This window comes from Rhinatrema bivittatum, chromosome 5, assembly GCF_901001135.1.
Source record: "Rhinatrema bivittatum chromosome 5, aRhiBiv1.1, whole genome shotgun sequence".
Lineage (NCBI taxonomy): Eukaryota > Metazoa > Chordata > Amphibia > Gymnophiona > Rhinatrematidae > Rhinatrema > Rhinatrema bivittatum.
Genome location: NC_042619.1, coordinates 294,868,972 through 295,730,266, shown reverse-complemented (window position 1 = coordinate 295,730,266; position 861,295 = coordinate 294,868,972). Strand labels below are relative to the sequence as shown.

The 861,295-nt window shown below is 46.7% G+C and overlaps 3 protein-coding genes across 4 annotated transcripts; all 3 read left to right on the top strand.

The window, feature by feature from the left end:
- The first annotated feature begins 51,587 nt into the window (after positions 1 to 51,587).
- On the top strand, positions 51,588 to 657,968 carry LOC115092810 (disintegrin and metalloproteinase domain-containing protein 9-like). 2 transcript variants are annotated; one of them, XM_029604139.1, is made up of 22 exons: positions 51,588 to 51,693; positions 74,792 to 74,877; positions 103,254 to 103,312; positions 128,985 to 129,063; positions 153,393 to 153,469; positions 178,846 to 179,029; positions 222,168 to 222,233; positions 259,032 to 259,100; positions 329,030 to 329,184; positions 342,828 to 342,909; positions 376,414 to 376,518; positions 415,223 to 415,345; positions 415,544 to 415,636; positions 449,401 to 449,596; positions 504,572 to 504,674; positions 511,252 to 511,435; positions 512,496 to 512,576; positions 531,178 to 531,343; positions 590,056 to 590,200; positions 628,885 to 628,920; positions 648,255 to 648,288; positions 656,694 to 657,968. In XM_029604139.1, the coding sequence occupies exons 1-22, from the start codon at positions 51,600 to 51,602 to the stop codon at positions 656,736 to 656,738; spliced, it is 2,262 nt and encodes a 753-aa protein (XP_029459999.1). In that variant the 5' UTR covers positions 51,588 to 51,599; the 3' UTR covers positions 656,739 to 657,968. The 2 variants fall into 2 exon arrangements, with proteins under 2 accessions (XP_029459999.1, XP_029459998.1); XM_029604138.1 differs by having other exon boundaries at positions 376,414 to 376,544; positions 415,174 to 415,345.
- Positions 657,969 to 743,846: 85,878 nt separating this feature from the next.
- Positions 743,847 to 779,984, top strand: IDO1 (indoleamine 2,3-dioxygenase 1). The gene is made up of 10 exons (XM_029603273.1): positions 743,847 to 743,945; positions 750,951 to 751,046; positions 751,183 to 751,302; positions 753,167 to 753,285; positions 756,037 to 756,051; positions 756,436 to 756,535; positions 769,700 to 769,817; positions 776,095 to 776,146; positions 778,927 to 779,075; positions 779,212 to 779,984. Exons 1-10 carry the CDS (start codon positions 743,847 to 743,849, stop codon positions 779,577 to 779,579), a joined length of 1,236 nt encoding a protein of 411 aa, XP_029459133.1. The 3' UTR covers positions 779,580 to 779,984.
- A 7,303-nt stretch (positions 779,985 to 787,287) lies between these two features.
- LOC115092809 (indoleamine 2,3-dioxygenase 2-like) lies at positions 787,288 to 860,977 on the top strand. Its single transcript, XM_029604137.1, has 10 exons — positions 787,288 to 787,618; positions 824,369 to 824,464; positions 826,593 to 826,712; positions 827,744 to 827,862; positions 832,074 to 832,088; positions 832,552 to 832,651; positions 837,376 to 837,493; positions 839,886 to 839,937; positions 857,612 to 857,760; positions 859,279 to 860,977. The coding sequence occupies exons 1-10, from the start codon at positions 787,517 to 787,519 to the stop codon at positions 859,629 to 859,631; spliced, it is 1,224 nt and encodes a 407-aa protein (XP_029459997.1). The 5' UTR covers positions 787,288 to 787,516; the 3' UTR covers positions 859,632 to 860,977.
- Positions 860,978 to 861,295: the final 318 nt, after the last annotated feature.

The following is an 861,295-nucleotide window of genomic DNA, read 5'->3' as shown; positions in this document are numbered from 1 at the left end:
GTCACAGATTATGTCTCAAGGTTTACCTTTGTCCAAAAATAGGACAGCCTTGAGAGAACCACTTATACTACTGTCTGATTCTCAAGTAAGGATCACAATGATACCATTCTGACAATGAAGCACCCACCGGACCTTTCTCCACAGATTTACAGAAGTATTTGCCAGAAGAAATGATATATCCTTTTGTCCAAAAAATGACAAAAGCACTTTCTTTTACTTGACAAGAGGAGGCAGAACTATAAGAAGATATATATTTGGTATTCTAAAATGTATTCAATCCCCAAAATAGGAAGTTGCTGTTCACTTCATAGACTACTACAAGAACTCCAAACTGGAATGTGGCAAATGCCCTTATCTATATTACCAGTAGCAAGAAAGTTGGATCTCAAATGCATAGTTCATCCTTGTCCTGATCATCACAAGGTATTACTCCCCCATGAAACTTTAATAGTGGAATCAGCCTTCGAAGGAGCAAAGAGGTCCAAGACGCATTCTGGTAACCCTCTACTGAAAGATGCAAAGATACTGGGCACCATGACAAAGAAGATTTCCCTGTCAGCTATGTTAACATCTAGAATAGCCACCCATCAACTATACATAGTATAACGCTTTTAAAAAGTTACATGAAATAACCCATCAGCTTCCTTCAGACATGGATAATTTTACTGCTGTGCTGCAAGAAGCAAAGGAATGTGGAAAGTGACTAATTCTATCAGCTTATGAAGCATACAATACTTCCCCAAGAATATCTGCAGTTGCCATTGAAACCAGAAGGCTAGCATGGCTATAGTCTTTGTGAAGATGTGTGTGTGCTTCACTTAAATGAGAAAGCTAGATTAACTTTCAGTGTATGCGTCATTGAAAAGAGAAAGCCACATACATTTTCGGTTTCTTTCTTTCCCCCACCCACCCACAACAAGCATGTTCTTTTATTTATATGCTGTTATTCCATTTAAGAGGACCAGAAGGACATTTTTCACAAGAATTAATCAGAGAATTAGATAAAACAAGGGAGAAACCCAGCTCTCATCAGTAAATTAACTGTTGCCCTTTACAGGTCACTGCCAAACTAACATAAAATACACCAAATAAATTTAAAGGGCTTTACATTAGATTAAGCATTCCTATTTCCTTAGCAACCTTAGGAAATAATTTATTGCGCCATGGAATTTTTCCCGCAGCTTAGTAAACCTCATGATATTCTCCCCAGCAATAAAATAGCATGGAAAAAATACCACTGTGTAACTGAGCCCCACCAAAACCAATAAAGGGACCCAGACTGAGTCGTCACAATAAATTAAAGAAACAATTAATTCCCCCTCCCCCCCCCCCCCCGCAAGTGACTCAAAGACCATAGAAGGGTTGTCACACTCCTGCCCCGCCCTCCCATACCCCTTTGAACTTTGGAGGTGGCCAAAGGTCAAAAAATAAACTCTAACCCCTCCTGAAGTAAAGTCATAGCCCTGCCTCAAAACTCCTATTTCTAAAAACAAAACAAAAAAACCCTGGAAGTCAGCCCCACACCCCTCTCTCCAGACTTATCAACTTATCCTGATAGTTATTGGGGGCCTGGAGGGCCCTCTAGGCTCTGGATCAGGCAGCAGTCATTTTTCAAAGCACCAGCCAGCTGATATCTTGTCTTTGTCCCTATTGCTTGATGTGACAACCAGCATCATTTTGGAAAATGCCTGCTGCTGGGTCTGGAGCTTAGGGAGTGCTCCAGACCCTCACTAAACTATTGGGCAAATTAGGTAAGTCTGGGGGGGGGGGGGGGGGCAAGGGTGGGCTAGGATAAGGGATGTAAAAGTCAGTTTCCAGTGAGTTTTTTTTTTTTTTTAAGAAAAGTATGGGACTTGGGTGGGCCTGTACCACCACTTCATGGGTGTTAACATTTATTTTTTTTTTTAACTTTGGCTGCTTTAAAGTGCAGTTGGAGGTGGGACATGGGGTCTTTGAGACACTTGGAGGGAGGGATGTTAATTGGGCTCAGTGTGCAGTGATGGTCATTAAAGCAAATAGAATTTTAGGTATTATAAGGAAAGGAATGGAAAATAAAATAGAAGATAACATATTTCTTCTATATCAATCCGTGATGCGACTAAATCTTGAGTATTGCGTGCAGTTCTGTTTATTCCATCTCATAAAAGATGTAGCTGAACTAGAAAGGTTACAGAGAGGGGCAACCAAAATGATAAAAGGGATGGACCCGTTCCCCATGAGAAAAGTCTATACCCTAAGTAGTGTCATGGTTTTGTCTGCCGTGCAGCCTCACCTTGCCCTGCTTCTACCTGCAGTGATGCCTCCCCAACAGCAGAGGCCTCCAGTGAGTTCTGTTCCCAGCTATTTGAGCTGCCTTCTCACTGACCACTGGACTCTGTTGCGCCCAGTCGCTGCGACCTCTCATGCTCACCGTTTTTTTCACTGCACCAGCAAATCTAGGACGAGTGGCAGCCTCCGCCAGTCACCGCCGACCTCCTTGGCGTTCCTGGGACTGCGTGGGTGCTGCTGACCTCCATCTTGCTTCTGGAGTTACATAGGCGCGCACGTGCGTGCATGCACATGGGCCAGCTATGTACATATCATGGTAGGAACCTCGGGGGTGTCCCCTCTGGATGATGTAGTCTCGCTACCTGTACTTAAGTAGACTGGCCCTATGCACTGACGAGTTAGCAAGGAGTTTCCTCGTTGCTGAATCCACTTCTCTTGGACTTCCAGTTCCAGTTCCTGGCTTGCTGAGCAAGCACTCTGAGTACCCGCTCCTCGGGGGCTCTTCCGTGTTCCTAGGCTATCCGCTCCTCGGAAGGCCTTCCTGCCTTTCAACTCCTATTGTTCCACTTCTCAGGACTTCCCTTGGAACCACGTCTTGTGAGTACTTTCCTCGTACTTCAACTCTGCCAAGCCTTGCTGGGATTCCCTGCGGTGTACCCTGTGCCAAGGGCCACTACCGTGTCCTCCTCAGCAGGATTCGATTCACATACCCTGCGCTGCAGGTTATTGCCTTATCTTCTTCAAGAACCTTCTGAGCTTCCGTACCTCTGGCTACCTCAGCATCATCATCATTGTACAGTCATCCTCGGCATACCCCGCGCTGCGGGCCACTACTGGATCTGCACACCTGAGATAATTGCTTCACCACTGAGAAGGCTGTCCGGCGTACCTCACTCCTCACCCTGGGCTACCCCTTTCTCAAGAACTGTATTGCAACTGCAGCTCCCGCTCCACGGGTTCTGTTCCAGAACTGTTCTTTGACTGCATTTCCCCGCTCCTCGGGTTCTGCTCTTTCCTCTCCATAATAAAGTCTCTCTTACAGCTCAGTCCTAAGCCTCTGAGACCACGCCTACCAATGGTGAGGCCCACAGGGCTCCTCCCTGTGGGTGGAGTCATCTCTCACCTCGGCCCAGGATTCACATTCTTACCAAAACATAACAGATTGCTAACTCCATGGACCCGGCTCAGGTCTCAGCCCTCCAGGCCATCCCTGGCCTGACCCAACGGCTCTCCAAACAACAGAGGACATTAGAGGCTTTGGCCAACTCCTTCAACCAGTTGAGCTCTCGACTGGACTCTGCCTCGACGCCTGACAAACTCACTGCCACTTCACAGGCGTTGCCTATATGGCACTCCATACCCTTGCCTGCACCAACATGTTTTACAGGTGATCCCCTGTTATGTAGAGGCTTTCTTTTTTTGCAATTTATATTTTATTAGATTTAACCAGATTTACAGAACTTGAATGCAAGACATCAGATAGAGTACAATTCCACCTCTAGTGTTATTTAACAAATAGTATCCATTCAGTATCTGAATACATTATAAGAAATAGGGAGTCCAATAATATTTGAGCAATTTTTAAGAAGTAAACAAACACCATTATACTCTAGCCTAATAATACACCCTATACGATGATTCCTGCAGGATTATATTTATGTCCGGAATTGAAAGCTATATTCAGGAATGAGTCCAGATAACTTCGTAGCTGCGCTGGTTCTTGAAAAACATACCTAGCGTCTTGGAAAATTAAAACACATTTAGAGGGATAACGTAGTATAAATTTTGCTCCCCTACTTATGGCTTCTGGACGCATTTGTTGGAAACTCCTCCTTCTCTCTTGCGTAGCCTTTGTTATATCAGGAAATATCCACAATCTATAACCATGAAACATCAAATCTTGATTCCTGAGGTAGTTTCTCAAAATGGAGTCTCTTTCAGAAATAAAAACAAATGAAACAAACAAACAAAGTTTCCAGAGTCATTTCGAGGAGTGCAGATACATTCAAGGACTCTTCTTTTCCCTTTTGGGGTATTTCCTCATCTTTTTTCTTCTCCTTCTTGGCGCTAGGCAAATAATATATTTTAGTCAAAGCCGGTAAGGCCTCATCAGGAAATTTCAAAATATCTTTAACATAGCTTCGAAATAAGTCTCTTGATGAGAGCCCTTTAAATTTTGGAAAGTTCAATATACGAAGATTAGCTCGTCTAAGTTCGTTTTCCAGCCTTTCCACTCTTGCGTAGTTTAATGTTTCCGATTTTACTAAATTATTTTGAATTTCTTTTATGCCATCAATCTTTTGTTCATTCTCCAACATTCTTTTCTCCAAATTATTTACTTTTACGTCAATATTTTTAACTTGTAAATTTTCTCTGAGTAATGAGGACTTTTTTTTTTATAGAAGAATCCATTACTACAAACATACTCCAAATTGTATCCACATTTATTTCTTTAGGTTTAGTCAAAGAATGAATACCAGCTACTTGGATCTCCGGCTCACTCCTCCCTGTAGCCCCAAGTTCTTCGTTCTTACCATCTTTCTGAATATTTAATGCAGCCTGGTCTCTGGAGCCTTGATCCTCTTGGCTCACCGAAAGTAACGCCTCACCAGCGTCCTTTCTTGGGACTGTTGCTCTTGCATGCGCCATTCTTTCTTCCAGCCACTCGACAGTGGCTTCTGCTGATGAGTTGAAAATCTCAGATGGCGGGTCAGGAGCTTCCGGAGCGCCGGGACTGAGGGATGTTTCCTCAACTTGAGACCCCATGGTCTGTTGCCCCACGGAGGTCTCGGCGTTTCCTCCTGCCGGCTGAATCCTGCCTGGACAAACAAACACTCGATCCTCGGTTGTCCTAAATCCAGCGGAGTAGAGGTAATATTGTTCTTTAATTTTACCTTAAGTTTCATTGCGGCATGGAAAAACTTTCAAGGTAAATATAAAAAAAATAAGGCAAAATTCAGTTAAGACTGGAGATAGGGCATCCTCCATGTAGAGGCTTTCTGAATCAGTGCTGTATCCACTTTTCCCTGCAGCCTATCTGAGAGAGAGAGAGAGAGAGAGAGAGCGCGCACCTTCCTATAATGCCTATGCCCTAGACAAGTATTTGTATCCCTATGGGAGGGCCACCTAGTAACTCGAGGTGGGGATTAGGTATGAGGCCCATAGTGTCCAAAACTATGTACATACTGTCTCTTTAAGATGTGAAAGCCCTGGCCTGGGCATCACCTCTTTGGGAGCGTAATGATCCTATTCTCAAAGATTTGACCGGCTTCCTTGCTCTCTTTTGTTCTGTTTTTGACGATCCTACTCGCAAGACTATTGCTGGATCTGCACTCCTGCATCTCCAAAAAGGTACCAAATCTTTGACTATGTTATTGAGTTTAAAACCTTGTCTTTGGAACTACATTGGGACCTGGATTGCCTACGGACTATTTTCCTGGAAGGTCTTAACTTTCGCATTAAAGATGAACTAGCAGCACGTGAGCTTCCCGATCACTTGGACTCTCTCATTGACTTAGCCGTACATATTGGTCGTTGCCTGCATGAGTGCTCACAGGAGCTTAAAGGTTCCAAGAAGATGCCATTGGGGGTTCCTCGCTTTCGTCCACCACCAGTTACCCAGACTACGTCGGTACCAGTTATTGAAGAAGAGGAACCCATGCAACTGGGCCGCAGTCATTTGTCTGCTAAGGAGAGGCATCACCGGAAAAGACTAGGCCTCTGCATGTACTGCGGACAACCTGGTCTTGCTGTACCCACCTGTCCTATCTATCCAGGAAACTCGCAGACCTAGGATCCGCCAGAGGACTCCTCCTAGGTCTAACCTCTCCATCTCCTCCACTGATCCTTCCAGTCTCTATTAATTCCGATGCCCTTGAGTTCCACACATTAACCTTAGTGGATTCTGGTGCCAATGGGAACTTTATACTCAGACAACTACGAATTCCCACAGTTCGGATACCTACATCACATCACTGCTCTTGTCTTCTATCCATGGCGAGCCGTTATGTGGTGAGGTCTCGTTTTCCACTGAACCCATCCGTCTCCGCATGGTGTCCCTTCATACAGAGACCATTTCTTTTCTAGTCTTAGATAAAGCAATACATCCGGTGGTACTCGGATTACCATGGCTACAAGTGCACACACCTCAATTTGACTGGAGTACCCTACAACTATCCCAATGAGGGAAGTCTTGCCATGGGAAATGTCTCGAGATGGTGACTCTACACATCTACATTTATTTATTTATTATTTTGTTATACCGACTTTCTTGACAGAAATCAAATCAAACCGGTTTACAATTAACAATGTGTGATAGGAAGAGAGAATTCAAACACAGTAAACAAGAGCAAGGTTGTGAGAAAGAAAGTTACAATAAAACAGGGAGAATAAAACTGGGATCTGGAAAGGGGAGACAGCTGAACAGCAGGGTATTTACAATGAACAGCAGAGTATTTACACTGAAGCAAAATTGAGTCAATATAATGCAAATGTATAACAGAAGACAATAATAATATGGTGATGGATATGCGTGGGAAGTTTGCGGTTTCTTATTTTAATCCAATATTTAAAGAAGAGTTTGTGCTGTTAGGTGAAGGTTTTTAATCAAGGCCTGGGAAGAGATCTACATCTCTTCCGGGCTTACCTCCGCAGTACTCTGCTTATCAAGACATATTCTCTAAGGCAATGGCAGGCATTCTACCACCTCATCGATCCTTTGACTGTGCCATCAATCTATTACCCGATACCAAGCCTTCCAGAGGGTGTATCCACTTTATCTTTCAGAAACCAAGGCCATGTCCTCCTACATCCAAGAGAACTTGGCAAACGGCTTCATTCGACCTTCTAAGTCTCCTGCTGGGGCTGGGTTCTTTTTTGTGGGCAAGAAGGATGGCTCCCTTCACCCATGTATAGTCTACCGAGGCCTGAACGAGATCACTATGCAGGATCGCTGCCCCCTACCATTGATCTCCAAACTTTTTGATAGGCTCCAAGGAGCCAAAATATTCACGAAATTGGACCTCAGAGGGGCATACGATTTGGTCCGAATAAGCCAGGGTGATGAATGGAAGAGAATATTTAATACATGCAACAGCCATTTTGAATATTTAGTCATGCCCTTTGGTCATTGCAATGCCCCAGCTGTGTTTCAAAACATGTTGAATGAAATCTTCAAGGACATGCTTTACACCTGTGTATTAGTATATCTTGATGACATACTGGTCTTTTCTCAGAACCTCCAGAACCATTAATTGGACGTCATGAAGGTTCTCCAGAGATTGAGAGACAACCACTTATATGCCAAATTGGAGAAATGCTCTTTTCACCAAGAATCCATTCCTTTTTAGTCTATGTGGTATCCAGCCAGGGGTTCCAGATGGACCGGCAAAAGACCAAGAGAATTTGAGATTGGCCCCAACCTACTGGGCTTAAAGCTCTGAGAAGATTTCTCGGATTCACCAACTACTACAGATCATTCATTCATCACTATTCCATCTTGACCGCGCCTCTTAACTGCCATGACGCGAAAAGGAGCTAATCCTTCTCAATGGTCTTCAGAAGCCATGAACGCCTTCCAAAATCTCAAGAAGGCATTCCTTCAAGAGCCTCTTCTCCGCCACCCAGACCTCTGATGACCTTTCATCGTTGAGGTAGACGCTTTGGACGTCGGGGTAGGAGCAGTCCTTAGCCAACATGCTGACAACCATACCCTATTTCCCTGTTCCTTCTTCTCTCGACGGTTGTCTCCAGCCGAATAAAACTACAGGATAGGAGACAAAGAACTCTTAGCGATTAAATTGGCATTTGAGGAATGGCGCTCCTGGCTCAAAGGTGCTCAACATCAAATCACGGTTTACACCAACCACAAAAACCTTTAATACTTGTGTCATGCACAATGCCTGAATCACAGACAGGCCCGATGGTCATTATTTTTTAACCGCTTCAACTTCCTCTTGAAGTACCGCCCGGCGGTCAAGAACACTCGTGCGGATGCCTTATCCAGTTCCTTTTCTACAGAAAATGTTCCTGACACTCCGCGCCATATCATCGACCCTACTAGGGTAATTCTCTCTGCTACTCACACGGTTCCAGCCGGGAAAATGGTGGTCCCACAGACCCTTCAGAAGAAGATACTCCGGTGGGCTCACAATTCTCTACTTGCAGGTCATCCTGGACAATCCCGGAGCTTTGCTACTCTACAAAGATATTACTGGTGGCCCTCCATGAAAAAAGATGTTCGGGCCTACGTGGAGTCATGTCCTACCTGCGCTAGACGGAAATCACCACCGGATCGTCCCTGGGGACTTCTTCAGCCACTACCTGCTCCAAGTGAACCATGGACGCATATTGCCACGGCCTTTTTAGTTGATCTACCAGTGTCCAACGGCAATAACACCATCTGGGTCACAGTTGACCGTTTTTCTAAAATGGCCCATTTTGTGGCACTGCCCGGGTTACCTTCAGCTCCAGAGTTGGCGAGACTATTCATCCGTCATGTCTTTCATCTCCATGGCCTGCCAAGACATATCCTCTCCGACAGAGGGGTCCAATTAACAGCAAAGGTGTGAAAGGCTCTATGCAGAAAATTTGACATCTCTGGATTTCACAAGCGCTTACCACCCACAAGCAAATTGACAAGCAGAAAGAACGAATTGCACAGTTGTTGCGACAGTCGCTGCCCGATGTCTTCACTCTGCCCTCTTTACCTCTGTGGCAACTCCCTCCAGGTCTGAAGGATGGCTGGCTGCCACGGCGTCTCCTTGCCGTCTCTCTCCGGCGTCCCCGGGCTGGCTCAACGCTGCAGATCCACCATATTGCCTGAAGCCTAGGGCGCGCGGTCCGAGTGAAGTACCAGCAAGGGTGCGAACCTCAGGGGAGTCCCCCTGAGATGATGTCATCCGCTTCCGATATTTAAAGGTCTCTGATATCGCTACTAGTTGAGTTAGCAAGGGCTAAGGTTCAGATTGGGTTCCCTGCCTAAGCTATTCTGCCTCCTCGGACTTACCAGAGGTACCCGCTCCTCGGGGGCCTCGCTCTCTCTCTTTGCCTTTCAGGTTACAGACAGGAACCAGTACTCGCTCCTCGAGGGCCCTCTTTCCTGACTATCTACTGATTCTCTTCTGCCTGGAAGTAATCATTATCTACATCATTGTGAGTTACCATTGCTCTCTCAGAGCTTTCCCTGGAACCAGGTACTCGTTCCTCGAGAGCCTATCCTTTCCAGCTCCTGAGCTCCTGGAGACCAGTATGTGAGTGTTGTCATCTAGTTCTGTTCATGAACTCTGCATACCCTGCCTACTCATTGTCTACAGTTTCTCAACAGCTCAGCCATCCAGGGATCGCTGTTATAGTATCTGAGGGACTTCAGCCCTACCTGGCACTTCAGCTCACTACTGCCACCTCTGGTGGTTTCAAGTCCTGTTTAATAAAAGAACTAGTGTGTGTCTGTCCCCATACTCTAAGCCTAGCCGGTGGTCCCTCTCGGGATCTTCCCCCGGGGGCGTGGTCATCTGCCACCGGCCCAAGGATCCACTTACTACTATCTCCGGCAGTCTATAACAACAGATTGCTAAGTTCGCCTACGGAATACATCATATTGACACCCCTATCTGATTGCTCCTCCCACCAGCATAGCGGACCATGACAACAGTAAAACAATTCCTCCGAGCCTATGTTAATTCCAGACAAAGCGATTGGTTCAAGTTGCTTCCATGGGCCTAATTTGCATTGAATTCCCATCCATCGGCATCTACAGGTCATCACCTTTTCAACTTGTCTATGGAAGTCAACCTCTACCTCCTCTACCAGTGCCGTTGTTGGTACTGTCTCCAGTAGCCCAGGTGTCGGCACAAGAACTGCATCAACTCTGGCAGCACACCAAGGAACTACTTCAGAAGGCTGGACAGAAGGCAAAATAATTCTATGACGCTCACCACTGAGCCACCCCACAGTTACAACCTGGAGACAAGGTATGGCTCAGTACCTGCTTCGTCCGCCTAAAGCTGCCTTCTGTTCGATTTGCGCCCAGATACCTTGGGCCTTTCGCAGTATAATGCCGCCTGGGTCCCTTCACCTACAGACTATAGTTACCTTCCTCTCTGCCCATTCACAATGCCTTTCACATCTACCTTCTCAAGCCACTCATATTATCAGAATTCTAGAGGAAGTCAACTGAACCACAGCCTCTTACAGTGGAAGAGGATATTACCTATCAGGTCGAAAATATATTGGATGTAAGAAAACACGGAAGGCAATGGGAGTACCTCATATCCTGGGAAGGATTTGGTCTCGAGGAGAATAGTTGGGAGCCTGCAAGCAGCATCATTGACATGGAGTTGATCCGGCAATTCCACATTTCCCATCCTAGGAAACCAAAACCCCCAGGGAGGGGCCCTAAGAAGGAGGAAACTGTTGCACCCAGTCGCAGATGGCTGCGACCTCTCATGCTCACCTTTTTCACTGCACCAGTAAATCTAGGACGAGTGGCGGACTCCGCCAGTCACTGCCAACCTCCCTGGCATTCCCGAGACGGCGTGGGTGCTGTCGACCGCCATCTTGCTTCTGGAGTCACATAGGCGCATGCGCACATGAGCCAGCTATGTACACATCAAGGCGGGATTCTCGAGGGCGTGCCCTCTGGATGACGTAGTCTCGCTACATGTACTTAAGCAAACTGGCTCTATGCACTGACAAGTTAGCAAGGAGTTTCCTCATTACTGAATCCACTTCTCTTGGACTTCCGGTTCCAGTTCCTGGCTTGCTGTGTGAGCGCTCTGAGTACTCGCTCCTTGGGGGGCTCTTCCGTATTCCTAGGCTATTCGCTCCTCGGACGGCCTTCCTGCCTTTGAACGCCTGTTGTTCCACTTCTCAGGACTTCCCTTGGAACCACGATTTGTGAGTACTTTCCTCGTACTTCAACTCTACCAAGTCTTGCTGGGATTCCCCACGGTGTACCCCGTGCCACAGGCCACTACCATGTCCTCTTCAGCATGATTCGATTCACATACCCTGCGCCGCAGGTTATTGCCTTATCTTCTTCAAGAACCTTCTGAGCTTCTGTACCTCTGGTTACCTCAGCATCATCATCATTGTACAGTTATCCTCGGCATACCCCGCGCTACGGGCCACTACCAAATCTGCACACCTGAGGTAATTTCATCACCACTGAATAGGCTGTCTGGCGTACCCTGTGCTCTGGGCCACTACTGGATCTGCACACCTGAGGTAATTGCTTCACCACTGAAAAGGCTGTCCGGCGTACCCCGCTCCATGGCCACTACCGGATATTCACATCTGAGGTATCACCCTGGGCATACCCCTTGCTGAAGAACTGTATTGCAACTGCAGCTCCTGCTCCACGGGTTCTGCTCCAGAACTGTTCTTTGACTGCAGTTCCCCGCTCCTCGGGTTCTGCTCTTTCTTCTCCATAATAAAGTCTCTCTTACAGCTGTGTCCTAAGCCTCTGATACCGCGCCTACCGATGGTGAGGCCCACAGGGCCCCTCCCTGTGGGCGGAATCATCTCTCACCTCAGCCCAGGGTTCACATCCTTACCAAAACATAACAGACTCATCAGTTCCTGCGCTACTTAGTCCAGCCTGTCCAGTCCATTAATGCCTCTTCATGGCTCTCTGACTTGGCCATGCTTACTTTGTTCCTTGCCTTGTGTCTTCCAGGCCTGCTGTTATCTTGTCATTTTCTCTGTGGCCTATTGAGGACTTTCCTTGCCTTGTGGCCTTTGGGCCTTATGTCTAGCACCTCGAGCCTTCTGCATTGCTGTTCTCTGTTCTGTGTTGCCTTTGTCTAGACTTTGTCTGGTCCTGTTCTTGTCATCTGGTCTGTCCTGCCCTGCTCAGTCCTGTCCTTAGTATCCATTCCCTGCCTTGCTGTTGACTTGTCTTGCCCCAGTCTGTAATAGTCCCAGTCCATGCTCATTCTCCTCCCCAGCTTATGTCTGCACACAGTTCCAGTCCCCAGCCTGAATCTATGTCGTCCCCAGCCTGTATCTACATCCAGTATCAGTCTCTGTTCAGTATCCTGCCCAGTCTGTATCTGTATCCAGTTCCAGCCCTGCTCAGTATCCTGTCCAGCCTTGTATCCAGCCCCAGTCCAGTGTCCTGCCCAGCCTATGTCTGTATTCAGCTCCAGTCCCTGTTCATTACCTATGTCTGTATCCAGTCCTAGCCCACACCCAGTTTCTAGACCTTTGTTTCAGCCTGTGTCTGTCCAGCCTGCTCTAATATCCAGTCGACAATGTCCTGCTTGTTCTGGTATCCAGCCTCCAATATTTTCTAGTATCCAGTCCTCTGCTTCCAGCCTGTTTGTTCCACAAAGTCCAGCCTGTACTTGACTTCCATTCTTGCCTGTGCCTGTCCTGTCTTATCTATCCTGTCCTGCCTCTTCCAGCCTGATATGTCTTCAACCATGATGATCTTCCTGTTGCGCTGGAAGTGGACCCTCGGCCTGGTGCAGGATTGGTACGGCCCTCTGGTCAGACCCAGAGAGTGCCTGCCACCAGGAGGTGGAGCACAAGAGGAGACAGAGGCTAGCTGGAGCTTCGCCAATAGCAACACCGGTTTCCGCAGGTTGAGCCCTTGGGTACCCGGGCCACTTGGTCTTAGGTGGGCCTCGCAGGGTCTCCTTGAGAGAAAGTTCAAGGGTGTGCCCACCACAAACAGGGGTGCGTGGTCAATGTTCAGGTTGGAGGATTCAGAGGTCACGGGAGGCCAGAACAGAGTGTCAGAGTGTTTTGCAAGGATCAAGGCCAGAGCAAAGTTCAGAGTGGTCAGCCGAAGCAAGGGTCAATACCAGTAGTCAGTCCAGGAGTAGTCAGGTCAGGCAAAAGTCAAGTTCCAGGCAGCGATCAGACGTGGTTAGAAGTCAGGCAGCGGGCGGTTCCAGGCAGCAGTCAAACGTAGTCAGTACTGTGAGATCAGGCCGAAGGGTACTACCAGGAGAAACGAAGGAACAGGAGATGCTGGACAGAAGATACTGGAACAGGAGACATTGGAACACATGGAGGCAAACTAGCACACCAACGGTGTTGACCCGATTGCCAAGGCACTGAGCTAGGGATCGAGCTGTGGTATATATACCCCGATAGATGTGACGTCAGAATCGGATGCCGTCCGAGGACTTCCCATGCTGGACTCTTTAAATTAGGCTGAGTTCTGCGCATGTGTGCTAGGGGGTGGGGCCGACGCCAAGGAGGATGCCGAGCTCTGGCGCGAGGACTGCTGCAATGCTGAAGGCCGGGAGGGAGCCGGGGATGCCCATGGGAGCCACTGTCGGACAGAGCAGGGACTCGGGGCAGCGCTGGTGGAGGGTTGAGCCAGGTAAGCAGGCCCAGTCGCGGAACCAACGTGGCTGGGAAGCGCAACAGTACTCCCCCTTCTAAGCCTCCCCCTTACCGGCCTGGGCTTCTCAGGATGGGTTAATAAAACAAGGAGGTAGGCGATCTAAAAAAGCCGTGAGGGAAACACCAAGAAAATAGATGCCTAAGAATGTCCGTTGAAAAACTTTATTAAGGAGACATAAAAATCCAATGTCTGCTCTTATAAGTACAAGATTTGTAATAATAAGATGAAGTAACACAGTTCATTTTAATATTTATATATGTTCTATTCATAACTTTTAATTATTTACTGATTTTCATTATTTATATTTTTATGGTGCTATATCACTTGTTAGATTTGACCCCCATTTTTTGCAGTTGTTATACATTATTTTTTACATTTGTTATACATTTTTTACATTCGTTATACATTTGTTATTGACCATGTTTCATTTTATATGTTTTATACACGTTCATATCCATTTGTTACCTTTTAGTATTTATTTGATTTTATTATTTGTGTGAGTCATGTATTTTTGTTTTGTCATGTCAATAATTGATTTTTATTTATTGTAGCCCGCGAGGGGGGCGAAACTCGGCCTGAGTCGGGCAATTTGCGCATTGGATTTTTATGTCTTCTTAATAAAGTTTTTCAATGGACATTCTTAGGCATCTATTTTCTTGGTGTTTCCTTCTCAGGATGGGTCCAGTGGAATTCGGCGAGGAAGTTCTTGTCGTAGATGTGATGGGAGGGCTCCCAGGAGTTCTCCTCCGGCCCGAAGCCTTCCCATGACACGGGGTATCCCAATGACCTCTGTGGTGCTGGACGTCCAAAACTTTCTTAACTTGGAGGATGCCTTCGGGTTCAGCCTCAACTTGAGTGGGAGCAGGGGGCCTTTGAGAGGGCCAAGTCAACACCAAAAGCTTTAGTCATGGAAGGTTTTATGGATGCCCATGGATGCAGGGAGTCACAGTTGGTAAGTCACAGCACCAATGCGTCGGATTATTGGAAATGATCCAATAAATCTGGGGGCAAGTCACTGAGAATGGAGTTGTAGCCTGATGTGTTTGGTGCTTAGCCAGACCAGGCTGGAACAAAGGTGCGGTGCGACGATGAGCATCCGTAAAATGCTCGGTGGCTTGGCCTAGTCTCTCTTTCACTTGATTCCATAAATGATGTATCGTTTGAGCCGTGGACTGTGCAGCTGGTGAAAGTACAGAAAGCGGCACGGGCAGAGGCAGTCGTGGCTGGCGGCCAAATATCACAGAGAAGGGTGAGACGTCAGTGGTGGAGGCAACATGAGAGTTGTGGGATAACTCGGCCCAGGATAACAAGTCGGCCCAGTAATCCTACTTGTCATTAACATAGGAGCGTAAAATCGTCTTTAGGGAACAGTTGGTTCTTTCTGCTTGTCCGTTCTCCTGGGGGTGATAAGCCAACATCAGGTTCAGGGTGATCTCGAATTTTCTGCACAAAGATTTCCAATACTTGGCAGCGAACTGTGGGCCCTGGTCCAAGATAATCTCTTTTGGTAATCCGTGTAGGTGGAAAACATGTTTGAGTAAGAGTTTAGCCAGTTCAGGAGCTGAGCTGATACTCTGGAGTGGAATGAAGTGGCCCATTTTCGAAAAACGGTCAATAATGACCCATATGACTGTGTTGCCTTTAGTTGGAGGCAGATCTATGATGAAGTCGGTGGAGATGCTTGACCATGGTTCAGTGGGTGCCAGGAGAGGTTGGAGGAGACCCCATGGATGACCAGTCGGGGAGTTTTGCTGCGCACAGATGGAACAGGAGTCCACGTAATTGCGGGAGTCTTTCACCATATTAGGCCACCAGTAGTGTCTTTTTAGCATCTCGAGGGTCCGAGCTCAGCCGGGATGGCCGGCCATTTTCAAATCGTGGGACCCGCGGAGCACGCGTTCTCGAAGGCGGCGTGGGACCACAGTCTTCCCAGCTGGAGCTGTGGTGGTAACTGCGAGAGAGACACAAGTCAGGTCTTTTCAGCTTGGAGAAGAGACAGCTGAGGGGTGATATGATAGAGGTGTTTAAAATCATGAAAGGTCTAGACCGGATAGATGTGAATCAGTTATTTATGCTTTCGGATAATAGAAGGACTAGGGGGCACTCCATGAAGTTAGCATGTGGCACATTTAAAACTAATCGGAGAAAGTTCTTTTTCACTCAACGCACAATTAAACTCTGGAATTTGTTGCCAGAGGATGTGGTTAGTGCAGTTAGTATAGCTGTGTTTAAAAAAGGATTGGATAAGTTCTTGGAGGAGAAATCCATTACCTGCTATTAATTAAGTTGGCTTAGAAATTAGCCACTGCTATTACTAGCAACGGTAACATGGAATAGACTTAGTTTTTGGGTACTTGCCAGGGCCTTATGGCCTGGATTGGCCACTGTTGGAAGCAGGATGCTGGGCTTGATGGACCCTTGGTCTGACCCAGTATGGCATGTTCTTATGTCAATGATGTGTCTAGGGATGTCAGGAGTATCTTCTGGCTCAAGGGAGTGGGAGAGCACATCCGCGCGAAGATTCAAAGAACAGCACCCAATGAGCCTGTTTGGGATTCAATAATTGGGCTTCCTTTAAATGTTCAAGGTTCTTGTGATCTGTAAATATCGTAAATTTATGTTGTGCTCCTTCTAACCAGGGACGCCACTCCTGAAGGGCAAGTTTGTCACCCAAACGTTTGCGGTCCCCAATTGTATAATTTTGCTCCACAGTCGAAAACTTATGGGAATAGAAGGAGTAGGGCACTAAGGCCCCCTTAGCTGAGTATTGGCTTAGGACCGCCCCCACCCTAATGGCAGAAGCATCAACTTCAACAATGAAGGGTCAGTTCGGATTAGGGTGTCGTAGACAAGAACTGGTGCAGAAGGCCTCTTTTAAGGCATGGAAAATGAATTGAGCCTTGGGACTCCAAACTCGTAGGTTGGTTTCTTTCCTCGTCATGGCCGTGAGTGGAGCAGCTTGCGTGGAGTAGTTAGCGATGAAGCTTCTATAATAATTTGTAAATCCAAGGAATCATTGTAAGGCACGAAGGCCTACTGGCTGGGGCCAATCTTGAATCCCTTGGAGTTTCTCAGGATCCATAGTAAAGCCACGGTTGGAGATGTAGCCCAAGAATGGAAGATGGGTCTGCTCGAAAATACATTTTTCTAGCTTTGCGTAGAGGTGATTGTCTCTAAGGCATTGGAGTACTGTCTAGTCGTGTGAGCGGTGTAACTTCAGGTCTTTGGAAAAGATCAGTATATCATCCAGGTATACCATGACGAATGAATACAGTAGGTCTCAAAAGATCTCATTCATCAAGCGTTGAAAGACAGCAGGGGCATTACAAGGCCGAAAGGCATCACCACGTACTCATAGTGGTCATCCCTAGTATTGAAGGTGGTCTTCCAAATATCCTTTGGTATGATTCTCACGAGACTATAAGCTCCTCGGAGATCAAGCTTCGTGAAGATCTGGGCTCCTTGCAGACAGTCAAATAGCTCACTAATGAGTGGTAGAGGATAGCGGTCCTTGCAAGTTACAGCTTTTAATCCACGGTAATTTATGCACGGACGTAAACTACCGTCTTTTTTCTTCTCAAAGAAGAATCCTGCTCCTGCTGGGAAATCGGAGGGCCTTATAAACCCTTTACTCAGATTTTCTTTAATATACTCAGACATAGCTTGGGTCTCTGGAAGCGAGAGAGGGTAAGTTCTGCCTGTGGTGGGCGTGGTACCTGGTAGGAGCTCAATGGGGCAATTTAACTTCTGGAGTGGAGGCAGCATGTCAGCATTTTGTTTGGAAAATACATCCTCGAAGTCTAAATACGGAGCAGGTAACCCGGAGATGGTAGTAGTTTTCAACACGGTAACTGCTGGGGACACCTGTCGCAGGCAGCGGTCCTGGCACTGGGGGCCCCACTGAGTCAGCTGTAGGGATTTTCAGTCAAAGTGAGGTGGATGTACCTGAAGCCAGGGAAGTCCTAGTATTACTGGATGCGTGGAGCGCTTCAAAATGAATAAAGAGATTTCTTCCTCATGGAGGGTTCCCTCGGTGAGGTGGAAAGGCATAGTGCGGTGAGTAATGTGCCCAGGGAGGTGCTCCCTCTGGATTGATGCGATGCGAAGAGGTACTTGTAAGGGTTGAAGTGGAATCTTGAGGAGTGTGATGATATTGTCCAGGATAAAACTATCACTCACTCCAGTGTCCATGAGCGTGGTAGTTGCGAAGGAGTGAGGTTCCCTAAGGAGGGATACTGGAACAGTTGGGGGCCAGTAACAGTAGCACCCAAGCTCGGGACCCCCGCCGGGCTCAGGCTCTGTAGTTTCTCGGACGCACGAGACAGGCTTGCAGAAGGTGTCTGGAAGCAGTACAGTATAGGCAGAGGCCTTGCTTCTTACGTCGAAGGCGCTCCTCAGGGGACAAACGCCTGTGGTTTACTTGCATGGGTTCCTCTGTGGAAGGAGGAGGTGCCGGTAAGGCCTTCAGCTGGGGACTAGCTGCACGTGCTGGGCATAAGGCAGGAGGCTGAAATGCTCTTACCTCCTGGTGCCATTGCCCGAGGCGGTGGTCAATCTTCCCAGCGAGGGAAATCAGGTCTTCTCGAGATATGGGAATCTCACAGACAGCTAACTCATCCTTGAGAGTAGGAGACAGGCCTTCCAGATAGAAAGCCCGTAGATAATCCTCTTGCCATCCCAGTTCCATGGCCAACGTTCTGAATTCCACCGTGAATTCAGTGAGTGATCTTGAGCCTTGATGGAGGTGGAGAAGTTGATGGCCCGCAACCGCCTGATGGCCAGGATTCTCAAAGGTCCGCTTGAAAATGGTAATGAACTGGGACAACTTGTGGAGGATGAGGTCAGAACGCTCCCAAAGTGGGGAAGCCCATGCCAGGGCTTTCCTCTCAAGGCGTGAGCGGATGAAGGTGATCTTTGTGGAATCACTTGGAAACAGTGAAGGCTGTAATGTGAATTGCATGAAGCACTGGTTGATGAAGCTTCGGCAGAGGTGCAGATCCCCATTGAAATGGGGTGGAGCCGGAAGGGTAAGGATGCCCTCAGAGGCATGGCCAGAGCCAGGCCCACTGGATTGGCCATAAAAGAGTCCTGCAATTGAGACTGTAGTCTCTCTACAGATGAAGCTAGGGCTTCTAGGGTTTGTTGTTTTTCTCGGACTTGAGCAACCAGGTTAGGGATGGCCTGCAAGGCGGAAGACTCTACCGAGTCCATGGCCTTGGCAACCTGTTGCTCTGGAAGTAGACCCTTGGCCTGGTGAAGGATTGCTAAGGCCCTCTGGTCAGACCCAGAGATTGCCTGCCACCAGGAGGTGGAGCACAAGAGGAGACAGGGGCTAGCTGAAGTTTTGCCAATAGCAACCTGGGGTTTCCTCAGGTTGACCCCTTGGGTACCCAGGCTGCCTGGTCTTAGGTGGGCCTTGCAGGGTCTCCTTGACAGAAAGTTCAAGGATGAACCCACCATGAACAGGGATGTGCGGTCGATGTTCAGGTTGGAGGATTCAGAGGTCACAGGAGGCCAGAACAGAGTGTCCGAGTGTATTGCAAAGATCAAGGCCAGAGCAAAGTTCAGAGTGGTCAGCCGAAGCAAGGGTTAATACCAGTAGTCAGTCCAGGAGTAGTCAGGTCAGGCAAAAGGTCAAATTCCAGGCAGCGATCAGACGTGGTCAGAAGACAGGCAGCGGTCTGTTCCAGGCAGTGGTCAGATGTGGTCTGTAAACAGGCAGAGGTCGGTTCCAGGCAGCGGTCAAACGTAGTCAAGAGCAAGCAAAAGGTCAGTACCGTGAGTTCAGTCCGAAGGGTACTACCAGGAGAAACAAAGGAACAGGAGACACTGTACAGGAGACGCTGGAACAAGAGACACTGGAACACACGGAGGCAAACTAGCACACCAACAGTGTCAACCTGATTGCCAAAGCACTGAGCTAGGGATCGAGCCATGGTATATACCCCAATAAGTGTGACATCAGAATCGGGCACCACCTGAGGACTTCCTGCTCTGGGCTCTTTAAATTAGGCTGAGCTTGGCGTCGGGGGTGGGGCTGACGCCAAGCCCCGGTGCAAGGACTGCTGCAATGCTGAAGGCTGTGAGGGAACCGGGGATTCCCGTGGGAGCTGCAGTCAGTCAGAGCAGGGACTCAGGGTAGCGCTGGTGGAGGGTCGAGCCAGGTAAGCAGGCCTGGTCACGGAACCAATGTGGCCAGAAAGCGCAACACTTCCGAAGAAGCCAAGCCCTCCCAGCCCCCAAAACCCAATGACTCAACTTATGGGAAAGGGGGATGGCTAGGCAGAAGATAAACCTGTCTAGTCCTGTGGTCCTGCCCTGTTCCTGAGGAGGTGTTACTTGACCCCAGCCAGCTTGACAGAATGAAGAGGCCAAAAACCTTCTATAGGAGTGGGAGCATGGCTCCTTGTCATTCTGATGAATCTGCTTTTAATTCTGTTAACACAGGCATTGGTAATTTTGTTCCTGTCCCAGCACCACAAGACATCCCAGATAATATTTTCTACTGTGTATGTTCTGCCTGCCAGATTTTGAATTATTTGCATTGTATGCCATTTTCCTAACTTTAAATTGTGGGACTGTTCAAAGTGTTAGACTACTAACCCTGTGTCTGCAAATACCTGTAGCAGCTGTGATGCACTCCAACCTGATCCCAAGCTAAGAATTCCTCTTCCTGACAATACGATTTCACATCAAATCCCAACTTTTTGGAATTACAGTAAATGTCCATCAAAAAATGCTCTGCTATTTCCTGAGTGTTTGGAGATGTGGCTCTCCAACCCAACGTGGTGGAAATTTCAGTGCTTCCCTGGGTATATGCCTCCAGATAGAGCCTTTCTTATTTGTGCTGCAAACAAGCTAGCACATTTAGACCAGGGAAATTGAAGCACATTTAAAACCACAGCACATTTAGACACAGAGAAATTCTGCCAAAAAAAATTAAACCAGCATTGGTAGACATAAATTCTCACAGGACAAGCAGGATGGTTGTCCTCACAAATGGGTGACATCGAGGATGGAGCCCACCACGGAAAACTTCTGTCAAAGTTTAACAGAACTTTGACTGGCCCCTACTGGGCATGCCCAGCAAGACACTGACCCTGCAGCCAGCAGGGGTCTCCCTTCAGTCTTCTTTTTTCCGCGCAGCAGTTGCCACGCGGTGAAAGGAGCTCTTCTTACCACGTTCCTGACAGGAATTCGGTTTTTTCTTTCCGAAGAAAATTTGCCCCTCAGGGGTCTCCCTTCGACAAATTTTTGTCACCTTCGCGGAATCCGGTAAGTTTTTTGCCGTTTTTTTATCGACTGCCGTCGATTTTTGGCCCTCGAGGCCTGTTGGCACTTACCGATCCCGCGGCTAAATTTGGCCCTAGGCCATGGCGACGGGGTTCCGTCGATGTCCGGATTGTACCCGGACTATGTCAATCACAGACCCCCATAGGGTTTGTGTTTTGTGTTTGGGTAGTGAGCATGATGTCCTGACTTGCACCAAATGTGCCTTAATGACACCTAAGGGTCGCAAAGCCAGGATGGAGAAGATGGGGCTCCTCTTCCATGCACCCACCCCAACGCCATCGATAGCATCGACGTCATCGGAACCGGCACCGTCGAAGTTGTACCACCACCGTCAACCCTCCGGTGACTGTCCACCATCGATGACTTCCCGGCCGTCGACTCCTGTCCCCTCCCCGGATGGGCGAGGAGATCAGAAGGACAAGCATCGCCATCGACGGCACAAGTCTCGGCCCGTCGAGGATCCACAACCATCGACCTCTGAACAGGCCGAGCCACCGACTAAAAAGCCTCGGTCAGACCTGGCACCGTCCACGTCTCGTTCGCAGGCACCAAGGAAACCCTCACCCTCTCGGGGTGTGGGAGCCGTGATCCCACCGGTTACGGTGGTCCCTCCGGCTCTGCCTCAGCCTCCCTCTCCCGTCGAGCCGGGTATCCTTACCCCTGGTCTCCGGGCAGAACTGGACCGGCTGGTCCAGGAGGCCATCGAGAAAGCGATGCAAAGGTTCCAACCTCCACCGGCGCCGTCTCCAGCATCGATTCCGGCACCGTCTCCGGCACCGACCCCGGCACCGACTCCGCCACCGAGGAGGGAACCGACCACCGAGCCTTTGGTGGAAGCTCTAGCACCGCTACTGCGCCGCATGGAGGCACTTATGACGGCCCTTCCATCGGTGATTCCAGTAGCACCGACAACACCATCGTCTCCGACAGGATTCTCATCGGCAGGAGAAACACCGTTTCTGATTCCCCCGTCCGGGGTGGTCCCATCGGTGCCTTCGCATATCTCTCCACCGATCTATCCTTCGGCTCCATCGATTCCAAGACCGGCACCGATTCCATCGGCAGCCCCGAAGCCCTCGATGCCATTCCCGCCTGCAGCACCGATTCCATCAAGGTTTCATTCGATGCCTTCGGATCCTCAACCAGGTCCTTCAGGGCTTCAAGCCCCACATGATCCTTATGATACCTGGGGTGATGATACATCTTCTGACACAGATTTACCTTCACCACCATCTCCTACAGAGAGTAGAAAACGATCTCCTCCTGAGGATCTCTCCTTTATTAATTTTGTAAAGGAGATGTCAGAAATTGTACCTTTTCAGCTGCAATCTGAGACCGATGACAGACACCAGAAGATGGAACTGCTCCAATTTCTGGATGCTCCAAAAATCATAGCTTCCATCCCCATTCACCAGGTGTTTCTTGACCTTTTAAAGAAAAACTGGGAATCTCCTTCATCTGTGTCTCCAGTTAACAAGAAGGCTGACTCCACATACCTCGTCCAGTCAGCACCAGGGTTTCAGAAGCCTCAACTGGATCATCGCTCTGTTGTGGTTGAGTCCGCGCAAAAGAAGGCCAAGCGTCTAAAGCCACACTCTTCCACTCCACCTGTCAAGGACAATAAATTCCTGGATAGTGTGGGACGGAAAGTGTATCATGGGGCTATGTTGATTTCACGCATAGCTTCATACCAACTTTACATGACTCAATATAACAGAGCCATCCTTAAACAGATGAAAGACTACGCTGACACATTGCCGGACCAATACCAGCCACAGCTTCAAGCCCTTCTTAACAAAGGGTTTGAGGCAGGGAAGCACGAGATCAGAACGGCCTATGACATCTTCGACGCTTCCACAAAAGTTTCAGCTACTGCCATCTCAGCCAGACGTTGGGCTTGGTTAAAGTCATCCAACCTTCGCCCAGAGGTCCAGGATCGTCTAGCTGATTTACCCTGCTTAGGGGACAATTTGTTTGGAGAACAAATTCAGCAGATTGTGGCAGAATTAAAAGATCACCACGAGACGTTGAAACAACTTTCATCTGTTCCATCTGAGGTGTCCTCCAAACAACCACCTAAGAAGGACTCTAAAAAGTCGTTCTTTTGGCCACGTCGTTACTATCCTCCATCGGCCAGGCCTCGTCCTGCTCGATCCTCCAACAGACCTCAGCCTCGTCAGCCTAGGAAACAAAGACCTACTGTAGCCCCACCTCCTGGGCCTGCGGCGGGCCTTTGACTTCCCTGTACGGAGCACATGCCACATCCCACTCCCAGACATCCCTGTGGGGGGTCGACTGTACCACTTTTTACAACGCTGGATACAGATCACCTCAGACCAGTGGGTGTTAGCAATTATCGCACAGGGTTACCACCTCAACTTCATAACTCTTCCGGCAGACTCCCCGCCTCTTCAAGCATGGAGTCTAACCAGCCATTTGACTCAATTACAACAGGAAGTATCCCTTCTTCTGCAATCAAATGCTATAGAACCCGTCCCTTCCTCTCAACGAGGGAAGGGATTCTATTCCAGGTACTTCCTCATACCAAAGAAATCAGGGGGGCTATGTCCCATTTTGGACCTTCGGGCCCTCAACAAATACCTTCAAAAAGAAAAGTTCAAGATGGTAACCCTGGGTGCGCTGCTCCCTCTGCTGCAAAAGGGGGATTGGCTGTGCTCTCTCGACCTCAAGGACGCTTATACCCACATTGCGATTACACAATCCCATCGCAAGTATCTGCGGTTTCTGGTAGGCCGCGACCATTATCAATACCGGGTACTACCTTTCGGTCTGGCATCTGCTCCACGAGTCTTTACCAAATGTCTCGTAGTGGTAGCAGCATTCCTCAGGAAGGAAGGTGTCCACGTCTACCCCTACCTGGACGATTGGCTAATCAGGGCCTCCACCCCTCAGATTGCTCAATCCTCCCTAAAATTGACAATTCACACACTCCTTTCCTTAGGGTTTCTTGTCAATTACGAGAAATCTTGCTTAGTCCCATCTCAAACCTTATCCTTCATTGGAGCAGACTTGGACACCTTACAGGCAAAGGCCTACCTTCCGCTTCAACGAGTCCAAACTCTCATGTCCCTAGCCCGCCAGCTCCAGTCTCAAAACTTTAACTGACGCATCATCAGCTATCATCTCCTGGCACAACATTACAAACGAGATCGCAGATCTTACTTGTCCCTCAATCACCAAACCCGTAAAACCACCCCAAGCAAAAAGACAACCGTGGTACACTCCGACTCTCAAAACCCTCAAACAAGAACTTCGGAAAAAAGAAAACAATTGGCGCAAGTCTCCTTCCACCATCACAACGCTAAACTACAAATCACATCTCAACACATACAGATTAGCCATCTTAAAGGCCAAAAAAGACTTCTTTGCAAAAAAAATCCACAACTTTGCACTGGACTCAAAAGCTCTTTTCTCATTTGTATCTTCCTTAACAAAACCCACTCCACCTATCATTCCAGATGATCAAGCAGCCAACAAAGCTGAGGAACTAGCAATCTACTTTGATAAAAAGATCACCAACCTCCTTAAGCCTATAACTACCCAACCTTCAACAGTTTCTCAGCCAATAACCTCACCACATTACAAAGAATACAGCTTATCATCATTCGAAACTCCTTCATCATTGGAAATCGAACTTATTCTCAAGAAACTCAAACCTTCTTCCCATCCACTGGATACCATACCTTCCAATCTTCTCCTATCGACCCCTAACACCATTTCTAAATCAATAGCAGACATCATCAACTGCTCCTTAATTCAAGGAAAGGTCCCAGATCAACTCAAAATAGCCGTTCTGAAACCTTTACTAAAAAAACCAAACCTTTCAACGGATGACCCTGCAAATTTCCGCCCTATCGCCAACCTTCCCCTGATCTCAAGAGTAATGGAACGATTCATCAACAAACAACTGTCGGAATACCTGGAGGATAACATTCTCTCCCCTTTCCAGTTCGGCTTCAGGAAATCTCAAAACACTGAAGCACTTCTAACATCGCTATCGGACACCATCCTTCTTAATCTCGAAAAAAAACAACCTCACCTCCTCGCTCTTCTTGACCTATCCGCCGCATTTGACACGGTCAACCATACCATCCTACTCGAACGGCTATCCGATATAGGAATCCAAGGAGAAGCTTATAGCTGGTTCCAATCGTTCCTGGAGAACAGATTCTACAAAGTAAAAATCAATAATGAAGAATCGCATCCTATCAAATCAACTCGAGGAGTACCTCAAGGATCATCTCTCTCACCTACACTATTTAATATTTACCTGCTTCCACTCTGCCACTTACTCTCTAACCTAAAGCTAAAACATTATATTTTCGCTGATGACATTCAGATTCTCTTGCCCATCACAGAATCACTGCAAAAAACTTGGGCACATTGGAACAACTGCTTACAGGCTATCAACACTCTGCTATCCAGCTTGAACCTCATACTTAATCCAAACAAAACAGAAATCCTCATCATCTCACCTGACGAAAACAATACCCTCACCAACTCCCTAAACGCAACTCAATTCTCAAAACTAACTATTAACCACTCCACCTCAGTCAGAGACCTGGGAGTGCATCTCGACAACAAATTCAACCTTAAATCCTTCATCACCAATACAACTAAAGAATGCTATTTCAAACTCCAAGTGCTAAAAAATCTTAAACCTCTTCTTCACTTCAGTGACTTCCGGCTAGTAGTCCAGTCTTTAATCCTGTCTAAACTGGATTACTGCAACTCTCTACTGCTAGGTCTTCCAGCCTTATCCACAAGACCATTACAGATGGTGCAGAATGCCGCAGCGAGGCTACTCACTAACACAAATAAAAGAGCCCACATAACACCTATTCTTCACAGCCTCCACTGGCTTCCTATAAAAGCTAGAATCTCCTACAAGACATTATCAATGATCCACAAGGATATCATGGGCATCGCTCACCTAAATCTAATCACACAAATCCGCCCTCACACATCACAAAGACCCATCAGATACAACTACAAAGGTTCCTTATATGCTCCCCCGATCAAATCTACACTAACAAAACGAGCACTCTCCTCAGCTGGGCCCACCCTCTGGAACTCATTACCGCCGGATCTACGCCAAGAGACCTGTCATCTAACTTTTAAGAAAAACCTAAAAACGTGGCTTTTCAGGCAAGCTTATTCAGAGTCACAAGATCACTCAGACACCGGTCAAAGAGGAAAATAGTCCAACATCAGATCATCGATCACCCATATTCCCCTCAAGAACCAACCACGCCAGACCTGAACAACTCACCTGTTTAAGACTACTTCTCTGATTCATCAGTCTTCTTTAATTCATGCATAACTCGGTTTTTGCATTTCAACAAGGTATATGTACCCTCACATCACAATTTAGACTGTCCCTCCAATTATTCAAGATATTTATTCACGCTTTAAACTTTCCTGATATTGATCTTCGTCCTGTTGACGAGTTATTATTATCATCAGTATTATTATTGTTTATGTAATATTCAAGTTGTATTTATATTTAAGTTAAACTGTATTTATACTTATATTTAAGTTGTATTTATAGTTATATTTATATGTGATATGTTAAGAAAATATATGTTAAGAAACGCTGTTTAATGTAACGCCTTTATTGCGACAGTTAATGTTCTATGTAAACCGACCTGATTCGATACTTGTATTGAGAATGTCGGTATATAAAAATCCGAAATAAATAAATAAATAAATAAAACACTGCCACGGCTCGCCAATTCCTCATTCTCCTAGGACATATGGCATCCTCGGTTCAAGTCACTCCCATGACCCGACTAGCCATGAGAGTAACACAATGGACTCTGCGACACCAATGGATTCAAGCTTTTCAGCCTCTGTCCTCCATAGTCACAGTTACACAAGCGCTACGTCTGTCTTTAACCTGGTGGACGACTCAGGTCAACCTCCTTCAGGGCTTACCTTTTCTCCTACCAGATCCACAAGTAATCCTAACCACCGACGCTTCCCACATCGGTTGGGGAGCCCATGTGGACGATTACCAAACCCAAGGGTTATGGTCACCAGACGAAGCCGAACACCAGATAAATTTCTTGGAACTACGAGCAATCCGCTACGCGCTCAGAACTTTCAAAGATCATCTCTTGAATCAGATAATCTTAATCCAGACAGACAACCAAGTGGCCATGTGGTACATAAACAAGCAGGGAGGCACAGGCTCCTTCCTTCTGTGTCAGGAAGCTGCGCAGATTTGGGCGGAAGCCCTCTCCCACTCCATGTACCTCAGGGCCACTTACCTACCGGGAGTCGACAATATATTGGCAGACCAGCTGAGCCGTGTCTTCCAACCGCACGAGTGGTCACTAGACCCTCTGGTAGCGACCTCTCTGTTTCGCAAGTGGGGTTCTCCCCGCATAGACCTCTTTGCGTCCCCTCAGAACCACAAAGTGGACGATTACTGCTCTCTCATTCGAAGCCAGTACTCTCGGCCGAGGGATGCCTTCTCCCTCAAGTGGACGACAGGTCTGCTCTATGCATTCCCTCCACTTCCTCTTCTGTCAAGGACTCTCGTGAAGCTTCGCCAGGACGGAGGAACCATGATCCTGATAGCACCCCACTGGCCACGCCAGGTGTGGTTTCCCATACTCCAGGATCTCTCCATCTGCAGGCACATCCCTCTGGGAATGGATCCGCATCTGCTCACTCAAAACGACGGATGCCTCCTCCATCCCAACCTCCAGGCCTTGTCCCTGACGGCATGGATGTTGAAAGGTTAGTCCTTCAGCCTTTTAACCTTTCGGATTCTGTTTCTCGTGTCCTGATAGCTTCACGAAAGCCCTCCACCAGAAGATCCTATTCATATAAATGGAAAAGGTACACATCATGGTGCACTTCTCAGTCCCTTGATCCCCTTTCCTGTCCAATCTCTAAGTTCTTGGACTATTTATGGCATCTATCAGAATCCGGTCTTAAAACCTCTTCCATTAGGATGCATGTCAGTGCGGTAGCCGCTTTCCATAAAGGTATAGAGGGTGTTCCTATTTCAGTACAACCCCTGGTAACACGCTTTCGTAAAGGCTTGCTCCATCTGAAGCCACCTTTACGTCCTCCGGCCCCATCTTGGGACCTTAATCTGGTTCTTGGTCGCCTTATGAAACCACCTTTCGAACCTCTGCACTCCTGTGACCTAAAATATCTCACATGGAAAGTGTTATTCCTTTTGGCTATCACTTCAGCTCGCAGGGTTAGTGAATTACAGGCCCTAGTTACCTATCCACCTTACACTAAACTCCTGCAGGACCGGGCAGTACTCCGCACTCACCCTAAATTCTTACCTAAGGTAGTTTCGGAGTTTCATATAAATCAATCCATTATACTACCTATCTTTTTTCCCAGGCCCCACTCCAACTCCGGGGAACAGACTCTGCATACCCTAGACTGCAAACGAGCTCTAGCTTTTTATCTAGACCGTACACTTGCACACAGGAAAAGCACTCAATTATTTGTCTCTTTCCATCCTAACAAGTTAGGACAACCTGTGGGTAAGCAGGCTCTTTCCTCCTGGTTGGCGGACTGCATTTCTTTTTGCTATCAGCAAGCTGGCATTCCTTTTCAAGACCGTGTAAAGGCACACTCTGTGAGGGCCATGGCGACTTCGGTAGCACACCTTCGATCGGTGCCGCTTCCTGACATCTGTAAAGCTGCAACTTGGAGTTCTCTCCATACCTTTGCAGCCCACTATTGTTTGGACAAAGCTGGAAGACAGGACTCCATCTTCGGCCAATCTGTCTTGCGTAACCTTTTTCCAACCTGATGTACCAACACCCTTCCACCTTCCCGGTAGGGTGCGGATGCCCTTTGCCAAATTCCACCCCAGTTGTTGTGCCTGTTGCACGTCGTTGGGGGCATTTGGTGCAAGTCAGGACATCCTCAGCTCGGTACTCACCCATTTGTGAGGACAACCATCCTGCTTGTCCTGTGAGAAAGCAAATGTTGCTTACCTGATGTAACAGGTGTTCTCACAGGACAGCAGGATGTTAGTCCTCACGAAGCCCGCCACCCCGCGGTGTTGGGTTCGTTTTAGTTTTTACTTTTTTAGGCACTGCCTGTAGCTTTGAAAATCAGACTGAAGGGAGACCCCTGCTGGCTGCAGGGTCAGTGCCTTGCTGGGCATGCCCAGTAGGGGCCAGTCAAAGTTCTGTTAAACTTTGACAGAAGTTTTCCGTGGTGGGCTCCATCCTCGATGTCACCCATTTGTGAGGACTAACATCCTGCTGTCCTGTGAGAACACCTGTTACATCAGGTAAGCAACATTTGCTATCTGTTCTATTTCCCAGCACAGACTCCTTAAATTAGACACCCAGTCATATAAACTTTAAATCCTTTCCTGTAATGGCACCTGCTTCTAGTTCCAGCCCAGATTATTTGGAATCCACAGCACATCTAGGCATAACTAAACTCAATGAAATGAAGGTAAAATGAACACCCAATAGGGGGCAAAAAATGTTTTGCAATCTGGCACCCTTTCTGTTCTTTTACCCCTCAGTCAGTTTTATTACAGTTTCCAAACTTGCTCCTATGATGCAAACATCTGACATTTCCAGTATGAAAGCTGCTTCTCAGCAAAAATCTAGTACAGCCTTTTTAAGAAGCACAAGAAAGACAGCTAAAACTGGCCAAATAATTTTAATTTGTATCTGAAAAGACCAAAACTATCCCAGAATCCAGCCAGGAGAATCCAGGGCTGATGTATATGCTGGGTAACCCTACTCTGACATCATTGTCTCCTTTTACAGAAACTCTGGGTCAGAAAGAGTTAATTAAGCCAGACCATTAATTCTAGCTGTAATATGCCAACCTTTAATGAAAGTAACTTGCCAGTGCAGCGGTTACTACTCTTAACCAATAAGCTTTCATACTGTCGATACAACTCCATCAATGCTCTCTAAGAACATAAGAACATGCCATGGGTCAGACCAAGGGTCCATCAAGCCCAGCATCCTGTCTCCAACAGTGGCCAATCCAGGCTATAAGTACCTGGCAAGTACTCCAAAACTAAGTCTATCCATTGCTACTGATGCTAGTAATAGCAGTGGCTATTTTCTAAGTTGATTAATAGCAGGTAATGGACTTCTTCAAGAACTTATCCAAACCTTTTTTTAAACCCAGCTACATTAACTGCACTAACCACATCCCCTGACAACAAATTCCAGAGTTTAATTGTGCGTTGAATGAAAAAGAACTATCTCCGATTAGTTTTAAATGTGTTACATGCTAACTTCATTGAGTGCCCCCTAGTCTTTCTATTATCCAAAAGAGTTGGGACTAATGGCAGGGGGAAAAAAGGAAAAGGGGAATTGGATTCAGACAGTAGCCAACAAGGACCCTGACTTTTACGGTCTGGGGAAACAAATAAGCATGGGGATAACTTGCTGATGTGGCTGTTACTACCCTTAAACAATAAGCCTGATACATTTGATGCAACTCCAACATTGCTCTGGGCTTCAATGACAGGAGGTAAAGAGAATTGGACTCAAACAGCAGCTAACAAAGTCCCTTACTTTTGCTGATAAGTGGGGTGACCTGTACTGCGCAGTAGATACTACCATAAGTTTGCGGGGCAGTCCTTTTCTGCCATCATTTCTATGTTTCTCTGAAAAGCAGGCTAAAAGAATTTGAAAAGAAACTGGCCTTAGAGGTAAAAACTCATAATAAAAACTTTAAAAATATATCCCTGTGAGGGAGTCGGTTGGACTGTTAGATAATCGAGGTCTTAAAGTGTCACTTAGGGAAGATAAGGCCATTGCAGAAAGACTATGGAGTAGATTTTCAAAGGGTTACGCACGTAAGATACGCGCGTAACCCCCGAAAACCTACCCCTGCACACGCCAAGCCTATTTTGCATAGGCTCGGAAGGCGCGCACAAGCCCCTGGACGCACGTATGTCCTGGGGCTTTCAAAAATGAGCGGTCCAGGGACAGGGCAGGGGGCATGGTGGCAGTACGGGGCGGGGGCGGCGGGGCCATGGCGGTCCCGTGTCCTCCGGCACAGCGGCCTGTGCCGGCGGATGGCTCGCCAGCAGCCAGCCGGTGCAAGCAGGCAGGCATAACTTCTGCAACAAAGGTGAGGGGGGGGATTTAGTTAGGGCTGGGGGGTGGGATAGATAGGGGAAGGGAGGGGAAGGTGGGGGGAGCGGTAGAAAAGTTCCCTCTGAGGCCGCTCTGATTTCGGAGTGGCCTTGGAGGGAAGGGGAAAGCCATCGGGGCTCCCCTTGGGCTCAGTGCGCGCAAGGTGCACATGTGTGCACCCCCTTGTGGCACCAACCCCGGATTTTATAACGTGCGCACGGCAGCGCGCACATGTTATAAAATCAGGTGTACATTTGAGCACGCCAGGTAGCGTGCACAAATGTACCCCCTTAAGAATAAAAATCTGCCCCTAAATGAACTCTTTGCTTCAGTGTTTACCAAAGAGAATGTTAGGGAGATACCTTTCCTGGAAACTGTATTCAATAGTGAGAATTCAGAAGAACTGAAGCTGAAATATGCAATAGAAACAGATTAACAAACTAAAGAGCAGCAAATTGCCCAGTCAGATGATATACACACACTAGAGTTTTGAAAGAGCTAAAAAATGAAAATGCAGATCTATTACTAGTAATTTGTAACTTCTCATTAAAATCGTCCATTGTACCCAAAGATTGGAAAGTGTCCATTGTAACCCTGATCTTTTAAAAGGGCTACAGGGGTGATCTGGGAAACTATAGATTGTTGAGTCGGACTTCAGTGCCAGGAAAAATTGTTGATCTTATTCTAAAGAATAAAATTAAATACTACATAAAAAGTCATGTTTTAATGGGACACAGTCAGCATGGATTTACACAAGGGAAGTCTTGCCTCCCCAATCTGCTTAATTTTTTGAAGGGATTAATAAACATATGGATAATGGTGAGCCAGTGGATATAATATATTTAGATTTTTAGAAGATGCTTGACAAAGTGCTCCAAGAGACTCCTGAGAAAACTGAAAAGTCAAGGGATAGGAGGTAATGTCTTATTGCGGATTGCAACTGATTAAAAGATAGGAAACAGAGAATAGGACTAAACGGTCAGTTTTCTCAGGGATCCGGTGATTTTTAATATGTTTATAATGAACTGGAAAGGAAAACAAGTGAGTTGATCAAATTTGCAGATGAAATAAAATTATTCTGAGTAGATAAAACACAAGCAGATTATGAAAAATTGCAGGAGGACCTTGCGAGACTGAAAGACTGGCCATCCAAATGGAAGATGAAATTTAATGTGGACAAGTGCAAAGTGATGTATATAGGAAAAAGTAACCCACACTGTGGTTACACAATGTTAGGTTCCATATTAGTGGTTATCACCTAGGAAAGGGAACTGCCCATAGTAGTGGATAATATTTTAATCTTTGGCTCAGTTTGTGATGATCCTAAAAAAAAAAATAGCAAACAGAATTTTAGGAATTATTAGTAAAGGAATGGAAAATAAAACAGAAAATTCATAATTCCTTTGTATCTCTCCATGGTGAGGCCATAACTGGTGTATTGTGTGCAATTCTGGTTGCTGCATTCCTAAAAAAGATTTAGTTTAGTTGGAAAATGTACAGAGAAGGGCAACCAAAATGATAAAGGGAATGGAACGGTTCCCCTAGGGGAAAAGGCTAAAGAGGTTTGGATTGTTCAACTTGGAGAAGAGACAGCTGAGGGGCGATATGATAAAGGTCTATAAAATCTTGAGAGGAATAAAATGGGTAAATATAAATTGGTTATTTACTCTTTCAAAAAATACATTGAGTAGGGGATACCCCATGCAGTTAGTAAGTAGCACATTCAAAACAAACTGGAGAAAACTTTTTTAGTCAATGCATAATTAAGCTCTGGAATTTATTGCTGGATGATGTTGTTAAAGCAGTTAGTGCAGCTAGGTTTAAAAAAAAGTTTGGATAAGTTCTCTGAAGAGAAGTCCATAAACTGTTATCAACCAAGTAGACAAAGGTAATGTGAAGACCTGCACGTGAGAATTTTCCACTGACACGCTCATATGCGTTTAAATGCCACCTCGATCACGAACATGGGGGGGATTTTAGTAGATATGCATGCTGACACAATTACCTGTTTCCCCAGTTCATTCCCAATTCACCCCAATAAAGGAGAGGACTTCCTAAACCCCCTAACTAACTTGCCTCCCTTTTACCCTATTGGTCCCAACCCTTAAAGCTCCGCTGACTAGCCTATTTTTTTTGTTTCATGACTTACACGCCATCCATAGCAGAATTAAAGTTACACGGATAGGGACTCTGGCGCGTGCTGGTGTGATTAAATTCTTATGTGTTGGTTTCACTCATCTTTCCTGGAATGCCTATGCCCCACCCAGACCACACCCACGCCCGCCCCTTTTATGGAAAAAAACTTGCTCGCGTACCAACACATACACGCGTACTCGGGCGCCTCTTAAAATCTGTGCGGCACATGTTGGGCCGATACACACACAGATCTCCCAGCTTTGGCGCATGTAGGGCTTTAAAAATTTGCCCATTAGGGAACAGCCACTACTTAATCACTGCACAATAGCAGCATGGGATCTATTTACTGTTTGGGATCTTGTTAAGTACATGTGACTTGTATTGACCACTGCTGGAAACAGGACACAGCTTGATGGACCCTCGGTCTGACCCAGTATGTCAATTCTTGTGTCTTTTTTGAAACATTTTATTGTTTTTTAAGAATTTTAAAAAAATGTTTAATTATTGAATGATATTCTGTTCAACAGTTGTTTTGAAATATAAGTCGAGCGGCAAAGGATTACTGAGCCGGGAGTATAACATGGGGGCAACCGCGAGAGGCTGGCAGGCACAGAGTGGGCTGGGGGAGGGGTTGGAGCACAGGTTAGAAAGTGCGGGAAACAGGATAGGAGGAGTTAGGGTAATAAAGGGTGTGGCGTAGAGAGGGGATTAGCGTGATTCAAACGAGAGGCAGGGATTGCTTAAAGCCAATGACGCTGGGGTGCTCAGGCAGTAGTTGCAGCGAGAGCAGCAGGGCTGAAGCAAGAGTTCTTTTGTGCAGCGGGGCAGCAAAGGAAAGTACCTTCAAATTATAAATTAAGAGTGATGGAATGAGGCGCGGGGGTGAAAGAGGCCGGAGAGGAGTGGGAAAAACAACGGCGAAATCGAGTGGCAGCGGCGCGCCCCACACTGCTGAGCAGGCAGAGGCACGAGCAGGCCAGGTCAGCAAGGAGCAGGAGTGGGGGTCAGATCCAGCTGAGAGAAGGGCCCACAGCCCAGGAGAAAGTGGCCCAGAAGCGGAGGCTGAAAGTTATGGGCCATTGGTTAGGCTCGATGTGTCCCCGAGGTCGGAGGGTGAGGGGAAAATATCTATGATGGCGTCCGGCTCGGAATTCGAGTCACCCTGCCAGAAGTTAGACGCACCCCAACCTTGTGGCAAGGCCCGACCGGGACCAGCGGCGATCGGACGGGCAGTGGCAGCGGTGCCTAGGAGACACACCATGGAGGTCCTCAGGGGAGAGGAATTTCAGCGGCGGATGGAGCATGCAGGCCGGAGAGGAACAGGGCGTAGAGGGCCGCTAATGAGCAGCCCGCTCAGGAGGAGACCTGTTCAGTTGGGGGCCAGCCTGCGGCTGGCAGAAGCCAGAAGAGGAAGGGGCAGAGCAGCGGCGGGCGCCAGCAGGCCAAGAAGACGGGGAGAGTACCAGGACATAGGCAGACAAAGGAGTTGCAGCAGTGAGGACGAAGTGGAGGAGCTGGGAACTTCGGGAGGCACAAGGAGGGTAGTGGAGCAGGGGAAAAGGGGGGAAGGGAGCACAGGGCAAGTAGTCGGCAAGTACTATAAGGCGGGGGTAGGAAAGGGAAGAATGGATCGAGGGAGGCAGAGCAGGGAGGGCACGGGGAGCGGAGGGGTAAGCAGGGACTCAGGTTTGGCAGTGGGGGACCATGGGCAGCTTAGCTTCAGTGCGAGGTTTGGGGTGGGAACGGCTGGTAGGGAGGGGGTGGTGGTGGAGTATCCAGATGCTGCGGCCAGTGCGTTTGTTTCCACAGGTGGCACAGTAAGGACACAGAGAGAGACCAGTAGAGGACCGGGAGCGAGAGAGCAGTAGGCTGGTGCATTGTGCAGATGCGAGCGGCAGCAGGCTGAAGGGCATGCAGGAGCGGAGGGAGACGTCGCTGGAAGCAGGATGTTCAGACCGGAAGCAGGTAAACCTGGGTTAGATCAGGTAGAATCGGTGCACCATCGGAAGGAGAAGCGCAGCAGGGAATCTTCGTCCAGCGATTCTTCCAGTAGTAGCACTTCTTCGGACTCCTCCTCAGATTCCAGTGTAGCCAGGAAGGAGGTGCGGAGTAGTGATCTGGGCCCAAGGCAGGATGATCCGTAAACGGCGGTCACCTGCACAGGAAGATCCGTAAACGGCGATATGTGAATATTTTCCAGTTACTGGCTGGTAGGAGGGGGAACAGACGACGGAAGAAGAAGAGTAATAAGAAATCATCGGGCAGCGAAACAGGGATGGCGATAGCCAAGAATATTCTAAATTGGATGCGAGGGTTTTTACGTTTAGCTAGCTTAGTGGGACACTACAGCTGGAATTGCATGGGGCGCTTCTTGTGTATTGCGACAGCATTCTTGGAGCTTATAGGGATTATGAAGGTTGGGCATAGCTCAACTACGATGAGAAGTTTAGGGAGAAAATGGTGGGAAATAAGTTCATGAGCTGGGGGGCGCAGGATATTAACCTATGGCTCACCCAGATGACGAACAAAGGGTCGGTTATGGGTAGAGCGGGGAGAGGAGTTAGAGCAGGGGTAGCTACAGCAGGGGAAGGTGGGGGTTCAGGAACCTGGGGGGAGATAGGGCGGGGAGGTATAGCCAACAGCCGGGAGGATAGGAAAGCAGGAGGCGGTAAGGACATATGCTGGCGGTACAATCGCGGCACATGCCTGTTTCCGGATTGTAAATTCAGACATGCATGCGCTACGTGTACGGAGGCGCACCCTAGCAGTAAATGTGCGCAGACAGCAGCCAAACCGGCGGCCGGAGGGACTAAGTAAAAAAAAAAAAAACCCAACCAATTTTAATAATACTATACAATGGGCAGATATGGGAGGGAGGGTTGAGATAGGAGTAAGGGGAGGGAGGTATAAAAAAAAAAAAAGGGGGAGCAGGTGAAGGGGAAGGAGGGGATAGGGCATTCAGGGTGTATTGAGTGCGACAGTGCGATGTGTTAACAATTCAATTTCCCTAAAGGATGGGTAGAGGCCAAGAGATGGTCGGGCACAGCGAACAGGTCGAGGAGTTTGGATGAAGAGGAATGGGATCTAATTTGGAGTTCAGTGGCGCCCAATACGTGGGCAGCGTATGTGAAAGGAAATCAGATCGTGACGGAATATTTGAGTCAAATGGGGTGGGGGACAGGGCAAGTGTCGGAAGACAAGCTAGTCGGAATCGTGTTGCAGGCAAAAAGGGATGGGTACTAGGGATGTGAATCGTTTTAGGACGATTAAAATTATCGTCCGATAATTTTAATATCGTCTTAAACCGTTATGGAACACAATACAATAGAGATTCTAACGATTTATCGTATAAATCGTTAGAATCGTGAGCCGGCACACTAAAACCCCCTAAAACCCACCCCCGACCCTTTAAATTAAATCCCCCACCCTCCCGAACCCCCCCCCCCAATGACTTAAATAACCTGCGGGTCCAGCGGCGGTCCGGAACGGCAGCGGTCCGGAACGGGCTCCTGCTACTGAATCTTGTTGTCTTCAGCCGGCGCCATTTTCCAAAATGGCGCCGAAAAATGGCAGCGGCCATAGACGAACACGATTGGACGGCAGGAGGTCCTTCCGGACCCCCGCTGGACTTTTGGCAAGTCTTGTGGGGGTCAGGAGGCCCCCCCCAAGCTGGCCAAAAGTTCCTGGAGGTCCAGCGGGGGTCAGGGAGCGATTTCCCGCCGCGAATCGTTTTCGTACGGAAAATGGCGCCGGCAGGAGATCGACTGCAGGAGGTCGTTCAGCGAGGGTTCCGGCGCCTCGCTGAACGACCTCCTGCAGTCGATCTCCTGCCGGCGCCATTTTCCGTACGAAAACGATTCGCGGCGGGAAATCGCTCCCTGACCCCCGCTGGACCTCCAGGAACTTTTGGCCAGCTTGGGGGGGGCCTCCTGACCCCCACAAGACTTGCCAAAAGTCCAGCGGGGGTCCGGAAGGACCTCCTGCCGTCCAATCGTGTTCGTCTATGGCCGCCGCCATTTTTCGGCACCATTTTGGAAAATGGCGCCGGCTGAAGACAACAAGATTCAGTAGCAGGAGCCCGTTCCGGACCGCTGCCGTTCCGGACCGCCGCTGGACCCGCAGGTTATTTAAGTCATTTGGGGGGGGGTTCGGGAGGGTGGGGGATTTAATTTAAAGGGTCGGGGGTGGGTTTTTGGGGGTTTTAATGTGCCGGTTTTGCGATTTTACGTTTTTTTTGATTTTTCACGATTTTTCCACGATTTTTCACGATATTTTACCCCCCCAAACGGCAACAATACGATTCCCTCCCCCTCCCAGCCGAAATCGATCGTTAAGACGATCGAGGACACGATTCACATCCCTAATGGGTACACAGTGGGTTCGGTGCGGGCATACTTAGCCGGCTTTACCTTTTTTCAGAAGGTAAGGGGAGCCGAAGAACCATTAAGAAGCTTTCGGATCCAAAAAGTGCTAAATGGTTGGAAAAGGGGGGTAGGAGGAGGCAAGGATAAGAGGTTGCCGATCAGATATCAGGATTTGGTTCAGTTTTCTACAGTGTTAGAGCGAGTGTGTTGGTTAAGTTTTGAAGTTGTGTTATTCCAAGTGGCATTTTCATGGGCATTCTTTGGAGCACTGCGTATCAGAGAGCTGATAGCAAAGTCCAGGACGGGCACAAGAGAGCACAGGTTGAGAGCTCAAAGCATGTACATTGGTGAAAGGGAAGTCATAATATTCTTGCATAGGTCAAAAACGGATCAAGGGGGTAGGGGAAGTTATATATGGTTGTTGCCGGTACCGGAGGAAGGAGTGTGCCCTGTTACTACAGCTCAGAATTATCGGTGCTTGAGGCCGGAGGGATTCGGGCCTTTCTTGATACATGAGGGTGGAGTTGGGGTGACACAATACCAATTTTCGCAAGTTTTGCATTACGTAGTGAGGGAGGTGGGAAAAGAGCTGGGACTGTACAGTTCACACTCCTTCCGGATTGGAGCGGCCACCATGGCGGCGGAAGCCGGAGTCTCGGTGGCAGCCATTAAGAAGCTGGGTAGGTGGAGTTCGAATGCGTACAAGGGATATATTAGGAGAGAGAACGTATAGTGAGGGGAGTTGAACTGGGGACAAGTTACGTGGGAAAAGGGGTTCGCATTACAAAAAAAGGGGGGGGGGGAGGTTGGAAGGATGATGTTTGACGATGTCTTTTCTATTTCAGAGAGCATGGGGAGGAGACATGGGACGGGATGTGCCTGGATCGTGGGCCATTCTTTCATCCACAGAGCGCAACGACGTGCATTGAAACGCCCTTATGGTGAACAATTGGAGTTGGAGAGCCTAGGATGGAAGTTAGCCTGGTACAGCAAGAGAGGCATGTAGTGGGATGAGCTGCGGTCTTTCGTGCAGGACAGAGTTGAGATGTGGGGGATACCTGATATACTAATAATTAATTTAGGGGAGAATAATATAGGTCAGAAGACATGCCAATCTTTGCTCACGTGCATTAAAAAAGATTTGTCACAGTTATGAGCAGTTGGCCAAGTATGCGAATTGGTTGGTCAGATATAATAGTAAGATTAAAACATAGGGGGGAAACAATTTGGAACACAGGGGTTAAAAAATTGAACTGGCAAATGGGCAAGTGGATGGGGTGGGAAGGGGGTTTCTGAATTAGACACCGATGGTCTTGGGAGTGCGAGGCAGGGCTTTTCAGCGGGGATGGTATACATTTGTCCAAGATTGGCATGGACTTATTTAATAATCAGTTGCAAGAAGAGTTGGAACAGGAGATCAGTAAGTGGCAATAGCCACAGTTGGGGAGAACGAACCGACCTTAAGTCGGTCGTTTGTGGCGGAAAACCCGAGCCCAGTTTATGAGTTACATGTTTAAAGGGGGAGTTTGGGGGGAGGGGGAAGGGGTGTACCCTGCGTAGCCAGGGGGGGGGCTGCTACACGGGAAGATGAGAGGCTGGGGATAAAGGTTCTCAGTGGAGCCAGCTCTCGCTGGCACGTGGCGGAGCAGGCGGGGAAAGGGGGAGGGGCTGTTCCTCCATTGGGGTTTGAAGGTGGTTGAGATATGGGGAGAGAGGGGTGAAAGACAAGAAGGGGAAGTTGAGAGTCAGTTATGTTGTAAGGGCTCGGGTTATATGTAAATTAATAAACTGCGGCCTATTTAAATGCCATTGAAGTGTGGTGTGTTGTTATTGGGGGGTAGGCCTAGACAGCAAACGAGTGCAAGTGTTGCATCCCATGTTAAAGTCGAGCAGTGAAGGATTACTGAGCCGGGAGTATAACATGGGGGCAACCTCGAGAGGCTGGCAGGCACAGAGTGAGCTGGGGGAGGGGTTGGAGCACAGGTTAGAAAGTGCGGGAAACAGGGTAGGAGGAGTTAGGGTAATAAGGGGTGTGGAGTAACATAGAAACATAGAAACATAGAAATGACGGCAGAAGAAGACCAAATGGCCCATCCAGTCTGCCCAGCAAGCTTCCCTCATTTCTTTTCTCATACTTATCTGTTTCTCTTAGCTCTTGGTTCTAATTCCCTTCCACCCCCACCATTAATGTAGAGAGCGGTGATGGAGCTGCATCCAAGTGAAATATCTAGCTTGAGTAGTTAGAGGTAGTAGGGGTAGTAACCGCCGCAATAAGCAAGCTACACCCATGCTTATTTGTTTTTACCCAGATTATGTTATACAGCCCTTATTGGTTGTTTATCTTCTCCCCTGCCGTTGAAGCAGGGAGCTATGCTGGATATGCGTGAGGTATCAGTTTTTTTCTTCTCCCCTGCCGTTGAAGCAGAGAGCTATGCTGGATATGCATTGAAAGTGAAGTATCAGGCACATTTGGTTTGGGGTAGTAACCGCCGTAACAAGCCAGCTACTCCCCGCTTTGTGAGTGTGAATCCTTGAGTAGAGAGGGGATTAGCGTGATTCAAACGAGAGGCAGGGATTGGTTAAAGCCAATGACGCTGGGGTGCTCAGGCAGCAGTTGCAGCGAGAGCGGCAGGGCTGAAGCAAGAGTTCTTTTGTCCCACCCGCCCTCCCTAGAAAAGGATGCGTTTGTTAGGTATTTGTACTTGTATAATTGTCGCAGTGGAGGAGGAAAACCTGAGCCCAGTTTATGAGTTACATGTTTAAAGGGGGAGTTGGGGGGGAGTTGGGGGGGGGGGGGGAAGGGGTGTACCCTGCGTAGCCAGGAGGGGGCTGCTACACAGGAAGACGAGAGCCTGGGGATAAAGGTTCTCAGTGGAGCCAGCTCTCGCTGGCACGTGGCGGAGCAGGCGGGAAAAGGGAGAGGGGCTGCTCCACCATTGGGGTTTGAAGATGGTGGAGATATGGGAAGAGAGGGGGGAAAGACAAGAAGGAGAAGTTGAGGGTCAGTTATGTTGTAAGGGCTCGGGTTATATGTAAATTAATAAACTGCGGCCTATTTAAATGCCATTCAAGTGTGGTGTGTTGTTATTGGGGGGTGGGCCTAGACAGCAAACGAGTGCAAGTGTTGCATCCCATGTTATTATTCTTTCTATTAGTATAGTTTTACTAATATGATTGAAGTGTTACCCTTTTTTTAAATTATTTTACGAGGAATGATGGTGTTTCTGTTTTTCCATTCTTGCACTGCAAACAGAGTCTGGCTTCTTGTGGTTTCCAATTCAGTTTTTGTCTGAACATTTCTGTTTATACTTTAATTTGTAATTGCTGTCAGTTCATCTATGTTTTGCATGTATGATTGCAGTGAGGCATTTGCTGGCATGTAGTTTCTTTGTAGGGATCTATAGCAGCCTGGCTTTTTCTGTTTTCCTGATAGAAGGTATATTGGTGTTTTGGGGCCTGATGTAATATTTGTAGTGTTCTCTTTTCATAGATAAGATTATCATTGTTTGAGAGCTGGCATTTAATGTTGTTTTGGTCTGGGAGGTTTACTATATTGATAACTCCAACATTCAAATGAAGAATCCAATAAAAGATCTTGGCATTTGGATAGATAATGACCTAAGCTTTAAGAATTGTATCGCTATAAAAACTAGAGAAGGATTTCATAAACTCCAGATTCTCAAACACCTCAAACCTCTTTTATTCCCAAATGACTTCAGAACAGTTCTTCAAACCCTCATCTTCTCAAGCCTGGATTATTGCAACGCAATTTTCTTAGGACTTCCCAAAACTACTCTAAAACCACTACAACTACTGCAAAATGCCGCGGCACGAATACTCACCGGCAAAAGAAAATTTGACCACATCTCTCCAACGCTAAAAAATCTTCATTGGCTACCCATTACACAAAGAATCAAATACAAATCCTTAACCATCCTCCACAACGAAATCTACAAAGATAACTATTCCTCTCTAAACAATATGATCTCAATACACAAATCACCACGTACTTCAAGATCTTCTGACAGACTACTTCTAATCATCCCACCCCTATCATCTGCGAAACTATCGACCACTAGAGATAGAGCCTTCTCGATAGCAGGACCGGTAATATGGAACTAAGCTCCATCAGAGATCCCAAAACATTCAAAAAAGAACTAAAAACATGGTTGTTTAGACAATCATTCACAGACTGATATGACAAATCCTGAGTTATCCCACTTCTTGATTTCTGTAACAAAACTTTCCCACTTACTTAAGTTATATATTGCCTAATGATAACTTGTTCTAATCTGCTTTTTGCCGATTCTTTATATTTATTATCTATAATTATCCTTAACTTAAAACTCGTACTAGTTCTCTGTACGAAGCTGTATAAATCGTTCTCTGTATGAAGTTGTATAACTCGTTCTCTGTATGATGTTGTTGTTGTTTCGCTGTAAACCGGGGTGAAGGCACTAAGCTATACTTCGGTATATAAAAGAATATAAATAAATAAATAAAATAAATATTGTAATTGTAATTCAGTTTACTATGAGGTTCAAGCCTACATCAAAAGCACTTTATAATAGGCCTAATACCACATGAGTTCCAAGGGGTAGATTTTAAGACCTGTGCGTGGGCATACATGTGCGCGTGCTACCCGGCATGCACACATGTACGCCCAATTTTATAACATGCACGTGCATGTTATAAAAATCGGGGGTCAGTGCGTGCAAGGGGGTGCACTGCCTTCCCCTGTTCCCTACTCCTCACTCCACCTTCCCTTCCCCTTCCTTCCCCGCCCTTTCCCCCTACCTTTTTCTTTTTTTTTACTTTTGTTTCAAAACTTACTTCAGCCGCTGTATCAGAGGCCTCTTACCCTATCCCCGCCCCCAGATCACCCCGCCCCACCCATGCCCCGGCCCTGGGCCACCCCTTTAGTAAAGCCCAGGGACTTGGATGCGTCCCGGGGCTTTATGTGCGTCGCTGGGCCTCTTGAAAATAGGCCCGGTGCGCGTAAGGCACTCTACGCATGTAGAGCTTTGAAAATCCGTCCCCAAGTGTCTTTTTTGCAAAGTTTTCTGGTTGGTACCACTGCATTGCATATAAAAATAATATACATGTTTTTGTGATATTTTTACCTCAGAAGGCTATGAATGTACTTTCTCATGTAAAATCTGTTATTATAAATGCACAATTTTTAATTGTGTGATGAGGGCTGGGAAGGTTGGGATGTAAGGCTGTAAAGTTCACCTAGTGTGCTTAATACCTTTGCACTGATCTGGAGAGAGTACATCACAATCAGTAAGGGCCGGTACTAGGCTTTTTGCTGCCCTGTGCTGTTCCCCCCCCCCCCCCCCCCCCCCCCCTTCCACGATTCATTCAGTCTCTGTCCTGGCCCATCAAATAAAGCCCAGCTCCCTCCTGCAATCTACATTTTTAAAAACTGACATGCCCCCACCCCTCACCTCTGTCACATATGTAGAGCGCAGACAGACCCTCACCAAAAACAGAATGAAGAGATCAGAAAGTATAAACAGAAACGTGCTGAGAAGAACTGAACTGGAACCCACAAAAAGCCAGCCTAACTGTATGCAGAGCAACAATGGGAAAATAGAAACATTACCAATCTTCATAAAACATTAAATAATAAAATCAACAAATATAAAACATCAATCATAATAGAACTTGTTTTTACTATTATGTTGACCAAATAATGTATGAATATGAACCTGATTATATAGCAGCTATAGTGATATCTGAGAAAATATTTGATTAATAACTAGAATATTTGCTTTTATGTAGAACAAGAAAGCGAATGTAGACACACCATATGTGATAATTGACCATGAATATGAATACCGATTTTGTAAAGTGTTGTGATCTTCTTTGGATTGATGGTATATAAAATGCCTAAATAAATGAAACATAAATAATAGTAAAATCATATTTGTAAACAGTATAAATATTTCAAAGCAGTTAGGGGTAGATTTTAAAAGAAGCGCGATCAGCCTACTTTTGCTTGCGCATCAGACTCAAGCAAAAGTACGCTGGATTTTAGTAGATACGCGCGGAGCCGCGCGTATCCACTAAAATCCCTGGATCGGCGCGCGCAAGGCTATTGATTTTGTATAGCCGGCGCGCGCCGAGCCGCGCTGCCTAACCCGTTCCCTCCAAGGCCGCTCCGAAATCGGAGCGGCCTCGGAGGGAACTTTCCTTTGCCCTCCCCTCACCTTCCCCTCCCTTCCCCTACCTAACCCACCCGCCCGGCCCTGTCTAAACCCCCCCCTTACCTTTGTCGGGGGATTTACGCCTCCCGGAGGGAGACGTAAATCCCCGCGCGCCAGCGGACCTCCTGCGCGCCGGGCCGCGACCTGGGGGCGGGTACGGAGGGCGCGGCCACGCCCCCGGACCGCCCGGGCCGTAGCCACGCCTCCGTACCCGCCCCCAAACGCTGCCGACACGCCCCCCGAAATGCCGCGACGACCGGGCCCGCCCCCGACACGCCCCCGACAACGCCCCCCCCTCCGAAAACCCCGGGACGTACGCGAGTCCCGGGGTCTGCGCGCGCCGGTAGGCCTATGTAAAATAGGCTTACCGGCGCGCAGGGCCCTGCTCGCATAAATCCGTCCGGTTTTGGGCGGATTTACGCGAGCAGGGCTCTGAAAATCCGCCCCATAATGAATAAGAGTAGCCAAAATTTCCCAAACACCAATAACATATTTAAAAACATCTGTTGAATAAAAAATCCAATAATTAAAAAATGTTCTATTCCGCCCCCCCCCCCCCCCCCCAAATTAAATATTTTAAAAGAGCAGAAACATCAAATGACACACTAATAAGGATTTAAAAATCTCCTGCTCTCCATACCTGGGATATTTTGATTTCCAGTCACCCTGAGATCATCGTGTATTGGGGGCGGTAGGGTCGTACAAATTTTTCTTCCCTCTCACACACGCGCACAATAACACATTCATTCTCTCTCACACTTACTCTCTAACATACACAGGCTCCTTCTCCCTCACAGATACATTATGTATGTGTGTGTGCCTGTGAAAGCCTATACAATGGACCCTTGACTTACAAACTCAATTCGTCGTGAGGTTGTAACTCAAGTTGGTTGTAAGTCAAGACTATTTTCCCCATAAGAAATAATGGAAATACCCATAATGCAATCTGAACCTCCCAAAGCACCCCTTACCTAACCTTTTCATAATAAAAAAGGGTTGAACAATATGTCTAATTTACCAGAAACACCAATAATTTTCCTAGTGTATTCACCAAAAAGTTATAAACTGTGCCTAGCCTACCAGGGACAACAATTTCATACTGTACTCACCATTCAAGTTGACATCTTTGGCTTGTAGGAAGGGAGGAGGGGAGGATTCCCCCCTCCCCACCCCGTCAGAGCACATCTCTGGCCCCCAAAAGGAAAATTAGTTTCTTACCTGATAATTTTCGTTCCTGTAGTACCAAGGATCAGTCCAGGACACCTGGGTTGTGACCCCGCACCAGTAGATGGAGACAGATTAAAACTTGTGGGCGGAGCCATATATGCTCCTGTGCCAGTCACAGCCCCTCAGTCATACGTAATGTCAAAGTAGACAAAAAACAGAACAACCAAACTAAATAACTAACCTTAACAGGGAGCCATTCAAGGACCCCAAACCGGAACAGAACCCCAAAACAAGGGAGCAAAGCAATAACCGGAATAGTTAACAAAAGAGATGAGCGGACTCTCCGATTCTTCACAACAGCACGGGCGGGATCCTGGACTGATCCTTGGTACTACAGGAACGAAAATTATCAGGTAAGAAACTAATTTTCCTTTCCCTGTACGTACCAGGATCAGTCCAGGACACCTGGGATGTACCAGAGCTAAATTACCGAGGGTGGGAAGCAGAGAGTCCCGCTCGGAGTACCCTCTCTCCAAAACCCCCGGAATCCGCAGCCTGAACATCCAACCGATAGTGTCTAATGAAGGTATGTAAGGACTTCCAGGTAGCTGCCCTACAAATCTCTTGAGGCGAAACCTGAGAAGATTCCGCCCAAGACGCAGCATGAGCTCTTGTCGAATGAGCCCTAAGACCGTTCGGAATAGGCTTTCCTCGTAACACGTACGCTGAGCCGATGGCCTCTTTAAGCCACCGTGCGATTGTCGTCCTGGAAGCCGGACCTCCTTTCTTTGGGCCCGAGAATAGAACAAAGAGATGATCCGACACCCGGAAAGGGTTAGTGACTTCTAGATAACGGAGGAGAACCCTCCGCACATCCAACTTCCGCAATTCTTTCCATTGCGGGTCCGAATATTCAGCACCTGCGAAAGCAGGAAGCTCAATAGACTGGTTCAAATGAAACGGTGACACCACTTTTGGCAAAAAAGACGGAACCGTCCGCAGGGAAACTCCCGTATCTGAAATCCGCAGGAATGGCTCCCGACAAGACAAAGCCTGTAATTCCGAGACTCTCCGAGCCGAGGTAATCGCAACCAGGAAAACGGTCTTTAAAGTAAGATCCTTAATAGTAGACCGTTTTAAGGGTTCGAACGGAGCCATAGACAAAGAAGAAAGGACCCAATTAAGATTCCAGGAGGAACATGGATGATGTAGTGGTGGACGAAGATGTTTAGCCCCCCGAAGAAAACGAGAGACATCGGGATGCAGGGCCAGAAAGGAACCGCGAACCTTACCCCGCAGACAACCAATCGCCGCCACTTGTACACGAAGGGTACTACAAGAAAGCCCTTTGGCTAGACCGGCCTGAAGAAAAGCCAGAATATCAGAGACGGAAGCGGAAATGGGATCTAGCCCTCGGCTGATACACCACTCCTCAAAAACTACCCAGACACGTACATAAGCCAAGGACGTAGACTGCTTTCTGGACCGCAGTAACGTGGCTACCACCGCATCTGAATAGCCTTTTTTCTTTAGACGTTGCCTCTCAAAAGCCATGCCGCGAGACAGAAGTGATCCGCATCCTCCAAACAAACGGGGCCCTGACGAAGAAGCCCCGGAAACCCCTGTAGCCGAAGGGGAGCATCCACCGACAGCTGAACGAGATCCGCAAACCAAGGGCGCCGTGGCCACTCCGGCGCTACCATGATCACGTTGGACGGGTGCAACTCTATGCGCCTTAAGATCTTGCCTATCATTGGCCACGGAGGGAATACGTACAACAACACGTTGGTTGGCCAAGGAAGAACCAGCACATCGACGCCCTCGGCACCTCGCTCCCGACGTCAACTGTAAAACCGAGGAGCCTTCGCGTTGTGCCACGTGGCCATCAGGTCCATGTGGGGCAGCCCCCACCGATCGCAAATGAGATGAAAGGCATCTTCCGTCAGCTCCCATTCTCCGGGGTCGAGGTGGTGTCGACTGAGGAAGTCCGCCTGAACATTGTCAACCCCGGCTATGTGAGATGCTGCTATGGAGTTGAGATGGCACTCTGCCCAACTCATCAGAAGCTTTGCCTCTTCCGCCACAAGTGGACTTCTTGTCCCTCCTTGGCGATTGATGTATGATACTGTTGTTGCATTGTCCGACAACACACGGACCGCCTTCCCTTGGACCAACGGGAGGAAGGCTTGCAGAGCCAGGCGCACCGCTCTGGTTTCCAGACGGTTGATGGACCACTGCGACTGGACGGAGGACCATCGGCCCTGTACCGACTTGTCTAGGCAGACCGCTCCCCAACCGGAGAGACTGGCATCCGTCGTCACCACTGTCCAGTCGGGGACCAACAGAGACACTCCGCAAAAGAGATGGCCCGGATCGAGCCACCAGTGAAGACTCTCCCGCGCCTGAGTCGTGAGTGGAAGTGGTAGGTGGAACTCTTCTGATACCGGCTTCCATCGGGAGAGCAACGCAAATTGTAATGGTCGCAGATGAGCAAAAGCCCAAGGAACCAACGCCAGTGTGGACGCCATAGATCCCAGAACCGTCAGATAATCGCGAACCAGCGGCAGCTGAAGACTTAATAATCGACGCACTTGACACTGAAGCTTGCGTGCACGATCCGCGGACAGAAAAACCTTGCCCTGCTTCGTGTCGAAAAGAGCTCCCAGGTATTCCAAGGACTGGGTAGGAACAAGCTGACTCTTGTTGAGATTGACAACCCAACCTAAGGTCTGCAACAACTGGAGGACTCTGGCCACCGCCTGACGGCAACGGGTCTCGGACTTGGCCCGAATCAGCCAATCGTCCAAGTAGGGGTGTACCAGGAACCCCTCTCGTCGAAGATGAGCCGCCACTACTACCATTACCTTTGTAAATGTTCGCGGAGCTGTGGCGAGGCCGAAGGGAAGAGCCCGAAATTGGTAGTGTCTGCCCAAGATGCAAAATCTGAGGAACCTCTGGAAAGACGGCTGAATTCCAACGTGGAGGTACGCCTCCGTGAGATCTAAAGAGGCCATGAATTCGCCTGGACGAACTGAGGCAATCACTGACCGAATTGTTTCCATCTTGAAGTGTGGAATGCGCAGACATTTGTTTACCCCTTTGAGATCCAAAATTGGCCGGAACGTGCCGTCCTTCTTTGGCACGATGAAGTAGATGGAATAACGACCTGCGCCTTGCTGATCGGGAGGTACGGGGACAATTGCTCCTAAGTCCTCCAGACGCCTGAGAGTGCTTAGCACTGCCATGGTCTTTTTTGGGCACTTGCAGGGCGACATCAGGAACTTGTCCGTTGGAGTCCGTACAAAATCTAACGCGTAACCGTGCCTTATTACATTGAGGACCCACTGATCGGATGTTATTTTGGTCCATTCCTCGAAAAATAAAGTCAACCTCGCCCCTACGTTTGGAACGGAGGTTCTTGGTTGCCTTAAGGAATGGACCCGCCGTATCTCATTGAGAGGCTTTGGGACCCGTGCCGGACGGGGTGCCTCCCTGTCTGCCGTAACGTTTCCCACGAAAGGACTGTGGCCACGAAGAGGCCCGGGAAGAAGTCGAGCGATAAGAAGGAGCCGAGGACCTCTGAGGACGAGATCTCTTATTACCTCGAAACCGGGACCTGGACGGATAGGAGGATCGGGCTCTGGACCTGTCTTCTGGGAGTTTAAAAGCTCTGTTCTCTCCAAGAGAAAGCATGAGATCATCCAACTCTTTGCCGAATAACAACTTCCCCTTGAAGGGCAGGGCTCCAAGGTGAGCCTTGGAGGATCCATCCGCCGACCAATTGCGAAGCCAAAGTAAGCGACGCGCCGAGACTGCAGAGACCATGGATCTTGCTGAAGTACGTAGTAGGTCATAGAGAGCATCCGCACTATAAGCAATGGCAGCCTCTAGGCGATCCGCCTGCGTGGCCTCTTCAGGAGAAAGACCTGCATTCGCCTGTAGAACTTGGGCCCAGCGCAAACTAGCCCGCATGGCATAGTTGCTACAAATGGCAGCCCGGACTCCCAACGCTGAGACCTCAAAGATCTTTTTGAGCTGCACCTCAAGCTTCCTGTCCTGTATGTCTCTAAGGGCTGTGGCCCCAGTGACCGGAATCGTGGAACGTTTAGTTACCGCCGACACCGCTGAATCCACCTTTGGAAGCCGAAGAAGTTCCAGTGCGTCTTCTGGCAAAGGGTAGAGCTTATCCATTGCCTTAGATACCTTCAGACCTAGTTCAGGAGTATCCCACTCCCGAAACAAAATGTCAGACGCCGAGAAATGGAATGGGAAGGCTACCGCTGGACCAGTGAGTCCTAGCAGGACCGGGTCCATAGTTGCTCCGGGGCGCGAGACTGTCGGTGGGGCTTCAACCCCTAACTCGCTGAGGATTGCCGGGATAAGCGGGGACAGCTCGTCCCTTCGGAAAAGGCGTACCACCTTTGGGTCGTCCCCATCACCGGCTTGCGAAGGTTTGCTCAGCCCTGTTTGGGCAGAATTGTCCCCTGACGCGCCATCGGCCCCCATCAGGGGCTCGTCGGGCGGATCTACCTCATCTTGTGAGGTGGACTCTGATTCTGTATCCTGCGGGATACCTCTTGGTGTCCGAGTTCCTGTCGCAGAGTCATCCCGAGATTTTTTCTTCCTTGGAGTATCCTTTTTAGAGTGTCCATGAAGTTCCTTGCGCCTGCGGCCCTTATATTTTAAAACTTTTCGCAGCAGGAGGGCAAAATCTGCCGAAAAAGACGACCCCGAATCTGAGGAGTCCGATTCCTCGCCAGCCTCATCCGGGGACTCAGCCCCCCCAGCGGAAGCCCCCCCCGAAGGCCGTTGTTGAGGAGATAACTCGGGAGGCGCGGCAGAAACCCCTGCAGGTTCCTGCACAACTTCGTGAACTGATGCCAAGATGGCCGCCGCTCCTGCACTAAGCGGGAAGGAGTCAGCTGGCGCGATAGAAGCGGCGGGAGTGCACGATGGCGACCGCACCGACCGGGAACGGACCCACTTACCTGACTTAGACGGTCCCTCCCCGCCCGGGACGCATGCAGAACAAATTCCCTCACGAGAGAGCCGCGCGCGCGCAGAGCCGCAAGCGCGGCAAGTTGTGCCTCTAGGCATTCTCGCGGCCGCGGCGGGAAAACGTGAAGAAAAAATGAAAATTAAAATTAAAGAATTGAATGCCGAAAAACTCCCCTCCCCTTGCCGAACCGAGGACCTTTTCTCCCCCCCCCGGCGAAGAAGAAACGGAGAGCAGGCACAAACAAAAGAATTTAAAAACACTTTTTTTTTTTTTTTTTTTTTAAATCAAACCTGCCGCTGTCCTAGGTCCTGGGGTTCCTGCTCCTGTTGGGGGTGAGTGAACCGGGCTCCCCGGTGTCACCCCCGACGCTGCTGCTTTAGTAGTTCGGGTCCTCGACCCTCAGCAGCGGCCTCAACCAGGGGGGGATGGTCCTCCCAGAACTTTCCCACCCCCCTGGGAGGCAGGACGGACAGCTTTTTTTTTAAACTACTCTAAGCAGAAGTAGAATCAAAAAATACAAACTGAGCTTAAAATAAACAAAATAAGTAAAATAACCCTGACTAAAACTAAGTATCAGTCCTCAGGGCACCCAGAGGCTGTGACTACACCTGCACCACCTACTGGAGACAGAGTAAGACTGAGGGGCTGTGACTGGCACAGGAGCATATATGGCTCCGCCCACAAGTTTTAATCTGTCTCCATCTACTGGTGCGGGGTCACAACCCAGGTGTCCTGGACTGATCCTGGTACGTACAGGGAACACTCATTTCCCCCTCCCAGCATACTCATTCCTCCCCTCCTGATACCTTGCTGTAGCCAGCTGAGTGCTACACTCCCTTTCTGCTGCTGCACAGAAGCTTCCTTGGTCACCAGTGATGCTGTTGCTTGCTGCAATGCCGTGCCAGGTCTGCCTACGTGTTCCTGTGAACATTTGCAGCTCTGGGTGCGCCTGAGATTGGCAGGCCTCATCGGCAGCAGCAGCAGCCAATCACTGCAACAGCAGAGCAGAAGTCCCACCCACCAAGCCCAAAAAAATGAGATTGACAGGAAAAAATGCCTAATTAGAAGGCACGAGGGGATACACATGGCCTTGGCTGGCATTCAGGTTGTAACTCAAGACTTTGGTTGTAACTCAAAACTAAAATTTTGGTTGTAACCCAAGTTGTTCATATGTCAAGCCAGTTGTAACTCAAGAGTCCACCGTATGTGACACACAGACTCTCACAGGCAAACATTCACAAACACACACACAAGTACACAGGCTCGCACAGACACATTCACAGGCACATAGGCTCTCACACAGACACATACACACACATAGGCTATCATACACACATATGTGCTCACATAGACACATAGGCTGTCACACAGACACAAACACCCTCACCATTTACCCATAACCCCACCCCCAACATCCTGGAATATTAAAGCCTCCCCCACCGAATCTGCATTCTGGGCACTTGGGATATGCAGCACCTGCAACTGGTTCATGACACTTTGAGGGATTTCATTGATTGCACAGTGCACTGTGTCCCCCCCCCCCCCCGATTTGGAACACTGGCACCTCTGACACCAATCAGCTGTGTGGGGAGGATGGGAGGGGCTGTTCCTAGAGAGAGGAGGGGCTTGGCTGGGTGCCCAGAGCCCAAAAGAAGCGAGCATCAGCCAGGGCTGTGAATGATGTGGGGGCCAGAGCATCTTCCTGGCCTAGGGCCGCTGCTGCTGCTGCTGCCTCCGTGGTTCCTGCCTCCGCCACTGGTTTCTAGTGAAGGTGAGACGTGTCACGGCCTTTCCTCAGTGCCTGGAGACTGTGGAGCTGGCCGTGGTTCTCATCCTGTAGTGCTATGTGGCCTTCAGTGCGCAGTCTCTTTCTGGCCCCTTAATTGTTAAAGAAAAGACAGATGTGGGCTGCTAGGCAGTGAGCAGACAGGGATGTGCATCGAAGCAGACAAAAGCCGGGCTACGGACAGCTACAGTCTGAAGAGTAATTACAAGCTTTTATCTTTTCCAGGTGGTCCATTTACATTCCACAGGCCTTTTGAGGTTTAAATTGAAAATAGGAATCTGTTTGGTGAAAGAATTGTACTAGCAAAAGCCATACTTTTCCACGAAGAGGGTTTCAAAACTGTGTTTGAATCCATTATTAGTTAGAAATTCTGTGGCACAGCTCATAGCATGGCCTATGTGGGCTCACTCAGAGCCAGCTGATGTGCGGCGGGCTGAGAAGGAAAGCTGACGCGTCAGAGAGCACTAGGGGTAAAATATTCCTCTCTAATGAGAATCATCCTCAGTGAAGTCACACAGATAGGCGACATTCTATTGCGCCCATCCCACACTGACAGTTTTGGAAACTTGGTGCTTTTGAACCGGTTGCCCAGCAACCAAGCAACCACACTGCCAGATGTCACTCAAACCCCCATTTTTCTTTCTCTTTCAGTTGCTAAAAGGAGCTTGCCTCCTCCACTCTATAAAATCATCTGGCGTAACTTTTTTTTTTTTTTAAATGTTGTCTTCTTTTTTCAGGTGAAATTCTTCAGTATTAGAATTTGTTTCTCAGGAGAGTCTGTTTCTTCTGATCAGTCTGCCCCTCTCATGCTGAAAATTCTGCAGAGGGGAATGGCACGCCTATTTATTTATTTATTTAACGGTTTTATATACCGACATTCATCGGTGATATCACATCGGTGTACATTAAACAAAAACATTACGCTGAAGTAGCGCTTGACAAGGAACAAGGAACAAGTAGCGCTTGACAAGGAGAGCTTGGTTCAAGGAGCTTCAATGGGACATTGCAGCCAGTAAAGATAAGATGTTCAGGTAATGAATGAGCTGCTGGGAGAAGTTAATGAGATAGGGTCCCGGGTGGATGAGGTGGAGCAGCGAGTGGATGATCAGGCCACTAAAATTTCAAATCAACATTTTCTTCAATCAGACACTTCAGAATACTGAATATACTGTAAATACTGTAAATAATTACACCTCATTCTGTTAATTCTTTCTAGCTTTCCCTCTTCTCCCAGTTTAACCAGCCTTGTTTATTGTAACTTCTCAGTTGCTGTGCACTCGTTCCATGTTCTTGTTTCACCCACTCCCCCTGTTAATTGTAAACCAGCATGATGTGATTCTATCATGAATGCCGGTATATAAAAACAATAAATAAATAAATAAATAAATAAAAATAACATGGTGGATAAATATATAAGAGCCTAAACTAGGCTCTTATATATCTATATATACCAAAGACATCCTCTTCCTTGGATTTGCTCAGCAACTGAAGCTGACTTGTCCTTCACAAAGTCTGTACCATGGATCAGACTGGCCTCATGCAAGTAAAATTTTCAGTACTGCATTGGGAATAATGCTCTTCCTTTGGGGCTGCTGCCCAGCAGACTGCAGCTGGCTCATTCCTCTGGGGGTCTCCTATACAGGGCAAACTGCCCAAATGAGGTAGGAGGGCATATTCCCCTAATAATGGGTTCCCTGTACGTACCTGGATCAGTCCAGACAGTGGGTTATATCCCCCGACCAGCAGATGGAGTCAGAACAGAGTTTGAGAGCGTCAGCATATAGAGTAGTGCACCCTCTGCTGGAGCTCAGTATTCTTCTGACTCCAGCAGATGTGAGTGGGGGGATCCACTAGCTCCCCCAGATTGACAGGGTTTCTTCATTTTTGGTTCTTTCTTTCTTTTTCTCCACAGTATTTCCCTGTCTTATGTTTCTCTTCATTTTGGATCCTTAAAATTTAAAAAAAAAAAAAGTTTTCAATTTTTGAGGAGGCGTGTATCTGTGGCTCTGCCTTCTCTATTCTGTACTCCTTTCCTCTTCCGTTGGGGTAAATGGAAGTTTTTTGAGTTTCTTTCTCCACAGGTTTGCTTCTTTTTGGTGGTGCCCTGTGGATGCCGGTGGTTCCGGCCGCTCCACGTGTCGTTTGTGGGTCCTGCGGTTCGCAAGCTCCGCCCGCGGGTGTGTGCTCAACTGAAACAGGGGTTTTCCCCCGCAGTTCCTGGACCCCTTCAGCGGGTTGTTAGGGCCATTCCAGGCCCCCCCGCAACACTAGCTCGTTTTTGGCCCCCCCCCCCCCCGAGGCTTTTTTCCCGGTGCTGACATGCCGCGGTCCTCGAGGTGTGAGGCCTGCGGCGAACCGGGGAATCAATTTCTAAGGGAGGGGCTTTGTGAGCGGTGCTTCCCCGACGGGGAAGGCACCCTGTAGTCCTCCGGTGCGATTTCGGACCTGCCTCCTCCTCAGCCCGGGCAGCGCGGGTCGGCCACGACGCCGTCTTTGGCGGGAACGGCGGCCATTTTAGGGGGACAGCGTGAGACGGACTCGCTCCCAGATGCAGACAGGATTGGTTGCACTGGCTCTCAACAGGCTTTGCCCCCGGCGGGGGGTTTGCTCGACCAGGGCTCCCAGGACGGTCCCCCCCCCCAGGGATTCCAATCAGCTCCCCGTTTTTCTCACCTGATTTTATTTTGGCAATGCACATGGCTTATTTGCAGGGTATGGGAGCGCAGGCGCCGAATCCCCTGGGGGCCCCTCCCCCCAAGGTTCCTAAACTTGCTGTTGGTCTCACCGCCTCGCCCGTTATGCCTGGATCCCTGCCAGGTCCCTTTCCCGTGCCACCCTGGCGTACAACGGGGGCGGCTTCGCCAGTGAGAGACGACTCCCCGGAACCCCAGGAGGCGCATCCGGATGGACATATGGAGGGGGACGACCCTCGAGCCCTACGGATTTTTCAAAAAGAAGAGCTGGATGAACTCATCCACCATATTATTCAGGAGCTGGACCTCGATCCACCTCCAGATCCGCCGATCCCTGTGGCTCCTTCCGTCGCCACCTCTTCTCGCAAAGGGGATCCAGTACTTGCCGCCCTCCGTCCTAGGGCAAGGGCTTTCCCTATCCATGAGTCCTTCCTACAGCTTCTCACCAGGGAGTGGGACACTCCCGAGGCGTCCTTGAAAGTCACACGCGCCATGGAAAAGCTATACCCGCTCCCTGAGGATTTTTTGGATCTTATCAAGGTGCCCAAGGTGGATTCAGCGGTGTCGGCAGTGACCAAGAGGACGACCATCCCGGTCACGGGTGGAACAGCCCTGCGGGATACGCAGGACCGTAAACTAGAAACCTTCCTCAAGAGGGTCTTCGAAGTCTCTGCCCTAGGTATGCGGGCCGTGATGTGCAGTTCGCTCGCGCAAAGGGCCAGCTTACTCTGAGTACAGCAGCTTTTCACCTCTCAGGAGTTGCCCCCTGAAGAGGCCGCCCAGGCGGACCGTCTGGAATCTGCCATAGCATACGTGGCGGACGCCTTGTATGATCTCTTTCGCGTAATGGCGCGGTCCATGGTTTCGGTTGTAGCAGCCCAACGGCTCTTGTGGCTTCGCAACTGGGTGGCGGATGCTTCCTCCAAGTCGAGCCTTGGCTCCCTCCCCTTTCGGGGGAAGTTTTTATTTGGAGAGGACCTGAATCAGATCATCAAGTCACTGGGGGAAAATTCGGTGCATCGGCTGCCGGAGGATAGACAGCGTTCCTTCAGGTCATTTTCTTCCAGTAGAACCAGGGCCAGGGCACAGCGATGTTATAGGTCTTACCGGCAGTCCGGTTCCCGGATACAGCCGACAAGATCCCAACCTTGGTCTCGTTCCTTTCGTGGGTGGAGGCCCGCGAGAGAGGGTCCAGGGCAGGGAAATCCGCCCACAAAGTCATCTCAATAATGCCAAAGGAGCCCATTTCTCACCTCCCCGGATCGGAGGACTTCTACGAGGAGTGGGCAGTTATCTCCACGGACCAGTGGGTGCTGGACACCATAAGAGACGGTTACGCCTTGGAGTTTGTCCGCCCCCCCGAGGGACCGGTTCATCTTCTCCCCCTGCAGTTCGGATCTCAAGAGGATAGCGGTTCAACAAACACTAGACCGACTGCAGGAAATAGGGGCCATCGTTCCCGTCCCCTTCGAGGTGGGCTTGGGCCACTATTCCATTTACTTCATCGTTCCCAAAAAGGACGGTTCCTTTCGGCCCATCCTGGACTTGAAGGAGGTAAACAAGGCCCTCAGGGTCAGCCGGTTCTGCATGGAGATTCTTCGATCAGTGATTGCCGCAGTGCACAAGGGAGAATTCCTCGCTTCACTGGATCTCTCGGAAGCATACTTGCACATTCCCATCCTGCCGGCTCACCGGCGGTATCTTCGCTTCAAGATTCTCGGTCAACACTTTCAGTTCAAGGCGCTTCCCTTCGGTTTGGCGACCGCACCTCGGACCTTCACAAAGATCATGGTAGTGGTGGCGGCGGCCCTCCGCAAGGAGGGTATCCTAGTACATCCGTACCTAGACGACTGGCTGATTCGAGCGAAGTCCTTCTCACATGGTCAGACCTCAGTGGCCAGAGTAGTACAATTCCTACGCTCTCTGGGCTGGGTGGTGAACCTTCCAAAGAGTTCCCTTGTGCCCTCGCAACACCTGGATTTCTTAAGAGCGAGCTTCGATACCCGGCGGGGTATGGTGTTCCTGCGCCAGGACAAAGCGCAAGCCCTGAGGGAGCACGTGTCTCGATTTTCGGCTTTGGAAGAACCAACCGCCTGGAATTATCTGCAGCTCCTGGGAGTAATGGCCTCCACCATCGACATGGTACCCTGGGCGTTTGCACACCTGCGTCCACTGCAAGCGTCCCTGCTATCCCGTTGGAAACCAGTCTCCCAGGAGTATCAGGTGATCCTGCCGCTTCCACCATTAGCCAGGAAAAGCCTGGATTGGTGGCTTGTCCCCTCGCATCTGGCTCGGGGAGTCTCGCTCGAGGTTCCCAATTGGGTGGTGGTGACCACTGATGCCAGCCTCGCGGGATGGGGCGCCATCTGCGAAAGAAGCGCCACGTAGGGGACTTGGACGCCAGAGGAGGCAAAGTGGCCGATCAATCGCCTGGAAACGAGAGCCGTGCGTTTCGCTCTTCAGCGTTTTCTTCCCCTGGTGCGACACAGAGAGGTGAGGATCCTCTCGGACAACGCCACCACCGTGGCCTACATCAATCGTCAAGGGGGGACAAGAAGCAAGCATGTCTCCCTCGAGTCAACTCCCCTGATGGAGAGGGCGGAGAGCAATCTCGTCCGGATAGCGGCCTCTCACATCGCCGGGGTGGACAACGTTCAGGCGGACTTCCTGAGTCGTCAACAGCTAGACCTCGGCGAGTGGGCTCTCTCCGACGAGGCAATGCATCTCATCGTCCGTCGTTGGGGGACACCATGCCTCGATCTCATGGCGACCTTTCTCAATGCCAAGGCTCCACGCTTCTTCAGCCGCAGAAGAGAGCGCGGCTCGGAGGGGGTGGATGCCCTCGCCCTTCCGTGGCCGTCGGATCAACTGCTCTATGTGTTTCCTCCTTGGCCTCTGGTCGGCAAGGTTCTCCGCAGGTTGGAACATCATCGAGGGACTGTAATTCTCGTAGCCCCGGAATGGCCCTGTCGGCCATGGTTCGCAGATCTACTTCAGATGACAGTGGACGGCCCACTTCGCCTGTCCCATCTTCCTCATCTTCTGCGTCAGGGGCCGGTATTTTTCGAGCAGGCAGAACTCTTCTGTCTTGCGGCCTGGCTTTTGAACGGCGCCGTCTCCGCCACAGAGGCTACCCGGAGACAGTGATCTCAACGATGCTTCGTTCCCGCAAGCCTTCGACCTCTGTCGCTTACGTTCGAGTTTGGAAGGTCTTCGAAGCCTGGTGCTCCAACCGCGGGGTCCAAACCATGGAGGCGACTGTCCCGCTGATCCTTCATTTCCTACATGATGGTCTGGATAAGGGTCTCGCCTATAATTCGCTCCGGGTTCAGGTGGCGGCCTTGAATGTCTCGGTACAGAAGGACTGCTCTCTACCCCTTCAGCCGGATATCGCACGTTTTCTGAAGGGTGCCAAACACCTACGGCCACCGGTCAGGGATCCTTTCCCTTCTTGGAGCCTCAACTTGGTGCTGCGAATGCTATCGGGCCCTCCTTTTGAACCCCTGAGGGTGTCCTCCCTCAAGGACCTGACTCTCAAGACGGTTTTCCTGGTAGCCATCTCTTCTGCTCGCCGGATCTCAGAGCTCCAAGCCTTGTCCTGCCGGGACCCTTATCTGCGTTTCTCACAGGACAAGCAGGATGGTAGTCCTCACAAATGGGTGACATCGAGGATGGAGCCCTGTACGGAAAACTTTTCTGTCAAAGTTTCAACAAGCTTTGACTGACACTAGCACACTGGGTGCACTGAGCATGCCCAGCCTGCAATTATCCCTGTGAGCCACAGGTGTCTCCCTCAGTCTTCTTTTTTCCGCTCTGCAGTCAGCATAGCGGTTGGAGCTCTGTGAGGATTTTTTAACTAATTACCTCATGGAAACACTTAACTTTTCACTTCAAAAAACACTTTTCCCTGCACAGGTCTCCCTCCGCGTACGTTTTTACGACGCTCGGTGAGTACTAATTCTTATTTTTCGGTCGGTTTCTGTCACTATCTTAAGGCTGTTAACTGACTGAAGCCTTCCCTTCCCCCATTTTCAGTTAGCTTTAAACAGCTTGCGAGTATCTCTGTGACACTCTGCTTGCTTATGCTAGTGGGGTAGGGATTTTTTCCTTAACTTTAGGACCTCTGTAGCTTCAAGTCCTTCGTTCCCTGGTACCCTCACGCAGTCGATACCCTATCGCTACACCGGGACCCTCCTAAACCGCCCTGGGCTTTTATATGTCATCAGCGCCCCTCCCCCCATGGTGCCCTGATGCCTTTATCCATGTTTTTTGCTTTTCAGTGCTACCAGGCTTTTTCCTCCTACGCACTGTTTTTTTCCTTGGGCTTCCTCGGTGCCGTCCCTACCCGGATGCATGCCATTGACGCACACGCTGTTAGTCACTGCCATGCATATTCGGGTCGCCGCCACCGCTGCCCGAGACACTTTTTAACGATCCCAGGGTCACTTCATCGATGCCACCCCCCCTTTTGGGGATGCCATCGATGCCCCATCCTCCCCACCGATGTCCAGCCCTTTTCCATCGGTGGGCATTGGTGCCACATCGATTCGTCGGTGGGCATCGATGCCGGATGGTCCCCATCGGTGGACATCGGTGCCGGATGATCCCCATCGATGGACATCGGTGCCGGATGGCTTGTCCGTCGATGGCATTGGTGCCGGATGGCCGTCCGTCGATGGCATCGGTGCCAGGTCCTTTTGCATCGATGGACACCGATGCCCAGGTGTTTCATCCATGGGCATCTATGTTAGAATGCATCCATCGAGGGCAGTCGATGCCAGGCTGCTCCCATCGGTGAAATTCGATGCCCAGGTGGGTCCCATCGGTGGGTATCCATGCCGGCTCGATTCCGTGGATGGGCGTTGATGCCAATGCCAGCCTTATGGCTGGCATCGATGCCCATGCCGATTCCAGGACTGGCGTTGATGCCGGGATGGAATTCATCGACTGGGAGATCCATGCCATCGATTCCATACGTGTCCATATCGATGCCACCGACACACGTGTCTGGGGCACCGATGCCATGTACACTTGGAAATCTGAGTCTGTCCAAATCGATACCGTCAACGTCTGTGGCCCTATAGTTGATGCCCGTGGCCATGCCACAAACGGCATAAATGCCCGCCTCCATGCATCGATGCCCTCGACACCTCCGTTTTCCTTCGGTGTCCTTGACGCCCTATTGATTCGACTTCGACTCAGTCGATGCCGGTATCTTTTTCAATAACGGCAATGTTTTTCGATTATTCGATTCCACATCGTTTCAAAGATACCTATGCCACTGCTGTCAGTGCCCGTCACTGTCATCATTCTCCTGGCCAGTCATCGACGATTTTTCATACCCATTTTGATGATATCCTCGAAGCCCCTTAGGTTGCCTTCAATATCGTCAATACCGACATAGCACCGCCACATAATACCCTCGCCTCCTCACATTGCTCCACGCTTTGGGTTCTTTTTTAAGCCCCGTATTAGCTTAAGACACTCCATTGTGTCAGGAGCAGAGCAGGCGTGCTGACAGTTCGTCATCGATCGCCTTCCAGGACGACGAGGGCTTCCATCTCGGCGCTGGGGAAAGACCGGGCCGAGCACCGTGGCACCCATCATCGCCGACATCGTGATCGTCCGCCGCTGACGCCATCCAGCACATCGGTGCCATCCTTCTCCAGGCTGGACAACTCTCGGGCAGAGCGACATCACCACTGCCATCAGCACTGTTCCTACAGTTTTGGCAGTCCTTGGTGATCCAGAACTTCCGGATCCAGGTCCGACAGCTTCTGCATTGGCGTCACGACACATCGAGCCGCTGTGACGAGGGAAGGGAACATGAGTTCCGTTAGGGCTCCTCTGTTCCTGGCGTGCCCCACCGTCAAGTGGTGTGGGACTATGGCCATCTGTTACACTTAGCAGTCTAAACGCCACTCACGCCTGGCCTGTCTCCTCTGTACCTGTGCCACCATACCGGGTTTCAGAGCGAGATGGACGTTTACGTCCCCGGCCTTACCCTCGAGGACTCCGGAGACCGTCGGAGTCAACAATCTTCACCGGCTCGTCTTGCGGCGATCCACGTCGGATGGTAAGTTGTGTTCTCCCATTCGGACCGTGGTTCGAAAAGTTCTGGGTCATGTGCCTTTTAGAACTGTATTAGTGTCACATATCGCTATGTTAGCCACAATATCAGGAGAACCCCTCTATCTTCTTGGGATTGCAGCAGGGCTTCTTCTCTTGTCAGTAACAAGTCCCTGTGCCGACCAATGCTCTGACTCTTGGTTCCCTCCCAACCAAGGTCCAGCTGCATTGGCTGATCTGCTAAACATGAGATTCAGCAACCATTGCCCCATGTACAAGTCCACCTTGAGGCCTGGCCACAGGTCTCAGTGTCTCCTTGTACAGCATACAGAAATGCGGGTACCACTTACCGCTCACACACCTGCAGGAGCCTACATGATATCCTCCATTGGGACACCTCCTGGTCTCCCATCTGGTCAGATATCAGAGCGGCCACCCCACCTTGTACCAAAGTCCCGGTACACTCCCCCAGGCGCTACGAAGTGCAGAGGGGAGAAGGGAGGGGGGTTGGGGAGTTTTAATTGCACTATTCTTTCTTTTAACAGAAAATAGTTACTCTCCGCACATCCTGGACCTAAGAAAATCCAACTTTCTTTAGACATCACAGGTACAATGGTATCTTTGGTTACCATCACTCCATACTGCAGTAAGTACATTATTTTAATGTTTCTATGTGCTTTATGGTGTCAACATTACAACCCCAAGCTCTGCCGCTGGCACCAGCTTCGGTAAGTGAACTGTCTCTTGCATCACTGTTGGTGAATGCTGTTTTCTCTGCGGAGTGTAACATCATTCACTTTCCTTGCATAGACTACTGCTAACCACTTTCAGTACATGCAAGGAGCTCTCACTTTTTTCAGGACTCACTATACATTTACTAACTGGGATTACTGTCACTGCCATAAATCCCTTCTGTAACACTTCTGGACACCACAGTCTTAAGACCCTCTTGTCCAGCATGCGCACAGACATTCTGATACATTGTTATATGTCCCTGCGCATATTTTCCATAACCTCAGCCTTTCAACTTTTCATGGTTGGGCTATGGGGTTTCTTCCCACTATGCATTTTTCTCATAATTCAAAACTGCTATGGGTTATATTCAGTGACATTCTATACTCAATGGACCTAAGTGGTTTCATTGCTTTCGTCCCTGATTCTTATCCCAGTTCGAACTAGGACCTAGTCTCCTTCGACTCATGCTCGCAATTCCTTAGGGTTATAAAGTTTCTCCTGAAAGCTGTCAACCCATTATGCATCTATTGCACTCCAGCATAGTTTCTCATAAACTTCCTGGACGTTGCACCCATGAGTTATGCCCTTATGCCTTCCAATACTGCTTTTGCAACAATTCTTTGTGCATACAGACAGACAGCATAGGGACAATGTGCTTTCCAACTCATAAGCACGCATTACCTCTTAGCTGCTCTGCTAGACAGCTGCGCAGCTCTACCCTTGGCCCTTGTTCACTTCATGCGTCCTTGGGCCACATATCTAAGAGATTTAATGAACGCTCTATCAGACCTTCTCCACGTAGGTTCTATCCTCTCGAATGGTCTCAATTACATGTGTACAGGGCAAATCTTTTAACGCTGAGTTTAACTAAACTTTCCTCGGCGTCTGCATCATTCCATACGATGCACAGGTTCTGCTCCCTGCACATGTTTCCTATGCGTTCCCTTAGATGCCTTTTCTTCCATCAAAGGCCTCTTCAATATATCTCTTCTGCTGCCTCTCGTAGCCAGCATTCTTCTAATGTTGAACTGGGATGGGGTTCAGTATTCTTTTCCCCACTCCCTGACTGAGATCAGTATGCTTTCCCATACTTCTCAATCCATCATATCAGTAACCTTTTATTCTCTCACCAGTCAGTCCCAAATCATAGACTTACTGATGTTCTTAGGTTCTGGTAGCATCACAAAACCTTCTAAACATAAATCTTGCCGTTTAATATGGCAGGCTTTACCTCCTGACGCTAAAAAAAAAAAAAAAAAAAAGAGGTATTACCCCTTTTACTTTTCCACCATTTTTTCTTACTCCCTCGGATTCTGTTCTCCAGACATCCTCCACATAGATACACCTTTCTCTTAGGAGGTGTATCGTTTTGGGAGTTGAGTTCCAATTTTCGGTAATCCTCTCTGAGTCGGCTTACCATGGATTATCCAGTGATCAAGCCGCCTCTATTTCTCTAATCACGGAATGAACATATATATTCTCCTTATAAGTCTCATACATTCTACGTTTGAGCCTTTCCATTCCTCTCTTCCACAGTTTGGCAAGGGAACTTCTTTCCCTCTTAATGTCATTCCTGCCAGCAGGGTCCGTGAGTTATGCACTCTTTCCATACTCACCTGACTCCGTTCCTCTGCCACTGAGTAGTTCTACGCATTCAACTTTCTATCCTTTTCAGGTAGATGTTGTATCTCCTTTCCTCAGGAAATACTCTATTAATTTTTCCTAACCTCTCTCTCTCGCCCTAGGGAGAGACTGGGTTTTCCACATTCCTGGACAGTAATGCTGCGCTTACATTCTATCTACATTGCACTGCATTCCATGTGAATTCCACTTGACTCTTTCCTTCATGCAAGGGTCAAGCTGCTACTTCCAGTGGCCACACAGACCTAATCCTTCTGATTAAGTGGTCTATATTTCCTTTCCTACCAACAAGCAGACATTTCACTACAACACTGTGGGTATCCACATACTGTTGTGTCCGTCTTAGCCTTAACAGCTTCCCTTTGGTTACTGCTGCTTGTACTTTTTTTTTGTCAGGTTGCAGCCTGGAGTCCTCTCCATACCTTCGCAGCCTATTATTGCTTACATTTGACTAGCCGGCATGCTCCATGTTTGGCCAGTCCGCCTACTCTTACTTTTTTCAATTCACTACCCAACATCCTTCCACGAACCCATTATGGTGTTGCGGATGCCCTCCGTTCCCATTTCCACCTCAGTCGTTACGCCTTTGCGCATCTGCGGTGTATCTGGTGCATTCCCGGGCATCCTCAGCTCGGTACTCACCCATTTGTGAGGACTACCATCCTGCTTGTCCTGTGAGAAAGCAAATGTTGCTTACCTGATGTAACAGGTGTTCTCACAGGACAGCAGGATGTTAGTCCTCACGAAACCCGCCCGCCACCCCGCGGAGTTGGGTCTGTATACTTTTATTTTAGTTTCGCTTGCGCTTTTTAGCTATAAGACGAGACTGAGGGAGACACCTGTGGCTCACAGGGATAATTGCAGGCTGGGCATGCTCAGTGCACCCAGTGTGCTAGTGTCAGTCAAAGCTTGTTGAAACTTTGACAGAAAAGTTTTCCGTACAGGGCTCCATCCTCGATGTCACCCATTTGTGAGGACTAACATCCTGCTGTCCTGTGAGAACACCTGTTACATCAGGTAAGCAACATTTGCTTTCTCCGACTCTGGGGTTTCCCTTCGTACGGTGCCATCCTTCCTACCAAAGGTGGTCTTGGCCTTCCACGTCAATCAAACGGTGGAGCTTCGAGCGTTCGCTCCAGAGGAACCCCGGCTCCTGGACGTCAAGCGTGTGCTGCTCCATTACCTGGAGGTTACCAATGACTTCCGGGTATCCGATCATTTGTTTGTCCTCTGGTCAGGACCGAGGAGAGTTTCTCAGGCATCCAAGACGACTATTGCGCGCTGGATAAAGGACGCCATCTCATCGGCTTACATTGCAGCGGGGCGGGTGCCGCCTTGCAGCGTGTCGGCTCATTCCACGCGATCCCAAGCGGCGTCCTGGGCGGAATCTCGCTCCGTTTCCTCCCAGGAAATCTGCCGTGCGGCGACGTGGAAGTCGTTGCACACTTTTTCCAGACATTACAGACTACACCTGGCGCCTCAGTACACGGGTTCTTTTGGCGATCAAGTTCTCCAAGCAGGTCTCTCAGGACCCCACCCGGTTTAGGGAAGCTTGGGTACATCCCACTGTCTGGACTGATCCAGGTACGTACAGGGAAAAGAAAATTATTCCTTACCTGCTAATTTTCGTTCCTGTAGTACCGTGGATCAGTCCAGACGCCCGCCACTAGGGGTTTCATTAGGTCCTGCTCGGATTCTTCCAGGTAACTTTCATTCTGTTTGTCTCTGATTATTGTTACTGTTCACAGCTCCTCACAAGTTGACTGTTGGTGGTCCCGTTGACCGTTTGTTTACTTATATCTTTCTCTGTTCCTTTTTGGTGACGGATCTGGATCCAAAATGTTGTGTTTTGCTTTTGGGCTTTGCTATGCGTAATACTGAGCTCCAGCAGAGGGTGCACTACTCTATATGCTGATGCTCTCAAACTCTGTTCTGACTCCATCTGCTGGTCGGGGGATATAACCCACTGTCTGGACTGATCCATGGTACTACAGGAATGAAAATTAGCAGGTAAGGAATAATTTTCTTATCCCTATCACTCCAGAGACTTGTCAACAGTGCAGGTTATAATCTCCTCTTCCAGAATGGCTGAGGAGGTGTTAAAGACTGCAGGATGCTGTGCCCATCAGATTTCAGTGTTTGCAGTCCTACAGAGATCTGCTGAATATCATGCATGTTTCTCAGAAATATGCCAAGCCATATTATCATTAGAACAAAAAAAAAACAGTAAGGTCTTGTACTGTGCTCTTCTGAGGCTAGCAATCATGCTTCTCCAGGATCTGCATTTGAGAGCATCGCTCTTTCCCCTCTGAGGCCAGCTGTTTGGTCCCCTACTTCCGCTCCCCATCCCCATCACAAAGTCATGCTTGAAAATATTGCTTTGGCTCTTCTTAGGCCAGCATTCTTACCTCTTGAGAGCTTGCACTTGAAGCCAGTACTTTTGTCCCTCTTTCTTCCCCTCCCCGCCCCCCCACCTCGTGACCAACATGCATTCCCCCTCTGGGGCTGGGAAGCAGGTGCAGTGCTCTAATCGCCTAGACCTTTTAGAGTTAGGCTATCCACACATTCTGAATAAATGTAAATGTAATCTAGTACCTCCTCTTGGACCTATGCCCAAGGCCAGCACTCTTGCCTGCACTTGAGGTCCATATTCGAGGCCAGTGCTCTTGCCCTCTTTGGGGCCTATGCCCCAGTCTTATCCCTTGCTCCCTCTTGGCTCACACCTGAATCCAGGACTCTTTCTTCCTCTGGGATCAGCAGTTTTGCTCTTCAAGACTTGCACTTGGAGCCCATGATATTGAACCTTACTCTGAGTTTTCGGAATTGGCACTCCTACCCCTCAGGCCCACACACCTGAGGGCACTCACCTGTCAGAGTCCATCATTCTTACCCTCCAGAGGCCCCACAATCTTGCCACCTGGTTACTTCAGTGCACATGTATTTTAAAACTGTACCTTAGTAGTCATGCTAGGAACCAAACTCACTTGTAATGACAAGGTAATTCCCATCTCCTTAAAACCATTCCTTAGCTATCACCTTCTTTGAAACTATATCAGAACTCCTATGTCATTCAAAGCCTGTTTTGGCCAGCTTGCACTTTAAAGCCACACAATACACCCTTGCTAGAAGTTCACTGTGGCCTTAGCAGCCTTGTGCACATATCTTGGCTTCAACCTTCATCTTCCAGATACATCAGGGGTGGATAAGTCCAGTCCTCAAGAGCCATAAACAGGTCTGGTTTTCAGTTTATCCACTATGAATATGCATGAAATAGATAGGCATGCATTACTTCCATTGTATACAACTATATGCATATTCATTTTGTATATCCTGAAAGCCAGGCTTGTTTATCTCTCTTGAAGACTGGAGTTGGCGACTTCTGAGATATATCATGGTGTCTATGCTTTTCAGGTGGCTTTTCAGCTCCCCTAGCATTTGCTAGGTGTCCTGATAACTGTAACCTAGTTGCATCATGTCTCAGTTGCCTTCCAGGTGAGTTGTGACATTTTCGGAACCTTGTGTTCATAAGAACATTGCATAAGAATTGCCCTCTTGGGTCAGACCGAGGCTCCATCAAACCCAGAATCCAGTTTCCAACAGTGGCCAAACCAGGTAACATATACCTGGCAAGATCCCAAATAGTAAATAGGTCCCATGCTACAAATGCACAGTGATAAGTAGAGGCGGTTTCTCAAATCTACTTGGTTAGTAACAATTTATGAACGTCTCCTCTAGGAACTTGTCCAAATTGTTTTTAAACCCAGCTACCTGCCGTAACCACATACTCTAGCATTGAATTCCAGAGCTTAATTGTGCATGGAGTAAAAAATAATTTTCTATGATTTGTTTTAAATGTGTTACCTAATAATTTCATGGAAAATCTCCTACTCTTTGTATTTTTTGAAAGAGTATCTGATTTACATTTATCTGTTCTGTTCTACTCATGGTTTAATAGACCTCTATCATATTCCCCTTCAGATGTCTCTTCTCAGAGCTGTCTAAGGTACATACAACGAGAGTTTATATTACAACCCCCACCACGAGTAATAACTCATAAATCCTTACATGGGCATAATAGCAATATTACATATTACATTTTACATCAAATAATAAATACATTAATCCATTCAAGCATGCATATAATAATTAAACTTTATTATATTTATTATTATAAATTAGAATAGTCTTAAAGTATACATACACATACAAAAATTATTTCCATATATCATAAAATCACTATTTTCATAATAGCAGTTTGTAAATCAATAACCCACATTTACCCATCATTCATACACACTCATTCATTCATTCATTCAACAACCCCATATTAAAACCACATAAGTATTCCCCATAACACAATACTATATCCCCATACCTAAATCCCACCAATTATCCAAACCCCCACTGTATGCCATAACCCCAACAAAGTCCCTTATTTCACCCTCCACGGGCTTCTTCAGGGTGTGTCTTAAAAGGCTCTTGCGCCAGCACTGATCTAAAGGCATTGTCTGATATTGATACCGACACCTGCTTGTTCCAGATTATGCATCGTTCAAACATCCTTCTCAGGGATTCTATAGCAAAATATTACATAAAAAATAAAACATCAAAAATCATCAAACAACCTATCAACAAGCCATAAATACCAAAACACTAACAATATACCATTAACGCAACCTATAATACATACTTCACATGATACAATACATTCTTCAAGCCGAACTCCATCCATCACATCCTTTATCTGTAAATACACCAAACACTGTTGTGGTTTAACTGTTTAGTGGACCCTTGGGCCGGCCTGCCGGAGACTAGGGTAAGGTGGACTATTGTCTCCGTATGAGAGGGAGCAGGCCGGGAGGCAGACACCAGGCCGGGTGAAGGAGCTGGCCTTCACACAGGGAGCCCGTACTCCCCAGGAGGAGCCTGTGGGAGTTGAGGGATTAGGGCTAGGAGAACAGAAGAGGTGTCTTCATCCTGGAAGCCGAGACTCCCCTGGGAGGAGCCCATAGGAGCCCGGCCGCTGGGACTTAGGCGAGTGAGGACGCTGTGAAGATGAACCAGGATCAAGCAGGTATCTTGGCTGGAACTGAGGCAAGGTACAGATGCCACCAATGCTTGCTCCGGTCCTCGACAAACTAGATGTCCTCATCGGTGCTCTGCCATTGGCACCAGGGAAAACACCGATACCACTTGGTCCATTGGCACCCATTCATCTCTCCTCGGATGAGGAGGTTCCTTTGATGCCAGACTCAGTTCCAGGGCCTTCCGGAGCATTTCCACCGAGGCATCCACAGAGGTCACCGATGCCTTCGAAGCCACTTCGTCCTTTACTGATGCCAGCCCTGATGCCACCGATGCCGACTCCAGTACCCTCGGTGCCCTGACCCCCTCCAGCCAGAGAAGGTCCTTCACTGCCATCTGAGTCACCTGAAGAAAGACGCAGGTCCCCACCAGAGGATCTCTCCTTCATAAATTTTATTAAGGAAATGTCAGAGACTATTCCATTTGCCCTTCAAACTGAAGAAGACTCCAAGCACAAGATGCTGGAAGTCCTTCAGTTCGTTGACTCACCTAAGGAAATAATGTCCATCCCAGTTCATGATGTACTGCTTGATCTTCTGCAGCACAACTGGGAACACCCAGGTACAGTCTCACCAGTCAACCGTAAGACTGATACCACCTATTTGGTCCAGTCAGCACCTGGCTTCCAAAAAACTCAGTTGGCCCATCATTCAGTGGTGGTAGAATCTGCACAGAAGAAGGCCAGGAGACCATGGCCTCATTCTTCCGCACCTCCGGGAAAAGAGAAAAAATTTGTCGATTCTTTTGAACATAGTTTTTCAAGGCTCTATGTTAATCTTTCGTATTGCAGCCTATCAACTTTATATGATGCAATATAGCAGGAATGTATTCAAGCAATTGCAGGAATTTTCTGATACTCTCCCGGACCAGTTCCAAGACCAACTGAACTCCATTATAAAAAAGGGCTTTGATGCAGGTAAGCATGAGGTAAAATCCTCTTACGACATCTTTGACACGGCTTCCAGGATGTCAGCAGCCAGAATACGTGCAAGGAGGTAGGCATGGCTTAAATCCTCAGATCTCCATCCAGAGGTACAGGACTGCTTAGCAAACCTCCCCTGCACGGGGGATAATCTGTATGGCGAGAAGATCCAAGAAACTGTCACACAACTCAAAGATCACAATGACACGCTGCGACAGCTTTTAGCTGTGCATGCTGATTTCTCTACCTCTTCTAAACGGCCGTTCAGAAGAGAGGTGAAGAGATCTACTTACAAGGCACAGAGATACTACCCTCCACCAGCTCAGTCTCGTCCATCTAGACCCTATCAAAAGCCTCCACCTTGGCAACCCAGGCCTCAGAAGACACAGCCACCTGCGCAACCTGGCCCTGCCTCGGGGTTTTGACTCCCTGCTAGAAAGCGATTGTCATCTTCCACCTCTGCCAGTCGGGGGTCGGCTTTGCCACTTCACCACCATGTGGCACAAAGTCACCACAGATCAGTGGGTCCAGTCGGTCGTAGCTCAAGGTTACCATCTAAACTTCCTCTCCATACCGGCGGACTCTCCACCTCGGCCAGGGTGGAGTTCCACCAACCACTCTCAACTCCTACAGGAGGAAATAGCTTCCTCCTACAGGCCAACGCCATAGAAAAAGTTCCTCCTTTGCAAAGGGGACAGGACTTCTACTCCCGCTATTTTTAATACCAAAAAAGACGGAAGGAATTTGCCCCATATTAGACCTTCATGCCCTAAACAAACACCTTCGGAAGGAGTTCAGAATGGTAACCTTAGGCTCTCAACGCCCTCTTCTCCAACATAGATATTGGCTTTGCTCTCTAGATCTAAAAGACGCATACATGTACATAGTAATTACCCCGTCTCACAGAAAATACCTCCGGTTCCTCGTCGGAAACTAGCACTTCTAGTACCGAGTGCTTCCGTTCGGCTTATCATCGGCCCCTCGTGTCTTCACGAAATGCCTGGTAGTAGTAGCCACATACTTAAGGCGACTAGGCACTCACGTCTAACCTTATCTAGACGACTGGTTACTGAGGCTCAGTCGACGGAGGCGGTTCTTCAATCCCTCCATCTCACCTTGCGACTACTACTGTCCTTGGGATTTCTAATCAATTATCAGAAATACAATCTGACTCCGTTCCAATTCCTCTCCTTTATCAGAGTAGTTCTCAACACTATCCAAGCAAAAGCTTTTCTTCCCAGGGACCGAGCTCATACGCTGGCAGTGCTTGCACACACTGTACAATTTTGCCGAACCATGACTGCTCGTCATGTTCTCGCCTTGTTGGGACACATGGCATCCACGGTCCATGTTACACCGATGGCGCGACTTGCCATGCGAGTAACACAGTGGACATTAAAATCCTGGTCTCAGGCCGACCATCCAATGACCAACATTGTCCATGTCACCAGGCAGCTTCGTCTTTCACTGGCTTGGTGGTTCCAACACTCCAACCTGCTCAGAGGGCTACCGTTTCAGGCTCCGGAACCTCGGATAATTCTGACAACAGATGCTTCCACTCTAGGTTGGGGAGCACATGTCAACCACCTGCAGACTCAGGGAACCTGGTCTACAGCAGAAGCACAACATCAGATAAACTTTCTGGAGCTCAGGGCGATTAGAATATGCCCTTCTAGCCTTCAAGGATTGCTTATCCAACAAAGCAATCCTAATCCAAACAATCAAGTAGTGATGTGGTACATCAAAAAGCAGGGTGGAACCGGTACCTGCCTACTGTGTCAGGAAGTAGCGCACATTTGGGCTTTAGCTCTATCTCATTCCATGCTGCTAAAAGCGACCTACCCAGCGGGCATGGACAATGTTCTAGCGGACAACTTTAGTTGTACATTTCAGCCCCACGAGTGATCCCTGAACCCTGCGGTGGTGGAGCACATATTTCAGAAGTGGAGGTATCCGAGCATCGACCTCTTTACATCGATTCACAACCGCAAGGTGGAGAACTTCTGCTCTCTACATCACAGTCATAAAACTCCACCGAGGGACGCCTTCACCCTCTCGGGCAACAGGTCTCCTGTATGCTTACCCCCCACTTCCACTCATCAGCAAGACTCTCGTGAAGCTATGCTGGGACAAGGGCCTCATGATTCTCATAGCCCTCTACTGGCTGCGTCAAGTTTGGTTTCCCATCCTTCGCGACCTCTCAGTCCGTCAACAAATTCGCCTAGGCACAGATCCGTCTCTGATATCTCAGAGGAATGGACAACTGGGCCATCCCAACCTCCATGCCTTGTCGCTGACAGCCTAGATCTTGAAAGGCTAATCCTGTGGCCTCTCAACCTCTCGGACTCTGTATCCCAGGTCCTGGTAGCATCACGAAAGCCTTCTACTAGAAGATCTTATCATTCTAAATGGAATCGATTTTCATTATGGTGCACTTCAAAAGAGTTAGATCCTTTAACTGCCCTATAACGAAATTTCTAGACTACCTCTGGCACCTCTCGGAGTCAGGTCTGCAAACGTCCTCCATAAGAGTGCACGTCAGTGCGGTGCCCGCCTTCCATAAGGGTACGAGGATGAAGCCCCCTCTCCATTCTCCGGCCCCTGCTTGGGACCTTAATGTGGTGTTAGCGCAACTCATGAAACCTCCGTTGAGCTTCTGCACTCCTGCGAGTTACGGCATCTTACTTGGAAGGTGCTCTTCCTTCTTGATCTGACGTCTGCTCGCAGGATCAGTGAGCTACAGGCGCTGGTTACTTACCCCCCTTACACAAAATGTCTTCATGATCGGGTGGTCCTTCGCATTCATCCTAAATTTCTGCTGAAAGTAGTCTCTGAGTTCCATCTAAATCAGTCTATAGTTTTACCTACTTTCTTTCCCAAACCCCACTCACATCCAGGTGAGTGGGCTCTACATTCCTTGGACTGCAAGCGTTCTCTAGCCTTTTATTTGGAATGCACTGCAGGACATAGGAAGTCCACCCAGCTATTTGTCTCCTTTGATAAAATTAAACTGGGAATCCCGGTCGGCAAGCAGACCCTGTCCTCCTGGCTGGCGGACTGTATTTCCTTCTGCTACCAACAAGCAGGCCTTCCGCTCCAGGGACGTGTTAAAGCGCACTCTATTAATGCAATGGCAAAGTCTTGCTGACATTTGCAAAGCTGCTACATGGAGTTCTCTCCATACCTTTGCAGCTCATTATTGCCTGGACAAAGCGGGCACCCAAGACTCTATCTTTGGCCAGTCTGTTCTATGCAATTTATTCTCGGCTTAATACCCAACTTCCTTGCAACAACCCGCTGGGACTTTCAGGCTGCCCTTTTATCCAAAATCACCCCTGTTGTTGTGCCTGTTGCACGTCTTTGGGTGCTTTTGGTACATTGCTTGGGCATCCTCAGCTCGCTATTTACCCATATGTGAGGACTACCATCCTGCTTGTCCTGTGAGAAAGCAGTTGCTTACCTGTAACAGGTGTTCTCACAGGACAGCAGTATGTTAGTCCTCACGAAACCCAGCCGCCACCCCGTGGAGTTGGGTACGCTTGCGATTTGTTATTTTATTTTTCGCACATACTCTTTACTATACACGAGACTGAAGGGGGACCCCGGATGGATGCAGGGTTTGTGCCATGCTGGGCATGCTCAGTGGTGCCAGTCAAAGTTCTAGAAACTTTGACAAAAGTGTTCCGTGATTGGGTTGCATCCTGATGATGGCACTCATATGTGAGGACTAACATTCTGCTGTCCTGTGAGAACACCTGTTACAGGTAAGCAACTCTGCTTTACCGCTTTTTAGATTGCCCATTAAAATGAATGGGAAAATGAAACCAATAAAAAAACTCCACTTGTACAATTCAAAATCTCACCAAACTTTCAGATTAGCTTCTAAATAAATGTATCAGTAGTCCTGTCTTTTCATGACCATATTAGCTATCTTTACAATTTTACAGCTAATTATATTTTTAACTTACATAATAAACTTTTTTTTCCCCAAACCAAGGGGTAAATCCTTATTTATACAATCTCAGCTGGTGACCACCACCATCAAACCCTAGTTTCTGAGGTTTTTATTAACTTTTAAACTTTAATTTTCCTACAGGCACTGTGTAGCAGCCTCTCGCTGACATCCCTGTCTCAAGTTTGTGACTACCCCTAGCCTACACTGTAATCATGCTGGGGCTTTGATTACAGTATAACGCTAAAGTTGTGAAGGACATTAATGTGGTTTCACGGAGGTTGGAGCATTTGGAGAACCACTCGAGACACTTAAATCTGAGATTTTTAAACTTCCCCAAGATAGTAGGTGAACTCCCTTATATTACACTCAAAAAAATACTTCACAGAAATTCTGAAATTCCAGGAGGGAGAGATTCCCTCAGTGAATAAACTGTTCTATCTACCTGTGTCAGCAAGGAATAGAGATATATTACAAGGCAGTGTAAATAAAGGGAATCTGAGCAAATTCTTGGAGGATTTGTCAGCTGAATTCTACGAATGTGGTACACTAACGTTTTCCTTTATTTCAGAAAGAGATATTATTGAAATTATGAAAAGATATTTTAGAAATATAGAATTGCCCTTTTGGGGCTTACAGATATGTGCATTTCCAGATTTTGCTCCAGTCATGCAGGACAGGAGACAAGAATTTCTTGCATTGAGGTCTCAAGTAGTTGCCATGGGCTTTTCATATGTTCTAAAGTATCCTCGTAAATGTCGTAAAATCTCCAATGGCGTGTTTTATCTTTTTTTACCCCAAGCAATTAAAATCCTTCCTTAATGCTAGGAGGGTTGTTATTACCTCCGGAAAGTAGCCTTAGTGACAGGATCAAATTATAAATGAATGTCTTTATTTAACATTAAGCCTGATTCTTGCATTTATTTTTCTTGGTTTTTGAATCCCTTTATATTTTGCCACCCTTGGCAAAATGTCTTTAAAGGGGAATGCAATAGTGTTCAATTATGTTAAGATTTAAAATGTGATTTCATGTATTTGGTCTATTACATTTCTATTTTCTGTAAGTAAGATGTATTAGTCCCTAAGTTCCATGTAAACCGATCTGATATGAATCTTGTCATGAAGTTCGGTATAGAAAAAATGTTAAATAAATAAATAAATAAATAAATACAGCCCTGACCTTGTATGCTGGCTTAAACTGGTAGTGGCAGCACTCCCAGTGCTGCAGCTGCAGTATGGCACCAGCACCAATGAGATGCATTTATCTATTTTTTTAAAACTTATCACGGCACTTCTGGGCTCTCTCTGTCTGCTGGAAGCTCCCCAGGCTCGTGGCCTCAGCAACAATAAGGCAGGTATGTTTTAATTGTATTTACCCCATTTGCATCTGTATGTCCCAATTCCCTCCAATGTTTTCCAATACCCCCAAGCATAAACCTGTATGTCCCAGTTATCACCCAGTAAGTCCCAGTCTGCTCTAGTTACACTCCATCTCACCCCCTAATCTGCTCCTGTGTCCACGAACCCTGAGAAGCCAATCTGCCAAATGCTAAGTCAAAATGAAAGTTTGCAACTGTGTGTGTAAATGAACACATGTAAGTTGGATGATGTTTGTGGGTAATTCTCTTTTAAAATACCTCATTACAACTGTACATGCTAATCCTGCCCCAACACGCCCACATCATGCCCTCTTTTTGCACATGTAGTTTTACTTGCGCATGTGCAGAACCGCATACCTGTGACCACTTTTTAAAATATGTATTGCGCACGCTTGGATTATATACACGCGTAAGTGGCCGTTTCTATGTGAGTGAGCTTTTGATTGCGAACCAATGTATTTTAAATTGATTTCTAATGCATGGTAGCTCCTGAATCGCATTTTATGACTCGCATTCGAATTCTGAATCGTTCAGAAAACAAATAACTTTATTTCAAACAAAAGATTTCTCCTTCGCCATTAAACTTTATTTTGGTATCTTTCTTTAGACTTGAATCAGACTTCATGGTTGTCTTCCTATGAAATTATAATCCCAAAGAAGCTAGAATCCAAACAAGCCAGCGATGGCGAGGAGGTATTTATATGCTAAACCTAAGTTCATCATATTGGATATTCAGAGAGAAGTGGTATTTTGTTGATGATTACATGGCCCTTATATGTTAATTCCCCTGGATATAAGCCCAATTCAGTTTGGTTACATTTGAAACTTGTTTTACTATTTGTCTGCCTAGGATTATTAATATGATCAATCAGTAGACTTCTATTGGTCGCCTCAAAAGAGTTCAGTCATACCAAAGTCCTAATGCAGTTTTATTGTAGAAATTTTAAGCAATAACAATTTAATTAGAACGCACATATGTTGAAGTGATGCAATTTATGCCTTTTAGATTGGCTTCTGTGATCAATAATAGATTTGTGTTTTTGACATTATAAGGCTTAGTAAATTTCAGGGACAGAATATGGCATCACCTATATTTTAAATACAGAACAATTTTCTGGGGAAACTATTTTAACTTGTATCACATAATTAAATAAATATCAGCATAAGTGAGACAAAGTTTAAAGCAATATTATTATATTCTTCACATATACAAAATTATATAAAAATGTCAAAAACATTTTTAACAAAATAGTGACAGCAAATCATATTTTTCATATTTTTTCATTATTATGCTTATAACCCCTTCCCCCAACACACACACACACACACACACACACATGAATTCATCTATCTAGAAACTGACGTACCCAAAATAAACTATAATAACTTGCTCTATGTATACATAAATATTCAAGTTTAGAGTCTGAAGGTAATGTTCTAAACAGTCATGTTGGTCAAAGAGTTCAAAATGTGAAGCATGCCCAAAACAGCATTTTTTTAAAAAACAGGTTTATATGGATCAGTAGGTACTCTAAGTAAGTGGCTGCTCAGGAAAAATCTGAAATGTTAAGACTCTAAAGCTGAATTTATCCATTTTCAAATATTAATGTTTGCTTCTAAATAAAATTTTGGAGCTGAGAAATGACTGAATGCATGTAGGTATTCAGCTAGCATATTTTATTATATTGCAGAAAAAGATTCATGTCAGCTTTCGTCAGGTGCATATTTTTTTGTGTACCTTTGAATTGTGCAGAATAGAAGACATTATCAGCCAGATTTTAAAAGGCCTGTGCGCGTAAAATTTGGGGTTTATGCACGGGGCCAGGCCTTGCGAATTTTCAAAGAGGCCCGGCCAGGCGCGTAAACCCCAGTATGCGCACAAGTGCCGGGCCTCTTCAAAGGGGCAGGCCAGAGGGTGGGGGCGGGCCAAGACAGCGCCATTGTATGCTGTCCCAGGGAAGCGGATGCCGGCAATCGGCCGGCACATGCAAACTACTTCTGCTCCAGGGGTGCAGTAAGTAGTGAAACAAAATTGTAAGTTTTTGGAATGGGTTAAGGGGGTAGGGAGGAAAAGGGAAGAGGGAGGGGTTTAGGTGGGGATAGGAAACGGGGGAAGGCCTGATTTCATTGCCATGCGTAATCTACTAAAATCCCCCCCTGCGGGCACTGCCTGCACATGCGCATGCTAATTATAAAATCTGACATGCATGTGCACGCGGCCCACGGATTTTATAATATGCGCATGCCGGCACGTGCATGTTATAAAATCGGCGTGTCCATGTGGACTCGCTGGGAACCACGCAGACATGGACATGCGCACGCATGTTATAAAATCTAGCCTTATGTTTTAGAAAAGCATAAAACTACAGTACCCAAACCAGCTCCAGAATGTGTAATATTGCTTTACTATATGAAACTAATATGGAAATACAGTTCAATAGTAGAAAACAGTTCAAACTTATATATATAAAACCAAACATATATATAAAACCAATCCCAATTATACTTATGAAAGCTTAATAAATTGAGGCAATTTTAAAGCTCAGATGCAGATCGCTTAATAATAGATGGCTGGGAGATATCACCATGTAAAGAAATTACAATATTTCATGGACCACCATACAAAAAAGCAACAGTGATTGAATCCTGTGTCTATATTTTAATCATCGGTCTGAGTGTCCAATTATTTTTATAAATTTTATCTCACAGTATATCTCCCATTATAATCCTTTCACATGAATCCATCTTTCAAGGAATTATGTCTGCTTCAGATAAAAATGCACATGAGAACATTATGAGATAATGTCAAGAAGTTTTCCCCTGAAGCAGATATAATTTTCCCATAGATAAGCAGCATGAATTACCTATGCTGTCTGGGTATGTCCTCCGTGCCATTAGGTGGCGGAGCTCTCTAAGATCACCAAAGTCTTTTAGTGAGGTGTTCCTTCTAGTATCTTCCCGCGTTTCCCTGAGGCTCCTCAGTCCGTATTTTTCCACATAACTGACTGCACGCGGAGCTCTTATCTCCTGTGAGAAGAAAACTGTTTTTGTGAGAAAAAATTGACAAAAATCAGCAGCGCACCACAGTGAAACTTAAACAAACTTAATATGCCTCGTCCACCAGGCTTTACGTTTTGTTCCTGTGGTAAGATAATGTCTGTTACAGATGAACACCAAAGCTGTTACATCTGCCTCGGTCCCAACCATGACCAGGCAAATTGTAGGGACTGCAGACGCATGTCCCCACGGGCACAGCGCCAGAGAGCTGCCCTAATAGCTCAACTCAGAGGAGAACCATCGGGCTCTTATGCCCCCTCTGAAGTCTCAGCTAGGTCATCTTCGAGACCACATAGAAAGCCAAAGGCCCCATCCCATCGAAGGGCCACTTCTGCGGACCCTCTAGGTCCAAAATACCCGGCGCTGAAGCGAGCCCAATCGGGATCGACACATGGCGCGGGAGATGCGCCACTGTCACCGCGGCCGCATACTGCTTCGAAAGTGTTGACGCATCAAAGCACTGATGTGCCAAAGGAACACCGATGCCCCAACGCAACCACAAAGCATCGACGCACCCAGCGAGCATCGACACTCCGACGCACCGACGCTCGGAAGAAATCGCGTCGCAGTTGGATTCCACTGACACACTACCGACTCCTTCGAGGCCTCCTTCAACGGAACCCGGCGCAGAGTCTCTCACACTGACACTGCCGATGCAGCCTACGACTAAACATCCCAAAAAAATCTCAGCTGGGCACAAAAGGCCAAGGGATTCTTCCCCACACTTAATCGTGGATTCGGATGAAGGCCCATCTCCTCCAAGACTATCCAGAAGCTCCTCAGACTCTTCAGAGGTCTTTTCAGGGCTCTCCACAGCCTCACACCACCACATGGGATCCGGACTTCAGGATGCTCTCTATGAGAAGGTCACCTGCCCACCTATGGACATCAGTCATCCGAGAGGGCCGGACAGCGATATTCTCCTCGCGGCACTACCTCCATCCTTCCCGGCACAACCAAGGCCATCCCCTACATCTGGCTTGGCCTCTCAAGCCATATCCCAGATCTCAATGATCTTGTCTAAATTACTGATGTCAGTGGAGCAGCTACCACCTGACAAGCCTTCCGAGACTCCATTATCACCAGAGGGTTCCCCTACTCCGGGTCCTCTGCCAAGGGATCAACCTCGGAGACCCTGTCCTCCGGCAGAAGACTCTCCCAATTCATCTTCCTCGCCAGGTTCCTTGATGGGTTACCCATCGGACCCAGCTGAAATTCCGCCGGAACTGGTATCCCCCCTGGAGGATCTCACATTCGCAATTTTTAGAAAAGTGGCCACCGACTAGATATGGGGACTAGGAAAATACCGGATCCTATCAAGAAATGTTTGGAATCCTTAAAATATTCGATAGCCCAGCTGATCCCACAGCACTCCCGTCACACTCGGTGCTAGACTCCGTGATGGAAAAAGCATGGGAATCCCCTTTTTCCATGATGCCAACTTTAAGGAAAACCAACCTTAAATATCATATGCGAGGCTCGCCTTTTTATGCGACAGTACAGCTTCCACATGCATCGGTGGTGCTCAAATCAGCAATGCAGAAGGCAAAGAAAATTGAGGCTGCATTCGAACCCCCCCCCCCCCCATGACGAAATGGCAAATACCTTCTTCGCAAAATCATCGAGGTATTCCAATCGGGCATGTTAAATGCAAAAATACAGAACCACCAGTTCTATGTGACACAATATTTATTTGAATGCCTCCAATCCTTGAAATCCCTATTACAAGGGAGCTCTTCATAGACCAGCCTACCTGAGGAGTTTTATGATATGGAGGAGGGCCTACGACATCTGCTATGTTCCATCTACGAGGGGTTTGAAACATCAGCAAAAACCACCGCTAATGCCATAGCGGCAAGAAGACTGGCGTGGCTGAGGGCAAGTGAAATCAGAGACTATGTACCTGAGAAGCTAGCAAATCTCCCCTGCCGCCCAGACAACCTTTTCGGTGACAGGCTCACTGAAACTGACCTCCCCGTATGAAGGTTCATTGTCTCCACGCCATTTCGCCTCCTACAGGAAACCCGGCTACCCTAGACGCACATATAGGCCTTATACATCTTACCGGCCTCCACTTTATCAGCCCAGCCACCAGCAGCCTTATCAGCAGCAAGGGCCACGCCAACGCCCTCGCACACCCTACCAATCTTCGCAACCGACAGACTCTCGTCCTCCTAAGAACCAGCATGGTTTTTAAGACTGCCCTTGCCACAGCTACCGGCACCAACAGTAGGGGGACGGCTGTCTCTATTTCTCCCAGCCTGGGACAACATAACATCTGACCTTTGGGTCCTGACTATAATAAAGGAAGGTTATTCTCTCAACTTTATATCCCTCCCAACCCTGCCACACTTACAGGTCGATACAGTTATGCCGCGTTAGAAAGAGTGCGGCAGTGCCGGGCGCACCCTCGTTCCCCGCACGCACAGTTCTCTTCACATACCACTCGATACTCTATTTAAATTGCTTGCAAATGCAAGCCGCGTCTGCGAAGCGTTAGGCGAAGCGTTAGGCCCGCGCAACCCATTTTAATGTATAGGCGCTTAATACAGCGCCTATACAGTATCCTGGGTGCGCTGGTACCTGTCATTTCAAATGTCATTTCAACTGACATTTGAAATGACAGGTACCAGGAAGTGGATGGTTTCCCCCCTCCCAAAGCAAGGCGCAGGGCGAAAACTAAAACAAAAGTTGTTATATATATATATATATAAATACCTAGATGTCACTTTCCGAATCCCCCATCTCCACGTGCGTTTATCCAGGCGGCGGGGGGAGCCGGCGGGCGGGCGGGCACTCATTCATCCAGGCGGCGGCGGGAGGGCGCGCGTTTATCCAGGTGGCGGCGGGAGCCGGCGGGCGGGTGGGCGCCCGTTCATCCAGGCGGCGGCGGGAGGGCGCGCGTTTATCCAGGCGGCGGGAGGCGGGTGGGCACGCGTTTATCCAGGCGGCGGCGGGCGGCGGTGGGCGGGTGGGCGTGTGTTCATCCAGGCGGAGGGAGCTGGCGGCGAAAGCGGCCTCCAGCAGCCCCCGCCGGCAGTGAATGAATGCACGCCTGTGTACGCCTGTGCAATTTTGGTGCTCAAGGCGTGACGTCACGACGCTTGACGTCACGGCATGTGACTGCCTTGAGTGCCGAAATTGCACGGTCGTACACGATGAACGGAAATTGCACGGTCGTACACGATGAACACGAAATTGCATGGTCGTACACGATGAACGGGCGCCCGCCCGCCGGGATAAACGCGCACCCACCCGCCCGCCGGCTCCCGCCGCCGCCCAGATGAACAGGCGCCCACCCGCCCGCCGGCTCCCGCCGCCGCCCGGATAAACACGCGCCCACCTGCCCGCCGGCTCCCGCCGCCGCCCAGATGAACGGGCGCCCACCCGCCCGCCGGCTCCCGCCGCCGCCCGGATAAACACGCGCCCACCTGCCCGCCGGCTCCCGCCGCCGCCCAGATGAACGGGCGCCCACCCGCCCAGGCCGCCGCCTGGATAAAGGCGCGTGGAGATGGGGGATTCGGAAACTGACATCTAGGTATTATATATATATATAACAACTTTACCAAAAGCGGGGCTCACTGCAAATGTTTGTATATATGGATCTAGCATTATTGTCTTAAGTTAATTTAAGGAATCGCATGTGTAGTGCAATGATTTGAGGGAAAGTTTGCCGTCTACCATTGCCCCTGCCTGTAACGCAGGGGTAGGGGTAGGCGGTAAGTTAGCAGGTTAAACGCGGGGCAAAACGGCAGGGTAAAATAGCGATAGTCGGGGCGCGCGTCACTGTATGGGAGGGAATAGCTAATTCGATCGTTTACATCTGATATACATGCCGGCATGCGGAAGGGGTTAAGGGTCGGTTTCAAGAAGCGCTAAGGACGCGTGAAACTGGAGACTGTATCGCAGGATCGCCTTACGCATCCGAATTGTGCGCCCACAGCGAGTTACAGACGGGGAATCTCCAGCCGCACTTTACAGTATCGATCTGTTAGTTTCCCGGAAACATCATGGTGCACATTGGGGACCATTTCTTCAAGAGATCAACTAACTGCTTCAGCAAAAGTGCATATGGGAATTGACTCTATCCAGGTTTCAACAGGGATTCTATTCACAATACTTCCTCATTCTCAAGAAATCCGGGGGGCTTCGACCAATTCTGGGCCTGCACTCCCTCAACAAATACCTAGAGAGAAATATTCAAAATGACTTCCCTCAAGTCCATTCTTCCTTTCCTTCGACCTGGGGATTGGATATGCTCACTGGATTTAAAGGATGCAAATGCCCATATACCAATGCATCCCAAGACCTGGCATTACCTCTGTTTCCAGGTGGACGAGAGACACTTCCAGTACAAAGTACTCCCATTCGGCCTCTCCTCTGCCCCCAGAGTTTTCACAAAATGTCTAACGGTAGCGGTGGCACATCTCCGTCGACAGGGGATTCAGATATTCTCACAGGACAAGCAGGATGGTAGTCCTCTCATATGGGTGACATCATCAGGATGGAGCCCAATCATGGAAAACTTCTGTCAAAGTATCCAGAACTTTGACTGGCCCCTACCTGGCATGCCCAGCATGGCACTAACCCTGCAGCCAGCAGGGGTGCTCCTTCAGTCTTCTTTTTTCCATGCAGCAGTAGCCTCGCAGTAAAGGAGCTCTGAAGAGATTCCTAACAGGAATTTTCCTCACGGAATTACTCAAAGTTTACTTGCCCTACAAGGGTCCCTCCTCTAACTTTTCTCAGTCTGCGGTACTCCGGTAAGTTTTTACCCATTTTTCTGTCAGTTACCTTCGAGTTTGGCCCTTGCGGCCTACTGGCCGTCGACCGTACCGCGGCTCGATTTTGTCCATGGCTATGGCATCAGGGTTTCGTCGGTGCCCGGACTGTACTCGCACCATGTCTATCACAGACCCCCATAAAGTCTGTGTAATGTGCCTAGGACGCGAGCACGATGTCTTGACCTGCACCAAATGTGCCCTAATGACATTGAAGAGTCGCAAGGCTAGAATGGAGAAGATGGAACTTCTCTTCCGTGCTCAAACCCCGACTCCGTCCATTGCATCGACGTCGTCAGAACCGGCACTGTCAACTTCGCGTCAGCATCGACCACGGACCGATGACCAACCTCCATCGACGACCTCTCGGCCATCGACACCCTCCACTCCCCCTCAGGATCGAGGGGATCGCAGGGAGAAACATCGCCATCGACACCGTAAGACTTGGACCATCGAGGGAGCAAAATCATCGACCTCGCCATTGTCCAAGACCCCATCCAGGAAAGGCATCCACTATTCCTGCGACCGGGTCCCCGAGGCAACCCTCACCTGATCGGGGATCGGGTGAAGTGACTCCGCCTTTAACAGTGGTCCCTCTGGCTATGCCTCTGCCTCCTTCTTCTGTTCCGGAGCCGGGGCTGCTTGCTCCAGGTCTCCGAGAAGAACTGGACCAGATGGTTCAGGAGGCCATCGACAAGGCGATGCAACGTCTTCAGGTTCCTCCGGCACAGACACTGGCACCGTCTGTGGAACCGGTCATCGACCCGATTTCGGCAGGGCTGGCACCGCTGCTATCCAGGATGGAAGCGCTTATGACCGCCTTTCCTCCGATTGTTCCCGGGTCTCCGATGGCTCTGATGCCCTCCCTACTGACTGCATCATTGGGAAGAGAAACACCGTTTCGCATCCCTCCATTGGGAGTTCTGCCTCAGCTATCGATGCCGATACGTCCCTCGCCACCGACCCATCCATTGGTGCCGATACATCCGTCGGCGCCCCCGACTCATCCATCGATGCCTTCGATGCCTGCACCAGTGCCTTCGATGCCATCATCGGTGCCTCTGATAATTCCTCCGATTCCTTCGGAGCCTAGACCGGGACCTTCAGGTCTTCAACCACCCTGTCCCCCTCTAGTTCCTAGAGGAGCAGGTGCTGATCCTTACGACACCTGGGGTGATGACACCCCAGGTGTTGTTTTCTTACTGTTTTATGTAAAACGCAATTGCGGATTTTGTTCTATGTACACCGACGTGATATCTCTGATGAGCGGCGGTATATAAAAGCCAATAAATAAATAAATAAATAAATAAATGACACTTCAACAGACACCGATGATTTACCTTCACCACCTTCACCCACTGAGAGTAGGAAGCGTTCTCCTCCAGAGGACCTCTCCTTTATAAACTTTGTGAAGGAAATGTCTGAATTGGTTCCTTTCCAAATGCAGACTGAACAGATTATGGAATTGCTCCAATTCCTGGATGCCCCCAAGGTAATCACCTCTAATCCCATCCATCAGGTTCTTCTTGATCTTCTTAAGAAGACACTACCTATTTGGTACAATCAGCCCCAGGTTTTCAAAAATCTCAGCTTGATCACCACTCGGTCGTTGTAGAGTTTGCACAAAAAAGGGCGAAGAGGTCAAATCCTTACTCATCTGTTCCTCCTGGAAAGGAACAGAAGTTCCTAGATAACATTGGTCGCCGAGTATTTCAAGGGGCCATGCTCATCTCCCGAATTGCAGCCTATCAGCTTTATATAACCCAATATAACAGGGTCATTTTTAAGCAGATACAGGACTTCTCAGACTCCCTGCCTCAGCAATTTCAAGAACAATTACAAACCCTAGTCAACAAGGGTTTTGAGGCAGGCAAGCATGAGATTAGAACATCTTATGACATTTTTGACACTTCTACCAAAGTATCTGCAGGTGCCATTTTGGTGAGACGGTGGACCTGGCTCAAGTCTTCTGACCTTCGCCCAGAAGTACAAGACCGGTTATCCGACCTGCCTTGTTTCGGAGATAATCTGTTTGGCGAGCAGATTCAACAGACAGTGGCAGAATTAAAAGACCATTATGAGACCCTAAGACAGTTCTCTTTGATGCCTTCTGACTTCTCCTCAAAACAGCCTTTCAGAAAGGACTCTAAGAAGTCATTCTTCCGCCCGAAGAAGTCTTACCCGCCACCATCCAGATCCCGTGCCACGAGACCTTATCAAATCAAGCCAGAAAACAAAAACCACAAGCAGCTCCTCAACCAGGACCTGCTTCAGGTTTTTCACTTCCATTTAGTGAGCAGCAGCCAGATTCCTCTGTCACACATACCAGTCGGAGGTCGATTGTGCCACTTCCACAACATGTGGCATTCAACCACATCTGACCAATGGGTATTAGCAATTATTGCTCAGGTTTACCATCTGAACTTTCTCACCCTACCACCGGGCTCCCCACCTCTACATTCGTGGGGAACATTTGAACACTCCATTCTTCTGGATCAAGAGGTTTCCCTCCTTCTCCAGTCAAGAGTGATAGAACCTGTTCCATACTCTCAGCAAGACCTAGGGTTCTATTCCCGGTACTTCCTAATCCCCCAAAAATCGGAAGGAGTCCGTCCTCTTCTAGACTTACGGGCCCTCAACAAGTACCTTCAACGAGAAAAGTTCAAGATGGTCACCTTGGGATTGCTTCTACCTCTTCTACAAAGAGGAGACTGGCTGTGCTTTCTGGACCTCCAGGACGCATACACCCACATTGCGATAACTCCAGCTCATCGCAAGTACCTGAGGTTTCTAGTAGGCCCCAAGCACTATCAATACCGAGTGCTCCCATTTGGCCTAGCGTCTGTGCCATGAGTCTTTACCAAATGCCTCGTAGTTGTCGCAGCCTTCCTCAGAACCCAAGGTGTTCACGTCTACCCCTACCTGGACGATTGGTTAATCAGGGCTCCCACTCAGCAAGCTGCTCTGTCGTCCCTCAAGCTAACCTTACACACTCTAATTTAGGATTTCTTGTCAACTACGACAAATCCTACTTAGTCCCATCTCATACCTTATCGTTAATTGGGGCAGACTTGGACACCTTACAGGCAAAGGCTTTCCTACCTCGACAACGAGCACTAACTCTTGCGTCCCTTGCTCACCAGCTGCAGTCTCAGCACTCCGCGGCTGCACGCCAATTTCTCGTCCTCCTGGAACACATGGCGTCCTCAGTCCATGTCACACCAATAGCCCGCTTGGCCATGAGACTCATGCACTGGATTCTGAGGTCTCAATGGACTCAAGCTATTCAGACACAAAGCTCTTGGTCTCCAGAGGAAGCCAAACACCAAATAAATTTCCTAGAACTTCGAGCAATCAGATATGCTCTCAGGGCCTTTCAGGATCGCCTCTCAAATCAAGTCATCCTGATTCAGATGGACAACCAGGTGGCAATTGTTATGGATCTGGCAGTGAACCCTTGGTCCGAGGTAGAGTCAGCGCTACCTCGGAGAGTAAACTCTCTAGGTCCCTACCGTCGGAAGGTGAGGACGTGGAAATGAAGACTTCACCCTGGAAGCTCGTGATTCCCCCAGGAGGAGCCCGTAGGAACCCGGCCGCTGGGACTTAGGAGACTCCCTGGAGACCGAAGAAGATCTGGATGCAGGCACCTCCTGCAGGTCGTGTAATGCAGAAGGCTGGCGCTTCCAGCAGGTCGAAGTAGATTCAAGTGTAGCTCTTCGAAGAAGGGTCCCAAGTCGGTCCGAGGGACTAAGCCCGAAGACTGGTCAGAAGTTGGTCCAGGGGTCGAAGCCAGAGGAATGGTCGGAAGCCAGTCCAGGGGTCAGAGCCAGAGAATGGTCAGAAGCCGGTCCAGGGGTCGGAGCCAGAGAATGGTCGGAAGCCGGTCCAGGGGTCGGAGCCAGAGAATGGTCGGAAGCCGGTCCAGGGATCGGAGCCAGAGAATGGTCGGAAGCCGGTCCAGAAGTCGAAGCCAGAATATATCCGTCCGAGGGGAAACCAGGAACAAGGACCAAGATGAACAGGAACCAGACAAGCAGGCTACGGACCGAGAACTCAAGGCACAGGACCAAGAGTCAAGATACCAAGGCAAGGTCTGAGGAGCAGACTTTGCCTTAAATATAGGGCACCAGGAAACAGTCCCGAAGAGGAGCCATGACCATTTCCAGTCATGGCTCCTTTAAATCACATCAGAGGCCCGGTGGGGGCGGAGTTAGCTGCACGGCGGCCATCTTGGATTCGGCATGCCGCAGAGTATCTCAGCGACGGCTGCCGGCTCCTGCAGCTGTCCCAGGAAGGGCCCGACGCCGTGGGTGAGTGGCTGGTCCTGGTCGCGGACCGTCATGGCAAGTGGCTGTAACAGTACCCCCTCCTTTAGGCCTCCCCCTAGAAGGCTTGGGCTTTCCTGGGTGATCCAGATGAAAATTGTGTAGAAGGTTCTTGTCCAGAATATTCTGAGCAGGTTCCCAGGAATTTTCCTCAGGCCCAAATCCTTCCCAAGCTAGGAGATACTCCCACTTTCTGCCACGTCTCCGGACATCGAGAACCTCATGAACCTGGTATATAGGGCCTTCCTCCGCTGTGGGTGGCGGAGCAGTAGGCATCTTCCGAGTAGGCCAAGTAAGAACCAAGGGCTTCAAAAGAGACACATGGAAAGAATTGTGGATTCGTAATGTGGCAGGCAGACGAAGTTGATAGATTACTGGGCCCAGCTGCCGCAGCACCGGGAAGGGACCAATGTAGCGTGGAGCAAGTTGCATGGATGGAACCCGTAGATGAATATGCCTGGTGCTAAGCCACACCTTTTCTCCTGGGCGGAAACGAGGAGCTGGTCTTCGGTGCTTCTGCAAATATTTTCGCTGTACGAGCCGCCCGTAGTAGCATTTGCCGAGTATGCAACCAAAGTCTTTTCAATTGTGCTGCCATTAGCTGTGCTGCAGGTGAGGGAACAGGCAATGGCAGGGGTAACGGTGGCCGGGGTTGGCGACCAAAACCAATCTGAAACGGAGAAGCCCCAGTTGAAGTGCAGGCATGAGAGTTGTGAGAAAACTCAGCCCAAGGAAGAAGCGCTGCCCAAAAGACCTGACGGGTGTTAACATATAAACGTAGAAATTGTTTCAAGGTACGATTAGTCCGTTCCGCTTGACCGTTGGCTTGTGGATGGAACGCTGTTGTAAAGTCCAGAGAAATACGAAACTTCTTGCAGAGATTGGACCAATATTGGGCCGTGAATTGTGGGCCACGATCAGATGCAATGTGCTGTGGCAGGCCATGGAGGCGAAAAATATGAGACATGAACAGTTGGGCCAGGCGGGGAGCAGACGGGAGGAAGGGTAGCGGGGTGAAGTGGGCCATTTTGGAGAATCGGTCTACAATGACCCATATTACAGTATTGCCCTCAGAGGGTGGGAGATCTACGATGAAATCTGTGGAAATGTGAGTTCATGGCTTCATAAGCGTAGGAAGCGGTTGTAAGAGACCCCAAGTTCTCCCTGTAGGAATTTTATGTTGGGCACAATTTGTGCAAGAGTCAACATACGCTCGAACATCCTTGTGCATCTCAGGCCACCAATAATATTGCTGAAGAAGATTCAGAGTCCGGTCACGTCCTGGATGTCCAGCCAACTGGGAGTCGTGTGCCCAGGCTAGCACCTTGCTACGGAGCCTCTTTGGTACCACCGTTTTACTGGGTAGTACCATAAAGGTAGCAGAGAGAATGATATGAGCCAGGTCAATGATATGTTGAATGGGCTCTTCCGAGTCTTCTGTGGAGAAAGAAAGGGACAGGGCATCTGCTTTAATGTTCTTACTAGTGGGTTGATAGCGGAGCTCGAAATTAAAACGTGAGAAGAAGAGCGCCCATCGAGCTTGGCGCGGGTTAAGACGTTGGGCTTCTTGAAGATATATTAGGTTCTTATGGTCCGTAAAAATGGTTATACGATGTTGTGCTCCCTCAAGCCATTGACGCCATTCCTCTAGTGCAAGCTTAATGGCTAGGAGCTCTTTGTCCCCAATTGAGTAGTTATGTTCAGCTGGAGAGAATTTCCTAGAAAAGTAGGAGCATGGGTGAGATGTTCCAGATGTGTCATTTTGACTGAGCATGGCTCCTACTCCAACAGCGGAGGCGTCTACTTCTACAGTAAATGGACGTCTAGGATCCAGATGCCGAAGGCAAGGTTTCTGCAGGAAGGACGTCTTGAGATCCCGGAACGCTTCTTCAACTTCCACAGGCCATGCCTTGATGTCCGCCCCCTTACGAGTTAAAGCAGTGAGGGGAGCAGCCAGTTTGGAAAAGTTCAGGATGAAACTACGATAGTAGTTGGCAAACCCCAGGAAGCGTTGGAGCGCATGTAACCCAGTAGGCTGCAGCCATTCTTGGATGCATTTTAGCTTGGAAGGATCCATTTGAAAGCCCAGATTGGAAATAATGTACCCCAAGAAGGTCAGAGATTCTTTTTCGAAGACGCATTTTTCAACCTTGTCAAAGAGTCTATTCTCTCTTAAATGTTGCAAAACTTGTAACACATGTTGTCGATGCATCTGTAAATCCCAAGAGAAAATTAATATGTCGTCCAGGCAGACTACCACACATACATAGAGCAAGTCTTGAAAGATTTTATTAATAAAGTGCTGGAAGACTGCAGGAGCATTAGACCGAACGGCATGACGAGATATTCATAATGGCCGTCCCTGGTGTTAAAAGCCGTCTTCCACTCATCGCCCTCTTGTATCCTGATCAAATTGTATGCACCTCGTAGGTCCAATTTTGAGAACACCCTGGCTCCCTGTAAGCGATCAAAGAGTTCGGCTATTAATGGCAATGGATAGATGTCCGTAATAGTAATAGCATTAAGCCCCCGAAAATCGATACAGGGTCGCAAAGTCGCATCCTTTTTCCCAACAAAGAAAAAACCAGCCCCGACTGGGGATTTTGATTGTCTGATAAATCCTTTCTTGAGATTGTCCTGAATATATTCAGCCATAGCCTGCATCTCTGGGACGGATAAGGGATAAACTCTTCCACGAGGTGGGGTGGTTCCAGGGACTAAATTAATGGCACAGTCAAATTCTCGATGCGGAGGCAAAATGTCTGCGGCTTTCTTGGAAAATACATCCGCAAACTGATTGTAGTGAGCTGGCAATCCCTCCAGGATAGAGGTGCACAAAATAGCTACAGGCAGAGGTTGTTTCTTTAAGGCAGGGTCCTTGGCATGCGGCACCCCAATGAGTTACTTTCAAAGATGTCCAGTAGGGATGTGAATCGTTTTTTGACGATTTAAAATATCGTCCGATATATTTTAAATCGTCAAAAATCGTTAGAGCCGCGATACAATAACAATTCCCCCGATTTATCGTCAAAAAATCGTAAATCGGGGGAAGGGGGAGGGCGGGAAAACCGGCACACTAAAACAACCCTAAAACCCCCAACCCTTTAAAATAAATCCCCCACCCTCCCGAACCCCCCCAAAATGCCTTAAATTACCTGGGGTCCAGAGGAAGGGTCCCGGTGTGATCTTTTACTCTCGGACCTCCGGTGCTTGTAGAAATGGCGCTGGCGCTACCTTTGGTTTTTCCGTACGGAAAAACGATTCACGGCAGGAGATCGCTCCCGGACCCCCGCTGGACCCCCAGGGACTTTTGGCCAGCTTGGGGGGGCCTCCTGACCCCCACAAGACTTGCCAAAAGTCCAGCGGGGGTCCGGAACGACCTCCTTCAGTCGAATTGTGTTGTCTACGGCCGGCACCATTTTGCACCGCCATTTTGCGCAAAATGGCACCGGCCATAGACAACACGATTCGACTGCAGGAGGTCGTTCCGGACCCCCGCTGGACTTTTGGCAAGTCTTGTGGGGGTCAGGAGGCCCCCCCAAACTGGCCAAAAGTCCCTGGGGGTCCAGCGGGGGTCCGGGAGCGATCTCCTGCCGCCAATCATTTTTCCGTACGGAAAAACGATTCGCATGCAGGAAGTCGTTCCCAGACCCCCGCTGGACTTTTGGCAAGTCTTGTGGGGGTCAGGAGGCCCCACCAAGCTGGCCAAAAGTCCCTGGGGGTCCAGCGGGGATCCGGGAGCGATCTCCTACGCTCCTGGCCTCGGGGGACAAAAAACAAAATGGCGCCGGCGCTACCTTTGACCTGTCATATGACAAGGCAAAGGTAGCGCCGGCACCATTTCTACAAGCACCGGAGGTCCGAGAGTAAAAGATCACACCGGGACCCTTCCTCTGGACCCCAGGTAATTTAAGGCATTTTGGGGGGGTTCGGGAGGGTGGGGGATTTATTTTAAAGGGTCGGGGTGGGTTTTAGGGTTGTTTTAGTGTGCTGGTTTTCCCGCCCTCCCCCCCACTGGACCCCAGGTAATTTAAGGCATTTTGGGGGGGGTTCAGGACGGTGGGGGATTTATTTTAAAGGGTCGGGGTGGGTTTTAGGGATGTTTTAGTGTGCTGGTTTTCGATTTACACGATTTTCACGATATTTAAAAAACCCAAACGGCGACGATCCGATTCCCTCCCCCTCCCAGCCGAAATCGATCGTTAAGACGATCGATCACACGATTCACATCTCTAATGTCCAGTCGATTTGTGGGTTATGGTGTTGCAGCCAGGGGATACCGAGAACAACTGGGTGGATAGCTTTCTGGATGACATATAGAGAGATTTGTTCCGTGTGGTTAGGTGCAATGAAGCAATCCAGGGGAACCGTTTGGTGTGTAATTCTTCCTGGTAAGGGGTCTCCGTGAATAGAAGAGACGGTCAGCGGTCTTGGGCATAGACGGATAGGAATAAGCAATTGTTTCACAATATCTTGCAAGAAGAAATTTCCTCCGGCTCCAGAATCTACCAGAGCCAGCGTGGTAAAATTCTGACCTTCAAGGCAAAAGGTAACCGGCAATGAAAGTGGAAGGACTGGTGAAGTGATGCCTAGGGTTATTCCCCCGGAGGTCCCTAGACTTTGTAATTTCCTGGGACGTAAAGAAAAGCCAGCAATGAAGTGATTCGAACCTCTAAAATATAGGCACAGGCCGGCCTTGCGACGCCTTTGTCGCTCTTCTGGGGAGAGAGGACCAAGTCCTAACTGCCTAGGTTCTTCCGTAGTTCCTTCAGAGAAGGATGAAGTATGGGGAACTGGAGAAGAAGAAGCGTGTGGAGAAGAAGGGGCTGTCCTATGCCTACTCAAATCCAGAGTCTCACGAACCCTTTCTTGCAGACGGCGGTTAATCTTAGTTGCTAGTTCAATGAGGGCATTCAATGAAGAAGGGAGTTCCCGAGCTGCCAGCTCGTCCTTAATTTTGGCGGATAGTCCTTCAAGAAAGATGGTCCGAAGAATGCGTTCCTCCCAATGAAGTTCAGAGGCTAAAGTTCTGAATTCAATCGTATAGTCAGTGAGCATAAAGAAGCAGCTCGACCTTCGCGGCTGCCTCTTTACCGGGTTCCTCAAACACAGTTTTGAATAATTCCAAAAACTGAGGAAAATCCTGTAGAACTGGATCTGAACGATGCCACAGCGGAGAGGCCCACGCCAATGCCTTGCCTTCCAACAGGGGCAAAATGTAAGTCATCTTCGTCAAATTTACTTATTTATTTATTTATTTATTTATTTAACGTTTCTTTTTTTTTTTTTTTTTTTTTTTAATACTTTATTTATATATTTTATAATAATACATACAGAAAAACATTCTCTTTCCTGATTATAATACATAAAGAAACCAAAGGATCAAGAATTATTTGGAACATCGTCAAAAAAGAAACTTTTCAATATTCAATTATAGAGAATTCACACAGCCTATTTTAACCTAATGCACCTGAACCGATTATATGGTGGGAGTCTCAACTTTGCAATTATCCAAAAAACCCTTAAGTTTTGTTGGTTCATAAAAAATATAACTTTTCCCCTTATATTGCAGTAGACATTTACATGGGTATCTCACATTTATCTGCATACCTAATGCTCTTGCTTCCTGACACATTTCAACAAATTGTTTTCTTCGAATTTGCGTGTCTCTCATGATGTCTGGGTATATCCATACCTTTTTCCCATAAAATAGCTTATTACGGTTTTTAAGAAACAACCTTAATACTAAATCTCTATCAGAGGAATGTATAAAAGACACCAATAGAGTTCCCCAGTATTCTATTTGATCAATAGATGGAGCTTCCAAAAAGGCTGTCAAATCTGTTTCAAGATTTATATTAGGGGGTTGTGATCCAGTATCTTCAGTTGTTTTTGGTATTGGTGCATAATATAGTTTAGATAGCAAAGGTAATGACTCAGAAGGCATTAAGAGAACCTCCGTTAAATATTTTTTAAAATGTTCTCTAGGGGAGATCAATTTAATATACGGGAAATTTAATATCCTTAAATTTAAGTATCTTAATTTGTTCTCAATGTTTTCCATTCTTCTTCTCATCATATTATCCGATTGAATCAGATTAGTTTGCACTTCTTGTACTCCCTTTATTTTCCCAGACATATCCTCAATAATGCCTTCATGGTCTTTAACCTTGACTTCCATCTGCTGGATAGTATTTTGAGATACATTGATTGAACTAGCAAGTGATAATATAGAATTTTCTAACTTTGTTATAGCGCTCCAGATAGCATCCAATGTGACTTCTTTCGGTTTTTGTAATTTTTGCAAAGTAAAGGTGACACTCTTCCCACTTTCACGGGAGATCTCAGAGATCTTATGGTTCTCTCCTTTCGGATCCCCTCCCTCACCTATATATTTCTTAACAGATACTCCTTCTATCACGTTCTTTGTTAAAATCACATTCTCTTTCACATTTTTATCAATTGGAGTTCCACTAGTCAGATGTAATTTGTCCAAGGCATTTCCCTCAGGTGCCCCCTCTGCAACGGAGTTTCCTACGGCTTGTAGCCGAGTCTCTCGGTCGGGTTCCTGAGGGCTACCGTGGCAAGGGGGGGAGGGCGTTGCAGGGGCTCCTGGGCTTAAAGAGATGTTAATGTCTAAGAGGGATAGGTTGTGTTCCCCCCCTAATCCCTCAACAGACTTAGCTCCAGGACTTGAGGCTGCAGCCGGGGCAAAAAAAACCTTCTATGCATGGCTGTGAAAGAGCGTTTGGAGTTAGGGCAGAGGTCTCAGTTCGCAAACGCCCCTTCCGCTTTGTGTGAGGCATGTCTCTGAGTAATAATCAAATTTAATAGAAGGCTTACCCACACGGCTTCTCTTTCGTTTCTTGATCCTTTTGCGGAGGTTGAGGTGGAGACCAGAAATTAATAGTCCGCGTTCGGCATAAAATAATTCAAGTCCATATCAAAGTCCGAGCAAAGTCGGAGCTAAGTCGCGCGCGCCCTTAACGTTTCTTTTATACCGATGACCGTTTGCACATCGCGTCGGTTTACAGCAAACACAAACCATTGGGCGGAGCCCTTACATAAAACAGAATATAGTGAGCTAGGTAACATATAACAAATGTTTGGGAGGAGCCCTTACATAAAACACACAACCACGGTTAGAAGCCATGGGTATATGATAAGTACTTGAACTATAACAATGGTTAGGTGCAATGAAGCAATCCAGGGGAACCGTTTGGTGTGTAATTCTTCCTGGTAAGTGGTCTCCGTGAATAGATACTTATACTTATTTATTTATTTATTTATTTGAGGAGTTTTATATACCGTTATTCGGAAAAGCCATCATAACGGTTTACATAGTGTACAGGATTTTTTAACATGGAGGTTTTGAGATATCATAGCATATTGCAATTACAGTAATAAACATAACCTAACAAGTCTCTGAAAAAATATAAGGTTGGATGTGGAGGGAGGTAAGTTTGGTTGAGAATTAGGGTTATAAGTTCATTTGAGAGTTGGTATGAGCAAATGATTGGGGGTCCGTGAAGAATTTGTGAAACAGTAAAGTTTTTAGGTCTTTTTTGAAGGTTTTTATACTGTGTTGAGTTCTTAGGTCTTCAGGTAGAGTGTTCCAAAGATTGGGGGAGGCGATGGAGAAGGCTCTCTCTCTTGTTGTTGTTATATGAGCATCTTTGATAGTGGGGATTAATAAGTAGTTTGAGTTATTGGACCATAGGTTTCTTGAGGAGTTTTGAAGAGTTATGTTAAGGGTGTTAAGTCCTTGATGATCATTGTTAAGGACTTTATGGATGATAGTCATGGATTTGTAGGCGATTCGTGCAGTAATTGGGAGCCAGTAAAGAGAGGACAAGATGGGTGTAATATGGTCATTTCTTTTTGTTCCAGTTAGGATTCTGGCAGCAGAGTTTTGAAGTATTTGTAGTGGTTTGAGGGATGAGAAGGGTATACCTATTAGTAGGGAGTTACAATAGTCGAAGGTGGAGAAGATAAGTATTTGAAGTACGGTTCTGAGATCATCAGTGTTGAGAAATGGGTTTAAATGTCTTAGGGTTAGTAGTCTATGGTAACCTTCTTTGGTTTTGTTTGATATGTGGTTCTTAAATGACAGATCTTTGTCGATAATTCCAAATCATCTGGAAAGAGAGTAGCCTGAAGACGGAAGTGCATGTTGCATTGGTCGAGAAACCCCAGACACAAACGAGGTTCGCCGAAGTAACATGGTGGTGCCGGTAAAGGAATTACCGGACGGGGGTACGTCGGTATTACAGATGCTGTCAGAGTTGGTGGAGGACTGGTTTGAGCCACGACCACTGCATCCATGCGAGCGTGGAGTTGACCGATGGAAAATGCCAAGGACTTCGATATCTGCTGTTGCTCCAACATCCTTTGGGTGAGACCTGGATGGGCTTGCAGATCAGAGGCCTCTACCGGGTCCATGGCCTTGGTATTCTGTTATGGATCTGGCAGTGAACCCTTGGTCCGAGGTAGAGTCAGCTCTACCTAGGAGAGTAAACTCTCTAGGTCCCTACCGTTGGAAGGTGAGGACGTGGAAATGAAGACTTCACCCTGGAAACTCGTGATTCCCCCAGGAGGAGCCCGTAGGAACCCAGCCGCTGGGACTTAGGAGACTCCCTGAAGACTGAAGAAGATCTGGATGCAGGCGCCTCCTGCAGGTCGTGTAGTCCAGATGGCTGGTGCCTCCAGCAGGTCGAAGTAGATTCCAGTGTAGCTCTTCGAAGAAGGGTCCCAAGTCGGTCTGAGGGACTAAGCCCGAAGACTAGTCAGAAGTTGGTCCAGGGGTCAAAGCCAGAGGAATGGTCGGAAGCCGGTCCAGGGGTCGGAGCAAGAGAATGGTGGAAGCCGGTCCAGGGGTCGGAGCCAGAGAATGGTCGGAAGCCGGTCCAGGGATTGGAGCCAGAGAATGGTCGGAAGCCGGTCCAGAAGTCGAAGCCAGAAGATATCCGTCTAACAAGGGGAAACCAGGAACAAGGACCAAGACGAACAGGAACCAGACGAGCAGGCTACAGACCGAGAACTCAAGGCACAGGACCAAGAGTCAAGATACCAAGGCAAGGTCTGAGGAGCAGACCTTGCCTTAAATACAGGGCACCAAGAAACAGTCCCGAAGAGGAGCCATGACCATTTCCTGTCATGGCTCCTTTAAATCACATCAGAGGCCTGGCGGGGGCGGAGTTAGCTGCACGGCAGCCATCTTGGATTCGGCATGCCGCAGAGAATCTCAGCGATGGCTGCCGGCTCCTGCAGCCGTCCCAGGAAGGGCCCGATGCCGTGGGTGAGTGGCCGGTCCCGGTTGCGGACTGCCGCGGCCAGCGGCTGTACAGCAATGTGGTACATCAACAAACAGGGAGGCTCAGGCTCCTTCCTTCTGTGTTGGGAAGCTGCACAGATTTGGGCGGAAGCTCTCTCCCATTCAATGTACCACAGGGCCACCTGGTTGCCGCGAGTGGACAATGTGCTGGCAGACAAGCTGAGTTGCGCCTTTCAACCGCACGAGTGGTCTCTCAACCCCTCGGTAGTGACCTCCATCTTCCAACAATGGGGATATCCTCGGATAGACCTCTTTGCATCCCCACAAAACCGCAAAGTGGAGAACTACTGCTCTCTCATTCGCAGCAAACACTCTCAACCCAGAGACTCATTCTCCCTCTCTTGGGCAACCGGTCTGCTCTTCGTATTCCCTCCACTTCCTCTTCTATCGAAGACTCTCGTGAAGTTACTTCAGGACAAATGAACCATGATCCTGATAGCACCTCACCGGCCTCGCCAAGTGTGGTTTCCAATACTTCAGGACCTCTCCATCCGCAGGCACATTCCCTTGGGAAAAGACCCGCTTGTGATCACTCAAAACGACGGGTGCCTACGACATCCCAATCTTCAAGCCTTGCCCCTGACGACATGGATGTTGAAAGGTTAATCCTTCAGCCACTTAACCTTTCTGAGCCAGTTTCCCGGGTCTTGATTGCTTCACGGAAGCCTTCCATGAGAAAAGCTTACTCTTACAAATGGAAAAGGTTCACGTCATGGTGCTCTTCTCAGTCCCTTGACCCCTTTTCCTGTCCAATCCCGAAATTTCTGGACTATCTCTGGCATCTATTAGTCAGGTTTTAAGACTTCTTCCATTAGAATACATGTCAGCACGGTAGCTGCCTTCCATAAAGGTGTCGGGGATGTCTCTATATCAGTACACCCCCTTGTAAAACGTTTTTTGAAGGGCTTGCTCCACATCAAGTCTCCACTACGTCCTCCGGCACCTTCTTGGGACCTTAATCTAGTTCTGGGTCGGCTCATGAAACCACCTTTCGAGCCTCTTCACTCTTGTAACCTTAGATATCTCACATGGAAAGTGATTTTCCTTTTGGCTATCACTTCAGCTTGCAGAGTTAGTGAATTGCAGGCTCTAATTACCTATCCGCCTTACACTAAACTTCTGCAGGACCGGGCAGTACTCCGCACTCACATGAAATTCTTACTTAAGGTAGTTTCGGATTTTCATCTTAATCAATCCATCATACTATCTACCTTTTTTCTCAGGTCCCATGCCAACCCAGGAGAACAGGCTCTGCATACCCTCAACACTCAATTGTTTGTCTCTTTCCACCCTAACAAGTTAGGGAAACCTGTGGGTAAGCAGACTCTCTCCTCCTGGTTTGTGGACTGCATAACCTTCTGCTATCAGCAAGCGGGCATTCCATTCCAAGACCGTGTTAAAGCACACTCCGTGAGGGCCATGGCGACTTCAGTAGCACACCTACGATCGGTGCCACTTCCTGACATTTGTAGGGCTGCCACTTGGAGTTCTCTCCACACTTTCGCAGCCCACTATTGCTTGGACAAAGCCGGAAGACAAGATTCCATCTTCGGCCAGTCTTTCTTTCGTAACCTGTTTAAAATGTGACGTACCAACACCCTTCTGCCTTCCCGTTAGGGTTCAGGATGTCCTCGACCAAACTCCTCCCCAATATTTGTGCCTATTGCACATCTTGAATACATTTGATGCATCTCTCGGACATCCTCAGCTCGGTACTCACCCATATGTGAGGACTACCATCGTGCTTGTCCTGTGAGAAAGCAAATGTTGCTTACCTGTCACAGGACAGCAAGATGTTAGTCCTCACGAAACCCGCCCGCCGCCCCGCGGTGTTGGGTTCGTTACGTTTCTTATTTTATTTTTCGGCACTTCCTGTAGCTTTTTAAACAAGACTGAAGGGAGACCCCTGCTGGCTGCAGGGTTAGTGCCATGCTGGGCATGCCCAGTAGGGGCCAGTCAAAGTTCTGGAAACTTTGACAGAAGTTTTCCGTGATTGGGCTCCATCCTGATGATGTCACCCATATGTGAGGACTAACATCCTGCTGTCCCGTGAGAACACCTGTTACAGGTAAGCAACATTTTGCTTTTCCTTACCGAGACAACTGGTTACTAGTAGCTCCACCAGTCTATCCTGTGAGACAATTTAGTTTGCACAATATCTTGCCTAGACAATCTAGGCTTTCTGATAAACTACGAGAAATCGAATTTGCAATTTACTCAAACGTTGCAATTCTTCGGAGCCCATATCGATACTGTTCAGGACAAAGCCTTCCTACCACAGCCTCGAGCGCTTGCTCTATCCACACTAGCCTGTCGCCTACTAGAGAGCACAACGGCTCCAGCCCACCAAATCCTCACCATTCTGGGACACATGGCAGTGTCCATTAGAGATGTGAATCGTGTCCTCGATCGTCTTAACGATCGATTTCGGCTGGGAGGGGGAGGGAATCGTATTGTTGCCGTTTGTGTGTAAAGTATCGTTATAATCGTTAAAATCGTGAGCCGGCACACTAAACCCCCCTAAAACCCACCCCCGACCCTTTAAATTAAATCCCCCCCCCCCCCCCCCCAAATGCCTTAAATTACCTGGTGGTCCAGCGGCACACTAAAACCCCCTAAAACCCACCCCCGACCCTTTAAATTAAATCCCCCACCCTCCCGAACCCCCCCCAAATGCATTAAATTACCTGGGAGTCCTCCGTAGCGGTGGTCCGTGGCTAAATCGGGGGAAGGGGGAGAGCACGAAAACCGGCACACTAGATCGTGAGGTCTTCAGCCGGCGCCATTTTTCAAAATGGCCGCCGCAAAATGGCGGCGGCCATAGACGAAAACGATTCGAAGCAAGAGGTCGTTCCGGACCCCCGCTGGACTTTTGGCAAGTCTTGTGGGGGTCAGGAGGCCCCCCCAAGCTGGCCAAAAGTTCCTGGGGGTCCAGCGGGGGTCAAGGAGCGATTTCCTGCCGCGAATCGTTTTCCGTACGGAAAATGGCGCCGGCAGGAGATCGACTGCAGGAGGTCGTTCAGCGAGGTCCGGAACCCTCGCGAGATTTCCGGACCTCGCTGAACGACCTCCTGCAGTCGATCTCCTGCCGGCGCCATTTTCCGTACGGAAAACGATTCGCGGCAGGAAATTGCTCCTTGACCCCCGCTGGACCCCCAGGAACTTTTGGCCAGCTTGGGGGGGGCCTCCTGACCCCCACAAGACTTGCCAAAAGTCCAGCGGGGGTCCGGAACGACCTCTTGCGTCGAATCGTTTTCGTCTATGGCCGCTGCCATTTTGCGGCGGCCATTTTGAAAAATGGCACCGGCTGAAGACCTCACGATCTAGTGTGCCGGTTTTCGTGCTCTCCCCCTTCCCCCGATTTAGCCACGGACCGCCGCTACGGAGGACTCCCAGGTAATTTAATGCATTTGGGGGGGGGGGGGTTCGGGAGGGTGGGGGATTTAATTTAAAGGGTCGGGGGTGGGTTTTAGGGGGTTTTAGTGTGCCGGTTTTCCTGCCCTCCCCCTTCCCCTGATTTACGATTTTTTGACGATAAATCGGGGGAATTGGTATTGTATCGTGGCCCTAACGATTTTTGACGATTTAAAATATATCGGACGATATTTTAAATTGTCAAAAAACGATTCACATCCCTAGTGTCCATCTATGTTTTTTTATTTTTTTATTTAAAGGCTTTTATATACCGGAGTTCATGCACTAGTGCATACCACTTCGGTTTACACATAACAAGGATCAGAAAATTACATCAAACAGATTGAACAATTAAACAAATATACAATTACATCCAACGATTGGGTATAAATAACATGGCTAACTCAGTAGGAACTTGGAGTTTGAGGTAAAGGAGAGAAATAGTACCAAGTGGTAACAGAACAATGTTAATAGCTAAATAATAAAATAAATAGTAAATACAAATTCTTATAATAAATACAGATGCTTACAGATTACAGTCTTCATGAAAAGTTTACGTCTACAGAATAGGGTTAAGTAAATAAGAACTGGCGGTTATTTCTTTAGGAGTGAAGTCTTCAAAAACTGAGGTTACATCAGGATTAAGAGGTATTGGTGTAGCATGCTCAAATATTTAATGATTTGGAATTGTGAGACCAAGGATAAAATTAGGAGTTGTTTGATATGATTATAAAAGCGAGAATGATTCAAGTTGTGGGACGTGGTTCTGAGCTAGACCTTTAAGTGTAGGCTTTTGTAAAGAGCCAGGTCTTGAGTTTCTTTTTGAATGTTCGAGTACACGTTTCGAGGCGAATGTCCGTGGGGAGGGCATTCCAATGAAGGGGGCTGGCAGTCGAGAATGCACGTTTCTTGAGTGAGGACTTGGCTGAAGGTACGTGTAAGGTGCCTAAGTATCTGTTTCTGATTGGTCTTGAAGACTCGTGTAGGCGAAGTGGAAGGCTTAGATCTAGCGACGTTTGTGAATGGATGTTCTTGTGTGTTATAGTTAGCACTTTGAAAATGATTCTGGATCTGATGGGGAGCCAGTGTAAGTGTTTTAGTATGGGTGTTATGTGTTCACTTCTGCTGGTGTTAGTAAGAATCCTTGCGGCGGAGTTCTGCAACATTTGTAGAGGTTTTGTGGTAATGGTTGGAAGGTCTATAAGCAGAGAGTTGCAGTAATCGATTTTGGAAAATAGTATTGTTTGGAGGACTGTTCTGAAGTCCTGAAAATGTAGGAGAGGTTTCAGCTTTTTCAGAATATGTAGTTTATAATAGCATTGTTTTGTTGTGTTCTTGACAAATTCTTTGAGGTTCAGCCTTTTGTCTAAGGTGACCCCAAGGTCTCTTACTTGAGTGGAATTGATCATTGGTGGTGAGGTTAGGTTGTTAGTAGGCTGAAGGTTCTCATCTGGAGTGATAAGCAAAAGTTCTGTTTTTGACGTATTAAGTATTAGGTTAAGGCTAGATAGGAGTGAGTTTATGGACTGTAGACAATTGTTCCAGAAGTTGATGGTGCTGGAGATGGAGTCAGTGATTGGCAGCATACGTAACTACATACATACGTAACTACATATGCGTCATTTGCAATGGGGTCTGAAAGCTCAATGGACTTAGTTCCTCAGTCCACTGTCCACTCCTATCACTCTGACAACCAGCATGAAACTAGACCTACAGTGGTGGCTAACCCCACCAGCACTGACGATGGGCTCACCTCTACGATCCCCTCAACAACAAACAGTGCTCACCACATATGCTTCCCCACAGGTTGGGGAGCCCATCTCGCCAGCCAACAGACTCAAGGGTAATGGTCCAAATGAGAACGGAACCAATGCATAAACCTCCTGGAACTTCGGGCTATCCACAATGCCCTTTGACCTTCGAGCAGACCCTCCAAGACCAAGTTGCCATGATTCACACAGACAACCAGGTGGCTATGTTTTACATAAACAAAGAAGGAGGGTCAGGTTCATGGAACCTTTGCAGGGAAGCTGTCGAGATCCTAGAATAGGCTCACAAGAGGGGGATCTATCTGCAAGCCACATACTTACCAGGAATCAACAACTCCAGACGAGACAAACTGAGCAGGATTTTTCACCCCCACGAATGGGAACTACTTCAGGATGTAGCCAATCAAATTTTCTCCACTTGGGGTCTTCCCCGGATCGACTTTTTCGCAACAGAACAGAACAGGAAGGTCAAGCTGTTTTGCTCAGTGTATCCCCACCAGCTGGCACAGGATGCATTCCTCAAAGATTGGTCGCAAGTCCTGCTGTTCACGTTCCCTCTGATACCACTCAGCTCTCGCACAGTCCAAAAGTGCATCGAAGAAAACGCGGATTTGATTCTCATCGCCTTAGCATGAGCACGACAACTGTGGTACAGCTGTCTAGTTCAGCTATCGACACGCAAACCAATCCCACTGGGCAACAGGAGGCTCGATCCATCATCCACTTCACTCATCGCTGAATCTCACTGCGTGGTGGTTGAAAGGCTCGTATTCCAAAGCCTAAACAAGATATTCTGATCTCCTCCAGAAAACCATCAACTAGATTAAGTTACCAATGAAAATGGTCATGTTACACTTCCTGGTATTCTGCCGAGGATACAGATCCAGTCACCTGTCCATCAGAATGTCTCCTGAATTATCTCCATCTACTCTACAGGGAGGGCCTCGCCACTGCCTCACTTCGAGTACACCTCAGTGCCATAGCAGTTTACCACACTCTTCTCAACGAGGAACCTATATCTTGTCATTCCCTCGTCTCCAGGTTCATAAAAGGTGTCCTACGTTTACGGCCCCCGACTAGAAAACTGACAGTGCCATGGGATATCAACATAATGTTGGAACAACTCAGGCTACCACCCTTCGAACTGTTGGACACTTGTCATCCTAGGTACCTTTCCTGTAACGTACTCTATTTAGTCACCCTCACCTCTGCAAGGCGCATCAGTGAGCTACAAACCTTAGTTCACTACCCACCTTACCTCGAATTTTGCCATGACAAAGTTACGCTGGGTACACATCCTAACTTCTTACCCAAGGTGGTTTCGGCTTTCCACATCAACCAGACCAGCACCCTCCCGACATTCCACCCAAAACCTCATGCAAACGAGAATGAGCAAAAACTTCACTCATTAGACTGTAAATGAGTGCTAGTCTATTATAAAAAACGTATTCTGCCAACAGAGCCTCACAGCTCTTTCTCTCCTTCAACCCACCAGGACTCCCTGTATCCAACAGAACATTATCGTCCTGGATCTCAAACTGCATACAGTTATGCTACCAAAAGCGTTCAGAGAGCCTATCTGCCATACCCAAGGTGCATCAGGTCCGTGCGATGGCTGCTTCAATTGCTTACCTCCACGATGTGCCTCTTCTGGACATTTGCAAGGCAGCCACATGGTCATCACTGCACACGTTCACTTCCCACTACTGTTTGGATACACAAGCTGCGGATGACTCATACATGGGGCGAACCATTCTCGAAAAGAACACCTCTACAGCACATCAAGCAGGCTAATAAGAACTGTCCGCCTCTATTCTACTGTTTTGAGCCCTTACCTCACTATGTCATGGACACATTATTTAAGAAATGTGCTCAATACTTCAGCTGGGGACTCCCAGACAGCATGGCTAATTCATGCTGCTTATCTATGGGAAAAGAGCAAGTTTGCTTACTGTAAATGGTGTTTTCCGTAGATAGCAAATGAATTAGCCATGCTGACCTGCTTGCCTCCCCAGACATTTCTGGCTTTGCATATCGTCTTGCTTTGACATGGACTGAGGAGCCTCAGGGAAACTCGGGAAGATACAAGAAGGAACACCTCACTAAAAGACTTTGGTGATTTTAGAGAGCTCCGCCACCTAGTGGCACGGAGGACGTACCCAGACATCATGGCTAATTCATCTGCTATGTACGGAAACACCATTTATGGAAAGCAAACTTGCTCTTCTAAACAAAGGGCCAAACAAATTCAATGCCATCATGAGTATTGTGATTGCATTCTGGAATAAATGCCTAGCTTAAATTCATTATTTCTTATTTTACAAAAATATTTGTATAGACATTAATTTTTAAATGTTATCTGTTCATTTCATTTTTTTCTCTAAAACTTCAGGTATTGTATTCGATTAAAATATCAGAGAAACAATATATTCTTCACCTCAAAAAGAAGACGTAAGTGACTATTTTTTATCCTAAATCTTTATACCATGAGCAGTCAGTAATTCATTGCTAGTATTAGTAATTTATTTTATTTGAAACTTTTATATACCGGTATTAGTATGCAAACATCATACCGGTTCACATTGTAACTAAAGGCAGAAATTACAATCAACAGGGAGGGGAAAACAAGGAGGATTATACATAGAGCAGGGGGCATAGAAAGTTAAAGCATTAAAACTGTAACGAGCTATTTAGAGGAATATATACAAGTTTAGGCAGATTATTTACAAGAGTTGAGGCTGTAACGTGCTATTTACAGGAAAGAATACAAATTTAAGTGGGTTACTTATAGGAAAGTATTATTCATTTACTTATTTAAAGGCATTTGGTATTCAGCCCTTTCCAATTAATAGTCACAAGGTAGATTACAGCAAAAGTAGTCACATTTGGAGTTGGATCCTGGTTTACAACAGGATTTGTACAAAATTAAGGACAGAGAGTGTAGTAATCGGGTACACTGTTTGTGATAGATTGGCTTATGATAGTGCATGTCCAAGGAGATTATCTCATACATGGGTTGAACCAGAACGATATAAAGTGGTGATTTAGGTGTCTGTAAGAGATAGAGTAGTGTATATAAAAGTGTTTTGCAAACAATTAAAAGTACACTTGTTCAAAGAAGCATGACAATCTTGGATCAGTATAGTTATAAGGTTATTTTGCTGTATGCTTAACTTCATAGTAGTGACTGTCTTGAATGTTTTATAATTATATGTATTTAATTCTATACATTTATTTTAATTTTGTTTATATTATTTTCTTTTAATGCTGTATGTTTAACTGTAAACCTTCTAGTACAATATGATTGGTTTAGGTGGTCTATAAAACTTTTAATAAATAAATAAATATAGATACAGGCTAGAATAAAGACTCTCGGGGAAGAAGGGTTTTTGATGATGTGTGCTGGTAGCCAAGGAAAAGTCTCTGTCATGAAGAATGTGTGAAGGCTTGGGTAAATAGCCATGCCTTAGCTTGTTTTCTGAAGCTAAGGTACTTGGTTTCAAGGCAAAGGAATAATGGTTGCGTGTTCCATAGTTCTGGGGCATGGCACCTGAATGCTCCTAGTCTCAGGCAAGTGAGTTTGGCATCAGCCATTCTAGATCACCTGGTAGTAGAGGCTCTGTTGTCATGTTTCTCCATTTAGACAGAACTATGGGATATTTTGCTTAACTGTTCTGGTGCTCAGTCAGCACTGGTTTCCCTATTATCCTTGTCACTGGGATATAAACAAGCTTATTGGCAAGTGCTTGGGAAAAATTCTAAAAGTATTTTTTCAATCAAAAATTAAAAGCTGCATATGTGCTTTCTGAAGATGTCTATGTCCTTTGCTTCCACAACTCGGATAATGATCATTTATGCTTTTGTTTCTTTAATTCATATACCCATTTCCTGGGTGTATAATTTTCCAAATTGGTAAACAGTTCAAAGCATAAGCAAAATACATAAAAATAAAATATAAAAATAAAACTACATACATACATTCAAAGGAAATGAAACAAATCTCAGTGAATCTCGAAGATGTACTAGGGCAAATTCACAAACTAAAGACTAACAAATCATTTGGACCAGATGGTACACATCCCAGAGTGCTGAAAGAACTGAGAAATGAAATTGCGGACCTGCTATTGGAAATTTGTAAACTCTCATTAACCTCATCTATGGTTTCTGAAGACTGGAGGGTTGCCAATGTAATGCCAATTTTTAAAAAGGGATCAAGGTATGATCCAGGAAACTACAGACCAGAGAGTCTGATGTCTGTGCAAGGAAAATGGTAGAAACTATCACAAAGAACAAAATTGCTGAACATATAGAGAGGCATAATTTAATGGGATAAAGCCAACATAGATTTAACCAAGGGAAGTCTTGCCTCATTAATTTGCTACATTTTTTTGAGGGAGAAAATAAACATAGATAAAGGTGAGTCAGTTGACATAATATATCTGGATTTCCAGAAAGCATTTGTCAAAGTCCCTCATGAGAGGCTTCTTAGGAAATTAAAATGTCAATGGGATAAGGGGCAATGTCCTATTGTGAATTTCCTACTGGTAAAAAGATTTAAAACAGAGAGTAGTAAAATGGTAGATTTTCCCAGAGGAGAAAGATAAATAGTGGCGTGCCCCAGAGATCTGTTCTGGGACCACTGCTTTTTAATATATTTATAAATGACCTAGAATTGGGAAATGAGAACAACTGAGGTGATTAAATTTGCTGATGGCAAAATTATTCTAAGTTGTTAAATCATAAGAGGATTGTGGGAAATTGCAAGAGGACCTTGTAAAACTGGAAGGCTGGGCATACAAATGGCAAATGAAATTTAATGTAGACAAGTGCAAACTGATGCACTTAGGGAAAAGTAACCCAAATTATAGCTACACAATGCAAGGTTCCATATTAGGAGTCACCATTCAGGAAAAGGATCTAGGTGTCATCGTTGATAATACATTGTAATCTTCCGATCAGTGTTCAGCAGCAGCCAAGAAAGCAAATAGAATGCTAAGGATTATTAGGAAAGGAATGGAGAATAAAACAAAGAATATCATAATGCCTCTGTGTTGCTCCATGGTGCAACCTCATCTTGAATATTGTGTGCAGTTCTGGTCACCATATTTCAAGAAAGATATAGCAGAATTAGAAAAGATACAGAACTTCCGGGATGACGTCACCGGGGTCGGCAGCATAGCTAGCTAGCTCCAGACGCCCCTCCCCCCCATCGGATGCCATCCTCCCCCGAAAAACTTTGATATCATAATTTTTTGCTGGGAGTCGGATCAATGTATCTGGGGCAGCTGTTTCACCATGATCTACGGCGAAAACAAAGCTTCTGAGGCCGGTAAGGACTTAAAAACGGCGCGGCCTTCCCCGCAGCATCGGCGTCTCGGGCCTGGACTCCGTTCCTTTCAATTGGCAGCCATCCTCCCCTGGAACACTTTAATACTAAAAACTTTTGTTGGGAATCTGACCAGCGAGTCGGGGGCTGCCGTTTCGCCATGATTTGCATCAAAAACGAAGCTTCTCAGGCCGGTACTAAATCAGTGCGGCCTCCCCCACAGCATCGGTGTCCCAGGCCTGAGCTCCCTCCCTTTGCATCGACAGCCATCCTCCCTACCTTATTTAGCATCTAGCTTCTGGATTTGTGAGGTTTGCAGAGGATGCCTGGGGCTTCGGAATCGCCGCATTTTGGGATGGAATTGAGCGCTTCTGGGCCCGTAATGCGCCTTAGATCGGCGAGATCCTCTCAGCACCATCATAGTATGGCCAAGATGGCTGCCACAAATGCAGGAGACCACACGACTCCGGTTGCTGAAGTATCGGAGGAAGATATCCGCAAAGGTGGCTGAAGTGGTGGATGCCAGGCTCCTTAAAATTCAGACCTCCATCGAAGATGCTGTAAATGCTGTTGAGGGGCAGGCTAAAAGGCTGGATGAAGCAGAGCACAGATTGTCTGATCAGGAAGAGAGGCTGCATGTGGCAGAAAGGCAAGTACAAACGCTTACTGCACAGAATTCTTCATTGCTAGATCAAGAAAATAGGAATCGCCATAATAATCTTAAAATAATAGGCCTTCCTGAATCTGTGCCAGACCAGGAACTGTATGATCTTTTTGAAACCTGGCTGCCCAGTCAGTTGGGCCTGACTTTGAATACTGGCCACTTGCACTGTGAAAGAGTGCATAGAATGGGGCCGCCTAGAACCGATGCTGGTAAACCACGGCCAGTGAAGGCCAGAATTTTTAACTGGTCTCACAAAATTCAGCTTATGCGAGCCTTTCGGCAGCACTCTGGAGTGGAGGACCAGGGGCACAAGATTCTGCTTTTCCATGATTTCTCCGCTGCAGTATCTGCACAACGGAAAGCCATGTCTCCTGCCTGCACAGAGTTACACAAAAGGGGGATACCGTTTGCCCTACATTTTCCTGCTAAGTTATGAGTTCAACACAATGGAATTGTCCTCTTTTTCAGCAAAAAAGAAGATGCCAATTCATTTATCTCTTCGCTAGAGCCAGGCAATGTTACTTGAAGGACAGAGTTATACTGGCTTTGCTATGCCAGTGCCACAGTCTTTCTTCTGTTCCTCCAATGGATTACATAATTGACTGTTTCTGGTCCTATACAGAGGAATGAGCTGTTGTCTTATGGTTCTGTTGGTAGTTTCACCTCCCATGTTCTCTTTAATTTGTTCTAAATACCTGACGTTATAAGATCAGTGTCGGGGGGGGGGGGGGGGGGGGGGGGGGAGAGATGCTAAGGGGGGGAGGGGGCAGAGGAAAGCCAGTGAACCCTCCAGGGCTGCTGGGTACTTTGTGCCTCTTGAGGATCAAGGAGTTCTGGGTGTGGATGTATTTGGTGTGTGGGGGGTATGTGGGATATCTGTGGGTGTGGCTGTGGTTTGTGTGTGTGAGCAACTGGCTGGGGGGGAAGGGGGTGTAGGGGGAACATCTTTCTGTTTGCAGGACGTAGTGTATTTGCGGCTGTTTCATTGTATGCCAAGCTGTTTTCTAAGGCCCAGGCTGGGGGGCCTTGGAAGTCCAAATGTGAATAATGGCATTTTTTTATGTGTCCTTCTGGATTCAAGGTATGGTGCAGGTTAAAATTGTCTCACTGAATGTGGACGGGGTGCACTCTCCGATTAAGCGAAAGAAGTTACTCACAATGTTTAAGCGCATGCGGAGGAGGACTAGCAGAGAAAGCTTAGTGAGCTTGATAATCGATTAGTTAACATAGAAAAAAATCCAAGAACATCAGATTAAAAGTGAAATTGAAGAACAGAGAAGGATGGAAAATATGGAGAATTTAGTTAGGGCTTTACATTTAAGAGTAACAAATTTTCCTATTTTAAAGCATATAGGTCTGATTGAATTATTTAAAGCCTATGTAACACAGATTCTTAAAATACCTGATCAATGCCACTAAGTGATTGTTAGGGCCTTTAACATAGAGAGGGAAATACTTGCGCTCCGTTCGCTGTCCCAAGCCCCCCTAATGAACACACAACAGTCTTTTTGGCTTTAAATCAGGCCGCAGTTTATTAACTAACCCGAGCCCTTACAATCCACTTTAGCTATTGCAAACATGCCCCTCCCCCATTACCCCTTTTTCTTTTGTCCTCCACCACCTTGTCCCCAGTGGTGGAACTGCCCCTCCCCCCTTTCCCACCTGCTCCGCCTCGCACCAGCGAGAGCAAGCTCTGCCGTGGACCTTAGCCCCGTGGTTCTCCGGCCATCCCGTGCAGCAGCCCCCCCAACTACACGAGGCATTCCCCCCAACACCAATTCCCCCCCTCCAGCATTCCAACATAACTTGGGCTCGGGTTTTCCGCCACTGACAAGCTGATTTATGTTGACTTGTTCCCCCACTGCGGCTTCTTACCCTTTACTAATTTCCTTCTCCAATCCCTATGGCAGGAAGGTAATAAACGTATCTATCCCACTTCAAAAGGATGGAGCCCCAACCCCGCTGCACAATCCTGCTTCTACCGCCCGATACCCTGAATAGCTGACCCAAAATCCCCCCTACCACCCCATCCACTTTCCCTGCAGGAAAGGCAACGATCCTCCCAATGTGTGCCTTGCTGACTAGAATATGCTGGCTGCCATCCTGCATGCTCCATATCCGGTTCTCTCACTGCAGGCGTTTCAATGCTCGTCTCTGCGCTCTGAAATAAACACATGACCTGCAAACCCATGCACTTCCTGTCACATGCTGTTTCCAAAAGCTCTGAAACAAAAGACGCACTAATTAGTGAACTTGAAGCACCCCCCCCCCTACCCGACCCCTACTGACCCCCTCCTTCAGCCCGAACATCAGACCGGTGGGCAGTGAATGTCCGCCGCCCCGAATGTGAATCCTGCCGCTGGTAATCCAGCCGCTACCACATCAACGACGAGCCATCTTGTGTACGAGAAGGAGCCAACCCACAGGACGCCTCCTCATATCTGTTTAATACTGCCTGAACAGGTCAAGCAGCTGCGCTCTTGGCTGGCAGCTTGATGAATGAGCCCCCCTTTGCGTCTATTTTGAAACTGTAAATGAAACAACTTCATCAACGTCGGCGTAGCTTGCCCGCCTAGGAATTTGCTGCTCCGACAAACGTGACTCCCTTTCCTTCACATTATGGCGCAATTTAGCAACCAAAGTTGCCACTCCTCAGGGCCCCAAAGAAAGCCCGCAAAACGCTACTGGAAATCGTGCCACTTCGTATCGTGACTAGTCCGGTTTTTTGTTTTTTTTTTGCTACTCCGCCGACAACCTGCTCCCACCTGCATAACGCCTCGATAACCTCAAATCCCTGCGTTCCCCTATACCCCTTTGCTCACCCACAAGGACCCGTAACAACCGAAAGTTGACCGCTGGGTTCCCTGTCCAACAATTGTGAAGATGAAAACAATCCAAATGCAATCGAATGGTGTCCCCCTCGCAAATGATTACTTGGCCCCATCCCGACGAACCAACGCACTCTCTGGCCCAGTCCCCCTTTCCAACCATATGGCTGTAAGGGCCTCCCCTGTTCGCCCCTATGTGTGCCTTCTGACACCCAAGGCCCATCCCACACCGCTGGGACTTAACCCCTTGTCCCCACTGCGCTAATATGACCCTACAGCCCTTATGGCTATGCTTGGTCTTGCTGCATACGCCTAGTCCCCACTGCACTCATATTACCCTACAGCTCTTATGTCTGCTGTGGGCGTGCTGCACTCGCCTAACAGCTGGCTAACGGATGACTATGTCTAGGACTTCTTTTTTTTTTGATATGCCGTGGCCCTCACCTGGAAGAACCGTCTGAGGTATAATCGTCGAAGACCCCTGTGCTTTCGCATGCTCCTACTTGCGCTCTGACTGTGTACTGGACCCTATATCGCAAACCCTAGGCACACCTATTGTGCTAATCGATCTAATGCCCTCTCCCCTATCCTCTGTCCCCCTAGCCGTGTGAGGTTAAAATGCCCTGAGACCTGGCTCCCCTTCTCCTTCCGTGCACACTGTGTTGGTCCCTTCGTGTGAGCCTTTGAATTAGCCTGTGTGTCTTTAAAATGGGATGTGCGCCCTTGTATGCCAGTCAAGCAGTTCTGAAATCGCACCCATGCAACGGGCAGGTGCCTGATGATATCCCACCACGCTGGCTAATTGCTGGGAATCCCGCCCCCCTTTGGATGCTCTTGGCTGCCTGGAGACCAGTCCCACTCCTCTCCTTCTCCTTCTTGTCCTTCCTCTTCCCCGTCTTACCCGCACCAGCTTGTACTAAAATAACTATGTTCATGTATTCCCACCTCCTTATAGTGCTCTGCGGTTTACCGATTACGCCGTCCCTCCACTCTGTCAGGGGTGCCCAACGATGGATGACCCTTATCCTGTGTATGCCCTAACCCAGTGGTACTCACCGGCCCTTCCCTGAGTACTAAGTTCCCAGAAAGGTGCTGAATAGCTGCTATTTGAGCTGGAGCTCAAGGAGGTACCCCTCCCTGTCGTCGAACCCTTCTTACGTGCCTTAAGTTGAAGCCTGTCTCCCCATTCCATCCCCTGCTCTGGGAAGCCTGATCGTTATCACTTCTCCGGCTCCGCTATCCTGAATCACTGCTCGATGATTCTCTCATGCCGCTGCGCTCTCTGGTTGCCTCTCTCTGCATTCCTTCATCGGTGCTGTACCGGGATACATCCGTTCCTCTTCACCTGTAAGGAAGAAAGACCAGCCACAATACCCCTTCTATACTCCTCCTGCACTTAGCCCATGCACCCTCCACCAAACCCTGCGCCATTCCCTCCCGGCATCCCTTATTAGGCTTGGCCCTAATAAGGGATGCCCTGCACACCCCTGTGAATTTGTCGCCGGATTGCTGTCCCCTCCCCCCCATCCATGCGCCCTGGCAGGCCGCTCCCTCACCCCTGCATCTCCGTGGAGCTAGCCGTGGAAAAAACCCTGGCTCCACCCGGCCTTGTTCCATCATGCCCTTGGCTCACTGCACCCCCTTTGCCTCCGCCCACACACACAGCATACCATATAACCGCACCCCTGCGCTTTGCCTACGATCCCTGGTGGCTCAGCGCTGCCAGCCCTCTGCTATGACCTGGTCCTTTTTCTACATATACTTATCCTTAATCTTTCCCGCTCTGTCTCCCCGCAAGCTGTCTTCCTTAATCTCTTGCCGCCCAATGGTGCTGGTCGCCCGTCACCCAAATCATCCTCCCGTCTCCCCCCACCTCCCGACACAGCCCAATCACTCCCGCCCAAGTGGGCGTCAGGACCTGCGCTTTACAACCCGTTTCACCTCTGCCTGTGTTTGCACCCGCCAGCCCTCGTCACTCGGAAAAAGGTTGGATCCATCCGTCGACCTAAGGCCCCGGCTGCATATCTGATCTTGCCCTGAGGCGCTCAGAAGCAGGACTAATGGGTCCTCCCGCCTCGATGGCCTCTCCCTGTGCTGTCTCACCTAGCTCCTTGAGCCCCCCCCCCCCCCCCGTATTGATTTTCCCATATTAGCCCCCGCAGGACCTCACTTGCGTGGGGGGGAAGCACGATCAATTGTGCCGGACAGCAAAACGCCTCTGCTGGGCCCCAGCACCCCTGTTTATTTAATTTACTATTTATTGATTTTATTTTATTTTTATTTTATTCACAACCTGATTCCATAGCTGGCCCTCCTCCTCGCCTGCCACTTTTCCTCATCCCGGACTCTTTTCTCCCGCTCTCTGTACACTCTGTACCAGGCACAACAACTCGAGCGCTTCTTCCCTCAGGTCTGCTCTGTTGTATCTGGCAGGCAGCCTGCCCTGCGTCACCAGGCTCTAGCCAATGAGGAGCCGGCATGCTAATTTATGCTCCTCAAGTGCCAGTGCCCCATCCCCCTCCTGTGCTATCCTTCTCTTCTCTTTCCCACCTTCACTTGGCTCTCCCATTACATACCCTCCCCCTCCCACCTCTGCCCTACTGCACTCCGTGCGATTTCTCCCATGTTATATTCGCAGCGCAGTATGAACCTGCCCTGCTTGTCTTTTATGTTGGAATTAAGAGAAAAGGGCAAAAAGAATTAGATCAAAAACAGATTATGCAAACAGATAAAGGAGATAAGTCTGATCAAGAGCAAGGCTTAGAGACATCAATAAATGTTTCAGATTTGTTTCAAAAATCTCAGGAGAATATAGAAGTCAGAAATAGAGGCACTCTGTTAATTCAGTTTGCCTTCATAACTGACAAGGATAATATTATGAAATTCTTTTTCCGAAATAGAGCTAAGACCTTTTACAGACAACAAATTTGGATTTTTCATGATTTAATAAAAAACACACAGTTACGCAGGAAAACATTTCTAACATTTAAGAAAAAGGTAACAGACAAAGGGGGTTTCTTTTTATTAAAATACCCATGTAGATGTGTATTTAAATTGGGAGGAAAAGATTATTCTTTTATGGATCCTGAACAGTTGAAAAATCTTCTTGGGAATTAGGATAATCTGGTAGATAGTATAAGTTAGGGATATCATTGTACCTTTCCAAAAAGATTGATTACAATTTAGAAATTATTTGCTCATATATCCAGCTATTTCAGGTAAAGAAGGATTCTCTAATTTTCCTGTGTTTAGTCAGAATAACAGTATAATAAATAATTGGATTTTTTTTTGTTTGTTTTGGATGTTAGGACTCTCTGTGTTGCCATACTGTTTCTGTAATTACAATTAACAAGTTATACTTGTAATAATAATGTGAAAATTCATAAATAAAAAAAAATATTAAAAAAAAAAGTGCATGCGGGCCCAGGTGGTATTCCTGCAGGAAACGCACCTTTCAGATAAGGAGCACGCTAAACTACAAAGAGTCTGGGTGAGTCAATGCTACTTTTCCTCCTTTAGTTCGAGGAAGCGTGGGGTCGCCATTCTCATCCATAAAAATTTACCATTTCAGTTAGCGCGCACATACCAGGATCCAGAAGGGAGATAAGGGATTGCTGTAGGTACAGTCTATGATCAGAAAATGATGTTGTGTAATATTTATGCTCCTAATATATATTCTCCTCTACTTTTTACTTCCTTAGTGAGTTGTCTAGCTGAGTTCCCTAACTGTCACCTGGTAGTCGGGGGTGACTTTATTACAGTGGCTAATAAGCAGCTAGATATTAGACCCCCCAAGCCTATGCAAATTCAAGACTGGAATAAAGGTGTCAATCTCTTATGTGATGAATTGCAATTAATGGACATCTGGCGGGTATTGCATCCCGGAGACTGACTTTACGTTTTTTTCTAACCCACACCAGTCTTATTCCCGATTAGATTACTTGCTGGCATCGGATAGCTGTTTCCCGAGGGTGACGGAGGCCACTATTGGTACTATTTCTATCTCTGATCACGCCCCTGTGACGGCAACAATACAATGTGGATCCAGGGCTCGCCCTCCATTCTCCTGGCGCATGCATCCCGATTTATATCTGGACAAAGTATTCCAGACTTATTTACAAAATCAATGGCTAAAACATAATGCGACCCCAGATATGAGCACCGCGACTGTGTGGGAGGCTGGTAAGGTTGTGATGCGAGGTCCAATAATAGCGTATGTGGCTAGAGCAAATAAAAATGCAATGCTGAAATTCTGAGGTTAACTGCTGTACTTAAACAAGCTCAACAACAACATATGACCTCCATGACGGGGGAGTCCAAGGCATTTATAACTAAGGTTTTTGACACTGCTTGCCTCCATAATACAATTACTGGATGGAAAATATTAGGGCAATCCTTGGGCCACTCAGGCCGATTACAGCATCTTACAACTCGTTGGACTGCCTTGTTGGACTCACAGTTGGCCCCGTCCTACCTGAAGAGCTGCTTTACGGCTCTTTACCAGCTATTGCCAGACGAGGGGCTGCGTGAGGTCCAATTCAAAATTCTTTATAATATTTTCTGTGATGATGTTCACCAATTTCATATGAAGCTTACCCAGTCTTCTTTATGTAGCCGGTGTGGCGTTGTTGAGGGCAACTTATATCATCGTTTGTTGGCGTGCCCGCACGTGGCACTTTTTTGGAAGTCAATCCTTGACATGATTAATAAAAGTACTGGTATTGTCCTCCCTCATACGGGTCGTCTTTTGATGGTGCACCAACAGTCCTCTCAGGTTCCTGGTACCCGTTCCAGAGCAAGATTTGAACGCCTAGCGGTTATGATGGCGTGCCGTACAGTACTGGCTATCTGGACTGACCCCTTGGCACAGTTCCTATGAAGGTTGTATTGCATGTTGTGCCCTGTTTCCTCTGGCTCTCCAAACCGAGCTTAATAACACTGGGTACAAGGCCATATGGTCTTAAATGAGGTTTCAAGGGAGGGTTGGGGGGGGGGGGAAGGATGAACGGTCTGTCTGTGTTACGCATGCGGTATGAATGAGGATGCTTTGGAGCTGGAATTTGGGGTGGGGGTGGTAGGGTCAGGAGTGGATGGAGGGTATAAAAATGGAAAACCGGGGAGTACGTTGACAGAGGATTAGTTGTTGAGCCACACATTTTTGTGCAGTGCTTGTATTGTATGCAATTTTTTTTCTGTTTGCATCTGTTATTGTTATCTCAGATTTGTGTAACGTCTTCCTATTAATAAAAATTATTTTGAAAAAAAAAAAGAAAAGATACAGATAAAGGTGACCAAAAGTACAAAGGGGATGGAATGATTCCTCTATGAGAAAAGGCTAAAGAGGTTAGGACTCCAGCTTGGAGAAGATATGGCTGAGAGGAGATATGATGAGGTTTATAAAATAATGAGTGGAGTGGAATGAGTAAATGTTAATCAGTTGTTTACTCTTTCAAAAAGTACAAAGACATAAGAACATAAGAAAATGCCATACTGGGACAGACCAAGGGTCCATCAAGCCCAGCATCCTGTTTCCAACAGTGGCCAATCCAGGCCATAAGAACCTGGCAAGTACCCAAAAACTAAGTCTATTCCATGTTACCATTGCTAATGGCAGTGGCTAAGTGAACTTAATAGCAGGTAATGGACTTCTCCTCCAAGAACTTATCCAATCCTTTTTTAAACACAGCTATACTAACTGCACTAACCACATCCTCTGGCAACAAATTCCAGAGTTTAATTGTGCATTGAGTAAAAAAGAACATTCTCCGATTAGCTTTAAATGTGCCACATGCTAACTTCATGGAGTGCCCCCTAGTCTTTCTATTATCCGAAATAGTAAATAACCGATTCACATCTACCCGTTCTAGACCTCTCATAATTTTAAACATCTCTATCATATCCCTCCTCAGCCGTCTCTTCTCCAAGCTGAAAAAAGCTTTAGTCTTTCCTCATAGGTGAGCTGTTCCATTCCCCTTATCATTTTGGTAGCCCTTCTCTGTACCTTCTCCATCGCAATTATATCTTTTTTGAGATGCGGCGACCAGAAAAGTACACAGTATTCAAGGTGCGGTCTCACCATGGAGCGATACAGAGGCATTATGACATTTTCCGTTTTATTCACCATTCCCTTTCTAATAATTCCCAACATTCTGTTTGCTTTTTTGACTGCCGAGCACACTGAACTGACGATTTCAATGTGTTCGCCACTATAGAAACATAGAAACATAGAAATGATGGCAGAAGAAGACCAATCGGCCCATCCAGTCTGCCCAGCAAGCTTCACACTTCTTTTTTCTCATACTTATCTGTTTCTCTTGGCTCTTAGTAACCTTTGGTTCTATTTCCCTTTCACCCCCACCATTAATGTAGAGAGCAGTGATGGAGCTGCATCCAAGTGAAATATCAAGCTTGATTAGTTAGGGGTAGTAACCGCCGCAATAAGCAAGCTACACCCATACTTATTTGTTTACCTAGACTATGTTATTCAGCCCTTATTGGTTGTTTTTCTTCTCCCCTGCCTTTGAAGCAGAGAGCTATGCTGGATATGTTTGAAGTATTAGTTTTGCTTCTCCCTTGCCGTCTATGACGCCTAGATCTCTTTCTTGGGTTGTAGCACCTAATATGGAACCCAACATTGTGTAATTATAGCATGGGTTATTTTTCCCTATATGCATCACCTTGCATTTATCCACATTAAATTTCATCTGCCATTTGGATGCCCAATTTTCCAGTCTCACAAGGTCTTCCTGCAATTTATCACAATCTGCTTGTGATTTAACTACTCTGAACAATTTTGTGTCATCTGCAAATTTGATTATCTCACTCGTCGTATTTCTTTCCAGATCATTTATAAATATATTGAAAAGTAAGGGTCCCAATACAGATCCCTGAGGCACTCCACTGTCCACTCCCTTCCACTGAGAAAACTGTCCATTTAATCCTACTCTCTGTTTCTTGTCTTTTAGCCAGTTTGCAATCTACGAAAGGACATCGCCACCTATCCCATGACATTTTACTTTTCCTAGAAGCCTCTCATGAGGAACTTTGTCAAACGCCTTCTGAAAATCCAAGTATACTACATCTACGGGTTCACCTTTATCCACATGTTTATTAACTCCTTCAAAAAAGTGAAGCAGATTTGTGAGGCAAGACTTGCCTTGGGTAAAGCCATGCTGACTTTGTTCCATTAAACCATGTCTTTCTATTGTTTAGAACACTTTCCACTATTTTTCCTGGCACTGAAGTCAGGCTAACCGGTCTGTAGTTTCCCGGATCGCCCCTGGAGCCCTTTTTAAATATTGGGGTTACATTTGCTATCCTCCAGTCTTCAGGTACAATGGATGATTTTAATGATAGGTTACAAATTTTTACTAATAGGTCTGAAATTCATTTTTTAGTTCCTTCAGAACTCTGGGGTGTATACCATCCGGTCCAGGTGATTTACTACTCTTCAGTTTGTCAATCAGGTCTACCACATCTTCTAGGTTCACCGTGATTTGATTCAGTCCATCTGAATCATTACCCATGAAAACCTTCTCCAGTATGGGTACCTCCGCAACATCCTCTTCAGTAAACACTGAAGCAAAGAAATCATTTAATCTTTCCGCGATGGCCTTATCTTCTCTAAGTGCCCCTTTAACCCCTCGATCATCTAACGGTCCAACTGACTCCCTCACAGGCTTTCTGCTTCGGATATATTTTTTAAAGTTTTTACTGTTTTTCCCTCTACAGCCAACTTCTTTTCAAATTCTCTCTTAGCCTGTCTTATCAATGTCTTACATTTAACTTGCCAATGTTTATGCTTAACCCTATTTTCTTCTGTTGGATCCTTCTTCCAATTTTTGAATGAAGATCTTTTGACTAAAATAGCTTCTTTCACCTCCCCTTTTAACCATGCCAGTAATCGTTTTGTCTTCTTTCCATCTTTATTAATGTGTGGAATACATCTGGACTGTGCTTCTAGAATGGTATTTTTTAACCATGACCACGCCTCTTGGACATTTTTTACTCCTGTAGCTTCTCCTTTCAGTATTTTTCTAACAATTTTTCTCATTTTATCAAAGTTTCCCTTTTGAAAGTTTAGCACGAGAGCCGTGGATTTGCACACTGTTCCTCTTCCAGTCATTAAATCAAATTTGATCATATTATGATCACTATTGCCAAGCGGCCCCACCACCGTTACCTCTCTCACCAAGTCCTGTGCTCCACTGAGAATTAGATCTAAAATTGCTCCCTCTCTCATCGGTTCCTGAACCAATTGCTCCATAAAGCTATCATTTATTCCATCCAGGAACATTATATCTCTAGCAGGTCCCGATGATACATTTACCCAGTCAATATTGGGGTAATTGAAGTCTCCCATTATTAGCGTCCCTAATTTCTCTTAGCATTTCACTGTCCGTCTCACCATCTTGACCAGGTGGACGGTAGTATACTCCTATCACTATAGTCTTCCCCAACACACAAGGGATTTCTACCGATAAAGATTCAATTTTGTATTTAGTCTCATGCAGGATGTTTATCCTGTTGGACTCTATGCCATCCCGGACATAAAGCACCACACCTCCTCCCGGGTGCTCCTCTCTGTCATTGTGATATAATTTGTACCCCGGTATAGCACTGTCCCATTGGATATCCTCTTTCCACCATGTCTCTGAGATGCCAATTGAGTCTATGTCATCATTCACTGCTATACATTCTAATTCTCCCATCTTACTTCTTAGACTTCTGGCATTAGCATACAAACATTTCAAAGTTTGTTTTTTGTTTATATTTTCATTCTGCTTTTTAATTGATAGGGATAAGTTAGAATTTTTTAGCTCAGGTGAGTTTTTGGTTACAGGCATTTGGACTACTTTTCTTATTATTAGAACCTCACTGTTGGGATGCCCTAATTCTAATGCATCATTAGTATCCTTTGAAGTTACCTCTCTCCGAACCATGCGCCGCCGAGCGACTGTCGTCTTTCCCCTTTGTTCTAGTTTAAAAGCCTGCTCTATCTCCTTTTTAAAGGTTAGCGTCAGCAGTCTGGTTCCACCCTGGTTAAGGTGGAGCCCATCCCTTTGGAAGAGACTCCCCCTTCCCCAAAAGGTTCCCCAGTTCCTAACAAAACTGAATCCCTCTTCCTTTCACCATTGTCTCATCCACGCATTGAGACTCCGGAGCTCTGCCTGCCTCTGGTGACCTGCGCGTGGAACAGGGAGCATTTCAGAGAATGCTACCCTGGAGGTTCTGGATTTAAGCTTTCTACCTAAGAGCCTAAATTGGCTTCCAGAACCTCCCTCCCACATTTTTCTATGTCGTTGGTGCCCACATGTACCACGACAGCCGGCTCCTCCTCAGCACTGTCTAAAATCCTATCTAGGTGACGCGTGAGGTCCGCCTCCTTCGCACCAGGTAGGCATGTTACCAGACAATCCTCACGCCCTCCAGCCACCCAGCTATCTACATTCCTAATAATCGAATCACCAACTATGATGGCCGACCTAACCCTTTCCCTCCTGGGCAGTAGACCTTGGGGAGATATCCTCAGTGCGAAAGGACAATGCATCATCTGGAGAGCAGGTCCTTGCTACAGGATCCTTTTCTGCTGCACCCGGTTGATGTTTTCCCATCATGAGACCTTCTTCCTCTAAGGCAGCACCAGGGCTTCTTCCTCCAAGGCAGCACCAGGGCTGCCAGTCTGAAGTTGGGACTTGGCTACTATGTCCCTGAAGGTCTCATCTATATATCTCTCTGCCTTAGCTCCTCCAGGTCTGCGACTCTAGCCACCAGAGATCGGACTCATTCTCTGAGAGCCAGGAGCTCTTTGCATCGCATACACATGTACAACTTCTCACCGGTGGGTAAAAAGTCATACATGTGACACTCGATGCAAAAGACTGGGAAGCCCTTCTCTTGCGGCTGGACTGCTGCCTTCATCTCAAATTTGATCAGTTCCTAGTTAAGTTTTACGTTGCTATGGGAGTAGGAATGTGTCTAATGTCCTTTTAAATGTATTAGTGAATTCACTATATGTCTGGTAGTGGCCTACCGGGGTCTGATCGAATTCTCAATAAAGTTTTTGTTGATGGGGTTTTTATTTGTTTGTTTTTTTTTGTGAAAGTGGCACCGGCCTATAAATTAAAGGATGGGCAAAGGGTGGGAGGGTTGGGAAATCCAAACAGTCTAACTTCAGTTAGTCAGCCAGAGTGACTCACTGCTCTCTTAATTAACAAATGTTGGTACCTATTCAAACCCCAATCACACTACCTCAGCACCTTTCCAAGGTGAGTAACTGAGCTGAACTTTTCAACCTTTTTATTTAGGTATATACTGCTCCTAGCTTATTTCTAGCTTCTGGCTACTTTTTTGGATTGTTTTTTTTTTGGTGGGTTTTTTTTTTTTTTTTTAATACAAACTCTCAGTTTGTATTAAATACAAACATTCAGTTCTTTAAAAGTCTGCAGAAACTCAGTTCTGCAGACTTTTAAAAATAAGCACACTATCTACTGCTTACTAGCTACCTTATTGACTGACTATTTAAAAATACAAACAGTCTAACTTGTTTATTCACTGCCTTTCTGACTATTCAAAGCACAAACTCACAAACACACTAAATAATATTTCCAAATAGTTAACTTTGCCCCAATACTTTTTTAAAAAGACAATTTCCCAAGCAAAAACTTACTGATTCCTTTCAGCCACCAGCAAGGTGATCCTCTCCTCTCAGTGTTCCCACTGGAACACTGAGAGGAGAAGCTTACAGAACCTACCGCCCATATTTTCCTGTCATTGGTGCCCACATATACCATGACAGTCAACTCCTCCCCAGCACTGTCTAAAATCCTATTTAGATGACACGTGAGGTCCTCAACCTTTACACCAGTTAGGCATGTTACCAGGTGATCCTCACGCCCACCAGCCACCCAGCTGTCTAAATTCCTAATAATCAAATCACTATCTATGGTTATCAAAGTTAACCCTTCCCTCCTGGGCAGTAGCCCTGGGAGACACATACTCTGTGTGAGAGGACAGTGCACCACCTGGAGAGCAGGTCCTTGCTTTAGGATAATTTCCTGCTATACCAGGTTGATGGTCTCCAATCATGAGACCTTCCTTCTCCAAGGCAGAACCAAGGCTGCCAGACTGGAGTTGGGACTTGGCTACTATTTCCCTGAATGTCTCATCTATATACCTCTCTGTCTGCCTCAGCTCCTTCAGATCTTCCACTTTAGCCTCCAGAGATCGGACTCCTTCTCTAAGAGTCAGAAGCTCTTGCATCGGATGCACAAGTACAATTTCTCAACAGTGGGTAAAAAATCTTACATGTGACTCTTGATGCGAAAGTCTGGGAGGCCCCCCTCTTGCTGCTGGACTGCTGCCTTCATCTTAAATTTGTTCAGTTTCTAGATAAGTTTTAGGTTGCTATGGGAGTAGGAATGCGTACAATTAGGGTTCTTTAAATATATTAGTGTATTCACTATATATCTGGTAGTGACCTACAAGGGAATGATTAAACTCTTGATAAGGTGTGGGGAATTTCTGAATTTAAGTTAAAAGGCTGATTCTTTTTTTTTTTTTTGTGATAGTGTCACTTGCCTATAAATTTAAAGGATGAGCTAAGGCTGGGTGGGTTGGGAAATACAAGCACATAGACTTCTGCCTTTTGACTACCTATTTAATATCAAACGCACAAACATACTAAATAATATACCCCTATAGTCTATTTCTCCCCAATACTTTTAAGTTTTAAACATTTCTCCAAGCAATACTTACTGATTATTTTCAGCCACCAGCAAAGTGATCCACTCCTCTCAGTGCTCCCATTGTTAAAATGTGTGCATTAACAGTCAATATTAATGATATGCAAATAAGGAGTGGGTTAACACAGGCATTAATGCACTATGTTAAAGTATGCATGTTGTGAGCTTTAATGCAAAATGTTAAGGTGTAGTTAAGTTGTTTGCGTTAACAGGTCCTCTTTACATTTTTCCTATTTTAGCATACATTAAATTTTGCTGCACTAATAACTGTAAAGCTGTTTAAAATAATTTGTATTTCATTACCTCAGCTTAGATTTGTATTAACGTAAGTTAGTGAATGCACCTTAACAACACTATTCAATGCATGTTAAATACTTGTGCTATCATTCACATGTTTTAGAACATTGGCCCCCAAATGTTCACTAAAAAAATAAATGAAAAACAATATACTTTATTTTAAAAACTGCCTCATGTTTTTTGGCTTCTTTGTTTTATTTTGTGAGGTTTAGTTCCTTTACTTAAGGATGTTCCCCTATTTGAGGATATTGAACATGGTGTTTCTTAAAATAACAAATAGGAAGTAAAAATAATAGAGATGTGAATCGTGTGATCGATCGTCTTAATGATCGATTTTGGCTGGGGGGGGGTCGGGAATCGGATCGTCGCGGTTTTGTTTTTTAAAATATCGTGTAAATCGTAAATTGGGGGAGGGCGGGAAAACCGGCACACTAAAACAACCCTAAAACCCACCCCGACCCTTTAAATAAATCCCCCACCCTCCCGAACCCCCCCAAAATGTCTTAAATTACCTGGGGTCCAGTGGGGGGGTCCCGGTGTGATCTTCCACTCTCGGGCCACGGGTGCGTTGATAGAAATGGCGCTGGCGCTACTTTTGCCCTGTCATATGACAGGGCAAAGGTGGCACCAGCGCCATTTTGGTTCCTGTCCCCCGACGTCACGAGCGTAGGAGATCGCTCCCGGACCCCCGCTGGACCCCCAGGGACTTTTGGCCAGCTTGGGGGGGCCTCCTGACCACCACAAGATTTGCCAAAAGTCCAGCGGGGGTCCGGGAACGAGCTCCTGCACTCAAATCGTGTTGCCATAATGAAAAATGGCGCCGGCCATATGGCCGGCGCCATTTTGCAATACGGCAATATGGCCATACGGCCGGCACCATTTTGCAAAGCAAAGCAAAATGGTGCTGGCGCTACCTTTGCCCTGTCATATGACAGGGCAAAGGTAGCGCCAGCGCCATTTCTATCAACGCACCCGTGGCCCGAGAGTGGAAGATCACACCGGGACCCCCCCCCACTGGACCCCAGGTAATTTAAGACATTTTGGGGGGGTTCGGGAGGGTGGGGGATTTATTTTAAAGGGTTGGGGTGGGTTTTAGGGTTGTTTTAGTGTGCCGGTTTTCCCGCCCTCCCCCTTCCCCCCCCCCCTTCCCCCGATTTACGATTTTTGACGATAAATAGGGGAAATTCCTATTGTATATCGCCTCTAATGATTTTTGATGATTTAAAATATATCGGACGATATTTTAAATCGTCAAAAAACGATTCACATCCCTAAAAAATAATTTAGACAAAGGCTGGCACATGACAATGAAAGAGCCATGTAAGTCTTGGGCTGCTATCAGTCCTCCCTAGTTTTGCTGCTAATTACATCCTCTTCTAATATTGTTTCTGAGGGGTGGAAAACATTCCTGGCATCTGTAGGGGCTGCCTGAGGAGGAGCTTCAATTGGGCCTCGATGAGGAAAACATGCAGCTGGGCTGCCAGCTTTATATATTGGCAAGAAGAGTCTGGGAGTAGGAATTTAAAAATCACAGATGATAAATTCATTATTTCCCCTTTTTCTAAAAATGTTGCCTTATGCTTTGCCCTCTGACAACAAAAAAACTCAATCACAATGCGACCAAAAGACAACCTTGGTTCAATGATGAACTTCGAAATCTCAAACATCATCTACGACAGAAAGAAAACAAATGGCGTAAAGCTCCATCATCGACCACCCTCTCTGCTTATAAATCCGCTCTTCACTTATACAAGAGCTCTACTTTAAAAACAAAAAGGGACTTCTACGCTCAGAAGATCCACAACCTCATCTTTGACTCCAAAGCCCTTTTTGCCTATGTTTCTACTTTAACACAAATCAACGCACCCGACATTCCACCCGACCAAGCTCAACTAAAAGCAGATGAGTTGGCCCTTTTCTTCAGCAAAAAAGTTACCAACCTGCTTACACTGCTGACGCCCAATACCTTCTCACCCGCCAACACATATCGCCACCCCAACAATGACATTTCTCACCAATTCTTCGAACCAATCACTACCTCAGAGATCCAAACAGTTCTTAAGAAAATGAAACCATCCTCACATCCATTTGACCAAATCCCATCCAAACTGCTTCTGCTAATCCCTGATTCGATCTCTAAAGCTCTTGCTGACATTATAAATTGTTCCCTATCTCAGGGAACATACCCAGACAACCTTAAAATGGCCTCCATTAAACCTCTTATAAAGAAACCGAACCTGAATCCTAAAGATCTCAACAGTTTCCGGCCTATCTCCAACCTCCCATTCATAGCCAAAGTCATGGAAAAATTAGTTAACACTCAATTATCGGACTATATTGAAGACCACAAAATTCTGTTCCCTAATCAATTTGGATTCCATAAAGCATTAAGTACCAAATCACTACTCATCTCCCTAACAGACTACCTCCTCTCCGGCCTAGACAAAGGTCATGCCTTCTTATTAATCCTCCTGGACCTCTCGTCAGCATTCGATACTATAAATCACTCCATCCTCCTAAATCAGCTGGCCAACATTGGCATCACAGGTACAGCACTGGCCTGGTTCAAAACATTCCTTGGGAACAGAGGCTACAAGGTCAAAATACACAACAAAGAATCTCTCTCCTATCCTTCCTCACTAGGGGTTCCTCAGGGATCTTCACGCTCACCCACACTTTTTAACATCTACCTTCTCCCTCTCTGCCAACTGCTAACCAAACTGAACCTGAAACACTTCTTATACGCCGATGATGTTCAGATCGTTATCCCCATTAAAGAATCCATCGCAAAAACCCTAGAATTTTGGGAAAACTGCTTGCTAGAAATAAACTGCCTCCTCACCAGTCTAAACTTAATACTAAATTCTTCAAAAAGCGAACTCCTTCTCATAGCCCCGGAAAACACTAACACCACCACAAATCCACCAGCCCACCTGCAAATTTCTCATTTAAGGGATTTAGGAGCTATCATTGATAATCGTCTAAACCTAAAATCTTTCATCAACCAAACAACTAAGGATTGCTTCCACAAATTACATGTACTAAAAAGAATAAAACAACTTTTCCACTTTCATGACTACAGAACAGTTCTGCAAGCAATAATCTTCTCTAAATTAGATTATTGTAACTCTATCTTATTAGGTCTCCCCGCATCTCACACCAAACCTCTGCAGATGGTGCAGAACACAGCAGCTAGAATTCTGACCAACTCAAGGAGAAGAGACCACATTTCTCCAAACCTCAAAGACTTACATTGGTTGCCAATTCACTACAGAATCATTTACAAATCCATTACTACCATTTACAAAGCCATCACCTCGCTCCACTGAACCTACAAATCCCTTTCAGAAAACACACCTCCTCCAGACCTATCAGAGAATCATATAAAGAATCACTTTATGTGCCACACTCCAAAACTTATCATCATAAATCCCTCAGAGACCGAGCCTTCTCCACAGCCGGACCACCTTTATGGAACTCCATCCCATTGGACCTGCGACAGGAACCATGCCTACTAACTTTCAGGAAAAGACTCAAAACATGGTTATTTAAGAAAGCCTTCCCAGACCAAAACTGAACCTTACATACCGCCAATCTTCCCTCTGACTGTACCATTATACTATAATCAATTTTCTATTACATTGTAAATTTTATAACATTGTAAATAACCTAGAAGATGTGGTAGGCCTGATTGACAAAATGAAGAGTAGTAAATCACCTGGACTGGATGGTATACACCCCAGAATTCTGAAGGAACTAAAAAATGAAATCTCAGACCTATTAGTAAAAATTTGTAACTTATCATTAAAATCATCCATTGTACCTGAAGACTGGAGGATAGCAAATGTAACCCCAATATTTAAAAAGGGCTCCAGGGGCGATCCGGGAAACTACAGACCGGTTAACCTGACTTCAGTGCCAGGAAAAATAGTGGAAAGTGTTCTAAAGATCAAAATCACAGAACATATAGAAAGACATGGTTTAATGGTACAAAGTCAGCATGGCTTTACCCAGGGCAAGTCTTGCTTCACAAATCTGCTTCACTTTTTTGAAGGAGTTAATAAACATGTGGATAAAGGTGAACCGGTAGATATAGTATACCTGGATTTTCAGAAGGCGTTTGACAAAGTTCCTCATGAGAGGCTTCTAGGAAACGTAAAAAGTCATGGGATAGGTGGCGATGTCCTTTCGTGGATTGCAAACTGGCTAAAAGACAGGAAACAGAGAGTAGGATTAAATGGGCAATTTTCTCAGTGGAAGGGAGTGGACAGTGGAGTGCCTCAGGGATCTGTATTGGGACCCTTACTGTTCAATATATTTATAAATGATCTGGAAAGAAATATGACGAGTGAGATAATCAAATTTGCAGATGACACAAAATTGTTCAGAGTAGTTAAATCACAAGCAGATTGTGATAAATTGCAGGAAGACCTTGTGAGACTGGAAAATTGGGCATCCAAATGGCAGATGAAATTTAATGTGGATAAGTGCAAGGTGATGCATATAGGGAAAAATAATCCATGCTATAATTACACAATGTTGGGTTCCATATTAGGTGCTACAACCCAAGAAAGAGATCTAGGTGTCATAGTGGATAACACATTGAAATCGTCGGTACAGTGTGCTGCGGCAGTCAAAAAAGCAAACAGAATGTTGGGAATTATTAGAAAAGGAATGGTGAATAAAACGGAAAATGTCATAATGCCTCTGTATCACTCCATGGTGAGACCGCACCTTGAATACTGTGAACAATTCTGGTCGCCGCATCTCAAAAAAGATATAATTGCGATGGAGAAGGTACAGAGAAGGGCGACCAAAATGATAAGGGGAATGGAACAACTCCCCTATGAGGAAAGACTAAAGAGGGTAGGACTTTTCAGCTTGGAGAAGAGACGACTGAGGGGGATATGATAGAGGTGTTTAAAATCATGAGAGGTCTAGAACGGGTAGATGTGAATCGGTTATTTACTCTTTCGGATAGTAGAAAGACTAGGGGGCACTCCATGAAGTTAGCATGGGGCACATTTAAAACTAATCGGAGAAAGTTCTTTTTTACTTAACGCACAATTAGACTCTGGAATTTGTTGCCAGAGGATGTGGTTAGTGCAGTTAATATAGCTGTGTTTAAAAAAGGATTGGATAAGTTCTTGGAGGAGAAGTCCATTACCTGCTATTAAGTTCACTTAGAGAATAGCCACTGCCATTAGCAATGGTTACATGGAATAGACTTAGTTTTTGGGTACTTGCCAGGTTCTTATGGCCTGGATTGGCCACTGTTGGAAACAGGATGCTGGGCTTGATGGACCCTTGGTCTGACCCAGTATGGCATTTTTTTATGTTCTTATGTTCTTATGCTCTTTCTGTTAATCTCCTATCTCCTTTCTTATTCCTGCTCCCAGTTGTGTACTTCCCTGTTTTATTGTAACTGCAAGATTTTAAGCTCCACACCTGTTAACGTTCTTATATTGTATTATTTTTTTCACCCCCTGTTAAATGTAAACCGGTATGATGCGATACCTATCGTGAATGCCGGTATAAAAAAACACTAAATAAATAAATAAATAAATAAATCTTTTTTCAAATATTTTTATCCCCCTGCTTATCAACCCCCTTCCACACATACACCCTTCATGTTAAATATTCTTAATGTCCCTAGTCTTTTCTTACATAGTAAATCTCCTTTGCCCTAATTGGCTTAGTTATTTTTGTATCCTTTTTGAGGGTAATTTGAAATGTAATTTCCACGGGTAAAATAGTGCCTTACCCGCGACATGGGCTTTTAGACAATTGCCCTCTTGAGCAGGTAAAACTGAACATGTAGTGCCACTACATAAATAACATTGTTTGCAGTATGGGGAGGTGTTCCAGGAAGAGTGGTTGGGGAGGCTGTCCACTTACAAAACTAATTTTGAATTTTCAAAAGAATGCATGTAATTTGTTCTGAAAACTACCCACACAAATTAATAGGATGTAAATATGTGCGGGTAGTTTTCCAGAGATAATTTTCAAAGTGACAGTACGCACATAGGGGTAATTTTAAAAAGGTGCGCGCGCTACCTGGCGCGCGCACATGTACACCCAATTTTATAACTTGCGAACAAATGCACAATTGTGCACCTTGTGCACGCCGAGCCGCGCTGCCTTCCCCCGTTCCCTCCCCCTAACCTGACCTTCGCACCCCTTCCCCTAACCTTCCTCCCCCTAGCCCTACTCTAACCCCCCATAATTTTTATTTTACCTTTTGTGCCTGCCTGCAGGCTGCCGGCACACGATCCTTCGACACAGCGGCAATGGTTACAACCTGACGCTACAATTGTGCACCTTTCTCCCCTACCATTTTTTTTCTTTCTTTTATTACTAAACTTACTTCAGCCCTGGAGCTGAAGTAAGTTGTGCGCGCCAACCAACTGCTAGTGCGCGATCCCCAGTACAGCGGCAAATATGGACGCTGTGCTGGGAGCTTGACCCTGTCCCTGGACCGCCCCACTCCTTTTTGCAAGCCCCGGGACTTACATGTGTCATGGGGCTTTACACGCGCCGCCGGGCCTTTTTAAAATAGGCCCTGCGTGCATAACCCTTTTAAAACCTGGCCCTATGGATCTAGCTCAAAACTGAAAAACAAAAAAGAAAACAAAGGCTCATAAATCTCTGCTTCTCATAAATTACTTGTAAAATTTGAATTACTATATATATAGACCAAGAACATCTTAGACATGAAAGCTCTTACAAAACCTGTCACTTTAGTTCCAGACTAGAACTGTGTTCGGGTGCTAGGGCTGAACTTGTGATGCCTGCCCCTCCAGTCCCCCAATATATTTAAAATCTGGGGTGGGAAAGGGCCTGAGATTGATGAGCAGGGGTTGGGGTACACTCTACCATCTGGCCCAGCAAAGATGTCTCTGCACATAGGCTGCTGAAGCTCCTGTCCCACGGGGCTCCTGAGCTAGATGTTGGAGTGCAAAGCTTCCATGGCAATGTTGGGGATTCCTACCAAGCTACAGTTGTCCCGCCCCCTCCCCCCAAGGATGATCCTATCCAGTGCTAATGGTGGGATTGCACTTAAACCAACTTATCATATTTTTACAATTATAATTTTTTATAGGAGAAAAGTGTTCTGCATTTCTTTTGTTACTTGATTATCACATCCTTGTACTAAATAGAAACCTGTTTGAATTGCTGCAGAATATAATCTGAACTTCAGATCAATTCAGATAGTACCTAGAGGTTCTGTAGTTATAATGCTGCCTTTGGTTTACTTTTGTAGTGTGATCTTGTCTCCATACCTACCAGTATTTACTTATAGCAAGAGTGGAGCCTTGATATTTGAAGAACCTTATATTCGGGTAAGTTATTTACTTAAACTTTAGAGCTGCCAGCTCTATTTTCACAGGTAATTGAGTGCTAGAAATCCAAAATTTGTTCCCAAAGATTTCTTTGGTTCAAGTCCTGCTGACAGTCTGGGTTTCCCGTTGATAGCAGGCTGATTTAGCCATGCTGTATGGGAGCGCGTTGCGACCTTCGTAGGTGGAACTTCCCTCAGTGAATCACAGAGCTTGAACTCTGTGCATCTGCTCGGTGTGTTCCTGCTCGAATCAGCCATCTCTCCCTCAGTTTCTTTTTTTCTGCAGGCCGAAAGCACGCGGGCTTTTTCTCTCAGTGAAAAAATATTTTTCTCAACTGTCTTTTTCATGATTTTTCAGCGTTTTTTCTCATCGACATGGCACCGAAACCTTCTGGTTTCAGATATTGCCAATGCGGGAAAATTATGTCCATCACAGACCCGATCACGACCAGGGATCCTGTCGTGATTGTGGATGGATGTCCCCCAGAGCGCGCCGATGAGTGGAACGCATGGACCGGCTCAGGGCATCGGGCTCATATGCCCCAGCTCCGTCGACACAGTCTTTGCCTGGCCAGGTGAAGAAACCGACGACGCACCACAAGCGGGCCTCCTCCCTGGGACCACGGGAGAAGCCTTGAGACATAGCACAGTCGGGGCCCAGGTATTATGTACCTACAGTGCCCAAACAATCGAAAAAGGGGTCAACCTTAGCTCCCTCTATCGAAAAACAAAGACCGGCTGCGTAGTCTGGTTCACAGGGATCTGTCTCCGGCTCTTCGCACTGTACGACGCCATCGCCGTTGGATAATATGTTGCATAATCGACGTGCGAAGCACTCGACGCATGCCCCGTCCACGACGCCATCGATGCATGTTGAGCCGTCTACGGCGCCTACAATGCATCATGCAGCACCTTCGACGCCATTGATGCATCATGTGCTGTCTATGACGCCATTGACGACGCCATTGACGCATCATGCACAACCCAAGAATTCATCGACGCATCATGCGCCGTCTAAGAAATCATCAACGCATACGGCGCCTCCCACAATGCCATCGACGCAGGGAGCTCCTATGATGCCTTTAGCTCCACCATCTTCATTAAAACATAAGGAAAAAACGCATCATCACAAACATTTGCAGAAACCACATAGTTCTCACAGTCACCATGGGCATACGCACAAGCCAACATCAGCTTCAGTACACTCGGGTCACTCTTCGCATTCCAGAGTAACCCTTTCAGATGTGGATGTGGAGTATCTCTCTGATTCACCTTCTCCGTCGTCAAAGGCGAGTTCCATATATTCTGATATGTCAACGGTTTCCAAACAGAGGAATTGTTCCCCGATTTTACAAGAACCATTACCTAAGAAACAAAAACCTTCTCATGAGTTTCCACCCTTAAAAGCCGTATCTACTGAAGATATTTTGCTACCAGCACCACCTACCCGCTCATCTTCCACAGCAGGGCATACTGTCATGCCAAGCGGAACCTTGCCATCAAAGGTAATGTCTCGAATGTCTCAAGCATTGTCTACGTTTTTTGATGACCTAGAAACCTTGCAAGGAAATAATATTCCACCACAAGATTCTCTACCACCACCTTCGCCTCAGGAAACCTCTCCTGTAGATGACCAGGTTCCTACAATATCTATGCCGGATCCGCCTTATAATCCGGAATCATCAATCACATCGGTCTTGTCACCCAGTTCCTCAATGGGCCTAACCTCGGACCCGCCGGACACCTGCCAGAGCCCTACTTCCTGCTGGAGGACCTTACATATTCAAAATTTATTGAAAAAGTAGGGGCACTCCTTAATGTAGAAACCGGAAAAGTATCAGACCCCTGCTCTGAAACACTTGGAATTTGAAAATATTTGACATGCCTCATGAACCTACTGCTTTACCTCCACATGCAGTTCTAAAGAATGTTCTTTAAAAAATGTGGGAAAAGCCATTTTCTACTGCTTCCACCTCTAGGAAAACGGATTTGAAATTCCGTATGAGGAACTCGCCCACATACAACTCAGCCCAGCTTCCTCACAATTCAATAGTTGTGGAATCCGCAATGTCTAAAGCAAAGCAACCAAAACTTCACGCTAATACGCCGCCAGGAAAGACGACAGGTATTTGGACAAAATTGGCCGAAAATCTTATCATTCAGCAATGTTGTCCTCCAAAATTAGTACTCATCAATTTTATATTATACAATATCTTTTTGACTCCTTACAAAAATTACGGCCTCTCTGCCTTGCAGACAGCCATTCTTTACCGCAATCCTTTACCAATATAGAGGAAGGATTGCGGCATTTATTGTGTTCCATCTATGAGAATTTTGAAACTTCTGCAAGAAACTCCTCAGCAGAGATTGCGGCTCGTCGCATAGCTTGGTTACGTGCAAGCGCTTTACAAGACGATGTCCATGAAAAGTTGGCTGATATTCCCTCAAAGCTCAGAACCTTTTTAATGATCAATTCGCAGAGACTGTTTCTAAGTTAAAAGAACAAAACTTAGCAGTACTGTCTCTCACAATACCTATGGAGTACCACTCTAACTCCAAAAGATACAACCCAACTTATCGAAGGAAATCATACCCAAGAGGTCAATTTCGTCCTTATTCCTCTTTCCGACCACAACCATTTGCACAACTGAGGTCATCTTCTTCGCTTCCTCGACAAAGTTCCTGTCAGCAACGACCAGCCAGGCAGGGTTCAACACCCCAGCAAAAACAGCCCCTGGCCTTTTGAAGTCGGTCCAGCCACCATCACCCCTACAGATTGAAGGACGCTTGCAGTACTATCAAAACAATTGGGGATACATCACTTTGGATCGATGGGTCCTACAAATTATGAGGGAAGGTTACCAATTAAACTTCATTACCCCCCCCCACCACCTCACATGGCACCTCTTCAGTGATTCAAACTCCAGATTCCATTGTTAAAAACAGAAGTCTCCGATCTTCTTCTAAACGGATCAATACAACTACTGCCAAATCCTCAGAAAGATCAAGGATTCTACTTCCCATACTTCCTCATTCCCAAGAAGTCAGGCGGTTTTTGTTTCGACCCATTCTAGATCTTCGGGTCCTCAACAAACACATTCTTCCTCTTCTGCAACAGAATGATTGGATGTGTTCTATCGACCTGAAGGATGCATACCCTCACATTCCCATGCACCAATCCTCCTGGCGTTTCCTGTGTTTTCGAGTTCAGAGCACTCACTACCAATACAAAGTACTGCCATTTGGCCCCTCCTCAGCACCCAGAGTATTCACCAAGTGTCTAGTGGTAGTGGTGGCCCATCTCAGACAACAATCAATCCAAATCTTTTCTTACCTAGACGATTGGCTGATTGTAGCCTCAGACCTGATTGCACTCAAGGCATACAAGACTACGACTTTACGTCTCCACAAGCTGGGATTTATAATCAATTACGAAAAATCACATCTCCAGCCCACTCAACTACTGCAATTCATTGGAGCAGTAATAGCATGCACTGTTATGGCTATGGCTGCTGTGCAACCGCCTTACCACCAGGGGTCCTTCTAGAGCTGGCTCTCCTGATGGGCCCAGTCCATCTCCCTTGTTCACTCTATGTTCTGGACTTCCCTTTAAATCCCTGCCTGGCATTTCCCTCAGTGCTTCGGCATCGAGCTCGCCTGGGCTCCCTGTTCTAGCCTTCCTTGCTTGCTGTGCATGTGGTCTTTGGACCCTGCTTTGCCTTGCCTTGCCTTGCACTGTGTGGGGCCTTCGGGTCTTCTACCCTGCTTTGCCTTGCGCTGTGTGTGGCCTTTGTGCCTTCTACCCTGCTTTGCTTTGCCTTGCACTGTGTGTGGCTTTCGGGCCTTCTACCCTGCTTTGCCTTGTCTTGCGCTGTGTGCGGCCTTCGGGCTCTCTGCCTTGCTGTGTGTGTGTGTGGCCTTCGGGCCCTCTGCCCTGCCATATGTGTATGGCCTTCAGGCCCTCTGCCCTGCCGTGTGTGTGTGGCCTTCGGGCCCTCTGCTCTGCCATGTGAGTGAGGCCTTTGGGCCCATTGCTCTGCCGTGTGAGTGAGGCCTTCGGGTCCGCTGTCCTACTGTGTGCGTGTGTGTGGCCTTCGGGCCCTCTGCCCTGCTGTGTGTGTGGCCTTCGGGCTCTCTGCCTTACTACTAGGTACCTTGACCCAGCTTGGACTCTGACACTGTTGCCTGCCGCCTGCCCTAACCCAGCCTGGACTCTGACACTGTTGCCTGCCGTCTGCCCTGACCCAGCCTGGACTCTGACACTGTTGCCTGCCGCCTGCCCTGACCCAGCCTGGACTATGACACTGTTGCCTGCCATCTGCCCTGACCCAGCCTGGAATTTGACACTGCTTCCAGCCTTACTCTGCTCCACTGTCACCATCATCAGAGACTTTCCAGCCATCCCTATCACTCTCTACCTGGAGTCACTCCAGAAGGTGGTGTTCACAACACCAGAACGCAGCCCGAGCGTAACAGTATGCTGAAGCCATCAATTTCCAGGGGAAGAGATAGGTCTTTGTGCTAAACCGGTGAGTCACCTTTTTTTTCTCTAGTCACAATATGCCTCAGCCTGCAAGAGGCTTCCCACAGCTGCCAATCGGACACTAACAAGCACCTTCCCAAGACGGCCCAAAGCAGCCTGTGTTTTCTCTAAGCTGCAAGTCTCCGCTGCAGAATCAAGGAACCATGATCTGGGGTTTAAGAATCTGTCCTCATTTACCATGTCCTCTAAAGCCCAGTCTTTATCCTCCTCTCACTCCAGCATAATGATTCCCATAACTGGTCAACAATCCACAACTGACTTCATTACTCTACCATCTCAGACTACCACTGTACCCCAGGAGGAGCTTGGACTTACCGCTGCGCCCCCGGAGGGGCTTGAACCTGCCTTGCTGCCCCTGGAGGGGCTTGAGCCTGCCCTGCCGCCCCAAGTGGGGCTTGGACTTACCGCTGCGCCCCCGGAGGGGCTTGAACCTGCCTTGCTGCCCCTGGAGGGGCTTGAGCCTGCCCTGCCACCCCAGGTGGGGCTTGGACTTACCGCTGCGCCCCCGGAGGGGCTTGAACCTGCCTTGCCACCCCCGGAGGGGCTTGAACCTGCCTTGCTGTCCCCGGAGGGGCTTGAGCCTACCCTACCGCCCCAGGTGGGGCTTGGACTTACTGCTGTACCCTAGGAAGAGCTTGAACCTGCCTTGCTGCCCCCTGGAGGGGCTTGAACCTGCCTTGCCGCCCCCGGAGGGGCCTGAGCCTCACCTGTCGCCCCAGGTGGGGCTTGGACTTACTGCTGTACCCCAGGAGGAGCTTGGACTTACCGCTGTGCCCCCAGAGGGCTTGAGCCTGTCCTGCCACCCCCAGAGGAGCTTGAGCCTGCCGTGCCACCCCCGGAGGGGCTTGGGCCTGCCGTGCCACCCCAGGAGGGGTTGGAGCCTGCCCTGCCGCTCCAGGAGGGGCTTGGACTTACCACTGTGCCCTGGAAAAGGCTTGAGTCTGCCGTGCCACCCCGGGAGGGGCTTGAGCCTGCTGTGCCACCCCAGGAAGGGCTTGAGCCTGCCGTGCCACCCCGGGAGGGGCTGGAGCCTGCCCTGCTGCCTCCGGAGGGGCTTGGACTTACTGCTGTGCCCCTGGAGGGGCTTGGACTTACCACTGTACCCCAGTAGGGGCTTGAGCCTGCCCTGCCGCCCCCGGAGGGGCTTGGCCGTACCGCTGTGCCCCGGGAGGGGCCTGAGCCTGCCGTGCCACCCCGGGAGGGGCCTGAACCGGTCCTGCTGTCGCCCCTAGAGGGGTTTGAACCGGTCCTGCTGCTGCCACCCCTGGAGGGGTCCATACCGGTCCTGCTGCCGCCCCTGGAGGGGTTTTGAACCAGTCCTGCTGCTGCCGCCCCTGGAGGGGTCCATACCGGTCCTGCTGCCGCCCCTGGAGGGGTCCGTACCGGTCCTGCTGCCGCCACTGGAGGGGTTTGAACTGGTCCTGCTGCTGCTGCCCCCTGGAGGGGTCCGTACCGGTCCAGCTGCCGCCCCTGGAGGGGTTCGGACTGGTCCTGCTGCTGCCTCTGGAGGGTTTTGAACCGGTCCTGCTGCTGCCGCCCCTGGAGGGGTTTGAACCAGTCCTGCTGCTGCCGCCCCTGGAGGGGTCCATACCGGTCCTGCTGCCGCCCCTGGAGGGGTCCGTACCGGTCCTGCTGCCGCCACTGGAGGGGTTTGAACTGGTCCTGCTGCTGCTGCCCCTGGAGGGGTCCGTACCGGTCCAGCTGCCGCCCCTGGAGGGGTTCGGACTGGTCCTGCTGCTGCCCCTGGAGGGGTTTGAACCGGTCCTGCTGCTGCCGCCCCTGGAGGGGTTTGAACCGGTCCTGCTGCTGCTGCCCCTGGAGGGGTCCGTACCGGTCCAGCTGCTGCCGCCCCTGGAGGGGTCCGTACCGGTCCAGCTGCCGCCCCTGGAGGGGTCCGTACCGGTCCAGCTGCCACCCCTGGAGGGCTCCGTACCGGTCCAGCTGCCGCCCCTGGAGGGGTTCGGACCGGTCCAGCTGCCGTTCCTGGAGGGGTCCGGACCGGCCCTGCTGCCATCCCTGGAGGGGTCAGTACCTGCCTTGTTGCCCCAGGAAGGGTCTAACCCTGCCGCCTTGCCCCAGGAGGGGTTACGGACTATTTTGCTGCACCAGGTGGGGTTTGTGTCCCCCTTGTCACCCCAGGAGGGGTCATGGACTGCTTTGCTGCCCCAGGAAGGAGTTGAACCTGCCGCATTGCCCCAGGAGGGGTCTGCCTTCATTATTCAGTACCCCCTGCAAAGTTGGGACCCAGGAGGAGGGGGAGGCCTTGGGGGGGGGGGGTACTGTTATGGGTATGGCTGCTGTGCTACCGCATCACCACCAGGGGTCCTTCTAGAGCTGGTTCTCCTGACGGGCCCAGTCCATCTCACTTGTTCACTCTATGTTCTAGACTTCCCTTTATATCCCTGCCTGGCAGTTCCCTCAGTGCTTCGGCATCGAGCTCGCCTGGGCTCCCTGCTCTAGCCTTCCTTGCTTGCTGTGCGTGTGGTCTTTGGACCCTGCTTTGCCTTGCCTTGCCTTGTGCTGTGTGTGGCCTTCGGGCCTTCTACCCTGCTTTGCTTTGCCTTGCGCTGTGTGTGGCCTTCGGGCCTTCTACCCTGCTTTGCCTTGTCTTGCGCTGTATGCGGCCTTTGGGCTCTCTGCCTTGCCGTGTGTGTGTGTGGCCTTCGGGCCCTCTGCCCTGCCGTATGTGTGTGGCCTTCGGGCCCTCTGCCCTGCCGTGTGAATGAGGCCTTCGGGCCCATTGCTCTGCCGTGTGTGTGTGTGGCCTTCGGGCTCTCTGCCTTACTACTAGGTACCTTGACCCAGCTTGGACTCTGACACTGTTGCCTGCCGCCTGCCCTGACCCAGCCTGGACTCTGACACTGTTGCCTGCCGCCTGCCCTGACCCAGCCTGGACTCTGACACTGTTGCCTGCCACCTACTCTGACACTGTTGCCTGCCGTCTGCCCTGACCCAGCCTGGACTCTGACACTGTTGCCTGCCGTCTGCCCTGACCCAGCCTGGAATTTGACACTGCTTCCAGCCTTACTCTGCTCCACTTTCACCATCATCAGAGACTTTCCAGCCATCCCTATCTCTCTCTACCTGGAGTCACTCCAGAAGGTGGGGTTCACAACACCAGAACACAGCCCGAGCATAACATGCACAGTCAAGCAAGTTCCTCAGCACGACATGTCCTACAACTGCTAGGTCACATGGCAGCAGCCATTCATGTGGTCCCTCAAACAAGACTCCACATGCGACAACTACAATTGGGCCTCAAGAGCCAGTGGAGCCAGTACAAACCACCTTTATCAATAAGGGTTCGAATTACCACAATAATGAAACAGGACATTCGATGGTGGCTCTCCTGACCCAATCTCTCCATGGGATCCTCTTTCAGACTGCCTCCTTATTAGATGATACTTACCACAGATGCCTCCAGGAAAGGTTGGGGAGCACATCTGATCGATTTGAAAACTCAGGGTCTATGGTCCCCCGAGGAATCAAAACTCCACATAAATCTACTCGAACTTTGAGCGATCTGGAATGCACTCCAAACCTTCTCCATTCACTCGGCAGGGAAGCAACTAATGATTTACACGGACCACCAAGTCGCCATGTTCTACATAAACAAAGAAGGTGGGTCCAGTTCGTGGACTCTCTGTCGGGAAGCCCTTCGCATTCTTCATTGGACAGAAGCGAGGAATATATCTCTCCAGGCTACCTATTTACCAGGCCTGGATCGCCTGTTATGAACAGGAAGGTGGACCCTTGATCCGAGATAGACACCAAGGTTCCTACCGTCGGAAGGCGAGGCACACTCAGTTGGTCTTATGCACGTGGACAAGGAAATCTGGATGCAGGCACCTCCTGCAGGTCGTATGTTCCAGATAGCTGGCTCCTCCAGCCGGTCGTAAAGTCCAGGGAAGAAGAACAGTCAGGCCACCACAGCCTGTCCAGAAGACGAGATCAGAATAATCCACAGTCAATCCAGAGGTCAAGACCAGAGCGTATTCCACAGCCAGTCCAAGGTTCGAAACCAGAGCGTATTCCACAGCCAGTCCAAGGTTCGAAACCAGAGCGTATTCCACAGCCAGTCCAAGGTTCGAAACCAGAGAATGTTCCACAGCCAGTCCAGAGGTCGAAACCAGAGAGTAAACCACAGCCAGTCCAGAAGAAATAACCAACTGGTTATCACAATGCATTCAGTTTTGTTACACCAAACATTCCTTAAAACTAGATACAAAATCTAAAGCACATCAGATTAGAGCCACAGCTGCATCTGTGGCCCACCTCAAAAAGGTACCACTATTGGACATTTGCAAAGCAGCGACGTAGTCTTCTTTACACACCTTCACGTTGCATTACTGTTTACAACAACAGTCTGCTTCGGATGCTGCACTGGGTTCAGCAGCCTTGTCAAACCTCCAACACTGAAGACTGTCTACTCTCCTACCGATGGATGTCCTGAACTTTCCAAAAAACACTAGCAGGATACCATCAATAGCTTTGCACTCCCATATAGCATGGCTAAATCAGCATGCTAACGACGGGAAAAAGCAAGTTTGCTTACTGTAAATGGTGTTTCCATAGATAGCAGATGATTTAGCCTTGCATTTCCGCCCTCCTCCCTAGACAGTCAAAAAAAAAAGAAAAACAAAAAGAGAAAGAGAAGAAAAAGGACTTAACGACTTTGTTCTATCTTGGCTACAAAGAAACTAAGGGAGAGATGGCTGATTTGTGTGGGAAAACACTGCAGAGATGCACAGAGTTCAAGCTCTGTGACTCACTGAGGGAAGCTCCGCCTACGAAGGTCGTGATGCGCTTCCATACAGCTATCTACGGAAACACCGTTTACGGTAAGCAAACTTGCTTTTCGTTAGCTACATGTTATGGCTATTGATGTTTGGGTGGATCCTTGGACACTGTGGCAGCTGACCATGCCCACGGGGGGCAGTCCCATGAGGGACCACAGTGTCAGGCTAGACTCTGGACTCACAAACACAGATTGAATCTTTATTTAAACAGTTATTGGAAACCACCAGAGGTGGCAGTAGTGAGTAGTAGATGCTGAGCCCGGCTGGGTGAATATCCACAGGATGCTGGAACAGCGAATCCTCTGATTGGCTGTGCTGTAGTGGAAAGAGACTGAGAGTTATGAGTACACAGTGAGAAACATACAGTCCTAGGTAGAATTGGAGAAGCTCCGAGACAGAAGAGAGCAGGCCCTCGAGGAGCGAGTACCTGATCCCTTAGAGCAGAGAGACTCAGTGGTTTGTACTCACACAGCGATTCCACTAGACGAGAGGTCTGGCACTGGAAAAGAGGGCAGGCCCTCGAGGAGCAAGTACCTAGTTCCAGGGAAGCAGTTCTGTGGAATAGATGGTAGTTGTACTCACATATGGAAACTGTTAGTGAAGTCTTCCAAGTAGAAAGGGTTGTAGATGCAGGCAGCGACTCAGGGAACATGGGCCCTCGAGGAGCGAGTACTGGTTTCCTGATAGCACCTGAAAGAAGCAGAAGAAGCCCCCGAGGAGCGGGTACCCCGTTAGCAATAAGAGTTCCAGAAACGCTGGAGTGGCAGAGTAGCTTCAGTACGGAGAGTGAATCCCATCCGTAGAGTTCCGGTTGCTAATTCGATTAGCTAGCAAAAGTAGTAGGCTTAATTATCCGGGCAGCGTGACGTCATCTCAGGGGGACACCCCTGATGTTCGCGCCAATGAGGAAATAAAGATGAGGGTGGCATGCGCGCGCACCCTATGGTACCTTGGAGGAGCATGGCGGGAAGCAGCACCTAAGCTGGTCTGGGGATGCCGGAGAGGTCGGCAGACAGACGCTGGGGCAGCCAGCAGTCCGAGGTGAGTTGGAGGAGCCGCAAGAAGAGTGAGGTAGGCGGGGTGAAGCCGTCGCAGTCCGAATGTCGCAACAGTACCCCCCTTCAAAGGGCGGACTCCAACTCTTGTACCAGGTCTTGGTTTCTGAGGATGCATCTGGTAAAACTGATGAAACATCTCTTTATCTAAGATATTAGCCATCAGCTTCCAAGAATTTTCTTCAGGGCTGTAACCTTTCCAAGACAGAAGTATTCCCAAGTCTTGCCACGTCTTCTTACATCTAGAATGGCTTCGACCTCGTATTCTAGGTCTTCTTCTGCATTGATAGAAAATGGTTCAGGAGACTTGGATGAGAACTCACTGAGAAAGAGTGGTTTCAGAAGTGAAAAGTGGAATGCGTTGTGGATTTTCAATCCAGGCGGTAGCTTCAGGCTGTATGTAATGTTGCCAAAATGTTGGAGAATTGGAAATGGTCCAACGTAGCGAGAAGCAAATCGAGTGGAGGGTAACTGTAATCTCACTTATTGGATAGCCAGAGTTTGTCACCAGGTTGAAACACAGGCGCGTTAGAATGGTGAGCATTGTAGGACTTCTTTTGCTCGATCACCCACTTAGCATTTCTTTAGTCTGAGTTCATAATTGAATGATATCATCAGCAGTGGATTCAGCTGCTGGGGATGACACTGAGAGTTTCATTGGAAGTAGCAGTGAAGCTAAACATCCATATACCACTTCAAATGGTGTTGATCCAGTGGATGATGCTGGATGTGAATTAATGGCGAATTCATCCCATGATAACAGCTCGGCCCAGTTATTCTGACGGCAACTTACATAGGCCCGCATGAACTGTTTCAGGGTCCTATTCATCCTTTCAGTTTGGCCATTAGTTTGTGGATGATAGGCAGATATATAATCCAGAGAGATGTCAAATAGCTTGCACAAAGCCTTCCAGAATCTTGCCGTGAATTGAGATCCTCTGTCCGAGACTATGTGCTTCGGTAGGCCATGAAGGCGAAAGATGTGTGTGATGAAGAGCTTCGCAAGCTCCAAGGCTGAGGGTGTAAGCCAGGCAGCACCATGAAATAAGCCATCTTGCTGAAAAGGTCAACTGTGACCCAAATGGTACTTATTCCTCCAGAAAGAGGTAGATCAACTACAAAGTCAGTAGTGATGTGAGTCCATGGCTGTTCCGGCGCTGGCAGCGGTTGTAGCAATCCCCAAGGCTGACCAAAAGTAGGTTTATGTTTGGCACAGTTGGAGCATGACTCTATATAGGAGTATGTGTCTTCCTTGATAGTAGGCCACCAATAGTACTTCTGTAATTTCAGCAGGGTACGGCGTTGACCAGGATGGCCAGCCAGCTTGGAATCATGAGCCCAATATAGAAGTTTCTTTCTGAGGTGTTTTGGCATAACAGTTTTACCGGCAGGCACAGAATGGGTAGCTGCCAAGATGAATTTCTTTGGGTCGATGATGTGCTGAGGTTCTTCAAGAACATCCTCCGAGAGGAAAGAGCATGACAGGGCATCAGCTCTAGTATTCTTGTCTCCAGGGTGATATTTGAGCACGAAGTCAAAGCGATTAAAAAACAAGGACCATCTGGCTTGTCTGTGGTTAAGACGTTGTGCATGACGGAGATACTCTAGATTCTTGTGGTCCGTAAATACGGTAATTTGATGTTGGGCGCCTTCGAGCCAAGGCCGCCATTCCTCAAATGCCAGTTTAAATAGCCAGGAACTCTTTATCTCCGATTCCATAGTTCTTCTCTGCAGGAGAAAAGCGTCGCGAGAAGAAAGAGCAGGGATGTTTTTTCTACCTGTAATATTCTCTTATCTAATTCCTTCATATCTTTTTCTTGTTCTACTAATTTTTCAGAATTTTGAACTGATATATTTGTATTCTTTATAACCATCTCTGTTAATTTATTAATTGATGCATCCATTTTGACCAAAAAACTCCAAACATTATCCAATGTGACATTTGCTGGTTTAGAAATCGTTAAATCAGAATTAATTCCACCTTCAACTTTTTGATACAAACTATCCTTATCATTTTTCCCATCTTTAGGGGTACTAGAACTCTTTGGAGAAAGATGTAATTTATCCAAAATACTAAATTGGGTTGGTCCTTGATTAACTTTATCTATCATGTCTAATTTTTTCTCTTGATGTAACTTATTATCCAGAGTTAAGGTTCCCAGAATTTTTCCTTCCTGCTTTCCTCCTGGGTTTTCTGGAGATAATATCCCCTCTAACCCTGGTGGAGGTGGTGTATCGGGTGCCCCAGGGCTTAAAGATGTCTCTTCGACCGGAAGAAAGATATCCCGCTCCGATATCACTCCCTCAATGGTCTGCTCATCTGGGGAATTCTGGGTTAACCATTCAGAGACAGATCTTTGACCTAAATCTGCCGTCGTCACACCCGTTGAAGGCTTTAATTTAGCCTTCCTCTTGGTGTGAGGCATGTATACAGGTAATATAATAAAGGTAAAAAATGAAACAAAATATCCCAGCCAAAGATGTTTCTGAAATGGAATGCAAAACTACTTGCCACCGTCACTAGATGGAGGGTGTGAGGTTTGAGGATAGGACAATTAAGGTAACAAGATAAAGGATTCTCTCATAATACACGATATAAACAATACTATATTTCATATATCCAACTCTAGCGTTTGTAGAGAGAGGGACTTACATATCCGGCTAATACCGGCTGCTCCCGGCGAAGTCCGGCAAAGTCCAGAAGCCGCGCGCTGGCGGCAGCTGCGCGCCACTACTGTTGAAATTTATAACAAAAAAAAAATTGAGCTCACTTCCAGGTACGGCCACGCCCCTCCGGCGTCGTCAGTCGCTGGCTGTGGATCTTGAAACCGTCGGGGCAAGTAGAGACTGCTCACCCATGGAAAAGTCAGCTTGCGAAAACAGGTAAAGCAAATTTTGTCCTCCTTCTCCGCTCACCCTCCATATTACAGGTAGAAAAAATTCAAAACCATCAAATAGCTATAGAAACGGAAGTACATAAAAGAATGGAAGGATTGGAGAATTCTATTAAAGCATTAAATCTTAGAATTAATAATTTTCCTATTATTAGGAAATTGAACCCAATAGACCTATTTAGAACTTATCTAATTCAAATTCTGGAAATCCCCGAGAACTGCCTCCCAGTAATTGTAAGAGCTTTTTATGTGGGTAAAAAGAAAAAGAGTATAGGGCAAGAACAACAAATAGATGACAAGGGAAAAACTGATGCATCCATAGACACAAAAACCGATAAAGATAGTTCCTTGGACATTTCAGATTTGATACAGAAGTCACAGGAAGAAATCGAGGTCAAATTAAGAGGTACATTACTTGTTCAATGTGCCTTTATCACAGATAAAGACACAATAATGAGATTTTTCTTTCGTAATCGTTTAAAAATGTATTATGGACAAAAGGTCTGGATATTTCCAGACTGTGCAAGATCTACACAATTGCGAAGGAAAAAATTTTTATTATTACGGAAGAACTTACTAGAAAAAGGAGGGTCCTTTATATTAAGATACCCATGCTATTGTCTTGTAAAGTTAGAAGGGAAGAACTATGGATTTACAGAGCCACAGGATCTCAGAAACCTTCTTGGTTTATAGGTTCGGGTTTATGATTAAAAGGGGTTACATTAATGCAAATATTCCTTAGAAAGTGATATCTTTCTTTATTATGGTAAATTGATCCGCTTATAAATTAGCTGACTGTCACTAGGATTTATCCTGACAATGTTAAATAATTGGCTGTTTCTCTGGTATAATTACCTCTGTTTCAAGTGATGTAATCTTTTTTCCTGGTATTCTTCTTTTTCCTATGACTCAGTCATTATTGTATTTCCAGATATATTTTATTTATTGTATTAATGTGTAAAAAACAATAAATAAATAGAATCTCTGGTTTGGCTTAATACGGCCCCTACTCCAACATCTGAAGTGTCAACCTCCACGATGAAGGGTTTATTGGGGTCCGGGTGATGTAGATATGGCTCAGTGGAAAAGGCAGTCTTTAATTCCTCGAACGCGGAAATGGCCTCTGCAGACCATTCAGAAGCGTTGGCCCCTTTCTGTGTCATTGCAGTTAAGGGCACAGTTAAAGAAGAGTACATAAGAACATAAGAAATTGCCATGCTGGGTCAGACCAAGGGTCCATCAAGCCCAACATCCTATTTCCAACAGAGGCCAAAACCAGGCCACAAGAACCTGGCAATTACCCAAACACTAAGAAGATCCCATGCTACTGATGCAATTAATAGCAGTGGCAATTCCCTAAGTATAATTGATTAATAGCCATTAATGGACTTCTCCTCCAAGAACTTATCCAAACCTTTCTTTATGAAGCTTCTATAGTAATTTGTGTACCCCAAACATCGTCTCGGGGCCTTCAGAATGGTAGGTTGAGACCAATTCATGATACGCTCTAATTTTTGGGGATCCATCCAGAAGCCATGTTTAGATACGATATAGCGAAGGAAAGGCACAGAATCTTTATGAAATTCGCACTTTGACAGCTTGGCATAGAGGCGGTGTTCTTGAAGTCTCAGTAATACTTGCTTGACATCTGCTAGATGAGTAGGCATATCCTGTGAAAATATCAGGATGTCATCTAGGTAAACAATGACACTTTTATACAACAGGTCCCGCAGAATGTCGTTCATCATGTTCTGAAACACAGCGGAAGCATTGCACATGCCGAAGGGCATTACCAAATATTTGAAATGGCCATCTTGAGTGCTGAAGGCTGTTTTCCACTCGTCGCTGTCATGGATGCAAACAAAGTTATAGGCTCCTTTTAGGTCAAGTTTTGAGAATATCTTGGCTCCTTGAAGTCTATCAAACAGCTCTAAGATCAGAGTTAAGTGGTATCGGTCTTTAATCGTGATCTCGTTCAGACCTCGATAGTCGATACAAGGACGCAGAGTACCATCCTTATTCCTCACGAAGAAGAAGCCTGCGCCCACTGGAGACTTAGATGGTCTAAAGAAACCTTTTTGCAAGTTTTCCCTCAATATACTCGGACATGGCCTTGTTCTCTACTACTGAAATTGGGTAGACACGTCCCTTAGGAGGTTCAGCATTAGGTTTCAGTCTTATGGCACAGTCATAAGATCTATGTGGTGGAAGGATGCCAGCAGCTTCTTTGGAGAAAACATCATGGAATTATGCGTACTGAGGTGGCAGCCCTGGCATCACTGGAGTTGTAGGCATGCAGAGAATAGGAGAGACCTCCTTTAGGCATTTGCCATGTCATTCGGGGCCACAACGGGAGAGTTCCAATGTATCCCAGTTGAATTGTGGCATGTGCAACTGCAACCAGGGTAACCCCAGAATGATAGGGTAAGGAAATTGACTCAGTATGGAGAGCTCCGGTGCGGAGGACTACCGGTTTGGTACAACAGGTAACATCACCCAGTAACGGCTCTCCATGAATAGACGATAGGAGTAGTGGAATCTTCAAAGTGGTAAGGGGAATCCTCAAATGTTCCTCAAGTTGTCATAGAATAAAATTACTTCCTGCCCCGAGTCCACCAGGGCAAGGGTTTGGAATTCCAGTGGTCCGCAGATCAGCGAGACAGGGAGAGAGAGCGGAGGAGAGGGCGTAGTAAGGCCTAAGAAAAGGCCTCCCGCAGGATTTAGGCCCGTCCGTTTCCCGGACAGATGGGGCATGTTTGGACTGCATGACCAGCTTGTCCACAATACATGCACAAACCATTATTCTTCCGAAGTCTTCTCTCTTTGAATGTCAGATGACTGCGACCAAGTTGCATCGTTCTTCACCACTGGCAACAGGCATTACAGGAACCATCCTGAGTGCAGGCTTAGCACAAACTTCTTTCTGAACAGGTCCTTTACCGGGCTTGAGTTCTTGCACCTTATCACGAAGCTGGTGATCAATTCTAGTAGCTAAGGCCACTAGCTCATCCAGCGAGTCAGTTGTCTCACGAGTGGCCAGCTCGTCCTTCAAGCGGAACTCCAAACCTCTGAAGAAGAGAGTTTTCAGGCAACTAGGGTCCCAAAATAATTCAGTAGCAAGAGTCTTGAACTCTATAGCAAAATCAGCCAGTGGTCGGTTGCCTTGCTTCAGGTCCACCAAAGCAAAACCAGCAACAGTGTGTTGGGCAGGATCATCAAAAACGGATTTGAACAAGTCCATAAATCCGTCAATATCCTGGAGTATAGGATCTTTGCCTTCCCACAGCGTGGAGGCCCAAGACAAGGCCCTTCCATCAAGATAAGATAGAATGTAAGTTGTCTTGGCATAGGCTGTAGGGAAGTGAGAAGGCTATAATGCAAAATGCATGCAGCACTGGTTTAAGAAGCCTCTAGTTCTTTGAATCTCTCCAGAGAAACGAACTGTAGCAGCAAGAGGCACATTAGTCTTTACAGTTACTTCAGGTAACTGACCTTCATTACTGGAAGTAGAGCCTTGATTCTTCTGTGCATGCAGCTGATGAAACACAGTATGAGTTTCTCCAATTCGTCTTGTTGATCAGCAATGCGCAGGGCCAGGCCTGGGATGGCCTGCAAGGCATTGAGCTGAGCCGGATCCATGGAGTTAGCAATCTGTTATGGTTATTGATGTTTAGGTGGATCCTTGGACACTGTGGCAGCTGACCATGCCCATGGGGGGCAGTCCCATGAGGGGCCATGGTGTCAGGTGTTTCGGTCCCGGGCATGGCCCGGGACCTTCACTCACCTCCCAGCCCAGGCCGGCCACGGGAGCCCTTCCACTTCAGCCTCACAGGCCCGAAATGCGGCTTACCACGACGCTCTCCCTGTGAGGGAGACACCGACGACGATCTGTGGCTGGCCCCGCACCCTAGGCGCGTGCGGGCACGCCGGGGCTTCAGACTTTAAGAGGCCAGCATGGGAAACTCAGGGACAACCTCCCACTGACGTCAGACGCTGCCGGGTTATTTAAACCCGGCAGTCACTGACATGCCTCGCTTTGCAACGAGGTTCACTCAGTCCCCTGAGTTGCTAGTTGCTGCTTTGGATCTTGGATCATCTCTTCTACTTCTGGCTTCTGACCCAGCTTCGTCCATTGAATTCGTCTTTGCTTCCACCTCTGGTTTTGGTTTGGAATTCTGACTTCTGGCTTCTGACCCGGCTCCGTCCAACAACTCTTTTTCCAGCTTCTGCCCCTGGCTTTGACTTTGGACCTCTGACTTCTGGCTTCTGACCCTGCTTCGTTCCTGGACTCCGACTTCTGTTCCCTCTGCCTCTTCAGGTATCCGGTTCTTGCTGGCCCAGGGGATTCTCCTAAGTCCCAGCAGCTCGGGCTCTCACGGGCTCCTCCTGGGGGAGCCGCGGGCTTCCGAGGGTGAAGACTCTTCCAGCCTCCTGGGCCCTACCGTCCTCATCGACCATCTCTTCGGCCGCTTCTTGGATCCTTGGTTGCAGAAGGTCCCACCTAAGTCGAAGAGGTCCGGGTCCCTACGGGCTCCTCCTGGGGGGACCTCGGACTTCCAGTGGTGAAGTCTCTCCGGAGTCTCTCTTCTGCACCGCCTCCCAGCTGCGACACTCACTGTGGGCCCCCACAGTGCAACATCTGCAGTCTCAGCCGGCCCAAGGATCCATGACCATAACAATTTGCAAGGCCATGGACCCGGTGGATCTCTCAACCTTGAAAGCCATTCCGGGAATTGCACAAAGGTTGCAACAGCAGCAAACTTGCCTCAACTCACTGATGGCAACTGTGCAGAGGCTAGCGGACCGAGTGGAAGGAGCTGCCGCTTCCGGTTCCCCAGTACCTGTAGCCATCCCTAATGCAGGGCCGTCTGCGCCCATACAGATGCCAACACCTTCTCGATACTCAGGGAACGCGAAATTATGTCACGGATTCTTGAACCAATGTTATATCCGCTTCAGCCTACTACCAGCACAATTTCCCACAGAACAGATCAAAATAAGCTACATTATCTCCCTGTTGGATGGGAGGCCGTTGGCCTGGGCCTCTTCCCTATGGGAGCGTCAGGATCCCCGCTTAGCCAACGTAGTTCAGTTCGTCATGTCCTTCCAACGGATCTTTGACGAGCCCTCCCGCGGACCTACGGCCACGTCCGAATTACTCCAGCTACGGCAGGGTAACCGTCCCTTGGCGGAGTACACCGTAGAGTTCCAGACCCTTGCTGCTGAGCTGAACTGGAGAAGCAATAGCCTGCACGGCATATTCCTGGAGGGGCTCTCTCCACGACTTCAGGACGAGTTGGCGGCCAGAGATCTCCCGGTCGAGTTGAATGATCAACCTGATCCCCGGCACCACCCCACCTCGAGGAAGGGTCTACCCGCTATCACTCCCAGAGACCCAGGCCATGTCTGTCTATATCAAAGAGAACTTGGACCGAGGGTTCATCAGACCGTCCAACACCCTGGCCGGAGCCGGGTTCTGCTTCGTAGATAAGAAGGACAGGTCCCTTTGACCCTGTATTGATTACCGCGGCCTGAACAGCATTACGCGGCGTGACTGCTACCCGCTACCCTTTATCCCAGAACTATTGGATCGGCTACAGGGAGCCAAGGTCTTCTCGAAATTGGATCTCCGGGGGGGGCATATAATCTGGTGAGAATTCGGCCCGGTGACGAGTGGAAGACCGCATTCGACACAAGAGATGGCCATTACGAATATCTCGTCATGCCCTTCGGCCTCTACAATGCCCCGGCTGTGTTTCAGAACCTCATGAATGAGGTACTCAGGGAAATGCGGCACACCTCAGTGATTGTTTACCTCGATGACGTGTTAATATATTCCAAGGACTTGGAGGCGCACCGCCGAGATGTCCGTCAAGTACTTCAGAAACTGCGAGAGAATCGGCTTTATGCCAAATTGGAGAAATGCCAATTTGAACAGGAGTCACTACCCTTTCTGGGGTACATCGTATCCTCCACGGGGTTCCATATGGACCCAGAGAAGATCACCGCCATCAAGAATTAGCCTCTGGGAGTCAAAGCGCTTCAGTGGTTCCTCGGTTTTGCCAGTTTCTACCGGCAATTTATCCCACACTATTCCCAGATGGTGGCTCCGCTGACGGCCCTCACTAGAAAGGGGGCCGACACTAAGAACTGGCCGGTGATGGCCCTATGAGCCTTTCAGGAACTGAAGGACACTTTCCTCCAGGACACATGTCTCCGGCACCCTGCCCCTCAACGCCAGTTCATCGTGGAGGTCGACGCCTCCGACACGGCCGTCGGGACGTACTAAGCCAATTATCCAATGGGGGTAAATCCCTGCCCTGCTCCTATTTTTCATGCAGATTTTCACCCGCAGAGAGGAACTACGGCATAGGGGATAAAGAGTTGCTGGCCATCAAACTAGCATTCGAAAAATGGCACCAGTGGTTGGAAGGGGCCCAGCCCCCAGTGATCGTGTATACAGACCACAAGAACTTGGAATACCTATGCCGCGCCCAGCGCCTTAACCCCCGGCAGGCCCAGTGGTCTCTCTTCTTTATCCGCTTCGACTTCCTTCTCTGCTACCGGCCAGCAGACAGGAACATCTGGGCGGATGCCCTTTCCCGTTCAGCGGAGACGGAGGATACCCCTAATCCACCACAGTACATCCTTGACCTGGCCAAAGTGCTCCTCGCGGCCTCCGACATGGTCCCGATGGGGAAGGCAGTGGTGCCTCTCCGAAAAAAGGTCCTCTCTTGGGCCCACGACTCCCTCACCGCTGGTCATCCAGGAGTAGCTAGGACCCAGGAGCTACTCTCTGAGTTCTATTGGTGGCCTCAATTTAAGAGGGACATCCGTCTCTATGTCAGCTCCTGCCCGACCTGTGCCCGACAGAAGAATCCCACCGGTTGTCCCTGGGGTCTTCTTCAGCCTTTGCTTGTCCCCACTGAACCATGGACCCACTTATCCACGGATTTTACTGTAGATTTACCTGCTTCTAAAGGGAAAACGGTGATCTGGGTCACAATAGACAGGCTCTCTAAGATGGCTCACTTTGTGCCCCTCGCTAAATTGCCCTCAGCACCCGAACTGGCGAACCTGTTTACTCATCATATCTTTCGCCTTCATGGACTCCCTCTACACATCGCCTCGGATAGGGGCTCCCAATTCACAGCGAAGTATTGGAGGGCGCTCTGTAAAATGTTTGGGGTCCAGCTAGACTTCACTACCACGTTCCATCCCCAAGCTAACCGCCAAGTGGAAGGCATGAACCAGACTTTGAAGGCGTTCCTCCGGTCCTTCGTAGGAGACCTACAAAATGATTGGGTGGCCTTACTCCTGTGGGCAGAGTTCTCTTACAACCACCGCAAGCATTCTGCCACCGGTAGGTCTCCCTTCTACACGGTATATGGGAAACGTCTTCGACCTCCTTTGCCATTACTGTTGGAAGTGCCGTTGCCAGCTGTACAGATCACGGCCCGACATTTGCGACAGGTCTGGAAATCCACTTGGGAGAAACTTCTCCGCACTGCAGTCATTGTGAAAAGATTTGCGGACGGCCTGTGACGGCCAGCCCCGGTATTTCTGCCCAGGGAGAAGGTGTGACTAAGCACCAGATACCTCCGCTTGCAGCTTCCTTCGATGCATCTGGCTCCGAAGTACATTGGCCCGTTCGCTATCAAGGAAAGGGTAGGGGCAGCTTCCTACCGCCTCCGTCTCCTGTCCATGCTCTGGGTACACAACGTCTTTCACGTTTCCCTGTTGAAGCCTTTGGTTCTCTCTCCCTTCCATAGGAAGACGCCTGCACCATACACTCCTGAGGCACAAGAAGATACTGTTTATCAGATTAAGAAGGTATTGACGTGCGGTTCCGCCTAAGACGTTGGGAGTACCTCCTCTCGTGGGAAGGTTATGGCCCCAAAGAAAATTCTTGGGAGCCAGCCGTCAACATCTTGGACAAGGACCTTCTCCACCAGTTTCACGTGGCTCATCCAGGTAAACCCAGGCTTCCAGGAAGGGGGCGTAGGAGGGAGGGTACTGTTACGGTCCCAGGCTGGGCCCCGGGACCTTCACTCACTTCCCGGCCCGGGCCAGCCGCAGGAGCCCCTCCACTTCAGCCTCACAGGTCCAAAACGTGGCCTACCACGGCGCTCTCCCTGCGAAGTAGACGCCACCGACGATCCGCAACTGGCCCCGCCCCCTAGGTGCTCACGCGCGCCGGGGCTTCAGACTTAAAGGGGTCAGCGCGGGAAACTCAGGGACAGCCTCCCACTGATGTCAAACGCTGCTGGGTTATTTAAACCTGGCAGTCACTGACATGCCTTACTTTGCAATGAGGTTCACTCAGTCCCCTGAGTTGCTAGTTGCTGCTTTGGATCTTGGATCGTCTCTTCTACTTCTGGCTTCCGACCCGGCTTCGTCCATTGACTTCATCTTCGCATCAGCCTCTGGTTCTGGTTTGGACTTCTGACTTCTGGCTTCTGACCCGGCTCCGTCCAACGACTCTGTTTCCAGCTTCCGCCCCTGGCTTTAACTTCAGACCTCTGACTTCTGGCTTCTGACCCTGCTTCATTCCTGGACTCCGACTTCTGTTCCCTCGGCCTCTTCAGGTATCCGGTTCTTGCTGGCCCAGGGGATTCTCCTAAGTCCCAGCAGCTCAGGCTCTCACGGGCTCCTCCCAGGCTTCCGAGGGTGAAGACTTTTCCAGCCTCCTGGGCCTACCATCCTCATCGACCATCTCTTTGGCTGCTTCCTGGATCCTTGGTCACAGAGGGTCCCACCTACGTCCAAGAGGTCCGGGTCCCTGCAGGCTCCTCCTGGGGGGACCTCGGACTTCCAGTGGTGATGCCTTCTCTGGAGTCTGTCTTCTGTACTGCCTCCCGGCTGCGACGCTCACTGTGGGTCCCCACAGTGCAACATCTGCAGTCTCAGCCAGCCCAAGGGTCCACGACCATAACATCAGGCTAGACTCTGGACACACAACCACAGATTTAATCTTTATTTAAACAGTTATTGGAAACCACCAGAGGTGGTAGTAGTGAGTAGTAGATGTTGAGCCCGGCTCAACATCTACTACTCACAGTGGAATAGTGAATCCTCTGCTTGGTTGTGCTGTAGTGGAAAGAGACTGAGAGTTATGAGTACTAGGGATGTGAATCGTTTTTTGACGATTTAAAATATCGTCCGATATATTTTAAATCGTCAAAAATCGTTAGAGGCGATATTTAATAGGAATTCCCCCGATTTATCGTCAAAAATCATAAATCGGGGGGAGGGGAAGGGGGAGGGCGGGAAAACCGGCACACTAAAACATCCCTAAAACCCACCCCGACCCTTTAAAATAAATCCCCCACCCTCCCGAACCCCCCCAAAATGCCTTAAATTACCTGGGGTCCAGTGGGGGGGGGGGGGGGTCCCGGTGTGATATTTTACTCTCGGGCCTCCGGTGCTTTGTAGAAATGGCGCTGGCGCTACCTTTGCCCTGTCATATGACATGGCGCCGGCCATACAGTGTATGGCCGGCGCCATTTTGTACAGCAAAACGACGTCAGGAGCGTAGGAGATCGCTCCCGGACCCCCGCTGGACCCCCAGGGACTTTTGGCCAGCTTGGGGGGGCCTCCTGACCCCCACAAGACTTGCCAAAAGTCCAGCGGGGGTCCGGGAGCGACTTCCTGCACTCGAATCGTTTTGCCGTACAAAATGGCGCCGGCCATACGGCCTCCTGACCCCCACAAGACTTGCCAAAAGTCCAGCGGGGGTCCGGGAGTGACTTCTTGCACTCGAATCGTTTTGCCGTATGGCAAAACGATGTCAGGAGCGTAGGAGATCGCTCCCGGGAGCGACTTCCTGCACTCGAATTGTTTTGCCGTACAAAATGGCGCCGGCCATACGGCCTCCTGACCCCCACAAGACTTGCCAAAAGTCCAGCGGGGGTCCGGGAGTGACTTCTTGCACTCGAATCGTTTTGCCGTACAAAATGGCGCCGGCCATACGGTGTATGGCCGGCGCCATTTTGTACGGACTTTTGGCAACGCACCGGAGGCCCGGAGGCCCGAGAGTAAAAGATCACACCGGGACCCCCCCTCTGCACCCCAGGTAATTTAAGGCATTTTGGGGGGGTTCGGGAGGGTGGGGATTTATTTTAAAGGGTCGGGGTGGGTTTTAGGGATGTTTTAGTGTGCCGGTTTTCCCGCCCTCCCCCGATTTACGATTTACACGATATTTAAAAAAAAAAAAAACCGCGACGATCCGATTCCCATCTGTAGAGTTCCGGTTGCTAACTCGATTAGCTAGCAAAAGTAGTAGGCTTAAATATCCGGGCAGCGTGACGTCATCTTAGGGGGACGCCCCTGAGGTTCGCGTCAATGAGGAAATAAAGATGAGGGTGGTGTGCCCGCGTGCGCCCTATGGTACCTTGGAGGAGCATGGCGGGAAGCAGCACCTAAGCCGGTCTGGGAACGCTGGATAGGTCGGCAGACAGACGCCGCGATAGCCAGCAATTCGAGGTGAGCAGGAGGAGCCGCAAGAAGAGTGAGGTAGGTGGGGCGAAGCTGTCGCAGCCCGACGGTCGCAACACTACACGCACGCCATGGAGGTTGTATCCTTATGCCTCAAGGCAGAAGGTGAGGTAATCATATGACTTGGTCCACATATGCACGAAAGAAGTCAGCCTCTAAGGAGACTTCTCTTTCAGGATCTCACCAATTAGCAGTTCTTAGTTACTTGATTCTTCATTAAAAAGTGAGAAAAAAATGAACTAAAAGCGTAAAACAAAAAAATAATTGAAATATTGAAATGGGGTATTTTTGTTGTATAGGCTAGTTTTAGAACAGGTGTCTTACTACATTGTTTCTCCAGCTTAGTAGTGTCATAGTATGGAGAGAGACCATGTACTAATGGAGATAAGCTGTAAATGAGTAACACCTATGCATTTTTGAAAAAAACATGTGGTGGTGATATCGTCCATATATTTCAACATTTATTTAAATTAGAGGAACTGAAATGATAACATTTAAGTGACTCCAAGTTTCATATTTTGTGCTCTTTTGGGTTATTTCAGGATGACTGCTATTTTCATGGATATGTGGAAGGAATCTCAAATTCATCGGTGGCAGTCAGCACTTGCGCTGGACTCAGGTAAAACTTTTTTTCTACCACAAAGAAAGAGTAATAATGAAATAATAAGTGTGACAGGGTGATATGTAAAACCTGAAATATAAATTAATTTTAATTTGGTATTTTTATTTCTCAAAACAAGCTGCCATTTTTTTAAATTACAGTTTATATTTTTGTAATAAAATGTTTTTCTAGTTGTGATAGTGGGAACATCAAGTGCTGCATTTACAATGACTCCTTGCAGATGGCCAAATAGCCAGCACTGGAAGAAACTCTTGAGGATAGCATTGCTTCTTGTGTACATGTTGTTGCTATTCTTGATCTGTCTACAGAACAGAATGCAGAAGGCCATGCATATGGTCTTCTGATAGGAGCAGGGCAAGATCGTAACAAAATCTTGAATGCAGGGCTGGTGGAAGCAGTAGGTGGACTAGGAAGCCGCCTAGAGCAGCACTATCAAGGAAATGGCAGGGTGATGGTGTGTTCTTGCTGTCTCGGGCCAGAAGAGGAACTGGAAGAGTGGAGGCTTCTGCTGGCAGGAAAGAGATGTCATCATTGCAATAGATTAATATATATTCTGCTATAACATGAAGCTCTTGTCCCATCTCTTAATGAAAGTATAATGCGACCATCATATAGTGTCACTCTGTGCAAATGGCTTATATATGAAGCCTATAAGGTACAAGGAATTTCTAATCATAGGTTGCTTATACTGAGTTCGTGTATTCTCCTGACTGAAGATATAGATGCATCAGATGTTGTACTCCGCGGCCATGGGAACCCACAGCCGCGGACCCCCTACCTCACCTGCAACGGCGACCCGCCACGGGAATCCTGGGGCAGGACCCCGACGCTAGGCCCTGGCTCCGGCACGGGTCCCCCATGCTGATCGCCGCAGGAGGATCTGCCCCTGCTTCTTCCTCGCGGCGTCCAGCACCATTTTCCCCCGCAAAGGAAATCCAAGATGGCCACCACCATCTTTAGGCACGAGGCCGCGCCCCATTCCTAGACTTAAAGGCACCTGATCCCTTTAACCAGCTGCACCTGTGCCTAATCAGCCTGAGCAGGGGAAATATAAAGGAAGGCTTCCTCTGCTCATTCCTCGACTTGGCAATGTCCTCCAATGTGGTCTAGTCTGCTTGCTTCGGTGAATTCCTTGAGCTTGGATTCTGCGTCCTGTTTCGTCTTGGTGTTCCTGACTCCTGACTTCGGATTGGCTTACGGTGATTCTCTGGTTCCTTACTTCGGATTGGCAAGCGGTGATTCTCTGGTGCACAACTTCGGACTGGTGAGCGACGACCCTCTGGCACTCGACCTAGGACTCCTTCAACATCATCGTCTCCAAGGGCCCACCTAAGTCCCAGCGGCCTGGGTCCCTACGGGCTCCTCCCGGGGGGACCGCGGGCTTCCAGGGTGAAGCTCCAGTCAGCCCTTGCACCGACGCCTGACCTCTCAAAGGTCCACCTAAGTCCCAGCAGCCTGGGTCCCTATGGGCTCCTCCCGGGGGGACAGCGAACTTCCAGGGTGAAGCTCCAGTCAGCCCTTGCACCCACGCCTGACCTCTCAAAGGTCCACCTAAGTCCCAGCGGTCTGGGTCCCTATGGGCTCCTCCTGGGGGGATCACTGACTTCCAGGGGTGAAGACTCAGCTCCTCTTCTCGTCCCTTCTTCTGTCTCCATCACCGCCTCAGTCTCCAGTGCCAAGGGTCAGCTTGTCCCGTCTTCTGCTCTGCCTCGCCACCCGACGAGATAACCTATGGATCCTCTGAAAGGTATACCATCCTCCCGTCGGCCAAGGGTTCACAAGCCTGAGCGTAACAGATTGCCAAGACCATGGACCCAGCAGAGGCATCCGCCGCCAGGCCAATCCAGGAATGGCCCAGCGCCTGAAGGAGCAACAACAGACCCTCGATGCCCTGGTCTCTGCGGTACAGGGCCTAACCCAGCGCCTCGAGGCATTAGGGCCCATAAACCCTACGCTGCCGTCTCTGCCTGGGGCTCAAGGAGGCCGCCCTACTCAGCCGCACACCGTCCAGGCCTCCGGGGGCGACAAGGAATTCCCACTCAACTCCCGGCACCCTCTCGATACGCCGGAGATGCAAAGTTGTGTCGATGCTTCCTCAACCAGTGCCAGGTCCATTTTTCCTTGCTCCCTGCGCAGTTTCCCAATGACCTGGTTAAAACCAGCTACATTATGTCCCTGCTCGAAGGGAGGCCTCTGATCTGGGCCTCTCATCTGTGGGAGAGAAGGGACCCTGTCTTCGAAAACTTGAGTCAGTTCCTGTCTGCTTTCCGGCAGATGTTTGATGAACCTGTCCGCAAATCCACTGCGTTCTCTGAATTGCTCCGATTGCAACAAGGTACTTGGACTGTGGCCGAATACGCAACGGAGTTCCGCACTTGGCCGCAGAGCTGAATTGGAGAGACGATTGCCTCCACAGGATCTTTCTGGAAGGACTAGCCTCACGCCTTCAGAACGAGCTAGCGGCGAAGGAACTTCCGGAAGAGCTCGATGGCCTGGTAGAATTGGCCAATCGAGTTGACCGTCGGATGAGGCTTCGTCTTCCAATAGTCAAGGCGGCGAGGAGGTCCTCACCTCCTTCCAAGAGGGCTTCTGAAGTCCCCAGGACACCTGCCGAGGAACCCATGGAGTTGGGTCGCGGAAGAGTTTCCCCACGAACGCCGGAGGCAGATAAGGGAAGAACTCTGTTTTTATTGCGGAGCAGTGGGCCATCAGATAGCGGTATGCCCGACTTGGTCAGGAAACACTCGGGCCTAGGACCGAAAGGAGGTCTCATCCTGGGCCATGCTTCTCCTGCACCTCCACTAACACTACCAGTGGTGTTAACGTTTGCCGGCAGCGAGTTCCACACTTTGGCTTTGGACCGACCGGCATCGACGACTTCTCGACCTTCTACTCCCTCTACTCCCCCTCAGGACCAAGGAGATCATAAACAGCGACATCGCCATCGCCATCGGAAGTCTCGGACCATCGAGGGAGTGAAATCATTGACCTTGCCATCGACCTAGCCACCGTCGAAGAAACCCCGTCCAGAAAAGGCACCGACCTTTTCGGCGACCGAGTCACCGAGGCAACCCTCACCCAAAAGAGGATTCTATCCTTCTTACAACCCAAAGATTGGATGTGCTCTCTGGATCTCAAGAATGTGTATTGCTGCTCCTCCTGGTGCTACTTATGTTTTCAAGTCAATATGCATCATTACAGGTACAAAGTCTTCCCCTTTGTGCTATCATCCGCACTGAGGGTCTTCATGAAGTGCTTAGCCATAGCAGTGGCCCATTTAAGAAGAACAGGAATACAGCTATTTCCCATCTGGAGAATTGGTTACTGGTGACACCAAAGCCCACCACTCTACAGTTCAACCTGGAAGTGACAATACATTGTCTGGAAGGGCTGGGGTTCACCAACTATGAAAAAACCAGCCTTCAACTCACACAACCTGCAGTTCATTGGGGCCAAGATAAATACAGTTGTGGGAAAAGTGTTCCTACCGACAGACAAAGCTCACACCCTTCGCAGCCTGGCCTTGCAATTGAAGGGTTGTGACCCACCAGATCCTGACCCTTCAAGGCCACATGGCAGTGAAGATATATAGTACTGTGAGCTCATCTACACATGCACTGCCTTCAGTGGAGTCTGAAGATGCAATAAACTCAATTCTCACAACCACTTTCCAAATGAATGTCTGACCCCACTTATGGAGTGAGATCTGATGTGGTGGTTACGCCTTACCATAGAAGCACTGTTCAGTGCCCCGGCCCATCAATTGGTTCTTTCCACAGACACTTCAACCAAGGGATGGGGAGCCCATATTGAACACATACAGACAATAATTGTGGTTTGTGTGGGAACGAGCTCAGCAGATAAATCTGTTGGAGCTCAGAGTGATAAAGAATACCCTCCACACATTTGGACACCCCCTGCGGAGAAAGAATGATATGATCTACACGGACAACCAAGTAGCCATGTTCTACATAAACAGGAAACAGAGAGTAGGATTAAATGGTCAATTTTCTCAGTGGAAAAGGGTAAACAGTGGAGTGCCTCAGGGATCTGTACTTGGACCGGTGCTTTTCAATATATATATATAAATGATCTGGAAAGGAATATGACGAGTGAGGTTATCAAATTTGCAGATGATACAAAATTATTCAGAGTAGTTAAATCACAAGCAGACTGTGATACATTGCAGGAGGACCTTGCAAGACTTGAAGATTGGGCATCCAAATGGCAGATGAAATTTAATGTGGACAAGTGCAAGGTGTTGCATATAGGGAAAAATAACCGTTGCTGTAGTTACACGATGTTAGGTTCCATATTAGGAGCTACCACACAGGAAAAAGATCTAGGCATCATAGTGGATAATACTTTAAAATCGTCAGCTCAGAGTGTTGCAGCAGTCAAAAAAGCAAATAGAATGTTAGGAATTATTAGGAAGGGAATGGTTAATAGAACGGAAAATGTCATAATGCCTCTATATCGCTCCATGGTGAGACCACACCTTGAATACTGTGTACAATTCTGGTTGCCGCATCTCAAAAAAGATATAGTTGCGATGGAGAAGGTACAGAGAAGGGCAACCAAAATGATAAAGGGGATGGAACAGCTTCCCTATGAGGAAAGTGCTGAAGAGATTAGGGCTGTTCAGCTTGGAGAAGAGACGGCTGAGGGGGGATATGATAGAGGTCTTTAAGATCATGAGAGGTCTTGAACGAGAAGATGTGACTCGGTTATTTACACTTTCGAATAATAGAAGGACTAGGGGGCATTCCATGAAGTTAGCAAGTAGCACATTTAAGACTAATCGGAGAAAATTCTTTTTCACTCAACGCACAATAAAGCTCTGGAATTTGTTGCCAGAGGATGTGGTTAGTGCAGTTAGTGTAGCTGGGTTCAAAAAAGGTTTGGATAAGTTCTTTGAGGAGAAAATTGATTAATGGCTATTAATCAATTTTACTTAGGGAATAGCTACTGCTATTAATTGCATCAGTAGCATGGGATCTTCTTAGTGTTTGGGTAATTGCCAGGTTCTTGTGGCCTGGTTTTGCCTCTGTTGGAAACAGGATGCTGGGCATGATGGACCCTTGGTCTGACCCAGCATGGCAATTTCTTATGTTCTTATGTTCTTATGAGAGTCCGGTTCCTGGATCTTGTGCAGAGAAGCGGTCCAGATCCTGGAATGGGCAGAGGAGCAATCCCATCTCCCTCCAAGCAACCTGTATTCTAGGCGTCACAAAAACGAAGGCCGACAGACTAAGCAGGTGTTACCAAACGATCCGATTCCTGCCTGTCCGTGGCGTTTCTGCTGCACAGCGATGACTGCCATCGTTGGCAGCAGCAGCTCCTTTGGAGAGGAGCTCAACATGAAGCGCGCTCTGTTTTGGCCCCTCCTTCCCACCACATTGAACGTCCCTGCCAGAAGTCTCCATGGAAGAGATCAGGGGCAGTTGGCATCTAAGTAGTCACCTTCCTGCACTTCTTCGCCTCAGCAACAGTCTTGTCAGTAGATGCTTTGCTGTTTCATTTGGATTATGCTGATTGTCCTGCTCCTGGTATTACCTTCACTCCCTGGTCCTGCCTTGTGAGTTCCTCTTGGTATGAGTTCTGTCCTTGGGATTCCTTTCATTGCTTTGACCCATAACAATCTGCCTTGATTTTTTACTAACCTTTTTCAGAAGTAGTTTACTAGTTTTAACGTTTTGGATGTGTTTTAATTTGTGTATTTTACTATGTATGTTTACATATTTGTAAACCGCTTAGCCAGACAGATTCTGTTTAATTTGCGGTATATACATTTTTTTAAATAAATAAAATTGCTGGATTTTGGATCTGAATTGTTTGCTGCCTGCCTCGACCCCTTGCTGAATTCTGGACTTTGATTGTTTGCTGCCTGCCCCCAACACTCTGTCTGATTCCAGGCGAGACTGACCACTGCTTTGTCTTGGTCACCAGTTGAACCCTGGTTGAGGGCTGTTCATCAACTGCCTCTGCTTCAGTCTCCATTTCAAGGTAAGTCTGTTAGTTTCTTCCACTGGATCCACAAAAATCATAAGTTTGAGGCCATGGATCCGGTAGATCTAATATCCTCACAAGCCATTCCTGGCCTGGCAATCCGGGTACAGCAACAGCAAAGAGTTCTGGATCAAGTGATGGGGGTTCTTGGAAGACTTGCAGCCCGAATGGATGCACTTGCCATAGCCGCCCCAACACCGGCTCCTCCCAGTTTATCCACTAGTGCAGTTCTTCGATTATCTCCTCCTCATTTCAATGAGGATCCTCGACAATGCAGAGGATTTATCAACGAGTGTAAAATGCACTTTTTATTTCAGGCACCACTATTTCCCACTGACAAAACAGAGGTTACTTTCATCCTTTCTTTACTGGAGGGTTCAGCCCTAGCTTGGGCATCCCCACTTTAGGAACAAGATGATCCTTTATTGGACAATTTGGACCAGTTTCTTCAAGACTTTCGGTTGGTTTTCAATGAGCCAGTACATTTTGGCCTCTGCAGCATCTGACCTATTACAAATTTGTCAGGGCTCTCACTCCATTGGAGAATATGTTGTTCAGTTTCAGATGTTGGTTACTGAACTTCAGTGGGAGGAGGATAGTCTTTTAGCCATTTTCCAACAAGGACTATCAATCTATAAAGGATGAGTTGGCTGGATGAGAACCGCCAGATTTCTTAGAAGAATTTATTCGGCTGGCAATTCGCCTGGACCTTCGCTTCCAGGAAAGAGCTCGAGAGAGAGTCTTCCTTCACCATCAGTGCAGTTAGCACCTACATTTCAATATCCAGTTCTCCCCACCAAACTTCTAGAATCTCAGTCTTCTGCGGAACCCATGCAAATAGTTAGGATTTCTCCCGAAGAACGACAGCAACGTTGGCAACATAATCTCTGCTTATATTGTGTGGGAGCTGGCCATTATGCGGCTTCCTGTCCCTTGAAACCGGGAAACTCTTGGACTTAGGGTTTGGTAGCAGAGGCCACGCTGGGTCATTTGGCTTCCTCTCCACAGATTCTAATTCCTGTCTTTCCATGAATAAGAACCTGATACATCTTCAAGCCTTCCTGGACACGAGGGCGGCTGGAGACCTCATAGAAGAAAGCATTGTACAGCAGTACCAAATTCCCATGGAACCTCTGAGAGTTGCTCTTATGGTATATTTGGTTTCAGGGGAACCCCTGGAGGGAAGTATCTCCCGAACCATGATAACTCTGATTATGACTACCGGCCTTTTACATCAAGAAAGTATCCATTATATGTGCTACCTTCTGCAGTCAATCAGTTAATATTGGGCCTACTGTGGTTAACGTTACACAAACCTCACATTGACTGGAGTTCAAAATGCCATAAGGAGTGTTTGATCCAAGTAAGGACACCAGCACTCAACATTCAGCGTTCAATTTCAACGCTTCCCGGGTTATCCGCCCCATATGTAGAACTTGCCGGTCCTTAGTAAACAGCAAGCCAAGACCTTTACCCCGCATCGAGAATATGATTGTGCAATCAAATTACTTCTGGGGAAAAAGCCGCCCCCCCCCCCACCCCGAGGAAGAGTATACTTACTGTCAGTTCCAGAAACAGAGGCTATAAATCAATATATTCAAGATAACCTGGCCAAAGGATTCATTAGACCGTCTTCTTCCCAGTGGGAGCTGGGTTCTTTTTTGTTGGGGGAAAAAAGATGGGTCTCTACAACCTTATATCAACAACCAAGGTCTGAACGTCATTACCAAGAAAAACTGATATCCCCTGCTGCTCATCATGGAGCTCTTTGACTCAGGGGAGCACAGATACTTACTAAATTAGATCTACGAGGAGCTTATAATCTGATTCATATTTGAGAAGGAGACGAATGGAAAACTGCCTTCAATATACACAATGGCCACTACGAATATTTAGTTATGCCATTTGCATTATGCAACAGTCCAGCAGTATTTAAAGCCATGGTAAATGACATATTTTGAGACCTTTTATATTCACATGTCATATTTAGATGAGACTTTTATTTTTTTCGAAGACTTTAAACCAACATCAAGACCATGTATGACAAGTTCTTCAGTGTCTGCATGAACATAAATTTATAATCCAAGTTAGAGAAATGTGCCTTTCATCAAGAAGAATTTCCCTTTTTGGGATATAATTTCTTGAACCGGGTTACGGATGGATCCAGAAAAACCAGAGTCAATCCTGGACTGGCCTCAACCTGTGCACCTCAAGATGTTACAACATTTTCTGGTATTTTCTAATTATCATCATCAGTTCATCCATGGATATTCCTCATTGGAAGCTCCACTTATGGCCTTAACCCAAAAAGGGGCTGATGTACATAATTGGACCCCAGAAATGATTCAAGCCTTACAATTTAAAAGAGAATTCATCAAGGATCCCTGTAGGCAGTGAATAAACAAGTTAGACTGTTTGTATTTTTAAATAGTCAATAAGGTAGCAGTAGGTAGTGTGTTTATTTTTAAAAGTCTGCAGAACTGAGTGTTCTCCAGACATTTCAAGAACTGAGTGTTTTGTATTTAATACTGAGTGTTTGTATTGAAAAAAAAAAACCAACCCAAAAAGTAGCCAGAAGCTAGAAATAGGCTAGGAGCAGTGTATACCTAAATAATAAAGTTGAATAGTTCAGCTGAGTTACTCACCTTGGAAAGATGTTGAGGTAGTGTGATTGGGTTTGAAAAGGGACCAACATTTGTCAATCAAGAGAGAGGTGATTCACTCTGGCTGACTAACTGAAGTTAGACTGGATTTCCCACCCCAGCTCATACCTTAATTTATAGGCAGGTGCCACTTTCACAAAAAAAAAAAAATCAACAAAAACTTTATTGAGAATTCGATCAGACCCTGGTAGGCCACTACCAGACACATAGTGAATTCACTAATACATTTAAAGGACGTTAGACACATTCCTACTCCCATAGCAACCTAAAACTTAACTAGGAACTGATCAAAATTGAGATGAAGGCAGCAGTCCAGCAGCAAGAGGGGGGCTTCCCAGTCTTTTGCATCGAGTGTCACATGTATGATTTTTTACCCACCGGTGAGGTTGTACATGTGCATGCGATGCAAAGAGCTCCTGGCTCTCAGAGAACGAGTCCGATCTCTGGAGGCTAGAGTGGCAGACCTGGAGGAGCTGAGGCAGACAGAGAGGTATATAGATGAGACCTTCAGGGACATAGTAGCCAAGTCCCAACTTCAGACTGGGAGCCCTGGTGTTGCCTTGGAGGAAGAAGGTCTCATGATGGGAGAGCACCAACCAGGTGCAGCAGGAAAGGATCCTGTAGCAAGGACCTGCTCTCCAGGTGATGCATTGTCCTTTCGCACTGAGGATATCTCCCCAAGGACTACTGCCCAGGAGGGAAGGGTTAGGTCGGCCATCATAGCTGGTGATTCGATTATTAGGAATATAGATAGCTGGGTGGCTGGTGGGCGTGAGGATCGCCTGATAACATGCCTACCTGGTGCAAAGGTGGCGGACCTCACGTGTCACCTAGATAGAATTTTAGACAGTGCTGGGGAGGAGCCGGCTGTCGTGATACATGTGGGCACCAACGACATAGGAAAATGTGGGAGGGAGGTTCTGAAAGCCAAATTTAGGCTCTTAGGTAGAAAACTTAAATCCAGAACCTCCAGGGTAGCATTCTCTGAAATGCTCCCTGTTCCACGCGCAGGTCACCAGAGGCAGGCAGAGCTCCGGAGTCTCAATGTGTGGATGAGACAATGGTGAAAGGAAGAGGGATTCAGTTTTGTTAGGAACTGGGGAACCTTTTGGGGAAGGGGGAGTCTCTTCCGAAGGGATGGGCTCCACCTTAACCAGGGTGGAACCAGACTGCTGACGCTAACCTTTAAAAAGGAGATAGAGCAGGCTTTTAAACTAGAACAAAGGGGAAAGACGACAGTCGCTCGGCGGCGCATGGTTCGGAGAGAGGTAACTTCAAAGGATACTAATGATGCATTAGAATTAGGGCATCCCAACAGTGAGGTTCCAATAATTAGAAAAATTGTCCAAGTGCCTGTAACTAAAAACTCATCTAAGCTAAAATATTTTAACGTATCGCTATCAATTAAAAAGCAGAATGAAAATACAAACAAAAAACAAACATTGAAATGTTTGTAAGCTAATGCCAGAAGTTTAAGAAGTAAGATGGGAGAATTGTTGCGGTCCCGGGTCGGCCCCGGGAGCGCCGCCTACCTCGTCGGGTTTCCGGGCCCTGTCTGCCGTCCCCGGGCCTCCGGGGACTCGTGCCGCCGCGCTCCCGATGCGTGCACACCTCGCCTGGGCCTGTACCCTCTCCTGCCGCCACGCTCCCGCTCCGTCGAAGCAGCCGGCGTCTCGCCGTGGCTGGCTCCGCCCCCTAGGCACACGCGCGCGTCCCGGCTCCAAATTTAAAGGGCCAGCGCGGGAAAACCTGGTTCCTCCCTCGGGTGACGTCAGACGCTGCAGGGCTACCTAAGCCCTGCAGTTACTGTTCCCAGGGCCTTGCAACAAGGTTCCCAGGTTGTTCCTGTTCCAGTTGCGGAGTTCCTGTTTGTTCGTGTGATTCTCCGGTTCCTGACTCGGTTTGGCTGACGGTGATTCCCTGGTGCCTGACTCGGTTTGGCTGACGTTGATTCTCTGGTTCCTGACTTGGATTGGCTGATGGTGATTCTCTGGCACACGACCCTGGACTGGTGAGCGACTACCCGCTAGGATCCCTTCAAGACTCCATCTCCGAGGACTCGCCTAAGTCCCAGCGGCCGGGTCCCTACGGGCTCCTCCTGGGGGGACACCGGCTTCCAGGGTGAATCTCCTAAGTCCCCGCAGCCGGACTCTTACGAGCTCCTCTCGGGGGAGTACTGGCTTCCAGGGCGAAGACCTTCTACTACCAGGCCAGTCTCACCTTCTCTTCATTCCCCTACTGAGCCCTTGGTCGCATAGGGCCCTCCGTGGTTCTTTCTCCGGCCATCCTCGAGTCTGCCTCTGCCGCCTCCTGGTCGGGACCACTGCTGCGAACCCTCACAGCAGCTCATTCATCGGTTCCAATCGGCCCAAGGGTCCACGAAGCCAACAAGAATTAGAATGTATAGCAGTGAATGATGACATAGACTTAATTGGCATCTCAGAGACATGGTGGAAAGAGGATAACCAATGGGACAGTGCTAAACCGGGGTACAAATTATATCGCAATGACAGAGAGGAGCACTCGGGAGGAGGTGTAGCACTTTATGTCCGGGATGGCATAGAGTCCAACAGGATAAACATCCTGCATGAGACTAAATACAAAATTGAATCTTTATGGGTAGAAATCCCTTGTGTGTCGGGGAAGACTATAGTGATAGGAGTATACTACCATCCACCTGGTCAAGATGGTGAGACGGACAGTGAAATGCTAAGAGAAATTAGGGAAGCTAACCAAATTGGTAGTGCAGTAATAATGGGAGACTTCAATTACCCCAATATTGACTGGGTAAATGTTTCATCGGGACACGCTAGAGAGATAACATTCCTGGATGGAATAAATGATAACTTTATGGAGCAATTGGTTCAGGAACCGATGAGAGAGGGAGCAATTTTAGATCTAATTCTCAGTGGAGCACAGGGCTTGGTGAGAGAGGTAATAGTGGTGGGGCTGCTTGGTAATAGTGATCATAATATGATCAAATTTGATTTAATGACTGGAAAAGGAACAGTGTGCAAATCCAAGTCTCTCGTCCTAAACTTTCAAAAGGGAAACTTTGATAAAATGAGAAAAATTGTTAGAAAAAAACTGAAAGGAGCAGCTACAAAAGTAAAAAAATGTCCAAGAGGCGTGGTCATTGTTAAAAAATTCCATTCTAGAAGCACAGTCCAGATGTATTCCACACATTAAGAAAGGTGGAAAGAAGGCAAAACTATTACCGGCATGGTTAAAAGGTTACGTGAAAGAAGCTATTTTAGCCAAAAGATCTTCATTCAAAAATTGGAAGAAGGATCCAGCAGAAGAAAATGGGATAAAGCATAAATGTTGGCAAGTTAAATGTAAGACATTGATAAGACAGGCTAAGAGAGAATTTGAAAAGAAGTTGGCTGTAGATGCAAAAACTCACAGTAAAAACTTTCTAAAATATATCCGAAGCAGAAAGCCTGTGAGGGAGTCAGTTGGACCGTTAGATGATCGAGGGGTTAAAGGGGCACTTAGAGAAGATAAGGCCATCGCGGAAAGATTAAATGATTTCTTTGCTTCGGTGTTTACTGAAGAGGATGTTGGGGAGGTACCCGTAATGGAGAAGGTTTTCAGGGGTAATGATTCAGATGGACTGAATCAAATCACGGTGAACCTAGAAGATGTGGTAGGCCTGACTGACAAACTGAAGAGTAGTAAATCCCCTGGACCGGATGGTATACACCCCAGAGTTCTGAAGGAACTAAAAAATGAAATTTCAGACCTATTAGTAAAAATTTGTAACCTGTCATTAAAATCATCCATTGTACCTGAAGACTGGAGGATAGCAAATATAACCCCAATATTTAAAAAGGGTTCCAGGGGCGATCTGGGAAACTACAGACTGGTTAGCCTGACTTCAGTGCCAGGAAAAATAGTAGAAAGTGTTCTAAACATCAAAATCACAAAACATACAGAAAGACATGGTTTAATGGAACAAAGTCAGCATGGCTTTACCCAAGGCAAGTCTTGCCTCACAAATCTGCTTCAGTTTTTTGAAGGAGTTAATAAACATGTGGATAAAGGTGAACCGGTAGATATAGTATACTTGGATTTTCAGAAGGCATTTGACAAAGTTCCTCATGAGAGGCTTCTACGAAAAGTAAAAAGTCATGGGATAAGTGGTGATGTTCTTTCGTGGATTGCAAACTGGCTAAAAGACAGGAAACAGAGTAGGATTAAATGGACAATTTTCTCAGTGGAAGGGAGTGGGCAGTGGAGTGCCTCAGGGATCTGTATTGGGACCCTTACTTTTCAATATATTTATAAATGATCTGGAAAGAAATACGACGAATGAGATAATCAAATTTGCAGATGACACAAAATTGTTCAGAGTAGTTAAATCACAAGCAGATTGTGATAAATTGCAGGAAGACTTTGTGAGACTGGAAAACTGGGCATCCAAATGGCAGATGAAATTTAATGTGGATAAGTGCAAGGTGATGCATATAGGGAAAAATAACCCATGCTATAATTACACAATGTTGGGTTCCATATTAGGTGCTACAACCCAAGAAAGAGATCTAGGCGTCATAGTGGATAACACATTGAAATCTTCGGTTCAGTGTGCTGCGGCTGTCAAAAAAGCAAACAGAATGTTGGGAATTATTAGAAAGGGAATGGTGAATAAAACGGAAAATGTCATAATGCCTCTGTATCACTCCATGGTGAGAACGCACCTTGAATACTGTGTACAATTCTGGTCGCCGTATCTCAAAGATATAATTGCGATGGAGAAGGTACAGAGAAGGGCTACCAAAATGATAAGGGGAATGGAACAGCTCTCCTATGAGGAAAGACTAAAGAGGTTAGGACTCTTCAGCTTGGAGAAGAGACGACTGAGGGGGTATATGATAGAAATGTTTAAAATCATGAGAGGTCTAGAACGGGTAGATGTGAATCGGTTATTTACTTTTTCTGATAGTAGAAGGACTAGGATGCACTCCATGAAGATAGCATGAGGCACATTTAAAACTAATCGGAGAAAGTTCTTTTTTACTCAACGCACAATTAAACTCTGGAATTTGTTGCCAGAGGATGTGGTTAGTGCAGTTAGTATAGCTGTGTTTAAAAAAAGGATTGGATAAGTTCTTGGAGGAAAAGTCCATTACCTGCTATTAAGTTCACTTAGAGAATAGCCACTGCCATTAGCAATGGTAACATGGAATAGACTTAGTTTTTGGGTACTTTCCAGGTTCTTATGGCCTGGATTGGCCACTGTTGGAAACAGGATGCTGGGCTTGATGGACCCTTGGTCTGACCCAGTATGGCATTTTCTTATGTTCTTATGTTTTGCACCATCTGGATCCTACCAGTCTATTCATTGTCGAAGTGGATGCTTCCTCTGTAGGAGTTGGAGCAATTCTTTCTCAACCAGATGCGACTGAGAAATTAATTACCTGACTTACTTCTCAAATATTTTCTCCTACCGAAAAAAATTATTCCATAGTTGACAGAGAGCTTCTTGCCATTAAACTAGCATTAGAAGAATGGCGTCATCTACTCGAGGGAGCCAAACATATCCTTATGATCTACACCGACCTTAAGAATTTGGCATATCTTTCTCACACCCATCGGCTAAATCCCTAACAAACCTGATGGGCTCTATTTTTAGCCATTTTTGTTGCAGTCCCAGTCGCGGCAGTCACGACTAGGCCCTTACCTCCTTGGTCCCGGCCCGTCTCCAAGGGTCTGCAGCCTGTTTCGCGGCATCCCCGTGGGGGGGGATGCTGCCAAGAAGCCCTGCCTGGATGCCTTCTCCCTAGGCGCGCAAGCAAGCCGCGCTTATTAAGGCTGTTTCCCGCCACTGAAGGCTCCGCTCTATCCGTGACGTCAGACGCCGCGGCCTATGTATGGCCGCCGCGGAGCCCAGGACTTTGCCTTGCAACGGGGTTCCTTGCGGTTCTCTGTTGCGCCGTGCTATTGCGTTAGCAACTCTGTTCCTGCCTGAGACTTGTTTCACTTCGTGCCCAAGTCTTGCTTCTGTCTGGCTTGCTTGCAGTAACCTGTTCTGCTTCAGCTCCTGTCTGGTTCTAGTAGCCAGTCCTGCTTCAGCTCCAGCTTCCGTGATCTCCTAAGTCCCAGCGGCCGGGCTCTTCCCGGGGGAATACCGGCTTCCAGGGTGAAGCTCCTGCCTGGTATCCGCCTCCCGACCTGTCAATCACTAGACACTATAGTACACCTCTCCCCAGTCTCTCACAGGTCGGCCCAATTGTCCACTAAACAGCTCACTCACAACAATTTTAATTTCAATATGCGCTTTTGTCCAGCAGAGAAGAATCAATGGGCAGATGCTCTGTCCAGAAATTTTGTCCCCTGATGAAACCCCCTGACTTACCTCATCACATTATACATCCAGCTCGAATCATGGTTGCCTCTACTTTCACTGTTCCAGTGGGAAGACTGTTGTCCCAAAACGCTTGTGGGAATTAGTCCTCTGGGCCCTTGATTCTTACCTTGCATGACATCCAGGACTTCAACAAACTAAGGAACTTATCTCCCAATACTATTGGTGACCGCAGTGGAAAAGTGACACCAGACGATATGCGGAATCCTGTTTTACATGTGCAGCCAATAAAAGTCTCTGGACTTGACCCTGGGGTTTACTTTAACTGCTACCAGTCCGTGAGAAATCTTGGACCCACATCGCCACTGACTTCATCACAAATCTGCCCTCTTTGGAAGGTAACAATATGATTTGGGTAGTGGTGGACTGCTTTTCAAAGATGGCCAATTTTGTTGCCCTCCTTGGAGTACCATCTGCACCAGAGTTGATGCGATTGTTTGTGCAGCATGTTTTTCAACTTCATGGACTTCCTCATCACATCTTATCTGATAGAGGAGTTTAGTTTACTGCACATTATAGGATGGGCCTTTGAAAGAAATTCAGAATTCAACTTGATTTTTCCTCAGCTTATTAAACTCAATCTAATGAACTGGCGGAGCAAACTAATCAATCACTTAAAACCTTTCTCCAAGGTTTCCTGAGCCAGCATCAGGATGATTGGTCCTCCTTAATTTTATGGGCTGAGATGTGTCATAATCATGTTAATCAGGCCACAGGGACATCAGTCTTTTATCTGGTCTTCGAACGACACCCCTGAGTACCACTACCTGCTGCTACGTCATCATGCCTGGTTGTCAATCTCGCTACTCAAGAATTACTTGAATTATGGCACTACACTCGCAGGCATCTGGAGCAAGCCGCGACTCACCCTAAAAAACTGGCAGACAGGAAGCGACGACCAGCACCACAGTTTGATCCAGGAGAATTGGTATGGTTAAGTACTCGAAATCTCCAGTTATGAATGCCCTCATAAAAATTTGCTCCTCGATTTGTGGGACTGTTCCCAGTTGAGAGACAAATAGGAAATGTCACAAACTCAGATTAACTTCTACTCTTTGAATTCACGATGTATTCCATGTATCTCTGCTTAAGCCTGCAATTCTGTCTTGGCCAACTAGAAAGCTGAAACAATCTTCATCTACAATATTTGATGACACACAGTATAAAGTAGATGAGATCTTGGATGTTAGGAAAGAAAGAAAAAAACTACAATATCTGATCTCCTGGAAAGGTTGTGGCCCGGAGAAACTCTTAGGAGCCCATCAGTTATATTCAAGCTCCTCAACTTATTCACAAATTCCCTTAATGCTTTCCATTTAAGCCCAGGCCTAGGAGGCAGGGAAAGGGACATTGCAGAGGAGGTACTGTTACAAAATGATCAGATTCCTGCCTGTCCGTGGTGTTTCTGTGGCATGGCGATGGCCACTGATGGCAGCAGTGGATCCCTCAGAGCAGCGTGACGTGAAGCGCACTCCGTTTTGGCTCCTCCTTCCAGCTACGCTGAATGTCCCCACTGAAAGCCTCCACAGAAGAAATCGGGGGCAGACCACATTTAAGCAGGCACCTTCCTGCAGTTCTTCACCTCAGCAACAGGCTTGCGAATAGGTGCTTTGCTGTTTCAGTTGAATTGTGCCGATTGTCCTGCTCCTGTGTTCCCTCATTCCCTGGTCCTGCCTTGTGAGTTCCTCTTGTGTGTGAGTTATGTCCTTGGGCTTCCTTTCGTTGCTTTGACCCATTGCTGGATTTTGGATCTGGATTGTTTGCTGCCTGCCTCGACCCCTTGCTGAATTCTGAACTTGGATTGTTTGCTGCCCATCCCAGACACTCTGATTCCGGACGAGACTGACTACCACTTGTCCTGGTCACCAGTTCGACCCTGGTCGAGAGCCGCTCATCAACTGCCATGGCTTCAGTCTCCATTTCAAGGTGAGACTATTAGTCTCTTCCATTGGATCCACAAAAATCATGAGAGCAGGATTGGAAAGTAAGGGAATTCTGCTAAGTCTACCCCAGCAGGGAGCAATTCATCCAGGATGAATTCCTCATACCATGGACAGGGGGACTGTTTTACACTTACCCACTGATTCCAGTGATTTCCAGGACAGTCCAGAAGTGTATTGTGGACATCACAGTACTCATTCTAATTGCTCTAGCTTGGCCCAGACAACCTTGGTAAAGCTATCTAGTTCTACTCTCCATTGCCCCACCTACCACCCACTGCAGCAGCGGGAATATCCTGACTCAAGAAAACAGCACCCTCCTTCAATCTCATGCACTCCTCGCTAAATCTCACTGCTTGCTTGGTTGAAAGAGTATTGAGCCATTTGCACTTGACAACGGAGGTCCAGGACAACTTGGTGTCATCCAGAAAGACTTCCACTAGAGACCTGGGCTGCTTGGACTTAGGTGGGCCTCGCAGGGTCTCCTGGAGAGGTAGTAGACAGGCGTGCCCACGGACAGCAAGGGAGCACAGTCGGACTCGAGGCTGTAGGTCTGATGGAGCAAGGAAGACCAGAACAGCATAGGCGATGACAAGGCAAGGGACAGAGCCAGAATCAGGAGACGTGGTCAATGGCAGTCGAGGACAGAATCAGAGGATCAGTCAGAGGAGTAGTCAGCAAGGCAGAAGTCAGGTTGCAGAGGTCAGGATCCAGGCAGCAGACAATGGTCAAGGAACAGGCTGAGGTCAGTACCAGAGAGACAGTCCGAGGGTACTACCTGGGGAGACGGGACAGACGGACACTGGAACAGAAGGACGCTGGAACAAGGCTGGAAGAGAAGGATGCTGAAACAAGGCTAGAACAAGACTGGAACAAGGCTGAGAACGTGGAGGCAAACTAGCAGGCCGATACAGTAAGGACACGGTAGAGTGCAGCAGTGCCGGGCGCCCGCTCGTTTGCCGCACACACAGTTCGGATCACCTACCGCTCGATACAGTATTTAAATGGCATGCAGATGCAAGCCGCATCCAAGAAGTGTCCATGAAGCGCAATCCATTTTACTGTATAGAGCGCTATACAGCGCCTATACAGTATCCTGGGTGCACTGGTACCTGTCATTTCAAATGACATTTGAAATGACAGGTACCAGGAAGTGGATCGCAACTTTAAGCAAAAGAAAAGGATGTGCTTGATTAAAACCTGCACTCAACAGGATCGGGCAAACTTTCCCCCGCCCCCATTCACCTGCCCTGGCCGCGTCCATGGGTGCCGGTCTCCGGAGCAGCCCCAGTCCTCTCTCCCCTCCTCCCGGGGGCAGCCGGCGGCGAAAGCGAGAGCAGCTTCAGCAACCCGGGGCGGATCGGGCGCTCCCCATGCGAGGCGCGGCTTCCAGCGGCCCTCGCCGGCGATGGTGAATGAGCGCACGCTGTGACCTGAGCGCCCGGCTGGACGTCAGAGGTCATGGCGTGCGCTCATTCACCATCGCCGGCGAGGGCCGCTGGAAGCCACGCCTTGCATGGGGAGCGCCCGATCCGCCCCGGGCTGCTGAAGCTGCTCTCGCTTTCGCCGCTGGCTGCCCCCGGGAGGAGGGGAGAAAGGACTGGGGCTGCTCCGGAGACCGGCACCCATGGACGCGGCCAGGGCAGGTGAGCACAATCTAAAGAGTGGCTTTCCCGGTGTGCTGGAATTTAGGTTGGGCAGGCAAGAGTTTAGGTTATGCTTGGAAACAGGTCCTTCCTTCCTGCTCCGCACGGGAGACCGGCACCCATGGACTCGACCAGGGCAGGTAAGCGGGGGCTGGGGGAAAGTTTGCCTGATCCTGGCTCCTCTAAAGGTCTTGTCCCAGGGGGTGAGAGGGTCGTTTGCCCGTGAAATTTCGTCTTTCTGACCTGATGCTCCACACTAACGCAGGGGTAAGGGAAGGCTGTAAATTAGCAGGTTAAACACGTGGCAAAACTGCAGGTTAAAAAGGCGATAATCGGGGCGCACGTTACTGTATGGGAGGGAATATCTAATCCGATCGTTTACATATCATATACATGCCGCGGGCGGAAAGGGTTACCTGTTGATTTAAAGAAGCGGTAAGGATGGGTTAAAAGGGATAGTGAATCGCGGGTTGGACTTACGCGGCCAAATTGTGGGTAAAAATCGGGTTAGAAGCAGGGTAACCGCGGCCCCACTTTACTGTATCGGTCTGTAGTACACTTACAGCGCTAACCAGATTGCCAAGGCAAGGAAGTGCAGGCAGGAACTTCCTTTATTGAACATTCAATCAGGACGCGCCATGGAGCTAGGACCCACCCCTGGCCCTACAAGAGACCGGGCGGAGCGCATGGCCAACACCACTGGAGATGCCGAACTTCGGCGTGAGCCCTGGTGCTTAGTGGAAGGCCCGGCGACTGCTGTCACGGGATGCCGAGGCCTGGAGGAGCTTGCGGCTGCCGCTGGGGAGGCTGACCAATGACCTGCAGAGGAGCTAACAAGGTGAGCAGGCCCGTGCGTGGGCCGGGCACAGACGGGGCACGTAACAATTGGTGCAAGAAGTATTGGACATGGGACAGCTTGGCAACAGTGATCATAAAGCAATCAAATTTGACTTAATGACTGGGACAATACTAGAAGGAGAGATCATATAACTCCAGTCTTGAAGGATTTGCACTGGCTGCCAATTGAACAGAGGATAATCTTTAAGGTATTATGTATCATCCATAAAATTCTATATGGAGATATGACAGATTGGTTGAATACCACAATAAGATTACACATACCGCAACGTGACCGGAGATCATCAAATAAGGGATTACTCACAATTCTGAACATCAGATCAGCCCACTTATGCGAAGTAAAAGAGCATGCTATATTGATTGCAGGTCCAAAATATTGGAACAAAATGCCACCAGAACTGAGATTACAGCAAGATAAGAATTTCAGAAAGGACTAAAAATATGGCTATTCCAGCAAGCATATGCAGACGAGAAAAATTAACATAGGAGTTTTTAGTCATTTTTTACATGTTTTAACCTTTTACTTATATTGCTTTTACTTTTTATCTTTTGGTAATTTTATAGTTTTAGAAAATCTAGATTTTCAGCTATATTTATAATATAATTGTATTTTTCTATTTTCCCTCCCCTATTTTTACTGTGACTAATTGTCAATGGACGTGTCTGCACAACGGTATATAAAACTGTTTAAATAAAATAAATAAGTAAATCTACAATGCTAGCATTAAACTTTCAAAATGGAGACTTTGATAAAATGAGAAATAAAAAAAAAACTGAAAGTTACATTAAAAGATTAAGAGTTTACATTAGATGTAGTAATTGTTTAAAAATATCATCTTAGAAGCCCAGTCCAAATATATATTCCACACATTAAAAAAAAAGTGGAAGGAAGGTAAAATGACTAGCGGCATGATTAAAAGATGCTATTTGGACAAAAGAACTTCTTTCAAAAATTGGAAAAAGGATAAGCATTGGCAAGTTAAAAGTAAAACATTGATAAGGGCAGCTAAAAAAGAATTTGAAAAGAAGCTGGCCTTAGAGGCAAAAAGTTACAGGGGTATATTTTCAAAGCAGCGCACGTGCCGATTTTATAATATGTGTGTGTCGGCACACGCATGTTATAACATTGGATGGCTGCACGCATGAATTTAAAAATCTTCGCACGCATGTGCGGATGGCGTGCACAAGGGGGTGAATTTTAGAACACTACGCAAGGCAAAGCAATCAGGCCTTCCCCAGTTTCCTCCCAGTCTGTTCTAATTAAGGAGCAGAGTGGGAGAGAACTCTCCTATCCCTAACCCTACCCTTCCTACCTCTTCTCCATGATCCCTAACCTAACCCTAACTGTCCCCTTTTTTGTTTTTTTACTTTCTGCTCCATCAGAGAAGAAGCAAGATAGCACACTGGCCACCTGCTGGCGTGCGCTTCCCTGGAAGAGCGGCTAATGGCCACTGCCCCGGCCAGCCTCCATCCTGCGCCACCCAGACCATGCCCTTGACCTGCCCCTCTTTCAGGGCCCGGCACTTGTGTACGTATCGGGACTTATGCACATGGCTGGGCCCTGCGCGCATTTTCAAAAGGGTCCAGCCATGTGCATAAGTCCTGATACGTGCACAAGTGCCGGGGCCTTTGAAAATTCACTTGATTATGAAAAGATTTTAAATCTATCTGAAGCAGAAGGCTGGTGAGGGAATTGGTTGGACCATTAGATAATTGAGAGGGTTGAAGGGGCACTTAGAGAAGATAAGGCTATCACAAAAAGACAATGAATTCTTTGCTTCGGTGTTTACTGAAGAGGATGTACTTGTGCTGGAAACTATTTTCAGTGGTGATAATTCAGAGGAACAAATATAAATCACTGTGAAGCTAAAAAATGTAATAAGGCAGATTGACATTAAAGAGTGGCAAATCACTGGATAGATGGTATATTCCCCAGAGTTCTGAAAGAACTCAAGAATGAAATTGCAGATCTGTTACTGGTAATATGTAACTTTTTGTTGGGATCATCCACCATGCCTAAAGACGGGAGGGTGGCCAATGCAACCCTGATCTTTAAATGGGCTCCAGGAATGATCCAGGAACCTACAGACCAGTGAGTCTGACTTCAGTGTTTGGAAAAATAGTGGAAACTACTCTAAAGAACAAAATCACAGACCATATAGAAAGAGATGATTTAACAGGACACAGCTAGCACTGATTTACACAAGGGAAATGTTGCCTCGCCAATCTGCTACATTTTTTGAAGGGGTTAATAAACAAGTGGATAATGGTGAGCTGATGAATGTAGTGTATTTGGATCTTCAGAAGATATTTGACAAATTGCCCCATGAGAGACTCCAGAGAAAATTAAAAAGTCACCACATAGGAGGCAATGTCCTATTGTGGACTGCAAACTGGTAAAATGATTGGAAACAGAGAGTAGGACTAAATAGTCAGTTTTCTCAGTGGAGTGCCTCAAGGATCTGTACTGGGACAGGTGCTTTTTAATATATTTATAAATGATCTGGAAAAGGAAACAATGAGTGAAGTTAACAAATTTGAAGACAATACAACATTTTTGCCAGTTGTTAAATCACAAGTGGATTGTGAAAAATTGCAGATGGATCTTGAGAGACTGGAAGACTGGCAATGTAAATGACAGATGAAATTTAATGTTCAAAGTGATACACATGGGAAGAAGTAACCCTCACTGAAGTTACATGATGTTTAGGTTCCATATTTGTTTAAAAATATTTGTTACCTGCCCCTCCTAAACATTCAGGGTGGGGTACAAGAAAACTTACATAATCATTAAAACAACATAAAATAAAACAAAAAATGTACTGTCTATAGGTGGTTATACAATAATAGGAGCTACAGTCTAGAAAAAGGACCTGGGCATCATAGTGGCTAATACTTTGAAATACTTGATTCAGTGTGTGGCAGCAGTGGTCAAAAAAGTAAACAATGTTAGGAATTATTAAGAAGGAATGGAGAATAAAATGGTGAAGTCATAATGCCCCTGTATTGCTCCATATTGAGGCCTCATTTGCAGTACACCGTGTGGGTTCTGTTCGCCAAATCTCAAGAAAGATATAGTTGCTTTTGAAAAGGTAAAGAGAAGGGCAACTAAAATGAAAAAGGGGATGGAATGGCTCCCCTTAGAGGAAAGGTGAAAGAAGTTGGATCTGTTCAGTTTGGAGAATAGATATCTGAGGGGAGATATGATAGAACTCTTAAAAAATAAATAAATAATAAAATAAAATCAATCATGAGTGAACTAGAACTGGCAAATGTAAACCAGCTGTTTAATCTTTCAAAAAATACAAAGACTAGGGTGGACTCCATTAAGTTAGTATGTAGCACATTCAAAATAAATAGGAGAAAATTACGGTAAGCTCTGGAATTTCTTACTGAAGGATATGGTTAAGGCAATTAGCATAGCTGGGTTTAAAAAAGGTTGGACAAATTCCTGGAGGAGAAGTCAATAAACTGTTATTAACCAAGGAGACTTAAGAAATAGCCACAACTTTTCACTGCATGATAGCATGGAATCTGTTTACTGTTTGGGATCTTGCCAGGTAGGGATGTGAATCGTTTTTTGACGATTTAAAATATCGTCAGATATATTTTAAATCTTCAAAAATCATTAGAGGCGATATTTAATAGGAATTCCCCCGATTTATCGTCAAAAATTGTAAATCGGTGGAAGGGGGAGGGGAAGGGGGAGGGCGGGAAAACCGGCACATTAAAACATCCCTAAAACCCACCCAGACCCTTTAACATAAATCCCCCACCCTCTCAAACCCCCCCAAATGTCTTAAATTACCTGGGGTCCAGTGGGGGGGTCCCGTTGTGATCTTCCACTCTCGGGCGTCGGGCGCGTTGATAGAAAATGGCGCCGGCGCTACCTTTGCCCTGTCATATGACAGGGCAAAGGTAGCGCTGGCGCCATTTTGGTTCCTATTCCCCGACGTCACGAGCGTAGAAGATCACTCCCGGAACCCCGCTGGACCCCCAGGGACTTTTGGCCAGCTTGGGGGGGCCTTCTGACCCCCACAAGACTTGCCAAAAGTCCAGCGGGGGTCCGGGAACGACCTCCTACGCTCGAATCGTGTTGCCGTACGGCCGGCGCCAGGAGGCCCCCCCAAGCTCGCCAAAAGTCCCTGGGGGTCCAGCGGGGGTCCGGGAACGACCTCCTGTGCTCGAATCATGTTGCCGTATGGCCGGCGCCATTTTGCTGTACGGCAAAGCAAAATGGCGACGGCCGTACGGCAACACGAGCCGAGCGCAGGAGGTCGTTCCCGGACCCCTGTTGGACTTTTGGCAAGTCTTGTGGGGGTCAGGAGGCCCCCCCAAGCTCGCCAAAAGTCCCTGGGGGTCCAGCGGGGGTCCGGGAGCGATCTTCTATGCTCGTGACGTCGGGGAACACGAACCAAAATGGCGCCGGCACTACCTTTGCCCTGTCATATGACAGGGCAAAGGTAGCGCCGGCGCCATTTTCTATCAACGCGCCCGACGCCCAAGAGTGGAAGATCACAACGGGACCCCCCCACTGGACCCCAGGTAATTTAAGACATTTTGGGGGGGTTCGGGAGGGTGGGGGATTTATTTTAAAGGGTCGGGTGGGTTTTAGGGATGTTTTAATGTGCCGGTTTTCCCGCCCTCCCCTGATTCACGATTTACACGATATTTAGAAAAACAAAACCTCAACGATCCGATTCCCTCCCCCCCCAGCCGAAATCGATCGTTAAGACGAGCGATCACACGATACACATCTCTATTGCCAGGTACTTGTAATCTGGATTGGCCACAATTGAAAACAGGACACTGGGCTTGATGGACCCTCAATGTGACCTAGCATGGGAAATTTGTTTGCTCTTTATTCTTTAGTGTCAAAGTTAATAAAATGTTTATGGTATTCAAAACCTCCGGTCACCAAAGCACTGGTGCCCTAGTTCTAATGCAATATTGACACAACTCATGAAGCTGCCTTACGAACAGTTAGTCGACTTTTTTGAAATTTTTCACCTGAAATGTCAGCTAGAAAAGTCATTGAACTTCAGTTGTTGGTTAATTAGTTACTGTACATTCATTTTTTTCACAACACTATGCCTATCGAAGACATTTACAAAGTTGCAACTTGGTTGTCAGTTCACACCTTCACATCCCATTACTGTCTGAGCAACTATCAAGAGGTAACAATTACTTTGGGCAAGAAGTTTTGTGTAGTCTCTTCACCCATTAATGTACTCTCCATGGTGGGTTCTGGGTTGTTTTTTTCAATATTGCTCCACTGCAGCCTTCAGCTTGGGCTCTTCATATGTCATGGCTAATTCAGCTCTACTTGTTGATCGAGAAAGCAAGTTTTCTTACTGTAAATGTAGTTCTCCACAGACGGATTAATTAGTCATGCTTAATATCTGCCCATCTCCCTGAAGAATCGACTACCAAACTCATGAGGGAGCACCCATCCGGGAACTCTCATGCACTGTACAGCAAATTGTCTATGAGCTAGAAGAGAAGGGTCCAACACGATCAGTTGATGTCATCCACATGTCATGGTTAATTCATCCTGTTTACAGAAAAACAGGTTTATGTTTGGCAAACTTTCTTTTTTCTTTTTAGTATATTGTTTTTCTTCCTCCAAGTACAGAATTATCCCATCAGTTTGACTGTTGACCAGAATGATCCTAATCCTGGCAAAGAGGACATGAAGAAGACAGTCTGAAAGATTCCTTAGCATGTATTGCAAATGCATGTTATGACTGATCCATATGTAGGACATAGTATAACGAGCTACATGTGGTGGAGTAGTCCATGACACCATTTAAATCATTCATATCTTTTGTTGATGTTTCATGTTTGTGTACTACTTAGATCTCACAATGATATTCCTTTCAATTTTCAGGGGATTTCTAAAGACCAGAGATTTGGAATTTGGAATTGAACCTCTACAGCCTTTGTCTAAATTTCAGCACCTCGTATATCGAACGGATAATATAAAATTAGGACAACGGACATGTGGAATAAATGAAAAAAATGAGAGACATTTGACAAAACTTATTGGCCAGGATATTGCACCTCCACCAGGCGTGAGTTGAACCTAATATGCAAAGCAGGTCTGAAAGAAAATTTCCTTATCATTTCATGCCAGACCAGTTCAAATGAATGAATTATGACTCCTGCCAACAGAGAGAAAAAAGTTCAAAGTTCGATGAGCAGAATTGTTAGGTTATTTCTGCCATCACATTTCTATGTTTCTTTATAGGGGTCTGGTGCAGCCTTCAGCTCTTTAGTATGTCTTCAACAGATGGTGCAGACATGTGACTGATATATCAGCTTGGGAAGGCTATAGACTCAGGTTCCTGGAGGGGCTTGGGAAAGCTATAGGCTCATATTCCTGAAGGAACATAGGCCAAGTCTTGGAGGTGTTCCATTCAAACTCGTGTTGACTGATTCTCTCTTCTCCCTTGGGAACTGACTTATTTCGGATCTGAGTTCAGACACTAATACGTCAAGCACCAGAAGGTCCCCAGTGACTTCTCTTGATTGTGCTGATAGGTCACAATGTGTTCTTGGAGAGCAGTGAGGAGGCAGTAAAGGTTTGGGAAAAAAAAAGAGAAAAAAGGCTTGCTGCAGAATGTCTTTCCAAGATTCCCACCCTGTTGTCCTATAGCACTGTCAGATTTCAACTCTGTGAGATGCAAGGTGGGTGGTACCCTGCCAAAAGTGAAACTCAATGGATTTCTCCAGATTGAGCCTGGGTACCTATGGTGGAAGGCAGCACTGAGGTACACATGGAAAAGGCACTAGTTGGAGCTGCTTTTTTGGCAGGATCAGCAGCCATTTTACTGCCATTTCATAGCAAAATCATTAATGTCAAGCTTACCAGGCTCTTTATTGTTCTTTTCTCTCCAGTAGTCAAATGGTCAAGTTTCATGGGGGCTACACTGTTGCTTCTTATGACCTTGTGCAATTCACTTTACCCTCAATTGCCTCAGGTACAAAATTAGATTGTAAGACCTCTGGGGATACAGAAATATCAACAGTACCTGAATGTAATCCGCTTTGAAGTGCCAAAAAGCAGAATATAAAATTCTAATAAATAAATAGAATACATAGCTCCAGTTCTCTATCGAGTTGTTGTTTCAGCAGGCAACCTCATAGATATGTTGGAGCACATCCCTGCCTCTTTCCCTACTAGCAGAGCAATGGAGGTAAAAGCCTAAAGAATCATCTCTCTCTTTTCTATACAAATGAAGCTTCCAAAAGATCTTTTAGGCAAAATTGTGCTTGTAATACAGAAGATTGCTGGAGCTTATTAAAAAAATTTCCAGGTGGTCCTGTTTGGGCAGAGCCATTGAATTCATCCTCAATCCCTTCCCAGCCCATACCTAGGTCTCTGCATGGAAGAACATTAGGTTAGCTTTGACAACATATGAGGGGTTAGAGCACTCCACTGGCTAAGGACAGTCCTAGAGAATCAGCTGGACAAGGAGTAGGATGAGATAGCTAATATGGCAGACAGGGGAAGAATGCCGCCTCAGAAGGGGACAGAACCTCAGTGGGGAGGCTAATCAGGAGAGAGGAGCTGGTGACTCTTAATTTCAGGTTGTGACCTCCTGCAGCTCTTGGATGAACTGAGAGGCAGTAATCTGGAGGGGACTCCCACATTCCTGGGTGCACATAGGGCATCCCCACCCAAAGTGTTTCCTATTGCATCTGACTTTGGAGATGGTATCTCCTTGTGAGCTATTTAATTCCAACTTTATGATGGACTACTTGATGAGGGATCTATATTCTCTTCCCAGGAAAGAGAAGGCTATTGTATTAGATTATCTAGGGGATTCTCCTCATCTTTTAAAACCACAATTGGTGGAGGGAGTCACAACTTTGAGGAGCCCCCATGATAGAAAGCAGAGTTGCTTACCAGTAACAGGTATTCTCCCAGGACAGCAGGATGTTAGTCCTCACATATGAGTGACATCATCAGGATGGAGCCTATCATGGAACACTTTTGTGTTGGCACACTGAGCATACCCTGCATCCAGCAAGGATCCCCTCTCAGTCTACTTTATATTAAAAGTAGGAGCGAGTAACAAATTGTCAGCGAACCAAACTCCGCGGGGTGGTGGGTGGGTTTCATGGGGACTAACATCCTGCTGTCCTGGGAGAACACCTGTTACAGGTAAGCAACTCTGCTTTCTCCCAGGACAAGCAGGATGGTAGTCCTCACATATGTGTGAATAGTGAGCTGAGGATGTCAGAGTAAATGTACCAAAAGCACCCAATGACATGCAGCAGGCACAACAACAGGAGTGGGTTTGGTTAAGATGGCAGCCTGAAATTCCCAGTGGGTTGCTGGAAGGAAGTTGGGTTATTAAGCTGAGAATAAATTGCACAGAACAGACTGGCCAAAAATGAATCTTGCCTGCCAGCCTTGTCCAGACAATGAGCTGCAAAGATATGCAGAGAACTCCATGCAGCAGCCCTACAGATGTCAGTGAGAGGCACCAAACGGAGGTGCGCTACTGATGTTGCCATGGCTCTTATAGAGTGCGCTTTTATACGCTCCTGTAGCGGAAGGCCTGCTTTCTGGTAGCAGAAGGAAATACAGTCCGCCAGCCAGGAGGATAGGGTTTGCCCACCAGAACTCCCAGTTTGTTTTTATCGAAGGAGACAAACAGCTAGGTGGAATTCCTATGGGCTGCAGTGTGCTACAAATAGAAGGCTAGTGTATGTTTGCAGTCCAAGGAATGCCAGCACTCGCTTACCTGGATGTGAGTGGGGTTTTGAAAAGCAAGTAGATAGTATAAAGGATTGATTTAACTGAAATTCAGATACTACCTTTGGTAGACATTTAGGATGAGTGCGAAGCACCACCCGATCACGGAGAAATTTTGTGTAAGGTGGGTATGTTACCAGCGCTTGTAGCTCACTGACGCTAAGAGCTGATGTGAGAACGCAGCTCGCAGGAGTGTAGAGACTTAAACGGAGGTTTCATGAGCTGTGCTAATACCACATTGAGGTCCCAAGCAGAGGCCGGATGATGAAGTGGGGGTTTTAGATGTAGTAAGCCTCTCATGAAGCATGCTATGAGGGGTTGTGTCGATATCGAGACATCCCTTATGCCCTTGTGGTAAGCGGCTATGGCACTGACATGGACTCTGGAGGAAGGTTTGTAGACCAGCTCCAATAGATACCAGAGCTAGTCTAGGAACTTCGTTGTGTGCACCATAAGGAAAACCTTTTCCATTTGGAACAATAAGATTTCCTAGTAGAAGGCTTCCGTGAAGCTACGAGGACTTGGGATACAGTATCCAAGAGGTTTAGAGATTGTAGGATCAACCTTTCAACATCCATGCTGTCAGGGACAGGGCCTGGAGGTTTGGATGACGCAGTTGTCCGTTGTTCTGTGTTATCAGACTGATCTGCTCCCAGGAGAATTTGCTGATGGACTGAGAGGTTGCGAAGGATGGGAAACCACACTTGACGCGGCCAGTAAGGGGCTATGAGAATCATTAAGCCCTTGTCTTGTCGTAACTTCACGAGAGTCTTGCTGATGAGTGGAAGTGGAGAGTAAGCATACTGGAGACCCTTTGACCATGAGAGGGCGAAAGCATCTCTTGGGGGTGTCCTGTAACTGCGATGTAGTGAGCAGAAGTTTTCCATTTTGCGGTTGTGAATTGATGCAAAGAGATCTGTGTGTGGATAGCCCCACCGCTGGAAGATTTTCTCTGCTTTCGTGGGATCTAGGGACCATTCTTGAGGATGAAAGGTCCGAATCACCTTGTCCTCAATCACATTGTCCACGCCTGCCAGGTAGGTTGCTCTCAGGAACATGGAGTGAGAGAGAGCCCAGGCCCATATCTGTGCTACTTCCTGACATAGCAGGTGCGAGCCCGTTCCACCCTGTTTCTTGATGTATCACATCACTACCTGGTTGTCTGTTTGGACTAGAATTGTCTTGTTAGGCAAACCCGGAAGGCCATTAGGGCATACCTTATTGCCCTGAGCTCCAGAAAATGTATCTGCTGTTGTGATTCTGCTGCAGACCAGGTTCCCTGAGTTTGCAGGTTGTTGACATGGGCTCCCAACCGAGGTTGGAAACATCTGTTAGTGTTATTTGAGGTTCTAGAGATTGAAAAGGTAGTCCTCTGAGAAGATTGGACTCCTGAATCCTCCAAGCTAGCGAGAGACAAAGCTGCCTGGTGACATGGGCATTGGATGGTGGGCCTGAGACCACTGGGACTTTAGGGTCCACTGTGTTACACTCAGAGAAGAGGGAGTAGGGAACCTAAGGTTACCATTCCGAACTTTTCCTTTTGCAGGTATTTGTTTAAGGCACGAAGATTCAAGATTGGTTAAATGCCTCCTGATTTTTTTGGTATTAGGAAATATCAAGAATAGAACCCTTTTCCCCACTGTAGAGTGGGTACTGGTTCTATGGCATTGGATTGGAGGAGGGTTGTTAGTTCCTCCTCCAGAAGTGGTGAGTGGTCGGTTAACCCCCACCCTGGACCTCGTGGGGAGTCCGATGGTGTTGAAATGGTAACCTTGAGCCACTACAGAGAAGACCCATTAATCTGTAGTGATTGTGCGCCATGTGTGATTGTACCATTGGTGAAATGGCACAAGCAGCCACCCACTGGCAGAGATGGTAGAGATGGAAGTTGAAACTTGCTCTCTAGCAGGGAGTCAAAACTCCAAAGCAGGGCCAGGCTGCGGAACTGGCTGGGTTTTTTGAGGTATGGATTGACAGGCTTGATCCTTCTGGTTGGGCAAGTGTGAGATGGGGGAGGATAATACCTACAGAGCTTTATAGGTTGTCCTCTTGGCCTCTCTTCTGAACAGCCATTTAGAAGTAGAGGGAAAATCAGAGGGTTCAGCAGAGAGCTGGCACAATGTCTTGTGGTGGTCCTTGAGTTGTGCAACAGTCTCCTGTATTTTATCCCTGAATAAATTATTGCCTGTACAGGGGAGGTCCGCCAACCTCTCCTGAACTTCTGGCCGTAAATCTGATGACTTTAGCCATGCCCATCTTCTGGCACTTATTCCCGCTGCAGACACTCTAGAAGCAGTGTCAAAGATGTCATATGCAACTCGGACCTCATGCTTCCCAGCATCAAGGCCTTTCTTGAGGATGGAGTTTAGCTGTTCCTGAAATTCTTCTGGAAGGGACTCAGAAAAGTCTTGCAGCAGCTTGAAGAAGTTTCTTCTGTACTGCGTCATATATAGCTGGTAGGCCGCTATACGTGAAATTAGCATGGAGCCATGGAATACCCTACGTCCCAAGGCGTCAAATCTCTGTTCTTTCCCAGGAGGTGTAGAAGAATGGGGCCGAGACTTTCTTGCCTTCTGAGCAGACTCCACTACTACTGAATGGTGAGACAGCTGGGTCTTTTGGAACCCAGGAACTGACTGAACCAAGTAGGTGGCGTCTGTCTTCCGATTCACTGATGGAACGATGCCTGGATGCTCCCAGGTACGTTGTAGAAGTTCAAGAAGGACTTCGTGAACTGGTATAGACATAAACCCTTTGGGGGCATCCACAAATTGGAGGACTTCAAGCATCTTGTGCTTGGAGTCTTCTTCTGTTTGTAGGTTAAAAGGAATGGTTTCTGACATTTCCTTTATAAAGCTGATGAAGGACAGATCCTCTGGAGGGGAGAGTCTTCACTCATCAGGAGGAGATGGTTCTGAAGAAATGTCATCAGTGTCCTGAGTGTCCAAGATATCATCACTCCAGGGTTGGTATGGTTGATCACCAGCATCTGGTGGGCCTCCTGATGGAAGGAAGAGGCCTATTCCCATTGGATCGGGTCGTGGCACCGCTGGTATCGGAGGAGGCACCGATAAGGGTCGATGCGGTACCAAAGACGGGGGAGGCACCCTTGGAAGTGGTGACTTTGGACATTTTGGTGGAAAAATCCCAGATGGCCCTGGAACTGGGTCTGGCATTGATGAATCCTCATCCTCCGATAACAGGGGAATTGGTGTCGATGGCTGTGGACATATTGGCGTTTTCGGAACACTGGTGGAAATGCGCCGATGAGCGTATCCAGCCTGTCCAGTAATGGAGCCAGCATCTTAGGCATCAGATCCGTGTCTGAGATTGGTGTTGATGCTGGTGCCGATGGAGGCAGAAGTCCTTGAAGTGCTTGGATGACTGCTTCTTGAACCATCTGGTTCAAATCCTCACGGAAACCTGGTGTTTGAAAGACCGTTCCGGAGTTGGAGGCTGCACAGGCGTCACCGGAGGGTCCACCAGTGAGAGTAGAGTCTCGGCTCCCTGCACCACTGAAGGTGGGGAAAGCCTCTGTGTCCCAGATATGGAGGAGGATGGGTGCTCCTCTGCGCGGGCCTTCTTAGTCGGTGGCTCTGTCGATGTCGAGGCTTTGCCTGGACCAGTGGACAGAGCCTTCCGATGTCTGTGTTTTTCCCGGTGCTCGGCCCGGACTTTCTCCGGTGCCAAGGACAAAGAGGTGGACATCTTCGAGAGGGATCCAGCTAACCGAGAATTACTAGTGTCCGGCTGGTGCCAAGGAGTTGAAGGCGACGGCACCGATGACGTCAAGGTTTTTGGCTGAGTAGGCTGCTTAGTTTGGAACAGAATCTCCATTTTCTCTAAGTGGGCCTGATGGCCCTTAGGGGTCATTTGGGCATAGTTGGTACATGGGTAGCCCCCAAGCATAGGACACATACCTGATGCGGGTGCGTGATGGACATTGTCCTTGGACAATCAGGGCACCTTCGAAAACCCATCACCATACTTGTTAGAGAAAAATTAACCACGGTGCGGTCAGTGGCTATCAGGCCTTGAAAGGGAAAACGAGGTAAAGCCTTACCTAACATTAGCAGATATCGATAGTCAATAGGGGGACTCCAGATGGGATGAAATTTGTCAAAAAATTTTTTTTAAAAGTTCTTTGAGGAAATTCCTGTCAGGAATATGTGTAAGAGCTCCTCAACCCGCGTGACTACTGCCATGCGGAAAAAAAGAGACTGAGGGGGAACCCCTGCTGGATGCAGGGTTGGTGGCATGCTGGGCATGCTCAGTGTGCCAAGTCAAAGTTCTAGAAACTTTGGCAAAAGTGTTGCATGATAGGCTCCATCCTGATGATGTTACCCATATGTGAGGACTACCATCCTGTTTGTCCTGGGAGAAAGAATACGTTTCCACTTAAATGATCTTTCCTTCTCTAGTCTCTCTCCCTAAACAACTGCATGCAATAGCTTTGTGACATGAGTCCTCCTGCGCTGGGTGCAACATTTTTCTCAGGTAGCCAAGGTGACCTTCATTAAAGATAACAGTGTGCAAAAAATGGGGAGGGGGGGGGTCTCAAATCTCCCTACACAGGGTCCTACAGCTCCCGGCTGGATTCATGACTGGGGAGACTTGCATGGTGGAGATAAATGATGCTAGGATCTCTTTCGGTCATATCCCCTATATGACCTGGCTTGGGCTTGTTAAAGATGAAGTCATAGTGTTTACATTCATGATTCTTGGGAGCTTTGCCTCAGAGCAATGGCCATTACTATCTCAGCCTTGTAGAATTTTACCCTTTCCAAGAGATAACAGAGGTGGATATTCAAAAAATCCATCTAAGAAAGTCAGCTGGATAAGACTTATCTGGCTAACTCATATTGGATATTTAGTGGCATAGCTATGCTGCTGAATATATTTATTTATTTTTATTTAAAAGCTCTTCTATACCGTCGTTAAGTTAGATAACCATCACAACGGTTTACAGCAAGGCACGATAATGAATAAAGTAAGTGGTATAGATTACAATTAATCATGTGCCATCATAGTGCGGTAACAATTCACTTCAATAAAATGTGTGTACATTAAGTTTGTCTGTAGGGAGCATAGTAGACGGAAAGAATTTAACTTTAATGTGCATTTGTAGGTTACAAATAACAATTTCTAGTTTGGTGCATCCTAATCAATCAACTGTTTTTTTCCTTCACTTTATCTTTATAAAAAGCTTGTTTAAATAGCCAGGTTTTCAGATTGGATTTGAATATTTTGAAGTTTCTCTGCAGTCTTATTTCGAGAGGCATGGTGTTCCATAGCATGGGGCTAACCAGTGATTGTACTCTCTCCCTAACTTGCGTGTGGCGTGCTGTTTTGACAGAGGGAACAGTTAGTAGAGCCTTATTAGCAGATCTTAGGTTTCTTTGTGGGGCATGTACGCGCAGTGCTGTATTAAGCCAGTCAGCTTTTTCATCATGGATTAGTTTGTATTATGCATAAGGCCTTATATTGAATTCTTTGTTCAATTGGGAGCCAGTGTAGATCGGCAAGCGTTCCTATAATGTGATCATTCTTTTTTTTGGCAGTCAAAATTCTAGTAGCTGAATTTTGTAATATTTGTATTGGCCGAATTGTGGATTGTGGTAGTCCTAAAAGTAGGGAGTTGCAGTAGTCTGTACTTGAGAATATCATTGCCTGCAAAACTGTGCGGAAATTGTTTAGTGTTAGTAGAGGTTTAAGTCGTCTTAGGATCATTAGTTTCGCATATCCTTCCTTTATTTTCAAGGAGATGTGTTGTTTCATGTTTAGCTCAGGGTCAATTATTCCTAGATTTCGTACTTTAGTTGCTAGCTCAGCGGTTTGGTTATTTTTAGTTGTGAGTGTTGGTTGGATGTGGTGTATGTTTTTACGTTCAATGTGTAGGAATTCCGTTTTGTCGATGTTTATTACCAGTTCCATCTGATGTAAGAGCTGTTTAATTATCTCAAGATACATATTAGCAAGTTTCATTGTTTCTTCAATGGTGTTTACAATTGGTAGCAGTAGCTGTATATCGTCTGCGTATAAGCAGTGTATGATTCCAAGTCCTGCTAGTAGGTGACATACCGGGAGGAGATAAATGTTAAAGAGTGTTGCCAATAGGGCCGATCCCTGTGGGACACCAGTTAGCAGTGTGACTTTGTCCGAAAGTGTATTTTTAATTTGTACTTGGAAATATCTGTTTTTAAGGTATGACTCAAACCATTTTATTGTTTTATTAGTGAGATATAGTGAGATATACTAGCAACTTATATAGGTATATTCAGCGGCATAGCTATACCGCTACCTATCCCACTTAAGTTAGCCAGATGAGTCTTATCCAGCTAATTTTAGACCTGATATTGAGCAAGTCTAACTTATCTAGTTAACCAGATAAATCCAAATATTGTCAATTATCCAGGTGTTGGCTGAATATGTAACTCCTGCCCACCACGTAACTGTATAAGTACTTATTACTGTATAAGTGCGGCCGCTAAACACTGCCAGATATTTAGCTGCTGCCACTTAGCAGGATAAGTTCTTACTTATCTAGCTATCGGGCCGATACAGTAAAAATGCGGGAGAGCGCATAGGCCACTCTCCTGTGCGTGCGATTTAGTATTTTAATTTATTAAAATTAGGCCCGGCGGTAAAAACAGGTGCTAGGGACACTACTGCGTCCCTAGCGTCGCTTTTTTTTTTTTTTTTATGGAAGCAGCAGCTGTCAGCGGGTTTGACAGCCGACGCTCAATTTTGCTGGCATCGATTCTCAAGCCCGCTGACAGCCATGGGTTCGGAAACTGGACGCCGGCAAAATTGAGCATCCGGTTTTCAACCCGCCAGCCACGGGCCCATTTTAAATTTTTTATTTTTTATTTATTTTTTACTTTTTTAAACTTTCGGGACCTCCGACTTAATATCACCATGATATTAAGTCGGAGGGTGCACAGAAAAGCAGTTTTTACTGCTTTTTGTGCACTTTCCCGGTGCCCGGAGAAATTAGCGCCTACCTTTTGGGTAGGCGCTAATTTCTGAAAGGAAAATGTGCGGCTTGGCTGCACATTTTGCTTTCTGAATCGCACGGGAATACCTAATAGGGCCATCAACATGCATTTGCATGTTGCGGGCGCTATTAGGTTCGGGGAGGGTTGGACGTGCGTTTTGGACGCTCTATTACCCTTTACTGAATAAGGGGTAAAGCTAGTGTGTCCAAAACGCGTGTCCAAATGCCTTTGGAGCGCACTGTACTGAATCTGCCTGTAAGTGGGGCTGAATATCACCCGTAACTGTCTTTTGGAGTAGTTCTGAAAATTTAAGGACCAACGCTCAAAGTTCAGATATGATCTAGGAATGTTCATCAGAAACGTCTCTCCCCATATCAGATCTGGTTGGAACTGTTTGAGACTACAAGCAGTCTGTTCAGGCAGCTCGCTCCCTTCCATGGGGAGGTAGTCTAGGACAATGGGTTTGACTGGGGTAGACCACTCCTTGTTGCAGGCTGTTGTGTTCTTGGCATACTCTTTCACATCAACTATTGGGGGACTTTCCAGTCACTCCTAGTATATGCCTTGGGGCTGATGGTATTAGACTGTTCAGTCAACCACAGGTTTTCTGGCCTCATTTCTCCATTGAAAAGATGTTAGACGTGCAGTTCTATTTCAGGTCTGAAAGAGATATGAGGTCTCCTATTCATCAGTCCCCTTTAAAGCAGCTTCCTACATGGATTCACAAGATTATTTCCCCTTATGTCCTTCAGATATTTCTCATATGGGTTATTTTGGATCTCTTACTGACAGCTATTAGTCTCTCTGTTTGTGCTAACTGGGAATTTGCTAGTGAAGGGGTAGAAAAGACATCCCTATAATGGGAGAAACTCTTGTTTCTCCTTTATTTTATTTATTTAGGAAATTTATATTCTGCTGATCTACAAGTCTCTCAGCGTATTACATCAAAACATACATATTAAAACAAATAACACATTCAAATTAACAGCAGAAGATAACTAAGTATACTTCTCGCTTTATACATGGACAAGTACCTGAAGGGAGGGGATCCCAAGGCACAAATCTAGGATAAACTGTTAGCGAAAGCCAAAGTGAAAAAATGGGATTTAAGGAGCTTTCTGAAATGGAGCAAGTCCGTCTTGGTTATGATCTCCTCAGGGAGGCTGTTCCAAAGAACAGGGCCTGCGATATGGAACATTATGCTTTCTGGACTCAGCTGATCGTGCATGTCTGACAGGGAAGTCTCAAGTAAGTGTTGTGAAGAGGAGGTTGATATTTCCATATTGTTGAAAACAAACAGAAATGAGTGAGTTCATGAAGGGCCTTAAAGAACCACATCAGTGATTTGAACTTTATGAGCCAGCTGATAGGTATAGGTAACCAGTGCAAACTATCTAGGATTGAGGAGATGTGATTACATAAAGGGGTTCCAGATATGAGTTGAACTGTGGAGTTTTATATAAGCTGAAGTACCTGCAAGTGAGAGTTAGGAAGACCTAAGAACAGAACATTACAATAGTCCAGCGATGATAAAACAAGGGATTGTGTAACAGTATGGAAATCGGAGTAGCTTAGACGTTTCTTTAGAGGGCTTTAGTCAGACATATTACTAATCAGGGCCAAAACAGAGCATGTTTGACTGCAGCCAGGGTTATGTAGGTGTGGAACTCCTATACTGTCTGATTATCTAGAACAGCAACTAGATTTTCCCAGTCTCTGAAGTATATAGCAGCAACCTTTTTTATGGTTAATGATGTTTGGGTGGATCCTTGGACACTGTGGCAGCTGACCACGCCCACAGGGGGCAGTCCCGTGAGGGAGCACGGTGTCAGGCTAGACTCTGGATACACAAACACAGATTTGAATCTTTTATTAAACAGTTTTGGAGACCAGAGGTGGCAGTAGTGAGTAGTGGATGTTGAGCCCAGCAGGGCATATCTCCCACAGAACGCTGGAACAGCGAATCCTCTGCAAGGCTGTGCTGTAGTGGAAAGAGACTGAGAGTTATGAGTACACAATGAGAAGCAAACAAGAGTCCCAGGTAGAATTAGGAGAAGCTCCGAGACAGGGAAAGCAGGCTCTCGAGGAGCGAATACCTGATCCCTTAGAGTAGAGAGACTCGGCTATAATGTACTCACATAGCAGTAACAGAGATTCCACTAGACGAGAGGTCTGACACTGGAGCGGAGGGCAGGCCCTCGAGGAGCGAGTACCTGGTTCCAGTGAAACAGTACTGTGGAATAGATGGTATCTATACTCACAGATGGAAAGCTGTAGGTGAAGTCTTCCAAGTAGAAGGTTAGGCAGTACAGGCAGTGGCTCAGGAAACATGGGCCCTCGAGGAGCGAGTACCGGTTTCCTGATAGTACCTGTAAGAAGAGAAGAGGCCCTCGAGGAGCGGGTACCCCGTTAGTAACCCCGAGGGGTGTAAGAGTTCCAGTAGCGCTGGAGTGGCTGAGTAGGTTAGGTACAGAGAGCGAATCCCATCTGTAGGAATCCCGTTGCTAACTCGGTGAGCTAGCAAAAACAGTAGGCTTAAATATCCAAGAGTGGTGACGACATATCAGGGGGACGCCCCCAGAGGTTTGCGCCAACGTGAGAATAAAGATGAGGGCGACATACGTCCTAGGTACCTTGGAGGAGCATGGCATGAGGCAGCACCAAAGCCGGTCCGGGGATACCGGGGAGGATGGCAGACAGACGCCGCAGAGGCCATTAGTCCGAGGAGAGCGGGAGGAGCCGCAAGTAGTGAGAGGTAGGTGGGGCGAAGCCGTCGAAGACCGACTGTCGCAACACCCTTATATCTAAAGAAGAACATGGCCCTATGGCCTTGGACATCAAAGACTCAAGGCTTTAGTTCCAGTGCCCAGATCTCCTATTTCCATGTCTGCCCTAAGCTTGGTGACCTTTAATAATTTTAATGGAAAGTATATCTGTACATCTTCTGAAGGTAGTGTTTCACTTCTGTTGAAATCAGTCTTTTCTCACTTATGATGGTGAGATAGTTGAGTGACATAGACCAGAACAGACACAGTGTTATTGTTTGAGGTAGTTGTGGGTGGATCCTTGGGCCGGTGGCAGATGACCACGCCCCCGAGGGAAGATCCTGAGAGGGACCACCAGTCGGGCTCAGAGTTTGGAGACAGACACACACTAATTCTTTTATTAAACAGTATATTGAACGACCAGAAATGGCAGCAGTGAGCTGGAAGCACCTGGCTGGGCTGTAGTCCCTCAGATACTGGAACAGTGATCCCAGGATGGCAGAGCTGGTTCCAGGGAAGCTCTGAGAGAATGATGGTAACTCACTGGTGTCGTAGGCAGCAATGACTTCCTGGCAGAAGTGGTATTCAGAAGCAGGTCAGAGAACATGGGCCCTCGAGGAGCAAATACCGGTTCCAGACTGCGACCTGAAAGGCAAAAAAGAAACTAGGCCCCCCCCCCGAGGAGCAGGTACCCCTGGTAAGTCCGAGGAGGCAGAGTAGCTAGGAGTGAACGAAAACTTTCCTTGCTAACTCGATTAGTTAGCAAAATCAGAGACCTTAAAATCCCCTACCTTTCCTTTACTCCCTAGTTATAATGTTTCAATATTTTTCAATTGTATTATGTTAAACATGTTCGATGTAAAGCGCCGCCACAGGCACTAGTTTCATGTTACGCTGTGAACCGATGTGATATCATTGATGAATGTCGGTATATAAAACTTTTAAATAAATAAAAATAAAATAATATCCAGTGCGGATGACATCATCTCAGGGGACGCCCCTGAGGTTCGTGCCATTGCTGGTACTTGAGTCGGGGCCATGCTCGCGTGCGCCCTTAGGCTTTTGGGAAACATGGTGGAGTGCAGCATCTTGCCGGTCCAGGGACGCCTGAGGAGGATGGCAGTATGACGCTGCGGCAGCCAAACATCCAACAAGCAAAGAGGAAGTCGCCACAGAGGTAAGGTGGGCGGGTTGGAGACATCAGGCAGCGATGGTCTCAACAGTACCCCCCATCAAAGGGCAACTTCCTCTTCGGGTACCAGGCTTAGGTTTTGAAGGATGCGCGAGATGGAATTGACGAGGCATCTCTTTGTCCAAGATATTGGTCTGAGGCTCCCAAGAGTTTTTCTTCGGGGCCAAAACCTTCCCATTTCAGAAGGTATTCAAAAGTATTGCCTCTTTTATGAACATCCAGAATCTCTTCGACTTTGAATTCTAAGTCATCGTCTGCATTGATGATAGGTGGATCTTGAGATTTGGAAGAGAATTCGCTGAGAATGAGCGGTTTCAGAAGTGAAACGTGGAAAGCTTAATGGATGTTGAGACCAGGTGGTAGCTTCAGATGGTAGGTGACTTTGCCAATACGTTGAAGGACTGGGAATGGTCCCAAGTAGCAAGAGCAAACCAAGAGGTGGGTAGTTAAGGTCTGGTTGTCAACCAAGCACCTCAGACTTAGTCTCCTGGCTTGAAGACTGGAGCTTGCGAATGGTGCGCATCGTGGTACTTCTTAGCATGGTCACTCGCTTTGATTAGCATGTCCTTTGTCTGAACCCACAGTTTATTATATCATCAGCAGTGGATTGTGCTGCTGGGGATGTCACTGAGAGCTTCAGTGGAAGTAGCGGTGTTGGGGACGTCCATAAGCCACTTCAAATGGTGACAGTCCAGTAGATGTTGCTGGATGAGAGTTGATGGCGAATTCAGCCCATGGAAGCAATTCGGCCCAGTTATTCTGTCGGGACGTGACATAAGCTCGAATGAACTGCTTCATTGTTCGATTCATCCATTCCGTCTGGCCATTTGACTGTGGATGGTAGACTGAAGATAGTCCAGAGTAATGTCAAATAACTTGCACAAGGCCTTCCAAAATAGTGCCGTGAATTGGGACCCACGGTCGGATACGATGTGAGAAGGTAGGCCATGGAGGCGGAATATGTTCGTTATAAAGAGCTGTGAAAGCTCCAAGGCTGTGGATATTCCCGGGAGCGCCACGAAGTGTGCCATCTTGCTAAATCGATCCACGGTCACCCAGATGGTGTTCATTCCTCCGGAAGTAGGTAAATAGACTATAAAGTCAGTAGCGATGTGCTCCCATGGCCGTTCCGGAACTGGCAATGGTTGCATCTGACCCCACGGTTGTCCAGAAGCAGGTTTGTTCTTAGCATAATTGGTGCAGGATGCCACATAGGAATAGGTATCCTTTTTGATGGTAGGCCACCAATACAGCTCCTGTATCTTGAGCAGGGTACAGCATTGACCAGGATGGCCAGCCAGCTTGGAATCGTGCGCCCAAAAGAGCACTTTCTTCCTGAGTTTCTTTGGAACAATAGTTTTTCTAGCGGGCACAGACTGTGTGGATGCCAAGAGGATTTTCTTAGGGTCAATTATGTACTGTGGCTCATCAGGCACATCCTCTGAATGGAAAGAGCGTGACAGAGTGTCTGCTCTGGTGTTTCGATCTCCAGGGTGAAACTTGAGCACAAAATCGAAACGATTAAAGAATAATTACCATCTGGCCTGTCTGTAATTCAGACGTTGTGTGTGGCGGAGATACTCTAGATTTTTATGATCCGTGAATACGGTTATTTGATGTTGAGCGCCTTCGAGCCAAGGCCGCCATTCCTCGAATGCAAGCTTTATTGCCAAGAGCTCTTTATTGCCGATTCCATAGTTTTTTCTCGGCTGGAGAGAATCTTTGTGAGAAGAATGAACAGGGACGTAAGGCTTTTGAGTCTCCAGGTTGGCTCAACACAGCCCCTACCCCCACATCTGAAGCATCAACTTCTACTATGAAGGGCTTATTGGGGTCTGGATGCCACAAGCACGAATCTGTGGAGAAGGCAGTCTTTAATTTCTCGAATGCGGAAATGGCCTCCGCTGACCATTTTGAAGCGTTGGCACCCTTGCGAGTCATCGCAGTCAAGGGTACAGTTAAAGAAGAATAATTCTTTATAAAGCTTTGATAGTAATTGGTGAACCCCAGGAATCTCCTTACAGCCTTCAGGCTGGTAGGTTGAGACCAATTCTTGATACTTTCAAGTTTGTGAGGGTCCATTTGGAAGCCTTCCTTTGACTCTATGTAGCCTAATAAAGACAAGAGTCTTTGTGAAATTCACACTTAGAGTTTGAACAGCCGGTGTTCGCGGAGACGGTGGAGTACTTGCTTAACGTCTGCAATGTGGGTGTCCAAATCCTGGGAGAAGATGAGTATATCGTCCAGGCAGACCACAACGTTCTTGTACAGCAGATCCCGCAAGATGTCATTCATCATATTTTGGAAAATGGCGGGTGCATTGCACAACCTGAATGGCATTACAAGATACTCGAAGTGGCCGTCTCGCTTTTTGAAGGTTGTTTTTCCATTCATCGCAGCTCCAAATGCGAATGAGGTTGTAGGCCCCTTTCAGGTCAAGCTTAGAAAATATTTTGGCCCCTTGCAGCCTGTCAAACAGCTCAGAGATTAACGGCAAGGGGTAACGGTCTTTGATTGTGATTTCATTTAGACCTCTGTAATCGAAACATGGGCGTAGGGTACCATCCTTCTTCCCCACAAAGAAAAAGCCTGCACCAGCTGGCGACTTTGATGGTCAGATAAAGCCCTTCTGCAGATTTTCTTCAATCCTATTCCGACATTGCTTTATTCTCAAGAGCTGAGAGAGGGTACACTCTACCCTTCGGTGGCTCAGTGTTGGGCTTCAGTCTTATGGCACAGTCATAGGGCCTATGTGGAGGAAGAATATCAGCCGCTTCTTTGGAGAATACATTCCCAAAGGATGCGTATTGGGGCTGCAGCCCTGGCATCAATGGAGTTGTAGGCATGCACATGCTAGGTAATATTTCCTTAAGGCACCTCCGTGACATTCTGGGCCCCAGCGGGAGAGATCCAAGGATGCCCAGTCAAATTGGGGTTGGTGCACTTGCAACCAGGGTAACCCCAGGACGATAGGGTGCATGGCATTTTCCAGTACAAAGAAGGAGAGCGATTCCGTATGGAGAGCTCCGGTGCGGAGAGTAACTAGTATGGTTTGGCAAGTCACGTCGCCCGGTAAGGGCTCTCCCTGAATGGAGGATAACAGTAGTGGATCTTTCAACTTGATGAGGGGAATCCTCAAGTATTCCACTAGATGTCTGAGAATGAAGTTGCCTCCTGCCCCTGAGTCCACTAGGGCAGGAGTCTGAACCGTGACCGGTCCGTAGGTCAAGGAGACTGGGAGAGAGAGCGGAGGAGAGGGCACAGTATGGCCTAAGAACAGTCCTCCTGCAGGACTTAGGCCCGTCCGTTTTTCCGGACGAATAGAGCATGTAGAGACATCATGGCCGGGCTGACCACAGTACATGCAAAGGCCGCGCTTCTTCCGGAGTCGTCTTTCTTTGGAAGTCAAACGTCCATGACCAAGTTGCATCGGTTCATCTCTATCAGCAGCAAGGATTCCTGGAACCATCCGAGGTGCAGATGCATCACTAGCCTGTTTCAACCCAGGTAACACCTTAGGCCGAGTTTCTTCATCTTGTCCCGGAGCCAGTGATCAATCCGAGTGGCCAAGGCTACTAAATCGTCCAGCGAATCAGGTGTTTCACGAGCGGCCAGTTCGTCCTTTAAGTGGGTATCCAGGCCTTGAGACAAATGGGGTCCCAGCGGAGTTTCGCTACAAGAGTTTTGAACTCTATGGCAAATTCAGCCAAAGATCTGTTGCCTTGCTTCAATTCAACCAAAGCAGAACCGGCTACAGAAGTTCGAGCAGGGTCTTCGAAAACTGATTTAAACAAGTCCATAAATGCTTCTATGTCCTACAAAATGTGGTCCTTGTGTTCCCATAAGGTAGATGCCCACGACAAGGCCCTACCATCCAGGTATGAAAGGATGTAGGTAGTCTTGGAGAGAGCCTTAGAAAACAATGATGGCTGTAAGACAAAATGCATGCAGCACTGGTTTAAAAAGCCCCAAGTCTTCTGGATTTCTCCAGAAAAGCGGATTAGAGTCGCCAGTGGTACAGCAGTCTTTAGTTACCTCCTGTAACTGACCTTCATGGTTGGAAGCTGTGCCTTGATCCTTCTGTGTGTAGCTGATGAAACGCTGAAGTAAGTTTCTCCAAGGCATCTTGCTGCTCCACAATGCGCTGAGCCAGGCCCGGTATGGCCTGCAATGCATTCAGTTGTGCCAGATCCATGGAGTTAGCAATCTGTTATTGGTTGGGGTAGTTGTGGGTGGATCCTTGGTCCGATGGCAGATGACCACGCCCCCGGGGGAAGATCCCGAGAGGGACCACCAGTCAGGCTCAGAGTTTGGAGTCAGACACACACTAGTTCTTTTATTAAACAGTATATTGAACCACCAGAGATGGCAGTAGTGAGCTGGAAGCACCTGGCTGGGCTGTAGTCCCTCAGATACTGGAACAGCGATCCCAGGATGGCAGAGCTGGTTCCAGGAAAGCTCTGAGAGAATGATGGTAACTCACTGGTGTTGTAGGCAGCAATGACTTCCTGGCAGAAGTGGTATTCAGAAGCAGGTCAGAGAACGTGGGCCCTCGAGGAGCGAGTACCGGTTCCAGACTGCGACCTGAAAGGCAAAAGAGAAACAAGGCCCCCGAGGAGCGGGTACACCTGGTAAGTCCGAGGAGGCAGAGTAGCTAGGAGCGAACGAAAACTTTCCCTGCTAACTCGATTAGTTAGCAAATTCAGAGACCTTAAATATCCGGTGCGGATGACATCATCTCAGGGGACGCCCCTGAGGTTCGCGCCATTGCTGGTACTTGAGTCGGGGCCACACGCGCGCCCTTAGGCTTCTGGGAAACATGGAGTGCAGTGTCTTGCCGGTCCGGGGACGCCGGAGGAGGATGGCAGGATGATGCTGCGGCAGCCAAACATCCAACAAGCAAAGAGGGAGTCGCCACAGAGGTAAGGTGGGCGGGGTGGAGACGTTGGGCAGTGACGGTCGCAACACACAGGCATTCTCAAGTCTGTTGTAGATTACCTTTGAGATATTTTTAGATGACCAATTTCTTCAGAATTTCAGATGGATCTTTAACCTATTGGTATATCCTGTTACAGCTCAGTGGTTTATAAGGTCTTGCTTTCAGGAGGAATCAAGATGTACACTTCAGCCTGCTCCAGCAAGAGTTTGAAGGTCCCAGAAGGCTAGCAAGCCTGCTTGACAAGGACTGAGGCCTTGTAGTTCTCATTGGCAGAGTCAGAATCTGTCTTTCCAGAGGAAACAAGGAAACATAGAAACATAGAAATGATGGCAGAAGAAGACCAAACGGCCCATCCAGTCTGCCCAGCAAGCTTCACACATTTTTTTCTCATACTTATCTGTTTCTCTTAGCTCTTTGCTTCTATTTCCCTTCCACCCCCACCATTAATGTAGAGAGCAGTGATGGAGCTGCATCCAAGTGAAATATCAAGCTTGATTAGTTTGGGGTAGTAGGGGTAGTAACCGCCGCAATAAGCAAGCTACACCCATGCTTATTTGTTTTACCCAGACTATGCTATTCAGCCCTTATTGGTTGTTTTTCTTCTGCCCTGCCGTTGAAGCAGGGAGCTATGCTGGATATGCGCGAAGTATCAGTTTTTCTTCTCCCCTGCCGTTGAAGCAGAGAGCTATGCTGGTTATGCGTGAAGTATCAGTTTTTCTTCTCCCCTGCCGTTGAAGCAGAGAGCTATGCTGGATATGCATTGAAAGTGAAGTATCAGGCTTATTTGGTTTGGGGTAGTAACCGCCGTAACAAGCCAGCTACTCCCCGCTTTGTGAGTGCAGATCCTTTTTTCCACATTTCCTCTTGCTGTTGAAGCTTAGAGCGATGTTGGAGTCACAGTAACCATGTGTATGTTTATTGAATAAGGGTATTATCTCCAGGCAGTAGCCGTCATTCTGGCGAGCCACCCACTCTTCATTGACGGCCTCTTGACTTTATGGATCCACAGTGTTTATCCCACGCCCCTTTGATAATAGGATAATAGCAGGGCAGTAGACTTGCTTCCATTTACCTCCCTACTCTAAGTGCTTCAGTGTGGGTGTGCAGACTGGGAGAGACTATACTTTGGATTCAGCAGTCTTGAGAGCTATCATGGCTTCTGCCCACCCAGTCTGGCTAGAGCTTGGTTACATCTACTTTTCTGGACTGGTCTGGCATGGATGATAAAGAAGGTTAAGTTTATAGTAACCTCTTCATTTAATTTCCTTTAGTCCTACAAGACCAGTCCAGCATCCACTGAGGAAAGCCATGATAAAGAGTTTTCAGTCTGACAAGTTCAGAAAACTAACAGGGAGTAGTTGTTCCCCACTCTGAAATGGCCTAATCAGGCCTTTGGGGCAGGGGTTAAGGACCAAGGAGTGAAGTTTTTCTTGGCTGCAATAAGTTTGTAATGGTGATTTGGAAACCAAAACAAAACAATTGCCTTCAGTTGTCTTAGCTTTGACATAGGCTACTGAAGAGCTGAGTGCCACACCAGATCCCTGTAAGGGGAAGGAAGTCAACTGTTGAAGTGTTTTTTTTCTCTATCTCCATCTGCTGGCAGGGAGACACCATCATCTGGACTGGTTTGGCAGAACTTAAAGAAAAGTAACAGGTAAATTTAAATTTTACCTTGTTTGTTCACATCGTATGGAATGGGGAGCCGAAAATGGATCACTGTATGATGCTTCTTTGTGAAAAAGATGATGCCCAACAAAACTGCAATCACAGAACTGCAGATGGTCATAACACAGAATAAATTGGCAGATTTAACTGTCATGTAGAACTTTCAATATTTCAGCTCTGCAAGATATCCTGTTAAAAACAGTGGGGTTAAAGAATATGAACTAGGTTAAATGTGGCCAGTTCTCTTTTTATTTTCCTTCAAACAAGTGCACACAGTGGCATATATATATATATATATATATATATGCAAATATAGCCACCAGCAGATCTATGCATGCATTTTAAAACCTATGCGCATTTTATAAAATACACATATCTCTGCTCCACAACATATGTGTGTATTTAGGCTTATGTGGAAATATATCCAATGAATTAAAACCATATCTGTCAGTGTTATGAACACACATACTTGTTCTACCTATTTTCAAAGCATATATGCATATATTTTACATGCAAAAGTAAAGTAGGACTTACATAAGTTCCGATTTATGAGCACAAGTAGGCCAATTTTAAAACACTTGTGCATAAATGAAATTAACCAGTTTACCAATTAGTCCACCATTTCATCCAGTCCTTCCTGGTTCTTCAGCCTAAATTCCCTGCAGTTCAACCAGACCTCCCACCTAGTCTACTACACCATAAACATGTTTAATATCACTTACTTGAATATTTTTATACCTGATAATTAAGTTGGCAAATGTATGAAAGTGTCTTTTAAAATAGCAACTTAACAATGTAAGTGACTGCCCCTAGACCACCCCTTTTTTTTTTTACATGTGCATATTTAAAAAGAAGCTTATTTTCTACTTTTATAAAATATGGAATATGCAAGTATATATGTGGCCATATTGCTGAAAATATGGGATGTTAGCTGGATAAGAACTTGAACGGGTAAATGTGAATTGGTTATTTGCTCTCTCAGATAATAAAAGGATTAGGGAGCACTCCATGCAGTTAACAAGTAGCACATTTAAAACAAATCGGACCTCATAATTACTAGCCATCTCTGATGTAAATGAAGGGTAGCTGGAGCGGGGCTATTGTAGACACCATCTCCTGGAGTGGCGCAGGACTGGAACAGAGTGTGGATGGTCCGGTGAGGCTGGAGTGCTGGACAAGGCACAGGCTGGGCTGGAACTGAGTGTAAGGGTGGAACTGGAACATAGGAACAGAATGAAGGGAAGTGTGGAGCTGGATGCAGGTATATGTGGAATTAGAATGGGACTGAATCCAAGCAAACATAGAAGTAGGACTCAGGAGACAGGGACTAGGGCAAGACAGAACAAACCAGGACAAGACCTACACTGAACATGGAACATAGAGTGCCCAAAGGCAGTGTAGGCAAGGGAGGCCCCAAGGGGTGAGACAGAGAGAGGCCTAGAAGCATAGAGAGACCTGGGAGTCTCAGAGCTAGGCCAAGTGCAGGCCACCAGAAAAGGAAGGGTCAGAAGGCCTGTAGGCCACAGAGCAAGGCTTGAAACAGAAGGCCGGATGGCCACAAGGCAAGCTGGGAACAGAAGACCCAGAGGCCAGATAGGTGAAAGGAAGGCTGGAGTCAGAAAGCCTGGAGGCCATGAGATAAAGCTAAGAATAGTTTGAGAAAGCTGCAAGGTGGGGAGGGCTAGAGTAGGGAGCCAAGAAGGTCTTGATAATGAAGCAATGAGGCATGAGAGAGACATAGTTAAGGAGGGCAGGAGTCTAGGTATGGTACAGGCAGGAGAGAAGGGGTTGGTCGGCTAGGGGATTGAGCTTGTGGATGTCCCCTGCTGGTAGGGAGACAGAAGCACAGGCTAAGGAGAGGAGCCAGAGAATGCTGGAGAACAGTTCAGAGCCGGGCTCACCGGGGTCCTCTGGTAGAGAGGAGGTTGCGCAGCGGCCGAATCGTATCATCTGGGTTGCAAAGGCCAGGAAAATATTTATGTCCACAAGCTTGACAATTTTTCTCAGTTGGAACAGGATCAGTAAAATCTTGACAGTTCTGACACACAGATTGCATCACCGGGGAACCTTCTTCATATCCAAACTGCAGCTGTCCCATTCAAATGGGATAATCAGTGTCAATGTCTGGAACAACATTTATTTTATTTTTTTTAATATTCTGCCTTTCAACCACTTCAAGCAAATTACATTCAGGTACTGTATGTTATTTCTTTGTCCCCAGTGAGCTCACAATCTAAATTTGATCACCAATTCCTGCCCTTGACTGTCCAGAATCTGACCTCCCTCTGGGTGGAGCAGGATTAAACACATCCTGAAGCACTGTCATCATAGCTTTCTCTACTTCAGCCACTGCTACCTCTCTTTCCACCACTGACACAAAAGGATGCTAGTAACAAGGATAAGACGCATGCGGTGGCAGCTTCTGCCTCCTCCTTTATGGTATTCTCCCTGGAATCAGTGACAGTCACAAATGGATATGGTAGGATAATGTAGTAGCTTGCTGTTCAGTCAGGTTGACATTTACCCTGAAGGCAGGTTCCATAGTCTCCCTGTTCTGTTGGCAGCATTCTTCTATAGCCTCACCTGGGAACGCCACTGGGCATAGTAATTCACTAAGTCCACTAGTTTCCTACAACGTGCAAGTCTCAACTACTTACTGTCACAGGCACTCTGACACTGTCAGTCAACTTTGTTATAGATGAAAGAAAAACAACACTTTCCCTTGCAGGAACAGATTACTGTGAACTCAAATTTATCAGCAAAAGCAGGTCTTTATTACATATGATATGAGTGCAAACTCATTCACCAAACAGGTCAAGAGGTCTGTTGGCAAGGCAGCAGCACAAGCGTTTCAGGAACTGGGAGGCCTTCTTATAACTCTCCTCTTCCTGGTTTAAGCCTTGCAGTTTCCTGCTATTCATTGATTGTCTTATGATTTACAAGCGTTTTAATTGGTTACAAGTGTTCTAATTGGGGGGGGGAGTGCTAAGAAAGTTTCTGGTACTTTCTGGAAGCAGGTAGGGGAGGGGTGGAGGAGAGGGGCTTCTAGCATTGCTTATTACACTAGGCAACAATGAAAGTGTTACTGACCTAAAAAGGTCCTACTTTGTAGTATCTTGATGTGCTGAACACGAATATGACCATGAAAAGTTTCCGTTGGCCCTCGCCTTGAAGATATTCAATATAGTTAACCGCAGGTCTCCTACTACTGGCATACAGTTATATTATTGCATATTACAAAAAAAACTAGAGTCAATTTTGCATTCCCACAGTCACACTCGTGTTCAGCACATGGAAATTTATAAGAATTGTCTAATTTCATTTCAGTAACATGACTTTTGTGAAAATTTGTTGCCCAGTGTTATTTGTGAGGGGTTGCACATTTTCTTTAACTCCATTAGATGGCAGTATTTAATCATCTAAAAGTTACTTCCCCTTTTCAAGCCTTGCATTAGCTTGTTTCTTAACAAGGTAGGAGGGAGGAGTTACTGAGGGATATTGTAACAACATATTTCTTAACCGCAGAAACTAACCGTCTTGCCCACACTGGGGTAGATTTTTAAAAACTGCGCGATCGCGTACTTTTGTTTGCGCAGCAGGCGCAAACAAAAGTACACTGGATTTTATAAGATACGCTCATAGCCACGCGTATCCTCTAAAATCCTGGATTGGCGCGCGCAAGGCTGCCGATTTTGGGCAGCCGGTGCGCGCTGAGCCGTGCAGCCTGCCTCCGTTCCCTCCGAGGCCGCTCCGAAATCGGAGCGGCCTCGGAGGGAACTCTCTTTCGCCCTCCCCTCACCTTCCCCTCCCTTCCTCTACCTAACCCACCCCCCCGGCCCTATCTAACCCCCCCTACCTTTATCCATGGATTTATGCCTCCCGGAGGGAGACGTAAATCCACGCGCGCCAGCGGGCTGCTGGCGCGCAGAGACCCGACCCGTGGGCGGTTCCGGAGGGCGTGGCCATGCCCCCGGAACGCCCCGGCCCGAAACCACGCCCCCCGGTCCGCCCCCAACACGCCGCATCCCGCCCCCAAAACACCGCGTCGTTCGGCCCCGCCCCCGACACGCCCCCGACACGCCCCCTTCCAAAAACCCTGGGACCTACGCGCGTCCCGGGGTTCTGCGCACGCCGGTGGCCTATGGAAAATAGGCGCGCCGGCGCACAAGGCCCTGCTCACGTAAATCCGGGCGGATTTACGCGAGCAGGGCTTTTAAAATCCGCCTGACTGTGTAGAAATCCGGGTTAGATCTAGGTTAGGTCTTACTGGCCGTTGGCCATTTATTTACCACAATTTAAGTTCCTGTTTTACTGAACTTAGGGACCCAATATTGCTTTTTAGTATCTCTGTTTAAATCCTATTAGCTTTTATATATAATTCTTACTATTTTATTCCTATATTGCAGTCAAACATGAAATATAAAGCTAGCTTAGCTGTCAGTATCTTGCCTACCCTACCTATTGTGTTTATAATAGCAGCATAAGTAGGGTAGGCCCTTGTTAATAGCCATTTTAAACATTTTTATTACTGTGATAGCAACACTAATTTTTATTTATCACAACTTCACCATACCAGCCAGCAGCATGATAGCAGCATGCATGCTGACAATGAGACCTTCACATCACAGTACCTAATGGCACCTCCTGTCTTGTATCAGCCTTAGCTGCTCCAAGCCTTGGTCTCTCTCATAATGGTTCCAGTTCTGGAATCACAAAAGGGGATGGCGATCTCAGCAATCCCAATGAGGGAATTGTGATGGAACAAAAAATCAGTTCATTTTTAGAATCTTTTTCTAGTGCAATCAGGCCTTGCACAGCTTGGCACACTCCTTTCTTGCTCTGTTTGTGCCATTCCAAGTTCCTCATGTTTTTCACAAGGTCAGAGTGTGACTTCACAAACGTGGCCCACATGCTGATGTAGTATTCAACGATATCGCTTCAGATTACCTGCAACCAATAACTCTCCATGATGACACTCCAACATGCACAGTAAGATGAAACTTGTGTCAATTTTCTGCGCCTTGTTCTATACAATGTTCCTGCAGTGGGATCAGCGTCCATCTTTAAACAATGTTGCAGTTCACAAAAATGAAACCAGTTTCATTCCAAAACTGAGCAAAATGAGTCAAAACTGCTATTAATCAAATTGACTTAGGGAATAGCCACTGCTATTAATTGCATCAGTAGCATGGGATCTTCTTGGTGTTTGGGTACTTGCCAGGTTCCTGTGGCCTGGTTTGGCCTCTGTTGGAAACAGGATGCTGGGCTTGATGGACCCTTGGTCTGACCCAGCATGGCAATTTCTTATGTTCAAAAAGCAGTTTCTTTGCTTTTGGGCACGAATGCAACATAAAATAGGGCCCTGTTCATGCACTATAAATCTAAAACCCTTGGGTGGGAAAATCCAGAGAGTGGACCCAAGGGCTCACATCTCAGTTCGGTTTTAAAAGCTCATCTCTTAAAAAGGTGTTTCAGTTTTGTGAGTGCCCAGGATTTCCGGCAGGGGGGAGATAAACTTCTAGGCCCTTTTTGTGTTGCTTAGCTCTTAAACTGTCCCATTAGTCCTTTGTAAACAGCACTGATAAGTCACATAAAATTAAGATGGCAGCAATAATCATGCTGGAAACTGAATGGTTTCCAATTCAATTTTACTGATGATTATTAAGATGGAATGAAAAGTTCTTTACAACTCATTGATTTTTAGTGCCCAATTGATTTACAATCAAAATTATTAATACATTTGTGACCTGCTTCCAGCCTCAATGTCCAATTTGATAAACCATTTCCTTTAGTAATTTATCTCCTTCCAAGGTCCAGCAGCAAGAGGGGGGCTTCCCAGTCTGGACCGGAGGGTATACACCCCAGAGTTCTGAAGGAACTAAAAAATGAAATTTCAGACCTATTAGTAAAAATTTGTAACCTGTCATTAAAATCCTCCATTATACCGGAAGACTGGAGGGTGCCAATGTAACCCCCATATTTAAAAAGGGCTCCAGGGTCGATCCGGGAAACTACAGACTGGTTAGCCTGAAAAGGCTAGAGGTTGGAAATGAAGAAAAAGGTGCATGGGGGTAACCTGCATGGAGCAGAAGTTACTACCCTTAGCAGAGGTGATGGGTATTACCATCCTTAAGTAATTAGATTCTTTTGATGGAACTGCAACATTGCTCTCTGCTTTGACCGGGGGGGGGGGGGGGGGGGGAGGAGAGAGAAGGGGAATTGGATCAGATGACTGCCAACGCTAGGCCCCAACTTTTACAGTCTGAGGTAATGATACATAGACATTAGGAAAAAAGCTCAGGACTGCTTCTGTGGCCAAGTTCAAAAGCAAAGTATGTTCAAGCAGCATTTTCTGAATTTTCAAATAAACTGCTTATCCTGTAAAAATGTTGCTAGTAGCAATTTTGTTATGGGTTTAACAGTTGCTTGGTTTTGATTGTAAATATAACTACCCTTAATATAAGTGAAATGGATATTCTATTCTTATTAGTAAGCAGGTTACTAAGTAGTGGGAGGCACCTTTCTGTATAGTCCCTCCCTTTGTGGGTGCTGGAATAGCCATCCCCTGTGTGAGGTTTTTATAAGCAGCACTCTCCTGAGAACTCTGGGGGCAGTGTGAGTTACTTTTGAAGTTATTGGAGGTATTAGGAGCCTTTTCCTGAATTGGATTTTTGGGCCTTCTCTGGGGACTCAAGCAAACCTTGCTTGGAGTCTGTGAGAAATATTGGGGATCTGCCCTGCTTATCCACTCCCTGGCGGATAGGGCTTGCATACCAGATTGATTTTTGGGCTTAAAGAGACTTTTTATTTGTAAGAAGCCTGGACACTGCTTGGGGAGAAGGCATGGGAAGCCCTCTCTCTAAGAGACCCAGGCCATTGAAGACCTCAGTTTGGGGAAGAAGAAATTGTTTTGAGAAGATCTTGGATAAAGTTTTGGTGGCCCCTCATCCTTCCCGTTAGAAGGAACAACTAGAGCTGCTTGTTCCAGAGATGATCTCTCCCATCAGGGATTCATAAGAGAATACTGAAGATAACTAACTGTGAGTAAAGAATCATTTGAATCTTCATCTCCTGGGTAGAGAAAGGAATTTAACTCTCTGAGCTAAAGAGTGTGTTCACCATTTTTATCAGTTTGGGAAAGGGTTTTCTTCCTGTCCATCCAAAGCATACCTTGCCAGCTGAGAATCCTGCTCATCCTGCACAGATAGAGGGAAAAGGACTGTAACAAAAGGGAAAACCTGTGGTGCTGTGGGTTGAATTTAGTTGTGCCATCTCTCATTGAATTATCAATCAGTAAAGACTTTGGACATTAAATCAATGGCTCCAATGTGGTTATTGGCATTAACAGCACACAATGGGACAAATCTCCTCTCCCAGGGAAGCGAAGGTACAAAGAGTCATCCCTAGCACTCCAGGCCTTGAAAGAGAAACCTTCCCTCCCACCCCCCCACACACACACAACAAAGAATCCAGGCTTTGGGATTAAGAGACTGTGTTCAAACTAGCCTGAGATTCCAGCCCTGAAGAGTCTATCTAATTCTCTTATGGCCCCATCAGTGTGCAGTCTTCCTTTGAGGATCGTGTTACATAAGATTTGGGGGAAACCAGCACATAGCAGCAGTATTATCCTTAACATAAGGCTGGGGGTAACCTGCAGGCAGTGGCAGTTACTATCCTTTACAGAAACAGGGGTAACCTACATGGAACAGCTGTTACTACCATAAGAAGCTTGCTGGGCAGACTGGATGGACCATTTGGTCTTTTCTTGCCATCATTACTATGTTACTAAGTAAACACACAACTCCAGGCTGCTTTTCTAGTTGCAGAACCAGAGACCCTGTTCCAGGCTGCTTCCCTCAGAGTTGTATGAAGAAGCTGAATGAAGGTACTAAGCAGGCTATTTTGATATTGAATGGAGGAGTAGCCTAGTGGTTAGAGCAGAGGGCTAGAAACCAGGTAAACCAGCATTCAAATACTGCTCTTGCTCCTTATGACCTTGGGCAAGTCACTTTAATCTCTGTTGCCTCCGGTACAAAATTAGATTGTAAACTCTCTAGAGTTAGGGAAATACCTATAGTACCTGAATGTAATCTGCTCTGAAGTGCCAAAAAACAGAATCTAAAATAAAAATATTAATTTAAGTTTAAATTTGCAAGAGAAAAGGCTGGAGTCAGTGTGTTTAACTGCTTCAGCCCAGAGGATTTTCCTCAGCCAGTCCTCACATATAGGGGTAGATTTTAAGAATTTGCGCGATCGCGTACTTTTGTTCGCACACTAGGCGCGAACAAAAGTACGCTGGATTTTATAAGATACGCGCGTAGCTTATAAAATCCGGGGTCGGCGCGCGCCTGGCTGCCCAAAATCGGCAGCCTGCGCGTGCCAAGCCGCGCAGCCTGCCTCCGTTCCCTCCCCCCACACTTTTCCTTCCCTTCCCCTATCTTTCAGCAGGCGTAACTTTGCGCGCGCCGGCTGGCAGCCCCGCTCCGTGTTCCGGTCTCGGGGCCTGGTCCGGAGGCCACGGCCACGCCCCCGGAACACCCCCGGGCTGAAACCACGCCCGCGTCGCTGCCCCCGAAACGCCACATCACGCGCGACATGCCCCCCAAACACTGCGTCACTCTGGCCACGCCCCTTTTACAAAGCCCCAGGACTTACGCACGTCCCGGGGCTCTGCGCGCACCGGCGGCCTATGCAAAATAGGTGCGCCGGTGCACGAGGGCCCTGCGCGCGTAAATCCGGCCGGATTTACCCGTGCAGGGCATTTAAAATCCGCCCCATAGTGTAGCCATGGGATTTTCTCTCTTAACCTGGTACAGAGAAAAGCCCAAAGCCTCCAGAAGGAAGGGGAAAAAAAGTTTGTGTGTGTGTATAGCCTGCCATAGGCTTGAAGGCAAGCAGTGTGCCATAGCACAAAGAAGAGAAATGTTTGTTATGGTGCCTACCAGAAGCAGCTGAAGGCAAAAGGATGTGGCTCACAGAGCACATTGAAGCCAAGCAGCACGGCTAGGGCTGCAAAGCACAGAGAGAGAGAAAAAAAAAGAAGAGTGAAACTGTCTTTAAAACAGAGAGTGGTCTTTGGGGCCTGTAAGGAAGCAGGGTGAGTTTTTGTAATGGACTAAAGAAGCAGCTCTGTCTGGAGTTAGGGCAGTGAGGCAGCAGTTATTTTACTTTTTTCCTTTTTGTGGGAAAGTCTAGCAAAGGAAAAAGGGAAAAGCAAATGGCTGTGCACGGGGCTGAAGCAGGGCTTGGCCCAGTGGAAACAAACTGCTAGAAAGCAGCAGTCTGGAAGCAGGTCTGAAGAGGTTCTGCAAGAGTTAAGGATGGCCATTATAGATGGACGGAGGTAGTGACTGGAAAGACAAAGAAAGGTTATGGAGAACCTCCAGCAGAGCCCATGGATTGGGGAGGAGCTAAAAAAGAACTTGGAAGCACGATAAGCTGCTATGAACACTATTTTAACGAGGAACTTGTTACCTCATGGCAGTGAGAAGCACTTTCAATCAAATTAAGAGAGCCAATGCTGAGGACCCGGTGGGAGCCCAGCAACTGAGAAAGGCACCTGTCTGCAGCTCAAACATTTAGTGGGTCTCCACTCCAGGAAGCCTGGGAAGCAACAACCCGGCTCATGCCAAAGCAGACCCTGAGGGGCATGAGCCCACAAAGAAGAAAACTAAACAGGAGTGCCAAAGGCTAGATCCTGTAAGAACTGGGTTGGAAGAAACAAGCTCATGGTGGAGCTTCATAGCCATACCAGGAAATGGCAACCCAGAGTGCCCAGAAGGGAGCGGCATAGAGTGGCCTAGTGCGGACACAGCAGGAAAGCCAGATGGAGCCTCGGCCACTGAGACATAGAGGGAGGCATGGCAAAGGCTAGAAGCCAAAGGAGGAAACCAGGGAGAGCCCAGAGGGCATCACTGCGAAGATCACAGACAAGGAAATCGTGGCGAGCCCAGAGGGAGGTGCTGTGGAAAACTTGGAGGAGGAAACCACAGAGAGCCTGTTATGATCGTCGGTTGCAGACTGCTTCGACTGATTCAACTCATGTCATGTGTTGCCCTGCTCTCCTCTCCGGGTCAACTTGCGGCTGGGGCTAGCCACTACCACCGCATACCTCCAGGTTCTCAAGGCTCCTCATGGCGGCTGGGACTCCACCACCACCCACGCTGACTCTGGGCCTTCCTAGGCGTGCACGCGTGACACTGGGCCTCCCTATAAAGGCCCAATGGCGGGAACCTCAGGGGTGTCCCTGACTGATGACATCACAAGGTTGGGATTCATAATCATCTCCATCGCCCTTTGCTAGTTGACTTGGCAACGAGTTCCTTCACCTGGTGCTTGCTCCTGTCTCCTCGGACTCGTGGTTCCTATACCGGATCTATCTGCGGCTATGGACCCTGGCTTGGGTACCCGCTCCTCGGGGGCCTGCTTGCGCTCCAGTTGGAGACCTTGACTCCAGGTTTCACCGCTCCTCGGGGTAGCCCCTGTGCCTTCCAGAGTTCCTGCCTGCTGGCTTCCCTGCTCCTCAGGGTTGTCCCTCAAACTACCTTACTACTTGGAGACTCGACTGCGTTCCCTCGCTCCTGGGGGCAGGCCTACGTTCTACAACAGTGACTTTATCCTGTGCTTCCCGCTCCTCAGGGCAAAGCCTATGTTCTACACCAGTGCCTGTGCTCAGCACCTCCCTGCTCCTCAAGGCAGTGCCTTCGTTCTCTAACTAGAGAGTCCATCGTGCTCAGCCCCGCTCCTTGGGGCAGCTTACATCTCTACTTCAGAAATTCAACTCTGGCTTCCCCGCTCCTAGGGTCAGCCTACGTCATCACACCAGAGCTTCTCTTGCTGTGCTGCCCCACCCCTTAGGACAATCTCCGCTGCATTCCTACAGCAGTTCCTGTCTCACACTACCCACTCCTCGGGGCCTGCCTAGCACTCCTCTGTCTGAGGCTCCTGCTCTGGCACCTGCATCTCCAACTCGCCTGAGTACTGTGGTTCCCTCCGAACTGTGTCTCTTACCCCGCTCCACGGGACACTTCACAGTACTCTCTCTACAAGCTCCTGCAATCATGACATACTATTTTATTTATTTATTTATTTAGTTATTTATTTATTTATTTAATTGCAGTTTTTTATATACCGACATTTGTTTAGTAACCTCATCTCGGTTCACAATTAACAGAAACATTGCAGCTGTGCTAACTAGAACGAACATGTGCAACAGTGCTCTACAATAAACAATAAACTTTACAATACACTTGTTAACGAACATATGCAATAGTGCTTTACAATAAACTTGTTAAGCGGGGGGGGGGGGAGGGGAGAGAACAGAGGAACAATGAAAGGGAAAAATTAAATAGTGGTACAAAGCAAATTGTTATCTCACTGAATTTATAAGTCTATAAATAAATAGAATGAATTTATAAAACAACTGGAAAAGAGAAAAGCTGGGTATGAGAGAAAAAAATGGGATAGAAGTCTTATATACAATTGATATACAATTGATATGAATAATTGCCAACAAAAAGTTAGGTGTGGTGAGAAAGAAAAAGGGGATGTACATTTAAGTAAATTAGTGGGCAAGGCTGTAGGAGTAAGGGAGAGAGGAGAGCGTAAGGGTTAAGCATAAGCATGTAGGAAAAGCCATGTTTTCAGTTTTTGCTTAAATTTTATTGGGCATGATTCTTGCCGTAACTCTGGTGTCATATTGTTCCAACAGTTCGGTCTGGCTATGGTTATCGCACGCTTCCTAGTTGACTCAAGAGTGGTGGTTTTATGTGTGGGGGTGTGTAGGGTGGCTGCATGTTGTGTTCTAGGGGTTCTGGAGTATTTGTGGAAGTAAAGTTCATTATTGAACCATGTCATGTTTTCATTGTGTAGGGTCTTGTGTATTAGAGATAAGGTTTTGAACATGATTCTCTGCGCAAAGGAGAACCAGTGCAGATCTCTGAGTATGGGAGTAATATGTTCCGATTTTCTGGTGTTGGTGAGAATGCGTGCTGCTGCATTCCGAAGCATTTGTAGTGATAGAATGGTAGTTTTGGGTAGGCCTAGGAGAAGGGCATTACAATAATCAACTTTCTAAAAAATGAGGGATTGCAGTTCAGTACGGAAATCATGTTGGTAGAGTAATAGTCTTAATTTTTTTAGAGTGTGTAGTTTGAAGAACCCATCTTTAATAATGTTGTTGATATGTTTTTTAAAATCAAGGTGGTTGTCTAATGTGACTCCAAGGTTTTTAACAGTGTTAGTGATAAATAAATAAATAAAAATGTCAGGAGAAGGGAGTGATGTGTGAGTGGCAACAATTGTGTTTTTGTGATTCTGTGGGGAAATGACCATAAGTTCTGTTTTATCGGGGTTAATGGCCAGATTGATGCTAGTAAGGAGGTTACTAATGGCGGTGAGGGCAGTATCCCATGTTTTAAGGGCATCATTAAGGGAGTCAGTGATGGGGATAACAATTTGTATGTCATCCGCATAGATGAAGTACAAAAGGCCAAGTTCTGTCAGTAGGTGACAAAGAAGGAGGATATAAATATTAAAGAGAGTAGAGGAGAGGGCAGATCCTTGTGGTACTCCATGATTTATATTGTATGGTTGCGATTCATGGTTTTCAAAATTGACTTTATATTGCCGTCCTTGTAGGAAAGCTTCAAACTATTGCAGTGGGGTGATAGCTATGCCAGTTTCCTTGAGCCATGTAATGAGAATGTTGTGATTAATAGTATCGAAGGCCGTGGAAATGTCAAGCATGGCTAGTAGGAAGGATTGACCTTTGTCAAACCCAGTAAGTATGGTGTTGATAAGAGAGATGAGCAGAGTTTCGGTGCTCATACATTTACAAAAACCATGTTGCAATGGTGAGAGAATTTCAAATTTTTCCAGGTGTTCAGTGAGCTGCGTGTTTACAATTTTTTCAAGGATTTTTGCTATGAAGGGAAGGTTGGAAATAGGTCGGTAATTGGTTAGGTCAGAGGCATCAGCTTTGGGCTTTTTTAGAATAGGTCTGATGATAGCTTAAGCGTATTAGGGATTTCTCCGGAAGCTAGTGAGCAATTGATAATTTTAGCAATTGAGGGTGCTATGATTTCAGGGATGGAGAGAAGATGTTTGGTGGGTATAGTGTCACTTGGATGTGTGGCAGGTTTCATTTTTTTAATGGTATTTTGAATCTCTAGGGATGTGGTGGGTTCGAAGGCATTAAATATAGCAAGGAATCATGTGGGATGGTTTCGGTCAGGGGATTATTGCCAGGGAACCGTGCCATGATTTTAACTACTACTAACACCGTATCTCCTGCTGCAGCTGTCCTCGCCCTACCGATGGTGAGGACCTGTGGGGCTCCTCCCTGCAGGTGGTATCAGCTCTCACCTCGGGCCAAGGGTCCATGAAACCCACAAATCCTAACAGAGCCCAGAGAGTGGCATTGTAGAAACCTCAGTAGCTGGAAATATAGAGGAGCCAAGGAATGGCTCTAAAAGGAAACACCAGATGTCAAGAAATACTCCCAGCTGGTAACAGAGGAACCAGCACCAGATGTCTTCCAGCTAGTCCAAGAAGCTCTGTTGTGGAATTTGAACTTAGAGACAGCAAAGGACTCAGTAAAAAGCCTGGGGCTGCACATTTTGCAAACAGCACACTGGATGGTGGTGGTAGTGCTGTCTAGGGGTAACCCTAGTAGGAGGGGCTGACTATGGCTCTAGAACCCCGGGCCCACGTCTAGTGGGCAAGATGGCCGATGAGGGGAACTGGTGATATGAAGCACTTCCCTGGTTAGAATCCAGGGCAAGTGAGGATGCTTGGTCCGATGGGTCTAAGCTGTGGGGAGAGATACATGAGAGAGTGCTCCTAGTTTCCCCTATAAACCTGTGCTGGATGCCTGGTCCACCTTAAATCCCAAAAAGAGAGAATGTTCCATGGGTGGGACCCTGCTTGGCAGGAAGAGCTCAGAGGGTGTGACCAGTAAGAAGGGAATAAGAGGGTAAGCCCAGCTGGGAGACAGGTCCCATCTCAAGGAGCAAGGAGCTCCTGACCCTCTCTGAGAAGCTGTATGAAGGTATGGAATGCACACTGTCCTGAGTGAAGGCAGTCTACTTTGATATTGTTTGTTATATTACTAAAAGTTTAAGTTTGCAAGAGAAAAGGCTGGAGTCAAACTGCTTGAGCCCAGAGAATTTTGCTCAGCCATTCCTCACACACACACCATAGATTTCAGCCCAGGCTTCCCCTGCAGTGTTCTGCTCATATCAAAGTAACTGTGCCTGTGTTTTGTGTCAACTAACTAGGACACTGTCACAAAACACAGGCACAGTAACTTTGATATTAGCGGGACATGTAAGAACAATTCACATAAGAAAAACTGAATGCAGTCCTGGCACTGTTGGGCGGCAATTTGGAGAACAGACTGAAATACTATGGTTCCTTCCATATAAGCTAAGTTTTTACTTGCATACAAATAAATTATTCTTGAAAAATAAGTTTCAAACAAATTTGACCTATGATTATAACTTAGATGTGGTCTTAAGCAGACCGGTTGGACTCCATAAATGAGTTGATCTAACGTCTACATATGATGGCCATATAATATTTTTGTATCATAGATACTCTTTACAGATGTCAAGTTGCATTTGTGGCACCCAAGCCATTGTTTCTGGTGCACCTGCAGCCTCCAAGCCACAGACTATATTACTATAATTTCAAGTAAACCAGTGCCTGCTGCAGCTACTGCTCATCTCTACCTTCTCATTTATGAACTCCAAGCCACCTGCCCAGGCTGAATTTTCAGCTTCCCAGCCTCTGTTTTTGTCTGCTCCCACAGCGCTTACATTTTGTCCCAGAGTGTACCTGTAGATTCCAAGATGCTACTCCTGAAGGATTTTGCTTATGATACACGTACCAGATTACTGCCTTGCCCCACTCCAAAGCCCCCCTGCCAATTGAGATCCACGTGGAGAAGATCCTATAAGGAGGATACTGTAACGAATTTGGTTACTAGGCAGCATCCTGTCAGCAGAGGTCCTCAATGGGCTGCTCAGACCAGCTCTAGCCACCGCCGTGAAGGCTGAATGATGCAGCAAGGCCAGCCCTATAAGAATCTCTCTCACTGGATAGTCCCCGCCTTAGCATGGAGTTCTTCTCTGCCTTTAGCCTCATGTTCTTGTATTCTTGCTTATCCTTGTTCTGGTTCCTTGCTTTCCACGTGTTCTCTTTAGGCCTCCTGGTGGTCTCTAGTCTCTGTGCTCCTTGCACTTTCCTATTCTTGTCTAAGGCTTCCCAGCAACCTTTCTTGCCTGTGTGTTCAGCATCTTGTCCTTGCCTTGTCTAAAGCCTCCTGGTGGCATTTTGTCTGTGAGTTCCAGGTCTTGCTCCTGCCCTGCCTAGGCCTGCTAGTGATCACCCTTGTCTGCATGTGCTCCTGTCCTGTATAGGCTTCCCAGTGGTCCTCCTGTTTCCTGTGCATCTCCAAGTGGCCCTCCTGTTTCCTGTGGATGTCTTTTTAGTCTTCCTGGTAGTATATCCGGTCTGTTTTGCTTGTCTTGCCCTTGTCTAGTCTTGATCTGCCTGTGTCTCCCTTGTCCAAGTAGTTCCCTTGCACTAATTGTTCTTGTTCCTGCATTGTCCAGTCCTTGTTTGTTTGTGGTACTACATTTCCCTGTGCTTACCTGTCTGTCCTTGTCTTCGGTGCACTCCCTGTGTGGGTCAGAGTCCCAGATGGTCTTCCATCCCGTACCTCTCATTGCCTGCTTGTTCTTGTAGGTGCCCTGCTCCTGACCCTGTTCACCGCCCTCCATAAGATCTGCCAGTCACCAGCGCTGGAGAGCCTGACCTAAAGGGAAGGTGGCTGGTCAGACAGAAGACTTATGCCTGTCTTGCCTTCTCCTGAACCCTGCAGAAGACTGCATGCCTGACCAGCCTGCTCCTAATTCCAGCAGCCCTCTGCTTGGGGGTATCTCTAAATCGGCCTATGTGGCCATGAGATAGTATCTTGTATTTGTGACATTCTTTTTTAAGAATGCTTACTATATCATATCTTGCCTGACTGCACCTAAAGAGTATGTTGCATATTTTGGTCACATTGAAAGGTGATTGAATTTGAATACATTTTAAACTTGAGTAATAATAAAATGCCACAGATTCCATTCAGTCACCTCTCGAGAATGTTCCGTCCCTATTGCCAGAGGCAGACCCAGAATTATGAGATTTATTCAATACAGTAAAAAAGATGCTAGAAGTCCTTAATTATAGTGAGGTAACTGTGGCAAGTGGGGGGCCAGGGGGAGGAGGAGCAGAGGCAATATATCATACTGCTTCTGTGACACTAATACAGTCCACCAACAGAAGGATCTGCTTTGAAGACAGTGTGATTGAAAGTATAGGTCATGTATCAAACACAAGACAATGTCAACAAAAGGGCAGGAATATCACAGTGCCAACTGCCAGGTAAAAACATAGGTTGTAAGCCTAAATCTGTAGCATTTGCCTACAGCACAAGATTATTGGCAAAAGGGAACTTAGCTTTCTCACAGGACAAGCAGGATGGTTGTCCTCACAAATGGGTGACATCGAGGATGGAGCCCACCACGGAAAACTTCTGTCAAAGTTTAAACAGAACTTTGACTGGCCCCTACTGGGCATGCCCAGCAAGGCACTGACCCTGCAGCCAGCAGGGGTCTCCCTTCAGTCTTCTTTTTTCCGCGCAGCAGCTGCCACGCGGTGAAAGGAGCTCTCTTACCACGTTCCTGACAGGAATTCGGTTATTTCTTTCCGAAGAAAATTTGCCCCTCAGGGGTCTCCCTTCGACAAATTTTTGTCACCTCCGCGAAAGCCGGTAAGTTTTTTGCCGATTTTCATCGACTGCCGTCGAATTTGGCCCTAGAGGCCTGTTGGCGCTTACCGAGCCCGCGGCTAAATTTGGCCCTAGGCCATGGCGACGGGGTTCCGTCGTTGTCCGGATTGTACCCGGACTATGTCCATCACAGATCCCCATCGGGTCTGTGTTCTTTGTTTGGGAAGTGAGCATGATGTCCTGACTTGCACTAAATGCGCCCTAATGACGCCTAAGGGTCGTAAAGCCAGGATGGAGAAGATGGGGCTCCTCTTCCATGCACCCACCCCAACGCCATCGATAGCATCGACGTCATCGGAACCGGCACCGTCGAAGTTGCACCACCACCGTCAACCCTCCGGTGACCGTCCTCCACCGATGACTTCTCGGCCGTCGACTCCTGTCCCCTCCCCGGATGGGCGAGGAGATCGGAAGGATAAGCATCGCCATCGACGGCACAAGTCTCGGCCCGTCGAGGATCCACAGCCATCGACCTCTGAACAGGCCGAGCCACCGACGAAAAAGCCTCGGTCAGACCTGGCACCGTCCACGTCTCGTTCGCAGGCACCGAGGAAACCCTCACCCTCCCCGGGTGCGGGGGCCGTGATCCCACCGGTTACGGTGGTACTTCCGGCCCTGCCTCAGCCTCCCTCTCCCGTCGAGCCGGGTATGGTTACCCCTGGTCTCCGGCCAGAACTGGACCGGCTGGTCCAGGAGGCCATCGAGAATGCGATGCGAAGGTTCCAGCCTCCACCGGCACCGCCTCCGGCACCGATTCCGGCACCGCCTCAGGCACCGACCTCGGCACCGACTCTGCCACCGAGGAGGGAACCGACCACCGAGCCTCTAGTGGAAGCGTTGGCACCGATACTAAATCGAATGGAGGCACTCATGCGCGCCCTTCCATCGGTGATTCCAGTAGCACCGACTACACCATCATCTCCGGAAGGACATTCATCGACAGGAGAAACACCATTCCGGATTCCCCCGTCCGGTGTCGTCCCATCGGTGCCTTCAAATACCTTTCCACCGATTTATCCTTCGGCTCCATCGATTCCAAGATCGGCACCGATTCCATCGGTAGCTCCGAAGCCCTCGATGCCGTTCACAGTTCCGCTTGCAGCACCGATTCCATCGATGCCTTTGGATCCTCTACCAGGTCCTTCAGGTCTGCAAGCCTTACATGATCCTTATGATACCTGGGGTGATGACACATCTTCAGATACAGATTTACCATCCCCACCATCTCCAACAGAGAGTAGAAAACGGTCTCCTCCTGAAGATCTCTCCTTTATAAATTTTGTAAAGGAGATGTCAGAAATTGTGCCTTTTCAGCTGCAATCTGAGACCGATGACAGGCACCAAATGATGGAACTGCTCCAATTTCTGGATGCCCCAAAAATCATCGCTTCCATCCCCATTCACCAGGTATTTCTGGATGTTTTAAAGAAAAACTGGGAATCACCTTCATCTGTGTCACCAGTTAATAAAAAAGCTGATTCAACATACCTCGTTCAGTCAGCACCAGGATTTCAGAAGCCTCAACTGGATCATCGCTCTGTTGTAGTTGAGTCTGCGCAAAAGAAAGCCAAGCGACTAAAACCACACTCTTCTGCTCCCCCTATCAGGGACAACAAATTCCTTGATAGTGTGGGAAGAAAAGTGTATCATGGGGCTATGTTGATATCTCGCATAGCGTCATACCAACTTTATATGACTCAATACAACAGAGCTATTCTTAAGCAGATGCAGGACTACGCTGACACATTACCGGACCAATACCAGCCACAGCTTCAAGCCCTCCTTCACAAAGGATTTGAAGCTGGAAAGCACGAGATCAGAACGGCCTACGATATCTTCGATGCTTCCACGAAAGTCTCAGCTACTGCCATCTCAGCCAGACGTTGGGCTTGGTTAAAATCATCCAACCTTTGCCCAGAGGTCCAGGATCGTCTAGCCGATTTACCCTGCTTGGGGGACAATCTGTTCGGAGAACAGATTCAACAGATTGTGGCGGAATTGAAGGATCACCACGAGACGTTGAAACAACTTTCGTCTATTCCATCTGAGGTATCCTCCAAACCACCACCTAAGAAGGACTCTAAAAAGTCATTCTTTCGGCCACGTCGTTATTACCCTTCGTCGACTAGGCCTCGTCCGGCTCGATCATCCACCAGACCTCAGCTACGCCAACCTAGGAAACAAAGACCTGCTGTAGCCCCACCTCCTGGGCCTGCGGCAGGCCTTTGACTTCCCGGCACGGAGCACATGCCAAATCCCACTCCCCGACATCCCTGTAGGGGGTCGTCTGTGCCACTTTTTACAGCATTGGATACGGATTACCTCAGACCAGTGGGTTCTGGCAATTATCGCACAGGGTTACCACCTCAATTTCATAACTCTTCCGACAGACTCCCCGCCTCTTCAAGCGTGGAGTCTATCCAGCCACTTGACTCAATTACAACAGGAAGTATCCCTTCTTTTGCAATCAAATGCTATAGAACCTGTCCCTCCCTCTCAACGAGGCAAGGGATTTTACTCCAGGTACTTCCTAATTCCAAAGAAGTCAGGAGGGCTACGTCCAATTTTGGACCTTCGGGCCCTCAACAAGTACCTTCAAAAAGAAAAGTTCAAGATGGTAACCCTGGGCTCGCTACTCCCCCTGCTGCAGAAAGGGGATTGGCTGTGCTCCCTCGACCTAAAGGACGCTTATACCCATATTGCGATAACACAATCCCATCGCAAATATCTGCGGTTTCTGGTAGGCCGCGACCATTATCAATACCGAGTACTACCTTTCGGTCTGGCATCTGCTCCACGAGTCTTCACCAAATGTCTCGTAGTGGTAGCAGCATTCCTAAGGAAGGAAGGTGTCCACGTCTACCCATATCTGGACGATTGGCTAATCAGGGCCTCCACCCAACAGATAGCTCAATCCTCCCTAAAATTGACAATTCAAACACTCCTTTCCTTAGGGTTTCTCGTCAATTACGAGAAATCTTGCTTAGTCCCGTCTCAAACCTTATCCTTCATTGGGGCAGACTTGGACACCTTACAGGCAAAGGCTTACCTTCCTCTTCAGAGGGTCCACACCCTAATGTCCCTGGCTCGCCAGCTCCAATCTCAGAACACTGCCACGGCTCGCCAGTTCCTCATTCTCCTAGGGCACATGGCATCCTCGGTTCAAGTCACTCCCATGACCCGACTAGCCATGAGAGTAACACAATGGACTCTACGACACCAATGGATTCAAGCTTTTCAGCCTCTGTCCTCCATAGTCACAGTCACACAAGCGCTACGCCTATCCTTAACCTGGTGGAAGACTCAGGTCAACCTCCTTCAGGGCTTACCCTTTCTTCCACCGGATCCGCAAGTAATCCTAACCACCGACGCTTCTCACATCGGTTGGGGAGCCCATGTGGACGAATTACAAACCCAAGGGTTATGGTCCAAAGACGAAGCCGAACACCAGATCAATTTCCTGGAACTTCGCGCAATCCGCTATGCACTCCGAACTTTCAAAGATCATCTATTACATCAGATAGTCTTAATCCAGACGGACAACCAAGTGGCCATGTGGTACATAAACAAGCAGGGAGGCACAGGCTCCTTCCTTCTGTGTCAGGAAGCTGCGCAGATCTGGGCGGAAGCCCTCTCCCACTCCATGTACCTCAGGGCCACTTACCTGCCGGGAGTAGACAATGTATTGGCAGACCGGCTGAGCCGAGTCTTCCAACCGCACGAGTGGTCACTCGATCCTCTAGTAGCGACCTCTCTGTTTCACAAGTGGGGTTCTCCCCGCATAGACCTCTTTGCGTCCCCTCAGAACCACAAAGTGGACGATTACTGCTCTCTCATTCGGAGCCAGCACTCTCGGCCGAGGGATGCATTCTCCCTCAAGTGGACAACCGGTCTGCTCTATGCATTCCCTCCACTTCCTCTTGTGTCGAAGACTCTCGTGAAGCTACGCCGGGACGGAGGAACCATGATCCTGATAGCACCTTACTGGCCACGCCAAGTATGGTTTCCAATACTTCAGGATCTCTCCATCCGCAGGCACATTCCTCTGGGGAAGGACCCGCATCTGCTCACTCAAAACGACGGATGCCTCCTCCATCCCAACCTCCAAGCCTTGTCCCTGACGGCATGGATGTTGAAAGGTTAGTCCTTCAGCCTTTCAACCTTTCAGATTCCGTTTCTCGAGTCCTGATAGCTTCACGAAAGCCTTCCACAAGAAAGTCTTACTCATACAAATGGAAAAGGTACACATCATGGTGCACTTCTCAGTCCCTTGATCCCCTTTCCTGTCCAATTTCCAAATTCTTGGACTATTTATGGCATCTCTCTGAATCAGGTCTTAAAACCTCTTCTATCAGAATGCATGTCAGTGCGGTAGCCGCCTTCCATAAGGGTATTGGGGGTAATCCTATTTCAGTACAACCCCTAGTAACACGCTTTCTTAAGGGCTTGCTCCATCTAAAGCCGCCCTTGCGTCCTCCGGCCCCATCCTGGGACCTTAACCTGGTTCTTGGTCGTCTTATGAAACCTCCTTTCGAACCTCTGCACTCCTGTGACTTTAAATATCTCACTTGGAAAGTGTTATTCCTTTTGGCTATTACTTCAGCTCGCAGGGTTAGTGAATTACAGGCCCTAGTTACCTATCCGCCTTACACTAAGCTCCTGCAGGACCGGGCGGTACTCCGCACGCACCCTAAATTTTTACCTAAGGTAGTTTCTGAGTTTCATATCAATCAATCCATCATACTACCTATCTTTTTTCCCAGGCCCCACTCCAACTCTGGAGAGCAGACCCTGCATACCCTAGACTGTAAACGGGCTCTAGCTTTTTACCTAGACCGTACAGTTTCCCACAGGAAGAGCACTCAATTATTCGTCTCTTTCCATCCTAACAAGTTAGGACAACCTGTGGGTAAGCAGGCTCTTTCCTCCTGGTTGGCGGACTGCATTTCTTTCTGTTATGAGCAAGCTGGCATCCCTTTTCAAGACCGTGTCAAAGCACACTCTGTGAGGGCCATGGCGACGTCAGTGGCACACCTTCGATCGGTGCCGCTTCCTGACATCTGTAAGGCTGCAACCTGGAGTTCTCTCCATACCTTTGCAGCCCACTATTGTTTGGACAAAGCTGGAAGACAGGACTCCATCTTCGGCCAATCTGTCTTGCGTAACCTTTTTCCAACATGATGTACCAACACCCTTCCACCTTCCCGGTAGGGTGCGGATGCCCTTCCAAATTCCACCCCAGTTATAGTGCCTGTTGCACATCATTGGGTGCATTTGGTGCAAGTCGGGACATCCTCAGCTCGGTACTCACCCATTTGTGAGGACAACCATCCTGCTTGTCCTGTGAGAAAGCAAATGTTGCTTACCTGATGTAACAGGTGTTCTCACAGGACAGCAGGATGTTAGTCCTCACGAAACCCGCCCGCCACCCCGCGGTGTTGGTTTTGTTTTGTTTTTACCTTCTAGGCACTGCCTGTAGCTTTGAAAATAAGACTGAAGGGAGACCCCTGCTGGCTGCAGGGTCAGTGCCTTGCTGGGCATGCCCAGTAGGGGCCAGTCAAAGTTCTGTTTAAACTTTGACAGAAGTTTTCCGTGGTGGGCTCCATCCTCGATGTCACCCATTTGTGAGGACTAACATCCTGCTGTCCTGTGAGAACACCTGTTACATCAGGTAAGCAACATTTGCTTTCTCATTGTTATCTCTAGGTCATGCATACTCTGCCAGTATAGATTAAAACTTTGTTACATAAAACGTATATAGAAGTCATTTATACACGCAACAGCTTAGTAATTTGACATGGAAAGGGAGAGATACTGGGTTCAACTAACAGGTGATCTTATGTCTCATCTACACAAGATGGAGTATTAAGGAGGATGATGACAAATAAAATACCTTGGATAGGGAGTGATATAAGCAGTCATGCTCCAGGGTAGGCAGCTGCTGTATATCCTTAAGTGTGTACAACGATGACTGGACAGATTGGATTTATCAGTTGCTTTTTTTCTACTGACATCTACTTCAATCTCCTCTTGTTATTTCTACCAGGAGACGGGTATTGTTTTGACTGATGTCCAATATATAGAAGCTTTCGTAGTTGTGTCCCACCAAAGGGTAAGTAACAACATGAAGTTACTTGGTGCACTTTTTCACTCAGTGCACAATTCATTTCTGTAATTTATTGTTGCAGAATTTGGTAAAGGCATTTAGGGGTAGATTTTCAAAGGGGTACGCGCGTACCCCCCCGAAAACCTACCCCCAACCCCCCCTGCGCGCGCCAAGCAAGCACCGGGACACGCGTAAGTCCCGGGGCTTGCATGGAGGGGCGTGTCGGGGGGTGTGCCGCGAGTGATGCGGCGTTTCGGGGGCGTGCCACAAGTGATGCGGCGTTTCGGGGGTGGGCCCGGGGGTGTGGTGCCGGCCCGGGGGCGTGGTCGAGGCCTCCGGACCAGCCCCCGGGTCGGGTGATGGCGCACCAGCAGCCCGCTTTCAGCAGACTTAAATCTGCCAATAAAGGTAGGGGGGGGGGGGTTAGGTAGGGGAAGGGAGGGGAAGGTGCGGGGGGGGGGTGGAAAGAAAGTTCCCTCCGAGGCCGCTCTGATTTCGGAGCGGCCTCGGAGGGAACAGGCAGTGCGTGCCGGGCTCGGCGCGCGCACGTTGCACAAATGTGCACCCCCTTGTGTGCGCTGACCCCGGATTTTATAAGATACGCGCGGCTACACGTGTATCTTATAAAATCCAGCGTACTTTTGTTTGCGCTCGCGCAAAATTATAAAATCTACCCCTTAATGTAGCTGGATTTAAAAAAAGGTTTGAAAATGTTTGTGGAGGAAAGGTTCATAAACCATTATTTATCAGGTAGATTGATGAAAGCCACTGCTTATTCCTGAGCATAAGCAGCATGGAAACTATTTGGGATCCTGCCAGATACTTGTGACCTAGATTGATCACTGTTGGCAACAGTGTATTGAACTTGATGGACCCTTGGTTTGAACCAGTATGGCAGTTTTTATGTTTGATACTCAAGCTGAAAGAAAGGACTGAGAGAAGTTTGGGAATAGCAGATGCTAAGTTCAGAGAGATGCGAGAACCCAGGAATCGTGTGCTCATGTTTATAAAAACCACTGAGAGCATGAGTTTTTAGAATAAGAAGCAACTGAGTATGATATAGAAAGGATTGTAACTCTCACTGAGCGCTAATGAGCCTCCTTGAAAAAGCCTAGTGAGGTGAAACATAGCTATGTTGGAGGGTTGTACAAATACAATAGGATTTACTGAGCTCAATTCTATAAGGAGTGTGGAGAATTATACTGTCTCATAAGACAGTTACAATAAGATAAATTGTTCACATTGTATAAAAAGCAGAGTATGTATTCACTAAGATGCTTATTGTGAACATTATTGTGAGGTAGAAATTAATGTGAATGTCATCTAAAAACTTTTGAAGAATTTGTTTTCAGTGAGAGTATTTGTTTTTAATTCACTGGAGTGTTATAAAAGTAAAGTAGAGTGTGTTACTTCTAAAAAAAATTGTTTAAAGATATGTAAAAAGTAAATACAAGTTTAAAATTCTTTTCTTATGAAAAAAGTATTAGCCCTAATCTTTGTTGTAAGTTCCTATGTTCTAACATATGTTAGTTAAACAGTATGGATAGAACATAGTGAAAGTCTCCTGCACAGTTATTCTTGGAACTAGATTTTAAAAAGTGGTAGACAAAATGTTTCTAGAACAGAAGTCCTTAAAAGTATAGTTTGCTATGGTTTGAATTTGGTGATCAGATCGTAGTTGAGAAGATGTGCAGAATATGCATTTCTTATTATTTTAAACTATTGATATGAAGCTTCATATTCAGCACTAGCTGGATAGGTAGGGACTTATCCATCTATGTGGCGGCTGCTGAATATCCAGTTACATTCAGCAGCTGCTGCATAAGCCAGTGGGCGGGCAATGGGTGGATCGGGGCAGTGCTACTTATGCGGCTAGCTAGCCGCATAAGTAGCAATCGTCATACTTATCCGGCTAATCAGATAAGTTAGACCTGCCATAGAGCATATCAGACTTACCTGGATTTAACCTAAAGCTAAGCAAAAAGTGCTGCTGAATATCCCAGGTAAGTTAGCCGGCTAACTTACCTAAACATTTTCTTTTAAAAATCTAGTTCATGGTGTACAGGTTTCCCTGAAACTTATTTCCCAAATGTGCCAAGAAGTGGAGTGTGCAGCATGACTTATTTTATTTGTATTCTTCAGCTTTTCATGAAACAAGCTTTCCCCCATACTTGTGTAAGTTTGCTCATCTCATTGCTCTGTGCTCCATTAATATCTGAGTTCTCTGTGAAGTAGAACTGCTCAGTTTATACCTTTCTCTAGGTCTGTTATTATATAATAATTATAATTGGTTCCTTGCAAACTGTCTGTTTTTTAAGATCCAGTATAACTGCATTTCTATTTTGTATAGCTGTTCTTTAATAATCTGCTTAATATTGGCACAGAAGTGCTGAGGGATCTTTAATATCTAAGAACTGGAAGGTTCCTAAAGGTGTCCGGTTAAAACCAGACTGGGTGTGGCAGAGAAGCTAATTAGTGACCTGGCTAGAGCATTGCAGACTGCTTAGTGGAAGACCAAAAGAGGAATCTTCTGTTCCCGGTGCAGATAAGGCTGTCTTAAAATTTGAATTAATATATAGTAGAGAATCTGTGCATAATAGATATCAGTGTTTCTTAATATTCCTCTACTGGTGATTTGATTTACTAGCCTCTGAGCGCTGTGTAATAGGAAAGTCTCTCAATTTCCCTTCTTTCAAGTGCTCTTACTCTTAATTTCTGTGGTGCTCTTTCTGGGGAAAAAGTCTCTCAATCTCCCTTCTTTCAAGTGCTCTTACTCTTAATTTTGGTGGTGCTCTTTCTGGGGGAAAAAAACAAACCACAAAAACAAAAAAAAAACCCCAAAACCCTGCTGGTTTACTTTCACTTTTCCTTCTGATCATTGCTCTGTGCTCCATTAATATCTGAGTTCTCTGTGAAGTAGAACTGCTCAGTTTATACCTTTCTCTAGGTCTGTTATTATATAATAATTATAATTGGTTCCTTGCAAACTGTCTGTTTTTTAAGATCCAGTATAACTGCATTTCTATTTTGTATAGCTGTTCTTTAATAATCTGCTTAATATTGGCACAGAAGTGCTGAGGGATCTTTAATAGCTTAAGGACGAATAAAGTTCCAGAAAGTGTCCTGCTCTACTCAGCTTGTCCCAGGTTCAACTGTTTGTTTCCCTCCCACCCACCCCTGGCCTTAGATTCTAATATAGACTGACTAAATTAGCATTAGCAACAAGATAAATTAGTAAATTGTTACCATCTAAGAATCACCAACCCAAAACTTTACCAATATGAGAACTATCCTTTGCAACTGTTGTGGAGCCTTTATTCTGAGGGAAAACATCTGGAAACGTAGAACTTGCCCAATCTGTGCACAACTCTCTTCTATGAAAAAGGAGCTGACTGAGGTTAAAGCTCAATTAGCTTTAATTACAAAAAATACACCCACATTGCATTACTCAGAAAATAATTCCCCAATACCAAAGAATAACCAGGAGTCAAGAAAAAGAAATACAGTAGGCTCAGGTAGGATTACACATGTGTCCCATAGTCACCCATTCGTGACAGATTTGCAGCCAACAAGTATACCCCCCCACTCAAGCAGGTCATTAAGTAAATCATTAAAAACCAGGATTACAGTGGGCTCTGGTAGAACTGGACCAGTTACTAGGAGACACACACAGTATCAAATGCAACAAGAACAAAAAGCCTTCCCTATATTAAAAACTGAAGTCCTAGAGAAAAACATTGAAGTGTTACCAGAAAAGAGAGAAAACCAATGCATGCAGAATTTCAAGATACATAACCAAAAGAAAAAGCAAATTGAGATGGATAACTCTGGCATCAGTGGCACAACTGCAAAAGGAAAGAGTGAAGTGAATAACAAATCTCAACTAAAGTCTCATAAGGAGTACAGGAAAAGCAATAATCTTAAAGAGAGTACCTGGAAAGCTATGACCACAAATGCTCATAGTTTGGGAAATAAAATACCAGATCTGCAGGCCCTAATGATAGAGGCAGAAGTGGACATTGTTGCTATCACAGAGACATGGTTCACAGAATCTCATGATTGGGATACGGCAATACCAGGCTATAACTTGTTAAGGAAGGACAGAGTGGATAGAAAAGGGGGAGGTGTGGCTCTTTATGTCAGAAACAATATCCAAGCATCTGAGCTACAAGGAAGTTGGGGCAAGGAAGAAGCACTATGGGTAGACCTAAAAACAGATGGAGCATCAATTTATATTGGAGTGGTTTACAGGCCCCCGAACCAAAAGGAAGAGCTGGACAGAGACCTGGTTGAAGACATCCATAAGATAGGTAAGAAGGGAGAAGTGGTGATCGTGGGTGACTTTAATATGCCAGATGTACACTGGAAAATCCCATCTGCAGAATCTAAAAATAGTAGAGCAATAGTGGATGCCATGCAAGTAGCTTTGTTCAAACAAATGGTATTAGAACCCACGAGAGAAGGAAATATACTCGACTTAGTGCTCACTAATGCAGATAATGTCTCTGATGTCGAGGTGGGCACCCACCTCAGCACCAGTGATCATCAAACAATATGGTTTAATATCACTAAAAGAATAGGGAAAAGAACCACAAAGACCCGAGTTTTACAATTCAAAAACACAGACTTTGAGGAAATGGGGAAGTACCTAGAGGAAGAACTAAATGGATGGGAGAATGAGAGAGATGTGGATCAGCAGTGGATCAATCTAAAAGGAGCAATCACCAAGGCAACTACTCTTTATGTTAGAAATGTAAAGAAAAGCAAAAGGAAAATGAAACCTATCTGGTTCTCAAACGAGGTGGCTGACAAAATTAAAGCTAAAAGAACAGCATTCAAAAAATATAAAAGATCCCAAAGGGAGGAGCACAAAGAAGAATATTTGATTCAACTGAGGGAGACGAAGAAATTAATCAAGTTGGCAAAAAGTCAAGCGGAAGAGAGGATTGCCAAGGAGATAAAAAATGGTGACAAAACATTTTTCAGATACATCAGCGAAAAGAGAAAAGTCCATAGTGGTATAGTGAAATTGAAAGGTGGAAATGATCAATGTGTGGAGAGAGACGAAGAAATGGCAGAAATATTAAATGAATACTTCAGCTCTGTATTCACTAAAGAAGACCCTGGAGAAGGACCATTTCTACACAAGAAGCTGGAGGGTAGTGGAATAGATGAAAATCATTTTACAGTAGAAAATGTATGGGAAGAGCTAAAGAATCTGAAAGTGGACAAAGCCATGGGGCCTGATGGGATTCATCCAAGGATTCTGAGGGAGCTCAGAGATGTGCTGGCGGGTCCGCTATGTGACCTGTTCAATAGATCCCTAGAAACGGGAGTGGTGCCGAGTGATTGGAGAAGAGCGGTGGTGGTCCCGCTTCACAAGAGTGGGAACAGAGAAGAGGCTGGTAACTACAGACCGGTTAGCCTCACTTCGGTGGTGGGAAAAGTAATGGAGTCACTGTTGAAAGAGAGAATAGTGAAATATCTACAGTCCGGAGAATTGATGGACCAGAGGCAGCATGGATTCACCAGGGGAAGATCCTGTCAGACAAATCTGATTGACTTTTTCGACTGGGTAACCAAGGAATTGGATCAAGGAAGAGCGCTAGATGTCATCTACTTGGATTTCAGCAAAGCTTTTGATACGGTTCCGCACAGGAGACTGGTGAATAAAACAAAAAGCTTGGGAGTGAGTGCCGAAGTGGTGACCTGGATTGCAAACTGGTTGACGGACAGAAGACAATGCGTGATGGTAAATGGAACTTTCTCTGAAGAGAGAGCGGTTTTAAGTGGTGTACCGCAAGGATCGGTGTTGGGACCGGTCCTGTTCAATATCTTTGTGAGCGACATTGCGGACGGGATAGAAGGTAAGGTTTGTCTTTTTGCGGACGACACTAAGATCTGCAACAGAGTGGACACGCCGGAAGGAGTGGAGAGAATGAGACGGGATTTAAGGAAGCTGGAAGAGTGGTCGAAGATATGGCAGCTGAAATTCAATGCCAAGAAGTGCAAAGTCATGCATTTGGGGAGTGGAAATCCGAATGAACTGTATTCGATGGGGGGGGAAAGGCTGATGTGCACGGAGCAGGAGAGAGACCTTGGGGTGATAGTGTCTAATGATATGAAGTCGGCGAAACAATGCGACAAGGCGATTGCAAAAGCCAGAAGAATGCTGGGATGCATAGAGAGAGGAATATCGAGTAAGAAAAGGGAAGTGATAATCCCCTTGTACAGGTCCTTGGTGAGGCCTCACCTGGAGTACTGTGTTCAGTTCTGGAGACCGTATCTACAAAGAGACAAGGACAAGTTGGAGGCGGTACAGAGAAGGGCGACCAGGAAGGTGGAGGGTCTTCATCGGTTGACATACGAGGAGAGATTGAAGAATCTAAATATGTACACCCTGGAGGAAAGGAGGAGCAGGGGTGATATGATTCAAACTTTCAGATACTTGAAAAACTTTAACGATCCAAAGACAATGACAAACCTTTTCCAACAGAAAAAAATCAGCAGAACCAGAGGTCACGAGCTGAGGCTCCAAGGAGGAAGACTAAGAACCAATGTCAGGAAGAATTTCTTCACGGAGAGAGTGGTGGATGCCTGGAATGCCCTTCCAGAGGAAGTGGTGAAGTCCAAAACTGTGAAGCACTTCAAAGGGGCATGGGATAAATATTGTGGATCCATCAGGTCCAGAGGACGCATATAAAGAGCAGGTAGTAAAATACTGCACGGAGCGGCAGTAGCCACAGAGGCATTCACGGAGCGGGATGCCAGTGGCCAGTGGTAGGTGTCCACCTTCATGGAGCGGAAGGATGTAGGGCTGTCATCTCCCAATTAAATAAAAAACAAAAACAAAAAACAAAACAGGGATGGGATCCATCAGGTCTAGAGGACACATATAAAGAGCAGGTAGTAAAATACTGCACGGAGCGGCAGTAGCCACAGAGGCATTCACGGAGCGGGATGCCAGTGGCCAGTGGTAGGTGTCCATATAAAGAGCAGGTAGTAAAATACTGCACAGAGCGGCAGTAGCCACAGAGGCATTCACGGAGCGGGATGCCAGTGGCCAGTGGTAGGTGTCCACCTTCACGGAGCGGAAGGATGGAGGGCTGTCATCTCCCAATTAAATAAATAATAAAAAAACCCAGGGATGGGATCCATCAGGTCTAGAGGACGCATATAAAGAGCAGGTAGTAAAATACTGCACGGAGCGGCAGTAGCCACAGAGGCATTCACGGAGCGGGATGCCAGTGGCCGGTGGTAGGTGTCCACCTTCACAGAGTAGAAGGATGAAGGGCATCCATCTCCCAATTAAAAAAAGAAAAGAAAAAAAGAAAAAAAAACAGGGATGGGTTCATGGGCTTATAGGTATTACCAATTATTAGGCTTTTCAATATTTGATGATAGTTAATGTGACTTTCAAGGCATTCTTCACTTTCGGTGCATGTCCGGCATGACTCCTTGCTTCAATGACAGGGGAAAAGAAAAACTGATACTTCACACATTTCCAGCATTGCCCTCTGCTTCATGGCAGAGAGCTATGCTGCCGCTTACCCAACTAATCAAACTTAATATTTCACTTGGAAGCAGCTCCAGCACTGCTCTCTACATTAATGGTGGGGGTGAAAAGGGAATTAGAACATAAGGTTACTAAGAGCCAAGAGAAACAGTTAAGTATGAGAACAAATGTGTGAAGCTTGCTGGGCAGACTGGATGGACCGGTTGGTCTTCTTCTGCCGTCATTTCTATGTTTCTATGTTTCTATATGTTTCATGACAGATGTCTGAAGTCTGTATTTGTTGCGGTCGCCACCGCTTCCCCTCGCCCTGGGCTCAACCCTGCCTACCTCCGCTTCAGGAACCACTGCGTTCCGCCGACTCTGGACCCTGGGGCCTTCTCTCACTCCACGTGGCGGCCGCCATTACGTGCCTGCTTCTCCTCAGTCTCGCGCGCACGCGAGGACGCCCGTCTTGAGCGCTCAACTCCCGGAAGCCTGGCCCCGCCCGTGCTGCTGACGTCACGCCCAAGTCCCGATATAACCGGTGTTCAAACTCTCTCTCATCGCCTTGCAACGAGGTTCACAACTGCCTAGTTGTTCTGAGTTTCGCTCCTGTTGTTCTCTACGGTTTCCTGCCTCTGACTCCGGTTTGACTACGACTCCGCTTCAGCCTGCTGCCTGCCTCTGACCCCGGTTTGCCTCCGACTCCGCTTCAGCCTGCTGCCTGCCTCTGACCCCGGTTTGCCTACGACTCCGCTTCAGCCTGCTGCCTGCCTCTGACCCCGGTTTGCCTACGACTCCGCTTCAGCCTGCTACCTGCCTCTGACTCCGGTTTGCCTACGACTCCGCTTCAGCCTGCTACCTGCCTCTGACTCCGGTTTGCCTACGACTCCGCTTCAGCCTGCTGCCTGCCTCTGACTCTGGTTTGCCTACGACTCCGCTTCAGCCTGCTACCTGCCTCTGACTCCGGTTTGCCTACGACTCCACTTCAGCCTGCTGCCTGCCTCTGACTCCAGTTTGCCTACGACTCCGCTTCAGCCTGCTAACTGCCTCTGACCCCGGTTTGCCTACGATTCCGCTTCAGCCTGCTGCCTGCCTCCAACCCCGGTTTGCTACAGACTCTGCTTCAGCTACAGCCTGCTCCAGCTCCGGTTTGCTACAGACTCTGCTTCAGCTCCAGCCTGCTCCAGCTCCGGTTTGCTACAAACTCCGCTTCAGCTCACAGACTGCTTCAGCCTCCGGTTTGCTACAGTTTCCGCTGCCGCCCGCTTCCCTGTCATCAGCTGGCCCTCGGCCCTGTACTGCCGGCTCCTGCTTCGCGGGTACCTTGGACTTCCTATACTTCCAGTTTACTCTGGTCCCGGTCTAAGCACACATCTGCCTCTGGACTCTCTGACTATACCCCAAGTCCCGAGGTCCCAGGGCCCTACGGGCTCCTCCTGGGGGGTTCCTGGTTCCCGGGTGAACACCTCCTGTCTGAGGCTCCGCCTCCCGGCCTACCCCGTCACCCTCGGTGGGCCGGCCCAAGGGTCCACTACCTCGCCAGCAGTGTCCGACTGCAACAGTATTATATTCATATATTTGCACTGACAAAGCAAAAATGATGGAATACAGAATTGTCAATAAGAAATTTTTCCTAGCGTGTAGCCAGATGGACTCAGGACCAATGGATATAGTGTACTCTTTTTTTTTTTTATTGAATTTTTCAAAATATTACAAGAAATTCTTGCATTATGTAATACCAGATTAACTGGTATAATTCTTGCATTATGTAATACCAGATTAACTGATTACATTTATCATAAGAATTAATAGAGGCAATATACTCTTTACAAAGCAATTCTAAACAAATCAGTTACTGTTACAAACAAAAGATAAAGCAAAGTAAGACCTCACTATAATGAGCGATTAAATTAGGTAAATATACTAATCATATAAGAAATAGTGCATTTCACAACCCCTCTATTTATACAAAGCCAGTACTTAGTTAGCAAGAAGACTTTTAAGATTATCTGGATCTGTAAACATATAATTTTTACCCTCTAATTTGATAATACATCTACAGGGGTATTTAAGCATATAGAACCCTCCCTTATCTAATACTTCTTTCCTCAAAAGCAAACATTTCTTTCTACGCAGCTGGGTAGACTTTACAAGATCAGGAAAGATCCTTACTCTTTGCCCATAGAACGTCTTTAATCGATTACGAAAAAAGAATTTCATGATATTATCTTTATCAGTGATAAAGGTGAATTGAATCAGTAATGTCCCCCGAGTTTTTACTTCTAAGTCTTCTTGGGACTTTTGCAAAAAGTCAGAGATATTTATTGAACTATCTATAAGGGATTTTTGTTCTGAACACTCTTCCTCCTTAGTCTCCGATAATAACTGATTTTCTTCTAACTCCTTTTTTCTAATTCCTAGTTCCCTCTACATACCCGGATCAGTCCAGACCGTGGGTTGAGCCTCCTGTCCAGCAGATGGAGACAGACCAAAACTGAAAGGGTATTCCATATCAGGACAGAGCCTACCCTGCATCACTTCAGTATTCATCTGTCTCCAGCAGATGCAGGCAGCTGAACCTGCAGTTCCCCTTCTTACCTTCTTTTCCCTGTGGGGATTGTATACATTTCTTTGCAGGATCAAGCAAGTATTAGTTCTTGTTTATATTTAAAAAAAAAAAAATTACACTTGAAAGATTTCTTTATTTTTCTGCGAGACAGTCCTGTCTCCTTGCTCTGCTGGGGGCATAGGGGGGCTTGCCCCTTGAAATCTTCAGCCTAGGCTCCCCATTCCCGGTGACCTTCTGGGGTGATACTGGTGATCCAGTCAATCCCCCTTGGGTAGCTGTCCACATAGGGCCTGGGAAAGGAAAGCTTGCCCCTGCACTGCTGTGTTTAAAAAAAAAAAAAAAAAAAAAAAAAAAGAGGTTTTTTAAACCAAGCCCTATTTTAGTGGTTTAAGAACCATGGACAGCTCTGGCCGCATGCAGCGTCTCTGCCTCTGCTGACCAGGGGGCTCAGCTCATGGTAGCTCAGCTGTTTTTCTCCTCACAGTGATTTTTTTTTCTAACACTAATGCCACGTTCCAGCATTTGTAGTGCCTGCGGGGAGCCTGCCATGAGGCACTCCTGCAGAGGCCTCTGCTCCGGGTGCCTGCCGGGTGGGGAGGGCCCCTCCTCAGCACCCACGACTACTGTGACCTAGGTACGAGCTGCACGCCGCATGGCCAGGCCATTCTCAACCCAAAAACCGCGGGAACGTCGGTTTTCTTGGAAAACAATCTCTGATGTTGAATTGGGGCTGCAGGAGGACGGTGAGCCCGATTCTTTAATTTCTCCACTGAATTTGAGCCCCCCTCATTCCCCTGAGGGGGTGTTTGACCTCCCCCCTCCCCCCCCCCCCCCCCCCCCCCGGGAAGGCAAAGTCTCATTTTTCCACCAAGTTTGTGCTTCTTATGCACAAATCTTATCTTGCTAGTCTACAGGAGGAGGAGGATCCCCCTAAGCCCCCCCCCCCCTGCCTAAGAACCCGTGGGTTTCTTCTCTGCAACCTCCTAAGGAGCTAGAAGGGCAGGGCTCCATTAGGGTGGTCCCAAGGGTCCCACCACCTCCGGACCACCCTCAGCCACCGTCAGTCCCTGATCCAGATGCTGATCCTCTGCTTCCCAACACCCCCTGGAGGGGGACGATCCACGGGTGCTCTGCATCTTTCAAAGGGAGGAACTAGAACCACTCATTCCCTTCATTCTGCTTCCAGCATCCCCTGGGAGAGGAGTCCAGAGGTCACTGCAAGCGATCCAGGGATTGAATTCCACAGCCCCAGCTTCCAGAGGCCCCGCACCCTTTGCAGTAGAGGAGGACCGGAAGTGCGTGCCTAACGGCGCATGAATCTCAAACTCTTCCATTAACTGAGTGAAGATAAATTTAATGCTGGTTAAAGAGGATTGGTAAGTATAGCTTTCAGAAATTTTGGGGCTTATAAAAGTTTGGTGAAAGGTGAAATTAAGGATATATTCTTTAGAGTTTCTGTGTGTCTGAGGTAATAAGCAAGCCAGAGATAGTTAATTCTAGTGTCTGTCTTTCCCACCCACTCAATCCTTGATTTTTAGGCACGAGACACTTTCTCATTAAAAATCAATCAGGATCTTATCTAAATCATACTATTGTACCAGCCCTTATTGAAAGTTTAAGCATCCCATTGTAGGACACTAGCTGATTAATTAGTAAATTCACCTGTAAATGTAAAGTACTCTCATTCCAACTCCCTTAGTATCCTAAACTTAACTAGGAACTCAATAAAACTAAGATTAAGGCAGCAGTCCAGCAGCAAGAGGGGGGCTTCCAGTCTTTTGCATTGAGTGTCACATGTATGATTTTTTACCCGCCGCTGAGAGATTGTATGTGTGCACTCTGTGCAAAGAGCTCCTGGCTCTCAGGGAACGAGTCCGATCTCTGGAGGCTAGAGTAGCAGACTTGGAGGAGCTGAGGGAGACAGAGAGGTACATTGATGAGACCTTCAGAGACAGAGTAGCCAAGTCCGAAATCCAGTATGGCAGCCCCAGTGCTGCCTTATATCAGAAAGGTCTCCCAGGAGGAAAACATCACCCTGGTGTAGCTGGAAGTGATCCTATAGCAAGGACCTGCTCTCCAGGTGATGAATTGTCCTCTCACACTGAGGACAAGTTTCCCAGGGCTACTGCCCAGGAGGAAAGGGTTAGGCCGGCCATCATAGTTGGTGATTCGATTATTAGAAATGTAGATAGCAGGGTGGCTGGTGGACGGAGGACTGCCTGGTAACTTGCCTGCCTGGTGCGAAGGTAGCAGACCTCAGGTGTCACCTAGATAGGATTATAGACAGTGCTGGGGAGGAGCCGGCTGTCGTGGTACATGTGGGCACCACCAACCAGATATGAAAATGTGGGAGAGAGTTTCTGGAAGCCAAATTTAGGATTTTAGGTAGGAAGCTGAAATCCAGAACCTCCAGGGTGGCATTCTTTGAAATGCTTCCTGTTCCACGTGCAGGTCCCCAGAGGCAGGCAGAGCTCCAGAGTTTCAATGCGTGGATGAGACGATGGTGCAGGGAAGAGGGATTCAGCTTTGTAAGGAACTGGGGAAACGTTTGGGGAAAGGGGAGACTTTTCCAAAAGGATGGGCTCCACCTTAACCAGAGTGGAACCAAGCTTTCTGGCACTAATGTTCAAAAAGCAGATAGAGCAGCTTTTAAACTAGAACAAGGGGGAAAGCAGACAGTCACTCAGCAGTGCATGGTTCGGAGAAATGTATCCTTGAAGGATACTAATGAAACAAGAGAGTTAGGGCATCCCAACAGAGAGGTTCCATTAAAAGCAAACATAGTCCATATGCCTATATGTAAAAAATCACCGAAGCTAATGATTTCCGAATTATCCCAAACAACTGAAAAGCAGGTTGTTAAAACAAACAAAAAACACATTTTGAAATGTCTGTATGCCAACACCAGAAGTCTAAGAAGTAAGATGGGAGAGTTAGAGTATATAGCAGCAAATGATGAGATTGACATAATTGGCATCACAGAGACTTGGTGGAAGGAGGATAACCAATGGGACAGTGCTATATCAGGGTACAAATTATATCGCAATGATAGGGAGGATCAGCTTGGTGGGGGTGTGGCACTTTATGTCCGGGAGAGTATAGAGTCCAATAGAATAAAGATCATACAAGAGACTAAATGCTCAGTAGAATCTATATGGGTAGAAATCCCATGTATGTTGGGTAAGAGTATAGTGATAGGATTATACTACTGTCCACCTGGACAAAATGGTCAGACAGATGATGAAATGCTAAGAGAAATCAGGGAAGCAAACCAATTTCGCAGTGCAATAATAATGGGAGATTTCAGTTACCCCAATATTGACTGGGTAAATGTAACATCAGGATTTGCTAGAGACATAAAGTTCCTGGATGTAATAAATGATTGCTTCATGGAACAATTGGTTCAGGAACCAACAAGTGAGGGAGCTATTTTAGAATTGATTCTTAGTGGAACTCATGATTTGGTGAGAGAGGTAATGGTGGTGGGGCCACTTGGTAACAGTGATCATAACATGATCAAATTTAAACTAATAACTGGAAGGGGGACAATAAGTAAATATACAGCTCTAACACTAAACTTTCAATAGGGAAACTTTGATAAAATGAGGAAAATAGAAAAAAACTGAAAGGTGCAGCTGCAAAGGTTAAAAGTGTTCAACAGGCTTGGACATTGTTTGAAAATACAATCCTAGAAGCGCAGTCCATATGTATTCCACACATTAAAAATGTGGAAAGAAGGCAAAACGATTACTGTCATGGTTAAAAGGTGAGGTGAAAGAGGCTATTTTAGCCAAAAAAACATCCTTCAAAAATTGGAAGAAGGATCCATCTGAAGAAAACAGGATAAAACATAAGCATTGTCAAGTTAAGTGTAAAACATTGATAAGACAGGCGAAGAGAGAATTTGAAATGAAGTTGGCCATAGAGGCAAAAACTCATAATAAAATTTTTTTAAATATATCCGAAGCAAGAAACCTGTGACGGAGTCGGTTGGACCATTAGATGACCGAGAGGTTAAAGGGCTCTTAGGGAAGATAAGGCCATTGCAGAAAGACTAAAGGAATTCTTTGCTTCCGTGTTTACTAATGAGGATGTTGGGGCGATACCAGTTCCGGAGATGGTTTTCAGGGGTGATGAGTCAGACAAACTGAACAAAATCACTGTGAACCTGGAAGATGAAGTAGGCCAGATTGACAAACTAAAGAGTAGCAAATCACCTGGACCAGATGGTATGCATCCTAGGGTACTGAAGGAACTAAAAAATGAAATTTATGATCTATTAGTTAAAATTTGTAACCTATCATTAAAATCATCCATTGTACCTTAAGACTGGAGGGTGGCCAATATTTAAAAAAGGGGCTCCAGAGACGATCCGGGTAACTATAGACCAGTGAGCCTGACTTCAGTGCCTGGAAAAATAGTGGAAACTATTCTCAAGATCAAAATCGTAGAGCATATAGAAAGACATGATTTAATGGAACACAGTCAACATGGATTTACCCAAGGGAAGTCTTGCCTAACAAATCTGCTTCATTTTTTTGAAGGCGTTAATAAACATGTGGATAAAGGTGAACCAGTAGATGTAGTGTATTTGGATTTTCAGAAGGCGTTTGACAAAGTCCCTCATGAGAGGCTTCTACGAAAACTAAAAAGTCATGGGATAGGAGGCGATGTCCTATCGTGGATTACAAACTGGTTAAAAGACAGGAAACAGAGAGAAGGATTAAATGGTCAATTTTCTCAGTGGAAAAGGGTAAACAATGGGGTGCCTCATGGATCTGTATTTGGACCAGTGCTTTTCAATATATATACAAATGATCTGGAAAGGAATACGACGAGTGAGTTTATCAAATTTGCGGATGATACAAAATTATTCAGAGTAGTTAAATCACAAGCGGATTGTGATACATTACAGGAGGACCTTGCAAGTCTGGAAGATTGGGCATCCAAATGGCAGATGAAATTTAATGTGGATAAGTGCAAGGTGATGCATATATGGAAAAATAACCCATGCTGTAGTTACACGATGTTAGGTTCCATATTAGGAGCTATCACCCAGGAAAAAGATCTAGGCATCATAGTGGATAATACCTTAAAATCATCAGCTCAGTGTGCTACAGCAGTCAGAAAAGCAAACAGAATGTTAGGAATTATTAGGAAGGGAATGCTTAATAAAATGGAAAATGTCATAATGCCTCTATATCACTCCATGGTGAGACCGCACCTTGAATACTGTGTACAATTCTGGTCGCCGCATCTCAAAAAAGATATAGTTGCGATGGAGAAGGTACAGAGAAGGCAACCAAAATGATAAAGGGGATGGAACAGCTACCCTATGAGGAAAGGCTGAAGAGGTTAGGGCTGTTCAGCTTGGAGAAGAGACGGCTGAGGGGGGATATGATAGAGGTCTTTAAGATCATGAGAGGTCTTGAACGAGAAGATGTGACTCGGTTATTTACACTTTCGAATAATAGAAGGACTAGGGGGCTTTCCATGAAGTTAGCAAGTAGCACATTTAAGACTAATCGGAGAAAATTCTTTTTCACTCAACGCACAATTAAGCTCTGGAATTTGTTGCCAGAGGATGTGGTTAGTGCAGTTAGTATAGCTGGGTTCAAAAAAGGTTTGGATAAGTTTTTGGAGGAGAAGTCCATTAATTGCTATTAATAAAGTCGACTTAGGGAATGGCCTCTGCTATTACTGGCATCAGTAGCATGGGATCTTCTTAGTGTTTGGGTAATTGCCAGGTTCTTGTGGCTTGGTTTGGCCTCTGTTGGAAACAGGATGCTGGGCTTGATGGACCCTTGGTCTGACCTAGCATGGCAATTTCTTATGTTCTTAACTGGGAATTGAGGTGCCCCCTAAGGATATGGTTGCGGCCGTTATGCCTCCTAACACGGACCCAGTCCTGATGGGACTTAGGGCTCCCCTTTCCATCCCATGTACAAACTGATGCTTTTTTGGGAATGGGAATCGCTGGAAGCAAGACTCGAGCAGGTAGGGCTATGAACAAGCTCTATCCTCTTCCTGAGGACTGCTTGAATATGCTTAAGATGCCCAAGGTGGATTCCTCTGTCTCTGCGGTTACCAAGCACACCACCATCCTGGTGGTGGGGGCTATGGCTTTTAACAATGCCCAGGACTACAAATTGGAATTTTATCTCAAGCGCATCTTTGAAGTCTTGTCCCTAGGTGTTCGGGTGACAATTTGCAGCAGTCTCATGCAGCAGGCAAGCCTCAAGTGGGTTCAACAATTACTCAGCACCCAAGACCTCCCGTCTGCAGAGGCGGAGCAGGCGGATCGGCTAGAAGGCGCGATTGCGTATTGGGCTGATGCCCTTTACGATCTTCTAGGGGTGCAAGCCAGAGCCATGGTCTCCGTGGTCTCGGCTAGGTGTCTCCTCTGGCTGAGAAATTGGTCTGCGGATGCCTCTTTTAAAGCGCAGTTGGGCACTCTCCCCTTCAAGGGTCAGTTGCTTTTTGGTGAGGACCTAGAGCAGCTTATTAAATCTTTGGGGGAAAAATAAGGTTCATAAGCTGCCGGAGGACTGCCCAAAACAGTCTAAGACTTTCTTATTTATTTATTTATTTATTTATTTATTTATGTATTTATTTATTATTTTTCCTATACCGGCTTTCATGACATGAATCACATCAAACCGGTTTACATTTAACAAAGTGTGCAAGGTAAGAGAGAACTCAAACAACTGGAACAAGAGCATTATAAGGAGAGTGACAGTTACAAGAAAACAGTGAAATAAATAACTGGGAGCTGGAAGCGAGAAGAGGGGAAGTTAACTGACAGCAAATTATTTACAAGGTAGCAAGACTGAATCCGATATAATGTGATTTGTATAGTAAATGACATTGATAACAAGGTGAAGGTGATGACAGCGAAGAGAATAGTTTGTTATTTAGATCCATTTTTGATAATGTGATTGAGATGTCGGGTGTAGGTCTCAGTCAAGGACTGGAAAGGCTTTTTTAAAAAGCCAAGTTTTCAGCCTTTTCCTGAATGTTGGTAGGCAGGGTTCTTGTCTCCGGTCTGCTGGGATGGAGTTCCATAAAGGTGGACCTGCTGTTGAGAACGCTCTGACACTGAGATATTTATGTTGGAGGGTTTTTGCGTGTGGAACCTGAAGAGATTCTTTGTAAGATTCCCTGATGGGTCTGGCGGACGTGTGTTTTTTTAAAGGAATTTGTAAGTTGATCCGGGCATGTTGGTGGATGACTTTGTAGATGGTGGTGATGGATTTGTAGATGATTCTGTAGTGAATCGGTAACCAGTGAAGGTCCTTGAGGATTGGGTGATGTGATCAATTCTCCTGGAGTTTGTCAGGATTCTGGCTGCTGTATTCTGCACCATTTGTAAAGGTTTGGTATGGGACGCTGGGAGACCCAGTAGTAGGGAGTTATAGTAATCTAGCTTGGAGAAGATTATCGCTTGTAGAATTGTTCTGAAGTCCTGGGAGTGGAATAGAGGTTTTATTCTTTTAAGGATATGTAATTTGTGAAAGCAATCTTTGGTAGTTTGGTTGATGAATGATTTTAGGTTGAGACGGTTATCCATGACGGCTCCTAGGTCTCTTACATGAGAGGTTTGAAGGGGGGCTGGTGGCTTTGAAGAGGTATTGTTGTTTTCCGGGGATATAAGCAGAAATTCCGTTTTCGAGGCATTGAGTATTAGGTTTAGACTGGTGAGGAGGTGTTTGATTTCTATTAGATAGCTATCCCAGAATTCTAATGTTTTTGTAATGGATTCTTTTACAGGGATCATGATCTGGACATCGTCTGCAAAAAGGAAGTATTTCAGGTTTAGTTTCGTTAGCAGTTGGCAGAGAGGGAGCAGGTAGACATTAAAGAGCGTGGGTGAAAGGGAGGAGCCCTGTGGAACCCCTAGAGAGGATGGAAAGTAATGGGATTCTTTATTATGAATTTTGACCTTGTATCCTCTGTTCTCCAGGAAAGTTTTGAACCAGGTCAGTGCTGTGCCTTTCACTCCTATGTTTGCCAGTTGTTTTATAAGGAGGTGGTGGTTGACTGTATCGAAGGCAGCCGAAAGGTCGAGGAGGATTAATAGGTAAGTGTGACCTTTATCGATGCCAGAGAGGAGGAAGTCCGTGAGGGAGAGAAGAAGTGTTTCGGTGCTTGATTCTTTGTGAAATCCATATTGATTAGGGGACAGAATATTGTGATCCTCGATGTAATTTGATAATTGATGTAATTTGATAATTCTTCCCGCACTCGCTTCAGAGGGCAACGTCGATATAACATCAGAGCACGAGGTTCTTTTCCGAGAGGCAATGCTTCCAGATCCCAATCCTGGTGTTGCATCCGTCAGTCTTCGACGACTTCACCCCGCTTGTTGCACCCCTATCTCAGCTCCTCCCGCAAACCTGGGCAAGATGGCTACCGCAGCATCATCAAGCCGATATCTCTGGCGTCCCCGGAATGGCTATGGTGCAGCCGTATGCAATTGCTCCTCCCAGGTACCTGCTAGGGTATGCGCGCAACCCACGTATAAGTACGCCCAGTGGCGCGAATCTCGAGGGCATTCCCTCATCCTGATGTCACGCCATCCGGGTATATCTACTTCTCAAGATTGCTAGCTCATTGAGTTGGCAAAGACTCGAACTAGGACTCGAACTGTTCCTGTCTGCGCTTCCGTGCTGCTGCAGGAAGCTCTACCTCTGCCCTTCGGGATTGCTTCTAACCTGGGTACCTGCTCCACAGGGGCCCTCTGCTTACTTTTTAGGTGCCTTTCAAGGAACAGGTACTCGCTCCTCGAGGGCCTGCTCTTCCTGACTCACTGTCTGTACCTTCTACACTTATCTGGTGGAATCGCATCCATAACAGCTAACACCGAGTGAGTACTCAAATCTCTCATCTGTCTCATCCACAGTAATTCCTTGCTGAGTAACCTGCTGCGAAACCGCCTGATGTCATCTAGGAGCGAAGGGCTCCCTCTGCCGAGGTCCCTGAGACTACAACTCACCACTGCCACCTGGTGGCTACATCTAAGGTGGCTACATTAATGTCTACCTGCTCCCTCTCTGCCAACTGCTAACGAAACTAAACCTGAAATACTTCCTTTTTGCAGACGATGTCCAGATCATGATCCCTGTATAATAAAAGAGTTCAAATTCCAATGTTTTGTGTATCACGAGTCTAGCCCAATGCTGTGGCTCCTCATGGGGCTTCTCCCCGTCGGCGAGGTCATCTCCACGCACCCAAGGATCCACTAAAACACACGTAATAACAACAGATTGCCAACTCCATGGATCCGGCTCAGCTCATGACGTTTCAGGCCATTCCAGGCCTGACCCAGTGCAACACCGAACAGCATACTGAGCTGGAAGGATTGACTACTGCTTTTAACTTGCTACACAAACAGATGAACTCACCTTCCACCTTAGGTAAAGAAGCTAAACTGTCGGAGGTGACTGTTAAGACTACTGTACCTCTAGCAACTCCCACCCCCTTCTCGGGAGAAGTATGAAGATGCAGAGACTTCATTAACCAGTGCTGCATGTATTTTGCATTACAATCTGGACATGTTCCCCTCGGCGTATGCCAGGACTACGTATATCCTGTTGTACCTTGATGGATGAGTCCTGTCTTGGGCATCTTCGCTGTGGGAATGTGAGGACCCAATCCTTCACAACATTGAAGGATTCCTTGAACTGTTCAAATCAGTCTTTGATGATCCTGCCCGATATACTGTTAGAGGATCTTCTCTGGTTCACCTAAAGCAAGGGAATAAGACCCTAGCTGACTTTGCCATCGAATTCAAGACACTGGTGTCTGAATTGTCCTGGGACCCAAGATGCCTGAAGACACTGTTCTTTGAAGGACTGAACTCTCGCCTGAAGGATAAACTCTCAGCTCGAGAGATGCCTGAAACCTTGGCTAAACTAGTGAAACTGGCAACCAGAATCGACCGCCGGCTTCGCAATAAAGTTCAAGAAACCAAGACTCTCAGGAGACCCTTTCTGAGTGAAGTCCGAGTCAAGCCTGTGTCCAGGGCTACACCTGCGGTCCCAGGAGCCGGCGAAGAGGAACCGATGCATTTAGGCCGCAGCCACCTGACTTCAAAAGAGAGAAGAACGCGGAAACGACTTGGGTTGTGTATGTACTGTGTACATGCTGGCCATGCTGTCCAAAATTGCCCTATGTCTGGGAAACTGGAAGACCTAAGTCCTGCGGGAGGACTCTTCTTAGGTCTTACCACCCCTTCTCCTCCGCTCTCTCTTCCTGTATCTTTGATCTGCGGACCTCTATAATACCAGACTCTTGCCCTAGTGGACTCAGGGGCAGGAGGCAACTTCATTCTTCAATGACTAGTGGAGCATCTACGTATCCCCACTTCCACCATGACATCTCCACTACTTCTTTCCTCCATCCATGGAGAACCCTTGCTGGGAGAAGTAACACTAATTATCGAACCAGTGTGTCTACAAACCGGTGCTCTCCATATGGAGACCATCTCCTTCTTTGTCTTAGAGAAGGCTATGCACCCTATTGTACTGGGATTACCCTGGCTGCAACAACATATGCCTCAATTCAATTGGGCTACTCTGGAACTGTCAAGTTGGGGTCCAGACTGCCATAAGAGATGCCTGACTTACACCATTACTTTGTATGCCCACTGCCCCAGTAATGCCGGGCTTGTCGCCTCAATACGCATCTTTTCAAGATGTTTTTTTCAAAAGAAGCTGCAGATATACTTCTGCCTCACAGACCCTATGACTGTGCCATTCATCTGAAGCTGAGTATGGAGCCACCCAAGGGCAGAGTGTACCCCTTGTCCGTGGTAGAAAACAAAGCCATGTCTGAATACATTCAGGAGAATCTCAACAAGGGCTTCATCAGATCATCCAATTCTCCTGCTGGTGCAGGCATTTTCTTTGTGGGCAATAAGGACGGCACATTGCGTCCTTTCATAGATTACAGAGGTCTTAATGAGGTAACTATAAAAGACCGTTATCCTCTAGCTCTGATTTCAGAGCTATTTGATAGACTACAAGGAGCTCAGATCTTTTCCAAACTAGATCTGAAAGGAGCCTACAACCTACTTCACATTAAAGCTGGTGATGAGTGGAAGACGGCCTTCAACACCCGAGATGGTCACTTTGAGTATCTAGTGACGCCTTTCAGTCTCTGCAATGCTCCGGCTGTCTTTCAAAATTTAATGAATGACATCTTTCTAGACCTCCTCTACAAATGTGTTGTTATCTACTTGGAGGACATCTTAATATTCTCACAAGACATCACCACTCACCAAGAAGATGTCAGGAGAGTATTATAGAGGCTTCGTGAGAACCATCTCTATGCCAAGCTATCAAAATGTGAATTTCATAAGGAATCAGTGCCTTTCCTAGGCTACATCGTTTCCAAAGAAGGTTTTCAAATGGACCCACAGAAACTGAAGAGCATCAAGAAATGGGCTCAACCCACAGGGTTGAAAGCTCTTAGATGCTTCTTAGGGTTCACCAATTATTACAGGACCTTCATCAAGAACTACTCCTCACTCATAGTGCCGCTTACAGCTATGACAAGAAAAGGTGCCAACACCGCTAATTGATCTCCTGAAGTGATAGCTGCATTCCAGAAGCTAAAGGATGCCTTTTCGACCAAGCCGTGTCTTCGACATCCAGACCCCTCCAAGCCTTTCATCATGGAGGTCGACGCCTCAGACATTGGCGTAGGGGCAGTATTAAGCCAGATTGGAAATGCTAAAGTTCCATATCCATGCTCATTTTTCTCCCATCGTTTCTCTCCTGCCGAGTAGAATTATGGAGTTGGAGACAAGGAACTTCTGGCTATAAAGATGGCATTCGAAGAATGGCGCCCTTGACTCGAAGGAGCGCAACATCAAATAACGGTCTTCACAGACCATAAGAATCTGGAGTACCTCCGCCACGCACAGCGCCTGAATCATAGACAAGTGAGATGGTCTCTGTTTTTCAACAGATTCAACTTTGTGCTCAAGTACCGCCCTGGAAACAAGAACACCAGAGCCGACGCTTTCTCGCATCTTCCTCTCAGAGGACATACCCGAAGAGCCGAACACATCATTGACCTAGAAAAGGTCATATTGGCAGCTACCCATTTGGTACCTGCAGGAAAGACTATCGTACCCAAGAACCTCAGGAAAAAGCTATTGGCTTGGGCCCACGACTCCAAACTCTCAGGACACCAGAACTGTGAAGGACTTCAAAGGGGCATGGGATAAACACTGTGGATCCATCAAATCTAGAGGATGTGAATGAAGAGGGGGTGGCTCGCGGGAATGAAGGCTACTACCTGGAGATAATACCCTTATTCAATATACATACAAACGGTTAATGCGACTCCAACATTGCTCTAAGCTTCAACGGTAAGAGGAAATGTGGAAAAAAAAAAGGATTTGCATTCACAAAAAAGCGGGGTGTAGCTGGCTTGTTATGGCGGTTACTACCCCCAAACCAAATAAGCCTGATATTTTACTTTCAACACATATCCAGCATAGCTCTCTGCTTCGGCAGGGGAGAAAGTCTGTTACTTCATTTTCACTGCATATCCAGCATTGCTCTCTGCTTCAACGGCAGGGGGAATGTAGAAAAGAGGATCTATATATAGACAACAACCAACAAGGACTGAATTACATAGTCGGATAAACAAAAGCATGGGTGTAGCTTGCTTATTGCGGCGGTTACTACCCCTAATTAAGCTACATATTCACTTAGATGCAGTTCCAACACTGCTCTCTACATTAATGGTGGGGTGGAAGGGAAATAGAACTAAAAGGTACTAAGAGCCAAGCATAACAAGTAATGAGTAAAAAAAAAATAAAGTGCATAGCTTGCTGGGCAGACTGGATGGGCCGTTTGGTCTTCTTCTGCCGTCATTTCTATGTTTCTATGACACCCTGGGCAACGTAGGACTTTGTCTAAGCTGCAATTGGTGGCCCACCATGAAAGAGGACACGTTCGCCTACGTTGCTTCCTGCACAAACTGCGCTAAACAGAAGACGGCACCAGGACATCCATAGTGTCTCCTCCAACCCTTCCCGGTACCCGAAGAACCGTGGTCACATATTGCCACTGACTTTGTGGTAGATTTGCCATCATCAGGAGGGAACAAAACCATATGAGTAGCTGTTGATAGGTTCTCGAAGATGGCACATTTCATGGCTCTCTCAGGCTTACCCACCGCCATGGAGCTCACCCAATTGTTCAAACACATCTTCTGCCTGCATGGCTTGCCTAAGCATATAGTCTCCGTGGAGTTCAGTTCACAGCTAACTTCTGGAAGGCATTATGCAAGAAGTTCGATATAGCCCTCTACTTCACATAGACATATCATCCTCAATCCAATGGCCAAACAGAAAGGATGAACAGGACACTCAAACAGTTCATTCGTGCCTTCGTGAACACCCGACAGAATGATTGGAGTGAACTGTTGCCATAGGCAGAATTTGCCATAAATTCTCATCCAGCAACATCCACTGGATCAACACCATTCGAAGTGATCTACGGACGACTACCATTACCACCATTGCCACTTCCATTATCAGTGTAGTCCCCAGCAGCTCAATCTACTGCTAAAGATATCCATCAACTCTGGACTCAGACTAAAGAGATGCTTGTTAAAGCAGGAATACGAGCTAAGAAAGGATACAATGCTCATCACTGCAAGGCTCCAGACTTCAAGCCTGGTGACAAGGTTTGGCTTTCTACAAAGCATTTAAGTCTCAAACGTCCTTCAGCTCAATTCGCTCCTCGCTACACTGGACCATTTCCCATTCTCTGACGACTGGGCAATCTCACCTACAGTCTGAAGCTACCGTCTTCTCTAAAGATCTACAATGCATTCCACATCTCACTATTGAAACCAGTGATACTCAGTGAGTTCTCCAACAAGATACCCGACTCTACACCTGTAGATGCAGAGGAAGACATCAAATACAAAGTTGACGCAGTGCTCGATGTAAGAAGACGAGGCAGAGTATGGGAATACCTCCTGTAATGGGATGCTTATGGCCCAGAAGACAACTCTTGGACTCTAATGTCCAATATTTTGGATAAGAAGATGCTACAGGATTTCCATCATCTACATCCGCAAAAATCTAAACCTGGTAAGTCACAGCGTGGATGCACTTTGAAGGGGGGTATTGTTGCATCCGTCTGTCTTCGATGGCTTTGCCCCACTTGTTGCACCCCTATCTCGGCTCCTTCCGCTTACCTGGGCAAGATGGCTACTGCAGTATCATCAAACTGACCTCTCTGGCGTCCCCAGAATGGCTATGAGGCAGTCGTACGCCATTGCTCCTCCCAGGTACCTGCTAGGGTGCACGTGCGCAATCCACGTCTAAGTACGCCCAGTGGCGCGAACCTCGAGGGCGTTCCCTCATCCTGACGTCACGCCATCCGGGTATATCTACTTCTCAAGATTGCTAGCTCATTGAGTTGGCAAAGACTCGAACTGGGACTCGAATTGTTCCTGTCTGCGCTACTCTGCCTCTTTCGTGCTGCTGCAGGAAGCTCTACCTCTGCCCTTCGGGGTTACTACTAACCTGGGTACCCGTTCCTCGGGGGCCCTTTGCTTACTTTTCAGGTGCCTTTCAGGGAACAAGTACTCGCTCCTCGAGGGCCTGCTCTTCATGACTCGCTGCCTGTACCTTCTACACTTATCTGGTGGAATCGCATCCATAACAGCTAACACCGAGTGAGTACTCTAATCTCTCATCTGTCTCATCCACAGTAACTCCTTGCTGATTAACCTGCTGTGGAACCTCCTGACGTCTTCTAGGAGAGAAGGGCCCCTTCTGCTGAGGTCCCTGAGACTACAACTCACCACTACCACCTGGTGGCTACATCTAGCTGTATAATAAAAGAGTTCAAATTCCAGTGTTTTGTGTATCACAAGTCTAGCCCACTGCTGTGGCTCCTCACGGGGCTCCTCCCCATGGGCATGGTCATCTCCACAGCACCCAAGGATCCACTAAAACACACGTAATATCAACACCTGGTTTCATTCCTTTCGAGGACGTCGACCCTTCCGGGATAGTAGCCAGCAACACTTGGCCACAAAGTCCTCCTCCCAATGAAATACAGCTGGCCCATTCCTCCGTTCTAAACTTAGGTGGACGGCTGTCCCTGTTTCTCGAGGAATGGTCCAAGATAATGACAGATCATTGGGTCCTAGAGGTAATAGAAAAAGGCTACGCATTAGAATTTCCTCGAGACCTACCGGACCTTCACCTAATCTCCCCCTGCGGAAGTTGAAAGAGGCCTGTGGTCGACCAGACCCTGAGCAGGCTGCTGGAACTGGGTGCCATAGTCCCAGTCCCGGTGGAGGAACAAGGGTCCGGCCAATATTCGATCTATTTCATTGTCCCCAAAAAGAAAGGTTCCTTTCGTCAAATCAAGTGAGTCAACAGGGCTCTCAAGGTTCCCCATTTTCGAATGGAAACCCTAAGGGTGGTAATAGCGGCGGTTCGCTCCGGAGAATTCCTGGCATCGCTCGACTTGATGGAGGCCTACTTGCACATTCTGATTCGCCGCGACCATCAGCAGTATCTCTGGTTCGAGATCCTAGGCCAACATTTCCAGCTTCGAGCACTCCCATTCGGTCTCGCCATGGCACTGCGCACTTTCACCAAGGTCATAGTGGTAGTGGCAGCCTCTCTTCATCGGGACGGAGTTCTGGTCCACCCTTACCTGGACGATTGGCTCATCCGGGACAATTCGGAGTTTCTCTGCAAGCTGGTGGTCGACAAAGTCCTGACTTGTCTGACCTCCCTTGAGGGGGATAATCAACTTTCCCAAGAGCAAGCTTCAGCCATCCGAGACCCTGGAATTTTTGGGGGCACGATTCGACACTCGAGTCGGCAAGGTGTTCCTTCCAGACACGCGGGCGCTCAAACTCAGGGACCAAGTGCGCGATTTTCTCTCTCTTGCTCTGCCCACACCCCAGGTCCTGGGGTCCATGGCCTCCACTATCGATCTGGTTCCTTGGGCTTTTATGCATATGCATCCATTACAGAAAGCTTTGCTATCCCACTGGCAGCTGGTGTCGGAGCAATTTCAGATGCCCCTCCCATTCTCTGAGTCTACCGTCGCCGAGCTGCAATGGTGGCTCTCACCTGCCCATCTTCTGAAAGGGGTGTCCCTTCAGATGCCGCAGTGGATCGTTGTCACAACGGATGCCAGCCTCTCCAGCTGGGGAGTGGTGTGTCAGACCCAGTCTACATAAGGACACTGGTCCCCAGTCCAATCTCGCTGGCACATCAATTGATTGGAGGCTCGAGCGGTACACCTGGCTCTCAAGATCTTCCTTCCTTTACTCCATTGTAAGGCGGAGCGGGTTCTCTCGGACAACTCCACCACGGTGGCTTACATGAATCGGCAGGGAGGCACCAGGAGTTGCCTGGTGGCTCTGGAAGCTAGCAAGCTCATCATCTGGGTGGAACGTCACCTAGAGCGCTTAGCAGTGTCCCACATTGTGGGGAAGAAGAATGTTCAAGCCGATTTCCTTAGTTGCCAGCGGTTAGATCCCGGCGAGTGGGAGTTCTCAGACAGAGTGATGAATCTGATCATCCACAGTTGGTGTCCCTCACACTTAGATCTGATGGCCACGGTGAATAATGCGAAAGCTCCAAGCTTCTTCAGCTGCAGAAGGGAACATTGTGCGGAAGGAGTGGATGCGCTGGTCCTTCCCTGGCCTCACTACGTTCTCCTGTACGTGTTCCCTCCTTGATCACTAGTGAGCAAAGTGCTCAGAAGAATAGAGTTCCATTGGGGTCCCATCATTCTAGTGGTTCCAGAGTGTCTCTATAGACCGTGGTTCATGGATCTGGTGAGCCTCGCCATGGACGGCTCCATCTCGGTCATCTCCCCACCTTTGGTCCTGTATTTTTCGATCAAGCGAATCGCTTTTGTCTTGCGGCCTGGCTTTGAATGGCGGAGATTGAGAAAGAAGGGATATAAGGAAGAAGTTATATCTACTCTATTGAGGGCCCGAAAGCTGGCTACCTCTCTCGCTTATGTCTGGGTATGTAAGGTTTTCGAGAATGCATATATCACTTCAGGAGTGTCGGCTCATAAGGCTCTGGTTTCCCAAGTCCTTTCCTTCCTCCAGAATGGTCTCTCCAATGGTTTGTCTTTCAGTTCCTTGCGGGTGCAGATCTCTGCCCTCTGCTCCCTCTTAGGCAACATTGACGGTTACAAGTGGCAACTCATCCAGATGCCGTCCACTTCCTCAAGGGGGCCAAACATTTGAATCCGCCGATATGGGCTATTTGTCCCTTGTGGAGTATTAACTTGGTTCTTCTTGTTCTCTGCGAAGCTCCCTTCGAACCTCTATGGAGGGCTACACTTAAGGATTTGACTCTCAAAAAACAGTCTTTCTGGTGTCCATTTGTTCCACCAGAAGGGTGTCTGAGCTCCAAGCTTTGTCGTGCAGAGAACCTTTTCTCCATTTTTCTGATTCAGGGGTTTCCCTCAAGATGGTACCCTCCTTCTTGCCCAAGGTTGTGTCTTCCTTTCACATCAGTCAGTAGAACTCCTGGCCTTTTCTTCTGAAGACGTTGCAGACACATCTGGAAGTGATCTGCAGTGCCTGGATGTAAAACGGATTTTGTTACGTTACCTCCAGGTTACATATGAGTTCCGGGTTTTGGATCACCTGTTTGTCCTGTGGAGTGGCCCAAATAGGGGTAATAAGGCTTCAAAGGCCACTATTGCACGTTGGCTAAAAGAGGCTATTGTGTCGGCTTCCGTTCCGGAAAGTATAAAGGCCTATTCCTTGCATTCTCAGGTCACTTCTTGGGTGGAAAGTCAGTCGGTGTCTCCACAGGAAATATGTAGGGCAGCTACGTGGAAATCTCTGCATACTTTTGCTCGCCATTACCGCCTTGATGTACAGGCTTCAGTTTTTGGCTCCTTCGGGCAGCAGGTTCTTCGAGCGGGACTGTCTCGGTCCCACCTTGTTTAGAGAAGCTTTGTTACATCCCACGGTCTGGATTGATCCGGGTACATACAGGGAAAGGAAAATTGGTTCTTATCTGCTAATTTTCGTTCCTGTAGTAGCACGGATCAGTCCAGACACCCTCCCATGCTAGATCTGCTCCGTCCGCTCGAAGTTTCTTCCTTTACAGGTTTCCGGATACCTGAATCTTTTATTATTACTTAAGGCACCAGAAGCATCTCACAGATGAAAATGAAAATAAATCTTTATGCAAGAGCGTTTGTTATACAGAATTCTTTCAATTGTTTAATTTATCAGTTTTTTCTTGTTACTTGCTTGATCTAAGCGTTATATCTGCTTTGAAAGTGTTCTGTACTGAAGGGATGCAGGATAGGCTCTGTCCTGATATGGGATACCCATTCAGTTTTGGTCTGTCTCCATCTGCTGGACAGGAGGCTCAACCCATGGTCTGGACTGATCCATGGTACTACAGGAATGAAAATTAGCAGGTAAGAACCAATTTTACTATAGAAAGCTCTTACTATAACAGGTAAACACTTCTCTGGAATATTGAGCACCTGTGATGAGTAATTTTTAAATAATTCCAAAGGATCCAGTTTCTTTATAATTGGGAAATTGATAACCCTTAAATTCAATGATCTCATTGAATTTTCTAAATTTTTAAATTTTCTATTAAACACCCCTTCTACATTGATTTGATGATTCTGAACTTTTTCAACTTGCATAATTCATTTGTCTAATTCACACATTTCTCTTTGTTGATCTTCTAACATTTCAGTATTTTTCACAGAGAAATTATTTGTTTTCATTACCACATCAGTCTAATTTAGCTAAATAATTCCAAAGATTTTTAAAGTTATATTTACAGGTTTCAACATCACAGTACTAGTAGATTTAATTACCATTTCAATATCCTGTTGTTTTTCCTTAGAAGATTTATCTATCTTTGGGGTAATTGCTTCTTTAGGGATGTCACAAGAGCTTCCCAAGAGACTCAGCTGTGCTGTTTCTTGGGTCTCTCACTCTGTTAATTTCAGAACTTTAATATTTTGCTTATCTGCTCCCAATGAAGCATTCTTCATGCTCTTTTCCTGGCACTTCTAACCAGGAAACCCCTTCTGTGCCAGGTGGTGGAGGTGTTGCCGGCGCCCCTGGGCTTAATGATGTCTCTTCGACCAGAGGAGAATAGTTCCGCTCCAAACCTTCTCCTACATTGGTCTGCTCAACAGGGGATATATGGGGTGATCTTAAAGAGCTCCCCATTTCAATACCATCCTTTGCCCTGGCTCAACTGTGACACCACCAATTGGAGGCCTTAACTTGACCTTCCTTTTGGTATGTGGCATTTTCACCAAAGGAAATATAACAAGGAAATAATGCCAAAGGTATTAAGTGATATAAGAAGGATATAATTGCACAAAATTGCAAGAGATTTCACTTTCGGAGGCTTCTGAGGCAGGAGGAGATATAAAACTTTAAAACCTATCTGGGGGCGGGACCAAAGAGCTTCAGACGAGTATACATAGAGACCATCCAGATGAAGAGAAGATTTCAGGCAAAATCAGGCGATATCCAGGCAAGCCAGACAAAGCCCGGCATAGCCATGTGCCCCTTAGGTGCGTGAGGCTTTGGTAGCGCGCCGCAAGTAGGCCAATTAAATAGGCCCACTTCCGGATTCTCGCCCCTCGACGTCACAATTTTGAGCTGCTGGTTACCATCGGGGCAAGAAGGGAAACTCAACCCTGGACTCAAGCAGCTACTGGGAAATAAAAGTTCAGCTCCTTCTCCTCTCGGCCTCAGGTATATTGTACTCCTGATAGCAGATGGGAGACGGAGTCAGATTTCAAAGCTGACATCACTCTACATATACCCATGGAGGTAGCTTAGCTCTTCAATATTTCTCAGTCTCCTAAGCAGATGTGGACACTATCACACACACACTAGAATAGTGTTAGCAATTTTTAAAACAAAGAAGAAAGAAAATTTGCCTCAAGAAGACGAGCCTCGCTCTTCTGCGGTGATACCTAAGGTTCCCTCCCACAGTCGAGAATTCCTGAGGTGATTTCTGAGATCCGTCAGAGCCAAGCCTCAGTCCAATAGCCGGTTCTCGGCGTGGACTTAGCCCCCAGGGTGGCTGAGAGGCAGCGGGTGCAGAATCGAGCGAGGCGGTGAAGGTAATTTCCTCTCCCCCTGCAGCTGGAGACCGCCTGGCACGAGACTGAGAAACACCGAGACCAGGTAAGGTAGAAACCTCTCTTTTAAATCTCCGATCTCCAAGGCTCGAATAGCCGCACAGATCGTCCCTTCTGGTGACTGTTAAATTTGGGTTGAGCAGCTCCGTTTGAGCTAGGCCCCAATTCTGTGCGAGGGTCCACACATGTGGAGACCCTCCGGGGGGGGGGGGGGTGTGTCGCCATCTTGTCAATGTGGTTGTCGGCGCCATTTCCCCCCCCTTTGACCACCGTATTGTCCACACGACTGAGGTATGCACACAGCGGCACACACAATGGTGCCAGGTGCACAGCGGCCCGCATAACCCGTCCGAGCGCGGACAATTGTGCCGTGCGCACAGCAGCGTGCACATCTTAGGCGGGCGCACAAAGTTAGTAGCCCGCGTGCACATCTCTGTGCATTCCGCATGCACATCCTCGGCGCACCCGGAGTGAACAACTAAGCCTCCCGGCGCTTACCTACGCACACAGATGAGTTTTGAAGCCCTCCACATGCACAAACCATGGCACCGCCTGCCAAGAAGGCCAAGGGACAAGCCCTCTGCCCAGCCTGCCACCTGAGAACTGCACAACCTGAAGTGGCCTCCTTCCTATGCCAGCAGTGTGAAGAGGCTCAGGGGGAACCACAGCAAGGTCCCCTACGGCCAGTAGAAGTATCCAGATCCACTGATGTTTGTACCCCAGACCTAGATATCCCTAACTCGGCGCCCTCACAGGAAGGTACCTTGGGGTCTTTTACTACAACCCTATCTGGGATCAACATGGACCCAGGGACCTTCTCCTGGGTAGAATTCTTAAGGGCTGCAAACCTTTAACCAGGCTCAACCAGCCCCTGCTGTGCCCCAGTCTCAACCCCTGCCAGAATCACAAGACCTTCCCAGCACCTCCAGGGCTCATCGAGACATGCCTCTCCTAGCCAAGAACCTCTCTAATGGGGATACAGACACCTCGGGGGACGAGACTGACTCTACGATTCTTCCCCAAAGACGAGCTTCCAGCTCTCGTATATTAGACTCTGAAGATGCTGGGCATCCCAGGCTTGGATCCCACAGCGGAACCAAAGATGAACCCCCATCTTGGTGTCCCTCCATCAGGCCTCATGCTATTTCCCTATGTTGCAAGCCATCCAGCAACTGATTGACCTGGAATGGAATGCCCCGGAGGCCAGCTTCAAAGGAGGACGGGCCCTAGAAGCCCTATCCCCCTAGAACCCACGGCCAAGGAACTCCTACGGTTCCCAAAAGTGGGACACTATGGTCTGCGCAATCTCAAAGCGCACAACCATCCCCGGAGGAGCGGCATTCAAGGATGCCCAGGACAGACATCTGGAATCCATCCTTAAACAGTCCTTTGATATAGCAGCAATGACCCTGCAGATCACTTACTGCTGCGCCTTAGTGGCACATACCTGCTTGCTCCTCTCCAGAAATGCAACCATGCCCACTGAAACAATGGAACCTGCGGTATCCTTCCTCACAGATGCTACCTCAGATCTAGTACATACCTCAGCCAGGGGTGTCGCCTCAGCAGTGGCAGCCAGAAGACAACTATGGCTCCAGAATTGGTCAGCTGATGTGACCTCCAAAGTGAACCTCACAAGAATGCCTTTTAAAGGATCTCTCCTATTCGGTAGCAAATTGGAGAAGCCAACAAATGGGGCGAATCTCCGGTACTTCGACTACTGGAGGATAGGAACAAAAGATGCCAACGCTCCTCTCCCCGAAGAACCAAGGTCAGAGGATCACAGGGCTTTAGACCTTACAAGAACACACACTACCAAGCACCTCATCCCTCAGGAAGGTCCCAGTCCTTTCAGAACAGACACACCAAGAGGGGAGCAGGCTCGGGTACAGGCCCCGGCAGTACCCCACAATGAAATACATCCACAGGAAGAAGACATAGGGGGCAGATTTACCCTATTCTACCACAGATGGGTCGAGATAACGTCGGACAAGTGGTTCCTAACCAGGGTTATTCTCTGGAATTCCACAGCACCCCTTCAGACAAATTTATGAGATCATTATGCCACTCCCACTTCAAGAGGATGGCAGTGGAAACCACACTGGCAAGACTACTCAGCCTAAAGGCGATAACCCCGGTGCCCATGCACCAACAAAATATTGGTCACTATTCCATTTATTTTATCGTTGCGGCCTATCCTGGACCTCAAGACCGTCAATCGTTACCTGAGGTATGCATGGAAACCCTACATTCAGTATAAGGCCAGTACAGCCGGGAGAATTCCTGACCTCTCTGGATCTATCCGAAGCCTATCTCCACATCCTGGTCTATCGTGACCATCAGAGCTTCCTACGCTTTGCAATACTGGATCATCATTACGAGTTCCGGGCACTACCCTTCGGACTAGCTACCACCCCAGAACTTCACCAAAATCATGGTCGTAGTGGCAGCGACACTGAGAAAAGAAGGAATCCTAGTACATCCCTACCTGGACGATTGACTGATCAGAGCAAGATCTCCAGAGGAGAGTCACCAGGTGACCACCAGAGTCAAGAATCTACTGCAGGAACTCGGGTGGGTCGTCAACACAGCCAAGAGCTGCCTGCAGCCCTCCCAGTCGCTAGAGTACCTGGGAGTTCGTTTCGACACCAAACAGGTCAAGGTCTTCCTTCCCCCTCCAAGGAGAAGGAAACTGATGGGTCAGCTGCAAAAACTGTTGACCAACGCTTGCCCCAAGGTATGGGACTACCTCCAAGTCCTCGGCCTCATGACGTCAACCCTGGAAGTCGTCCCATGGGCAAGGGCCCACATGCAACCACTACAGCGTTCCCTACTGTCACGATGGAACCCAATGTCCCAGAACTACTCAGTGCACCTCCAGCAACCAGTAGAGGTTCGAAGCCAGCTCCAATGGTGGCTACAGGAAGACAACCTGAGCAAAGGAGTAAACCTATGCCCACCGAACTGGATCTTGTTCACCACGGATGCAAGCCTGCGAAGGTGGGGAGCCCACTATCAGGAACTGACGGCCCAGGGACAATGGAACAAGGAAGAGGTGGGATGGAACATAAACCGCCTGGAAGCTCAAGCAGATAGATTAGCCTGCTTACGATTCAGCCACAGACTCCGGGGCGAGTTTGTCAGAGTCATGTCGGACAACGCCACAACCGTTGCCTACATCAACCGTCAGGGAGGAACCAGAAGCCAGCAGGTGCCCCTGGATATAGACCCCCTCATGGCGTGGGCGGAAATAAACCTGCAAGGGATTTCGGCCTCCCACATCACGGGAAAAGACAATGTCTCTGTGGACTACCTCAGCAGAGAGAGCCTAGACCCAGGGGAATAGACGCTGTCGACCAAAGCCTTCCAATTGATAGTAAATGGCTGGGGTCTTCCAGCCTTGGAACTACTGGCAACCCAGTCCAATGCCCACGTTCCCAAGTTCTTCAGCCGCAGACGAGAACCGCAATCCTGGGGAATCGACGCCCTCATCCAGACCTAGCCACAGGAAGACCTACTGTAAGCATTCCCCCCATGGCCACTACTGGGCAGGATCATCCGCAAGATAGAACACCACAGGGGACTAGTGCTACTAGTGGCCCTGGATTGGCCAAGATGGCCATGGTACCCAGACATGTGGAGACTTCTTGTGCCTACCTCCACACAGGGACCTTCTCCGGCAGGGTCTGATCCTCCACGAAGATCCGACTATTCTCTCTTATGGTCTGGCCCTTGAGAGGATTCGCCTGAAGAAGAACGGATAATCTAAGGCAGTGATTGACACCTTGCTTCGAGCGCGCAAGTTCTCCACATCACTAGCTTACGTACGAATACGAAGAGTATTCGAAGCCTGGTGTGAGGACCATGGAATTCTCCTGAGGACAGTCAAGATCCCCATGATCCTGGAATTCCTTCAGGATGGTTTGAAGAGGTTGTCTCTCAACTCCCTCAAGGTTCAGGTGGCCGCGCTGACCTGCTTCAGAGCCAAAGTGGACGGCATCAGACTATCAACCCATCCAGATGTTTCCTGCTTCCTGAGAATTGTTAAACAACTCCGGCCACCCCTAAAGTGGCCGGTGCCCATATGGAATCTCAATCTAGTACTGGACATCCTAGCGGGAACTTCCTTCAGACCAACATGCGGTCTGTCACTACGTCTCCTGACCTTGAAGACTGCATTCTTGGTAGTAATATGTTCAACCCGTTGCACCTCCGAACTTCAAGCACTATCCTGTCGGGAACTGTTCCTCAGGTTCACATCTGGAGCCATACAGCTGTGCACTGTTCCCTCCTTTCTATCGAAAGTGGTTTCTCAGTTTCACCTGAACCAAACCATCTCACTGCCATCTCCAGATGAACATAAGGACTCGGAAGACTCACACCTTCTTCACCATCTAAATGTCGGCAGACTCCTAGTCCGATACCTGGAAAGATCAACCCCGTTGCGAAAGACGGACCGCCTATTCATCCTTCACAGCGGAAAGAAATAGGGGGAAGTGGTCTCGCGGGCAACCGTAGCCCGCTGGATCAAAGAAGTTACCAAGGCGGCCTACATGGAGGCAGGGAAACCCCTACCTCTGTAAGTCAAAGCCCATTCAACAAGGGCCCAGGCAGTATCCTGGGCAGAAACCAAGCTGCTGTCACCCGCCGAGATCTGTCGAGTAGCAACGTGTTCCTCCATACACACCTTCTCCAGGTTCTATCACCTGGATGTCCAGGCTGGGGAGGCCACAGCCTTTGCAAGGGCAGTATTAAGTGGGCCACGGGCAGCCTCCTGCCCTGTTCGGGAGTAGCATTTTTACGTCCCATTGGTCCTGAGTCCATCTGGCTACATGCTAGGAAATGGATAAATTACTTACCTGATAATTTCGTTTTCCTTAGTGTAGACAGATGGACTCAGCACCCTGCCCATGGCTGCCCCAGAATCCAGGAACCTCAGGCAACAAGCCCTGAGACTAAGACAAGCACGGGTAAGCCATGTTTTACCCCTAGTTCAAGACACCCATAGTTTTCTGGTGTTGCGACCGTCGGTCTGCGACAACTTTTCCCCGCCTACCTCACTCTTCTTGCGGCTCCTCCCGCTCACCTCGGACTACTGGCTGCCATGGTGTCTGTCTGCCGACCTGTCCGGCATTCCCGGACTGGCTTTGGTGCTTCCCACCATGCTCCTCCAAGGTACCATAGGGTGCGCGTGCGCCGCCCTCATCTTTATTTCCTCATTGGCGCGAACCTCAGGGGCGTCCCCCTGAGATGGCATCATGTTGCCCGGATATTTAAGCCTACAATTTTTGCTAGCTAATTGAGTCAGCAACCGGAACTCTACGGATGGGATTTGCTCTCCGAACCAAAGCTACTCTGCCACTCCAGCTTATCTGGAACTCTTATTGCTAATGGGGTACCCACTCCTCGGGGGCCTCTTCTGCTTCTTTTAGGTGCTACCAGGAGGCTGGTAATCACTCCTCAAGGGCCCATGTTCCCTGAGTCGCTGCCTGCATCTACCACCCTATCTACTTGGAAGACTTAAGAAAACATAAGAACATAACACTAACAGTTTCCATCTGTGAGTACAACTACCATCTATTCCCACAGTACTGCTTCCCTGGAACCAGGTACTCGCTCCTCGAGGGCCTGCCCTCTGTTCCAGTGCCAGACCTCTCGTCTAGTGGAATTGCTGTGTGAGTACAACACCACTGAGTCTCTCTGTTCTAAGGGATCAGGTATTCGCTCCTCGAGGGCCTGCTCTCCCTGTCTCGGAGCTTCTCCATTTCTACCTGGGACTCTGTATGTTTATCTGTGTACTCATAACTCTCAGTCTCTTTCCATTACAGCACAGCCAAGTGGAGGATTCGCTGTTCCAGCGTCCTGTAGATACTCGCCCAGCCGGGCTCAACATCTACTACTCACCACTGCCACCTCTGGTGGTTTCCAATAATTGTTTAAAGATTCAATCTGTGTTTGTGTGTCCAGAGTCTAGCCTGACACCGTGGTCCCTCACGGGACTACCCACGTGGGCATGGTCAGCTGCCACAGTGTCCAAGGATCCACTCAAACATCAATAACTATAACAGCTGGGTGTTGGCATTATTCGGTTGAGTGCACTGGCGGTTTCCAACCTGGAAATCAGTTGAATCAGTCCTAGTTAATCAAGTTAATCAAGTTCTTAATGCACACATATATCCACAGTAGCTTTTTGAGGAGAATACTGAAGCTACCTGCATGGGTATATGTAGAGTGACGTCAGCTTTGAAATCTGACTCAATCTCCCATCTGCTATCAGGAGTACACTATACCCATTGATCCTGTCTACACTATGGAAAACGAAATTATCAGGTATGTAATTTCTCCATTTCTTAGCGTGTAGCCAGATGGACTCAGGACCAATGGGATGTACAAAACTGCTAAGAGGAAGAGGAAGGGAGGTAAGATGAGAGGTTGGACGTCTGTTTTAGCATGCCTTATTTGACCTATCTGCAAACATCCCTGAATAGGGAGTAGGCAGTAATTGTGTAAATTGCAAAAAAGAGATTATATGAGAAAAAAGAACACTGTTCTTTCTGTTTTTTCCCTTACAGTATAAAAATGTCAATAATGAAACTGCCATGATATTGGAAGTTATCGACTATGTTAGTCTTGCTGACACTGTAAGTTGCTATTTTTCCTGATACTTTATTTTAAGCATAAGAAAAATATTTTACTGGTTCTGCCTTTTTAAATGACATTGTTAATCCTTTTGAACTATTTTTTGTTGGGGAGAAGAGATAAGGCCTGGATCTTCAAAGCCCTATGCACGCTGGGCCTATTTTAGAAAGGCCCGGCGATGTGCTTAAAGCCCTGGGATGCGCGAATGTCCCGGGGCTTCGAAAAAGGGGAGGGGTGGGGCAGTCCTGGGGGCAGGGCGGGACACAGCAGCAAATGGCACAGTGGCCATTTGCTGCTGTGTCAGAGGATTGCGTGCCGGCAGACTGCCAGAGTGCGCAACTTGCGCCTGCCCAGAGGCAGGCACAAGAGGTAAAATAAAAGCTGGGGGGTTTAGGATAGGGCTGGGGGGCGGAAGGGGAAGGGAGGTTAGGTTAGGGGTTAGGAAGTTCCCTCCGAGGCTGCTTCAAAATCTGAGTGGCCTCAGAGGGAACAGGGGAAGGCCGCGGGCGTCGGCATGCGCAAGATGCACTAGTGTGCACCCTCTTGCGCGCGCTGACCCTCAATTTTATAACATGCATGCACTTGCGCGTGCATGTTATAAAATCGGGCGTCCATGTGTGCGTGCCGGGTAGCGCACTAACATGGATGCCCACGTGTAGGTTTTAAAATTTACTCATAAGTGCAGAAGTTTCCTCTTGTTCCTTTGAACTTCCAGCTCAATCTGAGCAGGCCTTTACTTGAACTACAGTGCCATGAGCCTTCGTGAGTTTCCCTAATTTTTAAACACCTTCCTTCCCTCCCAAACCTCATGTGGTAGCAACAGTCCTTGACCAGGTGACACAGATCATGACTTCTTCTGAAATCCTGAGTCTGATCACTAGGTGTCATCCTTATGCAATGGTGGAGACTCCTTCACCCCCAAAGACTTCCTGTGAACCAGAAACAGGGCTCAGTAATCAAATCTTGATTTCCTGCATTATTCTGCTCTCTTTTTTTTTTTTCTAAGAGGAAATTAAAACTTTGGGAAAAAAATTACAAGTTCAAAATCATGTGAAAAAACTGGCTTATGGGCATTTGCTCTGTTTTTGCTACAATTTTGCCTGAACTTAAATTAGGCTTAAAGTCCTTTACAAACTAATTATAGGTCGTAATGCACAGGTTTTTTTGATAGCCTCTTTTTGGCAGTTCTATGAAACTCGGGCTATATCTGCTTAGTTTTAATAGTTATGTTTAAATCTGTTTTATTGGTTTTCCAAAAGCAAACAATCAAACAGTTCAGGAGCACTGGGTTGCTCTGACCAGTAACCCAACCAATCCCCAACTTCCCGCAGTAACATCCCCCTCCCTCTGGAAGGCTACTCATGAAGTCCTTAAGCGGGTTCCAATGGAACTGTCCCAGTAAAGTCATTCAAAAGCATACTCTGCTTCTTGTGAGGGAGCGATTGAATATAAAGTTCCCAAATCGGAAGAAAGGTTTTAGTCTTCTTGGTAGTGTCCACCTGTTTGACGTAAATTATTTTTTTGTTTTGTTTTGTTTTCTCAGTTTTGCTATTGGGTGAAAATAAAATGTTAATGGCAATGGGAAGGAATCTGCATTGAAATTCTCTCATTTGAGCATTCTAGGGATTCCAATTTTGTTCTGTACAATCAGCTTTTTGTTAACTGCTTTTTGCCCTTCTTGATTCTTCCCAATTGGATTTTGCTGTCTTTCTTCATGCTGCTGGAATGCATTACAATATGGTTAGTTTTAGAAAACAAAATATTTTAAGGATGAAATTGGGAAGTGCTCCCCTGACAATTGAAACCTATTGTATTTAAAGCAGCAGTTTAATAAAGCTTGAGAAACCTTTAAAAATTGTTCATTTTATATAATAAAGACCTACAGTGACAGAGCTATCTAAGTGTGTGTATATATATATATATATATGTCCTGGCTGCCAGTGCGTGCATGTTAAAAAATCGGGGGGGGGGGGAGGTGTCAAATTTGGCAACTTTCGTGCGGCGATGCATTGAGGCCTTCCCCAGATCCCTCCCAGTCTGCTACAATTAAGGAGCGGACTGGGAGGGAACTTTCCTACCCCCTACCCTAACTTCCCTTCCCCTCTCCTCCCCACCCTCTAAAACCCTTTCTTTTTTTTTTTCTACCTTTTATTTTGCAAGTTACTTCAGGGCCGGCAGCCGGGACAGTGAGGAATGGCGCTGTCCTGGACCGTCCCTTCAGAGAGGCCTGGCTCTTGTGCACGTAACGGGGGTTATGTGCACGTCCGGGCCTTTTCTAAAATGTGCGCAGCGAGCACAAGGCCTGGCTGTGCGTATAACCCCCATTTTTTATGTGCAGGTTTTTAAAAAAAATCCGCTCATAATTTTGTAAGTGAATTTTAAAAGCCCTACGTGCGCCAAAGCCGAGAGATAAGTTGGACCGGCATACGCCATTCAGAATTTATGAGCCGCCCATGTACACATGTATCTCCCACTTTGTGCGCAAGTCAAAAATTTAGAAAAAGGGGCGGGGCTGGGGTGTGTTGGGGGAAGGCCAAAGGCACGAACCGGGGTCCCTGGGTCCCTTGTGTAACTTTACTACTGCTATGGATGACATTTAAGTAGAAAAAAAATCTAGTCAGTGGGGTTTTAAGGGTTGGGGCTAACAGGTGGAAAAGGAGGCTAATAAATTAAATTTGGTTAACTGGGAATGAACTGAGAAAACTAGCTATGGCACTGGTTTGCGTCCCTTATAAAATTCCCCCACTTACATGGGAGATGCATTTGAGCATACATGTGTGCATCTATTTAAAATTAAATGCACATATTTGCACATCCAGGCTGTTTTAAAACATGCGCGCATATATGCTCATATGTTATAAAAAGGACGTGTCTCTGGACGCGAGCCAGCAAATGCGCACATATATACCCGTACGCCAGTATTAAAGTTACCGTCATAGATTGTATATGTGTACATATATATATATGTAAGAACCCCACCCAACAGCACACTTTATCAGAAAAAATTGATTTAAATAAGTAATCTCTAACTTCACTGTCATCTCCTTTACCGTATTATTAATATCATTTGTTATACAATTGCACTCTATTGGAATCGATTGTGTTACCCTGTAAATATCATTTAGGAATCAATTTTGCTACCTTGTAAATATTTTCCTGTTCAGTTATCTCCCCACTTTTTCTTTTCCAGATCCCAGTTATCATTACCCTGTTTTATTGTAACTGTTGCACTTTCCTAACCACTCTCTTGCTACTGTGGTTCAAGTTCTCTATACTTTACACACATTGTTAAATGTAAACCGGTTTGATGTGATTCTTGTCATGAAAATCGCTATAGCAAAATAATAAATTAAAAAAAAAAATGTATATATATGTATAGTGAAAAACACTTAGTACTGCAAAGAAATATACAAAGGGCTTCTCACTCTATTATAAAAGATATAATTCAAAAGAAAGTGTGCCCATATATTTTACATACAGTTATTAGGAAAATATCACAAAGCTTTATCCCAGGACAAGCAGGATGTAGTCCTCACATATGGGTGACGTCACCGAACGGAGCCCAGGCGGGAAAGCTTTCTGTCAAAGTTTCTAGAAACTTTTGACTGGCCCTGTGAGGCCACTGAGCATGCTCAGCATGCTATGATATTCTCTGCCACAGGTGTCTCTCTTTAGTCTTCACTTTTCCGCGCTGCCGTTCGCACTGCGGACCGATAGCCTTACCGTTGGGAATCTCGTTTTTGACTGAAAAGTCATTTTCTCTAAATATTCTCTATCACGGGAAGATTTCTGCCTCGCCGGCTGGTGAGTACTGTTTTTTTTTAAAGAAATTTTCGGCTGAAAATTTTTCACACACACACACGTTCGTCATCGACGGCCGTCGATCAAAAATGGCGACCGGTTTTAAAAAATGCCCGGTCTGCAACAGAACTATGTCTATTACCGATCCCCATTCGGAGTGTGTAATGTGCCTCGGGGAACAACATGATGTCAATTCCTGTGAGAAATGTGCTGAAATGACAGTCAAGGGAAGAAAGGCCAGGCAAGAGAAGATGGAACACCTTTTTTCTCTTCAACTAATTCCTTCTCCCTCAAAAGCACCGAGGTCGTCTCCGGCTGGCGCCACAAAGAAAGTTCTCCTTAAAAAACCGCGTCCGAATGGATCGGGGGACCGTTCATCCTCGCCATCTTCTGTACTCTCTGCGAGAACGATCCAAAACTAAACATCGCCATCGATCATCCTCCGAAACACCGTCCCAGGATGAGTCGATGCCAAAGCGGTCTAAAAACCAAGACACGCCGGTGATTGGGCCTTCGCTGTCACCGACACCAACACCGTCATCGATGGTCGTTGCACTACCATCGCATACACCATCGGCTCCCTCGTTCACACCACAGCTTGAATTGTCTGCAATGATTAAACAAGCTGTTTTTCAAGCTCTTCAAGAGCAACAACTTCCGACAGGCCTGTCGATGCCGACCTCCGAGTCGATGCCGATACCCTCGATATCGATGCCGATACCCTCAGTATCGATGCCGATGCCTCCAGCATCGATGCCGATGGCTATGCCATCGATGCTGATACCTTCACCGTCAGTATCGATGCCGATGCTTCTACCTACACCATCGATGCCGGTGATAACACCGATGACAACAACATCTTTTCCCTCAAGATCCTCGGCGGATACTATAACCACTACACCGAGGCTACTGACTCAATCTACATCGATGATTTTTCAAATTCCATCAACGAATCTAACGACTGCATCTCTGCAGCAACCTATTCCATCGGAGGAGGTCCACGATGAAGCATTTTATCATCGCCTCCTACAAAGATACCAAAACGTCATCGACAAATTACCACCTATTACAGAAAGGAAGGTATCTGCTGATTTTTTCCTCGATCCACAACCTGGACCTTCCGGGCTGCCAGCCCCTCCAGTTCCAACAACTTATAGAGAGGAATCAGAAGACTCCTGGGATGATGAACCCTCTCAATTTTCCTCAGAGGAGTTCATGTCCAATCCTTCTTCTCCTGACCGAAGAAAGAAGTCACCTCCGGAAGATCTTTCCTTCTCATCCTTCATACAAACTATGTCTGATTCCATTCCATTTAAATTGGCTGCTGAGGAGGATACCAGAACACAAACTCTCGAAGTACTACAGTTTGTGGATCCACCCAAACAGGTACTAGCAATACCTGTACATGAGGTGTTACTGGAACTTCAAAAAAGAATCTGGGAACACCCAGCTTCCATACCTGCAGTAAACAAAAGAGTAGAAACTACTTACATTGTTCAACCAGCTCCTGGGTACCATAAACATCAATTGCCCCATCAATCTGTCGTTGTGGAATCAGCACAGAAGAAATCTAAACGTGTGCGTCCACACTCCTCCATCCCACCAGGCAGGGAGCACAGGTTCCTGGACACATTGGGTAAGAAGATTTACCAGAGTTCCATGCTGAGTACTAAAATCTCTGCATATCAACTCTATATAACTCAACATCAAAGAAATCTCTGGAAAGAGATGGAACAATTCATCACTTCCTTACCAACTCAATTCCAAGAGCCTGCTCAAGAAATTATATCAAAAGGTCTTGAAGCAGGAAAACACGAAGTAAGAGCAGTTTATGACAACTTCGAAACTGCTTCAAGAACAGCAGCAGCAGGAATCACTGCTCACCGTGGGCCTGGCTCAAGGCATCTGACCTCAGGCTTGAGGTTCAAGATAAGCTTGTTGACCTTCCCTGTCTTGGTGACAATCTCTTTGGAGATAAAATTCAAGAAGCGGTTCAACAGCTCAAGGACCACACGGAGACACTAAAACAACTGTCTCAGACCCCACAAGAATCTGTTGGTCAGCCTTCTCGTCGTCCTCCACGAAGAGATGAAAGACGCTCTTACTACAGGCCATGCAAATACTACCAACCAACAAATAGAGGTAGATCCACTAGGCCAACTCAGCATTCTCAAGCCAGACAATCCAGACCCGCCCGCCCACAACCACCGGCGCAGACAGGGCCTGCAACAGGCTTTTGAGGATTACACCAGAGAACAGATTCAACCTTGCAATCCCAAACCAAACCTACCAGTTGGAGGCAGAATATCCCTTTTTCACAAAAATTGGCAAAACATAACCTCAGATCAATGGGTTCTTTCAATAGTTGCCCGAGGTTACAAACTAAATTTCACTTCAATTCCTCCAGAATTTCCACCAACATCATGCCAACAACAAAAATCTCAACTTCATCAATTACAAACAGAATTATCCACCCTTCTGAAATCCAAGGCCATTCAACCAGTGCCTCGGAAGCAGAAGGGCAGGGGATTCTACTCCAAATATTTCCTCATTCCAAAGAAAACAGGAGGCCTACGTCCCATCCTAGACCTCAGAAATCTCAACAAATTTCTAAAGAAAGAAAAGTTCAGGATGGTTTCTCTAGGCACCATGCTTCCACTTCTTCAAGCAAAGGATTGGCTTTGTTCTCTGGATCTTCAAGATGCTTATGCTCACATTCCAATATACCCTCCTCATCGCAAATACCTGCGCTTCACAGTGGGTCTTCAACATTACCAATACAGAGTTCTCCCATTTGGACTGGCATCGACTCCCAGAGTCTTCACCAAATGTCTAGCAGTAATAGCAGGACAATTACACAAAGAAGGTGTCCATGTCTTCCCATACCTAGACGACTGGCTCATAAAGAGTCCATCTCAACAAGGAGCAATAACTTCTCTCAACCGAACAATTGCTCTGCTTCACTCCCTGGGATTTCTCATCAATTATCAAAAATCCCATCTCACTCCAACTCATCTGCTTCAATTCATAGGAGCAGATTTGAACACAATCCAAGCAAAGGCCATTCTACCCATAGAACGGGCAGAAACCCTTATTCAGTTAGCAAGGTCCATTTCCTTACGGACACAAACCACAGCTCATCAGTTTCTGATTCTGTTAGGTCACATGGCATCAACAGTTCATGTTACTCCTATGGCAAGGCTAGCCATGAGAGTAACTCAATGGACTCTAAGGTCACAATGGATCCAAGCAATTCAACCATTACACTATCTAATTCAAGTGACCCACCAACTAAGATCGTCTCTACTTTGGTGGACCAACATGGACAACCTGTGCAAAGGCCTACCTTTCCAACAACCTGTCCCACAGACTACTTTAACTACGGATGCCTCCACCTTGGGATGGGGAGCTCATATAGACAATCTCCACACACAGGGAACCTGGACAAAACTCGAAGCAACATATCAAATCAATTTTCTGGAACTTCGAGCGATACGTTACACACTGCATGCGTTCCAGGATTGCCTTTCACGCAAGACTGTTCTCATTCAAACAAACAATACAGTAGCCATGTGGTACATCAACAAACAGGGAGGTACGGGCTCGTATCTCCTTTGTCAAGAAGCTGCACAGATTTGGGGCTGGGCCCTGACTCACTCAATGTCTCTACGAGCCACATATCTGGCAGGCATTCACAATGTAGTGGCGGACCGACTCAGCCATCATTTCCAACCACACGAATGGTCCCTGGATCCTACCATAGCAACCAGGATCTTTCAACGCTGGGGTCAACCGACAATAGACCTCTTTGCATCACCTCTGAATCACAAAGTGGACAACTTCTGTTCTTTATACAGACAGAAGAACCAACCAGCCAAGGACGCCTTTGCTCGCCCTTGGAATTCAGGCCTGTTATACGCGTATCCTCCAATACCGCTCATAACCAAAACTCTAGTGAAGCTACAACAGGACAGGGGGGCCATGATTCTCATAGCCCCGCATTGGCCTCGACAAGTATGGTTTCCCACACTTCTAGACCTCTCAGTCAGAGATCCAATTCGTCTAGGAGTAGCTCCCACTCTCATTACTCAAGATCAGGGTCGGTTGAGACATCCCAACCTCCAGTCCTTGTCTCTGACAGCATGGATGTTGAAAGCTTGATTTTACAACCACTCAATCTTTCATCTCATATATCTCAAGTGCTTATAGCTTCATGTAAACCTTCCACACGAAAAAACTATGCTTCTAAATGGAAGAGATTTACTTTGTGGTGCTCAGCAAAGGATATAAATCCTTTCACTTGCCCCGCAACTTCTCTTCTAGACTACTTATACCATCTTTCGGAATCTGGTCTCCAGACTTCATCCATAAGAGTACATTTAAGTGCAATCTCTGCTTACCATAACAAGATAGCAGATGCACCTATATCTACACAACCTCTCATAAGTAGATTTATGAGAGGTTTAACTCACCTCAAACCACCAATTCGAAAACCCGTCCCAAGCTGGGACCTGAATTTGGTACTAACAAGTCTCATGCGCTCACCTTTTGAACCCATCGACTCTTGTAATCTTAAATTTCTCACATGGAAAACTATTTTCCTCATAGCCATTACTTCAGCTAGAAGGGTTAGTGAGTTACAAGCACTTGTCACATACGAACCTTATACAAAGTTCTTACATGACAGGGTGGTTCTCCGCACACATCCAAAATTCCTTCCCAAAGTTGTTACGGAATTTCACTTGAACCAATCCATAAATTTACCCACATTCTTTCCAAGGCCTCATTCCCATCCAGGGGAAACAGCCTTACACACCCTGGACTGTAAACGTACACTCGCTTTCTACTTAAACCGTACTTCAGTCCATAGGAAATCCACTCAGCTTTTTGTTTCTTATGATCCAAACAAACCGGGTAAAGCAGTGGGTAAACATACCCTATCCAATTGGATAGCAAATTGCATAGAGTTCTGCTATAAACAAGCAGGCCTTCCTCTTCAAGGGCGAGTAAAGGCTCATTCCGTAAGAGCAATGTCAACTTCAGTAGCACATTTTCGTTCAGTGCCAATCTTAGACATATGCAAAGCAGCAACATGGAGTTCTCTTCACACCTTTGCAGCTCACTACTGCTTAGACAAAGAAGGAAGACAAGATTCAGCCTACGGACAATCTGTCTTAAAGAACTTGTTTCCTGTTTAATCCCAACTCCTCCTACATCCAATGTTCTGGGATCCTCGGCTGACTCATTCAACAACAATACTTCAATGTTGCCTCAATACAACATGACTCAGCCTCTAGCTTGCTATTCACCCATATGTGAGGACTAGCATCCTGCTTGTCCTGGGATAAAGCAAAATTGCTTACCTTGTAATAGGTGTTATCCCAGGACAGCAGGATGTAGTCCTCACAGAACCCACCCGCCACCCCGTGGAGTTGGGTCTCCTACCTTTTATTATTTTATTTTTTGCTATCGCTTCATGCTATATAACAGACTAAAGAGAGACACCTGTGGCAGAGAATATCATAGCATGCTGAGCATGCTCAGTGGCCTCACAGGGCCAGTCAAAAGTTTCTAGAAACTTTGACAGAAAGCTTTCCCGCCTGGGCTCCGTTCGGTGACATCACCCATATGTGAGGACTATATCCTGCTGTCCTGGGATAACACCTATTACAAGGTAAGCAATTTTGCTTTATTCCAGGATAATCACATATGAACAAAATATTTACAAAAGATACCACCCAGAGAAATGCATATTAAAATATTTTTGTCATCCTAATTACAAAACATGATTCACTCACATCAGACCATCCATACATACACACTCATCATGCAAACATACAATAGCATACATCTTTAAAAATAATAGTGATTATATTCTTATATTAAATAAGTGGCTTTCTCCATGAAACATCATTTACTTCACTTTCTGCATAACAGTATCACTGTCATATAAATAGAAAATAATTCATATATGAACCTCAAACTTTACTACATAATAGAGATGTGTATGGTGTGATCGATTGTCTTAACGATCGATTTCGGCTGGGGGGGGAGGGAATCGGATCGTCGCGGTTTTGTTTTTCTAAATATCGTGTAAATCGTGAATCGGGGGAGGGCGGGAAAACCGGCACATTAAAACATCCCTAAAACCCACCCCGAACCTTTAAAATAAATCCCCCACCCTCCAGAACCCCCCCCAAAATCTCTTAAATTACCTGGGGTCCAGTGGGGGGGTCCCATTGTGATCTTCCACTCTCAAGCGTTGGGCGCGTTGATAGAAAATGGCGCCAGCGCCATTTTGGTTCGTGTTCCTCGACGTCATGAGCATAGAAGATCACTCCCGGACCCCCGCTGGACCCCCAGGGACTTTTGGCGAGTTTGGGGGGCCTCCTGACCCCCAGGAACGACCTCCTGTGCTCGAATCGACTTGCCAAAAGTCCCCCAGGGACTTTTGGTCCCTGGGGGACCTGCCAAAAAGTCTTGTCTTGTGGGGGTCAGGAGGCCCCCCCAAGCTCGCCAAAAGTCCCTGGGGGTCCAGCGGGGGTCTGGGAGCGATCTTCTACGCTCGTGATGTCGGGGAACATGAACCAAAATGGCGCCGGTGCTACCTTTGCCCTGTCATATGACAGGGCAAAGGTAGCGCTGGTGCCATTTTCTATCAACGCGCCCGACGCCCGAGAGTGGAAGATCACAACGGGACCCCCCCCACTGGACCCCAGGTAATTTAAGACATTTGGGGGCGGTTTGGGAGGGTGGGGGATTTATGTTAAAGGATCGGGGTGGGTTTTAGGGATGTTTTAATGTGCCGGTTTTCCTACCCTCCCCCTTCCCCTCCCCCTTCCCCTGATTTACGATTTTTGATGATAAATCAGGGGAATTCCTATTAAATATCGCCTCTAACGATTTTTGACGATTTAAAATATATCGGACAATATTTTAAATCGTCAAAAAATGATTCACATCCCTACTACATAAGACTCTTATTAAAGTCCATTTATATAATTAAGACCATGTATGAAGCTCATAAGGTGAGAGAGACTGGATAGTGGCACATAAATTGCAATGAATGGCCTTTGGGGCAAAGGGGTACTCTGCATTGGCAGAATTTCACCAAGCTACTGTGAGAGGAGAAAAGAAGCAGAAGAAGTGTGAAGAATACTCCAAGGCTCTAAATGAGGGCACCATCAACAGTGTCATGAACCCTTGATGGCCTTTCAAATGGCAAACTGGCACCTAATGTGGCATTAGTATCCTAAGGTAGTATGAAAAGTGAACAAAGCAAAAAAGGAGTCGGAGAAACCTACAAGGCAGGTACTGATAAAGGGGCTAAACAGCACAAAGAGTGGCTTGAAGATTCCAAAGCACAATGATAGGTGCAAAGCCTCCTCCCACCCCCCACCCCCAACTAGCAAGGTGCTAGGTCCGGGATCCAACAGCAAGGCAGTATGGCAAAATGTGGTCATGGAAAGTATTGGTTTCAAAAAGACGGGGGGTTATAATTGTGAGGGGTTTTTTGTTTATAGAAAATGTTTCCTATATTCTGTAGCTGAAATTTAGTTTTGCATGTCCTTATTTTGTGGTTTTGCATGAGTTCTCTCTCAGTACTCTAACCTCTTATGACTTTTAGGACAGTAAATGGTTTCTCTCGGGGATCTTTTGCCTTGTGTCAGTATTTCTTCCCCTGAATGAGGGTGTGAGGGTGACCGAGCAAATCACCTAGGCTGGAGCAGAAAACCACACTGACTCCAGCCTTTTCTAATGCAATCATAACTTTTTTTTATTATCATATACAGAACTTTAACACAAAGTAGACAGCCTTACCTCAGATAGTATACACACACAACTTCAGAGAGGTTCAGGAGCTACTTGATCCTGGAGATAGGGGTGGTCTCCTGATCCCAGCTGGGATCACATTCTTAATGTCCCTGCAGGGTCCTGCCCTCAGAGCTCTTCCTGCCCAGCAGGGTCCAGCCCATACAGCTCTCCCCCTCTATGGGATTTAAGGTGGACCAGGGTAAAAGCCTGGTCCCACACAGTTTTAAAGAGGAAAAATAGGGGCATTTTATCACAGAGAGCTTTTTTGAATAAACCAATCCAGTGTAACTAACCATCATACAGGATGGGAGAACCAGACTGAACTTGTGTAGGGGCTGAAGAAAAGGAAGTAATACAGAATAAGTGTTATGCCATTGTAATGAAACCTCTTTCTTTTTTGGACTGTTTTCAAAATTTTATATTGGAGACAAAACACCCCAGGAAAGAAAAATAGAACAAACCAAGAAGAAAGCAAAGCAAGTGTTAGAAGTACATCCCATGGCTCCAAAAGAGGGCACCAGCAACAGTGACATGACCTTTTGGTGTTATCTCGAGTGGCAACATGGCACCAAAATTGGCATCAGCATTCTAGGCAACATGGAGGGGTAACTAAGCAGAAAAGATGGCAGAAACAGACCAAAGGCAGGCAATGATAAAAGGGCTATGCAGTACAAAGAGTGGCTTCAAGACTCCAAAGCAACATGAGAGGTGCAAAGCAGCCCTCCCCCCCCGCCCCCCCCCCCGACCTGCATAAGGTCTTGGAGACAACAATGCACAGTGGCAAAGAAAACTGCAGGGTCAAGGTTTGGGCATGAAAGCAAGGTTAATGCCGCAAGGTTCCAAAAGAGGGCTCTAGCAACAGTGACATGAACTCTTGATGGCATCTCAAGTGGCAAACTGGCACCCAAAGTGGCAATATTATCCTAAGTCAATACTACAGTTTGAGTTCTTGCTGCTTTGTCTTTCCCTATCCCTGACAGGACTGATTTTGTCACTGGGATGTGAGAAATAAAATGAGTTAATATTTTTGCAGTGGTATCATAATGCCCATTGACTGCAAGTGCAATTTGATGTGCATGTGTAGGCAACACAGAGACACTGCTGTAAGAAGTGGTATTGCACCTTCTCAGAAAATTATTTAGTGAACATGAAGAGTCGGTGAGACAATCTATTTCTTTATTTTATGAATTTGCAAGTACGGGTGTCATACAGAAGTAGGCACACCCACAAAGCTAAAACATCTCACTATTGTACATTCACTTATCATTTTACTCCTCCCCATCTCAGGATGCTCAACCTATCTGATGCCTTCATTTCAGTGTTATCTCTGCTTCAGGTATCCCTCGTGTGTTTCAGACTTCCAAATATGGGGATATCACGCTTCTGTGTCTGCTTCAATTTCTTCTCCTTACATTTTGCTTAAACAACATATTCTAATGCCAAGTTTCAACTTTCAATTTTAACCTAAAAATTGGATGTACTTTTGCTGCGTCCTTCATCCTGTCTGCTTATAACATTGCTTTTTGGAAAAACACACACATGCTGTTCCTAAATTGCATTTTTTCTTGTTAGTTTGTACTGCTATGAAAAAGTCTTTGTTAGAATCAGGTGCAGGGAGGGATGTGAAGGAGATACAGCCTTACACATTCCTTTCCTTGTCTGTAACTATATGTGCCAGCCTAAGTATAGTACTGCGTAGTTTGTGTTTCTCAGCATGGGGGGGGGGCGGGTGCTGGCTGGGTTTTGCAGCTCGACCTTCTACAGCTTCTAACTAGAAGTTTCTTTACCAGAAATTAGAATATAAGAGAATAAAAAAATACAATTCTATTTCTATAATCTATTATCCTTTATAAAAGCAACATCAGTGAGCCCTTGCTCACAATTCCCCACTTTCTCTTTATCAGTTTTGTTGCTCTTACATTCACAGTCTTTCATAAGTGGCCTCCAGGGCCTCAAGCACTTCCTGAGCCTTCTGTACCTCTAATTCCTCAGTGTCATCTAACAATTGTACATCAGGGACTCCTCTTGGTACTCCTATGAGGCCTAATATATATCCTCTCATCAAAGGATGTCCCTAAAGTGTCCCTTCACATTCTTTTGTGCTGTTTTTTCCCTTCTAAATGCCAGGGTGAATGGAATTGCCAATTGTTCTACTGTGCAAGTGCCAGTCCAATTAGTGAGCAGTGTAGGTCTTATTACTCTTCCTCTGCAGTACCACCATAAGTCTGCTTTGGCTACTCACAAAATTCTAGTAGTTTCCAACCTCCAGCAATTCTGTCACATTTCATATTGCAGTACAGGTATCCAGTTCTCCCACTTGCTGATCGAACCCTGACCCCCGCTGTAAGAGGCAGGCACTGTTGTTCCCAGGAGTTGGAAAAAATACTAGAGGTACCCATTGCCCCTTATGTGGCTTACAGGTGACTTTGCTCCAAGCCGTTTCGTCTTGATATAATGCCAGGATACACTTCATGTTGAGCTTGGAGGTGGACCCTTTTCCTGGAGCAGTGCAGAATGGCTCCCTGGTAGGGACCAAGAAGCACCTGCCCCCAGGGAGCGGAGCACAGGAGGAGTCAGAGGCTTGGAGGAGCTTCTCCACTGGAAGCCCGCGGTACTCCCAGGTGGAGCCCGTAGGGACCCGGGCCGCTTGGACTTAGGTGGGCCTCGCAGGGTCTCCCGGAGAGGTATTAGAGAGGCATGCCCACGAGCAGCAAGGGAGCTTGGACGGTCACTAGGCTGTAGGCCTGGAAGATCAGAGAAGGCCAGTACAGCATAGGCGATGAAAAGGCAAGGGACAAAGCCAGAATCAGGAGATGTGGTCAATGGCAGCTGGGGTCAGGTTCCGAGGATCAGTCCGAGGAGTAGTCAACGAAGCAGGGGTCAGGTTCCAGAGGTCAGACGAGGTCACAAGGCAGGCAGAGGTCAAGATCCAGGCAGTGAGCAGAATGGTCAAGGAACAGGCAGAGGTCAGTACCAGAGAGAGACAGTCCGAAGGTACAACCTGGGGCGACAGGACAGACAGACGCTGGAACAGGAGGACGCTGGACAAGGCTGGAACAGTAGGACACTGGAACAAGGCTGGAACGAGACTGGAACAAGACTGTGAACACGGAGGCAAACTAGTACACTTACAGTGCCGACCCAATTGCCAAGGCAAGGACGTGCAGGCAGGAACTTCTTATGTAGTACGTTCAATCAGGATGCACCATGGAGCTAGGACCCGCCGCTGGCCCTACAAGAGGCCGTGCGGTCTGCGCGCGCATAGGGGTGTGGCCAATGCCACTGAGAATGACAAACTCCGGCGTGAGGCCTGGTGCGCAGTGGAAGGCCCGGCGACCTCTGCCACGGGACGGCAAGGCCTGGAAGAGCTCGCGGTTGCCGCTGGGGAGGCCGACCCGTGACTTGCAGAGGAACTAGCGAGGTGAGCAGGCCCTTGAGCGGGCCGAGCGCAGACAGGGCACTCAAGACTTCAGTCCTTCTGGGTTGTTGTTCCAACCAAAAGGAAATTGCACTATTTGTGTTGTAGATTTCCCAGAAGCACAAGCATAACAGTTGCTCTTGTTCAGGGTTTTCACAGTGTATTTTATCCATTCCATCCAGGCATTTACCTCCCCATAATCCTGTTTCTATCCTAAATGGTCTGGCTTAGGTCTTTTATGATTACTACTTTCACTATCTTGGGGTCATTTAATGGGGGTCTGAATGGTTTTAATGTCTAATTAGTATTAAGGTCTGGGGTTTCTTCAACCAATATCTGGAAGCAGCAGGGTAATGTTTCCTTCCCATTTACTAATATACCCATCCCAAACTTCTTGGTGTGTAATTTCCCTCTTTTTGTCTTTGCCCTGGTGACTGTCAGATACATTTGATTACATTTCTTGTCAAAACATTGTGGATCAATTGTGCCTTTAACTATGGAAATTAACTGTCTCAATTATCTGTCTCTGTGTCCAGCAGATGCTACCCATCCCTCTGCCTCTATCATCCACTCCACTTGCTCCCAAGTGGGGCAATATGTATTATAGCACATATACTTGTCACTCCCTACATATGACTGCTGATACGGAACATTTCCACAGTGTCAATTGGCACACATCGAAAACAGCTGTTTGGGGCTGGTCTTTTGCATTCAAATTTATTGTGAGCTTTATGGGGCTCCTATACTCATCTGTCCAATACTGGGAGCCACCTTGGCCAGGGACTCTTGCGTAACCACTGCTAACCCTAGATTCCACTCCTGGCCATCCAACTTCTATCATCATCCCTATCAATACTTTTAAGAGGATACCCTATTCCTTCCATTCTCCATGTCAACCTCATTCTCTCTTGGGTTAAGGCACACATAACTATCCCCTCTATATCCCTCCCCATGTTCATTTCTTTTCCCCACACAATCTTTCTCTATATAACCAGCAAAAGAAAATTAATGCATCACAAGCAATGGTATTAATATTCCAATTTCTAATTCCTCTGTCTACATAAGAACTGAAGGTTTAAGCAGATTTCTCAAGGAAAATGCCGACTTATGGCCCCTAAGGTGGGAGCCAAAGGTTCGCCTACACAAATTAATTCAAAGTATTCGAAGACTCTGTTTCCCCTTTTCCTTAAGAAATACCACAGTTACCTTCTAACCTCCCAAGTCTTTATAAGTGTTGTACCAAAATGTTACCAATTCCCCAGTTTTTGGTTTAATTAGTGACATGTCCCCTTGTTCAATTCTTACTCCCTTAATCCATAAAACTCCCTTCCCACACTATGAATGTTCCCGGTTCTGTAGTCCATGTATCCAGCAATAGTTCACACAAAAAGTTCACAAAAAAAATAGTTCACACAAAAAGAGGAGGAGAGCTGCTCCTAGCCGCCAAAAAAGGATTAGGTCTGACCCTACAAGCCACAATTACAACAGCTAACCTCGAATTTGCCCTCTTCAAATCAAAATACCTTCTAATCGGATTGATTTACGCTCCCCCAGGAATTCTCGAGGCAGACCCATCCCCCATCATTGAACTAGCCGCCAAACATCTTAATGCAGGAAAACCAGTGATCCTCATGGGAGACTTCAACCTGCACGTGGACGTCCTACCTCGCTCCTCCAACTGTGAAACCCTACTCTCCTCCCTCGGCCACATGGGGTTCAGGCAAATTGTCAACGAACCCACCCACAAGGCAGGTCACACGTTAGACCTCATTTTCTTAAATGAAGGAATATCGTCCGTTAACAATCCATCATGCCTACAGGTCCCTTGGACGGACCACCGAATCATCTCCATGGCTCTAGAGATCATGGAACACCCTCCCCAAACTACACATGCAACCTCAGTCGCCATCAGAAAACCCTGTACTGGAGAAATCCTCAGCTCTCATTTATCCAAAGAACTAGCTCAACTAAACCTCTCAGACGTCAACACTGCCACTACCTCATGGATCAACATCACCAATAGGGTGGCTGATCAAGTATGCCCCATGACCACGAAATTGCTCCATCCTGAAAAGGACAACAGGAAACCCTGGTTCACGCCAGAGTTGAAGTCGCTCAAACAAGAGCTCAGATGTAAGGAACACAGGTGGCGAAAAAACCCGTCCACTATTACCCTCTTGGCTTATAAATCTTGCCTAAACTCTTACAGAAACATCATCAATATAACCAAGAAAGAATTCTTCTCAAAAAAGATCCACCACTTTATCTTTGACTCTAGAGCTCTGTTTTCCTATGTGTCAGCCCTCACTAAACCAACTACCCCTCTTATACCAGACACACAAGCATCCAACAAAGCCAACGAACTGGCGGTCTACTTTGAGAAAAAAATAGACACCCTCCTCGCTCCTCTCAAGGTGCCCTCTCCTCAACCGAACTACCCTCCCACCACCAGCACACAACACTCTCACCCAACCCACATGCAATACAAAGCAACTACAGCTTCGATGGCTTCCCTTGAGCAGACATCCGCCTTAGAAATTGAAAACATCCTTAGGAAGATGAAGCCCTCATCCCACCCACTTGACCACATCCCATCCAATCTACTGTTCTCCATTCCTAACATCATCGCTAAACCGATAGCAGACATCATAAACTGCTCGCTCTCCCAAGGTCAAGTCCCTGACCAACTCAAGCTTGCTATTCTCAAGCCTCTCCTTAAAAAACCTAACCTTCCACCCACTGACCCAGCTAACTTCAGACCAATTGCCAACCTCCCAATGATTGCAAAAATCATGGAGAAGGTAGTAAACAGACAACTATCCGAATTCCTAGAAGAGAATGACATTCTAACCTCCAATCAATTTGGATTTCGAAAGTCACTGAACACTGAATCTCTACTAGCCTCGCTTTCTGATAACATCCTCATCAACCTGGAAAATGGTCAACCTTTCCTTCTCGTCTTACTGGACCTCTCCTCAGCGTTCGACACTGTGAACCATACCTGCCTCATTCAGCGTCTAGCAGATATTGGTATAACAGGTTCAGCGCTCAACTGGTTCAAATCTTTCCTTGAAAACAGGCAATACAAGGTTAGGATTAACAACAAAGAATCACTCCCTATCAGATCAAAGCTGGGGGTACCTCAAGGATCATCCCTTTCACCTACACTATTCAATATTTATCTCCTTCCACTCTGCCATCTACTATCTAACCTCAAGCTTACACACTTCCTATACGCGGATGACATTCAGATCCTCATCCCGATAATGGAATCCCTCCACAAAACGTGGTCTTACTGGAACAGCTGCCTTTCGGCAATCAAAAACATGCTAACAAGCCTCAACCTCGTGCTAAATACTAGCAAAACTGAAATCCTCATAATAGCTCCAGACAAGTGCTCTCTATTCAACCCAACTAGTTCCACCCAACTCTCCTTCACATCAATCGACCACACGCCACAAGTAAGAGATCTTGGTGTACTTCTGGACAACCAACTCAACTTCACCAAGTTCATAAACAATACTACCAAAGACTGCTTCTTCAAATTGCAAGTCTTAAAAAAATTAAAACCTCTTCTACACGTCCGAGACTTCCGCTTGGTACTACAATCTATCATCCTCCCTAAACTGGACTATTGCAACTCACTCCTCCTGGGCCTGCCAGCCAACACCATCAAACCACTTCAGATGGTCCAGAACGCGACGGCCAGAATTCTCACTAACACCAAAAATGGGATCACATCACCCCTATCCTCCAAAATCTTCACTGGCTGCCCATAAAATTTAGGATACAATTTAAATCCCTCATGATGATTCACAAGGCTCTTCACAACATCTCCCCCCTCAACCTATCCTTCCAACTACAGCAACACATCTCCAATAGACCAATCAGAAGTGCATACCAGAACATGCTTCACACCCAGCCAACAAAAACCTCATTGAGGAAACGAGCTCTGTCCACTGCAGGTCCCCATCTTTGGAACCTGCTCCCACCGGACCTCCGCCAAGAACCATGCCTTCCGACATTCAAAAAGAAGCTAAAGACTTGGCTATTCACTCAAGCTTTCCCTGAGAGCTAAAATCTGGTGAAGCGACAGACGATATACCTACCTCTGTACATATGTTCCTGATTTATGGTTCCTGATTTATGGTTCCCAGTTACATTTAATTGAGTTTATGAAAGTTCTCTTTAATAGTTTTCCTGTATACTTGTGTTAATGTATTCTGCCTTGAGGCGACTGTTTTAATGTATTTCTGCCCTGGAGGCGACTGTTCAGTTCCTTGTAAACCGGTGCGATATGTATTCTTTACAGGAACATCGGTATATAAAAATTAAAAAATAAATAAATAAATAAATATATTAAATCTGGTTACGGGGTCCCAAAGAGGGTTATCATCAGGACCAGGATCCCAGCCCAAAAGAGTGTTCAAAATATAGATGACCATGCAAAATTTTCTAGTGATTCTTATCTTGAGTGGATTATCTGTGTTTATCACTTTCCATTGGGAAGGGTCTGCCAGCGGCTCCACAAGTCCCTTGACTCGGGAATGGTGAGTCCACCCTTTCTCAGTTGTCCACACCACTGTTTCTGTGGTCAGGATTTGAAATGGTCCTTCCCACTTTGGCTGTAACTTGGACTCCTTCCACACCTTTATCAACATCTAGTCCAAAACCGGTGTACCACAAAGTCCAATGGAGGGGTCTGGGTCAATAGCTCCTTTTCCCTTAAGTCAGATAAAGAAGAAGACAGTACCAGTATATAATTCTTTAAAAATAGGTATTTTGTTTCAAATACTGGTATTTCTCCAACCCCTCCCCCCCCCCCCCAGATAGGGCAGTGCAAACATCATCTCATAGGGGGATACTCCTGTATCCTTCCTGGGGTGGGTCCTTACCCATAGCAATGCCAGGGGTAAGCAATTAGTCCAGGACACTCTTGTTTCTAACATAATTTTGTAAATTTGTTGTTTCAAGGTTTGATTCATCCTCTCCACCCTCCCAGAGGATTGTGGATGCCAAGGAGTATGAAAGTGCTAATTGAGCCCCAATCCCTCCATTACCCCTTGTAGGATTTTGGAAGTGAAATGACTCCCCTGATCTGAGTCAATATGTTCAACAAGCCCTTATTGTGGGATGATTTGTTCCCCGTAGAGGATGCCATAGGGAAAGCTTCAACTCACCCAGTGAGGTGATCTACAATTAATAAGAGGCATTTAAGTAATTTAGATGGGGGCAGTTCAGTGAAATCCACTTGTATACTCTGAAAGGGCCTTAGGCCTGGATCCTTCCCCCCTGGAGCTGCCTTTCTCATAATTTTCCTGTTAATTTTCTGATATATGGAGCACCTCTCACATATTTGTTTAGCCACAGTGTAAATACCTATGCAACCATATTTCCTAAGGACTGTGTCACAAAGAGCCTGAGCTCCCCAATGGCTCCCCTGGTGGAGGATTGCCATAATTTCCTTTACTAGTGGCTTATTTAGCACCTGGGGCACATGGGGGAGGAGTCGGGTCCCTGCTTCATTCTGAACTGCCCCCATCTCAGTGAGTTTTGCCTGTACCTCCTGGCTAAACTTTGATATAGTCCTAATCAGGACCAGGGTTGATACCAATGAATACAGGCTTATGCAGTCCTTTTTATAATGCCGCTTCCTTAGTAGCCTCATCTGTTAACCGATCACTCCTGGCTTCTGGGGTGGTAGTTTTCTGATGGCCAGGTACATTACCCACTGCCACCTCCCTTGGTACTATCAGAAAACGCCGGACCTGACCATGGCTTTGGGAATACCAGCATCAATGAAGGATTAATAGTTTCAAGGACAAGCATGCATATCAGTGCTGTCTACTAGTTGGTTTTTTTTTGCTTGTTTTTTTTTAACATTTGTGGCTCTGTTCTGTGTAAAAATAAATACCCTGTTGTGCTCGCAATTTAGATGATTGAACAGTATTTTTCAACACACTCCTGGGCTAACCTATCATTATAATGTGCCTTCATAAAGCTACTCTCTTGTCTCTCTCGTAATGCATCTAGAAGGCATTGCCACAAGTTGTGGTGTGATAATTGCTCTCCATCTAATTAAATAACTCATATCTTCAATCTATTTTCTTCTCTTATGCATTACCATGCCATAACTCACTTCATCTGAAATACTTACTCTTCCCTTCCAATAACTTACTAGTAACCCTTTGTTCAAATAAACAAAACTCTTCCCAAATGGAGAGCTACCTTCAATTCATTTTTTAAATCCTTAAACCTTGTATGAATTTATTAAGATATCTGAGAAAGTTTATATTAGTGCTTTGTAACATGAAATTAATCAAAACAAATTATTGCTGGATAGGGTAACAACTAAAGGCTCTACTCCCCTCTTCAGAATGATTTTTGTGTAGCTCTTCATACTTAAGATAACCAAATGGATGCATTTCAACTTTTACCAGAATAAAGCAACTTTCCTATTCAAGTCTTTTTTTTTTCCTTTCTGCAGAGAGAAGTGAATTCCTGAGGGTGGGGTTACTCCTACTAGTTACAGTAAAACAAACTTTCTTAAGCAGAAGTAACTGGAAAGCTGATCAACTTATTTTACTTTACACTGTAATCAGTTTATTTATTGAAAAACACTTTCCTGATTAATATGTAAATGGGTGGCATGCAGCTAGGGCTAGCAGCAGCTCCTGTTTCTACTAAAAAAAACCCCAAAACCATCTCCTCCATTTATGATCCTACCTTTAAATTTATCAAGGGCTCTCTTTCCTGAGCTCCCTTCTTAAATATCTCATTCATGTTAGCCATCATAATTTTAGCTTTTTGTTTCTGCTTTTCCTCTTCTCTCTTTACAAACACTTTTTGGGCTTCCTTTAATAATTCCTCAATTCATTTTTCATTCCAACCCCCTATTTTCTATAATTTCCTCTGAATATTAGGCCAGGATTTGGTGACAAAAATTAATTTTCACAAACTCTGGCTTACTGAGTCCTCTGGGGACAGTCTGGAGTACTGTCTCATCTTTCCCTGTACCCGTTCCAAGAACGCCGAAGGGTTTTTTTTTTTTTTTTTTTGCACTGTTACTGTATTTCAAAAGCTTTTTCTACATTCTGGTTCCTAGGTACTGCTTCCTTAATTCCCCTTAAAATGAGACTCCGTAAGTCACTCATATGAGTTCTGTCTGCTGTCTCATTATTATCCCATCAGGGGGTCTATGTTAGGATACTTTTGTTCTGCCGGCACCGCTGCCCCTGTGTCCCTGGGTGGGTGCTCTCTTTCCCATATCCTTATACCTGCTGCTCTGATCATAGCTTGTTCTTCTCCCGTAAATAAGATACTGAGCATTGACATCAGTTCTGCCCATGTAAATATATTAGGACCTAAAAACTGATCTAATTGATCTGCTAATCCACTTGGATCATCTAACAAGGATTTCATTTCCTTTTTAAAGTTTTTCACTTCCCCATTAGTGAGAGGATTACTCACATATCCAATATTACCACCCACTATAGGTACCTCCCTCAGTGGATACAGGAGATCAAGTTTCTCCAACTTTTCTGTGTTTTTTATCTTTTCTCCGAGCTCTAGGTCCAGAGGAACTGGGAGTGGATACTTCTCTGTATCCTTTATTAACTGCTTTAATTCTTTATCTAGCCCCGAGGCACCATGCCGGTGCCTTTGTTCTTTTCACCTTTGTTCCTCCCTTTCCTGTTCTTCTCTCTGTGCCCTGGCTGCCGCTTCTTCTACTGTGCCCCAATCTACTCTGGGATCATCATCAGTCTCCTCACAAACCCCCTTAACTATTGGGTGTGCGTCTAATTCCCTGACATACACCGGGGAAGGGGAAGGGGCACTAGGGAGTGCATGCACCAGATTAAAAGGTGGCAAATGATCCAGGGGTTCCAATTTCTTTCCCTCTATCTTCCAGGTAGGATCATTTTTAGGAACTGTCTTAGGCTCTGATATTTTAATGGGTAACATTGTTTCCCTGCCGCCTCTTCCTGAGAAGACAGTGTTTTCCTACTTACATACATATTTAATGTCTGACAAAACCAATTCTCATCTGCACCATATATTGGCCAAAACACTGCCAGCTGTTTTATACTCTGTCTGGGCCATTCAAAGTGGCAATATTTTATCATTTTATTTTTATTTCTTGTACAAGACGTGTCCTCCCAGGACCCTTAATATCCTCCTCATAGGACTATCTGGAGGAATGTCTGAGGAGTCTTTCCAAATCCACCCCTTTTCTTCTTATCTCTGGCCATTTTATTTCCCATTGTGAACTCTCTGAAGCCCTCTAATCTCCACTCCCGTCATAGCCATCTCTGGCTGTTCTCCCCATGTTCTCAACACATCTCAAATCCCTTCACCCTTCAAGGTTCACAATCCCAACCACCAAGGCAATACTTAATAGTCAATTTTCTTACCTTGGTTCATGCACGAAGTTGTCTGGTTGTACCTAGCTGTGCCTACTTGTTGTCCTTTAAAATTGTTTCATCAAGTTGACTGCCATGGCACCTTTTGCCAGTCCAGACACCGACTCCGGTGCTGACTTGAGGACTGTTGAAAATGCAATAGGGCATGCCTTCCTTCCCTCGGCACCCAGCCTGAGATGGCTCAAATCCCAGACGAACCCCCAAACTATAGGAAGTGGTATTACACCTTCTCAGAAAATTATATAGGAGTAGATGTTAAGGCGCATGCATGTTATAAAATCAGGGGTCGGCATGTGCAAGGGGGTACACAATTATGCACCTTGCATGCGCCGAGCCATGCTGCCTTCCCCCGTTTCCTCCCCCCTTATCTACCCTTCCCACCCTTTCTCCTAACCTTCCTTCCCCAGCCCTGCTCTAATCCCCCCACAATTTCTTATCTCACCTTTTGCATCTGCCTGGAGGCAGGCACAGGTTTGTATGCCGGCAGCCTGCTGGCACGTGATCCTCCAGAACAGCCACAAATGGCCGCTGTGTTGGAGGCCTATGGCCCTGCCCTGCCTCCAGATCGCCCCTTTAGAAAAGCCCTGGGACTTAGACGCATCACAGGGCTTTACGTGCATCGCCGGGGATTTATAAAATAGGCCCAGCGAGTGTAAGGCACTCTACGCGCTTAAAGCTTTTAAAATCCGACCCATAGTGAACACAAAGAGTTGATGAGACAATCTATTTCTTCATTTTACAAACTTGCAAGTACGGGTTTCACACACAAGTGGGCACACCTACAAAGCTAAAATATCTTACTATTGTACATTCGCTTATCATTTTACTCCTCCCCATCTCAGAATGCTTAACCTATCTGATGCCTTCATTTCAGTGTTATCTCTGCTTCAGGCATCTCTCATGCGTTTAAAGACTTCCAAATATGGGGATATCATGCTTCTGTGGTCTGCTTCAATTTCTTCTCCTTACATTTTGCTTAAACAACATATTCTAATGCCAAGTTTCAACTTTCAATTTTAACCTAAAAATCGGATGTACTTTTGCTGCATCCTTCATCCTGTCTGTCTATAACATTGCTTTTTGGAAAAACACACACATGCTGTTCCTAAATTGCAATTTTTCTTGTTAGTTTGTACTGCTATGAAAAAGTCTTTGTTAGAATCAGGTGCAGGGAGGGATATGGGAGGAGATACAGCCTTACACATTCCTTTCCTTGTCTGTAATTATATGGGCCAGCCTAAGAAAGAAGTGGGGGAGGGGAAAAAAGGGAGGGCTGGCTGGGTTTTGCAGCTCAACCATCTACAGTTTCTAACTAGAAGTTTCTTTACCAGAAATTAGAATATAAGAGAATAAAGAAAAAAATTCTATTTTTATAATCTATTACCCTTTGTTAGAGTAACAGCAGTGAGCCCTTGCTCACACTGCTACACTTGGGGGGGCAGATTTTCAAAGGGTTACACGCGTAACCCCTGAAAAGCTGCCCCTGCGGCGCTGAGTCTTGCATAGGCTCGGCGGCGCGCGCAAGCCCTGGGGCATTCATATGTCCCAGGGCTTTCAAAAATGGGCAGTTTAGGGGCGTGGCGGCAGTTTGGGGGCAGGGCCGAATCCTCCGGCACAGCGGCCTGTGCCAGGGGATGGTGAGCCGGTGCGCGCATGTTAAGCCTGCCTCGGGCACGCATAACTTTTTCAACAAAGGTAAGGGGGTATTTAGTTGGGGCTGGGGGGTGGGTTAGATAAAGGAAGGGAGGGGAAGGTGGGGGGGGGGGGGGGGGCCAGAGAAAAAGTTCCCTTCAAGGCCGCTCCGAAATCGGAGGGAACGGGGAAAGCATCGGGACTCCCCTCAGGCTCGGCGCGTGCAAGGTGCACGTGTGCACCCCTTGCGTGCGCCGACCCCGGATTTCATAACATGTGAGTGCAGCCGCACGTATGTTATAAAATCGGGCGTAGATTTGTTCGCGCCGGGTTGCGCGAACAAATCTATGCCCGCGCATAAGTTGAAAAATCTGGCCCTTGTTCTCTAACACTAACAGGCTTCACATCACAACCTAGTATGATTCAGTCTCTACCTTGCCCTCAGTGTTTCCCTTATGCCAACTGCCCAGGTAAAGACAAAATCAGTACCTGAGTTGCAATCAGCTCAACAGTCTGCCTCTGGTGACCTGAAAGCAAAAAAAAAAAAGGAACAACAAGCAATACAAGTCTGATCTGAAACACAGAACTTCAGCTGCAATTTCCTCACTGCTTTCCTTAAAAATCTTTAAAAACAAGTAAAAGGGGCACGAGCTTGTCTTGGGCCACCGCGAATAACATGGGGCAAGGCAGCAGGGAGCGGGAAGAGCTGGGGGGGGGGGGGGGGGGGCCAAGGTTACCGAAGGCAATGGCAACAATTTTGAATTGCTGCCTTGCCATTGGTTGCCTTACGGAGGAGCTGGGGTTTTGAGGGGTAGGCCTTCAGTGAAACAAGCGGCAGAATTCTGCTTTTGCTCTGCTGTGATTCCTGATTTTTCTGCAGTTTTCGGGGAATTTGAGCATTTTTTGAGCTGGTGGAAACTTTTTCAGGTGACAGGATGAACTGTGTGAAGGTCCAAGCGGACATAAGAACATAATAAAATGCCATACTGGGTCAGACCAAGGGTCCATCAAGCCCAGCATCCTGTTTTCAACAGTGGCCAATCCAGGCCATAAGAACCTGGCAAGTACCCAAAAACTAAGTCTATTCCATGTTACCATTGCTAATGGCAGTGGCTATTCTCTAAGTGAACTTAAAAGCAGGTAATGGACTTCTCCTCCAAGAACTTATCCAATCCTTTTTTAAACACAGCTATACTAACTGCACTAACCACATCCTCTGGCAACAAATTCCAGACTTTAATTGTGCGCTGAGTAAAAAAGAACTTTCACCGATTAGTTTTAAATGTGCCCCATGCTAACTTCATGGAGTGTCCCCTAGTCTTTCTACTATCCGAAAGAGTAAATAACCAATTCACACCTACCCGTTCTAGACCTCTCATGATTTTAAACATCTCTATCATATCCCCTCTCAGTCATCTCTTCTCCAAGCTGAAAAGTTCTAACCTCTTTAGTCTTTCCTCATGGGGAGCTGTTCCATTCCCCTTATCATTTTGGTAGCCCTTCTCTGTACCTTCTCCATCGCAATGATATTTTTTTTGAGATGCGGCGACCAGAATTGTACACAATATTCAAGGTGCGGTTTCACCATGGAGCGATACAGAGGCATTATGACATTTTCCGTTTTATTCACCATTCCCTTTCTAATAATTCCCAACATTCTGTTTGCTTTTTTGACTGCCGCAGCACACTGAACCGACGATTTCAATGTGTTATCCACTATGACACCTAGATCTCTTTCTTGGGTTGTAGCACCTAATATGGAACCCAACATTGTGTAATTATAGCATGTGTTATTTTTCCCTATATGCATCACCTTGCACTTATCCACATTAAATTTCATCTGCCATTTGGATGCCCAATTTTCCAGTCTCACAAAGTCTTCCTGCAATTTATCACAATCTGCTTGTGATTTAACTACTCTGAACAATTTTGTGTCATCTGCAAATTTGATTATCTCACTCGTCGTATTTCTTTCCAGATTATTTATATATATATTGAAAAGTAAGGGTCCCAATACAGATCCCTGAGGCACTCCACTGTCCACTCCCTTCCACTGAGAAAATTTCCCATTTAATCCTACTCTCTGTTTCCTGTCTTTTAGCCAGTTTGCAATCCATGAAAGGACATCGCCACCTATCCCATGACTTTTTACTTTTCCTAGAAGCCTCTCATGAGGAACTTTGTCAAACGCCTTCTGAAAATCCAAGTATACTGTATCGACCAGTTCACCTTTATCCACATGTTTATTAAGTCCTTTAAAAAAGTGAAGCAGATTTGTGAGGCAAGACTTGCCCTGGGTAAAGCCATGCTGACTTTGTTCCATTAAACCATGTCTTTCTATATGTTCTGTGATTTCGATGTTTAGAACATTTTCACTATTTTTCCTGACACTGAAGTCAGGCTAACCGGTCTGTAGTTTCCCGGATCGCCCCTGGAGCCCTTTTTAAATATTGGGGTTACATTTGCTATCCTCCAGTCTTCAGGTACAATGGATGATTTTAATGATAGGTTACAAATTTTTACTAATAGGTCTGAAATTTCATTTTTTAGTTCCTTCAGAACTCTGGGGTGTATCTCATCCGGTCCAGGTGATTTACTACTCTTCAGTTTGTCAATCAGGCCTACCACATCTTCTAGGTTCACCGTGATTTGATTCAGTCCATCTGAATCATTACCCATGAAAACCTTCTCCATTATGGGTACCTCCCCAACATCCTCTTCAGTAAACACCGAAGCAAAGAAATTATTTAATCTTTCCGCGATGGCCTTATCTTCTCTAAGTGCCCCTTTAACCCCTCGATCATCTAACAGTCCAACTGACTCTCTCACAGGCTTTCTGCTTCAGATATATTTTAAAAAGTTTTTACTGTGAGTTTTTGCCTCTAGAGCCAACTTCTTTTCAAATTCTCTCTCAGCCTGTTTTATCAATTTCTTACATTTAACTTGCCAACGTTTAAGCTTTATCCTATTTTCTTCTGTTGGATCCTTCTTCCAATTTTTGAATGAAGATCTTTTGGATAAAATAGCTTCTTTCACCTCCCCTTTTAATCATGCCGGTATTCGTTTTGCCTTCTTTCCACCTTTCTTAATGTGTGGAATACATCTGGACTGCGCTTCTAGAATGGTATTTTTTAACAATGACCACGCCTCTTGGACATTTTTTACTTTTGTAGCTGCTCCTTTCAGTATTTTTCTAACAATTTTTCTCATTTTATCAAAGTTTCCCTTTTGAAAGTTTAGCACTAGAGCCGTGGATTTGCTTACTGTCTCCCTTCCAGTCATTAAATCAAATTTGATCATATTATGATCACTATTGCCAAGCGGCCCCACCACCGTTATCTCTCTCACCAAGTCCTGTGCTCCACTGAGAATTAGATCTAAAATTGCTCCCTCTCTCGTCAGTTCCTGAACCAATTGCTCCATAAAGCTATCATTTATTCCATCCAGGAACGTTATCTCTCTAGCGTGTCCCGATGATACATTTACCCAGTCAATATTCAGGTAATTGAAGTCTCCCATTATTACTGCACTACCAATTTGGTTAGCTTCCCTAATTTCTCTTAGCATTTCACTGTCCATCTCACCATTTTGCCCAGGTGAACGGTAGTATACCCCTATCATTATAGTCTTCCCCGACACACAAGGGATTTCTACCCATAAAGATTCAATTTTGTATTTAGTCTCATGCAGGATGTTTATCCTGTTGGACTCTATGCCATCCCGGACATAAAGCACCACACCTCCTCCCGAGTGCTCCTCTCTGTCATTGCGATATAATTTGTACCCTGGTATAGCAGTGTCCCATTGGTTATCCTCTTTCCACCATGTCTCTGAGATGCCAATTAAGTCTATGTCATCATTCACTGCTATACATTCTAATTCTCCCATCTTACTTCTTAGACTTTTGGCATTAGCATACAAACATTTCAAAGTTTGTTCTTTGTTTGTATTTTCATTCTGCTTTTTAATTGATAGTGAACCCCCCCCCTTTCCGGAAGCATTGTCGAGCCGACCCCCTAAGTCCGGTGAGGTTTCTCCCTCGGGCTCTGGTCTGGCCCACCCGCCGCGGTCTCATGGGATAAGTTCTCCTCATATCGTCGGTTGCCATGTTGGCACGTCCCCATCAGGACCCCCCTGGCCTCCTCCATGCAGCAGGTCCTCCCTTCCCCCACGTCCAACTCATGTGAGAGCGGCCCCGAGTCGGCCAAGGCCTCAGTTTTTGCCCCGGCGGCCCCCCCGGGTCCCCTTTTTCCTACCTAATTTTCTCCGGGTTCAGTCACAGAGATTTCTTTAGAAGACGATCGAAGAACTGAGTCGACAGCGACCATCCACGATCGGAGAGGATTCCGACACAGCTGAAGCCTGGCCCCGCTGACACCAGGGCCCGGCACATCAAAGGCCCGATGCCGCTGACATCGAGGCGTGGCAGAAATCCGACCCCACTGACAGTGACGCCCAGCGTGGCAGAGGCCCGGTCCAAACGACTCCAAGTTCTGACACATCAAAGGCCCATCCGCCGCACCAGAAACCCGGCACATCAAAGGCCCATTGCTTATAGCACCGAGGCCTACCCGATTGTTGCTGAGGACCACCCTCTAACAGAGGAGGAGCTGGGTGAGTGATTCAAATCTCACCTCCCACCAGGCGCCTTCCTCTGGCTCCAGAAGACGATCGAAGAACTGAGTCGGCAGCGACCATCCAAGATCGGAGCGGACCCCAACGCAGCTGAAGCCCGGCCCCGCTGACACCAGGGCCCGGCACATCAAAGGCCCAATCCCGCTGACATTGAGGCGCAGCAGAAACCCGACCCCGCCGACAGCGACGCCCAGCGCAGCCGAGGCCCGGACCCAACAACTCCAAGGCCTGACACATCAAAGGCCCAACCACTGCACCAGAAACCTGGCACATCAAAGGCCCATTGCTTACAGAACCAACGCCTACCCGATGGTCGCCGAGGACCGCCTCCTAACGTCAGAGGAGGAGCCGAGTGAGTGATTCAAATCTCACCTCACACCAGGCACCGCGCCGTGCGTTGTGCGCCAAAGGAGTGCGTCCAAAGGAGCAGGCCCCTTTGCATGCCCCTTTGCACAGCCTCTATTCCCCGCAACTAAACACAAACCCAATTGACTCACAAACAAACAAACCGAATCGTGCACTGAGAAAATGGACACAGCAAGTAATCTCCAGATTCGAAACAAAAAACCTACCCACAAGAAAAACCACTGAGCACAAACGAAGCTACACACCCTCTAAACCTCAAAATGGAAAGGACAAGCAATTAATAAACATCAGAAACAACACATACATCCAAAATAAAAACTACATACTACTATCATTCAGACTAGTCAACGCACGATCACTAGTAAAGAAAACCTCTTTAATCAATGACCTACTCAGACACTAAACCTGATTTCATCGCAGTAACTGAAACCTGGCTCAAAAACACTGATACCGTACTAATTAACCAACTAGACAACCAAGAATACAACACATTCTCAATTCCCAGAAAGAAGAAAAAAGGAGGAGATCTAATGCTGATCACTAAAAAAACCTTCAGTTGACTCTGCGTTCAACAAACATAACTACAATGTTTGAAGTTGCATTATTTGATTCCTCAAAACTCCAAATATGCCTCGTCTACTGTCCACCAGGCTTGCTCGACAATAACTGCTCCCCCTAATCGAATACCTCATGAATAACATATCACTCAACAAACCCATCATCATCCTTGGAGACTTCAACATACACATAGACACACTCCCCCACTCAATAACCTGCCAAACCATCATTGATGCCTTATCAACATAAGAACATAAGAACATAAGAAAATGCCATACTGGGTCAGACCAAGGGTCCATCAAGCCCAGCATCCTGTTTCCAACAATGGCCAATCCAGGCCATAAGAACCTGGCAAGTACTCAAATACTAAGTCTATTCCATGTTACCATTGCTAATGTCAGTGGCTATTCTCTAAGTGAACTTAATAGCAGGTAATGGACTTCTCCTCCAAGAACTTATCCAATCCTTTTTTAAACACAGCTATACTAACTGCACTGACCACATCCTCTGGTAACAAATTCCAGAGTTTAATTGTGCGTTGAGTAAAAAAGAACTTTCTCCGATTAGTTTTAAATGTGCCCCATGCTAACTTCATGGAATGCCCCCTAATCTTTCTACTATCCGAAAGAGTAAATAACCGATTCACATCTACCCGTTCTAGACCTCTCATGATTTTAAACACCTCTATCATATCCCCCCTCAGTCGTCTCTTCTCCAAGCTGAAAAGTCCTAACCTCTTTGGTCTTTCCTCGTAGGGAAGTTGTTCCATTCCCCTTATCATTTTGGTAGCCCTTCTCTGTACCTTCTCCATCGCAATTATATCTTTTTTGAGATGCGGCGACCAGAATTGTACACAGTATTCAAGGTGCGGTCTCACCATGGAGCGATACAGAGGCATTATGACATTTTCCGTTTTATTCACCATTCCCTTTCTAATAATTCCCAACATTTTGTTTGCTTTTTTGACTGCCGCAGCACACTGAACTGACGATTTCAATGTGTTATCCACTATGACACCTAGATCTCTTTCTTGGGTTGTTGCACCTAATATGGAACCCAACATTGTGTAATTATAGCATGGGTTATTTTTCCCTATATGCATCACATTGCACTTATCCACATTAAATTTCATCTGCCAGTTGGATGCCCAATTTTCCAGTCTCACAAGGTCTTCCTGCAATTTATCACAATCCACTTGTGATTTAACTACTCTGAACAATTTTGTGTCATCTGCAAATTTGATTATTTCACTCGTCGTATTTCTTTCCAGATCATTTATAAATATATTGAAAAGTAAGGGTCCCAATACAGATCCCTGAGGCACTCCACTGTACTCTCTTCCACTGAGAAAATTGTCCATTTAATCCTACTCTCTGTTTCCTGTCTTTTAGCCAGTTTTCAATCCATGAAAGGACATCGTCACCTATCCCATGACTTTTTACTTTTCCTAGAAGCCTCTCATGAGGAACTTTGTCAAACGCCTTCTGAAAATCCAAGTATACTATATCTACCGGTTCACCTTTATCCACATGTTTATTAACTCCTTCAAAAAAGTGAAGCAGATTTGTGAGGCAAGACTTGCCCTGGGTAAAGCCATGCTGACTTTGGTCCATTAAACCATGTCTTTCTATATGTTCTATGATTTTGATGTTTAGAACAGTTTCCACTTTTTATCCTGGCACTGAAGTCAGGCTAACCAGTCTGTAGTTTCCCGGATCACCCCTGGAGCCCTTTTTAAATATTGGGGTTACATTTGCTATCCTCCAGTCTTCAGGTACAATGGTTGATTTTAATGATAAGTTACAAATTATTACTAATAGGTCTGAAATTTCATTTTTTAGTTCCTTCAGAACTCTGGGGTGTATACCATCCGGTCCAGGTGATTTACTACTCTTCAGTTTGTCAACCAGGCCTACCACATCTTCTAGGCTCACCGTGATTTGATTCAGTCCATCTGAATCATTACCCAAGAAAACCTTCTCCATTACGGGTACCTCCCCAACATCCTCTTCAGTAAACACCGAAGCAAAGAAATCATTTAATCTTTCTGCGATGGCCTTATCTTCTCTAAGTGCCCCTTTAACCCCTTGATCATCTAACGGTCCAACTGATTCCCTCACATGCTTTCTGCTTCGGATATATTTTAAAAAGTTTTTACTGTGAGTTTTTGCCTCTACTGCCAACTTCTTTTCAAATTCTCTGTTAGCCTATCTTATCAATGTTTTACATTTAACTTGCCAATGTTTATGCTTTATCCTATTTTCTTCTGTTGGATCCTTCTTCCAATTTTTGCATGAAGATCTTTTGGCTAAAATAGCTTCTTTCACCTCCCCTTTTAACCATGCTGGTAATCGTTTTGCCTTTTTTCCAGCTTTCTTAATGTGTGGAATACATCTGGACTTTGCTTCTAGGATGGTATTTTTTAACAATGACCACGCCTCTTGGACATTTTTTACTTTTGTAGCTGCTCCTTTCAGTTTTTTTCTAACAATTTTTCTCATTTTATCAAAATTTCCCTTTTGAAAGTTTAGCACGAGAGCTGTGGATTTGCACACGGTTCCTCTTCCAGTCAAATCAAATTTGATCATATTATGATCACTATTGCCAAGCGGCCCCACCACCGTTACCTCTCTCACCAAGTCCTGTGCTCCACTGAGAATTAGATTTATTTATTTATTTATTTAAAGCTTTTCTATACCGACTTTCATGATACAGATCAAATCAAATCGGTTTACAGGGAACAGAAGCATTATAACGTTAACCATAACCAGAAGGAGCGGAAAGTTACAATAAAACAGGGGGATGTAACTGGGAGGTGATAAGCAGAGGGGGAAAGAAAAACTCAATAACTAATTACAACTAAAGAGATGGCAGGTACTAGAGCCTACATCTGATCTGTGGCATGGCAAGATGCTGGCCTAGATTAGGGGTAAGCTTGTCTGAATAACCATGTCTTAAGTTTTTTTTTGAAAGACAGAAGACAGGATTCTTGTCTGATGTCCAGTGGTATGGCATTCCAGATGGAAGGTCCCGCTGTAGAGAAAGCCCGTTCTCTGGTAGAAGACAAGTGAGCCACTTTGTTAGGGGGGGCGGCCTGGAAGGATGGTGCCAAGGTGATGGCCCTAAATTTAAAGGGCTGCCTCTTCCAGGAGTTCGGGGCCTCCAATTGGCCGGCAAGCCGAGTAGACGGGGTTTCCGGCAGCCTCGAGAAGGTGGGAGCTGGACGGCGGTGCGGTGAAGATCGGGGTAAAGGGTCTCTTACCCCAGGTGGATCGCCGTGTGAAGCGGTGCAGGTCTCTTGACCTGTGCTGCTTCTTCTTCCTTGCGGAGGCCTGGCACATGCTCATAACATTCTTTTTTTTTCTCTCCCTTAGAGGTGCAGGCAGCAGCAGCTTTCTCCTTGGACTTCCATGTAGAAGGCCTCCTCTCTCTTCCTTGGGAGCAAACAAGGCTCTTGTCCTTGACCACATAGACTGCTTGCTCAGCCTCTCTTCTGCCATGTGGTCCGTGCCAGCTATGTAGCCTCTTGACTGCCACATGGCCTAGCCTGGTCACGGATGCTGCCTCTCTCGGCGCCTTCTATATTCTTGCACCTGAGGGCCTTGGCACCCCCTCTAAAATTGCTTCCTCTCCCGTTGGTTCCTGAACCAATTTCTCCAAAAAGCTATCATTTATTCCATTCAGGAACGTTATCTCTCTAGCGTGACCCGATGATACATTTACCCAGTCAATATTGGGGTAATTGAAGTCTAAAAACACAACAGAGCACTGCTGCACTTAAACCAATGACATCCAGATGAAAAGTGCAGATATAGGAATTCGATCCCAAATGACTTTGAATCCAATTCTTAAAGTACATAAATTATTTATTTGTTTTGAAATACAGCAACTCCACTGACTTATAAAGCAAGCATCTTACAGGCGTCCCCCAACACGGTCCCATGTTTCGCCTCGGGCTGCATCGGGAGGGAACACAGACTTTTGAAAAGGTAAGCTGTAGAAAACATGTCAAAAAATCAGGACAAAGATAATGGACTTAATGCCGAACAACTTATAATATAACAAAAGTATATGGGTACAAACCTGGCTGCAGAGTAAGTTCACATATAACAGGGTGCGCGTTCAACCTGAAAACAGACAGGTATTTAAACCCAGCAGAAAAGGCGCCAACTTCAGGAGAACAGGTCATGTGGTTCTTGGGAGCCAATCGAATTGGTCCCCGTTCCTGAAGCGCACCTAGCAGTCATACAGACATTACACACTTGACAAAGGTTAGGTGAATAAAAACCACTCTAAGTCACGGTTCAGCCCATGTGGGGTAACTGTATCTAGAAGAAATATCCATCTTTGTTCTTTTCTGCCTAGATGATCAGAGTAGTTTCCACCCCTAAGGGGCCGGGTAACCACTTCGATCACACAGAAGAAAAGATCTGCAATAGTATGTGAGTGTTGAGTCCAATGTGCAACAAGAGGTTCATTTTCGCGGGCATGGCATATATTAGAGCAGTGCTCAATTATACGGGTCTTCACCATACGGGAGGTTTTTCCCACATACAATAAAGGACATGGGCACGTGATCACGTATATAACACCTTGAGTAGTACAATCCGAATAAGATCTCAAAGAAAACGTTTTCTGGGTACCCGGGTGAGTAAAGCATGAGAGGGGTGCCGTATGGCAGCACATAGAACAGTGGCCGCAAGGTTGGTGTCCACAGGTGAGGGAGGAATCCCGGGATGATGTGGTCAAATCTGCATGGATAAGTCTGTTCCCGTAGGTTTCGCCCTCTCCGATAAGTAAAGCGGAGGGGTCCCTCGAACAGACGGTATAGGGGCAAGGACTGCCAGTGCCTGCGAATGATATCTGTAATCTGGCGACTTAATACCAAAAAAGGTAGGATGCAATTATTAAATGAATCACTCATGCGTGAGTGTGGAAGAAAAAGCAAGTCACGGTTAATGAAAAGTGCACGCTTAAAAGCATTCTTAACCACCCTGCGTGGGTAGCCCCTGGAGATAAATCTTGTTGTCATAAGAGTTGCCTGTTCCAGAAATTCACCCCGGGTAAAGCAGAGTCTGCGTAAGCGTAGAAATTGGCCCATAGGGATGTTTTTCCTAAGGGTTCAGGGGTGACAGCTCTGGAAGGACAGTAGGGTATTCCTGTCAGTATCTTTTCTATGGATGGTGGTCACGAAATGGCCATCATCCACCGAAATCAGTATGTCCAGGAAAGCTATCTGTGACTGGTGTATACAGTAATTAAATTGAAGATTGGAGTCACAAGAGTTTAACCAGTCCAAAAACATAAAAAACTGTATATCAGTCCCTTGCCAAATGATGAATATGTCATCAATAAACCTTAAGTAATCAGCAACAAAGAAGCAAAACACCTCTCCAATTAATCATAAAGCAATGAAACAAAAGAGAGGAAAAAAGGATACAAATCCAATATACTAAATATGAAAACAAAAATATATTACAACAAAAAACAAACTTTTATGACAACAGATGACAATATCATAAATGATTGCTTCAAGGTCTCCCTCTGCAGCCTCTCGCCACTGAATGGGCCGCAAGCCGTAATCGGTCAATGAAGCAGTTTATTGCTTATAATCATTTATTGTCACCATGCTGCCAAAACCATTACTTAATTTTATTTAAACAAAAAATTTTTACTACTTTTTAATTTATAATTTAAGCAACTATTATTGTGAACCACTAAGAAATACTTAAATTATACTATATTTCCCACATTTTAAACTACCCAACTATAAAAACCTAATCTCCAAAATGTTGAAGAAGCAAATACTTAGCCACTTAATCTGATGTGTCCCAAAAGGGCTCAGAAATATGAAACAAAATCATCCCATTCAAGTTATCCCGACATGTTTCGATTGTTACACAATCTTCTTCAGGGGATTTTGGCAAGTTTTAATCACAAGCAAATGTTCTTCAACCCTTAAAAACAAGAATAAAATAAATATAATTACAAACTCACAAACAACAGGGGAAATACTGCCCATGGCTATTAATGAAAACAACCTCACTAGTCACAGTGAAAAACTTACCCGGACAAAGCAGCTGTCTCTTTCAACACATTCAAAAGATGGCGCCATGGCGTCTATGCCTGTAAGGTGTACCTGCAGGCATTTAAATCAAACCAAACTTTCATACGTCACCGGAAATGCCCACTAGATATTTGAACAAACTACAATTCCCATCATGCAAAAAACTAGAAAATGAAGGAGGGGTGATATTGCAAACTAGTCAATGCTTGACGTTCCATGTATGATAGATTAGATGCTCTATCAGCATGTATAGATTTCTCTAAAGAATGCAAATCTTTAATCACCAGATCTCTAAATGTAGCAATTGATGGGTCCATAGGGCCAGGCGGACACCATTTGGTTTATTTTTCCAATACTTTTTTCTCTGGGACAGATATTTCTATTGTTGCTCCAAGATCCAAACCTTAATTATCAAATCTGCTGATAAAGGCGGAGCAGTAGTAGTGATGGATGTGGCAGATTATCAGGCAGAGGCGATCTGGCAGCTTAGTGATTCTGATTACTATTTGAAATTGACAGAAGATCCTACTTTTGAAGTTAAGGCAGAGATTGACTCATTGATTCAAGTGGCTGCCCATAGATTCTGGATTACACCTAAGGAACAAAGGTTTCTTACTGTAGATTTTCCTAAGATGCCTGTATTATATCTACTGCCTAAGATTCATAAAACCTTGATAAAACCTCCAGGCCGACCTATTGTGTCTACAAGAGGCTCATTACTTGAGCCTCTATCAATTTTTGTTGACAAATGTTTGGCACCTATGGTTAAATCGCTGCCTTCCTATGTTCGTGATTCTTCTGATTTGATGGCACAACTGCAAGCTCAAACACAACATTTATTTCCAAGTTCCACTCTAGCATTAGCCACTGTTGATGTGGTTGCCCTATACATGAGCATTCCCCAATAAGAAGCTTTTGAGATCGTGCAATCAAAACTGAATGAGGTTTCCTCCCGCATTCCGTCAGTTTTTATTTCATCTTTAGCAGCTATTGCTTTAAAGAATAATCGATCCACATCGATGATGGATCAACATCGTCAGATAAGTCGGGACTTTGAAATTACATTGAAGGAGGCATTAGAATTTTATAAATAATATTTAAGAAAAATTGGTTTTAAGGGATAAAAAAAATTGTGTTGCAGTTTTCACTAGGGTTTGCACAGAATTTAAAAAAATCCATAGGTGGAGGAGGTTTGGTTGATGATTATACTTGAAAATCTAACAGACCTTATGCTGGGCTGAGAAACCTATATATGAAACCCTTCCTCTACCTTTTCAAAAATTTTGTTGCTGAAGTATTGGGTAATGTGCAAGGGTCTCACGACACTTTGCAGTTTAGCTTTTAAAATAACATGCAAATCAAGACTTGATCGTGAGCAAAGAATTATTTTTGATATTTGGTAAAAAATAAAAATACACTGGGGGTTTGTTTATACATTAGATTGTCATTTTGTCAAATACCCCAGAAGATTTGGGTGCTGTTTTTGAGGTTTAGCAGTAAATGATGACATAGACTTAATTGGCATCTCAGAGACATGGTGGAAAGAGGATAACCAATGGGACAGTGCTATACCGGGGTACAAATTATATCGCAATGACAGAGAGGAGCAGTCGGGAGGAGGTGTGGCGCTTTATGTCCGGGATGGCATAGAGTCCAACAGGATAAACATCCTGCATGAGACTAAATACAAAATTGAATCTTTATGGATAGAAATCCCTTGTGTGTCAGGAAAGACTACAGTGATAGGGGTATACTACCGTCCACCTGGTCAAGATGGTGAGATGGACAGTGAAATGCTAAGAGAAATTAGGGAAGCTAACCAAATTGGTAGTGCAGTAATAATGGGAGACTTCAATTACCCCAATATAGACTGGGTAAATATATCATCGGGTCACGCTAGAGAGATAACGTTCCTGGATGGAATAAATGATAGCTTTATGGAGCAATTGGTTCAGGAACCGACGAGAGAGGGAGCAATTTTAGATCTAATTCTCAGTGGAGCACAGGACTTGGTGAGAGAGGTAACGGTGGTGGGGCCGCTTGGCAATAGTGATCATAATATGATCAAATTTGATTTAATGACTGGAAAAGGAACAGTGTGCAAATCCAAGGCTCTTGTGCTAAACTTTCAAAAGGGAAACTTTGATAAAATGAGAAAAATTGTTAGAAAAAAACTGAAAGGAGCAGCTACAAAAGTAAAAAATGTCCAAGAGGCGTGGTCATTGTTAAAAAATACCATTCTAGAAGCACAGTCCAGATGTATTCCACACATCAAGAAAGGTGGAAAGAAGGCAAAACGATTACCGGCATGGTTAAAAGGGGAGGTGAAAGAAGCTATTTTAGCCAAAAGATCCTCATTCAAAAATTGGAAGAAGGATCCAACAGAAGAAAATAGGATAAAGCATAAACATTGGCAAGTTAAATGTAAGACATTGATAAGACAGGCTAAGAGAGAATTTGAAAAGAAGTTGGCTGTAGAGGCAAAAACTCACAGTAAAAACTTTTTAAAATATATCCGAAGCAGAAAGCCTGTGAGGGAGTCAGTTGGACCGTTAGATGATCGAGGGGTTAAAGGGGCACTTAGAGAAGATAAGGCCATCGTGGAAAGATTAAATGATTTCTTTGCTTCGGTGTTTACTGAAGAGGATGTTGGGGAGGTACCCGTAATGGAGAAGGTTTTCATGGTTAATGATTCAGATGGACTGAATCAAATCACGGTGAACTTAGAAGATGTGGTAGGCCTGATTGACAAACTGAAGAGTAGTAAAGCACCTGGACCGGATGGTATACACCCCAGAGTTCTGAAGGAACTAAAAAATGAAATTTCAGACCTATTAGTAAAAATTTGTAACTTATCATTAAAATCATCCATTGTACCTGAAGACTGGAGCATAGCAAATATAACCCCAATATTTAAAAAGGGCTCCAGGGGCGATCCGGGAAACTACAGACCGGTTAGCCTGACTTCAGTGCCAGGAAAAATAGTGGAAAGTGTTCTAAACATCAAAATCACAGAACATATAGAAAGACATGGTTTAATGGAACAAAGTCAGCATGGCTTTACCCAGGGCAAGTCTTGCCTCACAAATCTGCTTCACTTTTTTGAAGGAGTTAATAAACATGTGGATAAATGTGAACCGGTAGATAGAGTATACTTGGATTTTCAGAAGGCGTTTGACAAAGTTCCTCATGAGAGGCTTCTAGGAAAAGTAAAAAGTCATGGGATAGGTGGCGATGTCCTTTCGTGGATTGCAAACTGGCTAAAAGACAGGAAACAGAGTAGGATTGAATGGACAATTTTCTCAGTGGAAGGGAGTGGACAGTGGAGTGCCTCAGGGATCTGTATTGGGACCCTTATTGTTCAATATATTTATAAATGATCTGGAAATAAATACGACGAGTGAGATAATCAAATTTGCAGATGACACAAAATTGTTCAGAGTAGTTAAATCACAAGCAGATTGTGATAAATTGCAGGAAGACCTTGTGAGACTGGAAAATTGGGCATCCAAATGGCAGATGAAATTTAATGTGGATAAGTGCAAGGTAATGCATATAGGGAAAAATAACCCATGCTATAATTACACAATGTTGGGTTCCATATTAGGTGCTACAACCCAAGAAAGAGATCTAGGTGTCATAGTGGATAACACATTGAAATTGTCGGTGCAGTGTGCTGCGGCAGTCAAAAAAGCAAACAGAATGTTGGGAATTATTAGAAAAGGAATGATGAATAAAACGGAAAATGTCATAATGCCTCTGTATCGCTCCATGGTGAGACCGCACCTTGAATACTGTGTACAATTCTGGTCGCCGCATCTCAAAAAAGATATAATTGCGATGGAGAAGGTACAGAGAAGGGCTACCAAAATGATAAGGGGAATGGAACAACTCCCCTATGAGGAAAGACTAAAGAGGTTAGGACTTTTCAGCTTGGAGAAGAGACGACTGAGGGGGGATATGATAGAGGTGTTTAAAATCATGAGAGGTCTAGAACGGGTAGATGTGAATCGGTTATTTACTCTTTCGGATAGTAGAAAGACTAGGGGGCACTCCATGAAGTTAGCATGGGGCACATTTAAAACTAATCGGAGAAAGTTCTTTTTTACTCAACGTACAATTAAACTCTGGAATTTGTTGCAAGAGAATGTGGTTCGTGCAGTTAGTATAGCTGTGTTTAAAAAAGGATTGGATAAGTTCTTGGAGGAGAAGTCCATTACCTGCTATTAAGTTCACTTAGAGAATAGCCACTGCCATTAGCAATGGTTACATGGAATAGACTTAGTTTTTGGGTACTTGCCAGGTTCTTATGGCCTGGATTGGCCACTGTTGGAAACAGGATGCTGGGCTTGATGGACCCTTGGTCTGACCCAGTATGGCATTTTCTTATGTTCTTATGTTCTTATGTTAAAACGATCGGGTACACGATTCACATCTCTAGAAATCATTGAATTTCAAATAAATTAAACAGATAGGATTTGTTTAATTCATGGGGCATCCTCAATTCATTTTGGGGCCCTACTAAAGAACTGAATTGGCTTCGGTTTTGGTCATTTTTTTATTTTGTTTTAAACTAATGCACATGCCTAGTGTATTACCCTTTTCTAATTGGTGCTCCTGATGAAACCCATTCTTGGGTGAAACAAAAGTCTCTGTTGAGCTTCACAAACAGTCTTAGCTTCATAAATGGTCTTAATTATAAAAATGGACTTTAATAAAAGTCATATATGGAATAGTTTGAAGTTTAAAGTTCACACATGAATAATTTTCTATTTCTGTGACAGTGATTTTGTTATGCAGCAAAGTGAAGCTGATGATGTGTTTCATGGAAAAAGCCACTTATTTAATATTAGTATCAGCGCTGTTGTTTTTAAAGATTTATGCTATTGTATGTTTGCATGATGAGAGAGTATGTATGGATAGTTTGACATGAGTGAATAACGTTTGTAATTAGCATGGCAAAAATTTTGTAATATGCATTTTTCTGGGTGGAATCTTTTATAAATTATATTTTGTTCATATGTGATTATCTTGGAGTAAAGCTTTGGGATATTTTCCTAAAAAATTGCTGTATGTAAAATATATGGTACACTCTTTCTTTTGACTTGTTTTTCTGATAATGGGACACTGGTTGTGGCAGCTTTACTGGACTGAAGTTAAACTTGACACATTTATAGTCCTGGATTTAAGCTACATGTGGTATATTTGTAGTATGAATACAAACTCAGCATTTGCTCAGCATTTGGATTTGGAACAGTATACTCAACAGCACGCTGGAGACATTTATAAATTATATTTACAACATGTTTAGTTTCCATATGGACATTTTTATATAAACTAAGTGGTTTGTGATAGGAAATGTGTTTAATATGTGATACATAAACAGTTAATGACTAATAAAAAATATGTAGTTCTATTAAAGTGTGAGGTATTTTGTTTAAGATATTCATAGCATTAGGGGTAGATTTACAAACAGCGCGATTTGGCGTACTTTTGTTGGCGCATCAGGCGCAAACAAAAGTACGCTGGATTTTAGTAGATACGCACGTAGCCGCTAAAATCCTGGATCGGCGCGCGCAAGGCTACCGATTCTGTATAGCCGGTGCGTGCCGAGCCGCGCAGCCTACCTCCGTTCCCTCCGAGGCCGCTCCGAAATCGGAGCGGCCTCGGAGGGAATTCTCTAACGCCCTCTCCTCACCTTCCCCTCCCTTCCTCTACCTAACCCACCCGCCCGGCCCTGTCTAAACCCCCCCTTACCTTTGTCAGGGGATTTACGCCTCCCGGAGGGAGACGTAAATCCCCGCGCGCCAGCGGGCTGCTAGCGCGCTGGGACGCGACCTGGGGGCGGGTCCGGAGGGCGCGGCCATGCCGCCGGACCGCCCCGGGCCGTAACCACGCCCCCGGGCCCGCCCCCGAAACGCTCCCAACACGCCCTGAAAACGCCGCGCGGATCAGGCCTGCCCCCGACACGCCCCCCTCGGAAAACCCCGGGACTTACTCGAGTCCCGGGGCTCTGCGCGCGCCGGTAGGCCTATGTAAAATAGGCGCACCGGCACGCAGGGCCCTGCTCGCCTAAATCCGGGCGGATTTAGGCAGATTTAGGCGAGCAGGGCTCTTAAAATCCGCCCCTTAGTGTTTACGATTATTGCATATTTACTACCTATATATATAGAGAGATATATACCAGAATTATATAATGATTGAACCCCCACTGTAGATTACCTAATAATATTATCACCTTTATTTAAACACTTCTTCATTGCATAATATAACCAACTATAGCAAGATCATCAATAAAAATGAAATCATTCACTCCTATCCATATTTACACAATCATTATATAATTGTAGGGTATCTAGTTTTCTTGTCCCCAATTTGTGATATTTTGTACAGGACAGTATTTTATATATATACATACTGAGGTAGATATTAAAAACATACGCGCGCGCGCTTACTTTTGTTCGTGCCACCGAATTTTATAAGATATGCGCAAGGCTGCGCAAAATTGGCAGCCTGCGCGTGCCGATCCACGCAGCCTGCCTCCGTTCCCTCCGAGGCCGCTCCGACATCAGAGCGGCATTGGAGGGAACTTTCCTTCCACCCCTCCGCACCTTCCCCTACCTAACCCACCCTCCCGGCCCTATCTAACCCTTCCCCCTACCTTTATCAGAAAAGTTACTACCACCCGTTTTTGCTAGCCCCGGGACGTACGCGCGTACCTTATGCGCGTAACCCTTTTAAAATCCGGCCCACTATTATGCTCGTTTCTGTTTTGTATATATGTTTTACTATTTTTCTGAATGTGCTCCTGTAATCCGCCTCAGAATACCTATTGTGAAAGTGCTGACTATACATTTTTAATAAATAAAAATGTATATATATACACACACACACACACTTTTTGGTTTGAAGCATCTAACTCCAGTCTCAAGCAGTTTCATGGTAGATTCTGCTACTGTTTGAATCTGTTGCTAAATAAATTAATCTATAACTAACCAGAATATTCCAGCTGCTTCTCTGTTCAATGAAACTGATATTATAAAACATATATGCTAATAATGTAAAGTGAGTATTCAGGAACTGCTGACTAATAATAACAATTATAAATTTGTTTAGTAGAAATTAAAGTTAAGATACATATATTGTTCCCAACTGAATCCTTCAGAGATGTGACTTGGCCAGTATCACATATACGGCTCGATCCAGTAAGGCCGCGGTAAAAACAGTGCGGTAGTGTCAGGCGCACCCTTCCTCCCCGCACGCACAGTTCTCTTCACTAACTCCCCGATACTCTCCTCTAATCGCATGCAAATGCATGCCGCGGCTTTAAAGCGGTAGGGAAGGGTTATGGCCGCGTAACCCATTTTACTGTATAGGCGCTTAATACAGCGCCTATACAGTAACCTGGGTGCGCTGGTACCTGTCATTTCAAATGACATTTGAAATGACAGGTACCAGGAAGTGTAAAAATCAAAATTTGTAAATACCTGTCGGAGGGCCGCGTGGGTCCAAGCGGCCGGCGGGATCCGGGGGGCCGGTGGTCGCGTGTTAAATCTAGGCCGCGGGCGGGTGGGCGCGGCGGCAGCGGCGGCGGGGGGACACGCGTTAGTTCGAGACGGCCGGCGGGCGGCGGGTGGTCGCGTGTTAAATCTAGGCCGGGTCCGCACAGGCGCACATTCATTCATTCACTGCCGGTGGGGGCTGCCGGAGAGGCAACCCCCACCGGCAGTGAATGAATTCATTCATCCAGGCGGAGGAGCCGGCTGCTTTCGCCACCGGCTCCTCCGCCTGGATGAATGAATGCACGCCTGTGCGACCCCTGCGTTTCGGCGCTCAGCCTTGAGCGCCGAAACGCAGGGGTCGCACAGGCGCGCATTCATTCATCCAGGCGGAGGAGCCGGTGGCGAAAGCAGCCGGCTCCTCCGCCTGGATGAATGAATTCATTCACTGCCGGTGGGGGTTGCCTCTCCGGCAGCCCCCACCGGCAGTGAATGAATGAATGCGCGCCTGTTCAGCGTTCAGCGATACAGTCTCCAGCGATACAGTCGTGCAATTGGGTAGGGTAGGCAGCAGCGGGGTCCGGGGGTGGCAGCGAGATCCGGGGAGCCAGCAGCGGCAGCATGATCGATCGCGCAGGCAGGTAGGTGGCAAAGTAAAGATGGCCGCCTGCACGGGAAAATCGTGCAATTGGCCGCTGAAGACGTGACGTCACACCCCGTGACGCCAAACGTCGTGACGTCACGTCTTCAGCGGCCAATTGCACGATTTTCCCGTGCAGGCGGCCATCTTTACTTTGCCACCTACCTGCCTGCGCGATCGATCATGCTGCCGCTGCTGGCTCCCCGGATCTCGCTGCCACCCCCGGACCCCGCTGCTGCCTACCCGCCGCTCCCAGATCCTGCTGCCGCCCCCCCGCTGCCGCTGCCCCTGCCCCCCCGGACCCCGCTGCTGCCTACCCGCCGCTCCCGGATCCTGCTGCCGCCCCCCCCCCCCCCCCCCCCGCTGCCGACCCGCCCGTGCGATTTTGGCGCTCATCCAGGCAGGGGAGGGAGGGAGGAAGGGAGAAGGGACTACCGGATGCCGCTGATGGCTGCCCGCCGCCCACCGGCCGCCTGGACCCACGGCCCTCCGACAGGTATTTAAAATTGTTTTATTTTTTTATATAACACACAGGTTTTTTGTTTTTTACACTTTTTACACTTACCATAGCAGGCCCGAGCCTTGCTACTTTTTCGTTTGTTTTTTTTTGCCCTGGTCCCATCCGGTCTCCTGCAGCCCCGTCCGGTCCGGACGGGGCTGCAGGAGACCGGACGGGACCAGGGCCGGTAAGCAATGTTTTTACCCTACACTACACTACACTAACTCCTACTAGGGGGAGGCGGTAAACAAGCAGGTTAAGGCCGCGGCAGAACAGCGGGTTAGGGAGGAGATAATATCAGCGCCCGTTACAGTATCGCAGGGGAATAGATAATTCCTTCATTATACAGCTTTTTCGTTCATTTACATGCCGGGTGCGGAAAGGGTTATGCGTCTGTTTTCAGAAGCGATACGGACGCGTGAAACTGGAGACTGTATCGCTGAACTGCCTTGCGCGCCCGAATTGTGCGCTACGAGCACGTTACAGACGGGCAATCCTCGAGCGGACGATACTGGATCGAGCTGATAATCAGTGGTAGGTGTTGAACTCAAGTCCCAGCTCTCCTGAATTTGAGTCTAGTGTTTTAATTCTGCAGGTAGTTTAGGATATAGTAAAGTCTGTGGGTGTTGAAAGCAAGACAAAAGCAAAAGATTACAAGTAGGATGTCGGATTTTAGGAGTTTATAAATTGTAAATGGTAGGTGTTAATTTTCCATCTAATTAGGGTGTTTTTGCAGTGCAGGTACTATTGTTTTGTACCTTTTCTGGCTGAATCAATTACATACATTTGTGCAGCTGTAATCTTTAGCATGGAAAAGGCACAAAAACAAAGCAGAGGATCCAGAGTAGTAGGCAAAGAAGGAGTGAGAGAATGTTAGGGGAAGTGGTGTTTTTGGCATTGCACCTACATTTTTCAATGGGGTGATTTATCAGGCTTTATTGGTTAAAGCAAAAAATCAGAAACCCTAATTATAGGACATGGATGAAGGACTAAGAAGATGCTTGAAAGTGAAAGTATATTCATTGTAAGCTCAACTTTTGCTCTCTGTCAGTCTGACTCCTTGGCATCAGCAGGAAAACACAGCTACTTTGCAGGGTAGCTTTTCAGTGCTGTAACTATGAAAAATGGGTGTGTAGTTAATAAATCAAAGAGTCATAATGGTAATCACAAAAATGGCAAATAGTCATGGACTTCTGCCACTGTACAATTTTCAGATAGCTCAAGTAGCTGCAAAGTAGGCAGGTGCTTTTAACATGCATACTTCACACTGAATTTTAGAGAGAAACTATCTGGGTAGTTTCTCTTTTAAAATTAGCGTGAAGTATATGAGCTAAAAGAACCCGTATATTTGCACCTGCTATTTGTGCTGGTGGCTTAAATGGTAAAATAGTGTGCATACTTTTGAAAATGCCAAATACATAATCTTATATTCCTCTGACCGAAACATGCTCAGGGTATTACCTCTTTTTCCTGTAGCTCAAAGTACATAGAAACATAGAAATGACGGCAGAAGAAGACCAAACGGCCCATCCAGTCTGCCCAGCAAGCTATGCACTCTTTTTTTTTTTCCTCTTACTTGTTACGCTTGGCTCTTAGTACCTTTTAGTTCTATTTCCCTTCCACCCCACCATTAATGTAGAGAGCAGTGTTGGAACTGCATCTAATTGAATATGTAGCTTAGTTAGGGGTAGTAACCGCCTCAATAAGCAAGCTACACCCATGCTTTTGTTTACTCGACTATGTAATTCAGTCCTTGTTGGTTGTTGTCTATATATAGATCCTCTTTTCTACATTGCCTCTGCCATTGAAGCAGAGAGCTATGCTGGATATGCTTTGAAAGTGAAGTAACAGACTTTCTCCCCTGCCGTTGAAGCAGAGAGCTATGCTGGCTATGTGTTGAAAGTGAAGTATCAGACTTTCTCCTATGCCGTTGAGACAGAGAGCTATGCGGGCTATGCATTGGAAGTGAAGTATCAGACTTTCTCCCCTGCCGTTGAAGCAGAGAGCTATGCCTTGGAAGTGAAGTATCAGACTTTCTCCCCTGCCGTTGAAGCAGAGAGCTATGCTAGATATGCATTGAAAGTAAAGTATCAGGCTTATTTGGTTTGGAGGTAGTAACCGCCGTAACAAGCAAGCTATACCCCGCTTTTTTGTTAATGCAAATTCTTTTTTTTTTTTCCACATTTCTTCTTACCGTTGAAGCTTAGAGCAATCTTGGAGTCGCATTAACCGTGTGTATGTATATTGAATAAGGGTATTATCTCCAGGTAGTAGCCTTCATTCCCGCGAGCCACCCCCTCTTCATTCCCGTCCTCTAGACTTGATGGATCCACAGTGTTTATCCCACGCCCTTTGAAGTCCTTCACAGTTCTGGTCTTCACCACTTCCTCCGGAAGGGCATTCCAGGCATCCACCACCCTCTCCGTGAAGAAATACTTCCTGACATTGGTTCTGAGTCTTCCTCCCTGGAGCTTCAGCTCGTGACCCCTGGTTCTGATGATTTTTTTCTGACGGAAAAGGTTTGTCGTTGTCTTTGGATCGTTAAAACCTTTCAAGTATCTGAAAGTTTGAATCATATCACCCCTGCTCCTCCTTTCTTCCAGGATGTACATATTTAGATTCTTCAATCTCTCCTCATAAGTCATTCGATGAAGACCCTCCACCTTTCTGGTCACCCTTCTCTGTACTGCCTCCATCTTGTCTCTGTCTCTTTGTAGATACGTCTCCAGAACTGAACACCGTACTCCAGGTGAGGCCTCACCAAGGACCTGTACAAGGGGATAATCACTTCCCTTTTCTTACTCGATATTCCTCTCTCTATGCAGTCCAGCATTCTTCTGGCTTTTGCTATCGCCTTGTCACATTGTTTCGCCGACTTCAGATCAGTAGACACCATCACCCCAAGGTCTCTCTCCTGCTCTGTGCACATCAGCCTTTCACCCCCCCCCCCTCCCCATCGAATACAGTTCATTCGGATTTCCACTCCCCATATGCATAACGTTGCACTTCTTGGCATTGAATCTCAGCTGCCATATCTTCGACCACTCTTCCAACTTCCTTAAATCCCGTCTCATTCTCTCCACTCCTTCCGGCGTGTCCAATCTGTTGCAGATCTTAGTGTCGTCCGCAAATAGACAAACCTTACCTTCTATCCCGTCCGCAATGTCGTTCACAAAGATATTGAACAGGACCAGTCCCAACACCGATCCTTGCGGTACACTGCTTAAAACCGCTCTCTCTTCAGAGAGAGTTCCATTTACCATCACACATTGTCTTCTGTCCGTCAACCAGTTTGCAATCCAGGCCACCACCTTGGCACTCACTCCTAAGCTTCTCATTTTATTCACCAGTCTCCTGTGCGGAACCGTATCAAAAGCTTTGCTGAAATCCAAGTAGATGACATCGAGCGCTCTTCCTTGATCCAATTCCTTAGTTACCCAGTCAAAAAAGTCAATCAGATTTGTCTGACAGGATCTTCCCCTGGTGAATCCATGCTGCCTCTGGTCCATCAATTCTCCAGACTGTAGCTAGTGTTCACTATTCTCTCTTTCAACAGTGACTCCATTACTTTTCCTACCACCGAAGTGAGGTTAACTGGTCTGTAGTTACCAGCCTCTTCTCTGTTCCCACTCTTGTGAAGCGGGACCACCACCGCTCTTCTCCAATCACTCAGCACCACTCCCATTTCTAGGGATCTATTGAACAGGTCACACAGCGGACCCGCCAGCACATCTCTGAGCTCCCTCAGTATCCTGGGATGAACCTCATCAGGCCCCATGGCTTTGTCCACTTTCAGATTCTTCAGCTCTTTCTACTGTAAATGGATTTTCATCTACTCCACTCCCCTCCAGTTTCTTGTTAAGTAGAGATGGTCCTTCTCCAGGGTCTTCTTTAGTGAACACAGAACTGAAGTATTCGTTTAATATTTCTGCCATTTCTTCGTCACTCTCCACACATTGATCCTTTCTACCTTTCAATTTCACTATACCACTTTGAATTTTTCTCTTTTCGCTGATGTATCTGAAAAATGTTTTGTCACCATTCTTTATCTCCTTGGCAATCCTCTCTTCCGCTTGACTTTTTGCCATCTTGATTAATTTCTTCGTCTCCCTCAGTTCAATCAAATATTCTTCTTTGTGTTCCTCCCTTTGGGATCTTTTATATTTCTTGAATGCTGTTCTTTTGGCCTTTATTTTATCAGCTACCTCCTTTGAGAACCAGATAGGTTTCATTTTTCTTTTGCTTTTCTTTACTTTTCTAACATATAGAGTAGTTGCCTTGGTATTTGCTCCTTTTAGATTGGTCCACTGCTGATCCACATCTCTTTTGTTCTCCCAGCCTTTTAGTTTTCCTCCAGGTACTTCCTCATTTCCTCAAAGTCCGTGTTTTTGAACTGCAATGTGTTTCTTTTCCGTATCCTTTTTGTGATATTAAACCATACCATTTGATGATCACTGGTGCTGAGGTGGGCGCCCAGCTGGACATCAGAGACATTATCTCCATTAGTAAGCACTAAGTCGAGCATAGCTCCTTCTCTCATGGGTTCCATTACTATTTGTTTGAACAAAGTTACTTGCATGGCATCCACTATTGCTCTACTATTTTTAGATTCTGCAGATGGGATTTTCCAGTCTACATCTGGCATAGTAAAGTCTCCAACGATCACCACTTCTCCCTTCTTTCCTAGCTTTTGGATGTCTTCAACCAGATCTCTGTCCAGCTCTTCCTTTTGGTTTGGAGGCCTGTAAACCACTCCAATATAAATGGACACCCAATCATCTTTTTTTTAGGTCGGCCCATAGTGCTTCTTCATTGCCCCATCTTCCTTGCAGCTCAGATGCTTGGATATTGTTTCTGACATAAAGAGCCACACCCCCCCTTTTCTATCCACTCTGTCCTTCCTTAACAAGTTATAGCCAGGTATTGCTGTATTCCAATCATGAGATTCTGTGAACCATGTCTCTGTGATAGCAACAATGTCCAAGTCCGCCTCCACCATTAGGGCTTGCAGATCTGGGATTTTATTTCCCAAACTATGAGCATTTGTGGTCATAGCTTTCCAGGTTTTCTCGTTAAGGTTACTGCTTTTCCTGGACTCCTTTTGACACTTTAGTTGAGATTCACTCTTTCCCTTTGCAGTTGTGCCACTGATGACAGTCATCCATCTCAATGAGCTTTTTCTTTTGGTTATGGATTTTGAATTTCTGCTTGCATTGGGTTTTTTTTACTCTTTTCTGCTAACACTTCAATGTTTTTCTCAAGAACTTCTTCAGTGTTTAATATAGAGAAGGCTTTTTGTTCTTGTTGCACTTGATACAGTGTGTGTCTCCTCATCACAGGTCTAATTCTACCAGAGCCCACTGTAATCCTGGTTTTTAATGAGTTCCTTAATGTCCTGTTTGAGTGGGGGGTATACTTGTGGGCTGCCCATCTGTCAAGAATGGGTGACTGTGGGTCACATGTGTTATCCTACCTGAGCCTACTGTATCTGTTATGAAAGTGGACCCTTGTTTCGAGGTAGTTGCTACCTTCGAAGGGTGAGGCCTTTTGGACCGTAGAGACTTGCTAGAAGACTTCACCCTGGAAGCACGCGACCCCCCCAGGAGGAGCTTGTAGGGGTCCGGCCGCTGGGACTTAGGCGACTCCTTTGAAGACTGTAAGAGGTCTGGATGCAGGCGCCTCCTGCAGGTCGTGGGTTCCAGACGGCTGGCGTCTCCAGCAGGTCGTGACAGTCTGAGAATGGAATCGAGGAAGAGTCCAAAAGCTGAATGCTCAGTCCTTGCCTTAAGTACAGGAAGTCGGAGGAGGAGCTTCAGGGGGAGCCATGACACTTCCTGTCATGGCTCCTTTAAGAGTTTCCTATATCGTGCGCGCGCGGCCCTAAGAGGCAGAGGGGGAGGAGCCGGATCGCCGCGGAGCCACACTGCCGACTCAGCGATGGGAGCGGCCACGGGAGAGAGAGGAAGGGCTGCCTGCCCCCGCTGTTACGGCTATGGCTGCTGTGCAACCGCCTCACCACCAGGGGTCCCTCTAGAGCTGGATCTCCTGACAGGCCCAGTCCATCTCCCTTCTCCTCTCTATGTTCTGGGCTTTCCCTTATAACCCTGCCTGACAGTTCCCTCAGTGTTTCGGCATCGAGCTCGCCTGGGCTCCCTGCTCTAGCCTTCCTTGCTTGCTGTGCATTTGGTCCCTGGACCTTCCCTTGCCTTGCGCGGCCTTCGGGCCTTATTCCTTGCCTTGCCTTGCCTTGCGCGGCCTTCAGGCCTTATTCCTTGCCTTGCCTTGCCTTGCGCGGCCTTCGGGCCTTATTTCTTGCCTTGCCTTGCCTTGCGCGGCCTTCGGGCCTTATTCCTTGCCTTGCCTTGCCTTGCGCAGCCTTCGGGCCTTATTCCTTGCCTTGCCTTGCGTGGCCTTCGGGCCTTATTCCTTGCCTTGCCTTGCCTTGCCTTGCCTTGCGTGGCCTTCGGGCCTTATTCCTTGCCTTGCCTTGCGTGGCCTTCGGGCCTTATTCATTCCTTGCTTTGCCTTGCCTTGCGCGGCCTTCGGGCCTTCTGACCTGCCTTGCCCTGCTTACGGTGTGTGGCCTACGGGCCTTCTGTGTGTGTGTGGCCTACGGGCCTTCTGACCTGCCTTGCCCTGCTTATGGTGTGTGGCCTACGGGCCTTCTGTGTGTGTGTGGCCTACGGGCCTTCTGACCTGCCTTGCCCTGCTTATGGTGTGTGGCCTATGGGCCTTCTGTGTGTGTGTGGCCTACGGGCCTTCTGACCTGCATTGCCCTGCTTACTGTGTGTGGCCTACGGGCCTTCTGTGTGTGTGTGGCCTACGGGCCTTCTGACCTGCATTGCCCTGCTTACTGTGTGTGGCCTACGGGCCTTCTGTGTGTGTGTGTGGCCTACGGGCCTTCTGACCTGCCTTGCCCTGCTTATGGTGTGTGGCCTACGGGCCTTCTGTGTGTGTGTGGCCTACGGGCCTTCTGACCTGCATTGCCCTGCTTACTGTGTGTGGCCTACGGGCCTTCTGTGTGTGTGTGGCCTACGGGCCTTCTGACCTGCCTTGCCCTGACCCAGCCTGAACCCAGACACTGCTATCTGCCGCCTGCCCTGACCCAGCCTGGACCCAGACACTGCTATCTGCCGCCTGCCCTGACCCAGCCTGGACCCAGACACTGCTACTTGCCGCCTGCCCTGACCCAGCCTGGACCCAGACACTGCTACTTGCCGCCTGCCCTGACCCAGCCTGGACCCAGACACTGCTACTTGCCGCCTGCCCTGACCCAGCCTGGACCCAGACACTGCTACTTGCCGCCTGCCCTGACCCAGCCTGGACCCAGACACTGTTTCTAGCCATTCCTGTCTCTCTCCACCTGGAGCCACCCTTCTGGGTGGTGTTCACGACTCCTGGCCGGAGCCCAAGCGTAACAGTATGCCGAAGCCACCAATTTCCAGGGGAAGAGATAGGTCTGCGTGCTAAACCGGTGAGTCAACTTTTTTCACTATTACAAGATGCCTCCTTCTTCAAAGTTTTATACCTGCAATTCCTGTCAGACCTTGAATTACCCAAGCTATCAGAACTGCCTAGCCTGTCAACTTGCTGGTCAGGAACACTGGACATGCAGTAACTGCAATAAGAAAAATGTCTCTGTCTACCAAGAGTGTTTAAACTGTTCTACTCCAAAGCCAGGATGGTGGAAATGTTCATGTATTCCCAGCCTATTACCACCAGGCAAACCGTGCCCCTGTTGCTCAGCTATAGGACCAGCTGCTTCATTAGGGAGAACAGTCAGCTCAACTACCGTGCATTCAGCTTCTGGCCCAGTTAACAATATTATTTCATGTAACAGTTTATGGATTAAGCATTCTAGAACTTCATCTCTGGACACTTTGGAAAAAACTTGCTACCAGGAAACAAGTATTAATTCTGAAAATCTTAGAACTCACCGGGTTAAGAAGCCTTCTATAACTTCCACGCTAGAGCACCAGAAACAGAAGCAGAGGGAAGTAATTAACTCTAGCAGGGCTCTGCTTCCCACAGCTGCCAAGTGGACACTAATGAGCACCTTCCCTAGACGTCCTAGAACTGCCTGTGCCTTCTCTAAACTGCTCCTCCAGAAACAAAATCAGGAGCTTCAGACTTTGGCTCGAGGTATCAAGCCCACGGCAGTACAATCTGTGTCTTCCATGCGCACTACTTCTAACCTTGCTACTCTGCCATCTGAGCCTGCTGCACAACCCCAAGAAGAGTCTGGGCCTGCTGTTTCGCCCCAAGAGGGGTCCGAGTCTGCTGCACTACCCCGAGAAGAGCCTGAGTCTGCTGTGTCATCCCCGGGGGGGGTCCGAACCGGTCCTACTGACAGACTTTCTGACTCAGCCATCTGAGCCTGCTGAACCGGTCCTGCTGCCGTCCTCGGAGGGGTCCGAACCGGTCCTGCTGCCGTCCTCGGAGGGGTCCGAACCGGTCCTACTGACAGACTTTCTGACTCAACTATCTGAGCCTGCTGTGCCGGTCCAGCTGCCGCCCCTGGAGGGGTCCATACCGGTCCAGCTGCCTTCCCGAGAGGGGTCCGTACCGGTCTTGCTACCGCCCCTGGAGGGGTCTGTACTGGTCCTGCTGCTGCCCCCGGAGGGGTCCGAACCGGGCCTGCCAACTGACTTTGTTACTCAACTATCTGAGCCTGCTGTACCGGTCCAGCTGCCGCCCCTGGAGGGGTCCGTACCGGTCCAGCTGCCGCCCCTGGAGGGGTCCGTACCGGTCCTGCTGCCGCCCCCGGAGGGGTCCGAACCGGGCCTGCCAACTGACTTTGTTACTCAACTATCTGAGCCTTCTGTACTGGTCCAGCTGCCGCCCTTGGAGGGGTCTGTACCGGTCCTGATGCCGACCTTGGAAGGGTCTGTACCGGTCCTGATGCCGACCTTGGAAGGGTCCAGACCGGCCCTACTGTCACCTCAAGAAGGGTTACGGACTATTTCTCTGCCCCAGGTGGGGTTTGTGTTCCCCTTGTCACCCCAGGAGGGGTTATGGACTGCCTTGCTGCCTCGAGAAGGAGTTGAACCTGCCACATCGCCCCAGGAGGGGTCTGACTTCATTATTGAGTACCCCCTGCTAAGATGGGACCCAGGAGGAGGGGGAGGCCTTGAGGGGGGGTACTGTTATGGCTATGGCTGCTGTGCAACCGCCTCACCACCAGGGGTCCCTCTAGAGCTGGATCTCCTGACAGGCCCAGTCCATCTCCCTTCTCCTCTCTATGTTCTGGGCTTTCCCTTATAACCCTGCCTGACAGTTCCCTCAGTGCTTCGGCATCGAGCTCGCCTGGGCTCCCTGCTCTAGCCTTCCTTGCTTGCTGTGCATTTGGTCCCTGGACCTTCCCTTGCCTTGCGCGGCCTTCGGGCCTTATTCCTTGCCTTGCCTTGCCTTGCGCGGCCTTCGGGCCTTATTCCTTGCCTTGCCTTGCGCGGCCTTCGGGCCTTATTCCTTGCCTTGCCTTGCCTTGCGCGGCCTTCGGGCCTTATTCCTTGCCTTGCCTTGCCTTGCGTGGCCTTCGGGCCTTATTCATTCCTTGCTTTGCCTTGCCTTGCGCGGCCTTCGGGCCTTCTGACCTGCCTTGCCCTGCTTACGGTGTGTGGCCTACGGGCCTTCTGTGTGTGTGTGGCCTACGGGCCTTCTGACCTGCCTTGCCCTGCTTATGGTGTGTGGCCTACGGGCCTTCTGTGTGTGTGTGGCCTACGGGCCTTCTGACCTGCCTTGCCCTGCTTATGGTGTGTGCCCTATGGGCCTTCTGTGTGTGTGTGGCCTACGGGCCTTCTGACCTGCCTTGCCCTGCTTATGGTGTGTGGCCTACGGGCCTTCTGTGTGTGTGTGGCCTACGGGCCTTCTGACCTGCATTGCCCTGCTTACTGTGTGTGTGGCCTACGGGCCTTCTCTGTGTGTGTGGCCTACGGGCCTTCTGACCTGCCTTGCCCTGCTTATGGTGTGTGGCCTAAGGGCCTTCTGTGTGTGTGTGGCCTACGGGCCTTCTGACCTGCATTGCCCTGCTTACTGTGTGTGGCCTACGGGCCTTCTGTTTGTGTGTGGCCTACGGGCCTTCTGACCTGCCTTGCCCTGACCCAGCCTGAACCCAGACACTGCTATCTGCCGCCTGCCCTGACCCAGCCTGAACCCAGACACTGCTATCTGCCGCCTGCCCTGACCCAGCCTGGACCCAGACACTGCTACTTGCCGCCTGCCCTGACCCAGCCTGGACCCAGACACTGCTACTTGCCGCCTGCCCTGACCCAGCCTGGACCCAGACACTGTTTCTAGCCATTCCTGTCTCTCTCCACCTGGAGCCACCCTTCTGGGTGGTGTTCACGACTCCTGGCCGGAGCCCAAGCGTAACACCCGCAGGCACTCTCAGCCAAACCCGGCGATCTGGGTAAGTTAACTTTGCTGCGCCTGGTCTTGCCTCCGTCGCGGCCGACCGCGGCCGGCGGCCATGACACCCGGTCCCGGTCGCGGCCTGCCGCGGCCGACGCTGCTAACAGTATCTCTCTTTTTTCTTGACTCCTGGTTTTTCTTTGGCACTGGGGAATTATTTTCTGAGTACTGTAATGTGGATGAAATTCTCTTTATTGAAGCTAATTGAGCTTTAACTTCAGCCAGCTCCTTTTTCAAGGAAGACAGTTGTTTACAAATGGGGTAAGCTCTAAGTTTCCAGATGCTTTCCCTCAGAATAAAGGCTCCACAATAGTTACATTGGATGATCCTCATTTTGGTAAATTATTTGATTGTTAACACCTAAGGAAATAACAATGTACTAATTTATCTTGATATTTTATTTTAAGTTCAGCAGTCTACATAAGAAAAACAAACCTAGGGGTGGGCGGGCAGAGGGGTAGGGTAGAAGGGAGTCAAACAGTTTAAACCTAGGTCAATCTGGTTAGAGCAGGACACTTCCTGGAAATTTACTAGTCCTTTAGCTATTAAATGATCCCACAGCACTTATGTGCCAATATTAAACAGATTATTAAAGACAGCTATACAATAAGAGAGATGCAGGTTTACTGAATCTTAAAGCAAACAATTAGAAAGGAACCAAACAAAATAATATACAATAACCAGACCCAGAGAAAGGTACAATGTAAGCACAGAGCAGTATTTATACACAGAGAGCACAGAGATTATGAAACACAGAGCACTAGTAGAGAGGGGATAATGAAAAGCACAGAGCAGTATTTATACACAGAAAGCTTCTACAATATAATAATTTCAATTTTTAACACTCAGTGGCTTATCTGCTCTGGAAACAGTTGATTCCTCTCCTGGGCTGTGCCACAAGCAGTCTGTATTGTTCCAGCCGGCTCACAAGTTAGCTACCCCCATTCTCTGAGTTTGCCACACCCAATCTGGCTACACCTGGACAACTTCTGGAAACTCCTAGTCCTTTAGCTATTAAATGTGCTGTACAAGCTGGGCAGAGGAGAGCAATTTTCAAACCAAGCAGTTTAGGGGTGTTATGCCATTTCAACATGCTTAGATTTCCCGTTGATGATAGGCTGAATTAGCCATGCTTTCTGGGAGCGTGGACATGACCAGAGTAGGCGGAGTTTCTCTTTTAGTACTTACAGAGTTTTTAACTCTGTGTCTGCGTGGTCGTCTTCATGTGCGAATCCATTTTTTCTCCTGTCTCTTTTTTCCACAAGCCGATAGCACGTGGAGTTTTTTCTCTCTCACTCCTCGTCTCATTTTTCGTGAATTTTTTGGCGTCTTTGTTGCTCTTTTTCTGGCAGTGATGGCTCCTAACCCATCCGGTTTTAAATACTGCCAGTGTGGCAAAATTATGTCCATAACAGATGGACATAATTACTGTTACTTCCCTTTATGTACAAGGATCAGTCCAGAGAGGTGGGTTGTGTATCCCTACCAGCAGGTGGAGTCAGAGAACAATTAGAACTTAGGGCACTGCTACATAACGAGAGTGCCACCTGCAGTCCCTCGGTATTTCTCTGACTCCAGCAGCTGGAAGACAGACACCTGCAGTCTTAGTTAATTTTTCAGTTTAGTTAGTTAGATTTTTTTCTCCAGGTTTTTTCTTCAGGATTGCTTCCTGAGGTGTTAGGCACCTTCATGGGCCATCCCTCAGTCGAAGCCGGATGTCCGGGGGTTTGGTTACCTCCATCTGGGTTTCGTCCGTCACCACTCGTAGTGTGAAGACCAGGGGCTCCTGGTTACCTCCGTGGCTGCTGCCCCAAAGCTTCTCCTTCGACCCTCTCTGCTCTACAGGACTCAGTAAAGTTTAAAAAAAAAGGAAAACTGAGTGAGACTCTGTATGGTTTTGAGCCGAGGTAAGGAGTCGGGTTGGGACAGCCAGCCTTGCAGGCACTCCGGGGTGTTTGGCAGCCCTTCGGCTCCCTTTCCCTCTACTCCCTGGGCTCCGGGTTGCTCTGAAGGGACTGGGTAAGTGTTTTCTTGGCCGGCCAGTTTTTTGCGCAGCTCACCGCGCTTGGCAGCGCGACCCGTTGCAGCGGGCCTGTTGGCATTTTTTTCTCCCGCCTCAGTTTTGGCGCACATTTTTTTCTTCAGCTCTGGTGGGGGAGATTATCGCGGCCTTGCTCCTTCACGATATCGGACCGCTGGCAGCGCACCATTTTTTTCTATTTTTACCGTTCCTCCCCTCAGCTCCTGGGCCACTTGGCTGCGTGGTTTTTTTCAAGGGGCCCTCGCTTTCTCTCCACGTTCTGTCAGGGTGTGGGCGCGAAGGCAAAATTTAGTTTTGTTTTTTCCCTCCCTTATCCTTTCTAGGGATGGAGAGTTCTTCAGGCCCTGAGCCCTTCCCCCGGGACAGGGGGTATTCATGCCGAGGCTCAAGGGAGGAGGGATCCCCTCCAGTCTTAGCGCTTATGGCGGTGGACAGCACTGGGGGACTGGGTGAACCGGCTCCTCAGGATCCCATTCCGGCAGATGGAGACCCGGAGGGGATTTCACCAGAGTTTGTCTTGTTAATGCACCAGGCTTTCTTGGCCAGAAAGCAGGCGGGCTTCAGGAGACAAATTCAGTCAGTGGGTCTTTCCGAGCTGTCGTTCAAGAAAGGTCGACTCGAGGAACAGCAGGCCCGCGGGAGAAGTGATGGTCCCCAGGGGCCGCAGACCCCTCCCCCACCCTCCGGAGTTCCAGATCCGGGTTCGGCTCAGGTTCCGGATTTGGTTCCTGATCTTGGGGACCCTGATCAAGATGCTGCAGATGATGATGATTTGCCACCCACAGAAGGAGATGATCCCAGCGTGGTCCACCTTTTTAAGTGGGAGGAACTGCGACCCCTTATTCCCCAGGTGTTGGAAGTTCTGGGGCTTAAGATCTCTCAGGAAGAATCAGGTAGTGATGGGATTAATCCGGTTCTTGGTGGAATATGGGGGCCCCCTTCGTCATTTCCACTGCCTAAAAAGGTTCACAAGCTTCTGTGCGTCCCATGAATGGGACGCACAGGACGTGGGGCTCAAGGTGGGCAGAGCTATGCCCAAGCTCTATCCTCTTTCAACAGATGTCTTGGATCTTCTGAAAATTCTGAAGGTGTATGCGGCGGTTTCGGCTGTGACAAAGAAGAACACTATTCCGGTAGCGGGTGCTGCTGCTTTAAAAGATATGCAGGACCGTAAGCTGGAGATCCAGTTGAAGCGAGTCTTTGAAGTGGCTGCATTGAGTCTTCGGGCCATGATCTGCGCAAGCCTCATGCAGAAGGCATGTTTGTGCTGGGTTCAGGCCTCTAACACCACTATAGGAGCTAGCAGTGGTACAGCCTTGGAGGGCGCTTGTTTGGAGGCAGGCATCACATATGTAGCAGATGCGCTTTACGACCTAGTGCGAACTTCAGCGCGCAGCATGGTTTCTGTAGTGACTGCGTGCTGACTGCTGTGGCTGCGCAATTGGTCAGCGGATTTGTCTTCAAAATCTCAGCTGTGTAACCTCCCGTTTAAGGGTAAGCTCCTGTTTGGTGAGGAACTGGAGCAGTTGGTAAAGCTACTTGGAGAATCTAAGGGGCATAAATTGCCAGAAGATAAAAGGGCCACCAGAAAGGTGTTCCCTTCTCGGCCACGTTTTCAGGATTCATGCCGATTTCATTCCGGCAGGTATTCCTCGCCTTCCACGTCTAAGCAGACCTCAGGACAGCAACAGTCCTTTCGAGGGGATCATCGTCCCAGCTGGGATTCTGGACACCTCGAGACAGGAGGTAGTAAACCCTCCCAATGAAGCCACGAGTCCCCATTCCATCGTCGAAGCTGTCGGGGGCAGATTGTCCAGCTTTTACACGGAATGGGCAAGGATCACCTCAGACCGTTGGGTCCTGGAGGTGATCAGAGAAGGCTATGCTCTAGAGTTTTCACATCCCGTGCAGGAGGTGTTCGTGGAGTCCCGTGTGGCCTCACGCAGCAAGCAGGAAGCGATATGGGAGACCCTGCAGCGCCTGATCTAGCTACAGGCCATTGTCCCGGTTCCGGAGGCAGAAAAGGGTCAGGGACATTACTCGGTTTACTTTGTGGTTCCCAAAAAGGAGGGCACATTTCGTTCCATCCTAGACCTACAGAAGGTGAACTGTTGTCTCCGAATCTCTCGTTTTCCCATGGAAACCCTGCAGTTGGTACTGGCTGCTGTTTGGACAGGGGAGTTCCTTGCGTCCTTGGATCTTATGGAGGCTTATCTGCATATTCCGATACGGCTATGTCACCAGAGGTTTCTACGCTTCAAGGTCTTGGGACAACACTTCCAGTTTCAGGTCCTTCCATTTGGTCTAGCGACGGCTCCTCATAAGAACATAAGAAAATGCCATACTGGGTCAGACCAAGGGTCCATCAAGCCCAGCATCCTGTTTCCAACAGTGGCCAATCCAGGCCACAAGAACCTGGCAAGTACCCAAAAACTAAGTCTATTCCATGTTACCATTTCTAATGGCAGTGGCTATTCTCTAAGTGAACTTAATAGCAGGTAATGGACTTCTCCTCCAAGAACTTATTCAATCCTTTTTTAAACACAGCTATACTAACTGCACTAACCACATCCTCTGGCAACAAATTCCAAAGTTTAATTGTGCGTTGAGTAAAAAAGAACTTTCTCCGATTAGTTTTAAATGTGCCCCATGCTAACTTCCTGGAGTGCCCCCTAGTCTTTCTACTATCCGAAAGAGTAAATAACCAATTCACATCTACCCGTTCTAGACTTGAACTTTCACCAAAGTCATGGTGGTGGTAGCAGCCTTCCTTCGCAAGCAGGGGATCCTGGTCCATCCATACCTGGAGGATTGGCTGATTCGCGCCAAGACCAGGGAGGACTGCAAAAGATCGGTTCGCAGGGTGATGTTCACCTTGAAATCGCTCGGATGGGTCATCAATCTTCAGAAGAGTCACCTGGAACCCACCCAAGAGCTGACCTATTTGGGAGCCTATTTTGATACCTTGTGAGGCAGAATCTTTCTGGTGTCGGACTGGGTATCCAGGTTGCAGAACCAGATACAGGCGCTTCTTCTCAGACAAACACCCACTGTGTGGCATCATCTGCAAGTGCTGGGACCCATGGCATCCACTTTAGACTTGGTTCCGTGGGCGTTCGCCCACTTACGTCCGCTACAGCTTGCGCTGTTGTCATGGTGGAGTCCGGTGTCAGAGCAGTTCTACCTACTCTTGTCTCTGCTTCCAGAGTCCAAAGCCAGTCTGTCATGGTGGCTTTCACACGACAATCTGGAGAAGGGGGTGGATTTGAACCCACCAAATTGGCTGATAGTCTCCACCAATGCGAGTCTGTCAGGTTGGGGAGCTGTGTGTGACACCAGATCCGCCCAAGGGCTTTGGTCTCCAACAGAGGCCTCGTGGTCCATCAATAGTCTTGAGACAAGAGCGGTACGTCTTGCCCTACAAGCGTTTCTACCCTGGATTCAGGGACGCATGATTCGAGTGTTCTCCGACAATGCGATGACGGTGGCCTACATCAACCGACAGGGCGGGACGAGAAGTCCTGTGGTGGCGATCGAAGCACGTCTTCTGTTTGCTTGGGTGGAGCATCATCTCAGGGGAATTGCCGCATCGCATGTCGCAGGCGTGGACATCGTGCAGGTGGATTTTATCAGCAGGTGACAACTCGACCCGGGAGAGTGAGAACTGTCTCCCGAAGCATGGAACTGCATTTGTGCCAGTTGGATCTGATGGCAACGTGGGAGAATGCGAAGACAGAACGCTTCTTCAGCCATCGAAAAGAACAAGGCTCAGTCGGTCTCTATGCTCTGGTGTGCCCCTGGCCAACGGGGATTCTTTTCTATGCCTTTCCCCCCTGGCCTCTCATCGGTCGGCTTCTCTGTCACATAGAACTCCACCCCGGAAGGGTGGTGCTGGTGGCTCCAGAGTGGCCACACCACCCATGGTTCGTGGATCTGATTCACTTGACCCTAGAGGGTCCTTTGCAGCTGGCTCATCTATCGCATCTACTTCGTCAAGGTCCCATTTTTCGGATTGGGAGGATCGCTTCTCTCTCACGGCTTGGCTTTTGAGAGGTGACGTTTACGATTGAGTGGTTATTCCAAGCTGAAAAAAGCTTTAGTCTTTCCTCATAGGGGAGCTGTTCCATTCCCCTTATCATTTTGGTAGCCCTTCTCTGTACCTTCTCCATCGCAATTATATCTTTTTTGAGATGCGGCGACCAGAATTGTACACAGTATTCAAGTTGCGGTCTTCACCATGGAGTGATACAGAGGCATTATGACATTTTCCGTTTTGTTCACCATTCCCTTTCTAGTAATTCCCAACATTCTGTTTGTTTTTTTGACCTTTAATGGTCGAGGTCTCTCTGGTATTGGATTTTCTGCAACAGGGGCTCAAGAAGGGTTTGGCATTCAGTTCTCTTCGGGTTCAGGTAGCTGCCTTGGGAGCCTTGTGGGGAAAGTTTTCCGGTGGTTCGCTTGCAGCACATCCTGACATTATTCGATTTCTCAAGGGGGTCGAATATTTTAAGACCTCCCGTCCGTGTAGTGTGTCCACTTTGGAGTTTAAATCTTCTATTGCGTGTGCTCTGTGGCGCTCCTTTTGAACCTCTACGCAGCGCTTCCTTGAAAGATCTAACCTTGAAGAAGGTGTACTTGGTGGCCATTTACTCGGCGCGTCAGATTTCTGACTTGCAGGCCCTGTCGTGCCGTGACCCTTTTTTGCGGATTCATGATGATAGGGCGACGTTACGCACGGTTCCTTCCTTTGTTCCTAAGGTGGTTTCGGCCTTTCATGTTAATCAGACAGTGGAACTTCCAGGGTTCCCACAGGATTCCAGGGGGTCACCTCAGGACAAGGATATTCTTTTGGATGTGCATTCTTATTGCGTTATCTAAATGTTACCAATGACTTCAGATGCTCCGATCATTTGTTCATTCTTTCGGGGGTGCAAAGAAAGGGGACAAAGCATCTAAAGTGACCATTTCTCGTTGGATTAAAGAGACTATTACTTCAGCATACTTGGTCCGCGGCCACCAAGTGCCTTGCGTCTCCGAGCTCATTTCAGCAGAGTTCAGGCTACTTCCTGGGCGGAGTGTCAGTTGCTATCACCTCAGGAGATCTGCTGGGGGGCGGTGTGGTCCTCTTTGTGGTCCTCTTTGCACACATTTACTAAGCATTATCACTTGGACGTTAAGGCCTCTGATGAGGCCTTCGGTGCAAGTGTTCTACGAGCGGGTCTTTCGGGTTCCCGCCCAGTGTAAGATGGCTTGGGTACATCCCACTTTTCTGGACTGATCCTTGTATGTATAGGGAAAAGAAAATTGGTTCTTAGCTGTTAATTTTCATTCCTATAGTACCAAGGATCAGTCCAGAGGCCCACCCCTTACTTCAGTTACCGAAAGACTATATTGGCTACAATTTGCCTAGTTTTTCATAGAGCTCCTTTTTTTGCAGATTACGATTGTTGGAGCAGTTTTTTCTAACTGTTTATTTACTCATGTTGTTTCCTTGGGGCGAAGTGGGAGACAGTTGTTTTTGGTCGCCCCTTCGCCCGTTAGTATTGGTTGTTTGGCTTGGGTACAGTTCAATACTGAGGGACTGCAGGTGGCACTCTCGTTATGTAGCAGTGCCCAAAGTTCTAATTGTTCTGACTCCACCTGCTGGTAGGGATACACAACCCACTTCTCTGGACTGATCCTAGGTACTATAGGAACGAAAATTAACAGGTAAGAACCAATTTTCTTATATGCCTGGGCCCAGAGCATTATCAAACCTCATGCAGACTGTGGTCGGATGTCTCCCCGGGCCCGAAGGCACTGCACTGCGAGAATAGCGTACCTCTGATCCCTATCGACGCATTCTTCGCCCGGACCAGCGAAGACGCCGAAGGAAACATTGAAGAGAGCTGCGTCACTGGAGCTGGGGGACCACCGTACAGCGACCAGGTTTGAAGTTCCAAAAGCGCCGAAGAAAAGGGTCGAGGCTATGCCTCATAAATCCCCAAATGAGCCTCGCGGGATACAGGGCCCTGTTCCCGTTCCTACTCATACACCAAAAGCTAAGGAGCCAAAGCGTCATCACGGCGCATCGGTGCGCCACGAAGCACTTGTAAAACACGGCACTTCGTTGCCACTTGAAGTACCGGCGCAGCATATGCTGATGGCGCAGACGACTCCTTCCTTGAAGCAAATGCTCCCAGGAGTGCAACAGCCAAAAATGACGACCTAGAAGACCAAACATATACTTCAGGATCCCTTCCTTTCTGTTACTTCGAGTCAACCAGATGAAGAATCTGAAGTTGATGTTGAAATATCTTCAGGATCAAGATCTTCTGTAGCTCCTTCACTCAGCGGTGCTTCACTCTTGGATTGGTCATCATCTCATAATAGACCGGGGTCCCCCCAGGGAGACCCACAAGAGCCTAAAAGGATAGCATCTCTTAAACATTTGTCTCCGCTTCTTTTACAACCGCATCCTCCTCTCGCATCCAAGGCTATGCTACAGATTTCTCAGGCTCTCAATACATTCTTCCAGGATTTACAAGTCATGCACCCACGACCCGCAACTCCATCTCTACCAACGGATGCACCGGGTCCATCAAAACCTATTCAACACCTACAGAATCTCCACACCAGGAGCATCCGGATAGCCTTACCTCTCAGTGGTCCACCTCTTCCCCAAGTTCATCCACGGGTATGCTTTCGGACCCTCTGGAGGGTCTTCCGGAACGCTATTCCCCACAGGAGGACCTAACTTATGCAAAATTTGTTGAAAAGGTGGGTGCCCTTCTAAACATAGAAACTGGTAAAATCCCAGATCTGAAGTTCTGGGGATTCTAAAAAGTTTTGAAATGCCACCAGAGCCTACTGCGTTACCTCCTCATACAGTTTTAAATTCAGTTCTGCACAAGATCTGGGAAGATCTTCGTGTCCAATATCGAGAAAAACAGATTAAGGGGTAGATTTTCAAACACGCGCGCGTTCGTGTACTTTTGCTGGCGCCTCAGGCGCAAACAAAAGTACGCGGGATTTTAGTAGATACGTGCAGAGCCGCGCGTATCTGCTAAAAACCTGGATCGGCGCGCGCAAGGCTATCGATTTTGTATAGCCGGCGCGCGCCGAGCCGCGCAGCCTACCCCCGTTCCCTCCGAGGCCGCTCCGAAATCGGAGCGGCCTCGGAGGGAACTTCCTTTTGCCCTCCCCTCACCTTCCCCTCCCTTCCCCTACCTAACCCACCCGCCCGGCCCTGTCTAAGCCCCCACCTTACCTTTGTCGGGGGATTTACGCCTCCCTCTGGGAGGCGTAAATCCCCGCGCGCCAGCGGGCCTCCTGCGCGCCGGGCCGTGACCTGGGGGCAGGTACGGAGGGCGCGGCCACGCCCCCGGACCGCCCCAGCCGGTAGCCACGCCCCCGTACCCACCCCCAAAACGCTGGCGACACGCCCCCGACACGCCGTGACGACCGGGACCGCCCCCTGACACGCCCCCGACACGCCCCCCTCGGAGAACCCCGGGACTTACGCGAGTCCCGGGGCTCTGCGCGCGCCGGTAGGCCTATGTAAAATAGGCTCACCGGCGCGCAGGGCCCTGCTCGCCTAAATCCGCCCGGTTTTGGGCGGATTTAGGCGAGCAGGGCTTTTAAAATCCGCCCCTTAAAGTATAGGATGCAAAACTCCTTACTTTACAACTCTACTCAATTACCTCATAATTCCATAGTAGTTGAGTCTGCCCTCTCCAAGGCAAAGCGATCAAAACTCCATGCTAATTCTCCACCTGGTAAAGATTATAAATCTTTAGATGATTTTGGACGAAAGGTGTATCATATTTCGATGTTAACCACAAAAATTGAACATCACCAATTTTAAATTGTACAATACCTCTTTGAAACACTTCAAAAATTCCATCCACTCTGCCTAGCCTCGGACAACTCCTTACCACAACCCTTCACTGACATGGAGGAAGGACTTCGCCATTTACTCAGGACAGTTTATGAATCATTCTTGTCTACCTCACGAGGTGCTGCCGCAGCCATCGCAGCATGAAGAATAGCTAAGAGCTAGCTCAATACGAGAAGACGTTCACGAAAAATTGGCTGATATCTCCTGCATGGAAGACAACCTTTTTGGCGATAAATTTGCCGAAACAGTTGCACAATTAATAGAGCAGAATTCAGCAGTGCTTTCACTAAAAACACCTACAGATTCTCATGCTTCCTACAAAAAATTCTACCCTAATTTTAGGTGGCATACATACCCAAGAACGTCATTCAGACCATTCTGTCCTTATTGTCCTCAACACTATAATCAACCACGATTCCAGCCTCAAATGCACCAGTCTCGTGGATGCTCTAGACAACAACGTCCACAGAAACAAGCCACCGCAGTTTCTCAAAAGCAGCCACCGGCTTTTTGAGCTATCCTGAGCCACCCCCACCGCTATTAATAGGAGGTCGCTTACAACATTTCTATACCAACTGGATAGAAATAACTACCGATCGCTGGGTGTTAGATATTATCAGATAAAGTTATCATCTAAATTTCATAATAACTCCAGTAATTCCCTATGTTCCCCCTTTCAGGGGCATGTCATCCCACGCTTCTTTTCTTCAAGAAGAAATAAGGAACCTACATCTCTAACACTCCATTCAAAGTCTTCCTCTATCAAAACAAAATCAGGGATTTTATTCCCATTACTTTCTCATTCCAAAAAAATCAGGAGGCCTTCGTCCAATCTTGGATTTAAGGAACCTCAACAAATATATCCAAAGAGAAAAATTCAACATGACCTCTCTCAAAAACATATTACCCCTTCTGCAACCCAATGACTGGCTATGTTCCATAGACCTGAAGGATGCTTACTCCCATATACCCATGCACCCTTCTTTGTGGCAATACCTTTGTTTTCAAGCCCTGAATGCACACTACCAATACAAGGTTCTGCCCTTTGGCCTTTCTTCAGCCCCAAGAGTTTTCACGAAATGTTTAGCGGTGATGGTGGCTCACCTCAAGAAATTATCGATACAAATTTTTCCCTACCTGGACGATTGGCTGTGAGTGACGTCGGATCCAGCCACTCTACGGACACACACTGTACAAGCGATAACTTGCCTACAGACATTAGGTTTCCTAATAAATTACGACAAGTCCAATCTACGGCCAACTCAGACACTTCAATTCATCAGAGCTCTCATCGACACAAGAAAAGAGAGAGCTTACCTTCCAAAGGACAGAATTCAAAATCTCTCCGCCCTAGCTCACAGACTTCTCAATCAATCCCATGCTCCAGTACGTCGAGTCCTCCAATTGCTTGGTCACATGGCGGCGGCAATCTATGTAGTCCCATTCACAGTCTCCACATGATCGTCTTCAAGGGTGTTTAATGACTCAATGGTTACAGTTCCTGCAACCCCTTTCTACCAGAGTTCAAATCACCAAACAAATGTGCATGGATATGCACTGGTGGATATCCCTCGCAAACCTGACTTCGGGAGCTCCCTTTTGATTGCCTCCAAATCAACTAACGCTAACGAGGGACACATCCAGAAAAGGTTGGGGAACCCACCTATTAGACATAAAAACTCAAGGTTGCTGGTCCCGTCAAGAGACTATGTACCAAATCAACCTCCTGGAGCTTCGCGCAATCTGAAAGGCACTTTGGACCTTCTCTCCACAAGTCTGTCACAAAAGCCTCATGAGATACATTGACAATCAAGTTGCGATGTTCTACATAAACAAGGAGGGTCTGGTTCATGGACACTGTGACGAAGCCTTTCGCATACTTTTTTGGGCGAATGCGAACGGAATAACACTTCATGCCACTTATATGCCGGGGCTGGGTAATGTCATAGCGGATCGACTCAGCAGAATTTTTTATCCATACGAATGGACATTAAATCGCAAAGTGGCTCAGGACATTTTTCAACAATGGGGCTACCCAACCATCGATCTATTCGCAACTCAAAGCAATCGACAAACACAGACCTTTTGTTCCATTTACCCAAGCAAACTTCGTTATGCCCCAGATGCTTTCCTCATTTCATGGACGGATGGCTTGCTGTACGCCTATCCACCCATTCCAATCATCTCCAAAACGATTCAGAAATGCATTCAGGACACAGTGGACTTGATCTTAATAGCTCCAGCTTGGCCAAGACAACCATGGTATACGTATCTCATGCGACTCTCCATATGCCCACCCATTCCCCTTCAATACCATCCACACCTGTTAACTCAGGAAGGGGGATCTCTCCTCCACCCAATGTCCCAGCATGGAGGTTGAACGGCAAGTATTAAGCCACTTAGGCCTCTCTTCCAATCTGGAAGACATACTGCTTGCGTCTAGGAAACCCTCGACTAGACGTAATTATACGAGAAAATGGCATCGTTTTACACAATGGTGCCAACTAAGGCACCTAGATCCTTTCTCATCTACTTTGACCCAGTTACTGGAATATCTTCACACGCTTTACCTCTCCGGTCTAGCGTACTCTTCAGTTCGCGTTCATATTAGCACTATTGCTGCATTCCACCACTATCACAAGGTCTTCCAATTTCAAATCACCCTCTAATCTCTAGATTCATGCGGGGCATACTTCACTTAAGGCCTCCAATTGCGAAGCCTCCTGTACCATGGGATCTGAACATTGTACTCAAACAGTTCTTGGCTTCTCCCTTTGAACCTTTGGACTCATGCCATGTAAAATACCTCACCTGGAAAATGTTTTTTTCTGGTAGCTATTACATCAGCACGAAGGGTAAGTGAGCTGCAAGCCTTAGTTCACTATTCTCCTTACTTGCAATTTTATCATGACAAAGTCACCCTCCGTACTCATCCATCCTTCCTTCCAAAGGTGGTTCAAGCGTTCCATCTCAAACGATTACACTACCAATTTTCAAACCCAAACCTCATCATTCTGATCATGACAAACTCCTACATTCATTGGACTATAAGAGAGCTTTAGCCTATTACAAACAGAGAACTTTTTCACGGTCAAGACCTTCTCATTTATTTCTTTCCTTCAGTCCAAACAATCAGGGGCAACCTGTTACAAAAAGAGCCATTGCGAACTGGTTAAGCCAATGCATAGAATTCTGTTACAACAAACAATCTTTCACACTTCCTAACAAGCCTAAGGCCCACCAAATACGGGCCACTGCTATTTCAATTGCCCATCTCAAGAAGGTTCCGCTACAAGACATCTGCAAAGCGGCAACTTGGTCTTCTCTGCATACCTTCACATCACACTACTGCATTGACAAGCAAGCATCTTCCGATGCTACATTGGGAGCAGCAGTCTTGTCCACTTTGCCTGACACTTAGGACTGTCTACTCTACTCATGGGTTGTCGTCCTGAACTTAAACAGCACACCTATGTGGACACAACCCGGGAGCTTGGGACTCCCAGAAAGCATGCTAATTCAGCCTGCTATCAATGGGAAAAAGCAAGTTTGCTTACCGTAAACGGTGTTTCCATAGATAGCAGGATGAATTAGCTATGCGATCCCTCCCGCCTCCCTAGACAGTCCACTACTACTACTACTTCCTATCTTTTTGTTTTTTGCTACACATCTGCTTGGTTACAAAGAGACTGAGAAAAAATGGATTCGCGCAGGAAGACGACCGCGCAGATGCACAGAGTTAAAAACTCTGTCACTACTAGAGAGAAACTCCACCTACTCCGGTCGCATCGACGCTCCCAGAAAGCATGGCTAATTCATCCTGCTATCTACAGAAACACCGTTTACGGTAAGCAAACTTGCTTTTGCTTTCACATTTCCTCTATGTATTTTAGAAATTGTTTCATAAAATATTTTATTTGGCTACAAAAACTGTGGGTCCTTTTGCTAGAATTTTACTTTGGTTAATGCAAGCACAATAAAGGATGCAGTAAAGTTAGTGAAAGAAGCTAAACAAATTCATTTAAAAAAGCAATTTAGTGCACATTGGGAGATGCTTTTTTTTTTATTCCAGTTATACCCTATCCCTATGAATTATGTAAGCAAATCCATGAAAGCAGGATTTCCACCAGCTGTTGATGGTTATTCTATTTATCTTTTGGCCAGGCCTAGTCTTCAGTACTTTCTTAAATAATTGTGACCCTATTTTCCAAATCTGTCTTGTAATCTGTTTAATAATGTTAATTTTAGCTATTTCAGCAATTGAAAATGAGGATTGTGCTGGTTGGAATAGAGATATGGACAACCGAAGACCTCCTCGACTTTGAAAGTGATCTACTAGGCAAATTCAATAACTGGAAGGAGAAAAATAAACGTGTGCATCACGACAGTGCAGCTTTAGCATTGTAAGATTGGCTTTTATTCTTTTTAAAAATTGGACTTCAATTATGCTTGAATTTTTTCTATTTTCAATCAGTTATTGACATCATTTGGCATTAGCTGAGAAAAATCCTTTTTATTTAGTCACATCTATCACTGCTTTTCCAGAAGCAAATCTGCTCCAGACAAGGTACAAAAAGCATTAAAAGATTGAGGAAAATAATAGGAAACAACAGAATTCTGTTAATTAAAAAAAACAACAAAAACAAAACCCAAACAACAAAAACAACACATCCAAGACAGGGGGGTAGATTTTAAAAGAAGCACGCGCACATGTACGCCCGATTTTATAACATGCATGCACAGGCACGCGCATGTTATAAAATCCGGGGTCAACGTGCGCAAGGGGGTGCACAAGGGCCGGATTTTAAAAAGGGTACATGCGCCAGTCCTATTTTAAAAAGGCCCGGCGGTGCACGTAAAGCACCGGGATGCATGCGTCCCGGGGCTTTACAAAAGGGGCGCTCTGGGGCCAGAGGCCTCTGACAGAGCGGCCATTGCAGCTCTGTTGGAGGATCACGTGCTGGCAGCTTGCCGGCAGGTGCAAAAGGTAAGACAAAGGACAGGGAGGGGGTGGGAAGTCAGGTTAGGGGGAAGGCAGTGCGGCTCGGCGTGCACAAGGAGCATAATTGTGCACTTCCTTGCATGCGCCGATCCTCGATTTTATAACATGCGCGCACCTAAAAGCGCATGTTATAAAATCGGGTGAACGTGTGCACGCCAGGTAGTGCACGCACATGTAGGCTGCGCACGCTTCTTTTAATATCTACCCCCAATTGTGCACCTTGTGCGCCGAACCCGCTCCAAGCCGCACTGCCTTCCCCTGCCCTTTCCCCCCTACCTTTTCTTTTTCTGTCTTTTATTACAAAACTTACTTCAGACCTGGGGCTGAAGTAAGTTGCGCGCGCTGGCCGACTGCCGGTGCGCGATCCCAAGCACAGTGGCAAATGGCCACTGTGCCTGGAAGCTCTGATCCCACTCCCGCCCCAGACTGCCCCTTTAGTAAAGCCCCGGGATTTACATGTGTCCCGGGGCTTTACATGCATCGCCGGGCCTTTTGAAAATAGGCCCGGCTCGCGTAACCTTTTGAAAATCTTGACCAATCTATCCTCAGACAGCTGCAGGAGTTATGGTAGCTTCATATGGTAGTCTGACTTGCCTACATCTAGTATAATCAACCATAGACAAGGTGACCTTCTGCCAAGAATACTCAACCCAAAAAAACTCCCTGATAGAAAAAAGTTTTTACTCTTTTGGCTGCTATCAAGAGGAAGGTGGCGTTGGTTTCATACTTAATCATGACTAGGTACCAGTCAGATTACCATTAACATAGTAACCATTAACCTCCCCAAACCCTCCTGATTAACTCGCAGTCAATACAGTATAAAAATAATTTTTTTTGTTATTTTTTCAATGAATGTAAAATTGTTTTCCACAAATTATTTACTTTAATAAAATTGACTGTTGAATGCACAAACCAATGCTCCATAAATAAACTATTTTGTTAAAAAATGTTGTGACTCCTCATTTCTCTGCTCATATTCACTGCTGCAATAATCCAAAAGAATTTAGCTTTATGATTTCATCCCAGCTTTATTATTCCATCCCAACATGGCCGCGTTTCAAAGAATAATCCTTCATCAGGGGATATCACAGGATTCTTAAAAATCAAATGGAGTTCATATTCCTCAGTCAATGGACAGCAATCAGCAAAACAATTCAAAATGTTCTCTGAAAAAATAATCCCTGGTGACGTGGAAACAACCAATCCTGGAACTGAAAGACAAAATGTAATATACCATAGATGATAAATTAGAGATAACTAATCAAGGTCTTCATTCATTCCCAGTGGTTCTAATAATTTTAACATAAATATCTAAAATTGTTCGTGATAATTTAAATGAACAGAAAGGTCAACCCCGTGAACTGTATTTCGTGCTTGCTTTATAACAGTTCATTGTAGTTGTTCAAATGCATGTTGTGCTTCAAGACAATGTCATACCATTAGGGCATTTATAGACTATTCAGCCTCGAGTGATGTTCAATTAACTGCAACTTTACTGGATGACTTGTAAATCTAATATACAACTTAGGACATGGACAATTGAGTATATATATTACATCAGCTGATACACAATCTGTAATACATTTTCTCTTAACACGATAATACTTGGATAGCAATATTAAACAAGTGTGCTCTTGATTTAATGCTGTTATTTGTAGGGCGAGTAAATAAATATGCAGTTGAATTAAAAGAACAGATTAAGGATTTTGTCTGAAACATGATGCAGCGATTTTTGAGGAAATAATAACAGAGTTTAAAACATCATTGGACCAGTTTAAAAACTCAATTAAAAATGTAATCAAGCTGATTATGCAGCAGAAAGTGTGTATGTATAGGTGGGGATAAAACGGCAGGATAAGGTTAAACAATGGGTTTGATTTGATTTTTCTTCAGAATACAGTTTGAGTGAATCTGATGATATGGGAGCAAATGAGGGCAATCAGTTTGAGGATCAAACTACCTGAACACTTTTTTAAAGAGTGAAACCAGGGGATGAGGTCAAAAAGGGTCATTTTTCTCATCTGTACATAGTTTTCCCTCTATTCTTATTTAATTTGTTTTTTACTTCATCTTCCTTTCTGCCTTGTCCCCTTCCCCTCCTCATCCCCTCATATGGTTAATTGTTATTGTTGTTTATTATTATTGTTATTAATATTTTTATTGTTATACTGTATTTTCCACCTGAGTTCATTGTAAACCGGCATGATGTGCTTCACGGATGTCGGTAAATAAAAGTTAATAAATAAATAAATAAATAAATACATACAGAAATCAAGATTCAAAAATACAGTGCAGGGTTCCTCATTTACAACCATGGGCTACTTGTCATTATTGCAAGAACCATCAGCAGTTGTGAATCTTTCTGGCTTTGAGTTAAGTCAGTCACAAATTGAGGTCTTGAATAATACATTGTCATTTGTTCCAACAAATTCTCATTGGCCATTTGATAGCCGCATATTCATTCATTATTTTGTTCAAAAATTGAGTTTGAGATTATTTTTTTCAAGAGAATGATACACAATCTCAAGATATTTCTATAGTGAAACCACATACTACATGGACTCTCCCAGATCCTATAGATCCACATAATCTGACTTTTAGACATCTTGTGTTACAAGATTTGGAGATGATGGAAGTTAAGGGCATACGTCGACATCACAGTCATAGTATAAGCCAAAGACAAGCTTTGATTCTTTATCACAGGCATCTCATTTGGTTATTAAACCAGCGGATAAGGGGGCAATGTTGATGGTGCATGATTGGACAAAAAAGGAGCAAGCGATGCTTGCACATTTAAATGATACAAGTTTTTATTGAGCTAATATCCAAGATCCTATAACTTTTTTGCAAGACTTGGTTAAGAACTTGGTTGAAAGACCCATTTTTTGACTGTGAAAGAAAAGAAGTTCTTACTTATACAACATCCCAGAATTTCCACTATACACTCAGTTCCAAAAATACATGAGCATTCAATCTCCTCCTATTAGACCAATAGTCTCTTTAAATGGGACAGTTTTGGAACTGCCAGCGATTTTCGTAAATAGGTTTTTACAACCTGCTGTAGCACAGAAAGTTTCTTATATCAAGGATATGGTATATCTATTGAACATTTTATGAACATTACAGATAGGACAATCATTAATATTGGTAACAATGGATATACAATCTTTGCACACAGAGATTTCACAACAGGTAACATTACAAGTGATTAGAAAAAGTTTGCACAATGAAGATTTGATCATCATATCTCTACAAGGTTGATTTTTCACAGATTGTTTTATTTAATAATTATTTTATTTTTGATATCAAGTTCTACCATCAGATTCATGGGATCCCTATGGGGGGGTCTTCCTCCCACCTTCAGTAGCTAATTTATATGTGACTGCATTTGAAGAACAATGGATTTATAGCTCTAAATGGTGGCAGTACATTGTTAGGTGGTGTTACGGTTGTGGACCCTCGGGCCGGCTGAGACTGATGGTATGCTGTGGAGACCCACAGCGAGCGTCACAGCCAGGAGGTGGCACAGACAAGACTCAGGAGAGACTTCACCACTGGAAGTCCGAGGTCCCCCCAGGAGGAGCCCGTAGGGACCTGGACTTCTTGGACTTAGGAGGGACCCTATGCGACCAAGGATCTGGGCAGCGGCTGAAAAGGTGGACGAGAGGTCGGCTGGGCCCAGGAGGCAGGAGAATCTTCACCCTCGGAAGCCTGCAGTTCCCCGGGAGGAGCTCGTGAGAGCCCGAGCTGCTGGGACTTAGGAGAATCCTCTGGGCCAGCAAGTTCCGGATACCTGAGGTGGAAGAAGAGGCTGAAGTCATGGTCCAAGGATGGGGCCGGGTCAGAAGCCAAGAGTCAGAGGTCCGAAGCCAAAGTCAGAAGCGGAAGCAGGAATCGAAGTCGTGGGACGGAATCGAGTTGGAAGCCAGAAGTCAGAAGTCAAAACCAAAGCTAGGGACTGAAGCCGAAGATGTAATCAGGAACGGAGCCAGGTCAGAAGCCAGAAGATGTAATAGGTGATCCAAGATCCAGATGCTGCAACTAGAGACGCAGAAACTGAGGGAACCTTGTTGCAAGGCGAGGTACTGCTGCAGCTGCAGGGTTTAAATAACCCGGCAGCATCTGACGTCATCAAGAGGGCTGTCCAAGGTTTCCCGTGCTGGCCCCTTTAAATCAGCAGCCCCGGTGCATGAGCCTAGGGGGCGGGGCCAGCCGCGGATCGGCGACGGCGTCTCCCTCGCTGGGAGAACGCCGCGGAGGGCCGCATCTCGGGCCTGGGAGGCCGAAGCGAAGCTGTTCCTGCGACCGGACCGCATTGTGAGTGCAGGTCCCGGAGCATGGCCCGGGACCATAACAGTACCCCCCTCCTACACCCCCTCCTTGGAGGCCGGGATTTACCTGGATGATCCAGATGAAACTGGTGGAGAAGGCCTTTGTCCAAGATGTTGGCGGCTGGCTCCCAGGAATTCTCTTCGGGGCCGTAGCCTTCCCAGGAGAGAAAGTACTCACAGTGCCTGAGGCGGAACAATACATCAAGTACCTCTTTAACCTGATAGACGGTGTCTTGCTGTGCCTCGGGAGTGGCTGGTGCAGGTGACTTCTTGTGGAAGGGAGCGAGAACCAAAGGCTTCAATAGGGAAATGTGGAAGACGTTGTGGACCCTGAGCATGTGTGGGAGATGGAGGCAGTAGAGACTGCCCCTATCCTATTTTTGACAGCGAATGGGCCAATGTACTTTGTGGCCAAACGCATCGAAGGAAGCTGTAAGCGGAGGTGTTTGGTGCTTAACTACACCTTCTCCCCGGGAAGGAACACTTGAGCCAGCCGTTGCAAGCGGTCCGCAAATTTTTTTGTAATAACCGCCGTGCGCTGGAGTCTCTCCCGAGTGGATTTCCAGATCTGGTGCAACTGTCGGGCAGTGATCTGTACGGCTGGAGACGGCACTTCTAACGGTAGTGGCAAAGGAGGCCATAGACGTCTGCCATAGACCGTGTAAAAGGGAGACTTATCGGTGGCGGAATGCTTGTGGTGGTTGTAAGAGAACTCCGCCCACAGGAGCAGGGCCACCCAGTCATTTTGCAGGTCTCCTATGAAGGAACGGAGGAACATCTTCAAGGTATGGTTCGTGCGTTCTACTTGGCCATTGGCTTGGGGATGGAAGGCGGTTGTGAAGTCTAGCTGGACTCCAAACTTTTAACAGAGTGCCCTCCAATACTTTGCCATAAACTGGGAGCCCATGTCTGAGGTGATGTGGAGAGGGAGCCCATGAAGGCGAAAGATATGCTGCGTAAACAAGTTCACCAGTTCAAGTACTGAGGGCAGTTTAGCGAGGGGCACAAAGTGAGCCATCTTAGAGAACCTGTCTATAGTAACCCAAATCACTGTTTTCCCTTCTGAAGCAGGAAGGTCTACAATGAAGTCTGTGGATAAGTGGGTCCACGGTTCTGTGGGAACAGGCAGGGGCTGGAGAAGACCCCAGGGATGACCGGTGGGAGTCTTCTGTCAGGCGCAGGTCGGGCAAGAGTTATTTATTTATTTATTTAAAATTTTTGTATACCGACATTCGTTAAGAAAGGAGAGCGAGGGGGGGGGGAGATAGGTAGTATGCTTGAGGGGCAATGGGAGGGGGGGTAGGGGTGTGGGAAGGACTAACAAGCAGGGGGGTTCATGTGTAGGCTCGTGTAAAGAGCCAAGTCTTGAGATTTTGTCTAAATTTTTTGGCGCAGGTCTCATGGTGAAGGTGGGTGGGGATAGAGTTTTATAGGGAAGGTCCAGCTAGGGATAGTGCACGTTGTTTGGTGGTTGTTAGGTGGTAAAGTTTGGGAGATGGAGTGTGAATATTTGCAGTGTAGGGTGTTCTGGTAGGTCTGGATGAGAAACGGATGTGTAAACTGTCTGAGAACCAGAGCATGTCAGGGTTGTGGACGGCTTTATGTATGAGGGTGAGAGTTTTAAACTGGATTCTGGCAGTGATGGGAAGCCAATGAAGTTGTTTAAGAACAGGTGTGATGTGTTCTTTTCTACGGGAGCCGGTTAATACACGTGCAGCTGCATTTTGAAGTAGCTGAATGGGGGCAAGGCTGTTCTTCGGGAGATCTAGTAGTAAAGCGTTTGAGTAGTCTATTTTGGATAGTATAAGGGCTTGTAGGGCAGTTCTAAAGTCGTTAAGATGCAGGAGGGATTTGAGTTTTTTGAGATTGTGTAGTTTGTAGTAGCAGTCTTTGATGGTGGAGGAGATAAATTTCTGAAGGCTGAATTGGGGGTCAAGTGTGACACCTAGGTCTCTTACGGTTTGGGAGAATGTAGGGAGGGAGGGGGTGAATTGGCTGCAAGTGTGGGTAAAGAATTGATGGATTGAGGTGAGATGATCATGAGTTCAGTTTTATTGGGGTTTAGGGCTAGGTTGAGATGAGTGAGGAGACAGTTGATGGAAGTGAGGGCACTATCCCATCTTTTTAGGGCATTGGAGATGGAATCGGTTATAGGTATAAGAACCTGTACGTCATCTGCGTAGACAAAGTGTGGAAGACTGAGATTTGAGAGCAGCTGGCAAAGAGGGAGGAGGTATATGTTAAAGAGGGTGGATGATAATGAAGAGCCTTGAGGTACGCCCCTTGTGATGTCGATTGGTTCGGATTCATGGTTTTCTATTTTTACCTTGAATTGTCTGTCATTTATGGGTGATTTGAACCAACGTAGTGGAGTTCCAGAGATGCCAATGTCAGCTAGCCTGTCGAGTAGGATAGCATGGTTGATAGTATTGAAAGCTGCTGAGATGTCTAATAGAGCTAGGATGAATGTGTGACCTTTGTCAAAGCCTCTGATGACGAAGTCAGTGAGGGAGAGAAGAAGAGTTTTGGTGCTGAAACACTTTCTAAAGCCGTGTTGTGATGGATAGAGTATTTGGTGTTGGTCTAAGTAGTTTGAGAGTTGGGTATTAACAGTTTTTTCAAGGATTTTGGCGATGAATGGAAGGTTGGAGATAGAGCGGTAGTTGGACAGATCGGAGGGGTCAAGTTTCGGTTTCTCAAGAATAGGTTTGACATTGGCTAATTTGAGCTGTGTAGGAACATCCCCAGTGGAAATGGATGTGTTGATGATATCAGCTAGCGGTAGGGAAATGCTGTCAGGGATGGTCAAGAGCATTTTGGAGGGGATCAAGTCATAGGGGTGGGAAGAAGGGCGCATTTTCTTAAGTATAGCAGAGATTTCAGAGGAGGAAGTGTTTTCGAATGTGTCCATTTTGAAGTCAATGACTTTTGGGGTAAAATTGATCGGTGGGGGCACATGAGAAAAGCGGGAGGTGATAGTGGCTATCGTTGATAATTGACGTAGAGACAGACATCCCTCTTAATCTGAGGCCACCAGTAATACTCAGAGAGTAGCTCCTGGGTCCTGGCTACTCCCAGATGGCCAGCGGTTAGGGAGTCGTGGGCCCAGGAGAGGACCTTCTTCAGCAGTCGGAGGGGCACCACAGTCTTCCCCATCGGGACCATGTCGGAGGCCGCAAGGAGCACTTTGGCCGGGTCAAGGATGTACCGTGGAGGATTAGGTGTGTCCTCCATCTCCGCTGTAAGGACAGGGCATCTGCCCAGATGTTCTTGTCTGCCGGCCGATAGCGGAGGAGGAAGTCGAAGCGGCTAAAGAAGAGAGACCATCGGGCCTGCTGGGGATTAAAGCGCTGGGTGCGGCATAGGTTCTTGTGGTCCGTGTACACGACCACTGGATGTTGGGCCCCTTCCAACCACTGGTGCCACTCTTCGAATGCCAGTTTGATGGCCAGAAATCCTTTATCCCCTATGCCATTGTTCATTTCTGCAGGTGAGAATCTGCGTGAAAAGTAGGAGCAGGGCAGGGGTTTACCTTCAGGGGATAGTTGACTTAGGACGGCCCCGACAACTGTGTCGGAGGCGTTGACCTCCACGACGAACTGTCATTGAGGATCTGGGTGCCGGAGGCATGGATCCTGGAGAAACACATCCTTCAGATCCTAAAAGGCTCGTATGGCTGCCGCCAGCCAGTTCTTGGCGTCTGCCCCCTTTCTGGTGAGGGCCGTCAGCGGTGCCACCACCTGGGAATAGTGTAGGATAAACTGCCGGTAGAAGTTGGCAAACCCGCGAAACCGCTGAAGCACCTTGACCCCCACAGGCTGAGGCCAATTCTTGATGGCGGCGACCTTCTCTGGGTCCATATGGGTCCATATGGAACCCCGTGGAGGATACGATGTACCCAATGCAAATAAGCATTTCTCGAACTTGGTGTAAAGCTGATTATCTCGTAGCTTCTGTAATACTCGACGAACATCGTGGCAGTGTGTCTGCAGGTCCTGGGAGTATATAAGCACGTCATCTAGGTAAACAATTACCGATGTATGTAGCATCTCTCGTAGAACCTCGTTCATGAGGTTCTGAAACACTGCCGGGACATTGCAGAGACCGAAGTGCATGACCAGGTATTCATAGTGGCCATCCCTTGTGTTGAAAGCGGTCTTCCATTTGTCTCCCGGCCAAATTCTCACTAGATTATATGCCCCATGAAGATCCAACTTGGTGAACACCTTGGCCCCCTGTAGTCTGCCCAGAAGTTCCGGGATCAAGGGCAGAGGATACCGGTCCTGCTGGGTAATGCTGTTCAAGCCATGGTAATCTATGCACGTTTGGAGGGATCCGTCCTTCTTTGCTATAAAGAAGAACCCTGCTCCAGCCGGGGACTTGGATGGTCGAATGAACCCTTGGTCCAGGTTCTCCCAGATGTACGCAGACATGGCCTGAGTCTCGGGAAGGGACATGGATATACCCACCTTCGTGGCGTTGTGGTACCGGGGAGCAAGTTGATCGCATAGTCAAAGGGGCGGTGCTCCGGGAGGATCTTAGAAAAGACATCACGGTAGTCCTGGTAGTGGGGAGGCAGTGCCAAGGAAGTCGTCAGCAGAGGAACTGGTGGACGTGGGACGGCTGCCAAACAGGAATGGAAGCACGAGGGGCCCCAGGATGCCTGTTGGAGGGTATCCCACGAGATTACAGGAGAGTGCTTCCGCAGCCAAGGTAGCCCCAAGATGACCGGATGCATGAACTTTTCCAGGATGAGGAACGAGATCTCCTCCTGATGCAGTATGCCAGTGCTTAGCGTGAGAGGCTTGGTACACGTAGCGATGGTCCCTGGAAGAAGTTTCCCCTGAAAAGAGGACACATGGAGAGGGGAGCTTTTGGGGTTGAACCCCAATCTGGAGTTGCTGGACCAAGTCTTTGAGGATGAAGTTCCCCCCGGCTCCAGAGTCGATCAGGGCTAGCGTATTGAACTCTCTTTCAGGAAGGAGTAAGGTCACTGGACGGTGCACGGGGAGACAGAGGTGTTGTGGCCTAGGGTTAGCTCCGCGACTGTCCCTAAGTCCGAGCATTTCCTGGACGCTTGCTACAGCGGGCAAGGAAATGGCCCTTGCCCGTGCAATACAGGCACAGGCCCAGGGACCAACGTCTCCTCCTTTCTTCTTGAGAGATAGGCCCCCGGCCCACCTGCATGGGTTCGGGATCTTGAGCCCCCGGAGAGGCAGAAGGGGAATGCCCGCTTTGGGAAGATGTGGTTCTGGAGCTCCCGAGTCTGTGAGGCTCGAGCAGACCTCCTCTCCCGGATCCGGCATTGAATATGATGGTCCATGCGGCCCGCTAGATCAATGAGATCGTTCAAGTCATCTGGGAGATCTCTGGCCGCCAACTCATCCTGAGGTCTTGGGGAGAGACTTTCCAAAAAGATACCATGCAGGCTATCACTTCCCCAGTTCAATTCAGTGGCAAGAGTCTGGAATTCCACGGCATGTTCAACCAAAGGCCAGTTACCCTGATGCAGCTGGAGCAGTTCTGATACGGCCATAGGTCTGCGGGAGGACTCATCGAAGACCCGCCGAAAGGCGGTGACTAACTATACCAGATTGTCTAGGCGGGAGTCCTGAAGCTCCCAGAGGTTGGAGGCCCATGCCAAGGGTCTCCCGTCCAGCAGGGAGATAATATAGCTCGTCTTGACCCGGTCCGTCGGGAACTGAACTGGAAGGCGATTGAATCGAATATAGCACTGGTTCAGAAACCCTCGGCAAAGCTTCGCATCCCCTGAAAACCGTGAGGGTGCTGGCATCTGGATGGGTGTTGCTGATCCGGTATTGGTCCCAGCTCCAGGTACCGGGGACTGGAAACAGTGGCTCCGCCAAAGCGGTCAGCTAGTCCCTGCACTGTTACCATCAGGGAGTCGAGGCAAGTTTGCTGCTGTTGCAGCCTCTGGGCAATACCCAGAATGGCTTTCAAGCCTGCAAGATCCGCCGGGTCCATGGCCTTGCAAACTGCTAAGGTCATGGACCCTTGGGCCGGCTGAGACTGCTGATGGTATGCTGTGGAGACCCACAGCAAGCATCACAGCCGGGAGGCGGCACAGAAGAGACTCAGGAGAGACTTCACCCCTGGAAGTCCGAGGTCTCCCCAGGAGGAGTCCGTAGGTACCCGGACCTCTTGGACTTAGGATCTGGGCAGCAGCCGAAGAGGTGAATGAGAGGTCGGCTGGGCCCAGGAGGCGGGAGAATCTTCACCCTTGGAAACCCGTGGCTCCCCTGGGAAGAGCCCATGAGAGCGTGAGCTGCTGGGACTTAGGAGAATCCTCTGGGCCAGCAAGTTCCGGATACCTGAGGTGGAAGAAGAGGCTGAAGTTGTGGCCCAAGGGTGGGGCTGGGTCAGAAGCCGAGAGTCAGAGGCCCAAAGCCAAAGCCAGAAGTGGAAGCAGGAATCGAAGTCGTGGGACGGAATTGGGTCGGAAGCCAGAAGTCAAAACCAAAGCTAGGAACGGAGCCAAGTCAGAAGACATAATAGGTGATCCAAGATCCAGACGCTGCAACTAGAGACTCAGAAACTGAGGGAACCTTGTTGCAAGACGAGGTACTGCTGCAGCTGCCGGGTTTAAATAACCCAGCAGCATCTGATGTCATCAGGAGGGCTGTCCAAGGTTTCCCGTGCTGGCCCCTTTAAATCAGCAGCCCCGGCGCGAGCGCGCACCTAGGGGGTGGGGCCAGCCGCGAATTGGCGACGACGTCTCCCTTGCAGGGAGAACGCTGCAGAGGGCCGCGACTCAGGCCTGGGAGGCTGAAGCGAAGGCGTTCCTGCGGCCGGATCGGACCGCATGGTGAGTGCAAGTCCCGGGGCTCGGCCTGGGACCGTAACAGGTGGTATCAATTTATAGATGACATTTTGATGGTATGGGTTGCAACATAAACTGAATTAGGAGTATTTATGCAGTGGATCAACACATTAGATAAACATCTTCAATTTACATCCCAATGGGACAAAAAAGTTCTCTTATTTGGAGGTGTTGATTCAAATACAAGGAAATCAGCTTTTTACTGCAGGTTATCACAAATCTACTAATAAAAATAATCTCTTGCGTTATCATAGCCATCATGCTATATCTTTTAAATTGGGTTTACAGTGTTCCAATTTTTTTGAATTCACCAAATTTGTTCAGACTTGGCTGAGTATGAGATGCAAGTAGCCATTTTGACTAACAGGTTTAGGGCAAGAGGATATACATATAGATCGATAAGGCCGGCTTATAAACAAGCTAGATATATGGATAGCGAAGCTTTTTTGCAGTATAAACCAAGGAAAGAAAGTGATCATATAGTGTGTGTTTTGCAACAAAGCACTGCTACATCATTAATAGCGGCGTCAATTAGAAAACATTGGCATATCTTGTCTTTACATTATATTTTCCAGAAAATGCCCCTTATAGCCCATTCTCATGACCCTAGTATAAGGGATCGCGTAGCTCATTCTTTCTTTTTTTTTTGATAAACCTGAGGACATTATTGAAGGTTCACATCGGAAATGTAAGGCGTGCAGTCTGTGTGACTACACCCTAGAAAGGACAGACTGGGAAGATCCGGTGATTGGCTATCATGTAAGAGAAAATATATTTCAGATTGGGGTTCATCTAAGGTAATATGTATATACTTAGCTGTCCGTGTCTTAATTTGTATATTGGATGCGCAAGTCATTCAGTAAAGTTGTGGTTAATTGAATATTGCTCCAGGCTCAATCCTCAGTCTATAAATGCCCCAATGGTACAACATTGTCTTGAAGCACAACATACATTTAAAGCAACTGCAATGGACTCTTATAGAACAAGTATGACATACAGTTCACGGGGGTGACCTTTCTGTTCGTTTAAATTATCGCAAACAATTTTGGATATTTACGTTAAAATTGTTAGACCTGCTGCAAATGAATGAGACCCTTGATTGGTTATCTCTAATTTAACATCTGATATATGACATTTTGTCTTTCAGTTACAGGATTGGTTGTTTCCAGGTCACGTGGGATTCTTTTTTCACAGAACATTTTGAATTGTTTTGCTGAATGCTGTTGATTGACTGAGGAACATGAACTCCATTTAATTTTTAAGAATACTGTGATATCCCCGTATGAAGGATTATTCTTCGAAATGTGGCCATATTGAGATGGGATTATAAAGCTGGGATGGAATCATAAAGCTAAGTTCATGTGGATTATTGCAGCAATGAGTCATGAGAATAAATGAGAAGTCACAAAATTCTTTTAACAAAATAATTTATTTATGGAGCATTGGTTTGTATATTCAACAAAGTCAATAATTTTATTAAAGTAAATAAGTTGTAGAAAACAATTGTATGTGCTTTGAAAAAATAACAAAAAAAAATATTTTTATACTCTGTTGACTGCAAGGTTATAAGGAGAGTTTGGTGGAGGTTAATGATTAGTATGTTTATGATAACCTGACTGGTACCTAGTCATGACTAAGTATGAAACCAATACCACTCTCTTTTAAATATTAACATTTCCTCTTGACAGTGAAAAGAGTAAAAAAGGTTTTTTCTACCAGGGTGTATTTTTGGGTTGAGTATTGCTTACATCTAGGACATTATTGTGATTGTAACAGTAATTTAGTGTTGACGATTTCTTCTTTCTAGTAAAAGTTTATGCATTTCTAATACTGAAATGAGTGTCAGTTTTATAGCTATTATGTTTTTTGCAGGCAACAAAGAACTCCACAGGCTTATGGGTTAGCCTTTATAGGTAACATCTGTTATGGTGGCAATTCTGGTTTTTATGCTGCAGTAAGTACTGAATAGTCTTTGTATACATACAGCTTGGATAAAATACTTAAAGTAAGCATGTAAATGTAACTGCCAGTGATATTATGCTAGCAACTCCTAAAAATTTATTTGACACTATCCCATCTATCATCTATGTTTATTAATGTGGTTAGATAGTCCTTCTGTATTGTTGTGTTGAAGTTGTTATCTCTGATTAAATGATGGCTTTTCTGAATGGGTGATGATAACATCATGATGAGCTGGTTAAGCAGATTTTTTTGATATAACTTTTTATTTACTGGTTTTAACAATACAAAACAAGAAAAAGGAAAATAGCATTCCAACACTTAGTTAACTAAACTGAGACAACCCCCCCACCCCCGGAGCAGAACAAATACCACAATATGGGGTAGATTTTAAAAGGTGCTTGCGAGCGTACATGTGCGCGCCTTACCTGGCGTGCACACATACACGCCCGATTTTATAACTTGTGCACGCAGGCGCTCGTAAGTTAAAAAATCAGGGGTCAATTCAGGATTGCTCAAGATGCCTTCCTCATTCCGTGGACGACAGGCCTTCTCTATGCCTTTCCTCCCATATCTCTCATAACAAGAACAATTCAGAAGTGCATAGCGGACAAAGCTCAACTGATACTCATAGCCCCGGCATGGCCGAGGCAACCATGGTACAGTTTCCTACTTCGACTATCCATCAAGGATCCAATTCTATTACCGAATCGTCAAGATCTTCTCAGCCAAGATCAAGGAACACTACTACACCCGCTACATTCATCTCTACACTTGACAGTTTGGAGATTGAAAGGCTCCTTCTAACAGAACAAGGAATTTCCACTTCAGCACAATTCATTTTGTTACAATCAAGGAAACTCTCAAACAGGAAAAATTATAGCTATAAATGGAAATGCTACTCTGCCTGGTGCACTTCCAAAGGTGTATCACCATTGGACTGTTCCCTGGAATTGCTCATTGATTATCTTCATACACTATATGTATGAAGATAATCTTAGCTGGTCTAGCAACATCATCCATCAGAGTTCACCTCAGCGCCATAGAACATAAGAACATAAGAAAATGCCATACTGGGTCAGACCAAGGGTCCATCAAGCCCAGCATCCTGTTTCCAACAGTGGCCAATCCAGGTCATAAGAACCTGGCAAGTACCCAAAAACTAAGTCTATTCCATGTAACCATTGCTAATGGCAGTGGCTATTCTCTAAGTGAACTTAATAGCATGTAATGGACTTCTCCTCCAAGAACTTATCCAATCCTTTTTTAAACACAGCTATACTAACTGCACGAACCACATTCTCTGGCAACAAATTCCAGAGTTTAATTGTGCGTTGAGTAGAAAAGAACTTTCTCCGATTAGTTTTAAATGTGCCCCATGCTTTCATGGAGTGTCCCCTAGTCTTTCTACTATCCGAAAGAGTAAATAACTGATTCACATCTACCTGTTCTAGACCTCTCATGATTTTAAACACCTCTATCATATCCCCCCTCAGTTGTCTCTTCTCCAAGCTGAAAAGACCTAACCTCTTTAGTCTTTCCTCATAGGGGAGTTGTTCCATTCCCCTTATCATTTTGGTAGCCCTTCTCTGTACCTTCTCCATCGCAATTATATCTTTTTTGAGATGCGGCGACCAGAATTGTACACAGTATTCAAGGTGCGGTCTCACCATGGAGCGATACAGAGGCAGTATGACATTTTCTGTTTTATTCATCATTCCTTTTCTAATAATTCCCAACATTCTGTTTGCTTTTTTGACTGCCGCAGCACACTGAACCGACGATTTCAATGTGTTATCCACTATGACACCTAGATCTCTTTCTTGGGTTGTAGCACCTAATGTGGAACCCAACATTGTGTAATTATAGCATGGGTTATTTTTCCCTACATGCATCACCTTGCACTTATCCACATTAAATTTCATCTGCCATTTGGATGCCCAATTTTCCAGTCTCACAAGGTCTTCCTGCAATTTATCACAATCTGCTTGTGATTTAACTACTCTGAACAATTTTGTGTCATCTGCAAATTTGATTATTTCACTCGTCGTATTTCTTTCCAGATCATTTATAAATATATTGAACAGTAAGGGTCCCAATACAGATCCCTGAGGCACTCCACTGTCCACTCCCTTCCATTGAGAAAATTGCCCATTCAATCCTACTCTCTGTTTCCTGTCTTTTAGTCAGTTTGCAATCCACGAAAGGACATAGCCACCTATCCCATGACTTTTTACTTTTCCTAGAAGCCTCTCATGAGGAACTTTGTCAAACGCCTTCTGAAAATAGGCGCCTATCATAGACCAATCAATGACATTCCTATATCCAATCACCCATTACTGACTCATTTCATAAAGGGTTTAACACACATTCGTCCTCCGGTATCCAAACCTCCAGTTCCATGGAACCTCAACATAGTTCTGGAACAGCTCATGCTTTCCCCATTTGAACCTATGGACTCAGCACACATTAAATACCTCACTTGGAAGGTGGTATTCCTGGTTGCAGTATCATCAGCACGAAGAGTGAGTGAGTTACAAGCTTTGGTCCATTATCCTCCATACTTGCAATTTCATCAACAGAAGGTAGTTCTACGAACTCACCCATCCTTCCTACCGAAAGTAGTTACCCCATTCCATCTCAATCAGGCAATGGAATTACCAATATTTTTCCCTAACCCTCATGCAAACGATAGGGAAAAGCTACTGCACACACTGGATTGTAAGAGAGCTTTAACACACCACAAAGAATGGACGAACTCGGACTCCTGTGTTTCTCAACTCTTTGTTTTCTACGACCCAAAGGCACCTGGACTACCAGTGGCTAAACGCACCATCTCCAGTTGGATAGCACAATGCATCAAATTCTGCTACGACAAACAGAATTTACATTTACAGTCTACTCCTAAAGCTCACCAAGTCAGAGCAGTAGCAACATCCTTAGCACATCTGAGGAATGTGCAACCCATAGACATTTGCAAGGCAGCTACATGGTCATCACTGCATACCTTCACATCTCATTACTGCCTTGACCAACAAGCAGCCAAGGATGCGAAGATAGGGCAAGCAATACTGCAATCTCTATCCTCCTGTCCTCGGTGACTGCCACACTGTCAAAGATCATGTCCAGCCATATATATCATAAATGATGTGATCAGGAACTTTGGACTCCCATGACAGCATGGCTAATTCAGCCCTGCTATCGACGGGAAAAAGCAAGTTTGCTTACCGTAAACGATGTTTCCGTAGATAGCAGGATGAATTAGCCATGCTGACCCACCCTCCTCCCTGGCAGTCACCTAGTCTTCGACTACACTACAGCTTAATTACAGACTGAGGAGATTCCGTTACTTTCCTGCGCGGGAACACACGCGCAGCCGCAGAGAGCAAAGCTCTGTTCTCTGCTTTGACAAGCTCCGCCTCCCGGGCCTGATTGACAGATCCCATGACAGCATGGCTAATTCATCCTGCTATCTACGGAAACATCGTTTACGGTAAGCAAACTTGCTTTTCTTCAAGCTCAGTATCCTATTTCCAGAAGTGGCCAATCCAAGTCACAAGTACTCAAATATTAAACAAATCACAAGCTACTATTGCATATTAATTAATAGCAGTTGATGGATTTTTCCTCTAGGAACTTATGTGAATCTTTTTTAAACCCAGTTACACTAACTGCTGTAACCACATCCTCTGGCAATGAATTTCAGAGCTTATCTATGTGCTGAGTAAAAAAGAATTTTCTTCAATTTGTTTTAAATGAGCTACTTGCTAACTTCATGGAATACCCACTGTTCCTTCTATTGTCTGAGAGAGTAAATAACCGATTTACATTAACTTGTTCAATTTTTTTAATGATATTGTAGACCTCTTTCATATCCCCTCTGTCGTCTGTTCCCCATACTGAAAAGCCCTAATTCCTTTAGCCTTTCCTCATAGAGTAGCAATTCCATGCCCTTATTTTGGTCACCCTTCACTGCACCTTCTGCAGTGCAGCTATATCCTTTTTGAGATGCGGTGACCAGAATTGCACATAGTATTCAAGGTGCGGTCTCATCATGGAGCAATACAGAGGCATTATGACATCCTCCATTTTATTTTCCATTCCTTTCCTAATAATTCTTAATATTCTGTTTGCTTTTTTGATCGTGACAGCACACTGGGCCGACGATTTCAATATATTATCCACTATGACACCTAGATCGTTTTCCTGGGTGGTAACTCCTAAGATAAAACCAAACATTGTATATCTACAACAAGGATTACCTTTCCCTGTATGCATCACTTTGCATTTGTCCACATTAAATTTCATCTGCCATTTGGAAGCCCAATCTTCCAGTTTCGCAAGGTCCTCCTGCAATTCATCAGAATCCGCTTTAGATGTAACTACTCTGCATAATTTTATGTCATCCGCAAATTTGATTACCTCACTCGTCATACCACTGACTGCCCAGAGAGAGTCGGCCTCAGATGCGTATTGCAGATGTCGCTGAATGATGATGTCAGTGACTTGGTGCTGCAAGGGAAAGTACATGGAGCATTTCAGGAGCCAGTACTTTCAGCGTCTTTGTAGTCAGGGAGAGAGAATGATTTCTCTGTGGGTGCTTCTTCGATGTCTGCAGGATTTCCAATGCTATCTTTCCCTGATGGTGCCTCTTCTACATGGGGTGAGCCTATTTTATCTCCGATTAAACCTGCGATGGTTACATTGGATACTCTATGGGAACTTACGGCTGGGCTGTCAGTTGCTGTTAAATCTTGTAATAATAAAATTTAAAGCTCACGAGGACACTTTACAAACTTTAAAGTCCTCTGTTGCTAAGATGGAGACAGATATTCACAGTTTCAATGTGGCTACAATTAAAGATGGAAGTGCTTTATCCAGAAGGCTTGAATTAATAGAGAATTGGTGTCACCATCTGAATCAGGATTATGTTCTTTTTCCTATTTTAGTTTCCTTTGTACTCCTCCAGTATAGCCCCCTTTCTAGGCTGATTTATTAACATTGTATTAAGCCAAGGTTTTGTATTTTCTTCTTTCCTTTAGTAATGTTTGTTTCAATCCCAGGCTTTTACAGTATTTCACATGTGTTTCATACTTTGTATGTATCTGAAAAGTCAAAAATAAAAAATAAAAAAATTGACCATTTAATTCTACTCTCTGTTTCCTGTCTTTTAACCAACTTGCAATCCACAAAAGGACATCGCCTTCTATCCCATTACTTTTTTGTTTTCTTAGAAGCCTCTCATGAGGAACTTTGGCAAACGCCTTCTGAGAATCCAAATATACCATATCTACTGGTTCAACTTTGTCCACATGTTTATTCACACCTTCAAAAAAATGTAGATTTGTGAGGCAAGATTTCCCTTGGGTAAATCCATGTTGGCCGTCCCATCAAACCATGTCTATCTAAATGTTTTGTGATTTTATTCTTTATAACAAGTTCCATGAATTTTCCCGGCACTGAAGTCAGGCTCACTGGTCTATAGTTTCCTGAATTACCCCTGAGTAGTCTATGGGTACACTGTCAATCAAAAATGATGCCAGCCAATCAGCGTACACTTCCAGTCTAAGCCCTGCCCCTCCCACCCCTGGCCCCACCCATGCCCCATCCCCATTAGAAGTGAATGGAGTGGCCCCTCCTCCCATGCCCCATCCCCAAACCAAACCCCCTATGATGTCACAGGTATGACATTACTGGAATTCAAACCCCTCACCACCCAACCCAAAAACACGCCCCGTAGAACGTCATCAGAAAGGGCCCTGTCACTGTTTAATGACTACAGAATGGACTGGCTGTTTTTTATGATCTCAACGGAAGTACAACAATGACAGAATTAATGGACTCTGGCATGTTTTTTATTATCTCACTGGTAGTACAATACAAAAATCCAATCCATCCCCCCAAAAATGCATCACCTAGAATATCATCAGAAATGTCCCTGTTGCTTTTTAATGATGCCAGAGCCAGAAGCATGCTATTTTTTCTAGCCCCTCTATTTTAAAAGTTACTAACTATGAGGTGGCAGGAAGCTGTGTCTCATTTTGACAGTAATAGATGTTTTATCAAAATACGCATGGGTTGTAAGCCTAAAAACAAAAACAGGTCATGAAGTGGCCAAGGCATTTGAAAATATATTTAAAGGTGGCCGGGTTCCCAATAAAATACAAACAGACAGGGGTAAAGAGTTTTTAAATAGCTTTGTGAAGAGTTTGTTAAAATACAGAGGTGTTCATCATTTTGTGACCAACATTGATGTTAAGGCAGCGGTTGTGGAGAGATTTAACAGGACTTTAAAATCCAAAATGTAGCGATATTTTACAGCACACAACACTTTTCAAAATCTTGATGTGCTGCAGGCTTTTGTGAATAGTTATAACCACAGCTTTCACAGAACATTACAGGCCCGCCCCATCGATGTAAGAGTCTTAAACTCTGCGGTTCTGGAAAGTTATCTATGGCAATAACAACAAACATGAACCTGCTAAGCCTTTTTTTTTTTTAAATGGGGATCATGTTAGACTGTCAAAAAGAAAAGGGAAATTTGAAAAAGGTTATGAACAAACATGGACAGATGAGATATTAATAGTAACCGATGTCTTAAACGGGGCAGAAATCAGGGTACAAGATATAAGATTATGGTGACGAAGCTGTTCAAGGTTCTTTTTATCCTGAAGAATTAGTGAAAGTCAACTGTTATTGTTTGTAAGGTTTTGGGTGGACCCTTGGACACTGTGGCAGCTGACCATGCCCACGGGGGACGTCCCGTGAGGGGCCACAGGTCAGGCTCAGCTTTAGGACACACAACACAGAATTATCTTTTATTAAACAGAGTTGAGAAGGCACCAGAGGTGGCAGTAGTGAGTAGAGATGAAGCCCGGCTGGGCTTGTAGTCCCTCAGGACACTGGAATAGCGATCCCTCAATAGCTGTGCTGTAGTGGAGAGAAACTGAGATAGTGAGTACAGTGGAGCATACACAGGGTTCTGGTATAGAGCCTCGTTGGTTGATTACTCACACAGTGGTTTCTCACGGAAGGTAACACAGAAGCTGGAATAGAGGCAGGCCCTCAAGAAGCGAGTATCTGGTTCCAGGGAACAACTCTGAGAGAATATAGATGGTAACTCACTGATGGTGTAGGCAGCGGTTTCTTCCAAGCAGAAGTGAGCTCAGGCAGCGAGTCCGGGAACATGGGCCCTCGAGGAGTGAGTACCGGGTCCATAGAGCAACCTGAAAGAAAATAGAGAGGTCCCCCGAGGAGCGGGTACCCCGATAGAGTAAGTCCAATTAAGGAGAGGCAGAGTAGCTAGGTACAGAGAGCGAATCCCATCCTTAAGGATTCCCTTCATCTTGCTAACTCGAATAGCTAGCAAACAGAGAAGGCTTTTATATCCGGGATGTGTGATGTCATCACAGGGGAACGCCCCTGAGTTTTGCGCCAAAGAAAGAATAAGAAGCAGGGCCACGCAGCTCGCATGCCCTATGGCAGCTGAACAACATGGCGGGATGCAGTGCCCAAGCCGGACTGAGGACGCCAGAGAGGACGGCAGGCAGATGCCGTGGAGGCCAGATGTCCATCAACCGTGGGAGGAGTCGCCAAAGCGGTAAGGAGGGTGGAGTGGAGACGTCGGGCAGCGACAGTCGTAACAGTCAACAGGATAAAATATACTGCATTGATAAGGTTCTAAAGGCAAAAGGGAGAGGTAAGAACAAGCAGTGCTTTGTGAAATGGCGAGGGTGGCCTGAAAAATTTAACAGTTGGATAAAAGCATCAGAGATTCAAGACGTTTGATTTGAAAAGAAACAAAAAATGAAGGAAGGGGGATTTTACATAATGCTGCCTATTAACGCCTCTGTGAGAATATTTCCACAAAACACCAGCTCTAATTTCACCACACAATTATCTAGGTCTTTGGACCTACAGGGACCATGGAAATTGAGCTGGTGGAAATAGAGTACCCGCACACATGGGATAATATTAAAGAAGACCATAATTACGTTGTTACCAAATCTTCTTAAACCCATGCCACCACGAATCATTTATGACCCCAATATTCGAAGAATCAAATTAAACTCAGAGGACAACGCAGTAATTTACGCAGAGGGTGATTTAGCGACCATTTTGGGGCTAGAAGCTAAAGCGAATATGATGTGCTTGCTATTCCCAACGATTACAACAGCCGTTCTGAATAAAATGAACAATAACGCAGAGCAGGAGGGGGTCAGGATTAGTGGTTATTAGAAGAGCTGTTAAAAGAAAGAGAACCAATCAACAAGGGCCTCCTAATACATTTGGGCTTCTTTGTTTTAAAAGGTTCAAGTCTCAAAAGACTAACCGCAAGGCTAAGAAGAAAAACCTCTCCACCAAGAAGCAAGATATATTCTATAACACTATGGCTTTTGTACATCAGGGGTCTGAAGAATGCTTGAAATCAGAATTGGATCTGTTTCACCTGACCCCCACACAAACTAGCATAGAAAAAAGTATTTATGTGGAGATTCCGTCATTATCTGCCTTGTCAGAAACAGCCTCTTTAGATTTTTATATAACCGGACATGGCGAGGATTACATGGATTTGAACAATACATTGCTGTACCTGACCTGTAAAATTGTGAAAGAAGATGGGGACAGTCTTGACGAAGAGGCCAAAGTAGCTCTCATGAACTATTCAATAGCCTCTATTTATTAGGGATGTGCAATTGTTTTTCCTGAATTAGGCAAGGGGCGAAGGCGGTACTTAAGAATCTCGGCCTGGTGACATCATCAGCCGGGGACGCCCCTGAGGTTCTCGCCCATGGGTCTTCAATGGTGGCACGCGCGCGCATGCCTAGAAAGGCCCGTAGCCGGTGTGGGTGGTGGAGGTGGCGGCGGCATCCCAGATGCCACGAGAAGTCCTGGGAACCTGGAGAAATGCGGCAGTAGTGGCTAGCCTCAGCCGCGAGTAGGCCCAGAGACGAGAGCAGAGCAGTACATGAAGTGAGTTGTGTTGGTCGCAGTAACCAGAAAATCAGGGCTCCCGAAAAATAAAAACCCCGAACCACAGGAGGGCCCCCGAAACGAAGTCTGACACGATATTTAGACCTCCTGCACTCGGGCCATATTGCCAGTATTTAAAATGGCGCCGGCGCTATCTTTGCCCTCACTATGTCATAGGGGCCGACGGTCAAGTGATGGGTAAACATTTGAAAGATAGTGCTCTGACTGATTGTCACGAGTTTTACCAAGCTTATACCTTACTGGCCTTTGACTTATCACCTGACTAACGGGCCAATACAATAAAAGTCGCGGGAGGCCACTCTCCTGTGCGCGCGATTCTATATTCAAATGAGGGCCCTTGGCAAAAAGAGGCGCTAGGGACACTGGCGCGTTCCTAGCGCCTATTTTTGGACAGGAGTAGCGACTGTCAGTGGGTTTGACAGCCGATGCTCAATTTTGCCAGCGTCGGTTCTCGAGCCCACTGACAGCCACGGGTTCGGAAACCGGATGCTGGCAAAATTGAGCGTCCAGTTTACAAGCCGCGGGCCGATTTCAATTTTTTTTTTTTTTTTACTTTTTTTAACTTTCGGGACCTCCGACTTAATATCGCCATAATATTAAGTCGGAGGGTGCACAGAACAGCAGTTCTTACTGCTGTTCTGTGCACTTTCCCGGTGCCTGGAGAAATTAGCGCCTACCTTTGGATAGGCGCTAATATCTGAAAGTAAAATGTGCGGCTTGGCTACACATTTTGCTTTCTGAATCGCGCAGGAATACCTAATAGGGCCATCAACATGTATTTGCATGTTGCAGGTGCTATTAGGTTCAGGGGGGTTGGACGCACGTTTGACGTGCTATTATCCCTTACTGAATAAGGGGTATAGCTAGCGTGTCGAAAACACGCGTCCAATCGCTGGAGTGCACTGTACTGTATCGGCCTGTAAGCGTGCACGGACCACTACTTTTTGATTAAAACTGTAGGCTGAAATCTGTTTTGCCAAAGCTTTGCAACACACAGTGAATATGATTGTGTATGGTGCCTTAGACAACATGATAGAAATTAACCACAGAAGGCACGTCCTTTTTGATTATCTATGATGATGAACACCATACAGATCTTCCGTATTTTAAAGAAGGATCCATATGTTACAAAATCTTTTGTAGACATCCTACCCAGTGACTGGCTGTCTGATGTACAAATAGAAAGGAAACTTGCAAGCTTGGTGGTAAATACCCACCCTAACGACCTTCCTGGAGAACACGGGTTAGCAATTTATGTGACTGAAAATGGCATAGGAGAAATTTTTGATTCCTATGGGCAATAGCCTGATAGCTTATTCTTCCCTAACAGTATTATGAACTTTTTCAATAAACACTGTGAGGATGTTTTATACAGCAGCAGACAATTGCAACACCAGTCATCTACAACCTGCGGTTACCATTGTGTGTTTTTCCTATATCAGCGCCGTAAAGGTCTGTCTTTTGAAAATATCTTAACATTGTATTCTGAAGAACCATTGCAAAATGACAAAATGGTTTTACAATTTGTAAAAAACAACAAACAGAGACCATATTGTATGTCTAGACTTTTTCGCTGTCTGTTTCATAACCCCCAGATGTGTGTACCATACCAAGAATGTTGTACTAATCCTAAATAAAAGCACCCCTCTCTCTTGAGAGGTTTTTGAAAAATGAACCAAATGTCTATAGTCTATTTTTAAAACTATTTTTTATTGAAAAGATATAATTACACATTCAACCATTTATATGTATCAAATACTTTATGCCTTTTATGGGGAAGGGGTCTTTGTACTTATAGTCTTTGAGGACATTTCAGCAATTGTCACAGAAAGATTTTCCTTGAGTTGTACCAACAGATCCCTGTTGGCTGGATTACCCATGACCGTGGAGGGCATGTTTAATTCTGCCAGGGTTTGAATGAACTCTCCCCAGCTTTTGGGTATCCTCTGCTGTGAAAGAGCATGGGTCTGTGTAGCTCCATGAACCAGGTCTAATAGATTAGATCCACTTACAGCTTGAATACAAAAGTACCATTACTCTCCCAGGATGCAATGTCCTTATTCTTTGATAGTTTATTGAGCAGTACTTCTGCATTTTTTCTATAGCACATGCTGATGCTATTTAACACTTCCTTCAGGATGGGGTCTGGGGGGCTATTGTGCTCTAGAACTGCAGAGGTTGCTGTATCATCCTGCAAGGGTAGATACAGATTTATTCTTTATTTTTCCATTTCTCCATGTCTGTTAAGCACCAGATAGCACTGTAGCACTTCTGAATTAACATTTGGCTTTCTCATATTCAGACATATCAGAACTTTGAAGTATACCTGTCATTTCTTCATCGAGTCTTTGAGCCACGGTGGTTCTAGTATTTTCCTCAAGAACTGAAGGTCTTCTCAAATGATCAAGTTGTTGACTAGGAACTAAATACATTTTTCTGTGTACTGCATTAGTGCTTAGCTAAAAAAGACCTGTGATGAGTGGTAATACAAAACCTAGCAGAGGTCCAATAAATGGACCTCTGCTAAGAATACGTATAGAAACCAATACGTAGATTTCTCCTAAATGGACCTCTCTAAGAATCTCCATTATGTGCCCCTCCCCCTCTTGCTCGTCTCCTTTTTCCATCTGTGCCCCTACCCTCCCACCCTGGAACTTTGCTGCATTTCATAACCCCTATACCACTTTCTCATTGTTAAAGATAGTTTTCTTAGTTTGTACAAAGTTTCTCTTTCTTTCTTTCTACCTTTTCCTCCATAGCTATTTAGTTCTTTTATGTTATTATATATAATCTCTGAATGTTTTTACGATACTTATATCTTACACCATTTGTGTTAAACTATGACATGTTATTCTGTTCATTGTATTTTTCTCCTTTCAGTTCAATGTAAGCCGGTATGATGTGCCTCACAAATGTCGGCAAAGAAAAGTCTATAAATAAAATAAATAAATAAATCCCCCCCCCGACTGATTCACCAGCTTCTTTTTCTTTTAAAATGTCACCCTTTTATTACCAAGATTCCTTATGGCTTGACGTTTCCTTTTCAAGATGTTTATCTGCTGTTGTGATAAAGGAATTGTTATGACCATTGGTCGCAGATGGCTGCGACCGACACAACTCTCTTGATGTACTGCTCTGCTCTTATCCCTGGGCCTACTCGCAGCTGAGGCTAGCTGCTACCACTGCTTTCCTCCGGGTTCCCAGGACTTCTCATGGTGTCCTGGATGCTGCCACCACCCACACCAGCTCTGGGTGTTCATAGGTGTGTGCACATGCCACCAGTCTCTCAGGGGCGTCCCCGGCTGATGATGTTACCAGGCCAGGATTCTTAAGTACCACTTTTGCCCCTTGCTAGCTGACTTGGCAACAAGCTCCTTCACTACTGATACCTGCTCCTAGCTTCTCGGACCCATGGTTCCTATATCAGTTCTACTTGCCTCTGGACTCTGCTTGGGTACACACTCCTTGGGGGCCCAGCTGCGCTTTTAGATGAGACTCTGTCTCCTGGCTTTGCCCGCATTTCGGACAAGCCCTGCGCCTCTCAGAGCTCCTGTCTACTGGCCTCCCTGCTCCCCAAGGTTGCCCCCTGGAACCAACCTCAGCTTGGAATCTGGACTCACGCTTCCCCGTTCCTCGTGGCAGTGCTTAACTGCCTACATTCTACTACAGAGACAGTACCTGCACTCCCCCGCTCCTCAGTATAGTGCCTACGTTTTACAACTACAACGGTACCTGCGCTTCCCCGCTTTTCGGGGCAGTATCTAAGTTCTACAACAGAGACTGTGCCTGCGCTTCCCCACTCCTCGGGACAGTGCTTCAGTTCTGTTTCAGTGACTTTACTCAGCACCCCTGCTCCTCGGAGTAGTGCCCTTGTTTCTCTGCCAGAGATTCCATCATGCACAGCCCCACTCCCCGGGGTTGCTTTTGTCACTACTGCAGAGATTATCCCGGGCTTCCCCGTTCCACGGGTTGGGCTACGTCACCACATCAGAGCCTCTCTTGCTGCGCAGCCCCGCCCCTTGGGTCACTCTCCACTGCAGACCTCCAGGGTTCCTATCTCGTGCTCCCTGCTCCTTGGGGCCTGCCCAGTGCTTCCCTCTCTCGGAGGTTCCTGCTCTGGTTCGTGACTCTCCATCTCAGTGAGTATACTGTGGGTTCTCCTAGAACTGTGTCAACCCATTCCTCGGGAGCCCCCACATTACTCCCTTTACTGCACATATGATCACGTGGCTGTGACGCAGGACGTGCCATTCCTCTACACTACTGAATCTCCTACCACAGCTGACCTCGCCTCCCGATGGTGGGGACCTGTGGGGCTCCTCCCCACAGGTGGTACCAACCCTCACCTCGGGCCAAGGGCCCACAAATCCTAACAGGAATATTACCTTTCAGAGTGTTTAGTGCGTCTCCGCTATGGCCCCCACTAAATCATTAGAAGTGGCATTTAGGATAGCTTTTCTCCACTGTGGAGAGGCTTGAACTAAAAGTTATAAAAGGGCTAGGTTCCGCTTTACACAAGCAGACATGGTCTCTGGGAAACACAAAACAAATATGTGTGTGGGGGAGAAAATATATATTCTTTTCTTTTTATGAAGGGGACTATGTTTTTTTTACAATATAACTTGGTCCAGTCTGGTGGAAAGGTGTGTGTCCTCAGTCTGTAACACTCAGGGGGTCGTAGCATTTAAATCCATGAGATATCCATATGGTTTTATGATAGCATCTTCAAAGGCTTCTAAAAAGAAGCGTGACTTACCAGGGTACATCTATTTGGCTAAAACAGCGATTTGCAATTTGTCTCTAGGATTCTTAAAGAGTACCATATATTTGGTATTTAAAGCTATAGTTTTGCTTGTTTTGCCTTGACAGAAAGCATTTTGTACAATATGTATAAAACTCAGATTTTTGTGTATTGTGTGAAGGCTTTCTTGATTTCATCACTTACAAGCAGACACCATCAAATCATCTACAATAACCAAATTTATTTTATAGGTTGGAAACAATTGATCTTCATTAAAAGTATCAGGTAAAGAATCCATAAAGGTAATAAAAGGATATTTACACAACATTTCTTTGTATAAAGGTTGCCAGCAACTATAACACCATACAAAATTGTTAGGCATGTCATTCAGCACATGCCCCACGTGATCTAATAGCTTTTTAACAAAGAAGCTTTTACTGCTATTTGACGGTCCAGCTAAAATATACGAAACGGGTTGCCTCCATCGCACATCCACAAAATCAATATCCAGAGGGCAGCATGTTAAATCCCTCTTTTATCACCCTTTTATCGTATATAACCCTTTGTATTTTCTTAAGTAGGCCGGTCTCTATCGACCAGGTCTTTTTGTTTCATATGATCCCAGATTGTTGTACCTGTATCTTTTTAGGACTCTTGTCCACAGCCTCAGTTTTATAGACAAAGACGAGATCTTTCAAATTAGTGAAATTGATCTTTTTACAATTTTCTACATTTAGCGTAATCCCTTTCATTTTCATACAGGTCTTTCCGCTGGACAATTTGTAGCCATATATTTTGGGCCCAGCCAATACAAACTCTGTGATATGTTCATCTATGGGTATCTTGCTCATCAACTGACCTAAATAATCTCCCAAAGGGTGGGTTACTGTCACCCTCATGACTCACAAATATCACAGAGTCTGTATCGTGGTACAGACAACATTCTTGCAAACTGTCAAGCAGGTTGTACAGTTCTAAACGAAAATAAGCAGTTGTGAAACAGGCAATGAAGATGTTTGTATTACCTGACAATACTCTGCAGTCTTTTGAAACCTCATATTTGGATGAAAACAAATACTTATACAGATCATCAGGATCTCTCACAATACTTGTAACAGGTAGGTTTGTTCTTTGGCCAAACTCCCCCCCCCCCAAAGAGTTTTAGAAAAGCTTAGTAATTTGGCGCTTTGCGGGGTTTATACTAACCTGTTCTGGCCTTAAAACTACACCTTTTTTGTAAAAATCAGATATATACATGTTTTATTTTTTTTACATCGGTACACCACTGAGGTTAACCAGAGCCCTCCTGTTTTTGATGAATACATTTTTATGTATTCAGAAAACAGACTGTCAGATTTAACTTCAAAGTGCCATATTTCACATATTTCAGCAACTATATTTCAGCAACCATACCCTTTTGCAACAGCCACATCCATGTCCAAGTGCATCAAGTCCCTATGAGGGCTCTTTCCTCATCCGAGTGGGTGCACATATCCTGCTGACTGTTGTCAGCACATGTACGACACAGCAGGAACATGAGCTTACCACCCACATGGACTGGTAATATAGGGAAAAAGATCTTTTGTGGTGGATACACTTTGGGGTAGATTTTCAAAGGGTTACATGCGTAAGATACGCGCGTAACCCTTTAAACCCCCCCTTGCGCACATCAAGCCTATTTTGCATAGGCTCGGCGGCACGCACAAGTCCTGGGACGCGCATATTTTCCAGGGCTTTGAAAAGGGTGGGAAGGGGGCAGGGCGGCGGTCCGGGGCAGTCCGGTGGTGGTCCTGAGTCCTCCGGCACAGCGGCTGTGCCGGGAGACGGCACGCGCAAGTTACACCTGCCTCGGGCAGGTGTAACTTGCGCGTGCGTTTTCTAAGTTACACCTGCCTCGGGCAGGTGTAACTTAGAAAACAAATGTGGGGGATATTTAGATAGGGCTGGTGGGTGGGTTAGATAGGGGAAGGGAGGGGAAGGTGGGAGGAGTGAAAGGTAATCCATAAAGGTAATAAAAGGATATTTACACAACATTTCTATGTACAAAGGTTGTACAAAGGTTGTACAAAGGTTGTACAAAGATTTCGGAGCGGCCTCGGAGGGAACGGGGAAAGCTATCGGGCCTCCCCTAGGGCTCAGCGCATGCAAGATTCATAAGTATGCACCCCCTTGCGCGCGCCAACCCCAGATTTTAATACCTGTGTGTGGCAGCGTGCGCATGATATAAAATCGGGTGTACATTTGTGCGTGCTGGGTAGCGTGCACAAATGTACCCCGCACATGCTCCTTTAAAAATCTGCCCCTTTGGGTTTAACAAACCCAAAAAAGTCTGAAATAGGGCCAAAACTGTCATAAATGATTTGCGGGTGGGCAACTGAATTTTCCTTCGTTTTATTGACAAATGAGTATAGACTGGTAAAATCGTAGTAATGTATTTTTTCACCATGCCTGGCTTTATAGTACAAGCAAACAGCATTGGTTCTACCTAGGGATGTGAATCGTTTTTGAATGATTAAAATTATCGTCAGATAATTTAAAATCATCCAAAATCGTTAGAGTGCACGATACAATACAAATGCCCCCGATTTATCGTCAGGGGCATTTGTATTGTATCGTTAAATAGGGCACGGGAAATATTTGGGGGAGGGCGGGAAAACCGGCACTATTAGGGCTGATGAGTAAAGTGGCCGGCGCCATCTTTAAAGATGGCGCCGGCCATCCAGTGCTCCTACCATGTGACAGGGGCCGGCCAATGGCACGGATACCCTGTCACATGGTAAGGGCAAAGGGGCATCGGCGCCATTTTTTTTTTTAAGAACAGCTGATGCCGGGAAATCTCTCCCCGAGGCCCCCCTGGATCTCTCCTCTCCCCGAGGCCTCCCTGGATCTCTCCCCGAGGCCCCCCCTGGACTACCAGGTAATTTTAAAAGGTTTTGGGGGGGTCGGGAGGGGGGGTCGATTTAAAGGGTCGGGTGGTTTTTTTGTTTTAGCGGCGCGGGCCTCCCTAAAAAACAAATTAGCGATGTGAATTGGAATCGTAAACGATTCCAATTCACATATCTTAACGATCAGATTTCCCCCCCCCCCAGCCGAATCTGATCATTAAGACGATCTGGCACACGATTCACATCTCTAGTTCTACCACCAAATAGGGCATCTCTGGGTACTAATGTACCCAGAGATGCCCCAGTAGGTCAGATTTAACCAGAAAGTTGTTATACTCTGGTGGTTTAGTGTGCCCATGGGCCTCAGCCCGACCCAGACCTTCCGGGCCGAGCCGAGGGTTGATGGTGGCTCACCATGGCTGATGGTCTACTCTCTGCCAGGCCAGCAAGCTCCCAAGGCCAACATCCGAGGATGTTGGAAGTTGAATGGTCCTCTGACCATTCCAAGCCCTTTCGGACCTGCTGCGAGCAGCATGGAGCAGCAGACCTGGCCTGAGGTTGTGGGCAGACGGACCTTGACACGAAGACAAGACTATGAAGATTGATGCAACGGCATCACATGGCACGAAGACTTGGGTTGATGCGACGGCATCACATGGCACAAGGACTTGGGTTGAAGACATGACACCAGGACTATGAAGACGTGACACCAGGATCGATGCAACGGCATCGCAGATGAAGACTTGACACCAAGGCTGATGCGAAGACATCACGGACCAGTGGTCGATGCAACAGCATCCCGGACCAGGGTCGATGCAACGGCATCAGAGACATGACACTGAAGTGCTGACATAACGAGGAACTTGGAATACAGACGAGACACTGGGAACTTGACTAAGGCTGGGAGGACATTTGCATTGTCTCTCAGGGCACCCTACTCAGCCCACCTTCACAGGCACACCCAATGGGCTGGTCGCGGACCTCCCTGTCCACTACGCGCCCTACACAGCCCCAAGAGGCTGGTCACGGACCACGAGAAGAACGGGACAGATGCAGGAAAGAGTCCAGTCACGGCGAAACTATGACGACGGAGCCATAAGTCGCCCGGAGCTCCACAATGGCTGGCGGGACATGACGGCTCAGGAGCACAGGACAGATGTCCACCAGTAGGCTAGTCCACTCAGGCACACATCATCCGAGGGACCCCGGCCTGCCGGTACCAGAAGGCTCAAGAGCGAAGACGAGACACAGGAACAGGACATCCAGGAACTTGGAACATCAGGAACAGAGGATCAGGACAAGACACCAGGGCATGAAGATCAGGACACTTGGACGAGGACCTCAGGCACAAAGACTTGACATGATACAGACGGACGAGACGAGGAGCTCCACAAAGACAAGAAGACCTTACAAAGGCTCTGGCAGGCAGGAGCCTCCAGAGGGAAGTCTCCACGATGCAAGGCCAAGAACAGACTGACGGAGCAGCCCTTTATAGGGCTGGTGCAGGAAATCCCATTGAAGGTGGGGGCCAGCTCACTTCCTGTGTCTGGCCCTTTAAATGTTGAAGAGAGGCACATGCCGGCGCCTAAGGAAAGCAGCAGGGAGGTGTGCAGGACCGCGGACAGCGGCCTGCACCGTCGTCATTATGTACAGACGCTGAAGAAGCAGGGCAGGGCCTGAGGAGCAGGCCCTGACGTCAGCAGCGGCTCCAGCCACTGCGGGGAGCCCCGGGGGCGGCTCCAGCTGCCGGGCCAGCCTGGGGATGCGGCCTTAGCACCTCGAAGAAGATGACGTCGGTGGCGTTCCCAGCCGCGCTGAGGGGGCCGAAGACCCACGATGGAGAGGGGAATCCGGGGCCGAAGACCTGCGATGGAGAGGGGAATCCGGGCCGAAGACCCGTGATGGAGAGGGGAATCCGGGGCGGTCTCTGAGCTGAGTGGGCAGGCCGATGGCGGCGTCCTGCCGCTTCGGCGAAGAAACAGCATGGGGTGAGTGAGCCTGCTCACGGGGAACCCGCGGGCAGGAGCGTTCATAACAAAAGTCTGCACAACCCCTGATAGTTTCTTTCATCATTCTCTTCCATTCATGTTCCCACAAACCCTCTTCTTCTCATGAAATCTGCTGTGATTTGTGTTTTGTAATTGAGAAAAACAAATGTTGTAGCTGTTAAAGGGTTCTGGTCTTTATAATTATAACAGTTCGGACAACCATGGAAAAAACAGCAGACATTAAATTCAAAAGCTGTTTGTACCCCATCAATAAATGCATAACCATCAAGAAAATAGGGACCCACCTGCTTTTCACCCCTTTTTAAAGCATGAGTGATATGTATTTGCTGTACGGCGTCTGTATACATCAGCCACTGGATAGAGAGTGTTGAACATCTCTTTGTGTGTCTGTGATAGTTGTCTGGAAGGACGAGTGCCACGGTCTTGAGTTCTAAAAACATAAGCCTGTATATAGCCATACACACAGATTCCAGTGTTATATAATGGACGGGATCTATACATCTTTTCACAGTTTTAGATCTGCCAACCTACTCTACAACTGCCTCTCTCTCTCTGGCATTGCCATGATTTCAGAACTGAATAAGATACATGCCTGTCTCAGAAAATTCACATCCTGCTGGCAATAATAGGTGAGCTCCTTTTGTAAATCAAAGGTGTTATATTGACTGTCCCTGTACCACTTTAAAAATTCCTTTCTCCAGGCATCATGTTCCTATCTCCACAATGCTCAATACCAGGCGTAGGTCCCACATAATTTTGATGAGCCCTGTATTAAAAAAATGTGGGAAAAGCCAGAACTGTGTGCCTTTCTAAGCACTCTTTAGAATGGCAATACAGTCTGCATTTAGGACATTTCTGTCATGCATCAACATTGTCTATACATATTGCTGTTAAGCAGAGATGGCACAATAATGTGTAATTATGATTGTGACTGTATGGCTTCTGGCAAAATTTACAGATGTTTTGCTCACCATAGAACTTTTTTACATCTAAGATTCCATAAAAATGGTCATTGTGTAGCAACATAAAAACAGTTTTATGGAATTCAGGTCTGTCATTTGTCTTAAAGCAACCCCATTCTTTTGTATAAAGCACAACCCTTGGGGTAGATTTTTAAAAACAGCGCGATTGCGTACTTTTGTTTGCGCAGCAGGCGCAAACAAAAGTACGCTGGATTTTATAAGATACGCGCATAGCCGCGTGTATCCTCTAAAATCCGGGATCGGCGCACGCAAGGCTGCCGATTTTGGGCAGCCGGCGCATGCCGAGCCGCGCAGCCTGCCTCCGTTCCCTCCGAGGCCGCTCCGAAATCGGAGTGGCCTCAGAGGGAACTCTCTTTCACCCTCCCCTCACCTTCCCCTCCCTTCCTCTACCTAACCCACCCCCCCGGCCCTATCTAAACCCCCCCTTACCTTTGTCCGTAGATTTACGCCTGCGAGAAGCAGACGTAAATCTACGCGCGCCAGCAGACTGCTGGCGCGCCGTCCTCCGACCCGGGGGCTGTTCCGGAGGCCTGGACCACGCCCACGGCAGGCACCACAGCCCTGGTCCCTCCCCCGAAATGCCGCGCCCCGCCCCCGAAACGCAGCATCATCTGGTCCCCGCCCCGACACGCCCCCTTCCAAAAACCCCGGGACCTATGCGCGTCCCGTGGCTCTGCGCGCGCCGGCGGCCTATGGAAAATAGGCGTGCCGGCGAGCAAGGCTTTTAAAATCCGCCCGCTTATGTTTACACCTAAATGTTCAAATGTTGAGACATCATCTAGCATGACCTTTTTTATGCTCTGACCAAGCTAGCTCTGCGTGCAGTTTTTTAGCATAGTCTAACAGCTCTGCATCTGTGAGCTTTATTGGTGTTATGAGGGCTGCAAGGCTCCCTGCAAAGCATAGAGCGTTACCTGTTTTATTCAAGTCTATTAAATGTCTTCTCTTTTTATGTACGATTCTGTATAACAAGAACAACAATACAGAATGTCTCACCATGCTGTATCTCTCTCTAACTCTGCATTTTACTAACTTGATCTAAGAAATCATCAGCATTCAGATCCTGAGGGTTTAACTTTCCTGAATACAAAGAATTATGAAAACCTGTAGAATGTAAATGCACCTGAACATAATCATTAGATGAAACTCTATTGCTTATTTCATTTAGAACATGCTGTGTGCCTTGCCTCACAATGTCTTGCACATCTATGAATGAGGTTATTCTCTTTATATTAATAAAACAAAATTCCTCTGAATAAAGTACGCCATTAAATTTTTCTAAATCATGGCTCCAACTTCTCACAAAGGGGCGGATTTTAAGAGCCCTGCTCGCCTAAATCCGCCTAAATCCAGGCGGATTTAGGCGAACAGGGCCCTGCGCGCCGGTGCGCCTATTTTACATAGGCCTACCGGCGCGCGCAGAGCCCCGGGACTCGCGTAAGTCCTGGGGTTTGGCGAGGGGGGCGTGTCGGGGGCGGGCCCGGTCGGCGCGGTGTTTCAGGGGCGGGCCCGGGGGCGTGGTTATGGCCCGGGGCGGTCACGTTCTAAAAATTACAAATAATAATAATAAAAAAAATGGGGTCACACATGCTTTTGATGCTTTGCAACATAGCTCTCTGCTTTGATGCATGCTGTGGAGGAAAAGAGGCATTTGGGCACAGGCATTAAGGAAAAAAATGTTTTTACCTTCATTTGTATTATTGGTCAGAAATGTCATGGGCTTTTGTTTTTTTGCTCTGAGGCCTTGTTGCAACCAGGCTGCTGGTCTGTGTTCAACCCTATATCTGTTCTTGTAATATTTTCTTGTTTTAATAATAAAAAGAAAACAGACACACTTTTTCTTTTTTTTACCAGAGTTTTAAAATCATATCTAAAAACAAAAGATACAATAAAATTATTAACCCATCTTTCACTTTTCTTTGCTGCCTCCATTTAGTGAGTGACAATTTATTAATAAATCCAGACTTCTGTTTGAAGAATCTATTTCTGATTCAAACTCTTTAGGTCTTACAAACTGCAGACTGATGAACATTTCTGGTCACTAGCTATACCTTTTATTTCTATCATAAGGACATAACAACTAACAACCCTCAAAACTTGTGTATTGTAACACAAAAGCTATCTGGCCCCTCTCTGTCATGTGATGAGTATCTGCTACAACTATCACAACCCCGCCCCCTCCCCCCCCCCCTTATAGTGTAAGATAGTTCTTTTGATTGGATGATCATTTATAGGCCTTTATATTTATATTTATATTATATTTATAGGCCTCTTTAGATCTGAAGCCATTTCACAAAACTAAAGTCTGTTGAACCTTCTGTGATTTAATGGTTCCTGGTCATTGTTTCTCCCTCAGATTAACCATTCACAGATCTTGAGTCCATATATCTACTCACACCTGTGTCATTACAATATACACCCCCTTTTGTTCATGAACCAGGAGACCAGGGTTCGAGTCCTGCTGTCGCTCCTTGTGACCTTGGGCAAGTCACTTTACCCTCCATTGCCTCAGGTACAAAAACTCAGATTGTAAGCCCTCTGGGGATAGAGAAATACCTACAGTACCTGAATGTAAACCGGTGTGATATCTCAATTGAGATCGAATGTCGGTCTATAAAAAATAAATAAATAAATAAATGAAAGGTAGAGTGTTAACATTGTCTCTTTAGGTCTTGGGGGCACGTTACAAACTATAGACTGATGAGCTTTTCAGTGCTTTAATGGTCACCCCTCTGTGTATTCCTTCATCCCTCCCACACAGCAATCCTAAAAAATTGTGTATTGTAACACAAAACTGACTGCCCTAACTGTCATATGTTGAACAACTATATTGTCTACAACAGGCCGTTCTCTCTTGAATGGCTTGTCATCCAGACCTCTTGTTTTTTCCTCCAAAGGTTACACATTATACATGGTCTCACTCTGATTAGATTAACCATTTACAGATCTTGAGTGCAGACTACCCCCACACTTAGGTCATTGCAATGTTCATGCCTTAGTTAATGAAATGGTTGATGTATCATCCATTTTACAGTCTGTGCATTGTTATCAATGAGACTTAATAAAACCATAAGGTATCCCCCCTTGTAGCACCCCCAAAACCTTCCATAGATCCTTATATCACGATTGACACATTTTGTTAATTCAGATATATATTTGTTTATTAGTTGTTTTTATATGTTTTTTTATTAACTAATTTATACACATGGCAAAATATATTAAATATCCAAAGTATTTCATGTTCAATACACACTTCTGAAAATACAGACAAGAAAAACATTACTGGCAAACATTGTTTGTTTTATTATGCATTTTTAAAAAAGGACTGGTGCTTACACCCAGAGATGATGGCATTTATATATTTCATCATTAAAATCTCATCTGTAGGTCTAAGCATACTGTTTAGTTTTTCTACAGGATTTAGAGCATTTTTCACACAGGGCCGGATTTTAAAAGGGTTACGGGCGTAACCCTTTTAAAACGCCCCTGCGCGCGCCGAGCCTATATTGCATAGGCTTACGGCGCGCGCAAGTCCCGGGGCTTTCTTGGGGTGGGCGTGTCGGGGGCGTGACGCGGCCGGCGCGTTATCGGGGGGCGTCAGGGGGTGTGACGCGGTCAGCGTGTCATCCGGGCGTGGTTTCAGCCCGGGGCATTCCGGGGGCGTGGCCGCAGCCTCCAGACCAGCCCCTGGACTGGGACATGGCACGTGGCAGCCGGCCCGGCGCACACAAAGTTACGCCTGCTTCGAGCAGGCGTAACTTGTGCGACAGAGGTGGGGGGGGGGGTTTAGAGAGGGCTGGGGAGGGGTTAGGTAGGGGAAGGGAGGGGAAGGTGGAGGGAGGTGGAAGGAAAGTTCCCTCCGAGGCCGCTCCGATTTTGGAGCGGCCTCAGAGAGAACGGGCAGCGCGCGCAGGGCTCGGCGTGCGCAGGTTGCACAAATGTGCACCCCCTTGCGCGCGCCGACCCCGGATTTTATAAGATACGTGCGGCTATGTGCGTATCTTATAAAATTCGGCGTATTTTTGTACACGCACATGCTGTGTTTTAAAATGTACCCCACAATGTATAAGGTAGATCAGATTCAAATCATCATTGTTTAGACTTAATACACCTCTTTTATATGCTGCTAATAAAATAAGATTCAAAACACATTCTATGGACAACCTGGTACAAACGGTCCTTAATTTTTCCTGGATGTCAGAGGCAGTCCAATAAACACAACTATGGCCCACCTGACTCGGTTCATCAATGAGACAGCGTCGCAGTCATCATGGCGAGGTTGGTGGTTCTTTGATGTTTGGGCAAAAACAGCACATACAGGTCATGTTGATATCTGGTGTGTCCCCTTAGTCTTCTGTTTGTGAAGATCCTTCATTTTTCTATAAAATGTAATGTAAACCTTAAATTAAAAACCTCTTCTAAACAAGGTATCTATTATAGATAGAACCCAACCCCCTAAAATGCTTGACTACAATGAAAGAAATTTTCTTACCTTACACTCAAGCTTTTCCAGCAAATAATCTGCTTCATCAACTAATGTTGACAATAATCGTGCAGTCCCTCTATCTTTATTATAAAGAACCAACACACCTAGAGGATATATATGAAATGCTTATGTTCAGACAACACTTTTTATTAAATATATTAATTCAAAACAATTATTTAAACCTTCCTAATACATAGGATCACCTATCTAAGCGGACTCTTAACTCCTAAAATCCATCATACATTCATTACCCTACATTCACACTATACATCCATACCCAATCATACCCTCATAATAAAACCACCAGCAACTCCTAATGTGAATTGAATCTATCAAACATATCTTCACATGAAAAACGGGTAGTAAAACTACCTCACAGTTAAATATTAATTAGAGTGTGTTAATTAATATTGTCTACTTTCATCTCCAACGAAGATCTCGTTTCACCCGTTGTGACGGGCTTCCTCAGGGAGTCCTTATAATCACAAGCAACTACCCTTCTTCATATGGACTTATGCCATTGTGATGCATCACAATGGCATAAGTGGTTTTTGCGTTTTTGGAGACCGTTGAAAGGAGATCGTTGGAAGGTTTAGAGGACCGCGGGTGAAAACATACTGTGAAATGTTTGCTCTTCATTTGGATATTTAAATGCATCAAGTTATGAAACACACAGGAAGCAGCGGATGGTGAAGGAATATTACGCTGGATACATTTATGGTGTATGATTTTAAGAAGTCGGGGTGATGCAATGCAGGATCCTATCTATATGCGGTGACATAGTGATGAAATTTAAGGAAGAAGTTGATCAATTTAGAATATCAGAAACATAACTCAGATTATACATCCATATGAAGAAGGGTAGTTGCTTGTGATTATAAGGACTCCCTGAGGAAGCCCGTCACAACGGGTGAAACAAGATCTTCGTTGGAGATGAAAGTAGACAATATTAATTAACACACTCTAATTAATATTTAACTGTGAGGTAGTTTTACTACCCATTTTTCATGTGAAGATATGTTTGATAGATTCAATTCACATTAGGAGTTGCTGGTGGTTTTATTATGAGGGTATGATTGGGTATGGATGTATAGTGTGAATGTAGGGTAATGAATGTATGATGGATTTTAAGAATTAATAGTCCGCTTAGATAGGTGATCCTATGTATTAGGAAGGTTTAAATAATTGTTTTGAATTAATATATTTAATAAAAAGTGTTGTCTGAACATAAGCATTTCATATATATCCTCTAGGTGTGTTGGTTCTTCATCAACTAATGTGGCTTGGTGCAGCAGGTCATTTCATCGGCGCATCTCTTCCTGCAAGAGTACGATTTGTGCACTGGTGTATCAACTTCTGTTTCAACATCCTTCAGAAGGCCTCTTCACTTATGGCACCTCTTTAGTTTTGGCTGCTGCTTGCTTTCCATTTCCGGCCGTTTAGGGGTCTCATACACATCCATTATTTTATTTTCAGGATCACAAAGCTAAAGCTTTTCATGAACAGCTACTGCCCTTCTGTCTGGAGATTATATTCTCACGTGACCTCTATCACATGCTTACTTCTACATCCGGTTGTGCAAGTTTGGGCATGCTCATGCAAATTACATTGCATGCAGCTCATCACCTTTTGTTTCTTTTAAAATGTACCCTATCAGGTTTGTGTAGTGAATAAACATCTTGATCTGTAAGCCAATCAGTCACTTGTTTTTTGGTCACTATCTGATTACATGTTTTACCAGCAATCTACCTACAGCGCCTGGTTCATAATAAATTTTATTTAAGAACTGCTAGTGCATGGCTCTTTTGTATGGCTGTAAATACAGAGGCCTGTTTTTTTAAAAGAAAACTAAATCCTTGTTTTATTCACTTTTGAAGTCCCACAACTTCCAACACCCAACACCCTGCTGTTAATTATCCTTTGCTCAGATTTCACTCTTCCAGGATCTGTTGTTACTCATGAGGTCCAATATCTTTTCCACAAACCATGTAGACGCACCTACAATTTATCCAAGGAGGAATCAACAGCCCTACAAGACCTCACAGCGCATGCATCGATTGTCATAAAACCAGCCGATAAGTGTGGGACAATAGTAGTGATGGACCGCCAGATGTACTTGGTGGAAATACCCAGATGATTAACAGATCAGACTTACTACTGGCCTTTAACAAATGATCCTACAACAGAGCTACAATCTCAAATTGATCAGATAACTGGCCTTTCAGCCGGTTTTCTCACCCCTAGGGAAGCTAAATTTTTTTACACACTGCCTAAGATTCACAAGAATGCCAAAAATCCCCTGGGTAAACCTATAGTATCTAGCTAGGGTTCTTTGCTAGAACTATTATCCCAGTTAATAGATACATTTCTGGCTCCCATGGTTCTACAACTTCCATCGTACGTATGAGACTCTCAAGCATGGGTTTTTTTCTATTTGAAATATTATTGTGCATGCTGACTTTGTTTTTGCCTCGGAACAGAGGATTTTAAATTGCAAAAAAAAAAAAAAAATACAGAAAAAAGAATTTCTTTCCTTTCTATATTTTGTCTATATTGTTCTCTCTGGATGGATGATTGAGTAGATCAGGCAAACACTTGAAAGGTGTCTTACACTGGCTTCTCAGGTTGCTGACACCCTTACAGTAGAGAGATTCATTAGAATTCTGTGCTTTTTCATGTTTATTGTCTCCTATCCTGCCATTATTGTCAAACTTCTGAGGAGAACATACTTACAGATATGCTTTCTACTTCACAAAATTCTCTTAACATAGAAACATAGAAATGACGGCAGAAGAAGACCAAATGGCCCATCTAGTCTGCCCAGCAAGCTTCACACATATTTTCTCACATACTTATCTGTTTCTCTTAGCTCTTGGTTCTATTTCCCTTCCATCCCCACCTTTAATGTAGAGAGCAGTGATGGAGCTGCATCCAAGTGAAATATCTAGCTTGATTAGTTTGGGGTAGTAGCCGCCGCAATAAGCAAGCTGCACCCATGCTTATTTGTTTTACCCAGACTATGTTATTAGCCCTTATTGGTTGTTTTTCTTCTCCCCTGCCGTTGAAGCAGGGAGCTATGCTGGATATGCGTGACGTATAAGTCTTCTCCCATGCCGTTGAAGCAGAGAGCCATGCTGGATGTGCATCGAAAGTGAAGTATCAGGCCCATTTGGTTTGGGGTAGTAACCGCCGTAACAAGCCAGCTACTCCCCGCTTTGTGAGTGCGAACCCTCTTTTCTTCTCCCCTGCCGTTGAATCAGAGAACTATGCTGTATATGCATTGAAAGTGAAGTATCAGGCTTATTTGATTTGGGGTAGTAACCGCCGTAACAAGCCAGCTACTCCCCTCTTTGTGAGTGTGAATCCTTTTTTCCACATTTCCTCTTGCTGTTGAAGCTTAGAGCGATGTTGGAGTCTCGCCTGTGTATGTTTATTTAATAAGGGTATTGACTCCAGGCAGTAGCCATCATTCTGGCGAGTCACCCACTCTTCATTGGCAGCCTCTTGACTTTATGGATCCACAGTGTTTATCCCACGCCCCTTTGAAGTCCTTCACAGTTCTGGTCTTCACCACATCCTCCGGAAGGGCATTCCAGGCATCCACCACCCTCTCCGTGAAGAAATACTTCCTGACATTGGTTCTGAATCTTCCTCCCTGGAGCTTCAAATCGTGACCCCTGGTTCTGCTGATTTTTTTCCTTAGGAAAAGGTTTGTCGTTGTCTTTTGATCATTAACACCTTTCAAGTATCTGAAAGTCTGTATCATATCACCTCTGCTCCTCCTTTCCTCCAGGGTGTACATATTTAGATTCTTCAATCTCTCCTCGTACGTCATCCGATGAAGATCCTCCACCTTCCTGGTCGCCCTTCTCTGTACCGCCTCCATCTTGTCTTTGTCTTTTTGAAGGTACGGTCTCCAGAACTGAACACAGTACTCCAGGTGAGGCCTCACCAAGGACCTGTACAAGGGAATAATCACTTCCCTTTTCTTACTCGATATTCCTCTCTCTATGCAGCCCAGCATTCTTCTGGCTTTAGCTATCGCCTTGTCGCATTGTTTCGCCGACTTCAGATCATTAGACACCATCACCCCAAGGTCCCTCTCCTGCTCCGTGCACATCAGCCTTTCCCCCCCCATTGAATACAGTTCATTTGGATTTCCACTCCCCATATGCATGACTTTGCACTTCTTGGCATTGAATCTCAGCTGCCATATCTTCGACCAATCTTCCAGTTTCCTTAGATCCCGTCTCATTCTCTCCACTCCTTCCGGCGTGTCCACTCTGTTGCAGATCTTAGTGTCATCCGCAAAAAGACAAACCTTACCTTCTATCCCGTCCGCAATGTCGCTCACAAAGATATTGAACAGGACCGGTCCCAACACCGATCCTTGCGGTACACCACTTAAAACCGCTCTCTCTTCAGAGAAGGTTCCATTTACCATCACACATTGTCTTCTGCCCGTCAACCAATTTGCAATCCAGGTCACCACCTCGGCACTCACTCCCAAGCTTCTCGTTTTATTCACCAGTCTCCTGTGCGGAACCGTATCAAAAGCTTTGCTGAAATCCAAGTATATGATATCGAGCGCTCTTCCTCTATCCAATTCCTTGGTTACCCAGTCAAAAAAGTCAATCAGATTTGTCTGACAGGATCTTCCTCTGGTGAATCCATGCTGCCTCTGGTCCATCAATTCTCCGGACTGTAGATAGTTCACTATTCTCTCTTTCAACAGTGACTCCATTACTTTTCCCACCACTGAAGTGAGGCTAACCGGTCTGTAGTTACCAGCCTCCTCTCTGTTCCCACTCTTGTGAAGCGGGACCACCACCGCTCTTCTCCAATCACTCGGCACCACTCCCGTTTCTAGGGATCTATTGAACAGGTCGCACAGCGGTCCCGCCAGCACATCTCTGAGCTCCCTCAATATCCTTGGATGAATCCCATCAGGCCCCATGGCTTTGTCCACTTTCAGATTCTTTAGCTCTTCCCATACATCATCTACTGTAAATGGATTTTCCTCTGTTCCGCTTCCCTCCAGTTTCTTGTTGTGTAGAGATGGTCCTTCTCCAGGGTCTTCTTTAGTGAACACAGAGCTGAAGTATTCGTTTAATATTTCTGCCATTTCTTCGTCTCCCTCCACACATTGATCATTTCCACCTTTCAATTTCACTATACCACTTTGGACCTTTCTCTTTTCGCTGATGTATCTGAAAAATGTTTTGTCACCATATTTTATCTCCTTGGCAATCCTCTCTTCTGCTTGACTTTTTGCCAACTTGATTAATTTCTTTGTCTCCCTCAGTTGATACAAATATTCTTCTTTGTGCTCCTTCCTTTGGGATCTTTTGTATTTCTTGTATGCAGTTCTTTTAGCTTTAATTTTGTCAGCCACCTCCTTTGAGAACCAGATAGGTTTCATTTTTCTTTTGCTTTTCTTTACATTTCTAACATATAGAGCAGTTGCCTTGGCGATTGCTCCTTTTAGATTGGTCCACTGTTGATCCACATCTCTCTCATTTTCCCATCCATTTAGTTCTTCCTCTAGGTACTTCCCCATTTCCTCAAAGTCTGTGTTTTTGAACTGTAAAACTCTGGTCTTTGTGCTCCTTTTCCATATTCTTTTAGTGATATTAAACCATACCGTTTGATGATCACTGGTGCTGAGGTGGGCGCTCACCTTGACATCAGAGACGATTTCTCCATTATTGAGCACTAAGTCGAGAATAGTTCCTTCTCTCGTGGGTTCCAATACCATTTGTTTGAACAAAGATACTTGCATGGCATCCAGTATTGCTCTACTGTTTTTAGATTCTGCAGATGGGATTTTCCAGTCTACATCTGGCATATTAAAGTCACCAATGTTCACCACTTCCCCTTTCTTACCTATCTTATGGATGTCTTCAACCAGATCTCTGTCCAGCTCTTCCTTTTGGTTTGGAGGCCTGTAAACCACTCCAATATAAATGGATGCTCCATCATCTGTTTTTAGGTCTAGCCATAGTGCTTCTTCCTTGCCCCAACTTCCTTGCAGCTCAGATGCTTGGATATTATTTCTGACATAAAGAGCCACACCTCCCCCTTTTCTATCCACTCTGTCCTTCCTTAACAAATTATAGCCTGGTATTGCCGTATCCCAATCATGAGATTCTGTGAACCATGTCTCTGTGATAGCAACTATGTCCAGTTCTGCCTCTGTCATTAGGGCCTGCAGATCTGGGATTTTATTTCCCAAACTATGAGCATTTGTAGTCATAGCTTTCCAGGTACTCTCTTTACGGTTATTGCTTTTCCTGTACTCCTTATGAGACTTTAGTTGAGATTTGTTATTCACTTTACTCGTTCCTTTTGCAGTTGTGCCATTGATGACAGAGTTATCCATCTCAATGTTTTTCTCTAGAATTTCTTCAGTTAATATAGGGAGGGCTTTATGTTCTTGTTGCATTTGATACTGTGTGTGTCTCCTTGTTACAGGTCTAATTCTACCAGAGCCCACTGTGATCCTGTTTTTTAATGATTTACTTGATGAACTGATTGAGTGGGGGGGTATACTTGTTGGCTTCCCATCTGTCAAGAATGGGTGACTGTGGGACACATGTGTTATCCTACCTGAGTCTACTGTATTTCTTTTTCTTGACTCCTGGTTATTCTTTGATGTTGGGGAATTATTTTCTGAGTAATGCAATATGGGTGTAATTCTTTTAATTGAAGCTAATTGAGCTTTAACCTCAGTCAGCTCCGTTTTCAAAGAAGAGAGCTGTGCACAGATCGGGCAAGCTCCAAGTCTCCAGATGCTTTCCCTTAGAATAAAGGCTCTACAACAGTTGCATTGGATAGTTCTCATATTGGTTAAGTTTTGGATTGGTATGTCCTTAGCTGTTAACTTACTAATTGATCTTGTTGCTAATGCTAATTTAGACAGTCTATATTAGTAATCTAATCCCAGGGGTGGGTGGGAAACAGTTGAACCTGGGACAAGCAGGACACTTTCTGGAACTTTATTAGTCCTTTAGCTATTAAAGGACCCCCTCAGCACTTCTGTGCCAATATTAACCAGATTATTAAAGAACAGCTATACAATAATAGAAAAGCAGGTATACTGGATCTTAAAAATAACAGTTTGCAAGCAACAGTTACAATTATTGTATAATAACAGACCTAGAGAAAGGTATAAAACACAGAAGTTCTACTGCTCAGAGAGCCCAGATTTTAGTGCAGCACAAAGCAATTAGAAGAATAGTGAAAGAAAACAAGCAGGGTTTTTTTTTTGGTTTTTTTCTTTTTTCCCTCAGAAGAGCACCCCAGAAATTTAAGAGTCTTTTATCCCCCAGAAGAAATTTAAGAGTCTTATCTGCACAGGAACAGAAGAAGGAACCTCTCTGGGACTGCCTCAAGTAGTCTGCAATGCCCAGCCAGGTCACTATTTACCTTCTCTGCCACACCCAAACTGGCCTTAACTGGACACCTTAGGAAACTTCTAGTTCTTACCTATTAAAGGACCCCCTCAGCACTTCTGTGCCAATATTAACCAGATTATTAAAGAACAGCTATACAATAATAGAAAAGCAGGTATACTGGATCTTAAAAATAACAGTTTGCAAGCAACAGTTACAATTATTGTATAATAACAGACCTAGAGAAAGGTATAAAACACAGAAGTTCTACTGCTCAGAGAGCCCAGATTTTAGTGCAGCACAAAGCAATTAGAAGAATAGTGAAAGAAAACAAGCAGGGTTTTTTTTTTGGTTTTTTTCTTTTTTCCCTCAGAAGAGCACCCCAGAAATTCAAGAGTCTTTTATCCCCCAGAAGAAATTTAAGAGTCTTATCTGCACAGGAACAGAAGAAGGAACCTTCTGGAGGGGTTGTTGGGAGGCAGGGTCCTATTTCCATGTCTGATGGACATATACCCTATTGTAGAGGGTTTGAAGATGGATGGAAGTCAAAATTGTGGATATTCTGGGATATCCATTGAGTCTCATGCCTGCCACATATCTTCTTGGGCTCTGGGCTGACCTGTCTTTAACTAATTCTCAGCATAAATTGAATGATCATTTTATTCATGCGGCAAGATTTACAATTGCCACATAATGGAAAACAGAGCCTTTAATTTCTCACTGGTTCAAGTAGGTTCATGACATAGCTGTCAATGAAAAGATAACCTTTTCTCTTCATAAGAAGTTGTTCCTGTATGATAAAATCTTGGGGCCTTACTGGCAGTATTTGAATGCCAGGTACCTTGGCTACTTGGGTAATATATTTTTTGCCACTTTGTTGAGGGGGAACAGAGATTGTAAGCTCCAAATGTATTCATATGTAGTTCTAACCTGTGAAGCTTGTGGATTGTAAATGCATGTGAGATGTTGGGCACTGGAATTTTGAAAGAAATTTTTTGAGTGTCTGCCATTTTTTTAAATAGAGTTTTAAAAAGTAGCAAAAAAATAAGGGCCGGATTTTTTTTTTTTTTGTAGAATAATGTTTATTCAGGTGTTAACCAAAGATAACAACAGTCATAGTGAAGACAACAAAAGTAACATACAACATTATAGGTATGCGTCAGAAACATACAATATGTGAAAGGCATGTAACTGCCATTCCGGCAGCTGTCAGCAGGACAGTAACGTTGCAACTTATGAACATAACACCCCAGTTTTTTAGGGAGGGTAAACATCGCCTCCTCAGCTTTATTCCCCACCCCCCTCCCTCCCGCCCTCCCTCCCACCCAAGCAACAGAATGTCCAAACAATTAGGGTATGCACATGGAACCACAAGGAGCCAGAATAATGAAACTAAGGTTCAAATATCAGAGTTCAAAGATCAAAGATCAAAAGGGGCCGGATTTTAAAAGCCCTACTCGCACCCTTTTAAAATCTACCCCTAAATATTTACATTCATTATGAATACCTTAAAAAAGAAACCTTATTCATGATTTACACTATGTATCTTTTTCACATATTGATATTCTATCTGCATAAGGTTCCCAATTTCATTTTATTAAAATGTTATAAATCACTTTTTCCAAATAAATGCAAAGTGATGTACAATAAGTGGTAAGAACAAGAATATTTTTGAGAATCAGCATGAGAGAATCCTATGCTTAGTCTTGTTACTGAGGGTTAAAAAGCAGAAGCTGCTTTCTAAATCTTTAAACAATGGACCTCTCTTTGTTTATCTTTTTGTAGAAGCCAAAAAGAAAAAGTCTTAATGTTTGGCTTATTTTAACTTCCAGTTGAATTATTTCATTTAATTAAGAATTTTCTTTGCTACTGCAGATACTGTAAAATATTCCTTTTGGCAGTGGGAATTACTTTACTGTATAATTAAATGTTTATTTCTAGCAGTGTTTTTAAAGCACTACAAATAAAGTATTTCATGAAGGTTTCTTGTTCTGTTCCTTTATACAGTTGGCAGACGCGAGTCTACTAGTGAATGCAGTTGTATATGCCCATGAGCTGGGTCATACCCTTGGGTTTCAGCATGATGAAGACGATTGCCATTGTACACAAAAAGTTTGTATCATGTATAAATATGCTTCGTAAGTAAAGTTGATTTGTATTTCTGTAATTAATTTACAAAAACAGTCAACAAAAGTTAGTGTTCAAAAATAGGCATTAATTATAAACAATTGATATGTTAAATCTTAAAAAGTGTTGCCTTATATTTTAGGGTTTCACATCAAGTGCATCACTTAAAATGTCATAATATAAGCAGTAAATCCCGGGATCTTATCATATAGCACCACAATTATGAGAAAAAAATATAGTAAGTCTTTTCTTTAAGTTATTACAAAATGTCTACATTTAACTTTCAAAAATCAAAGGAGCAAAAACTCCTTTTAGATGTCACAGTGGTATGAAACCTTTTCTTTTAAATTTGACAGAGGTGCAAAAGCTACAACGGGGGAAAGTTATTCAGACATCATAACTACATAGGAAGCAATTTTCAGGTTTTTCGTAGATAAATGAGTTTTTAACTAGAGGCATGCCTTCTGAAAATTCCACCTCCTTCTCCCACTCTGTATGTGAGAGAAATGTACACCCACTGGGGGTCGGCGCAAGGGGGGTGCACATTTGTGCACCTTGCGCACACCGAGCACTGCGCGCGCTGCCCGTTCCCTCCGAGGCTGCTCTGAAATCGGAGCAGCCTCGGAAGGAACTTTCCATTTACCCCCCCGCACCTTCCTCTCCCTTCCCTACCTAACCCACCCCCCCGGCCCTATCTAAACCCCCTCCCTTCCTTTATCTTAAAAGTTACTACTGCCTCCGGACAGTAGTAACTTATGCGCACCGGCGCGGCAGGCCCCGACACAGGCCGCTGTGTCGGGACACATGGCCACGCCCCCGAAACGCCCCCAAGCTGGAAACACGCCCCAGGGCACGCCCTGAAAACGCCGCGTCACTCCCGACACGCCCCCCGACACGCCCCCCCCAGGCAAGCCCCGGGACTTACGCGCGTCCCGGGGCTTGCGCGCGCCACCGAGCCTATGCAAAATAGGCTCGGCACGCGCAGGGGGGTTTTAAAAGGGTTACGCTTGTACCTTATGCGCGTAACCCTTTTAAAATCCAGCCCTATATGTATAGGGACTCTTTTGGTTCCCATTATCTGTATTCTCTAGTTTAAGCCCTAAATTAGGATTTATGTGGGAAGTAAAGGTTGGCAGACAATCCCTTACAAGCCCCTCCAGTGAGGCTGCTTGAATTGGTCAGCCAGTTTGTATAAAAGCAGGCAGAGCAGAGTTTAGCAGTTTTTGCTTAGAATTTAAGGAGGAAGAAGAATCCGAGAGGTACTCCTGATTTCAGACCCCATCACCCTGATACCAGGGAGAAAGAATGAGGCAGTTTACCTGACTCAGTACCCAACCAGTCTGGCAGGGGTTGTCTCAGCAGTTGAAGAATACTTTTTGTGACGAGTCTTCATTTTTGGTGTGGATCCTGGTTCAGCCTCTGGGAGGATTTTTACCCCCCTACTTGGAGGAGGTCAGGATATACTACAAAGAGGGATAGCAGTTGCATTATTGAAAAGATTTTGTTCCTGTTTTTGGTTGAGAGGAATTTTTTGTGCCATCTTTCTTGCCTGTGAGAAGGAGTAAGGACTTTAGTTTTTGATGTTTTGGGATCTTCTAGCCCAGAGGTCTAAGATTAACACCAGAGAAGAAACAGGAGATTCCAGTCTCCTACTAGGAGCCTACTTTTTCATCACTGGGAATATATGGGCTCTGTTCCTACTTCCTGCCATCTGAAGGGACACTAACTCAGCTGTGCAAATCTAAGGCAAAATAAAAAGTACAGCTGGATTTTTGAGAAGCTCAGCTGGAGATTTGTTGCTGATCAGTTTGAAGATATTTTGGATTGCAGTAAATGTTTGTTGGAATTGTCCAGTGTCCCAATTGTGAATACATCTCTGTGAGAAAGAGATGGAGAGACTGCTTTCCCCTGTTCACCTTGGGCCTTGGAGATTAATTCTCCATTCTTCCCCCGCTGGAAAGGACCTCGGCACCCGGGACCTGTGAACTGAGAAAGAAAGAGAGAGAAGTTTGCCCTATAACACCCTGTATTCAAAACACCCACTGAAAAGGGGGTTACATAGGGTTATTATGTCCAATAATACATGCAAGCTGCAATTTATTTTCTGCTGAAGTAGCTTTTTCCCTTTTGAATCTGAGAGCTAAAGGTTTTCATTTTTGGATAACCTTACAATAAAAGATTGTGGTTTTAATTTTTTAGCTCATAAATAAGCTTAGTGTCATATGATTAAATCATGGGGGTGTATTGTTTATATTATGACATCTTAAGTGATGTTCTGGATATGAAAATGCACCCCTCCCCCACTGCTCTCAAATATATGATGACATTTTTCTTTTGATTTGACAAAATGTATTAATTATTGTTTACAATTAAGGCCTATTTCTGGACACTGCCTGTTGACTGCCTTTAATTTATTGGTGTTTTGGTAAGCTGCTTGTTTTGTTTTAACTGATTTAGCAAAATTATGAGTAAATGCTGAAGAATCATTTTTATAGTTGCTGGAAATTTAAACCTTTCCCCTTAAAGAGACTGAAAATTATAAAGATTAAGTGATGCAGTGAAAGTTTTATTTCCTTTGTCCTCCAATAAAGCATTTCTATTTTCTAATACTCAAACTTAGGGTCACATGAGCTCTCATGGGCTGAGTTGTTAAACACATGCAAAATCTAGAATAGAAGTAGGTAATCATTTTGTCTAAGTGCCAAAACAAGACAGCTATGGGGTGTCTTGGTTAAACCTTGCTCGCTCATACCATAATTGCTGCTGTGCTGCTTTATCTGCCCACCTTGCCCCACATACCGCTTATTCTACAATCACCTTGAGCATTTTGAAAGCTCGTGGCTGAGCTACACTGAACTCACTTATCATGAGATCAGCTTAGCCAGTCTGTGAATTTTGAAAGTGCTTGTGGAGCTGATATTGTGTAGTGAGCAGCATGCTGATTAGACATGCCACTAGGGATGTGAATCATTTTTGAACGATTAAAATTATCGTCAGATAATTTTAAAATCGTCCTAAATCGTCAGAGTGCACGATACAATACAAATGCCCCCGATTTATCGTCATAAATCGTCCTAAATCGTTAAATAGGGCACGGGAATTATTTGGGGGAGGGCAGGAAAACCAGCACACCAAAACAACCCCTAAACCCACCCCGACCCTTTAAAACCAATTCCTTACCCTCCCCCACCCCCCAAAAATGTTAAATTACCTGGTGGTCCAATGGGTGGGGTCCCGGCGCGATCTCCCACTCTCGGGCCATCGGCGCCATTTTGGCTGCCACTAATTAAAATGGCGCCGATGGTCCGATTAAAAAAAAACCCCACCCGACCCTTTAAATCGACCCCCCACCCTCCCGATTCCCCCAAAACCTTTTAACATTACCTGGTGGTCCAGGGGGGCCTCGGGGGACGATTTCCCGTTCCCAGGCATCAGCTGCGCTAAAAACAAATGGCGCCGATGCCCCTTTGCCCTTACCATGTGATAGGGTATCCCTGTCACATGGTGTCCAATTCACATCGCTAGTTTTTTTTTTAGGGAGGCCCGCGCCACTAAAAAAAGAACCCACCCGACCCTTTAAATCGACCCCCCACCCTCCCGACCCCCCAAAACCTTTTAACATTACCTGGTGGTCCAGGGTGGCCTCGGGGGACGATTTCCCGTTCCCAGGCATTAGCTGCGCTAAAATAAAATGGCGCCGATGCCCCTTTGCCCTTACCATGTGACAGGGTATCCGTGCCATTGGCCGGCCACTGTCACATGGTAGGAGCACTGGATGGCCGGCCATCTTTATTCATCAGCCCCTAATAATAGGGGCTGATGAGTAAAGATGGCCGGCGTCAGATGCCAGGAATCAGTATCAGAGATGAATGTGCCGTTACAATCTCCAGGCTCTTGCCCGCAATGAGCTTTAACCAGTATCATCAACAGGCACCAGATTTTACGTCATTTACTGTTTCCTGTATTCTACTTTATTCAATTTAAATTCAAAATTTTTCCTTATTATTTTTTATCATTTTAAATATTTGCTAATTATATTTAAACCCTTCACCTAAAACTCCCACCATAGTTAATACTTATCTTTAGCTTTGAAGATTTCTGCTGTACAAGCTCTCAAGGTTTTTTTATTTTGCCTGCTGTGTTTTCTTCGTTAAATACACCCAACATTGACAATGTTTCGGCATAACCTAATGCCTTCTTCAGGGGATACTCCTTTACCTATGATTAAAAAACACATCAATCTCACCAACATTCCTTTAAAAACTTTTTTCTTTTTTTATCAACTACCACAGCACAACTCACCCTTTAACTAGCCCACAGGGCTTAATCTCGCAGCTCATAAATCATGGCAGCAAACGCTCACCTTCCCACACCAGAAGACCAGTTTTTAAAGCACAGCGCCTCCTTTCTCTAAACCAATCAGACCACTTTTGCTATGTCTATCTAAATACTGACCAATCCACTTCTTTGTTTAAACCCGACGGCTGAACAGTCCCTAGTTTACTCTGGAGCAGCCGTAAATTTACATCACCCCCTCTCATTCCACATCTTATCACCTCCAATACTGTAGAATGTAATTCTTTAAAATCATGTCCCTTGTCTAGACAGTGTTGGACCAACAGGGCTTCAACGTTTTTGCATTTTAAAATGCTCTTATGCTCAATTAGATGTGTTTTTAGTTGCCTCATAGTTTGTTTTTTTTTTAAAAGTTTTTATTTATGCATATTTAAATCTCTTAATACAAATGAAATAACATGCGAATGGACATGCCAGAGACTGCAAGTCTCATGACACCCTCGTCTATAACTAGAACATCTCTAATAAAACAAATGTCTACCACCTGTAAAACAGTAGTCATGTTACAATATGCCAATAATTTCCACCTGAAGAACAGTAGGCGTGTTACAATATGCCAATAATTTTCCCTGAGGCGTATCACCTCTCCCCCATCCCCTCACCCCCCCCCCCCCCTTTGCTCATGCTTCAATTACCATTGTTGTCCCCTGTTTCGGTATCATGTCTGCTTGCTTTTCCACGAACAATATGGTTCCCAGATGGATTGAAAGTTACGGATCCGATCTTGCCGGATCGCAGTAAGATATCCCATGCGATACACCTTATCAAGTCTAATACGAATATCTAGTAGGGTAGGCACTTCTGCCTTATTCCACTGGTAAGCTATTTCGCACCGTGTGGCGATAAAGATTTGTAGAGCTAACGTACGTTGCTTGTCGTTGAGCTCCCCTTCTATTAAATTAAGCAGACAACCCTTGGGGTTCAATGGTATGGTGTTGCCCAATATTGCTGACCCAAAACCCGATGCCAGCTCCCAAACCCCTTGTATCTTGGGACACAACCACCACATATGGAAAAATGTCCCTTGCGCGCCACAGTGTCTCCCACATAGATCACTAAATTTAGAGTTCATCTTATGTATGCGAACCGGAGCCAAATACCACGGTATAAAACTTTATGCCCATTCTCTTTAATAAGAGCAGAAATAGAGCTCCGTCCAGTAATCATGTGGCATCTCTCCCACATATCGTCTGAGAGTTCTTCCTCCAGATCTTGCTCCCACTGTGCCTGATAGGGCACCTTGCCCTGAACACCTCTGTTAATAAGCATATACAGGCGTGATATTGGTTTTTTCATAGAGCCCTTATACTCGCACAGTGATTCAAACATGGATCTACCTTTACTAAGTTCCCTCGCTGCCCCTTCTGCTTTAAGGAAATGGGCAATCTGTAAATAGGAATATCTATCTTCCTGTAGTAACCCGTAAAGGCTTTGGAGATCCATAAATGGAATTATCTGAGATCCTGCAATGAATTGCCCTGCCTTTGTAAGATTAAGGTGTATCCACCTACGTGCAAATACTTTATTTAGTCCTGGATTAAATCCTGAATTAAATAGAAAGGAAGTAAGGTGATATATTTCTTTATGTCCCACTATCCGATCCCGCCACTTGGCCCATAATTTAAGAACCCCTTGTGTAAAGGGAGTAAGAGCTTTGCATGTTACTTTTCGTTCCTCCTTGCTCCAAATCCTTACAGCTAGGGGCATATCATTTTTCATTTCATTTATTAAAATTTATTGATCGCCTACCACAGAAAGGCCTAGGCAATTTACAGCATTAACACACATAATTAAAACATAGAAATAATAAATACAATACCACACAAATTACATATATTTCACATAGACAAAAATAACCAGTCTCATATAGACAAAGTAAATAATCAATCACCCACAATATGTAACAGGCTTCTCACATCTATAGAGGTATTTATTCTGCTAGCAGCAATCTAGAATATGTTGTATCCCCAGACACATGCTGTTTGATCGCCATCCAGGGCTTAAGCTCACCCCCTCTATGCCAATTAATAATCACCCCAAGCGTGATAGCAGTATAGTACCAGCTTAAATTTGGAATATTAAGTCCACCTCAAGCTTTATCTCGATAAAGAATGTGATGTGAGACCCTTGGAGGCTTGCGCTTCCAGATAAATCGGAAAGGTTTCCTCTGCCAGATTCTCATGGCCCCCTCTGGGATCGCTACCGGTAAAGTTTGGAACATGTAGCAAAATCTAGGTAGGATGTTCATCTTGATAGCCGCTACCCTTCCAAACCAAGAGAGATCGTGTCTGTCCCATTTGTCCATGTCCTGTTGTATATGTGACACCAACGTATCATAGTTTAGGTGATACAGATCATCCAGGCGAGCCCCAAGCTTAACCCCTAGATACTTGACATAGTCCTTAGCTATCCGAAAGGGTAAGCTTTTCCCCACTTCCATAAATTAGGTCTCCGGCATGGATATGTTAAGTAGCTCCGATTTATCAGCATTGATTTTAAATCCTGACAGTTTCCCGAACTTAATTAACTCTCCCAGCAATACCTGCAACGAGGAACCAGGGTTAGTTATGGTAAAGAGCAGATCATCAGCGAATAGTGAGATCTTATAATCAACCCCACCTATCTGTATACCGGTTACTCCTATATGTCTGTGAACGAGCTCCGCAAAGGGTTCTAATGAAAGGGCGAATAGTAGAGGCGAAAGCGGACACCCTTGTCTCATTCCCCGTTTGACCTCGAATGGATCCGAATATGCCCCATTTATTTTTATTCTGGCATGTGGTTGACCGTACAATTTCTGTACCCAAGTAATAAAGAATTCCCCCAACCCCATAGCTTCCATTACTTTGAATAAGAAGGGCCAATGCACCCGATCGAACGCTTTTTCTGCATCTACCGCAAGCATCACTACTGGAATACGGTTGGATTGCGTCCACCACATCAATTCAACTACTCTCCGTACATTGTCCGAAGCCAATCGATTGGGTATAAACCCGGACTGATCATTGGCTACCAGCTTAGGCGCAACCCGCCCAAGACGTACCGACAATGCTCTAGCCAAAATTTTCAGATCAATGTTGATCAAAGATATCGGCCTGTATGACCCGCACAAGGTATGATCCCTACCAGGTTTTGCCAAAACCATTATTCCAGCAGTGTTCGAGGTGATAGAAATGACACCGTCCGATCGCAGAGCATTATACATAGACACCATTGGTGATAATGATTCAGCAGTAAACACTTTATAAAATTTACCCGTGAATCCATCTAAACCAGGGGATTTCCCTGTTTTGAGGTCCCTAATGATGAGAGCCACCTCCCCTTCTCTAAGTTCTGCGTTTAATTGTTCCCTCTGTTCCTCAGTGAGAGTCGGGAGTGATAACTCCTGCAGATACTGGTCTATCTCCTATAGGGTGCAAAGAGACTTGGCAGCATACAGTGTCTTATAAAATTGATTAAAACTTTGTCCTATATCCTTCTGGGTGTATACATATTGACCTCCGTCCCCCTTAAGTTTAGTAATTTGAGATTGTGATTCCTTTTCTTTTAATTTCCTAGCCAGCTGACGCCCCGCCTTATTCCCCCATTCGAAATGATGTTGTTTCAATCTCTCTGGTTGATACGCTATGCTATTCATGTCATGGGTGTGTAGGTCCCTCCTAGCGTCTAATAGTCGCTGCAATATGTCCGGATCACGTGATCGCTTGTGTCTCAACTCTAGGTTTGCTATATTCTCCATAAGAGAAAGGCGTTTCCTCTCTCTCTCTTTCTTTAAATGTGCTGCCATAGGGATGTGAATCGTTTTTTTAACGATTAAAATTATCGTCCGATAATTTTAATATCGTCTTAAATCGTTATAGAACACGATACAATAGAAATTCTAACGATTTATCGTTAAAAATCGTTAAATCGTGTTAGTGCGCACTAACGGGAGTTAGTGCGCACTAACTACGAGTTAGTGCGCACTAACTCGAGTTAGTGCGCACTAACTGAAAATGATACAAATTGACACTTTCCAGGTCAGTAAAGGTCAGTTAGGAATGAATATGTGTTCCTATTGGCTCGCTGCCCTCTTATCTATTGATGTTAACCAGGTTCCCACTGAGGTGATGGTTGGGGGGATGGGAAATGGAAATGGAAACTCAGGAACACTAACAGAAAATGATACAAATTATTGACACTATCCAGGTCAGTAAAGGTCAGTTAGGAATGAATATGTATTCCTATTGGCTGGCTGCCCTCTTATCTATTGATGTTACCAAGGTTCCAACTGAGGTGATGGTTGGGGGGATGGGAAATGAAAACTGTTGGTAGTTGACAAAAAAAGTAATGTGATCAGTCAATATGACTAGAACCTGTGCCCTATTCCTGATACCAGGGGTGTTGTGATCTTCCTGCACTCAGTGCCCTATCCCTGATACCAGTCTGAGACAGCTCCCTCCCTGCATTACTAGTGAGAGGCTGGCTTCACAGACAGGGGGGAGCTGCCTGACCCTCACTCCTGACTTCCCCCATGTCCCAGCTAGTGAATGGTGTGTGGGTGAGGGGGGGGGGGGGGAGGATGGTGAAGTCTGAGACAGCTCCCTCCCTGCATTACTAGTGAGAGGCTGGCTTCACAGACAGGGGGGAGCTGCCTGACCCTCACTCCTGACTTCCCCCATGTCCCAGCTAGTGAATGGTGTGTGGGGGAGGGGGGGGGGGGAGGATGGTGAAGTCTGAGACAGCTCCCTCCCTGCATTACTAGTGAGAGGCTGGCTTCACAGACAGGGGGGAGCTGCCTGACCCTCACTCCTGACTTCCCCCATGTCCCAGCTAGTGAATGCTGTGTGGGTGAGGGGGGGGGGGGAGGATGGTGAAGTCTGAGACAGCTCCCTCCCTGCATTACTAGTGAGAGGCTGGCTTCACAGACAGGGGGGAGCTGCCTGACCCTCACTCCTGACTTCCCCCATGTCCCAGCTAGTGAATAGTGTGTGGGGGAGGATGGTGAAGTCTGAGACAGCTCCCTCCCTGCATTACTAGTGAGAGGCTGGCTTCACAGACAGGGGGGAGCTGCCTGACCCTCACTCCTGACTTCCCTCATGTCCCAGCTAGTGAATGGTGTGTGGGTGAGGGGGGGGGGGGGGAGGATGGTGAAGTCTGAGACAGCTCCCTCCCTGCATTACTAGTGAGAGGCTGGCTTCACAGACAGGGGGGAGCTGCCTGACCCTCACTCCTGACTTCCCCCATGTCCCAGCTAGTGAATGGTGTGTGGGTGAGGGGGGGGGGGAGGATGGTGAAGTCTGAGACAGCTCCCTCCCTGCATTACTAGTGAGAGGCTGGCTTCACAGACGGGGGGGAGCTGCCTGACCCTCACTCCTGACTTCCCCCATGTCCCAGCTAGTGAATGGTGTGTGGGGGAGGGGGGGGGGAGGATGGTGAAGTCTGAGACAGCTCCCTCCCTGCATTACTAGTGAGAGGCTGGCTTCACAGACAGGGGGGAGCTGCCTGACCCTCACTCCTGACTTCCCCCATGTCCCAGCTAGTGAATGGTGTGTGGGTGAGGGGGGGGGGGGGGGAGGATGGTGAAGTCTGAGACAGCTCCCTCCCTGCATTACTAGTGAGAGGCTGGCTTCACAGACAGGGGGGAGCTGCCTGACCCTCACTCCTGACTTCCCCCATGTCCCAGCTAGTGAATGGTGTGTGGGTGAGGGGGGGGGGGGAGGATGGTGAAGTCTGAGACAGCTCCCTCCCTGCATTACTAGTGAGAGGCTGGCTTCACAGACAGGGGGGAGCTGCCTGACCCTCACTCCTGACTTCCCCCATGTCCCAGCTAGTGAATGGTGTGTGGGGGAGGGGGGGGGGGGGAGGATGGTGAAGTCTGAGACAGCTCCCTCCCTGCATTACTAGTGAGAGGCTGGCTTCACAGACAGGGGGGAGCTGCCTGACCCTCACTCCTGACTTCCCCCATGTCCCAGCTAGTGAATGGTGTGTGGGTGAGGGGGGGGGGGAGGATGGTGAAGTCTGAGACAGCTCCCTCCCTGCATTACTAGTGAGAGGCTGGCTTCACAGACAGGGGGGAGCTGCCTGACCCTCACTCCTGACTTCCCCCATGTCCCAGCTAGTGAATGGTGTGTGGGTGGGGGGGGGGGGGGGGAGGATGGTGAAGTCTGAGACAGCTCCCTCCCTGCATTACTAGTGAGAGGCTGGCTTCACAGACAGGGGGGAGCTGCCTGACCCTCACTCCTGACTTCCCCCATGTCCCAGCTAGTGAATGGTGTGTGGGTGAGGGGGGGGGGGAGGATGGTGAAGTCTGAGACAGCTCCCTCCCTGCATTACTAGTGAGAGGCTGGCTTCACAGACAGGGGGGAGCTGCCTGACCCTCACTCCTGACTTCCCCCATGTCCCAGCTAGTGAATGGTGTGTGGGTGAGGGGGGGGGGGGAGGATGGTGAAGTCTGAGACAGCTCCCTCCCTGCATTACTAGTGAGAGGCTGGCTTCACAGACAGGGGGGAGCTGCCTGACCCTCACTCCTGACTTCCCCCATGTCCCAGCTAGTGAATAGTGTGTGGGGGAGGGGGGGGAGGATGGTGAAGTCTGAGACAGCTCCCTCCCTGCATTACTAGTGAGAGGCTGGCTTCACAGACAGGGGGGAGCTGCCTGACCCTCACTCCTGACTTCCCCCATGTCCCAGCTAGTGAATGGTGTGTGGGTGAGGGGGGGGGGAGGATGGTGAAGTCTGAGACAGCTCCCTCCCTGCATTACTAGTGAGAGGCTGGCTTCACAGACAGGGGGGAGCTGCCTGACCCTCACTCCATGACTCCCCCCATGTCCCAGCTAGTGAATGGTGTGTGGGGGAGGGGGGGGGGGAGGATGGTGAAGTCTGAGACAGCTCCCTCCCTGCATTACTAGTGAGAGGCTGGCTTCACAGACAGGGGGGAGCTGCCTGACCCTCACTCCTGACTTCCCCCATGTCCCAGCTAGTGAATGGTGTGTGGGTGAGGGGGGGGGGGGAGGATGGTGAAGTCTGAGACAGCTCCCTCCCTGCATTACTAGTGAGAGGCTGGCTTCACAGACAGGGGGGAGCTGCCTGACCCTCACTCCTGACTTCCCCCATGTCCCAGCTAGTGAATGGTGTGTGGGTGAGGGGGGGGGGGGAGGATGGTGAAGTCTGAGACAGCTCCCTCCCTGCATTACTAGTGAGAGGCTGGCTTCACAGACAGGGGGGAGCTGCCTGACCCTCACTCCTGACTGCCCCCATGTCCCAGCTAGTGAATGGTGTGTGGGGGAGGGGGGGGGAGGATGGTGAAGTCTGAGACAGCTCCCTCCCTGCATTACTAGTGAGAGGCTGGCTTCACAGACAGGGGGGAGCTGCCTGACCCTCACTCCTGACTTCCCCCATGTCCCAGCTAGTGAATGGTGTGTGGGTGAGGGGGGGGGGGGGAGGATGGTGAAGTCTGAGACAGCTCCCTCCCTGCATTACTAGTGAGAGGCTGGCTTCACAGACAGGGGGGAGCTGCCTGACCCTCACTCCTGACTTCCCCCATGTCCCAGCTAGTGAATGGTGTGTGGGTGAGGGGGGGGGGGGAGGATGGTGAAGTCTGAGACAGCTCCCTCCCTGCATTACTAGTGAGAGGCTGGCTTCACAGACAGGGGGGAGCTGCCTGACCCTCACTCCTGACTTCCCCCATGTCCCAGCTAGTGAATGGTGTGTGGGTGAGGGGGGGGGAGGATGGTGAAGTCTGAGACAGCTCCCTCCCTGCATTACTAGTGAGAGGCTGGCTTCACAGACAGGGGGGAGCTGCCTGACCCTCACTCCTGACTTCCCCCATGTCCCAGCTAGTGAATGGTGTGTGGGTGAGGGGGGGGGGGGAGGATGGTGAAGTCTGAGACAGCTCCCTCCCTGCATTACTAGTGAGAGGCTGGCTTCACAGACAGGGGGGAGCTGCCTGACCCTCACTCCTGACTTCCCCCATGTCCCAGCTAGTGAATAGGTGTGTGGGGGAGGGGGGGGGGAGGATGGTGAAGTCTGAGACAGCTCCCTCCCTGCATTACTAGTGAGAGGCTGGCTTCACAGACAGGGGGGAGCTGCCTGACCCTCACTCCTGACTTCCCCCATGTCCCAGCTAGTGAATGGTGTGTGGGGGAGGGGGGGGGGAGGATGGTGAAGTCTGAGACAGCTCCCTCCCTGCATTACTAGTGAGAGGCTGGCTTCACAGACAGGGGGGAGCTGCCTGACCCTCACTCCTGACTTCCCCCATGTCCCAGCTAGTGAATGGTGTGTGGGTGAGGGGGGGGGGGAGGATGGTGAAGTCTGAGACAGCTCCCTCCCTGCATTACTAGTGAGAGGCTGGCTTCACAGACAGGGGGGAGCTGCCTGACCCTCACTCCTGACTTCCCCCATGTCCCAGCTAGTGAATGGTGTGTGGGTGAGGGGGGGGGGAGGATGGTGAAGTCTGAGACAGCTCCCTCCCTGCATTACTAGTGAGAGGCTGGCTTCACAGACAGGGGGGAGCTGCCTGACCCTCACTCCTGACTTCCCCCATGTCCCAGCTAGTGAATGGTGTGTGGGTGAGGGGGGGGGGGGGAGGATGGTGAAGTCTGAGACAGCTCCCTCCCTGCATTACTAGTGAGAGGCTGGCTTCACAGACAGGGGGGAGCTGCCTGACCCTCACTCCTGACTTCCCCCATGTCCCAGCTAGTGAATGGTGTGTGGGTGAGGGGGGGGGGGGAGGATGGTGAAGTCTGAGACAGCTCCCTCCCTGCATTACTAGTGAGAGGCTGGCTTCACAGACAGGGGGGAGCTGCCTGACCCTCACTCCTGACTTCCCCCATGTCCCAGCTAGTGAATGGTGTGTGGGTGAGGGGGGGGGGGGGAGGATGGTGAAATCTGAGACAGCTCCCTCCCTGCATTACTAGTGAGAGGCTGGCTTCACAGACAGGGGGGAGCTGCCTGACCCTCACTCCTGACTTCCCCCATGTCCCAGCTAGTGAATGGTGTGTGGGTGAGGGGGGGGGGGGAGGATGGTGAAGTCTGAGACAGCTCCCTAACCTGCATTACTAGTGAGAGGCTGGCTTCACAGACAGGGGGGAGCTGCCTGACCCTCACTCCTGACTTCCCCCATGTCCCAGCTAGTGAATGGTGTGTGGGTGAGGGGGGGGGGGGAGGATGGTGAAATCTGAGACAGCTCCCTCCCTGCATTACTAGTGAGAGGCTGGCTTCACAGACAGGGGGGAGCTGCCTGACCCTCACTCCTGACTTCCCCCATGTCCCAGCTAGTGAATGGTGTGTGGGTGGGGGGGGGGGGGGAGGATGGTGAAGTCTGAGACAGCTCCCTCCCTGCATTACTAGTGAGAGGCTGGCTTCACAGACAGGGGGGAGCTGCCTGACCCTCACTCCTGACTTCCCCATGTCCCAGCTAGTGAATGGTGTGTGGGTGAGGGGGGGGGGGGAGGATGGTGAAGTCTGAGACAGCTCCCTCCCTGCATTACTAGTGAGAGGCTGGCTTCACAGACAGGGGGGAGCTGCCTGACCCTCACTCCTGACTTCCCCCATGTCCCAGCTAGTGAATGGTGTGTGGGTGAGGGGGGGGGGGGGAGGATGGTGAAAGTCTGAGACAGCTCCCTCCCTGCATTACTAGTGAGAGGCTGGCTTCACAGACAGGGGGGAGCTGCCTGACCCTCACTCCTGACTTCCCCCATGTCCCAGCTAGTGAATGGTGTGTGGGTGAGGGGGGGGGGGGAGGATGGTGAAGTCTGAGACAGCTCCCTCCCTGCATTACTAGTGAGAGGCTGGCTTCACAGACAGGGGGGAGCTGCCTGACCCTCACTCCTGACTTCCCCCATGTCCCAGCTAGTGAATGGTGTGTGGGTGAGGGGGGGGGGGGGGGATGGTGAAGTCTGAGACAGCTCCCTCCCTGCATTACTAGTGAGAGGCTGGCTTCACAGACAGGGGGGAGCTGCCTGACCCTCACTCCTGACTTCCCCCATGTCCCAGCTAGTGAATGGTGTGTGGGTGAGGGGGGTGGGGAGGAGGTGAAGTCTGAGACAGCTCCCTCCCTGCATTACTAGTGAGAGGCTGGCTTCACAGACAGGGGGGAGCTGCCTGACCCTCACTCCTGACTTCCCCATGTCCCAGCTAGTGAATGGTGTGTGGGGGAGGGGGGGGGGGGGAGGATGGTGAAGTCTGAGACAGCTCCCTCCCTGCATTACTAGTGAGAGGCTGGCTTCACAGACAGGGGGGAGCTGCCTGACCCTCAGGGTCCTGACTCCTGACTTCCCCCATGTCCCAGCTAGTGAATGGTGTGTGGGGTGAGGGGGGGGGGGGGGAGGATGGTGAAGTCTGAGACAGCTCCCTCCCTGCATTACTAGTGAGAGGCTGGCTTCACAGACAGGGGGGAGCTGCCTGACCCTCACTCCTGACTTCCCCCATGTCCCAGCTAGTGAATGGTGTGTGGGTGAGGGGGGGGGGGGAGGATGGTGAAGTCTGAGACAGCTCCCTCCCTGCATTACTAGTGAGAGGCTGGCTTCACAGACAGGGGGGAGCTGCCTGACCCTCACTCCTGACTTCCCCCATGTCCCAGCTAGTGAATGGTGTGTGTGGGGGAGGGGGGGGGGGGAGGATGGTGAAGTCTGAGACAGCTCCCTCCCTGCATACTAGTGAGAGGCTGGCTTCACAGACAGGGGGAGCTGCCTGACCCTCACTCCTGACTTCCCCCATGTCCCAGCTAGTGAATGGTGGTGTGGGTGAGGGGGGGGGGGGAGGATGGTGAAGTCTGAGACAGCTCCCTCCCTGCATTTTACTAGTGAGAGGCTGGCTTCACAGACAGGGGGGAGCTGCCTGACCCTCACTCCTGACTTCCCCCATGTCCCAGCTAGTGAATGGGGTGTGGGGGAGGGGGGGGAGGATGGTGAAGTCTGAGACAGCTCCCTCCCTGCATTACTAGTGAGAGGCTGGCTTCACAGACAGGGGGAGCTGCCTGACCCTCACTCCTGACTTCCCCCATGTCCCAGCTAGTGAATGGTGTTTGGGTTGAGGGGGGGGGGGGGGAGATGGTGAAGTCTGAGACAGCTCCTCCCTGCATTACTAGTGAGAGGCTGGCTTCACAGACAGGGGGGAGCTGCCTGACCCTCACTCCTGACTCCCCCATGTCCCAGCTAGTGAATGGTGTGTGGGTGAGGGGGGGGGGGGGGGGGGGAGGATGGTAAGTCTGAGACAGCTCCCTCCCTGCATTACTAGTGAGAGGCTGGCTTCACAGACAGGGGGGAGCTGCCTGGACCCTCACTCCTGACTTCCCCCATGTCCCAGCTAGTGAATGGTGTGTGGGTGAGGGGGGGGGGGGGGGAGGATGGTGAAGTCTGTGGACAGCCCCCTCCCTGCCTTACTAGTGAGAGGCTGGCTTCACCGACAGGGGGGAGCTGCCTGACCCTCACTCCTGACTTCCCCATGTCCCAGCTAGTGAATGGTGTGTGGGTGAGGGGGGGGGGGGAGGATGGTGAAGTCTGAGACAGCTCCCTCCCTGCATTACTAGTGAGAGGCTGGCTTCACAGACAGGGGGGAGCTGCCTGACCCTCACTCCTGACTTCCCCCATGTCCCAGCTAGTGAATGGTGTGTGGGTGAGGGGGGGGGGGGGAGGATGGTGAAATCTGAGACAGCTCCCACCCTGCATTACTAGTGAGAGGCTGGCTTCACAGACAGGGGGGAGCTGCCTGACCCTCACTCCTGACTTCCCCCATGTCCCAGCTAGTGAATAGTGAGTGGGGGAGGGGGGGGAGGATGGTGAAGTCTGAGACAGCTCCCTCCCTGCATTACTAGTGAGAGGCTGGCTTCACAGACAGGGGGGAGCTGCCTGACCCTCACTCCTGACTTCCCCCATGTCCCAGCTAGTGAATGGTGTGTGGGTGAGGGGGGGGGGGGGGGAGGATGGTGAAGTCTGAGACAGCTCCCTCCCTGCATTACTAGTGAGAGGCTGGCTTCACAGACAGGGGGAGCTGCCTGACCCTCACTCCTGACTTCCCCCATGTCCCAGCTAGTGAATGGTGTGTGGGTGAGGGGGGGGGAGGATGGTGAAGTCTGAGACAGCTCCCTCCCTGCATTACTAGTGAGAGGCTGGCTTCACAGACAGGGGGGAGCTGCCTGACCCTCACTCCTGACTTCCCCCATGTCCCAGCTAGTGAATGGTGTGTGGGTGAGGGGGGGGGGGAGGATGGTGAAGTCTGAGACAGCTCCCTCCCTGCATTACTAGTGAGAGGCTGGCTTCACAGACAGGGGGGAGCTGCCTGACCCTCACTCCTGACTTCCCCCATGTCCCAGCTAGTGAATGGTGTGTGGGTGAGGGGGGGGGGGGGGGAGGATGGTGAAATCTGAGACAGCTCCCACCCTGCATTACTAGTGAGAGGCTGGCTTCACAGACAGGGGGGAGCTGCCTGACCCTCACTCCTGACTTCCCCCATGTCCCAGCTAGTGAATGGTGTGTGGGGGAGGGGGGGGGGGGGAGGATGGTGAAGTCTGAGACAGCTCCCTCCCTGCATTACTAGTGAGAGGCTGGCTTCACAGACAGGGGGGAGCTGCCTGACCCTCACTCCTGACTTCCCCCATGTCCCAGCTAGTGAATGGTGTGTGGGTGAGGGGGGGGGGGGGGGGGGGGGGAGGATGGTGAAATCTGAGACAGCTCCCTCCCTGCATTACTAGTGAGAGGCTGGCTTCACAGACAGGGGGGAGCTGCCTGACCCTCACTCCTGACTTCCCCCATGTCCCAGCTAGTGAATGGTGTGTGGGTGAGGGGGGGGGGAGGATGGTGAAGTCTGAGACAGCTCCCTCCCTGCATTACTAGTGAGAGGCTGGCTTCACAGACAGGGGGGAGCTGCCTGACCCTCACTCCTGACTTCCCCCATGTCCCAGCTAGTGAATGGTGTGTGGGGGAGGGGGGGGGGAGGATGGTGAAGTCTGAGGACAGCTCCCTCCCTGCATTACTAGTGAGAGGCTGGCTTCACAGACAGGGGGGAGCTGCCTGACCCTCAGGTCCTGACTCCTGACTTCCCCCATGTCCCAGCTAGTGAATGGTGTGTGGGTGAGGGGGGGGGGGAGGATGGTGAAGTCTGAGACAGCTCCCTCCCTGCATTACTAGTGAGAGGCTGGCTTCACAGACAGGGGGGAGCTGCCTGACCCTCACTCCTGACTTCCCCCATGTCCCAGCTAGTGAATGGTGTGTGGGTGAGGGGGGGGGGGGGGAGGGGGAAGTCTGAGACAGCTCCCTCCCTGCATTACTAGTGAGAGGCTGGCTTCACAGACAGGGGGGAGCTGCCTGACCCTCACTCCTGACTTCCCCCATGTCCCAGCTAGTGAATGGTGTGTGGGGGAGGGGGGGGGGGAGGATGGTGAAGTCTGAGACAGCTCCCTCCCTGCATTACTAGTGAGAGGCTGGCTTCACAGACAGGGGGGAGCTGCCTGACCCTCACTCCTGACTTCCCCCATGTCCCAGCTAGTGAATGGTGTGTGGGTGAGGGGGGGGGGGGGAGGATGGTGAAGTCTGAGACAGCTCCCTCCCTGCATTACTAGTGAGAGGCTGGCTTCACAGACAGGGGGGAGCTGCCTGACCCTCACTCCTGACTTCCCCCATGTCCCAGCTAGTGAATGGTGTGTGGGGGAGGGGGGGGGGGAGGATGGTGAAGTCTGAGACAGCTCCCTCCCTGCATTACTAGTGAGAGGCTGGCTTCACAGACAGGGGGGAGCTGCCTGACCCTCACTCCTGACTTCCCCCATGTCCCAGCTAGTGAATGGTGTTTGGGTGAGGGGGGGGGGGGGGGGATGGTGAAGTCTGAGACAGCTCCCTCCCTGCATTACTAGTGAGAGGCTGGCTTCACAGACAGGGGGGAGCTGCCTGACCCTCACTCCTGACTTCCCCCATGTCCCAGCTAGTGAATGGTGTGTGGGTGAGGGGGGGGGGGGGAGGATGGTGAAGTCTGAGACAGCTCCCTCCCTGCATTACTAGTGAGAGGCTGGCTTCACAGACAGGGGGGAGCTGCCTGACCCTCACTCCTGACTTCCCCCATGTCCCAGCTAGTGAATGGTGTGTGGGTGAGGGGGGGGGGGGGGAGGATGGTGAAGTCTGAGACAGCTCCCTCCCTGCATTACTAGTGAGAGGCTGGCTTCACAGACAGGGGGGAGCTGCCTGACCCTCACTCCTGACTTCCCCCATGTCCCAGCTAGTGAATGGTGTGTGGGTGAGGGGGGGGGGGAGGATGGTGAAGTCTGAGACAGCTCCCTCCCTGCATTACTAGTGAGAGGCTGGCTTCACAGACAGGGGGGAGCTGCCTGACCCTCACTCCTGACTTCCCCCATGTCCCAGCTAGTGAATGGTGTGTGGGTGAGGGGGGGGGGGGGGAGGATGGTGAAATCTGAGACAGCTCCCACCCTGCATTACTAGTGAGAGGCTGGCTTCACAGACAGGGGGGAGCTGCCTGACCCTCACTCCTGACTTCCCCCGTGTCCCAGCTAGTGAATGGGTGAGTGGGGGGAGGGGGGGGGGAGGATGGTGAAGTCTGAGACAGCTCCCTCCCTGCATTACTAGTGAGAGGCTGGCTTCACAGACAGGGGGGAGCTGCCTGACCCTCACTCCTGACTTCCCCCATGTCCCAGCTAGTGAATGGTGTGTGGGTGAGGGGGGGGGGGGGAGGGTGGTGAAATCTGAGACAGCTCCCTCCCTGCATTACTAGTGAGAGGCTGGCTTCACAGACAGGGGGGAGCTGCCTGACCCTCACTCCTGACTTCCCCCATGTCCCAGCTAGTGAATGGTGTGTGGGTGAGGGGGGGGGGGGGAGGATGGTGAAGTCTGAGACAGCTCCCTCCCTGCATTACTAGTGAGAGGCTGGCTTCACAGACAGGGGGGAGCTGCCTGACCCTCACTCCTGACTTCCCCCATGTCCCAGCTAGTGAATGGTGTGTGGGGGAGGGGGGGGGGAGGATGGTGAAGTCTGAGACAGCTCCCTCCCTGCATTACTAGTGAGAGGCTGGCTTCACAGACAGGGGGGAGCTGCCTGACCCTCAGGTCCTGACTCCTGACTTCCCCCATGTCCCAGCTAGTGAATGGTGTGTGGGTGAGGGGGGGGGGGGGAGGATGGTGAAGTCTGAGACAGCTCCCTCCCTGCATTACTAGTGAGAGGCTGGCTTCACAGACAGGGGGGAGCTGCCTGACCCTCACTCCTGACTTCCCCCATGTCCCAGCTAGTGAATGGTGTGTGGGTGAGGGGGGGGGGGGGGGGAGGATGGTGAAGTCTGAGACAGCTCCCTCCCTGCATTACTAGTGAGAGGCTGGCTTCACAGACAGGGGGGAGCTGCCTGACCCTCACTCCTGACTTCCCCCATGTCCCAGCTAGTGAATGGTGTGTGGGGGAGGGGGGGGGGGAGGATGGTGAAGTCTGAGACAGCTCCCTCCCTGCATTACTAGTGAGAGGCTGGCTTCACAGACAGGGGGGAGCTGCCTGACCCTCACTCCTGACTTCCCCCATGTCCCAGCTAGTGAATGGTGTGTGGGTGAGGGGGGGGAGGATGGTGAAGTCTGAGACAGCTCCCTCCCTGCATTACTAGTGAGAGGCTGGCTTCACAGACAGGGGGGAGCTGCCTGACCCTCACTCCTGACTTCCCCCATGTCCCAGCTAGTGAATGGTGTGTGGGTGAGGGGGGGGGGGAGGATGGTGAAGTCTGAGACAGCTCCCTCCCTGCATTGCTAGTGAGAGGCTGGCTTCACAGACAGGGGGGAGCTGCCTGACCCTCACTCCTGACTTCCCCCATGTCCCAGCTAGTGAATGGTGTGTGGGTGAGGGGGGGGGGGGAGGATGGTGAAGTCTGAGACAGCTCCCTCCCTGCATTACTAGTGAGAGGCTGGCTTCACAGACAGGGGGGAGCTGCCTGACCCTCACTCCTGACTCCCCCCATGTCCCAGCTAGTGAATGGTGTGTGGGTGAGGGGGGGGGGGGGGAGGATGGTGAAATCTGAGACAGCTCCCTCCCTGCATTACTAGTGAGAGGCTGGCTTCAAAGACAGGGGGGAGCTGCCTGACCCTCACTCCTGACTTCCCCCATGTCCCAGCTAGTGAATAGTGTGTGGGGGAGGGGGGGGGGAGGATGGTGAAGTCTGAGACAGCTCCCTCCCTGCATTACTAGTGAGAGGCTGGCTTCACAGACAGGGGGGAGCTGCCTGACCCTCACTCCTGACTTCCCCCATGTCCCAGCTAGTGAATGGTGTGTGGGTGAGGGGGGGGGGGGGGAAGATGGTGAAGTCTGAGACAGCTCCCTCCCTGCATTACTAGTGAGAGGCTGGCTTCACAGACAGGGGGGAGCTTCCTGACCCTCACTCCTGACTTCCCCCATGTCCCAGCTAGTGAATGGTGTGTGGGTGAGGGGGGGGGGGAGGATGGTGAAGTCTGAGACAGCTCCCTCCCTGCGTTACTAGTGAGAGGCTGGCTTCACAGACAGGGGGGAGCTGCCTGACCCTCACTCCTGACTTCCCCCATGTCCCAGCTAGTGAATGGTGTGTGGGTGAGGGGGGGGGGGGGAGGATGGTGAAGTCTGAGACAGCTCCCTCCTTGCATTACTAGTGAGAGGCTGGCTTCACAGACAGGGGGAGCTGCCTGACCCTCACTCCTGACTTCCCCCATGTCCCAGCTAGTGAATGGTGTGTGGGGGAGGATGGTGAAGTCTGAGACAGCTCCCTCCCTGCATTACTAGTGAGAGGCTGGCTTCACAGACAGGGGGGAGCTGCCTGACCGTCACTCCTGACTTCCCCCATGTCCCAGCTAGTGAATGGTGTGTGGGGGAGGGGGGGGGAGGATGGTGAAGTCTGAGACAGCTCCCTCCCTGCATTACTAGTGAGAGGCTGGCTTCACAGACAGGGGGGAGCTGCCTGACCCTCACTCCTGACTTCCCCCATGTCCCAGCTAGTGAATGGTGTGTGGGTGAGGGGGGGGGGGGAGGATGGTGAAGTCTGAGACAGCTCCCTCCCTGCATTACTAGTGAGAGGCTGGCTTCACAGACAGGGGGGAGCTGCCTGACCCTCACTCCTGACTTCCCCCATGTCCCAGCTAGTGAATGGTGTGTGGGTGAGGGGGGGGGGAGGATGGTGAAGTCTGAGACAGCTCCCTCCCTGCATTACTAGTGAGAGGCTGGCTTCACAGACAGGGGGGAGCTGCCTGACCCTCACTCCTGACTTCCCCCATGTCCCAGCTAGTGAATGGTGTGTGGGTGAGGGGGGGGGGAGGATGGTGAAGTCTGAGACAGCTCCCTCCCTGCATTACTAGTGAGAGGCTGGCTTCACAGACAGGGGGGAGCTGCCTGACCCTCACTCCTGACTTCCCCCATGTCCCAGCTAGTGAATGGTGTGTGGGTGAGGGGGGGGGGGGAGGATGGTGAAGTCTGAGACAGCTCCCTCCCTGCATTACTAGTGAGAGGCTGGCTTCACAGACAGGGGGGAGCTGCCTGACCCTCACTCCTGACTTCCCCCATGTCCCAGCTAGTGAATGGTGTGTGGGTGAGGGGGGGGGGGGGAGGATGGTGAAGTCTGAGACAGCTCTCTCCCTGCATTACTAGTGAGAGGCTGGCTTCACAGACAGGGGGGAGCTGCCTGACCCTCACTCCTGACTTCCCCCATGTCCCAGCTAGTGAATGGTGTGTGGGTGAGGGGGGGGGGGAGGATGGTGAAGTCTGAGACAGCTCCCTCCCTGCATTACTAGTGAGAGGCTGGCTTCACAGACAGGGGGGAGCTGCCTGACCCTCACTCCTGACTTCCCCCATGTCCCAGCTAGTGAATGGTGTGTGGGTGAGGGGGGGGGGGGAGGATGGTGAAGTCTGAGACAGCTCCCTCCCTGCATTACTAGTGAGAGGCTGGCTTCACAGACAGGGGGGAGCTGCCTGACCCTCACTCCTGACTTCCCCCATGTCCCAGCTAGTGAATGGTGTGTGGGTGAGGGGGGGGGGGGAGGATGGTGAAGTCTGAGACAGCTCCCTCCCTGCATTACTAGTGAGAGGCTGGCTTCACAGACAGGGGGGAGCTGCCTGACCCTCACTCCTGACTTCCCCCATGTCCCAGCTAGTGAATGGTGTGTGGGTGAGGGGGGGGGGGGAGGATGGTGAAATCTGAGACAGCTCCCTCCCTGCATTACTAGTGAGAGGCTGGCTTCACAGACAGGGGGGAGCTGCCTGACCCTCACTCCTGACTTCCCCCATGTCCCAGCTAGTGAATGGGTGTGTGGGGGAGGGGGGGGGGAGGATGGTGAAGTCTGAGACAGCTCCCTCCCTGCATTACTAGTGAGAGGCTGGCTTCACAGACAGGGGGGAGCTGCCTGACCCTCACTCCTGACTTCCCCCATGTTCCCAGCTAGTGAATGGTGTGTGGGTGAGGGGGGGGGAGGATGGTGAAGTCTGAGACAGCTCCCTCCCTGCAGTTACTAGTGAGAGGCTGGCTTCACAGACAGGGGGGAGCTGCCTGACCCTCACTCCTGACTTCCCCCATGTCCCAGCTAGTGAATGGTGTGTGGGTGAGGGGGGGGGGGGAGGATGGTGAAGTCTGAGACAGCTCCCTCCCTGCATTACTAGTGAGAGGCTGGCTTCACAGACAGGGGGGAGCTGCCTGACCCTCACTCCTGACTTCCCCCATGTCCCAGCTAGTGAATGGTGTGTGGGGGGAGGATGGTGAAGTCTGAGACAGCTCCCTCCCTGCATTACTAGTGAGAGGCTGGCTTCACAGACAGGGGGGAGCTGCCTGACCGTCACTCCTGACTTCCCCCATGTCCCAGCTAGTGAATAGTGTGTGGGGGAGGGGGGGGAGGATGGTGAAGTCTGAGACAGCTCCCTCCCTGCATTACTAGTGAGAGGCTGGCTTCACAGACAGGGGGGAGCTGCCTGACCCTCACTCCTGACTTCCCCCATGTCCCAGCTAGTGAATGGTGTGTGGGTGAGGGGGGGGGGGGAGGGGGAAGTCTGAGACAGCTCCCTCCCTGCATTACTAGTGAGAGGCTGGCTTACAGACAGGGGGGAGCTGCCTGACCCTCACTCCTGACTTCCCCCATGTCCCAGCTAGTGAATGGTGTGTGGGTGAGGGGGGGGGGGAGGATGGTGAAGTCTGAGACAGCTCCCTCCCTGCATTACTAGTGAGAGGCTGGCTTCACAGACAGGGGGGAGCTGCCTGACCCTCACTCCTGACTTCCCCCATGTCCCAGCTAGTGAATGGTGTGTGGGGGAGGGGGGGGGAGGATGGTGAAGTCTGAGACAGCTCCCTCCCTGCATTACTAGTGAGAGGCTGGCTTCACAGACAGGGGGGAGCTGCCTGACCCTCACTCCTGACTTCCCCCATGTCCCAGCTAGTGAATGGTGTGTGGGTGAGGGGGGGGGGGGGGAGGATGGTGAAGTCTGAGACAGCTCTACTCCCTGCATTACTAGTGAGAGGCTGGCTTCACAGACAGGGGGGAGCTGCCTGACCCTCACTCCTGACTTCCCCCATGTCCCAGCTAGTGAATGGTGTGTGGGTGAGGGGGGGGGGGGAGGATGGTGAAGTCTGAGACAGCTCCCTCCCTGCATTACTAGTGAGAGGCTGGCTTCACAGACAGGGGGGAGCTGCCTGACCCTCACTCCTGACTTCCCCCATGTCCCAGCTAGTGAATGGTGTGTGGGTGAGGGGGGGGGGGAGGATGGTGAAGTCTGAGACAGCTCCCTCCCTGCATTACTAGTGAGAGGCTGGCTTCACAGACAGGGGGGAGCTGCCTGACCCTCACTCCTGACTTCCCCCATGTCCCAGCTAGTGAATGGTGTGTGGGTGAGGGGGGGGGGGGAGGATGGTGAAGTCTGAGACAGCTCCCTCCCTGCATTACTAGTGAGAGGCTGGCTTCACAGACAGGGGGGAGCTGCCTGACCCTCACTCCTGACTTCCCCCATGTCCCAGCTAGTGAAGGTGTGTGGGTGAGGGGGGGGGGGGAGGATGGTGAAGTCTGAGACAGCTCCCTCCCTGCATTACTAGTGAGAGGCTGGCTTCACAGATAGGGGGGAGCTGCCTGACCCTCACTCCTGACTTCCCCCATGTCCCAGCTAGTGAATAGTGTGTGGGGGAGGGGGGGGGAAGGATGGTGAAGTCTGAGACAGCTCCCTCCCTGCATTACTAGTGAGAGGCTGGCTTCACAGACAGGGGGGAGCTGCCTGACCCTCACTCCTGACTTCCCCCATGTTCCCAGCTAGTGAATGGTGTGTGGGTGAGGGGGGGGGGAGGATGGTGAAGTCTGAGACAGCTCCCTCCCTGCATTACTAGTGAGAGGCTGGCTTCACAGACAGGGGGGAGCTGCCTGACCCTCACTCCTGACTTCCCCCATGTCCCAGCTAGTGAATGGTGTGTGGGTGAGGGGGGAGGGGGGAGGATGGTGAAGTCTGAGACAGCTCCCTCCCTGCATTACTAGTGAGAGGCTGGCTTCACAGACAGGGGGGAGCTGCCTGACCCTCACTCCTGACTCCCCCCATGTCCCAGCTAGTGAATGGTGTGTGGGTGAGGGGGGGGGGGGGGAGGATGGTGAAATCTGAGACAGCTCCCTCCCTGCATTACTAGTGAGAGGCTGGCTTCAAAGACAGGGGGGAGCTGCCTGACCCTCACTCCTGACTTCCCCCATGTCCCAGCTAGTGAATAGTGTGTGGGGGAGGGGGGGGGAGGATGGTGAAGTCTGAGACAGCTCCCTCCCTGCATTACTAGTGAGAGGCTGGCTTCACAGACAGGGGGGAGCTGCCTGACCCTCACTCCTGACTTCCCCCATGTCCCAGCTAGTGAATGGTGTGTGGGTGGGGGGGGGGGGGGGAGGATGGTGAAGTCTGAGACAGCTCCCTCCCTGCATTACTAGTGAGAGGCTGGCTTCACAGACAGGGGGGAGCTGCCTGACCCTCACTCCTGACTTCCCCCATGTCCCAGCTAGTGAATGGTGTGTGGGTGAGGGGGGGGGGGAGGATGGTGAAGTCTGAGACAGCTCCCTCCCTGCATTACTAGTGAGAGGCTGGCTTCACAGACAGGGGGGAGCTGCCTGACCCTCACTCCTGACTTCCCCCATGTCCCAGCTAGTGAATGGTGTGTGGGTGAGGGGGGGGGGAGGATGGTGAAGTCTGAGACAGCTCCCTCCCTGCATTACTAGTGAGAGGCTGGCTTCACAGACAGGGGGGAGCTGCCTGACCCTCACTCCTGACTTCCCCCATGTCCCAGCTAGTGAATGGTGTGTGGGTGAGGGGGGGGGGGGGGAGGATGGTGAAGTCTGAGACAGCTCCCTCCCTGCATTACTAGTGAGAGGCTGGCTTCACAGACAGGGGGGAGCTGCCTGACCCTCACTCCTGACTTCCCCCATGTCCCAGCTAGTGAAAGGTGTGTGGGTGAGGGGGGGGGGGGAGGATGGTGAAATCTGAGACAGCTCCCTCCCTGCATTACTAGTGAGAGGCTGGCTTCACAGATAGGGGGGAGCTGCCTGACCCTCACTCCTGACTTCCCCCATGTCCCAGCTAGTGAATAGTGTGTGGGGGAGGGGGGGGAAGGATGGTGAAGTCTGAGACAGCTCCCTCCCTGCATTACTAGTGAGAGGCTGGCTTCACAGACAGGGGGGAGCTGCCTGACCCTCACTCCTGACTTCCCCCATGTTCCAGCTAGTGAATGGTGTGTGGGTGAGGGGGGGGGAGGATGGTGAAGTCTGAGACAGCTCCCTCCCTGCATTACTAGTGAGAGGCTGGCTTCACAGACAGGGGGGAGCTGCCTGACCCTCACTCCTGACTTCCCCCATGTCCCAGCTAGTGAATGGTGTGTGGGTGAGGGGGGAGGGGGGAGGATGGTGAAGTCTGAGACAGCTCCCTCCCTGCATTACTAGTGAGAGGCTGGCTTCACAGACAGGGGGGAGCTGCCTGACCCTCACTCCTGACTTCCCCCCATGTCCCAGCTAGTGAATGGTGTGTGGGTGAGGGGGGGGGGGGAGGATGGTGAAATCTGAGACAGCTCCCTCCCTGCATTACTAGTGAGAGGCTGGCTTCAAAGACAGGGGGGAGCTGCCTGACCCTCACTCCTGACTTCCCCCATGTCCCAGCTAGTGAATAGTGTGTGGGGGAGGGGGGGGGGGAGGATGGTGAAGTCTGAGACAGCTCCCTCCCTGCATTACTAGTGAGAGGCTGGCTTCACAGACAGGGGGGAGCTGCCTGACCCTCACTCCTGACTTCCCCCATGTCCCAGCTAGTGAATGGTGTGTGGGTGAGGGGGGGGGGGGGAGGATGGTGAAGTCTGAGACAGCTCCCTCCCTGCATTACTAGTGAGAGGCTGGCTTCACAGACAGGGGGGAGCTGCCTGACCCTCACTCCTGACTTCCCCCTTGTCCCAGCTAGTGAATGGTGTGTGGGTGAGGGGGGGGGAGGATGGTGAAGTCTGAGACAGCTCCCTCCCTGCATTACTAGTGAGAGGCTGGCTTCACAGACAGGGGGGAGCTGCCTGACCCTCACTCCTGACTTCCCCCATGTCCCAGCTAGTGAATGGTGTGTGTGGGGGGGGGGGGGGGGGAGGATGGTGAAGTCTGAGACAGCTACCTCCCTGCATTACTAGTGAGAGGCTGGCTTCACAGACAGGGGGGAGCTGCCTGACCCTCACTCCTGACTTCCCCCATGTCCCAGCTAGTGAATGGTGTGTGGGGGAGGATGGTGAAGTCTGAGACAGCTCCCTCCCTGCATTACTAGTGAGAGGCTGGCTTCACAGACAGGGGGGAGCTGCCTGACCCTCAGGTCCTGACTCCTGACTTCCCCCATGTCCCAGCTAGTGAATGGTGTGTGGGTGAGGGGGGGGGGGAGGATGGTGAAGTCTGAGACAGCTCCCTCCCTGCATTACTAGTGAGAGGCTGGCTTCACAGACAGGGGGGAGCTGCCTGACCCTCACTCCTGACTTCCCCCATGTCCCAGCTAGTGAATGGTGTGTGGGTGAGGGGGGGGGAGGATGGTGAAGTCTGAGACAGCTCCCTCCCTGCATTACTAGTGAGAGGCTGGCTTCACAGACAGGGTGGAGCTGCCTGACCCTCACTCCTGACTTCCCGCATGTCCCAGCTAGTGAATGGTGTGTGGGTGAGGGGGGGGAGGATGGTGAAGTCTGAGACAGCTCCCTCCCTGCATTACTAGTGAGAGGCTGGCTTCACAGACAGGGGGGAGCTGCCTGACCCTCACTCCTGACTCCCCCCATGTCCCAGCTAGTGAATGGTGTGGGGGGGGGGGGGAGGATGGTGAAATCTGAGACAGCTCCCTCCCTGCATTACTAGTGAGAGGCTGGCTTCAAAGACAGGGGGGAGCTGCCTGACCCTCACTCCTGACTTCCCCCATGTCCCAGCTAGTGAATAGTGTGTGGGGGAGGGGGGGAGGATGGTGAAGTCTGAGACAGCTCCCTCCCTGCATTACTAGTGAGAGGCTGGCTTCACAGACAGGGGGGAGCTGCCTGACCCTCACTCCTGACTTCCCCCATGTCCCAGCTAGTGAATGGTGTGTGGGTGAGGGGGGGGGGGGGGGAGGATGGTGAAGTCTGAGACAGCTCCCTCCCTGCATTACTAGTGAGAGGCTGGCTTCACAGACAGGGGGGAGCTGCCTGACCCTCACTCCTGACTTCCCCCATGTCCCAGCTAGTGAATGGTGTGTGGGTGAGGGGGGGGGGGAGGATGGTGAAGTCTGAGACAGCTCCCTCCCTGCATTACTAGTGAGAGGCTGGCTTCACAGACAGGGGGGAGCTGCCTGACCCTCACTCCTGACTTCCCCCATGTCCCAGCTAGTGAATGGTGTGTGGGTGAGGGGGGGGGGGGAGGATGGTGAAGTCTGAGACAGCTCCCTCCCTGCATTACTAGTGAGAGGCTGGCTTCACAGACAGGGGGGAGCTGCCTGACCCTCACTTCTGACTTCCCCCATGTCCCAGCTAGTGAATGGTGTGTGGGTGAGGGGGGGGGTGGATGGTGAAGTCTGAGACAGCTCCCTCCCTGCATTACTAGTGAGAGGCTGGCTTCACAGACAGGGTGGAGCTGCCTGACCCTCACTCCTGACTTCCCCCATGTCCCAGCTAGTGAATGGTGTGTGGGGGAGGGGGGGGGGGGGAGGATGGTGAAGTCTGAGACAGCTCCCTCCCTGCATTACTAGTGAGAGGCTGGCTTCACAGACAGGGGGGAGCTGCCTGACCCTCACTCCTGACTTCCCCCATGTCCCAGCTAGTGAATGGTGTGTGGGGGAGGGGGGGGAGGATGGTGAAGTCTGAGACAGCTCCCTCCCTGCATTACTAGTGAGAGGCTGGCTTCACAGACAGGGTGGAGCTGCCTGACCCTCACTCCTGACTTCCCCCATGTCCCAGCTAGTGAATGGTGTGTGGGGGAGGGGGGGGAGGATGGTGAAGTCTGAGACAGCTCCCTCCCTGCATTACTAGTGAGAGGCTGGCTTCACAGACAGGGGGGGAGCTGCCTGACCCTCACTCCTCCGGGGTATTGTGATCTTCCTGCACACAGTGCCCTATCCCTGATACCAGGGGTGTTGTGATCTTCCTGCAAGCAGTGCCCTATCCCTATTAATACCAGGAGTGTTGTGATCTTCCTGCACGCAGTGCCCTATCCCTAATACCAGGGGTGTTGTGATCTTCCTGCACACAGTGCCCTATTCCTGATACCAGGAGTGTTGTGATCTTCCTGCACACAGTGCCCTATCCCTGATACCAGGGGTGTTGTGATCTTCCTGCAAGCAGTGCCCTATCCCTATTAATACCAGGAGTGTTGTGATCTTCCTGCACGCAGTGCCCTATCCCTAATACCAGGGGTGTTGTGATCTTCCTGCACACAGTGCCCTATTCCTGATACCAGGAGTGTTGTGATCTTCCTGCATGCAGTGCCCTATCCCTGATACCGGGATGCGTGCAAGAAGATCCCAACACCCCTGGTATCAGGAATAGGGCACTGTGTGCAGGAAGATCACAACACCCCTGGTATTAGGGATAGGGCACTGTGTTCAGGAAGATCACAACACTCCTGGTATTAATAGGGATAGGGCACTCTGTGCAGGAAGATCACAACACCCCTGGTGCCAGGGTTAGGGCACTGTGTGCAGGAAGATCACAACACTCCTGGTATTAATAGGGATAGGGCACTGTGTGCAGGAAGATCACAACACCCCTGGTGCCAGGGTTAGGGCACTGTGTGCAGGAAGATCACAACACTCCTGGTATTAATAGGGATAGGGCACTGTGTGCAGGAAGATCACAACACTCCTGGTATTAATAGGGATAGGGCACTGTGTGCAGGAAGATCACAACACCCCTGGTGCCAGGGTTAGGGCACTGTGTGCAGGAAGATCACAACACTCCTGGTATTAATAGGGATAGGGCACTGTGTGCAGGAAGATCACAACACCCCTGGTGCCAGGGTTAGGGCACTGTGTGCAGGAAGATCACAACACTCCTGGTATTAATAGGGATAGGACACTGTGTGAGGAAGATCACAATACCCCTGGTATCAGGGTTAGGGCACAAGTTCTAGTCACATTGACTGATCACATTACTTGTTTTGTCAAGCTACCAACTGTTTCCATTTCCCATCCCCCATATACTGTCAGTGGGAAGCTTGGTAACATGAATAAATAAGAGGGCAGCCAATAGGAATACATATTCATTCCTAAACTGACCTTAACTGACCTGAAAAGTGTCAAATTGTATCATTTTCAGTTAGTGCGCACTAACTCCCTGTTAGTGCGCACTAATCGGAAAAAACGATTTTTAACGATTTTTTAACTAAAAAATAGTGCCTAACACGATTTTCTTGCCCTGCCACACGATTTCTATCGTTAAGACGATATGGAAAACGATTCACATCTCTACAATGCATAGCCCCCTGAGATATGCTTTCAAGCTATCCCAGAGAACTCCTGGAGATATCTCCCCATCATCATTATCCTTTAGATAAGCTACAATTTCTCGCTTCATGCGCTCTACAAATGCCTTATCATCTAATAAATTATCATTTAATCTCCAAAATTTTGTGCCTGCCTTGACCCCCCCTCCCCCCCGTTCTTATCTTGAGCCAAATAGGAGCATGATCAGACCATGTTATACTACCCAACTCCGCCTCCTGAACCAAACCCACTAGTTCTTTGTCCATAAAAAAGTAGTCAATCCTGGAATAAGTCTGGTGTGGGTGGGAATAGAATGTGTAGTTCCTGGTTGTGGGATTTCTCAATCTCCATATATCAATTAGCCCTCTGTCTTGTATGAGATGCTTAAACGCCTCTCGGACTGCTTTACCCGCAATACCGCTCCTATGAGAATTGTCCAAATAGGGATATTGTGTACAATTGAAATCCCCTCCTACGATTAGCCTACCTTCTGTCCATTCACTTATAATTTTGGAGATTTTTTGCAAAAAGGGAATCTGATCCACATTAGGGGCATACACATTCATGAAAGTATATAGCCCCTCATCGATTTTAACTTTCACTAAGATATATCTCCCTTCTATGTCTTTAACTACGGACACCACATCAGCCGCTATATGGCTAGCCATCATGATTCCTACTCCGGTATATTTATGGTGTATAGTAGCAGGACTATGAAAAGATTGCTGAAAACCTTTGATATAGAGTAGCCTCTCATGTCGTTTTTTAATATGGGTTTCTTGGGTAAATACTATATCTGCTCTCAGATGAAGCATTTCCCTTGCAAGCAATTGTCTTTTGTGATACGTATTTAGTCCTTTCACATTTAGTGATATAATTTTTAAAGACCCCATAACCATATTACCTTACTCCCCAAAACATCTCCTTACTCATTGCTGCTAACTGGGATTCTGCAGCAGCCATCCTCCCTATGGTCCACCAACTTCCTAGCCTTATTAGATAACACTGAAACAGAGGTACAGTCTCCTCCCCAACCCCCCGACTGCCCACCCCAACCCACCCACTCCCCTGCCCCCCTCCTTCCACTCTCACTCCTAAGTGAGATATCTCCATGAGAGACCCTGCGTCGCCCCTGGCCATTAAGATACGCTCCCCCCCCATCCACATTCTGAACACGATAGATTTAGCAATAACAACTGCTATGGAAGGCTACGGACCCCCATCCAACCACCTTAAAACCCTCATGTATAACTAGCACTGTCTCAGAACTGTACAGCACTAAACTTTAAACCTCAGATGCACTTGCAAAGTTCTCTTGCCGTGGCATATAACTTCCAACCGTGATGCTTGATTGCATAGGTCTTAACCCGGCTCTTCCAAGTCCTTCGTGCCTCCTGATCTTCTGCATAGCCGTCTGTCTCCCTTTTCCACCCTTTTCCATCGGGGTCTCCCTTCTTTCCGTAGATTGCTGGCTGACGGAGTGACTCCTTGACTCACCGATCCAGCTGGTACCAGGCCTGCCTCTCGCAGTATATCTTCTGCCTCCATAACCTTATGTACTCAGGATTGAACACCCTTAATGGCGAATTGTAATCCAAAGGGGAAAAGCCATCTGTACTTTACATTTTGGGATCTTAGAATATTAATAATATCCCGAAATTCTCTTCTTTTCTTGATGGTGGATAGTGCTAAATCTTGGAAAACCTCGATTTTATGCTCCTTCCACAAAATGGTCCCCATGGACCGTGCAGCGTGAGCTACCTTTTCCTTTACTTGAAAGCTGTGAAAGAAAGCCACAATATCTCTTGCTTGGTTATTCCGTGGATTTCCCAATGCTCTATGAGCCCGCTCCAATACCACTTCCCTCACATGTTCCGCATTGCCCTCTGGATCCAAAATAAAGGTACAAATGTCTTGTACTACCTGAGAGCAGTCTCTGAATTCCTCCCCCTCTGGGACTCCACGGAACCTGAGGTTTACCCTCCGGGCTCTATTCTCCAAATCTTCCACATGACTTTGCAGTTCCTCCTGCGCCTCCCGTGCTCGATCCTGCTCTTGCACACCATCAAGGTCTGATGCAGTTCTTCCATCCCTTGCTCATTTTCGTCAGCTCTCCTTTCCAGCTCCCGAATGTCAGTCCGCATGCTGGCTATCATGGCGCCGAGCTCCTCCCGATATCGGGCCATATCGCCCTTTAGGTCCAGAAACCACTCCTGGAACTCTTGTCTTGTGGGCACCTCAGCCCCTCTCTCCAAACTCGATTTCACCGCCGCTGTAGCCGTTCCTGTATCATTTTCGCGGGCCGGCGCCATCTTGTTGTCTTCCTCGAGGGTAGCTACTGCCGCCGCGGCTGTGAACGAAAACCGATTTAAGTCCGGTTTTTTCCGTGTGGCTGCCATCGCTATCACTCCAGCGCTCATATAAGCTGTGTGATGGTAATTTTGAGTCGAATTTCGCCCAGATGGATGAGGATCCGGCAGTGAGGAGGGGGGAGCCGAGATTTCAGGCGGCCATCGCAGCGGGTGACGTCACCGCTCTCTGCCTCATAGTTTTACCGATATATAACAACTCACACGAACACCTAACTGTGCATACCAATTCGCTTGACTGACACGTCGTTCTTATTTTTGGTTTATAGCTTTGCAATTTAGGTAAAGACATTCCTATATTAGAATGTGCTTGTGCCCAAAGTGAGCATGATTTACAGGGATATTGACCGACTTGCTCCAAATTTGGAGTAACATCGTCTTGATAGAAAGACCGAACCACTTGATCTTTTATATTACTATCTCGTTGGAACGCTACTAATGGTTTCTCCTTAAACACCGAATACAGCTGGAGCACAGTCTTTTGATGCTCCTTGCTACTTCATGTATAACGAGTGAATATGGTAGTACACAAGTAAGGTTCTGTTGATTTTCTTTCTGTATGGGGTTCAACAACAAGTCCCTATCCGATAACCCCAGTATTTTATCATCTACCTAAAATACACAAGAATTTACAACACCCACCAGGACACCCAATTATATCAGCAAAAGGCTCTTTATTTGAACCCTTATCCCAGTTTGTGGATATTTTTTTGATGCCTCTGGTCCCGCAGTTACCGTCGTACATCAGGGATTCGGGTGATTTGATAAAAACTTTGCAAGAGATAGATCTCCCCTTGTCAGGAGTGTCATTGGTGACTATTGATATTGTATCGTTATATACGAATATCCCCCAGGAAGCAGCATTGCATATGATCCACGAAAGATTAATGCTAGAAGGGATTGGGCCAAGGATTCAAGTCCAATTTGTCATAGATTTGGTCACTGTGGCATTGAAAGAACTTTTTTTTCTATTTGATGAGGTTTATTATCAGCAAATAGTGGGTACAGCAATGGGTGCCACGATGGCACCAAGTGTTGCCAGTCTATACGTGGGACATTTTGAACAGACTTGGATACAACAGTCACCTTATAAGGATGACATACTATGTTGGAGAAGATTCATTGACGATATCCGCATTTTATGGACAGGTGGCAAGGACAAGTTCGTACAGTTTATGGAATGGTCAAATTCTTGTAATTCTAACTTGCAGTTTACTCATCATTTTGGAGACACCACAGTGCCTTTTTTGGACATCCAAATTTCTTTATGTGAAAACCAGTTCTTTTTTACAATTTATAGTAAGCCAACAGATCACAATATTCTGTTGAATTATGACAGCTGTCATAATTCAATTTTTGCAGCTAAGACATTTATGTTCCACCACACAGGAATATAAAATAAGAGCAAAAGATATGAGGCTGAAATTTGTACAGAGAGGATACCCTTTAAAAGTGATCAACAGGGCTATGAAAAGAGCATGTTGGAATAATAGGGACACAGAACCTCACTTGTGTACTAACAGAATCCTTATGGGACTTCTGTTCCAGGGCTGAAGAGCAGTGAGTCCTTTTACCCCAGCGTAAGATGTTTGATGGCCAGAAGATAGCTATTTTTGAAAAGGGATTGTGTTTAAACCTTGCTCCTTTGGGGAAGGTTATTCTCGCTGGCTAGACACAAAAAACAGGGACTGAAGATCAATGAGCCCATTCACCCCATGAATGTGGTATGCACCTATGGCAGCAGAATACAAGTCATGGAAGTTTTTGATTACAGAAGGATTTCTCTTTTGTTGTGAGGATGTTTTTAACCACCTCTTCTCATTGGGACCAAGGATAGTATAGCAGATTCTCTATCCCAGTGGTTCTCAACCTTTTTTCTGTCGGGACACACCTGACAGATGGTTCTCACATGCGTGACACACTGACCCATGATCGTCACAGGGCTAGATGTAAATGTACAGTTTGCATCCACGGGAACCCCCCTGATCCACAATAATGGATGTAAAGCAGAATTATGACATTCCCCATTCAACTCACTCTACAAAAAAGATATTCTGGTTCTGGTGTCATCTCAGTAACAGCAACTCAAACTCCTTCTACCTTCAGGCTCAATAGCCCTACTTATGAAAAGACAGCAGTTTACCACCAATGCATGTCCTCTTGAGAAAACGCAACAAATAAGACTGATAAAACACTTACATGCTAGTAAAATATCTCTGTAACAGACACAGAACCAACCTAACATACTCCCAGGATCTGTAGTAATGCACATAAACTAATCCACACACAGTTACACCTGTATTATGGAATACACTCAAACAGGAGCAACCCTATCTATGAAAAGGCAACACTACAAATATTAAATCAGGCCCTAAAAACCAATACACCTCTTATTAGGAAAACAGAACTAGCAAGCAGCTATAGATCCCCACACAGAAATAATTGTAAAACTATACTAATAAGCAGAATAAATGTTTCACAACAACTATGAACAGAATAACATCCAACAATTAAAAACTCATAAAAACTATTAAAAATTCTCCAAACACCAATAAAATATTTCAAAAAAAGCAGACACATCACATAATATTAAATAATTAAAATAGCAGTCAATCAAGAAAAATAAACTTAAAAAGCCACCTTTACTTACCCCCTCCAGCAGCTCTCCTACTCCTCTTCCATGCAGGCTGTAGCACACACCAGAAGCAGCAGTAGTGGCTAAGCTCTATACTCATGGTCCTCTTCCTTAGGGCCCATGTCTCTCTCACACACACACACACACACCATACCAGTCATGCCCCCATGACCAGTTTCTGTCTCACACAACAATCATCTCCCAGTCTTTGACAAACACACCAGTCACCTTCCTGAACAGTTTCTCTCATGCCATACACACACACACAGGCTTCCCACTCCCGTGTTCCACTTACATATATGGGCTTCTCACTCTCATAATCACTTTCTCTTTCTCACATACACTCACCAGTCTCTCACTCCCATGCTTGTTCTCTCCACATGCACAGGCTTCTCATTCCCATAATCACTTTCTTTCTCTCCCACATACACACACACCAGTCACCTGATCTCTCTCATGCATACACACACACAGGCTTCCCACTCCCATGTTCTCTTTCAGATATACAGGCTTCTCACTCCCATGCTGTATCTCACACACTCCCAGCTTTCTCACTCCCATGCTCACTCTTCACATGCACAGGCTTCTTATTCCCATAATCACTTTCTTTCTCTCTCTCACATACACACAAACACACACCAGTCACCTGATCTCTCTCATGCATAGACACACACACATAGGCTTCCCACTCTCATGTTCTCTTTCAGATATACAGGCTTCTCACTCCCAAGCTGTGTCTCACACACACACACACAGGTTTCTCACTCCCATGCCCACTCTTCACCTGCACAGGCTTCTCATTCCTATAATCACTTTCTCTCTCTCTCTCACACACACACCCGTCACCTGATCTCTCTCATGCATACACACACACACAGGCTTCCCACTTCCATGTTCTGTCTTACATACACAGGCTTCTCCCTCCCATGCTGTGTCTCACACACACCCAGGTTCTCACTCCCATGCTCACTCTCTTCACATGCACAGGCTTCTCATTCCCATAATCACTTTCTCTGTTACACACACACACACACACACACACACACCCAGTCTCTCTCTCATTTCCATGCTCGCTCTCCACGTGCACAGGCTTCTCATTCCCTGAATCACATTCTCTCTCTCACATTCACATACACACCAGTCACACCGTCACCTTACCAACCAGTCTCTCTCATATACATGCACACACAGGCTTCCCACTCCCATGCTCTCTCTCACATAATCAGGCTTCTCACTCCCATGCTTTCTTTCACATACACCCCCACAACACCAGGCTTCTTACTCCCATGCTTTCTCACATACCCAGAGTTCTCACTTCCATGCTTTTTCTTTCTCTCTTTCTCTCTCTCTCACACACACACACACAACCCTGACTGTCTCACACTCTCACATACACATCAGTCATCTCCTTGAGCAGTCACTTTCATTGTCTCTCACATATACACATACATCAGCTCTCTGACCAGTTTCTCTCAATCACACACATACTCTCGATCAAATACATTCTCTCACTTACACACAGGCTGGCTGGCTGGTTCTCTCTCTTTCTATCACTCACTTCCTCTCCCCTCCCCCGAGCACAAACGGTAGCTGCTCCTCCTCCTCCAGGCCCCGCAGGCCAAGAAGGAAGAATTCCATCGATCGCGGGAGGCTCATGCTGCTCTCTCCTTTCCCTTCCGCTTTCTCCCCCAGAGCAGGAAGATCAGCTGCCTCTCCTGCTGCCACCGGACTCCTGCTATCTTCTGGCGTCCGAACTTCCTGTGGGGGGGGGGGGTAGTGGAAGCGCAGCGCACAATGTCCGCTTCCTCCCTCCCCCCCAAGCAGGAAGATCGGCGGACCATACGGCCCGACGCCCGAAGATAGCAGGAGGCCGGTGGCAGCAGGAGAGGGCAGCTGATCTTCCTGCATTGGGGGGAGGAAGCGGAAGCTTGCGCGCGGGCGCTTCCGCTCCCCCCCGAACAGAAGACCGGTTGGCCATACGGCCGCAGCAGCGCTTCCCCATGTGTGCCGTGATGGCGCGCGAGGCGTGGGTTCTCTTGCGGCACGGCCTTTCTTCTTCCCGCGCACCACTTCCTGTTCCGGTTCCGGGTCCGGGTCCGGGGGGGGGGGGGGGGAAAGAATGCAGGCGCGGGAAGAAAGAAAAGGCCAGCGGCGGATGCCACAGCTTTTTTTTTTTGCACCGCTGCCGTTCCCGCTGGGCTTGAACGTGCTGATAGCCCCGGCGGCAACTGGCAGCAGGGAAGAACGAGCAGCGGGAGGGACCCGGGAGCCATGCGACACACCTGCCGGTTGAGAACGCTGCTCTATCCTATGGCTTTTTAAAATGAGAAGTCACCATTTAAACAACTAAGGAGATGAAATAAGACCTGAACATCCGGATCTCCACCTATGTGGAAGCAGGACACAGAGCTGGGTGTTCGGGAATGAGCTGGAGTCTCAGATAGGACTGCTTTTTCTGTGTTAGAAGGGGACCCCTTTCATAGGATTGCTGGTAGGCTACTAGTAGAGCTTTTGTGCACATTTATATCACCATGGGAAGTTTTGCCAAAATGGATGAAGTGAAGGATACCTACCCAGAGGGACTTTTACTAAATCAGTAAAATTATAATTTAACACTCAGTGCCTTGTCTGCCTGGTTTGTCCCAGCTTCTCACTTCTTGGGATGCAGCAGCTATCAACACACAGAGGGCCAGATTTTTAAAGGGGTATGTGCATAAGTTACGCGTGTACCCCCCAAAAACCTGCCCGAAGTTCCCCCGTGTGCGCCGAGCCTATGTTGAGTAGGCTCAGCAGCGTGCACAAGCCCCAGGACGGGTCGTTGTCGGGGGCGTGTTGGCGGCGGCGCGCCATTTGGGGGTGGGGCCATGGGCATGGCCGAGGCCTCCGAAACAGCCCCGGGAATCGCACATGGTGGGGGGGTAGATAGGGGAAGGGAGGAGAAGGTGCGGGGGGGGGGAGGGGAAGAAAATTCCCTCTGAGGCCGCTCCGATTTCAAAGTGGCCTTGGAGGGAACGGAGGCAGGCTGCACGGCTTGGTGCGCGCAGGCTGCTGATTTTTGCACAGCCTTGCGCGTGCTGATCCCGGATTTTAACAGATACACGCAGCTATGCACGTATCTATTAAAATCCTGCGTAATCTTGTTTGCGCCTTGTGCGCGAACAAAAGTATGCGTGTGCGCAAATTTGTAAAATCTACCCCAGAGGGAATAACACACCACTGTTTGGGCCATAAGCGAGAGCTTCCCCCCATAAAAAGCGCCCACCTTGGAATAGAGAGTTTGAGTCTGAGAGTGAATTGCTAGCCAGAGCAACCCCTGAAAAGATAAAAAAAAGTTTGTGTGCCCTTGAGGTTAAAACCCCACTAAGGATTACATAAATGTTACAGAACCAATACACTGACTTGGTTTTTGTTTGCCTTTATTATAGACAAGCCACCGTCTTTTCTAACTGTAGTCGTTCTTACTTGCTGAAACAGACTCTCGCAAGAAGGACAAGATGTCTTTGGAACTACCCAGCACCTGGCTCAATCTATGTTTTACAAAGCTGTGGAAACAAGATTGTGGAGTCTGGAGAAGAATGTGACTGTGGCTCCCGACAGGTAGGTAAATATATAAAACTAGTGTCTTCAGTGCTTCCAAAGCAAGGAAACAGCTAATCTTGGAATAAAACTCCAAAGCAATAAAGAGGGGACTTTGAGTATGTTATAAATCATACTTTTTGGCTTTGATATATTGCTACAAATATTGATTATTCCAAAAGTGGCCAGATGAAAATTAACATACCCTTTTACCTACAGGAGTGTAAGAAAAATCAATGTTGTGAACATGGAACATGTATGTTTAAAAAACCGGCACAATGTGCTCATGGAGAGTGTTGCAAAAAGTGTAAGGTAAGATTGTTTAGGCTTTCTGAGGTTGGTTAGCTAAGTGAAAATTAGTCATTGTTCTCAGGTTATAGCAGAGCAATGAAGCTCACTTTTGGGTCATATCACTTGCATTGCAGGTAGCACAAATCTCATGACCCATGCTTATTGTTAGAAAATCTATCTGCATATAATGGCATAATTTTCAAGCTTTTTGAAGTTACATTCAGCCATGAAATTTATAAGAACTCTAATCATTTCTAGTATCTTGTTTCCTGGTTATTTAATAAAATATATAGAGATTGATGACAGATAGGTATTCTCTTTCCTAATAGACTATCTGTCTGGGACTTGAAGAATTAGTGAAACACAAGACTGTGGTTCTACTTCTTATTTTTTAAAAATAATTTTAGCCCATCAATCTATAATTGTAGGTGAGTTCCAATAAAAACTGTACAATATATATTGTATTGTATAAACAATACAATATCAAACTATGCTAAAACATTTTGCAGTTTAACAAAGTAAATTATAACCTGGCACAGTGAAAATTATCATTCCCTGAAAGCCTGTTCAAATAAAAAGCCTATAAGTTTTTTTTCTAAAAGATTTGTTCACACTCCTAGGACCTGCCATGCTGGCTCAGTGGCAGTGCTTCTCGCTAGCAGTTGGGAGGGCTGCATTGGATTCCAGATTCTAACCCAGCAATGACGACAGAAAAGGACCAAATGGTCCATCCAGTCTGCCCAGCAAGCTTCTTATGATAGTATCTGCCATGCAGGTTACCCCCATGTTTTTCTTAAGAGTACCAACTGCCAGCCATGCAGTTATTTATTTATTTATTTATCACTTTTATATACCGAGGTTCAGGTAACAAAGTTACTAATCACTTTGGTTTACATTCCAACAATAACTATGACAGAATATTGTCTTACAATGAACAGGGTAAATAAAACTTTGATACAAAGAACTTGATAAACAATGTGTATTATAGAGAGGACTGGAGAGGCGGGGCCTAAAGTCAACTGAAATGAATATACCCCAAGCCTTACGTTAACCTATAAAAAAAATTACTGCTATCAACATTTTTACTGGATGATGAGCCTTCTTAAAATTCAGACAATGCTGCTTGATGGACTTTTAAGGACAGAGGTGGATAGTTCATGATTAAAAATCAATCAAAGCATTACAAGGTAGTAATGTATTGAAAGTTTATGAAACGTTCCACCTTCCCCTTTAAAAATTTCTTGCGATCAGCAGACCATTGGGGTAGATTTTCAAAAACGGCGCGTTGGCGTACTTTTGTTGGCACTCCAGGCGCCAACAAACTTACGCGGGATTTTAGTAGATACGCGCGTAGCCGCTAAAATCCTGGATCGGCGCGCGCAAGGCTACCGATTTCGTGTAGCCGGCGCGCGCCGAGCTGCGCAGCCTGCCTCCGTTCCCTCCGAGGCCGCTCCGAAATCGGAGCGGCCTCGGAGGGAATTCGCTAACGCCCTCCCCTCACCTTCCCCTCACCTTCCCCTCCCTTCCTCTACCTAACCCCACCCCCCCCGGAGGAGGAAATCGGAGCGGCCTCGGAGGGAATTCGCTAACGACCTCCCCCTCACCTTCCCCTCACCTTCCCCTCCCTTCCTCTACCTAACCCACCCCCCGGCCCTATCTAAACCCCCCCCCTACCTTTGTTGGGGATTTACGCCTCCCAGAGGGAGAAGTAAATCCCCGCGCACCAGTGGGCCGCTGGCGCGCCTAGACGCAACCCGGGGGCGGTTCCGGAGGGCGCGGCCACGCCCCCGGACCGCCCCGGGCCGAAACCACGCCCCCGGGCCCGCCCCGAAACGCCACGTCCCGCCCCAAAAACGGCGCACTGCTCGGCCCTGCCCCCGACACGCCCCCCCTCGGAAAACCCCGGGACTTACGCGAGTCCCGGGGCTCTGCGCGCACCGGTAGGCCTATTGAACATAGGTGCACCGGCGCGCAGGGCCCTGCTCACATAAATCTGGGCGGATTTACGCGAGCAGGGCTCTTAAAATCCGTCCCATTATGAATTGCTATAAGTAAGAAGTTTTTACTATTAAAAATTTATAAAAAAATAAATAGTTAAGGGGATCATTGGGTATTATTTATTGAGTTGGGATTGTATATTAAGTGTCCATGAGATAATAACAGGTACAGAGGAGCTTTTGGCTTGATGGACTTAGCCATTGCAGCAGTCTTGTGCTTTTTCCCTTATTTATATGTATCAGTACCCCAGAAAGTATGTCAGGGCACATGTTGCTTGTTATCTGAATCCAATTTCTCTTCTGCAGTTGTATCAAAATAATTAAGGCTTATGGTTATGGGTAGTAATCCCAAGCCTTCTGTTAACAGTATTAACTGCCGCTCTTTGCAAAGGCCCTGACCATAAAAGTCAGGGTCTTTGGTTGCTGTCTGAATCCAATTCCCCTTTTCCCCTGCCATCAAAGCAGAGAACATTTCTTAGCATTCAGACAGGTTAATCCACACCAGTGGGTTAAGCACTTCTACCAGCAGATGGAGACGGAGCAAAGCTGATGTCACAGTATAATCACCCCTGCATTGACATTAGCCCGCCAGTATTCTCCGTTCCAGCAAATGGTGAACGTGCATCTCCCTACTGGGGATTGCTTAAAATATATATATATATTAGAAGGAGAAAGAAGAAGGAAATTAATTTGCCCTGCCCTCCTATGGTGATACCTTATGGTCCTTCCCTCAGTTGACTTTTTCTGAGGTGATATCTGCGGATCCCTCCCTAAGTAGAGTACCTCGGTCCATTCAACTAACAGCTGAAAGGCTAATGAGTGCAGGAAGCCGAGCACAGAAATTAAGGCATTTACCCTCTCCCCCCACAGCTGGAGACCGACTCTGTACTCAGCCGGGACGAGCTGAGCTTATGTAAAGAGTAATTATCAAAAAAGAAGAAAAAGAAAGGAAGTTAATTTTAGGGATTCCTTTCCCCTTCTGCTCTCTGAGCTTGGCACGCTAATTTGATGTCCGTTCCCGTCTCTGGGGCAGCATGGGGAGTTGTGTGTAATGGGAGGTAGATTCCATTACTCAGATTAAAGGGGAGTGAAGGGGAAGAGAAAGTCAACAGAGGCAAAACTAGGGATGGAGCAGGGACTAACTACATTTCCCCAGAGAGCACAGGGCTGAGGGAAAAGGAGATTGTGCAAGACCAGGAACCAGGTGGCGACCCTGATTAAGAAGGAGCTACCGGATATACAAAGCTGGTGGGGAAACTGTTATAATTAGTGAGGTTTGGGTGGACCTTTGGACACTGTGGCAGCTGACTGTGCCCACGGGGGGAAGTCCAGTGAGGGCCACAGGTCAGGCTCAGCTTAGAACACAGAAACACAGAGATTGATCTTTTATTAGACAATGTGATGAAGCCACCAGAGGTGGCAGTGGTGAGCAGTAGATGTAGCCTGGCTGGGCTAGTATCCCTCAGGCGCTAGATCAGCGACTCCTCTGGTAGCAGTGCTGTAGTGGAGAGAACTGAGAATAATGAGTACAGTGGAATATGCACAAGCCCCAGTATAGAGAACCCAGGGATAGGGAGAACAGACCCTCGAGGAGTGAGTACCTGATCCCTGAGAGCTGAGAGGCTTGAAGGTAATGTACTCACACAGCGGTTCCACGTAGGAGATGGCACTAGGGCTGGAATGGAGGCAGGCCTCGAGGAGCGAGTATCTGGTTCCAGGGAACAGCTCTGAGGTGAAGATGGTAGTACTCACTGGTGTTGAAGATAGCAAATTCTTCCAGGCAGAAGAGGTGCAGGCAACGAGTCAGGGAACATAGGCTCTCGAGGAGCGAGTACCGGTTTCCTGATAATTATCTAAAAAGCAAGTGAGGTCCCCTGGGTACCCCATTAGCGTTAAGAGTCCAATAGAACTGGAGGCAGAGTAGCTGGGTACGGAGAGCGAATCCCATCCATAAGATTCCCCTTGCTAACTCAAAGGCTAGCAAACATCGTAGGCTTTAAATATCCAGGCAGCGTGATGTCATCACAGGGGGACGCCCCTGAGGTTCGCGCCAAGTAGGAAATAAGAGTGAGGGCCATTGGCGTGCATCCCCTAAGGTACTAGTGGAGTATGGCGGGAGGCAGCGCCCAAGCCGGTCCGAGGACGGCGAAGAGGATAGCAAGAGGAGATGCCAAGAAAGAAAGGTAGGTAGAGTGAAGCCGTCGGGACGGGACGGTTACAACAGTACCCCCCTTCAAAGGGCGGTCTCCTCTGCGGGTACCAGGTTTTGGTTTTCAAGGATGTGAGAGATGAAACTGATGGAGCATCTCTTTGTCAAGGATATTAGCCAGAGGCGCCCAAGAATTTTCTTCAGGGCCAAAACCTTCCCAAGAGAGAAGGTATTCCCAGGTTTTGCCTCGTTTGCGGACATCAAGAATGGCTTCGACCTTGTATTCTAGGTCATCTTCTGCATTGATGGGAGATGATTCCTGAGATTTGGAAGAGAATTCACTGATGATGAGTGGTTTCAGAAGTGAAATATGAAAAGCATTAGGGATGTTCAATCCAGGTGGTAACTTCAGACTATAGGTAACATTGCCAAGACGGAGGATTGGAAATGGTCCAATGTAGCGAGGAGCAAATCAAGAGGAAGGTAACTTCAGTCTAAGTTGCTTAGTGGATAGCCAGACTTTGTCACAAGGTTGAAAGACAGGCGCTTTAGAATGATGAGTGTCATAAAACCTTTTGGCTCGATCACTCGCTTTGAGTAGCATAGCTTTTGTCTGAGTCCATAATTGATGGATTTCTTCAGCAGTGGATTGAGCTGCTGGGAACATCACTGAGAGATTCAGTGGAAGTGGCGGTGATGGTAAACATCTATATACTACTTCAAATGGTATTGATCCAGTTGATCTTGCTGGATGAGAATTAATGGAGAATTCAGCCCATGGCAACAGTTCGGCCCAGTTATTCTGACGGCAACTCGCATAGGCCCGAATGAACTGTTTCAGGGTCCTGTTCATCCATTCTGTTTGGTCATTAGACTGAGGATGATAGGCAGATGTATAATCTAGAACGATGTCGAAAAGTTTGCACTGGGCCTTCCAGAATCCTGCCATGAACTGTGATCATTGATCCGAGATTATGTGCTTCGGTAAGCCATGGAGGCAAAAAATATGGACTATGAAGAGCTTCGCAAGTTCCGAGGCTGAGGGTAAGCCCAGGCAGTTGCCCGAAGTGGGCCATCTTGCTGAAGCGGTCGACTGTTACCAGATGGTATTCATACCTCCAGAAAGAGGTAGATCAACTACAAAATCAGTAGCAATATACTTCCAGGGATGTTCCAGAGCTGGAAGTGGTTGCAGCAATCCCCACGGTTGGCCAGAAGTAGGTTTGTACTTGGCACAGTTGGCACAAGGTGCCACATAGGAGAGTGTATCTTCCTTGATAGTTGGCCACAATAATACTTCTGTAGCTTCAGAGGGTACGGCGTTTGACCAGGATGGCCAGCCAGCTTGGAATCATGCACCCAATAGAGCACTTTCTTTCTGAGATGCTTTGGCATGATGGTCTTACCAGCAGGCACAGAATGAGTAGCCGCTAAGATGACTTTATTTTGGTCGATTATTTGCTGCGGCTCTTCCGGAATATCCTCCAAGAGAAAGGAGCGTGATAGGGCATCAGATCTAGTGTTCTTGTCTCCGGGGCGATATTTGAGCACGAAGTCAAAACGGTTGAAAAATAAGGACCATCTAGCTTGTCTATAGTTAAGATGTTGCACATGGCGGAGATACTCTAGATTCTTATGGTCCATAAACACGGTAATTTGGTATTGAGCACCTTCAAGCCAAGGCCGCCATCCCTCGAATGCCAACTTAATAGCCAGGAGCTCTATGTCACTGATCCCATAATTCTTCTCTTCTGGAGAGAAACGTCGTGAAAAGAAACAGCAGGGACGTAAGGACTTGGAGTCTCCAGTCTGGCTCAGAACAGACCCCACACCGACATCAGAGGTGTTGACCTCTATGATGAATCGCTTATTGGGTCCGGATGACATGGGCATGGTTCCATGGAAAAGGCAGTCTTTAAATCTTCGAACGCGGAAATGGCCTCCGCAGACTATTTAGAAGCATTGGCCCCTTTCCGGGTCATAGCAGTCAAGGGCACCGTTAAAGAAGAATAGTTCTTTATAAAGCTTCTATAGTAATTGGTGAACCCCAAAGATCATCTCAGAGCCTTCACACTGGTAGGTTGGGACCAATTCTTGATACTTTCTAATTTTTGGGGATCCATCTGGAAGCCATCTTTAGACAGAATGTAGCCAGAAAAGGCATGGAGTCTTTATGGAATTCGCACTTGGATAGCTTGGCGTAGAGTCGGTGTTCTCGGAGTCTTAGTAGAACTTGCTTGATGTCTTCTAGATGAGTAGCAGATTCTGAGAAAATATCAGGATGTCATCTAGGTACACTACGACACTCTTGTACAACAAATCCCGCAGAATGTCATTCAGCATGTTCTGGAACACAGCGGGTGTGTTGCACAGGCCAAAGGGCATTACTAAGTACTCAAAATGACCGTTTCGAGTGTTGAAAGCCATTTTCCATTCATCACTACTGCGAATCCGGACTAAGTTGTAGGCCCCTTCAGGTCAAGTTTCGAAAATATCTTGGCCCCCCTGAAGTCGGTCAAACAGCTCAGATTAAAGGCAGGGGGTAACGGTCTTTAATCATAATCTCATTCAGACCTCGATAGTCAATACAAGGACGTAAGGTTCTGTTCTTCTTCCAACAAAGAAGATCCTGCGCCAGCTGGACGACTTTGAAGGTCTAATGAACCTTTCTGTAAATTCTCCTTGACGTACTCGGACATAGCCTTATTCTCTATGCAGAGAGTGGATAGGCACGTCCTTTCGGAGATTCAGTGTTTGGTTTCAGACGAATGCCAAGTCATAAGATCTGTGTGGAGGGAGGATGTCAGCAGCTTCTTTGGAAAACACATCACTGAATGATGCATATTGAGGCGGCAGTCCTGCCATCACTGGAGTTGTAGGCATGCAGAGAACAGGAGAAACTTCCTTAAGGCAACTGCCATGACAACCTGGGCCCCAGCAGGAGAGTTCCAAGGAGGACCAATCGAATTGCAGCTGATGCAACTGCAACCAGGGTAACCCCAGAACGATAGGGTGCATGGCCTTCTCTAAGAACATAAGAACATAAGAAAATGCTATACGGGTCAGACAAGGGTCCATCAAGCCCAGCATCCTGTTTCCAACAGTGGCCAATCCAGACCATAACAAACCTGGCAAGTACCCAAACAAACTAAGTCTATTTCCAATGTAACCATTTTGATAATGGCAGTGGCTATTCTATAATGAACTTAATAGAAGGTACTGGATTTTTTTCTCCCTCCAAGAAACTTATGCCAATCCTTTTTTAACAACAGCTATTACTAACTGCACTAACCACATCCTTCTGGCAACAATTCCAGAGTGTTAATTTGTGCGTTGAGTAAAACAACGAATACTTTCTCCAATAGTTTTTTATAATGTTGCCCCATGCTTCAACTTCATGGAGTGCCCCCTCGTCTTTCTACTATCCGGAAAGAGTAAATAAACCGAATTCACATCTACCCATTCTAGACTCTCATGATTTTAAACACCTCTATCATATCCCCCCTCAGTCGTCTCTTCTCCAAGCTGAAAGTCCTAATCTCTTTAGTCTTTCCTCATACGGGAGTTGTTCCATTCCCCTTACATTTTTGGTAACCCTTCTCTGTACCTTCTCTATCGCAATTATATCTTTTTTGAGATGCGGCGACCAGAATTGTACACAATATCACGGTGCGGTCTCACCATGGAGCGATACAGAGGCATTATGACATTTTCCGTTTTATTCACCATTCCCTTTCTAATAATTCCCAACATTCTGTTTGCTTTTTTGACTGCCGCAGCACACTTGTACCGACGATTTCAACTGTGTTAACCACCTATGACACCTAGATCTCTTTCTTGGGTTGTAGCACTAATATGGAACCCAACATTGTGCAATTATAGCATGGGTATTTTTCCCTATATGCATCACATTGCACTTATCCACATTAAATTTCATCTGCCATTTGGATGCCCAATTTTCCAGTCTCACAAGGTCTTCCTGCAATTTATTCACAATCTGCTTGTGATTTAAACTACTCCTGAACAATTTTGTGTCATCTGCAAATTTGATTATCTCACTCGTCGTTATTTCTTTCCCAGATCATTTACAAATATATTGAAAAGTAAGGGGTCCCAATACAGATCCCTGAGGCACTCCACTGTCCACTCCCTTCCACTGAGAAATTGCCCCATTTAATCCTACTCTCTGTTTCCTGACTTTTAGCCAGTTTGCAATCCATTGAAAGGACATCGCCACGTATCCCATGACTTTTTACTTTTCCTAGAAGCCTCTCATGAGGAACTTTGTCAAACGCCTTCTGAAAATCCAAGTATACTATATCTACCGGTTCACCTTTATCCACATGTTTATTAACTCCTTCAAAAAAGTAAAGCAGATTTGTGAGGCAAGACTTGCCCTGGGTAAAGCCATGCTGACTTTATTCCATTAAATCTTGTCTTTCTATATGTTCTGTGATTTTGATGTTTAGAACACTTTCCATTATTTTTCCTGGCACTGAAGTCAGGCTAACCGGTCTGTAGTTTCCCGGATCGCCCCTGGAGCCCTTTTTAAATATTGGGGTTACATTTGCTATCCTCCAGTCTTCAGGTACAATGGATGATTTTAATGATAAGTTACAAATTTTTACTAATAGGTCTGAAATTTCATTTTTTAGTTCCTTCAGAACTCTGGGGTGTATACCATCCGGTCCAGGTGATTTACTACTCTTCAGTTTGTCAATCAGGCCTACCACATCTTCTAGGTTCACTGTGATTTGATTCAGTCCATCTGAATCATTACCCATGAAAACCTTCTCCAGTATGGGTACCTCCCCAACATCCTCTTCAGTAAACACCGAAGCAAAGAAATCATTTAAACTCTCCGCGCTGGCCTTATCCTCTCTAAGTGCCCCTTTAACCCCTCGATCATCTAACGGTCCAACTGACTCCCTCACAGGCTTTCTGCTTCGGATATATTTAAAAAAGTTTTTACTGTGAGTTTTTGCCTCTACAGCCAACTTCTTTTCAAATTCTCTCTTAGCCTGTCTTATCAATGTCTTACATTTAACTTGCCAGTGTTTATGCTTTATCCTATTTTCTTCTGTTGGATCCTTCTTCCAATTTTTGAATGAAGATCTTTTGGCTAAAATAGCTTCTTTCACCTCCCCTTTTAACCATGCCGGTAATTGTTTTGCCTTCTTTCCACCTTTCTTAATGTGTGGAATACATCTGGACTGTGCTTCTAGAATGGTATTTTTTAACAATGACCACGCCTCTTGGACATTTTTTACTTTTGTAGCTGCTCCTTTCAGTTTTTTCTAACAATTTTTCTCATTTTATCAAAGTTTCCCTTTTGAAAGTTTAGCACGAGAGCCTTGGATTTGCACACTGTTCCTCTTCCAGTCATTAAATCAAATTTGATCATATTATGATCACTATTGCCAAGCGGCCCCACCACCGTTACCTCTCTCACCAAGTCCTGTGCTCCACTGAGAATTAGATCTAAAATTGCTCCCTCTCTCGTCGGTTCCTGAACCAATTGCTCCATAAAGCTATCATTTATTCCATCCAGGAACGTTATCTCTCTAGCGTGACCCGATGATACATTTACCCAGTCTATATTGGGGTAATTGAAGTCTCCCATTATTACTGCACTACCAATTTGGTTAGCTTCCCTAATTTCTCTTAGCATTTCACTGTCCATCTCAACATCTTGACCAGGTGGACGGTAGTATATCCCTATCACTATAGTCTTCCCTGACACACAAGGGATTTCTACCCATAAAGATTCAATTTTGTATTTAGTCTCATGCAGGATGTTTATCCTGTTGGACTCTATGCCATCCCGGACATAAAGTGCCACACCTCCTCCCGGGTGCTCCTCTCTGTCATTGTGATATAATTTGTACCCTGGTATAGCATTGTCCCATTGGTTATCCTCTTTCCACCATGTCTCTGAGATGCCAATTAAGTCTATGTCATCATTTACTGCTATAAATTCTAATTCTCCCATCTTCTTAGACTTCTGGCATTAGCATACAAACATTTCAAAGTTTGTTTTTTGTTTGTATTTTCGTTCTGCTTTTTAATTGATAGGGATAAATTAGAATTTTTTAGCTCAGGGGAGTTTTTAGTTACAGGCACTTGGACTACTTTTCTAATTATTGGAACCTCACTGTCGGGATGCCCTAATTCTAATGCATCATTAGTATCCTTTAAAGATACCTCTCTCCGAACCATGCGCTGCTGAGCGACTGTCGGCTTTCCCCTTTGTTCTAGTTTAAAAGCTGCTCTATCTCCTTTTTAAAGGTTAGCGCCAGCAGTCTGGTTCCACCCTGGTTAAGGTGGAGCCCATCCCTTCGGAAGAGACTCCCCCTTCCCTAAAAGGTTCCCCAGTTCCTAACAAAACTGAATCCCTCTTCCTTGCACCATCGTCTCATCCACACATTGAGACTCTGGAGCTCTGCCTGCCTCTGGTGACCTGCACGTGGAACAGGGAGCATTTCAGAGAATGCTACCCTGGAGGTTCTGGATTTAATCTTTCTACCTAAGAGCCTAAATTTGGCTTCCAGAACCTCCCTCCCACATTTTCCTATGTCGTTGGTGCCCACATGTACCATGACAGCCGGCTCCTCCCCAGCACTGTCTAAAATCCTATCTAGGTGACGCGTGAGGTCCGCCACCTTCGCACCAGGTAGGCATGTTACCAGGCGATCCTCATGCCCACCAGCCACCCAGCTATCTACATTCCTAATAATCGAATCACCAACAAAGAAGGGAATTGTCTCCGTATGGAGGGCTCCGGTGCGAAGAGTCACTGGTTCGGTGCAACAAGTCACATCACTGGGCAAAGACTCTCCATGAATGGATGACAAGAGTAGTGGAGCTTCCAAAGTAATGAGGGGAATCCTCAAATTTTCCACTAGGCATCAAAGTATAAAGTTGCCTCCTGCCCCTGAATCCACAAGGGCAAAAGTTTGGATTGTAGATGGTCTGCAAGTAAGGAAGACTGGTAGAGAGAGCGTAGAAGGTGAGGTAAGGTCTAAGAACAGTCCTCCTGCAGGAAATAGGCCCGTCCATTTTCCGGACGAATAGAGCATGTTGGGACATTGTGACCAGCTTGTCCATAGTAAATACATAAGCCATGCCTCTTCCGAAGTCTTCTCTCTTTTGAAGTCAAATGACTGCGACCAAGTTGCATCGGTTCTTCTCCACAGGCAACAGGTACTGCTGGAACCATTCGAGGTGCAAGTTTAGCACGAGTCTCCTTCTGAACCTGTCACGAAGCCGGTGATCAATTCTAGTAGCCAAAGCCATTAGTTCATCCAGCGAGTCAGGTGTCTCACGAGCGGCAAGCTCGTCCTTCAAGCGGGTATTCAGACCTCTGAAGAAGAGAGATTTCAGGCATCTAGGTTCCCAGCATAATTCTGTAATAAGAGTCTTGAACTCTTTTGCAAAATCAGCCATTGGTCTGTTGCCTTGCTTCAGGTCCATCGGGTCAGAACCAGCAACAGTCACTCGAACAGGATCATCAAAAATGGATTTAAATAATTCTAAAAATCCATCAATATCCTGCAGGATTGGATCCTTACATTCCAACATAATTGAAGCCCAAGACAAGGCCCTTCCATCAAGATAAGATAGAATATAAGTAGTCTTGGCGTAGGCTGTGGGGAAGTGTGCAGGCTGCAATGCGAAATGCATGCAGCATTGGTTTAGGAAACCTCTAGTTCTTTGAATCTCTCCAGAGAAATGAACTGGAGCAGCCCGAGGTACCATAGTCTTTACAGTTACTTCAGGTAACTGACCTTCATTACTGGAAGTAGCACCTTGTGTCTTCTGTGCTTGTAGCTGATGAAACGCTGAAGTGAGTTTCCCCAATGCGTTTTGTTGTTCAGCAATGCATAGGGCCCGGCCTGTAAGGCATTGAACTGTGCCGGATCCATGGAGTTAGCAATCTGTTATAATTAGTGAGGTTTGGGTGGACCCTTGGACACTGTGGCAGCTGACCACACCCACGGGAGGAAGTCCCATGAGGGCCACAGGGCAGGCTCAGCTTAGGACACATAAACACAGAGATTGTTTTATTGTTCTCTGTAAAGCTTGTTTAGCTGCATTTTGTGTTCACTGTGAACCGATGAGATGTTCCCAACGTTCATCGGTATATAAAAGACTTTAAACAAATAAATAAAATAAATAAATAAATGTGATGAAACCACCAGAGGTGGCAGTAGTGAGCAGTAGAAGTAGCCCGGCTGGGCTAGTATCCCTCAGGCGCTGGAAGAGCGACTACTCCGGTAGCAGTGCTGTGGTGGAAAGAACTGAGAGAATGAGTATAGTGGAATATGCACAAGCCCCAGTATAGAGAACCCCAGGATAGGGAGAGCCGACCCTCGAGGAGCGAGAACCTGATCCCTGAGAGCTGAGAGGCTTGAAGGTAATGTACTCACACAGCAGTTCCACGTAGGAGATGGCACTAGGGCTGGAATGGAGGCAGGCCCTCGAGGAGCGAGTACCTGATTCCAAGGAACAGCTCTGAGGTGAAGATGGTAGTACTCACTGGTGTTGAAGATTGTGAATTCTTCCAGGCAGCGAGTCAGGGAACATAGGCCCTCGAGGAGCGAATACCGGTTTCCTGATAGCGACCTGAAAAGCAAGTGTGGCCCCCGAGGAGCAGGTACCCCATTAGCGTTAAGAGTCCAATAGAATTGGAGGCAGAGTAGCTGGGTACGGAGAGCAAATCCCACCTGTAAGATTCCCCTTGCTTACTCAAAGGCTAGCAAACATCATAGGCTTTAAATATCCGGGCAGGGTGACGTCATCACAGGGGGTCGCCCCTGAGGTTCGCGCCAAGTAGGAAATAAGAGTGAGGGCCACGCGGCGCGTGCGCCCTAAGGTACAAGTGGAGCATGGCGGCAGGCAGCGCCCAAGCCGGTCCGAGGATGCCAGAGAGGACAGCAGGCAGACGCTGCGGCAGCCAGACGTCCATCCACAGCAAGAGGAGGTGCCAAGAAAGAAAGGTAGGTAGAGTGAAGCCGTCGGGATGAGAAGGTTGCAACAGAAACCAAAAAGAAGAGGACAGTATGGGGAAAGAAGGAGGGGAAACTGCTGGCATCTAACAGCAGAAAATTCCCCATCTGGATTGCAGTGGGAGAAGAAGAAAAAGCTGAAATCCTTGGATTTGAAAAGTGAGTAATTCAGCTTATGGGTTTCTTATAAAGGGAGAAGTGGCAATTCTCCTCAGCCGGTGAAGAAGTAACCGGCTGGGGGCAGGGCAGGGCAGCCGCTTTTGAACTCCCTTATATATAAGTCCTTGTGCTGGGGACAAATTAGCCAGCACTGAACTGCCCACACAGTGAAGTACGTTGGCTGGGTAGAAACTAAACAGCAGGGAATAGCTGTCTATTCCAGACCCAGATGTACTCTTAGCCCATATTCCAAATCCGTTTGTGATAGGATCCTGCAGACGGAGCTGATCAGGGGAAGTTCAAGCAATGGAATTCTACCCGACAGGTGTCTACAAATGGTGGTAGCAGTGGGATTGTGACAGGACCACCCAGAGGACTTGGAAGCAGATGACCAGAACTTCCTGCACACCTGCAATGCCATCTCTCAAGAGAAAGGAAGGTAATTACCTGGGCTCTGAAGGGAAGATAACTAGGTAAGAAGTGGTAAAGGTTGCTGCTGAAGTGGTGTTAGAAAGGCGAGAGTTAAACTAAGCTCTGGTAAGAGGTGAAGCTTGTGAGGGGAGGGAGGTGGGTCTTTGGACTTGTGAGAGGCTGCACATGGGTTTTCCCCTTTTGTTTATTTCTAGAAGGTGCCGGCAGGATGGAGAGAAGGAATATACTGAAGTGGATATCGAGCAAATGCAAAAACAACAGGAAACTATGTACCAGCTCCTCCAGGTGATCCTGCAAGGGCAGAATGAACATCAGCAATCACTCCTGAAGCTATTAGAAGAACAGATAAAAGAGACTCAGACACTGATACAGCAACAACAACAGCGGTTTTTCCTTCAGGACGAGGTGGGAGACATGCCGGGTGCTCTAAGGGACACTGAGAAGGGACTTAGAGAGGCTTAGGCCAAGAGGCCTAAGCCTCTCTAAGTTGGGGCCGAAGATGAGCCCAAGGCCTTCCTGGTCACTTTTAAAAGAGATGCCGAGATAGCTGGTGGCCAAGGGAACAATGGGCGATAAGGTTAGCCCCGCAGTTGACCGGGGAGGCTCAAGCCGCCTATAGGGCCTTGGATAAGGACCAAGCACTGGACTATGAGGCCATTAAAGCTGCCATTGTGGATCATTTGTGTTTAATCCCTGAAGTCTACTGGAAGCACTTTCAAAACTTCAGGGTGGAAAAAGGGGAGAGACCCTGGGAGACACTGCAGAAGCTAAAAGACTTAGCTTCGCTCGGTAGTATGGACCAGTGAGGAGGTGGTGGGACAGTGGAGTTGGAGCAATATCTGAATATATTACCACTTCCAATGAGAACCTGGGTGGGCTGCCAAGGACCCCGAGATTTAGGGGAGGTCATAAGTTACAGTGAATGGTTTCTGGACACTGAGGAAGTGACTGTAACAGACAGGCAGGCCACTATTGAAGGCAGGATTCGGGAAACCCTGAGAGAGGGAGCTGCATGCATGGAGGTGAACCGGAGGGAGTCCCTTCCCGGGGGAAAAGGCCCAGGAGAGACGAATTCGAGCCCAGGGTTGGGAAGAAGTGAGGGGAAGATATTCCTGGGAAGGATGAGGAGGGCTTCCAAGCAAGCAGGATGGGGTCCACTACATTGTTTTACCTGTGGGGAAGAGGGGCACTTTAAAAGGGATGGCCCATATATGGATTGCTTCTTCACAGGCTGGGGAAAAGCAAAAGAGAGGCAAGAAGAGTTGCAGGAAACAAGATATGTGAAGGAAGTATAGGTGAGATGGACAGTGAAATGTTAAGAGAAATTAGAGAAGCTAACTAAATTGGTAGTGCAGTAATAATGAGAGATTTCAATTACACCAATATTGACTGGGTAAATGTAACATCAGGAATGCTATAGAGATAAAGTTCCTGGATGGAATAAATGACAGTTTCATGGAGCAGACTTCTTGTCTTGAGACACAATTCCCTCCAAAAATGGGAAGGAACCAGAGATCTGTGAAAAAAAGGGGGGAGGGGAAGTAGGTAATAGGAGGAATATCCATTACTCAAAGGGGAATGAAGGGGAAGAGAAAGCCAGGGTAGACAGAACTAGGGATGGGGGAGGGAATAACTACACCTCCCAGAGAGCCACAGGGCTGAGGGAAAAGGAGATTGCACATGACCAGGAACTAGAGATGTGAATCGTGTGCCAGATCGTCTTAACGATCAGATTCGGCTGGGGGGGTGGGGAAATCTGATCGTTAAGATATGTGAATTGGAATCGTTTACGATTCCAATTCACGCTAATTTTTTTTTTAGGGAGGCCCACACCGCTAAAAAAACAAACCTACCCGACCCTTTAAATCAACCCCCCCAAAACATTTTAAAATTACCTGGTGGTCCAGGGGGGCCTCGGGGGGGCCTCAGGGAGAGATCCAGGGGGGCCTCGGGGAGAGGAGAGATCCAGGGGGGCCTTGGGAAGAGATTTCCCGTTCCCAGGCATCAGCTGTTCTAAAAAATAAAAATGGCGCTGATGCCCCTTTGCCCTTACCATGTGACAGGGTATCCGTGCCATTGGCTGGCCCCTGTCACATGGTAGGAGCACTGGATGGCCAGCGCCATCTTTAAAGATGGCGCCGGCCATCTTTACTCATCAGCCCCTATTAGAGTATAGTATAATAGGGGCTGATGAGCACTGGATGGCCGGCGCCATCTTTAAAGATGGCACCGGCCATCCAGTGCTCCTACCATGTGACAGGGGCCGGCCAATGGCACGGATACCCTGTCACATGATAAGGGCAAAGGGGCATCGGCGCCATTTTTTTTTAGAACAGCTGATGCCTGGGAACGGGAAATCTCTTCCCGAGGTCCCCCTGGATCTCTCCTCTCCCCGAGGCCTCCCTGGATCTCTCCCCGAGGCCCCCCAAGGCCCCCTGGACACTAGGTAATTTTAAAAGGTTTTGGGGGGGTTTGGGGGGGGGGGTCGATTTAAAGGGTCAGGTGGGGTTTTTTTTTAATCAGGCCATCGGTGCCATTTTAATTAGTGGCAGCCAAAATGGCGCCGATGGCCATTTTGGGGGGGTTTGGGAGGGTGGATGATGAGTAAGGAATTGGTTTTAAAGGGTCGGGGTGGGTTTAGGGGTTGTTTTGGTGTGCCAGTTTTCCCGCCCTCCCCCAAATAATTCCCGTGCCCTATTTATCGATACAAAACAAATGCCCCTGATGATAAATCGGGGGCATTTGTATTGTATCGTGCACTCTAACGATTTAGGACAATTTTAAAATCTGACGATAATTTTAATCGTTCAAAAACGATTCACATCCCTACCAGGAACCAGTTGGCGATCTGACTAAGGAGGAGCTACCTGATATACAAATCTGGTGGGAAAACCAAACGGAGGAGGACAGCATGGGGAAAGAAGGAGGGGAAGCTGCTGGCATCTAACAGCAGAAAAGTCCCCAGTTAGATTGCAGTGGGGGAATAGGAAAATTTAAATTCTTGGTATTGAAAAGTGAGTAATTCAGCTTTTGAGTTTCCTACAAAGGGAGAGGTAGCAATCTTCCCCATCCAGTGAAGAAGTAACCGGGTTGGGAGCAGGGCAGCTGGTTTTGAACTGTCTTATAAATAAGTCCTTTTGCTGGAGACAAAATAGCCAGCACTGAACTGCTGTACACTGAAGTACTGGTATTAGGGACAAAACAGCCAGCACTGAATAGCCCACACAGTGAAGTACTTGGGCTGGGGACAAACTAGTCAGCAGGGAACTGATGTCTATAAGTGATGGTACTGGAGGAGAGAAACAGCTATTCCAGACTCAAATGTGCTTTCAGCCCATATTCCAGATCCGTTGGTCAAAGGATCCTGCAGAAGGAACTGACCTGGGGAAGCTAAAGCAATGGAATTCTATCCAGTGGGTTTCTACATGTGGCAGCTTTGCAGGTTGAGCAGCCTTTTTGGTTAGGCTGTGCTCCCAGGCTTCACTTAGATGCTGCGTGGAAGGCTGCAGCAGCGTTTGCGTGTTTTTCTACGCACAAGTCTGCCGTGAAACAGTGTCTTCACATCGGTTCGTGTTTGCATGCCTGGGTATGCACTCAGGTGGGTGCTTATTTGGGCACCTACATTTTGGGGGTCCATAGTGTGCGCTTATTGGACAGAGCTTGTTTTTTAAGTGTTTTGTTCAGGCTCACTTGTGCGGGCGTGCAGCTGGGCACACAATTGTCAGATGCTTTTGGGAGCATGCTGCTAGCAGGTTTTTAACCATGGTGCCGGTAGCAAAAAAACCTAAGTGCCTTACCCTATGTGCTGCTTGCCATATATGGGTATCATAGCCTGGCGTCCCCTCTAACGTGTATCAGTGCTTCTTAGAGGCTCAGGGAGAACTATCTCCAGCTTATTTTGCTGAGCCCAGGCCCTCTGCATGATGTGGGAATGGAACCAGAGGGGGAACTGCCAGAGATTTTGCCTTGTTTTGGGGCTCCCCTAACTGGTTTGTCAGCAGGGGAAGGCAACTCAGTGGGCATAGGACCGATGCCCTCTGGTTTTGGTATGGATCCTTCTGCCTTTTCTTGGGTGGAATTTTTTCAAGGGCAACAGTTTTTTCTTCAGCTGCAGTTGCCTGCTCTAACCAAACCTAAAAGTTCAGGATTGCAGGCTGCGGATCCCTGCATGGCTGGTGCTGAGGGAAAATAAGGTCATCATGGAAACAATAAATGATTTCTTTGCTTCAGTGTTTACTGAAGAGCATGTTAGAGAAATACCCGTTCCGGAGATGGTTTTCATGGGTGATGATTCAGATCAACTGAGTCAAATCATGGTGAACCTGGAAAATGTGATAGGCCTGACTGACAAACTGAAGAGTAGTAAATCACCTGGACTGGATAGTATACACCCCAGGTTTCTGAAAGAACTAAAAAATGAAATTTCAGAACTATTAGTAAAAATATGTAACCTATCATCAAAATCATCCAATGTACCTGAAGATTGGAAGATGGCCCTATATTTAAAAAGGGATCCATGGGTGATCTGAGAAACTATAGACCAGTGAGCCTGACTTCAGTGCCGGGAAAAATCATTGAAACTGTTATAAAGAATAAAATCACAAAACATTTAGATGGCCGTGTCCCATCAAACCATGTCTAACATAGGTTTATCCAAGGGAAGCCTTGCCTCACAAATGTCCTACATTTTTTTGAAGGGGTGAATAAACATGTGGACAAAGGTGAACCGGTAGATGTGGTGTATTTGGATTTTCAGAAGGTGTTTGGCAAAGTCCTGCATGGGAGGCTTCTAAGAAAACTAAAAAGTCATGGGATGGGATGCGATGTCCTTTTGTGGATTGCAAGTTGGTTAACAGGTAGGAAATAGAGAGTAGGATTAAATGGTCAGTTTTCACAATGGAAAAAGGTAAACAGTGGAGTGCCCCAGGGATCTGTACTTGGACCAGTGCTTTTTAATATATTTATAAATGATCTGGAAAGGGGTATGATGAGTGAGGTGATCAAATTTGCGGTTGACACAAAATTAGGCAGAGTATTTATTTATTTATTTTATTTAATACTTTTCTATACCGGCATTCGTGGTTACATCAAACTGGTTTACATCCAAACTAAAGGTGGAAAATACATAAAACAGGTACTAGGGATGGGACAACAGAGAAAAGGCCAATAGGTAGCAAAAACAGAAGCAACCAATAATATAATAAAAGCTAAAAAGCATCAATAATCACAAACTAATTACATAGATACAGGTCAATGTAAGGATGCAGCATAAGGTTAAAATGGAGGGCGGGTCTACTCAGGGTAAGCCTGCTTAAAGAGCCATGCCTAATTTCTTTTTTAATTTATTGGTACAAGGCTCAAGTCGGAGATTTGAGGGTAGTGAATTCCATTGTATAGGACCAGCAATAGAGATGGTGCAGTCCCTTGTGGAGGAGAGGTATGCCTTTTTGAGTGATGGTACGTGGAGGGTTCCTTTATTGTTTGTTCTGGTGGAGCGGTTAGAGCGTGTGCGGCAGAGTGGTTCATCAAGCCAATTGGAGTTGTGTTTGTATAAGGATTTATGAATGATGGTGAGAGTTTTATAAAGGATGCGTGAGGGGATAGGGAGCCAATAGCGGTCTTTAAGGATGGGAGTGATGTGGGCTGATTTACAGGAGTTTGTGATGGTCCTCGCTACTGCGCTCTGGAGCATTTGAAGTGGCTTTATGATGGAATAGGGGAGCCCTAGGAGGAGGGAGTTGCAGTAGTCCATTTTGGAAGAGAGGGTGGCCTGGATGACAGTACAGAAGTCATGGGTGTGGTTTTAGTTTTTTAGAATATTGAGCTTGAAGAATCCCTCCTTGAGGATAGTATTGACGTATTTCTTTAGATTCAGTTGCTGGTCAATGAGGACCCCGAGGTCTCTTACAAATGGTTGGGCGGAGATGGCACTGAATGCCGGATCATTAGCAATGGAGAGTTTAGCGGATTGGTGTTAGGAAATGAAGAGCAGTTCAGTTTTGATGGTGTTTAAGGCAAGGTGGAGGTTTGTGAGTAAGGTGTTAATGGACACAAGGCATGTGTCCCAATGCTTAAGGAAATCAGAGATAGAGCCTTGGACCGGAATGATGATATGGGCATCATCGGCATATAGGTAAAACTTGAGGCCAAGGTCTGATAGGAGCTGGCAGAGGTGGGTAAGGTAGATATTGAATAGGGTGAAAGAGAGGGAGGAACCTTGAGGGACACCTTGGGACAGGGGGTAATGATTAGATTCAGCGTTGCCTATTTTGACAGAGAACTTTCTATTGGAAAGGTATGATTTGAACCAGAAGAGGGCTAGGCCTGAAATGCCAATTTCAGCAAGACGGGTGATAAGGAGGTTGTGGTTGATTGTGTCGAACGCAGTGGAAATATCAAGGAGGTAGCAGTTACCCTGATCCATACCTCTGATGAGATGGTCAGAGAGCATGAGTTGGAGTGTTTCTGTGTTGAAGTGCTTGTGGAAGCCGAATTGAGAAGGATGAGGATATTGTTATTTTCAAGGTAGTCCATGAGTTGGGAATTGACTACCTTTTCCATGATTTTAGAGATAAACGGGAGGTTTGAAATGGGATGGAAGTTAGCTGGGTCATTTGGGTCTAATGATGGTTTTTTGAGCAGGGGTTTGACCACTGCTTGCTTGAGTGTGTCTGGGACTATGCCGGAGGAGAGGGAGCAGTTAATGAAGTCAGCTAATGGTTTGGTGATGGTGTTGGGAATGGATAGAAGTAATTTAGTGGGGATGGTGTCTGTGGGGTGAATGGCAGGCTTAATCTTTTTAATGGTTGATTCTATTTCCTTGGCCAAGGTAAAGTCGAGAGAGATGAGGGTGGCGGTGGTAGGGCCAGGGCAAAGAGGGGGGGGGGGGGAGGGAAATGATGTGTTATGGAATCTAAGGAGGATGTTCGCTATTTTACTATGGAAGTAGAGTGCTAATTCTTCACATTCAGAGCTAGCTTCATTATTGGGGATGGGGGGGTGGGGCAGATTTGGTGAGGTCAGCAATGTTGGAGTAGTTAAATCTCAAATGGATTGTGTGATGCAGGAGGACTGTGTGATGAACTGCAGAAGGACTTTGAAAGACTGGGATTCCAAATGAAAGATTACATTTAACATGGACAAATGCAAAGTGATGCATAGAGGGAAAAATAACCCATGCTGTAGTTACACGATGTTAAGTTCTATCATAGGAATTACCACCCAGGAAAGAGATCTTGGCATCATAGTGGATAATATATTGAAATTGTCGGCCCAGTGTGCTGTGGCGATCAAAAAAGCAAACAGAATGTTAGGAATTATTAGGAAGGGAATGGAAACTAAAAGAGGATATCATAATGCCTTTGTATTGCTCCATGATGACACCACACCTTGAATACTGTGTGCAGTTCTGGTCACTGCATTGCAAAAAGGATATTGCTGCACTGCAGAAAGTTCAGAGAAGGGCGACCAAAATGATAAGGGGCATGGAACGGCTGCCCTGTGAGGAAAGGCTAAAGACGTTGGGGCTCTTCAGTTTGGAGAAAAGATGACTGAGGGGGGATATAATAGAAGTCTACAAAATCTTGAAATGACTTGAACAAGTTAATGTAAATTGGTTATTTACACTCTCAGATAATAGAAGGACTAGGGGGCACTCCATAAGGTTAGCAAGTAGCTCATTTAAAACAAATTGAAGACAATTCTTCTTCAGTCAGTGCATAGTTAAGCTCTGGAATTAATTGCCAGAGGATGTGTTACAGCAGTTAGTGTAACTGGGTTTAAAATAGGTTTGGATAAGTTCCTAGAGGATAAATCCAGAAACTGCTATCACAGTAATTAATAAGCAATAGTAGCTTGTGAACTATCTAATGGTTGGGTACTTGCCAGGTACTTGTGACTTGGACTGACCATTGTTGAAAACAGGATGCGGAGCTTGATGGACCCTTTTCTTTAATGAAGACAAGTTAATCAACCTTCTGCCATTAGCTGCCAGATGGTGGTGCTATTGTCCTGCTGAGTGGCTGCGTTTCTGGGGATTACTGGTAAGCGTCAGATCCAGTCCCTAGGTTAGTGATATTACACTTCTTATCTGAGCTCAATGTTTTCCTGTTAACTGAGTGTATGAATAGTTGTCTGTTAATAGTTATGTTCATGTAATATTTAGTCGTCCACAGTTGGCTGTTACAGAGAATATTAGTGGGCTGATGTCAGTGCAGGGGTATATATATGGTGATGTCAGCTTTGCTCCGTCTCCAACTGCTGGTAGAGGTGCATAACCCACTTGTGTGAATTAACCTGTCTTCCTTAAAGAAAAGGAAATTATCAGGTAAGTAGTGATTTCTCCATGTTGCAGTTACATCAAACGCATCAGGGCTTATTTGTTAAGGGTATTAATCCCCATGCCTTCTGTTAAGGGGAGTAAACAATGCACCAGCAGTATACCCCCATGCACTCTTTTCTTCATTTCCATCCTCAAGCCTTTAGGGATCCACAGTTTTTATCCAATGCCCCTTTGAATTCTTTGACTGTTTTCATTTTTACCGCCTCCTCTGGAAGGGTATTCCAGGCATCCACCACCGTCCCTGTCTGGTGTCCTCTCCTGAGGCTGGGATTTCCACAGAACAATGTGCCATTCTCTGATTTATCAGAGGATGGAGGTATTTAAGCTGATGCAGATGTAGCCTCCGTCCTGGTCAGCTCGAGCACAGGGCATATGGGGAGGGCCACAGACCATGCAAGCCTCATGGCCATCCTGGGTTCCCACACAGGGGGAAAAATTTCACTTTACAAGACCATTAGGATTTTGTACTCATGGGGGCTCTTCCTGTACACCAGTCAAGCAGTTCACAAAGACCACATCCACACCAGCTCTCTTCAAAATAAAACTTTTTACTGATTAATGGCAGGGAAAACACAAAGTGCTTTTCAATATATATATAAATGATCTGGAAAGGAATACGACGAGTGAGGTTATTAAATTTGCGGATGATACAAAATTATTCAGAGTAGTTAAATCACAAGCGGATTGTGATACATAACAGGAGGACCTTGCAAGACTGGAAGATTGGGCATCCAAATGGCAGATGGAATTTAATGTGGACAAGTGCAAGGTGTGGCATGTAGGGAAAAATAACCCTTGCTGTAGTTACACAATGTTAGGTTCCATATTAGGAGCTACCACCCAGGAAAAAGATCTAGGCGTCATAGTGGATAATACATTGAAATCATCGGCTCAGTGTGCTGCAGCAGTCAAAAAAGCAAACAGGAATTATTAGGAAGGGAATGATTAATAAAACGGAAAATGTCATAATGTCTCTATATCGCTCCATGATGAGACCGCACCTGGAATACTGTGTACAATTCTGGTCGCCGCATCTCAAAAAAGATATAGTTGCGATGGAGAAGGTACAGAGAAGGGCAACCAAAATGATAAAGGGGATGGAACAGCTCCCCTATGAGGAAAGGCTGAAGAGGTTAGGGCTGTTCAGCTTGGAGAAGAGACGGCTGAGGGGGGATATGATAGAGGTCTTTAAGATCATCAGAGGTCTTGAACGAGTAGATCTGAATCGGTTATTTACACTTTCGAATAATAGAAGGACTAGGGGGCATTCCATGAAGTTAGCAAGTAGCACATTTAAGACTAATCGGAGAAAATTCTTTTTCACTCAACGCACAATAAATCTCTGGAATTTATTTATTTATTTATAACTTTTATATACCGAGGTTCAATTAACAGAATTAATTATCACTTTGGTTTACATTACAACCAGCAAACGACAATAATGACATAGTCTTGTCTTACATTGAACAAGGTGGAGAAACCTGAATAAACATCACTTGGGATAAAACAGTGAAAGTGTTTTGAATTACATTGAGCAGAGTGGAGATAAAACTTGTAAAAACAACATATGGGAGAAGGTGAAGTGAAAGCGTGGTGAGATGTACTCGCAGGGTGAAAAAAACCGGTATGGCGGGTTTGGTTAAAGGGGTGAGAAGGGGATGAAAATGGCGGCTTTGTTACAAATACTTAGGATACTTGAGGGAACGCTTAGGTCAGGACAGACAGGTGGGGCTGAGGAGGAAAAGAGTGGTTATGGGAAAGCTTGGCCAAACAGCAGTGTCTTAAGTCTCTTCTTGAAGGTGATTGGACATTGTTCAAGCCTTAGGTCAGGTGGGAGCAGGTTCCATTGCTTGGGGCCGGAAGCGGACAAAGCTCTTTTGCTTAAGGACGTTTTGATAGTAGATGCTTGAAGAGTACCTCTCTGGGCTAGTCTTAGAGGATGGGAGGAGGAGTGGAGTTGCAAAGGAATTGTGAGGTCCAGTGGAGTGATGTTGTGAATGGCCTTATGAGTAACTGTTAATAGTTTATATTTATTTTTATTTATTTATTTTATTTTATATACCGGCAGCCGTTTGCACATCGTGCCAGTTTACAGGTAACTTACAACCAAGGGTATATAGGCAAAGCCTTTACAATGAACAGTTTGTAACATAAAAACTCAGTAACATAGCAATAAAACAAGATAAATAAATAGGGGAAGGGGGGATGTAGGTGGACGAGACAAAGAGGGGGGGACGGGGGGAGGGTGAGGAAGGATACATAAGGAAAGGATATGACAGGGGTTTGAGGAAAAAGTGATAATATAAAATTTGTACAAAGAAGTATAAGCGCAGAGGAACAATGATTGAGGGGGGAAGGCGATTGTACTAAATAACATTTTAGGTTTGTAGTTCTTTGGAGGGGGTGGGTGTAGGGTGTAGGTCCTGAGGAGGGGTGTTGGTGAGTATGGGTGGTTGGGTTAGGGTGTTAGTAAGGGATGATAATGATTGTGATTGGGGGTTATGCTTGGAGGAAGAGCCAGGTTTGGAGTTTCTTTTTTGAAAGTAGGTGTGGAGGTTTCGGTACGTAGTTCAAGGGGGCATGGAGTTCCAAAAGGGAAGGGGCCCTGCTAGGGAGAGGGCCCTTTTGGTGGTGGAAATGAGTCTTGTGGATTTTATGGAGGGGGGAATAAGGGTTCCACGGAGCGAGGATCGGGTGGGTCTGTTGGAGGTGCGTGGGAGGAAGGGAGGGTTTAGCCAGTTGTAATGTTCGTTAGTAATACTTTTGTGGATGAGGGTAAGGGTCTTGTAAATAATTTGTGAGTGAATGGGTAGCCAGTGGAGATTAATGAGGGTGGGAGTGATGTGGTCTTTCTTATTGGCATTGGTGAGGATGCGTGCAGTGGCATTTTGAAGGAGTTGTAGGGGTTTGATGTGGGAAGCAGGGAGGCCAAGAAGGAGTGCGTTACAGTAATCAATCTTTGAGAAAATTATGGATTGAAGTACTGTGCGGAAATCAGAGAAGTAGAGAAGGGGTTTAGGTTTTTTGAGGGTTTGTAGTTTGAAGTAGCAGCTGCTAAGAATAGATTTGATGTATGGTTTGAAGGTAAGTTGGTTATCAAGTATGACCCCCAGGTTCTTGTGTTAGAGAGAAAGTTAGGGGGGTGGAGGGTGGGGGATAAGGGTATGGATGCATGTTTGGAGGAGATGAGGAGGAGTTCAGTTTTTTGCGGGTTAAGGGCTAGGTGGCATGTCAGAGAGGAGTTGGTTTATTGGAATCGAGGATGGTGTTCCATTTTTTGGATGGCAGTGAGTTGCAGAGTTTGTAAAAGATATAAGGATTTGCACGTCATCGTCGTAGATAAAATGTGTAATACCAAGGTTGGAGAGGAAGTTTTGTGAGGGGGGAGCATATAAATGTTAAATAGGGTGGAGGAAAGGGAGGATCCCTTGGGGGGACGCCACAATCCAGATTAACAGGGGGGGAGGATGTAAAAATTGGTCAGTGAGGACTGTGTAGTACGGTTTTGGAGGAAGGATTCTGAACTTTATTGGGAGCCAATGTAACTTCTTTAAAATCGGGGGTTATATGGTCCCTTTATTTGGATTTTGTGAGAATCCTTGCGGTTGTGTTCTGTAACAACTGGAGTGGCTTAAGTGAGATATCTGGCAGGCCGTGAAGAAGTGCATTGCAATAGTCAATTTTTGAGAAAATGATAGATTGTAAGACTGACCTGAAATCCTGGAAATGGAGGAGGGGTCTTAGCCTTTTTAGAACTTGGAGTTTGAAGTAACACTCCTTTACCGTGTTGTTGATGAAGCCTGTGTAGCTCATTTGGCTGTCCATGATTACCCTGAGGTTTCTGACTTTGGGGGAAAAGGAAGGAAACACTGACAGTTGTAGGTTGTTTAGTGGTATGCTGCCATCTTGTGTGATTAGTAAGAACTCTGTCTTGTCGGCGTTGAGTATCAAATTGAGGTTCGAGAGGAGGTTATTAATGGAGAGTAGACAGGCGTTCCAACGGAGAATGGTTTTTTGCAGAGAGTCTGTAATCGGTATCAGGATTTGGACATCGTCTGCATATAGGTAATGGGTTAGCTTAAGCTCAGAAAGAAGTTTGCAAAGCGGGAGAAGATAGATGTTGAATAATGTGGGGGATAACGATGATCCTTGTGGAACTCCAAGGGTGGAGATGAAAGGGGGGATTCTTTGCTGTTGATCTTGACTTTATATTGTCTATTCTGAAGGAAGGATTTGAACCAATTTAGGACAGTGTTTTTTGATGCCGATCTCCGTTAGTCTTTCAATGAGACACTGATGGTTCACTGTGTCGAATGCGGCCGATAAGTCTAGGGAGAATGAGCAGGCAGGGCTGTTTCCTTTCTAGGTTCATGAGGATGTTGTCTGAAAGAGATATAAGGAGGGATTCCGTATTTCTAGCTTTACGAAATCCAAGTTGTGCTGGAGAAAGGATGTTGTTATTGTCCAGGGAATTCGGAGAGAGTTGTTTATTGACTATTCTTTCCAGGATCTTAGCGATGATTGGAAGGTTTGCCAATCGGGCGAAAGTTTGCTGGGTTGTCTGTGGAGAGGTTTGTTTTTTTAGTAGGAGTTTTAAGATGGCAAGTTTGAGTGGGTCAGGGACATGACCCTGGGCTAAGGAGGCATTGATGATTTGCGAGATAGGCTTTTTGTTGCCAGAGGATGTGGTTAGTGTAGCTGGGTTCAAAAAAGGTTTGGATAAGTTCTTGGAGGGAGAAGTCCATTAACGGCTATTAGTTTAGAGTTTTACTTAGGGAATAGCCACTGCTATTAATTGCAATCAGTAGCATAGGATATTCTTAGTGTTTGGGTAATTACTAGGTTCTTGTGGCCTGGTTTGGCCTCTGTTGGAAACAGGATGCTGGGCTTGATGGACCCTTGGTCTGACCCAGCATGGCAATTTCTTATGTTCTTAATTGATACACTTAGGGCAGCGTACCACAACCAGCAAATCAATCCAGAAAAAAAGTTACAAAATAAGCACAATCTTGCTTCTCTTCACACCTCTTCCCCAAAACAGGTCAGCTCTTTGGGATGAGTACCCCTCCCACCCTGAGCCCTCCCGATACTTGGTAACTGTAATCTTGTCTCCAAAGTCCTTCTGTTGGTCTGTCTGTCTTTCTCTCTTTTGAGTCTGACTATTTTATAATCAGCCAGGCTGCCCTTCCTCTGCCAGTTCTCAGTACACCGGGCCACTTAATCGCCAGGGAAATCCTCTTTTCCTCACAACTCCCAGTTTCACTCTGGTAAACTTTCTGGGCAGGCTGTCCTTCCTCTGACACCTAGTATACTCGTGCCCAGGCATCAACTTCAGGATTTCCTGGAACTCATCATCTCAGGTCCTCCTCTTCCTCCTTTCCCATAGGACTCCAGCACTTTCCTTACTGTCTCCTGCCTTCCCTATGGAGAGACAAGTTCCTCCTATGCCTTCTACCAAGAAGCTAACTCTGATTCTTGACACGCACCCCTGTGTCACATGGGCACAGGAGTTTTGTTAACATACAGACCCTCCCAGTGGGAACTGGCTCACTACATTAACACACCTACAGTACACAGATCTCACACTGGTAGGATAACCTGTTGAGGACAAATTGCCATTCCACAAATGGGCAAACTATCCATAGGGGGCAGAATTTGACACCCTGTTACACAGGTATCATGACAAGATAGTGTAGAAATGATCTGGGAACCAGCACGGACCTGGCCAGATTGGAAATAGTCTAGAGAGCCAAAAAAAATGAAAAGATTAAATTTAACAATGCTTTTGAATAATTTACTAGTTTTGAAAAAATGGTCACATTTATTAATTTGGGACAGTATGGATGTAAGGCTTCTCTAGTCTTCAATTTTGAATTCCTTTTGAATGTGCTGGGCTTATTTTTTTTCAGAAATAGTCTTTCAGTAGTCAGCCTTAGTGAATACATGATACATAGATAGGGATCTTAATTTTCAGTTTTTATTTTATTTTTCCTTGGAATTTCAATGTTAAGCTCCCAAAAAAATCAGTGAAAAAATGACTCTTCCACTGATTTTTCTCCTATGTGTTAAAACACTCATTTTTCCATTGATTTCTTTTGTTATAGCATTGAAATTCCCACAAAACAAAACCCTGAAAATGAAGATCCCCATACATAGTGCAGCATATAATTTGTTAGGGCCAATTGAAATTCCCTAGCCAACCTTTAGTGCTAGTCTGGAGTCCATGATTTAACCTAAAACTGAATAAATGTCCATGAATTTTATGGTTTGTCCAAAAAGAATTCATGGTTGATAGAGCTCTTTCCACCTGCATCAATTTGTCTTGTGAGACTGGGCGATGTAGGGCTGTTTGCCCTGCCACTATCCATAGTGTACTAGCTTTGTGAATAAAGGGAGCTCTTTCATTTTTTCCATTGTTGTCACTCCAGCACCTTTCACAATCATAAAATTCAATAAAAAGTTCATTTTTTAAAAGTGTAAGTTGAAATTTGAGCTGTGTTATATCTAGTTTCCCTTTTCTTATTTTCACTAACTAGTAGTCTGCTACATTAGAACCATCAGGGAGAAATATTGCTAATCTGCAAATTATTATACTGATCAAACAAAATGCAAGTACATGCAAAGAGAGAGTCAAGTTTGCTTACTGTAAACGGAGTTCTCAGTAGATGGCAGGCGCTGAACCAAGCATGCACAGAAGTTCCCCTGCATGCTCTGCCTCTTGAGCCTTTCAGTTGTTTGTACAGCTCAGTTTTAACTCTGTAGTTGATTCTAAAGAGAGGTGGGTAGGTACTAAGCATGGCTAATACATCCTGCTATTTATGGTAAGCAAACTCGCCTTTCCCGTTAACAAGCAGGGCTGAATTAACCATGATATGTGGGGAGTCCCAAGGTGAGGGATGCAGCAGAGCCCTCACCTTGGGACTCCCCACATATCCCCAGCTCTCCCCACTCCCTCCATGAGGAGAGTAGATTACTGGGAGAACAGACTATGCAAAACTGCTTGCCCAAGGTTACTGGTACTTCATGATAAATTGTCCAGATAGTAATGAGGCAAGAAGGATTGAACTGATCACCAAGTTGCAGCTTTGCAGATGTGTTCAATGAGATGGCTCTTAGGTGAGCAACCGAAGTATCAATTGGTCTTACTTGATAAGCCTTGACAGAGTCTGTGATCTGGAAGCCAGCCAGGAGCATAACAATATGTGAAACAGTCTGCTGGCCAGTTGGACAGCATGCACTTGGCAACAGTTATTCCCCAATTTGTTATGGTAGTAAGAGATAGGGATGTGAATCGTTTTTTGACGATTTAAAATATCATCCGATATATTTTAAATCGTCAAAAATCATTAGAGGTGATATTTAATAGGAATTCCCCCGATTTATCGTCAAAAATCGTAAATCGGGGGAAGGGGGAGGGCGGGAAAACCGGCACACTAAAACATCCCTAAAACCCACCCCAACCCTTTAAAATAAATCCCCCACCCTCCCGAACCCCCCCAAAATGTCTTAAATTACCTGGGGTCCAGTGGGGGGGGGGGGGGGGGTCCCGTTGTGATCTTCCACTCTTGGGCCACGGATGCGTTGATAGAAATGGCGCCATTTTGGTTCCTGTCCCCCGACGTCACGAGCATAGGAGATCGCTCCCGAACCCCCGCTGGACCCCCAGGGACATTTGGCCAGCTTGGGGGGGGGCTCCTGACCCCCACAAGACTTGCCAAAAGTCCAGCAGGGGTCCGGGAACGACCTCCTGCACTCGAATCGTGTTGCCGTAATGAAAAATGGCCATATGGCCGGCGCCAATATGGCCATATTGCTGTATTGCAAAATGGCGCCGGCCATATGGCCGGCGCCATTTTTCATTACAGCAACACGATTTGAGTGCAGGAGGTCGTTCCCGGACCCCCGCTGGACTTTTGGCAAGTCTTGTGGGGGTCAGGAGGCCCCCGCAAGCTGGCCAAAAGTCCCTGGGGGTCCAGCGGGGGTCTGGGAGCGATCTCCTATGCTCGTGATGTCGGGGGACAGGAACCAAAATGGCGCCGGCGCTACCTTTGCCCTGTCATATGACAGGGCAAAGGTAGCGCCGGTGCCATTTCTATCAACACACCCGTGGCCCGAGAGTGGAAGATCACAACGGGACCCCCCACTGGACCCCAGGTAATTTAAGACATTTTGGGGGGGTTTGGGAGGGGGGGGGGTTTTATTTTAAAGGGTCGGGGTGGGTTTTAGGGATGTTTTAGTGTGCCGGTTTTCCCTTTTTCAGTACAGTGAATGGAAGGCCTTTTCCACTATATGTGCTTGAGGTTTTAGAAAAAACAAGAGCAAAACAATGTCTTGATTTGAATGAAATTCTGCAATTACTTTGGTAGAAACTTAAGGTTAGTGTGGAGCATCACTCTTTTTGTAGAAAACTGTAATACTGAGAATACTGACCCTTCTAGCCAAACTGATGGCAACCAGATAAAAAACTTTAAGGAAGCTGATTCCAATGCTCGTAGGGAGGCTTCATCAGTTGGGCCAGGACAACACTGAGATCCTATAGCACTAATGGCTTCGCAACCAGAAGTCTCATATGCCATAAGCCTTTCATAAACTTCAGTACTAGAGGATGGATGGAGATCTTTTTTCTATCCACTTGAGGATGGTAAGCAGCAATGACAATGAGGTGCACTTTGACTGATGACATACCTACTCAAGTAATCTATAAAACAAAATATACTGCATGTTTTCCCTACCATATTGTTGCAAGGACATTTGCAAGGGCTTTCAATCCTTGTGAACACCATCTGCGGATGAATCAGAGTATATTTGTATCGCACACTGGCTAGGCTTGGTATGTTATGGAGCAACGTTCTAGGATGACCTGACTGAAAGCCATGGAAGAATCAAATGGTTTGATTACTGTATGTTTTATTTCTTCCATTACAATGTTTTATCACTTCAAGTAAAATAATCAGACTGGTGCAGAAATGTGGGCTTCAGCACTTCTCTATCTAGTTTTCATGATATCCACAGTTTCATGGGTTATACTTTCTTAGATTTTGGTATGTGAACCAGCTTAGTTTGCAGGATTCTATAATCCAAAGAAACCTATCTCTTGATGACTCATTGGTATAAATATAAGATTAATGCCTGCAGCCATTTTATTTCAACTGTTATATGGTTATATTGCTATATTGTTATGTAGAGCTGTGAAATAAAAGTGATAATAAATAAATAAATAGGGATGTGAATCGTTTTTCAACGATTAAAATTATCGTCCGATAATGTTTATATTGTCTTAAATCGTTATAGAACACGATACAATAGAAATTCTAACGATTTATCGTTAAAAATCGTTAAATCGTGTTAGTGCGCACTAACTCCCCGTTAGTGCGCACTAACTCGATTTAGTGCGCACTAACTGAAAATGATACAAATAAACACTTTCCAGGTCACTGAAGGTCAGTTAGGAATGAATATGTGTTCCTATTGGCTGGCTGCCCTCTTATCTATTGATGTTACCAAGGTTACCACTGAGGTGATGGTTGGGGGTATGGGAAATGGAACTGGAAACTAACGAACACCAACAGAAAATGAAACAAAGTGTTCACACTTCCCAGGTCAGTAAAGGTCACTTAGGAATGAATATGTATGTATGTATTCCTATTGGCTGGCTGTGCTCTTATCTATTGATGTTACCAAGGACTAATACTGAGGGTAATGGTTGGGGGGATGTGAAATGGAAACAGTTGGAAGCTTGACAAAAAAAGTAATGTAATGATCAGCACTCACGTGACTAGAACTTGTTTGTTTATTATTTTTGTTAGCAGGCACCTGAAATGCTAGTGCATGTTGAATTTGCCAATCACTGTGCATTTTAGAAGGTGGTCCTGGCTGGAACTGTACACAGTTCAAATATATGTAATTGATTGTTGGTAAGTGTATTTTTTAAGTAGCCACACTGGCACAAGTATGTTTACTTTTCCTCCTACTTAACTCACTAGCTCAGCTTTGTAAGAAGGGCTTCTCTGCTTGTGTGTTGTTTTTGTTTGGTGTGAGGAGAGCAGAAACATCAGATCTTTATTCAATCTACTACAGTCATCTCTTACAGTGCCCTATCCCTATTAATACCAGGAGTGTTGTGATCTTCCTGCACACAGTGCCCTAACCCTGATACCAGTCTGAGACAGCTCCCTCCCTGCATTACTAGTGAGAGGCTGGCTTCACAGACAGGGGGGAGCTGCCTGACCCTCACTCCTGACTTCCCCCATGTCCCAGCTAGTGAATGGTGTGTGGGTGAGGGGGGGGGGCGGATGGTGAAGTCTGAGACAGCTCCCTCCCTGCATTACTAGTGAGAGGCTGGCTTCACAGACAGGGGGGAGCTGCCTGACCCTCACTCCTGACTTCCCCCATGTCCCAGCTAGTGAATGGTGTGTAGGTGAGGGGGGGGGAGGAGGATGGTGAAGTCTGAGACAGCTCCCTCCCTGCATTACTAGTGAGAGGGCTGGCTTCACAGACAGGGGGGAGCTGCCTGACCCTCACTCCTGACTTCCCCCATGTCCCAGCTAGTGAATGGTGTGTGGGTGAGGGGGGGGGGAGGATGGTGAAGTCTGAGACAGCTCCCTCCCCTGCATTACTAGTGAGAGGCTGGCTTCACAGACAGGGGGGAGCTGCCTGACCCTCACTCCTGACTTCCCCCATGTCCCAGCTAGTGAATGGTGTGTGGGTGAGGGGGGGGGGGGGGGGGGATGGTGAAGTCTGAGACAAGCTCCCTCCCTGCATTACTAGTGAGAGGCTGGCTTCACAGACAGGGGGGAGCTGCCTGACCCTCACTCCTCTGGGGTATTGTGATCTTCCTGCACACAGTGCCCTATCCCTGATACCAGGGGTGTTGTGATCTTCCTGCATGCAGTGCCCTATCCCTATTAATACCAGGAGTGTTGTGATCTTCCTGCATGCAGTGCCCTATCCCTATTAATACCAGGAGTGTTGTGATCTTCCTGCATGCAGTGCCCTATCCCTGATACCGGGATGTGTGCAAGAAGATCACAACACCCCCGGTATCAGGAATAGGGCACTGTGTGCAGGAAGATCACAACACCCCCAGTATCAGGAATAGGGCACTGTGTGCAGGAAGATCACAACACCCCTGGTATTAGGGATAGGGCACTGTGTGCAGGAAGATCACAACACTCCTGGTATTAATAGGGATAGGGCACTGTGTGCAGGAAGATCACAATACCCTGGTATCAGGGTTAGGGCACAAGTTCTAGTCACATTGACTGATCACATTACTTGTTTTGTCAAGCTACCAACTGTTTCCATTTCCCATCCCCCATATACTGTCAGTAGGAAACTTGGTAACATGAATAAATAAGAGGGCAGCCAATAGGAATACATATTCATTCCTAAACTGACCTTAACTGACCTGAAAAGTGTCAAATTGTATCATTTTCAGTTAGTGCGCACTAACTCCCAGTTAGTGCGCACTAATCGGAAAAAACGATTTTTAACGATTTTTTAACTAAAAAATCGTGCCTAAGACGATTTTCTTGCCCTGCCACACGATTTCTATCGTTAAGACGATATGGAAAACGATTCACATCCCTATAAATAAATAGCACCTTTTGAAGGTTAAACAGCTAGTAGTTTTGGTCCTATGTCTTCAATTGTGAAATATCAACAGCTTACAAAGCTCAGTTTTTTGCTGTTTTCACCAGTTTGCTCCTGCAGGAACACAGTGCAGATCAAGTATTAGTGAGTGTGACCTGCCTGAAGTTTGTACTGGTTTATCTTCAGAATGTCCACCTGATGTATTTGTGAAGAATGGATTGCCCTGCAAGAAAAATACATTTTTTTGTTACAATAAGGTCTGCTATGACTATAAACAACACTGTAAGGGGATCTTTGGTCAAGGTAAGATCTTGCATATGGAAGGCTGAAGTTTCCTTGAAACAGTCTTCTGAAAACATGATTGGAAAGTTTTCAGTTGTCTCAGTCTAGTAGATTGGTCCAAAATGTCTGTAAGGAAAGAGACGAATGATGATCATTATACTCAAAAGCTAATCTGGAGTCAGCTCCATGTAAAGTAGTAAAGTTAGCATCAAATACTTGAACATTTCCATAAGCATTAAGGTAACAGGTGCATTGTATCAAAGCACAGCTCCAGAGTAAGGTTTTGATATCACCATCACAGGCAAATATAGTTACATTCAAAAGACCTTTCAGTTTTGGTAAACAAACATAAAAAAAAATGCTAAGGGATATGATTCTCAAGATTGTTTTTCATTGGGGTCACCTTCAAAGGCTGCAGAGGTGGTGAGTTACACTGCTGCTGCTCCAGGATCAGTCACGGTCCTCCAGTGGGAACCAGAGTAGTCTCTGGGAAGGCCCAAGGGAAGGCTTACCAAATATAACAAAGTCCAATGTCCATAACAATTGTTAGGTCCTTCACAGCATGGATCCTTAATTATAAACAGACAATTTCTTTATCAGGGCAGAGCAGGGAACTTCCTCCATCTTGCTGAGGAAACTGTGATCTGCCTGTACATGCCCCATACTGACTATAGCTCTGCGGTGTGTTTACAGCTCTTAAAAAAAGATAGCACCAAATTGGCAGTCCTTCAGTGTCACAAATGTTAATTTTGATATTATTGTCTTCTTACTAAAGGTGGGTTATATGATGCCCCCCCCCCCCCCCCTAAAACCTGAATGTCCCCCGACAGGTAACTAAGCCCACAGCTGATATATTAACTCTGTTTGCTCAATTGTTCCTGCATCATATTATTTAATAGTTGCATAACTGTACAGACATCGAGTGGGTCCTTTGAATATGGTTGTCTTATCATGCTGTAAGTATATATCGCCTTGGGCAACTGCACTTCAATTATCAAATCTGCTAGGCAATTTTCTCACTCTCTGCAGTCTTTGGGGTTGTGGTGGTAACACTATTTTATCTATTGATTTGTTTAAAGTTATTTCCCCTTCCAAAGAGGATGTACACTGTTCTTCACTGTTGCTGGGTATGATAGGTACCACAGAGTCCTCTTCCCATGAGTCTGGATGAAACTCCTTTGCATTAGGATTTAGCTCTCCACTTATTTATTTATATTCCACTTTTGAGCATTTCAAAGTGGATTACATTCAGGTACTATAGATATTTCCCTATCCCCACAGGGCTTACAATCTAATTTTGTACCTGAGGCAAAGGAGGGGAAAGTGACTTGCCCAAGGTCACAAGGTCACAAGGAGCAACAGTGGGATTTAAACCCTGGTTTCCCCGGGGTCTTAGCCCACTGCTCTAACCACTAGGCTACTCCTCCACTTAGCTGAGTTTCATCAGTACATGTGCTCCCTTCCATTTCAACTAGATCTGGATTTACACTCTCCATATGGTCATCCATACTGTCATCAGCTTCATCCTTCTGCCTTATCCGCAGTCGCTTGTTGATACTGGGTGGTCCATGAGTGATATCAGTCTCCTGCCTTCCAGAAATGAATCCACAGAGGTGCATTAGGTTTCCCACTGATCATTGAGTTTGTTTGCCTCTCAACTTCACATTTTTAACCAGTACTCTATCAACCTCTTCCTCCGGCACCATTTTGCTTTGCCGTACAGCAAAATGGCGCCGGCCGTACGGCAACACGATTTGCGTGCAGGAAGTCGTTCCCGGACCCCCGCTGGACTTTTGGCAAGTCTTGTGGGGGTCAGGAGGCCCCCCCAAGCTGGCCAAAAGTCCCTGGGGGTCCAGCGGGGGTCCGGGAGCGATCTCCTACGCTCCTGACGTCGGGGGACAAAAAACAAAATGGCGCCATGCTACCTTTGCCCTGTCATATGACAGGGCAAAGGTAGCGCCGGCGCCATTTCTACAACGCACCGGAGGCCCGAGAGTAAAAGATCACACCGGGACCCTCCCTCTGGACCCCAGGTAATTTAAGGCATTTTGGGGGGGGGGTTCGGGAGGGTGGGGGATTTATTTTAAAGGGTCGGGGTGGGTTTTAGGGTTGTTTTAGTGTGCCGGTTTTCCCGCCCTCCCCCTTCCCCTGATTTACGATTTTTTGACGATAAATCGGGGGAATTGTTATTGTATCGCGGCTCTAACGATTTTTGACGATTTAAAATATATCAGACGATATTTTAAATAGTCAAAAAACGATTCACATCCCTAATCATATCCCCCCTCAGTCGCCTCTTCTCCAAGCTGAAAAGTCCTAACCTCTTTAGTCTTTCCTCATAGGGGAGTTGTTCCATTCCCCTTATCATTTTGGTAGCCCTTTTCTGTACATTCTCCATCGCAATTATATCTTTGAGATGCGGCGACCAGAATTGTACACAGTATTCAAGGTGCGGTCTCACCATGGAGCGATACAGAGGCATTATGACATTTTCCATTTTATTCACCATTCCCTTTCTAATAATTCCCAACATTCTGTTTGCTTTTTTGACTGCCGCAGCACACTGAACCGACGATTTCAATGTGTTATCCACTATGACACCTAGATCTCTTTCTTGGGTTGTAGTACCTAATATGGAACCAAACATTGTGTAATTATAGCATGGGTTATTTTTCCCTATATGCATTACCTTGCACTTATCCACATTAAATTTCATCTGCCATTTGGATGCCCAATTTTCCAGTCTCACAAGGTCTTCCTGCAATTTATCACAATCTGTTTGTGATTTAACTACTCTGAACAATTTTGTGTCATCTGCAAATTTGATTATCTCACTCGTCGTATTTCTTTCCAGATCATTTATAAATATATTGAAAAGTAAGGGTCCCAATACAGATCCCTGAGGCACTCCACTGTCCACTCCCACTGAGAAAATTGCCCATTTAATCCTACTCTCTGTTTCCTGTCTTTTAGCCAGTTTGCAATCCACGAAAGGACATCGCCACCTATCCCATGACTTTTTACTTTTCCTAGAAGCCTCTCATGAGGAACTTTGTCAAACGCCTTCTGAAAATCCAAGTATACTATATCTACCGGTTCACCTTTATCCACATGTTTATTAACTCCTTCAAAAAAGTGAAGCAGATTTGTGAGGCAAGACTTGCCCTGGGTAAAGCCATGCTGACTTTGTTCCATTAAACCATGTCTTTCTATATGTTCTGTGATTTTGATGTTTAGAACACTTTCCACTATTTTTCCTGGCACTGAAGTCAGGCTAACCGGTCTGTAGTTTCCCGGATCGCCCCTGGAGCCCTTTTTAAATATTGGGGTTACATTTGCTATCCTCCAGTCTTCAGGTACAATGGATGATTTTAATGATAAGTTACAATTTTTTACTAATAGGTCTGAAATTTCATTTTTTAGTTCCTTCAGAACTCTGGGGTGTATACCATCCGGTCCAGGTGATTTACTACTCTTCAGTTTGTAAATCAGGCCTACCACATCTTCTAGGTTCACCGTGATTTGATTCAGTCCATCTGAATCATTACCCGTGAAAACCTTCTCCATTACGGGTACCTCCCCAACATCTTCTTCAGTAAACACCGAAGCAAAGAAATCATTTAATCTTTCCGCGATGGCCTTATCTTCTCTGAGTCTTGCTCCCTGGAGTTTTAAATCGTGACCCCTAGTTCTGCTGATTTTTTTTTCCAACAGAAAAGGTTTGTTGTTATCTTTGGATCATTAAAACCTTTCAAGTATCTGAATATCTGTATCATATCACCTCTGCTCCTTCTTTCCTCCATATTTAGATTCTTCAATCTCTCCTCATAAGTCATTCGATTAAGACCCTCCACCTTTTTGGTCGCCCTTCTCTGGACTGCCTCCATCCTGTCTATGTCTCTTCGGAGATACGGTCTCCAGAACTGAGCGCACTACTCCAGGTGAGGCTTCACCAAGGACCTTTACAAGGGGATAATCACTTCCCTTTTCTTACTCAATATTCCTCTCTATGCAGCCCAGCATTCTTCTGGCTTTAGCTATCACCTTGTCACATTGTTTCATCGACTTCAGATCATTAGACACTATCACCTCAAGGTCTCTCTCCTGCTCCGTGCACATCAGCCCTTCACCCCCCAAATACAGTTCTTCTAGATTTTTACACCCCATATGCATGACTCTGCACTTCTTGGCATTGAATCTGAGCTGCCATATCTTCTACCACTCTTCCAGCTTCTTTAAATCCCTTCTCATTCTCCACTCCTTCCGGTGTGTCCAGATCTTAGTGTCATCTGCAAACAGACAAACCGTACCTTCTATCCGTCCGCTATGTCGCTCACATGGATATTGAACAGGACCGGTCCCAACACCGATTCTTGCGGCACTCCGCTTAACACCGCTCTCTCTTCAGAGTAAGTTCCATTTATCATCACACATTGTCTTCTGTCAACCAGTTTGCAATCCAGGCCACCACCTCGGCATTCACTCCTAAGCTTCTCATTTTATTCACCAGCCTCCTGTGCGGGAGCGTATCAAAAGCCTTGCTGAAATCCAAGTAGATGACGTTGAGTGCTCTTCTTTGATCCAACTCCTTAGTCATCCAATCGAAAAAGTTACTCAGATTTGTCTGACAGGATCTTCCCCTGGTGAATCCATGCTGCCTGTGGTCCAGCAATTCTCTCGACTTTAGATAGTTCACTATTCTCTCTTTCAGCAGCGTCTCCATTACTTTTCTCCACCACTGAGGTGAGGCTAACCGGCCTATAGTTACCAGCCTCCTCTCTGCTCCCACTCTTGTGAAGCGGGATCACCACCGCTCTTCTCCAATCACTTGGTACCACTCCTGTTTCTAGGGATCTATTGAACAGATCACACAGCAGTCCCGCCAGCACGTCTGTGAGCTCCCTCAGTATCCTTGGATGAATCTCATTGGGCCCCAGAAGACTTCTGCTTCTGTTCTTATCCCTGGTCTAGTACGGAGTTCCTTGTGCCTGCTCTGTCCATGCCAAAGACTCTGCCAGTACCTGTGCCGTTCCAGCGTGGTCCGTGACCAGCCACTGGTGGCTGTGTAGGGTACGCCTCGGTGCAGGCCTCTTCAGTATCTTTGTCATGTTCCAGTATCAGCTTCCATCATCTTGTCTAGAGGCTCTTCATGTCCAGCATGGTCCGTGACCAGTCCCGCGGGTGGACAGTGTAGGGCGCGCTGCGTTGCAGTCTCAACCCAGTACCTTGCTTGAGTCTTCTGAATACCTTGAACCATGCTTTAATCTTCTGAATACCATGAACCTCGTTCCTGAGTCTTCGTCTGTGTGCCCAAGTACCTCGTTCCTGAGCCTTCGTTTGTGCACCCAAGTACTTGTTCCTGAGTCTTTGCTGTGCACCCACGTACCTCGTTCCTGAGTCTTCATCTGAGTCTCCATGTTCCAGTCTTCACTACCCTGGTTTCCTTCCGGCCTGTCGCTTTTTGCCATTATCCAGTGGCAGGTCCAAAAGGGTTTGGAACGGTCAGAGGACTGTTCATTAAGACCACCATTGCGTTGCTGGTCTTCTGAAGCGTGCAGGTCTGGAGGGAGGGTCAGTATCTTCAGTCATCTGTCTTCAGTTCAGCCTCGCTCTTGTCCTGCCCATGCTCGGGCATACCTCACCTGCCACGGCACCTCTTCGGAGTTCCTCTGGGGTCGAGCCGTGGTCCAAGAACACACATCCCCTGGTAAGCAGAACCGCTCTCCTAGCACTTCCTAACAGGAGGAGCTGAGTTAGCCAGGTAAGTTAACCGGCTAACTCCAATATGCAGTTAGCCGAATGACTTAGCCAGCTAAATCTTGTCGGGTCAAATTGCTGTCTTAATGTTAGTTGGCTATAGTAAGCCAGCTAACCAATTAAGATTGCCGGCAATATTCAGTAGTGTGGCTGCACTATTGAATATGCTTCCACGGTTAGTCGGATAAGTTTCTCTAGCTAACTTTTGCTATCCAGACTGAATATGGACCTCTAAATTGTTCTCACAGGAGAAGCAGGATGGTAGTCCTCACAAATGGGTGACATCGAGGATGGAGCCCTGTACGGAAAACTTTTCTGTCAAAGTTTCAACAAGCTTTGACTGACACTAGCACACTGGGTGCACTGAGCATGCCCAGCCTGCAATTATCCCTGTGAGCCACAGGTGTCTCCCTCAGTCTTCTTTTTTCCGCTCTGCAGTCAGCATAGCGGTTGGAGCTCTGTGAGGATTTTTTAACTAATTACCTCATGGAAACACTTAACTTTTCACTTCAAAAAACACTTTTCCCTGCACAGGTCTCCCTCCGCGTACGTTTTTACGACGCTCGGTGAGTACTAATTCTTATTTTTCGGTCGGTTTCTGTCACTATCTTAAGGCTGTTAACTGACTGAAGCCTTCCCTTCCCCCATTTTTCAGTTAGCTTTAAACAGCTTGCGAGTATCTCTGTGACACTCTGCTTGCTTATGCTAGTGGGGTAGGGATTTTTTTCCTTAACTTTAGGACCTCTGTAGCTTCAAGTCCTTCGTTCCCTGGTACCCTCACGCAGTCGATACCCTATCGCTACACCGGGACCCTCCTAAACCGCCCTGGGCTTTTATATGTCATCAGCGCCCCTCCCCCCACGGTGCCCTGATGCCTTTATCCATGTTTTTTGCTTTTCAGTGCTACCAGGCTTTTTCCTCCTACGCACTGTTTTTTTCCTTGGGCTTCCTCGGTGCCGTCCCTACCCGGATGCATGCCATTGACGCACACGCTGTTAGTCACTGCCATGCATACTCGGGTCGCCGCCACCGCTGCCCGAGACACTTTTTAACGATCCCAGGGTCACTTCATCGATGCCACCCCCCCTTTTGGGGATGCCATCGATGCCCCATCCTCCCCACCGATGTCCAGCCCTTTTCCATCGGTGGGCATCGGTGCCACATCGATTCGTCGGTGGGCATCGAGGCCGGATGGTCCCCATCGGTGGACATCGGTGCCGGGTGGCTTGTCCGTCGATGGCATTGGTGCTGGATGGCCGTCCGTCAATGGCATCGGTGCCAGGTCCTTTTGCATCGATGGACACCGATGCCCAGGTGTTTCATCCATGGGCATCTATGTTAGAATGCATCCATCGAGGGCAGTCGATGCCAGGCTGCTCCCATCGGTGAAATTCGATGCCCAGGTGGGTATCCATGCCGGCTCGATTCCGTGGATGGGCGTTGATGCCAATGCCAGCCTTATGGCTGGCATCGATGCCCATGCCGATTCCAGGACTGGCGTTGATGCCGGGATGGAATTCATCGACTGGGAGATCCATGCCATCGATTCCATACGTGTCCATATCGATGCCACCGACACACGTGTCTGGGGCACCGATGCCATGTACACTTGGAAATCTGAGTCTGTCCAAATCGATACCGTCAAAGTCTGTGGCCCTATAGTTGATGCCCGTGGCCATGCCACAAACGGCATAAATGCCCGCCTCCATGCATCGATGCCCTCGACACCTCCGTTTTCCTTCGGTGTCCTTGACGCCCTATTGATTCGACTTCGACTCAGTCGATGCCGGTATCTTTTTCAATAACGGCAATGTTTTTCGATTATTCGATTCCACATCGTTTCAAAGATACCTATGCCACTGCTGTCAGTGCCCGTCACTGTCATCATTCTCCTGGCCAGTCATCGACGATTTTTCATACCCATTTTGATGATATCCTCGAAGCCCCTTAGGTTGCCTTCAATATCGTCAATACCGACATAGCACCGCCACATAATACCCTCGCCTCCTCACATTGCTCCACGCTTTGGGTTCTTTTTTAAGCCCCGTATTAGCTTAAGACACTCCATTGTGTCAGGAGCAGAGCAGGCGTGCTGACAGTTCGTCATCGATCGCCTTCCAGGACGACGAGGGCTTCCATCTCGGCGCTGGGGAAAGACCGGGCCGAGCACCGTGGCACCCATCATCGCCGACATCGTGATCGTCCGCCGCTGACGCCATCCAGCACATCGGTGCCATCCTTCTCCAGGCTGGACAACGCTCGGGCAGAGCGACATCACCACTGCCATCAGCACTGTTCCTACAGTTTTGGCAGTCCTTGGTGATCCAGAACTTCCGGATCCAGGTCCGACAGCTTCTGCATTGGCGTCACGACACATCGAGCCGCTGTGACGAGGGAAGGGAACATGAGTTCCGTTAGGGCTCCTCTGTTCCTGGCGTGCCCCACCGTCAAGTGGTGTGGGACTATGGCCATCTGTTACACTTAGCAGTCTAAATGCCACTCACGCCTGGCCTGTCTCCTCTGTACCTGTGCCACCATACCGGGTTTCAGAGCGAGATGGACGTTTACGTCCCCGGCCTTACCCTCGAGGACTCCGGAGACCGTCGGAGTCAACAATCTTCACCGGCTCGTCTTGCGGCGATCCACGTCGGATGGTAAGTACCCCGCTTCGGCGGCATTCCCATAGAGTTGTGTTCTCCCATTCGGATCGTGGTTCAAAAAGTTCTGGGTCATGTGCCTTTTAGAACTGTATTAGTGTCACATATCGCTATGTTAGCTATGTTAGCCACAATATCAGGAGAACCCCTCTATCTTCTTGGGATTGCAGCAGGGCTTCTTCTCTTGTCAGTAACAAGTCCCTGTGCCGACCAATGCTCTGACTCTTGGTTCCCTCCCAACCAAGGTCCAGCTGCATTGGCTGATCTGCTAAACATGAGATTCAGCAACCATTGCCCCATGTACAAGTCCACCTTGAGGCCTGGCCACAGGTCTCAGTGTCTCCTTGTACAGCATACAGAAATGCGGGTACCACTTACCGCTCACACACCTGCAGGAGCCTACATGATATCCTCCATTGGGACACCTCCTGGTCTCCCATCTGGTCAGATATCAGAGCGGCCACCCCACCTTGTACCAAAGTCCCGGTACACTTCCCCAGGCGCTACGAAGTGCAGAGGGGAGAAGGGAGGGGGGTTGGGGAGTTTTAATTGCACTATTCTTTCTTTTAACAGAAAATAGTTACTCTCCGCACATCCTGGACCTAAGAAAATCCAACTTTCTTTAGACGTCACAGGTACAATGGTATCTTTGGTTACCATCACTCCATACTGCAGTAAGTACATTATTTTAATGTTTCTATGTGCTTTATGGTGAGTCAACATTACAACCCCAAGCTCTGCCGCTGGCACCAGCTTCGGTAAGTGAACTGTCTCTTGCATCACTGTTGGTGAATGCTGTTTTCTCTGCGGAGTGTAACATCATTCACTTTCCTTGCATAGACTACTGCTAACCACTTTCAGTACATGCAAGGAGCTCTCACTTTTTTCAGGACTCACTATACATTTACTAACTGGGATTACTGTCACTGCCATAAATCCCTTCTGTAACACTTCTGGACACCACAGTCTTAAGACCCTCTTGTCCAGCATGCGCACAGACATTCTGATACATTGTTATATGTCCCTGCGCATATTTTCCATAACCTCAGCCTTTCAACTTTTCATGGTTGGGCTATGGGGTTTCTTCCCACTATGCATTTTTCTCATAATTCAAAACTGCTATGGGTTATATTCAGTGACATTCTATACTCAATGGACCTAAGTGGTTTCATTGCTTTCGTCCCTGATTCTTATCCCAGTTCGAACTAGGACCTAGTCTCCTTCGACTCATGCTCGCAATTCCTTAGGGTTATAAAGTTTCTCCTGAAAGCTGTCAACCCATTATGCATCTATTGCACTCCAGCATAGTTTCTCATAAACTTCCTGGACGTTGCACCCATGAGTTATGCCCTTATGCCTTCCAATACTGCTTTTGCAACAATTCTTTGTGCATACAGACAGACAGCATAGGGACAATGTGCTTTCCAACTCATAAGCACGCATTACCTCTTAGCTGCTCTGCTAGACAGCTGCGCAGCTCTACCCTTGGCCCTTGTTCACTTCATGCGTCCTTGGGCCACATATCTAAGAGATTTAATGAACGCTCTATCAGACCTTCTCCACGTAGGTTCTATCCTCTCGAATGGTCTCAATTACATGTGTACAGGGCAAATCTTTTAACGCTGAGTTTAACTAAACTTTCCTCGGCGTCTGCATCATTCCATACGATGCACAGGTTCTGCTCCCTGCACATGTTTCCTATGCGTTCCCTTAGATGCCTTTTCTTCCATCAAAGGCCTCTTCAATATATCTCTTCTGCTGCCTCTCGTAGCCAGCATTCTTCTAATGTTGAACTGGGATGGGGTTCAGTATTCTTTTCCCCACTCCCTGACTGAGATCAGTATGCTTTCCCATACTTCTCAATCCATCATATCAGTAACCTTTTATTCTCTCACCAGTCAGTCCCAAATCATAGACTTACTGATGTTCTTAGGTTCTGGTAGCGGCACAAAACCTTCTAAACATAAATCTTGCCGTTTAATATGGCAGGCTTTACCTCCTGACGCTAAAAAAAAAAAAAAAAAAAAAAAAAAAGAGGTATTACCCCTTTTACTTTTCCACCATTTTTTCTTACTCCCTCGGATTCTGTTCTCCAGACATCCTCCACATAGATACACCTTTCTCTTAGGAGGTGTATCGTTTTGGGAGTTGGGTTCCCGTTTTCGGTAATCCTCTCTGAGTCGGCTTACCATGGATTATCCACTGATCAAGCCGCCTCTATTTCTCTAATCACGGAATGAACATATATATTCTCCTTATAAGTCTCATACATTCTACGTTTGAGCCTTTCCATTCCTCTCTTCCACAGTTTGGCAAGGGAACTTCTTTCCCTCTTAATGTCATTCCTGCCAGCAGGGTCCGTGAGTTATGCACTCTTTCCATACTCACCTGACTCCGTTCCTCTGCCACTGAGTAGTTCTACGCATTCAACTTTCTATCCTTTTCAGGTAGATGTTGTATCTCCTTTCCTCAGGAAATACTCTATTAATTTTTCCTAACCTCTCTCTCTCGCCCTAGGGAGAGACTGGGTTTTCCACATTCCTGGACAGTAATGCTGCGCTTACATTCTATCTACATTGCACTGCATTCCATGTGAATTCCACTTGACTCTTTCCTTCATGCAAGGGTCAAGCTGCTACTTCCAGTGGCCACACAGACCTAATCCTTCTGATTAAGTGGTCTATATTTCCTTTCCTACCAACAAGCAGACATTTCACTACAACACTGTGGGTATCCACATACTGTTGTGTCCGTCTTAGCCTTAACAGCTTCCCTTTGGTTACTGCTGCTTGTACTTTTTTATCAGGTTGCAGCCTGGAGTCCTCTCCATACCTTCGCAGCCTATTATTGCTTACATTTGAATAGCTGGCATGCTCCATGTTTGGCCAGTCCGCCTACTCTTACTTTTTTCAATTCACTACCCAACATCCTTCCACGAACCCATTATGGTGTTGCGTAGGGATGTGAATCGTTTTTCAACGATTAAAATTATCGTCCGATAATGTTTATATCGTCTTAAATCGTTATAGAACACGATACAATAGAAATTCTAACGATTTATCGTTAAAAATCGTTAAATCGTGTTAGTGCGCACTAACTCGAGTTAGTGCGCACTAACGGGGAGTTAGTGCGCACTAACTGAAAATGATACAAATAAACACTTTCCAGGTCACTGAAGGTCAGTTAGGAATGAATATGTGTTCCTATTGGCTGGCTGCCCTCTTATCTATTAATATTACCAAGGTTACCACTGAGGTGATGGTTGGGGGGATGGGAAATGGAACTGGAAACTAACGAACACCAACAGAAAATGAAACAAAGTGTTCACACTTCCCAGGTCAGTAAAGGTCACTTAGGAATGAATATGTATGTATGTATTCCTATTGGCTGGCTGTGCTCTTATCTATTGATGTTACCAATATGGTTGGGGGGATGTGAAATGGAAACAGTTGGAAGCTTGACAAAAAAAGTAATGTAATGATCAGCACTCACGTGACTAGAACTTGTTTGTTTATTATTTTTGTTAGCAGGCACCTGAAATGCTAGTGCATGTTGAATTTGCCAATCACTGTGCATTTTAGAAAGGTGGTCCTGGCTGGAACTGTACACAGTTCAAATATATGTAATTGATTGTTGGTAAGTGTATTTTTTAAGTAGCCACACTGGCACCAGTATGTTTACTTTTCCTCCTACTTAACTCACTAGCTCAGCTTTGTAAGAAGGGCTTCTCTGCTTGTGTGTTGTTTTTGTTTGGTGTGAGGAGAGCAGAAACATCAGATCTTTATTCAATCTACTACAGTCATCTCTTACAGTGCCCTATCCCTATTAATACCAGGAGTGTTGTGATCTTCCTGCACACAGTGCCCTAACCCTGATACCAGTCTGAGACAGCTCCCTCCCTGCATTACTAGTGAGAGGCTGGCTTCACAGACAGGGGGGAGCTGCCTGACCCTCACTCCTGACTTCCCCCATGTCCCAGCTAGTGAATGGTGTGTGGGTGAGGGGGGGGGGAGGATGGTGAAGTCTGAGACAGCTCCCTCCCTGCATTACTAGTGAGAGGCTGGCTTCACAGACAGGGGGGAGCTGCCTGACCCTCACTCCTGACTTCCCCCATGTCCCAGCTAGTGAATGGTGTGTGGGTGAGGGGGGGGGGGGGGAGGATGGTGAAGTCTGAGACAGCTCCCTCCCTGCATTACTAGTGAGAGGCTGGCTTCACAGACAGGGGGGAGCTGCCTGACCCTCACTCCTGACTTCCCCCATGTCCCAGCTAGTGAATGGTGTGTGGGTGAGGGGGGGGGGGGAGGATGGTGAAGTCTGAGACAGCTCCCTCCCTGCATTACTAGTGAGAGGCTGGCTTCACAGACAGGGGGGAGCTGCCTGACCCTCACTCCTGACTTCCCCCATGTCCCAGCTAGTGAATGGTGTGTGGGTGAGGGGGGGGGGGGGAGGATGGTGAAGTCTGAGACAGCTCCCTCCCTGCATTACTAGTGAGAGGCTGGCTTCACAGACAGGGGGGAGCTGCCTGTCCCTCACTCCTGACTTCCCCCATGTCCCAGCTAGTGAATGGTGTGTGGGTGAGGGGGGGGGGGGGTTGGATGGTGAAGTCTGAGACAGCTCCCTCCCTGCATTACTAGTGAGAGGCTGGCTTCACAGACAGGGGGGAGCTGCCTGACCCTCACTCCTGACTTCCCCCATGTCCCAGCTAGTGAATGGTGTGTGGGTAAGGGGGGGCGGGGGGGAGGATGGTGAAGTCTGAGACAGCTCCCTCCCTGCATTACTAGTGAGAGGCTGGCTTCACAGACAGGGGGGAGCTGCCTGACCCTCACTCCTCCGGGGTATTGTGATCTTCCTGCACACAGTGCCCTATCCCTGATACCAGGGGTGTTGTGATCTTCCTGCATGCAGTGCCCTATCCCTATTAATACCAGGAGTGTTGTGATCTTCCTGCATGCAGTGCCCTATCCCTATTAATACCAGGAGTGTTGTGATCTTCCTGCACGCAGTGCCCTATCCCTGATATCGGGATGTGTGCAAGAAGATCACAACACCCCCGGTATCAGGAATAGGGCACTGTGTGCAGGAAGATCACAACACCCCCAGTATCAGGAATAGGGCACTGTGTGCAGGAAGATCACAACACCCCTGGTATTAGGGATAGGGCACTGTGTGCAGGAAGATCACAACACCCCCAGTATCAGGAATAGGGCACTGTGTGCAGGAAGATCACAACACTCCTGGTATTAATAGGGATAGGGCACTGTGTGCAGGAAGATCACAATACCCCTGGTATCAGGGTTAGGGCACAAGTTCTAGTCACATTGACTGATCACATTACTTGTTTTGTCAAGCTACCAACTGCTTCCATTTCCCATCCCCCATATACTGTCAGTAAGAAACTTGGTAACATGAATAAATAAGAGGGCAGCCAATAGGAATACATATTCATTCCTAAACTGACCTTAACTGACCTGAAAAGTGTCAAATTGTATCATTTTCAGTTAGTGCGCACTAACTCCCAGTTAGTGCGCACTAACTCCCGTTAGTGCGCACTAACTCGAGTTAGTGCGCACTAATCGGAAAAAACGATTTTTAACGATTTTTTAACTAAAAAATCGTGCCTAAGACGATTTTCTTGCCCTGCCACACGATTTCTATCGTTAAGACGATATGGAAAACGATTCACATCCCTAGTGTTGCGGATGCCCTCCGTTCCCATTTCCACCTCAGTCGTTACGCCTTTGCGCATCTGCGGTGTATCTGGTGCATTCCCGGGCATCCTCAGCTCGGTACTCACCCATTTGTGAGGACTACCATCCTGCTTGTCCTGTGAGAAAGCAAATGTTGCTTACCTGATGTAACAGGTGTTCTCACAGGACAGCAGGATGTTAGTCCTCACGAAACCCGCCCGCCACCCTGCGGAGTTGGGTCTGTATACTTTATTTTAGTTTCGCTTGCGCTTTTTAGCTATAAGACGAGACTGAGGGAGACACCTGTGGCTCACAGGGATAATTGCAGGCTGGGCATGCTCAGTGCACCCAGTGTGCTAGTGTCAGTCAAAGCTTGTTGAAACTTTGACAGAAAAGTTTTCCGTACAGGGCTCCATCCTCGATGTCACCCATTTGTGAGGACTAACATCCTGCTGTCCTGTGAGAACACCTGTTACATCAGGTAAGCAACATTTGCTATCTCATGCTACTAATGCCGGTAATAAACAGTGGCTATTTCCTAAGTCAAACTAATAGCAGTTTATGGACTTCTCTTCCAGGAACTTGTCTAAACCTTTTTTTAAATCCATTTAAGCTAACTGCCTTAACTACATCCTCTGGCAATAAATTCCAGAATTTTAATTATGCACTAAGTGAAAAATACTTTTCTTCAATTTGTTTTCAATGTGCTACTTGCTAACTTCATGGTGTGCCCCCCTAGTCCTTGTGTTATCTGAAAGAATAAACAACCAATTTACATTACCACTTTCTAGTCCTCTCATGATTTTATAGAAACATAGAAATGATGGCAGGAGACGACCAATAGGCCCATCCAGTCTGCCCAGCAAGCTTTCACACTTATTTCTCATAATTATCTGTTACTCCGACCGCTGAGTTCAGGGCCCTTATTGGTAACTTTTTGATTCTAATTTCCTTCCACCCCCGCCATTGATGCAGAGAGCAATGTTTGAGCTGCATCAAAGTGAAGTATAAGGCTTAATGTTTGAGGGTAGTAACAGTCGTATCGAGCAAGTTACCCCGATGTTTGTATTCTCAAACTGTTCAGATCAATGCCTTGTTCCCTGTACGTACCAGGATCAGTCCAGACCACTGGGTTGTGTTTCCCTTCCAGCAGTTGGAGTCAGAGAAAAAAGCTGAAAGGCACCCCCTTTTAACCTGGTGTGCCACCTACGATCCTTCAGTATTTCTCTGACTCCAGCAAATGAGGGTGACAGAACCTGCAGTCCTGATTTTTTAAAAAAAGATTTAAATTACAAAAAAGACAAGATGTTATCCCAGGACAAGCAGGATGCTAGTCCTCACATATGGGTGACGTCACTGAACGGAGCCCAGGTGGGAAAGCTTTCTGTGAGACTGGAAAGTTGGGCATCTAAATGGCAGATGAAATTTAATGTGGATAAGTGCAAGGTGATGCATATAGGGAAAAATAACCCATGCTATAATTACACAATGTTGGGTTCCATATTAGGTGCTACAACCCAAGAAAGAGATCTAGGTGTCATAGTGGATAACACATTGAAATCGTCGGTACAGTGTGCTGCAGCAGTCAAAAAAGCAAACAGAATGTTGGGAATTATTAGAAAGGGAATGGTGAATAAAACGGAAAATGTCATAATGCCTCTGTATCGCTCCATGGTGAGACCGCACCTTGAATATTGTGTACAATTCTGGTCACCGCACCTCAAAAAAGATATAATTGCGATGGAGAAGGTACAGAGAAGGGCTATCAAAATGATAAGGGGAATGGAACAACTCCCCTATGAGGAAAGACTAAAGAGGTTAGGACTTTTCAGCTTGGAGAAGAGACGACTGAGGGGGGATATGATAGAGGTGTTTAAAATCATGAGAGGTCTAGAACGGGTAGATGTGAATCGGTTATTTACTCTTTCGGATAGTAGAAAGACGAGGGGGCACTCCATGAAGTTAGCATGGGGCACATTTAAAACTAATCGGAGAAAGTTTTTTTTTACTCAACGCATAATTAAACTCTGGAATTTGTTGCCAGAGGATGTGGTTAGTGCAGTTAGTATAGCTGTGTTTAAAAAAGGATTGGATAAGTTCTTGGAGGAGAAATCCATTACCTGCTATTAAGTTCACTTAGAGAATAGCCACTGCCATTAGCAATGGTTACATGGAATAGACTTAGTTTTTGGGTACTTGCCAGGTCCTTATGGCCTGGATTGGCCACTGTTGGAAACAGGATGCTGGGCTTGATGGACCCTTGGTCTGACCCAGTATGGCATTTTCTTATGTTCTTATGTCAAAGTTTCTAGAAACTTTTGACTGGCCCTGTGAGGCCACTGAGCATGCCCAGCATGCTATGATATTCTCTGCCACAGGTGTCTCTCTTCAGTCTTCACTTTTCCGCGCTGCCGTTCGCACCACGGACCGATAGCCCTACCGTTTGGGAATCTCTCTTTTGACTGAAAAGACATTTATCAATATATTCTCTGTCACGGGAAAATCTCTACCTCGCCGGCTGGTGAGTACTGTTTCAAAAAATTTTCGGCCGAAAATTTCTCACACACACACACACACACACACACATACGCTCGTTTCATCGATGGCTGTTGATCGAAAATGGCGACCGGTTTCAAAAAATACCCGGTCTGCAACCGAAATATGTCTCTCACCGATCCACATTTGGAACGTGTACTGTTCCTCAGGGAACAACACGATGTCAGTACATGCACCAAATATGCAGAGATGATGGTCAAGGGACGAAAAGCCAGGCAACAGAAGATGGAACACCTTTTTTCTCTTCAGCTAATCCCTTCTCCCTCAAAAGCACTGAGGTAGTCTCCAGCTGGAGCGACAAAAAGAGTTTTACTAAAAAAACGCGTCCGGATGGATCAGGTGATCGTCCATCCTCGCCATCGTCTGTGATCTCCACAAAGTCGGCAGAACGTTCTAACACAAAACATTGACATCGATCATCGTCAGCATCGGTGTCCCAGGACGAGTCGATGCCAAAGCGGCCTAAAAATCAAGATACGTCGGTGGTTAGGTCTTCGCCGTCACCGATACCTATGACGTCATCGATGGACATTGCGGCACCGCCACCGCATATACCATCGGTGTCTTCACTCATACTACAGCCAGAACTGTCTACACTTATTAGACAAGCTGTTTTACAAGCTCTACAGGAGCAACAAGTTCCGACAGGCCTGTTGATGCCGATGTTTTTTCCTGTAACATCGATGACAATAATATCTTTCCTTCCAAGATCCGACGGGTTTCATAACCACCACACCGAGGCTCCAAACTCAATCTACATTGATGTTATCTCAAATTCCATCGACAGCATCCCTGCCACCACCTGATCAACCACTAGAAATACAAGATGAGGCATTTTATCATCGCCTCCTACAAAGGTACCAGAATGTCATCGACAACTTACCACCTATCGCTCCAAGAACAACATCTTCTGAAATTTTCATCGATGATCCTCAACCTGGACCTTCAGGGCTTCATGTCCCACAAGCACCAGCAACTCAGACACTTACAGGGAAGATTCAGAAGACTCCTGGGATGACGAACCCTCTCAATTTTCCTCTGAGGAGTTCATGTCCAATCCTTCTTCTCCTGACCGAAGAAAGAAGTCACCCCCAGAAGATCTTTCCTTCTCATCATTTATACAAACTATGTCTGATTCCATTCCATTTAAGTTGACTGCTGAGGAGGACACAAGAGCACAAACTCTTGAAGTATTACAGTTTGTGGATCCACCCAAACAGGTATTAGCAGTACCTGTACATGAAGTCTTACTGGATCTTCAGAAGAGAATCTGGGAACACCCAGCTTCTATCCCTGCAGTAAACAAAAGAGTGGAAACCACCTATATAGTTCAACCAGCTCCAGGGTACCACAAACAATTGCCCCATCAGTCTGTCGTTGTGGAATCAGTGCAGAAAAAATCTAAACGTGTGCGCCCACATTCCTCCATCCCACCAGGCAGGGAGCACAGGTTCCTAGACACAATGGGTAAGAAGATTTACCAAAGTTCCATGCTGAGCACAAAAATCTCTGCATATCAACTCTATATAACTCAACACCAGAGAAATCTCTGGAAAGAGATGAATTGATCCATCACTTCCTTACCCACTCAATTCCAAGAGCCTGCTCAAGCAATCATCTGAAATGGCCTTGAGGCAGGAAAACACAAAGTAAGAGCAGTGTATGATTACTTTGAAACTGCTTCAAGAACAGCAGCAACAGGAATCGCTGCTCTTTGGTGGGCCTGGCTCAAGGCGTCTGACCTCAGGCTTGAGGTGCAAGATAAGCTTGTTGACCTTCCCTGTCTTGGTGACAATTTCTTTGGAGATAAAATTCAAGAGGCTGAACAATAACTCAAAGATCACACCGAGACCCTTAAACAACTGTCTCAAACCCCTCAAGAACCTGCTAATCAACCTTCTCGTCGTCCTCCACGTAGGGATGTAAGACGGTCTTACTACAGGCCACGCAGGTATTACCCACAAACAACTAGGGGTAGATCTACCAGGCCAACACAGCGATCTCAGGCCAGACAATCCAGACCTGCCCGTCCACAACCTCCTGCACAGACAGGACCTGCAACAGGCTTTTGAGGACTCCACCAGAGAACAGATTCAACCTTGCAATCCCAAGCCAAATCTTCCAGTGGGAGGCAGAATATCCCTTTTTCACACAAATTGGAAAACCATAACCTCAGATCAATGGGTTCTTTCCATAGTCGCCCGAGGTTACAAACTAAATTTCACTTCCATTCCTCCAGAATGTCCACCAACATACTACCAACAACAAAACTCTCAACTTCATCAATTACAAACAGAATTATCCACCCTTCTGAGATCCAAGGCCATTCAACCAGTGCCCTGGACACAGAAGGGCAGAGGATTCTACTCCAGATATTTCCTCATTCCAAAGAAAACTGGAGGCCTAAGTCCTATCCTAGACCTCAGAAATCTCAACAAATTTCAAAAGAAAGAAAAATTCAGAATGGTTTCTCTAGGCACCATGCTTCCACTTCAAGCAAGGGATTGGCTTTGTTCTCTGGATCTTCAAGATGCTTATGCTCACATTCCAATTTACCCTCATCGCAAATACCTGCGCTTCACAGTAGGCCATCAACATTTACAATACCATTTGGACTGGCGTCTGCTCCCAGAGTCTTCACCAAATGTCTAGCAGTCATAGCAGGACACTTGCACAAAGAAGGTGTCAAGGTTTTTCCATATCTAGACGACTGGTTCATAAAGAGTCCATCTCAAAAAGGAGCAATAACTTCTCTCAACCAGACAATTGCTCTACTTCACTCCATGGGGTTTCTCATCAATTATCAAAAATCCCATCTCACTCCAACTCATCTACTTCAATTCATAGGAGCAGAGTTGAACACAAATCTAGCAAAGGCCGTTCTACCTATAGAATGGGCAGAGGCCCTCATTCTACTAGCAAAGTCCATTTCCTTAGGGACACAAACCACAGCTCATCAGTTTCTGATACTGCTAGGTCACATGGCCTCCACAGTTCATGTTACTCCTATGGCAAGGCTAGCCATGCGAGTTACCCAATGGACTTTAAGGTCACAATGGATCCAAGCCATTCAACCACTCCACTATCCAATTCAAGTGACCAACCAATTAAAATCATCTCTACTTTGGTGGACCAACAAGGACAACCTGTGCAAAGGCCTACCTTTCCAACAACCAGTCCCAGAGATTACTTTAACTACAGTTGCATCCACCTTGGGATGGGGAGCTCATGTAGACAATCTCCACACTCAAGGGACTTGGACAAAACTCGAAGCAACATATCAAATCAATTTTCTAGAACTTCGAGCTATACGTTATGCACTGCATGCGTTCCAGGACTGCCTTTCACACAAGACTGTTCTCATACAAACAGACAACACAGTTGCCATGTGGTACATCAACAAACAAGGAGGTACGGGCTCGTATCTCCTACGAGCCACTTATCTGGCAGGCATACACAATATAGTGGCGGATCGACTCAATCGTCAATTCCAACCACACGAATGGTCCCTGGATCCTGCAGTAGCAACCAGGATATTTCAACGTTGGGGTCAACCAACAATAGACCTCTTTGCGTCACATCTGAATCACAAAGTGGACAACTTCTGTTCTCTACACAAACAGAACAACCAGCCAGCCAATGACGCCTTTGCTCGCCCTTGGAACTCAGGCCTACTATACGCGTATCTTCCAATACCGCTCATAACCAAAACTCTAGTGAAGCTACAACAAGACAAAGGGACCATGATACTCATAGCCCCACATTGGCCTCGACAATTATGGTTTCCCCCACTGCTAGACCTCTCAGGGATCCAATTCGTCTGGGAGTAGCTCCCACTCTCATAACTCAGGATCAGGGCCGGTTGCACCATCCCAACCTTCAGTCCCTATCCCTGACAGCATGGATGTTGAAAGCTTGACCTTACAACTACTCAATCTTTCATCCCATATATTTCAAGTGCTTATAGCTTCACATAAACCTTCCACACAAAAAAACTATTCTTATAAATGGAAGAGATTCACTTTGTGGTGCTCAGCAAAAGATATAAATCCTTTCACTTGCCCCACAACTTCTCTACTGGACTATTTATACCATCTTTCGGACTCTGATCTCCAAACTTCATCTGTAAGAGTACATTTAAGTGCAATCTCTGCTTACCATGACAAGATAGGAGATGCACCTATATCCACACATCCTCTCGTAAGTAGATTTATGAGAGGTTAACTCACCTTAAACCACCAATTCGAAAACCCGTCCCAAGCTAGGACCTGAATTTGGTTCTAACAAGACTCATGCGCTCTCCTTTTGAACCCATTGACTCTTGTAATCTTAAATTTCTCACGTGGAAGACTATCTTCCTCATAGCCATTACTTCAGCTAGAAGAATTAGTGAGTTACAAGCACTTGTTACATACAAACCTTATACAAAGTTCCTACATGACAGAGTGGTTCTCTGTACCCATCCAAAATTCCTTCCCAAGGTGGTTACGGAATTCCACTTGAACCAATCAATAAATTTACCCACATTCTTTCCAAGGCCTTATGCCCATCCAGGCATGAGGCCTTACACACCCTGGACTGTAAGCGTACACTCGCTTTCTACTTAAACCGTACTTCAGTCCATAGGAAATCCACTCAGCTTTTTGTTTCCTATGATCCAAACAAAGCAGGTAAAGCAGTGGGTAAACATACCCTATCCAATTGGATAGCAGACTGCATAGAGTTCTGCTATGAACAAGCAGGCCTTCCTCTTCAAGGGCGAGTAAAGGCTCATTCAGTAAGAGCAATGTCAACATCAGTAGCACACTTTCGTTCAGTGCCAATCCTAGACATATGCAAAGCAGCAACATGGAGTTCTCTTCACACTTTTGCAGCTCACTACTGCTTGGACAAAGAAGGAAGACAAGATTCAGCCTATGGACAATCTGTCTTAAAGAACTTGTTTCCAGTTTAATCCCAACTCCTTCTACATCCAATGTTCTGTGATCTTCGGCTGACTCATTCAACAACAATACTTCACTGTTGCCTCAATACAACATGACTCAGCCTCTAACTCGCTATTCACCCATATGTGAGGACTAGCATCCTGCTTTTCCTGGGATAAAGCAAAATTGCTTACCTTGTAATAGGTGTTATCCCAGGACAGCAGGATGTAGTCCTCACAGAACCCACCCGCCACCCAGCGGAGTTGGGCCTCAGACCTTTATTTTATTTTTGCTAACACTTTATGCTATATACCAGACTGAAGAGAGACACCTGTGGCAGAGAATATCATAGCATGCTGGGCATGCTCAGTGGCCTCACAGGGCCAGTCAAAAGTTTCTAGAAACTTTGACAGAAAGCTTTCCCGCCTGGGCTCCGTTCAGTGACATCACCCATATGTGAGGACTACATCCTGCTGTCCTGGGATAACACCTATTACAAGGTAAGCAATTTTGCTTTTCTTTAAGAGGTGAGGTGCCTCAATTTTTGGTGCCTTGGGCTAAATCAAGCTTGTTAAAAAAAAAAAAAAAAAGAAGTTTGTTTTCTTTTCGGAGGTGAGCAGTGTTAGTCCTCTCAAGGCTCCTGCCTTGGTGGAGGCACGACGGGGTTGGACGCCCCGACAGCCGATTTCCCGGAGCTGCTACTGATCCCGGTGAGTAGAGGGATTAACCGGTGGGCCGGTCCCTCCCCCTCGCATCTTGAGAAGAGAAAATTCCTTGGGTGCCTCCTACTGTGCCATGATTATCTGTTTTTAGAGAACAGTTTTTCCCTACCGTGCACAGCTGTCCCGGGGCTCTGGAGGGGCGATTTCACCGGTTTTTTTGACCCAGGCTGGTTCTCCATCGTGCCGGGATACCGCGGGGCTCAGAGTGTTCAGCATGTGGGGAGCCGGTGGTGCGGCTCTCCTGCAATGGTCTTTACACCAGGTACCTCTCTAGGACCGTCGGGGGGGGGGGGGGGGTGTAGCACCAGAGCGGTTCCAGAGTGTTCTCAGAGTGCAGGGAGAAAATCACTCTCGCTGGCCTCAGGCAGCCCCATCCCCGTCCAGTGCGGGAACGGTGGCCATTTTGCCTGCACTATGCTCCAGAGTAGGGCTGGATGCGGAGGGAGGGGGCATCCCTCCTCAGCTTTCCCCACCGAATTTAAGCCCTGTCAGGCCACGGACTCTTGTGCTCACTTCCCCTCCCGGTTCTGACCCCTCCCCCCGGGGGGGGGGGGAACCTTAAAGGAGCAGCCTTCTTTTTCTTCAAAATTTGTGCTTTTAATGCACAAAGCATTTTTGGAGGCTGAGGCAGAGTTGCAGGCTATGGAGCCTCCACAGGCAAAGGTTGCTCGGCTCTCAGAGGGGTCGAATGCCTTCAGAGGGAGGGCAGGCCATACACCTCCTGACCTGTCAGGGGCTCCAGCTTTCAATCCTTCGGATCCTCCTTCGCAGGACCCTCTCATAGGGACCTTAGATGGGGATGTTGATGGGTCCACCCCAGTGGAGGGGGATGATCCACGGGTCCTCAGGTTATTTTGGAGGGAGGAGCTTGACCCTTTAATGCCCCATATACTGGTGGAACTAGGTATTGAGGCTCCACAACCGAGCTCGGAGCCTACCATGGTGGACCCCGTTCTCTCGGGGCTTCGTGCCCCATCTAGAACTTTTCCTTTTCACCCAATGCTGCAGCAGCTCATGACCCAGGAGTGGGAGGCTCCAGAGGCCAGCCTTCAGGTGGGACGGGTTATGGGAAAGTTCTACCCACTACCAGACAAGTCCTTGGATGTTCTTAAGGTCCCAAAGGTGAACCCGGCTGTCTCCGCCATCACTAAGCAGACGACCATTCCTGTGGCAGGGGCTGCTGCTCTTAAGGATCTGCAGGATCAGAGGCTTGAGGTACTTAAGTGAATCTTAGAAGTCTCGGTGCTTTGCATTTGGGTGGTGGTGTGCAGTAGTCTCATACAACGAGCGACTCTTCGATGGGTGCAACAGTTGCTCACAGTGCAGGAGTTGCCTCTAGCGGAAGCGGAGCAGGCAGACCGAGTAGAGAGGGCTATTGATTACACCGTGGATGCCTTATAAGATCTTCTTCGTGCCTCCTCACGCACAATGGTTTCGGCAGTATCAGCTAGAAGACTTCTGTGGCTCCATAACTGGTCAGCCGATGTTTCCTCCAAAGGCCAGTTGGGCAATCTTCCCTTTAAAGGAAAATTCTTGTTCGGGGATGATGTGGAAGCCCTTATCAAATCTCTAGGGGACAACAAAGTGTACAAATTACAAGAGGATAAGCCTAGAACCTCTAGGGCTTTTGGTTTGGCTCACCCACTGGGGCCAGCGCAGGGCCTCTTCCTTTACTCTCAATCAGCCATCTCAGAGGTCTCAATCTTGGCCTCATTCCTTTTGTGGCCGCAGGCCTGTCCGCATCGGGGGTCCTCAGGGATCTTCCGGGGGTAATCCACTCAGTGAAGGTGTGCTGACCCACTCCTCTGTTCTGGTGATAGGCGGCTGCCTTTCTCTGTTCTTAAAGGAATGTGTCAAGATTACGTCGGACCAGTGGGTTCTAAGTATCAAACATGGTTACGCTTTAAATTTTGATTGCCCATTGCGGGATCTGTTTTTTATGTCGCCCTGCGAGTCACACGCAAAGCGGACAGCAGTAAATCAAACCCTGGGTCAGTTGAAAGCCCTGGGAGCCATTGTCCTGGTCCCTCCAGAGGAGCTCAGGACTGGCAGATATTCCTTATATTTTGTGGTTCCCAAGAAGGAGGGCTCCTTCCGCCAGATTTTGGATCTAAAGAAGGTGAACAAGGCGCTTCGGGTACCTCGTTTTCGCATGGAAATTCTCCGCTCAGTCATTGTGGCCGGCCACTCCAGGAGGGAGGATTTAAAGAGCAAGAAGGACCGGAGGCGCAGCACAGATGAACTGCAACCTGCCTGATTAAAAACCAAAAGGCTCTCTATCTTTTCCACCCTCCCGCTCGCTCCTACCTACCCCTCCCCCTCTGCCTTCCTTTCTCGCCCTGCCCTGTGGCTCACTAACCTGTTTGTTTCTGTGTTTCCTATCCCTTCCCTCCTGCTTATTCTGCTTTGTTTCTGCTTTTTTTTCTCCTGCAGCCGACGCTGACTGCATAACCCGAGGAACCCGGAAGACCAGCAAACTCCTCCCCCTTGGCTGACGTCACTGAAGCTGGAAGCGCGGCCAAGAGGGAGGATTTAAAGAGCAAGAAGGACTGGAGGCGCCGCGCTCCAAAGGGGCATGCCCCTTTGTACACCCATTTGCACACCAAAGGAACTTAGATCAACTGTCCAAACCACACAACAAACATGGAAAAGGAAGGAGAAGTCTCGAGTAAGCAACCAATATCAGTCTGCATGAACAAAGGTAAATATAATAAATTTTAAAATGTTCAGATCTAATCACAACAAAAGAGATCTGCAGAAGTCATTTAAAAAAGAAGACAACCTGGTACAGATAATAAGAACCACCAAATCAAACACCCCAACTCTAAATAACTTACTTATGTTAACATTCATCTTAGTAAATGCTCAATCACTAAAAAAATTCCCAATCAACGACCTACTGTATGACAATAAACCCAACTTTGTTGCAATTACTGAATCATGGTTAAAAAAATCTGATGTAGTCTTAAAAAATCAAATAGCACACAAAAATTATGAGGTATTCTCAGTCCCAAGGATAAATAAACGTGGAGGCGGCCTACTACTAATAATCGAAAAAGCTTTTAAATGTAAACTACTCCCAATAATACCCCCACCTAACCATGAAATTGCCATCTTCAACACTAACAATATACAAATATGCCTTATATACTGCCCTCCCAGTTTACTAGAGCTAAATATGTCACCACTAATCGAGTTTGACAACACATCTAAACCTACCTTAGTGTTAGTTGACTTTAATCTACACATGGACATCCAACCCCTTTCTAACACATGCCAGACACTAATGGATGCCATGACAGCACTAGGGTTTTCACTAATAACCGATAAACCAATACACAGAGCCGGACACTCACTTGACCTAACATTCATTAAATAGCAACTATCTAGAACACTTAGCAACAAGCTACACACAAATTCCTTGGTCTGACCACTTCCTTATTCAGTCCAATATTAATATTCTCAATCCCCAGACCATACAAACTCATAATCCCATAGAATTTAAATATCGACCACCCTATAACAACGATGAACTAAAGGACAAATTAGAAGAAGAACTAAAAGACATAACACTTAATGATTGTAACTCAGCTACGGAACTCTGGTTAGACTCAACCAAGAAAATAGCCAATGAAATAAACCCCATTAAAACAATAACTATCAAAGAAACAAAAACAAAATAACCACTGGCATAATGCAAAAATAAAAGATGCAAAAAGAAAGCTCAGAAAATTTGAAAAAAACTGGAGAAAAACAAAACAATTGAAAACCTAACCAAATTCAGGAAACATCTAGCCTCCTACAAACAACTGATCCTTAATACTAAAAAAGAATACTATTCCAATAAAATAGAAAAGTTTGCCAATAACCCAAGAACCTTATTCTCCATAGTAACAAATCTCACAAATGACAAACAAGAATCACCTCAAAGTCTTCCTGAATCAAAATGCAATGAATTAGCTAAATTTTTTAGTGACAAAATATTAAACCTAAGAAACAAACTCCCAAAAAACAGCAAACAAGCAATCGTAATGCAAAAGAGAGATGTTAACATATGGTCCTCATTTATAGAAATATCAGAACAAGAAGTTGAATCAATGAAAAAATATAAACCCTGCTCCACATAAAATCGATACAATACCAACAACTGAGATAAAAGATTACCAATGTAGTAACCCCAACACTAACTAATATCATAAACCTATCCCTAACTGAAGGATTAATGCCAGATAAAGGGGCAATCATTAAACCAAATCAAAAAGAAAAACAGTGACCCACTAATCCTCATTAACTACCGCCCAGTCTCAAACCTCCCATTATTAGCAAAATAGAGAAAACAGTACAGAAACAGCTAGCTGAACACCTAGACAATAATAATATACTGTACCTATCACAACACGGCTTCCGAAAACACTACAGCACTGAGACATTACTTCTCTCACTACATACTAAGAGGTTTTGATAACAGTAAACATTACATCCTTATAATGCTCGACTTATCTGCAGCCTTTGATACAGTAAACCACAGAATACTACTAAAAAGTCTTGAAGAAATTGGATTATGTGACAAAAACAATAAACTGGTTCAGATCCTACCTAAACAGGTTCTTTCAAGTCCAGATAAAAAACTCATTATCAGAAAAATGTAAACTTGAAACAGGAGTACCTCAGGGTTCAGCTCTGTCTGCTACCCTCTTTAACATATATATGCCACCCTTATGTCATCTGCTGGCAGGCCTAGGGATAATACATTACATTTACGCAGACGACATTCAATTAATTCTACCAATAGACGACACAACTGAAAAAACATTAAGGGGCGGATTTTCAGAGCCCTGCTCGCCTAAATCCGCCCAAAACCGGGCGGATTTAGGCGAGCAGGGCCCTGCGCGCCGGGAAGCCTATTTTACATAGGCCTCCCGGCGCGCGCAGAGCCCGGGACTCGCGTACGTCCCGGGGTTCTCGGAGGGGGGCGTTGTCGGGGGCGTGTCGGGGGGGCGGGGCCGGAGCGCACGGCGTTGCGGGGGTGTGTCGGCAGCGTTTTGGGGGGCGGGTACGGGGGCGTGGCTACGGCCCGGGGCGTGGCGCGCCCTCCGTACCCGCCCCCCAGGTCGCGGCCCTGCGCGCAGGAGTCCCGCTCGCGCGCGGGGATTTACGCCTCCCTCTGGGAGGCGTAAATCCCCCCGACAAAGGTAAGGGGGGGTGTAGACAGGGCCGGGTGGGTGGGTTAGGTAGGGGGAAGGGAGGGGAAGGTGAGGGGAGGGCGTTAGAGGATTCCCTCCGAGGCCGCTCCGATTTCGGAGCGGCCTTGGAGGGAACGGGGGTAGGCAGCGCGGCTCGGCGCGCGCCGGCTATACAAAATTGATAGCCTTGCGCGCGCCGATCCAGGATTTTAGTGGATACGCGCGGCTCCGCGCGTATCTACTAAAATCCAGCGTACTTTTGCTTGAGTCTGATGCGCAAGCAAAAGTAGGCTGATCGCGCTTCTTTTAAAATCTACCCCTAAGTCTAGCCAACATGTACCTAGACATAATTAAACTACTAAACCAAATGGAACTGGTTATCAACAATGACAAAACTGAATTCCTTCACCTAGAGAGAAAACATACTGAAATCATTCAAACACCAATAACCCTAAGAAATAACCAAAAAATTGAGTTAGCCGAAAAAGTAAGGAATCTGGGAGTAATAATGGACCCAGAAATCAACCTGAAGCAACTCATATCTATAAAAGTAAGAGAAGGCTACGCAAAACGTATGGTCCTCAAAAGATTGAAACTATTACTCACACCCGCCACTTCAGAACAGTATTGCAAACACTTATCTTTTCCAGCACTGACTATTGCAATGCACTCTTACTAGGACTCCCAATCGATAAGACCACTTCAGATACTTCAAGATACTGCAGCCAGAATACTGACGGGAAAAAAGAGGAGGGACCATATAACCCATACTCTAGCAGACTTACATTGGTTACCCATCGAGTACAGGATAAAATACAAGGCCTTATGTACCATACACAAACTAATATATGATAAAGAAGCAGACTGGCTAAACACAGCCTTACGAGTATACGTTCCACAAAGAAACCTCCGCTCAGCAAACAAAGCACTACTAACAATCCCTTCAGTAAAGTCAGCAAAATTAACCCAAGTGAGAGAAAGGGCTTTATCAGTGGCTGGGCCCATACTATGGAACACGATGCCCCCTGAACTCAGATTACAGAATAATCTCAAAACTTTTAAGAAAAATTTAAAAACATGGCTCTTTAAAAAAGCCTTCACTAAAGAGCGTGGAGGGTAAAGAATGAAAGTACAGAGTAATGCAGATGAGAATGAATTTACTCAATCCTTCATTTAAGTAGTAATATCTCAAAGAGATAGTAACTCAATAATATACCTGGACTTGACCAACATTACTCAAATAATGATTTCATTTATGAAATTGTAACCGAACTTTATTGGTACCTGTTAGAATGTACGATAGACTAAGGTTAGTAAATCTAGGATATGTGCCTATTTGTAGACCTATTTGTAAACCGTTGCGATGGTATATAACTTAGCGACGGTATAGAAAAGTTTTAATAAATAAATATTTGGCTTCTTTAGACCTGACGGAAGCATACCTTCACATAGGGATCTGTGAGTGATATCAGCGGTTTCTCAGGTTCATGATTTTGGGCGAGCATTATCAGTTCCAAGCACTCCCGTTCGGATTGGGGACGGCTCCCCAAGTATTCACCAAGGTAACGGTGGTTGTAGCAGTGGCCTTCAGGAGGGAGGGGATTTTGGTTCATGCTTACCTGAACAATTGGCTCATCTATGCAAAGTCGGAGGAGCTTTGCAAGGCAGCGGTTCAGTCAGTATTGCACTGGCTTCAATCTCTCAGGTGGATTATCAATTTCGTCCCATCCCAAGTTCTGAACTTCTTAGGCTCTCGGTTCGACACATCGGTCGGCAAAGTCACGCAGGAGCGAACCAACAAGTTAATGGCACAGATTCAGTGGCTGTTGCTACCGCTACCCCAGGTTTGGGATTACTTGCAGGTGCTTGGTTCTATGGCATCTACTCTGGAGTTAGTTCCATGGGCCTTCGCTCATATGATACCTTTGCAGAGGGCGTTACTTTCGCATTGGATCCGAAGAGTTCCAAATCTGATTACCACTCTCGGAACCCGCCAGGTCCAGTCTCAATTGGTGATTGATTCCGGCCCACTTGCAGCACAGTATGGATCTGGAGGAGTCTCAGTGGGTGATCGTGATGACAGACGCCAGCCTCTCCGGCTGGGGCGCGGTTTGCCAATCATGGGCAACACAGGGACAATGGACAAGTCCACGGGTGAAATGGTCCATAAATCGCTTCGAAACCAGGGCAGTGCATCTGGCGTTGTGTAGTTTTCTCCCCCTGGTGAGCCATCGGTCAGTGCGAGTTTTGTCCGACAATGTGACAACGGTGGCTTACATCAATTGTCAAGGATGAACCAAAAGTCATCCAGTTGCCTCAGAGGCCGACTGCCTAATGGTCTGGGTGGAGTGCCATCTAGTCCGCATGGTGGCTTCTCACATAGCCGGAGTCGACAACTTTCAGGCGGATTTTCTCAGTCACCTGCACCTAGATCCCGGAAAGTGGGAGCTAGATCCAGGCAGGGACGCCCCACTCGTTTGTGGGGCATGCCTCACCTGGACTTGTTGGCAACTTAGAGAAATGCAAAGAAGGCTCGGTTTTTCAGTTGCCGAAGGGAGCACGGGTAAGAAGGGGTGGATACTCTAGTCCTCCCCTGGCCTCGCGACATTCTGCTTTACGTCTTTCCTCCCTGGCTGTTGGTGGGCAAGGGTTTACGAAGGATAGAGGCTCACACATGGTCAGTCATCCTCGTGGCCCTGGAGTGGCCACGAAGACCGTGGTTCACAGATCTGATCAACTTAGCAGTAGATGGTCTGCTCCAACTGAATCTACTGAATCTTCTTAGACAAGGTCCAGTATTTTTTTGATTGAGTGGATCGATTTTGTCTAGCAGCCTGGCTTATGAGAGGAGACTGTTGAGGAAGAAAGGATATCCTGATTCGGTTATTTCCATCTTCCTGCAGGTGCACAAGAAGTCCACTTCGCTTGCCTATGTTTGAGTCTGGAAAATTTAAAGGGTTGGGATGGGGACAAAAAAAACATTATATGCCCCACCCTAATTTGCCATGAGGAAACAACAAGAAAGTAGATGCCCAAGAAGTCTTTTCCAAATCTTTTATTGGTGGAGACGTGTAGTATTTGTTTAAAATGCCCGACTCAGGCCGAGTTTCGCCACATTCCAGTGGCTGCCTCAGGGGCTATAAATGAAAATATATAAATACATATAAAGCCATAAAACAAATACATTAAAACACCAGACAAAATAATTTAAAAGAATAAACGTACTATATTAAGAGCCTCACATAAAATCAATAAAACATGTGTACAAACATATATAAATAAAAGAAACATATATAGACAGAATACATGTAAAATAAAAGAGCATGTGAACAACATCAATCTGAGACCTTAAAAGACCTATACATATAATTTACCAATTAATGAAAAATAGATTAAATACCTTAAATTTATACACACTGAAAAAATCACGATGTGTATCAGAAAGCCAACTGCAATACAGACATCTGTAAGAATCATATCATTCAATTCATTATATTGAAACAAAGAATGGTAATGTAAAAATGCTAATAATCTTAAAATATGAGATGACCTTAATTGAAGTAAGTAGTGCTTAACCATCTATCGGTTCCATTCACTAATGGTGCCGCATACTAAAAGGAATTAAAAAATTTAATAAATCTGAAAATAACTTTAATGCAGTAGTATATACTGAATGTTTAAATAACTGGAAAATTATGACCATAACATTATGATCTACCAAATTCCCTAATTTAATTTAAAAAAATGAGGAAAAATAATAGCAAGGCAACACAGTGTGCCCACTGACAGTTCTAAGCCATATCTCACTTAATATATTGAACAGAATGGATGCATTACTGAAAAAACGGGGTCTGAATCAATAATGATTTTGAAAGAATATGATCACCAACCCGATATTGATTTAGAAAAACGCCAGAAAGCAAAACATTCCGTTTAGACTGCACGAGTACTGCGAGTGTCTAACAGACAAACTGAAAGAAATATTGATTTTAAGAGTACCAAACCGCGACAGTACTGATACATCCGTAGGGACGCTGTAAATGCAAAAATCTAACAACTAGAACAATTTAAATGACTTACCATATTATGCAAAAGAACACTGATCATCTCCACTTGTTTCTTTGTATGGAGGCAAAATTTTAAAAACATTTTTTGAATTACATTTTTTGGCGCCAAGCAAGTTGTCACTCATTTAAAGGGGTGTGGCTAAATCGATCAAAAAATGTAGCTGAGAAAAAAAAATGTTTTTAACTCATGCAATGCTTATATGAACGAAACCAAAGAATGAAAAAATAATTTATGAACAAACATGGACAATCGAACCGGATAAAATTAACAGAGTGTATAAAAAAACTCTGAGTGTTCTCCGCCAAGATCAAATATAGATCACTACCAAAAAAGTGTATGTTGAATCGAGTGAAAAATACAACTTTCAATTAACTCAAAGGTGTACATTATTAATGCATTAAAAAACGGGAACTGTGAAGCATGAATGAAATGAAATAATGATTCTAAAGAATTTTTTTATAGCAGTGCTATACTGAAAAATCGGAATCTAGATCAATGCTCATAAAAGTTTGATATGGGAAACAATTCACATGGAAAATGTACCGGTATGAATTAGACAAAGCACCGGGAACTTCCAAACCTCAAATTCTACGGCATAGTGTCAACCAGACAGAACCGATTTGAAAAAATTCCAACGCTAACACAGAAAGATTAAAAGGAGATAAACCACATTAAACGCAGCAATGCTATTACAGCTATTGGAATATGAAGTTATGACAACTAGAACAATATAGAAAAATCCATTAAATTTCATCTGCCATTTGGACCCCATTTGGATGTCAATCATCCAGTCTCACAAGACCCTCCTGCAATTTATCTGTAGCTGTCTGTGATTTAATTATTCTGAATAATTTTGTATGATCTGCAAATTTGATCCCCTCACTTATCATTCCCCTTTTAAGATCATTTGTACATACATTAAAAAGTACCAGTCCGCTGGGGGGGGTGCTGTTGAGCCGCGCTGCAAAATGGCCACCTGACTTGTTTGCTCCGCGAACCCTATCTGCAATAAGGCAATTTTTTTCAGCGCAAACTCGATCTCTTTCATTCCAGAGTGTGGATCCCGTTGCTAGATCAGCCCAGAATGACTTCTCGGAAGCGAACGACAGACCTAAAACAATTTTCTTTTAGTAAAGTGGCAGAGGAACTGTCGATGGCGGGAGAGGAGCAGGCCTCAAAGCCCCTCGATTCTGCTGAGGATGAGGCGGGGATGCACGAGCTTATTACGGACTTACCCGGTCACTCCCATGAGGGCACGTTTGTGGACTTACCATCCTGGTCGGAGATAAGGAATTGGTTCAATGAATTGCGGGCGGATCTCAAGGCCCACAAAAAAGAATTATTAGCATCTATCTCTGAGGTGAAAGAAGATCTTTGTGCCATGGGACACCGGGTGGACGAGTTAGACACCCGAGCGGATAATCACAGTCTGATCCTGGATACACTGACTACCCAGTCTAAACAAGCCAATTTGGATCTGGAAGCATTAACGGATAAAGTGGAGGACATTGAGAACCGGTCACGAAGGGCCAACTTACGTTTTCGGGGGGTGCCGGAGACGGAACAATTCCAGGACTGTGAGCAAACTATTATCGCGATTGCAAACATCTCCTCGCTCAATTCCCGCAGGACTTCGGCGCAAGATGAGGGAGAGCTCAAAATTGATTTGGAAAGGGCACATTGGGCGCTTGGCCCAAAAAGGGACAATAAACCTCACGATATAATAGTAAAATGTCATCACTTCAAAATAAAGGACAGAATCATTCAAGCTGCTCGAGCTCACCCTGAGTGGCGTTGGCAGGACTTATCTCCATCTACAATGATCTGGCTCCAACAACTTTGCAAAAGCGCTATCAGCTGCGCGAAGTGACAAATGCCCTGCGCTAAGCAGACATCCGATATAGGTGGGCATTCCCCTTCGCATTACATTTTCAATACAAAGGGATCTCATATTGCATGAAGACTCTGTTGGAGGCAGCAGAATATTTTAAGCAGGCGGGCCTGGAGGCCACGTTTATGGCGATGCTAAGGAAGCCGCAGCAATGCTTATGGACACTGTGCCAAGATGGTGCCGACCAGGCCCTGGGAGGGGACGTCATTCGTCACCATCATTCACAGAACAGCGAGCAGCGCATGGACGAGGGCTGAACCCAAACTGCTGGGGGATTCAGATGGTTACTTTTTATTAGTGATCCAGATAGGATGCATATCCTTCAGGGACCTGCCTTAGCTGGCAGAGTAACTTTTATATTTGCTGGTTTGATCGAGTTTGATTGTAATGTTAACAAGTTGCCTACAAGTTATTGTTATCTACCTTTTATTACAGATGGGAGGGGGAGGCGGGATAGTGGTTAGGAGTGCTGCTTATCATGTACCCCTTGACTAAAGATTCGCGCAGGGAGGGTGAATCTGATTCGTGTGGAAAGGAGGTTTGTTGGAGCTTACATGGAAATTCATCTCTTGAAACTGAGTGTTTTTTCTTTAACTTATCTATTCCCTGGCAGCAGGACGAACCCTGGGTATTAGAATATGTATCTTGTTTCCTGTATGGCTTGGTAGGCTCTCTTTGCTGCTTTTCTCCATTTCTCATCGGATCATGGTTACCATAATTACACTTAACGTAAAGGGGCTTAATTCATATAGGAAGCGTTTTTTACTTAAGCGAGAGATAAGGAGGCTCCAAGAAACCCACCTGAAACGCAAACAGAATCATCTCATAATGTCAAAGGAATTCTCTCACTGCATTCTGGCTCACTGTGGAGGTGTTAATAAATATGCAGAGACTGGTATACTTCTTTCCGCTCATATGGTCTATGACCTACTTTCGCAGGTCACAGATCCGAATGGCCGATATGTGTTGGTCAAACTTCGAATTGGTGCTAATATCTATACTTTAGTATCCATCTATGCCCCCAACCGTGATCAAGATGTCTTTTTTCAGGGAATTAATGGCCTCTTATCAAAGCATGCTGAGGGCGCACTTATTTTAGGGGGTGGGACTTTAACACCACCATCTGTCAGACTTTGGACACCTCTAATAGTAGACCCCCTAGTGACTCATCTAGTCGCCGAGAATTGAAAGGCTTAATGGCAGACTGGCAATTGATTGATATATGGAGACATAGATATCCCCGCTCTCGAACATACTTTTTACTCTGCTCCCCACGATAGCTACTTCCGAATAGACTACTTTTTAGTGGATAAGTTATTGTGCAATCAGATCAGCAAAGTCAGCATCGAGGCCATTACATGGTCAGACCATGGCCCAGTGTGCATGGAGGCTGATTTGGGAATTAAGGATTCAGGGAACAGATTTTGGAAACTAAATGAATCTCTTATGCAAGACAATCAGTTCGTTCATACTCTTGAGGCCCAAATGCAAGAATACTTCTTACTGAACGCCAATCCTGACATATCCCCCGGCACCTTGTGGGACTGCTCTAAAGCTGTAGTAAGGGGGTTACTTATTTCTAGGGCTACGGAGTGCAAACACCAGCAAACCCAAGAGAGGGCTGACTTAACTCAGATTAACAAACTCACAAAGGAGCATATGCAGATGGGATCTCAGCGCTGCTACACCAGGCTCTTAGCCCTTAAATCTGAACTGCATAAACTTGACAATAAGCACATTCTTCGTTCTTTAGATCTCACGAGACAAATATATTATGAAGGTGGAAATAAAGCTGGGCGTTTACTGGCTAGACAACTGAGAGCGCGCCTTTCCCAAAATAATCTTTCTAAAATGAAGGACCCTAAGGGAAATATACTCACAGATTCCTCCAGTATACGTGAAGCATTCTCCCTTTTTTATGAGACACTTTATAGCAAAAAGGAAAATATTCCCATGAGCCAGATTGAGGAGTATCTACAGACACTCTTCCTAAGCTCACTCCTGAGCAAGGCCTTTTTTTGACTCCCCGATTACGGCTGGGGAGGTACGCAGAGTAAATCTTTAAAGTTGGGTAAATCCCCAGGCCTAGATGGGCTATCAGGAGCTTACTATAAAAAAAAATGTGCCCCAACCATAGCAGAACCCCTGGCCCAGTACTTCAATAGCCTTCAAGGAGAGGGGTATATCAGCTCTCAAGCTAATGTAGCAGGCATTACGGTTCTTGCTAAGCCGGGGTGGGACCCAACGCAGTGCAGTTCATATCGCCCTATATCATTAATAAATGTGGATCTTAAGATATTAGCGAGACTCCTTGCCCTCTGGCTCAATAAGATTCTCCCCGGCTTAATACATTCAGATCAAGTAGGATTCGTGCCCCAACACATGGCAGCAGACAACATTCGTAAAGTACTTGATTTGATGTGGTGGGTGCGTGCGGAACAGGAGCCGGCAGTGTTGCTATCAATAGATGCAGAGAAAGCATTTGATCTGGTCCACTGGCCGTTCCTGTTCCATACCTTGCATAAAATGTCTTTTAGGACCCCCTTTGTCCAATGGATACAAAAATTATATGATGGTCCTCAGGCCAGAGTCAAGGTGAACAATGGGTATGGATCTGCGTTTCCCATTGGGCGAGGTACTAGCCAGGGCTGCCCCCTGTCCCCTCTGCTTTTTGCCCTTAACTACAAAAATACGTCAAGCTGTTGATATTCAAGGTGTCTAATTGGGATCTAATCAATATAAGCTATCTTTATTTGCGGACAACTTCCTCCTTATATTGACAGATCCTGAAAAATCGCTAAGGGGTGTTATGCGGGAATTACAACACTTTGGCAAAGTATCTGGCCTAAAAGTTAACTTGTAAAAACCAGAATTTCTTAATATCAATCTATCAGCTCGGGACAGACAAAGTATTAGCCAACAGATGCCTTTTAAGTGGGCTAAAACTTCCATTAAATATCTGGGGGTACATATTTCTTTGCACTTACCTGATCTTTACATCAATTATAAGCCGCTCATGTCCAAAATAACCACAGATATGAACCGATGGAACAAGGACGCTTACTCATGGCTAGGTAGAATAGCCATTGTGAAAATGTCCATTTTGCCTAAACTTCTGTATTTGTTTTCCTCTCTGCCCATTTATATCTCAGCAGCAATTCTACGTTCCTGGCAGAAGAAAATTTTTTATTTCATCAGGAGGTAAGGGCTCTTCGACCTCCTGCCCTACGGTCACCCTGTTCTGTGAGTCCCTGGTTGAAGGCCTTACCTGCAGCCTCTCAAGGAACCAATGCAGATCAACCGTGGCCGCCTGACTCCGGAAGAACGTCTTTGACGAAGAAAATCTGGCCTCTGCCTGTATTGTGGTGGCTCCGGCCATCTTCTCCAGACTTGTCCAATGCGTCTGGGGAAACTCCAAAGCCTGAGCCCGGCAACTGAGCTTGGGCGCTATAGTTTCTGGCCCTTAGTTGTTGCTGCCGGTCTCCCTCCTCAGGGAGTCAAGTTTGTTCGCCACCACCACCCTCGTGGGCACTGGGGTGAATGGAAATTTCAGTTTAGAAGAGACTGTCATACTCCTGCGGATACTAGTTCAACCACTGGATATACTACTATGCATTGCCACAATTCAGAGAGAGCCTCTTGCTGATCGTATCACGCACCGTATCTTGGCTATCTGCCTTACCGTAGGGACTCTGACGAGGAGATCTCCCTCCAGATCCTGAAACGATCAACACACCCTGTAGTCCTTGGACTTCCTTGGCTCCAGTTACATGCACCCAACTTCGACTGGCAATCCCTGCAACTCACTCAGTGGGGTCCTTGATGCCAAACCCAGTGTTTATGGCAAATGTCTCCATCTATCTCAATCTTAAGTACTTCAACCCTTCCTGGGTTACCTGCTCCATACATGGAATTTAAAGATATGCTCTCCAATTAGAACACAGATATCCTGCCTCTGCTTCGGAAGTGCAGCTGTCCCATAGAACTCCTATCTGGTGCCATGCCTCCCAAGGGAAGAACCTACCCTCTTTCACTCCCAGAGACTCAAGCGATGTTGGCGTACATCAAAGAGAATTTAGCCAAAGGGTTCATAAGACCCTCTACCTCCCCGGCAGCCGGGTTCTTCTTTGTAAAGAAAAAAGGATGGCAGTCTAAGGCCATGCATAGACTATAGAGGTTTGTACGCAATAACCTGTAAGGACCGGTACCCACTGCCACTTATCAGTGAACTCTTCGACCGCCTGCAGGGCACGCAAATCTTTACTGAACTAGACCTACGTGGAGCATATAACCTAGTACAGATTCAATCAGAAGAAAGTGGAAGACCACCTTCAACACAAGAGATGGACGTTTTGAGTACGTCATAATGCCCTTCGGACTATGCAACCCCCCCTGCAGTCTTCCAGCAGCTAATGAACGAGATTTTCCGGGATCTGTTGTACACATTTGTCAAAGTATATCTGGATGATATACTCCTCTTCTCCAAAGATCTGAAGTCTCACCATGCCCACGTTAAAACAGTACTCCAGTGTCTCAGAGATCACCATCTCTATGCTAAATTGTAGAAGTGCCTTTTTGAGCAACCTAGTCTCCAATTCCTGGGCTACATCATCTCTAGCCACGGGTTCACCATGGACCCTGACAAACTCCAGGGTATTTGAGATTGGCCTCAACCAGTGGGTCTCCGGGCCCTACAAAGATTCCTTGGCTTTACAAATTACTATTGAAACTTCATTGCCAATTACTCCACGCTGACCACTCACCGCCATGACGAGGAAGGGATGTGATCCTCGAGTGTGGACTTCCAAGGCCCAATCAGCGTACCATGCCTTGAAAGAGGCCTTCTGCACTGGCCCGTGTTTATGTCACCCAGATCCTAACCACCCCTTCATAGTCAAAGTCGATGCATCTGCCATTGGAGTCAATACTCCACCAAGGGAACCCTGGTTCCATGTTCCTTTTATTCAAACAAATTTTCTCCCAAGAACGAAATTATACCATAGGGGACCGCGAACTTCTAGCAGTAAAACTTGGCCTCCAGGAAGGGTGTCCCTGGCTTGAAGGGGCGCAACACAGGCTCACAATATACACTGACCATAAAAACCTGGAGCACCTCAAAGAAGCCCAGTTACTCAACACAAGACAAGCCCACTGGGCTCTATTCTTTGCATGCTTCAACTTTGAGCTCCGCTATCGCCCAGCGGCGAAGAATCTTTGTGCAGATGTGCTCTCGCTCCGTTGAGCAAGAAGAAATACCCAAGACCCCTAAGAACATAAGAACATTAGAAATTGTCATGGTGGGTCAGACCAAGGGTCTGACCCACCATGTCAATTTCTGTTTACAACAGTGGCCAAACCAGGCCACAAGAACCTGGCAATTACCCAAACACTACGCATATTATTGATCCAGCCTGCATATCAATTGCAGTTACCATCACGGTACCTGCTGGGAAGACAGTGGTCCCCTGCCGTCTCTGTGAACGTGTATTTCGTTGGGCTCACAACTCCAGGCTAGCCGATCACCCCAGCCAAGCCCGAACCCTCGAGATGCTCCGAAGGCACTGTTGGTGGCCTGGTATGACTAAAGACTTCCGAGACTATGTGAACTCCTGTCTGGTTTGCTCACAGCAAAAAACCCCGAATGGCCACTCATGGGGCTGTCTTCAACCACTTCCTGCGCCCACCAAGCCCTGGTCTAGTCTTTCCACAGATTTTATCGTGGATCTGCCTCTTTCAAAAGGAAATACTGTTTCTCAAAAAAGGCCCACTTTGTCCCCTTGCCGGGACTTCCATTGGCTCCAGAACTAGCTCAACTCTTCTTAATCCACGTATTTCATTTACATGGACTACCACAAGAAATTGTCTCTGATCATGGCCCTCAATTTGCCGCTAAATATTGGAGGTCTCTCTGTAAGTGTTATGCTCAGGCTTGTGAACCCTTGGCCGACGGGAGGATGGTATACCTTTCGGAGGATCCGTAGGTTCTCTCATCGGGTAGCGAGGCAGAGCAGAAGACGGGACCAGCTGACCCTCGGCACTGGAGACTGAGGTGACTGCGGAGGCGGATGAAGAGACGAGAAGAGGAGCTGTGTCTTCACCACGAAGTCTGTGGTCCCCACAGGAGGAGCCCGTAGGGACCCAGACCGCTGGGACTTAGGTGGATCTTTGAGAGGTCAGGGTGTCTGTGCAAGGGCTGACTGGAGCTTTGCCCTGGAAGCCCATGGTTCCCCAGGGAGGAGCCCGTAGGGACCCGGGCCGCTGGGACTTAAGCGGGCCCTTGGAGACAGTAGTCTAGAAGGAGTCCTAGGTCGAGTGCCAGAGGGTCGTCGCTCACCAGTCCAAGGTCGCACACCAGTCCAAAGTCGCACACCAGAGAATCACTGTAAGCAATCCGAAGTCAGGAACCGGAACACCAAGACGAAACAGGAACAAGATCCAAAGCTCAAGGAACTCACTGTAGCAAGCAGACTAGACAGCGCTGAAGGACGTTGCCAAGTCACTGAATGAGCAGAGGAGGCTTCCCTTTATACTTCCCCTGCTCAGGAACAGGTGAAGCTAGTTAAAGGGATTAGGTCCCTTTAGATCTGTAAAGGAGGCGCGGCCTCGCGCCTAAGGATGGCGGCAGCCATCTTGGATTTTCCCTCGGGGAAGAGAGATGCCACGAGGGAGGAGCAGGACGGCTCCCCCTGCAGCGAGCAGCACCGGAGGCTGTGCGGGAGCGACAGCCCGAGTCAGAGCCCTCCCCCGGGGCTCCCGCAGTGAAGGAACACCGCGGACAAGGTAGGGGGCCGTGGTCGTGTTGTGCCATGGCCATGGAACACAACAGTATCCCCCTCTTTAGGGAGTCTCCCCTGAGGCCTGGGTTTAGCTGGATGGTCCTTGTGGAACTGCTTTAGCAGATTCCGATCCAGGATATTAGCCAATGGTTCCCAGGAGTTTTCCTCGGGGCCAAAACCTTCCCACGCTATCAGGTACTCCCACTTCTTCCTGTGTTTCCTCACATCTATTTATTTAATACATTTATATACCGTTTCACCAAATATTAGAGATGACCAAAGCGGTTTACAATATATTCAAAGAAAACAAAATAATGTAATGTTATAAAAATAAAATAAAAACAAAAACAAAAAGCAAAAATTACATCAATCATGATCAAAATCCAACAAAAGTAAAAATTTGCATAACTTTAACATTAAATTATAAATAAAAGTGAAACAAAAAATAATTTCCAAAACTTATTTAACTATATTTCAACATCTAGGACCTCTCGGACTTGATAGGTGAGGTCATCTTCAGAGGCAACAGGTTGCGGGGTCGGAGGTGTGCTGGAAGGCCATGATAATACCAGAGGTTTCAGTAGGGAGATGTGGAACGTGTTGTGAATCTTGAGAGATGGAGGGAGATGAAGTTGATATGAGACAGCACCCACCTGCCGGATGATGGAAAACGGTCCAATGAATCGCGGGGCCAGTCGCGATGATGACAGCTTCAAGTGGATGAACGGCATGCTCAACCAAACCTTTTGGCCCGGCTTGAGGCAGGTACGGCCTTCTGTGCTGGTCAGCATATCTCTTAGCTGCCTGGCCAGCCCTGATCAGGGCGCATTACGTGGATATCCACAGACGATGCAATTCATCAGCGGAGAGTTGAGCTGTCAGAGATGCAACCGTGATAGGAACAGGCAGTGGTGGGCGTGGCTGCTTCCCATACACTACCTGAAACGGGGAGGATCCCGTAGCTGCGAAGATATGGGAATTTAGCGCAAATTCGGCCCAGGGTAGCAGGCTAGCCCAGTCATCTTATTTCTCATTAACATACAGACGAAGGAATTGTTTCAAGGTCTGGTTTGTTCTTTCTGCGAGACAGTTGGTTTATGGATGGTGTAATCTAGGGTGACGTCGAACTTCTAGCAAAGAGCCCTCCAGAATTTGGTGGTAAATTGAGGCCCTCCAGACAGGATGCCTTTAGGTAGGCCATGAAGCCTGAAGATGTGCTGGATGAACAGCTGAGCCAGCTGTGGTGTGGACGGCAACCCTGGCAAAGGCACGAAGTGCGCCATCTTGCTAAAACAGTCGACAACCACCCATATTACCATGTTGTCATTGGATAGTGGCAGATCCACCACAAAGTCAGTTGCCCAATGGGTCCACGGTTCCGCAGGCAATGGTTGAAGTAAACCTGGGGTTGAACCGGAGATCCTCTTGTGAAGAGCACAGGTCTGGCAGGATTCCACATATGCCCGGACATCCTTATGTACCTTTGGCCAGCAGTAGTACCGGCGCAGGTTCTGCAACGTGCGGGATTGCCTTGGGTGGCCAGAACAGTGGGAATCGTGAGCCCACATCAGCACTTGTTTCCGCAAGTGTGGCGGGACTAGAGTTTTTCCAGGCAGGATGGTTGTGGTAGCTGACAGGAGGATCCGGGATGGCTCAATGATGTACTGTGGTTCCTCAGAACCCTCCGTTGAATCAAATACCCATGGTAGGGCGTTAGCCTTAGTATTCTTCCCAGCCAGTCTGTATCGGAGAATAAAGTTAAAACGAGTGAAGAACAGGGCCCACTGGGCTTGTCGGGATTGAGCGTTGTGCCCGGTGTAAGTATTCTAAGTTTTTGTGGTCTGTGAAGACCGTAAACTGGTGTGCCCCCTCCAGCCATGGGAACCACTGTTCTAGGGCCACCTTGATGGCCAAGATGGATCTGCCCCTTTTCGGGTCAGGGCTGTCATCGGGGCAACAATGGACGCATAGTGAGAGATAAGACTGATAATAGTTTGCGAAACCCAGGAACCTTTGGAATGCCTTGAGCCCGGATGGCTGTGGCCATTCCCGAATGGCACTTGGCTTTTGTGGATCCATGCAGAAACCCTGACTGGAGACTATGTATCCCAGAAAGGGAAGAGACTCCTGCTCAAACAGGTACTTTTCGAGCTTCGTGTACAGCTTATGTTCCCTGAGGTGTTGTAAGACTTGGACGACGTGCCGGCGGTGGGTGGCCAAAGTATTGGAGAAAATCAAGATGTCGTCCAAATATACTACCATGCATTGGTACAAGAGGTCGCGGACTATCTCATTCATGGTATTCTGGAATACTGCGGGGGTGTTACAAAGCCCGAACGGTATCACCAAATACTCATGGTAGCCGTCCCGGGTATTGAAGGCCGTCTTCCATTCACCTTCCTTAATTCGAATGAGGTTGTAAGCCCCTCGGAGGTCCATCTTGGAAAAAAATCCTCGCTCCTTGTAACTGGTCAAAGAGTTCAGAGATGAGAGGCAAGGGATAGCGGTCCTTGACCGTTATAGCATTCAAGCCCCGGTAGTCAATGCAGGGGCGGAGTGTTCCATCCTTCTTCCCAACGAAGAAGAATCCAGCCCTTGCAGGAGACTTTGACTTCCGAATGAAGCCCCTCTCCAGGTTCTCTTTGATATACTCATTCATGGCCTGCGTCTCTGCAGGCGAGAGGGCGTAGGTGCAACCACGAGGAGGCTCAGTGCCAGGGAGGAGATTCATGGTGCAATCAAAGGATCGATGGGGGCGGAAGAATCTCGGCATTTTGCTTAGAGAACACATCCGCGTATGAAGCATGGGGGACCGGCAGGCCTGGAAGACCGGTGGAGGCCACGGAGGAGACTGGGATTACTGATTGGAGTCATTTACCCTGACAGCTCGGGCGCCAATGGGTCAGCTGTAAAATCTTCCAGTCAAACTGGGGGGCCGTGTTCTTGGAGCCACGGAAGGCCCAAGACTACCTGGTGCATAGAGTGCTCCAGGACATGGATCGTCCTTGCGATGAAGGAGCCTGACCCTTAACTGGGTGGGTTCTGTCATGTGGGTCACACAACCTGGGAGGGGTCTCCCTTGGATGGAAGAGATGACCAGAGGAGCAGGGATGCAGGCCAGTGGAATTTTCAGGTGCTCCACCAATTTCTGCATGATGAAATTGCTGCCGTCACCTGAGTCAACCAGGGCTAACGTATGAAACTCACCCGCAGGTGACGTTAGCGCCACTGGAACAATTAGTGGAGGTGCAGATGAAGTTGAGCCTAGGAAGAGACCTCCCCCTGGTCCTAGGCACAGGAGTTTTCCGATTGTGCAGGGCATGCGGCTATCCGGTGGTCCGCTGCGCCGCAATAAAAATAGAGGTCCTTCTTTATTCGCCGATGGCATTCACGGGAGGACAATTTTCCACGTCCCACATCCATGGGTTCATTGGGTAGCGACCGGGGGGTTCCCGACCTACCCTTGGGTGAGGGTGAATGTCGAGGGCATCTGGACGGAGTTGCGACTTTAGATGTCATCTGGACCTCTTGGCAGCGCTCCTGATGGCACCAATCTATGCGGCCTGCCAAGTCAATCAAGGCGTTTAAGGACCTCGGTATCTCTCGTCCCGCGAGCTAGTCCTTAATTCGGGGACTCAGCCCCTGATAGAAAATGGTGTGGAGGCATTCGGAGCCCCGAAAGTCGATGGAGTATTCCGCCAATGTCCTTGAGCCTTGATGTAACTGCAGCAGTCTCGGGCCTGCCAAAACTTCTTGTGTCGGATCCCCGAAGTTTATTCGGAAGAACTCCCAAAACTCCCTGAGGTTCCTTAGAACGGGATCGTCCCGTTCCCACAGAGGGGAAGCCCATTCTAGGGCCTTCCCTTCAAGAAGAGCCAGGATAAAGGTGGTCTTGGTGGCGTCATCTGGAAAGAGAGCGGCCTGCAGGCAGAAGTGCATATTGCACTGGTTCATAAAACCCCTGCAGGCCCGAGGTTCCCTGGAGAACCGTGACGGTGTGGGCAGGCGGATTACGGCCGACCCCCAGAAGCCATAGGCGGGGAAGGCAGCATAGGATTCTTGGGACCCAATGCATCAAAACGCTGGTTTAAGCTCTGCACTGAGGAAACCAGGGCGTCCAGGGTTTTCTGCTGGTCCACCAGGTGCTGGGCCATTCCCGGAATGGCCTGGCGGGCGGATGCCTCTGTCGGGTCCATGGATTGGCAATCTGTTATGCTCAGGCTTGTGAACCCTTGGCAGACGGGAGCAGGGCCGCCATCAGGAATTTTGAGGCCCCATACAGCCAAAATGTCTGGGCCACAAGCATTCAGTGGATAAAGTATATGCAACAATGTTTATACCTATGTGTAAACTCCACCATAGGTGTAAAAAAATAAAAACAAGTCAACAAACTCAAATCACTTAGATAAATGCACAGTATCTGAGAAATCCAGTGGGTTCTATCCAATAAAGCAGTTCAGTGTGAGTACTGAATTGTGTCCATCTCGACTCATAGTGGAAATAACAGCAAATTCAGGTTTATGAAGCAGTCTTCTTACTTTCTGATTTGCAAAATCTTTAATTAAGTCTTTGTAACTGAGTTGTCTGGCAAGCTCATGCTCAATAGAGAGAATTGCCAGGCCGTTTAGACGTTGTTCACTCATTGTAGAACGCAGATAGTTCTTGATTGATGAAAGTTTGCTAAATGCCCTCTCTCCTTCCGCCACTGAAAGTGGGAGGGTGGTGAAAATCCGAAGAGCAATACACACTCTCCGAATATTCCTTGAAGCTCTAGTTTGTAGATTGAGTTAAGCAAATCTAAGGGACCCATGTCTTCTGGAAATGTAGCTTCGTACACTTTCCGAAGATGTTGCAGCTCACTGAGTAAAGATGATGTAAAATCTTCAGGGTATGCTGAGATCAATTCCAGTCGATGCCATCAGATCTTCTTCACTCATTGTTCTCACTTTTAAGATTGGAGAAAATAGCTTGCAGACTTCCTCCATAGACTGGAAGCGTTGATGAAGGTCAGAAATTATTGTGTCCATTGCCACAAGGAAGACATTAGCTTTAAAATGATCTTCAGGATCTATTGCATCATGATGCCTTGACTTTATTTGCCACAATTGTTGAGGGTTCAGTAGTTCCTTGGGAATCTCCATGCAATCTGCCACAGCTTTAGTTTCAGAAAGTAAAACAGGCCACTTTTCTCGAAGCAGTTTCATCTCTTCAGAGAGAGCTTTAATGTTAGCGACACCAATTTCCATAGAAATAGACCTTGATTGAAGTATTTTGTTTCTCTCCTCGAAGCTGGTAAGCACTTTTACCCAGAATGTTGCTAAAACCACTGCCCGAAAGGATAAAAAATAGTCATATAGACCTTGGGCATCTGAATGCGCATCATTTGTGAGTTTTCTGGATGCAAGAACTTTTTCCAGAGCCTTTAAAATGCTTGGCAGATTCTGCGCAATTGGACGTACAGCCTCTATTCTTGAACTCCACCGAGTGTCACTTAAACCATGCAGGGACCTTCCAACTTCTTCAATCAATGTGTTCCATCTTGCAGGGCTGCTACTGAACAGAACATATAACCTGTTAACACTTCCAAAAAAGGTCTTCATTTCAGGGCAGCTTGCGGCTGCATGCACTCCCACAAGGTTTAAAGAATGTGCAGCACAGGGACAAAAAATAGCTGTTGGGTATGTCTCCTGGATTTTGGCTCTTACACCTTTAATTCTGCCAGACATGTTGGCACCATTGTCATATCCCTGTCCTCTGCAGTCTTTAAGGTCAATGGCATGTTCATTCAACCTAAACATGATCATGTCTGCAATTTCTTTTCCAGTCTTCTGAAAAAAATCAAAAAATTCAATGAATCTTTCCCGAATGTTCCATTTTCCGTCTTGGGGCTTTCTGTAAACGTATCGTAAAACGATTGCATTCTGTTCCGTATGTGAAGAATCAGGTGTAGAATCACATATTATTGAAAAGTATATTGCTTCTTTCCTTTCTGACAATATAGAATTCAGGACATGTTTTCCACAAATATTAATGAATTCGTTTTGTGTGGCCCAAGACAGATAATGAGCTGAAAGTTTCTTTCCCTTTTCCTGACTAGCTTTGACTTTTTCCAAATGCTCTCAGTAAATTATCATATCTTGCCAAGATTTCCAAAGTTCCCAAAAAATTGCCATTATGGATTTCTCCAATTCTTTGAGAACTTCCTCTGAACGCCATGTTTCTTGAAGCCAGATGCAATGTGACATCCAGAAGTCTTTCTAAAAGAGCTATAAACTTATCGGCTTCCTTCGACAAATTTCTTTGAATCTCATAGTCAACACCATGACCACCTATAGAATTTTGAAGTGTTCTCCACCTCCAGTAGTTCCTTCTGTGCTGTGAAGAGTGTTCATGCTCTGGCAACTTTATGTACAACCGATGCCACTTGTGCTTCGATGGATCAAAACCATCCTTCCTACTAATCATGCTTCCTGTTTTACATATAGAGTCATTAGTAAATGCCATGCAAGTTACACAATACAGTACTTTATTGCTTGGACTCCTTCTCAGCCAATCTCTTAAAATCTTCTCACGTCCATTTGATGACTTGGCATATAGAAGAAAATCACTGAAAGAACGAGTGTCAGCATCTTTAGGTAGTGATTGTGCCATATTCTTTAATTGCTCGACATTGAAAAGTCCAGAAAGGACAATCTTCTCTCTTTCTTTGTCTTTGAGGACATCTGGCCATAGTGCTGGGTCTTTCCAGTCAATTTCTTCCTCGTGTGACTGTTCTATTGAAGTTGTGTTTAGGGCAACATCGTCATTCTCAGGGTAGGAACTTGCATTTGTGCAGGAAGGTGTTTCTTCTTCCACCTCTGTACAAACACGGGATGTCACAATTTGGTCTGAAGACGAATCTTCATCTATAATGACAGGTCTTTTCGGTGACGAGGTGCAGGACCGTGTGTCTGCATCGTCTTCTGATACTGCACATGGTGGCATACTACACAATGTTTCAGCCTCTTCTTCTATCACTGAAGAAATGCTCACAGGTGCAGCTACCTGACAGGATGAAGTAGTCGGCTCAACTGTTTCATGAGAAGCTTCTGTTTGCATTTCCTGAACTTCATCTCCCCTGTCACTTTGTGGCTTTTGAAAGTACTGTTGTATGAGTTTTTTTTTCTTCAACTTTTCCTCTTCTTCTTTACGCTCTCTTTTCTGCTTCCGTTTTTGAGAGCCAGATTTGTGATGGTACATTCTTTGGGGTTATCAGAATTTACTAGAGACAAATAATGAACATTTGCTAGTAATCAAGGTCTATGATAAACTGCTTACTATGTATAAGGCCGTGTTCCAACTGTGTTCTATATAACAAAGAAAGTCTGTTGCAAAATCATTTTAGTAGCTGCTGCTTATAATAAAAAAATGCATTTAATCAAGAAAAGAGAAAAAAAGTGCTTCTCGCACATAAAAAACTGTCTTACTATGCTTTGGGCCTTCCCGATCATACACATTATGTGCTTGATTACGGAAGCCGAAAATTCAATGTAAACCCTCCCTCATGTGGCCATTCATTCAGCGGTTGACTTGTTAGGCCTAGTTCACACTAATAAATAGATAATGCACCAGACGTCCCCCCAGTAATAAATAGATAATACACCAGACGTCCCCCCAGTAATAAATAGATAATGCACCAGACGTCCCCCCAGTAATAAATAGATAATGCACCGGCAAAACAAACTTGTTACTTACCCTTTGCGCTCCGGGGACTCCGCGGCTCCTCGGCCTCCAGCTAGCAAGCAGACAACGACGGCCCGCGCGCTTTGCCGGCGCATACTGTCTGACGCGGCGGTGACGTCACAGCCGCGTCAGACAGTGAACGCTGGCAGGACAGAGCGCGCGGACGAGTCTCTGTCTGCGGTGCTCTGTAAATCAATGCTATGTGTGTCTAAAAGACACGCATAGCATTGATTCTCTCCCTTCTCTGGGGCCCGCACCCAGGGCCGGCTCCAGGTTTCAGTAGGCCCCTGGGCGACAGACTGTCGGAGAGAGCCTCAGTGGGCCTCTTTGCCATGAACTAATACATCCCCCAAGCGCACCTGCCGCCTGGCGGCTGCGGGCCCCCATATGTGGCAGTAGATCCTGGGGCCCCATACTGCAGGCCCAAGAAAACTGCCCTGATGGCGGCCCTGGACGGGAGGATGGTATACCTTTGAGGATCCGTAGGTTCTCTCGTCGGGTGGCGAGGCAGAGCAGAAGACGGGACCAGCTGACCCTCGGCACTGGAGACTGAGGCGACTGCAGAGGCGGATGAAGAGACAAGAAGAGGAGCTGTGTCTTCACCACTGGAAGTGGTGAAGACACACCACTGGAAGTGGTGAAGACACAGCGGTCAGGGTCGCTATGGGCTCCAGGAGGAGCCCGTAGCGACCCTGACCGCTGGGACTTAAGTGGACCTTTGAGAGGTCAGGGTGTTGGTGCAAGGGCTGACTGGAGCGTCGCCCTGGAAGCCCGTGGTCCCGGGAGGAGCCTGTAGGGACCCGGGCCGCTGGAACTTAGGCGGGCCCTTGGAGACGGTAGTCTAGAAGGAGTCCTAGGTAGAGTGCCAGAGGGTCGTCGCTCACCAGTCTGAGGTCGCACACTGAGGGATCACCACTTGCCAGTCCGAAGTCACATGCCAGAGAATCACCGCTTGCCAATCCGAAGTCAGGAACCGGGAATACCAAGATGAAACAGGAACAAGATCCAATGCTCAATGAACTCACCGAAGCAAGCAGACTAGACAGCGCTGAAGGACGTTGCCAAGTCACTGAATGAGCAGAGAAGCCTTCGCTTTATACTTCCCCTGCTCAGGAACAGGTGAAGCTAGTTAAAGGGATTAGGTCCCTTTAAATCTGTAGAGGAGGTGCGGCCTCGCGCCTAAGGATAATGGCGGCCATCTTGGATTTCCCCCCACAGAGGGGAGACGCCGCGAGGGGGGAGCAGGACGGCTCCCCCTGCAGAGAGCAGCACCAGAGGCCGCGCAGGAGCGACGGCCCGAGTCAGAGCCCTCCCCCAGGATCCTGTGGTGAAGGAACGCTGGACAAGGTAGGGGGCCGCGGTCGTGGTGTGCCACGGCCGCGGAACACAACAGTAAGAAGTTCAATATCATGTTAAACTTAACGTCAGCATATCACCCACAAGCAAATGGCCAGGCCGAGAGGACTAATCGGTCTTTGAACACCTTCTTGCGATCATATGTCAACGACCAGCAAGATAACTGTCCTGATCTCCTGCCATGGGCAGAACTATCCCATAACACCCATATCGCCTCTGCCACAGAAGTTTCTCCTTTCACCGTAGTGTTTGGCCGTCAATCTCGTCTACCCCTGCTGGTTCCACTTAGTGTACCTGTCACCTGCAGCCCAATCTACAGCACAAATCATATGCCGGCTCTGGAACCAAGCAGCTGACTGAGCCAAATGCATCACAGATGCCCATTGTCAGACCGCACCTCTGTTCCTGCCTGGACAGAGAGTCTGGCTTAGTATTAAGCACATCTGGCTACAGTTGCCTTCCCAACAGCTAGCTCCCAAATTTATTGGTCCATTCCCCATCCTTCGATGCGTAGGAGCAGTCACTTACCAGCTGAAACTGCCAGTTTCCATGGGGATTCACAACACGTTCCATGTGTTATTCAAACCCTTGATCATGTCCTGGCCTTCCCGAAGGCCGCCTCCATCGACGCAACATTCAGCGGAAACTGAAAACACCTTACAAGTTAGCGAAGTCTTAGACATCCAACACTGTCGGGGCCACTGGGAATACCTCCTTTCGTGGGAGGGCTTCGGCCCAGAAGAGAATTCATGGGAGCCCTCTCACTACATTTGTGATAAAAACCTTCAAGAGTTCCATCAGCAACACCCACAAAAACCCAGACCGGTAAGGGGGAGGCCTAGAAGGGGGGGGGGGTGTACTGTTGTGCATCCCGGCCACGTGGGTGCCGTGACCGGGCCTGCTCACCTCGCGCCAACCTCCACTAGCTCCGGTCTTGCTGCTGCTGCCAACTCCCGGCGTTCCCGATGCTCACCGCAGCCCTCTCCGGTCTCCTCCACACCACAGGCCTCAGAGCAGAGCTCCCGTCGGGGCTCGGCGTCTTCGGCTGCCTCGGCCCTGCCCCTAGGCATGCGCACGGACGACGTCCTGAGCTTTAAAGGGCCAAGCGTGGGAAAACCGATTCGGACGCAGTATGATGACATCACGTAGCAGCCCTATAAATAGCGAGGCCCTGTCCCCAGGACTTCACCTTGGCAATTGGTTTGACACCGTGGTGTTTCTAGTTTGCCTGTTCCTTGCTCCTGTGACTGATCCTGTGTTTCAGTGTCTCCTTGTTCCAGCGTCTCCGTGGTCCTTAGTGTCTTCAGCGTCTGTCTTGTTCCTGCTCCATGTTCCCTGGTAGTACCCTTCGGACTGATTCTTGGTACTGAATCCTGCCTGGAACTGACCTTTGCCTGCCTACTGACCATGTTGACCACTGCCTGGAATTGACCCTAACTTGCCTTGATTATGCTCGGACTGACCTTGGATTTGACCCCCGCTCTGGCTGACCACTTCTGGATGGATACCCTGGCTTTGATCTTTGCGCTTCACTTGGACACTCTTCTTGCCTTCTGTGACCTCTAGATCGACCTACTTGGACTCTGACCGTGGCCTACACCTGACCAGACCCACAGGCCCTGTCTGTTCCACCCGGAGAGCCTGCCTGAACTGTTAACTCCCTGAGGTCTCCGAAGTCTCCAGTTCAGGTCTGATCCATCCTCTCTGCATCAGCCGAGCACCCTTACTCATGGTGGGTACACCTCTCCGCTACTTCTCCGGGAGACCCTCTGAAATCCAGGCGATCCGGGTACCCAAGGGCTCAACCTACGGAAACCCCGGACTGTTATTGGCGAAACTCCAGCTAGCCTCTGTCGCCTCATGTGCTCCGCCTCCTGTGGCAGGCGCTCTCTGGGTCCGATCAGAGGGCCATACCAATCCTGCATCAGGCCAAGGTCCACCTCCAGTGCAACAATAGCACCCAATAATAAAAACTAATAAGGATAAAAAAATGTTTCCTTCACCATACCTAGGAACTTTTTCTTTCCAGTCACCCTAAGATTGTCTTGGATTAGTGGAGGGGTGGTGAGGTTGAGGTGGGAGGGGAAAAGTAGAGGAGGGAATACAAACTTTCTTCTCTCTCATATACACACACATGTTCATTCACTCATATGCATTATTCTACCCTCAGACCCTCATCCTTCCTTACCTTTCACTCACCTCAGTCATTCATCCCCCTTTTCCTCACTTTTACTTCACTTCTCTCCCAGTCACTCAACACCCTCATGTCTTCCACCCATCCCTCATTCATATCCCTTCCTTCTCAGTCACAACCTGACATATGATTCACCTGTTTCCCAGTGGTCCTACTCTTCTTCCTGTTGCCAGGAGCAGGAAGCCTGCCGATAGGTTATCATTTGGATCACCATAAGGCATCTATTGCCTAGCTCCCTCTCTCATACGCACATGCTCTCAAACTCGCAAACTCCTCCTCTCTCATATTCACATCCACATGTTCCCTCTCATACACATGTCTCAGAAACACACATAAGCTCCCTCTTTCAGATACACACAAACATTCCCTCTCTCTTATATACATAGGCTATTATGCATAGACTGTTACACATATGCACATTCCCTCTCTCTCATACACACATGCTCTCTCTTATGCTCACACAAATACCACCTCTCCCTCCTATGTACAGGCTCTCAAACACATGCAAGCTGCATATTTCTCATGCACATGCTCATTCTCTCTCATAAACACATGCTCTCACAAAAACACTCTCTTTCACATACACACAAACATTCCCTCTCTTTCACAAAGGCTTTCACACACATGCACATTCCCTCTCTTTCATACACATATGCTCTCACATGCATGCTCCCTCTCTCTCATGCACACATACACACACCCCAGTCGGGCTCCCATTCACACACACCCTAATCAGATCCTCATTCACACTTCCACACACCCTAGTCAGGCTTTCATTCATTCACACACACCCCAGTCAGGCTTTCATCATTCATTCACACACACACACACCCACACCACTGGAAGTAGTCTTCCGCTTTCCTTTGTATGCCAGCCCCTACGCTTTTCAAATCTCATGAGGCTAACACTTCCTCTATGCTGATCTTGTGCATAGCAAGATCATAGAGCATGTGCTAATTAAGCATATTTGGTTTAGCACATGCCGGCACAATGTAGGAGCAGGAGAACAGACTCCCTCTTCTTTCATTGTCTGCCGTGGGATGGGCTCCACCGGCGGCCTCTTCTTGCCGCGGACCTCCTCCTCTTCTCAGTCGCCGGTAGGATGGGGTCCACCAGTGGTTTTGTGGGCCTCCTTGTCTTCCGCTACTACAGCCCCCCCTCCCCCCAGGTGTTCTGTCTTGTGCAATTGCACACCATACCCAGCCAGTAGTGCCAGGCCTGCCTGTGTGCGAATTCATCTGAACCTGCTTCTGCAGCAGAGCCCAGAGTTTTCACAAGTTCCCGGCACTGATAAAACAACAAAACGGGCTCCTGGGCGCCCGCTACAGCCTGGTGCCTGGGGGCCTTGGCCCCCTCTGCACCCCACCCCCTTGCTATGCCTCTACTCCAAATCTTATCTCCTTACTCCCAACTGCTTGATGAATGTGACTTCTCTGAAGGAAAAGGCTGATGTAAATAGGAAACTAGCTGTTACTGCCCAGCTTTCCTGTAAGGAGACATGGATCAAGAAAAACTCCTCAAAACCCAAAGGGATAACATTGAAAAGTCCAAAACTCAATCTGATGTAATACTATCACTGATGCTCTCTCTTTTACTTGAAAGGAGCTAGCAGGTCTTTGGTTCCCTGGCTTCTGGATCCAGCAAATGGCCATCACACAGAAGGTCACAGATTTCATACCAATCAAAATCCCAAAAAATAGCCAAATGCTTAACAAAGAAAATATACTCTCAAAAATGGGAGGTAGATCCTAAGGAACCATGCCTTATCAGAAGTCTCCTCTAACAAAAAGCCAAGTGTCTTACTCAGACAGGACAACCGAAAAGAGCTCCTCATTCCTCAAACTCCAAACCAAAATACCACACACTGTAAGGGCCTTACTCCCCCTTCTGGACATGTATCAATCCATCACAGACAGCCTCAAAGGGAGGTGCTGCAGAGAATAGTCTGTGCCTCTAGCTGTAGTACCCAGGCAGGGACCTAGGACCATCTAATGGGAGACCAGGTGGTCCTCACAGTTCCATAACTCTAGTGATTGGCATAAGAAAAACATAAGAAAATGCCATACTGGGTCAGACCAAGGGTCCATCAAGCCCAGCATCTTGTTTCCAACAGTGGCCAATCCAGGCCATAAGAACCTGGCAAGTACCCAAAAACTAAGTCTATTCCATATTACCATTGCTAATGGCAATGGCTATTCTCTAAGTGAACTTCATAGCAGGAAATGGACTTCTCCTCCAAGAACTTATCCAATCCTTTTTTAAACACAGCTATACTAACTGCACTAACCACATCCTCTGGCAACAAATTCTAGAGTTTAATTGTGCATTGAGTAAATAAGAACTTTCTCCGATTAGTTTTAAATGTGCCCCATGCTAACTTCATGGAGTGCCCCCTAGTCTTTCTATTATCCGAAAGAGTAAATAACCGATTCACATCTACCCGTTCTAGACCTCTCATAATTTTAAACATCTCTATCATATCCCCCCTCAGCCGACTCTTCTCCAAGCTGAAAAATCCTAACCTCTTTAGTCTTTCCTCATAGGGGAGCTGTTCCATTCCCCTTATCATTTTGGTTGCCCTTCTCTGTACCTTCTCCATCGCAATTATATCTTTGAGATGCGGCAACCAGAATTGTACACAGTATTCAAGGTGCGGTCTCACCATGGAGCGATACAGAGGCATTATGACATTTTCCATTTTATTCACCATTCCCAACATTCTGTTTGCTTTTTTGACTGCCGCAGCACACTGAACTGACGATTTCAGTGTGTTATCCACTATGACACCTAGATCTCTTTCTTGGATTGTAGCACCTAATATGGAACCCAACATTGTGTAATTATAGCATGGGTTATTTTTCCCTATATGCATCACCTTGCACTTATCCACATTCAATTTCATCTACCATTTGGATGCCCAATTTTCCAGTCTCACAAGGTCTTCCTGCAATTTATCACAATCTGCTTGTGATTTAACTACTTTGAACAATTTTGTGTCATCTGCAAATTTAATTCTCACTTGTCATATTTCTTTCCAGATCATTTATAAATATATTGAAAAGTAAAGGGTCCCAATACAGAACCCTGAGGCACTCCAGTGTCCACTCCCACTGAGAAAATTGTCCATTTAATCCTACTCTGTTTCCTGTCTTTTAGCCAGTTTGCAATCCTTGAAAGGACATCGCCACCTATTCCCCTAGTTCTACTGTTTCTTTCCCAACAGAAAAGGTTCAAAGTTTGTGCATCATTAAATCCTTTCAGTATCTGAAGGTCTGTGTCATATCTCTACCTGAACCTCCTCTCTTCCATATTCAGATCCTTCAGCCTCTCCTCATATGTCTTTCAATATAGACCCTACACCATTTTGGTCACCCTTCTTTCGACCGGCTCCATGCTGTCTCTATTACAGAAGAGCTTCACAGCATGTTATGTTCTATGGAAAATATGTATTGTGCCAAATTCATTCTTGTATTACAATTATGGTTAACTTTTCTCTTTGCAGAAGCTGAAGTTGCCCCTAAAGCCTGCTTTCAATCAATAAATACAAAAGGTGACAGGTTTGGCAATTGTGGTTTTGAGGGGTCATACCAAAAATGTGGAGACAGGTGAGTTAAAACTTTGAATTGCTCGATAGAGGTAAACTACAATAATTGTCCATTTAGAACTATGTAAAGCAATTGCAGATGGATCTGGGGTTATTGAAGAATTTCAAATGCAAGTTGTCATGGGCTGATATTTTAAGAAGAAATATTATCAAATACACATTATTAAAACAGCAGTCAGGAAGTCTGTTCCCAAAAGAATTAATTCAATCGAACTTCTGAAATCTGAAGAGCATAGAAAGCTAAAGATTTTCCAAGAAGAGGAAAATTATAAAAATCGGGGAACAGTACCATACAAAAAAAGATACAAGAATATAAGAAAACTCAGGAAATAAGAGAAATCACACATGCAGATACAAAATTACAGTGACTTCCTCCTTCGATGAGAATCACTGTTGTACATAACAGAGATTAAGGACTGTCATGGTTTAACTTTCAATATAATGCTTTGAAAACCTGTGACACTTTCACCGGTCCGTATACCGTCAATTGCTTCAGTTCCAGGGTCCAATCCCTGAACAAGCTTTCCTGACCATTCAAAAACTCAAATAGAAGTTCAAGGTTATTTATCTTTACAAATCCTCAGGCAGGGTTTGAACCCTCCCAGCCTGGATGGAAGGCAGAAGCCCTCCCCACTGAGCCAGCAATTCAATTTCCAACAGCTGGCATCAGAAGTTCATCTCAAAGTCCAAAGTCTGGCCCCATGGGCCTAACTGCCACCTCCCTCCGTACCTCTGGGATATCAACTCTTCCCCAAAGGTACAACCACCCACTGGCAGTCTCTCAAACAATATGCTTAAGGAGGCACATCCGGACAGTCAAACAGCCTGTATCTCCCGGCTCACCTTCCTGGAAGTCACACCAGTCATCCATCTTCCATCTAAGCAGGAGCACCAAAGTTCCAGTCTTGCAGAGCAGTGGGTAGCATGGTCCTTCTCCTTCAGTCCCCAGCAGGAGACTGAGACTGCTGGGTTAGTGAGTCCCTTTTATACTCTACAAACTCCTCCTCCTCTGCCAGCTGATTGGCTCTGGGGAGGTTCCACCCTTAACCTCCCACACCTGTGTTTGTCTCCATGGTTACAGGGGAAGCCACTAGTGTATTTCCTTGACTGTGTCGCCTGGGTTCTCTTCCCCCTCCTTCTAGAACTTTGGTTCCAGGGAGTTTTTGTTCCTGGCTTTATTCTACCTACTCAGACTGGCATAGTGATCCCGTCACAAAACCATTTTTAAAGTAGTAAAATTGTAAGTCGGACTAGGTACAGGTAAAGTATTTTGCAGTTTTAAACTGTCCTGAAGCCCATTTCCATGGAGGCGTGCTCAGAATAGTAACATAGTAATGATGGCAGAAAAGATCCACCCACTTTGCCCAGCAAGCATCTTATGGTAGTATCTGCCACGCCGTGCAGGTTACCTCAATTTTCTCTTAAGGATATGCTACTCAGTGCAGTTATTCGATTACCCTTCTTAAAAATTCAGACAGTGCTGATTTGTTATGCTTATGGACTTGGCTTTAGAGCAGAACTGTATTTTTTCACTTATGTCTGCATATCAGTACCCCAGGCCATAAATGTCAGGGCCTGTGTTGGTGGGCATCTCCCAAGAAAATCCCCATACTCACAGACTTGCTGAATAACTCAAAACCAGATTTCATAGCCATCACGGAAACATGGATAAAAAACACAGACTCTGTTTTAATAAACCAAATTTACAACCCCGCCTATAGAACCTTCTCAATTCCCAGACCAAAAAAGAAAGGTAGCGGAATCATGTTAATCATCAAAAAACACCTAAAGATGAAACTGATCCCAACTAAAATATGCCGTCCCTTCGAAATTGCCCTCTTCGACTCAACAAAACTACAAATCTGCCTAGTATATTTATTTATTTATTTATTTTTAGATTTTTATATACCGGTGTTCCTATATGAAATAAAGATCACATCGGTTTACATTGAAACAGAACATGAAAATTGCCAAAAGGCATTACATAGAACAAGGTTATGAAACTTGGAACAGTGTACATAAGTTCAAAATTTAATGATAACGTTGTAACATTGATGACCAAAAGATAAAGGAGAAAAAAAAAAGACTTAAACAATTAAGTTGACAGGTCTTATTGAGCATAAAAATTATAACGTATAAGTGAGAACGTCTCAAGTGTCCTGCAGCAAGAGATTAGATACCGAAGTAGGTAGTGGTATGGAAAATGGGGGTTTGTGAAGAAAGAGCCAGGTTTTAAGTTTTTTTTTTAATGAAGAGTGGCAGAACTCAAGCCGAATGTCTGGTGGGAGCGCATTCCATTGAATGGGGCCTGCTGTAGATATGGCACGTTTATGATGCGAGGATTTTGTTGAAGGTACATAGAGTGTGCCTTTATATGCTCCTCTGATGGGTCTAGAGGAGGAGTGAGGGCGTAGTTGGTTACATAATTGAAGAGGAGAGATATTGTGAATGGATTTATGAATTACGGTGAGTACTTTATATAGGATCCTTTGCTTTATAGGCAGCCAGTGGAGGAGCTTGAGAATGGGGGTGATGTGATCTCTTTTATTCGTATTGGTAAGGATTCTGGCTGCAGAGTTCTGTAGCATTTGGAGGGGTTTGATGGATGAATATGGAAGGCCAAAGAGAAGCGAATTGCAATAGTCGACTTTTGATAGAATAATGGCTTGTAGGACCATCCGAAAATCGTTGAAATAAAGAAGAGGCTTCAATTTTTTTAAGACTTGTAACTTATAAAAACAGTCTTTGGTGGTTGTGCTTATGAATTTTTTAAAATTGAGCTGATTGTCTAGCATGATACCTAGATCTCGAACATGTGGTGAGTGATTTAATATGGGAGTGGATGAGTTGAGTAGGTCAGCTGGGTTTAGAAGTTTGATGTTGATGTCTTGATTGATGATTAGGATCTCAGTTTTGTTGTTGTTAAGAATGAGGCAAAGGCTGGAGAGAAGATGATTGATCTGTTGCAAACAATTGTTCCAGTGAGCCAAGGTTTTTTGTAAGGATTCTGAGATTGGGATGAGTATCTGGATGTCATCCGCGTAGAGATAGTGAGTTAGGTTTAGTTTAGTAAGTAGATGACATAGAGGTAAGAGGTAAATGTTGAAGAGGGTAGGGGAAAGGGAGGAACCCTGAGGGACCCCCCGGTTGGAAGGGATCGGTTGTGATTCTTTGTTGTTAATCTTTACTTTGAATTGTCTATTTGCTAGGAAGGATTTGAACCAGCTGAAGACTGTTCCTTTAATGCCTATATCTGCCAGACATTTTAATAGAGATGAATGGTTGACAGTGTCAAAGGCTGCAGAGAGATCTAGTAGTATCAAAAGATGTGGTTGTTTTTTGTCCATATTAGATAGAATAGAATTGGTAAGAGAGATAAGGAGAGATTCAGTGCTTAACGATTTCCGAAAGCCATACTGGGAAGATACAAGAATGTTGTTTTCTTCCAAATATTCAGATAGTTGTTTATTGACTATCTTTTCCATAATTTTGGCGATCAATGGCAGATTAGCTATTGGGCGGAAGTTAGCTGGATCTGTGGTTGGAAGGTTAGGTTTTTTAAGTAGAGGTTTGAGAATGGCTAATTTAAGTTGGTCAGGAACTAGACCCTGGGAGAGAGAGCAGTTAATGATGTCTGCAATTGGTTTTGATATGGAGTTTCTTATTGCGATGAGAAGGTTAGTAGGAATTGTGTCTAAGGGATGAGATGACAGTTTCATTTTTTTAAGTATGTTTTCTATCTCAAGTGCTGAAGTGGTCTCGAAAGTTTCCAGCGTTGTATTTAGTTGAGGTGAGTATACATCCCCTCAGGCTATTTAGACCAGAATTGCTCCCCACTAATAGAATACATGATCACCAATTTAACACTAACTAAGCCCATCATCTTATTCGGAGATTTCAACCTCCCCCTCTCACCCTCCCCCTCTCATCCACAACAAGGACTGAATTACATAGTCTGGGTAAACAGATAAGCATGGGTGTAGCTTGCTTATTGCAGTGGTTAATTCCCCTAATTAAGCTATTCACTTAGATGCGGTTCCAACACTTCTCTCTACATTAATGGCAGAGGTGGAAGGGAAATAGAACCAAATAGGTTACTAAGGGCCAAGAGTAACAGATAAGTAAGAGAAAATAAAGTGCAAAAGCTTGCTGGGCAGACTAGATGGGCCATTTAGTCTTCTTCTGCCATCATTTCTATGTTTCTATATGTTTCTATGTAATCATAGACACCCTATCAACCCTTGGACTAAAACAAATCATCACTGGCCCAACACACAAAGCAGGACATACCCTAGATCTAATCTTCATTAATACCAACACATGGTCAACATACCAAACAAGCATAATGGAAATACCATGGTCAGATCACTCTCTAATTCAGTCCTCCCTGACTCTGAACTCTAATCTGACAATGAAAGAAATCAGCCTCCTCACTGGAAGTGCAAACTATAATCAAAAAAATTAACCCAGCAAATCACCCCATCGACAGCATTCCCATAGCAACAATCAAAATGATCGAAACTTCAATAACTAAAATGATAACTGATATTGTAAACCTATCCCTTACAGAAGGAAACTATCCAGACTGCTTAAAATCGGTGATAATCAAACCCATATTAAAAAAAAACAACCTTGACCCTGAAAACCCACAAAACTATCGACCCATATCCAACCTACCATTCATTGCCAAAATCATGGAAAAGGTTGTCCACTCCTAGCTCACTACCTAGAAAGGAATAACATTCTATACCCTTCGCAATTTGGTTTCAGGAAACACCTAAGCACGGAACCCCTACTCCTCTCATTACATGACACTATTCTCAGAGGTTTCGATAGAGGCCAGAGCTACCTTCTGATTCTCCTGGATTTATATGCAGCATTCGATACAGTAAATCACACAATCCTTATCGACCGGCTAACCGAAATAGGAGCTTCTAGTAAAACATTAAAATGGTTTTCATCATACCTATCGCACAGAAGCTACCAGGTAACACTCAACAACACCCTATCAAAAAAATAAATCTTAACACAGGAGTCCTCCAAGGTTCAGCTCTATCCGCAACCCTTTTCAATATCTACTTCCTCCCAATATCTACCTCCTCCCAACTGCTAACATGTCTCGATCTGACCCACTTCTTATACGCAGATGATATCCAAATATGAATCCCAATACAGAACACATTGGAAAAAATCTACAAAAAAATAGCCATATACCTTGACGAAATTAAACAACTACTAACCAACCTGAAACTCATAATAAACAATGACAAAACAGAAATAATCATCCTGAATAGAAAAAACAACATTTCTCCACCACTAGCTCTCAAAATTGACAACCAAAAGACAAAAATCACACCAGTCACATAGGCTCGCAACCTAGGAGTCATCATTGACAATGACCTATCCTTCAAGAGCCACATCACAAACAAAATCAAGGATGGATACCACAAACTACTAACACTTAGACGACTCAAACCTTTCCTATCCACGGACGATTTCAGATCAGTCTTACAACTATTCATCCTATCTAACCTTGATACTCACTAATGTATGGCTTACCACTCACCACCATCCGGCTACTCCAAATCCTACAAACACGGCTGCAAGAATCCTAATGGGAGCAAATAAATGCGACCATATTACGCCAATTCTCATATCACTACATTGGCTCCCAATAAAATACCGAATAGAATACAAAATACTAACCATGCTATACAAACTAATCATTGGACAACAAATCAACTGGCTAGTGTAAACAATAGAACCTCAATGACCACAACGAAACCTCCGATCATCAAACAAAGGTCTACTGAAAATCCCTCCTGCTCAAACCACACAACTAATCTCAACTCATGAGTCATTACCATAGGAAGCCCCAAACTTTGGAACACACTTCCAACCGAATTAAGAACACAACCGAACCTAAAAACCTTCAAGAAGGAGTTAAAAACTTGGCTTTTAACTAAAGCCTACCAAAACAACAACTGAATTTCACACATACCAAAACATCAACTGAATTCCACACATAACCTCCATCAATTACCAAGACACTAGGCCCTCCATGTATGCCCCTTTACACATGAACCCAGTAATTTACCACTATTCCAAATGAACCCTGTGACCCCCTATCCTCACCATGTGAACCCTATCCTTATCAACCTTAGCAACCATTAGACACTATATAACCAAAAATATAAATGTATAAATGTATAACTAACCTCATTTCTACGATAACAGTACCTCTGATCTTAATGTATATTATACCCTTGATCTTAATGTACACTATAATGCATGCATTAACTCTTATGCATCGAAAATTATAAACTGTTATGATGGCGAAAACCGAATGACGGTATATGAAACTCGATAAATAAATAAATAAAATAAAAATGTATAATAGTTTTCTTTTGGAAATCCTTGTATATTATTCAGTCCCCATAATACTTTGTGAATTTCCTTGCCAGATCTCCATTGGCTCCATATCAGAGTACATGAAAGATTGTTCATCAAGATATCTGTAGCATACAGTTTGCAAAAATACATGAAAACTTAGATTATTTTATTTATTTTGCGTTCAGCGATGTCATGTGCGGAAGGTTACAGTGTGTACATGTATACAGTCTGCCACCTGTTCCAGATCACAGCACTGTCCTGCAAGCTTCTATTGAGAAGAATTTGTGCTATGGGGTGGACCATCACTTTGGCATGGATATGAAGGACTTTGGAGCAGTATATGATGGTGCAAAATGTGAACCTGGGAAGGTAAACCAAACATTTAGAGGAATATTCTTTTTTTTTCTGCTAATTTAAGATAATGGTAGGATATCAGCCCCAGAATGTTTATTTATAGTCTTTGTTTTTTTGTCTGTCACAGGAAAACACTCTGGCAACTTGTATTTATTTAAAACATGTATAATCCACACTTAATCCACTGCTTAAGGCAGCGTACAATAAAACATGTATTAAAAAAACACAAAACAGAATAACAAAGCATAACAAAACAATAACAAAGCTACAATAAGATAAAATAACAAAAACAAATAAAATTGTAAGGCTGATGATCCAGTGTTTCTAAGGGGCCGATGCAATACAGTGCGCTCAGCCGAGCGCACTGTATAACCCGCAGTCGGATGCAGGTTAAATAGGCGTTATCCACTCCCTAATGCAATAGGGGATTAGCGCCTATTTAACGCGTGTCTGACACGGAGTGAATGAGATAGCGCTCATCACATGCAAATGCATGTGAATGAGGCTATTACTCATTCACTCCAAATGCAAAAAAATAAATGTGCGTCTCAGACGCACATTTATCACTCAGCTATTAAGCCTGCCTGGAGCAGGCGTTAATAGTTGAGTGCATGTAAAAAAAGTACAAAAAATCAGAAAAACTGCTTTTCTATACTTCTTCTGAAAAAAAAAACAAAAAAAAAATACCTCGGCAGACCGCTGAGTTATGAAGACAGACGCTGGTAAACTCGGCATCGATTTTCATAATCGGCCATCTGCCAGTAATGAAAACGGACGCCAAGTTTATCAGCGTTCGTTTTCATTACTGGCAGACGGCCGGATATGAAAACCGATGTTGAGTTTACTGGCATCGGTCTTCATAACTGGCAGCCGCCGCCGGGTTGCGTTAGCAAGGAGGTGTTAAGGTTGTGCAAGCGACCCTAGCACTCCTTGCTAGCACGACCATCTAATTTGCAAAAGTCAGCGCATGCTTTCCGCGAAAATTATTGCATCGGCCCCTAAGTATAAAATCTCATGTCATTGTTTCATTTTGACAATCACATACCATGGCATACAAATATACTATTTGTTGCAGATTTGCGTAGAAAGGAAGTGTGTTAGTTTATCATCCTTACAAGTCGACTGTGACAGTGCGACAAAATGCAGTGGAAAAGGTGTAAGTACCAAGGTCTAAGTATGTGTCTCAAGATTTTTACCTTAGGATCTCAAAACCAGGCAAGGCCTTATGTAGAAAATTATATAACAGTATATGTCACTTCATACTGAAAAAAGGTTTCTCACAGGACAAGCAGGATGGTAGTCCTCACATATGGCTGACATCACAGGATGGAGCCCTGTACAGAAAACTTTTCTGTCAAAGTTTCTACAAAGCTTTGACTGACAGTGGCACACTGAGTGCACTGAGCATGCTCAGCCTGCAATTATACCTGTGAACCACAGGTGTCTCCCTCAGTCTTCTTTTTTCCACTCTGCAGTAAGCACAGCGGTTAGGAGCTCTGTGAGAAATTCTAAAACTTTTTCCTTACGGAAAATTTTACTTCACAAACACTTTTCCCTGGACGGGACTCCCTTTGTGTACGTTTATCGACGCTCGGTGAGCACTGTGCCCTGTTTTTTCGGTCGGTTCCTGTCCCCTCCTTGGCCTGCCAACCGACTTCGGCCTTCCTTCTCACTATGTTTTCAGTTAGCCACACATAGCATGCATGCTAGATGATATCCTTAACCGCTTGTTAATTTACTTGATTTTTTCCCTCTTTTAGTTTTTAAAGTAATGGCCAACTATCTTTAATCTTAATTTATTCATTTTTATGTTTATAGATCATGTTTTAAATTCTATTTATTTTATTTTTTCTTCTCACCAGTCAGTCTCAAATCGTAGACTCACTGACGTTCTCAGGTACTGGTAGTGTCACTAAACCTTCCACACATAAATCCTACCATTCAAAATGGCATGATTTCCCACATGACGCATACAAAAGGGTATTACCCTTTTTCTTTTTTCTATACCACTCTTTTCTCTTGCTCCCTCGGATTCTGCTCCTCAGACATCCTCCACATAGGTACACCTCTGTCCCAGTTGGTGTATTGTTTGGGAGTGGGGATACCTGATTAATGGTAAACCCCTTCTGAGTCATCTTACCATGGATTATCCACTGATCAAGCCGCCTCTATTTTCACTAGTCACGGAATGGAACCTTTATTTCATGCTTATAAGTCTGATACGTTCTCCGTTCGAGCCTTTCCATTCCTCTCATTTCACAGTTTGGCATGGGAAATTCTTTCCCTCATAAATATCATTTCTGCCAACAAGGTCAATGAGTTACACACCTTGTTACATACTCATCTGACCCTGCGTTCCTCCATGACCAAATGGTTTTAAGGTAGACATTGCATCTCACCTTACTCAGAATGTACTCTGCCCATTTTCCCAACACCTCTCTCTCACCAAAGCAAGAGGGTTTTTCCACTCCTTGGACAGTAATAATGCACTTGCATTCTATCTAGATCGCACTACACTCCATAGGAATTCCACCTAACTCTTTCCTTCTGTGGCAAGAGTCAAGCTGCGAGTTCCAATGGGCAAACAGACCTATTCCTCTAGCTATTGGTCTGTATCTTTTTTCCTACCAACAAGCAGGCAGTTCACTACAACACTGTGGGGTAGATTTTATAAATATAGGCGCGCGCGTACTTTTGTTCGTGCACCAGGCGCGAACAAAAGTATGCTGGATTTTATAAGATGCTGGATTTTATAAGATCCGGGGTCGGCGCACGCAAGGGGATGCACATTTGTGCAACCTGCACGCGCCGAGCCCGGCGCGCACTGTCTGTTCCCTTCGAGGCCGCTCTGAAATCGGAGCGGCCTCGGAGGGAACTTTCCTTCCGCCTCCCCTCACCTTCCACTCCCTTCCCCTACCTAACCCACCCCCCGGCCCTATCTAAACCCCCCCCCCACCTTTGTTGGCAGATTTACGCCTGCCGAAAGCAGGCGTAAATCTGCGCGCGCCAGCGGGTTGCTAGCGCGCCATCACCCGACCCGGGGGCTGGTCCGGAGGCCTCGACCACGCCCCGGGCCAGCGTCACACCCCTGGTCCCGCCCCAAACCACCCCCTGACCCCCGGACACGCCCCAGACACGCCCCCTCCCGCCCCTTTTACGAAGCCCCGGGACTTACGCACGTCCCGGGGCTATGCGCGTGCCGGCGGCCTATGCAAAATAGGCGCGCGAGTGCCCTGCGCGCGTAAATCCAGCCGGATTTACGCGCGCTGGGCTTTTAAAATCCAGCTCTGTGTGTAACTACACTCTGTTTCGTCCATCCCAACCTCAATAGCTTCCCTTCGGCTGCTGCTGTTTGTAGGAAAATTAGTTCTTACCTGTTAATTTTCGTTCCTGTAGTACCACGGATCAGTCCAGACCATGGGTTGAGCCTCCTGTCCAGCAGATGGAGACAGACCAAAACTGAAAGGTATCCTATATCAGGACAGAGCCTACTCTGCAGCCCTTCATATAACCCATAAGGGTTAAAATAAAAAAAAGAAAAAGTTCTAAAAAGAAGTAAGGGGGAATAAAAAGGGCAAGTTTAGGTGTGTCTGAATGAAGGTTCTGTATGGCTGTGGCTGTCACAGGGTCACTGAGCTTGGGACGGCTGCTGTCAGCATTCCAAGTGTGACCGTTAAACAGTGAGTGGGTGGGTAGCCTTGAGAGAGGAAGGTTGTGTATAAGAAGATCCTCTCTCTCAAAGGCATTTTTTTGAGTTTTTTTATGACAGTCTGAGAGTGTAAGGGGGTGAGTGTATGAATGAGAGTCTTAGTTAACTTAGAGAGCCCCGTGGGAGTTTGGCTCTAGCTTGTGATTGTGATAGGGACTCTTAAAAGAAAAGGAAAAGAAAAGAATTTTGCAGAAGTTTGTTGGTTTTGAACTGACAGTGGGCTAATTAATTTCCTCTCTGAAGCAGGTTGAGCTTAAACCTGGCTGCTAGGAAAGCAGGACCTCTGTTAAGTTACTGTATCTGAAAGTAAAGGAATCATTTAGGAGTCTGAGGATTCTATATTTATTTTAAAAGGTATTTCTTAAACTTTAAGAAATATTGTGAAAGCTGAGGCACAAATAAAAAGAAAAAAAATCACTATATTTATTTGCCTAAGTGCCTATAATTAAGCCTTTTCATTTTTACTTTCTAAAGAGGGTTAGTATCTGTATACTATGCTGATGCATAAAGAACCCTTTCATCTATTTGAATATATATATTTTTTAGACTGGTTAAGGGTTTAGTTAGAGGGATTATAATTAATTATTCATTTATTTGCATTAGTTAGATAGTGTAAAAAAAATAGAATAGATAGTTTCTTTTAATTCGTTTTTTTAGATAGGTGGTAGGTGCCTGAGGAACCTGCAGCGGAGAAAACTGGACTCTCTGAAAAGAAGAAGTGCAACCTGAAAGAAAGGGCCCCACCAGTCTTCAATTGGTGAGCTCACTAAACCAAAGACAATATTAAAAAAATTCTTTTTTTTTTTTTTAAATTTTATTTTTCTGCATTTCAAAATATTATACATAATATTACATGGAAAGGCAATTATAGGTGGTACATATACACAAAGTAAACCGGAAATCACATTTTCAGCATAATCCCTTGGGGGTTATTTGCAAAAAACCCACATTACCAACCTAACAAAAAAAAAAAGGAATGCATGGGGGGATATCGGCCATTATTACAAGGAGCGATAATAGGAAATAAAGAAAATGGAAGCACTGAGATTACTAGCCTTCAATTGCCTAATGTACTGATTCGGTCGCTTTTGGGTGGGCATCCAAAAAGACTTTTAACTGCGATGGTTCAAAAAAGATATAATCATTACCTAGGTATTTAAGATGACATTTACATGGATATCTAACAGTAAATTTTGAACATATTGCTAGTGCCTCGGCTCTCAAACTCAAAAATTTCCTTCGTCTATCCTGAGTCACCTTAGTAATGTCGGGATAAACCCATACTTTTTGACCATGGAAAAGTTCTGCACTAGTCCTAAAATACATTCGAAATATATTATTCTTTTCGGTTATGAAGGCGAAAGTCACTAATAACACTCCTCTTTTAGTAATTATATCTTCCTGCGATAACTCCAATATATCTGTCAGATTCATCGCAGTTGTCTGATCTCCCATGCTTCCTTGGTCTTTTACAGCCTTCCTCTGAGGTAAAAAATAAGCTTTAGTAATAAGTGGGAGTGCTTCCTTTGGAATCTTCAACTTCTCAATTAAATAGTTTTTAAATAATTCCACTGGTGATATCTGTGGTATGATGGGGAAATTCACAACTCTTATATTTGTACTCCGCAAGGAGTTTTCTAAGTTTTCCAATTTTTTATTTTGGACATTCTCAGATTGGATTAAATTCAGTTGTTTCTTGTCAATCTGTTTCACTTTCTCTTCCACATCCAAGACTATTTTTTCTTGTTTAATTATTCTTTCTTCATTATGACGGGTATTTTTATTTATTTCAAAGGCAGATCTTGAAAGCCCTATAATAGCGCTTTCTATCGAGGCTAACGCCTCCCGCAAAGTTTCCATCAAAATGTTAGCTGGTTTAACCAAGAAAGGTCTTACTTGAATCTGTTCACCTCTTTGTGCGGCCTCAGTAACATTGTCCCGAATCTCTCCCTCCGGCGATTCAGCGTGGCTGGTTGCATCTCGAAGCGGGGGAAGGTAAGCTCCTTGTGAGAGAGCCCTCAGGCTCTCCCTTCTGTCGCCTTTCTCCTCCCCTCCTCGGTTTCCTCCTTGGATATCCTCCCTCTGTAAAGATATATCAGAGGGGCTTTCCAAGGATCCCAGCAGCAATTCTTCTCCTCCGCTTCTCAGCCGCTGGGGTGGGGACGGCGTCACAGGCGCGCCGGGGCTCAGCGAGATCTCCTCGGCCATTATCGATACAGCTTGCTCAGCTTCCACGATTACTGCGGCCCTCGCTCCCGGCTCCGTCGGCGTTGATGCGAAAAACCTCTCAATTGTAGGCTGTAAAGTAATTGAACTCTCAGCAGCAGCTAGGCTTTCATGAAGCCTAGCTTTTCTTTTAGTATGAGGCATGTAATCCGAAAACAGAGGTAAAAAACCCCAGGAAACATAGTGAGGGCAAAGGTAGCGCCGGCGCCATTTTGAATACTGGCAATACGGCCCGAGTGCAGGAGGTCGCTCCTGGACCCCCGCTGGACTTTTGGCAAGTCTTGTGGGGGTCAGGAGGCCCCCCCAAGCTGGCCAAAAGTCCCTGGGGGTCCAGCGGGGGTCCAGGAGTGATCTCCTGCACTCAGGCCGTATTGCCAGTATTCAAAATGGCGCCGGCGCTACCTTTGCCCTGTCACATGGTAAGGGCAAAGGGCCATCGGCGCCATTTTTATTAACGCAGCCGATAGCCCGAGAGCGGGAGATCGTGCCCCCACTGGACCACCAGGTAAATTTAAAAGGTTTTGGGGGGGTCAAGGGGGTCATTTTAAAGGGTCATGTGGGTTGTTTTTTTTATCGGGCCATCGGCGCCATTTATATTAGTGGCAGCCAAAATGGCGCCGATGGCCCGAGAGTGAGAGATCGCGCCGGGACACCCCCCCCCCCCCCCACTGGACCACCAGGTAATTTAAAACATTTTGGGGGGGTTCGGGAGGGTGGGGGATTTGTTTTAAAGGGTCGGGGTGGGTTTAGGGATTGTTTTGGTGTGCTGGTTTTCCCACCCTCCCCCCTCCCCCGATTTACGATTTTTCACGATAAATCAGGGGAATTTCTATTGTATCGTGACTCTAACGATTTTTGACGATTTAAAAAATATCTGACGATTTTTTTAAATCGTCAAAAAACGATTCACATCCCTAGGACATATTGCCCAAAATTGCTGGACAGAAAGGAGAATCAATAGCAGGAAGAAAGAAGAGAAGTGGGTGTCAGCCACAGCGAGAATAAAAGGAAATCTAATGTAAGGCCTAGTACTTCTACTAGTTACCCTGAGTCTCATACCGCTGCACAGATAAGAAAACAGACAGTGGAGAATTCGGATGATAGGGATTGGGAGATTATGAAGGAGAAAGCCATCGGGTCATGTTTAATTCTCCCAGTGCTGATTGGAGGAAAGGAGACCAAATGTCTGATTGACACCGGATCCAAAATTTCTACTTTATTTGCCAGTTTTTATTATCAGAATTTTGGCGAGACGCATAAAATGAGAGGAACTGATGGCATTTCCATTCTAGCTGTTAATGGGACAGACTTACCCATATTGGGAAGCATAATAATAGAAGTCAAATGTTTCGGGCAAGACATTCGTGATCGATGTGTCTTTATCGTAATAGATAATCTGGAAAGAAGAAACTAAAATTGGATTGCATCGAGAAAAGATTCATGGAATTGTAGGGATGAATATTTTAAAGCATTTAGAGAAATTATTTTTGGATTTGTCCAATATGACAGAGGTTCATAAGTTAAGCGGTATTAGTAACATTCTGCTGGCTATCCAACAAAATAAGAGTGTACCAAGAGTTCCAGGAATGGAGTCAGGAAATGCTGGTACTGAGACAGCATTGACCAGAGTGACAGAAAATGAAGTCTCTAGAGAGCAATTGCCTCCTACCGCATTAACTTCTTGTGGTATGTGGACAACTGCTATGAATGAGGGAGAAGAGCTACCACCTGTGAAGGTGGATTGGGATATGTTAACAGCTGAACAAGGAAGGAAATTAAAACAATTACTATTGAAACATAGGCATGTATTTCAGTCAATAATAATGACATTGGTTATACAAATTTAATTATGCATGAAATTAACACCGGAACTGTGGCATCATTTAAACTCCCTTACAGAAGGATATCACCTCATATATTTAAAGAGTTCAAAGAACATATATTTGATTTGGTACAACAAGGCATACTAAAAAAAAGTAGCAGTCCATGGGCATCCCCAGCTGTAGTACTAAAGAAGAAAGATGGGACACTAAGCTTCTGTGTGGATTAACGAAAACTGAATTCGGCAACCATAAAGGATGCCTATCCCTTGCCGAGGATCGATGAGTCGCTTGACGCTCTAGGCCAAGCAGTGTGGTTCACCTCGCTGGATTTGACATCCGGGTATTTCCAGCTTGCGATGAGTCCACGTGATATTGAGAAGACAGCTGTGACCACACCGTTTGGGTTGTTTGAGTGGACTCGTATGCCTTTCGGACTCTGCAATGCTCCGGCAAGCTTTCAGCGCCTTAATGGAGCCATCTTAGGGGAATATGTATTTGAAATATTATTGTTATATTTAGATGATATCCTAGTATACTCCAGTTCCTTTGATGATCATTTGGAGAGACTTGACAAAGTTTTCACCAGGTTACATGATTGTGGCTTAAAATTGAAACCTACTAAATGTAAGCTGATGTGCCGTAGCATAAAATTTCTAGGATATATAGTATCAGAAGAAGGCATTACAACTGATCCTGAAAAAATGGAAGTGGCAGAAAAATGGAAAATTCCTACCAATATAAAGGAAGTTCAGAGTTTCCTTGGTTTCGTGGGATTCTACCGGCGATTTATTGACAACTTTGCACAAATAGCTTTACCTTTACACCGTTTGACCAGAAAGCCGAAAAAGGGACATAAGGAAGTTCCATTTAACTGGACAGAGGAATGTCAACAAGCATTTTTAAGCCTGAAAACCCGATTAGTAAGTGCTCCAGTATTTGCCTTTCCTATTTTTGACTTACCCTTTATTCTCACTACAGACGCCAGCAAGAAGGGGTTGGGAGCGGTATTAAGCCAGGGACAAGGAGGCATGGAGAAAGTCATAGCTTATGCAAGCCGGGCCCTTAGAAGAAGTGAGCGTAATGACAAAAATTACAGCGCTTTTAAATTAGAATTATTGGCTCGCAAGTGGGCTGTCACAGAGAAGTTTAAAGAATACCTGGCTTATAAAAGATTCACAGTGCGCACAGATCACAACCCCCTTAAATACATTCAAAGTGCCAAAATGCAGAGTGTGGAGCAAAGGTGGCTGGCTCAATTATCGGAATTTGATTTTGAGATTGTTTATAAACCGGGTACCGCTAACCAAAATGCTGATATACTATCTAGATTACCTACTGCCATAGAATAAAATGAAACCCTAGAGGATGAGAAAGATTTTTGGGTTTTTGATAATGATCCTCATTTATCATGTCCAGTAAAGAAAGTGCAGACTAAAATTCAAACATACAGTCCTTACAAGCAATGGGGTAGATTTTCAGACCGCGCGAATAGGCGTACTTTTGCTGGCGCATCAGGCGCAAGCAAAAGTACGCGGGATTTTAGTAGATACGCGCGGAGCCGCGCGTATCCGCTAAAATCCGGGATCGGCGCGCGCAAGGCTATGGATTCTGTATAGCTGGCGCGCGCCGAGCCGCGCAGCCTACCTCCGTTCCTTCCGAGGCCGCTCCGAAATCGGAGCGGCCTCGGAGGGAACTTTCTTTTGCCCTCCCCTCACCTTCCCCTCCCTTCCCCTACCTAACCCACCCGCCCGGCCCTGTCTAAACCCCATCCTTACCTTTGTCGGGTGCGCCAGCGGGCCGCTAGCGCGCCGGGACGCGACCTGGGGGCGGGTCCAGAGGGCGCGGCCACGCCCCCAGACCCGCCCCCGAAATGCTCCCGACACGCCCCCAAAACGGCGCTGCGCTCTGTCCCACCCCCGACACGCCCCCCTCCGAAAACCCCGGGACTTACGCGAGTCCCGGGGCTCTGCGCGCGCCGGTAGGCCTATGTAAAATAGGCTCACTGGCGCGCAGGGCCCTGCTCGCCTAAATCCGCCCGGATTTGGGCGGATTTAGGCGAGCAGGGCTCTTAAAATCCGCCCCAATATGTATGCCAAATAATTCAGATCTATACTGATTTGGAAATTATTATGGAACAAAGACAAGATTCTGACTTGATTAAGGTCATAAATGCCCTGGAACAAAATCAAACATTGGAGATAAAATCATTGACTTGGGATCAAAAGAAATTATGGGGTCATCGTGTTAACTTAATTATGAAGGATACAATTTTGTTTAGAAAAATCAAGAATCCCACAACTGGAGAAATAATACAGCAATTAGTAGTTCCTAGAATTTGGAGAAACTAAATTATAGAGCTTTATCACGATCGTGGGGGGCATTATGGACCCGAAATAACCTCCAAGATGATTAGGAAACGCTATTTTTGGATAAATTTATTTAATGATGTAAAACATTGGGTGGAATCTTGTCGAAATTGCATTTATACCAAAGAATCATGTCCCAAGGAAGTAGCACCTATGGAATGTTTTACAGTGAATGAACCTTTGGAAGTGGTAGCGGTAGACTACACCGTTTTGGACAAAGATATTAGAGGTATTGAGAATGCCCTAGTTATAACAGACATGTTTACACGCTTTATCATAGTTGTTCCTGCGAAAAATCAAACTGCAAATACCACCGCGAAACTACTCATCAAACACTGGATCTGAGTATACGGATGTCCAAACCGACTCCATTCAGATCAGGGAAGATCGTTCGAGAACGAGATTATAAGGGAAATGTGTAAATGGTATGGCATATCAAAATCACATACGACACCCTATCACCCCCAGGGGAACAGTCATTGTGAGCGATACAATCGCACAATGCGCCAGTTGCTGAGAACTTTGGGTGAATATAAAAAGAAACGCTGGTCAGAATACCTGACAGAAGTAAATCAAATCTATAATAGTTGTCTACATTCCGCTACAGGGTACACGCCTGCAATGCTGTTTTTAGGGAGGGAATCCTTATTACATGCACATTATAATAATATGGACAATGATATTGAAATTAAATATATGACTGACTGGTTCATGGCGCATCAGCAGAAATTAAGAGAAATACAAGAAATTGCTAGAATAACATCTGAAAAAGCCGGTGACAAAATTAAGAGAACTTATGATACTCGAGCCAGCAAGGTGAACCTCCAAGTTGGGAACTGGGTCTTGGTGAGGAGGGGAGGGTATCGTTCCAGACATAAGTTGCAGGATATTTGGGAAAGCCAGCCCTACCAAATATTAGAAATATTTGGTAAAGAAAGAAATTTACTAAGGATATGTAATGACATGGGAAACAGTAGGGTGGTACATATGAATGAAACTAAATATGTTACTTGTGAAAATATAAAATTTGATGTTCCAACTTCTCTAAGGTCAGTTGGTTCAAAGGAAGATACTGAAAGCTCTATTTCCCCTAAAACAAAGTGGTATATTGTTACCAATGAAGTTTATTATGATTCTTTAGGGGTTCCTCAGACTCCTGAAGTCAAATTTGGGTCAATGGAAATTAGATGTTCCAGTAGATCCAACAAGGGAAAGAAACCTTTATATTTTGAAGAACATTACATTTTAGAATAATACAATTTTGTGTTCATTTGAAATTGTTGGGAAATTAAAAAAAAAAAAAAAAAGAATCTGAATAAGAAGATGTTTGGTAGGAGAGGAGACGAATGGTTTGTTTGGGAAAAATGTTTAAGAAACATTTTTTTTTTTAGTGGGCACGAATGTAACCCATAAGGGTTAAAATAAAAAAAAGAAAAAGTTCTAAAAAGAGGTAAGGGGGAATAAAAAGGGCAAGTTTAGGTGTGTCTGAATAAAGGTCCTGTATGGCTGTGGCTGTCACAGGGTCACTGAGCTTGGGACGGCTGCTGTCAGCATTCCAAGTCTGACCCTTAAACAGTGAGTGGGTGGGCAGCCTTGAGAGAGGAAGGTTGTGTATAAGAAGATCCTCTCTCTCAAAGGCATTTTTTTGAGTTTTTTATGACAGTCTGAGAGTGTAAGGGGGTGAGTGTATGAATGAGAGTCTTAGTTAACTTAGAGAGCCCCGTGGGAGTTTGACTCTAGCTTGTGATTCTGTGATAGGGACTCTTAAAAGAAAAGGAAAAGAAAAGAATTTTGTTGGTTTTGAACTGACAGTGGGCTAATTAATTTCCTCTCTGAAGCAGGTTGAGCTTAAACCTGGCTGCTAGGAAAGCAGGACCTCTGTTAAGTTACTGTAACTGTCTAAAAGTAAAGGAATCATTTAGGAGTCTGAGGATTCTATATTTATTTTAAAAGGTATTTCTTAAGCTTTAAGAAATATTGTGAAAGCTGAGGCACAAATAAAAAGAAAAAAAATCACTATATTTATTTGCCTAAGTGCCTATAATTAAGCCTTTTCATTTTACTTTCCAAAGAGGGTTAGTATCTATATACTATGCTGATGCATAAAGAACCCTTTCATCTATTTCATTTTTTTAGACTGGTTAAGGGTTTAGTTAGAGGGATTATAATTAATTATTCATTTATTTGCATTAGTTAGATAGTGTTAAAAAAAATAGAATAGTTTTCTTTTAATTAGTTTTTTTAGATAGGTAGTGGGTGCCTGAGGAACCTGCAGCGGAGAAAACTGGACTCTTTGAAAAGAAGAAGAAGTGCAACCTGAAAGAAAGGGCCCCACCGGTCTTAAATTGGTGAGCTCACTAAACCAAAGACAATATAAAAAAAATTATTTGTAGGAAAAGGAAAGGAAAAGGAGAATGGACCAAAAAGCATGTTAGAGGTTATGTGTAAAGACTGAGAAATTTATGAAAATGAAAAGGAAGGATACATAATTTAAAGGATAGAGGAAGCAAATTTTGTTGTATTTATATTTTTCTGACTTATGTTGTTGAATCTGTTGTATTTGAGATATCTTCAGAAAGTTATGTAACAAACTAAAGGTTTTTTTTATAAAGAAGTTATTAGCTCTAATGAAACTATCAGTTTGAGTCTAAGTGGTTTTTTTCGTATGAAATAATTCTTTATTCTTGTAAACCTTGTTGCCCACAGCTAACAACCACCCCTTACATTAAACAGCCAGTTTAGCGACTACTCTAGCGGGGACTTGGGGTGTGTGTTGTTTCCCAGAGGGCGGGGTTTACATTCAGTATAACCATTGTCAAAGCAGAAAACAACAAACATGAGCAGAATCAAGCAAGTAACCAAAAAAGCTTACATGAGCAACTCAATAACATGGTAAAGAACATGGTATAACTAAGCGCTCTTGCATATACTTGGTTCTCAAACAACCAATGCTTCTGGTGTAATCGTCCAGAGTTCAGTAGAAAATGACGTATCGAGTTCTGAAATCTGCAATAACAAGCTTCGAGTGGACAGTAAAGCAAAAGAAACAGGGAAGGGCGTCTGGACTGATCCGTGGTACTACAGGAACGAAAATTAACAGGTAAGAACTCATTTTTCCTTTCCTGTATGTACCCGGATCAGTCCAGACCGTGGAATGTACCAAAGCTTCCCTAACCCGGGTGGGACCGAGACAGCCCCGCTCGAAGCACTTGGCGCCCAAAGGAACCAAAAACCGGTGCTTGCAAATCCAGACGGTAGTGCCGAGCAAAAGTATGCAGGGATGTCCGTGTAGCGGCCCTGCAAATCTCTTGCGGAGAAACCGATTGGCTCTCCGCCCAGGAAGTAGCTTGAGAACGCAACGAATAAGCCTTTAGGCCCTCAGGAACTGCCCGACCTTGGCAAAGATAGTCCGAGGAAATCGCCTCTTTCAACCACCGCGCAATAGTAGTCTTAGAAGCCGGTTTGCCACGATTGGGACCACTCCAGAGGACAAAAAGATGATCCGAGATCCGAAAGTCATTGGTGACCTGGAGATACCGGAGTAGAACTCTTTTGACATCAAGTCTGCGAAGATCACCTCCAGCGATACCCGCAATCTCCTCTGGGGAGAACGCTGGAAGCTCCACCGACTGGTTGATGTGGAAAGTGGAGACAACCTTCGGCAAGAAGGAAGGCACCGTCTTGAGGGAAACTCCTGAATCGGAAACACGCAAAACAGGTTCCCGATAGGACAATGCTTGAATCTCGGAGACACGCCGAGCGGAAGAAATCAAGACTAGAAAGACTGTCTTGAGCGTGAGGTCCTTTACCGTAGCTCGACGGAGAGGCTCGAATGGGGCAACACAGAGAGCCCGGAGGACAAGATTAAGACTCCACGATGGGCAAGTAGGGTGAGCGGGCGGATGCAGGTGCTTGACTCCCTTCAGGAACCGAATCATGTCCGAGTGGCCCGCTAAGGGATGACCCTCAACCCTTTAAGGAGAGAGCCGAGAGCGGAAACTTGCACGCGCAAGGAACTGAAGGAAAGGCCCTTGGAAAGATCCTTCTGTAGAAAAAGAACCAACGAGACCGGGGTGGAGCGTGCTGAGACACCCGACTCCACACAAATGGTCTCAAAGACCTTCCAAATGCACTCGTAAGCTAGAGAAGTCGACTGCTTTCGAGCTCGCAGCAAAGTGGAGATAACATCCTCCTTATAGCCCTTATGCCTCAGGTGTCTCCGTTCAAAAGCCAGGCTGCTAGACAAAAGTGATCGGCCTGGTCGAAAAATAAGGGCCCCTGCCGAAGTAGACGAGGAAGATGGCCCAGCCAGAGAGGTCCATCCGTCGCCAGGTTGATGAGATCCATGAACCACAGTCTGTGAGGCCATTCGGGTGCTACCAGAACCACTGGCCCTCGGTGTAGTTCTAGTCTTCGGAGAACTTTTCCCACCAGAGGCCATGGGGGGAACACATACAGAAGGATGTCTGCGGGCCAAGAAAGAGCCAGAGCATCCATGCCCTCCGAGCAGTACTCCCTCCAGTGGCTGAAGAACTGATTGGCCTTGGCATTGTGCAAGGTCGCCATGAGGTCCAGGTGAGGGGGACCCCACCTGTCGATGATCAGATCCATGGCTTCTTCCGAGAGTTCCCACTCTCCCGGATCGAGAGACTGACGACTGAGGAAATCGGCCTGAACATCTCCTTGCCTGCTATGTGGGAAGCCGCCAGGCAATCCAGGTGTCGTTCTGCCCAGTTGAAGAGACGGCCGGCTTCTAGGGCCACCAGGCGACTGCGAGTGCCTCCCTGACGGTTGATGTAAGCCACGGTGGTGGAGTTGTCAGAAAGGACCCTCACCGCTTTGCCACGTATCAGGGGCAGAAACTCCTTCAGAGCCAGCCGCACTGCCTGGGCTCCAACCGATTGATGTGCCAACGAGCCTGAACTGGTGACCAGATCCCCTGCGTAGACTGGGACTGGCAGACTGCACCCCAGCCTGAGAGACTGGCGTCCGTGGTTACTATTGTCCACTGTGGAGATTGGAGAGGCATTCCCCAGAGAAGATGAGGGAGCGAAAGCCACCACAGCAAGGCGGCGACGGTAGAAGCCGAAAGAGGGAGGACTATGTGAAACTGTTCCGACACCGGCTGCCAACGGGATAGCAAATCTCTCTGTAACGGTCGCATATGAGCAAAAGCCCAGGGAACGAGGTCGATGTTGGAAGCTATCAAACCCAAGACCTGAAGGGAGTCCAGGCCGTTGGAAGAGGCAGCGAGAGCAGATTCCGAACCTGGTCGATCAACTTGAGAGCCCGCACATGAGTTAGGAACACCTTGCCTATCCGGGTATCGAAATGGGCTCCCAGGAACTCCCAGGAACTCCCAGGAACTCCCAGGAACTTGGGAAGGCTGAAGCTTGCGAAGGTACTTCTGGTAATCGCGGTGAATCGGAATATGGAAGTATGCCTCTGTCAAATCGAGAAAGGCGAGGAACTCTCCAGGGTGAACCGCCGCAATGACCGCTTTCAAGGTTTCCATGTGAAAATGTGGGATCTTGAGGGCCCGGTTGACCCTCTTGAGGTCTAAGATCAGCCAAAAAGCCCCGTCTTTCTTGGGAACCACGAAGTAAATAGAATACTGGCCTGCGCCAAGCTCCTCCTTCGGAACCGGGATAACTGCACCCAAACTCAGTAGCCTGGTGAGGGTTTGCTCCACCGCCTCCCACTTGAGATAACCGCATGGGGAGAATACGAAGAGGTCCGGTAGATCGTGAACAAATTCTAAGGCGTAATCATCTCGGACAATGTCGAGTACCCACTGGTCCAACGTAATCTTGACCCATTCCTCGAAGAGCAGGGAGAGACGACCGCCCAGAAAAGGGACCAAGGAATGGGTCAACCGAACTTCATTGTGTGGCAGGCTTTGGGGTGGCGCGCTGAGACTGTCCTTCGCGGAAGGAGCACCGCCCACGAAAGGGCTGAGACCAAGATTGAAACCAGGAAGAATAACCCCTAGAGGAGCCACCTCGTCCGCGGGGTGTATATCTCCTCTGTCCCTGGAAGTGAGGACGGGAGGGCATAAAGGATCGAGATTGTTTCAGACCGTCCTCCGGTACCTTATGAACCTTGTTTTCCCCAAGGAATTAATAAGCTGCTCAAGGTCCTCTTCAAAAAGCAATTTACCTTTGAAGGGCAACGAGCCCAGCCGTGCCTTGGAGGACGGGTTGGCCGACCAATTGCACAGCCAGAGGAGCCGCCAAGTGGAGACCGCCGAGACCATCGCCTTCACCTGGACGCGGAGGAGGTCGTAGAGCGCATCAGCCCCATATGCTATGACGCCTTCCAGACGTTCAGCCTGCTCTATCTGTGCAGACAGGAGGTCCTGGTGCCGAGTAATTGTTGAACCCACCTAACACCTGCCCGCTGCATGAGACTACTGCAGATAGTCGCTCGGACCCCCAGGGCAAGGACTTCAAAGATACGCTTCAGATGGACCTCGAGCTTACGATCCTGTCCGTCCTTCAGAGCCATCGAGCCTACCACAGGGACAGTGGTGTGCTTGGTGACCGCTGAAACTGAGGAGTCCACGGTGGGGATCTTCAGCATGTCCAAGCATTCCTCCGGAAGGGATTAGAGCTTATCCATAGCCCGCCCTACCCGGAGTCCCACTTCGGGAGCCTCCCATTTCCGCAGGAGCAGCAACTTATGCATAGGATGAAAGGGAAAAGCGCTTGCCGGAGCCCTGAGTCCCACCAGGACCGGGTCCATATCTTGGGCAAGGAGGCCGTAAGGGTATTCGCAGGGGGCCCCTCCAGCCCCAGTTCCTGAAGGACAAAGGGGATGAGGGGCTCTAACTCCTCTCTCTGAAACATGTGGAGAATCCTAGGATCATCCCCCTCCAGGGGTGGGAAAGCGCTCGCTAAATCTGACGTGGGATCCGGATCCGGGGTAACTGGGGCCCCCAGGGGGTCAGGGATAGGGGCCACCCCCGGGACCACCCGTACCCTAACAGACCCCTGGGGTTCCGTGACAGGCAAAAACGGGTAGCGGTGCGCAGAATTTTTTTCGGGAGGGGTCCTGGGGAAGGGTCCTCCTCCTCCTCCTCCTGCAAGCTAGCCAGATATGATTTATGCAGGAGGAGGACAAAATCAGAGGAAAAACGAGCCTTGGATTTCCTGGGGGGGGGGGGGGGGGCGGGGGAGGGTCAGGGACCTCATCCTGGGGGACCTCTTGGCTCAAATTGGGGGGAAATCCTGAAATTCTTGCTCCCCAGCCCCAGGCAACTCCGAATCGGGAGCTGCCGAAATCCCCAAAATGGCTGCCATTCCCGTGGTTTGCTGACCTGGGAATGGCCTGGCCATGCGCGGGCTAAATTTGCTTGTCCTGCCGAGGAGGGGCCTTCCTCACCCAGCAGGCAGGCTGAGCAGAGCCCCTCGTGCGATAAGTGTGACGAGGTCTCCCCACATGCTAGGCAGGCGGCTGGTCGCAGCATCCTCAGCGAAGAGGAGCCACGAGCTGAAGAAAAAAATCTAAAAATAGAATGATTGACAGCTCAGCCGGCAGGAGCGGAGGCAGGGGAGTGAAGCCTGCACGCTCCTCTGTGTCTCGCTGCCGGTTCGATCCCTAGAGAAAAAAAGATTAAAGTTTATTATTGAAGGGGTCTGAACGCTTCAACCTGACAAAGGACTTCATGTACCAGAATTCCCTGCTTCATGACGGGTTTACTTACAGTCTGCAATACAGCTGTAATTAGGACATTGAGAAACTCTCTGTCAGCACATTGCACCATTTTCATTTTTTGGCTTTCGCTGATCTTATTCTCTGATAAGCTTTCACTGCTGTAACCTAGATTAGAACAATGGATGTATTATGTGATGGGCTGTATTACTGCAGACTCGCGAATTCCTTTCCAGACTGCAAGTCCCAGCAGCCTCTCCTGCAGAACATGGGAGAAGTTTCACGAAAGTTCCAGGGTGTCTAGGGAGGGGGTCAGTAGCCCCTTCAGCCGGAATATGCTTGCTCAGCAATGCTTAGAACGCATGTGTAAAAGATAAGAACTGTAAAGTGCATAAGAGTCTGCTCCTGGAGGGGAGGGGCATGCAGTTGTACTGAGCCTTTGTCTTAGCTGCATCTTGCTGGCAATAAAAGTCTATCTTTACGGATCAGTTGTCTGGACCTCCTTACTGACTAAAAAGAGACGGTTACATTATTATTATTATTATTTCAATAAAGCCAAACTAAGCAAAAAGCAATGGAGCACTAAGCTCCTTAAGCAGCCAGAGAGGGGGAGACGAATGACTGGACCACCAGCCTCGGTCCCCACACCAGGAAGCAATCACGGACTTAGGCTATGCCAGCACAGGAGCGAAGCCCCCCTAAGTCCGGCAAGAGCCAGGAGAACGGGACCGTCTCCTCGCACAGCACTGAAATCAATTAACTTCAAAGCTAAGAATTTTATTTTTTTTTAATTGGAAAAATCCTAATAAAATCCCGAAGGAATAAGTACTTGCTTGATCCACCAAGAAGAGAAGGAAAAAGAAGGCTAACTAGCCCAAATCAGGAGACCGCAAGGTGAGCTGATCCATCTGCTGGAGACAGACAAATACTGAAGGGTTGCAGGGTAGGCTCTGTCCTGATATAGGATACCCTTTCAGTTTTGGTCTGTCTCCATCTGCTGGACAGGAGGCTCAACCTACGGTCTGGACTGATCCGGGTACGTACAGGGAAACATATTTATCAGGCTGCAACCTGTAGCTCTCTCCATACCTTCGCAACCATTATTGCTTAGATACGACTAGCCGGCATGCTCCATGTTTGGCCAGTCCGTCTACTCCTATTCTTTTCGTTTTAACTACCCAACATCCTTCCACCAATCCGTTAAGGGTTTCAGGATGCCCTCCATTCCAAATTACACCCCCGTCATTGCGCCTTTTGCGCGTCTTGGGTGCATTTGGTGCACTCTCAGGCATCCTCAGCTCGGTACTCACCCAATTGTGAGGACTACCATCCTGCTTGTCCTGTGAGAAAGCAAGTGTTGCTTACCTGTAACAGGTGTTCTCACAGGACAGCAGGATGTTAGTCTTCACGAAACCCACCTGCCACCCCGCGGAGTTGGGTCTGTATACGTTTTTACTTTTATTTTAGTTTCGCTTGCGCTTTTAGCTATAAGACGAGACTGAGGGAGACACCTGTAGTTCACAGGGATGATTGCAGGCTGAGCATGCTCAGTGCACTCAGTGTGCCAGTGTCAGTCAAAGCTTTATAGAAACTTTGACAGAAAAGTTTTCTGTACAGGGCTCCATCCTGTGATGTCACCCATATATGAGGACTAACATCCTGCTGTCCTGTGAGAACACCTGTTACAGGTAAGCAACATTTGCTAATCCTTGAATTAGAGCTAAAGATTTCACAAAACAGGTGACTAATGTCCTGCCACAACATACTGTTCCATTCACATTATGAAATGAAATAGATAAAAAAAAACTGCTTTAGCAAGTTAGTCCTCCTATCCATGGAAGGTGTAATTACTGGTCCTTTTATTGAAGGCCAGTTTTCTGAGCTAGTCTGTGTGAGTCTTAATGAATGCATTTATGGATAAACTATTTTCTGTGTGGCTGAACATCTGCTTCTGTCGATGAGCTTTCTTATATTTTTCAGGTGTGCAACAATAAAAACAACTGCCACTGTAAAAAAGGGTTTTCCCCCCCAAATTGTGCACCAGGTGGACTTGGTGGAAGTAGTGATAGTGGACCTATGCGTGATATCTCATACATTAATATCCCTACTACAACTGAAATGATGTACTTCACTCTGCCACAGAAAGGTAAGCACTAAGAAAATATGTTAAAACTACTTAGCCTGGAGCCATCGCAGTGACTAGGTGGCAGCGCTGGATTTGATTCCCTGATCAGGTCTTCTGTTCCGCAGGCTGGCTAGGGGATGCCACGGAACCAGCGTTCCCAGCTCCTGACAGGAAAGAAGTCTTAGTCATTGAACAGAGGAGGTACCTAGTAGCCATATTTAGAGCCCCTGATTGCAAGGCTCCAGATGGAGCTTTGGTGCTTGGCCTCTGGTGGAGGACTGTCAATTCAATGGCTGGACTAAATTAAATTGGGAGGGCAGCCCTGGTTCTGATTGAGCTAGAAACCCAAAGGAGCAGGAGACAACAGCTGGGTCTACAAAAGCAAAAACTAAATTTTCTCACAGGACAAGCAGGATGGTTGTCCTCACACGGAAAACTTCTGTCAAAGTTTAAACAGAACTTTGACTGGCCCCTACTGGGCATGCCCAGCAAGGCACCGACCCTGCAGCCAGCAGGGGTCTCCCTCCAGTCTTCTTTTTTCCGCGCAGCAGCTGCCACGCGGTGAAAGGAGCTCTCTTACCACGTTCCTGACAGGAATTCGGTTTTTTCTTTCCGAAGAAAATTTGCCCCTCAGGGGTCTCCCTTCGACAAATTTTTGTCACCTTCGCGGAATCCGGTAAGTTTTTTGCCAATTTTCATCGACTGCCGTCGATTTTGGCCCTTGAGGCCTGTTGGCACTTACCGATCCCGCGGCTAAATTTGGCCCTAGGCCATGGCGACGGGGTTCCGTCGTTGTCCGGATTGCACCCGGACTATGTCCATCACAGACCCCCATAGGGTCTGTGTTCTGTGTTTGGGAAGTGAGCATGATGTCCTGACTTGCACTAAATGTGCCCTAATGACACCTAAGGGTCATAAAGCCAGGATGGAGAAGATGGGGCTCCTCTTCCATGCACCCACCCCAACACCATCGATAGCATCGACGTCATCGGAACCGGCACCGTCGAAGTTGCACCACCACCGTCAACCCTCCGGTGACCGTCCACCACCGATGACTTCTCGGCCGTCGACTCCTGTCCCCTCCCCGGATGGGCGAGGAGATCGGAAGGACAAGCATCGCCATCGGCGGCACAAGTCTCGGCCCGTCGAGGATCCACAGCCATCGACCTCTGAACAGGCCGAGCCATCGACAAAAAAGCCTCGGTCAGACCTGGCACTGTCCACGTCTCGTTCGCAGGCATCGAGGAAACCCTCACCCTCTCGGGGTGTGGGAGCCGTGATCCCACCGGTTACGGTGGTCCCTCCGGCTCTGCCTCAGCCTCCCTCTCCCGTCGAGCCGGGTATCGTTACCCCTGGTCTCCGGGCAGAACTGGACCGGCTGGTCCAGGAGGCCATCGAGAAAGCGATGCAAAGGTTCCAGCCTCCACCGGCACCGTCTCCGGCACCGATTCTGGCACCGCCTCAGGCACCGACCTCGGCACCGACTCCGCCACCGAGGAGGGAACCGACCACCGAGCCTCTAGTGGAAGCGCTGGCACCGCTACTGAATCGTATGGAGGCACTCATGCGGGCCCTTCCATCGGTGATTCCAGTAGCACCGACTACACCATCGTCTCCGGCAGGATTCTCATCGGCAGGAGAAACACCGTTTCGGATTCCCCCGTCCGGAGTAGTCCCATCGGTGCCTTCGCATACCTCTCCACCGATTTATCCCTCGGCTCCATCGATTCCAAGACCGGCACCGATTCCATCGGCAGCCCCGAAGCCCTCGATGCCGTTTACAGTTCCGCTTGCAGCACCGATTCCATCCAGATTTCCATCGATGCCTTTGGATCCTCAACCAGGTCCTTCAGGTCTGCAAGCCCCACATAATCCTTATGATACCTGGGGTGATGATACATCTTCTGATACAGATTTGCCATCCCCACCATCTCCTACAGAGAGTAGAAAACGATCTCCTCCTGAAGATCTCTCCTTTATTAATTTTGTAAAGGAGATGTCAGAAATTGTACCTTTTCAGTTGCAATCTGAGACCGATGACAGGCACCAAATGATGGAACTGCTCCAATTTCTGGATGCCCCAAAAATCATCGCTTCCATCCCCATTCACCAGGTATTTCTGGATCTTTTAAAGAAAAACTGGGAATCTCCTTCATCTGTGTCACCAGTTAATAAGAAAGCTGACTCCACATACCTTGTTCAGTCAGCACCAGGATTTCAGAAGCCTCAACTGGATCATCGCTCTGTTGTAGTTGAGTCTGCACAAAAGAAGGCCAAGCGCCTAAAACCACACTCTTCCACTCCCCCTATCAAGGACAACAAATTCCTAGATAGTGTGGGAAGGAAAGTGTATCATGGGGCCATGTTGATATCTCGCATAGCTTCATACCAACTTTACATGACTCAATACAACAGAGCCATCCTTAAACAGATGCAGGACTACGCTGACACGTTACCGGACCAATACCAGCCACAGCTTCAAGCCCTTCTTCACAAAGGATTTGAGGCTGGGAAGCACGAGATCAGAACGGCCTACGATATCTTCGATGCTTCCACAAAAGTCTCAGCTACTGCCATCTCAGCCAGACGTTGGGCTTGGTTAAAGTCATCTAACCTTCGCCCAGAGGTCCAGGATCGTCTAGCCGATTTACCCTGCTTAGGGGACAATCTGTTTGGAGAACAGATTCAACAAATTGTGGCAGAATTGAAGGATCACCACGAGACGTTGAAGCAACTTTCGTCTGTTCCATCTGAGGTATCCTCCAAACCACCACCTAAGAAGGACTCTAAAAAGTCTTTCTTTCGGCCACGTCGTTATTATCCTCCGTCGGCTAGGCCTCGTCCGGCTCGATCCTCCACTAGACCTCAGCCACGCCAACCTCGAAAACAAAGACCTGCTGTGGCCCCACCTCCTGGGCCTGCGGCAGGCCTTTGACTTCCCGGTACGGAGCACATGCCACATCCCACTTCCCGACATCCCTGTGGGGGGTCGTCTGTGCCACTTTTTACAGCATTGGATACAGATTACCTCAGATCAGTGGGTGCTGGCAATTATCACACAGGGTTACCACCTCAACTTCATAACTCTTCCGGCAGACTCCCCGCCTCTTCAAGCATGGAGTCTATCCAGCCACTTGACTCAATTACAACAGGAAGTATCCCTTCTTTTGCAATCAAATGCTATAGAACCCGTCCCTCCCTCTCAACGAGGCAAGGGATTCTACTCCAGGTACTTCCTAATTCCAAAAAAGTCAGGGGGCCTACGTCCCATTTTGGACCTTCGGGCCCTCAACAAGTACCTTCAAAAAGAAAAGTTCAAGATGGTAACCCTGGGTGCGCTACTCCCTCTGCTGCAAAGGGGGGATTGGCTGTGCTCCCTCGACCTAAAGGATGCTTATACCCACATTGCGATAACACAATCCCATCGCAAGTATCTGCGGTTTCTGGTAGGCCGCGACCATTATCAATACCGAGTACTACCTTTCGGTCTGGCATCTGCTCCACGAGTCTTCACCAAATGCCTCGTAGTGGTAGCAGCATTCCTCAGGAAGGAAGGTGTCCACGTCTACCCCTATCTGGACGATTGGCTAATCAGGGCCTCCACCCCTCAGATTGCCCACTCCTCCCTAAAATTGACAATCAACACACTCCTTTCCTTAGGGTTTCTTGTCAATTACGAGAAATCTTGCTTAGTCCCATCTCAAACCTTATCTTTCATTGGGGCAGACTTGGACACTTTACAGGCAAAGGCTTACCTTCCGCTGCAGCGGGTCCAAACTCTCATGTCCCTAGCTCGCCAGCTCCAGTCTCAGGACACGGCCACGGCTCGCCAATTCCTCATTCTCCTAGGACACATGGCATCCTCAGTTCAAGTCACTCCCATGACCCGACTAGCCATGAGAGTAACACAATGGACTCTGCGACACCAATGGATTCAAGCTTCTCAGCGCCTGTCCTCCATAGTCGCAGTTACACAAGCGCTTCGCCTGTCTTTAACCTGGTGGACGACTCAAATCAATCTCCTTCAGGGCTTACCTTTTCTCCTACCAGATCCACAAGTAATCCTGACCACCAACGCTTCCCACATCGGTTGGGGGGCTCATGTGGACGATTTCCAAACCCAAGGGTTATGGTCACCAGAGGAAGCCGAACACCAGATAAATTTTTTGGAACTTCGAGCAATCCGTTACGCGCTCAGAACGTTCAAAGATCGTCTTTCGAATCAGATAATCTTAATCCAGACAGACAACCAAGTGGCCATGTGGTACATAAACAAGCAGGGAGGCACAGGCTCTTTCCTTCTGTGTCAGGAAGCTGCGCAGATTTGGGCAGAAGCCCTCTCCCACTCCATGTACCTCAGGGCCACTTACCTGCCGGGAGTAGACAATGTATTGGCAGATCAGCTGAGCCGGGTCTTCCAACCACACGAGTGGTCACTCGATCCTCTGGTAGCGACCTCTCTATTTCACAAGTGGGGTTCTCCCCACATAGATCTCTTTGCGTCCCCTCAGAACCACAAAGTAGACAATTACTGCTCTCTCATTCGGAGCCACCACTCTCGGCCGAGGGATGCCTTCTCCCTCAAGTGGACATCAGGTCTGCTCTATGCATTCCCTCCACTTCCTCTTCTGTCAAGGACTCTCGTGAAGCTTCGCCAGGACGGAGGAACCATGATCCTGATAGCACCCCACTGGCCACGCCAGGTGTGGTTTCCCATTCTTCAGGATCTCTCCATCCGCAGGCACATCCCTCTGGGAACGGATCCGCATCTGCTCACTCAGAACGATGGATGCCTCCTCCATCCCAACCTCCAAGCCTTGTCCCTGACGGCATGGATGTTGAAAGGTTAGTCCTTCAGCCTTTTAACCTTTCGGATTCGGTTTCTCGTGTCCTGATAGCTTCACGAAAGCCCTCCACCAGAAGATCCTATTCGTATAAATGGAAAAGGTACACATCTTGGTGCACTTCCCAGTCCCTTGATCCCCTTTCCTGTCCAATCTCTAAGTTCTTGGACTATTTATGGCATCTATCGGAATCGGGTCTTAAAACCTCTTCCATTAGGATGCATGTCAGTGCAGTAGCCGCTTTCCATAAAGGCATACAGGGTGTCCCTATTTCAGTACAACCCCTGGTAACACGCTTTCTTAAAGGCTTGCTCCATCTGAAGCCACCCTTACGTCCTCCGGCCCCATCTTGGGACCTTAATCTGGTTCTTGGTCGGCTAATGAAACCACCTTTCGAACCTCTACACTCCTGTGAATTAAAGTATCTCACATGGAAGGTATTATTCCTTTTAGCTGTCACTTCAGCTCGCAGGGTTAGTGAGTTACAGGCCTTAGTCACCTATCCGCCTTACACTAAACTCCTGCAGGACCGGGCGGTACTCCGCACTCACCCTAAATTTTTACCTAAGGTAGTTTCTGAGTTTCATATTAATCAATCCATCATACTACCTATCTTTTTTCCCAGGCCCCACTCCAACTCCGGGGAACAGACTCTGCATACCCTAGACTGTAAACGGGCTCTAGCTTTTTATCTAGACCGTACAGTTTCTCACAGGAAGAGCACTCAATTATTCGTCTCTTTCCATCCTAACAAGTTAGGACAACCTGTGGGTAAGCAGGCTCTTTCCTCCTGGTTGGCGGACTGCATTTCTTTTTGCTATCAGCAAGCTGGCATTCCTTTTCAAGACCGTGTAAAAGCACACTCTGTGAGGGCCATGGCGACTTCGGTGGCACACCTTCGATCGGTGCCGCTTCCTGACATCTGCAAAGCTGCAACCTGGAGTTCTCTCCATACTTTTGCAGCCCACTATTGTTTGGACAAAGCTGGAAGACAGGACTCCATCTTCGGCCACTCTGTCTTGCGTAACCTTTTCCAACATGATGTACCAACACCCTTCCACCTTCCCGGTAGGGTGTGGATGCCCTTACCAAATTCCACCCCAGTTGTTGTGCCTCTTGCACGTCGTTGGGTGCATTTGGTGCAAGTCGGGACATCCTCAGCTCGGTACTCACCCATTTGTGAGGACAACCATCCTGCTTGTCCTGTGAGAAAGCAAATGTTGCTTACCTGATGTAACAGGTGTTCTCACAGGACAGCAGGATGTTAGTCCTCACGAAACCCGCCCGCCACCCCGCGGTGTTGGGTTCGTTTTGTTTTTACTTTTTAGGCACTGCCTGTAGCTTTGAAAATCAGACTGGAGGGAGACCCCTGCTGGCTGCAGGGTCGGTGCCTTGCTGGGCATGCCCAGTAGGGGCCAGTCAAAGTTCTGTTTAAACTTTGACAGAAGTTTTCCGTGGTGGGCTCCATCCTCGATGTCACCCATTTGTGAGGACTAACATCCTGCTGTCCTGTGAGAACACCTGTTACATCAGGTAAGCAACATTTGCTATCTCCCTCTGCCACCCCTAGCTTTCACCTGAAAGGTGAACTTCTTTAGACAGCCATTAAAGGGGTGACTTAGCATTCATCTGTCAAATTCTGTGACCCCTTGAACATAAGGCCATGGTAAGTACTTTTCTGGCTTTTCATACTTCTTTAGAGGCCAGTGTACTAAGATAACAAAACAATAACAAAGCTACAATAAGATACAATAACAATGGGATTACACGCAATAAAAGCACCGTTAGTGCATAGATAACACGCAAAAAGCACTTTTATTATTTATTTGTATTTTTAAATATATTTCCAAGAAAAATAACTTGTATACATCTGCACTGATAGGACAAATACACTGAAAGTCAAAAAAGTAAACATACAGAACCTCCTATCAGTGCTACCAATTCACAGTTTGGTACAGGCGAAGGATTCATAGAAACATAGAAATGACGGCAGAAAAAGACCAATCGGCCCATCTAGTCTGCCCAGCAAGCTCCCACACTTATTTTCCCATCCTTATCTGTTTCATCAACCACAAAGTTCAGGGCCCTTGTTGGTAACTGTTTGATTCAAATTTCTTGCCATGTCATTGATGCAGAGAGTAATATTAGAATTCATCAAAGGTGAGCATAAGGCTTAATGGTTAAGGGAAGTAACCACCGCATCAAGCAAGTTACCCCGATGCTTGTTTACCCAGACTGCACAGATCAATGTCTTGTTGTCTGAATGTTAATCCTATTTTCTACATATTCCCCTGCCGTTGAAGCAGAGAGCAATGCTGTATATGCATTCAAAGTAAAGTATCAGGCTTAATTCCCTGTACGTACCCGGATCAGTCCAGACCATGGGTTGAGCCTCCTGTCCAGCAGGTGGAGACAGACCAAAACTGTGAGGGTATCCTATATCAGGACAGAGCCTACCCTACACCCCTTCAGTATTTGTCTGTCTTCAGCAGGTGCAGGCAGCTGAACCTACGGTTCCCCTTCTTCTTCTTCCCTTAGTTTCCCTGAGGGGATTTTCTTTACTTTTGGTCTGGATCAAGCAATTATTAAATTCTTGTTTAAAAAAAAAAAAAAGAGGACTTTGAAAGTTTTCTCCCTTTTTTTCCTCACAGAGACAGTTCGGTCTCTTTGCTCTGCTGGGAGCCTAGGGGGAGGGAGAGGGCTTGCCCATCCTAGGCCCCTTTTTCCCGGTGACCATCCAGAGTGATACTGGTGGTCCAGTCCCACCCCCATTATCTAGCTGTCCACTGTAAAATAGTACCCTCTCAGGGAGTGTTTTTCCCCTGGCTTAGCTGAGATATTAAAAAAAAAAAAAGGGTACAAGCAGGGCTATATTTAATTTATTACTTGTATTTGTTACATTTTAAGAACTGTGGACAGCTCCGGCAGTATGCAGAGTTCAGTTGCTGCTTCCGCTGACCGACTTCAGCCCTGCACAGCTCAGCTGTTTTTACTTTTTTAGCGATTTTTTTTCTTCAGCGCTGATGCCCCGTTCCAGCACCTGTAAAGCATTGGAGAGTCTGCCACACGTTTTTCACACAGAGGCCTCTGTTCAGGGTGCCTACCGGGTGGGGAGGGTCCCTCATCGGTCCCCTCACCCACAGCGACCCGGGGGAGAGTTCCCCGCTGCGTGGCCAGGCCATTCCTGGTCCGTAAAACCGCGGGAACGGCGGCCATATTGGAAGCAGGCTCAAATGCAGAATTGGATGTGCAGGAGGAAGGTGAGCCCAATTTTTTAGTTTCTCCTCCGGATTTGAGACCCCCTCATGCCCCAGAGGGGGTGCCTGACCTCCCCCCCCCCCAGGAAGTCTAAGTCTTGTTTCTCCATGGAGTTTGTGCTTCTTATGCACAAGTCCTATTTAGCCAGCTTACAGCAGGAGGAAGATCCATCCCTGGACCCCTTCCACCAAAAAACCTGCAAATTTCTCCTCTGCAACCTCCAAAGGTGCCAGAGGGCCAGGACTTGGTTAGAGTTAGGGTGGTCCCGGGAGTTCTGCCGCCTCCGGATCCACCACAGCCGCCGCCAGTCCCTATTCCAGATCTGGATGTTGACCCGCTGCTTCCTACCCCCCCCCCCCCCCCGAGGGGGAGTGCTACACTTATTTCAAAAGGAGGAACGAGAACTGCTCATTCCCTTCATTTTGCAGGAACTGGGAATTGAGTTGCCTCCAGCGGATATGGTTACAGCCGCAATGCCTGCCAACATGGACCCGGTCCTGGCGGGATTTAGGCCTCTTCCATGTACTTTTCCTTTTCACCCTATGCATAAGCTGATGCTCCTTAGGGAATGGGAGTCCCCTGAGGCGGGACTCCGAGTGGGGAGGGCTATGGACAAGTTCTATTCCCTTCCTGAGGACTGCTTGAATCTACATAAGATGCCCAAGATAGACTCCTCTGTCACGGTGGTTACCAAACACATCTCCATCCCGAAGGTTGGGGCTACAGATCTAAAGGACATCCAGGATCGCAAGTTGGAATTTTACCTCAAACGCATATTTGAGGTCCTGTCCTTGGGGAGTTCGGGCAACAACCTGCAGCAGTCTCATGCAGCGGGCAAGCCTCAGGTGGGTTCAACAATTACTCAGTACCCAAGACCTCCCGTCTGCAGAGGTGGAGCAGGCGGATCGCTTGGAGGGAGCGATTTCGTATGGGGAAGATGCCCTGTATGATCTTCTGCGAGTGCAAGCCAAGGCAATGGTCTTCGTGGTCTTGGCCAGGCACCTCCTCTTCCAAAGCGCAGTGGGGAACCCTTCCCATCAAGGGCCACTAGCTTTTTGGTGAGGACCTAGAGCAACATATCAAATCCCTGGGAGAAAATAAGGTTTATAAGTTGCCGGAAGACCACCTGAAACAGTCTAAGTCCTTCTTACCCTCTCGCACTAGATTTAGGTGTTGCGGTCTCCACCGCTTCCCCCCGCTCAGGGCTCAACCATGCCTACCTCCGCTTCAGGAATCGCCGCGTTCTGCCCGCTCTGGACCCCGGGGGCTTCTCTCACTACACATGGCGGCCGCCATTATGTGCCTGCTTCTCCTCCGTCTCGCGCTGTGCGCGAGGCGCCCGTCTTGAGCGCTCACCGCCCGGAAGCCTGGCCCCGCCCGTTGCTGCTGAGTCACGCCCAAGTCTCGATATAACCGGCGCTCAAACTCTCTCTCATTGCCTTGCAACGAGGTTTCACAACTGCCATAGTTGTTCTTATTGTGTTCCTGGTGATCTCCATGTTTCCTGCTTCTGACTCTGGTTTGCTTCCGACTCCGCTTCAGCCTGCTGCCTGCCTCTGACCTTGGTTTGCTTCCGACTCCGCTTCAGGCCTACAGCCTGCTTCCGCTCGGTTTGCTACAGACTCCGCTTCAGCTTACAGCCTGCTTCAGCTCCGGTTTGCTACAGACTCCGCTTCAGCTCCGGTTTGCTACAGACTCCACTTCAGCTACAGCCTGCTTCAGCTCCGGTTTGCTACAGACTCCGCTTCAGCTTACAGCCTTGCTTCAGCTCCGGTTTGCCTACAGACTCCGCTTCAGCTTACAGCCTGCTTCAGCCTCCGGTTTGCTACAGACTCCGCTTTCCGCCTAAAGCCTGCTTCAGCTCCGGTTTACCACAGACTCCGCTTCAGCCTACAGCCTGCTTTCAGCTCCGGTTTGCCACAGACTCCGCTTCAGCCTACAGCCTGCTTCAGCCTCCGGTTTGCTACAGTTTCTGCTGCTGCCCGCTGCCCCTGTTCTTCAGCTGGCCCTCGGTCCTGTACAGCCGGTTCCCTGCCTCCCTGGTACCTTGGACTTCCTATCGTTCCTGCTCACTCTGGTCCCGGCCTAAGGCCACCCCTGCCTCTGGACTTTCTGTCTATACTCCAAGTCCTGAGGTCTCAGTGCCCTACGGGCTCCTCCTGGAGGGGTTCCTGGTTCCCGGGTGAACACCTTCTGCCTGTGGCTCCGCCTCCCGGCCTACCCCATCACTCTAGGTAGGCCGGCCCAAGGGTCCACCACCTCGCCTGCAGTGTCCGACTGCAACAGTTTGCAAGGCCATGGACTCGGCGGAGGCTCCAAGCCTGCAGGCCATTCCAGGGATGGCACAACGCCTCCAGCAGCAACAGCACTGAATCGACACACTCGCTGCTACTGTGGGAACAGCTGGTCTCTCGACCGGAGGCCTCTCCTCCGGAACCGCCTCCAGCCCCTCTGCCGGCACCAGCACCCAGTTCAGCCTCAGTGACTCAGTTACCCACGCCTACCCGGTATGCCGGGGATATCAAGACATGCCGTGGCTTTATAAATCAGTGCTACGTGCGTTTTGCTTCTCCTGCCTGCGCAGTTTCCCTCGGACGCAGTTAAGTAGCGTTTATATTCTCACTACTGGATGGTAAGGCCCTCGACTGGGCTTCACCCATGTGGGAGCGTCAGGATCCCTTGCTACAGAATCTACAGGAATTTGTCCTCAACTTCCGTCTCGCTTTTGATGACCCTGCACGCCAGACCACAGCGGCCTCGGAGCTCTTGCACCTCAGGCATGGGACACGCCCGGTGGCCGATTACACCATAGTCTTTCGCACGCTGGCCATGGAGGTTGGTTGGCGAGATGACTGCCTTAGGGGAATCTTCCTTGAGGGGCTTGCTAGTCGCATCAAGGATGAGTTAGCAGGTCGGGACCTCCTGGAGGACTTAAACGACTTGATTGACATCGCTGGCAGGGTGGATCGTCGCCTTCAGCAGCGGGATAAAGAGACCCGCTCCTATCGGAAGGCATCACCACAGTCGTCCACTGTCTCCAGAACCCTGGCTCCTAAGGTCCTTCCGGCCTCTGTCAGCAGTGGGGAACCCATGCAATTGGGTAGATCCCAACTGACCCCTGAGGAAAGAAGGAGACGCCGCTCGCTAGGGCCTTTGTCCTCTACTGCGGAGGCAAGGGGCACTTCCTCGCCAATTGCCGGAACGTCCGGGGAAACGACCGTGCCTAGGTTATACCGAGGAGCTACACCTAGGCGCTACAGGATCAGCTCCTCTATGTACCTTGCCAGTAACTCTGAAATACCCCGGTGGGGGAACTCCAGATCCGTGCTTTTCATCGATTCTGGTGCTGAGGGGAATTTCATTGTGGCGACCTGGTGAATCAGCTATCTCTCTCCCACGCTACAGAAGGTCCCTCCTCTGCGGATTTCCTCAATCCGGGGCACCCTGCTCCCTGGAGTCATCACCTGCTCCACGGCCCCCTTGACTCTCCAAACAGGCCTGTTCCATTCGGAGGAGATTCTCCCTGCTAGTCCTGGAGTGAGCTGTGCATCCCCTGGTTCTTGGACTACCCTGGTTGCGACAACACTCGCCCCTAATACAGCGGGATAACTTTCAGCTGGTCCGATGGAGTCCCTTTTGTTTTGAACATTGTTTACGCCTCCCACGGCCAACAAAACCCTTGCACCTCTGCTCCTCGCTTCTGCTGCCCGAGCCATATCAGGGCTTTGCTGACGTCTTTTCCAAAGAGATGGCTGAAATACTCCCTCAACACCGGCCTTTTGATTGCCCAATTGACTTGTTGCCAGGCACCAGGCCTTCCCGTGGCCATGTCCCAATATGTGACTGAGAACCTAGCCAAGGGCTTCATTCGCCCCTTCTCGCTCGCCTTGCCGGAGCCGGTTTCTTCTTCATGGCCAAGAAGGATGGCTCCCTCCGGCCCTGTATAGACTATCGTGGCTTGAATGCCATCACTAAGCGAGACCGGTATCCGCTTCCTTGATCCCTGAGCTCTTGGACCACCTTCAGGGAGCACGCATCTTCACTAAGCTAGATCTCCGAGGGGCCTATAACCTCGTTCGCATTCGCTCCGGGGACGAGTGGAAGACGGCCTTTAATACCAGGGATGGGCATTACGAGTACCTGGTAATGCCCTTTGGACTCTGCAACGCCCCAAGCCATCTTCCAGAACTCATGAACGAGGTTCTATGCGACATGCTCCACTCACATGTCATCGTCTAACTCGATGACGTGCTCATCTTCTCCAAGGATCTGGAGACGCACTGTCGCCACGTCGCCACGTCGCACAAGTCCTGCAGGCCCTCCGAGACAACCACTTGTACGCCAAGCTTGAAAAATGCGTTTTTTGAGGCTGAGGCTCTGCCCTTCCTCGGGTACATTCATCTCCTCCACTGGATTCCGAATGGACCCCGAAAAAGTAGCTGCCATAACTAGGTGGCCTCAACCAAGGGTCTCAAGGCTCTCCAGAGATTCCTAGGCTTCGCCAACTTTTACAGACATTTTATTCCTCAATACTCGCACCGAGTCGCTCCTCTTATGGCCCTGACCCGCAAGGGAGCTGACGCCAAGAACTGGCCTGACGCTGCTGTTGCAGCCTTTACCGACTTGAAAGAAGCTTTCCTCTTGGACATCTGTCTCCATCACCCAGATCCACCAGACCTTTTATTGTAGAGGTCGACGCTTCAGCATTGCCGTCGGGCAGTCCTCAGTCACACTCCGACTCTGGACAGCTCCTCCCCATGTTCCTACTTCTCTAGGAAGTTTTCCCCTGCCGAAGATTAATTACTCCATTGGCGATAAGGAGCTGCTGGTGTATCAAACTCGCCTTTTGAAGAGTGGAGCAATGGCTCGAGGGAGCCCGACACATGACCACCGTGTATTACAGATCACAAAAACTTAGAGTTCCTATCTCAGGCTCAACGACTAAACCCTCGCCAAGCCCGCTGGGCCCTGTTTTTCAGTCGCTTTGATTTTGTCTTACAATACCGGCCGGCGACCAAGAATCTCCGAGCTGATGCTCTCTCCTGAACTTCCTTTTCCGAGGAAGACCAAGAACCTCCTCAGTATATCCTCGACCCTAGTAAGGTTCGCCTGTCTGCCCTGACGGTCCTCCCCAAGATAGGACTGTGGTTCCTCGACGAGATCGCTTTAAAGGCACTACGCTGGGCTCATGACTCCCTCACTGGAGGGCACGCAGGACGCAAGAGAACTCTGGAACTCATCAACCGCTTCTACTGGTGGCCCAATATCCGACAAGATGTGCGCACCTACGTGAGTTCCTGTCCCACCTGCGCCCATCAAAAACCCAGTCCTGGTTCCCATGTGGCCTCTTACAGCCCTCTGCCGGTTCCCACAGAGCCCTGGACCCATCTCGCTACAGGACTTCATGGTGGACTTGCCCCCGTCTCGCGGTCAAAACGGTTATCTGGGTTACCGTCGACCGCTTCTCTAAAATGGTGCACTAGTCCCGCTGTCCAAGCTACCCTCGGCACCCGAACTAGCTCTCCTCTTTGCCCAGCATTATTTTTAGGCTACACGGCCTTCCGCAGGGATATTGTGTCCGACCGGGGACCCCAGTTTGTTGCACGCTATTGGAGGGCTCTTGCAAGTGCTTCAAGGTAAAGCTCAGCTTCTCTACAGCTTTCCACCCACAGAGTAACGGACAGTCTGAAAGGATGAATCGGACTCTGAAAACCTACCTTCGAGCCTTCACCAATGAAAAACAAGACAACTGGTCGGAGAGCTACTGCCCTGGGCCGAGTTTGCCTATTAATAATCAAGCTCATGCAGCCACTGGGCTATCACCATTCCAGCTAGTCTATGGAAACAGCTGAGACCTCCACTTCCTCTCGCTGTCCCTAGCGCCTCACCCAGCCGCCCAGTTGACGGCGCGCCAGCTACAGACATTGTGGCAGAGGACACAGAACAAGCTACTCCACTCAGGCCTCTTCCGCCAAACAGGCGGCCGACCAACACCGACGACCAGCTCCTACCTACCAGCCAGGAGACCGGGTCTTGGCTTAGCACCAAGAACATCCGGTCTCTCTGCCTCCCCTCACGAAGATTTGCGCCCAGATTTTGTGGGCCATTCCAGGTCGCTGAGAGAGTAGGGTTAGTCTCGTATCGGCTGAGGCTCCATCCTCACTTCGAGTCCACAATGTCTTCCACGTATCCTTGCTTAAGCCCGTAGTCCTCTCCCGCTATCACCGCAAACCTCCAGACTCTTCATCTACCACCATCGACAATGACCCTACCTACCAGGTACGCGAGGTCTTGGACGTTCGCTTCTACAACCGCAGGTGGGAGTAGTAATCTACTCGCAATGGGAAGGTTGCGGTGATGAGGACAACACCTGGGAACCTAGCCGCAACATTTTGGACAAGTCATTGTTGCAGGCAGTTCCATCAGGACCACCCAGAGAAACCTGGGCCTCTCAAGAGGGGCCGTAAAGGGGGGGGGTACTGTTGCGGTCTCCACCGCTTCCCCCCGCTCAGGGCTCAACCCTGCCTACCCTCCGCTTCAGGAATCGCACGCATTCCGCCCGCTCTGGACCCCGGGGGCTTCTCTCACGCCACGTGGCGGCTGCCATTTACGTGCCTGCTTCTCCTCCGTCTCCGCGCGCGAGGAAGCCCGTCTTGAGCGCTCATCGCCCGGAAGCCTGGCCCCGCTTACAGCCTGCTTCAGCTCCGGTTTGCTACAGACTCCGCTTCAGCTTACAGCCTGCTTCAGCTCCGGTTTGCTACAGACTCCGCTTCAGCTTACAGCCTGCTTCAGCTTCGGTTTGCCACAGACTCCGCTTCAGCCTACAGCCTGCTTCAAACTCCGGTTTGCCACAGACTCCGCTTCAGCCTACAGGCCTGCTTCAGCCTCCGGTTTGCTACAGTTTCCACTGCCACCCGCTGCCCTGTCTTCAGCTGGCCCTCGGTCCTGTACAGCTGGTTCCCTGCCTCCCAGGTACCTTGGACTTCCTATCATTCCTGCTCACTCTGGTCCCGGCCTAAGGCCACCCCTTCCTCTGGACTTTCTTGTCTATATTCCAAAGTCCTGAGGTCCCAGTGCCCTACGGGCTCCTCCTGGGGGTTCCTGGTTCCCGGGTGAACACCTTCTGCCTATGGCTCCGCCCCTCCCGGCCTACCCCATCACCCTAGGTAGGCCGGCCCAAGGGTCCACCACCTCGCCTGCAGTGTCTGACAGCAACATTAGGGGCAAAGCCATTTTTCCCACCAGGGCAAGGGGCTGTTCCCGAGGGGTAATGCTTCCCAATCTCAATCCTGGCCTCATTCCTTTCGGGGATGGCCTTTCAGGGATAATAGCCAGCAACACTCGGTCACCAAATCCTCCTCCTCAATGAGATGGGACCAGCTCATTCCTCCGTTCAAGACTTAGGTGGAGACTTTCCCAGTTTCTCGGGGAATGGGCCACCATAACGACAGACCAGTAGGTCCTAGAGGCGATAGAAAAAGGGCTATGCGGTTAGAATTTGCTCGAGACCTCCTGGCCTACTTACACATCCCTGATTCGCTGCGATCACCAGCGGTATCTTCGGTTTGAGATACTGGGCCACATTTTCAGTTTCGAGCACTCCCCTTCGGTCTTGTCCACAGCACCGCACACTTTCACCAAGGTAATGGTGGTAGTGGCGGCTACCCTGCGTCGAGATGGAGGTCCTAGTCCATCCTTACCTGGACAATTGGCTCATCTGGGCCAAATCAAAGTTTCTTCGCCAGCTGGCAGTCAGCAAGGTCCTGTCATGTCTGACCTCTCTGGGGGGATTATCAACTTTCCCAAGAGCAAGCTTCAACCCTCCCAGACATTGGAATTCCTGGGAGCGCGATTCGACACTCGAGTAGGCAGGGTGTTTCTTCCGGAGGACCGATCGCTCAAACTCAGGGGCCAAGTGCACAATTTTCTCTCTCTTGCCCTGCCAACGGCCTGGGATTATCTCCAAGTTTTGGGGAATCGCCTCCACTATCAATCTGGTCCCCTGGCTTTTGCACATATGCGTCCGTTACAGAAAGCCTTGCTATCCCGCTGGAAACCGGTATCGGAAAACAGTTTCAGATGTCCCTGCTGCTCTCTGAGTCTACTGACGCAGAACTGCAGTGGTGGCATCGCCTGTCCATCTTCAGAAGGGGATGTCCCTCTGACACCGCAGTGGATCGTAGTAACAATGGACGCCAGGCCTCTCCGGCTGGGGAGCTGTATGCCAGACTCATTCTGCTCAGGGGTATTGGTCTCCAACCCAGTCTCGCTGGCACATCAATCGACTGGAAGCTCAAGTGGTCCGACTGGCTCACAAGGCCTTTCCTTCCCCTACTCCTCCACAAGGTGGTGCGGGTCCTGTCGGACAATTCCCACCACCTGTAGCCTACATCAATCGACAAGGGGGCACCAGGAGTCGCCTAGTTGCTCTAGAAGCCAGCACGCTCTTTGCATGGGCAGAACGTCACCTAGAGCTCTTAGCGGCATTCCATATGCATGGAAGGAAAACGTTCAAGTGGATTTCCTCAGTCGCCAGAGGTTAGACCCAGGCGAGTGGGAATTGTCAGATGCAGCAATGAACCTTATCATCCACAGGTTGGGAGTCCACCTCACTTGGATCTGATGGCCACCATGACCAATGCGAAAGCTCCTTGATTCTTCAGCCGCAGACGGGAACATTGTGCGGAAGGGGTGGATGCCCTGGTCCTTCCCTGGCCCCGCGACATTCTTCTGTACGTGTTTCCTCCTTGACCGTTAGTGGGCAAAGTACTCCGAAGAATCGAGCTTCATGTGGGCCTGTCATTCTAGTGGCTCCGGAATGGCCTCGCAGACCGTGGTTTGCAGACCTCGAGATCTAGCCATGGATGGTCCCTATTTTTCGATCAGGCGGATCGCTTCTATCTAGCAGCCTGGATTTTGAATGGCAGAGATTGAAAAAGAAGGGATATAAGGAAGAAGTTATATCCACTCTATTGCTGGCCAGGAAGCTGACTACCTCGCTTGCTTATGTCCGAGTATGGAAGGTTTTTGAAAATGGTTGTGTCACCTCAGGTATCTCGGCTCGTAAGGCTCCGGTTTCCCAGGTCCTTTCTTTTCTCCAGAACGGTCTTGCCAAGGGGTTGTCGTTCAGTTCCTTGTGAGTGCAGGTCTCTGCTCTTGGTTTCCTCTTAGGCACCATTGACGGTTATTCAGTGGTGGCTCATCCGGATGTCATCCGTTTCCTCAAGGGAGCAAGCACTTGAATCCTCCGGTCTGGGTTACTTGTCCTCGTGGAGTCTTAACTTGGTTCTCCGGGTTCTCTGCGAAGTTCCTTTTGTGCCCTTAAGAAGGGCTACGCTCAAGATTTGACTCTCAAAACCATCTTCTTGGTGTCCATTTGTTAAGCCAGAAGAATCTCAGAGCTCCAAGCATTGTTGTGCAGAGAGCCTTTTTCTACGTTTCTCGGATTCAGGGGTATCCCTTAAGATGGCACCCTCTTTCTTGCAAAATATCGTGTCTTCTTTTCATGTCAATCAGTCCATGGAACTTCCGGCTTTTTCTTCATCAGAAGTAGCAAATACAGCTGGGGGTGAAATGCAGTGCCTTGATGTGAAATGAGTCTTGCTGTGTTACCTTCAGGTTACAAATAAGTTTTGTGTCTCTGACCACTGTTTGTTCTGTGGAGTGGGCCAAATAAAGGTATAAGGCTTCCAAGGCCACTATTGTACGTTGGCTAAAGGAGGTCATTGCGTTGGCTTACATCTGTAAGGGTCGGCCCATGCCGGAAGGCTTAAAAGCTCATTCCTTACGGTCTCAGGCCACTTATTGGGCGGAGAGTCACTCAGTCTCTCCACAGGAAATATGTAGGGCAGCTACTTGGAAATCCCTGCATACTTTGCTCGTCATTACCGTCTGGATGTACAGGCTCCAGTTTTTTGGCTCCTTCGGGCATCAGGTTCTTCAAGCGGGTCTATCTCGGTCCCACCCGGATCAATCCAGACTGTGGGTTTTGGTACATCCCACGGTCTGGACTGATCCAGGTACGTATAGGGAAAGGAAAATTGGTTCTTACCTGCTAATTTTCATTCCTGTAGTGCCACGGATCAGTCCAGACACCCGCCCGTACTAGATCTGATACATCAGCTCGAAGATTCTGTCTTTTTCTACAGGTTTTTTCAATTATCTGATTTGTTGTCTACTATTACTAAAGGCACCGGAAGCATCTAACAGATGAAATAAAATTGTATGCAAGAGCATTTTTATTCATACAGAATCCTTTCAATTGTTCACTTGTACAATTTGTTAGTTTTTTTCTTATTGCATGCTTGATCTTTGGGAAGTTATATCTGCTTTGAAAGTACTTTATACTGAAGGGGTGTAGGGTAGGCTCTGTCCTGATATAGGATACTCTCACAGTTTTAGTCTGTCTCCACCTGCTGGACAGGAGGCTCAACACATGGTCTGGACTGATCCATGGTACTACAGGAACGAAAATTAGCAGGTAAGAACCAATTTTCCTTTTGGTTTAGAGTGGTAACTGCCTTAACAAGCAAGCTACCCCCACGCTTATTTGTTTACCCAGATTGTGAAGTTCAGTCCTTGTTGGTTGTCTGAATGCAAATCCTCTTTTCCACATTTCCCCCTGCTGTTGAAGCAGAGAGCAATGTTGGAGTTGCATTAACCGTTCGAAGGCTTATTGAGTAAGGGTAGTATCACCAGGTACAGTAATCCACCCCCATGGCTCTTCTCTTCATTCCCATCCACTAGCCTTTATGGATCCACAGTGTTTATCCCAAGCCCCTTTGAAATCCTTCACAGTTTTAGTCTTAACCACTTCCTCCGGAAGGGCATTCCAGGCATCCACCACCCTTTCTGTGAAGAAATACTTCCTTACATTGGTTCAGAGTCTTCCTCCCTGAAGTTTCAAATCGTGGCCCCTAGTTCTACTGATTTTTTTCCAACATAAAAGGTTTGTTGTTGACCATGGATCATTAAAACCTTTCAAGTATCTGAAAGTCTGTATCATATCATCCCTGCTCCTCCTCTCCTCTAGGGTGTACATGTTTAGGTTCTTCAACCTCTCCTCATAAGTCATTTTATGTAGACCATCCACCTTTTTGGGCGCCCTTCTCTGGACCACCTCCATCCTGTCTCTGTCCTTTTGGAGATTCGGTCTCCAGAACTGAACCCAGTACTCCAGGTGAGGCCTCACCAAGGCCCTGTACAAGATATTACTAGATATTACTAGATAGATATTCCTCTCTCTATGCAGCCCAGCATTCTTCTGGCTTTAGCTATCGCCTTGTCACATTGTTTTGCCGACTTCAGATCGTTAGACACTATAACCCCAAGGTCTCTCTCCTGTTCCGTGCACATCAGCCCTTCACCCCCCATCAAATACAGTTCTTTCGGATTTCCACACCCCATATGCATGACTGCATTATTGGCATTAAATGTCAGCTACCATATCTTCCACCACTCTTCCAGCTTCCTTAGATCCTGTCTCATGGATAAGGACATGGTACATCAATTCCATCTTGCACACCCACGTAAACCCAGACCACCAGGAAGAGGTCCTGGAGGGGTACCTTTGAAGGGGGGTATTGTTTCATCCGTCGGTCGCAGATGGCTGCGACCACTCTGCCTCACCTCTTTTTTGCCTTTCTCCATGGGTAAAGATGGCTGCCTCCGGTGCCGAGTGCCGAAACCCTCAGTGTCTCCAACTCAGCATGGGCGTCCCCGACTGCCATGCTCCTTCCCATGGCCTCTTAGGGTGCGCGCACGCTGCCTACACTTATCTACACGTCATGGCGGGAACCTCGGGGGCGTCTCCACCTCATGACGTCAATACCTCCGGGTTTTTAAGCCTCTGCTCTGCTCCTAATGAACGTTAGCAAGGACTTCTGTTTAGCTACTCTGACCGCTTCTAAGCTGCACGCTTAGACTCCTCGCTACCCTCTGGGGTATCTCGCTCCTGAAGAAGCTCTGGAGGCTCCTCAGAGGCCTCTCGCTTCCAACTACCCATCGGGGTTTCTTCTACTAATTAGACAACCGCTCCTTAGGGGTCTCTCTTCTCTTTTCAGGATCATCTGCACTTACAGGTACTCGCTCCTCGAGGGCCTATCCAGCTCATAGTATCCTGCACCACGGACCTCGGGTCCCACCTTCACCATCTACCAGGAGGATTCCTGCACTACTCTGCAGTGAGTACCTCTATGATTTAGCTCTCCATTTCCACCCACCAGGATCGGCTTATTCCGCTCTGCGGAACACTATCAACTTTGTACATCTGGGTGAGACTTCTTCATCTGAGGCTGTCTGAACATATTGGCATCTTGCTGGACTTCAATGGCATCTCTTCCTGCACAATTACCATCTATCTAAAGCAGTACAATAAGAACATAAGAACATGCCATACTGGGTCAGACCAAGGGTCCATCAAGCCCAGCATCCTGTTTCCAACAGTGGCCAATCCAGGCCATAAGAACCTGGCAAATAGCCAAAAACTAAGTCTATTCCATGTTACCACTGCTAATGGCAGTGGCTATTCTCTAAGTAAACTTAATAGCAGGTAATGGACTTCTCCTCCAAGAACTTATCCAATCCTTTTTTAAACACAGCTATACTAACTGCACTAACCACATCCTCTGGCAACAAATTCCAGAGTTTAATTGTGCGTTGAGTAAAAAAGAACTTTCTCCGATTAGTTTTAAATGTGCCCCATGCTAACTTCATGGAGTGCCCTCTAGTCTTTCTACTATCCGAAAGAGTAAATAACCGATTCACATCTACCCGTTCTAGACCTCTCATGATTTTAAACACCTCTATCATATCTCCCCTCAGTCGTCTCTTCTCCAAGCTGAAAAGTCCTAACCTCTTTAGTCTTTCCTCATAGGGGAGATGTTCCATTCCCCTTATCATTTTGGTAGCCCTTCTCTGTACCTTCTCCATCGCAATTATATCTTTTTTGAGATGCGGCGACCAGAATTGTACACAGTATTCAAGGTGCGGTCTCACCATGGAGCGATACAGAGGCATTATGACATTTTCCATTTTATTCACCATTCCCTTTCTAATAATTCCCAACATTCTGTTTGCTTTTTTGACTGCCGCAGCACACTGAACCGACGATTTCAATGTGTTATCCACCATGACTGTTGCGATCCCGACCGCCCCTCTCCTGATCGGGCTCAGGTCCGCCTACCTCTGCTCTGGCAGCCACGGGATTCCGCCCAGCCCAGGTCCCGGAAGGCCCTCCATCCGCGCAGTTCCCACGTGGCGGATGCCATTACAGGCCTGTTGTCCTCCGGCCTCGCGCGAGGAGGCTCCTTTTATGCGTCCAGCTCCCGGAAACCCGGCTCCGCCTCCCCGGCTGACGTCACGCTCAGCTCCCGATATAACCGGCGTTCAGTCGTTCACTAAACGCCTTGCAACGAGGTTCCTAGCTGACTAGTTGCTTCCTGTTCGTGTTTCCTGTTGACTCCGTGATACCTGCCTTTGACTCCGGCTTGCTTCTGACTTCGTTACAGCCTGCTGCCTGCCTTTGACCCCGGTTTGCTCCTGACTTCGCTACAGCCTGCTGCCTGCCTTTGACTCCGGCTTGCTTCTGACTTCGCTACAGCCTGCTGCCTGCCTTTGACCCCGGTTTGCTCCTGACTTCGCTACAGCCTGCTGCCTGCCTTTGACTCCGGTTTGCTTCTGACTTCGCCACAGCCTGCTGCCTGCCTAGACTCTGGTTAGCTTCTGACTTCTCTACAGTCTGCCTCCTGCCCAGACCCGGCTTGCCTCAGGACTTCTCTGCCACTTGCCCGCCCGCTCGGGCCCCGACTGTTACCCTCTGGGCCAGCGTCCTGATCCAGCCTGCCTCTCTGACACTCTGACTCTCTGGCCACTTGCTGGCCGGCTCTGCTCCTAGTGGGCCTTCCGCTCCCCATTCGCACCAGCTCTTCAGGACTTTCTCAGCCGTGCCCAAGTCCCAAGGGCCTGGGTCCCTACGGGCTCCTCCCGGGGGGACCCCAGGCTCCGGGTGAAACCTTGCCAGTTCGTGCCTCCGCCTCCCGGCCTGCCCGGTGTTCTCCGGTAGGCCGGCCCAAGGGTCCACCATCTACCCTCACAGCAGTTTAGCCGCAACAATGACACCTAGATCTCTTTCTTGGGTTGTAGCACCTAATATGGAACCCAACATTGTGTAATTATAGCATGGGTTATTTTTCCCCACATGCATCACCTTGCACTTATCCACATTAAATTTCATCTGCCATTTGGATACCCAATTTTCCAGTCTCACAAGGTCTTCCTGCAATTTATCACAATCTGCTTGTGATTTAACTACTCTGAAGAATTTTGTGTCATCTGCAAATTTGATTATCTCACTCGTCGTATTTCTTTCCAGATCATTTATAAATATATTGAAAAGTAAGGGTCCCAATATAGATCCCTGAGGCACTCCACTGTCCACTCCTTTCCACTGAGAAAATTGTCCATTTAATCCTACTCTCTGTTTCCTGTCTTTTAGCCAGTTTGCAATCCACGAAAGGACATCGCCACCTATCCCATGACTTTTTACTTTTCCTTGAAGTCTCTCATGAGGAACTTTGTCAAACGCCTTCTGAAAATCATGCGAGAATGGCAGCTTGTAGATATTTGGTGCCACCAAATTACAACAGAAAGGTACTATACCTTCTTCTCGGCAGCACATGGAGATATTCCAGGATAGACATGTTTTTAGTGGATAAAGCCTTGGTCAATTACGCTAAGGATACTGGTATCAATGTGATAACATGGTCAGACCATGCCGCTATCAGACTTACACTAAAGGGGTTAGGGGATCAGGGAGTAGGGCGGTATTGGAGGCTTAATGAGAGTTTACTTGATGATGGCCAATTTGTTTTCCATCTTAAACATGAGATGGTTCAATATTTAGTGGAAAATGACAATGGGGAGGTGTCTCCAAATATGCTCTGGGAATGTTGAGGCCAGGGGCAAGCTAATAGCTAGAGCTACTTTTGTCGAAGAGAGAGTCAACGGAATATTATCTTGCGTCAACTGGGACAATTGGAATTTAGGAATAAAAGAAAACCGGACCCTCAAGTCCGCTCTCAGAAAAACTCCAGGGTGATCTTAACCAGTTAGATTTGGGAAACATAGCCCATCAGCTCGATAAAGTGAAATGAGTTCTATGAAGGAGGGAATAAGGCGGATCGGCTATTGGCTCACCACCTTAAAGCTAGAATGAGCGTTAACCAAATATTAAAGATTAAAAATGGGAAAGGGCAAATGGTCCTTTAACTAGAGCATTCAAGAATCTTTTGAAAGACAGGTGCATTACTGCAGACGCTAATAAAGCGGGGATTACGATTCTGGCAAAACCAGCAGGGATCCAATGGTGTGTGGGTCATATAGGCCTATTTCTCTTATCAATCTTGACCTAAAAATCTTAGCTAAGGTTCTCGCCAATAGATTAGGGAGTGTAGCAACTCACTTGATCCACCCGGACCAGACGGGGTTTGTGCCTGGCAGACTAGCCGCCGATAACGTGAAACAGGTTATTGACCTGATTTGGTGGGGTCAGGAAGAAAAAATCCCTCTAGTACTTACAGTAGATGCCGAAAAAGCTTTCGACATGGTCTATTGGGATTTTCTGTTGGCCGTGTTAGATAAGATGGGAATGGGAGGGAATTTCTCTACATGGATTAAAAAGCTATTTGACAAGCCTAATGCCTGTATTAAAGTTAATGGGAGCTATTCTAACACATTTAGGATTGAACGGGGCACTAGACAGGGATGTCCTCTTTCCCCGCTCCTTTTTGCCCTTATACTTCGAGCCTCTTGCAGCAGCCGTCAGGGCCGCAGCAGCAATTAAGGGTATTTGTGTGGGGGATCAGGAATACAAACTCTCGATATTCGTGGACGACATTTTATTTACTATATCACAGCCAGCTGTGTCTCTAGAGACACTGATGACAGAGCTGACTTGTTTTAGTACCATATCTAGGTACCAACTTAATACAGACAAATCTGAGCTTCTAAACGTAACAGTTCCAGCTCATCAATTCGAGGGATTGACAAATTCCCCTTCAAAGTCATTCATAAGCATCTGAAATACCTTGGGGTGAAAATAGGTCCCAATTTAGATAGCCTGTTTCGGATAAATTATGAAGGGCTGTGGTCCCATGTCATGCAAGATCTACAGGTGTGGAATAGAAAGGGGCTCTTGTGGTTGGGAAGAATTTCTACGGTCAAAATGAATATTTTATCCCTCTTTAATTATCTATTCCAGACACTTCAGGTTGAGATTTCTCAGGCCTCTTTCACACAGTGGCAGAGGAAACTCCTTCAATTCATTTGGAGACACAGACCCCCCAGGGTCAGCAGTAAAGTCTTATACTTACCAAATTAAGAGGGGGGCTGGGAGTCCCATGCTTAGTGTGGTACTATGTAGCAGCAGAGCTGCGAGCAGCAGTACACTGGCACACAACAGGGGGAGGTAAGAGATGGGTAGATTTAGAAATGGACATGCTAGGGGGGGGGGGGGGGTCCACACCAGTAGCATTGATGTGCCTGCGGAAAATAGACCATAGGGTGGGGAATTCTATCCCGCCTACAGTTCAGCTTACATTGAAGATTTGGGATTTGTGGAAACCAATAATAGTAGGGGACAGGGGCTTCTACCGAACTCTGATATTTTATAATGAGGGATTTGCTGTTGGCCAGTCTCACAGTCTGGCACACCGCTGGACTAAAATCGGTTGTTCTAGACTGGAACATGTGTTGAAGGGAGGGGTTATTTGAAAATTTTCAGATTTATTGGACCATTTTGATATATTACCCTCAGATCAGTATTTTTACTTGCAACTTCGACATTATATGTCCCAGTCTCAAATAAAGCTTTCCATCTCCAGTGTCTGCTCCCTGAGTCTAGCCTATCACTGTGGTTCCCCATGGGGCCCCTCCCCATGGAAGGAGTCATCACCACTGTGACTAAGAGTCCACACTATGCCTCAAATCCAACAGTTTTCAACGATGGCACCTGGATCCATTTCCTGAGTGGTGACTACTAATTTGGAACCTTGCATTTTGTAGCTATAATTTGGGTTTTTCTTCCCTAAGTGGATCACATTGCACTTGTCTACATTCAACTTCATTTAACATTTATATGCCAAGTCTCCCAGTTTTGCAATGTCCTCTTGCAATTTCTTACAATCCTCTTGTGATTTAATAAATTTGAATAATTTTGTGTCATCTACAAATGTGATCACCTCACTTATTGTTCCCTTTTCCAGGTCATTTATAAATATATTAAAAAGCAACGGTTCCAAAACAGATCCCTGGGGCACTCCACTATTCACCTTTTTCCATTGGGAAAATTTACCATTTAGCCCTGCTCTCTCTTTTCTATCTTTTAACCAGTTGGCAATCCACAATAGGACACTGCCATCTATCCCATGACTTTCTAATTTCCTAAGAAGTCTTTCATGAGGGACTTTGTCAAATGCTTTCTGGAAATCTAGATATATTATATTAACTGGCTAACCTTCAAAATAATGTAGCTAATTTGTAAGGCAAGACTTGCCTTGGCTAAATCCATGTTGGCTTTGCCCCATTAAACTATGCTTATATATATATATATATATTCAGCAATTTTGTTCTTTATGATAGTTTCTACCATTTTGCCTGGCATAGACGTCAGACTCCCTGGCCTGTAATTTCTTGGATCACCTCTTGATCCCTTTTTAAAAATTGCTGTTACATTGGCAACTCTCCAGTCTTCAGGTACCATAGACAATGTTATTGATAGTTTACAAATTTCCAATAGCAGGTCCACAATTTCATTTCTCAGTTCTTTCAGCACTCTGGGATGTATACCATCTGGTCCAGTGATTTGTTACTCTTTAGTTTGTCACTTTGCCCTAGTACATCTTCCAGGTTCACTAAGATTTGTTTGAGTTCCTCTGAAACATTACCTTTGAATATCATTTATGGCATGGGTATATTTCTTACATCCTCCTCAGTGAGTACTGAAGCAAAGAATTAATTCAGTCTCTATGCTATTGCTTTGTCATCTCTTTTACCTCTTGCTCATCTAATGGTACAGCTGACGCCCTTGCAGGCTTTTTACCTCAAATGTACCTGAAAAAGTTTTTATTATGAGTTTTAGCTTCCATGGCAAGCTTCTTTTCAAATTCTCTCTTTGCCTTCTTTATCTATGCTTTCCATCTGACTTGCTAGTGTGCTTATGCTATTTCCTGTTTTCTTTATTCGGATCCCTTTTCCATTTATTTATTTTATTTATTTATTTTTAATTTTTATATACCGAGATTCCTATATGAGATACAGATCATCCCGGTTTACAGTGAACTGCAACTTAGCTCAAAGGCAATACATAGAACAAGTGAATACAAGAAGGATGCCCAGAATTGGTACAACTGTTATAAGAGAAAATAGAGGGAATGGTTGGTACAACTGGTACGACTGGTACAACTGGTATAATTGAAAGATTTCTTGAAAGATGTTCTTTTAGATATTATAGACTGTTCACCTCACCTTTCAACCATACTGGTTATCGTTTAGCCTTCTTTCCCCTTTTCTAATGCGTGGCATACATCTGTTCTGGGCTTCCAAGATGGTATTTTTAAATAACATCCAAGCCTGAACTTAACTCTTAATTTTTGCAGTTGCTTCTTTCAGTTTTTCCTAAACATTTTCCTCATTTTATTATAGTCACCTTTTTGAATGTTAAATGCTATCATAGTATGTTGAATGAGGGGACCCTTGGACCGAGATGAGGTTGACGCTATCTACAGAGGGGAGCCCTGTAGGTCCTCAGTGTTGCGTTTGTGCCTCTTTTCGCCCCTCGCTCCACCCTCTCTACCTTGAAAGTGACTCCCTTCGGCTCTGATGGACAGTTGCAGCCGCAGCTTCTCCCTGCCTCTTGGTCCTGGTGTCCCTGGAATGACTTGATGCTATGGATCTGCCATGCTCCTGATGACGTAAGGGCGCGCGAGCGCGCGCTCCACACTTTGTACCAGCAAGGGCGCGAACCTCAGGGGCGTCCCCCTGTAGTGACGTCATCCATTTGCTCTTTAAAAGGTCTTTGTTTGCTAACCTCTAATGAGTTAGCAAGGAACTCCAACAGGACTTGCTTCAGCAGTCCACGATACTTGCAACAACGATCCGAGTCAGGGAGGGGAATCCTTCTCCACTGCTCGGCCTTTTCAAACTTACCAGGAGTACCTGCTCAGCAACCCAGAGATTATATTTCAGTATCAGAAGGACTTCAGCTTTGCCGAACACATCGACTCACTACTGTCACTACTGGTGGTCCAGCTTCCAGTCTAATAAAGAACTATTTGTGTTTATTTCATATTCTAGCCTAGCCGGTGGTTCCTCTCAGGATCTCCTCCTGGGGGCGCTGTCATCTGCCATCGGCCCGGGGATTCACCATTTCCTCCAAGTGGTCATTCCTTTCACTACTATCACTCTGTGGGAGCCAACCACTACTGACCACTAACACCGCTCATGGAAGTATTATATAGATAGCTCTCCTCTTTCTTGGGACTTGCCAGCAGCCTATACATGACAGATTGCTACTCCGTAGCAGAGACATGATATATTGCTATTTCAGTAGCGAAGTACAATATACCTATGTTAGCTCCTCTCCTCAGAAGAGTACCATTGGACAGATTGCCAGCTCCTCTTCCCTGAGAGAGTTGATCCATAACAGATTGCTACCTTCATTCCTTACAGGATCATCTAACAGCGGTTTGCTAACAGATCTACAGATAGCTAACTCCTCCCCTCTGGAGGAGCAGATCATGACAGATTGCTACTCCTCCCCCTTTCAGGAGAAAAAAGAATAGATTGCTGACTCCGCCCTCCTGGCGGGGTGAGCGATAGCAGATTGCTAACTCCTCCCCTCTGGAGGAGGAGAGCGTAACAGATTGCTAACTCTAGTGAATTCGGCTGAAAAATATGGAACACATTTAACTCCAGTGAATTCTGCCTTCAAGAAAAGAATTGGAGAAGCCTAAAATTGAAGCCAGCTTCCAACGAAAGAATTGGAGAAGCAGTACTCCTGGGGATTCAGCTCAAGGTATTGGATGTTTCTAGCCCATGGAACCGGCTCACCTTTCTGCCTTGCAGGCTATTCCAGGCCTAGCTCAACGCCTTTCAGAACAGCAAGAAACCCTGGAGAAACTTACTGCAGCCTTTCACCAGCTTCATACACAGAAGGCACAAAGCACAGCGTCTTTACAAGAAAACCAGTTATCAGAAAGAACTTTAAAATCAGTTGTTCCACTGGCGGCGCTTGTTCGATTCTCCGGAGAACTCCAGAAGACTCAAGGCTTCCTGAACCAGTGCAGCTTATATTTCACTTTATAACCTTCATTGTTTCCCACAAGTCTCTCCAAGACCAGCTACATTCTGTATTTGGATGGGAGAGCCTTGTCATGGGCTTCTACCTTGTGGGAATGCAAGGACCCTATCTTACAGAACTTAGAAGGATTTATGGACTTGTTTAAATCCGTTTTTGATGACCCTGCTCGTATGTCTGTTGCTGGATTTGCTTTGGTGGACTTAAAGCAAGGCAACAGATCCCTGGCGGAATTTGCCATTGAATTTAAAACTTTAAGAACATAAGAACATGCCATACTGGGTCAGACCAAGGGTCCATCAAGCCCAGCATCCTGTTTCCAACAGTGGCCAATCCAGGCCACAAGAACCTGGCAAGTACCCAAAAACTAAGTCTATTCCTTGTTACCATTGCTAATGGCAGTGGCTATTCTCTAAGTGAACTTAATAGCAGGTAATGGACTTTTCCTCCAAGAACTTATCCAATCCTTTTTTAAACACAGCTATACCAACTGCACTAACCACATCCTCTGGCAACAAATTCCAGAGTTTAATTGTGTGTTGAGTAAAAAAGAACTTTCTCCGATTAGTTTTAAATGTGCCCCATGCTAACTTCATGGAGTGCCCCCTAGTCTTTCTATTATCCGAAAGAGTAAATAACCGATTCACATCTATCAGTTCTAGACCTCTCATAATTTTAAACATCTCTATCATATCCCCCCTCAGCCGTCTCTTCTCCAAGCTGAAAAGTCCCAACATCTTTAGTCTTTCCTCATAGGGGAGCTGTTCCATTCCCCTTATCATTTTGGTAGCCCTTCTCTGTACCTTCTCCATCGCAATTATATCTTTTTTGAGATGCGGCAACCAGAATTGTACACAATATTCAAGGTGCAGTCTCACCATGGAGCAATACAGAGGCATTATGATATTTTCTGTTTTATTCACCATGCCCTTTCTAATAATTCCCAACATTCTGTTTGCTTTTTTGACTGCTGCAGCACACTAAACCGACTATTTCAATGTGTTATCCACTATGACGCCTAGATCTCTTTCTTGGGTTGTAGCACCTAATATGGAACCCAACATTGTGTAATTATAACATGGGTTATTTTTCCCTATATGCATCACCTTGCACTTATCTACATTAAATTTCATCTGCCATTTGGATGCCCAATTTTCCAGTCTCACAAGGTCTTCCTGCAATTTATCACAATCTGTTTGTGATTTAACTACTCTGAACAATTTTGTGTCATCTGCAAATTTGATTATCTCATTCGTCATATTTCTTTCCAGATTATTTATAAATATATTGAAAAGTAAGGGTCCCAATACAGATCCCTGAGGCACTCCACTGTCCACTCCCTTCCACTGAGAAAATTGTCCATTTAATCCTACTCTCTGTTTCCTGTCTTTTAGCCAGTTTGCAATCCACGAAAGGACATCGCCACCTATTCCATGACTTTTTACTTTTCCTAGAAGCCTCTCATGAGGAACTTTGTCAAACGCTGTTGGGATCGTGGACCCTTGGGCCGATCGGAGCCAGAGGAAGAGCTGCTGTAGGTGATCGCAGCAGCGAGTCCAACCGGGAGGCGGCAAAGACGAACTGGTGGCCGGCCGAAGGTGGAACTCTGGGAGCCCTATGCGACCAAGAGCTCTGGCGAGGAAGGAGGTGCTGGTGGTGCTGGCACTATGTTGAGAAGACCTTCGCCCTGGAAGCCGATCCTCCCCCGAGAGGAGCTCGTAGGAGTTCGGCCGCTGGGACTTAGGAGATTCACCCTGGAAGCCGGAGTCCCCCCAGGAGGAGCCCGTAGGGACCCGGCCGCTGGGACTTAGGAGGGCCCGCAAGGGCCGGATCTGATGAAGTCCAAGTGCCGAAGAGTAGTCGCTCGCCAGTCCAGAGTCAGAAACCAATGGATCACCGAAAACCAGTCCGAGGCCAAGAGCCAAAGAGTCAAAGTAAGCCGGTCCGGGGTCAGAAGCCAGAGAGTCAACGTAAGCCGGTCCGGGGTCAGAAGCCAGAGAGTCAACGTAAGCCGGTCCGGGGTCAGAAGCCAGAGAGTCGTCTTGAGCCAGTCCAGAGTCGAGAGCCAGGGAACGTCGTAAGCCAATGCGGGATCAGGAAGCACGAAGAACAAGAGGACAGGAGAACGCAGCAACTGGAAGCAGGAATACCTGGGAACCTCGTTGCAAGGCAATCTCTAGGCTGAGCTGCAGGGTTTAAATACCCTGCAGCGTCTGACGTCATCCGGGAGCATCCCCTGCCTATTCCCGCGCTGGCCCCTTTAAATGTAAATCAGAGACGCGCCCGCGCGTCTAGGGGGCGGGGCCAGCCACCGAGGAGCACCGGCTGCTGCGTCGCAGCGAAGAGGGCCTGGCAGGAGCGAGTGCAGGCCCGGGGGAGGCGGGGAGACGCCGAGCCCGCGGCGGCCGAGGTCCCCGGAGGTCCGGGGAGCGCAGGCCCAACGTGGGACTCCGATGGCGTGAGTAGCGATTCCGGGGCCGACCCGGAATCGCAACAGTACCCCCCCTCCTACGCCCCCTCCCGGGGGGCCGCGGCTTGTCCGGGTGCCGGGCATGAAACTGGCGAAGGAGGTCCTTATCCAGGATGTGGGAAGAGGGCTCCCAGGAATTCTCCTCTGGGCAATATCCTTCCCAAGACAGAAGGTATTCCCACCGATGACGTCGGAACCGGACATCCAGCACTTCTCGAACCGTGTACGTGGCTCCAGGGTCCGCAGTGACAGCCGTAGGCCTGGGTGGCAGAGGATGAAAGCGGGAGAGGACCACCGGCTTGAGGAGGGAGACATGGAAGACGTCATGTATGCGAAGGATAGATGGGAGGCGTAGGCGGTAGGAAACCGCGCCAACGCATTCAGCTACTTGGAAGGGACCAATGTACCGAGGCGCTAGCCTCATGGACGGGAGCCGGAGTTGGATGTTCTTCGTACTAAGCCATACTCTGGAACCGGGCAGAAACACCGGAGCGGGTCGCCGGGACTTGTCTGCGTAGGCCTTGAAGCGTGCGGCGGTGTGGCGGAGCTTCTCTTGGGTGGAGAGCCAAAGCTGCTGAATCTGGTTGGCCGTCAGTTGCGCCGCTGGCGAGGGGGTAGACACGGATAGCGGTAGTGGTGGCCTGGGAACTTTTCCATACACCATTTTGAACGGAGACTGTTGCGTGGCGGAGTGTCGATGGCGGTTGTACGAGAACTCCGCCCACGGAAGAAGAGTAGACCAGTTGTCCTACTGTTCCCTGACAAAGGCTCGAAGGAACGCTTTCAGGGTTCGGTTCGTGCGCTCCACTTGACCGTTGCCTTGGGGGTGAAACGCCGTGGTCAAGTCTAGTTGAACCCCAAATTTCCGACAGAGCGCCCGCCAGTACTTCGCCGTAAATTGGGGCCCTCGGTCCGAGGCGATGTGCAGCGGCAAGCCATGCAGGCGGAAGATGTGTCGGATGAATAGCTCCGCTAACTCCGGGGCTGTGGGTAACTTGGTCAGTGGCACAAAATGGGCCATCTTCGAGAAGCGATCAATGGTAACCCAAACCACCGTCTTCCCCTGGGACGGCGGCAGCTCTACCACAAAGTCAGTGGAGATGTGAGTCCACGGTTCCGTAGGTATCGGAAGGGGTTGAAGGAGACCCCAGGGACGGCCTGGTAGCGGCTTTTGCTGTGCGCACGTGGGACAAGACTGGACATACAGGCGGACGTCCTCCTTTACCCATGGCCACCAATAGAACTCTGTTAGTAGTTCTAGAGTCCGAGAGATTCCAGGATGACCCGCTGTCAGCGAGTCGTGTGCCCAAGCTAGGACTTTTTTCCTCGAACGGAGGGGAACCACCGTCCTACCAACGGGTACCAGGTCTGTGGCAGCTAACTGGACTTTCGCAGGATCCAGGATGTACTGAGGGGGCTCAGAAGAATCTTCTATTTCTGTAGTGCGTGAGAGGGCGTCCGCCCTAACATTCTTGGCCGCCGGCCGGTACCGGAGAGAGAAATTGAACCGGCTAAAAAAGAGTGACCAGCGTGCCTGTCTGGGGTTGAGCCTTTGTGCTTGGGATAGATACGCCAGGTTCTTGTGGTCTGTATACACCACGATTGGGTGTTGGGCCCCCTCCAACCACTGGCGCCACTCCTCGAAGGCCAGCTTAATGGCCAGTAGCTCTTTGTCCCCGATACCATAGTTCCTCTCGGCAGGCGAAAATTTCCGGGAGAAGTAGGAACATGGCCGGGCTTTACCCTCTCTAGAAATCTGGGACAGGACGGCCCCTACGGCCACACTGGAGGCATCTACCTCTACCACGAACGGGCGTGCGGGATCCGGGTGACGGAGACAAGTGTCTTGAAGGAAGGCTTCCTTTAGAGCCTGAAAGGCCTGTACGGCGGTTGGAGACCAGTTTCGGGCATCAGCGCCCTTGCGTGTGAGAGCCGTAAGGGGGGCCACCAAGGTGGAATACTGCGGGATGAAGTGGCGGTAGAAGTTGGCGAAACCTAAGAAGCGCTGTAGCGCCTTTACTCCCACGGGCTGTGGCCACTTCCGGATAGCTGCAACTTTATCGGGGTCCATGCGGAAACCAGTCGAGGAGATGATGTACCCTAGGAAGGGCAAGGATTCTTCTTTGAACTGGCATTTCTCCAGCTTGGCATATAGCCGATTCTCCCGTAACTTTAGCAGCACCTGACGCACGTGTTGGCGATGTTCTTCCACGTTCTGTGAGAAAATCAGGACGTCGTCCAGGTAGACGATTACGGAGGTATACAATAGGTCGCGCAACACCTCATTCATTAAATTCTGAAACACGGCCGGGTCGTTGCAGAGACCAATTGGCATGACGAGGTACTCGTAATGACCGTCCCTGGTGTTAAAGGCGGTCTTCCACTCGTCTCCCGGACGAATCCGTACGAGGTTGTACGCCCCTCTAAGGTCCAGCTTGGTGAAGATGCGGGCCCCCTGCAACCGATCCAGGAGTTCTGGAATGAGGGGCAACGGATAGCGGTCTCGTCGGGTGATCTGGTTCAGGCCCCGGTAGTCAATACAGGGCCGCAGAGAGCCATCCTTCTTGGCCACAAAGAAGAAGCTGGCCCCTGCCGGGGATTTCGATGGTCGTATGAACCCTCGGTCTAGATTCTCCTTGATGTAAGCCGACATGGCCTTGGTCTCGGGCAAGGACAGGGGATATACTCTACCACGAGGAGGCATGGTATCCGGCAACAAATCAATCGCACAGTCGAACGGGCGGTGTTCAGGTAATAACTCAGCCTTTTCCTTAGAGAAGACATCCCTGAAGGCTTGGTACTGTGGTGGTACTGTCAGCGGGGCTGTAAGAAGTGGAAGCGTCTGAAGCGGATGAGCAGGAAGGCAACTGTGGGCGCAGGCTGGCCCCCAAGACGTGATCTGAAGCGAGTGCCAGTCAATTACTGGCGAGTGTTTTCTTAGCCAGGGCAGTCCGAGGATGAGCGGGTGAATGGATCTCTCCAAGATGAGAAAAGAGATCTCTTCCTTATGAAGGAGCCCGACCTGCAGCTGGAGAGGACTAGTACGAGTAGTAATAGACCCTGGAAGGGGGACTCCTTGGATGGACGATACCCGCAACGGGGGTTCCTGAGGCAAGACCTTGAGGTGCAATTGTTGCGCTAGGTCCCGGAGGATAAAATTCCCCCCAGACCCAGAGTCTAGTAGTGCCAGGGTATCAAACCCTCCTCCAGGAAGACAGAGTTTAGCTGGAACAGTACATGGGGAGTCCGGAGAGATACTGCCTAGAGTCAACTCCCCACTAGACTCTAGGTTCTGGCGTTTCCCGGATGCTCGGTACAGCGGGCCAGGAAATGCCCCTTACCACCGCAGTAGAGACATAGTCCCTGTGAATGTCGACGTCTTCGTTCTTCGGCCGAGAGGGGGCCCCGGCCCAACTGCATGGGTTCTTCAGGCAGGGAGGCAGCTGCCGCAGACGGAGACGCTCGAACCCGAGGAGGCGTGGTTCGACGGGCGGACAGCCCCTGGGTGGGCCTTCACTCTCGGAAACGGCGCTGGATACTCCGGTCCACGCGTCCAGCCAGTTCAATGAACTCCTGCAAGTCGTCTGGAAGCTCCCGGGCCGCGAGTTCATCCTGGAGCCGAGGAGACAGACCCTCCAGAAAAATCCCATGCAAACTGTCCTCACCCCAGGCCAGCTCCGTGGCCAGGGTCTGGAACTCCATCGCGAATTCCTCTAGGGGGTGATTACCTTGCTTCAGCTGAAGAAGTTCTGAGGCAGCTGTGGAGGCCCGGGATGGTTCGTCAAAGATCCTCCGGAAGGCTTTGACAAATTGCACGAGGTTATTTAAGCGGGAATCTTAGCGCTCCCAAAGGGAGGAAGCCCAAGTCAGAGGTTTCCCATCCAGAAGGGAAATAATGTAGGTCGTTTTTGCTCGGTCCGTGGTGAACTGCGCAGGCAGGAGGTCAAAACGGATGTAGCAGTGATTGAGGAATCCTCGACAACCCTTCGGGTTCCCCGAGTACCTAGGAGGCGCTGGCATCTGTACCGGAACAGGGGAACCCGGGTTGGCCTGAGACGTGGATGCTGCGGAGTGAGCTACGGAGGTCCCATCTACGCGATCCGCCAGGCGTTGAACGGCAGACATTAATGTATCCAGGCAGGACTGCTGTTGCTGCAGCTTCTGGGCAATGCCTGGAATGGCTTTTAGACCGGCAAGGTCCGCCGGGTCCATGGCCTTGCAATCTGTTGGGATCGTGGACCCTTGGGCCGATCGGAGCCAGAGGAAGAGCTGCTGTAGGTGATCGCAGCAGCGAGTCCAACCGGGAGGCGGCAAAGACGAACTGGTGGCCGGCCGAAGGTGGAACTCTGGGAGCCCTATGCGACCAAGAGCTCTGGCGAGGAAGGAGGTGCTGGTGGTGCTGGCACTATGTTGAGAAGACCTTCGCCCTGGAAGCCGATCCTCCCCCGAGAGGAGCTCGTAGGAGTTCGGCCGCTGGGACTTAGGAGATTCACCCTGGAAGCCGGAGTCCCCCCCAGGAGGAGCCCGTAGGGACCCGGCCGCTGGGACTTAGGAGGGCCCGCAAGGGCCGGATCTGATGAAGTCCAAGTGCCGAAGAGTAGTCGCTCGCCAGTCCAGAGTCAGAAACCAATGGATCACCGAAAACCAGTCCGAGGCCAAGAGCCGAAGAGTCAACGTAAGCCGGTCCGGGGTCAGAAGCCAGAGAGTCAACGTAAGCCGGTCCGGGGTCAGAAGCCAGAGAGTCGTCGTGAGCCAGTCCAGAGTCGAGAGCCAGGGAACGTCGTAAGCCAATCCGGGATCAGGAAGCACGAAGAACAAGAGGACAGGAGAACGCAGCAACTGGAAGCAGGAATACCTGGGAACCTCGTTGCAAGGCAATCTCTAGGCTGAGCTGCAGGGTTTAAATACCCTGCAGCGTCTGACGTCATCTGGGAGCATCCCCTGCCTATTCCCGCGCTGGCCCCTTTAAATGTAAATCAGAGACGCGCGCGCGCGTCTAGGGGGCGGGGCCAGCCACCGAGGAGCGCCGGCTGCTGCGTCGCAGCGAAGAGGGCCTGGCAGGAGCGAGTTCAGGCCCGGGGGAGGCGGGGAGACGCCGAGCCCGCGGCGGCCGAGGTCCCCGGAGGTCCGGGGAGCGCAGGCCCAACGTGGGACTCCGATGGCGTGAGTAGCGATTCCGGGGCCGACCCGGAATCGCAACAAACGCCTTCTGAAAATCCAAGTATACTACATCTACCGGTTCACCTTTATCCACATGTTTATTAACTCCTTCAAAAAAGTGAAGCAGATTGGTGAGGCAAGACTTGCCTTGGGTAAAGCCATGCTGACTTTGTTCCATTAAACCATGTCTTTCTATATGTTCTGTGATTTTGATGTTTAGAAGACTTTCCACTATTTTTCCTTGCACTGAAGTCAGGCTAACTGGTCTGTAGTTTCCTGGATCACCCCTGGAGCCCTTTTTAAAGGGCTCCAGGGGTGCAGGGACCCCAGATGTCTGAAGACACTCTTTTGCAGAGGCCTGGACATTCGCTTAAAGGATGAGCTGGCTGCTCATCAGACACCTGACTCGCTGGAAGAATTGATATCCTTAGCCACTCGGATTGACTGGCGGCTCCGAGACAAGGTGAAGGAACTCTGGCCTAAGGTGTTTCCTGGGTTAAAACCAACCAGTGCTCCTGCACTAACAAGGGGAACAGCACCTCCTGCTGTGGAGAAGAAGGAACCGTGGTCAGTCAGGTCATGATGTTTCTGTTTGCCCTAGTTGTCCAGAAAACGGACAGGCCTGAGTCCTGCGGGAGGACTGTTCTTGGGCTATACAGCAATATCTCCTCCACTCTCTCATCCAGTCTTGATGAACCCTGAATCAGTAACGTTTCGAACCTCTGCCCTGAAGGACTCAGGGGCAAGAGACAACTACCATCTCAGATGTTTTGTGGAATACCTGAGGAGTCCATGTGGTAAATTTGAAGATCTCAGATTGTATCACAGTATGAAGTGGGCCTTGGATGATTCACCACCACTTCTTTTGAGGATCTTATCAACATCACCAGCAGTTTTTCTCAGTTCTGCAGGTAGTCATAGCGGTTGCTATGCACGCCATAGCTAGGTGGTGCTCTTCATCTACTATGTCTTCTGGGATTACAAATTGAGAAAATTTCTACATTCTACCTACCTAGAGGTCATGCTGAAGGACTACAGCACTGTTGATTCCAAAGTAAAGTCATCTCTACCTCTCAATTTTGTGTTGATCCACTTGGAGGTCATGCTGGAGGTATACAGCACTGCTGATTCTGAAGAAGAAGACATCCCTAGCTACCAGTATGTCGACTGGCCTACTTGGAAATCATGCTGGGGTTACAGCACTGTTTGATTCCGAAGAAGAAGATATCTCTATTCATCAACTTTACTTAAGGATTACTCGGAAGTCGTGCCCATAACCTATGGCACTGGTTGATTCTGAGGAAAGAAGAAGATGTTTCTACTCATCAGCTTCGTTGGATCATTCAGAAGTCGTGCTGGGGGTTTACAGCACTGTATGATTCCGAGGATAAAGATTTATCCATCCATCAGCTTGTTTGTTTTGCTGGTATTATCAACATCTCTCTTCCAGCATCCTGTGGAAGAGCTACATCTGAAGTGGATTGGACCAAATTCTACATCACCACTTCCACTGAAACCTCAGTGATGTTGATGGCAGCCCTCTCATTGCTGCTGACGTCATTATTCATTCTACTAGATTCTTCAAAAATCTACATCTATCTGTGTTATATGAACTTGAACTCAAGACTTTGAGACCTTGGATGTTTGAACAGAGACTGAACTTTATTTGCCTGAAAAGGCTTCGACCCCAAAACCATCTTTGGGATCCTTAGACCTATTGGATAAGAGATGCTCATCAGTTTCACCTCGCGCATCTCTGGTACTTAAACTGGTACCCGAAGAGGAGATCGCCCTTTGAATGGGGATACTGTTGCGTTCGTGCCTCTTCTTGCCCCTCGCTCCACCCTCTCTACCTTGGAAGCGACTCCCTTCGGCTCTGATGGACAGTTGCAGCTGCGACTTCTCCCTGCCTCTTGGTCCCGGTGTCCCCAGGCTGGCTTGACGCTACGGATCCACCATGTTCCCGATGACGTAAGGAGTACCCGCTCCAAGGGGGCTCCGCTCTCTCTTCTTGATTTCAGATTGCCAAGATGGGATCGGGTACTCGCTCCTCGAGGGCCTACGTCCCTGAATACTCGGAAGACTCCTCATTGCCTGGAAGCAATCGCGGATATGAACACAGTGAGTTCTATTGTACATAGGAATCAGTACTCGCTCCACAAGGGCCTACATGCCTATAGCTCTAAAGACTCCCTTCCGTCCAAGGTGTTATCGCAAGTACGGAGATCAAGACTTACATTTGGCAAGATTGCAGATAGGAACCGGTACTCGCTCCATGAGGGTCCATGTTCCGAGAATCTTTTACAGACTCTCTTCTATGCTAGAAGCCATTTCATATACAGCTATTGTGAGTTCTTATTACAGACTGTTTATTAGAACCAGTGCTCGCCTTTAGCTCCTGTTCCTGAATGTACTGAAGACTCTTTGTGGCATAGAGACCATTGCAGACATCTACTATTGTGAGTGTACCATCTTGTATCCAGTATACCCTGTCTACTCACTACTTCTAGTCTCTCTCTACAGCTCAGCAACCCAGAGATTATATTCCAGTATCAGAAGGACTTCAGCCTTGTGAACACATGACTCACTACTGCCACCACTGGTAGTCCAGCTTCTAGTCTAATAAAGAACTATTTGTGTTTATTTCATATTCTAGCCTAGCCGGTGGTTCCTCTCAGGATCTCCTCCTGGGGGCCCTGTCATCTGCCCTGTCATCTGCCTATGTTAGCTCCTCTCCTCAGAAGAGTACCATTGGACAGATTGCCCACTCCTCTTCCCTGAGAGAGTTGATCCATAACAGATTGCTACCTTCATTCCTTACAGGAGCATCTAACAGCAGTTCGCTAACAGATCTACAGATAGCTAACTCCTCCCCTCTGGAGGAGCAGATCATGACAGATTGCTACTCCTCCCCCTTTCAGGAGAAAAGCAGAATAGATTGCTAACTCCGCCCTCCTGGCGGTGTGAGCGATAGCAGATTGCTAACTCCTCCCCTCTGGAAGAGGAGAGCATAACACTCAGCAGCGGCAGGCAGTATTGGTCAATAGGGGTGTGAATCGTGTGATCGATCGTCTTAACGATCGATTTTGGCTGGGGGAGGAGGGAAATCTGATCGTCGTGTTTTTTTTTTTTTTTTTAAATCGTTAAAAATCGTAAATCGGGGGAGGGCGGGAAAACCAGAACACCAAAAAAACCCTAAAACTCACCCCGAACCTTTAAAACAAATTCCCCACCCTCCCGAACCCCCCAAAATGTTTTAAATTACCTGGGGTCCAGTGGGGGATCCCGGCGCGATCCCCCACAAGACTTGCCAAAAGTCCAGCGGGGGTCCGGGAGCGACCTCCTGCACGCGGGCCGTATTGCCAATCTTCAAAATGGCGCCAGCGCTACCTTTGCCCTCACTATGTCATACGGGCGACCGTGGGGGTCAGGAGGCCCCCCCCCCCCCAAGCTGGCCAAAAGTCCCTGGGGGTCCAGCGGGGGTCCGGGAGCGATCTCCTGCACGCATGACGTCGGGAGCTAGGAACCAAAATGGCGCCAGCGCTACCTTTGCCCTGTCACATGATAAGGGCAAAGGGCCACCAGCGCCATTTCTCTTATCGCAGTCGTGGACAGAGAGAGGGAGATTGCGCCCCACTGGACCCCAGGTAATTTAAACATTTTGGGGGGTTCGGGAGGGTGGGGGATTTGTTTTAAAGGTTCGGGGTGGGTTTTAGGGTTTTTTTGGTGTGCCGGTTTTCCCGCGCCCTATTTAACGATACAATACAAATGCCCCTGACGATAAATCGGGGGCATTTGTATTGTATCGTGCACTCTAACGATTTTGGACGATTTTAAAATTATCTGACGATAATTTTAATCGTTCAAAAACGACGTCACATGCTTCTCGCCAAGGATTGCAGAAATGGCGTCCTCACTCCTCGCTCCATCACCAGGGAGTTGTGGTAAGTCGGGGGGGGGGGGGGGATTAAGGAGGGTGAGGGGGTTTATATTTTTATTTTGACTCAACAATCGCGATTTCCCACATATCCAACATATCTATGTTGGATATGTGGGAAATCCGATCGTTTATGTCGAATCAATTTTTTAAGTTAAAAAAAAATATGAGTAGCGTTTTACTAATGCGGTCAATCCGAATGCACACCCCTATGAAATACATTATGGACCTTTGGGCTGTAGGTAGGTGTAATTGATACGTGACTGGCCCTATCTGCTGGATAACAGAGAAGGATCCAATGTATCAAGGTGCTAACTGCATGGAGGATATTCTAAGACAATTGTGACAGGTATTTAGCCAGACTTTGTCTCCAGGCTTGAATTGTGGGGCTACACAATTCAATTCAATTCAATTCAATTCAATGTTTAATGTTTTAATGTTTTAATGTTTTAATGTAACGCCTTACCAGCGACAGTTTTGTTATATGGAAACCGACCTGATTTGATATTTTATATCGAGAATGTCGGTATATAAAAACCCTAAATAAATAAAGAAATAAAGAAATAAATACACGTTGATGCACACCTGCTGTTTCTTTGGCTTTGAGGGCGGCTTTCTGTAACATAGCCTTGGTCCGGGTCCATTGCTCCTGGAGTTCACGAGCAGTCAGTTGAGCTGCAGGTGACGGAACTGATAATGGGATAGGTAATTGGGGGACCGGTTGCCATCCATAGACAATCAGGAACAGAAAGACTCTGGTGGCGGTGCTGATGTGAAAGTTGTGGGAAAATTCAACCAATGGTAAAAGGATAGCCCAGTTGTCCTGACGCTCGTTGATAAAGGACCTTCATGTGTTCCAGCCTGGGGGTGATAAGCCATAGTGAAGTCTAACTTGATATTGAACTTCTGGCAAAGAGAGTGCCAATACTTCGCTGTGAACTGGGTGCCTCTATCTGAAAGAATGTACTGAGGTTGTCCATGTAACTGGAAGATGTGGGTGATAAACAACTTTGCCAGTTCCAGTGCAGAAGGAAGGCCAGGAAGAGCCACAAAATTTTCCATTTTAGAAAAACAGTTGATAACGACCCAGATAACACGGCAGCCATTAGAGAGGGGTAGGTCCACCATGAAATCGGTGGACAAATGGGTCCAGGGTGCCTTGGGGGCTGGAAATGGCTGTAACAGTGCCCAAGATCATACCACCATAGGCTTTTGTTGGGCAAAGGTGATACAGGAGTCCACATAGGCCTTGATGTTGCTCCACATCCACGGCTACCAGTAAAACTGCTGGAGAAGTGAAAGAGTCCGGGCCCGACCAGGATGTCCTGCGACGTGAGAATCATGAGACCATTCCAGAACTTTCTGATGGAGAAGAAGAGGTACAACCATCCTTCCATTTCATGGAAGCAGCTAGAAGAATCCATGCTGGGTCAATGATATGGCCTGGGGTTTCAGGTGTATCCTCTACTTGAAAAGATCAGAAGAGTGCATCTGCTAACAGGTTCTTGGTGGCCAGCCTATATCTTACCTCAAAAACAAAGCGGGCAAAGAACAGGGACCATCAGGCTTGATGGGCGTTCAAGCATTGAGCATGGCAGAGGTGCTCTAATATTTTATGATCAGTATATATTGTGATACGGAGTTTTGCCCCTCCAACCATTGTCACCACTCCTCTAAGGCCAGTTTGATGGTTAGCAATTCTTTGTCTCTAATGCCATAGTTTCACTCCGCCTGAGAGAACTTCCAGGAGAAGAAGGAGCAAGGTCGAAGAACTCCCTTGTCAGAGAGTTGGCCCAATACTGCCCCTACCCCCACAGAGGAGGCATCGACCTCTAGAGCGAAGGGGCATTTGGGATCAGAGTGGTAGAGGTATGGTTCGTGAAGGAAGGCTCACTTGAGTTTAAGAAAGGCAGTAACTTTTCTAGTCACTAGGTCCATACTGCAAAGGTGCTTTAAATGAATATCCCAAATATCAGCAAATATGTATTATAGAGAAATGCAGTACAAGTTTCTCCGTAGGGGCTATATTTCTGCTCAAGGGGTGTACCAATGTAAAATATCATCCTCGGCAACCTGCCCAAGATGCCAATGCCCGAGGGGTACCTTATCCCATGCTTTTTGGGAATGTCTTCCTATAAAGAACTATTGGGGCAAAATTGTAAGGTATTTAGTTAATTTGTTGGAGGTACCAATCCCAATGTCTCCCCTATGGCTATGTTTTGGCTGTATTTCTCCCTTACGGGTGAGGGATATGGGGGCTCAGTTGCTTATTCATAAAGCTTGTTTGGTGGCCAAAAAGGTCATTTTGTTGAACTGGATGGAAGTTACCCCTCCATCTTACTGGACTTGGCATAACTGCTTACACCGGATGCTTCAAATGGAGGCGGCGACAGCGAGACAATCTCCACGCAACAAGAAGCTGTTCATGAGGGTCTGGGATCCGTATATACAGACTCTCTCGCATCGCTCATGCAATTTGATCCTCAACGAGTGAACTAAATTTAGACGGACACTCGCATCAAAACGCTTATGGGACATGACCTTGAACACAAATGGAACGCTTGAAAAAAATATATGGCTCGGAAAGGGGTAGGGGGGAGGGGGACTTTCTTGGTGGGTTTTTGTGCTGTCTAGGGATGAGGTTGGAGAACTGAGAAGGGGTTCATAAGGGGAATATTTCACGGAGAGTGTATCAGAGTTCAGCATTCTCTGTATTGCTTTTTGGTTGAAAATAATAAAATTGTTCTAAATTAAGAAAGGCAGTAACTGCCTCTAGGGGCCAGTCCTTGGTGTTTGCTTTTTTCCTGGTAAATGTGGTAAGGGGCGCTGCAATCTGCGAGTAGTTGGGAATAAAATGTCTGTAGAAATTTGCGAACCCCAAAATTTGCGAACCTTTGTAAGGGATGGAGACTGGAAGGTTGCGTCCATGCGGAAACCATGGTTTGAAATTATATATGCCGGGAAGGGTAAGTTCTCCTTTTTCAACATGCATTTCTCTAGCTTGGTGAATAGCTTATGAGTCCATAGCCTTTGGAGAACCTGGCGGACATTGCAACGGTGGGAAGGGAGTCTTTGGAGAAGATGAGAATGTCATCTAGATAGACCACCACGCATTCATATAGCAGTTCCCTGAAAGTCTCATTCATCATGCCTTGAAATACGGTGTTATGTTTTTGTAAGAGTGTGAACCCTGGGCTGAGGTGAGAGGTGTCTCAGTCTCCAGGGAGGAGCCCTGTGAGCCTCACCGTCAGTAGGCGTGATCTCAGTGGCGTAGGACACAGCTGTAAGGTTGAGAATGTATTATGAAGGAAGAAAAAGCAGAGCCCAAGGAGAGAACTCGGAGAGCATCTCCTTGGGCTCTCTAACAGAGAGACATGGAAGGCATTGTGTATCTTCATTGATGAAGGTAGTTTCAAACTGTACGTAAGATTTCCCAATCGCTGAAGGATAGCAAAGGGTCCTACATAGCGAGGTGCAAAACGTACTGAAGGTAGTTTAAGACAGAGAAACTTGGTACTCAACCAGACTTTGTCTCCAGGCTGAAACTGTGGTGCCTCTCAATGATAAGCATCATAGATCTTTTTTGCTTTCTGTCCTGCTTTAAGGAGTAACTCCTTCGTTTGCTTCCAAAGCTGAGATAACTCTGCTTTTGTAACCTGGGTGACTGGAGAAGCCACTGATAGTGAAATTGGCAGTGGAGGAAGTGGTTGTCGTCCATAGATGAGTTGGAAGGGGGATGACCGCATGGAAGTAGCAGGATTCGAGTTGATAGCAAATTCTGCCCACGGCAGTAGTTCAGACTAGTTGCTCTGCCTTGAATTGATATAAGATCGCAGAAATTGTTTCAGCATTCTGTTCATTCTTTCAGTCTGTCCATTAGACTGAGGGTGGTAAGCAGAGGTTAAGTCCAATGCAATGTCAAATTTTTGACATAAAGCTCTCCAAAATTGTTCTCCTCTGTCGAATAATATATGCTTCGGCATCCCATGAAGATGAAAGATGTGTTTAATAAAGAGTTTCGCTAACTCCACAGCAGAGGGTAATCCTGGTAACGCTACAAAATGTGCCATTTTGGAGAAGCGGTCAACTGTGACCCAAATGGTCTTGTTTCCATTGGACACAAAGTCGATTGCTATATGTGTCCAGGGTTCATCCGGCGCTGGTAGAGGTTGTAACAAACCCCAAGGTCATCCGGCTGGCGGCTTTTGCTTGGCGCAAACAGCACAGAAACCCACATAGGCTTGTACGTCTTTTTTCATAGTTGGCCACCAATAGTACTGCTGTAGCATTGCCAAAGTACGACTCTGTCCCGGATGGCTGGCCAGACGGGAATCATGCGCCCACTTCAACAGCTTCTTCCTCTGATTTCTGGCCACAACCGTCTTCCCAGCGGGAACCACATGAGCGGCTGCAAGGACCACTCTCCCGGGGTCAATGATATGACTGGGTTCATCTGGCACATCCTGAGGGGAGAAGGATCACGACAAGGCATCAGCCCGAGTGTTCTTCTCTCCCGAACGATACTTCAATAGGAAGTCAAATCTGTTACAGAATAGGGAATGCCTGGCTTGACGGTGATTGAGTCGTTGAGCATGTCTGAGGTACTCCAAATTCTTGTGATCGGTGTACACTACTATTTGATGTTATGCGCCTTCTAGCCAAGGACGTGACTCCTCAAAGGCCAGCTTGATTGCGAGTAACTCTTTGTCTCCGATTCCATAATTTCTTTCGGCAGGCGAGAACCACCTTGAGAAGAAGGAGCAAGGATGGAGCACAATAGATTCGCTATACTGGCTTAAAACCTCACCCATGCCAACATCTGATGCGGTGACCTCGACGATGAATGGGCGATGTGGGTAAGGATGACAGAGGCAAGGCTTCTTTTGAAAAGCCTCTTGGAGCCAATCCCGCCAACGGGTCTCCAGAAGCCATATCAGCCTTTCTGATGCTCAGTTTTTGGTCTTAGCAATTAGAGGGACTATCAAAGATGAGTAGTTTTTGATAAAGGAACAATAGTAATTGGTAAAGCCCAAGACGCGGCACAGTGCCTTCAGGCATGTAGGTTGGGGCCTATCCCGGATACTTTCTAATTTCTTGGGGTCCATCTGAAACCCGTTCTTAGAAACAATGTAACCCAGGAGGGTTCAGACTCCTTGTGGAATTTGCACTTTTCAAGTTGAGCGTATAGGTTGTACTCACACAGGCGTCTTAAAACTTTCTTGACATCCTCTTGATGAGTTTGCAGATCTTGAGAAAAGTTCATCATATTTTGAAAGACTACAGGTGCGTTACTCAAACCGAAGGGCATGACGAGATATTTGAAGTGTCCATCGCGGGTGTTAAAAGCAGTCTTCCATTCATTTCATTTGCGAATAAGCACCAGGTTGTAAGCTCCTTTAAGGTCCAGTTTGGAGAATATCTTGACTCCTTGGAGCCTGTCAAACAGTTCAGAAATTAAGGACAGGGGATACCGGTCCTTGATGGTAATCTCATTCAGACCCTGTAGTCGATGCAGGGGCGTAAGGTGCCATCTTTCTACCCTACAAAAAAGAAGCCTGCACTAGCAGGGGATTTGGAAGATCTGATGAATCCCTTCTGAAGGTTTTCTTGTATGTAGGCAGACATAGCCTTAGTCTCACCTACAGAAAGAAGGTAAACTCTTCCTTTGGGAGGTTCTGAATTGGGTTTCAGGTTTATAGCGCAGTCAAAAACCCTATGCGGTGGAAGTATATCTGCTGCTTGTTTTGAGAAATCATCCTGGAAAGAGGCATATTGTGGAGGTAAGCCAGGTAACAATGGTGTGGTGGGCATGCAAATGAGCAGTGAAACTTCCGCGGGGCACCGACCATGACAGTCAGGCCCTCACCAGGACAATTCTGACATGGCCCAATTAAATTGTGGCATATGATCTTGTAGCCAAAGCAGTCCAAGTACCACCGGGTGCTTGGCCTTTTCCAATATGAGAAATGAGATGGATTCAGAGTGTAGAGCTCCGATGCGCAGGCCAATGGCCTGGGTACTTAAGGAAACTTCTCCAGGAAGTGGTTCCCCATGGATAGTGGACAACAGCAATAGGAATCTGTAGATGTTCTACTAAACCATTCAAGATAAAATTACCTTTGGCTCCGGAATCAATGAGAGCGAGAGACTGAAATTCAAGACCTCTGCAGAGCAGAGAGACTGGTAAAGATAATGGAGGAGTAGGAGAGGTGAGGCATAGGAGAATTCCTCCTGCAGATCCTAGGCCTGTCAGTTTGCCGGACAGATGGGACAGGTTTGGACGGCATGGCATGATTGGCCACAGTACATGCATAACCCCATGCGTTTACGAAAGCATCTCTCCTTGGAAGTTAAATGGCTTTGGCCTAGTTGCATAGGCTCTTCCTCATCTAATGGAGCAGACGGTATGCTTGAAGCAATAGGCACAGGTTTAGGATGGTTAGCCCCTGCAGTAGTCTTTCGAGTTCGGTCTCGAATACGGTGGTTAATTCTCCCAGCCAGTTTCATCAGAGACTCAAGGGTATCAGGCAATTCACGAGCCACCAATTCATCCTTTAAGCAAGAGTTGAGGCCCTCCATGAAGATAGCATGTAGACATTCAGTGTCCCAATGGAGTTCGGATGCTATAGTCTTGAATCTGATTGCATAATCTGTGAGCGGCTTATTACCTTGCTGGAGATTAAGCAAAACAGATCCAGCAATGGTCTGGCGAGTCGGTTCATCAAAGACAGACTTGAAAAGTTTTAGAAATCCTGGTAGGTCGTTCAGGATAGGATCTTCACGTTCCCATAATTGTGAAGCCCAAGCCAAGTCTCATCCCTCTAGAAAAGATAGGATATAAGTGGTTTTGGATGCTTCTGTGGAAAAGAGGGTAGGTTGTAAAGGGAAATGCATGCTGCATTGATTAACAAACCCTCTACACATCTTAGCTTCACCCATGAAGCAGGTAGGTGTGGATAAAGGTACAGTGGTCTTAATGGTCACCACTGGAGACAGCGATTTTTTCACTGGAGTTGCTGAAGTATTCAGTTGAGCATGCAACTGATTGAAGGCAGTAGCTAGGCTTTCCAAAGACTTCTGTTGCTCAGTGATATGCTGGGCTAGGCCAGAAATGGCCTGCAAGGCCACGAGCTGAGCCGAGTCCATGGAGATAGCAATCTGTTGGGTTTGAAGCATAATGTAGACTCTTAGTCGCAGTGGTAATGACTCCTCTCACGGGGAGGGGCCCTGGTGGGAACCACAGCGATAGGCTAGACTCAGAGAGCAGACACTGGAGATGGAAAGCTTTATTGTACTGCTGTAGAGAGATGTTAATAGTGGAGGAAGAGATGGCACTGAAATCCAGCAAGGTATGAATACGCTCAGACAGCCTCAGATGAAGTAGTCTTACCCAGATGTACAAGGTTGGTTGTGTTCCGCAGAGCGGGATAAGCCAAACCTGGTGGGTAGAAATGGAGAGCTGGATCATATAGGTACTCACTGAAGAGTAGTGCAGGAATCCTCCTGGTAGATGGTGAAGGTGGGACCCGAGGTCCATGGTACAGATACTCTGTGCGGGATAGGCTGGGTTCTGTGCCACAATGTCCGTAGTTGCTGTGCTGTGATTTGGGCGGCAGGTGAAGCGCTGGAGGTGACGAGAGGGAGTGGTGGTCTCAATGGTTTTCCGTACACAATCTGTAACGGGGACTTGCCAGTGGCTGCATGAGCCTGGTTGTTGTAGGCGAACTCGGCCCAAGGCAGTAGTTCCGACCAATTATCCTGCTTTTTGTTCACGAAGGACCGGAGATAGGCCTTCAGGGTCCGATTCATCCTTTCAGTCTGCCCGTTGCTCTGCGGGTAAAAGGCCGTGGAGAAGCTGAGCTTTACCTTGAAGCACTTGCAGAGGGCCCTCCAATAGCGTGCTACAAACTGGGGACCTCGGTCGGAGACTACATCTTGTGGGAGACCATGTAGCCTGAAAATGTGTTGAGCAAAGAGAAGAGCCAGTTCAGGCGCTGATGGCAGCTTAGGTAGCGGGGCCAGGTGTACCATTTTGGAAAAGCGGTCTACGGTAACCCAGATGACTGTATGACCGCTGGAAGGAGGCAAGTCCACCACGAAATCCGTGACCAGGTGTGTCCAGGGTTCGGTGGGAACCGGCAGGGGCTGCAGTAGACCACACGGGGATCCAGGACTGGGCTTTTGACGGGCGCAGGTAGGGCAGGAACTCACATAAGTACCGACATCATGCCAGATGTTGGGCCACCAATAAAACGGTTAAGGAGTTCCAGTGTTCTTTCACGGCCTGCGTGTCCTCTGAGGAGGGAGTCGTGAGCCCAGTGTAACGCCGTGAGGTGATCCCTGCGAGGGACTACGGTCCTATCCTGGGAGAGGACCGTCAAAGCGGACAAGCGGACTTTACTTGGGTCCAGGATGAACTGAGGTGGTTCCTGATCTTCCTCGACACACGATGTCCGGGAGAGGGCATCCGCACGGACGTTCTTGGCTGCCGGTCGATATTGTAAGGTGAAGTCGAACCGACTAAAAAACAAAGCCCAACGAGCTTGGCGGGGGTTTAATCACTGGGTCTGGGACAGGAACTCCAGGTTCTTATGGTCAGTGTATACAGTGGTAGTATGTAACGCCCCCTCGAGCCACTGCCTCCATTCTTCAAAGGCAAGCTTGATTGCCAATAGCTCCTTGTCCCCGATGGAATAGTTGCTCTCGGCTGGGGAAAACCTCCTAGAGAAATAGGAGCAGGGTAGGAGCTGTCCAGAATCAGTGTTGGCTGAGCACGGCTCCTACGGCGATACTGGAGGCGTCAACCTCCACAATGAAGGTTTGGAGGGATCAGGATGTCGGAGGCAGACGTCCGATAGAAAAGCCTCTTTCAAATCGGAGAAGGCTGTAACTGCGGCGTCAGGCCAGTTCTTGGCATCGGCTCCCTTACGGGTCAGGGCTGTGAGTGGAGCAACCCGGTGTGAGTAACGTGGGATGAAATGTCTATAGAAGTTTGCGAAACCCAGAAATCGCTGGAGCGCTTTGAGCCCCGTGGGTTGAGGCCACCTGGTGATGGCCGCCACTTTATCTGGGTCCATGCGGAAGCCGGTGGATGAAATGATATATCCTAGGAAGGGCAAGGACTCGGCCTCAAATGTGCACTTCTCAATCTTAGCGTAGAGATGATTCTCTCGGAGGACTTGAAGAACTTGTTTTACGTGATGGCGATGGGAGTTCAAATCCTTAGAGAAAATAAGCACGTCGTCCAGATAGACAATGACATGCGAGTTAAGCATGTCACGCAGAACCTCATTCATAAGGTGTTGGAAGACGGCTGGAGCATTGCAGAGTCCGAAGGACATTACTAGATACTTGTAATGCCCATCCCTGGTATTGAAGGCCGTCTTCCATTTGTCCCCGGGACGGATACGAACAAGGTTGTAGGCCCCCCTGAGATCCAATTTGGTGAAAACACGTGCACCCTGTAGATGGTCCAAAAGTTCTGGGATCAACGGGAGTGGGTATCGATCCCGTTTGGTGATGGCGTTCAAGCCACGATAGTCAATGCATGGCCGGAGAGAGCCATCCTTCTTGGCCACGAAGAAGAAGCCAGCACCAGCAGGCGAGCGAGAGGGCCGAATGAACCCTTTGGCCACGTACTGCGACATGGCCTTTGTTTCTGGTAAGGATAGAGGGTATACTCGGCCTCGAGGAGGAGTGGTGCCTGGCAACAAATCAATGGGACAGTCAAACGGCCGGTGTTGCGGGAGGAGCTCTGCCATTTCTTTGGAAAAAACATCCTCAAAGTCCTGGTATGGCTCGGGTAACAGATGGGAGGAGCAGATGTGCAAGGGTTTGGGTGGATGCGGAAGCTGTAAGCAATGTTCAAAGCAGGCAGGGCCCCAACGAACCAGTTGAAAATCGTCCCATTGTATTATTTATTTATTTTATTTATTTATTTAAATTCTTTTACTATACCGATACTCAAGACGCGGTCTTATCGTACCGGTTTACAATAGAACAGGGGAAACCAATTAACAACGATATAAAAGGTAAAAAGTTACATCAAACAGGGAGCGAAAAACTTGGGAGCTGGAGGACAGGAAAGATATTTTAAAACGATATCAACTGAAGAGTGCTAAAATAGTCATTGAAAACAATGAAAACAAAAGACAGCGATACAAAATCAGCTAGATTAAGCTCGGCTGTAGGTTAATCTTAGGTAATTATTCACAATTATTCATAAATCTTGTGGACGGGGGAAACATGGAGGGGTAAGCAGGGGGGGAGGTGGGAGGGCAGGGATGGGGGGGGGGGGGGGGGAGTAGGGAGGCAGTCTAGGGTGAGAGACAATGTGTTTGATAAAATGTTCCTTCAACCGTAAGCTTGAGTGAACAGCCAGGTTTTCAGTTTCTTTCTGAAGGAGAGATGGCATTGTTCCTGGCGTATATCCGGGGGAAGCGAATTCCAGTGGAGCGGACCCGCTGTCGAAAGTGCTCGCTTATGAATGGAGTTGTGGACCGAGGATATGTTAGGGGGGACCTTGAGAGAACCTTTGTAGGCGGATCTGATCGGTCTTGCGGAAGTATGTAGTTCGAGAGGGATGGAGAGCTGGAGTGTGGATTGCTGGTATACAGATTTGTGGATGATGGTGAGAGTCTTGAATAGTATTCTATAATGGATGGGTAGCCAATGAAGGATTTTTAGAATAGGTGTGATGTGGTCCTTACGACGTGTGTTTGTAAGGATCCTGGCCGCTGCGTTTTGCAGCATCTGTAGAGGTTTAGTAGAGGAGGCGGGAAGACCGAGTAGTAGAGCGTTGCAATAGTCAATCTTTGAAAACAGTATGGCTTGCAGCACTGAACGGAAATCCTGGAAGTGTAAGAGCGGTCTTAGCTTCTTCAGGACCTGTAGCTTAAAGAAGCATTCTTTAGTTGTAGCGTTAATGAACTTTTTGAAATTCATTCTAGAGTCAAGGGTGGCCCCAAGGTCTCTAACCTGGCTAGCTAGCGGAATAATTGTATTATTGGCGGAGGGGTTGTCATCGTTAGGGGAGATAATCAGGAGTTCTGTTTTGGAGGTATTAAGGACCAGGTTGAGACTCGAGAGAAGAAGGTTGATGGCGTGTAGGCAGCTGTTCCAGATATTTAGAGTAGATGAGATGGGGTCCGAGATGGGGATTATGATTTGCACATCGTCCACGTAAATAAAGTGGGTAAGGTTGAGGCTGTTTAGAAGCTGGCGTAGAGGGAGTAGATATATATTGAACCGGGTAGGGGAAAGTGAAGAACCCTGTGGTACTCCTTGTTTTGAAGGTATGGGGTGGGATTCTTTGTCATTAATTTTAACTTTGTAGTGCCTGTTGTTTAGAAAAGATTTGAACCAGAGCAGTGCAGAGCCAGAGATGCCTATTTCCTTTAGATGGTTGATGAGGATAGAATGGTTAACCGTGTCAAATGCCGCGGAGATGTCGAGTAGAGCTAGCAGGTATGATTGTCCTTTGTCAAGGCCCATCAGGATGTTGTCCGTTAAAGAGAGAAGAAGGGATTCTGTGTTAAGGCATTTCCTGAAACCAAATTGAGAAGGGTAGAGAATTGTGGGCGAATGCTGCCGGAGCCAGGGTAGTCCCAAAACCAAAGGGTGCACAGCTCGCTCCAAGACAAGCAGGGAGATCTCCTCAGAGTGAAACAATCCGGTTTGTAATGTCAGAGGGGCCGTGGAGCAGGTAATGACCCCAGGGAGTAGAGTACCTCGGATTGAGGAAATCCACCAGCGGCGGGACCTTTTGTACAGTTGGAAGGGCCAGCTGAGTCATCAGATCGGCCACAATAAAATTCCCTTCAGCACCGGAGTCTATGAAGGCACGGATCGGGAGTTCCCCTCCAGAGTACTTCAGTGTTACAGGCAACGTGCACAGAGGAGCGGATCCAGTAGCGCCTAGGTGTAGCTCCTCGGTGTAAACTAGGCAGGAGCGTTTCCCGGACGTTCCGGGCAAGTAGAGAAGAAATGCCCCTTGCCTCCACAATAGAGGCAGAGACCTAGCGTGCGACGTCTCCTCTTTTCTTCTGGGGTTAATGGAGACCTACCCAATTGCATGGGTGCCCCACAAGGCACAGTGACTGGAGGAGCCCTGGAGACCAGGGTTCTGGAAGAGGTAGACGGCTGTGGAGGTGGCCTACGGCCCGAGCGGGTCTCTTTGTCTCACTGCTGAAGGCGGCGATCTACCCTACCCGCTACGTCTATCAGATCATTTAAGTCCCCTGGAAGGTCCCGTCCTGCCAGCTCATCCTTGATACGGCCGGCTAGCCCTTCAAGAAATATCCCCTTCAGACAATCATCTTGCCAACCGACCTCCATGGCTAGCGTACGAAATTTGATGATGTAATCAGCCACCGGGCGTGTTCCTTGCCTGAGGTGCAAGAGTTCCGAGGCTGCGGTGGTTTGGCGTGCAGGGTCATCAAAGGCAAGCTGAAAATTAAGGAGGAAGTCCTCCAGGTTCTGTAGCATAGGGTCCTGGCGTTCCCACATAGGTGAAGCCCAGTCAAGGGCCTTGCCATCCAGCAGCGAGAAAATGAACGCTACTTTGACTGCGTCTGAAGGAAACTGTGCAGGCAGGAGTGTAAAGCGTACTTGGCACTGATTTAAAAACCCTCGGCAGGACTTGCTGTCCCCGGCATACCGGGTGGGTGTGGGTAACTGCGTTACTGAGGCGGTAGAGGAAGCGGGTGCCGGAGGCGACTCCCGAGCAGAACCCTCTAGGCGGGAGACCAAGTGTTCCACAGTGGCAGCGAGGGTGTCAATGCAGTGCTGTTGCTGCTGGAGGCGTTGAGCCATTCCTGGAATGGCCTGCAGGCTAGGGGCCTCCGCCGAGTCCATGGCCTTGCAAACTGTTGCAGTTTGATACTGCAGGCGAAGTAGTGGACCCTTGGGCCGGCCTACCTCGAGTGATAGGATAGGCCGGGAGGTGGAGCCAGAGGCTCGAGGTGTTCACCCGGGAACCAGGAACCCCCCAGGAGGAGCCCGTAGGGTTCTGGCTCCTTGGGACTTGGGCAATAGAGAGAGTCCAGTGACAGGGATGAGAGCAAGGAAGTCTAAAGTTACTTGGTAGGCAGGAGACCGGATACTGAGGCAGGCGGAGGATAGTAACAGGCGTAGCCTGAAACAAAGTCTGTGACGAGCAGGAGCTGGCGCAAGCTGTAACCTGGAACGGGTTCCGTAGCAAGCAGGAACTGGAGCAAGCTGAAGACTGAAGCAGGACCAGAGACGAGCCGAGATCAGTGGCAGGAAGCAGGCTGAGCAAACAGGAACAGGCCAAGATCAGGGCAGGCGGCAGGCAAAGCGTAGTCAGGAACAAACCAGGGTCAGAGGCAGGCAGCAGGCAAAGCGTAGTCAGGAACAAACCAGGGTCAGAGGCAGGCGGCAGGCAAAGCGTAGACAAGGCAATCCAAGGTCAGCGACAGGAACTCAGTGAAGACGATGCGCAACTCAGAACTACAAGGCAGTAGTGAACCTCGTTGCAAGGCGATGAGACGGCGTCCGGGCGCCGGTTATCTTGCCCTGGGTACGTGACGTCATCATCGCAGGCGGGGCTCGACTTCCGGGTGCTGGGCGCACAAAGTGAGCGCACGCACGTGCGCGAGGCCGTGGCAAAACAGGCAGGAAATGGCGGACGCCACGTGGAGCCATCGGCGTCTTGGGATCCTGGGGTCACGGAGCGCGGCGTCTCCAGCTGCGAAGGTAGGCACTGGTCAGGCACAAGGGAGAGGAAGCGGTGCAGACCACAACACCCATTGCAAAAATATAATAAGTAGTGGTATAAAGTGCTCTGTGGCCGTTGGACCAGCAAGTTAACAGTCCTGTTTCAATGAACATTCCAGTGGTGTGCACTTGAAATACATACTGTATATAGATAGAGATATAAAACTAGAACAAGATAATCATTATTATATATTATATATTTTTAACTTGTTCTAGTTAAAGCCATCCAAGGCCCCTGAACAAGGCAGTATCTTTATTGAAACACCTGTTGTTGGGTTTATGTGCAAGCACATCAGCCAATTTCAAGTGCACACCACTGGAGTTGCCATTTGGTATTTATTTAAATTGTTTTTTATACCACCTATACAAATATTCATGATTTAAGTGGTTTACATTTAAAATCAGAGAGAGATACATTTATTTAAATAATTAAAATAGCATTAAAAAGAAAAAGAAAATACAAAAAGAAAAAGAAAATACAAAATTATACATAATAAAGTTTAAGAAATGACTCAAACTGAGTGGTAAAAAGAGTATCAACAAGAGTATAAAATGGACAGAAGGTAAATGAGAGGTTAATTAGTTATAGGGAAATTATAACTGTTTGGATGTGAAATTGTAGGCAGAGGAACATAGGTTTTTACAACTTTTAAAAATTCTGTTATATTGGATGTTAAACATAGTCGGGAAGTGAATTCCTAAGATAGGACCTGCCACGGAGAAAGCGTGTTTTCTGGTTGAGTCTAGCTGTTTTAATTGTGGGGATTTCTAGAAGACATTTATCTTGAGATTGCAGTTGGTGTGACGGTTGATATAGTCTTAGAGAGGAACAAAGCCAAATAGAGGAAGGGTTGTAAATTAAATTATGGATAATTGATAATACCTTGTATTGGAAGCCAGTGTAAAGTTTGTAGAATTGGAGTAATATGGAAATAAGACGGGCAAGTGTTTTGGAGTAATTGTAACGGATGGAGTGTAATATCGGGGCGACCTAAGAGAAGGGGATTACAGTAATCGAGTCCTGTTAGAATCAGTAATTGGAGTACTGTACGAAAATCATTTGGAAATAATAACAGTTTAAGTTTCTTTAACATATATATTTTGAAAAAAGATTTTTTCATGATTGTGGAGATGTTATTGGACATGGACAGTTTTGAATCAATGATCATTCCGAGACTACGGGCATGGGTTGTAATTGGAATAGTGTAAGTTTCGTATACAAATTCTGATGGAGAACTGCAAGATGAGTTGGGGATAGTAGATAGGTAAACCATTTCAGTCTTGAAAGCGTTTAGTTTTAGATGTTTATGTGATAACCAAGTGATAATGGATTTAAGGTACAATTGAATTAATGAAAAGGTATTAGTCCAAGAGGTGGTATAAGGAACAATAAACTGAATGTCATCTGTGTATATTTTAAAGTTTAGACCCAAGCCGGCTAGTAAGTGACAAAGAGGAATCAAGTAGATATTAAAAAGAATGGTGGATAGGGAGGAACCTTGAGGGACACCGGAATTTGTGTAAAACCATTCAAAATGATGAACTTTCAGATTAACTTGTTGAGGGCAGTTTGATAAAAAGGATTTGAGCCATTGTAATACTGTATCATCAATGCCTATATGTTGAAAGGCGGAAATGAGAATATCATGGTATTGTCTTGTCCAGCAGATAAGTACTTACATACTTCAGTTAATGTGTTTGTGATTTGAAGTTGAAGATGATGTTTGATACACTGCTCTCTGCATCAATAGCGGGGGTGGAAGGAAATTAGAATAAAAAAACTACCAATATGTCTGATTTTACATCAGAACACTAGGTATGTTTTTAACTTCCCGGAACAGTTGAGATTATATCTGGACTCCCACTCTTGAGAACCCTATAGGTTTGGGAAAAAGAAAATTAGAAGATGACAAGATAACTAGGTTGTTTTTATGACTACCTAAATCTCTGCTCTGAGTGAAATACCTGTAATGTCTCAAAGTTTTTTCCTTATGTTTAGGTATTAGTATAAAGAAGGAGTTTGTTGAATCCTTGGTTGTTGGTTAATAAGAAACAATTGCAATATCCTCTTGTATTAGGGATGTGAATCATTTTTTGACGATTTAAAATATCGTCCGATATATTTTAAATCGTCAAAAATCGTTAGAGCCGCGATACAATAACAATTCCCCCGATTTATCGTCAAAAAATCGTAAATCGGGGGAAGGGGGAGGGGAAAGGGGAGGGCGGGAAAACCGGCACACTAAAAAAACCCTAAAACCCACCCCGACCCTTTAAAATAAATCCCCCACCCTCCCGAACCCCCCCAAAATGCCTTAAATTACCTGGGGTCCAGAGGAAGGGTCCCGCTGTGATCTTCCACTCTCGGACCTCCGGTGCTTGTAGAAATGACGCCGGCGCTACCTTTGGTTTTTCCGTATGGAAAAACGATTCGCGGCAGGAGATCGCTCCCGGACCCCCGCTAGACCCCCAGGGACTTTTGGCCAGCTTGGGGGGGGCCTCCTGACCCCCACAAGACTTGCCAAAAGTCCAGCGGGGGTCCGGAATGACCTCCTGCAGTCGAATCGTGTTGTCTACGGCCGGCGCCATTTTGCGCAAAATGGCGGCGCAAAATGGCGCCGACCATTGACGGGAGATCTCTCCCACCTCGCAGCGATCATCATCCTGCTGCTGAAGATCTGGAAGACGAGGTCCTGTGCCAGTAAGGGTCCCGCCTGCGGCGCTCGGAGCCCGGCAGGGTGGGGAGCTGGAAAGTTTCTTTCGTTTCCTTCTCCGCTCCGCGGGTGATAGCCGTGAGTGTTTCTGAATAAGAAACCGCGAGGCACTTGGATCCAGAGGGTCGACTTTTGCTGGCCCCGCAGTCCATCCTTATCAGCAACGGGAGCGGTAACAGAGCCGGAGCCTTTCACCCGGAGGTTATGGGTTCAGATCCGGCTCGGGTCAGCGGTGCTTGAAAGATTTAAGCCTACGTCTGACAAAGCATTGTCCGAGAGCATGCACCTTCTTAGTGATGGGGGGTCCGGGAACGACTTCCTGCATGCGAATCGTTTTTCCGTATGGAAAAACGATTCGCGGCAGGAGATCGCTCCCGGACCCCCGCTGGACCCCGCTGGACTTTTGGCCAGCTTGGGGGGCCTCCTGACCCCCACAAGACTTGCCAAAAGTCCAGCGGGGGTCCGGAACGACCTCCTGCAGTCGAATCGTGTTGTCTATGGCCGGCGCCATTTTGCGCCGCCATTTTGCGCAAAATGGCGCCGCCATAGACAACACGATTCGACTGCAGGAGGTCGTTCCGGACCCCCGCTGGACTTCTGGCAAGTCTTGTGGGGTCAGGAGGCCCCCCCAAGCTGGCCAAAAGTCCAGCGGGGTCCAGCGGGGGTCCGGGAGCGATCTCCTGCCGCGAATCGTTTTTCCATACGGAAAAACGATTCGCATGCAGGAAGTCGTTCCCGGACCCCCCATCACTAAGAAGGTGCATGCTCTCGGACAATGCTTTGTCAGACGTAGGCTTAAATCTTTCAAGCACCGCTGACCCGAGCCGGATCTGAACCCATAACCTCCGGGTGAAAGGCTCCGGCTCTGTTACCGCTCCCGTTGCTGATAAGGATGGACTGCGGGGCCAGCAAAAGTCGACCCTCTGGATCCAAGTGCCTCACGGTTTCTTATTCAGAAACACTCACGGCTATCACCCGCGGAGCGGAGAAGGAAACGAAAGAAACTTTCCAGCTCCCCACACCGCCGGGCTCCGAGCGCCGCGGGCGGGACCCTTACTGGCACAGGACCTCGTCTTCCAGATCTTCAGCAGCAGGATGATGATTGCTGCGAGGTGGGAGAGATCTCCCGTCAATGGTCGGCGCCATTTTGCGCCGCCATTTTGCGCAAAATGGCGCCGGCCGTAGACAACACGATTCGACTGCAGGAGGTCGTTCCGTACCCCCGCTGGACTTTTGGCAAGTCTTGTGGGGGTCAGGAGGCCCCCCCAAGCTGGCCAAAAGTCCCTGGGGGTCCAGCGGGGGTCCGGGAGCGATCTCCTGCCGCAAATCGTTTTTCCATACGGAAAAACCAAAGGTAGCGCCGGCGCCATTTCTACAAGCACCAGAGGTCCGAGAGTGGAAGATCACAGCGGGACCCTTCCTCTGGACCCCAGGTAATTTAAGGCATTTTGGGGGGGTTCGGGAGGGTGGGGGATTTATTTTAAAGGGTCGGGGTGGGTTTTAGGGTTTTTTTAGTGTGCCGGTTTTCCCGCCCTCCCCCCACTGGACCCCAGGTAATTTAAGGCATTTTGGGGGGGGTTCGAGAGGGTGGGGGATTTATTTTAAAGGGTCGGGTGGGTTTTAGGGATGTTTTAGTGTGCCGGTTTTCGATTTACACGATTTTCACGATTTTCACGATATTTAAAAAACCCAAACGGCGACGATCCAATTCCCTCCCCCTCCCAGCCAAAATCGATCGTTAAGACGATCGATCACACGATTCACATCTCTATCTTGTATACTGTCTTACTGTATCCTGTAAAAATATGAAAAATTCAATAAAAATTAAATAAAAAAAAAAAAAAGCTACCAATAAGGGCCCTGAACTCACCGGTCAGAGTAACAGATAAGTATGAGAAAATAAGTATGAAAGCTTGCTGGGCAGACTGGATGGGACTATTGGTCTTCTTCTGCCGTCATTTCTATGTTTCTATGTTTTATTTGCATTTGAACATTTCAGAAGTATAAGACTTTTTGGTTGCAGTGTGATGGCCACAAAGTACTTTATGTGATTCTACTTGTTTTCACACTTTTTTGCACAATATATATTTGTGTGTTTCTCCTCTTTTTTTTTGCATAAAAAGTTAATTTGACCATTTTAACTTATGGTAGATGTGAGAATGTTTATTTGATAGGACAAGGATATTTTTTTGTTAATTACATTTATTTGAACATTTACCTGGATCACAATAAGCATTTCAACAGTGGTCTGGTTTTCTAGGTCTCCCCACGACTGTTCCTATTGAAGAAATAGAGATAATAGAAGATGTACCAAAAAATGTCATTGCGATAGTACTTGGTGTTGCTCTCCCTTTAATTTTAATTGCTACTTGTATAGCCATTGTATTGGGAAGAATGTATTCAAGGTATCGTATTGAAATATTCTATTCAAATTTTATTTTGCTTACTGACATAATATAATGCTGTTATAAATATAAATTGTAAGAGATCAAAAACAAATTAAAAGTATATTAGGTATACTTTACTGTATTTTCATTATCCATTGTTTAGGTGTTACATTCTGTTTGGTTCATTGAATTGCTTTTCAGAATTATAGATTCAGAAACAAAGTGAGGCTGGTCCCTTAAGGCTTTGGTTACGATTTTAACTTTCAGAGCTATAATAAAAAAAATGTATTTATTAAAGTGACTGAAACAGTTTCTAACAGTAGCTATTTCACACTCAATCCATTCAGATTTAGAAACTCCTTCAACAGTACATTATCTTAATAAATAATTCATTTTTTCTCTGTGGATAAACAGGATTATTTAGGCATGCTGTCTGGATGATGTCATCCAGGTGTCACGGGGTGGAGCTGTCTGTCTAAGCTCACAGAGCTTTGCCCCTATGCGGCTGTACTGCTCTTCCTGCACATCTCGTGTGAGTCTCCTCGGGTTTTTTTTTCAGTGCTCTGCACAGATATGTGGAGTCAAGTCTCTTATTTTTTCTCCTCAGGAATTCTTGTCTATTTGTTTTTTCTCTCAAAAAAGCACTTTTAAGTGCTACAATGCCTAAAATCCCTGGCTTTAAATAATGCCAGTGTGGAAAAATCATGTCTGTGACTGATGGTCACAACTGCTGCTATCTGTGCCAAGCAGCCCATGGAGACTGTGGAAGAATGTCTCTCAGAGTCAGCGCCAGAGAGCCACAAATATCCTAAAGCTCCGGGAACAAACATCAGGATCCTACACCCCATCTTCACCGCATGAAAGAAGATCAACGCAATCCTCTCTGGGACTGAAGTTCCATCATCCAGACCCGGTAAGGCGATCGTCATCAGTAGGATCCGGAGACACCAAACATAGCCAGAATGGGAAAAATCCCACCATGCTACCACCACCAAAAGTGACTAAATTGCCTCAAAAGGTTTCGAATACACAGACCGCACTGCAGGCTAAGGCTCATAAAAAAGACATTGGAGCGATCGATGCAGGTTAGTCCATTGGACAGATTGACGCAAACTATCATGTCAGAAGAATCAACACATAGGAAAGCATTGGACCGTCCAATGCACAATAAGGCGTTGAGACCATCAACGCAGGTTAAGGCGTCGAAGTTGATGCAAGTGAAAGCGTCGTACCACCTGACGTATGAAGCGACGTCAAGTTCAAAGCAATTAAAACCATCGACACATCAAACCGCCCCCTCGGCGGCGGTTTTCGCTCCTTAGGACTCTATAATTTTTTTTTTACAGTACGTCCCGGGAGCTAAACTATGCAGAATGAATGGCTCAGATTAAGATATTTTCCCTGAATGTCAAGGGTTTTAATTCCCCCCACAAGCGATCCCTTTTTTATCGGGAAATCGCGGCCTCTAAGCCAGACATTGTATTTGTACAGGAGACCCACCTCACCCGTAGATATGAAGCCTTAATGAAGTCCCGAAATTTCCAGCATCAGTATTTTGCAGCCGCCAATAAATCTGCCAAGTATGCAGGAGTAGGCATCCTTTTTTCCTCACAATTGGTGTTTGAGTGTACGAAAGTGGTTTCTGACCCTCAGGGTCGCTACTTGTTGTTGGGGGTAAAGATGTTTGACCTTGAATTCACCTTACTTAATGTGTATGCCCCCAATAAAGAGCAGGCGGTGTTCTTCAAGCACCTACAAAATGTCCTTACCCAACATGCCTCGGGATCTCTAATAGTAGGTGGGGATTTCAATGTTACAGTATCACCAGCAATAGATACATCCAAGGGTTCTGCACACACGGCTATGGTCCATACTAGAGCCCTTAAAGATTTTCTTTCTGCCCATGACTTGGTGGATTCTTGGAGGGCTACGTATCCACATTCTAGGTCCTACCCCTTCTACTCCAAACCTCACGACTCCTACTCCCGCATTGACTACCTGATGGTAGACAAAACTTTATTTCACCAGATTCGTAACCCGGAGATCGGCATAGTGACTTGGTCTGATCATGCTCCTGTCTCAGTCCAAGTTACCATACCAGTGGAGGCGCATGGCCATAAATATTGGCGGCTTAATGACTCCCTATTGCAGGATCCCGGGTTCGTACACTCTTCAACACAGGTCATACGTGACTTTTTCACTATAAACACTGGGTCGGTCTCATCCCCGGTCACCTTATGGGACTGCTTTAAATCTTATGTGAGGGGCCACTTTATCTCCCACGCCTCTCATATCAAAAAACGAAGGGAAGCGGCCTGTCTCCAACTTCGAAATAAAATAGCTGCTCTCACAGCACAGCATAGCCAATCCCGCTCCGCCCGTACCCTTAAGCAACTCACGCAATGCCGGGAGGACCTAAATAGGCTAGAATTGGGCCAAGTTGCGCACGCTCTTAACATTACTCGCCAACAGCATTTTGAAGGGGATAATAGGGCTGGCAGGCTCTTGGCCCATCAACTGAAAAAGCAGTCCTTTCAAAATCACATTTTAAAAATCAAAGGCGATAAGGGGCGTATAGAGACCTCCAATTCGGCAATAACTCAGCAATTTCTTAAATTCTACCAAAACTTATACTCTGCTGAATCCCACATACAGATTGCGGATATTCAACATTATCTCCAGGAGCTTCCTCTGCCCAATCTGACCCAGGAAATGAGGGATAGATTAAATGCGGACATAACGACCCCGGAAATCCTGGCCGTCATCAAAACCCTCAAGGTGGGCAAAGCACCCGGGCCCGATGGCCTGTCAGCCAAGTTTTACAAAACATTTGGACCTGACTTGGTCTCACACTTACAAGCTCACTTTAACTACCTCAGGGAGGGGGGTAAGCTACACGCGGACTCTAACACCGCTGGTATCACTATTATAGCTAAGCCAGGCCGAGACCCCGCCTTATGTGCCTCTTATCGGCCAATTTCGCTGATTAATCTGGACCTCAAACTTCTGGCAAAAATTTTGGCCGATAGGATTAACTGCTTTATTACACATATTATTCACCCCGACCAGGCCGGCTTTATTCCTGGCTGCATGGCCAGTGATAACGTCCGTAAAATAATCAATGTTATCTGGGGGGCTTCACAGTGCCGGGTGGACCATCTCCTTTTGGCTATAGATGAGGAGAAAGCCTTCGACATGGTCCACTGGCCCTTTTTATTTCAAACATTACATGCAATGGAGTTTGGACCCTCCTTCCACAACTGGATACAGGCGCTTTATCATAATCCCCTGGCTAGTTTAAAAATTAATGGTTGCTACACCACTCCCTTCTCTGTGCAACGGGGCACTCGACAGGGCTGCCCCCTATCGCCTATTTTATTTGCTATTTTCCTAGAACCCTTGGCCATCTCCATACGGGGCAACAGGGAGGTGCGGGGTTTTCCTCTCAATACTTGTGAACCCAAATTATCCTTGTTTGCGGATGATATTATCTTTACGGTTGGGAACCCCACTGTCTCCCTCCCATTGATTGAAACAGAGCTGGCTCGGTTCAGCGCCATCTCTGGGTTCAAAATCAATTGGGATAAATCTGAGATACTGAATGTCACCTGTCCACCTGATATGGTATGTGCATTAAAGGCCAACCATGCATTTAAATGGGCTCCATCTAAAATTAAGTATCTTGGGGTATATCTGAGTAGTCACACCTCTGATCTTTTTCACCATAATTATACTCCTTTAATTAAGAAACTCGATAAGGACTTGGAAAAGTGGAGTTCTCTCCCCCTTACCTGGATCAGCCGCCTAGCAACCATCAAAATGAATCTATTACCTAGATTGCTGTACCTTTTCCAGACTCTGCCTATTCCTATTAGTCGAACCACGCTAATGCAATGGCAACAAAAGCTGCTCCGCTTCCTCTGGCGCCACCGTCCACCCCGTGTCGCCCAAAAAATTCTCTACCTATCTAAGGCTCAGGGAGGTATGGGCCTTCCGAATCTCACCTGGTATTACGTAGCAGCTCAATTACGGCCCATCGTTGATTGGCACTGCTCAACTTCTATAAAGCCGTGGGTCGCTTTGGAGCAAGAATGGATAAGTCCGACACCATTGTCTTCCCTCCTCTGGCAGCCTAATAAAACTTGGAGACTGAACCTTCGACTCACCCCCTCTACTAGGCATACCTATAATGTGTGGAAGAGTTGGCGACACAAACTGGTGGGGACTTCGGAGTACTACTCGCTTACCTCCTTATTCCACAACACCATGTTTCCAGCCGGCCTACCTACTAAAGCTTATGAGCTTTGGAAAGTCAATGGCGTTACTTGTCTCCACCAGGTCATGCAGCGGGATCTTCCCATACCGTTCTCGGTACTTCAGGAGACCTACCATCTACCTTCCACGGAGTTTCTTCCATATATGCAGCTCAGACACTTCCTGCTCTGCACCCGGGCCAAGGGCCTTATATCACCATCTCGCTCCCTGTTTGAGGGATATTGTACTGCAACTCCAGTCGTGGGGGGCCTTATTTCCAAAATCTACCGACAGCTGTCTACTCGACCATTTGACAAGTATGCCCACATGTTGGCGTGGGAGGCCGACCTTGGGAGGGCCTACTCTGAAGAGGAATGGTCTGATATATTCTCCAAGGTCTCCCGGGGAAATATCTCAACGCGGATCATAGAAGCCAACTATAAGACGCTCTTTCGGTGGCACCTCACACCGGTTAGACTACACCATTGTTATCCCCGCTTGGATCCCCTTTGCTGGCGGAATTGTCATCACAAAGGCACATTTTTACATATGTGGTGGGACTGCGTCTTTATACAATCACTGTGGACCTATGTTTCCACTTTACTATCGCAACTCTTAAAGACCCCCTGTACTCTTCAATTGGACCAGGCGCTACTGTTTGCATCGAAGGACTCTTTGGACTCGCCAGGTCAAATACTGGTGCAACAGGTGTGCACGGCGACCAAAATGGAAATTGCATTCCGTTGGAAGAGATCCTCACCACCTACTCCGGAGGAGCTACTGCGCCGTCTGGATAGAACTTGCACCCTGTACCGACTCACGGCCCTGAAATATCAGCGTTTGGCCAGGTTCCACGCAACCTGGCAGCCCTACATCACATGGCGACCTTTGACATTCACAAACCCTTGATTGGATGATTTGGTTATTTGATTTCTTGAATACTGCCTAGAACTGCTCTAGAGTGGTGGAGGCGAGATTGGCGATTTGCCAACCAGTTTTATTTTCACTTAGATTTTACATGACATGCGGGGGGGAGGGAGGGATGGGGATAAATGTTAAACACCTTGTTGCTTGTATGCTTCTATCCTGTTGTAATTTTCATACTGATTTTTGCTTCAGGTGGCTGTATTGGTTTATGCTGGTGTTGTTTATGTACTTTTGTTCATTACAGCGTTAATAAACCTTAAATTGAAAAAAAAAAAACCATCGACACATCACTCGATACCGGACAAAAAATCGAGACTGGACAAATCTCTTCATAAAAAAGATGCATCATCACATCATGACTCACCAACCAACCTTGAAGCTCTTTCCAAGTTTATTCTCAGACCAGAATAGTCGCCAAAATTATTCCCCCAGGGGAGTGATAGACCATCATCACATAAAGCTTTTCTACAACTATCAGACCAGGAATAGAGAAGGAAACTCCTATCCACATATCCTATTTACCATACTCAGCTCACCTTGTTGTGTCCGTCGGTCGTAGATGGCTGCGACCGCTCTGCCTCACCTCTTTTTTGCCTTTCTCCTCCTCCATGGGTAAGATGGCTGCTCCAGTGCCAAGTGCTGAAACCAACTCAGCATGGGGGTCCCCGTCTGCCATGCTCCTTCCCGTGGCCTCCTAGGGTGCACGCTAGCTGCCTATGCTTATCTACACATCATGGCGGGAAACTCGGGGCCATCCCCAACGCATGATGTCATTACCTCTGGGTATTTAAGCCTCCGCTCTGCTCCTAACGAATGAGTTAGCAAGGTTTAAGCTACTCTGACCGCTTCTAAGCTGCATGCTTAGACTCCTCACTACCCTCTGGGATATCTTGCTCCTGAAGACGCTCTGGGCACCCGCTCCTCGGGGGCCTCTTGCTTCCAATTACCCTTCGGGGTTTCTCCTACTAATTAGATCCCCACTCCTCGGGGGTCTCTCTTCTCTTTACAGGAATCTGCTCTTCCAGGTACTCACTCCTTGAAGGCCTATCCCATACAGAGTACCTGTACCATGGACCTCGGGTCCCACCTTCACCATCTACCAGGAGGATTTCTGCACTACTCTTCAGTGAGTACCTATATGATCCAGCTCTCCATTTCCACCCACCAGGTTCGGCTTATCCCGCTCTGCGGAACACTACCAACCTTGTACATCTGGGTGAGACTACTTTATCTGAGGCTGTCTGAGCATATTGACACCTTGCTGGACTTCAGTGTCATCTCTTCCTCCACTATTAACATCTCTCTATAACAGTACAATAAAGCTTTCCATCTCCAGTGTCTGCTCTCTGAGTCTAGCCTATCGCTGTGGTTCCCCACGGAGCCCTTCCCGATGAGAGGAGGCTTCACCACTGCGACTAAGAGTCCACACTATGCCTCAAACCCAACAGATTGCTGACTTCATGGACGGGTCAGCTCGCGACCTTGCAGGCCATTCCTGGCCTAGCTCAGTGGATCACTGAACAACAAAGGTTTCTGGAAAGCCTAACGGCTGCCTTTAATTTATTACAGACTCAACTGAATACTTCAGCAACTCCAGAGAAAGAATCTCTGTCTCCAGTGGTGACCATTAAGACCACTGTACCTTTATCCACACCTATCCGCTTCACGGGTGAAGCTAAGATGTGTAGAGGGTTTGTTAATCAATGCAGTATGCATTTCTCTTTACAGCCTACCCTCTTTCCCACAGAAGCATCCAAGCCCACTTACATCCTATCTTTTCTAGAGGGACGAGCCTTGGTATGGGCTTCACCGTTATGGGAACCTGAAGATCCTATCCTGAACGACCTACCAGGATTTGTATTTATTTATTTATTTATGTATGTATTTATTTATAACTTTTATATACTGACATTCAAATTAATATCACATCGGTTTACATACAACTGGGGTACAAAAAAACTTACAGATAGAATGGAAGGATAATAGTTACATCTAACGGAATCGTAAGGAACAGGGCAAGAGAGAAGAATGGTCAGGGAGACCTAGTGAGGAGACTAGCAAGGAGGATGACAGATCCTTATAACGACTTTGTTAAGAGAGCATTATATTACAAACTATATATATGACAGAGTTTATATTATAAACTATATACCAGTTATGTAGCAATAGCTATTGCAATATATTACAGTTACATTGTATTACAGTTAAGTTACCAGGCTAGCTATATAATAGTTATGTAGCAATAGTTATTACATAATTACATTTATGATACAGGCTAGGAGGTCAGAGGTATGGTTGGATTACGTGAATGCTTGTTTGAACAGCCAGGTTTTTAACTTTTTTTTAAATGTGGTTGTACAGTGTTCCAGACAGGTCTGGTGGCATCGAATTCCATAACATAGGACCTGCTATGGAGAGAGCTTGTTCTCGGGTGGAAGTGAGCTGGGTGGATTTGTATGGGGGGGTAGTCAGGGTATCTAGGTAGGCAGATCTAGTCGGTCTGTTGGAGGTATGAAACTGGAGAGAATCGTTGAGCCAGTGAATCTCTGTTACGACTACCGGCCGCGGCAAGCCGCGACCGGGACCGACCACTTACCCCAGGACCCGGACGGACCATCGACGCTGAGACTGGCGTCGAGGATTCCTTCAGCGGCAGCAGCCACTGCTGCCCCAAGATGGCCGCGGCGTTCCTCCCCACGCAGCTAAGCTCCGCCCCCTGATGTCTGCTAGGGCCGCACGGGCGGCTATGGCCTGAAATTTAAAGAGATACTCACAGGAAGTGCCCAGATCCCTTCCTGCTGCTTCCGATTCGCTTGAGACTATTAAGGCAAGGTCTGAACCCTCATGTCTTGCCGCCTCATTGTGCATTCGACTGCGCAATCAAGTTGGTCCCTGGTTCCACACCCCCGCGTGGTTGAGTTTACCCTTTGTCTGCTGCCGAAACTCGAGCTATGTCTGAATATATTCAGGACAATTTACAAAAAGGATTTATCCGGCGATCCACCTCGCCTGCAGGGGCTGGATTTTTCTTTGTGGAGAAAAAGGACGGGACGTTACGCCCGTGCATCAACTATCGAGGACTCAATGCTATTACCATCAAGGATCGATATCCCTTGCCTCTCATTGCGGAATTATTTGATCGTCTGCAAGGAGCTCAAATTTTTTCCAAGTTGGATCTCCGTGGCGCTTATAATTTAGTACGAATCCAAGAAGGGGATGAATGGAAGACTGCTTTCAACACCAGAGATGGACACTATGAGTACTTGGTAATGCCATTTGGTTTAACTAATGCTCCTGCGGTTTTTCAAAATTTTGTTAATGAAATCTTTAGAGACCTGTTGTATATCTGCGTTGTGGTATATCTTGATGACATTTTGATTTTTTCTAAGGATCTACTAACTCATCGCCAACACGTACTACAAGTATTACGACGACTCAGGGACCATCGGTTGTACGCCAAACTGGAGAAATGCGTTTTTGAAACAGAGTCTTTGCCATTCCTGGGTTACATTATTTCTAAACAAGGTTTCCAAATGGACCCAACTAAAATAAAAAGCATACAAGAGTGGTCCTAACCGAAGGGTCTAAAGGCCTTGCAGAGATTTCTTGGATTTGCCAATTACTACTGACATTTCATTAAGGACTTTTCCAAATTATCTGCACCACTCACCGCACTCACACGAAAAGGAGCTAATATCACCAATTGGTCCACAACCGCAGAGGAAGCATTTCAGGCTCTCAAGGACTCCTTCTTACAACAGCCCTGTCTCCGCCATCCTGACCCAAGACGCCCATTTACTGTTGAAGTCGATGCATCCACCGAGGAGGTAGGAGCAGTGTTAAGTCAGAATGATGCTAAAGGTACGTCTCATCTCTGTTCCTATTTTTCAAGAAATTTTTCTTCTGCTGAGCGTAACTATGCTATTGGCGACAAAGAATTATTGGCCATTAAACTCACCCTTGGAAGAATGGCGACAATGGCTGGAGGGGGCCCCAGCACAGAATCACTATCTTTACAGATCACAAGAATCTGATTATCTACAGCAAGCTCAGCGTCTTAACCCGCGTCAAGCCCGTTGGCATTATTTTTTTCACGTTTTGATTTTGAACTCCGGTATCGACCAACAAGCAAGAATATTAAGGCAGATGCGTTATCCCGTTCCTTTGTCTGCGAGGATGGAGAAGAGGCTTTGCAGAATATCATCGATCCAGTCCATATCATCCTTGCTGCTACCTTTTCTGTTCCGATCGGTAAAACCGTGGTCCCCAGCAGACTTCGTAACAGGGTACTGAAATGGGGACATGATTCCCAATTCGCTGGACATCCTGGATGTAAGCGAACACAGGACCTCCTTCAACGATTCTACTGGTGGCCGGGGATGTGCAAAGACATTTGTGCGTATGTTGATTCCTGTCCTGTTTGCACCCAACATAAGAATCCTGTGGGGAGACAGTGGGGACAGCTACAACCACTGCCGGCGCCGACCAAACCTTGGACTCACATCTCCACCGACTTTGTGGTGGATTTACCTGCTTCTGAAGGACACACTGTTATCTGGGTGGTGATTGATCGTTTCTCTAAAATGGCTCATTTACACCCCTGCCCGCCCTCCCCTCTGCTCCCCGTTTGGCCCAACTATTTATGTCGCATATATTCCGGCTTCATGGCCTACCTCTGCACATTACATCCGACCGAGGTTCACAATTCACAGCCCGATACTGGCGGAATCTCTGTGCCAAATTTCACATTGCATTAGACTTCACTACCGCCTTATTTATTTATTTATTTATTTCAAATTTTTATATACCGGCATTCGAGACAGCAGTCACATCATGCTGGTTCACATAAAACAGGGGTGCATAGAAAACATAACTATAACAAAGGTGCTGAAAAGGCAGTTACATATAACAGGGTGATAAGAACTTGGATGAGAAGGAAGAGAAAGGATAGGTTATTAATTACATATGTAAAAACAATAGAATGGATAACCACGGTGTAGTTGGAGATTAGTAGACTATGTTGGCGTCCGGGAAGGTCTTGTAAGAATATCCAGGTCTTTAGTCTTTTTTTGAAGGTGAGATGCAAGGTTCTGTTCTGAGATTTGAGGGGATGGAGTTCCATAACGGAGGGATGGCTGTAGAGAAAGCCGGTCTCTTAGTGTGCAGTGTCTGGTAGATTTGGACGGTGTGGTTACCTGTAGCGATCCCTTGTATGCATCTCTAGTCGGTCTTGATGAGTTGTGTAGTCGGAGGGGGATCTGTAGGTCAATGGGAGCCAGTTGGTGGGTGATTTTGTATGTGGTGAGAATGGCCTTGTATATTATTCTAAAGTGTATAGGTAGCCAATGGAGGCTCTTTAGTATGGGGGTTATGTGGTCCCTTCTCCTGGTATTTGTCAGAATTCGTGCAGCTGCATTTTGCACCATCTGGAGTGGTTTAGTGTATGAAGCGGGAAGGCCGAGTAGGATGGTGTTACAATAGTCTAATTTTGAAAAAATAATTGCTTGTAGAATGGTTCTAAATCTTGGGCATGGAAAAGAGGTCTAATTCTTTTCAGCACTTGTAGTTTGTAGAAACAGTCTTTGGTGGTTTTGTTAATAGTGGCTTTGAAATTCAGGCGATTATCAATTAGGACTCCTAGGTCTCTCACTTGTGTGATTTTTGGCGTGGCTTGTTGTGCAGAGGTGATGGTGTTATTTTCTGAGGCGATGAGCAGGAAGTTCAGTTTTGCCGGAGTTTAATACCAAATTTAAGCTGGTGAGGAGGAGTTTAATTTTTGAAGGCATGTATCCCAGTAAGCCAGAGTTTTTGCGAAGGAATCCTTAATGGGTATCAGGACCTGGATATCGTCGCGTAAAGGTAGTGTTTGAGGTTGAGGTCGGTGAGAAGTTGGCATAATGGTATAAGGTAAATGTTAAATAAAGTAGGAGACAGGGAGGACCCCTGTGGGACTCCTACTGACGACGGATGTTGAGAGGATTCTTTGTTCTGTATCTTGACCTTGTATCCTCTATTGCTGAGAAATGATATGAACCAAGATAGTGCTGTGCCTGAGATGCCTATGGAGGCTAACTGGTTAATGAGTAAGGCATGATTGACGGTGTCAAAGGCTGAAGAAAGGTCCAGTAGGATCAGTAAGAAGGCTTGCCCTTTATCGAGGCCCAGGATGAGGTGATCCGTTAAGGAAATGAGGAGGGACTCCGTGCTTAGTGTTTTGCGGAAACCGTATTGTGATGGGAATAGGAGGTTGTTTTCTTCAATGTAGTTTGAGAGTCGGATGTTCACCAGTTTCTCCATAATCTTAGCTATGAAGGGGAGGTTGGCGATAGGTCTGTAGTTGTTTGGGTCATTAGGATCTAGATTAGGTTCTTCAGTAATGGTTTGAGAGAGGCCAATTTTAGGTCATCTGGGTAAGAACCTTGTGTTATTGAGCAATTTATGATGTCTGACAGGGATTTGGAGATGGAGTCAGGAATTGATAGAAGCAATTTCGAGGGGGATGTGGTCCGAAGGGTGAGAAGATGGTTTCATTTTCCGTAGAATACCTTGGATCTCGATGGAAGAAGTTAGTTCCAGTTCTTCTAAGCGGGAATTTTTGAAGGTAGTCTGAGGTGGTATAGAAGTAGATGCGGTGTTAGAGGGCAGTTGAGTTAGAAGTTTGCTGATTTTGTTATGAAAAATAGCGCTAGTTCTTCCGCTTTAGATTTGGCTTGGTTGAGAGCGATTTCTGATGAATTTATTTGAGTGAGGTTGGGAGACGTAGCTAAAGAGGGCTTTAGCGTCGAAGATTAGGTGGTGGATCTTGGATGCGTAGTGGTTCCTTTTGGATCTTAATGTATTGGATTTGTATTGTGAAGAGTAGATTTATAGGTAGATAGAGTGATGGTGCATGGGTTTTTTACGCCATTTAGCCTCATTTTGTCTTAGCAATAGTTTAAGCTTTCTTAGCTCTAGAGTAAACCATGGTTGTCTTTTGGACGAATTGGGGTGAGGTTTTTTTGTTGTTAGGGGGCATAGCTTGTTGGCTATCGATTCCGTGATGTTGTTCCAAGATCGAAGCGCTGAATTCGGGTTGGTGAAGTCTACTTGGGTGAGATGTGATAATAAGTGATTGCTAAGATCTTCTGTGGTGCATGTTTTCCTGTAAGTAAAGCAATGTGAGGGTATGCAAGTTGGACTGGTATCTTTTATTGAGAATGAGGAAGTTATGAGGGAGTGATCTGACCATGGTACCTTCGTGCAGGTTGGGTGCTGGACCAGTTTGATTGCTGTATTGATGAAGATAAGGTCTAACGTGTGTCCAGCTTTGTGTGTGGGTTTGTTAACTAGTTGAGTGAAACCTAAAGCGGAGTATGCTGTGAGTAAGGCTTCGCAGTTGGGTGATAATTTGGCGTTGTCGATGTGCAGGTTGAAGTCACCTAAGATTATCGCTGGGGCATCTAGATGATAAGGGAGGTAGTTAGTTCGACCAGGGGAGATGCGTCTGTTTCCAGTTAAACCTGGAGGAGCGTAGCGAAGGAAATTTGGAGTTGTGTCTGATGTGAAGAAGCCAAATTCGAGTTTCGAGTCGGTATTGGAGGAGTGTTGAGTGAATCTGAGGACTTTTTGTAGCTAGGAGGATTCCTCCTCCTTTTTTTTTTTCCCTGACAGTGGATGGAGAAGAAGTTGTATTGTCTCTGTGGGTAGTGGTTAATTATTGCAGTGTCTGAAGGTTTGAGGCATGTCTCAGTAATTGCGCATATGGCCGGTTTCACACTCGATGAGATAGTCATTTAGTATACGATTTTTTAGTTAGGGATTGTGCATTGAATAGTGTTTAACGTAATAGTGTGGATGCCTAGCATTTGGGTAATGGGAGTGATCATGATTGGAGAGATGGATTTAAGGTTCTGGTAGTGGGCGTGTCGAGTTGAATGTCCTTTGGAAGGTGGACCGTGAGGGAGGATTGGGATTGGGAAGGATGGAGACATTCTTCTTAGTTTGCTGGACTGGATGCTGGAGTGGCTGGACTGGATGCTGGATGCTGGCGTGGCTGGACTGGATGCTAGAGTGGCTGGACTGGATGCTGGAGTGACTGGACTGGATGCTGGATGCTGGAGTGGCTGGACTGGATGCTGGATGCTAGAGTGGCTGGACTGGATGCTGGACTGGATGCTGGAGTGGCTGGACTGGATGCTGGATGCTAGAGTGGCTGGACTGGATGCTGGATGCTGGAGTGACTGGACTGGATGCTGGAGTGGCTGGACTGGATGCTGGAGTGACTGGACTGGATGCTGGAGTGGCTGGACTGGATGCTACGGTGGCTATAATGGGTAGTGGCTTTAATGCAGGCAGTAAGTATCGTAGAGGTTCAGCACTTTTACTGTTTGTTACTATTGTATTATTGAGGCTGTAGTCATAGGCTGTAGTCACTTTCGTGGGTATGGGTCTTCCAGCTGTAGTCACTTACGTATTTTGAAAGCTTGCTGAAGATGGCGCAGGCTGGGCGCAGGATGGTACTTGCTAGGTGAGAGCTGGGAGAGCGTGAGCTGTATGGACGCTGGAAGAGCTCTGGTGCTGTAATGTTATGAAGCTGCTCGGGGAAGCGAAGATCGAAACGAAGGGGCGAAACAAAGGGGCAGGCCCCTTTGTCGCGCTCCTTCGGTGCGTGATGCTCGGCGCGTGACGCCTAGCTTGCTTTAAGTTTTATAGATTGACTGCCACCTTAGTCGCTCTTCTGTGACGTCATCGGCCGTGCGACTCGACTCGTGGCGATTCGATGCGGCAAGGGGAGGCCGGCTGGAGGTAAGTAATTCCGAATTGAGCGCGTAGATTAAAGCCTCGTGGCCGGTGCGGTGCCGTCGGTGGTAGGGCGAGAAGTTAAGGCCTTACCCCGATGGGTCCTGCGCCGGCTGCGCGGGCCCTTCTCCCAGCGCCTGCGGGATCGTGGAGAGTGCTCGGTCCGTTCATCGGTCGCGCTGGTCGGCAAGAAAGGGAGCGATTCCGGCTGGAGCGGAGATTTAAATCCCCCGCCTTAGTCGCTCTTCTGTGACGTCATCGGCCGTGCGACTCGACTCGTGGCGATTCGATGCGGCAAGGGGAGGCCGGCTGGAGGTAAGTAATTCCGAATTGAGCGCGTAGATTAAAGCCTCGTGGCTGGTGCGGTGCCGTCGGTGGTAGGGCGAGAAGTTAAGGCCTTACCCCGATGGGTCCTGCGCCGGCTGCGCAGGCCCTTCTCCCAGCGCCTGCGGGATCGTGGAGAGTGCTCGGTCCGTTCGTCGGTCGCGCTGGTCGGCAAGAAAGGGAGCGATTCCGGCTGGAGCGGAGATTTAAATCCCCCGCCTTAGTCGCTCTTCTGTGACGTCATCGGCCGTGCGACTCGACTCGTGGCGATTCGATGCGGCAAGGGGAGGCCGGCTGGAGGTAAGTAATTCCGAATTGAGCGCGTAGATTAAAGCCTCGTGGCCGGTGCGGTGCCGTCGGTGGTAGGGCGAGAAGTTAAGGCCTTACCCCGATGGGTCCTGCGCCGGCTGCGCGGGCCCTTCTCCCAGCGCCTGCGGGATCGTGGAGAGTGCTCGGTCCGTTCGTCGGTCGCGCTGGTCGGCAAAGAAAGGGCCTTCCATCCGCAAGCCAATGGACAAGTAGAACGAACCAATCGCGCTCTCAAACAGTTCTTACGGTCTTCTGTTAATGCATGACAGGACGACTGGGCGGCTTTGTTGCCTTGGGCGGAATTTTCGCATAACTTCCACACTTGTACCTCGACTGGGTCCTCCCCTTTTCAAGTTGTCTTTGGCTATCAACCTACACCGCCGGTGCCTCTACCTCTGACGGTTCCCTCTCCGGCGGCTCAGCTCACTGCCACACAGTTCAAGCAATTATGGATACACACTCAACACATGCTACGTAAAGCAGCACAATCGGCTAAGAGGTTTGCGGATAGACATCGGAGACCTGCTCCACAATTCCATCCAGGAGATAAGGTATGGCTTAGCACCAGAAATATCCGTTTGAGGGTCCCCTCTATGAGATTGGCTCCCCGGGATATTGGCCCTTTTCCTGTGACTAAACAGATAGGTCCCGTAACCTATCAACTACGCTTACCTACCTCCCTTCGCATCCACAATGTTTTTCATGTATCTCTGTTGAAACCATTGCTCCTCACATGGCCATCTTGGAAGGTTCCTGTGTCACCACATGTACAGCTGGAGGAAGACATGACGTATCAAGTCTGGGAGGTTCTCGACGTTCGGAGACGAGGCCTTAGATGGGAGTATCTCCTGGCGTGGGAAGGATTCTGGCCAGAGGAGAACTCCTGGGAACCTGCTACTAACATCCTGGACAAGGATCTTCTCAAGAATTTTCATAACAACCACCCAGAAAAACCCAAGCCTTCTAGGGGGAGGACTAAAGGAGAGGGTACTGTACGACTACCGGCTGCGGCAAGCCGCGACCGGACCGACCACTTACCCCAGGACCCGGACGGACCATCGACGCTGAGACTGGCGTCGAAGATTCCTTCATGGCAGCAGCCGCTGCTGCCCCAAGATGGCCGCGGTGTTCCTCTCTGTGCGGCTAAGCTCCACCCCCTGATGTCTGCTAGGCCGCTGGGCGGCTATGGCCTGAAATTTAAAGAGATACTCACAGGGAAGTGCCTCAGATCCCTTCCTGCTGCTTCCGATTCGCTTGAGACTATTTAAGGCAAGGTCTGAACCCTCAGACCTTGCCTTGGCTTCTTGGCTCCTGTGTTTGTCCCTGTTCCTGGTTACTGCTTGTTCTCTCTGTGCTTGATTCCTGGACCGGCTGACGTTTCTCCTGGCTCTCGACTCCTGGCTTGGCTGCGGTACTCTCTGGCTCTTGACCTCCGGATCGGCTACGATACTCTCTGCTCTCGACTCCTGGACTGGCTGAGGATTCTTCTGGCTCTCGACCCCTGGACCAGCTGCGGATATTTCTGGCACTCGACCCCTGCGGAAGCTCCCTGGTTTTTGGTCACTGGACTGTCGGCAGTACCTCTAGCTCCAGGGTTCGGTCTGGACTTCTGAGGGATCCTCGGGGTTGGCTCTTCGACCAGCTGAAGGCATCAGCTACTGCTTACACGACCCGCTGGAGGGCGCCAGCTTATCTGGACTACATGACCTGCAGGAGGCGCCCTGCATCCAGATCTTCTTCAATCCTACCTGCCACCCCCCCCGAGGACCGGCCTCGCCTACCGACGGTGGCCTAAACGGGACATCGCCGGACCAAGGGTCCACACCTCTGGGTGTAACAATCTCATTATTGTGAAGGGTTTTGTGGATAATAGTTAGGCTTTTATGAAGGATTCTAGCTGGGATTGGTAGCCAGTGGAGATCTCTGAGGATTGGAGTAATGTGGTCCGATCTGCGAGAGTTGGTAAGAATTCTAGCTGCTGCATTTTGCAGCATTTGCAGTGGTTGGTAGTGATCGCGGGCAGTCCCAGGAGTAGGGTATTGCCAGTAGTCGATCTTTGTGATAGAGTGGCTTGGAGGACTGTTCGGAAGTCACCGTGGTGTAAGAGAGGTCTTAATTTCTTCAGTATGTGAGTTTATAGAAACAGTCCTTTTGTTATGTTGGTTATGTGTTTTGGAGATTAAGGTGATTATCCAGGGTGATCCCTAGGTCTCTAACATGTTGTGAGAAGTAATGGGGGGGATGAGGAGATGGAGGAATGTGGCGGGCTGGTGAGATGCAGAGTAATTCCATTTTTGAGGTGTTTAGGGCGAGGTTAAGGTTAGTGAGAAGACTATTGATTGAGGTGAGGCATTTATCCCAAGCTTTTACGGCATTTGTTACGGAATCAGTGACAGGGATGAGTATCTGAACATCATCCGCATAGACAGTGTGTAAGTCCCAGATCTGCAAGGAGTTGGCATAGTGGTAGTAGGTAAATGTTAAAAAAGGTAGCGGAGAGGGAAGAGCCTGGATTTCTAAAACTGTGATGACGTCATGCATCCAGGATATAAAAAGCCTACGCAATTGCTAGCTAATCGAGTTAACAAAGGTTTACGTACTAGGTTAGGTTTCCTAACAGATGGGATTCGCTCTCCGTACTGTGCAACTCTGCCTCTTTCGGACCTACTCTATTTGGGGTACCCGCTCCTCGGGGGCCTCTCTATCTCTTATCTTTCAAGTTGCAGTCTGGAACCGGTACTCGCTCCTCGAGGACCCATGTTCCTGGACTCGCTACTTGGACTCCACTTCTGCCAGGAAGACACCGCTGCCTATAACATCTGTGAGTTACCATCTCTGCCTCTCAGAGCTATTCCCTGGAACTAGGTACTCGCTCCTCGAGGGCCTGCCTTTACTCCAGCTCCTCTGCTCCATACTGAGAAATTGCTGCGTGAGTACATTACCAACAAGGCTCTATTCCTGAACTCTGCATATCCTGCTACTACTCACAATCTCAGTTCTCTCTATTACAGCACAGCCATTGGAACGCTGTTCCAGAGCCTGAGGGACTACAAGCCCAACCGGGCTACTTCCAGCTCACTACTGCCACCTCTGGTGGTTCAACAATCATGTTTAATAAAAGAACTAGTGTGTGTATGTCTCCTACGCTGAGCCTGCCCTGTGGCCCCTCACAGGACTTCCCCCTGTGGGCGTGGTCATCTGCCACCGGTCCAGAGATCCACCCAAAACCCTTACAAATAATAACAGATTGCTAACTCCATGGATCAGGCACAGCTCAATGCCCTGCAGGCCATACTGGGCCTGGCCCGGCGCATTTTGGAGTAGCAAGACGCTTTGGAGAAACTCACTTCAGCGTTTCATCAGCTGCACACACAGAAGACCCAAAGCACTGCTTCCAGCAATGAAGGTCAATTACAGGAGGTAACTTTAAGGACTGCTGTACCGCTGGCGGCTCCAGTTCGTTTCTCAGGAGAGATTCAGAAGACCAGGGGCTTTTTAAAGCAGTGCTGCATGCATTTTGCTCTACAGCCTTCTCAGTTCCCTACTGCTTTTTCCAAGACTACCTACATCCTTTCTTATCTGGATGAAAGGGCCTCGTCTTGGGCTCTACACTGTAGAACGCAAGGATCCTATATTGCAGGACATAGATGGATTTCTGGACTTATTTAAATCCGTTTTTGATGATCCTGCTCGAGTTGCCGTTGCCGGCTCTGCTTTGGTGGACCTGAAGCAAGGCAACAGACCACTGGCTGATTTTGCGATAGAGTTTAAAACTCTTGCTACAGAACTCTGCTGGGACCCTAAATGCCTGAAGACCCTTTTCTTCAGAGGTCTGGATACCCGTTTAAAAGACGAGCTGGCCGCTCACGAAACACCTGACTCGCTGGACGAACTAGTGGCTTTGGCCACTTGGATCGATCACCGGCTTCGTGACAAGGTGAAGGAACTCCGGCCTAATATAATACCTGGGTTGACACAGGCTAGTACTAAAACTGTACCTCAGATGGTTCCAGTAATTCCTGCTGCCAGTGAAGATGAACCGATGCAATTTGGTCACGGGCATTTGACTTCCAAAGAGAGAAGACTTTGGAAGAGGCGTGGTCTTTGCATGTACTGTGGTCAGTCCGGCCACGATGTCCCTACATGCCCTATTCATCTGGGAAACGGACGGGCCTAAGTTCTGCAGGAGGACTGTTCTTAGGCCTCACTACACCCTCTCCTCCACTCTCTCTCCCAGTCTCCTTGACCTGCGGACCGTCCATGGTTCAAACTCTTGCCCTGGTGGATTCAGGGGCAGGAGGCAACTTTATTCTCTGACGTTTAGTGGAACACCTGAGGATTCCCCTTGTCAGTTTGAAAGTTCTGCTACTTATATCCTCCATCCATGGAGAGCCCTTACTGGGCGATGTGACTTGCCAAACTGTACCAGTGACTCTCCACACCGGAGCTCTCCATATGGAATCGCTTCCCTTCTTTGTGTTGGAGAAGGCCGTGCACCCTATCATCCTGGGGTTACCCTGGTTGCAAGCGCACCAACCCCAATTTGACTGGGCATCTTTGGAACTCTCTCGCTGGGGCCCAGAGTGTCATGGGAGGTGCCTTGAGATTGCTCCTGTCATCTGCATGCCTACGACTCTGGTGATGCCAGGACTACCGCCCCAATACGCATCCTACGGGGATGTGTTCTCCAAAGAAGCGGCTGACATCTTTCCTCCGCATAGGTCCTATGACTGTGCCATAAGACTGAAACCCAATACTGAACATCCTAAAGGACGTGATTATTCTCTCTCGGCAATTGAGAACAAGGCAATGTCCGAATACATTGAAAGAACCTTCAGAAGGGGTTTACCAGACCATCGAAGTCTCCAGCTGGTGCAGGCTTTTTCTTTGTGGGGAAGAAGGATGGTACCCTACGTCCATGTATCGATTACCAAGGTCTGAACGAGATCACGATTAAAGACGGTTACCCCTTGCCTTTAATCTCAGAGCTGTTTGACCGGCTTCAAGGGGCCAAAATATTTTCAAAACTCGACCTGAAGGGGGTCTACAACTTAGTTCGCATTCGTAGTGGTGACAAATGGAAAACAGACTTCAACACTTGAGACAGCCACTTCGAGTACTTAGTGGATCTCTGGACCGGTGGCAGATGACCACGCCCACAGGGGGAAGTTCAGAGGTCTGGATACCCGTTTAAAAGACGAGCTGGCCGCTCACGAAACACCTGACTCGCTGGACGAACTAGTGGCTTTGGCCACTTGGATCGATCACCGGCTTCGTGACAAGGTGAAGGAACTCCGGCCTAATATAATACCTGGGTTGACACAGGCTAGTACTAAAACTGTACCTCAGATGGTTCCAGTAATTCCTGCTGCCAGTGAAGATGAACCGATGCAATTTGGTCACGGGCATTTGACTTCCAAAGAGAGAAGACTTTGGAAGAGGCGTGGTCTTTGCATGTACTGTGGTCAGTCCGGCCACGATGTCCCTACATGCCCTATTCATCTGGGAAACGGACGGGCCTAAGTTCTGCAGGAGGACTGTTCTTAGGCCTCACTACACCCTCTCCTCCACTCTCTCTCCCAGTCTCCTTGACCTGCGGACCGTCCATGGTTCAAACTCTTGCCCTGGTGGATTCAGGGGCAGGAGGCAACTTTATTCTCTGACGTTTAGTGGAACACCTGAGGATTCCCCTTGTCAGTTTGAAAGTTCTGCTACTTATATCCTCCATCCATGGAGAGCCCTTACTGGGCGATGTGACTTGCCAAACTGTACCAGTGACTCTCCACACCGGAGCTCTCCATATGGAATCGCTTCCCTTCTTTGTGTTGGAGAAGGCCGTGCACCCTATCATCCTGGGGTTACCCTGGTTGCAAGCGCACCAACCCCAATTTGACTGGGCATCTTTGGAACTCTCTCGCTGGGGCCCAGAGTGTCATGGGAGGTGCCTTGAGATTGCTCCTGTCATCGGCATGCCTACGACTCTGGTGATGCCAGGACTACCGCCCCAATACGCATCCTACGGGGATGTGTTCTCCAAAGAAGCGGCTGACATCTTTCCTCCGCATAGGTCCTATGACTGTGCCATAAGACTGAAACCCAATACTGAACATCCTAAAGGACGTGATTATTCTCTCTCGGCAATTGAGAACAAGGCAATGTCCGAATACATTGAAAGAACCTTCAGAAGGGGTTTACCAGACCATCGAAGTCTCCAGCTGGTGCAGGCTTTTTCTTTGTGGGGAAGAAGGATGGTACCCTACGTCCATGTATCGATTACCAAGGTCTGAACGAGATCACGATTAAAGACGGTTACCCCTTGCCTTTAATCTCAGAGCTGTTTGACCGGCTTCAAGGGGCCAAAATATTTTCAAAACTCGACCTGAAGGGGGTCTACAACTTAGTTCGCATTCGTAGTGGTGACAAATGGAAAACAGACTTCAACACTTGAGACAGCCACTTCGAGTACTTAGTGATGCGCTTCGGCCTGTGCAAAGCACCAGCCATATTTCAGAACATGATGAACGACATCTTGCGGGATCTGCTGTACAAGAATGTTGTGGTCTACCTAGATGATATTCTAATCTACTCCCAGGACCTGCCCACTCACATTGAAGATGTCAAACAAGTACTCCGCCAAATCCTTGAACACCGGCTTTAGGCCAAACTTTCTAAGTGCGAATTCCACAAAGACTCAGTGCATTTCCTTGGCTACATTGTGTTTAAAGAAGGCTTCCAGATGGATCCTCACAAACTTGAGAGTATCAAAAATTGGTCCCAACCTACCAGCCTGAAGGTCCTGAAAAGATTTCTGGGGTTCACCAACTATTATAGAAGCTTCATAAAGAACTACTCTTCTTTAACAGTACCCTTGATCGCTATGACCCGCAAGGGTGCCAACGCTTCAAAATTGTCTGTGGAGGCTATTTCTGCGTTTGAGAATCTGAAGTCTGCCTTATCCACAGAACCATGCTTGCGGCATCCTGACTCCAACAAGCCCTTTATCGTTGAAGTTGATGCTTCAGATGTCGGCATGGGGGCTGTATTGAGCCAGACAGGAGACTCAAAAGCCTTACGTCCTTGTTCCTTCTTCTCACGATGATTCTTCCCGGCCGAGAAGAACTATGGGATCGGCGATAAAGAGCTCTTGGCAATAAAGCTTGCATTCAAGGAACGGCAGCCTTGGCTTGAAGGTGCTCAACATCAAATAACCGTATTCATAGACCACAAAATCTAGAGTATCTCCACCACGCACAACGTCTTAACCATAGACAAGCCAGATGGCCCTTATTTTTTAATCGTTTCGATTTTGTGCTTAAGTATCGCCCCGGAGACAGAAATACCAGAGCAGATGCCTTGTCATGCTCCTTTCTCTCGGAGGATGTGCCCGAAGAACCTTAGCACATAATTGATCCGAAGAAAGTCATCTTAGCGACTACCCATTCTGTGCCTGCTGGTAAGACCATCGTTCCAAAACACCTCAGGAAGAAGGTGCTCTTGGGCACACGATTCCAAGCTGGCTGGCCATTCTGGTCAATGCCGTATCCTGCTCAAAATACAGAAGTTGTATTGGTGACCTACGATCAAGCCTTGGAGCTTGCAGAGCTCTTCATATCACACATATTTCGCTTCACGGCCTACCTAGACACATTGTCTCTGATCGTGGTTCACAATTCACAGCATGATTCTGTAGGGCCTTGTGCAAGTTATTTGACATCTCTCTGGATTACACTTCAGCCTACCATCCGCAATCAAATGATCAAACAGAACGGATGAATAGAACTTTGAAGCAGTTCATTCGTGCCTACGTCAGTTCCCATCAGAATAACTGGGCCGAACTGCTACCATGGGCTGAATTCGCCATCAACTCTCATCCAGTAACATCAACTGGATCAACATCTTTTGAAGTGGTATATGGATGTTCTCCAAAACCGCCACTTCCACTGAAGCTCTCAGTGACGTCCCCAGCATCTCAAGCTACTGCTGATGAAATCCATAACTTGTGGGTTCAGACAAAGGACATGCTGAATAAAGTGAGTGACTGTGCTAAGAAGTACTATGACGCTCACCATTTGCAAGCACCAGTCTTCAAACCTGGAGATAAAGTCTGGTTATCTACCAAACACCTCAGACTGAAGCTATGCTCCACTCGGTTCGCGCCTCACTACGTTGGACCATTTCCAATCCTCCAGCGTCTTGGACATCACCTATAGTCTGAAGCTACCACCTGGACTCAACATCCATAACGCTTTCCACATTTCACTCTTAATACCGCTCATTCTCAGCGAATTTACTTCCAGGACTCAGGTATCACCTGTTATCAACACAGAAGATGACCTAGAATACAAGGTTGAAGAGATACTTGATGTCCGAAGACGAGGTAATAAACTTGAATACCTTCTATCATGGGAAGGTTTCGGCCCTGAAGAAAACTCTTGGGAGCCTCAGGCCAACATCCTTGACAAAGTGATGCTCCATCAGTTTCACCTTGCGCATCCTTCTAAACCGAAGATTGGTACCCGAAGAGGAGACCGCCCTTTGAAGGAGGGTACTGTTACGACTGTCGCTGCCTGAAGTCTCCACTCCGCCCTCCTTACCTCTCTGGCGACTCCTCCTGAGGTTGACAGACATTTGGCTGCCGCGGCGTCTGCCTGCCGTCCTCTCTGGCATCCACGGACCGGCTTGGGTGCTGCCTCCCGCCATGCTGTTCAGCTGCCTTAGGGTGCGCACGCCGCGCAGCCCTGCTTCAAGTACCTTCAGTGGCGCAAACCTCAGGGGCGTCACCCTCTGATGACATCATGCATCCAGGATATAAAAGGCCTACGCGATTGCTAGCTAATCGAGTTAGCAAAGGTTTACGTACCAGGTTAGGTTTCCTAACAGATGGGATTCACTCTCCATACCTTGCAACTCTGCCTCCTTCGGACCTACTCTATTTGGAGTACCCGCTCCTCGGGGGGCCTCTCTATCTCTTATCTTTCAGGTTGCAGTCTGGAACCGGTACTCGCTCCTCAAGGACCCATGTTCCGGGACTCGCTACTTGAACTCCACTTCTGCCAGGAGGACACCGCTGCCTATAACATCTGTGAGTTACCATCTCTGCCTCTCAGAGCTATTCCCTAGAACCAGGTACTCGCTCCTCGAGGGCCTGCCTTTACTCCAGCTCCTGTGCTCCATACTGAGAGACCACTGCGTGAGAACATTACCAACAAGGCTCTATTCCTGAACTCTGCATATCCTGCTACTACTCACAATGAGTTCTCTCTATTACAGCACAGCCATTGGGATCACTGTTCCAGAGCCTGAGGGACTACAAGCCCAACTGGGCTACTTCCAGCTCACTACTGCCAACTCTTATGGTTCACCAATCCTGTTCAATAAAAGAACTAGTGTGTGTGTGTCTCCTATGCTGAGCCTGACCTATGGCCCCTCAAGGGACTTCCCCCCGTGGGCGTGGTCATCTGCCCCCGGTCCAGGGATCCACCCAAAACCCTTACAAATAATAACAATTTGAGACCAAACTCAGGAGGCTAGGGTCCACGAAAGACCACTGCGGGGGCTAACCATCCTAAACCTGTGCCTATTGCTTCAAGAATACCGTCTCCTCCCTTAGAGGAGGAAGAGCCTATGAAACTAGGCCAAAGCCATTTAACTTCCAAGGAGAGACGCTTTCATAAATGCATGGGGTTATGCATGTACTGTGGCCAGTCAGGCCATGCCTTCCAAACCTGTTCTATCTGTCCGGCAAACTGACAGGCCTAGGGTTTGCAGGATGACCTCTCCTAGGCCTCACCTCTCCTACTCCTCCATTATCTTTACCAATCTTTGTGCTCTGCAGAGGTCTTGAATTTCAAACTCTCGCTCTCATTGACTCCAGAGCTAGAGGTAATTTTATCTTGAAAAACTTATTAGAACATCTACGGATTCCTACCATACCAATAGCTAAGCCATTGCTATTGTCCTCTATCCATGGGAAACCACTTCCTGGAGAAGTTTCTTTAAGTACCCAGGCCGTTGGCCTACGCACTGGAGCTCCACACTCTGAATCCATCTCATTTCTCGTGTTGGAAAAGGCCATGCACCCGGTGGTTCTTGGACTTCCTTGGCTACAAGATCATAAGCCACAATTTAATTGGGCCATGTTGGAATTGTCCCAGTGGGGGCCTGAAGTTTCACCGCTCATTTGCATGCCCACTACATCATTCTTACCTGGCTTACCTCCACAATACACCTCTTTCCAGATGTTTTCTCAAAACAAGCAGCAGATATACATCCACCACACAAGGTTTTTGACTGCGCTATAAACATGAAACCCAATTCGGAACCTCCCAAAGGAAGAGTTTACCCTCTTTCTGTAGCTGAGACTAAGGCTATGTCCATCTACATACAAGAAAACCTTCAGAAGGGATTCATCAGAACTTCCAAATCCCCTGCTGGTGCAGGCTTCTTTTTTTGTAGGGAAGAAAGATGGCACTTTATGCCCCTGCATCGACTACAGGGGTCTGACTGAGATTACCACCAAGGACCGGTATCCCCTGTCCTTAATTTCTGAACTGTTTGGCAGGCTCCAAGGAGCTAATTCTCCAAACTGGAACTGAAGGGAGCTTACAACTTGGTGCGTATTCGCGAAGGAGACAAATGGAAGATTGCTTACAATACCCGCAATGGACACTTTGAATATCTCATCATGCCCTTCGGTTTGAGTAACACACATGCAGTCTTTCAAAATATGATGAACGACATTTTACGGGACTTACTATATCAATGCGTAGTAGTATATCTCGATGATATACTGATCTTTTCTCAAGATCTGCAAACTCATCAGGAGGATGTCAAGAAAGTTTTAAGATGCCTGCGTGAGTACCACCTATACGCAAAGCTTGAAAAGTGCGAATTCCACAAGGAGTCTGAACCCTTCCTGGGTTACATTGTTTCTAAGAACAGATTTCAGATGGACCCCAAGAAATTAGAAAGTATCCGGGATTGGCCCCAACCTACAGGCCTGAAGGCACTGCGTCACTTCTTGGGCTTCACCAATTACTATTGTTCCTTTATCAAAAACTACTCATCATTGATAGTCCCTCTAACTGCTATGACCTAAAAGGGAGCCAATCCCGCCAATTGGTCTCCAGCCTTTCTGATGCTCAAAGAGGCTTTTCAAAAGAAGCCTTGCCTCCATCATCCATACCCACATTGCCCAATCATCGTGGAGGTCGCCGCATCAGACTTTGGCATGTGTGCAGTTTTAAGCCAGTATAGCGAATCTAATGTGCTCCATCCTTGCTCCTCAAGGTGGTTCTCACCTGTCAAAAGAAATTATGGACTCGGAGACAAAGAGTTACTCGCAATCAAGTTGGCCTTTGAGGAGTGGCATCCTTGGCTAGAAGGCGCACAACATCAAATAGTAGTGTACACTGAACACAAGAATTTGAAATACCTCGGACATGCTCAATGACTCAATCACCATCAAGCCAGATGGTCCCTGTTCTTTAACAGATTTGACTTCCTATTGAAGTAGCATCCGGGAGAGAAGAATACTTGGCTGATGCCTTGTCTCGATCCTTCTCCCCTCAGGATGTGCCAGACAAACCCCATCATATCATTTACCCCGGGAGAGTGGTCCTTGCAGCCGCTCATGTGGTTCCCGCTGGGAAGACGGTTGTGGCCAGAAATCAGAGGAAGAAGCTGTTGAAGTGGGCGCATGATTCCCGTCTGGCCGGCCATCCGGGACAGAGTCGTACTTTGGCAATGCTACAGCGGTACTATTGGTGGCCAACTATGAAAAAAGACGTGCAAGCCTATGTGGGCTCCTGTGTTGTTTGCACCTAGCAAAATCCGCCAGCTGGACGTCCTTAGGGTTTGTTACAACCTCTACCAGCACCAGATGAACCCTGGACACATATAGCAACCGGCTTTATGGTAGACTTGCCACCATCCAATGGAAACAAGACCATTTGGGTCACTGTTGACCGCTTCTTCAAAATGGCACATTTTGTAGCATTACCAGGATTACCCTCCACTGTGGAGTTAGCGAAACTCTTTATTAAACACATCTTTCACCTTCATGGGATGCTGAAGCATATATTATCCAACAGAGGAGTACAATTCACTGCTAAGTTTTGGAGAGCTTTATGTCAAAAATTTGACATCGCATTGGACTTAACCTCTGCTTACCACCCTCAGTCTAATGGACAGACTGAAAAAATGAACAGAACGCTGAAACAATTTCTGCGATCTTATGTCAATTCAAGGAAGAGCGACTGGGCTGAACTACTGACTTGGGCAGAATTTGCTATCAACTGGCATCCTGTTACTTCTACGGGGTCATCCCCCTTCCAACTCATCTATGAACGACAACCGCTTCCTCCATTGCCAATTCCATTATCAGTGGCTTCTCCAGCCGCCCAGGCTACTGCAGCAGAATTATCTCAACTTTGGAAGCAAATGAAGGAGTTACTCCTTAAAGCAGGACAGAAAGCAAAGAAGATCTACGATGCTCATCATCGAGAGGCACAACAGTTTCAGCCTGGAGACAGTCTGGTTGAGTACCAAGTTTCTCCGTCTTAAACTACCTTCGGCCCGTTTTGCACCTTGCTATGTAGGACCCTTTGCTATCCTTCGGCGATTGGGAAATATGACGTACGGTTTGAAACTACCTTCATCAATGAAGATACACAATGCCTTTGTTGTGAATCCTGTCCGCGGAGCTATTCCCTGCTAGCAGGCTCCTTACCTCATTTCTGCTGATGTTCCTGACACAGCTGGACACTGCCTATGTCGGAACTCCCATGCGGCCAGAGCCGCAGACTTTGCTTCCTCTTGCGACCCGGAGGCCGCCCATCTTGCCTTCTTCACCGTGGCCGGAGCCGCGGACTTCTCCACCTTCAACGCGGCATGGAGCCACCGCCGATGTCCATGGCATCTTCGCGGCTGGAGGCCGCAGTCCCCGAGCTGGCTTGGCGGCTGGAGCCGCCCTTGGGGCCTCCTGCAGTGACAGGGCCGCTGTCATCATTGGGGCCTGCCTCTAGGCCCAGCCCTGCTTCTACGTGCTGACGTCAGTGCAGGACCGCTGTCCACGGTCCTGCATAGTTCCTGCTTCCTGCTCCTAGGCGTGCGGCCGCGCCTCTCTTCAACATTTAAAGGGCCCACGCCAGATATGCCCTGGGCCCCACCTAGAGATTGTTTCCTGTGTCAGCCCTATTAAAGGGCTGTTCCTGCATTTCGTCTTGGCCTTGCATTGGAGTTTCTTCAGTCCTGGAGGCTCCTGGCTGCCAGCACTCCGTCAGGTCCTTTGTGTTCTTCGTAGAGCTCCTCATCTCGTCTCATCTCGTCTGCTTCTTGCCATGTCTTCATTGCCTGAGGTCCCCGTCCAGGTGTCCTGGTGTCTCGTCGTCTGATGTCCCACTTCCTGATGTTCCAGGTTCCTTGTTGTCCTTCACCTGTGCGCTTGAGCCTTCTGTTCTGCCGGCCGTGGATCTCCGGGTGACGCTTCTCCGTCTTGGGAGATGCCAGCAATGGACTTGTGTACTGTGCTCCTGAGCCGTCCTGTCATGCCAGCCTTTGTGGTGCTCCAGATGACATTGGCTTCGTCGTTGAAGTTCCGCCTCAGCTGGATTCCTCCCTGCGCTTGTCCAGCTCTCCACATGGTCCATGACCAGCCTCCTCGGGCTGTGTAGGGCGTGCAGTGGAACAGGGTGGTCCGTGACCAGCCCATTGGGTCCGCCCGTGAAGGTCGGCTGTGTAGGGTGCCCTGAGAGACAGTGCCAATGTTTACCTTCCCAGCTTCTCGTCTCGTCTGGATCTTGTCAAGTTCCTCGTCTCGTCTGTGATGCCGTCGCATCAGCCTTGGTGTCATGTCTAAGAATTTTCTGTATGTAACAGCCTTCCATGTATATAATTTTCTGTATGTAACAGCCTTCTGTATGTAACAGCCTTCCATGTATATAATCTGTATGTAACAGCCTTCCATGTATATAATCTCTCCTCCCCGACCTTCCCCCCCAGTTTTCCCCATCAATTTAAGTTATTATATCTCCTCTAAGCTCTGCCTAAAGTTATCCCTCGATACTATATTAAGTTGTACTATAATAGCTATTCCATGTTTTTATTAACTATATAAACTATTCTCTGTTACTGCTTTTAGCTGTTTTATATATCGTTCCTTAATTGTTACCATACTGTTTTACGTACACCGACGTGATATCTCTGATGAGCGGCGGTATATAAAAACCAATCAATCAATCAATCAATAAATAAATAAATAAATGTCTTCGCCTTACTTATAGTCTCATGTCTTCATGTCAAGGCCTCCGTCTGCCCTCATCCTCAGGCCGGTCTGCTGCTCCATGCCGATGCCAAGTGGCAGGTCCGAAAGGGATTGGAACATTCAGAGGACCGTTCATCTTCCAACATCATCTTGTTGGCTCTGGGAGCTTGCAGGCCCGGCAGAGGGTAAGACCGTGTCTCTGCCATGCTGGGACATGTCGCCAACTCTCGGTTCGGGCCTGGATCTGTCTGGGGTCGTGCTGAGGCCCAAGGGCACATGAAAACCCTCCACATAACAGCCTTCCATGTCTCTCTGTTAAAACCCTTGATGCTCTCTGAGTTCTCTAAAAAGACCCCAGAACCGACTAAACTGGACACTGAGGATGATATCGAATATGCCGTGATGACATCCTGGATGTCCGTAAGAGAGGCAAGACATGGGAGTAGCTCATCTCCTGGGGAGGCTATGGACCAGAAGAAAACTCATGGGAGCCACTGGCCAACATCATGGATAAGGACATGCTACACCAATTCCATCTGGCACATCCACGTAAACTCAGACCACCAGGAAGAGGTCCTGGAGGGGGCTCTTTGAAGGGGGGTATTGTTGCCTCTGTCAGTCTCAGATGGCTGCGACCGCTCTGCCTCACCTCTATTTTGTCTTTCTCCTTCTCCATGGGTAAGATGGCTGCCTCTGGTGCCGAGTGCCAAAACTCTTGGCGTCTCCAACTCAGCATGGGCATCCCCATCCACCATGCTCCTTCCTGTGGCCTCCTAGGGTGCGTGCGCAGATGCTGCCTACGCTTATCTACACGTCATGGCGGGAACCTCGGGGGCGTCCCCACCGCATGACGTCAATACCTCCGGGTATTTAAGCCTTCGCTCTGCTTCTAAAGAACGAGTTAGCAAGGACTTCAGTTTAAGCTACTCTGACCGCTTCTAAGCAGCACCCTTAGACTGCTCATTACCCTCCGGGGTATCTCGCTCCTGAAGAAGCTCTAGGCACCCTCTCCTTGGGGGCCTCTCACTTCCAACTACCCTTCAGGGTTTCTCCTACAAATTATACAACCGCTCCTCGGGGGTCTATCTTCTTTTTACAGGAATCTGTGCTTCCAGGTACCCGCTCCTCGAGAGCCTATACAGCACAGGGTATCCGTGCTACTGACCTCGGGTCCCAACTTCACCATCTACCAGTAGGATTCCTGCACTACTCTTCAGTGAGTACCTATATGATCCAGCTCTCCATTTCCACCCACCAGGTTTGGCTTATCCCGCTCTGCGGAACACTACCAACCTTGTACATCTGGGTGAGACTACTTCATCTGAGGCTGTCTGAGCGTATTGGCACCTTGCTGGACTTCAGTGCCATCTCTTCCTCCAGTATTAACATCTCTCTACAGCAGTACAATAAAGCTTTCCATCTCCAGTGACTGCTCTCTGAGTCTAGCCTATCGCTGTGTTCCCCACGGGGCCCCTCCCCATGGGAGGAGTCATTACCACTGCGACTAAGAGTCTACACTATGCCTCAAATCCAACATGCTCAGGACAGGATTTCTCTTTCAGGGATCATAGATGCTGTTCCCCTTCTCTACAGGAATCTTCAGCTCCCAGACCTAGGACCCCAGATGCAAGTATTCTTTTAGCAAAACTACCCCCGCTGGGATGGAAGAGTTACGGATCACACTCATCTCCAGGTTCCAGATCTCACTCTTCATTGGGCCAGTCAGCAGTTAAGACATCACATAAAGACGTACCCATTCAGCAGCCCTAGGTTCCCCTGCTGCAGAAATGATGTCTCAAATCTCTCCCTCCTCCCTAGACAGCCATCTGAATTTTACTCTGCATGGATTGGCTTTATAATCAACTGAGGAGACTTGCACGAAGCATGCAAGAAGAGCAGCACAGCCACACAGGGGAAAAGCTCTGTGAGTTTAGAGAGACAGCTTTGCTCCATGACATCTGGATGATGTCACCCAGACAGCATGGCTAAATCATCCTACTATCTATGAAAAACACCTGTTTATGGTAAGCAAACTTGCTTTTTTCAATCATTTCTACATGTAAAAATGTTCCTACCAAGTCATGATATGATCTTCTGCTACCTTCACTTTAAGATCAATATTAAGAGTTTTATACAAATCCAGAAACTGACAGCAGACAAAAACCCACTTGGCCCATTGAGGTATGCATTTTCCTTACTCGTTTTCCAGTATTAGCATCTATTTCAGCATCTATTTCCTACTAGCTGTGAGACATCCTCTCAGTGCTTAGTGCATCCATGCTGTTACCAGCTGCATCAATGCTGAATGCTTTGATGTTGTCTCCAGTGGAGCCCCTCATGCTTCCAACAATGCTAATCTCGATACCATTGGCCAAGGCATTGATATCATGGTCCTCTATAAGAACATAAGAACATGCCATACTGGGTCAGACCAAGGGTCCATCAAGCCCAGCATCCTGTTTCCAACAGTGGTCAATCCAGGCCATAAGAACCTGGCAAGTACCCAAAAACTAAGTCTATTCCATGTTACCGTTGCTAATGGCAGTGGCTATTCTCTAAGGGGCGGATTTTAAAAGCCCTGCTCACGTAAATCCGCCCGGATTTACGCGAGCAGGGCCTTGCGCGCCAGCGCGCCTATTTTCCATAGGCCTGCCGGCGCACGCAGAGGCCCGGGACTCGCGTAAGTCCCGGGGTTTTTTGTCGGGGGCGTGTTGGGGGCGGGGACGATTGACGCAGCATTTTGGGGGCGGGACGTGGCGTTTCGGGGGCGGGCCCGGGGGCATGGCCGCGCCCTCCGGAACCGCCCCCGGATTGCGTCTCGGCGTGCCAGCGGCCCGCTGGCGCGCGTGGATTTACTTCTCCCTCCAGGAGGCGTAAATCCGTGGACAAAGGTAGGGGGGGGTTTAGATAGGGCCGGGGGGGGGGGGGGGGGTTAGGTAGAGGAAGGGAGGGGAAGGTGAGGGGAGGGCGAAAGAGAGTTCCCTCCGAGGCCGCACCGATTTCAGAGCGGCCTCGGAGGGAATGGAGGCAGGCTGCGCGGCTCATCGCGCGCCGGCTGCCTAAAATTGGCAGCCTTGCGCGCGCCGATCCAGGATTTTATAAGATACGCGCGGCTAAGCGTGTATCTTATAAAATCCAGCATACATTTGTTTGCGCCTGGTGCGCCAACAAAAGTACGCGAACGCGCATTTTTTAAAAATCTACCCCTAAGTGAACTTAATAGCAGGTAATGGACTTTTCCTCCAAGAACTTATCCAATCCTTTTTTAAACATAGCTATACTAACTGCACTAACCACATCCTCTGGCAACAAATTCCAGAATTTAATTGTGCGTTGAGTGAAAAAGAACTTTCTCCGATTAGTTTTAAATATGCCTCATGCTAACTTCATGGAGTGCCCCCTAGTCTTTTTATTATCCAAAAGAGTAAATAACTGATTCACATCTACCCATTCTAGACCTCTCATGATTTTAAACACCTCTATCATATCCCCCTTCAGCCGTCTCTTCTCCAAGCTGAAAAGTCCTAACCTCTTTAGTCTTTCCTCATAGAGGAGCTGTTCCATTCCCCTTATCATTTTGGTAGCCTTCTCTGTACCTTCTCCATCGCAATTATATCTTTTTTGAGATGCGGCAACCAGAATTGTACACAGTATTCAAGGTGTGGTCTTCTCTGCAAAAAGTCTGATGTCTTTCCTGGTTAAGTAAGAGGACATTCTTTCCCTCATGCAGCTTCTGCACAGACACTGTTGCAAAGCATTTGAGGACCTGCCCTCTCCCCATAAAATAGGGTCTCCACTTCGTGGGTTTTTTCTTATACTTCATTGTGATCAGACTGAAGGGACCCTGTGTGACATGGGATAATGCATGCTTGGGTATGCTCAGAGAGGCTCAGTCAAAGTTCTAGAAAATTTGACATGTTTTTCATGCTGGGCTCCACTGGATGATGCCACCCATGTGTGAGGACTGACATCCTGCTGCCCTTGGAGAACACCTGTTACAGATAAGCAACTCCGATTTCTCCATTCTCTTTTCCTTGCCAAATAATGCCTAACATTTTGTCTGGTTTTTTTTTTTTTTTTTTACTGACACTACATACTGAGCTGAGGATTTCAAATGATTGTCCACAAGGACATTGAGGCCCTTTTCCTGGAAGGTGACTTCTAATTTGGAACCAGCATTGTATACCTGTAGCTGGGGTTATTTTTTCCTATGTGTTTCACTTTACACTTGTCCACATTAATTTTGATCTGCCAAGTAGAATGTAGAGCAATTAGATGCTCTGTCACCTAGCCTTACAAGGTCCTTCTGCAATTCCTCACAATCTGCTGCTGTTTTAACAATTTTGAATAATTTAGTGTCATCACTTCACTCATTGCTCCCTTTCCCAGATCATTAATGAATATGTTAAACAGTTCAGATCCCAGAACAAATCCCTCAGTCATGTCACTATTGACCTTTCTCCATTGTGAAAACTGACCATTTAGTCCTACTGTTCCCTGTTTTGTTTTTTTTTAATTCTTTATTTATAAATTTTTCGATAAATCACAATTGGATGATTTACAGAAACACAATAATAATGGTACAGGTAAGCATATCCATTATTTAACTAAGAAGAATGAATTACTCAGTATGTGAAATGTAAAGAAAACTTTGCTTTACCTAACCATACTTTTCAAATCAACTTTGAGAGATGTGCATGAATATCAGAATTACAGGGAGATTGTTAAATTAACTTTTATAAACAAATTAGAGCAAATACATTCCTGGATATACTTTAATTATTGTTAGACACTGGGGATGAGGTTGTGATCTTACGTTGCTCTATAAAATTTTTTAAATGTTCGGGAACAAAAAAAATAAAGGCTTCATCTTGCCTTGAGATTAAACATTTACATGGAAATCTCAAGACAAAGGTAAAGCCTAAAGCTATAACCTCCTGGCGATAACCCAATTTCCGCCTCTGCTGTGTGGAAGCAGCTAAATCTGGGAAAACCTTAATATCCTTGCCCAGATAATTGACAGGGAATTTGGCAAAATATTTTTTCATAAGAGAATTTATATCATTTATAGATGAAAAATTTGCCAACAATGTACCCCTATCAATTACTCGTGCATCCGAGTCCTCAAGGAAATTCGTCAGATCTCCTTGAAACATTTGATCAGATGGTTGTACCACCTGGCTCCTTGGTTTAGGCAAATAATAACAATTAATTATCACTGGAGAGTCCTCTAGAACAAATCCAAGACATTCAATTAAGAATGTTTTTAGGGAAATTAGAGGAGCTTCCCCAATTATCCTGGGGAAGTTCAGAAATCTCAAATTTAAACGTTTGGAGTTGTTTTCGAGGTTTTCAACTCTCCTTGTGATATTATCTCTGTCTTTCAAAATTGCTATTTGGAAATCTTGATTTTTCTTATCTTTCAATTCTAAACTTTTAATCTTTTCACCAGATTCTTTTATTTGTTTTTGAATTTGTAAAACATCTTTTTGGTTTCCCACATTCATTGCCTCTACCTTATTTTCCAAACATTTTAAGTTGTTAAGCACACCCGCCATCATATCCCATAAGGTGTCTAACGTAACCACCTCGGGGCGGTTCAATGGGATAGGGGATGTCCTGTTGGTCAGTTGAGTCCCAAAACCCTCCTGGGGGGACAACATTTCTAATCCTCCTACTGCGCCTTCGACATCCACAGCTTCTTTGTAGTTGCCTACAGAGGCTTCTCCTAATGTCCCATTACCATTCCTCTTCGCAGGTGGTAAACCGGTGTTGGGGCTGAGGGAGGCCTCCTCTGCAAGGCTTGCCAGTCCTCCCTGACTGGCAGGCACACCAGGCTCCTCGGTACCTTCCTTATTTTGACCAGGAGATATCATGAAGCGACTTATATCTGGTAGAATTGGAGAAGGTAGGGGTAGAGGGGGAAAAACCCTCACTTTCCCCTTTCTCTTCGGAGGCATTATTAGAAAGAAAGGAGGAAAACTTTCTCACCAGATTACCCAAGTTGCTTCACTAATGTATTTGTGAAATAATATCCCGCAGATAGTCCGGAGAAGGAAACAAAGTAAGAACAGCAAATGTTTTTTTACCTTATTCTGTCAGCGATGAATCAGGCGAATCCGGCGAACTCCAGGCAAAGCCAGGCAAAGCCTAGCGCGCGCCTCTTAGGCACGAGCGGCTTTGGCTGCGTGCCGCTCACAGCCCGATTTTATGGGGCTTCCTGCTTCCTGTCGCCGGGTCCGCCCTCTGACGTCAGCAGCCACAGCTGGGGATTCTCTGCCGAAACCGCGAACACCTGCCGCAAGTCCCGGGGCTCCTCAACTGCTAGCGGTAGAGTAGCAAGTTCTCCTTCACCTCCTCTGCTCTCTCCGTTCCCTGTTTTTTTAACCAATTACCAATCTACAATAGGACTCTGCTTCCTATCCCATAACTATTTAATTGCCAAGGAGTCTCTCATAAAGGACTTTGTCAGATCCCTCTAAAAATCCAAATATATCCATTGGCTTGCATTTATCTATGTATATTTTGATCTTGTAAAACATCTAATATGTTGGCAAGTGTGTTAATGAGAAGGGACAGATTTAGCAGAAGACATTTCGATGAAGCATGGGAAAGGGTTAATGTATTCCCTTACAAAAGAGGAATACAGTTATGTTGGTTCAGTTAAAGGATGCAGTTGTATGTGAGTTCTCTGGATCTCTCAATAAATTTACTGTGTCAGGCAGCCCTCCCTTTCTTCTAATCTGATAAGAAAGCAAGCTGAAAACTTCAACCTAGAAGATGTGGTAGGCCTGATTGACAAACTGAAGAGTAGTAAATCACCCGGACTGGATGGTATACACCCCAGAGTTCTGAAGGAACTAAAAAATGAAATTTCAGACCTATTAGTAAAAATTTGTAACCTATCATTAAAATCATCCATTGTACCTGAAGACTGGAGGATAGCAAATGTAACCCCAATATTTAAAAAGGGCTCCAGGGGCGATCCGGGAAACTACAGACCGGTTAGCCTGACTTCAGTGCCAGGGAAAATAGTGGAAAGTGTTCTAAACATCAAAATCACAGAACATATAGAAAGACATGGTTTAATGGAACAAAGTCAGCATGGCTTTACCCAGGGCAAGTCTTGCCTCACAAATCTGCTTCACTTTTTTGAAGGAGTTAATAAACATGTGAATAAAGGTGAACCGGTAGATGTAGTATGCTTGGATTTTCAGAAGGCATTTGACAAAGTTCCTCATGAGAGGCTTCTAGGAAAAGTAAAAAGTCATGGGATAGGTGGCAATGTCCTTTCATGGATTGCAAACTGGCTAAAAGACAGGAAACAGAAAGTAGGATTAAATGGACAATTTTCTCAGTGGAAGGGAGTGGACAGTGGAGTGCCTCAGGGATCTGTATTGGGACCCTTACTTTTCAATATATTTATGAATGATCTCGAAAGAAATACGAAGAGTGAGATAATCAAATTTGCAGATGACACAAAATTGTTCAGATGAAATTTAATGTGGATAAGTGCAAGGTGATGCATATAGGAAAAAATAACCCATGCTATAATTACACAATGTTGGGTTCCATATTAGGTGCTACAACCCAAGAAAGAGATCTAGGCGTCATAGTGGATAACACATTGAAATCGTCGGTTCAGTGTGCTGCGGCAGTCAAAAAAGCAAACAGAATGTTGGGAATTATTAGAAAGGGAATGGTGAATAAAACAGAAAATGTCATAATGCCTCTGTATCGCTCCATGGTGAGACCGCACCTTGAATACTGTGTACAATTCTGGTCGCCACATCTCAAAAAAGATATAATTGCGATGGAGAAGGTACAGAGAAGGGCTACCAAAATGATAAGGGGAATGGAACAGCTCCCCTATGAAGAAAGACTAAAGAGGTTAGGACTTTTCAGCTTGGAGAAGAGACGGCTGAGGGGGGATATGATAGAGATTTAAAATTATGAGAGGTCTAGAACAGGTAGATGTGAATCGGTTATTTACTCTTTCGGATAATAGAAAGACTAGGGGGCACTCCATGAAGTTAGCATGGGGCACATTTAAAACTAATCGGAGAAAGTTCTTTTTTACTCAACGCACAATTAAACTCTGGAATTTGTTGCCAGAGGATGTGGTTAGTGCATTTAGTATAGCTGTGTTTAAAAAAGGATTGGATAAGTTCTTGGAGGAGAAGTCCATTACCTGCTATTAAGTTCACTTGGGGGTAGATTTTATAATTTTGTGCGAGCGCGTACTTTTTTTCGCGCACCAGGTGCGAACAAGAGTACGTGGGATTTCAATAGATACGCACGTAGGCGCGCGTATCCATTAAAATCTGGGATCGGTGCGCGCAACGCTGCCGATTTTGGGCAGCCTGCGCGCGCCAAGCCGTGAAGCCTGCCTCCGTTCCCTCCGAGGCCCCTCCGAAATTGGAGCGGCCTCTGAGTGAACTTTCTTTCGCCCTCCCTTCACCTTCCCCTCCCTTCCCCTACCTAACCCACCCCCTTGGCGCTATCTAAACCCCCCCCACCTTTATTGCCGGATTTACGCCTGCCGGAGGCAGACGTAAATTTGCGTGCGCCAGCAGGCTGCTGGCGCGCCATCACCCTACCCAGGGGCTGTTCCGGAGGGTGCAGCCACGCCCCCGGATCGCCCCTGGGCCGAAACCATGCCCGTGGCGCCGCCTCTGAAACGACGCGTCACCCGCACCACGCCCCCGAAACGCCGCGTCATGACCACCATGCCCCCCAGCATGCCCCCCGGCACGCCTCTCCATGCAAGCCCCGGGACTTACGCGCGTCCCAGGGCTTGCGCGTGCTGCCGAGCCTATGCAAAATAGGCTCGGCGCACGCAGGGGGGGTTTGGGGTAGGTTTTCGAGGGGTATGCACGTATCCTACGCGCGTACCCCTTTGAAAATCTACCCCTTAGAGAATAGCCACTGTCATTAGCAACGGTAACATGGAATAGACTTAGGTTTTGGGTACTTGCCAGGTTCTTATGGCCTGGATTGGCCACTGTTGGAAACAGGATGCTGGGCTTGATGGACCCTTGGTCTGACCCAATATGGCACTTTCTTATGTTCTTATGTTCAAGGACACAGACAGAGAAACACAGAATATATTATAATGGGCATCTTGCCATAAATATACAACAGCAGACACACAAATGTAGTTTGATTAGAGAGAGTAAATATAAAGAAATCTATTATTGTGAATGACAGTGACCTAGGCAAAGATGCTGCACATGTGTATAACAAACAAAGCAAATATGGTGATCCCCAAAAGTGTGGCTGAAAGAACAACAAAGAAGCCATTACTGGACATCTTTTTCTCTGATATTTGCTGTCACTGGACAGAAGTTACTGCCCACTAGTTTACTGCTCAAATCGGAAAATATGCATCACGTGCTAGAAGCAGAGTCTATTTAAGTACTGAACAAAGGAGGGGTGGACAAATTTCTTTGCAGCCCACTGATCCCATCATAGGAACTGCAAGATTGAAGATTCCCTGGCTGTCCAGTCCTCACAGAGATCTGCTTGCTGTCATTGCTCAGGAGTCAGAGGATGCTTTCTGAAGGAAGTGACTAGTGAATAGTGTTTGCCTGTACTTTAGCAATTGTGTTCATTATTATTGCTGTTGTTTCTCTCTGTCATGTGCATATTATGTGTGTTATAAATGAGCACCAGAGTTTTATATTTCTTGTTTGGGGAAGTTGTATGTCGCACAGTATATTTTGCATACTTATTTGTTTGCACAGTATATCATATATATATATATTTATTTATCACAATACATATCTCAGATTATTCATACCAGTTTTTTTGCACTTGTGTTTTGTGTGCCCTCTGCTGTTATCAGAAACTCCTCACCCACAGGACCCCCCAATATAGAAAGGTAAGTCTTCCCTTTGCTAACATTTTATTGATTTATATTCCACTTTTTGCAGCCCTTCAAAGTGGATTACATTCCCTAGAGGGCTTATAATCTAAGTTTGTACCTGAGACACTGGAGGGTAAAGTAATTTGCCCAAGGTCACAAGGAGCAACAGCAGGACTCAAACACTGGTCTCCTGATTCATAGCCCACTGCTCTAACCACTAGGCTACTCCTGATTCTTCTTCATTAAACCATTCCTAACTATATGCCAGTAATTTTGTTTTAAAGAATAGCTTCTACCATTTTGCCAAGCACTGACATAACTCCTATGGTATTTAGTTTCCTGGATCATCTTGGAGCCCTTTACTTTTCTACAACTATTTTCTTCCCTATTTTTCTCATTAGGCCTGCTTTTCATTTTTTGAAAAATGCTCTTCTAGTTTTAATTATCCCTTTAACCTCACCGTTAAGCTAATTTGTTTTTAACATTTTTAATGCATGGAATGCATTTTTTCTGGGCATCCAAGATGATATTCCTCTGCACTCAGGTAGACCAATCCACACTGGTATGTTATGCACTCCTATTAGCTTATGGAGACGGAGACAACTGATTCACTGATGTCACTGACATATCTTCCTGCTGTGACATCAGACTGCCAGTATTCTCTGTCTCCAGCAGATGGTGGACATACATCTCCCTAGTGAGGAGAAGAAACAGATTTGAGCTCCTGTGGTGAAACCAGTCTGGTATTCTCACTCAACTGAGTGATTAAGTCTCTGTGCATTGTCAGGTTTAGGCTAAAAAAAAAAAAAGAGGAGAAGGCGGAGCTTGGGGGTGAAGACTTGCACCTTCTTACCCCCCCATAGTCACCGGCCTGGTCATGACTTCAGCCAGTGGAGATCTGTACTCAAGTAAAAAAAAGAAAAAGGAATAAAGGTGGTCTCCCCTTCCCTATTTGGGCCATTTTCCCCCTCAGTACTACTCCCCCCACACCACCAATCAAACTATGGGAGAGCAGAAGGGAAGCGGCGTACTGGTGGTGCTTTTAGTGTTAATGCGGTTGGCAGACGTGCTTCTGAGCTCCCATGCTGCTGTCCCTGTCTATTGCCTGTGTGAGGAAATAACAGACTGCTGCCGCACGTGGTTAGGCTGCGGCTGGGTTTTTCCCATGCACGTGAGTTTGCACAGTAAAGCCATAACTTAAAGAGTTTTGCGCATGGACTAGAATTTCGCACATCAATGCACTGTGCACCTTAGAGAGGCATTTGGCAATGTTTTAGTAGCATACTGGGGACAGGAGGGCCCTTTTGAGACAGATAATGGAGCCGGGAGCTAAAAAGACTAAGAGGCTTCCGATTTGTGTAGCCTGCAATATGAGAGCAGTCCAGCTGTTGTGCTGTCTCTTAACCTATGACTGTATGGCTGGAGGCTGAAGAAGAATTGTACTTCAAGGATTTTACTGCCTTTGGGGCATTCCTCCTGCTAAATGAGGACTCAGAGGGGAGTGCAGGAGGTGATACAGCATCCGGGGGGGGGGGGGGGGGGGGGGGACAGAGGGCACCTTAGTCAGCCCCATGGTCCCAGAGTTGGATTCAGTTTCCTCCTGGATGGAATTTTTCCAAGGTTTGTAAAACTTTTTGAGAGGGCACCCAGTGCTCCCAGCATCCCCCGGGAGAGGAGTCCAGAGGTCACCGCAAGCGATCCAGGGATTGACTTCCACGCCCCAGCTTCCAGAGGCCCCGCAAGGTTTGCAGTAGAGGAGACCGGAAGCGCGCGCCTAACAGCGCATGAATCTCAAATCCCTCCTTTGAATGAGTGATTAATTCAACCGTGGTTTAAGAGGATTGGTAAGTATAGTTTTCAGAAATCTTTGGGCTTATAAACGTTTGGTGAACAGTGAAATTAAGGGATATATTCTTTAGAGTTTGTGTGTGTCTGAAGTAATAAGCAAGCCAGAGACAGTTAATTCTAGTGTCTGTCCTTCCCACCCACTCAACCCCTGATTTTTAGGCACAAGACACTTTCTTATTAAAAATCAATCAGGGTCTTATCTAAAACATAATATTGTACCAGCCCTTATTGAAAGTTTAATTATCCCCTTGTAGGATACTAGCTGATTAATTACTAAATTCACCTGTAAATTTAAAGTACTCTCATTCCAACGCCCTTATTATCCTAAACTTAACTAGGAACTCAATAATACTAAGATGAAGGCAGCAGTCCAGCAGCAAGAGGGGGGCTTTCCAGTCTTTTGCATTGAGTGTCACATGTATGATTTTTTACCCGCCGGTGAGAGATTGTATGTGTGCACTCGGTGCAAAGAGCTCCTGGCTCTCAGGGAACGAGTCCGATCTCTGGAGGCTAGAGTAGCAGACTTGGAAGAGCTGAGGGAGACAGAGAGGTACATTGACGAGACCTTCAGGGACATAGTAGCCAAGTCCCAAATCCATTCTGGCAGCCCCAGTGCTGCCTTGGATCAGAAAGGTCTCCCAGTAGGAGAACATCACCCTGGTGTAGCAGGAAGTGATCCTGTAGCAAGGACCTGCTCTCCAGGTGATGTATTGTCCTCTCGCACTGAGGACAAATCTCCCAGGGCTACTGCCCAGGAGGGAAGGGTTAGGCCGGCCATCATAGTTGGTGATTCAATTATTAGAAATGTAGATAGCAGGGTGGCTGGTGGACGTGAGGACCGCCTGGTAACTTGCCTGCCTGGTGCGAAGGTGGCAGACCTCATGCGTCACCTAGATAGGATTATAGACAGTGCTGGGGAGGAGCCGGATGTCGTGGTACATGTGGGCACCAACGACATAGGAAAATATGGGAGAGAGGTTCTGGAAGCCAAATTTAGGATTTTAGGTAGGAAGCTGAAATCCAGAACCTCCAGGGTGGCATTCTCTGAAATGCTTCCTGTTCCACGTGCAGGTCCCCAAAGGCAGGCAGAGCTCCAGAGTTTCAATGCGTGGATGAGACGATGGTGCAGGGAAGAGGGATTTAGCTTTGTAAGGAACTGGGGGAAACTTTTGGGGAAAGGGGAGACTTTTCCGAAAGGACGGGCTCCACCTTAACCAGAGTGGAACCAAGCTGCTGGCACTAACTTTTTAAAAGGAGATAGAGCAGCTTTTAACTAGAACAAGGGGGAAAGCCGACAGTCACTCAGCAGTGCATGGTTCGGAGAAATGTATCCTTGAAGGATACTAATGAAACAGGAGAGAGGGCATCCCAACAGAGAGGTTCCATCAAAAGCAAACATAGTTCATATGCCTATATGTAAAAAATCACCAAAACTAATGATTACCAAATTCTCCCAAACAACTGAAAAGCAGGTTGTTAAAACAAGCAAAAACCACACTTTGAAATGTCTGTATGCCAATGCCAGAAGTCTAAGAAGTAAGATGGGAGAGTTAGAGTGTTTAGCAGCAAATGATGAGATTGACATAATTGGCATCACAGAGACTTGGTGGAAGGAGGATAACCAATGGGACAGTGCTATATCAGGGTACAAATTATATCGCAATGATAGGGAGGATCAACTTGGTGGGGGTGTGGCACTTTATGTCCGGGAGGGTATAGAGTCCAACAGGATAAAGATCATACAAGAGAGTAAATGCTCAGTAGAATCTATATGGGTAGAAATCCCATGTGTGTTGGGTAAGAGTATAGTGATAGGAGTATACTACCGTCCACCTGGACAAAATGGTCAGACAGATGAAATGCTAAGAGAAATCAGGGAAGCAAACCAATTTGGCAGTGCAATAATGGGAGATTTCAATTACCCCAATATTGACTGGGTAAATGTAACATCAGGACTTGCTAGAGACATAAAGTTCCTGGATGTAATAAATGACTGCTTCATGGAGCAATTGGTTCAGGAACCTACAAGAGAGGGAGCTATTTTAGATTTAATTCTTAGTGGAACGCAAGATTTGATGAAAGAAGAAACGGTGGTGGGGCCACTTGGCAAAAGTGATCATAACATGATCAAATTTAAACTAATTGGAAGGGGGACAATAAGTAAATCTGCAGCTCTAACACTAAATTTTAAAAAGGGAAACTTTGATAAAATGAGGAAAATAGAAAAAAACTGAAAGGTGCAGCTGCAAAGGTTAAAAGTGTTCAACAGGCTTGGACATTGTTTAAAAATACAATCCTAGAGGCGCAGTCCATATGTATTCCGCGCATTAAGAAAGGTGGAAGGAAGGCAAAACGATTACCGTCATGGTTAAAAGGTGAGGTGAAAGAGGCTATTTTAGCCAAAAAAACATCCTTCAAAAATTGGAAGAAGGATCCATCTGAAGAAAATAGGATAAAACATAAGCATTGTCAAGGTAAGTGTAAAACATTGATAAGACAGGCGAAGAGAGAATTTGAAATGAAGTTGGCCATAGAGGCAAAAACTCATAATAAAAACTTTTTTAAATATATCCAAAGTAAGAAACCTGTGAGGGAGTCGGTTGGACCATTAGATGACAGAGGGGTTAAAGGGGCTCTTAGGGAAGATAAGGCCATTGCAGAAAGACTAAATGAATTATTTGCCTCCGTGTTTACTAATGAGGATGTTGGGGAGATACCAGTTCCGGAGATGGTTTTCAGGGGTGATGACTCAGACTAACTGAACGAAATCACTTTGAACCTGGAAGATGTAGTAGGCCAGATTGACAAACTAAAGAGTAGCAAATCACCTGGACCGGATGGTATGCATCCTAGGGTTGTGAAGGAACTAAAAAATGAAATTTCTGATCTATTAGTTAAAATTTGTAACCTATCATTAAATTCATCCATTGTACCTGAAGACTGGAGGGTGACCAATGTAACCCCAATATTTAAAAAAGGCTCCAGGGGCAATCCGGGTAATTATAGACCAGTGAGCCTGACTTCAGCGCCGGGAAAAATAGTGGAAACTATTCTCAAGATCAAAATTGTAGAGCATATAGAAAGACATGATTTAATGGGACACAGTCAACATGGATTTACCCAAGGGAAGTCTTGCCTAAGAAATCTGCTTCATTTTTTTGAAGGGGTTAATAAATATGTGGATAAAGGTGAACCGGTAGATGTAGTGTATTTGGATTTTCAGAAGGCGTTTGACAAAGTCCCTCATGAGAGGCTTCTATGAAAACTAAAAAGTCATGGGATAGGAGGCGATGTCCTTTCGTGGATTACAAACTGGTTAAAAGACAGGAAACAGAGAGTAGGATTAAATGGTCAATATTCTCAGTAGAAAAGGGTAAACAGTGGAGTACCTCAGGGATCTGTATTGGGACCAGTGCTTTTCAATATATATATAAATGATCTGGAAAGGAATACGACGAGTGAGGTTATCAAATTTGCGGATGATACAAAATTATTCAGAGTAGTTAAATCACAGGCAGACTGTGATACATTACAGGAGGACCTTGCAAGACTGGAAGATTGGGCATCCAAATGGCAGAGGAAATTTAATGTGGACAAGTGCAAGGTGTTGCACATAGGGAAAAATAACCCTTGCTGTAGTTACACGATGTTAGATTCCATATTAGGAGCTACCACCCAGGAAAAAGATCTAGGCATCATAGTGGATAATACTTTAAAATTGTCGGCTCAGTGTGCTGCAGCAGTCAAAAAGGCAAATAGAATGTTAGGAATTATTAGGAAGGGAATGGTTAATAGAACGGAAAATGTCATAATGCCTCTGTATCGCTCCATGGTGAGACCGCACCTTGAATACTGTGTACAATTCTGGTCGCCGCATCTCAAAAAAGATATAGTTGCGATGGAGAAGGTACAGAGAAGGGCAATCAAAATGATAAAGGGGATGGAACAGCTCCCCTATGAGGAAAGGCTGAAGAGGTTAGGGCTGTTCAGCTTGGAGAAGAGACGGCTGAGGGGGGATATGATAGAGGTCTTTAAGATCATGAGAGGTCTTGAACGAGTAGATGTGACTCGGTTATTTACACTTTCAAATAATAGAAGGACTAGGGGGCATTCCATGAAGTTAGCAAGTAACACATTTAAGACTAATCGGAGAAAATTCTTTCACTCAACGCACAATAAAGCTCTGGAATTTGTTGCCAGAGAAGGTAGTTAGTGCAGTTAGTGTAGCTGGGTTCAAAAAAGGTTTGGATAAGTTCTTGGAGGAGAAGTCCATTAATGGCTATTAATCAATTATACTTAGGGACTAGCCACTGCTATTAATTGCATCAGTAGCATGGGTTCTTCTTAGTGTTTGGGTAATTGCCAGGTTCTTGTGGCCTGGTTTTTGGACTCTGTTGGAAACAAGGATGCTGGGCTTGATGGACCCTTGGTCTGTCCCAGCATGGCAATTTCTTATGTTCTTATGTGGAGGCTAAGCATCCCCATAAGGAAGGGAAGCTTTTTAGGCCTTCCTACTCAGCGATCAAGTCAGGCAAGGGCTATACAGAGGTAGACCCATTTAAGGTAGAGGAAGAAGTGGATCGTGACCCAATGGATGATTTTGGGGATGATTACTCACTTTTGATTTGGTTCAGTCCATCTGAATCATTACCCATGAAAGCCTTCTCTGGTACGGGTACCTCCCCAACATCCTCTTCAGTAAACACCGAAGCAAAGAAATCATTTAATCTTTACACAATGGCCTTATTTTCTCTAAGTGCCCCTTTAATCCCTCGATCATCTAACAGTCCAACTGACTCCCTCACAGGTTTTCTGCTTCAGATATATTTAAAAACGTTTTTACTGTGAGTTTTTGCCTCTATGGCCAACTTCTTTTCAAATTCTCTCTTAGCCTGTCTTATCAATGTCTTGCATTTAACTTGCCAACGCTTATGTATTATCCTATTTTCTTCTGTTGGATCCTTCTTCCAATTTTTGAATGAAGTGTTACGGCTATGGCTGCTGTGCAACCGCCTCACCACCAGGGGTCCCTCTAGAGCTGGCTCTCCTGACAGGCCCAGTTATCTCCCTTCTCCTCTCTATGTTCTGGGCTTTCCCTAATAACCCTGCCTGACAGTTCCCTCAGTGCTTCGGCATCGAGCTCGCCTGGGCTCCCTGCTCTAGCCTTCCTTGCTTGCTGTGCGTGTGGTCCTTTGACCTTGCTTTGCCTAGCCTTGCCTTGCCTTCGGGCCTTTCTCTTGCCTTGCCTTGCGTGGCCTTCGGCCTTCTGTCTTGCCTTGCCTTGCGTGGCCTTCAGGCCTTCTACCTTGTCTTGTCTTGCCTTACCTTGCGTGGCCTTCGGGCCTTCTACCTTGTCTTGCCTTGTGTGGCCTTCGGGCCTTCTGTCTTGCCTTGCCTTGCGCGGCCTTCGGGCCTTCTGTCTTGCCTTGCCTTGCCTTGCGTGGCCTTCGGGCCTTCTACCTTGTCTTGCCTTGCCTTGCGTGGCCTTCGGGCCTTCTGTCTTGCCTTGCCTTGCGCGGCCTTCGGGCCTTCTGTCTTGCCTTGCCTTGCCTTGCCTTGCGTGGCCTTCGGGCCTTCTACCTTGTCTTGCCTTGCCTTGCCTTGCCTTGCGCGGCCTTCGGGCCTTCTGTCTTGCCTTGCCTTGCCTTGCGCGGCCTTCGGGCCTTCTGTCTTGCCTTGCCTTGCGCGGCCTTGCGCGGCCTTCGGGCCTTCTACCTTGTCTTGTCTTGCCTTGCCTTGTGCAGCCTTCGGGCCTTCTACCTTGTGCTGTGTATGGTCTTCGGACCTTCTGCCCTGCCCTGCCTTGCTTACTGTGCATGCGGTCCTACGGGCCCTCTGCTCTACTGTCTGTGTGTGTTTGGCCTACGGGCTCTCTGCCCTGCTTACTGTGTGTGGCCTACGGGCCTTCTGACCTGCCTTGCCCCGCTTACGGTGTGTGGCCTACGGGCCTTCTGTGTGTGTGTGGCCTACGGGCCTTCTGACCTGCCTTGCCCCGCTTACGGTGTGTGGCCTACGGGTCTTCTGTGTGTGTGTGGCCTACGGGCCTTCTGACCTGCCTTGCCCCGCTTACGGTGTCTGGCCTACGGGCCTTCTGTGTGTGTGTGGCCTACGGGCCTTCTGACCTGCCTTGCTCTGCCTCCTGCCCTGACCCAGCCTGAACCTAGACACTGCTATCTGCCGCCTGCCCTGACCCAGCCTGAACCTAGACACTGCTATCTGCCGCCTGCCCTGACCCAGCCTGAACCTAGACACTGCTATCTGCCGCCTGCCCTGACCCAGCCTAGACCCAGACACTGCTACTTGCTGTCTGCCCTGACCCAGCCGGGACCCAGACACGGTTTCCAGCCATCCCTGTCTCTCTCCACCTGGAGCCACCCTTTTGGGTGGTGTTCACTACCCCTGAACTCAGCCCAAGCGTAACAGTATGCCGAAGCCATCAAATTCCAGGGGAAGAGATATGTCTGTGTGCTTCCGGTGAGTCAACTTTTTTTTCACTATTACAAGATGCCTCCTTCAAAGTTTTATACCTGCAATTCCTGTCAGACCTTGAATTACCTAAGCTATCAGAACTGTCTAGCCTGTCAACTTGCTGGTCAGGAACACTGGTCGTGCAGTAACTGCAATAAGAGAAATGTCTCTGTCTATCAAGAGTGTTTAAACTGTTCTACTCCACAGCCAGGATGGTGGAAATGTTCATGTATTCCGTGCCTTTTGCATCCAGGCGAACCCTGCCCCCGCTGCAAAGCTAACGGGCCATCTGTTTCTCCCAAAAGCTCAGCTAGTTCTACTACCGGGCGTTCAGCTTCTGGCCCAGTTAGCAACATTATTTCATGTAACAGTTTATGGATTAAGCATTCTAGCACTTCATCTCTGGACACTTTGGAAAAAACTTGCTACCAGGAAACAAGTATTAATTCTGAAAATCTTAGAACTCACCGGGTTAAGAAGCCTTCTATAACTTCCACGCTAGAGCCTGCTGCACCACCCCAAGAGGGGTCCAAGTCTGCTGCATCTCCCCGCAAGGGGCCCAAGCCTGCTGCATCACCCCGAGAGGGGCCTGAACCTGTTGCATCATCCCGAGAGGGTTCCGAGCCCGCTGCATCGCTTCGAGTGGAGTCCGAGCCTGCTGCTTCACCCCCGGAGGGGCTCGAACCGGTCCTGCTGCTGGCCCCGGAAGGATCTGAACCGGTCCTACTGACAGATTGTGTCTCTCAGCCGTCTGAAACTGCCGAACCGGTCTTGCTGCCGCCCCCGGAGGGGTCCGAACCGGTCTTGCTGCCGCCCCTGGAGGGGTCTGAACTGGTCCTACTGACAGACTGTGTTTCTCAGCCGTCTGACACTGCCGAACCGGTCTTGCTGCCGCCCCTGGAGGGGTCCGAACCGGTTTTGCTGCTGCCCCTGGAGGGGTCCGAACCGGTCCTGCTGCCGCCCCCCGGAGGGGCTCGAACCGGCTTTGCTGCCGTCCTCGGAGGAGTCCGAACCGGCCCTGCTGTCGTTCCCGGAGGGGTCCGAACCGGTCCTACTGACAGACTTTCTGACTCAGCCATCTGAGTCTACTGAACCGGTCCTGCTGCCGTCCCCGGAGGGGTCCGAACCGGCCCTGCTGCAGTCCCCGGAGGGGTCCGAACCGGGCCTGCCAACAGACTTTGTTACTCAGCCATCTGAGCCTGCTGTACCGATCCAGCTGCCGACTCGGGAGGGGCCCATACTGGTCCTACGGTCGCCGACCCTGGAGGAGTCTGTTCCGGCCCTGATGCCGATCCTGGAGGGGTCCGGACCAGTCCTGCTGTCGTCTCAGGAGGGATTACGGACTATTTCTCTGCCCCAGGTGGGGTTTATGTTCCCCTTGTCACCCCAGGAGGGGTTATGGAAATCTGCACCGCCTCTGCTACCCCAGGAGGGGTCTAACTCTGCCGCCTTGTCCCAGGAGGGGTTATGGACTATGTTGCTGCCCCAGGTTGGGGTTGCGTCTGCCTTATTACTCCAGGAAGGGTTATGGACTGCCTTGCTGCCTCGGGAGGGAGTTGAACCTGCCGCATTGCCCCCGGAGTGGTCTCACGTTATTATTGAGTACCTCCTGCAAAAATGGGATCCAGGAGGAGGGGGAGGCCTTGAGGGGGGGGGGGTACTGTTACGGCTATGGCTGCTGTGCAACCGCCTCACCACCAGGGGTCCCTCTAGAGCTGGCTCTCCTGACAGGCCCAGTCTATCTCCCTTCTCCTCTCTATGTTCTGGGCTTTCCCTTATAACCCTGCCTGACAGTTCCCTCAGTGCTTCGGCATCGAGCTCGCCTGGGCTCCCTGCTCTAGCCTTCCTTGCTTGCTGTGCGTGTGGTCCTTTGACCTTGCTTTGCCTAGCCTTGTCTTGCCTTCGGGCCTTTTCTCTTGCCTTGCCTTGCGTGGCCTTCGGGCCTTCTGTCTTGCCTTGCCTTGCCTTGCGTGGCCTTCGGGCCTTCTACCTTGTCTTGTCTTGCCTTGCCTTGCGTGGCCTTCGGGCCTTCTACCTTGTCTTGCCTTGCGTGGCCTTCGGGCCTTCTGTCTTGCCTTGCCTTGCGCGGCCTTTGGGCCTTCTGTCTTGCCTTGCCTTGCCTTGCGCGGCCTTTGGGCCTTCTGTCTTGCCTTGCCTTGCCTTGCGTGGCCTTCGGGCCTTCTGTCTTGCCTTGCCTTGCGTGGCCTTCGGGCCTTCTACCTTGTCTTGCCTTGCCTTGCACGGCCTTCGGGCCTTCTGTCTTGCCTTGCCTTGCCTTGCGCGGCCTTCGGGCCTTCTGTCTTGCCTTGCCTTGCCTTGCGCGGCCTTCGGGCCTTCTGTCTTGCCTGCCTTGCCTTGCGCGGGCCTTCGGGCCTTCTGTCTTGCCTTGCCTTGCCTTGCCTTGCGCGGCCTTCGGGCCTTCTACCTTGTCTTGTCTTGCCTTGCCTTGCGCGGCCTTCAGGCCTTCTACCTTGTGCTGTGTATGGTCTTCGGACCTTCTGCCCTGCCCTGCCTTGCTTACTGTGCGTGCGGTCCTACGGGCCCTCTGCTCTACTGTCTGTGTGTGTTTGGCCTACGGGCTCTCTGCCCTGCTTACTGTGTGTGGCCTACGGGCCTTCTGTGTGTGTGTGGCCTACGGGCCTTCTGACCTGCCTTGCCCCGCTTACGGTGTGTGGCCTAGGGGCCTTCTGACCTGCCTTGCCCCGCTTACGGTGTCTGGCCTACGGGCCTTCTGTGTGTGTGTGGCCTATGGGCCTTCTGACCTGCCTTGCTCTGCCTCCTGCCCTGACCCAGCCTGAACCTAGACACTGCTATCTGCCGCCTGCCCTGACCCAGCCTGAACCTAGACACTGCTATCTGCCGCCTGCCCTGACCCAGCCTGAACCTAGACACTGCTATCTGCCGCCTGCCCTGACCCAGCCTAGACCCAGACACTGCTACTTGCTGTCTGCCCTGACCCAGCCGGGACCCAGACACGGTTTCCAGCCATCCCTGTCTCTCTCCACCTGGAGCCACCCTTTTGGGTGGTGTTCACTACCCCTGAACTCAGCCCAAGCGTAACATGAAGATCTTTTGGCTAAAATAGCTTCTTTCACCTCCCCTTTTAACCATGCCGATAATCGTTTTGCCTTCTTTCCACCTTTCTTAATGTGTGGAATACATCTGGACTGTGCTTCTAGGATGGTATTTTTTAACAATGACCACAGCTCTTGCACACGTTTTACCTTTGTAGCTGCTCCTTTCAGGTTTTTTCTGACTATTTTTCTCATTTTATCAAAGTTTCCCTTTTGAAAGTTTAGCACGATAGCCATGGATTTGCTTACTATCCCCCTTCCAGTCATTAATTCAAATTTGATCATATTATGATCACTATTGCCAAGTGGCCCCACCACCGTTACCTCTCTCACCAAATCCTGTGCTACACTGAGAATTAGATCTAAAATTGCTCCCTCTCTTGTTGGTTCTGAACCAATTGTTCCATCCAGGAACTTTATATCTCTAGCATGTCCTGATGATACATTTACACAGTCAATATTTGGATAATTGAAATCTCCCATTATTACCGCACTACCAATTTGGTTAGCTTCCCTAATTTCTCCTATCATTTCACTGTCTGTCTCACCATCTTGGCCAGGTGGACAGTAGTATACTCCTATCAATATAGTCTTCCCCAATACACAAGAGATTTATACCCATGAAGTAATCTGTTTTTTACTGAGCTTAGTACTTGTGAGCTGGCTGGAAATATCAAGTTGTTGGTTGTGAATAGTCATGGTTCAAAGTATAATCAGTTATCCATAGTTTGCTTTGCTAGAGATACTGGCAGGCTGATGTCAGGCCACGGCAATAAGTCAGTGACATCAGCGCATCAGGTGTCTCTGTCTCCATCTGCTGGTAAGAGTGCATTATCCACCAGTGTGGATTGGCCTGCCTTCCTTAGAGGAAAGGAAATGATCAAGAAGTAATTTTACCTTTTTAAACAATACCTGCAAACTTTAACCTTGATAAGTGAGCCTTTTAGTTTTTTCTAATTTCCTCATTTTATTGTAGTCTCTCTTTTTAAAGTTAAATGATACTGCAATAGTTTTATTTAGTATCTACCCTTCAATGATTGTCAAATTTAATTGCATTACGATCACTATTTTCAAGCGAATCCACTACCTTTTCTCCATTTACCAGGTCTTGTATTCAACTGAGAATTATATCGAAAGTAATCCCCCTCCCCCATCTAATTTGTTCCCTGTCCAGCTGCTGAATAAAGCAGTTATTTATGGAATCTTTGAACTTTACCTCCTTAACATGTCCTGATGTGACATTATTCAATATTGGAGTAATTGAAATCTCCCATTATTATTATGTTGCTAATTTTATTCACCTGCCTAATCTCTGTTTACATTTTAAAGTCTTGTTCCTTATCTTGACTAGGCAGGTGATATTATATCCTCACTACTGTACTCTTTCCTATCGCATGTGGAATTTTTATCCATAAGAATTTCAGAGTACATTTGGTTTCCTGAAGAACTTTTGCCCTGCTGAACTCTATACCATCCTTAACATATAGTGCTACTCCTACACCAATTTCATCTACCCTGACATATCGATAAGACTACTGTTCAATGCTGCAGATGCTGTCATCTGTAATTGATCCCCTGCAGATGTCCATTCTATTTTCATAAGATGAGATATATCCCTCAAGTACAGTCTTGCTTATCTCAACAGCAGATTTAAAGACAGAGATACACAAACCTAAGAAGCTGGATTTAACTCAATCTAAACCCACTTTTAACTCTTTGCAGAGATCAATCTTAGTACCCGGAAGTCAAGAGAGGCCTATAGTCCAGGAGGATGCCTAACCCTCTTTGTGTCATGATGGAGCCAAAAAAAAATGGATTTGTGGGTCCTGCAGATCATCAAAGATAGTTACAGACTAAATTTCTTCAGCCTCCCTCCTGATCAGCCATCAAGGCCATATGCCATGGCATATCAGAAGCAGCATCTTCTGGAGAAGAAAATCTCTCCTGGAAGCGAAAGCAGTGGAATATGTCCCTCTCTGGCAAAAGGCAATAGGTTCTATTCAAAATACTTCCTGATCCCAAAGAAAAAGGAAGGTATTTGACCCATTTTAGACAATAGGGCCTTCAATTTCATCAACAAGGAGAAGTTCAAGATTTGAATGCTGCCAAAACATTTTCCCCTATTGAGGATGGGGAGTGAGTCTCAGGGGCAGATTGTAGGAAAATGTCAACCTGGGGGATTTTTTTCAAAACAAGCCCATGGGTTGTGCATTTACTATGCAGCACATACTTCTACAGCTTCCAAAGCATGCCAAGCCAACCCTTGAGAGGTACATCATGTAAACTGAAGCCATCTCTAACATAAATTTCACATTTTTCCTAAATAACTAAAAAATAGAGCATACCCTAGACCAGGGATGAGCAAATTGAACTGCTGTCCTCCTTCCATCCATTCATCTGATTGATTCCCTCCCCCCCCCCCCCCCCCCCACCAAGCTTGGTTAACATAGTAAATAACTGTTATGCTCAGGCTTGTGGACCCTTGGCCGACAAGAGGGTGGTATACCTTTCGGAGGGTCCGTAGGCTCTCTTGTCGGGTGGTGAGGCAGAACAGGAGGCGGGACCAGCTGACCCTTGGCACTGGAGGCGGAGGCAAATACAGAGGCGATGAAGAGACGAGATGAGGCGCTGTGTCTTCACCACTGGTGGTCTGCGGTCCCCCCGGGAGGAGCCCGTAGGGACCCGACCGCTGGGACTTAGGTGGACCTATGGAGGTCAGAGCAACGGTGCAAAGGCCAACTGGAGCTTCGCCCTGGAAGCCCGCGGTCCCCCCAGGAGGAGCCCGTAGGGACCCGGGCTGCTGGGACTTAGGTGGGCCCTTGGAGATGGAGTCTTGAAGGAGTCCTAGGTCGAGTGCCAGAGGGTCGTCGCTCACCAGTCCGAAGTCGTGCACCAGAGAATCACCGCTTGCCAATCCGAAGTCAGGAACCAGAGAATCACTGTAAGCCAATCCGAAGTCAGGAACCAGAGAATCACCGTAAGCCAATCCGAAGTCAGGAACCAGGAAGACAAAGCAGAAGCCAAGCTCGAAGAACTCACTGAAGCAAGCAGACTGGACAAAGCTCACAGGAGACGTTGCCAAATCAAGGAATGAGCAGAGGGAGCCTCCCTATATACTTCCTCTGCTCTGGATCATTGGAAACAGGTGAGTCCAGTTAAAGGGACCAGGTCCCTTTAAATGCAAATGAGTTGACGGCGGCCATCTTGGATCTCATGGCGGTGGCCATCTTGATCTCCTGGTGGAGGAGAGACGCTGAGGAAAGCAGGACGGCTTCCCCTGCAGCGGGCAGCACGGGCCCGAGTCGGAGCCCTCCCCCGGGGCTTCCTGGCGCTGAGAGTCAGGTAGGGAAACGCGGTCGTGGGGCGCCACGGCCGCGGAGCATAACAAAAACAACAGAAAAAAAGCTAAGAGGTGCATCCAGTCTACCCAGTAAGTTTTATTTTTTATTTCTTTTAGGGTAGTAATTGCTATTTCCAATTTTAGCTACTAGGTATCCTCTGTGTTTATCCCACAGCCTTTTGAATTTCATTACCATTCTTGTCTTCACTACGGCTTTGGGGCAGGTATTCCATACTATCACTACCCTTTGCATGAAGAAATATTTCCTGACATTGTTCCCTTTGACTTTCATATCATTACCCCCTAGTTCTATAGTTTTACAATATAAAATGTTTGATTCTTGTGCATCAGGAATTTAAAGGGCTGTATTATTTCTCTCTTCTCTTCTCTCCTCTCCTTCAGGGTATATATATTAGGGATGTGAATCGTGTCCTCGATCGTCTTAACGATCGATTTCGGCTGGGAGGAGGAGGGAATCGTATTGTTGCCGTTTGGGGGGGTAAAATATCGTGAAAAATCGTGAAAAATCGAAAAATCGCAAAACCGGCACATTAAAACCCCCTAAAACCCACCCCCGACCCTTTAAATTAAATCCCCCACCCTCCCGAACCCCCCCCAAATGACTTAAATAATCTGCGGGTCCAGCGGCGGTCCGGAACGGCAGCGGTCCGGAACGGGCTCCTGCTCCTGAATCTTGTTGTCTTCAGCCGGCGCCATTTTCCAAAATGGCGCCGAAAAATGGCGGCGGCCATAGACGAACACGATTGGACGGCAGGAGGTCCTTCCGGACCCCCGCTGGAACTTTTGGCAAGTCTCGTGGGGTCAGGAGGCCCCCCACAAGCTGGCCAAAAGTTCCTGGAGGTCCAGCAGGGGTCAGGGAGCGATTTCCCGCCGCGAATCGTTTTCGTACGGAAAATGGCGCCGGCAGGAGATCGACTGCAGGAGGTCGTTCAGCGAGGGTTCCGGCGCCTCGCTGAACAACCTCCTGCAGTCGATCTCCTGCCGGCGCCATTTTCCGTACGAAAACGATTCGCGGCGGGAAATCGCTCCCTGACCCCCGCTGGACCTCCAGGAACTTTTGGCCAGCTTGTGGGGGGCCTCCTGACCCCCACGAGACTTGCCAAAAGTCCAGCGGGGGTCCGGAAGGACCTCCTGCCATCCAATCGTGTTCGTCTATGGCCGCCGCCATTTTTCGGCGCCATTTTGGAAAATGGCGCCGGCTGAAGACAACAAGATTCAGGAGCAGGAGCCCGTTCCGGACCGCTGCCGTTCCGGACCGCCGCTGGACCCGCAGGTTATTTAAGTCATTTGGGGGGGGTTCGGGAGGGTGGGGGATTTAATTTAAAGGGTCGGGGTGGGTTTTAGGGGGTTTTAGTGTGCCGGCTCACGATTCTAACGATTTATAACGATAAATCGTTAGAATCTCTATTGTATTGTGTTCCATAACGGTTTAAGACGATATTAAAATTATCGGACGATAATTTTAATCGTCCTAAAACGATTCACATCCCTAATATATATTCAGGCTCTTCATTCTCATCTCATATGGCTTTTGATGCCAATCCCTTCACTATTTTGGTTGCTTTTCTTTGGACCATTTCCATACTGTCTCTATCCCTTTTGAGATACTGTCTCTCTTGTATATGTATCCTGGATTCCTGGCCTGGTGTTTCTTGCTAACCAATCAGCTCTTAAACCAGTTGCCAAGCAATGAGGTAACCACACTGCCAAACCAGTTGCTCAAACACAAACATACATTCTGCTGTTGTGCTGCTGCTCATGTGCTCATTTGAGGAGTGCCCCCTGTATCATTATGTAAATGTCTTGCTTGCTACCAGCCCTTCTCCAGCCTGCAGCAGCCTCTCCCTTTCCTTTTCCCACCCTTCTTGGTACTCTCACTCTCCAGGATATTCACTGAGTCCATAGCCAGTTGCCCCTCTCAGAGTTCAGCCCAGCCACCTCAGATAGAAGCCTCACTAACAATGCACAGACATTTCTTCTTGGCTTAACTACTAGGGGTGTGCATTCGTTTTCACCGTATTTTTAATCCGCAACTTATTTTTAGCGATCCGAAAAATACATTGGGAGGCGAAACGCATCGCGACTCCCAACGTATTCAACAGATTTCTGTTGAATACGGTGAACCTAAATAAACATTTAAACCCCCACCCTCCTGACCCCCTCAAGACTTACCAAAACTCCCTGGTGGTCCAGCGGGGAGTCAGGAAGCCATCCCTGCACTCGTTTGCGGTTTCCTCACTGCGCTGATAGCCTGTGTCACAGAGGCTGCCGGTGCCATTGGTCAGCCCCTGTCACATGGTCACCGGCGCCATCTTGTGCTCCTACCACGTGACAGGTAGGTCATGTGGCAGGAGGTCGCTCCGGGACCCCCGTTGGACCCAACCGGAACTTTTGGCAAGTCTTGTGGGGGTCAGGAGGCACCCCCAAGCTGGCCAAAAGTCCCTGGGGGTCCAGCGGGGGTCCGGGAGCGATCTCCTGCACTCGTGACGTCGGGTGCCAGGAACCAAAATGGCGCCGGTGCTACCTTTGCCCTGTCATATGATAAGGGCAAAGGGCCACCGGCGCCATTTCTATTAACGCAGCTGTGGCCAGAGAGCGGGAGATCGCGCCGGGACCCCCCCACTGGACCCCAGGTAATTTAAAACATTTGGGGAGGGTTCGGGGGGGTGGGGGATTTGTTTTAAAGGGTCGGGGTGGGTTTTAGGGTTGTTTTGGTGTGCCGGTTTTCCCGCCCTCCCCCCTCCCCCGATTTACGATTTTTTGACGATAAATCGGGAGAATTGCTATTGTATCGCGGCTCTAACAATTTTTGACGATTTAAAATATATCTGACGATTGTTTTAAATCGTCAAAAAACGATTCACATCCCTAATGTACACAGTGGAATCCTGCATATACTTTCAGCTGGCTAAAGATGGGCAGTTTTCACATTTTCAAACAGCCAATTTGCCCCACTAACAGGCCGATACAGTACAGTGCGCTAGCTTTACCCCTTATTCAGTAAGGGGTAATAGCGCGTCGAAAACACGGGTCCAACCCCCCCAAAACTAATAGCGCCCGCAACATGCAAATGCATGCTGATGGCCCTATTAGTTATTCCCGCGCGATTCACTAAGTAAAATGTGCAGCCAAGCCGCACATTTTACTTTCAGAAATTAGCGCCTACCCAAAGGCGTTAATTTCTCTCAGCACTGGGAAAGTGAACAGAAAAGCAGTAAAAACTGCTTTTCTGTACACCCTCCAACTTAATATCATGGCGATAGTAAGTCGGAGGTCCCAAAAGTAAAAAATAATTAATTTAAAAATAAAAAAATTTAAAATCAGCCCGCGGCTTGCGGGTTGAAAACTGGACGCTCAATTTTGCCGGTGTCGGTTCTTGGACCCGCTGACAGCCACGGGTTCGGAAACCGGACGCTGGCAAAATTGAGCGTTGGCTGTCAAACCCGCTGACAGCCACCACTCCTGTCAAAAAGGAGGTGCTAGGGATGCGCTAGTGTCCCTAGCGCCTCCTTTTACAGCGGGTCCTAATTAGCATATTTTTATTTACTGGATCGTGCGCACAGGACACTGGCCTGTGTGTGCGCCGGGAGAAAGGGCACTCACCCGCTCTCCCGCATTTCTTGCTGTATCGGCCTGTAAATGGCTTCTGAAGATTGTCTTCTTTATGTTTCTTTAGCTGTTTGAAGATTCTTAGCTAAGTATAGTTATCCAGCTGTATATTGCAAGCTAAAGATGCCAGCTATTTTTAGCCAACTAACTGTACTTAGCTGGCAATTTTTAGAAACTAACCAGATAAGTTACATGAATAGCAATCCTAAATCTAGATGGTCAATTAGCTGGTAAAACTAGCTGGTTATCTTACCCACTCAACAAGTCTCTGAAAATGTACCCCTATATTTTCAGATCTATCTTCCTCCTTCAGTTTCTTCTTTTCTTCCATCTCCCTCTTTCAATTTCATTTCTTTCTTCATCTCCTTGTTCCAGGTTCCTCTATCCACATCTCCCTTCTCTTTTCGGATTCCTCTCTGCTTCTGTCCTTCAGAAAGTTTCAGGTTCTTTTATCCTGACTCCAGTCACAGGATTTAAAATAGTGGCAGGTCACTAATCGGGGCAAGTTTCAAAACTGTGCAGATTGTAGTAAAGTCTCTGCATACAGAGTGGGCAATTTTCAAAGCGGTAAATGGCCTCAATAAGAGCATGCGCTCCTGGCTCCCACAGCTTTTCCTTTCTAAACCAGAAGCCTGTGGAGGGGGAGGAGCAGTCATGAGGAGCGGGTGAATGCATTATCACTACGCCTGTGGGGTCTACAAGATTGCTGCCCCTCTGACATACACAGCACAAGAGTGGAAAAATCTAGGAGCACATTTTCTTCCATGGCTGGTAGGAATGGTCTCTGCTCAACCTCAGTCTCCTGCTCTTGCTAGGATGTATTTGTGGTAGGAAAAAAGTACCAATAGGAGATATGTTGCTTGGAGCACTCATGTTTTAAAAAAAAAACCTCTTGTGATATTTTTAAGTATTATATCGCATAGTTAAGGAAATTTTGTCAATAGCATAATATTTACATTAATCAAAAATATAATGTTCTCTATTTTTAGAATAAGAGAGGGAATATCTTCAGCCACAAGAAATGTAAGTGTTATTACTGGCTTAAATGTTTGCTCATGATACTTTTTAACCTTTATTTGTATAGTTATATTCAGGTTGTCATGCATATAATGGAGTTTTAAAGTCTAGTAATTTTCATTCTACTCATTGCTTTTGTTTTTTATTCATGCACTTAATTTTGTTTTCTCATGTTCTCTTCCTTGAATCTCTTCCACAGATGATATTAGATTACCCAATCCTATCTCTTAGCATGATATCATTATGAGTCCCAATAAAAGGGAATAGAATTTCAGTTCCTTAGATTCATCTTTTTCTCAAGCATCAGGCAGCAAACATAGCTAACTCTTTTATGCTTTAAATAAAAGATAAGAATAAAAAGAAAAATAAATTTATTTATTTAGACAGTTTTATATACCATTGTATAGACAAAGTCCATCTCTATGGTTCACAGTTTCAAATAATAAGATAAAAACAGAAATACAATTTCTTATAACTATAAATATAACAGTAAGTTTAAAACTATAAACGGGCATAACTAAAAATTATAAAACTAAAAAATTTACTACAAGGTTAAAAAGGACAAAAATATATCATATAAGATTAAATAAAAATCAAAGTAAAACAGAATAAAAACAAAATAAGATACTGCTCAAAGGCTAAAAGAATGCCTTCAGATAACATTGTTCTCTATTGCTCATCTGTAAATGCTTGTCGGAATAACCATGTTTTTAATTCTTTCCTAAATTGCTTCTTGTCCTGCTGCAATCTTAAGTCCATTTCTCTGAGGACAACTAACTCACGGGTTACACAATTGGAGTGATATCATCCCTATGACACCAAGCTGAAAATTCTCTTCCAAAGCTTTTCAAATGATTCTTCAGCTCCATTAGGCATGTGCAGCATTTCCCATGTAACTGCATGCCTGCAGATACCTCAGTTTACTTTTTTCTGCAGTTTCCATCAGATGTTTATCTTCACAGAATTACCTGCTCTAGTAATCAGCAAATTTGCTTTGGGGTTGGGTTTTTTTTGTCTTTTCTCTGTGTGCCTTATAATCTTTCCTTCTAGTTTCCAGGTAGTTTTCTCATTTTCTAAGTTTTATTTTTTTTTCAAAAATAGAAGAGACAATAGTCTCCCAATCAGAAATAGAATCAATAGTGGTGAAGTGAAACAAGACCAATTCACTCTTAATGTGGAAAAGTCATCACTTTCAATATGATCCTTTCTCAAAACATATTAGGGCAGATTTTAAAAGCCCTACGCTCGCTGGGCCTATTTTAAAAAGGCCCGGTGGCGCGAGTAAAGCTCCAGGACGCGTGTAAGTCCCAGGGCTTGAAAAAATGGGCAGTCCTGGGGCAGGGCAGGGCAGTGGCGTGACCAGAGGCCTCTGCAAGGCTACTGGGCCTGGGGATCACGCGCCGGCAGTTGGCCAGCGCGCCAAGTTATGCCTGCCTCTGGCAGGCGTAACTTGTGAAATAAAGGTACGGGGTGGGTTTTTTTTTCAGGCTGGGGGACGGGACAGGTAGAGGAAGGGAGGGGAAAGTGGGGGTTCCCTCCAAGGCCGCTCTGATTTCGGAGCGGCCTTGGAGGGAACAGGGAAAGCCAACTTGTCTCCCCGAGGGCTCGGTGCGCAAGGTGGTGCACACTACCCCTGATTTTATAACATGCACGTGGCTGCGCGCGCATGTTATAAAATCGGGCGTACATTTGTGCGTGCCAGGTAGTGCGCACAAATGTAGACTGCGCACGTAACTTTTAAAATCTGCCATATTCTGTGGATCCAGCCTTTCAATTTTGATTATTAGTTATAGGAAAATCTAAACAAATGAGAGAATGGCTGCACTATGGCACCTCCAGCATAGAAATGCTGGAGGTGCAAGGGTCACTCAAAGAGTTATTAACAAAAATCAGGTCCAGTTTATGGCCCTGCTAATGAGTGAGGGTCATGGAGTAATTGAGACCAGCCCAGAAAGAGATGCAGGAATTGGTTCTATCATTTATTAGTGAAGAAGTGATTGCACTTCCTGGCAGAGCTGCTTCAAGTGAGACAGATGTGGATTAAGATTCAAGCAGCATGGAGAGGATGGTAGCCGGGAGAAATGCAAACAGTATCCAGACTCCATGATTTGGAGGACCTAGAGGTCCTTGATTATCTGGCGCCATGCCTCCAAGAAGATTTGGCTCTTGTCCCACACCTGAATGAAGTTTGGAGGGATCATAAATTGGGCCTGTTATATAGTCTTAGGCTGTCAGCGCTCATGCTATTGGGGTCTGAACAGAAGTGGTTGCTGACATTGAGCTGGAAGAGGCAGCAGGTAGGCAGTACTGCTGAAAAAGCTGGAACTGATATGTTTGTAGGTGCAGAAAGTGCTTGGAGACCCTCGATAGAGTTAGACTGCTCTATTCAGTTTCTTAATTTGTCACCAAGATCAGAAAGGTCTGGCAGCTTTTCATGGACATCAAATTAAATGCTACTGTACCTGAGCCACATAATACACCAAGGTCCAATCGAAGCTGCATGAAAATGGAGTCTAAAAATGCATAGACAGAACTGCAAAGGTGACAAACTTCAAACTTCAAAAGTGGTTTTGGGTAATAAGATCCTCCTTCTGCAGATTTTAGAAAAACCTTCAGATTTTGAATACAGTCATGAGGATATTGCACCCTGTAGAACTGGTGCAAAGAGATATAAGCAGTAAGCCTGGAGCTTTGGAAGAATTTCTGCCAGTACTGTCTAGCAACCTTTTTCAGGGCAGACTCAACAAAGACTGATGCAACAGTAGCATGACACTGCACCCTGGAGATTTATGGAGTCTGTATTTTGAGATCCAGCTATCTTGCCATAGGAATGCAAGAGATAGGCATTTCCCACATTCTCACCTACAACCAGTTTAGAATGTTATAGACTGGAAGAGCCGTTGGATCTGATGGGGCATCCAATATCTGGAGGGGCTCCAAGACTTCTAAGTGGAGAGTCTTTGAAGCTAAACTTCATCCCCAACTTTTCCAAAACTTTGAATATGACAGGTGTTCCGGGCAATGTATATTTAGATGTATCTGGAAATGGGATAGAAGGTATATTTGTAGACCCTTATTTGAATGTAGGGGGTTTCGACCCCAGGACCCCAATGATGATAAAGGTGAACCAGAATGCTCTTCCAGTAGCCTCAGAGGGAAAAGCCATAGTCAACTAGCTCTGATCGAGTTGCCTCTGCTGCCATTGAGTGAGAAGATGACGAATCCCATATCAAGGGTTCTAATGATGTGTTCACCCTGATAGGCATTACTGGGAATCTGGTCTGAGGTATTGCTGCAGTAGTGCTGGAGAGATGCGGCTGGACTATTCCTTCCATCTCTATAGATAAAATATAAAGAAATTCCTCACTCCACCTGCAGTCTGGTTGAGTGATTAATGTGTCCTCTAACCCAGTGGTTCTCAACAGGTGTGTCAGGAGGTCCTGGGAGGTGTGTCGCAGGGCCAGCAGGTGGCTGCCTCCTCATCAGCCCGTTGGTTGACTTCTCTTACATTGGGCCTGATGGGAGGCTACTCTCACTTCCTTCTCTTTCTGGCCCCGTGGGAGGTTGTTTCCTCCTTCACCCAGATCAGAGCGAGACATTGCCAGCTCCTGCTATTCTGGGCCTGATGGGATGCAAACTTTATCTTCCCCTGCTGAGTCTGGGAGTGATGCAGCTGATGATCTCTTCACCCCGTGGAGGGTGGGGGAAAGGAGGTTGGGGATGCTGGGAAGATGAAGGTGGAACAGAGAGGGAGTGTGGGGGCTGCTGAGCAGGTAGGGGTGGGGAACATGGGTCAGGTTAGCTAGGCAGGCAGGGTGATGGGATGAAGGGGGTAGGGAGAGTTAAGCAGGGGAGAGAGGGAGCACAGGGAAGAGGAAGGGGGCTCAGGAATGCTGGGCAGGGATATGAGTGTGAGCAGATGATTGAAAGGGAGTAATTGGGAAAAGTGAAGGATGATGGAGGCATGGGAGTGATGGGGTGCAAGAGCCATAATGCGCCAGTTTTGGGAATGTGCATTTCTTCTCTCTTTGTACTTTGCTTAGTGTAGGAGGAAATGTATTTCTGTTTCTAGCTCTCTAGAATGCAGAGTGTTTTTTTGAGGTTTCCATTCCAGTTTTTATCTTCACATTTGTAATTTGTGGTCTTTTATTCTGTATTTGGTGAAGGCAGGATCTATTTGTGTGATTGAGGTGAGGTATTTTACTAGTAGGTAGGGATTTGGATCAGCCTTCTTTGTTGCATTTTCTCATTCTCATTAGGTCATGCATTGGTGCTGCACTGCTGCCTTTTCATAGGAAGGGCTACTGCTGTTTGAGTTCTTGGCATTAGTGTTGCAATGGTATGGAAGGTTTGCTACAGATGTGCTGAGTGTTTTTATTTTTCAGGTTTTGTATTTTTCAACGTGCCTGGTAGTAAGGGAGTTTGTGTTTCTGTTACTGAGATAGCACCAGAATCAGAATATCTTTTCTATATAGCGAGTTGTATTTGAAATATCCTCGTTCTGCTCTGCATCCATTGTTTGGGGATGGGGGAGCAGGTGTGGGTTCCTGTGGATGCAGAGTTTGTTTATATTTAGCCCTGTGAGAGTCAAGTGCTCAGTGTGTCACGCCTGTAGGCATTATCTGCCAGGTGTGTCCCAATAGAAAAAAGGTTGAGAACCATTGCTCTAACCTGTTGTAGATGGTGGATCATCCTCTTTGGGGTCAAGCATAGGTTCCTGCACCTCAATAGGAGGTTTCTCTTTATTTTGGTTTTTTTTTTTTTTGTGGAAGAAAGTGACAATATAAAGCATACTGGAGCTGGAGTGTCTAATCAGAAGTCCTCCACTATTAACCCAGAAGGAAAGACAGATTGTGAGAATTAGAGAGGACAGAGGTAAAATGACCTCTTCAGCAGCTGGCTTAGTGTGGCTTGCATATAGCTGTGTAGGTAATAGAGCTTAATGATTCTAGTTTAGGACTCTGTGCATCGAATGCTTCGATGGAGTGTACAGTGAGGACGTTTTTATTGATGCATGCATCAGTTGTATCAGAGTGACTGGCTTCGAATGGCAATCATGCTTGCTTTTATCCTATGCGTTGAGTGCTTCAATGCTTCTTGTGCATCAAGTGCTTTGATGCTTTCTGTGCTTTGATGTTTCCTGTGTCTCTAGTGTTCGATGTTTCGAGTGCATTGATCAATGCATGCATCGGTGCACTGTGCATCGAGCACACCTATGTGCCTTGCTCTGACAGTGCTGATATTGTTGATGCAGGCACCGGTTCAATGAAGGGCTATTGTATCACTGTGGCTTTATTTTGGGCCAATGGGGGAGTCCTTGAGGAAGTCCTGCTCAACTCATGTCCCAGTGAGGCAAATGATGCTGCATTGCAGGAGAAGGATCTACTCTGACCTCTGAGAGACTTATGCAGTTCTTCTATGCTTTGGAGCTTTGAGAACACAGAACATTCATTCACAGGCATAAATGTTTGCCTGGGCATAGTCTGGAGCGAAGCAAGGATAACATTTGCTAAGGGACATCACCAGGGATGTTTCTAGGCCAAATGGCACCTTGTGAGAAAATTCTTGATGGGGCCTCCCTCAACTGAACCCTGTTCCTTGCGGGCAAAGGGTAAGGAAGTCGGACTAGGAAGAGACAAAAGAAGTGCAAACCTACCCCCCCCCCCCGCCGCCCGATTGACATGGATTAGCAGCAGTGTTGTCTCACGTTATCTCTTCCTTGACCTCAGCAATCTACCCATTATCCTTGCTTCGCTCCATCTCCATTGCTGTGCTGACCTTAGCAATATAGAAATACATATTCGCTAGATATAGAAATGCTGCATCTATAGAATAAAAAGACATTTTTTCATTTTCTATCAATCACATATCCCTGGTTTACACATTACCAGCAGAACTGAGCCAAAAGATCTCCAACACAAATTTCAAATTTTGTTTAAATAACCATGCCCTAGACTATGCATACTTTGGCCTGCCACCAACTGTATTGTTGTGGGCGTGGACCCTTGGACCGAAGTAGAGTTGGTGCAACCTGTAGGGAGGATCCCTGCAGGCCCCACCATCAGTTGGCAGAGCTGGCTGTGGTAGAGGCCCAACTGAAGCTTTACCTATACCAGTCCTTGTTCCCCTTAATCAGGAAGTGCGCGTGTGTGCCTCGGGAGGACACACCTCACCGCAAACTGTTGGCAGTGTCTCATCTGCATTGGATGGCAGCAAGAGGTTACGTCAAAGGGTGATTTCCCTCACCGGACCGGGAAAGAGCTGATTGTAACATGTATCTAGCAACATTCTATAAGACATTATAAGAAAATCTCCTAAGGGCCCTATATGCAATAGAACAGAGATGCCAGCTTGGGTCCTCAAGAGCCACAAACTGGCCGGGTTTTCAGATTAGCCTCAATGAATATGTATGACCTAGATTTACACATACAATGGTGGCAGTGCATGCAAATCTATCTCATGCATATTCATTGTGGATATCCTGAAAACCTGGCCTGTTTGTGCTTCTCGAGCACCTGAGTTAGCCACCACTGCAATAGAAAAAATCCTGGCCAGTTCTAGCTACCCAGCAAAACTAATTTTAAAATCATTTGATAGCATTGCAGCAACAATTTTAGAAAGTGGATTTTATTCAAATGATATTTAACACTTCATATAGTACACAAAATATATCCACAGTTTCAGAAAACTGTTGGAGACAAATTCAGAATAAAGAAACCATAAAGCAGGGGTGTTCTACTCGAGTCTGTGAGAGTCCCAAACAGGTCAGATTTCAGGATGTCCACAATGAATATGCATGAAATAGATTTGCATACAATGGAGGCAGTGCATGCAGATCTATCTTATGCATATTCATTGTGGATATCCTGAAAACCTGGCCTGTTTGTGGCTCTCATGGACTAGCATTGGCAACCCCTGTCATAAAGCATAAATAAAAATGTACAGACAAAAAACTAAACTAGAAATCTCAACAAGCCAGATGCTGTATGCAGTGCAACCTTGCCATTCCTCATAAACATCAAACAATAAAATAAAGAAATATAAATCATGACTCATAACAGTAAAATCAGAATAATAAAAAGAATAAATATTTCAAAGCATATGATGAATAAAACATCCAATAATTTAAAAAGTTATGGGGTAGATTTTCAAAGGGTTACGCTTGTAACCCCGAAAACCTGTCCCTGCGCGTGCTGAGCCTATTTTGCATCAACTCATCCACACTTTGAGAATGGAGCTCTGCTTGCCTCTGGGGTCCTGTATATGGAACAGGGAGTATTTCAGAGAATGCCACCCTGGAGGTTCTGTATTTCAACTTTCTGCCTAAGAGCCTACATTTGGCTTCCAGAGCCTCCCTCCAGTACCTTCCTATGTAGTTGGTGCCCACATGTACCATGACAGCCAACTCCTCCACAGTTCTGTCTAAAATCCTATCTAGGTGATGCTTGAGGTCCATCTACTTTGCACCAGGTAGGAAAATTACCAAGTGATTCAAGTCCACCAGCTACCCAGCTATCTACAATCCTAATAATCAAATTATCAGCTATGTTGGTCAACCTTACCTTTCCCTCCTGGGCACTAGCCCTTGGAGGCTCATTCTTGGTGCGAGAGGATGAGTCTCCAAGGGTCTCAGTGCCCAAGGACATCTATGCATGCTCAGAAAAACTTTCTGCATCAGTTCTATCAGATGATGTCACCTACTTGTATGGCTGTTCATCCTGCCTTTTGACAGAGAAGTACATTAATTTGTTTATGTAAAACAACTGTCAATACTGATAATATATTTTTATTGGAGAGAGACATCAGAAGAAGAGAAAGTAGAACTGTTCCTGAAAAAGATGGTTGATTCAGGCTACAGATGTGCAGAATGTCAGTTTTAGCAGTTCACATAAAGTTGCCTAGCTTTTCAGATGCATTGGAAAATTAGATTCAGGAAGCATTCCCCTTCGACAGAGTTGGTCTTTTTTTTTTTTTTTTTTTTAAAGAGGTCCACATTAGGCACTATCATTTGCACCAGGAACCGGGTGATCCTCCTTTGAGCTTCTTTTGGAGAGGGGAGAGGTGGGGGTCATCTAGGAAAAGAAAGAACGATGGAACTAAAAATAAATAGACATAGCTTACTATTTTCTTCAGTTTTTATTTTAATACTTAAATATGCACAACCATAAAAATGTTTATAAATTTATTTTTTAAAATCTGAGAAAACTGCTATTTTGTGCCACTTTTAGTTCTTTTTTGATGTGAACAATAGTTAATTACTTCTCTTCACAATGGTATCAGAGTAATATCAGATTTGTTGCTGAAATACTCTACTGAGCTGAGAAGGTCTGTTGCATTTTAAAAATAAAAATTTTTGCTCATACACATAGGTAAAGTCAGACAAAATTAAGATTTTCTGGACTGTCTTGCAGATATATGAGAATTTTACCTCAAGGATTCACTCTGGACATCGATGAACTTGTTCCAGTTCTTCTGGGGCTTTTTTGTAGTCAAATAACATCAAGCATGAAAAAGATTTTTTCAATCTTCACAATGACTGAGGAGCTACTGGAAAACTCCCTGTGCAAATCACTCAGAATTTTGCTGTCCTTGGCTGATGCTACGAAGATAGTTCTAAGCTTTTCAGTGGTGTGAAGTGAACAAAAATGTTACTCTTTTCTTGCTTTGATAAAAATAGCAGCAGTGGAAGAAAGAGAAGAGCAGTGAGATCAGGAAACCTAGGATACCTTTACTCCGTAGAGGTCCCTGTCAATGCGATCATTTATGCATGATGTCTGCGTTACATGATGTGTGGAGGGGCGCTGATGTCAGGCCTTTGGTGATGACATCACCATGCAAAACCTTGAAATATCAGTGCCAGTGGACTGGTAACGCAAATATTTCAGTCAGTCTTTAATGACTGGCAGGCCAGAAAAAGGTTTCTGTGGGCCAGAAATGATCCACAGGCTGTAGTCTGCCCATCTCTGTTGTTGAAAGTCGGCACTTCAGGCCCAGATTAAATTAAGGGCTTTGTCACAATTAGAAATACCCACTTAATGCAGCATTAATGTTAAAAATACCTTTTAGTAAAAATATCCTAAAAGGGTATTTTCTTTTGTCTTAACTATTTTGTTGATGTTGAAGTTGAAGTAGCAGTTTGTCATTCTATTGACCAATCAGCTGCCAAACAGTTTATGATTAATAAATCAGTCAATGTTTATGCAAGTGTTTTGTGCTTATCAAGCTATCCATTTTATACTGTTTCTTATTATTTTAAAATTGTTGTCTTTTAAAAATGATAAAATCAATTGTAAAATTATCTGTTCTAAACAGGAGACTATTTTCTTATGTGTCCTTGAATTTTAGAATACCCTACCAAAAGACGTCTGCCTGTTAAATGATTATCTGATTTTCAGGAAACGGGCAAAATCTTGGGACTTTGGCCCAGCCTTGGTTTCTGTAAATTGATTCGAATTGGTCTTGAGCTACCAATGAAAAGGCATGACCTAAATCCAAAAAGACAAATAAATATTATTGTCAGCTTCTCTGATGGTATTTTACCTGATTTGTGTTTGAGATATTTGTTAATTATTTTATGTAAGGCCCTTTATTTATTGGCCCTTGTTATATTAGGAACCTTTTAGTTTGGAAATATAATTCTATAGATTGGGTGTGTATTATCGATTATGTTTGTACTATGTTTAATATTTTGTAACTCTTATTCTTTTGATTTGCTGTTCTTTGTAAATCTCATTGTTATTTTTTATTGTATTCCACTCTGAGCATTGTTTTATATGCTGTAGCAGGCTATAAACTACATTTAAAAAATACTTAATTTTCATCTCATAGTAATACCATTTTGATCATTATAAAGTAAAATGGATGTTTTAGAGGTAGAGTACTAGTGCAGTGGTTCCTAACCCTTGCCTGGGGAACCCCCCAGCCAGTCTGTTTTCCGGATATCTAAAATGAATATGAATAAGATAGATTTGCGTCTACTGCAGGTTTCCCAGGACAGATTTGAGAACCTACACTGGGAGATTTTATAAGCATCAATGTCCTTATCTATAGATGATCCCTAGTGTTACAAAAATGTATTTCTCTTACATTCTCAGGACTGACAGGCCAATACAATAACTTGTGTGTTAAAAACCTATGCGCTGGATTTCAGTGCACAGTTTTAATGCACAAGTAAAAAATGTTTTAACTCACAATGCAGTAAGCTAATGGTGTGCTAAGCATTATGAATTAAAGTGTACATTGAATTAAAATTATTTAGGAAAGGGGAGGCGTCCCTGGAAATAAACTGCTGAGAGTACTGGAGTGCGGCTAGATAGCCAAATAAATCAATACTTATCCAACTAAATGGTGATCAGTAACTGTGGCCAGATAGCCAATAAGTCTGTACTTATCCGATTATCTGGTTGTGGTTACCCGCTGCCACTTAGCCAGATAAATACAGACTTATCCAGCTAACAGGCCGATGCAATACAAGAAGGGAAACCTTTTTTTTTTTCTGTCTGTCCCCCAGTTTGATGTGCCAGCCCAGCAATGCTGGAAACTTTATTCCATGACTGACCAGGCGTAAAGTTTCCAACATTAAAAAAAATGTGAGTTCAGTCAGAACACCTCTCTGTACTGGGGAGGAATATATATAATGCCCTCATTAGCATGGGATTTCCACGTGAGGACATTAACCTAACCTCACATTTTTTTAAAGCACATTTTGCGCACATGTAAAACTCCTTGCTGCATCAACAGTAAGATTTACATTCATAAACTGTGTTCTACTGCTGGTAAAACCATGCCTTATACTGAATGCATCTCTCTGCATCAGCCTGTGAGTGCAGAAATGTAGATTATCTTCTATATGAATATTTGTCTGTAGCTGTTTTCAGTGTTTTCAGTTTCTGAGTTCATAATAGCTGTGTAGAGTGAGTGATATATTGTGCTGAATTATGAACTGCATCTGAAACATCTGACGACATGTTCTGAGTTATACAGATGGCTGAAGGAAACCTGTTACAGTGAGAGTGATCAATACTGAAAAACTGACACTGTAACTCTTCCCCCATCCAAAGAAACTTTTCATTTGGAGACCTGAATATAGAGAAGTAATCAGAGGAAAGACAGTGCACTGAAAAGCTATGTGATAATGTGATCCTCCACCAACTCATGACAGGCCAGCTTCAACTAGCACTAAATCCACTGTGAAAAGTATCCAGATTTGGTAAAAAGTAGGTAAAACCATGTTGTTGCACAGTGGTGTTGGCATAGTGATCATCCTAATACTGGTGCAGATTTGATGGGGGGGGGGGGGGCGAGTGGAAAGAGGAGGTGGCTTAGACACTTAATTTCTCTTTTCCGTGCTGTAGTTTGCCTCGCAGTTAGGAGCTCTATGAGAATTTTCTCACCACTTTTCCTCACGGAAAAACTTGAAGTTATCTTCATAAAAAAGTTCCCTCATAGGGGTCTCCCATCGCAACACCATTTCTTGACGCTCGGTGAGTAATTTTCCACTGTCTCCAGTTGGTTCCTGCTACCTTGTTGTCAGTTCCCACAGGCCACCAACTGTTTTTGCGGCCCCTTTTTTCACCATGGTGATGGGTTAACTCATCGACTTCCACCCAGTCATCACCGGCAGGAACATCTTCAAAATCAATCGGCAAACCTCGCTGGGAGCAGCAAGGGAGCAGTGACTTTCCGTCACCGATACCATTGAGGGCATCAGTAGTGTCTTCCTCAGTGCCAGAGAAGGACCGGACCGAGCACCGAGGGAAACACCGGCACCGATGTGATTCCACACCCGGTGCCGGCACCGACACCACATCGGCCCATGGTTCCCTTCGATGCCATCGATGCTGCCTAAATCTCCATCGAAGCTGTTGCATCCTCCATCAAGGCCATCGAGACATCTATCGATGCCTGCACATCCTGGAGTATCAGTCATTCTCCCTCCCTTGGGATCTCAACCAGAGATCCCTTATGATCCATGGGAGGATGATGACACGGACACTTCCATAGAGGACATACTCTCAGAGCCTTCTCCTCCAGAAGAAAGGAGACGATCCTCTCCAGAAGATCTCTCCTTTGCTAACTTCTTAAAGAAATGCCCGAAACCATCCCTTTTGACCTGGTCACCAAAAAGGACACCCGTCACAAGACATTGGAAGTCCATCAATTCATAGAGGCCCCCAAGGAAATTATGGCCATTCCAGTCCATGAAGTACTCTTGGACCTGCAACATCGCCTATGGGAGCACCCTTGCACTGTCCCACCAGTTAATAGAAAGACAGATGCAACATATCTGGTCCAACACATTCCAGTTTTTCAGAAGCCACAGCTATCTCACCAATCAGTGGTAGTGGAATCTGCACAGAAGAAGGCCAAGAGATTGAGCCCTCATTCTTCAGCTCCCCCTGGAAAGGATGAAAGATTTTTGGATGGTCTAGGTTGGAAAGTCTTCCAGGGCTCTATGCTAGTATCAGGCATAGCTGCCTAGTAGTTATATATGACACAATACCAGAAGAATCTGTGGAAACAAGTCCAGGAAATAGCAGACTCCCTTCCTCAACAACAACAGGAGAACCTCACTGCCATTCTCCAGAAAGGCCTTGAGGCAGGGAAACATGAGGTCAGAGCTGCATATTTATTTATTTTTATTTATTTGTTTTTATATACCGGTGTTCGATTTACATATCACATCGGTTTACAAATAATTTGAAAGGTACAGGAAGGAAGTCCTTTCCTTTTGACAGGTACAGTAAATGATTAGAGAAATGTCATAGGAAGTTATAGCAGCAACATGGGTAAAAAACAGTGCCAAAAAGATAGCATAAATAATAATAGTATAACAGTGCCAAAAGATAGCATAAATAATAATGGTATAGCAAAAAGGAATAGCTAGCCTAAATAGTGGTAAATATTAGAGTAACAGGGTAACAATAATTATCATTAGGTATATTTTGTATCAGAGACAGTAATAGGAATGGGTTGCATAATTAAATAGATAGCATAAATAGTTATATAATGACAGCAATTAGCATTAGAGTAACAGGGGTGAATGTATTGGTGTGGGGGGTGGGGTTGTTCTGAGTGCAGGGTTAGGGTTTGGTTTCGGGTTGGTTCGTGTGTGATGTTGGAAAGGCTTTGAGTCAGCTTCTCGTGTATCAGCAACAGGAATCAGTGCCAGAAGATGGGCCTGGCTTAAGGCCTCTGATTTAAGGCCGGAAGTCCAGGTTAAGCTCGCTGATCTCCCGTGTACTGGAGATAATCTCTTTGGCGACAAGATACAGGACGCAGTGGCTCAATTGAAAGGTCATCATGAGACACTGTGTCAGCTTTCCACTGTCACTGATGAAGCTCCCTCCTCGAAAAACCACGAGAAGGGATCCCAGAAGACCTTTTTATCGCTCATGCAAGTACTACCCACCTACATCTCACATGAGACCAGCAGACCACCTCAAGGAGGACATCCATGTCAGACCAAAACATCCAGATCTCAACCAGCCCCGCAAATGGGCCCAGCCTCTGGATTTTGAAACCTGTCCAGGGAACAGCAGTTACTCTATGAATCCATGACTAGACTTGCCTGTAGGATGTCAGTTACACCACTTCATACCCAACTGGCACCGCATTACAACAGACCAATGGGTAATATCCATCATAATCCAGGGATACCATCTAAATTTCCTCATGGTACCCCCAGATTCACCACCCAATCCACTGTGGATCCAAAGAGATTACACAAGTCTTCTAGAGTCATAACTGTCCACCCTACTGAGCGCCAGGGCTGTGGAAGCCATTCCCCTGGCACAGCAGGGCAGAGGGTTCTACTCCCGCTATTTTCTAATTCCAAAAAATCAGGCGGCCTCCACCACATCCTAGACCTCCGCAATCTCAACAAATTTCTACAAAAAGAAAAATTCAGGATGGTGTCCCTAAGTGCCATGCTTCCCCTTCTACAACAAAGAGACTGGCTCTGTTCTCTGGATCTTCAAGACACCTATGCACACATTCCCATATGCCCACACCATCGCAAATACCTCCATTTTATAGTGGAGTATCAACATTTTCAGTACCGGGTTCTGCCTTTCAGACTTGCTTCGGCACCCCGTATATTTACAAAATGCCTAGCAGTGGCTGCAGCCCATTTAAGCAAAACCAGCACATAAGTGTTTCCTTACCTGGAAATCAAGAGCCAATCCAAGCAAGGAGCTCTCAACACTCTAAAACTCACTATCAATCTGCTATACTCATCAATTACCAGAAATCCCACCTGAATCCATCCTACCTCCTTACCTTTATAGGAGCAGATTTGGACACCACAATCGCAAAGGCCTTCCTGCCCAAAGACCACGCAGACACACTCTCCAAACTAGCTACATCTCTGTGCACAAAGAAAACAGCCTCAGCCCATCAATACCTCACGTTGCTGGGCCACATGGCTTCCACGGTCCACATCACACCCCAGTACAGAGAGGTGTTCTGACTGAACTCGCATTTTTTTAATGTTGGAAACTTTATGCCTGGTCAGTCATGGAATAAAGTTTCCAGCATTGCTGTGCTGGCACATCAAACTGAGGGACAGACAAAAAAAAAAAAAGGTTTCCCTTCTTGTATTGCATCGGCCTGTTAGCTGGATAAGTCTGTATTTATCTGGCTAAGTGGCGGCGGGTATGGGTAACCACAACCAGATAACTGGATAAGTACAGACTTACCAACTATCTGGCCACAGATACTGATCACCATTTAGTTGAATAAGTACAGATTTATCCAGCTATCTGGCCACACTCCAGTATTCTCAGCGATTGATTTCCAGGGACTCCTCCCCCTTCCTAAGTTAAAATGCACAGTCAGCTTCTGCCAGACTAGCCATGAGAATAACTCAATGGACTTTAAAATCTCAGTGGCTGCAAGCCACTCAATCTCTTTCATCCCAGATCCATATAACCTATCAGCTGCATCTCTCACTTCTCTGATGGACAAACAAGGCCAACTTGCTAACAGGTATACACTTCCAGCAACCAGTTTCTCAAGTGATCTTAATCATGGACACATCCAACTTGGGTTGGGGAGCTCATGTGAACAACCTTCAAACTCAAGGGACTTGGACACAACTCAAAGCAAAGTTTAGGATTAACTTCCTAGAACTTCGAGCCATACATAATGCTCTATATGCGTTCCAGGACTGCCTTTCACACAAGACTGTTCTCATACAGACAGACAACATGGTTGTAATGTGGTACTTGAACAAACGGGGAGGAATAGGTTCTTATCTGCTCTGCCAAGAAGCTGCGCAGATCTGGGCCTAGGCCCTTGCACACTCCATGCATCTCCGGGCCACTTATTTGGCAGGCATACAGAACGTAGTAGCAGATCGCCTCAGTTGACATTTCCATCCCCATGAATGGTCTCTGGATCCTGTGGTAGTGAGCAAAATCTTCCACCTCTGGGGTCAACCAACAATCGACCTCTTTGCATCCGAAATGAATCACAAAGTAGACAGATTCTGCTCCCTGCACAGGCAACAAATCAGGTTAGCCAGGGACGCTTTCGCTCACCCCGGAACACAGGCCTCCTTTACGCATATCCTTTGATCCTGCTGATAGCCAAAACTCTCATGAAACTACAACAGGACAAAGGGTCAGTGATACTCATAGCACCCTATTGGCCTCGACAAGTATGGTTTCCCTTGCTTCTCGACCTCTCCATCCGAGAACCAATCCGCCTAGGCAAAGCGCCCACTCTCATTACTCAGAACCAAGGCATGTTATGCCATCCGAACCTTCTCACCCTATCCCTCACAGCCTGGATGTTGAAAGCTTGATCCTGCAACCACTCAACCTTTCAACTGATGACTCTCAAGTGCTTGTAGCTTCACGAAAGCCTTCCACATGAAATTCCTATCATTCTAAGTGGAATAGATTTACCACATGGTGCACGCAAAAAGGCATTGACCCTTTTTCCTGCCCCACTCCATCACTTTTAGACTACTCTGGCACCTTTCAGACTCTGGGCTCCAGACTTCCTCGGTACAGGTACACCTCAGTGCCATCTCAGCATACCACAAGGGAGTAGGGGCTGTCCCAATAACGGCACAGCCCCTTGTGTGTTGGTTTATGAGGGGCCTGCTACAACTTAAGCCCCTTCTACGGCCACCAGTTACCGAATGGGACCTAAACATAGTATTTACAAGGCTCATGTGCTCCCCGTTTGAGCCTTTGCACTCCTGTGATGTTAATTTTCTTACATGGAAAGTTTTCTTCCTGGTAGCCATTACATCTGCTCAAAGGGTAAGTGAGTTACAAGCACTGGTCACATACTCACCTTATACAAGGTTCCTCCATGACCGAGTGGTACTCCGTACTCACCCTAAATTCCTTCCCAAGGTGGTTACTGACTTTCACTTGAATCAGTCTATAGCCTTGCCCACCTTTTTCCCAAGGCCTCCCTCTCACCAGGGCAAGAGAGTTTTACACATCTTCAACTGTAAACGTTCACTTGCGTTTTACCTAGACGCACTGCAGTCCATAGGAAATCCAGCCAATTCTTTGTTTCTTTTGAGAAAAACAAACCGGGAGTTGCAGTGGGCAAACAAACTGGCTAGCAGACTGTATCGAATTCTGCTATGAGAAAGCAGGCCTTCCTCTCCAGGGACGAGTGAAGGCGCACTCAGTAAGAGCCATAGCAACCTCAGTAGCACACAATCGTTTAGTACCGATTGCTGAGATCTGTAAAGCTGCAACATGGAACTCTCTTCACACATTTGCAGCACATTACTGCCTGGACAAGGAAGGATGTCAAGACTCTGCCTTTGGCCAATCTGTCTTGAAAAACTTATTTCCAGTATAATCCCAACTCCTTCCACATCCACCTGCTGTGATTTTCAGGCTGCCTCATTTTTCCCAACAGTACACCAGTTGTTGTGCCTGTTGCACAAGTTGTATGCTGTTGGTCCACACAAATATGAGTCAGCCTGTAGCTTGCTAATCACCCACATGTGAGGACTACCATCCTGCTTGTCCTGGGAGAAAGCAGAGTTGCTTACCTGTAACAGGTGTCCCAGGACAGCAGGATGTAGTCCTCACGAAACCCACCCGCCAACCTGCGGAATTGGGTCCGAAACCGTTTTATTATTTTATTTTTTCGCTTGCACCTTTTGCTACAAACGACACTGAAGGGAGACCTCTGTGGCTACAGGGATTATGGCATGCTGGGCATGTTCAGTGTGCCAGTCAAAAGTTCTAGAAACTTTGACAGAAGTTTTCTGTGATAGGGCTCCGTCTGATGATGTCACCCACATGTGAGGACTACATCCTGCTGTCGTGGGAGAACACCTGTTACAGGTAAGCATCTTTACTTTCTTGTTCTTTGAAAAACTGACATATACACACTCTGTCACACACACAGTTTCCAGACAACTCAGACACTGATATGCATGCCCACACTCTCTTTGACACTATCTCAGACACATACTAAGACTTTCTTAGATGCTGACACATCTCAGACACAGAAACTTTCTCTTTCCTTCTGACACACACACATATGCTTTGTTGTAATCCAGAAGTGGATCCTTGGGCCGACCGTTGATGGAAGACGGTCAGGAGGCAGTTCAGGTAAGCAGGCAGGCAGGTAGACTGGCAGGCAGGAAGGCTGGCAGGCAAGCAGGTAGACTGGCAGGCAGGCAGGTAGACTGGTAGGCAGGCAGGCAGGCTGGCAGGCAAGCAGGTAGACTGGTAGGCAGGCAGGTAGACTGGCAGGCAGGCAGGTAGACTGGTAGGCAGGCAGGCAGGCTGGCAGGCAAGCAGGCAGACTGACAGGCAAGCAACTTTCTTGGTAACTGTGTTGCAAGGCAAGGAAACCTAGGAGACGCCGGGTTTAAATCCCCCCAGCATCTGATGTCACAGAAGGAGGTGACGTCATAGAAGGAGGCGTGTCACAACAGTACCCCCCCTCTTACGCCCCCTCCTCAAGGGTCCGGGTTTATTGGGATTGTCATGATGAAACTGGGTTAACAGGGACTTGTCCAGTATATTTCGGGCAGGTTCCCAAGAGTCCGCCTCAGAGCCGCAGCCCTCCCAGGCCAATAGATACTCCCATCGGCGGTTGTGGAAGCGTACGTCCCGTACTTCCCGTACTTCCCGTACTTGGTAAACAGGATCTTCGTTCGGGGAGGTGGAGATCGCATCCGGCGTGAGCCGATGGAAACGGGAGAATATCACTGGTTTCAACAACGACACATGAAATACGTTGTGGATGCGCATGGAGGATGGCAGACGAAGTCTATAGGACACCAGACCAACTCGTTCTGCCACCTGGAAAGGGCCGCAGTATCTGGATGCCAACTTGCGTGATTGACAAGCTAAGTGGAGATTCTTGGTACTTAACCATACTTTAGTACCGGGTAGAAGTGTTGGAGCGGCACGTCGGTGGCGGTTTGCACAGCTTTGTGCTTTCTTTGCTGCAGAGGTGAGACGTCGTTGAAGGGCTCTCCAGAGATCGTGAAGTTGGGTAGCCACTGTCTGGGCCGCCGGTGAAGCGACATCGATAGGTACCGGGACGGGTGTCCTGCGGTGGCGTCCGAAGACCGTTTGAAAGGGAGATTGCCCAGTAACCGAGTGAGTGTGGTTATTATAGGCGAATTCAGCCCAGGGAAGGAGGGAGACCCAGTTGTCCTTTCTCTGCGAAATGAAGCTTCGGAGAAACGTCTTGAGGGAACGGTTCATCCACTCAGTTTGCCCGTTAGACTGTGGGTGGAAAGCGGTAGACAAGTTCAGTTGAACCCCAAACTTTTTGCAGAGGGCACGCCAATACCGGGCTGTGAATTGGGGTCCCCGATCAGAGAAAATGCTCTGTGGAAGGCCGTGGGCCCGGAAGATATGTTGCGTGAAAAGAAGTGCTAGCTCTGGTGCAGACGGAAGCTTAGGTAATGGTACCAAATGTACCATCTTAGAAAACCGGTCTACGATGACCCAGATTACTGTGTTACCCTCGGAAGGAGGCAAGTCCACCACAAAGTCTGTGGCAATGTGAGTCCATGGTTCTGTAGGTATTGGTAGAGGTTATAGAAGACCCCAGGGTCGGCTGCCGAGAGGCTTCTGTCGGGCACATACCGGGCACGAGTCTACATAAAGTCACACATCCTGCCGGACTCGGGGCCACCAATAATGATGGTTCAATAGATCGAGCGTCCTCCCTCTGCCGGCGTGGCCTCCAATGAGGGAATCATGGGCCCATTGCAGGACTTTCTTCTGGTCTTTGTGTGGAACAACTATTCTGCCCTGTGTAGAGATTGTGGTGCTGGCTAGTTCGATCTTTGCTGGGTCGATGACATGTTGAAGGGGTTCCTCCTTTTCATCCATGATGGCATTCCGAGAGAGTGCATCCGCTCGAACATTCTTAGATGCTGGACGATATTTGAGGGTAAAATCGAAGCGACTAAAGAATAGCGACCATCGTGCTTGCCTTGGGGTTGAGTGGTTGAGCTTGGCTGAGGAACTCCAGGTTCTTATGGTCGGTATAGATCGTGATGGGGTGAGCGGCTCCCTCCAGCCACTGTCTCCATTCTTCAACTGCCAACTTAATGGCAAGCAGTTCCTTGCCTCCTATACCGTAATTATCTTCGGCTGGCGTAAACCTCCTTGAGAAGTAGGAGCAAGGCAACAAATACCCGGAGTCGGAGCTTTGAGACAGTACTGCCCCCACAGCTATATTGGAGGCATCAACCTCCACAAAGAAGGGCCTTGACGGATCCGGATGGTGCAGACAAGTGTCCAACAGGAAGGCCTCCTTTAAATCCTTGAAGGCCTTACATGCCTCGGCTGACCAAAGGCGCGTGTCGGCCCCCTTTTTGGTCAAGGCGGTCAGAGGTGCGACCAGTCGGGAGTATTGCGGTATAAAGTGCCTGTAGAAATTGGCAAATCCTAAAAAACGCTGCAAAGCCTTCAGGCCTACTGGTTGGGGCCAATTCTTAATGGCGGACACCTTACTTGGATCCATGAGGAATCCCGTAGCTGAAACGATGTACCCAAGACTCCTGTTCGAAGAGACACTTCTCCAGTTTAGCGTATAGGTGGTGATTACGAAGGATTTGGAGCACTTGCCGAACCTGTTGCCTATGAGAGGTCAAATTCTGTGAGTAGATGAGGACATCATCTAGGTAGACTATCACGCAAGAGTTCAGCAGTTCGCGGAGGACCTCATTCATGAGGTGCTGGAACACCGCAGGAGCGTTACACAAACCGAAGGGCATAACCAAGTACTCGTAGTGCCCGCCCGGGTGTTGAACGCTGTCTTCCACTCGTCCCCGGGACGGATACGCACCAAATTGTACACCCCCCTTAAGTCCAACTTGGTAAATACTCTGGCTCCCTGGAGTTTATCCAATAATTCTGGAATTAGCGGAAGCGGATAGCGGTTCTTTTTAGTAATGGCATTTAATCCCCGATAGTCTATGCATGGTCTCAAGGACCCATCCTTTTTTGCCTCGAAGAAGAATCCCGCCCCTGCGGGTGACGTTGAAGGTCGGATAAACCCCTTGGCGAGGTTCTCAGCAATGTATTCAGACATTGCTTTGGTTTCAGGTTGTGATAGTGGATACACCCTGCCTCGGGGTGGAGTTGCCCCAGACACCAGTTCGATGGCGCAATCGAAAGGACGATGTTGGGGCAAAAGTTCTGCTTTTTCCTTAGAAAATACGTCCGTGTAGTCCGCATAATGACTGGGAAGGGTGACGCCGGTGTGAGCCAAGGGAATGTGCTGGACTGGTAGAGACTTGATACAAGATTTGAAGCAGTGAGGACTCCATTGGGTAATTTGCAAATCGCTCCATTGGATCACTGGAGAGTGCTGCTGGAGCCAGGGTAGGCCGAGGACCACCGGATGAACTGAGTTCTCCAGAACCAAAAACGAGATCTCCTCAAAATGTAGGATCCCGGTCTGCATGATCAGTGGTGCAGTCTCGGTAGAAATGTGGCCAGGCAGGCAGGTATCTTGTATGGAAGTAATCCGTAAAGGAGGCTCCTGGGATTGTGTGGCCAGGCGGAGCTGATCTACAAGATTGGCAGCGATGAAGTTCCCTCCTGCCCCAGAGTCAATGAATGCCTGAGTCTTGAAAGACCCTCCGGGGTATCTGAGGGTTATAGAAACGGTACATACAGGAGCAGCATTCAAACAACCTAGGAGGCACTCCTCCCTTACTCCTAGGCGCGGGAGTTTTCCGCTCGCTCTTTGCACTGAGCGAGGAAGTGACCTTTGCCCCCGCAGTACAGGCACAAACCCATACTACGGCGGCACCGCCTTTCTTCAGGTGTCAGGGACGCTCTTCCCAGCTGCATGGGCTCCTCGGATGTGGCTTCCGTGGACGTGCTAGCCCCCAGTGGTCCCGGTGGGAATGGGCGAGGAGAGATTGGAGCCAGCGGAACTAAACGGCGGAGAGGACGCCCCTCTTTGGCCCTCTGCTGAAGGAGGCGATCAATGCGGCCAGCCACTTCGATGAGAGCATTGAGGTCCTCCGGAAGGTCTCGAGCCGCCAATTCATCTTTTATCCTTGCAGCAAGTCCCTCTAAGAAGATTCCACGGAGGGCGTCGTCCCGCCATCCAACCTCCAGTGCGAGGGTACGGAACTCCAAAGCATAATCGGCCAGGGGCCGAATTCCCTGCCTGAGTTGGAGCAATTCGGAGGTTGCGGAGGTCTGGCGAGCTGGTTCATCAAAGGCTGCCTTGAAATCAGCTACGAAGACATTCAAGTCGTTCAGAGCCAGGTCGTTCTTCTCCCACATAGGAGATGCCCAGTTCAGAGCCCGACCGTCCAGCAGTGAGAAGATGTAGGCCACCTTGACGGCGTCCGAGGGGAACTGGTTGGGCAGGAGAGCGAACCTTATGAAGCATTGGTTCAGAAAGCCTCTGCAAGCCTTGGAATCTCCCGCGTACTGTGCTGGCGCAGGGAGTTGCGTAAGCGTGTGAAGGGTCACCACCGGAGCCGGAACCGGGTCCGGTGCTGGTGCTGGCGGACCAGCATCCATCCAAGCGGCCAGTTGCTCCACAGTGACAGCCAGGTTGTCCAAGACCTGTTGCTGCTGTACTAGCCGTTGAGCCAGTCCGGGAATGGCTTGAAGGCTAGCGAGGTCTGCCGGATCCATGGCCTTGCAAACTGTTGTAATCCAGAAGTGGATCCTTGGGCCGACCCTTGATGGAAGACGGTCAGGAGGCAGTTCAGGTAAGCAGGCAGACAGGTATACTGGCAGGCAGGTAGGTAGACTGGCAGGCAGGCAGGAAGGCTGGCAGGCAAGCAGGTAGACTGGTAGGCAGGCTGGCAGGCAAGCAGGTAGACTGGCAGGCAGGCAGGCAAGCAGGCAGACTGACAGGCAAGCAACTTTCTTGGTAACTGTGTTGCAAGGCAAGGAAACCTAGGAGACGCCGGGTTTAAATCCCCCCAGCATCTGATGTCACAGAAGGAGGTGACGTCATAGAAGGAGGCATGTCACAACAGTCTTCTACTGCTGCTCATGTGCTCACATAGCAAGCGTCCCCTTCTATTGAACTAGCTAACCAAGGGCACTACAGCATCATCATATAAAGTTCTTGTACTTGCTACCAGCCCTTAGCAAGCCTTCAGCAGCCATCTTTCTGCATCCTCCTCACCCTTCTCGACACTCACTGCCTCCATTTGGGAAGTCTAGAACGGTTAAATGTGAATCGGTTATTTACTCTTTCAGATAATAGAAGGACTAGGGGGCATTCCATGAAGTTAGCATGTGGCACATTTAAAACTAATCAAAGTTCTTTTTCACTCAATGCACAATTAAATTCTGGAATTTGTTGCCAGGGGATGTGGTTAGTGCAGTTAGTGTACCTGGGTTTAAAAAAGGTTTGGATACGTTCTTGGAGGAGAAGTCCATTACCTGCTATTAATCAAGGAACAGAAGATCCATGGATGAGGTTGAGGGGAGCAGGAGCAGTTGAAGGTAGGCTCAAGTCAGGGAAGGCGGCATTCAAGAAGATCTGGTAACGTGCAGTGATCAGTGGCAAGCGGCAAGCAAAAGGGTCCAATAACAGGCAGTGGTCAGTGGTAGGCAGCAGTCAAGGAAAGTCCAAAAGGCAGGCTAATGGCAAAACTAGGAATCCTTCGAAGGGAAGGTGGGATGGATAGGCAGGACAGGAGGGTGAAGAGCAGCACAGGATGGCAGACGAGATGATGAGAAACACCGAGGAACTGAAGAACTGCCCAGAAGACCTGAGGATGAGCTGAAGATGAAACAAGGACCACTGAGACAGAAGATAAAGTGAAGATCAGGAACTGAAGACTAAATGAAGAGCAGGAATGGAAGACAGGAATTTGGAAATGCTGATAGGAATGCTGAGGCAACTGACCATAAAAAGACTGTAGACCTGTTGTCAAGACCAGGAGGAAATGCTCTTGAGGCCTTTTATAGGCCTTCCCTTCTGATGTCATCATAGGATGCTGCTAGCCTTTTCCCACCATGGGCCCTTTAAATGAGACATCATCAACTGTGCACATGACTTAGGAAGGCTTGGGGCGAGCACTGGTGGCAGCAAGGAACAGCATACCATCTGTCTCGTCTGAGTGAGGCTTCTGGGCCCGATCGGGTGAGTTCGGTGGTTCATGGGAGGAGCCTGTAAACTGCCAAACACAACAAATGCCTCTGTATAGCTCCATGGTGAGACTACTTGTTGAGTACTGTGTGTAATTTTAGTAACTGCATCTCAAAAAAACATATAGCAGAATTTAAAAACGTACAGCGAAATGCAAACAAAATGATAAAGAGGTTGGAATGATTCCCCTATGAGGAAAGGCTAAAGATTTAGCCAGTACTTATCTTTGTCCAATTGCAGCATGGAATGTATTTACTGTTTCAGATCTTGTTAGGTGTGACCTGGACTGGCCACTGTTGGAAACAGGATACTGAGCTTGATGGATCCTCGGTCTGACCAAGTAAGGCTAATTCTTATGTTAGACCTCTTCAGCTTGGAGAAGAGAAGGCTGAAGGCCGATATGATAGAGGCCTATAAAATAATGAGTGGAATGGAACATGTAAACGCAAATCAGTTGTTTACTGTTTCAAAAAGGACAAATTAAGTTATTAGGTGAATAATATTTAAGGCAAATAGGAGATTTTTTTTTATTCTTTTACTCAATGCATAATTAAATTCTGGAATTTATTGACAGAAGATATGGTAAAAGTGTTAGTGACTTACATTGTAAACCCTCTGGGGATAGGGAAATACCTAAATTACCTAAATGTAATCTGCTTAGAAGTGCTAAAAAGCATAATGTATAATAAATAAATATATAAATACAATAAATCCAATGCTTATCCCTGGGATAAGCAGCATGGAATCTATCAACCTTTTGAGATCCTGCCAAGTACTTGTGAACTGGATTGGCCACTGTTGGAAAGAGGATGCTGGCTTGATGGACCTTTCATCTGACCAATATGGAAATTGTTATGTTATTATAGTTTGACACAACAACAAAGGCAGAGAGAAATCTCATAAAAATCAAGGCAAAGAGGAGTCACACACAAATCCAAGTCCAGATTTCAAAAATATTGACTTTAGTAAAATGGGAAAATGTCTTATATGCCATGCCTTCTGTGCAGGTTGAGCCCTTGGGTTCTGGCGGCCGGCAGATCTTAGGTGGATCCCTAGGGCAGTGGCAAGAATGAGAATCCAAAAGCCAGGCTGAGGTCAGGGCAGGCAGAGAGCAGATGTGGTCAGGTCCAAGCAAGGGATCTGTTCCAGGAAGAAGGCAAGATGTGGCGAGGTCCAAGCAAGAGGTCAGGTCCAGGCAGCAAGTAAGCATGGTGAGATCCAGGCTGAAGGTCAAGATCTGGAGAGTCAGTCCAAGGGTGGATGAAGATACATTGAAGACCCTGGACAAGATGAATAGGACAAGTCAAGGCTGGACGAGGAAGACTGGAAAAGACAAGGCCGGACACAGTAGGACACAGTTCACCATTAGCAGTGTTAGAATTTGCGTCTTGCAGGTAGGTCCCGCGAGCTGTGGTACTCATCCTGATGCTAGCAGAAAAGGCCCAGGACACTGGCGATGTTTCCCAATGGCAGATACCGCCATCTCTCAACCCCGTCGTACTACCTCTCCTCCTGGACTACCTAAGGCGTGTGTGTGCAACCATCCCTTGTTGAGAGATCTTGTTATGATGCACATGATTGCCAAAGCAGGAAACCCATTGCTGAGGTGCTGGAAAGGCGTCTAAAAGTACCTTAAAAATTAAGGCTGGATGACCTCTTCAGAGGGCACATGGGGATTTTCCCGCCAGAGCCTCTTTTAGAGGGATGGTTGCACGCACACGCCTTAGGTAGTCCGGGAGGAGAGGTTGTACGACGGGGTTGAGAGATGGCGGTATCTGCCATTGGGGAACATCGCCAGTGTCCTGGGCCTTTTCTGCTAGCATCAGGATGAGTACCACAGCTCGCGGGACCTACCTGCAAGACGCAAATTCTAACACTGCTAATGGTTCACAAAGTACCGGAAGCCTCATCTGACTACATTACCTAGCAGTCCTTGGGAGAGGTCACTACAAGTGATCATGACTTCAAGCTCCACAGCCCCAGCTTCCAAAGACTCTGCACCCCTTGTAGCAGAAGAGGACCAGAAGGGTGCCCCATTAGGCATGCACACTTCAAAGCTCCTTATATAAATTTACTACAGATTTTATACAGAAGGAATTTAATTCAAAACAAGGGTCAATAATGGGTAATGAGGTAGATATAAGATTGAAATAAGTGTTTTAAGAGTCATTGTTAGGCAACTATATATACAGTAACATAGTAATAATGGCAGAAAAAGACCAAATGGTCCATCCAGTCTGCCCAACAAGCTTCTTACGGTAGTATCTGCCGCGCCATGCAGGTTACCCCAATTTTTCTCTTAAGAGTAGTAACTGCTGCTCTGTGCAGTTATCACCAAACCTTATGATTAGGGCAGTAAAATTAATCAAAATGAAGCAACTGTTAAACCCGTAAGAAATAAATTACTGCTAACAACTTTTTTACAAGGTGGGGAGCCGTTTTGAAAATTCAGACAATGCTACTGCTTGACATGATTTGCTTTTCGACTTGGCTATAGAAGCATAGATACAGAGATAAGTTTTTCCCTTATCTCTGTATCTCAGCACCCCAACGTAAAAGTCAGGGCCCAGTTAGTTGTCTGAATCCAATTCCTCCCCCCACTCCCCCACTGTCCAAATGGAGAGTGATGTTGCAGTTGTGTCAAAAGCATCGAGGCATGTTGGTTAAGGGTGGTAATCACCATACCTTCTGTTAAGGGTAGTAATCTCCAACGAGCAGGATACCCCATGCACCCTTTTCTTCATTTCCAATGTCTAGCCTTTAGGGATCCAGAGTGTTTATCTCATCCCCTTTTAAACTGACCATTTTTATCTTCACCACCTTCTCTGGAATGGCATTCCAGGCATCCACTTTCCTCTCAGTGCAGAAATATTTCCTGATGTTGGTTCTGAGTTGTCCCCCCTGGAGTTTCATTTTGTGACCCTTAGTTCTACTGTTTCCTTTCCAATGGAAAAGGTTTGAAATTTATGCATCATTAAAACCTTTTGGGTATCTGAAAGTCTGTATCATATCTCCCCTGCACTTCCTTTCTTCTAGAAATGCTTATTTAGCTCCTTCAGTTTCTACTCATAAGTCTCATGATGAAGACCTCACACTATTTTGGTTGCCCTTCTCTGAACCACCTCCTCTCTATATCCTTTTTGAGATACAGGCTCCAGAACTGAACACAGTACTTCAGGTGGGGTATCACCAAGGATTTTATTGGTTATTATTCTAAGTATGCTGCCCAGCATACCTCTGGCCTTGTCACATTGCTTCGCTGTCTTCAGATCACCAGACACCATCACCCCAAGGTTCCTCTCTTGGTCCATGCACAGTTTTTCTCCCTTTCCATACAGCTCTTTGGGATTGCTATATCCCAGATGGCTGACTCTGTACTTCTCAGCATTGAATCCCAGCTGCCAAATCTTTGACCTCTCTTCAAGCTTTCTTAAATCATTTTTTGTTTTCTCTACTTCTTTAGGCATGTTCACTCTGTTGCAAATCTTAGAATCATCCATAAACAGACAAACTTTACCTTCTATTCCTTCCTCAATGTCGCTCAAAAAGATATTGAACAGAACCAGTTCAAAACTGATCCATGTGGCACTCATTTAACATGGTTCTCTCTTCAGAGTAGGTTCCATTTACCATTACACGCTGTCTCCTATCAGTCAATCAGTTTGTAATTGTTGCGACCGTTGCTGCCCGACGTCTTCACTCCGCCCTCTTTACCTCTGTGGCGATTCCCTCCGGGCCAGAAGGACAGCTGGCTGCTGCCGCGTCTCCTTGCCATCCCTCTTCGGTGTCGGCGGACCGGCCCGACTCTGCAGATCTGCCATGTTGCCTGAAGCCTAGGGGCACACGCGCGCGCTCCGAGTGAAGTACCAGCAAGGGCGTGAACCTCAGGGGCATTCCCCTGAGATGATGTCATCCGCTTCCGATATTTAATGGTCTCTGATTTTGCTAACAAACCGAGTTAGCAAGGGTTAGGAAAGGACTCGTTCTCCCTGCCTACGCTACTCTGCCTCCTCGGACTTACCAGAGGTACCCGCTCCTCGGGGGCCTCGCTCTCTTTTGCTTTTCAGGTTACAGAACAGGAACCGGTACTTGCTCCTCGAGGGCCCATGTTCCTGACTATCTGCTGTTTCTCTTCTGCCTGGAAGCCATCACGCTACAACACTGTGAGTTACCATCGCTCTCTCAGAGCTTTCCCTGGAACCAGGTACTCGCTCCTCGAGGGCCTATCCTTTCTAGCTCCTGAGCTCCCTGAGACTAATATATGTGAGTGTTGTCATCTATATTCTGTTCTTGAACTCTGCATACCCTGCCTACTCAATGTCTACAGTTTCTCAACAGCTCAGCCACCAAGGGATCGCTGTTCCAATATCTGAGGGACTTCAGCCCTGCCGGGCACTCCAGCTCACTACTGCCACCTCTGGTGGTTTCAAAACCTTGTTTAATAAAAGAACTAGTGTGTGTCTGTCTCCATATACTAAGCCTAGCCGGTGGTCCCTCTTGGGATCTTCCCCCGGGGGCGTGGTCATCTGCCACCGGCCCAAGGATCCACCTACTACCATCTCCCGCAGTCTATACAACTGATTGCTATTCTGCAGTCAGAACACCACAGATTGCTAACCCTGCCCGCGGAACACAACAGTAATCCAAGCCACCACTTTGGCATTCACTACCAAACTTTTCATTTTATTCACATGCCTCCTATGCTTTGTTGATCCAATACTCTAGTCACTCAATCAAAAAAAATCAGATTTGTCTAACAGAACCTTCCCATGGTGAATCTATGCTGCCTCGGATCCTGCAACCCACCCAACTACAGATAAAGCAGAGTTGCTTACTTGTAACAGGTGCTCTGCAAGGACAGCAGGATGTTAGTCCTCACACATGGGTGACATCATCCAATGAAGCATGGCACGGAAAACGTATAGTTTCAAGAATAGGATGGTAGTCCTCAAACATAGGTAAATTCCTAGCTCAAGCTGTTCCCCAACATAAAAAGAGGACCAACAAGACAGGTGCCAATGGGCACAACCACAATGGGCTACTGACACTGTCATGGCTCGAACAGAATGAGCCTTGACATGGCCCCCAAGATGCAGTTCTGCCTGAGCATAACAGAAGAAAATGCAGTCTGCTAGCAAATAGATTCACATCTGGGCTTCCCCAGAGGTGGAAGATCCATTTTGTGACCCATTGGTCCAGAGACTACTTGTGGGGGTCTGAAGGCATGACTCAGTCTGTCAGCTAACATATTCTCTGTTCTGGCCAGGTACATGGCCCTGAACACTATCCCATGAGAGAGGCCCAGGACCACATCTGAACTGCCTCTTGACACAGGTGGTATGAGCCTGTACTTCCCTGCTTGTTGACATACAACATCGCTACTTGATTGTCAATTTGAATCGGGAAAATTTTTTTGGACAGTCAATGCCTGAAAGCCATAGCACATACCTGATCACCTGGAGCTCCAGGAAGTTGATTTGACAGATGTTCCTGGGCAGACCAGATACCTTAAGTGCTGAGCCCAACCCAGGATGCACACACCCTTAGTTAGGACAATTTGGGTGGAGTGGTCTTTGAAAAGAGATCCCCCCTTCCAGATTTGAAATTACCTACCACCAGAACAAGGAGTCCTGGAGGGGTGAGGTGACTTGAAATCATGCCTATGGGGTGCGGAAATCTGAAAGAACTGTATTCGATGGGGGGTGAAGGGCTGATGTGCTGGAGCAGGAGAGAGACCTTGGGGTGATAGTGTCAAATGATCTGAAGTCGGGGAAACAATGTGACAAGGCGATAGCTAAAGCCAGAAGAATGCTGGGCTGCATAGAGAGAGGAATATTGAATAAGAAAAGGGAAGTAATTATCCCCTTGTACAGGGCTTTGGTGAGGCCTCACCTAGAGTACTGTGCTCAATTCTGGAGACCATATCTCCGAAGGGACAGAGACAGGATGGAGGCGGTCCAGAGAAGGGCGACCAAAAAGGTGGATGGTCTTCATCGAATTATGAGGAGAGATTGAAGAATCTAAATATGTACACCCTGGAGGAAAGGAGGAGCAGAGGTGATATGATACAGACTTTCAGATACTTGAAGGGTTTTAATGATCCAAAGACAATGACAAACCTTTTCTGTTGGAAACAAATCAGCAGAACCAGGGATCACGATTTGAATCTCCAGAGAGGAAGACTCAGAACCAATGTCAGGAAGTATTTCTTCATGGAGAGGGTGGTGGATGCCTGGAACACCCTTCCGGAGGAAGTGGTGAAGCCCAAAACTGTGAAGGACTTAAAAGGGGCGTGGGATAAACACTGTGGATCCATAAAGTCTAGAGGATATGAATGAAGAGAGGGTAGCTTGCAGGAAAGACAGCTACTACCTGAAGATAATACCCTTATTCAATAAACATACACACGTTTAATGTGACTCCAACATTGTTCTATGCTTCAATGGCAAGAGGAAATGTAGAAAAAAGGATTTGCATTCACAAAAAAGCGGGGAGTAGCTTGCTTGTTACAGCGGTTACTACCCCAAACCAAACATGCCTGATACTTCATTTTCAATTCATATCCATATCCAGTGTAGCTCTCTGCTTCAACGGCAGGGAGGAATGAAGAAAAGGTGATTTTATATTCAGACAACAACCAACAAGAACAGAATTGCATAGTCTGGTTAAACAAATAGGCATGGGTGTAGCTTGCTTGTTACGACGGTTAATACCCGAATCAATTAAGCCTGATACTTCACTTTCAATACATATCCAGAGTACCTCTCTGCTTCAATGGCAGGGGGGAATGAAGAAAAGTGGATTTATATTCAGATAACAACCAACAAGGGCTGAAATGCACAGGCTGGGTAAACAAATATGCGTGGGAGTAACTTGCTTATTGTGGTGGTTACTACCCCTTACCAATTAAGCTAGAAGCAGTTCCAGCACTGCTCTCTACATTAATGGCGGGGCTGGAAGGGAAATAGAGCCAAAGGTTACATTAATGGCAGGGGTGGAAGGGAAATAGAACCAAAAGGTTATTAAAGGCCAAGAGTAACAGATAAGGATGAGAGATTTAAAAAAAAGTGTGAAAGCTTGCTGGGCAGACTAGATGGGCCATTTGGTCTTCTTCTGCCGTCATTTCTATGTTTCTATGAATGTGATCCTGGAGGTTCTGAGTGGCCTAATGCCACTGCAACTTCAGCGTCCATTGGGCCTTTCACATGTATAAGCGTGCCAAGAGAGTAATATGAAGTGTCACAACCATGTGGTCCAACAATCTCAGCATGTGCCAAGCTGATACCTGCTGGCTCTGTTGCACTTCTGCCATGATGGTCATCAAAGTGATGGCCCTTTGTCGAGGCAAAAAGGCCTTGGCCTTTTTGCCTCGACATGTCTAGCAGGGCTCCTATGAAGTCCAATTGAGGTGACAGGCTGAGATGGGACTTTGGGTAGTTGATGATGAACCCTAGTGACTCCAACATCCGAATGATCAAATGTATGGACCTGACAGCCCCTGCCCGAGAGACGCTCTTGACCAGCCAATCATCAATATGAAAGAAAAAATATACCAGACTGCGAAGGTGTGCTGCCACCATGGCCAGGCATTTTGTAAAGACACGTGGGATGATGCGAGCCCAAATGGCAACACTCGATACTGAAAGTGCTGTTTTTCCACCCTGAATCAGAGATACTGCTGGTGACTGGGGAAGATCTCAATGTGCATGTACGCGTTCTTTAGATTGAGGGAGCATAGATAGTCCCCTTGTTTAAGAAAAGGGATCAAGGTGCCCCAGGAAACCATCTTGAACTTCTCTTTCTTGATGAACCTGTTCAAGGCGCTTAGGTCTAGGATGGGACGGAGACCTCCTATTTTCTTTGGAGTAAAATCCTCACCCTCTTTTCCCTAATGGAATGGGTTAGAGAGCTCTAGTAATTAAGAGGGAGGATAGCTCATTAGCAGTACCTCCTGATTCACTACCGGACCCCCAAAATGGGTTTGGAAGGCAATTTGGTGCTGCATCTAATAAATTCAATCAGTACCCTTGACAAACGATGGAAAGAACCCACTGGTTTGAGGTTACACTGGTTCACTGGTTTGCGAAGAACTGCAGCCTTCCCCCAACTGGCATATCCATCGCCCCAGATACAGTTAATAGGATTATGCTCCCTTCGACCCTGGAGCTTACTGAGGTACTGGCTGGGGTTTTGTAGCTCTTTGCTGCCTGGAACAGCCATGAGAGCTCTGGTGTTGCTGACGGGATCAAAAGGATGGAGGATAGTATTTCCTTTGGCGAATGAAAGACTTCTCCTGCCCTAATCTCACCAAAATCCTAGAAGAGGAGGATGAGTCCTGAGTGCTAGCAGAGAATTGCTGAAGGGTCTCATGATGGTCCCAAAGCTGCGCCACCGCATCCTTAACCTTTTCTTTCCTGTACTTCTGGTAGGAGATTCGAGGCCCGCAGCCATGCCATTCTGCGGGTGCTGATTCCCACTATAGAGACCCTCAATGCTGTTTTGAAAATATTGTAGGTTGCTCTGACCTCGTGTTTTCCACACTCCAGGCCCTTATGTACAAACAAAAATAGTGTGTCCTGCTGCTGCTGAGGCAACTGCTCAGACACCTCCTGCACCTGCTTCCAGATGTCCCGCGAGCATTAGCTCATGTAAAGCTGGTAGGAAGCTATGCAAGCAATGAGCATAGCTCCCTGAAATACCTTCCTCCCAAGAGCATCCATTGCTCTGTGGTCCTTCTCCATGGCTGCCAAGGAATGGGTCCTAAAACACTTGCTCTCTTGAGAGCGGGTTCAACCACCACTGATTGGTGGGGCAGCTGACGCTGGTTGAACCCGGGAATTTTCTGGATGAAATAGACTGCTTTCGCCTTCTTATTCATAGGAGGCACTGTGAAGCAGTGTTCCCACATCCTCAACAGCAGCTCCTTAAGGATCTTGTGCAGTGGGTCTGCCACAATTTCCTTAGGAGGCTCCACAAACTGGAGGGTTTCAAGCATTTTGTGCCTGGCATCCTCCTCAGTCATCAACTGAAAGGGGATGGCCTCAGTCATCAACCTAACAAACCCTGCGAAGAGGTTCTCAGGCGGGGACTTCCTCTATTCCTCTGGAGGAGACAATTCTGAGGGGAAACCATTGGAGGCATCATCTGATACCTCCATTGAGTTATCTCCCCCAGAGGTCATAGGTACTCTCATCCTCATTGTTATTGACCGAGGATGCCTGTCGAGGTACTAACAGAACTGGACGGGAGGTCGCAGGCCTTGGTGTCTCAGGCAGCCTGGGTGGAACTTCCTCCTCCAAAGAATTGGCCATGACCACCGTATCGGCAGGGGGTGGCAGCAGTACCCCAACAGGCATTGGAGCCATCCTGAGAACCGACATCAACTGGGTTGGTAACATGCTGATAAGTGTGTGTGTAGAGATTCTAGCAGTGGTTCCAAGAGTGACAGTGCTAGCGTTGGTGCCATCGGTGCTGTGGTGTCGATGCTCTCATCACCTTCTGGACTACCAGCTGCACTCGCCTCTCAAGCTCCTCCTCGAACATTGCTGATACCAGAACTGACTGGGCTGGAGGAGGTGTTACCAGATCCTCTTTGAATCTGAGAGGCAGATCAGTGGCTGACACCAGGACCCATGAAATCTGTGGTGTACCCTTAGCATCAGTGGAGGCCTGGTTCTCCTCACCATAGGGTTGCTTCGAGGGCATCACAGCATGAGTTGGTGCATCCCTGTGCCCAGCACCGTGCATTGATGGTGACTGGTGTTGATGCGTCCTCATTTTCCCTTCAATCATCAACACAGTCTGTCCCCGGTGTCGATGACAAGGAACCTGATGTCTTCAGCCTTGAGGAGTTCAATGATGGCTAGTCTCTGGTGCCCCATTAGTCAACAGCTTCAATGGAAATGACAGCTCCACTGATGTCGATGGCTCGGTGTCCATTGATGGTCTGTGGTCCCTTGATGCTGATGTCTCCGATGCCAGTGCTGATAACCTGGTCTTCTTCGACACTAAAAGGCACTCCGTTTTATTGAGTCGGATCCGGCATCCCTTCGGGGTCATCTTGGCGCATCTGCTGCAATTCTGGATGTCATGCGTTACCCCCAGGCAGAGGACACATCTCTCATGGAGGTCTGTGATAGACATAGTTTTCATGCATTGGGGGCATTGTTTAAAACCAGGGATGGATATGATGGGATGAAATAAAAGGGATGCGAGGTCGTAAATGATTGTGATAGGCATCGATGGCTGGCAGGCACCAACAGCACTGCTGCCATGGGGAATCAAGATGAACGCAAACTTACCAGAAATGATGAAAACTCTCTCAATGTCACTAGAGAGGGAACTGAGGGAGACAAGGCTGATCGCACAAGGCAGAGAGAAAAAAACGTAACAAAACGTGAAGAAAGAAGTTTTCCAACACAGGCCAAACAGGCCCAAAAGAGCAAGGCTCACTCAACTGTGAAGTTGCAGGCTCCATGGAAAAGAAGAGACTCAAAGGGATCCTGCATTGACATGTCCAATAATGCATGCTGGGCATGCTCAATGAGGCCAAGTCAAAGTTCTAGAAAGTTTGACATAAATTTTCCATGATGGGCTCCATTCAATTATGTCACCCAAGTGTGAGGACTATTATCCTGCTTATCCTCGGAAAATTTACTATCCTTTCCTTCAGCAGAGACTCTATTCATTTTCCCACTATTGAGGTGAGAATAACCAGCCTTACAGTTTTCAGCCTGCTCTATGCTACCGCTCTTGTGAAGCAGGAGCACAACCGTTATTCTCCAATCCTGTGGCACCACTATCGTTTCCAGGGATCTATTGAATAGGTCTTTCAACGGACCCGCCAGCACATCTCTGCGCTCCCTCAGTATTCTGGGATGTACCTCATCTGGTCCCATGGCCTTATCCACTTTCAGTTTACCTAGCTCTTCCCATACATTCTCTTCTATAAATGGAGTTTCATCTACCCAATCTCGCATCTATGGTCTTTCTCCGGGGTCTTCTTTAGTGAACTTCGAACTGAAGTATTTGTTTAATATTTCTGCCATTTATTCATCTCTCCACACATTGCTCCTTGTCACCTTTCTGTCATGGACTGGCAGGCTGAAGTCAGGGAGGACCCCCGCAGAGGGGCTGCAGGTCAGAACTGGAGCTGGTTTTCTGCCTAACCAACTCTCTCCTCTGCAGGTTGAGCCCTTGGGTCTGGGGGCCGGTAGGACTTGTCTTCTGTGGAACATCACAGACTGAATACAGGCTGGGAGCTGAGGTCAGAATCAGGCTCGATGAGGCAGGGCAGGCTGGACAAGGGAAGGCAGGCTGGAAGCTGAAGGTAGGCACAGTCCAAGGTTGGATAGAGAGCACAGGTTGAGATTGGATAGAGAGCATAGGCTTGAGCTGGATCTGAGGCAAGGACCGGACAAGGACAGGGTTGAACAAGGACAGGTAACAGGGAACAAGAAAGCCCAACAGGGCAAAGGCTTGTAAAGTAATCCTACACAAAGCAAAGCAAAAAAGCCCAGGAGTGCACAGACCATGGCAGGGAAGCATAAAAGGCTGCAGAACAAGGACAGAAGACATGGAAGGGCCCAGAGCAAGGCAAGAAGTCAAGATAGGCAATAGAGCAAGGTTGGAGATCCAGCTGGGCCGCAAGGCAGAATGCTTGGATAGGCCACAAGGCAAGGCAGGAGGCCTGGATAAGCCACAAGGCAAGGCAGAAGGCTCAGAGGTCACAAGGCTAGGCAAGGTAGAATAGCAAGGTAAGAGTGACCAGCTCAGAGAGCTGAGAAACTCCAGAAGAGGCCCTGAGGTACTGGATAGGCTGGGTTAAGTAAGGCTGAGATTGAGGCTGAGGCGTGATGTGATCAGTGAAAAGGTAATTGGCAGAGCTGAGAACAAAGCTCCTGGTGGAAGGAAGATTGCATAGCAGATGAAACTGTGACACTTTCAATTTAAGACACTTTCAATTTCATTATACCACTTCTGACCTCCCTTCTTCCTCTGATATATCTGAAAATTGTTTTATCACCTTGCTTTACCTCTTTGGCAATCCTTTCTTCCATCTGACCTTTTGCTTTCCTGATTTCTTTCTTCGTCTCTCTCAGTTTTAACAGATATTAGAGATGTGTATCGTGTGATCGATCGTCTTAACGATCAATTTCAGCTGGGGGGGGGAGGGAATCGAATCGTCGCGGTTTTGTTTCTTTAAATATCATGTAAATCTTAAATCGGGGAGGGCGGGAAAACCGGCACACTAAAACATCCCTAAAATCCACCCCGACCCTTTAAAATAAATCCCCTACCCTCCCGAACCCCCCCCCAAATGTCTTAAATTACCTGGGGTCCAGTGGGGGGGTCCCGTTGTGATCTTCCACTCTCGGGCCACGGGTGCGTTGATAGAAAATGGCGCCAGCGCTACCTTTGCAAAATGGTGCTACCTTTGCAAAATGGCGCTACCTTTGCAAAATGGCGCCGGCCATATGGCAATATTGCCGTACGGGAAATGGTGCCGGTGCCATTTTTCATTACGGCAACACGATTCGAGTGCAGGAGGTCGTTCCTGGACCCCCGCTGGACTTTTGGCAAGTCTTGTGGGAGTCAGGAGGCCCCCCCAAGCTGGCCAAAAGTCCCTGGGGGTCCAGCGGGGGTCCGGGAGCAATCTCCTATGCTCGTGACGTCGGGGGATAGGAACCATTTTCTATCAACGCACCCGTGGCCCGAGAGTGGAAGATCACAACGGGACCCCCCCACTGGACCCAGGTAATGTAAGACATTTGGTGGGGTTCGGGAGGGTGGGTGATTTATTTTAAAGGGTCGGGGTGGGTTTTAGGGATGTTTTAGTGTGCCGGTTTTCCCGCCCTCCCCCTTCCCCTCCCCCTTCCCCCGATTTACGATTTTTGACGATAAATCGGGGGAATTCCTATTAAATATCGACTCTAACGATTTTTGACGATTTAAAATATATCGGACGATATTTTAAATCGTCAAAAAATGATTCACATCCCTAACAGATATTCTTCCCAGCACTCCTTTTTTTCAGATCCTTTATTCTTCATGAACGCTGTTCCTTTTGCCTTTATTTTTTCAGCTACTTCCTTTAACAATCATATTGGTTTCTATTTCCTCTTATTTACGTTTCTATCATATAGATTTGTTGCCTTTGTAATAATTCCTTTTAATTTGGCCCAGTCTTGTTCCAACTCACCCATCTTCTCTCAGTCTTCCAGTTCTTCCTCCAGGTTCGCCCCCATTTTGACAAAGTCTGTATTTGTGAAATTCAAAACTCAGGTCTTCGTGTGACTTCTCTGTATCTTATTCATGATATCAAACCAAACTGTCTGATGATCACTAGTGCACAGGTGAGCCCCTACCCGAACATTAGAGAAATTATCTCCATTAGAGAGTACTAGATAGAGTATCACACCCTCCCTTGTGCGTTCCATTGCATTTGAGCAGATCCCCTTGAAGAGCATCTACTACTGCTCTACTTATTGTAGATTCCACAGAGGAGATTAAAATCTCCAATGAGCAATACTTCTCCTTTCTTTCCCACCTTTTGGATGTCTTCAATCAGATCTCTGTCCAATTCTTCTGTTTGAGTCCTGGCCTGTAGATCAGTAAAAATGGAAGCACCATCTTTTTCTAGGATGGTCCATAATGCTGCTTCTCAACCTAGCTTGATGTTACCCAGGTAGAGAGTCCATCAAGCTAGGTTGAGAGAACATTGCCCAAATCTCATCTTGGAGTGAGTTTCCTCACTCCGAAGGCCAGCAAATCTTCACAAGAGACTACTGTTCTATTCGTAGGTGTCACGTAGCATGTCAAAGTGGCCCCTAACCCCCTACACACTTACCTAATCCCCACCTCGAGTTACTAGGTGGGCCTACGCTAGGGATACAAATACCTGCCTATGGGCCATGATATTACAGCCAGTCTCTCTCTCTCTCTCTCTCTCTCTCTCTCTCTCTCTCTCTCTCTCTCTCTCTCTCTCTCTCTCTCTCTCTCTCTCTCTCTCTCTCTCTCTCTCTCTCTCTCTCTAATAAGCCTTACAGGACAAATGGTGATGAAACCTCACCACTAACACATTTGAAAGAGGTGTAGTTATGGCTGTGCAATAGCTCTTCACAGACAGGCTAGCCCACACATTAAAGGCCTATCGCATGCGATAAGCCCTTAATGCATGCAAAAACACCGTACCGCATTTTGAAAAATGACCCCCTAAGTTTGAACCTGAGGCGATGGAAAAACAGGATTTGGTGTGAGAGGTAACAGTGTTGGAGCCACTTGGCAATAGTAACACAACATGATCAAATTTGACTTAATAACTGGAGGGAGGATGCTAAAGAAATCTACTATGACAGTATGACTTTCAAAAAAATCTACTATGACTTTTAAAAGGTCTCTACAATAAAATATTTAGAAAAAATACTATCTTGGAAGCCCAGACCAGATGTATTCCATGCATTAGAAAAGGTGGAATGAAGGCTAAACAACTTCTAGCATGGTTAAAAGGTGAGGTGAAAGAGGCTATAATAGCTAAAAGACCATCTTTAAAGAAATGGAAAAGGAATTCAAATGAAGAAAATAGGACACAGCATAATTTCTGGCAAGTTAAATGCAAAATATTAATAAGGAAGGCAAAGAGAATTTGAAAAGAAGTTTGCTGTGGAAGCAAAACCTCATAATAAAGACTTTTATAGGTATATTCTAAGTAAAAAGCCTGCAAGGAAGTCAATTGGACCATTAGATGATCAAGGGGTAAAAGGGGCATTTAGGGATGACAAAACCATAGCAAAGAGACTAAATTAATTCTTTACGTTGGTCTTCACGGAGAAAGAGGTAAGAGAGATACCCAGGCTAGAAATGATATTCAAAAGGTGATGATTCCGAGGAACTGAAACAAAATCTCAGTGAACCTAGGGAAAATCACATGGACCACATGGTATACATCCCATGTGCTGAAAGAAATGAAAAATGAAATTGCGGACCTGCTATTAATAATTTGTGAAATATCATTAAAATCATCAGTGGTACCTGAAGACTTGAGGATTGCCAGTGTAATGCCAGTTTTTAAAAAGGGATCAAACCATGAACCAGGAAACTACAGACTACTGATGCCTTATGTCTATGCCAGGCAAAATAGTGGTAACTATCATAAAGAACAAAATTGCTCAAAATATAGATAGGCATAGTTTAATGGGACAAAGCCAACATAGGTTTTATTTTTATTTTATTCTTGATTTGTTAAGTTAGAATTATCTGTAAACCATTTTGATCAAATTCCATTTGCTATGACAGTATATAAAGTTTTAAATAAATAAAATAAATAAATAAATAGATTTAGCCAAGGGAAGTACTGCCTCACAAATCTGCTACATTTTTTACAAAGTACTTAATGAGCGACTACTTAGGAAATTAAAAAGTCATGGAATAGGGGATAGTGTCCTATTGTGGCTTGTGAACTGGTTAAAAGATAGAAAACAGAGAGTAGGGTTAAATGGAGAAAGATGAATACTGGAGTGCCCCAGGGATTTGTTCGGGGACCGCTGCTTTATAATATATTTATAAATGACCTGGACATGGAAACAAGGTGATCAAATTTGTCTTTAGCACATAATTATTCAAGGTTAAATCACAAGAAGATTGAGAGAAATTGCAAGAGGACCTTGCAAAACTGGAAGACTGGGCATACAAAAGGAAAATTAAATTTATTGTGGACATGTGCAAAATGATGTACTTAGGGAAGAGTAACTCAAATTATATCTACACAATGCAAGGTTCCACATTAGTGTCACAACTGAGGGTCTAGCTAGGGCTGGGGAACCCCAACAGGGGCAGCTCAGGACTTCAAGGCAAGGTAGAGAAGATCTTTTGCCTGGACCAGTCACCTTTCCCACAGGTTGTGCCCTTGGCTTCTGGTGGCCGGGAGGCTAGAACTTGGAAACACAGGCTGGAGACAAGGACTGGAGAATGAGGCAAGGCAGGAATGGAGACTGAGGCAAGGCAAAGCTGGAGACAAGGGCTGGGCATTCTTGGAACAAGACCAGATAGGTTGGGCAGTTTGGGACAGGCAAGGCACTGGCAATACAGGGAGCGGATACCAGGAACAGAACTAGGCAGGGTAGGACCAGACCAGACAAGGACCAGACCAGACAAGGCAGACCAGAACAAAGAACACAGAGTTCCGAAGGCAGCGATTCAGAAGGCCTGTAGGCCACTAAGCAAAAGGCCCAGAAGCCAGACAGGGACATACTAGGAGCCCTGGAGGCTGCAAGCTAAACAAGGCAGAGCTAGAAGGCCCAGAGGTCACAGTGCTAGGCAAATCAGATTTGGAAGGCCCAGAGGCCACAGGACTAGGCAAGGCAAAGCGGGAAGACCCAGAGGCCATAAGACTAGACAAGGTAGAACAGGGCCATGTAGGGAGCCATGTAGATTCGATGGCAAGGCATCAGGTATTGCATGAAGTAGGACTAAATAGACCAAGCTCTGATGAGTCATGAGCCCATGATTGAGGTAAGTGCTTCTTATTTTATAATCTACAGTACTTAGCAAGTGAAAGATTTGACAATCTCATATTCTTGTCTTTTTACAGGATTTGTTTTTAGAATTTCAGTAAGGAAAAATGGTTTTTATTCTGCTATGAATAAGAGATATGCCAAAGAAGTGTGTCCAGCTTTAGTTAGCCAATAAATCTGAGATTATAACAACTCAAACATTAATCAGTTTGCTGCCTGGTAAATGGTGACAATTTTTCCTGTATTTTGTAAAATTTAGGGGGTCATTTATCAAAGTGCATTGTGCAATGCAAATTAGGAAAAGGGGAGGAATTTCTGGCCAATTGTGAAGCCATAATGCACAGTTTTAAATACTCCTTTTTCATTTGTGTTAAGCCGTGCAATATGGCTTTATTGCACTTTGCAAATAGCATTATAAGCTAGAGAGAGAAAGAGAGAGACTAGCTATAAAGCCCTCATAATAGGTAGGTATTTATACCTGTATAGGAGGCCCACCTAACTACTTGAGGTGAGGTTTAGGTATTAGTATAGGGATTAGGGGCCACTTTGACATGCAGAGTGCAACGTACGATCAGAACAGAAAATCTTCTTGTGAAGATTTGATGACCTTCGAAGTGAGGAAACTCACCCAAAGATGAGATTTGTGCAATGTTCTCTCAACCTTGCTTGATGTGACATCACACTCTGCATGTCAAAGTGGCCCTTAACCGCTGTACTAATACCTAAACCTCACCTCAACTAGCTAGGTGGGCCTCCTATAGAGGTATAAATACCTACATAGAATGAAGGCCTTATAGCTAGGTTCACACTCTCTCTCTTTCTCCTCCTTCCAGTGATTGTAGGTAGGAATTGTGGTACTTACCACAAAGTGTGGAAAAGTTATTGCAGTCTGCAGTTATATCTATGTGAAGTGCTAAGATAGCACACTTTGCAATAAATAGCCTATTACCATAAAACACGCCCCTTTTCTTATCACATGTGATATTTAGTGCTTTTTGATAAATCCAGGCCTTAGTTTGGAGAGATGGTGGTGACTATGCATACAGATCTCATGCTTGGGTTTTTTTGTTTTTTTTCAATACAATAAATTGGAAAAAGGCCAGCCATATTGCATTTTAAAATCAAAATTCCACCTTTATCTGACAATCTTTCTAAGATTTATCTAATAAACACATTCCTAAATTTCTGAGAAAGATATGTAGGATTTTTGTCTGTCTGGGTTTCTCTCTCCTTGGATTTCTTTACAGTTACTCACACCTGAGTAGGTATCAAAATGCTGCCAACTTGGGATGTGGCTGAATTAGCTCTAGTGCTAAACTTTCACAAGGGGAACTTTGATAAAATGAGAAAAATTAGAAAAAAACTGAAAGGAGCAGCTACAAAAGTAAAAAATGTGCAAGAGGTGTGGTCAGTATTAAAAAATACCATTCTAGAAGCACAGTCCAGATGTATTCCACACATTAAGAAAGGTAGAAAGAAGGCAAAACGATTACCGGCATGGTTAAAAGGGGAGGTGAAAGAAACTATTTTAGTCATTCAAAAATTGGAAGAAGGATCCAACAGAAGAAAATAGGATAATGCATAAACGTTGGCAAGTTAAATTGTAAGACATTGATAAGACAGGCTAAGAGAGAATTTGAAAAGAAGTTGGCCGTAGAGGCAAAAACTCACAGTAAAAACTTTTTAAAATATATCCGAAGCAGAAAGCCTGTGAGGGAGTCAGTTGAACCGTTAGATGATCGAGGGGTTAAAGGGGCACTTAGAGAAGATAAGGCCCTCGCGGAAAGATTAAATTATTTCTTTGCTTTGGTGTTTACTGAAGAGGATGTTGGGGAGGTACCCATACTGGAGAAGGTTTTCATGGGTAATGATTCAGATGGACTGAATCAAATCACGGTGAACCTAGAAGATGTGGTAGACCTGATTGACAAACTGAAGTGTGGTAAATCACCTGGACCGGATGGTATACACCCCAAAGTTCTGAAGGAACTAAAAAATGTAATTTCAGACCTATTAGTAAAAATTTGTAACCTATCATTAAAATCATCCATTGTACCTGAAGACTGGAGGATAGCTAATGTAACCCCAATATTTAAAAAGGGCTCCAGGGGTGATCCAGGAAACTACAGACAGGTTAGCCTGACTTAAGTGCCAGGAAAAATAGTGGAAAGTGTTCTAAACATCAAGATCACAGAACATATAGAAAGACATGGTTTAATGGAACAAAGTCAGCATGGCTTTACCCAAGGCAAGTCTTGCCTCACAAATCTGCTTCACTTTTTTGAAGGAGTTAATAAACATGTGGACAAAGGTGAACCGGTAGATGTAGTATACTTGGATTTTCAGAAGGCGTTTGACAAAGCTCCTCATGAGAGGCTTCTAGGAAAAGTAAAAAGTCATGGGATAGGTGGCGATGTCCTTTCGTGGATTGCAAACTGGCTAAAAGACAGGAAACAGAGAGTAGGATTAAATGGACAATTTTCTCAGTGGAAGGGAGTGGGTAGTGGAGTGCCTCAGGGATCTGTTTTTGGACCCTTACTTTTCAATATATTTATAAATGATCTGGAAAGAAATACGACGAGTGAGGTAATCAAATTTGCAGATGATACAAAATTGTTCAGAGTAGTTAAATCACAAGCAGATTGTGATAAATTGCAGGAAGACCTTGTAAAACTGGAAAATTGGGCATCAAAATGGCAGATGAAATTTAATGTGGATAAGTGCAAGGTGATGCATATAGGGAAAAATAACCCACGCTATAGTTACACAATGTTAGGTTCCATATTAGGTGCTACAACCCAAGAAAGAGATCTAGGCGTCATAGTGGATAACACATTGAAATCGTCGGTTCAGTGTGCTGCGGCAGTCAAAAAAGCAAACAGAATGTTGGGAATTATTAGAAAGGGAATGGTGAATAAAATGGAAAATGTCATAATGCCTCTGTATCGCTCCATGGTGAGACCGCACCTTGAATACTGTGTACAATTCTGGTCGCTGCATCTCAAAAAAGATATAATTGCGATGGAGAAGGTACAGAGAAGGGCTACCAAAATGATAAGGGGAATGGAACAGCTCCCCTATGAGGAAAGACTAAAGAGGTTTGGACTTTTCAGCTTGGAGAAGAGACGACTGAGGGGGGATATGATAGAGGTGTTTAAAATCATGAGAGGTCTAGAACGGGTAGATGTGAATCGGTTATTTACTCTTTCGGATAATAGAAAGACTAGGGGGCACTCCATGAAGTTAGCATGTGGCACATTTAAAACTAATCAGAGAAAGTTCTTTTTTACTCAACACACAATTAAACTCTGGAATATGTTGCCAGAGGATGTGGTTGTTATTGCTGTGTTTAAAAAAGGATTGGATAAGTTCTTGGAGGAGAAGTCCATTACCTGCTATTAATTGATTTAGAAAATAGCCACTGCTATTACTAGCAACAGTAACATGGAATAGTTTTTGGGTACTTGCCAGGTTCTTATGGCCTAGATTGGCCACTGTTGGAAACAGGATGCTGGGCTTGATGGACCCTTGGTCTGACCCAGTATCGCATGTTCTTATGTTCATATGAGCCACTATCTCATGAGCCAATAAAGTAAAAGTAAAAGCCCAGTGCACTGTGCGATGTGCGCACAGTGCACTGGGCGCACGATTCAGTATCAGCCCGTATGCAAATTAGGGCCCGCGGTAAAAGGAGGCGCTAGGGACACTAGCTCATCCCTAGCGCCTCCTTTTTGACAGAAGCAGCGGCTGCCATTGGGTTTGACAGCCGACGATCATTTTTACCGGCGTCGGTTCTCGAACGCGCTGACAGCCACGGGTTCGGAAAATGGATGCCCACATAATTGAGCATCCGTCTTCCAACCTGCGGGCCGCGGGTAGAATTTTAATTTTTTTTTTTTAATTTTTTTTATTTTTGGGGCTTCCGACTTAATATCGCCATGATATTAAGTTGGAAGGTGTACAGAAAAGCAGGCGTTTACTTTCTGTATCGCGCGGGAATGACTAATAGGCCTATCAACGTGCATTTGCATGTTGCGGGTGCTATTAGTTTCGGGGGGGGGGGGGGCTGTGGATGCGCGTTTTCGACGCGCTATTACCCCTTACTGAATAAGGGGTAAAAATAGCGCGTTGAAAACGTGCGGCCAAACGGGGCTAACAGTACACTCATCCTGAGCGCACCACACTGCATCGGCCCGTTGGTTAGGAAATGCCTTTAAATTCAGTAGTGCTTTTAAGCAAATGTCGTGTTTAAAATATTGTAAAACAAAAGCCACACTTGCTAGTAGCTGAGCTACTTAATGTCAGAACTAGCCTGATCCAAATCTACCTAAGGTCTATGTAACCACTAAGCTAAGGGATTGCTTTTGCTTTCAGAGGTGTGTTTCCTTAAAGTGGAACATTAGATACTGAAACAAAACTCTTTCAAAACTGTTGACATGACTATTTTTTCTTAGTGCTTTCTTTTTCTTACATTCAGCCATACAGAGTTATCAACCTCGTGACAGCTCGTTCCATTTTTAGGAATGTGTGGTTTTATTTTTAGTTGTGATTACATGATCTTGTTTGATGTGGGGGTAAATACATGGAAATAATTGTTGAAGGGAAACCTAGGCTTTGTGAGAGAATGAGGCTGAGTGGTAGGAAACGCCTCAAAGAAATGTGTTATGCTGGCTTCATTTCTTTTCTTTTTTCAGGCCATCAGCTCCTCTCTCATGGCAGGAGCTGCCAGGAAATGACCTTTTTGGCTGTCAATGTTTCATGAATAATCTCAGACAACATATTTACCTTATGCAGTAATGCCTGGACTAAAGTCCTTCTTCAGAGAACATTTTCTATTGAAAGAAAGTGCAACTTGTCATAAGATTTCCTGATGGGCTGGTTGTGATGTTTAACAGAATTGATCACAGCCAGAAGCACTGAATCATTGTTCATATCAGGGTGTGTACTTAGAGATGTGCTTCGGGTTCTGATATCCTGTCGGGCTTCGTTTCAGGGCCCCCCTGTGGGAATTTTGTTTTTCCCCGTGGTTCGGGGTTTGTTTTTTTTCGGGGGCCCTGATTTTCAGGTTAGTGTGCACTAACAGGTCAGAGTTAGTGTGCGCTAACCCGGAAAAATTTCATTCATTTTTCTGTTCTAACGAACCAGACCGAATTAGGCAAAAACGAATGCACATCTCTTTCTGTGTGCCCCAGAATACAATGCAATGTTTTACACTGACTGGTTAATGAATGGGTGTCACTCCTTGTAGAGGCAAAAACTGGATCAAATTCTTTCAGCTATATTAACATGTATATATCATTTTCTAGTATGTGGCTATAAAGTATATATATACCCCAAATAGCAAGCAATGGGGTAGATTTTCAAAAGGTTACGTGCGTAATATACGTGCGTAACCCTCGAAAACCTACCCCTGCGAGCGCCGATCCTATTTTGCATAGGCTCGGCGGCATGCACAAGCCCCGGGACGCGTGTATGTCCCCAGGGGACATACACGCATTTCATAAATGGGCGGTCCAGGGGTGGGGCCGGGAGCAGGGCAACCGTCCGGGGACACAGCGGCCGTGCCGGAGGTTCGCGCGCTGGCACCCGGCCGGCGCAGGCGTAACTTTGATAACAAAAGGTAGGGGGGATTTAGGTAGGGCTGTGGGGAGGGTTAGATAGGGGAAGGGAAGGTGGGGGGGAGCCGAAAAAAAGTTCCCTCCAAGGCCGCTCCGATTTCAGTGCGGCCTTGGAGGGAACAGGGAAAGCCATTGGGCCTCCCCTAGGGCTCGGCGCGCGCAAGGTGCACAAGTGTGCACCCCCTTGTGCGCGCTGACCCTGGATTTTATAACGTGCGCTGCAGCGCGCGCATGTTATAAAATCAGGTGTACATTTGTGCGCGCCAGGTAGCCCACACAAATGTACCCTGCGGCTGTAGGAATAAAAATCTGCCCCAATATCTTTAGAAACCCATCCACTGACAAAGCAGTATTTCTAAAGTGAAAGGTAATCAGCAGAGCATAGACTGATTTAGCAGGAAACCTCTCAAGATAGTACTTAGCTGTTGAAAGCATCCTATGTCAGCTATCCATGCTGCTCTAGAACAAGGCATAACTGATGAATAAATGTGTACATTTCTAGGTAATTGACATCCAGTTTTGTAAGTAATACTTCCTAGAATCAGCTAATTATATGCTTTATTTCCAGATTCTAACAATCTTATAGGATTGATTAGTTAGAAGATGAATTGTGTGGAAATAAAGGTGCTGTTCAATTAGGAGCTCTCCTTCAGTTCTCTGGTGTACAAGTAATAGATCATCAATGTTTGTGAAAAGGTATTAGACATGGTTCTTTAGAGAAGCTTTTTTACAAAGAGAGCGAGAAAGAGAAAAACGCTGAAAGCTGTCAAACAAAATCTATTCACAGCACTAGCACTGTATATGTATGTACGTCATGGTTTTGTGTACTACACCTCTTAATTGAATATATAATCTATTTGTCTGTATTGTAGTCACTGGTCAGATTAGACATGACTGAACATATAGCCATTATTATGAAACTATGTAACCGATATTATCAGGCACCTCCATTAACAACAATAGCAACAGATACATGAACAATTTTCTATATGTGCCCCTATGTAAACCGTTGTGGCGGTAATATACTGAACGACGGTATAGAAAGATTTTAAATAAATAAATAAATAAATAAATAAATTAGCAGAAGTCCCTTCCTTGGTCTTGCCATAGTTAGAATTGGTTTTGGAATTTTCTTAAAATTTATCTTGAAAAAAAAAATTGTATTTCAAATATACATTTAATATAGTTAAGCTGTTCTTGTTTCTGCATTGTATTAATTCTCTTGAATCCCACAGGCTTGACAGAGAAGCAGCAGGGATGTGTAGAAAGGCGACAGAAGCTCTCTCTTTTGATCAACGAGTTTCTTCATGGATTCCTATAATGGCTTGATATTTATTGCAGCTTATGCTTCCAGACCTAACACAATTAAAAGAGTAGAATAACTTGAGTAACTCAAATTACATAGGATAGATTAGAATGTGCAGTTGCAATGGGGAGAAAGAATGCTGTATAAGACACAGCATTGTGGGTACATACTGGTAAATTAAGATAAAATGTATTGTCTGTGGACAAGTAGGATGATGATAACCACAAGTTGGTGACATCATCTGATCACAACAAGACAAAGGCTCTCTCAGGACTCAAAAAAAACATGGAGAGTGTTTTTCTGAGTGTCCACTGACATTCCCACACAGCAACTCACCTCGCAATTCTCTTCAGTCTTTTTCCTTCTATCTTTTCTTCAATCTCATCAAAGATTTTCACATTTTCTATTTTTCTCTCTTTAGTAAGTCTCCAAAAGGTAAAGACAAAAAAAAAAAAGGTAGGTTAGGACAGTGACAAATTTGTGTGGCTGATTTATCCTGCTGTCCATTGAAAACACCTGTTAGAGGTGAGCAATTTCACTTTCACTTAGACACTCAAAGATTTGTTGTGATATTGCTATAAATCGTTTTACCATGGATATTTTAAACCATTTTCTAGGCCACTCCAGTGGCTCAGCACTGCTACTTGGAAGGCTACTGGTTTAGTCCTGAGTCAGTTCTTTCACTTCCCAAGTTGGTTTGCGATGCTGTGGAGGGCCATCCTGGGTATTGTTCAAGTGTGACAGCTAGTGGTCAGATTTAGGGCTCGGTGCCTGGCCCCCTCCCGAAAAGCTGTTGCTGCAGTGATTAGGCTTAGTATATAGAAAGGATATTAAATAGGGGGGGAGGGGGAATCTCCAGGTAGTTGCAAATGAAGGTTCATGGCGTCAGATCCCAGTCCTTTTTCCAACGTAGGGGGTTATTTTCCAACTCACATTATGGCGATTTTGCATACGAAAAATGCCTTAACACATGCGAAAAGCACATAACGCATGGTGCGATGCTAATTTTCTAAAGGGAAGGAGTCGGGGGTGGGATTTTTGTAAAAGTGGGCTGGCTTTGCACTTTATGAAGCCATAACGCACAGTTTTAATGCCAAAAATAACTTCACCTTTTTCATTGGCGTTAAGCTGTGCGATATGCCCATAACGCAAATTGTGATTTTTTTGCAAATTATGTTCTGGGCATTTTTAGGCTGGAGAGGATTGGGGAAGGGCCTGAGATATGAGAGGGAAGGGGAGGGAGGAGAGGAGAGAAGAGAAGAGAGAAAGAGAGAGAACCTCTGGGGATAGCACCATAGTAAGCAGCTATTTATGCTACTATAGTGGGCCCACCTAGTAACTCAAGATGAGATTTAGGTAATAGTGTAGGGGTTAGGGGCCATTTTGACATGCAGAGTGAGATGTACGAACAGAACAGTAGACGCTTGTGAAGATTTGATGTCCTTCGGAGTGAGGAAACTTACATAACAATGAGATTTGTACAAATCTAGCTTGATATCAAGCTAGGTTGAGAGAACATTGTACAAATCCGTCGTTGTGTGAGTTTCCTCACTCCAAAGTGTTATGGTTGAGCGGTGTTTGGGTGGATCCTTGGGTACTGTAGCAGATGACCACGCCCACGGGGAGGAGCCCCATGAGGAGCCACAGTACTAGGCTAGACTCAGAATGTACAAACACAGTTAGTTTTTTATTATACAGCTTGAAGAGTACCACCATAGGTGGCAGTAGTGAGGCTGTAGTGAGGCAGTAGTGAGGCTCCCTCTGCCGAAGTCTCAGGGACTTCGGCAGAGGGAGCCCTTCTCACCCCGTTGGTATAGGAAGGTTCCGAAGCAGGTTTCCCAGCAAGGTAGTATTATGGATGAGACAGACTGAGAGTTAGAGTACTCACTAGGTGTTTGCTGTAGGTATGCGATTTCATCAGGTTGAAGAAGAAAGTGCAGGCACAGAGGCAGGGAGAGCAGGCCCTCAAGGAGCGAGTACCTGTTCCCTATGAGGCACCTGAAATAAAGCAGAGGGCCCCCGAAGAGCGGGTACCCACGTTAGCAGTTACCCTGTAGGGCAGAGAGAGAGCTTCCTGCTGCAGCACGGAAGCGGCAGAGTAGTGTAGACAGGAACGGATTTGAGTCCTTGCTAACTCAATGAGCTAGCAAATTAGAATAGGTTATATACCCGGATGGTGTGACGTCACAAGGGGGAATGCTCCCGAGGTTCGCGCCAAGGTTGGAATAAAGACATGGGTGATGCGCGCGCACCATAGTAGGTACCTGGGAAGAGCATGGAGGGAGGCTGCACCATAGCCATTCTGGGGACGCCGGAGAGGTCGGCTTATAGATGCGGTGGTAGCCATCTTTCCTAGGTAAGTGGGAGGAGCTGTGAATAAGGTGAGACAAATGGGGTGAAGCCATCAAGCACCGACGAATGCAATAGTACCCCCCTTCAAAGGGTGTCCATGCTGTTTCCTACCAGGTCTTGGTTTCTGAGGATGCAATTTATGGAAGTCCTGTAGCATCTCTTTATCCAGTATATTAGCCAAAGGAGTCCAAGAGTTTTCTTCAGGTCCATAACCCTTCCATGATAAGATGTATTCCTATACTCTGCCTCTTTTTCTCACATCGAGAATAGCGTCTACCTTGTATTCGATGTCTTCTTCTGCATCTATAGGTGTAGCTTCAGGTGTCTTGTTGGAGAACTCATTAAGGATCAAAGGCTTCAATAGTGAGACGTGGAATGCATTGTAGATCTTCAATGTAGGTGGTAGCTTCAGACTATAGGTGAGAATGCCTAAACATTGGAGAATGGGAAATGGAGCAAAGCGAACTGAAGATTGTTTAAGTCTTAAGTGCTTAGTGGATAGCCAGACTTCTGGAGCTTTGCAGTGGTGAGCATCATATCCTTTTTTAGCTAGAAGTCCTGCTTTGAGAAGCATTTCTTTTGTCTGAATCCAAAGTTGTTGAATATCTTTGGCAGTAGATTGAGCTGCCGGGGATGACACTGATAATGGAAGTGGCAGTGGTGGAAGTGGTAGTCATCTGTAAACCACTTTGAATGAGGTTGATCCAGTGGATGTAGCTGGATGAGAATTGATGGCAAATTCAGCCCAGGGCAACAGTTCACTCCAATCATTCTGGCGAGTGTTCACATAGGCATGAATGAACTGCTTGAGTGTCCTGTTTGCCCATTAGATTGTGGATGCTATGCTGAGGTGAAGTCGAGAGAAATATCAAACTTCTTGCATAGTGCCTTCCAGAACTTAGCTGTGAATTGGGCTCCTCGATCGGAGACTATGTGCTTAGGTATGCAGTGTAGGTGGAAGATGTGCATGATGAAGAGCTTGGCAAGCTCCATGGCGGTGGATAAGCAAGGGAGAGCCACAAAGTGAGCCATCTTTGAGAACCTACCGTAGTTACCCAAATCGTGTTGTTTCCTCCTGAAAGTGGTAAGTCTACCACAAGGTCTGTAACAATGTGTGTCGATGATTCGTCTGGTACTGGCAAGGGTTGGAGTAGGCCCCAAGGATGACAGATGGCGTCTTCTGTCTGACACAATTTGCACAGGAAGCAACGTAGGAGAATGTGGCTTCCTTCATGGTGGGCCACCAATAAAAGTTTTGTAGCTTAGACAAAGTTCTGCGTTGGCCAGGGTGTCCTGCCAGTTTAGAGTCGTGAGCCCCTGCTAACAACTTCTTTCTGAAGTTCTTGGGTACGATGGTCTTTCCTGCAGGTTCTGAGTGAGTAGCTGCCAAAATAACCCTTTCTGGGTCAATGATGTGATGTGGTTCCTCTGGAATGTCCTCTGAGAGGAATGAGTGAGATAGAGCATCAGCTCTGATATTCTTATCTCCAGGGCGGTATTTTAGCCAAAGTTGAATCTGCTGAAAAACAGAGACCATCTCGCTTGTCTATGATTTAGGTGCTGTGCGTGGCAGAGGTACTCCAGATTCTTATGGTCTGTAAAGACAGTGATTTTATGTTGTGCTTCTTCGCGCCAAGGGTGCCATTCTTCGAATGCCATCTTTATAGCCAGGAGTTCTTTATCTCCTATTCCATAATTTTTCTCTGCTGGAGAGACGTGATGGGAAAAGAATGAGCATGGTTATAAAGCCTTCGAATCACCGGCCTGGCTTAGTACGGCCCCTACACCAATGTCTGAGGCATCGACCTCAACGATGAAGGGCTTGGTGGGATCCAGGTGTCAGAGACATGGCTTGCTCGAAAAGGCATCTTTTAATTTCTGGAATGCAGCTATTGCCTCTGGAGACCAATTAGCAACATTGGCACCTTTCTTTGTCATAGCTGTAAGTGGAACTGTAAGTGAGGATTAGTTCTTGACGAAAGTCCTGTAATAGTTGGTGAAACCTAAGAAACATCTGAGAGCCTTTAGACCGGTGGGTTGTGCCCATTTCTTAATGCTCTTCAGCTTCTGTGGATCCATTTGAAAGTCTTGGTTGGAAACGATGTAGCCCAAGAAAGGCACTGACTCCTTGTGGAATTCGCACTTGGATAGCTTGGCATATAGATGATTCTCATGGAGTCTTTGCAGCACTCTTTTGACATCCTCAAAATGAGTAGTCATGTCTTGAGAGAATATCAAGATGTCATCTAGGTAGATAACGACACTCTTATAGAGGAGATCCCGGAAAATGTCCTTCATTTAATTTTGAAAGACAGCTGGGGTGTTGCATAGGCCGAAGGGCATCACTAAATATTCAAAGTGACCGTCCTGGGTGTTGAAGGCCATTTTCCACTCATCGCTAGCACGAATGCAAAGTAAGTTGTAGGCTCCTTTCAGTTTAAACTTGGAGAATATCTTGGCTCCCTGTAGTCTGTCGAATAGCACTGAGATCAGAGGCAGGGGATAACAATCTTTCACTGTTATCTCATTGAGACCCCTATAATCTATTAATGGACGCAATGTTCCATCCTTCTTCCCAACAAAGAAGAAACCTGTGTCAGCAGGAGACTTGGAGGGTCTTATGAAGCCTTTTTGGAGGTTTTCCTGAATATATTCGGACATGGCTTTATTCTCTGCCACGGAGAGGGGGTACACCCATCCCTTGGGTGTTTCAGTGTTAGGTTTCAGATTAATAGCGCAGTCATAAGGTCTGGGAGGCGGTAGTACGTCCGCAGCTTCTTTTGAAAAGACATCTTGGAATGATGCATATTGAGGCAGCAACCCCGGCATTACTGGGGTGGTTGGCATGAGGGGTATAGGAGCAACCTCCATCAGGCATTTCCCATGGCAGTCTGGACCCCAACGTGAAAGTCCCAGTGTAGCCCAATTGAATTGAGGCATATGTTGTTACAGCCACAGTAATCCCAGTACTATAGGGTGCATGGCCTTCTCTAAAACAAAGAAAGTGATAGTATCAGAATGGAGAGCTCCGGTCCGTAGACATACTGGTTCGGTGAGTTGGGTTACTTCACCCAGTAAGGGCTCTCCATGAATGGACGACAGAAGTAATAGACATTTCATAGTGGTAGTGGGGATCCGTAGGTGCTCCACTAATCGTTGTAGAATGAAATTGCCTCCTGCCCCTGAGTCCACTAGGGCAAGAGTCTGATACTCTAAGGATCCGCAGATCAAGAATACAGGCAGAGAGAGCGGTGGAGAAGGAGCAGTAAGACCTAAGAAGATTCCTCCTGCAGGACTTAGGTCTGCCAGTTTCCCGGACATATAGGGCATGTTTGAACAGCATGGCCAGCTTGTCCACAGTACATGCACAGCCCCAATTTCTTCTGTGTTCTTCTCTCTTTTGATGTCAGATGGCTGCAGCCTAATTGCATAGGTTCTTCTTCACCAGCAACTGGGACTGAGGGAACAGGCCTGGGTGTGGACTTAACTCGAGCTTCACCCTGAAAGGGTTTTCTGGGAGTCTTGGTCTCTTGAACCTTGTCACAAATTCGGCAATCAATCCTTGTTGCCAATTTCACTAGTTCAGTCAAGGTCTCAGGCATCTCACAAGCGGCGAGCTCATCCTTCAGACGAGAGTTCAGTCCTTCAAAGAAGAGGGTCCTAGGATAATTCAGTGTCTTGAATTCGATAGCAAAGTCAGCTAATGGTTTATTACCTTGCTTCAAGTGAACCAAGGAAGATCCTGCAGTGGTATACCGATCAGGGTCATCGAAAACTGATTTAAACAGTTTGAGGAATCCTTCAAGGTCATGAAGAATCGGATCCTTGCGCTCCCACAGTGAAGAGGCCCGAGACAATGCTCGTCTGTCTAGATACGACAAGATATAGGTGGTCTTGGCATAAGCTGTGGGAAAATGGCTGGGTTGCAGGGAAAAGTGCATGCAGCACTGGTTAATGAAACCTCTGCATCTCCAAACTTCCCCCGAGAAGCGGGTAGGAGCAGATAGAGGTCTTGATTGTCACTTCAGATGGTGTAGCTTCTTTTCCTGTGGTGGTAGGTAAGTTCATCTGTGTGTGCAGTAGGTTGAATGCAACGGTCAAACCCTCCAGCACATTCTGCTGTTTGGAGATTCGCTGGGCCAGGCCTAGAATGGCCTGCAATGCGGCGAGCTGAGCCGGATCCATAGAGTTAGCAATCTGTTATGGTTGAGCGGTGTTTGGGTGGATCCTTAGGTACTGTGGCAGATGACCACGCCCACAGGGAGGAGCCCCATGAGGAGCCACAGTACTAGGCTAGACTCAGAACGCAAAAACACACAGATCAATACTCTAAAGCCGCGGTAGAAACAGTGCAGCAGTGTCAGGCGCACCCTCGTTCCCCGCACGCACAGTTCTCTTCACTTACCGCTCGATACTCTCTTCAAATTGCATGCAAATGCATGCTGCGGCTGCGAAGTGTTAGGCAAGCGTTAGGCCCGCGCAACCCATTTTACTGTATAGAGCACCTATACAATATCCTGGGTTCGCGGGCCTAACGCTTCACGGCCACGCTGGTATCTGTCATTTCAAATGTCATTTCAAATGACATTTGAAATGACAGGTACCAGGAAGTGGACAGTTATGTTCTCCGATGCTCGGCAAACTTTCCCCCAGCCCCCGCTCACCTGCCCTGGCCGCGTCCGGTCTCCGGTGCAGCCCCAGTCCTGTCCCCTCCTCCCGAAGCAAAAAAAAAAACCTGAAAAAGTAGCAAGAGAGCGAGGGGAGAGACGGGCAATCCTAGGCTCGGGCCTGCTACGGTAGTCCCTTCTCCTCTCCTCCCGATTTCGGCGCTTAAGGTGGCCGGGTGGGCGTGCATTCATCCAGGCAGAGGGAGCCGGAGGCCGCTTTCGCCGCTGGCTCCCTCTGCCTGGATGAATGCACGGCCCCCGCCGGCAGTGAATGAATGCCCGTGCGATTTCGGCGCTCAAGGCAGCCGGGTGGGCGTGCATTCATCCAGGCAGAGGGAGCCGGAGGCCGTTTTCGCCGCCGGCTCCCTCTGCCTGGATGAATGCACGGCCCCCGCCGGCAGTGAATGAATGCCTGTGCGATTTCGGCGCTCAAGGCGGCCGGGTGGGCGTGCATTCATCCAGGCAGAGGGAGCCAGAGGCCGCTTTCGCCGCCGGCTCCCTCTGCCTGGATGAATGCACGGCCCCCGCCGGCAGTGAATGAAATGCACGGGGAATGAGGGAGGGAAGAGAGGAGGCACTGGGGTTATGTTGAAAAAGGCTTATATTCCCAAAAATCTAAGTACCCTCAAAATTACATAAAAATAATTTCCAAAATCATTTTTCTTAAATCACTTATCTTAAAAATAAGCGGACTTAAGGTAATGGCAGATGTCTGAGCACACGTATGGTGGTGAGTTTCGGGGGACCCCCCCTATTTAAACTGATACACGGACATGATAATGGTGAACTGGATGTAGATTTATTATTGCCAAAGCACATTGGTCTCGAATGGACTCTTGTGATGAGAAAGAGAGTTAGGAGTGTGTTAGAACAACACGAGAAAAGGGACATCTGCCTGATTCTAAGATGGTGGAATCGCCACAGCCTGCAATGGATGCATGAAGTAATACTCACTATTTCAAAGAGTCTTGGTGGCTCTAGAAGACCAGCTATCCAAATTACAATCTACAACTGATGAAATCAAGGAGGTGGGCACCTGTTCGATCCAGGCCGCGGCCGGGTGGGCGTGCATTCATCCAGGCAGAGGGAGCCGGTGGCGAAAGCGGCCTCCGGAGGCCGCTTTCGCCGCCGGCTCCCTCTGCCTGGATGAATGCACGGCCCCCGCCGGCAGTGAATGAATGCCCGTGCGATTTCGGCGCTCAAGGCGGCCGGGTGGGCGTGCATTCATCCAGGCAGAGGGAGCCGGAGGCCGCTTTCGCCGCCGGCTCCCTCTGCCTGGATGAATGCACGGCCCCCGCCGGCAGTGAATGAAATGCACGGGGAATGAGGGAGGGAAGAGAGGAGGCACTGGGGTTATGTTGAAAAAGGCTTATATTCCCAAAAATCTAAGTACCTCAAAATTACATAAAAATAATTTCCAAAATCATTTTTCTTAAATCACTTATCTTAAAAATAAGCGGACTTAAGGTAATGGCAGATGTCTGAGCACACGTATGGTGGTGAGTTTCGGGGGACCCCCCCCTATTTAAACTGATACACGGACATGATAATGGTGAACTGGATGTAGATTTATTATTGCCAAAGCACATTGGTCTCGAATGGACTCTTGTGATGAGAAAGAGAGTTAGGAGTGTGTTAGAACAACACGAGAAAAGGGACATCTGCCTGATTCTAAGATGGTGGAATCGCCACAGCCTGCAATGGATGCATGAAGTAATACTCACTATTTCAAAGAGTCTTGGTGGCTCTAGAAGACCAGCTATCCAAATTACAATCTACAACTGATGAAATCAAGGAGGTGGGCACCTGTTCGATCCAGGCCGCGGCCGGGTGGGCGTGCATTCATCCAGGCAGAGGGAGCCGGTGGCGAAAGCGGCCTCCGGAGGCCGCTTTCGCCGCCGGCTCCCTCTGCCTGGATGAATGCACGGCCCCCGCAGGCAGTTAATGAATGCCCGTGCGATTTCGGCGCTCAAGGCATTCACATGCTGTGACGTCAAGCGTCGTGACATCATGCCTTGAGCGCCGAAATCGCACGGGCATTCATTCACTGCCGGCGGGGGCCGTGCATTCATCCAGGCAGAGGGAGCCGGCGGCGAAAGCGGCCTCCGGCTCCCTCTGCCTGGATGAATGCACGCCCACCCGGCCGCAGCCTGGATCGAACACGCGCCCACCCGCCCGCCGGCTCCCACCACCGCCGCCACCTGGATGAACGGGCGCCCATCCGCCCGCCGGCTCCCGCCGACGCCTCGATGACCGCACGCCTGGGGGATTCGGAAAGTGACAGGAAAGTGACAGGTATTTATACATATATATAAACAACTTACGCTGCAATGTTAATATGGAGGTCGTCCTTGGTTTTTTACACTTTACTCCCTTTGGTTTTACCCCCATTTTTTACACTTTATTCCCGTTTTAATTTTCGAACACCACACTAACACCACACTAACACCAAGTAGAGGGTAGGCGGTAAACTAACAGGTTAAGGACGCGGCAAAATAGCGGGTTACAAAGTAGATAATCTGAGCGCGCGTCACAGTATCGAAGGGAATAGCTAATTCCTTCATTATACAGCTAATTCGTTCATTTACATATCATATGCATGCTGCGTGCGGAAAGGGTTATGCGTCTGTTTTAAGAAGCGCTAAGGACGCGTGAAACTGGAGACTGTATCGCTGGATCGCCTTACGCGTCCGAATTGTGCGCTCCCAGCACGTTACAGACGGGAAATCTTCAACCGCACGTTACAGTATCGACCTGACAGTTAGTTCTTTACTATACAGCTTGACTAGTACCACCAGAGGTGGCAGTAGTGAGGCAGTCTGATAGTAGCAGTCTCAGGAACCTCGGCAGAGGGAGCCCTTCTCACCCCGTTGGTATAGGAAGGTTCCGAAGCAGGTTTCCCAGCAAGGTAGTAATGTGGATGAGACAGACTGAGAGTTAGAGTACTCACTAGGTGTTTGCTGTAGGTATGTGATTCCACCAGGTTGAAGAAGAAAGTGCAGGCATCGAGATAGGGAGAGCAGGCCCTCGAGGAATGAGTACCTGTTCCCTGTAAGGCACCTGAAATAAAGCAGAGGGCCCCCGAGGAGCGGGTACCCAGGTTAGCAGTTACCCCATAGGCCAGAGAGAGAGCTTCCTGCGGCAGTACGGAAGCGGCAGAGTAGCGTAGACAGGAACAGATTCAAGTCCTTACTAACTCAACGAGCTAACAAATTAGAATAGGTTATATACCGGATGGCATGATGTCAGCAAGGGGGAATGCCCCCGAGGTTCATGCCAAGGTTGGAATAAAGACGTGGGTGACGCACGCGCACCCTAGTAGGTACCTGGGAGGAGCCTGGTGGGAGGCTGCACCATAGCTGTTCCAGGGACGCCGTAGAGGTCGGCTTATAGACACGGCATAGCCATCTTTCTTAGGTAAGCGGGAGGAGCTGTGAATAAGGTGAGGCAAACGGGGCAAAGCCGTCTAGGACCGACGGACACAACACGAAGGACATCAAATCTTTATGAGAGTGTACTGTTCTGTTCGTACATCTCACTCTGCATATCGAAGTGGCCCCTAACCTCTACACTACTACCTAAACCTCACCTTGAGCTACTAGGTGGGCCTCCTATAGAGATATAAATAGCTAACTACTACAACAGCCTTATAGATAGTGTCTCTCTCTCTCTCTCAGTGGTTGCAGGTAGGAAATGCAATAATTGTGGTGTTAACACACTTTGCAGTAATATGTGAAGCACACATTGCAATAAATAGGCTATTATCATAAAACACACCCCTCTTCCTATTGAAGGCAATTGATGAATCTAGCCCCTTAGTTGGCAGGAGAAACTAGTAGGTCAAACAACACATTTTATGTTAGAATTAAAAAAAAAATACAGAATACTCCAATGTGTGGCAAGTCAAATAAGGAACTACTGAAACAGTTGTGGAACGTATTAATCTATACATGATTGACCACCATGCAATGGGAATGCAATTTATTGTACAATAATAAACTTGCCACAAATTATTCATTATTGAAACATAGCATTTGCTTACAATTTCATACAGAATTGTTCTTGTATTAACTTGTAGTAAAGCACCACGGAGTTTAGAGTGTTGTATAAAAAGTAAAATAGTACTAATAAATATAAAACCCATTCTTTGGACAATTCTGTTAGATATGGTTTGAGCCTGACTCTGCATTAGATGGCATTTTAAAGATAAAGGTAGGCCATTTATTTTGGACATTCACTAGAGAATAGTTCTAGAAGTTATGATGGCAGCCTTTGATTAGTTAAAAATCAGAGAGGATATAAGTCAGGAAGGCATTCATAAATGAAATGTTATGGGAAGTTGTGGACTCTGGTTTTCTTACTTAAAACTTTATTCATCACAAGCAAATAGTTCAACATAAGCTAACTTTCAGAAAAATTCACATTTAACATTTACCTTCAGGACAGAGATGTGTCAGGAGCTGCCTTCTCCTGGAGACGCAGGGCCTGATTATTCCCAGCTAGACCCAAATGTTTATCCTTGCTGTCCATGGCCCTTCCCACAGTTACCTGTGTTTTTAGCTTTTAAGGTAGACCAGGCTATATGTCTGGTCCAGCTCTGTTTAAGAAGGGTTTCAGGACACTCTTTCACAGAAATATAAAGGCAGTATACATTTAAACAGTTTTATTCTTGCAAATGAAAAATTATGTCATTCTTCACAAGTGGCCTTGTGTTTCAGCAAAGCAATTGATATGGTCCTGATAGGAGGTTCATAAATAAAATGAGAAGCTTGGGAGTGGGTTCTAAGATGGTGGAATGAATTATAAATTGGCTAATTGAAAGATATAAGAATGATAAGAGAAATTCCTCAAGGATCAGTTCCGAGATTGGTTCTATTCAATATCTTTTGTGAGCAATATTGTAGAGGAATTAGAAAGCAAAATTTGTCTTTTTGCAGATGACGCTAAGATGTGCAACAGTGCGGACACACCTGAAAGAGTAGATAAAATGAGAGTTGATCTAGAAAACTCGAGAAGTGGTCAAAGGGTTTGGCAGTTGGAATTAAATGCCAAAAAGTTCAATCCGAAGGATACAGCAATCCAAAGGAATTGTATGTGCTGGGAGGGCAAAAAACTGATGAACATCAACTTGGAGAAAGACCTAGGAGTGATAGTGATAATGATGATCTGAAGGTGGCAAACAATGTGACAAGATGGTGGCTAAGGCCAGAGGGATGCTGGAATGCATCGAAAGAGGCACAAGTAGCATGAAAAATGAGGTGATAATGCCCCTGTTCAGATCTTGGTGAGGTCTACCTGGAATACTGTGTTCGGTTCTGGAGACTTAATATCAAAAAAGATGGAAGAAGGTCCAGAGAAAGGTAACCAAAATAGTTTGGGATTTATGTGGCAAGCCATATGAGATGAGACTGAAGGAGCTTTATATCTATAACCTGGAAGAGAGAAAAGACAGGAAGATATGTTACAAATACCTAAATGTCATAATGCCTCTGTAACGGAAAATGTCATAATGCTTCTGTATCGCTCCATGGTGAGATCATACCTTGAATACTATGTACAATTCTGGTTGCTGCATCTAAAAAAAGATATAGTTGCGATGGAGAAGGTACAGAGAAGGGCGACCAAAATGATAAAGGGGATGGAATAGCTCCCCTATGAGGAAAGACTAAAGAGGTTAGGGATGTTCAACTTGGAGAAGAGACGGCTGAGGGGGGGATATGATAGAGGTGTTTAAAATCATGAGAGGTCTAGAATGGGTAAACTGTAAAACTAGATACTCCAAGAGGTAAGACTCAGGAACAATGTCAGGAAATATTTCTTTATGGAAAGGGTAGTGGATACATGGAATGCCCTTGCAAAAGAGGTGATGAAAACAAGAATGGTAATGGAATTCAAAAGGGCATGGAACAAACACAGAGGATCCCTGCTGGCTAGAATGGAAATGAGATAACGTTTTCTATTATACCTTTGGGGTAGCCTGCATGGAGCAGTAGTTTCTACTACCTAAAAAAAAAAATACTTGCTGGGCAAAATAGATTAACCATATTGGACTTTATCTGCCATCTTTCACTATATTATTATGTTAATAAACTTTTTAGGCCTGAAGACCACATCAGGTGAGGCCCTGTGCAGGGGGGGGGGGGGGGTTCCTCTTTTGGACAGCTGAAGAGAAAAAGGGGATATCCCCTGGAGTGCTGCAGCAGTTACCCCCTGTCTGCTGCTTGACTTGCCCAACTAAAAGGAAGCAGCTGGCACACCTCTGCTCAACTCACTAGGCATAGCCACCACACCTCCAACTCAGCACTGTAGGTCAAGCAAAATACTGCCCCTGGATGGATATGGCCTGAATGCCATAATTTGTTTATATTTGGTACAGGACACCTCGGTTCTCATTGTTTTCCTGACACATTCTTATTTACACATTCCTGCAAGTTCTCATTTTATTTATTTTATTTAGCATAGTCCGCTACAACTAATGTATTTTACATGAATATAGCGTGCACAAAGGGTATACAACATTTGTTAAGCAATGCCGGTCATGAATACGGGAGTGCTGGTTGCTGCAGGGACTGACACTGAGCGAACACCATCCCTGCTGACCGAAGAAATCTCCCTTAGCCCCGGAGTGCCGACCATGCCATCTCCACCCCACTGTGGTTTCCTCGCAACTTCGGATCTTACACCAGCCTCCCTTGAGATGAGTCGGGATGATCCGAATGCAGAGCGAGTGTTAATCGAGGCAGTTGGGAACCTGACGTCACCAACCATAAAGATGGCTCCGGTTATCGCCAGAGGGAAGAGCCCCGCATTGGGGGTTTACAAATTGGCTGGTCTTTTTGCTCTGGCCCTGACTTTGGCCCCAATTGTTGAATTTGGCGAAGGCACTGTTTTGAGTGCAGGAGGTGCATCTTTCAATGTCCTGGCTTTGAAATTGAGGTTTGCCAATCCCCTGAGATTACCTCGGAGGTTGTATGGAACGCTTTGATTTCTCTTGAGTCTTCTATTACTTCTTTAACTAGTTTCTCTAGATACAAATCATCGAATTTTGGCAAAAGCAAATTTGATTTCTTCTTATGGGATTAAATTGGAGGCTGTGGATACTCAGCTTGCCTTAGAATGTATCGGTTCTTATTGTACCAAAGTTTGTTGAACTTTCTCAACTAAGAAATTAGAACATATAGACAATTCTTTGAGAATTCATAATTTGAGAATCCTAAATTTTCCAGTTATAAAGCTGATTTCTCCTTTAGATTTGCTTAAAACTTATATTACTCAAGTTCTCAAAATTCCAGTAGCAGCGATGCCAGTGATAACGAAAATATATTATTTGCCTCAAGCTGAAGCAGAACTTCCTGGAGATTTACCACGATTCCTCTCTTGAGCCTATCGGTATCCTTGAATCGTCACACAAGACAGAGATTTCCAAAAGAAGAACTTTATTGGTATCATTTGCTTTTTTGTCAGATAGAAATGACGTTCTTAAGTTTTTCTTTCGTAGTTGGTCACTTCTATTTTATGGGCAGAAATTATGGGTTTACCCAGAAGTGACCAGAGTTACGCAACTTCGTAGAAAAAGATTTCTTTCTGTGCATCCCAAGGTACTTTCTAGGGTGGCTCAATTTATTCTTCAATATCCATGCAAGTGCCTTGTTAGACATCTTAATGTTAACCATGTCTTTTTTGAACCATCACAGCTTCGGATGTTTTTAGATTCGCACACCTAGAAATCACTCCTTTTAGGATTGGCCATTTAGTGTTATAGGCTGGCGTTTTTCCTTTCTCTAATTCTTTTTTCTGTTTTCATGGTTTATTTGCTCTTTTTCTCTTGATCCCCCTTTTCCTTTTTCTAGTTTGAGAATGTATAAATCAATTTTTCTTATTTAATGTTTTCCTTTTTTTTTTTAGTGCCTGTACATCTCATATTTACTGTACAAGGAATTCTTATGATTATTGAAATGCATGAGAAAAATAATAAAAAAAGAAAACATTTGATAAGCTAGTATATAATGTAATGCATGCATGCATCAAAAAGGGATAGGGAATTAATGGTATTTTCACTATTGCTGGCAGCTTTGCTTTAACTAGGGCTGATGTAATTGACATGTGGTTGATGGTGCAATGTATAGATTGTGTAACACTACTGAAAAAGTTTATTTTTGTTTGATAGGACTGATCATATACTGTAACGTAATGTCAGTCCTAACAAACAAAAATAAACTTTTTCAGTAGTGTTGCAAAATCTAGTACCTATGATACTGTGTGGGTACTTTAGGCATAGAAAATAACCCACATTGAACTGAAAATGTCATCTATGTGGGTTATTTCCTCTACTACTACTACTACTACTTATTTTTAAATACAACTAAAAATATGCATATTGTTGAACATTCATACTGCTAGCCAAATTAAGACCTGATTCAACAAGGCATTTCCCATAGACACAGAATGGGAGAAATACCTTGGTGAACCAGGCCCTAAGGATGGAAAGTTCAGGTGGTCGATTTACATGCATAAATTGCTATTTACCCATTTAAATGACTTTGAAAATTGCCTTTCTAGTGGAGCTGTTTGCATTGCAACTGCCAGGAATGAGGCTTTGTATTACATTAAGATTAAATATATGTGCTTGATACCTTACTTCACCTAAATGAACAAGATGAACTGCAGGAACTTTTAGCAGTCCCTTGTCCTGAGAGTGGAGACTGTGTGATGGTGTCTAAATTCTTAATGCTGTTCCAAGCTAAGGTGCTTTCATATTAGCAATTTATGAAGTAACAGCAAAGTTTTGTAGTCCAGTCTGGCATTAACGAGAAGGCAATGCAAAGCTTCCAAAACTGGAGTAGTATGTGCAACCCGGATTTTCCAGGTTACCAGTAAGCCCTGGGAGTATACATACTGATACTAGTGCAGCTAGAGAAAGATAATTAGGGGGAGGAGCCATTCATTGGCAGCCCCTCCCATGCGGGCTGTAATGGATAAACCCTGCAGGAGGTTTTTTAGTGCCTGTACATCTCATATTTACTGTACAAGGAATTCTTATGTTTATTGAAATGCATGAAAAAAATAATAAAAAAAGAAAAACATTTAGAACTTCCTTTAAATACATTGAAAAAATATTTTAATGAGGTTTTGAAAATCCTAAGTGACGTGATTCCATCTGTGAATAAGATCTACTTTTTACCAGGAAGTCTTTGGGAGAACAGAGAAAAGGCCAGAGAGTCACAGGCATCTCCTGAAATAGTCTGGATTCAACTGCCATGTTAGAAAACCTGAAGATGAAAAGTTGATTATATCTACCCTTTTAGTATCCTTTGTTTTAGTTTTCCAACTTCAGTTTTGGTTTTAAAATTATTTCATTTTGTGTCAAAAGATCCAAGCTTATCTAGTTCTCTGCAAAATAACACAAGACAAAAGGAAAAAGGCTTTGTGAGGCTTTGATCACAGTATGCTAATAGGAGGTTTTTATTTTTTGAGCCCTCATAATTACAATTTTTCCTAAACTAAAAAGTTTATTGGTTTCTGAATTTAATTTACAGAAATTATAATCTGCCTTTTCAAGGGCCTCCCTTATAAAGCAGATAATAGCAGAGTAAAAACAAAAATATGTTAATTCAGTCAATTATAAATTGTTGCGTGTCCCGGCCGCATGGGTGCGGTGACCGGGCCGACTCACCTCGCGCTGCCCTCAACTAGCTCCGGTGTCGCCACTGCTGCCAGCTCCCATCATCCCCATCGCTCACCACGGCCCTCTCCGGCTTCCGTCGGGGCTCCCCGTCTTTGGCTGCCTCGGCCCCACCCCTAGGCGCGCGCGTGGTCGACATGCTCTGATTTAAAGGGCCAAGCGCGTGAAGAACAATGGAGGTGCAGATTGATGACATCACTTGAAAGCCCTTGCAAATCAGGTCGACACCATGGTGTAGTAAGCTTTCCTATCCTGTGTTCCAAGTGTCTCCTTGTTCCAGCGTCTCCTTGTTCCTGAGTCTCCGTGTGTTCCCATATCCTTACTCAGGTAGTACCTCCTCTGTCTGATCTCTGGTACTGACCTCGGCCTGTCTGACTACTCTCTTGTCTGCTGCCTGGAACTGACCACTGCCTGCCTGACCATTCTCTTTGTCTGCTGCCTGGAACTGACCACTGCCGGCCTGACCATTCTCCTCATCTGCTGCCTGGAACAGACCACTGCCTGTCTGACCACTCTCTTCGTCTGCTGCCTGGAACCGACCCTCGCTTGCCTTGACTATGCTCGGACTGACCTTGGTATTTGACCCCTGCTTTGGCTGACCACTTCTGGACTGATACTCTGGCTCTGACCCTTGCGTTTCACTCGGACACTCTCTTCTGGCCTACTGTGGCTACCAGACCAATCTGCTTGGAATCCACCCACGGCCTTCACCTGACTAGACCTACCTGAACTGTTACCTCCCTGAGGTCTCCGGAGCTTCCAGTTTGGGTCTGGTCCATACTCTCTGCATCAGTCGCACACTCTTGCTTGTGGTGGCACACCCCTCCACTACCTCTCCAGGAGACCATCTGAGGCCCACCGCAGGTCTCAACTTGCGGAAACCCCGGACTGTTATTGGTGAAGCTCCAGCTAGCCTCTGTCTCCTTGTGTGCTCCACCTCCTGGTGGCAGGCACTCTCTAGGTCCGACCAGAGGGCCGTACCAATCCTGTACCACGCCAAGAGTCCACCACCAGCGCAACATAAATAGGGCTTCTGATTTTAGGTTTTATTCGATAAACCCTGATAATAAAATATAGGTGTTTATTAGATAAACACCGGAAAAACACCATTTCACCTAGTACTCTCATATCCCTCCTTTGCCTCTGCCTCCTGCATTCTCTGCTTTGTTTTTGTGCCTTTTCCATGTTAACGACCCCTCAGCTACACAAATATGCATATGTGATTCAACTGGAAAAGGTACCGAAAAAGAGTACCTGTGCTGCGAAAACACCAATAAACATTGACTTGTAGTACCCCTAAAGAACTCCAAATTAGCTAGAAAATGAATATCTAAATTTACAATTTATAAACACTTAAAATCAGAAGCCCTAATTATATATAAGAAAAAGGTTAAAATAGCAGTCCTTAACGCACTTCTTTAAAAATAAGTTTGAGGAAACTTTACCAAACAGCCCTCTCACTAATTGTAAATTAGCAGTCGAGTCCTGGAATAATCTCCTGCTAGAAACAAGCTAATGAGCTCACCGCCCTCAAACTGTTACGACCCTGGGGGCCTTAGGATACTGTTTCGGACGGCCTTTGGATACTGTTGCGAAGTGAGGGCCTTCGGATACTGTTATGAGCATGGTCGCTTTGGATGCTGTTACGAGTGCGAAGGCATGGTCGTTTCTGGAACGGGTGATGTGAGCCCTTGGGCCACGACACGACCCAGGGAGGAGCTCCAAGACACACTGCGGGAGGCGAGCTGGTGCGAGCATGGGTAGAACTAAGCAAGGCTGAACCTCTACCGGACCTGCATGCCTCAGGATGACCAACAACGCAATGTTGATCAATGAACAGTCCTCTGACTGTTCCTAGCCCTTTCGCAACAGTATCCGAAGGCCATGAGCTTGGTGAGCTGTGCCTGTGACGGGCTCCAGTTTTTTGGACTTTTGTTTGGCCTTGTTTTTTGCCTGGACTTTCTTTAACTTGCTTTGGCCCAGAGAATTTTTTCACCTTAGTTCCTGGACTTTCTGATCACTTGATTTTTGCCCAGAATTTTGCTTACAGTTTCCTGGACATTTAGTACTATGTGTTAACTTTAAATACTCTGAAGAGGCGCGCACCGGCACCTAAGACAGGCAGGAACAGGAAAGGGACCTAGGACAGTGGCGCCAAGTTGCACAGGAAAGAGCAAAACCTTGCAGCGGCAAACAGCCACAAAGCAGGTGGCGATGGAGGTGCAGGCAACAGCTGGGATGGCTTCCTGCAGTCCGGTGAGAACTCCAGCAATGGCGTCTTGGCTCCATGCCACGGAGACAAGTAAAGGCCACGGCTTCTCTGCCGCTGAAGCAGGGGACCCCGACTGCGGCTCCTGCCGCTAGAAGAGGAGTCGGCAGCAGCGGCTGCAGTCCAAGTGGCGGCACTAGGCCGCGAAGACAGTCGGCGGCCGCATGAAGTAGGCTCTGGCAGCGCAGCGGTGAGTAAGAGACCTGGTCACGGAGAGTAGCTCCGCAGGCAGGAATCATAACAGTAACCCCTCCTTAAAGACCCCCTCCTCAAGCCTCTTATCAACAGCTTAGAGGAAACAAGGTATCAGTCCATACTGACAGGGGGATATCAAGGGTCCAAGGACAGACATTGGAAAATTCTTGGTGAGGAACTGTAGCATTGGTAATACTGTAGCTGAAGACAAGATGAAGAATGTCGAAGATCCAGGCAAGATATAGACGAGACACTGAAGACATGAACAAGCAGGGTACAGGATTGCAGAACAGCAAGCTTGCATCTCACGTTCTGTAGATCAAGGTGGTGAAGTCACTCTCAGACTTGATGCTCAGTAGGTGTCGCTATAGCACTTATACAAGGGACTGTTTGCTGAAGATGATTGCTCCAATGACTGTGAAGATGAAGTTCCCTTAGAACTGGGTCAAGGAGCCACTTGCATGGAGCGGAGACTGGATAAGACTATGGATTCAAGGTGATTCACAGGAAGGTGACATCTCTGAAGAACCAACAAGTAGTCCATACTGGATTCTCATTTGCGGATGTGAAGAGAAACTTCTAGTTTGAAGATGGCTCCTATGGCAAGTACTAGGACAATGCAAGCCAGAGTGAAGTCAGAAGCAAGGAGACGAAGACAAGTCTAGGGTGCAGGCACTTCCTGTTGGACGTAAGAACCCAAGACCCGGAGTGTGAGGTGGAGTACACTTCAAAGGCACATACTCCCTGGAGCTAAAAGACTCATGACAATGAAAATACTGACTGTTGGATGTGGAACCTGGGTGCAGGCGCCTCCTGCTGGTCATAAGAACCCAGGGAACTGGACCACATCTTAATGGGAAGAACAAGGATGAACTCTGGAACAGGGGCAGGCATCTCCTGCCAATCGTAGAAGTTCCAGGACGAATGAACACAGAGATGGTCTGGATGCAGGCGCCTCCTGCAGGTCGTGGGAACCAGACAACTGTAGAAAGAGACAAGCTGAGGGGAAAAAACTTAGTTAACACATAGTACTAAATGTCCAGGAAACTGTAAGCAAAATTCTGGGCAAAAATCAAGTGATCAGAAAGTCCAGGAACTAAGGTGAAAAAATTCTCTGGGCCAAAGCAAGTTAAAGAAAGTCTAGGCAAAAAACAAGGCCAAACAAAAGTCAAAAAACTGGAGCTGTCCCAGGCACAGCCTGTCGAGCTCATGGCCTTTGGATACTGTTGCGACCATGGCCTTCAGATACTGTTGTGCACATGGTCTTTGGATACTGTTTCGAAGCGAGGGTCTTCGGATAATGTTACGACCGCGGTGGCCTTCGGATACTGTTACGGACACAGCCTTTGGATACTGTTGCGAAGCAAGGGCCTTTGGATACTGTTGCGAACATGGCCTTCGGATACTGTTATGAGCGTGGTCGCATCGGATGCTGTTACGAGCGCGAAGGCGCAATCGTTTCTGGAACGGGTGATGTGAGCCCTTGGGCCACGGCACGACCCAGGGAGGAGCCCCAAGACACACCACGGGAGGCGAGCTGGTGTGAGCATGGGTAGAACTAAGCAAGGCTGAACCTCTACCGGACCTGATTGCCTCAGGATGACCAACAACGCAATGTTGATCAATGAACAGTCCTCCGACCGTTCCTAGTCCTTTCAGACCTGCCGCTGGGAACGGCAATAGGCGGCAGGCCAGACAGAGGATGAGGGCAGACGAAGGCCTTGACATAGAAGACTCTAGATGAGACGAGGAACTTGGAAGACTCTGGACGAGAAAGGAACTTGGAAGACTCTGGACGAAACGAGGAGCTTGAAAGGTTCAGACAATGGCACTATCTCTCAGGGTGCCCTACACAGCCCACCATCACAGGCGGAACCAATGGGCTGGTCATGGACCACCCTGTCCCACTGCACGCTCTACACAATCTTGAGGGCTGGTCGCGGACAACGCAGAGAGCGGGACAAGCGCAGGAAGGAAACCCAGCCAGACAAGGCTCCAATGACCGGAAACAGGAACTGGATGGAATGGAACTACCCTCAGGATGGCCATCTGGAGGACTCAAGGAGCTGGAAGGTCAAGAGACTTGGAGGAACTCTGAGCGCTAGGAAGACTCAGATGAGGACTTGGAACAGGCGAAGGAGCAGAACCTTGAAACATCAAGAACAGGAACATCAGGGCATGAGACATCAGGACATCTGGACTTGGAGCAAACAATGGATGAACAGAACCTCAGAACATCAGGACATGGAACATCAGGAAGCAGCGAAGGAGCTCCAATGGAGGACAAGACAAGGGTCATGAAAACACTGAACACGAAGCCATCCAAACAGAAAAAGACCACGGAATCCCTGGACCGGTCACAGACAACTGTGGAACCCGATTCGAAGGCACTGGATGAAGGCAGGCAGGGCCCTTATAAAGGGCTGAAGCAGGAAATGAAGACCAGCTGGATTCTGGTGGGGCCAGGAGCACTTCCTGCTACTGGCCTTTTAAATACTCTGAAGAGGCACGCACCAGCGCCTAAGACAGCAGGAACAGGAGCAGGACCTCACATAGCGGCGTCCAGCCACGCAGGAAAGAGCAAATCCTCGCAGCGATGAACAGCCACGAAGCAGATGGTGACAGAGGTGCAGGCAACAGCTGGGACGGCTTCCTGCCATCCGGTGAGGACCCCAGCAATGGCGTCGCGGCTCCATGCCATGGAGACAAGTAAAGGCCACGGCTTCTCTGCCACTGAATCAGGGGATCCTGACAGTGGCTCCTGCCACTAGAAGAGGAGTCGGCAGCAGCGGCTGCAGTCCGGGCGGCGGCACTAGGCCGAGAAGACAGTCAGTGGCGCATGCTGCATGAAGTAGGTCCCAGCAGCACGGCGGTGAGTAAGAGGCCTGTTCGCGGAGAGTAGCTCCGCGGGCAGAAATCACAAGACAAACCAGTACTCCGACAAAATAATGCCATCTCATGCGTCTCATCTTCATTACGTACTCTAAAGAAAGGATCTTCAAAAAGATGAATGTGCATGGCGTAAATCAAGATTAGTTCAAGATGTGAAAAAATACAAATGTTTGCTTCATCAGTACAAATCTGAGATTAAAAAAAACGCTTAAATTAAATTAAATAAATTAAATAGGTCAAAAAAGCAATATTACATACATCAATTTGAAAAAGCAGGAAACAATACTAGAGAACTTTTTCGAACGGTCCAATATCTAACTGATTCAACCTCACTGAGATCACAAGACCCAAATTCACTACTCGTACCATCAAACTGTGAAAACTTCGCTCATTACTTTGAAAACAAAATTATGAATACATGTTTGAAATTTCATTCACAAAATCCTTTGCCAATTATTGTAGTTGAATCAAAATGGGAAGAATTCTCCATTGTATTCCAGGTGGAAATAATGCAGGTGACTGCAAACATGAACCAATCTTTCTGTCCTCTTAAACCCTGTACATCTCTTTTTAAATTGTCCCATTGTGACAAAAATTGTGAAACTCTCTCTCAATAAAGGCAATTTTTCTTCTTTAAAACAAGCTTCAGTTCATGCATTACTTAAAAATCCCTCGTTAGATTCAATGAATTTTACAAACTACCATCCAATTTCTTCCTTTGCTTTTTTTTTTTTTTAAATCAAAATTAATCACAGTAATAGTCTGCAAACATAGTCTGTCCTAGATACCTTTTAGTTTGGGTTTAGGAAAGCTGCGAGTCCTGAAACTTTTCTAATCTCGAGCCTAGATATCATCTATCAAGTATTTGATACTGATAAAAGATTTATGCCACTCCTGCTGGATCTAACGACAGCATTTGATACCACAAATCAGAATCACCAAATTTTAATTCCATGCTTGCAAGATGCTAAATTGGTTTATTTCATACTTATCAAATCATCGGCAACAAATCCGAATCAATTAGCAACAAATCTGGTCAATCTACTTTCTCTTGGAATGATATTAAAACAGAGGTGCCCCAAGAATCGTCCGCTACTCTTTTTAATCTGTACCTTATGCCAATTTGAAAATTACTCTGTCTTGGTGTTCATTATCATGTGTATGTGGATGACGCACAATTTTCTTTCCAGTTTATTCCACCTGGTCAGAAACTGCACAAACGGTCTCCTGTTTAAGCTCAGTAAAAGCATGGCTACATCATAGTAAGCTAACTTTAAACTTGGAAAAAAAAATCGAAATCTTGATATTAGAAAGCGTTCCTTTAGCTGATAAACTACAAGATTCTTTACAGATGGCATTCACATTCCGGAAGCCCCTCAGGTAACAAAATCTCAGCATTATAATTGATTCTACACTCTCAAAGTGTGCCCCTGTTAACTCAGTAACTAGAGCAACTCTCTATAAAATCAAACTTTTGAAGCATTTGAGACTTCTGCATGAACTATTCCATTTTAGAACGGTATTTCAGGGCTCATTGTTTACTGGCCTTGACTTTGCAACACCCTACATCTCGGTCTTCCAGCAACCACACTGAGACCTTTGCAGATAGCACAGAACACTGCTGCTCAAATCCTACTTGGTGAAGAGGACAGAACATATCACATCAGCTTTGAACAATTTACACTGGCTCCCAATCAAATGGCGCATTCTCTACAAAGTAGCTACCATCATTCACAAGATGTTAAAGAGCAGTGATCAGCTCTGGATCAGTAATTTATTAAAAAGGTATGAACCAACTACAGTCAAACCAAGCAAGATTGTTAGATATACCATGACTAAAACAGGTCCATCTGGCCTCACCCAGAGAGCTTGCCTTTTCCGTAGCCGGACCATTCCGAGGAATTCATTACTCCCCATACTTAGGAATATATCCTGCACAAAAAATGTTAAGAAATGACTGAAAACACATTTCTTTAAGAGGCATTTCCTTCAGTGGGTAATTGACAGTAGCCTTCAAATGGTCAGGCAAAACTGTCAGATATGTTTTATAATAAGCGTTTGTTAAATATGTTTTTATAATAAGAGTTTTTGTTATATTTTTACGTACATGTTTTTCCCTATGAATGTATTAAGTTGTAAACTATCTTGAATTCCCTCAATTAGGAGGTATAGAAAACTTTTAAATAAATAAAAACAATCGTAAATATAATAGATTATCACATTAAACATTTTTGTGAGCGGGAAGGATTGTCAGGAAAGGTTTATCTTTTTGCTGATGATATCAAAATCTGCAACAACATGTGCCTTATTTTAGAAACCTATGTGCAGCGACGAGATTGGGCCTCTCCCGGTTCCCTCCCCATCCACTTCAATTAAGCAGCAGACTGGGAGGCAACTTCCCAACCCCCCCCCCCCCCCCCTACCCATACTCCCTCCCTCTTCCCCTCTCCTCCTCACCACCTAAAGCTGTTGTCCTACCTTTTTTTTACTTATTGCTCCATTGGAGCAGAAGCAACTTGCGCGCGCCAGCCAACTGCCGGCGTGTGCTTCCCCGGCACAGCGGCAAATGGCACGTCCAGCCCCGCCCTGCCCCCAGGACTACCCCTCCCCACCCCTTTCCTTTGGTCCGGCACTTCTGTGCGTAACATGAGTTACGCGCGCAGCCAGGCCCTTTTGAAAATGTGCGCAGCATGCGCAAGGCCCAGCCACCCACATAAAACCCCCGTTTTTTTATGCGCGTGGCTGATTAAAAATTTGGCCGTTAGGCTGCAAAAACACAAGGGAGGTAGACTATTGAAAATGAAATTCTTCTTACGAAAGAAGACCAGGATCTAGGGGTGATTGTATTTGATATTAAAGTGGCCAAACAGGTGGATAAAGCAATGGCAAAAGCCAGAAAGATGCTTGGCTGCATAGGGAGAAGAATGGTCAGCAGAAATAGGGAGGTGATATTGCCCCTGTATAGGTCCCTGGTGAGACCTCACTTGGAATACTGAGTACAATTGTGAAGGCCACAACTTCAAAAGGATATAAACTGGTTGAAGTTGTTCCAGAGGGTGGCTACTAAAATGATCTGTGGTATTTATTCTAAAGCATATGGGGACAGACTTAAACATAAGAACATAAGAAATTGCCATGCTGGGTCAGACCAAGGGTCCATCAAGCCCAGCATCCTGTTTCCAACAGAGGCCAAAACCAGGCCACAAGAACCTGGCAATTACCCAAACACTAAGAAGATCCCATGCTACTGATGCAATTAATAGCAATTAATAGCACAGATCTAAACATGTATACCTTAGAAGAATGGTGAAATAAGGGAGATATGACAGAGAAATTTAAATACTTTCAAGGTTTCCCTGCACAGGAGGCAAGCCTCTTTCAACTAAAAGGATGAGGGCGGAAGGGGATAGACTCAGAAATAATCATTGAAAATATTTCTTTATAGTGAGGCGACTAGATAGGCCATACAGTCTTTCTTCCATTATGTTTCTAAATCTCATCCCCATCATAGTGCTGAAGCTGAGAATAGCTGAGTCAATATAGGGATTAGTCAGTATTGTACTAGTGTAGTGACAGGCTTATGGTTATGTGTTTTTTTAGTTTCTCCTTTTCTTTTTTTAACCTTCTATTACCCTGCCTCTGGTTTTTATTTCCTCCTCCTTTTGGTTTATGAATGATATATGCATAGATATAAAGTCTGATACACAGACACCACAAACTTTCAAAAGGAGAGTGCCATGCACCACAAACTAGAAACATCATCCCTGTGGAGACAAAGAAAGCCCACACCACCACGGGAGCCCATCCCTGTGGCGGCGAAGGCAGCCAGCAGTGCAAGGCTGCCACCGGAGACCATCCCCGTCGTGGCGAAGAACGCCCATGTTAAAGGAGGTACTCAAAGTTAATAAATTAAAAATAAAACTGTGCAGGAAAATGCCTGGAGGAGGAGGAAGGCTGAGGTACTGTGAGAAGCCTGCCTCCTGTGAAGAAGAAGTAGAAGAGGAGAGAGAGCATCACGAGAGCAAGGAGCAGGCCGATGAAGGGGAGTAAGCCGTGACAGTTTTTCCTCAGCATCAGGCTCCATCAGGAGAGCAGTGACAGAGAGCACGACGTGAGGAGGTGCCGCTCAGAAAGCTGAACTTTCCCCAAGGCACTCGACCGTGGCAAGGAAGGAGACAGGAATGGCGGCGCTCAACTGCGATGCTGGGCCTGATGCGATGCAGAGAGGGCCTTGTCAGCTGAAAGCCGGCCCTTCTGTTGCCCACCTTCGCGTTTCCAGCCGGGTGAAGCAGGTGAGCAGTGGCAACTAGCGCCGCGATACCGACTCGCGTTGGAACGAAGATGAGAGGAGGGGCCCGCAGGGAAAATACGGTCAGGCCACCCCAGCATTCCCTGCCCTCCGCTATGCCTGGATGTGGCGCTGGGAGAAACAGAACGAGGAGGCCAGAACAGTTGATGGGAGGCAGCCGCATTAAGTGCCCTCAATCAGCACCACCGCATTAAAAAAAAAAAAAAAGAAATATGAGCAGCAAATGGCGTCGGGGCCATGAGAAAGTCCCAATACGAAGAGCACAGTCGGGCTGCCATTCGCTGACGTCATCAATGATGTTGAGTGCCTTGGGGAAAGCTCCTCACATCGTCATACCTGGGAACTTCTGCGTTCTGCTCACCCTGAGATTAGTGCGGGGAGAAGCTCTGCAGACTTTCTCTCTTCCTCCAATCCCGCCCCCCACCACCATTATTACTTTCTTCTTAATATATAGCCTCTTTTAGATAATAAAATAGTTTCCAACCTTCGGAGTCTCTTGCTTGTTTTTCTGACTTGCCATCATTTTTTTTCTCATTCTCTGTCCTTATCTCTGTTTCTTTGTTTTCTCTCTCTCTCTGGTATCCTCTCTTAATTATCTTTTCTGTTTCAGTTCACTCTCTCCTTTCCTTCAGCAGCAGATGCTTTAATACTTTATCTTTCTTCTTTTTCTCTCCCCTTCTCCTGCTTTTTTCCTTTTTTTTCTTCCTATTTATCCTACCTGCTCTGCTTTTACACTTCTTCCTCCCATTTCTCCTGCATTCTCTCCTCTATTCCTCATCCCCCTCCTTCTACATTATCACCCTGGAATCCTTCCCCACAACCCGGGGTCCTCTTTCCCCAATCTCCTGCCATCTCTAATCCTTGCACCATCACACTCTCTTCCTCCTCCCTATTCCTTACCTTTTCTCCCCTCTCCCCTTGCTCTCCTCTAATTCAATCCTCTCTCCTCCTTACTATCACCTTCTTCCTTCTACATCTTTTTCCCCTCTGTACCCCAACTTTTGATCTCTCCTTTCTCTTTCCCCACACTCTTACTTTCCCCTCCTTCTTCCTCCCTCCTCCATTTGTTCTTCTTTTTCCCTCCCTCAACTCTTGCTCTCTTCTCGCTGCCCCCACATTTTTGTCTCTCTCTATTCCTATCCTCACTTATCCTTCCTATCCACGCCCGGGGGCGTGGCGCCGGCCTGGGGGCGTGGTCGAGGCCTCCGGACTAGCCCCGGGGTCGGGTGATGGCGTGCCAGCAGTCCGCTGGCGCACGCAGATTTACGTCTGCTTTCAGCAGGCGTAAATCTGCCAACAAAGGTAAGGGGAGGGTTTAGATAGGGCCGGGGGGGTGGGTTAGGTAGGGGAAGGGAGGGAAAGGTGGGGGGAGGGCGAAGGAAAGTTCCCTCCGAGGCCGCTCCGAAATCGGAGCTGCCTCGGAGGGAACAGGCAGCTCGCGCCGACCCAGGATTTTATAAGATACACGCGGCTACACGCGTATTTTATAAAATCCAGCATACTTTTGTTCGCGCCTGGTGCGCGAACAAAAGTACGCACGCGCGTATGTTTTTAAGATCTACCCCTATGTGTTTTTCTATGGACAGCCAATGTAGTTCCTTTAGTACTGGGGTGATGTGTTCCGTTCTTTTGTGACTGGTGAGTATTCTTGCTGTGGCGTTCAGTAATAGCTGAAGAGGGCGTGTGGTTGATTTGGGTAGTCCTATTAGTAGTGAGTTGCAGTAGTCAAAGGTTGTGAATATTAGGGATTGAAGAATGGTTCTGAATTCAGGTTGGTTTAGGAGTGGTTTTAGTCTCTTAAGTATTGAGAGCTTGTAGAATCCTTCTTTGGTTTTCATGGCTTTGTGTTTTTTGAAGCTCAGTTCAGGGTCGAGCCAAATCCCCAGGTCTTTTACATTTTCACTTAGATTGATCGTGGTGTTGTATTTTTGTATTGAGTTCTTGGGTTGGTTAAGTTGATTTTTTCTTTCTAGTACACGTTCGGTTTTTGTCCATGTTAAGGCATAAATTTATTTGATTTAGAGTATTTTTTTATTGTGGTGAGATGGGTGGTGGCTAGTTTGAGAACATTTTCAACGGTGTTAGTTATGGGGATGAGTATTTGAATGTCATCTGTGTATAGATAGTAAGTGATGCTGAGGCTTGAAAGAAGTTGGCATAAGGGAAGTATGTAGATGTTGAATAGAGTGGCAGATAGGGCAGAGCCCTGTGGCACTCTGGTTTCAAGAGGAGTTAGATCTGAGATGGAGTTGTTAATGTTTACCTGAAATGATCTGTTTAGAAGGAAGGAGTTGAACCAGTTTAAAGCTTTTCCAGTTAGTCCAATTTCAGATAGTCTGTGGAGAAGTGTTGATGGTCGACCCTATCGAAGGCTGCAGAAAAGTCCAGTAGTATGAGGATGTATTGTTGTCCTTTGTTGAAACCTTTTAGTATTGTGTTGGATAGTTTGAGAAGTAGTGTTTCTGTGCTGTGATGTTTGTATGTGAGAATGGGAGCCTGTGTGTTTGGGGGGATAAGAATGGGAGGCCGAGTATGGGTATTTGTGTGTGAGAGAGTGAGCTTGTATGTGTGGTAGAGCATGTGAGAGTGAGAACTTGTGTGTGTAAGGAAGTCTGTGAGAGAAAGCATGAGCTTGTGTGTATATGAGGGAGGAAGAGAAGAAGAGAGGAGAGAAAAGAAACAGAAAGAGAAGTGTGACCCTGGAGAAGAAATTAGGAAAAGACTGTCAAGAGGAAAGTGAAAAAAAGACCAACTGATTAGAAAAATAAAAAGATCAGACAACAAAGGTTAAAAAAAACATATTTGGAGTATTTAGTGATTGTAATATGCCATCTTTGGTTATGTGCATTTCTTATATTTTTGTATTTTGCTCTTTAGAGTTTCACTGCTCAGTCTGCATGTTCCTGTTTCTAATTTGTAGTCCCTTATTTCTATATTTTGTAAGGGTTAGACTGTGTTCTGCCTGTGTGTGACTGAAGTGCAGTATTTCTGCTAGTGTGTAGTTTCTCTGTAGGGATTTGTAGCAGTCTGGCTTGTTCTGTTACCCCAAAAGTTGATGTATTAATATTCTATGACCTAGTGTAGCATTTAGATTTCTGCTTTTTCATAAGGTTGGTGTTATTTGAGTCCTGAGAGTTAGTGCTGTGATTGTATGGTATGGCAAGGCTCTAGGCATATTTTTTATTTTTTTTCGCAGGAGTTTGTGTTACTTCATAAAGGGGTAGGTTTTCAAAGGGTTACGCGCGTAACCCTGAAAACCTGCCCCTGCGCGCACTGAGCCTATTTTGCATAGGCTCAGTGGCGCGCGCAAGCCCCAGTATGCGCGTATGTCCCAGGGCTTTGAAAAAGGGGCGGGAAGGGGGCAGGGTCATGGGCATGGGGCCGATCTGGGGGCAGGGCCGAGACCTCCAGCACAGCGGCTGTGCCAGAGGTTGGTGAGCTGGCAGCCGGCCGGCGCGCACAAGATACGCCTGCAAGAGGCAGGTGTAAAAAATAAAATAAGGTGGGGAGGGGGGATTTAGGTAGGGCTGGGGCGTGGGTTAGATAGGGGAAGGGAGGGGAAGGTGGGGGGGAGCGAAAGAAAAGTTCCCTCCAAGGCTTTCCCCGTTCCCTCCAAGGCCGCTCTGATTTTGAAGCGGAGGGAACGGGGAAAGCCATCGGGGCTCCCCTAGGGCTCGGCGCGTGCAAGGTGCACAAGTGTGCACCCCCTTGCACGCGCCGACCCTGGATTTTATAACATGCGCATGGGTGCCAGGTAGCGCGCATAGAATTAAAAATCTGCCCCAAAATGTTTAGCAGTGGAGAGTCTCTTTTTGCTGAGATGACACCAGAATTTGAATATTTGTTTTATGTTGGGTTGTAATGTCCTAAATAGCAAGTGTAATTGTTTGTGGGTAGGTTTTATTTAGTCACATGGCACAGCAAAGTTTCTGGTGCACCACCAACTTCAGCAGTCACCCTGCATCCCAGGAGATATGCATTGTATGTTTCCTCATTAAAGATCATTTTTCTCCTTTCTTTTTATTATTTGCTCTATACACTGTATATGCCATTGCTAACTGAAATTTGATATAAATAACAAGTAAAACAAAAAAAATAATCAGGAATGTAAAGAGTTTGGTTCTCCAGTTATTTGTGGGATACTGTGGAAGTTTTTTGAAACACAGAAACATAGAAATGATGGCAGAAAAGGACCAATGGTCCATCCAGTCTAGTTTATGGTAGATTCTGTTCAGCCATACAAGTCCCCCATTCTTATCAGTTTCCCAGGCCATCAAAGTCAGGGCCCTTTTGGTTGCTGTTAGTTAAATTCCCTGTTACTTTCTGCCATAGAAGCAGTGAGTAATGTTGGAGTTGCATCAAGAGTTTCAGGCTTATTGGTTAAGGGTAGTAACAGCCGCATCAGCAAGTTATCCCTATGTTTATTTTTCCCAGACCGCAAAATTCAATGTCCTAGTTATTTGCTGTCTATATTTAATTCCCTTTTCCTCCTTTCTCCCTGGCATTGAAGCAGAGAACAATTATGAAGTTGTGGCTTATTTGTTAAGGGTAGAAACCGCTACACCAGCAAGTTACACCCATGCACTCATTTCTTCATTTCTATCCTCTAGCCTTTAGGGTCCACAGTGTTTATCCCAAGCCCCTTTGAAATCTTTTACTGGTTTTGTCTTCACCACTTCCTCCGGAAGGGTATTCCAGGCATCCACCATTCTCTCCATGAAGAAATATTTCCTGACATTGGTTCTGAGTCGTCCTCCCTGGCTCCTAGTTCTACTGATTTCTTACCAACGGAAAAGGTTTGTCAATTGCACATCATTAAAACCTTTCAGGTATCTGAAGGTCTGTATCATATCTCCCCTGCACCTCCTATCCTCCAGGGTATATATTTTTAAGTCCTTCAACCTCTCTTCATAAGTCCTTTGATGGAGACCCCCTACCATTTTGGTTGCTCTTCTCTGGACCGCCTCCATCCTGTCCCTGTCCCTTTTGAGGTACAGTCTCCAGAACTGAACACAGTTCTCCAGATGAGGCCTCACCAAGGACCTGTACAAGGGGATTTTGCTTGACTATCCTAAGTCAGCTAAAAGGAGCATATTCCAATTTGAATAGAAGGAAGCTTATGTGGCAATCAGCAGCCCTCCCAATGCTGTACACCAGCTCCTGCTCATTAACTTCCAGTATCAGGTCACTAAGTGACACCACTGCTTAGTACATCAGGAAATTAGCTTTGTATGAATGGGAGCTCCTCTTGCATGCCTCAATGTTTCTAAAATTACCAAGTTTGTAAATAGCAGACTAGCTGGTGATGCCCAACCCTTGACATTTTTTCTTATGATGCAAAAAATATATGATAATAATAGAATCTTTATCAGTTGATAAATTGTATTACAAAAAGAAAACCACACTCAGTAGAACCAAAGAACCTGATCTTATTACTGAGACCTACAATTGAGATAATGGAGTTTAGACAAATCACTCAAATGTGAGATTATATATTTCATCTCACAACCACTAAAACGAAATTAGCTTGACTTTTTGTAATCAGTGGTCTTCCATATATTTTTTTCAGGAACAATTTCGCTGCTCTCTAAGTGGCACAACAAGGACTTTCAAAATAGTATTCAAAAGATAAGTGTCTATAGCTTTTTATTCGGGAAAAATGATTTTATATGCAGAGAAAATTGTTCCTGAAAAAAATATATAGGAAAGATTATAAAAAGTTGGGCTAAAATATAAAAAGTTGAGATGAAATATATAATCTCCCAAACTACATTTGAATGACTTGTCTAAAATCTGTTATCTCGTATGTAGGTCTCAGTAATAAGATCAGGCTCTTTGGTTCCACTCAGTGTGGTTTTCTTTTTGTGATGCAAGAAAGATATGGGCATCTGTCCTTCGAGGATTTACTCTCATGTATAATTTTTTGCGCACCTTGGAAACTTGGAGAATACAGGCCACGGTGGGATGCTCACATTCTTTTTAGGAAATTGTCCTTCAGCTAATAAGTTTGTGTAGAAAGAAGGCTGGGAAGGAGGGGGATGACCTCAGCATTTCTGCTCCAACTTCAGTTTTGTTTCTGGTGAGGTTACTGCACTTGAAAGTAGAACACAAGGCTCAGAATTTCCTTGTGGGATATTAAAGCAGAACAATATTAACTGACACCATTGCATGACTCGGTGAAACCTAGCTGCTGGCACTAATATTTAAAAAAGGAGAGATAGCAGCTTTTAAACTAAATCATAAAGGAAAGCCAACAGTCTCTCAGGAGTACTTGGTTTCAAGTGAAGTATCTTCAAAGGATACTGGCATAATGGGAAAGTTTGAATATCCCGGTAGAGAGATTGTGACAAAGGCAGCAGTAGCACAGGTACATATAAATAAAGGCAGACAGATAAATTATTCCAAACTACCCATTTCAATTGCTAGGCAAGTTGTGAATACAATTTAAAAAACATACTTTGAATTGTCTGTATGTAAATGCTAGAAAACTAAAAAATAAGATTGGAGAGTTGGAATGTATGAAACTAAATGAAGATTTGGACAGAATAGGCATCTCAGAGACCTGGAGGAAGGAGGATAAGCAATGGGACATTGTGATACCAGGGTACAAATTATATCAGAAAGATAGGCCAAATTGTTGGAGGAGCCAGTGTTATATGTAAAGGATGGAAAAAAGTCAACGAGGACACCTGCAGGTGACAAAATGTAATGTCAAATCTCTACAGATAGAAATTCCTTGTGTGATGGAGAAGAGTATAGTGCTAAGGGTAAACTACCATCCACCTGCTCAGGATGAAGAGAAAGACAGTGAAATGCTAACAAATTAGAAAAGCTAATAAATTAGGAAATACAATAATAATGGGAGATTTCAATTAACTCAATATTGAATGGGTAAATGTCTCATGAGGACATGATAGGGAGATAAAGTTTCTAGATGCCATAAATGACTGGTTCATGGAGCAACAGATCCTGGAAACGACAAGTGTTACGCGTGCCATCCGCGGCAGACCAGCGGCACGGCCCCCTCACCTTTCTATAGTGACTCCAGCTTCTGGTTCCTCCTCGTTGGCGGTGGTGGGCCGTCAGCTCCATCCTCGGGCCTCCCCTGGTGCCTCCGGCTCTGCCACAGTCCCCGGCGTTCCCGGTCCTGCTGCCATTTCTCGTCGGGCCTCTCTGCGTCGCCCGCAGAGAGATGCTGCTACTTGCGCCACACCCCTCCCTTGGCACGCATGCGCGCACCATTGATCCTTAAGTAGGGGCCGCGGCGGGAGCCTAGCCGCGGCCCCGGATGATGACTCAACTTAACTACAGTATTTAAGCTCAGGCTCCACTCCCTAATGTTGCCTTTGCAACAGGTCCCTCCACTCGATGCCTCCTAGAGATTCATCTCATCCCTGCGTTCCTGTCCCTCGTTGTTCCTGGTTCCTGTCTCTTCGTTCCTACCTTGCTTCATACCTCCGATTGTCTACACAGACTTTGACTTTGCTTTGCCTGACTTTGCCAATGATTCTCTCCAAGCCGAACCTCCGCTTTGCCTGACTACCCTTCAACCTATCTCCAGACCCAGACCTCCGCTTCGTCTGACTACGCTACGGCTTATCTCCAGACCCAGACCTCTGCTTCGCCTGACTGCACTATGGCTTATCTCCAGACCCAGACCTCTGCTTCGCCTGACTACGCTACTGCCTATCTCCAGACACGGACCTCTGCTTTGCCCAACTACACTACTGCCTATCTCCAGACCTAGACCTCTGCTTCGCCCTACTACGCTATTGCCTATCTCCAGACCCAGACCTCTGCTTTGACTGACTATGCTACTGCCTATCTCCAAACCTGGACCTCTGCTTCAACTGACTACGCTACTGCCTATCTCCAGACCTAGACCTCTGCTTCGTCCAACTAAGCTATTGCCTATCTCCGTGATCAGACCTCTTGCCTTGCCTGACTATGCTCTTGACTATCTCCGTGATCAGACCTCAGCCTTGCTTGCCACTGCCTTTGGATTGTCGCCAGCCCTGACTCAAGCCTGCCCTTGGACGCCTCTCCAGCTTACTCCCTGGACATTGTTTCTTCAGGCTTTGGCCTGCTTTTGCTAGAGCACCCTCTGTCTGTCTCCGTTCCATTGGCGCCCGAGTTTCCAGGACATTACCCAGTCCAGAGTAAGACTGTACCATCTCTCACCTGCTGTCTCTGGGCTGAACCAACTCTTACTGCGACTACACACAGAGGCCCATCTAAATCCTACCAGCCACGGTACCCAAAGGCTCAATCCATGGGGAACGAAGGCTGGTATAGGTGAAGCTCCAGCGGCCTCTGTCTATCAGCCCACTCCGCCTGCCGACGGTGGGGACCTGTAGGTTCTTACCTATGGGTTGTGTCAACCCCACCTCGGCCCAAGGGTCCACCTCCGACGCAACAACAAGTGTGTGGGTGGGAACTACTCTAGTTTTAATCCTCACTGTAATGCAGGATCTGGTGTGAGAGGTAAAAGTGGTGGGTCTACTTGATCATAACAATCAAATTTAACATAATCACTGAAAGGAGCACATTTAGAAAAACTACTGCAGTAGCATATAACTTTAAAAAGAATGACTAATAAAATGAAGAAATTAGTTAGGAGAAGTTTCAAAGGTTTGCAGGCAGCGTGGATGCTGTTTTAAAACACCCTCTTGGAAGCCAAAGTCTAAATGTACTCCATGCATTAATAAAAGCAGAAAAAAGACCAAATGACTGCCAGCATGGTTAAGTGGTGAGGTGAAAGAGGCAGCCAAAGGGACCTCTTTCAAATACAGGAAGATGGATCCATTGAAGAAAATAGGAAACAGCATAAGCACTAACAAGTTAGATGTAAAGCATTAATAAGGCAAACAAAAAGAGAATTTAAAAAGGTTTACCAGAGAGGCAAAAACTCAAATTGAAAATATATTCAAATATATTTGAAGCAAGAAGATTGTGAAGGAGTCAGCTGGATTACTAGACGACAGAAGGTAAAAGGGGCACTCAGGGAAGACAAGACCATGGCAGAAAAACTAAATTAATTCTTTGGTTCAGTCTTTACTGAGAAGAGTGCTGGGGAGTTACCTATACCAGAAAAGTTTTTTTTAGGGTGATGATTTAGAGGAACTGAATCTAATTGCAGTGAACTGGGCAGATATAATAGAGTAAATCACCAGGACTGGATGGTATACACTCCAAAGTTCTGAAAGAACTCATAAATGAAACTGCAGACTTAATAACCTTGATCTTCTCATTCAGATCAGTCAAAAAGGGCTCCAGAGGTAATCCAGGAAACCACAAACCAGTGAGTGTGATGTTGTTGGGCAAAATGGTAGAAGCTATTCTGAAGAACAAAATTAAGAGCCATCTGGATAGACACAGATGAATAGGGCAGAGGCAACATGGATTTAGCAAAGGGAAATCTTGTCTTACAAATCTGTTAGATTTTTTTGAAGGGGTTAAAAAATATGTTGATAAGAGTATTCAGATTTTCAGAAGGTATTTGACAAAGTCCCTCACGAGTGACTCATCAGAAATTACAAAGTCATGGGATAAGAGGCAATGTCAAACTTCACCTTCCAAGCTACACTGTGTTTTCAAAGTTTTGCCCTGATAAGTGGGTAGGGAGACCTTTCGATTGTGGTTAAAGTATGCTTGCAGCTGGCTGTTATGCCAACAGAGGATATATCACCATTATAATTACTTCTTTTGAAATCGGAATTTCATTGGGGTTTATGCGTAATCTACTGCCCACCAATTTTCCTTGAATCTACCCCCTCTGTTTTTATTGATTCTCTGATGTGGATTATAAAGCTGAGATGCGGAATATGTTAATACTTGATGATTTTAACATCCATGTAGATGCTTACCCCCTCTCTTCCAGCTGCGGTTATTTTCTTCCTTGATGAATGCCTTGGGCTGGAATCAAATTGTTAATACTTCTACTCACAAACTAGGGCATATTTGGACCTTATTTTTGTCTGTGATTCCTGGCACCTGGACAAGGTGATACCAAACGCCTGTACACCTATCCCATGGTCTAACCATTTATTAATCCACTGTTTTATCCATCTCTTGTTATCAACTGCATAGGAACAGGGCCCATGCGCCTATCTCACACCCCTCAGATTGATAACAATTTTGTAGCACTTGGTTGCTAGGCTTACTTCATTGGCAGACTCAAATGCAGAAAGTTTATTATGTCATTGACAATCTACATTACATTCCACTTTGGATTCACTTGCTCCTATGCGCAAGGTGGTCCCCAGTCAAAGGAAAAGTGCTCTATGGTTTACTGCTAACTTGCGTTCTTATAAATGCATGCTCTACAGGGCAGAATGTTGGTGGTAGAAATGTGATACTGCAATAAACTTGGGCTTTTACAAGCCCTAACTGTCCTCTTACTGAGAAGCTATAGATAAAGCTAAAAAAACTCATCTCTTCTGCAGTTTCACAACTGTTTCAGATGGTTCACTCTTCAATCTCCACTACCCAGTCCCTCAGACCCATCAAAGGCTACTTGTGAGTGGTTTGCTATATTCGTCCAGCAGAAAATAGTCCAGCTCACTCATAACCTAAGAATCAATTTCATTACCCAATTTGCGCAACCTGTGTCAGTCGCTTTATGGAGTAATTTCAATTTGCCATCATCCTTGAAATATGCTGACTCTCATCTGCAATGAAGAACATTTTCTGTTCTTTCAAGTGTAGTAATTAAGGTACTAAAATGGATTTTGGCAAATTCATTAAGTCCATTATCCACTACTTCAGGCGGTCTTGCAAGCCTGTCTTAAAGAAGCGAGGAAAAGTCCAATTTTTAAAAATCTAATGCTAACCCTTCGAACCCCTCTAATATTTGGCCAATTTTTTCTCGTCCACTTTGACTAAAAATAATCAAGAAGGTAGTCTCTCAATAGCTTCATGACCACCTGATTGATAATAATTTGCTACATGATAATCACCCTTAATCACTCAATTTTGTTGAAACGTCTTTAATCGCTCAGTGTAACATCAATGATCTTGGATTGGTTCACTTCTTTTTTGACTAACTGGTTATATATGGTGGACATTGCAGATTTGTATTCTTATTTCTTCCCACTATCTACAGGGGACCCCCAAAGATCTGTGATATCCCTGATTCTTTTCAACATTTACATGCTTCCATTATGTAAGATCCTGTCTCAATTTTAAATTATGCACAGATGATATCCAGTTTTTGTTACCCATTATCTCTTTCAATGAGCTATTTGAGAATTTAACCCAATGCTTCTCTACATTAAAATCTTGGGTATCTGGCAATAATTTAGTTCTTAAACTAAAAAAAAAACGAGATTATTTTTCTCTCTCGAACTGAAGACACCAACATCCCTAAACAATGGTCTTTTGAGGGCATTTTCATTTCCAATTGTTGTACTCACGACATGGGTATGAAAATAGACACTTCCTTTTCATTCTGCCCTCAAGTACAATCTGTAGTGCAGAATCCGTTTTTCAAATTGCATCTGCTTCAAACTATAAAACCATTTCTAAGTTCTATGGATTTTTGGACTGTCACTCGGACCCTTATTCTTATTTCAACAGATTATTGTAATTCACTTTATATCAGACTCCCAAATTCATCTCTAAAGGCATTATAACATCCAAAATTCTGCTGTGCGACTTATTTCTGGTTAACCAGAAATGCCCATATCACTCCAGTTTTAATTCTTTACACTGGCTCCCCATCTGTTGGTGCATTAAATTTAAGGTTCTCCCATTTGTCTTTTGATCAGTTTATGGTTTACTAATACATTGTTTTCCTGATCTGCCAAGCTATTGTCCTTCATGTCCTCTACGTTCTTCTTTCAAACATCTCCTTGCTGTTTCATCTCATAAAATATTGTGCTTAAAGGAAACGCGATGTAGGATGTTTCAGGTTGCGTGGCCCAAACTCTGGAATGAGCTCTTGGAATCATTAAAAGCAGAAATTAACTACTTACTTTTTAGAAATCTTTGAAGGCCTATACATTTTCCAAGGCATTTAATTCACTATTAGAGTGCATGAACTGATTTTAGGGACTTTGTTTAGGACCATAGATTGTCTAGGCGAGTATCATAGTGCTTGCAGCTTTGAAGTTGTCTACTGCAGAAAATTTCAATATCAAAAGCATAGACATTGTTACATGAATGAGAGGCAGTTATTGAGAGATGTAAAGTGTATTAAGACACCTCTCTGACTAATATGTGAATGTGACTAATATGTGAATGTAATTGAAAAGGAACTTATATATCACAAATTACTATATCAACAATCTAGTTAACATGTTCTGATGTTGTGTTGACCCATAATGTGAATGTTGCTTTCATAAACTGTTGTGATCTTCTTTTGGAATGATGGTATATAAAATGCCAAAATAAATAAATAAATAAATAAATAATGTCTTGAATATGTCCCCATGTTTTGTTTGTTTTGAATGTTCTTATTGTAACCCGCTGAGTTTTGTAGATCAGTGGGTTATACATTTTAAAAATGAATAAATAAATTGTTAGGCGCCCCACCCGCGGTCTTCCCACACTTGGGACCGCTCACCTTCGGGGTCACACAGTGGGTCCTGGTTCTGTCTCCCTCACGGCCCTTGCAAGTCCAGCTAGGCCCTGGCATTCCGCAGTGGCGGTCGCCGGGCCTTCGGCTGCCTGCCAGGCCTCACACCGGGCTTCAGCGTCACAGCAGCTAGCCATGCCCCTACGCGCGCGCAGACCAGCCGCTCTGATGTAGGTTCCAGGGCGGGGCCTAGTTCCATGGCGCACCCTGATTGAACTCATGTTAAAAGGAAGTTCCTGGCCTCACTTCCTTGCTTTGGCAATTGGGTCAATTTGTTACTGAGATTGCCCTTGCTTGTGTTCCTGCTTGCTTGTTCCTAATCTTGTTCCAGGATCCTTCTGTTCCAGTTCTGTTCCTGCTTCCTAGCCATTATGAATACCTAGTCATGCCCTTTAGGCTATGTAACTCCACAGCCATCTTTCAGCGTCTCATGAATGAGATCTTCAGGGACCTCCTGTACAAGTTGTTGTCATCTACCTTGACGACATTCTGATATTCTCCAAGGACATCGAAACTCACCGTGAACATGTTCGTACTGTCCTCCAGCGATTAAGAGAGAAACATCTGTACACTAAATTAGAGAAATGTTTGTTTGAACGCACTCGTCTACCTTTCCTAGGATATATAATATCTGACCGTGGCTTTTCCATGGACCTGGAGAAAGTGCAAGGAATCCGTGACTGGCCCCAGCCAGTCGGGCTTCGAGCCTTGCAATGGTTCCTAGGCTTCACTAACTATTATAGAAGCTTCATTGCCAACTACTCCTCCATGATCGCCCCACTTACATCGATGACTAAGAAGGGGGCCAATACCCGAGTCTGGACACCTAGAGCTGTCATGGCCTTCCAGAGGATCAAGGATGCCTTCGGCTCCAGTTCGTGTCTCCATCACCCGGATCCCAAATGTCCGTTTGTAGTAGAGGTAGATGCCTCAGCAATTGGAGCCGGGGCTGTCCTAAGTCAACACTCGCCTGTGGGCAAGTTAATTCCTTGTTCCTTCTATTCACACAAGTTCACCCCCACAGAACAGTGCTACACAGTTGGCTATCGTGAACTACTGGCTGTGAAGTTAGCTCTTCAGGAATGGCGCCCCTGGTTGGAGAGGGCGCAGTACAAATTCACTATATTCACGGATCACAGGGTCTTAGAGCATCTCAAAGAGGCTCAGCTTCTCAATCCCCATCAGACCTGCTGGGCCTTGTTTTTTTAGAGATTCGACTTTAATTTCTGTTTCCGTCCTGGTTCTAAGAATCAGCGAGCTGAAGCGCTGTCACGATCCTTTGAGCTCGAGGATCTTCCGGAAGTTCCTAGTTATATCATCGATCCTGCCTGTATATCGATAGCAGCAACCACTACTGTTCCAGTTGGGAAGACTGTCATCCCTCGCCAACTATGAGAGCGGGTCTTAAGGTGGGCCCATGATTCAAAACTGGCAGGTCATCCTGGCCGTGACAGGACGCTAGAGATGCTACGCCGACATTATTGGTGGCCCACCATGGTACAGGACTCTCGGAGTTATGTGGACTCCTGTCCCACTTGCGCACAACAAAAGCTGCCAACAGGAAAGCCTTGGGGCTTGCTACAGCCACTCCCAGTGCCTACTGAACTCTGGTCCAGTATTTCAACAGATTTCATGACGGATCTTCTATCGCAAGGCAACACGGTGATTTGGGTCGTAATTGACCACTTCTCAAAGATAGGGCACTTCATCCCATTGCCGAGTCTTCCATCAGCCCCGGAATTAGTGAAACTCTTCTTGAGAAACATCTTTTGACTTCACAGGCTCCCCAAGGAGATTGTCTGGTGCTCCCTATGTCAGAAATTCAGTATTTCCTTGAATTATACCTCGGCCTATCACCCTCAGGCCAATGGGCAGGCCGAGAGAACTAATCGGACTTTGAAAATGTTCCTACATCAATGACCAACAGATTGATTGGTCAGACCTTTTCCCTTGGGCCGAGCTGTCACATAATACTCATCTCGCAGCAGCCACCAACATGTCTCCTTTTTCAGTGGTCTTTGGAAGGCAGCCCCATCTGCCTCTTCCTGTTCCTGTGATGGTTCCATCTCCTGCAGCACAATCTATGGCTCAAACCATCCGCCAAGTGTGGACTCAAGTAAGAGAATGCCTCTCGCAGGCTGCTGAGCATGCTAAACGCACCTCGGATCTCCATCGACGACCTGCTCCACTCTTGCAACCGGGCCAGACGGTCTGGCTGAGTGCCCGACATAACCGTGTCCAACTTCCATCTCATAGGCTAGCCCCGAAGTATATCGGTCCTTTTCCAATCCTCAGAAGAGTGGGAGCTGTTTCCTATCAGCTCCAGCTACCTCAGTCCATGGTCATCCACAACACGTTCCACGTGTCTTTTTTGAAGCTTCTTCTCCTGTCTTGGCCCTCTCGTAAAGACCCTCCAGCTCCACATGTCTCGGCAGAACCTGATACTTCTCTGCAGGTAAGAGAAGCCCTTGATGTACGATGACGTTGAGGCACATGGGAGTATCTTCTAGCTTGGGAGGCCGAGGAGAACTTGTGGGAACCCTCTCAGAATATCCTTGACAAGGATCTCTTGAAGACCTTCCATAGACAGAATCCTGAGAAACCCCAGCCGCGTAGGGGGAGGCCTAGAAGGGAGGGTACTGTTACGCGCTCCACACGCGCAAGGGACCACTCACCTTTGGGGTCACACAGTGGGTCCTGATTCTGTCTCCCTCGTGGCCCTTACAAGTCCAGCTAGGCCTCGGTGTCCCGCGGTGGCGGTCGCTGGGCCTTCGGCTGCACGCCAGGCCCAGGATTCGGCATCACAGCAGCTAGCCACGCCCCTACGCGCGCACGCGTAGACCAGCCGCTCTGATGTAGGTTCCAGGGCGGGGCCTAGTTCCATGGCACACCCTGATTGAACTCATGTTAAAAGGAAGTTCCTGGCCTCACTTCCTTGCTTTGGCAATTGGGTCAATTTGTTACTGAGATTGCCCTTGCTTGTGTTCCTACTTGCTTGTTCCTAATCTTGTTCCAGGATCCTTCTGTTCCAGTTCTGTTCCTGCTTCCTAGCCCTGCTTGTTCCAGTGTTCGTCGTTCGTCTCCCTGGTCTTCGCTCAGACTGTCCTTCTGGTAAAGACCTCAACTTGTTCCTGACCTGCCTGCCGCCTGCCAAAGACCTCAGCTTGTTCCTGACCTGCCTGCCAGCCTGCTGCCTGCTCAAGACCTCAGCTTGCTCTTTGACCTTGCCTGACCTCTGGATCTTGACCCTTGCTTCATTGACCATTCCTCGGACTGATTTCTGGACTCTGACCTTGCCTGCCTGGCCTTCCTTGTTTCTGGCGCTGTCCCTAGCCTTGTCCTCGCCATCTCTATTCTGGTTCGCTCTCCTCCAAACTGTTTCCAGTCTCAAACCCGATAGCACTCGTCTAGCATCTATGGGCACACCGGACTTATACTCTCCCAGGAGATCCTGCGAGGTCCACCTAAGTCCAAGCGGCCCGGGTCCCTTCGGGCTCTCCTGGGGGGACCTCAGGCTTCCAGTGGTGAAGCTCTACATTGCCTCTGTCTCCTTCTGTGCTCCGCCCCCTGTGGAAAGTCCCTGTACTACCACAGGACAAGGGTCCACCCCTGAGCGCAATATAAATATCATATTGCAGATTGGTACATAGGAACATAAGAAATTGCCATGCTGGGTCAGACCAAGGGTCCATCAAGCAGGCCACAAGAACCTGGCAATTACCCAAATACTAAAAAGATCCCATGCTACTAATGCATGGGATCTAACACATGATGCTGGGTTCCAGATTAGGCATTGCACCCAGAAAAAGGATCTTCAAATCACAGTGAAATACCTTTCCAGTGTGCAGCAGGAATCAAAAAAGCAAATAGAATGTTATGTATTATATTGAGAATGGAATGAAAAATTAAAAAAAATTATATAATGTCTCCGAATCTATCTATGGTGTATAATTGCACCTTGAGAACTGTATGCAGTTCTGGTAGTTCCATCTCAAAAAAGATCTAGCGGAATCAGAAAATATACATAGAAGGGCAACCAAAATGATAAAAGATATGGAGCAGCACCACTGAAGAAAGACTATACATGTAGGGCTCTTCAGACTAGAGAAGAGATAGCTGAGAGGAGATATGATAGAGAATGAGATGGAATGAGTAGACACGGAATAGTTATTTACCCTTTAATAGCAGTGGCTATTCCCTAAGTAAACTTAATTAATAGCCATTAATGGACTTCTCCTCCAAGAACTTATCCAAACCTTTTTTGAACCCAGCTACACTAACTGCACCAACCACATACTCTGGCAACAAATTCCAGAGCTCTACTGTGCGTTGAGTGAAAAAGTGGTAATTAGCTAAAGGATAGGAAAAATTAGTGTAGGACTGAATGGTCATTTCTCTCAGTGGAGAAAAAGCACCAGAAAAAGCACCAGTCCCAGTACATTATTAATGCTGTATTTATTAATGATCTGGTAAAGGGAGTGAAGAGTGAGGTGATCAAATTTACAAATAACACACAATTATTCAAAATTGATAGATGATGAGCCAATTGTGAAAAATTGCAAGAATACCTTGTGAGGCTGGGGCACTTGGCATCAAAATGGCAGATGAAATTTAATGTACAGAAGTGCAAAGTGATGCATTATAGAGAAGAGTAATTTATGAATCTAAAATATAGGTACACGATGTTACACTCGGGTGTTTTAGTGTGCCCTTGGGCCTCAGCCTGACCCCGGATGGATCCAGGACCGAACCAAGAGTTGGGGGCGTGTTCCACCATGGCTAACGGTCTGACCCTCTGCCAGGCCGGCAAGCTCCCATGGCCAACAGAAGATGTTGGAATGTGAATGGTCCTCTGACCATTCCGAGCCCTTTCAGACCTGCTGCATGGAACAGCATGGAGCAGCAGGCCTAGCCTGAGGTCGAGGGCAGACGGGCCTTGACACGTAGACATGGCAGCAGGATCGATGCAACAGCATCGCGGATGAAGACATGACAGTAGGATCGATGCAACGGCATCGCAGACTGAGACTTGACACCAAAGCTGATGCGAAGACATCACGGACCAGTGGTCGATGCGACAGCATCCCGAACCAGGGTCGATGCGATGACATCAGGAACATGACAAGATACCAAGATGATGCAACGGCATCCATGACGAGACGAGAAACTTGACAAAGTCCAGACGAGACAAGAAGCTGGGCGGAAGGACATTGGCACTGTCTCTCAGGGCGCCCTACTCAGGCCACCCGCGGGACTGAGTCGCGGACCACTTGTCCCACTGCGTGCCCTACACAGCCCGAGGAAGCTGGTCACGGACCATGCTGGGAGCGGGACAAGTGCAGGGAAGGATCCAGTCGAAACAGAACTCCAACGACGGAGCCAATGTCGTCCGAAGCTCCACCAATGGCTGGCAGGACATGACGGCTCAAGAGAACAGGACACCAGTCCACCTGTAGGCTAGTCCACGCTCGGGCACACATCATCCGAGGGACCCCCCGGCCTAACAGGTACCAGAAGGCTCAACAGCGCTGAAGATGAAGACATGGGATCAGGACATCAGGGAACCTGGAACATCAGGAACAGAAGACCAAGACGAGACAGCAGGACACCTGGACGGGGACCTCAGGCATGAACATGACTTGGCATGATGAGACGAAGCAACAAGAACTCCATGGAGAAGACAAGGAAGACCTGATGGAGCTCTGGCAGGCAGGAGCCTCCAGAGTGAAGCAACTCTGATGCAAGGCAAAGACAGACTGATGGAGCAGCCCTTTTATAGGGCTGGGCAGGAAGTCCACTCCCTATGTGGGGTCAGCCACACTTCCTGTGGCTGGCCCTTTAAATCCTGCAGAGAGGCGCGTGCCGGCACCTAAGGAGCAGGCAGAAGAACTGTGCAGGACCGCGGACAGCGGCCTGCACCGACGTACGGCGTGAGGGAAGCAGGGCTGAGCCTGGGCGCAGGCTCCGACGTCGGCAGCGGCTCCAGTCGCTGCAGGAGGCCCCGGGGGCGGCTCCAGCTGCCACTCGAGCCCAGGGATGCGGCCTTTGCACCACGAAGATGGAGCAAATGTCGGCGGCGTTCCTGGCCACGCAGCAGAGGGCAGAAGGCCCGCGACTCTGGGCCCGATGAAGGGAGACCCGATGGGCGGCCTCTGGGCCGCAGAGGAGCACAGAGTCCGCGGCTCTGGCCGCTTGGGAAGGCCGACGGCGGCGTCCTGCTGCGTCGGCTGAAAAAAGGCAGCATGGTGAGTGAGCCTGCTTGCGGGGAAACCCGCGGGCAGCGCGTTCATAACACACGATGCTGGGTTCCAGATTAGGCATTGCACCCAGAAAAAGGATCTTCAAATCACAGTGAAATACCTTTCCAGTGTGCAGCAGGAATCAAAAAAGCAAATAGAATGTTATGTATTATATTGAGAATGGAATGAAAAATTTAAAAAAATTATATAATGTCTCCGAATCTATCTATGGTGTATAATTGCACCTTGAGAACTGTTTTCAGTTCTGGTAGTTCCATCTCAAAAAAGATCTAGCGGAATCAGAAAATATACATAGAAGGGCAACCAAAATGATAAAAGATATGGAGCAGCACCACTGAAGAAAGACTATACATGTAGGGCTCTTCAGACTAGAGAAGAGATAGCTGAGAGGAGATATGATAGAGAATGAGATGGAATGAGTAGACACGGAATAGTTATTTACCCTTTCAAATAGGACTAGGGAAAACTCCATGAAGTTAACAGGTAGGACATTTAAAACAAATCAGAGAAAGTATTTTTTCACTCAGTGCAACAAATTCCAGAGTTTGTACAAAGGATGTGATGAAAGCAGTTAGCATAGCTCAGTTTAAAAAAGGTTTAGACAAGTTCTTGAAGGGCAAGTCTATAAACCCTTGTTAGCTATGTTTGTTTGGGAAGCCACTGATTATCCCTGTTTATGAGCAAGAAAGTTTGGATCTATTCAGTGGCGGATTGTAGGAAAATATCAGCTCAGGGGATTTTTTTCAAAACCAGTCCACAGGATATCTGACTGACTCTCTCGTGCACTTTCCCTGCAGTGCATATTTCCACAATTCTCAAAAGCAAGCCAAACTGATCTTTGAGAAGTACATTATGTGAGCCTGGCAGAACTGAGTCAAAAAATCTCCAATATAAATTTCACATTTCTCCTAAATAACTAAGTAGTAGAGCACCTTTGACTAGGGGTGAGCAGAGCTGCAGTCACCGTTCCACCCATGCAATAGGTTGGGGTCCCCACTAGTCTCATATTTATATATATATCCTAGTTTCCTGCTCTGGTGTAAAATATCTTGCCAATCAATCAGCTCTCAAACTAGTTGCAAATTAATGAGACAACCAGATTGCTAGCCAGGGTCAGAGACACATACACATACACAAAGTTTCTCAGACAGAAACACCTTCTTTGTAGTTGAAAGTGCATATATATATGTGTGTGTGTGTGTGTGTGTGTCTATTTGACCCAAAGACCACACATTCTTGCTCTCAATGTATGGGTATGACTTTGCGTCATAGAGAGAGAGTGTGAGTGTGTGTCAGAAAGACACCCCCATACACACTTTGTCAGAGAGAAGACACCCACATATACATACACACTCACAGACACAAAGGGATAGATTTTTAAAGTTATGCGCGGGCGTAGATTTGTTCGCGCAACCCGGCGCGAACAAATCTACACCCAATTTTATAACATGCGTGCGCTGCCGCACGCATGTTATAAAATCCAGGGTCAGCGTGCGCAGGGGGGTGCACAATTGTGCAACCTGCACGCGCCGAGCCAAACAGCCTGCCTCCACGAGGCTGCTCCGAAATCGGAGAGGCCTCGGAGGGAACTTTTTTTCTGGCCACCACCACCTTCCCCTCCCCTCCCTTCCCTTCCCTTCCCCTCCCTTCCCCTACCTAACCCACCCCCCAGCCCTAACTAAATCCCCCCTACCTTTGTTATGAAAGTTACACCTGCCCGAGGCAGGCATAACTTGCGCGCGCTGCAGGCTCCCTGCCCCGGCACAGGCCTCTGTGCCGGAGCACTTGGCTCCACCCCCAGAATGCCATCATGCATCCGGTCCCGCCCATGGACTGCTGCCACACCCTGGACACGCCCCCGGCCCGCCCCTTATTTGAAGCCCCGGGACATACGCGCGTCCCGGGGCTTGCGTGCACGGGGGAGCTTGAGGCAGGTTTTCGGGGGTTACACGCGTACCCCTTTGAAAATCTGCCCCAAAATGTGTATGTGGCAGGGTCTCTCTGACACACACCTACGCTTTCTCTCAGAAATACACATTCCACTTTTGTTCTGCTGCTCATGTGCTCAAAGCCCCGATAGGCCAATCCGCTCCTGGATCTATTCTTTGGGATCCTGCTGAATACTTGTGGTCTAGATTGGCCACTAGTAGAGACAGGATGCTGGGCTTGCCAGATGTGTAGTCCGATCCAGTACAGCTTGAACAGTGCAGTAACTGAACTTGTAAAAAAGAGAAGCAGTAAACTTACTGGCACTGAACTAAACACATCTCATTTCACAGTGACTGGCAGTTGCAGGCAGGCTGAAGTTCTGGCAGAGAGAGATTGAAGCTGTTTGTTGTAATCACCAGCAGCCATTGTTTCCCAACCCTGCCATGGAGATCCACCTGACTTCTTGTTTTTGAGGATATCCATCACATATATGCATAAAGTATATCTGCATACTTGGGAGACCAAGTACCGAGATCCATCCATAATGAGCGTGTATAATTTGAAAACCAGACCAGTAAGATCTACCTCCAGGATTCGATTCAAAAGTACTGGAATAGCTTTTCCTGTCAGAATGAACCCATAGCTGAATCTGTCTGTACTGCTTTGATTTCTGTAATTATTTTGCCCTGGCAGTAATTCTGCATTCAGTAGATGTTCAACTACAATTTTGCACTGTATTTTCAGTGCACAGAAACTTTTAACAGGTATGCTGAAGATGCACTACTTTACTGTTATTTCTGTAGTACTACCCGACGTACACAGTGTTGTACTGATACTCAGACCAGACACTCCCTGCTCAGTGGAGCTTGTCACATAGTCCTGACCCAGAGGCCAGACAAAGAAGAGGTGTGAATTACAGAATTGAGGACAATTACTCCTTTGAGTAAATCTACAAAACATAGGTCACCTCTTCTGAAAAGGATTTATTTAAATTAAAAAAATAAAAAATAAACAGAACAGGCACTGGAGCTGGTAAATGTTGCTGGATGCCACTTTGCTGAGGCAAAGCCCTCATTTTCTACACCATGATTTTGAGTGACTGGGAAGGCCTGTTCAAAAGACCTTCTAAAAGTTAATTAACTGTTAGCACGTACAATGATTGAGTCATAAAGGAACCCTTACTAAAAGGAAGTGAAATGAAACAACTCTGCTAGTAATATTGAATGAAATGGGAAATGGAAATTGATTCTTTGCCTCCCCCACTTATCAGATGAGGCTTCTGGAAATTCCAGCCCTAATCATCCTTGGTGAGCACGTGGGCAACTCCCAGACCATGTGCTGCTTCTTATAAACAGAAGTCTCACTTGCACAGGGGCAGGCATTGGCAGGACGTGCAGCAGTAATGGAACAGGAAGCTAAAGCTTCAGCTGAAAATCCTCTCATCAAACTTGACCAATATTGTATTTCAGAAGACTATGGATTTGTTCTTCCACATCCGCAGGTAGGACAACAAAATATATGATGAAGTCCCGGGGGGGAATTCAGAGAATTAGATTCCTTAAATGATTGACATGCCCTCTACATCTTACCTCATTACAGCAAGTTCACATTTTCCTGCATTTTTTAAATACAATATGTGTAATATAGGTAAGAAAATAATTCATGCTGGCGGTGATGTCTTCCACTGTAAGAATATGTTTAACGTTCATATTACTGCTCAGTTACAACATAAATGTATACTTTTGTAAACTGTTATGATGGCTCTACCGAATAACGGTATATAAAACTCAGCAAATAAATAAATACATAAATAAGAGCACCACTACTTGCAGGTTTGCTTGCAATAATTTTAGACTCGCACGCGCACACACACGCACACAAGTGCGCTTATAGTGAGCATATGGGTAATATGGATTTCCTGAAGTTCCAGTGGCTTTCCGTAGTGTCCAAACTAATTTTAACAGTGAAGGAATAGTCTTCTTAGCAAATGAAATGACATAGGTTAGAATAAAGTAAACTCAACAGTGAGTGGCATGCTATTTGTTCATGGAAAATCAAATAAGATGAAGTCAGTGGATATATTGGGTTAGATAAATAATGAAAAATGTTGGATTAATGTCACAATTTGTATATACCATATCAAGCAGACGTTTGTGCTTGGTATACACTCTTAATTATAATTTATAAGATTTAATCATGCCATGCAAAAGTACTGTAAAGGCATAGGAATAGCCAGCATGATATTCACCGATGTCTCTGACACAGATTAGTAGAAACGTTCTCATCTTATCCTGAAGGAGTTTTAATGGAGAGTAGGAATTCACCCCAAAAGAGAAAAATCTACGTGGACAACATCTGCTATGTACAATATCTATGGCATGTTTTTGATATAAAACACATAAACACATCCTGAAATATGTTCCTAACACCTGCTACCACTTCCTGAAAGTGAATGATGTAAAGCGAGAGAAACAGTCAATACGGAAGATAATTTTGTAACACTGTGGGTTATTTACGTGGCAGTCCACATGAATAAGTCACATCAATTTTCAAAGGGAATTTACATGCATAAGTTTGCTTTGAAAATTATTTCTAAGTGCATGCACATGCACACTAACCTGCACAATGTTTACCTGCTCTTTGCAATGTGTAACTTGTGTATATGAATTTATCCGCAGACTTTTTAAAATCAGAATTATGCATACAAATCGAAACGCTGCCTCAAATTCATCCTCCCTCAGAATGCCTGTTTTTTTCTTTGTGCTCATATAAAATTGGATATATGCTTTTATATGCATGATGCAAGCAATTTTATTATGAACTATTTATGAACATCAACCTATGTGTAATGCCCTCTTTGGGGACCTCCCAGAATGCAGGGACATACTGGAGTCCCCAGGGCCACTCTTCTCCCAGCTCTCTCCTTTTGCACACCAACACAGTCCAATTACCCTGGGTGTTTTTTCTGGCGGGAAGGAGAATTTAACTTACAGAGCCCTAGGTTCAGGGGGGTGAGGACCCACATTCAGTCTCTCAGTTTCTCTTTGGTAACTCCCTCAGCTGTACTCACTGTTCAGATGTCCTTCCATCTCTGATTTGCTGCACACACTGGTGGGGTGTTCAATCAAAACTTAGTGCAACCAAAAATACTTGAAGTCCAATTAACAACAACAATGCTCCAATTTATCATCTCACAGAAATAAACAGTCCAAAGCTACCTCTTTTCTCAGTTCTGTTAGCTGAGTCAGTGTCCTTTAGGTGGCAGAAACTAGGCCAACCCCAACCCTCCAGATGTTAGAAGGTGGGGGCCCCAGTAGGGACATAGGATCTCCTTATTGCTCCTCTCTCTCCAGCTGGACATCTGGTGTAGGCAGGAACTGGTGACAAAAAAAGAAAAATCCTCCCAAAACACAAAACTCTCTGCAAAACTCCTTCTCTCTTCCCTTGTATTCTTTGTCAGGTAACTGCTGTCTCTCCTTAGCTGGGTGGCAGGGAATCACAGCACTCTATCCTGACCTCCCATAGGTAGAGCGGAAACCCTCTGGGGGCAGGACCAGGCTACCAAAAAAGCAAAAATCTCAGCAAAAAACAAAAAGCTTTCTCAAACCATCCTCTTTCTCTCTTCCAAAACAATCCCTTCCAGATCTGCCCAGATTTGGCCTGGGCAGAATCTCTTCCCCTGAATCAGGCTGTAGGACCAAATCAAAACCCCAACTCAAACTACCCCACTTCTCCTTGTGCAAAACCTGCTTTTATGGGGTACTGCTGACCAATCCAGATGAGCCTCTGTGGAAGTGTCTGCAGACTGCAATACCCTAGCCCAGTGGTTCTCAACAGGTGTCGGAACACACTAGTGTGTCACAAAGTCCCGGGAGGTGGGTCGCAGAGCCAGAAGAAGAATGATCTTTCCTCATCAGTCCGGGCAGGAGTTGGCTGACTTCTCTCCTATTGGGTATGACAGGAAGCTGCTCTTGCTTCCTTCTCTTCCTGGCCAGTGGGAGGTTGTTCCCTCTTCCTTCACCCAGATCAGAGTGCGATATCACCAGCTCCTGTTCATATGGGCCTGGCAGGACACCAACTTTATCTTCCTCTGCCTGGCCTGGCAGTGAGGCTGCTGATGCTCTCTTCACCCCATGGGGCTTGGATGTCAAAACAGGAGCATAAGGGAGAAAGGTGCATGCTCTGTAGATCCATTGCTGCTGCTTCCTTATCTTCATTCTCTCCTCAATGGTTCTTGCCCTTATCTGCTGCTAATAGAGAGAGGGGAGACTCGGATTGGATACGTCTTTTCTGTTGGCAGGTAGCCAGGAGTAAGGGGACATGTACTGGGCAGGAAGGTGTGGGTAGATAGGAGTTCAAGAGTCTGTTGGGCAGGAAGGCATGGGGAGAAAGGGAGTCAGGGTGGGGGAAAGGAGGTTAGGCTTGCTGGGCAGGAAGAGGTGGAGGAGGGAGGGGTTGGGGGCTACTAGGCAGGGAAGAGAGATGGAGGTATGGGGCGGCTGGGTTGGGGGAGAGGGGAGCAGGGGATGCTGAGCAGGAAGGGGAAGAAAAGAGGTGGTCAGGTATTCTGGGTAGGGAAGGACAAAAAGTTGAGCAGGGGAGAGAGGGAACACAGTGAAAGAGGATGTGGGGTGAGGAGTCGGGAACTTTGGACAGGGATGTGAAGGGATGATTGAGTAGTTGGGAGAAGTGAGGGGTGATGGGGGCATGGAGGGGAGTGACGGGGTACAAGGGCCATACTATGTCAGATTTGAGAATAGGCATTTCTTCTCTCTTTGAACTTTGCTTAGTGGAGGAGGAAATATATTTTTGTTTCTAATCTCCAGTTTTGCACTGCATGCAGACTTGGTTAAAAAAAGAAAAAAAAAGGCAGTGATGGGGCATTCTGGGATTGGGGCTGAACTTTAGCCAGTTAGCAGTAATGCGGTAGCACTATCCAGATAGATATCCAGGGGGGGCGCGGCTAAGTTCTTAAAAGATCTGGGGCACAGGCCCATAGGTCCTTCCACTGTCCCCCGTGTCTCCCCCACCCCAAGATTTTGTTAAATACATTAAGAATCACAGTGAACGCTTCCCTCCCAGGTGATCTTGAGCAACTGGGTCAGCGGGGGACCGGGAAGTGTGGCGACACATCTGCTTGTTCTTGGCGACACACCGGTTGAGAACCGCTGCTCTAGAAGACTGACTGAAATTTTACAAAGATTTTCTAAATGTTCAAATGTAGAATTAAGGATGAGAGTGTATGTCAAACCAGTAGGTGAATTATATTTAGTATTGATTATTCTCCTTTTCGACTGGGCAGTCACCTCCAGTTTGAACTCACCCTGGCCCATCTCAACATTACATCAATGGAAGGAGAGAAGCAAGCGATGAAAACGGAGGCACCTCCACTCACACTCACTGGCTATTCACCTCCTTTTATTCCCTGCTTACCCATTTTGCACCACTAACTGACCAATATAGCCTTGTCCAAAACGTTTTACAGACCATGCACCATTCTTGCCCTCCTTCTCCCCTCATAATGCCCTATAATTACGTTTAGTCCTCATTTTATTTTGGAAGGAGGAAAGACTAAATCAACCTTGCTACAGTTCAAACTTGGGACAGTTCTGTGGATGGCAGAACTGCCTCACTCCTTAAGCTAGCCAGTAGGTGTGACCATTATTTATTTATTTAATAATTTTTATATACTGACTTTTCTAGCGAGCATATCAAATCGGTTTACAGTAGTTATCAAATATTTTAAAATATTTGCATTTCCTAAGGAAGAAAGGAAATAGATACATAGTTTCATAAATGTAAGTAAATAAAATAGTAAGCTAAAAATATTAGGATAAATAGTCATAAAATTTAAATAGAGAGGCAGTATAGTAAGAGTAGAGATAATAAAAAATATATACATTAGCTTGGTATAAAATCAGTAGTTTGAAATCATTGTGTTAACAGCTCTTGGAAGGCTTGTTTAAAAAGCCAAGTTTTAATCCCCTTTTTAAATAATTTGGTGTCTGCCTCCAATCGTAATTCCTGTGGAATAGAGTTCCATAGTTGGGGTCCAGCAATAGAAATAGTTCTTTCTCTAACATTATTTAGATGTGCAATTTTGGGGGAAGGAATTGGCAACATCCCTGTTCTGGTTGATCTAGTAATTCTTGAGGGAATGTGGAAATGAAGTGATGAAGTTAGCCATTCAATTTTTTCATTGTAGAGGGTTTTATGAATTAGGGACAAGATTTTATGCTGGGCCCTGTATTTGACCGGAAGCCAGTGAAGTTCTTTTAATATTGGGGTAATATGTTCGGATCTTCTAGTTCCTGTCAAAAGTCTAGCTGCTGAGTTCTGCAGAAGTTGCAAAGGTCTTGTAATATTTGTGGGTAGGCCTAAAAATAGTGAATTGCAGTAGTCTAATCTTGATAGAACAAGTGCCTATAAAACAGTTCTAAAATCTTTTGGGAATAGGAGGGGTTTTAATATTTTGAGGATATTTAATTTAAAATAACCATTGCTTATGATTTTTTTAACGCAGGATTTCATTGAGAATTCACAATCTATGAGGATGCCTAGATCTCGTACCTCAAGGGAGATGGGGTCATTTTTGGCTGCTTCTTGAATTTCAAGCTCTTTTGTCTTGCTTAATTTAGGTGAGATGTATAGAATTTCAGTTTTATTAGTATTTAGGGAAAGATTCATTTATTTTAATACCTTTTCAATGGCGGATTGGTATATTTCCCAGAGCTTGTCGATAGATTTTTGGATCGGCATTAAAATCTGAATGTCATCAGCATAGACGAAATATGTTAGACTGAGGCCTGATAGAATTCTACATAATGGAAGCATATAAATATTAAAAAGGGTTGAGGATAGAGAAGATCCCTGAGGTACTCCATAGTTGAGATCGATTGGATGTGATTCATTATCAAGCAATTTTACTTTGAAGGTTCTATTTTTTAAGTAAGTGTTAAACCATTTCAGTGCGGAGTCTTTAATGCCTATTTCGTTTAGTCTATCAAGGAGGATTTCATAATTAACTGTATCAAAAGCTGCTGAAATATCTAGCATGATCAGGAAGTAAGTTTGGCTGTTATTGGCTCCTCTGAGCATAATATCTTGTAGTGAAGTTAAAAGGGTCTCAGTACTGAAATATTTTCTAATAGGGATGTGAATCGTTTTTGAACGATTAAAATTATCGTCAGATAATTTTAAAATCGTCCTAAATCGTTAGAGTGCACGATACAATACAAATGCCCCCGATTTATCGTCAGGGGCATTTGTATTGTATCATTAAATAGGGCACGGGAATTATTTGGGGGAGGGCAGGAAAAACCAGCACACCAAAACAACCCCTAAACCCACCCCGACCCTTTAAAACCAATTCCTTACCCTCCCCCACCCTCCTGAACCCCCCCAAAATGTTAAGTTACCTGGTGGTCCAGTGGGGGGGTCCCGGCGCGATCTCCCGCTCTCGGGCCATCGGCGCCATTTTGGCTGCCACTAATTAAAATGGCGCCGATGGCCCGATAAAAAAAACAACCCACCCGAGCCGACCCATCGCAAATTTTTTTTTTTAGGGAGGCCCGCGCCGCTAAAAAAAACCAACCTACCCGACCCTTTAAATCGACCCCCCCCGACCCCCCCAAAACCTTTTAAAGTTACCTGGTGGTCCAGGGGGGCCTCGGGGAGAGATCCAGGGGGGCCTCGGGGAGAGGAGAGATCCAGGGGGGCCTCGGGGAAAGATTTCCCGTTCCCAGGCATCAGCCCCTAGGGGCTGATGAGTAAAGATGGCCGGCACCATCTTTAAAGATGGCGCCGGCCATCCAGTGCTCCTACCATGTGACAGGGGCCGGCCAATGGCACGGATACCCTGTCACATGGTAAGGGCAAAGGGGCATCGGCACCATTTTTTTTTTTTAGAACAGCTGATGCCTGGGAACGGGAAATCTTTCCTCGAGGCCCCCCTGGATCTCTCCTCTCCCCGAGGCCCCCCGAGGCCCCCCTGGACCACCAGGTAACTTTAAAAGGTTTTGGGGGGGTCGATTTAAAGGGTCGGGTGGGTTTTTTTTTTTTAGCGGCGCGGGCCTCCCTAAAAAAAAATTAGCGATGTGAATTGGAATCGGAAACAATTCCAATTCACATATCTTAACGATCAGATTTCCCCCCCCCCCCCAGCCGAATCTGATCGTTAAGACGATCTGGCACACGATTCACATCTCTATTTTCTAAATCCATGTTGTGCCGGAATCAGGGTACTGAGCTTTTCAAGATAATCTGTTGGTTGTTAATTACTTTCTCAAGAATTTTTGATATACAAGGTAAATTAGAAATGGGTCTTAGGTTTGAAAGATCATATGAATTGGATTCCAAAGAATCCCTCCCTGAGACTAAAGATGCTATGAGCGCCAGCTATGGCAGCAAGTATTTCAACCTAATTCATAACCAACCACGTCCAGAAAAAAATCCTTTACTGAAAACATTTAGTCTACAGCTGATTTATATATCTTTTTTGTTTTAGACACATTTGCCAAGTTATTATGATCCTTGGATGGAGATTGCTACCAGTCTCCCCCAGTTGATTGAGAATCATCAGCTTCGTTCCAAAGTCCAGAAGGTCTCTCCATTTTTACATTATTGATCCTCCTTATTTAAATCTAATATTAAACTGTCTGTATTCCTGCTAATACTCTGATTTATTAACTATAGATTATATACACACTTTCGGTTATGCCTGTCTTTGGCCTTTCCAGATGCCGCTGCTCAGCACGGGTGCCCTCAGAGACCACAAGGAGCAGCGACTGGCACACCTGGCCCTTGGGTTGATCACGATGGGATACGTGTGGCAGGAAGGAGATGAACAAGTTCTGAAGGTCCGCAGTGGTCCTCTACCCTTTCACTAGATAAGCCCCAGTTTTCTTCATCAGATAAAGGGGCTGATGAAATATCACGCATGGTAACTATGCGCTGAAATTCAGCATGTGGGAAAAAAATTAACTTCCGATGCAGTAAGAAAATGGTATGCTAATGCATCAGGAATTTAAAAAGCAGCAAACTCGAGTTAAAATGTGTACTTAATGTTTTGCATAGACTGTGCACATTTTATTTCAGGAGTTTACAGGGAGGGAGCAAGATCTGGTGCTGCAGGAAAAGGAGGCAGAGGAGCAGAGGAAAAGCTGCCGTCCCCTCCCTTTTATGCACAGAAAACGTGCGTTTTGTGTTTTCTGCACATAAAACATGGCTTACGCACACCACAAGTGTCAGCACTGAAAACATTTTTGGTGTGCATAAATCATATTTTATGCACAGAAATCATGTACAAAGCATGTTTTCTGTGCATAAATCCTGACTACAGGTACGGGACCAGAACTCCACTTTCTGCCTATAGACTAACATTAGCCCTGGAAACTTTACTCCACCTCTAACTAGGAGTTACGTTTCCAGCACTAGGAATCATGAATTAAGCCAGTTCACCTCTCTGCATCAGGGGCTAATAACTGATGCCATCATTCACGTGGAATTTTCATGCGAGGGTGCTAGGCAATACCGCAGTTTTACATGCACAATTCTGGGCACTAAATTCCTTGCCGCTTCGTAGGTAAAGTTTGTGCGCAAAAAAACGTGGGCACAACTGCGAGTTAAACTGCCTGTTCTGCCAAGCACACCTTATTACATCAGCCCCAGAAATGGGAAATCCCAGGTCAACTCTCTCCACTCTCACACACATCAGTGGAGTCTTCTGTGCCTGCCATAGTCTTCTCAGACCAGGCCAGATGTAGGCATTGGCAATTGCCTAGGTCACCAAATTCTAAAGGCACCAAATCCCCAGGCAAAAGAGGAATGCAAGTGTGCCAAGAAGGAGCCTCTTCTAGCAATGCACTGCTAAGCGCTCTGGGACTTTGTGGGGGTGAAGGGGTCAGGACTTCCCCTACTTCCCCATTGCCAAGGTTGCCCACCCTCGGTGCCTATGAGTGCAAAACTCTTAAATCCAGCCCTGTCTCAAATTATCCAAAATCTATTCATTCTTATTCTTATTCTTATTCTTTTTTACTATTGAAAGAAAGTTCCCTTGGACTGCCGTCCTTGAATCTATAAGAGGGTACTGTGCACCTTCTCCCAGTCTATCTGGTTATTTTTACTGGCTTTCTCTTCCTCAAACTGCTCGTAGAAGGATGGACTTTTGCAAAAGAGGCGCTTAACTAAACTGCTGCTGTTGGTAAATAAAAGAGGAAAAATTGGTCCTGCCTTTCAGGTTTGAGAGCTCTGCTGTCAGTGGGCAGCAGTAACCATGGTCATTCCAGCTCGGTCTGTGCCCCTGGTCCTGGGTTCCACCACTGCCAAAAAGAAATAAATGAACTTTTCAGAACAGTTACTGAGACGTTTCTGCTCCTGCAGCCTAATTAATGACTAGAATCGTGTGTTTATATATCTCTAGCTCTGCTACACATTTCTAGAACATTTTTACAGTTCTTTTTTTTTTTACTGTAATTAACTCCTTCCAGAATTTTCATTGTGTTGTGCATTCTTCTCCCTTTTGTGTTTTCTTGGCATGCAGTAAATTTAAATCAGGGTTACAAGCTAACAGCAGTTCCATCTTATGAAGTGCTAATTCAGCCCTGACTTTCAGACTCCCATTCCATTGAAGTTATGGGATAGTAAATAAAAATCCAATTTTTTTTTCAGAGGTTCCTCTTGCCTCCCCCAATTGAATTGATAATCATTCTTTGTTTAAACTAGGTCCTTCCAGAAGCACTTGCTGTTCCTTTCTGCAAAGTATCTGAGGTCCTAGATTTGCCTCCTGTTTTGGTCTATGCAGACTGTGTTTTAGCAAATTGGAAGATGAAAGATCCATCTGGGTATGTAGAATCCAACAGCACTGAATAGAATATAGTGCAATATACATTCCCTGTATGTACCCATATCAGACCAGACTCCTGGGTTTTGTACCCCTACCAGCGGATGGAGACATAAAGTTTCATTGAAACTGGTATACAAGTAAGTGTGCCACCTGCAGTCCCTCAGTATTTTTCTGTCTCCAGCAGATGGTGCAAAACCTGTAGTATGAAAAAAAAAAAAAAAGGATTTCTAGGAAGATCTGATTGTGGGATTCCTCCCAGGGAATTGTCAGTTCTTGGTAGGGCTATCCTCCCTGGTTGAGGCGGGCGAGCAGGAGGTTGGCGACCCTTTAGCTCTGTCCAAGAATCCGTGGGGCAGACATCTGGTGGTCCAGATCCCTCAGCCCACATGAGAAAGCCTGATGTCCTGCTAATGGCCCTCTTCTCAAGCATTGGATGGAGCAAGAAAGTACCCAGGGGATTTAAACTTTGAAATTTTCCTTAATTCCTAGGTTTTCTTCCGGGAAGCTTGTTTTTGTTGTTAAAGTTTTTGATTAAATGCTCCAGGTTCGATCAGATTCCTCTTCAGTATGTCAGGCTAGGCCTTCCTCGGAGCTCCTTCGGTTTGCTCGCCAATGGTGGTTATCTTTGATTTGGCCACGCGAATCCCTCCAGTCCCTGGGGGGGCCGATGTTTCTCCACCTCATTTGTCCCCAGTTGGGGCTGCTGTTGAGGAGGATCGGGTGCATTTGGAGGGGAGAATTTCCCTCTGAACGTTGGCTCCATGGAGGGAGATGGCTCCCCTGAATGTGACTCCTGAAGACTCCCATCCTTTTTCTTCAGATTTTGTGCTTTTGATACATCAGTCCTTTTTAGCCAAGAAAGCATCAGGGGGTGTAGTAGGTCACAGCCTCCTATTGCAAGGGGTCCTAGTTTGCACTCTAAGTCAGTTCCTCCCAAGCATAAGCGCATGGATGGGGTCTGGCACATTTTAGGCCTACCCTCAGGATCAGGAGACCCGCAGGGAGATACGGACGATTCCAATGATCTGCAGGGGTCCCCAGGAGACCCCTCTGGAATGGATCCGCTGCAGGATTTGCCAGATCTGGTTGAGGACCCAGAGGAGGTCCCTATTGCTGAGAGGGATTATCCCAAGGTGGTATGCTTCTTTCGCAGAGAGGAGCTCTGGTCACTGATTCCACAGGTTCTTAAGGAACTTGGAATCAAGATGACTCAGGAGGAGTCTAATTTGGAAGGAGCAGATCCCGTACTGGACGGCCTATGGGGTTGTTGCGCTGGAGGTGGACCCTTGGCCCGAAGTGGGGTTGACGCAACCCATAGAGCAAGCCCTACGGGTCCCCACCGTCGAGAGGTGGAGCTGACTAGTAGACGTAGGCCAACTGGAGCTTCGCCAATACCAGCCCTTGCACCCCACAGGTTGAGCCCTTGGGTGCCAGGGCCGGCTGGTCTTAGGCGGGCCTCCGTGTGAGGTGCAAGGGTTGCTGGGAACCAGCAGAGGTATCAAGGGACTGACGTAGGTCCGGACAAGGCAGGGATCCAGAGACCCAGGCACCAACAGATACAGAGTGGAGACAGAAGGTTCCCAAGTAAAAGAGGCTGAAGCCAAGAGGCCAGGTCCAAGTAGATACCAAAGGCATAGTCAAGTCAAGCTGAGGTCAGGTCAGGTGGCTGAGCAAGACAAGGTACTGAGATGGAGCAAAGCTAGGGTCATGCCAGAGTAACAGTCAAAAGTAGCAAGGGTCAAAGCTAGAGAAGCAATCCTGAGCGTGCTCCAACGTAGCAAGGGTCTAAGCCGGAGAAGCAATCCTGAGTGTGGTCCAACGTAGCAAGGGTCAAAGCCAGAGAAGCAATCCTGAGCGTGGTCCAACGTAGCAAGGGTCAAAGCCAGAGAAGCAATCCTGAGCGTGGTCCAACATAGCAAGGGCCAAAGCCAAAGAATCAGTCCAGCGAAACAAGGAAAGGACCAAGGTACTAGTCAGGAGCAGGAACCAGGAACGGAGTCAGGATCAGGAACCAGGAACGAAGTCAGGATCAGGAACCAGGATCGATGGACAACGAACACATGAACAAATGTTGAGACCTGTTGCCATGGCTAGGAACTAATGGGGGAGCCCTGCCTTATATACCAGGGACCGATGAGGTCATCATCCAGGGCCGTGGCCTAGTTTCCCGCCGTGGTCCCTTTAAAGGAACAGGAGGCACACATGTGCACGCGTAAGCCAGGGCCCACAGGAGGCCGGATGGCAAGGAGGTCCATGGAGGAGTCTGGAACAGCCGACAAGGCAGTAGGTGCTCGGGAGCTTAGGGAGCGCGTAGGATACGCGCGTACCCCCCAAAAACCTACCCCAAAGCCCCGTTGCGCGCGCCGCTGAGCCTATTTTGCATAGGCTCAGCGGCGCGCGCAAGCCCCGGGACGCGCGTACCTTTGGATAGCACTTATATCGGCCCAACAAAAACTGTCTTAGCTTGCAAGGAATCCTTTTATTCTCCAGGAACTAGAGATCTTCACTGCATCGATGAGGCAAACTATTTTAATATTTCACCATTACCTGGGGGAGAAAGGACCAATCTATAGAGCGGCTTTAGAATTGCTAATATCACACCAGTCTACAGTAGAAGTCTCCTAATTATAAATTTAGCATGGAGGCCATTTACAAATATAATACTGAACCATCATTGCTGCTATTCATAGTTACTTTTCCTTTTTTTTTATGTCTCTTTACTCATTTCTACATGCCCTGGATATTTAAGACAACTGAACATTGAGTAAGTATATTTTATATACATATATATATATGCCGATGTATATTGTTCAAATAGAAAAAATATATAGGTCATACAAAATCTTAAAAAGACAGCCAGGAAGGATCCCTGAAGGAGTGGATGTGACAGGAGGAATTATAGATGTAAAAATAATTTCACCTTAATAAGTGTTATTTATAGAATACAATGCAAAATAAATTAACTACCTCTGAGAGCTTACAACCTTTGTTTAACCATATTAATGTTAAAGCAACACTATCAAGGTTGTTAAATTGGGTGTGTTAGGAGGACCCTTGACTGAATTGGTTTCCTCAGCCTATAATATATAATTATATTTTAGGTTAATTAATGTGTGATTATCAACCTTATTTTATATTTATTTTTTAGAAATCTAGACATCATTTTCTCGTTCCCTGGTGGAGAAACTGCTAAAGGATTTTTCCTGGTCTCACTTCTGGTTGAGATAGCAGCTGCTCCAGGAATCAAGGTAGGGTCCAGAGTGCTATATAAGTTTGCATTATGTGCACTCAGTGGCATGGATGGAGCTCAATGGTGCTGGACAGAGATGAATGAGATTAAATGATCATTATTGATCATCTGCTGTCACTATTATTACCTGGGATCTAATTATCAGTAGCAAATGATCTTACAGTAAAAGATACTGATATAGTACCACAAGCTTAAAGCCCTTGATTTGGAAGGAATCTAGATTCTCTGCAGGCTATCAAAACATAAAAATTATGCAAAGGTCTTGTACATGACCTTTTAAAACTACAGAGTCTTCATATCTCCAGAAGGTACCATTGTTGTCTGGATGCTCATTTCAAGATCTATGGAAAATTCCTAGTGTAGCGCCCTCTCAAGTATTATGCTGCCAAGGGAAAGGGGCTGCACCAGAAGAATAACCCCCACCTGCACCTGAGGGTATGAGTGTCAGTGGGGGGTGCAGGTTACGTTAGCGCCTCTGGGTCAGATAATCCAAATGCCCCGATCCTCTCTTTTATGGGTCCCTGTGGTTCTCACCCCACTCCTGGGAACAGGGTACAGTGCAGAAAATCACCACTCTACTGTAAACATTCAATTCTTTTACTATTAACAGGTAAGTTGAATGATGCTTACAGAAATGATAAAGCAAAAGAAAGGAAAATAATTATTAATAGCACGAGACAACAAGAATAACAGTCACGAAATGATCATGACCATGAATTATCCATAGCAGTCTGTTGATTTGCCTGCTTAGACTGCACTCTGGGAAAACTTTGGGGTAGATTTTAAGATGTGAGTGTGCTACCCAGCGCGCACACATGTACACCTGTCGAAAACGCGCATCCAATCGCGGGTTAACAGTGCGCTCCGCAACAGCACATTCTTCTCTTACTATATTACTGTTAGGGGGCCATAATCCAACTGCCTGTGTTGATGCAAACTCCATGGGTTTTTGCACCAATAATCAAGTCAAAATTATGCAGATAGTTTTGCTTTGATTATTGCCCCTAGAAAGATTATTAGCACAGATTTGCACCTGCTTTCTCTGTGAGTAATTTTTCTATCAGAAACAACACGTAGTTTTGATTATACAAACTATGGCCTGGATTTATCAAAATGCGGTAAATATCACTTGCGATGGTAATAGGGAGTTTATCGCAATTTGCGCTAATACCTATGCGAAGAGCTAAGTTACCGCAAATTGCGATCATTTTTTCGCACTTTGAGATAAGTGCCAGAATGTGGTATTTCCTACATACAACCACTAGGGAGACCATGTTTACTACCGGGGAGGGAGAGAGAGAGAGAGAGAGAAAACGCGCGTCCAATCGCGGGTTTCGATGCACTAGCTTTACCCCTTATTCAGTAAGGGGTAATAGCGCGTCAAAAACGCACGTCCAACCCCCCCAAACCTAATAGCACCCGCAACATGCAAATGCATGTTGATGGCCCTATTAGGTATTCCCACGCGATTCAGAAAGCAAAATGTGCAGCCAAGCCGCACTTTTTACTTTCAGAAATTAGCGCCTACCCAAAGGTAGGCGTTAATTTCTCCGGGCACCCGAAAGTGCACAGAAAAGCAGTAAAACTGCTTTTCTGTGCACCCTCCAAATTAATATCATGGCAATATTAAGTCAGAGGTCCCGAAAGTTAAAAAAAAGTTAAAAAAAAAAAAATTGAAATCAGCCCGCGGCTTGAAAACCGGATGCTCAATTTTGCCAGCATCCGGTTTCCGAACCCATGGCTGTCAGCGGGCTCGAGAACCGATGCCGGCAAAATTGAACGTCGGCTGTCAAACCCGCTGACAGTCGCCGCTCCTGTCTAAAAAGAGGCTCTAGGGATGCTCTAGTGTCCCTAGCGCCTCTTTTTACCGCGGGCCCTAATTTAAATATTTTTATTTACTGTATCGCGCGCACAGGACACTGGACACAGGACACCCACGTCTTTTACTGTATCGGCCCGATAGTAAGAGAAGAATGTGCTGTTGCTTTAAAAATTACATAAACCATCAACAATATTGTTTTGTGTTATTTCTCATCCCAAACTACACAAAAAAATAACCATTTTGTTTTGCATTGTTTTAGTGTAAGTTGTTAGTATAGTACACATGTGGTAAAATGACGGCATGTGCTAAAACAAAATAAATGAATGAAAAGGTACACAAGAAAATGAAATGATAGAAATGTCATACATCTGAAATGTCAATACAAAAAAATCAAACCCTCTTAAATAATTCCTGAAATGAACAATTATTTACGGAAAAGGTTGGTGGTTTTATATCAGGTTAACACTGTTACCACCAGATAATCAGAACCATTGTGCAACTCTGATCATTAACCGCCAACCTCCTTCCAACTATAAAATACAAGCCGTAAAGCCCGTTAAAACGGGCTACATCCCTCTGTCTCTCACCTCCCCCTCATTCTCTCTCCCCTCACTCTTCACCACCCCCCTCCCCCACCCACTCCTCTCCACCCTCCCTCTCCTCTCACTCAGTACCCCCTCTCCCTCACTCCCTCCCACTCAGTCCCCCTCTCCCTCCCTCCCACTCAGTCCCTCCCTTCACCCACCTCCATTTCCTCCCGGCGCCGTAAGCGCGACTTCCCGCAACCCTCACCCGGCTCCATTGACTCCTCCCGCTCCTGCCGGCAGATCTCGGGGGGGGGGTGTCACTCCCGCGCGCGTGGCAGTGACCCCCGCGAGATCTGCCGGCAGATCTGGGGAGGAGAAGTAGCGGCACCGCGCGCGCGCGGCGCCGCTGCTTCTCCTCCCGCTCCTGCCGGCAGATCTCGGGGGGGCGCGGGAGTGACACCCTCTCCCCCCCGAGATCTGCCGGCAGATCTGGGGAGGAGAAGCAGCGGCACCGCGCGCGCGCGGCGCCGCTGCTTCTCCTCCCGCTCCTGCGGCCCCACCGCCATTTTTTTTTTCTGATCGACGTCCTTGCCCGCACATGCGCAGTAGAGCTGTGCTCTACTGCGCATTTGCGGGCCGTCGGTCACAGGCCATTTATAAGGTAGATTCTTTTGAAAAAAAAAATTTTGTAAGTTTTTTTAAGCACTTAAAAACAATGTATGCTACACTAACAATTGAAATGAATCCATGTGTATAGTTATTTATTTAGACATTTTATGTACTGTCGTTCCATGTATAGATCACAATGGTTTACAAAGTGACATTCATAGTTATAACTCAACTGACAAACAAACCCCAGGATTCATCAAAATGCTATAACTTTTGCATGAATAACACCTGTGATAAACAAAGGGTTAATCTTAGGGTAATTTTAGAATTATTACAACATGCATTAAATTTATTGTACCCATGATGTTTTTTACTTAGCAGCTGAGAGAGAGAGAGGCTGAGAGAGTGAGGAGACTCTTTACAAGCCTCTTATAGTACTCTATTATTTATATAATAGGAGGATTATCTACTAACTCGAGGTGAGGTTTGTTGGGTTTGTGGCATATTGTGGACTCTTGGTCGAAGTGGAGATGACTCCTCCTATGGGGAGGGGCCCCGTGGGGAACCACAACGATTGGCTAGACTCTTAGTAAGCAGACACTGAGGAAAGAAAGCTTTATTATACTGCTGTTGAAGAGTTGAATCTTTGCCCAAGGAACGGACAGTACTGTAGTCCAGTGATAACACAGTAAACTCAGACAGTCTCTGTAGTAGATGGTGTCACCCAGATGTAGCAAAGGTGCGGCAGTGTTCTGCAGCACGGGATAAAGCCGAGCACCTGAAGGGTGGAATGAAGAGAGCTGGAGTGTAGTGATACAGAGTAGCAGTGCTGATAACTTCCTTCAATAGTTGAATAAAGAGAGAGACCCGAGGTCCATGATGCAGGATATCCAGCGTAGAGTAGGCTCTTGAGGAGCGAGTACCTAGGAGCGTTGAGGGTTCCTGAAAGAAAGCAGGGGGAACCCCCAAGGAGCAAGTGTCCTTAAGGTTAGGCAGAATAGCCCTGGAGGAGCAGGTACCCAGGGCTGCTGTAGGAGCGAGATACCCCAGAGGGTAATGAGGAATCCAAGCGAGCAGCTTAGAAGTGGTCAGAGTAGCAAAACCGAAGTCCTTGCTAACTCGTTCAATCGGAGCGGAGCTGAGGTTTAAATACCCAGAGGTACTGACGTCATGCGGTGGGGCCACCCCCGAGGTTCCTGCCATGACATATTCAAGAATGTAGGCAGCATGCGCGAGCGTGCCCTAGGAGGCCTCGGTAAAAGCATGGCGGTCTGGGATGCCCATGCTGGCTTGGAGATGCTGAGGGTTTCGGCAAACAGCAGCAAAGGCAGCCAATCTTCCAATGGAGGAGGAAAAGGGTAAAAGAGAGGTGAGGAAGAGCGGTCACAGCCATCTGCGACCGACGGACGCAACAAAGTTTTGGTGGTGGACTAGGCTTTTGAGCTAGTTTTACATTCACAGACAGATGCACGAACAGCACAATACACATCAGTGAAGATTTTATATGATTTTTAATGAGGAAAGATACACAAAGATGAGATTTTTACAATGTACTTTCGCCCTAGCTTGATGCACGCTCTACCTGGGTACTATCATGCTAGGGCAAGAGAACATTGTAGAAATCTCATTTTTGTGTATCTTTCCTCATTCCAAATCACATCAAATCTTCACTGATGTGTACTGTGCTGTTCGTAAGTCTGCCTGTGCATGTAAAACTGGCCCCAAAACCCTAGACCACCACCAAAACCTCACCTAGAGTTACTAGATTACCCTCCTATAGTGGTATAAATAGATGACTAAAAGGTGTACCATATCAGAGCCCCTTTCTCTCTCTTACTCTCTACTCTCCACTCTCTACCCTCCCCTGCCCAAAACAGAATTTGCACAAAATCCCACTTCAGGGATAATACACAGCTACCACAAGTCATAACAGAAGGAAAAAAATATATAGTTATTTCCAGCATTATTACCTACAATAGCATGTATAACAGATGCAGTGTGCCATTAGCCACAGCATTACCACATTTCATCTTCATTTATTCCTCCCCAAATCCACCCACCTGAATACATTTTGTAAATTTGCCTACACAGCACACACTGCAATAAATAACATATGCGTTATAGCAATATTGCTGGCATTAGGGCCCTAACGCAATTTGATGAATGACCCTGAAAGATTGGTTACGGAGGTGGTATTCATAGGCAGGCATTAATATCTAGTGAAATTTTTCTAGTGCATATTAAAATAGATCTAGTTCATATGGCAAAGAGTACGGATAATTAAAATGAAATGATAGTTTTAGACTGAAATACCAGATGTTGGGGTTGTGCGTTTGGGCTTTCCTCCTCCATAAAAAATCAGCGGGAGGAAGTTTGAGACTCACTTTGCCATTGGGTCGCTAGCCCCACCCCCTTTGACCTGATGCCATCGACCCACTCCTACCCCCTCTCATGTCATCTGTTGAGACCATTTATCTTTGCTGGGAAGAGCCGCTACTGTGGCTCTTCCGTTTATCTTCGCTAGGAAGAGCCACTACTGCGGCTGTGAGACTGAAAGACCAAGTGGTCTTGGGGTTGTGCGTTTGGGCTTTCCTCTTCCATAAAAAATCAGTGGGAGGAGGTTTGAGACTCACTTTGCCATCGGATTGCTAGCCACACCCCCTTGACCTGACTCCATTGACCCATGCCTGCCACCTCTCACTTTATCTCTTGGGACCATTTATCTTCACTGGGAAGAGCCGCTACTGCGGTGAGACTGAAAGACTGAGTAGTCTTGGGGTTGAGCATTTGGGCTTTCCTCCTCCATAAAAAATCAGCGGGAGGAGGTTTGAGACTCACTTTTACAGCTAGTCGCTAGCCCTGACCCCTTGACCTGATATCATCAACTAACGCCTACCTCCTCTAACGTCATCTGTTGAGATCATTTATCTTCACTGGGAAGAGCCACTACTGCGGCTTGCCACTGCGGCAAGCTGAAGAGGTGAGCCAAAGAGGGTTGCTTCTTAGGGGAACTCTTTGGGATTATAATGAGATGAGATTATGGGGTAGGGGTCAATATAATCAAAGGGGAGGCCGCAGGAGAAAAGGGAGGGGGCTCATTCCTATTGATAAGAGATGTTTGGTAAATATAAGTTGTGGTAGTGGATTTAATATTAATGTTTTGGACAAATCTGAATTTGGAAGGAGGCCTTTAAGTGCCGCATTGATTAACACTTGCTCAGTTTGTAAAAATTGGCTTTCATTTCATGATATTATCCTAGAGGGTTATTTTGATATTTTATTTATAACAGACACATGGTTTTCAAAGAGTTCAGGGGTCTTTAAAACTCAAATTTGTCCAAATGGATATGACATGGCGATAGTCAAGGAAAAAGGGGAGGGGGAGTAGCTGTTCTATTCCATTGAAGGTTATATTCACTGACCAAATTCCTGGTTCAGAGAGTATCACTTTCAAATTGGAATTGTTTGAACCTGTAGTTTTTTCTCTTTGGAATTGTCCCCCAGATTTTGTTGCGGCTCATGGGGAATAGGTTACAGAAAACGTGTTGGTCTTAGCTACTAAACATTCACATTTAGTAATTTTAGGGGATTTCAATTTGCATAAAGATCTTTTATCTGGTTTTAAATTCTCAGAATTTCTAGATGTTTTATATGTAGCGAGTTTATAGCAAATTGTAATAGGAGCTACTCATTTAAAGGGTCGTTTATTAGATCTGATTTTTGGTTCCTCCGAAATTCTGCTTAACGAAGATCTGGGATTTAATGGGAATAAAGAACTGCCCTGGACAGATCACTTTTTGATTTTTAGCTTTTCACTCTCAAGGAAAATAGATAGGATAAGACAGGATGTGGTCAAGTTTCCTGTAAATGGGGAAAAATTGATCCTACTATGTTTTATGCTTCAGTGAATGCGATGAATGTGTAGAGCTTTGTTGGGAGGGAGAGGATGACAAAGATGTTGATTCCTTATTTCAGGGATTGGTTGACTTGTTACAACAGGCAATGGGCAAGGAAGGGGTGGAAATTAAGAAAGAGAAATTAAATGGGAGGCTTGGGATTTCTCCATGGTTTACCACAGACCTAGCTGATCTTAAAAGAAAGTGTCGTCGTTTTGAGAGAAAATGGCATAGAAATTTTAGTTTAGAAGACAGAAAGATTTGGCAAAACGCTGATTCTATGTATTTTAAAGCAATTGTCGTAGCAATAAAAAAGATTTTATATGAATAAAATCTCTCTGGTGGCCTATGAGTCTAAAGTTATTTATAACACAGCGAAGACAATAGTTGAGAAACCATGGAAAGATTTGTTTGAGGATATTCCAGATTGCCACTTTTTCGCTAAATTTTTTAAAGAAAAGATAGACTTTTTGGTGAGTCAATTGGATGGAGGGGATTTATATTCCAAAGATCTTTGGATGGACATAGCTGATGATGATGATACCAGGATTAAATTAGTCAAATTTGAGACTCTTTCCCTTTTGGAAGTAAAGCAACTGGTTTCTCGGATTATCTCCTCTAATTTTCACTCTGACACTTGTCCAGTTTGGCTGCTTAAAGCATGTTCAGACAAGGTTCTGTCTTGTTTGCAGAAAGTGATTAATAAATTGCTATCCTTGGGTGTTGTCCCAGCTCAGTGTAAGACAGCATTAGTTTCCCCTTTGTTGAATGATGAAAAGTTGGACCTGAAATTATGTAGTAATTAAAGATCGATCTTGAATTTACCATTTGAGGCTAAAGTCCTGGAAAAAGCTGTAACAAAAAAGATTTCAGATTTTTAAAAATCAGCTGAACTTTTAGATTCAGCCCAGGCTGGTTTCAGAAGAGGTTCTAGTATGGAAACCTTCTTGGTTTCTTTGTTTGATGATGCTCTTCCGTTAATAGATAAAGGAGAAAGGGCATTTTTGGTTTTGCATTTGATATGGTAAACAACCAACTTTTTTTGAGACATTGGTGGTTTTGTTTTGAAGTGGTTGGGAAATTTTTTGACAGGGAGAAACAAGTAGTATTTTTTCAGGATAACATTTCTGTTGCAACTGAGGTGGAAGTTGGGGTACCACAGGGCGCCTCATCTCACCGATACTGTTTAATATTTTTATGAGCATTATCAGTGAGATTATTCAGAAAGCTGGGTATCGTCCATATATTTATGTAGATGATATCCAGATCCTTGTGCCCTTGGGACCAAATAAGGAAGCTGATTATGAGCAATTGTTATCCTGTCTGGATTCAGAGAAATAATGAGTCTCAGGTAGTAAATTGATACTGAACCCTAAGAAAATGGAAATTCTGTTTTTGGAAATAATAAATGTGATTACCCATTGAAGTCGATGGATGTGGAGATTTTTCCAAAGGGGACGGTTAAATCTCTTGGAGTACATTTAGATTCATCTTTGAATTTAGAAAAACATGTTTCTTTATTGGTGAGGAAATGTTATTTGAGAATCAAATAACAAATTAAACAAATTAGACCATTCTTGGATGTGATGATATTGAGATCTGCAGTTTTCACTTTAGTTCTATCATACATCGATTATTGCAATGCTTTATTCTTGGGATTGTCTGTTAGAATTATCCGAAAGCTGCAGGTTATTCAGAATATGGTGATTTGCATAGTAACTGGAAGTTCCAGGAGAACCCCCACAGAGCCGCTACTACTGGAATTGTTATGTCTGTCGATCGTAGACCGCTGCGACCGCGAGTACTCACTTCTTGCACCATTGTCCTGCCCTCCCCGGGGCTGCTTGCAGCGCAGGCCTGCCTACACCGCCACGTTCCTCAGGAATCCTCACGGCGGCATGGATGCCGCTACTTCGACGTCGGGCCTTCCTAGGCATGCGCAGGCATCACAGGTACTGCCTTTGAAGCCTCTTCGGCAGGAACCTCAGGGTGACCCTGTTTGATGATGTCATTGGACTCCTATATTTAAGCTCCACCTTTGCCCCCAGCTAGCCGACTTGGCAACAAGTTCTGTACAAGTCCTCAACTCCTGCCTTGTGTTCCTGAGATGTTGCTACGTGCCTTGCTCCTGGACCCTGTCTGGCACTCACTCCTTGGGGGTCAGTGTGCGCTCCTACAAGGACTTGCTCCTCTGGCCTACTCTGCTCCTCGGGCTGGCTCTGCGTCTCCTGGGTCCTGTTCTTCATTGGCTCCTGCTACTCAGGTCTCCCTTGGAACACTGCGGCAACCTGTGAGTTCCTCGGCTAGCCTTCCCCGCTCCTCGGGGTTGCGCCTGTGTTCTAGCAAGACTGTCTGCGCTCTCCCACTCCTTGGGCCATGCTTAGTACTCAAGAGACTACCTACAGCCTCCCCGCTCCACGGGGCTGTGCTACTGCCTATTCAACGACTGTCAGCTGGCCCGCTCCTCGGGCCTGCTTCTCTATTACACTGCTGACATTCCTCCGCTCTCCGGGTTCCTGCCTACGTCAGCAGCTGAGACTGGCCCCAGGCTTTCCTGCCTTGTGGGTTGGCCTGCGCCTCCTAATTTACGCCCACTATGCTGCAGCTCCGACCCTCGGGGCTGTCCTCCTAGAGAACATTTTGCACAGCTATTCCTGCGCCTACCGCTCCGCAGTCCGCCTGGCACCTCTTTCTTCAGGGTCTCACTCCAGGAACCACCAACTGCGGGGATTATCTCCTGGTCCCTGGGGCCTCTCCACCACTGTGCCCAGAGCTCCCCGCTGTGCTGGTACCTCACCTCCTGACGGTGCGGACCTGTGGGGCTCCTCCCCACAGACTGCTACAACTCGCACCTCGGGCCAAGGGTCCATATACCCACAAACCTTAACAGAATTACATTGGTTATCGGTGAGATCTAGGTGTAAGTTTAGAGAATTTGACTTTGGCTTTTAAAACCTTGAAAGGAATTGGTTCACAACAATTGAAAAATCATCTTAGTTAGTATAGACCTAGTAGAAGTTTAAGGTCCCAGAAAGGCTGTTTTGTAAGGGTTCAGGTTATCAAAATGTTCCAGCATGCCCTTCTGAAGGCAAGATCATTCACTGGAATGATTCCCAATCTCTGGAACAACTTACCGCTTAAGTTGAGAGAAGAGGTAGATCTTGTGAAATTCAAGAAAGTTTTAAAAACCTGCTTGATGAATTAAATTGTTTAGTAAATAGAAGGTCCTGGTAGAAAGAAATTTAAAAATTTGCCCAAAAGTATTGAGGATATTATTATGTATTTTGATCCTATGTGTGTGTAATTCTATATATTATGTTTTGAATTATGTTGTGAATTGCTTAGGAAGATATTTTCTGTTAGGCGATAAATAAATGATTTATATAAATAAATAAATAAATAAATAAATAAATCTTAGTCCAGACTTTCAAGTGGTATCAATAAAACAAAAATGTTCTTAAATCCACGGTATCAAACAATGATTACACACAATCTTACTGCACTCCTAATGAGGCCACATTTCAGACGATGTCTTTCGTCAAGGGATGTTGCTCTTCTTCATGCTGTGCTGGCAAATGATATGTCTCCATTACCTGAAATGATCATAAACTGGTTGGGCTTTAAATGGTGCCCATTTCTTATATATAAAACACATGTGACCTGGAATAAACCAGTAGGACTTCAAATACTTTCTAACCCAACCGAAATGAATTGGAAGCTAAAGATGTCCGATCATATTAATACACAAAAATATGATAAAAAATATGGTCAAACAAGATGTCAAAAAAGGAAAAATAAATCAGAAGTAAAAAAAAAAAATCCAGATATCATTTAAAACATTGCAGCACCGATGTCCAGTCTAAATCCTAATTCATGCCCAATGGAGCCACTGTATTAAATGTGTAAATCTAGAAATCCTCTCAATAATTGAGGTGTGATGCTATGCCATTTCCCCCAGATAGTAACTGGTGCTTGTTCGATGACAGTCCATTTCAGACAATCAAAAGTTTGTTCCAATCCAACACAATGCTGTACCAAAGGTGAGCTTAACATAGTTGTTTTTAAATGAGATTTGTGTTCCATCAAAAATGGATCGAGATGTGCGACCCACATATTGTTTCAAATGGAATGTCATGGAACAAGCACCAGTTGTTACTATCTGAGGGGGTGACATAGTATCTCGCCTCAACTATCGCGAGGCTTTCTGGATTTACACACTTAATACAGTGGTTCCATCGGGCATGAATGAAGATGTAGACTGGACAACATTGCTGACATTTTTTAGATGGCTCTGAATTTTTTTGATATCTTTTGATTTATTTTTCTTTCCTTGACATCTTTTTGACCAATTTTTTGCCATATTTGTGTGTGTTAATATGATTGGACTTCTTTAGCTTCCACTTCACTTCAATTGGGTTAGAAAGTATTTTAAATCCTATTGGTTTATTCCAGGTCACATGGGTTATATATAAAAATGGATGCCATTTAAAGCCCATCCAGTGTATGATCGGCTCAAGTAGTGGAGACGTCATTTGCAGGCACAGCATGAGAAGAGCAACATCTCCTGACTAAAGACATCGTCTAAAATGTGGCCAAATTGGAGGGCGGTGAGATTGTGTAAAATCATTGTTTGATGCCATGGATTTAAGAACATTTTTATTTTGTTGGTACCCCATGAAAGTCTGGATGTTTAAGTACATTATTAACCAAGCTTTCTCATAACATCAGCCTGCGGAATTTCCCTTCAAATGATCCCTTCTTTAGTAACCCACTAGAGAACTATATAGGTCATCTCTAGTACTCCCTAGAACCCCCCAAAGAATTCTCAGGTCAACTACGAATCCTTGGCAATCTAAAATCAAAATCCAGCCCATACCCTTCACCTGTTTTTCTAGCCTACATTAGGCTCCGTTTCATTTACTTTTGTTGTTAACCCCATATATCTGTATCCAAGTTCTATCGACCTGTTCATTGTAAGACATGTACTTGTCATTGTTATTGTTTAGAATGTAAACCGAATTGATCAGTAATTCTGTTATTGGAAAGTCGGTATATAAAAATGCTAAATAAATACATTATACACATGGATTCATTTCAGTTGTTAGTGTAGCATACACTGGGGTTGATTTTAAGACCCGCTCGCGTGTTCATATGTGCATGGTTCCCGGTGCACACACATGGATGTGGCTATTTTTTTGTTCGATTACTTACTGCTGGTGCTATCCTGGCCCGACCCCCACCCCGCTTCTCCCCACCCAGAACATGCCCCCTGGCCAGCCCCTTTTCAGAGGCCTGGCACTTCGGTGCATATCGGGGGTTAGGCACGTGGCCGGGCCCTTCTGAAAATGCATGCAGCGCCAAGAGGGCCTGGCCACGCGTGTAACCCCTGAAATTCACGCGCACAGGACTTTCAAAATTTACTTGACTGTTTTTAAGTGCTTAAAAAATGTTTTTCAAAAAAATGTTTTCAAAAGAATATTATGTAGTTGGAAGGAGGTTGGTGGTTAATGATTAGAAATGCACAATGGCTCTGATTGCCTGGTGCCTGGCAGTAACCAGTGTTAACCTGATTGGAAACTACCAACCTTTTCCATAAATAATTTTTAAAAAATTGTTTTTTTTTATTTTTTTTAATTTTGTCCATTTCAGGAATTATTTAAGAAGGTATGATTATTATTTTTTTTTTTTGCATTGACATTTCGGAGCTGCATCATCTCATGGTTAGTTTTTCATTTCGATAAATCTGAAATGGCATGCAGATGGAAAACAAAATTTTTTCTATGCACACTCCTATAATAAATAATAGGGATGTGAATCGTTTTTTGATGATTTAAAACAATCGTCAGATATATTTTAAATCGTCAAAAATCGTTAGAGCCGCGATACAATAATAATTCCCCCGATTTATCGTCAAAAAATCGTAAATCGCGGGAGATCGCGCCTGGCCCCCCCCCCCCACTGGACCCCAGGTAATTTAAAACATTTTGGGGGGGTTCGGGAGGGTGGGGGATTTAAAGGGTCGGGGTCGGTTTTAGGGTTGTTTTGCTGTGCCGATTTTCCTGCCCTCCCCCGATTTACGATTTGTAATGATTTTTAAAAAAACCCAAACATGACGATCAGATTTCCCTCCCCCCCCCCAGCCAAAATCGATCATTAAGACGATCGATCACACGATTCACATCCCTAATAAATAACATCAGAGACAGATCAAAATTCTCAAATTGAGAACAGATGGTCATTATAAATTGTCATTCATATAGAATGCACTAAAGTGTCTTGAATGTGTGATTCTATGTATTATTTTGAAGGCTATTCCAAAGATTATTAGTGCCATGCTGCATCAAGACATGTCTTCTCTGGAAAATGCACTACAAGATGTGACCTCATCTATCTTCAAGATGCTGGACGTCTTTAAACTAATTCATGGTACAAATTCCTGTTTTATATTCAATTTATGATATATCACCATGACTTGTTTTATATTTAATTTATGTGTATATCACCATGACAAATCATATCACCATTTTGCTTGTCAGATATAAAAAAAAATAGGAAAATATAATTTTTTTCCCTTAAACTAGGCAAACTGAGCTTGCCTAAAGAGTGGCAAACAAGGCTGCCTTAACTACTTCAGGATCCCTGGGATTTTAGATTTAATTCCAAGCTGAAGATGAGTTACAATCAGGTGTAGTAGGTGGGTCCCTACTGAGAGCTTATCATCTGTTTGTATCTGAAGTGGTGGAGGATTAAGTGACTTGCCCAAGTTCACAAGAAGCATCAATGGAAGAACTGAACTCAGGCTTCCCTGCTTCTCAGCCCACTGCTCTAACCACTAGACTATTACTGACCATCACCCTCCCTTTCCTCCCTGACCCCAGTGCTTTCCTTCTTCCCTCAAAACCTGCCCTCCCCCCTGGTTAATCTGATGCTGCCAGTCTGCTCCTGCAGCTTTCTTCCTTTGCGCCGGCTGACTGGAGGGCAGTTGCGTGCTGCCTTCTCATTGGAGATGAAATCTGCAACAGAGTGAGCACCCCTGGAAGTAGAGAGAATGAGCACTGATCAAAGTTAACTTGAAGAGTGGTCGAAGGTTTGGTAGCTAGAATTCAATGTCAAACAGTGCAGAATCATGCATTTGGGGTGCAATAATCCAAAGGAGCTGTATGTGATGGGGGGCAAAAGACTATTGTGCATGGACTGGGAGAGAGGCTTTGGGGTGATAGTGTCTGATGATCTGAAGGTAGCAGCTAAGGCCAGAGGGATGGTGGACTGCATAGAGAGATGCATAACCAGCAGGAAAAAGAAGTGATAATGCCATCACACAACTCTTTGGTGAGGCCTCACCTGGAGTACTGTGTTCAATTTTGGAGCCTGTATCTCAATGTTAGAACGCACTTGCTGCGGTCATCCCGGCGCCCTGCTAGCTCCTCTACTCCTGACGCTCCCTCGGCGTGGCTCATTTCTTCCGGCCCTGGCCGACATAGACGGCAGCTCCTCCACGCTGCCAGGGCCGTCCCGAAGCCTCCCCGTGCACAGGACGCCGCCAGCACGGCCTGCCCTTGGCTTCCCCTTAGACGCGTGCGCGCGCACCTGCGGGAGGTTCTTAAAGGGCCCGCGGCAGGAAATTGCCGCTGGCCCTCCCGGATGACGTCAGGATTCAGCTAGTATATATACCTGTAGCCAGACATCCCTTTGACGACTTGGCTACAGGTCTGCTCCTTGAGCTTCGGTTGTTCCAGACTCTGTTTCTTGTTCCACCTTCCTGCTCCTGCTTCCGCTTCCGCCTTCCAGTCCCGGATCCTGCTCCCTGCTCCTCCCTGGTCATCTTCCTCCATTTGGATTTCCTTCTGACACTTGACCTCGGACTGGCATCGGATCTCCCTTTGGCTCTTGACCTCGGACCAGTATTTGGACCCTCTTCAAGCCTTCTAACCAGTAACTGGTGATCCTCTTCTCCTGCTGCCTTACATCTCCTCAGGGACCCACCTAAGTCCATCCGGTCCCGGCACCCAAAGGCTCAACCCGCGAGGAACGGGATTGGTAGTGGTGAAGCTCCAGCCGGCCCCTGTCTTCGTCACCTTTGCCTCCTGTCGCTGGTAACCTGCTGTAGGTCCACCTCCCAGGTAGTGTCAATCCCGACACAGGCCAAGGGTCCACACTCCCACCAGGGTCATAACACTCAAAAACGATAGCGACAGGATGGGAGTGGTCCAGAGAACAGCAACCAAAATGGGGGGGGGGGGGGGGGATCTGCACCAAAAGACTTAAGAGGTGAGACTGGAAGACCTAAATATGTATACCCTGGAGAAGAGGAGAGACAGGCAAAATATGATACAGACTTTTAAATATCTTAAAAGAATAAATGCACAAGAATCAAACCTTTTCCCAAAGAAAAGATCCTGGAGAGCTAAGGGTCATGATCTGAAACTCCAAGGGGGTAGATTCAGGAACAATGTTAGCAAATATTTCTTCTTGGAAAGGGTGGTGGATGATTGGAACGCCCTCCCGGAAGAGGTGGTAAAGACAAGAACAGTAACAGAATTCAAAAGGGTGTGGGATAAACACAGAGGATCCCTAATGGCTAGAGGATGGAAATGAAGAAAACGGATAATCTTTGTTAATTTTAGGTGTAACATTTCTGCATGAGGGAAACCTGCACAGAGCAGTAGTTACTACAGAAGGGACAGAGGGTAACCTGCACAGAGCAGCAGCAGTTACTACCCACAAAAATGTGCTGGGCAGACTGGATGAACCAGTGGGCTTTTATCTGCCATCATATACTTTGTTACTACATTGTGCTACTATATGGGCCAGTATGCACTCACCTCTGCCTTCTTCTGGCCCATGCAGACTGACACAAGGCGGTATTAAGAATCTTGCACTATGGGCAGGACTGGTGCAATGGTACTAGGCATCCAAGATCAGTGGTTCCCAAATCTGTTCTGGAGGATCCCTGGCCATTCAGATTTTCAGAATATATGCAATAAATGTATATGAGATAGATTTGCATTCACTGACTCCATTGCATTGACGAGTGAGGTTATGAAATTTGCGGATGATACAAAATTATTCAGAGTAGTTAAATCACAAGCGGATTGTGATACATTACAGGAGGACCTTGCAAGACTGGAAGATTGGGCATCCAAATGGCAGATGAAATTTAATGTGGACAAGTGCAAGGTGATGCATATAGGGAAAAATTACCCTTGCTGTAGTTACACAATGTTAGGTTCCATATTAGGAGCTACCATCCAGGAAAAAGATCTAGGCATCATAGTGGACTGGATAATACTTTAAAATCATCGGCCCAGTGTACTGCAGCAGTCAAAAAAGCAAAACAGAATGTTGGGAATTATTAGGAAGGGAATGGTGAATAAAACGGAAGATGTCATAATGCCTCTATATCGCTCCATGGTGAGACTGCACCTTGAATACTGTGTACAATTCTGGTCACCACATCAGAGAGAATGTTGCCACTTTTGATGTGTTCTGCTTGCTTCTATCCCCACGAGTTTTGGGCTTCAGCCCCTCCACGCAACCTAAATGGCAAAACACGGTCCGTGTCAGGGGACCGAAATCTGCTGCACTTTTGAATAAAAGATAGAATTGCTTGGCAACATTCTCTGTGACTGAACTTTGGCGTTGATTGATTTTTCAAGGATACTAACATTTTCTAGTGCTATACTGTGGTTATTTGGTTTGCTGCTTATCTGGCTACTTAGCACTCAATATTGGCCTCCCCACTTTTAAGTATTAAATTGATATATATATATATATTTTTCAGAAATCATGTCACAGAGAATGATGAATGTGACATCGGGATTTTTGTGGGTAGAATGCACAAAGAAAAATCAAGAAATAACCTAAATTCATAAATGCAAAAAAAAAAAAAAATCATACTGTATTGGTTAATCTTTGAAATGGCTTGCTGGAAAATAGGAAGTTTAATAAGAACATAAGATATGCCATATTGGGTCAGACCAAGGGTCCATCAAGCCCAGTATCCAGTGGCCAATCCAAGTCACAAGTACTTGGCAAGTACCCAAACATTAAATAAATCTCAAGCTACTATTGCTTACTAATTAATAGCAGTTTATGGATTTCTCCTCTAGGAACTTATCCAAACTGTTTTTAAATCCAGTTACATTAACTGCTGTAACCACATCCTTTGGCAGTGAATTCCAGAGCTTAACTGTGCGCTGAGTGAAACAGAATTTTCTCCAGTTTGTTTTGAATGAACTACTTGCTAACTTCAAGGAGTGCCCTCTAATTCTTATATTGTCTGAGAGAGTTAATAACCGATTTACATTAACCTGTTCAAGTCCTTTCATGATTTTGTAGACCTCTATCATATCCCCCTTCAGCCATCTCTTCTCCAATTTGAACAGCCCTAACTTCCTTAGCCTTTCCCTTACTAATTACCATAGAAAAAATATAAGTTCTCTTGTCACCTCAGTAATGACACAAACTCCGTCCATTACCAGATACTGTGGGGTAGATTTTAAAAGAAGCGCACGCGGCCTACATGTGCGCGCGCTACCCGGCACAATTGTGCACCTTGCACGCGCCGAGCTGCGCTGCCTTCCCCCGTTCCCTTCCCCCTAGCCTAACCTTCCCTCCCCTTCCCCTAACCTTCCCCCCCTAACCCCCCCTGTCCTTTGTTTTACCTTTTGCGCCTACCTCCGGCCCCACCCCGGACCGCCCGTCCCCGCCCCACCCCCAGACCACCCCTTTTGTAAAGCCCTGGGGCTTTACGCTCGTCGTCGCTGGGCCTTTTCAAAATAGGCGCGGTGCGCGTAACCTTTTGAAAATCCGGCCCTTTGTGAGGTAACACAAAAGCCTACAAAAAACTTCTCTCATAACCAGGGATCCTAGTCTCCCAGGATCCCATGGCTCTAGAAAAGGCCACAAAATGTAGCTTTTCCTGTAGAAGTGGCCACTTCCCACGGAATTCCCTTAGGATGATGGGGACCCAGCCGGAGTGAAATCCTGCCGCAAAATCCCAGTCTAATGACACCGTGACCCAGTGCTTACTTCCAGGTTTGAGGCATTATCAATGGTATCAGCGGGCTCCAGACACAGCCATGTGCAAGACCAGCAAGAGGAGCGGGAGCCAGCGAACTGCTACTTCTGGTCTCTCCGGCCAGCCCTACTACAGCAGCAGGATCTTCGGCTTCTCTTCCCTGCCACTGTGCCTGAAGAGCCCTAACTCACAGTGCTACAGTGAAGCCTCCTCTAGGTCCTCTGCTCTGCCTGCTATCTCTTTGACCACCGCATAGGGAGTCAGCTAGCAGACCTCTGGTTCTCCATGCCAGAATAACTTGACATGTTGGTTGCCCGTGGGTAATGGGGAGTGTGTGTGTGTGTGTGGGGAAGGGGGGGGGGGGAGAAAGTGTATGGGGAGGGAGTGACTGTGTGTGTGTGTGTGTGTGGGGGGGGGGAGAAAGTGTATGGGGAGGGAGTGACTGTGTGTGTGTGTGGAGAGTGCACACTCTCTACTTTGCTCTTCTCTGTCCCCCTCCTCCTTCCTTCCCCTCCCCTTCACCTCACCTTCCTGCTACTCTCACCCTCCCTCACCTGTTCTGGCACTTCCCTCTCTCTCTCTTCTCACTTCACTTCACTCACCTCTCCCTTCCCCTTCCCTCCCAGCTCAAGCTCAGTCCTAGGAACCTCACTTGCTCTTCTGCTGCCACTGCTCCTCTCTCTCTAGCGCTAGAGGAGCTTGGGAAACATCACCAGCCTTTCTGCTGCACTGCTGCTCATTTTCTGTTCTTGGGCTGGTGGGGCCTGGGAACTCTGGACATGAGAGCATAATACTGCTGTAGGTGCTACCGCAATCATTGGCTCTGTGATGCTGATGATGCCGATTCTCCCTCTCTGCTTTCAGCCCATCCCACTGCTCCGAGTGAGGATATTAAGTGTGCACATGAGCAGACACACCACTATGCTTAAGTGGAGCCCATAATATTTTTATTATATAGGAAGGAAAAAAAAATCACATTATTTGAATTGCAAATATATGTAAAATTATGCGCATTTGTCATATAATTGCCACAGAGGTTTGAAAAATCTGCTTCCGAATTTGGTAACACTTCCCGCAGAATCTTGAAAAATTTGCTACAGGAAACCGGGGGCTCTGCTCAGAACCCATATAACATACCCGCTATATCAAATCAGCACTAACTTCCCAAACTCACACAGCAGCAATCCTATTAAAAAGGCAGTCTGGTAAATATTCCATTGGGCCCTAAAACACCAATACACCTCCTTCTGGGAAAACAGAACAAGATGGACTGCTACAGACCCCTACACAGACTCTACCTGCTGGCATAGCACAGAATAAATGACCACATCTTACCTATATCTGCCTCCTATTTTGCCAGATTCAATCTGAAATATGAATAGGTGGAGCCAATAAGACTACAGGACCCTTGTACATTCAGACTTCAGATTGAAGCTGGCAGAGGGGGTGGGGGAGAGGACTGTGCCAACTTGGCATAGAAGCACAGGGCCCCTTACACTTAACATGGATTCCCGTTTAATATTATCATCTATTTCTTTAATAAGCCTACCTACCCAGTCTTGATCCACAAAGCCCCAAGGCACGTGCCTACTCTGGGAAATCCGGCCTTGCTGCTAAGTCTGAGGTAGACTAGGAGAGTGGAAGGATATTTTTCCAAGGCAAATAAATGCAACTCTTTTACAGATTACGTAAACCCAGAAGCTTTTTTCAATACGCTGCGCATCTACTTGTCTGGGTAAGTCTCATTTCTCACTTCCTCTTTTTTTTTTTGGTTCATTTTTAACTTGACAGGATGTAAATATGAAGAGGAGGAAATGAAGAAATAGATGATTCTTTTTCATTCAGTTTTATCTCTAACCTGCTTTTTTCCAGAGAAGCCAAAGCACTTTATACAATATACAGTATAGAACGTGCAATCAGTAAACTACATAAAATATCATAATATCTTACAACAAATGCCCTACAAAAGCAAAAAAAATCCCCCACAGCTTTCCCACTCTCCCCCCTCCCACACACATAGAAGGGCTGAGAAACAACTAAACCACCCAATCCAAACCCCAAAATACTACCATGTCAAGTGAAAGGAGACAGACCCTCAGCAACAACAGAGGGCCCCAAACACTGTATAAACAGATAGAAACTGCTCTACCTGTCACTGAGCTTATAGTTTAATTAGGATAACATGGCGCCTACTGTCACATGCAAATTAACACTACCTCTTGGGATATATTGTATGTGTTGGTGCTAATTGGGGAACTGTGGTTATCAGAGGAAAGGCAATCTTTTCCAGGCATTACTCCGAGTTTGGTGACAGTATGTTACTTCACATGCCTCTCTTTTATGGAGTCATTAGCCTTGCCTTGCACAGTACTAGCTTTAAGAATTCTCCTAAAAGCCCTAACAGCTCTGTGTGTGCCTTTTAGCTTGGATAAAGCCCATATACAAAAATAATTTCTGGCACTGTTGTAATCTTTTGTGGAGCAATTACTGCACAGGAGAGCCAGCTGGGTGCCTAAATTGCTGTGCATGAGGGACCTGGGTTTGATTCTTGACACTTGTCTTCCGCCCCCTGGATTGCTGAGGTCACAGCCCTAAAACCAAACCCATAGGCATTTTGCACTGGTGACAGTGGCCAGATTTCAGGTTCCAGTGCATGGCTCCCAGGGAGAGCACTGTTCCTGCAGTGACTGAACTAAACTGAGAGGGGTTATAAAATGCGGGAAGAAACTCACAGTAGTTGCTATTGAAGGCTCATAGCTCCGCATCCCAATTCTGGTTCCAATAGAGCTGGCGACCCAAAGGAGTAAGAAGAACTCCCCCTCTCCCTCCAAAAAAAAGAAATACTATTGCATGGGAGCAGAAACTGAAAGTGTTAATGAAAAACCATAAAGCAGTTGCAAATGCAAACAATTCTGAGCGATTTTGCAGGATTTCTTTTTTGATTCCTTTTGCACTTATTGTGAGCAATACGTGCTTTAAATTTGGCTTTATTTTTTCCTTGTCCTTTTCTTACAGTTTTAGCTGTAGTTTGGCAGCATTTTCTATTTTCATTTTTTCTCAAAAAAATGTTTTTGTTTGTTGAAAATGTTTGTTTGCTTTATGCTGAAAATTAGATTTGACCAAGCAAACAATTGGCAATAGAAATGCTTATTTTGGGGATACTAATTGACACTCTTTGATCCAGGACTTTAATTCAAGCACCCGCTTTATCCCTTTTGTTTATCAAGACAAGTTCAAATTCTAGTTTAGATTTTTGTTTTTCGTCTTCTGTATCACCCCAAATACTTAAATTACCCCAACTGTGATGATTTCAAGAAAGATAGACGTGAAGAACAAATGTTATCCTCCAACCAAATTAACTCCGTGACTCTAGGGGAACTTTACCTCCCTAATGGCTAAAAGTTGGAAATGAAGAAAAGGGTTCAAGGGGGTAACATGTTTAGAGCGGCAGTTACTACCTTAACAGAAATGGGGGGGGGGGGGGTAACCTGCATATAGCGGCAGTTACTACCTTAACAGAAACATGGGGGTAACCTGCATAGAGCGGCAGTTACTACCTTAACAGAAACGGGGGGGAGGGGGTAACCTGCATAAAGCGGCAGTTACTACCCTTAACAGAAGCATGGGGGTAACCTGCATAAAGCGGCAGTTACTACCCTTAACAGAAGCATGGGGGTAACCTGCATATAGCGGCAGTTACTACCTTAACAGAAACGGGGGGTAACCTGCATAAAGCGGCAGTTACTACCCTTAACAGAAGCATGGGGGTAACCTGCATAGAGCGGCAGTTACTACCTTAACAGAAACATGGGGTAACCTGTACAGAGCGGCAGTTACTACCTTAACAGAAACATGGGGGGGTAACCTGCACAGAGCAGCAGTTACTACCTTAACAGAAACATGGGGGGGTAACCTGCACAGAGTGACAGTTACTACCCTTAACAGAAACATGGTGGGGTTAAAGGTGGGGTTAAAGGTAGTAACTGCACAGAGCGGCAGTTACTACCTTTAACAGAAGCATGGGGGTAACCTGCACAGAGCGGCAGTTATTACCTTTACAGAAATATGGGGGTAACCTGCACAGAGCAGCAGTTACTACCCTTAACAGGAGTATGGGGGCAACCTGCATAGAGTGGCAGTTACTACCCTTATCAGAAGCATGGGGGTAACATGCACAGAGCGGCAGTTACTACCTTTAATAGTAACATAAGGGTAACCTGCACGAAGCAGTGGTTACTACCATTAAGAAACTCACTGGGCAGTCTGGGTGGCTCACTTGCTCTTTTTCTGCCATCAATACCATGTTACTATGTTGCTTCCTGACTTTGCTATGCTATAGGGAAGAGTTTCGCTAGGAAGATGCAATGGAGAGTGCATTTTCCTCACTATGATGTAAGACAGTTATAAATGGCGGATAATATTTATTGCAATATGATAAAACCAGGTAAGTGTAATTGCACTCTTAAATAATGCAGAGTGTATATCTTGCTTTTTTTTTTTTTTTTAATTCTTTAGCTGGAAGGGTAACCCACTGATGGAAGGAGGTCTGTTGTATGAAGGGGTGTGGAAGACGCCTCGGGAATTTTCAGGGGGAAGTGCAGGACAGAGCAGCACTCTCCAGTGCTTTGACGTGTTGCTGGGAATCCACTCTGACCCTGAAAATGGTAAGTGAGGAACAGATGGAATGCAGGTGTATGTTAGCAGAATGTGAATGCATCAGTGTCATAGGCTTTTGCCTGAGGTGGGACGATGCAGAGTTATGCAGCAATTACACACCTTTTCCCTGTGTTGCGGTTCTAGGTTCTGCTGCCGCATACCTCCAGAGTCTGAGGGATTACATGCCTGCCTCTCACCGGGCCTTCATCCAAGCCATAGCTTCTGGGCCATCTCTCCGCCACTTTGTTCTGGCAGGGGGAGACAGCAGCCTGAAGAAAGCCTTTAACAGCTGTGTGTGTGCACTAGCAGCTCTGAGGGACTACCACATCCAAGTTGTCACCAGGTATATCACAATACCCGCAGGCAAGCGGAAACGTGAGGGCTGTTTATTCCACAGTGCCGTACTGACGCTAGCAGAGAAAGGCACAGGGGGCACACGATTCATGTGCTTGCTAAAAACCATCAGAAATGCAACAAAAAAAGCCCAGCTACTGGATGTTGAGGCACTGTAAATGCAAATCATACCATGCATGGAGCTCCCCTGATCTCCTTCCGACTTTTGTACAGCTTCACTGTGACAATTAAATGTATCTGACATGTAATCCAGTTTCACTGAGTTACAGCTACACTACAGTATGCATGGCATATTACCATATTGTTGGACCAGGAAGCTTGACTGTACTGCCAAGTCATTCATCCAAGAATGGCTGTGTGTATTAAGTACTGGATTGTGGAAGGTATTGGGATGTTGTAAGAATGAAAGGTGCATGTATTACCACCAACTGGGATAAGAGGGTCAGAAGATGATATTTCACAGATTTAACCTTAACTGCACCACAACCAGTCCAGTGACTTTTTTTCTTGCAGGGGTGGGAAGTCAAGAGAGTTGAGGCAGGATAGGGAGTAGTTTGGAAAAACAGTACTCAAACCCTTTTTTTACTCTCTTGCTCTTGAATCACTGTAGATTTTGACATAGGATAATTTGATAAGCATGCTTAAGGACTAATGTCTGCATGTAGAAAGCATACACAAGACTTTAGCCAGACTTTTCTGTCAATAAACAGGCTGGATTAGCCATGATATGTGGTGATGTCATCCAGTGGCACCGGATGAACTTGTCTCTCCAAGCTAGTAAAGCTTTGAGCTCTACTGAACATGTGTAACAACTCCCATGCGGATGATGCCTTGTGAGTCTTCTCAGTCATATTTTGTCTGAACTAAAACATGGATGTGTACTCTCTGTCCTTCAAATTTTTTATCAAGCCACCTTTAAAATCATTTAATGCCTCATTTTTTGTTGTCTTGCTGCCTCGGTAGCATCAGAGCCTCATTTTTTAGTGCTACAAAAAAAAAAAGAAGAAGAAGAAGAATTTGGATAGGGGATAGATTCTTCTGGGATACCTCCCCTCCAGTGTTCTCAGTCATGTGAGGAAAGAAGAAAAGCACGGTCAGTAATTTTAAAAGTTGTACTTTGTCCAATTTATGTCAATCACCGACAGGCATCAGCTATGCTACCAGTGCTTAGGGCCTGACCACGATCAAGAAAACTGCCAGATCTGTAGTCTAGTCCCCATGGTCAAACCGCTGTAGAGTGGCCAAGATTGAAAGGTTGCATCAATTTGTCCAGAGCCACAGCAAGTATTCCTCCCGGAGTGTGGATTCCATCACCTCTCAGGGTAGACTGGTAGGCACTCTTCAAAAACTCCTCCACATACTGAAGCCTCAGGTTTGAGTGTAACTGACCAGCATACATCAAAATCAAAGCAGTGCCACTCAGATGATCTGCCGCATGCACCAAAAAAACTCAAGACACATGAAGCATCACTATCGTTGATGCAGGGAACATTGTGCATCAATGCATGTAGTTCTGATGCAACAAAGTCCTCCGCATCAAAGCAAGGTGCACCAAGGCACTCGATGTAAGGTGCACTGATGCACCCAATGCACCATACATCGATGCAGCTGACACACTGTAATGCACTGAAGTGCTCAATACATGGGAGTCTCTGAATTCTTGATACACGATGCTTCAATGCTGCAAAACCTTTCAATGATGCATTTCACTTCAATGCACTTCATGCAACTTGGATTCCAACCTTCATCCCATACTGATGCGTCAGGTTTGGTGGAGGTCCGAGTCCCTGGTCTTCAGCCTGTCCACCTGTTCTTGGACACGTCTCACCTGCCCCGGTGCTTCTACGGAACTTTCTGCAGTTGCGCCGTGAACCAAGGGCACACAACTCTCCCCGGAATCAGGATCGCTCCCTAGCGCTCCCGCAACAGATTGTGAAGGCCATGTGTCCAGTGAACATGTTCCTGTGATGGGCCCATGCTTTGGACTTTCAAAAACTTTTTCCAGGGAACATTTTTTTTTCTTTGGCTCAACATTTTTTCCAAGATTTCAGTGTCTTGCCTATGACCCGCAGGAGGCGCCTGTCATCTTCATTCTTCCCAAATAGGCTGAATCCAGCAGTCTTGAAATGCACTTTGTCCAATTGGACAGCAACATGCATTCAACACTGTTTCACTTCAGCTGGACTTGATCTAATCCTATCAAAGCTCACCAAGTGAGAACTATGGCTTTTTTCATAGCCCATGTACGAGAGTCTCCTTTGGAAGACATCTGCAAGGCTGTCATGTGGTCGTCTGTTCACACGTTTACATATCACTACTTTCTAGACAATCTTTCAAGAGCTGACAGTAACTGGGCAGACAGTGCCTAGTCTCACAGTAGTCTACTCTCCATGATGGAGTCTGGGTTGATTTTCCAGGAATGCTCCACTGCAACCCTCAGCTTGGGACTCCCCCCATATTATGGCTAATTCAGTCTGTTTATCAACAGAAAAAGCAACTTTGCTTAACATAAATATTGTTTTCTGTAGATAGCATGATGAATTAGCCATGAGATACCCACCCATCTCCTTGGAGAGTCAACTGCATAGCTAGTTAGCTCTGGAACAGACTGAGGAGACTAAAGAGGCAGCACCATATGGAAACTCCCACACATGCTCAGTAAAGCGCAAATCTCTACTAGCTTAGAGAGACAAGTGTGTTCGGTGCTGCCTGATGACATCACCCATATATCATGTCTAATTCATCCTGCTATCTACAGAAAACACTGTTTATTGTAAGCAAACTTGCTTTTTCACAGCAGATTTATGTGCAATAGTCCACTTTGAAAATTAGCATATATGTGCAGAATGCAGTGTGACATATGCGCACACATTTATACCTACTTTCTAACAGGTATAAATGTGTGCAAGTAGATTTATGCACATACAGGTGAATATTCAAAGGAGTTAATGTAAATGTAACATACTATTGTACCAATTTTCAAAAGACATTTACCTGTGCTAAGTGCACTTAACATGGGTGAAACCTATTGACAATTCAATGGCATATATTGTAGTAATTTTCAAAAGCCCACTTACATGGGTAAAGTATATTTATATAAGTAAAACCCAGTTTTAAGCATGTAAATGCTTTTGAAAATTAGGCCCCTTTTTTTTTTTTTTAAATCAAGATTCTGATATTCAGTGCCACATAGCCAGATAAGTAGGGACTGGTTAGATATGTCCTGAGGACTGGATTGAGAACCTCTGCTCGAGAGCACACAGGTCCCTTCCGCAGATGCAATCACAGAAGGGGCATTTGAGGGAATAATTTTTATTTTGTTTCAATAAAAGATGCTACAACCCAGAAAGAATCCAATTTTCAAAAGAACCAATTCAGCTACCAGAACTCTGCACACCAAGGATGCAGTGGGGGTATGAAAGAAAAATAAACATCACATTATATAGAAAGTGTCTCCTTTTCTGCCTAGTAATTAATATCTGCACACATATGTTGCATTATTTTATCCAAAACAATCTGCAGTTCAGTGCATAGTCAAACAGAGCAAGCATTAACATAAGGCATTAAAATATATAGTTAACAATGACAGTGTTACACATGCTTGGGAGGGGATGTAGGCAAGAGAGTAAGCAAGAAAGGACATGACAGAATGGCTGGAAATCATTAGCTTAAAAAATCCAGCTCTCTGACACACTGCAAAGTTGCTTAGGTCATCCGTAGGGTAATTACAGTCATAATATTCTTCACTCTCCACTTTGGAAACTATCAAATAACTCAATCTCATGATCAAAGTTTTCACCCCAGAGATGACTGTATATTTCTGCACTCTTATAACAATAAAACTCATTGGAATCCTGTATACAGTATGTCCAAATTATCTCCGGATCATAACGTTTGATACTGAATAACATTTGTGTGGGCATCTACCTGTAAATTGTAAATACAATAAACATTTGTATAATAATAGTTACGCAGTGCTGCTGTTTGATACTGCTGTTTGGTGCTGACACCGCTTATTCCAGTGTGAGCGTCTGCAGTACAAAGTCTGTCAGAGAAAACATGACCAGAAGTGTTTTGTTGGATGTTCTTCAAAGGTTGTGCAAGTTTAAACATGAAAGAGTCAAGAGGTTGTACATGAGATGGATTTCAGTTAAGGTGAAAGACAGGGAAGTTATGTGTTAGGGGGAAGGAAAGATGGGGAAGGGGTTAAGGTGGATTAGTGTTTGTGAAGTTGGGATAAGAAGTAAGACGTTTGCATATGGAGGATGAAGTGAGGTGGTAGTGTTTATGAGGCTGGGTTATGGGTGAGAGGCAGGAGGTATGTGTGTGTGTGTGTGTGTGGGGGGGGGGGAAATGCAAAGGTGGTGTTTGTGTGGGGTGGAGGTCATTGGGTAAGGTGCAGAGGGTGCATGCGAAGGGGTGCAGTGCTGAGGAGGTTGAGTATTAGGGTAGCATGAGTGACAGGGAGAAAGTGTGAGAGGTTGTGGGAGGGCCTGGAATTAGTGGTAGTGACTTTGAATGCATTGGGCTGAAATGAGTGGTGGGGAGGTTGTATGTGTGTGTGTGTGTGTGTGTGTGTGTGCACGGAGGAGATGGGGTGAGAAGCAAGGAAGTCTGTGAGTGGGGGCAGATAGAGGACCTTAGGAAGATATTTGGGGGTGAGAAGTGTTTATGAGCTGAAGTGCAAGAGAGAGATGGTTGCTTGTGGGATGAAGTATGAGGCAGGAGATTGTGTGTGTGGGATGAGCTGAGACCCAGGAAGCTTGTGTTTGTGTAGGGGTGAAAAATGAGGGGGTTCCATTGTTCTGTTTTTTCACTTAATTAATTCATTCAGGAAATCCCCAACTAACATATGGGAAATATTTATCTATGTGTGTGTCAAATCAGAATTCCTGAGTTCCTATGGGTTCCATTTTCCCATTGAACCTATCATGTTATAGACAACTAGTCACTATGCAATCATACAATAATGCTAAGCAAATACACCCGCCATCTTTGATGGGAGGTATTTCAAAAGGGCATTAGGTAGAGTTAGGCCTAGGAACTAGGATTCCCACTCCTTCCAGCCCCCACTGGTCCTTTTACCTCCCATCTGTTTAATTTACTGCTAATGATTTCAAATCACTTACTGCATACTTAGGGGCCGATGCAATATGCCGAGCGCACTCTTAACGAGCAGTTAGGTGCGGGTAAAACAGGCGCTAATCAATCCCCTAATGCAATAAGGGGATTAGCACCTATTTAACCCTTGTCTAACGTGGAGTGAATGCGATAGCGCTCATCACATGCATTGGGAGTGAATGAGCCTATTACTCCCAATGCAAAAAGATAAATATGCGTCTCAGACGCACATTTATTGCTCAGATATTAACGCCTGCCTGGAGCAGGCATTAAGAGCTGAGCACATTGAAAAGAAGTACAGAAAAGCTGAAAAAACTGCTTTTCTGTCTTTTTTTAAAGTAAAAAAAATAAATAAATAACTCGGCAGACCGCCGAGTTATGAGGACCGACGCCAGTAAACTCGGTGTTGGTTTTCATAACCGTCCGTCTGCCAGTAATGAAAATGACTACCGATAAACTCGGCGGCCGCTTTCATTACTGGCAGACAGGCAGCCGCAGCGGATCGCGCTAGGAAGGAGGCGCTAAGGTCGCGCAATCCTAGCACCTCCTTCCTAGCGCGACCTCCTAATTTAAATATTGCATGGCGCCCCCCCCCCCCTTTTGGGCACCATGCGTGTGTTAAGAGAGCGGGTGCTGACTGTTCAGCGCCCGCTTTCTACACGCCGTTATTACATCGGCCCCTTAGCTACTTTAAATGGAATACAAAGCTCAGTCTGTGTTCTTTCTGCAAATGAAGTCAAACACAACAAACCAATAGAGGCTCTTGGCAAGGTTTGCAAACTGGTCTGCCTTTCTGCGAATCTACAATGAATATTAATCTGATCTATTTGCATATATATAGCCAAAGAACAAGGCTAATTTGAATAGCTGAATTAGCTTGAAAACCAGATCTGTTGGCAGCTCCTGAGGACCAGCATTGAGAACCCCTGGACTATCCAAAATGCAGTTTGTCTTGAGAGAGTTGGAATTATTTTTAATAGTGGGGGATTCATATAACTGTTTTTTACCTATGTACAATTTTAGCCTGCATTCTCAGGGTTTGCTGCAGCAGCCCCAGTTCCAACTCTCTTTGCCTGTGTTCATTTATAGAGTAAGTCACTATAAAGAAAAAAGTACATTGATCAAACCCTGTATGGGAAGTCACACAAGGAGTCACACACAGAGCCAGGAATACCAGGTTCATCTGAACTATCGTCTATGTAAATGTAAGCCCATCTTGTAGTACATAACATGATGGGAGGTATTTCTCTATTTGTAAAAGGGTCTTTCACATTTATTTAGTGGGTTCTGAAGTTAGGTCTTGCAGATGGTGAAGTAGGCCTAAATAGAGACAGCAAGGGGAGTGAGCAGCTCGCAACTCTTCTGTTGACTGGACTGGGAGTATACTATCCATCTCCCCTCCATGAATTCTGGCCCCATTACTACCCCTTAGTGCTGGCATTAATAAAGCATAAACAGACCCACCACTTTCAAACTCTTAACCTTATTTTCTTGTTCTGATGCCAGACCCTAGTAACAGATATAGCATGGATCAGGCATGTAAATGCTGAATACATCGGAATTCATGGGAATCAAGCCAAATTGAACATAGCACTCTGCACTGGTGAGAGCAACAATATCTCAGCCTTCATGTGAACATCAATTAGATCTTCAGCCTCCACTCCAAACATTGTAACGGGAAACATAAAAATGACATTCCCAGCCATACAGTTCTCCTATTATCTTCCTTCTTTTAGATTCCAACCCACCCCAAACCACAAGGGTAAGCAGCACACTGCCAGATTAACTCCAGTCTCAAAACACCTACAAGGGAACGAGGATCATCCCTTAGACTACACATGACTTTCATACTCGACTTTCTGCATTCTTGTTTCTCCAGTTTAGCCATGTGTAGAGCTCCCCAGTATTATCCTTCTCTTCCCAAGTTCCTCTTAGAGCACTCCTCCTTTCAGAATAACCCCTTTCCTTTCCCCTGGCCTTTTTCCTCCTGGGGAAGAGACGCCTCTTCTCCACCCCCAGCTCCTGGATCATTTCTCAATGGGAGGAAAACTTTCTTCAAATCCACAGCCTCGGGCCTCTTCCTTTCAGGGGGAAAAGCCCATGCAGGGCTCTGTTCCATACTGGGGTGATTCCCGGGCACACCAGCCTGCAGGCTGGCTGCTCCAGGCCACAACATCCTGGAGGGTCCCTTCCTCTGCCAGCTCCATCCTAGGAAGGGCCAGATCCTGCCAAATCCTCCCAAATTTATATCTCCCATCCATCATGTACCCCGGACTCGGGGAGCAGAACCCCACCTGTTAACCCACACCACATTAACATATCACATTACAATGCTCACCTTTCTCAAAATGTCATTCAGTCCTCATTTACTATTACTACAAGTTCAAACATTCAACACAATTCCCGACAAATCAACTGTGATAAACCCTGGCTCTTCCCCCACCCAGAATTTCTTGTGCTATTGGAAACCAAACAAAGGCTCAAATTTGGGGGTCTCCCCACATAATGTATGAAAGTGGAGAAAATGGAAATTCAGGTCTGAACTGGTGAAAGACACTGGGTGCACTCGGAACTTGAAAGATCCTTGGACATTGGCCTTTTCTGCTCTCCCTTTAATCCAGCCTATACTACAATGTTATCAGTTGGCATTTCAATAATGTTTAGCTTGGTCTGCAAGTCATTGGTCAGTATATACTTTCCACCCCTGGACTAGGTATTTACAAACTCGTGTCAGATCCTCTAATAAACAGCACCAAGCTGCGATCACTCAGCACACACTGGCTGCCTTTTACCCGGGTTCTGGAGGAAGAATCATGTCATGACAGGCTGGAAGCCAGCATTTAACCACATAAAGAGTTCTGTGCTTACAGGCAAGAGCTACGTTTCATTCAGTACAGCTCAGTGCCTTCTGCCCGCTCTACGTAAAGATATAACCTGCTGATTCACGGCGAAGGCAGACTCATAGTAACATCTGATGATGGAAATCAACAATGCCTATCAAAAGAAATCTTTGCCTTTTAGTTTGGACAGGTTTTATATATCTGAAGAATATGGATTTATTCTTCCAAATCCGCTGGTAAGTATCCTTTCTATTTTTTGAAGATTCAAACATAAAAATGTGGAGAAGATGCCTTAAAACCAATGATTTTTCAGCTTCATGCAGAGATGAAAAATACCTTATTATTTTAATTTCAGTGATTGACTGAGTGATGTTTAGAACTGTGTGGGTTGATTAAACAGTATTAAAAGATGGGGAAATAAGTAATTGTCAATAGAGATGGCAGCAACAGAAGATAATGTAATGTGTGGGTGTCATGAAGTCTGCTTCTGAACCTGCAGGGCCACTAATAAGCATGATTTGGGAATGATGTTATTTTAAAGCATGTTGTTATTCAAGTGAATGACTCTACTAGGAGAGTGATGGTCTTAATATTAAGGTACAGCCCTCACAGTGACAGAGCATGGAGAGCAATGGATACGCTTGAATCTAAGAGACAAAGGATCATAAAATGGAGGAATGTTATTAGTACAAAATAAAAGGGATTAGCACCCGTGAGATGGTGAGTCTACTCTGCAGTGCTGGTCACTTAACAGAGAACAGCATGGGCAGCCTGGCCATCATCCATATGAAATGCTTGCAGTCTTGGTTGCGAATCATAGTAGAGCCATAATATAAATACATTGTTTCTTAAAATATTGCAAAATATTGGGCCAGCCCAGTGACTCGGTGACAGGTGCTAAGTGCTGCCATGCGGAGAGACTGGGGTTTGATTCCATGTCTCAGATCATCCAGGCCTGGGGATGCTGCAGGGGCATCTGTAGGGGAGGGAATTGGTCATCATGCAATGGTGACACTTAGTGGCCAAATTTATGGCCTATGATTGCAGGGTTCCGGAAGAATCCTTGGTGCAGGGCTCATGCTGAGCTGTGTCATTTGCCACCTCACAGCGGCTACAGACCAGTCAAAGGCAGTGAAAGATCATCGAAATGATTACGCTGTTGAGAAAAGCATGGGCGTAACCTGCAGTTGCAAACTGATACACCTTGCTGGGTACACTGAGTGGGCCATTTTGGCCTTTTTCTGCTGTCATTTACTAGGTTACTGTTACATTTTGGTACTGGTAGGTTGTTCCAGAGAATTAGGTTCTAGCAGTAATGTTTGTAACAGATCAGGTTATACTCAATTCAGGCTTGCACCATTTTGTTATTTTTGGCCCTGTAGTTTCCTCCTGCTCCCCTGAGCTTTCAGCTCAAATAGAACTAACTTCTAGTGGGTTACAGGGCTAAATTCCCAACTACCTTGATTTTCCCTAATTTTACATCCTCCGCTCAACCAAACCACTACAGCAACAGTTCTTGGCCAAGGGCCACAAACCACAGCTCCTTCCGATACCTTGCAGTCGTAGGTCCCAAGTTTGACCAGCAGGTGTTCCCATTGTTCAATGACCGAATCTCTTCTGCACCTTCCCCAGCCTCAGCCCTGGGAATTGAATCCAGGTCCCTGCAATACTGAGCCACCAGGTCACATGTGAAGAATGAGCCTCTGTGGTTTTAAAACTCTTGCAGCTCAGTGGCTTTATATGATCTCCAAGTGGGTCTGGTAAACATACAATGGCCAGCTCTGACTAAACCTCTTCCTGCTGGATTCATCGCATGACATAATGATGTAATAAGGTGCTGTGTGCATGGCAACATGCCGTTCTGCGTTGTACTCATAATATAGCTAGGAATTTGGGACACAAAAAATGTGCACACAACGCTGAGTAAAAATGCACCCACAGATTACCACCCCTTCATGCAAATCCCAGGTTAACAGAAGCATTAGCTACTACCTCCTAATGCAGAGCGGTGTGTAGGCTTAAATTCATGTCTTGGTTTTCTTAAAGCTGGAAATGTAACTCCTGCTCGGAAGTAAAGTTAATTTATGGGGCTAAAACTGGAGTTCTTGTTGTCAGGGTCTTCACCGGCTTACTGAAGAGCTCATCATGTTTAATGATTGTAAATGCTGAATGCAGGACCCTGACAACATGAATTCCACTGTCACTCCCATAAATTAACTTTACTAACTGTAGCTGGATAACTTGCACTAGATATTCACTGGGATAAATGTCCCACTAAATAACCCTGATTAAAATTTTCTGGCTAACTGTAGCCGGATACCTTTAAACCTAACTGGATATTCTTTTGAATATTGTCAGTTCGGTACAGTATAAAGTTATCCAGCTATGATAAGCTAGATAACTTTAGACTTAACCAGCTATTATCGAAAGAATATAGCCTATTAAGTAGCTAGGAGAAAGAAAGAAAAGATTGTGGGCCTACTGGCCCAAATAAAAGACACGCTCCTGCCTCCTACCCTAGTTCCAAAGGGCCGAGCCTGCAATTTCCTCTGCAATATCCCTTCTGTTTATTTTAGAAAAATATGCTGGTCGGGACCAGTGATGGTCACAGCCCATCCCCCCACCCCTGCTCCCTGGTCTGATTTAATTTGTTAAATGATTCAGGTTCCAGCCTGGATCATGGAGGCAGCCTATCACCATCTGGGCCCAGCGTTTCGGCCGTCGCTAAGCCAGCGCAGCTCCTAGAAGTCCAACACTGGAAGCCTGTGCTTCCATCTTAGCAGCTCAGCGATGGCAGAAGCACCGGGCACGGATCACAGTAGGCCGCTACCATGATCCAGGCTGAAAATTCAGTTGAAATAAAGGCACAAGGAGAGTGGGAGGGTAAGGGTTGGGATGGGATGGGGGGGAAAAGGGAGGCCCTGGAGTTTGAAATATTTAACAAATTGAATCAGACCAGGGATCGAGGGCTGGGAGGAAGAGCTGAGATCAGCATGGGTCTTGACCTGTATATGTTTTCTAAACTAGAGAAAAAGGGTTTTAGTGGGGGTAAATTGCAGGCTGAGCCTTTGGAGCTATGTTGAGAGGGAAGAGAGGGGGCTGTGTTTGGGCCAATAGACCCACAATCTTTATTTTTTTCCGCTTATCAGTTTGCCACTTAATTGGCTATGATCTTTTGAATATAGCTGGTTAACTCTAATTCTACTTGGAAACAAATTCCTCAATAACTTTATACCTGCTTTTGAGCACAATTAAAGTTAGTTTAATAATGTATTCGGCTGACTCCAAATATCGGAGTTGACTGGATAAGTTATTCAGCTAACTCAACCCACCCCAGTACATCCCCCACATGTTCCTTGCTTAATTGACTAAATCATAGCCAGATAATGACTTATCTGGCTACATTTTTAATTGGATAAGCAAGGGAAATATTAAAAACCAGCCATTTAGATGGATATTGACGTCTCCTTGTTTTCTGTGCACAAGTTTTATGAGTCAGCTTATTATGCTTCTGACTCATTTTGTGCACTAAACACATAGGGCCTGATTTTTAAAAGCATTTACTCAAGCAAAACTGGGTTTTTCTTGAGTAAATGCACTTTACTGAAGTAAGTGGGCTTTGGAAAATTGCTCCACTCTTTGCCATTGAATGATCCATAGGATTTACTTGAGTAAGTGCACTGTACTCAAGTAAATGGCTTTTGAAAATTGCTCCGATAATAGTTACCTTTAAGCACATAATGCCTTTGAAAATGACCCCCAATGGCACAGATGTTCAGCATACATTTTTTACTCATATCTTTTTACATTGTGGCCTCAGTGGTTTCCAAATCTATTCTCAGGGGCCCAGGGCATTCAAATCTCTCATGCATATTCATTGCGGATATCCTGAAAACTCAACTTGCTGAGGTCCCTAAGGATAGATTTGGGAACCACTACCCTAACTCACATATTACAGAGAAAACAGTTTGCCCAAGAAGAAAATATGCACCAGCACTTTCAGTTAGGTAACTTTGCTAAGTGCACAGCACTCAGGTAATAAGGATTATGCAAATTTCTCTGAATACAATCTGTGTGTTTGTGTCAGCTTTCCTGGAATTTTAAAAATAGTGACTGGCACAATGGAGACTGTGACCCCCTATGTAAAAATGCTTTCTTAGCCCCATCCTGGGCTCTTTTTTTTCGGCCTATTTGCTATCTTGTAGCTCCATAACTGGGCTGGTTCTGCCAGAGAAAGTTTCATTAGCCTCTAATTATCTTGCATGTATTCTCTCTAATGCTTAAGCTCCTGTAATTAATTTAGAGTGTAAGAAGACGTGCCATGCTGGGTTAGACCAAAGGTCCATCGAGCCCAGCATCCTGTCTCTGACCATGCCGGTCCGGATCAACAGAAAGTACCTGGAAGATCCATTTATTTGTGCTCACTCCCAGAAGTAAGAGCCGGTGAGCCCCCGCTCTTACCTGGCTTATAATTGTTAAAGTATCTGTCCTCCAAAAACGTAACCAGACCTTTTTTTTAAACCCAGCTCAACTTTTAACCTTGACCACATCTTCCGGCAGCTATTTCCACAGGTTGGAATAATATTTTACAAAACCTGTCATATGCACAAGAACACAGTTTGTTTTAAATATAAATAATTAGCCAGCTTCTACAAATAAATGTATCTATAGTGTATGTATATCTATCTCTATACATATATCCCCCTCCCACATTTGCGTGTGTGCATCTATCTTTATATATATATATATAATTTTAATCATTCATGAGTGCTATGCACTTAACAAAGCACATAACGAAGACAGTCCTGGAAGGCTATTGGCGTGTAATCTGGCAACAGACTGCAGTGCAGAAAGGCAAATAATCCCCAGAGCCTCTTGCAGCATAAAAGGGGTAAAGTTCTTTCAGAAACTTTACCATCAGCATTCCATCCAAGTTTTGCTTTGCTGCTTGGAAGGAAACTTTTTTTGTGGTGCCAAAGAGCTGATTGTAGCTGTAAAACCATAATATTCTGCTGTTGTGAAAGAGGAATGTTTGCTCTTCAAGAAGGCCATGGTCATTCCCAAAGAAGATGGGTGGGCACTGACCATGCAAACACACTATGTTGTGCATTGTCTATGTTGCACGTTATCGTTTACAGATGTGATCTACTGTAGAACACTTTTGTAGTATGTAATTAAAGCCTACTCTGTACTGGGCTTCAGTGGAAAACTATTAAGAGTTACAAAGGCAAAAGAAAATGACAACTGAGGGAGGGACATAACAGACATTTCTAAAATCACAAGTAGGGTGGAACAGGTAAATAAAGGGCGATTACTTAATCTTTCAAAGGCAGGTTTGTTAAAAACAAGGGGACACTCCATGAAATTATCAAACTGTAGAAAGTAATGGGCGGCCCCCCCAGCACAGATGTGCGTATGCTGCAAATAACCAGGTGCCCGATGCAACTGTGTGAGCTGCCACTAGGGATGTGCAAAAGGAAAAAATTTGTTTCGATTCGGTTTTCGTTTCGCTGGGACCCAAATTCATTGCATTAGTTTCATAGGGGGAAAAAACAATTCGTTGATTAGTTTTATTCGTTTTCCGTTTTCCCATTAAAGTCAATAGGGGAAGTATTTGCAGCCTATTTTTGGCTGTAGAATTGGGGTTTTCTTATCAATTTGATGAACTACTGGGAAGCAATCATCAGAACAAGAAAAGAGCTCCAAGGTACTTAGACTGTGGCAAAGTGGCACCAAAGTGGCATGAATAGCCTAAGGCACTGTAAAGGGGCAAAGGGGTACCAGGAGTGGCAAGAGTGCTTTAAAAGTAGCAGCGAGACTGTCAAAAACACACCACAGCTTCAAAAGAGAGCACTGAAAACAGTTGCATGAACCCTCGAAGGCAGCACGACAGGCAAAGTGGCAAGACAAGTGGCATCAACACATAGCAAGCAGAAAGAGTGTCAGAAAAAACCACAAGGTGTGATAAAGGGACAAAGCAGCAGAAAGACTAGCACCAACACATTGAGGAACCGTGATAGTGGTAAGAACACCACAAGGAGTAGAGTGAGTCATCTGGTGTATGGCAGCAAGGCAGAGTGGCAGAACATTGACAGGGGAAAGACAGGCTGGCAGAGCTGAGGTAGTCAGGTCCCTGTGGTTTTGATAGGGGCAAGACAGGCTGGCCCTGGGGAGAGTTCCCTTTCCTTTGTGCAGGAAAGGGCTCCTTAGAATGGGTTCGCCCCTAGAGTGGGGTGTTTCCGTTGGCGCCTAGTGAGATCTCACTGGTCTTTTAAAATCTGGTGGATATAGCAGATATACAAACGAGAATTTTGAAGGCCGAGGAGGAGGAGGTTTCCATGTGAACAGTGGTTCAACATGGGTCAGCGGTTGTTAAGAGATAGGCTGGCTATACCTGGGGAGAGTTCCCTTACCTTTGCGCAGGAAAGGGCTCCCTAGAATGGATTGTTGGCCCCTAGAGTGTGGTGGTTCCATTGGTGTCTAGTGAATACCCAGAAGCTATTAATTGTACTTATGCACTTCACCTGATGACAAAAGAACTTGAAGAGCTCGGAGAAATAAGAAAACTGCTACTCAAGTCCAAATCTACAATATCAACCTATGTTGACATTGTACCCTACAGTGCCTCTGTAAACTATGGGAACACAGAGGATGAACTAGAGTACAACTACCACCAGTTTTCTATAGCACAAGAAACATTAATGATGGCACCTAAGAAACATCTAGGGAAAATGGCCTGTATTATGAAGGTCATGAAAACTATTGAGCATATGAAATATCCAAGCTCCAAGCTGGACAGACAGACACAGCATTAGAGGTCAGGCCCTTGTAGGGACATAAGGCCTGAACAGTGGATAGACAGGAACAGCTTTTGAGGTCAGGCACTTCTAGGGACATAAGGCCTGGATGGACAGGCATAGCGTTAGAGGTCAGGACCTTATAGGGATGTAAGGCCTGGACAGTGGATGGACAGGCAAACCGTTAGAGGTAAAGTTCTTGTAGGGACATAAGGCCTGGACAGTAGACGGACAGGCACAGCGTTAGAGGTCAAGCCCTTGTAGGGACACAAGGTGTGGACAGTGGACAGACAGGCACAGCATTAGAGGTCAAGCACATGCAGGGACATAAGGCCTGGATAGTGGACGGACAGGCACAGCATTAGAGATCAGGCCCTTGTAGGGAAGTAAGGCCTGGACAGTGGATGGACACAGTGTTTGAGGTCAGGCTTCAGTAGGGACATAAGGCCTGGATGGACAGGCACAGTATTTGAAGTCAAGCCCTTGTAGGGACATAAGGCCTGGACAGTGGACGGACAGCATTAGAGGTCAAGCCCTTGTAGGGACACAAGGCGTGGACAGTGGACAGACAGGCACAGCATTAGAGGTCAAGCACATGCAGGGACATAAGGCCTGGATAGTGGACGGACAGGCACAGCATTAGAGATCAGGCCCTTGTAGGGAAGTAAGGCCTGGACAGTGGATGGACACAGTGTTTGAGGTCAGGCTTCAGTAGGGACATAAGGCCTGGATGGACAGGCACAGTATTTGAAGTCAAGCCCTTGTAGGGACATAAGGCCTGGACAGTGGACGGACAGCATTAGAGGTCAAGCCCTTGTAGGGACACAAGGCGTGGACAGTGGACAGACAGGCACAGCATTAGAGGTCAAGCCCTTGTAGGGACATAAGGCCTGGACAGTGGATGGACAGCATTAGAGGTCAAGCCCTTGTAGGGACACAAGGCGTGGACAGTGGACAGACAGGCACAGCATTAGAGATCAGGCCCTTGTAGGGATGTAAGGCCTGGACAGTGGAGGGACCGGCTCAGCATTTGAGGTCAAGCCCTTCTAGGGACATAAGGCCTGGTTAGACAGGCACAGCATTAGCGGTGAGGCCCTTGTAGGAATGTAAGGCCTGGACAGTGGATAGACAGGCACAAGGTTTGAGGTCAAGCCCTTGTAGGTACATAAGGCCTGGTCAGTAGCCAGATAGGCACAGCAATAGAAGTCAAGTCCTTGTAGGGATATAAGGCCAGAATGGACAGGCACAGCGTTAGAGGTCAGGCCCTTGTTGGGACATAAGGCCTGGATAGTGGACGGACCGGCTCAGCATTTGAGGTCAAGCCCTAGTATGGACATGAGGCCTGGACAGTGGATGGACAGGCACAGCATTAGAGGTCAAGTCCTTCTAGGGACATAAGGCCTGGAAATTGGACAGACAGGCAAAGCATTAGAGGTCAAGCCCTTGTAGGGATATAAGGCCTGGATAGTGGACGGACCGGCTCAGCATTTGAGGTCAAGCCCTAGTATGGACATGAGGCCTGGACAGTGGATGGACAGGCACAGCATTAGAGGTCAAGCCCTTGTAGGGACATAAGGCCTGGATAGTGGATGGACAAGCTCAGCGTTTGAGGTCAGGCCCTTGTAGGGATGTAAGTCTTGGATGGACAGGCACAATGTTAGAGGTCAGACCCTTGTAGGGACATAAGGCCTGGACAGTGGACAGACAGGCAAAGGATTAGAGGTCAAGCACTTATAGGGACAAGGCCTGGACAGTGGACAGTCAGGCACAGCATTAGAGATCAAACCCTTGTAGGGACATAAGGCCTGGACAGTGGATGGACAGGCAACGTGTTTGAGGTCAGGCCCTCATAGGGCTGTAAGGCATGGACAGACAGACACAGTGTTTGAGGTCAAGCCCTTGTAGGGATGTAAGGTCTGGATGGACAGGCACAGCATTTGAGGTAAGGACCTTGTAGCGATGTACAGCCTGGACAGTGGATGGACAGGCACAGCATTTGAGGTCAAGCTCTCATAGGGACGTAAGGCCTGGACGGAAAGGCACAGCGCTTGAGGTCAAGCCATTCTAGGAATGTAAGGCCTGGCAGTGGACGGACAGGCACAGCATTTGAGGTCAAGCCCTTGTATGGAAGTAAGGCCTGGACAAACAGGCACAGCCTTAGAGGTCAGGCCCTTGTAGGGACATAAGGCCTACACAGTGGATGGACAGGCACAGTGGGCACAGCCTTAGAGGTCAGTCCCTTGTAGGGACATAAGGCCTAGACAGTGGACAGAAAGGCACAGCATTTGAGGTCAAGCACTTGTAGGGACATAAGGCCTGGACAGTGGATGGACAGGCACAGCGTTTGAGGTCTAGCACTTGTAGGGACATAAGGCCTGGACAGTGGACAGACAGGCACAGCATTTGAGGTCAAGCTCTCCTAGGAATGTAAGGACTGTACGGACAGGCACAGCATTAGAGGTCAGGCCCTTGTAAGGACGTAAGGCCTGGACAGTGGATGGTCAGGCACAGCGTTTAAGGTCAAGCCATTGTAGGGACAAGGCCTGGACAGTGGACGAACAGGCACAGCATTAGAGGTCAAGCCCTTGTAGGGACGTACGGCCTGGATGGACAGGCACAGCATTAGAGGTCAAGCCCTTCTAGGGACGTAATCCCTGGATGGACAGGCACAGCGTAGAGACATACGGCCTGGACAGTGGATGGACAGGCACAGTGTTTGAGGTCAGGCCCCAGTAGGGACAAAAGGCCTGGATGGACAGGCACAGTATTTGAGGTCAAGCCCTTGTAGGGACGTAAGTATTGGATGGACAGGCAAAGTGTTAGAGGTTAGGCCTTTGTATGGAAGTAAGGCCTGTACAGTGTACGGACAGGCACAGTGTTTGAGGTCAGGCCCTTCTAGGGACATAAGGCCTGGTCAGACAGGCACAGCATTAGAGGTGAGGCCCTTGTAGGAACGTAAGGCCTGGGCAGTGGACGGACAGGCACAGCGTTTGAGGTCAAGCCTTTGTAGGGACATAAGGCTTGGACAGTGGATGGACAGGCACAGCATTAGAGGTCAAGTCCTTCTAGGGACATAAGGCCTGGACAGTGGACGGACAGGTCAAGCCCTTGTAGGGACATAAGGACCTGGACAGTGGACAGGCAGGCACAGCATTAGAGGTCAAGCCCTTGTAGGGACATAAGGCTTGGATAGTGGATGGACAAGCACAACGTTTGAGGTCAGGCCTCAGTAGGGACATAAGGCCTAGATGTACAGGCATAGCATTTGAGGTCAAGCCCTTTTAGGGACGTAAGTCCTGGATGGACAGGCACAATGTTAGAAGTCAGACCCTTGTAGGGACATAAGGCATGGACAGTGGACAGACAGGCACGGTGTTTGTGGTCAGGCCCTTGTAGAGACATAAGGCCTGGATGGACAGGCACGGCATTAGAGGTCAGGCCTTTGTAGGGACATAAGGCTTGGACAGTGGACAGACAGGCACAGTATTAGGGATCAAGCCCTTGTAGGGACACAAGGCCTGGACAGTGGATAGACGGGCAAAGCATTAGAGATCAAGCCCTTGTTGGGACATAAGGCCTGGACAGTGGATGGACAGGCACCGTGTTTGAGGTCAGGCCCTCATAGGGCTGTAAGGCATGTGTTTGAGGACAAGACCTTGTAGGGATATAAAGTCTGGGTAGACAGGCACAGCGTTTGATGTAAGGCCCTTGTACGGATGTACAGCCTGGACAGTGGATGGACAGGCACAGCATTTGAGGTCAAGCCTTTGTAGGGACATAAGGCTTGGAAAAGGAAGGACAGGCACAGTGTTAGAGGTCAAGCCCTTTTAGGGACATAAGGCCTGGAGAGTGGACGGACAGGCACAGCATTAGAGGTCAAGCCCTTGTAGGGACATAAGGCCTGGACAGTGGATGGACATGTACAGCGTTAGCAGTCAAGCCCTTGTAGGGACGTAATCCCTGGATGGACAGGCACAGCGTAGAAACGTACAGCCTGTAGATGGACAGGCACAGTGTTTGTGGTCAGGCCCCAGTAGGGACATAAGGCCTGGATGGACAGGCACAGTATTTGAGGTCAAGCCCTTATAGGGACACAAGTCTTGGATGGACAGGCAAAGTGTTAGAGGTCAGGCCTTTGAATGGACGTAAGGCCTGGACAGTGGACGGACAGGCACAGCGTTCGAGGTCAGGCCCTTCTAGGGACATAAGGCCTGGTCGGACAGGCACAGCATTAGAGGTGAGGCCCTTATAGGAATGTAAGGCCTGGACAGTGGACGGACAGGCACAGCATTTGAGGTCAAACCTTTGTAGGGACATAAGGCTTGGACAGTGGACAGACAGGCACAGCATTAGAGGTCAAACCCCTGTAGGGAAATAAGGCCTGGTCAGTAGACGGATAGGCACAGCATTAGACGTCAAGTCATTGTAGGGATATAAGGCCAGAATGGACTGGCACAGCATTTGAGGTCAAGCCCTTGCTGGGACATAAGGCCTGGACAGTGGACGACGGACAGGTTCAGCGTTTGAGGTCAAGCCCTTATAGGGACATAAGGCCTGGACAGTGGAGGGACTGGCACAGCATTATAGGTCAAGTCCTTCCAGGGAAATAAGGACTGGACAGTGGATGGACCAGTCAAGCCCTTGTAGGGACATAAGGCCTGTACAGTGGACAGACAGGCAGAGCATTAGAGGTCAAGCCCTTGTAGGGACATAAGGCCTAGATAGTGGATGGACAAGCGCAGCATTTGAGGTCAGGCCTCAGTAGGGACATAAGGCCTGGATGGACAGGCACAGCATTAGAGGTCAGGCCCTTGTAGGGACATAAGGGATGGACAGTGGACAAACAGGCACAGCGTTTAAGGTCAAGATTTGTAGGGACATAAGGCTTGGACAGTGGACGGACAGGCACAGTGTAGGGGTCAAGCACTTGTAGGTACATAAGGCCATGACAGTGGACAGACAGGCAAAGCATTAGAGGTCAAGCCCTTATAGGGACAAGGCCTGGACAGTGGACAGACAGGCACAGCATTGGAGATCAAACCCTTGTAGGGATATAAGGCCTGGACAGTGGATGGACAGTCCCCTTATTTGAGGTCAGGTCCTCATAGGGCTGTAAGGCATGGACAGACAGGCAGAGTGTTTGAGGTCAAGCCCTTGTAGGGATATAAGGTCTGGACTACAGGCACAGCGTTTGAGGTTAGGCCCTTGTAGAGATGTATTGCCTGGACAGTGGACGGAAAGGCACAGCATTTAAGGTCAAGCCCTCGTAGGGATGTAAGGCCTGGATGGAGAGGCACAGCATTTGATGTCAACCCTGATAGGAACGTAAGGCCTGGATGGACAGGCACAGTGTTTGAGGTCAAGCCCTTGTATGGAATTAAGGCCTGGACAGACAGGCACAGCCTTAGAGGTCAGGCCCTTGTAGGGACATAAGGCCTACACAGTGGATGGACAGGCATAGCGGGCACAGCCTTTGAGGTCAGTCCCTTGTAGGGACCTAAGGCTTCGGCAGTGGATGGAATGGGACAGCATTTGAGGTCAAGCCTTTTTAGGGATATAAGGCCTGGACAGTGGACCGACAGGCACAGCATTTGAAGTCAAGCACGTGTAGGGACATAAGGCCTGGACAGTGGACAGACAGGCACAGCATTTGAGGTCAAGTCCTCCTAGGGACATAAGGCCTGTACGGACAGGCACAGCATTAGAGGTCAGGCCTTTGTAAGGACGTAAGGCCTAGACTGTGGATGGACAGGCACAGCATTTGAGGTCAAGCCTTTGTAGGGACATAAGGCTTGGAAAAGGAAGGACAGGCACAGTGTTAGAGGTCAAGAACTTTTAGGGACATAAGGCCTGGACAGTGGATGCACAGGCACAGCATTAGAGGTCAAGCCCTTGTAGGGACGCAATCCCTGGATGGACAGGCACAGCGTAGAGACATACGGCCTGGACAGTGGATGGACAGGCACAGTGTTTGAGGTCAGGCCCTCATAGGGATGTAAGGTCTGGACGGACAGGCACAGCGTTTGAGGTCAGGCCCATGTAGGGATGTAAAGCCTGGACAGTGGACGGACAGGCACAGCATTTGAGGTCAAGCCTTTGTAGGGATTATAAGGCCTGGATAGAGATGTGAATCGTGTCCTCGATCATCTTAACGATCGATTTCGGCTGGGAGGGGGAGGGAATCGTATTGTTGCCGTTTGGGGGGGTAAAATATCGTGATATATCGTTAAAATCGTTAAAACCCGCTAAAACCCACCCCCGACCCTTTAAATTAAATCCCCCACCCTCCCGAACCCCCCCCCAAATGACTTAAATTACCTGGTGGTCCGGAACGGCAGCGGTCCAGAACGGGCTCCTGCTACTGAATCTTGTTGTCTTCGGCCGGCGCCATTTTCCAAAATGGCGCCGAAAAATGGCGGCGGCCATAGACCAACAGGATTCGACGGCAGGAGGTCCTTCCGGACCCCCGCTGGACTTTTGGCAAGTCTTGTGGGGGTCAGGAGGCCCCCCCCAAGCTGGCCAAAAGTTCCTGGAGGTCCAGCGGGGGTCAGGGAGCGATTTCCCGCCGCGAATCGTTTTCCATACGGAAAATGGCGCCGGCAGGAGATCGACTGCAGGAGGTCGTTCAGCGAGGGTTCCGGCGCCTCGCTCCCTGACCCCCGCTGGACCTCCAGGAACTTTTGGCCAGCTTGGTGGGGGGCCTCCTGACCCCCACAAGACTTGCCAAAAGTCCATCGGGGGTCCGGAAGGACCTCCTGCCGTCGAATCCTGTTGGTCTATGGCCGCCGCCATTTTTCGGCGCCATTTTGGAAAATGGCGCCGGCCGAAGACAACAAGATTCAGTAGCAGGAGCCCGTTCCGGACCGCTGCCGTTCCGGACCCCCAGGTAATTTAAGTCATTTAGGGGGGGTTCGGGAGGGTGGGGGATTGAAGGAGGTAGGATTTGGCAAGGAAATGTTTAAGTTATTTGGGGGGGGTTCGGGAGGGTGGGGGATTTAATTTAAAGGGTCGGGGGTGGGTTTTAGCGGGTTTTAGTGTGCCGGCTCACAATTCTAACGATTTATAACGATAAATCGTTAGAATCTCTATTGTATTGTGTTCCATAACGGTTTAAGACGATATTAAAATTATCGGACGATAATTTTAATCGTCCTAAAACGATTCACATCCCTAGGCCTGGACAGTGGATGGACAGACACAGTGTTTGAGGTCAAGCTTCAGTAGGGACATAAGGCCTGGACAGTGGACGGACAGGCACAGTATTTGAGGTCAAGCCCTTGTAGGGACATAAGGCCTGGACAGTGGATGGACAGCATTAGAGGTCAAGCCCTTGTAGGGACACAAGGCGTGGACAGTGGACAGACAGGCACAGCATTAGAGGTCAAGCCCTTGTAGGGACATAAGGCCTGGACAGTGGACGGACAGCATTAGAGGTCAAGCCCTTGTAGGGACACAAGGCGTGGACAGTGGACAGACAGGCACAGCATTAGAGATCAGGCCCTTGTAGGGATGTAAGGCCTGGACAGTGGACGGACCGGCTCAGCATTTGAGGTCAAGCCCTTCTAGGGACATAAGGCCTGGTTAGACAGGCACAGCATTAGACATCAGGCCCTTGTAGGGATGTAAGGCCTGGACAGTGGACGGACCGGCTCAGCATTTGAGGTCAAGCCCTTCTAGGGACATAAGGCCTGGTTAGACAGGCACAGCATTAGAGGTGAGTTCCTTGTAGGTACATAAGGCCTGGTCAGTAGCCGGATAGGCACAGCAATAGAAGTCAAGTCCTTGTAGGGATGCAGGGCCTGGACGGACAGACACGGCATTTGAGGTCAAGCACTCATGGGGATATAAGGCCTGGACAGACAGGCACAGCGTTAGAGGTCAGGCCCTTGTAGGGACGAAAGGCCTACACAGTGGATGGACAGGCAGAGCATTAGAAGTGAGGCCCTTTAAGGGATGTAAGGCCTGGATGGACAGGCACAGCGTTAGTGGTCAGGCCCATGTACGGACATAAGGCCTAGACAGTGGACGGAAAGGTACAGTGTTTGAGGTGAAGCCCTTGTGGGGACATAAGGCCTGGATAGTGGATGGACAGGCACAGTGTTAGAGGTCAAGCCCTTGTAGGGTTATAAGTTCTGGACAGTGGACGGACAGGCACAACATTTGAGGTCAAGCCCTTGTAGAGACATAAGGCCTGGATGGACAGGCACAGGGTTAGAGGTCAGGCCCTTGTAGGGACATAAAGCCTGGACAGTGCACGGACAGGCACAGTATTTGAGGTCAGGCCCTTGTAGGGATATAAGGCCTGGACAGTGGACGGACAGGCACAGCGTTAGAGGTCAAGCCCTTGAAAGGACATAAGGCCTGGACAGTGGATGGACAGGCACAGCATTAGAGGTCTAGCCCTTGTAGGGACAAGGCCTGGACAGTGGACGGACAGGCACAGCATTAGAGGTCAAGCCCTCAAAGGGCTGTAAGGCATGGACAGACAGGCACAGTGTTTGAGGTCAAGCCCTTGTAGGGATGTAAGGTCTGGATGGACAGGCACAGCATTTGAGGTAAGGCCCTTGTAGCGATGTACAGCCTGGACAGTGGAAGGACAGGCACAGCATTTGAGGTCAAGCTCTCGTAGGGAAGTAAGGCCTGGATGGAAAGGCACAGCGCTTGAGATCAAGCCATTGTAGGAATGTAAGGCCTGGCAGTGGACGGACAGGCACAGCATTTGAGGTCAAGCCCTTGTAGGGATGTAGGGCCTGGACGGACAGGCACAGCATTTGAGGTCAACCCTGATAGGGACGTAAGGCCCGGATGGACAGGCACAGTGTTTGAGGTCAAGCCATTGTAGGAATGTAAGGCCTGGCAGTGGACGGACAGGCACAGCATTTGAGGTCAAGCCCTTGTATGGAAGTAAGGCCTGGACAAACATACACAGCCTTAGAGGTCAGGCCCTTGTAGGGACATAAGGCCTACACAGTGGATGGACAGGCACAGTGGGCACAGCCTTAGAGGTGAGTCCCTTGTAGGGACCTAAGGCCTAGACAGTGGACAGAAAGGCACAGCATTTGAGGTCAAGCACTTGTAGGGACATAAGGCCTGGACAGTGGATGGACAGGCACAGCGTTTGATCTCTAGCACTTGTAGGGACATAAGGCCTGGACAGTGGACAGACAGGCACAGCATTTGAGGTCAAGCTCTCCTAGGAATGTAAGGACTGTACGGACAGGCACAGCATTAGTGGTCAGGCCCTTGTAAGGACGTAAGGCCTGGACAGTGGATGGTCAGGCACAGCGTTTCAGGTCAAGCCATTGTAGGGACAAGGCCTGGACTGTGGATGGACAGGCACAGCATTAGAGGTCAAGCCCTTGTAGGGACATAAGGCCTGGACAGTGGATGGACATGTACAGCGTTAGCAGTCAAGCCCTTGTAGGGACGTACGGCCTGGATGGACAGGCACAGCATTAGAGGTTAAGCCCTTCTAGGGACGTAATCCCTGGATGGACAGGCACCAGTAGAGACAAAAGGCCTGGATGGACAGGCACAGTATTTGAGGTCAAGCCCTTGTAGGGACGTAAGCATTGGATGGACAGGCAAAGTGTTAGAGGTCAGGCCTTTGTATGGAAGTAAGGCCTGTACAGTGTACGGACAGGCACAGTGTTTGAGGTCAGGCCCTTCTAGGGACATAAGGCCTGGTCGGACAGGCACAGCATTAGAGGTGAGGCCCTTGTAGGAACGTAAGGCCTGGGTATTGGACGGACAGGCACAGCGTTTGAGGTCAAGCCTTTGTAGGGACATAAGGCCTGGACAATGGATGGACAGGCACCGCATTAGCGGTCACGCCCTTGTAGGGACATATGACCTGGATGGACAGGGACAGCATTAGAGGTCAAGCCCTTGTAGGGATGTAAAGCCTGGACCGACAGGCACAGCGTAGAGACATAAGGCCTGGACAGTGGATGGACAGGCACAGCGTTTGAAGTCAGGCCCTCACCGGGCTTTAAGGCCTGGACAGAGAAGCACAGCATTTGAGCCCAAGCCCTTGTAGGGACGTAAAGCCTGGATGGACAGGCACAGCGTTTGAGGTCAGGCCCTTGTAGGGACGGACAGCCTGGACAGTGGACGAATAGGCACAGCATTTGACGTCAAGCCCTCGTAGGGTCATAAGGCTTGGACGGACAGGCACAGCATTTGAGGTCAAGCTGTTGTAGGAATGTAAAGCCTGGACAGTGGATGGACAGGCACAGCATTTCAGGTCAATCCCTTGTAGGGACACAGGGCCTGGACAGACAGGCACAGTGTTTGAGGTCAAGCCCTCATAGGGACGTAAGGCCTGGATGGACAGGCACAGAGTTTGAGGTCAAGCCCTTGATTGGATGGAAGGCCTGGACTGATAGGCACAGCGTTAAAGGTCAGGCCCTTGTAGGGATGTAAGGCTTGGATGGACAGGCACAGCGTTAGAGGTCAGGCCCTTGTAGGGACATAAGGCCTAGGGAGTGGATGGACAGGCACAGAGTTAGAGGTCAGGCCCTTGTAGGGACATAAGGCCTAGGGAGTGGATGGACAGGCACAGAGTTAGAGGTCAGGCCCTTGTAGGGACCTAAGCCCTAGACAGTGTACGGAAAGTCACAGTATTTGAGGTCAAGCCCTTGTAGGGACAGAAGGCCTGGACAGTGGATGGACAGGCACAGCGTTAGAGGTCAAGCCCTCGTAGGGACGTAAGGCCTGGACAGACAGGCACAACATTTGAGGTCAAGCCCTCGTATGGATGTAAGGCCTGGACACGCAGGCACAGCTTTAAAGGTCAGGCCCTTGTAAGGATGTAAGGCCTGGACTGTGGATGGACAGGCACAGCATTTGAGGTCAAGCCTTTGTAGGGATATAAGGCTTAGACAGTGGACTGGACATACAGGCACAGTGTTAGAGGTCAAGCCCTTGTAGGGACATAAGACCTGGACAGTGGACGGAGAGCCACAGCATTAGAGGTCAAGCCCTTGTAGGGACAAGGCCTAGACAGTGGACGGACAGGCCCAGCATTAGAGGTCAAGCCCTTGTAGAGACATAAGGCCTGGACAGTGGATGGACAGGCACAGCTTTAGAGGTCAAGCCTTTATAGGGACGTATGGCCTGAACGGACAGCACATCATTAGAGGTCAAGCCCTTGTAGGGATGTAAAGCCTGGACGGACAGGCACATGGTAGAGACGTACAGCCTGGACAGTGGATGGATAGGCACAGCATTTGAGGTCAGGACCTCATAGGGATGTAAGGCCTGGACATACAGGCACACTGTTTGAGGTCAAGCCCTTGTAGGGATGTAAGGCCTGGATGGACAGGCACATCGTAGAGACATACAGCCTAGACATTAGATGGACAGGCACAGCATTTGAGATCAGGCCCTCATAGGGATGCATGGTCTGGATGGACAGGCACAGTGTTTGACGTCAAGCCCTCATAGGGATGAATGGCCTGGACAGACAGGCACACCATTAGAGGTCAGGCCCTTGTAGGCACATAAGGCCTACACAGTGGATGGGCAGGTACAGCGTTAGAGGTCAGGCTCTTGTAGGGATGTAAGGCCTGGACAGTGGATGGACAGGCACAACGTTTGAGGTCAAGCCCTTGTAGGGACATAATGTCTGGATGGACAGGCACAACATTTGAGGTCAAGCCCTTGTAGGGACATAAGGCCTGGATGGACAGGCACGGTGTTAGAGGTCAAACCCTTGTAGGGACATAAGGTCTGGACAGACAGGCACAGCGTTTGAGATCAAGCCCTTGTAGGGATGTAAGGCCTGGACAGTGGATGGACAGGCGCAGCGTTAGAAGTCAAACCCTTGTAGGGACATAAAGCCTGGACAGTGGACAGACAGGCACAAGAATTGAGGTCAAGCCCTTGTGGGGACATAAGGCCTGGACAGTAAACCGACAGGCACAGTGTTTGAGGTCAAGCCCTTGTAGGAACATAAGGCCTGGACAGTGGATGGACAGGCACAGCATTAGAGGTCAGGCCCTTGTAGAGACGTAACGCCTGGATGGACAGGCACAGTGTCAGAGGTCAGGCCATAAGGCCTGGACAGTGGATGGACAGGCACAGCATTTGAGGTCAAGCCCTTGTAGGGACATAAGGCCTGGACAGTGGACGGACAAGCACAGCATATCAGGTCAAGCCCTCATAGGAACGTATGACCTGGATGGACAGGCACAGTGTTTGAGGTCAAGCCCTTGTACGGATGTAAGGCCTGGACAGACAGGCACAGCATTAGAGGTCAGGCCCTTGTAGGGACGTAAGGCCTACACAGTGGATGGACAGGCACAGAGGTCAGGCCCTTGTAGGGACCTAAGGCCTAGACAGTGCATGGAAAGGCACAGCGTATCAGGTCAAACCCTCATAGGAACATATGGCCTGGATGGACAGGCACAGTGTTTGAGGTCAAGCCCTTGTAGAGATGTACGGCCTGGATGGACAGGCACAGCGTTAGAGGTCAGTCCCTTGTAGGGACATATGGCCTAGATGGACAGGCACAGTGTTAGAGGTCAAGCCCTTGTAGAGACGTAAAGCCTGGATTGACAGGCACAGCATTTGAGGTCAAGCCCTTGTAAAGGTATTAACTGTACTTATGCACTTCAGCTGATGACAAAGGAACTTGAAGAGCTCTTAGAAATAAGAAAACCGCTACTCAAGTCCAAATCTACAATATCAACCTATGTTGACTTTGTAGTTTACACAGTGCCTCTGTAAATTATGGGAAAACAGAGGATGAACTAAAGTGCAACTACCACCAGTTTTCTATAGTACTAGAAACATTAATGATGGCACCTAAGAAAGATTTAGGGAAAATGTCCCATATTATGAAGTTCATGAAAACTATTGAGCATATGAAATATGCAAGCTCCAAACATCTTAAGTCAACTTTTTGTGTTCTTACATTCCAAATATTGCAAAACAGGAAAAAGAATATTCTGGAAAGAAGTGATGCACAAATACATGAAACTGAGATTAGAAATACTAGAACTTAACTCAGGCACAGTGATTGCGGTCAGGCTCTTGTAGGGATGTACAGCCTAGACAGTGGACAGACTGGCACAGCGTTTCAGGTCAGGTACATGTGCTGATATTATCTGTATAGGAGGCAGTTGGAGCTGCTTCAAGGCTTTCAATTGCTTTTATTCATCTTGCCATTCACAGGGAAAATGTGGAATCCCAAGAAAAGGCATGTTTATTTTCAAAAACACTAGCATCTCCATCAACTCTGGTGCCAACCCTGAGCGGTAGAGGCTCATGGTAGCCCCTGTCACTGAAAATACATGTTCACTGGGCACAGTGTTTGGTGGACATGACAGATATCACTGAGCCACTTTGGCTAGGTGTGGCCAGACAGTGGACTTGTGTGCCCAATATGCCAGTGGATCTGTCTGCATGTCCTCTGTGGGCTCTGAGAGATACCGTGTCACTGACATTTGTGCTGGTGTCTCCTTTGCTTGGGTGGGCTCAGAGTCACTCATGCCAGTTGCTTTCTCTCTAGCCTGTTGCAGAACAGATGATCCTTTATGGGCAACATGGCTTTGGCGTACTGAAGTGGAGGAGAAAGTAGTGCAGCTCCTGCTTGGGCTAGCACTACTCTCTGAAGTGCCCACTGTTTCCTCCTCTGCTTCATGCCTAATCTGTCTCTGACTATGGAACTCCTGTTCACAGACTTTTACTAAGAGCAGGTCCTTCACCAATAGGATACAATCGTACTGTAGGGCGAGTTTTCCTTTCACACAGGGATCACAGACTGTGGCGAGCATGTATGTGTGGTCTTCTGTTAAAGGTTAATCTCTCTTGCACATGCTTCTGCAAAAGGTCCACACAATGCAGCACCTCTGCTGTCATTCCCTCTTCCTGTTTAAAGCCCTCCAAATTTTCCTCCAGAAAATTAACTATAGGGATGATGTCAGCCAAGGTGGCACTTCTGGAACTCAGCTCCTCTGTGACATCCTTGAAGGGCTGCAGGATTTTTATCATCTGACTCATGACTAACCAATCATGATGCCCTAGGGGACTATGCACACCTATGTCCATTGCCGCAGAAAGTTCATGAAGGGGTGTCTGCTGTTCCATTAACCTCTGCAGCATCATGTAGGTGGAATTCCACTGGGTGGCAATGTCTTGAATTAGACGCTTGTGAGGCATCTCCAAATAAGTCTGCTTTTATCGGAGAACCTGCCCCGCCTTCACACTTCTGTGGAAGTGTGCTGCTATGCTCCTGAACTTGTGCATTAAGTCCTGCAGGTATTCATTCTCTTGGTGCTTTGACTCCAACCTCAGAGCTGACTTCACTACCAGGTGCAGAGTGTGTACAAAAAAGCAGATGTTCTTAAAGCCCCCATCGGATATGGCCTTTACCATGTTTGCCCCATTGTCTGTGACAAAGAACCGTGCCTGAAGATTCCTCTCTCACTGGTGTAGCTGCCAGCCCGCCAGGATCTGTCTGATGCATGCTAGAATATTGGCTGAGGTATGGGCATCGTCCGTCAGGTGGGTGTGCAGTACAGCCCACCTCAACCCTGATACTTGTTCACCAATAGAGCTGCTGCCTGCCCCTGCCTCAGCCAGGTCCCACCAGTGTGCTGTCAGAGAGAGGTAAGAGTGTGCAGCATTCATGGCGGTCCAGATATCGCAGGTGAAATGCATACCCCCCCTCTGCCTTAGCTAGCAGCGCTTGGATGCGACTATGACACTGGTTGTACAGGCTAGGATGACCTTTCTGCTAAATGTGGTTCTGGAGGGGATTTTGGAATTTGGAATTAAGACCTTCAGCAAATGCTTGAAACCCACATTCTCCACTATCTGCAAGGGCTGGTCATCAAGGGCAATCATTTCCCCAATGCTCCTGGTTATAACTTTTGAGGCTGCCTGCCTCCTTCCCTGGGATAGCGTTACCGAACACCACCCCATTTCCTCCATGGTGGGTTGTCGCTTCTGACACACGGCAGGGGGCTGCTGGCCTGCCCCTGATTGCTCGAAGGGGCTGAGGGCATGGGGTGACTCTTTTCCTTTTCAACCACTTTAAACTGCCTGGAAAAAGGGGTCCCCTGACTGGTACTGCCACCATCCCCAGATGGCAGTACTGATGGGTGTTGCTTCTGCATATGATGCATCATGCCAAAATTAGTTAGATGTCCCATTTGCTTGCCTCTGCTAGTAGCCCTTGCACAGTAATTACACTGAGCAAAAAGCGGGTCCTCCGTCACTTTAACGTGGCTCCAGATCACAGATTTCTTTCATGATCCCTTCTCTATAGCCTTCGGGGTGCATGCTGGCACTGGAGTTGAAGTAGTGGGCGAACCCTGAGAAGCAATGCCAGGGACATCAGTCACACTTTGTGACAGCACTAACTGCTCTTCCTACTCATCATCATCAGTTTCATCTCTCCCCTGCAGCACTGAAGTGGAGGTTAAGACAGAACTAGCTAATCCTCCTAAACCTTCTTCAGCTATTACGTCTTCCATTTCTGATGATGAGAATCCCACACAAGATGATTCTCCATCAGAATCAGAAACAAACAGTGCCTGCGCTACATTTTCAATGCTAAGTTGAGTCTGCTGTCATTCTGCTGCTTTTGGGTCTCACTCTTTTGTCTTGCATTTCTCAGCCTCCCCTTCCCCCACCTCCAAAACTACAGGGTCAGAAACAGGTGGTGGCGATGCATCATCTTTAAATTTCATTTTTTTCCGAATGGAACTGCCTGCCCCTCCAGAGATTTTAGATTGGAACAGGTCCCTTTTTAACTTTAATAGGAGACTGGCATTGCCTTTTGAAGTGCCTCCTCTGCCAGTGCCTCTGCCAGTCCCAATCACTCAACCACATCTAGCTTTCCCCTGACATCGTGGATTTAATGTCACTGCCTACTAGGTATTTCATTAAAAGAATTATTCCCAAAAGAGGTCTACTGGGGATTTGGCTTCAAAGAGCACCACTGTCCCAATATATGTGAGTCTGAAAAACTGCCCACAGGCCCACGATGTGCACACACCAAACTTGTAGCTAGAGAAGAGGCCTACTGGGGATTTGTATTCAAAAAGCAACACTATCCCAATATATATGAGTCTGCAAAACTGCCCACAGGCCCACGATGCAGTGCCTGCATGAACACTACAACTGAGACCGCTGTATGTGCACACACCAAACTTGTAACTACAAAGAGGCCTACTGGGGATTTGGCTTCAAAGAGCACCACTGTCCCAACATATGTGAGTCTGCAAAACTGCCCACAGGCGCATTGCCTTAATGTACACTACAACTGGGACCGCTGTATGTGCACACAGCAAACTTGTAACTACAAAAGAAGCCTACTGGGGATTTGGCTTCAAAGAGAGCCACTGTCCCAATATATGTGAGTTTGCAAAACTGCCCACTGACGCCCAGTGCACTGCCTTTTTGACTTAAAAGAGCACTGCTGTACCAATATATGTGAATCTGCAAAACTGCCTACTGACGCCCAGTGCACTGCCTTGTTGGCTTAAAAGAGCACTGCTGTACCAATATATGTGAATCTGCAAAACTGCCTACTGACGCCCAGTGCACTGCCTTGTTGGCTTAAAAGAGCACTGCTGTACCAATATATGTGAGTCTGCAAAACTGCCCGCTGACGCTCAGTGCACTGCCTTGTTGGCTTACAAGAGCACAGAGAGACAGTCTTAGTTCAATAAAAATACTGCAGTTAAAAAAAAAGCCTGGCTTGCACAGCAGCAAAAGCAAAGAAATATCTTTTTCAATTGAAAATTCTATCAAACTAGCTAGAAATTGAATATATCTCCCACCCACAACACTCAAATCCTGCTTGCATCCTTCCCCAGGGGGGTAAAATAAGCAGCAAAATGCCACTGCTAGCAGCTTGTCTCAGTGGGAGAGACAGTCTGAGTTCAATAAAAAAAAAAGTGCAGTTAAAAAAAGGCCTGGCTGACACAGCAGCACAAACGAAGAAATATCTTTTTCAATGGAAAATTCTATCAAAGTAGCTAGCAATTGAATACAGATTTGAGACACTCAGACTAGCTCTGAGTAAAGTCACCTTCCCGGACCACCCCCACAAAGAAAGAGCATGGCATGCCGCGTGCTTAAGGTATAAATAGTATAGCATCATCAGGAACAGCGTCACAGAGCACTGAGTGAGAGCAGCGATTGGCTGCATTAGAAAAATGCTTAGCTCTGATAGGTTGCATTCTCATCTCCTTGCCAACCTGTCTGACCCACTCTGTGACAGGGCTGTGAGGTCACTTATGACTCACAGGCGGGCTGGCTTTTGCTATGCATACTGCACACATCGCCTCCTATTTCAAACGGCCGCTAGGAAATCACTGCGAACCAAAAGTATGAAACTAATATGATATGTTTTATTCGAGGGGGATCGCCATGCGTTTCGCGAACCCACGAATACAACAAATAGGGACTTATGCATTGCGGATTGCACATTCATTGAAAATGAATGCACATCCCTAGCTGCCGCCCCTGCCACGCCAACGGCTTGCTTCTGGTTGGAGGGGGGAAGGGTTCGACCCCCTTCCCCTCTACATGGTGCCTGGAATGGCGCCAGCACCATGTTGCCAGTGCCATAGAGTGCTGCAGCATAGTGGCGCCTCCTATGACATCGTGCCCGGCTGATTGGCCTAGATTCGGGAGCAGTGATGTCATTGGACACCTGATTGGCAGGGGCAGCACACGACATGACAGCGGGGGAGGGGGCCGATGGGCACTTTAAATCCCACCAGCTCCCTATGGTCCGGCCCCAACCGGAGCTATTTCATCTTCTCTCCTTCTTTCTGCACCTTTTCTAATGCTAGTCACTTTGATGGTGGGGAAAGGCGTGTTGGATTCTGAAGACAGCCAACACTGAGCCATGACTTTTATGGTCTGGGATACTGATACGCTGCCTTTACAGATAAAACAACATGTTCAAGCAATTAAGTTTCAGAGCATGGCTACAGAGCTGAACTGGGGAGAAGACAGTCTCCGTAGTAGAGATGTGAATCATGTCCTCGATCGTCTTAACGATCGATTTCGGCTGGGAGGGGGAGGGAATCGTATTGTTGCCGTTTGGGTGTGTAAAGTATCGTGAAAATCGTTAAAATCGTGAGCCGGCACACTAAAACCCCCTAAACCCCACCCCCAACCCTTTAAATTAAATCCCCCACCCTCCCGAACCCCCCCCAAATGCCTTAAATTACCTGGGGGTCCAGCGGCACACTAAAACACGGCACACTAAAACCCCCTAAAACCCACCCCGACCCTTTAAATTAAATCCCCCCCCCCAAATGCCTTAAATTACCTGGGGGTCCGTAGCCTTAAATTACCTCCGTAGCGGCGGTCCGTAGCTAAATCGGGGGAAGGGGGAGAGCAGGAAAAGCGGCACACTAAATCGTGTAGTCTTCAGCCGGCGCCATTTTGCAAAATGGCCGCCGCAAAATGGCGGCGGCCATAGACCAAAACGATTCGACGCAGGAGGTCGTTCCGGACCCCCGCTGGACTTTTGGCAAGTCTTGTGGGGGTCAGGAGGACCCCCCAAGCTGGCCAAAAGTTCCTGGGGGTCCAGCGGGCGTCCGGGAGCGATTTCCTGCCGCGAATCGTTTTCCGTACGGAAAATGGCGCCGGCAGGAGATCGACTGCAGGAGGTCGTTCAGCGGAACCCTCGCTGAATGACCTCCTGCAGTCGATCTCCTGCCGGCGCCATTTTCCGTACGGAAAACGATTCGCGGCAGGAAATCGCTCCCGGACGCCCGCTGGACCCCCAGGAACTTTCGGCCAGCTTGGGGGGTCCTCCTGACCCCCACAAGACTTGCCAAAAGTCCAGCATGGGTCCGGAACGACCTCCTGCGTCGAATCGTTTTGGTCTATGGCCGCCGCCATTTTGCGGCGGCCGTTTTGCAAAATGGCGCCGGCTGAAGACTACACGATTTAGTGTGCCGCTTTTCCTGCTCTCCCCCTTCCCCCGATTTAGCTACGGACTGCCGCTATGGAGGTAATTAAAGGCTACGGACCCCCAGGTAATTTAAGGCATTTGGGGGTGGGGTTCAGGAGGGTGGGGGATTTAATTTAAAGGGTCGGGGTGGGTTTTAGTGTGCCGTGTTTTAGTGTGCCGTGTTTTAGTGTGCCGCTGGACCCCCAGGTAATTTAAGGCATTTGGGGAGGGGGGGTTCGGGAGGGTGGGGGATTTAATTTAAAGGGTCGGGGGTGGGTTTTAGGGTGTTTTAGTGTGCCGGTTTTCCTGCCCTCCCCCTTCCCCCGATTTACAATTTTTTGACGATAAATCGGGGGAATTGGTATTGTATCGTGGCCTTAACGATTTTTGATGATTTAAAATATATCGGACGATATTTTAAATCGTCAAAAAATGATTTACATCCTAACTCCGTAGTATTTTAAAACTGAACTAATCTGGCTAAGCAAAAGCCCATCTAAAACTATTCCACCCAACATCAATCTAGGAAACTACCTTCTCTCCCCTGCAACTCAAGCAAGAGATCTAGGCATACAAATTGATTAAAATGTATCCATGAAACCTCACATAAGCAAATTAATTAAATCTGGTTTCTATAAACTTCGAATACTAAGCTGCCTAAAACCCCTACTGACATTATCAGACTTTAGAACAGTACTATAATCACTTATATTCTCTAACCAGGACTACTGCAATTCCCTACTCCTAGGACTTCCAGCCAATCACCTCAAACCTCTCCAACTTCTTCAAAATGCAGCAGCCACACTCCTCACTGGAAAAAGAAAATTTGATCACATCACCCCGACTCTGTTTGCTTTACATTGGCTACCCGTACAATCCAGAATAATATACAGTCTTAACAATAATTCACAATTTAGATACTAACATTGAACTACTAGGAATAAATTTCAGTCCTCGTACTCCTGCACATTCCCTTCGATCCCTAGACAAAGGATTACTCGAAATCCCAACTATAAAAAACTACCACCTAAATAAAACATACAAGAGACAGAGCTATATCAATTGCTGGCCCCACTCTCTGGAACTCATTACCAGAAAATCTTCGCACATCTAATGACACCAAGAAATTCAAGCAACAACTGAAAACTTGGCTTTTCAACAACGCCTTCTCTATTTCTCTTTAATATAGCTCCCCCTTAATCCTTCGATACATCTCCTATTGTTATACAGTTTATATGGCTTTTTTAAACTTTATTTCTATTCTTTTCTGTTTGTTATACATTATACACCGTTGTGATCTGGTGATTCTCACTTGGAATGATGGTATATAAAAACCTAAATAAAATAACTATTTTCATGGAAAGGCTGTCTTCAGGGATCAAAGATGAGCTAGCTGCCCGCAATTTCCCAGAGTCCCTGGATGACCTTATAGATTTGGCCGAGAGAATCGACTATCACCTTTGGCAATGGGCCAGGGAGTTCTGCCTGCCACACAGATCATTCACACTAGCTCTCCATTTTCAGCAAGATGTCTCAGGAGTCGTAGCCTAGTGGTCACAGCTATGGGCCCTGATCCAGGCAAGCCAGAGGTCAATTCCCACTGAGGGATTGGTAAAGCCAAATTAACTCTCCCTCAAGCAAAAATAAATGTGAATAAGCTTGAATAGCACAGAAATGTTTCTGATCTTTGGCTTCATCTGCATGATGTGCCTGCATTCGCAACTACAACATCACCAAAATTGTTAACCTATCTCTAACCGAAGGTAATTACCCCAAATGCCTCAAATCTGCTGTCATCAAACCAATCCTAAAAAAGAGCAACCTAGATCCTGAACTCCTTACCAACTACCGCCCCATATCAAACTTCTCATTCATTGCCAAAACCATTGAAAAAGTCATACACACTCAACTTGACGACTATCTTGAATCAAACAAAATCCTACCCCCATCCCAATATGGATTTAGAAAAAACCTAAATACAGAATCTCTCCTTATCTCCCTAAATGACATTATTTTAAGAGGCTTTGACAGAGGCGAAAAATACCTCCTCATACTCCTTAACCTCTCTGCCGCCTTCGACACAGTAAACCACAAGATACTGTTGGAACAACTAACACAAATTGGTCTAACAGGCACCACCTTACAATGGTTCTCTTCCTATCTATCTGATCGTACATACCAAGTATTAATCAAAAACAACCCATCAAAAATGATCAACCTTAACACTGGAGTCCCTCAAGGATCAGCTTTATCCACCACCCTTTTCAACATATACCTTCTCCCCATCTGCCAACTACTAGAAGAACACAGAATCACACATTTCCTATACGCTGATGACATTCAGCTTCTAATTCCCATACAAAATTCAATTGAAGACACCTACAAGAAAACCTCAGATCTACTGGTTTCAATCAAACATCTCCTAAATTCTTTGAAATTAATAATCAATTTTGACAAAACTGGAATAATTCTCATGGACAAAAAACATAATCCAGCTCCACCACCCCTGACAATTCCAGACAAACATATTATATCTATAATCCCTACCACCCACACCAGGAACCTTGGAGTTATCATTGACAACGATCTTTCTTTTAAGAAGCACATATCAAATAAAACCAAAGAAGGATACCACAGACTCCTAACCCTAAGACATCTGAAACCATTTCTCAACCCTGACGATTTCAGAATAGTCCTACAACTACTCATTTTCTCCACATTCGACTATTGCAACTCCTTTCTAATGGGAATACCCTTTTCAACTCTCAAACCACTACAATACTGCAAAACTCAGCTGCCAGAGTCCTAACAGGAACAAAAAGAAGTGACCACATAATACCCATATTGACCTCACTTCACTGGCTTCCTATTACTACACGTATTGCCTACAAATCAATGACCATCATTCACAAAATTTTAAACAATGATCATCAAGGTCTAAACACTCTTAACATAACTCCTCAAAACCCCTCAAGAAACTACGCTCCAATAACTCAAGTTACTTAAACATCCCCACCATCAAAGATGCGCATCTGGCAACAACACGAGAAAGAGCCTTCTCCATCGCCTCCCCCAAACTTTGGAACACACTACCTGAAGACCTGAGAACCCAACACAACATAAAAACATTCAAAAAAGACCTAAAAACTCTTTTCTTTCGCAAATTCTTCACTGACCCTCAGTCATCTGACCATACCAACCATCAAATGAACTCTCAGCTATAATCTCCAACCAAACATGTTTACCCTCCTCATCCAACCTAAGAATACTTATTGGACTTGATATGTTTATTTCTGTATATGCTCAAATTGCTATAATGTTTCAACACTGTTAAGAAAAATATTCACTTTGTAAATCGTTATGATGGCTCTACCGAATAACGGTATATAAAACTCATGAAATAAATAAATAAATAAATAAACATAGCAAAGCTGTTTCTCATTGCTAACCACTGGTCCTTGATTAGCTACATATGGGATGCCATACCGTAGGGTTGCCCAGGAACTTGGTTCGTTCACACCTAATGACTGGTCTTTCTCAAAGCAGGAAACGTGTTGTGCAGAGCACTACTTTTGAAGGGGATGTGACATTCTGCGACCAGGAAGATGGCATTGGTGGTGGAAAATTAGTGTTTCTAGGAATCCAAATTAGTTTCTTCCTAAGTTGGTGCTGAAGTAGCAGTTGGGTATAGCAGAGAAACACTAGAATATTTCAGTTCATTCACGTCAAGATTACTTGGCTGTGAATGGGAAATGTTTCAGAACTTTCTTTGTGATGAGAGAGTGCTGAGAAAGTCACAGAAAGTTTGCTGTTATAAGTTCAACATTTTCAGGTGAAGAACAAATTATGCACTTAAGGAATTTGTAATTCCCCCTACTCTTCATATTGATGTAATGCTCGGTGGGGCCAGGGGGTCCCCCTGCCTTGGCACAGTGTATAAAGGTCACTGACTCATGACCTATATTTATGTGTCTCGCACATCTTGCCTTGCTCAGCAATAGGCGAGCTCAAGACTACGCACTTTCGACTTATATTCTCGCTGGCATTCTTTGGAGCCTGGTGCTTTTACAGTGCCTTTCGTGTAATGCATAACAACTATGTGGTTTATTGGGGATCACCTTATACCTAACATGAATACCTCAACTTAAGGCCGGTCCAGGAACCCAACCCCATGCCTAAAGGGGAAGGACAGCAAATGTTGCTACACTCATTCATCACACATTGAGCTCTTCCAGCGCTGCCACTGCTGGTATTCCACCAGCTGTTACACAGCAGCTGCGTCGATAGAGGTCAGAAACTTAAGCGTAATACATTTCCCTTGACAGGTGCCTTGTCGGGTGCATGCTAATATTTAAGTTCTCTTTCTAATACCTACTGCTGTCCGATGTCCTTCAGCATGGATAGTCAACTACTCATCCAGCACACGCGAGAAATGTGGGCTGGACTATCAAATGCCTCATGCAAGTAGGCACGCGATGTCACCTTGATAATATCCAAGGATAATCTGACGCGTCAGGAGGCAGTGGTTTGTGTTATATTGAGAAAGTTTGGTGCACACCCTGACGCCCAGATCATGGGACACTGGACAGCGGGTTGCTTAACCAGGAACTTCGCAGCTGTCTCCCCTTCTTAGTCTCCCCATCGTAGTTGGCATGCACAGTTAAGGCGATGTACTCTGTCATCGACTGGAATGTTTCGGCATGGCAAGGCATGGTCCGGCATATTCTTAGAATGTGCGTGGGAATGCAGATTCTCTTGAGGCACATGTGGAGACACGCATTCGAGAGGTACCCAGGAACTGGATGGCGCGTGAGATGCAGCATTCTTCTTAGTGCTCTTCATTGCAATACCGGGTTCAAAAGGGTCTCTTTATGAGCAGCATAGTGCACTCTAAACAGCAGGGAACACCCAAGAACTTGCTACGTTTGCACTTTGCTGCTCGCTCAAAGCAGGAAATGGGCTGAGCAGATCACTACCACCCTGGCATCCCCGCGGCCCAGCACTTTGGAGCATTCTGTCTTGGGCAGTAGCAGGCGAGTGCGAGACTACTTTCTCCCAGATCGACTTGCGCTTGCAGTCCTTGGAGCGTAGCGCATCAGTGAGCTGCAGAGCATCGGTGGAGTGCATTATAGCTGAGAGGCGATCAAAAGGGTGGCTGAACATAAATGGGGTGCTCATGGGGAGGAAGACCCCGTTTGAGGGGCACACGGCCTTGTGGCCAACCCTCAGCGCCTGGGCCATGGGTGCTAAAGTCAGGCCTGGGGATCGGGCCTGACGGATAAACGGCTGAATACATCTGGGGTACTCGTGGGGAGCGAGACACTGTTCGAGGGCCACTCAGCCTTGGGGCAACCCCTCTGCGCTTGGGTCATGGGCGCTAAAGTCAGGCCCGGTGACTAGGCCTGACAGTTAAATGGCTGTATGCATCTGTGAGGAGCCCTGGGAGGGTTCTTACTTTGTGGCAGACCGCCCAGGACCCTGCTGACAAAGGCGGTCATTGCGGGACCATACCTCAATGCTTCGGTTGTTGGAGAAAAATGGACAATCAAATGGACAATCAAATAGAAGGGTCAAGGAGGCATGTGTTGGCACCAGATCTATCCCATGCTGCAGTTGGGATGAGTGAGCCTGACACCGCCTGATATTATTGCCATACGCTTTGGTAGCAGTGATTTAGGTAATGGCGTCGGCATCAATCACGGAAGACTTGAATCGCTTTGCCTCATTGCGGCTGACCTCAAGAATCCGCTGGCCAGAAGCCATACCCCAACAGAGCATTACCCTGTGAAGTTCAAGTGGCAGGTATCTAAAGACACACAACACCAGGTTAATTATCACTGGCAATATGGTGGTTATCATTTGCCACCACTTACAATAATTATTTTTTTCTACCACCATTTCACAAAAATATTTGAAGTAGGGAGAGGAAGGTTTCATACATCAACTGCAACATGCCACCATGGCCTTGTACACAGTATATTTTTAATAGTAATCATGAACCAACCTCCCTCCTACTTGTGATTTGTTTTTATTATATTTTTTTTAAAACCGTGACTTATTTCATGTGAACACAAACCTTTTCATCTAAAAATTATCTTTGTGAATGTTGTGTGACTTCGCCTATCTAGTTCAACTTGAGTATTCAAACTACATCAATGATTCATCGAAACACTGCTGTTGCTTCAATCAAAGTCTCATTACTTGTTATAGTTGTATCCTTAACTTTGAAATATATCGCTCTTATATCGTTCTTGTTTGATGACCAATTCCCACTCAGTAATCCTTCATTATAAATGTGGCGGCTGTTTTTCAACCAAAATTCATAACATGTTGCTTCAAGTTTTGGACACTCCAATTAAAAAGTATATTCACTCTCAGCAACCCTCAGCGTTATAAATATAGCGACCACATTTCATTTCTATCAACTTCATGACTTGTCTCTTATTATATTTCTTTCAACATTATAAATATGACAACATTTCATATGACTGGGTCAAATGCATTTAAACCTCTGAGGGAGGTTGGTTCATGATTATTATTAAAAATATACTGCATACAAGGCCATGGTGGCATGTTGCAGTTGATGTATGAAACCTTCCTCTCCCTACTTCAAATATTTTTGTGAAATGGTGGTATAAAAAAAAATAATTTTTATAAGTAGTGGGGAATATAGAGATGTTATAATTTATACAGTTGTCCTCATCAGTAGCGGGGATTTATCATATATAGGTTATCATTTTGCGACATGATTGGGTGGACAGACATTGCGCAGAAATATATGCCCAGATGGAGTACACTAGTTGACCTTGGGAAACCAACTGTTACTGCAAGCTATGCAGAGGCTATTCGCCCATACGATACGGTAGCTGGAACCGTGAACTGGGCCCCTGTGGTGGCAGCAACCGAGACCAGGAGAGCATTTGTAAATGCAGAGGCATTACTAGTAAGCTGGGAGGTACAAATATGTGCGTGAGAAGCCTAAGAGCAGTCGTTTCCACCAATGATCAATGTCGGGTCTGGGCGCAACCTCGACGGATCTAGGGCCGATACAAGGAGAAGGGCTCCAGCAAGACTTGCTTTGTGGTGGCTGGACTGAGATCCCCTCCGGCGGATGGGCTCGGCAGGGGAAGCTGGGAAGCCCATCCGATGCTTGATGGTCATGGCACCTGTTTCGGGGGCCCACTAGGGCCGGGACCCTGCGGTTCCACGTGGATGGAGATTTCAGTATTGACACCTGCCCAGACGCAATTTCTGTAAACTTTATGAACTGGACTCGGCACCTGATTAGACTCCCATGTTAGGGATTCTAATAAATGGCTGGGGCCTTTGCATCCGAAGCATGTGTCATGTTTCCTTGTGTGCAACTGGTGAGACCAGCAGGGCTGGGGTGGAGGAGGAATAGAGCCCGAGGGTGTCTGGACTGCCCGGTTAATGGGCGGGGCGGCCCCCCCCCCCCCAGCACGGAGGTGCAGGCGCCACAAATAACTGGGCATCGGATGCACCCATGCACACGGCCGCCCCCACCACTCTGACAGCTTGCCTCTGGTTGGAGGGGGGAAGGGTCCAACTCTTTCCTCTCCATGTGGTGCCCAGAATGGCACCGGCACCATGCTTCTGGTGCCGCAGGGTGCTGCTGTATAGTGGCTCCTCCTATGACGTTGTCCCGGCTGCTTGGTCTGGAGTCGGGAGCAGTGACATCATCAGGGTGTGCCCCAACACCGGGGCACCTGATTGGCTGGGGCAACACGCAACGTGACATCAGGGATTAGGGGGACAGTGGGCACTTTAAATCCTGCCAGCTCCCCGTGGTCCGGCCTCTTCCCCCTTGGTCCCAACCAGAGCTGTTTCCCCACCTGTTCCTCCTCCTCTGTTAGATAGTTGGTTTACACCTATCTGTTGTCTTGTCACGGCAGCAGCAGCCAAGTTCAGGAGAGCATTTGTAAATGCAGAGGCATTAGTAGTAAGCTGGGAGGTGCCAATATGTGCTTGAGAGGCCTAAGGGCCTTCACTCATTGCCACCGATGATCAACGTCAGGCCTAAGCATGGCCTTGATGGATCTAGGGCCGATATGAGGGGAGGGGTTCCAGCAAGACTTGCTTTGTGGTGGCTGGGCTGAGATCCCCTCTGGTGGATGGGCTCCAGCAGGGGCTTGCTTGTGGTAGCTCAAGCCAGGGAGCCCATCTAGTGCTTGGCGGTCACGGTGCCTGTTCCAGGGGATTCGCTAGGGGCAGGACCCTGCAGCTCTGTATGGGCGGAGATTAAAGTATCGGCAGTCGCACCTGCCCAGCCACAACTTCTGTAAACATTATGAACCGGACTCGGCACCTGATTAGACTCCCATTTTAGGGAGTTGTGGCCTTTGCATCCAAAGCATGTGTTGTGTTTTCCTTGTCTGCATCTGGCGAGTCCAGAAGGGCTGGAATGGGGGAGGATTAGAGCCTGAGGGTGTCCGGGCTGCCTGGTTACTTTTTCACTCAGCACACAATCAAGCTGTCAAATCTTTTGCCAGAGGATGTGGTCAGGGCAACTAGCATAGCAGAGTTTAAAAGCGGTTGGGACAAGTTCCTGGAGGAAAAGTCTGTAACACGTTCAGGCCAATGCAATATCATGCGCTAAGCCTAGCACACAGGTTAATGAGCGCTTGGACACACGTTTTGGACACGCATCTATAACCCCTTATGCAATAAGGGGATTAGCTCGTCCAAAACGTGTGTCTATACCAGCACATAGCTAATCGTGCTCTTCATATGTAAATTCATGTTGATGAACCTATTAGCTATTATTCACTTATGTAAAAAATAAATGTCTGCCCAAAATGCACATGTTTACTCTAAAATATTAACGTCTGCCCCGGAGCAGGCATGAAGTTTTGAGGAGCCCCTAAAGTTAACAGAAAAGCTTTTCTGTAGTTCCTGCTTTTCTGTAGTTCCTCCAACTTAATATCATGGCGATATTGTTGGAGGAACCGAAAAAAGGTAAAAAACAAAATTTAAAAAAAAATGTCTTGCCAGTGGCCAGGTTAACGAGCGCCCGTTTTCCTAACCCAAGGACACTCGATTAACGAGCGCCCGTTTTCCTAACCCAAGGCTGTGCATCCGTTTTCCTAACCTGCGCTCAGCCACTTCTCCTGGGCGCCCGATGCCGGGGAAGTGCTAGGGACGCACAATTTCCCCTAGTGCCTCCTTTTTAACGCAGCGGCTCGGTTCCCTACTGCATCGCGCACCCGGGAGAGGTGGATGGCGCGCATTAGGGAAGCGGGCGCCCAGTTTGGATGCACAGTTTTAGTGCGGCCGTATTGCATCGGCCTGTATATTAGCCATGTAGACCAAAGAAAGCTACTGCTACCCCTGGGAGTAGGGAAGAAGAAATAGATCTGCTTTCTGGGATCTTCCAGGTACCCGGTGAGCTGTCAGAAATGGGATGCTGGGCTTGATGGACCTTGATCTGACCCAGCAAGGCAATTGTTATGTTCTTATCCTTAGAGAAAACAAGCAATCTGCTATCATATGTACACATTTTAAAAGTTAATTTTTCCCCTAGTCTTATTTCAATGAGACATTCAAGTATCCTATCTGTCAGGAAGCAGGTCCGGAGTGCTGCATAACCTGCCCCTTTTAGACAATAACAGGACAGAAAGCCAGAAAAGAAAAGCTGATTGTTTCTCTTGAGCACAGCAGATAATCACAAGGTCACTTTGTATTGTATTTGTGTCCTGCAGCCAACATCACTAAAGAAAACAAGACCTTTGTTTTCTCTGGCAGGAAATGAGAAAAACATCTCTAGCCTCCATTCAAACCCTTTTTTTTTATCTAAAAGGAATATTTGGCATTGGAAAAAATCCAAATAGGTCAATTTGATTGGTTGTGGCAGGATTTTTCTTTGCTGTAAATAACATTGTTACAATCCTTTCTTTTTTTGATTGCTGTATATAGGTGTGTGTGTGTATTTATAGTCAGTTATATATATCTATATGTATACACACACAGACACATACTCAAACTACAGCATTATAACCCATTAGCTATAGGTTTTATTTAAAATGCTAGTATTTACTATTCACATATAAATTTTAATTTCCATATCCTCCCCCCCCCCCCCCACACACACACACAAAACAAACTATAAGAAAAGTCTGGATGAATTACATCACAAACATAGTTAACATAATAATAATAGACAAATATTAGTTTGGCCCAAATTATCTGGTATACAATGGTACCCTGTTTTGTTTTGTTTTTTTTAAATGAGATCGTTAATTCTCTTAGGGTGGTCAGCGTCCACATGGTTTCTTGTCCCATGTGCAGTCAGATGATGGAGCATTAACCCAGGACCCTCCCCTTCCCCCATACTGTACAGGTTCTCAGCCTCAGATAAAAAAGGGACCATGCTCAGCTCACAGCTCACACTTCTGCATGTGGATCTTAGCCACAAGCCTAATACAACTAGGGAACAATAATTAAATTGCCCTCCCCCCCATTGGTGCCAACACGACGGCATTTACGCCAATAATCAAAGTAAAACTAGACGCACAGTTTTGCTATGATTATTGCCATGGGAAAAAGTGCTCGCAGAGATGTGCGCCTGCTTTTGCTGGTCAAAGCAATGTGCAGCATCGCTGCCTCCCCTGAGGATGCCTCCATGGTATGTGGGTAAACGTACTCTCATAAAAGGCGGATCGTTTTCAAAAAGCTCCTTTTTGCAGGTAAACTGCCATTGTTTCTGTGGAAATGGCTTTGAAAATTGCCCTCCCTGATGTTAATTTGGCTGTAGCGCTCTACGTTTTTGAGGAGTTTGGGTCAGATGAGGTGCAGGGTCTTGGAACTTAGCCACCTTGAACAGTATTGCAACATAGTTTATACATATGAAATACATTTTTTAAACAGGGTCTGAACTATGACCTTCTGGCTCAAATAGTGAACCTGTACAATATAGGGGGAGATAACATCCTGCCTCTGACCCCCATTGGGGGACACACTAACATTGCCCAACACGGGAGGATTACACCTGCTGTTAAAATCCAGTAATGGCTACCTATTCATAGCCTGCATCCTCAGTGCCCTCAAACCAGAAATGTAGCTCGAGCTGGGTCTAGAAAGAGCTGAAACCGCAGTAATAAATAATCCTAAGGCAAAAAGTTAGATGAAACTTGTGCTTTCTGGATTACCTCCTCTCAGGCACTTCCATAGTGGAAGTGTTTATTTTAAGAGGGCAGCCAGAGTGCTGTAGGGACTCCTTAATGCTTAATGTATTTTTACAGACAGAGCTTCCAGAGTACTATGGCCCTTGGATGAAGATCGCTAAGAATCTGCCCTGCCTTATTGAAAACCATCAGCTGCGCTCCGAAGTTCACAAGGTACCTCTGCTTTATTTCCGAGTGTGCTCTGCATGCCGAGGAGCAGCGCAATCTCCCAGACGGACAGCGTTGCCAAGCATGCACTCACAATTCTGCAAGGTTCCTAAGATTGTGCGAGCAGCAGACTCTCTGGGGATGCTTCGCACCAGTGCCACTGCAAGGAGTGGTCAAGTGATCCCCCTGGGCGCCAAGCCAGGTGGCAGGATGGGGGGGGCAGCGGGTACCATATCACCCTTTTGAGTCTTGATCATGCAAGCCTGAAAGGGAAGGGGAGTGCTGAAAATAACCCTTGCTCAGGGTACTATTTTGTGCTGCGTTTGCCCTGCCCAGCAGGCAGCACCATTATTTCTCATGCTGTAAAACCAAAAATCCAGAGTAATTTAGGTTTTAATTTCCACTGAATAAATGAAACTAAGCGTGTCTTGAAGTTTCAGGTGTTAGCATTTGCTTGGTCTCAGAACATTTTTTTTTGGTTAGCATTTCAGAGGGAAAGCATTAAGTTCCACTCCACTGAGCTCTACAACATTTATTTCCATTGCCACCAGATGTCAGGGTAACTGCACAGATCAGTGGATTATTATGGCTGTGGTTTTTAAGAAGGGGTTTAGAAAAAGCAGCGCTGAAGGCTAGTATTCTCCCGCCGCAGCTTCAGGGCAGCTGTAATTAATTCTCTGCCTCTGCAGAACCTCCAAACCAACATATAAATACACATTTAGAAACTAGAAAGCGTTTTGTTTCAACCTCTGAGCTACGTTTTGAAAGCTGCAAACTTGACGGTGCCAAATAAAGCTCCATCAGCTTCTTAACACTCTCGTACATACTCTGTAACATTTGAGATATTGTAATTAATTTAAAGGGTCATAAACAAAAGATGTGCCATGCTGCTTCAAACCAATGGTCCATGGAGCCCCCATCTCTGATAGTGGCCAGTCTGGGTCAGTAGGAAGGACCCCGCAGATACATTCCTTTCTGCGCATTCCCAGAAGTAAGAGGTGGCAAACCCCAAGGACTACCTGGCTGATAACTGTTAGTGGATCTGTCTTCCAGAAATTTGTCCAAACCTTTTTATTTTTAAACCCAGCTATGTCATTAACTTGACCACATCTTGCAACAGCAAATTGCACAAGAAATAGTCTAGTTTCTGATCCTTGGAGACACCCCTAACTCGTAGATTAATTGTCCTGTAATAATGCATTCAAGGCATACAATTTGAGGTCCTTCTAAAACTTAGAATGCACCAAAAAAATTAACAAACAGAAATAGACTAATTTAATAGAAAGGTACCACTTTATTTTTTTGTTTTCTAACCTTATTTCCATGCATTCATGTGAACTAACACAGCAACCACACTACTTTAAAAGCTTAAAATGTTTCCATCCCAACATAAAGTATACTAAAAGATATTTTGACCTTTGCTTTTCATCAGCAGAGGAACATTAACAGCAATAATGACTGACCTAAATGAATTGCGATGTGCTATCATGTATTCAGCCACCTCTGGGGCAGTAGTACACTGCTGGTACATACACGGTACATGAAAAGCTTCCAAAGAGGAGAGTGAGCATAGCATTATCGACCAGTTGCAGCCATGTAAAGTGAGACCAAGGCAAGGAGACATCCCTCAAGGACCCGCCAAGGAAGCTAGGGCTCAAATCCCACTGCCATTCCTTGTGACCTTTGTCAAGTCACCTCTCTCTTCACTGCCTCAGGTATAGACTTAGAAAGTGAGCCCTCTGGGGACAGGGGAAAATACTTATAGTACCTTAAACTACCAATGAAAAGGCATGAGCTAAATATAAAATAAATGAGATCACACTGTGTGGGCTTACACCCACAGACCTCTCCCAAATTCCTAAAGCTTAAATATTCTGCTGCTGTTCCTCACCTAGGAATTCTTGATAGGCAGGTAAAAAAAATTATAAATAAATAGATTTAACCTCCCCAGGTGTAAAACAAGAAAATATATTTCTTTGTTTTATGGATTGACATGTGCCTCCTAGAGCTGGGCATCTTCATTGGGTGAAAGTTTTCATTCAGATCTGAAATCATGGTCTGCCTCTTGGTATTATACGGCTGAGCCCAGTTACAATATTATTTCAGCAACCAACTTAAAATTCTTTTTTGGCAGATGCCTGAGTTGAATATTCAGCATCTGAACAGCCATCGGGAACTGCGACTGGCTCACTTAGTTCTCAGTTTCATTACTATGGGGTATGTATGGCAGGAAGGAGAACACAATACTATGAAGGTAAGATATGGGAAATCATTCCTTTCCTTTTCTTAGACTCTAAATAGTTGAATGTATTCAATTTTCAGACTCATGGGAGATGGGTGTGTTAATAAGTGAGGGCGGCATATTGTTCTGGAAGGTGAAAGTACCCCCAGCTAGGATACATTGCCAGTAAAGCAATGGGGTAACTTACCTTGCAAAGGGGCATTTTGTGGGGGTATGTTATCTTGCAGAGGGATCCCTGCTGCTGCGGGGACCCCGTTTTGTACTACAGCAGCAGAGCAAGAGATGTTTGTGTGTTCCTTATCACTGGAGTTAGAGTGGCCTAGTGGTGCTGAGAACCAGAGAAACCAGGTTCCAGTAGATAAATGGAAGAGGCTCTCAGCAGAGGTAAAGGGGACGTAAATGACATGGGAATTGAAAAGGTCCTGGGGTAGGCACAGAGAATCATTAGCAGTAGGACAGTGGATAAAACCAAAGGGCATATGGAGATTTAAGCCATTAACCCCCTTCTAATGCATGGGTAACACTTATAATATCAGTAAGTACCATGAGCCCTGGTGCACTGCACCCTCTGCTCCAGCTCTGATACTAAGACGTAGAAAATTCAGTCCGGTTTTCCTTGGAGCAGGATATGTGTCTGTCAGAAGAGAATGGAAATCACTTCACAAAATGAACTGAAACACTCAGTCAGCAGTTACATTTCAGTGGCTAGGCTTTCTTCAATACTTTTCTGGAAGTGCTCTCAGTCTGCATAATTTGTGCTGCTGCTGCCATTAATGTATGCAAATTGTGCACCTGATTCTGAGACACAACTGCAGACTTAATTACTTCATTGCCCAAATGCCAGTAATCAAAAGAAGGGCAAACGTAGCCACTTATGTCCTCTACAGCAAAAAAAAAAAAAAAAGTAGGTAGTATATATAGCGCTATGCACATATCAGTTTGTACATGTATCTCCCTCAGCATAAACACACACGCACGCACACACATGCACGTTCATGGCTTATTCTCAGGGAGCTTTAATTGTAAATGCTTGTGTTCTTCAGGTTTTGCCACGCAATCTTGCGGTTCCATATCATGAGATCTCTCAGACGCTTGGGCTACCACCTATCATGGTTCATGCAGATTTAGTACTAGCCAACTGGGTAAAAAAGAATCCAAACGGGTAGGTTAATCAAACAAGTCCAAAGAGTGCATCTGCTCACCTGATTTCTTACCGTGCAACTCTGCAGGTCATTGCACCTCGTTTATCCACCTGAGTTCCAGCAGGCACATTCACTCCTGTAAATCACGGGCCCCTTGCAACTTTCAGCCAAAATATGAGTTACCATCGAACAAATTACTGCTTGGAGCTGGAGGTCATAATGGCAAAAGATAAATTATTATAAGTAGAGGCCAAAGAAAAAAAAAAAAAGGCACTCTGAAAAATGCCAGGTAATACTGCTACCAGTTCTGCCTGCAAGTTTGAAGTTAATATCTAGGAAGGACAACAGTCAGCTCGATCCAGTAAAGTTCAGTTGAAGATTTCTCGTCTGTAACGAGCTCGCTGCGCACAATTCGGACGCGTAAGGCAAACCAGCGATACAGTCTCCAATTTTGCGCATCCGTAGTGCTTCTTAAAACAGACGCGTAACCCTTCCCGCACCCGGCATGTAAATGAACGAATTAGCTGTATAATGAAGGAATTAGCTATTCCCCTTCAATACCGTAACGCGCGCTCAGGTTCTCTCATTAGTAACGCACTGTTTTGCCGCGGCCGTAACGTGTTAGTTTACCGCCTCCCCCTAGTAGGAGTTAGGACTGTGAGTCTAGTAATAAATCCATCGACACCGCTTAAGATACTCAAAAACAATAAAACACAATTTAAAAAAAAAGCGATACAGAGATGATCGAGAAAATGTAATGATGTGGGACACATAAAACCTGTCAGAAGAAAAAATAAAAATTTTTAAATACCTGTCGGAGGGCCGCGTGGGTCCAGGCGGCGGGAGCCGGGTGGTCGCGTGTTAAATCTAGGCCGCGGGCGGGTGGGCGCCTGTTCCGGGCAGCGGCGGCGGGGGGACACGCGTTAGTTCGAGACGGCCGGCGGGCGGTCGCGTGTTAAATCTAGGCCGCGGGCGGGTGGGTGCCTGTTCCGGGCGGCGGCAGCGGCGGCGGGGGGACACGCGTTAGTTCGAGACGGCCGGCGGGCGGTCGCGTGTTAAATCTAGGCCGGGTCCGCACAGGCGCGCATTCACTGCCGGTGGGGGCTGCCTCTCCCGGGAGCCCCCACCGGCAGTGAATGAATGAATGCGCGCCTGTGCGACCCCTGCGATTCGGCGCTCAAGGCGTGACGTCACGGCATGTGACTGCCTTGAGCGCCGAATCGCAGGGGTCGCACAGGCGCGCATTCATTCATCCAGGCGGAGGAGCTGGTGGCGAAAGCAGCCGGCTCCTCCGCCTGGATGAATGAATTCATTCACTGCCGGTGGGGGCTGCCTCTCCCGGCAGCCCCCACCGGCAGTGAATGAATGCGCGCCTATGCGACCCCTGCGATTCGGCGCTCAAGGCAGTCACATGCCGTGACGTCACGCCTTGAGCGCCCAATCGCAGGGGTCGCACAGGCGCGCATTCATTCATTCACTGCCGGTGGGGGCTCCCGGGAGCGGCAGCCCCCCCCGGCAGTGAATGAATTCATTCATCCAGGCGGAGGAGCCGGCTGCTTTCGCCACCGGCTCTTCCGCCTGGATGAATGAATGCGCGCCTGTGCGACCCCTGCGATTCGGCGCTCAAGGCAGTCACATGCCGTGACGTCACGCCTTGAGCGCCGAATCGCAGGGGTCGCACAGGCGCGCATTCATTCATTCACTGCCGGTGGGGGCTCCCGGGAGAGGCAGCCCCCACCGGCAGTGAATGCGCGCCTGTGCGGACCCGGCCTAGATTTAACACGCGACCGCCCGCCGGCCGTCTCGAACTAACGCGTGTCCCCCCGCCGCCGCTGCCGCCGCCCGGAACAGGCACCCACCTGCCGCCGCTGCCCGGAACAGGCGCCCACCCGCCCGCGGCCTAGATTTAACACGCGACCACCGGCCCCCCGGATCCCGCCGGCCGCCTGGACCCACGCGGCCCTCCGACAGGTATTTAAAAATTTTGATTTTTACACTTCCTGGTACCTGTCATTTCAAATGTCATTTGAAATGACAGGTACCAGCGCACCCTGGTTACTGTATAGGCGCTGTATTAAGCGCCTATACAGTAAAATGGGTTACGCGGCCATAACCCTTCCCTACCGCTTTAAAGCCGCGGCATGCATTTGCATGCGATTAGAGGAGAGTATCGGGGAGTTAGTGAAGAGAACTGTGCGTGCGGGGAGGAAGGGTGCGCCTGACACTACCGCACTGTTTCTACCGCGGCCTTACTGGATCGACCTGAGTGTTAGCATATTAATTCCAGTTCTTTAGAAACTACCAAAAAGGGAAGATGAAGGGGATGTGTCATCAGTGGAAGAGTGTGGCAGAGACTAGAGGGAGGCCAGCAGTGATCAATCTCTACAATGTGGTTTTGTAAACCAGTGGAGAGTGTGAAAATTCTTGGTAGTAAAGGAGTTGATTCATCTGCAGCCTAGGTGAAGAATCAAAATCTCAAGAGGCAATTATCAGTGTCCCCTTGGAGTCTGCAGATCCACAGAATTTCCCTTTGAAAATGTCATACCCAGCGGGGACCATGGGTACATAAGTACCAACAGAAGGGCCGATACAGGAAAAGTCGCGGGAGAGCCGGCGAGCACCCGCTCTCCCGACGCGCGCACAGGCCAGGGTCCTGGGCACGCGATTCAGTATCGACCTGTATGCAAATTAGGGCCCGCGGTAAAAGGAAGTGCTAAGGACACTAGCGCATCCCTAGCGCCTCCTTTTTGACAGAAGTGGCGGCTGTCAGTGGGTTTGACAGCCGATGCTCAATTTTACCAGCTTCGGTTCTCGAACCTGCTGACAGCCACAGGTTCGGAAAATAGACGCTGGCAAAATTGAGCATCTGTCTTCCAACCCGCGGGCAGATTTTAATTTTCTTTTTTTAATTTTTGATTTTTTTTTTTAATTTGGGGGCCTCCGACTTAATATCACTATGATATTAAGTCGGAGGGTGTACAGAAAAGCAGGTTTTTCTGCTTTTCTGTACATTTTCCCAGTGCCGGCCAAAATTAACTCCTGCCTTTGGCAGGCATTAATTTCTGAAAGTAAAATGTGCGGTTTCGCTGCACATTTTGCTTTCTGTATCGCGCGGGAATGTCTAATAGGCCCATCAACATGCATTTGCAAGTTGCAGGTGCTATTAGGTTTTTTTTTTTTGGGGGGGGGGGGTTGGCCATGCGTTTTCCACGCGTTATTACCCCTTACTGTATAAGAGGTAAAAATAGCACATCGAAAATGTGCCGCCAAACGGGAGCTAAAAGTGCATTCAGCCTGAGCACACTTTACTGCATCGGCCCGAGAGTTTGCAGGTGCAAACTCGCCATTGGGAAGTATCCACAGGAAGTTAAAATAAACTCCTTGCATATTTGTTGCCAGGATGGCTTTGGCCTTTTCCCCTAAACTGGGGGGTGCAGAGGGGGAGGGAGCAATTTTCAAAGTGGCTTTCTCTTATGCTCTAACCCGTTAAATTATTTGTATCACGTTATATTTATTCTACCTGCCTTTATCTTCCTTCCAGCTTGCCTTCAAGCCTCCAAGTTTTTTACATTCCTTGTTGATTGTAACTTTTGACTTATTCCTTTTTCCTTTGTTATCTATTATTAACCAGAATTGTTACCTTAGTTTTACCCTTGTTAAAATGTAAACCGATCCGATATGGTTATCTACTATGAAGGTCGGTATAAAAAACTGTTAAATAAATAAATAAATAAATATTAAACACACATTTACCTGTGGAGAATCCCTTTCTGCATTGCCCCTTAAATACATCACACAAAGCATAATCTAATGCACCAGTGAAGTAAAGAAAGGTCGGTGAATCTGGGTTTCATCTCTTCTTCTGCATGAGATTTAGTGGGAAGCCCATAGATGGAGATCATTTGGAAAGATCACTGTGATGATTCTAGTGTCCAGCAGCGAGGTTGTAGTCTCCCCGTGGGTAGCCCTTTCTTGTGTTGTAGGGGGAAATTAATGGAACTCTGTTTTTAATTGTATGCATGCCTCCCAGTGCTGATGTGAGAATATCAGATGTATAAACTGGATATAAATGTCAGAACAATCCTGTTCATTATCACTAGGCTGGGGGATATGTTACCCTCAAAGGTCATTTATTGTATGTTAAGTAACAAAGTCACAGCTGAAAACTAATTTCTGTTCCTTCTTTTTTTCCTCAACACATCTGTCATTGCTGCCTGGAAATCCCTTGCAGATCTCTGGAAATTGAGTAAGACTATCATGGCATTTATTGTTTAGCTGGCAAGCTCTCACACTTGATAATCCATTTACAACTATTAAACCAATTAAAAAAAAAACAACAACCTTGTTTCTTATTCATGATGTGTATCCCCTCCCTCAATTCTCTGAGCTCTGCCTTCAAAACCTTCTACTAGCACTATGCTGTCCCATACATCAAAAACTCAAAACCAGTTAGTAGCACTATTGTGCACCATAGCTAGGAGAAAAATGCAGAAGCTACTACCTGTGAAACTGCAGTGCATTGTGTAATCCATCTTAAAGCTTTTCTAGATAGCTTTAAAACCAACAAGCATGAAACTTCCAGCATTCAAGATTTATAAGTAGGGAAAAATAGCTCAGGATATAATACAGTGCTTAAATGTCAGACTACACTTTAAAATGTCTGATTCATTCGCTGCTGTTTAAGGTGTCATTGTAATTACTCTTGCAAGGAACCTGGACCCCATTATTTTGCTGCCTGGTGGAGAAAACCTGAGAGGATTCATTTTGGTTACCTTCCTGGTTGAACTGGCAGCTGTGCCTGGAATTAAGGTAACATACAGAAATACAGAATATAATAGGAGATAAAACCCAGCCAGTCTGCCCAATTAACTTCTTGTTTCAAAGCCATAGGCTCTTGTTGATCTCTGGCATTCCTTCATTTCCTCTTGTAATTTGTAGATACCTGGACTGAGCCATTGATCAACAGATCCTGTTGGCAAATAACTTTTTATGTGAATAAAAGCTGATTCTTGAACTCCATAACCTTCTGCACAGATCACATTCAAACACATATAGCCTTTTTGGCACAGATTAAATTCAAAGGCTCAGCATATGATTCAGGTATTAATATACAGTTGTTGACTATTGAGTTTGCATTATCCCTTCAGTGCCCAACAAATGATTCATTCATTGCTAACGTTATATGCTTCAAAAAGCAGAACAAAAGAATGCTTGTCTGTTGAAACAAAACTAGGAGTAGTAGGGAAAAGTAAAAAGCCATGGGATAGGTGGCGATGTCCTTTTGTGGATTACAAACTGGTTAAAAGACAGGAAACAGAGAGTAGGATTAAATGGTCTGTTTTCTCAGTGGAGGGGGGTGGGCAGTGGAGTGCCTCAGGGATCTGTACTGGGACCTGAGCTTTTCAATATATTTATAAATGATCTGGAAAGAAATACGATGAGTGAGATAATCAAATTTGCAGATGATACAAAATTATTCAGAATAGTTAAATCACAAGCAGATTGTGATAAATTGCAGGAGGACCTTGTGAGACTGGAAAATTGGGCATCCAAATGGCAGATGAAATTTAATGTGGATAAGTGCAAGGTGATACATATAGGGAAAAATAACCCTTGCCATAGTTATACAATGTTAGGTTCCATATTAAGCGCTACCTCCAAGAAAGAGATCTAGGCGTCATAGTGGATAATACATTGAAATTGTCTGCTCAGTGTGCTGCGGCAGTCAAAAAAGCAAACAGGAATTATTAGGAAGGGAATGGTGAATAAAACGGAAAATGTCATAATGCCTCTGCATCGCTCCATGGTGAGACAGCACCTTGAATACTGTGTACAATTCTGGTCGCCACATCTCAAAAAAGATATAGTTGCGATGGAGAAGGTACAGAAAAGGGTGACCAAAATGATAAAGAGGATGGAACAGCTCCCCTGTGAGGAAAGATTAAAGAGGTTAGGACTGTTCAGCTTGGAGAAGAGATGGCTGAGTGGGGATATGTTAGAGGTCTTTAAAATCATGAGAGGTCTAGAACAGGTAAATGTGAATCGGTTATTTACTTTTTCGGATAATAAAAGGATTAGGGGGCACTCCATGAACTTAGCATGTAGCACATTTAAGACTAATCGGAGAAAATTCTTTTTCACTCAACGCACAATTAAACTCTGCAATTTGTTGCCAGGTGATGTGGTTAGTGCAGTTAGTGTAGCTGGATTTAAAAAAGGTTTGGATAAGTTCTTGGAGGAGAAGTCCATTAACTGCTATTAATTAAGTTGACTTAGAAAATAGCCACTGCTATTACTGGCATCAGTAGCATGGAATAGACTCAGTTTTTGGGTACTTGCCAGGTACTTATAGCCTGGATTGACCACTGTTGGAAACAGGATGCTGGGCTTGATGGACCCTTGGTCTGACCCAGTATGGCATGTTCTTATGATCTTATGGAGAAATGATTCCTTTATTAGACTAATGAAAGTTTTTAAGACACAAGTCTTCAGAACTACTAAGGTCCCTTCATCAGTGGACAGTTATCTCTTTGAGTGGGTTTCAATCTACTTGAAAACTGAAGTGTTATTACCTTGGCTCTGATAATTTTTGGTTAAACATTTTACCATAATTTCTACTGTTTCCCTCATAAACATTTATTTATTTATTTATTTATTTATTTAAAATCATTTATTTATCGCCTAACAGAAAATATCTTCCTAAGCAATTTACAGCAAATTTCAAAACATAATAGAACACATAGGATCAAAATACATAATAAAATTCTCAATACTTCAGGGCAAATTTTTAAACTCCTCTTTAATTTCCTTATCAGAAGGATCATCTGGGGGGGGAGGAATTTAAGATGTTGCCTACATTCCCAGATCAGATCCCTCTCCCAACCTCCACTGAAAATTCCACGTGGCTACGTGTGCATGCAGCACATTTGTGTCACCAGGGGGGTTTGTCATTTCACATCAAAGAGAAAGACTTTATTATATTATATTTGTATGATTAGTATTGTGGTTCATGTGTTAGTTCACTTGAATATGTAGAAATAAGGGTCAATAAATATGTCGTAGGTGAGACCTTTTTATTGGACTAACAATACATCTGTGACTAGTTTGGGAGAATTTTCTTCCTTTCCTCAGGTCAGTTAAGAAGCAGCATAAGTTACACTGGGTTTAAATAGTACACAACCCTGGGGAAGCCCACATTTAAAAGCATGTAGCTGGCAAACTCAGAAGTTAGTGGGTGGAATGAATATTTGGGCACTGATTCGGCTAATAAGATAGCAAACTAAAATTTAGCTGGCTAATGGGTAAATTTTCAAAAGCTGGCACGCGCCAATACCGGGAGATATGTGTGCGTGGCTGGGCTGCGCGTGGACGCGCCGTGGGCATTTTCAAAAGCTCGCAGCCACGCGCGTATCTCCCGGTATGCACGAAAGAGCCGGCAAAATCAAAAGAGGTGAGCCGTGGGCGGGCCGGGACAGCGCCATTAGACGCTGTCCCGCTGAAGCACGAGCCGGAAGCCGTCCGGCCCACGCAACTTACTACTGCTTGGGAGAACAGGTAAAAAGTTTTGTGGAAATTAAAAAGGTCACATAGAGGGGTTTTAGTGGTCAGGGTGGAGAGGGGAAAAGGGAGGCAGGGTAGGTAGGGGTTTTAGTAAGCTCCCTCCCAGTCTGCTCCTTTATTGGACCGGATTGGGAGGGAACTGGGGAAAGGCCCTGATCGTATTGCTGAGCGGAGGTTATAAACTCCCCTCCCCTCAGGCGCGTGAGTTGCCACTCATGCACACATGCACACGCAGACATAAAATTGGAAGTGCATTGTGCATGGGTAGCACATGTGCATGCCTGTTATAAAATCGGTGCGTCCATGTCCGCGCGCCAGGAACCGCTCTAACATGGATGCCCATGCACGAATTTAAAAATTCACCTTTAAGTTAGGGACATTCCAAGGGTGTAACTGGGAAGAATTGAGTTATCCGGCTAAGTTAGTCAGATAACTTAGCCAGCTAAGGGGGTCATTTTCAAAGGCTTATCACATGTGATAAGCCTCTATCATACACGAAAAGGCTCTTTTTGCGTGCGATAGCATGCTGGAGTCAGAATCGGGGCGGAGTCGGGGCGGCGAGGGGAGGAGTTGGGGCAGCGAGGAGGCGGACACGGCAGTGTCTTCGCTGGCGGCGATAAGGTTAGTAACGTTATCGTCGCCAGTAGCATGCCCAATAGCGCCACCTTTCATGGTGGCGCTATTTGGTGCGAAAGCCGGCAGCGAAAACACCGCGGTGGTGTGAAGGCTGCTGGCTTTCGCAGGCCTGCCCCCCTTCGCCCCTCCCTGCCCCCCGTTTTCACTGGATTCACCATTCTGCAATAGAATGGTGAATCCAGGCCGGTCTGGTCGGGTCAAAGAGCTGCCCCAACTACAGCCGACTAACTTTAAGATTGCCATGTCACCTATATTCAATAGTGCAACTATACTATTGACTATACCTCCAAAGCTAGCCAGGGAAGTTTATCTGGCTAACTTTTCTATCCAGACCTTATCTGAATATGGACCTCCTAGTTCTTAGGTTGCCTGCCATTACAACTCAGTAAAGAGAGAGAGGGGTGATGGGGACATTTTTCAGAGGTAATGGAGATGGTCATATTTTACAGCTGAAATGGCCTATATCTGAAAGTGGATGAGAAAGCCAGTGTCCATATTAAATTATTTATGTTTGTTTCAAAGTGTTTTTTTCATCAGTTTTAAATGCTTTGTGTTCTTGTGCACTCCTAAAGTTTCCTTTAAGTACCTTGATTGTAAAGACCATAGCGGAGGGATCTTCCTTTGAGAAATGTCACCTACTGCGCTGTCATTGTTTTCTTCTTTATAATATACTATTTTATGTCTAGGCAGATTGATTCTTATCCTTAATTTTTGGCTTGTTTCAAATATCCTTCTTCACATGATTAGATTACGTATACTTCATTCACTGAGACGCATAAATGTGAACCTTTAATTACGAATGCCTTTTGCATGGGGGTAGCTGTAGGGTCCTGTGATACAGTGCGTGCTGGCATAACTTGCATCCTGAGATCTTGCACGGTTTTGTGCCATTTTCTTCTGTCTGGGTTTTGAACTTATTGTATATGATTAGACAATACTGATGGTATCTACAAGCTGTACAAGGTAAAACACAGTTTAGCCAATACCGGGCTACAACAATTAGAAAAGTTATACAAATACAGTATGTAAGGCACCACCATTCTTCTAAGACTCCAGTCAGTTCAATGTGCAGCAAAAGCTCAGCAATGCTGCTGAAAGAATGCAGTCTTTTGCTGATGGCTTTAATACACATTTTCTTCCTATGTTCTCCTTTATTTAACAAAAAGAAGAGAGACATTCATCTATCTTTAATGTGGGACAGTCTTATGCCAATGCACTCATTTCACGAATAATAAAGAATGTCAGTGTTGGATTGGATACTGTCAAGCTCTAGATAAAGGTTCTAATAAAATCATAAGCCTAACCCTCAAACTCTCCTGCTTTTTAATGGCTTGCAGGCTATCGCTCAGGCAGTTGATGCCACCCTACAGTGTAATGCCGAATTGCTGCACCAGGCACTGCAAGATCTGGCAAAGTCAGTTGAAAAGATGACAGCGGCTTTGAAACAGATGCATGGTATGGGCTCATTCAGAGTGTATTTGCTGTTGAACATTAAAGAGTTAACATTGCGAGCTGGTTAAGGGACCTGCAAACTATCTGGTCTAAAAAAAAAGGCCCCCTCGATCAGAAAAGCCATATCTGTTTTGGCTATGTGCCAATTTCTGCTAAAATGCACCCATTATCAATGTTCTTATTTTCCCCCTCCATCACAACCACCACACTTTGGATATGTGAACACATCTGTTTAATGCACGCATGCTGACTATATCACCCAACACTTTTTGGGCTATATGAATTATTTGGTTGTATGCCAGCAGTCCACTGATCTGGAATTACAGAAGCAGCGGAGAAATAGCAAATATGCTCACTGTCGCCACCATGAAAAGGCACCACGTATACTAAGTTTGTCACTTATAAACCCATACTCTGTTCCAGTTTTGTTCTCCCTATGAAACACAGCAGTGCTGAAAATAATGGGCCTCAAAATCTATATGTGGCATTCCTTCAATATTTTCAGTTTCAGTCACGATTTTTCAGGTTTTCAGTGGTGGACAAGGATGCAAGAAGCATCTGATGCAGTTTAAGATATCATAGCATTAATATTACCATAGCCAAATGGTTTACTAACATCTCTATCAGGCCAAAGCATCTAGACATACCTGAAAAGAGTGAGCCGTAAGGATTTAATTCAACCAACCTCATTTTGGTCTCTGGAGGACAAATATCAAAATCCTGCCCCTCTCTATCCCCCTTTGTTCTTAATTTTGAATGCAGACTCTTTGTTAGTATTTTATTTGCCATGAAAGAAGACTAGCTGCCTTTAGTGAACTTCACATAGGAGGTAATTTTCAAAAGGATTTACATACATAAAACTGGGTTATACAGAAGTAAATGGATTTTACATATGTAAATAGGCTTTTGAAAATTGCTACTTTTATGCGTGTAACTCTTTTGAAGATTCACTCCATAGGGATGAATTTTCAAAAGCTTTTCTGCACATAAATGGACTCTTGAAAATTGATATGATATATATGCTACTTCTATGAGCATAACTCTTTTGGAAATTCACTGCTTAGTCTCTAGTGCAAGCAAAACTTAGCTCTTTTCATGTTGCAACCTGTTAGGAGCAACTGCATTTAATTTTCTTTCATAATCTTGAAATGCTAAGTTTTGCTCCATGCCATGCTGAGGACTCTGAAGAGCGTCCAGTTGACTAACGCCGCCTTGGTATATTCAGATAGTTGTGACTGCCATCTGCTCATCGATTTACAGTAGCCTGAATTCCTCAAAATTCCTGAGCCAGCTAAGTGGCTGAGCTTCAGCAGATACTCTTTCTGCCTCATTCTCTCTCATGCTGCACAAAACATATGCAGGTCGGTTCAAGGTATAATCACCTCTGTCTGGTGGAGATTTCCACTATGTAATTTTTTTGCATCCTCTGAATTTTGTCAGTGTTGCTAACATAAACTGTATTTCAGCATGAGATGTTAGCTCATAATTGATTTTAAAATTCCCATCTCAGCACACCCTGCAGGGCCACAAAGGTGAGTCTAGACAGGGATAGGTGCTGAAAAACCAGAGGATCATATGTGATGCAGACATGTGGAGTTGGACAGATGATGGTGGATTCAGTAGCTATGCTGAGATATTGCTATTCTGGGGATGGCTGTCCATTATCCCCATTGGTGGGATACTTTATATCATGCATAGATAAGATTATAAAGGGGGAAAGGTGACATAGTTCTGTGTATCTGGAGCCTTCTGACATCCTACTAAACAGGAAATATCATTTTAAAGACCTAGTTATTCACTACAACTTCTTATAATAACCAAGTATTATTCTGTGATATTATTGATCTTATTTTAGTACTGTTTTTAGGTTTTTTAGATTATGGAATTTTATAATTTTGATGTAATATTTTGTGAATTTTAGTTGTATGTGTTAAATTGTGTATAATAACTTCTTTCCTTTATTGTAAACCACATTGATATTATGTTGGAAATTGCAAAGAGATTGCCATTAGCAGATATAGTATAGTACAGGGTCATTGTGGAATTCCTATCTTTCAAAGCCAAATGGACAGAGTAAACAGAAAAAAAAAATTCTAAATAAATCTTAATTTTTACTAGTCAGTTTTATAAAGTTACAAAGAAACCTAAATGTTGATAACCTAGTTAAATAATGTCCTATTAGCTTGCTTTTCTCTTGGACTTGATCTTGAGTTACATGCCAAGGTATGCTTTAAATAGATGCTAAGAGCATGTGGGCTTGTTTCTGAAAAGATCTAATTACTTTTAAGCATATTTTCAGCGTGCAGGCTAAAGTGAATCTGATTCCCAAAGGTTACCAATGCGCGTGACTATTTTTTGCTGGAAATGGCACTCAGGTTTCGATTCTTTCTCACAGATTATGTTGACTCCGCGGTATTCTACACTGTGATCCGGATCTTCCTTTCTGGGTATGTATCACTTTCCACCATCATCTTTTTCTGTTATCAATGACACAGAACTAATAGATGAGGACACCATCTTGTCTGTTCAACTTTCTTCCTCGTACAGTGCTGTAGACCCCAGATGATCTGCTTCCCCCTTGCTCCTTTACAACCAGGAAGTCTCTGTGCTCATCCCAGGCTCTCTTGAATCCTGTTAGTGTTGCTTGACTTTGCTACCTCATGTGGGAAGCAGTTCCGTGCATCTGCCACCATTCCCATGAATGTTCAGATTTTACTCCTGGCTTTATCCCCTTGCAGCCTAATACCATGATCTCTTGTTCTAGAACGTTCTTTCCACTGAAAAAAGATTTGCTGGGGCCAGTTCATGGACAGAGCTCCACAATGCCACACGGAAGAACTTTGGCTTGATTCCTGGTGCAAGACTCTCTTCCTTAGGCTAGTCAAGGCTGGGGATGCTAGGGAGGCAACACCCAATGATGGGACTTAGGGCTCATGATTTCAGGATATCGGAAAGAGCCCTGATGTGCGGCGCTGGCCAAAGACTGTCACTGCAATGACCAGGCTAAGGGTTTTGGGAAGGGATATAAAACAAGGCAGAAGTCCTTAGGGCAGGCATGAGTGAAGGCTCAGGATTCTAGCTCAGTGGTAGAAGTATTTGGGGTGGTGACAGGGGTGCAAGCCAGGTATGGATGGGGAAAAGCCGAAAGTGAAGTTTACACTCATCATGCGCCCCCCCCCCCCCCCGCCATTAAATTGACTATAAATGATACAATAAGACAAAGTCCAAAGGTCCTTCTGTGCAATTATTAAAAAAAAACAAACAGCCAGTTTCAACCTCCCAGGAAAAGAACCATTAAAGTTATTTGGTAACCTCATTCAACCAATTTTTTTGTACGCGTATGAGAATGAAGTCTATAGTCGATATAAAATGGGACAGAATCTCAATATAAATCCTGCACCTCCACTTCTGTAACACAACCTGCATCCACAGAAGGTTCTATAGACCTACGATCTTGACCCTTACAATTCACCATACAAGAAAGAAAAAAAAAACCAACTTTAAAATTCTGCTGTCACCTCAGTAACAGCAGCAAAAAACACCTTCCACTGCCAGACACCATGGGGCAAATTTTAAAAGAGTTGATCCTATTAAAGGCCCATATAAGCAAGTAACTGGGTTAAGCGCATGCAATTTATATTTTCAAATGGCCCAATTATGGGGCGGATTTTAAGAGCCCTGCTCGCCTAAATCCGCCCAAATCCGGGCGGATTTAGGCGAGCAGGGCCCTGCGCGCCGGTGAGCCTATTTTACATAGGCCTACCGGCGCGCGCAGAGCCCCGGGACTCGCGTAAGTCCCGGGGTTTGGCGAGGGGGCGTGTCGGGGGTGTGTCGGGGGCGGGCCCGAACCACGCTGCGTTTTCGGGGCGTGTCCGGAGCATTCCGGGGGCGTGGTTACGGCCCGGGGCAATCTGGGGGCGTGGCCGCGCCCTCCGTACCCGCCCCCAGGTCGCGTCCCGGCGCTAGAGGCCCGCTGGCGCGCAGGGATTTACGCCTCCCAGAGGGAGGCGTAAATCCCCTGACAAAGGTAAGGGGGGGGTTTAGACAGGGCCGGGCGGGTGGGTTAGGTAGAGGAAGGGAGGGGAAGGTGAGGGGAGGGCGTTAGAGGATTCCCTCCGAGGCCGCTCCGAAATCGGAGCGGCCTCAGAGGGTAGGCTGCGCGGCTCGGCACGCGCCGGCTATACGAAATCGATAGCCTTGCGTGCGCCGATCCAGGATTTTAGCGGATACACGCGGCTACGCGCGTATCTACTAAAATCCCGCGTACTTTTGCTTGCGCCTGATGCGCCAGCAAAAGTACGCCTATTCGCGGTATTTGAAAATCTACTCCTATGTGTGTATATGCACATGCATGAGCAAGCAAATGCACAAAAAAGGGACAGGCCCAAGATTTAAGTGCCTTAATCCCTATTTCAATTGTGGCAACTGCAGTGCGCATCGGACTGTTACTCACACACACTTATTTACTTCTGCTGTTGATAAGGTGTAAGTCTGCAGAAAACTTGTTTTAGGTCTAAAATGACTCAGTGAAGGGTCAGGGTAAACAAGGCGAGTATAGGTTGAAGAACCAGAGGGGTCTGGATGACCTAGAGATAGATTGGTCAACTGGTGGACAAATTGGTCAAACTGGGAATCTCCTTCACAAGCACATGTTCACGCAAACTACATTTTCTCGAGGAACACTTAAAATTAGGAGCAAGCATATGCGTGTTAGGAGTATTTTAAATATTGTGCGCGCACTTACATAGACAATTTAAAATTCCAGCGTTTGTTGCTCGTGCACATATACCTGCATATGCTGGTGCATGCACACTCATTTTAAGGTGAGCATCCCTGTGCAGTAACACAAAACCCTAACAAAATTAAACTTAGAACCTTTATATCAAACCTTGGAGTTAGTGCCGAAAAACACTAATTCTAAGGATTCAAACAGTAGCAACCCTACCTATGAAGAAGCAGCACTGGAAATATTACACCAGGCCCTAAAACACCAATTCACCTAGTAGGAAAACAGAACAAGTCAGGTTGCTATAGATACCTCTACAGAAAAAAACACACTAGCATAATACCTCACCTCGGTCACACATGCAAAACAATAGAATAATAGAAATAATCAGCAAATAAACTGAAAATTGTAGATTCTGTATACAATGCAATAATGGAAAACCAGAAACAATACCATTCCTCATAAAACATCAAACATCAAAATCAAGAAATATATAACATCAATCATACTAATAAAAAGAATAAATAATTCAAAACATCTGATGAATAGAATAACATCCAAGAATTAAAAACTCATATTAACTTTTTAAAAAATGTATCAAATTTCTATAAAATATTCCAAAACAGCAGATACATCAAATAGCATCCAATAATGAAAACTAATAGGGATGAAAAAAATCCTCTGCTCTCCATACCTGGTAACTTTTGATTTCCAGTCACCCTGAGATTATCCTGGATTAGTGGGAGAGGGGAAAAGAGAGAGTGTACAAACTTTATACTCTCTTTCTCTCCTATATACACATTCTAATATACATGTTCATTCTCTTTCTTACACACGCACACACACACACACAAGCTCTCTCTCACATACATGCACTCGCTCGTTCTCTCTCACATCACAGCCTCTCGCTCTCTTTCCCACAGATGACAGACACACAGGATATCTCTTTCATAAGCAGGCTCTCTCTCTCACACAGAGCCTCTTTCTCTCTCTTTGTCACACACACACACACAGCCTCTCTCTCTCTCTCTTGGTCTCACACACACACACACACACACACACACACACACACACACACACACATACACACACAGGCTTAGGGCTTTGTATTCTCTAATTGACTTCTTTGTCAGCTGCCAGTGGAATGGGGTCTGCTGGTGGTTACTGGATCCTCTACTCTTTCAGCCGCTGTGGGGTGGGCTCTGCAGTGGCCTGCTAACCTTCACTCTTTCTTCAGCTGCCAGCGGGATAAGGTCCACTGCCGGCCACTGGTGCGCGAGACCTTTTGGGTTTTTTTTGGGGGGGGAGGGGTAATGCCATCCCCTTTGACCTTGGTTATGGAATGACCTATAAACTACAACAGGAGTCGCGTTTAAACAACATTATCTCCTGCTGCTGTGGGTCCAGTCTTGCAGTAAGTGCTATGCGATTGGCCCCCACAGCAGCAGGAAATGACGTTCGCTTAAATGCAACTCCTGCTGCAGGCTGGGGATGATGGAGAGGTGGCTTAAAGTCAAGGATCACCGGTGATGGCTGCATCAGATCTGGCAGGGGTTTGGTTTATCCCTGCCTGACCCAATGTATAAAGCTGGGCTGTCATGCCATTTTTTGGAGGTGGCACTTGCCACCCCATGCCACCCTGTAGCAATGCCCATTTTCTAGTCCCAGTTCCAATTGCAGTAGAAGCATGGAGCTAGAAGCCCAAAGAAGTAGGAGGAAATTGCTGAGCCAAAAGAAAAACATGTTTTGTTCCTTTTTTTTTTTTTTTAACCCAGCAGTTTCCTCCTGCTTCTGTGTACTTTCAGCTCAGTTAGAACCAGGACTGGGATATGGCATCATGAGCCTTCATTTACAATTACCCAGGGACATTTTCCCCTATTTTATATACCCCCTCCAACATACCTAGCCTAGTTATTGCAGCCATGGTCCTGGGCTGGTGGGGGTGGGGGTGTCATGCATCAGGGCTACTTCCAGAACCCTGTAATCATGGGCCATGAATCTGACCTCTGTTACCCTTAATCAATGATCATGACTCCCTTTTCCCCAGGAGCTGTGAACGTTGCTTCCACGGCATCCTTAGCCCCAACTGACATGAGAGCAGAATCAGGGGCCTTCCAAATAGCAGTGCACTCTTACCACGCATGCTACTGTGTCAGCCTAGGTTTTCTTCTTGTGTATTATTTTTACGTTCCAGTGTCTCTGTCATATCCCCATGTCTTTCCTCTCCTCTAAGGTATACATATTTAAATTCTTAAGTCTCATCTCTTAGGACTTTTGGTACAGAACCTTGTACTGTTTTGGTAGACTTCCTCTGGACTATCTCCACTCCATGGGGCTAATGTAATAAGCTGCCATCTGCATGTTTTTGTGCATTTTGTTGTGTAGGTTTTTCAGCGCTAATCTTACACATGTATGTCATAAAGTTTTTAGTGTCTAAAACTCCCATGCAAAGAAACACGCAGTTGGTTTACTGCAGGCCCATGCAAATGACATACAAACAAAGCTATTTGGAGTGGAGGAGTAGCCTAGTGGTTAGAGCAGTGGGCTATGAGCCAGGAGACCAGGGTTTGAGTCCTGCTGTTACTCCTTGTGACCTTAGGTAAGTCACTTTACCCTCCATTGCCTCAGGTACAAACTTAGGAGGGTCATTTATCAAAGTGCTATATGGTGTTTTTGCATGCAAAAAGTGCCTTTAACACATGCAAAAGCGCCATTAATGCGTGTGATGCAAATGAGAAAAAGGTGGAGAGAGACTAGCCATAATGCCCTCACACTAGATAGCTTTTATATCTCTATGGGAGGCCCACCTAGTAACTCGAGGTGAAGTTGAGGTATTAGTGTAGGGGTTAGGGGCCACTTTGATATTCAAAGTGAGACGTACGAACTGAACAGTGCTCTCTTGGAGTGAGAAAACTCACCCAAAGATGAGATTTGTGCAATGTTCTCTCAACCTAGCTTGATGTTACCCAGGTAGAGAGTCCATCAAGTTAGGTTGAGAGAGCATTGCACAAATCTCATCTTTGGGTGAGTTTCCTCACTCCAAAGATCAAATCTTCACAAGAGAGCACTGTTCTGTTCGTACGTCTCACTTTGAATATCAAAGTGGCCCCTAACCCCTACACTAATACCTAAACCTCTCTCCCTCTCCCTCTCCCTCTCTCTCTCCCTCTCTCTCTCTCCCAGTGGTGGTAGGAGAGCCCTGATAGCTAGGCTGGCTCTCCAGGAGCTTAAAACTACTAAACATGGTCCCACCAGTGGTTGTAAACACACCCTTTTCCTAACGCATGTGATATTTAGTGCATTTTGATAAATCCGGCCTTAGATTGTAAGCCCTCTGGGAGAGGGAAATACCTACAGTACCTGAATGTAATCCACTTTGAAGGGCTGAAAAAAGTGTGAAAAACAGAATATAAATATAATATTAGCTATTACTGGGTAATGCAGAGAGTCATGCTAGCAGGGAGAACTGTTAGTGTGTTTACACAGGTTTTTTAGTGCCTGGATCAGGACAAGAGTAAAAGTTAAAGTACATGTCTGAGATACATAAGTCATGCCAAGTGTAACTAATGCTGCTGCATATTTGGGTGCTATAACTGGGAATAAGTCATGACAAGTGTAACTAATGCTGCTGCATATCTGAATGCAAATATTCCTGAGAATAAGCCATTCCAACTGGATCAATATAAGAGTAATTATTTTGGGGCCATATCAATTTAAAAAGCTCCTGTTTTTCCCATGGGTTTCTGCATTGGAGCTTTAGCGTGAGTTTTTGCACGTTTTTTTTACTTAGCGCTGATTGTTAGCGCAGGTTTCATTGCATGCCATTATGTTATTACATCCTGTGGAGCTGCCTGCTATTACCACACATGCTATCAAAAATCAGTGCAAATTAATAGTACTGAGTTTGGCATGGGTTTTATTACTTCAGCCCCTATATCATTTGGAAGTACAGCAGCATCTAGAACTGGGAACACTATTCTTGATTAGGTTTCACCAATGAACTGCACAGAGGCATTATCACCTCCTGTTTTTTTTACTAGTTATACCACACCCTACCTTCCCTCTGGCTTTGTCCATCTTTTTATCACACTTTTTTGCTACCTTTCATTAGACATGATCATGTCAAGGTCCTTGTTCTGAATCAGGTAAACATCTGTGCTTTTTCCTATTCAGGCAGCTAAACTTTTTCTCCAATCAGTCCTCAAGTCAAAGATTCTTTAAGTTTGAAATTATTTATTATACAGGTAAATTCTACTTACAATTGTTGCATTTCAAATGTGAGCTCCTAGGCAAAGATCTTTGGTAACTGGAGACGAGGCAAGAGAAAGGGGGAAGGGAGTCTCTTGTGTTGCAGGAGTTGGTTTATGGTAGAGGTAGGAAGCATGAGGGATATGAGGCTGATGTAGTCTTCAGACGAAGGCAGTAAGAGAGAACGTAAAAAACCAGATCGTTTCAGGAAGTATTACAGAGTGCTGTTGGCTCAGAAGCAGGCGTGGAGCAAGACTGAACTCTCGTCGAGAGCTGCTAAAGGAAAAGCCTCCACAAGCTGGGGGCAGGGGGGCAAGGTCAATGGCAGCGAGCCTAAGAACCATGTAACACAGGGGGAGCATGAAGGGCAGTCCCTTGAGCCTATAAGGCACCTAGGAAGACTCAAGTTAGATTGAGGGGCATTCAAGCTCTTCTGATAGTGAGAGAAGGTGGAGGGGGGAGGGAGCTTCTCTTAAGGGCAAAGGCTCCTCTTAAAGGCAAAGGCTCACAGACTTTTATCATGGGTTACAAACACTGTTTCAGTATTAAGAATCCTCAGAAGGGAGGACTGCACTAAACACAGTTAAACTACAATATATATACAGATTCAAACATGTACCCACTGCTGGGGACAGAATAGTCCTCCTCCTTTTGGTGCACAGCAATATCTCAGCACCCAGCACTCACCTCTCAGCACTGACCCTTCAAATTTCTGCAGCCCAAAAGCATGACTCTGCACTTTTTTGTAATGATTCTTAGTTGCCTACTCCTCAAGCTTTCTTCGATCACTTCTCATTCCATCTGCTCCCTCAGGAACACCCATTCGGTTGCAGATATTAATGTCATCTACAAAAATAAAATGTCAGAAAATTCCATGGCATACTGCTGTAACCCCCTTATTCCAGGATCCTTCCTGAAATAGGCAAGCAGTCCGCTTCTGATGGTGCAAGGTGGAGAAAAGCCTACTTACAATTCTGGATCAAGATTCTTCCACAGGGGACACAAAGCTGAAAGACCCAGGGGATCAGCCACATATTCTCTTACTGAAAACCATCGTACAGTGAGTTGTATTCCAAAACAAAATGCACTTTACTGGGCAGAAAATGTCGGTGACTCAGTACAAAAATAGAAAAGTGCCACAAAATAGTTCTTCACAATATTCAATAGGTAGACAGTCCCAGGCAGTCAGAAAAAGAACAAATAAAATCACAAAAAGTCACTTTCTCTTGCTGCTCGAATAACTACTGCAGGAATTGGGATCACCTCTCTTCCTTATGGATTCCTTTCCCTTAGGACCCCCAAATGGAACTTGAATGCTCATCGCTATACATTTTTGGAAGATCTTGATCGATTTAGCATCGTAAGTTAAATCGGGATTTTTCCGGAATGCCTGGAGGATTACTTGCTTGTGAGCAAAGTTGAGAATTTTTGCAATCACGAGCCGCGGCCTAGTATCTCCCTCCTTCCGCTGGCCTAGGCGATGTGCTCTTTCGATCTTAAAATCAGCAACAAGCTCCGGTATATGCAGCGCGTCCGGGAGCCAGGATTCTAGAAAGGAGCCTAGGTTCCTCTCAATTAGTCTCAGGCAGGCCCAAGATCCGGATATTCGACCTCCGTGCCCGATTTTCGAGGTCGTCAAGTTTAGAGGCTTGGCTGGTAACTTGCTTTTCCAACGCGTGCAGCTTCGAGGTGAGAGCCAGATTGTCATCCTCCAGAAGACTAACTCTCCCTTCCACCCGTTCAAATCTTGGGTTGATGTTCGCCAGCGTCGAGTGCACTTCTGAGATTTGTGCCGATATCGCTGCAAGCTTTAAGTCCAGTGCTTCCATAAGGATGTTCTTGATTTGGTCCGTCATAGCTAGGGAGATATCCCTGCTGGGACGCGGCCCCGGTGAAGCCGCCATCTTAGCTTCACTCGCTTTCGGCTTTTCTTTGTCTTTTTTCCCGGTTTTTAACGGCATCCCCGGGGAAGATCTTTGCATGTAGGTAGTTATGGACATGTACCCCGCTGGCCAGGGGGGCACAGAAAAGGAATGGGCGAGATTTAGATCCGCGGCTCAAAAATAGGAGACTGGGGCACCCGGAGCTCCGTCCTCCACGTCCGCCCTTGCTCACCACATCACGTGATCTCCTCGCTATACATTTTTTAAATAAAATATGAGAAGTACTCAAATATCTTGCTGAATTAACACTGCAGTCAGGATAGGCTCCTATCCCTATGATCTGGGAACATTCACCTTCCTCAGCACTGCTCTGAGAGTCACTCCTGGACCTCCCTCCAACAGGTGAAGCAAACAAACCCGTTCCCTAATAATGGAAAAAAAAAAAGAGGCAGCTGCCTGTCCTTCCCTGGAGCACCACAGCACTCACTGCTTTCCCCTGCTACCCCCCTGTGACACATGGAGTCACCGTTATTACCTTGTAGCAATTGCCCAACATTTTGGGGATGGACTGGAACTGTCTAGCTTGTCCTCACTCTATGCAGAGGTATTGTTTTACTACCAGATAAACTCTGTATTTGACTTCAGTTATGCAGGGAGTTCATCTTCTACACAGTAGTTGAAGAAAACAGAGAGAACTTACTGTAAAACTATGGCTCCAGATTTTTAGGACAGGCTGATTCTGTACTGGTTTTATCCCATTGCATGTATGGACTTGACTTGTTTATTGATTGATTGATTGATTGATTGATTTAAAATTATTTGTATACCGCTTATACAATGGATGTTAGGTCTAAGCGGTTTACATATTAAAAAATATACATAACATAACAATTTGAAGGGTGAAACAATATCAGACAGTTGAAAAAGTTCTTAATAACATTAATTTAGAAAAATTAAACAACATATAAAACAGTTAAAATGCAAGTATAGAAAATGTTAAAAGTTAGGGTTGCTAAACGCAACAGTACACAAGTAAGTTTTAAGAGCTTTTTTAAAGTCTTTGGTGGAGGAGATGAGACAAATATTGTGGGGAAATGAATTCCATAAAATTGGGCCTGATACTGAAAAGGCTCGGTTGCAAGTAATGTCTAGTCTGGCTGCTCTGATTGTGGGGATTTCAAGAAGACTTCTGTTAACAGAGCGTAAGTGTCGGGAAGGTTGGTAAATTCTTAGAAATGAACATAACCAGATGGAGGAAGACATAAGACAGGTTGTGTAATATGGAAAGAACTTTATATTGTATGCGATACTGGATCGGTAACCAATGGAGAGATTGTAGAATGGGTGTAATGTGAGCTCTATGAGAATTCTTAGTAAGTAGGCGAGTTGCAGTTTTGAATTAATTGAAGTGATCGGATTGAGGAATTTGGAAGGCCTAAATACAGAGAGTTACAGTAATCTAATTTTGTTAGAATGAGTGATTGTAAAACTAAACGGAAATCTGAGGCTATAATAATGGTTTCAGCTTCCTGAGTAGTTCAATTTTATAGAATGATTTTTTTTACTACGGAAGAGATGTTTGCATTGAAAGATAATTTGGAGTCAATCAATATTCCAAGATTTCGTGCACAGTTAGTTATGGGTATAGTGCAGTTTTCGAAGATAAGTTCAAGAGGGAACTGTGGGAAATTTGAGTCTTGTTTTACATAGGGACTAAAATAGGGAAATTGGAAGTGCATGTCCCTGCATGCAGTGGGGTAAAACCTCTGAGATATACATACCACATTTTCAGGATGGGCTCAAACTGTCCTGGAAATTTGGAGCCAGCTGGCACCGTAGATGAGAAGGAATCAAGAATTCTGCACAGACAATTTTTTAGTCCTGTTGGCATACTTATGGTTCAAATATCAGTGTAAAAAGAGCTAATGCTTCAATGAGGGTACAAAGAAGAGGGACGAGACATAATTCAATAGCTTAGAACTTTGTCTAAGATGGTGTGTCCTTCTGGCCAACAAAAGGGGTGAGTTCCCAAGGAACCCTAGGTTCAGAGGGGCCCCTAAAAAATTGTCTGTGCAGTTGGGCAGGAGGAGGGATGGTTTGCTTGCAACTTTCTCCTCTCTCTCAGTCACACACAAGCTCTCTCTCTCACACACTGGTTCTCAATAATGCACATTTACACATGCTTTTTCTCTCTCACATATACGCTCTTAATCACGCATTTACATACATGCTTGTCTTTTCATACATACACACACACAGGCTTTCAATCACACACTTGCATACATGCTGTGCCTTCACTCACACACACAGACTCTCATTCACACACTTACAAACATGCTCTCTCTCTTTCTCTTACGTACACACAGGCTCTTGATCACATATTCTCTCACACACAAATACAGGTTCTCAGTCAAACACTTACATTCATGCTATCTCTCTCACACACAAAGGTTCTCAATCACACACACATACTCTCTTTTACACAAACAGGTTTTCAATCACACACTTACACATACAGGCTCTCAGTCACTCACTTACATACATGCTGTCTCTCTCTCTCACACACCACACACACAAACACACACACACACACACACACACAAACAGGATCTCAAACACATATGCATGCTTGGCTTGCTCACTCTCTCCCCCCACCTAACTAGTGGCAGCAACAGCCTCCTACACTTCCAGTCCTCGTGGTCTCGAGAAAGGACTCCCATCGGCCGAGGGGGCTGACATTGCTCCTCTTGTCCTCTGTGCCGCGTTGCTCATTCTTAAGGCCGCGCCTTTCTTCTTCGGGCCACACTGCTAGCACTAGCATGGTCTCTTCTTCCCGTGCGCGCGGCCACTGCATTCCACTTCCTCTTCCGGACTATGGGGGGCGGGAAGAAGAGACCATGCTGGTGCCGCTGACTCCAGCTCTCCTGCTGCATTCTGCCCGGGCTATCAGCATTTTAAGCTTGGGCGGAGGATGAATTTCTATTTCACTGGGGCAGGGGGAGCTCTGGGCCAGCGGGGGACTGGGAAGTGTAGCGACACATCTGTTGTTCTTTGGGACACACTGGTGTGTTGCGACACACTGGTTGAGAACTGCTGGTCTAGATAACAATGAACCTGGACAAAATTTAATCTGTGAGCAGGTTGAGAGGGGTTGGGGGATGGGGAAAAATTTCAAATGTTGATGTTTATCTAGTATCTCCAAACTTTAGCCAGACAAGACAGTGTGGTCTACAGATCTCAAACCCAGACAGATGAACTAGTCAAAAATCTGGTTGAAGACATCAAAAAGGTAGGGATGAATGGAGAGGTGTTGTTGGTAAGAGATTGGATGTGGTTGCTGGATGTGGATTGGAATATCCCACCTGCAGAATCAGCTAGAAGTGGATGCTCTTCAAGGAGTTCTGTTCAGATAATTGATGATGGAACCTACAAGAGGAAGGGTGATATTTGACCTAGCACTTACAAACAGTGGCAATGTCTCTAATGTCCAAGAGGGTGTCCACTTGAGCACTAGCGATCATCAGACGGTATGGTCTGATATAATGGCCAAGATGGAGAGGAGTCACACTATTGTGTTTGTAGCATTGTGGACCCTTGGTTGCAATGGAGATGAATCTGCCCACGGGGAGGAGCCCAGTGGGGAACAACTGCAATAGGCTGACACACATAGCAGACACAGAGTAGTTAAATCACAAGCAGACTGTGATACGTTACAGGAGGACCTTGCAAGACTGGAAGATTGGGCATCCAAATGGCAGATGAAATTTAATGTGGACAAGTGCAAGGTGTTGCATATAGGGAAAAATAACCCTTGCTGTAGTTACATGATGTTAGGTTCTATATTAGCAGCTACCACCCAGGAAAAAGATCTAGGCATCATAGTGGATAATACTTTAAAATCGTCGGCTCAGTGTGCTGCAGCAGTCAAAAAAGCAAACAGAATGTTAGGAATTATTAGGAAGGGAATGGTTAATAAAACAGAAAATGTCATAATGCCTCTATATCACTCCATGGTGAGACCGCACCTTGAATACTGTGTACAATTCTGGTCACCGCATCTCAAAAAAATATATAGTTGCGATGGTGAAGGTACAGAGAAGGGCAACCAAAATGATAAAGGGGATGGAACAGCTCCCCTATGAGGAAAGGCTGAAGATGTTAGGGCTTTTCAACTTGGAGAAGAGATGACTGAGGGGGGATATGATAGAGGTCTTTAAGATCATGAGAGGTCTTGAACGAGTAGATGTGACTCGGTTATTTACACTTTCGAATAATAGAAGGACTAGGGGGCATTCCATGAAGTTAGCAAGTAGCACATTTAAGACTAATCAGCTAAAATTCTTTTTCACTCAATGCACAATAAAGCTCTGGAATTTGTTGCCAGAGGATGTGGTTAGTGCAGTTAGTGTAGCAGGGTTCAAAAAAGGGTTGGATAAGTTATTGGAGAAGTCCATTAACGGCTATTAATCAAGTTTACTTAGGGAATAGCCACTGCTATTAATTGTATCAGTAGCAAGGGATCTTCTTAGTGTTTGGATAATTGCCAGGTTCTTGTGGCCTGGTTTGGCCTCTGTTGGAAACAGGATGCTGGGCTTGATGGACCCTTGGTCTGACCCAGCATGGCAATTTCTTATGTTCTTAAGTAGACAGTCTGACTTTTTGCTGTGACATCAATGATTTGTTTTGTGCTCTCGGATGTGACCACGACCCAACAGAATGGCGACTGTTTATTGATTCATCAATCTTAAGTTTGAAGGCTGTTTTGCTCCACAACGGCAATATCTACCTATCAATACCTGTCGGACATGCCGTTCATATGAAAGAAACGTATGAGAACATGCAGCTACTGCTGAACCACATTGAGTTCTTGAGGTACAACTGGAATTTGTGTGGTGATCTCAAGGTAGTTGCATTTCTACTGGGTCTGCAGCTTGGTTACACCAAGTATTGTTGCTTCCTTTGTGAGTGGGACAGTTGAGTAAGAGATTCTCATTATGTCAGAAAAGTCTGGCCTCTCCGCAAGAAGTTGGTTCCAGGGCAAATGAATGTTGCACACGACCCATTGGTAGATCCAAGTAAGATATTTCTTCCACCTTTGCACATCAAACTTGGGCTGATGAAAATCTTTGTTAAGGCATTAAACAAGCAAAGTAAAGGCTTTGATTATTTGCGGCAAATGTTTCCACGCATAAGTGACGTCAAGATAAACGAAGGTGTTTTCATTGGCCCACAAATCAGAGCTGTGATGAAGGTCAGCCACTTTGATGGTCTACTGCAAGGTACAGAACGTGTTGCATGGACAGCCTTCAAGAATGTAATTTGTAACTTTATAGGCAACTATAAGGCAGCAGACTATGTTGAACAGGTTGAAAATCTGCTTCAGGCATACAAATTGATGAAGTGCAACATGTCATTGAAGATACATTTTCTTCATTCCCACTTGGACTTCTTCCCAGACAACCTTGGTGCTATGAGTGACGAACATGGTGAAAGGTTTCATCAAGACAGTGTCAAAATGGAGGCACGTGGAACCCCTTCATGCTGGGTGACTATTGTTGGACTCTCATCCGCAAAGCGTCAGACAGTGATTACGAGTTTTGTTTTCTGGTGCCAACATTGCCATTACAGCTTATGCCGCTACAGACACGTAACAATGCTTAATGTATCTCACACTTTTCTGGCAAATGGTACGTGATACAGAGAAATGCAAATTTGTGTTCAGCTTGTTAAAATCTACTTGTTTCACCGAAGGTTCTGGAGGAAACAAAATGTTCCCAGAAATTTGTTTTCCAGTGTAATGAGATCACTGCCAGGCCTGATGCAGCCGCACCGGCCTACAGACAGCCCTGTTACTGACAGTTAATTGATGAAGTAGCAAGGGTCAGAAACCATTTTTTAGGTGTAAAGCCCTTCATTTAATCTCAATACTACATGAATAAATGGTGAATTTTACATTTAGCTGAGGGTTTACTTTTTGACCGTATTCTGTGAAATCCAGATGAAAGCAAAAATGATGCACAGGGCCACTTCACAGTGGGATGGAGCCAAAGTTCCCCACCTCTCTAACACACAAACTCTCACATAGCCCCAAATTCAGTTGTTGGGTTTTTTTTTTTAATAGCATGGGAAAAATGCTTTGAATCAAGTATCTCCAGCTGTTTGGCTGTTTACTCATCTTGGGAATTTGGCAGAATTGAGGCTTAAGTCTTCAAAATTAAATCACATCCTAAGAGGGTGACTTTCTGATTGCTTGCTGGCCTAGTAAGGCTTGCATTACAAAAGAGTTTCTCTCCTTTTGTGCCTACGTGAGGAGTCTAGTTTTTCATTAATCAAGGCTCTGAAACGGACTTGATCTCACATACCAAAGAATCTTTCTGACGATCCCAATAGATGCTTTTTCTGAATCATCAAATGACGGTCTCTCTCTCTCTAACCTTCTATAATCCTAATTCAAATATAAAACAAAAGCATAAAGAAAACATCAGAGGCCAATTCTCATAAATCTGTCAAAATGTATGAGAAAAACACACCAGCTGCACAACACATGGAGCAAATAACAGGCATTGTGATTGCCTGTATTTTATGCTATGATGTTATAGTTGGGATGTACAGTGTGCATGTCTGATGACAGTAATGGTTCCATTAAAGCACCATAAGATAATGCATTATTATTTACTCTTCCTGGGCCCTGCTTCATTCCAACAGCCACTTTGCTCCATTAAAGGTGACAATTAACTTAAGAAATGTGTTCCATCTTACATGATGAAGCACGCATTTTGGATAAAAAGTTCATTTCCTTTGTGTATTTTTTATTAGCTTTATTTTTGGTCTGATAACCATTAACTATGGGCTTCCGAATTCTGTTGACATTGGCACTGCCTAGACAGACCCCAATCTGAAAGCTGCAGATCACTGTGTACATTAAAAGAATGGATTCTAAGCTGGCTCGGTGGCAGTGTTTGTGCTGTGACGTGGTCTTCCACACCCTGACAGAGCCCAGGTCTGGAGATGCTCAGGAAGCCCCTGGAAGGGAGAGAGCCTTGGTCATCAGTATGGTGATGTCTGGCTGCTATCCTGCTTGACAGAAACACACCAATCCTTCTCCAGCCAGTCCTCTTCTTGCTTTAACTGAGAAACCCCCTGGATATGTTCAGCTTTCAGCCAGAGCAGCAGACGTACCTCTGGGTTAGGGCGGATTTTGAGCTCAGCAGTGAAGAGAAGCAGAACCAGCATGTGAACCTTTTTTTTTTAAGCAGGAGGATTTGTGCCAGCTCTGCATCATAAGACAGGCTGTTCAGAAGGCTTCGTTGCCTACCATGGAGTTGATCTCTTGACCTACATGTTGCAGGATGCTTTGGTTAATCGTACTTTTTCAGCATCATTTTCAGCACCAGATTGCTCAAATTGTGACTCCAGTCAAAACCAACCCAAAACTGAAATGAAAGAAGCCAATGTTGAGGCTGAGAAATCTTGCATTGCCGTCAGCCACAAGAGAGAAACCCCCCCCCCCCCCCCATCCTGTTCTGCCATTAAAATGCAGCTACATCTGGGACGACGAGTTAGAGGTTCAGTGTCACAGCATCCCTACGGCATTGGCAGCAGCAGAAATCTAAGCCATCTCATGTGAAGTAGAAACAATTTGATTTTTCTGGCTTTTTTTTTTTTTTTTAAACAGAATCCATGTTGTTATTTAGCCTGTAGTATTAGAAGCACGGCTCTGTGGGTCACGGATTTTCTGTTCCCACTAAAACTTTACACCTTATCTCAATGGCAGCTGGTAAGTCATCCAACAAAAGGTGCAACAGGGTGGCCTCTGCTCCTCCACTTTCTCTTATGCTTCCTGGCCTGCTTCCCTCTGATTCCTTGCTCCTGAATCAGCAGCAGCGTGGATCTGAATCCCCTACACTGGGCTCAGTCTTTCTCTCCTGCTACGCTATCAGGCTCTTGGGTCTCCTTCCATGGTGGGGCACCAGCGGGATGGTCTCTCTCTGTCCTGCTTTCTCCATCTTTAGGTCTTCAGTTACACTAACTGGCCCTTCCCTCTCACCCATTGCAGAATGGCTCCCCTTGCCGACAAACCTTTGAACATGGAAAGACTGAGGGGCTGAGAGGGAGGCTCACACAGGATAGCAGTTCATCAGTGTCCACAGGACCCTGCCACCCTCCTACGTCTTGGACTGTACAATTGGCTGGCAATTTACCTCCTGCTCTTTGGGCTTCCAGTTCAGTCGGAACCAGGGCTGGGATCTGGTACCAGGAGCCTTCATTTGCAACAGCTTGGGGATTTTATATCTCCTCCCAACTTACTTGGACCGGTCATTGCAGTGGCAATAAGCTCCTGCAAGCATTTACCCTGAATCCGGCCTTCAGGTGGCACCATGACCCCTTCCGCCCCTGCCCTCAGCGGCGGGGAATGCTGTCTCTGCAGTATCCCCAGCCCCGGCAGCCTCAGGGGCTGGAAGACCTGACCCGGGAATCAAACCCTGGTCCTCTGCATCTTCTTTCTGAGCAGGAAGGGGCCTTTGGTGCTGTGTCTGCACCATCGCATTTTAATACTAGCCATCTCTGCTTTGTCTTGGGGTTGAGTTGGAGCATATAAAACACACCATTATGATTTATTAAAAAAAAAAAAAAAAAATTGACATCGCATTCCTTTTAAGATATTCTAGAATCTATTTTTAGGCATTCTAATAATAACTGGGAAAGGATAGTTCAGCTACTTTTTTTTAACAAGTCTCTGATACAGCTGTTCCTGCTTGTGGATAAGTCCCTAGGGGCAATGCCAAAATATAAGCCCCTTATATTTAGTGCTTTAATCACTTTAAAACCCTGAGTATCCTCCAACTGACATTAAAAAAGTACTGGCCTCATTTATCCAGAACCTCTCAGTCTTTTGTCTTAGCTTCAGTAAATATTTATAGCTTAAGGAATGTAGTGCTAATTAACATCTGGATGAGGGGCTCAGAAGTAGATTAGACAATGGCCAGTTCTCTTCTTCTAAACAATTCTGATGTTTTACCCATTATTATTTTTTATTTTTTGGCACAGAGTAAAAGCAACTGACACAATATGAGGCCTTTCACCTCCGGAACAGCAGTCCTGGTCAGATCTTGCTAGGTGTGAGTGTGGTGAACTAGTCCTAGGAGTGAAAGGCTCTGCAGCAGATTATCTTGGAGACTATGGGACCCTTTGCCTCCCTGGTCCCCAGGTTCTAATTGGGTAACACCAGAATTTCATTCTCACTGACCCCCTATTCTTCCTCAGGTGGAAAGATAATGCGGCGATGCCAGAAGGGCTGGTATATGAGGGGGTCTCCGAAGACCCCAAGGCATACTCTGGGGGCAGTGCGGCACAGAGCACAATACTGCATGCCTTTGACGAATTGCTAGGGATTCGCCATAGTCAAGAGAGCGGTAAGTCAAAAACAGTTTGAAAATCAAGCAAACTCTCCCCCTCTCTTTCCTGTATAGATAGATACAGTACTTCTTTGCAAATCACACTAGATCAATAGCTACAAAAGCCAGGGCTCAAGCAGCGTGCCATCACATCTGACTTTCTCTTTGCTTGCTGTGAAAGGAATCACATTTGTTGTAGAATCTTAATATAAATTGCAGTAAATCAGAAGAATCTCAGAAGTTCCAGTGATGATCACTGGTAAAATGCACATAAATACAGTAATTAGCCGAGTAATATCGAATTGTGCGCATTACCTGTCCCACTTGTCTGCTGTCTAAACTTAAAGATTGGTACAGTGGGGAGAGAAAAACAAGATGCCAGAGATGAATAGATGTCAGTTTGTTAAAAGTTTGCTGTGGCTTAATGATACTTAACACATCCAGAAGCCATTGTTACCTTGGAGAACAAAAGGTGCTCACCTTATAATGCATATTATATGTTACATCACCAATTGCTACATTACAGTCTGGTGGGTGGCTGACTAGATCCCGGAGAGAAATTGTTTAAATGAATTTAAATCACCAGTGGTAGAAACAAAATATAAAGATATATACTGATATATGTAGAAAAAGACAGAACTGTAAACAGAAGAATCTCACTTCTTGTGTTGGTGCAATGTGTGTTGCATGAAATATACATCTTTTAGTTGTCAGGGTCATTTATTTATTTATCTATTTATTTATTTGGTGAAACCCCCTTTTACACCTTAAACTTAAAGCAGGTTACCACAATAAAATGCAATAAAGACAGCAACATCTTTATTATTAACAACTAATCACATTTGGACCCACAAGCATAAAATAATGAAACAGCCTCCAGGTTAATATTGACCCACTTATCCCAATAATAAGTCCCACAGCTCCACCCAGCTGCTCCTAAAATGACTGGCTAACAGCTAGGTCTTAATCATTATCCTGAAGAAGAGATCAGACTCCATAGGGATGGGGCCCTGAAGCTGAAATAGGGGGTAAGGCTTGCTGGGAAGACAGAAGTAACCTAAATGGTTCAAAGCACTGCAGCAGATTTCTCAGGTAGGCTGGATCAGCCACATTTACATATACACGCATAAATACGCATGGCCAGTTTAGAGCTTATCATGGACACAGTTGCTGGTGACATTTTCTAGGGCACGCATGATTAGCCTCCTCATAAGGACAATAGCCCTGCCCCCACCTGCTATACTCATTGAAATGTGCTGGCCAAAAATGTTTGTTTCGTTTCTGCATTTGTTTCATTTTCGTGCATGTCAATTTTTCCCATGTTTTAATGTGTACTATAATGGTTTTAGCATGTTAAACCATTTAAAGAACATTGAAAGTTTGAACGCACGTAAAAATGTGGTGTTGGTGCTAAAACATTTAACACGCAGAAAATGAAATGAAAAGAAACAAATGACAGCACACCTCTAGTACTTGGCACAGAACCGATCACTGGGTTCTGGTAACTGATGGGCTTACTCTGATGATCTCTTTCAGCTGCGTTCCTCCACAGGATGAGAGACTACATGCCACCTCAGCACAAAGCATTCGTAGAGGAAATACACAGCGCTCCTTCCCTTCGGCAGCAGGTCCTCAACTCTGCAAACCAGCAGCTGGTCTTGGCCTATAATGAATGCATCAGCGCCCTAGTGAAACTGAGGACCTATCACATTACAATAGTGAGCAAGTATGTCACCTTGGCAGGAGTCAATGCCAAAGCAGAGAGAGAAAAAATGGACAGCCCCTATGTCCCCTCTTCAGCTTTAGAAGAACGAGGGACTGGAGGCTCTCCAATTATGAGCTTTTTAAAGAGTGTTAGGGATGCAACAAAAGAAGTCCTGATAAGTTAATAGGTCTAAATGTACAGCCTGCAACAATACTTGCATTCACTGGATTCTGCGGTCTTCCACCTGCCTACTGCACTCCAGCTTCAGGGCAACCCATAGTCAGCAGTGAATAAAGCCAGAAGCAGAAGGTCCATGGACTTCCCGTAGGTTTTACAGATGCCACACCACATACTAGTGCATTGTTTCTATCCCTTTTGCAAATATTCTCCACTTTGATCCTAAGGATGTCCATAATTACACAGGTTTAATACATTTGCTCTAATAACTGGACTTTTTTACATAATTAAATCTCTGTGGTGATTCTGCTTCCATTGTAAATAAGCCACAGCTATAAAAAATTACCACCAGGTCTAACCCACGGATGTGCCAATTTACAAAGTAAATTCATACAGTCAGGGTACTCAATCAGTTGGAAATTGTAGGGCCAGTGTTAACTGCATAATCAGGATAGGAAAGTCCAATCTGAAAGCTACAAACAAGTCTGGTTTGCTGGATAGCCAGCGTAAATATTCATCATCTGTTTCTGCATGCATACACTTAGTACAATAACTTGGTTACCCTGCATGGTGTCTGGCCGCCAAAAACCCTGGATTGGTTTTCCATTCTCAAGGATTGGCATTGCCTGTCCCATAGCTTAAATTGCAATGCAATTAACATGTAATGTCATAGCATTGCTGACAACATATGCGATACCAAAATTCCAAAGAGCACCAAATTTACTTTAGGAGGATTCCTAAAGTTCAATAGAATACCACAACGCAAATCCTCTGTCAAAAATTATTTAGAGGAAAAGTCTTTTTGTGTGTATGTTGAACACTTATTGACCTTCTAGATCCCCAAAACTCAGGGTGAACAATTTAAATGGGCCTTCTCGATCAATTAAAAAATGGTGTATATGCAAAAAAACTTTTTTGAAAAAATATTTGAGACGGAGAGAGGAACGTTTCATATATTGTTGTCATAAATCCCCATAAGGGGTAATATGGATCTGATAGGTGACCTATCATGGATATCAGATAAGTCGAGATGTTGAACAGAGCTTACGTGTTAAGCCTAGTGAAAATTTCTTATGCCTTTGGGGTTGATTATAATTCTCAATAGGATCAACATCACCTATTAATACCCACGCCGGGATTCATCATAATTTTGCCGGGACACTTACAATTGTTGTTTTACAGACTTTGGAGGAAAGTGTTTTCCCCTTTGGTAATAGTAAAAAAATATTTTTTAATATACACACTTGAAATGTCAACACTTGTTGTTTATCATATCTAGAAAAAAAACATCGGATGGAGGAGGTCCGTTTATGATTATAATCCAGAGCCATATTACCCCTTATGGGGATTTATGACAACAATATATGAAACATTCCTCTCTCCGTCTCAAATATTTTTTCAAAAACGTTTTTTTGCATATACACCATTTTTGAATTGATCGAGAAGGCCCGTTTAAATTGTTCACCCTGAGTTTTAGGGATCTAGAAGGTCAATAAGTGTTCAACATACACACAAAAAGACTTTTCCTCTAAATAATTTCTGACAACATATGCGAACCACTGGCAGCAGTTTGGTAAATATAAAGCTTTAGTCAACATATTATGAAAAGGTCACCAGTAAGTTCCCATCGTGTGAGACCACAAGTAGACAAGACCAGTAGCCCCAAGCCTG

What these genes read in the sequence shown, in the direction of transcription:
- IDO1 (XM_029603273.1), top strand. Translation starts at nt 743,847, where the DNA reads ATGGAACAGGAAGCTAAAGCTTCAGCTGAAAATCCTCTCATCAAACTT. An exon ending in GAGATGAACAAGTTCTGAAG is followed by an intron (nt 751,303 to 753,166) that starts GTCCGCAGTGGT and finishes TGTTTAAACTAG; the next exon opens with GTCCTTCCAGAAGCACTTGC. An exon ending in CCACTCTGACCCTGAAAATG is followed by an intron (nt 779,076 to 779,211) that starts GTAAGTGAGGAA and finishes TTGCGGTTCTAG; the next exon opens with GTTCTGCTGCCGCATACCTC.
- LOC115092809 (XM_029604137.1), top strand. Translation starts at nt 787,517, where the DNA reads ATGATGGAAATCAACAATGCCTATCAAAAGAAATCTTTGCCTTTTAGT. An exon ending in GAGAACACAATACTATGAAG is followed by an intron (nt 826,713 to 827,743) that starts GTAAGATATGGG and finishes TGTGTTCTTCAG; the next exon opens with GTTTTGCCACGCAATCTTGC. An exon ending in ATCCGGATCTTCCTTTCTGG is followed by an intron (nt 839,938 to 857,611) that starts GTATGTATCACT and finishes ATTCTTCCTCAG; the next exon opens with GTGGAAAGATAATGCGGCGA.
- LOC115092810 (XM_029604138.1), top strand. Translation starts at nt 51,600, where the DNA reads ATGATGTGGGGGCCAGAGCATCTTCCTGGCCTAGGGCCGCTGCTGCTG. An exon ending in TTGAAGAACCTTATATTCGG is followed by an intron (nt 129,064 to 153,392) that starts GTAAGTTATTTA and finishes GGGTTATTTCAG; the next exon opens with GATGACTGCTATTTTCATGG. An exon ending in GTGACTGTGGCTCCCGACAG is followed by an intron (nt 415,346 to 415,543) that starts GTAGGTAAATAT and finishes TTTTACCTACAG; the next exon opens with GAGTGTAAGAAAAATCAATG.